Genomic DNA, 1,153,433 nt, shown 5'->3' with positions numbered 1-1,153,433 from the left:
TGTCTACCCCACTCCATTCTAATTCACGCTACCAGACTACAATCTAATCCACTGTATCCCACTCCACTCTAAACCAATCTACCGTACTCTATGCTACTCTATGCTACCCCAATCCACTCCACGCTACTCTAAATCAACCTACTCCATTCCACTCTACCCCACCTCAATAGCGTTTGGCCATGCTGAACAGCAGCCACACTGGTGTACATTTATATAGTGCTTACTACTCCTGACAAGACGTCAAAGTGCTTTCCCGGAAACTTAACAAATTCTACTGTAGCACTCAATTAGATGCCAAAAATATACATCCTAGTTAATACTAGGCTAAAAACATATTTTCCTTGATAGGATGTAACATGAAAAATCTACACAAAAAGGTGCTGGGTCAGATAAGAATATAGCGTCTCCTTCAGAAATCAGGAAACTAACTTACATCTATTTTCTCTTTATATCCAGCCCGTGTTAAATAAGGGGAACAAAACAATAACCTCTTTTCCACTCTCCGTGGATCAGATGAATCAGATAAGTAACTATCTCCTTCTAACCATATATAACATCATCCTACCATATACCTGATAGACGAGGATTCTTTGGTTAAATATATCTTTCTTCTCTCATTGTATTCTATATTCAGGACGAGAGGCTGAAGAAACTCCTGCGCGAAGAAACAGAGCTACACAAGCAGGTACCTCCAGCGAGGGAACATGGATGCGGACAGGAACCCTGAAGAAGAGATCAACGACCTGTAAGAGGAAGACCCACTTGAAGGAGCCGTAACATGTCAGAAGTGTCCAATCAAGGTACCACAAATTCCCAACTGCAGGACAACAGGACCTGAGCAGGTAAGTCGACAACACAAAGGGATTGTGGGAAATGCTAGGCAGATCTGTGACTGAACGTGAACCACGTTCTTGTCATGGACCGACCAATTTATCCGCACTTGACTCCACCCAGCACCCTGTCTGCAATAGGAGGGGACGTGACTGACAATGCCCGCACCCTGCTCTCCTTGAGCCTTGTTCTGTGTTTAGGGCCTTGTTTTTTGTGAACCGGCTTTTGTGTCATAGATTATGACCATCTTCAGTATTACCTGTTTTAGATGCTGAAAGGAGGATGTAGAATGGATCCTTGTTCAACGAATTTGAAATGCTTTGATGCTTTGATGCTTTATGGGACAGATTGATCACTGGTATCCTGGAATGGAACCTTGTTCAACAAATTTGAAATGCTTTGATGCTTTGATGCTTTATGGGACAGATAGATCACTGGTATCCTGGAATGCTATCACTTTGCCCTGATAGTATTTCCAGAGGCATATTTGTTTGAATGAGTGGTGAAGGGGCTTGGTGCCACAGTCATGCAACTGTAAAGGGACAGCATTGATTCAGTCAACTGTTAAATGCCGAATTTGTCACTTCCCCAAGCTGGAAAAGAACACACAGGATATCTCTCTCCTGTCTCTGGATGTCTTAGATGTCTATTTCTGACCTGCACCATCACTCGGCCATGTGAAAGCCACTGCAACCGTGGCTGTGCATTGAGATTCAGTCTTACAAAAATGTTTGAACCCTTGCAGCGATAATATTACCTTTCTCATGCTACCTTGGCAAAAATATTAAAGTATGTCCATGTGCTAATATATAGTGAACCCCTAGTTTTTCCAAGTGTTTCTCAGCCAGTAAGACTAAGCAACTTACAACCTGAAAAAAGAAATAGCAACTGGTGACCTGACATAATATATCCATTGTCCATGGTCTGGAACATAGAGTTGTGCCCTATTCCTTATAATCATGAGTCTATTAAGTTATCTGGTCAGTGCTCCATTCCGCATGGTGGTGAACAGTGCCATGGGGCAAACTTGCCTTGCTTTGCTCTTACTAAGCATGGCCTCATGGCTCTGTTTGCACTTGTCAACTGGTATTGGGGGTTTCTGTTGCCCAAGCAGATCCACACCCAGTCACTACTGGCACAATTTCCACTCTGATTGATTTAGGACTATGAAAATACATAAATATACATACAGTGTTAAAATATATGTTTGCATATGTGGTCCTGGATCATATTATTGTACAGGGATTCCTTCACACTTAACTAACAGCCGTCTGCAAAAGAGCAATGGGGGAGGGGTTGTAACTCATTGAGAATTTACGCTACAAATGTATTTGCTTTTATTTTTATTTGAAAAGTTTTGTATAGCGCTGGCTAGACCCGGAGGTATCAGAGCGCTATACATGCGGACGAACATTCTTTCTGAGAATAGTTACAAGTTCCATGAGTTACTGGAGTGAAGTTACATGCGCTAAAAATATAGATGTAAGGAAAAAAAGCAGACAAGAGGAGAGAGATTCAGGGGAGAGAGGATAGGAGCAGGGGAGGTAGACCAAGAATGAGAGAGGGAAAGAGGTGGGGGGGGTGAAGGAAAACACAACCGGGAGACGAGGAGAAACAGTGTCCCAAGTCCGGTGTGCTGTGATCCCAGTGGAAGAGGTATTATTCCCACACTTACACTGTGTGTGGTTCCCTTTGCACTGTGGGGGTCTCTGAAACTCCAGGGCATAAATACTGGATCCCTCCCCAACAAGGGGAGAAGGAGTGCTTTGGCAAGGGGCGCCATTCCCTCACCTACGCTGTGTGTGGCTCCCTTGACGCTGTGGACTCTATCAGGGGGGTCTCTGAGACACCTGGGTATAAATGCTGGATCCCTCCCCAACAAGGGGAGAAGGAGTGCTTTTGTAAAGGGCACACACAATGGTGGGTAACACATAGTTACAGCTAGTACAGTTACAGTTACAGGTATATGCTTAGGAGAGAAACGTGAGCTTACACAATAATATAAGATATTAGCGCTTAACATATCCAAGACACATGTCATATGGGGAATGGAAGGTAGTAGGGGAGAGAAAAGCAGACAGAGTCAGGTAGAGCTGAAGGGGGAAAGTAATCCAAGGGGAACAAAGCAGTCAAAGCAGTCGAGGGGAGATACAGATAAAACCGTGAAAAACCATGAAAAACAATGTCCGATGTCCGGCTGGGTAGGTGACGGCCGAGAGGCTGTCCCAAAGCCAGACTCCGCTATAGGTGAATAGGACAGCTCCACTGGGCAGCGGCCAAAGGTACTCAGGCTTCGCGGTAAGTACACGGGGTTTAAAGTTTCATCCCGTGGGGCATCGTCATAGTTCCATAGAATCAGTCCCGGTGTTACTGGGAGGCGCCGTCTGCCATATCTTCCAAATGACAAATGACATGCAAATCTGGTGCATAGCCTTGAATTGGGATTTAATGTCAGCTCTCCCACTAATTATATCAGTTGCCCTGTTCCTAGCATTTGGTTGTAAACTCCTATTTGGATTTCTGGTCAGTATGGTAATTTTTTAGACTGTTTTCCAAAAAAAGAATCTGGTATTGATTGCTTTCTGTATGCAGAGGAAGCGTGACAGCGTCTGGTGAACAGCGGCGGTTTCTTCACTTGGACAGGTCAGTCCTCTTTCTTTACCTCCTGCCCACCTCTTCATCAATGCCTTGCTCTCACCATTACCTCTTTGACCAAGTAACCTTAATGTTAAACTTATGAACCCTTGTAACCATATCTCATCGGGCACACTATATAAAATAAAAGGGTTGGAACGTTTTAAAGGCAGCCCAGTCCTATTAAAAACCTAAAATAGTGGTGTTAACATGATACTGATGTATGTTAATTTCTTTTTCCTCCAGACTCTATGAAGTCTATGTGCAGGGATGAAGGCAGGCCATCACTGGACAACGAACCATGAGAAGGAAGCTGGCTATAAAGATATGCAATACTGGAAGAGAACTAAAGAAAACTCTGAGTCTAAAAACAAACATTGAAGTTACTGGCTTTCATTAAACCTGTTTGTTCCTTTTGTAGTATTCTGGCATTTTTTCCCCTCTTGAACAGTATCCTGGACTTTCTTTATGTTCTCTTGTTCGGTATTCTGGCTCCTATGGGGCCAAAGGTGTGTTTTAGATCAATAAAATTACATGTTAACAGATCCCCTTTTATGCTTTTTCATTTATCTATCACTTTTTTCACAGTCAAGATATGAATTTGTTAAGAAAAATGCAATAATAGTGCATAGAAGTAACTACCGCTCAAACGGTTGATTGAGGTCCCAAGGGACTGATGCAAAGTCAATGTTCAGCCTGGCGCAATCAATGGCAGACCGGCTACATGATCCAGTCCCACTGAAGAAATTCCTTGAATGGAGCTTTGGTCGACGTCGAGAGTCTACTGCGTCATCATTGAGCCGTGCAAGGGGGGTCCTGTGTAGTTGTCAAGCTACATTGAAGTGAATGCAATGCGTAATCGATGCGCCAGGGTCGTTGTTGAGCTGTATAGACTGTGGATTCTTTGTTGACTAGCAGCTTCTGCATCAGCATTGAAGGGTGATTGTTAGCAATGGGATTTCTAGTTGGCTAAGGCTTGCGCCAAAGCCAGGCAGAAACCACCACTCTAGGTAGGGCAAGGGAGTTACACGCTGAAGATAACCCCTGCTCACCCCCTTGGTAGCTTGGCACGAGTAGTCAGGCTTATTCCAGAGTCAATGTGTAAAGCGTTTGCACAACACACACGCACAGCAACAACACACTAGGCACACCACAAAAAAGAACTCCAAACAAGGTTATATAAAAAATAGCCTTTGTATTATCATAAACACATTAGAAACATAATCACACAATATACACTGTGCCAACTGGCACTAGGCAATATTCACAGGGGATTATACACAGGACCAGGCCCATCGGGCCACGGTCAGAACCATCACAATGCAGGTAGTAAATATAAAACACAACCAGTAACTACTGGTACCATAATGACCTCAGCATTATCACATTAGGCATAAAACATATCCTGCATGACATTAGGCCTAAACACATTAGGCCCAAACCTCATTAGCATAACCACATTACGCACTATGCCTCACCAGCATAAAAACAGTATGCAATAACCTCCTAAGCATAAATACATTACGCGTTAGATATCCCCAGCATAAACACATTATTCAATCACCTCATAAGCATAAACACATTTACAAATTAGGTATTGCATAAGGGCCTTGTGCCCTACAAACATAGAACTGACCCCCTGGCCAACTGACCTTCACTAGGGGCTCAAAATGCCCTCTGTCCAGAAATGTTAGGGCTCCTTCAGAACCGTCTACTGGTCCTCTGGCTGCCAATGCAGCGAAAAGCAATGTGCTCCAAAGCACTGGGTGCACAAAGGTGCTGGGGGCGTAGGATGCACCTGACCCCCTTCTTAACCAAGAGAAATGGAGCTGAGAAGAAATGACCACTGTCAACATGGAGCACAAATGGTAGCCCCACTCTCGGACTCTGCAAAATAAATGGCCCCAACGTTGCAGCTGCCCCGTCAGGCGGGGCAGCTGTGACGATACGCTGGCATTTGCAGTGCCTCTCGAGCCCCATTCACCGGCTCCTCTCTGTGCCCTCGTTTGGCACCAACTGTGCAAAAGTGGAGCCCCACTGGGGCTCCTAACTAAAACTGCCCCACGCGACATGTATCAAAGAGCCCCCACTCAATGGGGGTCTTTTCTCTCGGGGAACTTCTGGCCACTACCAGGCGTTGCCTGGCTCCTGGAGGCTTGCCTTCTTCCTCTGCCGGGCCCCGAACTTCACCACGGGGGGAGCCATGAGGACTCCTACCTTGGAGCAGCCCCCCTCCTCTCTCTTTGGATCCAATGTGCCCGTAAGGTGCCGGCTCTCCAGCTGCCAGGCCCCGCCTGCCACAAGACTCCTTCCCGACTGCTCTGCTGGCTTCTCAACATACACAGGGCTTCCCTTTCCTCCTGGAAGCCCCGCCCATAGCCAGGCACAGCCTTGCCTGACTTCCTGGCCACAGGGAGTGAAGTCTCCCATGGCTCCACACTCCTTCTCTGGGTGCACGGGACACAGCAACGCGGGGTGGGATCCCGCCAGCAGCTGTACAAAGGTACGGAGTGCAGCCTCCGAGGTCTCCGCTTACTTTGCTGGGCACCAAGCGTGGTTCCCACCGGCAACACGGGAACCCCGTCACTTCCAGGCACAAGGTTGCCAGCCTTCTGGTTTTGCTGGACTCGGTGGCTTCCCCTCTCCTTACCGAAGCGCGGGGTAGGCTCCCGCCTTCCATTAAGCACGATTGCGGGGTGGGCATCGCTTTCTTCAGATCTGGGTGGCTCCTCTGGGCGGCGGCAATGCAGGATGGGCTCCCACTCGTAAATGCACATCAATGCGGGGTGGGCACCTGCAAAAGGATCAGCAATGCGGGGTGGGCACCCACTCATTAATAAAGCATCAAAGCGGGTGAATCCCATGTCGCAGTCCAGTGCTGCAGATTAAAAATAGGAGCACTTTCCTCAGCTGGTAATTTAAATATAGCGCTCACGAGGCGCTAGGTCCTGGACAGCACAAGAAAAGGTCCAAGGGGCACAGCTAGGCCCCGGGAAGCCAGCACACAGGGCCCTCCAGCCCTGTGGCAGTTGCTCCTGGGCCCCCAGCAGCAGCAAACCCCCGCAAGTTCAGGAACAACACCACATCATGGGGTCACAGCCCCTATACTTATACTACACATTCCTTTGTCTGCAGTACAGGGTTTGGGGGAACCAGATGCAACTGGGCTCCTCTTCCCCTTTGTCAGGTGGGGGCTCAGTGATCAGACACACCACAGGGGGCGGAGCCAGCATTGTACAGGCTAGGCACAGACCCATTCAAGGTCAGGTGATTACTCCCAATGCAGATGTCCCATTCAGCCTAGTGCTGACTCACCCTGCCCCTCCTGGAGCCACACACACCTCCCAGCCCCTGTCACTCAAAAGCCAGACATTCAATTCACATCAGGCAGGCAGACACATAGCTCACAGAAATGCCAACTTCTAAAAGTGGCATTTCTAAAATAGTTATTATTAATCTGTGCACACCATTACGCAACATTTATTATCACTATTCCAAATATACCAAACATGACCGCGCTGCACCTCTCATACCAGGAATTACCACTGAAACACTTATCGGGGAATCCCCAATGCATTCCTATGGGAGGGCAGCCCCACAGTAGTGAGAAACTAAAATGGCTGTTTGTCACTAGCAGGACATGTCACACACTTAAGGTACATGTCCTATTTTTTACCTACAATGCACCCTGCCCAGAGGGATAGCTAGGGCCTACCTTAGGGGTGACTGACATGCAGTTAAAGGGGGTTCACAGACATGGCACACACTTTAGGTGCCACATCACAACAGCAGTGACACTGCGCGCACAGGTCCTGCAATGGCAGAGGCCTGAGATAGGTTTGAAAGGCTACTTTGGTGGGTGGTGGAATCAGCGCTGCAAGCCTACCAGTAGCATTTAATTTACCAGCCCTTTACAAGGAACTTATAGGTAAATTAAATAGGCCAAACAGTTGTAGACTAATCTTACACTATTTAACACAGAGAGCCCACACACTTTACACTGGACAGCAGTGCTAATGTGCCCAGAGTCCTGAAACCACCAACACCATGTCAGAAAAAAGACTAGTAGAAAGGCAAAAAGTTTAGGGATGACCCTGCAAAAAGGGCCAAGTCCAACAGTGATGCAGCGGAACTTCTCACACAGTTGAGGCAATGCATCAGTTTTTGCAGAATTCAGCTGCAGAACCCACATCTGAGGCCCAGGACTCGGGGGTGCACCTTAGGCAAAGGTTAGACTCACTGGGGGCAGAGTCTAGCAGCACCAGCAGGATTTCAGGAAATCACTCTGGGTTCAAGTGAGATGGGTCTAGTTCCTGTCCGCAGCCGGGGAGAGATCAGCAGGCAGCAGTGCAGCTCAGCAAAGCAGAGAAGCAGATCCTGAGAACAGCCATTGACAGAAAAGTGGCAATGCACTTATTTGGTAGGGTCAGAACTCTGGGACTTATATCCAAAAGTGCCTTTGATGGAGGGGGTAACTTCTCTTTCAACCCAATCCTGTCTGTCAGGCTCTTTGTGGAGAGTAATCGGCTCTTTCTGTGAGGACAGGACACAGGATTTTCAGGTGTAATTGTGAGCTTCCTCACCCCTTCCTACGCAGGAAAGCTATCAGAATACAGATGAATTGTCTTGCATACCCAGCCCTACCTGTGTTTGTGACTGTCTAGAGGAAATGCAAGTGTAGCTGTCACTCAGACATGTATTGGACAAAGGCTGCAGGAAGATGGATCAAAGTTATAAGCACGTTTTAAAAGTGGCATTTCTAAAATAAAGCATGATGAAGCTAATCCTTTCTGATCAGGAATTACAAAAAAAGTGTTTTATAGAATCCCCACTGCTAGCCTCTGAGAGGAGTACTCCACACAGTAGTGAGAAACCAATTCGGCAGTTTGTCACTACCAGGATAAGTAAAACTTAAAAGTACATGTCCTTCCTTTTAGATACACAGCACCCCCCATAGGGCTACCTAGGGCATTCCTTAGGGATGACTTACATGTAATAAAACGGCAGTTTAAGACTTGGCAAGTGGTTTTACATGTCAAAACAAAGTGGCAGTGAACTGTCCACACAGGTCCTCCAATGGCAGGCCTGAGACAGGATTGAAAGGCTACTTGTGTGGGTGGCACAACCAGTCCTGCTGACCCTCTGGCAGCATTTAGATTACAGGCCCTGGGTATATGTTACACAACTTTACAAGGGACTTACAGGTAAAATAAATATGCCAGACAGGAATACATCAATGTCACCATGTTTAGGGGAGAAACACGTGCACTTTAGCACTCGTCAGCAGTGGTAAAGTGCTCAGAGTCCTTAGAGAAACAAAAGATACATCAAAAAGTGGAGGTAAGCATGCAAAAATGTGGGAGGAATACCTTGGTCAACTGCAACACTTCGATATACTACTGCAATGAATGCTCTGGCTCTCCATGTTCTTTGTCAAGGACTTCTTTTCAGGCTCTTTATGTCTAGTACAGAGTTACCTCTATTCTCAAAGTAACAAACCATGTGAACGTACCTTTAAAGAAAAGACAAGCAAACGGTACTTTATAGAGAAAGAAAGACAGCCCAGTTCTGGCAACTTAATGTATTAACTAGATGGAGCACATTTAATATGCATGTGCACATTATACTTACAACCAAAAAAAGAAATGTCAATACATTAGATTCAGAATTAGATTCATATTACATTTCAGTGAATTGTGAAGTGATTTTCAAAGCACGAATAAAGTGTACTAAGAACTACATTCTGAATATAAATGCTGATACATTAGTGCATGCGTTTACATAAATCATTCTTCTTTCTAACGTAAATACATTTTAATAGTGTGTTGCTGGCTTTATCCAATCTCTAAACCCTATATACTGTTCAATTAAGTTAAGGCTTACAGTGTATATGATTTTCTTATTCAACAATGAATGCACTTCAGTACTGAGTTCAAGTGCAACACTTTACATTAATAACATTATATCACACAAGTATGTAGTGCTAAGTGCACATATATATGCATATTTGTGACGTGTAATGATGAGCCAACATATTGCTGCTCCAGTGCCAATCCAGTCCTGGGCCGTTGGAAGTGGATATAAAGTGCTGCAACTGCCAGAATCAACATATTGATGACGTTGCACCAATCGTAACTGCCATATCTTACTAAAAAACGATGCATCAAGGCTGCTGCACTAACCGTAGTGAAGGACTGGGCTATTCTAAGGCCCAGTGGTGCCAGGGGACAACACCTGAAACCTTCGTGGGTTACCTGTTCCGGCGTACAAGACACAGAGACACGGGACACTTCCTGCGACGTCAAAGATCAGCGTTTATTTACTGCAGGGATACAGAAATCGCAAGAAGTACACAACGTGTAGGTTCTGAGAGACTGCTTCAAATTGTACAAGTGGATCGCTCCTTTTATACACATTTTCGTCATTGCACAACATGGCAAACAAAAGGTTACAACTCAGTTCCCACAGTAAACTTCAAAAGGGTCGCATTCATGTTTCAGAATCCCGGAACATAATTACAGCAGCATTGCCGGTTCCCAACTGTAAAAGCACATTATCCCCACATTAAGCACATTCCATTCTGACTGTAAACGAATTAGGAGAAGGGACAGAAACAGATGCAAAGGAAAAACAAGGATGCACAACCGATTGGAAAAAGAGTGTAAAGAGCAATATCGGAAACTCGATTACAGGATCAAAGGACTCGTGCCTAATGCATGCATGACTGAAACAATAGACTGGCACGGCAAGATGAGCCTCGAGCGGAGCCATCTGCCTTTGCCGTGTCATCCCCCTCATCATAAAGACACCTTCAAAGGAACACGTGTCCTCCGCGAAAGCTTGGGAATCCCAGGGTCACAAAGCGGACAAGGTCCGTTCGCTGGCTACTTGAGGGCAAGAAACAAAATGGATGCCGCATCTAAAATGGAACCCGAGGGTTCAGATGGACATTCCCAGGAATGAGACGAACCGTACATAATAGCGTAGCGAAAACGCGTACACCCACTAAACTCGTCATTTGCGGTTCGTAGATACCAAACTCGTCCATATTCGAACATACCCAAAAAGTGCCATTACGATTCTCACGGAACCTCAGACGCTCCTTTTGCCCTCATGTAGGCAAGCACTAGTCGAGATCAGAATCGATTTCGATATTCATCAAATCGTTCAGTTGTTGCTGGAACATCATTCTATCCATCAATGTCTCCTTGGTAACAGATGGCCGTCTTATACACGTTGTGGCACAAAGACCACATAAGGCAGGACCACACTGCACACAAAGACAACACGTGAACAAAAACGTTACAACAACCCCTACGATCATCAGAATCTTCCAACCCCAAGTTGATATCAGGCCCCAAAACCATCCTAGAAGTGTCCAACCACCTCCGTCCACGTGTATGGACTCGGAGATCTTATGTAACTTCGAGATGGCTTGGTAAACAGTTGGAGCATTGTCAGGGATGAAAATGCAACAGCTCGAATGGATCACTTTGCACACACCACCTCTATCTGCAAGAACAACGTCTAGAACCATACGGTTCTGCAACGTCATAAGTCTATCCGCCTGAAGTTCTGCTGTTAAATTACCAAGAGCACTCGCAGTTAGGTTAGCAGTCGACTCTACCACACGGGTCAACTGTCTCAGGTGTCTACTATTAACCATAGGTCCCCAAAACGGCAAGAAACCCTTAAAGAAGTCTCCTGCTTCTTGACCGGCAGTGTCCTCTTCACTAATAACGCCTCTCACAACTCTAGTCTTGTGATAGTCTGAGGCAACTGTAAAAGTCGGTGGCAAAAGATTCGCAATATAACAGGTACCCGAGAAGTCACGGGGCAACCATGTATATGCACGTTCATAACACACGAAATAGGTACCCTTTGCAGTCAAGAAAACAGGGGAAGAGAGCATCGGTAGAACATACGTATCAGTACAAGCACTCTTCCCAAGTTGCGCTCTCGGATTTCGACCAAGACCTTTCAAGCAGAAATTACCGAGGTGGGGTACGATCCATATTGGAGACGAGCTCTTAAGCTGTCTATCACCCACTGACATACTATACTCAGCCTCACTCAGATCCTTATAGGCTTGCACCTCTTCATCTGGAATAAGCGATGCATCAAAAATATCTCTATCTAAATCAGCAATCGCTATCGCCAAAGGCTTGTGGTACGGACCAGGACCGAAGTTTGCAGGGCGTGGCTCTCGACTGGGGTAGGAATCTAGTGCACTACGGAACATAGTTTGGAATGCTCGAGCTGACCCTTGGGAGCTATAAGGAAGAACCAAATACGGAATACCCCTATCCATGGTATGTGGCATTAACCCGCACACCCAACAATTGGTAGTATTCATCACCAACTGATGCTGATGTAGGAGTTGAACGAAGGAATTATTCATGAATTCCGCACGTCTAACCTGTTCATGTTGGGGCAGAGGATGAAAGGAATGTGGAGAAACAGTGGTAATAGAACTTAGTTTAGGAGAAAAAGTAGGTGAAATGGAAGGCAATAACGACTGTATTCCAAAATACACTCCACCCACCAATAGCACAGATACAGTCAGAAACAGCAGGAATACCTGAAACAAAAAACATTTTGTTCGTATAATCTTATGCAATTTTGATCTTTGCTCCGACATCCTTTCTACTTCCAACAGCTTAGAGAATGCCATCCTCTAAAAACCGTCCGTGACGTCCTTGACGCACTTCGTTCTGAGTAGCGATTATCAATTCCCAGGAGTTCCCAGGAGTCGACAAAAAGTAACCGACCTAGTGTCAGGAACCTGCTAAACAGAAAGGAGTACTCGCACGGCCCTACGGTTAACCCGGATGATAGGTTTTCTTAAACAAACACTCAACTTAATAAAAATCTCTTAGCTGTAAAAAGCACACATAAAAAGGAACTCAAAAATCAGAAAAGGATGTAATTGTTCTTAATGTTCGTGGCAACAGTAAAGGAAAATATAAGAAACATTTTATTAGTCCTTGTCACGTGGGCGAAGAAAATATCGATTTCTTACAGGTCGAGTCTGCTCTTCAAATAATTGTTCAACTGGTGAAACAGTGTTCAGTCGATCAGATGACAATGCAGACCTTGAGTTCTCCAAAACTGACGGCTCAACAGATGTGTCTGGCTGCAATGAATTGTCTCTTACAGGTTGAGCATCACTAAACGGCACAAAGCATAGAGGGGTCTCGGTTTCCGTTGTCGCAATACCAGTTCTCACCCAACTGTCTGCTGGTGAAGGGATCGGAACCTTCTTGATATGGGTGGCGTGCACCCAGTTCTTCCTGCCTTCCAACCGAACTGCAGTCCTTGTAGCCAGCAGCACTTGGAAGGGACCCACAAATCTCGGCTCCAAGTTACGTTTTCTGCCAAAATTGCGGGTAACAACCCAGTCACCCGGTTGAAGCCGATGTCCAGGACCCTCTGTCTGTGCCGGTAAAGCTTCAAAGACCTGTTGATGAATTAACCTCAGTTTAGCAGTCAGATCATGAAGATAATCAGTTAACATTGGATACTCAAGACTATCAAAGGCCTTAGGCCTCGGGACTCCCCAAATGTTCGCAGGGCGGCCGAACACAATCTCATATGGGCTGAGCCCTACTCGAGAGTGCACAGTCGCTCTGGTTGATAAGAGAGCCAGAGGCAAGGCATCAGGCCATGACAAACCAGTCGTAGCTTGTATCTTCGCAAGTTTCAGCTTCAGAGTACCATTGTACCCTTCAACCAAACCCGCTGCCTGGGGATGATTGGCGCTATGGAATTTCTGTCGATTTCCAAGGCCCTTACACACACTCTGCATCACTCTTCCCACAAACTCGCTTCCGTTATCTGACCACACAATCCGTGGCATTCCATACCGAGGAAAGTATTCCTTCAGTAGTACTTTCGCTGTGGACAGGGCAGTATTATCCTTAAGAGGATAGGCCTCGATCCATCTGGAGAACGCACAAACCACAACCAAAACGTACTTCAGATTATTGCATCTCTCCATATGGATGAAGTCCAGTTGGATAACTTCAAAGGGACAGGCAGGAGGAGCAAAATGACCAGGTGGAGCGGGGGTGCCCTTGCCAGGATTATGCATCAAACACACCATACAACTCTTAACCACCCTCTCAGCACATTTAGCAATACCATTGTTCTTCCATACAGGGGACAATAACTTACATATACCTTTCGCACTAATGTGTGACAAGCCGTGAGCCATAGTCACAACAGCTAGCACATATGCATCTGGTAACATCCACCTCTGATATTCTGACAAGTCAACCCAACATCCATGCGTGTCTAACTTTCCCGTGCTTTCTTTCCACTTGATCTTTTCAGTTTCAGTGGCCTCATTCTGAATTGCTTTCACGCTCTCAACAGTGTCTTCACACATACCAGTCTCCGTCGGCCACCTCACTGAACTCGTAACATACATTCGGGTTACAAGATTCTTAGCCGTTTCTTTAGCAATCTCATCCGCAAATGCATTACCACGACCAACGTCATCCGTAACCTTTCGATGCGCACTACATTTAATGATCGCCACCTGTTTAGGCAATGTAAGTGCATCCAAAAGATCGTTCAGGAGCTGTCCATGTTGGATCTTCGTACCATGCGATGTCATAAATCCTCTTTCTCTCCACAATCGACCAAAACTATGTGCAACACCAAACGCATACTGACTGTCGGTAAACACATTCACTCGCTTTCCCTTAGATAAAACACACGCTCTTGTCAACGCAATCAATTCTGCCGCTTGCGCTGAATTCTGACTCAATCTCGCAGTTTCCACAACCGTGCTCAACGTCACTACAGCATACGCAGTCGTCACATCACCATTCGGCAACTTAAAACATGAACCATCAACATACAAAGTGCCATCGGGGTCTGTCAATGGAGTGTTTTTCAGGTCCACCCGACCCTTCGTTTCTTCTAGGGGTGGGCGGAATTTGCGGAATTAACCTTCGCAAATTATCGCGAGAATGTTTAAAATTATCGCAAACAAGCAGAAATATCGCAAAGATGCGGAAGTTTTTTTCCGGCATGTTCGCGAGATTTTCTGCATGGTTGCGGGTCGCCAACTTACCCATGTGGTTGCTTGCGGGCGCGGCCATCTTGTTTTGAGTTGTTCTCGCGGTGCATGATCGCGAGAAGAAAGACGTGATCGCGCGACGCATGACGTCACTGCGGGCGCGAACTGTCGCGAGACAGCGCAAATGGCTAAAAACAATACAACATCTCATGGAGAACGCGACCGGATCAAGAAAACTTGTCGGCGAACGCAGGGATTCAGGTAAGGCGATCGCGCGCGCGCGAGAATGTATCATTTTACAGCGCGAGCAAGAAAAAAATTATCGCCAAGCTGCGGAAACCGGAATTTTTGACATTTTCGCGCTCTCCGCGGAACGCAAAAATGTCAAATTATCGCAATTTCCGCGAACGGAACGAAATTTTTGCCCAGGCCTAGTTTCTTCCTCAGTTCGTAAATAACAATCATGTGGTGGTACATCATCTGATTCCATATTAGTCGGCAACAATGTCGCCGGATTCAGCACATTACAACGCTTGATCTGTATATGACTTGCCAAAAGTGTCAACTCATACCCGGACAACCTTGCACTCGTCAGATGTTGAGTTTTTGTCCAATTCAGGAGAGTGTCAACTGCATGCGGAACCATCACTATGAGCATATTATCCATGACCAGACCTGCGGATTGTCGAATAGACACCGCAGCTGCCGCTGCCACTGTCGCTCTCAAGCAACTTGGCAACGCTCTAGCTACCGGGTCTAAAGTCGAGGAAAAATACGCACATGGACGCTGCTTACCACCAAATTGTTGCGTCAAAACACTCAACGCACGACCTTCTCTCTCGTGAACGTATAGTGTAAATGGCTTACTGTAATCAGGAGTACCTAACACAGGAGCCGAACACAGCGCATCACGTAGTTCAGAAAAACTTTTCTGACATTCTTCCGTCCATGGCAAAGGAGTCGAAACATCCTTGCACGTGAGAGCTATCAATGGCTTCGCTAACAGTGAAAAGTTCGGAATCCACTGCCTGTAGTATGACGTGATACCGAGAAAGGCACGCACATCTCTCTGAGTTATTGGCACAGTCATTCGAGCAATTGCTGCGATTCTTTCAGGGGTCAACCTTCTTCCCGCCTTTGACAATAAGTGACCTAGATAGGTTACTTCTTGACAACAATGTTGTAGTTTAGAAGGTGACACTTTGTGATGTAAGTCACATAGATGCTGTAACAGTGATACTGTAGCAGTTCTGCAAATCTGTTCAGTGTCAGCAGCTACCAACAGATCATCAACGTACTGAATCAAGGCCGCACCAGCCGGTAACACAAACGCATCAAGTTGACTCTTAAGAGCTTGGCTGTAGATCGATGGACTCTCACAGTAGCCCTGAGGTGCGCGTTTGAACCTGAAGCTGCGACCACCTAATGAGAAACCGAATAGATCTCTGCTTTCCTCAGCAATTGGAATGCTAAACAAAGCATTCTTCAGATCAATTACCGAGAACCATGATGCAGAAGCTGGAATCAGAGTCAGCAAAGCCGTAATGTCAGGCACCACGGGAAACTGTGGAATAACAATTTTATTTACCTCCCTTAAATCAATAACAAAACGATACACAGGAGGCATGGATGGATCAGTTCGTTTCAAAATAGGCAACACAGGACTATTACACACGTTACCCCGAGTTTCCTCAATGACATCTTTATCGATCAAATCGTAAATGATCGCTAATAGTGCTCGTTCTCCATCAAGGGAGATACGATACTGGGGAATGCGTGGCAATCGCACATTTGATTTCAATTGAACAACATAAGGTGGTATATCCAGCAGGCCCACGTCATTGGGACCTGTCGCCCACAAAGACTCAGGAAGAGAACTCAATTCCGGTGGGAGCTTATCAGTCGACAAATACATAGGAGAGATCACTCTCTGACCCAACGTAAGCTCCACTCCCACGGGAGAACAGTACAAAGTCGCATATAACCGCTTCAACAAATCCAGGCCCAAAAGATTCTCACCACAACCAGTAGTCAAAATCAAAGGAGCTTCTAACTCACGAGACCCAATTGTAAGGGGCAAAGGGCTAGAAACTGGATTGCTAACAGGGGCGCCAGAGAATCCAACGGAAACATTCGTTAAGCCAGACAAAGGCGCGCCAGGGAGTTTCGAATGCATGATGGAACTATTCGCTGCACCAGTGTCCAACAGAAAAGGCTCAACTACGCCCAATGTGGCAACTGCGACATAAGGCCCTCTCTGATCAACCGGAACTGATACTACTCCCTTTCTTTGTCTATGGCTGTCCTAGTAATTACCGTCAGCATCAACATCATGCTCGACATAATAGTCATCCACATGATACTGTGCAGATCTACCAGACGATGGATCGCGCCGATCAAAGCAATTTTGTGAGTCTGATGAAGTGGCAAAACGCTCAGTCTGATTCTGAGTAACACCACGACCTCTACCACGTGACGCTTGTTGAAGACCACTACGACCTCCTCGAGCCGAAACACCATTGTTTCCGTCACGCAAAACTGGACAATTAAACTTCAAATGGCCCTCACCCCTACAATATGCGCATTGATTATACCCCAACATAGAGCGAGGTGTAGAGGAGTCAGTACGCGACTGCGATCTAGAAAACTGCGATTGTAATCGATTTGGCTGTTGCGAGTCATTTTGATTCGAGCGCGGGGGATAGGCTTGCTGCAATAAGACCTTAGTTTTAAGATCCTTCGTTTTCTTATCTGCGCGTTCGCTTTCTTCTTTCTCTCTATTTTCGTAGTATTGGGCCGTGGCTAATATCTGAGCAGTAATAGAAACGGCCCACGAACTTTCAGAATTCTTCAACTTGTTGCTTAGTTCAGGCAACAAATTTGATACAAATTTATCAACGAACAATCGCTGACCTCCCTCAGAGCTCATATCCTGACCACTATGATCGATAAATGCCTCTTCAAATCTTGTAAAGAAATCGGAGACACTCTCGCCCCTCTTTTGTTTGCACGCAGACAATTTGTCCCAATTAACGCGTATTGCTGGCATAAGTGTCTTCATAAGTGTAATTATCCTCTGGGGCAGATTCTCAATGATCTGTTCAGGTTTAGCCCACCAACTTGCTGGGCGTCAGCCGCCGCAAGAGCAGCCCAATCACCGCCTAACTCAGCTGCGTGATTCTCTTGACGGATTTTCGCCCAAATCGGTTGAGGCACTACGTTACCAAACAACATGTCGATATCGGCAAGGTTCATGACAGTAGCATCCACTAATTGGGACAACTCCTTATAATAACCTGCAGGATTCTTGCGGGGGTCAGGCAAAGTTTGCTTTACCTGCAAAACTTCCGATCGCTTCCACGGGAGGTGTATCCAAACTCTCTGAAAGTGTGGTAGAACAATAGGATTAGCAGCAGGATCACCTGGCATCCATACTGGGGAAACTTCCCGCATAGGAAACTGACCAGGTTGCGCCGTCCGCTCCTCAGTTTCGTCCTTAAACAATGCTCGAGGTTGTACTGTAGATCGAAAAGATATCAGACGCTCTAAAGCACGTCGGACATTACCACCCACAATCATACCAGTCGAAAACTGATTCTGAAGTTCAGTGATCTCGGGCGGTACATTGTCTACCTCCTCATTATCCCACTCTTCTCTCAAGGATTTACACATTTCCTCGAACACGAATCTTTGTGTGGGCTCATTGAACTGGGAAAATGTCTCAAAAACTATACGCGAAGTGTACTTCGCAGGATGCCTAATCCATTTACGCGCCATTTTCACTAACGACTCACGTTCCCTACCATCAGGAATTTGACTGCGCCTCTGAGCGACATCAGAAAGATCGGACCCGAGTATTGGTCCAAAAAGTGGAGAATAGAGTGAGCGACAGCATTAAATATACGACTACGAACGGAAGGAGAAGAAGAAGGAAGCACAGGAGCAACGACATTAGGAGTAAACGTAGAAGCAGTAGCGGTAGTCGGGATAACAGGAGTAGTAGCAAGATTGGGCTGATGAGATACTGGCAAAGGAGCAGTAGGAAAAAGAGCGGGTAAAGGAGGATGAACAAGTTGCGGCACAAGGGGATTCGGAAGAACAGGAGGAACGACAGGCTGACCAGCAGCCGCCAGAACAACAGGTTGAGGAACAGGAGGAATCACAGGACCCACGGTATCTGGTGCATAGGGAGGTGGTGATTTCAATAGATAAGACAATATGGGATCTTCTACCGCTTCGTCTCCCGTCTTATCAGGACTAGACGGTAAAACCGGATAACATTTATCCACCGCCACGTGATGAAGTCTAGCACAAACTTCCTGCTCCTTCTCCTCTTTGTCTCGCTGATACTGTTCTGCATTTCGCATCACCGTAATAACACCTTCTCTCTTATTTTTCTTAATCTGTTTGATTTCTTTCTGCTTGGCCTCTTTACGCCATAACCGAAAGAAATCAAACATGGCCGGCCTAGCCTTCTTTCTAAACAATTTAGCTTCAAGATTATCTAATATTGCAGTTTCGAAACTACCATGTGATGGCCAACTAAGAACACCATCATTTTTAGTGTAACGAATCCAATATTCATTGCATACAAAAGGACCTACTCCGTGGCGACTATAGAGCTCATAAATTGGAGTTCCAACTGGAGGTATCGGACATGAATCCTCCAGTCGGGAATCCGTGCTGCAACATTTAAGGAAACCAAACAAAGTACTACGGCCAGGCATCGTGCACACTAACCGAGTTTACAAACTTCAAGGGCTATCGAATTACGATGTCCTCGCAAAAAAATGCAAGACCCTCGGTTTTTGGCAATTGCAATCGTCAAATAAAACCCAACAACTAAGAACCAACAACTAAGAACCACAAATGCAATGGAACCATGCAAACAACCAAGGTTAGCGACCCACAAATACTTAACTGAAAGAGCAATGGCGTCACCAGGAAGGCCCGTCTATCATCTCGCCGTACAAAGGACTACGCCAGGCGCCAAAACAGGTCGACAGTCAGGGCATCAGTCCGTCGCAGCCGTCAGGAGGCGGGAATCTTCGCGGGAAAAGTCTTTGGGCCACTTATTTCGACAACTGGATCGATGAAGCGGGGTGCACCTTCCCTCGGAGATTTCTCACGAAGTTCCTCACGATCGTCGGGCTTTGGACCGGTACCGCTGATGTCGCCCAACGTTGGGCGCCAACTGAAGGACTGGGCTATTCTAAGGCCCAGCGGTGCCAGGGGACAACACCTGAAACCTTCGTGGGTTACCTGTTCCGGCGTACAAGACACAGAGACACGGGACACTTCCTGCGACGTCAAAGATCAGCGTTTATTTACTGCAGGGATACAGAAATCGCAAGAAGTACACAACGTGTAGGTTCTGAGAGACTGCTTCAAATTGTACAAGTGGATCGCTCCTTTTATACACATTTTCGTCATTGCACAACATGGCAAACAAAAGGTTACAACTCAGTTCCCACAGTAAACTTCAAAAGGGTCACATTCATGTTTCAGAAGCCCGGAACATAATTACAGCAGCATTGCCGGTTCCCAACTGTAAAAGCACATTATCCCCACATTAAGCACATTCCATTCTGACTGTAAACGAATTAGGAGAAGGGACAGAAACAGATGCAAAGGAAAAACAAGGATGCACAACCAATTGGAAAAAGAGTTTAAAGAGCAATATCAGAAACTCGATTACAGGATCAAAGGACTCGTGCCTAATGCATGCATGACTGAAACAATAGACTGGCACGGCAAGATGAGCCTCGAGCGGAGCCATCTGCCTTTGCCGTGTCATCCCCCTCATCATAAAGACACCTTCAAAGGAACACGTGTCCTCTGCGAAAGCTTGGGAATCCCAGGGTCACAAAGCGGACAAGGTCCGTTCGCTGGCTACTTGAGGGCAAGAAACAAAATGGATGCCGCATCTAAAATGGAACCCGAGGGTTCAGATGGACATTCCCAGGAATGAGACGAACCGTACATAGTAGCGTAGCGAAAACGCGTACACCCACTAAACTCGTCATTTGCGGTTCGTAGATACCAAACTCGTCCATATTCGAACATACCCAAAAAGTGCCATTACGATTCTCACGGAACCTCAGTAGGCATCATATTGCCAACTGCGCAGAACATCTTCTCCAGTTTCTGATGCATCTCTGACATTGCAAGGCTCGCCTTCAACCCAGCAGTTCAACGACAACGCATTAACTTCTTGCTTCCCACATCTAAACTCCGTTGATGATGCATCTAAGGTACTTTACAGCGGGCCAAGGCCGGTCCCTGTATCTGACCTGTGCTTCATCAATGTAGGCCTGAACATTTTGATTTATCCCAGTCTAGGGTGACCAGATAGCCCCGGTTGGTGGTTAAAGTTTTTAAACACTACAATTTCATTAAATATTGTAAAATTAATTACTCTGGTTATACTTATTGGATTTTTCACGTTTTGGTGTGTATTGTTCAAAAAAATACAATCTATGTCTCTAACTTGGTGTGGAGCTTTTTGTGGTGTTTTCTCTGTGTTTCTGCTTGAAGTGTTGCACTAATACTTTTACAGATTGCCGCTTAAGTGAAGCTTGCCTGCTCTGTGCCAAGCTGCGGGAGGGTGAGTATAGGTTAGTTTATGGGGTGTATCTGACTTACCCTGGCTAGGATTGTGGTTCCTGCTTGGACAGAGTGCATAACGCTGCCAGCCGGGAACCCAGTTTCTAAGTGTTTCTAATGAGTGTGTGGGCAGAGTTATGTTTGCTAGATAGTAGCTGGGGTGTGTTCTGTCAATGTTTTTTTCATTTTGAAGTTCCAGTTCCCAGGATTATGAATGGATGATGATTGACAAAGAGTCCATGATGGCGTCAAAGTCTTAACGTTTTTTCAGTGTTCTAAAGTTAACATTTAAGAGTGCAGTGTCTGTGTTCGTCTTGCTCCATGTAACAGTTCATGTCCACAAGAAGAGAAATCATGATGATGTGAGACATGCTCAAGATGATGCCAGCTCCATTACTTGTTTAGTAGTATGATGAGAACGAGAAAATATCACCTGCATGGAAGACAGAGCAGAGAATGTGGACATTTAATTCAGGTCAGATTATGTTTAATAAACATCCTTATTTTAGTGTTTCTTTTCCCTTTGTTCCACACCTTGAGCAGTAGTGCATGAGGTGTCTCTATGCTGCAGATCTTAATTCTCATGTATTAATAGAACAAATGGAAAAAGAATGACAAAGAATGTAAAAATCCCCATGATCCCTGCATCTAATCATACTACACAAGGTCAGCTGTAGAATTCAACAGGAATTAGGCAAAACATTGGCTTTTTCATTGTTCACCTGCATCTCTGTTAATTTGAAAACATTGTAATGGGCCAATAGAGATCATGCCATTTTTCTTTTAAGGGTATAAATAGATGTAGTGAATAGTGATCTCTAGCAATCTTTAATGTATTTAAACTAAGGGATTGTATAATCATTTTCAAGGTGGAGACAATCAGACAGAATCTCTTGTATGGTTGTGGAGTGTTTGCCCTAGACAGATATGCAAAGCAACAAAAGGATAAGCTTGATCTTATCCTCCAGGCATGTTAAGCCAAATTCCTAATGCATGGAAATATAGGGATCGATTGAGGTACTTTGAAATCTGGCCTCATATGTTGGCTATTCAGTTATCACTTGGGCCAAATATTTGAACAAACTAACCTGTTAGGTCCAGTAAAAGGTTTTGATAATTTAAACCTGAGCTCAACCCATGGTAGTTGTGGAACTGAGCAGACAAGTTTCACGTAAAGAAAATGTGTAAAGTATTTAGAAGTACCAAAACTGTCCCACTCCAATGCATAAAAACTTAGAGAAACTGGATATATTTTAAAAGATTTAAATGAAAAGCAGCAGGCATGGGTGAAGCGCCAATGTAAGTCAATGGTTGTGGTGGACTGAAAATTCTCAAAGTCAAAAACGTTTCTAGGCATCACTTCAGGCTTCAGAGAGTCACTTTTTGAACAAACTATTGATATTTCTTCCAAGTTTCAATGCAGAATGGGACTCTGTCACTTTTTGAGAAGAAATACCCTTGTGCAGGCTGCGCTCTGGAGCTTTCCAACTGTACCACATTAAAGATGTGGGTGCAGTGTGAAGGAGATGCATTGATTATACACTATGTAGAGATGGTGCACATTCAGCGTACCACCTAAAGGGAGTTCCATGCAAGAGGTTTGTGGGGTCATAGGGAGCCCCAGATGCTATAGCTGTAACACACTGCATCAGCTTCTGGGTCCCTCCCTGCTTTCCATCCAAAGAGATTCCAGTTTGCATCGCATGATAGATGGAGTTGTAGTTTCAAACCACAGCCATCTCTTTCACCAGAGAGGTGAACTATTAGAATTCAATCGGGACTGAGAATAGTGCACGTTTGTTTCTAATCAGTCACAGTGACCTGTTATGTGCTTTAAGCATGTACTGCAGCGCAAACAGGGACAGTGCCCCCGATATGTGAATTAAGTTCTATGGTTGAACATCAAAAAGGGTGTTATGAGACTGCTCTTTTTTAACTTTTAACTTGAGGGAATTTAGTCTGCTATGGGAAGTAAATCCATTTGCCATATTTTTCAATGCAGAAGGGATAGCTTATTGAATAGTTTTAGTTGCAATGAATTATGTTAGACCACAAACTATAGTTACTCCCATCTTCCCCCAGATTAAGTAAATAACTTGTCAAAATTAGGTCAAATACTTTAGCACAAAAAGGTTCCGCACTAGGCAATGTAACATAACAGTCAAGACAGTCTTTGCACGCTCATTAAGAAACTTCCAATTCACGATCATTTCTTTATGTTCCAAAAGGTTCTATAGTAGGTTTTTCATTAAAATTCAATAGCCATAGCCAACACGTTTCGTCCACAAAGTGGCTTCTTCAGGGCTAAAGATTTGAAGATATCACTCTGTATGGTGGTACCAGTTATAAACAATTGCAGGTCCAAAAACTGAATTTCACTTTCAGGGTGTTTGATGGTTAACCTCACATTGAACTCACTGGAGTTCAAGTACATATAGTAAACATTTAGACTCTCAACAGTTCAATGCTAAATCATTACTACATCATCTATGTAGCGACCGTAAAAAATTACATTGCCGCTCATGTGTGCACTCTGGTGCCCTAGACATGCTCCACCTCATACAAATCCATGAATAGGTTTGCATAGGGTGGAGGAAATCTGGAGCCCAGTGCTGTCCCTTGTTTTTGTAGATACATGTTATTATGCAAAAAGGCATTCTGCATTAAAATCATCTCAGACATGTCAAGAACCATCAACGTGTGTTCAAGATGTTGTGCTCCTAGCTTAAAAAGAAAATCTTTTAGAGATCTCAGTCCCTGTTTTTTTTTGGATACATGATATAAGCTCTCAACATCCATCATTACAAATAATAAGTCATCCTGATCCCATTTAAAGTCCTCTAATTTATACAGCAGGTCAGCACTGTCCATTATATTTGACGGGAGATTTTTTACAATGGGCTGTAGGAAACAATCTACATATTCTGCAATGTGTTCTGTAGGCACATCATTACCAGAAATGATTGACCTACCCAAGGGAAACAACCCGCTTTTATGAATTTTAGGTAAAATATAGATGTAGGGATATCTGGAATTGTGGGCCTGTAGGAATTTATAATCTTGTTCAGATTGTAAGCATGATTCATGCCAATCTCACAATTTAGCACTGGTATTGTTCTCAATCTGAGAAATGGGGTTGGACCTTAGTTTTTCATAGCAATGTGTGTCTTTTAGTTGCCTCTCAATTGTGTTCAAATAATCAATATGGTTCATAAGGACGATGTTCCCTCCCTTATCAGCTTCTCTAATTACTAGAGTATCATACATTTTCAAGGCTCGTAAAAGATCCCAATACTCTCTACTCATGTTGTTGCTATGTTTGCATCCCCTTGATTTGTTATGTTGGTCTTCTAGTTTATAGAGATCACAAGGGACTTTGTTATAAAATTCATCTATAAACGTATCCTGTAATTGTGGGGGCATATATTTTGAATTTGGGCATAAGCCACTATCAACCGGGTGAAGCCTGTTGCCTACTTGTGCAGGGCTCCCCTGACTGGGTGAGAGCCCCGCCGGCACCCACGAGTCCAGATGAGAGGCGGAGGGGGCTCGAGACACATTTCTGATGCCTGCCCCCACAGCGAGTGAGGAGGAGTCCTGTCCGGTGAGGGATGCCGGTTAGGGAGGAGCAGAGTCCCCACCCAAAGTCCCGGTGAGTGCTCAATTGGCGAGTGGCCCCAGCTGGCAGTGGGCCGCTTCACCGTTGAAGGATCAGTTTAGTTCCTTCGTGGGGCATGTGTGGTTTTAGGAGCCAGCGCGCTCCAATTTGGGGCAAGTTATTCCCAAGCCCCGTAGGGGCCAGAGGGCACCGAGGTGCCGTGCCCATATTCTTTGTTTCCCGCTGCCCTGCTGGCCAGGGCACTCCACGTTTTGGGGGCATATTTCATTTTATAAGTGCCAGTGCGCCCCACAGTGCTTGGGGGCCAGTTCTTTCTCTAACTTGTGCATGATTACTTCAAGAGCCAAGGAGGACATCAGGTGTAGATCCTAGGTAGGCTCCAACGTTTAGCGCCTTTGTCTAAAGGGCCACTGAGAGCCCATGCCACATTTTAATAATTCCGGCTGCCCAGCAAGTAGTGGGCAGCTGCACCGTTTAGGTTGTTCTTTATTTGGGGACATGTCTTCTACACTGGGAGTGAGATGCACTCCGCTACTCCGGTACTTTTCTTCACAGCTGCGCAGAACTTAGTGCCAGCTGCTACATTTAGGCTTGCGTAGCTTGCACACCCTTGACTTTCGCTGCCTTTTGCAGCGCGCCTGGACTTTGGGGACACAGGGCATTTGAGCCCACTTTCTGAGATGGCCAGTTGGCCAGGGGAGGGGATTGCTAGATTTATAGGGCGCCAGGCCCTACTGTGATTTTGGGTGCTAGGAAATGTAATGTATGTAGAATGCTTTACGCACCTGTATTGATACCTCTAAACGTGTTCTATGAGTATGAGGTTGGTTTGCATATGATGGTTTATGCTAGTGAGAGTTATTCCCTAATGTAGTTATGCTTAGGAGGTTAGGGTCTAATGTGTTTAGACTGGTGATAGAATTGCATAATGTGTTTATGCTGATGAGGTTGGCGTACAATGCTTTTAGCGCCTAAGGTGATACTGTGCATAATGTAGTTTACGTTACAGGCTGATGCTAAGAACAGCGATTCCCAGTGGTTGCAGGTTGTACGTTTATGATCTGCTTTACTTTTACTAGGTTCGCTTTGTGATGGTTCTGACAGTGGTCCATGTGGCCCTGTCATTGGTACATATTCTCTTGTAAATATTGCCAAGTGCCAGTTGGCACAGTGTATATATTGTGTGATCACTATTCTAATGTGTTATGATAATACAAAGGCTATTTTTATATATAACCTTGTGTGGAGTTTCTTTTGTGGTGGGCCTGGGATGTTGTTGCTGTGTGCGTGCGCAAATGCTTTACACATTGCCTCCGGGATAAGCCTGACTGCTTGTGCCAAGCTACCAAGGGCGGTGAGCAGGGGTTATCTTTGGCATGTCATTTCCTTGCCCTGACTACAGTGGTGGTTTCTGCCTGGCTTTGGCGCACGCCTTAGCCTGCCAGAAATCCCATTTCTAACAAAGATCAAAGCCAGACCACAGAACTAATGTTATTAGTGGAAGCTATTTATTACACTGTGACGGTATGTGATGATGATAATACATGTTTGTGTACTATGTAAAACTGCCAAGAAATGTTCTACATTTTCTTCTTCTTTGAAATATATGTTTGTTAATCAAAAATAATTGTCAATAAGCATTCCCCATCATTTTTATTTCCCTCCATTTTATTTCCTTCTTTTTTTAAATATATGAAGGTCAATTCAAAATAACTGTTAACAAGAATTCCCCATCACCTCGAAAAAAGAATAGCTATTGAAACATGGGCACAAGCCATGTTAATTAAGAACAGTTGCCAAGTGACGGGACAGGAATAGCTGACTCCTTTATCATTTATATATGTGTCTTTGTAAGATATAAGTTGTATTGGTGCACTTATGTATATATGTAAATTTGTTTTTAAATGTTTGTGTACAGGTGTTTTTTCCTTTTAACCCTGAAGAAGTCCCTTTGTGGACGAAACGCGTCGGATATGGCTATTGAATTTTAACGAGAAATCTAATAAAGAACCTTTTGGAACATAAAGAAACAATCCTGAATTTGAAGTTTCTTAATGAGCACACAAAGACTGTCTTGACTGTTATGTTACATTGCCTAGTGCGAAACCTTTTTGTGCTAATGCTTGATTAGGACATTTTTCCTGATATAGGAGTATAGAGGGATGTGTTCCAATGTTCCTTGCACTGTTAGTTACTACCCATAGATTGTATTGTCAGGTGCGGATCGCTATTGCCTCAACCCTCAATTTGTTGATTCTTAGGTCAAATACTTGTCAAGAAGCAGCAGGTCAAATACTTGACAAGAAGCCACAGAAATATATGACAGCACTGATGGTCAGTTGATAAGCAGCACAGATGCATTTATGGAAATAGTTTACAAAGTAATGTAGATTTATTTACAGCTTTATATTTGATGTCACATGCTTCCTCTTGAGTAACTCTGTTTTAATTTCTGCAAAAAGACCCTGGTGAGCATGACATTGGTTTTTCTGATAAATATGTACATTGAAACTGGCATTTTTTTTAAACTGTCAAATTTGTAATCATTCACTATGGACATATTGTAGATTAATTGTATTTCTTACGCATAATCAGGTTCTTCTTAAGCATAATCAGGCTCTTCTTTAGTCCTATTCTTTGACCTTCTGTTTGTACAAAGTCATTTTTAGGTAATATGCTGGAACCTGCGACATACAATGCCATTTTATAGATACATAATTGCACCACTTAGGTGTGCAATGGAGGTTTTCACGTAAGTGTTGTAATTTAGGAGGCACAAGTTGGCATTTTCATGTGATAGCATTTGTTAGTCTTTTTGTCCTCTTTTTTTCGTAGAGTATCCACTGTCAGAGATGCATTGTTCAAACTGTCAGCTGCTGTCTCCTTCTTTGGGATTCAATTAATCCTTAAACAATATAATTTGCTTCCTAGGGTGAATTCACTAGGCCCCCCACATTTCCACTCAATAGGTACCCTTGTTTCTACATGGAGTTGATTCATCCCCCACCTCTCTCTACACTCTAAAACATGGAAGATTGTGAATAAAAAGAACCATAAATACTCTCAATTTAACAAGCCAGGACATTTTCTTACATATGTATTAAAGTAAATATCCTCCCCAAAAAAGTATTTAATATCCCTCTTTATATGTCATTTTCCTCTTGTCCATCTTTGCACATCCATTTAAAGGTGACTTCTAATCAATATCAAGTACCCTCTTGCTGTCCCTTAGTTTTCAAGAAGTGTGCTTGCAATTGATCTTGCCTAAAGGTTGTAACCCTGACACTATTATCACTTACAATATGGCGAAGTTCCCTATTCTCAGAAAACATAACATAGGATTTGATCAAGACTATCCTATGACATCATTAATAATAACAATAGAGCTACGTTTGCACAGGCAAATCTATCAGATTGTACTTATACTTATACTTATACTTATACCATCATATGAGCCTCCTGTCCTTGGTAAAAATTTCAATTTCCAATACAATCCAAAATTATATTCAAAATACAAACAGTTAAATAGCCATGAAGCCACAATATCTTTCTAATTATGGACAAAAGTAAAATGCATGGCTTTGATCTTCTAGGGACTTCTGGCAACTAAGACAATGGTGTCCGGCATAAAGTAGACACAAATAAATATGCAAAAGAACTGTTTCATTGTCAGGGCCGTTGTCATAAGTGTCACATCTCCCATAAGGACATGCTTTGCCATATAGTAAATATCCGTCTTTGCTACTCCTTTGAGACAATAACTATACTTTTACACTATTAGTGGTTCTTTGTGGTGTGACTTTACAGTTCCCCAAATTATTTGGCAAGTTAGGTTGTAGTTGAGTCAAGTATTTCTCTTCATGCAATGCCTTAAAGTTCATTGGACTTGGGCACAGGGACACAATGGGATGAGTAACAGGTTTCCACAAGAAAAGGAGTGCTGACCTGGTTTAGAGCTTGGCAAATGGGATATTGTTCCTCTGTCACAGAGGAATTGATCTGTCCATTAGGCTCATGGAATTCTGCCTAAAGTGTTTATGGCGTGGGCTGAAGAACCACCATCTACCATGATAAAGGACAGTCCGTTGCCCGGTCCTCAGTCCTCTGTCTTCCGTCTCCCAGTCCACTGTCAACAGATACAACTCCATCAACATTGCTATGTTTGACATTTGTCTAAGATATTTAGAGTTTTTCACCATCAGAGATGGAAGGAGGGACACAAATGATAGAGGTCAGCAATGGCAGATGAGTTGTCTGTCAACAGATGCATCTATCATGTTTATGGACATGTTGTTCAACACTCACCTTCTCAAATTAAACTTATCAAAAAAGTATGTGCCTCACTGTACACAAATTAATTCTCAAATCACACATTCCATTTACCACTTACAAGATGAAGCACCCGCATTAGACGTACATCAAGTTCTCTTCTCTTCAAAATGTCAAGAAGAAGCCAATCCAGATTCTCAGAAAATGAATTAACTATTATGGTTGATGAGATAATATGGGTTGACGCATGGTTGTTTGGAGCCCTAGTCCAGACAACATTCATGAGCCAGAGATGGCAAATATTGGACAAAGTAATGGATAGGGTGAATGCAGTCTCCAATTACAGATGCTCTCAGAGGATATGCGCAAGCAGTGAAAGACCAGCATGGCAGAGTAAGTTCCCTTGCTTCCATGACACACCGAAATGCCCTGGCAACTGATGGTGGCTCTCCCAGGCTCCCCGTCCTCATGCTCTGGAGGAGGGGATGTTGTCCATACTCCACACTCAAGGTATTGTGGAAATACCAGGAGGAGTAAAAACTGGTAGGTACCAATACTACCTCTCTGGCACTAGGAGATTCCTGCTTTCTGCACTCTGGCACCCTTTTCTCCAACACACATCTCACCCCTAATGGCCTCCTATTAACACAACTTTCATATAATATCTTCACCATAACTAAAGAAAATTGTATTGCTGGTACATATAACTTTCTTATGCACACATTATCAGCATAACTAACTATCCTTCACTTGTTCATTCCAAATGTTTCCAGCTAGTCATTTTTATTTATTTCACAAACAGGCAAACAGAGACTCCTCTACACATAAGTGGAAGTAGAAGGGTTTATTAATTAGTATAGCAACATCTCTGCATCTGTATCTACTGACCAGAGTGATTCAAATGTCTCATAAAAGTCTCACTTGCTCATGTTGCCTATCAGATATTTTTTTTTATTGTGTTTTGCATCCTAAGAAGATTGCACTGTTAAATATGCTCATGTTACAAATCGATTATTATGTATGTTTTTTCAGATTCACAAAATATTCAATGTCACTACCTTATGGTGCTGTATATCCTCAACATACTCTATAACCAGTCTAGGATAGGATAAATATTAGATTACTGACATACTTCTGTTTTAGGGATTCAACTTCACAGACTGTTGCAATGGCATAGTACATAGAGTCTATGGCTTGAGAGTCAAACAACTATACTTTTGAAACCTCACTCACACGCTTGCAGCCCCAACCTGTGAAATCACATTTAATTTCACTTCACTCACAATAAATCCATTTACAGTATTTTAACATTATCAGAATGAAAACATTATTAGGGATCCTCAATTGGATCGGTCGTGGATATATGTCATGTTTGTGATCGGCAAGCCAAATGTTACAAAGTTAATATATTAATTTTTTAAAATCCACTATCATTTGCTATTTTCTTTTCTTTTTTTTCTGAGGTCAGCCTTGAAGATTTCAATAGTCTGCTTTAGCTGTGCTAGCCTGAAGAAAGATGATTAGAATCCTTCAGTAGTTGCAGCTCCCCTGCCAATCAGGAACATCTTGAAGAGCAGCCTACCCACCCATTAGGCTTGTGTGGGTAGCACCCTTTGTTTTTCCATCAAATGCAAGGCACTACACCTGCCTAATGTAAACAGCAAAGTTCTGTCCCCATCAACTACATCTGTGCCCCTAGAAGACTCTTGTGCCCCGACACCCCCATGAACTGCGGCCACCCCTGTCCAGGCTCCTGTGACAACCACAGACATAACTACTGCTGTACAGCCAGTACACCTGTGGCCACTCGGCCAAGGCCACAGGACTGTTTTGAAAGGGGTTGGACAGGACCTGCTGCAGGAAGGGAGGCTCAGGTTGCATCTACCATTTTAATCACAAGGGACAAAAACCTTATTGGTGTAGCTACACAGTAGGATGAACAGCTGGGCAAGATTATGGAAATTTTAAGGGCCCGCAGTGACCTCCTGATGGCCCAGAATGACATCCAAAGGACCCACAATTATCTACTGCAATGGCACATGAGTGTCTGTACTTTACATTTGAGGTGGTACAGGATGACTTTAAAACAGTGTATGCATTAATATCAAACTTAGCTAGCGTGTTCCATGCTCAAGCAAGATCTGCTGCCAGCTTGGTCCCAATGTCACCAGCTGGCAGCTTCATTGAAAGTAAGGCACTATTGCCTATGCAGTCACTTGTCACCACTTCTCCCATTGACACTAAGGCCACAGAATAGCCCCATGCTCACTGTGCCATTGGAAACAAGCGGTGCCTGCCTGATGAGCACATAACTAGGGTGAAACCGGTCCTGGGTTGCTTGCGCTCTGGTTCAGGGAGGACATGTCTTGGCAGTTGGGGTTGGACATTTCCCATAAGGAACTGAGTCAAGACTGATTTACATATGGCTGTGTCCAAAATGAGGTGGCATGGTGAGCAAAAGAACGATGGGTCGGAGTGCTACCCCAAGTTATTGCCAGCTATAGTTGAGCTAATGCCAGGTGCAAGCAACCTCCCATCACCTTTTTTGTGGGCCTTAGAAGGGTTTTTCCTTCTGGCCCAGTTGAGGAGAACACCCAGCAAACCGCCACCAAGAGACGCAAAATGTGGTGTCCTAATATGAGTGTCTGGATGATTCTTCCTATCCACAATGTGTCCATACTTTTCAAATACAGTCATTGTCTGTTGCCTGAAAAAGGACTCTATCCAATTGTGAACTCACCTTTCATGTCACATCCAGCATACATGTTAACTAATTTTATGAGGATGTGAAATTGCATTGTATCCTATTTTATGAGCAATAATGATAACATAATAAACATGTGTGCTGTGACATTGTTCAAATAAAAAGAATTGATGCATTGAATAATTATGTTCATAATAAAAACTGTGTACTAAAGTTAACAATTTACACACAGGTTTTTTAGCTTTACACAATAAATGTCACAAAATATAGAAAATGCCTAGCATTTCATTTTTTTAAGTTCTGCTTTAGGGGGGTAATAAAAGAAAATATTGCAATACATATTGCTGTACAAGAAAGATCAGCATTAAAGAAGTATATGTCATCAAAATCTACAAACATTTCTCACAATAGAAACTTACAAAGAAGACTTAAATAGCAAATTACTAAAATGCATAATAAAACATTCACACTAGAAGGTAGATATGAAATACACCTATTGTATACAAATAAAAGTCAATGCTATATTTTTCTGTTTAGTAATTACTCCTCAAACATGCATTAGCAACACAAATGAGAATCTTCAGACAAACTTTGGGTCTGTCCAGAGATAATATGCTCAAATTAATGTAGTCAGAAAATCCAATCAATTTCTACAGATAAGCAACAGGTGTCCCAATCAAAAACTAGTTCTAGTTGGATGAAGCTCATTATAATTGGCTTCACTCCATGACTGAGAGGAAATGCATTGATATCATTTTCAAAAACATCACACCAATCTCCAGGCAACTTGCACTGCAGATCTCACCATCATCAATTTCTGTGCAAAATTATAATATAACCACTAATGATTTGCTAGTGTTCCAGTAGGTGGCAGGGTTTCATGGCCTAGGAAGGATTAAGCAAACATCATAATATGTTTGTGACAAACTCTTCCATTTTAAAATGTAATTAATATTGTTTCAAAGAATACACATCTAGAGCTGTAACAGATACAATCTCACATGGCATTTGCATCTCCATATCTCATATTTTAAATAGATAATATTTTACTTTCAGTAAAATTGACCTACAAAAAATATTTGTTCTTAGAATGTCACCAAATAACTCACAAAGGTATCACTACATTAATGGCATACATTGAAAAAGTGGATATGCCCATTTATTTGGTATACATTTACATTGTGATTAAATTCACTTACCATCAGTCAAAGATGTTTTCAATGAGTTCATGCCAGAGGCACTGTTTTCTTCCGCATCATTGATATCTTGCTGAGTAATCTCACAAACATCACTCTGGTGTTCCCACTGGTAGTCATCATCATGGACGAATGGAAATATCCTCTGCATGACAATACTGTGCAGCATACATAATAGTACATACCATAGTGCAGACCTTCCAGATGAGTAGAGGAGGGCCTCTCCAGATCTGGAGACCAAAAGACCTCTCCACAGGCCCCTTTGTTCACACATGGGGCATGGTGAAAGAGCCTTCTCCTGGCATTTGTGTTTTTCTCAGTGGTGCTAAAATGCATGTGTTACTAGGGTAACTTTAGCACCCCTGTAAAATAGATTCAAACAAGCAATCATATGTTTTCTTATCTCTGGGAAGCCCAGAATTTTCAATATAATATCAGTGTAACACTAATGTTAACAATTATCGGCAAGCCAGGTCCTCAATGGTGCAAAGTCTAACATCTGGTGTGCTATGTAGCAGTAGTGAGTAATGGGTTGAGCCTATAAATCTTGCACACACACTGGTAATGTAAAGATCTGGTATGTAAACCCCTGTACATTGATGGAGTGAAAATGTTTCCTATTGTTATACACTTGTTCCCAGTCATGAGTTGGCACCAATGCAATATGAGTTCCATCTGTGACACCAGCAAAATGTGGCACGTCATCTGAACCAGAGAACTCACCCTTGATACTGTTGTGTCAAGTTATCTGTTGGAAATTGAATGTAGGTATTCATACAACTGAGCATAACTGTCAGGGCTTGGTGAGGACAGACAGAAGAAAATGTTGGCAGTGATATCCCATTGCAGTTGCCAACTGTGTACCAGAAGGAGCCATTCATACCGAGATGTAACACTGGCATTATCTTCACATAAGTTGGGATGGCTGTCTGGATTGTTATGTCTGGCCACCGTTCTGATTAGAATTATACTGCAAAGGCTTGAATGGTGTCACAGTTCAGCCAGTACTTCTTAATGAAGTGCCTTTTATTGCTGGTTTCCAGATCAGGATGTGGTTTGTAGACTCTTTCTTTTTCCACATGCTGGTGGATGGACATATCTGCATCATATGAGTCCAATGTGTCAAAATTGTATGTTTACTCAAAGGTGTTGGCTGCATTTAAACATGCCTCATAATGTTAGTAATTTAAATCCATATAATATATTATAAAATGTTTTTTAGTTATATCAATGTTTTTCATGGAAAAAATTATTTTTAAATGCTATATTTTCTTTAGTCAAAAACATTCCTGCATAATTTCTTTTAGCTCACATTTCTTTCCAAATATAATCAATTGTTTCAAGAAAAGAATATTAATTTAACTGTATATGCTGTGTTTTCTTTTTTCCAAATAGTATTTGGTGTAATGCACATCAATCTTTCATATACTTTACACCACAGACGATGTATCACTATGTTTTGTAAACATTCTAGTTTTTTTGGGCTGAAAGCACCTCCATGTGAAGAATACAGGCCCCAGCTAGGCCCGCAGAACACAAGGGTTCGCCCTCCTGTAACGAAAACTAGAAGGAAGTTGGCACGGAAACTGCAAATACAAAGACAACGTTTATTAACCCTTAAGGGTGGTCCTACAACCTATACAACACTCTTCAGTATTGCACAGAGTAGCACAAAGAACTTGCGTACACAGTCCCCTTTTATACACAACAGAGGGGCTCATAAGTGGGTGGATACAACATGAGGCAAAGAACATTACCTTTTATGGACATTTTCGATACAGAATCAATATGTGGGCGGAGTAACTAATTTCCTGAGCCCGCGAAAACATGGTCAAGCAAGGACTAACTGATAACAGATGTGGTCAAGTCTGGGCATGCGCCAGACGGACAAAGGAGCTATTTATAGACTGTTACTAGGCAGATTACAAGAGCAACTAACACGAAGATAGGACTCTTCTCGTGCAGAGCACGTGGAAACACAACAATACAAAATGGAGTCCACACATTAGTCAACATAGGAAGAGAAACTAGTTCTAAGTAAGGGGAATTCATGTCTTTAGTAAATGCTTAACCAGATCGCTGTTTTAAGTTTCAACAGACGACCCTTTCAGCATTTACTGAAGACATTCGGCTTATTAGGATAATCATCATATATGTCAATTTTCATCATCTCTTCCACATCTCTGGTTAAATGTTTCTGATGGGTGACATTGGCAATAGCTTTCTTATCAGGGATACAGAATGACACGCATAGAGAACAAAGTAAAGGACCACACTGGACACAGATGCAACAGGAAAACAAGATTGCTACAACAATGCAAAGACCAGTTAAAACCTTCCATCCCCATGCAGTGATCAATGCCCAAAACCATCCAGAAAAGGTCCAAGTGCCATTTTCTGTGTGAATCTCAGCTGCGATTTTATGCAATTTATTGATAGCGTTATAAACTGATGGCGTATGGTCAGGAATAAACACACAACAGCTACTTCCGATAATTTTACATGCTCCACCTCGGTCAGCTAACATAACATCTAATACCATACGATTCTGTAATGCAACAATTCTAGTAATTTGTAATTCTTCCGTAAGATTCCCAAGAGCAGCAGCCGTTTGATTCGTCACAGCCTCTACAACTCTCGTTAATCTTTGAACCTTCCTACTATTTAGGGCAGCACCAACAAAGAAAAACAATCCTAAGTTAAAATCAACATATTGCTGTAAGCTAGTATCGGTTTGATCAACATCATCAATGGATAGAGTACGTTTATACCTATTTACAGTCACATTATTCAACAACTTCAAATCTTTATGATAAGATGCAAGTGCTAAAAATACAGGGGGTAATAAGAACGCTACATAACATACTCCGGACCAGCCGGCTGGTAAACGATAATAGCCCTTATTCCCACATACAAAGTATGTGTTATGGGAGGCTAATAAAGTACTATTGTTTAACCCATCGATATTCAGGACAATAATACAATCGCTAACACCAACAGGAATATAACCCACACTCTGGACACACAGGTCCGCTTGAGCTTGTGCCACTTGAATCACGAATTGGTCCTTCCCCATAGTATCTCTGGTGTTCGTGAAAATGTAGGGGATCGATTCATTGTCTGGTCGATATTCTTCCCATTCCCATATTGTCCCATTCGCTTGTGGATAGCCATCTTTGTCTTGATGACATTCCTTATTAAGTCTGAAAAGTAATCGTCCCACTGTAGGTTTCCGTGTGGCAAAAAGCAAAGTGTACCATGCTCTACTAGAGCCATTATGAGAGAAAGGAAGAGGTATGAACTGCGTTCCTCCTTCCTTCTGATGAGCTGGCATCATACCACATATCCAGCAGTTCGTAGCATTTGTGGTAACATGGGTATGATGCAACATCTGGATGAAAGTGTTATTCAAATAAGACTGACGATGCTTCAATTCTTGATACGGAAGGGTATAAAAGTAGTGCTCCTCAGGCACTGGAGTGGTCAAAACAAGCAACTCACGGGTAGGAGTCACGTCCTCAACAAACCATGTGGTTATACCCATAATAGCCACAATGATAATAAAGCTTGTCGCACAGAGAATCTTCTTCTTCTCCATCCTGTAATAAGTCAATATCTTCCTGAAACTAAAAGGTTGTCAGAACTCTTCCCCTTAGGCAGCCGTTGATTTCTTCACCAGCGGGCCAAGACGGGTGTCACTACACTAATGCAGGGCTGATCCCCCCCCCTTGCCTCATTGGCTCTCCGTTCACTAACCTAAGGGCCGTTCTGACAACTTTGGATACAACAATCACTTCCTTGGTCTGAGGTGATATCTTCTTCCTCCAGAAATCGCTTGGTCTGGGAAGAGCTCCTCAGCGTCGTTCGGTTCCACAGCACGGCTTTTCCCCGCAGTCAGGATTTCTCGATGGTCGGTCAACACAGCAGGCTCCACCAATCCAGGCGGCACTTTACGACAGTGCAAGGAGTGGATCCAGTTCTTCCGATTGGAAACCCGCACAGCTGTCCTCGTTGCGAGCAAGACTTGCTCAGGACCAACCCATCTCGGCTCCAGACTGTTCGTCCTTTCGAACACCTTTATCATTACCTGATCGCCAGGTCGGAGATTATGGCCTTCACCGGCGGACCGATCAGGGAGCGCCTCTCGAACCTGTTGATGAATAGAAACCAAATTATCCGTTAACTGTGCCAGATAATCATTCATCATTACACAAGGTACATCATACATGGACTTTGGTTTTGGTGGACCCCAAATATTCATTGGGCATCCAAACACAATCTCGTAGGGTGTGAGACCGGTCCGAGAATGCGGTATCGATCTAATTGACAATAATGCCAGCGGTAAAGCATCTGGCCAAGTCAAAGAAGTCGAAGCTTGGATCTTATCGATCTTAAGCTTCAAAGTACCATTATATTTCTCAACCAATCCCGCAGACTGGGGGTGAAAGCCTGCATGGAACTTCTGAGTAATGCCTAGGCCTTTCAAAACATACTTGATAACGTCTGCTATGAAATGAGGTCCGTTATCACTCCACAACAATCTACAAACACCATATCGAGGGAAGAACTCCTTCAATAGCATCTTGGCTGTAGTCATTGCAGTATTGTCTTTCGTAGGGTATGCCTCAACCCATTTACTGAAGGCACAAACCACTACTAGAACATACTTCAGATTGTTACAGCGCTCAAGCTGAATGTAATCCATCTGCAAAACCTCAAAGGGTGCAGTAGGTGTTGCAAATCCTCCTGCTGGAGTCCGTGTACCCTTTCCTGGGTTGTACCTCAGGCAAATCATGCAGGTCTGCACTACCCTCTTTGCCGTACTAGCGATCTCCGGATGCTCCCAAACTCGTGTGAGTAATTTGACAATTGCGGAAGCTCCGACATGCGCTAGTCCATGTGCCATCTGAACCATAGGTTGTACGAAGGCTGTGGGTAACTTCCATTTATCCATCTGCTTACTTCTCCAACACCCTTCATCATCTAATTCTCCATCATTGGACCATTGCTCCCGTTCCTTATCGGAAGCGGTCCTCTGTATTTCCAGTACTTCTCTCCTAGCATCGTGCCATCTCTCTGCCTGTGACTTCACAACATACATTGCAGTAGAGTCAGGCTGCATCGCAGTCTCTCGTGCCACCCGGTCTGCCAAAGCATTCCCTTCTCCAACTTTATCAACCACTTTCTTATGGGCACTACATTTAACTATAGCAATCTTCTTTGGATATGTTAACGCAGTCAAAAGATTGTGAACTAACTCTCCATACATTATCTGTGTTCCATGTGACGTTAGAAACCCTCTCTCCTTCCAGAGTAGGCCGAAATCGTGCGCTACTCCGAAGGCATAGCGGCTATCTGTATAAACATTCACACACAATCCTGTACTGAGCTCACATGCTCGTGTTAATGCTATCAGTTCCGCTGCTTGAGCTGATTTCTGCGGTATGCGTGCTGTCTCCACTATTGTTTGTAATGTGGTAATTGCATATGCTGCTGAAGTCGTACCATCTGGTAGCTTCAGGCATGATCCGTCCACCCACAGTTCTCCATCTACATCTGTAAAGGGCGTATCCTGGAGATCAATACGACCCTTTGTCTGTTCCTCAGTCACAAGAATACAATCATGTGCTTTCCGTGCTTCAGACTGAGTTTCTGGGAACGGCAACAATGTGGCCGGATTTAACGTTGCACATCTCTTTAACGTAATATGAGGAGCCAAAAGCGTCAACTCATATCCCGTTAAACGAGCACTGGTCAAATGCTGCATCTTTGTCTGATTAAGCAGGGCATCAACAGCATGGGGGACTAATACCAACAGTTTGTGAGATAACACAATTCCCTCACTTTGGCGTATTGACACAGCTGTCGCCGCAACCGAGCGAAAACACCCTGGTAATGCTCGGGCAACAGGGTCAAGTACAGCCGAAAAATATGCACAAGGGCGCTGCTTGTCGCCGTGCATCTGCACTAAAACTGATAATGCACATCCATCTTTCTCATGCACGTACAGTGAAAAGGGCTTCGTATAATCAGGGGTACCTAACACTGGTGCTGAACAAAGGGCTTGTCGTAATTGCTGGAAGGCAATTTCACACTCATTTGACCAGGGAAGAGGAATCGGTGTGTCTTTTGTCAAAAGCGCTAACAATGGTTTAGCTATGTGTGAAAACCCCAATATCCATTGCCTACAGAAAGAAGCAAGGCCCAAAAATGCACACACATCCTTCTGTGTGGAAGGCACTGGCGTGTCCAAAATTGCTTGAATACGATCTGGTGTGAGTGCACGCCCCTCCTTAGGCAAAAGGTGACCCAAATAAGTCACCTTTGGTCTACAAAATTACAATTTCTTCCTTGACACTTTGTGATTGTGCGATGCCAAAAAGGAAAGCAAAGATAACGTACACTGCTCACACAACTCAGGAGTGTCAGCCGCCAACAAGATGTCATCGACATATTGTATAAGGGCGACACCCTCAGGCAGAACAAAGGAATCCAATTGCCTTTTCAATGCTTGACTGTAAATACTAGGACTTTCAGTATGACCCTGAGGGACTCTACAAAATCGATAAGACCTATTATTCAAAGTGAAGCCAAAAAGGTATCGGCTATCAGGGTGAATAGGAATCGAAAAGAAGGCATTTTTCAAATCAATAACTGAAAAGGTGGTCGCCGTTGGCGGGACCAAAGTGAGTAATGTCGTGATATCAGAAACCACTGGGTACTGAGGTATCACTATCTTATTCACTTCCCTTAGGTCAATGATAAAACGATAAACCCTAGTATCTGTATCTTTCTTCAAAATGGGTAAAATAGGACTGTTGCAGACATTATAGGGAACTTCCTCCACTACTCCCACCTGAATCAAATCCTGCACGATCTGTATGAGTGCCTCCTCCCCCTCCTGGGAAATACGATACTGAGGGAGGCGCGGCAACACCGCACCCTCCTGGACACTGATGTGGACCAGCGGAATCACCATCTGTCCCACATCAGTATCTGAAGTAGCCCACAAAGAATGCAAGAGGTCGGGAAAGAGGGCTTCGAGAGAGTGTACCATCAAACCCTACCGATGTAACCATTAAGCCAGATGGGGGAGCCCTCGGAACCAATTGTTTGGACAGTGCACTACGAGTAGCTCCTGTATCAACTAGGAACCGATCAGTAGAACCCAGAACATTTGCTGAAACATAAGGACCCTTCTGATCAACCGGCACTTCAACTGATTCCAACCCCCATCCGTCGCAATCCTACGCATGCTGTGAGTCATGATACCCAGAACGGTCATTCCCAGACATCTGATACTGATTTTGCCAATCAAATACATTAGGCCTATCCCGTTGCTGTACGTTAGGTTCAAATCGAGCACGATCATTGGAGTTCCCTCTAAAATTCGAAAAACACCCTCTACCTCTCGGTGGTCCCTGACCACGCCCCTGCCGAGATGCATATAACACCGGACACTCTCTAGCCCAATGACCCGACTGTTTACAATACGCACATTGATTCCTATTAACATCTGACCGACCCAAAGGGGGACCATAGAATCCTCCTCTACCTCTTTCTACACCCCGGCGAGGCGGACCATACACTTGTGCTAGCATCACCTTAGTTTTCAAATCTTTCGATTTCTTCTCCTCATTCCCCTTCGCTTCTTGTTCCTGACGCTCATAATACTGAGCCATAGTCAGGAGGGATGCCGGAGACGAGGTGGACCAAGAACTTTCACTCGCTTTTAAACGAGCTGCTATTCCCGGTAATAAATTCGCCACATATTTATCAACAAAAAGATGTCGACCCGTATCATCCGTAAGTGACTGACCACTGAAATCATGGAATGTCTCCTCAAAGCGTGTAAAGAAATCTGAAACTGATTCATCGACCTTCTGTTTACATGAGGCTAGCATATTCCAATAAATTTTTTTAGGGGGAATGATTGTTTTCAATTTAGTCAAGATAGCAGCAGGAAGGTCTAAAATAATCTGCGGTGGTTTTTGCGCGGGTTTTCTCTCCCTATCCTCATCCTCAATCTCGGACCACTTAGCCTTAAAAACGGGAACATCATCCACCTTCCGCACAGATCTCCACATATCCGGTGGTAAAATGAGCCCAAAGAACAAATCTATATCCGCTAAAGTCATAGTACAAGAATTCAGGGCCCCTTCGACCTCTTCATAAAAGGCCGCTGGATTCTTGCGGGGGTCAGGCAATGCATTCTTTAATGCCATAACATCGGCCCTATGCCAGGGAGTATAAACCCAATTATACACAAAATATCCCCTAGCATCGGGGGAAGACATGTCTGAGCTAGTACCCGCTCCTTTAGGAGGAACATACAAAGGTGCCGCCTCTCGCATCGGTTTAGCATGCACTAGTTCACTCTTATCTGAATGGGAGGTAGATGATTGGTCGCCGCCGATATGTGAATCCAATTGGGCCGTTCTGACAACTTTGGATACAACAATCACTTCCTTGGTCTGAGGTGATATCTTCTTCCTCCAGAAATCGCTTGGTCTGGGAAGAGCTCCTCAGCGTCGTTCGGTTCCACAGCACGGCCTTTCTCCGCAGTCAGGATTTCTCGATGGTCGGTCAACACAGCAGGCTCCACCAATCCAGGCGGCACTTTACGACAGTGCAAGGAGTGGATCCAGTTCTTCCGATTGGAAACCCGCACAGCTGTCCTCGTTGCGAGCAAGACTTGCTCAGGACCAACCCATCTCGGCTCCAGACTGTTCGTCCTTTCGAACACCTTTATCATTACCTGATCGCCAGGTCGGAGATTATGGCCTTCACCGGCGGACCGATCAGGGAGCGCCTCTCGAACCTGTTGATGAATAGAAACCAAATTATCCGTTAACTGTGCCAGATAATCATTCATCATTACACAAGGTACATCATACACGGACTTTGGTTTTGGTGGACCCCAAATATTCATTGGGCGTCCAAACACAATCTCGTAGGGTGTGAGACCGGTCCGAGAATGCGGTATCGATCTAATTGACAATAATGCCAGCGGTAAAGCATCTGGCCAAGTCAAAGAAGTCGAAGCTTGGATCTTATCGATCTTAAGCTTCAAAGTACCGTTATATTTCTCAACCAATCCCGCAGACTGGGGGTGAAAGCCTGCATGGAACTTCTGAGTAATGCCTAGGCCTTTCAAAACATACTTGATAACGTCGGCTATGAAATGAGGTCCGTTATCACTCCACAACAATCTACAAACACCATATCGAGGGAAGAACTCCTTCAATAGCATCTTGGCTGTAGTCATTGCAGTATTGTCTTTCGTAGGGTATGCCTCAACCCATTTACTGAAGGCACAAACCACTACTAGAACATACTTCAGATTGTTACAGCGCTCAAGCTGAATGTAATCCATCTGCAAAACCTCAAAGGGTGCAGTAGGTGTTGCAAATCCTCCTGCTGGAGTCCGTGTACCCTTTCCTGGGTTGTACCTCAGGCAAATCATGCAGGTCTGCACTACCCTCTTTGCCGTACTAGCGATCTCCGGATGCTCCCAAACTCGTGTGAGTAATTTGACAATTGCGGAAGCTCCGACATGCGCTAGTCCATGTGCCATCTGAACCATAGGTTGTACGAAGGCTGTGGGTAACTTCCATTTATCCATCTGCTTACTTCTCCAACACCCTTCATCATCTAATTCTCCATCATTGGACCATTGCTCCCGTTCCTTATCGGAAGCGGTCCTCTGTATTTCCAGCACTTCTCTCCTAGCATCGTGCCATCTCTCTGCCTGTGACTTCACAACATACATTGCAGTAGAGTCAGGCTGCATCGCAGTCTCTCGTGCCACCCGGTCTGCCAAAGCATTCCCTTCTCCAACTTTATCAACCACTTTCTTATGGGCACTACATTTAACTATAGCAATCTTCTTTGGATATGTTAACGCAGTCAAAAGATTGTGAACTAACTCTCCATACATTATCTGTGTTCCATGTGACGTTAGAAACCCTCTCTCCTTCCAGAGTAGGCCGAAATCGTGCGCTACTCCGAAGGCATAGCGGCTATCTGTATAAACATTCACACACAATCCTGTACTGAGCTCACATGCTCGTGTTAATGCTATCAGTTCCGCTGCTTGAGCTGATTTCTGCGGTATGCGTGCTGTCTCCACTATTGTTTGTAATGTGGTAATTGCATACGCTGCTGAAGTCGTACCATCTGGTAGCTTCAGGCATGATCCGTCCACCCACAGTTCTCCATCTACATCTGTAAAGGGCGTATCCTGGAGATCAATACGACCCTTTGTCTGTTCCTCAGTCACAAGAATACAATCATGTGCTTTTCGTGCTTCAGACTGAGTTTCTGGGAACGGCAACAATGTGGCCGGATTTAACGTTGCACATCTCTTTAACGTAATATGAGGAGCCAAAAGCGTCAACTCATATCCCGTTAAACGAGCACTGGTCAAATGCTGCGTCTTTGTCTGATTAAGCAGGGAATCAACAGCATGGGGGACTAATACCAACAGTTTGTGAGATAACACAATTCCCTCACTTTGGCGTATTGACACAGCTGTCGCCGCAACCGAGCGAAAACACCCTGGTAATGCTCGGGCAACAGGGTCAAGTACAGCCGAAAAATATGCACAAGGGCGCTGCTTGTCGCCGTGCATCTGCACTAAAACTGATAATGCACATCCATCTTTCTCATGCACGTACAGTGAAAAGGGCTTCGTATAATCAGGGGTACCTAACACTGGTGCTGAACAAAGGGCTTGTCGTAATTGCTGGAAGGCAATTTCACACTCATTTGACCAGGGAAGAGGAATCGGTGTGTCTTTTGTCAAAAGCGCTAACAATGGTTTAGCTATGTGTGAAAACCCCAATATCCATTGCCTACAGAAAGAAGCAAGGCCCAAAAATGCACGCACATCCTTCTGTGTGGAAGGCACTGGCGTGTCCAAAATTGCTTGAATACGATCTGGTGTGAGTGCACGCCCCTCCTTAGGCAAAAGGTGACCCAAATAAGTCACCTTTGGTCTACAAAATTACAATTTCTTCCTTGACACTTTGTGATTGTGCGATGCCAAAAAGGAAAGCAAAGATAACGTACACTGCTCACACAACTCAGGAGTGTCAGCCGCCAACAAGATGTCATCGACATATTGTATAAGGGCGACACCCTCAGGCAGAACAAAGGAATCCAATTGCCTTTTCAATGCTTGACTGTAAATACTAGGACTTTCAGTATGACCCTGAGGGACTCTACAAAATCGATAAGACCTATTATTCAAAGTGAAGCCAAAAAGGTATCGGCTATCAGGGTGAATAGGAATCGAAAAGAAGGCATTTTTCAAATCAATAACTGAAAAGGTGGTCGCCGTTGGCGGGACCAAAGTGAGTAATGTCGTGATATCAGAAACCACTGGGTACTGAGGTATCACTATCTTATTCACTTCCCTTAGGTCAATGATAAAACGATAAACCCTAGTATCGGTATCTTTCTTCAAAATGGGTAAAATAGGACTGTTGCAGACATTATAGGGAACTTCCTCCACTACTCCCACCTGAATCAAATCCTGCACGATCTGTATGAGTGCCTCCTCCCCCTCCTGGGAAATATGATACTGAGGGAGGCGCGGCAACACCGCACCCTCCTGGACACTGATGTGGACCAGCGGAATCACCATCTGTCCCACATCAGTATCCGAAGTAGCCCACAAAGAATGAGGGAGGGACGCTAATGCAGCCTCCTCCGCAACCACACACATCCGTTCTGTCATAGGGTGATTATCGTTCAAGATCACACGCACTCCAGTAGGGGAGCACCGGATCGTGGCTCTGAAGTGCTTGAGCATATCAAGACACATAATGTTGTCAGGCATGTTCGGGGCAAGCAAAAACGGACAGGGTGCAGAAAAGTGGTCAACATGGAATGCAAGGGGTCGGGAAAGAGGGCTTCGAGACAGTGTACCATCAAACCCTACCGATGTAACCATTAAGCCAGATGGGGAGCCCTCGGAACCAATTGTTTGGACAGTGCACTACGAGTAGCTCCTGTATCAACTAGGAACCGATCAGTAGAACTCAGAACATTTGCTGAAACATAAGGACCCTTCTGATCAACCGGCACTTCAACTGATTCCAACCCCCATCCGTCGCAATCCTACGCATGCTGTGAGTCATGATACCCAGAACGGTCATTCCCAGACATCTGATACTGATTTTGCCAATCAAATACATTAGGCCTATCCCGTTGCTGTACGTTAGGTTCAAATCGAGCACGATCATTGGAGTTCCCTCTAAAATTCGAAAAACACCCTCTACCTCTCGGTGGTCCCTGACCACGCCCCTGCCGAGATGCATATAACACCGGACACTCTCTAGCCCAATGACCCGACTGTTTACAATACGCACATTGATTCCTATTAACATCTGACCGACCCAAAGGGGGACCATAGAATCCTCCTCTACCTCTTTCTACACCCCGGCGAGGCGGACCATACACTTGTGCTAGCATCACCTTAGTTTTCAAATCTTTCGATTTCTTCTCCTCATTCCCCTTCGCTTCTTGTTCCTGACGCTCATAATACTGAGCCATAGTCAGGAGGGATGCCGGAGACGAGGTGGACCAAGAACTTTCACTCGCTTTTAAACGAGCTGCTATTCCCGGTAATAAATTCGCCACATATTTATCAACAAAAAGATGTCGACCCGTATCATCCGTAAGTGACTGACCACTGAAATCATGGAATGTCTCCTCAAAGCGTGTAAAGAAATCTGAAACTGATTCATCGACCTTCTGTTTACATGAGGCTAGCATATTCCAATAAATTCTTTTAGGGGGAATGATTGTTTTCAATTTAGTCAAGATAGCAGCAGGAAGGTCTAAAATAATCTGCGGTGGTTTTTGCGCGGGTTTTCTCTCCCTATCCTCATCCTCAATCTCGGACCACTTAGCCTTAAAAACGGGAACATCATCCACCTTCCGCACAGATCTCCACATATCCGGTGGTAAAATGAGCCCAAAGAACAAATCTATATCCGCTAAAGTCATAGTACAAGAATTCAGGGCCCCTTCGACCTCTTCATAAAAGGCCGCTGGATTCTTGCGGGGGTCAGGCAATGCATTCTTTAATGCCATAACATCGGCCCTATGCCAGGGAGTATAAACCCAATTATACACAAAATATCCCCTAGCATCGGGGGAAGACATGTCTGAGCTAGTACCCGCTCCTTTAGGAGGAACATACAAAGGTGCCGCCTCTCGCATCGGTTTAGCATGCACTAGTTCACTCTTATCTGAATGGGAGGTAGATGATTGGTCGCCGCCGATATGTGAATCCAATTGCTCCTTCTCCCCTGCCTGCAGGCGCGCTCGCTCTTTAAGTTCAAACGCTGTGTCCCGCAATGCAAACAGCCGTCGGACCGCATCGGGTACCTTAGAGGGAGAAAAAACACCGTAACGTAATGCTTTAGAATCTGACACTACATCATCAGGCTCAAAGGCATCTGAATATTTCCGAAAGGCAGCAATCACGTCATGAGAAAAGGTTTCAAGAAAATACAGCCGCTCTTTATCCCGCCAATGTTCCAAAGATTCCAATAATTCAGAAAGAGATAGTTTATTCTTAAGCGCACGAAGAGAAATTTTCCGAAGCTCACCCATACGCTCAATTGATAACATGGACCGCGTGTCTACCTTGCCCGAAACCGATCCAGAATCCTGTGATCTCGGTGCGGATGCGCCAACATAAGGAGGCGGAGAACGATCTAATAAATAAAAATCATCTTCAAGATTAGTAAGGACAGGATAAAGTGGCTGACGGACAGGATATTGAGCCCAGACTTGCAACCTAGGCTCTTTCTCTTGTCTCTCCGCCAGTTCTCTTTCTTCCCGACACTTCCCTTCCTGCGCTCTCACATGATCATTCTTCCGTTGCTCTTTATTAAACAACGCTTTCTCACGTTTCTCTCGTTCACGCACTTCCTTCACCCATAACCGTACACATTCAAACATGTCTTGCCGAGCACGCCGTTTACACATACACTGTTCCACATACTCAATCTGTCGCATATCAAACGATCCATACAAAGGCCATTGTAACTCAGGATCCTTTTTGGTGTATTTCCTCCACACTGTGCTGTACATTATAGAGGAAAGACCATGCTTCACATACATATCCCTATTAGGAGTCCCCTCTGGGGGGGCTGGAGCAGATTCCTCGAGATTTAACCGGTTTCCAAAGCAGCAGCACCACTTACGGAGTGCGCTAAAAGCAGGCATGCTCAAAAATAATACAAAATGCAGTATTATCAAAGAAAAATGGCACTTAAACTTTGCGCCGTTCAGATTTACACAACTCCGGAGAAATATCTCCACATTACCTGCCTATATGTGTTGCAACGCATATATTCTCACAATAATCAATACAAAATATGACCGGTCATCACAAATCAAACTCAAATAGCCAACCCAGGCTTCAAAACTCGGAGCAAGTACCGTACAGCGGTTCTTACCAATCAAGAGTCCAGATTCCAACTGCCAAGTTCCACAATTCGCCCAAACGGCTGTCGCGGCAAACCGACAGAAGAGGTCTCAGTCGAGGACCGGCGCCACCCAGAAGGTCAGTTCGGAAGGGAAGGAAGAAAACCTCGGGATGCCAGGGCTAAAAACCGCCACTGGCAGTGATCACATCCCCAGCCAAATTCCTCACCTCCGTCATGACCAATCCTTCGAGCATCCGAGTCGCCGATGAGCCCCACGTGACGGGCGCCAATTGAAGAATACAGGCCCCAGCTAGGCCCGCAGAACACAAGGGTTCGCCCTCGTGTAACGAAAACTAGAAGGAAGTTGGCACGGAAACTGCAAATACAAAGACAAAGTTTATTAACCCTTAAGGGTGGTTCTACAACCTATACAACACTCTTCAGTATTGCACAGAGTAGCACAAAGAACTTGCGTACACAGTCCCCTTTTATACACAACAGAGGGGCTCATAAGTGGGTGGATACAACATGGGGCAAAGAACATTACCTTTTATGGACATTTTCGATACAGAATCAATATGTGGGCGGAGTAACTAATTTCCTGAGCCCGCGAAAACATGGTCAAGCAAGGACTAACTGATAACAGATGTGGTCAAGTCTGGGCATGCGCCAGACGGACAAAGGAGCTATTTATAGACTGTTACTAGGCAGATTACAAGAGCAACTAACACGAAGATAGGACTCTTCTCGTGCAGAGCACGTGGAAACACAACAATACAAAATGGAGTCCACACATTAGTCAACATAGGAAGAGAAACTAGTTCTAAGTAAGGGGAATTCATGTCTTTAGTAAATGCTTAACCAGATCGCTGTTTTAAGTTTCAACACATGGATGATGGATGCTTGCTTCAAAAATGCACGACTACTCCTCCACATTTTCAGGCATAACCAATGCTAACAATGTATGTATATGGTGGGGGATGTAACATGGCAGATGCCTTTTATTGCTGTTATGGATGACAGACTAATAAATGTGGTCTGTACATACATTTTCATGCTTCTGTTGTCCCACAGTGGTTAAGATTGTCAGTTATTGCCGGAATTAGTTGTATGTCGTGTAAGCGTTTTTGACATAATTTCCGTCACATTGATGTGCATGTTTTTCAAGGTTGATTTTGTCACTTTCATCCTAAACTTCAATTGTAGCAGAACTCCTCATCTGTAGGAATGGGCAAAGAATGTTGCTTCGCTGGCAGAGTTCGCAGTGTTTTGTTCCGCAAAACACCATGAAGTGACGAGGAGCAGAGTTTTCTCTCTCATGGCTCGTTAAATTAAGTTGGTGAGCGAGAGCAGGAAAAATTGCCTGCCAGATCTACTCCTGGTGAAATTTCTCAACACAGGCGGTCACAACAGGTCACAACCACTTGCATTGAGAAATATACCACTCGTGTTGAGGAAGCTGCCACTCGAGTAGAGAACTTACCCGAATGTCAGAAAAAAGTAGCACCCTCTGGTGCAATACATAGAGCAGTGTGTGGTGATTTTACAAACTTCTGCCACAAAAAATCAGTGTACGCAGCACAACTTACTATACTCCACCATTTGTGGAACTACACGGAGTGCGGCAGAGTTTTTTCGGCACTTCGCAGACTTCCATAGAGCTCTGCCCAGACCTACTCATCGGTTGCTGCTAATTCATGGCTTCTGGGCCTCACAATGGATAAAGGATAAGACAAGGATCAGGCAACAGGGCCCCCAACTTCACTCAAGAAGAACAGGACACCCTTGTAGAGTGCGTATTAGCCAATTACAGTCAGCCAGCCAGCAGAGAGGCAGATAAACTCTATATATTAAGTAGCCTTACATTAACATGTTCCTTTTTTGTAAATTGATTGTGAGTGACTTCAAAGTAATGTCTTAATATTCACATCAGACACATATTTAATAAGATTAAACCTATACTTTTTTTTTACTGAGCTTGAATAGCAAGGAAATATTAAACCATCCTTGATATTGAGCTAGTTTGTCTATACTATGAATAAACAGGCTCGATGAGCCTAGAATTGCACTAATAAATGTTATAAACATGGCATCCTTGGAAACTGCCCACCTTTCAATAGCAGCAGCTCAGACATTCCCCAAAATATTTCATATATATATATATATATATTATATATATATATATATATATATATATAACTATAACACAGTTCCTTACATGCAGTACTAATTTTGTGGTGTACATTCTGGAATGTCCGTGCAGACTCTGGTATGTTGGGAGTACAACATGTATGGTTAAAAAACGGATACAGGAACACCTTAGAGCCATCACCAACATGGATCAAAACTATCCCATTGCACGACACTTCCAGGATAGACATCAGTCCAACAACTCTCTTCTCAAATACTTTGCCATAGAACAGGTGAATACATCCCAAAGAGGGGGGAACAGAGAGTTAGCCCTCAGAAAGAGGGAATCGAAATGGATAATGGAATTGGAAACTAAGTTTCCAGGGGGACACAATCTTGACGAGGAACTGGCAACTCATTTACATGATGACTGAACCCGTGTACCACAGTTATTGCCATTTACTGTAGACTCTTCATGTTATTGCATGGTAGCCCAAGTAATTTCATGTTTTGTAAGAATGATGAATTTTGAGCAAAAAAATATTTTTTGGAGCTGTTTGTAATTTTAACTTGTTTCTTTTATTATCCAGGAGGAAAGGAAGGGACCATTCACTTTTCAAAGACACGGCACCGGTTCCCTACCCTTTTCTTCATGAGGATGCCACCACACGCTCAATAAGATAAGAACTGCACATCTGTTGTTCACTGCTCTTTATCTGTAATTGCACTGATTATTATTTTGTTTGTGCCAAATGGATTACCTGTACTGCCTATTCCTTCTAGTGTAGCACAATATGGCCCTAAGTTAGAAGTACTACCTGCTCCTAGTTTTACTTTGCCATTCGGCATTCTAAGAAATTTATGCAGAGGTATTCCCTGATTTTACATGCTGGCAAGAGATGTAGGGGCACTAGTCCTAATACGAGTCACTATTCAGGTACGGAGTCCGAGAACCCCTCTAGGGTGTTGTTTTCATGTCTTACAAGCATGCTTTCATGATATTCACCCTGACATTGCAGCACGGAAATCCATATGCGGCACTAGTCCGCCTGGTTTTTGTATAAGTATGCAATCGATAAAGTTTTGCAAAGTCAATTAGCTCTCACAGGCATCATACGGGGTACTATGTTGTGTAAACTCGGACCGTTTGTTCATCTTGGTATTAATGTATTAGTGTAAACTTGCAACATTACTACAAGAAGTAATTATTACCTTGTCTTACATTTTTGTGCATATCAATCACCAAGGTAATATGCATGTACTGACTCACGAGTATAAGTTTGTAACCCGTTCCAAAATGGCGGCTACTTTCAACATTGTAGATCGAGGAATACGTCAGTACTTCTTTTATGTTTGTGTGCATATATGTACGTTTGAAAACATTGCAGACATCGTGTGATCAAGACACTGTTGTGTCGAAACGCGTAGCGAATGTTTATTAAATAACGATTAACCTCCGAGAGTGCGTTTTTTCTTCAAAGAACTTTTATTGGATTATCCGGCTTTGGGTTCGCCGGACAGCGCACCACCTGACAAGGGCTTCATCCCGGAAGGACCCGACTGTGACTGTATATATATATATATTCACTGAAAAAACCATAGGTTTCACACATGTTATAGTTAGCGGAAATTTTACTGATAAAAAACCAATGAAATTGCCCCGTTATAGTTAGTGCTGGCAACTATAACTCACGCGACCGCAATCCTCTGCTGATGCTAATACTGTATTTAGACACTTATTTGCCCATGTCTTCTTCCATACATTTTTAGCTATACATATATTACAAATATTTTTTTTTATAAAGACACATATGTCATCAGCAGAAGATTGCGGTCGCGTGAGTTATAGTTGCCAGCACTAACTATAACGGGGCAATTTCATTGGTTTTTTATCAGTAAAATTTCCGCTAACTATAACATGTGTGAAACCTATGGTTTTTTCAGTGAATTTGCAAGGTTTTTTAAATGCTAATTCCTAACTATAACGTGTGTGAAACCTATGGTTTTTTCAGTGAATTTGTACGGTTTTTTAAATGCTAAGTTACTTTACGCCATTCGAGGCGTGCGCGCCCACTTAACGCAGTGCGTTCCGTGCACGGTTTTTATCAACTTTAATAAGCCCTGTACATTTGGTGGCCTTCGGCCACCAAAAGCACAGGGGGTGGGGTCAATGTGGATAGTGTTATTTTTATTTCGATTTTATAATTTCATGTTGCCAAAATATAGTTTTTTTACTGATGTAATAAGCCCTGTACATTTGGTGGCCTACGGCCACCAAAAGCACAGGGGGTGGGGTAAGTGTGGATAGTGTTTTTTTTATTTCTATTTTTTACCGTACGCTTACGGTAAGCGTACGGTAAGCGTACTCGGCGAAATTGCCGAAAAAAAAATAAAACCGTTTTTGCTCTTGGGGGATGTTTGGGGACTCCCTCAACATGACTATGTGGGAGGGAGTTGTCAAAACAGCCCCGTAACATGTTTTTGGGCATCATGTTTGATAAATAACACTCAGTGCGAGAGACAAAATGGCGGACGCCGCTTCCTGGTTTCGGCCGATTCGAATGTTTACTAAGATCTAAGAGCCAATCAGAATCGCGCTCGCGCACGCCACCGTACGCGTACGGTAAGCGTACGGTAAGCGTACCGTAAGCGGGCTCAGATATATATATTGATTTAAAGGCTATTTTCTCAGAATCTACTGAACAGATTTACACCAAACCTACAAAAGGCACTTCCTTGACATAGGGACTACCTCTCTGCCAAATTTCTAGTAATTCTGTTCAGCCGTTCGGTCTGTAGCTCGTTCTAAAGGTCCTATGGAAAAATGCATGGGAAAAACGCGTTTTGGGACCCCCCTTTTATCTCAGCCCCCGCTTGACGAATCCCCCCGAGACTTTCAGGGTAGGAGCGGAGCGTAGCGCCCCGCCTATTTTGAGAAATTCGCAAGGATTCATCGACCGGCGCCAAAGTTATTCAAAATAGAATGTTGCGGATTTCCTATGGAAAAGGGGTCCTAACTATAACTACCTACTGGCGACCGCCAGTAGGTAATATATATATATATATATATATATATATATATATATATATATCGCCAGTAGGTAGTTATAGTTAGGACCTATTATCCATAGGAAATCCGCAACATTCTATTTAGAATAAATTTGGTGCCGGTTGACGAATCTTCACGAAATTTTCAAAACTAGTGGCCCGCTCCGATCCGCTCCTATCCTGAAAGTCTCTGGGTGATTTGTCAAGCGGGGGCCAGGATGAAAGGGGTCCCAAAACGTGTTTTCCCCATGCAATTTTCCATAGGGACCTTTAGTCGCAGCTACAGCCTGAACTGCTGAACGGAATTACACCAAATTTGGCACAATGGTAGGCCTTGGTTCAGAGTTGTGCCTTTTGCTTAAATGGTGTAAATCCGTTCAGCAGTTCCTGAGAAAATCAAAAGTAAAATCACATATATATCTGGGAGGAGCCTAACCACACATCTCATCGTGAGATCTGATTGGCTGTCAGCACTTCATCCAAGAAGTGTTGGCAGCCATCTTGGGACCAATATACACGATAGCACCTTATTAAAAAGCATTGCAGTTAATAGAAGGTTTTAAGACTTTAGTTACATTTTAAATCATTTGTTGATGGTACCATACTCATTTTAGGAATTGTGGTATGTTCTAAGGTGATTTTATCATGTGAAAAAGCCTTCTGCTGGGATATCATGAATCATGTTTGAGAGAAAACTATTTTCTCATTCTTTTCCCACAGAGGTTTGGAAGGTGATCCATAAGCTAAACTGAGAGCATATTTTCTGTAAATTCACATTATCTTTCTCTGTCATGTGAGAATGAAGTCTGACATTCCCAGTAAAACATGATCATCCAACAAGGTCAGAGACAGTCAGTTGATTCCTTTGTGTTCTATTGCAGCTTGCCAGAGTGTTCAAAAGAACAACTAGAGCACTAACAGTCCTACTTATGATAAACGTATGGCACACCTGAAGACATCTTGATTGGAAAAAAGTGGTAACTCTTAAAACATTTAATTTAAAAAGGAACAAAATGAGGGGGTTCATTTTGCCTTAGAGAGTATGATTAGTGCTGCAGAAAGAAAAAATAGGCCACATTTTGAGTGACTTCTCAAATCCTCTTCTATTTCATTAAAAAATTCTGGCATGCAGACTGAAACATGCACTTTTAATACCAGCAGCAGACTTCCCTGGTGAGCAGTAGCTTTACTACAGTGATCTAATGAGCAACTAGAGAGCTAACATTCTAAATTTATGGCAAATGTGTGACACATCTGAATGCCTTCTTGATGGCCCAATGACAGAATGTCCCAGAGTGTTCTAAAAAACAACTAGATTGCTAACAGTCTTACTTATGACGACAAAAGTATGGCACACCTGAAACCATCTTGGTTGGAATAAAGTGGTAACACTTAAAACATTTAATTTGCAAAGGAACAAAATGAGGGGGATCATTTTGCCATAGAAATTATGAATTAGTGCTGCAGAAAGAAAAATTAGGGCACATTTTGACTTCTCAAATCCTCTTCTATTTCATTAAAACATTCTGACATGCAGACTGAAACATTTTGAATACCAGTAGCTTTACTACAGTGATCTAATGAACAACTAGAGTGCTACCATTCAGAATTTATGGCAAATGTGTGACACGTCTGAATTAAGGGTGGGCGTAGTTCGCGAAGTAGCACTTCGCGAAGCTACGCAAAGTGAAGTTCGCACTACGCGAGCTACGCGTAGCACTTCGCGAACTGCGTAGTAACATGTTCACACTGTGCAAGATGTTGTTTTCAATGATTGCACAGTGCGGACAAGCAACCGGCACTGTGCAATCATTGAAAATGGCATCTTGCACAGTGCGAGCTGTAGTTTTCTGCTGCTCGAGTAGATTTTTACTCGAGCGGCAGCTTTCTCAACGCGAACTGGTAGTTTCTCATCGCGAGCGGTCGCGAGCATACGCGAGCCCTCGCAATGAGAAACCTGACCTCCTCGCGTTGGGAATCTCGCCGGGAGGTTTATTTTCCATGCTCGCGATCGCGAACAAGGAAAAAGTCTCGCCGGGATGTCATTTTGCTTGCTCGCGGTCGCCAACTTGACGTTGAGGACCGCGAGCAAGCAAAAAATGACCGCAGCACTACGCAACACTACGCTACGCGTGTTCGCACTGTGCTACGTGCAGTTCGCGTAGTGCGAAGTAGCGCGAACTTCGCAAACTACGCGAGCGTAGCGTAGTGCTTCGCCCAGGCCTAGTCTGAATGCCTTCTTGATGGAACCAAAGTAAACAAGCATTGAAAATGCAATAGGTCTCGCCCTCGTTTAAGTTAAAGCAATTCTGTTTGTAATTAGGTGGCTTTGTACCTTTGCTTGTATTAGTGTTTTTCAAACTTTCATGTACATAACATGCATATGTATGCATTTTTGTATATGTATATGTATGCATGCATTTATATTTGTATTTGTATAGATATGCAGATTATATATATGTTTATATGTGTATGTATACATGTATATACACATACATATATAAATGCATGTGCATATATATGCATATATATATGTGCATATGTGTGCGTGGAGAGAGAGGTAGAGAGAGTTGTAGAGGTGTAGAGGTAGAGGTGTAGAGGTAGAGAGGTAGAGGTAGAGAGGTAGGGAGTAGTAGAGAGAGAGGTAGAGAGAGGAAGAGAGGTAGAGAGTATAGAGTGAGTAATAGAGAGTAGAGAGTGAGTAGTAGAGAGTAGTAGAGAGTAGTAGAGAGAGTAACAGAGAGTGAGTAGTAGAGAGTAGTACAGTGAGTAGTAGAGAGTGAGTAGTAGAGAGTAGTAGAGTGAGTAGTAGAGAGAGTAGTAGAGACTGAGAAGTAGAGAGAGTAAGAGAGTAGTAGAGTAGTAGAGAATGAGTAGTAGAGTGAGTAGTAGAGAGTAGTTGGGAGCGAGTAGTAGAGAGTGAGTAGTGGAGAGTGAGCAGTATGGAGTAGTAGAGAGAGTAGTAAGAGAGAGTAGTAGAGAGTAGTAGAGTGAATAGTAGAGAGTGAGTAGTAGGGAGAGAGTAGTAGAGAGGGAGTAGTAGAGTAGTAGAGAGTGAGTGGTGGTAGAGAGTAGTAGAGAGTAGTAGAGTAAGTAGTAGAGAATAGTAGAGAGTGAGTAGTAGAGAGATTAGTAGAGAGTAGTAGAGTAGTAGAGAGTGAGTAGTAGAGAGTGAGAAGTAGAGAGTAGTAGAGAGCAAGTAGTAGAGAGTGAGCAGTAGAGAGTGAGTAGTAACGAGTAGTAGAGAGCGAGTAGTAGAGAGTCAATAGTATAGTGAGTAGTAGAGACAGAGTAGTAGAGAGAGAGTAGTAGAGAGTAGTAGAGAGTGAGTAGTAAAGTAGTAGTTAGTGAGTGGTAGAAAATAGTAGAGAGTAGTAGTAGAGAGTAGTAGAGAGAGAGTAGTAGAGAGCAGTAGAGAGTGAGTAGTAGAGAGTAGTTGCGAGTGAGTAGTAGAGAGTGAGTAGTAGAGAGAGAGTAGTAGAGAGTGAGTAGTAGAGAGTAGTAGAGAGAGAGTAGTATAGAGAGAGTAGTAGAGAGTAGTAGAGTGAGTAGTAGACAATGAGTAGTAGAGAGAGAGTGGTAGAGAGTGAGTAGTAGAGTAGTAGAGAGTGAGTGGTAGAGAGTAGTAGAGAGTAGTGGAGTGAGTAGTAGAGAATAGTAGAGAGTGAGTAGTAGAGAGAGTAGTAGAGAATTGTAGAATAGTAGAGAGTGAGTAGTAGAGAGTGTGTAGTGGAGAGTGATTAGTAGAGAGTAGTAGAGAATCAGAAGTAGAGAGAGTAAGAGAGAGTAGTAGAGTAGTAGAGAGTAGTTGAGAGCGAGTAGTAGAGAGTGAGTAGTGGAGAGTGAGCAGTAGAGAGTAGTAGAGAGTGAGTAGTAGAGAGTGAGTAGTAGAGAGTAGTAGAGAGTGAGTAGTAGAGAGTGAGTGGTAGAGAGAGAGTAGTAGAGAGTGAGTTGTAGAGAGTAGTAGCGAGTGAGTAGTAGAACGTGAGTAGTAGAGAGAGAATAGTAGAGAGTAGTAGAGAGTGAGTAGTAGAGAGTGAGTAGTAGAGAGTAGTGGAGTAGTAGAGAGTAAGTAGTAGAGAGTAGTAAATAGTGAGTAGTAGAGTAAGTAGTAGAGTAGTAGAGAGTGAGTAGTAGAAAGTGAGTAGTAGAGAGTGAGTAGTAGAGAGTAGTAGAGAGTAGTAGAGAGTGAGTAGTAGAGTGAGTAGTAGAGAGTAGTAGAGAGTAGTAGAGAGTGATTAGTAGAGCATAGTAGAGAGTGAGTAGTAGACAGTGAGTAGTAGAGAATAGTAGAGAGTGAGTAGCAGAGAGTGGGTATTAGATAGTGAGTAGTAGAGAGTGAGTAGTAGAGAGTAGTAGAGAGTGAGAAGTAGAGAGAGAATAGTAGAGAGTGAGTAGTAGAGAGTAGTAGAGAGTGAGTAGTAGAGATGAGTAGTAGAGAGAGAGCAGTAGAGAGTAGTAGAGTAGGAGAGAGTGAGTAGTAGAGAGTAGTGGAGTAGTAGAGAGTGAGTAGTGGAGAGAAGTAGAGAGTGAGTAGTAGAGTGAGCAGTAGAGAGTAGTAGAGAGTGAGTAGTAGAGTGAGTACTGGAGAGTAGTAGAGAGCGAGTAGTAGAGAGCAAGTAGTAGAGAGTGTGTAGTGGAGAGTTAGTAGTATAGAGTAGTAGAGTGAGTATTAGAGAGAGTAGTAGAGAGTGAGAAGTAGAGAGAGTAAGAGAGAGTAGTAGAGTAGTAGAGCGTAGTTGAGAGCGAGTAGTAGAGAGTGAGCAGTGGAGAGTGAGCAGTAGAGAGTAGTAAAGAGTGAGTAGTAGAGAGTGAGTAGTAGAGAGTAGTAGAGAGTGAGTAGTAGAGAGAGAGTAGTAGAGAGTGAGTACTCGAGAGTAGTAGAGAGTGAGTAGTAGAGAGTAGTAGAGAGTGAGTAGTAGAGAGTGAGTAGTAGAGAGAGAATAGTAGAGAGTGAGTAGTAGAGAGTAGTAGAGAGTGAGTAGTAGAAAGTGAGTAGTAGAGAGAGAGTAGTAGAGAGTAGTAGAGAGTGAGTAGTAGAGAGTGAGTAGTAGAGAGTAGTAGAGTAGTAGAGAGTAAGTAGTAGAGAGTAGTAAAGAGTGAGTAGTAGAGTAAGTAGTAGAGAGTAGTAGAGAGTGAGTAGTAGAAAGTGAGTAGTAGAGAGAGAGTAGTAGGGAGTAGTAGAGAGTGAGTAGTAGAGTGAGTAGTAGAGAGTAGTAGAGAGTAGTAGAGAGTGAGTAGTAGAGCATAGTAGAGAGTGAGTAGTAGACAGTGAGTAGTAGAGAATAGTAGAGAGTGAGTAGCAGAGAGTGGGTATTAGATAGTGAGTAGTAGAGAGTGAGTAGTAGAGAGTAGTAGAGAGTGAGAAGTAGAGAGAGAATAGTAGAGAGTGAGTAGTAGAGAGTAGTAGAGAGTGAGTAGTAGAGATGAGTAGTAGAGAGAGAGCAGTAGAGAGTAGTAGAGTAGGAAAGAGTGAATAGTAGAGAGTAGTGGAGTAGTAGAGAGTGAGTAGTGGAGAGAAGTAGAGAGTGAGTGGTAGAGTGAGCAGTAGAGAGTAGTAGAGAGTGAGTAGTAGAGTGAGTACTGGAGAGTAGTAGAGAGCGAGTAGTAGAGAGCAAGTAGTAGAGAGTGTGTAGTGGAGAGTTAGTAGTAGAGAGTAGTAGAGTGAGTATTAGAGAGAGTAGTAGAGAGTGAGAAGTAGAGAGAGTAAGAGAGAGTAGTAGAGTAGTAGAGCGTAGTTGAGAGCGAGTAGTAGAGAGTGAGCAGTGGAGAGTGAGCAGTAGAGAGTAGTAGAGAGTGAGTAGTAGAGAGTGAGTAGTAGAGAGTAGTAGAGAGTGAGTAGTAGAGAGAGAGTAGTAGAGAGTGAGTACTCGAGAGTAGTAGAGAATGAGTAGTAGAGAGTAGTAGAGAGTGAGTAGTAGAGAGTGAGTAGTAGAGAGAGAGTAGTAGAGAGTGAGTAGTAGAGAGTAGTAGAGAGTGAGTAGTAGAAAGTGAGTCGTAGAGAGAGAGTAGTAGAGAGTAGTAGAGAGTGAGTAGTAGACAGTGAGTAGTAGAGAGTAGTGGAGTAGTAGAGAGTAAGTAGTAGAGAGTAGTAAAGAGTGAGTAGTAGAGTAAGTAGTAGAGAGTAGCAGAGAGTGAGTAGTAGAGTGAGTACTAGAGAGTAGTAGAGAGCGAGTAGTAGAGAGCAAGTAGTAGAGAGTGTGTAGTAGAGAGTGAGTAGTAGAGAGTAGTAAAGTGAGTAGTAGAGTGAATAGTAGAGAGTGAGTAGTAGAGAGAGAGTAGTAGAGAGTGAGTAGTAGAGTAGTAGAGAGTGAGTGATAGAGAGTGGTAGAGAGTAGTAGAGTGAGTAGTAGAGAATAGTAGAGAGTGAGTAGTAGAGAGGTTAGTAGAGAGTAGTAGAGTAGTAGAGAGTGAGTAGTAGAGAGCGAGTAGTAGAAAGTGAGTAGTGGAGAGTGAGTTGTAAAGAGTAGTAGAGAGCGAGTAGTGGAGAGTGGATAGAATAGTGAATAGTAGAGAGTGAATAGTAGAGAGTGAGTAGTAGAGAGAGAGTAGTAGAGAGAGAGTAGTAGAGAGTAGTAGAGAGTGAGTAGTAAAGTAGTAGAGAGTGAGTGGTAGAGAGTAGTAGAGAGTAGTAGTAGAGAGTAGTAGAGAGAGAGTAGTAGAGAGCAGTAGAGAGTGCGTAGTAGAGAGTGAGTAGTAGAGAGTTGTAGCGAGTGAGTAGTAGAGAGTGAGTAGTAGAGAGTAGTAGAGAGAGAGTAGTAGAGAGTGAGTAGTAGAGAGTAGTAGAGAGTGAGTAGTATAGAGAGAGTAGTATAGAGTAGTAGAGTGAGTAGTAGAGAATGAGTAGTAGAGAGAGAGTGGTAGAGAGTGAGTAGGCAAAAGTGAGTGGCAGAGAGTAGTAGAGAGTAGTAGAGTGAGTAGTAGAGAATAGTAGAGAGTGAGTAGTAAAGAGAGTAGTAGAGAGTAGTTGAGTAGTTGAGAGTGAGTAGTAGAGAGTGAGTAGTAGAGAGTAGTAGAGAGCGAGTAGTAGAGAGTGAGTAGTGGAGAGTGAGTAGTAAAAAGTAGTAGAGAGCGAGTAATAGAGAGTGAATAGTAGAGAGTGAATAGTAGAGAGTGAATAGTAGAGAGTGAGTAGTAGAGAGAGAATAGTAGAGAGTGAGTAGTAGAGAGAGAGTAGTAGAGAGAGAGTAGTAGAGAATTGTAGAGTAGTAGAGAGTGAGTAGTAGAGAGTGTGTAGTGGAGAGTGATTAGTAGAGAGTAGTAGAGAATGAGAAGTAGAGAGAGTAAGAGAGAGTAGTAGAGTAGTAGAGAGTAGTTGAGAGCAAATGGTAGAGAGTGAGTAGTGGAGAGTGAGCAGTAGAGAGTAGTAGAGAGTGAGTAGTAGAGAGTGAGTAGTAGAGAGTAGTAAAGAGTGAGTAGTAGAGAGAGAGTAGTAGAGAGTAGTAGAGAGTGAGTAGTAGAGAGTGAGTAGTGGAGAGTAGTGGAGTTGTAGAGAGTAAGTAGTAGAGAGTAGTAAAGAGTGAGTAGTAGAGTAAGTAGTAGAGAGTAGTAGAGAGTGAGTAGTAGAAAGTGAGTAGTAGAGAGTGAGTAGTAGAGAGTAGTAGAGAGTAGTAGAGAGTGAGTAGTAGAGTGAGTAGTAGAGAGTAGTAGAGAGTAGTAGAGAGTGAGTAGTAGAGCATAGTAGAGAGTGAGTAGTAGACAGTGAGTAGTAGAGAATAGTAGAGAGTGAGTAGCAGAGAGTGGGTATTAGATAGTGAGTAGTAGAGAGTGAGTAGTAGAGAGTAGTAGAGAGTGAGAAGTAGAGAGAGAATAGTAGAGAGTGAGTAGTAGAGAGTAGTAGAGAGTGAGTAGTAGAGATGAGTAGTAGAGAGAGAGCAGTAGAGAGTAGTAGAGTAGGAGAGAGTGAGTAGTAGAGAGTAGTGGAGTAGTAGAGAGTGAGTAGTGGAGAGAAGTAGAGAGTGAGTGGTAGAGTGAGCAGTAGAGAGTAGTAGAGAGTGAGTAGTAGAGTGAGTACTGGAGAGTAGTAGAGAGCGAGTAGTAGAGAGCAAGTAGTAGAGAGTGTGTAGTGGAGAGTTAGTAGTAGAGAGTAGTAGAGTGAGTATTAGAGAGAGTAGTAGAGAGTGAGAAGTAGAGAGAGTAAGAGAGAGTAGTAGAGTAGTAGAGCGTAGTTGAGAGCGAGTAGTAGAGAGTGAGCAGTGGAGAGTGAGCAGTAGAGAGTAGTAGAGAGTGAGTAGTAGAGAGTGAGTAGTAGAGAGTAGTAGAGAGTGAGTAGTAGAGAGAGAGTAGTAGAGAGTGAGTACTCGAGAGTAGTAGAGAATGAGTAGTAGAGAGTAGTAGAGAGTGAGTAGTAGAGAGTGAGTAGTAGAGAGAGAGTAGTAGAGAGTGAGTAGTAGAGAGTAGTAGAGAGTGAGTAGTAGAAAGTGAGTCGTAGAGAGAGAGTAGTAGAGAGTAGTAGACAGTGAGTAGTAGACAGTGAGTAGTAGAGAGTAGTGGAGTAGTAGAGAGTAAGTAGTAGAGAGTAGTAAAGAGTGAGTAGTAGAGTAAGTAGTAGAGAGTAGCAGAGAGTGAGTAGTAGAGTGAGTACTAGAGAGTAGTAGAGAGCGAGTAGTAGAGAGCAAGTAGTAGAGAGTGTGTAGTAGAGAGTGAGTAGTAGAGAGTAGTAAAGTGAGTAGTAGAGTGAATAGTAGAGAGTGAGTAGTAGAGAGAGAGTAGTAGAGAGTGAGTAGTAGAGTAGTAGAGAGTGAGTGATAGAGAGTGGTAGAGAGTAGTAGAGTGAGTAGTAGAGAATAGTAGAGAGTGAGTAGTAGAGAGGTTAGTAGAGAGTAGTAGAGAGTGAGTAGTAGAGAGCGAGTAGTAGAAAGTGAGTAGTGGAGAGTGAGTTGTAAAGAGTAGTAGAGAGCGAGTAGTGGAGAGTGGATAGAATAGTGAATAGTAGAGAGTGAATAGTAGAGAGTGAGTAGTAGAGAGAGAGTAGTAGAGAGAGAGTAGTAGAGAGTAGTAGAGAGTGAGTAGTAAAGTAGTAGAGAGTGAGTGGTAGAGAGTAGTAGAGAGTAGTAGTAGAGAGTAGTAGAGAGAGAGTAGTAGAGAGCAGTAGAGAGTGCGTAGTAGAGAGTGAGTAGTAGAGAGTTGTAGCGAGTGAGTAGCAGAGAGTGAGTAGTAGAGAGTAGTAGAGAGAGAGTAGTAGAGAGTGAGTAGTAGAGAGTAGTAGAGAGAGAGTAGTATAGAGAGAGTAGTAGAGAGTAGTAGAGTGAGTAGTAGAGAATGAGTAGTAGAGAGAGAGTGGTAGAGAGTGAGTAGGCAAAAGTGAGTGGCAGAGAGTAGTAGAGAGTAGTAGAGTGAGTAGTAGAGAATAGTAGAGAGTGAGTAGTAAAGAGAGTAGTAGAGAGTAGTTGAGTAGTTGAGAGTGAGTAGTAGAGAGTGAGTAGTAGAGAGTAGTAGAGAGCGAGTAGTAGAGAGTGAGTAGTGGAGAGTGAGTAGTAAAAAGTAGTAGAGAGCGAGTAATATAGAGTGAATAGTAGAGAGTGAATAGTAGAGAGTGAATAGTAGAGAGTGAGTTGTAGAGAGAGAATAGTAGAGAGTGAGTAGTAGAGAGAGAGTAGTAGAGAGAGAGTAGTAGAGAATTGTAGAGTAGTAGAGAGTGAGTAGTAGAGAGTGTGTAGTGGAGAGTGATTAGTAGAGAGTAGTAGAGAATGAGAAGTAGAGAGAGTAAGAGAGAGTAGTAGAGTAGTAGAGAGTAGTTGAGAGCGAGAGGTAGAGAGTGAGTAGTGGAGAGTGAGCAGTAGAGAGTAGTAGAGAGTGAGTAGTAGAGAGTGAGTAGTAGAGAGTAGTAGAGAGTGAGTAGTAGAGAGAGAGTAGTAGAGAGTAGTAGAGAGTGAGTAGTAGAGAGTGAGTAGTGGAGAGTAGTGGAGTAGTAGAGAGTAAGTAGTAGAGAGTAGTAAAGAGTGAGTAGTAGAGTTAGTAGTAGAGAGTAGTAGAGAGTGAGTAGTAGAAAGTGAGTAGTAGAGAGTGAGTAGTAGAGAGTAGTAGAGAGTGAGTAGTAGAGTGAGTAGTGGAGAGTAGTAGAGAGTAGTAGAGAGTGAGTAGTAGAGCATAGTAGAGAGTGAGTAGTAGACAGTGAGTAGTAGAGAATAGTAGAGAGTGAGTAGCAGAGAGTGGGTATTACATAGTGAGTAGTAGAGAGTGAGTAGTAGAGAGTAGTAGAGAGTGAGAAGTAGAGAGAGAATAGTAGAGAGTGAGTAGTAGAGAGTAGTAGAGAGTGAGTAGTAGAGATGAGTAGTAGAGAGAGAGCAGTAGAGAGTAGTAGAGTAGGAGAGAGTGAGTAGTAGAGAGTAGTGGAGTAGTAGAGAGTGAATAGTGGAGAGAAGTAGAGAGTGAGTAGTAGAGTGAGCAGTAGAGAGTAGTAGAGAGTGAGTAGTAGAGTGAGTACTGGAGAGTAGTAGAGAGCGAGTAGTAGAGAGCAAGTAGTAGAGAGTGTGTAGTGGAGAGTTAGTAGTAGAGAGTAGTAGAGTGAGTATTAGAGAGAGTAGTAGAGAGTGAGAAGTAGAGAGAGTAAGAGAGAGTAGTAGAGTAGTAGAGCGTAGTTGAGAGCGAGTAGTAGAGAGTGAGCAGTGGAGAGTGAGCAGTAGAGAGTAGTAGAGAGTGAGTAGTAGAGAGTGAGTAGTAGAGAGTAGTAGAGAGTGAGTAGTAGAGAGAGAGTAGTAGAGAGTGAGTACTCGAGAGTAGTAGAGAGTGAGTAGTAGAGAGTAGTAGAGAGTGAGTAGTAGAGAGTGAGTAGTAGAGAGAGAGTAGTAGAGAGTGAGTAGTAGAGAGTAGTAGAGAGTGAGTAGTAGAAAGTCAGTAGTAGAGAGAGAGTAGTAGAGAGTAGTAGAGAGTGAGTAGTAGAGAGTGAGTAGTAGAGAGTAGTGGAGTATTAGAGAGTAAGTAGTAGAGAGTAGTAAAGAGTGAGTAGTAGAGTAAGTAGTAGAGAGTAGCAGAGAGTGAGTAGTAGAGTGAGTACTAGAGAGTAGTGGAGAGCGAGTAGTAGAGAGCAAGTAGTAGAGAGTGTGTAGTAGAGAGTGAGTAGTAGAGAGTAGTAAAGTGAGTAGTAGAGTGAATAGTAGAGAGTGAGTAGTAGAGAGAGAGTAGTAGAGAGTGAGTAGTAGAGTAGTAGAGAGTGAGTGATAGAGAGTAGTAGAGAGTAGTAGAGTGAGTAGTAGAGAATAGTAGAGAGTGAGTAGTAGAGAGATTAGTAGAGAGCAGTAGAGTAGTAGAGAGTGAGTAGTAGAGAGTGAGTAGTAGAAAGTGAGTAGTGGAGAGTGAGTTGTAAAGAGTAGTAGAGAGCGAGTAGTGGAGAGTGGATAGAATAGTGAATAGTAGAGAGTGAATAGTAGAGAGTGAGTAGTAGAGAGAGAGTAGTAGAGAGAGAGTAGTAGAGAGTAGTAGAGAGTGAGTAGTAAAGTAGTAGAGAGTGAGTGGTAGAGAGTAGTAGAGAGTAGTAGTAGAGAGTAGTAGAGAGAGAGTAGTAGAGAGCAGTAGAGAGTGCGTAGTAGAGAGTGAGTAGTAGAGAGTAGTAGAGAGTGAGTAGTAGAGTGAGTACTGGAGAGTAGTAGAGAGCGAGTAGTAGAGAGCAAGTAGTAGAGAGTGTGTAGTGGAGAGTTAGTAGTAGAGAGTAGTAGAGTGAGTATTAGAGAGAGTAGTAGAGAGTGAGAAGTAGAGAGAGTAAGAGAGAGTAGTAGAGTAGTAGAGCGTAGTTGAGAGCGAGTAGTACAGAGTGAGCAGTGGAGAGTGAGCAGTAGAGAGTAGTAGAGAGTGAGTAGTAGAGAGTGAGTAGTAGAGAGTAGTAGAGAGTGAGTAGTAGAGAGAGAGTAGTAGAGAGTGAGTACTCGAGAGTAGTAGAGAGTGAGTAGTAGAGAGTAGTAGAGAGTGAGTAGTAGAGAGTGAGTAGTAGAGAGAGAGTAGTAGAGAGTGAGTAGTAGAGAGTAGTAGAGAGTGAATAGTAGAAAGTCAGTAGTAGAGAGAGAGTAGTACAGAGTAGTAGAGAGTGAGTAGTAGAGAGTGAGTAGTAGAGAGTAGTGGAGTAGTAGAGAGTAAGTAGTAGAGAGTAGTAAAGAGTGAGTAGTAGAGTAAGTAGTAGAGAGTAGCAGAGAGTGAGTAGTAGAGTGAGTACTAGAGAGTAGTAGAGAATGTGTAGTAGAGAGTGAGTAGTAGAGAGTAGTAAAGTGAGTAGTAGAGTGAATAGTAGAGAGTGAGTAGTAGAGAGAGAGTAGTAGAGAGTGAGTAGTAGAGTAGTAGAGAGTGAGTGATAGAGAGTAGTAGAGAGTAGTAGAGTGAGTAGTAGAGAATAGTAGAGAGTGAGTAGTAGAGAGATTAGTAGAGAGCAGTAGAGTAGTAGAGAGTGAGTAGTAGAAAGTGAGTAGTGGAGAGTGAGTTGTAAAGAGTAGTAGAGAGCGAGTAGTGGAGAGTGGATAGAATAGTGAATAGTAGAGAGTGAGTAGTAGAGAGAGAGTAGTAGAGAGAGAGTAGAAGAGAGTAGTAGAGAGTGAGTAGTAAAGTAGTAGAGAGTGAGTGGTAGAGAGTAGTAGAGAGTAGTAGTAGAGAGTAGTAGAGAGAGAGTAGTAGAGAGCAGTAGAGAGTACGTAGTAGAGAGTGAGTAGTAGAGAGTTGTAGCGAGTGAGTAGTAGAGAGTGAGTAGTAGAGAGTAGTAGAGAGAAAGTAGTAGAGAGTGAGTAGTAGAGAGTAGTAGAGAGAGAGTAGTATTGAGAGAGTAGTAGAGAGTAGTAGAGTGAGTAGTAGAGAATGAGTAGTAGAGAGAGAGTGGTAGAGAGTGAGTAGGCAAAAGTGAGTGGCAGAGAGTAGTAGAGAGTAGTAGAGTGAGTAGTAGAGAATAGTAGAGAGTGAGTAGTAAAGAAAATAGTGGAGAGTAGTTGAGTAGTAGAGAGTGAGTAGTAGAGAGTGAGTAGTAGAGAGTAGTAGAGAGCGAGTAGTAGAGAGTGAGTAGTGGAGAGTGAGTAGTAAAAAGTAGTAGAGAGCGAGTAGTAGAGAGTGAATAGTAGAGAGTGAATAGTAGAGAGTGAGTAGTAGAGAGAGAATAGTAGAGAGTGAGTAGTAGAGAGAGAGTAGTAGAGAGAGAGTAGTAGAGAGCAGTAGAGAGTGCGTAGTAGAGAGTGAGTAGTAGAGAGTAGTAGAGAGTGAGTAGTAGAGTGAGTACTTGAGAGTAGTAGAGAGCGAGTAGTAGAGAGCAAGTAGTAGAGAGTGTGTAGTGGAGAGTTAGTAGTAGAGAGTAGTAGAGTGAGTATTAGAGAGAGTAGTAGAGAGTGAGAAGTAGAGAGAGTAAGAGAGAGTAGTAGAGTAGTAGAGCGTAGTTGAGAGCGAGTAGTAGAGAGTGAGCAGTGGAGAGTGAGCAGTAGAGAGTAGTAGAGAGTGAGTAGTAGAGAGTGAGTAGTAGAGAGTAGTAGAGAGTGAGTAGTAGAGAGAGAGTAGTAGAGAGTGAGTACTCGAGAGTAGTAGAGAGTGAGTAGTAGAGAGTAGTAGAGAGTGAGTAGTAGAGAGTGAGTAGTAGAGAGAGAGTAGTAGAGAGTGAGTAGTAGAGAGTAGTAGAGAGTGAGTAGTAGAAAGTCAGTAGTAGAGAGAGAGTAGTAGAGAGTAGTAGAGAGTGAGTAGTAGAGAGTGAGTAGTAGAGAGTAGTGGAGTAGTAGAGAGTAAGTAGTAGAGAGTAGTAAAGAGTGAGTAGTAGAGTAAGTAGTAGAGAGTAGCAGAGAGTGAGTAGTAGAGTGAGTACTAGAGAGTAGTAGAGAGCGAGTAGTAGACAGTGAGTAGTAGAGAGTAGTGGAGTAGTAGAGAGTAAGTAGTAGAGAGTAGTAAAGAGTGAGTAGTAGAGTAAGTAGTAGAGAGTAGCAGAGAGTGAGTAGTAGAGTGAGTAGTAGAGAGTAGTAGACAGTGAGTAGTAGACAGTGAGTAGTAGAGAGTAGTGGAGTAGTAGAGAGTAAGTAGTAGAGAGTAGTAAAGAGTGAGTAGTAGAGTAAGTAGTAGAGAGTAGCAGAGAGTGAGTAGTAGAGTGAGTACTAGAGAGTAGTAGAGAGCGAGTAGTAGAGAGCAAGTAGTAGAGAATGTGTAGTAGAGAGTGAGTAGTAGAGAGTATTAAAGTGAGTAGTAGAGTGAATAGTAGAGAGTGAGTAGTAGAGAGAGAGTAGTAGAGAGTGAGTAGTAGAGTAGTAGAGAGTGAGTGATAGAGAGTAGTAGAGAGTAATAGAGTGAGTAGTAGAGAATAGTAGAGAGTGAGTAGTAGAGAGATTAGTAGAGAGCAGTAGAGTAGTAGAGAGCGAGTAGTAGAGAGTGAGTAGTAGAAAGTGAGTAGTGGAGAGTGAGTTGTAAAGAGTAGTAGAGAGCGAGTAGTGGAGAGTGGATAGAATAGTGAATAGTAGAGAGTGAATAGTAGAGAGTGAGTAGTAGAGAGAGAGTAGTAGAGAGAGAGTAGAAGAGAGTAGTAGAGAGTGAGTAGTAAAGTAGTAGAGAGTGAGTGGTAGAGAGTAGTAGAGAGTAGTAGTAGAGAGTAGTAGAGAGAGAGTAGTAGAGAGCAGTAGAGAGTGCGTAGTAGAGAGTGAGTAGTAGAGAGTTGTAGCGAGTGAGTAGTAGAGAGTGAGTAGTAGAGAGTAGTAGAGAGAGAGTAGTAGAGAGTGAGTAGTAGAGAGTAGTAGAGAGAGAGTAGTATTGAGAGAGTAGTAGAGAGTAGTAGAGTGAGTAGTAGAGAATGAGTAGTAGAGAGAGAGTGGTAGAGAGTGAGTAGGCAAAAGTGAGTGGCAGAGAGTAGTAGAGAGTAGTAGAGTGAGTAGTAGAGAATAGTAGAGAGTGAGTAGTAAAGAGAGTAGTGGAGAGTAGTTGAGTAGTATAGAGTGAGTAGTAGAGAGTGAGTAGTAGAGAGTAGTAGAGAGCGAGTAGTAGAGAGTGAGTAGTGGAGAGTGAGTAGTAAAAAGTAGTAGAGAGCGAGTAGTAGAGAGTGAATAGTAGAGAGTGAATAGTAGAGAGTGAGTAGTAGAGAGAGAATAGTAGAGAGTGAGAAGTAGAGAGAGAGTAGTAGAGAGAGAGTAGTAGAGAATTGTAGAGTAGTAGAGAGTGAGTAGTAGAGAGTGTGTAGTGGAGAGTGATTAGTAGAGAGTAGTAGAGAATGAGAAGTAGAGAGAGTAAGAGAGAGTAGTAGAGTAGTAGAGAGTAGTTGAGAGCGAGTAGTAGAGAGTGAGTAGTGGAGAGTGAGCAGTAGAGAGTTGTAGAGAGTGAGTAGTAGAGAGTGAGTAGTAGAGAGTAGTAGAGAGTGAGTAGTAGAGAGAGAGTAGTAGAGAGTGAGTACTCGAGAGTAGCAGAGTGAGTAGTAGAGAGTAGTAGAGAGTGAGTAGTAGAGAGTGAGTGGTAGAGAGAGAGTAGTAGAGAGTGAGTTGTAGAGAGTAGTAGAGAGTGAGTAGTAGACAGTGAGTAGTAGAGAGAGAGTAGTAGAGAGTGAGTAGTAGAGAGTGAGTAGTAGAGAGTAGTGGAGTAGTAGAGAGTAAGTAGTAGAGAGTAGTAAAGAGTGAGTAGTAGAGTAAGTAGTAGAGAGTAGTAGAGAGGGAGTAGTAGAAAGTGAGTAGTAGAGAGTGAGTAGTAGAGAGTAGTAGAGAGTAGTAGAGAGTGAGTAGTAGAGCATAGTAGAGAGTGAGTAGTAGACAGTGAGTAGTAGAGAATAGTAGAGAGTGAGTAGCAGAGAGTGGGTATTAGATAGTGAGTAGTAGAGAGTGAGTAGTAGAGAGTAGTAGAGAGTGAGAAGTAGAGAGAGAATAGTAGAGAGTGAGTAGTAGAGAGTAGTAGAGAGTGAGTAGTAGAGATGAGTAGTAGAGAGAGATCACTAGAGAGTAGTAGAGTAGGAGAGAGTGAGTAGTAGAGAGTAGTGGAGTAGTAGAGAGTGAGCAGTGGAGAGAAGTAGAGAGTGAGAAGTAGAGAGTAGTAGAGAGAGTAGTATAGAGAGAGTAGTAGAGAGTGGTAGAGTGAATAGTAGAGAGTGAGTAGTAGAGAGAGAGTAGTAGAGAGTGAGTAGTAGAGTAGTAGAGAGTGAGTGATAGAGAGTAGTAGAGAGTAGTAGAGTGAGTAGTAGAGAATAGTAGAGAGTGAGTAGTAGAGAGATTAGTAGAGAGTAGTAGAGTAGTAGAGAGTGAGTAGTAGAGAGCGAGTAGTAGAAAGTGAGTAGTGGAGAGTGAGTTGTAAAGAGTAGTAGAGAGCGATTAGTGGAGAGTGGATAGAATAGTGAATAGTAGAGAGTGAAAAGTAGAGAGTGAGTAGTAGAGAGAGAGTAGTAGAGAGAGAGTAGTAGAGAGTAGTAGAGAGTGAGTAGTAAAGTAGTAGAGAGTGAGTGGTAGAGAGTAGTAGAGAGTAGTAGTAGAGAGTAGTAGAGAGAGAGTAGTAGAGAGCAGTAGAGAGTGCGGAGTAGAGAGTGAGTAGTAGAGAGTTGTAGCGAGTGAGTAGTAGAGAGTGAGTAGTAGAGAGTAGTAGAGAGAGAGTAGTAGAGAGTGAGTAGTAGAGAGTAGTAGAGAGAGAGTAGTATAGAGAGAGTAGTAGAGAGTAGTAGAGTGAGTGGTAGAGAATGAGTAGTAGAGAGAGAGTGGTAGAGAGTGAGTAGGCAAAAGTGAGTGGCAGAGAGTAGTAGAGAGTAGTAGAGTGAGTAGTAGAGAATAGTAGAGAGTGAGTAGTAAAGAGAGTAGTAGAGAGTAGTTGAGTAGTAGAGAGTGAGTAGTAAAGAGTGAGTAGTAGACAGTAGTAGAGAGTGAGTAGTAGAGAGTGAGTAGTGGAGAGTGAGTAGTAAAAAGTAGTAGAGAGCGAGTAATAGAGAGTGAATAGTAGAGAGTGAATAGTAGAGAGTGAGTAGTAGAGAGAGAATAGTAGAGAGTGAGTAGTAGAGAGAGAGTAGTAGAGAGAGAGTAGTAGAGAATTGTAGAGTAGTAGAGAGTGAGTAGTAGAGAGTGTGTAGTGGAGAGTGATTAGTAGAGAGTAGTAGAGAATGAGAAGTAGAGAGAGTAAGAGAGAGTAGTAGAGTAGTAGAGAGTAGTTGAGAGCGAGTAGTAGAGAGTGAGTAGTGGAGAGTGAGCAGTAGAGAGTAGTAGAGAGTGAGTAGTAGAGAGTGAGTAGTAGAGAGTAGTAGAGAGTAGTAGAGTGAGAAGTAGAGAATAGTAGAGAGTGAGTAGTAGAGAGATTAGTAGAGAGTAGTAGAGTAGTAGAGAGTGAGTAGTAGAGAGCGAGTAGTAGAGAGTGAGTAGTGGAGAGTGAGTAGTAAAGAGTAGCAGATAGCGAGTAGTGGAGAGTGGATAGAATAGTGAATAGTAGAGAGTAAATAGTAGAGAGTGAGTAGTAGAGAGAGAGTAGTAGAGAGAGAGTAGTAGAGAGTAGTAGAGATTGAGTAGTAAAGTAGTAGAGAGTGAGTGGCAGAGAGTAGTAGTAGATAGTAGTAGAGATAGAGTGGTAGAGAGCAGTAGAGAGTGAGTAGTAGAGAGTGAGTAGTAGAGAGTAGTAGCGAGTGAGTAGTAGAGAGTGAGTAGTAGAGAGTAGTAGAGAGAGAGTAGTAGAGAGCAGTAGAGAGTGCGTAGTAGAGAGTGAGTAGTAGAGAGTTGTAGCGAGTGAGTAGTAGAGAGTGAGTAGTAGAGAGTAGTAGAGAGAGAGTAGTAGAGAGTGAGTAGTAGAGAGTAGTAGAGAGAGAGTAGTATAGAGAGAGTAGTAGAGAGTAGTAGAGTGAGTAGTAGAGAATGAGTAGTAGAGAGAGAGTGGTAGAGAGTGAGTAGGCAAAAGTGAGTGGCAGAGAGTAGTAGAGAGTAGTAGAGTGAGTAGTAGAGAATAGTAGAGAGTGAGTAGTAAAGAGAGTAGTGGAGAGTAGTTGAGTAGTAGAGAGTGAGTAGTAGAGAGTGAGTAGTAGAGAGTAGTAGAGAGCGAGTAGTAGAGAGTGAGTAGTGGAGAGTGAGTAGTAAAAAGTAGTAGAGAGCGAGTAGTAGAGAGTGAATAGTAGAGAGTGAATAGTAGAGAGTGAGTAGTAGAGAGAGAATAGTAGAGAGTGAGTAGTAGAGAGAGAGTAGTAGAGAGAGAGTAGTAGAGAATTGTAGAGTAGTAGAGAGTGAGTAGTAGAAAGTGTGTAGTGGAGAGTGATTAGTAGAGAGTAGTAGAGAATGAGAAGTAGAGAGAGTAAGAGAGAGTAGTAGAGTAGTAGAGAGTAGTTGAGAGCGAGTAGTAGAGAGTGAGTAGTGGAGAGTGAGCAGTAGAGAGTAGTAGAGAGTGAGTAGTAGAGAGTGAGTAGTAGAGAGTGAGTGGTAAAGAGAGAGTAGTAGAGAGTGAGTTGTAGAGAGTAGTAGAGAGTGAGTAGTAGAAAGTGAGTAGTAGAGAGAGAGTAGTAGAGAGTAGTAGAGAGTGAGTAGTAGAGAGTGAGTAGTAGAGAGTAGTGGAGTAGTAGAGAGTAAGTAGTAGAGAGTAGTAAAGAGTGAGTAGTAGAGTAAGTAGTAGAGAGTAGTAGAGAGGGAGTAGTAGAAAGTGAGTAGTAGAGAGTGAGTAGTAGAGAGTAGTAGAGAGTAGTAGAGAGTGAGTAGTAGAGCATAGTAGAGAGTGAGTAGTAGACAGTGAGTAGTCGAGAATAGTAGAGAGTGAGTAGCAGAGAGTGGGTATTAGATAATGAGTAGTAGAGAGTGAGTAGTAGAGAGTAGTAGAGAGTGAGAAGTAGAGAGAGAATAGTAGAGAGTGAGTAGTAGAGAGTAGTAGAGAGTGAGTAGTAGAGATGAGTAGTAGAGAGAGATCACTAGAGAGTAGTAGAGTAGGAGAGAGTGAGTAGTAGAGAGTAGTGGAGTAGTAGAGAGTGAGCAGTGGAGAGAAGTAGAGAGTGAGAAGTAGAGAATAGTAGAGAGAGTGGTATAGAGAGAGTAGTAGAGATTAGTAGAGTGAATAGTAGAGAGTGAGTAGTAGAGAGAGAGTAGTAGAGAGTGAGTAGTAGAGTAGTAGAGAGTGAGTGATAGAGAGTAGTAGAGAGAAGTAGAGTGAGTAGTAGAGAATAGTAGAGAGTGAGTAGTAGAGAGATTAGTAGAGAGTAGTAGAGTAGTAGAGAGTGAGTAGTAGAGAGCGAGTAGTAGAAAGTGAGTAGTGGAGAGTGAGTTGTAAAGAGTAGTAGAGAGCGATAAGTGGAGAGTGGATAGAATAGTGAATAGTAGAGAGTGAATAGTAGAGAGTGAGTAGTAGAGAGAGAGTAGTAGAGAGAGAGTAGTAGAGAGTAGTAGAGAGTGAGTAGTAAAGTAGTAGAGAGTGAGTGGTAGAGAGTAGTAGAGAGTAGTAGTAGAGAGTAGTAGAGAGAGAGTAGTAGAGAGCAGTAAATAGTGTGGAGTAGAGAGTGAGTAGTAGAGAGTTGTAGCGAGTGAGTAGTAGAGAGTGAGTAGTAGAGAGTAGTAGAGAGAGAGTAGTAGAGAGTGAGTAGTAGAGAGTAGTAGAGAGAGAGTAGTATAGAGAGAGTAGTAGAGAGTAGTAGAGTGAGTGGTAGAGAATGAGTAGTAGAGAGAGAGTGGTAGAGAGTGAGTAGGCAAAAGTGAGTGGCAGAGAGTAGTAGAGAGTAGTAGAGTGAGTAGTAGAGAATAGTAGATAGTGAGTAGTAAAGAGAGTAGTAGAGAGTAGTTGAGTAGTAGAGAGTGAGTAGTAAAGTGTGAGTAGTAGAGAGTAGTAGAGAGCGAGTAGTAGAGAGTGAGTAGTGGAGAGTGAGTAGTAAAAAGTAGTAGAGAGCGAGTAATAGAGAGTGAATAGTAGAGAGTGAATAGTAGAGAGTGAATAGTAGAGAGTGAGTAGTAGAGAGAGAATAGTAGAGAGTGAGTAGTAGAGAGAGAGTAGTCGAGAGAGAGTAGTAGAGAATTGTAGAGTAGTAGAGAGTGAGTAGTAGAGAGTGTGTAGTGGAGAGTAATTAGTAGAGAGTAGTAGAGAATGAGAAGTAGAGAGAGTAAGAGAGAGTAGTAGAGTAGTAGAGAGTAGTTGAGAGCGAGTAGTAGAGAGTGAGTAGTGGAGAGTGAGCAGCAGAGAGTAGTAGAGAGTGAGTAGTAGAGAGTGAGTAGTAGAGAGTAGTAGAGAGTGAGTAGTAGAGAGAGAGTAGTAGAGAGTGAGTACTCGAGAGTAGTAGAGAGTAGTAGAGAGTGAGTAGTAGAGTGTAGTAGAGAGTGAGTGGTTGAGAGAGTAGTAGTAGAGAGTGAGTAGTAGAGAGTAGTAGAGAGCGAGTAGTAGAGAGTGAGTAGTGGAGAGTGAGTAGTAAAAAGTAGTAGAGAGCGAGTAATAGAGAGTGAATAGTAGAGAGTGAATAGTAGAGAGTGAACAGTAGAGAGTGAGTAGTAGAGAGAGAATAGTAGAGAGTGAGTAGTAGAGAGAGAGTAGTAGAGAGAGAGTAGTACAGAGTAGTAGAGAGTGAGTAGTGAAGTAATAGAGTGAGTGGTAGAGAGCAGTAGAGAGTAGTAGAGTGAGTAGTAGAGAGTAGTAGAGAGTGAGTAGTAGAGAGTGAATAGTAGAGAGTAGTAGTAAAGAGTAGTAGAGAGAGAGTAGTAGAGAGCAGTAGAGAGTGAGTAGTAGAGACTGAGTAGTAGAGAGTAGTAGTGAGTGAGTAGTAGAGATTGAGTAGTAGAGAGTAGTAGAGAGTGAGTAGTAGAGAGTAGTAGAGCAGTAGAGAGTGAGTAGTAGAGAGAGATTAGAGAGTAGTAGAGTGAGTAGTAGAGAGTAGTAGAGAGTGAGTAGTAGAGAGTGAATAGTAGAGAGTAGTGGAGAGTGAGTAGTAGAGAGAGGGCAGTAGAGAGTGAGAAGTAGAGAGTAGTAGAGTAGTAGAGAGTGAGTAGTAGATAGTAGTAGATAGTGAGTAGTAGGGAGTAGTAGAGTAGTAGAGAGTGAGTAGTAGAGAGTATTAGAGAGTGAGTAGTAGAGTAGTAGAGAGTAGTCAGTCAGTGTCAGTCAGTGTCATCACTGTCAGTGTCAGTCAATCAGTGTCCGTCAGTGTCAATCAGTCAGTGTCAGTGAGTCAGTGTCAGTCAGTCAGCTAGAGCAGCTCTGCTGACCTGGTTCTCTGGCTCAAGAGCAGATCTGCTGACCTGGTTCTCTGGCTCTAAAGCAGCTCTGCTGACCTGGTTCTCTCCCTCTAAATCAGCTCTACTGACCTTGTTCTCTTCCTCTATAGCAGCTCTGCTGACCTGGTACTATGGCTCTAAAGCAGCTCTGCTGACCTGGTTCTCTGGCTCTAGAGCAGCTCTGCTGACCTGGTTCTCTGGCTCTAAAGCAGTGCTGCTGACCTGGTTCTCTCCCTCTAAAGCAGCTCTGCTGACCTGGTTTCTTTGACTCTAGAGCAACTCTGCTGACCTGTTTCTCTGGCTCTAAAGCAACTCTGCTGACCTGGTTCTCTCCCTCTAAAGCGGCTCTGCTGACCTGGTTCTCTGCCTCTAGAGCAGCTCTGATTACCTGGTTCTCTGGTTCTAAAGCAGCTCTGCTGACCTGGTTCTATGGCTCTAAAGCAGCTCTGCTGACCTGGTTCTCTGGCTCTAGAGCAGCTCTGCTGACCTGGTTCTCTGGCTCTAAAGCAGCTCTGCTGACCTGGTTCTCTCCCTCAATGAGATCTGCTGACCTGGTTCTCTGCCTCTAGAGCAGCTCTGCTGACCTGGTTCTCTGCCTCTAAAGCAGCTCTGCTGACCTGGTTCTATGGCTCTAAAGTAGCTCTGCTGACCTGGTTCTCTTGCTCTAGAGCAGCTCTGCTGACCTGGTTCTCTGGCTCTAAAGCAGTTCTGCTGACCTGGTTCTCTCCCTCTAAAGAGCTCTGCTGACCTGGTTCTCTGGCTCTAAAGCAGTTCTGCTGACCTCGTTCTCTGCCTCTAGAGCAGCTCTGCTGACCTAGTTCTATGGCTCTACAGCAGCTCTGCTGACCTGGTTCTCTGGCTCTAGAGCAGCTCTGCTGGCCTAGTCCTTAGGCTCTAGAGCAGCTCTGCTGACCTGGTACTCTGGCTCTAAAGCAGCTCTGCTGACCTGGTTCTATGGCTCTAAAGCAGTACTGCTGACATGGTTCTCTGGCTCTAGAGCAGTTCTGCTGACCTGGTTCTCTCCCTCTAGAGAAGCTCTGCTGACCTGGTTCTCTCCCTCTAAAGCAGCTCTACTGATCTGGTTTCTCTGGCTCTACAGCAGCTCTGCTGACCTGGTTCTCTGGCTCTAGAGCAGCTCTGCTGGCCTAGTTCTTAGGCTCTAGAGCAGCTCTGCTGACCTGGTTCTCTGGCTCTAAAGCAGCTCTGCTGACTTGGTTCTCTGTCTCTAAAGCAGCTCTGCTGACCTGCTTCTCTGGCTCTATAGCAGTTCTGCTGACCTGGTTCTCTCCCTCTAAAGCAACTCTGCTGACCTGATTTCTCTGGCTCTACAGCAGCTCTGCTGACCTTGTTCTCGGCCTCTAGAGCAGCTCTGCTGACCTGGGTCTCTGGCTCTAGAGCAGCTCTGCTGACCTGGGTCTCTGGTTCTAGAGCAGCTCTGCTGACCTGCTTCTTAGGCTCTAGAGCAGCCCTGCTGACCTAGTTCTTAGGTTACAGAGCAGCTCTGTTGATCTGGTTCTCTGGCTCTACAACAGTGCTGCTGACCTGGTACTCTGGCTCTAAACAGCTCTGCTGACCCGGTTCTATGGCTCTAAAGCAGTTCTGCTGACATGGTTCTCTGGCTCTAGAGCAGTTCTGCTGACCTGGTTCTCTCCCTCTAGAGAAGCTCTGCTGACCTGGTTCTCTCCCTCTAAAGCAGCTCTACTGATCTGGTTTCTCTGGCTCTACAGCAGCTCTGCTGACCTGGTTCTCTGGCTCTAGAGCAGCTCTGCTGGCCTAGTTCTTAGGTTCTAGAGCAGCTCTGCTGACCTGGTACTCTGGCTCTAAAGCAGCTCTGCTGACCCGGTTCTATGGCTCTAAAGCAGTTCTGCTGACATGGTTCTCTGGCTCTAGAGCAGTTCTGCTGACCTGGTTCTCTCCCTCTAGAGAAGCCCTGCTGACCTGGTTCTCTCCCTCTAAAGCAGCTCTACCGATCTGGTTTCTCTGGCTCCACAGCAGCTCTGCTGACCTGGTTCTCTGGCTCTAGAGCAGCTCTGCTGGCCTAGTTCTTAGGCTCTAGAGCAGCTTTGCTGACCTGGTTCTCTGGCTCTAAAGCAGCTCTGCTGACTTGGTTCTCTGGCTCTAAAGCAGCTCTGCTGACCTGGTTCTCTGGCTCTAAAGCAGCTCTGCTGACCTGGTTCTCTGGCTCTAAAGCAGCTCTACTGACTTGGTTCTCTCCCTCTAAAGCAGCTCTTCTGACCTGGTTTCTCTGGCTCTACAGCAGCTCTGCTGGCCTGGTTCTCTGGCTCTAGAGCAGCTCTGCTGACCTAGTTCTTAGGCTCTAGAGCAGCTCTGCTGACCTGGTTCTCTGGCTCTCCCACAGCTCTGCTTACCTGGTTCTCTGGCTTTAAAGCAGCTCTGCTGACCCGGTTCTATGGCTCTACAGCAGTTCTGCTGACCTGGTTCTCTGGCTCTAGAGCATCTCTGCTGACCTGGTCCCTTGTCTCTAAAGCAGCTCTGCTGACCTGGTCCTCTTCCTCTAAAGCAGCTCTGCTGACCTGGTTCTCTCACTCTAAAGCAGCTCTACAGACATGGTTTCTCTGGCTCTACAGCAGCTCAGCTGACCTGGTTGTCAGGCTCTAGAGCAGATCTGCTGACCGGGTTCTTGACCTCTATCGCAGGTCTGCTGACTTGGTTCTCTGGCTCTAAAGCAGCTCTGCTGACCTGGTTCTATGACTCTAATGCAGCTCTGCTGACCTGGTTCTCTGGCTCTAGAGCAGCTCTGCTGACCTGGTTCTCTGGCTCTAAAGCAGCTCTGCTGACCTGGTTCTCTCCCTCTAAAGCAGCTCTACTGACCTGGTTCTTTTCCTCTAGAGAAGCTCTGCTGACCTGGTACTATGGCTCTAAAGCAGCTCTGCTGACCTGGTTCTCTGGCTCTAGAGCAGCTCTGCTGACGTGGTTTTCTGGCTCTAAAGCAGCTCTGCTGACCTGGTTCTCTCCCTCTAAAGCAGTTCTGCTGACCTGGTTTCTTTGGCTCTAGAGCACCTCTGGGGACCTGTTTCTCTGGCTCTAAAGCAGCTCTGCTGACCTGGTTCTTTCCCTCTAAAGCAGCTCTGCTGACCTGGTTCTCTGCCTCTAGAGCAGGTTTGCTGACCTGGTTCCCTGGCTCTAAAGCAGCTCTGCTGACCTGGTTCTATGGCTCTAAAGCAGCTCTGCTGACCTGGTTCTCTGGCTCTAGAGCAGCTCTGCTGACCTGGTTCTCTGGCTCTAAAGCAGTTCTGCTGACCTGGTTCTCTGCCTCTAGAGCAGCTCTGCATTCCTGGTTCTATGGCTCTAAAGCAGCTCTGCTGACCTGGTTCTCTGGCTCTAGAGCAGCTCTACTGACCTGCTTCTCTGGCTCTAAAGCAGTTCTGCTGACCTGGTTCTCTCCCTCTAAAGCAACTCTGCTGACCTGGTTTTTCTGGCTCTACAGCAGCTCTGCTGACCTTGTTTTCGGCCTCTAGAGCAGCTCTGCTGACCTGGGTCTCTGGCTCTAGAGCAGCTCTGCTGACCTGGGTCTCTGGTTCTAGAGCAGCTCTGCTGACCTGCTTCTTAGGCTCTAGAGCAGCTCTGCTGACCTGGTTCTCTGGCTCTACAACAGCGCTGCTGACCTGGTTTCTCTGGCTCTACAACAGCTCTGCTGACCTGGTTCTCTGCACTCACGATGCCTGCACCCGACTTCGCGAAATAATATAAGTTTATTATAAGTACAAATATATTATTTTTATGAATATCTTAGATAATCTCTTGCCCTAATATGTATATTAAAGACACATACATATCATTTTGGAACATCCTTTTTTTTGCGGGAGTTGCGCACCCTGCTCGCCCCAGCACATGTATGACGTCACGCGGGACCCGCAACTGCGCAAGCATCTTGTACCGTAATGCACATGTGTCGCGAATGCACGGGAGCAGGAGTCGCGGACTGGTCGCATACCAATCGCGCAAATCACGTAATATTAAATGAATATGATGTAACTGAAAAACACGCAGCTGTCGCACACCGTATGCGGATCCTTCACGAGTTTTCTAAAATGGCAGCTAGAATGCGCGCACCCACCGCGATGTGTACGCTTTGAGTGCGCGACTCCGAAAAAAAATTGGAATTAAAAAAAAAAGAAAATAATATAAATATATTATAATAAAAAATGAAAACATGAAAATTAATCAATATTTCAGTTTGAATTTTTTTGTAATTTTTTTGCAATTTTCAAAAAAATATATGTTATTTAATTAATAAAATATTTATAAATAAACAGTTAAAAAACTGTAGAAAATCAGTAAAAAAAAATAGGTATAACTACTATCACACTTAAAAATAAGCATCTAAAAAACCTTTGGAATTCACAGAAAAAAAACATAGGTTTTAGAGACGTTATAGTTAGAAATTAGCATTTAAAAAACCTTAGAAACCATAGGTTTCAGGGGTGTTATAGTTAGCTGGCTATTTCACTCGTACAAAACCATAGAAATTCCTCCGTTATAGTTAGTTCTGCTAACTATATCTCGTGCGCCCGCAATGCACTGCTGATGATGTCACATATTGCATCATTCATGACATGGTCAGTGACATCACTGATGACATCACTGATGACATCTCAAATGACATCAATGATGACATCATCCACGTGACAATCTGATACACTTCATCATACACTAGTATAACCTTTCATCAATCACTGTAAAATACCATATTTGAAACCATTGACACACCAATACCAGTTACTACATACCCACTCCCTGATTCCTAAGTCTACAAACTACCCAATCAACAACAGAATCATTTATACATGCAGTCACTAATTAATAGAACACTATCAAATGCACTTATACACATATATAGACATTGACACATCAGCAGTCATCTTAGTCGGTTATGCAATCATCCTGCTCACTCATGAAAAAAATGAATCACACTTACATTTAATCACTTACCCAATTATCCAACAACATCTCATGTATTCAAACACATAGTAACTCATAGTTAATATGTTAAGAAATCACCATTACAATTATTCACTCATTCATATAGTTGCTCTCACAATCACTGACTCTTACACATACTTATTTATATACACCAACTCTCACATACAATGCCTTTTATTTTTTTACTTTGTTGAATATGTACAACTAAAACATATATTCGCTCACCAACAAACAAATAAATACACTCAGTCACCCTAACAACTGTTTCCACATGCACTCTTAAACCTATATACCTAGTCAATCAACCATTCACACATCTATGCATAGTTACACACACCCCATCCAACCACACACAAACTCAGTGTCCCATACAAATACTCACCCGACTAATCAATAACTTATATACACACTCATGTAGTTAGTCACCAACTGATGCAGCATGTTATACAACAACAGACACAGTGCTGCACACATTTACATAGTTTAGTTACTAATCCATGTATTAAGTGAGACACTTTTAATTACTTACTTAAACAGTCAGACAGCTGCTAAATCCTCCATCCAGACAGTTATATATCCACTCAATCTTCAATACAGTGATGTCACTGACCATGTCATGAATGATGCAATATGTGACATCAACAGCAGTGCATTGCGGGCGCGTGGGTTATAGTTAGCAGAACTAAATATAACGGAGACATTTCTATGGTTTTGTACGAGTGAAATAGCAAGCTAACTATAACACCCCTGAAAGGTATGTTTTTTTCTGTGAATTTCTAAGGTTTTTTAAATGCTATTTTCTAACTATAACGTCTTTGAAACCTATGGTTTTATATATATATATATATATATATATATATATATATGTATATATATATATATATATATATATATATATATATATATATATTACCTACTGGCGGTCGCCAGTAGGTAGTTATAGTTAGGACCCTCTTACCATAGGAAATCCGCAACATTCTATTTTGAATAACTTTGGCGCCGGTCGACGAATCCTCGCGAAATTTTTAAAATAGGTGGGGCATTGAGCTCCGCTCCTACCCTGAAAGTCTCGGGGGGATTTGTCAAGCGGGGGCTGAGATATAAGGGGGGTCCCAAAATGCGTTTTTCCCATGCATTTTTCCATAGGACCTTTAGACAGAGCTACAGCCCGAACGGCTGAACAGAATTAAATGAAATTTGGCAGAGAGGTAGTCCTCAGGTCAAGGAAGTGCCTTTTGTAGGTTTGGTGTAAATCTGTTCAGTAGATTCTGAGAAAATAGCCTTTAAATCAATATATATATCTGAGCCAGCTTACGGTGCGCTTACGGTGCGCTTACCGTACGCGTACGGTGACGTGCGCGAGCGCGATTCTGATTGGCTCTTAGATCTTAGTAAACATTCGAATCGGTCGAAACCAGGAAGCGCCGGCCGCCATTTTCTCTCTCGCTCTCTGAGTTGGGCAGCAAAAATGAAGCCAAAAAATGTCTAAAGGGGCAGTATATTTAGATCCTAACCACCCAGCATTGATATAGGGGTCCCCAAACAACCCCCAAGCCCAAAAAAAATGTATTTTTTTTTTTCGGAAAATCGCCGATTACGCTTACCGTACGCGTACGGTAAAATTAAAAAAAAAAAAAAAATTATCCACACTCTCCCCACCCCGTGTGCAAATGGTGCCCGAAGTGCACCATTTGTGCATGGCATATGTATGTTCTAAAAGTAATAAAGAATACATTTCACAACGATGCGCATAATATGTCCCCCATGTGCGCACGGTGCACGAAGGGCATCGTGCGAACATGGCCCATCCCGCATAACGTGGGTACGCGGTGCACGCAGCGCACCGCGTGACCACCGTGCGTGCACGGCACTAACTGCGTAAAGTGGGTGCGCGAAGCGGACAGAACGAACTGCGTTTACTGGGCGCGCACGCCACGAATGGCGTAAAGTAACTTAGCATTTAAAAAAACGTACAAATTCACTGAGAAAACCATAGGTTTCACACACGTTATAGTTAGGAATTAGCATTTAAAAAACCTTGCAAATTCACTGAAAAAACCATAGGTTTCACACATGTTATAGTTAGCTGTACATTTCACTCGTAAAAAACCAATGAAATTCCCCCGTTATAGTTAGTGCAGGCAACTATAACTCACGTGACCGCAATCTTCTGCTGATGACATATGTGTCGTTATGAAAAAAAAATATTTGTAATATATGTATAGCTAAAATTTAATGGAAGAAGACATGGGCAAATAAGTGTCTAAATACAGTATTAGCATCAGCGATTGCGGTCGCGTGAGTTATAGTTGCCTGCACTAACTATAACGGGGGAATTTCATTGTTTTTTTACGAGTGAAATGTACAGCTAACTATAACATGTGTGAAACCTGGATTTTCAGTGAATATATATATATATATATATATATATATATATATATATATATATATATATTATCTACTGGCGGTTGCCAGTAGATAGTTATAGTTAGGACCGTGTTTCCATAGGAAATCCGCAACATTCTATTTGGAATAACTTTGGCGCCGGTTGACGAATCCTCGCGAAATTTTCCAAATAGGTGGGGCGCTCCGCTCCACTCCTACCCTCAAAGTCTCGGGGGGATTCGTCAAGCGGGGGCTGAGAAAAAAGGGGGGTCGCAAAACGCATTTTCCCATGCAATTTTCCATAGGACCTTTAGTCCAAGGTACAGCCCAAACGGCTGAACAGAATTACTTGAAATTTGGCAGAGAGGTAGTCCTCAGCTCAGAGAAGTGCCTTTTGCTGGTCTGGTGTCAATCTGTTCAGTAGTTCCTGAGAAAATCAAAAGTAAAATTATATATATATGTGGGCGGAGCCTAACCACACATCTCATCCTGAGATCTGATTGGCTGTCAGCACTTCATCCAAGAAGTGTTGGCAGCCATCTTGGGACCAATATACATGATAGCACCTCATTGAAAAGCATTGCAGTTAATAGAAGGTTTTAAGACTTTAGTTACATTATAAATCATTTGTTGATGGTACCATACTCATTTTAGGAATTGTGGTATGTTCTAAGGTGATTTCACCATGTGAAAACGCCTTCTGCTGGGATATCATGATTGAGAGAAAAATATTTTCTCAGGCTTTTCCCACAGAGGTTTGGAAGGTGATCTATAAGCTAAACTGAGAGCTTATTTTCTGTAAATTCACATTATCTTTCTCAGTCATGTGATAATGAAGTCTGACATTCTCAGTAAAACATGTACATCCAACAAGAGCAGAGACTGTCAGTTGATTCCTTTGTGTTCTACTGCAGCTTCCCAGAGTGTTCCAAGGAACAACTAGAGCGCTAACAGTCCTACTTATGATAAACGTATGGTACACCTGAAGCCATCTTGCTTGGATTAAAGTGGTAACTCTTAAAACATTTACTTTAAAAAGGAACAAAATGAGGGGGTTCATTTTTCCATAACAAGTATGATTAGTGCTGCAGAAAGAAAAACTAGGGCACATTTTGAATTCTGAAATCCTCTTTTATTTCATTAAAAAATTCTGACATGCAGACTGAAACACGCACTTTCAATACCAGCAGCAGTTTTCCCTGGTGAGCAGTAGCTCTACTACAGTGATCTAATGAGCAAAAAGAGTGCTAACATTCTGAATTCATGGCAAATGTGTGACACATCTGAATGCCTTCTTGATGGAATCAAAGTAAAAAACTGAAAGTATTTCCTACTGAGGAGACTGCAGTAAATGAGGAAATTAGGAAACTTCCTAACAAATAAGTGTCCCAAGATGGCCACCAGAGACAAAAGAGCCCAAATGTAGCCCAAATATCACCCAGATGTAGCCCAAGTATAGCCCAATGACAGAATGTCCCAGAGTGTTCTTAAAAACAACTAGAGCGCTTACTGTCTTCATTATGACAAAAGTATGGCACACCTGAAGCCATCTTGATTGGAATAAACTGGTAACACTTAAAACATTTAAGTTAAAAAGGAACACAATGAGGGGGTTCATTTTGCCATAGAAATCATGATTAATGCTGAAGAAAGAAAATGAGGGCACATTTTGAGTGACTTCTCAAATCCTCTTCTATTTCATTAAAAAATTCTGACATGCAGACTGAAACATGCACTTTTAATACCAGGAGCAGACTTCCATGGTGAACAGTAGTTTTACTACAGTGATCTAATGAGCAACTAGAGTGCTAACCTTCAGAATTTATGGCAAATGTGTGACATATCTGAATACCTTCATGATGGAATCAAAGTAAAAAACTGAAAGCATTTCCTACTGAGGAGACTGCAGTACATGAGGAAATTAGGAAACTTCATAACAAATAAATCTCCCAAGATGGCCACCGGAGACAAAAGAGCCCAAATGTAGCCCAAAATCACCCAGATGTAGCCCAAATATAGCCCAATGACAGAAGTGTGCAAAACACTTATTATTTTGTGTTTTTGCAGTGTTATATAGTGCAGACTTGTCAGGTATTGGAGTGCTTTACATGAGCATTGGTTACATCACACAAGAACAAATTCATTTTAGTTGTAGACATGGGGAGACTAAGTGATTTGACCAGAATCACAGAATGTCAAGCTGAAGCAGAAACTCCAACCTGGTTCCCCAGTTGCAAAGTCTGTAGTTCTGGAAGTAACACCACATCCTCTCCCCTAAGTACAACATTTAATCAAGTGGTCAACTGGATAAAAAAACATAAAGATAACAAATAATTTAGCCTCTTCAGTGCCCATGACGAGATAGTCTCGTCACGAACCCCGCCCGCTAATGTAACGCCCGGCACAGGGCGGGGAAAGGGCGTGGCACTGAAGGGGTTAAAAGTGCTTTGTCGCTATTTGAAAACTCAGAAAATATGTCCTTATTCTAGTCTTTTAGAGCACTAACCATAATTTTGATGCCAATAAGACCCTCTCATATATGTAATTTCTAAAGGAAATGCTCTAGGTATCACAGTTTTGATTACATCAATATGACGTCAGGCGTTCCACACTTTTGTAATAAATATAGAATGTTAGCAATCTAGTTGTTCATTAGGATACTGTTGAGAGGCAGAGGCCAGGGGCACGGACTCTGAAAATTGAAGGCAGGTAGGAGGGTGCAAAGGCAACAATTTAACCACACTGAGCAGGCAGGAAGGGCCGTGGCAGCACAACAGACTATGGAGGGCAGTGGAAAGGGGGGCAGGGGCAACAAACCAACAATACAGGACTTGCAAGAGAGGCTGTGGCAATGTAATAGACCATTGTGGGCAGAAGGAAGAGGCAATGGTAGTACAACCATACATGCCAACAGACCCGATTCAGCCAGGAAACGTCCAATGTTTTTAAGCTCAAATGGGCTTTATTTGATCTGTCTCCTGTCTACAATCTCCTCTTTTTCAATGTAACTCAAAGGGGAAAATCAATACCCCAGTTTTTTTCAAAATCTCCCTCTTACCAAGTTCAAAATGTTTGCAAGTATGGTACATTGGATCATGGAAGGAAATGGGGTAGGGATATGGACTTGGATAACAGAGGACAAGAGAGACATGGAGAGGTGCACCAAACTGACCCTGCAGGGCAGGCATCAGGGTTTGCAGCAGCACAATACACCACAAAGGGCATGCGGGACGGGAGTGCAGCACAACAATCCATAGAAAGCAAGAGGGAGGGGACAGGACCATGCACATGGACAACAGAGAACAGAGGGGCAAGAGGCAATGGTAGCTAGCTGACCATAATGGACAGACAGGAGAGACAGCTGCAGCATAACAGACCATAAAGGGCAGGAGGGACGGATCAGGGGCATTACAATGGAACAGACAAGCCAGGAGGGAGGGAGTAGGGGTCTGCACATGTAAACAGAGGGCTGGGGGCAAGGGGGCAGGGCAGGAGCAGCAAGATAGCCATGGAGGTCAGGCAGGATGGGCACTAGAAGCAAGACACACCATGAAGAGCAACAGTGAGACTGTGATGGCATACACACAGACCATGGAGGGAAGGTGGGAGGGGGTCAGGGGCAGCTAACTGACCACACAGGGAAGGTGGGAGGGGCCATGGCAGCACAGAAGACCATGCATGGCAAGTGGGAGGGTTAGTGGCAGCACAATGGCTATGATGGGCAAGAAGGAGGGTGCAGGGGCATGCACAAAGGACGATGGAGGATAGAAGGGAGGGTCAGGACCTGTGCACAGACAAGAAAGTTCAGGGGAAGGGGCCTCACGGGGCAGGCAGGAGGAGCAGTTGCTGCACAACAGACCAGGGAGGGCAGAAGGGTGTGGCAGTACAATGGACCATGTAGGACAGGAGGAAGAGGATAGGGGCATGGCATGTGGACAGGCAGGGTGGAGGTGGCAGGGACAGGTTACAGTCATCTGACAATGCTAGGCAGGTAGGAGGGGAGTGGCAGCTCAACAGAACACTCAGAGTAGATAGGAGTGGCAGGTCCATGGAACATGGTGGGCAAAAAGGATGGAGCAGGGGCATGCACAAAGACATCGGAGGGCAGGGGGAAGGAGAATAGGGGCAGCAAGCTAAGCACAGAGTTTAAGCAGGAGGTCAATGATGGGGCATAGAATTGGGCAATGGAGGGCAGGAGGAGGGGACTGGTACATCATACTAAATTGAGGGCAGTGGCAGCACATCAGACCATGCATGGCAGGAGGGAGGAGGCTAGTCCATGGATTCACACAACAAAGAATAGGGAGGAGGGGGATGGGGCAGCAAGCTAACTGTTCAGAGAAGGCGGGTATTAGGAACTTTATTGTTTTTAAAACGTGTGTCTGTGCGAACTACTTAAAATATGAACAAGTATGCAGCATAATCTCACTTTTATTCAGGAAGAAGAGGACGTTTGTGACTGTGACTCCGGGCTCACTTGGCAGAAACACCCCCTTACCCTCCACCCCCTATCGCAAAATGTAATGCCCGTGAAAAGGGTAGGTGAACACAGTGTTATATAGAACATAGTCCTGAGAGCACGATTGAAAATGAAAACTAGATATAGTGTATGGTATAAACTATGCACCAAAAAGTGTGATATAAGATGAACCAGGCGTGAAATATAATATGCAATACATTGTGCGCAATGACAGATTCATTGGAGAGCGCGAGATTTTTTATTTTTTATTTTAGCGATTTCTAGAGCGCCTGGTGACCCAAGGGCATCCCCGCGCTATGTGACTTGAAGTCCTGTAGAGGAGAAGGAGAGGGGGGGGAGAGCAACATAAGGAATTTATTTAGGAAATAGGTAAGTCTTTAGTTTCTTGCGGAAGACCAGATAGTTGGGTTCTAGTCTGAGGGAGCGGGGGAGTGCGTTCCAGCCCTTCGCCGCTTGAACGGAGAATTGTCGACCTCCTGTACGGGTTCTTTTGAATCTAGGGGTGCTGGCAAGGTTCTCATTCTGCGATCGTAGGGATCTGGTTGCTATGTAGGGAGTGATCATTTTGCTAAGGATCGCTGGACCAGATCCGTTGAACAGCTTGTATGTTGTGCACATCGCTTTGAATTGCACCCTCTGGCGCACCGGGAGCCAGTGAAGGGCTTTGAGGGCCGGCTTGGTGGACGTTCTGGAGGGGGTGTTAGTGAGCATGCGTGCCGCCGCGTTCTGTGTCCGCTGGAGTTTCGTGATGGTGGACTCGGGGGCTCCCAGATAAACCAGGTTGCTGTAGTCCAGGCGGGACAGCACTAGTCCCTGGATGAGTAGCTTCCTGGAAGTAGGTGGCAGTAAGGGCAGGATTTTGCGGGTCGTGCGCATGAGCCCGAAGCAGGTGCCAGAGATTTTAGTGGCTTGAGTTTTCATCGTGAGCTGTGGTTCGAGCCACACCCCGAGTGTCTTGATTTCACGTTTTGGGTGGGGGGTTTCTCCGAACACATCGGGCCAGAGTGTTGGAGGGATGGTCGTCCATTGCTTTCCTAGCAGCATCACTTCTGTCTTTGTCCCGTTCAGTTTTAGTGATGAGTTATTCATCCAGTTATGAATTCCTATGAGGCAGTTAGTCAGATTTTCTGGATGGTCAGTCAACTGGGACAAGGAGACGACTAGTTGGGTATCGTCAGCGTAGCTCACCATTTTTATATTAAATGGGGTTACCACGTCCTCGAGTGGGGCCATATAGACGTTAAAAAGCGTCGGGCTAAGGGAGGAGCCCTGGGGGACGCCGCTTGTGAGTGGGAGGGTAGATGAATGATGATTGTCATCCCACACTTGGAAAGTGCGCCCTGAAAGGAAGGATTCAACCCATTTGATTGCTGTCTCGGTAAGTCCTGCAACGGCCAGTCTATGCAGAAGGATACGGTGGTTGACCGTATCAAAGGCTGCGCTCAGGTCCAGGAGGATCACTGCCACTGATCCTCCTGAATCCAGTATGCCCCTTGCCTCCTCGATGCCTGCGAGGAGTGCAGTGTCTGTTCCATGGCCCGGGCGAAATCCGGTTTGGGATTGTCGAAGCAGGTGGTTGGTTTCAAGGAACTGGGAAAGTTGGGTGTTTACCAGTTTCTCAGTGACTTTGCTGATACCAGGGAGTAGAGATATTGGTCTGTAGTTAGACAGGTCCGATGGGTCTAGCTGAGGTTTTTTTAAGAGAGCTTTAACCACAGCACTCTTCCAGCTGTCGGGAACGGTTCCGTGGGCGAACGAGCTGTTGATGAGATCCGTGACAGTGGGTACGATTACTGATGCAATGGTCTTAAGGAACCTTATTGGTGCTGGGTCCAAGGGAGACCCACTTTTCATTTTCATGAGGGTTTGCTCAACCTCTAGGGGGGTGACTGGTCGGAATGTTGGTAAAGTGGGGCGTAGGTTACTTTCAGCCTGGTTGAAGAGTGTACGGCTTTCCGTATGACTGGGGGGTCCGGGGGGTGGGAGGGAGACCAGGATGCGGGTGATTTTATCGTTGAAGAAGTTCGCTAGCTCATTGCTTCTATCAACTTTGGGGGTGTTCGAGGGGGAGGTGATGGGGACCTTGGTCAGCTCCTTTACGATTAAAAAGGATTCTCGGGCTGAGTTAGATGCTTCTTGTATCCTCGTATCAAAGTATGAAGCTTTAGCTAGTTTGATGGCCTTTTTATAGAGTTTGACCGTAGACTGGTAGGCCTCTTTGTTGGCATTTTGCCAGTTTTTTCTCCATAGGCGTTCGGCTATTTTACAATTTTTACGGTGTATTCTGAGATCCGCTGTATACCATGGAGCTGAGCCAGGTTTGCCGTTTTTGTCTTCCCTAGTTCTAAGTGGGAGTACTAAGTCTAGGGAGGAGGTGATCCAGTCCCTGAATCTTCTATCCGCCGTGTCCGGGTCCTCTGCGTGTGCAGGGATAGTGCTTTCAAGGGTTTTGGCCCATTCTTCCGTGGGGAGTCTGGACCAGGTCCTGTCCTTGCTGTAGGTGGGGGGTATTCGGTGTTTCCTGAAGATACCAGGTAATTGGAAGGGGACAAGGAAGTGGTCTGTCCAAGGGAGGGGAAGGGCCTCCTTCGCTAGCATCGAGGGAGAGCTGGTAAATACCGGGTCCAATAGATGGCCCTTGATGTGGGTGGTTCCGGAATTTAGTAGGCGGATGTCGAGGGCCGCTAGGTCTTGGATCAGATCATTGGCTACCGAGTTTGTCGGGTCTTCTAGATGGATGTTCAGGTCCCCGACTATCATAAAATTTGATAGGGAATGGGCCTGGGTTGTAACTAAGTCTAGAAGGGAACAGGTGAAGGGACCTGGGAGGCCGGGAGGGCGGTAAGCAAGGAGTCCTGTTAGTGAATTGGTTGGGTTGAGTTTAAAGGCGAAATGCATACTTTCTGCGTCGATAATCTGCGCATCGTTGGTTTTGCAGAGGAGATGTTCTCGGTGGATAATGGCTACACCGCCACCTCTGCCTAGAGGGCGGGGTAGGGACTGAATGCAGTAGCCCCGTGGTGTTGCTAGAACCATGTCTGATTGAGAGTGTGGGCCGAGCCACGTTTCCGTGAGGAAGAGTATATCTATCTCCTGATCTTCTAGGAGATGGGTAATCTGTGACGCGTGTTTCGGAAGTGAGCGACAGTTCAATAAGGCGAGTTTAAGGGTGGCAGGTTTGATGGGTTTTGTATGGAGCGTGAGCTGGGCTGGCTTGCATAGCGAGCAGTGAGTGAAAGGTCCATTAAAGTCATGGATGTAATCACAGGAAGGGGTGGGGGGTCTGAGGCTTAGAAGTTCTCTACGAGAGTAGCTTGCATAAGGGTGGGATGTTACAGGCAGGGGTTCTGGCCCTGTGCCCGGTCGTGCACGGACGGGCGCAGACGGGCTTGGCTTTGGCGCGGCTTCGGCGCGCAAACGGCGCTCCCGCTGCGCTCGTCCGCTGCGCTGGTATGGCCGGCCCATTTGTAGTCTCTGTGATTCGCGTATTTTATAGTCTCTGTGGGTGGGCGTGGCCTCGCAGTGGGCGTGGCTACCGCCTTTGGGCGTTTCCTGAGTCAGCGCTGGTCGCTGTGTCAGGTGTGGTCGGGGAGGGCTGTGAGAGCGCGTTACAGGTCGGCGCTTCCAAGCAGGTGAGCTCTAAGTTATATTTTTTAAAATAAACACAAGTGAAACAGTGCAGTTTTAAAAAATCAGTGGGAACACAGTCCTCCGGCTTCCGCCTCAGAGGATACACAAGTCAGAAGATAGCACAGGCACTAGCGCGTGCTATGCGATGTGCGCCTTGGAGTGTAATATGCACAGGGCAGTGTTGTGTAACCTAACTAGTCTCTAAAGTTGTAATATAAAATATGTGCTGGGGAGTGTAATGTTGCATATGCACTGTGACAAAGATATGGATCCCAGATTGTAATATGTATGGCATAGCACTGTGCGTTGTAACATAGGCATCGAGGAAGGCACGTTAGATGGGGCAATATAACCCGTGCGAAGACAAGTGTGGCATGACATATTCACGGGGTGGTGTTACAGTGCACATGGGCTAGAGAGTGTCATAGCATATGCACTAGCTGGTGGAATACAACACAGAGATGTGTGGCACTCGGCAGGCAATGGTGGGTGTAACACAGCATTGGGCTCTGCCAGGAGCGCGCTGTGACTCTCAAGTGATGTTCGTCCCCTTTCCAGAGAGTAAAATAAAAAGTATTACACATCCGGCAGTGGATGAGTGTTTTATTAACCGTGAGGGGGGTTTCTTACATAGTTTTGGTCGAATTTTTGTCGAATCCCCTTTGAATGGCTTGGTGTGCATGTGTATTAAATGTGCCCGTCAATAGCTACCCATGTTTGTATAAATAAACGACAAGGGTGTCTACCGGGATTAGGCACGGTAGGGCATCAGACATGTCAGAGCTTCACTCGTGGTGTAAATACATTCCATGTGGATTCATTGTATGCATAGTCGCCTTTTAATGAATATCACTCAAATCGTCATGGTGATAGGTACGTACGGTTTGTCCAGCATGTCCTAGGTGTGTCTATAAATATATATTTTTTTTAAATAATAAAAAACAGTGGCCAGCCCTGGGGATTGGGGTCAAAAAAATATAATTAGGAGACAGGCCCTGGGGGATGGGGTCATCAGGGCCCATAAATTAGAATAAGAAGGGGAACCACACAGCCTCCCTTCTTAAAAAATTAAAATAAATAAAAGACTGGCGTCTTGCCGGAGGCCACGCCCCCTCCTTGCAGCACTCTGCAAACGCGCCCCCTGGCGAGTTGTAAGTTGGGGAATTAATACCTCTTCAATACTGAGGGTCCCTGAGGGCCAACTAGCCAAACAGGCATCTCCAGTATGCGCCAGGGAGCTGCGCTGCAGACAGGTGTCCTGAGGCCAAGCCCCTTTTTACACCTCTCTGCAACGCAGCTCTGTGGCGCTTACTGGAGGTACCTAGTGGTCTAGTTTGACCCTAGGGACCCTTAGGATTCAAGGGGACTTAATCTCTTAACTTAGAACAGCCACAGGGCGCGTTTACACAGTGGTGAAGGGAGGGGACGGGGCCTGAGGTGACGTGTGCAAACACGCACTATGGCACGTTTTAAATTGGGAATATAATTTCCCTTCAATACTGAGGGCCCCTGGGGGCTAACTAGCCCACCAAGTGCTTCCAGTAAGCGCCACTGAGCTGCATTGCAGAGAGGTGGTCCAGACTGTGCCACTTTTTACACCTCTCTGCAACGCAGCTCTGTGACACTTACTGCAGGTACCTAGTGGGCTAGTTGGACCCTAGGGACCCTCAGGATTCAAATGAACTTAATCTCCCAACTAAAAACGGACACAGGGCGTGTTTACACAGTGGTGAAGGAAGGGGACGGGGCCTGAGTTAACGTGTGCAAAAACGCCCTGTGGCCTGTTTTAAGAGGTAGTTTTAATCCCCCTGCCCTATTGTATACTAGGGGCTTACAGAGGAGGTCATGCTAATCACAGGGGGACCCCAACGCATAATGTTCCCTAGTGTATGTAGGTGTTTTCACTGTATTCTAAGTGTCTGTTAACATAGCACTGGCTCTAGGACTGGTTAGTCAGACTCAGTTACCACCAGTATCCATCTGAAAAAGTTGAGGGTACAGGATGATTTTGCAACAAGGATTCTTTCTGCTCTTCTTTTTGTTCTTTCTGCACGTTATCCTTCTTCCTGCACTTTTCTTCATCTTTGAGGACTTCTGTTGCTTCTTGCTGCACTTCTTTTTTTTCTTTCTGTGCATTTTTTCTTCTTTCTTCACATGTCCTATCTCTGTATGCATAGTTAGAAATTAGCATTTAAAAAACCTTTGAAATTCACAGAAAAAAACATAGGTTTCAGGCACGTTATAGTTAGGAATTAGCATTTAAAAAACCTCAGAAATTCACTGAAAAAACCATAGGTTTCAGGGGTGTTATAGTTAGCTGGACTTTTCACTTGTACAAAACCATTGAAATTCCCCCGTTATAGTTAGTTCAGCTAACTATAACTCGCGCGCCCGCAATGCACTGCTGATGACGTCACATATTACATCACTCATGATATGGTCAGTGACATCACTCATGACATCACTGATGACATCTCAAATGACATCACTGATGACATCACTGATGACATCATCCTTGTGATAGAGTGGCAGACCTCCTCTCACCCTAATATAACCTTTGATACACACATTCAAAAATAGAGACTAACATTTTCAAAACAATGGACATACCAATACCAGTTACAACAACCTCTTCAGTAATTCTAAGATCCACATACACATCCACTCATTCACCAACAGTCCTATACAGTCACTCATACATGTACTCATTCATCATATGTACTCATACACCTATACATCCTGTTACACAATGCCACTCATCCATAGAGTTACTCACACACATAGTCACTCATGCTAATAAAGAATCAAACATACATTTACTTGCATATACAGTTATACACACACCACCACACTTACTTCTACGGAAACTTACACATACTTAGTCTTTTAAACAATCACTTATAGAAACACATACTTATTCATACAGGAACTCTTTCAATCTCTCACTCTCACATATACTCACTTATATACACCAATAGTCACATATACTAGTTTAAAACATATGTAGTTACTCATAAAGACACTATTGAGACAGTCATTCACTCACTAACACACCCATACACACACTCATCCACCCATACAGTCCTGCACACATACTGTCTTCAACACATACAAACAGTGAGTCACTCATTCATGCACCTATGCACTACATAATACCCCCACCCAACCATGCAGACACTCAGACTGATACTCAAAAAACCAACTAATAACCTATATAAGCACCCATGTAGCTACTCACCAACCCATGCAGCCACTTATACACAAAGTGAGAGACTGATACAGATATTTACATATTTAAACATTACTCACTAAGCCATGTATTCACTATGATACACTTAATCAGTCAGTTACACAATCAATTTTTCAAAAACAAATCATCCATTTAGACACTTATATACCCATTTATTCTTCCATCGACCTTGAGATATACATATATAAAACATATTGAATTTTCAGAAAAACAGACATTCACTGGATGATGTCATCAGTGATGTCATCAGTGATGTCATTTGAGATGTCATCAGTGATGTAATGAGTGATGTCACTGACCATGTCATGAGTGATGTAATATGCGACGTCATCAGCAGTGCATTGCGGGCGCGCGAGTTATAGTTAGCTGAACTAACTATAACGGGGGAATTTCAATGGTTTTGTACAAGTGAAAAGTCCAGCTAACTATAACACCCCTGAAACCTATGGTTTTTTCAGTGAATATATATATATATATATATATATATATATATATCCAAAACTCTTATTCCACTACGGAATAATTGGCACGCACTCACAGGCTCTGTGATTTAATTCTCCAAAGTTCTTTTATTCAGCTTAATTTCTGCTTCAGTATTGAGGGACAAACCAACGCGTTTCGCTATCAGCCGATAGCTTGATCACGGTTAGTATTCTTCCTTCAAACCAACCAATAAAAACAAAGTAATGTGAGGTCATGTGATTAATGATGTCAATCATCTTGTTATCTTAACCCACTGACTTATGGTCCCTGTAGTTCATATCAAAAAACTTTATCGTAATTATTGACTGTTGTTTGCATTGCTTGTTACAGTATAATTCATTTTTTGTATGTGTCTAAGCATATATCCTGGACCATGATTGCACAAATTCTTTTCTGCATGTTTTCCAAACTAACGATAAAGTTAATAAACCCCATAAGTCTACAATGCTTATGTCGCTAAACATTTACAACCCTGCTAGGTTTCACCAATGCATTGAAAAACATGAACAAATTTAGGCGTCATGCACTGCTTACAACAATTTGAATTTTCTCTTTTTGGTATACGCTTATAATAAATTAACAAAACTATATGCCCTCCAGTGGGCATATACTACTCTTATTGATTATGACCGCGACGGTTTTGGTTAATACCGCACGGATAGATAAGAGAGACAGGGATTTTAACGTAGCAAGTCAAGTGGGCAACATCACCACCAATGTTTGGCATAATAGAAAATGCCACTGTGTATCCTTCTCCAAACCAGAAAAACATCGCAGAGAAAACCACCACCTTAATGAAAATTCTTACAGGTGAACATATAGTTCCTCACTTTGGTTTAACCCCCACGGGGTATAAGTCCTGAAGTTCAATATTTGACGTGATTCACGACGTCTCAGGTTTTTTTCCCGGTCTCCTCCTCTTATGTGTGCAGGGATTGTCTCCAAAGCATAAAAACACAGTAATTTCCAGTCACTTCCATGGTGGATTTCCATGTGTTTTGCAACGGCGTTGCTCCTGTCTTTGTTCACCGTCGCTCTCACGTGTTCAAGTATTCTCTTTTTGAGTTCACACTTGGTGCTCCCGATATACTTGAGTGGACATGGACATTCAATTACGTACACCACAAACTGGCTTTTACAGGTAATCAATTCCTTTATTTGCCATTTTCTGTTGTGTCCTTCCTGAATTGTGACTTCTGTGATATTTTTGGCAATTTGGCACACTTTGCAAGAGTGGCACTTTTTGAAACCCTTGGTTGTAAGCCATTGTGTTCCTTTCTTTTTGGTGTTATCCTGGTGGTGACTGTGTACTAGTTTGTCCCGTAGGTTCTTTGCGCGTCGATATGTGATGTTAGGGTGCTTCCCCATAATTTCGCTTACTACTGGGTCTAGTTGTAGGAGCTTCCAATTCCTACATAAAATGTCATTGATTTGTTTGGCTTCGTTTGAATGATCCATGATGAGTCTTATAGGCGCTGATTGATTCATCTCAGTGCTTTTTTCCTTGTTTTTGGTGTGTAGGATGGTTGATCTCTTTTTTTCATTGGCACGCTTCCAGCATCTTAGGATAGTCCCTTTTTGGTATCCTCGGTGTTTGAATCTCATCGCTGAGTTTTTGCTGTGTTGTTCCCACTCATGTTGTTCCGAGCAGATGCGGCGTAGCCTTAGAAACTCCCCGTACGGAATATTGTCCTTTACTGTTGATTGGTGAAAGTTGTTAGCATGTAGGGTTGAATTGGTGGATGTTTCTTTTCTATGTAGTGTGGTCTCAAGTTTGTTATTGGCAACATAGATCTCTGTGTCCAGAAAGACAATTCTGTCATTACTGATGTTATATGTAAATTTGATGTTTGCATCCGTGGAATTTAGGATTTTAAAATATTCCTCGAATTCTTGTGCTGTGCCATCCCACACTATGAGTAAGTCGTCGATATATCGCAACCACTTCATGATCTTATCCACATATTTGTCATTATTAGGGTGCCATGCTATCTGTTGCTCCCACCAACCCATAGTCAAGCATGCGTATCCCGGGCTGAAAGAGAAACCCATCGCACATCCCTTGGTTTGTAGGTAAATTTCTTCTCCAAAAAGGAACACATTTTGGGTTAGGCACATCTGGATCATATCCATCAGCATCTGGTTGTGGTGTTTGAATTTGATCTCCCTGTCTTTCAAAAAGAAACCACATGCAGTCAGGCCGATGTCGTTGTCAATGTTCGTATATAACGATATCACATCCATAGTTATTAGCAGGTATGATCCTTGCCAAGGAAGTTCCTGCAGATGTCTCAGGAGGTCAGTTGTATCCTGTATGTATGAGTTGAGATTGAGTACAAAGGGCATCAAGAAATGGTCAATGTACCTGGCTATTGGTTCCATCAATGATCCTTTGGCTGACACTATAGGGCGGCCCGGGGGTTTCTGAGGATCCTTATGCACCTTGGGTAGGAAATATATGGTTGCCATAATTGGATGTTCCGTGATCAGGAATTTTTTCTCATCTTCATCTATTAGGTTTTGTTTTTGCCATTGGACTATATTTTTGTCCAACTTCTCTTTGAAGATTTTTGATGGATTCCTGTCCAATTTAGTGTAGTATTCTTTGTTATCCAATTGGCGATGTGCTTCCCTTACATAATCTTCCGTGTTTAGGATAACAATATTTCCTCCCTTGTCCGCCCTTTTTATGGTAATGGTTTTATCCTCCATTAGTTGTCTTAAGAGCCATTCTTTCTTCTTTCTTCAAGTTGTCCTTATATTTTAATCCTTTGATGTTATAAATTTCCTGAACTACAGCCTCTTGAAAGATGTCGATTTTATTGCCCGGTGGTAATTGCGGGTAAAAGCGTGAGGATGGTTTTTTCCCACTAAGCCCCGCTCCCCGTTGTGGACAGGCTGTAGATTCATTGATCATCTCTGGTTCTTCCATTACATCTAAGTTGATCAGAGTTAGGAGTGCCGGCATGTCTGTGGTTTGCAAGAGTGATGTTTTAGTACTTAAGTCAATTTTCTTCTGCTTTTGTTGTTCAATGAATTTTGACATTTCCTGATTTTCTTTGAAAATCTTGGCCAATTTGATCTTTCTAACGTATTTGTAAATGTCAATCCTGGTCTGTGCAAGGTCCATCGTTTGTATAGGGCAGAAATTAATGCCATGTTTAAGTAGTGATAGGGTATCATTTGTTAAGACATGGTTGGATAAGTTCAGTATTACCAATTCTTCCTTGTCCTCCGGGGCAGCCATCCAGTCTATTTCGAGGTCTTCTGTCGCATGCTCCTGGTTTTGGTTCCTGTCTCCTCTGACCCACTTTTTTCTTTTTCCTATCCTTGTTGCTTTCTTGTTTCTGATGTTGGAGTCCGTTGTACCCATTTTCGCCCTCTGCCTCTGCCTCTTGCACCGTGGAATTGGTGTTGGTTCTGCTCCCACAGCCTCTGTTGTAAGACCAGTCTCATATCCCCTAAAAAATTCCTCGTTGTTTGATCCTCACTTAATTCACCTTCCGCGTCACTTGCCCCTGTAGATGTCAATGATGTTAAACTTGCGGAGCTCTCTGCACCTAATTCTCCTTGTCCTCGATTTTTGAAAATGTCGAACTTTCTGGCATATGTGAAGATACGTCCTTGCGCATAGTCTTCCTTATCCCTCTGGAATTTGGACTGTTTTCTAGACTTGACCACCTCTTCATGTTTGTCCACATATTTATCAAGATCTTCTTTTAATTTGGACATTTCGGGGTTCATTTCTGTTGTCGCCAGTTCTTTTTCCAAGGTTGCCAATTCTTCCTTTATTTTCATAAGTGCTATTTCAATATGTTTAACCAGAATGGCTATCAAGCCTAAGGATGAATTTAACACATAATCCCCCCATTCTTGTAAAAGTTCATTACTGGCATCTTGTTGACTGGGCATAAGGGATATACGGAGTCCTCTTGGGACTCGTCGGACTTCCAGGTATTTTTTTAGGGTTGTAAGCTCCCACCACTTGTTATCGGGAGCACCAAGTGTGAACTCAAAAAGAGAATACTTGAACACGTGAGAGCGACGGTGAACAAAGACAGGAGCAACGCCGTTGCAAAACACATGGAAATCCACCATGGAAGTGACTGGAAATTACTGTGTTTTTATGCTTTGGAGACAATCCCTGCACACATAAGAGGAGGAGACCGGGAAAAAAACCTGAGACGTCGTGAATCACGTCAAATATTGAACTTCAGGACTTATACCCCGTGGGGGTTAAACCAAAGTGAGGAACCATATGTTCACCTGTAAGAATTTTCATTAAGGTGGTGGTTTTCTCTGCGATGTTTTTCTGGTTTGGAGAAGGATACACAGTGGCATTTTCTATTATGCCAAACATTGGTGGTGATGTTGCCCACTTGACTTGCTACGTTAAAATCCCTGTCTCTCTTATCTATCCGTGCGGTATTAACCAAAACCGTCGCGGTCATAATCAATAAGAGTAGTATATGCCCACTGGAGGGCATATAGTTTTGTTAATTTATTATAAGCGTATACCAAAAAGAGAAAATTCAAATTGTTGTAAGCAGTGCATGACGCCTAAATTTGTTCATGTTTTTCAATGCATTGGTGAAACCTAGCAGGGTTGTAAATGTTTAGCGACATAAGCATTGTAGACTTATGGGGTTTATTAACTTTATCGTTAGTTTGGAAAACATGCAGAAAAGAATTTGTGCAATCATGGTCCAGGATATATGCTTAGACACATACAAAAAATGAATTATACTGTAACATGCAATGCAAACAACAGTCAATAATTACGATAAAGTTTTTTGATATGAACTACAGGGACCATAAGTCAGTGGGTTAAGATAACAAGATGATTGACATCATTAATCACATGACCTCACATTACTTTGTTTTTATTGGTTGGTTTGAAGGAAGAATACTAACCGTGATCAAGCTATCGGCTGATAGCGAAACGCGTTGGTTTGTCCCTCAATACTGAAGCAGAAATTAAGCTGAATAAAAGAACTTTGGAGAATTAAATCACAGAGCCTGTGAGTGCGTGCCAATTATTCCGTCGTGGAATACGAGTTTTGGAATTGCTACAGCGTGGTTCTGCTGTGGCATTGCACCGGATGAGAGAAGCGCCAGGGGCCCATAACACGGAGCCAGCTTGTGGAGATATATATATATATATATATATCTATTAGCTACTGGCGGTCGCCAGTAGGTAGTTATAGTTAGGACCAAGTTTCCATAGGAAGAGTATTTTTTGTGTTGTTCATAACTTTGGCGTTGTTTGGTGAATCTTCATGAAATTTTCCAAGCCCATTCTCTGTTCGTATCAACTCCTATGTTGAAACTTTTGGGGTGATTCGTCAAGTGGGGGCTGAGAAAAAAGAGGGGTCTCAAAACGTGTTTTCTCCATGTTAATTTCCGTAGGAAACTTTAGACAAGGCTACAGGTCGAATGGGTGAAGGGAATTACCCAAAATTTGGCAGGGAGAAAGGTCTTGGTCTAGAAAGCACGCTTTTGTATATTTGGTGTATATCCATTCACTAGTTTTGGGGAAATATCGAAATTTACAAATATTGATATTTAGGAATTCTGCCTTCTGATTGGCTGAGGAGTTACGAGCACGAGCTTGCTGCTTATTGGCTGCGAGCAGTGCAAGCGGTTGCAACTAGGAAGTGTTGGCAGCCATTTTGTTATTCTGTTGAAGCGAATAAGGGGAAAAAAGGGCGAAAAGAGTAGGAAAGAGGAGGGTAGGAGCGCCGTGAGGTCTGTGGGGTGGTTAGAGTGTGCTACATGGGAAGTGTAAAGTGATGTAACATGGATGAAACCGTGAGCTGAATGCTGTAAACTGATCTGCTCTGGGCGCTGTAGGATACTGGCCGCTGTAGCATAGCTGTGCAAGTGGTGTTAGTATGGGTTTAGAGTATAGCGGTGTGAGCTCAGTGGGGTGGTTAGGGTGTGCTATACAGGGAGTGTGAAGTGAAGTATTCACCCCTTGCAGTGTGAAAGTGCTGTTTTGACCAGAGTGAGATGGTGCTGAGGTGAGGTGCAAGTATACTCTGGATGAAACCATGAGCTGATTGCTCTAAACTGATGTGCTCTGGGCGCTGTAGCATACTGGCCGCTGTAACATAGTTGTGCAAGTGGTGTTAGTATGGGTTTACACTATAGCAGGAGTGAGAAGCAAACTACTCACCACTACCGGTCTGAAGACTCGAATGGAGTCTTTTAGCAAGCAGGAATAAAGAAACAATCATGAAGAATATAATGCAGAATGTTGCAATGCCACAGAAGACAAATGGTGAAATCAGGTGTGTTTAAGAAAATGGCTGTGTGGGATAAAGCGATGGAGTCTGCAAGTTATATAAAAAGTGTCTTTATGTAAGTGCCATAAATGGAACCACTGGTGCAAGAGCTAAGGCATCCAGCTGAGGCAAACTCCAACCACTTCTGCTGTATTCAAAGCTAAGCTTCTGCATCAGTCAATTCCACATTACATGTTACAGTTCCATGTGACATAAAAAATACCTATTAGACATGAATGACTGTAAATTGTAGAATAAATATAAAGGTAGGATACAATTGCCACACTGTGCCAACCAGTTCCTAAACAATGCTGTGTTTTTTTATCTTGATTGCCAGTTTGTGAGCAGAGGCTGAGGATGAGCTAATTTGTGTGAAAGGGCTTTGTGGATAAGAGGCAGACAGAGAGACATGTGTACAAAGAATAGATATGGTTTCAAAATGGATGTCGGGTTGAGGCTAATTTAGCAAGTAAATAGCGTATTTGCATAGGCCATACATCATCATCCCTGGTTAGTGTGGAGACGTAAGGGCCAATAATGAAAACAGAGTTCAAATACCTAAGCATACTTAGAAAGTTATTATATGAAAATAGTTTAATTGTATTAAAAAATTTAATAGGAAAAAGTAAAAAACGTTGGAAAAATATTAATCGAAGAATAAAGTGAATTTCTTACAAATCTTGGAGATTGCAGTCCGGAAGTTCTTCAGTGGCTTGAGATGCGTAATTTTCCAAGAGTCGATTGTTGCCATCGTGTGAGAAAAGCAAAGCGATCCAATTCATATCCTCGAAGGGACAGTAATGTTCCTCGAATGTAAGAGCGGCAATTTGATTTGGCAGGCAATCTGCGATGTTGTCAAAGGTCGCACGTTGCAGGAGAACTTGCCCGTACCCACTTCCTCTATCTATCTGTGTCCGTGTGTTCATTATCTATGCATGATACTGCCCCTGGGCCATACCACATTACATTGTGCTGTGGACTGCGTATGCAACCATGTTACCTCTGGCAGTGGGGAAAAGTTCTGTTATGTAGATATGTGTACATAGCAAAAAGTTTGCCAAAAAGCTCTGTATGCAGAAGAGGAGTCTCTCATCAAACGCTGTAGAGAGAATGGCTAAAATGGGTGGGGTCCTCCAACTGTTACAATGGGAAATGTTATGAACCAATCAAATGCTTTTCTTTAAGGTCACAAGGCAATCGCGTACCGAGCGCGTAAGGAGACCACACCTGACATGATTTTGAGAAAATATTACCATAATATAAGTTTATTACTGTTAGAAACATATAAATGTTTAAAATATTTTAGATTATCGCTTGTTCTCATATACACTTTAAACTTATTTAGATATAGTTTTGAGACGGAAAAAAAAATGAGGGAATGGCATTCCCAACGTGACACCATAAGTCTATGACGTAACACAGGGCCTGGCAGCGGGCACTCAGTGCATACGCAACGTGCAGCAGGTGTGACCCCACACGTACATGATCTAAGGTGCCGTTTGGTACTGCGTACCCATCGCATACCAAAGTAGCAGCTGGCGCGACCACATATGTATATGATGTTACGTGGGACGCGGTGACACGAACCCATTGGTTACGAAATGCGCATCTTTTACGAGTTTAGCAATATGGCGAATAGGATTCGCATGCTGATGGAGCTTGGTACACTACCGGTACGGAACTTCAGTTTTCTCAACAACAACAAAAAAGATATACATACTTTTTTTTTAAGATATAAAACATTACATATTTTTCAAATAAAAAAAGATAATAGAGTTCCAAAATATAGGTTTTATAAATATTAAAATATGAAATTAACATTTTAAAAACTTTGAAATTCACTGAAAAAAACATAGGTTTTACAGACGTTATAGTTAGGAATTAGCATTTAAAAAACCCTAGAAATTCACTGAAAAAAATGTAGGTTTCAGGGACGTTATAGTTAGTTGGACATTTGACTCATATAAAACCAGAGAAATTTGCCCGTTATAGTTAGTTGAGCTAACTATAACTCGCGCGCCCGCAATGCCTGGTGATGACGTTGCATATTACATCACTCAGGACATGGTCAGTGACATCATATTTAATGATTTTGATTGGATTTCTATATCTTTCAAATTCAGTGTGTCAATTTCATTAATGACATTTTTTTTTAAATACTTTTTTATCACCATTTTTTAAACGTATTTTTTCAATTAATTCTTTTAAAAATTAAAAAATATTATTTGAACTTAATGGGTATTTCAAACATATTTTTTTATATTTTTGAAAATATTTTTCTAACTATATGTGCAAAACTTTATTTTATATATTATTTTTCCATGTTTTTGGATCTGCGCACCCTACGTGCACCGTTCTCGATCCCTACGTGATAGCATCCGCGCATGGTATGTGTTGGGTACGTGTTTAGTGCGCGATTGCAATGCGACCGGTGCGCGACTCCCAGCCTATACGCGACACGTTCGATGTATGTAACGCGACGTTTATGCGCTTCCGCGATGCGTCATCTGCGTCTATGACGCGGTAGGTACACGGATCCCGCGAAATATTTAACATTTAAAAAAACATATATATATGTATTTCATGTGAATATTAATTAAAGACTAACTCTAAACTAGTCTTAAAACTGATATATTTTTACATCTAATCCTATAATTTGTTTTTATTCGATTTCGCGGATGCGCGCTGGGTGCCTGCTGCGTAAGCGCAGGGTGCGTGGATCCCATGTGACCTGCAAAAAAAGAGATTTGATTGGTTCATTACACTTCCTGTTCTAACTACTGAAATACCCCACCCATTTCAATCATTCTTCTTTGAGCTTCTTTGGAGAACCATCTCTTTGGAGAGAAGAAGATTTTTTAGACTAAGTTTACACTTAGCTCTAACTTTTTTCAACCAAAAATGGCTTCAGGGCAGCAGGCATCACCTGCATCACATCAATAGTTCTGGGGATGAATTTTTGCCGGAGGCACCACTCAAAAAACGTTTATCTTCAGTGGTGTGGACATTTTTTACTTTTCCCGAGGGGCAGAATAAGACCAATGCCACCTTGGTCACATGCAAGATTTGGAAAAGAGTCCTATCAAGAGGGGATCCTAACAAGAAATACTCTTGCGGCACGGCAAGTATGATGGAGCACATGAGGACACTTCATCCAAACAATCTTGCAAAAGAAGAGTGCCAACGGATGAGAAACACTCCTGCTCCTGCGCCATCCACCTCATTGCAGCCGAGCACATCAAGAGTGCATCCATCAGCCCAAACCTTGGACATCCGTCCTCAATTTCAATTTTTAAAAGTGCTCTGCACTAAGTGCAATGCGACTTTGTGCTATGGTGAGCAGTCGATCGATCTGATCTGCCGCCGCCAAGAAAGTCACATTTGCTAGGTTTTTTTTTTTTTATTGTTCCCAGAAGTTCATTGTTTGGTTTCTCCTGTTTTGTTTTTTGTTTTGTTTTTTGCAGAAAAATCAAAAAAAATTAAAAATTGTTTAGAAAACCCCCAAAAAATTATAAAAGAAGAAAGAAGAAAAAAAAAGTTCTTGTAAGAACTAACTTTCCTGGTTTAAAAAAAGAGCTACATTTCTTTGTTAGTGTGTGAAAGTTTAGATGAATGTATGTGTAGTACGTAATTGACTGAATGAATGCATTAGTAGCGTATGGTGAATGTATAAGTGCAGAACTATAAGGAAGTGCTGCAGCATCACACAGTAACCTCTTTAACTGCAGTGTGCTGTAGTACTTCCGAAGCACAGGGATGCAACATATATACATAAATATGTTGCAAATCTATGCTTCTCTCTGCATGGCTGCTTAAATTGCAGCCATGTGGTGACACAGGCACCCTTGCACCATAGTGCAAGGATATCTGTGTCATGTGCTGTTTGTTTTTCTGCAGGAAGACACACCTTCCTGCACAAAAACAATGAGAAAATGCATTTTTCTCCTTCAATGTATGCTGAACATTTTAACATGCATTGAAGATCTAAAAATGTGGAGAAATGAAAACAATTCTCCTTGTTGTGCTTTCCTACACCAATTTAAGAATGGTACCGCAATCACACACATATCGAGATTTATGATTTACGATAAATCTAGACATGTGTCTTGTTCTATGAGTATTCAGTGCAATCATGCACAACAACACTTATAGAACACCCTATCAACGCAAAGTGGTCTGCCTGCATGATGAGGTTGTATTTACATGGAGTATAAAAAGTGCACAGAGTGCCTTTTCCTCTCTTTCTAAATATGAAACAGTATCTTACACAATAACTATGTTACAAAAAGTGACATATTTCAGTTTTTAAAATTCCTTGCGAATGATAAAAGTAAGCATAGAGTTTTGTCTGCAAACCTGTTCAAAGAAGAATGATTGAAATGATTGCAGTCCTTCAACAGCTAAAAAGGTGAAATATTATGAACCCCTCAAATCTCTTTTTTTGCAGGTCACATGATATCTGATTATGGTCAGATTTCAAAATTACATAAACAGAGTGTTTTTAGAAACGTGTTTCAACTTTGTAGATTCTTGCAGGCCTCTTCATTCTGCATATTGAGACTTAGTTAAACTTACCTTCACAGTAATATGAATAAAAAATGGCATACATTTTTTTCTGTTTTTCATTCAAATATAAATTCTTAAACATTGCTTATTTTAAAATTTGGATCTGTGAAAGAAAAGAAAAAAAAATTATAACATATAATAATAAATTTTTTACAATACAACATCATTTCCACAAAGTAATTTGTTTGCCTTTTTTGCTGTTCTCAGAATATATTGGATTTCACAAGAAATAGTGATTTCAATGGTACTCATCACTTAACAGCGGGCAAAAAAAAAAAACAATCAGAAGGATTGTTAAAAAAAAACCAACATACTATTCTCAGTAAAATACCAGAAAATACAAATCATACATATATGAAATGCTTACAGATTACACAATTTTATAACTTTAACTTATAAAAACTGTAAATGTTGCCGCATTAAAATAATCACCGAATAAATGACGACCAAAAAGTCCATAATTCTAAATTATACCTTTCCTTGAGGCCAAATGGTATTTTTGCACTTCTTCTTTATGTAAATTGTCCAATGGTAGTCCTCTTAAAATATAATAATAAATTCCTCAGAGAGTGAATTATCTTCCTAAAACTTTGGCTTTCAAAATATTAGGTAGGAATTTGGTAATTCACTAGGCAAACGTTGTTTGAAAACCAACTGGGCATCATTACAAAGTGTCCAGCCTTTGTCACATTTTAGACAGGCAGTGTAATGTCCAGATGTGGTGGAAGGACCATCATGGAAAATTATTGCAATTGATACAAAAGTCCTTCCTGATATTGATAGTTGTGCTGCTACAAATTGTTTTATTAAAGTATCCAATTTTCTTCAGTCAGCTGTACAACGTTGCATCATTAAAATTATGTATTTTCCATATTTTGTTAAGAATAATGTGGATAACATTTCTGATTTACATTGGCTACACTCCATGTTTTGAATTGCACCTTTCACTAATTTATTGAAAGACACTGATTTACAGTCTGGTAATGTTAAATACAGAAATCTCTCAGTGTCTACATTGGTGCTACATGTATACATGCAATTTTCACAATAATGTTCCCATTTGTAAGAAAGGCCAAAAATATTTTCTATTTCTACACATTCATTTTCAAAAATGGTAAGCATATACATTAATCATTCCTGAGCATCTTGTTGGCTATTTTGTGTAAATTGTGTAGAACCAGAACACACATCCAAAAGACTACGAACATCTGAAACAGATTGAATATTACTTCGATCTGTTGTCAATTTTTCATCAACAGAATGCAACAGAGAACAACATCTTTTTTCCCGATTCTGCATAATTTGTGCTTGCAAGCTTTCCAGATAAAAAACAACATTGACCACTACATTAGCATAGCAGTTGACACCAGAACTATTTTCAAACTGATAACCAACAATCTCTTCAACAGTGTCCAATTTCTTTTTACCTGCAATCACAACATTATCTTGTTCTTTTCTTTTCTTGATACCTTCAGAACAGATATTCTCTAACCTTCTTTTTCGACCAACTATACGCTTTTCAAATACAGGATATTGACCTAAATTTGGAGCATACACCCTTCTTAACCTAGTATACTCTTTTACACAGTTTGCATGTGCAGTAACCTTTGTCTCATCAAAATCAATCAAAAACAAACCAGATAATGTTCTGACTCGCGACAAAGCAACATAGGGCATACTCTCTTTAAATACAGTAGATCCAATGTTCACCAATGCACTGTCTACACTTAATGCTTGAGATTTATGAATAGTCACTGCATATGCCAGAGAAAATGGAAATTGTTTCCTACGGACATATAAATCTTTAACAAGCAAAAAACTAACTGAACAACAACCAATTTCTTTAACTTCATCAATCTGATCAAATTTAATTTAAAAAAATTCAATTCCTTCTTCCTTCAAAAATCCACCACTTTGCCCATTGCACCATTAACTAAACCTTTCTCTACATCCAAATTATGCCTTAAAATTACCCAACAGTTTACACACGCATACAGTGTCTTTTCCAAACCAGCAGCTTTAGATATTTTTTTTCTAAACAATCTAGTTTTGATCTCAACTTACTCATCAAAATAATACTGATTCCTTCATGTAGTATTTTATCGATGGCTTCCATTTTTACAATTTCTTCATTTTCCACTTTTAATAATTCTTCGTTGAATATTGAACACTCACGCAGTGTCGGCATTTTGCAAATCAATGACTTATTTTTAGCAATTTCCATGTACACTTTTGCAGGAACTGCATTTTCATTTGGAAAGACATTGCAAAGTAATCGACTCTCCAAAGCTTCTTCCCCTTTTTTTGAAAGAATTCCAATTCTTATATCTTGAAGAATACTTCCATATTCAGCATCATTTGCCTGTCGCATATTTGTTTTCAGTTCTTTGTATTCAAAATTACTCCAAATGTTCACATTACCAACACTGCCAAGAGACTTTCTGGTATCTTCATGGGCAAGTGTTTTAAATACCGGTTGTCCTTTTACCGGTGTCAGTTGCAGTAGATCTCCAAAAACTATGACGTGTTTTCCTCCAAATAACACGTCATACTGTGTTTTAAGAATTTGCTGCATTCTTAAATGCACAAAGGCAAGCATCAAGTTTGAAACCATGCTCACCTCATCAATAATGAGAAGTTTCATTTTCTTCAGCACTCTTGAAACTTCACAACAAGCTTCTCCAGATAGCTTGTGGTATTCCAATTTGTTCTCATGCTCTACTGGCAGCATTAGTAAACGATGTAAAGTAATTCCTTTAATGTTATGTGCTGCCAACCCAGTTGGAGCAGTAACAACACAAGACAAATGCGACTCAGTTGTTTTTTGCAGATTACTTGTAATTACTTTAATTAAGAAACTCTTTCCTGTTCCAGCATGACCACTCACATACATTCGGATAGGTTGAAATGATGTACATGAGCACACTCTCTTTTCATGAAGTAATCCATGGTCAATCTGCTCTTTCACTTGCTGAGATATTTGTTTCAACATTTAGTTGCTCTTCCAAGTTTCCTAACTGTATTGCATCTTCTTGTGCTTGATACATTATTGTTTCCACCTCATTCATTGCAATCGCTGCTTCATTTTCAACAATTGGTTGTCCTAGTGGATCTTGACTCAGTGCAGGAGAACTTTGACTGTCTTGAGAACTGTCTCTAGCAATATCAGCTGCAATTGTAGCTTCTTGATCAATTTCATCATTCAACATTTTGACATAATTTGCGAAAGCACTGCATTGTATGCTATCTTTACAAGCATTAAATGAATCTTCATAGCTGGAAAAATCTCCAAGTAATTCCAGTTCAGAACGCCATGGTTTGAACATTTGCAAAAGGGCTAAATAGTAAAATTCCCTTTTGTCACCAGTGTCGCAACTCAGTTTTCTGTGATTAATTACATTTCTTTTCCTTTGTTTCACCAGACATTCATCAGAACCAATCACTCCATATTTCCATCGTTGATGTTCTCTGTAATATTCCGTTTAAAAGTGTAGTTTTGCAGCACTTCATAGAGACGCATGTTCCCAAGATGATGACTTCTCTTTGGATAGTATGTGTCCAACATATTGGTTTTCAAAATATCTGTACTTTCATGGTCATTTTCTGCTAAATATTCAATTTCTTGAACATATTTCAGTACCCGATTTTGCATTCCTGCAAGACCTAGACTCACCCAAATGATTCTTCTACTTTTGGAATATAGACTTGCAGATGATAACCGATCTGAACATTCATATGCTCCAATTTCACGATGCAATAACATCTTCAAACTGAAACTGTATAATTTCTTACTTAGAGTCTTCTCGTGAGAAATCTCTTGCCACATTTCTTTCAATTCAGTCTTTTCTGATTTAGTAATGTAAGACGTTACATATCGAGCAACAGCAATGGAATTGTCCGCAACATACTGAATATCCATGTTAGCGTTCCACATGTATAAAATAACTGGATTATAGTCATTTATTATTTTGATTCTTCGCTTCTTCTTAAGTTGTAGGTGTTTTTCTGAGACTTTCTTGTGATGGTATGTCGTACAGCTGACATAAAACTGTTCACTCTTCCTTTGGCTAATACAGGACATGGAAATCCAAAACGACATTTGGTATAGAACTTATCCTTTGACTGGTACTTTCGTCGACAGTATTTTCCACACCTGTGGCTTTGAAATCGTAAGACTTGTTGTTTTAAGTTTTTTGTTTCTCTGCTATTTGGAAGAGCACATGTAGCATAATTTTCAATGAAAGACAAAACAGTTTCATCTGAATCTATTCCAAATTTGGGGGCATCCTTGACCCATAACAACATATGTATGTGAGGAGCACCTCTTGCTTGATACTCCTTGCTCCAAAAGAAATCCACAACTTCTCCAAGAGGAGGATTCTTTTTATTGCAGATGAAAGACATCATAGCTTCAAATCTATGATTGAAATATCTGCATACATTGACAGGATCCAAAGAGCACAATTCTCCAGATGTCTTGTATTCAATATTTTTTATATTGGAATTCAAGTAAATCATCCCAAGCATATTCAGCACAGCTTAGTGTAACAAACCATGTAGGAGTTCCCAAGTTCCGTAGCATACATTTCAGTTCTCCATGTCAACTGTACCAATATTCATTAGTCCCACGCTGACATGCCATCAGAGTAATCAACTGAGATTCTAAATGATCATCTCTCTGATGCACTTTATCCATAAAATCCTTTGCAGTTACATTTTGCAGATGCATTCCAATTTTTAAAATGTGATTTACTGCATATGAAAGTCCAGACAAGTCACTTTCAAACAGAAGAAGAAACATATAAGGAATACATTGTCGAAATATTGGATCTTCTGCATATAATCTTGTTGTCCAATATTCAGATGCAGGAATCTGCACAGGACGTTCATCATATCGTCTACCTTTTCCTGTTGGAAACAACTGTGGGAAACAACGTGCTTCCAAGCTCTCTTCCTATACACTCATGGGACTTCCTGTTGCTTTTTTCATTTGAAACAACTCAATTGTATTCCCCATCACCTCTTTGGAATGAAGTGGATGTACACTGTAATGTTCATATATCTCTCCACATCTGGACATGTCCACTTTTTCAATTTGTCCACTTAATGTTTCACTATCTTCTGCTAAATCTATTTCTTCTTCTCCAACAAACACATTTCTATAGTACTCATTATTTTTTAACAGATACAATGATGCCTTTTGCACTTTTCTAACATCCACTAACTCTTGCCAGATTTTCTTATTCGTAGTAGGAACACCATTAACTAGAATGACTAGTCGCTCATTTTCTGCATGATCTACACCAATAGTTTCAAAAATTTTCCTTAAATCTAATGGTAAATACACAACTCTTCCTTTCAATCCTCTTTGCAACTCTGATGGAGGTAATTTACTTGTTTTGGGCTCCTTATGAATAATAGCCTGAAACGGGTGAACACATTGTATCAGAAAAGACTCATAGGTATTTAAATCTATCAGCTCTGGAGGAATAGCAACCAACTCTAGATTATTATGAACAGCTCTAGCAGGCATTTTATTCTCATCTAATTTGTTATAACAATATTTGCAAATACGCTGCTCACATCCCAAATCAAAACAATCCTCTACCAACAAATAAATTGCAAATTCCATCCACTTATCATTATCTTCTATTTCACTTTTTAAATACAGATTGACACCCCTAGTCTGATTTTTATAGTGACTTCGCCGAAAACAAATACAAGAAACATTTGGTCTTTCACCTGAAATTACCTTAAACTTTGTGATTTAATCGTCAAATTGTTCTGTAATTACAGGTTCTACATTGTCTTCAACATTTTGTTCTACTAATGTGTCAGTTTCTTCACTCTCTTGCTGAGGCCCAAAGTAACAAAACTCAATATCCTCACAGACCTGCTTCACATCTGATACTGACCCACGCAAAAGAGCACTGTTCAACTCACTTAACTTTAGTGCTGGACTTTTTGCATAATAAAACCTTCTCACTAACTTCCGCATTTGAGTATGATGTACTGCCAGCATTCTGAAATGGTGAAAAACACTTTCACAAACTTTCCTAGAAAGACAAGCCAGAGAATGACCTTGCAAACCAGTATGTTTTCTCACTCTGCAAGGGTCTAGTCCTTGCAACAGCTTAATCTTTTGTTTTACACTTTTTTTAGTATAGACTCGTAAAAAACTACATAATTTTTCAATAGATTCCTGTCATACACTACAAACACTACTGCAATCCCAAGTGTACACAGGGTTTTTAGTACGTCTCCCTAAACTTCATCAGCTATCACTTCTTCTGCATTTCTTTCAACCTTTTTCTCTTTCTCCATTGGACAACCATCACTAACCTCATAACCTCTACCACTGGTGTCAACTGGATACAATAATTTTTCACGTAGTGAATAACTCTCTTCATTAAAAAAAGGCTCTGAACTAGAACTGTGTTTCCATTCTCCCAAAAAAACATCACAACATTTTTTTTTATTAATAACTCTTTTCCTCCTACTTTTGGCCTTCATTACATATATTCGTTTATCTAGTGATCGTATTCTGTTTAACACTAAAATAAACAGTTTCCTTTATACTTCAAAAGCCTTTTCCCCAATGCTTTCAATATGCTTCTTCTTTTTTATAAAATAAAGCTCTCTTTTTATATTTCTTCACATCTTTCAGCAAATTATGCACTACTCTCTTGTAAAATATTTTTTGTGTAATTCCTTATACTGATTTTGTCTTTTTTTACCATACTTTATCCCCTTTGACTGAACATTTGCTTTTTTACTTTTCCTCTTATTTAGATTTTTTTTCTTACTTAAAAAATTCTCTGAAGTTGCAGCATTATCTACATTATGTTTGCTCCTACAAACATTTTTAATAAATTGCTTCGTGATCTTACCAGAAGATTTTTTCCTTTTAGCCACATTATCTTGTTCATTCAATACTTGTGCTTGATGTTTCTTCAAATAATCCTCCTGTCTCTGTTCTTTTCTTTTTCTTTTTTTTCTGGCATAATTTCTCTACTTTAACGTTGAAAAACAGTATCTGCAAAAAAGAATCAGAAATAAATGTATATTAATAACTTTCAAATTTACAGTATTCCATTACTGTACAAACACATTTTATATAAAAACTGACTAAGAAACTATAGCCCTGAACCACAAGTGTGACGATGATTAAAACACTACATACATAGTGCATACTACTTTGAAGCAGTTCAAGCCCTAAAGCCTACCTCACTAAAAGACTACATGCTAACTGACTGAATGATTACAGTACTAAAAGGAGACACACTGGGTGAGTAACAGGGTGTTTGCTAGAAGTGTATGAATACTAACTGGGGAATTGAAGTTGTGAAAGACAATTGTGTAGCTGATTAGAGGACTGAATGCATACTGGATAGGCATTTAAAGCAGTCCATGTGCTAAGGCCTGGCTCACTGCATGAGTACTTGGGTACTGACTGAATAATTAGACTACAGCAAGGAGACTGCCTGGATGAATTTATAAGTGGTAGGCTTTTCGCACAGGGAATGGATTAGTACTTGGTACCGAATGGGTCACTAGAAGAGTGCAAAGGGAGTGACAGGATGTTTGCTGGACTATATGGATACTGACTAGGAAATTGAAAGTGTAAAAGACAAGTGCCTAGGTGGTTAGAAGACTGCATGCATAGTGCATAGGGGTTTGAAGCAGTCCATGTGCTAAAGCCTGGCTCAGTGCATGAATACTTAGGCAGTGACTGAATCATTAGAGTACTGGAAAATCAGTGTCTTGGTGAGCTTATAAGTGTTTGGGTTTTGGCGCAGTGAATGGATTACTACATGCTGCTGAATGGGTCACTAGAAGACTGCAAAGGGAGTGACAGGGTGTTTCCTGGAAGTGTATAGATACTGACTAGGGAATTGAAGGTGTGAAAAACAGCTTTGTAGGTGGTTAGAGAACTACATGCATACTGCATAGACATTTGAAGCAGTCTATTTGGTAATGAATGGTTCACAACATAAGTACTTAGAAACTGACTAAATCATCAGACTACTTCTAGGACAGTGCCTGGGTAACATTTTTAAATTTACAGTTCTGGTGCAGTGAGGACAATACTACATGGTACTGCACTTTAGTGTCAAAGCATGGCTCATTTTATCAATGCATAAGCAAACACTGGCTTCTAATGCTACTAAAACTTGACAAAACAGAGATAGTGCCAATGCTGCACTTCACTTTAGAAGGAGTTTTAACCATGAACTGAATAAAACAAGTTCACTCTTAACCACTTTTTTGTTGAATTTAATCAAAATTATTTTCATGCAATAAATTAACTTATTGTTTTGCACGGTTTCACTGAAACAATTAAAGCATTTCACAAATAATTGAACAATAAATCATTGATATTTACATTACATAGACACATATAAGCGACACCAACACTAGCGTACTCCAATCACTCGGACAACAACACTCAAACTTCACAAACACACTAACTTCACACTGTTAGAAAAACGATTTACACTTGAATGTACAAAATACATCAGGCCATCAGCAAATATCATTTGCAGTACTTATAATAAATTGCATGTAGTTGTTTACCTGTTTAGCAGATGATTGGCCAAAAGCGAAGATAGGTCTACGCGTTTCGAATCCCTTCGCCTATGGGGATTCTCATCAGGACCAACACTATCTACAGCTTGAAAGTGCACAATACAGGCTTTATATATGAAACATAAATCCGTCAGGATCCTTGTCAGGCTAATGTGATGTCTCAAAAAATGCTTCTGTCATCTGGCATCCCGGTATAAATTGACTGTGCTCACGATTTAATTTTTCGGCATACTTTTTGTAGAAAAAGTCCTTCTTAGACTGTGTACTCTGTTCAGCAGTTTTCACATAGCCATCGGAGCATTCCCAATCCGTGCAAGAAACGCCATTGTATCCCTAGGAGTTTACCAAAACCTTATTTACTACTATGGAAGTGGTAAGGGAACTGCACACAATGTGCCTATTTCAAAAGTGCACTTCTGTGTCAAAGCCTGACTCATTTAATCAACGCATAAGCAAAGACTGGCTTCTAATGCTACTAAAACTTGACAACATGACAGGTTTTAAAACACTTATCTGCCACCAAATACACAATGTTACCGAATGCTTCTCTCACAGTGTTTCCCAAATGCACACAAACTCACAGTGTGATTCTAGACAAGCACCACTATCCCTAGGAGTTTACCAAAACGCATTCACTACAGGGCAAGTGGTGAAGGAACTGCACACAATCTACATATTTCACGACTACACTTTACTGTCAATACCTGACTCATTTAATGAAAGCATAAGCCATAACCGTCTTCTAATGCTACTAAAACTTGAAAACATGACATGTTTTAAAACAGTTATCTGTCAGCAAATACACAATGTTACCAAACGCTTCTCTCACAGTGGTTCTCAAATGCACACAGACTCACAGTGTGATTCTAGTCAAGCACCACTATCCCTAGGAGTTTACCAAAACTCATTCACTACAGTGGAAGTGGTAAGGGAACTGCACACAATCTACATATTTCACAACTGCACTTTACTGTCAATGCCTGACTCATTTAATGAAAGCATAAGCCATAACTGTCTTCTAATGCTACTAAAACTTGACAACATGACATGTTTTAAAACAGTTATCTGTCAGCAAATACACAATGTTACCAAACGCTTTACTCACAGTGGTTCCCAAATGTACACAGACTCACAGTGTGATTCTAGACAAGCACCACTATCCCTAGGAGTTTACTAAAACTCATTCACTACAGTGGAAGAGGTAAGGGAACTGCACACAATCTACATATTTCACGACTACACTTCACTGTCAATACCTGACTCATTTAATGAAAGCATAAGCCATAACTGTCTTCTAATGCAACTAAAACTTGAGAACATGACATGTTTTAAAACAGTTATCTGTCAGCAAATACACGATGTTACCAAACGCTTCTCTCACAGTGGTTCCCAAATGCACACAGACTCACAGTGTGATTCTAGACAAGCACCACTATCCCTAGGAGTTTACCAAAACTCATTCACTACAGTGGAAGTGGTAAGGGAACTGCACACAATCTACATATTTCACAACTGCACTTTACTGTCAATGCCTGACTCATTTAATGAAACCATAAGCCATAACTGTCTTCTAATGCTACTAAAACTTGACAACATGACATGTTTTAAAACAGTTATCTGTCAGCAAATACACGATGTTACCAAACGCTTCTCTCACAGTGGTTCCCAAATGCACACAGACTCACAGTGTGATTCTAGACAAGCACCACTATCCCTAGGAGTTTACCAAAACTCATTCACTACAGTGGAAGTGGTAAGGGAACTGCACACAATCTACATACTTCACGACTGCACTTTAGTGTCAATGCCTGACTCATTTAATCAACGCATAAGCAAAGACTGGCTTCTAATGCTACTAAAACTTGAAAACATGACATGTTTTAAAACTGTTATTTGTCAGCAAATACACGATGTTACCAAACGCTTCTCTCACAGTTGTTCCCAAATGTACACAGACTCACAGTGTGATTCTAGACAAGCACCGCTATCCCTAGGAGTTTACCAAAACTCATTCACTACAGTGGAAGAGGTAAGGGAACTGCACACAATCTACATATTTCACGACTTCACTTTAGTGTCAATGCCTGACTCATTTAATGAACGCATAAGCAAAGACTGGCTTCTAATGCTACTAAAACTTGGCAACATGACAGGTTTTAAAACAGTTATCTGTCAGCAAACACACGATGTTACCAAACGCTTCTCTCACAGTGGTTCCCAAATGCACACAGACTCACAGTGTGATTCTAGACAAGCACCACTATCCCTAGGAGTTTACCAAAACTCATTCACTACAGTGGAAGTGGTAAGGGAACTGCACACAATCTACATATTTCACGATTGCCCTTTAGTGTCAATGCCTGACTCATTTAATGAAAGCATAAGCAATGACTGGCTTCTAATGCTACTAAAACTTGACAACATGACAGGATTTAAAATAGTTATCTGTCAGCAAATACACAATGTTACCAGATGCTTCTCTCACATTGGTTCCCAAATGCACACAGACTCACAGTGTGATTCTAGACAACAACCTCTATCCCTACGAGTTTACCAAACCCTATTTACTACTATGGCAGTGGTAAGGTAACTGCACACAATCTACATATGTCTTGACTGCACTTTAGTGTCAATGCCTGACTCATTTAATCAAGCATAAGCAAAGACTGGCTTCTAATGCGACTAAAACTTGACAACATGACAGGTTTTAAAACAGCTAGCTGTCAGCAAATACACAATGTTACCAAACGCTTCTCTCACAGTGGTTCCCAAATGCACACAGACTCACAGTGTGATTTTAGACAAACACCACTATCCCTAGGAGTTTACCAAAACTCATTCACTACAGTGAAAGTGGTAAGGGAACTGCACACAATCTACATATTTCACGACTGCACTTTAATGTCAATGCCTGACTCATTTAATCAACGCATAAGCAATGACTGGCTTCTAATGCTACTAACACTTGACAACATGACAGGATTTAAAATAGTTATCTGTCAGCAAATACACAATGTTACCAAATGCTTCTCTCACATTGGTTCCCAAATGCACACAGACTCACAGTGTGATTCTAGACAACAACCACTATCCCTACGAGTTTACCAAACCTTATTTACTACTATGGAAGTGGTAAGGGAACTGCACACAATCTACATGTTTCACGACTGCACTTTAGTGTCAATGCCTGACTCATTTAATCAACGCATAAGCAAAGACTGTCTTCTAATGCAACTAAAACTTGACAACATGACAGGTTTTAAAACAGTTATCTGTCAGCAAATACACAATGTTACCAAACGCTTTTCTCACAGTGGTTCCCAAATGCACACAGACTCACAGTGTGATTCTAGACAAGCACCACTATCCCTAGGAGTTTACCAAAACCTTATTTACTACTATGGAAGTGGTAAGGGAACTGCACACAATGTGTCTATTTCAAAAGTGCACTTCTGTGTCAAAGCCTGACTCATTTAATCAACGCATAAGCAAAGACTGGCTTCTAATGCTACTAAAACTTGACAACATGACAGGTTTTAAAAGAGTTATCTGTCAGCAAATACAAGATGTTACTAAATGCTTCTCTCACAGTGGTTCCCAAATGCGCACAGGCTCTCTGTGTGATTCTAGACAAACAACACGATCCCTTGCACTATACCATAACACATTTCTTCATCTACAAGGAGTACTACGTTTTACTGCAGAAACATAACTCATTTCACAAATTCATAAACAATGACTGGTTTCTAATTCTACCAAAATATAAAAACTGCATAGTTATCTGTCTACAAACACATGAAAAAAACAAATCCTTATCACAAAATGGTTTCTACATGCACACACACTGTAAATAAGATTGTAGAGAAAAAAAAGTACTCCCTCCACTTTAGCAGAAGAAATACATTAGTCTGATTAAAATAAAAATAGTGTACATACATCCCCTCACAATTAAATATCTCACATTTCAAGATGTTTTGTAGATTAAGAAGTATATCAGTCACACACCAGATATCAGTCACACACCAGATTTTTCTTATACAGAATCTCTGCACTGTGCACCTGTCAGCAGAACCAAAGAATGGCAAAATTTCCCTCTCATTTTCTACACATATACATGTAAACATCAAATCACATTCCTTCCTGTTGGAAGGCGGACCTCGGGGGAGTCAGAGAGACCACCCAGAGGGGCCCCCACACTGCACGAAGTAGCCGAGCGCTGCTGAGAAGCCTCCTAGGAGAGGTCCTTCTCCTATAACGTACTAGCACAGTAACACCACCACACAGGACTCGAGGATGTTTATCAAGACGAGCAGTTCTTTATCAGCATCTAAGAAGTTACGGTTATCGATATGTACAAGGGGGATCGAGGGATCCACAAGAGTCTCAAAGTCTTGGGTAGGGACGGGGTAGCGGGACTGTCTTTAGTAGCAGCTTGGTACGAGGGTACCTTGGGCCCAGTTCTTGATCCTCAAGCTGGTGGGACTCCGGATCTCGGAGTGGTCGAGCCGCGACGGCGTTAGCAGGGCTCTGGCGATCAGTTCGGGGAGTTCGAGCCGCGACCAGGTCAGCAGGGCTCTTAAGGTGTTTCAGTTCAACTCGAGCCGCGACGACGTCAGCAGGGCTCCGAGGGAGGTTTCAGCGAGGTTGGGCCGCGACAGCGTCAGCAGGGCCCCGATGTTCCGTGAGGTTCCTTGTCTCAATAAGGTGGAGCCGTGACGCAGTCAGCAGGGCTCGTGGTAGTCTCAGGCAAGAGTTCTTCTCCGTAGGGTCAGCCGCAATTCCATCAGCAGGGCTCTTGACTCCGGGATACAACTACTGTCCCATTGCGGGGTTGCCCCAGATATAGGTCTGGAGCCCTTTGATGTCCGGACCCTTGCGCCTGGGGGGGCGGAGAGGCCGGGCTGGGAGAGGCCAGACGCCCAGCGGGAGAGGCGCCAGGCCCGGGGAGGCCGGAGGACGATCGCACCTAGGTGTTGAGGGATGGTGGGGGTCCCATCGAAACTCCCCTCCTCCGGGAGTGGTGAAGTGGCCATGTGGTGCCCCCTGGCCAGATCTTGGTGCCTCGATGTCGGGGCTTCGCTGGGGCCGAGGCCGGAGGGAGCCGGGCTGCGTGGGCTGGTGCGCGGAGCAAGCATGATCCAAGAGGGTTAAGACCACGCCACGAGGCCGGGTCCAACAGGCGTCCCCCCAGCCGAAGGCAGGGAGAGTCACCTATCTCCTTGGGGATTCTCCTCGTCAAGGCGGAAGAAGCGGGACAGGCCGTCGGCGTTGGCGTGGTCATTGCCGGGCCGGTGTTCAACGGAAAAGTCCATCCCTTGCAGCGAGATGGACCATCGCAGCAGCTTGGGGTTCTCGCCTCTCATTTGCATTAACCACCGCAAGGGCCGGTGGTCGGTCTGGACCCGCAAGTGGGTGCCGAAGAGATAGGGCCGGAGCTTTTTGAGGGCCCACACTACAGCGAAGGCCTCCCGCTCGATAGTGCTCCACCGCTGCTCCCGGGGCAGCAGCCGTCGGCTGATGAAGGCCACGGGTCTGTCGAGTCCCTCCGAATGCACCTGGGACAGGACGGCCCCAATTCCATATTCGGAGGCGTCTGTCTGCACCACGAACTCCTTGCTGTAGTCAGGGGCCTGTAGCACGGGGGCAGTGCACATCGCCGTTTTGAGAGTCTCAAAGGCCGTCTGGCAGCGGGGGGTCCAGTGCACCTTCTTGGGCTGCTTTTTTGACATGAGCTCTGTGAGGGGGCCGACAATGCTCCCATAGTCCTTGATGAATCGCCGGTAGTACCCGGTGAGGCCCAGGAAGGCCCGGACAGCTGTCTGGGTGGTGGGGGGTTCCCATGCCTGGATGGCATCAACTTTCGGTTGGAGGGGAGCCACCTGACCGCTCCCTACTTGATGGCCCAGATAGGTCACTGATCCTTGGCCTATCTGGCATTTGCTGGCCTTGATCGTGAGCCCGGCCCTTTGGAGGGCGGCCAGGACTGCCTTGAGGTGCCCCAGGTGCTCAGCCCAGTGGATGCTGTATACGGCAATGTCATCTAAATAAGCCGCGCTGAAGGCCTCTAGCCCGGCCAGGACCTTGTTCACCAGTCTCTGGAAGGTGGCCGGGGCGTTCTTCATGCCGAAGGGCATCACCCGAAAGTGGTAGTGGGTGGAGAAAGCGGATCTCTCTTGGGCGCCGGGGGTGAGCTGGATCTGCCAGTACCCGGCGGTGAGGTCAAAAGTACTCAGGTAGCGGGCTGCTCCTAAGCGGTCGATGAGCTCGTCGGCCCGGGTAAGGGGATGGGCATCGGTCTTGGTAACAGCATTCAGGCCCCGGTAGTCCACACAAAATCGTAGCTCCGGGGGGTGCCTGGTGCGGCGGCCTTTGGCACCAGGATGACGGGACTGGCCCACGGGCTGTCGGAGGGCTTGATGACCCCGAGGGCCAGCATCTTCGCCACCTCGGCCTGGATGCAGGCCCGCACCCGGTCGAGTACTCGGTAGGCTCTGTGTCACACGGGGGGGACTGTCCCCAGTGTCGGCGTCGTGGACACACCATGGAGTCACCCCCGGAGTGAGGGAGAAGAGGGCCGCAAAGGGCTGCAACAGTTGCCGACAGTGGTGGCGCTGTCCTGGGGTCAGGGGGGGGGCCAGTTGGACGCCTTCGATGGAACCGTCGTGGTCGCTGATCCGCAGGAGGTCGGGTAGGGGCTCGGAGTCGCCTTCGCCCCCATCGTCGGTCGCTAGCAGTAGGCTTAGTTCGGTCCGGGCAAAGTGGGGTTTGAGCCGGTTAGCGTGTAGAACCCGGAGGGGGTTCCGGGGAGACTCCATGTCGATCAGGTAGGTGACGGGGCTCTTCTTTTCCACCACCTTGAAGGGCCCGGTCCATTTGTCCTGGAGGGCGCAGGGGTCAACCGGTGACATGACCCAGACTAGCTGGCCTGGCTCAAACTCAATGGTAGAGGCGTTTTGATCATACCATCGTTTCATGTCCTCTTGGCTGGCCTCGAGGTTGGCTTCGGCCAGGGCTCGGAACCTTCGTGTCTGGTTTCGTAGGGTCAGGAGGTATCTGTAGACGTCGGGAGGGGCATCTCGGGGCTTCGTCTCCCAGCCCTCATTGACCAGGCTGAGGGGTCCTCGGACCGGATGCCCGTACAACAATTCGAAAGGGCTGAACCCCAGGGACTTCTGCGGGACCTCCCGATAGGCAAACAGGAGGCACGGCAGCAGGACATCCCATCTCCGCCTTAGGGGTTCTTCCAGGCCCTTGATCATTCCTTTTAAGGTTCTGTTGAACCGCTCGACCAGTCCGTTCCCCTGAGGGTGGTATGGGGTGGTAAATTTGTACGTGACCCCGCACTGCTGCCACATGGACCGCATGTATTTAGAGATGAAGTTCGTACCTCGGTCGCTCACCACTTCTCAGGGGAACCCCACTCTCGAGAAGATCCCCATTAAGGCCCGGCCCACTACGGGGGCCGTCACAGTTCGAAGCGGGATGGCCTCAGGGTATCTGGTTGTGTGGTCTACGAGGACCAGGATGAAGCGGTGACCCAGGGCGGTCCGGGGGTCCAGGGGCCCTACGATGTCTATCCCGACCCGTTCAAACGGGGTGTTGACTGCTGGGAAGGGCTGGAGAGGGGCTTTGACCCGTCCCCCCGTCTTCCCGCTGGCTTGGCAGGTCCGGCAGGACCGGCAGTGGTTGTCCACGTCCCTCCGCATCCGGGGCCAGTAGAAGTGGGTCACTAGGCGGCTGTAGGTTTTGTCCTGCCCCCAGTGCCCGGCGAGGGGCACATCATGTGCCAGGTTAAGGAGGAACTCCCGGAATCGGAGGGGGACCACCAGCACTCGACTGGCCCCCAGTTCCGCAATCTTCTGCTCGCTGTACAGTAGTCCCTCGGCCCAATAGACCCATGTGTTCCGGCCTGGTCACCGTTGGCCTGCGAGGCCGCCTGCTGTCGGACCCCTTCGAGGGAGGGGGAGGTCTTCTGTTCCTGCTGGAACTGTTCTCTGGTGGGGCCCCCGTCGTGGCGCCTTTGGGCAAGCTCCGGGAGGGCGCCGAGAGAGGCGATCTCGCCCGGGGAGGGTTCCGTGGGCCTGGCATCGGTGCCCGCTTCTTCCTCGCTGGAGGCAGGTGGTGGAACGGGCCCCTCGGGCTCGACGGTGTCGGCTGTCATGGACGAGCGGGGGGCCTGGGCGGCCATGGACCGGGTGGTGGCGCAGGCCCATTCGGGTAGTCCCAACATTCGGAGATGCTCTCGCCGCTCCACTTGAGCCCAGGGGGAACTCTCTAGGTCGTTCTCCAGGAGGCAGTCCACTGGAGCGTCGTTGCCGACAGTCACCTTCAGCATGCCCGTCACCCCTCCCCATTCGAAGGGGATCTGGGCCATCTGGCACATGCTTTCGCTGTTGTCGGCCGTCCGGACGGGGCATAGCACATTTGGCAGGATCTGTTCGGGGGTCACCAGGTGTCAGCGGACAGCGGTGACACTGGCTCCGGTGTCACGGAGGGCTTCGGCCCGTCGTCCATTGATAGTGACCCACTGTTGGTACTTCTGGGTGTTGCTCGGGATGGGTGTTCGGGGCACCATTTCTCGGCTGGCCAGGCAGACCAGGGACATGGCCGCCGGCTCCCACTCAGTGGACCCCCCGTCGAGGGGTTCTTCCTCTTCCTCCCCTTCTCCCAGGGCGGCAGCCGCCAGTTGTCGGGCGGGGGCCCGCTGGTCCCACCTCGTCGGTTCATGGGGCAGGCGGGGTCGCTGGCATAGTGTCCTGTTTGTTGGCAGCCGTAGCAGGTTATCGGGGGCCGGGGGCCGGTTTTGGCTGGCATCGTCCCTCTTCGGGCTAGGCTCGGAGAGGGGTGTTGCTGAGGCGGTCCCCGAGGCGGACTCCGGTGCGCGCCTGGCTGGGATGTCCCGATTCCGGTTCGACCCTCCTCCTCCGCCGCGCAGGCGGGGGGGGGCGGCGGGGGTTTCGCTGGTACTCCCCCATCGGGTTCCGGGGGACTCGGTTGTTGACCCATCGATCGGCCTCGGCGGCGAGCTTCCGCGGCTCGGTCAGCTTGCTGTCGAGGAGGTGTTGTCTTAGCTCCATGAAGCAGTTGTTGGAGAGGTGTTCCCAAATAATGAGGTCGACCAGCTGCCCGTAGGTGGTGATCTTGCTACCCTTGATCCAACCTTCTAGGGCCCTGCTGAAGAAGTCAACATACTCTACGCACGTGGTACCGGGGATTTTCTTGCAGTCTCTGAAATGCTGGCGGTACATTTTCACGGTTAGTCCGTAGCGGGTGAGCAGGGCCTCCTTCATATGGTCGTACGAGGTCATCACCTCTTCCGGGAGCTGGAGCAGGGTGTCTCGGCCCTCGCTAAGGAACCGACCCCATAGGCCGGCACCCCAATCCTTCCGGGGTACCCGATGGGAGGTCATGGCCACCTCGTACGCCTTGAACCACTGCTGGATGTCGTCGTTTTTATAGTACATCTTGACGACATCCTTGGGAATATGGACCTTGGCTTCGGTGGGCGGCAGAGCGTCTCTATTGCTGGGGGTGCCGGTCTCCCCCTTCTGGGCTTTGAGTTCGAGTTCTTTGAGGCCCCGCTCGTGTTCGAGGGTCAGCCTTTTTTCCTCCAGTTCTCGATGCCGCTTCTTCTCCTCTATCTCCTCCTGTAGCCGTAGCTGTTCTATGGCCAATTTCTTTTCGGCCCAACAAACAAATGATGGACGGAATGCTGACAATGCAGACATTCTCACCCAGTCAAGAGATCTGGGTTAAATCCATCGTTCTTTTGCCCACTACGCCACCCCAGTTTAGACATGGCCATATGCAAATCAGTCTTGACCCTGTGCCTCATGGGAACAGTCCAGCCCGAACTGCCAAGCCATGTCTTCCCTGGACCGGAATCAAGCATCCTAGAACCGGTTTCTGGCTATTAGCCATCATCAGCCAGGATAGCTTGACTCCAGTGGCGTAGTGAGCACGGGTCCCACGTCTGGGAATACCCATCCCACTTAGGACGAAAAGCGTTACAACAAACAAATGATGGACGGAATGCTGACAATGCAGACATTCTCCCCCAGTCAAGAGATCTGGGTTAAATCCATCGTTCTTTTGCCCACTACGCCACGCCAGTTTAGACATGGCCATATGCAAATCAGTCTTGACCCTGTGCCTCATGGGAACAGTCCAGTCCGAACTGCCAAGCCATGTCTTCCCTGGACCGGAATCAAGCATCCTAGGACCGGTTTCTGGCTATTAGCCGTCATCAGCCAGGATAGCTTGACTCCAGTGGCGTAGTGAGCACGGGTCCCACGTCTGGGAATACCCATCCCACTTAGGGCGAAAAGCGTTACAACAAACAAATGATGGACGGAATGCTGACAATGCAGACATTCTCCCCCAGTCAAGAGGTCTGGGTTAAATCCATCGTTCTTTTGCCCACTACGCCACCCCAGTTTAGACATGGCCATATGCAAATCAGTCTTGACCCTGTGCCTCATGGGAACAGTCCAGCCCGAACTGCCAAGCCATATCTTCCCTGGACCGGAATCAAGCATCCTAGGACCGGTTTCTGGCTATTAGCCGTCATCAGCCAGGATAGCTTGACTCCAGTGGCGTAGTGAGCAGGGGTCCCACGTCTGGGAATACCCATCCCACTTAGGGCGAAAAGCGTTACAACAAACAAATGATGGACGGAATGCTGACAATGCAGACATTCTCCCCCAGTCAAGAGATCTGGGTTAAATCCATCGTTCTTTTGCCCACTACGCCATCCCAGTTTAGACATGGCCATATGCAAATCAGTCTTGACCCTGTGCCTCATGGGAACAGTCCAGTCCGAACTGCCAAGCCATGTCTTCCCTGGACCGGAATCAAGCATCCTAGGACCGGTTTCTGGCTATTAGCCGTCATCAGCCAGGATAGCTTGACTCCAGTGGCGTAGTGAGCACGGGTCCCACGTCTGGGAATACCCATCCCACTTAGGGCGAAAAGCGTTACAACAAACAAATGATGGACGGAATGCTGACAATGCAGACATTCTCCCCCAGTCAAGAGGTCTGGGTTAAATCCATCGTTCTTTTGCCCACTACGCCACCCCAGTTTAGACATGGCCATATGCAAATCAGTCTTGACCCTGTGCCTCATGGGAACAGTCCAGCCCGAACTGCCAAGCCATGTCTTCCCTGGACCGGAATCAAGCATCCTAGGACCGGTTTCTGGCTATTAGCCGTCATCAGCCAGGATAGCTTGACTCCAGTGGCGTAGTGAGCAGGGGTCCCACGTCTGGGAATACCCATCCCACTTAGGGCGAAAAGCGTTACAACAAACAAATGATGGACGGAATGCTGACAATGCAAACATTCTCCCCCAGTCAAGAGATCTGGGTTCAATCCATCGTTCTTTTGCCCACTACGCCAGCCCAGTTTAGACATGGCCATATGCAAATCAGTCTTGACCCTGTGCCTCATGGGAACAGTCCAGCCCGAACTGCCAAGTCATGTCTTCCCTGGACCGGAATCAAGCATCCTAGGACCGGTTTCTGGCTATTAGCCGTCATCAGCCAGGATAGCTTGACTCCAGTGGCATAGTGAGCACGGGTCCCACGTCTGGGAATACCCATCCCACTTAGGGCGAAAAGCGTTACAACAAACAAATGATGGACGGAATGATGACAATGCAGACATTCTCCCCCAGTCAAGAGATCTGGGTTAAATCCATCGTTCTTTTGCCCACTACGCCACCCCAGTTTAGACATGGCCATATGCAAATCAGTCTTGACCCTGTGCCTCATGGGAACAGTCCAGCCCGAACTGCCAAGCCACGTCTTCCCTGGACCGGAATCAAGCATCCTAGGACCGGTTTCTGGCTATTAGCCGTCATCAGCCAGGATAGCTTGACTCCAGTGGCGTAGTGAGCACGGGTCCCACGTCTGGGAATACCCATCCCACTTAGGGCGAAAAGCGTTACAACAAACAAATGATGGACGGAATGCTGACTATGCAGACATTCTCCCCCAGTCAAGAGATCTGGGTTAAATCCATCGTTCTTTTGCCCACTACGCCACCCCAGTTTAGACATGGCAATATGCAAATCAGTCTTGACCCTGTGCCTCATGGGAACAGTCCAGCCCGAACTGCCAAGCCATGTCTTCCCTGGACCGGAATCAAGCATTCTTAGGACCAGTTTCTGGCTATTAGCCGTCATCAGCCAGGATAGCTTGACTCCAGTGGCGTAGTGAGCACGGGTCCCACGTCTGGGAATACCCATCCCACTTAGGCCGAAAAGCGTTACAACAAACAAATGATGGACGGAATGCTGACAATGCAGACATTCTCCCCCAGTCAAGAGATCTGGGTTAAATCCATCGTTCTTTTGCCCACTACGCCACGCCAGTTTAGACATGGCCATATGCAAATCAGTCTTGACCCTGTGCCTCATGGGAACAGTCCAGCCCGAACTGCCAAGCCATGTCTTCCCTGGACCGGAATCAAGCATCCTAGAACCGGTTTCTGGCTATTAGCCGTCATCAGCCAGGATAGCTTGACTCCAGTGGCGTAGTGAGCACGGGTCCCACGTCTGGGAATACCCATCCCACTTAGGGTGAAAAGCGTTACAACAAACAAATGATGGACGGAATGCTGACAATGAAGACATTCTCCCCCAGTCAAGAGATCAGGGTTAAATCCATCGTTCTTTTGCCCACTACGCCACCCCAGTTTAGACATGGCCATATGCAAATCAGTCTTGACCCTGTGCCTCATGGGAACAGTCCAGCCCGAACTGCCAAGCCATGTCCTCCCTGGACCGGAATCAAGCATCCTAGGACCGGTTTCTGGCTATTAGCCGTCATCAGCCAGGATAGCTTGACTCCAGTGGCGTAGTGAGCACGGGTCCCACGTCTGGGAATACCCATCCCACTTAGGGCGAAAAGCGTTACAACAAACAAATGATGGACGGAATGCTGACAATGCAGACATTCTCCCCCAGTCAAGAGATCTGGTTTAAATCCATCGTTCTTTTGCCCACTACGCCACCCCAGTTTAGACATGGCCATATGCAAATCAGTCTTGACCCTGTGCCTCATGGGAACAGTCCAGCCCGAACTGATAAGCCATGTCTTCCCTGGACCGGAATCAAGCATCCTAGGACCAGTTTCTGGCTATTAGCCGTCATCAGCCAGGATAGCTTGACTCCAGTGGCGTAGTGAGCACGGGTCCCACGTCTGGGAATACCCATCCCACTTAGGGCGAAAAGCGTTACAACAAACAAATGATGGACGGAATGCTGACAATGCAGACATTCTCCCCCAGTCAAGAGATCAGGGTTAAATCCATCGTTCTTTTGCCCACTACGCCACCCCAGTTTAGACATGGCCATATGCAAATCAGTCTTGACCCTGTGCCTCATGGGAACAGTCCAGCCCGAACTGCCAAGCCATGTCTTCCCTGGACCAGAATCAAGCATCCTAGGATCGGTTTCTGGCTATTAGCCGTCATCAGCCATGATAGCTTGACTCCAGTGGCGTAGTGAGCACGGGTCCCACGTCTGGGAATACCCATCCCACTTAGGGCGAAAAGCGTTACAACAAACAAATGATGGACGGAATGCTGACAATGCAGACATTCTCCCCCAGTCAAGAGATCTGGGTTAAATCCATCGTTCTTTTGCCCACTACGCCACCCCAGTTTAGACATGGCCATATGCAAATCAGTCTTGACCCTGTGCCTCATGGGAACAGTCCAGCCCGAACTGCCAATCCATGTCTTCCCCGGACCGGAATCAAGCATCCTAGGACCGGTTTCTGGCTATTAGCCGTCCTCAGCCAGGATAGCTTGACTCCAGTGGCGTAGTGAGCACGGGTCCCACGTCTGGGAATACCCATCCCACTTAGGGCGAAAAGCGTTACAACAAACAAATGATGGACGGAATGCTGACAATGCAGACATTCTCCCCCAGTCAAGAGATCTGGGTTAAATCCATCGTTCTTTTGCCCACTATGCCACCCCAGTTTAGACATGGCCATATGCAAATCAGTGTTGACCCTGTGCCTCATGGGAACAGTCCAGCCCGAACTGCCAAGCCATGTCTTCCCTGGACCGGAATCAAGCATCATAGGACCGGTTTCTGGCTATTAGCCGTCATCAGCCAGGATAGCTTGACTCCAGTGGCGTAGTGGCAGTTCGGGTATGTATTATATATATCGTTTAAGAAAAGAAATAAAGAAAAAAGAAATTGCAAAATGTAGTCATCAAACTTTTTATGTACCTTGGCAGTGCTTTTTTGTAACAGAAAATTAACAACAGTAGAATAGTTAGCAATCTGTTGTACAGTAGATTCAATGTGGTGTGTGTCAGAATTTGTACTAGTTCTACCCACATTGGAACTTTGAGGATGAATACAAACATTTTGCTTCTGAGAAGCACATTCGGTACCTTTGTAGTCAAACCGTACATTATTGTCTTCAGCTGTTTCAAAAAAACATTCTTGTGTAGAGAGCTAAGGCATCGAGCTTAGACAAACTCCAGTTGCTTATGCTGTAGTCAAATTGAAGGTCCTGCATCAGTGAATTGCACATTATATGTTACAGTTCTATGTGACCTACAGAATAGCTATTAGGAATGAATAAATACATTGTATAATGAAAATAAAGGTAGTTTATGATTACCACACTGTGCCAACCAGTTCCTAAACAAACTCGTCTTTTTACATTTTTATCGTGAGGTTCTGTGCAGAGGCTGACTTTGAGTAAAATTGTGTGAAAGGGCTTTGTGAATAACAGGCAGGCAGAGAGGTGTGTGCAAAAAGAATAGATGTGTTTTCTAAATGGGTGTCGGGTTTAGGTTAATTTTGGAAGTAAATAGCGTATTTGAATAGGCCATACATCACCGATTCCTGGTTAGACTGGAGACGTAAGGGGGAATAATGAGGATAGAGTTCAAATGTCTGAGCATACTTAGAAAGTTATTATATCAAAGTAGTAGGATTGAAGTATATTATAAAAAATGTAAAGGAAAAAGTCAAAAAAGTTGGAAAAAAATCCATTCAAGAATAATGTTCTTCAGCTGCTTGAGATGCGTAATGTTCCAAGAGGCTATTGTTGCCATGGTGTGAAAAAAGAGAAGCGATCCAATTCATATCCTCGAAGGGACAGTAATGTTCCTCGAATGTTGGAGCGGTAATTTGAATGGGCAGGCAATCTGCCATGTTGTGAAAGGTTGCACGTTGCAGGAGATCTTTCATGGCTGCACAGAAATCCCATTGTGCTGCGATTCCTTTTTGCATTGCATTTACCATTGCTCCGCTGCCAGAACAATCACGTTCATGGTTTTCAAGATACTCCATTACCTGCTGGATATCTGGAGCGATAGTTGAGATGTTGGCAAGGCATACATCCATTCGCCATTCGAATGGGCATGTTTTGCAATCAAACAATGGTTGTACGCATATTGCATAAGTGTAGATAAATGTTATGTTGTAGCTAGCTCCAATAATAGATAGAGGCAAGCAGCCGAAAAGTTTTTTCTGTTTTTTTACAGTATTGATGTAGCTTGGCGTAGAGGCGTATTCTGTCGGACATAGTTGTTACCATAAAGAGCGTAGCCATTTCTAGAAGTAGAATTAGTAATAGGGGCACTGTTCCTGTTATTCCAGAGATGATCGAAAGAATGTCTGAATGTAGTATAGTATTAAAAGAAGAACAGTTTGAAAGCGTGTTAGAAAGCTGTAGAAGACCATGTTAAAAAAGTGTGCCAGACCTTGAGTGTGACATGTGTTGAAAATTGTGTAACAATTCACAAAGTGTAATTGGCGGTTCGCATTTAAAAGGGAGTGTATTTTATTTGAAGTTCGTGGTATCTGCAGTCGATACATTTATTTTGCAGAGGTGAGGGAGACTTCTGTTCTGAATAAAGGTGCTTTTAGTTTGGTTTGTTTCTTGAAATGTGTTTTCAAACTAGGAATTGAAGGCCAAGTTGGAGTTTTGGAGTTAGTTTGTGTGGGTGGGAATAGATATTGCCACAGGAAGTTACTGTGTTTGAAACAGTAAGCACCGATTCCTTAAATGCAATGTAAGAAGCACATTAAAGAGTGCTTTTGAGCCTTAAGAAATCGTAATTACCACCAACTTCAAGTTGGTGGTAATTACCGATTTCCTTTAAAAAATCACTTTTTTGTTTTTTGTTAAGTGCCATGTGGCACACATTCATGCCCTTAGGGCATGTATGTGCACCACATGTGCACACATGCACATTTCAGGGGTGCAAAAGGGTGTCCTTTTGATACCCTGGCACCCTTGAAAGCGCTCCCGCTATTAGCGATTCGGTAATACCGAATCGCTAATAGTGAATGTCTTCACATTCATTGCTATGGGCCTCCAAGCCCATAGAAATGAATGGGCAGGTGTTCCTTATTACCGAATCTCAATTACCGATTCGGTAATAAGGAATATTAAGGATTCGGTATTTTTTACCGAATCTTTACCTACATAGGAAATACCGATTTCTTAATAGCGAATCGGTAAAATTCGCTATTAAGAAATCGGTATTTCAGATTTACCTACACCTGGACCTAAGTGAATAATAGCTATAATATTGACGCAAATATTAACATCCATCGCATTAATAAGCATTTCAGGTTTTACTGTGACTGTTGTTTGAATGACATTGAAGTTTGTGACATGGCACTTGCTGAGCCAAGGGATGCCCTGGGCTTGTTAGCTAACTTTCCTAAAGTTAAGTCAATGTTGAAAGTGCGTTGAAATAAATATACAGTTGACTTAAAAAAGAATAATTCATTTAGTAATTTGTGGTTTGTGCACTCACAGACAAATTGAAATAAGCTAACCTATACAATGAACACAATGGCGCAGAGAGCTAATCTGTAACAATATGACACATAGGTCATGCTTAGAAGCAAAAGTTCTAAAAGTGCTAAACTTGAAAAGGCACTATTACAACAGTTTAGTGGTCCTCCATCACATTGTCATGCATCAACCTGTAATGCATATGCCAAAAATGTGCATCAATATGGTTAAAATTGTCAGCACCCACACTGTGTCATGACCAAATGAAGACTTAAATAAACTGTTCAAAAGTATAGAAGCAGTTTATGTTTTGCCTTAAATTTTAGGTTGTCATTGAATTAACTTACAAAGTAAAGGATATCATACTAACTGTATACAATACGAAATTGGACATCATGTACTTATACTAAAGTGAAATGCCTTTCTGCCATGTATTGATGCAATAACACATAAGGCAAAATGTCATTCAACAACATTCATCTTTCATAGATTATACTTTGTTAGAAACAGGGGTCTCTAGTTGGCAGTGGTATGAACCTTATCCAAATAGGGACCCTTTCTTCTAGTCAGGGTGAGGGAGTTACACACCCAAGATAAACCTTGCTCACCCCTTTGGTAGCTTGCGCACGAGCAGTCAGGCTTATCTCAGAGACAATGTGTAAAGTATGTGTACATAATATTGTACCTTGACTCCCATGTTATGCTTGCCTTCTCTGTGGAATCTTGATGTGATGTCATCTTACAGAATGTTGGGAGTCAAATAGACACAGTTGGCTGGGCTGAGCAGCATGCTGGCTGCTCCTCGTGGGGTTTTGATCTGATCTACTTATGGTCTCCCTGTGATCTTGTACCATCTTCTAATAAACCTCCTTAAATCATTTCAACTGTGTGGGCTTGATCACTACACATAACAACCACAGTAACACAGTGAAAACACTCCAAATTGACACCACACCAGTTTGGAAAAATATAAACTCTTTGTCGAACCCAAACAAGACCAAAACAACAAAAATTCACAATACATAACTAGAAATGTTACTTTTTAAAAGGTTTAGCCAGATCTGTCCATAGAACTCTATGCAGTGGCGGCTCCTCCTCTAAGGCGGAGGAGCGTCACACCAATCACTGCTTTGCATCAGTGAAACAAAGGAAAAATAAAATGATCATAACTTGATGTTATTATCATTTTATTTTTTGGTGCTGTGATAGTCTGAGGGCGGGATTGCTCTGCTCAGAGAGCAGGGCAGGGGAGGAGTGGTGATCACACTGAAGTGCGCATGACACTTTTGCCAGCCCTCTCAGGCCAGCTAAGCAGTTCAACTGTGAAACTGTAGGTGACTACTGAAGACAGAAGAAGGACTGAACTTGGCACTGAGCAACAAACCGTCTGACATGGCGGGATTTATTCACCGCAACTGGTGTATAGAGGAGAACTAATGCCAACTGGTGACTCAAAGATAGAGTAACCTCCCAGTCCTAGACTGAAAGAAACCACACCCGGCAGGAGTTGAACGTATACGTTTCCACCGACGTGCCGTCTGATTACTGTACAAAACAACGGATAGCATACCGAAAAGTGTATGCCCTTGACACCCCACTGATTATAGGTTTGTCCGTTAGGAGGCTCAGAGAACAGTAGGCTTTGCTATGATAGATTAAGATATTCTGGTCCTGAAGAGAACCCTTGTAACGATTGGGTTCGAAATGCGTTGAGCTAGCGTTTTTTTGTGCCAAACAAACCTGGTGTAATAATTTTGGCTTTTGTGCACTGTAAATATTTCTTGTCACTGTGTGATTTTATGATTTATATTGTTCCATTTTGCACTAAAAAGACTGTGGTAGAATTTCTTTTGTTGTTTGGTTGTGTGGTTCCCCTCCTGATTTGCCCTGAATAGAAAAGTAAGGTGGTGAAATCAGATAGGGCCCTGTGTGTATGTTTGAAGTATAGTATGGGTTATAAATGAGTTTGAATGGGGTGGTTATGGTGGCAAAAGTAATTGAAGCGTGAGTATGGTGTAATTTTAGTCGTGTTTGAATGCATAGGTTTTTTGTACATTATTGTTTATTCTGATTGAAATATATAAAGTTTTTCATCCATTGAAAGAAAACTGAAAAAAGATTTTCACAAATAAAATTGAGAATTAAAAATATGACTATCGGGTATCATAGATTTCTATGGCCCTGTTAAGCAATTTTTGAAGTGTTTATCAGTATTGGCATTGTTGTTTGGTTTGTTGTATATGGGCTCAGCCTTACTGATTAGAGCCAAGACCCTTTGGTGTTTTTTCTCAGAGTTTAAGGCAGGCAGTAGACAGTCCTTTCAGGTGCAGCAAAGTATCCTTCTAAAGTAGACAGTAGGCCACAGTAGGAGGCAGTTCTCTAAGAGTCCTTCTGCAGGTCTAGGAAGTGTACTGAAGAGTGGGTCTTAGGGTCTTATTTTTATGTGATGCACCTTCTTTGAAGTAAGAGATTTGTCTAGCAAATTCCCATTAAAGTGCTTGGAGACCCCTCTTTCCCTTCCCTGTCTCCAGCCTCCATGCCTGAACAATGAAGTCGTGTGAAGTCCTTTGTATCAAGGCAGGGTACAGCCTATTGACTTGTAAGTGGGCCTGTGCCCAGCTCTACCGCCGCATCCTGCCAGTGATGGCCCACCCAGGCACACTATAATCCCTTTACTGTGTTGCTGTCTGGGATGGATGAACAAAGTCCAACTGCCAAATACATCTAGTCATGTGACCTAGGAACAGGCTGCAAGCACAAAATAAGCAGGACAGGAAAACGACAACCTTCTAAAAGTAATATTTTCAAAATTGTAACTAAAAATCCAATCTTTCCACCAGAGAGGATTTTAAATTACAATTTTGCAGACACCAAACATTTAATTGGTTCCCAATAAAATGTTATTACTTGCTAAATGTAATAATGTATCCCAATGTTATCCCATAGCAGAAGTAGGTCTAACAATAGACAAAAAAATTATTAAGGTTTTTTTCACTACCAGTACATGTATAATCTACAAATACATGCCTGCCCTTTCAGTTACATTGCACCCCACCCTATGGGCTATCTAGGGCCTACCTTAGGGGTGACATATGCAAAAAAAGGAGAGTTTAGGAAATAGCAAGAGGGTCATTATGCCAAGTCGAACTGCCAATTTAAAACTGCATTAAGGCTGCAAAGGGCCATGTTTTAAGGGGCTACTTATGTTGATAGCACACTAAATGCTGCAGGTCCACTGGTAGTATTTAATTTATGTGCCCTGGGTGTATGGTATACTACTTGACTAGGGAGTCATATGTAAATTGAATATGCCAATCAGGTGTAAGCCAATTTGGCATGTTTTAGGAATTGGGCACAAGCAATTTAGAACTGGTCCTAAGACAAATTCAGAAATATAGGAGGGTGAAGGCTAATATTTGGGAGGATGAGCACTCTAAGGCTAGCAGGGCTAGCAATGTATGCTTTATTAAGTATATTACGGTACACTACACTTGTAATTATGCAGGTGGATTACACATCCCATTGTGATGGTGTAACCTATCTGCAAAATTCAAATTTAGGGCATGAAGCAGGCCCTTTATTTCTGCTGGACATATGTCCCATCCAAAAGATAACAAATATGCCATCAATCTTATAACATGTGAATGTAGACATAAGGCACTCATAAATGAAATAAGGCAAACAGGGTATATGTCACATTTGATTCTCAGTAGGTCTTGAGATACAATTTACACAATATATTAGCAAATACCAGCTGAGAATGCATAACCTCCAAATGTTTTGTGATGGACCGCACCATGTTGGCCCTTACAGAGAACTTCTTTGAATTTGAGAGAAGAATATTCCATCAGGTACAAGTTAATCCTGTGGGCAATACATTTGCCCCGAAAGTTGTCTGCCTATAAGAACACGTTCGAGCACAACTTTATCTACTAGGGTATGAGCTCATAAAAATCTAAAATAAAATGATGGTGATGGTGATGGTACATTGATGGCATTCCCTTCAGTTGGCCAGGGGTTCACATCCAGGCTCTCAACTACATAGAATGGCTGAAAAACAGAAATACGTTTTTAAGCTTCCCTCACATATTGAGTTATTTTGATCTGTCATTCCTGGGGCTTAGAATAGGGGCCACCAGCAGCTGATTGGCCACTAAGGTGTATCATAAGACCACAGGCAAGAATGGTCTCCTTAGATTTTACTATACATGAACACTGAGAGCAAATCTACTGTTTGAACAATGTTTTTAGATTAAGACGGAATTGCAAAAAAAATCTCCAGGTTTAATTAACAATATTTAGAGTTGCCGATAAAATTGAAAACCTGTGATTACTCCAAACAAATCACAGGAAAAGCCTAAAAGGAGCAAGCAGCAGCAATCATGAGGCATTTCTTGAGACCTATACCAAACCTCAAAATGACAAAATGACACGTGTTTCAACCTTCACACCCCTTCCCAATAATTTTAGGAAAGTAATCATAAAACATTGGAAAATTATTAACATAAGTGGTGTAGGATGGTAGCGTCCTCTGTTTTCTTTTAAATGCAGAAAATAATTGAAGGACTAGCTGGAGCACACTAGAGCTCCTATATGATATAGATGACGATGGGTTGCATTGGAATTACATTCTGAATCACATGGTCTTACACACACTCACTGAGACAGTGACAGCAGCAGTAGCGCGCTGCTACTGGATTCCGGAGACGAGGCAGCAATACAGGGGGGAACGAGGGACGACAAAGAAGATAAAATAAAATAAAAACACTTACCTCAAATGGATGGCTGCCGCCTCTCCTCCATTCTTCGTCCTCTTCATCTTCCTGCAGCCCCAGCCAGCAGCAGGAAGCACCCTCCCAGGCTCCCCTAAGCCAATCACAACACTGCAATGCAGTGTTGTGATTGGTCTGAGTGCCGTGGCTCGCAGTGATGTAATGAAAGCTGAGGGGGCCCCCTGCAAGGTACACAGAGGGCCCCCCACTCCAGATTTAATTAGGAGCTCTAAGGCCTGAGTACTGGGCTGAGGGGGCCCTCAGCAGCTCGGGGCACCCCCGCACCGCAGGGGATGCGGGGGCCTGTGTTACGCCCCTGGTGGCTGAGCACTCCCAAGGGGCTTGTAGGCTTTGCATGTTCCTTACCAGCTTGAGTAATGCAGCTTGGTGGGGAATATGCAAAGTGTGCAATAATGTATGGCCTGCCCAAGAGGGCCGGTCAAGCAGTCATGCCCACTTAAGGAGAGCAAAGCACTCCTCTTCCCTGCTGTGCCAAGCCCCGCCCGCAGCAACTGACTGCAAAGGAAAACAAAAATGATAATAACAATAGTTATTATCTTTTTTAGATTTCCTTTTGTTTAGTGGGATGACGCTTCTCCACCATAGCGGAGGAGCCGCCACTGGACAGCAGATCTGTGCATCACACAAACTTTCCAGGTTCACATAAGCAGACACTGCATGGCTATTGGGGACAGTCTCTGGCAAAAAGCGCACAATGGATGCCTTCTTTTTTTTTTTTTTTTAAATAGCCCTCACTGAAGAATCCACTTGCATGTACACATGCGGCAGACTCTCTTGAAGTAAGGCAAACCATAAATGTACTTAAAAATACAACTTTTTTCTGTATGACTGCGACCTTGAAAGTCCCCACCTCTTTCTTTTTCTCTCTGATACTTCAACATCAGTGACTACAGAGGGCTCCAGTGGTCGGTCTCTATGGGGCCACAATAAAAAACCTTAGTTGGGATGAAAATTCAAATCTACTTTAATCAAAAGTTCACAAGTGTGCCACAACTACCGGGGGTAAATACATTGCTTGTGTTTGTTTGGGGTGGGTTTGAGTGTTTTTGTGTACATGGATTTCTACCAAAGATGTTTGACTGGAAATACTGAAATAACTATTTCATTTACAACTGGTATGTGCCTCACACCATTTGGCATGTATATGTTCTATGTTATTAAATGACAAGGACTTCACATAGAGATTGATGCATGTATAACCATGTTATGCATGATTGTGTTTACTTGTGAATGGTTGTGAGTAGGCCACCGACACCTAAGTAAACCTATATAATCTTTGCTAGACAAGAAGTGTTAAGACCATCTAAAAAGAGGACTTGGATCCAGGTCCTGAGGAGCGTTGTGAAGCTGGTAAAATACTGCTGAAACGTGTCTACCAGAGGGATGAAGTATGACAAATCTACTTCATAATCCCTAGCTGTGATGTTTTTAACATTAACATAGATTTCCTTAAACAAATAGCACTGAATCATCTATAGGCGGTGTTATGCTTTACTTTTGGATTCTGATATCACCATGAAAATACCTCCTCCTAAGTGTTCTTTTCATCCAGAGCCCATCCGCTCCACCAAAAATGTTCTATAAATGTGGAGCATCCTAATAATGAAGCTTTTCACCTAGACTGGTGGGTGATGTGTCACTTCCATTTTTTCGAGAAATTTCTCAGAGATTATTTCCAGTTTTACAAGTAATATTGAGAGACAAGAAAAACATATTCCTGTGTTCTGATTGTTCACTTTGTGCTCTGGTTGTCCCTATATGGAATAATACAATTTTCGCACAGCCCACCCCTCTTGTTCCCTTTTTTATTTGAAAGGTTCAGCAGTAGTGCTTCTTTACTCTGTTTCAGGAAGATCAAGATTTTTGTCCCTTGCTGTAATCACGGTGTAATGCATGTCATTTGCGTATCCTATTACACTAGTAGCTCTTGGATGCAGAGATTTAAGAAAATTTAGAAAGGTGCACAGGAATATAGAAAAGTTCGAACTGTTCTGCATGTTTGGACATATTCCAAGCTGTTGCACCTTTTTTTTTAAACGGACTTGTATTGAAAGAATTCTAATATCTTTTTGCAACAAATTTCAACCAGCTTTTTGGATGTGTTTAATTTTGCACTATTTGTATTCTTCATGTTTGCAACATTCTCTCTTTTCCAAATTAAAAGCTACGCCCCAAGGAGTTAAGCTACATACCAAGAATTTAAGTGGTTTGTGGAAAAGGGGATGGTGCGACCATGTATTATAAAGAATAAAGTACCCCTTAATGTACATAATAATGATATTGCAAGTCACCGAAGACTTCCATGGAGGCCTTCATGTTTGTAAACATGCCCTCTCTTTCATATTAATAAGCAACGCAACACAGATTAAAGTGGTTGGTAAGAAATATGATTGTATAACCATGTGATATAAGGAATAATGTACCATTTTCTGTATATGACAAGGATATTTAAAGTCAAATTGGAGTTTCATAACTATATACAGGAACTCAGGTTTCTGCCTTGTTCCTCTATGTGGTTATTGAACTCCTCATTCACTTACAATATTCTTATAATGTACAGCAGAGGGCACTTTAGCCCATATCTACACCGACCACTTTCTCAATGACCCCTCCATCCCAACTAAGGCTTTCCCTTCCCATCTCACAAAGAGGAAGTATGTGACAGAGATGAGGCATCTATTAGGCTGGAGTTGGTTTTCCCTTGTTTCTTCTATCACTTAGCTGACACAACCATGTCAGCATTCTGATTATCTCTTTTATTCAAGAGGAATTCTCACTACTAGTCTCCAGACAAATGGCTGCCACCTCACTGTTGGATAGATGAGGCCATTTTAATTTTTAACATCACAATTTGTGTGCTGTTTATGTTGCTGTGTTGCTGTTCCCTGAAGTACTCCTCATTCCTCTGATTTCCCTGCTGAAAATGTTCCCAGATCCCAACAATTGTGATGATCTCTATGCTGGCGAGTGAATGCAAATGCTGTGTCAGCCTAGATTATATGGTTTCACCATAGGGGTCCAGATGGTGCACTGTGGGCTAGCAGAGATACAGTCCAATGTACCCTGAGAGTGTGCGCGAAATCAGTCTGGCACAATCCTGACATAGGTTTATGTTGTCCAACAAGCGCACAGTTTTACCAGAGAGGTAAAAGCCATACAACAATTTCAGACCATCATTTGTTCCATTATGCTACTCTAGACAGAGAACAGCCATATGCTAATCAGTCTTGTTCCATTAGAAACAGTTTAGCCCTTCAAGTAGGAAGAAAAGCAGCCCCTGACCAGTTTCAGCCTATTTAGGTATCATCAGTGAGGCATTGCTTAACTCCTATGGTATAGGAAGTTTGGGACCCATGTCCCAGGCATACCCATTGCTCTTAGTGAATCATATTGAGCACACAAAATAGATGATGGGTGGAATGTTTGAATTAGAGTCGGCCCTGGTTACTCTGGTAAAATTCCTGTCCATCAGTTTTTGTCCGCCATTGACACCAGCGGTAAAACAGTCAGATCGTAACTCCAAAGTGAAAGTTGAAGATCTACCTATATATTTTATGAAATGTCCATTTACATACTTTAGATGTCTAGGATCTTTTCCTGTAAGTACGGCATGTGTGAGATACAATTTCTTGCATACAAAAGTCAAAGTTACATCAGCAGTAATAAGGGACTCAGAGGCAGGTCTGCATTAAGGGAAATTTGGAGAAGTTGACGTTTGAAGACTGTTTTTACAAATGCCACCTGTAAAACATATTAAAGAACCTTCTTACAGTTCAATGACTCCCTAGTTAGCTGTAAATGTGTTTCATTCTTCGATCTCTTGGAATGTCAGATTTCATCTTAATTATGTCTATTGTGGTTACTTAAGTATTACAATTCCACTTATGGAACTAAGCTTCCATCTATTATAGTCTACTTAAACAAATAGACTTCATGCGTCCTCTGTAAGTGTGATTTGTCATTTTCCTAGATGCACACATCTCATTCAGGAAGTTGTGTCTAAAGCAAAACGTCATCCCATTCCATATCAAATAATATCGTTGCCTGGTAAATTAATTGTACTTATCGCCTGTTATTTCAGTATATTTACGTTGTAATATGCATCTGAGTCCTTGAAGGTGGCCATATTCACATTGTATGCCACGTCTGGCATGTTTGTTATAAAATACCTTTGAAATGGAAAGAATAATGGCAGCATGCTGATTGATGCTCAAGTTAAAAGAGAAAATATTAATAATGCAATATCCCCTTTCCTGTTTCTTTCTACTTTATGATGTGATAGATCAAATTAAGAATCGCATTTTGTAACAAATGTTAATGTATATTACTTTACTCTGAATTGCATTAAAGAGAATATTAAGAGGCCTTCAACGTTTTATGATTAAATACATTTATACTTGGCGAGGAGAGAGCATAAAACTCTATTCAATGACAGGTGTACTGTGTCTTTACTAAATAAAAAAGTACACTTCTTCTCTTGCAACTGGGGAGCCTGCTTCCAGACTTGGTGCAATATAAACATTTATATGTACGAGAACTTCTTTTAGACCAGATTTCCAGTATTACCAGGTGAAAAATGGAAGGCTAAATCACAACAATATATTGTAGAATTACTGGAATCATTTAGGCATGATTGTCTTTGAAGCATGACTAAAGCCTTTACAAATGGAATGAAATATAGTTTCTTGATATACTATTCCACTTTCGTCAGCTAATTTTGACAAGAGAGGTACTTTTTAATTCGGCTGATTTAGATGATACATATGTGGAAAACATATTACTGTCTCATAATTCTGAGACCACCTTGATTCGATGAGTTCATTCATATAGAAACTTTCTCTTTAATGTGGAGTGAGAAGAGACCAGCCAACCTGTTCAAATAAAGCATAAGAAACATGTGTGCATGTTAAGCAAAGTATTTTCTTCTTCAGAAAACTTACGTTGATTCCTCGCATCAAAACTACTATTTTGCACTGCAAGCTAGTGGGCTAAATTGGCGACTGGACAAATAAATAAAAAGAAACGCCCAACTGCCTCAAAAACAACCGTGTGTTGCTTGCATGCAGTGCAGGGTTTTCTCCTAGGAGATCCATAGATGGGGCATTTCCAGGCAGAGAAGCAAAGAGCATGAGGCTGGCCCTTGTTTCTGCAGGCCTCCAGAGGTCTTTCAAACAGGCCTCAGCCCAGTGTGCTCTATATGAAGTATTCATTGATCGCTTAAAGACAGACAAAGCCCTGCTACAAAGCTGTCCCTGACACTTGTTGAAATATTAATTCCTCAAGCGAGTTGACGTAATGAAAATAGTGATCCATTAAGCGCGTGCCTTTCAGTCAGGCTCATATGGTGCTGAGCAGCTTGCAAAACAGTTAGTAATTCCCTTGCGAAGTTTAGGAACACACTAAGGTGAAAATGTGATGATAAACCCCATTCCTATGAGGACCGAGATGAAGGATCAAATATACCCAGGTCATTTTTCGGAAGATCATGTATCATGATTTGTTGCAAACACTTACTGCATACATGTAAGTGTCATACATAACACACACCATGTAAAAATGCCATCAAATAAATCTGTTAACAAACACCACCTTTAAACGCAAATGTGCAGTGATTTTGAGAATAAACCTAATTATTCCTCAACATTTTGATTGTGTGGTACAATGAATGTAGAGGATCATCATCAGCAATACAAAGTATACATGACTTCCATTCAATTTCTTTCACTCAAACCTTGGGAACCTCAACAAAAATGATTAGAGTAAATCTTCATAGGTTATAACGTAATTACAAATTCTTCAATTTAATTCCATAAAAAATGGATACATTTATCAGACAAAAAAGATACATCATACACATGAAAACATCTAATATCTAACCAAGCAGACCCAACATTCATCCTTAAACATTAAAAAACCTGGAAGAGAGAGTCATCTGCAATGTGTGGGGTACATTTTTCCAAATTTTAACAAAACTTTAACAAAATACAAAAGGATTGTATCTCCCCAGACTCTTCTCTTATAGCTTCTTCTTTTCTAGTTACACATCGACCAGGAGTCCGTGGTTCGACCGAGATCACTTTAGGCCTTCATGAGGGTGGTGAACATTTTGGCTATAAACATGTTGTAACATCATGTGTGAGCTTATCTAAAATATAAACATATTTCTTACATACTTATGTTAAAAATTAATCACAAGCAGTTCATGAGGATTCCCAATAATTCATTCTCAATTAGAAGTTCACATGATTACTCTGTCTAAGAACCTTTAGAAATATTCATATATAGTCTGCCACTTACAGTTCAGAAAACATTCAGTAATCCACCTCTATATTCTATTTTTTAATCTTGCAGTATTCCTAGCTCACATTATATATACTGAGATAAAAAGAGTCCTTAATCACTGCAGCAGTCATTAAGCTCTCACTCTAATCAATTATAATTCATTGATTGCTTTTATGGATCGTTTATATAAGTGTTTCACGTATGTACAGTTTTCTAGCAGATTATGAATCTACTCTCACCACAATCATTATACTTCACACACTTTTTATTTTTATTTCTTCTTACATCATTGTAATAGGTACTTCTCTCCTTTCTATGCATTTACTCGCCTCTCTCTTTTATATTCATTCTGGTGACTCCCACATTACATTTTATTCTGTGGTATGTCGTGAGTAATCTAATCCGGTTGAATGAAAATCACATCTATCACACAGGGGTTATATCTAGGGATATCGAAGTATTGAAAATACGATGCCCCATCTTACTCGATATGACAAATCAACTCTGACCTCCTTTGGATGCAAATCTAAAATGAGGGACAATACTCTCCCCTTTATTCATTGTGAAGGAGGGTATCCTTTCGCTTATCTCTTGGATGTGGCTGGGGGAGTCCCTCTCTTCTTTGGGGGGAATATTACTCTATAACTAAACATCATATGCATCAGATTTGTATTTTACAAAGCTCCTTTGCATTCTCTATTGCTCCAAATCTATCTCAAATTCCTCATTCTCCATTCTCACATCGCTAAGCTCCAGAAATGTCCAACTAGTTCATTTAATTGAGGCAAGTGCATATTTCCAGTGGATATATCAATCCCTCTTTTTTTCTTGGTCAGAAAGTAATCTATGACCAAGCATACTAGAAGTCAGTTTTATAGCTCACAACTATATTCCTGACCCCTCTATAGCCTTCGCCACTGATCTAATCCACCCAGCGTGTCTGTCTATTCTACTTCACTTCGTATGAGGAAAAGGAAGCCATGCTTTATCTATTCCTTTCAATAATCAGCATTGCAGAAGTCACTAATCCTCCCACTTCTGTCAGCGTGGCTTAAATAACCCAGTGTGCATGGGCTCACTTGAGATGCTATTCCATTGTATGAATGAATAAGCTCTTTTCATAGTCAGCAGCAGTCCACCTGACACTCCATAAAAACAAAGTGGTATATCCTCCGTATAGTTAGTACATTCCCCATAAATACTTCTTTTTCAGTGGACAGTGAAACCTTTAACAGGGTAGTTTCTAGTGCATTGAGGATTGAGACCTTGGTTAGTTTTTTATTACCTTTCCTATGTAATAAAATGTAATGATTACATAGTTGCTAATGTCATCCAGTCTATTTTCTCCACTTCGTGTTCTCTTGTACGCCGATAATTCATTGCTAATGTGTAGGACCGCTGTCGGCCTGCATAGGTTAATGGATACCTGTGCTAAATTAGAAGAGACATTTACGTCTCGTGGGAAAATTATTAAAAATGTCAGGACTTTTTGGGGGGATTGAACACCCATTACCTCCCGTCCCTTCCTCGCCTTCCTTCAGCACAATTGAGGCCCTCCCAGACCTACCCCCAGCCCATAAAAACTCTGCCCACCCCCACCTCCACCTGTTTTTTTCTGTCTCCCTATGTGACACTTACCTTTGGCAGTTCCTCCCTGTGGTGGTCCTCCTGTTGCTGGGGCTGTTTTGGGTCTGGCTTTCGAGGCAGGCTCTACTCCTGTGTACAACAATAAGGAGCTGTAGAGGGAACAAAACCTAGGTCGCCCTCCTCTCAATCAATATGTTTCTCTACAGACCTAGGTCTTTAGAAGGTATACTGGTCAAACACAATGTGGTTCAAAACCCTATCAATTAGGTTATTCTATGCTCCCTATATTTTCAAATTTTGAGGTAGTCACCAAAAGATTCACCACCTTCAATTTCAATTAATAAAAACTTTACTTAAAGCAGTCTCCCCAATGAGCCTCATGGTGTAAAAGCTCGTGTAAAATACACCGGATGTTTCTCTAATCAGTTGATTAATGAAAGAAACGTGGAGAAAAAATGTGAAAAGAGACGAGATGGCACCTCACGTGCGCAACACCAATTGAGCCTGCTGACTGGTACTCATCAGCTCTGCCCACTCTTATCATCATCGGTAACCATCACGCTCCAAAATAAAAGTAAATAAAGTGTCCACACTATAAACCCAAAAGAAACTGTTGCAGGTAAGTGGTGCGACTAAATAGTGAAGATTAAAAAATGAAAGGGATGCACCCTCTGTAGGTTCCAACTTTATTCTTCCTTAGAAGTGCACCCAATCCAAAGCTTAAAAAAGGTTGCTAAATATGCATACCGTTATCATGTGCCAACATGTTTCATCGCCAAGTATATTTGTGGCGATTTCATCAGGGCAACTACAGTCGCTAGGCACACGTCAAGGACACTTCTTAGAGATTCATCAGGGGACTGCCAAAAGTAAAAAACAAAGATACACACAACTTAACCATTACCACAACTCGTTGTATATGGAGAAAGAAATATCTCTCATTTAAATACATCAGTTACCCTTGTGGAGCCATGGTCTCTCGTACCGGCTCATTCATGGAGGTCACCCAAAGGCTCCTCCTGTTGCTGGGGCTGTTTTGGGTCTGGCTTTCGAAGCAGGCTCTACTCCTGTGCCTGCACACATCGAGGAGACCTGGTAAGATGGGTTTGTATCTGGTCTTTTATTTTCTTATTGGATATTGTTTGTTGTTTTTGGTTTGATGTTGTTTTCAGGGCAGTTTTTTAAATTGGTTTTCGGCTGGGTTGGTTTTCGTTCTTAAAGGTGGGTACTGGAGGGTAGCTTCTCCATTCTTCTACAAACATGGGGCACAAGATGTTGTTTAAATTGATTGTATGACATAATTTCGAAAGACAAAAATTCGACCTACAAAAATATCGCAACAAAAATATCGTGGTCAAGAATATCGACATCCTATCTACAACATGGTAAGTACAAAAATATCGATAATTTAATATCGATGTCAAAAATATCGTAATTCAAAAATATTGTTTTTTTTTTAGTTTAAAAATATATGTAAAATAAACCAAATAATACTTATAAATCAAAGAAACATAATTAAATATATTGTATAATATGTAAAATGTATAATAAATATATATAATTAAATGAAACTTTAATGAAACATATATATATGATATATAATATATACACTTACTTAATAATTACTTTTAATAATAATTTCTGTAACATATAAATTATTAAATATTTATTTAAATTACCAATACATCTATACACATAAAACAATAACATTAATAAATATTAAATAATTACATATAGCAAATAATAATCAATAATTTTAATTTGAATAATTTTTATTATTAATTATATATTACAATAGCTAAAATATTACAAAACATATTTAATATCAGACACAATAAAACTACTAGTCCAACTTCAACAAAAACAACAGTAAGGAAAATGTTGGATAGCGTAGGGTTAAAAATAACTATTCCAACTCCCGAGAGTGCAACAGTAGGGAAAACATTGGATAGCGTAGGGGTAAAAATTACTATTCCAACTCCAAAGAGTGCAACAGTAGGGAAAGCGTTGGATAGCGTAGGGGTAAAAATTACTATTCCAACTCCAGAGAGTGCAATAGTAGGGAAAGTGTTGGATAGCGTAATGGTAAAAATTACTATTCCCACTCCAGAGAGTGCAATAGTAGGGAAAGTGTTGGATAGCGTAAGGGTAAAAATTACTATTCCCACTCCAGACAGAGCAACAGTAGGGAAAACGTTGGATAGCGTAGGGGTACAAATAACTATTCCAACTCCAAAGAGTGCAACAGTAGGGAAAACGTTGGATAGCGTAGGGGTAAAAATTACTATTCCAACTCCAGAGAGTGCAATAGTAGGGAAAGTGTTGGATAGCGTAAGGGTAAAATCTACTATTCCCACTCCAGAGAGTGCAATAGTAGGGAAAGTGTTGGATAGCGTAAGGGTAAAATTTACTATTCCCACTCCAGAGAGTGCAACAGTATAGAAAACGTTGGATAGCGTAGTGGTAAAAATAACTATTCCAACTCCAAAGAGTGCAACAGTAGGGAAAACGTTGGATAGCGTAGGGGTAAAAATTACTATTCCAACTCCAGAGAGTGCAATAGTAGGGAAAGTGTTGGATAGCGTAAGGGTAAACTTACTATTCCCACTCCATAGAATGCAATAGTAGGGAAAGTGTTGGATAGCGTAAGGGTAAAAATTACTATTCCAACTCCAGAGAGTGCAATAGTAGGGAAAGTGTTGGATAGCGTAGGGGTGAAAATTACTATTCCAACTCCAGAGAGTGCAACAGTAGGGAAAGCGCTGGATAGCGTAGGGGTAAAAATTACTATTCCAACTCCAAAGAGTGCAACAGTAGGGAAAGCGCTGGATAGCGTAGGGGTAAAAATTACTATTCCCACTCCAGATAGTTAAACAGTTGGGAAAGCACTAGATAGCATAGTGATTCTATGAACATTATAACCAATTCAATAATTTGTTATAAAAAAATTGCATGTTAACAATGTTTTAAAAAAATAATTATTATTAAATACCAATTATGTAAAATAAATATTTAAATAAATAAATTTAAATTACATCCCACACTATTCCCCCTTTAACACACAACACACTACACATACAAAATACACAATAGATTTAAATATCAATTTATCTCTTATTTACAATTAATAATACATTCTTTATAATTAATATAGTTATTAATTCACTAATTAATACATATTAACTACGAAATTACAAATATTCACCTATTAATTATTAATTAACAATACATTAATTAGCAATAACAACAAATAAAATACAATAATCAATTATTTATATTTACTATATTTAACTAACTAATAACAATTAATTAATAATAATTACAAATAAATAAAATATATCATTATTTATTTTATTTTAATTACATCCAACCCTATTCCCCTATAAACCCACAACCCACTACACATAAAAATTCACATAATTAATTTTAATTATCAATTAATCACTTAATAAAATTGAATCACCAATTAATTACTAATTAACAATTAATTAATTAACTATAACAATAAATAAATATTATTAATAAACTAATTATAATTTATATAATTAACCACATAATAAATTATTTTTACAGTTAATAATTAATTAAAAATTATTTAATCTATTAATCAAATTAATTACCAATTATTAATTGATTACCAATTAATTAATCATAAATACCAATTAAACAATACATATTAATTCATTAATTATAATTACATTACTTCCCACCCTATTCCCCTATAAACCCACAACCCACTACACATAAAAATTCACATAATTAATTTAATTATCAATTAATCACTTAATAAACTTAAATCACCAATTAATTACTAATTAACAATTAATTAATTAACAATAACAATAAATAAATATTAATAATAAAGTAATTATAATGTATATAATTAACCAATTAATAAAATAATTTTACAATTAATAATTAATTAACAATTAATTAATCAATTAATTACCAATTATTAATTAATTACCAATTAATTAATCATAAATACCAATTAAACAATACATATTAATTCATTAATTATAATTAAATTACTTCCCACCCTATTCCCCTATAAACCCACAACCTGCTCTGATACTAAAACGCTAAATTAAATGTAAAATAATTATAAATCTCTAAACATTTATTTTTAAATGTATTAAAATACATTACAATAATCTTTAACATACAAATAAAATACATATTAAATGACATTACACTAAATAAATATCGATATTATTGACATCGAAATTTTTACTTTCGATATTACTTACATCGATATTAAGTACTTCGATATTATTAACTTCGATATTACTTACCTTGGGATCGATATTCTGTCCATCGATATTCTTGACTTCGATATTCTGTACCTACGATATTAAAAACACGATATTATTGTAGGTCGAAATTTAAAACTCGATATTTTGGCTAAACACCGTTTAAATTAAAAGGAACAACCTGGTGTCTTCTTCTTCCTCTTCATCTCCTGATGAAGAGGACGTCCACCCTGGAAAGGGGTGATGTGCCTCTCCTTAGACAGGGGTGACGTGACTCTCATGTCTAAGGAGGAGGTGCAGGACATCATTGAGGCTGCTGTGACTAGAGCTCTGTAGGCTAGTCCAGTGCCTTCTGGTCTGTCTCATCCTCGTGCTTTGGATCCTGTGGGCGATTTATACCTGTTGGATAGTGAGGGTCCTTCTAACTCCTCTGGCAGCAAATATATCTCCAGGGAGGAGATGTGGGATGTTCTGGCTCATGTACAGGACAATTTGGGGTTCCTGCCGTTCCACCTAAGAGATGCCAGTGGGACTCTTTTTTCTCAGTATACTACACCCTCCCGGTTAGTCATGCCCTTTCAGGGCCTGGTGAAATAGATGGTGCTATGGGAACGGTGTGAGGTGGACAAGTTGTTGGTTCTTCGCCTACTCCAGAATCTTTTCTTATTGGAAGGGGAGGACCTATTGCCTCACAATGTGAAGTTGGACTCTATCCTGGCCACGCTGATTGGCAAAACAGCCATTCCACCTGAGGATTGTACCCCGACTGATGCTACTGATAAAAAGGTGGACTTTGGCCTTGAGAGGTCTTTTGATGCTGGGAACCTGGCACTGAGGACTGGCCTTTTCTCTGCTTATTCTCCTCAGTCTTTGGTGCAGGATTTCGAGAAGTTGGCGGCGGCTGTACATGAGGGCTCTGAGTTCTCTGTCCTTCTGTCTGCAATGGATCAGCAGGCTAAGCTGTTGGCTGATGTTATTAAGTCATCGGCAATGTCCTCTGGGGCCTTGTTGCGGCACGTCGTTCACTTTGCCTCTGAAACTGGAAGGCTGATCCTGGGGAGAAGGCGGCTTTATTAAAGTTGCCATTTGATGGCCGGGCTCTCTTTGGGAACCAATTGCCAGCCATGATGTCTAAGGCTTTCAAAGTATGGAAGCATGCTTTGCCCTATAAAGGGGGGTCAGCTCCAAGCAGTAGGTCTTGGAATAGGGCCCCTCGGTCTTCCCCGAAGCATTTTCAGACCCGCTTTTCTCCCAAAAACACTGCCTCCTTGCCTAAGGGCTCTGCCAAGAAGGGTCCCTAACAACTACTGGTTGGAGGTTGACTCTGGCATTTTCTTTCACTGTGGCAGCAGGTCATTTTGAATGACTGGGTCCCGAGTAATTTTACTCATAGTTACATGATCAACTTTTGGCAGTTTCCTCCGGAAACTGGGGTTAAGCTGACTCCAGTGCCTTATCTCCTGTCTACGCAGAGTGGCTCTGCTGGATGGGGTGTCCAGTATGCTTGCCAAAAGGGCCAGCTGCAGGGTTCCTGTTGCAGACATCGGTACAGGAGCCTACTCCATTCACTTCCTGCTGCAGAAGGTGTCTGGTGGTTTTCGGTCCATTCTAGATCTCAAGTGGGTCAACTCCTGGGTTCGGACAGTTCACTTCCGTATGTTGATCCATCAGGCGATTATTTTACTGGTTCGGCCAGGTGAGTTTTTGGCATCTGTAGATTTTGAGGACGCCTATCTCCACGTCCCTGTCGCCACTTCTTCTCAGCATTATCTTAGGTTCGCTGTGGGGGATGCCCATTTTCAGTTTTGCATTCTTCCCTTTGTCCTCAAACCCTTGGCCATGATCTTCATGAATGTCCTGGTGCCCCTCTTGGCTCTCCTCCAGGCAGATGGGGTTTTTATTCATCCTTATCTGGATGACCTCTTACTGCATGCTGCCTGGGAGTCTCTTTTGATCGCTCAGGTCAGGAGGGCCTTAGAGGTTCTTCAGGAACACGTTTTTTTGGTGAACTGGCGAAAATCTTCTTTGGCCCCCTTTCTGGACATGATGTTCATTCGACCTCGTTTTAAGACTTGCTCGGCCATGTTACTCTCTCCGACAGGCGTCTGGTTTCTCTTCAGTTGCAGGTTTGGGCCTTGATGTCCCGGGAGGCTCCTCCGGTGGTGCAGTGGCTGATGGCACAGTGGCATTTGGCTTCTGTGGTGTTTCTGGTTCCCTGGGCTCGTTTTCACCTTCTTCGTCTGGCCAACTGGATCCTGTTGAGTTGGTCTCCCAGGTCTCAGAGTCTGTTGTCTCTGCTGCCCATGACGGTCCAAGTGGAGCTCTCCTGGTGGGTCTGCCGGCATCATCATCTGGCAGGGATTTCCTTGGCTCCTCCAGCTCCGCTTGTGGTGACTGCAGACGCCAGCCAGTCCAGGTGGGGGGTTTGGCTGGGGTCGGATCAGGATCAGGGGTACTGGTCTCTGCTGGACTCCCAGAGGTCTTCAAACTGGCGGGAGTTGATGGCAATTTGGCTGGCCCTGGTTCACTTTCAAGACTCTCTGCAGGGCCATTGGGTGTCGGTTCAGATGGACAATCTGGTGGCGAAGTCCTATGTCAATCGTCAAGGAGGGTCCAGGTCATTGAACTTGATTGCCAGTGACATATTTCTGTGGGCTCATGTCTGGGTGCTGGGTCTGTCTGCTCTCTATATTCAAGGGGTGGACAATATGTAGGCAGATCATTTGAGTAGGTACTTTCCCTCGTCTAAGAACTTCTCCCTCCTTCCTAGTTTGTTCAACCAGTTGGTGGGTGGCGGGTCCTCCCTGTGGTGGACCTGTTTGCTGACCTAGACAATGCCAAGGTGGGCCTGTTTTGTTCTCTTGGCCAGAGTCCTGGGGTTCTGGGAGTTGACGGCTTGACCTCTCCTTGACCTCAGGGTCTTCTGTATGCCTTCCCCTCCTTTCCACTGCTCCGGGCCTTTCTGGTTCGGGTTTGGAGGGACCGTGATCATCAGGTGTTGGTTGTGCCCCGTTGGCCTTTGGCAAATTGGTTTCCTCTCCTGACCGGGTTGTGTTGCGACTGGGAGTGGGTCCTTCCTGTGGTTCTGTCTCCTTTGGTGCTTCTGGCCCTTCCCCTAAGCTCCTTGCAGAGGTTACACCTGAAGGCCTGGCAGTTGAGTGGCAAGGCTTAGCTGTTTTGGTGCTCCCTGGCCATCTGGTTGTTACTTTACAGGCTTCTCTGAGGTCCTCCACCCTTCTAGCCTATTCTAGGCATTGGCGTGCCTTTTCGGCCTGGAGTCCTGATAAGGAGTTTGATCCCACGGTGGCTGACCTCTTTTTGGTGATGCAGTTCCTTCAAGATGGGGCTCATCTGGGGTTGTCGGTGGCTTCTCTGTGGGTCCAGTCTTTTAGGGGCTCCTGGCGCAATTTGAGGGATGACGGGGGCCTGATGCCTCGTTCTTTTTCAGGGTCTGTTGAATTTGTTCCCTCGCCTTATCTGGTCCTTTTCTTCTTGGTATTTGCAGCTGGTGTTGGATGTCCTGTCCGGTCCTCCCTTTGAGCCCCTTGAGGGTCTCGAGTTAAAACTCTTGACTTTTAAAACTTGTTTTTGGTGGCCATCACCTCGGCACGACACTTGGGTGAGTTGGGGGCTTTGTCTTGTAAGTATCCCTTCTGAAAGATCTTTTCAGATCAGGTGGTTTCGGTGCTGGTACCATCCTTTGTCCCTAAGGTCAATTCGGCATTTCATCACAGTCAGGAGGAGATTTTACCTGAATTCTGTCCTGTTCTTTCCTCGGCTGAGGAATCTCATTTGCAATGTCTGGATGTGCGATGTGCTTTGCTGTGGTACCTGGGAGGTTGTGGAGTCCTTCCGGAAAGGGGACACTTTGTTTGTTAATTTCGGTCCTGATAAGAAAGGTGTGAAGCCTTCCACAGCTATGATGAGTCGTTGGATTCGGTCCACGGTTTTGCTGGCTTACAAGCTGCGTGGTGTGGATACCCCCGGTTGGGGCTCATGACCGTTCTACTCGCAGTATGGCTGCTACGGTTTCTGAGTTGCAGGGTACCTCTGTGGTGGAGATCTCTAGGGCTGCAACCTGATCTTCCCCTTCTATGTTTGTCAGTCACTATCAGATTGCTGGTCTGGAACGTTTGGATATTGTTCTTGGCCACAGGGTCTTGTCCTCTATGAGGGACTAGAGATGTTGGTCTGCTGTGTTTGGGGCACCGTATTACATTTTGGTGTTCTTTATCACTCAGCTGTCTGTCTCTGTTTTCTTCTGCTTGCTATGTCCTCAATTGTGCCGATGGAAGGAGAGGGAGGGACAGGAGGTAATACGTCAATTACTATTGATAATGGCATTACTCCTAGTCCTTCTCCCTCGCCTTCCTTCTAGGACCCTTCCACCCTCCCGGTGTGGTACATCTGATTGCTAGCTCGGCTTGTTTACATAGTGGTGGAGGTGGGGGGTGGGCAGAGTTTTTATGGGCTAGGGCTCGGTCTGGGGAGGTGGGGCCTCAATTGTGCTGAAGGAAGGTGAGGGAGTAGGACTAGGAGCAATGCCATTATCAATAGTTTTGGATGCAATACAAGGGTCAACTCCTTTTGTTACCTGAGAATTATTTTTTCTAGCAATGGGTCATGGGCCCTACATATACAAAATGCCCAGCTTTAAATGAATAGAGTGTATGAGGGTGTGTGTAGGCTCTCTCACAAATTCAGGTGCAGGCCAGTCAGGGAAATGATTACCATCTAAAAAGCGAGAGAACTGTCAGTTGCAGTATTTGGCGGGGGTATGTGAGGCTATATGTCTAGAAGCCATTTACAGGTTGAGGACAACTCCATTTTGAAGTGTTTTTGATGTACTCCTTCTTCATCATCATCCTTTATTATTCACGAGGAAGTGAGGTTAACTCACCTGGAAGATCTGTTGTCACTCGTACATTTCTTATTGTGGCGTTCAATATGGGTTAAACTTGAGACAGAATTTACAAAGGCAATTATTCCTGACCGCCTAGTGCAAGATCAAGATTTTAATATCCAGTTTCTATCCTACATCAAAGACCCCCTTAAATATATGTCTGGTTACTCGGGGCTACAGAAGCCTTCCAGAATTCTTGTGCCTCAGAAGTCTGAGGGTTATGTATTTTTACTAGGTATCAGGACAGAAAAAGACATATAGGTTGTATGCTCACACCGAGGGATTTTAACCACACCTGTCTCCGGGGACAAATACCCGGCACCCATTCACAAGATTGCAACAGGGCATAGTACACTTTCCCTAGCATTGATCAATGTTTTAAAGTGCCCATGCGATGGTACCTCAAAAGAGCACTGAGCACATTATGCTTTTCTGCCAATTTTATATTGACCTCAGGAAGTACTTTTTAAAACCAAATTTTATGGCGCATAATATCACGGATAATAATACACAATGCTTTCCTGTGTATCATGGAGGCCCCTGCATTATGTTTTAGTGTTGCTTCTTATATTTCAGCAGCAATATGTATTAGGATAAGCATTCTTTATCAGTAGTATTGTCTTTTTTGTCTGTATGATGTTAAGCTTTACATGAATATTTTATATTTTTTTACTTGTTTTATGATTTACTGTATTTTAAATATTTGCTTGTTAATGGCCTATGTTGATAGTGCAGGCTAAAGATTTAAATATAGTGCTCTGAAAAGCAGTATGCGTACCACATTAAAAAAACAACTACCTAGTAGAAATACCATGAGCATTGTCAAGAAACTGTAAATGATGAGAAGCCCTGTCAAGTTATAAGACAGAAAAGCTTACCCACCCCGCCTTCTACAGAAGTGAACTGATTATACAGCAAAGATCTCTGGTATTAGCAGCGGTCTCCATACCTGAGTTCATTCAGATGTATGTTCTACATCTCAGGTACAGCTGTGATCTTCTCTCAGGGATATCTGCCTCTCTCTGTGAGTTACAATGCTTTGCGTACCTATATGACAAGGTTCACATGTTTATGTACAACAGCTGCTTTTCTGTGTTGTGTCTAGGTGCGAGTGCCTGACCAGAACAAAATAACAAGGGACATTGGCCCTCATTACGATGTCGGTCGGAGGCACCATTGCGGATCGGGAACTGACTGACCTCAGCTTGGCAGTTCCAACTGCATTACTTGGATGCGAAAGCGCATGGTGCGGGTGCAATACTTCCATTTCTCAAAATGGGAGCTTGTGCGGCAGGCTGAAACCCACCCACAGGACAAGCTTCCATTAAAAATTGAAGTTTTTAAACATCTATGCACCATGTGGCAGGCCACATGGATTGGCTGATATGGATTGGCTGTCGGAAGCCGGCATCTTAATCCCGACTGCAGAAATGCTGTCCTTAAGGGATTATGAGGGCTTTACAAATGACTGAGCCCGTCAGAACCACATCAGATTCCCAGGCCGGTTTAAACTCAGACTGCCATCATCAAATTATGGCGCTCGTACTTTAAACCTACAATGTTGGTCGGTAATCCTTCAACCTGAGGTCGGAGGCTTTCCGACCGACATTGTAATTAGGCTCATTGTTATTTGACCTTGTTTAATGTTCAAACTAAATACAAGCAAAGAACAGAATGAGAAAACAACTGCAGGTTCTGTGTGAATTATAATGTGGCACAGGAGCAAACATGATGATGTAGTAACATGTACAAAGCTAATGAGGCCTGTGTCGTGCACAGTTACATTGACATAGAGAAAACTACAATAGACCCTGTATGGAACAACCGGATACTAATAATCCAACAATTTTTTCTAAGCATAGTATAAATGCAGCAAAGGTTTAATTGATAAAAAACATTCCATAATTCATTTTTGTCAGTGATGTAGTTGAACAATATGAGAACTAATTGACCTGGGTCTAAAGAACAAAGAGAAGCATATTATGTGGTTCAACATTGCGAAAGGGAACCCTATCTGAAAAGCAAGCTCACACGTCCTGAAGACAATAACTATAAACAGTCATAAACACATATGGAAGATCTTTTATGAAACAATGACAAATTAAGATAGGGGAAAACTGCCCTTGTTCTCAGAGCTTGTAATGTCCAGAGGGAGCCAGGTATTAAGTTTAGATGAATGGCTAGCAGTAGGCTAAGGGTTAGATCCACCAGCAAGAAAGACATTCTGAGTGACTGCCATTATCTCGGCATCGTTTGATTGTACTCTCTGTAAATGATCACTGGCCAGTTGGGAATGAATATTTTCTACTTTTTGGGATAAAAAGAGGGCAAGATCCTTACATTAGTGTGGGAATTCCTTCGCTACCTTAAAAACTGTTTTTGCACAGTTTTGGTAGCCTAAGATTTTATTGGAGTAAAAGTCAGCTTGAGCAGATTTAAAAAGCCCATGATATTTTTTTGTTCTTCCTTGTAGTTAATTTGGAGTCATCCATATAGGATTTTCTCCAAAGCCTTACAAGGACATTATATTGTTCTTTCTCAGATGTTAATGTTTCATTAAACCAAGCGGCAAGAGGCAATGACCGGCCAAAACATTTTAAAGTGGCTGATTTATCCACAACCCCCATTAGCCAATGATGGATGTGATCATGATCTGGAATTAACAGTTTTTTAAAGTCATGTCTGATATTTGTGTAGCACATCATTGAAAGCTGGGACATGCAGCTTAGAACAGCTCATGGTTTTTGCCTTAGAAGCCAGAAACGAGGGAGTGAAGGAGTATAGAATTTTCAATGTGAAAGCCACTGTAAAGTGGTCAGATCAAAGTAGGGGGCAAGGGGAAGCGATATCCAAGTCGGACAGCTTAGAGAAGATTGGATCCAACAAAATACCTGCAACATGCGTGGGACTGTGATTATACAATTTCAAGTTGAAAGCCCCGAATTCCTCAATAAAGGAGGCACTTTTGGAGCATTTGGGATCATCCAAGGGAGGTTGATATCACCCTAGATCGTAAAGTTGGCAGATTTTAGAATATGAGAAGCAACTAAATAAGGGAAGGTGAGACACCAATTCCCAGCATGGCCAGGGGCCGATACACCAAAACATGAGAGAGCATGAATTTAGGTATTAACGAGAGGGCAAGAAGTAATGCTTCACTAGTGGGGGCAGGAAAATCTTCAATTTTACATTAACGTTTGTTTTTTAATACAATGGTCAGGCCAGCACCTATCTTGTGCTGCTTATCCATCCTGACTATGGAATAATTGGGCAGAAGAGCCACCACTAGATCCAGCACCGATCCATCATGTAGCCAGGTTTCTGTAAGGAACACAGCGTCTGGTTGCATGTCCTCTAAAAAGTTTAAACCCCATTACAGTTGTAAACGAAATTGAGGACACACTAGATTTGTCAGCCAATATTTATTTATGAAAGTCTGACAAACTACAATGTTCATGACCATTAACCTATTCTATGTGAGTAAAGGAAGGACCCTCCTAAGTAGTCAAATATTGAAAACAATGCACCTTTTATTAGATTAGAAGTCTCCTTTCACCCTTCTGTGCTTGATCTTGTGGCTTGTAGTCTCTCTTAAATAATCTGTTGCAATAATGTCCCTTGCTTCTCTTCTGATTTCACTGGCACAAATACATCTGTATCTATCTACTTGCTACCTCAATTAGAGACCAATACAATTTTTTATATTTATTCACTTGGGTGCCTATCACGATCCGGCAAAAACCGGGTACGAACCGTCGGGCGGAGATTATGCTCCGTCCGGTCGACAATTTTTACAAACAAGGAATTACGATTCGCACGGGTACACCATTACCGTACGATTCGTAAAAAAGCCCGACCGAACAAAAAACACCTACCAATGCGATCCGGGAAAGCGCCGACCTGACGTCGGGACGCTCGCAGCCAGCCATTCACGACCCAGGAATCACGATTCGCACCGACGTCACCCCGCACGGTGAATATTTTGCGGCAGCCAAAAACTGCCGGGAAATCAGGACGACGCGAACAAGGACCACCAGTACGCGACGGACAGACGACGACGCGAACAAGGAGGACCAGTACGCGACGGACAGACATGGACCCGAACCTACGAGTCATCCCTGCCCTCATAGCAGTACACCTCCTCTACAGGTTACGACGCAGACGCCGCAGAAGGTCAGAATAACTAAGGGAGGGGGGAAAGTGGGGTGGGGTGGGGGTGGCACGACCAGGGCAGGCCACAAAACAACCACATAAGTCACACACCACACATGGCCTGGACATACCTGACTCCCATGCCCTGGTCACCACGAGGGGGTGGGGGCGTGTCCTGATAAGCCAGCGACCGCCACAACGGAAGTCCGTCACCACGCGAACCGGCAACACAACCAGACAGGTACGTCCCGTACCCACGCCTGAAGAGCGTGGGTACGAGTCGGACCACGCCCACACACGTCACCCCAACAATGGCGGGACGGATCGCACCCACGTGGCAAAGGCCTGGGTACGGGCCGCACAAACATCACATAGCGTGGGGACGGATATGTACGGACCCTACCCCCACCCCGTATGCAAGGAGCGTACCCCCCAGCCCAACAGTGCAAGTACGACCCGTACCCCCACCCGCGTATGCATGGAGCGTACCCCCACCCCAACAGTGTAAGTTTGACCCGTACCCTCACCCGCGTATGCATGCAGCGTACCCCCCATGCCAACAGTGTAAGTACGACTCGAACCCCCACCCACGAATGCAAGGAGCGTACCCCCACCCCAACAGTGTAAGTTCGACCCGTACCCTCACCCGCGTATGCATGCAGCGTACCCCCCATGCCAACAGTGTAAGTACGACTCGAACCCCCACCCACGAATGCAAGGAGCGTACCCCCCAGCCCAACAGTGTAAGTATGACCCGTACCCCCACCCGCAAATGCAAGGAGCGTACCCCCCAGCCCAACAGTGTAAGTACGACCCGTACCCCCACCCGCGAATGCAAGGAGCGTACCCCCCAGCCCAACAGTGTAAGTACGACCCGTACCCCCACCCACGAATGCAAGGAGCGTACCCCCCAGCCCAACAGTGTAAGTACGACCCGTACCCCCACCCGCGTATGCATGGAGCGTACCCCCACCCCAACAGTGTAAGTTCGACTCGTACCCTCACCCGCGTATGCATGCAGCGTACCCCCCATGCCAACAGTGTAAGTACGACTCGAACCCCCACCCACGAATGCAAGGAGCGTACCCCCCAGCCCAACAGTGTAAGTACGACCCGTACCCCCACCGCAAATGCAAGGAGCGTACCCCCCAGCCCAACAGTGTAAGTACGACCCGTACCCCCACCCGCGAATGCAAGGAGCGTACCCCCCAGCCCAACAGTGTAAGTACGACCCGTACCCCCACCCGCGAATGCAAGGAGCGTACCCCCCAGCCCAACAGTGTCAGTACGACCCGTACCCCCACCCGCGGACGTACGGAGCGTACCCCCACCCCAACAGTGTAAGTTCGACCCGTACCCCCACCCGCAAATGCAAGGAGCGTACCCCCCAGCCCAACAGTGTAAGTACGACCCGTACCCCCACCCGCGAATGCAAGGAGCGTACCCCCCAGCCCAACAGTGTAAGTACCACCCGTACCCACACCCGCGGACGTACGGAGCGTACCCCCACCACACCAGTGTCAGTAGACTCGTACCCTCACCTCGAATGCATTGTGCGTACCCCCACCGTGTATGTGCCAAGCGCACATATCCTGAAATCGGAGGTGTGTGTGCAGAGTCCACCCAGCAGTGCCCTGAGACAGGAGGGGTGGGTGTGGAGTCCTCCCAGCAGTGCCCTGAGACAGGAGGGGTGGGTGTGGAGTCCTCCCAGCAGTGCCCTGAGACAGGAGGGGTGGGTGTGGAGTCCTCCCAGCAGTGCCCTGAGACAGGAGGGGTGGGTGCCTATCACTCCCAGCAGTGCCCTGAGACAGGAGGGGTGGGTGTGGAGTCCTCCCAGCAGTGCCCTGACACAGGAGGGGTGGGTGCAGAGTCCTCCCAGCAGTGCCCTGAGACAGGAGGGGTGGGTGTGGAGTCCTCCCAGCAGTGCCCTGACACAGGAGGGGTGGGTGTGGAGTCCTCCCAGCAGTGCCCTGAGACAGGAGGGGTGGGTGCAGAGTCCTCCCAGCAGTGCCCTGAGACAGGAGGGGTGGGTGCCCATCACTCCCAGCAGTGCCCTGAGACAGGAGGGGTGTAACACATGTGTGTGAGGCCAGAATTATCCACATGCATACTGGCTACAAGGGAACATGTCCCCATGAACTCATGTCAACAGACTCCACACACAAGTACAGTGATCACCAAGGATGCCACGATTGTCGCAGGTGGAGACATGGCCCTGCATGCATGGCCAAAGTAGAAGGGCTCCGTCACACACACAGCTCATGTAGACACAGCTCTGCGCTAAACATTGGGAACACCCTGCAGGGAAGAAAGCTGGGTACACAGAGGAAGGAATACACCCTGGGACAAGTGCACCATGCAGTAACTGCTTACATGAACAAAGAAAGTTAGCCAACACCTTGTGATGGCACACAGATCACAGGGTCCCACCAATGAGCAGTACACTACTACATATCCCACACACCCAAACCCTTACACACCACCCAAAACCATGTAGCAGCCCCACCAACACCAATACCAGCATAGCAGTAGTGTGATAATGAAAACAAAATTAAGCTTTATTCAGCATGAGCACAATTTCCGTGGATCGCAGGCAGTTCAATCTTCACAAAGCCCATAGGGCAGTCAATGATTCTCAGCTGGATGGGGGACACAGTGGGATGCGTGTCCCCTACATTGCCTGCACAGTCAAATGGCATCGTCTTCCACACTGGTGAGGGCATCAGGGGGGGGGGAAGCAACAGGCACCGCAGGGACATCAGGGCAAAGGGGCGGCGTTGTGGGTGCAGGGATGGAGGACTCCACCACAGGGGGTGGGTCAGTGCCAAAGGCGGAGGCCAGGATGGCACTACACACCTTTGCAAGGTCCTCCAGGGAGTCCCCTGCACCCGAAGGGACCTCAGGCCCCAAGGAGGGGGGGGGTCAGAGGGATGGGTCGCAGCGCCACCGGGGGAGGGTGGAGACAGGGGGGGAGACTCAACCACCCTGACCGGGGACCTCCTTGACCGCTTGCGTGGTGGTGTAACTGTGGGGCTCAGGGACAGAGCGGCCATGAAGGAGTCCTTGGGGGAGATGTGGCCAGGAGAGCTGAGGGGAGGGGATTTGGAGGGAGTGGACTGGGTGGAATGCGGACTCCCACTATGGCTGCGTGTCACACGTTTGCCCCCCGACCCAGTGGGTGTGCCTACCTCACCCTGTGTGTGCGTGTCAGGAGGAGTGCGGTGGACCTTCCCTGCTGGTGTGGTGCCCGTGTCCGTTGATGTGGGTGCATGCCGACGTCTGGGTGTACGTGTGACAGGCATGGGAGTGGGAAGTGTGGATAGGGCAGGGGTAGGTGGGGGGAGGTCGCGCTGCAGGAGACCCACTGCTGCAGTCAGTGTGGAGTCGATGGACCTCAGCAAGTTGCGTTGGTCAGCCTGCGATGAATGAATGCCCTCCAAGAAAGCCTCGATGTTGGTGAGGGTTTTGCCGTGGGCATGGAGGACATTAAGGATCGCAGCCGGACCAACCTGCAGTTGCCGCTGGATGTCCACAGACTCTGCATTGGCGGCAGCAGTGGAGACAGGGGCAGGGGGTGCGGTGCCTGGCAGGAAGGAGACATGTTGTGACCGGGCACGCTGGGAAGGGACACGAGCAAGTGGGAGGCGGCTGGTGGAAACTGAGGGGGCGGTGCGAGGTGTTGTTCCGCTGTCAGCTGCTGGTGCAGCCTCCGCCCACTCGGAGACATCGTCCCCGGACCTGTCAGCTTCGTAGTCTGATGTGCCAGTCGACAGGTCCTCGGCCACACTCTCCTCCGCCTCTGTACCACTCGATGTGCCAGACCCGATGTCACGGCTGGCACTGGTGCTCGGTCCCTCCGCCTGGTCTGTGTCCATGTCTCCCTCTGTGTCCCCCGACGATGCTGTGGGCAGGGTGGAGAGACAGAAATAATCAGACATCTGTACACATCTGTCACATGAGTCCAATCTACATAGGTAACATTGCATGGCCTGAAAAGGAAGATCCCTAACATCTACTGAACAGGGTACCGATGTAGGGCATGAAACACACAGTTGGTTGAGCAACCATGCCACTGAAATACCATGGAGAGAATGAGACAATAGCTAAACACAGGAAAAGGAGTCTGACATAGCACCCAGGCCCTGGGGACAATCCAGCACTGCATCTGCACCACACAGCGTTGGCGAAAATACCGATGACCAGGGACCATATCCATGAACTTGAGACACATGCTGCATAGGTAATGCTGAAAACATGCACAACATGACTCTGTCACTGCACATTGCGTGTGTGTCCAGACACATCACACACTGCCCAGACCCAGCAAGTGGTAATCAGGATTTAACACATAGGCATTGGCCGCCCCAACAAGACCCTACACGAGGCAAATTGTTGAGACACAGGTGGCACCAACATCTCATAGTCTGGGTGATACACACAGGGGCAGGCAAAAAGCAAGATTGGACGCCAAACAGCCAAGGTGCGCCTGTACAAATAATGAGGTACCAGTGCCCATCCTCAGATGAGTATAGCAAGACACACAGGCACTGGCAACTGTGAGTATGAAGAAGGACAATCAGGTCAGGCTGCACAGTGGACACCTGTACAAAATAGCACGTCTATATACATGGTGACAGGGGACAATGGCAGAGAGCACAACTTACGCTGTAGACACTGACAGTGGCCACGTTTATGATGACACATACACCACTGAGGAAAAGGTGCCCCAGGGGACAGTAGTGAGCACGCAACTACATGCTACTGAATGGTAATGACTGCAACACACGTCACCATCCCTGCACTATGTGTATCGCACACTCATGCACATCATGTCACAGGCCACTACATGGGACATGCGCGCTGTAAGGCATGACACATGAGAGACCAACTCCCATGTCTGGAGTCAGCATCAGTGCCAACTGATATGGAACCCACATGCAGTGAACTTGACAGTGCACAGGCAATGTCCCACAACCTGTTACACACCACCCCCACACATGATGCTACAGACATTGTTCCCGTGGACAAAGCGCCAGCCTACATTACCCTGTGAAGGAGTGACTACACACAGACCAGGGAACACATTGCAAGGAGGGGAAGGGTGGCAGGGGCACAGCGCTATACTGGGGCAAACAGGATCTGCACAGCACCTTTAAACCCTGCCAGTGAATTCATGCTACTGTGCCCTTACAAATGCCGGTGACACACAACAAACACACATGTACCTACCCCCTTCCGGCTGCTGCATCGCCTGTAAGCGCCTCTCCAGGTCTGGAAAGACCACCGGCAGCACACGCCTGTGGAGGTGGCTCAGACGGCGGCGGCCGCGGTTCTTGTGGCTCTCAGGTGAGTCCCCCAGCAGGAGCCGTGCAATCCTCCGCGTCCAGCACCGGATATCCTGCCAGCGTTTCCTCACCTGGGACAGGCTCCGCCTCTGACCATCCACACGCCTCACGGCACTGACGGCGGTCAGCCAGATCTGCTCCTTGGCAGTGGCGCCTACCTGTGAGGAAGAACAAGTGACACCACATCAATACACCAGCCACATGTCACAGAGAGACATATGGGTACAAATTAGCTGGTTACAACAAGGCATGTCATGCAGCCAACGCATTGCACCTTTGTCATAGGGACATCATCCCCTGGTGAGGGAAAAAGCACTACGTGCCACAGTGGGTACACAGGTGGAATGATGGCAATGTCACAATCAATGATCAAGGCTCACACTGTGCATCACACCCACCCCTCCTGTCTCAGGGCACTGCTGTGAGTGATAGGCCCCCACCCCTCCTGTCTCAGGGCACTGCTGTGAGTGATAGGCCCCCACCCCTCCTGTCTCAGGGCACTGCTGGGAGACATCAGGCACCCCCCCCCCGGGACCCCCCCGACAGTACATGGCATGTGTGTTACACCTGGACGCAATGGCAGAAGTCACAGTCACAACATAGGGACAGTCTGTGGCAGTGGCCTATGCACTCACCTGATACCCTGGTCGCCCATACAGCATGGAGTACTGTGGGAGGATCACATCCAGCAGAGCCATGTTCTCCTCCAGGGTGAATGGCTGTGTCCTCTCCACAGCCCTTGACATGGTTCCAGGGAATCAGTAGCAGCAGCTGGGTCGACGAATGCAAAGATGTGCAGGCAAGTGCTCCCTCATGGGACCTGGCTGCCTTATATGTGCCCTTCTGCTCAGTCTCATGCACAGGAGTACAGAGAGATTGGTCACTCACATTTGCATCCTATGTTTCCACCAATCCCTACAAACCTAGCAGTCTGTGGGTTCTCTATCGGTTTCATTCTCCTGCATGATGTCAGCCCCACAAACACATTGCAACAAAGTAGACAAATTCCAACTGACTTCTGCTGTGCACCTTCCAGAACAATTTCGAATTTTGAACTTGGTCTCCATGACAACCAGCATGCATGTAGGCCTTAATACTTGTCCCCTATGTAATTTGGAGCATCACACACAGGTACGGTGCGTGTGGGGGCCCTAGGGCACCCCAAATGCATGGCAACGGCCCGTACATGCATGCCTACCCTCTCCATCACTATGGGTCTGCACGCGTATGCGTACCCGTAGTGGCACGGACCGTACACTCGCATCTACGCTCGCCATCACGATGGGTACACATACGGCAGCACTCCCACAGTGATTTGGGAACATGCACAGGCCCTCTCAGCAGCAGTACGGCGGATTTTACACATCACTGTGGTGATAGGCGACACACATGTAGGAATAGGGCGGACATACTTGTCCATGGATGGACATACTTGTCCAGGAATGGACATCAAGGCATCGTCTGTGCATTACCACATGTGTGGGGCACAGGTGTCACAGGCTGTGATGTGGAACATGCCTCCTGAGTGGAGAAGGCACCAGATGTATGATGAGATGTGTACATGTGTACTGTGTGAGGGTGCAATGTGTGCCAGGCATGCCCTTGACTCCTTTGACATGTGTGCATGTGGGACTGCGCACTTGGGGTGAGCGTCACTGGCATGGCACGGACACCAACACACGGAAGTGTCCCATGATGCCCGGTACAGGGGTCATGACACATGACTTAGCACTACCCACAGTGCACAATGTGACTATGCCATATATGTGTCCGGGATTTACATCAGGTTGATGTTGTAGCACCCTCAAAAGCTGCAGCCGTTGCAGCAACCAACATGTGGCTGTGTGTAGATTGTCATTGCACACTGTTCCCAACACCATGCCACATGTGTTCTTGGATGTGAGGTGCACATGTATGCAAGGGACACGGAGTAGCGTGACAAGGCCATGTCAGCAAACTCACAAGGAATGTGTGGTGAGTCATGACATGTGCTCCTTCATGGCAAGGTGTGTGGGCTGGACTAGTGTAATGTCATGTGACCTGTGGCTCAAGTGTTCCGCTGCCAGTCTCTGCAATCGGCATCACACTTCTGCTGATGTGTGGCTGTATGTCACTCCTGTCTTGCGTCGGGCAGTGCACTTGCACTGGGACACAGCTATTTCCATGGCGTGGCATGGGGAGGTTCTCAATCACCGTGTGTAGCTGGGTCTTGGAAGGAGTGTCACCTTGCATCCATACGTGTCCTGGGCATGTAGCACATGCCTGACCCCCTATGTGGCATGTGTGTATTGCCAGATTTACATGTGCTCAGTAGACATGAGTTGTTCTCGTAGTGCACTCACTCTTCCTTGTCACTTCCAAATTACTGCAGAGCGCCTCCTGTTGCCCGAAGAATTCCAGACTTGGCCACCATGCAGGAGAATGACAGGATCCGGCTCTACCGCTTCACCCAACCGTTGATTCTGGAGCTGACGGCGAGACTGGCACCACACCTGCAACCGCAGCACAGGTATCCTACGGCACTGACACCCCAGCTGAAGGTAATGGCTGCCCTACATTTCCTTGCCACGGGTACCTTCCAAAATACCATAGCTCATGTTGGTGGCATGTCCCAGAGCATGTTCAGCGGTGTGCTGCATGATTTCTTGGAGGCCATGTTGATTCACCTGGATGACTTCATCAAGTTCCCAACCCCTGAACAGATGACTGAGGTCAAGCGTGGTTTCTATGCCCTGGGAGGGATGCCCCATGTCATTGGGTCCATAGATGGGACACATGTAGGTTTGGTACCACCACACGCACGGGAGGTGGCGTACCGCAATCGGAAGCACTACCACTCCATCAATGCCCTTGTGGTGTGTCTGTCCAACATGGTGATTTCACATGTCTGTGCTCGTTTCCCAGGATCAGCACACGATGCCTACATCATGAGGCGTAGCGGGATGCCTGATATGATGATGCAGCTGCGCAACGAACGAGCATGTGTTGTTGGTGGGTACAGTCTGTCTGTCCTGTATTCTGTTTGGCCGAGCAGCACTACCGCTTCGCCAGTTCTAACGATATCAATGTGCTTTCCATTTAGGGGACGCTGGCTATCCCAACATGCCTTGGCTGCTGACACCTCTCCGCAACCCCATCACGCCGGCCCAGCTCCCCTACAACACCTCCCATGGCCGGACAAGGCGAGTGATAGAGAGGACGTTTGGCATGCTGAAGAGCCGATTCCGGTGCCTCCACAAGACCGGCGGCGCACTCCCATATGCCCCGGCAAAGGTTTGCAAGATCTTCATGGTCTGCTGCATGCTGCACAACATGGCAGTTGAAAGAGCTGTGCCACTCATCCTGAATCAACATGACGAGGACCATCCACCCATGGAGGACGAAGGGCTTGGCAATGGGGCTAGTGATGTGGAGGATGTGGAGCCGCAAGAGGACATCCGGACTCGGCTCATACGCGACTTCTTTGCTTAGTGGTGAGTACCAGTGTCTGAGTGTGCACGCCTTGGTCCCCGTGTGGCATGTGTTGTGATGCGTGTCTCCACCTGCATGTATGGCACGTGAGTCAGAGGTGTGCGTGGGTGTGTCACTGGAGTGATGGTGGCAGTGATGGTAGTATTTCCCCACTCATAATTGTGACCTAGCATTTTTTCATCCATACATGTGTCGAGTCAATGCACATGCAAGTGGCTGTGCTTTTTGTGGCTGACTTCTTGTGTGTCTCTCTTCCCCAGGTACCTGCGCATGCCGTCTTCTGGTTGCATTGTTGTGGCACTGCTATTCCTCATGGACATGGCATCGTGGGCTGACTCAGCGTTACAGGCACGGACACGTTTGGAAGTCTCCATGGGGTAAGGGATGCATCTGGGGTGTATTGGGTGTGGCAGTTGTTCACGATGTGTGCACACTGGCCCGGTCGGGGTTTGGTTCCTCTGCAGACATGTGGCATCCCCATGGGACACAACATGCAGCTGGGTACACCTGAATAGATGGGCTGCCTGGTTGTCAGTCATCAGTGATGGGATAGTGGATTGTGATGAAGGCATCAATGTGTGTGACACTGCCCTCGGACACATACGGTTAACATTGTCTTGACATGGCGTGGGACTTCCACATCAGCGGATGTATGGTGTATGGCAGTCTCTCCGTGAGCAGCTGTGGGTATTTAGCTGTTAGCCGACACTTGTGTGCCAGTTCCATGGCTATCACGCATTTGTGCTGCAGAAGGGGGGTGCCAGTGTTTGAGCCACATGTTACTCCACATGATGTGTTCATGTGTACTTCAAGTTGCCTCTGCAATCCCAAAAACATGACTATTAAAGGTGTCCCTATGCCTCCAAGGTGCCTCTTCTCAGTCAATGCTGGTGTGTTGGCACGGTGCATCCTGCATGTCTGGCATGGTATTCCCTGATTGTGGCTATGTGTCAATGTGTCGAGTGGCAAGATGCAAGCTGTGTGTGTGTGCTGAGACTGTGTATTGGGCATGATGTCCATGACTGTGTGGGTATTGTGACATGTGCCATCCCCATGCATCCAACGTTGGCCAGGCCCCCATTCTCTGCATCCACCTGACTCAAGCTTGCAGGACATGGTTCTGCCACCTGTCTACACATACCTGGGTGCCCCCCAGGACACGGGCCAGGATCCCTGACCTCTGCGCATGACTGTTGCTGTACTCAATGTGTCTGTCAGCACGGTTGTTCGGCCACCCCCTCAGCTGGTTCTGACCATCACGGGTGTGTATGGTGCTCCATGTCTGTCTTGCCTAATAAACTGTGACCCATGTGTCCTGTGCCAGACTCAGGCCCCAGGGTGTGGATGGTTGAAGTGAACAGATGACTCAGGCATGTTTAGACTGTACAAGACACATGTTAGGTAATAATGCTACCAGCAGGCATCTACTCTTAATAGTGTGATTTATTATTGGGGGGGGGGGGACAAAGTGAGGGGCTTTCCGGGATTAGGGAATCCAAAGTTCAGTAGGGGAGTTGGTGTCCTTGCCATTGGAAATCCTCAGAGTCCATGCCACAGTCTTTGTCAACATTGGTCAGCCAGTGACCAGCAGGGCCATGTGGCAGAGAATGTCTCTTGATGCTGTGATGCTGTTGCTCCAGTGGGCCAGGTGCCAGGCCAGGTGTCCTGGGAGATGGTGATGTAGCAGCCACCCTCACGGTCCTTTCCGTGGACGACCCGGCTTCCTGCGGGGAACCTCAGCAGCAGGCCGTGACGACGTCTGGGATGCTCCGTCGGATGTTTCCTCCTCCTCCTCATGATCCCTCCCTGTGGGTGGTGATGTTCTCCGCCTTCTGGCACAGGGAGGGTCGGCCATGGTGTCGGCCATCCGACGGAGTTCAGCGTGAATCCCCTGGGACGCCGTCACTTGCTCAGCCTGTCTGTCCTCCATCCTCCGTTGGTGTAGCTGTAGACAGGCTATTAGCTCCGCATGTTGCTGGGCCTGCTGGACCTTGATCCCCTCGAGGACGGACACAACCTGGGCCATGCCCGTGGTGTCCTGCCGGTATGAGTCCAGGATGTTACGGACATGGGAAAATACCGGATCCCCAGCCAACTGGTCAGGCTCGCGCCTCCGCCGTCCTCCACTCCCACCACCCCTGCCCACTTGCGTCTGGCCTGCACTTGTGGGCACATCGGGTCTCCGGGACCCCTGAGGGGTGGCATTGGCGTTGTCGCCTGCCTCCTCCTGGGTGCCCGGGACACCGTGTCCCTCCTGGCGAGCCTGGCTGCATTGTGGTGTTGGGGCAGGGATCCTGTTTGTCTCCTGGGATGTGGCAGGAGTGGGGGTGGTGGTTGGCACGGTTGTACCTGACGCAGGTGCTGCAGGTGGTTGGACACCAGAGGGGCCAGGTCGGTCGGGGTCGTCCGCAGAGTGGTGAGAGTGGTCGCTGCCGGTGGGATCGGTCTCCTGCAGATCCGGGTCCTGTGAGTGTTCCCCCCCAGTGTTGGGGGGTGCAGCATGACGTTGACCTGTGTGTGAGAGAGAAAATGTTAATTTTGATCCATGCAACATCCATGTTTCATCCGTTACAAAGTTGGCACATTTCCTCTTGGAATTAGGATCTGTCTTGCATTCCACTCACAGTGCACTTGTGCATGTGTGTGTCCCTTGGGCACCAATTTGGCCCCTTTAACTATGTGTGGCACAGTCTTACTTGCTGCGTCAAGTGTGACTGCAGTCAGCAGTGGAGTGTGCATGTGTGCCGAGCTATGCATTTGCGCCTTCCTTGTAGCACTGTACATGTGCACATGGAGTGGATCCACACACTTATATGATGCAGGTGGCTGTCCTTGTGCTCGTGTACAGGTTGTGACATGGCCCTGCGTTTTGCCATGATGAAGAGGGGGGGTTCTGGCACTGGCCACCCTTGTCTACATGCACGCAGTCCACCTGCTGACGAGCAGACATTCCCACACACCACAGGACTGATTTGCTCTCCCTGTGTCTCCCTCCTTCTCTGTCCCCCTCTCCCTCCCTCTCTGTCCCCCTCTCCCTCCCTCTGTGTGTCAGCCTCCTCCCTCTGTCCATCTTCCTGTGTCTCCCTCCCTCTCTGTCCCCCTCTCCCTCCCTCTCTGTCCCCCTCTCCCTCCCTCTGTGTGTCAGCCTCCTCCCTCTGTCCATCTTCCTGTGTCTCCCTCCCTCTCTGTCCCCCTCTCCCTCCCTCTCTGTCCCCCTCTCCCTCCCTCTGTGTGTCAGCCTCCTCCCTCTGTCCATCTTCCTGTGTCTCCCTCCCTCTCTGTCCCCCTCTCCCACCTTCTCTGTCCCCCTCTCCCTCCCTCTCTGTCCCCCTCTCCCTCCCTCTGTGTGTCAGCCTCCTCCCTCTGTCCATCTTCCTGTGTCTCCCTCCCTCTCTGTCCCCCTCTCCCACCTTCTCTGTCCCCCTCTCCCTCCCTCTCTGTCCCCCTCTCCCTCCCTCTGTGTGTCAGCCTCCTCCCTCTGTCCATCTTCCTGTGTCTCCCTCCCTCTCTGTCCCCCTCTCCCTCCCTCTCTGTCCCCCTCTCCCTCCCTCTGTGTGTCAGCCTCCTCCCTCTGTCCATCTTCCTGTGTCTCCCTCCCTCTCTGTCCCCCTCTCCCTCCCTCTGTGTCCCCCTCTCCCTCCCTCCGTGTGTCACCCTCTGTCACCTTGGCCCAGCTTCCTGGGCACACACTGTTAGCAGATCTTTGAGTGGCCCTTGGCCTGTTGATGTGAGTTTGTTTCTGATCTCCAGGCACCCATTTTGTCTGCTGTGTGTCTGTGCGCTGCTGCTGTGGTGGTGTGTGCTGCCACTCTTTCACACTGTTGGCTGTTCATTAGCTGCTGGCATGTGCAAAACAGTGCCTTCCCCCCCATGTGTTGATGCAAGGCGTCCGCCATTTGCTGGCAAGTCATTCCTGTGTTGGGACACAGTGTTTGTCTGCCTGTGACCTAGGCCATATGGGCAGAGGGCATTGTTGTCTGCTTTGGAGTCGCACTATGTGATTCTTGGTGCCCAGCCTCCCGCCATCCGGGTTACCGTGTCATGTGTTGTTGTCTTCTGTGGCCTGTGACTTGACATTGTCCAGCTGGGTGCATGGGGCATGGTGGCAGCAGTGGCATGTGCCTGCTCATGGAGTGTGGTTGAGTAATGCGATGGCTTGTGGTGGTTGCGTGCCTGTTATTAATTTTGGTTGTGGTTGCAGTTCCCCCCATGTGAGGTGCGTTGTTTGTGTACTCACCCGGGTCTCGGAGTCCTTCTACTCCTTCAACTGCCTCCACCGGCAGTATGGCCATCACCCTCTCCTCCCAGGGATGGTACTGTACGGCTCTGCGGGAGGGCCCTCCTCCGGTGGCGTTGGCCTGGTCGTGTTCCTCCTGTCTCTTGGCTCTGACCCTCCTCCGCAGATCGTACCACCTGTTCTGGCAATCCTGCTTGGTCCTCCTGGTGTCCGCAACAGCATTCACAGCATCGACGATGGTCTGCCACATGGCTGTTTTGGCTGCCTGGCTGGTGCTTCTGACCAATGTTCCAAAGATCTGTGGCTCGACTCTGAGGATTTGATCAACAAGGACCTCCAACTCTCGGTGACTGAACTTTGGATTCTTGGTAGTGGGCATGGTGAGGGGTGTGGGTGGGGATGGTGTGGGTGTGTGGATGTTGGGGGGGGGGGTGTGGATGGTTGTGTGTGTGTGTGAATGTGATGAGAGGGTGTTTGTGAGGGTGGTCGTGTGAAGGTGTGCAAGTGTAAGATGTGGTGTCGCTTGTAGTCTGGTTCTGTGGTGTCTGGCAGCAGTGGGTCTGTTGCAAAGGCTCATGGTTTGTGTGTGTGGGCCCTTTTCATTGGTCCATGGGTGGGTGTGGCAGTGTTTGAATTTTGGGTGGGTGTGTTATAAGGAGTGGTGGTGTATTGGGCCTCTGTTTGTTTTTGACAGTTGCAGGTCAGTGATTGTGTTATTTTAGTGGTTGTTGGCCATGTTTAGTGGCTGTGTGCCTTTCGAATGGTGTATTGTTGAGTTGTTTTGTTTTGTCCTTGTTGTGTACGTGCGTTTTGAGCGTGTGTACGGTGTGTACATGGGCCATTTGGTTGTACGATTTGGTCCTTGTGTGTGGCTTTGTACGACTCGTACATGCGGTTGTGATGTTGGGGCATGGGGTGCGCTCCGTACTTAGGAGGTTGTGTTGGGGGTGCGCCAGGAACGTACTGGGGTGGGGGTACGACTGGAACGTACTGGGGTGGGGGTACGACTGGAACGTACTGGGGTGTGGGTGGACGGGGCTATGACACGTCCTGGGGTGGGGGTGTGGCTCGCACGTAATGGGGTGTAGGTACACGGGGGGTACGACACGTACAGGGGGGGGGTGTACATGGACGGTGGTACGACACGTACTGGGGTGGGGGGGTGTACATTGACGGTGGTACGACACGTACTGGGGTGGGGGTACAACTGGAACGTACTGGGGTGTGGGTAGACGGGGCTATGACACGTCCTGGGGTGGGGGTGTGGCTCGCACGTACTGGGGTGTAGGTACACGGGGGGTACGACACGTACTGGGGTGGGGGTACGACTGGAACGTACTGGGGTGTGGGTGGACGGGGCTATGACACGTCCTGGGGTGGGGGTGTGGCTCGCACGTACTGGGGTGTAGGTACACGGGGGGTACGACACGTACAGGGGTGGGGGGGTGTCCATGGATGATGGTACGACACGTACTGGGGTGGGGGGGTGTACATTGACGGTGGTACGACACGTACTGGGGTGGGGGTACAACTGGAACGTACTGGGGTGTGGGTAGACGGGGCTATGACATGTCCTGGGGTGGGGGTGTGGCTCGCACGTACTGGGGTGTAGGTACACGGGGGGTACGACACGTACTGGGGTGGGGGTACGACTGGAACGTACTGGGGTGTGGGTGGACGGGGCTATGACACGTCCTGGGGTGGGGGTGTGGCTCGCACGTACTGGGGTGTAGGTACACGGGGGGTACGACACGTACAGGGGGGGGGGTGTACATGGACGGTGGTACGACACGTACTGGGGTGGGGGGGTGTACATTGACGGTGGTACGACACGTACTGGGGTGGGGGTACGACTGGAACGTACTGGGGTGTGGGTGGACGGGGCTATGACACGTCCTGGGGTGGGGGTGTGGCTCGCACGTACTGGGGTGTAGGTACACGGGGGGTACGACACGTACAGGGGGGGGGTGTACATGGACGGTGGTACGACACGTACTGGGGTGGGGGGGTGTACATTGACGGTGGTACGACACGTACTGGGGTGGGGGTACGACTGGAACGTACTGGGGTGTGGGTGGACGGGGCTATGACACGTCCTGGGGTGGGGGTGTGGCTCGCACGTACTGGGGTGTAGGTACACGGGGGGTACGACACGTACAGGGGGGGGTGTACATGGACGGTGGTACGACACGTACTGGGGTGGGGGGGTGTACATTGACGGTGGTACGACACGTACTGGGGTGGGGGTACGACTGGAACGTACTGGGGTGTGGGTGGACGGGGCTATGACACGTCCTGGGGTGGGGGTGTGGCTCGCACGTACTGGGGTGTAGGTACACGGGGGGTACGACACGTACAGGGGGGGGTGTACATGGACGGTGGTACGACACGTACTGGGGTGGGGGGGTGTACATTGACGGTGGTACAACACGTACTGGGGTGGGGGTACGACTGGAACGTACTGGGGTGTGGGTAGACGGGGCTATGACACGTCCTGGGGTGGGGGTGTGGCTCGCACGTACTGGGGTGTAGGTACACGGGGGGTACGACACGTACAGGGGTGGGGGGGTGTCCATGGACGATGGTACGACACGTACTGGGGTGGGGGGGTGTACATTGACGGTGGTACGACACGTACTGGGGTGGGGGTACAACTGGAACGTACTGGGGTGTGGGTAGACGGGGCTATGACACGTCCTGGGGTGGGGGTGTGGCTCGCACGTACTGGGGTGTAGGTACACGGGGGGTACGACACGTACTGGGGTGGGGGTACGACTGGAACGTACTGGGGTGTGGGTGGACGGGGCTATGACACGTCCTGGGGTGGGGGTACGGCTCGCACGTACTGGGGTGTAGGTACACGGGGGGTACGACACGTACAGGGGGGGGGGGTGTACATGGACGGTGGTACGACACGTACTGGGGTGGGGGGGTGTACATTGACGGTGGTACGACACGTACTGGGGTGGGGGTTCGACTGGAACGTACTGGGGTGTACCTAGACGGGTGGGGGTATACATATACGGGGGTACGTGTCGGACGTACGGGGGCTGGGGGGAGTGTTGGGCGCGTATGCGGGCACATGTCTCCATGGTTGCTGTAGGAGTTCAGTGCGGACGGTGTTTTTTCCATACGGTTGTAACCTCGGACGCACGGGATGGATCGTGATTCCTAGGTCGGACTTGGTTTTTCACGTTTGTAAGGTAAATCGTCCGAGGACGTGTCGGACACATTTTCCGACCCGGGGACGTGTGGGGAATGATTCCCAGTGCGGTTCGTATGGACTTTTTACCATGCGAATCGTGATTGCCAGTTCGTACGGCACTTGTACGATTCGTACGGTAAAAAGACCCGAGACGAGTCGCACGGGGGAATTTTTTACCGGATCGTGATCGGCACCTAACTTGGGTCCTCTGTAATATGGTGTTGATAATCGTTATCTGAACATTGTCCACAATTTGATATATATCTTTAAGGACATTTTTAGCCCTGTCAGCCTTACGTAGGTCTTTTCTTAAACCTTTTGTCTATTTCCTTTCATTTTTTCTGAAATGCATTATTTTTGCCCTTAGGACTGACATATTTAATTTACTTATATGTCCCTTGAAGAGTTGTATAACCAGGGACTACATGAAATGCTATAAGTGGCCATGCACCACTCATTTTGTCACCCACTCAAGTAGCCTCTTCAAACTTATCCAAATCCTGTCAGCCTGTTATTATAGCCTGAATGCAATTTTAAACTGCTAATTTGTCTTGATAATATAGCTCTCTTAACCAGTCATAAAATCCATTTTAATGCTTATAAATCATCCCTAAGGTAGGCCCTAGGTAGCCCATAGGTCAGGGTGCATTCTAATGAAAGGGTTGGACGTGTTCTCTTACGTTTTATATGTTGCGGTAGTGAAAAACTCCTTAATTCATGTTTTTTCTAATCTGAGGCCTATTTCTCCCTACAGGATTACATTGGGTTGCCTTTTGTAATGAGACACTAATTCCTGTTTCATGTACTACTGTTAATTAAGGTAAACTAACTATGGGAAGAGTAAGGCATTTGTTTTCACCAGTCTTCTGTTTTCTCTTTATTTTATGGTTGACTTCCACGTAGACAACAAACAACATTTTCCAGAGGCCTGGGTTGATCCACAGGAAATACCAGGGCCAAAACAAGGTTGTGACTGCTGTTTCCTGCTTAGTATTGTGAGGAATTAATCATGGCAGACCTGTTGCCAAGAGGCTCAATGAAGAATGAATCCCCAGTGTTTATAGGGACCTATTCTTCACTGAACATCATTGTAGAGGTTGAAACTCCCTCAATCTATTCTTTTGTTACCTCCCAGTTCGGTGTATTCAGTAATTTTTGGCTGCAGTCAGGGACGGCTTCATGGGGAGTTTCAGCTAGCATCTCTGGTAGCCGTTGGGGGATCCATGCAGGCTTGTGAATGTGCTCTTGTTTTCTTTGATTCATTGTTCTTGATTTTGATTAAGGGCTATGGAAGGCACACACTGGAGTGACTTTTATCTTTATATTAGTTTGGGATCTTCATAATGCTCGTACTGCCTAACAAGCAGGAAACATGAATATTACAGACACAATTGCGTGACCTACATTTGCCCTGGCATGAAAAACAATGTCATTACTTGTTCTGAAGTGCTTATCTGTAAAATTGGCTTCTGCATATTTTGGGAAAGGAAATATATCATCTGTGAATGATAGAGAGTTTGTCCTTAACTGAATAACCAGGTAAACTATCTTTGGGGGTGGTTCAGTGAATAGCAGGGTTAGGTACACATATTTTGTATTAATTGATTTCCCGCATTCTTGTCTTTTCAGACTTTACTCACAGCTGTTCCTATCCCCATTACCCTTCCCCTCACCTAGCCATTCTGACACCCTATATCCTTGGAACAACCATCAGGGGATTGGACCTGCCTGGTGATGGGCCCTTTAGTGCATTCCAGCTTTCTTGAGGATACATGCAAAAAGAACTATTCATGGACAGAATGCAGAACAATGTCATACATTCACCCCAGTACAGAGATCCGTGCCTAAATCCATCGTTTTTTTGCTCGCCATTCCAGTTTGGACCCAGCCATATGCAAATCAGTCTTGACCCTGTGCCCAATGGGAACAGTCCAGCCCGAACTGCAGGCTAGGTCCTCCCTGGACAGGAAACAAGCATCATAGGACCGGTTTCGGGGTTTCACCCCTCTTCAGCCAGGATAGCTTGATTCCAGTGGCATGGAGAGTACGGGACTCACGTCTGAGCATACCCGTCCCACTCGGGGTGACAAATGCAAAAAGAACTATTGATGGACAGAATGCAGAACAATGTCATACATTCACCCCAGAACAGAGATCTGGGCCTAAATCCATCGCTTTTTGCTCACCATGCCTTTCCAGTTTGGACCCAGCCATATGCAAATCAGTCTTGACCCTGTGCCCAATGGGAACAGTCCAGCCCGAACTGCAGGCCAGTTTCTCCCTGGACTGGAAACAAGCATTATAGGACCGGTTTCGGGGTTTCACCCCTCTTCAGCCAGGATAGCTTGATTACAGTGGCATGGCGAGCACAGGACTCACGTCTGAGCATACCTGTCCCACTCGGGGTGACAAATGCAAAAAGAACTATTGATGGACAGAATGCAGAACAATGTCATACATTCACCCCAATACAGAGATCTGGGCCTCAATCCATCGTTTTTTTGCTCACCATGTCATTCCAGTTTGGACCCAGGCATATGCAAATCAGTCTTGACCCTGTGCCCAATAGGAACAGCCCAGCCCGAACTGCAGGCCAGGTCCTCTCTGGACTGGAAACAAGCATCATAGGACCGGTTTCGGGGTTTCACCCCTCTTCAGCCAGCCGTGGGTCCTGTGCTCTCCATGCCACTGGAATCAATCTATCCTGGCTGAAGAGGGGTGAAACCCCGAAACCGGTCCAGAGATGAGTTGAGATCCATATGTGGAAACGTGATCTAAAATTACCTCCTATCTAGAGAGAACGCTTTAATAAAAACCTAGATAAGGGTATGGTTTAAAATGAAAAGTGGATGTGAATTTGGGATATACAATGTGCCCCTCACATCGCATAGTGAAAACTGGTCGTAGTGAAGAATGGTATACCTGTTTCAGCCCACCTGCACCCTCTCGCGGTCCTTGGCTTTCGTCAGGACAAGTTGTTCCCTTTTTCTGGTTTCCCAAGTCTGGTGGAACACTGTCCCCTGGTTTTTCACTATATTCCAGTTTAACTCTCTCTGGAGAGATAGAGAACAATTTTCTCTGCGTTATGTTGTAATAAAGAGACCCCTATATGTCCCGGGGGAGACAGAGTTGGCATCCTTTGTCAGTGTGGGACATCCTCTTCAGTCTGGTCCCTACTGTCCCACAGAAATTTTCCTATTGAGATCCCTCTGGTAGAATGGTCCCACTCCCTGTTTTGATTTTTTATCACAATTTACCTGAAAGCTGAGTAGGATTATAAACATTTGAGGCTTCTATTTTCCTTTGTTGATCATTTTTGGCATAAATATTTTACACATTGCCTTTAAGGTAAACATGACTGCTTTCCCTGCCAGGGTTAAGCACAGGTCAAGTCAGTGACTTTTTGTGGCTCACTCTTTCAGGGATTGTGGCTATTGCTTGTCCAGGGCTCACACCCAAGTCAACCAACAACCCAGTTCTTCACAGTGAATGTAAGTGGCAAAATTGTAATGATTGAGTACTGTAAAATGCAACTAATCAAAAAAACATTGAATCCTGGGAAGTATCTTTATATAATTACCTTGTCAAAAGCACTTCATTAAATATAACCAAAGACAGAATAGAACTTTCCTAAAACAAAGTCAAAGAATGGAAATTCTTGCTCATCTAGCTTCTCTTAGCAACTGTCAGGCCTTACCTTATTGAGACCCAGTGAGTGAGCTCACAAGAATAGGACGTCTCATTTCACCATTAGCAGCAGATTCATGTCTCACTTCGGGCTTTAGGGCAAAACTTAAATTGGCCTCTCAGAACATTTTATTGTTTGTGACAATGGTGGCTCCCAGTGATTAATATTGTGTCCATCCTCACTCGAGAGAATTACACCATCTGTTTTAGAGGAGCTGCTAGGAGATGTGTTGCGCCATATCGGTTCTTCCCAAAGGACCACAGCTGGAATGGCATAGCACCTTCAAGCCCACTTCCAAGGGTCCAGTATTGAGGTGGTACTACTTGGGGGGTAGGATCACAGCGCACATAGTCCAGGTGCTAGTTTCAAGGTGTTTGGAGCCTTTTCTGTCCATGAGGTCCTGATCAGGAGGCCGCACAACTAGCCCATGTTGTCAGGTTGGCCATCCTGGGATCAAGATGCAAGTCCGGTCCTTTCATTCAGGCAGCAGGATAGCAGCGTAGTAGTCCTTCTTGCAGATCAGCACAGCAGTCCTCCATAGTCTTGCACAGGTCCAGGGGTGTACTTAAGACTTGGGTCTGACGGTACATTCTTTACACCAGATACCCACTTTGAAGTAGGAGAAGGCTCTGGAGGTTTCCACCCCGGAGGTGTTTCTAGTTTAATGCCTCACGCCCTGACCCCAGCTTGTCTGGAGTCATAAAAGACTAGTGCAAACCCTTTGTGATTGCTCAGGCAGAGGCTTTGTGAATTGTGGTAGGTGACAGCTCCTTCCCTTCATCAACTAAGGGATGGCCTACATGGCCAACACCTATTTCCCCTTTGTCTCACTGTCTTCGAGCATTTCACAAAGACAAACTGCCAGCAAATCCTAATAATGTGTCCCAGGATACAGGCAGCAACCACCAAATGGTTGGGACACGAAGAAGGCCAACTTTCTCAAGTTGGCATTTTCAGAGTTGCGACTTAAAATTAACCCCGGGCGTAGTGGGCATTGCTGGGCTACGCAGAGGTCCACGGAGTTGCAAACAAACTCTGTGGAACTCCGCTACCCCACATGCCACCACCCCCTATTAAGAAGTAAGTTAACATTAATTAAAAATAAACCTAAAACCACTTACCTGTGTACTGCAGCATCCCCGTGCTGCCCTCCTCCTCTTCCTCCCCATACCAATAATGCTTGAGGAAACTGTGAATGTGTGTGCACCGGCCCGCGCATGCGCATTCCTTGCGAGAAATGCGTGGACGCACATGCATGCGCAGTTTTCTCAAGCATTATCTGTACAGCGAGGAAGAGGAGGAGTGCAGCCCGGGGACACCACAGTACACAGGTAAGTGGTTTTAAGTTTATTTTTAATTAATCTTAACTTACTTCTTAACCCCTTCGACGCGCATGACGGAGCGGTTCCGTCATGCACGTCGGTTGTGCTGAGCGCATGACGGAACCGCTCCGTCATTGCCCCGCCCGCGCACGGAACCTTCAGCGTGGCGCGGATATCCGCGCCGCGCTGAAGGGGTTAATGGGAGGGTGGAGGCGAGTGCTGGCCAACTCCGCTCCGCTGCGGAGTGTGCGGAGATTTGCCTTCTCCACGTTCTCTGCGGAATGCAGAGAAGGCAAATCCCTGCACACTCTGAAGGGGAGGATACTTAAAATCCAATTTTACCATTAAAGAGAATGTTAGATTACAATTCGTTATACACCAAACTCGATATACCTATTTAAGTGTAATAAGGAAACACAATGTTATCCTATGGGAGAGGTAGGCCTTGCAGTAATTAAAAAAGTATTTAATCTTTTTTCACTACCAGGACAGGTAAAAGTTGAAAGTACATGTCCAACGTTTTGAGTACACTGCATCCTGCCCTCTACGAGTGGCTTTTATGCATTAAAAATGTAGATTTGGGCCTGGCAAAAGGTTTATTTGGCCAGGCTGAAATGGCATTTTAAAATAGCACACACAGGCTACAATGGCAGGCCTGAGACATTTTTTAAATGTTTACTTACGTGGTTGGCACAATCAGTGCTGGAGGCCCACTAGTTCCATTTAATTTACAGGCTCTGCGTACATGTAGTGTTATGCACTCACCAGGTCCAACTGCGAAAAAAAATTCAGAACTGATGATGGTCACGCTCGGCCAACAGTAAAAACACATGCTGGGCTCGACATCCAGCGGGTGCATTCGGTAGGTAAAGCCCTTAGAGGTGGTGTCGGCTTAAGAGTAGGCGGCATCCACTGGGTTACAATGTTAATAACAATGTAAGGATTCGTGTTTTTAGACAAATAATTTTTAGCTTGACGCTGCTCACACGCATTGTATTTATTTTAATCAGTCCATGCAGATCTTAACTCACTTAATGCTAAGTGCTGTTCTTAACTTAATTGGTGCACAGGTCTGCTCCCCGGTCCGCCCCAGCTTTGTTGTTTGTGCGGAGGGTAGCAGTCCCTCCCCTTTCCTAATCACTTCTGGTGGGGGCTTGCAGTTCGCACTCGGCTAGCAATAAAAACACTTGCTGGCCCGGATGCGCAGCGGGTGCAGTTGGTAGGCAAAGTCCTTAGATGTGGTGTTTCGTCTGAGGATTAAGCGGCATGCACTGTGTTACGGTGTAATAACAATGTAAGGATTCATGTTTTTAAAGACAAATACTTTTTAGCTTGACTCTGAGCACACACATTTTATTTATTTTAATCAGTCCATGCTGAGCTTGTAACTCACTTAGGGCCTCATGTAGGTAGCCCAATACCGGTCGGTAACGGCCGATTTTCGGTAAATATACCGTTACCGACCGGTATTTAGGCTTTTGATATGTAGGGGGATCATTTCTGTATTCGGTAATTTACCGAATCGGTAAAATTACCGAATCGGTAATTTCACCGATTTGGTAAATACCGAATACAGAAATGAGATGTAGGGGGAGTGTGTGTTGGGTGTGGGGATTCGTTATTTACCACCAACTAAAAGTTGGTGGTAAATGACGAATGTCTCAGTTAAGGCATTATTTGGCCCTTAGATGTGTGCAATGTGGCAGACACACATGCCCTCAGGGCATGTATGTGTGCCACATGTGCACACATGCAGGTATCAGGGGTGCAACAGGGTGTCAATGTGACACCCTGCCACCCTTGATTGAGCTCCCCCTATTACCGATTTGGTATTTACCGATTCGGTAATGGTAACTGGCTTCCCATTGATTCCTATGGGCCTCCTGGCCCATAGGAATCAATGAGATACAGGTTACCATTACCGAATCGGTAAATACCGATTCTAAAATACCGACACTTACCGAATCGGTATTTTTTTACCTACATTACATTTACCGATTCATAAATACCGAATCGGTAAAATTCGGTATTTAAGAATCGGTAAATGTAATTTACCTACATATGGCCCTTAGTGCTTAGTGATGCTCTTAACTTACATAGAGTGCAGGTTTTCTTCCCTGGGCCTCTGGGCTCAGCCGTTCGTGCGGAGGGTAGCATTCTCTCCCCTTTCCTAATCACTTTCGGTGGGGCTTGTAGGTCATGCTCAGCCAACAAAAAAAAAACACATGCTAGGCCAGACGTGCAGCAGGCGTACCGCTGGCCGACAAGGCAAGCACGTCTGCACCATGCCAAGATCACGCAGAACACCAGAGACGCTGCCCTTTTTCCTCCAGAAAAGGAAGTTAGGATTACATGGTCAGGCAAGGATCTTCATTTACTTAATCTAACAGATCATGCCTGTCTTCAGTTTAATCCTAGTCAGAATGCCCCCAGTTTTAAATGCAACAACTGTGGATTTATCGAGAGTCAACAACTAGATGTCCTCTTTGTCACAGAAACATAGGCAACTAATCACTCCTACACTGATTTAATAATTGCAATCCCTCCACGGTACACTGATAGATTGATAAAAAAAGATGGAGGCTTAGGATTAATTTATATAAGTAATTTTGAATGTAAAATTGAGTCCTCACCTAGTTCAAACTGCAAATCTCTTAACGTCAGTCTTGAACAAGCAACTATGCCTTCGAAGTCATGCTTATCTATTCTGACCCAGGCCCAAAAAGCGATTTTCTACACTCTATTTCAACTTTGGTCGAAGGAGGGGCTTGCAACAGGCTACTTATAGTACTCAGGGATTTTAACTTTAATTTAGATTCTACTTAGGATAAAGATACAGAGGTTATTTTTAACATAATGAAGGCCTTCAACCAACCCCAACTCCTATATCAACCCACACATAGCGCTGGTCATACTTAGATGCTATTTTTACCAATAATCATTCCATTTCAGTGAAGGACTTTCTTCCTCTTACATGGTCTGACCATAAAACCATCACTTTCAATTTAACTGTTCTCCACCCTGCATTAAGTACGAAAACAGATCACAATCCTACATCACATTTTCTTTGGTCCGAAACCAATTTTAATATTTTGCAAACAACACCTTCCTCAGGAGTATCATACCCAACTAGCCGACCCTACCAGGGCCACAGAGAATTACACACGCGGGTTAAACTTCGCCATTCCAAAAGCTGTGCCCCAAAATTGTTGGGGACATAAAAAAATTAAACAATCTGCAGCCTGGTTCACTGAAACTCTCCGTCGTGAAAAACAAAAGTGTGGAAGACAAGAAAGAAAATGGCAATCAAAATATAAATCCTCTGATAAAGCAATTTACAAACAGACTCTGGCTAACTATAAAGCAATCATTATCAGGGAAAAATCAGAGTGATGCGAAGAAGTGCTGCTGCCGGGAAGATGAAAATTGCGTGGTGGAATTCAAGCCTGGACCTGAGGTGAGAAGAACCTGAAAGCAGAGGGAACAGAGTCTGGGTCACTTCAGGGTGACCAGGGGCTCGGTAGATGAATGCCCACCGATGTCGGGTTCTTCAGGTGTGAAGATAGGATGCTTGACTCTGCAGCCACGGGGACCAGGAGACGTCGATGACAACCAAAGCCCAAAGGTGAGCTGTTCCATGAAGGATGTCGAGTGCTGAGGGGTCAGTGTCCGGATTGTCCGGATTGAACACCAACAAGGTTTGGCAGATGCAACCCATGCTAGCAGAGGAAACAAGTTACGGTGAGGACCAGCAAGGTCCAGGAGACTCTCCAAGCTATGGGGAGTCAGGGCACGTCTGGAGCAATCAGGGAAGCCCACGGGAAATAAAAGTTACCTTCACAGGGACCCACAGGCCAACGGACCAGGGATCGCGAGGAAACCTTGAGCTGAATCACGAAGTACCAGTCCACGGAGCACTCGTGGAGTGGAGGCCGGAAATCTTCAGTTGAAATTCTGCTTGGGGTCAGGACTACGCAAAGCCCAAAGCACAGCCTTAGGAATCGCCAAAAAGCATATGCTGCTGCAAAAGTACACGGTGTACAGGGGTTCGGGTTGCACGGTCCCCACGAGGGATACTGGTCTTAGGATTACTGAGAGAGCAGATCAACCTCAGAGTCACTCGGGAACCCACCTCCTATGTTGCAGAAATCTTCGGAGTCCTCAGGAGCTCGGGAGATGCAAACCGGTCAGATGCGTTAAGGCGCCTGCTGCTGCAGGGGGAAAACTCCTTTACTCCAAGGGAGATTCTTCTGTCGTCCAGCGAAGTGTAGACCATTGAAGTACGTGGTTTCTGCTTGCAGAGATTAGTCCAGGTAAAATCTAAAGTCCTGTAGTCAGGTTTCCTACTATACACCCAAGGAAGGGGTTGGACAAACTCTGGGGACCCACCTATGGGAGGATCAGGACAGAGGGGTGGCTACACCCATGTTCTTTGTCCAGTTTCACGCCAGAGCAGGAGCAAATGGCTCCTGCAACTGGTTTGAGCTGGACTATGCATAGGGACACCAAATGTGCCCCCAGTGCAGACTTTCTGGCACTCTCAGAGTGCACCCACTCAGCCTCAATACACTAAAGCCTGTCTGGGAGGTGGTCACACCTCCCTGTGACAGGAAACCTATTGTCAGGTCTACCTCTACTTGAGCTTGGCTCAGCAGCAGGAGGGCAGGCTCATGTCTGTGTCTGGCAGCATCCATTTTGTGATGCCCAGGTCGAGAAAGCTGGTACCAGGTGTACCGGTGTTTCACATAAGTCCCTCTAGAAGGGTGGAATCATACCTCCCCCACCAGTTACTGGCGGGGAGGTATGATTCCAAGGTGTTTGACACCAAAAACAACATGTGTCTAAGCAGCTGTTTTAGGTTAGCATTTACCGCAAGGTTATAATGCACTTAAATATATATGGTTGGCTGCATAACAGACAACCCTGGAAAATAGGTTCCGAGGGCTGCAGAGGGGCTCTGCTCATGCAGGGGCACCCTCTCACATAAAACCCAGCACCCTGCCTTCAGGATAGATAAGGCCTGCCATAGGGGTGACTGTAGCAGACCTGTGGTGTCATTTTGAATGGCCTATCAGGGGTGGCACTATACATGCTTCATCCCCTTGGAGGCCTCTGCGGTACCTATGCCCTGGGTACATGGTGTACCATATACAGTATCCAATCTGGACTGTACCTAAAGTACATGCAAACAATTTACAGGAGAAAGCAGATACACTGGGGTCCTGAATAGCAGGATCCCCGTCAGTCTAAGTCGAAAACCGTGATACATCAGCAAAAAGTGGGGGTAACTTTAAGAATCTGATCCTACTCTCCTACACTTAACCTAATCAGGTCCACTAAATCAGGATCACGGCTTGATCCCTGTCCTCTCGAAATATTAAAAAAGATTCCAACCCCAAGTGCCTTGTATCTCACTAATATCTTTAATGGGATGTTCAGTTCCAGGACCTTTTCCAAATTATGGAAAAGGGTATCCATGCTGCCACTCCTCAAGAAACTTAATCCAGACCCTGATAACCCAGCTAACTATTGCCCTATCTCCAGGCTGACTGTTCCAGCAAAGATAGTGGAAATACTCATCAACTTGCAAATGACTCAGTTCATTTGGGACAATCAGCTATTGGACCCCGCCCAATTCGGTTCCAGGGCTGAACATAGCACAGAAACAGCCATTTTCGATAAAGGAGGTTCTGCAGCTCATGTCCTCCTTGACTTGTCAGTGGCGTTTGACACAGTCGATCATGCTTCTCTCATTGATCGCCTCAATAAACTGGGCATCACAGACAAAGTGCACAACCTACTTCACTCATTCTTAACCGACAGGGTGCAGTCTGTTATGATGGAGAATTCTACATCCAAATCTTTCTCTCTGCCTTTCGGGGTCCCTCAAGGATCTTCCCTGAGTCCCCTACTTTTTAATATATATGTGGTTGAACTCTCCTCCCTGATCAGATCCTTTGGGATCTCCTCCACTTTAGATGCGGATGACATGCAGATTGTCGTGTCAGCCGCAAATAATGTGGATGCTACCATCTCCCAATTTCATGACTGTATGAGAGCAGTCAGCATCTGGGTAGGTAAACATTGCCTTAAACTTAACTAAGAAAAAAATGAAGTCATTCTTTTTGGCAAAAGCACATTTTTGGAACCCAGCTTGCTGGCCTAAAAAGTTAGGAATTCTCCCCATCCAGCTCCAAAAAGCAAAACATCTGGGAGTAATCATTGATGACAAACTGAACTTTAACAAGCAAATCTGTTCCATGGTCTCTTCCAGTTTCAACTTGTTGAGAATTTTTTTGAAGATTCTCCCTTTCATCCCTTTGACCTCCAGAAAAACAGTCATTTCTTTACTGGTCCTTTCAAAATTGCACTACTGTAACGGACTGTATGTCAAGCTCCAGAAGCAGTACAAATGGAAAATACAAAGTGTTCAAAACGCAGCGGCACGACTTTTTCTTGATCTGCCCAAGTTTCATCCTGTCTCAGCATCCACCAAGATGCTCCATTGGCTCTCAATAGATAACCCCATCAAATTCAAGGCACTGTGCCTTGCCTACAAGGCCTTACACTACTTGGGGCCCAGCTAACTTAGACATACCTTCTCCTGGTACATACCCAATCAAGATTTACGAGCAAAAAATACATTGATGATTTCTCGTCCCAAATTCAAGAGAGTTAAATGGGGGGAAGCTCTTTCTCTTCTGAAAGGGTTTGGGATAAAATAATAAAAGGAAGACTTTCAGTGCTGGGTTTGCTCAGCAGCTGTGCGACACTGTGTAACAGGATTTTGACACTTAATGGAGTGTGAAGTTATCATGCATCCATCTTCACCAATTTCTACCTGTGAAATCAATTTATGACACCCTTTTTCTTGTATGAGACAAAGCACTGATATGTTTGCCTACTGAGAGAAATTCCAACTGCACACTCCTGTTTTGGATACTGCATCATAAAAGCAAGCATAATGTTAGAATGCATGATATCTGTAGTAATGAGAAACTATGTTAAGAAATGATAAACTTATGCTGAAGCATTTACGTATTTTAGAAGAAAAGATGAAAAACCAAACAGTAACCTTTAGAACTTATATTGACGAACAATAATGTGCATTGAAAAATGTATTCCATATTAACTACAGTAGAATCTCGTGTATGGACACTAATGGAGTATAGAGAATGCATTTAACTACGAAACTGACAGAGTGTTGTAGGGCAATTGTAACGTAATATATATATATTTACACCCATTGAAAAGTGAAATGCAAAAATTCAAACTTGCCTGGTAACGTACAAATAATGACTAGAGAGCGAGATTTTTTTCCAGTAGTGCTTAATACTGACATGTATTTCATGAGAGACTCTTATTTGGATTAATAAGAAAAGTCTAAATGCATTTATAAATGTGGGAATTGTAATAACATAAATATTTTGTGATTTATCTTTTTTCTGCTTAGGCATATAGAAACTGTCACACAAGCCTTATGAGAACTTTCTGTAAAGTTTCCATTTGTATTCTCGTTTACAATGGAGTCATTTCTCACATGTAGCACACTATATTGTAATTATAACAACTTTGTTGCATCCCAGCGAAATTTGCCTGGGAACGGACTGATGACAGATGTCTTAATGTTCTGCCTACTTCTGAGAATGTTACTACACCCTCACTAAATGGAATATAATGATCCTAAAGAAAAATGTGAAAAAAGGATTAATTAATACTTCCTGATTTGTATATTTTACTGATCACCAAATAACAGCCCATCGTGAGCGACCAATAAAACCCCATGGACTGATGGAATCGATACTTTAAGGGGTGTAAACTTGGATGTATTGGAGTATAATTGGCCAAATTAAGGAGGAGTTGAGGGCTGGTTGTCTGACTTGTCTTGGATTCCCTGTTTGGCATGCTGTTGGTTTTTTCCTTGATCCACGCATGTTTACCTGCTGTGACTTTTCTTTCCTTGCCCCTAATCACTCGTTCTGAGTGGAATAGACTCTAACAAACTAAACCTTAAGGGAAATGAGACCTTTCCTGTGCTATTGCCGGCTGGCAAGCAGGCGCAGGTAAGCAACCGTTCTCGGCTGAGGGGTTATTCTGACTCCTGAATTGGTAAATGGTGCTACATAACGGACACAAACTGATTTCTTGAGGACAGAACCCAAAATGACATTTATTGGTTTGTATGAGCATCACTGAACCTGTAATTCCATGTACTGTGTGGTTTTCTTTAGCTATTACATCTCTTGTTATTAAATCTGATCTTTATTTATTTTTAATTTTTTTATTTTTTTCTGATCTGATCTTTAAATGTATTTCTGTCATTCTAGAGGCATTAGATAATTGTTCTTACTAAATTACCTTTCTCGATTCTGTCTCATTCTTTTGCTGATATTCTTTATCTCTGGAAATCTAGATTCATGGCTGATAAAGGTGTTAAGGTATGTTGAAGCATTAGTCTTAGTTAACAATTATCTATTTCAGGACCTCATAGGATAATAGTTCATTCCCCGAATATTCTAGTCCCCTATAGCTCAACGCAAGATCCTTCCGAGGATCTAAGCAGTGATGTTAGCAGTTGGTAGTAGAAGCTAACTGTTGAGAGTTAGTGATGAAAAATGGGCCTGATAAATCAAGTTTAAACTATACTACAAAAGATAAAGTAAGTTTTCCAGCCCACTTCTGCTGGATCACATTCCTGAGACCTTCGGTATTTGTTAGGTAGATATGCATTCAACCAGGACATCGGTTTTTCTAAAGATGCAATACACTGGAAATAACAAGGGGAGGCAGTGTTCTGCTCGATTTTCCCGGTCTTCTTGTATTAACAGGTGATTGAATGTGACTTCAGTCTCTTACCATTCAAGCCTAAGGGTTAGAGTAGTGGATGGAGCCTATTTACTAGGCACTTCGACATGATTCTGTGCTCTTCCCCATAGATCAGGGCTTGCACATATAGCCTAGGGGATAGATTCGTTAGTATTAGGGATAACCTGTCCTGTAGTGAGGGTATTTCATGGAGCCGTGCTGAATGCAGGCCTGGTAGGCCTCAAACGGGAGAGACTCCATCTTTCTTTCTGCTCCGGCAGCTTGGGATTCTTCTAGGTCAAACGTAATGTTTTAGTTATGAGGTGTTATTCGCTTGGAGAGAACCGGTTCAGGCCGGCCCTTATCGAAGGATTGTATTTTTCTTCATGCCGAAGACACTACATCAGGCCGGCCGGCTGGGAACGTGTCCTTGGTACGGGGAGGTACAAGAATTTGGTGGCCGGCAGGTTACGGGCCGGAATTTTCCATGAGGAAATGCACCTCTATATTAGTGAAAGTCTGAGGCAGTTACAAGAGCAGTCCGTAGGCGGCATCTAGCCGTTAGCAGTAAATCTACTACTTATTCCAGGGAAGACAGACGCCATCTTGAAGGCGGAGAAGAACTGAGAGACAGATGCTTTCCTAACAGAATAACCAGAGAGGAGAAAGTAGCCGATAAGGAAGAGGTCCCAGTGACTCGGAGAAGGGTGCCAGGCGAGACGAGGCACAGACGAGAAGGGAGCCTAGATGACCACTGAGTGCAGGCTACATACTACTAAGGTGATGTCGACCCTTTCTTATTAGAGTGTACAACTTAATCTTTCACTTTTCTTTGCAGGTTATGTGGTATATCGTAATGTTATGTGATTGTATGTGCAATGAGTAATAAAGTATCCAGTTTGTAGTGAACCAACATGTGCTGTGTGTTCTTGTATAAGAGGGTAGCCTATTCTTCTAGTCAGCTGCGGCTACATGAACAGATGTTAACCCTGATCAGGTAAGTGGTAACTGAATAAGGGAAAGAGGAGCCCCTCAAACCTGAGAACAGGCTATGCCCGAACTGGCAATCCTTGTGTGATCTGATGAATAGTGAGACAGATTCCCTTTTTGTATGTTATGGTGATCATAGGATGAACTGTCGTATGAGACTGCCATCTGGGTAGAGAGGTCTTGGTTCGTATGGGACCGCGAGGCCGCCATTTGTGATACTGTCATATGGGCAGAGAGGTCTGGGTTCGTATGGGACCGCGAGGCCGCCATTTGTGATACTGTCGTATGGGCAGAGAGGTCTGGGTTCGTATGGGACCGCGAGGCCGCCACTTGTGATACTGTCGTATGGGCAGAGAGGTCTGGGTTCGTATAGGACCGCGAGGCCGCCACTTGTGATACTGTCGTATGGGCAGAGAGGTCTGGATTCGTAGGGGATCGCGAGGCCGCCGATTGTGCTGATACTGTCGTATGGGCAGAGAGGTCTGGGTTCGTATGGGACCGCGAGGCCGCCATTTGTGATACTGTCGTATGGGCAGAGAGGTCTGGGTTCGTATGGGACCGCGAGGCCGCCACTTGTGATACTGTCGTATGGGCAGAGAGGTCTGGGTTCGTATGGGACCGCGAGGCCGCCACTTGTGATACTGTCGTATGGGCAGAGAGGTCTGGATTCGTAGGGGATCGCGAGGCCGCCGATTGTACTGATACTGTCGTATGGGCAGAGAGGTCTGGGTTCGTATGGGACCGCGAGGCCGCCACTTATGAGATCTTGGTATGCATAGTAGGAATCCCCTGTCCTTAGGTGATAGATATATGTGGTTGTAGGATTGTAAATAGGTTCTAGGGAGGGGGTAACGTTCTGGCTGGGTTAGTGAGGCTCTGATGAGCGGGTTCTATCTGATCCGAAAACCCAAGCAGAACATTTGGCGTCACGAACCGTTTACGAAACCTGTGTGCGTTGTGGTTGTATTGTGTTTGTCTTCGGCGTGTGCGTGGTTTTGTTTCTATATTATTTATATATACCTGCGTGTAGTTTTCTTTTCTCTTTTTTTTTTTTTCTCTTTCTCTATTTTCTCTTTTTCTTTCTTTTCAAAGATGTTTTCTAGAAAGTCGAAATCTACTTTTAAGTTGCCCGTTGATATTCCCGGCTGGGATTCAACGCCTTATGAAGCCTTAGCCCGTGAGTGGGCTGATTCTACTGGTTTGAGTGAGAATTGGAATTCTTTTTTGGAGCTGGCGGAGCCGGCTAATGTGATTACTTGCTTACAGAAGGCGCCGGTATCTAAGGGTGATGAGCTTCCCGTTTTAGGGCGCAGAGGTTGGATTGTTCTGTCTGCGTACAGGATTCTCCATGAGAGGTTGATGAAGTTGCAGAACTTGCATAAGGATTTGGAAGCAAACTTTGTTGAAATTCAGAATGCTCATACTTTGTTGCGGTGTCAAAATAAGTTGCTTGCTGACAAACTTGAGACGTACCAAACTATTGCCGAGAGAGCGGCTGTGCGAATTGCTCGTTATAAATACAAGAATCGGCGTGGTCGAGTTTCGACGCGGAAGGTGCGTCTGGTCGTGGCGAAAGCCGGACTGGATTGGAATCCTGATGAATGGGATGGTAATATCTGGAACTCGAGTGATTCTCCTTCCTCGGGTGAGGAGTCTGCCAAGCGCGAATCCTCTCGCTCCGGCCGTGCTTGTAAATCTGCTTCTTGCGCCTCTGATGGTGCACCCCGTGATTGCGCTCGTCCTTCGAGCGGAGTCGATGCTTCTTCCACTGATTGTTCCTCTACGTGTACTGGTCGTGCTCCTTGTGATGCTCATCCCGCGGTCTCGGCGCATCCAGTTTTTCGACGGAAGGTGCAGCAGGCTCCCGGTGCTCCGAATGGTATTGCTTTAGACTCTTTGGAGGATTTTACTCAACAAGAAATTAGTGATATTTTGCAGCGATTTCGGCAGCGAGTTGGTGAGCCCTTGCTCACATGGATGGTGCGCCTTTATGAACTGGGCGCTGCTGGCATTATGTTGGATGCTGGCGATTGTTTGAAGTTTTGTTCCTTGAGTTCGGATTCTACTGTACAGGATCATTTTCGTAACTTTAATGGTGGTGGTCAAATTTCTTTGCTTCAATTGGCGACTGAGGGTTGTAATCAAAAATATCCTACTGAGTCTGACTGGCCTGTGAATGACAAACCGTGGTATACTTTGCGCGATGCTGCGCAACGCCTCAAAGAGGAGGTGTTGAAAACGGCAATTTTTCTGAATACTGCTGACCGGTTGCTTGATGCTTTCTTGACGTCTTCTGTGCGGAATCGTATTATTCGTTCTTCCCCTGTTGCTTATAAGCAGGTCATGATGACTTTATTGATTAATCAGACTGGTAACATGTTGTCTGTGGTGCTGGAATCGGTACGCCAACTCGGTGAGTTGGGTGAGTGGTTTAAACCTGAACGGCAGTCCCGGCCTGACTTTCGTACTCCTGGTGAAAATAAATTTACTAGACGTGATATGTTTCTTGCTCTTCTGACTGATGGTGTGCGTAAGGAGGACATTGATGGTGAGACTACTTCTCGTTTGTGGGAAATGTTTCGCAAACGTGGCTTGGATCGTAAGGAGGGTGCCCGGCGTGTTCGGACAACTGAGTGTGATCGTGGTTTTTCTGACGGTAGCGGTGATGACGACCGCCGTGGGCGCTCTGATCGTCGTGATGATCGCCGTTATGCGCGTGATTTGTCCCCCCGTCGTGAGAGAGACAGGGAGAGAGAGGGGGAAAGAGAGAGGGGGAGAGATGATTATGTTAACAGCAGACGTAGAGATGATAGGGATCAATCCCCTGAGTTGAGAAGGAGAGAGGATCGACACATATTGGCCGATCGAAACCCGCAGTACAATGCAGGGAACAGTAATCCATTTCGTAATGGAGATGGATATGAACAGGAGGTATCGATAACTAGGAACCGTGAGAGTCTTTATCCTGATTTATCCTGGTACACAGAACACAATAAAAAGGACTAGGAAATAGGTCAAGCTCCAGTACACAGATGGGCTCACAGAGATAATAGACCCTATGTAGATATTGATATTTATTGGAGACATCGTAATATCCAAAGGGCCCGAGCATTGGTAGATACAGGAGCGGAGGCCACTCTTATTCATGGAAAATCAAAGAAGTTTAAAGGTCAGCCTTTTACAATTACCGGATTAGGTGGAAAGGAAACTCCCGCAGTTCAAACCTTACTTGAAATGAGAATAGGTAGAATTCCTAGAAAAGAATACTCTGTATTAGTGGTGCCACTCTTAGAATTCATAATTGGAATTGATATTTTGAAAGGAATGACTTTGCACTTAGATGATGGATGTTACCAATTTGGAACTAAACATTATATATCGTCCAGGCCTGTACGGGTTGGTCGTTTAAGAATGCCCCCCATAAAAGTTCCTCAGGCGACAAAAGTGGTTCGTCAGAAGCAGTATCGTATTCCAGGTGGTCATGAAGAGATTAGTACCACTATTCAGGAGTTGGTGGATGCAGGAGTTATAACCCCAGTTACTTCTGCTTGGAATAATCCTGTTTGGCCTGTACGTAAGAGTGATAATTCTTGGCTCATGACTGTTGATTATCGAGAATTGAATAGACACACACCCTCTTTGACTGTTGCAGTACCGGATGTTATTACCCTAATTGAAAGAATCCAGAAACATCCAGGTACATGGTATGCATCCATTGATATTGCTAATGCTTTCTTTTCGATTCCGATTGCCCCTGAGTGTCAGGAACAATTCAGTTTTACGTGGAACGGGCGTCAGATGACGTTTAGAAGTCTTCCTCAGGGCTATGTGCATAGTCCTACGATATGTCACCGGCTGGTGGCAGAGCATCTGGCTGAGGTACCAGTTCATCCACAAATTCAGATATGTCACTATATTGATGATATTTTGATCCAAGGTGAATCACAAGAAGAAGTTCAGACCCAATTGGATAGAGTCATTGAGTGCTTGCGTGAGAAAGGTTGGGAAATCAACCCGGATAAATTACAAGGTCCATCCCAGGCTGTGAAATTTTTGGGTATTAATTGGCAGGAAGGGCACCGAGAAGTGATCCCTCAGGTTAAACAGAAAATTCTTGATTTTGCAGTTCCGAGAAATAGGAAAGAAGCCCAAAGCTTCATTGGTTTGTTTGGATTTTGGCGCCAGCATATTCCTCATTTGAGTCAAATATTGGCCCCTTTGTACCAGGTCACTCGTAAAAAGAATGCATTTGAATGGGGTAAACCACAGCAAGATGCGTTCAGTCTGGCAAAAGAAGCAATTCAGCATGCTCTGGATTTATGGCCTGTATGTGATGGTGATGTGGATTTGAATATGTCTGTACAAGGCCTTTATGCGAATTGGAGTTTGTGGCAGAAACAAGGTAAGAGTAGAGTACCGTTAGGTTTCTGGACCAAAAAGTTACCTGATGCTGGTGAGCGTTATACACCTTTTGAGAAACAGCTACTTGCATGTTATTGGGCTCTGGTGGATACCGAGCAATTGACTTTGGGACATGATATAGTTTTGCGACCTGAAATTCCTATCATGCAGTGGGTTATGAGTTCGCCGAAAACTCACCGAATTGGACACGCTCAAGAGGCGAGTGTGATTAAATGGAAATGGTATATACAAGACAAGCCACTTGTGGGACAAAAAGGAGTTGCATCTTTGCATGAGCAGGTGGCACGGGCGCCATCAACTGAAACTGAGAGTGAATGTTCCGTACCCTTAGTACAGGAGTCTCCTGTTAAGTGGGGTAAACCTTTTGATGATTTGTCTGCAGAGGACAGAAACCATGTCTGGTTTACGGATGGTTCAGCAAGGTTCATAGGGACGAAACGGCATTGGAAGGCAGTGTCCTATAATCCGATCACACAAAAATTGCTGAGTACAACTGGTGAGGGTAAGAGCAGTCAATTTGCTGAACTCTATGCTGTTTATCAAGTTCTGAAACAAGAGTTACCTGGCACATGTCATATTTTTACCGATTCTTGGTCTACTGCCAATGGACTGGCAGTTTGGTTACCGACTTGGCATTCCCATAGTTGGAAAATCCATTCCAAGGAATTGTGGGGAAAAGAATTATGGCAGGAGATTTGGGAAATGCTCCCACAGAGTACTGTTACAATCTTCCATGTGGATGCTCATACCCCGATAGACTCTCTTGACAAATTCTTTCATAATATTGCAGATGAGAAATCTAAAATTGCTGAGGCAGTGGTGGACACGCAAGATTCTGATATTGCGGGATTGGCGAAATGGGCCCACCAGAAAGCAGGACACTTTGGAGAGAAAGCCACTAGCAGGTGGGCTGCTGATCGAGGAATTTATATTCCCCTAGATTTAATTAAAAATGTTATTCTACATTGTCCCATTTGTCAGCATATCAGGCAGCGCAAAGTGCCCCAAATTGTTAAAGGTCATTTACATCGCGGGAAATTGCCCGCTCAAATTTGGCAGATTGATTACATTGGTCCACTTCCTATGAGTAGGAATTGTCAATATGTTTGCACCATTGTTGATACATACAGTGGCCTGTTGGTGGCCCTTCCCTGTAAGCAAGCTACCCAATTGAATACTATTAAAACATTGGAATTGATTATGATGTATTATGGTGTGCCATTCCAAATTCAATCTGATAATGCATCCCATTTTCGTGGAAGATTGGTACAGGAATTCTGTGTGGAAAACAATATTGAATGGGTATTTCATATACCATATTATCCACAGGCCTCGGGTCTTGTGGAGAGATTGAATGGCCTGCTAAAAGACCAACTTCGCAAATTAACAGATGACAAGTATAAGAATTGGCGAGATTTTTTGCCTCAAGCGCTATTGATTTTGAATAACCGTCCTTTTCTAAATGCTGAATCCCCACTTATGCGTTTGTTTCCTCCGAATGTTGATGCTAAACCTAACGAGATCAGAGAGACTGTGATGTACTGGGAGATTACTCCCGGAGATTTGGCTCCATGTAGAGCGACCCCAGGGTCGGCAGGTTTAGACTTGCATGCCGTGGATGACACCATTATAAAAAGTAAAGATCGAGTCATCATTGAGACAGGTGTTGGTGTTCAGATACCACCTGGAAATTTCGGATTAATTGCCCCTAGATCGGGGCTGGCTGTAAAAGGCATTCAGGTGCTTGGAGGAATCATTGATAGTGATTATCAGGGAGAGATTAAGGTGCTCCTGCTGAATAGCAGTGAGGTTGACTTACTGATACATAAAACTGACCGAGTGGCTCAATTGCTAATAATGCCTTTCTTCAGTGGTGAGATGGTAAAAGGCACTGCCCCAACGTTGCTAACTGTACGAGGCCAGAAAGGTTTTGGCTCTACCGATAATCCTGGGGCCAGAGTTTGGGTGCAGTCGCCTAAGAATCCCCCTGAACAAGCAGAGGTCATTGCAACCGGTCAAGATAACACCATTTTAGTTATGAGACCAGGGAAAGATAGCTGGGAAGCAGTCCCGGCTGACAAATGTTATTTACGAGAATGAATAATGCCTGTATTTGATTCTCTTTCAGATCATTCTTTGGACTGTTGCTGCAGGATGTGTCGGCGTCGGACTGTTTTCGGGCTGGTGCGACGAGAAAGGAGGGATCCCATCAACCCGGGATGAGTTGAAAACCCGAGTGTCGCGTTCCTTCGCTGCGTGGGATTCGTCGCCAAACTTTTGGGTTACATTGGCCAAGCAAGTGACGAAGACCCCTCATTTCTGCTTGACACCGATGAGATCAGTAACTGATATATTAGCAACCTGTTTGGTTGCTGTCCCTGCTTCATTGGAGACCCTGACTCATATTTTTAATATAACAAATGCTCGTCCCAATGTTCTTCTGGGCGATTTCGCTGCCCATGAGTATTGCCCCTTGTGTACTGTACTGTCAGACCCGATACCGCCTGTCCAGTCCCAAATAGTTACCTATAATATTACACAAGGCGATTTATGTTTTTTCCTTACTTGTGATCCTAGTGCGATTTCTGAATGTATGCGTTTAAAATTGAAAGGTGCCACCTCATTCACCGCTCATGAACGAACTTTGTGCTTTCAAAGGACACCGAAAACATGTACTTCTGTTCAGAACAACATGACTTGTAAGAGTATGGTAGTTACCCCCAGTCACTATCGCACGATGTTACTACCTGCCGGATGGCTTTTCTCATGTGGTAATACTTCCTGGCCATATATCCCCGCAAATATTTCTGGAGGCCCTTGTGCCATTACTAGACTGAGCCTACTCATGTTTTCTTCACATCCGAATGCCAACTCTCGTGTGATCCGAGATACAGTGAGGTTACAGGAGGATTGTGACTCATCTTTGCATTTATATTCCAAGTCTGAATACCTTAGCCTGGCTGTTTCAATTATTGGTGTTCCTGCTTTGGCAGTTTATAATGCCAAATCTATTGGGAAAATGGCCTGCTGGATGGTAAAATCCATCAATCATACTTCTACAGTCCTGTCTGACATGCTATTAGACGCCCAGGGTGAACGAAGGGCTATCTTACAAAATAGAGCGGCTATTGATTATCTTTTGCTTAAACATGGACACGATTGTTCTGATTTTGAGGGTCTTTGTTGTTTTAACCTATCGGATCATACAAAATCCATTCAGGTTCACATTGACAAATTACATGACTTGACAGAAGAAGTTAGAAAACACATAGACCAGGGCTGGTTTGACTGGCTCTTTAATTGGTTACCTGATTTGCATATGTTACGTCAAATATTTGGAGGTATTCTGATTGCTATCGGCATTTTGATTTCTATCTGTTGCTTTATTCAGTGTATTCCTTCATTACTTCAATTCTGCATACCTGGTACTAGACATAGATCAGTTAGTCTTGTTTCATATTATTCTTCCACAGATGTTAGTTCTGTTTAATGAATGTATAATAGACTGAAGTCAAGGGTGAAATGTTCTGCTCGATTTTCCCGGTCTTCTTGTATTAACAGGTGATTGAATGTGACTTCAGTCTCTTACCATTCAAGCCTAAGGGTTAGAGTAGTGGATGGAGCCTATTTACTAGGCACTTCGACATGATTCTGTGCTCTTCCCCATAGATCAGGGCTTGCACATATAGCCTAGGGGATAGATTTGTTACTATTAGGGATAACCTGTCCTGTAGTGAGGGTATTTCATGGAGCCGTGCTGAATGCAGGCCTGGTAGGCCTCAAACGGGAGAGACTCCATCTTTCTTTCTGCTCCGGCAGCTTGGGATTCTTCTAGGTCAAACGTAATGTTTTAGTTATGAGGTGTTATTCGCTTGGAGAGAACCGGTTCAGGCCGGCCCTTATCGAAGGATTGTATTTTTCTTCATGCCGAAGACACTACATCAGGCCGGCCGGCTGGGAACGTGTCCTTGGTACGGGGAGGTACAAGAATTTGGTGGGCGGCAGGTTACGGGCCGGAATTTTCCATGAGGAAATGCACCTCTATATTAGTGAAAGTCTGAGGCAGTTACAAGAGCAGTCCGTAGGCGGCATCTAGCCGTTAGCAGTAAAGCTACTACTTATTCGAGGGAAGACAGACGCCATCTTGAAGGCGGAGAAGAACTGAGAGACAGATGCTTTCCTAACAGAATAACCAGAGAGGAGAGAGTAGCCGATAAGGAAGAGGTCCCAGTGACTCGGAGAAGGGTGCCAGGCGAGCCGAGGCACAGACGAGAAGGGAGCCTAGATGACCACTGAGTGCAGGCTACATACTACTAAGGTGATGTCGACCCTTTCTTATTAGAGCGTACAACTTAATCTTTCACTTTTCTTTGCAGGTTATGTGGTATATCGTAATGTTATGTGATTGTATGTGCAATGAGTAATAAAGTATTCAGTTTGTAGTGAACCAACATGTGCTGTGTGTTCTTGTATAAGAGGGTAGCCTATTCTTCTAGTCAGCTGCGGCTACATGAACAGATGTTAACCCTGATCAGGTAAGTGGTAACTGAATAAGGGAAAGAGGAGCCCCTCAAACCTGAGAACAGGCTATGCCCGAACTGGCAATCCTTGTGTGATCTGATGAATAGTGAGACTGATTCCCTTTTTGTATGTTATGGTGATCATAGGATGAACTGTCGTATGAGACTGCCGTCTGGGTAGAGAGGTCTGGGTTCGTATGGGACCGCGAGGCCGCCATTTGTGATACTGTCGTATGGGCAGAGAGGTCTGGGTTCGTATGGGACCGCGAGGCCGCCATTTGTGATACTGTCGTATGGGCAGAGAGGTCTGGGTTCGTATGGGACCGTGAGGCCGCCACTTGTGATACTGTCGTATGGGCAGAGAGGTCTGGGTTCGTATGGGACCGTGAGTCCGCCACTTGTGATACTGTCGTATGGGCAGAGAGGTCTGGATTCGTAGGGGATCGCGAGGCCGCCGATTGTGCTGATACGTTCGTATGGGCAGAGAGGTCTGTGTTCGTATGGGACCGCGAGGCCGCCATTTGTGATACTGTCGTATGGGCAGAGAGGTCTGGGTTCGTATGGGACCGCGAGGCCGCCACTTGTGATACTGTCGTATGGGCAGAGAGGTCTGGGTTCGTATGGGACCGCGAGGCCGCCACTTGTGATACTGTCGTATGGGCAGAGAGGTCTGGATTCGTAGGGGATCGCGAGGCCGCCGATTGTGCTGATACTGTCGTATGGGCAGAGAGGTCTGGGTTCGTATGGGACCGCGAGGCCGCCATTTGTGATACTGTCGTATGGGCAGAGAGGTCTGGGTTCGTATGGGACCGCGAGGCCGCCACTTGTGATACTGTCGTATGGGCAGAGAGGTCTGGATTCGTAGGGGATCGCGAGGCCGCCGATTGTGCTGATACTGTCGTATGGGCAGAGAGGTCTGGGTTCGTATGGGACCGCGAGGCCGCCATTTGTGATACTGTCGTATGGGCAGAGAGGTCTGGGTTCGCATGGGACCGCGAGGCCGCCACTTGTGATACTGTCGTATGGGCAGAGAGGTCTGGGTTCGTATGGGACCGCGAGGCCGCCACTTGTGATACTGTCGTATGGGCAGAGAGGTCTGGATTCGTAGGGGATCGCGAGGCCGCCGATTGTGCTGATACTGTCATATGGGCAGAGAGGTCTGGGTTCGTATGGGACCGCGAGGCCGCCATTTGTGATACTGTCATATGGGCAGAGAGGTCTGGGTTCGTATGGGACCGCGAGGCCGCCACTTGTGATACTGTCGTATGGGCAGAGAGGTCTGGGTTCGTATGGGACCGCGAGGCCGCCACTTGTGATACTGTCGTATGGGCAGAGAGGTCTGGATTCGTAGGGGATCGCGAGGCCGCCGATTGTACTGATACTGTCGTATGGGCAGAGAGGTCTGGGTTCGTATGGGACCGCGAGGCCGCCACTTATGAGATCTTGGTATGCATAGTAGGAATCCCCTGTCCTTAGGTGATAGATATATGTGGTTGTAGGATTGTAAATAGGTTCTAGGGAGGGGGTAACGTTCTGGCTGGGTTAGTGAGGCTCTGATGAGCGGGTTCTATCTGATCCGAAAACCCAAGCAGAACAGGCAGTTACTCTCAGTGAACTAACAAACCTCATAATACAAAGACCATACTTGACTTCAGTAACATACACTTACAGCCTCCATTCAAAAACAGCATGAGAGCAGAATAATCAAATTCATAGACTGAAGTTTCTGGCACTCCCTAGAAATCATTTCGAATCCAGATTGGAGTTTCTGGAACTCACAAGGATCAACTTGAAAATACATATATCAAGCACTGTTATGTGCCTTTTCTTGTCGCTACTGTTCATCAGAGAAAGAACAGCATAGGGTCTTAAATTCTTGCCCTACTACAGATCAAGCACCAAGTTCACAAGAAGCATCTGGAGTGTCAAAAAACCCAAAGCGCTGAAGAAATTACAGGGATAGCCTGGAGATAATGTCTAAAGTCTTGAGGGAACTGATCACTCATTCTTGCCTACAGTATAAGAGGATTACTGTGGACTAACCTGATATCAAGTACTTGGCCTTGTCTTCCAATTTGTGAAAAGTTCAAAGATTGTCTTGAGGCCTTGACGTAGGGAATCGCAGGGGAACAAGAGTCATGGTGCAGGAAGCGGAGATGATGAAGCGTTGGTAGAGCTGGGACAACAGCAACCACCAGTTCAACTGGGACTTAAGAAGACTAGAGTGCTGCTCAATTCTGGCTGATTCTGCAGGTGAGTGGGCAGGGTGAAATGTGTTCAAACAGGTAACAAGGCCATGCCATGATTCAGGTTTGGGCGCAGCTTATATACCATGTGAGAATACCAATGGATATAACTGGCTCATGTGAAGCTCTTAGAGAATGGGGTAGACTGGATTGTTCTCAACAACTCCTGAAGGGGGAGGGTGGGAGAGGTACGCCATTTGCCACGGGGTATTTCGGACCACTCCCCGCTCCTACTGCACTTTGATGTCTTTCCGAGGGGTGAGGGTAGGGTGGTCCCAATCAATCCTTGGTACCTGCGCGACCCCTCCATTCGCGCTGCATTGATTAAATCCCTTCAGCGATATTTTGATGAGAATGTGGGGTCTGTGCCTTCGGCCATACCGCTATGGGAGGCCTTCATGACAGTACTCCGAGGAGAGGCCCTATCCCTCATTTCCCATGCCCGGAGGCGCGAGCGGGAGGAGGTGACCCGGATGGAGGCTGAAATAGCCGAGTTGGAGGGGAATCTAGAAGGTGGGGTGACGGATGCTGCATTACATGTCCTCCAACTCAAGCAGGCGGCCTACAGGGCCCTCGTCACGGAGGCGGCCAGGGGCCTCAGTAGAGAGCAACAGGGGCGTTTGTATGATGTGGGTGATAAGGCTGGTAAGCTTATAGCGTGGTTGGACAAAAAAGAGAGAGCGAATCGTGTGGTCCCGCAGATTGAGAAAACGGATGGTGTGTGTGTGACCGAGCCAGAAGAAATTGTCTCCTGCTTTGCGGATTATTTCCATGGGGTGTATTCCCCGGTGTCTTCCTGCTCGGAAGAGGATTCCCTCGCCCTGCTCAGTGATATCGCGCTGCCCTCCCTTTCTGGGGAGGACAGGGTGTCGTTGGACGCCGCTCCCACCTCCGACGAGATCGCCCTCGCCATACGCTCGGTCGCTTCCGGCAAGGCCATGGGTCCGAATGGTCTCCCTGTCGAGTTGTACAAGTTACGACCGGATACGCTGGCACCCCACCTCCGGGCTATGTTCCTGGCGGCACACTCGGTGGGCTCCCTCCCGCCGGACCAGCGTCTGGCTACAATCGTGGTCATCCACAAGGAGGGGAGACCTCGGAACCGGGTTACATCCTATCGGCCCATCTCGCTGCTGAATGCGGAGCCCAAGATTCTCGCTAAGGTACTGGCCAATCGGCTGGTCGGCGTGGTGGGCGATTTGGTTCATCAGGACCAGTCTGGCTTTATTCCTCATCGCAACACGGCCCTTAATCGGCGGCGTTTGCACGGTGTGCTCGCACGTGCCCCGTTTATACGGGAGCCGGCCATTTTGGCGTCCTTAGACGCCACCATGGCGTTTGACACGCTTGAATGGCCATATATCTGGGCGATGCTTGCGAAGTTTGGATTTGGCCCAGGGTTCATCAGTTGGGTCAAATTGCTGTATTCGGGCCCATTGGCGCAGGTGGTGGTGAACGGAAGAGTATCGGCTCCGTTTGAGCTGGGCCGAGGCACTCGACAGGGCTGCCCCTTATCGCCGTTCCTTTTTGCACTTGCCTTGGAGCCCCTGGCGGAGTGGCTGCGGTGGGAGCCTTCCATCCGTGGTCTCCGCTGGACCCCCGAGTATGAGGACCGTGTATCCTTATACGCTGATGACATCCTCTTGTACCTAGCTTCCCCACGTAAATCACTCATAGTACTAGTTGATGTTCTGCATTCATTCGGTCGTAACTCCGGTCTGGTCATCAACTGGGCTAAATCGTGTGTGTACGTTCTCTCTGGGGAGGCTCCTATCCTCCCGCGGGGCTGTCCGATCCAGGTCGCCCCGCAGGGATTTAGGTACCTGGGTGTCTTCATTACTCTGGACCCGGAGGCTCGGTATGATCGGAACTTGCTTCCCCCCCTCCAGCGTCTGAAATAGGATGTCGCGCGCTGGCGGCGTTTGCCGCTTTCGCCGCTCGGCTGGGCGGCATTTTTTAAAATGATGTCGTTGCCGCGCTTCCTATACGCGTTACAGAACACGATGGACCTTGTCCCGGCGCGCTACTTCCGAGAAGTGGAGAGTTTGCAGCGCCGCCTGTTCTGGGACGGGAGGCCACGTATTGCCCTGTCTAAGCTGACGCTCCCCTGGTATGATGGGGGGATTGCCCTCCCGGATATTAAACGGTATTATTGGGCCTCCCAGCTAGCCGCAATTAATCAGGGCCTATATGGGCCAGCCTTAAACCCTGCGTTTGAAATGGATAGGATGCTACTTCCAGGTGGTGACTATAATCGAGCGCTCTACTCTAGCGCGCCCGACGCTCGCCTGACGGGCCCCACGCGTGTCATGGTGCAAGTGTGGCACACGGCTAATGCTGCAATGGGGTGGAAGGACCGTTTGACCCGGGAGTCACCACTATACGCATCTGAGCGGTTGGGCTCCTTGTGGACCTCGAAGGGCTTTGAGAAATGGGATTTAATAGGCATCAGCAGAGTGGGGGATCTCTGGACGAGGGGAGGATTTAAAACGTTCGAGATGCTGCAGACGGAATTTCAGTTGCAGGGCAGCGAGTACTTTCGGTACTTGCAGGTCCGGCATGCGCTGGGCTCCGTCTTTCCGGACGTCGCCTCCATCCCGGAGTGCTCCCCCCTGGAGGATAGAGTGCTGGACGGACACGTCCCTGACAGCACGATCTCACTGATCTATAAAAAACTAATCAACGATCGCTCAGACTTGCTGACTGCCCTTCGTGAGGCTTGGGTAGCCGATGGGCTGGAGCTGGACGACGAGGACTGGATCTCCGCGGTGGCCTCCCCGAAAGAGGTGGCCATACCGGCTCGCCTTCGTTTCGTCCAGCTCAAGATACTCCACAGGGTCTATATGACGGGGCCAAAGCTCCTGCGTATGGGCTATGCTGAGGATGGTTTGTGTAAGCGTGGGTGTGGTGCGCTGGGGACCTTTTTGCATATCCTTTGGGAGTGCCCGCAGGTGGAGGGATTCTGGCGAGGTGTGCATGAGGTGCTGCGAGTGGTCACGCATGTGGCGCTGTTGCCCGAAGCGAGGAGATGCCTGTTGAATGTGTGGGAGCCTACCGACTACTCGGTGCCGCAGACGTGGTGGGTGACTCTGGGATATATGGTTGCCAAGCGTGATATTGCCCAGCTGTGGGGATCCCAGAGCACCCCGACAGTCTCGGCCTGGAAGGAGCATATGGACTGGTGCATATTTCGGGAAAAGGTGGTGTATGTGGCGAGAGGTAAGCCTGCGACATGAGTGAAAGTGTGGGGCCCCTGGAGCGCCTACCGCGGGGGAATCTGTGCTCCACCCCTACTGCCTGATCCATCGCCGGCCCCGTCCCCTTAGCCAACTCATCCCCCCGGTACCTGGGCATCGGGTGCCCCCAATACTAGTTCTGATCTCTCCCCCCCCTCTTGAGACTCCTATAGATGGCTAGATTCCCCCTCTAGGGGAGCATGTGTTGCTATTTCGATTGAGGATTGCCTTGTGGGTTTGTTTGTGTTTGCTGTGCTTTAAATTTAAAATGGAACCGTAGGATGGGGTCTGCATAATGTGACACGCAACGATGTTATCTCCTGTAAATGCTCGGCAGCGGCACCATGTGTTTTACAAATGTATACCGTATGCTCCTTATATTGCTAGCGGCCGGCCGGAAGGTTGTAGGCCCATACTTGTACAATTTTTTTGAGTCCTGTAATAAACGGTTTCAAAAAAAAAAAAAAAAAAAAACAACTCCTGAAGGAAACATGTGGTAGTACAATAGTTTGATCCATCAGGAAGGGCAGCTGCACCTTGGCGGATTAAACTAATTAAGAAGGAAATAGATGTATCTCTTTCGCTCAAATGTGTACAATGGTAAACCACACCACGACCCTAGCAAAAGCAGGTGCAAGGTACTCTATTGGTTCACATGTTCAAGAGAAATGATTTTTAGACTCAAGTGCAATGGAACCTACGGCTCTGGGGAATATCCGCCATGGTATCATAGCAAGCCATTAAACCCCACAGGGGTAATGCACCATGGGCCCTGTGTGCTAGACCCATGACAAAGAGGGCACGGGAGGGGCGATGGAAGGGGGTTTTGACAACTAGCGACTTACAAAATAAACTGAATGTCCCAATTTTGTCAAACCAAGTTTACTATGTTAAAAGGAGAGAGTACACACAGTTTGGTGCTGGTTAGCAGTAGTCAAGTGCACAGAGTCATAAGGCCAAAACAAACAAGATGAGCATACGTGGAGAAGTAGGGCAAACATTTCATTGAAGACCAGCATAAAACTGGCAGATAGGAGGCCAGCCCATGACCCTTGGAGTTGGCCTCTTTGCCCTTGGTATCAGAGGAACCAGGTTCAGGTCCTTTAGAGCCAGCAGCGACTCCTCCATAATGGCATAGGTGCGTCACCCCGCTGCTCAGAACCAGGAGTTGCAAACTAAAATGATGATAAAACAATTTTATTATCATTGAATTTTTCAGTGACTGACTGAGCCATGGGAGTGTAGGGCGGGGCCGGACCGAGTCATGGCAGGGAGGAGGAGTGGTGAGTCCTGTGAGTGTGCATGTTGGTTTGGCCGGCCGTCTTAGGATGGCCAAACTAACAAGCAAACTTATATTTCTTCAACCTAGCTGTATTGCACATCTGGGTGGAGAAAAGTCTAAGGTGCCAATAACGATCCGGTAAAAAAATGGCCCGTACGACTCGTATCCGGTCTTTTTACCGTACGAATCGTACAAGTGCCGTACAAACTGCCAATTACGATTCGCATGGGAAAAAGACCATACGAATCGCATTGGGAATAATTCCCCACACGTCCTCGGGTCGGAAAACGTGTCCGACACGTCCCTGGACGATTTACCGTACAAATGTGAAAAGTGAAGTCCAACCGCGGAATCACGATCCATCTCGTGCGTCCTATGTTACAACCGTATGGAAAAAACACCGTCCGCACCGAACTCCCATAGCAACCATGCCGACATGTGCCCGCATACGCGCCCAACAACCCCCCAGCCCCCGTACGTTCGAGTCCTACCCCCACCTGTGTATGTACACCCGTGTACGTGTCGAACCCCCCGTGTATGTACACCCGTGTACGTTCGTGTCGTACCCCCACCCGTGTATGTACACCCGTGTACGTGTCGTACCCCCACCCGTGTATGTACACCCGTGTACGTGTCGAACCCCCCGTGTATGTACACCCGTGTACGTTCTAGTCGTACCCCCACCCGTGTATGTACACCCGTGTACGTGTCGTACCCCCACCCGTGTATGTACACCCGTGTACGTGTCGTACCCCCACCCGTGTATGTACACCCATGTACGTGTCGAACCCCCCGTGTATGTACACCCGTGTACGTTCGAGTCGTACCCCCACCCGTGTATGTACACCCGTGTACATGTCGTACCCCCACCCGTGTATGTACACCCATGTACATGTCGAACCCCCCGTGTATGTACACCCGTGTACGTTTGAGTTGTACCCCCACCCGTGTATGTACACCCGTGTACGTGTCGTACCCCCACCCGTGTATGTACACCCGTGTACGTGTCGTACCCCCACCCGTGCATGTACACCCGTGTACGTGTTGTACCCCCCGTGTATGTACGCCCATGTACGTTCGAGTCGTACCACACCCGTGTACGTGTCGTACCCCCACCCGTGTATGTACACCCGTGTACGTGTCGTACCCCCACCCGTGCATGTACACCCGTGTACGTGTCGTACCCCCACCCGTGTATGTACACCCGTGTACGTGTCGTACCCCCGTGTATGTACAAACCGTACCCTCACCCGCGGACGTATGGAGCGTACCCCAGGCCCCAACACCAGCACCTTCACACAACCTCGCGCATGTACGAGTCGTACCAAGCCAGACACAAGGACAGCACTGTACAACAAAATGCCCAAAGTACACATCGTACACACGTTAAAAACGCACGTACACAACCAGGACAAAGCAAAACAACACAAGAATACACCATTCGAATGGCACAAAGCCACTAAACATGTCCAACAAGCTCAAAAACAACACAATCACTGACCTGCAACTGCCAAAATCCAAAACAGAGGCCCAAAACACAACCACTCCTTATAACACACCCACCCAAAGTTCAAACACAGCCACTCCCACCAATGGACCAATAAAAAGGGACCACACACACAAACTATGAGCCTTTGCAACAGACTCACTGCTGCCAGACCCCACAGACAACCTACAGCACCATACTAGAAGCTTTACCACACCTTACACTTGCACACCTTCACACACGCACCTTCACAAACACCCCCACATCACATTCACACACACACCCAAACAACCACACCCACACACCCACAACCATCCACACCACCCCCCCACCATCCACACCCACACCCCTCACCATGCCCACTAACAAGAATCCAAAGTTCAGTAGCCGAGAGTTGGAGGTCCTTGTCGATGAAATCCTCAGAGTTGAGCCACACCTCTTTGGAACATTGGTCAGACAGACCAGCATTTCAGAAAAAACAGCCATGTGGCAGACGATCGTCGATGCTGTGAATGCTGTTGCGGACACCAGAAGGACCAGGCATGAATGCCAAGCCAGGTGGTACGATCTGCGGAGGAGGGTCCGAGCCAAAATGACCGACGACCACAACCAGGCCAACGTCACTGGAGGAGGGCTGCCCCGCAGACGCGTAGAATACCATACCTGGGAGGAGAGGGTGATGGCCATACTGCCGGTGGTGGCAGTGGACGGATTAGAAGGACTCCGAGACCCGGGTGAGTACACAAACAACTCACCTCACATGGGGGGAACGTCATCCACAACCAAACTCACAAACAGGCACGCAACCACCCCAAGCTATCGCATGACTCAACCACATTCCATGAACAAGCACATGCCACTGGCGCCACCATGCCCCATGCACCCAGCTGGACAATGTCAAGTCACAGGCCACAGAAAACACCAACACATGACACGGTAAGCCAGATGGCGGGAGTGTGGGCCCAAAAAATCACATAGTGCAAATCAGAAGCAGACAACAATGCCCTCTGCCCATATGGCCTAGGTCACAGCCAGACAAACAGTGTGTCCCCACACAGGAAAGACTCGCCAGCAAATGGCGGACGCCTTGCATCAACACATGGGGGTGACGGCACGTTCTTGCACATGACAGCAGCCAATGAACAGCCAACACTGTGAAAGAGTGGCAGCACACACCACCACAGCAGCAGTGCAGACACACACACTACACCCAATGGGTGCCTGGAGATCAGAAACAAACTCACATCAACAATCCAAGGGCCATTCAAAGATCTGCTAACAGTGTGTGCCCAGGAAGCTGGGCTGAGGTGACAGAGGGTGACACACAGAGGGAGGGAGAGGGGGACAGAGAGGGAGGGAGACAGAGGTGGACACAGGGAGACAGACAGAGGGAGGGAGGAGGGTGACAGAGGGAGGGAGAAAGGGAGACAGAGGGAGACGGACAGGGGGAGGAGGTTGACAGAGGGAGACGGACAGAGGGAGGAGGCTGACACACGGAGGGAGGGAGAGGGGGACAGAGAGGGAGGGAGACAGAGGGAGACGGACAGAGGGAGGAGGCTGCCACACAGAGGGAGGGAGAGGGGGACAGAGAGGGAGGGAGACACAGGGAGACGGACAGAGGGAGGAGGCCGACACACAGAGGGAGGGAGAGGGGGACAGAGAGGGAGGGAGACAGAGGTGGACACAGGGAGACAGACAGAGGGAGGGAGGAGGGTGACAGAGGGAGGGAGAAAGGGAGACAGAGGGAGACGGACAGAGGGAGGAGGTTGACAGAGGGAGACGGACAGAGGGAAGAGGCCGACACACAGAGGGAGGGAGAGGGGGACAGAGAGGGAGGGAGACAGAGGTGGACACAGGGAGACAGACAGAGGGAGGGAGGAGGGTGACAGAGGGAGGGAGAAAGGGAGACAGAGGGAGACGGACAGAGGGAGGAGGTTGACAGAGGGAGACGGACAGAGGGAGGAGGCTGACAGAGGGAGGGAGAAAGGGAGACAGAGGGAGACAGACAGAGGGAGGAGGTTGACAGAGGGAGGGAGAAAGGGAGACAGAGGGAGACGGACAGAGGGAGGAAGTTGACAGAGGGAGGGAGAAAGGGAGACAGAGGGAGACGGACAGAGGGAGGAGGCTGACACACAGAGGGAGGGAGAGGGGGACAGAGAGGGAGGGAGACACAGGGAAACGGACAGAGGGAGGAGGCCGACACACAGAGGGAGGGAGAGGGGGACAGAGAGGGAGCGAGAAAGGGACACACAGGGAGAGCAAATCAGCCTTGTGGGGTGTGGGAATGTCTGCTAATCAGCAGGTAGACTGCGTGCATGTAGACAAGGGTGGCTAGTTCCAGAACCCCCCCTCTTCTCCATGGCAAAACACAGGGCCATGTCACAACCTGTGCACGAGCACAATGACAGCTACCTGCATTATCCAAGTGTGTGAAACCACTCCATGTGCCCACGTACAGTGCAACAGGGAAGGCGCCAATGCATGGCTCGCCACACCTGCCCACTCCACTGCTGACTGCAATCACAATTGACGCAGCAAGTAAGACTGTGCCACACATAGGTAAAGTCGCAAAAGCTGTGGCCAAGGGACCTACCCATGTACAAGTGCACTGTGAGTGGAATGCAAGACATATCCAAATTCCCAGAGGAAATGTGCCAACTTAGAAACCAATGAAACATGGATGTTGCATGGAACAAAATTAACATTGTCTCTCTCACACACAGGTCAACGTCGTGGATCACCCCCCAACACTGGGGGGAAAGACTCACAGGACACGGCTCGGCGGGATGACGGAGCCACCGCCAGCGACGACTCTCACCACTCTGTGGACGAACCCGCCCCCGACCAACCTGGCCCCTCTGGTGTCCAACGACCTGCAGCACCTGCGTCAGGTACAACTGGGCCAACCACCACCCCCACTCCTGCCACATCCCAGGAGACACCCAGGATCCCTGCCCCAACACCACAATGCAGCCAGGCTGGCCAGGAGGGACACGGTGTCCCGGGCACCCAGGAGGAGGCAGGCGACAACACCAATGCCACCCCTCAGGGGTCCCGGAGACCCGATGTGCCCACAAGGGCAGGCCAGGTGCAAGTGGGCAGGGGTGGTGGGAGTGGAGGATGGCGGAGGCGCGAGCCTGACCTGTTCACTGGGGAACCGGTATATTCCCATGTCCGTAACATCCTGGACACATACCAGCAGGAGACCACGGGCATGGCCCAGGTTGTGTCCACCCTCAATGAGATGAAGGGGACCCTTGATGAGATCAAGACCCAGCAGGCCCAGCAACATGCGGAGCAACATGCCTGTCTACTGCAAAACCAACGGAGGATGGAGGACAGACAGGCTGAGCTCGTGACGGTGTTCACGGGAATTCACAGTACACTCCATCGGATGGCCGACAACATGGGCAACCCTCCCTGTGCCAGCAGGCGTAGAACATCACCACCCACAGGGAGGGATCAGGAGGAGGAGGAGGAGACATCCGACAGAGCATCCCAAACATCGTCACGGCCTGCCTCTGAGGGTCCCCACAGGAGGGCGGGTCGTCCACGGAAAAGACCGTGATTGTCGGCGCAACAGCACCATCTCCCAGGACACCTGGCCTGGCACCTGTCCCACTGGAGCAACAGCAGCACAGTAGCAAAAGACATTCTCTGCCACATGGACTTGCTGGTCACTGTCTGACCAATGTTGACATAGACTGTGGCATGGACTCTGAGGATTCACAATGGCAAGGACACCAACTCCCCTAGTGAACTTTGGATTCCACACACCCGGAAAGCCCCTCATGTCAAACCCCTCCCCCCCCACCCCAATCAAAATAAAAAGTCACACAATAAAGAGAAGATGCCTACTGAGTGCATTATTACCTTACATGTGTCTTGTAAAGTCTAACTATGCCTGAGTTCTCATTTGACTTCAACCATCCACACCCTGGGGCCTGAGTCTGGCACAGGACACACATGGGTCACATTGTATTAGGCAAGACAGACAAGGAGCACCATACACACCCGTGATGGGCCCAACCAGCTGAGGGGGTGGCCGCACAACCGTGCCGACAGACATATTGAGTACAGCAACAGCCATGCGCAGAGGTCAGGGATCATGTGGAGTGTCCTGGGGGCACCCAGGTATGTGTGGACAGGTGGCAGAACCATGTCCTGCAAGCTTGAGTCAGGAGGATGCAGAGAATGGTGGCCTGGCCAACGTTGGATGCATGGGGATGGCACATGTCACAATACCCACACAGTCATTGACTACATGCACAATACACAGTCTAATCCCACACAAACAGCTTGCATCTTGCTACTCTACACATAGACACATAGCCACTCTCACACAAAACCATGCCAGACATGCCGGATGCACCGTGGCAACACACCAGCATTGACTGAGAAGAGGCACCTTGGAGGCATAGGGACACCTTTATTAGTCATGTATTCGGGATTGCAGAGGCAAATCGGAGTACACATGAAGGGGTCATGTGGAGTAACATGTGGGTCCAACACTGGAACCCCCCTTCTGCAGCACAAATGCGTGATAGCCATGGAACTGGCACACAAGTGTCGGCTAACAGCTAAATACCCCCTGCTGCTCACGGAGAGACTGCCATACACCATTGAGCCGCTGATGTGGAAGTCACACAGCATGTCAAGCCAAGGCAAACCATATGTGTCCGAGGGCAGTGTAACACACATTGATGCCATCATCACATTCCACAATCCCATCACTGATGACTGTCAACAAGTCTGACCATCTATTCAGGTGTACCCAGCTGCATGTAATGTGTTCCATGGTGATGCGACATGTCTGCAGAGGAACCAAACATCGACAGGGGCAGTGTGCATACATCGTGAACAACTGCCACACCCAATACACCCCTGATGCATCCCTTACCCTAAGGAGACTTCCAAACTTGTCCGTGCGTGTAACGCTGAGTCAGCACACGATGACCTGTCCATGAGGAATAGCAGTGCCACAACAATGCAACCACCAGACGGCATGCGCAAGAACCTGGGGATGAGAGACACACAAGAAGTCAGCCACAAAAAGCACAGCCACTTACATGTGCATGTACTCGACACATGTAAGGATGACAACATGCCAGGTCACAATTATGACTGGGGAAATACACATCACTGCCACCATCACTCCAGTGACACATCCACACACACCTCTGACTCACGTGGCATACATGCAGATGGACACACACATCGCAACACATGCCACACGGGGGCCAATGCGTGCACACACAGACACTGGTACTCACCACTAAGCAAAGAAGTCGCGTATGAGCCGAGTCCGGATGTCCTCTTGCGGAACCACGTCCTCCACATCACTAGCCCCATTGCCAAGCCCTTCGTCCTCCACGGGTGGATGGTCCTGATCATCTTGATCCAGGATGAGTGGCACAGCTTTCTCAACTGCCATGTTGTGCAGCATGCAGCAGACCATGAAGATTTTGCAGACCTTCGCCGGGGCATATGGGAGCGCGCCGCCGGTCTTGTGGAGGCATCGGAATCAGCTCTTCAGGAGGCCAAACGTCCTCTCTATCACTCGCCTTGTCCGGCCATGGGCGGTGTTGTAGCGGAGCTGGGCCGGTGTGATGGGGTTGCGGAGAGGTGTGATCAGCCATGGCATGTTGGGATAGCCAGCGTCCCCTACATGGAAACCACATGGACATAAGTAGAACAGCAGAAGCGGTCGTGCTGGAAGTCTACGCAAAATACAGGACAGACAGACTGTACCCACCAACAACACATGCTCGTTCGTTGCGCAGCTGCGTCATCATTTCAGGCATCCTGCTACGCCTCATGATGTAGGCATCATGTGCTGATCCTGGAAAACGAGCACAGACATGTGAAATCACCATGTTGGACAGACACACCACAAGGGCATTGATGGAGTGGTAGTGCTTGCGATTCCTGTACGCTACCTCCTGTGCCTGTGGTGGTACCAAAGCCACATGTGTCTTATCTATGGACCCAATGACATGGGGCATCCCTCCCAGGGCATAGAATCCACGCTTGACCCCAGTCAACGTTGCAGGGGTTGGGAAATGGATGAAGTCATCCAGGTGAATCAACATGGCCTCTAAGAAATCATGCAGCACACGGCAGGACATGCTCTGGGACATGCAACCAACATGAGCTATGGGATTTTGAAAAGGTACCCGTGGCAAGAAAATGTAGGGCTGCCATTACCTTCAGCTTGGGTGTCAGTGCCGTAGGATACCTGTGCAGCGGTTGCAGGTGTGGTGCCAGTCTCGCCGTCAACTCCAGAATCAACGGTTGGGGGAAGCGGTAGCACCGGATACAGTCATTCTCCCGCATGGCAGCTAAGTCCGGAATTGCTCGGGGAAGAGGCGGCGCTCTGCAGTAATTTGGAATTGACAAGGAAGAGTGAGTGCACCACAACAACAATTTATTTGTACTGAGCACATGTTAATCCGTCAATACACATATGCTACATATGGAGTCAGGTATGTGCCACATGCCCTGGACACGTATGGCTGCCAGGTGACACCCCTACCAAGACCCAGCTACACACGGAGATTGTGAAGCTCCACATGCCATGGCATGGGATTAGCTGTGTCCCAGTGTAAGTGAGCAGCCAGACGCAAGACAGGAGTGACATACATCCACACATCAGCAGAAGTAGGATGTCGATTGCAGAGACTGGTAGCGGAACACTAGAGCCACAGGTCACATGACATTACACTAGGACCGCCCACACACCTTGCCATGAATGTGTACATGTGATGACTCACCACACATTCATAGAGAGGATGCAGACATGTCCTTGTTACGCTACTCCGTGTCCCATGCATACATACGCACCTCACATCCAATACCACATGTGGCATGGTGTGCGGAACAGTGTGCCATGTCAATCTACACACAGACACATGTTGGTTTCTGCAACAGCTGATGCTTTTGAGGGAGCTCCAACATCAAGCTAATGGGAACCCCCCACACATACATGACATAGTCACATCGTGCACCGTGGGTAGTGACATGTCAGGTGTGGTAACCCCTGTACCGGGCCTCAGGGGACGCTTGCGTGTGTTGTTGTCCGTGCCATGCCAGTGACGCTCAACCCGAGTGTGCAGTACGACATGCACACATGTCAAAGGAGCCAAGGGCATGCCTGGCACACATTGCACCGTCACACATTACATGTGTACACATCTCATCATACATCTGGTGCGTTCTCGACTCAGGAGTAATGTGCCACATCACAGCCTTTCACACCTGTGCCCCACACATGTAGTACTGCCCAGACAATGCCTTGCTGTCCATCCATGGACAAGTATGTCAGCCCTATTCCTTCCTGTGTGCTGCCTGTCACCACTGTGATGTGTGAAAAGCACCGCACTTTCGCAACAAGGGCCTGTGTACGTTCCCGTATCACTATGGGAGTGCTGCCGTATGTGTACCCCTAGGGATAGTGAGTGTACGCACGCGTGTATGCTCCGTCTCACTATGGGTGTTCTCGCGTATGCGTACTCATAGTGATAGTGAGCGTACACACGTGTGTACGGTCCGTACCACCATGAGGACGCATACGCGAGAACACCCATAGTGAGACGGGCCGTACAGGCGTGTGTACGCTCCATACCACTATGGGTGTTCTCGCGTATGCGTACTCATAGTGATAGTGAGTGTACACGCGTGTGTACGGTCCGTACCACCATGAGGATGCATACGCGAGAACACCCATAGTGAGACGGGCCTTACAGGCGTGTGTACGCCCCGTACCACTATGGGTGTTCTCGCGTATGCGTACTCATAGTGATAGTGAGCGTACACGCGTATGTACGGTCCGTACCACCATGAGGACGCATACGCGAAAACACCCATAGTGAGACGGGCCGTAAACGCGTGTGTACGCTCCGTACCACTATGGGTGTTCTCGCGTATGCGTACTCATAGTGATAGTGAGCGTACACGCGTGTGTACGGTCTGTACCACCATGAGGACGCATACGTGAGAACACCCATAGTGAGACGGAGCATAAACACGCCTGTACGGGCCGTTGCTATGCATTTGGGGTGCCCTATGGCCCCGGAACGCACCGTACCTGTGTGTGAAGCTCCAAATTACATAGGGGACACATGAGGGACAAGTATAAAGGCCTACATGCATGCTGGTTGTCATGGAGACCAAGTTTAAAGTTTGAAATTTTTCCGGAAGGTGCACAGCAGAAGTCAGTTGGGATGAATCTACTTTGTTGCAATGTGGTTCTGGGGTTGACATCATGCTCAAGAAAAAAACACATTAAGAACCCACTGACTGCTAGGTTTGAAGGGATTGGAGGAAACATAGGATGCAAATGTGAGTGACCAATCACTCTGTACTCCTCTGCATGAAATAGGCCAGCAAGGCAGATATAAGGCAGCCAGGTCCCATGAGGGAGCACTTGCCTGCACATCTTTGTATTCCACGACCCAGCTGCTGCTACTGATTCCCTGCAACCATGTCAAGGGCTGTGGAGAGGTCACAGCCATTCACCCTGGAGGAGAACCTGGCTTTGCTGGATGTGATCCTCCCACAGTACCCCATGCTGTATGGGCGAGCAGGTTATCAGGTGAGTGCAGAGTCCACTAGCACAGACTGTGTCCCTTTTTTGTGACTGTGACTTCTGCCATTGTGTCCAGGTGTAACACACATGCTATGTACTGTAGGGGGGGTCCCAGGGGGGTGAATGCCTGATGTCTCCCAGCAGTGCCCAGAGACAGGAGGAGTGTGTGCAGAGTCCTCCCAGCAGTGCCCAGAGACAGGAGGGGTGGGTGCAGAGTCCTCCCAGCAGTGCCCAGACATGAGAGGGGTGTGTGCAGAGTCCTCCCAGCAGTGCCCAGAGACAGGAGGGGTGTGTGCAGAGTCCTCCCAGCATTCCATGGGCACTGCTGGGAGTGTTAGGCACCCACCCCTCCTGTCTCTGGGCACTGCTGGGAGTGTTAGGCACACACCCCTCCTGTGTCTGGGCACTGCTGGGAGTGTTAGGCACCCACCCCTCCTGTCTCTGGGCACTGCTGGGAGTGTTAGGCACACACCCCTCCTGTGTCTGGGCACTGCTGGGAGTGTTAGGCACACACCTCTCCTGTCTCTGGGCACTGCTGTGAAGACTCTGCACTCACCCCTCCTGTCTCTGGGCACTGCTGGGAGGACTCTGCACACACCCCCCTGTCTCTGGGCACTGCTGGGAGTCTTAGGCACACACCCCTCCTGTCTCTGGGCACTGCTGGGAAGACTCTGCACCCACCCCTCCTGTCTCTGGGCACTGCTGGGAAGACTCTGCACACACCCCTCCTGTCTCTGGGCACTGCTGGGAGTGTTAGGCACACACCCCTCCTGTCTCTGGGCACTGCTGGGAGGACTCTGCACACACCCCTCCTGTCTCTGGGCACTGCTGGGAGTGTTAGGCACACACCCCTCCTGTCTCTGGGCACTGCTGGGAGGACTCTGCACACACCCCTCCTGTCTCTGGGCACTGCTGGGAGTGTTAGGCACACACCCCTCCTGTTATGTTATGTTATGTTACAGCGTTCTTTTATAGCGCACGGCTACTCGAAAAGAGTGTCCCGGCGCTTTCCACCTGCATCTCAGAATAAAAATAACACAACACAGCAAAAGAATGAGAAAAAGAACTGAAACTGAAGCAATGAGAACAGTCTAAAGATTAAAAAGCCAGGTCTTCAGGCTTTTCCTGAACTGGAACAAATTAACAGTGCTGCGCAGCGAAAGAGGAAGCGAGTTCCACAGCTGTGGGGCTTTGCAGCTGAAAGAGCGCCCTCCCGTGCGGGCCTTCCTCACCCGAGGGACCACCGCTTTGTAAAGGGATTCCGAGCGCAAGGAGCGGACTGGTCGATAGAAGGCTAGTCTCCGCCGCAGGTATCCAGCCCCTGATCCAAACAGGGCTTTGTGCATCAGAGTCAGGGATTTAAACTGGATCCGCTTCCGGACAGGCAGCCAATGTAGCGCCTGAAGCAGCCTGGAAGCTCGGGCTCGTCTACGCAGGCCAAAGATAGCCCGGGCGGCAGAGTTCTGTACCACCTGTAGGCGCTGAACTAGGTAATCAGGGAGGCCAAGGAAGAGGGCATTAGCATAATCAAGCCTCGAACCGACGAGAGCCTGCACAGTAATACGCCTGTGCTCCTCAGACAGCAGGGGCAGGAATTTACGGAGCATTTTCAAAATTCCATAACAGGTGCCAGCCAGACCCAGAATGTGTGTTCGCAGCGATAGCTGGTTGTCCAGCTTGACACCCAGGTTTTTAGCCACCAAGGAAGACTGTGCAGGAGGGCTCATGTCGGACGGCCACCAATGCTGCCACTCCGGATCGACACCGCAACCAAAAAACAGAACCTCGGACTTGCTCGAGTTGGCCCTTAGACTGTTCCGTTGGAACCAGTCAAAGACCAATGTAAGACAGTCCCGAATTCTCCCTCCATCAAACTCCTGGTCTTTCCCGCATGTGAAGAGGAGTTGCGTGTCGTCGGCGTAAGAGATGATCTGGGCCCCATATGCTTCCACCAAGGCCGCCAAAGGGGACATAAAGATGTTAAACAACGTGGGGCTCAACACAGATCCCTGTGGAACCCCAACTCCCAATGGCGGCATCTCGGCAGAGCTCTGGGAAACCCAGACCGTCTGGCGGCGGCCTTCAAGGAAGGATGTAAACCACCTGAGCGCCGTCCCCCTAAGGCCGATGTCATAAAGCCTCGCTAAGAGCGCCCTGTGGGGGACGGTGTCGAAGGCCGCCGATAGATCTAACATGACCAGCATCGCCCTCCCGCCGACATCAAGAGTCTCCCTGATGATCTCAGTGACCTCTAGCAATGCCGTTTCCGTACTAAAATTAGGACGGAAACCGGATTGAGATGGATGGAACAGATTGTTAGCTTCCAGAAAGCGCGACAGGACACCGTGGACGTGTTTTTCCGTGATCTTCGTGAGGGCCGGAAGAAGTGAAATTGGCCTATAATTGGCCAGAACCTCGACGTCGAGACCCGGTTTCTTTAGGAGGGGGATCACCATCGCTCTCTTCCAAGAGCTGGGGACCCTCCCCTCCCTCAGCGAGGCGTTGAGGATGGGATTAACCAGCGGATTCACCACCTCCGCCATCCCAGCCAAAAATTTGGCGGGGCAAGGGTCAAGTGGCGAGCCAGATTTCAAATTGGCCAACAGCTGCCTGGACACATCGCTGGAAACAGCAGGAAAATCAGACAGCACCGCCGTCGGTGTGTGCGGAAATCCGCACCCAGCCCCGGTGACGCCGCTTCCATCCTCCGGTCCTTCCACAAAGGAGGCCTGAATCGCCTTGATCTTATTAGTGAAGAAGCCGGCCAGATCACCTGCCCACGTATCTGAAGAAACTAGAGGGGGCGATTGGGAACTAGGGGTCGTGAACTCCTTCACAATGGTGAAGATCTCCTTACAGGAGTTCGCGGATGCCTCGATCCTCCTAGCCAAATAGTCCCTCTTAGCTCCCAGAATGTCCCGATGGTAGGCCTTCACCACCGCCTTGTAGGCGAGTTTAGCCTCCCCATCATACAAACGTCGCCAGGCCCTCTCGGCCACCTTACATTGGCTGCGAGCCACACGAAGAGCCTCCGTAAACCATGGTGCAGATTGCCGTGCCACCGTGGATCGGAGGGCTACCTTGGGGGCCAGATCGTCCAGCCTATCAATGAGCCACCGCTGCAGAGCCTCAGTGTCGCTATCCAGATCGCCCGAAAGATGGCATGGGTGATCCAGAAGCGCCTGTTCCAGCATGTCAGGTGTCACTCTGTGCAGCGCTCTCGAGGTCGGTCTAGACAAGACTGAGGCACTGTTATCCGGCCGCGCACTCTCCAGCACCGAAAATCTGATCAGCCTGTGATCGGACCAGAGCACCGGCAGGGTGTCAACCTCCGTAAGAGGGACAGATGAAAACACCTGATCCAGGGTATGCCCCTTCTCATGGGTTGGCCCCGACACGAACGGTAACAATCCCAGTGGAGATGTAATATCCAACAGTTTGACCGCATCCGAGTCATCCGCTACGTCAAGGTGGAGGTTGAAATCACCAGCCATGACGCAGTGCTGTGAGGTCAGCACCAACTCAGAGACAGCTGTCTGCAGATCTTCCAGGAAGGAACCCAAAGGGCCTGGTGGCCTGTAGACCAACAACCCCTTCAGGGCCTGGCCCGGGGACAGTCTGAGCATGAAGGCGAGCGACTCAGCGCTCCCGATGGAATTAAGAGGAAGAACTGAGCAGGAAACGCTCTTTTTCACCACTACCGCCACTCCCCCGCCTCTACCCTTCACTCTATCCTGCCGGAAGATATTGTACGCCGGAGGAATGGCTGAGAAGACATCCGGATTGGAAGCCTCTCCCAACCAGGTTTCGGTAAGTAGCAGGCAAAGGGGATTTTCCCTAACAAGGAGATCGTAAATATGCAGGGCATGGCAGCCTACCGACCTTGTATTCAGCAGCAAACAAAGATGCTGTGCGCCAGCCGTTGCAGGGCGAGGAACACTGTCTCTGGGCACTGCTGGGAAGACTCTGCACCCACCCCTCCTGTCTCTGGGCACTTCTGGTAGTGTTAGCCACCCACCCCTCCTGTCTCTGGGCACTGCTGGGAAGACTCTGCACCCACCCCTCCTGTCTCTGGGCACTTCTGGTAGTGTTAGGCACCCACCCCTCCTGTCTCTGGGCACTGCTGTGAGTGATAGGCATACACCCCTCTCATGTCTGGGCACTGGTGGGGGGACTCTGCACCCACCCCTCCTGTCTCTGGGCACTGCTGGGAGGACTCTGCACCCACCCCTCCTGTGTCTGGGCACTGCTGGGAGGACTCTGCACACACCCCTCCTGTCTCTGGGCACTGCTGGGAGTGTTAGGCACACACCCCTCCTGTCTCTGGGCACTGCTGGGAGGACTCTGCACACACCCCTCCTGTCTCTGGGCACTGCTGGGAGTGTTAGGCACACACCCCTCCTGTCTCTGGGCACTGCTGGGAGGACTCTGCACACACCCCTCCTGTCTCTGGGCACTGCTGGGAGTGTTAGGCACACACCCCTCCTGTCTCTGGGCACTACTGGGAAGACTCTGCACCCACCCCTTCTGTCTCTGGGCACTGCTGGGAGTGTTAGGCACCCACCCCTCCTGTCTCTGGGCACTGCTGGGAAGACTCTGCACCCACCCCTCCTGTCTCTGGGCACTGCTGGGAGGACTCTGCACACACCCCTCCTGTCTCTGGGCACTGCTGGGAGTGTTAGGCACACACCCCTCCTGTCTCTGGGCACTGCTGGGAGTGATAGGCACACACCCCTCTCATGTCTGGGCACTGCTGGGGGGACTCTGCACCCACCCTTCCTGTCTCTGGGCACTGCCGGGAGGACTCTGCACCCACCCCTCCTGTGTCTGGGCACTACTGGGAGGACTCTGCACCCACCCCTCCTGTCTCTGGGCACTGCTGGGAGGACTCTGCACACACCCCTCCTGTCTCTGGGCACTGCTGTGAAGACTCTGCACCCACCCCTCCTGTCTCTGGGCACTGCTGGGAGGACTCTGCAAACACCCCTCCTGTCTCTGGGCACTGCTGGGAGGACTCTGCACACACCCCTCCTGTCTCTGGGCACTGCTGGGAGTGTTAGGCACACACCCCTCCTGTCTCTGGGCACTGCTGGGAAGACTCTGCACCCACCCCTCCTGTCTCTGGGCACTGCTGGGAGGACTCTGCACACACCCCTCCTGTGTCTGGGCACTGCTGGGGGGACTCTGCACACACCCCTCCTGTCTCTGGGCACTGCTGGGAGGACTCTGCACACACCCCTCCTGTTTCACAATATGTACGCTTAGAACATACACGTGTGTGGGTTCGCTCCATGCATACGAGGTGGGGGTACGTGTCGTACTTACACTTTTGGGGTGGGGGGTACGCTCCATGCATACGCGGGTGGGGGTACGTGTCGTACTTACACTGTTGGGGTGGGGGGTACGCTCCATGCATACGCGGGTGGGGGTATGTGTCGTACTTACACTGTTGGCATGAGGGGTACGCTCCATGCATACGCGGGTGAGGGTACGGGTCGTACTTACACTGTTGGGGGGGGTACCCTCCATATGTACGCGGGTGTGGGTACGTGTCATACGTACACTGTTGGCATGGGGGGTACGCTCCATGCATATGCGGGTGAGAGTACGGGTCGTACTTACACTGTTGGGGTGGGGGGTACGCTCCATGCATACGCGGGTGGGGTTACGGTCCGTACGTACTCTGTAGGCATGGGGGGTACACTCCATGCATACGCGGGTGAGGGTACGGGTCGTACTTACACTGTTGGGGTGGGGGGTATGCTCCATACGTATGCGGGTGGGGTACGGGTTGTACTTACACTGTTGGGGTGGGGGGTACGCTCCATGCATACGCGGGTGAGGGTACGGGTCGTACTTACACTGTTGGGGTTGCGGGTATGCTCCATACGTATGCGGGTGGGGGTACGGGTCGTACTTACACTGTTGGGGTGGGGGGTACGCTCCATGCATACGTGGGTGGGGTTACGGTCCGTACGGACACTGTTGGCATGGGGGTACGCTCCATGTATACGCGGGTGGGGGTACGTGTCGTACTTACACTGTTAGGGTGGGGGGTACGCTCCATGCATACGCGGCTGAGGGTACGGGTCGTACTTACACTGTTGGGGTGGGGGGTACTCTCCATGCATACGCGGGTGGGGGTACGGTCCGTACATATCCGTACCCACGCTGTGGAATGCTTGTGCGGGCCGTCCCCAGGCCTTTGCCACGTGGGTACGAGCCGTCCCGCCATTGTTGGGGTGACGTAGGTGTGGGCGTGTTACGACTCGTACCCACGCTCTTAAGGCGTGGGTACGGGATGTACCTGTATTGTTGTGTTGCCGGTTCGCGTTGTCAAGAACTTCCGTTGTGGCGGTCGCTGGCTTAGCTGGACACGCCCCCACCCCCTCGTAGTGACCAGGGCCTGAGGGTCAGGTATGTCCAGGGCATGTGTGCTGTGTGACTTTGGTGGGGGTTTTGTGGCCTGCCCTGGTCCTGCCACCCCCCCCTTTCCCCCCTCCCTTTGTTGTTCTGACCTTCTGCGGCGTCTGCGTCGTAACCTGTAGAGGAGGTCGACTGCTATGAGGGCCGGGATGAAACGTAGGTTCGGGTCCATGTCTGTCCGTCACGTACAGGTACTCCTTGTTCGCGTCGTCCTGTCTGTCCGTCGCGTACCGGTACTCCTTGTTCGCGTCGTCCTGATTTCCCGGCAGTTTTTGGCAGCCAGAAAATATTCACCGTGCGGGAGGACGTCGGTGCGAATCGTAATTCCTGGTTAGTGAATGGCAGGCGGCATGCGTCCCGACGTCACATCGGCGCTTTCACGGATCGCATTTGTACGTTTATTTTCGTCGGTCGGGGTTTTGTACGATTCGTACGGAAATGGTGTTTCCGTGCGAATCGTACTTCCATGTTTGTATATTTTTACGACCGGGTACGCGTCGGACGGAGAATATGCTCCGTCCGACGGTTCGTACCCGGTTTTTACAGGATCGTGATCGGCACCTAAGTGTCAAACCAGCCCGCTCAGGCCAATCCCGGTCCTTCTCTCATAATAATAGCATGAGAGCAAAGTCTGGATTGGGTGGGGAGTTGATGTTACCCATGTGACAGGCCAGTACTACTCACCTGAAATCTAAGGGTCCACAGGAGTGAAGCTTGTATGCCCACATCCCATGAGCTAGTCCTCCAGACCTGGAGGAAAAAGGATGTAAGCAATTAACCCCAGGGGAAAAAGCGATAGGGGACAGGTATTGGGAGTTAAAGAAAATAACCAATCACTGGTCAGTAGCTTCAGTGACTGGTGATTCGGTTGGATGGTGACTCTCCAGGTTATAATTCGATTGAGTAGACGGTTGTGGTCTACAATGTATTTCCTGTTGCGTTTTAAACCGACTTGGACGATAAAAGAAGCCTAAATGGAGAACATTTATACGAGTTTCAGTGATGGTCATTTCCTCTGCCCTAATCAGTAATTCCCTAACCAAAGATGGCGAACCAAGGGATAGGACAACACAATCACCACTAAAATATTTCTTACTGTTTCCTACCCAAGGTACATGCCTTACCATTTTAAAAGTCCTAAACAATTCCGCCAACAAACCTACTCTATTTCCCAAGAAATGTATGACTTTGTTTTTCAATGTGATCCATGTTTTGGGTTCTCCTGGCTTAAGGACTGAAACATTTGCCAGGACCACTGTGAGGGGGTCTGCTGCCAGTGGGAGATCAAGGTTATGTACCGCTCTTGGGTAGTCATAGGATTTAGGAGTGGCTATAGTTGGTCTAGATTGTGTATCGTGTGCAGGCCTGCCTCCCTGTCTTTTGACTGATGTGCTCATCCCTAAAGTGCGTGTCTTGACTGCATTTCTTACATCGCTATCTTGTGTTTCTGTGGTAGAAGTCTTTTGAGTACCATCCCTACATCCTAATTTACTAGCCATTTCTACCTGTTTGTTGGAAGTGTTTTGGGTTCGAAAGCTGGTTGTAGTGTCTGAGTGGTTAATAATACCCAAGCCATGTGGGCTCTCATTCGGTATGGTTGGGATCTGATTTTCCATTAACTTTTCTAGTGTTTTTTCAATCTGAGCTAGTCTGGCTTCTAGGCTATCTGTATGTAGTTTAATGTAGCGTGTTAGCTCTGTAAGCAGGTTTTCCATTTTGTTACTATTGATTGAAGATTGTACACTACTTTTAATTTTAGGTGGGGAGAATGATCTTTTTCTTTTTGTTTCTGGCAATTTCCTTTTTTCCCCTGTTTTTTAATCGGGCGTTTTTAGGAAGACCTTTGTCAATGGGGGCTTGATGGAGTTCTACCTGAGGTTTATCAGTTGTCATAGGCAGCTTTGGGTTACACTGCCTTTTTGGTGGTGGTAAAGTGTCGACATCCTGATCACTGGCTGAAGCGTCGTCGATATCATTGTTTGCACTTGAATACAACCATTTCTGTTAAGCCCAGTGCTCTGGATTTCTAGGGGGCGTATCTCATCTGTCCCTTTTGGAGAGAAACTTTTTTCATGGGTTTTTACTTGGTTATTAGCTTTTAACTAGGGGTGGGCGGAATGTGCGAAATTAACTTTCGCAAATTATCGCGGAAATGCTGAAAATCTCTGCAAACACGCCGGAAATATCGCGAAGACGCGGACATTTTTTTCCCGCCTGTTCGCGGTATTTTTTGCGTGATCGCGGGTCGCCAACTTACCCATGCGGTTGCTCAAGGGCGCAGCCATCTTGTTTTCACTTGTCCCGCCCTCTCGCGATGCTTAATTCCTGTTCCGGGTCGCGCAGTGCATGTTTGCGCCCGTTCGCGGTCGATATTTCCTGTTCGCGACTGGTTTTACTTGATCGCGTTGCTTTTTGCTTGCTCGGGGAGAAAATATCGCGCAAACTTGCGCACGTGGTCGCAATGGGCGCGGCCATCTTGTTTTTCACTCTATTGCATGGTTCTGGGGCCTGATTTTCAATCCTCCCAAAATCTTTTCAATCCTTTGTTTATAGCCACTTTTTTTGGATCTTTATTACTTATTATTTCTCTAACTATTTTCCTGCTTCTATATTTTTAGTTTTTGTCTACTTTTTTTTTGTTTTTTAGCTACTTTTTCTCTTTCTATTGCCTGCTATTTATTTCCATTACTCTTTATTTATTTTACCTTTTCTTTCCCGCCCCGTCCCCAGAACCATGTCCAAGGGTAGGGCTGATCGCCGGCGCAGCCAGAGCCGCGACCTCCTTCCTTGCGGAAGGCGGCGACCACAAGGGGTGCAGGCACGGGCCTTATTTGGGGAGGAGGAGTTGGCTGCACTAATTTTCTTTGTGCAGCGCCACCTCCCCTCAACCCTGGCAGCAGGTGGCAGGCCTGGGTCCGGGTATGGCCTACGGGAGCGTCGGCAGCGGTGGGGGAAGGTGCGCCGGGCAGTGTCGCGCATCTCTGGGGTCCGGCACACCCAGGCACAGCTGACGCACCGGTGGTCCGACATCCTGGACCGTGAGCAGGACCTGCTGGACCTGCTAGGAGTGGAGGTCCCGGGGCTTGGTGAGTACATATTTAATTACTACAACTTTGTGTCTGTTCTTCTGCTCTGTGTTATATATTGCGAATATTTTTTTTCCTTCCAACCAGCTAGAATGTTGCTGCTTACAATACATTTCAGGTTAATAACGTTTAAAAGTCTTCTGTGATTATGGTGCTCTTCTGCGCTACTACTAATCTTACTTGTTTGCAGCTTTGCGTTTGCGCTTGCTTAGCGTGATTCTTTACGAGTTTATTTTAGAGAAATTAAGTTACATAATGGTACAGTGACTCTAGTCCACTCCTTACTTTGTCCCGTCACTAATAGATAGGGGCGGATTGATGTTTAGGTACACTACTTTGTATGAGCTTCTAATTTGTTAGTGGTATGCGTGATGCCCCCTCACTCAGTTACGTGACGTGCTGCTAGTACGGCAGTCTTTAGAACCTTTTCTAGTTTGTTCAATGAGTGGTGGTAGGCTTAGCAGTTACTTAGCAGTAGCAGATCGGCATCAATCAAACCAAAATTTGGTGTATACAAAAAATGTAGTCATGTTCATGTGTCCTCCATGATTTGACCATACGCATTGTTGAGGAATACAGTGGAAATGCATACTTAATGTACAATTGGCATGCCTGGAATAGGTGGGCTAGGTTGGGTGGTACGTTGTACTTAGGCTTAGTTGTAACTTAGTTTTCTGGAATCAGAATGGAAGACTGGATTACTGTTGATAAACTGCGAATCCCCCGATATTACATGTTGACCAGATGAGATCGGTCAATGTAGTTATTGCAATTGTTGTTTACATAAGTGTTTTTTGACCGTTGTTGAAAAATATTGTATTTGTTTGACACCATCCATCAATGTTTGTCTCTTTCTTATATCTTTCCTGTTCATCAGCACCCAGGGGCAGACCGACAGGGACTGGGCAGTCGGCGGGACAGGAACAACACCACCAGGAGGACACCGCTGAGGGCTCCTCTGCTGGCCCCAGTAAGTCTTCTTGTTTTTAATAATATTTCTTATTCCATAACTTTTACTGCCCCATATTTTTCCCGAACTATTGTTTGTTTCCAAATGCTATTTTATTACCACCAATTATCCTTCGATCTGTACGGTTTCAAAAATCTTATCCCTGCCTCCGCTATGATGACTCTGAGTACTACTACTACTACATACTATCAGTCTGTCTGTACTGTAGTAGCTAGTCTTGCCCAGTGGCCAGTCCCAACAACATCAGAAAGGCCACCCCCAAAAAGCACACTTCCCCAACTCAATCCAATGCCATCCATGCCCTAAATGAAGTCTAAATTCAACAGACCACACAGAAAACAGTAGATTAATAAAGCTGTGGCTACCTGCTCTGGTCCTAGTGGATGAAAGCAGGCCTGTTGCCGGACAAGGCCAGGCAAGCTTGCAGGCCTAGGCTTCAAAATGGCCACCAGCCACATGGCCAGGCCCAACAACATCAGAAAGGCCACCCCCAAAAAGCACACTTCCCCAACTCAATCCAATGCCATCCATGCCCTAAATGTGCTTGAAATTGAAATACATTCAAAAAACTACAAAAGGAACAGTTGCTTCATCATGCACACACCCATGAGGCCATGCCCATGGCTAGCTCCGGCCTACTACTACTACCCACAAAATAAAAAAATAAAAAAAAGGAATGATGATAATAATTATCAAAAATAAATTGTAGTTACAACAACTGCAATGCCCACAATCAAACAGACACAACAACCACTTACTTGTAAAATATCCTATTAAAAAAATCCTCAAATCCAATTGTAATGTTGCAGCAGACAAAAAGAGTGATCTTTCCAGCTCCAAATCCAAAGGCAGAATGAGCAGGAGATGGACAAAGCACTGGGAGGAGCCTGCTGGACAGGAACAGGCAGTTGGAGATTTTGTGTCACTTCCTCCCTCTCTCCACCTTTTAAAAAAAGGACTCCTTGTACAAAAAAGGACAGCCAAATGTCAATGTAAGGAGTTGTTTTCATCCAAAATCAGCATTTGCAGAAGGTTTCATGCTGCTAGAGCTGATATTCCTCTCCAAATTGAAAATTTTACATGTTCGAAATCGCGAGCTTCACATTACTTCCGCCGGCGTGTCGAAAATGACATGATCGCGTTCTCTTTGTCCCTGTCGCGTTGGATATGACGTGTTCGGGGTCTCTTTCTCCTGTTCGCGTTCGATTAGACGTGCCCGCGTCCTCACCTTCTCGCTCGCGATGTAGAATGACGTGTTCGAGATCTCAATCTTCTCATACTCGCGCGGTGCAAGATCGCGAGAAGAAAGACGTGATCGCGCGATAAATGACGTGATCGCGCGACAAATGACGTTAATGCTGCCGCGAACTGTCGCGAGACAGCGCAAAATGGCTACCAACAATCCAACATCTCGTGGAGAACGCGACCGGGTCTGGAAAACTTGTCGGCGAACGCGGGGATTCAGGTAAGGCGATCGCGCGCACGCAAGAATGTATTTTTTTACAGCGCGAGCAAGAAACAAATTATCGCTAAGCTGCGGAATGCGGAAATTTTGACATTTTCACGCTTTCCGCGGAACGCGAAAATGCCAAAATATCGCAATTTCCGCGAACGGAACGGAATTTTGGCCCAGGCCTACTTTTAACCCCTGCGCTTCTATATTTAATGACTCTTCTACAGAAGATATCTGCATATCTATGGCGCCCACTGCACCTGTCAGATAATTTATCAAAGAATTTTTTGCTTCTTTAGGATTAATACCCTGTTTATCAGGTATAGTACAGGGTAATTTTCTTTTCCCCATTTTTGATATACAAACTACACTTTACAAAAGGTGATGTCCATAGAACCATCGGTTAAAAATATGTGCGAAAGTCAAGTAAATCCGAGGTGACACCTCCCCTTGCTGAATACCAATGTCTTTTTCCAAGAGTCAGAGCCTTAGTAGGTTAAAGGAGACAAATTGCACAGTACCTTAATTAATTGCAGTTAGTTATACACGACAGTTTCAAGGATGGATGAAAGGGGGATTGCCCAGCCCATTCCGGTCTTGGACAGGCCTGCCCTTGGCCCGGGCTTTGCCCGGGCAGCGCCCGGGTACGCCTTCGCATGTCCCGCACTGCGGGAGGGCCACGCTGGATTTACCGTGCCTCCTGGCGCCCTGTGATGACAACCTCAGCAGGTGTCTGGCAATGCCTGCTGGGGCTTGTAGTTCTTTCGTGGCCGTTCCCCTCACGGCGGGACCTTCAGGAAAGTGGAAAAAGGACAGGTCAGCGTGCCGTTTCCCTCACGGTTGTTGACAGAGGAGGTAGGTGGAAAGAGCCGTTCCCCTCACTTTGAGCCTGCTGCAGGTGAGCGCGTCCCACGCTGTGGGAGGGCCACGCTGGATTTACCGCACCTCCTGGCGCCCTGCGATGATGCCCTCAGCAGGCGTCTGGCAATGCCTGCTGGGGCTTGTAGTTCTTCCGTGGCCGTTCCCCTCACGGCGGGACCTGGAGGACAGAGTGGCAATAGGACAGGTCCGCGTGCCGTTTCCCTCACAGCTGTTGACAAAGGAGGTAGGTGGAAAGAGCCATTCCCCGCACAGCGAGCCTGCTGCAGGTGAGCGCATATTAAGGTCATATATAAAACGATTTTAGGTGTGCAGTCCATTGAGCCTCGTCTCTCCATAGCCCCTCTCTTGCATGCATTTGTTTTATAGTGCTACTCTTACTAGTGTAGGTGGTCAGAGAACTTTATATCACAAACACATTATACAGAGAGAATAAATCATACGTTTGTAAATCATTCAATGGGAAATGTTACATAAGACAATGAGAACTACAAGGTGTAGGGATTACATTGCATCCATACTACTAGTCAGTATATTTTTAGAGTGTTGGGGCTGGAGCAGCACAAACTTAGGGCCTCATCTACAAGAAAATGACTCAGAGCTGTGTCGCAAGCCATGTAGCTGTCCTGTGCTGCGCATTTTCAAAGCACAGGGATGCTTTACATTAACAACAATACAACGCATCGCTGTGCTATTCCTTGGGTTAGCACACAATTGGCTTCCATGCACCAGCACAGGGACCCTTGCGTCATTTTGTATTATTGGCTGTGCAGCGGAGAAGGGTTTTTGTGCAGGAAGGAGCACCTTCCTGCACACATCAATCATTAATGGCATTTTTTCCTGCAGCACGCACAGAAATAGGAAAAATTGAGGAGAAATAAAATATATATTTTCTTTGTGCCATTCCCATTCTGATGCATTCCCAGTTTTACAAAATGTTGTAAATCTGGGAATGAGTCAAGCTCCATGGATGTTGCATGAGAACACCCACAGCAACACCCATGGAATGCCCCTTTCACGCAGCATAATGCGTGAAAGGGGCCCATAATAACAAGGCCATCGAAAATCACGCAAGGTGACTTTACGTGGCCTTGTAAAAATGGGCAAGACCATTGCACCACCGATGCATTAAAAAAGAGTGATGCACAGGCAGCGCAATGCCCTTGTAAATAAGCCCCATAGGATTTAAAATGTAACACAGTGGGAGGGGTTGTGTTTACTAATAAGAATATCTTCCTATCCAAACCAAAACTTTTAAGTAACATTAAGATAATGAAAGAATGGGACAAAAAACGAAATGTTGTAACCTGTACTATGCAGTTTGCATTCAGCTCTTTGATGACAGCTAATAGGTCAATGAGTAGGCTTGTAACTTAAGAACAAGTAACACATTGACCTTGCACATTAATTCAGTTCTGTGATATTCATGGTACATGGTCTTGACAGCATGCATATTTGCCCGTGTCTTACTTTATGACCAATCAAAACTGCCCCTTGACAAGGCTCTGATCTCTCTCCGGCAGGAACATTAATCACCAGATTGTCTTGAAACTGCTGGACTCACAAGGAGCTCTGTAGCAGTTGCTTTTAAACCCATTAGTTATTTCTCAGCACAGCGCCTCTGTACCATCAGCTGGACTGGCCACACTGCCCTAAAGCCGGCCCTGTTAAATCATCTAATCTAAAATCACAGGCTCTGTTTTAAACGTAGTTAGATCAATACATCACTCACACACATAAATCTGACTTCAATGCAAAAGTGATGGGCTTCGGCACATAAGCAGCTGCTTTATCAGAGGAACGATTATTGAATTTTGAAAGCAAAATGCCTAAACCTTTAAACCAAGTATGCAATTGGGCATATTTAGCAGCCCATTCCAGGAGTCAAAAAGCAGATGTCTTATTTCCTTTGCCTAATACCTGTATTCTCCCAGTAGTTAGTCTCTGCCACTGACAAAAACACATGCTTAAGTGTCACCGTGTTCCCTCATGACTGTTGTGTAAGCGAAAATATTAATGCAAAAAACATCTTCATTGGCAAGGCAACTCGTATGTTTACCATAAAATAATCCTAAAAGCACTAGTCATGTTTCTAGGAGAAGATGCTTGAACTTGGCTTTCTCCTGAAAAAATGATCCGCATTAATTCCTGGCCACGCCCTTATGCTCCATTATTGAGGTCTTTGAATATGGTGGGAGTGTTTCAAGGGAATACAACTTCTCAGAGAAAGAATGAGGTAGTATGTGTTGAGGTGGTCATTGGTAAGAATGCCTGAGTGAGAGTCTCTAGGTACTTGGGAAGGGACGTGATCGAGTCGATCTGGTACTTTCTATGAAAACTAAATATGTTCTAGTCTGCGCCTAAGCATTTGGCAAAGAAATGTGTGATTTTGTGTAAATCACTTGCTCTTAATATGTCTAAAGGGTCGTGAATGTTTAAAATGCAATGTAGTTGTGTAATGCATATCTGTAACCCCACGTAATGAATACAATCTTTAATTGCCTCCCAACATGGAGTGCACGATTTAGTGTTTGACTGGACACGTTCTAGTGTTTCACCCTGTCAAACACACACTAACACCCACACATCACAGGCCTCACCAGTCAGGTGACCCTGTTAATAAAAGGGGCCAGGCACACGTGTCCTGGGCCAGTTCAAGTACCCAAGTATGCTGTGAAGCCCCAGGGGATGTCTGACTACACCGCATGTCAGAAGGAAGAGCAAGCGCACCACAAGAGTGCGCCCAAGAAGAGGACAGAGCTCACCAAACCAGAGGTGCGCAGAAGGCCATGCTGGAGAACTTGACAGCACAGGGCAGGCGCCTGGGAGATAGAGACATCTCCACAGTGATGAAGCACTGCTGACCGCAGCAAGGAGAGCATCCATATCTCCACCACATCAGCGAAGTCCCGCAATGGGCAGAAGACAGCACAGAGTGTCCTCCCTCACACTGCCACAAGACACCAGAGGCCCAGGACAGGCAAGAGAGAGTCGAACACCCCACGTGACAAGCCGCCACCACAACATGCATTACGAACGGACGACACAGCCGCATCACAAGCAGGGAGCACGTCACTCGAAGTGACCAACTCCGCCAAGCATGCCCGAATGGAGGCAGGATCAAGTGCCACTACAGCGCAGGCTCGAGGGGCAAGCACGACACCCTCGAGTGAAGAGTAGAGGAGCACCGCAAAATTCTGGAGGAAGGAAGAACAGTGGCACAACCCCACAGAGCAGACAACCACCACAGGAGGCCAGGAGAAAAAGGAGCAGAGTGACAGAACAGAGGACTCGTACAACCACAAGATGAGCGCACCCGGAGACACCAGACAGTCATCAAGCCGGACCGACATCCCTGGAGACAGCCCAATGGGAGAACCAAATGTAAGCCGCAGCCAGCGCGAACCGTGTCTCTCTCCAATGCTTCAAAGCTCAACCGTCCAGTCCCAAGCATCGGCAGTCCAAGTCAGATGGCATCTCTGCTCCTCACTGCAGATGCCACGGGTAAAGAACAGCCTCAGCAAGTAGAAGACACAGGCTGCAAAGTCCCTCTAGTCCTCCTCACTCTGCAAGTTCACCCAAGACAATAGATCGCCGCCTGTTTGCCCAACTGAAGGAAAATTGTTGTTTTTTCATCGTCATCCAGGTGCATCATCACCCAGGAGCATCGCACCACCAGAGTGCTTCCCCACACACAAGACAACCGGAGTTCAATGAGGTGAGCAACCCAGGAACCTTCTGTGTGCCCTTATCAACCTGAAGCCTGTTGAAGTAGAGCATACCTGACCATTGGAATATCCACCTTTGGGGTTACACAAGACTTGGCCGTGGCCCTGTTGGGAGTTCCACAGCGACCTCTCAGCGTGGCCTACGAAAAGGCCCGCACAGCCCATGTGGTCAAGTGGCAATCCAGGGGCAAGGGCCTCGACGGAGTTCCTGTGAGAGGGGAATCCGAATAGGAGAGATGCCTCGGCAGCAGCTCCACGATGGGCACAGGAAGCATGGAGGTCAGAGTTGAAGACTGGTCAATCAAAGACCACCGGAGGAAGGCACAGAACCTGAGTCCTGATGGCCAGAACATCCAGACAGAGACACCACTCTCTGCGGCTACATGAGCGACTTGGCTGTGAGTCCTGTTGGCAGTTCCTCAGCAGCGCCTTTGCGTAGCTTACACGAAGCCCGCACAGTCCACACGGTCCCATGGCAGCCTGGCAGGAAGGCCCTCCAGGAGGCTCCAGTGAGAGAGAAATCCAGTCAAGAGAGGCACGTCTGAAGTTGCTTGGATGTCAGGAGCTAGACGGACAATCAACATGTCGCCTCCAAGGGAAGGCCTCATAAACCGAGATCATCCCCAACAGCTGTAAGTTTGTCGTCCACCGGTACCTCTGTGCCGGCGAGAACTCCAGAGTGGACTCCACCACTGCTCCAGATGCACGATGCTTCAACTTTGTAAATAGACTTCACCACCGAGAGACCAGGCTGGTCTGAAGTACATCGCCAAGGCGGACCAAAGCATCTTGACCATGAGGTCCGAAGCTCCAGAGTTACCTGGCTGATGGCCTCAAGAGACTCATTTGGTGCTATGTATTGTCTATTTGTTTTTTCCAGGTTGGACTTTTGTTTGTTTCTTTTCATGAAAGTTTGGGAGAGATGTAGTGTCCGGCTGGACACGTTCTAGAGTTTCACCCTGTCAAAGAAAAACTAACTCTTGATTTTGGATGTGTGTTAACTACAGTTTGTTTGTTGAAATATTTAAGAAATATAGAGCACTTGGGACCATATTACTAACAAACTGCGATAAACATCGCAGAGCGCGCTTAGCGCGAATAGTTTTATCGCCGGCTATCGCTAGAATATTTAGCCACGCTAATGCTGTATTAGCAACGAATAGAGCTATGGCGTTAAATATTCCAGCGATAGCATGAAAAACAGCCAGACATCGCTGTAAAACCAGCGAACATCCTGGCAACACGGCGAAATGCTTGCTGATGTGACCGTAACCCCATAATCCACCTCCCATTATATGCATGCCTAAGTAGGGATTTTAGCAGGTGTAAATTTCAGGCAATATTCACGGTTAGCGCGAGTTATTGTTTCACTCTGTGGGACTTGGTAATAGAGGGAATGTGAGTTACCAACTGTTTTCAGTCGCTTTGATGTTGGGAACGCCCACTTTTCATGTCATTAGCGATGAATATCACTGAGATGCAAAGCAGCACCCAAACCCGTCGCTTTCATCAGAAAGCTGTCACTAACTGCTGTTAGAGACAGCTTGCTGATAGGGCGATAAAATAATCGCTGCTTTAGCGGCAAAAATTGCTGCTAAAGCGGCGATGAGGCCCTTGGTAATATGCCCCCTGGTGCTTTCAGAGATAATTTTGGTAGATTTTATTTTTTAAGACATCTGAAGCCTATAGAGGCTTTCAAGATATGTCAAAGTTCATTTCTGCGGTATTGGAGTGAGAGTTTTAGACACTGCGTCGATTGGGAGGGGCTTGGGGGGAGTGGCGCAGTAGATATCGGACCAGTTTCAATAGGTAATATATATATCTCTATATATATATATATACATGTTTTTTTTCAGAACAACAGGGTGCCATAAATTCGGCAGTTTTCCATGCTCATGAGTGGGCCACTTTGTTCAGTGTCAAAAGAAACGGGTAGCAACAGGTCCTTTGTCTCCGCTCGCGCACATATGCTTTATGTTTATGTGTGGACAGCCCTCTTATCTTTAGGTGTAGCAGTTGTGGCTTGGTGCTACTGGAGTTTTCATTTTAAATACATCAAGTTTAGGAATTATGGATCACTAAATGAGACATTGGGGGATTAATCTTACCTGCATTAGGAGTGCAGTTTTAGCTCTGAACGTCTTTGAACTTTCATTGTTGCCATACAAGGGTAAGGTGATTGGCAGCCTTTTTGAATTGAGCTGTTCTTCGGGAATATAATGGTATGCAGCACAGCCATATTTTTGGCAGTTATGTTTGGTTTTTTGTGAGCAGTGTTGCCAGATTGGGCTATTTCCCGCACAAATGGGTGAAATTTTTCCCATTTGTGCGGGAAATAACTCTCCTGGTGGGGGACAGAAACTAGGGCTTTACTTAGCCCTGTGTGCAAAAATTTTCGGAGGGGGTGGCGCAGCCAATCAAACTCCTGCAGAGCTCCCAGATTCCGCAGAGCAGGGCTGTCTATCTTTATAGTGCAAAAGCGCTACCTATCACGGCCCTGCTAAATGCTTCTGGCCTGCCCCCAGAGTGAAAGGACCAATGTGGTCTCTAGGGGCAGGTCTTTATTGTTAAGATTTCCGCATGGTAATTGCCTCTTGGCTAGGCCTGGGCGGTAAATTTCGTTCCACTCGCGGAATTTGCAATATTTTGACATTTTCACATTTTGCGGAGAGCGCGAAAATGTCAAAACTTTTGCAATCTGCAGCGAAACTGAAGTAGTTTTTCTTGTATGCGCTTTAAAAATGCGTTCTCACGCACAAGATCGCGACTTACCGGGTCCCTGCGTTCGCCGATGAGTTTTCCTATCCGTTCGCATGCGCCACGAGATGTTGGTTTGTTGGTAGCCGGTCGCGCTATTCCGCGAGAGTTTTCACAGGAAATAAGCAGCGCGAGCAAGATGGCCGTGCCCATTAGCGACCGCATGGGCAAGTTGGAGATATATTTCCCCACGAGCATGCAAAAACACATTGCGAACCGGCGGGAAAATCAATCTCCGCATATTCGCGAAAGATTCGCGTGCTCGGGGAGATTTTGTGCAATTTCGCGATAATTTGCAAAAGTCAATTTTGCAAATTCCGCCCACCCCTACTCTTGGCGCGGGCGCGCGGCGAACTCTGAGTGCTGTGGAGCTGAGAGGAGGAGTCAGGAGCAGCAAGTACTGGTTGGCCGATCGTCAGCCTGCTTCTGTTTACGGTGGTTCTTTAGGTGGCAGTGTATTACGGTAGGATTAATTTAGTGGTCGAAATGTCTACTTTTTCTGCTCTGCCGCTGTCAGCTGTCCCCTCAATTTTGGTCTCTCTCTCTCGCTGAAAACGTGCTTCAATAAACGTCTCTCACCGTATGTTTCTTCTACTTTCCTTCATTCGTTCCCTTGTGAAATGGATCCAAAAAAGAAAGAAACACTTTTGTTGAAAGTGTTTCTGACATTTTTCTGTTCCAAAGTGCAGTCTCAGGACAAAGAGAAAAAACAGGTTCAAAATACGATAAATAAATACCTAAAGCATTACAGAGCTTTCACAAAGTGGCCAGATTTTATTAACACCCAAAAACACTTTACAGAGTTTGCCAGCGAAGCGCCACTTTTGTTTTTTCCTCTTTCTTTGAACAGCATTGTTTTCCCCCGGTGGGGAAATGCACCTTTCCTGGAGGTACTGTAATACCTGGTTGATGGGTAGAGTGAAAACCGATTAATGTGATCCTTATCCGCTTTTTTCCTTATTTTAGTTTATAAAATGCGTACCCATGGCACTGTGCTCAGTGATGTAGTCTTTTTAAACCATACTGCTCACGGTTCATAAGGGTATAAACAATGGACAGTGATACTGGTCCCTCCCAGAATCTGTAGTGGTGCTTAAAGTTTCAGGCAAAAACACTCTTGATTTCTGAATAATGAGTGTAAAAGTGTTAAGATAACCATGTTGTTCTACTTACATTTCCCATGTTTTACTTAATCTTGTATTCCATATGAGGGTCTGCTTTCTCCAGGAAGTAACGTTTTTTTTTCAGGCAGCATATTACTCTTGTGAATAAATGTAATTGAGTCGCATCCATGTGGGACAGTATGGTGTTCATTGGTGAAAGGATGTGGCACCACGCCAGAGCTGCCGAATTTGGTACCGGGGAATCAGGTTCAGACCACTCTCCTGAGGGAGCACATTCCCATGCTAGACCTAAGAAGGCCTTGCAAGACCTTAGAAGCCCAGGTGTCTTACCACCTTGAAGGCCGGTCCACCACAATTGATACTGAAGTTCACCTCCAGTCTTCTTGCAGGTAGGCCTACAAAGCAGCACACCCTAGAGCAACAGTAACTCAGTCACTGAGGTCAGAGGACTCTTGAGGCCAGTCCGCCTCACCCATTGATACCTCCATTGGCCCTGATTTAGCAGGAGTAGTGCAACTCACCAGGGATCGGCAATGCAGGATTTGCACGCACACTAAGCTAAGGGGCATATTAACAAGGGAATGGCAAATCGTGGCATTAAGCAAACATTGCTAATGCCGCGTTCCGCCATTCTGATAATGCAGGAATGCGCCGCATTTACAATGGTACGGCACATCCCTGCGTTTTTCCTAGCACTGACCCTAAACTCAGCTGCCTAGCGCCAATTCAGGCACCCTTGCACCATAGTGCAAGGGAGCTAGCGTGGAGGGAAGGATTGTTTATGTTCAGGAAGCTTTTCCTTCCTGCACATAAACAATCCAGAATGGCAAATTTGTCCTGCATCGTGCAGCACACAACGAAGTTGCAAATGATCTGTTTTTAAATGATTCTTTATGGAAGGGACACATTCCTGCACATGAACAATCATTCATAACAATTTACTGTTTTTATGTGTGCTGCAAAGTGCAGCACACATAGAAACAGCAAAAACAAGGAGAAATTAGGCATTTCTCCTTGTTTCACCATGTAAAGTCCAGGTTTCCCCTGGTCTTAATTTTGGCACTGCCTCCTATTTACGTCACCCTTGCAAATAGGGGCAGCCCCAAAATCAATGGGTGTTGGGGCAGAACAAAGGCCAGCCTTACAGACCCTCTTCTTGTTCAGTTCAGACAGGCAGGAGCTGGAAATGCACTAAATGCGCAGACTCCTGGCTGCCTGAGCTGAACTTTGTCAGGCTGAGCATTTTCACAGCCCTCTGTGCCTGACCTCAGCCTGGCAAAAGTATCTTGATGGCCTCCTCCTTGTGATGAAGGTGAACGCCACTGATTGACTCGTACCTGGGCGCTTCAGTTTTAAACCCTGAAGTACCCAGGGCAGAGTGTCAATCAGTGGCACCTAGTCACAGAGTGGGGTGGGGTCAGAAGTCTCACTGACCCCATCCCACTCTGTGACAAGGTTGGGACTGCTGCCTTCCAATCAACCAATGGGGAAAGGCAGCAGTCCCAACCCTTGTGGGACCTCTGAGGCTTCCCTCTCTGTGTGCTGTAGTTTTGTGCGTTTTTTAAGTTTTATGCGTGGATGTATTTATGTATGTATATTTAGCAAGAGGTAATTCATGAATGCCAGGTTCAGGTTTGGTTCTGTGGCTGACAGAACTACAAGATGAAAAGTCAAAGTGGTGACTGGTCTTGAAAATGAGTAGTTATTAACACAGGTGCCCAGTTCACCTCCTCCCACTATCTGTACATTGAAAAGAATTAAGAGTCGTCCTTAAAATGTTTTCTGAAGACTATTCTAGCAAAATTTGAGAGTTTCGACTTTGGGCTGGTTTTTGGGCTGAATTTGGCCTTATACTTGAGGGTCTTTCGGCTTGGGACGGGTCTCAAAATTTGGCAACACTGTTTGTGAGACACTTCCAGTCAATTTATCACAATGTCATGAGGGAGGAGAGACATTGAGGGATTGTGGTTGGTGGTGTTATTTGTCAGGAAAGTGGAATTTTGCTATTCTTGTTTATATTAAAGGTGAATTGGGAAATTTTAGAAGGTGATGATAGACATTTAATTAGGGAAATAAGTAAGATATTTCTGGTGGATTATGTTGATTAATATTTTGGATATAGAGATGGAACCAAACAATGTACCTGAGCAGCTTGGCAAGAAACTGGATGATTGCATACAGGAGCAGGATGGAAAGTTTGGAATTAAGGTGGAGGACAAACAGTTATGGTCCATAAAGGAGGCCACTTTGGCAAGTAGAGTAAAGGAAGGACGTAATGTATCGCATCTGCAGAAAGAGAACTTTTTTAAAGCCATAGGAAAATTCGGTCCGAAGGAAAGTCAAAGGGCAACTCAGATAGAGTTGAGTGGAAAGGCTATAAAGGCCGGTAAAATGGATTACAAAACGGTGGCCTTTGATGAATCCCCCAGTAGAGGGGATATAATAATATTGTGTTCTTCTGGTCTAGAAGACACAATGAAGAAGAGGTGAAAAGAAAGAGGGCAACAAAAGAGGATGAGGTAAAGGATGAGATTGTCCAAGTGAAAGACCCTTTGGGAGAAATATATATATTTTTTTTAATAAACTTTTTATTGGTTTTCTCAGAACATACAGTAAAATATGTGACATTGCATACCTCGAGAAACAGTACATCCGCAACTGTAGTGTCATTACACATCAAAAACGACAGCACAAACGTTATCAGGTACTGTAGAGCAAAAACATGTAGCATTACGCTGGCTAAGAGCCCAGCTGCACCCGCCCACCCCTCCACCCGTCCCCCAGATTGCCTAATCACTAAGCTCCTGATCAGAGTTCTCCCTCGGGGGCCCACAGATGTCTCCTCGGTAACTGTTCCATTTCCCCCATATCTGTGTCCATTTCATGGGGCACCCCCTATGTATATACACTGCCTTTTCAGCAACCATGATGGAGTCCATGTCCCTACACCATTGGGGGAGGGTAGGGGACTGACTGGACCCCCACTTCTGCGCTATGTTTCGTTTCGCCACCAGCATGCCTATTGTTCCCCATGTTTGCGTTGCGCGGTTGAGGTCGTTGGGTTCCCAAATATTGAGGAGACACCTCCTGGGTTCCGGAAGCAGCGTGATGTGTGTCGCCTGAGATAGTGTACACATGACCGTGAGAAATATATTTTTGACCCTCATACCATTCAGCACCCTTTGTCACCGTAGTTGGGTTCCCGGCATGGCATGCGGCAGCGTATGTAGAATATTCGATTAGTAGAGAGATGCCTCTAGAAGTAAGAACTAGACTTCGATCTGAGTGCCCCATGCCATCTTTATCCAGTAAGGGGGATGTTACTCCAGAATTGGATGCAAAGATGTTGTCTTTTTTAAAAAGTCAGAAAGAGATCCTAGAAGAGGTTTGGATAAAGGCCTGAAGGGTTGTCAGGACCATTTGCTTTTGTTCCTATAAAAGATGTTGCTACGAGCGAAGAGGCATATCTACAGGAGACTGCGGTTGACGTTTTAGAGCTACGACAGTGGTTGCAGTGAGTGGTGTGTTTAATGGGAAACACAAATGCAGCTTTGTGTAATGAAGGTAGAAAGTCTTCTTATGAAAATAGAACCAAAACTAGCCGAGCTTTCAAATAAGGTATCAAGTCATGAGGCGAAAGGTCTACTTTTTGGGGAGTAATTCGCCAAGGATATGGCTGGAGCATTCAATTCAATTCGAAAAGTTCAAAAATATATCCAGAAGGTTTTTGGTGATGCCAGGAGGATGAGGGGTCAATTCCCCAGCCATGGTTTTGGAATCATGCGGGCATTGTTCTTGCGAGGACATGGCCCATCAGGACATCAGACATCAATTGTCTACCTCCAGAGAAGGGGGGAAGAGGAAAATCGAGAGGATACAGAAGAGCAAGAGGTCAGCAATGTATGTTTGGCAGCAGACCATTTGCGTATCCCAGTAAAATTGGGTGAAAAGATGGAAGGAGATTGCAGTCGATCCTTGGGTTTTGCAAACTGTGGCGGATTATCGGATAGATTTTGTCGAGGAACCGGTTCAAGAAGATTGGCCAAGGGCCCTAAGATTTTTAGAGATGGAAGAAAGGATGGTAGATCAGGAAGTTGGAGATTTGGTGAGGAAAGGAGCAATAGAAGAGTAAAGGGTGTGAAGAACGTTTTTGTGAATTTATTTTTGTGAAAAAAAACACGAAAGAATGAGGACAGTTATAAACACTTCAAGATGGAAGGTGTCCATTTGTTGAGAGATATTTTAATGAAAGGGGGTGTGCTTGGCACATCCAGATTTGCAGGACACGTATTTGATGGCTCAGGTTTGCTAGGATGTAGGAAAGTAGGATCTGCTTTTAAGGTGATCCCCCACTTTTTGCCTGGTGCTTTGCTGTTTCTGACTAGTCTGACTGGGATCCTGCTAATCATGATTTCAGTCTCTCTGCTTTCTACCCTAAATTGTTATTTTAAGTACTTAGGTACATCCCAGATTGGATACTGGGGTCCCCTTATAAGTAGGCCTGGGCTAAATTTCCGTTCCGCTTGCGGAAATTGCGATAATTTGACATTTTCGTGTTCCGCGGAGAGCGCGAAAATGTCAAAATTTCCGCATTCCACAGCTTAGGAATAATTTGTTTCTTGCTCGCACTGTAAAATAATACATTCTCGCGCATGTGCGATCGCCTTACCTGAATCCCCGTGTTCACCGACAAGTTTTCCCGATCCGGTCACGTTCTCCACGAGAAGTTGGATTGTTGGTAGCCATTTGCGCTGTCTCGCGACAGTTCGCGCCCGCAGTAATGTAATTGGTCGCGCGATCACGTCTTTCTTCTCGCGATCATGCACCGCGAGAAGAGTGAAAACAAGATGGCCGCGCCCGCGAGCAACCGCATGGGTAAGTTGGCGAGCCGCGACCACGCAGAAAATACCGCGAACGGGCGGGAAAAAAACTTCCGCATCTTCGCGATATTTCCGCGTGTTTGCGGAGATTTTTAACATTTTCGCGATAATTTGCGAAAGTCACTTTCGCAAATTCCGCCCACCCCTACTTATAAGTCCCTACTACATGGTAATAAGGTACCCAGGGAATAGGAACCCCAGGGGTTCCCCATGGGCTGGAGCATTCAAATTGTCACTATGGGCCTGCTATTGCAGCCTCTGTAAACTGGGGTTATCCCCACTTATGAAAGATAGATTCCCTATATCTAGGGCACTGCACTTAAAAACTATAAGTCACCCCTACAGCAGGCCTATCCAATCTTGAAGGCAGGGTGCTTGGTTCTAAGTATGAGTGTGTCCCTGCATGAGCAGGACAGCCCTACAGCCTTCGGAGTCCATTCTCCTGGGTTGTAAGTGAGACAGCCATATAACATATAGAGGTGCACCACATCATTACGTGATGCCCATCTCAAAACTGGCTGTAACAAACCCTATCATGTTTGGTATCAAGCATGTTGTAACCATACCCCCCACACTGTAAACAGTATGGTAGGTATGATCGCAAGCAGTATAAAGGCCCTTCGTTAGGCCCTCAGTACTCCTGGTACCAGACTTCTAGACCTAGACAGCACAACATGGCCGCTGCCGACCAGAGACACGATTCTGCCCTCCTGCTGCTGACCCAAGCTTGAGCAGGGGAAGGCAGAACAATAAGTATCCTGTCACAGGGAGGTCTGACCACCTCCCAGTCAGGATTTAGTGTACTGTTGCCGGGTGGGAGTGTTTGCCAGCACCATTCAGTCTTCTTGAAGGGCGCATTTGGTGCCCTCCTTGAATAGTCCAGTTCAAACCAGCTCAGAGAGCCGTAGGCTCCCACTCTGGCATGAAACTGGACAAAGGATATGGGAGTATCCTCCCCACTGTCCAACCCCTCCCCTGGGAGGGAACCCTAAATCATCCTAACCCTTTCCTTAGGGTATTTAAGGGCTTACCCGAGGGTGGTTCCTAGATTTGTTGTGGAACACAAATGAATTCAGACATCATTTCAACTTCAACTGTCTGGGTACTCTGGACTTCACTCTGGGCATTAAGGCTGCAACCAGGAAGGCTGCTGCTGCTCCTGATCTCTTTGCCCTGCAACGTCTGTGCCTGTGCTCCATACTAGAAACCTTCCAAGGCCTGTGGGCATCCAAGACACCTGAAGGAATCTCCCTTGAAGTGAAGGAGTCACTTCCTTGCATCTGCAAGCACCACAACTAAGCTGACCAGTCTGCTGATCCTGGGCTCCCACGGACTCCGAAAGGCTCAGCAGTACAGGTGGTGGTTCTCTACATTCCTCAAGGCCTGCCCTGTCCTCTCAATAGGTTTGGGGCCAGTATCCCTCGTCGGAGACACAGTAACCAAACCCTGTGCACTGCATCGACTTGCCATTCCAAATGCTTGTTGGCTTCCTTCCATCAAGATCTTTGGGCTCCAAGTAGCCTCAACCTCAAGCATCTCCAGTGACCAGCATCTTCGACGGCACCATATTGCTTGCACCATGGGCCTGCTTCTTTTGTAAGCTGCTCGAGGTCCTCTTGCGACTCCAGTGCCTCTGGCATGTGAATCCTGATGAGGGTCACCTTTGAATTCCTTGGACTCCCCTGCTTGTGGTGAGTCTCCTGTGCCTTGCTGGCCCTAACATTGCACCTTTTTCAACTTCCACATTGGTTACAGTTGCCAAGGCATGTTTGTACTCCTGCTGGACACCGACCCCTCAACTCTCATCATCCTAAGTGGCACAGCTTGTGTACAGCTCCTGGTCTTCCACAACGTCGCTTGGTCCACACAGCGGCAGTTCCAAGGTCACCGTCAGCTCTCCTGCAACACTCAACAACAGTGGGCATTCCTCTTCTTTGCCTCCTGGTCACTCCTGAATAGCATAGACTCTGTCCCCTCAGCTTGCAGGTTCTTCACATCTCGAATCGACCTTTGGGTTTCACCCGACATTTTCACTTTCTCAAGTAGCAGCATCTTTCTGAAGTCTCCCATTGAGTTTGATGACCATTTCCGACCCCACTTCACACCTATGCACCCGGCTCCCCTGGTGCAGGTATCCTGGCTCCAAGGAAATCCATGGGTGGGGTAGCTCTCCAACCTCTTGTCTTCCACAGGGTTTCTTCAGCGTCCACTGGGAAGGGTCCTCTTTCTTTAAAAATTACAACTGGGACTTACATGTTGATTTGTATGGAGAATGTGGTTGTGTTCCTACACTGCACACAATCTCTGTGGAGCTGCTAGATACTCACCTTGGGTGGGTCCTTAGGTCCACGCCACTTCTACATCCTCTGACTATTGTGTTGACTCGAGTCATGATTTGCATACCACTATGTCAGTAGATGGTTTGGTCTCCCCTGGGAACCACTGTGTATATTGTGCTACATACAAGACTGCCAAACAGCTGCCTCGTCCCCCCCGCAGCTCCCAGCTCCTAGCACCCGGCCCTTCAGCTGCCGGCTCCTGACTTCCAGCGCTGCCCGAGGTGCTTGAGGTGCTGAGGTGCTGTGCAGCGCTGTTGCCAGGGGTAGGTTCACGACAAGCCGAGAGGAGCGGAGCATATGGAGCAGAGCAGAGCAGGCTGTGAGGCACGCAGGCAGGGGTGCCAAACCGGTGGTGCATCAAGTTGCATCAAGTTGGCGCTGCACCAGCGTGAGTTAGCGCCTCACCCTTAGCGCTCCTTGTGCCTTGGGACTTGGCCTCACTACAGCCTTTTACTACTACAGACTACCACGGCCTCGGCAGACAGACATTCAGCACCGCACAGCACAGCTGGAGCACAACGGGAGAAGGAAACCTTCACGGCGGGGGAGTAAAGCGGTGAGAACTAGCTGAGTAACTGAGCAAGCGGAGGTGGCTGAAATTAAGAGGAGATTTGATGCTCGCTGTGGATCGGCTGCCAACTGGCCAAGAGTGAAAAGTAAAGGGGAGCCAAAGGTGAGAGTGAGAGCGAGTGAAGAGTAAGCAGGCTACAGGTGGTATGTATCAGAACCAGACCAGAACCCGACTACTGCACGTTTTTGCACGCCTCTGCCAGTCTCCTCAGCCTCGATCATCCTCAATCAAACCAAATTAAACCAAAATTAAAAACACGAGAACCTGAAGCTTCAGTGTCATTACACTCGGAGCCAAGCGGCGCAAAGCTAAGCAGCATTGAGCCAGATTGGAACCACGGCATAGAGCTGAGCAGGAAGAGAAGGGGAAGAAGAAGAAAAGAACAAAAGGAAAAAATCAGAGTGATGAGGTCAGGGAAGTCAAGGGACCATATGGCATCTGCTAACCTCCCCAAAAGAACGAGGAGAGCTAATAAAAAACCTCAAGAAGGACCTAATGAAGGTCAGCGAAGAGGGCATGGGGAAAAAAGAGGGAAGGAAGGAGGTCGAGGAAGGAGGACCTCTTTTGATTTCCCCTCTGTTTACAAGCCCCAGACGTTCGCCAGTTACTGAAGCGAGAGGGATCGCAAACGCATTCCCAGTGAATAAATCCAGCTCTCAACCTAAAATCTACAAAACATTTTCATTTATTAAAGACGCGGGCTCTGCCCTTTGCTTTAACAGTCTCAACACAAGCAATCTCCCAACCCCACTACAACCAAGTAGGGCAAACCCCCTGAAGCAACAACTACAGGTGGGGCCAGAGAGGATCCCAGCTTATCCCAGAGAAGGGGGGAGCTGTGTGGAAGAGGTTGCATACGCAAGTAAAGAAGAGCCAAACATGAAACTAGAAAGGATCGTCCCATGGAGTCATATTGCGCGAGAGCAGGGACGCAGACAGGAGCAGGTAGACTCAAATCTAAAGACAAACCCAAAGGGCTGTGGGTATGGAGGCATAAAGGAGAATGAAAGAGAGGGTCAAGATGCGAACACAAGTTTCAACTTTGCTTCAACAAGTCTTTACACGAAACCGCGCCGGAATATCTCCGATCTGGAAAACGGGAGAAAGCAGAAAAGGAAGGGACAAAACCAAAAGAGAAGAACAGCGGTGATAGCTTGGGGCAAGTGCAACACTAGTGTGAACAAGGCACCTGATCTAACACAAGATAGGCAGGTCCGGATGAGAGACGATATAGAAATGGAATACAAGCTACAAGAAACAGGAAACCAGGAATGGAGGAAAAAACCCAAAAGAAAAATGCTACAAAAGAGAAAGCCTGCCTCCAGTCCCTCACAAATAAGGAAGACAGATGCCCTCGAGGTGACCCTCAAGGGGCCACAACTGCTGCAAGCTCTACCGGACCTGAATCAACGCATGTGAATGAAATGAGCGCTCAAAGACACGCAGCACTAACTGAGGAATACCATGGCTTAGGAGAGGATCTTACTATTGCACAGAATAGCCCAACACAATAGTAGGGGCAAGTAGGCTCCGCCACAATAGTGTTTCACCTGGAGTACAAATCAAAGGGCGCGACAGATATCTTAAATGGGGGTAACATATTACGCCTACTGAATGCCATCGACAGTCTTAAAAACATATCCTCCAGTGACCTAGAGACAGTAGAATTTATAGAACTGCTGGGGCACTCAGGGGTAGAAGCAACAAAAACAGTATGGGCTACATCAGAATTACCCGAGAGACTGCTAAGAGAACAAGCAAAGTTCAACTCATGGGGAATAAAACTTAGACCATTCTTAAAACCAAGATAACCAGATCCCTTGAGCCTTAATTGCCAGCAAAAGAAAGAGAACGGACAGACCAACTCGAATTCAGTACTGCGAGGGGCGCGGAGTAACACCCCAGAGAATTTAGCCCATCAAGAGCAGTTTAATAAGCGACCACCTGCCATGAACAGCCCAACACCGCTAGACTGGAGTTGGCTTTCCAGGACCATAAACGCCAAAGTCAAAGATCAATGACAAAGTAAAGCCAAAACCGGGAACATGCTAAACGCCTTCATCCTGTGCTCCTGGAACTTCAATGGCCTAGGAGACAAGCTTATGGACTCGGAATTAAACATCTATTTGCAAAGATTTGACATCATTACACTGCAAGAAACATGGTCCGACACCCCACCTGCGTTGTCGGGCTACAACTTGAATTTTCTGCCGCCTACACAGAGCTCATTGTTTGGCCCCAAGAAAGGAGGCCTTGCCCCATACAGCTCGCTAAAGAGCATTGTTGCAGTAGTGCCCTTCACTTACAAGCTAGTCCCGCCGAGCGTACTGCAAGCACTGCGAATGTCTTCTTGTGAGCGGAATAAACAGGAGGATATAGTTCTAATAAACCTCTATCTACACCCCCGGGAAAAAACCAAGGGAGCACAGTAGTTGAAGGAAGAACTTATAAAACTACTAAAAACCGAGAATACCAACAGCCTAATCATCAGTGGGGACTTTAATCTAAATATGCTCACCAACCTATCCTCAGATACCACTGAAGAGGAGGACCCCTTTGTATGGGAGCTAAGTCACCAAGACAACTCCTCGGGAGGCAGAAGCTCGAAAACAGCTTGGAGACTCCTGGCAACATTAGAAGAGCTGGGCTTCCGAGCACTCAACGGTAGATTCTCAGGGAATCGCCCCCAAGCAGCTACATTTCACAGTACTACGGCTAGCTCTACAATTGACTTTACATTCCTCTCATGCGGCTTAAACCAAAGGGTAAGAGATTTCCACATTGGCTCAATGGATCACAGTGACCACCTCCCCCAGGAAACCTTGATTGAGGCTCCCACAATATTATGTCCCCCCACTTCCAACACATTAGGCTCAGAATATTCAACAAATGAAAGGCGGATAAAGTGCAGAATTAATGATCCTCATAGTCTACTATCCCAAGCTAAACGGGCATCAGGAGAGGCACAAACAGCAACTGCAGACTTAATCGGGAGCTGGGAGCTGTTCACAAAAACATTATGAGACAATTTCGGAATAAAAAAAGGAAATGTAAGGACTGAAGGAACGGTCAAAGTCTCGAAACATAAGAACCATCAAAATTTTTGAAACAACACTCAGCTAAAAAAGTTAAAGACCTTGATTAACCAAACTCTCCGAAGAGCCAGGACAGACCCCGTCACATGCCAAGTGTTGAGACAGTTAAAAGACACTCGCAGGAAGCTGATCTAGCGACCTAAAAAAGAAGCCGACGAGGCCTTTTGGGCAACACTTCTACAAGATGCCAAAACAAATAGCAGCACACAGTTTTGTCAAAAAATCAACAGTCTGACTAGCGAGTGAAGTCAGGGGATTGAATCCCACGCCACTGAAGAAGCATGGACAATTTATCTTGGCACACATTTGAATGAAGCCCAAGAATTTTGGAAAGGATCATATAACCCCACATATGCTCCCGAAGCTCGGCCTCCTCAACTTAAAGAAGCTCTTGCACAAAATCAGGAATTTCCAATCACGAATGCACAGATCTGCAAAAGAATCTCAAAAGGGAGACGCAAGGGTGTTCCAGGCCCAAATGGTATTCCTCCAATTTTGTACAAACAAGAGCCAGAATACTGAGCTGACGTTCTCAGACCACTGTTTGAGAAAATTCTGCAGACCTCAACAATTCCATCATCCTGGAGGGGAGGTATTATCTCCCCAATCTTCATAAAAGGAGATAGGAATGACCCAAGAAGCTATCGTTTCATAGACCTACTCGATATCGAGGCCAAACACTATGCGGTCCTCTTATTCCAGGAGCTAACAACTTGGGTGGAAGATACAACAGCAATTCCATATAATCAAACTAGTTTCTATAAAAACATGGGGACGACCACCAACATATTAGCCCTATCTCTTTTGATTGACACTTGCAGCAAAACAACCACTATACCAGTGCTATATTGATTATAGCTCTGCCTTTGACCACGTAAATAGAAACCTGTTGTTTCTATTGCAAAGTATTGTGTGCATTGTGTATATTTCCAGCTAGGAGATATCTGTATGTGTTAGTGAGTGTCAGATAATAAATACATATTTTTATAAATACACTGTGTGGTTCTTTTTTACTTAAGCTATACCTATAAGATTATGTTCTGGTAAAACAAACTACTTTACACTCCTTCTGGACTACGGCTGAAGGCTGCTGTCCATAACTACCACTTAGAGAGCTTTCTAATGTTGTCTAAGACCACTGAAATCACCATAAGGGTTGTCTGGATCAGTGCAAGGTTTTCACTTACATAACAGATGCTAGGGGCATGGGTACAAATCAGTGCGCTGCACTACAGAGAAGAAATAACTCGCTAAATGCAGCATTTTTCACACTCCAGAATAACTTAAAAGGGCTTTCCCTTAATCCATTATTACAAATTATGTCCGTTAAACATGTTCCAACTCTCGCATATGGAGTAGAGACCTTAAGAGGATGTGCTGACAACACCATAGATAAACTAGTGACAGGGACCTACCCACGCCTGTTTAATCTTCCTCGGCAAACTTCCCCAGCGCAAATCCGACTTGAGTTCGGACTTAAACGACAGAACCTAAACAGCTTAAGAGCATATTTAAAATTCTGCCATAAAATTAGAAGGGATAATAACTCCCCGCTTATGACAGTGGTTTGGGAGGCGATATGTGATAATAAACATAAGCAGGCTCATGAATATTTTAAACTGGCAATAGACACTTTCAAGGTGGAACAACTATGGGCCTTACCCCTCTTACAGGAGGCTTTTAATAAAGTTATAAATGGGTGCAGTCAAAAACTGTCGTCTTTATGGGATAAAGCAGAATTGCCAAAGAGATCCCATGCGTGGACAGGTATTGCTTTGTACGGTATGTTAAAACCTCAGAGACATCTAGGAGACTCAAATAGCCAAAGGGCCAACCTGAAGTTTATGAATCTCCGATTTGGAAATAGCCAATTTCTTGGAGATGCCCCTGGATGGAAAATGATGAGTAGTGAGAGGATGTGTTGCCTCGGTAACCACAAGAGAGAAGATATTTGCCATATCATTTGTAGCTGCCCTGCTCAAATAGGTGAATGTAGGAGGCTGTTAAGGTCGGACTTTAATAGTCAAATGATACGAACATGTTGACAAGCAGTCATAGCCAGTTTACAAGGAGAAAGTTTGCAATTCACGGGCAGACTTTTGAAGTTTCGAGAAATAGTGGAGAAGAAACTGCTTAACTATGGACAATGAGGATTGTTTTATATATTCTTGGTTTTTATGAATTGATGAAAAGTACCTTTTAATTACGTGGTTTTAATATAAGGATATGGAATTGATTATTCATGAAATGTAAGAAGAATTTTACAAAGGTGATTTAATTGTAAGTTTTTATTAACTGAACAATAAAATGTTCACTACAATTTGATACGACAACAGCCCCTTGGTGTTTCACCAGAGTAATGAGGCCTATTGTGACCTGGTTAAGGACAAGAGGTACCAGGCTAATAGTGTATTTAGACAACATTTTGACAATGGCAGAAATAAAAGAATGTCATAGGAGCAAACAGAACTCACTGTGCAGGTTCTGGAAGATCTTGGGTTTGTAGTGAACAGGAAGAAATGCTGTCTGAAGTTGGCTCAGGAACTGATATTTAAGATAAAGAAAACTTGTAGGGAGATAAAGAGAATGTTGTTGAACAAAAAGGTGACATCAAGTCAGTTTGTCAGAAAGCTGGGTTTACTATTGGCATCGATACAGGTGGTTTATCCAGTCCGGTTACAATATCGGGCCATGCAGAGGCTGAAAGCCAGGTATTTATGCAGGGGAATTAGGTATTCTCAGAAGGTGCAGTTAGATACAGACGCAGCAGAGTAATTGAAGTAGTGACAGGAGAATTTAAAGGCCTGGAATGGAAGGGCAATTTTCGGCGACATGCCGGATGTGGCCATAGAGTTGGATGCCAGCCTTCAGGGCTGGGTGGCAAGGTGTGGTCCCCTTGCAACAAGGGGAAAACGGGTGAGGAAAGAGAAGGAGATGCATATCAGCTTTCTGGAGTTGTTGGCAGTATTGTTCACTAGAAGAGTTTTGTCAGAGAGGAAATTATGTGCTGTGTTTTATTAAGAATCGACAATGTGTCTGGTGTGAGTTATGTCAACAAGTTGGGAGGTCCTCGGTCGAAAGCGTTAGCCGATCTAGCAAAGGAGTTCTAGCATTTCTGTTTCAACAAAGACATTATGGCACAAGTACAGTATATTCCAAGACTCACCAATCAAGTGGCAGATAGGAATTCAAGGAAGTTGAAGGATTTCAGCAATTCGATGTTGAACAGGGATGCGCTCAGGGTGTTGAACAGCAGATGGGGGCCATTGAGTATGGACCTGTTTGCTAACAGGGTGAATGCTCAAATGACAAGGTTGTACAGTTGGAGACCAGATCCGGAGGCAGTGGGAGTGTTTCTGAAGCATTGGGGTGTCTGTGCAGTTTTGATTTCCCTCCGTCTGCTTTGATTCAGAGAGTATTGCTGAAGGTGAAGAGAGAAGTGGCATTGGTAGCTCTATTTTGGCCATCGCAGGTATTATTTCCAGATGTCATGGAGTTACTATTAGATGATCCAGGGGCATATCATCAAGCCCCGGAGATAAAATTATCACCGCTTTAGCGTCCATTTTCGGACGGAGTGCGGAGATAATTTATCGCCTAATCAGCAAGGTCACACTATCGCGTGATTCCTTGCATTATCACCATTTCCTCCAATGCCCATCTTTTCATCTCTAATGCCCAGACATAACTGGAGAAATGCCACTAATCAGTGGAAGAAAACAAGGACCCCCTGAACAGCAAATAGTTGTATTCCTAGGACAGGGTAATATTCGTATAGTGAAGTAAACTCCTAGGCAATCTCCAAATCATAAATGAACATCTATCGTATTTAAGTTATAGGAAAACGAGAAAAAAGCTAAAGCATGCATTCAGTACAGGTATTATGAGTTTTATTTCTTCATGTTATTCATATGGTAAATAAGAAATATCATATCATATTTTACATACATGTAGGTTAAAAGTAATGGATCAACAATAATAAAAAAATGCATATACAATACAATATAAAATAGGTGGCAGCTTGTAATGAATAATCGCAATCGACGTGCGTTTCGGCGTTCACAACGCCTTCATCAGGAGTAGCCACTTAAGTATTTAAAATATTATAGATCGGTCATTTAGAAGAACTCCGCATTTCGGATGTAGTCTATCCGGTATAGATAATCGTTTCACAGGTAAAAGGATTAGAAAGTTCATCTAGAGAGCAATCCTATTTGGGTGCGAAATTGATAGAGAATCTTTTGTATCCCTTCTGGTTCGGAGAAAAAATGATGGTCCGAACTGAACATTAGTCCGCGTATTAGTCTAATTTAATTATCTCGATAAAATCGGTTGAAGTAGGGTATCATGGCTCAAATCGCCATAAGGATAAACGTTGTTGTTGCGATGCCGCTAAGTTTATAAATAAGTTCCACGAATGGTTTTTCTGGAACCTTGTAAAGTTCTGGTCAGGCTGAAATGCCGCTAAGCGACATTTCTCCAATTATCAATGGGCACGCTAACCTGCAGAGCGACAAGCAAAGTAGCGATAACCTCTGTTATCGCTACTTTCCTTGCGCCTGCTTCAAGACTGACTTAGCCATGATATCCTATGTAAGGTGGATATCATGGCCTAGTATGCCTTGCCCTACCAACAAGCTATTGCCAAACTTTGTGAGATTATCGCTGGATTTCCAGCGATAAACTCACATTTGGCAGTTAGCACTTGGAATTTTATCGCTTTTGAGATAAGCGTTGCTAATAGCACGCTATCTCAGCGATACAATTCCACGTTACCCAGCGATAATTATCCTAGCGCTAAGTGCGCTTCGCGATAATTATCGCCGCCCCCCAGTGCTTCTTCTAGAAGTTAAGGATCTGCCAGTGAACACGATGAGGGGGAAACATGACTTGGGTTTACAGGGGCAATTAAAACTGATGGGGGGCTAATTTCAGGAGAGCCTGGCAGGTGTCCGGTTTATCATTAAAGACTTCAAGGCTCATCAAGGAGTCCTGGGCCACAGGAACTTTGAAGGCATACAGGTGGGCATGGAATAGATAGTTTTGTTAGTGTATGGCAAGGGATTTGAAACCCATTTTAGCTCCTGTGGTAGAAGTGGTCAATTATTTGATAGAGTTTTTTTTCTTCAAAGGAATTTCCACAGTTCTGTTAACATTTGTAGATCAGCAATTTCGGCGGGCCACGAATTGGTGAATAGTTTACCAGTGGGCCTGCATGATGTGGTGAAGAGGTTATTATGAAGCGTGCGGATGCACCTTCCACAGGGTCCAAAATATTAATCCTTGTGGGATGTAGATTTGGTTTTAAGGGAAATAAATATTTGGATGGAAAATGAGTTTTAGATTTTAAGAGGCTTTCATTTAAATTGGTCGTACTTTTTTGTTTGATATCTTTTTGAAGGGTAGCAGATAGTAAGGCTTTGGAGGTGACTTTATGATCTTATTTAACAATGGGGGTCTGTTTTAATATTAGGAAGAGGACAAAAACTATGGTTAGATATTATCCCTCCTTGAGTTTTCCTACCCAATAATGTTTCCTTTTTTTCCAGGAAGAGGAGACTCAGAAGATAATTAAGAAAAAAACTGGAATAAGGAAGCTTTTGGGAAATAAGTTGTGTCCACAGAAGAGGTAGGTCAAGGTAATATTGGACCTTTTGTCCTTTCAAGACCAGCAAAAACAAGGAAGATGGCTGCCTCTCAGGGGTTCATGTTAGATTGGAGTGTTCTACATTCTTATTCTAATTTCTATAGTTTTGTTGAAGTTACTTCTGTGAGTTGACAATAAATATGATTTGCATAATATCAGCCTCCGTGTCTTTAATAAAAACATGATTTTCTACCCTCTCCTGCTGTTGAAAATCTGAATTATTGGTGTCAGAGATAACTGTCTTAACTATCCAATGACTACAAGGTTTCCAACAGTCTGAGGCAGGCATCTGAAAAAAGGAGCTTTCAACTAAAATAGTGCCACTGAAAAAAGTTAGAGTACTCTTTTTATGAAGGCCTAAAATATTCTTACCCCGGTCTAGTGCTTAATTTGAACCGATGGCTTCCGTTGCGAGGCACCTGCACTTAATTCTCAACAGGGGCGCTTTTTGACCCGAAACCTGACAAGACACCAAGAACCCAGGAGCACCTCCAGCCTTCAGGACATTGCCAAGAAGCTCCCTTGGAGGGAAAGTATCACTCCCCTGCATAATGCTGGCACCGATACCATGAAGTTTGATTTGTCGAAATTGTTGCTCCCTGACAACCTTGACGCATTACCAAATCAAGAGAAGGTACAGCAGCACCAGAGGGTCAGATCTGTCTCCACACCAAGTTTGTAGACACCAGGGTTTATTGGAGCTGCGGCATGCCAATACTCGGGGTACCCGACCCCCAATAGCAGATACCAAGAAGAAGAGTCCTGTCTGGACTCCCAAAATACCAGAAGCAAGCACCCATCATGAGGCATCCTGACACCCAAGTCCTACTTCCTAAGTGGCCCAGCTATCCCAAGATTGCCTCTCCAATTTGCCTGCTCCTGACCGCATGGACCGCAAGATGTACGGCACCCGCCTGACCTGTTCACTCTGCATCCTGCTCTTCTGGCCCCAGCACCGACATAACAGCTTTGCTCCTGTGGTCCACATGTCCTTGCGACCTCTTTCTTCTAAGGAGACCCATTATACTAACTTGTATTACACCCTGAGCCCATGGCACAAATATGTATCTTCACATTGCATGCGAATACATTGCATGCCAATACAACGTGGTTGTTACAACAACCGCATTGTAACAACGCGAACCAGTACATCGCAAGTCGTTACAACGACTTGCTGTAGGGGGTGTGCTGGACTTAGGAATAATATTATTTACTATTCCTACTCCAGTTTGTGCAACAGCAGGGAAGGTGTTGGATTCTATATCCAAAACCAGCGCGCCCCCTACGGCAAGTTATTGAAACGACTTGCGATGTAATGGTACGCATGGTAAAAACGCTGTTATGTTATGTTATTCGCACTTATACAGCGCCCGGTTACCCTGGGGTCTCCTGGCGCTAAGCACTGGTTGCTGGGAAGGCGGGTGCATGTTACTGGGAGAAGAGCCAGGTCTTCAGACCCCTTCTGAAAGTAAGGAGATCCGGAGCGTTTCTAAGATGGGGGCGGAGCTCGTTTCATGCCCTGGCGGCACAATTGATAAAACTCCTTCCTCCCCAATTGACTCTTTTGAAAGGGGAGACTTGAACTAGTTTAGCTCCAATAGAACGTAGCATTCTTCCCGGGACATACCACTGGAATTTACGTTTAATGAAATCGGGACCTGCTCCATTGATGGCCTTAAAACGGTGCAGAGTGCTTTAATACAAACTCTTTGCTTCACTGGGAGCCAATGGAATTTCTTCAGCTCCTCTCTTACTGAGTCAAATTTTGGAATACCAGACAGCAGTCTTGCTGCTGCGTTTTGAACCAGCTGGAGCTGATTGATGTGCAGCTTTTGGGTATTAAGGTATAGGCCATTGCAATAGTCCACGCGTGACATTATGAGGGCCGTTATCACTGTCTTAAGGCCATTTTCAGGCAGGGAGAACTTAATTTTCCTTTCAATTAAAAAGCAGGATGATGTCACCATACTTATTTGATCACCCATGGTAAGCTTATTGCTGAACAACACCCCAAGGTTTTTTGCTTTCCTAGCAGGTGGAGGGCAGACACCAAGGTCCTCTGGCCACCAATCGGGTGTCCACACACAAGGGTTATTTCCAAACTTTAGGACCTCTGTCTTACTGGAGTTCAGTTAAAGACAGTTGGAGGACATCCAACGTGAAATTGGCCCACATACAGTCATGGAAAACTGCCCCAGTTTCCTTTTCCCACCCGTCCCTCAGTGACAACACTATTTAAGTGTCGTCAGCATAGGAAGTGAGTTGGAAGCCAAATGATCTTATGACTCCAGACAGGGGTGCCCCACATGGAAAGAAAAAAGGTTTGGACTTGTTGCCCTCCATATCCACGGTTTGTGATCTGTCGGGTAAAAAAGATTGTGGAGTTCCCATACTCACCCACCTACACCTATATCGGACAAACGGTCCATCAGCGCTTGGTGATGGACCGTGTCAAAGGCCGCCGACAAATCCAACAGGATCAGGACGGCATTGCCACCTCTATCCAGGGCCTCTCTAATTTCCTTCCTGGATTTTAAGAGGGCCAACTCAGTGCTGTGCTCTGCTCTGAACCCATACTGAGATGGGTAGAGAGAGTTGCTGAGCTGGAGAATCGCACTGAGTTGGGTGTTCATGGCTTTTTCCAATATTTTAGCAGGGAAAGGGAGCCAAGAAATCGGCCTGTACCTATTGGGATCTGTGGGATTCAGGGTCTGTTTTTTCAGCAAAGGAAGGACAGAGGCCTTTTTCCATAGTTTGGGGAATGTGCCTGATCCAAATATGGCATTCAGCAAGGGAGTAAGAGCTGTTCCAATGACCTCAGTAATTTGCTTGATAATCCGCACTGGGCAAGGATCAGTAGGGGCTCCCGAGCGGATACAATTCAAAATATTATTAGTTTCATGAGTCCCTAGGGGTTTAAATTGTTGTAACACCTGTGAAAGACAGGGGTTATACAGTCCGTCAGTACTCGGACGAGCATGTACTTTTTTATTGGCTTGTGTAAATGAGTTAAAGATGATTTCAACTTTTTGTTTAAAGAAATCAGCTAATTTATCACAAAATTCAGGGTTGCTCTGACTCTTTGGGAGATTCAGAGTTGCAAGCGTTTTAATGGTTTTGAAAAGTTCCTTCGAATTCGATTATGCCAATGCTATCTGTGTAGTGAAAAACCTTTTTTTTCTTCTAGAAGTAGCTGTTTGTAAGTGGAGACACTAAGCTTGTACCTTACTTTATCCATGTCTCTGTACCTTTTGCGCCAGGCCCGTATCCAGTTGCTTGCAGGCCAGTTTTTTAGCGCGGAGTTCCTCACAGTACCAGGGCACTGATGGTTGAGCCCTTTTGGGGATCCACTTTTTTCCGAGGCTAAGTGGTTGCATGTTGTACCTAGCCATTGTGTATAGGCTAGAGTGGTCTCTTCCACTTCCAAGGGGAGGGGGCATATTGAGCTCCTCAGGGCTCCCCCAAAATTGGTTAATATCCACTTTTCCTCAGGCCCTGTTTGCAATCTCCTGAGTTAACTTTATGTTAGCCAAGTGGTCTTTATGACAGCTCAGTTCAAATAGGATGGTGCAATGATCGGACCACACGAGAGGGATAACTGTAGAGCCGACTAGGTCGTGGTTGTTAGAAAAAATCCAGTCCAAAGTGTGTCCTTTCTCGTGAGTAGGGCCTTTCACCAGTTGCTTGAGATCCCCTGCCCCCATAATTTGCTCTAGACTGGCAGTATCTGGGTCCTGGGGGATCTCCATAGAGAAATTGAAATCTCCCAGCACAGTGAAGGAGTCTAGGCATAACCCTTCCTCCAGCAGGGAGCCTAATGGGTCCAAAAAGCCGCTTCGAGGGCCAGGCAGACGGTAGAGCAGTACGCCTTTGTAGGTCCTAAAGTGTGCCATTCGAATGATAAAAGCTAAGGCCTCACAAGAGGTGTTGGAGGCAGAGTGAAAAATTGCTTGAATTGAGTCATGATAAATAACTGCCAATCCACCCCCCTTTCCTGTGAGGTCTATCCAGAGTATAGCAATTGAAGCCTAGAGGAGTGGCCTTTACTAGGTCTGGACCAGATGCACTATCTGTCCATGACTCTGTAACAAAGGCCAACTTTATCTCCAGTTCCTCCAGTAGTAATGCACATTCTGAGCTATGTTTAATTAGTGATCTGGCATTAAATAAAATACATGTTAATGGTCCTGCATTGGCTGTATTGGCCTTTCTCGCTGGTTTAACAGCTGGCCTTTTAGCTGGTAGATCTCGGACTTGGGGAAGGTATCGCCAGCAGCTGGGGCAGGCACTTTCCATACCTTTGTTGTCAGCTTCAATAGAAATTGAGGGACATCTTTGCATCACATTGCCAGGATTCAGCCTGCATAGCTCTTCTTTGGTATAAGTTGTTCTGTTTGCTGATAAACGGACAGGGGAGGCTGGTCCTAAGCCCGGTCCGAGCACGGATGGGCACAGACGGGCTTGCCTTTGGCACACCTACGGCGCGCCAGCGGCGCATCCGCAGCACTTCCGCCTCAGCATGTGGCTTAAATAGCCTAGTGTCCAGCCACTAGACCGCTAGCCTTCAAGATGGCGGCCCGCCAGTTCTATCCTCCTCCCTCCCTTCCTTTCCTCGTGCAAAATGGCAAGTTAGCAGCAAGCATTAGCAGCAGCAAACAACAATAAAAAGCAACACTAACATTTTTAAAATTGAATCAGGTATCAAAATCTGGTCTTCTCCTGGCGAGCATTGAACACAGCTCTGCCCAGGCAACCGGCGCTGCGCGTCCGCGTCAGGATGTGGCTTAAATAGCCTAGTGTCCAGCCACTAGACCATTAACTTCAAGATGGCGGCCCGCCGGATCTATTCTCCTTCCTCCCTTCCTTTCCCACGTGCAAAATGGCAAGTTAGCAGCAAGTATTAGCAGCAGCAAACAACAATATGCTGTGGTTGTAATGACTGCATTGTAAAGGTACCGCGTTGCGGCGACAGCGTTGTAAACGCTGTTTCCCCTATGGCACACATGTGGGGGCAGGGACCAATAGTATTTTCAAACTCATACAGTATGTACTGCAGTGCTCCCTTGGGACCCAGCACAGCATATTGTGAAGTACTGTGGTACTGCCCTGGTAGCAGTACCACATGACCGTGGTGGCTTTCCTGGGAGAGTTTTGCACGTCCCACTGTACCATGAAGGTGGCACTTGGGCACTGTTACTGAGTGAGTACCTTGTTAATACAATTAAAACAGAGAAAATAAATAAATATAATCGTGGGTGGATGCCAAGCCCCCCACGTGTGAAGTCTGTGCGCAGCTGGGAGCTCATGCCCATGTCCAGGTGTGCACCTGCAGGGGTTGGGCATAGCCAGGTCCTGCCGTCAACCCCATGTTACATACAGAAATTGTCTGAGTGACATGTTGAGTGACATGATTGATGGCATCACTGATGTTATCTCAAATGACCTGTAATATGTGTGGTCATACGCAGTGCACGGCAGGGGTTGCAAGGTACAGTTATCTGAGTGAACTGTACCTGGTAAACTTAGGTGCTTTTTTGGGTGTTTAAACATTGTTTTTTTTGTTATTTCAGCAACTTCTAACATTACTAAAGTTAAAATCGTATTACCATAGCTAACTACAACATTATTTAATCTTCGAGATTTCTTCAGTAAAATCTATACCTAGATTTAAGTTGTCACTCGAAAATGGTGAAATGTACATCTGATTTATATATATATATCTATATATCTATATATCTATATCTATATCTATATCTATATCTATATATATATATATATATATATATCACTGAAAAAACCATAGGTTTCACACACGTTATAGTTAGGAATTAGCATTTAAAAAACCTTGCAAATTCACTGAAAAAACCATAGGTTTCCCACAAGTTATAGTTAGCTGTACATTTCACTCGTAAAAAACCAATGAAATTCCCCCGTTATAGTTAGTGCAGGCAACTATAACTCACGCGACCGCAATCCTCTGCTGATGCTAATACTGTATTTAGACACTTATTTGCCCATGTCTTCTTCCATTAAATTTGAGCTATACATATATTACAAATATTTTTTTTTCATAAAAACACATATGTCATCAGCAGAGGATTGCGGTTGCGTGAGTTATAGTTGCCTGCACTAACTATAACGGGGGAATTTCATTGGTTTTTTACGAGTGAAATGTACAGCTAACTATAACTTGTGTGAAACCTATGGTTTTTTCAGTGAATTTGCAAGGTTTTTTAAATGCTAATTCCTAACTATAACGTGTGTGAAATCTATGGTTTTTTCAGTGAATTTGTACGTTTTTTTAAATGCTAAGTTACTTTACGCCATTCGTGGCGTGCGCGCCCAGTTAACGCAGTTCGTTCCGCGCGCGCACGGTGCGCTTCGCACACCGTGCGCGCTCAGTGAGCACGCGGTGCGCTTCGCGCGCCGCGCGCCCCCTTTACGCAGTTAGTGCCGTGCACGCACGGTGGTCACGCGGTGCGCTGCGCGCACCGCGTGCCCACGTTATGCGGGATGGGCCATGTACGCGCGCCCACTTTACGCAGTTAGTGCCGTGTACACACGGTGGTCACGCGGTGCCCACGTTATGCGGGATGGGCCATGTACGCACGATGCGCTTCGCGCACCGTGCGCACATGGGGGACATATTATGCGCATCGTTGTGAAATGTATTCTTTATTAATTTCACACGGGGAAATATGCCATTCACAAATGGTGCCCTTCGGGCACCATTTGCACATGGGGTGGGGAGAGTGTGGATAATTTTTTTTTATTAAAAATTTTTACTGTACGCGTACGATAAGCGTAATCGCCGATTTTTCGAAAAAAAAATAAAAAAAATGTTTTGGCCTTGGGGGTTGTTTGGGGACCCCTATATCAATGCTGGGTGGTTATGATCTCAATATACTGCCCCTTTAGACATTTTTTGGCTTTATTTTTGCTGCCCCACTCAGAGTGCGAGAGAGAAAATGGCGGCCGCCGCTTCCTGGTTTCGACCGATTCGAATGTTTACTTAGATCTAACAGCCAATCAGAATCGCGCTCGAGCACGTCACCGTACGCGTACGGTAAGCGCACGGTAAGCGCACCGTAAGCTGGCTCAGATATATATATTGATTTAAAGGCTATTTTCTCAGAATCTACTGAACAGATTTACACCAAACCTACAAAAGGCACTTCCTTGACCTGTAGACTACCTCTCTGCCAAATTTCAAGGAACTCTGTTCAGCCGTTCGGGCTGTAGCTGTGTCTAAAGGTCCTATAGAAAAATGCATGGGAAAAACGCGTTTTGGGACCCCCCTTTTATCTCAGCCCCCACTTGACGAATCCCCCCGAGACTTTCAGGGTAGGAGCGGAGCACAGCGCCCCACCTATTTTGAAAATTTTGCGAGGATTCGTCGACCGGCGCCAAAGTTATTCAAAATAGAATGTTGCGGTTTTCCTATGGTAAGAGGGTCCTAACTATAACTACCTACTGGCGACCGCCAGTAGGTAATATATATATATATATATATATATATATATATATATATATATATATATATATATATATATATATATATATATATAAAGAATTCCCCAACCTCCATGTGATTGAAGATTCAGCACTCGTTTTCATGGGGTTTCTTGTAATGTTCGAGTGTATGATGTAACAGAGGCAATAAACGGGAGAAACCCCATAAAAACGAGTGCTGAATCTTCAATCACATGGAGGTTGGGGAATTCTTTATATATATATATATATATATATATATATATATATATATATATATATATTACCTACTGGCGGTCGCCAGTAGGTAGTTATAGTTAGGACCCTCTTACCGCGTTGGTGTGGCGTGACCTTGCCCATTAAAACTTGCTGAGTACACTCCTGCGTGTCCTGGTATTCTTTTGGATTAGCAAAAGGTGCGAACGAATTTACTGGTTTACGGAGCCCATCCAGGACCGCCGCGTCAGAAGCACCGGACTTCCGTAATCTTTGGCTGTGGATATATATATATATATATATATATATATATATATATATATATATATATATATAAAGAATTCCCCAACCTCCATGTGATTGAAGATTCAGCACTCGTTTTCATGGGGTTTCTTGTAATGTTCGAGTGTATGATGTAACAGAGGCAATAAACGGGAGAAACCCCATAAAAACGAGTGCTGAATCTTCAATCACATGGAGGTTGGGGAATTATTTTTGTACATAACTGGCGCTAGCGGAAGCGCCATTTTTTAAGCACCACCAGCGTTCTGACAGCACGCCAGTTTAACGCAAATTGGATTTTTGATATATATATATATTTTATATATTTGTGAATAGGCCTCTGGGCATTTCGAACTTTGATGTTAAATTACAGGATAAGTTAGAAACTATTTTTCATGAACCTTTTCAAAACGGGAACCCACATTTTAGAATAAAATGATATTAAGCACATTATGCAAATGTTAAGGACTGTCCGATTCATAATGTTAGCATTAAATACCACTCTACACCGTGTTTTAAAATATGCAGAATACTAGTAATAAGACATGGATATCTTCTGCCCACCTTTAGGATATCTCATTTTGAACGCCTAATTAGTGTATTAAATTGGTTTGTGGTTGTCGTTTGCAAAATGAGAAAATATTATAACTTGATATGTATAGAAAGTAGTATCGTATCCAAAGAGAAAATCTGCAAGAAGACCACTTAAAAATACATCATCTGAAGAGCTACTTCTAAATTACCATGCAAATTACTTTGTACTTCTAGAGGGAAAGTAATGAAAACATGTGGTAAATTAAAGTTATAAAACTAAACAGCCCAAATGTGATTAATGAAAGAAGGCTTGAATAGTAAGTTGTTGAAGATAAGAAAGGCGATTTTGGATGGAGTCTTAAGCTGCACGCATAAGCCACGAATCATTGGCTTCTAAAAATATGCGCAGAAAAACTAGTACAATTCTGGAGACTGATTGTAAGTAGGGCAAAACTGCTATTAGAATAGGGGTCTGTATGTCCATAAAAAACGATGCTAATGGGATTTTATGGCCTGTGACAGTAACATAGACCACCTGGGAATACATTAAATGCTGAACTTATCAAGCTTCTGACACCTACGCAAAAGCCACTGAACGTCTCCACAATGAGTGTACCAGTTGTCGAAATAGCTGTTTTGATTTAAATGGTAAAATTATGTATGCATGGATGAGAGAAAGGGATCTACTTGAGCCCTTATGTAGTAAAAACAATGGGGTAGATTTACAAGGAACTGACGTATCTGCGTAGATGCATCAGTTTCCTTGCTTCAGCTCCATATGTCCTTGCTCCACTATGAATGCACTGTATGTACAATGCAGTGCACCATGGCGCAAGGAATTACAGATGTGACGCATCTGTTGAGCAAAAGTGATGCATTGTTGGAGTTGGTCACAAAAGTGACGGAACTCCAGCAATGCACCAGAAAACATAGGTAGGTCCCATGTAAAAAGCCCTGCGTCAATCCTTACGCCTGGTCTGAGCAGGTGTAGGGATTTTGACGCAGTGAAGGCATAGAATGACGCAGTGAATTCTTGTAGATTTCACTGCGCCATTTGTACAGGGCTTTTTGCATGGGAACGCCTACCCTGCATACATTATACCTGGTGCAGGTATAATGTTGCGCAGAGCTTTACATTGTGACGCATCTCCCTTGATGTGTCACATTGTATATTGGCCGCATTTTTTACGCTGCTGCTGGGTCCGATAAAGTGGCGCAAAAGTGTTGCAAGGGGCTGGTAAATCTGCCCCAATTAATCTTTGAACTAGGGCAATATGGTGGCAACTGCGAGAGTGGCGCAGGGAACTCCTGACTGGGGAGACTCTCTTCTCAGTTTCCCATTAATGTGAGTGCCTGCAATGCATGGAAAGTTGGACCCAATCAGCACTCATTCTGGCTTCCTGTGTCCCCATCGCTATGTTCTACTCCAAATGTTAGCCTGGCAGATGACACCGGATGGTAGGGGCACTGCCTGGGATGCAGCAGCTTGGCCGAAAGTTTTGTATGGTGCGGTTCAACAATTCTACAGTGCTGCTTTAGCCATTGTGGTTTGCTGTACTACAGGGAGGTGCAGGATACTGGGGATGCTGCCGACTTCATGGGAGGAGATTAGTTTAGTGTGTGGTCACGAGCATAACATGAGCCCCAGTGTTTTTGAGGCACGATGTTTCACTCTTATTCAGTTGTCTTAGAGGTATGAATCCTCTTAGTTTCCGTCCTTTTGCTATTATTGGCCTTCTTTGTGCCCTCAGAAAACACTTTATTATACAAACGTGTTTCAATCTTCTCTGTGGGCCTGATAGTTAATTAGAACATTTCTTCCGCGGGGCTTTACTAATTCTCGTGCAGGACCCATATGTAAGTGTAGTTATGGGCCAAGGCTCAACAGGTATCTCTCTGAAGGACATACTAGTTGTAAGTAGTTTGCAAGAAGGTAGTTGGGGTACTCCTCCTGGAGGGGTTAGCTTTTGTATGAAGAAGGTTTGTGTCCTCCTTAATAATGATGGGTCCTGTTACGGAGACTTTGCAGTTACATTTTGCATTAATGAGGTCTCTTTTTGTTTAGTATGTGACCGGTGCTTTTCAATATGGCGGATCACTGTGCTGTGTTTTGAGGCTTTATTTGGTGTCATTTTCAACTGCATGTGTTTTCCCTCTTAGACAGCCACACGCAATAGGGAGCCAGGGTGTTTCTGGATGGGCCATCACTAGCAAGATGAAAAGGAGGAGGTGGGCCCAGACACACTCAGACTTGGGTAGGATGTGTCCTTCTTCCACACAAAGGACTGCATACCCCTTGTAGTTAGTCTAGGTCCAGGTGGGCAGGTCACCTGTGCACTTCAAAGGCATGCCTCTAGAAGCTTCTCCTCACTTCAAAGGCACAACTGACTATAAATACTGGGCATCAGACACCAAATATTCAGTTCACTACTGAACCTTCTCTGTCGGAAAGGACTGCTGTGTTGCTAAGTTGACTGCCAGTCTTCTGGACTGCTGATCTGAAGGACTTCTGCCCTGCTGTGCTGACCTGCTGCCCTCTTGCCTGGGTGAGAAGGACTGGACCTGCATTTCTTTAATCTAGAAACTCAGAGTGACTCCAAGGGCTAGTTGGATGGCCTCCTGATCTAAATCCTAAGGGACATCACAGGCATCCAAAAAACCTGCACCTGCACCTGGACTCTGTCATCTGTGAGTCTGCCCTGCCAAGTGGTGCCACCTCAGTCCTGGACCCTTGCAAGTAGGCCTAAGGTGCGCTGCCAGCCTATGTGGATATAGCAGAACCAAAGCATCTCTTCTGCTGTATGGCGCAACACAGAGCAGAACTGACACATCTTCACTGCTGCAGGATTGGACCCCTTGCACAGACCTGCAGTCTCATCAGAACCACCACTTTGTGATGAATTCTTGTCACAGGTCCTTGCATCCTTTGTCGATGGCAGCCTTGATGATGATGCCTGACTCAGCATCGCAGCCTTGCAGCTCCTTATAACCAACGTATTACTCCAAATGTGTGCTGCATCCTCAAATCGTTCTTCGCATTGCAAACTCCATCAATGGAATCCTCAACTACAAAGCGCCCCATCACATCTCCGCATTGCCACATCTTAGATCTGATGCCTTAGTTCAGCTCTGTGGCGCATCTTTAGCATGGATCATCGCAACTCTCCGCAAATCAGGACTTAAGGTACTCTACTCAGAGGACTTAACTGGGCCCTGTACAGTTTTGACTGCTACTGAATACTACGGTTGGGGCAGGGGGTGGGGTGGTGTAGGATTTTTTTTTTAACTCGCATGCCACATTTCCCCCATACGTCTTCATTTCACAACACATGGAAGCAGAAAGCACGCAGGCTCCGAGATTCCCCTAGCCAATCATAATGCTGCTGTCACCAGCATGACAGCAGCATTGTGATTGGTTTGAGCGGCCTGGTCTGTAGCTCAGACAGGGACTGTGAGCCTGGGACAGTTCTCCACTTGGCTGTACAACACAGCTGGGTGGAAAATGCTAAAGTGTGCATGACGGTTTAGCCCACCCAAGACTGTGGGCCAAACCATCATTTGCACTTACGGTGCATCAACCACTTCTCCCCGCACACAGCCAAGCCCTGCCCCACCCAGTACTAAAAAACAAACTGGCACAGTGCGGAAAAATTAAATGATAGCATAATTTTGTTATTATCATTCTAATTTCCCTTTCTGCAAGTGGGGCACACTCCTCCATCTTAGGGGAGAAGCAACAGCTGCCCATGTCACTGGATATCGGTCCCTGTCAGGCAAGGACAGTTATCCACCAAAACCTTTAAAATTGCATATCTTCGGTGCTGCTGATTAGAATTTTTTCATGTTGATCTTGTATTTATTAAAGAACACTCAAATTTTCTAATGGGGTTTGGGATCCATGTGGGTGGTGTTTTTCACTTTATTCGTGTTTGAAGTATTCCGCAAATATATTACACATTGTCTCTAAGTGAAGCCTTACTGCTCTGTACCAAGCTACCAGAGGATTGAGACAGGTAAAATTTGGGTTGGCTTGTGCCTCACCATGACAAGGATTATGGTTGCTGCTTGACCAGGGCTCAAACCCCAGTCAACCAACAGAACAATTTCTGCACCTCTTAAACACCAAGGATCTTTTTTTGTCGTGCCAAAAAATAGAAACTTAGTGGGGCGCATGAGTGTTTCTTGAACCTCTAGCTACCATTTGCACATGCCTAGCCTGGCAGAGCAGATGGTTGTGCTGTTGCTTCAGTACATCATTGTTTATGAAAGAAAGAAATTGAATAGGGTGCAAGTCATCATGAAACACAAAATGTCTTTATCTGGCCTCCAAACACCACTCACACTTAGGTCTTCTGGGGAGAACAAGTTAGATGTTTAGATCTGTATCCTCCTCCCTTGGAGTAACTGAAATGTATTCTGTACACCTGGGATACATTTTTTTCAAGTAAAGAACTGAAAATAGAGAGCTGGACATTGTAACAAAATCTGTCTCTATCTTCGATCTGTCCTCTGCCCACCGTTTGAATTTAAGCTCTCCTGGGAAGATCAAGGTAATTGTCTCCCATCTTGCACCTCATGGGATCTGAAGGCCCTATCTGCAAGGGATACTGTACTTTTAATAAGCGGGAAATTTACAGGACTGGTCTAATATCTACCCTTTTGTGTCCCTCCTTCTAACGATTGCTACCTTTACTCCAGCAAAATAATATATCTTGAGGGAACAAACACAACATGTTACAGCAGACCAGACAAAAATGCTACAATGTGTTAAAAATGTAGAATCAATAGTATGTAAATGAGATTTGAAAAGCAGTTTGTCTGATTCTATTTTCTCAGTTTTATATAGTGGAACTCACCCCAGAGGTATTGGAATACACTACAGGAGCACCGGTTACATTGACAAAGGTCACATTTTTCTTTTCTTTTAGGCATGTGGAGATTAAGTGATTTGCCCACAATCACAGAATGTTGAGCTGAAGCAGAGATTTGATCCTTGTTCCCCAGTTCCAAAGTTGACAGCTCTGGCTGTAACTCTACATCCTTTTTGGGGCCCAAATCCTCCTGTAACCCATGTACATTTACCAATCACAAGCACGTTCTAAGAAATTAGAGCTAAGAAAGCATTCAGCAAGGCATGTCTTGTGTATTCCCATGCATACCAACCTATTATGAGTTTATGCCACATTGATTCCATTGATTCCACTGCAGCCACACATAGGACTATCAGGTGACTTATAGTTTGATGGACATTTCTCTGATATGATTGATTGTAGATATTTAGCACCCAGACACATAAGTGATAGGTTACACCTTGGCATTAAATTTGTCATACATCATTTTCCAATTGCCACCCTGGGTAATTATTCATCCCTTGGTATGCTTTTTTCAGGAACTTCAATATGCATCTCAATTTTTCATATGTTTATGCAATTTGATTTGACCACTGCCATTGAAATTATATCTGATTATTCAATTTTATCTGACTTCAAAAAACCTGACCCAGGTGCACCTTAATTGCAAATTATGGACCATGTATTTGTCTGATGTGTAAAATGTATAAGTAAGTGACTGTGTGAGTAGCTGTATGGGTGGGTGAGTGTGAGTGACTGTATGGGTTTGTGAGTGGGTGTCTGATTGGTGTATGAGTGAGTGACCGGGTATGTAAGTGGCTGTATGAGTGAGTGAGTGGCTTTTTTAGTGGGTGTTTGGTTAAGTGAGTGGCTGTATTGGAGAGTGTTTCTCTGTGTAAATTGGCGTATGGGTGAGTGAGCAGATGTGCTAGTACTTCTATGAATCTGTGTCTGGGTATATATGTGGTTGTGTGGTTGTGTGAGTGGCTGTGTGAGTGGTTGTATGGGTGAGTGAGTGGCTTTGTTAAGTGGGTGAGTGGGTGTGTGAGTAGCTGTATAAGTATATGAGTGGGTGTGTGAGTAGCTATATAAGTAGGAGCATAAGGGAATGAGTAGTTATGTGAGTGTCTGAGTGAGTTAGTGAGTGGGTGGGTGTGCGAGTGGTTCTACGGGTGAGTGAGGGACTGTGTAAGTACTTGTGTGGGCCTGTGGATGGGTATGTGAGTGGTTGTGTCAGTGTATGAGTGTGTGTATGAGAGGTTATATAGGGGTATCAGTGGGTGTGTTATTAGTTCTATGGATGATGTCATCAGTAATGTCATCAGTAATGTCACTGACCATGTCATGAATGATGTAATGTGTGGGTTCATGAGCAGTGCATTTAGGGGCATAAGTTATAGTTAGTTTTGTATGAGTACAAAGGGAGCCTAAAAATAAAACCCCTGTAACCTTGTTTAAATTTGGAAGGGTTTTTTATATTTTATTTCCTAACTATAACATCTTTGTAACCTTTGGTTTTTTAATTGAATTTCTATGTTTTTTAATGTTATTTCATAACTGTGATTCCTAACCTTTGAATGTGTGGGTGATTATATGAGTGTCTCAGTGGGTGCATTAGTGTTTGAGTTGGATAGTAAGTGGGTATGAGAGAGTGGTCTGTAAGTGGGTGTTTGACTCTGAGTGGGTCTGTAACTGGGTGCATGAATCTCTGAGTGGGTATATGACTGGGTGCATGAATGTTTGAGTGGGTATACAAGTGGCTGCTTGAGACTTTGAGTGGGTAGGTCAGAGGCCTCATGAATCTCGGAGGGGCTCTGTGAATGTGTGTATAAGTGTCTGCATGAGTATGTAAGTGGGTGCATGAGTCTAGATGTGGGTATGTCAGTGGGTGCATGAGTTTCTGAATTGGTATATGAGTAGATGCATGAGTCTCTGAATGAGTCTATGAGTGGGTGGATGAGTGTCTGAGTGAGTTCATGAGTGGATGCTTAAGTCTGTGAGCAGGTATATAAATGTTTGAATGGAGAGGTGATTCAGTGCAATGAATTTCTGAGTAGGCATGTCAGTGGACGCAAGATTGTTTGAGTGGGTCTGTGAGTGGGTATATGAGTGCCTGAGTGGATACGTTATTTTGTAAAATGTGCATAAAGGTTATTACTGAATCTCACATACTTGTTTATTGAAGACCAGTGTATAAGTTGGAAGAGTATTATCTGTGAGCTGGTTTGTGTGCTTGTGAGGTGTGTGCAGTAAAATATAATGTTTTTTAATTACTATTAGATGTTTTAATTTGGGGCTCATGCACCCATTGTGACCCGTTGCAAAGGTGTCGCAATTTAGAAATGGTTTTCATAGAACTGAAGCAGATATATGGACACTTTTAATGTTTTGTTTGAGATATGTGCGATACTAACAAACTAATAAAAGTACAATGATGGCAAAGAAAACACAATTTAAAGAGTGTTTTAGTGCTTTTAGGGGATTGTGACTACTCCGCTCTCTTCACCTGCATGTACTTCCGGATTCATGATGGGTGCACTACTCCAGCGTATTTTATTTTTTGTAGTAAAAACTTGTACCTTTACTATTTTAGTTAAAGTAAGAGGTTTTATAATACAACACTTAACCTACTGTAATTATAGTGGAAATGCATTTTAATCTTAGTTTTACAGTATTTGGCTGCTTTTCGATGGCAGCGAAACATGAGTGCAAAGGCGTTGAGCACTCCATGTGACTCAGAAACAAATGGATTTTATTGGTTAAAAGGTATTGTATAGAGGATGTAGTGTGCCACACCTGTTTTACAGAGATCTCTTCCAGCTCTTAATTTTGGTTTGGTTTTGTGTTTTTTTAAGAGCAAAATGGCATCTGCTCCACTACCAACACCTGAGGGCAACAACAGCAGTTCTTCAGAAGAAGAGGAGCCAAAACCTCCCAGGAAGCAGAGCATTGTCTAGGAATTTTTTACCAGCCCTTGTAAGGGGACTTGAAAACTGTGCAACAAAGTCTTGTCTCAAGGGTCAGACCAAAAATACTCTTGTGGAACCGCAAGTATTGGCTTTGGGAATTCGTGATGGGTCCACAAATCCGGGAAATATTTGGAAAGAGTATATATGTGAAAAAATATATATCTTTCACTGTTGGGTTATAAATCTAACAAGAGCTGTTGTGTTCAGTATGACTTTTTTGCAGGTACCCGTAAGTCTGGATGCTCAGCTTAAGGTTGTTAAGAAACACCTTCAGTTCTGTAGATGTAATGCATGTCAAAACATAGTTTGTTGTTGTAGGGAGAGCCCATGTTATGGTCTCTAAGGTAAGCAGAAACAGCTTTATTAACATGCTTCCTAGCTTTGTCAATCTGTGGACAGAATTGATTTGACCACTTCCATTTCTGTCTTTGGCATATATTAGAGTATACAAAGACAGTGTGAGGGAAAAGCAACATCAGTTGGGCAATGGTTTCCTTCATTAGAATATCCAGCCCTACCCCAGTCAATGTGACTAGGTCATTGCCACCACAGTGCACAATCATGAGGTCAGGGGGTTGGAGATGCTAAAAGGATTAAACCAAATGCATCAATTGGTGACACTTTAATCCTCTCTGTGCTAACCATTTAACATCCACATTTTGCAAACCTAGGTCTTTGTCAATACCTCTGTGTTCAGCATACCTTGTGCCCCAGAAAACATGGTTGTGCCCTTAAAACCATACCGTAAGCATTTTGAAGGTATGTGTTGAAGGAATCAAAATATGTCTGTAGCTAAGTAAGTCAGTTGGTAGAATGAGAGGTATCTAAAATGGTGGAAAAGATGCTGCTTTAGAAAAAGTAGATAATTGATTGGTTGTTCATAACCATTGTGTACTAAAAAAACAGGATGCAAGGGGCATGGCCACGCAAGATGGCCGATCGGATGTGATCCGCATTGGCTCCATCACCACGAGGCTGTCGAGGGCATTTCTAAAGCCACAATGTAGCCCCAACTCATCAAAATAAGCCAATTTTGCATCAATCGCAAAGCTGCGCTCAGCGGAGCAGGCGAGAAAAAAGCCACAACCGCAGAGGAGCACGAACTGTGGAGACAGATGCCTAAGAAAGCAGCGAGCAGCAGCTATGGCCGACCCGGAGCCTCCACACGAGTCGGAGACTGTGAAGAAGAATCAGCACCATTGGGCGACCACCGGCACCTCTGTCCGACACAGAAGTGATCAAATGGGTGAGAAGTCACCCACGAATCCGCATCCGCATTGGTGCAAGGGGCAGGAAGCAGTGCAGAGGTACGAAGGGCTGAGTGATTCCTGAGGGCTCTGGGGGGGTTAGAGGGGGCCCCTGCTTCCTATAGCTGGCCCCAGTCACACGTGAGAGGCAGGTGGCAACCTTGGGGGCCACAGAGGATGGCAGCGACACGATGAGGGAGCTCTCACTCTATACTGCCTGACCCTGACATGGCGTCATCAAGTCTACAATCGCGATCCCCTCATGCTGAGAGCCCCATGTCAGTCTGAAAAGTGTGGGACATCCAGCAAGTGCATGAACACATAAATATATCAGAGGCCAAGATGCAATGTGCCATTAATTCTAGGCTAGAAATGCACGAGGGACGCCTGACCCTAAGATGGCTGTCGAAGCCTGACCTTCTCCATTGGCCCTTGTGCCCACCGCGTGGGTGAAGGATCCAGTTCTTATTTTATCAGGGGCCTCTCTGAAAGTGATCATAACGGCAAAGGAGGAGAGTACAGAAAAGGCCTGAGAAACTGTGGTAGTTCTTGTTTGCAACAGTGACCGCATCTATGCCACCTAAGAAATCAACCTCCAAGGTGTCTAGTTACTTTGCGCCTGCGGAGAAGACACAAGCACAGGAGAAAGAGATCCCCGATTCAGCCATGACCTTGAACAAGGAATTCCTGCTCAGTTCCCTGAAGGACTTTAAAGCTGAACTACCCTCTGAATTAAAGGGGGACCTGCAAGCCTCCATGGCCCAACTAAAAACGGATCTGTCATAAAAAATAACTTCACTGCAACAAATGTAGACTCCGTCGGAACAAGACTGCTGGATACAGAGACACATATCCAGGAACTCGACAAATGTACGAAGGACAAGAATGACAAGGTACTACTCTTACACGTGCAACTCCAATCGGCCCTATTGAAGAATGAAGACCTCGAAAACAGGTCTAGGCGAGAAAATATTCGCATTCTAGAGGGGGCGGAGGGCCAGGATTTGGAGGCATTTGTGGAAGGCCTCTTCGCAGAGATCCTTGGACCCAAACAACTTAAGATTAAAATCGACAGAGCACATAGAGCGGGGCCTGTGGAAACGGGGAAGAGACGATGCACCCGAGACATTCTTGTTAAACTCCATTCATATAAAGTAAAAGAAGCTATCCTGCAAGAATCCAGAAAAACTCTATCACCTTTCAAGGATACTACTGTGTCCTCTTCCAGGATCTGGCTCAGATGACCTTTCAGAGGAGACAATCCTTTAAACATCTCACAGAGAAGCTCCGTAAAGAACAAATAAGATACCGATGAACGTATCCTTTTGGGCTGGCTTTTAAATATAAAAATAGACATTGTCACGTTACGGAGCTCAAAGAAGGCATGGAGCTCCTCGAGATCCCTATACCAGAAGGGGAGGCTTCCAGCTCCCAGTCCAGACGCAGTGGCCAGTCTCGGTCCAACGCCACACAGTGGGAAACGATTACTAAAGGTCACGAATCTAAGGCCTGAAGCGAGGTTGACAGATGAAAAGCACGACTCAACTGGAAAGGACATACATGAAAGGTCTTAATGCTTTTACAAATGCACAGAAGGATTTACATAAAGTACGGCGGACATTGTACAGGAGATCAGATGTGTTGTCGGAGTAAGCCTCAGCAAGGCCTACCAGTGTAAGGGGTTCGCCCTTCTCTGCACAGAGTCCTCAGACCAATAGGAAGAAGTTGGCACAGAAACTGGAATAGAAAATACAAAGTTTAATAAACCTCATGAGGTAGAACTACATTCACACAGCACCCTTCGGTAATGCATGAAGTAGCACACCGAACAGAAGGAACATGGTTCTTTATACCCACACTGGGGCTCAAAAGAAGGCGGTACAAGTGCAGAAGAAGGTTTTATGTACATATAAGGTCATATAGAAATGCACAGTCAAAAAGTAGGAGGAGTTAACAGTTTGACAATGCTAGTAAACACATCCTGACAGTTACATACTAATAACAGCTGCAAGGACAGCTGCAAACTCAACTGGGCATGTGCGAAGGTGGAAGATGCTTAATATAGTTAGTTTCTAGGCAGATTACAAGAGCAGTCAACACTGAGGGAGGACAGAGCACATGCTGAGCACGTGGCAACACATGGCAAACAAAATGGCTGCCAGAAATACAAAATGGATTCCACAAAATGGACAAGATAGCCTCTAAATACAAGATGGCTTCCGCTAATGCTAACCCAATTGCTGCTAATTTACAACAGTGTGATCTAAACCCAACCCGCATCAGCCTACGGCTTAAAGTGATTACGGGGGAATTAAACAGTTTCTTGACTACAAGAGGCCTAAGGAGGCCTGTACGACAACGAGAAAAGTTCGGAACTTTTATGATGTAGTCCTCGGAAAAGGCTGGGGATTTGCAGACAGTAAACATAAAACTGCTCTTTGACCAAGGCCGACGAGAGAACCGAAGGTTCGAAGTAAGACACTCTCTGTTTCATTTGGAACAGGTGGGGCCAGGAAATGAGCAGACGAGGGTCAAGCTGTAACGATTATGCAGCTACATTGGATACTGAAACAGAGACAGCAACGTGATGGGCGAGGGCTGAGACCCCGGCTTGATGCTCTTAACGAGAACTGTTGCAACAGCAGGGCATGTAAGGATCCTGCAACCACTCTATGTTATTCTTCATGGTTTTGTTTTAATTTCAGGGGGAGGGTTCGTGGAGAAGCAGAGGGAGAGGGTGGGGTGGGACGATGCTACGCCCAAGGGGGATCTTTGGGGTTGGTGGGGACAAGACGTTGGCGAGAGGTAACTGGCAGGGAGGTGTGACAAGAAAGATTCCAATCGAGACACGCAGCTTTGGGACGGGGGTACCAAATAAAATGATATCAGTCACAACATGGAATGTGAAAGGCCTAAACTTGCCGATTAAGTGGCAAAACATTTGGAAATATTTAGACGATCACCAATTTGATGTAGTGGTGCTCCAAGAGACACATCTTAAGAGGACGGAGGAGTTGAGGCTATACAGGTCATCCGCTAAAACGAAACACACTGCGGTTGCATTAATGTTTCACAACAGCACTAAATTTTAAATGAAAGGTATTCAGACAGACAAAGACAGACGGATGGTAATGGTGAAGGGAAAGCTCAAGGGTAGAATTGTGACACTGGTCTCGGCTTATGTCCCCAACTCCGGGCAAGCGGCATTTGTGAGCACACTAGTAACAATGGTGAATGGTTTTGCGGAGGGACATATAATCGTGATGGGGGATTTTAATCTCACCAGGCACCCTACGGGACAATAGTTCACAGCCACATAGGTCCATGGGAGGCAGATTCCCCAAAAACCCTACAACAAACATTTTAAAATCTGAGGCTCTTCGACGCATCGAGATCTCTTCATCCCACCACCAAAGATTACATGTACTATTCACATGCTCACCAAACATATTCCAGGCTGGATTACATCTTTATGTCCCAGGAATTACAGGGCTCACTCCAGGGGGCTAAGATTATTCCCATCTCTTTCTCTGATCACAGTCCGGTAACGGCTGGTCTAAACTGGGGAGGGAAAGAGCAGGGGTTCTCAAAATCGTATTTTTCTGCCTCATTGACGCGAGACAAGACACTACGTGTCGGACTGCGACTCGCAATTAGAGAGATCTTTCAAACGAATAACCCGGGTGACACCTCCTCCCAGAACTATTGGGACTCTTTTAAGGCGGTCATTAGGGGAAAGGGTATGGCGATGATATTGGCGCTAAACAAGGAAAGGGCTAAATAGCAGGAGGGCCTGGAGGCAGCCTTGTCACAAGTGTAACAGGAATTCAAACAGAATCCTACCCTAGTCTATAGCGCCAACTGGGTACTCTCAAAGGGAAACTGGGGGCAATCTATCAAAACACAGCTGAATTCACACTGCTCAGGCTTCAACAGAGTGCTTACGCTCAGGGGAATAAGGTAGGCATTCATCTGGCACGACAGCTCAGGGAAACAAGGACAAAGGAGTATATTGGAGGAATACGCAATGAAGGTGGCGAATTAGAACTAGACCATAGGGGTAAGGCCTCCCCGTTTGGCGCTTTCTATCAAGAGCTCTATAAAGCAGCGCCCCCTGACAGAATGGCACAGAAGGCTTATTCCTTCACAAATTCCCGGGGACGGATGGTCTAACGGCCCTCTTTTACAAAACATACACATCCGAACTATTACCCCATTTAACATCCTTATTTAATGACATAGCAACAAGGCATGCGTTTACCCCCACCATGGCGGAAGCACTCATCACAGTAATCCCAAAACCGGGTAAAAACACACAGCACTGCGCCTTATATAGACCGATAGCTCTCCTTAATTTAGATGCCAAGCTCTATTCGGCTATCTTAGCAACCCGTCTAGAAAACCTACTGCCCGACATTATTATTATTATTATTATCAAAGGGAGAGAGACGCACGACAATATTCGCAGAATGCTTCACCTTATAGAAAAGGCTAACCAGTTCAAACTCCCAGCGATAGTGCTGGGCTTAGATGCGGAAAAAGCCTTTGACAGGGTAGACTGGCACTTCCTATTCCTCACCCTTGAGAGGTTTGGCTTTGGGGCTAGATTTTTACTAATGATAAGAGCCAATTATCTGAGCCCGCACTCTAGAGTTCTGGTTAATGGGGAAAATAAATGAATAAGCTCGGCGTTCTTCGAGTTGGGACGAGGAACACAGCAGGGGTGCCCTTTGTCCCATTGCTGTTCCCTCTGAGTAAGCCGATGGCGGCCTGACTTAGGGCGAATGCTGAAATTCAAGGAATCAGATTTGGAGGAGATGAACATAAAGTATCATTATTCACGGACAGCATTTTGTTAACTCTCCCACATCCTAGAACATCCCTCTGAGCACTACAGCCTGAACTATCAACATTTGAGAACACAGCAGGCTGTCGGGTCAACCTCTCTAAATCTTCCATACTGAACCTCACTCTATCAGAGGGGGAGAAGCTATCACTTCAAGAGAAATCCTCATTTTCGTGGGCTAAGCACAGTTTAACATACTTGGGTATACAGATTACACCACGTATCGAAAGTCTGTTTCGGTCGAATTTCCCACCCTTGCTCGAACAAGTAAAACAGAAACTGCAGCTATGGAAAGCCCTGTTTATCTCTTGGCTGGGCAGGATCAATGCAGTCAAATTGACCCTCCTACCTAAGCTGCTCTATCTATTCCAGGCAGTCCCAATAGAATTAGGCAAGGATTACTTAAGAGAAGTATGATCTTTAATACTTCGCTACATTTGGCAGGATGGCAGAGCACGATTACCCTTCCACGTACTAAGACGACCCAGAGAGGATGGAGGGGTGACTCTCCCAGACATAGAGCTTTATTATAAGGCAGCTCAGCTAAGGGTTATCACTGAGTGGTCTATGCGAGAATCATACAAGCACTTGCTCCACATGGACCGGGCCATCGTGGGCAGGACAATTTGGGACGTGCTGTGGAAACCCAAAAAGGATAGACCAGCAAATGCATATTTAGGCACCCCTACCAAGACCACGCTTAGGACTTGGGATGAGGTCAATAGGAACCTGGGTTGGACCTCTTTCCCGTCCCCTTATACGCCTATACACATTAATCCGGAATTCCCGACCGCGCTAAAAGATTGGCCATTTGATGCATGGCGAGAGGGAGGGTGCAGAATGCTCTCATATCTATTCCACAACTATGACATTTTTTTTTGGAGAACTGTCAACGGGATTTTGGGGTTCCATCCTCAGAGCACTTTCACTATCTGCAACTTAAACATTGGCACTCCTGCTGCAGGTTAGGGAGGCGGGGACTAGGGATCTGACCCAGATAGAAACTCTTGTGCGGAAGTACGACCAAGGGCACAATCTCCTTCTTATACAAGCTACTGGTCTCCACTAGGACCACGCCACAACCCCGATACAGAGCTACCTGGGACCAGGCACTGGGAAGGGAAACAATGGAAGGGGAATGTAAAAGCCTATGGTCAGACATCACTAAATTTAACCACTCACTGGACCTGAGGGAGGCGCACTACAACATTTCATTCGACTGGTACCTAGTACGTGCAAAACTTAGACAGATCTTTCCCCTCACCTCAGATCTATGCTGGAGTGGTCGCGGTATCCTTGGGGATTTCTGACACATTTGGTGGGACTGCCCAAAGATTAAACCGTTTTGGGAGGAGATCCTAGTGCAAATGAAGGACATGCTCCTGGGCCTAAGGATACCACACTAGAACACCAAACAAAGGCAGATAAAGCCATCATGTGGGCATGTTTGGGGGTGGAGAAAAAGGCAATAGGTGCTGACTGGAAGAAAAAAGAAGCCCCAATACCGGCGCAATGGCACTCTCACCTATGGAAAATACTCACGATGGAATGTCTGTCGGACATTTTTAGAGACGATTATAATTTTTTTTAATATAAGTGAGGTCCTCTGGTGTTGTATCTTACAAAAGGGCTCCCGGTTGCAGCATGTCAACCTACACTGAGAGGGCTACACTTGTTCCAATTTTAGCTCTGCCAACAGGGGTACCTCAGATGCCAGTTAGCGTATAACAGAATGACACTCATCAGATACCAAGTAGAATGAATACACTCCACCAGTCAGCCCTGAATAGTAGCTGGGGGGGGGGTAGCTTCGCCACCATAGGGAGGTGGAAAGGGGGAGGAGGGGAGGGGTGGGGTTTTTGTGGTTTAGTTACTGGTTGTTATCTTTTTGGTTCATGCCACTGCATTAAGGACCAATGTTGAGCTTTACAAGAAGTTCATTCCTGTCTGAACTGTGGGGAAACTTCTCAGATGTAGCACCAAGATGTAATTTAGCACTAGACGACAAAACAGAGGAGTTAGACAATTCAGAATTCAAACAAATACTTTCCTTAACTGCACTTTGAGACATGGTACTATGGCTATTCTGAGTGGAATCTGAGTGATCAGCCATGGTATTATTCACATATTTACTGTACCAGCTCTGAGGGTTCCGCAAAAGAGCGCACAAGATTTCATTCTCCATTTCTAAGGGGGCTAACATAGAAGCAGAAAAGTAGTCTTGTACCAGGGTTTCAGATTCCCACTGCAACTCTGGGTTATAGTTTTTTAACAGAGTCTGAAACATTTTATTCTCTTGTAATTCCAAAATTCAAATATATTCTGTGAAGATTGTAGATCTTTTTCTACAAGGATAGCAGTAGACTTTGAAACTTCAAAACAAGCAGCAGAACTAAACCTTGGATATTGTAAAAACCTGCCTGTGTTTTAATAGGTATTCTCTCTTTTTTGGCAAACTGATCACACTTTACTTTGAAAGTAGTATTTAGATACTAGTTCCCTCTAGTATCTGGGGCTGTGATCTTTACTGGACTACAGGTTATGAAATGTATCTGCTCTTTCTTTGGTTGTCTGGTTGAACATTGTATTTTATAACCACTTACAGCAGACATGCAATAATCAGAATTCTTGTTCAGCAAACTGAATATGGTATCATTATCCTTTTGCCAAGCTGACACAGACAATGAATCTGGATCAGAACAGAAGATTAAGATCTGGCAAAGTGGTGTTTGAGAGCCAATGAGTAAAATATTCAGACTGTAAATGTCCATTTCTCATAAGAGGATTCATAGTTTCAGGACTAGGGTGAACAGTCTCAAATTGTAAAATAGACACTAAATGCCTCTCATTGGTGGGCACTGGTGAACTGTCCTGCACACACTTAAATGATTCATTGGTTTGTTTCTTTCCTAAACCTCTCATTATGACACACCTTCAAGAAGTTCAAACAGAAATGTAACAGAAAAATGATAGCTAACTGAACGCAAAGAAACCTCGCAAGTGACCCTGGAAATGTAGGTTGGTCATTCTGTCAGGGACTATCCGGGACTATGTCGGGAACACAGTCAGGGACTTGAGCAAGGACTGGGGACTGGGTAGAAAATGTACCGTGCACAGAAAAAGTAGTACATCACTGCCCAGGATCACACAAGGAGTCAGAGGAGAAAAGGGATCCAAGGGGAAAGCCTGTACAAGATGGTTAAGACTCAGAAAGGAAGGGAACTCAGAAGGCAACTTCACATTCAGACTAACTACACACAGGACGGAGGTGCAAGACATGTATATAATACAACATTAACAATAAAGGGAATGTGGGGTAAAGCACTCAGGAGCTCCATATGGTAATACTGAAGCTCAGTAAGTTCCTCACCCACAATTGCTGTTACAGATACTGACTGAAAATACCCACATATAGGATATGTATACAAAGGCAGGGTCTGTGGAGCTTATACCTATGGTGATGTTATAACTGTACCTCAAAGACAATACTCACAGTGAACAAGAAACACCACCCAGGTGGTCAGCTGTGCCCACAGATCCTGGCGATCAAACAGGAACACGCAAAGCTGTAACAGCAAAGGGGTAGAACTAAACACAAGCACAATAGACAAGGAGCTAGCAAGGAGGAGTGCTTAACAGGAAAGGAAGGAAATCACAGGGCACATTTGGCAGAAAGCAGGTAACAAACATACAATGTAACAGAAGCAAGACAGCAGAATAGAAAGACAGCAAACTAGAACTGGAACCAAGGAAATTGGAAGAAAGGCAGGGACTTGAAAAGGATATACAGAAGGGGAGGCTACAAGGGTATACTAGAATAGTGCATGTTCAAGAATCAAGGAAACAAAGTAGCATAGAAGGCAGTCCTGGTGCAGGAACACAAATTGAGCTAAGGCTCAGGAGTCAAGGTAGGACTGCGGGCAGTACTGGTTCAGGAACAGGGGAACAGGGAATTACTTAAGCTTCAGGAGTCAAGGTAGCACTGCAGGCATTGCTAGTTCAGGAACAGGTAATTACTAAGCTTCAGGAGTCAAGGTATGATGCAGAGGGTAGAAGCCACCCGGAAGTGTCAAATTGAGGAGTGGAATGCAACAGCCTCATTTTCACCAATAAAAAAGTGTCACCGACATGATGATGAAGACAACCCCCAGTCCATAGAATCAGTCACCACCAAAGTTCAACCAGAAAGGGTCCATGGCTGTCGGGGAACAGACTTAGTGGCACCCAAGCTGAAGGGGTATACAGTCTGCAATGAGGCCAGTACAATGATATAAAACCTGCCATATATAAATCAAGACTGTGTTCCCAATGTGTGTCCTACTCGACCGCAGTGTAGGCCCGAGGCAGCGGTCAGCAGGGGCCCACAGCAACGTGTCGTTGGCTCACGATACACATAGTTAGTGACACCAGAGCAGTTGTAGCAGTGATCAATCACCTTCGTAACGGGGATCCTTTTTTCCTCAGGACTGCACCACGTCTTCCCCATACTCCTCTCCATGCGTTCAATGATATGAACTCTGCCATACACAAATCAAGACTCAGTTCCAACTGTGTGACCGACCTGGCAGCTGTGTAGGCCAGTGGAGTATGTCAACGCGAAAGGAGTCCTCGGGCCTGTGTCGCGGAGGTCGTGATGGTCTGAGGAGCCTGCTAAGCTTGCGGGCCTTGGGCGTGGGCCTTGCGCCGGCACGTGGTGGGCCCTCCTTGACACACGCCGGTGTCGGCAGGTGAGTAGTGAGGCCTGGCTGCACAGGGGCGGGCATGACGGTTCGGGAACCAGCAGCCCGGGGTGCAGCACACAGGCAACACCGTTCACGGCAACGGCTACAGCCTCATGGCGGGCTGGGAGGCGCTGTCCTGGCAAAGACGTTGGGCATTCCAGAAGAGAACCACACCCAGAGCTACGTGCTTTTTATTCACACCCCTACGCTGGCCTGGCGTATGCCTGTTCCAGTCCACTCCGTACACGCTTAGAAGGGGGACATCACAAGCTACATTTCCGGGGCCTTCCCCACTGGCTGAGGTGACATGGCTGCGTCCACTACACTACATACACCAGCACTGCATGTGGACATGGATATGTCTGTGGTCTGCATGCTGCAGTCTAACCAGCACAACTCCGCCACACGTGGCATTGTGTACCTTTTCATTCATGGGTCACTTGCCTCCTTCGCACATGCCTGTTTCCCACCTCTCTCCACATTCCGCCATTGTGTGGCTGAGGTGCCATGCCATTGATGGCACATGTACATGGCTAGCCCAGGTTGCCGCATTAAGTTATGCTCTTGTGTCTGGTGGGTGGGAATGTTGAATGTGAGTCTGTGACGTGTGCATTCCCAGAGTTGTAATTTGCATGACTGTGTAGTTGGGGGGTGTGGTGTGTTTATTTGGTACTTGCCAACGAGCAGTGCATTTCCATGGGTGCCATCCTGTTAGCGCTGTTTGATGATGGACTGACGGTAGAAGTAGGAATCATGCATACTGCCTGGGTATTTGGCGACGATGTTCGTGGCGATTCCCAGGTGGTCCACTGTTGCCTGCCCATTGATGGAATGTGTGTGCTTTCTTTTGAGGTAATTGTGTGCAGCGTCACCAGGGGGCACAGGTAGGACATGTGTGCACTCAATTGCCCCCTAACACGTGCGGGAAGCCAGCTATGGCGTAGACGCCCTTGCTTGGTCTCCAGCTGTTCATGTGCAGTGTGGGGGGAGTATGGGGCTGGGGTATTAAGCTGATGATGGCATCCAGGACAGGTTTGAGGAACTTGGATAGGGCTGGCTGTGAGACTCCTCCGACTCTGGCAATTGTTGGTTGGAAGGTCCCAGAGGCCAACAGGTGCAGCACAGCCAGTAGCTTTGTCTGTGGAGGGATGTTGTTTGTCTTCTGTGTTGGTACCATCAGCCTGTTGGTAATGGTGGTCAGGATGCATAGTATGGTTGTCCTTTTGAGCCTGTAGTGGGCAATGACATTCTCTGGTGTTGGGTCTCTGAGGTCGGTGCGAGTTCTGAAGGTCCGATGTCTTGGTCTGCGCTGCCTCTGTGGTGGTCCGGGGGGAGATAGGGGGGTACGTGAGGTTGGCGGTCCTGGGGGTGGTGGCTGTGGGGGTTGTGGCCCTGTTGGGGCTCCGTGCAGCATGATCAGTGGCTCCATGGCATCTGTTGTCCTTCAGGTGTGGCTGTGGTCTGGGCCCCCTTGTCTTGTGTCAGTTGTCGTCCGACTTTGCATCAGGTCAGAGCAGGTGTTAATTTCCTGCTGCTAACGCACCTTATCGCATGTTTTGTGTTCTTATCGCAGATCTGGCTGTTCGTTGAGAGTGTTGCTGAATGGTGTTGTCGCGGAATGCCTACTCTGTGTCTCATTAGTGATAGTTGCCTGGGTCATCCGTGGCAAACTGGTGATATCGGCTGTTTGCACCAGCTTGTTGAATGGGGCGATAAAATTATCGCAACTTTGGCTGCGCTAAAGTACCAATAACTCGGCGATAACTCCTTAAGAATATGCCCCAAGCTCTTTTACTTTTTTATATTAAATTGTGCAATTATTTTCTTCTTGCACCAACCCTTGTCAGTCTTTTACCATGTGTAGTCATTCAGACTGACAGCCCTTGCTGCCATACTCCCAGGACGTCCTTCATTTTTTTTGGATTTCCCTGAGCCTGCTCACAATTTTTATTGGATAGTTAACCCATGCTGTGTTGTGATCTGTGGCTACGACCCAACACAACCCTGTATATGTTACCATGAGGACTTCCAAGTAGCGACTACCACGTATACGTTTTTTTCATAGCCTGATGCAGAATTATTTCCCTTTATGCCAGATATTGCACTAGTAACTCATGGTATTATTTTGCATTTTATGTAGAGCAGCACCTTCTGCTTTTTCCAGTGAAGACCCAGACCCATTTTAGGTTTGTGGGACTCTAGACATGGTAAGCACAGTTTTGCTTATAATATCTTCTGCTTTAACTGCACCAGTCAACCTTTTTCATACCTTTTCCATGGTTGGATTACATATGCACTGGGGCTATCGATGCACTCAGGCACTCATCCAAAGTTTCTGATCTCTTCACCCTTCTTTTATTGCTTTCAAGACATGGAGTTGAGTCAGTCACTTGTTTTTTTTATTTTTATTTTCTTTTTAAATCATTTTTCAATTTGCTGTATCACATTAAATAAATAGTGTGACACCTAGACAAGTCACTCTTTGCCAGAATGCGACTGGGACATAGGGGTCAGCATGTGCAGAGAGCACACACACCACATTTTTGCACTTACTCCTTTAAAACTGAAAGAGACATGTATATTTGTTAACTGATGGATATGTCTTAATGGATTCCAAAGGAATAGTGCTCTTTTCTGTATTGCCCTTAAGAGGCCTGAAAGTGTAAGGCTGAAACACATCAACCCTCTTTATCCAGGATTTTTGCCAATCAAGAAATTCAAAAGAAAGTATAAATTCCACTATGCACCATTGCCAAAATTTATCATTTTCAATTAATTTGTATGTCAGACAAGCAGGTCTGTTGTATTTAAGTGTTCTTACCTGTTGACGGAAACCACTTTCAGTTCAGTAACGGTTTTTGTCCATCATTAGGTGTATATATAATTCACCAGCAAAAAACTGGATCCTCTAAAATAGCATACATTTACAGTTCCTATAATAGTTTGTTGATTATTCAACATAACTTGTATGAATGAGGTTGTTTGTTATAAGTTCAGGGTTGAAACCCTAAGAAGTAAATACATTTTGTGAACTATTTATGTTGTCAGTTGCCTCCTTGACTGCCTGATATTGATGCCCTGATAGAAATCCAGCATAGCTCCTTTCTAGAATTACGGTTTAATTCCCCACTTCAATTTACAAAACGTTGAGAAAATAAAACGTTTTCTGCATTGATACTCATTTAAATCAACCGTTGTATAGCTTTTCTTTTGTATATTCTGCTTTTGGTGCAGCTAAGGATATAGAGGGTTATATGGCCCTCCCCAATTTGTATTCCCCACTGTTCTAAGCAACGGGGTCATAACATGTTTCATTTACATTGAAGCAGTATGGCGCAGATTACCATCAACTCGGATACAGTCCAACACACTAGGGGGCATATTAGGGCATATTATCAAGAAACGGCTTTAAATTATCACCTCTTTAGCGGCAGTAAACTGCCGCTAAAGCTGCGATAATGGGCTTGATAATATGCCGCAGAGAATTCCCATTGAAGCCCATGTTCTGGTGTCAACATGGGCTCTATTGGAATTCTCTGCGGCATATTATCAAGCCCATTATCGCCGCATTAGCGGCAGTTTTCTGCCGCTAAAGCTGCGATAATTTTAACGCCGTGCTTGATAATATGCCCCTTAGACCGCGAAGCATCTCATTGCAAGGCCTCGCAATCCCAAGCGTCTTCCATGAATCCAACGCAGAACATTGCATCACTTTGTCAATGGCACATCCACCCGTCGCTGTGCGATGCTGCTCCTCAATGAGAGCTGATCAACCTGCCACCGTGCAACACAGCTCAATGCCTGGACCTCACATTGCAGCTCTTTGATACTGGCCGGCGCTGACAAGGACTTTAAATCTTGACAACCAGGCCTTAAGGTACTTTCTCAGAGGACTGAACTCAGTCCTGTATCCGGCCCATGCTTCATCGCGGTTGGCCTGAACTTGTGCCTTGGACACAGTCAACCGTGACCAGTTATCCACAGTTGGTGCTTTTTGTTCCATAGCGCTTGATTTTCACTAATCCCTTAAAATTGCATATCTCTGGTTCTACTAATTGGATTTTGGTTGTTTAACTCTCAAAAAATTTATTAAAATTCTCTATTTTTCTTGTGTTGTGTTTTCACTTTTTACTGCTTGTATGATGCATAAATACTTTAAACATTGCCTCTAGGTTAAGCCTTACTGTTTTTGTGCCAAGTTCTCAGCAGATTGAGCGCTGGTTAATTTAGGGTTGCTTTTGACGTCACCCCGACAGGAATTGTGATAGCTGCTTGAGTAGGCTTTCACCCCCCTCAACCAGTAACCCACTTTCCTACAGAACTCAATGGGACAAGTCAGCAGGCTGTGGCTGGGATGGGTGCCGCAAGTCCCAGTGAAGCTGTTGACGTTTGGAGGAACAGCTCCCAGGTAGAGAACATCAAAATTCTAAATTCCATCACCAGCCCGATACTTTTGGTGCCATTGCCTTGGGAAGGTTTCTACGTTCAAACTTAGTTGCTTTTTCAAGAGCTCAGATTCATCCAGTGGGGCAAGACTGTAAACTATAGCCAAGCGGGACTCCTCAAGGCCGGATACCTTGTCTGCATTGTCCTGCTGAAATGAACTTGCTGCTGAAGAAAATCTCCAAGCAAGAGCAGCATGAATCTGTGGCCCAGTTGCAACTCACCTTCATCTGACTTACTTTTTAGGTTTGTTCTGGTCTTTTGTGAGAACCCCAGGCAGAAATCCCGGAAAAGGTGTCCAAGTCGTTTACGGTTAGGCAGGAGGAGAACACTCTGATACGTGTCAAGGGGCCCCAAGTCCTTAGAAACACCACTTAGGTGTCAGCACTCACTACAGTACAAACTACCATTATGGAAAGGGGCAGGTTCAGCTGCGCTCTTCATGAAATTGTGTTTCTTACATGTATTGTGTCCCTGTAGCTTAACAGGAGGTCAGTCAACTGAGCACCGGTGTCAACTTTTTGCTGCTGGGTACAAGTAGCAGCCCTTAGGTTTCTCTTCACAGGTCACAACAGCAGGCACAATCATTCTTATGTCTTCCACAGGTTCAGCGATGTTCGGTATAGGGTATTGAGTGTACCACATTTATGCCCAGTGCCACTGCGTGGGTGTGGGAAACTGCTGGCAACACCCTAATCAATGAGGTAAAAGTTCCCAGGGGTGACCCTACTCACTTATGCATCACATCCTGTGTGTTTAGCTGCAAACTACACCCCAGTGAACCTCTCTACCTGAAACCAACATTACGAAACCTTTATTCCCCTGTGCAGGTCTCCCCTGTGCTCTCCTAGAGGTATTGTGATAATTGGCAAACCTGTCCTTGTGGTCACCCAAAACTGGCTGTGGGGCAGCTCCTCTCCCAGTAGAAGTGGTCCCTGGATGACTAGCAAAATATAGAGTTTAGAGACAGTCGATTTTTAAACATTTCCGAAATTGTGAGTACCCATACTAGGATGAGACTTGTAGGTCATTTTTCAAAATGACTTCTTTTTTACACATTGTCTTTCATTTGGAAGGTAGAAATGCATCGAAAGTCAATAGGTAATAAACGTTTCTCTACAATTCTGTGTTACCCTATGTCCCACCATAAAAATAGTACCTCACTTGTGTGGGTAGGCCTATTGCCTGCGACAGGAAACGGTCCAAAACGCAACGTGGACACACTTTATTTTTACAGTGAAAACTGACTCTTTTTTTGCAAAGTGCCTAGCTGTAGATTTTGAACCCTATCTCTGCCAGCACCTAGGGAAACCTAGCAAACCTATACATTTTTGAAAAGTAGACACACAGGGGAATCCAGGATGGGGTGACTTGTGTGGTTCTCACCAGGTTCAATTATCCAGAATCCCTTGCAAACCTCAAAATGTGTCCCATAAAACACACATTTCCCTCACATTTCTGCGGTGGAAAGTTCTGGAATCAGCATGAATCCACAAAATTCCACCCACCCCGTGTTTCCCAAAGTCTTCAGAGAGAAATGGTACCCCACTAGTGTGGGTAGGCCTAGTACCCGCAACAGGAAATGGCCCAAAACACAACATGGACACACCCCATTTTTACAGTGAAAACTGACCCTTTTTTTTGCAAACTGCCTAGCTGTAGATTTTGATACCTAGCTCTAACGGCACCTAGGGAAACCTAGCAAACCTATACACTTTTGAAAACTACACTCCCATGGCAATCCAGGGTGGGGTGACTTGACTGGCTCTCACCAGGTTCTGTTACCCTGAATCCCTTGCAAACCTCAAAATGTGTCCAAATAAACACATTTTCCTTACATTTCTGTGGTGGAAAGTTCTGGAATCTGCGTGGATCCACGCAATTCCACTCACCACGTGTTTCCCAAAGTTTTCCCAAAAAATTGTACCTCACTTGTGTGGGTAGGCCTAGTGCCTGCGACAGGAAACGGCCCAAAACGCAATGTGGACACACCACATTTTCACAGGGAAAACTGACCCTTTTTTGCAAAGTGCCTAGCTGCAGATTTTGAACCCTAGCTCTGCCAGCACCTAGGGAAACCAAGCAAACCTATGCATTTTTTAAAGTTAGACACCCAGGGGAATCCATGATGGGGTGAATTGACTGGCTTTCACCATGTTCGGTTACCCAGAGTCCCTTGCAAACCTCAAAATTTGTCAAAAAAATGCACATGTTCCTCACATTTCTGTGGTGGAAAGTTCTGGAATCTGCGTGGATCCACAAAATTCCACCCACTTCCCCAAAGTCTTCAGAGAAAAATGGTACCTCACTTGTGTGGGTGGGCCTAGTGCCCGTGACAGGAAATGGCCCAAAATGCAACGTGGACACACCACATTTTCACAGTGAAAACTGTCCCTTTTTGTGGGTGTGGCAGGTTTCCCTAGCTGGTTGCTGAGCACGGGGCCAAAAACCCAGATGACCCCCTTGCACAACCAGGTCGTTTTGTGATAGGCAATATTGATGTTGCCTCGATACGTTTTGGGCCCTTGTGAGGCACCATGTTTATCGGGAGACCTGGGGGAACAATGGGTGGTAGGAAATTTGTGTCAGCCCAGTGATGCCACAACGTTCCCACAAAACAATATGTGGAAAAAGTGCTGTTTTCAGTAAATTTGAGGTTTGCATAGGATTCTGGGTAAGAAAGCATTGGGGATCCACGCAAGCCATACCTCCCTGTAATCCCCCGGGTGTCTAGCTTTCAGAAATGTGGGGGTTTGGTAGGTTTCCCTAGTTGGACGCCGTGCACAGGGCCAAATACCCAGATGACACCCCTTGCAAAAGGCAGTCTTTTTGTGATAGGCAATTTTGCCTCAATGCGTTTTGGGCTCTTACTTGGGTCTCCCACCCGAGTGAGGCACCATTTTTATCGGGAGACCTGGGGTAACACTGGATGGTAGGAAATTTGTGTCAGCCCAGTGATGCCACAATTTTCCCACAAAACAATATGTGGAAAAAGTGATGTTTTCAGCTAAATTTGAGGTTTGCAGAGTATTCTGGGTAAGAAAACATTGGGAGATCCATGCAAGCCATACCTCCCTATCATCCCCCGGGTGTCTAGTTTTCAGAAATGTGTGGGTTTTGTAGGTTTCCCTAGCTGGCCGCTGAGCACGGGGCCAAAAATCCATGGTGACCCTCCCTTGCAAAACCAGGTTGTTTTGTGATAGGCAATTTTGATGTCGCCTCAATACGTTTTGGGCCCTCACCTGTCACAGGTACTTCGGCCTCCCACACAAGTGAGGCACCATTTTTATCAGGACACCTGGGGGAATGCTGGAGGGTAGGAAATTTGTGTCAGTCCAGTGATGCCACAACTTTCCCACACAAAAATGTGTTGAAAAAGTGATTTTTTCAGCTAAATTTGAGGTTTGCAGGGGATTCTGGGTAATAACACTTTGGGGGATCCATACAAGCTCCCTGGAATCCCCCGGGTGTCTAGTTTTCAGAAATGTGTGGGTTTGATAGGTTTTCCTAGATGGCCGCCGAGCCCGGGGCCAAACACTCATGGGACCCCCTTGTAAACCAGGTGGGTTTGTGATAGGTAATTTTGATGTCGCCTCACTAGGTTTTGGGCCCTTGCCTTTCGGGGGTGAGGTATCATTTTTATCGGGAGACCTAAATGAATACTGTGTATAAGGAAATTTGTGGATCCACGCAGATTCCAGAACTTTCCCACAACAGAATTGTGAGGAAAATGTGATTTTGTTTTACAAAGTTTGAGATTTGCAAGGGATTCTGGGGAACAGAACCAGGTGAGAGGCACACAAGTCACCCCATCCTGGATTCCCCATGGTGTCTAGTTTTAAAAAATGTACAGGTTTGCTAGGTTTCCCCATGGCCTGGCTGTGATAGGGCCCAAAATACACATAAAGGGACATTGCTAAAAATAAGTCTGTGCCTTGTGGCCTTTCTGCCACCCTGGGGGTGAATCTGGGGGGGGGGAGGTTTGCCCTGATATGGCCCCAACGGGGGCAGAAAGACTGTGGCTATTTTTGGGGAGGGTCGGAGCATTGGTATGCCCATTCTGGGCAGCCCCCACCCCCATGAATAAAAAATGCCAGCGTAATCACTGGCACCTAGTGGGCTTTCTGCCCCCCAGGGGGCAGATCAGGTACCACTGCCCCATCTGCCCCCCCGGGGGGTCAGAAAGGCTGGAATTTCTCTGGGGAGGGGGTGTGGGAGTATTGTGGCAGCCCCCACCCCTACATGAATACAAAAAAATCTCTGGTTTCTAGTGGTCTTTCTACACCCGGGGGCAAATTGAGAGCTGATGCCCCCATCTGCCCCCAGGGGGCAGAAAGACTGTAATTTTTGGGGGCGGTGGGGGCATTGACATGCCCGTTTTGGGCAGCCCCACCCTAATTTCAATTGCCCAAAACAAATCCCTGGTGTCTAGTGGACTTTTTGCCCCCCCGGTGGGGCAGATTGGGGACTACTGCCCCATCTGCCCCCCAGGGGGGCAGAAAGACAGTAAAAATAAATTTGGGGTGGGGGCATTGGCATGCCTGTTTTGGGCAGCCCCCACTTTAATTTCATTTGCCCCAAATAAATCCCTGGCGTCTAGTGGGCTTTTTGCCCCCCCGGGGGTAAATTCGGGGCTACTGCCTCATTTACCCCCCAGGGGGGGCAGAAAGACTGGTGTGCCCAAAACGCAATGGGGGGAGCAAAGACCCTTGCCCAAGGGGCCACTCCCCCCTCACTGGTGCTAGTGGGGGATCCCTGCTTGGGGATCGCCCTCCTGGGGTGATCCCCAAGCAGAGAGCCACTAGGGAAGTGTACCATTGGAAAGGGGAGATTCTTGCCTTTCCAACGATACCACTCCCATCTTTTTCGGTGCTCGGGGGTTGAGATAGTCCCACAAGCACCGAAACTAAGAAACTGAAACTAATTTTCAGTCTTGATTTTGTTGTAACGACGATCACGCGCCATGCACGCGATCCTCGTTACTGTGAAATACAAAAATAGGCCTGGGGAGGTTGGGGAAGCTCTTCCTCACCTGCCCAGGCAAGAAAAAAATGCTGTCTGCAGCAGAGGGATTTCCTGAGCATGTGCTCTTGACGGAATGGTTCCATCATGAGCACACTAGAACTTGTGCTCATGGTGGAACCATTCCGTCATGAGCATAGAAGGGGTTAAAGGTAATTAGGTACCTGGGCACAGTCCAGGTGACCATCCTGTCAGGGGAAGGTGAACACCTTTGTCTCCACTCTGCGAGCCACTTCGCACCTAATCAAGGAACCATTCAGCTCCTGGAGACTGTTGGAAGCTCATAAAAATGGGCTACTAGAGGCTTTAGTACTATTTGAAAAATATTTATTTCAAACCCGACTTTACCAGTGAATTGAGCTCATAATAAATATTTTAAAAAGCCCAAGAATAAACTTTGTACCTTGTTCCTAACCCTGCTACAGCGAAAATAGTTTTTACAGCATTGCCACTGTAAGGACCTTTGTTCCTTTAAACCTTTATGTGTCCTGTTTTAAAATATGATACACCCTGTTTTACATCATTTAAGGGCTTTTACAGGATTAACATTATTTAAAAGCAGGGTTTTGGCTTGTCTAAAGGGTTTATTTATAAAGGTTACATTTTCATTTTAAAACTGCACAGCCTGGTTAGTAGTGGCATAAAAATATGCTGAATGGACATAAACATAATGGGCATATTTACATTATCCTAATACATAACACAAAGTGTACCTAAGGCCTGTATGTTAAATGTTACTAGTGGACCGCAGCACATATTTTGCCTTCACTAAGTTGACAATGAAAAAAATGACTGCAGTCATGTCAACTTAGTGAAGGCAAAATATGTGTTGCACTCCACTAGTAACATTCAACTTACAGGCTTTAGGTACACTTTATTTTTTCGATCCTATTATGGTCGCTCTAGCAGCATCTTGTTTTTGTTAGGCACGGAGAGATTAAACGATTTACCCAGAATCACAGGATGTCGCGCGTCCTTGCGGAGATTCGAGCCCGGTTCCCCCGACTTGACTTTAGGCCAACTTCTCTCCCCTCAGAGCAAACATTCATAGTCTGTCATCTGGTGACAGTATTTATTGAACTCATGATTGGCACTGAATGTTGTATCCCCTAGGGTGGAGATGGCGTCACTCACTATAGTGTCAGACTGCACATCTCCCATCCCGCCGCTTCCCCGTTCTGCACTGTGCTTTAGGTTTCACCTTGGTGATGTGACGGAAATGATAAATGAATAGGGGCGCGAGCTTTGCCACTTAAGATTTTATTACTGGGTGTTTATGTCTGTGCAAGGTAAATTAAACGCATTAGCAGAAGGTAAAATAACACCATGAGTCAATGTACCAAATTTGAAATGGCGCCGGCACCAAAGAGCAAGCCAGTGAATGAATGTGCGACACCTGATTGGCTGTTTGTTCACCAAGCTTGAAGTGACATGCAATGGAACTGTGCAACAATCCCCCGTGCTCAATTTTTATGAGAATAAGTGCCGGGGCCCAACGTTTTCCTCAGAAGCCCGTGGCAGGCGCTATCAAATGTCAAGGGTGCCAAACACAGAGGCTGTGTAGTGTTAAAGCCACCGTATGCCTCTTTCATCCACCACCATCCACCCCCTCCATTAGCTCCCTCTTTCAGATTCTTTTTCATCTCTGCTTTCTTTCTTTGTCACTGTTTTTCTGTCATTCATAGCCTACTTCTTCCCCTCTTTTGTGTTTTCTCCCTCCTGCTCTGGGCATATGTCTGATGAGGAAAAATAAGGGCAACTACCAGATCAAATTAAGCACTGAACTAACCCTGATAAAAACAAGCATTTGCAATGCAATAGTTCTCGCATTTAGGCGAGTTTGAGCTACTGGCATTGTAAATGACAATGCCTTTTATTTAGGTTTTAAAAACGAAAATAAAAATAAAAGGCAATGTCATTTACAATGTTAATAGCTCAAACTTGTGTAAATGCGAGACCTATTGCATTGCAAATGCTTGTTTTATCTGTGGCTCATTTCCATCAAGCTGCATCCTTTTGCACAGTGATTTTGTTTTCCCGAGGAAGAACATTTGCATGATTTACTCTGTTCGTTTTCTTCAAGGTGATGAGACATGAGAGGAAGTTGGCTGCGTATAAACAGGTGGACTAGTTTTATGCAGATTTGAGTTTCAAATGATTCTTGGCTAACCCGCCTCTGCAGGCTCGTCCTTTATATTTTCTACTGCAATTGCCTCCTCTGTACTAGTTCCTCATGTTCTAGGAAGGTTTCAACGATTTGCCAAGAACTAGAAAGTTGTTTTGTGGCATGCATTGCTCCTATACATCTATATCTGTGGTGTTGTATGTTGGAGGGTCACAGAGTCCATATGAAGTGAGATTTCAACTCCTCATTCATCCCTCTTACTTTACATGTGGTCAGAACATTCTATTATAGGCATGGAGGGCATCCAGGGATTGACCCTGAACTGGCATGGTTAGCTGAATAGACAGCACTCATAATCAATGTTTGTCAGAGGTTAGAAATTAGAGTTGAGTATGTTAACTGCGACTATGAGTTGTCTCTCTGATCCAGTAATCGAATATATCCGGAATATCTGGTGAGCCTACTCCACACAATGAATTTGCATTACATCACTGTGTGGTGTGAGTTTCATAACTTTCAGGGTATTGTGCCATGCCAGACTGTGAAATAAAGATGCTGCAGTGGGGCACAGGAGCAGAAATATCATAGACAGGCCACCCCAGGACGTGAAGCTGAATTATGATGGCCATCTGCTGACATTACTTTGAGGGCACATTCATACTAAAACTCTCTCCTTTAGCTTGCAAAATATAATTAATGGAGTGAAATTCAAATCAACATTGTGAAGACGGATGTGAAATGTCTCTGTGGCAATGGTAAATAAGAAATGCTCCTTAATGCATATCATACCTCTTGCAATTCGAGATCTAATAATGCTACCCTAATACAGTCAACATTAGAAACAGACAAAAAAATGCTATTCTAATGTGATAGTGCATTAACTATAATATTCTTGAATTGGGCCTATTGCTAGAATCAATGAGTCACTGTTCTCAAAAACATATGTAAGGGTCATCAAGACGCATTCAGCAGATATAATAACAGACATTAGAAATCTATAGACGTGATGGCTTTACAATAGACGTCATTTCCCATAATCTAACCTCCTTAAAAAGTGATCCTTTTGCGAGTTTGAATTGTACTTATTCTGCAATAATGCTGAGTGTATATGGAAAGTACTTCACTGGTTGGAACAGTGTGTGACTACAAAATTACAGGTCTCAATACAATAAAGGGAAACTGCAAGCCATGAATCCGACTCTCAAAGTGCTCTTTGCTACCCATAACGATTCACAAAATAACTACAGCATGTAATGGGCATGCCACTTTTCTTTGTGATTCCCTTTGCAATGTATTTATGCATGTAATAGCAATATATCATTACATCAGCTCGAAAGCTCTGGTTGCTGGGATATGTAGGGTTTGTAGGTTGTCCATGAACCCAGGGTACCCGGAGCCAACACCTTACTTGAACCTTACAAAGGTTTTTCACTCTGAACCGGGTATGGAGCAGCACATATGGTAAAATATAAAGCATGAAAAATAGGTATCAAGGAAGCCTATGTATTTTTGAAATTGATACCAGATATGGAGTTTAGTAGCAGTGGTTATTTGTAGGGGTGGGCTGAACTCATGGAGTTTCACTTTGGGGAATTTGGGGGAGTTACCTAAAATCTCCCTGAGGTTGCACGACCGGTGAAGTTCAGTAAATCAGACTGAATTTTGGCTCCAGGAGCTTGCCCCATGCTGTAAAAATCAGCGTGAACCACCCCAAGCAGTATTATTCTAGAGGTCGCTGCTTCTTTCTGCCTCTAGATTAGATTTTCTCCTCGAGCAGCAGCTATCTCGAAATCTCGGCGGGGGGTGGTCTATTGCTCGATTGTCTCACGCCCCCACTCCATCTACACGTTGGCGAGCCGCACCTGAGGAAAAACTCCACCACGTAGCGGCTGGTGTAGCATTTCTGCTGGCAAATTCCCCTAACTCCGTTGGAGGAGTGGAGTTTGCCACCCAACCTTAGCTATTTGCACATCTCTGAATTTGTGAGTACCCTTACTAGCATGTGATTAAGAGAGTATTTTTCAAAATGCCTTTTTTCTTCCACACTGGCTTGCATTTGGAAGGCACAGATGCAGAGAAACAAAATTCCCTGGCAACCTTGTTTTATATATCACAGCTCATTAGTCTCACATCCATACATGAATGTGCTGCTCAACAAGTTCTGTTTTTATCATTTGTTTAACATTTTATTATTTTATGGATTCATCTGTGCATATAACGCATTCATATTAGCATTGACCTTTTCCTTATGTAGTCACAATTCAGGTCAACATGAAAAACGTTTTAATGCTGTTTACTGTTAAAAAACTGCATCCAATCAGCATTCATACCTCGTCCTTTATGCATTCATACTACTATTTATTTATACATGCACCCACCAAAATAATTATTAAAAACATTAATGTCACAAAGCTATAATAGCATAAGTCTTGAGCGTTTGTTCCATGTTTCAACATTTCACAATTCTTCTTTCCTTTAACTTTTGATATAATGAAAAAAGCATACATTTATATATCCTATCATGGCTTATTTACAATCACTAGTACACTGGTTTGTTATAAAATCAATCACCTCTATAAAGTGTGCTAGAGAAACACCACCTGCAATCATTCCTTCATCAAAGCATGATTTTTTCCATATTATGGGGAAATAAAAGTGCTACCTTATGTCCCAAACGAAAACACCTATGTTCACTATTGAAAAATATATCATTGTAAATGAAGCCCAGGTCTGTGCTGTGGCTTCAGTGAGATCCTGCTTACATACTTCTTCAAAGGTGTTGGCTACTATGGACCTACCACAGGAGATGCAGGAACCAAGCAAATGGATGGCCAGTGGAAGGTTCATAGAAAGGCTCCACAGCATGATATGAATACTAAAGATTGGCAAGAAATGAGGTTACCTTCACATATGCGGGTATGCCTAGGTTGTGCGAAACGAAAGGCCCAAAACACAACATGAACACATCACAATTTTCCACTCAATACTGACAATTTTTTTTGGGTGGCTGTGGATATTGGCCCTAGTTTAGCCAGCACCTAGAAAAACCTGCACATTTTTTTAAACAAGATACTTGTGGGAATTCAATGTATTTTCTTAACCAGAAGCTCTTGCAAACTGCAAACATTGACTAAAAAACAAATTTTACTGATATTTCTAGTTCTGTATTCTGAGTGAAACCACACATTTCCTACCACTTATTGTCCCCCCCCCAGTCTCCCGATAAAAAGCCCCCAAAATGCACCATGGGCAAATCACATTATTCCTCTCTAAACTGACCCTATTTTTGCAATATAGGTAGATGTGGATTGTGAACCTAGCTCAGCCAACTCTTTAGGAGACCTACCAAACCTGTACATTATTTAAAACTAGAAATCTTAAGAAATCCAGTGTGGGGTGGATTTCATGGCTCTCACTGGGTTCTCTTACCCAGAAGCCCATGCAAACCTCAAACTTTAACAGAAAAACACATTTGCCTCACATTTCTGTGATAGACAGTTCTGGAATCTGAGGAGAGCCACACATTTCTTACTGTCTAGTATTCCCCCACGTCTTCCAATAAAAATTGTGCCTCTGTTGTGTTGGTAGGCCTAGTGGCAGCGACAAGAAAGCCCCCAAAATGCAACATGGACACACAACATTTTTCCACTGAAAAATATCCCTTGTTTTGTAATGTGGATAGCTGTGGATTTCAGGATCCAACTCTTCCGGTACCAAGGGAAACCAATCAAACCTGAACATTTTTTAAATCTAGTCACCTGGTGAAATCCAGGGTGGGGTGACTTGCATGGCTCTCACCAGGTTTTCTTACCCAGAAGCTGTTGCAAACCTTCAACTTTAATTAAATTAACATGTTTTCTCACAGTTTTATGATGAAATGTTCTTGAATTTGTGGGCAGCCACAAATGTTCTACCACCTGGCATGCTCCCTAGTCTTTCAGTACAAAAACCGATCTCACTTGTGTGAGTAGTCTTAGCGCCCACAATGAAATATCCAAAAATACAATGATGAGACATCAACATTTCCTGTAACACAAATGATCTAATTTGGCAATGGGGTTAGCAACCTTCTTTTTGGTGAGGGTTCGACAGCCAAAGAAAGAAACCTACCAAATCCAAACATTTGTAAAAGCTAGACACCCAGATTAGTCCAGGGTAGTGTGCCTCGTGTGTATCCCACAAAGGTTTTCTTACCCACAATGACCTGCAAACCTTATCATTGCCTTAAATTGTGCATTTTCCTTGCATTTCTGTGACGTAAGCTTCCGGAATCAGCAGGACTCCAGAAAATGTCTAGCATTTCCCCACCTGTTATGATAAAAATTCTGCCCCACTTGTGTGGCTGGATTTAATGGCTGCAACAGGAACAGATCAAACCAAGGTCAATGAGAGTCGTCATTTGACGACTCCCATTGACCTTAGTCACCTGGGGCCTCATGTAGGTGGCATACACTTTACCGATTCTAAAATACCGAATCATACCGATTCGGTATTTAAGAATCGGTAAAGTGTATGTAGGTAAAAATTCGGTAAATGTTACCGAATCGGAGTGAGTCGGTAATTACCGAATCGGTATTTACCGATTCGGTAATGAGGCATACCTTCCCATTGAGGGGAAGGTATGCCTCATTACCGAATCGGTAAATACCGATTCGGTAATGGGGGAGCACATGCAAGGGTGGCAGGGTGTCACATTGACACCCTGTTGCACCCCTGATTCGGCCATGTGTGCACATGTGGCACACATACATGCCCTAAGGGCATGTATGTCTGCCACATGTGCACACTTCTAAGCGCTTTTAAATGCTTTTACTCATCCATACTTTATTTACCACCAACTATTAGTTGGTGGTAAATACCGACTCGAAACAACACCCACACAGTCCCCCTACATCTGATTTCTGTATTCGGAATTTACCGAATCGGTAAAATTACCGAATCGGTAATTTTACCGATTCGGTAAATTCCGAATACAGAAATTCACCCCCTACATACCAAAAGCCAAAATACCGGTCGGTAACGGTATAATTACTGAAAATCGGCCGTTACCGACCGGTATTTGGCTACCTACATGAGGCCCCTGGTGTCTACTTTACAAAAATACCTGGGGTTACTTGGGTTTCCCTAGAGACAATGAACACACTGACAGTCAGAAATAACAAATGTCACTGCACAAACATCTACTACTCAATTACACACACATACTGATTAGATTTGGCTTGAGGGAGAGAGAAAAGTAAAAAATATAAATTGTGTTAACAAAAGATTTCAGGAAAATGAAAATGTAGAAATCACTGTTAATTAGATCAATTAAACTTTGTAAGACTGAACCATTTACACACCTTTCATGTGCCACACACAGAAAAACGTGGATACTACCAGACACAAGCCAAACACATTACAACACCCAATCAACAAACTACACCATTCAAGGGCCCATTACTTTCATATGCACACATGACTGCCACAGTCATCATACCACCTGGTGGCCAGCAGAGATTGTGAACTGGAATTTGACTGGCAGTATGTGTGGACTGGGGTTTGGCTGCCAGTGTGTGTAGTGACAAGCAACATGTCACGACACACACATGCCACCTGCCAAATGCCAGTTCACACAAACCACCAGTCACACAAACCGCCAGCCACACGCTGCCAGCCAGACAGAGCAATCGCCCACCTGGCGGCTGGCAGAGTATGTTTACTGGTGGTGTGTGTGAACGGGTGTTTGGCTGCCAGTGTGTGTAGTGACCTGCAGCAAGTCACTGCACACAAACACACCCGCACACTGCATGCCATCCACCTATTCACACACACCCCCAGCAACTTCCATGGCCTTCCACACACACTACCAGCCAGATACCATTACAGACTCAGCAATCACACCACCTGCCAGCTGGCAGAGTGTGTGGACTGACATTTGGCTTGCGGTGTGTGTGGACTGGCATTTGTCCGACATTGTGTATGTAGTGACCAGCAGAAAGTCACTACACACACACACACACACCACCAGCCTAACGCCAGTTCTGACACACTGCCAGCCACACAAACTGCCACAGCAACCACACCACCAGGTGGAGTGTGTGGACTGACGTTTGGCTGCCAGTTTGTGTGTTGTGACTAGCAACAAGTCACTACACACACACACCACCAGACAAACACCAGGTAAACACACTACCAGCTAAACACCAGTCCACACATACAGTCAGCCAAATGCCATTCAGACATCACAATGAAGCTCCACGGCACTTTCATTTTAAAACACTCCAACATTTAATAGATTACACACACAAAGCACAGAAAAAATAAAACACTAAACCAAACACATCTATTTTTTTTCAAATAGGGACAAACTCTTAGTAGAAGATGCAATATCAACTATGACCATACACATAACAGGTATAACTAAGCACATAAAACTACTGCCAATGGGGTATCTAAACAGAAAACATATGGCAATACAGACCAACTCAGTTTTCTTTTATTCTCATGGTTGCACCCAATACTTGAGTTGAATATGTCACGATTTAAAACCAGGATTAGAAGGACATCTCTAACAAGGAAAGGCTTTTTTGGGTGCTGGAGGAATATATTCAGGAAATCGACAATCTTTCAATCTAGCCACGTGCTCCATTAGTCCAATTCTGGGAATACTTGCCTGCTCAACTACAACAACACTGCCTACTACAGATTGCTGAAAATGGATGAAACTCATCTTGAAATCTGGAGAACAATGTTTGAAAACAACATAAACATTGAAGGATGACAAATGAAAGAAATGAACGGGCAATTTCTTGTACCAGATATGACTTTTAAGCAGCATTTAAGACTCCAACCTTTGTTCTGCTCTATCTACACATCCTATGTAATTGTTGTTATCTAAAATGCCCACATGTTTGCACACTTTTGCTACCTGACCCTAAGCAATCACAGGTAAAGTACTTTCATAGTGAATAGTTGTGAGCATGTGGACCTCTCTTATGTCTGTAAATTTCATAGACAAAAGTTCATTAGTACACAATGCACTGGGCACTGCTCTGTCCCCTTTCAGGTTTTTACACACACGCTCTTTAGTGTACCCTTTACGGTTATAGATGATTGTGCCTGATTGTCCATGAATAAATGGTGACCTTTAATAAAAAGTTCTCTGGCAGGTACCCACACAATTTCTTCTCTGACTCTAAAAGTAGAAGGGCAACCGGGGTGGGGTGCGGGGGCGGGGGGTAAATTAAAGAATTCCTACCAGTGTATACCCTAAAATTATGCATATATACAGTTACACTTTTGCACAGCCTATATAGCTTTACACCATAACAAGCACTCTTGCTGGGAATCTATTGCCTGAAAATCAAACACCCCTTGAACAGGACGAGAAACTCTTCCACAGATATCTCCCTTGCTTGAACATAGATCTTTGAGAGATGATCTACCTAATGGTCAAGGACAGGTGGAATCTTGAAGAGCCACAATCAGGGTGATCTTGTGGCAGTGCAATATCATTATCGACAAAACACAGCATCTGCTGCAGAACCAAATATTGATTTTGACTCACAGTTGCTGGAAATATAGCAGTTATCATTAAGAGACTCGTAGACCTATAAAAATACATGTATGCCTTCCTTATCAATTCTCTCAGCAAAGCTAAACCAGAGCACTGCTTAATCTCATGGAGATTTGTTTGAGTCCACCTGGTAGCCCTAGAGTGGTTCCTAAGTTTGAGACTGTTCATTCAAAAACACATCATCAAAAAACAGTTAGAAGAAATTGATAGCCAAAAAGTTCTCTGTATTGACTCTATACCCGGCAACACCACTAAATTCAGGCAGAACAGGCTGCACCATGTTAGCGGCAACCCATGGTTTAGCACTTCCCAAGGAAAACCTTGCAGTCCCTGGCTCCAATCAAGCTTGCTACTTCTGCACTACCAGCATATCACTTCATGAGCTTTAATACTTGATTCATCATTGGATGATTCCTCTCAGACAGTAAATTCACTGCCACAACCTTCATCATGGTCCTCTGCTTCAAATGCCGAGTTGGTCTTAGAGCCATGTTCAGAGGTATATTCAAAAACAAATCTGACAAATTGCTTGATGTTCAGCCTGCGTGCAGCCATAATACTATTAGAAATGGGGGTCTCTAGTTGGAAGTGGCTTCCACCCTGTCAAGTAGGGACCCTTCCTTCTAGTCAGGATAAGGAGATTAAACACCCAAGATAACCCCTGCTCACCCCCTTGGTAGCTTGGCAATAGCAGTTAGGCCTATCTCAGTGGCAATGTGTAAAGTATTTTGACTTCACACCAGGTTAGAAAAATAAAGTATATTTATCTAAACCACACAAGACCAAAACAACAAAAATCCAAAATACACAACTCAAAATACGACTTTTAACAGGTTTGAAGCAATTCTGTCAATAGAACTCTATAGATCCATGATTTTACACAAAGTACATCAAATGCTTCAAACTCCACAAGGCTAATTAGCCGAAGAGGATGGAACAGCCGGAAAACACAGTGATGCTTTGGTTCCAGAATCCATGGGGAGATGATGCGTCAGTTCTGCTGCACTTAGCAGAAGTGTTGCATTGAATCCAGACCTTGGAGGGAAGTGATGCATTAGAATCTAAGACAGTTCTGGGCTGCTGGTGATGCATTGGAAAAACTTGTTGCACAGGTGAGATGCGTGGATATCTGGATGCACTGGAGATCAATGCAGCAGTGACAAACAGGCGTTACGTCGATTTCTCCAGCCGAGGTTTCACGATGCGTTGATTCTTTCAGCCAGACAGCAGAGACTATGTCGGATTCAGTGCTGGGTCTCGGACATCGGAGACACGGTGCTCTGAACTAGGGCTGCAGCAGTTTCTTCAGCCGCTGACAGGTGCTGCACCAATTTCTTTGGCCACATGGCAGCGGTGTGTGGAAATTTATCCTGCACAGCGGTGTTGTATCAGAAGAAACAGACACTGGAATGACGATGCATCAATTTTGATGGTTTCAAGCAGATCTTTGCAGCAGAAACAAACTCCACAGCCCAGAACTGGATTTGGCACCATAATGCAAGTCAGAACTCCCAGAAGTGGAGTTCAGGAATGCTGCAGATGAAGTCTCTGATGGCCCTGAGGGTTCTTAACAGGAGGCAAGAACACATAAGCTCTTAGTGAAACATCAGAGACAGCACAGCAAAGAGGCAGTACTCCAGTTTGCTATCGTAGGGTCCCTGGGTGCCTTTCAGTTCATAGTTATTTCATGTCTTTCAAGTACCAAAGCCAAATCAATAAATCCTGCAGTATTTTTACACTTGGTAGTCGTGGAACTCCCCACCAGCAGAAATGCCATAGAAGTACACTCAATTGATCTCTTTGTTGCCTCATTTACACAGAAAAATACTTCCCTCCAGTATTGCACTAATAATACGTATTACCATACCATATACAACATTTCTGCACCCTGTTCACCACATTTTTGACATGCCACATTTGTCTGATGAATCTGAGCTATTATTCTTGGAGTTGGATACACTCTATGAAAGTAGAAGAAATTTATAATTTTAAATCTCACATTACTAGATACAATGTTTGAATTTCCAAGAATTTTAGATCATTCCAACTCTGGTATTGGATAAGGGTGGGCGTAGTTCGCGAAGTAGCACTTCGCGAAGCTACGCAAAGTGAAGTTCGCACTACGCGAGCTACGCGTAGCACTTCGCGAACTGCGAAGTAACATGTTCGCACTGTGCAAGATGTTGTTTTCAATGATTGCACAGTGCGGACAAGCAACCGGCACTGTGCAATCATTGAAAATGGCATCTTGCACAGTGCGAGCTGTAGTTTTCTGCTGCTCGAGTAGATTTTTACTCGAGCAGCAGCTTTCTCAACGCGAACTGGTAGTTTCTCATCGCGAGCGGTCGCGAGCATACGCGACCCCTCGCAATGAGAAACCTGACCTTCTCGCGTTGGGAATCTCGCCGGGAGGTTTATTTTCCATGCTCGCGATCGCGAACAAGGAAAAAGTCTCGCCAGGATGTCATTTTGCTTGCTCGCGGTCGCCAACTTGACGTTGAGGACCGCGAGCAAGCAAAAAATGACCGCAGCACTACGCAACACTACGCTACGCGTGTTCGCACTGTGCTACGTGCAGTTCGCGTAGTGCGAAGTAGCGCGAACTTCGCAAACTACGCGAGCGTAGCGTAGTGCTTCTTCCAGGCCTAGTATTGGATGTGCTAAATTCTCCTCCCACTTTTCTCTCAGACCAACAAGAGGCGTTATGATTTCACTTCTTATTGCCTGATAAAGGCAAGTCACCGCCTCCATATGACCCATCGTTGTACACAATATTTGAAAAGCACTATGTACTTGAAGCCCTACTAAACACATACCCCCAAAAAAAACATTCAAGCAGGGCAACAATACTCATTTGAAGTAAACATTACAAAAGGTTTCTTTACCAAACAAGTGCAACTTCAAGGAAAGCTGATCTACCAATGCCAAAACCGCAAGCAGGAGTCGCCACCAAGGAAATCAAAATCTTTACACTACAATTAAAAAAAGAAATAAGATAATAAGTTGACAAATGCAAGTGATGACAAGAAATAAAACAGCTAACATTATAAAACACAATTAATTCTGCCCCTAAGAGCAGATAAGCATCACACACATCTGATCTGCCCCTTAGGGAGGCACAAAGCAAAGGCAAAAATATGTGCCCCCCAGGAGTGGGGTGAACCTTATACAAGCTGCATGCCAATCCTCACACACTGCCAGACAAATGCCAAGCAAACGCACTACCCGCCAGATTCTAGTCCACAGAGATCTTCAGCCAAACATCAGCCACACACATTTCCAGCCACATGCCTGTCCACACACACTGCCAGCTAAATGCCACTTCTCACTCATGCCAGCCACACCCACTGAAAGCCAAACACAAGTCCACACACACCGCAAGCCAAACACCAGTTCACACACATAAACTTATTCCCTGGCTTCTAGTGGTTTTCTGCCCTTCTGGGGGCAAACCACCTATACAATTGCCTATCTGCCCCCCGGGGTTGGAAAATTAATTTGAAATGGGGGAGGGATCTTTGCCCAAGGGTCCCCAAACCCAATATATACAGATAAATATTTCCCTGGTGTCTAGTGGTTTTGCGCCCACCCGTGGGGGTAGATCGGACTAGAAAATGGTTGCTCTACCCCAGTGAAGGATATGCCAGTTTCAAAATGGGGAGAGAACGTTGCGCAAGGGGCCACTCCCCAAAATGTATACATTTCAATTCTCCTGTGTCTAGTGTGTATTCACTTCCCGGGGAGCCGATGGGCCTAAACAATGCCACCCAGACCCTTGAACAGGAGTGACCCATGCCCAAAGGGTCTCTCCCCATAACATTTACAGAATAATCCCTAGCGGCCAATCTGCAATGGGGGGGGGGGTGGAAATGGCCCAAATATCTGTCCATACATTTTGTCTAGTGGATGGATTTCAGCTGCATGATGATGGTCCCTGCTTCAGTCGTGAAGCAGAAATGCACTGAAGAGAGGCACTCGGAGAGATGGAAATCTTTTCAATCCCAGTTTCTTGCCCAGCAACCGGATCTATTGAAACAATGTCCTGGAACCACAACTCTCTGAAAGCAAATGCCTTCCAGTGTGTCCTGGCTCTTTATGATGACAAGCAAAAAAATCAAAAGGAGGAAGTGGAGATGTGTAAGAGTAGAATCATCCTCCTATATAACTTCAATTAAACAAAGAAATTCTACCAATATTCAATATATCCTTGTGTAGAAAAATTATAATGAAGGTGGTGGATAGTTGGTGTTTGACCCAAAAGGTTATCATGGGAAACACTACGTGTTTTTAAAATACCCCTCACACACTAAGAGTCCCTTAGTGTCATGCTTTATCATGGGGGTCTTCCCGTCCCTCTACGGGGCGGGACGTACTGCAACCTACAGAGATATGGGAGAACTTAAAAGAGCGAAAAAGGCTATGTGTAGTGCAGGAGTATGAGTGATAGGGTCAAAAGAAAATAGTGGTGCAAGGTTAAAAGTTGCCTGGCTAGTGGAAAAATAGACTTTATTCACTTCCCTAGCTGGAAACGTTGAAATACTGGGGAGACATAGGTGGTCTACTGCTATGAGTAGCCTCCTACTTGGTCAACATGTTTCAAAAGCCATCCCCTTGGCTTTCTCTTCAGGACCGTGCGTGATCCCTAGTCACAAGTTTGTCACTTGCTCTATCACTGTCCATGCAATTTTGTCGTGCGTGTGTCCTTTTTCCCAAAAATGTGAGGCCATTTTTCTGGTACTCTTTTTGCACTTGACGTTACTCTTGTGCTCTCCGATCCTGGTCTTCACCGGCCATGTGGTCAGAAGGGGTGGTAGCAGAAGTGCTTCTGCTTCAATCCCTGGTTGGGTCATGTGGCCGGTGGGCTCCAGCACATCCTTAGCACCCAAATAATTAAAGGAGAGAGCAGAATCACTTCAGCATTGGTTAGTAGCGGTAAAGTGATCAGCATTTTAAATACCAGCAAAAATGAATTCAGAAAAATAGTGATGCAGAAAAACAGTTTTGGGGTGATCCTGCAAATAGGGCCACGTCCAATAATGAGGCACAGCTTCCATCTTGTGAATTTTTTCTTCAGGCCTTTATGTTAGCACACAGCAGTTCAGGAACCTGCTGCATGCTCCCCATGATGCTATCCATTGAATTGCAATTTTATTTTTGAATGTGACGCTTCACATTTCAGGGACACAGACTGCTTTTTATTAGGTCTGGCAATGCACATGCACTGTCTGCAGTCGTGTTGTATTCAATAAAGGACTTTGCTCCCACCTGCTGCTTACCATAGGCTGAGTCCAGTGTCAGTCTTTTTTGCAGCCTCCTAATTGGTTCTGCAGCTGATCCGTCACTTCCCTTTTTTTTCCAGGTGCACCAACAAAGTACAATATGCTTCCACTCTTATTGCTTTTGTGCTGGTTGGGAAAACTCTTTTTCAACATGCATGATGGTGCTTTGTACAATTGGCTATGTCCTGTGTGGTCTTGGATTGATTGTTGCAGCGTGACATGCTGAGATTTATCTTTATTTGTAATTGTTGCAGTGCTTTATTTTTGAGTATGCAGCTTCAACGCTGCATCTCTTGTAATTGTTGCATCGCAGCACACACCGCTTTGGGGCAGATTTACAAGCCCCTTGCGACACTTTTACGCTGCCGTTGCATCACTTTTGTGACGCAGCGGTGGCATAAACCATGCGCCACGTTGCGACTTATTTACAACATGACGCCTCTCGGCAGATGCGTCACGTTGTAAAGCCCTGCCCACATGAAACCTGCGTCAGGTTTCATGTGGGCGTTCTGTCGCAGGGTGGGCGTTCCCTCGCAGGAAAGCCCCATAAAACTGACGCGGTGAAATCTACAAGATTTCACTGAGTCAGTTTTACAACGCTGCTGCGACAAATCCTTACGCCTGCTTTAAGCAGGCGTAAGGACTGATGCACCACGTTAAGTATGGGCGGCCCCTGTGCATTGCAGGAGCTGCGTCACGCTTGCGATGCAACTCCAGCAATGCGTCGCCCAAATGCCACAAGATGCGTCACGCATCTTCACCTCCTTGCACCATGGTGTGCCGCATTATAAATGCGACGCATCTGTGGTGGTTCAAGGGAAGGATTACGTGACGCATCTGTTCTGCCGCATCCCTACTGATTTGCAGAGATGCGCCAGAAGTTGTAAATCTGCCCCACTATCTTTAGGTACATAGCTTCAGCGATGGATCTCCCTATCGGGTACCCTCCCTGTCCCCTTCACTTCCCACTCATTTTAATAGCATTCATTTTTGTGTTGAAGCAATATTTACAATGCCTCTCATAGCTCTTAATATCTGGCTGTTCGGGTAAAAGTCACCGAAAAGCGACAACTGTTTGGTAATGACCCCTTGCGACCCAAAAGGTTTCGGGTCTAGCAAAACCAGCATGCCTAAAATTTGTTTCCGTTGTATTCAGTGAGCATCTCTAATAACTTTATGCCACTTCTTTTATGGATCTGGCTACAAACAATGAAGCTGTCACATTTTTTAAAAACTGCCTCCCTCAACTAAGCTCCTTATGCTATACATGTCTGGAGCAGTGAAGATAGATAGATCATGTTTTAAAAGTGAAAGGCAATGTTCTGTACATCATAACAGTAGGCTTCAATAGGGAGATTTTTACACGCTCTGGCTCCACCCCCACCCTTTCCGGCCTCCTCTCCCTGAAGCAATAAAATGCCCCACCTTTACCACAGCCCCTGCAAAGGCATCTTTGTCTACATCTTCAGGTGTGTTCTGCCATTCACAGCCACCCACCAGCCTCACAAAGAGCACTTTCCGCAAATACGGGCCTGCAGTTGTTTATCCCCCGGGCCTGCAGGAAGTACCCTTCCAGGTCCATCAAAAGACTGCAGCAGGCACAGGGCTTTTTCGGGCCTCCTTCCACCACTGGAGACTGGCTGCAATCTGAAGAAGGAGGCTGTGCCGTGGATGCGGTGAGTGTGGCCCAACATGTCTTCACTGCCAGGGTAGCTCAAAGTATGCCTTCATGCCTCTGTGGTTTGTTGTGCTGAGAAGGTGTTCTGTAACATCAGAAGTGCGATGGAGAAGGTAGTGCTGATACTCGGACTGCCTGGTCTCAGGATGTAACATAGTTTTGAAGTAACTTGAATAGCTGCTTAGATACTTCACAGATATTCCATTGAAGGGGGTTTCACTTTTTTAATAGCCTGTCTCTGTCTAATAACTGACTCATTTATGCATACCTGGGCCCAGCCAACGAGCAATGGTATATGTTCAGCGTGGTTTAGGATTTTGAATGAAATGTGTCTAGCGCCGCTCTGAAACAACGCGTACCCTCTCTTTCCTCTTCTTTCCTTTATTTGTTAACCTGTGAAATGGATCAAAAAAATAAGGAAACACTTTGGCTGCAAATGTCGTCTTTTTAGAACATTTTTCTATTCCAAAGTGCAGCCTCAGAACGGAGGGGGAAAAAAGGTGCAAAATACAAAAAATTGCCTTTTTTTAAAATTCACAACCACACACATTATCGCCACTTGACAGAGTTTGGGGCATATCAACAACAACCGGCGATAATTATCGCTGAGCGCACTTAGCGCTCGGATAATTATCGCCGGCTAGTGCCGATTTTTATCGCTGAGATAGCATGCTATTAGCAACGCTTATCTCAATAGCGATAAAAATCCTGGTGCTAAGTGGCTAACGTGAGATTATCGCTGGAAACCCAGCGATAATCTCACGTTAGCTTGTTGATAGGGACAGACAAACTTAGCCATGATATCCTCCTTCCATAGGATATCATGGCTAAGTCAGAAAAATACCAGACGTAAAAAAGCAGCGTTAACCGCGGTTAGCGCTGCTTTTTTTGTCTCTAACAGGGTTAGCGATATTCTTGATAATAGGAGAAATGTCGCTTAGCGACATTTCTCCTATTATATTACTCTGGAACGCCCCCTTTGCATCTCATTAGAGATGCAAGGGGAAGCATAGAGTAAAAGGGTGCTAACATGCGAATTTGCATGTTAGCACCCTGTTGTTGATAGGGTGCTAATTTTGTGTCTGCTTTTTTGGCTTTTAAAGCCAAAAAAGCAGAGATAAAGCCCTTGTTGATATGCCCCTTTGTCTCTTCCTTCTGCGTTCGGGCCACACGGGGCCCCTCTGTCCTCTAGGACCTCCTCGATGCTTTGCAGATGGCCGGTAATCTCCCTTCCGCCTACTCTTCGCTCAAGGGCATTGCTCTCATGACGTTGGATATTGCTTTGTTCTCCGGATGCTTGGCAGGATTGGTAACTCCTTGTGCAACTCTTTCAGACAGTACTGGGGGCAGCTGGCTGGCACACATTCCTCCATGTAGCCATGCACTGTCCATGAAGGTGCTGGTTCTCAGACACGTCATCCTTTCTTGTGCTGGAAGAAGGGCATCCGTGGTGCAGCTGGGCATATTGTTCCTCGTGAACCTGATTCAGATGTGGGAGTAGAACAAACCACTCTCGTCACCTGCCTTAACAATTCGTGTTCAGGTCTGTCTGTAGGGTGACTGTTTTGCTGTGCATTCACTGTGGCTCGAGTTTATGAGTTTACTGATTGGTGCAGTGCTGTGTTTTATTTTCCCTCTTTAGTGGGTGTGGTACTGCAAAATGGCCACTAGGTGGCAGGGCTGGTGCACTCATCAGATGAGCTGCATTGCCGCTTTAACTGCCAATGCCCAGGCATTGGCGCTTTTAACATTTAATCCCCAGTCAACTTGTCAACGCTGCTGACCTCCTTGCCGGAGATTCCTTTGCCCCAGTGAAAAACCCTCCAGCCGGCTTCCCGCAGTCAGGAGATAGATGCATGCACAGCCTGGACTCACCACTTAACAGAGACGCTTCCTTCTTCACCTCAGGGAAAACATGCTGGCTGCCGGCCTCCGTAGGACTTCCTTCTTCACCGTTTCATGGTTGTCGATGCCCTAGATTCATCACTCTCGCAGCGCAGGCACTCCAAGCACGGTATGTGCTAAACCTATTTTCACTTGTGATGGCTTTGGGCAGCCACTGGTAGTGCGTGCTCTGCACCAGTCTTTCTTGTGTCTCCCTGGGGCTTGGCTGCTCTTGGTCCCATCGCCTTTTCTGGACATTGCTTTGCTACTTGATACTGCTCTTGGCCGGGGCAGCTTGGGGCTTCTTGGTGCCCTGGGTGGGTGTGCGTAGCATCCTGTGCCCTTTTACTTTTAGTGGGCCTTCTTGATTCCCTCTGTTTGGGGAAAAGTACACAGTCTCACTGCCCTCCTGCTGCGTGGGCAGACACGCAGGGGGCAGGGGGCGCTCTGCTGTCATCACCCCTTCAGAATACCTGCTGGAGGACCGACTCTTCATCTCTTCAACAAATGGCTCCTCCTAGGTGTTTGCCAGTACATCAGTATCGCAGTGGATCGCTAGGTGGCACTGCATATACTCCTTTCTTCATTCACACTCAGGCTCAGAGTCCTCTCTTCCCTTTTGTGCTTACTAGTTGGCCTTCTCTGGTGTGCTTCACTGTGTGCTGTCTACTGCTTCACCACTAGGTGGCTCTGGGGCCAACTCTCTGTGCAGGCCCCGGCAGCTCTTCAGATGCTGCGGGCCTTGCGAGATGCTGGTAAGACAAAATGGCCACAAGGTGTCTCTCACAGTCTTTGGGCACTTAAAACTCCCAACCACACCTGTGGCCTGCTGCATGCCGGGTGCGCTGTGACTGCACGTGGCGTAGTGGTCATCCTTTCCCTCAGGTCACTAGGGTTGGGGCCCTTCAGTTCCATGCAGGCACGGGGCGGGAGTTATGCTTGGGCAGAGGACACCTGAGGGACAAACAGCGCTAGTACGGTAAGGCTGTTCCTCTTGCTCAATTTACCGCTGTACCATTATTTTTTTTCTAGGCTGCCTCTAGTATGACAATGCTGCCTCTTCAGGCGACCGGTAGGTGGTGCTGTGCTCATTCTCGGCTGGTCACGGCATTCATACCTTCTGCTGCTGGCCTTGGGTGTAGCTGAACCCGGCGGTTCAGGACTCTTGAGGCTGGCGTCTTCGTGCCTGCACAGGGCTCTTACACTGTTGTTGAGAGCAGACCTGCCACGGCGCTGCAGGCGTTGGGGTTGCCCATGCAAGGCTATAATCTGCGCAAATTACAGCCTTTCTTGCAGGCCCGGTGCACACCACGCTGGCCCGGTGCACACCACGCTGGCCCGGTGCACACCACGCTGGCGGGTGGCAGCCTTCTAGTTACGGTAAACTGCTGATGCCGGATGACTCCTCCCACCAGTGTGGTTGGACCGCTCGTCCTCTGCCCACCTTACTTCCTGTCCACTTCGGTAAGTGTCTCTTCTTTCACTTCGACTCGTGTGGTGCGGTGCGGGGTTATGCTTTCCCCCTTTGTTACCGGAGTGCCGCCTTCCTTTATCCTTCCCAGACGTTGTGGTAGGGCTTCGCCAGCATTTCACACAGCCTCACTGTGTGTCATTGGAAGCGCTCCTTATGCCGGCACAACTGATGTGCAGCGTGGGCTGCTTACTGACACCACAGCATAGTACCCCCAGGGGCACCCCGCTGTCCCCCCTCCCCCAAATTAGGTTACCCAATGAAACACACGAAACAGTTGTAGGTGGGTAACAATTGCTGCAGGTTTATTACATAATTCCAAGATATGTAATGGGTGGGTTATCTTACGGGCGATCCAAGGGCAGGCAACCATCTGGGTCGCCTGCCCGCCTGATGAGCCGGGCAGCGCGGGAGCGATGCCCGCCGGTGCTGCCCTCCAGGTGATTCTTTCTACGATCACGTGCCGTTGGTAATTCTACTCACGCCCCCCCTCTCGGGGCGGAGCGTCGCATAGCAAGCCCCCGGTTGTTCAGGCCCACAACCGCCCGCAGGACTAGCGGGGCGCCGACACGGCTTCCGGGACCTCTCTGGAGGCTCCTCGTTTTGGCTCAGGCACCCCCTTTGGTGCCGCGCAGAGGTACTCTTTGTACCGGCCTGCTTCCAGATCGCCCTGTAACTCTGCCTGCAACGAAAAAGAAAACATTACAACGCTCAGAACAACCCCCCCACCCATGCCTACGCCGGGTAAGCGGTAGGGAGGGAAAAGGCGAGGTGGGCGACAAAAGAGGTCACCAGTGAGGGTGGGGGAAGGCTAAATAGCCTCCCCCACACACCTGGGCCAGGAAGTGACACGCATTGCACGTCACTTCCGGCCCTGCCAACGGAGGGGGGCTCCAGTCTGTGTCCCCGCCCCCCCCCCCTTAGGGAGGGGGTGGGGAGGGGTGACCGGGGCCCCGGGGCCACTAAGGCGCCGACCGCCGAGTGGCCCCCTGCGGGGGCCGCGGTCAGCGGCATAGTACCCCCAGGGGCACCCCACTGTCCCCCCTCCCCCAAATTAGGTTACCCAATGAAACACACGAAACAGTTGTAGGTGGGTAACAATTGCTGCAGGTTTATTACATAATTCCAAGATATGTAATGGGTGGGTTATCTTACGGGCGATCCAAGGGCAGGCAACCATCTGGGTCGCCTGCCCGCCTGATGAGCAGGGCAGCGCGGGAGCGATGCCCGCCGGTGCTGCCCTCCAGGTGATTCTTTCTACGATCACGTGCCGTTGGTAATTCTACTCACGCCCCCCCTCTCGGGGCGGAGCGTCGCATAGCAAGCCCCCGGTTGTTCAGGCCCACAACCGCCCGCAGGACTAGCGGGGCGCCGACACGGCTTCCGGGACCTCTCTGGAGGCTCCTCGTTTTGGCTCAGGCACCCCCTTTGGTGCTGCGCAGAGGTACTCTTTGTACCGGCCTGCTTCCAGATCGCCCTGTAACTCCGCCACAGCCCTGGAGGCGGCTAACCGTCGCAGCCAGGGCCCCCCACCAACCCGCTATAGTCTTACCTGCACCTCTCCTATCTAGGGCTTCCTGCAACTAGCTGGAAGGGAACCATCCCTGCAGACAGAAGAGATTTACATTCTGCCACCTCATGACAGTTTGACAGTGCTAGCGGGACTCGAACCCTGTGAGATCCCTTATAACCACAGGCCCAAGACTTACCAGTGAGCTATAGCTCCTGGAGTTGTAGATGGCCCCATCTATGTCCCCAATCCCTAGACGCTATCCTAATCGGATAGGGTCTGTTGAAATAAAGGGGGCCTGTGAAGATGTGCAATAACTTGGCCCCCCAGCTGGAAGGTTACACCTATTCACAATCCTGGGCCTGCCCGCTTTGGCTATTATGACGAGAAGGGTTTTACTTAACATTTGAACAGTCCCCTCAGATAGTTAACCTGGGGCACGGGAGTGCACCTAACTGCCAGCGCGTGACCATGGGCAAGGGGCGACTCTTGCCCCTGCCCACCATCCCTTATACCTTATAGGAATTATGCCCCTACGGATCCCTCAGTGATGATCCCTTAGGCATACCAGCTTCGGGAATCTGTTTGGCTTAAGCATTGCGCGCTGTCATAATGTCCCCTTGTGTTTGCCCCGCTGACACCCCAGTTATTGGGATAGCAGCACCCATAGCGCGGTAAAAGTGTCCGTAAACCAGGATCCCAGTCTCCTGCAGCTGCAGAACGCGACCAGTGATTCCGGTGGGGAGTGCCACCAACCGCAATGGTCCTCCAAGCATTGCGGAAAACCCATTTTTACCTGGGCCTATCTCCAATTGATGTTGATTACACCCAGCTGAAGGCCAGAGGCCCGCCTAAGGAGCCTATTCACTTGTTTTGCTACCCGGCTCCCTTCTGGGTGAGCCTCAGAGTTAGGGCAACGTGTGTGCTCCCAGGGCACGGTGCTGCTGGAAAGCAGATATCTGATACCAACACACTGGTACCTTATCTGTTGCTAAATGCCCTACTGCAGGAAGTTTCCCAAGAACCGTAGACTTCGCGGTCCCACCTAACTTGATCCCATCACCTGGGGGGAACCCAGTGGTGGCAGGACCTGCATGGTAAATCCATCCCAGCGTAGCTATCGCTTATTCGCGTCGCCGAAGCAGGAAATGCCCCCTTAGTCTCAAGTTCTACCCCTAGAGGATAACCTTGGGGGCAGACAAATCTGTGAGACCCAACCGGTAACCTAGTGCCGTGATTTAGGCCCTAGTGATGCGCTATGTGGTGACCACTTATTCTTTTGCCGCTATGTCAGTGCGTCCCCGTATTCAAAGCGATTGGGGCCTGAGCTGCACCCATATCTACACCCATCCAGTGGCTCAAACCAGACTTCCTTTAGCATTAGATAATAACACCATTCTATCTCGGTTGCGTTGCCCTGCCCGACTGGCACACACCCGGGTGTCTAGGTTACAGTTAGATATGTGTGAGTTTCCTATATCAGTGACCGTTGAAGGCGGCCCACATAAGCATGTTGGCGGGGCCGAGTTGCGGGCTTAAGCATACCTCTTTTAGACTGTCGGCAGCGACCCGTGTTTAACTGTCACTAACATGGCAATGACCGTTCTACGTTAGGACTATCCCCACACTGGTCCGCCTTGCCCAAGGACTGATGCACTTGGGAGCGCGAAGCCATAAGCAATGGGGGTGGGTGTCAAGACAACAACAGCGACAAACGACCCCAGCCCCCTTCCAGCAAAAGTACGGAGACGAGCGACACGTGGTCACGTGTGATCAGGATCGGACTGCGCGACCCTTCCTGTAATTAGCACTTTGAGGTCGCCAGTGAGGGTGGGGGAAGGCTAAATAGCCTCCCCCTCACACCTGGGCCAGGAAGTGACACGCATTGCGCGTCACTTCCGGCCCTGCCAACGGAGGGGGGCTCCAGTCTGTGTCCCCGCCCCCCCCCCCTTAGGGAGGGGGTGGGGAAGGGTGACCGGGGCCCCGGGGCCACTAAGGCGCCGACCGCCGAGAGGCCCCCTGCGGGGGCCGCGGTCAGCGGCAAATGTGGCATGGCATGGTGGGCGCCTAGTTATGCGTGAGGGGTAGATCGCGTTTTGTCAGAGCTGGTGCTGTGTTTCACCAGTCCCTTTATCTAAGCTGCCTTCTTCACCAAACCCTCAGCAGGCGAACAGGAATTAGGGGTCTGGAGGACCTCGATTACCTCCTCCAGGCAAGCGACAGCGACGCTGGTCTCGTAGAGTGCCCTTTCCCTTATTGTACGACAGATGGGCGCCGATACCACGGTACATGGGGTAGGGTAGAGACAGGCTAAACCTTCTGCAGGAAAAACATTAGAGTCTCTGCCCGCACGCAGACGGGGTCAGATCCGCCTCGTCGCCATTGTTAGATTCTGGGCCCTAGGCCCACATGATGTAGGAAGGACGACACAGACACTGAAATGTGGTACTGGGAATTAGCCCAAATCATGTGCATTCAGGCTCTTTTATTTGCGGGGTCACCTGACTGCTGATGCCCGTGTTGGATGGGTGAGGGGTTGTGTGTATGGGCCAGCCCTCGGTGGAGTGGCTGGCAGAAACACTAGACTGTGTCCAGCAGGACACAACAGCTTCCTTGATAAAGTGAATACACTTGTTCCTCTCTGGGTGACCGCTTCTCTCATTCCTTTGTTTAGTCAGGTCACATTAAAATCCACTGCAAGTTTTCCTAAACTGAAAAAAGCATATTTATTTCAAATGCTGTTTGTCTTATTATATTATTTCTTAACGTTATTGTCTCGGTATTAAATAGAACATATGGAGAAAAATGCTTTGAACAGTAATATGTTTATGCTCCAAACATTATATTTATCGTTTAGCTAAATTTAAATTGTATTTCCTGAACCGAAATCACATTTCATAATCTCGCAATACAGAAATATGTCATTAAGATTTGTCGTTTTCTACCAAAACGCTGTTTAAAAAAAAACCACATAATTTGTGTGTCCTAATATTAAATTGGTATCGCTTATGCCATCACTTACAATGGTTTGCTAATTCGCCCTTTAAATTTAAGCATTTATGTGTGTTTGATTTTTCATTCACACACGGTATTGTATAAATGACAGTAGCTTTAGGCAAGCCCTGAGTGTTCATCACACACTGACAAGCCTACTTCTGCTCCTCAAATGCAAAACCCACAAGCTGTGTTTTGAAAGTGATTTTATGTCACTCTAATTTGTCCACCTTCTCTTCTTTCGGCAAGGCAGTTATCCAACATGTTCATCCATCATTCCGTAAAAAGATTACCATATAGTTATGTCAATCTGTGTCATGAAACTTGACAAAATAAATTTCAGGATCGGGGCTGTCGAATATTTTTGAAGGGTAAAATGATATGAAGAAATTTGCATATATAGGCCTTTTCAACTGATATATCTAATCTAAATCGCCATAAACACTTATTTCGAACAATTTTTCGAAGTTTATGGTTCTTTTACATGTTTTATTCACCTTCATAATACGATCTAAAAATTCAGCATTGAAGCTCAAAATTAGCAAAATATAAATAGCAGTCGAACATTCTGGAACTGCGGGACACATTTTGTTCCGTGTCTCATTTTCACATTTTTAAATTAACTTCAAATTCGAATACTAATTAGATGCAATATTTTCAATACATGTGCAGCTACATCTGCCAAACTGAAAAAAGCATGCTTAATTGGCAGTGATTTTTTGTCATTTGTAAGCGCAGTGGTACTTGGGCCTTGTGTAGCATATTTTGAGCGCCAGTAGGCAAAAAGTGGTATCCTGCGAAGTACAGCTAATAAGTTTATATTAAGTGTAAGCAAAAACATTTTGTTCAGTAATACAAATGGTAGCACATAAAACTGTATAGGATTTGACAAAGCAGACACTCCACGCGCACTGTTTTAAGGTTAGTATAATAATCAGGTTGTGCCATCAGCACATTCTGGCTTGCTTTAGACCACGGTTATGATTGGAACAGTATTTTCATTTCAGTAGCAAACGCCCTAGTGTGCCCTACACTGGCAGGGATGTCGACTGATGAGGGGATCCGCCTATAGGATTTAAGAAGTTCAAACATGCTGCAAATTGTGTGCATTTATGGTTTGCACACCCACCAATGGATCAATCACGTGCAAATTGTGCATTATTTTCCATTCTGGGGGTGCAAATCAGAATTGGGTGCAAGCTTTGACCATGCCTACTACCGCAAATCTTGGTCGCAGGATCAGGGAAGTGATAATTTGAACCTCCAGTTGCAAACGCCATTAGTTAGGGCCTCCGAGCGTGCTTCAGAGCACGTTGTTTCCGTATACATACACAGCTGCAGAGGAGGCAGACATCTACATCACACACATAATCATAGAATCAAGAAGTCCTAGATAGAAGTGTAGCTTGAAGTGTCCATGGCATCGTCAGGGCATTCGTCCAGAAATGATGAAGACGATTCAGGTTATCATAAGTATCTCTTTTATTTTTATGCTTCACTCTAAGCCTTCAAGTCTGAATTATTCAGAATCTTGTATTAGAGGGTTAAGCGTAGGATGTGAATCCAAAAACCTTTTATTATGATCCGCAGTGGTTTTTCTACATCCGGTGAAAAGAAATGTTTGTTACCGGGAAATAGAATTTGTTTCTTAGTTTTAACCACAATTATAAGTCGTAAGAAGTCAGTAAATTTGAAAAAAAGGATAGTTACACCTTTTTGTTTTAGAGAAGGTGAAACAGAGTTAGGTTTATGACCAATTCTTTGAGCTCTCTGTATGCTTAAGTGATAAGTGAGCCATGTCAGGCACATCCAGAACCTTAAGAATAAGAACTTGAAAGAATTAAATAATATTTTCTTCTGGATTTTCTGGTATGCCATTAATCTGCATATACCATTACTCTGCACGTTATTGTGTCAATATACATTTTCGAGATCCTCTGCATTCTTCTGACAACCAGAAATTCCTTCTGAAGTGAGTCTGTGTTAGCAAATGAATCCTGGAGATTGTAGACGCGTTGCTCAGCTTCGGATACTCTTTTTTTCCTTGAATGGTCTCCAAGCCCTTAATTCCACCAAAAGCAGCTCTAAAGAAACAGGAGAGGAAATTGTAACTAGAGGTGATGTATCCTTGTTGGGTCGCTTATTAGCTAATGTGTTAGCATCTGCCCACATTTTAGAAATGGGATCTTCTGTCAGTTTAGACAAAGAAATAAAAGGGGGTGGCTCTGATTTGCCCTCCATATTTAACTGCATTGGAAAGCAAGAATGTCAAGATGAGAATTTGTGAGACACAGCACGTATTTTCTCAACCTTCCCAAATATGCAGAAGTCCAAAGGAACAAGTAAAAGTACTTTTGAAGGGCTGATCAAGGAAAGACCGGATCTTCATGCTACAGCTGTGACAGTCTGCAACGTCAGGTCTGCTCTTTGCACTACAGCGATGACCATTCACAATGCTCTTCCAGCTCCATGCAGTCTCCTCTACTGCAAACCGAACTCTTTGCGTCAGACTTTGAGAAGGTAACTTTTTCAGTGGGACTAACCTTGTCCCTGAATCCGGTCCATGCTCCGTCGAGGTCAGCCTGCACCTATGACTTTGCCCAGGTCTAGCATGACCAGATGACCGCAAGTGGCACTTGGTGCTTTTAGGCTCTATGTTACGTAAATCTTTGAAATTGGATATCTCCTGTTTTACTGATTGCATTTTTGTTGTTATTGTATCATTTTATTCATTAACATTTACTTTATTGTTCTGAATTGATTTGGGATTTCGCTGTGTTTCCACTCTTTCGCTCCTTGTGTGTTGCATTAATACTTTACACTTTCCCACTAAAATAAGCCTGACTGCTTTGTGATTCTACAAAAGAGTTAAGAAAAGGTTAATTTTGTGACTTTTGTGGTAGACCCTGACAAATGTGTTGCCTGAGTGAAGCTTCCACCACTGTCAACCAATAACCCCGTTTCTTACACTGGGGTTTAATGCAGACATTTCTGACTGTATCTGAGCTGGCAGCAAAGGCCTGCAGAGTAACTTTTATGGGGAGTGTTATGGGAGGGGGAGAATAAAGGGACGCTTTTTTAGGTGTTGGGTGGAGCTTTATATGCTCTTTGTGCTGTGCCTTAGTGCCACAATGGGGGTTTGGACAACGACTGGGCTGCAGTAAAACCAATTTCCAATGCACTTTTAATATCAAGATTTTCAGGCCGGTAAAACTGGGTCCTGTGTTTGGGCATGCAGGAAGTCTGGTTTGGAAATACCAGCCACTTAAAGTTGAGCGGAATAGAATTCCACCCAAGAATTGCACTCAGATCAACATATACTAGTGGCCTGGGAAGTATGGCAGAAAAAGTACAAAGTTTAAGTGAAGCCTAACCCATAATTTAGTTCAGTGTGGTACAATGCTTATCTCAAGTGCACGACAATCAGCCCAAAAGGAAAAATGACAGAGCCGTATCATAGAAAGGTGCTGGATTCTAACTGTGTCATAATTTTCCACACAAATATGCTAGAATTGCCTGATCAAAATGGCACTTTGACACAGAAGAGCTCTTAACCAGTCTTTGAGATATTATAGAGACCACACAGGAACCAACCATAAATATAAAGATCTGGAATACTATACCAGATCAATGCTTCCTTTTTCATACTCACTATGCACAGTCTTATGAGAAACACAATATAACACATCTCAGAAAAGGCTCAGCACAATTAAAAAAGCATACTCTAGGATGGGTGTGGGTGGGGGCCTGGAAAAAAAGCTTCATACAAAGGTACTTCCATGTTGGTAAAACACTACCTTGGAAGTTAGCCACCCAGGAATGTCACATGTATGTATGAACTGACATGCAGATTATGCTCTTTATGAAATAGTAAGAAAACTTGCAGCTATAGTGGCAGTGATAAATGTGCGGTGGATAATACCTAGATTTCATAAACACTATTGCAAGCTCTTCAAATAAAAACCCCCCAAAGACTTCCCACAGTCATTGAAACAGAACGGAGCACTGTTATAACATAGAAAAGGATGCAACAGAACACAACATATAAGCACATGTGAACCTTGACCGATACTTCTCACACCAAACATTTTTTACCGTGGGCAATAGACATATAGGCACCCATGGACACAGAAAAAGAAACATATATGCATTGATGCTTACTTACATACTTTCTTTATCCGGTTTCGTAAAAACTAACTATAAAAGCACATACACTTAAACATATTTTAAAAACCTTTTAAAAGAATTGTTAAAAACAGGTAAATATTACAAATGACAAGTTAACATCAGAAAGATTCACATTACAATCAGATTCGAAGCCTAAGAGCCAAAGTCATCAAACAAAGCGCAGAGTGAAATCAAAATAATAATGAATCATACATCTCATTAACTAGATCAGCCAGGTTAACACCACATTTGTTATATGACAATCAAAAGAGGGCACATGCACAGACCAAAACACTGTAGAATTTACACTAAAATAAAATCAGGTGAACTGCAGCAGGAGAGATTGTCTCTGCTGGGGGGCACAAACAAAAAATAAATCATCATTAAATATAATTCCAGGGAAGGGGGCCTCTGTAGAAATAAAAGGGGCACAACATGCTTAGTAATCGAGGCACATATGAGATGACAAATTAAAAACCTTTTGGTAAAACAGCAATAAAATCTACAAAAGAATACAAAGTTCGCCAAGGTTTGCGAAGAATGTTCAGTGCAAGTGCATACCAAAATAAAATTCAGGTCATATTGGCTGGCAGGGAACAAGAGCTGACTCCGTATCAGTCCCAGCCTAAATCTGGTCAATAGAGATAAACCCAAGATTTGGGCACCAGATCCAGATATGGTTTCAACCCAAGTGTGGTTTGGACTGACGGCTATTCCTTATTAGCCGGTTTCTTTAGATCCAACAACGGTTCCTGACCCTGGACCTAACTAAGGCTTTATCAGTACTGCAGATGTTAGCTGGCTGAAGAAATGTATTGGGTTTGCCTAGCTTATTACAGGTGGCCTTAATATACAAAAAACATGGGATACAAGGAGCCCTTTTCAGAAGATACTCAGTCTGACATAATCATCTTGTTCAAACAGGCTTCAGGATTATTCGAAATTGAACCCCATAACATCAAATATGCCAGATTGATTTCATCAGCAACATATGGCATACCAAGCTCCTCATGAACAGAGTATGATCCTGGTGAAATGCCAAGGGTATGCCTCTTATGCTGTTCTCCTTGCTCTGTAGGAACCTGGTTCCCTTGAAGCCCCACAGGCCAGCGCCGAAGGTTAAGACAGGCAAGCACTTCCGTTTCTACATCTCCATCAGGGTGCAATGCGCTTTTTACCAATTTTAGAGGCAAGACTAAAAAGAAAGCCAAATGAGCTGCAAAACGTAAGCTTTGCCTGTTTCATGCACTGGCCTCAGGTCCCCTGGGAGACAAATGTTACCCGCAAGTAAGAAAATTAATGCGTTCTGGGCATTGGAACCCCCTGCAGCACAAGAGTTCACAGCTTCAATTTTGTTTGGGCTACATGCCTGGCTTGGCAGAGTTTGTAACCTGGCCTAATCTGTCCATAATATTTACAAAAATATACAAAATAAGCCAAAGGTTATTAGGTGTTGTAGACAATAGGACAGCATCATCTACGTACAGGGGGACAGGCATACTCCACCCGTTCACAGCTGGCAAGTCCTTTCCCTTATTAGCTATATCAGAATCCAGGACATTAATATATAATAGAAATATGGGGAGTGAATGTGGCCTAACGGCTAGGGTGGTCGACCTCGGAGCTGGGGAACCGGGTTCGAGTCTCAGCAGGGATTCTCCTCATTCTGTGATTCCGGACAAATCACTTAATCTCCCCGTGCCTAACAAACATGCATGTGTCCGTCTGTAACGTAACTGGTGCTCATGTAAAGCGCTCTGATAACTCTGGGTCTAGTTTGCGCTATATATATAAAACTCTAGAAAAAATAATTATAATATATAATTGGTGCTAAAATACAGCCTTGCCAAATACCTTGGACCAGGCCAGAAATTAACCCTCCCTTCACCGTTTGGACCAAATCTGACCATAGCATTTAGTCAATGTGGAGGGCTCTTAAAAAGAAAACCAGGCCAGAATCCAACCCCTTAGATTTAAGCACCTCCCATAGTTTGGACCTGACCATGCTGTCCAAGGCGCAGGCCAGATCCATAAATGCAAGACAGAAATGGCCTTTCTTCATTAAGGTTTATTTGGTAATTAGCAGAAATAGGTTGAGGCACTGCTCTTGGGTGCACAAGCCAGGTCTAAAACCACATTGAACATCAGAGATAATACGGTTCTCGGTAGATTAGGACATAAGTCTGTCAAGGACAACCCAACCAATAATGTTTACCATAGAATCAAGAGAAATAGGCCTGTAAGAACTGGGGAAGGTCCTGTTACCTTTTTTAAAGATGGTCACAATCAGAGCTGAGCGCCATGACTCTGGAATGCTACTTTTACATGCAGCATTGGCAAAATTGGTAATAATAGGTTCCCATACATCCACATCCAGATTATAGAGGTCCATAGAAACCCCTTCAGGACCGAGGGCTTCAGACATAGGACGCTTGCGAATTGTCTCCGCGACTTTGTCAATGCTAAATTCAATATCCACAGGATATATAGACAGGTAAGGGACAGATTTCCCGGTAGCTGGATCAGCTATGTGATACACTTTGGTAAAGTATTCAACAAAAGAATTTGCGCCGATATTAGTGCAAATCAGGTTACAATCAGTTTTCAATATTTAATTATTGTTATCAATATTTCAGAAAGAGCTGGAGTCTCTTGCTCTACAGGAACTAACCAAGGTCTTATAGGATTCATCCCTCAAATTTGCCTTTCTCTTTGTAAATTGCCAACTTATAGCAACTCCTATTGTCGGAAATGGCCACCCTATTCCTGGGGGTTACCCTTGGGTGCAGTGAAGGAGCCTTTGTACCCCCTACATTGCCTATCGAACCAAGAATAATTAGGAATTCTGTTGCATACTATACGTTTCAATGGATAGGATCTAATGGTGTGTTCTAAAGTAACAAAAATGTCTACACTGCAGGTCACTTATGAAACAGAGTCAGGTGATTGGTACCAAGCTGGATTTCATTCAGATTTGCTGACTTCCAAGCAACCCTCAATTCCTCGTTTCTCAGGATTTTGTTGAAACCTCCCACAGCAATGGCTGAGGCTGGCACTGGGCATAGCTATGTAATAGAAAGGGGGATATGATCACTTCAGGGGCTAGGGATGGCCACCCCATCCTTAATATGATCTGACTGATTCCTACTATTAAATATATAATCAATAATAGACAATCCGGCCCCTGCAAAAAAAAGTGGGGGTCATAAGACTCCCATGTGCAGCTTATTCAAATGTGTTGCAGAGGTCATACTTGAGCAAGTAAGGAAGCAGCATCAAAACTCTGCGATCCCTTGTGCCATTAGGGGTGGTCATTTGTTGGTAATTGAGAGACTGAAAGCCTTGGCCAGATGATCCTACCACCTTAGTATCAAATTTGGCTTTAAAATACCCTGCTAGGATAATATTCAGGCCAGAATCTGAATAGGTAGGATTATCCCCCCAATAAAATGAAAAAAAGAGCTAAAAAAAAAATAGGGTTAACATTAGTAGAAACATTGTCATTATAAAAATGAATTTAAAGAAGTCTAGGAAAATTGGGCCACTTTATAGTGAACTCCGGAATCAACCTTCTATTGGTGGAGATGGGCGAGATGAGACAATCAGACAGCTAGTGCAGCTCTAGCCCTTCCCATCACTAATGGAGTAGCCGGAATAGAAAAACATGTGAAACCATCACAAAACAATTCCCTAGGGGCCCAGGTCGCCTGTAAAATAACAATATCAAATGAAGATATAAAATCGACCGAGTTTGGACATTTGGACTTTGGCTGCAATCCCAGCAATGGTCCAGCTCAGCAGCTTAACCTTATTGTCATAACACAGAGAGTCAGCCATTGACCAGGTCTGAGCCCTATCAGAGCCTTCTGAGATTAAATCATTAATAGGTGTCACAATGGCCTCCCTAATAGGCATGTTACATTCAGTGACATGTTCATTGGGTAATGACAAAGAAGAAATAATAAGTCAATCGATGTCACGCATGATTATTGGTGGGGACCGAACAGGATACGCTTAGCACAGGCAAAAGAGCACACTTATCCCTCAGTTTACCAGCCCTAAATCCTAAATATCTATTGAAATATCCCAGTGGCACTGTCCATGCTTCACATGGACTAACCACACCCTTATAAGAATTAAGGAGTTTACCTGCATCAAAGAGGTTAGTAAAATTAACAATCACACAGCCTCCCTCGATCTCCAGTGATGCAGAGTCCAACAGCCATATATAAAACTGCACAGCAGGTGTCACAGGACTATGTGCATCAACATTACCCAGGATGATGAGCATCAGGGGAGCAGAGAGTAATGTACAGTGAAAAAACAAAGGGTGATTTGCACCTGAGCAGAACTAGTGATGGATATCAGGGAAGCTCTTGATGATGCATGTTTTTGGATCTCTACTTAACCAGGCGATATTCCTCAGGGAAGCACTAAATGATGTCCCTCACACGACTAAATGTGATGTGTTTCATGAGAGAACCGAGTTCTATAGTTGAGCAGAGCACTGAGCATTATGTATCTGGGGTTCCCAGGATGATATACTTTCTAGAAACATAGGATTGTACAAGGTGATGTGCAACTTTGACATATGTTGATGTACAATGGGGCACTTGCCAATATACAAATGAAGGCAAAGAAGGGTCCTCAGTAGGGGGCACAGAGTAACCTTCCAGATGTTTTAAGTTTTCTTGTGTGAAATGTGAGCATCTAGTTCTGTTTTATTTCTTAGCATTCTGTGTTACTTCTGTCAAACGTACCTTTTTTAAATTGACAATAATTTGTAGTGACATGGTGCATCTTATTAAACTATAGTTTACCAGTAGTTGACCTATGGAATTTCTAGCTAAGCACAGCACTCTGATTTAAGCAATGTGTGTGTTCCTTTTAAATTAGGTTCATTGACCAGGTTATCCTGATAGTATGAAACACTAAGGGAAGGATACTTGATATTTCTACTTTTTTAAGAAATAATAACAATTGAATATCTCATAGAACCTTGCTATGAGCAAACAATGTAGACGTTTGATTTGGTCAACATTCTAGCACAATATGAGTGCAAACATTTCCAAGGTGTTTGCCATGGTAATTTTTGGTGCACTGCAAATCTATATGGATTTCATGCCCAAGGAAACATTCTCATTGTTTTATCTGACACTGATGACCAGATTGCAAGTTTGTAGACACTGAAATTATCAGAACTCACCCAGTTGTAATGTACGTATACACTTGGTCAGGTGCCATTTTTGGATGACAACTTTGGAAAAAATGTTATTCATTTTAAAATATGGCTCAAACATTAATTTTGAAATTATATATCACAACCAGCACTACTCTCGTATCCTTGCAAACAAGCTCACTATCTTTTGTGAATCTCAGCACAAAAACAGCCATCAGACAGCTTTGGGAGAAAAATAAAGACAGTAGATCTTTTCCATGTATGCATCCAGGATGTGGAACAACATTCCCATATCCATCAGGACTGCCCAAATGTTGCTTCAATTTAGGGAAAAGTGAAGATTTGCCTCTTTAAAGAACAGTACATCATTCACTTTATGCTTGACTGTGACCATGCACAGGGCTCCTCTGCGTTTTGTTTGGCAAGGTTAGCACTATAGAAACATCATATGCATACATCCACACATACAAACATCCATACTTTGCCTCTAGGATACAATTTCATCTTTTATCATAGTCTTATAGTATGTGCTTCCTTTATATCACCATGTGTTCTGGCATGTTTTTACTCCATACCTTGGTAAGATGCCATATATCTCTAAATGTGTCTGGTTTAAATGCTGAAATGTTGTAGTGAAGGAAGTAACCCAACTAGTTACTGTGTCACTCTTGACCTCCTCTAGCCTTCCAAGAATGAAGAGTCGATGATGCAGTAGAGAATACAAGCAAACTAGTTTATTCGCAAAGTACACTGCAGTTGAGTCCAGTCTGACTAGCCCCCTATGATGGCTGACTAGGGACTGACTCTAACAAGCATAAAGTTACATTATGTATGTTGTGGAGCCCACAAAGACCCTCCTACCATGGAAAAATACTAGTGGCTATCGTAATACAATGTGGGTACAGAACATAAGTTTCGATTCCACAGCCTGGCACATGCTATCTACTGCCAAAGGTCGTCTAGTTTATCCTCCCCTCTAGGCAGGTGGGAGAAGGCCTCTATGTAACAGAAAAGGCAAGCGCTAATGAGCAAGATTCAGTATTTGAGAAACAAAACTTATCAAGGACCATTTCTCATAAATGCTCAAGTAACAATTATAAGAGAAAATGGCATCTTCGAGGATAGAAAATGGCGGCAGAGTATAAGTATATACTATGAGATAGCTAGAATAATGCTAACATAATCATACGAAATATGAGAAATATGTCGGTAATATGTTTCACCTCTTACAGACCCTCCTTTTTACATTATTTTGCTAATAAGGACACTTTTATTTTGCTATCAGGTTAGGTTCTTTACAATTCTAAAGATAAAAACGGTATAAAAATTCAGGCAAAAACATATCCGATACAGATATATACATATATGGATGTATGCATAGTACATATATAGAGAAATTGACACTTAACATTACTAGTACAAATAACATCTGAAACAGAACCTGCGAGAGAAGTTGGTGATCCAACAACTCCCTCCTCAATTTTCATGATAGTATAAATCCCCTTTTTGAAGCATAATTGTTGTACTGGTGTCATGAATGGAAACCCTTTTGGGAGAGAGGAGAGTACTACAGTATCAGGAATACAATGAAATATACCACTTTTTCGACAATCCAATCGCAGCCTCCAAATAGAGACCAAGTTACCTTGCCGCTTTTCATTCCTCTGACGTTTTCCAGAGTATCTACAATATGCTGAATGATATTCCTTTCCATATTTGTGATACCGACCATACACTGCTCTCCTAATATTGCGCACGCACCACCATTCTTAGCTAAAATAAAGTCAACTACATATCTCGTTCGGAGTGTATGCACCTACTTTCCAACTGAGTGGTGATGTCCTGTAAAGCTGCCGCTGTCGAATTAGATAAAATTTGCAACTTACATCCAAAATACTCTCTAGCTTGTTCACCCCTGGCCATGGGGGTACCACCAAATGCAATAATAGAGCAAAAGATATATCCAAAAGTGATACCATTACTATAATTATTAATTTCCAAGTCAGTAACGCCCTCACAAAATTCCTTGGTCAATGTTCTTTTCACCCATCTTATATTTCGTTTACTATACCCACAAGGCAAACCAAGAGGTAGCACCATTACCAAAGCCACGTCTTTTGTACCGTTGTACATATTAGAATACGTACCATTTTATAAAAAATAAAAACCTGGATGTGAATGAAGTGGACCTTGATAATGTACTGGAGCATATCTAGTATTCATTCTTTTCATACTGGGATCATTCTTTCTTCCTAAACGCATTACATATTTGTACACTACTTCCCCAGAACAATTGAGATACAAATAAGCATCAGTACTATTGATTTCAGGGCAACAAGCAGGATAAATACCTGCCTCTTGAGTGACAGTCAGATCTTGGCAGTGCTAACCTGTCAGGGTAATATTCCTTTTTCCAAGGTAGAGATAACCACAATACATTTTGGGCATGCCCTCTGGGTACCCTGTCCCCCTCGGTTTTCTATAGTATAAGCAAGATCCAGGATATCCGAACCCAAATTCACCTTTTGCCTCTACGAAATGAGGAGGACGAACATATGTATAATGTACCAATGACAATGGATAAGCGGTCCATAAACTTGTAGCAGAATCAGTGGGATAACAAGCTGTGTTATCCCCAAAGAATTTCCGGTGGGTGTCCAAGAAAACATTGATATGCATAAATCTTTTACTACGATCTGAGGAAACAGCCTGATATAAAACACATGACGAGGTAACTCCAGAGCACTCTAATGTCCAGAACTGCCCCCCTCCCACAAATGAGAACAACAATACAACTACAACCCAAAATATTTTCTTCCTGATTAACCATTCGAAACTAATCTGCCTCGGGCGCAGGGCAGCAAAAAACTGTTCATCTTCTGCAAGAGGACGACCAAACAGATATATGTTAACTATATATTTAGAAATAGAATCACCAGAGAAAGAGACGTCTTATAATGGGACCAATGATGGAAAGGGCACAAAACAAGGGAAAAAATGAAAATGTTAAAAAGATCAGGGTCCGTACTAGCAGGCTTCTATTGTTAAATCCTCGGTGGTGCTATTGAGTACTTCACGGTGGAGCCACACTGTTGCAGCCGATCAGCAAATGTTCACTGTTCTCAGGATAAGGCACACTACCTCCTTGGAAAATACCCTCAGCTGATCCTGTCCTGCGTTACAGGCAGTGCACCAATCTTCTGATCCCTAGTCTAGAAGGAAAAAAATCAGAAACAAGGGGCATTTTCACTAATCTTATCCACAAAGTCCATCCCTGCTACACTCTCTTCTCCTTTTGTCGAGGACGCAAATTGTACCTTACTACTCCAGGCACTGTCTCATCACCGATAAAAATCTGAAATTCAGGGGTTATCAAAGATTGAGACTCAGGCTCCAGTGGATCAGAGGAAGAAGAAGCCTGGGCAGCCCTAATTTCTGGGGGAAATGCCGCATTCAGAACTGCCTCACTTTCCTCCTCCGTCTGCGCCAAAGTCAGTTGGGCATCGGAAAGGGGAACAAATCGTGGAACCTTCTCTGTCTCGTGGTCCCCTATCCCCTCGCGAACCTAAGCATCATAGGAGAGATGAAGCGGTACTCGCCAACAATAAGAGATAGGGATCCAGTGCTTCCGGCTGTCCACTTTCACTGCAGTCCTTGTTGTGATGAGGACCAAATATGGTCCTTTCCATCTGGGTTCCAAGCTGTCTCGCTTCTGGAAGTTCCTAACAAGCACATAATCACCGGGATGTATGGTATGCCTGGGCCCCTCTGGTGCTGTAGGCAAAGCCTCGTGAATCTGTGGATGAATAGAACGTAAACGTTTCATAAGATCATATAAATAATTGACCAACAGTGGATAATCAATTTCAGAAAACCTTTTCGGTCTAGGGATGCCCGAAATATTTGTGGGATGGCCAAAGACCACTTCATAAGGTGATAATCCAGTTCTAGAATAGACTGTCATTCTGGTGAACAATAGAGCAAGGTGTAATGCATCTGGCCATTGCAACCCAGTACTTTTTTTAATTTTTGCTAACTTTAGCTTGAGAGTGCCATTGTACTTCTCAACTAAACCTGCTGACTGAGGATGATTTGCTGCTTGAATTTTTGCATAATGTGCAGACCATCACACACCAATGGGATCACTTTTGTATTAAAGTGACTTCCGTTGTCACTCCAAATCAAATGGGGAAAGCCATAGCACGGGAAATACTCTTTAATAAGAGCCTTTGCCGTCACCATGGATGTGTTTTCTTTCGTTGGGTAAGTCTCAATCCATTTACTGAATGCACAAACAACCACTAGCACATATTCCAAATTATTAACTCATTGCATTTCTATGTAAACCATCTGTCGTACCTTGAAAGGGAGGGAAGGTGGTGAAAAATTACCAGATGGCGTATGGGTACCTTTTCCAGGATTGTACTTCAAACAGATCATACAGTGTTTCACTAAATGGGCAGCAACCTCTCGGATTTTGCCATTTTGCCACTCAGGATCCAAGAGCCTACAAATTCCCCTCGCACTAATATGAGCTGGACCATATGTCATTGTAACTACAGGAAACACATATGCATAGGTTAACATCCATCTCTGCTTCTCTGACTTGTCAGTCCAGCACCTTTCATCATCTAAACGCCCTGTGCTCTCCTGCCACACTGCCAGCTCCTCAACTGTTGCCTCACTCTGTATTTCTGTAACACCTTCCAACAAATTTTCAAACATAGTAACATCTTGCACCCATCTAGCTGGTCCTGCCACAAACATTTTCGTGATTTTCGACCTGGCTGTCACTTTTGCTGTCTGATCTACAAAATCATTTCCCCTCCCCACGTCAACAGTAATTGCTTTATGGGCACTACAGTTTACTATTGCCAATCGCTTGGGAAGGGTCAAGGCTGTCAAAAGCCTCTCTATCAATGGACCGTTCTGAATTTTGGTGCCATGTGAAGTCAAGAATCCTCTCTCTGCCCAGAGGCACCCAAAATTATGGGCCATCCCGAAGGCATACTGACCGTCAATGTAATCATTGACAGTCAGTCCTTCACTTAACTCACATGCTCGCAAAAGAGCTATCAGCTCCACAGCCTGCGCTGATTGGTAAGGAACACGTAATATCTCATCTACAGTGCTCAGTCTGGTAATAGCGTACGCTGCTGTAGTAGTGCCATCTGACAATTTGAAACAAGAACCATCGACATATAGTTTCCCGTGTGGATCAGATAAGGGAACATCAGTCAAGTCTACCCATCCCTTTGTTTCTTCTTCAGTGTGGGACAAACAATCATGGACATCTGTGTCCTCATCTTCCGTAGGGAGGGGTAGTAACGTGGCTGGGTTCAGAGTGGCACATCTTTTGATAGTAATGTGAGGTGCAACTAGAGTTAATTAATAACCAGTCAGACGAGCACTGGTAAGGTAAGGTCAAAATTACAGTAATATCTGGGACCACTGGGAACTAGGGCACTACTATTTTATTAATTTCCCACAGGTCAATCACAAAATGATAGACATTAGAATGTGCAACAGGTGAGCCCAAAGGTGCCTTCTTAAGAATAGGAAGAATGGGGCTATTGCATACATTTGCAACTGTCTCCTCAACCACCCCTGATTTGATCAAATCCTGTATAATTTTTATCAAAGCCTGTTCCCCCGCTTGTGATATTTCATACTGGGGAATACGAGGGAGTACAGCATTATCCTTAATTCTTATAGAAACTGGTGGAATCTGCAACAACCCCACATCCGTGTCCCTTGTGGCACATAATGACGACGGCACATCTTTAAATTCAACAGTGGCGCATCCTTCACAAAACACTGTTTTGCACTAACCACATTTGGTCCAAAAGTCAGCAAACACCACCGGCAGAACAATAAATGATAGCATGTAGCTTTTTCAACAAATCCAATCCTTATAAATTTTCCCCACTATTCGCCATCAAATGTATCTGTTTCACGGAGAGGTTAGTTCGATAAATGCAGGCAATTCCACCCCCGGTTTTGGCCTGTCGATCCCTTCTAATGATCTCATAGTCAGAGGGAACTAGATTGAAGTAGAGGTTTCCTTGAGCCAAGTTTCAGTTAAGCTCAAGATGTCAAATGGTACGAGAGTATTAGGTGTGCAATGTTAGCTGCATATCTTACCGCTGATCTGCAATTGATAAGCATCAATTTGATGCAAGATTTGGTCACTACAGTTTCAAGGTGTGTTGTTTGGATAGTTTGTTATTTTTCTTTGTTCATTGATCGGAGGTTGCCACAGGGTTCCCTAAGCAGATTTGAGGGAACATTTTGGATATTGAATGTGGTGGGCAGATTAAGTAAGATCTGAATTGTAGGAAAGTAATAGGGAATGAATGTCCACCCCAGTCAGGTGATTGGTAGCCCTCTTTGGTCTTGAGTGATTATTAATGTATGGTCGGGAATTCCAATGAAGATTCCCTGAAATATCCCTGGCTAATATTACCCTTCGGAAGTATTTGATAATTGTGGAGAGGCTAGGTTGGTTAATGATCGAAGTTGTACTGAGCTCCCCATATTCTCCGATTTTAAAGAGAGGTGTACATCTGTAGGCCTTCTTCAACTAGTTTAAGATAATAACAGCCTAGCACCAACACATTCTGCGTTGGCAAATGGCGTTCTTTTTGAAGCATTGTAGGGGTGTGCACAAGGGTGACATATATTCCAGTAAATGTTGCCCATCCATGCATTTGTCCAATGATGCAGCTCAGCAATGCAGATTAGTTAGCATCAACACCCTGTGCCTTTTCACTTTAAATATGGCCCATGGTCCCCTGGAGTATATAACTTGCATTCACCCCCACACCCAGTTACATATATGTAGATGAGAGGAGTTCAGGTGGTCCCTATCATAGCAGCTACCACCTGTGTGGTCTGAGCCTGCATGCCAGGACAACTGTGTACCATGCGGTTTACTTTAGGAGAATAGGGACGTGACTCTTGAAATGTCCCTACATTTAGGTACTACCCATGGCCCACATATTCCCACCCCTCAGGTGTATTGTTTCTCCTGTGAAATACCATTTATATGCTAGAAATTTGGAGGCTAGGCAAATGTGCACGGGCCCAGGTGAGACAGAGGGGCTGCTTTCATTGACATGCAGTGCAGTGCAATAAACCATTTTGCTGTGGCAAGTTGTGTGAATAGGAAAGTGCAGGGGCATACTGTGTTTATGACAATACAGCACATCCCTGTGCTTTCCTTTCTCCTGGTGCACATTAAGCTGGCTAGAACCTATACAGCTACCATTGAACCATGGAGCAGGGTTGTCCACTTTGGTATGCATCTGCTGTTTGTGCATCAGCACAAGCCGTTAAGACAGGAATGTGCCTTATTTTGCAGAAATGGCACAACATTGCTGCCCTTTTATTTTGAGGTAGGATAGCACATCAATGCTGCCCTATGCCAACATATGGTCAAAATATCAATGAGCCTTATATTGATGTCATGTCTAAGCATTGATGAGCAGGTGCCTACTGTTTGTCCTGCAGACAGTGTGGCAGTGTTCTGGGACATAGCTACCAGGACTGGAAAACACTACATAGTTCCCGATTTGGGCCCTTAATGGGACTTACCCTGTTGCTGTTGTAGTTTATCATAGTCAGCACTGTCCTGTCCCAAAGATCCAACCACCGATTCCTCAGAGATGACAGCGAACAGCTGCTCCTCCAAGGGATCCAGCACTTCCTGGGGTGTTGGACTATCACCGCTGGTCTCCAATGCTGCCTGTGGATTGGTTGCCAGTTTCTCCTTAGTTTCGCTCTTTGCATCATGCCAGCCCTTCTTATAGACCATCACTGTCCTCTTGACTTTAGCAACACTGTTCACCTTGTTCACTATGGTCTGCCATATGGTATTTTACTTCCCCAATAACTTTTTGGAGCTGACGAAGAGCTGGTTTTGGAGCTATGTCACCTCCGCGATCAAGATCTCATTCTCCTCCTGACTGAACTTGCACTTCCTCTTCTACTGAGATTCTGCCTAGTCATCCTGGCTGGTAGTGGGGTTGGTAGCGTTGTTGTCCTGTGCTGTGCTAACTCCTGGCTGCTCCATAGCTGCTTTCAGGTAAGTGTTGCCTTTTTTTTCGCTTAGTGGTGGGTATTTTACCTGCCACTAGCACAAAAGTGACTTTTTGTACCGTAGCATGAAATTCTTAGCAACTTGACGCTCACTTCAGTGTGAGTTTTCTCAGTCCCTTAATCTTCCTAACACAATGTAGCACCGTATTGTAAATAAGATGCTAACATGGCATTAAGAAGTGTCGTACAACAGCTGTCACATTTTTGACACTCTGCTGCAGCAAAACAGCGATGTGCCATTTCTTATAATTATACCCTATGTACTTAATTCTAGCTTTTGCTTAAATTGCTCAGAAAAATATTTATTTCCTGTTTAACAATAAATTCTTTAAGTAAGTTTAGGGCACTGCTTGGGGGTGTTCCTTTGCTCTAGAGACAGACATACTTTTAATGGCTCAACTCGAGGAAAGATTTGTATACAGGAACAACCCATTGCTTGATCATCTGACCCCTTGGGTAAGACATATTGTTGAAATATTTTGCATTTGGATGTGTTATGGTTCTACCCTAAATCAATTATTTGAATGGTTAAACCACAGAACACCGGACATCAAGTTCAGCATGTCAAAAGGAGCAGCATTTATCAATTTTCTGGACACCAATATTTTGTACATGACAATGTTATGTGTGCATCCTTATACAGAAAACCTAAAAACAAAAGTAATACTCTGAGTTACAATAGCTTCCATCCAAGAAGTCAACTGGATTATTAGCTGTATGGGATATGTCTGCGCATTTGTTGTAAATATCCCTCCAAAGGGAACCTTTTTCTCTATGCAGATATTTTGTCAAAAAAATGATTGGAGTAAGTTTCTAAAATAAAACACATAAAAAATGCCATAAAGAGAGCTTGTTTTACTCAAAAAGTATTTCTCCGATGAAGGTGAGAGAAGAAAGATTCCAACAAAATTATCTGCATGTTTACTTTCTGCCTGAGAACAAACCATTTTAAATGAAATATTTAAAGCTGGCACGTTTGATCAAAAGATAGCATGCAAATCAGAGAGACCTCTCTTTGCACTGAAAAATAATTGAAGTATTGGAAATCACATTGTCAAACTAGCCCATGTGACTACATTATGTGAGAGGACTGATTTTTTGTCTTCACATTATACAGCATGTCCATGTCTGGGCAGCCTCCATTTTTTTGTAGGAGTCATAAAGACAACTATATGAGGCCCACTCGCCTGTTGAATAATGTGTGGGCCCGTAGGTCATTGGATTCGGACCCACGTGCCTCTAATCACAAATGGAGGAATCAAACTCAAAGATGAATTATGTTATGCCTTTCATATTTCATTACTGGTTATCACTTTCATCTGGCATACTCCCACATTGTATTTAGTTGCACACATTCTTACTGAATCTTCATATTTTCTACTGCTGGAAACATATAGATGTTTTTTTTATTTGTAGCATTGATCGAGGCATGTCTGTTCTTAGATGACAGAATCAGAATAAAAAATGTTCAATACTTGTGTTATAACTAATACAACAATGAATGTAGCATTCAATGTAAGGTCGTAGGGCCACTTATGATTCTGATTCTTGAATCTGTTACTTCTATCCTATAGCTATCTTAGAATGGTTGAGTACCTTAATTGCAAAATACTGCCTTGAAATAATTTCAGCTACTCATCTGTTTTCTTGTTGGTGCCTATTTTGGTCACTATATTTTCTCCACTATTTTTCTGATCAATATATTACCGCCAACACATCATGCGTACATCATGGGCCTGATAAATACATTGTCTAAAGAAAGTAAGATAAACATTTTGGGGTCAGGAGTATTAATGAAAATTAATTTATATTAATTTATAATTTACTAATTCATTTGTAGTCAGTGCTATTAATGAAAACTAAAATACATTTATTTAAAAATTAGAAATTAAAGTACTTTTAACAAATAGAGATGATTTAGGGAAAGAATAGAGTAACAATATCAGATTAAAATTTGTTCCCAAATTCAAATCTCACCAAAGTTTGAAACCTACAGTCCATTTCATTCTGTCAAAAACCTGTTCACCATCCAGTGTTACACCTGATGAAAGATATTCATAATTTTTTTATTTGCTGATTATATAAAAAAATTATCTTGTATAATCTGATATTGATCTACCTTTCACAAAGCCAGACTGCTTTTTTATCCAAGTAATTTAGGTAATTATGGTTCTATATGTAAAGGAATAGTTGTTTGTATATAGTTGATATCATATATTTAAGTTCTATGAAGTTTGCATAATTTGGGAACTCTACCTTCGTCTGGTTTAGGGCACGTTAATGCATCTTGAAATGAACCTTTGTTTGAGTTAGTATCTAAAATATGTTTAAACTATTTAGGAAAAAGAGTTTCAGTAAAATGTATCAAATTAGAACTAAATACCCATCTGAGCTAAAAGTTTTGTTCTTTTTCATTAAACTGACTGCCTTGACATTTTTTTCAAAATAAGTCTTCAAAAGAAGAGAAGACGGTATCTGTGCTGCAAATTATGTTTTATTTGTTGATAAATAAGTTAATGTACTCTGTTCTTGAGAGACAATCTCAGGAGTATGAAGGATGTTGTAGAAATCCACTAATGTTTATACAGTTCTATAATATTTGAAGGAAGGTGAGAGTTTTATGGTTGTTGAAGATAGAATTCCCTTTTCTACAATCCTCTTTTAGGTGAAAAACATAACCCTGACCTGTTTTGCCCTTTATTGTTTTTTGTACTCGATTTGAGAAACAACTATGCATTCTCTGTACACTATTTACAAAATTGTAATTTCACATTTAATAATGTATCAATGGCATATTTTTGTTTGATAAATAATATGAAGCTTCCATTTTTAAATATCTCAGGTAAATCATTTCAATCGTTTTTTGTCAGTTTCTCTTTCCTTGGGCTAGAAATAACAATATAGAGGCCCATTAGGATGGTGGCAGACTCTAGTCCGCCCGCCACCCTAGCGGTGCTGGGACCGGCCACCAGTGGTGCGATGGTCCAGCACCACCAATTAGGATGCAACCACCACCCTGGCGGTCGCATTCCACATCTTTGACATTGCGGCGGGTGCTGCTGTAAGCAGCATCCACCGCAGTGCCAAAGAGGCATGTTGTGCATTACCATGCACAACGTGGCAGGCATCGCGCGGTGCCTGCCACCTTGTGCATGGCAATGAAGGGGGGTACAATAGGTACCCCCAAAGAGCAGCCCCCCACCCCCTGGGGGCCCACAACAGGCCCCCAAAGCAATGCCCCGCCAGCCTTTTCGAGGCAAAGCTGCCATGGAAAGGCCTGTGAAACCCTGCATCAAGGCACCGCCACCTTATTATGCCCTATCTCCGCCAGGCTGGCAATCAGAACGATTGCCAACCGGCGTAAAAGCCTCGGACGAACTTTGCGTCTGCCGCCATACACCCCGCCATACACCCCGCCATAATAATATGGCGGGGGTTAATCTAGTTGGGATGACGGACGGATTGCCACCACTGAGCCGGCAGTGGCGATCCGCCCGCCATCTTAATGGCCCCCATAGTGTCTAGTTAATCTGTCACATAAAAAACATTTTATTTGGACAGGTATTTCTTCAGTGATTTTTAAGGCAAAGAATTCTTCAGCAAACGTTTACCCTCATGTGAAAAAAGGATCATTTACAATTGCATTATTACATGGGCATCTTCTGCTTCATCTTGGAACAGGGTATGGTAATGATAAAAGATAAATGGTCTGATATCAAAATAGCACCTAGTTAATTGCTGAGCTATTTTTTTTACTTTGGACTAAGAAATTAATGTGGAGCACTGGTAAAAAGAAGGTATATTTTCCTGTGTCCAGATTACAGTCATCAAGCATCTACAGGTAACCTTTGATTTACAGGAGATTTAAATTGCTTTGCATTTTGGTTGGTATATAGGTGACCGTAGAATTTCTATCTAAAAGGGCTCAAATATTATATTCGATTCCCTCTAAAACCCATATACGTCTATAAACACTCACACGTTAATTTGCCTGTAAAATCATGCCAAAATTAATTGTCTTTGTGTTAATCTATAAACTTCAAGCACCATTGTTAATATTCTGTTAATTGATAGTTTATAAGTATCCATGTTTAGCCATCATCGTATTCCTCAGAAAGAAATGTACTGGCACATGCATCAAGGCGGTAGGGAGACGGTGGCAGCTTCTCCTGACCTCGCTTGGCGCCCATTATTGCAACTAACGCGGCCACGCTGTGTTCATTTTAATATTGAAGGCAGCTTCGAGATAGAATTTTAAAATTGAAACTGTCACCATTTTGCTTTCTATTTTAATTGCAGCTCATGATATGTTGTTCTAAATTTAGTGGCACGCTGTGAATTTTAGCACATACTCGCAAACACTGAGGTTGCTAGGTGTTGTATTAGACTCACTGTCTCCTGAGCCCTGAACCGTGCCTGCACGCTCGGCAGCCAATCCCGGTGTGCGGAGGGTGGGGCAGAGACAGGCCACACAGGAAGACGAGCGGTTAGCGCTCTAGCCCTTCTTCATTTCAGGGCTATTTAGGTGACGAGGAGGCACCGACTTTTGCGGTAGGGAGACGGTGGCAGCTTCTCCTGACCCTGCTTGGCGCCCATTATTGCAACTAACGCGGCTACGCTGTGTTCATTTTAATATTGAAGGCAGCTTCGAGATAGAATTTTAAAATTGAAACTGTCACCATTTTGCTTTCTATTTTAATTGCAGCTCATGATATGTTGTTCTAAATTTAGTGGCACGCTGTGAATTTTACCACATACTCGCAAACACTGAGGTTGCTAGCTGTTGTATTAGACTCACTGTCTCCTGAGCCCCTGAACCGTGCCTGCACACTCGGCAGCCAATCCCGGTGTGCGGAGGGCGGGGCAGAGACAGGCCACACAGGAAGACGAGCGGTTAGCGCTCTAGCCCTTCTTCATTTCAGGGCTATTTAGGCGACGAGGAGGCACCGACTTTTGCGGTAGGGAGACGGTGGCAGCTTCTCGTGACCCCGCTTGGCGCCCATTATTGCAACTAACGCGGCTACGCTGTGTTCATTTTAATATTGAAGGCAGCTTCGAGATAGAATTTTAAAATTTAAACTGTCACCATTTTGCTTTCTATTTTAATTGCAGCTCATGATATGTTGTTCTAAATTTAGTGGCACGCTGTGAATTTTACCACATACTCGCAAACACTGAGGTTGCTAGCTGTTGTATTAGACTCACTGTCTCCTGAGCCCTGAACCGTGCCTGCACGCTCGGCAGCCAATCCCGGTGTGCGGAGGGCGGGGCAGAGACAGGCCACACAGGAAGACGAGCGGTTAGCGCTCTAGCACTTCTTCATTTCAGGGCTATTTAGGCAACGAAGAGGCACCGACTTTTGCGGTAGGGAGACGGTGGCAGCTTCTCCTGACCCCGCTTGGCACCCATTATTGCAACTAACGCGGCTACGCTGTGTTCATTTTAATATTGAAGGCAGCTTCGAGATAGAAATTTAAAATTGAAACTGTCACCATTTTGCTTTCTATTTTAATTGCAGCTCATGATATGTTGTTCTAAATTTAGTGGCACGCTGTGAATTTTAGCACATACTCGCAAATACTGAGGTTGCTAGGTGTTGTATTAGACTCACTGTCTCCTGAGCCCTGAACCGTGCCTGCACGCTCGGCAGCCAATCCCGGTGTGCGGAGGGCAGGGCAGAGACAGGCCACACAGGAAGACGAGCGGTTAGCGCTCTAGCCCTTCTTCATTTCAGGGCTATTTAGGTGACGAGGAGGCACCGACTTTTGCGGTAGGGAGACGGTGGCAGCTTCTCCTGACCCCGCTTGGCGCCCATTATTGCAACTAACGCGGCTACGCTGTGTTCATTTTAATATTGAAGGCAGCTTCGAGATAGAATTTTAAAATTGAAACTGTCACCATTTTGCTTTCTATTTTAACTGCAGCTCATGATATGTTGTTCTAAATTTAGTGGCACGCTGTGAATTTTACCACATGCTCGCAAACACTGAGGTTGCTAGGTGTTGTATTAGACTCACTGTCTCCTGAGCCCTGAACCGTGCCTGCACCCTCGGCAGCCAATCCCGGTGTGCGGAGGGCGGGGCAGAGACAGGCCACACAGGAAGACGAGCGGTTAGCGCTCTAGCCCTTCTTCATTTCAGGGCTATTTAGGTGACGAGGAGGCACCGACTTTTGCGGTAGGGAGACGGTGGCAGCTTCTCCTGTCCCCGCTTGGCGCCCATTATTGCAACTAACGCGGCTACGCTGTGTTCATTTTAATATTGAAGGCAGCTTCGAGATAGAATTTTAAAATTTAAACTGTCACCATTTTGCTTTCTATTCTAATTGCAGCTCATGATATGTTGTTCTAAATTTAGTGGCACGCTGTGAATTTTACCACATACTCGCAAACAATGAGGTTGCTAGCTGTTGTATTAGACTCACTGTCTCCTGAGCCCTCAACCGTGCCTGCACGCTCGGCAGCCAATCCCGGTGTGCGGAGGGCGGGGCAGAGACAGGCCACACAGGAAGACGAGCGGTTAGCGCTCTAGCCCTTCTTCATTTCAGGGCTATTTAGGCGACGAGGAGGCACCGACTTTTGCGGTAGGGAGACGGTGGCAGCTTCTCCTGACCCCGCTTGGTGCCCATTATAGCAACTAACGCGGCTACGCTGTGTTCATTTTAATATTGAAGGCAGCTTCGAGATAGAATTTTAAAATTGAAACTGTCACCATTTTGCTTTCTATTTTAATTGCAGCTCATGATATGTTGTTCTAAATTTCGTGACACGCTGTGAATTTTACCACATACTCGCAAACACTGAGGTTGCTAGGTGTTGTATTAGACTCACTGTCTCCTGAGCCCTGAACCGTGCCTGCACGCTCGGCAGCCAATCACGGTGTGCGGAGGGTGAGGCAGAGACAGGCCACACAGGAAGACGAGCGGTTAGCGCTCTAGCCCTTCTTCATTTCAGGGCTATTTAGCCCCTCGTCGGCTCCAGCACGCAGCGTTGGCGCGCAGTGTGGCGCCTACTCCTGCACCTAAGACGAGCCGAAGACCAGCCCGTCTGCGCCTGTCCGCGACAGGACGGGGCTAGGGGCAGGGGGCTATGGCGATTCTCACAAATACCCCAGAGACCCCTTCCAGCAACCGGAGAACATACACCTCACAGGTATTGTTAGAGATACACAACCACCTCCCGATTTGCATCCGATAAAAATATAGGAACTACCTTAGAAGGCCCGTTTACTTGTCAGGCATGCCATACACAGTTCCACCTCTCTGCAGAGGAAAGAAACCAATTGAGGGATCCAGTTGCCCTTCAACTTAAAGCGCAAGATACTGTCCCGACAAATAATACAATGGATAGTCTCCCCCTGGGGAGCAAATACCTGCTTTATAATACTCGCTCACTAGCGAAGCATGCCACCCAGGTTTGGGATCTTATATCAACTGAGGAACCCGACCTTTTTTTCTTAACAGAAACATGGCTTAAGCCTCACTCAGTCCCAGCCATTACATTGGGTATTCCTTTGGGATACAAAATAGTCAGGCTGGACCGTCCCAATAAAATAGGAGGGGGGGTGGCAATCGTCTATGAGGAGGAATTGAATATCATCATTCTCGAGGAAATATGTACACCCCAGATGGAATTATTAATTTTTAAAATAAACTCAACATCTAGGGTACAAAGGAAGGGAGCATTGGTGTATCGTCCACCGGGCCCAAGTGGGAACTTCCTTGTTGTACTCATAGAGGCCTTAGCACCGTATGTGCAAGAAAATCGGGACTTCCTCTTGGTGGGGGATTTTAATGTCCATAGTGAGTCAGAGAAGTGCATGGAGGCAAGAACTCTCCTAATGGATCTGGACTCTCTGGGACTCAAAAAGATCAATTATGGACCCACTCATGAGGCAGGCCATACCTTGGATCTAGTTCTGTCCAACTCATCCTCAATCAAATGCATGGCACCTACTCAGGTAGAATGGACAGATCCTTTTATCCTAAAATTCCATACTGCTGCCATTGATAAGCCACGAATACAGATCGCCTTGGCTAGTAAAGGAGACCTTGGCATAAACTTACCACGGAAGCCTTCAGAGAGAAGTATAAAGCTCCCCTGTCTAAGAACTCTACAGATGATGTAATAACTGCTCTTAATAGGTTTGAAGAAAAGGTTAGAGAAGCAATAAACACCATTATCCCGCAGAAAATATATAAACCTTGCCCGTCAAATAGGCAAGAAGTCTGGTTCTCTGAGGATCTAAGATCTCTGAAACAAATAACCAGAAAACTGGAAAAGTTATGGACACAGTCTCAGAGGCCTGAAGATAAAGAACATCATAGAACCTCCCTTAAGATGTATTATAAGGCCATTAGGGCGGCACGAAAAAATCATATTGCAGCACAATTAACAGCGGCTGGGAAAGATTCAAAAGTACTGTATAAAATATTACAAACTTTTACCAAGCCAGTAGCTTGTGAGACTGCAGAGGCTGCATGCCAGGATCTTTGTGATGAGATCTCCCTATTCTTCATGAAGAAGATAGATGGGATCTATGACAAGATTATGGTCTCAAACGCAACTGCTGCAGGAGAAAATAACACTTCTCAGAATACTGCACAGCAAGTGCAAAATACTCAGTTCCTTACAAGCTTTCCCCCCATTTCCTTAGAGGGAGTAACCTCATTAATCACTCAAATCAAGAGTGGTAGCCCTTTGGACACCATCCCTGCACGTATCATGCCTATGTTGGCAGATGTTCTGGGGCCAGGAATTCAGAATTTAGTCAACCTCTCCCTTAGCACAGGGGAGGTTCCACTAGACTGGAAAAGGGCGCTGGTAAGACCACTGAGGAAAAATACTGCTATCCCCTGGACGGAATTGTCTAACCTAAGACCCATCTCACTTCTCCCCTTTTTGGGTAAAATAACTGAGAAATTTGTAAATCGGCACCTGTCGAATCACATCGAAAAGGCAGGTGGGCTGGATTCTTCCCAGTCAGGTTTTAGGCCAAGACACAGTACCGAGACCACCTTGTTGTCAGTCGCAGACGATCTACACATGTTCCAGGATAAAGGTCACTCTGTTATCCTGGTTCTGTTGGATCTGTCTGCGGCATTTGATACCGTGTCACACAACATCATGACCACCAGGCTAGTTAACATCGGCCTGGAAGACAAGGCTTTGGCTTGGTTGAGGAGCTTCCTAACAGACTGCACCCAAAGGGTCACCATATCGGTCAGAGGAGTTGGGGATCTCTAAGGGGGTGCCACAGGGCTCCTGTTTGAGCCCTACTCTTTTCAACATCTATGTGGCCCCCCTAGCTAACATCATGAGGTTCCATGGTTTCATCCCAGTGTCATATGCGGATGACACCCAACTCCTCTTTCCTTTTAAAATCCTCACTGCTGAGGCTAGGAACTCCTTTGCCCAGGGGATGAAAGCAGTGGCTCACTGGATGGCATCTAACTTCCTGCAATGTAATGTTGCCAAGACGGAAGTGATGCTGTTCGGTGAGGCCAAACTCCTGTGGACTCCTGACTGGTGGCCTCAAGATCTTGGCCCAGTCCCTGAGCCCAAGCAGGTAGTGAAATATCTAGGGGTCCGACTGGACCAGGAGCTTTCCCTAAAACATCATGGAAACCAAGTGGTGGGCTCTTGTTTTCACATCATCGGTTTGTTGCGGAAAGTGTTTCCTTTGCTGCCAGACTCTACTAGAAAAACCTTGGTGCAGGCTCTAGTATTGAGTCGACTGGATTACTGTAATGGACTATTACTGTCGGCAAATGAAGGAGTAATTTCCAGACTCCAGGTGGTCCAGAATACCGCTGCTCGTCTTGTCTTAAACCGGCCCCCTCGCACTCCCTCCAAACCTCTGCTGACCAAGCTTCATTGGCTATCCATCAAACAGAGGGTGAAGTTTAAAACCTGTTGTATTATACACAAATGTTTACATGGGAGAGGCCCTGCTTACCTGTCCAACAAATTCTCCCCCTATGTACCCACGCGCTCTCTGAGATCCAGTGAACAGGCCTTGCTGTGTGTACCCAGAGCAAAAAAAGCAAGACAGGGAGCTAGAGCCCTTTCAGTTGCTGGCCCAATTCTATGGAATAGCCTCCCAATATCTCTGAGACTCTGTGATGATCACCTCCCTTTCAGGAAACAATTAAAAACTTACCTATTTCAAAATTAACATGATATACTGCTTGGACTCTTTTCTTGTATTATGGTTGGCCAAAGGCGCGGAGATACTCCTTTGGGAGTCGATTCCAGCGCGGTATAAACTCGCAAATAAATAAATAAAATAAATAAATAAGGTAGGCTTTTGCGATTCCTTAATTGCGATTATTAAGGAATTGCAAAAGCCTATGCATGTAGGAACCGCTATAAAAATAGCGATTCCTACACATTCCTTAATTGCGACTCGCAATTAAGGAATGCCGTCACATTCATTCCTATGGGCCTCCAGGCCCATAGGAATAAACTGGAGATTGCATGAGCAATTTGCGAGTACCAGTAGGTACTCGCAAATTGCACATGCAATTTCAAGGGTGCAAGGGTGTCAAAATGACACCCTTTTGCACCCCTGAAATTGCTCTATGCACATATGTTGCACACACACATGCCCTAAGGGCATGTGTGTGCACAACATGAAACTTTGAAAAATGCACAAAAGTGCATTTTCCAAAGTTTTTGCAAATTACCATGAAGTTCAACTTCATGGTAATTTGCTCCCACTATTAGCGAAATCGCAATTTTTTTTACTTTAATGCATTGCATTTAAGGAATCTCAATTTGGGATTCCTTAAATGCAATCGCAATTTAAGTAATCGCAATTTAGAGATTCCTTAAATTGCGATTTTTGCATTTGGGATGATGCATCCCAAATGCAAAAATACCAGTCGCAAAGGAGCAGATTCTGAGAATCTGCCCGTTTGCGACCGGTTTTTCCTTTGATGCATGTGTCTGGTAATGTGTAAATATTTACACTTGCAGCTTGTCATAATATTGTAAAAAATACGTTGATGCACACACTCTGCAATTAAATACAATGGCAACTCCTTAAGATTTCAGCAGAAAAATGAGTAGGGCTCCTTCTCTTTTGTTTTCTTCATTTATTCTTATTTAGTTCTCCAATCCCCAACACGTTTCGTCGCTTGGGTAGTCAAACCGTGCGACTTCCTCAGGGCTGGAAGTAATAAATAACCTCTATTGTGATACATACAACTTACAACGTAATAAGTCAACGTAAATTACAATCAGTTCCAAATGAGCCTCTTTGAAAAACTCATGCTTAAGGACACATAATATCATTTGTAATTAACTAATAAAGATAATTCAAAAGATATATATCTGAATTCAATTCATTAGATATGCATTAATTTTTATATAATTTATCTCTAAGTGGGCAATATCCTGCACATACAGCGCTATAAGTGTCAAAAGAAAAATTTAATTACGCACCCAATTCGTGGTGAGAATCAATCTGATCGGTTCAATACACCCTACTACCACCATAGTGTGTCAGACTAAGTCATCAGATAATAATAATTATAAAGTACCTCGTGCTTCCTTTGTCGATATATAATCTAAAAGTAATGAACAGCGAATAATTCCAGGGTAAGTTTTGGGATACATGAGGCAAGGTATCACAATAAGTCGCTTTACTGGCTTAGTCAAAGGCAAATAATTGTTTGTCATACTTTCTATTGATTTCCCAGAATCAATTAATTTACACAGCGAAAGTCTTCGATCTGAAGTGATGTATCATTAAATTATCTATCAGCCGATTATGCCTCACGTTTAATACTTCCTGCAGAGACAAGACATAATCTATAATGTAAATTTCGCTCCGTTATGCGGATTTATCTAACCTATATTCAGATTTAGAAATTATTATTGGCTGCTATTTATTCGAGGCATAGCATCTCCCAGAGCTCTTACCTCGTATCCATGATAGATCTGTGTACTATTGGCCGCAAAGTGTTTCTGTATATCAGTGGTAGCGTTATGAAGGTCAAGTCCCTGCAGTACGGGATTCTCTAAGTAAAAAATCGTAATAATAGTAAGAAGCCGTCCCATGGAGTGAAATAGTTCAAAGCTAAGTGTATTGTAACAAGTATTTAAGACGTACCAAGTAAGTAACAGCAGTCGTCCCTCAGCGATGCAGCGGTGGTATAACTTTGCGCATGCTGACATTATATAGAAGCTTAGAAATCAACGATGTCTTCCCCGTATCGGCGTACTACGTAGACGCCATTTTGGATTGGAAACGTTCAATGAGTTATGATATAAATTAAGAGTGTTGAGTCCGAATATCCGTTGTGTTCTATATTTATATATGACGGCGGTATAACTTTGCAAATACTAACATTATATAAAAGCTTAAAGATCAACATATCAACCCCGAATCGGCGTGCTATGTAGGCGCCATTTTAGATTGGGAACATTCTCTATGTTATGATATGGACTATGAATATTAAAACCGAATATCAGTTGTGTTTCATATTTGTATATATCTAAGGTATATTAAATAATTATATACCATCTAATATTAAATATCGAGAGACGCCATTCCCTTAACTCATATATTTCCTGAACGCCATCTTAGAGTGGGCAAGTCTCTCGATATATAGTATCTTTCAACACTCAGAATGTTGAACTTATACGTTCTACAAATAAGATCGTCATCTGTGTTAACATTTAAGATATTCTAACGTCCTCATTGAGTTGAGGGATATCAGTATACTTATCACCTGAACTTGTCTCTTTTGTACGCTGCTCCGTTCAACGTAGGAACATTTCTAAAACGTACTTGCACCAAATCTATTTCTAATGTACATATGCAAATCTCTTCATGGGTTGGTTGGAAGAAATATTAATATGGGGCCCCAACAGTAGTCAATGGAATGAACATATTTTATACTGGGGGCGTTACATAGACGATTGCCTGATGATATGGACGGGTACAGAGGGGTGTCTTGAGGAATTTTTTACATACCTGAATACTAATGACATGAACATTAGATTTACTACATGTTCCAGTAAAACTAAAGTGATATTTTTAGATGTTGAGCTGTATGTTCAAGATAACCGGATTCAGAGCAACATGTATAGAAAGCCAACATCTTGCAATGCAATATTGCATGCTAGCAGTGCTCACCCTCGTCATCAAATTAGAGCTATTCCCTATGGGGAGATGATAAGGGCGAGAAGAAACTGCAGTAATGATACTCATTTTAAGATTTGTATTGATGATATGGAAAGGAGGTTTATACAGAGGGGTTATTCGCGATATGATATTAGAGCATCTAAAGCTAAGGCCCTAAAGACTGAACGTCTGACCACCTTGCAATCTAAGACAGATACTGCAACAATCACACAACCCATACGGATGATAACCGATTATACACCGCTCAACATGTCTCTACGGAAAAGTCTTAACAAGCATTGGCATATTTTACAAGCAGATACCACATTAAAAGAATATCTGACCGAGATCCCTCAAATCACATATCGTAGGGGCAAAACGTTAGGCACACTTTTAAGCCCTAGCTATGCCCGTGTAAAGCAACAAGTAAATTGGTTGACTGCACGGATGCAAGGATTCTTTAAATGTGGCCATTGTGGCATGTGCAGATATGCAAAGGACCAAACAACAAACTTCACAGATAGCAATGGTAAAATATATAATATCATGACGAATATCAACTGTAGTACAAAATATGTTATATATGTTATTGTCTGTAAATGTAATAAGATATATGTGGGAAGCACGATTAGGGCTTTGAAAGATCGAATCAGTGAACATATGAGAGCAGTGAAAAATAACGACATTAGATACCCAATTGCGGAGCATATACATAATTGCAAAGTACAAAGTCACACCAAATGTTTTGAATTTTTTGGTATTCAACATATTTGTCTAGACCAACGTGGAGGGAGTAGGGAATTACAGTTGCGAAGACAAGAGGCAAGGTGGATCATGCGCTTGCGGGCCGTGGAGGACGGACTAAATTATGACCATGAGCTTCAATATTTCCTAGGGGATTAAGATATGGAGATCTGTCAAATCCTCAGGCTGTTATCCTTCGGAAATTTATTGTTACTTGGAAACTGAACTATGAATGTGGATAATTATGATCAAAAGACGAATATTCCGGGGCAGTTATGTGAATACATTTAAGTAGATGCATCCCTTGGAGGAGATATATTTTGATTGTTATGGATAATTATGATATATATTTAAGATAGAATTTTATACGTTACAGCAAGTCTAGTTTTGACTATCTATCCTATCTAAGTACATTAGAAATAGATTTGGTGCAAGTACGTTTTAGAAATGTTCCTACATTGAACGGAGCAGCGTACAAAAGAGACAAGTTCAGGTGATAAGTATACTGATATCCCTCAACTCAATGAGGACGTTAGAATATCTTAAATGTTGACACAGATGACGATCTTATTTGTAGAACGTATAAGTTCAACATTCTGAGTGTTGAAAGATACTATATATCGAGAGACTTGCCCACTCTAAGATGGCGTTCAGGAAATATATGAGTTAAGGGAAGGGCGTCTCTCGATATTTAATATCAGATGGTATATAATTAATTTAATATACCTTAGATATATACAAATATGAAACACAACTGATATTCGATTTTAATATTCATAGTCCATATCATAACATAGAGAACGTTCCCAATCTAAAAGGGCGCCTACATAGCACGCCGATTCGGGGTTGATATGTTGATCTTTAAGCTTTTATATAATGTCAGTATTTGCAAAATTATACCGCCGTCATATATAAATATAGAACACAACGGATATTCGGACTCAACACTCTTAATTTATATCATAACCCATTGAACGTTTCCAATCCAAAATGGCGTCTACGTAGTACGCCGATACGGGGAAGACATCGTTGATTTCTAAGCTTCTATATAATGTCAGCATGCGCAAAGTTATACCGCCGCTGCATCGCTGAGGGACGACTGCTGTTACTTACTTGGTACATGTTAAATACTTGTTACAATACACTTAGCTTTGAACTATTTCACTCCATGGGACGGCTTCTTACTATTATTACGATTTTTTACTTAGAGAATCCCGTACTGCAGGGACTTGACCTCCATAACGCTACCACTGATATACAGAAACACTTTGCGGCCAAAAGTACACAGATCTATCATGGATACGAGGTAAGAGCTCTGGGAGATGTTATGCCTCGAATAAATAGCAGCCAATAATAATTTCTAAATCTGAATATAGGTTAGATAAATCCGCATAACGGAGCGAAATTTACATTATAGTTTATGTCTTGTCTCTGCAGGAAGTATTAAACGTGAGGCATAATCGGCTGATAGATAATTTAATGATACATCACTTCAGATCGAAGACTTTCGCTGTGTAAATTAATTGATTCTGGGAAATCAATAGAAGGTATGACAAACAATTATTTGCCTTTGACTAAGCCAGTAAAGCGACTTATTGTTATACCTTCCCTCATGTATCCCAAAACGTACCCTGGAATTATTCGCTGTTCATTACTTTTAGAATATATATCGACAAAGGAAGCACGAGGTACTTTATAATTATTATTATCTGATGACTGACACACTATGGTGGTAGTAGGGTGTATTGAACCGATCAGATTGATTCTCACCACGAATTGGGTGCGTAATTAAATTTTTCTTTTGGCACTTATAGCGCTGTATGTGCAGGATATTGCCCACTTAGAGATAAATTATATAAAAATTAATGCATATCTAATGAATTGAATTCAGATATATATCTTTTGAATTATCTTTATTAGTTAATTACAAATGATATTATGTGTCCTTAAGCATGAGGTTTTCAAAGAGGCTCATTTGGAACTGATTGTAATTTACGTTGACTTATTACGTTGTAAGTTGTATGTATCACAATAGAGGTTATTTATTATTTCCAGCCCTGAGGAAGTCGCACGGTTTGACTACCCAAGCGACGAAACGCATTGGGGATTGGAGAACTAAATAAGAATAAATGAAGAAAACAAAAGAGAAGGAGCCCTACTCATTTTTCTGCTGAAATCTTAAGGAGTTGCTATTGTATTTAATTGCAGAGTGTGTGCATCAACGTATTTTGTATATTGCTTTTCAATAGGGAATTGGGTGTTTCCCACTGTCTGATGCACCACAAAAAGTGATTTTGTAATCTGAAAAGAAGTGTTACTGTGTAGTAGCGCCTGTATCTACTATACACCCTCCCTTATTGTGTTGTCATAATATTGGCCTTTTCCTACAGTCCACAGTAGTTTTGGGCTGATGAGGTGAGAGCAGGAATACTCAGGATTTGTTTCAGTTGACACTCAGCCCACACACATGCCGAAATGCACGAGGGCTTGCACTATGTTGGGATGGTAGGATCAGACATGCCAAAGAAAGAGCAGCATGTTGTCTGTGTAAAGGGAAACAGTATGCAGCCATCTACCAAGCGGATACCGCAGGCCTCCCCCTTTTAGTTCAGTCTGACGGCTAGGTGCTCCATCGCTGAAGAGAAAATGAGAGAGAGGTTCAAACCCTGCCTAGTGCCATACTGAAAAGCACTGGGGGCATTGTTGAGACATCCTATCAGGACCCTCACAGATAAGGATGTACAGAGCAGTCAAAAACAATGCAGTTGATGGTTCTTCAAGCCAAATCTATGAAGCACTTTGAACAGATACTGCCAGTCAAGAGAGTCAAACGCCTTCTCAAGGTCTAAGGCCAGGCAGGCTGCTTGAGTGTAAAGTTGAAGCAAAAATTCAAGAATCCTGTAGACCCTATGAAGATTTACTGATATGCTTCTGCCTGAAAGTAAGCAAGTTTGGTACAGATGGATTTGTTGTGGAAGGAAGGGGAGGAGCTTCTCCTCAAAGGTCTTGCTGAGAATTTTATACTCGGTTTTTAGAATGATGGAGGGGTATATGTGAAGAAAGGTCAGTAAGATCCTAATCAAGTTTGGAAATGGACACATGTGGTGCAACTATGGTGGAAGAGTGCCCTACCTTGAAAAGTGTTTGTATAGTTGGTCCCGTTTCAGAAAATGAAGCTTCGATCGAGGCTGATAAAACATTGGAGGCAGGCCACTTGAACCCGGCACCTTACCCACCGACAATGAGAACAAGGCCTCTTGCATCTCCCCTTGTGTTCTTGAACCATCAAGTTCAAGTTATCGCTCTTAATAGATACAAGGCAGGATGAGGTTGAACGGAAAGATCTCAAATGTCCCAGGGGGTGCATGGTTAGGGGGTGTATAATGCATAGCAAAGGGCAATAAAGGCCTAATGAATCTCATTCTGGGTGTAGACAAAGATATTAGGAGCAGAACAAATGGAGGTAATAGGGTCACATGTGTCAACCATCAGGGCATCAGGGCAGAACCCTGATTGCATATGAGCCATCAGTTTTCTCTGTTTATCTTGTTCAGAGTGAGTTTCGTGCCATGTGCAGCGTAATTGATGCAATGCAGCCTTGCATTACTTTGGGTTACAACCCAATGAAAGATTGTAAATTCCACCACACCACTTTGCATTGTATTTGTATTAAAAAAGTAACAGAAATCAGATGTAAACTGTTTATAAATCTGCGCCCTTATCTCACTCCAAAAAGTTGATGGGTGCAGAAGAAGAATCTCTTTTATAAATCAAACTACATATAACGAAGGACTTAAATAAACATTCAAGGAACTGATTCTCTTCTGTGTGCATTCTATCAGAGATTTTTGTAATTTGGAGGGTTCTTCCATATGACAAATGTATCCTCAGATCAGTCTGGGCTCCAATCCACCTCGTCCCCTCCAGAGGCAAACATTTGCTGTTTCTGTCTCCTGCCATCACAAATACTCATGACACAGCAGAGCCATTCTAGAAAGTGCCCATTTTCTTCATTGTAATGGAGGATTGAGTTTTTAATTTAAATTTGTGAAAAATAATTACCAATATAAAAAATTAAGAATGTATATGTGAATATGTGAAATAAGTTAATAGTCACCTTAATCTAGCATCAGGAGGCAATCTCACAAAAGGAACAAAAAGCACCATGGCAAATTGTAGATCCAGATTGAAGCTCAGCATTAGTGAAGGAGGAATCAGAAAGGCACCAAACTCTTCCTGCCATCAGGAAGGAAAATATAGCCACGGTGGATGCAGGTTCAGATGATTCAGAAGAATGACAATAAATAGTAACAAGACGCAAAAAACACATGGACAAATGTGTTGTGATGCACCCATCACCTGGGAATGTAGTTTTCACAGGATCTGAGATTACAGTAATGAGTATTGGAAGACTCTTTTAACATTGTATGGCAATTCACAATCCTTCAGACTGTTGGTGATAAGTAGGTCAAGGTAAAATTGTAATTATGCTAGAGTTATTTGTGTAATTTCTTTAATTTAGTGTTATTCTTAAAATTGAAATGATGCTATTAAGTCATTTTGTGCAATTATGCAGTCATTTTATGGCTAAAAGATAACACAGGAACAACATGAACAACTAGAGCATGAGTGTCTGTTGTTCTTGGCAATTGTGCTTTTCTCGCTACTTTTTAAGCATGAAATGCATATTGCATCACACATTAATACTGATTAATTAAACTCCCTTTACATAACTGTAATTGATTTTTTTTTCCAAATTCATTTTTAATTCCAATGTTTGTACCTTATGGTTTTGGGAAGTATGAAGATGGAGTTGGACATCATGGAGAGCATTAAAATTGGAGACCTGATGACCTTGTGTAAGTAGAGAGGGTTCAAACTTCCCAAGATCCAAAGAAGGAGGATTTCCACAAAGCCCTCAGGGATAGGGAATATGTGCACCAGCCACAGACCATTTCTCAGAAGTATGAAGAAGAGCAGTAGGATGATTACCTGTCACAAGATGGGCTGTCCATTGCAACTTCCACGGCTATGAGTGAGGGTCCCCAGAGCCTGACCCCCGGAGAGCTGGCAGTCTGGCATCTGGAGTTCATTGCCAAGCAGTCAGAAAAAGGAGGCTAAGCTGGCATTAACTGATCTGGGGGAAAATAAGTTGCCAGTGGATTTTTTGCTTGTCTGTTCTCCATGACACCTGGACTGACCTAGTGTTGTGTCCATGACATTGAAACTTGTTACAGCCTACCCATCAAAAACAACATCTGCAGGCTGTTAGATTAAGCGAGGGCCAACATCAAGGAGGACCTTGATAGGGAACTTTATACATCCAGTAGCCCTTGATACATCTCTGTGGTATTGGTACCAAAAGCCACCGCTTGAGGGGGGGACCCCAGAACTCAGATTCTGTGTGGATTACAGAAGGCTAATGCTGTCATTATCATCATCATCATCATAATCTTTATTCAACTATAAATAGCCATTAAAGCAAAGTTAAAACACACGTTAAATACAACAATCCAACAGCAACTCATACACACAAAATAAGTCAATAAAAGCAAGACTTCTGATAAATGTCCTCAGGACCAGATCCAATAGGTCTTTCTAATTGCCAAGTAACATCTTATAAAATTAACAACAGCATAGAATAATTGAGCAGAACCAAGTTGTTAGAAGAAATCACAAGCTGGTTTATAATATCATTTTTCGTTTTCTCGAAGGGTGGGAAGTAAAAAGCTAGACTGTGCGCATGTATGCAGAGAGCAAAAACGCATTAAGTGCACTGTTTAGAAAATATTGTCAGAAGGACAACTTGTGAGTAATGGAAACAATGATCCTGTATTGGAAAGGCCACTAAAAGGTGAATGGTGTGGTGCTAAAACAGAATCTAGGCAAATACAATCTGTACTCAGTGTTTGTAAAAATACATAAATAAAAGTCAGGACCTGGAGATGATTTTGTAGAGAAAATTCTGCACTGCATTGCAATATTTGAAAGTCCCTAAGATGTAATTGAGCTCACCAATTAAAAAATAAAGCTTTACCATTTCTTTTAGAGTCTTCAATGATGCTATCAGAATTAAAGAAAGGTTCTGGTCTCCCCAGAGTATTAAAAAAATATTTAACATATCTGAGCCAAGTGACAGCCATAACATTATCAATTGCAAGACAATCAGATAAAATATCCTGGTAAAACTTGTTTCTGACAAACTCCAGACCCTTAGCCATTGTCACAAAGGGGTTAAGCTTATGATATCTGTTAAAATGACCTCCCTATTTCAGAGTGATTTGAAAAGAATACTGGAGTTGATTTAGGAACTACCAATAATCTGTCTAAGAACTTATTCTGCACCTTCTGTAACAGCTTTGCTCCTTTGTACTCCCAGACCTCTGCTCCATAACACCCTATCGCCACACGTTTACTTTTATCAATTTTAATGACCTCCTTCACTGGGTTCTGACCCAATTTCCTGGTAAAGTTGAAAACAGATTCTATTGGTTTCTGAAACTGATGACTCTTGTTTTAAGTTAAAACTCCAATTCATATTAGAGACCGAAATAATTTCCAAATCTGAAATGTTTTCAATCTTTACTATGTCATCCCTTCTCAGTTGAAAGTTCTTGGTTTTAGTAGTTTTTGTTCTCAATGTCATTATAAAGGACATAGATACATTTATTTTCAGACCCAGATAATCATAGAAGAGTTAAATAGTCTAAAATAATTTGGAGACCATTAGCAGTTCTAAATATTAGGACCTCATCATCCGCATTCAGCACAACTAGGACAGGACAATTCCTCATTTGAGACGTATCTTTCCCAGACTGATGGAGATGCTTGTCCAATGAATGAACTTCCCTACTCCATTAGAACACTTCCAACCCTGAAAACTTGGCTGTTTAATAAATAGAAACCTGTGCCTTACATGAACTTGCCTACTCCAGACCTTATCGCCAAGACACCTCTGGGTATTTGTGCGCTTAATAAATATGATAACATAACATCAAACCCATTTCTAATGCTCGCTGTACTGCCTTAGTGCATTCGGATGTAACAGATCTATAATGGGTGGATCTGGCCCTTCCTTTTACAAGATGGCTTATGTTTGGAAAGAATGTCCAAGTCAAAGGCACAGGAGAGGTCCATAAATGCTAAAGAAACCGATCCACTCCTGGACTTGACATACTTTCCTAAAATGAATTGACCATTTATGGATTTTTGCACTGTGCCTACTCCAGAACGATAGCCAAACTGCAACCTAGAACAAATCTGGTTATCATCCACATATGATTCCAATTTGAAAACTAAAATTCTACCTAAAGTCTTAAATGAACTATCTAAAAGAGAAATACGGTGAAAGCAACTAGGAAGATTCCTATTCAATTTTTAAAAACTGGGACAACTACTGCCTTTTTCCAGGACAGAACTGAATGCCCTACAATAACTGTTTTAATAACAAGTGTTAACACTGGGGCCCAGAAAGAACTATCGTCCGTGTATATTTCCAAAGGGACTCCATCTGGACCTGAGGGGCTTATTTTAATTGTTTAAATAACATTGTGCATTCCTATGGACTGAATGAATTGGATAAAAGCCTCTGGATCACAGCATGGTTCCACAGGGATGGAAATATTAGATACAGACCTGGGCATATCAATGAGGTTCCATCTCAGGCATCATCTTCTGATCTGATTTTCCAAAACTGCACTTGAGATTTATCCTAGTAAGTTTGAGTTCAAACGTATTGGTGGCTGACTTAGATTTTTGCTTGTCTTTCTTTTCTTTCTCCCCTATATCCAAAGTTACTGTTGTACGGTGTTGTTTTCTTTTTTGTGTGCAAAGGTGGACTTTGAATATCACGGTTCCTTACAATTAAGTGTAGCCCCGGTTCTGAGCATACACACTGGTTCCTCTTTTGCTTAGATTTGTTACAGACCTGTGAAACATTACCCTTGTCGCTTGAATACTCTGTAGATTCTGTAACTTCATCATTTAACTTTGATATATCCCTTTGGGCACATGGGCCTAAAATGTACAGCTGGGGTGAATGATTGCCTTCTGGCAGAGTCTATTTGACCTTCAACCAAAATAATTTCGCAGTCAATTGTCCCCATAACTGTAGTCAAATAGTTTCTAATGGACCCCAAACCAATATCATGCAGCCTCCTTTTTCCAAGGGAGGATTTGTTTTCCACTTACCCATCTCACTTTTGGGCAGAGCAGGACACTGTTAGCTCCTAAACACTATCTATGATATTCCTGTTATTAGCAGCATCTCACGTCATTTCAGTTAAGTGATTTATACCCTGCAGCAAACAGACTTGACTATCAAATCAGAAAATGCCAGATAGGCAGATATCTGTGATATATCTGGTATCTGGCCAACAAGATAGCAGGAGACATGTACAGCCGCTCCACCCTAAATTCAGATCACTATGGCCTGGGAGTCTTTAAAACCCAGACTCAGGTGAGGGCTTTCCTGGATCTGATTGAGTATTACTGGAGGTTGTCAAAGGATATGGCACCATTGTGACTCTAATGACAGAGTATGCTTGCAAGAAGGAGCCATAGAAACTGATCTGGACAGAGTACAGCGGCAGGTGAAGCCAGAGCTCCAGAGCATCCCCAAGTGTCTGGTCAGGATACACTATGGTGGAGTTAGGAGGCTTCCCCAGGAGTTTGAGCAGGCTCCTCTGTCTTGGAGCCAGGAAGTGAGTTCCAAAGTCTTGACAAAGGGGCTTTGCTTGATGCTAGGGATTTACGCTTTAGGTGATCCCAGGGGATCTTCTTCTTGAGCAGCCATCATGTAGCATCAGCACCAGTGGTGGTCCTTTCCCATTAATTTCTCACTGCATAGGCTTCACCCCAGTCTTTGGTAGTCAGGGAATTGTTTCTTTCTGACAGAAGCTGCGTGGGTCGCTCCTGGCACGAGAGCAACGTTTTTGACTAGAAATATCACAAACTGAACTTTTAAAATCGTTTTTACTCTGCTAGTTTTTAAATGTGTACTATTGCACTGATTGCTGATTTGCACTGTGTGGGAATTGAGGGGGGATCATTTGCCCGCATAATTTGTCCACCATCTTTGTAGGTCAGCTTTCTAGTCGCTGAGCCTACCAGGGCTCTATTAAGCCCAATGAAGCGACCGCGCAGGGGACGCGCACAGCGGGTGCGCCGCTGGCAAGCCAAAGGCACGCCACTGGCAAGCCGGTCTGCGCCCGTACTTGCCCATTCGGGACCAGGGGCCAGAACCCCTGCCCATCTCACACTGGAAATACTTCGGTACAGCGCAAACCAACTCAAACAACTGAACTTAACCCCAGGTCCCGCCTGTCTTCACTCTATCGCTCCTGACTTCTGGAACTACAATTGTAAGTATTGCTCTTATAGTCTTAAACTCCCCACTCACATTAGTCCATGCTGCTATACCACACCAAGTTTTCAAGCTATATTTATTAAACTGTTGTTCTTTACCAAAACATGCTGAGGAAGTGTCCCTGCTGCTTATGGAGGAAAGCCCTGATGCTCTATTCCTCACGGAAACCTGGCGAAGCACAGCCTCTAATCCTGACATAGTTCAAGCTCTTCCTCCTGGCTACATAATCCAGAGGCTAGATCGAATTAATGGTAAAGGGGGTGGAATTGCTATCATTCTAAAGAACTACCTCATTTGTAGAACCTTTGGAAGCCCTATTCTAGACTGTGAAAACCTTCATTTTTCAATAGGATTCACAACTACGCTAGCTCTGTCTGGGATCCTGATTTATCGCCCCCCCCAGGATCTATAGGCCAACTGTAACTCACTTGCAGAAACGGTTCCCAAACTAGCAAGCTCCACTACTAACTTCACCATTCTTGGAGATTTCAATATTCACTTCGATGACTTAACCTCTAAAACTGCAACCAAATTTATCTCAGACTAGCGGCCTTACAGCTCACTCAAAAAGTACTGTCTGCAACACACTCAAAAGGACACCTCCTAGACCCCATTGTCTTGGGTCTGAAGGAGCTATCCTGTCAAGCCCCAATACCCATTCCTTGGTCAGATCACTTTCTCATCCCCTTTTCCTGGTCTGGTTGTTTACCCAGGACACTCCCCCAACGCGACTTGTACAAACTAAGTCCCGCTGCTGGTCAAAACTTCCACTGGACACCTGGATATCAACCCTGGAGAGATCTAGGCCTGCTCTAGTCTCCGATCCGATAGCGGCCAAGGAGAAATTTGGCAACTGGATTAACAGCTCACTAGACTCAGTCCTTCCCAAAACAATAATCCAGAATTAAAACAAATCTGTAAAAGGACAGAGAGAGGCTGGAGAAGGAATTTTTCCCCAGACAAGAAGAAGGAATATGAGAATGCTATCAAAACTTATAAAATTGAAATTAGAAATACCCAAGCTCTCTACTACGAGAAGATCATAGCTTCTTCTGCCAACTCCCCCGGTGAAACATTCCAAATTGTCAAGAAATTAATGAATGTTCCCTCTCTCCCCGACTCCCCCACTATTTCAGACCAATGCTGTAATGAAATGGCGGAATTTTTCCACAACTAAATCAAGACTATCTACGGATCCTTCTCTTCCACTAAAGAACCCAATCTCACCCACTGCGATAAGCCCTACATAAGGACAAGGATACATGCTTAGTAGCTTTTCTTACAATGGACTATAATTGTCTGCTAGCCACTGCTGATCGAGTAAAAAGCGGGTCACCTAACAACCCTACTCCACTTAGGATTCTCAAACAAGTAACAGAGACAGTTGGCCCGGTCATTTTAGACCTGATTAACTCATCCATCTCATCCGCAGTAGTCCCCTCCTCCTGGAAAAAAGCCATGGTCAAAGCTCTCCTGAAGAAATCTACCTTAGACCCTGACTGCGCGTCCAACTATCGTCCTATCTCCCTCCTCCCCGGAATTGGAAAAAATCTAGAGAAATATGTAAATATCACACTCTCTGCCTACTTAGAATCCAACCACCTCCTCCACCCAACCCAAACAGGATTCCGTCCTGGTCACGGCACAGAGACAGCTCTCCTAGCTGTCATGGAAGAATCAAGAAAAATTCTCGATTCAGGAGGATCATCTGCCGTGATCCTTTTGGACCTGAAAGCGGCCTTCGATGCGGTTAATCACCGTATCTTGATTGACCGACTCAGAAATCTGGGTTTGTCTGGAATAGCCCTAACCTGGCTGATGTCATTCCTGGAAGGGCGATCCTTCCAGGTATTTGAGGGTGGAACCACCTCCAAACCTTGGCCCCTTTTTTGTGGAGTCCCACAGGGCTCCTCTTTAAGCCCAACACTTTTTAATGCCTATATGGATCCACTGGCAGAGATCATACAGCCCTACGGAGTGAATATCGTAACATACGCTGATGATACTCAACTAGTGGTTTCACTTAACCACCCAGATACATCTTCATCCCGCCTCTGTACTTGCCTTGAAGAAGTGGCCAAATGGATGAACCACTCCTACCTGAAGCTAAATGGTGACAAGACAGAGCTTATGATCCTTGGTAACCCGTCACTATTCAGACCTAATAGGATGTGGCCGACTACAATGGGATCAGCACCCATCCCCAATTCAAATATAAAAAGCCTGGGGTTCTGGCTGGACTCAGACCTTACTCTCAAAGTCCAAACCAGAAAGGTAGTCGCCGCCTGCTTTGGCATTCTAAGAATGCTACGTAAAGAACTCCCACTGCTCCCCTTTCAAGCTAAGAAACTTGCAGTCCAAGCGCTTATTTTATCACGCTTGGACTTTAGCAATGTACTTTACCTAGGTGCCCCAGAAGCAGTATTTTCCATACTTCAAATGATCCAGAACTGCGTGGCAAGAATTCTCATGGGAATTCCCTACCGACAGTCAGCCAAACCTGCCATGAAAGCTCTACACTGGCTGACCATGCGAGAGAGAGTCCATTTTAAAGCTCTTAGTATCACTCACAAACTGCTTTGAGGGAATGGACCCAAGATCATCTCCCCCCTGGGCAAACCTTATCAAGCCAATAGGCCTTTACGCTGAGATGAACTGCACTTGGCCTTTGTACAAAGGATCAAAAGAGCCAGAAGCGGAGGTCGGCTCTTCTCCTATAATGCCGCCATGCTCTGGAACTCTCTTCCCCTTCAGCTGCGAAAAGAAACTAAACATCTGATCTTTCGCAAGCTGTTGAAAACCTGGCTCTTCCCCAGATGAGCCTCAGAAGCTTCTCTCACTTCTTAGCGCTGGGATGCCTATGGGTAGCCATGCGCTCTATAAATGCTACTTCATATCATATCATATCGTATCATCCCGATGGGCCGTGGCTCAATGGGGGGACTTCATTCCCTCGGGATTTACGCCATATGTCAATCCCTAATCCAGGAGTTCACGGGGGAGCTCCTTAACAGGCTGCCATCTTTGGTATCTGTTAGTGACTAAACACTGACAAGGTCTTTTAAGTTGCCTTCTTGGTTGCTTGAGTCAAGTTTAATCCCTCGTAGTAGCCATGATGTCACCTTGCACTGAGCAGTATTTATAAAAGATGTAATGTGTCGACTTAAAAGTTCCCCATTTAAGAGTGAACACCTACAAAGGGAAAACAAAATCCTTGTCTATATTGCAGGACTTTATATAAAAGGAAATGGAATAAAATAAATCAGCAGGATTCTGAACACCTTCCAGAAAAGGGATGGAGAAAAGGGAGAAATAAAATAGCCAAGCAGAGTGTAGGTGTAGAAATCTAGGAGAATGTGAAAACAGATAAAAGCAAAAATAAAAGACAAAAATAGTAGCAGAGGCAAAAAGTGTAATGCAAAATAGGAGAACAAACACATTGCGATGTAAATGTAAATCCAGTATTTGTAAATCGCGAACAGTTGCCCTAGGGCATCCAGGCTCTGGGGGCCGTCGGGAAGATTAAGCGAGCTATTGCCCAGAGTCACATGGTGCTGAGCTGACCTACCACCGGTGCTGGGGATCGAACCATGAACCCCTGTGCTCTGGACTCAGATGCCCTGGCCGCTGCGCCACACCTCTTCCACTGCAAAGCATCCAGCACTTTATGATGTCTCCTTATATATGATTTTCACAGGTATTGAGATACCAGAAAATATCTCTATCTTATCTGGAAAAGGTAACCTCTATTTACATTCTTTTGGAAAGCCACTGTCATGGAGAAGGCTGGATATAAGACTTAGCTAGGACCCCTTTCTTTAAATCATGACCGTTGCATGAAAAAGATGCTTGAATTTTACAAATTTTGACCTGTGGTGGCTTTCTCTGTCCTGCTGCCACCATCCAGGCATGCTACGCAAGCTACCTCAAACAACACCCTCTGAGAGGCCTTAAAGAAAGAGAGACCAGGGAATATAAGGATGAGCAGTACTCTGAGCTCATCGATTTCTGGCCTCTGGAAAGTTCCTCGCTCCGTTCCTTGCTAATGTACAACACAGTATCAGCCAACACAATAAAATACTGGCGGGCAGGTGGAGGGGGTGCAGGGGAGAGAGGGAGCCAGCGGTAACCACGGGGGAGCATGCGGCAGGGGGAGGGAGACCGGGTTAACAATAAAAATGAAAACTCACCTGGTGCTGCCGCCTGACATGCGGTCCTATGATGCTGGTCCTGGAGTTCCTGAGAAAGCATCAGACTCATATCCAATCCCTGCTCTGCTCTCATGTGAGGGTGAAAGGGCCTGGCCCATACGTTCTTGGCCTGTTCTAGAGTCACAATATGATGTTTCTTTTTCACAGCATGAAAGTGTAAAGGTGTGTAAAGGTTGTTAAGGCAACAACCAATTAGCTAAATATTCCTTTTGATACGTAATACCTCACCGACAACTACTTATGGTTAGTTCATTTATTACAGAGCCAAAAAGAGCTGAATGTCAAGACATCTCAATAATGAGTATCGAAATATAAAGGAATCAGCATGAAGCCAGTTCTACATATCCAGTTTAAACTGCACAACATAAACAATACAATTAATTCAAGAAGCAAAATACAGAAAATCAGGAAGCATGAGTCCAAATTTCCCTGCATCGAGGGTTGGTGAGTAAAAGCATTAACTCTGCCCCTACTGTTTCACTAAGGTGACATCCCTAACTAAGCATTTTCAGGAGGAAGGATAAAAGGTGGTAGCACCTGGAGTCTTCCTAAGAAGTTTCTCCACGATCAATGGGTCAAGTAGCATAAAGCTACCAAAGACAGAGCTTGTTCTAAGATACTCTCTCTCTGACGGTAAATAAGAAGTGGTGCCCTATCCCTAATTACAATGTACAATTATTCTCAGGTGGCATTCCCATGGTGCACTTTGGATCACGCCATCCACCCTGGGCACAATCCTGAAGGAAGATTTCCATTAAGTCGACATTGTGCTTTTCCTTGCAACAGTTTGTCCTTGGTACACATGCCTTCTCCTGTGTGAAACACAACAACCTTTTTTTATTTGCTTAAACCATACGATTGTAACTTCTTCTCTCCTGGACTAACTAATTAAGCGAAGGCATTATTCTATCTAGTGAGAGCTCTTTTTTCACCTGCCAACCAAACAGAACAAAGAAAAATTCCACAGAACACATGACATTGAAACTGTTATTTCTAAATTGAGAGTCTCAGGGACTTGCATTTCAGGCCTATGAAATTCAGCTAACATAAGAAACCATCATATAAGCTTTATGAATTCACATGACTTTAGGGCACTTTCAACTAATGCATTTACCTACGTATGAAATTACATGATTAATAAGCACTTCTAAAAGATGTGTAATTGTCAGTTGCACAACACAGGTTCTTTGTAATAATGATTCCTGCTAGTTACATTCATTTTCCATGTTGATTCTTCATGTTTCTTTTCAATGGCCTAAAATACATCACGTTTCCATGTGAATACATTTCACAATTCTAGCACTTCACGTTAATACAACAAATGATTATATGCGGGTGTGCTATACATATGATTATGATGCACTCCTATAAATGAGATAAAATCTCTGTGCTATGAGTGCTATCAAGAGCTGCACAGAGATCGGCCTGAGAGGGCTGAAAAGACACTCGGCTCAGCTCAGGGAGTCTGTGGGGTTTAATGCAGCCGGAATGGAGAAACCTAAGCGGGCATGTGTGTTTGGCCAGCCTGAGGCAGCCGGCCATACACGCATGCGCACTTAAAAGTGCACGTAGCACTCCTCCTCCCCCCTCCCATATCCCAGCCCCTCCCCCCCCGCACAAGCTGACTCAGACCCGGCAAATGAAAAATAAAACAATATTAAGATATTGTTTTATTTTTCAATGTATGGCTCAGTGTCAGTGGGGCGACGCTCCTCCGCCATTGCAGAGGAGCCGCTCCTGGTACAACAAAAAGACATGTGCATGGTATGATTTTAGGTCATAACTGGGTTTTGTACATTACAATGACAAGATCTAATCTTGGTGACATATCTCAATAGAAAGTGTACAATAGCAGTGGGTCAGACCAATTGCTGACTTGTTAGATTTGCAATGAAAAATTAAATTATCATCTTTTAGAACCTCGCCGATGGAAGAACATTGTAACCATCTACTCAGAAGTCTCGACTAGTACCAAGGCCTCATAACAAATAGCCCAGTAATCCCGTTTTGGCCAAAATGGGACTACAAAAGGTGCTTTGTTACCACACCTGGGATTCCATAGTGTGGTAACACTGCATGGCATTTCAGGTGCAATCTGTTAGAATGTATAGCTGAAAATATGGTCAGATTTACATGCAGAATGGGGTGTGGTAATAATGATTTAAAAATGTTATTCATCTGTCCACGAAGTTCATTACGAAGATGTTAAGGATTCCACAGAAGTACTGATAGTTGCTAATACTTCCGTGATTGAGAAGCCTGCACGTATTAATACTGCTATTTAATTGTGGGCTAGTCTTCATGACGGCCTTGGTGGGATAATTCTTTAGGTAGATAATTCTTTCTTGGTCACTATCCATTTACAATGCTTTTGAATCCTAAGGAAATAGCAGCAGGGTACACCCTTGGGTCTCCTATCATGAAAGTTATGTAACATTCAAAGGAAAAATACAAAATAAGTCATTTTTTGGTAGTATAATTCGCTAATACCACATGTCAAAAGGTCAGGGAGTCTACCAAGCACTTCCCACTATGCTAGCATGTTCTATATTTAAGTTGTCTTTCTTCTTCCACCAAGTAGAGACACATGCACTAAAACACATAACCTTGTCACTAGTTGATATTTTGACCTTCCACTTTAGATTTTCCCTTTCCTGGAAGAGTACTGTAGGATTATGTGGTCGTATAAACAGGTATGCAACTTCATAATTCTCTTTAGTAGAAACGTCTCTTGGAATTAATATTTGAGTTTTGAACAAATTACACCAGGATTAACCTGTTAAAATTGTCTGGTAAAAAGGCCAGAAAGAAAAGTGAAATGTGGTAATCAGTGTGCAAAAAGCAGATGCTGCATGCTATTCGTCTTTTCGACATGCAAAACTCTAAATAGATGGAAATCACAATCCCTGGTAATTACCACAACCTACTGTGTTGGTATTTAACGGGGTGGTTAATACTCATGCCTCTGCCTTGCAGCTCGGAAGGAGCCAGTCAACTCTGATGTACCAAGATTCTATTTGCCAAAAAAGTGATCGCAAAATGGCGACTTTATACAAATGAAATCTGATTTTGTAAGCCAACCAATGTGCTAATAGGTTGGTTCACAAAATCATCAGTCACAGGTTGTCCCAGAATGACCTGAGTTATCAGTATTCATTTGGAAGGTCGCAATTTGTGACTCCGGGTGATTGGTTGCAAACGCATGGATGTTGGCCTGCCAGAAAACCATCTCCATGTTTCAATCCTATATGGGTTTGCGGTTGCAAACCAATAGATTTTGGAATTTAAACGGCTGTATTCTTGAGTACATCAGGCCCTTTCTCTCGAATTATCCTTGGAATTGCTGTGATGATCCGGCAAGGGGGATCAGATTGTTAAAGGGACTAAAAGCCAATTGTAGGGGAGTCTGCCTCACTGGTACCCTTCATTGCATTCATTTAAAACGAGGTCTCCAGAAACAGGACACCTTTATTTTTACTGTTACCACGCTACTGTCAATTACAACCACTTTTGTTTACAAGCTGAAAGATGTTGTGGTATGTTCAGGCGACTCCCAAGTCTGCATGGTAACCGTGCGTGCAATGAGTGAAGAGGCTTCGAAATCAACAGTAAACACGCAGAGCATCCTTGCGTGGCAACTGAATATCTCTTAGGTTTCGAGGTCCTTGAAGACCAGTATTAAAAAAAAATGCAATCTGGATCCCCGATGTGCTGATTGATATGTAGAGTGCAGGGCTGCCGTTTTTTTATATGAAAATGTTCTATTTGCAGTCCGTGTCCTTGCATTCACAGTGGCAGCATGTCATCAAGGAAGCAGTGTCATTTGATTGATAAACTGGATGATTGTACCACTTCTAAATGATGCACCTTAGGGCATGCACCATCTGGTGTGCGGCAGATGGGGATGCAAGGCACTGGTCAAAAGCCCATTAACAGAGGGCATTGCTCATCAGCAGCAAAACATCTGGCTGTGTTGATAGACATCAGTTTGTTCAAAGTTTTACTTCCGTGCACCACTTATATTACTGCCGTTTGATTGTGTGTTATTCAAAAGCACTTATTTTATTTTTTAATAGGAGACCCCGTTCATTTCCATTACATGCTGTTCAACAGTAATCAATTATTAAATTTGAACCTAATCTTTCTATACCCTTGCCTTTTAAACAACTCTTTACTGGAAAGATTTTCCCTTTTTCGTGTGAATATTTGACTTTTAATTGTTTGGGAATGGATTCTGACAGCGTGGCGTGTAATATATATTGTCTCAAAGTAAATACGTGTTTGGTAAAAGACTCTCAATTTGTATCTACAAAATTGCAAACACTTTTATTAATAAGAGCAATACATTTAGGCTGTCAACCTGACTGTGAGCTATACATGATGCCACATTCTGCACATAATTAGCCCCCACATTACACTTTATATAGCTTTATATATGCTCTAGGTTCTGTGGTATCCTCAGGTATATATCCGTGCATAAGCCGATCCCTGTTTCTGAAAACAATATGTCCACAGTGATATGAGTTAATTTTGAATCATTTTTTGAACCCATTCATGTCCTGTTTGTAGTTTACATCTGTAGAAAGTACAACCTATAAGGTGAAGTATACCCCTGCCTCAGTTGAAGGCTCATTTCTGCTTCTTCTTACAAACTGTACTAACAGAGTAATTGAATCGGTCAGGGTTATACGAGGTTCAGTCATCCTAAGTGTGTGTGTGGAATTTAAGTATACACCTGTTAACATTACTTGTGATCTCTTTTTTTTCTTTTTTTATTAAGAGCAGGAAGAAAACACACTGTCCATGACATCATAATGCATACAAAAGCAGTAATATTCAAAATTAACATCTAGAGATTAAAAAGATATGGATAGATGTTTAAAAACAGAATTCTGTAACAGTTTATAATCCTTAATACCCTGTTTCTACATGATTCGGCCCCATAGATCTAAAAAGAAAATAACACAACCCTATTAGCCGCATTTTTAAAGTGCCTGTGCAACTAGGCAAGACAATTTCCAAAATACCAAGAGAAAGACAATACAAACATCCAACGTTTTTTAAAGTGCATGTGCAGCTAAAACTAAGAATTACATGAGTAAAAAAAGAAGAAGCCAATACAAATGTTCAGGAACTCCATAAAGTGCAAGTGCGACAATCAACATCAGTTTTACTGACTATTGTGCATTAATTCATTGCGAGCTACAGATAATTTCATCAAACCTACTCTAACTCAGATATACACATTTTTTGACAGACCGCTCTAAATCTTATTGTAGCTCCTGCACATTTTAATAATCCATTGTTTAATCCTAGGTTGTTTACTAGTTTTCCAATTTTGCAGCACTAAGGACCCGGCAACCGCTAAAGAGATTATTACAAAATCTGCTGATATTTTGTAAAGCATTGCACCTCTGGCGACACCCCAAATAGAACCAGCCTAGGTGATGGATCAATAGTTAACAACAAAAATTGAGAAATCATACCAAAAACCTCCTTCCAAAATTGCTGCAGTTTACTACATCCATAAAACGTATAAACACATCCTCCTTCATCCAATTCATGTCATCTAAAACATCGATTTGGAGAAGTAGGAAACATTTTATGCAATCTCAGAGGAGAATAATATGCTAGCCATCTGGATAGAAAATTCAATCGTTGATAATTCACCCCTCGCAATGCTTTATTCGAGAATTCGCTTTATTGTCGCCATTCCTTCATATTCAATTTACAGCCACTCTGAGTAAATGTTCTGAAGTTCTTTCACCATAATCTCTTTATTACGAGCTTGCTGATGTAGTAGCCGATACCAAACTCCCACACCCATGACTTTGTTTGACATTTGCTTAGTTATTTGAAGCACGGCTTCACTCAGAATAGTTTAGTTCTTTTCGAGAAATTTCGCAAGCTGAAGATAGCTTAGAAAAAAGCAGTATTTAAGTTGCCGAACTGCAGCCTTATCGACTCCCAAGTAATTAATGTTTGAAGGTTATAAAAATCACCTAGAAGGCCAAAACCAAATTCTTGCCATTATTGGTAGAGTCCTTTTGGCATCATTAAACCTCCAACTACACAATCTTGTATGGGGGTATAAGCATGACATGCTGGAATATTGTTTTAATAAAAAAAAGCACAATCCTCATTAACAATGCCAAAATCATCTTATACCTGTTTTTTTGGGGGCAGTTTTGCTGATCGCAGAATAATGTGGAGCTTTGTGGCGCTTTCTTTCAGCATTTCTATTAGAAAAAAATTATCAAAAACCGAATGTTCTTCTCCTAATTGTGAAAGTAAGTTAAGAAGGAAAGCCTGATAATAAATTGGAAAATGTAGGAGCGCTAATCCCCCTGATGCTACATCGAGCTGTCATATGGGTAGCTGAACCCTGGGGTGCTTGTTATTCCATACAAACTTTCAAATCAATCCGTCCAGTTCTCTAAAATAGGCACTTGGAAATTTCATGGGGAGGTTACTAAAAAGAAACTGAAATAGCGGCAGCACCGACATGTTGACCATAGACACTCGGCCTATCAATGATAAATTCAACAAAGCACACTTTTCCAATAATTTTTTTACTTTTCCTAGCATGGTGGTAGAATTCAGGGAAAAGAGTTGGTCATAGATGTTTGTGACAATAATGCCTAAGTATGTAATTGGATGTGGGCCTCAGCTATGTATCGATATGGGGAGATCAGACGGAACTGAGTTAAATGTAAGGATCTCTGTTTTTGCTCGATTAACTTTATACTCACCTACCCTTGTACATTTCTGGATTTCCTCCATTGCATTCTGTATGCAGGACTCTTCAGCTTTAAGATATCAAATTATATCGTCTGCATACAACTTAATTTTAGGCATACTTTCAATGGGGGGCACAATCAACAAATTATTACTGATTTTGACAGCAAGGGGTTCTATAAACAAAGAAAACAAAAGAGGGGATAAGGGGCAACCCTGTTGCGTGCCTCGTTTAATAATCACCTTCCCTGCCTCAACCCCATTGATGATAATTTTTGCTTCCGCCTGGCTATATAGCTTTTTTAGCATTTGTATTAACTGGGTGGAAAAATCAAACTCATTTAAAATCGCAAATAAAGCACACCAATCCACCTAATCAAAAGCCTTTTCTGCGTCCATCATTAAGATAGCCGCTTTAGTTTTATTAACTGAAAAATAATCAACCGCTTGCATGAGGAAGTATGTATTAGTGGCCATTAGTCATCCCGGAGGGAAACCATTTTGATCCAAGTGGACTGCTTGTTGGGCGCACGGAGCAATCCTTCTAGCCCAGATCTTCATGAACAGTTTGTAATATGTATTTAGCAAACTGATTGGGCGAAAGAAATTTGCATCACAAGGATCTTTCTCCTTTTTGAGAAAAATTACAAGAACTGACTCCTTAAAAATATTAGGGGTATCCATCCCATCCTTGATTTGATTAAACATTTTAATTAAAAAATGGAGTAGTCCTTCGTGAAATACCTTGAATTCTTCAACCGGCAGCCCGTCTGTTCCACTAGCCTTTGCGTTAGACATACTTTCTAAAACTTCCCAAATTTCTGGCTTTTCTATTGTTTTATTCAGCACCTGAATGTGCTGCTGGGATATCTGAGGTAACTCCAGTAATTCTAGATAGGACTTTAATTCTGAGTCCTCAACTACTAATGAGTGTGCATACATTTGTTTAAAATGAGAAAGGAATACCTCAGATATTAAGAAACACATTCACATGAAAAAGGGGGTCCAAGGGAACGTTTAAAGACCTGGCGTGGATATATTCCCCATTCATATACTGTATACAAACCACACTATCCACAGGTCTAAATGAACAACCTACTACTATGATGTGTATTAGAGCTTAAGAGACCTATACACCTCTTCACAGGCTATGAAAAAATAACTTTAAATAGGACGGATTCCCATCACTCACCATTGATGACATGCTTCATTATCTGGGTCTCCTCCTAGTAATACACTAGTGTCACTAAGGGCTGCAACCCTTTCAAAAGGAGAGGGGAGCTCACAGATGTTTTTATATGTTTCAAAGTTTTTGCGATATAACACGCTATATATGATCCTGCAGATGTGAGCAAACAGATTGTGTGGGAATGATAAGTGCAGTCCGAAGTGATGGTAAATGGTGAATTAAAATTGAGCAGTGAGAGAAAAAAAACTTTATTGAATATCTCCCACTGTTTAAGCTTAAAATCAGTGCAATGACAGTCTCCAACAAATAACTGCCTATGAGTGGAAACTCTGGGTCAACATGTTTCAGCCGAAAAGGATCCAATTCATCCTCGGCTTTCTTCAGGACCACATAAATATTGCTACTGCATCAGTGAAAAAATATATGATAATAATATAAATGAAAAAAGGTTGTCTACAAATACAACCTTGTCACCTGTTTTCAGGGATATACGAATTCTATGCAAGTGGCGGTTCAATGTTTGAATCTGAAAAAAATAAATACAAAAACAGTCCACATGTAAGGGTTGTCACAACTTCATTGAGACTCATAAGCTCAACACATCTAGTCGATGCATAGTGACCTAATTTAATCGTCATCTATGATCCTTAAAATATTTTTTAATTATGTACTTTCATGTTTACCAGTTTTGCACCAGAAAAGGACCTCGCCTCGCCTGGCAACGGCTCAGGATAAGGAGGCACCGCTCTATAAGAGAAAAAGTAAAGAACCGCAAATGTTCATGATAACCTTGTTTTCTACTACTCTCTTTTGTCTACTGTTCAAAAAGGACCATGTACACTCATAACGTGTAACCGTAACATAAAAAGAAAGTTTGTTCCTATCTACAATGCTGTCAGTCTTTTAGTAAGATGTGTTCACGGGTGACCTCCCATGCGCATCTCCACTTTATCCAGTGTGGAGACCCATTGTGTATGCTCCCCTTTATCTTATGGAGTACTAGTGAGTAGTCATGACACTATGTACCCACAATACACTCAATCGTGTCAGGTTTATATGATTCCCTACACTCCACAATCTACATCAGCGGTGGCTCGATCAGAGAACAAATAAGCTCGAGCACCATCTGCATATATTAGAAAGGAAAAGTCTCTCTTGTTATGGTTTGTTATGCATGAACATAAACACGGACTTGTCAGACTAGTCCGCAGTATTTTGAGACATGGCTCATCAATAGATACTGCCCGCACATCGGCTCCTGCCAAAAGAGTAATTAACTGGCGGAGGTGCCAATGACTACAAACGGGCTGGCTAAGCTAAATTCGCAGTGTCCATACGGTACTCTCAAGAACGGCAAAGAAAGCATGTTGCAAGTGCAATGATTGCCCCTCACCTGTCTATCGGTACCCCTCGCGGTCCACTGAGCCGTATGGGAAGGTGCCGAATGCCAGTTGATTCCATATTTAAAAATAAGTGGAACTCAGTGTATTGGGCTGTTTGAATCATGTGGTTTCCCTAGGGCGTCATGCTAAGGATCATGGGAATCGTAGTTTGTTAAAACATCCCATGATGTCATTCTCAATATATTGAACAGAGTAGGTCATATGACTACCTCTCTATGGTCGTGATGGGGATCATGGGAATCGTAGTCTGTCTGAATGTCCCGTGTGATGCATAAAATAGGACAAAAGACTATAACCTATCGATAGTGGAATTAAGTCTATACGAATATACATGAACTGTATATATATATATATGTGCTCTAGGGTATCCCAATTAAGTTGACGTTTAAACCTTATTTGTTTCATCTTATAAAAACACTCCTGAGAGTGCCGAGTATTAGGTTGAGCATCATTGAAATATAGCGAGATGTCCCACTCTCTCTTCCGCTAACAAGTCTACATTTATGTAACCCACAAGTCAAGCCATGCTCTCCTGCAACACAGGAGGATTTAATCCTCTGACATAAATGTTGTGGAGCATAGAAATATCATGTTGTGTATTCAAACCCAAATATGTAATTCTTTACAGTCAATGCTCTAAGGTTTCTGTTTCCCTTTTTCTGACGTGTCACATAGCTATATCGAATACTCAGGATATTATTCAGTTGTCATATAATATACATGTCTATAAATATGTGGTGGGGATATAGGTGGTATGATTGAAACATAGAACTGTCACAATCATATGCCCATCTCTACTAAATATCCCCTGAACTAATAGACCAATTTATGAGATAAGACCCAGTACATGGAGAGCCCCAAAGTGCCTGATGTATACCGAGATGTACCGCTAATCTTTAGTGGCTGCATTCAATCAACTGGAGACGTATTGCCCATGTCTCCCCAGCAAACACTGCCGGCTGTATGATATCCAGCCAACAGTACCAGCTTTCTCATAACAAAATTAACAGAGTGAAGAGCAACCCATGGTATCTAATCGTTCAATCCTATTCTGTCATTCTGCAATTTAAAGATCCATTTTTGTTCTCTAGTGAATAAGAATTTGGAGACATCAGACGCGCGAGCACGTGAATCAAAATGGCCACCTTGCGGTGAGCTCCTCCGTGTTTTCACCCGTTTTTCGTTTTAATACGACAAAATTCTGTCAGAATATTGTTTTAAATGAGGTTGCTGCTTTAAATAAGAAACTACCTGCAATGTGAGGAGGATTCAAGCTTGTTTGGACATCAGAAGTGGTGTTTCTACCTCCCTGGTACCTACTCCCAGCTCTGCATTAAGGTACTGCCTGGATTGTCTGTCAAGGGGGCAAACTATACTTCAGGAAAGGGCCTGGCTTGGGCCTAGCCACACCCATAGTCAAGTTTAGCTGCTGCACCAGTCATTTTGAGGATTGCTTCATATCTTTTGCTCTATTTACTCATACACTGTTCAACTTTCATCAAATTTCATTATTTATTCACAAAAATGGAAAATAAAAATCCTCTCAACAATAAAAGGAGACAGCAGGTTTCACCTCCTCCAATAAAATAGAAAGTAGTAGAGTCATCTGAACCTTCACTATCTTTAATTCTGGAAGAAATTCAGGCACTTTGTGCTAATACAGACACTATTGCGACAGAATTAAAAATGTGCGAAAAGAAATGGCGAGTATGTCAATGAAAATATCTGATAACTCAATTGAAATACAAGATAATAAAGTCAAAGTGGACGCTTTTACCCCACTTGTGGCGAAAATATCACCTATGTGCTCACATCTATTGGATATGGAAAATCGCAATAGACAATACAAACCTTCGCATATTTAATTTACCAGAAGAGGTTGAGGGAACTAACTGTCGACTATACTTGGAGAACTTAATTCCTGGTCTTTTAAATATCACATTTCCAGAAAAATTTGAAATTGATAAGGGTCACAGAATTCCTTCACATCGCAACCCTCAAAATACCAAGCCTAGACAAATAATATTTAAAGTTCTTCGTAATCATCATTTGGTTCTGATCAGAAAAGGAGCAAGAGAAATTCCCTCATTGATGTCAATGGTAATAAAATGTTTATTCATCAAGATTTTGCTGAGGAAACTGTTGCAATACGTAAGGAATTTACTGATTTTCACCCTCAATTAAGAAGCCTTTGATACAAATGCGGCCTGTTTGATCCCTCAACAATGCGCATTTGGAAAGATAATTTTTCAAAATGCTTTCAGCGTCCTGAAGAACTGCAACATTTTCTAGATCAACAATTACAGCATTCAATGCACACTCATGGCCCTACTACTTTACTTTTTCCCAGTATGATCTTTTCTGACAGATTTATAAATAATTCATCGTATTTTGGGCTCTAGCGGTTCCGGTCATGCTTGTAGAGCGTGTGTGCATTTTACTGTTCATATTTATGTATTTTTATTTGTCTCTTTTTCTGTGTTTTATTTTCTCCTTTCCCTTTTGCGTGTTCTGGAGCTACTTTCTTCTTAACATATGTGCCTTTTTATTACTTTCCTCTTCTTAACTTTTTCTCTCTCCTTTTCTTCTGTTATGGCTAATATTAAAGTAGTTTCATTAAATGTTAAAGGTTTATGCCATCCAGTGAAGCATACACAAATTTTAGATTATTTAGGTAGTTGCAAAGCTGATTTTTGTTTTTTACAAGAAGCTCATATAGATGATAAAATCTTAGATTATATGAAGAAAAAATGTGTTGACAATATTGTTTCTTCTCCTGCTAATGGCAAGAAAAATGGTGTAGCTATACTATTTGCAAAAAAATCCCATTGCCAAATTTTGAGCAAAATTACAGATACGGATGGGAGATAGTTAATCATTAAAGTTAAAGTTCATGATTCTATCATATGTTTATTAAATGTTTATGGTCCTACAGTGGATGATCCTGTTTTTTGGACTAATATTTCAACTGAGGTTTTAAAAATTGGTAATGTGCCTTTTATTGTTGCAGGTGATTTTAATGTCATATCTGATCCTTTATTAGATAGGTTATCTCATACTAAATTCCATCCTCCTAAGGTTTATTTTGCTTTTAAATCATTTCTTCAAACCACTAAGGCGCCGATTCCGATCCTGTATTTTGTTTTCCGTACTACTCGTATCCGTAATTTTTCCCGTACGAATCGTACAAGTCCAATCCCACCCATGAAGTACGATTCGTACGGGAAAAATACATACGGATCGGCCCGATCCGTACGAATTCGATCAGGAAAAGTTGTACGAGACGGACCTGGACACTTTTCCGTACGAAGCCTAAAAATACAGTCCGACTGTACAAGTACGATCCGTACCTGCTTTCCGATTTAGGATTCGTACGGAAAACGTCCCGTACATGGGGAATGACTTCACCCGCTACAAAGCAAACATTGTACGATGCGTATCCTGGGAAAAGTAGTTCCTGGGGTGCAAGTCGTACAGGGGTACGAGTCATACAGGCCCCCCCATGCATATGTATGCACCTCTCAACAACATCGCGTATGTACACACCATACAACAACATAATCGCATATGTACGGTGCATACCCCAACATCGCTAATGTACGCACCCCACAACAACATCATCGCGAATGTACGGTGCGTACCCCAACATCACGTATGTACGCACCCCACAACAACATCATCGCGTATGTGCGGTGCGTAGCCCAACATCGCGTATGTACGCACCCCACAGCAACATCATCGCGTATGTACGGTGCATACCCCACGTCTACAGTGCACAAAACATGGAAATGACTGACCTGGCCACATCCAAACAGGCAAACAGAGGGGCAAACTCACAACCACCCCTTATAACACACCCACCAAAAATTCAAACTGAGGCCCACCCACAAATGTACCAATAAAAAGGGCCCACATACACAAACCATGAGCCTTTGCAACAGACTCACTGCAGCTAGAGAGCTCACACCAACAGCTGCACCCATCCACCTTAACATATACACCTTCACACAACCTCCTTCACACATATCCCCCTCTTCACATTCAGACCCACACCTTCACATTCAGACCCACACACCCACAACCATCCACACCCTCACCCCACACCAAGAATCCAAAGTTCACAAGGGAGGGGCTGGAGATCCTTGTCAATGAAGTCAACAGAGTCGAGCCACAGCTGTTTGGAACATTGGTCAGACAGACCAGCATAGCCGAAAAATCACGCCTGTGGCAGAGGATCTTCGATAGGCTGAATGCTGTTGCACCTATCAGAAGGACCAGGACTGAATGCCAAGGCATGTGGTACAATCTGCGGAGGGCGGTCAAGTGAAAAATGAATGATGACTACGCCCAGAGCAACATCATTGGAGGTGGTGGGCCCCGCAGACCAGTACATTTCCATCCCTGGGAGGAGTAGGTGATGGCCCTGCTTCCGCCGGTGGGAGTACATGGACTTAAAGGAGTTCCAGAGCCTGGTGAGTACACAAACAACTTACGTAACATGGGGGTAATGGCATCCACACCCCAACTACACAAAATGCACGCAACTACCCCCAAGCCCTCACCGGCAAGAACCACAGTCAAAAACAACGCTAATGCCAATAACATGTGTATGCCCCATTGAGAAAGCAATGCCATGCTATGTCCCACGCTACACGAAGCACCAACCCAAGAATGGATGTCCCGTATGCTGGGAGGGTGGGTGTTACAAAACGCATTGTTCAACTCCAAATCAGACACAATTGCCCTCATCCCATATGGCCCAGGTACATACCCATGCACCATGCGCAATGCACAGGGATTGGGAAAAGTACTGACAAGATAGCTGACACTTGGAGCGGGTGTAGACAGCACAAGGCCCTCCTGTGACCAGTGCAAACACAAACACCAAGACAACAAGGTCAGATATCTAGGACAGGAACTCACACTCACTGTCATGGCAGCATGCTCCATGGGGGGACAGCTACATCACCTGGGAGCCCCAGTGCCAAATCACACTACACCCACCAGCAGGCCCTGTCACACACACCCCTGGGACAGGCAATGGATTTACCCACTGTCACAATGGACATGTAACACAACAACACCAATACATAGCCGAAGAAGCATCCAAGCCAAAAATCTACATCTCAAAGACTCAGGAGAACATATCAATCTGTCCCCCGCAACATACCCATCCACAAGTGAACATTGAGGAGAATGCTAGGCACATACAACTACCTGGAGGTGCTGCAGCAGAGTTTTCTGTTGAAAATTTATCGAGTTTAAAGCTCCAGTTTCGTTTATATGTTTTGACTAAATTTATTAATTTAGAAACGTTAATTCATAGTTTGTTTTGTTGAAGTCGAACTAATCAACACTACTAATGAGAGAAACTACACGTGGCAATGCATATATGTTGCTTAATAATAATGTGCGGTTCTAATTAAATGAATGTTGCAGAGTGCTATTTGTTTAAAGCACAAACGCTTTTTAAATAACGTGTACTAATGCTTTATTGCGTTGCAGAAGGCTAGGTAATTACATACACATATGGGTATTAGTGGGGATTGACACTGTTTAATCATTATGCTGAGGTAACATTGTTTTGTGTTTCTTTTAATTAAGATGGTCCGTTTGGCCTAAAACAAGATGGCTGCCTTTTACAGCCTGCACTCGAGTGATTGAGTTTTGACGGAAGGCCTTGCTGAAAATGGTCGAGAGTCACCTGACCACAGCCTTTGTCTGGTTAGAAAATCTTCCGTGAGGACAGCAGCTCTGGGAAGGCTTCCAGCTGGCCTTGGACAAGGATAAAGTACAATGAACATTGTCCAGTCTGCGGTGACTTTGCTAAGATATCAAGGAAGAACATTTACGAAAGTAACATTTGCAAACTCGAGTTTCCTTCTTCCGTCTTTTTATTTTTGTGATTTTTCCTGAGCGGAGGTTTTCTAAATGTAACCGAGAGACTTCCTTTCCTGCTCGCTCTGCTCAGTGGCTCAACGGATATCTAATTCTTGTTTGAAACCTTTTGTTCGCAACATTCTTTATAAATATGTTAGACTAGAGAGGGTCCATGTTCGTTCGTTAGTTTCCCATTACGTCCATTGCATTCATTGCGTTCAATTGCGTTTGGACTTCTTCCTGAACCTATGCTGAGGACGGCAGCTCGAGAGACTTTACCGAGAGACCTGTCCTGACCCATTTTAGCTAGAATAGGTAACTATGAGAATAATGATTTTGCTAATAATTGATTTTTCATTTGAATTAATTTAGATAAATGAGCATTTGATTGAATTACAGTGTTGGGTGTTTATTTCTTGTCATTTATTGAGTTCCAAATGTATTACTTACGTTTAAAATCATGACTCATGGCAATAACTTTATGGTCGCATTGACCTCATTGTAGATGCAGATTGGTTTAGGTTTTCTCTCCTTTATTCAGTGTGGATAGAGTAAATAGCATGAGTTTCAGTGTGATGGGCCCTAGCGTATGATGTATGTATGTGCGTGTGACTGTAGATTTACTCTGTCTGTGGAAGCAGGGAGATTTTATATGCGCCGATCTGCAGCAGAGGAACAGTGCCAACTTGAATGTGTATGAAACATGAATGTTGCATGAAACAGCATTAACATTGTCTGTCTCTCACACACAGGGCAACATGATGATTCTCCCCCCAACAATGGGGGTAAAGAATCACAGTCCCAGGCTCGGGAGGAACTTGATCCCACCGGCAGCGACGCCTCTCAACACTCCGCGGATGACCCGACCGACCTGGACCCTCTGGTGTCAAAGCCTCTGCAGCACCTGGTTCAGGAACATCTGTGCCAAACACCACCCCCATTCCTGCCACTTCCCAGGAGACACCGAGAAGCCCTGCCCGCAGTGAACTGCTGAGCCAGTCTGACCAGGAGGGACAAGGTGCGCCGGGCATCCAGGAGGAGGCAGACAACACTGCCACTGCCATCCCTCAGGGGTCCCGTACACCCGATGTGCCCACAACAGCAGCCCAGGCTCGTGTGGGCAGGGGTGGTGGGAGTGGAGGCAGGTGGAGGCGAGAACCTGACCAGCCAGCTGAAGGGACCGGTATGTCACACATAGACAACATAATGGACGCATACCGGCGTGACACCAGGGAGTTCAGCCAGGTAGTGGTGACCCTCACAGAGATGAAGAACCAGCAGGCTGAGCAACACGCCAGTCAACAAGAACACCAAGGACGGATGAAGGCAAGACTGGTTGAGCTCCTGGCGGTGCAAAGGGACATAAGCCATTCACTCCGTCGGATCGCCGACAACATGGGCAACACTCCCTGTGCCACCAGGTGAAGACCACCACCAGCCACAGGGAGGGAGGAGGAGGAGGATTCGTCCGACGGAGCGTCCCAAGCATCGTCAAGGCCTGCATCTGAGGGTCCCCGGAGGAAGGTGGGTCATCCACGGAAAAGACCGTGAGAGGCAGCAGACCATCCACATGTCCCAGGTCACCTGGCGTGGCACCTGGCCTCCATGTGCGACAGCATCACCTCATTGACTGACATCATCTGCCACATGGACTTGCTGGTCACAGTCTAACCAATGATGCCAAACACTGTGGCCTGGACTCTGATGACTTCAAATGCCAAGGATCCCATCTCCCCCTGTGAACGTTGGATTCTATGGTCCCTGTATTGCACCTTTTTATGTGCACAAATCACGCCCCAGACCTATAATAAAAAAATGTATAATTGTAATTTGATGTTGCAGTCATTTAGCATGAGTCCATAACATACGTGTGGGGATATGTCAAAGTATGCCTGGTGTGGAACTAACTCCAGCCATCCATACACTTGGATCTGAGTCCGGTCGAGGACACACATGGGTCACAATGTATCACCAAATACAGACATGGAGCCCAATACTCACCCGTGATGGCCTCAAGCTGCTGAGGGGGAGCTTGCAATACTGCTCAGATAGACCAATTTGGCAGAGTATCATGAAGGTGTAGAGGTCATGGGTCATGTTTAGGAGCCCAGGGAGGGAGTCCCAGGTCTGGTTGGTGAGGTGGGAGAACTATCTCCTGCATGCAGTTGTTCTGTGGATGTGATGAATGGTGGCCAGGGCAAGGTGGGCTGCACGGAGTTGGGCCAACGGGGTGTTGGATGACAGACGTCCAAGGTTGGTTTTGGGTCTGGGGTTGTGGACTGCCTCCTGAGTGTGGTTGAGGAGTCTGAAGGTGATCCTGCAGCAGACAGTGAGCCATTGTAGCTATCTCAGGTGGAAGGTGATGTGGCTGGGGCGGGGGATGTTGAAGATGAGGTGTGCGGATGCACCCTGGATGTGGACAACTTCTCCTGCAGTTTTGCTGTTGTTCCTCCGTAGAGGGCGGTGCTGTAGTTGACCCGGCTGGTGTTGTGGACCTGGGGGAAGGTCTGTCTTGCCTTGGAGTGGATCTATCTGTGGATCATTTGCAGCATGCGGAGGGTGTTGCAGCATGAGGTACAGATGGTGTTGAGTTGCATGGTAATTGGGAGCGATGAGTGCATGATGAACACCAGCTTGCGTGTGTGGCCACTGGGTGCTGGTGCGGTGCCCAGGCCGGTGGGACACAAGGAGTTGACCCAGCCGTAAGGGGACAATCCTCAGATGATTACCTCAGTCCTGTCCAAGTTCAGCTTCAGGTGGCTGATGTTCAGCCATTCGTCAACAGATCTCATGCCTTCTTGAAGGTTAGATCTGACAATGGCTGGGTCTTTGGTGAGGTTGAGGAGCAGCTGGGTGTCAATGGCATACGAGATTATGATGAGGTCGTGTGTGCATGTGATGGTGGAGAGGGGGGTCATGGAGACATTGAAGATCATCACGCTGAGAGATTAGCCCTGGAGCATGGGCCACATGACCCCAGTGTACTACATGCTGCAGGGTGGAGGCCGACTCCCTGGGCCTTGCTAGTGAGCTACTTGTTGATTTAATCCTGGGCCCTCCTCTGGATACCAGTGTTGGAGATGTGTGAACTGACAGTGTGGTAGCACATGGTGTAGAATGCCATTGAGAGGTCAAGGGGGGTGGTCTCACCATTGGTGAGCAGGGCAAAGTTGTTGGTGGTGGCAATGATGACGGTTGCAGTGGTGTGATTACTGTGGAAGATGTTCTGGTGCCGGTTGCCTGGAGCTGTTTGCACGGAGGAAGTTTGTCAGTTGCTCGTTGAGTGTCTTCCTGATGACATTTGCTGGGTAGGGAAGCAGGGTGATGTTCCAGGAGATCCTGCGGTACTGCCGTCCGTTGTTGAAGAAGGGCCTGGGTCTCTGCATGCCTCCAGCTCCGATGGAATGTGGCAAACTCAAAGGAGACATTCAGGACGCCCTGGACGTGAGCTTAAGGATGGGGAATTATGTGGTTGAGATGTTGTGTTGGAAGGGGCCTGATGGAGAGCCAGAGTGGATGGTGCACATGAGCCAGGTGGTGTATTTGCTGCTGACGGGAGTCCAGAACCTGAGGGGGGTTTGTCCCACGGATAATAGTGCTGTCTTCCTCTGTGTGCCAAGCATGTCGTGTATGGCCATGAGCTTGCAGTGGTAGAAATTTGCAAGGGATGTGATCTGCCTTGCAAGGGTGAGGTGTCTTTTGGATGGAGATCTGCTATCATTTCACTCACAATGCTGATGAGCTCTTTGATGTCGTGTGTTTTGGTGCCTCTGCCCTATCTGAAGGATCTCCACTTGTCCTTGCTGATGATATGGTGATGGCTGTGTGTGGCGTTTTCCAGGGCTGTCAGGTAAATGAAGGTACTTTGTGTTGCAATGTTTGCACAAGAGTGCGGCTAGATCTGTATGAGTCCCGTAGGTCTGCCTTGTCCCAGGTGGCTTAGCTGTTGTTGTGTTTCACAGGAAAGTCCGTCAATGTGGCAAGATTGTTGGATCAGTAGCTGATCCAGTGTGTGAGGTTGCAGGGTGTGACGGTGGTGTTGGTTCGAGTGTCCCACACAGCTTGTCTGTAGTGACTTACATCAAGCATCTTTGGGGGATCGGTAGTGGGGTGTGGGGCAGTGTGTTACTTGTCGGAGACGTGGATGCAAATGTTGATGGACCAATGTTGGATGGTGGTGTGGTTCTCCTCAAGGAAGAAGTTACTGGCCCCCAGCCACATGTAGCCTGTGGAGGTGAAGGCGTGCGTGCAGTTGTATGTGTTGATGGCTTTGCAGAATTGTGGATGTAGGCCTGGAGATCTGTAGATGAGTGTTACTCTGAGGGTTTCCATGGGGTTGGAGCAAAACCGGATTTGTGACTCTGAGGGTGTACTTGATAATAAATTGCAATTTATCCTCCGTGATTGTTGTTGCTGTCCCCTCGGGGTGATCTTGTATCCATCTGAGATGGCAATGAAGAAGTTGTGTGCTGAGGATGCTTTTGTCCAGGTTACTGTCATGAAGGTGATGTGTGGGGCTGTTGTGTTGAGAAGGTAACAGAGTCCAATGGCGTGCTTGTGGACGGAGCGGGTGTGGAGTAGGAGGCACATGACCTGGTTGTTCTGACAGGGTCTGGTAGGCAGGGCAGCGCTGTGTAGGCAGTTGGAGTTGCACACTCAGCATGCAAAGGTGTTGTGTGTGCGCTTAGGGGTTGCCTGATAGCAGGCGGTAGATTGTCTGGAGGACATTGCTTGGAGGGTGGCTGCAGCATGAGCCTGTTGTGTGACGTGGGTCATGCAAGGACCAGAGGGTCATGCACTGTGCACGTTGCAGGCGCAGACGGTCCTGCCTTTGGCACGGCGTTGGTGCAACAGTGTCACAGACAAGCTGCTGGCTGCATTTAGAATGGGTGGAGGGGGAAGGGAGGAGCATTTTGGAGGCATGTGGGTTGCAGAATCAGGGCACTCAGTGGGGCGGTGCCGCAGGTGAGGCAACAGCAGGCGGAGAAACTAAGCAAAAAGTAGCACACAAATACAAGGAGGTCAGAAAGGCACAGTGCAACAGGTGTTTGTAAAGGAAGGAGCGTCAGGTTACTCATGGGTCACTCAGAGAAAATGTATGAACAATCATCAAAAATGACAGCCACAGGATCAGGCAACAAAAAGCAGAGCTGCGCACAGGAGACACACCATCAGCAGGCGTTCATGTCCCGTTGTGGGGAGCAACCTGCACAAATACATACACAGACAGGTACTTCATGCACAATACATATTATTAGCCATGAAGAACTGCATGCATGTTGCCGAAGTACACATACACCCATATGCTCAATCTTTGACAATTATGCCATAGATGACGCATGCAAACTGGCAAGAGATCTGCAGTGACAGAGATGAGGCACTTCGGATTGTGCTGAAAACCTTTATTACACAAACTCACAATAACGGAAATGCATCCATACGAACAGACTCACAGGTCAGTTGACAGAACATGTGGGCCATACGCTGGACCCCCCTTCACAACACGGATGTTGTAAATCCCAATGAAGTGATACACAAGTTAAGGGGATGAGCCAAACACATCCTGCTGCACACGGAGAGGCTGCAATTCACCATAGAGCCTGTTGTTGTGATGTCCCACACTATGTCCACCAGTAGCATCCGCAATGTTTCAGAGGCAAGGTTTACGCACATTGATGCCTACATTAGACTCCACACTCCACTACAGATGACTGTCAAGAAGGGTGAATATCATGTCATGGGAGTAATGCCTTATGTTACATGCTCCATGGTGAGAAGATATGTATGCATGGTACAACAACATGCACAGAAGCAGTCCCCACACATTCCCAACCCGTACCCCCACCAAAAAGCCTTGCTGCTATCCTTACCCAAACTGGCATTTCCACATGTCTGTGCATGGCCCGCTGATTCAGCACACGTTGCAATCCTCATGAGGAATAGCAGGAGGACAAAGATGACACGAGCAGACAACAGGTGCAAAAACCTGGGAATGACGGACACACAAGAAGTCACCTAAAACAAATCTCGCCGCACACATGGTCAGTTACAAAACATGAACAATGTTGGACACATGCAAATTTCAAAGAAAGTCTCTCCACAAAACTGTGTGGCATGACATCATCACTCGAGTGACACATCAGTACACACATCAAAGTCACTTTGCATTCAGTCAGCTGGACACACACATTGCAACACATGCCACTCAATGCTATAAGCTTGCACACTCATACCCAGTGACTCGCCATTATGAGAAGAAGTTGCGTATGAGCTGACTCCGGATATCATCCTCCTCCTCCTCATCACTTGCCTCGTGACCAAGCCCTGGATCCTCCACAGGTGGATGTTCCTGCTCATCAGGATCAAGGATGAGTGGCACTGCCTTCTCAACGGCTATGTTGTGCAGCATGCAGCACACAATGAAGAATTTGCACACCTTCTCCGTTGCATATCGGAGGGACCCGCCTGTCTTGTCAAGGCACCGGAATCGGCTCTTAAGGAGTCCAAACGTCCTCTCAATCACTCGCCTGACCTGCCCGTGTGCATTGTTGTACCGGTGATCTGCAGCTGTTTTCGGGTTGCGGAAAGGTGTCATTAGCCATGGCATGTTGGGATATCCAGAGTCCCCTACATGGAAACATCATGTAAATAAGTTGGTCAGGAGATGCAGTAAGAGTCAAAGATACCGCAACACACAGGACAAACAGAGAATACGAACCAACAAGACATGCTTGTTCGTTGTGCAGCCGCAGCATCAGTTGTGGCACCCTGCTACGCCTTATGATGTAGGCATCGTGTGCTGATCCTGGAAAACGTGCACAGAAATGGGAAATCAGCATGTTAGCAAGGCACACCACAAGGGCATTTATTGAGTGGTAATGTTTACGGTTGCGATAGGCTTGCTCCTGTGCCTGTGGTGGTACCAAAACCACATGTGTCCCATCAATGGACCCAATGACATGGGGCATCCCTCCCAGGGCATAGAAATCACCCTTGACATCTGTCAACTCCTCAGGAGTTGGAAATTTGATGAATTCATCAAGGTGCTCCAACATGGCTGCCAAAACATCACGCAGGACACGGCTGAACATTTTCTGTGACATCCCACCAACATCAGCTATGGTCAATTGAAACATACCTGTGGCAAAAAAATGTAGGGCTGCCATCACCTTTATCTTGGGGGTCAGCACAGTAGGATACCTGTGTCGCGGTTGGAGGTGTGGTGCCAGCTTGTCGGTCAAGTCCTCAATCAACTGTTGAGTGAATCTGTAACGTCGGATGCAGGCACGTTCCCTCATGGCAGCCAAGCCTAGCATTGGTCTTGGGACAGGCGGTGCCCTGCAAGACATTGTTAGGAATAATGAAGATTGAGAGTTTGCCAACATGAATGTCAATGAACATAGCACATGCTAAACTGCTACAAAACATCAGGTAACTATGGAGTCTGGTGTGTGCAATACATCCAGGACACATATGCCAGCTTGCTGGCACTCCTACGAAAAGCCAGATACACTTGTTGATTGTCAGGTCTACATGACATGCCCTGAAATGAGCTGGGGGCAAGTGTGAGTGAACAGCCAGAGATATCACCGGAGTGACACACATTCACATAGCTGCATTGGAAGGATGTCATCTCATCCAGACAGTTGACTGCAAGGCACACGCACAGGTCACATGGAATGTCAAATGTACATATGACACACATTGCGATGAAGGGGTACACGTGACAACAATTAAACACAGCCATTCAGACAACGCAGACATGTATGCCTGGGAAAATATGATGTCCAATGTACACAGACCCTACAGCCGTGGGAATCCACATGTGGCATGGTGTGCGTAGATGTGTGCCATGCTCATCTCCACACAGACCCATGTTGGATGCACCAACAGCAGATGAAGTTGACGGATTACTAACAGCAAGCTCATGGGAACACATGACACACACCTGACATAGTCACATAGGGGCACACTGATCATGACATGTCAGTTGATAGAGTGTCCCTGTCCCTGGCCTCAGGAGACAGGTGCGGGTGTTGATGACTGTGCCATCCCACTGCTGCTGTGCATGACACAGTTGGACTACAGACACACATGTGGCAAGTGGCAAGGTGATGTGTGCCACATAGTGCCCCATCACACATGACATGTGTACACAGGTCATCACACATCAATTGTGCAACTAGATGAGATGACCTGTGCAATATCACTGGCTGACACACCTAGGGCCTGCACATGAAAGTATGCAATCACAAGTAGTTGATGGACATCCTTGTGCGACTTGTAGCCCTCCATTCCTGGCATGTGTATGCCTGTATTACCATTGTAAGCGTGTGAAACGCACTGTACACCCGCAATCATCGCGTGTGTACGCTTCGTTTCACTATTGTACTTGTGCCGTAGGGGTACGTGTGAAACGCACCGTACACCACAATCATCGCGTGTGTACGCTTCGTTTCACTATTGTACTTGTGTCGTAGGGGTACATGTGAAACGCACCGTACCCCCGCAATCATCGCATGTGTACGCTTCGTTTCACTATTGTACTTGTGCCGTAGGGGTACGTGTGAAATGCACCGTACTCCTGCAATCATCGCGTGTGTACGCTTCGTTTCACTATTGTACTTGTGCCATAGGGGTACATGTGAAACGCACCGTACACCCGCAATCATCGCGTGTGTACGCTTCGTTTCACTATTGTACTTGTGCTGTAGGGGTACGTGTGAAACGCACCGTACACCCGCAATCATCGCGTGTGTATGCTTCGTTTCACTATTGTACTTGTGCCGTAGGGGTACGTGTGAAACACACCGTACACCTGCAATCATCGCGTGTGTACGCTTCGTTTCACTATTGTACTTGTGCCATTTGGGTACATGTGAAACGCACCGTACACCCGCAATCATCGCGTGTGTACGCTTCGTTTCACTATTGTACTTGTGCCATAGGGGTACGTGTGAAATGCATCGTACACCCGCAATCATCACGTGTGCACGCCACATAAGGGACAAGTATTAGGCCCTAAATGCATGCTGGTTGTCATGGATACTGAGTTTTCAGTTGAAATGTGTCCATCAGGTGTCCTGGAACAGTCAGTTGGCCAAAAAATACAATGTTGCAAAGTGGTTGTTGACTTGACGTGATGCTCAAAATTTGAACAATGCGAATGCATGTCATAGGTGTATGTTTAAAGGGATTGGAGTAAACGTATGATGCGAATGTGTCTGACCAATCACTATGTACTCCTCAAAATGAATGCCCCTCAGCAAGACAGATATAAGGTAGCCAGAACCCATGAGAGGGCACTTGCCTGCACAACTTTCGAGTCGACCACACTGCTGCTGTCTCTGCTTCCTCTGGACCATGTCACGTACTGTGGAGAGGGCCCAGCCATTCACCCTGGAGGAGAATGAGGCGTTGCTGGCCTGCCTCCTCCCACAGTACACCAAGCTGTATGGGAGACCAGGGGAGCAGGTGAGTGCTGACTCCACTACCTTTGCCTATGCACCTGTTGTGTGACTGTCAATATTGTGTCCAGGTGGGACAGACATGCAATGTTGTTTAGAGTGGGTCCCAGGGGGGGGCACATGCTGATGTCTCTCATGCAGAGCATGATGTAGTTCCTGTGTGCACTCCTCACTTGCATTGTGGTTACTGTGACTTTCACTGCATCGTGCATGACACATTCAGCCTGGCAAATCCTTGGTGGCTTTTTTTCCTATTGTCCTGAGGTGATTCAGTGGTCCCCCCGGTGTGACAGGTGACTGTACCCACGGATGTGTATGAGTTGAGTGGACCTGTGGTGAGAGTGTACAAATGATGTGTACGACCTCATGTACATTGATGTGTGTGAATGTTCCTTGTCATGTGGGTGAGTGTCTATGTGAAGTGTTGCATGGAGGGGGCAACAGATCTACCCATCTGATGTGACAAGTAAGCCGTGCTGTGTGTCTGACTTACAGAGCTAGCACGACACCTGTGACACCCCACTGGCAAGTGGCACATGTGCAGAGTGAGGGTCGTATCTGCTGTTGTCAATGACAGGCGAGTAATCTGTGCCTGGGTGTGTCTGTCTAGTCTGCTGAGGGTGCGTCAGTGGAGTGGGACATGTGACTGCTTGACACGTACTGGCCATCAGCCTGCTGTTGCATGTGCTGCACAGTGTGTGCCATGATCAGTGAGTGTGTCGCACCCCTCATGCCATCTGTTGACTTTCAATGCCATGTAGTGCATTGTGGCTTGCACACAGGACAATTTCTTATTGTGAATGATGCAATTCCTGTCAGCATCCTATGCCCTGTTCAACATTTAAAAGATGTTCAAATGTGTGCCTCGGGGACATGGAGCAGGTGTATTGATGTTGTGTCACTTTGTCATCCTGACAGGTAACTGCCTACGAGAAGTGGGAGATCTGGCGGGACATCATCAGGGCCGTGGGAGATCTGCGGGGGAGCGTAGTTGGAGCCTGCCACAGGTCTGCAAAAGGTGGCAGGACAACCGGTGCTGGACCCGGCGGATCGCACCGGTCCAGCTGGGGTTCGACCCTCCTTGCCCCCACGGCGGGCGCCGATGCCTGACCCCCCACATGAGCCGTGTCCTGGCGGTGGTATTCCCTGACCTCGTTAGACAGTTACAGGAGAGACTGCAGCAACAAGGGGTAGGTACATGTCTGTTTGTTGTGTTATGTGTCACCAGCTTTTGGAAGTGCTCTGTAGCCTGGATGCACTCCCAGAGTTTATATGTGCAGTGCATTTTCTGTTCCCCAATGTCACCTGGTGCTCTTTTTCATCCCTTCCCCTCCTTGACATGTGTCCCCTGGTCTGTGTGTAATCACATTTGCACATGGTCATCTAGGGTTCCAGTAAATCTAAGTGCACATTGCTTTCTGCATCATGTGGAAGGGTGGTCTGAGGGTGGTCTGTGACTTGTGTTGGTACCTTGCCTGTGCCATGACCTATTCACTATGTTGGGGGTCCATATTTGTTGGCACTGATGATGATTCTCAACATAGGAGTGTGAGGTTTCAACTTAACACCCTTGCAGCATGCATGACCAATGTTGTGGCCTCAGACATGATGTGCATGAGTGGGAGATATGCATAGTGCCATGACGGTTGCTCATGGTACAGTCAGCTCATTCCAGGAACACAGAGCAGTGTGCCCACTACAGTCCCCTGAGACACCCTGGCCTCCTAATCATGTGTGTCATACACCACTGTGCACATTCTCTGTGGGTTCAGCATAGGTCTGTCTCTGTGGCATTGTTCTCTGGCCTAGTTTGTATTTTTCTAATGTGTGCTACATGTGTCCACTGGACAGGGATACACCATTCTGCTTGTGCATACTCACACTGGGCAGTGCCTGTGTGGCTATTCACAACAATGTGTTGCTGGTTGTTTATCACAAATATGTGTTGCCAGCCCCAGGAAGTGATGTTGTGTAAATCTAGCAATTTTTGCTGCACAGTTTTTGTTACCCTGAATAAGAGGTGTCACTTCTTGATCTGTATCAATCACAGTGACTCAGGTATGGGTGGTTGTGCGGAAGAGGCCTACATGGGCACCCCTGATTTTTCCTTGCCAGGTATGACCCATGTGTGAGAATTGGCTGTACACAGAATCACCGTCCAGTGCCCCTGTGATGCTGGCCAGTGCTTAATGTTCGTGCTTTGCAGCCTGTGTCATTTTTTCAAAAACATGATTCCTGCTCATACATTTTTGGCACCTGTGTGTGGTTCAGATGCAACGCAGTTTGGACTTTGTGTGCTGACATCTGTGTGGACATTCTGGCTTGCCATGAGGGTGTCTCCACAGTACAGCTATGCTTTTTAACAACCCAATTGCAGGCCCAGTAGCTTATGCATTGTCCTGGGTGTGGACATTGGTACCACTCCAGATGACAGGCAGTAGGTCATATGTGTAGCCAACTGTGTAATCAGGTGACGGATGGCCATGTGACAACTGACATAATTCAAGTTGTTACTCTAAAAAAAATTGTACCTTTGCACTCACAGCACTTGTCAACAGTTCTTCATGTTTTAAATGTGGTAATTTGATGATTTGTGTTAAGAACACTGATGTGCCCGCATGAAAGATGTCTCCCAAGGAAGTGCACACCAAACGACATTTCCACTTTCATGGAACACGCTGGCACCTTTGCAAAGAAGCCGCTGTTAGAATTAAATGGTGTTGCAGATTCTCCATATACATGTCCCCACAGTGGTCTTGATTTTGTGAGACTCCTTTGTTGTTGGTGATACAAACTAACAAGCTCAAGACATCAAGACCTCCGTGGGCCCATGTATATGTACTTTCTGCAACACCATTCATTTCTAACAGTGGCTTCTTAGAAAAGGTGCCAGCTTCTTCAATGACAGTGTAAATGGTGTTTTGTGTGCACTGCCTTGTGAGACATATTTCATGCAGGCACATGAGTTTTCTTTTCATGAAATGGCGAATTTGCACATTCAAAACATGTCGATTGTGTAAAGTATTGTGAGTCCCAAGGTACCAACATTTTTTCGTTTTGTGTTCCAAAGTACTTACAGGTCTCTGAGTGTGGTGACACCTTGAGTATTGAGGTGTGTCAGTTTAAGTTGGGTGCACCACTACTGTTTCTTTCAGGGTAAACAAGAGGTGGCATGACTTCATTGTATTGCTGTGCTCACCGGTTCACAGACACTAGCTTCTCAGTGTATTTCTCATTCAAGTAGTGGCCTGGTGTGTTCTTTTTTTCCTTGCGTCCAACTGTCATAGGTCTACCAACTGGGCAGTACAGGGCTTACATATGTGCGGAGTAATCTAGCTGTTACTCATGATGCATTGCCTGATATGCACTGTGACCAATTGTTTTTGTGCTCATGTGTCAGATGTATACAGGTGACTGCTGCATTTCAGTTTCTTCTCCTTGCCCACAGCATCATCATCCGCAACAGAGGGAGATACCTGCACAGACCTGGAGGAGGGACCCAGCGACAGTGCCACCAGTGCTGTAGTCAGGAGGAGCCAGTGGCACGGAGAGCGAGGGGAGTCAGTCAGAGGACCTGTCTGGACACGATACCAGCTACAATGCCGACGGGTCCGACGCTGACCTCCTCGAGGAGGTGGAGGCTGCAACACCACCTGGCAGCATCCCCACATCTGTCCCCGCCTCCTCCATTACCATCTCCGCCCTTCTAGTTGCTCCCGTCCCTTCTGTCCGTGCAGAGGCCTAGCATGTCTCCTTCGGCCCAGGCACTGCACCCCCTGCCCCTGTCACCCCTGCTGCCCTCAGTGAAGAGTCTGTGGACATACTGCGGCAGTTGCAGGTTGGGCAGGTATCGGTGCTGAATGTCCTCCATGGAGCACTAAACTGCTCACACAGATGGTGTCGCATGTCAGCAACGATGTCTGACCAACGCAGGATTCTGCAGTCCATGGACTCTTCCCTGACGGCAGCAGTTACTCTCCTGCAGCGCTCCATCCCCGCCACCCCAGACCCATCCACACTTCCCTCTCCCATGCCTGTCCAACGCACACCCAGACAGTCACGGGCACGCACCCCACCAGACACAGCCAGCACACCCCCAAGTAAGGAAAAGCACACACCTCCTGGCACGCACACTCAGGGGGATGTAGGCACACCCACAGGGTCTGGGGACAGACGACATACACGCAGCCACAGTCGCAGTCTGCAGTCCTCACAACCCTGTTTCTCTAAAACCACTCCCCTTGGCTCCCCTGCTAAACGCTCACCCAAGAAGATCTTTATGGGTGAGCTGGACCTCGCCCCCACTGAGCGACCACCCCACAAGCGGGCGAGGAAGTCCCCGGGCACGGGAGTTGAGTCCCCCACCATGTCGACCCCATCCCCCAAGAGGGCGGCACCCCATCCCTCACCCACCACACCCTCTGTTGACCCTGGGGAATCCTCTGGTGCAGGGGTTAGGCTGGACATCCTAGCAGCAGTGTGCAGCGCCATGCTCGCCTCCAACTTCAGTGCAGCCCCACCCCCTGTGGTGGAGACATCCCCCCTGCACCCGCCACAACTACCCTTCCCCCTCCTGTCCCTGCGGTGCCTGGTACTGCCACAGATGATGTCCCCCCCCGGTCGACAAACCTTGAGGTTCCTTTGTGCAGGCAAGCTAGGGGTAGACCCGGCCCCCTACGTCCCCCCTTGGACTTGAAATATGGACTGGCCATTGGCCTCTGTACATAGTCTATTTTTCGTTGTTGTTTTTTGGTGCTGAATAAAGCCTTTATTTTTACTTTCAACATTATTGCATTTCAGGTACTTGATGTTGGTGATGAGGCTCCTTGTATGATGGTCATGAGGTGGACCATGGTATCTGTGTGCCATCACAATGTCTCTGCAAAGAATCATTGGTAGTGTGTGTTAATTTTGTTTTGAGACATTGTCCCAAGGAGTGTTCCTTCCTCTGTGGCACCTGACATCTTCCCTGCAAACAGTTGCACAATTGTTGTGCTGACCTTTGTCAACATTTCCATTGTTGGTGACGGATCCCTTCAACAATGGCCATGCCTGCTCACCGATGTCTCCTGCTGAATCGTCTTTGCCATCCTTGCTAGTCACTGTACTTGTGTTTTGAGTATGTCGGAATGCCTTCAGGGACAAATTCCACCTTTTCAGCACTATGCATGTGTGTAATCACGGCCTACCACACAAATGGTACTTGTTATGCAGGGTATTTGGGCACCTGACTGACAATTGTGGGAATTGTATCTAGGGGAATTCCACCCTATTCCTTCCATGAGAGACAACATCTTGGTGGCTGGACCAGCACCTGGACATTCCTATCAGTCCTGGGATGTGCGTGACAGTGTGTGTTCCCTTTGGCTATCTTAGTTTTGTAGGCAGTTACATGACTATACAGTCTTGTGGCATGATATCAGGGTGTGTATTGTGCTGCATCTTCCATGGGTGGGTATGAATGTGTTATATGTCCTCACACCCACATGTGGTGTGTCATGCAGTGTGTGAAATACATCCATCCTTCTGGGAGTGGGACACTGCTGTCAGTGATGTGTTGTTATAGCACTATCATCATAGTCCAAAGTTAGGGATGCGTCCATACCACCATGTAGGTGTGGTCATCTGATAATGATGTACACCCCCCCATATCTCTGTCCACTGCTGGGAGTCCTCTGCACCCACCCCCATGTATCTGTCCACTGCTGGTATTCATCTGCACCCACCCCTATATGTATGGCCACTGCTGGTATTGATCTGTAGCCACCCCCATGTCTCTGTCCACTGCTGGGAGTCCTATGTACCCACCCCCATGTCTCTGTCCACTGCTGGGAGTCCTGTGACCCACCCCCATATGTCTGGACACTGCTGGTATTCATATGCACACACACCTCATATTGCAGGCCACTGCTGGGAGTCCTCTGCACCCACCCCCCTATCTCTGTCCACTGCTGGGAGTCCTGTGCACCCACCCCCATATGTCTGGACACTGCTGGTATTCATCTGCACACACACCTCATATTGCAGGCCACTGCTGGGAGTCCTGTGCACCCACCCCCATATGTCTGGATACTGCTGGTATTCATCTGCACACGCACCTCATATTGCAGGCCACTGCTGGGAGTCCTCTGCACCCACCCCCATGTCTCTGTCCACTGCTGGTATTCATCTGCACCCACCCCTATATGTGTGACCACTGCTGGTATTGATCTGCAGCCACCCCCATATGGCTGGCCACTGCTGGGAGTCCTCTGCACCCACCCCCATGTCTCTGTCCACTGCTGGTATTCATCTGCACCCACCCCTATATGTGTGGCCACTGCTGGTATTCATCTGCAGCCACCCCCATATGGCTGGCCACTACTGGGAATCCTCTGCACCCACCCACCCACCCACCCACCCCCTTGGAGCAGTACACTGCTGGCCTGGACCTACACACACCAATATGAAGGTAACATGCAGGGCCAGTCCATAAGCCCACATTCCTGGCGTGTGTACGCCTCGTATCCCAAATGTACTGGTGCCGTAGGAGTACATGTGAAACGCACTGTACCCACGCATTCACTGCGTGTGTACAGTCCGTATCACTGTTCTACTGGTGCCGTAGGAGTACGTGTGCAACGCATCGTACCCATGCATTAATTGCGTGTGTACAGTCCGTATCACTGTTCTACTGGTGCCGTGGGGGTACGTGTGCAACGCACCGTACCCACGCATTCATTGTGTGTATACGGTCCGTATCACTGTTCTACTGTTGCCGTAGGAGTACATGTGCAACGCACCGTACCCACGCATTCACTGCATGTGTACGGTCCGTATAACTATTGTACTTGTGCCGTAGGGGTACCTGTGCAACGCACCGTACCCACGCATTCATTGCGTGTGTACGGTCCGTATCACTGTTCTACTGGTGCTGTAGGAGTACATGTGCAACGCACCGTATCCACGCATTCATTGCGTGTGTACGGTCCGTATCACTATTGTACTGGTGCCGTAGGGGTACGTGTGCAACGCACCATACCCACGCATTCATTGCATGTGTACGGTCCGTATCACTGTTCTACTTTTGCCGTAGGAGTACGTGTGCAACGCACCGTACCCACGCATTCATTGCATATGTACGGTCCGTATCACTATTGTAATTGTGCCATAGGGGTACATGTGCAACGCACTGTACACGTCCACTTCCGTTGTTGCGGTACGCAGGGGTTGCTGGCCACACCCCCCCCAAGTGACCAGACCCTGGTGGTAATGTATGGGCTCCATATTATAGGTTTGGCTTTGGGCATGGGGTATGTTTCCTGCCCCTCACCCCCCCTGGCTGTTATTCTCACCTTCTGCGGCGTGTGCGTCGGGTCCAGTACACCAGGTCGTAGGCTAGGAGGACCGGGATGACATGTACGATGGGGTTCATGGCGTGTACGTCGCGTACCGGGGCTCCGTTGCTTAGCGGTTCGCGTCGGACTCTGCTTTTCCGGCTGTGTTTGGCTCCCGTAAAAAAAGAGCCGTACGGAGTGACGTAGGGACGAATCGTACTTGCTGGGCCGGAAACCGCTGCTTGAAAACGTCCGGAAATCGCGTACAAGCTGTTCCGAATCTGAATCGTTGTTTTTTTTGACCCATACGGTCTTTTGTACGAAACGTACGGAAATAGGCTTTCTGTACGAATCGTACTTCATAGGTTGTACGGAAAGTTTACCGGGTACGAGTCGTACGGAGAAAACGCTCCATACAACGATTCGTATGGCCTTTTTCCAGGATTGGAATCAGCCCCTAAGTTAGTTGATATCTGGCGTCTAGATTTCCCTACAGAAAAAAACTTTACTTTTTTTTCAAACCCACACAATTCTCATTCTAGGATTGATTATATGTTAGTTGCAAGACAGCTGAATAACCCTGTCACTACTCCTAAGATTGGTAACATTGATGTCTCTGATCATGCTATGATTTCTTGTATTTTAAATTTAAATTCAACCTTTACTAAACAATCTAGATGGAGAATGAATTCTGGTATAGCTCTCAATGAACATAATAAACCAAAACTCCTCTCCGCCATTCATGATTATTTTCAGTTTAATCCTGAAGGTTCTACTTCAATGGGTAATAGATGGGCGGCTTTTAACCTTATATTAGAAGGGTTAATATTTCTATTATGGCCCATGAAAATAAGACCTTTAATGCAAATATTAAAAAGTTAGAAAAACAAATAGCGAAATATGAACAACTTTTTATTACGTTTAATGATCCTCAATATACAGTTAAGCTGCAAAATCTTTGCTATGAATTTAATACTGTTAGACCCGGCCTCGTAGCATGGCTCTTCCTGTCCCCGCACTACCTAACCTGGTACCTGGGACCCCAAGCACACGGCCCAGCCGATCCTTCCCACCAGAACACACACACGCGACCCGGGCATCCCCGTCCATGGCCTCTCTCCTTTCGGCCACCCCGGGCACGCGTGCCCACTTCATGCACCAAGATGGCCGCCCGGCCCCAGCACAACCCGGGCTTAGAGGCGCCACTCCGGCTGGAGGACATCACGCTTCCAGGGGATGAGAGAGGGAGGAGCCGTTTCTATCGCACCTCTGAACTCCCCTGGGACGATGGGTTTCGATCGGCCCTCCGGCCTCCCTGAGAGCTGGCTCCACGCCTGCTGGGTGTCTGGGACTCCTCCCGACCCGGCCCTGAAAGGATCATAAGACAATGGCAGGAAACCTCGACAAGCGACCCCCAGGTGACAAGACCCCTGCCTGCTCAGACCCCGGACATCAAAGAGGGGTCGACCTATAACAAGGGGTGCTCTGGGACTGTCCGGCAGATTCGCCTTGGAACATCTGAGCCCTGCTGAGTGACTCGCGGCTCCCTGAAGATCGTAAGACCTCCGAACTTGTGCTTGAGCCCTGCTGAGTGACTCGCGGCTCCCGGAAGATCGTAAGACCTCCGAACTTGTGCTTGAGCCCTGCTGAGTGACTCGCGGCTCCCTGAAGATCGTAAGACCTCCGAACTTGTGCTTGAGCCCTGCTGAGTGACTCGCGGCTCCCCGAAGATCGTAAGACCTCCGAACTTGTACTTGAGCCTGCTGAGTGACTCGCGGCTCCCTGAAGATCGTAAGACCTCCGAACTTGTGCTTGAGCCTGCTGAGTGACTCGCGGCTCCCCCAGACTATCTTTGGTCCCGCCGGACCCCACGACGACAAGTGTATCCCCCAGTTCGAGGATTGTGAGCTGTGCGCCGGGTACGCTCCTGCATTTGATCCATATCCCCCCAAAGACTGTCCCGCTACCTCCTACCCCCACCAAGACTCTGTGAGCCCACGCTCTGCTTGTAAATATCTGCCTTGCTGATCATAAAGATCCTACCACTTCGATTTGATAAAGCTTGAATCCTAAGAACCCTCGGTGTGGTGTCTCTTTGTCGTGTGGTGCCGAGTGTACGATCCTAGATACGAGATTCCTCCCCTGCGGAGTCTCCCGCCAGTGCCCGGCTACGATACTTTGAGGGTGGGTCTCAGGACAGTCAGGGCCCCCTCCGGGCCCCTCTGAGGTCGCCTTCTAACATTGGTGGCAAGCGACGGGATTCGGGCCCATAACCTAGAGATCGTACCGTGAACGACTGACACACTACCGACAAAAATGGCAGAAGGAAGCGCCATGAGCCCCGCAGAAACCAACACCAACAGGGTGTTCCAGGTGGAACAACTAGAAGAATACACGCACAAAGAACTGAAGCAATTCTGCAAAGAACTTAAAATCGCTACCACCGGTCTCAACACCAAAGAAGATTTTCAGAAAGCGCTGAAAGCTTGGGTGGATGCTGGGGCCTCCCGCCCAGAAGGCATGGGGGAGCGACACGACGAAGCAGAACCCCCCCAAGGCGAAAGCAGCAGCAATCAGGTGCGAGGCTTCGTGCCAGACGGGGGCCTTTCCCCGGAAGAACTCGCAGACAGAGAGAGAAGTCGCAATCACGAACTCGAGTTAGCCAAACTCAAAATCGAAGGCGAATTGAAATTAACGGAAAAAAAGCTAGCAGTAGAACAAATGCGCGTACAAGGCGAATTGGAAGAGAAGAATCTCCAACGGGAGCACGAAGGAAGGAAGCTCCAACTAGAGCACAAACGCAGCTTGAAGGAGATTGAGCTCAAAGCCAGAAACGAGGAAGGGAGGCCTCCGGGGAACCGAGAGGCGGCCTCCCCGGCGGAACAGAAGGTCCACATCCCCAAGGACGTGGTCAAAGAATATTATAAAAATGATGACATTCAACAATGGTTCAGGGCCTACGAGGTCACCATGACCTCTCATCGGGTCCCGCAGAAGGACTGGGGGGCAGGGCTGTGGGGACGGTTTCTGAGCGAAGGAAGGGACACCCTGCTCGACCTACCCATCTCCCTGCAGACCTCCTACAGCCACATGAAAGAGGCTCTCCTCACCAGGTACGGCCTCACCCCAGAGATGTACCGTCAGCGATTCCGGGACTGCAGGAAGATCCCGGGCACCACCTGGGTGGAGTATGTAAACTTTTTCAGTCGGGCCTTCGATGGGTGGATCAAGGGCAGCAAGGTCACCACCCTCGAGGAACTCACCGACCTCATGTTGTGGGAACACCTGGCTGCGAACTGCTTTGTGGAACTACGCCAGCATCTGCTCGACAGCAAACTCACCGATCCCAGGAAGCTGGCTGTGGAAGCAGACCGCTGGACCAACACCCGGGTCCCCCGGAGCATTGTAGGAGAATACCCCCGAGCCAGTCAGGGACCACCCCGCCAGAGAGGGGGAGGGAACCAGGGAGGGCAGAGAGAGTCCCAGTCGAGTCCCCCGAAGACCCAACCTCCACCTTTCCCGGCGCCCCCCCACCAGTCTCCGGACCCCCCGGGAGACGGGGGCACCGAGTAACCATCACTTGTTTCCGTTGTCAGAAGCCCGGGCACTACGCCAATGACCCAGAGTGCCCCATGGCCCCCCAGGTCCCCCCTGCTGCAAACCCTGCTAGACAGATAGCCAACGTAGCCCTGGGGGAGGAGGTTGAGGACACCGGGGAGTGGGAACCCGCAGCTATGGCCCTAGTATCCCTGGGAGATAGAGAGATGGTCCCTGGTAGCCTCCTGCCCTCCAACACGAAGAAGTATGGGCAGCTCGTCAAAATCAATGGCCACCAAATAGAAGCCCTGCGAGACACCGGGGCCAGCATCACCGGTGTCCTCAGGCACTTAGTCCCCGAGGAGCAGATCCTACCCAACGTCTTTTGCCCCGTAATTTCCGCAGATAATAGAGAGAGTATGTGTCAGGTAGCCCTGGTGCCGTTTGAGTGGGGAGGGGTGATAGGTAAACTGAGGGTTGCCGTATGAACCTCCCAGCCGGTCGACTGCCTCTTGGGGAACGACCTGGAGAGTTCTCCCTGGAAGTACGTCGAGCGCAAGGCCCACCTAGGAATGATGGGACTCCCCGAGTGGGTTTGTGCCACCACCCGATCTATGTCCGCCCGACTCACCCCCCTGGGGGAAGTCGAGGACACCCCGACCGAGGGAGTCCGAGCAGTCCCCGCCGAGGGTCCTCCAGTCCCCCAATCGGGAGGGTCAGTCGCCAGCGACGAACCCTCACCGTCCGACACCACCCCTGTCCCCGAGTTAAGCGATCTGGCCGAATTGGCCCCGTGGCGCCACGAGGGCGGGACCCGGGAGGAGTTCTGCCGGGAGCAAGCCACCTGTCCTTCCCTGGTCGGAGTGCGGCACCAGGTCGAGGGCCAAGCCGCAGGCGACCAAACCGGAACGCACCGAGTTTATTGGGAGAATAACCTCTTGTACAGTGAGCAGAAGTCGGTGGAGCTAGGATCCGGCCGGGTGCTGGTGGTACCCCTACGCTTCCGAGACTTCCTCCTGGGCTTGGCCCACGACGTCCCCCTCGCCGGCCCCCTGGGTCAGGACAAGACCTACAGCCATCTCGTGACTCACTTTTACTGGCCTAGGATGAAAGCAGCTGTAGAAGCCCACTGCAAGTCCTGTCCCACGTGCCAGGCTAGTGGGAAGAGTGGGGGGAAGCGCAAGGCTCCCCTCCAAACCTTCCCGGTCGTCAGTACCCCATTCGAACGAGTCGGGATCGACATCGTGGGGCCCCTGGATCCCCCCACCTCCCAAGGTCACCGTTTCATCCTGGTCCTAGTGGATCATGCCACCCGATAACCTGAGGCGGTCCCCCTACGCACCGTCACGGCTCCCGTGGTGGGCCGAGCCCTGATGGGGATCTTTTCCCGGGTGGGTTTTCCCCACGAGGTCGTGAGCGATCGCGGCACTAATTTTATCTCAAAATACATGACGTCCCTGTGGCAACAATGTGGAGTGCCCTATAAGTTCACCACCCCGTACCATCCCCAAGGGAACGGCCTAGTAGAAAGGTTTAACCGGACTCTGAAAGGGATGATCAACGGCCTAGAAGAACCCCTCCGGCGTAAGTGGGACGTCCTGCTCCCCTGCCTCCTGTTCGCTTACCGGGAAGTCCCACAGAAGTCCTTGGGGTTCAGCCCATTTGAATTACTATATGGACACCCCGTCCGAGGTCCCCTCAGCTTGGTTAAGGAAGGGTGGGAGGCAGCACCCCAGACCACCCCACGAGATGTGTTCCAATACGTTCTGGCCCTCCGGAACCAGACCAGGAAGTTCCGAGAGCTGGCCGAGGCCAACCTGGAGGCAAGCCAAGAAGAGATGAAGCGCTGGTACGACCAGAATGCCACTCTGGTCGAGTTCCAGCCGGGCCAGCAGGTATGGGTCATGGCCCCCGTGAAGCCTGGCGCCCTCCAGGACAAGTGGACCGGGCCCTTCAAAGTGATTGAGCGGAAGAGTCCAGTCACGTACTTGGTGGACGTCCAGTCGCCCCGGGATCCCCTGCGGGTCCTACACGTGAACCGCCTCAAGCCTCACTTCGTGCAGACAGAACTGAGCCTCCTGCTGGCCACCGATGACGGGGCCGAAGATGAGTCCGATCCCCTCCCGGACCTCCTGTGTGTCAAGGAGAAGGATGGCTCCGTGGAAGGAGTGAACCTCTCCCCATCCCTCACTGACCAACAACAAGCAGACTGTCGCCAGCTCCTAGGACAATTCTCCGACCTCTTCTCCCTGATCCCCCGAGTCACCGACTGGTGTGTCCATGACGTGGACACCGGGGACAGCCCGCCAGTAAGACACCGAGCCTACCGAGTCCCTGACCGGGTCCGGTCCTGCATTCAAGCTGAAGTCTCGAAGATGTTGACCCTGGGGGTGATCAAGCCATCCGATAGTCCCTGGGCCAGCCCCGTGGTCCTAGTTCCGAAGGCAGCGGCCCCCGGTGTCGCCCCCGAGCTCCTATTCTGCGTGGACTACCGGGGGCTCAATGACATCACCCGGGCAGATGCCCACCCTATTCCCCGAGCCGACGAGCTCATTGACCGACTCGGGGCGGCCCGGTTCCTCAGCACATTCGACCTCACCTGCGGATACTGGCAGATTGCGCTCACAGAGGAAGCCAAGGAGCGGTCCGCCTTCTCCACCCCAGATGGGCATTATCGCTTCCGCGTAATGCCCTTCGGAATGAAAAATGCCCCGGCCACCTTCCAGCGACTGGTGAATAGGGTCCTGGCCGGGATGGAACAGTTCAGTGCGGCCTATCTAGACGACATCGCCGTTTTCAGTTCCGGATGGAGTGAGCACCTCCAGCACCTCCGGAGAGTGCTAACCGCCCTGCGCCAGGCAGGCCTCACAGTAAAAGCCAGCAAGTGCCAGATTGGGCAAGGATCAGTAGTCTACCTGGGGCACCAGGTCGGGAGCGGTCAGGTCGCCCCTCTACAGCCGAAGATCGACGCCATACTAGCCTGGGAACCACCCACCACCCAAACGGAGGTCCGAGCCTTCCTGGGCCTCACTGGCTACTACCGAAGATTCATCCGGGGGTATGGCAGCCTGGTTGGCCCCCTCACCGAACTCACATCCAAAAAACAGCCCAAGAGGGTGCAGTGGACGACTGCCTGCCAGGAAGCGTTCGATGCCCTAAAGAAGGCCATGTGCACGGCCCCCGTCCTCCAGGCTCCCGACTACTCCAAGGAGTTTGTAGTCCAGACCGATGCCTCTGAGCATGGCATTGGAGCCGTCCTGTCCCAGGTGAATGAACAAGGCCTAGACCAGCCCATCGCCTTCCTCAGCCGGCGGCTGTTGCCCAGAGAACAGAGGTGGAGCACCATTGAGCGCGAAGCATTTGCCGTAGTCTGGGCCCTCAAGAAGCTGCGCCCTTACCTGTTTGGCACCCATTTCAAAGTCCAAACCGACCATCGGCCCTTGCGATGGCTCATGCAGATGCGAGGAGAAAACCCCAAGCTACTCCGGTGGTCAATCTCCCTCCAGGGGATGGATTTCACCGTAGAACATCGCCCTGGTACGGACCACGCCAACGCTGACGGCCTCTCCCGGTTCTTCCGCCTCAGCGAAGAGAACCCCCCAAGATGATGGGTAGTTCTCTCCGGCTTTCAGCTGGGGGGGACACGTGTTAGACCCGGCCTCGTAGCATGGCTCTTCCTGTCCCCGCACTACCTAACCTGGTACCTGGGACCCCAAGCACACGGCCCAGCCGATCCTTCCCACCAGAACACACACACGCGACCCGGGCATCCCCGTCCATGGCCTCTCTCCTTTCGGCCACCCCGGGCACGCGTGCCCACTTCATGCACCAAGATGGCCGCCCGGCCCCAGCACAACCCGGGCCTAGAGGCGCCACTCCGGCTGGAGGACATCACGCTTCCAGGGGATGAGAGAGGGAGGAGCCGTTTCTATCGCACCTCTGAACTCCCCTGGGACAATGGGTTTTGATCCACGCCTGCTGGGTGTCTGGGACTCCTCCCGACCCGGCCCTGAAAGGATCAAAAGACAATGGCAGGAAACCTCGACAAGCGACCCCCAGGTGACAAGACCCCTGCCTGCACAGACCCCGGACATCAAAGAGGGGTCGACCTATAACAAGGGGTGCTCTGGGACTGTCAGGCAGATTCGCCTTGGAACATCTGAGCCCTGCTGAGTGACTCGCGGCTCCCTGAAGATCGTAAGACCTTCGAACTTGTGCTTGAGCCCTGCTGAGTGACTCGCGGCTCCCTGAAGATCGTAAGACCTCCGAACTTGTGCTTGAGCCCTGCTGAGTGACTCGCGGCTCCCTGAAGATCGTAAGACCTCCGAACTTGTGCTTGAGCCCTGCTGAGTGACTCGCGGCTCCCCGAAGATCGTAAGACCTCCGAACTTGTACCTGAGCCTGCTGAGTGACTCGCGCCTCGCTGAAGATCGTAAGACCTCTGAACTTGTGCTTGAGCCTGCTGAGTGACTCGCGGCTCCCCCAGACTCTCTTTGGTCCCGCCGGACCCCACGACGACAAGTGTATCCCCCAGCTCGAGGATTGTGAGCTGTGCGCCGGGTACGCTCCTGCATTTGATCCATATCCCCCCAAAGACTGTCCCACTACCTCCTACCCCCGCCAAAACTCTGTGAGCCCACGCTCTGCTTGTAAATATCTGCCTTGCTGATCATAAAGATCCTACCACTTCGATTTGATAAAGCTTGAATCCTAAGAACCCTCGGTGTGGTGTCTCTTTGTCGTGTGGTGCCGAGTGTACGATCCTAGATACGAGATTCCTCCCCTGCGGAGTCTCCCGCCAGTGCCCGGCTACGATACTTTGTGGGTGGGTCTCAGGACAGTCAGGGCCCCCTCTGGGCCCCTCTGAGGTCGCCTTCTAACAAATACAATTCTTAGTAAAAGAGCTGGCATTCAGATTTCTAAGGCCAAAGCTAAATTTAGTTTTAATGCAAATAGATCTGGAAGACTTTTAGCAAATTACCTACGTTTTAAAAAAGACAAAACTCAAATCAGCTCTATCCATGGCCCCAATGGTAAAATTGCTTTATCTCGTAAAGATATTGTTAATGAATTTTTGGATTTTTACTCTAAGTTATATGATAAACCTGATTTTCGTGATGATTCTTTAGTTGATTCTTTTATATCCGCATGTGGTCTACCCAAGATTTCTCAATCAGATAAAATTGGGCTTGACTCACCCATTACTAAGGATGACATTTTGTCTGCTATAAAATCTCTCAAAAAAAATAAATCTCCGGGTCCTGATGGTATCCCGGCGGAGTTTTATAAAGAATTTCAGTCCCAACTTTTACCTTTTTTATTACAACTTTTTACAACGTTTGGCTCTTCAGGAATTACTTCAGTTTCTTTTACTGAGGCTTTAATTATTGTACTTCCCAAACCAGATAAAGACCCCACCCTTGTGTCTAATTATCGCGCTATATCTTTAATCAAGATTGTAAATTATATGCTAAAATATTAGCCACACGATTATCCCCTGTATTAGATTCTATCATACATCCAGATCAATCTGGGTTTATGAAAAATAGATACTCTGCAAATAATACAAGAACTTTGTTACATGTCATTGAACAAGGTCCTACGTTAACCATTTCTTCAGGAATTATGGCTTTGGATGCTGAAAAAGCCTTTGATAAACTTCATTGGCAATTTTTATTTCATACTTTATCATCATTTAATTTTGGTGACACTTTTATCCGCATGATTTCAGCTTTATATTTTGCTCCTACTGCTCGTTTATTTATTAATGGCCAAGTTTCAAATCAATTCTCCCTTTCTAGAGGTACAAGACAAGGGTGTCCCCTTTCCCCGCTATTGTTTTTAATTGGTATTGAACCTTTTCTTACCTCTATAAGAAAATGTGATAATATTAAAGGAATCAATATTATGGAGGTTATTATTAAAACCTTAGCATATGCTGATGATGTACTTTTATTTATCAGTGATCCTTTATCCTCATTTCCTTCTTTATTAGAGATTATAACAAAGTATTCTATGGTTTATGGTTACAAATTAAACACTAACAAAACGGAATTTTTTCCTTTAAACATTTCTTTTTCTCCTGATATGATTTCCATGAATGAAATTATTAGGCAAAAGAATAATTTAAAATATCTTGGTATTTTATTCTCTTCATCCATACAATCTACAATGACTTTAAACTGTAATTTTGTCTTAGATTATATTAAAGACAAAACGTCTAAATGGCCATCATTGCATCGTCATGGTGGGGTAGAATGGAATCTATTAAAATGAATATATTGCTCCTAAAATCTTTTACACCCTTGTCATGATTCCTACTCAATTTTCATTAAAATTTTATAAAGATGTTGATAAACTTCTCTCCGAATTGCTTTGGAACAGCAAATCACCTCGTATTAGTTATAAAAAACTTAAAAATGTCTAAATGCAATGCTGGATTCGGTATCTCAGATTTCCTTCTTTATCATAAAGCTTTTATTTTAAAACAATGTGCCATATGGTTTAATCATTCCTTTTTACATAATCCACCTGCTTGGCTCCATATTGAAAAATCTATTGTGAAGCCATTTCCACTACCCACTCTGTTAACTATGTCTAACAAATCATCCTTTTTTCATAAATCTGTTATTCTCAAATCCACTAAAATGATTTTTAACGATCTAGATTCCATTTTTCTATATCCCATGTATAATACTGATGAATTATCATTATGGTATAGCAATGTTATTAAATTGAATAGAAATATTAGTTTTTGGTTTTCATGGATTAAGGCTGGTATTTTTTATCTTAAAGATGTTTATTCCAATAACACTTTTATATAGTTTGAGGATCTACAAACAAGTTTTGGTTTATCTCAATCTGAACTTATTAAATACGAATATTTAAGTAATTTGATTTTAGATTGTTTTCCGCAAGCTATTCCATCTAATGTTAAAGCTGACTTATCCATTGATATCCAAACTATATCAACGACAGCTCATGGTATTTCTTTTTTATATAAAAATTATCTAATACTCTAGGAAGTAACATAAATATGATTGCAACGTTCTGGAATAATAAACTTTCACTTTCATTGTCTATTGATACATGGGAAACTATATGGCTTAGTAATATATCTGGATGGTTACCTGTCTCACTTTATCAAACCAATTTTTATATTTTATTTAATTGTTCATGGACTCCATTACGTTTATTCCAAGCTAAACTTCTTCAATCCGAAACATGTTGGCATTGTAAATTACATCCTGGCTCGTTACGACATATGCTTTATGATTGTCCTTTAATTTCCAAATTCTGGGCAGAAGTTTGGGACATTATTAAAAAGATATTAAATATACATGAAGACATATCATATAAAATGTTAATATGCAAATCTGTTACTTTATCGCAGAATGTAAATAATCTTGAATGTAAACTTTTTAATTTTTTAATTTCTGCTGCGTTAAAACCCATTGCCTTCTGTTGGAAAGATGTTTCAATGTTATCAGTTCATGCTTGGTGGTCATGGGTTATTTTTACAAGAAGAGGTGCCCAGTTATCTTTGTCTGGGGTTAGTCATAATTCTATTTCCTATCACTCTTTCTGGATTCCTGTTGATTTGTATTTATCATCTTAATGGTATATTTATTGCTTGTTCCCCTTTTTGCTGTTCTTATATTATATTAATGGATATGTCATAGTAGCTCTATAGCTCAAACAGCAGTTTGTTATTGGACGTTACCCTCCCCTTTTAAATTTTCTAGGAATATGATTAGTTTCATATCTATAAAATGAATATGAGAATATGGTGTTGTATGTATTGTAATGGATATTATAGCTTAATAATATTTTTTTGTATGTCTATGTTTATTGTTCATTAAGAAATTTCAATAAAATATTTTGAACTTTAAAAAAAAAAACGAGTTTCGAGACATCGGTGATATGTGTGGGAATAAATGGTTCCTCCAGAAGTCCACGAGATGTCTTCAGGCCGGTGATTGACTTCCAAGAAATGTCTAGTAAGTCTTGGAGCTTGTTTCTTACATCACACCGTGCTCTTGTGTTCCAGTATTCTTAGTTTGACATTTCAAGTGGTCATGCCCACATATTGTAATTTACATGGGCAGGTGATTAAGTAAATACGTTTATTACTATTACAGTTGGTAAACCTATTTTGTACCCAGGGTCTGTTAGTTCCTATGTCCACAGATTTGAATTTTTGTGTTTGTGGACATGCCTTTCATGACCTACACCGAAAGTGTCACCGGACAGCTGGAAGGTCCTAGAGTGCCCTTATCTCTGGAGCAGGTTGAGTTTTGGGTCTGGGGCGGACAAGTTGGTCCCGAAGATTCGTACTCCTTTTAAAGGAGAAGAGTGGCAGTGGAATCTGTTTGTTCCCAATTTGAGTATGCGCCAATGTTTCCGTACACTTTTTTGGATGCTGTTAGACATGGTACTAAAAGTGTTGACAAAGGTCATCCTCATTAGCTCAGTTTTAGGTCCAGATGGTTCCAAAAAGGCCTCTCTGTTGTTGTTCATGGCCCATTTCAGTGAGCGACTCACCAATTTCCTGGGATATTTCCTGTCACACAGTTTAGAAGATAGAGTGATAGCATGATTCGCAAACCTCTCTTTTGTAGAACAGTTTCTTCGTGCCCGGAAAAACTGGCCGAATGGTAAATTGTCTCAAAGTGACTTTGGGTGATGGCTATCATAGCGGAGTAGAGAGTTTCTTGTCATCGGCTTCCTGTATAGCTCAGTCTCAAGGCCTGATGGTGTCGTTAAATCAATAAATCCAGAAGTGCTAACTTATTTTTATCATATTCCACCGTAAATTTCAAAAATTGATTCCTGCTGTTGCGCCACATTTGGAATAACATAATAGACTCCGGGTTACCTCACCAAACGATGAGGACGTCATCTATATAGCGCTTCCATAGATGTATTGAGGCTCTAAAAGGGTTGGTCTGTGTCAAAACATGTTCCTGCTCGAAGCCACGAACATACAAATTTGCCAGACTGGGAGCAAAAACGCTTCCCATGCTGGTACCCGAGACTTGGAGATAAATGGTATCTTCAAACTTAAAAATGTTCTCCTTCATGGCAAGTTGGGCGCAGGCCATGATAAAGTGTCCCAGGGTGATGGAGTCTAAATCTCTATTGGCCAATAATAATGCTATGACATCAAGAGTTTCATCCTGAGGAATCGACGTATAAATCGACTCCACGTCGAATGAGATGAGATAGTCAGTTGCCATGTCAAATTCCACCTGCGGTAACATACATAAAACATCCTTGGGAATCTTGCAGGAAAGTGGGCGTATCCTTGACCATAGGTCTGAGGAAATGGTCCACAAAAGTGGACAACGGTTTCAGGACTGAGCCCAGTCCGGAAATGATGGGTCGCCCTGGTGTTAGCCTTTGAGGTTTGTACACCTTCGGAAGTACGTAAAAATAAGACATTACTGTATGATCGGTTTGCAAGAAGGCTGCCTCCTGGGTAGTTATCCAGCCCTCACTCACCGCTTCTTCTACTATAGTGGCAATGGTGTTCTTTATTTTCTCTGTAGGGTCAATTTTCAAAGAGCGGTATGATCTTCTATCGGCTAATTGCCGTAAGCATTCTATGCAATATGTGCCTGTGTCAAGAATGACAATCGCACCGCCTTTGTCCGCTGGTTTGATGGTAATCCGATATTCACTAGTTAATTTGCGTACTGCCAATTGTTCTTGTTTAGGAAGTTTGCAATGTGAGTTGGTCCCTCTTTTGCAGAGTGCCGTTATGCCTTCACTAACAGCTTTTTCAAAAGTTAAGACTTGTGCTGGAACCAGATGGGCTGGTGAGTTGAAAGTCGAGCGTTTCTTTAGACCAGTGTTCAAATCAACAGGGTCTGTCGGTTCTTGTTGTTCTTCCCTGAAGAAGAAATGCAAACGTATTTAGCGGAAACATTTCTCAAGTTCACATTGGGTCTGGAAGGGGTCACCACAGAAAGTAGAGACAAAACATAGGCCTCTGTTCAGGACTTGTAGTTCGTCCATTGTCATTATCCGAGTGCTTAGATTGACCACTAATCCGTCTCTGCGCTGGTCCCTGCTTGTTGTGGGGTTTTCTTCTTGTTGCTCCGCAGACTCCAGGGCGACGGAGGGGGGCTCCAATATACTTGGGCCTGTTGGTTTCTCCGGCTTCCTCTCGAGTGCCCGCGTCCAAAATGTAAAAAAGGCTGATTTTTAAAATTGTGGGGATATTGCGGTGGTGCTGCAAATCGACCCATGGGTGGTTGGAAGGAAGGGGCTGCAAAACCCCATGGATTGGGTTGCCACCATGGTTGAAACTGATTTGGTGGTCCATTTCTCCAATTTGTTCTGTTGTTTCTCCCATGACCTCTGCCCTGTTGGCCACTCCTTATAGAAGAATCAGAGTCACTCGATCCTTCAACCGAACTCGATGTCCCATAAGAATAACCCTGTTTCCGTCCTCTGCTGTGGAACTCCAGGGTGGTGTAATTATAACTTGTGTACAGATACACCCTCTCATGGGCATTGTGTGCCAGATTTTTTTTATATTTTTCGATCTTGGTAAACAGGATTGAATCTTTGAATTCCATATTGGTTTTGTTAGATTCTTCTTGATTCTTTTTAAATGATGTTTCTGTAATGGTCGCCTTATTCTGTGATTCTAAAAGTTGGATCTCAATAAGTATGGTGTCCGCTACGCGCTTCGCTGTTCTGATTATTAGAATATACCAATCGTGCGTGCAGCGACACGCTATTAGTGACCAATCATTCAGAAATGTCATCGTCATAAGCAAGTCCGCAAGTCTCAGTCATGGTAGTCCTTTATCAGTAGTACTATGGTACACCTTAAAAATAGAACACAAAAAGGGTGGAGAGGAAAGACACTGACTGGGTATATAGTGCAGTTTAAGACCATTGCCTATATATGGTCAAATCGTTCAAAGACCCGCAGACTCAGCTGCTCAAGAACAAGAAACACAATCACGTGAAAAAGGGGGTCCAAGGGAACGTTTAAAGAGCTGGCGTAGATATATTCCCCATTCATATACTGTATACAAACCACACCTTCACAGGCTATGAAAAAAAAACTTTCTCTTTATCTCTTTATCCTGAGCCATTGCCAGGCGAGGTGAGGTTCTTTTCTCGTGCAAAACGGGTAATCATGAAAGTACATTATTAAAAAATATTTTAAGATTCATAGATGATGATTAAATTAGATCACTAAGCATCAACTAGATGTTTTGAGCTAATGAATCCCAATGAAGTTGTGACAACCCTTACATGTGGACTGTTTTGTATTTTTTTTTAGATTCAAACAGTGAACCATCACTTGCAGAGAATTTGTTTATCCCTGAAAACAGGTGATGAGGTTGTATTTGTAGCCAACCTTTTTTCATTTATATTCTTATCATATTTTTTTCATTGATGCAGTAGCAATATTTGTGTGGTCCTGAAGAAAGCCAAGGATGAATTGGATCCTTTTCAGATGAAACATGTTGACCCTGAGTTTCTACTCATAGGCAGTTATTTGTTGGAGACTGTGATTGCACTGTTTTTAAGCTTGAACAGTGGGAGATATAAAATAAAGTTTTTTTCTCTCACTGCTCAATTTTAATTCACCATTTATCATCACTTCGCACTGCACTTATCATTCCCACACAATCTGTTTGCTCACATCTGCAGGATCATATAGCATGTTATATCGCTAAAACTTTGAACCATATAAAACATTAGTGAGCTCCCTTCTGCTTTTGAAAGGGTTGCAGCCCTTAGTGACACTAGAGTGTTACGAGGAGGAGACCCAGATGATGAAGCATGTCACCAATGGTGAGTGATGGGAATCCGTCCTACTTGAAGTTATTATTTCATAGCCTGTGAAGAGATATTGCCTGCTTATCCTTTTCTAGCATGCCCGTAGAAGGATTTCTAACCTGGCTGATAGTCTGCGCGCGTTCTTACTTTTCGTAGTCCAAGCCAGGAATCTGCCAATTTGCTAACTTTCCTCATAGACCTTTTGTTGGTAGGCCTTGCTACCTGTGATCTCTTCTAACAAAAACAAATCTCATACACAAGATTCATTATAGAGCCCTATTTATTAAAAGTTTAGCCCATAGTCATGATATTCTAATTATATGGATTGCATGTGAATCCACTTTCCTTTTTTGGTCTGGTGCAGACTGTTTTATCTGCCTGGGCAAGCAAACATGTAGGGTTGGGCATAGTTTGTATTATACACACGGGAGTAGCTTAGTAAATAATGTTACGGGGTGAGAGTTTGAGATTTCCCAACAAGCAACATGCAGTACAGATGGATCACTGACATAATATCGATGACAACAATATCGACCTACCAGAATATTGTGTCAAGAATATCGATGTCCAGAATATCGACATCCTATCTACAACATGGTAAGTACTAACATTTCAGAAAAAAAATATTGTTGTTTAAAATATCGAAGTTAAATATATTGTTTTTTTGTAAAATAAGGAAAAAAATACTATTAACTTAAAAATATATTATTTTAATTTATTTGTAAATGTAAAAATGTATGTATATTAAATGTATTTAAAAAATATAAACATACATATGTACAATTTAATATATATATATTCTTTAAAATAAATAATATTTTTACCTGATTTTAACAAATTAGAAATATATCAAAAATACAATTAAATATATATACACAAACACCTGTAACATAAATAGTATAAATTAAAAAATATATACTATAATTTTAATATATAAAATATTAATTTAATTGTAAGTAATCATTTAGTACAAAAGTAGGGAAAGTGTTGGATAGCGGAGGGCTAAAAATTACTATTCCCACTGCAAAGAGTGCAACAGTAGGGAGAGTGTTGGATAGCGTAGGGGTAAAAATGACTATTCCTACTCCAGTGAGTGCAACAGTAGGGAAAGTGTTAGATAGCGTAGTGGTAAAAATTACTGTTCCCACTCCAGAGAGTACAACTGTAGGGAAAGTGTTGGATAGCGTAGGGGTTACAATTACTATTCCAACTCCAGAGAGTGCAACAGTAAGGAAAGTGTTAGATAGCATAGGGGTAAAAATTTAAATTATTATTCCAACTCCAGAGAGTGCAACAGTAGGGAAAGTGTTGGATAGTGTAGGGGTTAAAATTACGATTCTCACTCCAGAGAGTGCAACAGTAGGAAAAGTGCTGGATAGCGTAGGGGTTAAAAATTACATACTTATCAATTAAATAATTGTTTTAATTAAATAGTGAATTAATAATAAATTAACAATAATTTAATTGTAAACACCAATAAATTAAAATGAATAATTACTTGAATAACATTACATTTCTTCCCACCCTATTCCCCTATAAACCAACAACCTGCTCTGAATAAAAATTAACACAATTAATATAACTACCAATTAGTCAATTAATAACAATTAATTACCAATTAATAATGAATTAACAATAAAATAATTATCAATACCAATAAATAAAAATGTATAATTACTTAATCATAATAAATTACTTCTCACACTACTCCCCTATAAACACACAACCCACTCCTAAACTAAATTAACACAAATAATATATTTATCAATTAATCAATTCATACAAATTAATTACCAATTAATATGAATAAACAATACATTAATTATCAATACCCAAAAATACAAATTATTTATATAATATTTATAATAATTAGTTTACTTCCCACCCTATTCCCCTATAAACCCACAACCCGCTTCAATAACATATTAACACAATTAATATAATTATCAATTAATCAATTAATAAAAAATAATAACACATAATTCTTAATTAACAATACATTAATTATCAATACCAATAAATAAAAATTAATAATTACTTAATTACAATTAAATTACTTCCCACCCTATTCCCCTATAAACCCACAACCCGCTAGGGAACTAAAATGCAAAATGTAATTAATAATTTCTAAAAATTATGATTTCATTTACTATAAATAAATTACTTCCCACCCTATTCCCCTATAAACTCACAACCACCTACGGTACTAAAATTCGAAATGTACTTTAAAAAAAAAAAGACTAATTTCTAAAGATTTAACCATATATTTAAAAAATAATACTAAACATAACAAAAAATCTGGAACACATATATACATAAAATACATACTAAAATACATAACACTAACTATTTTTGCTACGATATTACCAACTTCGATATTAAGAAAAATGATATTTCTTACCTTCTGGCCGATATTCTGGTCACTGATATTCTTGATGTCGATATTCTGTCTCTACGATATTTCAAATTCAATATTTCTGTAGGTCGATAAAAACAACTCGATATTATAACTGTGCACCGGACCAGATAAAGTAGAGTTGGGTAAAGGATAGGGTTAGAAACAGTATTTCTCTGTTATTTAGAAAAGTATGGCTTGTCACCAACCCAGGTGACAAGGAGGGCAGTGAGAGCTGGCCTTGGAATATGTCATGCCCCAGAGCAGACCAAAAAGAAGAGAGGGACCAGAGAAGGCAGACTGACAGTAAACTGTGAAATAGGAGAAACGCTGCAGAATATCTAGCAACATGAATGAGACAAGGTATCCACAACTTCAACTGAAGAAAGTTTTAAACCACCTACTAGACCAGTGGTTCTTTAGCTTTTGACTTCTGTAACCCCCACTGAATAATTACTGAGATCTGGGGACCCCCACTGAGTCATTATTGGAAGTTGCCAGGGACCCTCGACTTAAACAATTTTTTGTATAATTTGAGCCTCAAAACAATACACAAAAAAACAGAAACAAGTATGCATTCATTCATTCATTAATCTCTATTTGGTCTAAAAAAAAACATAAAAGATGCACATTATACAATACATACATACTTAGGGACCGATTCGGATTCCGGCCACAAAATGTACCGACCGACACAGACCCGGACCGGAGACCGACCGACATGGACCGGTGCCGTACGACCCGTGCAGTACGATACAACGCGTGTGAATTACAACCTTCATGTGCGGAATACAAGCTGTACGACCGAGTCGTAGGAAAAATAGTGATTTGGCCGGAAAACCGACGTGAGTTGCACTGACCAACATGTACCCGGAATGAACCCGGCCGACACGTACCCGCGAGGTCCGATCCATGCAGTACGATGCATTGCATGTAAACCCAGACCGACTCGCACGGAGCCCAAGCCGCATGACTGACACGCACAGAAAACAGGGCCCTCAAGCAATAGAGATCTCCACGACCGACGCGTATGAAATACAGAAGAAAGTCAGCGTGAACATCAGCGTCCGTCTTGGTCAGAAGAACGTCTCTTTCATGCCTAGAAAACCCATAGGAAAAATAGACAAAAAAAAGGACCAAACAAGCAATGACAAAGCCAATAAATATTTTAAAAAAACCTGGGACAAAGACACACCCACAATTCCACCTATATAAAGGACATCAATCACTACCATGATCCTTTGCTAATAGGAGACAACAGCCAGCAGCAAACACCATCACACAGCAACCACAGACACACTCACAACTCACGCATCACACAACCCACACACCATTAGCACCTCACCAAAAGCACACACACATACAGCTATCAAAACCAACACTATCCCAGCCTCTCTTGCACCCTCACACACACATCACTCACACCGCCACCCATCACCATGCCCCCAAAGAACAATCCAAAGTTCACAGTGCTGGTAGACGAGATCATCAGAGTAGAGCCACATTTGTTTGGTATATTGGTCCAAAGGACCCCCATGTCACAGAAAACCAAGATGTGGGCGAGGATTGTGGACAAGGTGAATGTACAAGCACCAACGTTGCGCACAAAGGACAATATCCAGAACAGGTGGTATGATGTGCGCAGGAGGGTCAAGAAACTCATCGAGAATGATCACACCTTGAGTCAGCGCACTGGCGGTGGCCCTCCTGCCAAACTAGTCTACTTCAGGACCTGGGAGGAGAAGGTGCGGGACATCCTACCACCAGAGAGCGTCCATGGTCTAGCAGACATACCAGAGCCTGGTGAGTACACAAACAACATACTCAATATTGTGTGGCAAGGGGACAGTGAAACCATGCACCATTAGCAAAGCCACAGTAACCAATAGATAGTCATCCCAAGATGTATATGCTAGTCAGACAAACACAAGACCTGCTATCTCATAGTGACTTGGAACTGTATCATGACATGTACAAACCTACCAACAAATAGAGCAAGGCAGTGGCACAAAGCCAAATAAATACTTTCAGACAGTTTGCCAACACAAACACACTACCTCACATTGCAGCTGCCTGACAGGAAGGAATAGTGGGTATTCAGGAGAAGTGAGTGTATCCAAAAGCATGATGGGGTTTGTAGTAACAGATAATGCTCCCCCTCCAAATTGGACCATCAAGACCTCTCTGAAACATGCCCACATCACAGGGAGTGGGAAAGGACTGACAAGATGGCTGACACTGTGTCCTGCTGTGAGGAGCACAAGGCCCTGGTAGGGGTTGTGTGCAAATCAGAAGCAGGACACCACTGACTGACATCCTGAAAGACAAATTGCACGCCCTCCAATGGAAGCACGTTTCATGGTGGGATGTCTGGCCGGGTGGGAAGGAGGACCGACAGCTCTGACCATACTTACTAGCATGTGGAGACAAACACACCCCTCAACACAAACTCCACACAACTCACCAGGTAGAATGCATTGACCCGCACCTCACTGAAATATCAGCAAAAGATACACCATACTGGGTGCTGCTGTGTGAAGCACAGGGGCTCTCTTTGGACTTGTAGCCAAACAAGCACCAGGATTTCACAGTCAGCCATCTTGTCATTGCTGTCACACCCCCTCACAGGGAAGCAGAGTCAAGAGGAAGGAAGTAATGGGCATGCTGGGAAGGGGGGTGTAGCCATGAGCATGATGGGAGTTGCAGTCACAGACAATCCCCAGCCACCCACATGGCCCAGCAAGCTCACACTGAACCATGCTCGCCTCACAGGGAGTGGGAAGGGACTGACAGGATGTCTGACACTGGGCTCTGTTGTGGGGAGCACAAGGCCATGCTGGGAACTGGGCAACAACAAACACCAGGACTTCACAGTCAGCCATCTTGCCATTGCTGTCACACCCCCTCACAGGGAAGCAGGTCAAGAGGGAGGAAGTATGGGCATGCTGGGAAGGGGGTGTAGCCAAGAGCATGATGGGAGTTGCAGTCACAGACAATCCCCAGCCACCCACATGGCCCATCAAGCTCACAATGAACCATGCTCTCCTCACAGGGAGTGGGAAGGGACTGACATGATGTCTGGCACTGGGCTTTGTTGTGGGGAGCACAAGGCCATGCTGGGAACTGGGCAACGACAAACACCAGGACTTCACAGTCAGCCATCTTGCCATTGCTGTCACACTCCCTCACAGGGAAGCAGAGTCAAGAGGGAGGAAGTATGGGCATTCTGGGAAGGGGGGTGTAGCCAAGAGCATGATGGGAGTTGCTGTCACAAACAATCCCCAGCCACCCATATGGCCCAGCAAGCTCACACTGAACCATGCTTGCATCACAGGGAGTGGGAAGGGATTGACAAGATGTCTGACACTGGGCATGAGAAGTGATGTGACTGACAATCACACATATGCACTCTCCAAACAAAGACCAGTCGCACACACAGCCATTGTAACCATATTTTCAAAATCATTGTCTGGGGATGCAGTGTCCAGGGGTGCCCCCTGGCCGAACAGGGGAGGTGTGTCTTGCAGATGACAAATGGGGAGAGCCATATATAGTACATTGCTCAAAACACACAGGAACTCACATATACATCATCATTGACAGGGGACATCTGACAGTGAATGGAATGGACACACCAATATAGCCGACACCATAGCATGATCCCACCCAGCATGGCTTTAGAGGGGGCCATAGTACGGAATCTGCTCTTCTTAAATCCACGGAAGAGATCCGAACCATTCTAGATAACGGAGGCAAGGCCACTCTCATCATGTTAGATCTCTCTGCAGCCTTTGATATGGTCCATCACAATTTGTTGATGGACCGACTGCAGGAGATCGGAGTTCAGGGATCCACATGGAAACTACTGAAATCCTTTCTCACTAATCGAAGTCAGTCAGTGTCAGTAGAATTCTCTTCAGAACCCTTCTCTTTACCTTGTGGGGTCCCACAGGGGTCCTCTTTAAGCCCCACATTGTTTAATGTATATGTCTCCTCCCTGGCACCGCTCATTCAGTCTTTCGGGTTTAGCCTGACCTCTTATGCCGACGATACACAAATCGTGGTTTCTCTACAAACACATGATTGGCAAAATACGGCAATTCGTTTCAGGGACTGTATGAGCGCTGTCGGGAATTGGATGGCCAGAAACTGTCTGAAATTGAACTCTAACAAAACTGAGGTGGTTTGCTTTGACAATGCCCCTACGTTCTGGACCCCGGAGTGGTGGCCTGACACCATGGGTCCCCTCCCCGCTAACAGTAAAAAGGTAAAAAATCTTGGAGTCTGGGTGGATCATAAGCTTAATTTCAGTGATCAAGTGAATGCAGTGACTTCCACCACATCTTTTGCCTTAAGGTCCTGCAAGAAAGTTCTCCCGCTCCTTCCTATAGAGTGTCATCAAACAGTAGTCACTGCACTTACTATGTCCAGGTTGGATTACTGTAACAGCCTATATTTTAACATGCAGGAAGGAATAATGAATAGACTGCAACTATTGCAGAACGCCGCCGCTAGGCTGATATCAGGCATCCCTAAATATGCTTCAGTTTCCAAGGAGATACGGAGACTTCATTGGCTTCCAATTAGAACACGCACCCAGTTTCAGGCCTTGTGTCTGGTGTACAAGGCGATCCATGGAACAGGTTCAGCGTACCTAAAAGAGCGGTTAGTATGGTATACTCCCGCCCGAACGGTCCGGTCAGCGGCAGCAAAACAAGTTTGTGTACCCCGTGTAAAAAAAGCCTCCTGGGGTGGCAGACGTTTTGTTGTGAACGCAGCTAAAGCATGGAATAAGCTCCCATTAGAGAGATGACCAATCTTCTGGCTTTTCGCAAAGCCTTAAAAACGTGGTTGTTCTCAGAATAATTTCTCCTGTCTTTGCTGAGTTCCTCTTTGGTATTGCTACACAGCGCCAGGACACCCTTGGGTAACAGCAGCGCTCTACAAATGATATAAATAAAAAATAAATAAATAAATGAATGTTCGCATTCACACTCGGTGCTGTTGTGAGCTGCATTCCACTCCTACATCGTGCTGAAACATATGCATCCTTCACACAACACACCACTCACTGACACTGTAGACACAAGGTCAAACCTGGACAGCATTGGAGGAGACATGCTACTCACAGCAGCCAAACTGCAACACACACACCACCCACCGGCCCTCACTGTCATGAGCATTGAAAAGCCAGAGTGCTACCTTGCCCAATCCATGTCACCATGGAGAACATTAACAACTCAAATCACATATGCACGTACAAAACTCAGCACCAGACTCATTAACTATGGTGACATCCTCACTTGTATGAAATGAGATGGGAACTAGGAACACTGTAAAAAAACACTTCCTCCAAAGAGATCACAGGCATACCGGACTGTGACCATGTCCTACCAATACACCAATGTGGCACACATAGACTAGCAAACTCTGCTACCACACATGCCCCAATAGTACAACATATTCCAAGTGGAATAGTATGTATGTCCTTGTTAAATCTCACATGTGTACAGGGATGACACACCTGTGTCAGCAACGTAATGGCCCTTGAGTAGTAATGGTCATGTACAGACAAATCTATCCATGAGCTGGGCATGCACACACTTCGACATGCAAATTGAAATGTTTCATTTTGGCTGGGCAATGTGCAACAACGATACTGGCGGTGGTCTTCCCAGACCTGGATAGGCAGCTGAAGGCCAGACAGCAGCAAGGAGGGGGTAAGTCCATGCCTAATCTGTGTACAATGTCTGACATGCTAATTGCAGTCTTTTGGCCTGGTCACACTTCCACATTACGTAGGTCTTGTAGTCCAATACTCATGTCCCTCAATTGTGTGATGCACCCTCCTCATCTGATCCACAGGTGTGGCCCCTACAGTCTGTTGCTTGTGTCACTAGGGCACTGTGTCCCTGCAGTCAGCTGTGCTTCAGCTTCCAGACAACATCTGATACCGTGACTCTGTTGTGTGTTTCATGGGTGGGTCAATTGTTTACCCAATGCCTGAGATCTGACATGTGATCTGTGTGTGCCCTTAATATGTGTTCCAATTGCTGGTCTGACTCGCCCTATGTGGCTGGGGTATTTCAAACAAACCCATGTAGCAGGGGACTCCAATGTGTGTGCCTCAGGAGTATGTATATCAAGTGTGTCACACTTGCTTAGCCACCTGAATACTGTCCAGGGCTAAACACTGTTTCACGTAGACCTGGGCAGTCATGCCTACTCAAGGGCATTTAGAAACACTCTCTAATCCCACTCCTGTGTGTCAACTTACAGGTTGTGCTTAGTGACATGTGCCTTTAGGTTTCTGCCTCTGTGCCATTGTGGTGTGGCTTCCTGTTATGTACAACTGGGGTGTTCATGAGTTTGAGGGTCCGCAGGACATCTGAGATGTGACTATGAGAACCAAGACCTGTGTGACATATAGGGGTGCGATCATTTGACAGTGCACAATGGTGTATGCAACTGTGCACTTCAGGCAGCTGGGTTACATGCACAGCAGACTGTGATGTGCTAATGTACGGGGAGTTGTGTTAGCAGCGACTCATATGTCTGATTTCTATGATGTGGGGTCTTCTAGGTCCGGGATATATTGTTTGCAGGGGATGGGCAAGTGCACCTGTCAGCTGCAGAGTTTGCTTTACCCCTGAGCTATGATTGTGACACAGTGCATACTTTTGTTGTCTGGATGCCCTGCTCCTGTGACAGGAGACAGTGTTGACTGACTTTCCAGGCATGCCAGTGCCATGGCATTTAACTTGTTATGAGTGATCCTGCATTGTGTTCAAGTGTGCTCCATGCACCCCATTGTGGCATTGACTATCAGGACATGAGAACGTCATAGTGTGTGTTGCTGGCATGCATCACAAGCATGTGAAATGAGTCTCTGCCCATGCCTTCATCTGGACACCTGTACTGAATCAGTGGCAAGAGATGTGCTGTGTGTATAGTGACATACTCCTACATGTTCACTTGCATGTCCAACAAATGTGTGGGTGGTGCATGTCGGCACATTGGGGTATTAGCATCCAACATGCAACAGACATATGTGTGCAAGTCCAGGAGGGATATGAGTGCCATGGTTGATGGTGAAAATGACAATTGGCTTATTTTAAACAGTGTGAGCACTTTGAGCAGTGTTCAGCCGATGATGCCAGGGCTTGCCCTGTGATGTGATGTACTCACTGTGGTGTGTGCAGTCAGTGCAGGTGACTGATGTTGTTCTCTTTTATCCTAGATACATCCAAGGCAACAGGAGGGGACAGCTCCACGGACCAGGAGGAGCCACAGAGCCTGACTGGGACAGAAGCGAGGAGTCGGGGGGACCCAGTGGCACAGAGGGCGAGTGGAGCCACACCGAGGAGTCCTCAGCACCATCCACCTCAGCTGAGGGCCACAGCAGCTCAGAGGATGACTCCCTTGTGGAGGCAGGTGTCAGCAGCCACCAAAACCCAGATAGTGAGGCTGTCCCCGTCACCGCCCCCACCATCACCACCCTCCCATCTGCTCCCGTCCCAGAGGTCCGTGGAGGCTCCTGTGTTCGGGAGCATGTCTCCTTTGTGCCAGGCACTGCACCCCCTGTCCCTGTGTCCCCTGCTGCCCTGAGTGAGGAGTCTGTAGACTTACTTAGACAGAGCCATGTAGTGCAGACATAAATGCTGAGTGTCCTCCATGCACACACCAGTCTGTTGACACAACTGGTGTCGTTCATGGAATGCATTTCATCGGGCATGTCTGCCCTACAGAGGACCAATCAGTCCGTGGCCTCCTCCCTGATGGCAGCAGTGTTCCTCCTCCAACAGTCCTGCACCCCTCCTACCCCTGCACCACTCACGATTCCTAGCACCCTACCTTTCCCAAGCACACACACACCTGCACATTCTCACAAACCCACAGACACGGGCAGCACACAAGCACCCAAGCCAAGGTCTAGATGTGCACACAAGCAAGTGCAGGGGACTGATACCACACTCACAGGGGATGGTTTGCAGACACACACACAGTCATCCACAACCACTCCGCAGTCCTCCGATACCTCTCCCTCCCAGCCCCCTTCTATTGCCTCACCTGCAACCCCATCTTCACAGAAGCTCTTCCTCTGTGACCTTGGCCTCTTCCCCACCAACCCAGCAGATCCATCTTACAAGGGAAAGAGTAAGTCCCCACACACAGAGGGGAGTGCCCCTCACACCCGGACACCCTCCCCCAGGCACAGTCAGACTGAGGCCCCCACCCGCAAGTCCACCCGGAGTTGAAAGAGCAAGACCCCACCCTGCCCCACAGCTCCATGGCAAAGTCTCCGTCCTCCATTCCCCAGGCCGCCACTCCAGAAGTTCCCCCGCCACACCCTGCCCCAGGTTCCCCCACCCACATATACACCATCCCCAAAATGCTGAGGCCCTCCCCCCACCACTTGCTGTTCCACACCCGGTCAGACGGTTAGTGCCACTGATGTGTGGACCGTGTCCCCCCCTCTGTCCTGCCGGCCTCACCTGAACCCGTTTCTGCTCCCATTGATTTAGGCACTGCAGTGGAGTCCACGACCACCCCGTCTGGCTTGGGCAATGCAGTGGGGACCCAATCCACTCCATCTGACCTGCCCACTGCAGTTGTGCCGGCACCCACCCCATCTGACTTGTGCCCCACAGTTGTGACTGCACCCACTACTTCAGTCATCTCCACTGCAGTTACCAGTGACTCTCCTGCATCCACCACCCCTTCACTGCCTCCTTCTGCTGCGTATTGATCCTGTCCCTGCGGTGCCTGGCCGTCCCCATGTATGCCCCTCTGAGGGGATGTCCCCTCTCCTTAGCAGTGTAGGCAAGCAACGTTCACATCTTGTCATTTGATAATGGACTGGCCATTGGCCTTTGTTTTGAACAGACTTTTAATTTTTCATTTGCTAAATAAAGCTTTTTTCTTTATCCTTGTGAATTTGATTTAGCTGTATATTAGGTTGATGATGTTTAGCATGGACTGGCAGTTGTAATGCTGTATTTCAAATGTTGAATACTGAGGTGTTGATGTGAGGTACTCCATGTGGTCCATGAAATGTGTATCCTATTCTGATCGTTATCCATATCATCCTTAGCAGCTAAATGGGTATGTCATGATTAGCAATTAGTGGACACTCTGTAAACATTTCATTTGCATGATCACATCTGTGGCTTGCACACATGCACATATGATGTGCTTCCCATTGTACAATTTGTATATTTCCCTGACTGTTGGCGCATCTCCACTGGACATGTAAGTGTGGACATCATTGTTGTAAAAGTAACTGGGTCCTCCATGCAACTTGCTGGACATATGTATTGAGTATGTGCAGATGACTTAAGGGACACTGCCGTACCCAGGCTGTTGTGACCAGAGCCTTCATTGTGTGGTAACTGATGGCTGACTGACCAAGTGTTCTGCTGACATGACTGAGACCTGCTGGGGCCATGTTTGGCACAGCTGAGCTTCCACATGAGTTGAGTCCCCTTAAGAAAGGGTGTTGTTCTGTGACATTGAAAGGGCCCATGTTGTGTGTTGTGTGGGCATGTGTGCGTGTGTCCACATCCCTTTTCATACACAGGCAATGTTCCCTTGATATGTTCCTGTTGTTGATGCTTGCTGAGTGGTACTGTGTTCATCCCACAACTTTGCCATGGGCTACCAGATGTGTGGGTGCATGTCACACTACTGTTAATTGGTGTTTCATCATTGGGATTTGCCAATCCTGAGTGGTGATGATGTGGTCAGATGCAGATGGGACACAGTCAGGGGTCCCCAAGGCACTTGTTTGTTCGCAATATCATGTAGTTGTCCCTAGGTGGTACCTTTGAGTGACTGAGACATGTGTATGTGTGTGACTGCTCCCACTTGTCCGTTTCAGGACTGAAATGTTTGCAGGTGTCAGCATGTGTGCTTTGTGGTTCTCCTTGGCTTCTGCATTGTCCAGGGACTGTGGCAGGGATTCTGAAGGTTACGTGAGCTTTGAAGTCATGGCCATGTACTGCATACTGTGCAGTATGTCTGTCATTCACCAGGGTTGTAAACTGTCCTTGTGACATGAGTCTGTGCACCTTAGTTCCTCCCAACATTACTGTGTTTGTCATGGGTGCATGTGCAATGTCACCTGTCCATGTGGGCTTCACAGATGCACATTGGTGCAGTTCAGGGTGTGTGGTGTTGAGGGTGGACTGATGTAAATGTTTGCATGGATGGGCCCCGAGCTCACGTTTGTCCATGGATGATTGGCCATGCGGAGTGATTTGTGTTTGTGTAGGAGTGATGTACATTTGTGGCACAGGACACATGTCTGGGTTTCACAGTTTGTATGAGATCTACATTTGTCAGCACAGTGGACGTGTCATGCATGCTTGTTTCACCCCAATGTCTGGTCCTTGGGGGTAGTGCTGTTGCGTGTCAGTCTTTTGCTGTGTTAGTTACTGTTCATTCCAGCTTGTGTCACATGTGTCTGTTGTGCTCCCTCTCATCACACAATGCCTGATTGCCAACTAAGGGGGGGCCATTGATAGGTTACTTTTGTATGGCACTGTGTCCACATCTGTCTCGCTGTGGTTCAGCCCCCCTCATGTGTTGTGTGGTTGCTTGGGGATACTGAGACACACACATGTTGTGTCAGATGTGCAGTGTGAGGTTGCCTGTTTGTGTTAGTGCATCTGCACCAGTTCATTGGTATTGATGTTGTGGGCCATTGTCTGGATGTTGTTTTTGTGATTTACCCTGCTATCCGTGTGAGTCATATCACATCATTGTGCACATTCATCCTGGTTGTCTGGTGCAATCGCTGGCATGGAATGGGAGTTTGTGACCTGACACCTACAGTCTACACAGGTTGTTTTGATTAGTGTGTCTATTTTTGAGATGTGTGTATGCTTTGTGATAGTCACTTCTGCTTTTGTGTCATTGTAAACTGTATTCATTGTCAGCTCCCATGGGTGGTGCTTGTCTGCACATGGCCGAGAGTATGTTATCACAGCACTGTTAGCCCAACCACATCTCTGTGGGTATGGGACACAACCACTACTTTGGCCCAAAAGTGTTTCATGTGTTGGGACCAGAAATCATACATGCTGTTTGGCATTTGCAGCTTTGTCCATGATGACACATACCTTTTGGTCACTGTGATGAGGGGGTTTTGGACCCCATCACCACAATGCTCAACATCTGCTGCAGTTTGAAAGCACACACTTAACTTTTGTCCTACACAGTGAGAGGGTGTTATTTTTACATTGCCACAGTGCTAGTGATGCTTGCCTTGTGTAGACCAGAGTCAGTTTTGGTCACACATGTGATGGTAGTCACTGTTGTGGGTATTTGTCACAGACTACACACTGTTGTCATGATGTTAGGGGGGATGTATTTTGCTGACTTACCTGATGTTGGTGTATGATGGATGTGTGGCGCATCACACATCCTATGAGTGGAGGTGGCATTAGTGCTGGGCAACATAGTCCCTATGGGTGGGGGTGGCAGTAGTGATGGGCAACAGGTCCCCTATGGGTGGGGGTGGCAGTAGTGATGGGCAACAGGTCCCCTATGGGTGGGGGTGGCAGTAGTGATGGGCAACATAATCCCTATGAGTGGGGGTGGCAGTAGAGATGGGCAACAGGTCCCCTATGGGTGGGGGTGGCAGTAGTGATGGGCAAAATAAGCCCTAAGAGTGGGGGGTGGCAGTAGTGATGGGCAAAAGGTCCCCTATGGGTGGGGGTCACAGGAGTGCTGGGCAACATAGTCCCTATGGGTGGGGGTGGCAGTGGCAGTAGTGATGGGCACTAGTCCCCCAATGGGTGGGGGTGGCAGTGGTGATGGTCAACATAAGCCCTATGAGTGGGGGTGGCAGGAGTGATTGGCAACATGACCCCTATGGGTGGGGGTGGCAGTAGTGATGGACAACATAAGCCCTATGAGTGGGGTTGGCAGTAGTGATGTGCAACAGGTCACCTACGGGTGGCGGTGGCAGTAGTGATGGGCAACATAAGCCCTATGAGTGGGGGTGGCAGGTGTGCTGGGCAACAGGTCCCCTATGGGTGGGGGTGGCAGTAGTGATGGGCAACATAAGCCCTATGAGTGGGGGTGGCAGTAGGGATGTGCAACAGGTCCCCTATGGGTGGGGGTGGCAGGAGTGCTGGGCAACATAGTTCATATGGGTGGGGGTGCAGGAGTGAGGGGCAACATAGTCCCTATGGGTGTGGGTGGTAGTAGTGATGGTCAACAGGTCCCCTATGGGTGGGGGTGGCAGTAGTGATGGGCAACATAAGCCCTATGAGTGGGGGTGGCAGTAGTGATGGGCAACAGGTCCCCTATGAGTGGGGGGTGGCAGTAGTGATGGGCAACATAAGCCCTATGAGTGGGGGTGGCTGTAGTGATGGGCAACAGGTCCCCTATGGGTGGTGGTGGCAGTAGTGATGTGCAACATAAGCCCTATGAGTGGGGGTGGCAGGAGTGCTGGGCAACAGGTCCCCTATGGGTGGGGGTGGCAGTAGTGATGGGCAACATAAGCCCTATGAGTGGGGGTGGCAGTAGTGATGGGCAGCAGGTCCCCTATGGGTAAGGGGGTGGCAGGAGTGCAGGGCAACATAGTCCCTATGGGTGGGGGTGGCAGTAGTGAGGGGCAACATTGTCCCTATGGGTGGGGGTGGCAGTAGTGATTGGTAACAGGTCCCCTATGGGTGGGGGTGGCAGTAGTGATGGGCAACATAAGCCCAATGAGTGGGGGTGGCAGTAGTGATGGGCACAGGTCCCCTAAGGGTTGGGGTGGCAGGAGTGCTGGGCAACATAGTCCCTATGGGTGGGGGTGGCAGTAGTGATGGGCACTAGGTCCCCTATGGGTGGGGGTGGCAGTGGTGATGGGCAACATAAGACCTATGAGCGGGGGTGGCAGGAGTGATGGGCAACAGGTCTCCTATGGGTGGGGGTGGCAGTAGTGATGGGCAACATAAGCCCTATGAGTGGGGGTGGCTGTAGTGATGGGCAACAGGTCCCCTATGAGTGGGGGTGGCAGTAGTGATGGGCAACTGGTCCCCTATGGGTGGCGGTGGCAGGAGTGCTGGGCAACATAGTCCCTATGGGTGGGGGTGGCAGTAGTGAGGGGCAACATAGTCCCTATGGGTGGGGTGGTAGTAGTGATGGGCAGCAGGTCCCCTATAGGTGGGGGTGGCAGTAGTGATGGGCAACATAAGCCCTATGAGTGGGGTTGGCAGTAGTGATGGGCAACAGGTCCCCTATGGGTGGGGGTGGCAGTAATGATGGGCAACATAAGCCCTATGAGTGGGGTGGCAGTAGTGATGGACAACAGGTCTCCTGTGGGTGGGGTTGACAGTAGTGATGGGCAACATAAGCCCTATGAGTGGGGGTGGCAGTAGCTATGTGCAACAGGTCCCCTATGGGTGGGGGAGGCAGGAGTGCTGGGCAACATAGTCCCTATGGGTGGGGGTGGCAGTAGTGATGGGCAACATAAGCCCTATGAGTGGGGTGGCAGGAGTGATGGGCAACATAAGCCCTATGCGTGGGGGTGGCAGTAGTGATCGGCAACAGGTCCCCTATGGGTGTGGGTGGCAGTAGTGATGGGCAACATAAGCCCTATGAGTGGGGATGGCAGTAGTGATGGGCAACAGGTCCCCTATGGGTGGGGGTGGCAGGAGTGCTGAGCAACATAGTCCCTATGAGTTGGGGTGGTAGTGGTGCTGGCCGTACAACCCCTATGGTGGCCTGTTGTTAGTGGCCAGGATATGGATCCCCTGTGTGTGTGTGACAGTTTGTGGGTACGTGTCGTTTGTTTGTGTGGTGGGTGTCTGACTTCCCATCTGCGCCGTCTGCGTCTGTTACTGATCCGGTCATAGATGTAGAGTTCTGGTATTACGTGCGCGATGGGATTCATGATGTGTTCGTATCGTACACGCTACTTGATGCTCCGGCTCATACCCATTGCATGCTGGTCCATCTCGTAGCCGTGGATTGAGTTGTGGCGCGAATCGTACCTGATATACTTCTTTTCCGGATGCTGTGACGTGCCATTCGTGGCGACCCGTCCGGTGCGTAGGAAGTACGCATCGTACTTGTGCGGCCAGAAACTGCTGTGGATACTGTTTCCGGGCGACTCGGTTCGGCGTTCAGAGGTACGGCTCGGACGGAGAATGAAGCTTGAATCATAGCCTACGCGTCGGTCGGATTTTAGGTAGTTATGCGCATCGTACTTCATCAACTGGACGGACTGACTCCGGGTACAGGTCGGTAGCAAGGTAAGGCTACGAACAGCTCTCGGAGAGCTGTCCGACCCGGATCGGAATTTACCCCTTAATAGTTACAATCAAAAAGTAACCATTCCCTTATTGCCCCATAGCAGTCATAATGGATACAATTTACCCTTAAAATAGATGCAGATTTCTCAATTTAGAAACAAAAGCATACATTTAAACTCTAAAACTATTATATGGTTTGCTATCATATAAGAGATATGAGTTCGAGACAGGAATTAATAAAGTGCAAGTGCAAAAGATGCATGTACATACTTGAGCAGCATATAATATTTAACATTTTTGGAATATAAGCAGCTCCAATAAAAGTTAAAATGTCATGCCTTTTCCCTTACGTATTAAATTGACAGCAAATAAATATCTGCGTACACTAAAAACAATTATCTGTGATGTACCGAATCCTAATGGCTCCTAAATGTGACCTAATTGCCAAATTTCGACAGATGGGCTTGATCCAAGTATACACAAACCAATACTCAAAAATTCAAATGTGTTGTGCACTTTAAAATGAAATATAGAGATCATTGTTTAAAAATATTTTTCAATTTTGTAAAATAATCATGCACCCCGAGTAAGCTTCACGGACCTCCAGGGTTCCCCGGACCACAGGGTAAGAACCACTGATCTAGACCATATATCTTCAATATACTGTCGGGATCTACACAACAAGAAGCAGTGACCTCCCTCCATTTCTTTATATCTTTGAAAGAAAAATGTAGTGATGACATTTTAAATTCAAAGATATGAAGATAATGTGATTGAAATCATGTGCTGAAAAATATTTGACTTTGTTTCATCGCATTGGGATGTACGAATGTTCATTGCTCGACTTAAAATGGTTGTTAAGATTTGAGCTGAATTAGCTAATTGTGAGGCTTGATGTTATTTTACTTGTTTTTGGACGCCTAGGTTTAATGTATCCTTGTTGTGACAGTTGTAGGGGTTGATGATAGGATATAACCTGAAAGGAAGAACTATTGAGAGAGTAAATACTTAGTTAAGTATATGGTTGGGAGCTGTGTTGTGAATATCATGATGACAGGTGCTGCCTCTAATGTGCACAGTTGTTATAGGGCAATGTGTAAGTGTGTCTTGAGTTGGATGTGCAATTGGATGAGTTGTTGAAGCAGTAAACGGTTAGCCAACTGCATGACTTGGAGCTATTATGTGTGCATGATGGTACTAGTAGTGAAGTGTAATATTAATGTTGCATGTCGATGTGTAAATATGGTTTGATCAGGATTTGCTATTAAGCAAGCTAACCCGGATACAGCTGAATGACCCCAGGAATTGGGTTTTCTTACCTCCAGGCAAAGAAGAGAGCATGAAACAGGCTATTCATAAGAGCATGGCTTTAAGGGAGATAATGATAGGAAGGATAGATGAGGCCACACGGTGAAAAGAAGATGGATGACACTGAGTCCAAGTCAAACCACCACCAGTTGCACAGTAGATAATGGTCCCTTAGCTGGACAAAAAACAAAGGATACAGTGTTATATGGTAGGAAAACCAGCTCCTCCTCCCAATCCAACCAGATAGACAGTGGCGGCTCACAGAGGGAGATCTGCTGTGCAGTGCGGGAGAGGGTCAGGGTGGTGGGGTAGCTGGCTCAGACATACGACGGCAAGGAGTAAAGTAAGTAAATAAATAAATAAAACTATTTACCTTACGCTCGCTGAATCTCCGAATTGGCTATGCAGCGAGCGCAAGGTAAATCGTTTTATTTACTTACTTTACTCCTTGCCGTTGTTTGTCCGACTCCACAACCCCCCACTCTGCCCCTCCCCCACCCTGCCCACCGCCCGGCATTACTCCCTCTGTGAGCCACCACTGCAGATAGTGTCCAAAAAGAAGAGCACCAAACTCACCCGTAGGTGGAAGCAAGTGCAGTTAAATATGAGACAGGATTACTCTACAGAGATGAGGCTGCTAGAGAGAGGAAACACAGGCTAAAGGCACAGACAGGCTACACAAGGAACCTGATCCGGTGGCCCTAGTAGAAACATATCTATGTATTTCTTCACTATAAATAGCCATTTATATGCCACTATACAAACTGACATTTTTAGCACTCGACCGGGTTTATAAGTACCCAACTGAACCAGTTTTATGTCTTTGAAGAATGAAAAATAGGGTAGGACCATGCAGGATCACCCATGCTTTGACTATTAGATGCAGCTGTTTGCAGTAGGTGCTCAAATCACTAAGATATTTTACCATCATTATAACGTTTGACCCACAGGTTATAGAAGGATCTGCAACAGAATCATTGCCCCACTGAGCTTGTGTTGTAGGCAATTTACCCTTCCAAGTTGGTTATAAAGATTGCACCTGTGACCAGAGATGGACCTGGCCGGTATTTTCAAGCAAAACCAGAAAAAATGACATTTAGACTTAAAGATACAATGGCAATATAAAACCAATTCAAACGTATTCTGGAGCTGAAGATTTTAAATTGCTTTAATGCAAAAAGGCAAAATTGATATGTTGAAAAAAGAAAACAGAATATTTTCACGAAGTGCCCCTGCCTCCTGCCCCTTCAACAACCCCAAAACACACAAAACTCGCTGCTATTGTACTCTGAGAGAGATTGAAACCCCTTCTGCAGGTCTCCAAAGAAGACAGAGACACCTACTGGATGCACACGGTCAAGTTCACCTGTTTATAACATACCCTCAGGGGGACCTACTGGGCAGCAACAGACAGATGTACGACTGCAGGTGTTCATAATGCTTCTTAGATATTAGAAGCGGAGCTTCAGTGTAAGTGTTTCTACCTCACCAAATAGTTATAAACAAACCATCAGCAGTGCAAGTTTCCCTCAAAGAAAATGTAGAGCTGGGCATCATCAGTACAGGATTCCCTCCATCATTGAATTGATGCACCATGTGCATCAGCTGTTCTTGCTTTCCATATTTACCGAATGAAGTAGACTACAGCAACTTGAGTGCAACCTTCCCTCTGTCACAGAACAGGTTCAGCAGCTCTTCAACAATACAAGCAACCCCTATAGAACAGGTACAGTGGACATCAGCAAGGCAGACTTCCACACTTCTCATAAAAGGTGCAATGAAGGCAATAGCAGTGCAAGGTTCCCCCCTTGCCAAAAAGGTACAGCATGGGTAGCAGTAATGCAAGCTCCCCTCCCTCAAGAACAGGTATAGCTTGGTAACACCAGTAGAGGTGTTCCTCCCTCACAGCAAAGGTATCACAGTACATCATCACTACATGCTTCCTTCAGTCAGACAACATGCAAGCCTCCGGAAGCATCTGGTTACACTTCACTTCTCAGATCATATTTGGAATCGCCACAGAGAGGGGAGCAATGCCCGCTGTCACAATACAGAAACAGAGGTTGACGCTCCTCACAGAACGTTAGGACAATGGGTGATTGTGGGGTTCGACTTGTCAGGTGAAAGCATGAGGATCTGAGAGCACCAACTCAATATACTGACATTCGGATCCTATATCTGATGTCTCTTATATACCTGGTGGATTCGAGTGGAGGAAAACAGATGGTGTTGGGTAGTTCACTGAATTTAAGGCCCAGTTTTACGTGCTCCCAATTGCAGGAGCACCACACATAATACCTGACATCAGGTCGAAGTTCAGTTGTTGTGCATGGGTCAGTTCATAATCCCAGAAGGCAGAAAGAAAGGCAGGATCCATAGTGCAAGAACCGGTTTTAAATCAGATACGTGCCCCTGAACTTCACACACCCTCCTACTTGCAGTTAGCACTCCAAGTAAACAATACAATATTCGCATGTGTGATGACAGACAAGACCCGACTATCACTGCCAGATGTGACACAATAAAGATATGGTCCATGGAGTGTTCCATCCCGTGCACCCCCCTGGAGCTATATAAACACACAAATGGTAGTGATGGTTGAACAGGGTCGCACATCCATTTTAGTAGTGAATAACTGTCCAATATTTAATAAGTGCTAGTTGTATTGGTGCCCCTCAAGGTAACCAAATAAAGACACCCCACTACCACTGGTGTCTGTCAACAGGAGTTGCTAAGAGCTCCCATGTAAAGCTTAAATACAATGTACCTCAGCACTCAAAACATTTCTCAATTGTCAAATTATTTAGACAAAGTAATACATCCAGGATCAATGTGTAGACTCACAGGAAACAAAACCATATAGTATATATACTGCACAATGTTATTTAATCAAAAAAATTTGAATAAATCACACAATTATACACAATAGAAAAATAGGGGTGTGATCCAAATCATAAACATAATCCTTAAAAGTCCACAGAGGTTGAGATCATACGGCCTCTTTTGTTAGCAGTGGTGGAAAAACAGCCGACACATGTTTCGTTACATAGAAACTTCTTCAAGGCTTTAAGTTTATTAGATGCAGATATATATAAAAAGCTCCAGAGTCTCCATGCATTTGTACCGTATTCCTTTTTAATATTTTAGGAATATTCAAGCAACCCTCAATTGAGAAGAGCGTGCGAATCAATATTCCTATAAACCCAGCGGCTCCAAATACAGTCTTGTGTAGAAACAGAATTCCTTTGGTGTATGCATATCACCAAGGGCGCCAAACTTAGTGTGGCGTTCTCTCATTTGAGTATTATGTATATTAGAAAAGATATGGTCCTCTAGTACACTTGTCAGATCAGGAATTAGGAGGCTATGATATGCCTCACCCAGAACGGCGTGTCTGCCGTGTACCGTCGTCGATGTCACCAAATTTGGTGACATCGACGACGGTACACGGTGACACGCCGTTCCAAGTGAGGCATATCATAGCCTCCTATTTCTCATCTGACAAGTTTTCTAGAGGACCATACACCGAAGGAATTCTGTTTCTTCACAAGGACAACACTTATGCAAAAATGTCATTCTCTTTCAATGGTTTGGGGGTAATCAGTAACATTCTTGCAACAGAATGAGTGGGAGGCAAAATTTTGATTTGATATGCAAATATTTGGGTGCTTAGTCTTATAAGAATGTGTACCTGACGCATGTAATACAAATGGTGTATTCTGCACAGGGAGCCACTAGACTCTTCTTGTTGGGATTTAATTTGCGTTACCATAACCCAAACAAGATGTTCAGCTTAATTTTGTATCGGAGGAAGTCTGATGTACAAGTAGTTAGGAGTTTAGGATATTGGCATAGTTGAATGAATTACTGATGGTATAGTTAGTTGTACAGCACAGACTTGCATCCAAAGCATTTTTGACACTGAAATTAATGTTCAGGGACTTCAGTTGAAACAATGGGTCTTTAATGCCCAATGAATTAGAAGAAAGCATTAGATTCACTGAAGACACAGTGGAAGGGCATTCCAGAGTGTGTGCTCACAAAAGAAACACACCCACTCTGGCAACATTTGATGAATTGTTGTACTCTCAAAAAGGATATTGATGTTGACTATAGAGTGCAGTTTGGAGTATATTTAGGAACGAAGGTCAGAAGAAAAGAAGGGCCTAATTTTAGAAGGCTTTGTATGCCAGACAAATTATTTAAATGAAATTCAGCTGAGAATTGTAAGTCAGGGTAGGCTCTGATTAGGCTCTGATTAGTTCCTGTCATATTCTGCACTCCTTGAAGTTGATGAATTTAAGAAGCTGGTAGACACAGATTACATGTGGCAGCATAGCCTAATCTGAGCATAAGATATGGCCTCTTAGACACAGCAAGGGTAAGAGTCACTTGGCTAGCTACACATGAACACGTCCACATATGCATGTGCATGTGTGCGGGCTGCATGTGGAGACTACTGATGTGCGCAGAACAGTAGCTTTGCACAGGTAGCCTGGCCCAGAACGGACTATGCTGGATTAGATATTGACCTGGCCTAGGCCTTATAATGTTAGTGGGTTCACTGACAGAATATCAATGTAAAAAATATAGAAGTAAAAAATATCTATTAAAAAATATAGAATTCAAAAATATCGACTCCCTATACTTAAACACGTAAGTACAAAGACATCGGAAAATATATCGATGTTAAAAATATAGTTGTGCAAGATATCGATATATATATATATATATATATATATATATATATATATATATATATATATGAATCACCAAATGCCACGAAAGCTTTTAGGAGGGCACTCAGTAATCTGCTGACCATCCGGTCTTCTCTCCGTGACTCTCCTCGTAGTCCCGAGTAAATTATACTGCCTGACGCGTTTCGATGTAACAGGACATCTTATTCATAGGCTTGCAAAAGGTAGGTGCCAGAGACGCTCCTCTTTTATAACTTCCTTTATTTAATTGATTAATTACCATCAGTTGGTTTCTGCTTAGTGCATTTATATTTTCAGTGGCATCATGGGACTAGTAGTCCAAATTTACATGAGACTGATAGTCCAAATTACGAGTAGTCTTTATCCCTAAGTGGGTTTCTGTACACTTTCCATAATAAGAGCATATTTCTTTCCTTGGTAGGAATTCAGGATTTTCCAGGAGAGTCTTGTATTATCCATAAGGCTGATTACGCCATGCGGTTGGAAAGATTTGCAACCACGGCCTCTCTGCTGCATTCCAAACGAGATGGTGCACCTCCCCACGGCGCGGGCCGCCGTGCCAACAATGAATCACCAAATGCCACGAAAGCTTTTAGGAGGGCACTCAGTAATCTGCCGACCATCCGGTCTTATCTCCGTGACTCTCCTCGTAGTCCCGAGTAAATCATACTGCCTGACGCGTTTCGATGTAACAGGACATCTTATTCATAGGCTTGCAAAGGTAGGTGCCAGAGACGCTCCTCTTTTATAACCGCCTTTATTTAATTGATTAATTACCATCAGTTGGTTTCTGCTTAGTGCATTTATATTCTCAGTGGCATCATGGGACTAGTAGTCCAAATTTACATGAGACTGGTAGTCCAAATTACGAGCAGTCTTTATCCCTAAGTGGGTTTCTGTACACTTTCCATAATAAGAGCATATTTCTTTCCTTGGTAGGAATTCAGGATTTTCCAGGAGAGTCTTTTATTATCCATAAGGCTGATTACGCCATGCGGTTGGAAAGATTTGCAGCCACGGCCTCTCTGCTGCATTCCAAACGAGATGGCGAGACCTAGTTGCGGTCAATAAAATAGAAATTGCACTCACTTTTGGGTCCGCTCTTGATTGTCGGCAGCAGACGACGAAGGATTCGAGTTGTGGCAATATATATATATATATATATATATATATATATATATATATATATATATATATATATATATATATATATATATATATTATCTACTGGCGGTCGCCAGTAGATAGTTATAGTTAGGACCATGTTTCCATAGGAAATCTCAAAATTCTATTTTGAATAACTTTGGCGCCGGTTGACGAATCCTCGCGAAATTTTCAAAACTAATGGGGCCCTCCGTTCAGCTCCTACCCTGAAAGTCTCGGGGAGAATCATCAAGCGGGGGCAGAGAAAAAGGGGGGGTCCCAAAACACGTTTTACTAATGCATTTTCCCATATCACCTTTAGACACAGCTACAGCCCGAACGGCTGAACAGTATTACTTGAAATTTGGCAGAGAGGTAGCCATAAGGTCAAGGAAGTGCCTTTTGCAGGTCTGGTGTAAATCTGTTCAGTATTTCCTGAGAAAATAGCATTTAAAAGCATATCAATATCTATACGCGCGAACCGTGCACGCACTGAGCAAGCCCTGTGCGCGCACCTTGCCGTGCGCGAGCGTTATTCTGATTGGTTGTTAGATGTCAGTAAACATTCGAATCGGTCAAAATCAGGAAGTGTCGGCCGACATTTTGTCTGTCGCACTAAAAAGGAAAGGTGGATACCGTGAAGAGGGGGCAGGGTAGGGAGTTGTAGACCCCCTAGGCATTGTCAGGGGGGCACAGTAGGACCACGAAGGGCAAAAAAAAGATTTAAATTTTTTAAAAAACATCGCGAGGTGCGCGCACTCTACGCGTACCCGAAAAAAACTAAAAAACATCACGAGGTGCGCGCACCCAGCGCGCACCCGAAAAAAAACATTATAAAAAAAAAAGTAATAAAAATCACTTTTAAGTGTTTCGATATTAGGTGGCTCTAAAAAGAGCCCTTGTGTTCATTGAGTGTTTTTCGGTACCTACAAGTAAGTACCGATGCAGAGTCTAAAGTTCAAGAGGAAGACTCTGTTCCCTTCATCATTGAAATGTACACCATCTCCTCTATAAATGTCTTGCATGTTGTAACGCAAGTTGTTGTGGTATATAGAACCCATACCATAGTCTCTGAGGAAAGCAGAAACAGACTTATTGACGTGCTTTCTTGCTTTGTCAATCTGTGGACAAAATTGGTTGGACCAGTTCACTTTTGCCTTTGGCATATGTTAGAATATACAAAGGCAGATTGAGGAAAAAGCGACATCAATTGCACAAAGGTGTCCTTAATAAGCATTTCCAGACCTACCCCAGTTAAAGTGCCTAGGTCATTTCCACCACAGTGCACAATAATAAGGTTAGGCTGTGGGAGATGTAGAAAGGTTTTCACCAAGGGCATTAATTGGTGCCACTTTAACCCTCTCTGACCAATCCATTTAATGTCTACATTTGGCAAAGCAAGGTCTCTCACCATACCTCTTTTTTCTGCAAATTTTTCACTCCAGAAGACATAGCTATGACCTACAATCCACACTGTGAACATGTTTCAAGGAGATCTGGATGCACTCAGAAGGTGTCTTTCAGTAGAATGGCAATATGAAAAGAAACACAGTTGGAAAATGGAGGCATACATACTTTATTTTGATAAAAAGAACTCATTGGCTGATTTAAACCATTTTACAGTTAAAACTAGGCTGTATGTTTACATTTTTAAAAGCATGTTTTGGATTGGTACAGAAAAATGTGTTCCCACTGAACATTACTTTGGATTTGCTGTTAGGTTTGAAAAGTCAAGCACTCTTGCTATTTTGATTTGAAACAATGTCTGCTGAACTTCTGACCTCTGTGCTCACACCAGTGTTCCATGAGCTGTTGCTATGGTAGCAGGCAGAAGTCATGTTGGGGGAAGGGAAGATTTGCAAAGGGGTTGAAAGTTGCAACCAATAGAAATGTGTGATTCCATTTGAAAAAATGTGGGAAGGACTGTGATTTAACATTAACATGTATATGTGGGAAAAAAGAAGGGAAAAATTGCCATTTACTGGTTCTGCAGAGAGGAGAGAGGTGTAGAGCTCTGAGATTCTGGCTCTGATAATCTGCTGTTTGAGTCCCACATTTCTTTCTCAGCTAATTAATTTTAAAGGTGAGTTATGAGTTTGAGAGGGGAAGTATGTGGTGTATTTTGATATAAAAGAATGCTCATTCTTGTTTTTAAGTTGTGTTTTACATTTTGTGATTTAGGAGACATTTAACTGTCTAGAACTAGTAAGATATTATGGAGTATGTCTTCACTGTAAGTTAAGGTGTAGTGGTATTAGTGAGGAATATTGTTTTGTGACTAGAATTACATTATGAGTCTGTCTGCACACAGGATTTTTTTACAGAGATTTAATTTGTGTTGCTTTTGTTCTGTTAGCCTTGCACTCGCAGAAAAGGGGTAGTTTGTTATGTTAAAGTGTGATGGTTAGCATTCAGCAGAAATCATTTACTGATCAGTGAGAGGCGAATGCAAACACATTTGAAAATAGTATGGTACATTTTCCTACCACTTTAAAAGTTGTGTTTAACATTTTATGTAAAGGAAGATATTTAAGTGGCTTGAACAGGTTATATATTATGGAGTATGACTTCATTATAAGTTAATGTGTACTGGTATCACTCAGGAATACTGTTTTCTACCTAGAATCATACCATGAGACAGTGAGCACATAGGAAATGTAAAGAGAGTTTTCATTCCGGTTGGTCTTGCTCTATTACCCTTGCACTCGCAGGAAAGGGGCAGCTTGTTTTTTTGTAACACTCTAGTCTAATCAGTCATGGTCTCAAGGAGCTGTTAGGACATGTGCTCCTTTCTGCCTGTCTAAACTAGAAGGAACATGTGTCAGTCTGTTACAGTAATTATCACTTGCTCTACCCCTGTAGTAAATGTGCTTTCAAATTGCCAAAGGAAATATCGCTTTCTGTCTAGAATGAGAGCATTAGTCTGTGCATACAGGAATTGTTGTTAGCGTTTTAATTTGTGTTGCTGTTGATCAGAAAAACTTGCACATTCCGGAAAGGCTCAGCTTGTTTTCTTCCAATGTGTTGGTTAGCAATCAGCAGAAAGCAGTATCTCAAAAATGTGATGCAAATGCAAACACGTTTGAAAATTGCATGGTAGATTATTCATCTAATCTTGCAATGGCTGAGGTGGTTCCTACATGTTGAAAACTCCAAATAACCCTTACCACACATGTACTCTTACACACATGTCTGTACTCTTCATGCAGTTGTGGGAGTCTCTATGTAGATGTCTGTTGCAGCTGACAATACACAGTCTCCAGAAACACACTCTTTGCACACACGCAGCAGCTTCTGCTACACTCCCATGTGTATTAGTCAGCTCCGTGTGCTGTTTCAGATAGCAGTGTGTAACGCAAACAGATTCTAAATCACCAAGGCTCATTTCCTTTGGTCTAGTCTAATCAGTCACCCTGTAACACATGGTCATGGTCTCAAGGAGCTGTTAGGACATGTGCTCCTTTCTGCCTGTCTAAACTAGAAGGAACATGTGTCAGGCTGTTACAGTAATTATCACTTGCTCTACCCCAGTAGTAAATGTGCTTTCAAATTGCCAAAGGAAATATCGCTTTCTGTCTAGAATGAGAGCATGAGTCTGTGTGCATACAGGAATTGTTGTTAGCATTTTAATTTGTGTTGCTGTTGATCAGAAAAACTTGCACATTCAGGAAAGGCTCAGCTTGTTTTCTTCCAATGTGTTGGTTAGCAATCAGCAGAAAGCAGTATCTCAAAAATGTGATGCAAATTTAAACACGTTTGAAAATTGCATGGTAGATTATTCATGAATTCTTGCAATGGCTGAGGTGGTTCCTACATGTTGAAAACTCCAATTAACCCTTACCACACATGTACTCTTACACACATGTCTGTACTCTTCATGCAGTTGTGGGAGACTCCATGCAGATGTCTCTTGCAGCTGACAATACACAGTCTCCAGAAACACACTCTTTGCACACACGCAGCAGCTTCTGCTACACTCCCATGTGTATTAGTCAGTTCTGTGTGCTGTTTCAGATAGCAGTGTGTAACGCAAACAGATTCAAAATCACCAAGGCTCATTTCCTTTGCTCTAGTCTAATCAGTCACCCTGTAACACATGGTCATGGTCTCAAGGAGCTGTTAGGACATGTGCACCTTTCTGCCTGTCTAAACTAGAAGGAACATGTGTCAGTCTGTTACAGTAGTTATCACTTGCTCTACCCCAGTAGTAAATGTGCTTTCAAATTGCCAAAGGAAATATCGCTTTCTGTCTAGAATGAGAGCATGAGTCTGTGTGCATACAGGAATTGTTGGTAGCATTTTAATTTGTGTTGCTGTTGATCAGAAACACTTGCACATTCAGGAAAGGCTCAGCTTGTTTTCTTCCAATGTGTTGGTTAGCAATCAGCAGAAAGCAGTATCTCAAAAATGTGATGCAAATTTAAACACGTTTGAAAATTGCATTGTAGATTATTCATGAATTCTTGCAATGGCTGAGGTGGTTCCTACATGTTGAAAACTCCAATTAATCCTTACCACACATGTACTCTTACACACATGTCTGTACTCTTCATGCAGTTGTGGGAGACTCCATGCAGATGTCTCTTGCAGCTGACAATACACAGTCTCCAGAAACACACTCTTTGCACACACGCAGCAGCTTCTGCTACACTCCTATGTGTATTAGTCAGTTCTGTGTGCTGTTTCAGATAGCAGTGTGTAACGCAAACAGATTCAAAATCACCAAGGCTAATTTCCTTTGCTCTAGTCTAATCAGTCACCCTGTAACACATGGTCATGGTCTCAAGGAGCTGTTAGGACATGTGCACCTTTCTGCCTGTCTAAACTAGAAGGAACATGTGTCAGTCTGTTACAGTAGTTATCACTTGCTCTACCCCAGTAGTAAATGTGCTTTCAAATTGCCAAAGGAAATATCGCTTTCTGTCTAGAATGAGAGCATGAGTCTGTGTGCATACAGGAATTGTTGGTAGCATTTTAATTTGTGTTGCTGTTGATCAGAAACACTTGCACATTCAGGAAAGGCTCAGCTTGTTTTCTTCCAATGTGTTGGTTAGCAATCAGCAGAAAGCAGTATCTCAAAAATGTGATGCAAATTTAAACACGTTTGAAAATTGCATTGTAGATTATTCATGAATTCTTGCAATGGCTGAGGTGGTTCCTACATGTTGAAAACTCCAATTAACCCTTACCACACATGTACTCTTACACACATGTCTGTACTCTTCATGCAGTTGTGGGAGACTCCATGCAGATGTCTCTTGCAGCTGACAATACACAGTCTCCAGAAACACACTCTTTGCACACACGCAGCAGCTTCTGCTACACTCCCATGTGTATTAGTCAGTTCTGTGTGCTGTTTCAGATAGCAGTGTGTAACGCAAACAGATTCAAAATCACCAAGGCTAATTTCCTTTGCTCTAGTCTAATCAGTCACCCTGTAACACATGGTCATGGTCTCAAGGAGCTGTTAGGACATGTGCACCTTTCTGCCTGTCTAAACTAGAAGGAACATGTGTCAGTCTGGTACAGTAATTATCACTTGCTCTACCCCAGTAGTAAATGTGCTTTCAAATTACCAAAGGAAATATCGCTTTCTGTCTAGAATGAGAGCATGAGTCTGTGTGTATACAGGAATTGTTGTTAGCATTTTAATTTGTGTTGCTGTTGATCAGAAAAACTTGCACATTCAGGAAAGGCTCAGCTTGTTTTCTTCCAATGTGTTGGTTAGCAATCAGCAGAAAGGAGTATCTCAAAAATGTGATGCAAATTTAAACACGTTTGAAAATTGCATGGTAGATTATTCATGAATTCTTGCAATGGCTGAGGTGGTTCCTACATGTTGAAAACTCCAATTAACCCTTACCACACATGTACTCTTACACACATGTCTCTACTCTTCATGCAGTTGTGGGAGACTCCATGCAGATGTCTCTTGCAGTTGACAATACACAGTCTCCAGAAACACACTCTTTGCACACACGCAGCAGCTTCTGCTACACTCCCTGGTGTATTAGTCAGCTCTGTGTGCTGTTTCAGATAGCAGTGTGTAACGCAAACAGATTCAAAATCACCAAGGCTCATTTCCTTTGCTCTAGTCTAATCAGTCACCCTGTAACACATGGTCATGGTCTCAAGGAGCTGTTAGCACATGTGCACCTTTCTGCCTGTCTAAACTAGAAGGAACATGTGTCAGTGTGTTACAGTAATTATCACTTGCTCTACCCCAGTAGTAAATGTACTATCAAATTGCCAAAGGAAATATCACTTTCTGTCTAGAATGAGAGCATGAGTCTGTGTGTATACAGGAATTGATGTTAGCATTTTAATTTGTGTTGCTGTTGATCAGAAAAACTTGCACATTCAGGAAAGGCTCAGGTTGTTTTCTTCCAATGTGTTGGTTAGCAATCAGCAGAAAGCAGTATCTCAAAAATGTGATGCAAATTTAAACACGTTTGAAAATTGCATGGTAGATTATTCATGAATTCTTGCAATGGCTGAGGTGGTTCCTACATGTTGAAAACTCCAATTAACCCTTACCACACATGTACTCTTACACACATGTCTCTACTCTTCATGCAGTTGTGGGAGACTCCATGCAGATGTCTCTTGCAGCTGACAATACACAGTCTCCAGAAACACACTCTTTGCACACACGCAGCAGCTTCTGCTATACTCCCATGTGTATTAGTCAGCTCTGTGTGCTGTTTCAGATAGCAGTGTGTAACGCAAACAGATTCAAAATCACCAAGGCTCATTTCCTTTGCTCTAGTCTAATCAGTCACCCTGTAACACATGGTCATGGTCTCAAGGAGCTGTTAGGACATGTGCACCTTTCTGCCTGTCTAAACTAGAAGGAACATGTGTCAGTCTGTTACAGTAATTATCACTTGCTCTACCCCAGTAGTAAATGTGCTTTCAAATTGCCAAAGGAAATATCGCTTTCTGTCTAGAATGAGAGCATGAGTCTGTGTGCATACAGGAATTGTTGTTAGCATTTTAATTTGTGTTGCTGTTGATCAGAAAAACTTGCACATTCAGGAAAGGCTCAGCTTGTTTTCTTCCAATGTGTTGGTTAGCAATCAGCAGAAAGCAGTATCTCAAAAACGTGATGCAAATGCAAACACATTTGAAAATAGCATGGTAGATTATTCATCAATTCTTGCAATGGCTGAGGTGGTTCCTACATGTTGAAAACTCCAATTAACCCTTACCACACATGTACTCTTACACACATGTCTGTACTCTTCATGCAGTTGTGGGAGTCTCCATGCAGATGTCTATTGCAGCTGACAATACACAGTCTCCAGAAACACACTCTTTGCACACACGCAGCAGCTTCTGCTACACTCCCATGTGTATTAGTCAGCTCTGTGTGCTGTTTCAGATAGCAGTGTGTAACGCAAACAGATTCTAAATCACCAAGGCTCATTTCCTTTGGTCTAGTCTAATCAGTCACCCTGTAACACATGGTCATGGTCTCAAGGAGCTGTTAGGACATGTGCTCCTTTCTGCCTGTCTAAACTAGAAGGAACATGTGTCAGGCTGTTACAGTAATTATCACTTGCTCTACCCCAGTAGTAAATGTGCTTTCAAATTGCCAAAGGAAATATCGCTTTCTGTCTAGAATGAGAGCATGAGTCTGTGTGCATACAGGAATTGTTGTTAGCATTTGAATTTGTGTTGCTGTTGATCAGAAAAACTTGCACATTCAGGAAAGGCTCAGCTTGTTTTCTTCCAATGTGTTGGTTAGCAATCAGCAGAAAGCAGTATCTCAAAAATGTGATGCAAATTTAAACACGTTTGAAAATTGCATGGTAGATTATTCATGAATTCTTGCAATGGCTGAGGTGGTTCCTACATGTTGAAAACTCCAACTAACCCTTACCACACATGTACTCTTACACACATGTCTGTACTCTTCATGCAGTTGTGGGAGACTCCATGCAGATGTCTCTTGCAGCTGACAATACACAGTCTCCAGAAACACACTCTTTGCACACACGCAGCAGCTTCTGCTACACTCCCATGTGTATTAGTCAGTTCTGTGTGCTGTTTCAGATAGCAGTGTGTAACGCAAACAGATTCAAAATCACCAAGGCTCATTTCCTTTGCTCTAGTCTAATCAGTCACCCTGTAACACATGGTCATGGTCTCAAGGAGCTGTTAGGAGATGCGCACCTTTCTGCCTGTCTAAACTAGAAGGAACATGTGTCAGTCTGGTACAGTAATTATCACTTGCTCTACCCCAGTAGTAAATGTGCTTTCAAATTGCCAAAGGAAATATCGCTTTCGGTCTAGAATGAGAGCATGAGTCTGTGTGCATACAGGAATTGTTGTCAGCATTTTAATTTGTGTTGCTGTTGATCAGACAAACTTGCACATTCAGGAAGGGCTCAGCTTGTTTTCTTCCAATGCGTTGGTTAGCAATCAGCAGAAAGCAGTATCTCAAAAATGTGATGCAAATTTAAACACGTTTGAAAATTGCATGGTAGATTATTCATGAATTCTTGCAATGGCTGAGGTGGTTCTTACATGTTGAAAACTCCAATTAACCCTTACCACACATGTACTCTTACACACATGTCTGTACTCTTCATGCAGTTGTGGGAGACTCCATGCAGATGTCTCTTGCAGCTGACAATACACAGTCTCCAGAAACACACTCTTTGCACACACGCAGCAGCTTCTGCTACACTCCCATGTGTATTAGTCAGTTCTGTGTGCTGTTTCAGATAGCAGTGTGTAACGCAAACAGATTCAAAATCACCAAGGCTCATTTCCTTTGCTCTAGTCTAATCAGTCACCCTGTAACACATGGTCATGGTCTCAAGGAGCTGTTAGGACATGTGCACCTTTCTGCCTGTCTAAACTAGAAGGAACATGTGTCAGTCTGTTACAGTAGTTATCACTTGCTCTACCCCAGTAGTAAATGTGCTTTCAAATTGCCAAAGGAAATATCGCTTTCTGTCTAGAATGAGAGCATGAGTCTGTGTGCATACAGGAATTGTTGGTAGCATTTTAATTTGTGTTGCTGTTGATCAAAAAAACTTGCACATTCAGGAAAGGCTCAGCTTGTTTTCTTCCAATGTGTTGGTTAGCAATCAGCAGAAAGCAGTATCTCAAAAATGTGATGCAAATTTAAACACGTTTGAAAATTGCATTGTAGATTATTCATGAATTCTTGCAATGGCTGAGGTGGTTCCTACATGTTGAAAACTCCAATTAACCCTTACCACACATGTACTCTTACACACATGTCTGTACTCTTCATGCAGTTGTGGGAGACTCCATGCAGATGTCTCTTGCAGCTGACAATACACAGTCTCCAGAAACACACTCTTTGCACACACGCAGCAGCTTCTGCTACACTCCCATGTGTATTAGTCAGTTCTGTGTGCTGTTTCAGATAGCAGTGTGTAACGCAAACAGATTCAAAATCACCAAGGCTCATTTCCTTTGCTCTAGTCTAATCAGTCACCCTGTAACACATGGTCATGGTCTCAAGGAGCTGTTAGGACATGTGCTCCTTTCTGCCTGTCTAAACTAGAAGGAACATGTGTCAGGCTGTTACAGTAATTATCACTTGCTCTACCCCAGTAGTAAATGTGCTTTCAAATTGCCAAAGGAAATATCGCTTTCTGTCTAGAATGAGAGCATGAGTCTGTGTGCATACAGGAATTGTTGTTAGCATTTTAATTTGTGTTGCTGTTGATCAGAAAAACTTGCACATTCAGGAAAGGCTCAGCTTGTTTTCTTCCAATGTGTTGGTTAGCAATCAGCAGAAAGCAGTATCTCAAAAATGTGATGCAAATTTAAACACGTTTGAAAATTGCATGGTAGATTATTCATGAATTCTTGCAATGGCTGAGGTGGTTCCTACATGTTGAAAACTCCAACTAACCCTTACCACACATGTACTCTTACACACATGTCTGTACTCTTCATGCAGTTGTGGGAGACTCCATGCAGATGTCTCTTGCAGCTGACAATACACAGTCTCCAGAAACACACTCTTTGCACACACGCAGCAGCTTCTGCTACACTCCCATGTGTATTAGTCAGTTCTGTGTGCTGTTTCAGATAGCAGTGTGTAACGCAAACAGATTCAAAATCACCAAGGCTCATTTCCTTTGCTCTAGTCTAATCAGTCACCCTGTAACACATGGTCATGGTCTCAAGGAGCTGTTAGGAGATGCGCACCTTTCTGCCTGTCTAAACTAGAAGGAACATGTGTCAGTCTGGTACAGTAATTATCACTTGCTCTACCCCAGTAGTAAATGTGCTTTCAAATTGCCAAAGGAAATATCGCTTTCGGTCTAGAATGAGAGCATGAGTCTGTGTGCATACAGGAATTGTTGTCAGCATTTTAATTTGTGTTGCTGTTGATCAGACAAACTTGCACATTCAGGAAGGGCTCAGCTTGTTTTCTTCCAATGTGTTGGTTAGCAATCAGCAGAAAGCAGTATCTCAAAAATGTGATGCAAATTTAAACACGTTTGAAAATTGCATGGTAGATTATTCATGAATTCTTGCAATGGCTGAGGTGGTTCTTACATGTTGAAAACTCCAATTAACCCTTACCACACATGTACTCTTACACACATGTCTGTACTCTTCATGCAGTTGTGGGAGACTCCATGCAGATGTCTCTTGCAGCTGAAAATACACAGTCTCCAGAAACACACTCTTTGCACACACGCAGCAGCTTCTGCTACACTCCCATGTGTATTAGTCAGTTCTGTGTGCTGTTTCAGATAGCAGTGTGTAACGCAAACAGATTCAAAATCACCAAGGCTCATTTCCTTTGCTCTAGTCTAATCAGTCACCCTGTAACACATGGTCATGGTCTCAAGGAGCTGTTAGGACATGTGCACCTTTCTGCCTGTCTAAACTAGAAGGAACATGTGTCAGTCTGTTACAGTAGTTATCACTTGCTCTACCCCAGTAGTAAATGTGCTTTCAAATTGCCAAAGGAAATATCGCTTTCTGTCTAGAATGAGAGCATGAGTCTGTGTGCATACAGGAATTGTTGGTAGCATTTTAATTTGTGTTGCTGTTGATCAAAAAAACTTGCACATTCAGGAAAGGCTCAGCTTGTTTTCTTCCAATGTGTTGGTTAGCAATCAGCAGAAAGCAGTATCTCAAAAATGTGATGCAAATTTAAACACGTTTGAAAATTGCATTGTAGATTATTCATGAATTCTTGCAATGGCTGAGGTGGTTCCTACATGTTGAAAACTCCAATTAACCCTTACCACACATGTACTCTTACACACATGTCTGTACTCTTCATGCAGTTGTGGGAGACTCCATGCAGATGTCTCTTGCAGCTGACAATACACAGTCTCCAGAAACACACTCTTTGCACACACGCAGCAGCTTCTGCTACACTCCCATGTGTATTAGTCAGTTCTGTGTGCTGTTTCAGATAGCAGTGTGTAACGCAAACAGATTCAAAATCACCAAGGCTCATTTCCTTTGCTCTAGTCTAATCAGTCACCCTGTAACACGTGGTCATGGTCTCAAGGAGCTGTTAGGACATGTGCTCCTTTCTGCCTGTCTAAACTAGAAGGAACATGTGTCAGGCTGTTACAGTAATTATCACTTGCTCTACCCCAGTAGTAAATGTGCTTTCAAATTGCCAAAGGAAATATCGCTTTCTGTCTAGAATGAGAGCATGAGTCTGTGTGCATACAGGAATTGTTGTTAGCATTTTAATTTGTGTTGCTGTTGATCAGAAAAACTTGCACATTCAGGAAAGGCTCAGCTTGTTTTCTTCCAATGTGTTGGTTAGCAATCAGCAGAAAGCAGTATCTCAAAAATGTGATGCAAATTTAAACACGTTTGAAAATTGCATGGTAGATTATTCATGAATTCTTGCAATGGCTGAGGTGGTTCCTACATGTTGAAAACTCCAACTAACCCTTACCACACATGTACTCTTACACACATGTCTGTACTCTTCATGCAGTTGTGGGAGACTCCATGCAGATGTCTCTTGCAGCTGACAATACACAGTCTCCAGAAACACACTCTTTGCACACACGCAGCAGCTTCTGCTACACTCCCATGTGTATTAGTCAGTTCTGTGTGCTGTTTCAGATAGCAGTGTGTAACGCAAACAGATTCAAAATCACCAAGGCTCATTTCCTTTGCTCTAGTCTAATCAGTCACCCTGTAACACATGGTCATGGTCTCAAGGAGCTGTTAGGACATGTGCACCTTTCTGCCTGTCTAAACTAGAAGGAACATGTGTCAGTCTGGTACAGTAATTATCACTTGCTCTACCCCAGTAGTAAATGTGCTTTCAAATTACCAAAGGAAATATCGCTTTCTGTCTAGAATGAGAGCATGAGTCTGTGTGTATACAGGAATTGTTGTTAGCATTTTAATTTGTGTTGCTGTTGATCAGAAAAACTTGCACATTCAGGAAAGGCTCAGCTTGTTTTCTTCCAATGTGTTGTTTAGCAATCAGCAGAAAGCAGTATCTCAAAAATGTGATGCAAATTTAAACACGTTTGAAAATTGCATGGTAGATTATTCATGAATTTTTGCAATGGCTGAGGTGGTTCCTACATGTTGAAAACTCCAATTAACCCTTACCACACATGTACTCTTACACACATGTCTCTACTCTTCATGCAGTTGTGGGAGACTCCATGCAGATGTCTCTTGCAGTTGACAATACACAGTCTCCAGAAACACACTCTTTGCACACACGCAGCAGCTTCTGCTACACTCCCTGGTGTATTAGTCAGCTCTGTGTGCTGTTTCAGATAGCAGTGTGTAACGCAAACAGATTCAAAATCACCAAGGCTCATTTCCTTTGCTCTAGTCTAATCAGTCACCCTGTAACACATGGTCATGGTCTCAAGGAGCTGTTAGCACATGTGCACCTTTCTGCCTGTCTAAACTAGAAGGAACATGTGTCAGTGTGTTACAGTAATTATCACTTGCTCTACCCCAGTAGTAAATGTACTATCAAATTGCCAAAGGAAATATCGCTTTCTGTCTAGAATGAGAGCATGAGTCTGTGTGTATACAGGAATTGTTGTTAGCATTTTAATTTGTGTTGCTGTTGATCAGAAAAACTTGCCCATTCAGGAAAGGCTCAGGTTGTTTTCTTCCAATGTGTTGGTTAGCAATCAGCAGAAAGCAGTATCTCAAAAATGTGATGCAAATTTAAACACGTTTGAAAATTGCATGGTAGATTATTCATGAATTCTTGCAATGGCTGAGGTGGTTCCTACATGTTGAAAACTCCAATTAACCCTTACCACACATGTACTCTTACACACATGTCTCTACTCTTCATGCAGTTGTGGGAGACTCCATGCAGATGTCTCTTGCAGCTGACAATACACAGTCTCCAGAAACACACTCTTTGCACACACGCAGCAGCTTCTGCTATACTCCCATGTGTATTAGTCAGCTCTGTGTGCTGTTTCAGATAGCAGTGTGTAACGCAAACAGATTCAAAATCACCAAGGCTCATTTCCTTTGCTCTAGTCTAATCAGTCACCCTGTAACACATGGTCATGGTCTCAAGGAGCTGTTAGGACATGTGCACCTTTCTGCCTGTCTAAACTAGAAGGAACATGTGTCAGTCTGTTACAGTAATTATCACTTGCTCTACCCCAGTAGTAAATGTGCTTTCAAATTGCCAAAGGAAATATCGCTTTCTGTCTAGAATGAGAGCATGAGTCTGTGTGCATACAGGAATTGTTGTTAGCATTTTAATTTGTGTTGCTGTTGATCAGAAAAACTTGCACATTCAGGAAAGGCTCAGCTTGTTTTCTTCCAATGTGTTGGTTAGCAATCAGCAGAAAGCAGTATCTCAAAAACGTGATGCAAATGCAAACACATTTGAAAATAGCATGGTAGATTATTCATCAATTCTTGCAATGGCTGAGGTGGTTCCTACATGTTGAAAACTCCAATTAACCCTTACCACACATGTACTCTTACACACATGTCTGTACTCTTCATGCAGTTGTGGGAGTCTCCATGCAGATGTCTATTGGAGCTGACAATACACAGTCTCCAGAAACACACTCTTTGCACACATGCAGCAGCTTCTGCTACACTCCCATGTGTATTAGTCAGCTCTGTGTGCTGTTTCAGATAGCAGTGTGTAACGCAAACTGATTCAAAATCACCAAGGCTCATTTCCTTTGCTCTAGTCTAATCAGTCACCCTGTAACACATGGTCATGGTCTCAAGGAGCTGTTAGGACATGTGCACCTTTCTGCCTGTCTAAACTAGAAGGAACATGTGTCAGTCTGTTACAGCAATTATCACTTGCTCTACCCCAGTAGTAAATGTGCTTTCAAATTGCCAAAGGAAATATCGCTTTCTGTCTAGAATGAGAGCATGAGTCTGTGTGCATACAGGAATTGTTGTTAGCATTTTAATTTGTGTTGCTGTTGATCAGAAAAACTTGCACATTCAGGAAAGACTCAGCTTGTTTTCTTCCAATGTGTTGGTTAGCAATCAGCAGAAAGCAGTATCTAAAAAATGTGATGCAAATGCAAACACGTTTGAAAATAGCATGGTAGATTATTCATCAATTCTTGCAATGGCTGAGGTGGTTCCTACATGTTGAAAACTCCAATTAACCCTTACCACACATGTACTCTTACACACATGTCTGTACTCTTCATGCAGTTGTGGGAGACTCCATGCAGATGTCTCTTGCAGCTGACAATACACAGTCTCCAGAAACACACTCTTTGCACACACGCAGCAGCTTCTGCTACACTCCCATGCATAATAGTCAGCTCTGTGTTGTGTTTCAGATAGCAGTGTGTAACGCAAACAGATTCAACGTCACCAAGGCTCATTTCCTTTGCTCTAATCTAATCACTCACCCTCTAACACATGGTCATGGTCTCAAGGATCTGTTAGGACATGTGCTCCTTTCTGCCTGTCTAAACTAGAAGGAACATGTGTCAGGCTGTTACAGTAATTATCACTTGCTCTACCCCAGTAGTAAATGTGCTTTCAAATTGCCAAAGGAAATATAGCTTTCTGCCTAGAATCAGACCATGAGTCTGTGTGTACACAGGAATTGTTGTCAGAGATTTAATTCATGTTTCTTCTATTTTGTAAGAGTTTGACTCGTAGCAAAGGATCAGCTCATGTGATAGGATTTGAAAAGTTTTTTTTTTTAAAATGTAATGAATTTAAATTACATAAAGGTATTTTTTTTTAGTTTTTTGCAGGTATTGGTGAGCAACAGTGAAAAAATATAAAGATGCCTATAAAGTCAAGAAAAACAAAAGAAAAGAAACAACAACTATATTTGAAGACGACTGATAAAAAAAATATAGGAGGCGAAGCACGTGTTGGAAAACAGAAAAAGTCTTCTGGTAAGCAAACTAAAGATGTTTTTAAAAATATCTTCAAACAAAAAAAAAATGATCGGAAGATACATTCAAACAGTGTTTCAAGTACAAAACGACAACAGAGTCGACAGCAAAAACAAAATGCTAATATAGACTCAGAAGTTAGGAAGAGTGACTTAACACGGAAAATAGATTTTAAAAACATTAGTCGAAAAATGTTTCAGAGAAGAGTGATGTTAAATTTGCTGAAGGATATGAAAAAATATAAGAAAAAAACTAACTTTTTTAAGAAAAAGAAATTAATTGAAAATATTGTTACCAAGGCATTAGAAATAAAAAAAAAACTATTCATTTTAATTTTGAACAGGATGCGTAGATTAGATAAATTAGTCAATGCAATGAAGTCACAAAGCAAAAGGAAAAGAGAAGTAAAAAAAAAAACTTTTGTAAAGTGTTCTTAGGAGAATGGAAGCATAGTTCAAGTACTGAACCATTTTTTAATGAAGAGAATTATCTTCAAAGTAATAGTTTGTTGCATGCAGTTGACACCAATGGTAGAGCATATGAAGTTAAGGATGGGTGTGTAATGGAAAAGGAGAAAATGGCTCCAAGAAATGAGGAACAAGTGATGGCTGATGAGGTTATGGGAAGACGTCCTAAAGCCCCAGTGTACACTTGGAATTGTAGTAGTATTTGTACTGTGCGTCAGGAATCTATTGATAAATTACGTGACTTTCTAAGAGAATATAGTAAAAAGAGTGTTAAACAGAAGATTATGGTGCTTCAAAGACTAGATCCATGCAGAGTGAGAGAGAATACTGGTTTGCAAGGACATTCTCTGGCTTGTCTATCTCAGAAAGTGTGTCAAAGTGTTTTTCACCATTTTAGGATGCTGGCAGTTCATCATACTGAAATGAGAAAGTTTGTGAGAACATTGTATTTTGCTAAAAGTCCAGCACTAAAGTTAAATGAGTTGAATAATGCTCTGTTCCGTGGATCTGTATCAGATGTAGTGAAGGTTACTGATGAAATTCAGTTTTGTTACTTTGGTCCAGAACAAGAAAGTGCAGAAAATGATACAGTTATTGATGCAAATGTGGAAGAGAATGTAGAACTCACTGTTAGTAAAAATGTTGATGATGAAATGACAAAATTTGCTATCATCTCTAATGAAAGACCAAATATTACTTGTATATGTTGCCGGAGAAGCCATTACAAAAATCAAACAAGGAATGTTGATCTGTATAAAAAAAGTGAAAATGAAGATAATTATAAGTGGAAAGATTTGGCAACATATATATTTCTGGAAAATTGTTTTGATTTGGGTGAAGATCAGCGTATTTGTAAATACTGTTATAACAAGTTAGAAGGAAATAGAATGCCAGCTAGAGCTGTACATAATAATTTAGAATTGGTTGATATTCCTCCAGAACTTTCTGATTTAAATACGTATGAGTCTATACTCATTCAATGTGTCCATCCGTTTCAGACCATAGTGTGTATGGAGCCAAAAACTGGTAAATTACCTCCTTCGGATTTACAGAGAGGTTTAAAAGGAAAAGTTGTCTATTTGCCATTAGATTTGAAAAAAAATATGGAAACAATTGATGCAGATACTTTGGAAACTGAACCATTGGTTATTCTGGTTAATGGTGTACCTACAAAGAATAAGAAAATTTGGCAGGAGCTGGTGGATGTACGAAAAGTACAAAGAGCAAATTTGTATTTGAAAAAAAATAATAAATGGTATGAAGCCATTTATATGGATGAAGAAGAAATACTAGAAGACACAGGAATACCAACTGGGCAACTTGAAAAAGTGGATAAGTCAAAAGAAGAAGAAATTTATGAACATTTCAGCATACATCCTCTTCATTCTAAAGAAGTTATGGGAAACGCTATTGATCTGTTTCAGATGAAGAAAGCACAAGGAACTCCCGTGAGTGTATGGGAAGAGAGCTTGGAAGCTTGTTGTTTTCCCCAGCTGTTTCCTACAGGAGAAGGAGGACGATATGATGAACGTCCAGTACAGATTCCTGCTTCTGAGTATCGGACTACAAGACTATATGCTGAAGATCCGAGATTTCATCAAAGTATTCCTTATTTGTTCCATCTTTTATTTGAAAGTGACTTGTCAGCACTATCTTATGCAGTAAATCACATTTTGAAAACTGGAGAACATCTATGTAATGTGACTGCAAAGGATTATATGAACAAATTGCAACAGCAAGATGATCATTTGGAATCTCAATTAATCAATTTGATGGCTTGTCAGCGTGGGACGAATGAATATTGGTACCGATGCCATGGAGAATTGAAATGTATGTTACGGAATTTAGGAACTCCTACATGGTTCCTTACCCTAAGCTGTGCTGAGTACGCTTGGGATGATCTTCTGGATTTTCTTCGAGAGGCAAATTCAAATATTGAAAACATCCAATACAAGACAGCAGGAGAATTGTGCTCATTGGATCCGGTTAATGTTTGCAGATATTTCAATCATAGATTTGAGGCTATGATGTCCTTCATCTGCAATAAAAAAAATCCACCTCTAGGAGAAGTTGTGTATTTCTTTTGGAGAAAAGAGTACCAAGCCAGAGGTGCTCCTCATATTCATATGCTGTTGTGGATCAAGGATGCTCCAAAATTTGGAACAGATTCTGATGATGCAGTTTTAAGTTTCATCGAAGGATATGCAACATGTGCTATACCTAAAAGCACAGAAGAGAAAAGTTTAAAAGAGCAAGTTTTACGATTCCAAAGTCATCGGTGTGGAAAATCCTGTCGATGGAAGTACAAGAGTAAAGATAAATTCTACACAAAATGTCGATTTGGATTTCCACGACCTGTTCTTTTAAAAGGAAGAGTAAACAGTTTTATGTCAGCTGTGCGACATACCATTACAAGAAAATCGCCTAAGAATACCTACAACCTAAGAAGAAAAGAAGAGTCAAAATATATAAATGACTACAACCCAGTCATTTTATCCATGTGGAATGCTAACATGGATATACAGTATGTGGCTGACAATTCTATTGCTGTTGCTCGCTATGTCACATCTTACATCACTAAATCTGAGAAAACGGAATTGAAGGAAATGTGGGAAGAGATTTCTCACGAGAAGACTGTCAGTAAGAAGCTATACAGTTTCAGTTTAAAGATGTTATCGCATCGAGAAATTGGATCCTACGAATGCTCAGATAGGTTATCATCTGCAAGTCTGTACTCGAAATCCAGAAGAATAATTTGGGCAAGTTTAGGCCTTGCAGGAATGCGAAATCGGGTTCTGAAATCTATTCGAGAAATTGAATATTTAGCAGAGTACGAACCTGAAAGTACAGACATTTTAAGAACAAACATGTTGGACACATATTACCCACAAAGAAGTCATCACCTTGAGAACATGTGTCTCTATGAAGTGCTACAGAACTTTATTTTTAAACGGAATGTCACAGAAGATATCAACAATGGAAAATATAAAGTCATTGGTGAGGAAGGATGTTTGGTGAAGCAAACAAAAGAAAGTTTGATAAATCACCGGAAGCTGAGTTGCGACACTCCTGACAAAAAGGAATTTTACTACTTGGCAATTTTGCAGCTGTTTAAACCATGGCGTACAGAGGAGGAACTACTTGGAGAATTTCAGAGCTATGAAGATTCCTTCAATGCTAACAAAGACAACGTTGAATGCAGTACTTTCACAACTTATGTTCAAATGTTAAATGAAGAAATTGAACAAGAAGCAACAATTGCCGCTGAAGTAGCTAGAGACAGTTCTCAAGACAGTCAAAGTTCTGGGACATTCAGTCAAGATCCTCTAGGACAACCGATCATCGAAAATGAAGCAGCAAAAGCCATGAACGAAGTGGAAACAGCTATGAATCAAGCTCAGGAAGATTTTGTAGACTTAACATATTTGGAAGAGCAACTGAATGAAGAACAAAAACAAATTTATGAAGAAGTCAGACAAAAAATTGATCACGGATTACTACATGAAAATAAAGAGTGCTCATGCACATCTTTTGAACCAATGAGAATGTATGTAAGTGGACAAGCAGGAACTGGAAAAAGTTTCTTAATTAATGTAATTAGAAGCTACCTACAGAAGAAAATGGATTCCATTTTGTCTTGTGTTGTTACTGCTCCAACTGGGTTAGCAGCGTATAACATCAAAGGAGTTACCTTACATCGTTTGCTAATGTTACCAGTAGAGCATGAGAACAAAATACAGTACCACAAACTAGCAGGAGAAGCATGCTTGGAAGTTTCAAGAGTATTGAAGAAAATGAAAGTACTCATTATTGATGAGGTAAGCATGGTATCAAACTTAATGCTTGCCTTTGTGCATTTAAGAATGCAGCAAATTCTGAAGACAGACTTTGACGTCCTATTTGGAGGAAAACATGTCATAGTTTTTGGAGATCTTTTGCAACTTACTCCAGTTAAAGCACAACTGGTATTCCATACACTTACACATGAAGACACAAAAAAGTCATTAGGAAGTATAGGCAATGTAAATATTTGGACATATTTTGAGTATAAGGAACTCATTACCAATATGAGGCAAGCCAATGATGAGGACTATGCAAGTATTCTGAAAGATATAAGAATTGGACTACTCACAGAACATGGCAGAAAAGCATTACAGAGTCGATTGCGGACTAATTTGTTTCCAACAGAACAGATAGTTCCAGAGAAAATTTACAAGAAACTTGCAGAAAAAAAGTACTGTAATCTGATTAATGCCAACACTACATGAATGTTCTGTATTCAATCAAGAACTTTTGAAATTGGAAAATGAAGAGATTAGAAAACTGGAAGCTGTGGATAAAATAGAACATGAACGAATAACTGTTATATTGACAGGCAAATTGGGTACTAAATTGGATTCTCTGGAGAAAAACATTTCTAAAACAGCAGGTTTGGAAAAGAATCTTTATGTGTGTATGAACTGTAGAGTAATTTTAAGACGGAATTTGGATGTAGAGAAAGGTTTAGTGAATGGAGCTATGGGAAGAGTTGTGGGTTTTATTAATTACCAGAAAAAAGTTGGAATTGAATGTTTAAAAATATAATTGGATCAGATACAAGAGGTTAAAGACATTTGTCGTTGTTCAGTTCGTTTCTTGCTTGGGAAAGACTTATATGTGTGTAGGAAGCAGTTTCCATTTTCTCTAGCATATGCTGTAACTATTCACAAGTCTGAAGGATTAACTGGAGATAGTGCTTTTGTAAACATTGGATCTAGTGTGTTTAAAGAAGGTATGGCATATGTTGCTTTCTCACGAGTGAAAAAATTATCTGGTTTATTCATGATAGACTTTGATGACTCAAAAGTTAGTGCTGATGCAAACTGTGTAAAGGAGTATAATAGATTAAGAAGAAGCTATGCTCCTCATTTAGGTCAGTATCCTGTGTTTGAAAAATGTGTTGTTTGTCGGAAAAGGAGATTTGAGGATATCTGTAATGAGGGTGTACAGAAGAGAAAACAAAAACATAGTGATGTGACTGCAAGCAAAAAGAAAAAGGAGAATGCTGAAGAGGTTGTTGGTTGTCATTTTGAAAATAGCTCTGGTGTCAACTGCTACGCAAATGTAGTGCTGAATGTTGTATTTTATCTTGAAAGTTTGCAAGAGCAGATAATACTAAATCAAGAAAAAAGATTCTGTTCTTTGCTGAGTCTCCTCTATGAGAAGCTGAGTAATGATAAAACTAAAATAGAAAGTGCTTCTGATGTTAGAAATCTTTTAGATGTATGTTCTGGACGTACACAGTTTACACAAAATGTCCAGCAAGATGCACAGGAATTCTTGATGTATATCCTGATGGTACTGGAAGATGTAGGGGTAGAAGTAGAAAATGTATTTGGTGTCTTCTATAAATGGGAACATTGTTGTGATAACTGTATGAACACAAGCAGTAGTAATGTTGATTCTGAAAGGTTCATATATTTACCATTACCAGAGAGTAAAACAGTGACTTTTAGTAAATTAGTTAAAGATGCTAATCACAACATGGAATGTTCTCAATGTAAATCAGACATGTTATCAACGTTATTTTTAAAGAAATATGGACAGTATGTAATTTTAATGATGCAACGTTGTAGAGCTGATGGAACAAAACTGGACACTTTAATAAAGAAGTTTACAGGACAACAATTATCAATATCTGGAAAAACTTTTGTTGCAGTTGCAATAATTTTTCATGATGGACCTTCTATAACTTCTGGTCATTACACAGTTTATCTTAAATGTGAAAAAGGATGGACACTGTGTAATGATTCTCAATTGATTTTCAAGCAACGTTTGCCTTATGATTTACCCAATTGTTACCTAATTTTTCTGAAACCCAAATTTTAAATACTAACATCATCATTGGAAGAAAGCATTATTAAAATTTCAAAGGATTAAAATTGGATATTTCTCTCAAAAGGGATTTTAAACTTATCATTTGGCCGTAAGGAAAGGTAAAACAAACAATTGTTGACTTCTTTGACAGATATTATTTTGGCAAATGTTCTTTTGCAACAAGGTTTACAGACGTTATTTTTTAGAAATTGTTATTCTTCTTAAAAGGTATTTTTAACATTTCTATTAAGGTATGTTTTAGTGAGGATACATTTGGGGCTTTTTTAAACAATCTTTCAGATTGGTTTTTTTTTTGCCCGCTGTTAAATGATGAATACAATTGATTTCACTATTTTCAGTGAAAATCAAAACATTCTGAAAACAGCAAAAAAAGGGCAAAAAATTGCTTTGCTAAATATGAAAAAACATGTACTGTTTAATAAAGTGTATTGTTGAATATTAATACTTTTTTTCTTTTTTACAGAACTAGAAAGAAAATGTAAAAGATGTTATTCAGTTATCTTTGAAATTAAATAAAAACATTTAATTCTAAATTATTTATTTTGATGGTCAGGTAAGTTTAACATATCTGTATGTGTCACTGGTTTCATTTCATGCTTCCTTTTCTTCACCTGTCCTAACTCTACTTTTCTCATTTCTCTTCTCACTCTCTCTTCCTGCTTTACTACTCTTTTGTAACTTCCTCACTCCTTCTATACTACTCCCCTACCTTTACTACCTACATCAATAATTTGTCATCCATGGTTCTTTTTCTGTATCCACATGTTTTAGTCTTTTTAACTGCCTTACTCCTTCTCAGTTGTTTGCTCTCTGTGTCTGTATCTGTCACTCTTGATTTGTCTGTTTCACCCTTAATTTCCTTAGCATCTCTGGGGCACATTTACAAGCCACCTGCGCCACCACTACGTCAATTTTCTTGACGTACTAGTGGGGCAGGGTGCTCCTCCATATTTACAAGGAGAGGATAAGCCTCTCTGTGTGTCTTTTCCTCTCCTTGTAAATACAGCCAATTCAAATGCAACACTAAAATGAGCTATTATGTTTTTTGGGTACCTATACATAAATACTGATGCAGAGTTTAAAGTTTAATAGGAAAACTGTCTTACGTTCATCTGTGAAATGTACACCATCTCTTTTTTAATTACTGTGTCACTCCCCTCTCTTTCTCAAGGAGTTCCTGATGGTTTAGTAAAGGTGAAAAAAAATGTTTTTTTTTTTTTTTTTTGAAACCCATTGGGTGCGCGCTGGGTGCGCACACTCTAAAAAAAAAAAAAGAAATAGATTGTAAAAAACAAGTTGTGGTGTTTTGATTTTAGGTGGCTCTAAAAAGAGCCCTTGAGTTAATGTAGGGACAGAGGAAGAGAAAAACGAAAAAAAAAAATAAGAAAATTATGGCCTCTCGCAAGGATGCTCCTCAAATTTTCTTTGAATGAGATCAATACTGCTCTCACCCAAAGTAATAAGACGACCACAATCCATGCAGTGAGTACTCATCCTCAAAAAACAAGGACGAATATCCAGAGGTGTGGTAAAAGGTGAAGGCACCACTGCAGAAGAAGTGCTTGCCAGAGCTGCCGAAGATGTGCTTGGCTGAGCTGCTGCAGATGTCGTCGGTTGAGCAGGTGGAGGGTTTGCTCCAGAAGCTCGACGAAAAGTCACTGGATGCATTTTCTCAACGTGTTTTGTCATAGTATGAATACTAAAAGAATACTTCTTGTTAGGATTCCCACGTGACAAGACGCACTGACACAGTTTGCAGGTGACCTTTGGTGCATTCACCTTCTTTTGTCCATCTGGAAAAGTGAAAAACTGCCATATAAAGGAGCTTTTCTGCTTCCTCTGCCTCTGTCTCTCAAGAGTGTCCTGCTCACTCTCAGAAGGAGGCTGCTGCTCTGCCATTGTATCTCAACACACAGATTAGCTCCCTCTCCTAGGGAATCAGAACTAACAATGAGGGGGGTGGGTGTGATTTTGGAAGAATCTGGAACTGAAAGTACTTTGAACCAATGAAAAGTGATGTTTCTGGATCACATGACTTGCCATGAGGGGATTGGGTGTGGTGTTGAAACAATCTGAAACTGAAAGTAATGAAAACCAATTAGAAGTGTTGTTTTATTCATCACATATCCCGACGTGCGCGCACAGAGCATCTCTCTGCGCGCACGGTACAATTACGCATGCGCGAATGCGTATGCGCGCATGCGCTTACGTACTATGCGCGTACGTAACGCGCATACGCAGCACGCGCGAATGCATAAACGTCAGCGCGCGTACTCTACGCGTATACGGAAGTATACCGCGTGGAGTACGTACGACGTACGTATGCGTACTAGGTGCGCGCTCCGAGCGCGCAGTAATACGTATGTATGCGTACGTAAATAACGTACGCCGGAATTCATGAAAAATGTACGCAAACGTACTAGGAGCGCGCTCTGAGCGCGCACCCCAAGAATTTATATATAAAAAAAAAAGTGGACATAACTTAATAGAAGATATTAACTATACTGTTCAACTTTAAATTATAAAAAACTTTTTAAAAAAAGCCACACCAAATTAAAGGATACAGATAATATATAAATGTATACATAGGGAAGTTTTTTAAAAAGAAATATTTCAAAAATATTAAAAAAAAATAAAAAAATTAGCATTTAAAAAACCATTGAAATTCACTGAAAAAACCATAGGTTTCACAAACGTTATAGTTAGGAATTAGCATTTAAAAAACCTTGCAAATTCATTGAAAAAACCAGAGGTTTCACACACGTTATAGTTAGCTGGACATTTTACTCGCAAAAAACCAATGAAATTTCCCCGTTATAGTTAGTTCGGACTACAAGACTATATGCTGAAGATCCGAGATTTCATCAAAGTATTCCTTATTTGTTCCATCTTTTATTTGAAAGTGACTTGTCAGCACTATCTTATGCAGTAAATCACATTTTGAAAACTGGAGTACATCTATGTAATGTGACTGCAAAGGATTATATGAACAAATTGCAACAGCAAGATGATCATTTGGAATCTCAATTAATCAATTTGATGGCTTGTCAGCGTGGGACGAATGAATATTGGTACCGATGCCATGTTACGGAATTTAGGAAGGTACGCTTGGGATGATCTTCTGGATTTTCTTCGAGAGGCAAATTCAAATATTGAAAACATCCAATACAAGACAGCAGGAGAATTGTGCTCATTGGATCCGGTAAATGTTTGCAGATATTTCAATCATAGATTTGAGGCTATGATGTCCTTCATTTGCAATAAAAAAAATCCACCTCTAGGAGAAGTTGTGGATTTCTTTTGGAGAAAAGAGTACCAAGCCAGAGGTGCTCCTCATATTCATATGCTGTTGTGGATCAAGGATGCTCCAAAATTTGGAACAGATTCTGATGATGCAGTTTTAAGTTTCATCGAAGGATATGCAACATGTGCTATACCTAAAAGCACAGAAGAGAAAAGTTTAAAAGAGCAAGTTTTACGATTCCAAAGTCATCGGTGTGGAAAATCCTGTCGATGGAAGTACAAGAGTAAAGATAAATTCTACACAAAATGTCGATTTGGATTTCCACGACCTGTTCTTTTAAAAGGAAGAGTAAACAGTTTTATGTCAGCTGTGCGACATACCATTACAAGAAAATCGCCTAAGAATACCTACAACCTAAGAAGAAAAGAAGAGTCAAAATATATAAATGACTACAACCCAGTCATTTTATCCATGTGGAATGCTAACATGGATATACAGTATGTGGCTGACAATTCTATTGCTGTTGCTCGCTATGTCACATCTTACATCACTAAATCTGAGAAAACGGAATTGAAGGAAATGTGGGAAGAGATTTCTCACGAGAAGATTGTCAGTAAGAAGCTATACAGTTTCAGTTTAAAGATGTTATCGCATCGAGACATTGGATCCTACGAATGCTCAGATAGGTTATCATCTGCAAGTCTGTACTCGAAATCCAGAAGAATAATTTGGGCAAGTTTAGGCCTTGCAGGAATGCGAAATCGGGTTCTGAAATCTATTCGAGAAATTGAATATTTAGCAGAGTACGAACCTGAAAGTACAGACATTTTAAGAACAAACATGTTGGACACATATTACCCACAAAGAAGTCATCACCTTGAGAACATGTGTCTCTATGAAGTGCTGCAGAACTTTATTTTTAAACGGAATGTCACAGAAGATATCAACAATGGAAAATATAAAGTCATTGGTGAGGAAGGATGTTTGGTGAAGCAAACAAAAGAAAGTTTGATAAATCACCGGAAGCTGAGTTGCGACACTCCTGACAAAAAGGAATTTTACTACTTGGCAATTTTGCAGCTGTTTAAACCATGGCGTACAGAGGAGGAACTACTTGGAGAATTTCAGAGCTATGAAGATTCCTTCAATGCTAACAAAGACAACGTTGAATGCAGTACTTTCACAACTTATGTTCAAATGTTAAATGAAGAAATTGAACAAGAAGCAACAATTGCCGCTGAAGTAGCTAGAGACAGTTCTCAAGACAGTCAAAGTTCTGGGACATTCAGTCAAGATCCTCTAGGACAACCGATCATCGAAAATGAAGCAGCAAAAGCCATGAACGAAGTGGAAACAGCTATGAATCAAGCTCAGGTAGATTTTGTAGACTTAACATATTTGGAAGAGCAACTGAATGAAGAACAAAAACAAATTTATGAAGAAGTCAGACAAAAAATTGATCACGGATTACTACATGAAAATAAAGAGTGCTCATGCACATCTTTTGAACCAATGAGAATGTATGTAAGTGGACAAGCAGGAACTGGAAAAAGTTTCTTAATTCATGTAATTAGAAGCTACCTACAGAAGAAAATGGATTCCATTTTGTCTTGTGTTGTTACTGCTCCAACTGGGTTAGCAGCGTATAACATCAAAGGAGTTACCTTACATCGTTTGCTAATGTTACCAGTAGAGCATGAGAACAAAATACAGTACCACAAACTAGCAGGAGAAGCATGCTTGGAAGTTTCAAGAGTATTGAAGAAAATGAAAGTACTCATTATTGATGAGGTAAGCATGGTATCAAACTTAATGCTTGCCTTTGTGCATTTAAGAATGCAGCAAATTCTGAAGACAGACTTTGACGTCCTATTTGGAGGAAAACATGTCATAGTTTTTGGAGATCTTTTGCAACTTACTCCAGTTAAAGGACAACTGGTATTCCATACACTTACACATGAAGACACAAAAAAGTCATTAGGAAGTATAGGCAATGTAAATATTTGGACATATTTTGAGTATAAGGAACTCATTACCAATATGAGGCAAGCCAATGATGAGGACTATGCAAGTATTCTGAAAGATATAAGAATTGGACTACTCACAGAACATGGCAGAAAAGCATTACAGAGTCGATTGCGGACTAATTTGTTTCCAACAGAACAGATAGTTCCAGAGAAAATATACAAGAAACTTGCAGAAAAAAAGTACTGTAATCTGCTTAATGCCAACACTACATGAATGTTCTGTATTCAATCAAGAACTTTTGAAATTGGAAAATGAAGAGATTATAAAACTGGAAGCTGTGGATAAAATAGAACATGAACGAATAACTGTTATATTGACAGGCAAATTGGGTACTAAATTGGATTCTCTGGAGAAAAACATTTCTAAAACAGCAGGTTTGGAAAAGAATCTTTATGTGTGTATGAACTGTAGAGTAATTTTAAGACGGAATTTGGATGTAGAGAAAGGTTTAGTGAATGGAGCTATGGGAAGAGTTGTGGGTTTTATTAATTACCAGAAAAAAGTTGGAATTGAATGTTTAAAAATATAATTGGATCAGATACAAGAGGTTAAAGACATTTGTCGTTGTTCAGTTCGTTTCTTGCTTGGGAAAGACTTATATGTGTGTAGGAAGCAGTTTCCATTTTCTCTAGCATATGCTGTAACTATTCACAAGTCTCAAGGATTAACTGTAGATAGTGCTTTTGTAAACATTGGATCTAGTGTGTTTAAAGAAGGTATGACATATGTTGCTTTCTCACGAGTGAAAACATTATCTGGTTTATTCATGATAGACTTTGATGACTCAAAAGTTAGTGCTGATGCAAACTGTGTAAAGGAGTATAATAGATTAAGAAGAAGCTATGCTCCTCATTTAGGTCAGTATCCTGTGTTTGAAAAACGTGTTGTTTGTCGGAAAAGGAGATTTGAGGATATCTGTAATGAGGGTGTACAGAAGAGAAAACAAAAACATAGTGATGTGACTGCAAGCAAAAAGAAAAAGGAGAATGCTGAAGAGGTTGTTGGTTGTCATTTTGAAAATAGCTCTGGTGTCAACTGCTACGCAAATGTAGTGCTAAATGTTGTATTTTATCTTGAAAGTTTGCAAGAGCAGATAATACTAAATCAAGAAAAAAGATTCTGTTCTTTGCTGAGTCTCCTCTATGAGAAGCTGAGTAATGATAAAACTAAAATAGAAAGTGCTTCTGATGTTAGAAATCTTTTAGATGTATGTTCTGGACGTACACAGTTTACACAAAATGTCCAGCAAGATGCACAGGAATTCTTGATGTATATCCTGATGGTACTGGAAGATGTAGGGGTAGAAGTAGAAAATGTATTTGGTGTCTCTTATAAATGGGAACATTGTTGTGATAACTGTATGAACACAAGCAGTAGTAATGTTGATTCTGAAAGGTTCATATATTTACCATTACCAGAGAGTAAAACAGTGACTTTTAGTAAATTAGTTAAAGATGCTAATCACAACATGGAATGTTCTCAATGTAAATCAGACATGTTATCAACGTTATTTTTAAAGAAATATGGACAGTATGTAATTTTAATGATGCAACGTTGTAGAGCTGATGGAACAAAACTGGACACTTTAATAAAGAAGTTTACAGGACAACAATTATCAATATCTGGAAAAACTTTTGTTGCAGTTGCAATAATTTTTCATGATGGACCTTCTATAACTTCTGGTCATTACACAGTTTATCTTAAATGTGAAAAAGGATGGACACTGTGTAATGATTCTCAATTGATTTTCAAGCAACGTTTGTCTTATGATTTACCCAATTGTTACCTAATTTTTCTGAAACCCAAATTTTAAATACTAACATCATCATTGGAAGAAAGCATTATTAAAATTTCAAAGGATTAAAATTGGATATTTCTCTCAAAAGGGATTTTAAACTTATCATTTGGCCGTAAGGAAAGGTAAAACAAACAATTGTTGACTTCTTTGACAGATTTTATTTTGGCAAATGTTCTTTTGCAACAAGGTTTACAGACGTTATTTTTTAGAAATTGTTATTCTTCTTAAAAGGTATTTCTAACATTTCTATTAAGGTATGTTTTAGTGAGGATACATTTGGGGCTTTTTTAAACAATCTTTCAGATTGTTTTTTTTTTTGCCCGCTGTTAAATGATGAATACAATTGATTTCACTATTTTCAGTGAAAATCAAAACATTCTGAAAACAGCAAAAAAAGGGCAAAAAATTGCTTTGCTAAATATGAAAAAACATGTACTGTTTAATAAAGTGTATTGTTGAATATTAATACTTTTTTTCTTTTTTACAGAACTAGAAAGAAAATGTAAAAGATGTTATTCAGTTATCTTTGCAATTAAATAAAAACATTTAATTCTAAATTATTTATTTTGATGGTCAGGTAAGTTTAACATATCTGTATGTGTCACTGGTTTCATTTCATGCTTCCTTTTCTTCACCTGTCCTAACTCTACTTTTCTCATTTCTCTTCTCACTCTCTCTTCCTGCTTTACTACTCTTTTGTAACTTCCTCACTCCTTCTATACTACTCCCCTACCTTTACTACCTACATCAATAATTTGTCATCCATGTTTCTTTTTCTGTATCCACATGTTTTAGTCTTTTTAACTGCCTTACTCTTTCTCAGTTGTTTGCTCTCTGTGTCTGTATCTGTCACTCTTGATTTGTCTGTTTCACCCTTAATTTCCTTAACATCTCTGGGGCACATTTACAAGCCACCTGCGCCACCACTACGTCAATTTTCTTGACGTACTAGTGGGGCAGGGTGCTCCTCCATATTTACAAGGAGAGGATAAGCCTCTCTGTGTGTCTTTTCCTCTCCTTGTAAATACAGCCAATTCAAATGCAACACTAAAATGAGCTATTATGTTTTTTGGGTACCTATACATAAATACTGATGCAGAGTTTAAAGTTTAATAGGAAAACTGTCTTACGTTCATCTGTGAAATGTACACCATCTCTTTTTTAATTACTGTGTCACTCCCCTCTCTTTCTCAAGGAGTTCCTGATGGTTTAGTAAAGGTGAAAAAAAATGTTTTTTTTTTTTTTTTTTGAAACCCATTGGGTGCGCGCTGGGTGCGCACACTCTAAAAAAAAAAAAAGAAATAGATTGTAAAAAACAAGTTGTGGTGTTTTGATTTTAGGTGGCTCTAAAAAGAGCCCTTGAGTTAATGTAGGGACAGAGGAAGAGAAAAACGAAAAAAAAAAATAAGAAAATTATGGCCTCTCGCAAGGATGCTCCTCAAATTTTCTTTGAATGAGATCAATACTGCTCTCACCCAAAGTAATAAGACGACCACAATCCATGCAGTGAGTACTCATCCTCAAAAAACAAGGACGAATATCCAGAGGTGTGGTAAAAGGTGAAGGCACCACTGCAGAAGAAGTGCTTGCCAGAGCTGCCGAAGATGTGCTTGGCTGAGCTGCTGCAGATGTCGTCGGTTGAGCAGGTGGAGGGTTTGCTCCAGAAGCTCGACGAAAAGTCACTGGATGCATTTTCTCAACGTGTTTTGTCATAGTATGAATACTAAAAGAATACTTCTTGTTAGGATTCCCACGTGACAAGACGCACTGACACAGTTTGCAGGTGACCTTTGGTGCATTCACCTTCTTTTGTCCATCTGGAAAAGTGAAAAACTGCCATATAAAGGAGCTTTTCTGCTTCCTCTGCCTCTGTCTCTCAAGAGTGTCCTGCTCACTCTCAGAAGGAGGCTGCTGCTCTGCCATTGTATCTCAACACACAGATTAGCTCCCTCTCCTAGGGAATCAGAACTAACAATGAGGGGGGTGGGTGTGATTTTGGAAGAATCTGGAACTGAAAGTACTTTGAACCAATGAAAAGTGATGTTTCTGGATCACATGACTTGCCATGAGGGGATTGGGTGTGGTGTTGAAACAATCTGAAACTGAAAGTAATGAAAACCAATTAGAAGTGTTGTTTTATTCATCACATATCCCGACGTGCGCGCACAGAGCATCTCTCTGCGTGCACGGTACAATTACGCATGCGCGAATGCGTATGCGCGCATGCGCTTACGTACTATGCGCGTACGTAACGCGCATACGCAGCACGCGCGAATGCATAAACGTCAGCGCGCGTACTCTACGCGTATACGGAAGTATACCGCGTGGAGTACGTACGACGTACGTATGCGTACTATGTGCGCGCTCCGAGCGCGCAGTAATACGTATGTATGCGTACGTAAATAACGTACGCCGGAATTCATGAAAAATGTACGCAAACGTACTAGGAGCGCGCTCTGAGCGCGCACCCCAAGAATTTATATATAAAAAAAAAAGTGGACATAACTTAATAGAAGATATTAACTATACTGTTCAACTTTAAATTATAAAAAACTTTTTAAAAAAAGCCACACCAAATTAAAGGATACAGATAATATATAAATGTATACATAGGGAAGTTTTTTAAAAAGAAATATTTCAAAAATATTAAAAAAAAATAAAAAAATTAGCATTTAAAAAACCATTGAAATTCACTGAAAAAACCATAGGTTTCACAAACGTTATAGTTAGGAATTAGCATTTAAAAAACCTTGCAAATTCATTGAAAAAACCAGAGGTTTCACACACGTTATAGTTAGCTGGACATTTTACTCGCAAAAAACCAATGAAATTTCCCCGTTATAGTTAGTTCGGACTACAAGACTATATGCTGAAGATCCGAGATTTCATCAAAGTATTCCTTATTTGTTCCATCTTTTATTTGAAAGTGACTTGTCAGCACTATCTTATGCAGTAAATCACATTTTGAAAACTGGAGTACATCTATGTAATGTGACTGCAAAGGATTATATGAACAAATTGCAACAGCAAGATGATCATTTGGAATCTCAATTAATCAATTTGATGGCTTGTCAGCGTGGGACGAATGAATATTGGTACCGATGCCATGTTACGGAATTTAGGAAGGTACGCTTGGGATGATCTTCTGGATTTTCTTCGAGAGGCAAATTCAAATATTGAAAACATCCAATACAAGACAGCAGGAGAATTGTGCTCATTGGATCCGGTAAATGTTTGCAGATATTTCAATCATAGATTTGAGGCTATGATGTCCTTCATTTGCAATAAAAAAAATCCACCTCTAGGAGAAGTTGTGGATTTCTTTTGGAGAAAAGAGTACCAAGCCAGAGGTGCTCCTCATATTCATATGCTGTTGTGGATCAAGGATGCTCCAAAATTTGGAACAGATTCTGATGATGCAGTTTTAAGTTTCATCGAAGGATATGCAACATGTGCTATACCTAAAAGCACAGAAGAGAAAAGTTTAAAAGAGCAAGTTTTACGATTCCAAAGTCATCGGTGTGGAAAATCCTGTCGATGGAAGTACAAGAGTAAAGATAAATTCTACACAAAATGTCGATTTGGATTTCCACGACCTGTTCTTTTAAAAGGAAGAGTAAACAGTTTTATGTCAGCTGTGCGACATACCATTACAAGAAAATCGCCTAAGAATACCTACAACCTAAGAAGAAAAGAAGAGTCAAAATATATAAATGACTACAACCCAGTCATTTTATCCATGTGGAATGCTAACATGGATATACAGTATGTGGCTGACAATTCTATTGCTGTTGCTCGCTATGTCACATCTTACATCACTAAATCTGAGAAAACGGAATTGAAGGAAATGTGGGAAGAGATTTCTCACGAGAAGATTGTCAGTAAGAAGCTATACAGTTTCAGTTTAAAGATGTTATCGCATCGAGACATTGGATCCTACGAATGCTCAGATAGGTTATCATCTGCAAGTCTGTACTCGAAATCCAGAAGAATAATTTGGGCAAGTTTAGGCCTTGCAGGAATGCGAAATCGGGTTCTGAAATCTATTCGAGAAATTGAATATTTAGCAGAGTACGAACCTGAAAGTACAGACATTTTAAGAACAAACATGTTGGACACATATTACCCACAAAGAAGTCATCACCTTGAGAACATGTGTCTCTATGAAGTGCTGCAGAACTTTATTTTTAAACGGAATGTCACAGAAGATATCAACAATGGAAAATATAAAGTCATTGGTGAGGAAGGATGTTTGGTGAAGCAAACAAAAGAAAGTTTGATAAATCACCGGAAGCTGAGTTGCGACACTCCTGACAAAAAGGAATTTTACTACTTGGCAATTTTGCAGCTGTTTAAACCATGGCGTACAGAGGAGGAACTACTTGGAGAATTTCAGAGCTATGAAGATTCCTTCAATGCTAACAAAGACAACGTTGAATGCAGTACTTTCACAACTTATGTTCAAATGTTAAATGAAGAAATTGAACAAGAAGCAACAATTGCCGCTGAAGTAGCTAGAGACAGTTCTCAAGACAGTCAAAGTTCTGGGACATTCAGTCAAGATCCTCTAGGACAACCGATCATCGAAAATGAAGCAGCAAAAGCCATGAACGAAGTGGAAACAGCTATGAATCAAGCTCAGGTAGATTTTGTAGACTTAACATATTTGGAAGAGCAACTGAATGAAGAACAAAAACAAATTTATGAAGAAGTCAGACAAAAAATTGATCACGGATTACTACATGAAAATAAAGAGTGCTCATGCACATCTTTTGAACCAATGAGAATGTATGTAAGTGGACAAGCAGGAACTGGAAAAAGTTTCTTAATTCATGTAATTAGAAGCTACCTACAGAAGAAAATGGATTCCATTTTGTCTTGTGTTGTTACTGCTCCAACTGGGTTAGCAGCGTATAACATCAAAGGAGTTACCTTACATCGTTTGCTAATGTTACCAGTAGAGCATGAGAACAAAATACAGTACCACAAACTAGCAGGAGAAGCATGCTTGGAAGTTTCAAGAGTATTGAAGAAAATGAAAGTACTCATTATTGATGAGGTAAGCATGGTATCAAACTTAATGCTTGCCTTTGTGCATTTAAGAATGCAGCAAATTCTGAAGACAGACTTTGACGTCCTATTTGGAGGAAAACATGTCATAGTTTTTGGAGATCTTTTGCAACTTACTCCAGTTAAAGGACAACTGGTATTCCATACACTTACACATGAAGACACAAAAAAGTCATTAGGAAGTATAGGCAATGTAAATATTTGGACATATTTTGAGTATAAGGAACTCATTACCAATATGAGGCAAGCCAATGATGAGGACTATGCAAGTATTCTGAAAGATATAAGAATTGGACTACTCACAGAACATGGCAGAAAAGCATTACAGAGTCGATTGCGGACTAATTTGTTTCCAACAGAACAGATAGTTCCAGAGAAAATATACAAGAAACTTGCAGAAAAAAAGTACTGTAATCTGCTTAATGCCAACACTACATGAATGTTCTGTATTCAATCAAGAACTTTTGAAATTGGAAAATGAAGAGATTATAAAACTGGAAGCTGTGGATAAAATAGAACATGAACGAATAACTGTTATATTGACAGGCAAATTGGGTACTAAATTGGATTCTCTGGAGAAAAACATTTCTAAAACAGCAGGTTTGGAAAAGAATCTTTATGTGTGTATGAACTGTAGAGTAATTTTAAGACGGAATTTGGATGTAGAGAAAGGTTTAGTGAATGGAGCTATGGGAAGAGTTGTGGGTTTTATTAATTACCAGAAAAAAGTTGGAATTGAATGTTTAAAAATATAATTGGATCAGATACAAGAGGTTAAAGACATTTGTCGTTGTTCAGTTCGTTTCTTGCTTGGGAAAGACTTATATGTGTGTAGGAAGCAGTTTCCATTTTCTCTAGCATATGCTGTAACTATTCACAAGTCTCAAGGATTAACTGTAGATAGTGCTTTTGTAAACATTGGATCTAGTGTGTTTAAAGAAGGTATGACATATGTTGCTTTCTCACGAGTGAAAAAATTATCTGGTTTATTCATGATAGACTTTGATGACTCAAAAGTTAGTGCTGATGCAAACTGTGTAAAGGAGTATAATAGATTAAGAAGAAGCTATGCTCCTCATTTAGGTCAGTATCCTGTGTTTGAAAAACGTGTTGTTTGTCGGAAAAGGAGATTTGAGGATATCTGTAATGAGGGTGTACAGAAGAGAAAACAAAAACATAGTGATGTGACTGCAAGCAAAAAGAAAAAGGAGAATGCTGAAGAGGTTGTTGGTTGTCATTTTGAAAATAGCTCTGGTGTCAACTGCTACGCAAATGTAGTGCTAAATGTTGTATTTTATCTTGAAAGTTTGCAAGAGCAGATAATACTAAATCAAGAAAAAAGATTCTGTTCTTTGCTGAGTCTCCTCTATGAGAAGCTGAGTAATGATAAAACTAAAATAGAAAGTGCTTCTGATGTTAGAAATCTTTTAGATGTATGTTCTGGACGTACACAGTTTACACAAAATGTCCAGCAAGATGCACAGGAATTCTTGATGTATATCCTGATGGTACTGGAAGATGTAGGGGTAGAAGTAGAAAATGTATTTGGTGTCTCTTATAAATGGGAACATTGTTGTGATAACTGTATGAACACAAGCAGTAGTAATGTTGATTCTGAAAGGTTCATATATTTACCATTACCAGAGAGTAAAACAGTGACTTTTAGTAAATTAGTTAAAGATGCTAATCACAACATGGAATGTTCTCAATGTAAATCAGACATGTTATCAACGTTATTTTTAAAGAAATATGGACAGTATGTAATTTTAATGATGCAACGTTGTAGAGCTGATGGAACAAAACTGGACACTTTAATAAAGAAGTTTACAGGACAACAATTATCAATATCTGGAAAAACTTTTGTTGCAGTTGCAATAATTTTTCATGATGGACCTTCTATAACTTCTGGTCATTACACAGTTTATCTTAAATGTGAAAAAGGATGGACACTGTGTAATGATTCTCAATTGATTTTCAAGCAACGTTTGTCTTATGATTTACCCAATTGTTACCTAATTTTTCTGAAACCCAAATTTTAAATACTAACATCATCATTGGAAGAAAGCATTATTAAAATTTCAAAGGATTAAAATTGGATATTTCTCTCAAAAGGGATTTTAAACTTATCATTTGGCCGTAAGGAAAGGTAAAACAAACAATTGTTGACTTCTTTGACAGATTTTATTTTGGCAAATGTTCTTTTGCAACAAGGTTTACAGACGTTATTTTTTAGAAATTGTTATTCTTCTTAAAAGGTATTTCTAACATTTCTATTAAGGTATGTTTTAGTGAGGATACATTTGGGGCTTTTTTAAACAATCTTTCAGATTGTTTTTTTTTTTGCCCGCTGTTAAATGATGAATACAATTGATTTCACTATTTTCAGTGAAAATCAAAACATTCTGAAAACAGCAAAAAAAGGGCAAAAAATTGCTTTGCTAAATATGAAAAAACATGTACTGTTTAATAAAGTGTATTGTTGAATATTAATACTTTTTTTCTTTTTTACAGAACTAGAAAGAAAATGTAAAAGATGTTATTCAGTTATCTTTGCAATTAAATAAAAACATTTAATTCTAAATTATTTATTTTGATGGTCAGGTAAGTTTAACATATCTGTATGTGTCACTGGTTTCATTTCATGCTTCCTTTTCTTCACCTGTCCTAACTCTACTTTTCTCATTTCTCTTCTCACTCTCTCTTCCTGCTTTACTACTCTTTTGTAACTTCCTCACTCCTTCTATACTACTCCCCTACCTTTACTACCTACATCAATAATTTGTCATCCATGTTTCTTTTTCTGTATCCACATGTTTTAGTCTTTTTAACTGCCTTACTCTTTCTCAGTTGTTTGCTCTCTGTGTCTGTATCTGTCACTCTTGATTTGTCTGTTTCACCCTTAATTTCCTTAACATCTCTGGGGCACATTTACAAGCCACCTGCGCCACCACTACGTCAATTTTCTTGACGTACTAGTGGGGCAGGGTGCTCCTCCATATTTACAAGGAGAGGATAAGCCTCTCTGTGTGTCTTTTCCTCTCCTTGTAAATACAGCCAATTCAAATGCAACACTAAAATGAGCTATTATGTTTTTTGGGTACCTATACATAAATACTGATGCAGAGTTTAAAGTTTAATAGGAAAACTGTCTTACGTTCATCTGTGAAATGTACACCATCTCTTTTTTAATTACTGTGTCACTCCCCTCTCTTTCTCAAGGAGTTCCTGATGGTTTAGTAAAGGTGAAAAAAAATGTTTTTTTTTTGTTTTTTTTTAAAACCCATTGGGTGCGCGCTGGGTGCGCACACTCTAAAAAAAAAAAAGAAATAGATTGTAAAAAACAAGTTGTGGTGTTTTGATTTTAGGTGGCTCTAAAAAGAGCCCTTGAGTTAATGTAGGGACAGAGGAAGAGAAAAACGAAAAAAATAAATAAGAAAATTATGGCCTCTCGCAAGGATGCTCCTCGAATTTTCTTTGAATGAGATCAATACTGCTCTCACCCAAAGTAATAAGACGACCACAATCCATGCAGTGAGTACTCATCCTCAAAAAACAAGGACGAATATCCAGAGGTGTGGTAGAAGGTGAAGGCACCACTGCAGAAGAAGTGCTTGCCAGAGCTGCCGAAGATGTGCTTGGCTGAGCTGCTGCAGATGTCGTCGGTTGAGCAGGTGGAGGGTTTGCTCCAGAAGCTCGACGAAAAGTCACTGGATGCATTTTCTCAACGTGTCTTGTCATAGTATGAATACTAAAAGAATACTTCTTGTTAGGATTCCCACGTGACAAGACGCACTGTCACAGTTTGCAGGTGACCTTTGGTGCATTCACCTTCTTTTGTCCCTCTGGAAAAGTGAAAAACTGCCATATAAAGGAGCTTTTCTGCTTCCTCTGCCTCTGTCTCTCAAGAGTGTCCTGCTCCCTCTCAGAAGGAGGCTGCTGCTCTGCCATTGTATCTCAACACACAGATTAGCTCCCTCTCCTAGGGAATCAGAACTAACAATGAGGGGGGTGGGTGTGATTTTGGAAGAATCTGGAACTGAAAGTACTTTGAACCAATGAAAAGTGATGTTTCTGGATCACATGACTTGCCATGAGGGGATTGGGTGTGGTGTTGAAACAATCTGAAACTGAAAGTAATGAAAACCAATTAGAAGGGTTGTTTTATTCATCACATATCCTGACGTGCGCGCACAGAGCATCTCTCTGCGCGCACGGTACAATTACGCATGCGCGAATGCGTATGCGCGCATGCGCTTACGTACTATGCGCGTACGTAACGCGCATACGCAGCACGCGCGAATGCGTAAACGTCAGCGCGCGTACTCTACGCGTATATGGAAGTATACCGCGTGGAGTACGTACGAAGTACGTAAGCGTGCGTACGTACGCATGCGTACTAGGTGCGCGCTCCGAGCGCGCAGTAATACGTATGTATGTGTACGTAAATAACGTACGCCGGAATTCATGAAAAATGTACGCAAACGTACTAGGAGCGCGCTCTGAGCGCGCACCCCAAGAATTTATATAAAAAAAAAAAGTGGACATAACTTAATAGAAGATATTAACTATACTGTTCAACTTTAAATTATAAAAAACTTTTTTAAAAAAGCCACACCAAATTAAAGGATACAGATAATATATAAATGTATACATAGGGAAGTTTTTTAAAAAGAAATATTTCAAAAATATTAAAAAAAAATAAAAAAATTAGCATTTAAAAAACCATTGAAATTCACTGAAAAAACCATAGGTTTCACAAACGGTATAGTTAGGAATTAGCATTTAAAAAACCTTGCAAATTCATTGAAAAAACCAGAGGTTTCACACACGTTATAGTTAGCTGGACATTTTACTCGCAAAAAACCAATGAAATTCCCCCGTTATAGTTAGTTCAGCTAATCAGCTAACTATAACTCGCGCACCCGCAATCCACTGCTGATGACGTCACATATTACATCACTCATGACATGGTCAGTGACATCACTGATGACATCTCAAATGACATCACTGATGATGTCATCTGTGTGATAGAGTAGCACATCTTCTCACACAGTAATATAACCTTTGAAACACCGACAAAAAATTTAAGAGTTCCATTCTCAAAACCATACATACTGCAATACCAATAACTACATACCCAATTATTAACTCTTAGGTCAACATACACCTCCACACACTCACCTGTACAATCACTCATACTTACAGTCACTTCATACAAAAGTGTCATATGAATTTATACACACACATAAATAGACACTCACACACTACAAATCATCCATAAAGATGCTCTCACACTTACTCAATCATGCAAATAATCACACTCCCATTTACTCACCTAGGCAGTGAAACACACTCAAGTTCACTTACTCATAAAAATAGTATCACATTCTTACGCTCTTATACAATCATTTATGCAAGCACACACTCATCCATACAGCCACTCTCACAATCACACACTCTCACATATACCCACTTATATACTCTTACACGCATATATACTGCCTTTCATATATGTAGTTAGTCACATATGTACAATTGAGATATACATGCAATCCCTAACACACCCATACATACACTCACCCAACCGTACAGTCCATCACAGATGCACTCTTAAAACCATGCACCCATAGAATCACACACTCACACATCTATATCCAGAGTCACACACACCCTACCCACACAAACACTTATGAACCCATACAGATACTCACACAAACAATCAATAACTCATATAGACACTCATATAGCTGTTCTCAAAACCATGCAGCCACTTATACACCAACATACAGACACATACACACATTTACACAGTTTAGTCACTAGTCTGCAGTAAGATACATTTAATGACTAACTTAAAGAATCATGTTAAGCACCACAGAAAATCATCCATTTACACACTTGTACACCCACTCATTCTTAAACAGGCCTTTCTCTATATATATTAAACATATTAAAATTTTTCTAAAACACATTCTCACTAGATGATGTCATCAGTGATGTCATCAGTGATGTCATTTGAGATGTCATCAGTGATGTCATCAGTGATGTCACTGACCATGTCATGAGTGATGTAATATGTGACGTCATCAGCAGTGGATTGCGGGTGCGCGAGTTATAGTTAGCTGAACTAACTATAACGGGGGAATTTCATTGGTTTTTTGCGAGTAAAATGTCCAGCTAACTATAATGTGTGTGAAACCTCTGGTTTTTTCAGTGAATATATATATGTATATATATATATTTATATAAAATAATACAATTAATTTAAAAAAAGTAGATTTAATATACATTTTAACAAATAAACTTAATTAAAAAAATTAGACACACATAGATATTAATCAATATATATATACATATTTACTTTAAAACAATTTATACACTGTTAATTTTAATTTATTTTATAATTTTCCAATTATATAAAAATATTCACATATAGATATAATGTAAATATATTTATGTATATAATGTATATATGCACACACACACACATATATATTACCTACTGGCGGTCGCCAGTAGGTAGTTATAGTTAGGACCTAGTTTCCATAGGAAAAGCATTTTTTGATTTGCTAATAACTTTGGCGTCATTTGATGAAGTTAATCCAGGTCAGCTCCTATCCTGGGGGTGATTTGTCAAGCGGGCGCTGAGAAAAAAGGGGTGCCCCAAAACGCATTTTCCCCATGTTCAATTTTATAGGAAATTTTGCTATGAGCTACATCCCGAACTGATGAATGGAATTACCCCAAATTTGGCAGAAAGGTAGAGCTTGGTTTAGAAAGCGACCTTTTTTTTAATGGTGTAAATCCGTTCAGTAGTTACTGAGAAATTAGAAAAATAAAAGTTTCGATATCTGAGCGGAGCCTAAGTGCCGTGCACAAGCTTCACTGTGATTGGCTGCCAACACTTCAAACCAGGAAGTGTTAACAGCCATCGTGTGACTTGGTAGAAGTGAGACTCCAGAAAACAGAGAAACATAGGTATAAAACAAGATAAGGGGGCAGTGTAGAAACACCCTGACCCCCTAGGCGTGATGAGGGGGTCCCAAAAGGACCACCAAGGCTAAAACAAGCATTTTTTATAAACACACAATTTTGGCGCAATTGGCGCTGGGGTCACGGGTTCCCGTGTTTTATTTTAATGAGGTCCCTTGGTGGGTAGGTCCTGGGGGCATTTGTTAAAAAATAATAGCGGGGCTTGCTGGGGCTGCGGGGGCCCGCTGGGGTCCCCGCAGCTCCGGGGCTTCAGTCATGTTAGGAGGTGTGTTGCGCAGCCCCCCTCTTGGAGCCCTGCATGTGCTTATAACTTTGCCGTTGTTTGACGAAGGTTTATGAAATTATCCCAAAAATTTCTCTTTTTTGATCGGCTCCTATATTGAAAGTTAGGGGATTATTGGTCTAGGGGGGTTGAGAAAAAAGGGGCCCGCAAAACGTGTTTTCTCCATGCAATTTCCATACGAAAATTTAGAGAAGACTACAGGTGAAACTGCTGAATGGAATTACGCCAAATTTAGCAGGAAGAAAGGTGATGGTTCAGAAAGCACGCTTTTGTTCAAATGGTGTAAATCCGTTCAGCAGTTTTGGGGAAATATCAAATTATACAGATACTGACATTTGAGAATTGTGACATCTGATTGGCTGAGGAGTTACGAGCACAAGCTTGCAGCTGTTTGGCTGTGAACTGTTGAAACTAGGAGGTGTTGGCAGCCATTTTGTGATTCAGTCCGTCAGCTCACATCTGTCCGTGCAGAAGCCATCGAGTTCGTAGTTTTACCTCTTCGAGGCAACACTGGTATCTGTGTCTGTGTGAGATACCCTTTTCACTCTGCCTCTCCCTACATCAGCAGGTCGCAGCTATGCCTTTACAAGCCAGTGCGTCGGCTCGGAGCTCTGTGAGTCAGTCTCTCGGCACGATCCGCTACACTACCAAAACACCACTGCACTACCCTAAATCCTAAAACACTATCTCCAGCACGAACCTTCAAACATTACACAAACACACTGCACTACTCTAAATCCTAAAACACTACCCGCAGCACAATCCACTACAGTGCACAAACACCACTGTACTACCCTAAACCATAAAACAGTACCAGACCGTCGGCTCGCAGCTGTGCATCTGGGAGCTGTCGAGTCCGCAGCTGTACATGAGAGAGCCAGACCGTTAGGTCATAGGTGTGTCTCTGCTAGCAGAGCAGTTGGCCCGTTGCTGTCTCTTTGAGAGTTAGACCCGAGCTCTCCCCCTGCGAGCCAGCACGCTGCTGTGGGTTTGTGAGCAGACAGCCAGTAGCTCTCCTTGTGCGAGGTGAACCCACGGGCCGCAGCTCTCCCTCTGCAAGCCTGCCCGACAGCCCGCAGGTCTGCCTATTGTAGCCAGATCATAGCTGTCTGTCTGCGAACCGATATTGGGATTATAAGCCGGCTTGGAGGTACATATAAGTGCGGATGCACAGCTTCAGGTTATTCAGAAAAACTTGATTTCCCTGATCTGTGAAGTGTACTCCATCACTTCTATAGATATGAACCATATCAAAACGTATGCTGTTGTTGTAGATGGACCCCATTCTATGGTCTCTAAGGTATGGAGACACAGCTTTATTAACATTCTTCCTAGATTTTTCAATCTGAGGACAAAATTGGTTGGACCATTTCCACTTCTGTCTTTGGCATATATTGGAATATACAAGTTTGAGGGAAAAGAAACATCAGTTGTCTAAAGGTGTCATTCATAAGCATTTCCAAACCTACGCCAGTCAATGTGCCTAGGTCGTTTCCACCACAGTGCACAATCATGAGGTCATGGTGTTGGAGATGCAAACAGGTTTTAACAAAAGGCAACAATTGGTGCCACTTCAATCCTCTCGGTGCAAACCATTTAATGTCCACATTTTGTAAACCTAGGTCTAAGTCTGCTGTGTGTAGATTTAGATTCCGTACATAGGTTTCCCGATGTATTCCCTTATATAGGTACAATTCATATTGCCTTTATTTAGGCATAGAAAATCCAACTCTTATTTAGGCATTGCCCATGCTAACCAAATACAGGCATGGTCTCCTACATCCGTCAGTCCACGTCACAACGAGTTCTTGGAAAACCAGACTCTTAAGCCTTTAGGAATTTCCCTTGCTTGGATATTGATTTCTCCAAGAAGTCATTTATTATGCATGAACATCTATTCCTTAGGGGTTCTTTCATGATGTTCCGATGCCCGACTTTTACATCAATACAGGCATTCCTAAACACCTTCAAGGTATAAAAATACCTGCATTTGCCCTGGCAAACCACGGTTCTAGTACGGTTCAGTTCAACTGCCTACTTGCGGTTCGCCGCGGCAAGTTCGGAAGGAGATCGAGTTCCCGCCTGATGCACTGACCAGACGCTGTCATCCTCCTCGCAGAGAATCCAGCTCCAGTGTTTCTGACTCCCCTTGCAGGGTGTTAGATATCGAGTCCCGGAAAGAGATTCCAACCTCACACATTCTACGGTATGGAGCAGACTAGAACTTAGAGAAACTTTTGGCAACTCATGGCAAAACTAAAACTATAGCTAGCTATACTTTAGAAAACAGCACCTACTTCTTACCTCGTACTACACTTATGTCAGGTACACTGGGGTAGAACTATTTAGAAGCATCAGATGAGTATTCACATTTTAGCCTGTGTTATTTATGTATGTATTTTATGAATATATGTCATAGGTACAAAGCCATGCTATTGCAGTATTATTTTATCTTACTGCTAAACCTGTACATATTGTACTTCGCATCCTGTCTTACGATTGTGGTAGTTCATATCTCTTGCATGAGAAATAAGACTGTTCAATAAACCCCTTTTTTATTGAAACGCCAGTCTCTCTAATTCTGTGCAACTCTGTAGAAACGAAGCATGCACGATTGAGTGGGTGAAACTGTTATCTATTGTTTCCATGGTTCTGAGATTGTTCCGACTCTAAGGGAAACAAAGTTGTCATGTTTATGCGGTTGTCAGAAACGAATCCCTTCTTGTATATTCAAGAAGTTTCTAGTGACCTCTGAGTTAGCTGGCACACACAAGTAATTAATTTTAATGTACTCGATAGAGACATACTGACCTCAGTCCTATGTCAAAACTATAGTGTATAGTATTCCAATGTGCAGAGCCTATCAGGGATATAGGAACTACACTACAAGTCAATACATCTCTGTTCTGCATAACTCTTGCACCAGAAAACAGAGCTATGTCCTACGATCCATATGGAGGTATGGATAGATGTCTGTAGCTCATGCAGTCCGTTCGTAGAATAAGAGATATGTTTAAAGATGGGGAACTACTTTTTTTCCCCATACAAAATGATAACTGATTGGGAGATGAAAAGCATTGTTTTTTAAAAGTAGGGTGCACATTCGTTTTGTGGAAAAGCATCTTTCTGATTGGTTAAGAAAAAGCAGTTTAAACGTGGAGTACATATCATAGGATAAAATTTGCTCAACTCAACCACACCTGCTACTTGCATTTGGAAGGCACTGTTCGAACTTAAAACAATTGTGAACTTTTAATCTGCACGTGCCGTTAAAAGTTCAAATAAATGTTGCAAAAAAATCTTTAGGTTAAAAATAATTGATGAACTTTTAACCTGCACGTGTTGTAGAATGTTCTAGAAAGTGTGCTGATAGAATACGTTACACTTCTGACTTTTATGTGTCCTTGAATATTAAAAAAAACTGTTTATATGGAAAATTCAAAAATAGCCAATAGAGAGAAGCTTTGCAATCTAAAAGAATCAAGGAACTATTCTAATTTGTTCTTTACATATATTTTTGTGTGGAGCAACAAAATTACAGACACAACAGCACCAGGAAGAGGAACAAGCAGGGAGTGGGGGGATGGGGGTGATGGGCACAATGGCACACATGCACAATTAAGTACAGCACAACTACAGACAAACCATGACCAAAATGAAACACACCAACAAGGAGCACAAGTCACACAACCAGCCAACATCACACCACTGAACAAGCACAGAAGTGAAAACCACACTGCCCGAAAAGGAGAAGGCTGAACAAAACTTCACATGAAGGGACATCTCACACACAATGCAGCAGACACACATAGGAAGCAGAGCACACCAACATCCAACACAATGTTGTCCAAACACAAACATTTTTACAATAGAAACCAGGACACAAATGCACTCGCCTGTGGTGGATTAACGTCCAAAAGCGTCAGTACGAAACAGGTACATGAGAACGCATAAGTACAAACCCACAGTCCGGATGGGGTAGCAATTCACATATGGCTGGCAGACAGAGAGTCCGTGACACACACAATGGCATACAAATGAAGACGCAACACATTTGGAGACAAGTGAAAATGTGGAAAATTTATTTTAAAAAGTGCGTGTCAGTATGGCCTAGAGTAGTGCCACGATATGCAGACAAATGCAGCAGCATGCCTGAATAACGAACTAGCAAAACGTCCATGTTCACCTCGAGGTAGTCCATCACCAGCACACGTCAGTGTCAAGCAGCGATTGTTGTCCGTGCCTCGGACATGAGTCGACGACAAAGCAGCCATGTCCACTGTCGTCTTGGGACATGTGACCAGATGCACAGAATGCAATGATGCAGCGGCACACGTGCAATGTGGCACATCGAGTCGTGGTTGCAGGTACCTTGTCACTCGTCCATGAAGGCGAGTGCAGCTGCGATAGCCACTATCTCTAATGAGTGGTGGTTGGCCACAATATTTGACATGTCGTCGATGTAATCCATCAGCTGAGCGGGACAGATGTGCTGACTCCAACCACTGTACCCAATGTGCACCAACGCAGAATCGGGGAGTGGATCAATTTGCTCACTGCATACTACGAAACGTGAAATCTCCCAGGCCCAGTTCCCAACATGCATGCCAATCATCCATGCATGCCATAAACGGGCATCACCATGACACTTCTGGCTGTGGGCCAACAGGGGGCATACACACCCATCGTAATCCATGTCAGCTACCCACACATTGGAGAGGCACACGTCCATGCACCACTCTGATAGGCACGTGCGACATTGCAACACAGGTTGAACGCAGGTGACGTTCGCAATGCAGAAGCTCAGCCGGTAAGTGATCCGTAGCACTGTCAAAGGCAGTGCACCCAGGACATGCAGCAGACGTGCAAGGTATAGGTGGACGTGAATGGAGTCAACCATGTATTCGGGATGCCCTGCCATTGCGTCAGCGGCTCTGCTTGTAGCTGCACTTTCTTGCCGTGGGCCAGACTTGTGGATGAAATGGCACAGCTTGGTGCAATGAGCCGGGTCTGTGTGCAATGGGTACAGTGCAGGGGTGTGGTGGGAGAATGTGTGAAGGCCATTTCATGCACGCTAACTACGATGAAGGACTTTTGAGTGTGGGATGTGTACTCGTTCTCAAATCAGGCAGTGCATAGTGTGGGAGACGGATGAAAATATTATAGTATCTGTCACGGTGGGGCTGGCCACTTGCAAGTTCCTTCTCGGAGCAGCAGATGTGCTAGCGCAAGATAGCACAGCCAAAGAACCTTTCATCCCTACAGTAACTTCTCCAGCTGCATTCATACAGGATGTGTACAGAGGCCGGTTGTGGGTGTTGTGGGATGTCTGCAACCCTGGTCATCATGGATGAGATGCTCAGCACGTGGCACATGGGTGGGTTCACTTTGTGTTACATTGTCAAACAGCTGCTCCTCCCTCCCACGAGCCCTCACACTTTTGTGCGCTATGCTGTTGTATCCCGTGCATTCCTGCGGCTCACCATTGTAATGCCTATCCGCGCATGCCCTGTAGCATTCCAACCACACCATGACACTGCCCTGAGGTGATGCATGTCACTTTACAACATCGACTGCTGCGGCCCTTGTGGCAGCCACACCAGAACACAGAGACACACTTACCACACTTCCTGCACACGGACATGTCCGAGACACCCTGTTCCCCTTGCCGGATAGGCACACCCCTGCGCTGACCTGTGCACGCCTGACCAGCACACGCCGCTTGTGCATGCAGGAGGATTCATGGGTAGCTACATGTCCAGGCTCACTGCCAACACTGAGGTGAAATGGCAACGTCCGCTGAAGACAGCACACTGTGATGTTGCAGGGCCCGTGCCCATCATGCACACAATGACCACACGCGGGTTTGGGGGGCGTTGGCGGTCCTGGGGTTGTTGCGATGAGTGTTGTGGCCCTCATGGGTATCTATGTATCATGCTCATTTACTCTATCGCACCCTGTAGGTGTTCCAGTGTGGCTCTTGGCTGTCTTCCCTTTCATGCTGCAGGTAGTCGTCTTGGTTAACACAAGCAGAAAGCACGTGTAAAATCCCTGGTGCTAACACGGCTTATCCCCGGAATTTGTTTCGCATCGCAGTTTTTGCCTTTTGTTGTGAAAGTTGTGATGTGGTTTTTTTGTGTACAGAAAAATAAACAAACTGGGCAGCGTCAAGATCCAGCACCTGACCCACTATTCCCAATCAATATAAATACAATGAGATGTCTTCATTGATTTTGTGTGTACACTGTAAATGCACCCACTACCACAGTGCAATTCAATACAAATGTCAAGGTACTTATAGAGCACACTGTCACCAGACGGCCACCTTGCGGTGTCGCCTTTGCGGTTTCCTGGCGCTGATACTCATACTGCTGTGGAACCCCTCCTGGCTTTTCCTGTGAAGTGTCCACTCCTGGGCACCCCCAGGGTGAAGCCAGGCATCCTTAGCGCTGTTGGGGCCGGTGTGGAGGCTAAGCAAGCTATTGCCCAGAGTTGCAGCGTGGGGCCCGTGATTAGAATAGGCACCGAGGCGAGAATAGACAGGTCCGAGGAAATTGAGCCCGAGCCCCGCCGAGGTGGGAATCGAACCCTGGTCCCTGGCCAGAACTCTGCTTCAGGGTCTGCCGCTCTAACCATTGAGCCACACTCCTCCACAATACAGGATATTAGTATTTAGAATAAATCGCAAAGGTGCACCTTGTGTGTTTTTGCATGTGAACGCCTACTCTGCATCTCATTATCAGCAATTTAATGCAACTAAAGTTGAGATAAATCTAACACACTATTCAGAAGCTGGTGCATACTGCAGACATCCCCAGTATTCCCACAATAACTGCCCCAAAATTTAACACCATGGTGGACACCATCAAATAACAGTAATAAGAAGGAGAAAGAGTCAAACTTTATTGAAATTTAATAAACTCAACACAAAACAACAAGGTGGAAGACTCCTCTCGGGTCCATCAATGTCGACGACACAGCCTGGAAAATAAAGCACAAAATAAGGACGTGTGTAATGCACATATCAAAGGAGTGAGACACAGAGAAAGGAAGGGAGTGAGAAAGGGAGAAGGGAGAGAGAGTGCGAGAGTTAGAAGGAAAGGAAGGAAGAGAGTGAGATTGAGGGAAGTGAGAGAGAGAGGGAGAGAGAGAGAGACATCGCCAACCCTGTGCATCCATGACCAAATAATTGCCTGCTGCCACTGAAGTGTCTACCAGTGGGCACTCCACATGCCCGTGAAAGCTCCGGGCCCAAGTCCCGCCACCATGGCTTGGTGCACATTATGTGGACCCGCTCCACGGCCCAGTGATCCCACACATGTCGCTGAGTCCTGAGTCATCAATGGCGGAGACCACATCAGCTTCTGGTTCTGCTAACCCTGTGCAACGAAAGTCAGCGCAACATGGTGGTAGGCCGCTGATGGCCATACAACTTAGTGTGTGACTAACCCTGTGCAATTCAAGTCTGTGCCACGTGGTAGTAGGCCCTGACAGCCAAATCAGCTTTGGGTGGCACTAACCCTGTGCAACTCAAGTCCGTGCCATGTGGTAGTAGGCCCCTGACGGCCAAATCTTTTTCGGGTGACACTAACCCTGTGCACCTCAAGTCCGCACCACGTGGTGGTAGGCCCATGACGGCCATACAGCTCAGGGTGCGACTAACCCAATGCGCAACTTTTCATGGACTCTTTATGATTCAGACCCGTGGAGCGTCCGCCATCCAGTCACCACCGGCAATAAAGGATGTGACGTTGTTGATCTATTATATTTGCGTGGGCACATGGCCTGTGACGCATGTGCCGGATAGGTGTGGTGTGTGTGCAAACTTGCCATCAGGGAGTGGCCGTGACCGTGACATGTTGACAACTAGACCACTGACCTGCACACCAACAGCGAGTACAATTGTGACAGGTAGCTATGTGGGGCCAACGTCGGAACGTAATCGGAGTGGCATGGCGTACGACTGAACAGGGCTGGGATAACCACAATGACTCTGGGGCTCTGGGCGTGGTTCAGTACATGTCCGGACATGGAAGTGACTAATGCATGTGTGCCCATTGTAGTGTTTACGGAGCCAGAAACACAATAGGCTATGTAGTATACTGTGACTGGCATCCCATTAGATGAGCACCATTGACGTAAGGTGAATCACTGTCTCTACATTCTTCCACATATTCATACATAAATTCAGTAAGACGTAACACAGCAGTGCGTCACTGGATGTTTATTGCACATCCAGTGGAGTTTAGCAGCTGGAGCGTTAGAGGGACAGGACAAGCACACTTCACAATGTGGGCTCGTGGAGGGCGAACCAGAGTCCATCTGGGGATGACAGGTACTGCGGAACTGGAAGGGTACAGTCCCCAGTGAGGTCGCTGTGTCATTGGTCATTGAAGAGGATATGGCAGGCTACGTCGCAGACCAAGGTGAGTCCATCAGAGTGTTACGTGGGACAATGGAAGGTCGTGGGGCCATGTGTGGCACCAAGGATAAACAGGCCAGGTGGTGGAAATTAATGGTAGTGCCTTCTTCTGATCTCAATCCCATCCACGTCCTCGTCCTCGTATTTTTGCACTGCCCCACCTGTGGGTTTTTCTGTACCAGCTGCGGGACTGTGTGCCACTGACACTTCAGGGGGTGTAGTGGATACGCCTGCCGCACTGTGAGGCACTAACACACCAGGGAGCAGAGATGTGAAGGGTGTGGGGGCAGCAGCATTCATCTGCACCATGCCTTGTGGCAGCAATGCCATGATGAGGATCTGAACGGCATGGTAGATCCCAGCTACATTTCATGTTCAGCGGTGGGTGCCATCTTTTATGCCTCCACCCACAGCATGTCCTCCATGAGCCTCTGCATGTGTGGCAGGTCATGGCATTTAAAAAAACGTTGAAATTCTCTGAAAAAAACATAGGTTTCAGACACGTTATATTTTGAAATTAGCATTTAAAAAACCTTAGAAATTCACTGAAAAAAACTATAGGTTTCAGACACGTTATAGTTAGAAATTTGCATTTAAAAAAGCTTAGAAATTCACTGAAAAAAACATAGGTTTCAGACATGTTATAGTTGGTTGGACATTTCACTCTTACAAAACCATAGAAACTCCCCTGTTATTGTTAGTTCAGCTAACTACAACTCGCGCACCCGCAATGCACTGCTGATGACGTCACATATTACATCATTCATGACATGGTCAGTGACATCACTGATGACATCACTGATGACATCATCCATGTGAAAATCTGATGCACCTCCTCAAACTCTAATATAACCTTTGATACATCCACTCTAAAATATAGAGTATCATTTTCAAAACCATCGACACACCAATACCAGTTACTACATATGCACTGACTGATTCCTAGGTATAGACACACATCCACTCACTCACCCATACAGTCTGTCATACATGCAGTCACTCATGAATACAACACTATCATGCACTCATTCATCTATACAGACACTCATATACTGCCACTCACCCATGGAGCTATTCAAACACATAGTCAATCATGCAAAGAATCAATCACACTCCCATTTACTCACCTATACAGTTATACACACACCACCTTACATATTTATACAGATACTAACGCATACTTAGTCTCTTATGTGGTCACTCATACAAGTACACAATCACCAATACAGCCACTCTCACAATCACTGACTGTCATGTACAGTTATTTATATACTTCAACTCTCACATATACTGTAGTTACTTGCTCATGTACCACTGAGACATCCATTCAGTTACCAACAGACTCATACACACACTCACCTACCCATACAGCTGTTTCCAAATGCACTTTTGAAACCATACACACAGTGAATCAACCACTCACACATCTATGGACAGAGTCAGACACCTCTCACCCACCCACACAAAATTAGCGTTTAAAAAACCATTGAAATTCACTGAAAAAACATAGCTTTCAGGGACGTTATAGTTAGTTGGACATTTCTCATATAACTGCATATAACTCGCGTCCCTGTAATGCACTGCTGATGACGTCACATATTACATCAATCATGACATGGTCAGTGATATCACTGATGACATCACTGATGACATCTCAAATGACATCACTGATGACATCACTGATGACATCATCCAGTGACTGTGTGTTTCTGTAAAGTTTACATTTGCTTTATATATATGCCAAGCTGTATTGAAGAATGAGCGGCTGTATAAGTGAGTGATTAAGTGTGTCTTACTGAATGCATGGGTTAGTGACTAAACTGTGTGAAAGTCTGTAGCAGTCTGTCTGTTGTTGTGCAAGCTGCTGCATAGGTTGGTGAGTAGCTGCATGAGTGTCTATATGAATTATTGATTGCTTGCCTGAGAATTTGTATGGCTGCCTGAGTATCTGTGTGTGTGGGTGGGAGGTATGTGACTCTGCGCATAGGGAAGGGTAGTGTTGGGGGCCGTGCAGGGTAGTGTTTGAGTGTAAGGACTGGACTGGGGGTTGGGGGTTGTGCTGAGGGTAGTGTTTTAGGCTTAAGGTAGTGTTGTGATGTTTTTGTAGTGTAGGGGGTTGTGCTGGAAGTAGTGTTTTAGGGTTTAGGGTAGTGTTGTGGTGTTTGTGTAGTGTAGGGTAATGTTTTAGGGTTTAGGGTAGTGTCGGGGTTGTGCAGGGTAGTGTTTGAGAGTAGGGACCCGACTGGGGCTTAGGGGGGGTCGTGTTGGGGGTAGTGTTTTAGGGTTTAGGGTAGTGTTGTGGTGTTTGTGTAGTGTAGGGTAGTGTTTTAGGTTTTAGGCTACTGGTGGGGGGGCCGTGCAGGGTAGTGTTTGTGTGTAGGGACCAGACTGGGGGTCGGGGGGGTCGTGCTGGGGGTAGTGATTTAGGGTTTAGGGTAGCGTTGTTTGAGTAGTGTAGGATAGTGTTTTAAGGTTTAGGGTAGTGTCGGAAGGGTTGTGCAGGGTAGTGCTGGAGTGTAGGGACCGGTCTCGGGGTCAGGGGAGGGTCACGCTGGGGGTAGTGTTTTAGGGTTTAGGGTAGTGTTGTTGTGTTTGTGTAGTGTAGGGTAGTGTTTTAGGGTTTAGGCTAGTGTTTTAGGGTTTAGGGTAGTGTTGTGGTGTTTGTGTAGTGTAGGGGGCCATGCTGGGAGTAATGTTTTAGGGTTTAGGGTAGTGTTGTGGTGTATGGGTAGTGTAGGGCAGTGTTTTACGGTTTAGGTTAGTGTCAGGGGGTCGTACTGGGTAGTGTAAATGTAGTGAGAGGACTGCCACTTACCTTATGAACTTTTACCACAACTATACCTTCACCACGCATGTTTTTGCCCTGTAATGGCATGCGTGGTAATGGCATAGTCGGGGTAAAAGCTTGCGTTGTAATGGTATCTCATTGTAATTGACAATGCGTGCTAATACGCGTTGTAATGTACGCGTTGTATTGGTCCGTGTTGTAACGAGTGCTATTCCAACAACATCACTTCACAGTGAAAGTAGCAATTGAGGGATAGTTACTGCAGGGACATGCCAACTTTAGATTCTTCCATATACCACTTTGAAGTTCTAGGCACTCTTCCTTGTGGGCCTATATAGAGGTGACTCATTTAATATTTAAAGATAGAGTTCTTTCCTGACAAAAATGATTATTTTGAGAGGGTCACGTGTAGATTTAAAATCTTCAGAAATCAGGTTACACAGGTAGACCTGAAGTCATATTTATTTTCTCAGCCTAGTTGGTGTAACAACATGTGCTGCAAATCACTGGTGACATTAAACTTTGATATGTCAATTGAATATTATCCATGCTATGGTCTTACTTGGAAGCCAAATATGTGAATTAGTAGTTAGCTAATTTTACAATTTTTTAGGAGTCAGAGCACAAATGGGGATGGCCATCCACAAAAAGGAACTAGTTTCTGTACAACGCTTGCAGCATACGTCAAGCACATTAATCAGTACTTAAGTATTAGAAGTAGTTGTTAAAAAAAAATACTGAGACAGAGAAAAAGAATATTTTTGTCATTTCTTCATTGATATCCTTACTAAAATTATTATGTACTTGATATTTTTGCTCACAGTATTGAACTGATTACTCAAACTATTGCAAACCAAAATATGGCATGTGTCTCCGAAGATCAAACTATTTACTGTTCCTCCCCTTCTATATGACAAACAGAACAACAGTGATGAATATCCCGTCCGCTGAAATATAAATCCCATTATATCCAATGATATTTATATTTCCGAGGACACGATATCCATCACCCTTGTGACAGAGTAACCCATAAGCCAAGATCTAAATTGGGCCCAAATTGAAATTGTGCCTTACATGAGGAAAAATTGCATCTCACTAAGATCTATGATGTGGAAGCTGTGGTAGACCAAATATCTCCACTTAAAAGTGTAGTAAAACCAAACAAAATATCCAATTCGATTGGGTTTTAACACAGATATGTACCACCTCTTTTGAGCAGGAGGTAAATGTATACTGGGACTTGTGGATGGGCTGGGAGGCAAGGGAAGGTGTTGCATGGACTAGAGAAGAGAGGTGGCTATTGTCTGTGACAGTGGTGAGTGTTGTATGCCCCAAGCAAAAATATAATAAAAGTGTGGAATTATTCTTGGCTGTTGCTGCAGCCAAACCTTAGTATGACTTTTCTGGCCAGAATTAATTGTCAGAATCATGTATACTACTCCCACACTGAGAAAAAACAGGTATAGAAAGCAAACTTTGCATCAGGCAGAATGAAAATACCATGTGGTAATCGAGGTCATAGGCATACACTTATGAATGACCAGGTGTATTTATATTTGTTAGACATTGGGTTGTAGGTTGACTGAGATATGAGCCCTTGTCAAGCATAAACCACAATCTTAGTCAGGGTACGAATCAGGTAACCTGTGCTCATCTCTTGGTAGCTTGGCACAGAGCCATCAGGCTTAACTTAGAGGCAAAGTGTAAGTATTTGTGCATTACTTCAAACAAAAACACACTGAAAACACCACTCAAAAAAGATTCCACTCCTGGTTAGAACAATAGAGCTTAATTTAATAAATATAACACAACCAAAATGACAAAAATCCAATAGGTACAACTTGAGGTATGAATTTTTGAAGAATAAACTTTAAAATAGTGCTTAGAAGCAATAAGCACACACTCGGTATATCTGGTTGGCGGGACCGGGACAAAGTCAAAACTTCATGCCGATCACGATGGAGCATGGGCCCAGTACAGGAACCTAGGGATGGCCGATGAAGAAAAGTACCTTCATCCTGGCTATGTCACCGTCGAAGATGTGGCCCACAGCCAAAGTGGGGAGTAGTTATCATTCCATGCAGTGTGGGCGATGCGCTTATATACACAGTAGTGACGATGGGTTGCCTCTGAAAATTGAAGAGCTGCGATGCAGAGACTCATCGTCGTCATAAAGGATGCTGTCAATGGAGATACGAAAGCCTTGTGCAGTGGCCGATACACAAAGCAGAGGCGATGCACATGTTCTGGTCACACAACAGGAGCAATGCACTGGTTCCAATCCATGCAACAGGAGTAATGCGCCAGTTCCGAATCCATGCAACATGGGCAATACACCAGTTCTGATTGATGCAACTGGTCTGAAGCACCTGTTCGACAGAGGATTCAACTTACGCCTCACTTCCAAGGGTCAAGGATTGGGGTGGTACCACTTGGCAAGGCAGACTCACAGACGCCAAAGTCCAGGTGCAGAAGCAGATAAGTTGGAAGTCTTTTATGTCTCTGAGACTTTGAGGTTCCGAGCCAGCTAGCACTTGGAGTCACTCTGGGGTCTATTGATGCAGGTCTAGTACTTCTCACACAGGCAGGGAAATAGCAAGGCAGGAGTCCAGGAAAGCAGAAGTCCAGCAGAGTGATAGTGCTTCAGCAGAACAGCAGTCCTACTTCCTGGCAGAGTCTTTACAGGTCTAAAAGTGTACTGAAGTGGTGGTGTTAATGGTCCAGTACCTATATCCAGTAGTGCCTTTGAAGCAGAGTAGACTTTAAAGACAGTTCAGTGAAGTGCACAGAGGTCCTCCCTTCCTGCCTTGGCTTCAGGAGAGGACACAGCCTATTCAGGTGTAAGTAAGGCTGGGTCCACTTCCTCACTCCCATCCTGCCAGGATAGCCCATCAATTCACACTTATGTTCCCATTGTGTGTGGATGTCTAGAGGGAATACACAAAGCTCAGCTGTCACCCTCCCGAAACATGTATCAGGGGCAGGCAGCAGGCACCAAATGGCTAAAGTAAGAAAATGCCAACTTCCTAAAAGTGGCAATATCAGAATTGCAATTTCAAATTTGACTTCACCATAAGTTTTGATTTTAAATTGTCATTCCAGAGACACCAAACGTACACCTAAAAATGTAATGAGGTAATCTCAATGTTGTCTTTTGGAGGACATAGGCCTTGCAGTAGAGAAAATGAATACATACATTGCACCCTGCTCTTTGGGTTATCCAGGGCCTACTATGGGAGTGACATATGTATAGAAAGGAACGGTTTAGGCCTGGCAAGATGTTTATCTTGCAGGGTTGAAATGGCAATGTAAACTGTCCACACAGGCTCTGCAATGGCAGGCCTGAGCCATGGTTAGAAAGAAGGCTACTTAATTGGGGGCCACAACAAGTGCTGTAGACCCACTAGGCCCACTAGGCACATTTCATTAAATTTACAGTGCAATTACTAGGGACTTATAAGTACATTAAATATGGCAATTGGCGGATGAGAAAATATGACCGTGTTTAGGTGAGAGCACACACACTTTAGCTCGGGCTAGCAGTGGTGTAGTGTACAGAGTCCCGAAGCAAGCAAAAAACGAGGTCAGAAAGTGAAGGAGACAGACAAAATGTTGGGGGGAGGAGAACACCCTTAGGCTGTCAGGTCTAATAACATTGGTAAAAAATGTGTCTCTTGTGCATTTAAACTTGCAATTTATACAAAAAAATCAAAAAGGAGTCCACCGGAGGGCTTCCGTAGCTGTCATTGATTGTCTTCTGCACCAACCACACACGCATTTGAATTAAGATAGAGGAAGACAAATGAATAGAAGATCGAAAAAAATTGGAAGGAAAATTATTAAGCATTACAATGCATTTTTCTGAGGAAAGTTCCCGACGAAGCCTTAGAGGGAAACAAATGATGTCAGAAACTTCTCCACTTGCAGGCAGTAAGGTAGGTTCATTTTATGAAAAGTGATGCTGGTGAGAAATCTTTTCTGTTACAGCCTCAATGAAATACGGACATCCCACCCCTTGCAGGTAAGAAAGATGACGACAATGCACATTCTGTAGAGGAATGACTTTGTTCGCTTTAAGGAGCAATCACACAAAAGAGCTGCATCAGCTCAAGCGGCGCCAAGGTCCTACTACTTCTACCTCGGAGACCATATCAAGGAGATTACAAGTGAGCGAGTTCGAGGGAAAAAACGATTTAAAGACATCCTCAAAGAAATTAATCATATCGAAAACCAATAGGGATGGCTTTGTAAAAGCTTTCACGTTTCAATGAGACACGAAGCACTAATGGTGATCTGATATGAAGCCTCTCCTGAAAGTAAGTTCTAAACGAAGTTAAAGGCATACAAGACTGAGACTATTTATAATTAGTGATAGATGTTTGGCAGTGATCAACCTTTAAAATATTGCAAATAATGTTGAGCACGTTGAAATTATGTCATCCTTGTCAAATTGGAATTCAGAACATGATCAGACACGTGCAATGTATGCAAAGCGAGCTCTCATATGCATTAATGAATGCAAAGTCATTTGATAATATTGATCCCACAGTGCAGCCTATCTTCATCTCAGTGTGCGTTGTATAGATTAACCACACAAGAACCATTTTCTAAGGGACTGTAATGTGTATCTCGAAGCATCAGAAGCTGTATAGATCAGGAAATGTGATGGAAATAATGCGCCAAAGTAAATTTTTAGATACAGTCATCCTTACCGAAACATATGAAGTTATCAAGAAGAGTATATTGTACACCCCCATTTTTTGTTTGTTGGAAACTTGAACAAAAACATGAAAGACAAGTGCTGTTTTTGTAGTGTCATGATGCCATATGCGTTACGTAAATATTTTGTATGTGTTGAATTGCCCATACTGAAGTGTTTTCCACTTCTCAGTCCACTGCAGATATGGATGCTGATTTTACACATTCAGTGAACTATAAAACAATATGATACTTTTTGTACAAGGACTCGTCTACATTTGTCAATTGAGCAACACATACGTTCCTGGTAGCAGACTGTAGCTTTCTCTTACACACATTTTCACAAAAACGTTTCAAGTGGCATATTTTAATCCATGAAAAATAATGTAAAAGTCATAACTTTCTCTAAAGCCTCCGCACATAAGTGTTATTAATGTGCAATGAACCTATAGTTGTCTCAATCCTCTCTTAGGAATTATATTTCAAAGGGTTTTGTGTACACTGGTCCAAATAGTACTGTCCTACGTTTTCATGTCTGCGATTACATGTTACATTTTATTCTTGCCCTTTTCAATCATATGGATACTAATGCCTCAACTTACATGACACGTTGAACACATTTCTATAGCTATCTTTCATTTCTTTAGCATGCCTAAAATGCAGGGGCCCAGGTCACCTCAAGCTAACTACAAATGTTAATATGCCTAATAAACTTTACCCAGATTATCAGACGTTACCACCAATACCATGTGGTATGTCACAACGCAGTTCTTAAAATGTGTTGTATTTTCATAGCGCATTTTTTTCAGACATTTATACACCAGTACAATAGTACGGGTGAATAAATGTATTCAGTGAAAAAAACAAAAGTTAAAGTGACGTTATAGTTAGATGAAAATGTCAGTTTAAACATAACATTTTAAATTAAAATAAAAACACTGACATTCAGCAGTTGTAATTGTTTCATGTAATTATAACTCAGGCCCTCTGCCATGCACAGTGTTCTCATAAATTATGTAATTTTAGTTGTCATCAGTGATGTTATCAATGATGTGAAAGAACATGTCATGAGTGCTGTAATATGTCAGGTCATAGGCAGTGAATGACAAGGGTGAAAGTTATATTACTCCTCTTGTAGCCCCAGCCAATCAGCGCTAGCTCCCACGACACTAGTGGGAGCTTCTTGCTCCAGCGGAAGAAAGACTGTCAATGAAAAAGGAGATCCTCTAAGAGCCAATCTGATTGTTCAATTATTTAAACCTGCATGTTTGCTTGTGTGAGAGAATGTTGGTGAGTAGAATGTTCATATGTGTGAGTGTCAGTTGGTGGATGGGCTGAGCAGCAGTGAGGCTGTTACTGGTGGGGCTCTCTTATGTAACATCCTACCTGAATAAATCTACATAAAGAAACTAGATGGACCAATCTACATTTATTTACAACATTTTAGCAACGATTTGAGAAGAAAGAACCTGCGGGTGCCACCTGTTGGACTGTAACTTACAAGCACTAAGTAACTGGATGTTCTTGAAGACGCTGGCAGCCCCAGCCCCACCAGTGACCACAAGACCGGTCAGCCCCAACTCGGCGTGCCAGTCCCTGCTGCATTTTCACTCTGCTTGTTCTGCTGCCTGCCACTTCCTATTGGACTTTCTACCTCCTCACTGCTGTGAACCAAGAAGAAGTGTCCTTCAAGAGGAGTTGAGTTCTAAGGATTCCACCTCGTATGACTCCAACCCAAGTGTGCCAGTTCTTGTTGTATTTGCTTCAGGTGTTGTTAGAAATGGGATTTCTGGTTGGCTAGGGTTTGCGCCAAAGCCAGGCAGAAACCACCACTCTAGTCAGGGCTGGGGAGTTACACGCCAACGATAACCCCTGCTCACCCCCTTGGTAGCTTGGCACGAGCAGTCAGGCTTATCCCGGAGGCAATGTGTAAAGCGTTTGCGTGCGTGCGCACCCAGCAACAACACCCAAGGCCCACCACAAAGGAAACTCCACACAAGGTTATATATAAAAATAGCCTTTGTATTATACCAAAACACATTAGATAATATTCACACAATTTACACTGTGCCAACTGGCACTGGGCAGAATTTTACAAGGGACTATTTACATGGGACAGGACCACATGGACCACTGTCAGAATCAGCACAAATCACCAATAGTAAATGTGGAACATATACACAAATTAGCACTGTAGAACACAACCAGTAACTACTGGCGCAATAATGACCTCAGCGTCATCACACTAGCATCAGGTATAAAACCTATCCTGCATCCATCACAGGGGCATAAACACATTATGCAATTTCTCGCAAGTCTAACGCATTAGACCTTACCTCCTAAGTATAACTACTCTAGGGGCGTACATCGCACAGGGAAGTACAATCTCCCTAACATCACCCTAAACAGGTAAAACAACCTCCTAGGCAGAAATGACCACATTTAGAGGTATAAAACACAGGGTGCGCAAAACATGCTATACACAGTACATTTCATAGCACCCAATCCCATTAGCATGAATCACAACAACACCTCAATCACATTAGGGTCCAGGTCGCACTAGAACCTAAACGTAGCAGCTGCTTGATGGGCAGCTGGGGACAAGACCAGGGCCTAAACGCTGCAGCTGGCACTAAGTGCTGCGCAGCTGGGGAAGTAAAATGAGGCATGGGCTCTCAATGGCCCCTGAAACAGTGTCCAAGACGTTGGAGCCACCTACGGGCTCTAAACATACACATGTCCCCCTGGAGCACCCTGGCTCCTGAAATAATCCTGCCATAAGGAATAGAAAGCACTAGCCCCCTCGGTGGAGCCATCAGGCTCTAAGATACTGAGGCCAATCACTGGAGCCACCTAGGCTCTAAGGAATAAACATGCCCACTAGAGTTGGGGCCCGCCAGGCCCTGGAAATGAATGTACCCAAGATGGAGCGGAGTAGCGCTCAAAGCAAGCAGGTCCCAACCGTGGGAGTGCCCCCCCCCCTCAGGCAGGGGCCACTTAGCAAACCGGCACCGATATTGGGCGTCAACATGTAGGGGATCACGGGCCCCAAGGAATAAATCATGCCCCAAGTTGGAGCCCACGGGGCTCTGAAAACAATTATGGCCAGCGACGTGAGAGCTGCCCGCTCTCTTCTGCTGCCGTCGCGCTCAGTCAGGCAACCAGCGCCCCACACAGTCCACCGGCAGTGCCCTCCGTGAGAACTGGGATAGACACCAACTTCCTAGGAGGGGCGGGGGCAGTTACCTGCAAGGCGAGCGCTGGGCAATCCGGAAGATCCCACGAGGGTCACGGGCGAGGCAGACGGTCTTCTCACTGCTCCCCGGCCTCCGGCGCAGTTCTCCGCTCTTCGCAGAAGCGTGGGGCAGCCCCTGCGACCGGCCCAATCACAGCGGAGCACAACAATGATGATCCGGGCCTCAAGCAGGCGGGACCAATGGGGGTGCCGTATCACGATGACGCGGCGGGACTCCCCGGCGGCTGGAACCAATCCCAGCGCGACTCACCAGTGATGCTGCGGACCTCGGCCAGCGGCGGTGAAATGCTACGGCGGCACTTTCTCATAATAGAACGCGGGGTGGGCACCCGCATTTAACCCCTTGCATGCCCGCCCCTTTCCCCGCCCAGTGCCGCGCCTTCCATTAGCGGGCGGAGTTCATGACGAGCTGGACTCGTCATGGGCACAGCGCCACCGCAGCCCATGACGAGTCCAGCTCGTCATGGGCACTGAAGGGGTTAAATATAATTAAAAGGCGGCCATGTGTGGTAGGCACCCACTATTCAAAATAGCAGGGGAGCGGGGTGGGCACCCGCTCTCCATAAATCGCAATCAGCAATCCCAACGCGGGGTGTGCACCCGCAATACTTCGGGCAGAATGGGAGAATCCCTATGTCGGGATTCCCTCGGTGGCGATCTCAGCCCAGCGCTGCAGGTCCAAAACAGGAGCGCTCCTCAGGGCCACCAAGGCGTTCCTGTAAATATAAAGCAAGGCGCTCACAGGGCGCAAGGGCCATCAAGAGGAAGGCACCCAGCGCTCTCAAGGCGCTAGATACAGCAAAAACTCCTCCAAGGTCCTGGAGGATCCCAGAAGCCTTCCGGGTATCCAGGGGCTGGGCAGGGCCCAGGGAGGCAAGCCTTCCCCTGGACCCCAGCAGCAGCACGCCCCTGGTTGTTTCAAGTCAAGCACAAGAACATTTTCATGGGGTCACAGCCCCTCTTTTATACACCAAATCCTTTGTTCTCAAAGGTGCAGGGAAGGGGCGAACCAGATACAACTGGTTCCTGAGCACTTTGTTTTGCTCAGCCCCTCTCCCTATTCACAGAACAGGCCAGGGTCATCAGTCGCACCACAGGGGGCGGATCCAGCATAGTGTGGGGAAAGCCCAGCCCTATTCAGGTCCCAGGTGTACTCCTCCCACTCATCAACATGCAGCTCTCTCCATCCACCACTGGGGCAGACCCATCCTGACTCCTGGAGCCAGGCTCACCAGCCAATCACACGCCAGACAGTCACTGCACATTTATGCCAGTGTCTAGAAGTGGCGCTTCTATACTAGCTACAGTAATGCCTCACACATCATTGCGCAGCATTCACTCTCACGAGTTTGCACATATCAAACTCGACCCTGCACTCCCCACGCATCAGGAACTAGCACGGTCACTAAGTTCCCTTATGCATTCCTATGGGAGGGCAGGTCAGTCTCATTCAACCACACAGAGCGCACGCGCTTTCCACTGGGACACAGTGTGAAAGCGCCTAGAGTCCTAAAACCACTAGTACAACACAGGAAAAAGGCTAGGATACTGCAAAAAGTTCTAGGGGTGAACTTGCCAGAAGGGCCAAGTCCAACAGGTGTACTTTAGCTGCAGTGTATTGGGAGCGTCTCCTATGTCCTCTGTGATACCTGCTAGTAACGTGAAGCCACTACTGGAGGCTCCTCTTTTTGCCCATGTGGATCCTCCACTGACGTTACTGTGGTAGGACTGCTTTATTTCTGACTTTTTTGCTGCTGTGTCTTTCATTTTATTTAGAGAAAGCTGCCCATCATCTTCCCCTCGTGCGTATGCTACGCGATGATTTAACTACCTTCTAGGAGTTTGTGCCTGCCGTCTGTGATTTCAGACTGTTTTGTGCGTTTCTGTTTTGCCATCAATGTGTTTTTTTTTACATTTTAATTGGGGTAGGTTGCCTGTTACGCTCGTTTCCCGATGGTGCCATCTGTTGACTTGACTGCCTTTTAAGTGAGTACACCTCCCTACCACTACGAGACGGTCGTCTCTTGCCCTTGTTTTTGTTTTAAATAAAAAAAATATATATGTTTACCTGCGTTCAACTGTCGTTCCTGGTCCAGCGCAAGCCTCTTTTCAGCTCGCGCAGTGTTCTTTATCTCGTGAGGTCTCCTGTGACGTTTTCAGCTTACCTGCTGCTGAGGGATACTTTACTGCTTCCACGCGCTGTGAGCCATCTGGCACAGCGTCAAGAACGTGCCTCCATCTTGTGCTTGGAAGTAGCACCGGAACACATGGGGTTCCTCATTACAAACCAATTTTTTTTTTCTCCTTCTTCTTGCCAGCTACATTAAAGTTAATGGGAACATCGTTGTTATGGAGCTGCAAGATATTACATTTACTTTCATCAGTTTCAAGCTCTGCAGTGTTCCGTTTTGGTCTGTGTGAGATACTCCTTCAGCCAACAACCTTGGTATTGGGTTGTGGGAGCTTTGTTTGAGTGATCGCCCATTCTCTTGCTTCACTGTATGTACAGTTTTTTTTGGATGTAAACATTACGTTCCTCCGCATCACCAAGGGCAAAGAACTAATACCTGCGCTCATGAAGATAACTGTTCAAAGCTGGATGTTATACACAGAGATGCATTTTGGATCAGGACCTTGGGTGAGAGATCGCTCGCCGGAGTTTTCCCTTGCTCAGTTTTTCATTTTTCCCAGTGTTTTTCTTCTCTTGTTTTCAAATGTCTTAATGCTTTATTCTTGATTCGTTGTTTCCCTAAGGCTCAACACTTTATTTTTAGTATGCTTATATGTGCTGATTCTTTTTTAAGCAGGTGTTTTACATTGAGATTATTGTTTATTGGTGTATACTTGGAGTTGTGTTCCCTGGGACGTGAAAATTGCCAGGTGTATGGATTTGAGTGAAGGGTAGTGTTTGATTGTGTTGCTGTTTCCTAGTTTTACATGGTTATGGGTTGGTGCTTTATTACCATCCATCATAGTATGTATTTCGTACAGTGGTTTACCTTCTCATTCATGTTGTTGCTTGATATTCAGTTGTGCATTTACCTACCTTATGTGCATTTACATACCTTATGTTTACATTGGGAGTGTTTTCTCTCACACGTCAAGGTTGTGTTAGGTGTATTTTCCCTCGCACGTCAAGGTTTGCGTTGGGATTTTTTTCGTTCTGTGTGGAGTCCCTTCCACACATCACACCCTACCTTGCTGTTAGGGGAAGTGCATATGTTCTTACCTTATGTGCGTTTGCTTACCTTATTTCTAGGTTTCTTCTTCTTTTGTCTGTATTGCAGTTTTCTTCACTCGTGCATCAAGGTTTGCGTTGGGGGTGCTGTTCCTCGCATGTCAAGGTTGCGTTAGGTGTGTTTTCCATTGCATGTCAAGGTTTGCATTGGGAATGTTTTCTCTTGCACGTGAAGGTTGCGTTAGGTGTGTTTTCCCTCGCATGTCAAGGTTTGCGTTGGGAGTGCTTTCTCTCACACATCAAGGTTGCGTTAGGTGTGTATTCCCTCACACGTCAAGGTTTGCATTGGGTGTGTTTTCGTTCCTTTTGGAGTCCCTTCCACACATCACACCCCAACGTGCTGTTGGGGGAAGTGCATTTGTTCTGTGTGGTCCTCTTCCACACACATTCCACCCCAACTTGTGTTGTTGGGGGAAGTTTTACAATTATTGTGGTGATGTGATGTTATTATGTTCTGTGTGGATACCCTCCACACTTACATACTGTTTTTTTCTTCCTTACTGGGTGGTTCTCCTTCACACTTATGTTGTCGGAACCCTCGTACTGCTGTGATAAGAAGGGAGATGGTGTAGTCCCGTGTCTCTTTCTATCTACTTTATTCTTTCTGCATGAATTCACCACCTTTAATTGTTCATGCTACTCTTCAGAACTATGTCATGTCATTTATTTCTTGCATTTGTTCTGATATTGTTCTGAGAGTTTTTGTATTCCCTTAAAGGAAGGAGATATGTTATACTGCTGCTCAGCCTGGATGACTGTGTGAGAGAATGTTGGTGAGTAGAATGTTCATGTGTGTGAGTGTCAGTTGGTGGATGGGCTGAGCAGCAGTGAGGCTGCTCCTGGTGTGGCTCTCTTATGTAGCATCCTACCTGAATAAATCTACATAAAGAAACTACATGGACCAATCTACATTTATTTACAACAGACTCCCGCAAGAGTCCTGTAAACCCAGCCATTTAGAAACAATCCATAGAAAAAATTCCATCTTAACTTTTTCCTGGAAAGTTTTGAGGTGATCTATCAAGCAGGGGCTTACATAGGATTTTAAGACACAGCTACAGCCTAAACGGCTGAATGGAATTACACCAACTTTAGCAGAATGCTAGATGCTTTTAGAACTAACTTCACTTCCCTGGTGGTGGTGCAGTTTTCTTCAATGTTGCTTTGTAAAGCCCGTAAATCATTGAGTTCCTGTAAAACAGCCAAACGTTCAGTGATGTCAAATGGTGTTTCCCACACCACTGCACTGTCACTATCGAGGTCTAGGACCCACATTCTCGCCCCAAACAGGAATTCATGTGGAGTACGACCCCACAGGGATTTTTATGGGCAAATTATTAAGTGCCCTGTAGACCCCATGTAGGTGATTGACCCAACAGCCCCCCAAGCCTAATACCCTTGCTGTCAAGGTTTGCCTATATCATGGTTCTTCCTCTCAACTACCAAATTTACCTTGGTATGGTAGGGGGAGGAGTACTGCAAGACCACACCCAAACTTCCCATGTCTTCTTTGCAAGACCCTGGTCAAAATGCAGTGTGACAATTACGAAGACTTGCAAATCCTTTAAAACAGTTCAGTCATTCAGTCATCAGCCAAGTGCTGTGGCAAAACCCACAGGAATCTGGAGCATGAATCCACTGCCACCAAGATGAACCCTTGTGGCAAACAACATAATTGTCAATGACACCCAAGCCCCTGAAAACGCTGTCAAGTATCCGCTTCCAGGCTCTATATTTTGGCAGAAGAATCCATTTGAGATATCTAGTGTAGTTTTGTATTTCATCCGCAAAATGTTATTCATTAGTGCTGCACTGTGTGCATTTTGTACTGCAAATGTGCATGTGGAAGTGTTTAAATGTCTGTAGACTAAGACTAGATGGTATGAATTGTCTGTTTTCATCACGGGAAACAAGGGATTATTTATGGACGAGGTGCAATTTTCAAATACAGCCTGGTACTAAAGTTGTTCTAGGATACCTAACTTGCTTGTTAGCTTCATTTTTTATTGGGTATTTTCTCTGGGGTTGAGGGACTGATTTTAATGGAATTCTATGATGAGGTGACTCATCATCCCACCTGACATGGGTTTGGTAAAGTGCAGGAGCTAGCACTAGTGCCCACTCCTGTGCGTATGAATGTTTAACTGATTCTGGAATGAGTTTGGAGAAAGCTGATAAAATTACTGTTTCATCCATTGGGCACTCCATTACGAACTAAGGTGGCCACTCCTTTTCAGCCAATATAATGTTGTAACCTTAAGTCAGGTTCTCCCAAAAGGGACCCTTAACTGTCCTGGGTATGTCCCCCTCTATTTGGAGTGAAATTTCATATAAACGTTGAGGGACATTTACCTTTGTATCAGATGTTTCCACTGACATATTCTCACTCAGCACAACTACTGCCAGACAATCTATCAGGTTCTTGCAAGCTATTGTGACTTCTACCTCGCTGTCCAGCATCGTTCAGAAGCAGAGTCCTCAGTAGTCCTCAGTAGTATGGGCATGTCTTATTTTAATCCCTGCTACTTTATCCGTTTTGAATTGCGATTGTTGAGTCTTTGGTTTATCCTCTTCAAGGATGTAGTCTGAAGTGCAATGTGTTTCCCTTTTTGGCTTCAAGTGCTCTTCTGATCTGCACTTTGGCCGTCCACCTCTCTCCGAACATGTGTTGGATGAATCCTGAAAGGAATGAGAGGAACATGTATCAGTTTCCAAGGCCTGACTCCTAAATTATCTCTACCCAGCATACTATATGTGCAGGAGTGAGTTCCTTTAGGCGGTGGTGTATAGCCAATGCTGCTGCCTCCCCTTTTATGTTACCTAACAATATGGAGGATACTGTGTCGAAGTTCCCTACCAGTTTAATCCCTAAGTCCAGGGCAGGTGCTGCCCATACTCATTCTGTACTTGTTTCAGTATCTCTGGTAGAACTTATATTGAAGGGGTACCATGTGTTCTGGTATAAATGGCAGCCAAGACCATACCCCTAGTGGCACTATGTTCTACAGCGGGAACCAGCCCCATTGGCAGCAAATTGTCAATATTCTGTGCTTCTCCTGCGGGTCTGTATGGGGAAAACTTCTTCATGCTGACACATTTTTTTGTGCTATCCAGAATGGAATTTGCTCCCGACTTGTGGGAACGTTTCCCGAATTGGCATCCAGTTTTTGAGGGCTGATACCCATAGCAGCCAATTGTGGTTGTGCAGCCTGAGCCGTGTTGGAAAATGTTATTCTACAAGCTTGAATAACCTACAGCCAATACATTGGATATACCTACTCAGATTGTCCTTCCCACCACAGATGTCTCCAGTTTGGGGATAAGTAGGGGTCTCTGAGAAAGCACAACTGAACTACTCATATAGACTGTTAAATAAGAAGCCAAACAATGTTGGTGGTGCCATGTCGTGTAGTTTTTACTAATCTGTAGAATCTGCATGTTTGTTGGACAACATAAATTATGGACTTGATTCAGGACACACCGGCAGGATATGTTGGCCTACAGACCAGCTACCTCATAGTGCCACCCTAAGCCTCCCCTAACCTTATCAGGGAGCAAATGGTTTCTGGCAACCACTGAACAAGACAACCTTGACCCCTCAGGGATCATTGAAACAGATCAGAACTTTCGCTCAGTCACTCGTGTTTACTTGTGCTCAGAGAAATATACAGAATACACAGTGGGATGTTTTAAATATATTTATTGAATCAATGTTATTCTTGTATAGAATACATGTGCACTAAAAGCGCAAATAGTAGAGACAGTTGTACCATGGGACTCAAAGAGTGTATATATTCAGGCATATAAACAAGGCAGTTATCTGGTGTCCTCCTACCATGCAAAACCCTACTCTAAGTGTACCTGGTGGGTGTAAAGCCTAGAATTCCCCCAAGGGATGAGCCAACCCCATTACCTGGTGGGAGAGAATGTAGGAGCCTATCTAGGTCATCAAATGGACAGCCCCTCAAGGAGTTTTCAGACAGCTGCGTGATGAAGTCTCAGATTGCAGGGACCCTCAGTGTCACCTGAAGTGCCTCCTCTGCTAATCTATTGGAATGCTCATTATTTATACTAGAAAGCTGCCTTGTGATGTACGTTGTAAGTTAGCAGTGTTATGGATATGTAGATAGGTCTGTCGCCCCGTGGATGACAATTTGTACATAGTTGGTAAGAGGGCTTATATATGATGTTTGAGGCATCATGATAATGTTGTACTAGATGTGTAAACAAAGTCGTTTCAGAGAAAATAATCCAACATTGTCTTACATGCAAATATGTGCAAAAGTTCACTGCAGAAATGTTATTGTGAAAACATAGGACAATGCAAGAAATGAGCAGCTTCGCTGCATCGGCCTAACCCGGGAACATAACCACTGCCTGTGTCTGCCTTTTTAGATAAGGTTGCTCAACTCTCATGTACTCTCATGACCTCCTTTTACAATTAAGGGAGGCTCCCAATGAAAATTGCCTACATCCCTTGTCCCGAAATAATAACTTTGCTACTTGTTCTTACTGACCTTTCAAACTTGGAGACGCAGACCTCCTCTCAGAACCCTGCACCTTATGAAATGTTCTTGTTAAATTGTAGGTCCTTCCCCAAACATTTCACACAAATTTCCATTTTTCTACAGGAGAAACTTCCTGATGCCTTGTTTCTTACGGAAACATGGCTCAATAAAGAATCTGATCCTGTCCTTCTACAAGCCCTTCCCCCCGGCTATCATATCCAGGAAAAAGATTGCGAAAGCAGTAAAGGTGGTGGTATTGGCGTTTTATATGTAAGGATCAGTTTAAATGCCGCATTTCAGCAGACCTCCTTTACGACTGCAAGAGTATTTCCTTTTCAATACGTTTTTCTCCAACTCAAAGATTTTCAGGCCGGCTAATTCATCGGCCTCCCGGTTTCTATGGACAATTTATTAAAGTCCTGCCCGAAACTGTTGCTAACTTAGCCAGCTCCCCGTCGAATTTTACGGTATCGGGAGATCTAAACATACATTTAAATGATCCCACTAACTCAGTTGCTTCTGAGCTGGTTAAGAACCTTTTAGCACTCCAAGTTAAACAAAGAGTTCCTGGAGCCACACACTCTAAAGGTCATCTACTGGACCCTATTTTTACTATTAGTTAGGAACTCTCAGTGGGGTTCCCTCTCCCCTACGATGGTTAGACCACTGATTCCCTTTTCATGGTGCATTAGAAGCCCGTTCTCCTCTTTTAGAATGGCTAGTAGGTTGGAATGAATGTGGGCTAAACTTCCCCTAGAACAGTGGATCTCCGCTCTGGGAGCTACTAGGCCTTCTTGTGAATCAAACCCCATCACAGCTAATGCCAGGTCTAATGATTGGATTGAATCCTCTCTAGTTCAGGGCCTTCCCAAGAAACCCTCCTGAAAAAAAGTCTCCCCTAAGCTACGCAAACGCAAACAAGCCTATAAAAAACTAGAAAGAATATGGAGAAGGGACTACGCGGTGTCCAGCAAACTAACATATAGAGAGGCCATCAAAAACTATAAAGCAGATATCAAATCGGCACATGCCGCTTACTACAGGAAAAAAATCAGCCTATTATCCAACTCCCCGCAGGACATTTTCCTCATCGCCAAGAGACTCCTCAAACTCCCCCCTCCGCAAGCCCCCGCAGATGATGCTCTCATCCGCTGCAACGAATTGGCAGACTTCTTTCACAAGAAGATTCAGAACATGTATAGCACTTTCCCTCTCTCGGCATATCATAATGACCTGTCATATGTGGACACTTTTTGATTCTGGCACTAATGTCTTGTTGCAGGAAATCCCCCTGATGGATCTTAAGTCTTTAGAAACCATCGCAGCCCTTGTAAAATTGGGCTCGCCGGAGGATCCTGCCGCCAACCCATGTTCTAAATCTAGCTGCGGAAACAATTCTTCCAGTAATTGTGGAATTGATCAACTCCTCCATCTCGTCTGGGGTAGTTACCCTGCCTTGGAAATGCCCTATGCTAAAATAAAAGCACTAATCAAAAAACCTAATCTGGACCCTGAACTCCTGGGGAATTTTCGTCCCATTTCCCTCCTTCCCGTGACTCATACTTTCCCTCACAAAGAACCCTGAAGACACCAGTCTCAACTTCCAAGAAGGAATGAAGGATGTCACAGCCTGGATGAAGGACAGCTGCCTGAAGCTCAACTCGAGAAAACTCATCCTTGGACCCCCCACCTCTGCCAGGGACAACACCTGGTGGCCCTCCAGAGTACACCCACCCCCACAGACCACGCACGGAACCTCTGCATCATCCTCGACTCCTCCCTCACCATAACTTGCCATTTCAACGTCATCACCTCCACAAGCTTCAACTGCCTTCGCATCCTCCGAAAACCTTCAAATGGATACCCCCGAATGCAGAAAGACGGTCACACACGCACTTGTAACCAGCAGACTAGACTATAGCAATGCCCTCTATGCCGGAATCAACAGAACCCTCCTACACAAGCTCCAAACCATACAGAACGCCGGGGCCAGAGTCATCCTTGGGTCACCACGGCATGAACACAGGACCCAACACCTACAAGACCTCCACTGGCTCCCCGTCAAGAAGAGAGTGACCTTCAAACTTCTCACCCACACCTACAAATCCCTCCACAACATCGGCCCCAAGTACCTCAACGATAGAGTCTTCTTTCACGTACCCAAAAGAATACTCTGCTCTGCCGATCTTGCCCTGGCAGAGACGCCACGCATCCACAGACCCAGAGCAGGTGGGAGACCCTTCTCCTACATCGCAGCCAAGACCTGAAATGAGCTCCCAGTTAACATCAGGCACTCCCTTACCCTGCACACCATCAGGAAGAGCCTAAAGACCTGGCTCTACGACTGAACCGGAGCTCCCCCCCCACCAGCACCTTGAGACCTTCACGGGTGAGTAGCACGCTTACAAACCCCTGATTGATGGACTTGATTGATTGACACTGCATTCAGGATGCAATGGCAGGTCTAGGATATATTTTAATGGGTTACTTAAGTGGGTGCCACAAAAAGTACTGCACACCCACTAGTAGCATTTAATGTTCAGGCCCGAATATATGATATACCATTCTACAAGGAACTTATAAATAAATTAAATATGCCAATCAGGTGTAATCCAATTAAACCATGTTTAGGGGAGTGAGCACAAGCACTGGTTAGCACAGAGTCCTAAGGCCAGCAAAAACTAATTTCACCCCGGAAATAGGGGTAAGTAGGTGAAAGGTTTGGGGGAGGACCAACCTAAGATCGACTGGTCTAACAGTGTGCATTAGAAAAACTGGAATATAGGGGAAATGGTGTATGTGACAAAGCCCGGAGGGGTGTCCAAAGGTAAGGCAAGCTGTCTGAGAATATTCGTGTTTGCCAAAATGAAGAACAGTTTTGTTGATTTGAATGGGGGCACCTTTAGTTATGTGTTCTAGAGTGTATAGTTATTCTTAATCTATTTGTATTTTCATAGTTCAAATTGGCATTACCTTTTACATATTTATTTTTCAATTCTCAAACAAGTTGTTAAAGGGGAAGGTGTGTTGTGGCCTAGTTTCCCTGCACCCTCAGAATTGCCATGTTACAACAAAAATGTAACATACATGTAATAAGAATATGACTATAAAAAGGTTTCAAACAACTTGGCCCAAATAAATCTATGGCTGCTTGATCTCTCAGAAAATACCTGTAGATGCGTCAAAATTCACAAGGCCAAACAGCTTCAGAGAGGAGAAGCATTGAGAAACAAAGATATGCGCCAGTTCCTGAGACCTTGGGGAGGCGATGCAATAGTTCTGCTGCACGCAGGAGAAGTGATGCATCGAATCCGGTCTGTAGGGGGAATGATGTGTTGACTCCAAGACGATTCTGGTTTGCAGGTGACGCGTTGGAAAAACTTGCTGCACAGGTATGATGTTTGGAAATCTTGGATGTGTTGGCAGTCAATGCGGCGGCTTCGAGCAGCCCTGAATTGTTTTTTCCAGCTGCAATCCCTCGGTGCATTGGTTCTTGCAGCCGCAACAAGTGCTGTGGCGGTTTCAGCAGTAGAGATTCTTCGCACACGGCTGTGTTGCATCGGGAAAAACAGCTGCAAGAAGAGCGATGCGTCGATTTCTTCCGTTCTTTTTTTCTTCCAGCTCCCCATAGCAGGAACAACCTCAAGAGGCCCATAATTGGAGCAGGCACCTCCTGGCAGGTCAGAACTCTTAGCAGCAGCATTCAGGTGGAACTGGGGGTGAAGTCTTTGTGTCCCCGAGACTTCAGAACAGGAGGCCAGCACACACAGGCCCTTGGATATCTTCTTCAAGAAGGTTCACAGCAAAGTTCCAGTCTTTGTCCTTTCCTTGGTAGAAACTGCAACTGCAAGCCACCCCCACACAGCCCACATCGAAGGGGCAGTACTCCTCCTCACAGCTCTTCAGCTCTTCTCCTTGGCAAAGGTTACTATTGAGGTGTAATTCTTATACCCCAAAATGTCTTTGTTGTCTTTGTGGCAACGGTCTCTGAACCCAGTCCAAACCAGTCCTGTTCTCCCTGGTGCAGCATGACCACAGGGGGTGGAGATAGCATTTTGCAAAAGGGGACACATCCATATTCAGGTGTAAGCAAAACTCCTCTCACCACTCTAAATGTAGACCAGTTCTATTTAGCCCTGAGATGAGTCACACCGGCAAGGCAAGGCACAACTCAACCCCCCCAGTGACTGTCTAAAGTGAATGCACATCTCAGCTCTTGTCACTCACACACCAGACGCTGAATACACAAACAACCAGAGGCACACAGAATGGCAAAGTAAGAAAATGCCCAATTTCTGAAAATGTAAGCAAACAGATACAGCCTGATGCACTCGTGGATAATAACAGTAAATAAAGTAAAGCACATAAACAAATGTAAAAGCGTACTGTGTGCACCTTCAGAGGAGATTCCGCCCAAACATCCTTATTCACAGTTGACGGAGAACCTGGGACATTGTCCTAGACATCGGGGGCACTACGAGGAAGTCACTAGAACGAGTGTAAACACAATGCAAACGAATAGTGATCAAACTTTCAAAAGCAGTGAACTGTATTTGGATAGTGACAAATTAACATTGTACAGAGTTCATCATCAGAGACCAAAACAGAGTGTAGACAGTTGCTCGTTCAAATGTTTATTTCAGAGGCAAAAAACTCAATGTTCTTGCGTTGGAAGACAACAAACATTCTATTGATGTAATTCCCAATGCATTTTGTGCTTAAAATCACAGCCCTTTGTCAGGGGAATCTATAACCAGGAAAATGTCTGTCACAATGCATGATATATAATACTTCAGTTACATAAAACAAAAATGGCCATGAGAGGAAATTCTGGGCCCGATTCACAGAACTAACTTAAGACAAAATCCTAAGCTTACTACCATTTTCGTATTCACAGAAGGCACTTACTCATTTTGGTATTCACAGAAGACACTTACTCACTTCGGTATTCACAGAAGTTAGGAGTCCTAACTTTAGGACTCCTAAATGCCTTCTGTGAATACCGAAAGTCTTAAAATTAGGATTTTTCTCAGTTTAGGAGTCCTAAAGTTAGGAGTCCTAACTTTCCTACTACTAAACTGAGAAAAATCCTAATTTTAAGGCTTTCGGTATTCACAGAAGGCATTTAGGAGTCCTAAAGTTAAGAGTCCTAAGTTTACTACTACTAAATTGAGAAAAATCCTAATTTTAAGGCTTTCGGTATTCACAGAAGGCATTTAGGAGTCCTAAAGTTAAGAGTCCTAAGTTTACTACTACTAAATTGAGAAAAATCCTAATTTTAAGACTTTCGGTTTTCACAGAAGGCATTTAGGAGTCCTAAAGTTAGGTGTCCTAACTATACTACTACTAAACTGAGAAAAATCCTAATTTTAAGGCTTTTGGTATTCACAGAAGGCATTTAAGAGTCCTAAAGTTAGGAGTCTTAAGTTTACTACTACTAAATTGAAAAAAATCCTAATTTTAAGACTTTCGGTATTCACAGAAGGCATTTAGGAGTCCTAAAGTTAGGAGTACTAGCTGTACTACTACTAAACTGCGAAAAATCCTAATTTTAAGACTTTCAGTATTCACAGAAGGCATTTAGGAGTCCTAAAGTTAGGACTCCTAACTTCTGTGAATACCAAAATGAGTAAGTGCCTTCTGTGAATACCAAAATGAGTAAGTGCCTTCTGTGAATACCAAAATGGTAGTAAGTTTAGGATTTTGTCTTAAGTTAGTTCTGTGAATCGGGCCCTAAGAGAATTGATCAAGGATACATGCTCCTTCAAACAACAGTTTTAAGAGACAGACTGGTAAAAGAGGGAACAAAACCAGAAAAACAATGAACGTGAAAACACAGGCAGAGCACCAAGGGGCCGATTCACAGAACTAACTTAAGACAAAATCCTAAATTTACAACTTTTGGTATTCACAGAAGTTAGGATTTTGTCTTAAGTTAGGCTTAAGACAAACTTAAGACAGACTTAAGACAGACTTAAGACAGACTTAAGACAGACTTAAGACAAACTTAAGGCAGACTTAAGACAGACTTAAGACAAAATCCTAACGTAAGTCTGCCTTAAGTCTGTCTTAAGTCTGTCTTAAGTCTGTCTTAAGTTTGTCTTAAGTATGTCTTAAGTCTGTCTTAAGTCTGTCTTAAGTTTGTCTTAAGACAAAATCCTAACTTCTGTGAATACCAAAAGTAGTAAGTTTAGGATTTTGTCTTAAGTTAGTTCTGTGAATCGGGCTCCAAGTTCTCAATTATGCCAGTGAACTGCCAGTGGTGAACTTGAGGTCTTGGTTCGTATTCAGCTTTTGTGTTCCGTGATATGGATGCGCAGTGCTCTTTCAGTCGTACCCACATAATATAAGCCACACAGGCAACGTATGGCATATATGACATACTGACTGTTACAATCAGCAGTGAAATGTAGTTTGATGAGTTTGCCTGACCATGGATGAGTGATGCTACTACCAACCAATGTGTTGTTGCAATGGGAGCAGTTGCGGCATGGACGCATGCCTTTATGATGCACACCTTCATCTGAAGTAGTTCTAGAAAGCAGCTCTCTCAAATTCTGAGATCTCTTATAAGCAAAAATAGCAGGTTCTGAAAAAATGCCTTGAAAGTCAGGTTCTAATTGGAGTAAATCCCAACGTTTCAAAATCACGTTTTTATTAGCAGGAGATGAGGTCGAGAAAGTAGACACAAAGACTTCTCTTTTAATGGACACTTTGAATTGTTTCTGCAATAAATGTTCTCTTCGCAAATCATGCACTAGTTGCTCTGCTTTGTCTAAAACTGCAGCCGGGTTGCCTTGCTTCGAAAATTCTAAAAGTGGCATTTTCAAACACAGGATTTAAAATCCACCTTCACCAAAAGGTGTGTTAGTACATTCTGAGTTCAGAGAGTCTAAACTTAATTTTCCTATCTTTTCCCTATTGCAAGTTGCACATGGAAAAATGTAGCAGTGAAACCCCAATTATAAGCCTATGGAACAGATAACCTTTCAACAGTGAAAAATGAAATACGCAGTATTTCACTATCAGGACATGTCACACATACTAGTACATGTCCTACCTTTCACATACACTGCACCCTGCCATGGGGGTGCCTTGGGCCTACCTTAGGGGTGCGTTACATGTAAGGAAAGGGAAGGTTTGGGCCTGGCAAGTTGGAGAACTTGCCAGGAGAACATGACAGTTCACAACTGAACGTGCAGAAACTACAGTGGTAGGTCTGAGATACATTTACAGTGCTACTCATGTGGGTGGCACAACCAGTGCTGCAAGCCCACTAGTAGCATTTGATTTACAGGCCCTGGCACACACTGTGCACTTTACTAGGAATTTACCAGTAAGTCAATATGCCGATCATGGATAACCAATCATTGTCACAATTTATACAGAGAGCATATGCACTTTAGCACTGATCAGCAGTGGTAAAGTGCCCAGAATACTATAGCCAATGAAAACAGGGTCAGAAAAATAGGAGTCAAAAAGGCAAAATGTTTGAGGATAACTCTCCAACACAAGTACAATCTGGAATATTGGATGTGCCACAGAGAGCAAAGCCAGCAACCAGTTTTGCTCTTTACCTAAGGAGTTGGGGGCCAAAAAAATGAATTATTCTGAAAAATATACATCTATGTAAATATTAGATTTTATTTATCTGCACTATTTGTCCTTGAATTATGGTTTGCCATGTTCCGTGCCAGATACTTAGCACATATGTAGAGCAAGAGACTTTTTTGTTTCCCTAGCTAACCAAATTTGTTTCACACCTCTTTGTCCTATATTTATTTTCCCATTGGTTTTAGTGGTTACTATTCTGACCATTACTTGAACAGTTGACCTGGTGTCCAAAATTAATTTTAAAGCACCTAGAGACCTCTCAAGTCTCACAAAATAAGTTGCTGAACTTTTTGTACAATTTGGCACTTACATATTTCTCACTTGAAGAGGCCAAGCTTATCTGAAAATGCAACCTACGTTTAATGGTTTCTTTTCACTTTTCGCCATGAGGCTTAAGGAGATTCTGAGATTTGAAAAAGAAGAATACAAACTTAAACGAGAAACAGCTTCTGGGGTTGCAATATTTTATATTTTTGACCCACATTAAAGCGAATTTACAAGCCCCTGCAACACTTTTACTCAGCCGTTGTGACACAGTGGCGGTGTAAGCAATGCGACCAATTTACAACGCGACGCATCTAGGGAGATGGTCCAATTTGTAAAGCCCTGTGTCACATTATACCTACCTCAGGTACAGTGGCGGCTCCTCGAGGGAGTACTGCGGGGTGGTGAGACGGGCAGGGAGATCCAGGGTGGGGGGTAATAAACTCCAGCATATGGCAGAACGGAGTTCAGTAAATAAATCAATAAATTACATTGCTGATTGGCGATGCAGCATTGGCAATGTAATCCGTATATTTATTTATTTATTTACTCAACTCCCTTCGGCTGTATGACGGCGTTTACTACTCCCTGCCCCTCCCCCACCCTGCCCCACCACCCCACAGCACTCCCTTGAGGAGCCGCCACTGGTCAGGTATAATGTATGCAGGGTGGGTGTTCCCACACAGGAAAGCCCCTGCACAATAAGTAGAGGCCTCAACATGCATTGCTGGAATTGTGTTGTGCTTGTGACACAACTCCAGCAATGAGTGACTTTTAGGCCAACAGATGCGTCAGAATTTCTGACGCATCTGTCAACCCTTGCGCCATGGTCCGCCGTGTTCTGAATACGGCGCATCCATGGTTGCTCAAGGGTATCGCAGGCTGATGCAGGTAAACTCACGCATCTCCAAAGATGCGTCAATTACTTGTAAATCTGCCCCTTAGTGAGGATACCTTACAAAATCTTGTCTGACTGTGCTGAATTGCAGGATGGACACAGAGGTTGATCATGGCTCAATTCTCCATAATTTTAACATGAGAAAATCACCAATGTGTATCTAATTAAGCTTCATCACTGGTGAGTCATAGAAGGGATCTAGGCCCCATTTGTACCACCATATATAACAACACTCTGTATAACGCCCCATGTAAGAAATGGGATTTCTGGTTGGCTAGGGCTTGCGCCAAAGCCAGGCAGAAACCACCACTCTAGTCAGGGCTGGGGAGTTACACGCCAAAGATAACCCCTGCTCACCCCCTTGGTAGCTTGGCACGAGCAGTCAGGCTTATCCCGGAGGTGATGTGTAAAGCGTTTGCGCGCGCACCCAGCAACAACACCCAAGGCCCACCACAAAGGAAACTCCACACAAGGTATTATATAAAAATAGCCTTTGTATTACCAAAACACATTAGATAAAAACACACTTTACAATGTGCCAACAGGCACGGGCAGAGTTTACAAGGGGTTATATGTACAGGGGACAGGGCCACATGGACCACTGTCAGGAATTAGCACTTTGTAGAAATTAGCACTTAGAACATAGGAATAATGCTTTAGAACATAGCACATACAATCACTGTAGCACTAAATAACATATGTAGCACACGACCAGTAACTACTGGTAACATGTAAGTACCACCTACGCAACCCTAACCACCTTAGGAAAATATCGTGCAGGGAACCAGGCCCTCACTAGCACCACCTGTACTAGGAGAAAACAACCACCTAAGTATCACAATACCTGTAGGGGTAAGCACACATTACACATGATGCATCACAACACATTCAGAGGTGTAAACACAAGGCACATGACGCATAAAAACACATTCAGAGGTGCAGGTTTAGGGACAATAGCGCAAAACTCACATTAGCCACTACCTGTGGCAGTCCCTAGGCCAACTGGCCTTGTTGGGGCTAGGACGTCCTGTGTCTCAATGTCAGGGGGGCCTAAACGTGGCAGATGCCCACTAAGTGCTGGGCAGCTGGAGAAATACTGGGGCACCACTGTGCCTTTAAATCCAATATGCAGGCCGGGAGCCACCTAGGCTCTAAATATCAGGATTGGCCGGCGTTGGAGCGACCTCTGCGCTCTGAATCAAGACTGCTCCCGTAACGTTGGAGCCTCGGGGCTCTAGAGACAATGCCCCCACACGTTTGGAGCATCCACGCGCTCTGCAATGGCGAATACTGGCCCCACGGAGCCTCGGGGGCTCAAGACACCAGGAATAATGCCCCCGTTAATGTTGGAGTCCCGCTCAGGGGACTCAGCAAGCTAGGGAGGCCCCATTCGTTGGAGCATCACTCGGGCTCAGGAAGCGGGCCGCAAGGAACTCTGTGCGCTGCAGGGGAGGGACCCACGGGGACGCCCGCACTCACCTTTGCCTGAGAGGTGGCGTCTCCTCGCTCGGGTATCTCCTCCTGCGGCGCGGACCTTCCTTTCACCCGAGCCCCCTCCTGGGACCCGGGACTTGGGAGCGGAGCCTGCCAGGCTCTGAACTTCCTGATTCCCCTTTTTTTTCTTCCGGCCAGTGCAGGAGCGCGGGGTAGGCTCCCGTCGCTTCCTGCTTCGAAGTCCTGCCCACGTCCCAGTCAGCGTTGCCTGACTTCCTGGGCTTCCCCCGGACCGGGCTGCAGCGGTGATCTCAAACTTCGGCAATAAGAGGGGTAGGCTCCCTCGGGATCCACACGAATAAGCGGGGTGGGCACCCGCCAACCAAATAATTGAACAAGCGGGGTAGGCACCCGCGTAGTACACGGCAGAAACAGCGGGGTGGGATCCCGCTCGATCTCGGCCAAAAGCGGGGGAATCCCTACGTCTGGGTTCCCCCCCCCCTTGAATTATCGTAGCGCTGCTGGGGCCACAGATAGAGCGCTCCTAGCGCTATAAGTAAAAAGCGCTTCCAGGCTCTTAGGGGAGAAAGCAAGTCCAGCAAAAGTCTTCAGAAGCAGGGGGACAAAGACTGGGCCCAGGGGCCAGCTCAGAGGGACCTCCAGCAGGGAGGCAGTCCCCAGTGGCGGTCTCTCCTGGCGCCCAGCAGCAGCAGGCCCCCCTCAAGTTGGATCAGCAAGAGAACAACTCTGTGGGGACGCAGCCCCATTTTTATACACCTTTTCCCTTTGTTCTGGGTTCAGGGTGAGGGGGAAAATCAGTCGCAGCTGGTTGGGGAGCACCCTTGATGTGCTCAGCCCCTCACTCCTTTTCACTGGCAGGGCTAGGGTCATCAGTCGCACCACAGGGGGCGGAGCCAGCATTGTGTAGGGAAAGCCCTGCCCTATTCAGGACCAAGGTGCACTCCTCCCCAGCCATCAGCATGCTAATCTCACACTCACAACTGGGGCAGACCCACCCAGACTCCTGGAGCCAGGCTCACCAGCCAGCTCCAGCCAATCACACGCCAGACACATTTTACACTAATATGCCAACTCCTAGAAGTGGCACTTCCGCACATGACATAATCACACATTATACATCATTGCGAAGCATTCGATCACACAAGTCCACACATACCAAACTCGAGCCTGCACACCCCACGCATCAGGAACTACCAGGGACACATACATTCCCCATGCATTCCTATGGGAGTGCAGGCCTATCTCACCACATGCACTCAGAGTGCGCACGCACTTTACTCTGGGACACAGGGAAAGTGCGCAGAACCCAAAAATCATTACCACCAGGTCACCAGTAAAAGCAAAATGTTCAGGGGTGAACCTGCCAGAAGGGCCAAGTCCAACACAACCCCCTTCCAGCCAAAACGCAGGGCAGACCAATCACCACCATGATGGACTTCCCTGCTTGGGGCGATAGAACACGGACGCGGGCCCGCATCTGCAGGGACACCCTCCTGTTCTACGCCACGGTGAACCCATGGAATTCCTTCTAAAACCACTGTCTGGACCAACTGGGCTACCCCACTGGTACTCCCAAGCTGTCCGCAGCCAAGACCAGGCCCTAGGCCACCCAGGTGCAACCGGTCCTTGCCTAATCACAGAGTGGGGGGTAGTAACCCCTGGCACATAGCGGCCATTCTCCACTCTTCCTGTCTGCAAGACAGGACTAGACTGCCACTGGTTCTCCAGCCTAGGGTCTACACCCTCAGGCGGACCAGGAGTCTCAGGGAAGGCTCTCCTCCCCCTACCTCTTCTCCTAGGGTTCCTCCTCCTCTGGCGAGGGGTACACCTAGAACGCCATTCCAACCCAGGGTTTAACCCCTTAGGTTGCGCCGGGGTCAGATGTGGGCTCTCCCACCCTCTGCACCACCTTCCAGAGCCCTGCTCCCTACCAACTGGGGCGGTACCTCTGGAAGAAGACCCGGTCGGGACGCTGATTACAGACGTCCCACCCTTCAGGTCAGGCTGATCCTGAACCTGGCCTCCCAACCTCTGGCCTAGAACCTTTGGTGGAATAATCGCCTGGCACTCCAGGACTTCTGGGGATTTACACTCCAACCCCCTGAGGCTAACATACGACACATAAGTCGGGTGACTGTCTGTCTGGCGCGGATCTCCCGTCCCCTGTCCACCTGACAGTGCGCAGAGATCCCCCAGAACAGAAGTGGTGTCCCCATGGTCACTACACGGGATCCTAGCCCAACTGGGTAGTCCCTGACCCACTGGCTCTTCCACTGGGAAACTCATCCCCCAATCACTCCTCACACTGGACTCCTGTACTCTCCCTACCGGAGCGGTACTGCCAGACTCTAGAACCACAGGAGCCCTGTTTACAGGCGCTCCAGGTCCTCTACTCACTAGGTGATCTTCCTCAAATGGACTAACAGGACCGCCTAGGTCCCCAACCTGGTGTTCCCTCAAGAAACCATCCAAGTCCTGAGGCAGGGCTTTGTGCGTCTGGGGACCCTCTGTCACCCTCTCACTCCTGCTCCACTGAGCCAGGCAGTGAGCCCCTACACCCTCCTCGCTATCCTGGGACCTAGCTGGGCTACACTGAGCCTCTTCCACCACGCTGGGCTGGAAGATACCTGAACCACTACTTTTGGAGTCACTCCCTAATGACCCTAGAGAACCTCTAGCACTTTCCCAGCGCTCTGCTTCATCCGCAAGCTCAAATGGCTCAGACAATCCACACCCCAACAGGTGTTGGCGCAACCCCGGCATACAACAACTGAGCAGGTGTTCTTTGAGAACCGGATCACACAGTTTATAAAAAAAAATGTTTGTGTGGGAATCCAATCAAACAGTGCATTCTCACATTTATCCACAAACTCCTCCCAAGACTGGTGAGACAGTTTCCTACTGCCCCTGAATTTCAACCTTAACTCCTCCTCCTGGGAAACAGGTACCAGACTGGGGGAACTGGGACTGGGATTTCCTACACTGAAATCTATATAGCTGCCACCACTGGACTCAACCCTCCCTGGGGAATCCAGAAAACTACCACTGCGCTCAGGGGACAACTTACCCTCCAAAGCTAGTTTCTCTCTGGCAAAGGCCCTCTCAGCCTCCGCCATCTGTTTCTGAGCTAAGACCCTCTCGGTCTCCAGCTTGGCATGCTCTAACCTGAGCTTTTCTAACGCCAGCTGGTGCTCCCTTTCTTTCCTCCTATCTTCCCATTCCTCTGGGGACAGGGAAAGGGATGAGGCACTGGCTCCTACGCTGGACCCAGCAAGGGACTCCCTACCTATTGGGTCCTCACTCTCTACTGGCGTCCAGGTACTGTCATCTTCTTCCTCCTCTTCTGAATCTTCAGGGCACCCCACAGACCCACCACCCTCCAGGTGTGAGGCCCGGGCCCTTTCTTCCTCACTGCCCTCAATACCCCATTGACCCTTTTGCCATAGGATCAGGTTGCTTCTAAGTTCGGACTGAGTGTCTGACTCATCCACCCCTATGTCTCTCTCTTCACATAACCTTACCAACTCCAACATACTGTACCCAAACAGATCACAGAAATCAAAAGCTGGCTCCATTTTGGCGGACGTTCTTGAGAAAAGATTACACAGGGAACCTAGGGGTCTGAGCTTAACAGGAACACACAATTCACAAAAAGGGTTCAGCAAGCTCTCTATCCCAGAGAACTCACACTCACTTGCCTAGTGCCACACACCATTCATCCACACACAACCCTCCCCTCGGACTGGTAAGGCAGTTTCTACCACCCCTGATTCCTCAACCTGACCACACGTGACACAGGTACCAAACTCTGGGCGCAGGGCGGGGAACAAATGTACTGGACACTTATTATGCTGCAACCACTGGATCCCACCCTCTGGTGAATCCAGAAAACACAATGCACTTAAGAACAACCTTAGCACAATAATCCCTATACCATGTGATTATCTAAATGCAGAGTTTTGTGGTGCAGCCAGTTGCTGCTGCGGTACAGCGCAAACGCAAGTCCAAATCCCACCGCTGATCACCAATGTTAGAAATGGGATTTCTGGTTGGCTAGGGCTTGCGCCAAAGCCAGGCAGAAATCACCACTCTAGTCAGGGCTGGGGAGTTACACGCCAAAGATAACCCCTGCTCAGCCCCTTGGTAGCTTGGCACGAGCAGTCAGGCTTATCCCGGAGGCGATGTGTAAAGCGTTTGCGCGCGCACCCAGCAACAACACCCAAGGCCCACCACAAAGGAAACTCCACACAAGGTATTATATAAAAATAGACTTTGTATTACCAAAACACATTAGATAAAAACACACTTTACAATGTGCCAACAGGCACGGGCAGAGTTTACAAGGGGCTATATGTACAGGGGACAGGGCCAGTTGGACCACTGTCAGGAATTAGCACTTTGTATAAATTAGCACTTGGAACATAGGAATAATGCTTTAGAACATAGCACATACAATCACTGTAGCACTAAATAACATATGTAGCACACGACCAGTAACTACTGGTAACAGGTATTACCACCTACGCAACCCTAACCACCTTAGGAAAATATCGCGCAGGGAACCAGGCCCTCACTAGCACCGCCTGTACTAGGAGAAAACAACCACCTAAGTATCACAATACCTGTAGGGGTAAGCGAACATTACACATGATGCATCACAACACATTCAGAGGTGTAAACACAAGGCACACGATGCATAAAAACACATTCAGAGGTGCAGGTTTAGGGACAATAGCGCAAACCTCACATTAGCCACTACCTGTGGCAGTCCCTAGGCCAACTGGCCTTGTCGTGGCTAGGACGCCCTGTGTCTCAATGTCAGGGGGGCCTAAACGTGGCAGCTGCCCACTAAGTGCTGGGCTGCTGGAGAAATACTGGGGCACCACTGTGCCTTTAAATCCAATATGCAGGCCGGGAGCCACCTAGGCTCTAAATATCAGGATTGGCCGGCGTTGGAGCGACCTCTGCGCTCTGAATCAAGACTGCCCCTGTAACGTTGGAGCCTCGGGGCTCTAGAGACATGCCCCCACATGTTTGGAGTGTCCATGCGCTCTGCAATGGCGAATACTGGCCCCCACGGAGCCTCGGGGGCTCAAGACACCAGGAATAATGCCCCCGTTAATGTTGGAGTCCCGCTCGGGGGACTCAGCAAGCTAGGGAGGCCCCCTTCGTTGGAGCCTCACTTGGGCTCAGGAAGCGGGCCGCAAGGAACTCTGTGCGCTGCAGGGGAGGGACCCACGGGGACGCCCGCACTCACCTTTGCCTGAGAGGTGGCGTCTCCTCGCTCGGGTATCTCCTCCTGCGGCGCGGACCTTCCTTTCACCCGGGCCCCCTCCTGGGACCCGGGACTTGGGAGCGGAGCCTGCCGGGCTCCGAACTTCCTGATTCCCCTTTTTGTTCTTCCGGCCAGTGCAGGAGCGCGGGGTAGGCTCCCGTCGCTTCCTGCTTCGAAGTCCCGCCCACGTCCCAGTCAGCGTTGCCTGACTTCCTGGGCTTCCCCCGGACCGGGCTGCAGCGGTGATCTCAAACTTCGGCAATAAGAGGGGTAGGCTCCCTCGGGATCCACACGAATAAGCGGAGTGGGCACCCGCCAACCAAATAATTAAACAAGCGGGGTAGGCACCCGTGTAATACACGGCATAAACAGCGGGGTGGGCTCCCGCTCGATCTCGGCCAAAAACGGGGGAATCCCTACGTCTGGGTTCCCCCCCCCTGAATTATCGTAGCGCTGCTGGGGCCACAGATAGAGCGCTCCTAGCGCTATAAGTAAAAAGCGCTTCCAGGCTCTTAGGGGAGAAAGCAAGTCCAGCAAAAGTCTTCAGAAGCAGGGGGGCAAAGACTGGGCCCAGGGGCCAGCTCACAGGGCCCTCCAGCAGGGAGGCAGTCCCCAGTGGCGGTCTCTCCTGGCGCCCAGCAGCAGCAGGACCCCCTCAAGTTGGATCAGCAAGAGAACAACTCTGTGGGGACGCAGCCCCATTTTTATACACCTTTTCCCTTTGTTCTGGGTTCAGGGTGAGGGGGAAAACCAGTCGCTGCTGGTTGGGGAGCACCCTTGATGTGCTCAGCCCCTCACTCTATTCACTGGCAGGGCTAGGGTCATCAGTCGCACCACAGGGGGCGGAGCCAGCATTGTGTAGGGAAAGCCCTGCCCTATTCAGGACCAAGGTGCACTCCTCCCCAGCCATCAGCATGCTAATCTCACACTCACCACTGGGGCAAACCCACCCAGAATCCTGGAGCCAGGCTCACCAGCCAGCTCCAGCCAATCACACGCCAGACACATTTGACACTAATATGCCAACTCCTAGAAGTGGCACTTCCGCACATGACATAATCACACATTATACATCATTGCGAAGCATTCGATCACACGAGTCTGCACATACCAAACTCGAGCCTGCACCCCCACGCATCAGGAACTACCAGGGACACATACATTCCCCATGCATTCCTATGGGAGGGCAGGCCTATCTCACCACATGCACTCAGAGTGCGCGCGCACTTTACTCTGGGACACAGGGAAAGTGCGCAGAACCCAAAAATCATTACCACCAGGTCACCAGTAAAAGCAAAAAGTTCAGGGGTGAACCTGCCAGAAGGGCCAAGTCCAACACCCCATTATTTCCATTCCCAAAAACTTTATTCTTACAATAACCCCCGTTCCCAACATTTGTTCCACAATTTTGATTGATTTTGCTTATTAATTTTATCTCTTAACTAAATCAGAGTAGAAATGTTGTTTATTTATAATAAGTAATGTTGTTTTGTGTTGCACGTTTATTGCATGCATATTTCTATGAAGAAGCCTTGCATCACGTGCCAAACTACCAACAGTGAGCCAGATATTCCTCACAAAAAAGCAATTCTAATATGATAGAGATTGTTTTGGCTGAGACGGGCTCAGCCAGCACTCACAAATGGCCTCTAATGCCCCTGGCTTCACATTCTAGTTTAAATACACGCTCATTATGTAACAATGTACAGTTAATTGATCATTTTATTAAAGGATCTTCAGGAAAAAACTGTTGGGTTTCAAGAGTGTTGTGACAGTAATAGTCGAGAACTAAAATGGCAACCATCTGCAATAATTGAATAGGCAAAATGCAAAATTGTTGGTCAATTAGGTTAATAGGTTGTATCTATATTTCCTTTTTTGAATGGATGATCTCCTCTGTTTCAAATCAGTGAATAATTTTGAGTTTCACGTGGATTTTGAAATCACTTTTTCTCAAGGTTAAAAACGGAGAATTATTATTTTGTATACTTTCGGATCCTTTGGAACATTCTAAGGGCCATATCAGCAACGGCCAACGATAATTATTGCTGGCCGTGCTTAGCGATAATTTTCTTATCGCTGGCTAACTCTGTTTTTTATCGCTCTGGTAGCGCGTTATCATCAACGCACTGCTCCAGGGTGATAAGAATTCCATGGATGATAGCGATGTTATCGCCGTTTTGCAGGGAACATCGCTGGTTTCCCAGCGATGTTCCCTGCAAAAGGGCGATAACCTTGCTGATACGACCCTGTGGTCGTATCAGCATAATCCACCCCCAATGTTAGGGGTGGCTTAGTCAGGATTTTAGCAGACGTTAGTTTTTTTGAGAAAACAGCAATTTTCTCCAAAAACTAACATCTGCTAAAATGCAAGGGCATCCTTGCTGATAGCGCAAAGACACCTTATTGCTCTCCTGACATGTAATGTATGTCAGGAACGCCCACTTTGCATCTCATTAGAGATACAAAGGTAGACGTAGTGTAAAAGGGTGCTAACATGCGAATACGCATGTTAGCACCCTCTTGCTGATAGGGCGATGGTTTTATCTCCGCTTTTCTGGCTTTTAAAGCCAGAAAAGCAGAGATAAAGCCCTTGATGATATGCCTGTTAAATTCTTGCCTAAACATTTGCAGGTTTCATTTATTACAACGCCACGAACTTCTCAACAGGACAACGGCAACTATGTATATATTACATTCATTTACTCAAAATGCCTGACACATTGTGTGAAATGTTGAAAATGGAGCAGAATGAACCAGAACATGGGCTTCTATTGTAATTCTCTGCGGCATATTATCAAGCCCATTATCGCCGCTTTTAGCGGCAGTTTCCTGCCGCTAAAGCGGCACTAATTCTAACGCCGTCCTTGATAATATGCCCCCATGTGCCTCCAAGTCTTCTCAACAGAACGTGTCTTCTTTTCATGAATAAAAACTGAGGCTTAGACTCAGCCTGGAAATTTGCATTTCGGAAACTTCTCCCTCGTGGTGCTTCTCCTCTTTTGAGTGTTTAAATCAAAGTATGGTTAAGGTTTTGATGCACATTCACGGTGATTGTCTACATCCCTTGTTCGACCAAGGAGTATATGATCTTAGAAAAATTCTTAACTGTCTTATTCCCCAACTAACAGTCTTACTAAAATATAATTTTGACAAAAAATGAGCTACAATGCAGATAACCCTCCACCCATCAAACCCTGCAATAGTCACTAAACATTCTGTAAAACCAACACAAGTCACCCATGCCTAAACTATCGCTTGCACCTTTACCAGTGCTGCATTGGAGGCAGAAAGATGCACCACACAACCGTGTTGAGAAGGAGGTACTTCTTTGGCCCGGAGCCAAGGTCCATTATGTGTGTATGTTCAACTTTTGGTAACAATAGGTGCTGCAGATAGCTGCGCTGTCAGACCAGACCGAAAAAACGACTCTGGTTTTCCGAGACAGATAACATTCGGAGGCTCTCACAGGTGAATTAAGCTTCCATATCAGGTTTCAACTTACATTATAAATGCATTGGTCATACCGCTCAGTGTCCTATATTGTAATACATTTTTTATATTTCATTTTCTTGGCGGCTGAAAAAAAAATCCACACAGTTAGATGATTTATGATTGGGTTCTGCAGACAGCAGTTATGAATTATTCTACTCAGTACTGAAAGTCCATGAAATAGGTCACAGACATGTTATTACCATTTTGGAACACGTGTAAGGCATTAGTGGAAAGTACGGTACCGTGCCATCAACTCCTCCAGGCAGCTGGGGCTTCGATTTGTGTCAGATACAGACACTTCGGATGTTCAAACTGAACTAAAGCTCTAATTTGCTGCTTCCCATGGCCTTTGCAGTGCCACACAGTCACTTACAGAGTACGGTTTTCAAGGTACAGCTTTAGATTTCGAACTGCAAGGACGGCCTTCATTTCCATGCCAGACGCCATTTTTCAATAGCTATCCATTGTGCTTCATCTGACTGTATAACTTGTGTGTCAAACTGTGGATTTAAATCAGTGGGTAAAACAATTAACAAAAATATGATATTGCGTAAATGCTTTGCATCTCATTTGGGGGCATATTATCAAAGACAGCGTTAAAAATTATCGCCGGTTTAGCGGCAGAAAACTGCCGCTAAAACGGCGATAATGGGCTTGATAATATGCTCTATGGAATTCCCATAGCAGCCCATGTTCTGGTGTGGACATGGGCTTCTATGGGAATTCTCAGCGCCATATTATCAAGCCAATTATCCCCGGCTTGATAATATGTCCCTTAATGTTTAAATGAGGGCTTTGTCGAAGAGGAACTATTTGCGACCTTTTCCTTGTTGAATATACAACATGATATATATCAAGTGCTTCTGAGCCCAGAAGTAAGATTCCTGTTCTGCTGGGAAGATTACTGTTCACCTCCTTAAGGATCTGAAAGCATAGTCAAACAGTCTCACTTTTCAAGATGCCCGGACAGAACACACCTGGTTTGACACGTTCTCATTTATTTCACAGAAGTTGCGAATTTCATTCTGGAGATACTACAAACCCTGCCCTGCTGTCCTCTGGATACTAGAGCTGCAACCACGAGTTGTAACATATATTCAGCCAAAATAATGCTCCAGTGAAGCAGCCTAAAAAGTGGTTTGATAAACTTTTCACAAATGTATTAAAACATCTTCCACTGGCCTTCCTAGGTGCATGCATAATCCTCATCTAGACACAGACGGAGCCACTAAGAGATTAGAAAGGGTTGTGTGAATCGGATAAAACTATTCCAACACTGTTAGGCTTCTGCTACTCTAAAGGTATAAAAATGTGTGGTGAGTGAACAAGGGGGTGTTTGCAGGGCAGCCTGCCTGGCTAGAGCACGTCTGCTGCTGTCCTCTTTTGTTTTCAAAATGTGTGACCCGGGATCCTGAGGCACTGGCCTGCCCTGCTCGGCTTCTCTGTACTTTGTAGCTTCTAATTGGAGTTTTAAAGAATATTTTATTGGTACAGTGTTGGCAAATTCTGGGTGCCCTATAGATTCCAACTACGATACATGTGTTTGTGAGCAACAGGTCCGGTGAGCTCTTTGCTCAAAATATTTTTAGAAGAATTTTTTAAACTGTTCCTCAAGCATCTGAAAGCAGAAATGTCTTCAATATTTTTACCATGAATTGTTAGGCACAGTGTTTTAACTCTACTGTGCCATGTGATTGTATCCAACCTCGTTGAATCGTATGGACTGCTGTCACTGTGTAGATTATTTGCAGAAATGTGATGCTCGTCGGCCAAGTTGACAACAGACCATCTCTTAGTGATCCTGCTAGAGAAAAGTACATACTTTAAAATTCACAAAGCCTGGTGTTTGAAATCAGAAATGTACTACAATTGCATACATCCTTTAAAGGGCCTGTTAAAGTACTGCTGTAAATCAGGCCAGTACCACGCATCTCACTCCCTGGATTTACTGATATTGGAGATATTTATAATTTTGGATGGGGATAAACACAGCAGGATCTTGAGTTTGAGTGTTGAGGGTAAGGGCCTGTCACGAAATGGGGAGGAACTAGAGACATTTAATACTCTAGGTGAGCCTGCAAAAGTTGTAGTTATGATGGGACCAGTAACTTGGGTTACTGGATCTACCAGAAATACAGGTGCACTCATAATTTGGCCCATTTGATAAAAAAGTATATATTTTTAAAAGCAACAGAGGAGGGGTCAAATTCTCTCCCATATATATTTTAAAAAGATCAGTGCAACAAAGTACTTCTTAATTGTGACTGTAACATTGGAGCTAAATAAGTGGGGGCATTGTGATCTGTCAACATAAATAAATGGATAAACAACACTAAATACTACTTTTTTCCCTTCTTTATCACCATTTAACTCTTCTTTTCACACTTTTGTACCTCTGCACCTTCTCTTTCTTCCTGCCCAACCTCTATTGTTCATGTTTTCTTCCGCCCTGCATTTCATATGTCCTTCTTTCTTTGCTATGCTATACCCTACCAGTTTCTATCTTTCTTTTGCTTTTCCCAACTGGATCCATGTATTTCATTCTCTAACCCTCTTGTAACCATCTATTAATTGCCCTCTGGTCTCCTCCATTATGCGTGCCTCTCTCCTATCTGTCAGTCTTCTCTATTTAGATTTTTCAGATTGTCACTCCCATTTCTCCCTTCTATAGCTCTCTATTTTTCTTTCCATGTCCTTAGCTTCTCTTAACATAGCTTTCTTTGTTTTATCTTCTCTTGCTTTCTTTTGCATCTTCTTCCCTAAGTCTCTCTCATTAACTATGGGTTTCTGCCTTGTTTTAAATTTGCTCATTTAAGATTTTGTACCTAATGTTCTCCAACTTCTTTCCTTATGATTTTAATCTGTGTTTTCTCCCTCTCCCTACCCCATGCCTCTTGACATTCTATCATTCTTATATTTAGGTCGAGCATATGAGACCTCATGTATATACTTGAGTATATACTTATATGTGTACGTACTTTGTGGGCTCTGGAGATCAGCCCTAGGACTTGTCTGCTTCCCCTTAGGGACTTTTCTTTCTGTTCAACTGCCTCCATTTAACTGTCTTGAAAGAAAACGACCAGTAGAGGTCAGTAAAGTAGCAGAATTGCTTTCTGCTTGTTCAACTTCCTCTATTTAACTGTCTTGATAGAAAACAACCAGTGGAGTTCAGTAAAATACCATAATTGCTTCCTGCTGAGGAACTTTCTTTTTTTTCAATTTTTCTGGCAACTTCCTCTATTTAACTTCCTTGATAGAAAACGACCAGCAGAAGGCAGTAAAATACCAGAATCACGTTAGCATTCTCAAGATTCCAGTCCATAGAAATTGTCTTCCACTAGTACCTCTAGACAATAATATGTTTTTCAAATCTTGTATTTTCAGTGATACGTCCACGTAAGACCCTGATTTTATATTAAAAACAGAGCTTTGGACTATGCCATTTCCTGCTGAAAGGCAATAATTCTCTCCATATGTTCCCATACCTGGCGTGTCACGCAGTTTGGTGCTTACTTTCCCTCCATGTTAAAGAACAGTAGGAGTTTCAGCACGCAGGCTAATGTGCTGTATAGCTAAATACATATAAGGTCTCAAAGGCGAGACCGATTACATTGCAAATGCTTGTTTCTCTCTCTTCTAAGTTCTTACTTTAGATGCACCAATTTGAGTTGATGTGGTTATCTAGTCTTTCTTTCTTTCCACCTCTGTCTCTTACTTTTCTTCTCTGCCAGTAACACAGTCCTCCTTATTCTGTTACTATCATCCAAATTGCAACAATTTGTCTATGAATCCCTCTCCTTTCCTGCATTCTTTAAATAATTTGATGGGGCAACACTTGATGCCATCTGCAACTTAGTGCAATTCCCATTGTTGTAGTACATGGAGAAGGTGCAGTTTTGTTAGAGATTCCAGTTAATTATATTTCTAGCAACTGCTTACAAAAAGGAAAGTAATTATCTGTTGGTTAAAATTGTATTGTATAGATAGCAAAAGCTGAAAGAGCTTCAAAACCTTGATTGCTGCAATCTAAAAATTAATCATTCTTCTATGGATAGTATTATCAATGAATACACTTTTCGGAGCATGATTATGAGTGAATCAGAGGTTTCTGGAGACCCAAATAGAAGGAGCTTGCATAGTCCAAGCGGATCACAATTAACACTACAATAGCCCCTTTCAAACATTCTGGTGCCAGAGGAGGAGCAACCTTCCGAATGATTTTATTAGACCAAAGCACTTCACTTTGACTGCCTTGATAGGGGCGGGGGGATTCATGGACAGTTGATTGTCTAACTTGATTTCCCCGCTCTTAACAATGGCTGATGGGACAGGAAGGGCACCAACCACAGAGAGCTAGTAGGTCTATCCTGTGGTTGAAAATAAGCAGCTCAATCTTGTCAGCATTTAGCTTGAGGGAGTTAGTGCCCATTCAGTTCCAAATGAACTTTAGGGTAGATTGAAATTCCTGATAGGAGTGAACAATAAAATCAAGCCAGAAGATAAGCTCAGTCATCAACGTTGTTGTAGAAACCACAATCACAATTAGCCACCGCTGTGATAAATAGACAGATATAAATATTAAACAGCAAAGGAGATAATGCTGACCCTGGGGAGCACCATAAAGTGGTATTGGTCTTAGAAGAGGAGAACAGGCCTAGTATGGCCCAGCACTCAATGTTTCTTAAAACATTAGCAATATATCTTATGTAGTTCAAATCTAATAAATGAGGAGCAGATCACAGTCAAATGAAAAGTCATATGAGATACGTTATCCAAAGATGTCACGGTCTGATTTAATGAATCATCCTTTATTAACAAATACTTTTTTAAACATGATTTCCATTTGTAGCCAGTGCTAGCCAATTTAATTTTCTATAAATTTCTTCGGGGCTACAACAAAATCCATACATATATACATTCAAATTCATCTATATACACCTTCTTTAAAAGGAATGGATATAAACACTCAACTCGAATAATACTGATAAAATTTACACATCATCGAGCACCTCAATAGACAGTTACAAATAATATAATGTTTGGTTACCCCATCATTATATCACACTGTGGAAAGTGGACCATCAGCAGATGGTTTTTTTTAAGCAGAGTGCAGTGCCAACAAAACTGTGCAACAAACATGCCTTAAATTATAATTACACTTTGAATCCCTTACCATCAATTTAAATACATGATAGTAGCTCCACAAGATCATAAATATCCCATAATGTAACAATCTTATGCCAACAGCCATGAATAAATTAGTGTTAAATAAGATACCTTATGAGTACTTGTCCTCAAATTAGGTGGACGTCTCTTGTGATCTGTATACACATCATCTCCAAAGTATGGGCATAGCAGTGCAGCTGGTGCGCTCAGCGCGCGCACCCATGAGTCCTTCTATGCTTGGGGAAGTCAGGTTTCCTGTGAACCAAGTGACAGCAGCCAACACCACGGGCTCTCTCTCCTGAGCGGTGCTACCAGAGTTATCTCAGTTGTCAGTGCAGCTCCCAGCTCACAAAGAATCAGTAATGTAGCTTTACCCAGTGGGGGGCATCCTTTCTTCAGCAACCGACATGTCATTCAAGGCATCCCCATCAGTTCTCAATTCCCTCATAGTGCACGTTCAACCCACTGAATGTGGCCTCAGCCTCTGGTTCATGTGGCAGCGTAAATTATTTGGCCACAATGGTTGTGGCAGCCCCTCTGGGAACACAAGACTGCCACTGTACAGGATAAAATGGGTGCAGGCTCCTGTGGCACAAGCACCCCAGCCAAGATGATTCTGAGTTGAAGCACTTTTCCAAGTGGCAGTTGAACTGTTGGTCCCCCCTGGCATACGGGATCACTACAGCATGGTGGTATGGGCTTAGCATGCACTCAACACATGGCTCAGTCCACGGTGTTCCTATCCTGACATACGGGCGGCGACCTGATCGGTGCACAGGTAAATCCTCACATAGGAAGGCTTCACACAGGTTTCCCCACTGGACCTCACAACTTCCAGTGCTCTCTTCTCCACATAGGGCACACTGGTCTTGGTAAACAGGCCGGTAGGTACTCCAGGCTACAGGGCAGGTGGTCTCGGATTTCCTTACTGATGTCCCCTCATGCAGCACGGAAACTAGCAGGACTTTGCCCCTAGTTCTGATCACAGCCAGAAGTCTTGAAGAGCTTCTCCTTCTCACTCAGCCCTTCTAGATACTTGGAAGACGACAAAGTTTAGGATCCTAACATACCCTTCCAATAGTCCGTCCCCTGACATCAAAATGTAATTTAGAGGCCTAGGGCCAGATACACAAAGGTAAACTTACTCTTCTGTGTAAGTTTAGGATATTTTGCAATTCACAACCAATTTTAAGAGTAGTATCTTTATGACTGTGGAGTCTCTGCACTTGTGGCAGAGTCCGCACGTAAAAGATAGGCAGTCATAAAGATACTACTCATAAAATTGCTTTGTGATTTGAAAAAAAATGTAAACTTACAATAAAATGTAAGTTTAACTTTGTGAATCTGGCCCTGAGTTTTATGATGGGGTTCTGATTATTTTGAAGTTGCCACTTCTCTTTTTCTTCTTTAGTCACGAAGGTCTGTTTGTCAGAGCAGGCTAGACTCCAAAGCTGATTGCTCCACATCACGATTCATGAGAGTGGCTGGAGTTGATACGTGAATGTCATCCATAACGATATGTACATCAAATGGTGAATCCCAGACTTCCACTCCTACTCGCTATGATTCCCTTGTCAGCCCCATCTCCTTTCCTGAGATGTGACCAGGACTGTTCAGTGTGAGTTATCACTGGATCAAACAATCAATCTTTTAAAGGGTAAAGGGAGTCTCTCCTCCTTTCCTCGAGTGTGTGTTCCACCCAGCTCACAGAAATGCAGCAATACACAAATCTGTCTGGAGGGATTCTTCTCTGCCTCATGTCTTCACCAAGCAGGCCTGGGCTTCATAAAATGGTACCCAGGGTCCTCCTCATAAGGTATGATTGCCGGCACACTTACTTAGGTCCTGTAAAACTTGGCATAATTGGTGTGGTTTCCCCAGACATTTTACCTCTATCTCCTGTATTTTTTGATGCTGTGTTGGATTTTGTTTTTGCTGGCTTAGATGCTTTGGGCATTTTGCCACTGCTGATTAGTGTCAAAAGTGCAACTCCTACCTGTGTACATTTTTATTACAATAGGTTCTTCCTGATTGACATATTTGATTTACTGGTAAATCCCTACTAAAATGCACTAAGTGTACCAGAACTTATAAATCACCTGCTGCCAGTGGGCCTACAGCACTGGTTGTCCCACCCATATGAGTAGCCCTTAAAAAGTATCTCAGACTTGCCACTGCAGTATCTGTGCACAGTTTAGTTTTAAACTGCCATGTCGACCTGGCAAGTGCACCCACTTGCCAGGCCCTAACTTTCCCTTTTCTTACATGTAATGCACATCTATAGTAGGCCCAAGGTACCCCCATGGGCAGGGTGCAGTGTATGTGAAAGGTAGAATATGTACTGGTGTGTGTGACATGTCCTGATAATGAAATACTGCCAATTTCGTTTTTCACAATTGAGAGGCTATCTGCCCAATAGGATAATAGGGAGAAACCTTGTAACATATTAGAAGTATAACTTCCCATTGGGACAAGATGGAGAAATACAATTTAGGCTCTCTGAACTATGAATTTAATAACAAATCTTTTAGTAAAGATGATTTATTTTAAATTGTGTGTTTGAAAATGCCACTTTTAGAAAGTGATATTAACGTATAGAGTATCAGCTGCGGTGCACTCAGGTTAATACCTTTGATTCAATTTGAAAATAATAATCTACAAATTTATCTACGTGGGTGTGCTGTCTTTGTAGAGTGTATACCTGACCGCTAATTCTGAAAGAAGAGTTTATCTAAGACATCTAGTCCTAGACAAAGACTGCACTAACAAAAAAACGCTCTACCTAGAGTGTATACAATGTTATACTGTATTCTGTTGAGAACGATTATAAAACGATTACATCAGGTAAACAATAGAAACATTCTGCAGTTAACTGGTATAAATGTGCAAGAACATAATAACGTGGTTTCAATCCGACGTTATGCAATGCTTCTTTTATTCTAAAGCACGATTCATTGATGAGCCATGAACTTCATGTTAAATTGCATTATGATACAGGCTTGAAGATTATTGATCCCAATGCATTTCGGGTGTGACATACACCCTTCGTCAGGGGAAATCTGCAACAAGTACATATACAATGAATTAACAAATCAATCTGCTTAATCAAATTGTGTGATTACTGGCCTCTAATTTACCAGGAAAAAACAAGAGATTTAAAGGTATGATAAAAAGCTGAAGATATTAAGTATACTGCACAAAAACATCTCGATAAACTACATTGTATTGAAATGAATAGATGTGCCTTAGCAAACGTGCCTGGTAGAAAAAACCTAAAGTCGAAAGATCCAGAAAGGTGCAAGAAAATGTGGAATGAAAAAAACACACTGAGAGTAAATGAGAAAGTACCCATTCTGCCCATTCCAGTGAGCGAAGTGACAATCAATATAGATAGAGTAAATGTGCACTGTGCTGGGCCTATGTTGATTGTGCCCAAGACCAATCTTAGTAGTGGTACCTTCTCTCTCTCATCCAACCTTTACTGTAATGCCAGTGATGCTAGGCTCCGCTTAACGCTTGGAATATCTGCGAATTATAAAACTCAATATCTAAGTCCTCCAGCTATGTATGTAATAATAGATAGTAACTAGTCTAACGCTGAAATAACTGTCTCTCCTGACAATACTTAAAGCGGACACCAAGACAAGTCCTTGTTCAGTGTAAAAAACACCCAAAATTATCCTGTCAAGAAATGTGAAAGACTCTCAGTAATTCCACAATGAAAGTCCATATCACCCTTGTTCCTTATCACCAGAGTGACCAAAAGCGGTGCGTCTCACCTTCCAACATCAAAGTCAACTGGTGAGCATTAGAATGGGGATGTTCGTGAGGATCAAATTCTCAAATAAACAAAAATAACCATACATAAACGAGAGCATAACCAGAATAAAAAACCGGGGTCAATGCTCCCCGTTACAAGAATCCATTGCGCTGACACGAAACTTACTGTGTAACAACGTATGGTTATTTTTGTCAATTTTCAGAGTAGCGAGAATTTGATCCTCACAAACATCCCCATTCTAATGCCCACCAGTTAACTTTGTTGTTGGAAGGTGAGACGCAATGCATCATGGGATTGTGGCTGAGGAAACCAATGCAGCGCCGCCTGCCGCTGCCGCATTGATCACCACAGCATCCTGGATTTCCGCTTATTGCTCCTGTGCGGCAAGTTTTCCCGACGCATCAGTCGCAGACCAGAACCATCTTAGAGTCGACCCATCACTTCCCCCTATAGTCCGGATTAGATGCAGCACTTCTCCTGCATGCAAAAGAACTATTGCAGAACCTCCCCAAGGACTCAGGAACTGATGCATCTCTTTGTTTATCGATGCTTGCCTTGTCTGTGGCTGTTTGGCCTAGTAAAGTTTGATGCATCTACAGGTAGAATAACGCATCAATGGTTTTCTTTGGACCCAGTTTAGATAAAGATACTCTGTTCTCTAAACTGGTGTGGTGTCCATTTGTGCTGTTAGCACTGTATTACTCTGTGTTTTGAGTACAAATACATTATACTTTGGAATAGGCCTGTCTGCTCGTGCCAAGCTACCCGGGGGGTGAGCAGGGGTTATCTAAAGTGTGTCTCCCCCTTATTCTGACTAGAAGCAATGGTCTTTATTTGGACAAAGGTATCTACCTCTGCCAACTAGAGACCCCCCTTTCTAACAGGGCCTGATTACGAGTTTGGCGGTGCGGGAGCGGGACCACCTAGCCGCTGCAAAACCAAACCCATATGCGCATCACCTACCAGATTATGACTTTTTCAGTCACTAACAGGTGGTTCTTTGGCATTGAAATAGGCACTGCAATGGGAATTTCAAAGGCACTATCTGAACGCCATGGACGGTTGCAGTCCATGCCATTTAGATACAGGCATGCATGTACACGGGGGGCACAACATGTGCTCCCCTGCATGCACCCCATGGTCCAGAGGCAACCAGGGGCCCTGTAGGGCACCCTTTGCTTCCTCTCCACCACAGTTTTGATGGAAGAGGAACCGTCATGAAAACCATGGTGGAGAGGAAACTTGTAATATGGTTGGTGGGTCTGCGGCAGACCCACCAAGCATATTGCAGCCTCAAGACTGCTGCCACTGCCAGGTAATTCCGATCCCTGGCAGTTGTGGCAGTGCAATGGTGGTCCGACCGCTCTAGTTGTAAAAGGGCAGTTGGAAGACTGCCACTGCTGCGCTTCGGTAAGTTTGGCGGTTCTTGGACCACCAGACACGTAAGAAGGCCCACAATGGGCATTCATAGCACACTTACTGACTTGCACTGTTACTTCCATTCACTGTACAATTACAAGTGCACTTGCATTCAGTTCACTCACTCAGTCTGCATGCCATGTTCAGCACTAAAGCTATTCAAAAGTGTGCAGGTGTGATATTTACAAACACACAATCTTTTAACACACACACTCACCATGTGTGCACTGCAAAACACTTCACCTTTCATGTTTTGTACTTCACAAACATCTTTCATCTCCTGTATTCCTCACAGGCAAACATACACTCAACACATGCACTAATCCTACATATATAATACCCAGTACTGCTCTGTCCCTGTACTGTACCCTTTCCAGGCACACATACAGCCAGCACAGTCACTACTTCTATGTTGGACAGCACTCCACAACTACCTGATGCATACCATGGGTTAGTCAAGCACACCGCTGCAGAACCTTTAAAGATGTGAGTGATCCTGTAGACCTTACTCCAGTGCAGGGTAAAAAGGACCAGTTCCTTACTACTGATCACTACACAGTTTGCGGCCACAACCACGCTCATGCTACTTAACATCCGTTGAATGTGGTAGCCTTCCAGAATTTTGAGGGTAGAGCTTTGGACACACCTCCTGAACCAACAAGACCACAATCCGTGGGTCAGGCGTATGTCATGAGGCACACACATGATCGCTGTTTACCTATACTAAACAATCAGCATTCAGAATCCAGACAGCAGTACATTTGGGCACTACGTGCAGGATACAAGTCATCTTACCATGCAGAGGATTTTTCTGTGCCAAAAGGCCAAATTACAGTTGCCAGAGGCACCCGCAAGAGCAAAGAGAACATGCTATAAATTAAATTTAAAGGATAACAGGATTCTGGAAATTGAGAGGAAGATGTAGACTGCCAACTTGTGTGTATACTTACTTGGTTGAGCCCACAATTTCCAGGGCAGCTGAAGAAGTGAGAGTATTTAAGCCCAGAGTTAACATGCAGAGGTTGCCTGACTGTATGGCTTACTGGTTTTTCACCATTATTTCTCTCATTCACTCTCCCCTTCCTGGTACCTCGTGTTTAGTGGTGTAGGGCAGAGTTTTTGTCATTTGCTTGTTCTTATTTCCCTTCCTATCATCCTGTCATTCATGTTTGTTACTGAGTGTGGAGCTCATTAAAGAACATTACTCAATGGAGTCTGGTGTGAAGTGCTTTGTATTTTCTACCGGGGCCACTACCTCCTTATTTATTACTTGTTTCTGATATTTATGAATATAACTATCTCCCTCATTCTATAGACTCACCTCAAGTTTTAAGCTTGCCACCTCCTTACTGAATCCAAGAAACAGATGTTTGACACATATCTCTCTATAACTTGCTTCCCCTTGTCACATGGACCATAAGAACATTGTTGTCTACTTTAAGTTAGCATGAGCATGCTGCAGATTGCCCGCTGCTTTGCACACGTTACTATGAGACTTTATTTTTGCAATCGTCTCTATTAACATTTTCACACAAGAACCCATTGCTGTGTTTACACTCTGCAGGTTCCTGGGATTTTGTCTGAACAATGTGGGCAAGGTCTAACAACAATGCCCATTGTTATTTTTTTCTGGCCAGTTCGTAGCACCTAGACAAAACATACCGATGCAGCTGTTATTTGGGCCAACATACTTTGGTTTTATTGGAATACACAAATAGGTAGCACACACTTGGAGAGGAACCTTTCCAGGTACAACAGCGAGACAGTACCTATGATGTATATCTACCTTCTATAGGCAGAGGTATGGGGTCTGCAGATAATGCCTAGAGATCTTCAAATATATAATAATACTATTTCTATGGAAGGGGAGGGAGGTTAGGCTATACTGTCCTTTCACAAGGCCTGGGCGGCAAATTCTGTTCCGCTAGCGGAAATTGGGTAATTTTGCATTCCATGGAGAACGCGGAATTGCCAAACATTCCGCAATCCGTGGCTTCACGGAATTTTTTGCTTGTTCGCACTTTCAAAATGCATGTTCGCAAGATATTTCTCCCCTAACACGCAAACTGCGTTCGCGAACAGGAAAAAAGCACAGCGGATGGGTGGAACAAGCAATTCCGCATGTTCGCGGAACTTTTGCGTGTTCGTGGAGATTTTTTACCGTTTCGCGGAGCTTTGCGAAGCACGACTACGCAAATTCCGCCCACCCCTACTTTTCACCATGACATCTCCTTTCATGATTTATGGACTAACTGCTATGCTGACCGTACTTGTATTATGCATTTTTCTGCTTGTTGTGGCACATATACTGCATCATATAGCATGTTAGTTAAAATAAATATTTTAAACTTGTTTGTGTCTCTGTCAGATCTTATTGTGGACAAGTACAAGAGTGCGAGTGAAAGTGTGTGTCTTTCTAATGCGATTACAGAGTCAAGAAGATTGATAGGCTTTGCAACAGACCTGTCAAATACAATGGGGCAGACAAAATGCTGCCTAATGAGAAAAATCAGGGGCTTCGCAACAGATTATACGAGCAATTGTTGCCTCTGACGTTCACATGAATATGCCATCTTCAGGTTTACAAAAATATTTTCATAGCAAAGATTACACGTATTTTTTGTACTGGAAAGAAGAAGTCACCATCTCTAAAGTTACTGCATTCTATGAAGATATAAAATATGCCATTTTGGAGGGATTGAGATTTGGCAAAAGGAATTTCAGATTACACTTTTGATCTGTTAATCTCTGCTCTACTGTGAAGCTAAAACAATCTTTTTTAAAAAATAAAGAACTTGTGGATATATGTTTAAACAGAAGATGAACCTCAGTACAGAACATAGGGAAACTAATGTATAGGACTATCTCTGGATGCTCTATCTAACACTAAGCAAAGCGGGGAAAAAACACCTGATTCTTACTATCACTAGTGTGGTGAAGCTTGACTCAGCCTAATTAAGGGCTGAAAACATCAAACTCCACCCAACACTATGAAACACTGGCTTAAACAATACCTGAATCAGCTTAACAAAGGACTAGAAATACCAAACCTTTTAGAGTTTTCTGCACCCTACAATGATGAAGCCTTCATTAGTTAAAAGATAAGCTTGAGGACCTTATGCAATCAATCTAGACCACAAATGAACTTTTAGTGATGGCTTAGGGCTCCAGGGAAAAAATAAAGGAAGAGGGAGAATCACCATTACTAGACCACAGCATTTTGCGTGTGGGATTTGAGGCCCTATAGCCTGCTTGCCGACATCTATATATATCTGCGTTGATGTTTATCATACTATGAGTTTGGTTGATAGTGGATATTAAAAACCAATACTAACCTCCATCTTTATAAGGAGTATCTAAAAGACACCAAGGAATATCCAAGAACAATATTTTCCTTGAAAGTAGAAGAGTTATCTTTAATTTAACCACTGGTTTGTTGCCTCATTTACCCCAACTTGCGATCGTGTGGACAGATAACAGAATGTAGGTAAATTAATTTGAACTTTTGTACAATAAAAATGCAATTCTCTAAAGAACAAATGGATGTTTATGCAGTCCCAACTTAGGGAAAAGTCAGAACCAAATAGTGGAAAGAAAAATAACATTGGTAAAAAGATATAACAACATTTGAAAAGATTCATTGACTGAAATATAGATAACCCGGACACTTTCCAGACAGTACAATGATAAATTACCACAACATGTGTCTGAAAGCATAACCAAATGCACAGACCATGAGCTAGCTTTAAGAGGACAATATTGAACAGAAGTCATTTCAAAGAGATGTGCGATGGCATTCTTGCTAGAGTGGAAGTGCCTCTTTGCATTGTTTTGGAACAAGCAAGTAAGTATTCCTTAAAAAAAGGAAATAACATTTTGTATGAAACACCTTTTGAATGAAAACAAAAGATGCAAGAATATTTGGTTATTTAAAAAAAAAAAGTTCCTTGGTGAACACAATGAAGTCAGTTATGAATGTCTGAGTGATCTTAGTTGATGTCTGAGATATAGTTTGGGGCAGGGTTCTCCAACCTTTTCTCTAGTAAGAGCTACTTCTGGTCAGTGAAAATCGTCGTGAGCTACTAAAGGCCAAGCAACTTGAGAGATGACCCACGCCCACTTTCATTGACTTTAAGCCTAATTTCTTCTGAGCCCTCACTGTCATTTGAACAAAAGGGGACACACTACCTCTTTTGAAGTGACAGACAGCCGCAGGTTGTGCTACCTGAAGCAAAAACTTGTCTTGATTGGAAGCATTCCTGGAAAGTATTACAAGCTCCTGTGGGATACAAGCCTATGACCTCCTTTTGTGATCCTCAATCAATGTGTCCACACACTGCAAAAGTTAAACCTCAACATATATTCCTTACCAAATGTGATTTATTGAAGTCTAGCTTAGATGTGTAGTGGATTCGTTTTTAAAAAAGAGACTTATTTTTGTGAGAAAAACCTCAATTATTTCTCCTTCAACACAAGTTTCAAAATGTTCCATCCTGGTTAAGATTTAAATAATTTGTAACAAATATGATTCAGCCCTTGATCTACCCCCTAAAGGGCAAAAAGACCACTAGGAACCAGAGAATATGTTGGTTTTTTTATACATAGGGATGGTGGCTACCCAGAATGGGCATGCCAATGCCCCCAACCTCCAAAATATTAGCCACAGTCTTTTGAGCCATTTCCTGTCACAGTCAATAGGCCTACCCATACCAGTGAGGTACCATTTTTATTGGAAGACGTGGGGTAATGCTGGGTGAGTGAAAATGTATGGCTCCCCACAGAATTCTGAACTCTCCAATACAGAAATGTGAAGAAAATGTGTTTTTTTCTTTGCAAAGTTTGAGGTTTGCAAGGGAATCTGTGTAACAGAACCTAGTGAGTGCCATACGTTTTACCACATCCTTGATTTCCCTGGGTGTCTGGTTCTAATTTTTGTTTATGTGTGCTAGGTTTCCCTAGGTGCCGACTGAGCTAGAGGCCAAATCCACAGCTAAGCATATTGCTAAAAAAGGGTCCGATTTTACTTGAAAAATGTGATTTGTCCACGTTGCATTTTGGACTGTTTCCTGTCATAGGCACTAGGTCTACCCACACAAGTGAGGTACCATATTTTATTTTATCAGAGTCAGAGGGATCATAACATCTTACAGAGTTAAGTCAAATATCGATACATATCATTACATTCTGTACTTAAAAAGAAAAAAAAGAAAGAAAAAGGGACACACATAAGAAGAAAGAAAAAAAATAAGTAAATAATAAGTATTCACAATGCCTATATCAATACCGTTCTCAAGCCTTCGTATCATGGATAAATGACATCCATTGTAGACTGGACCAGATCTTAACCATTCTCAAAACTCACCTGGGTCAATGAGCCTTAGCTATTGACATTTCACACTCATACATTTGTCATAGTAAAGACCAGTATTCGGCAGCTCTAGGTGGTATTACCCCACCCATGCCCTCACAAAGCGCAAGCGCACACTAGCTGTGATGATTGATGTCAAAGATTTAAGACTATGATTGTCCCCACTCTGTAAACCAACTAATATCTCTTTGTTAGTTAAACTAAAGTTCAGCCCCATCTGTGTAGATAGCAGTCGGAAAGTACTATCCCAAAATTCTTTAAGGGCTGGACATTCAATAAACATATGTACAATGTCTGCGGCCTAGAGATTACATTTTGGCCAATGTACACGTGGTGAGTTCGAAGAGGATGTCCATTTAGAAATACGTTCCGGTGTACAATAAAACATATCTATTGTTTTAAACTGTTGCAGTTTGAGGTACACAGAAACTATTGCTTGATTGAGTGTTTTCTGAGCCTTTTTTAATTGTGATCCTGTTATTGCTAATCGCAGGCTCCATTTTGCCACAATTTGTACATGATCATCTTCACTATGCGACATAAACTCCAGATAAATGTTACCTATGCCGCATTTTGAAGATTGATAGAGTAGAGTATAAACTCTGGAGATCTCCTGGTTGTTATTAAATTCGCAATTGTGGATAAGATAGTCCCTGACTTGGAGATATTTAAAAAAGGATCTTTGCGGTAAACCAAATGTTTCCTGTAGCGCAGCAAATGATCGTACTCCCTGACTATCATACAATTGTCCCAACTTTTGTAGCCCTCAATCTCCCCAGCACGCCCCACATTGTCATGAAATATATTGGAGAGAATTTGATTACCCCACAGTGGAGTAAGCTTGTGGATAGTTTGCAGAGAGAACTTACTACATATTGCACGCCAAACTTGAACCACATCCCGAATTACCTTAAATACTACCCTTTTTAAATGGTTGGGATCTGTAATTTTATGCATTGCATATCTAACATCTGGTCCTAGTGCTAATTGATAACCAGCTGTGCTCTCCCTTAGGCAATCCCTGTTCAATAAGCCCCAAATTCGGCCGAGAAATGCAGCCCAAAGGTAAAGTTTAAAATCTGGCAGTTTGAATCCTCCCTGCTCATATGGCAATTTCAAATACCTAATCGCCCGTCTGGCTTTCCTGTGTCCCCATATCAAACTCCCTATAGCTCCTCAAGTTGCCTAAACAACACTTCTAGTATCCGCAGTGGTATGGAACGAAAAATATTGCACCTATCCCATATACTCAGAGGGAGACGGTGCCATTGCTGTAGCTTGGCGCTGACTAATTTTAGTAGCGGCTAGTAATTGAGGGCAACTATACTTTCCACCCTGCTACTTAACCAAACCCCCAAGTAGGTAGCAGTATCAGTAACTCCCATAACTGGCAGAGGTGGAATATGCGTTTCATTGTTCAGGATTGTTTGCGTTTTCAGTAGATTAAGCTTGTGCCCCGAGAACACCCCAACTGTTTCTGCCTCCTTAGAGATACAGTTCATCTCAGTACATGGGTTGGTGGCATATACAGCAATATCATCCGCATATGCAGCTATTTTAACCTCGACCCCATGCAATATTAATGAATCTTTGTCCTGGTTTAGCAGCAAGTGTTTAATATAGAGTGCAAAACATAACAGGGATAGCAGATATCCCTGTCGCGTGCCCCTAAATATGGAATATGAAGAGGAGACTTTGCCACCCAATACAATTATAGCTCTTGGCTCGGTATATAATTTCTGCACCAGGGCAATATACTGGTCACCAATGCCAAGGGCTCCCATGGTCAAGGTGACTCTATCAAAGGCCTTCTCTGCATCTAGCATTATCATGCCCATTTGTTCTTGCATTTTACCAGCAACATCATAGGCAGAGTTTGCAGTATCAATATGAGCCGTGTCTCTCTTCCAGGCACAAACCCATGTTGTTGTTTAGAGACTAACTCAAGCATAAAAGGGGCATCAGCGTTTTTCAGGGAAATTGGATGGTAAGACCCTCTATCTTCCGGTGGTTTACCCTTCTTAAGATAAACAGCTATGTTCCTTACTCCCCATGATGCTGTGGCTCCCCCACCACTGTATATGTAGTTTGTCAGCTCTAGAAATTCAGGGGCTAGGATATCTATGTATAGTTTATACAGTTCCAAAGGGATAGTATTGTCCCCCGCAGCCTTCCCTGCTGCTAGATTACTCATTGCCTTCTCCACTTTACCTATCTCCACCTTTGCATCCAGTATGAAAGATTGAATGGAATTTAACCAGGGGATCTGACGCTCAGCTAAATAATTAGCTGCAGCCTTACATTCAATAATACCTGGTTTGCTATATATCCTTTGATTGAAAGAGGCAAATTAATGAGTGATGAGCTGAGGACGCTTATATACAACTCTGTCGTCACCTGCTATGCATTGATTTGCACTACGTGCCTTCTTATCTGATGAGCCAGAACCCTTCCTATTTTCTCACCATACTCATACTGGTAGACTCTAGTCTTATGATATTTAGCCCCCACATTTACAAGGATCCCACAATTAACCATTTGACGTCTCTCCCTTAACTTTAGATATATAGGGGCATATTATCAACAAACTGAGATAAATATCGCAGAGCGCGCTTAGCGTGTTTAATTCTATCACCAACTATCACTGGATTTCCTCACCGAGTTAGTGCGTTATTATCAACGCTTATCTCAAAGGTGATAGGAAATCCAGCGATAGCAGCAAAAAACGGGAATAGCGTGGGAAGCCGTGTTAGTGTGTTCTCCCATGCTGTTTTACCCAGGAAAGCCTACTTTGCATGTCATTAGCGATGGCGTGCAGGGCTATATAAAAACGGCAGCCATCGCGCAAAAACAAGCGACGGATTAGCGTGAGCTTGTTTATAGTGCGATGGAAATTTCGCCGCTTCTTCGGCTTTTAAAGCTGAAAAAGCGGCGATGTGGCCCTTGATAATATGCCCCATATTCTGTTCCAAGAGATCACCTGCATGGGCTGCCTGTGCATGTTGCATTTCCAAATCTAGACACTCCTGTATTTGATTTACTTCCTGTTGTCTATTTCTATTTTGCTTTAAAATAAACTGAAGTGTAACTCCCCTGATGAATGCTTTCATACAGACTCACACAGTGGATGGGGATGCAGTGCCCTTGTTAGTCTGGATTTATTCAAATAACAAATCTCCTAAATATCATAAAAATTCCAGATTGTTGAGCAGATGCCATGGGAAAGGGAAAGACCGAGTTTCTAGCCGATTGGTAGAAGGCAGCATAATCGCATCATGGTCTGATACAATCTTCGAACACAACTCTAGCTTTTCCGCCTCTAGCGCCTGTTCCCTTGCTAACACCATATCAATTCCCGGATATTGATTAGGTGGTATGAAAAGATATGTATAACCGGGTACTTGGGGATGAAGCATTCCATACCTACTGAAGAATAAGATAAGTGATCTTTGTTTGGTTGGGTTACATTAAGGAGCAGCTACCTGCCCTTAGATATATATATATATAGCAAGAGGTATTCACCTTTTGTGATAATCCCCAGGGAGGACATTTTTGCCCTGAAGAAAGTCCAGAACCTGCTAAGGCCAATTTTTCGGACTGAAACATGTTGGTACTAGGGTCAAAGGACCACATAGTTTTTGAATTTTAATATTCCCTGCGGCACCACTAATAAAGGGATACCGGGTTCTGTAGGAGAATGTTTAATCTTTATACACCCTGGCCATTTCTTCCTTAGTGCTCCCTGAAATATGGTTGAGCACACCCTGACTTTTAGGGTAAACCCGATAATAAAGCATCACACTACTTGAGTGTGTGAGGGTTATTTTAACATAAGGAATTGCTTCCTTTCCCACCATCTAGTGGGTAAAAGTGGAAAGGTATCTTTCATTTTTCCCACTCAGTTGTGCTTTCAGACGTTGTCTAGTAGCCCGTGGGGTACTTGTTGTGGCAGATGATGGAGAATTCTCCACACATCCCTTAGCCTATGTAGCCTCATTAGTTCTAACTTGAGGCTCTAGTTTTACTCATACGAATACTAGGGGGTCCATTAGGATGGTGGGCGGATTGCCCCCGCCGGGCCTGTGACAGTCACTGCCGGCCCGGTGGGGGCGATCCGCCCGCCATCCACACAGCAAAGACCCCCCGCCATAATATATTGGCTGGGGGGTCCACCGCTTTTCTGCTGGCCGCCGTGGAAAAGCATATGGTCTTTGCTTTGGGGGTCCGTTGCGGGCCCCCTGTGTAGAAGAGGGTGAGCGGGTGCACATGGGGTACCTATGGTAAACGCCCTCATTGCCTTGCACTACGTGGCAGCAACATGTGGTGCCTGCCATGTAGTGCATGGCAATGATGTGCACAGCCCTTTTCCATTGCGGGCAGGTCCGCAGCCAGCAGATCCACCCGCAATGGAAATGGCACAGGATACGCCCGTAGTGTGGCGGGCGCATCCTAATGTACATGGCGGGACCGCCGCAGCTTCGGTGGGCGGTACCGCGCTCCGTTATAGTCCGCCCGCCATCGTCATAGGCCCCTAGGTTGGTGATTAGTAGAGTCTTTTGTGTAATCCATGACACAGTTAAATTCCCCCATTATTATGGGCTCCACTTCCCACTCCAACAGCTCCAGGTTCAGAAAATCAAATATGTCAGGTTCATCAAAGTACAGGCCTTAGACCACACAAATAATGTACCTTTGTGTATTGATCGTCAACTGTGCGATAGCCCATCTCACTCTGCTGTCTAAGGAGGTTTTAGCAATTTTTACTGCCAGATTTCTATTTTTCATTATAGCCACCCCTCGAATCGAAGTTGTCTGGGATGTACAAGCTATTCTGTCGTAACCCAACTGATCCAGTATTTGCTGGTCTTTATGTGCTAAATGAGTTTCTGTCAAGCCTAGTATATGCAGTTTATAAATTGCAAGTTCCTCCCGAATTAACTGCCTTTTATGGTTTTGATTAGGTCCTGCTACATTCCCACACATAAATCTCATCTCTGGCATTGTGTGATTTTAACCTTCCTTGTGGGATTTTCCCAGCCCTATTTGTCCCGCAGTGTCCCATCCTTACTACTATTACAGTGGTTCTTGTGCAAATGTTCTGATCCATCTGACTCTATAACCGCATCTTTCCTGAAAAGGCATAAGTGATAAATTCTGTTCCTGACAAACCCCCCTTCTCCTTCCCCAATCCCTCCCCTTGTCTGAAGAGGGAATCACCCACCCCTAGACTTACCAGCTGGTGTGGCAGTCTTTTGGGAGTGCCCCCTCCCTGGCCCTCTCCCGCTCCCCTCCCCGTCCTCCACTAAGCATACATGCTAGCCAATGAGAAAGAAAAAGCGCAAGGTCAACATTGAAAAGGAAGTGTCATTAGCCGAAAAAGTATTGTCAGACAGGTAGCGGCCTTGTATCATCAAGCCCCTGGCTCAAAGATTTAGAGGCTTCAGTTTCTGATTGGAATATTTGCTGATGCCCATCTTTAAAGACTTTGAGGCATGCAGGTTCTTGCAAAAGCACCTGTGCGCCCACGGCCTTGAGAGAGTCTATGAGTTGGCTCATCTTCCACCGTCGGTCCATTGTTACCTTGCATAAATCTGACCAGGTCCATATAGTCATTGATTCGACCTTTACCAGTGCCCTTGACCATGCCTTAAAGTAAATAGCTTGTCTAAGCAAAAAAATGCCCACAAAGATAAGAATAGGGCAAGGATGTGCTTGAACCCTCTCCTTCAGCACTAATGGCAGTCTATGCACCCTTTGAATCTTTGAGTCCATGTCCCAATCTGACAACTCTGGGAGTGCCTTCTGTAACAGATTAACTATAAAAGATCTTGGGCACTGCCTTCTCTCCCCTCTGGTATACCAAACAGCCTCAGGTTGTTTCGCCATTCTCTGTTCTCCAAGTTCTCCAAGTTCTCCAGTTTGCTCTGGTGGGAGAGAATAAGTTCACTTTGTTCCTTAGCTACTTTGACAGAAGCCGCCCCTATTTCTTCCACACTAGAGTCTCTTTGATGTAGTTCTGTGAGGTCTGTTATTAACACGGCTACTTTATAGGAGACATCAGAGAGAGCCTGGTGTAATGCTGCGTTATCCGCCTTGACTTGGGCATAGTGCTCCCGGGCCTCCTCGCATTGAGTCTGCAGGTATTGTAAAATCGTCAAGAGAGTGGGTTTACTAGTGCATGATATGTCTGGTCCAGTCCCCCCTGAAGGACCCCCAGTTTCAGCAATTCCAACACCGTGGTAAGAGGATTGAGGATGTGCTATCCCCTAGCCACAACTGGATTGGCATTTAAGCCTCCATTCCTACAAGGAATCAAATTACTCCCGCTTTGTGTATAGCTCATCCCCTGGGAGGGTAGTGTCGAGCTGGTGTTTGATAGTCGTGATATCATGGCTTTAACCTCCCCTTCTGAGATGACCCACTTACGAAGGAGACTATCCTTAGCACCAGTCATTGATTGAGTTGACACCCATGTAGTCAGATTGAATATCACTGCGCTGGTTGAATCCTTTTTTTTAGCACCTTCAACCCCTTTGATACAAGCTTGTCTCTTGCTTTGAGCATTGTAGTCTGGGACTTCAATATCTTTCAAGGGCCTCTTGCCTGCCCCTGCTTCTTCTCCCGTGCTATGCTCCCCATAATTGCCATCATTGCTCAAAAGTGGCTCAGATGTACAGCCAATTATGCCTCCGGTCCCATGCTTTCCGCTGCTACGCTAGCAGTGGTAACCAGAAGTAAAGTCTCCAGGTTTTTGAGCCCCGTGCAGTCTCATCCTTCTCAACTCTCTCAGCCCATTGCTCAATTTCTATTGGAGATGCTGTTCCGCTGCTTGCCGTATCTGCATACCGCATATTGGCAGTAACATGTTCAATGTGAACGGTAATTTTTACAGTAGCTCTTTTAGCATCCGCTATTACCGCCTCCTGGGGTGCTGCTAGTAGGCTGCCCTCTGAAGACATATCTGTGTTGCTGTTGCCATTATCACCACTATTGCCACTATTACCGTTGACCCTATCAGCGTCCTGTTCTTTCTCAGGAAACGTATTGAGATTTCCACTCCTGGGGGCTGATATTGTGCTTGCTGCAGATGTTCCCTTGTTATCCTGAACAGCCTGCATAAGCGTTTCTGCCAGTGCCTTATTGAACAGCCCCTCTTCCCTGGATTGACAAGCTTGAATTATCTCAATTGAGCCCCCAGACTGCAACAGCCTCATCATGTGTTGTACAACACATGATTCTGATGATTTACCAGCCTCTTGGTATTCTCTAATTGTTTCAGCTTCAGCCTCCCCCAAAGATACTATTGCTGCACTACGGCAGCCTTGACCACCACGGAGTGCCGTTCCTCTTGGAGGACCCATCCCTGGTTTCCGACTCAGCCTCAGTGCCAAGCCGACCTGCCAGCGTGCTGACCCTACCTGCTTCAGCAGCCTGCATGAGTCCGTTGCTTTCTCTTGGCTTCTCCAATTATCTCAGCGCACTCTTCCTTCTCCTTCTCGAGCAGCATCTGTCATTGTCCCTGACTCTGGACCCGCTCTTCGCTGTTCTTCAGTAAGTCTATGGGGCAGAGGTTGCAGGGGGTGGGAGCCGCAGAAGGCAGGTCGAAAGAGCACTCACACTGGTGGCATCAGTCTGCCATCTTCCCTCCAAAAAGTGCTGGTACCATTTGTATCAGAAGACATAGGGAAACACAGAATAGTAGAACAAGTTTTATCACCAATTGACTTTCTTTGCATTTCTGTCTTCCAATTGTAAAACAATGTGTAAAAAAGTAGTCATTTTGAAAAATGTCCTCTAATTCACATGCTAGTAGGGGTACCCACAATTTTGGATATGTGCAAATAACAACTGCTTCTAAATTCTATATTTTGTTCCCATTTCAGAAGTATATTGGTTTCCTTGATACCTATTTTTCACTCTATATTTTACCAAATGAATGGCTAAATATCTGGTACACAATGAAAAACCATTGCAAGTTGCTGCTCAATTTTTGGCTCTGGGTACCTCGGGTTCTTTGTAAAGTCCTATATATCCTCACAACCAGAAGGGTCCAGCAGATGCAACAGTATATTGCTTTAAAAAGTCTGCCATACTTAGAAACTGTTACAGGTGAAAATGTAGGTACAAATGACAGGGTTTTTCAACTGTTATTTTTTGTAGGAGAACCTTGAAGGATCTACATAAATGACCCCTGTTTGACCTGGTACCATTGGTGTGAGTCTCCCTTCTGCATTTTCTGATTGCCGCCTCTGTTTTTGATATGTTTTGATGGTTTAGATGCTTTGGGCACTGTGCCACTGCCATTCAGTGCCACAGTGCAAGTGCTCCCTATGTTAAATTGATGTATTGATTACTGACTCCATGATTGGGTTATTTGATTTACTTGTCAGACCCTAGTACAGTGCACCATGTGTGCCCAGGGCTTGTAAATCAAATGCTGCTGGTGGGCTTGCAGCACAGGTTGTGCCACCCACAGAAGCAGCTTGTAAAGTGTGTCTCAGGTCTGCCATTGCAGAGCCTATGTGCTGTCTGTCACTGCCATGATGACTGACCAAGAGCACCCACTTGCCAGTCCCTAAACCTTCCCATATCTTCATATCAGACATGCCTATGGTAGGCCCAAGGACAGGGTGCATTGTAAGTATAAGATAGGGCATGCCCTGGTGTGTGTGGCATGTCCTAATAGTGAATTACAGCCATTTTGGTTTTTCACTATTGCAAGGCTACCTGTTCCCTATAGGCTAGAATGGGCAGTTTGATTATTACATATTATAATACTAACTGACTCAGGGAACTAGGTAGAAATTCGAGTTTAGTATGCCTGAACTCAGAATGATAAAATACATCTTTTAGTGAAGTTGATTATAACATTCTGTGTTTGAAAATACCACTTTTAGAAAGTAGGTATTTTCTTGCTTAACTGTCCAAGCCTGCCTCTGCTAGGTTGTGTATTGTGTGTCTGGTTCTGTGAGTGACAGGGGCTGGGGATTCCAGGGGAGAGGGTGAGTCAGCACAGGGCTGAATAGGAAGATTTGCATGTAGATGGGTGGGAGGAGTTGCACTTGGGACCTGAATAGGGCTGTGCCTTCCCTCCACAATGCTGGCTCCACCTCATGTGGTGTGTCGGATGTCTCTGCCCTGCACTCTGAAAGGAAAGAAGGAGTCAGGCAAACAAAAGTGCTCCAAGACTGACCAGAACTGGTCTTGACTAGGCAAAGGCCTCTCTGCCTTCAGAGAACAAAGAGAAAAGTAGTATAAATATGGGGACCCAAACCACAAGACTTTAGATCACTTCTGGAACAACAAGAAGAAACCTCTGCCAAGGAGAAGAACCAAAGAAAGCTGTAGGAGTGGACTGCCCCTCTGCCAGTGTGCTGTGTTGCTGGGTTGGCCTACAGTGGTGTCTTTAGTGCCAAGGAGAGGAGAAGGAACTTTGGGGCAGATTTACAAGAAAGTGACGCATCTGTACAGATGCGTCACTTTCCCTGAGCCACCCTTAGAAACCCTTGCGCCACCATAGATGAGCCGTATTTACAATACGGCGCACTATGACGCAAGGATTGACAGATGCGTCAGAAATTCTGACGCATCTGTTGGCGGAAACGTCACGCATTGCTGGAGTCGTGTCACAAGCACGACGCAACTCCAGCAATGCGTGTTGAGGCCTGTTTCCACTACACTGCGTCTCTACTTACGCCTGCTTCCAGCAGGTGTAAGGTTTTGACGCAGTGGCGTCCTAAAAGTGGCGCAGTGAAATCTTGTAGATTTCACTGCGTCACTTTTACGAATCCTTCCTGTGTGGGAACACCCACCCTGCATACATTATACCTCATGCAGGTATAATGTGACTCAGGGCTTTACAACGTGATGCATCTCCCTAGATGCGTCACATTGTAAATAGGCTTCATTTTTTGCGCCGCCATTGCGTCAAATAAAGTGACGGAATGGCGGCGCAGGAAGGCACAAGGGGCTTGTAAATCTGCCCCTTTGTGTGTACTTCATCATCTTGCAGAATATTTCTCCAAGGGCTTGAACTTGTGCGTGCCTCCTGCAGAAGTCTCAGGGACAGCAGACTTCACCACCAGCTCCCCTCTGAATTTCCTTGCTGGGAATTCTATCTGCAGAAGCCTGCGTGTCGCTGGGAGCTGGAAGCGCGACGCAAAGAGAAGAAGCGTGTCGCCGCCACAGCTGTAATCATCACATCGCCGGAGAAGCGTGACGCCGCCGCATCTCCCAGAAGAGTGCCTTAGTTGCAGCTGTCTGCTGTCGTATCACCACAAAAGCACGTTGCAACTGTGAGGGTCACCGTCGCATCATCCGAGAAGCGTGTCGCAGGGTCTGTCGCGGCTCCAAAGTACAGAGTCACCGCAAGGCTGCCAGGGCATGTCGCATCATCTCAACGTCTTCGCATCAAGGGCACCATCTTATCGCATCGCACCGGATTGTCGCATCGCATCAAGACACCATCTAGCTGCATCGCAACCGGGCTGTAGCACGAGAATCTACGCATCGCCTCCTCACCGGTAAGGATCAAGACACATCCCCTACTCTGTGCAAGCATTGAGGCGCGACGCATCGTCTCCCCCCAAAGCAAGGAACCGACGCATCTCCAATGCTGCAAGCCTTTTGTTTATTTTGCATTACGCATCCAGGTACTTTTGTGAGAACTGTGTCGCATTTACCAACAACTTGAACTAAGCTAATTCTACCATCTTTAAGTCAACTTTAAGTACAGTATTGTGGATTTTTGTCGTTTGTGGTCTTGTATTAAGTCTATATAAAGAATAATTATTTTTATAAAACCTGTGTGGTGTCCATCTGTAGTATTTTCACTGTATTACTGTATATGTTCACAAATGCTTAACACACTACCGCTGAGATAAGCCTGTCTGCTCGTGCCAAGCTACCAAGGGGGTGAGCAGGGGTTGTGCAGTAGTCTAATCCCCTTTTCCTGACTTAGAAGCAAGGGTCCCTATTTGGTCAAAGGTACCTACCTCTGCCAACTAAAGACCCCCAGTTCTAACATTGGTGGTCAGTGGTGAGGATTTGAACCTGCATTTGTGACTCATATACAGTTATTGGTGTACACTACTAGTGAGTGCAGACCAAATGCGACCACATACTTTTTGGGTAGAATTTTGTTTTCCTTGGACTGTTATTTTTTCCTGAGAACTGCCAATTCTTACTGCCATGAGTAGACCAGCATCTGTTACATCTATGGATCTAGATTTTGAGGAAGATAGATTGGAAACCTACACTTTGAAACAGCTCAAGCAACTCTGCAAGAAATGTAAAGTTGCTACACCAGGCATCTCTAAAAAGGATGACTACCAAAAGGCGCTGAGGGCCTGGGTAGAAGCAAGAAATGCCCCTGAGTCAGTGGTGGAGCCAGCTGGGGATGCAGATAGGCAACTGGATAGGCCAGTGTTTCCAGCCAGGGGAGGGGTGCCGTCCCCACCTGGCAGTAGTGTCTCTTCCAAAGACCTGTCCCCCAGAGAGTTGGAAGACAGGGAGAGAAATAGGGCACACAAGATGGAGATGGCTAAGCTTAAGATGGAGGGTCAGAGGGAAATGGAGAATAACAAGTTGTCCTTGGAGAGAGAGAGAATGAGAATGGAGCATGAGAGGATGTTGAGGGAGTTAGAGATCAAGGCAAAGGGCTTAGAGATCAATCCCTCTGATGGCAGCGCACCACCTGTGCCTTTAGAAAGCAGAGTGTATATTCCCAAGGATGTCATTAAAGATTTCCAGAAGCATGAGGATATTGGGCAGTGGTTTGCAGCCTATGAGATAGCAATGTTGGCCCACTCGGTCCCTGAGAAGGACTGGGGAGCTGGGTCTTGGGGCCGCATTGTGAGTGAAGGGATGGCTAATTTGTTAGACCTGCCCAGTGAACATAGGATGTCTTATGCCCACATGAAGGAAGCCCTGATGACAAGGTATGGTTTGACCCCAGAACTCTATAGACAGAGATTGAGGAATTGTAAGACACTGGAGGGAACCACTTGGGTAGAATATGTGTCTTTCTTTTGCAGAGCTATGCATGGTTGGGTGAAGGGTAGCAAAGAGGATACTTTTGAAGCGCTCTATGATTTGTTTGCCAGGGAGCACTTGTCTGCTAATTGTTTTCCAGAGCTACGCCAACACCTTAATGATAGCAAGTTAACTAACCCTAGGAAGCTTGCTAACGAGGTGGACCGCTGGGTCAGTACCAAGTCCTCAAGGGTCATGTGGGAGATTCCGCCAAAGGTGGGCAGGGTCCCCAGCAGAGGAGTGGGGGGACAAGGGTAAACAGAGGGAGTTCCAGAAAGGGCCCCAAAGTAATTCCCAAGGGAACCAAGGGAAGGGTTCCCAGCCTCCCCCTGAGAAGAAGCATGAGGTCCCAACAGGTAGACCTGTTCAGAGGGGCCCCTACAAGTGCTTTACATGTGGTCAAATGGGCAAACCGTTGGTTTGATCCACAGTGTCCCATGAAGGATTCCAGAGTGCCACCATGTGCACTACCCCATCAGATGATGAGTGTAGCCCGGGGAGGGGAGGAGAAGGGTGCCCAAGGTGGGTGGGGTCCCGCAGACATGTCCCTTGTCTCCTTAGGAGACTTTGAGATGGTCCCTCAAGCTCAGCTGCCTGATAACACTAAGAAATACAGGCAGTGGGTGACCATCAATGGCCATAGAGTGGAGGCTCTTAGAGACACAGTAGCCAGTGTGACAGCTGTCAAGTGACATCTGGTGTCTGAAGAGCAGGTTATCCCCAATGCCTTTTACCCAGTTGATGCTGCTGACAACACAGAGAGCCACTGCAATGTGGCTCAGGTTCCCTTTGAGTGGTGTGGGGTGTCTGGTACTCTTCAGGTAGCTGTGAGGCCAGCCATGCCTGTGAATTGTCTGTTGGGCAATGATTTCGAGAGCTCCCCTTGGGCTAAGGTGGAGAAGAAGGCTCATTTGAAGATGTTGGGTCTGCCTGAGTGGGCGTGTGCTACCACTCGGTCTATGGCTGCCAGTAAGCGTGTTGAAGAGGTCCTGGAGCCTGAGGGTATGGCCCAGGGACCTGCCTTAAAGAGAAGAGGCAGGGGGCACAGGAAACCAGCCCCCATTGTTCCCACAGTCCACAAGGAGGCAGACCTTGAGGGGGATGCCCTGGAACCTACAGGGGAACAAGTCGCTGAACTGGGGGCCTGCCTGAGCTGACCCATTGGCAGCAAGAAGGAGGAACCTCCAGGGAGGAATTTTGTGCAGAACAGAAGAAGTGCCCTTCTCGTGTTGGTTTGCGGCAACAGGCCACAGACCAGGCAGCAGGTGATCAGTCTGGATCACATTGGATCTGCTGGGAGAACAACCTCCTGTTTACAGAGACTAAGGTTGCTAAGCCTGGGTCAGCCCGTGTGCTGGTGGTACCCCAGCGCTTCAGAGCCTTCCTACTGGGGTTGACTCATGATGTACCTTTAGCTGGACATCTGGGGCAGGACAAGACCTTTGAAAGGCTTGTCACACACTTTTATTGGCCCCAGATGCAGAAGAGTTCAGATACTCATTGTAGGACCTGTCAAATTTGCCAGGCAAGTGGGAAAAGTGGAAGGAAGCAAAAGTCTCCTCTCCAACCTATCCCGGTAGTCAGTACCCCCTTTGATCGGGTGGGCATTGACATTGTGGGGCCACTGGACCCCAAGTCAGCCATGGGCAACAGGTTTATCCTGGTCTTGGTGGACCATGCTACCCGGTACCCGGAAGCCCTCCCGCTCAGGACAGTGACGGCCCCCGTGGTGGGACATGCACTGATGGGAATTTTCTCCCATGTGGGGTTCCCCAGAGAGGTGGTGTCAGACCGTGATCCCAATTTCATATCTAGTTATATGAAGTCCCTGTGGAAGGAGTGTGGTGTTACCTACAAGTTCACCACCCCTTACCACCCCCAATGTAATGGGCTGGTTGAAAGGTTCAACTGGACCCTTAAAGGCATGATCATGGGTCTTGAAGAACCAATGAGGCGTAAGTGGGACGTCCTCTTGCCATGCCTTCTGTTTGCTTACCGTGAGGTGCAACAAAAGTCCCTAGGGTTCAGTCCCTTTGAACTGTTGAATGGACACCCGGTAAGAGGACCTTTGAGTCTGGTCAAGGAAGGCTGGGAGCAATCTCACAGGAAATGTCCCCACGATGTATACAGTTACATGCTGACCTTCAGGAACCAGACTCGGCGATTCAGAGAGCTCGCTCAGACGAATCTGGAAGCCAGCCAGGAAGAGATGAAGCGGTGGTACGATCAGAATGCCACTCTGAATGAGCTTCAACCTGTACAGAAAGTTTGGGCCATGGCCCCTATAGAGCCTTGTGCGCTCTAGGACAGGTGGACCGGTCCATTTGAGGTGGTGGAGCGCAAAAGTGATGTCACATACTTGGTGAATTTGCGGTCTCCAAGGACCCCTTTGCAGGTCCTACATGTTAACCGCCTGAAGCCCCACTTAGAGAGGTCCGAAGTGGGCATGTTCCTAGCGACAGATGATGGAATGGAGGAGGAGACCGAGCCTCTTCCTGAACTCCTGTCTGCAACAGAGCAAGATGGGTCAGTGGATGGTGTCAGCCTCTCTGCCACACTGACCCCTGATCAGCAGCAAGATTGACGCCAACTGTTGGGACAATTATCTGATTTGTTTTCCTTGGTTCCTGGTGTCACTGAGTGGTGCATCCATGATGTGGACACTGGGGACAGTCCTCCTGTGAAGCATAAGGCTTACAGAGTGACTGACAAGATCAGGACTTACATCAAGGAGGAAGTTTCCAAGATGTTTGCCTTAGGCGTGATTGAGTCTTCCAACAATCCTTGGGCCAGCCCAGTGGTCTTGGTCCCAAAGGCTGCCTCGCCTGGTTCCACACCTGAACTCAGGTTCTGTGTGGACTACCGAGGACTCAATTCAGTCACCAGGACTGACGCGCACCCCATCCCTAGAGCTGACAAGCTCATTGATCGGTTAGGGGCTACACGGTACCGCAGCACGTTTGATTTGACATCTGGGAACTGGGAGATTGACTGATGGGGCCAAAGAGAGGTCAGCATTCTCCACACCAGATGGGCACTACCAATTCCGGGTTATGCCCTTTGGTATGAAGAATGCCCCTGCCACCTTTCAGAGGTTGGTCAACCAGGTGTTGGTTGGACTGGAAGATGACATTGCAGTGTTCATCGCCAGTTGGGAAGAACATCTGCTCCACCTCTGGGAAGTGTTGATGGCACTGCGCAAGGCAGGCCTCGCGATCAAGGGGAGTAAGTGCCAGATTGGGCAGGGTTCCGTGGTGTACTTGGGGCACCAGGTAGGGAGCGGCCAGGTGGCGCCCCTGCAACCCAAGATTGATACTATCCTGGCATCGGAACCCCCAAAGACTCAGGAACAGGTGAGAGCCTTTTTAGGGCTCACGGGGTACTACAGGAGGTTTGCCAAGGGGTATGGCAACATTGTTGTACCCTTGACTGAGCTGATTTCCAGGAAGCAGCCCAAGAAAGTGAGCTGGACGGACACCTGTCAGAATACTTTTGACGCCCTGACGACTGCCATGTGCACAGCACCCATGCTTCAGGCACCCAAATTCTCAAAACAATTTGTTGTTCAAACAGACGCTTCAGAGCATGGTGTGGGGGCTGTTCTAGCACAGATTAATGAAGAGGGCCTAGACCAACCTGTAGCCTTCATCAGTAGGAGGTTACTTCCACGGGAACAGAGGTGGAGTGCAATTGAGCATGAGACATTTGCTGTGGTCTGGGCGCTGAAAAAAATAAAGAAAACTAATTTTGTTGCGCGCGCTGCATCGCATTTGGCGATGCTGCACGTGCTACGAAATTCGTTTTATTTATTTTTTTATACCTTACCTGCAATCGGCCGTATGCCGCATTTTGCAACCCCCCACCCTGTCCCTCCTCTGCCCCACGTCACCGCCCTGGTAACACGCCCTATATGGGCCGTCGCTGAGCACCAAAGGAAGCTGTAGGAGTGGACTGCTGCTCTGCCAGTGGGCTGTGTTGCTGGGGTGCCTACAGTGGTATCTTCAGTGCCAAGGAGAGGAGAAGGAACTTTGTGTGTACTTCATCATCTTGCAGAATATTTCTCCAAGGGTTTGAACTTGTGCTTGCCTCCTGCTGAAGTCTCAGGGACAACAGACTTCAGCACCAGCTCCCCTCTGAATTTCCTTGCTGGGATTTCTATCTGCAGAAGCCTGCGAGTCGCTAGGAGCTGGAAGCGCGACGCAACGAGAAGAAGCATGTCGCCGCCGTAGCTGTAGTCATCGCATCGCCGGAGAAGCGTGCTGCTGCCGCATCGCCCAGAAGCGTGCCTTCATCGCAGCTGTCTGCTGTTGCATCACTGGAGAAGAGCGTCACAACCTTGAGGGTCGCCGTTGCATCATCGGAGAAGCGTGTCGCAGGGCCTGTCGCGGCTCCAAAGTACAGAGTCGCTGCAAGGCTGCCAGGGCGTGTCGCATCGTCTCAATGTCGTCGCATCAAGGGTGCCATCTTATCGCACCAGATTGTTGAATCCCATCGAGGCGCCATCTTCGCAACCGGGCTGCAGCACGAGAATCTACGCATCACCTCCTGAATCTAGATGCATCCCCTACTCTATACAAGCATTGAGGCGCGACGCATCGTCTCCCCCGAAGCAAGGAACCGATGCATCTCCAACGCTGCAAGCCTTTTGCTTATTTTGCGTTACGCATCCAGGTACTTTTGTGAGAACTGTGTCGCATTTACCAACAACTTGAACTAAGCTAATTCTACCATCTTTAAGTCAATTTTAAGTACAGTATTGTGGATTTTTGTTGTTTGTGGTCTTGTGTTAAGTCTATATAAAGAATACATATTTTTATAAAACCTGTGTGTTGTCCATCTGTAGTGTTTTCACTGTATTACTGTATGTGTTCACAAATGCTTAACACACTGCCTCTGAGATAAACCTGTCTGCTCGTGCCAAGCTACCAAGGGGGTGAGCAGGGTTTATCCAGTAGCGTAATCCCCTTTACCTGACTTAGAAGCAAGGGTCCCTATTTGCTCAAAGGTACCTACCTCTGCCAACTAGATACCCCCAGCTCTAACAACCCCCTACATGAATTTAACATTTTGGCTACTTTTCAGAAATGGGATCCAGAAATAGGATCCATTATTGCTTTCATAATCATTTCTATCACAAACTGGAGGGAGGGTGAAAGCACATAAAAATAGGAAAAATAGGTTATATTCCAGTAAAATGCCAAAACTGTAGAAAATGTTGGGTTTTAGACAAAAGCCTGCCTATTCCTGTACACTGGGAAATTGTGATTTTTAGCACCACAAACCCTGTGTTGACACCTTTTGCAGGGAAAAAACAGATGCTTTCGTCTGCAGCACTTTTTTCCCACTTTTCTGAAAAAAAAACAAAAATGAGCTGTTTTCTAATAATTCTTCGGGGGGAATCCACAAACCGTGGAGACCTTTAGAATCCTCAAGATGTTGGAAGGAGAGAACCCACATTTGGCATGGATACCTTATGTACAGGGGCCTGAGCACTAACTACCCCAAATAGCTTACAGAGGGCACAACACAGTGGGGAGAAAGGCCTAGCAGTGAAGGGGTTAATGCTAAAACCACAAGGTTTTGTTGAGAGTATCCTGAGTGTCAGAAAGTCAAACAATGATATCCACCCAGAGCTACTTTACTACTAATTCCAGTGAATAAAAAATATTGGGGCATATTATCAAGAAACGGCATTAAAATTATCGCCGCTTTGGCGGCAGAAAACTGCCGCTAAAGCGGCAATAATGGGCTTGATAATATGCCCCTGAGAATTCCAATAGAAGCCCATGTTCTGGTGTTAACATGGGCTTCTATTGGAATTCTCACGGGCATATTATCAAGCCCATTATCGCCGCTTTAGCGGCAGTTTTCTGCCGCTAAAGCGGCGATAAGTTTAACGCCGTGCTTGATAATACGCCCCTTAGTTTGGCTAAAATACCTTTTAAAAACCACTGAAAGAGAAATATGCAACCTGTTATGCAGAAGACTGAAACCATGCAATGTATAACAGCTGCTAACATTTGTAACCTCATGGTTCCATTTTTTTGTCTGAGGTGGGTTGCAATCTGATGGCTTATGCCTGACTCTGCATGTAAATGTAATAGTTGTGCTTTAAGGGGTATAGATTGCATGCTCGACCCTTCCATTAGGACCCCAGCCATCAATTTACCCTAAGACCACCAGGGAAATTAACTTATCTAATGGTTCAACCATGAAAAACGAGAGGCCTCAAGACTGCTGGGTAAGATTTTGGGTTGCGGGCAACCAATGCATTTGATATTTGGCTATCCCTGTGATAACACATCTGGGCTTATTTACAAGGGCCTTGCACCACTTTTGCGTCACTTTTCCCATGTTAAAAATGACGTAAAAGTGGCGCAAGTGGCTTGTAAATCTGCCCGATATGTCTATGGCATCATTGGTGATAGTAAGCCATGAGCTCCAATCCCAGCCAATTCAACCACCCATGGCCTAATACATTTTATATTTTATGCTGTTTCCCATCAGCTAACAATGTAAATCAAGGATTGAGATCTTGGTATTAGATTCATTTAGAATTTTGGTTGCGATTTTTATATAGATACTGTTAGATCTGGGGGTCTCTAGTTGGCAGGGTAGGTACCACTGTCCAAGTAGGGACCCTTGATTCTAGTCAGGGAAAGGGGGATACACTGTTAAGATAACCCCTGCTCACCCTCTAGGTAGCTTGGCCTGAGCAGTCTAGGCTATCAAAGGCAATGTGTAAAGTATTTGTACCAACACTCACAGTAACACAGTGAAAACACCACAGATTTACTCCACACCAGTTTTAGAAAAATAAGGTATCTTTACTAAAAACTTCACAAGACCAAATACTACAGAAAAACCAACATACAATTAAAAAGGTTACTTTAAAGATAGTTCAAGAGTTTTCAGAAAGTACTCCAGGATGTAAAAATCAGTGTCCTGCACAATGCGACTCTCAATGCACAAAATGCGACACTCTCGTGCCCAACACTACCTGTAGTTGCGATAAGGTTCCCAAAAGCTATAACAAGGAAGATGGCAAAGGCGATGCGATACTCCTGAGACCTTGGGGAGGCTTTGCAGCAGCCCTGCTTCACGCAGCAGAGGTGGATGTGCCGGCTCCGATCTTTAGGGGGAGGATGCGATGACTTTGGCTTTCGTTGCGTAGGTTTCTTAGGGGGAAGCTTCACGCACAGGTACGATGCGACGATCTTCGGTGTGGCGCGAAGTGCGGCGCAGCGTTGACTTCTGGCGCCGCAGCCCTCGATGCGTCGCGCTGCGTGGTGCAGCATTGACTTCGGGCGCCGCAACCCTCGATGCGTCACGGGACGGGACTCTGCGTTGACACACGCAGCGACTGGATACTTTCACGCACCGGCAGTGGTGCGGCTCTCAACTGGTTCTGCGACGACCCTCGCAGTCAGGAATCTTCACGCACCAGGCCGATGCTCGACACACTCGACGATGCGGGGACTCCGGGTGCTGCGATGACGCCGTGATGAAATTCTCCTCGCACTCTCGGTTCTGCGACTCGCAATCGGATTATGCGACCCTCAAACGGATGATGCGATGGGTACCAGTTACGCTTGTTCACGCATCTACTTCCCAGCTCCCAAACACAGCAAAATGACCTCCTGAGGCCCCAAGACTGGGCAAGCACTCCAAGGCAGGTCAGAACTCCCTCAGCAGAGTTCCAGGGGAACTGGTGGTGAAGTCCTTTTGTTCCTGGAACTTCTTGACAGGGAGCCAGCTCTCCTCAGGCCCTTGGAGATCAGAATCAAAAGAAGGGGACACAGCAAAGTCCTTCCCCTCTCCTTGGCAGCAAAGCAAAACAGCAAGCAGGCAGTCTTCTCCTCTTCAGTTCTTTTCAGCTTTCTCCTTGGCAGAGGTTCATTCTTAGTTCCACAGTGATCTACAGTTTAGGTGTCTGGGGTCCTCTTCTTATACCCCTCCAAGTCTTTGTCTCTCTTTGTTTCAGTGGGGGGATTCCCCTGCTCAAACCGGTTCCTGGGTGTGCTCTGCCCTGGAGCACCTGGTTCCTTTCAGAGTGAGGGGCAGGGTCGTTAGACGCTCAGCAGGAGGTGGAGCCTCCTTTGTGCTGGCAGAGGCAGAGTCCTCAGCCTGGCCAGCAGGGGGTGGAGCCAGCATTGTGCTGGCAGAGGCAGCCCTACGCAAACCCAGGGGCTACTCCTCCCACCCATCTAGAGCAGATCTCCCTATTCACCCTGCTGCTGACTCATCCAGACTCCTGGAGCCACCTAGCCCATCACATGACACCAGTCAGCCAATCTCCACACAGGCACACAGGAAGGTTAAACAGGAGAATAGCTACTTTTTAAAAAGTGATATTCTCACACAGTGAATTTAAAAACTTGCTAAAAGATGTATAATTAAATTCTGAACACAAAGATACCAAACTTGGATTTTCTATCTTGCCTTTAGGGGAAGATAGGCATGTAAACAGCCTCCCCCATTCCGTCCTATGGGCAAGATAGCCTCTCAGCAGTGAAAAACGAAAATGGCTGTAATTCACTACCAGGGCATGTTACCCACCTCAGTACATACCCTACCTTTCAGATACACTGCACCCAGCCCAGGGGGGTACCTAGGGCCAACATAGGGATGCCTGACATGAACAGAAAGGGAAGGATAAGGCCTGGTCAGTGGTTGCACTGGCCAGGTCGACATGGCAGTCCTGGGCTGCACATAGGCACTGCAAGCAGGCCTAAGACATCATTTTAGGGCTACTCCTGTGGGTGGCACAATCAGTGCTGCAGCCCACTAGTAGCATTTGAATCACCAGCCCTGGCACACTCAGTGCACTTTACTAGGGGCTAACAGGTGAAACAAATATACCAATCATGGATAACCAATCAATATAACAATTTATACAGAGAGCATATGCACTTTAGCACTGATCAGCAGTGGTAAAGTGCCCAGAGTCCTATTGCCAACAACCACGGGTCAGAAAAAATAAAAGAGGAAGAAGCTAAAAGTTTGGGGATAATCCTGCAAAAAGGGCCACTTCCAACAGATACAAATAAATATGAAAGCAAGCACTGATACGCAAGCATACTAAAGAAAATCTTGCTAAGTAAATGATTCAGAGGACAAAAAAAACAAAAGTCTTACAGCATTAAAATACCATTAAAAATGTCGTTCAAAATAGTGGCATGTATATATGGTGAATGGGTGAGACCTAAACTCCGAAATTTGAATCACAGAATCTATTACACAAAGTCTAACAAGCATTGAAAGCCGTAGCCAGTCTTTTGTCCTTGCTAAAGTTGTTGCTGATGGTGATAGTGAACAGCATTGTCAAAAAGAAACGACATGCACCCTTATGCATCAAGCCAAAATCCAGTCGGTAAAATACCGATTCGGTAATAGCTCCCGGTATTGTGTTAAAAATACCCAATCCCAATGCATCAACCCAAAACCCGAGCAAATAACGAATCGCTAAATAAATAACCTCGAACATACCGAATCGCTAATACCAAAAATGCTAATTTACCGAATCGCTAAATACCGAATCCGCAATTACCGAAATCACTAATAGCTCCCGGAAATTGCCAATAGCAAATAACGAATCGCACCCCAATGCAAGAAAACTCGCTAATACCGAAAATCCCAAAAATCGCTATTTTGCCAGAGCTAAATAAGGGGAATCAAAACCTGGAGGTAAAGTCACAAAAATAAAAAAAATAAAAAAAAAAAAAAAACCCACATGTGCAAATGATTGAGGCAATCACTAAACCCTTAAATTTGGCCCAGGAGACCCTGTTGGCTCACCCAAAATGGCTGCCCTCTACGTGCTTGCAAGGAGGATGCGGATCAATGCAGCAGGACAGCGCAGGAGAAGGGTACAGGAGAGAGTGTTCAGACTGCGCATAACCCTGCTCGGCCAGAATGAGGACGAGGTGTACCAGAAATATCGCCTCAATCGCGCTATGATCATGCGCCTGATTGCAGACCTGGAACCATTACTGCAGCACCAGACCCACCGGACAAATGCAATCCCTGCGCACGTTCAGGTACTATGCAGCCTGCACCTACTGGCCTCTGGGAGTTTCCAGGGGGTAATTGCGGTTGCCGGAGGTGTTTCGCAAAGCGCACTGTCACGCTTCTTCCAAAAATTCCTAGATGCCATGCTGACAATGCTCCACAGACACATCAGCTTCCCCACAACCCCACAGCAGTTGGACCGCACAAAACAGGCATTCTACCAGGTGGCACAATTTCCACATGTGATTGGATGCATCGACTGCACGCATATCCCCATATGCCCTCCGTCAGCAAATGAGTACCTTTTCAGGAACCGCAAGTCATACCACTCGATCAACGTGCAGGTTGTGTGCGATGCCAACAACATCATAACGGACCTAGTGGCACAATTCCCAGGGAGCACACACGACTCATACATCTTCCGCAACAGTGGAATGCACAGACGATTACTCAATGGCGAATTTGGAGAGGGACTCCTGTTAGGTAAGTAGAACTACGCTTCCCCACACCAACACCACACATGTATGTACATCACCAATGCTAAGTCTATGCTTCTATCTTCTAGGTGACAGTGCTTACGCCCTGCGGGAATACATACTAACCCCATACCTAAATCCAGCAACCCCGCAGGAACATCGCTACAACGCTGCACACATCAGCACGAGGAATGTGATAGAGCGGACTTTTGGGATTCTCAAGAGCCGCTTCCGTATCCTCCACAAGACTGGCGGCGCAATGCTATACCAACCAGACACATGCTGTCGAACAATTGCTGTATGTGCAATGCTGCACAACATTGCCACCAGAAGGGGGATACCCATGGAGGTGGACAGGGATGACGACCCCCAGGCTGACCAACCACCCGCCCAACGACGACCGGCACACATCCCAAACACAGCAGAGGGCCATAGGAGGCGGACAGACATAACGCAAAATCATTTTTGACCCTGGGTAAAATGAGACATTACAAGTTGGTGTTGGGTGCAACTGTTTAATGCACAGTAGCACTGAGGATTGTGCAACAGAACTAGCATTGTGAATCATGCTCCGATTGCATAAATGTAAATAAAAGGTTCCTTAAAGTCAGGCCTGTGCAAACAGGATAATTGGATGGCCATGGTTGCTCCACCATGGACCTGCAGCATGTCCAATTTTCTAGTGCCGCTTGCCACGTACACCAAGCCTCCGCTCAGGTGCATCCATACCCTCACCACGGCCTGTCCCCGTGGAGGCACGCGAACTTCGGCGCCTGGTGCTGGCCTCTGCCAGTGACACGCTGCTGACACTGGAGGCAGCCTCACTGGTGTCATCCCCTCCCAATGCTGCAGCACTGCATGTGCTGCTCTGAAGTTGTTCCACAGCAGTGGTGATGTGTCTCAGTGACTTGGCAACATCACCGCAGAAGTGCCCAAGGTCCACCTGCAGGGAGACTGTGCGGCGTGCCAACACAGCGGTGCAGTTGCTGTGCCGTTGTATGGCCTTGGTAGCGGCGGCAGAACGCAACATTAGCTGCCGGTTACTCCTCCTCTGGGACTCATGGCCCTCCCTGATGGCACGGGTGAGCTCACGTACCTCCTCCCTGAGCTGAGCATTGACATCAGCAACCGCAGTGGTCTGGTCCCTGACCGCCGTGCCCATGTCCCTGACCGCGGAGCCCATGTCGGTGACTGCTACAGTCATGGCGCGCATCTCCCTTGCTAGGCGCACGATGTTGCAGCTGATGCTAGCCACATGTCTTCCCTGCAGGTTCTGTGTGCGCAGCATCCTCTCCTCAATTGCAGAGGTTGTTGGGACATCCTGGTCAGCTGAGGAGACGGAACTGCGACGGGCCCTGTGACGCCGTGCGTGTCTTGAGCCTCCATGTGGTGCAGCAGGTGGTGTGGATGTGCGCTGCGTGGGTGCCAATTGAGGCGGGGGGGTTGCCATCTCCTGCAAGGGCGCAACTTGGTGCCTGTGCCTCTGCGGTATTGTGGCTGCACTGGCTGCAGGCTGGCTTGCTGGTGCCGTTGCTTGTGGCGCAGGTGGTGGTGCCTTGGCTTGTGGCGCAGGTGCCTTGGCTTGTGGCACTGGTGCTGGTGCCGATGATTGTGGCGCTGGTGGAGGTGGTGCTGGTGGGGTGGCAGGTGTTGGCGGTGCGTGCGCATCCTGCACAGTCTCCTGGTCTGACTCCACGGTTGTCTCAGAGATGATCAGCTGGTCGCTGTCGTCAGAGTCCCCAGGTGATGCATCTGTGTGTGAAACAGTGCATGATTAGTGGGATGATTACACATACATAGTGTTGTACCCATCAATGTCCCTCTGTGGTCCAACAAATGAATAGTCTACAGCCATGTACAACATATGTGTTGTGTGATGATTTACGCCTGTGCCTGCACTCTGGGCTGACTAGACTACAACTCCCAAGATGCAGTAGTGTCATGTGTGGAACTGTCTGTGCCAGAGCTGCAGACACAGTGAGATTGGGCTGGGGGCATGGGTATGGATTTACGCTATGCTGGGTGTGGCACAGGCATGCATCTTACCTTGGGCACTTGTGGCTGCGCCGGACGTGTCCATCTGGATCACCCCCACGACGGCTTCCCGCTCTATCGTCCCTTCCACAAGGTCCTCCAGGGCTGTGTTGGATGGCGCAGTGCTTGTTCCGCCTCCAGTCCTTCTTGCCTCCCGGAGCCTCTCAGCAATCCTCTCTTTTGCGCGCTTCCGGAGGTCATACCACCGTTTTTTGAGATCGTCGATGCTGCGGCTAGTGACGCCAACCGCATTGATCCTCTCACGGATGCGCTGCCAGATGCGCCGCTTCTCGGTCTCAGGCACCTTGAGGGACAGCTTGCCAAAGAGGCGGTCGTGTTTGCTGGCCACTCCCTCGATGAGGTCCTCCAGCTCCCTGTCTGAAAACTTCTTCTTGCGCTTGCGTGCAGATTCAGCGCTGGATGGCACTTCCTGCGACATGATGGATGTGTGCTGTGACTGGCAGAATCTGTGTGGCCTCACTCTGCACAGCCTGTCCTTCTTTCCAGCTCCAGTCTGCTCCTCTGTCGAGGCTATGTGGGTGGGGCAGCAGTATTTCCTGGTTGGTGATGTCATCAGCCTGTTCCCGGTGCGACGCGGCAATTTGCGATTTCGCTATTACCGATTCGGTAATTGCTAATTCGGTATTACCGAACTCGCTATTAGCCAAATCGGTATTACCGAACTCGCTATTTGCTAGTGGGGCCGTTTGCGTGCCCCGCTATTAAGGAATCGGTAAATTTAGCGATTTTTAAGGAATCGCTAAATTTTACCGAAACTGTTGATGCATGCCAATTACCGATACCTTAATGGCGATTCCTTATTTTTCGCTATTAAGGAATCGGTATTAGTTTGGTTGATGCATATGCCCCATGGAGAATTCCCATAGAAGCCCATGTTCACACCAGAACATGGGCTTCTATGGGAATTCCATAGAGCATATTATCAAGCCCATTATCGCCGATTTAGCGGCAGTTTTCTGCCAGTAAACCGGCGATAATTTTTAACATCGTCCTTGATAATATGCCCCCCAGTGTGTTACATCAGGATGGTGAATTAAGTGAACCTGTACAGGTATTCACCCATCGAAATGCACCAGGTTTACCTGCACAGTCAGGAGAGCAAGCAGAGTTGTCAGGTCAGGTACAATGTGTGTCTATTTCGCTCATCCGTATCCGGAGCAAGCAGGAGTTTGCACACAAAGGGGCAGATTTATGAGCCCCTTGCACCACTTTTGCGTCACTTTTAACATGGGAAAAGTGACGCAAAAGTGGCGCAAGGGGCTCATAAATCTTCCCCAAAGTATAATTACTTCAGATGTGATCACGGCCCAAGGAAGCAGTGTAAATTGCCTGAATGATTGGCGTGACCATCAAAAATGTGGTTAGTTGTGTGGTGGAAGCTAACATTACACAGGTTAATTCACTCAGTCCATGTTGCAGCGAATCTGTTTGCTGGCCAGTCAATGATGTGGAGGCTCTAATTTCTCGAAGGCCAATACATAAGGCATTTATGAGTATAGTAGTACTAATTTTCGAACTCATAAATGCCTTCCTAAATTTTACTCGCCCTTTTTATTTGCACTGATTTTACATGAAATTCCACGCTTAGCACCATTTTACTAGCTTTGGGGCCAACTCATGAAGGCATTTACGGGTGTTTGAAGTAGCAGCACAGGGAAATTACTACACATACTCGTTAATACCTAACTCTCGTGTGTGCCTCGGTAGAAGCTTATCTGTGTACTTACATTTCTCACAATAGAAACATTGGTTAAAGCACTTTTTTTATTCCAAGATTAAACTATTTAATTAGATATACGGAAAACCACCGAAGAGAATAATATATTTTCTCCACATACATTATATATAGTAAATCTGCATTTTAATATGTGGGTTTCCTTTCATGTGAATACCAACCTCACGCTGAAGAAAGAAGGAAAGAAAAATAAAACGTCAGATGACATTTGTAACGAGTTTAGCACGACATCTCTCCATTTAATTCTCAGTTGCAAGCATTCTGAAAGACTTCAGCTATTTTGTTTCTGAAATTCCAATATTTATATTATTTGCTAATACTTATTTTTCATATAATTTTCTTTGGTTTGCATATGTCACTGCCATCAGTTTTAATTCAGTAAAATCGAATCTCATGAACAATTTCACCCAGAAATGCATCAGCTTTGTTAATTCATTTTTTGCCTAAAGGCATTTGTTTGCTTGCAAAGTGAAATGTCCCATTGGATTTCTGTAATCTGTTGCATATATTATCCTGATAGAAACTAGAATAATGCCTAACTTGTTTTTATTAATGATTTAAAATATTTCAGCAAATTTATTTCTCATAGTATAATTCGAAATGCTTCAATACAACAATTTTACTCACCATAGCTACCCTCTTTTCAATGTATAACGATGATGTTAATCTCAAAGTGCAAAAGGAATAGTTTCTTTATCCCGTAAAAACCGAACAATTCAATAAGCGTCCTGTTCTTCCATTCCCAGGACTTCCAACAAGTTCCTCCTAACACTATAATCACTCTACATATTTATTAAGGGAAACGTTTGTAGAAACACATAATATCATCCAAAGCTTTGTAGGTAGAGCCTGTATTGCCCACCCTTTTATTATTACGCGGGGCACTATTTTTAAAAATGAAATGCAATAACTTTTAATGTGGGAAAAATCTTTAAAATTATATTGACATTTTTGAAGAAGGATTCAATATTAATTCTGGAAGAATGCAATCTCCGAGGCGTTTTTATTAGATCATACAGGCAAATGTTGTTAATGTTTCAAGTCGTATGGTTAAACTGATCCCACGACCCACAAAGTATTTTTTGACAATCAACTGACCCATTCTTGTAATGTGTAATTCAAAGGCTAAATGCTCTTACTTACTTTGATGTACATGTCCAAAACCTTGCACCACGTCAAATTGTGCAAATTGCATGCCCTACGCACGTCGGCAAAAGTTATGGAATTTGTACATTTAGAGGTGGATCGAAGGGTGAAGCATATGCACATTTATGCATACCTGCTCCAGGTAGTGAAGAGGAATATACACAGATGCCAAGGCTATGCCTTCCCCTTTTTCTCTACATGCTGAGGCCCTCATTTATGGGTTTTAGGCATAGGGAAACACAGCAAGGCACCTTGCTGTGCTGCCCTACCCAAAGAGAAAGGGTAGGAATGCATTATATTTATGTAATACGATGCATTCATGTCCTTTCTCCCTGCGCTGGTGCCGTTTTGGCAGCCATGTGCCAACAAAGGCACCCTTGCACCATTTTGCAGGAGAGCCTCCATGGCATGCAGGATTGTTTTTGTGTAGGAAAGGATCTTTCTGCACACAAAAAATCCTAAGAGGCGTGTTCCTCTTTCTATGCAGCACACATAGAAAGAGGAAAGAACGAGGAGAAATAGACATATTTCTACTTGTCACGCCTCACTTCGGGAGGTGTAGGGATTTGGCGCTTCCCCAGGTTTACATGATTTTGTAAATCTGGGACAGTGTCACACTCCGGGTGAAGAGTAAGGTGATGCAGTTATTTGCACCGCTTTGCCTTTCTCATGATTTATGATCTGATACAGAGCCCTGAGTCACGCTTATACCACTTTACGTAGTGCAAACGTGATGCTGGGCTCTCATAAATAGGCACAATCAAAACAACAAGAGAGTGTGCCTTAGCACTACTGTAGAAACCTTTTTGGTTTCTTTAGAAAGCCCTCACTCACCAAACCGGTTGGTGACATGCTTCATCATCGGGTCCCACCAGGAGAGGCCGAATGCCATCCCGGTGTGCTACGACGCCAGAACTACTGCAGAGCTGGGTTTTTTTGTGCGTGGTGTGTAGTGATTTAAAAATGTACTGTTTGTATCTACAAAAATAATTTTAATGGGAGTCAAACAGACATATATAAAAACAAGTAGATGGACACATGGACTGAATAAATTGTTCAGCTAGGTCACTTCAGTGTGGTCAACATGTTTCAGCCTATGTGTTAATTATAACAGGCATTCGTCAGGACCTTAAGTGTGTGTGTTACCCTGGCGGTGTGGGCGCGCTAAGGTCCACCCTAACCTGGGGTTATAGATGTGAAAACAATTTCGTGAAAAATCAAAATTTTGAGGAAAAATATGAAAATAGTGTTTTCTGGTGACTCACGCAATGGAGAGGAACCGAGTTTATTCTGGGTAATAAACAAAGAGACAAGGACAAACGAAAAAGAAAGACATACATGTAAAGATTAGACATGGCCTTGCCGGTTTGTCGACGAAACATGTACAGTAGAATGTGCTCTGAGTGGTGCACTTAAGCCTTAGCGCTGAACTATTGTGCTATTTATGAGATCAGAAAGTGCTCACACACTGTAGACAAATTGTGTCAATAGCCGTAAAACATACACGAATATAAATGGCCCAAGACAGAGAGTAACATTATGGCAAATTCAATGTGACAAAAGCACTATGCGTAGAGGAATAAACACAAAGGGGCAGATTTATGAGGTTTTGCCGTAGGGAAGCGCAGCAGGCCTTCCTGCTGTGCTTCCCTATGGTAAAAGAAAAGGGCTGGGATGCGCCGTATCTATAAAATGCAGCGCATTCCTGTACTTTTCCCATGCGCCGGTGCACAATGGGCTGCCTGCGCCAACGCAGGCACCTCTGCACCATGGTGCAAGGGTGCCTGCGTTGCGGAGATGAATATTTTTGTACAGGAAGGGAAACCTTTCTGTACAAAAATAATCACAAGAGGTTTTTCCTCTTTGTATGGGTGCTGCAGAATGCAGCACACATAGAAAAAGGAAAAACGAGGAGAAATAAAGATATTTCTCCCCGTTGCGCCTCCCTTACGCCTCCCCTGGGGAGGCGGAAGCTTTAGGCGCTGCCTCAGATTTATGATTTCTCGTAAATCTGGGGCAGTGTCAAAAGGCCATGGATGTTGCTGGGAACGCCCCCAGCAACACCCATTGCACGCCCCTTTAACGCAGAACACTGCGTTAAAGGGACTGATATTTATGAGGCAGCATTAAGCCAAAAAAAGTGGCTCAGTGCTGCCTGATAAATATCACACAGGCTTCTGCGCCACGGAACGTCACAAAAAGTGACATTCCGATGGCGCAACGGGCCTCATAAATCTGCCCCAAAGTGTTGATGGGCACTAGGCATACATAGTTGGAATAATATCTCACTTTAGGTGTAGAAAGTCACTACACCATGGGTCTCGGGAGGGGGGTGGAAGCTACAATGGCACACCCTAGAAAGAAAACGAACAGGGAGAGAGCAAAAGGGGGGGGGGGGGAAGGTAAATAATCATAAGCAAAAAGGCAGGCGTGCGTTACTTAGCTAAGATCCTGGGGTCGTTGGAATTCACGCCCGCTAAGCTTGGCACCCGCATGGCACCTAAGCGGAACCTCTGAAACTGGACCCCGATGGTGAATGACAGCGGGGGCCGGTAAGCTTTTAACGAAAGAAACCCTGCCTCGTGCTCAAGACGTGAGGGTGGGGGGTGTGGTTACGAAGGGGGCGTGCCCACGGAGGGCGTGATGACGTCTACAATGCAGGAGCCAATAGCGATGTATGGAACAGCCCGAACTGCATTGTGACTAATCAAAAGTGAAGATACGAACGGAGTGTTCGTAGTCAAGGGAACAGAGAGACTCTTTGCTCTGTTTGAAAATAGAGCATATGTTCAGCGCATAAGAGGTCATTTGTTACACTGGATATCGAGTAAGATTCCTGTTATATTTGCCGGTGATAGTCACACGCAACTATGTAGTTCACAACGTGGGGACATCACGGATATAGAGTTTTTGGAATATTTGCATGGTATGACGTACCCAAAATGCGCTAGTGGTGCAACAGAGAAGGGCTCTTGAGAAGGTAAAAGGGTTCCTGAGTACCAGGTGCAGAGTAGGGTGAGGTGAGCAAAGAGAAAAATAGGGTTTTACTGTTATGGCTGCAGTATGAATAGCCAGGCACCAAGATAACCAAATAAAATACAAAGATATGAAAACTAAAAGCTAAAACCCGGAAGTTTACTGGAAAGAGGAATTTTCTCAGAATATAGTTAGAATAGAAGGAGAACCTTCAAGAGAATTTCACATGTGACAGACTATAGATAGTTGGCCATGCTCCCTCCAAGGCGGGAGAGGGAGTGTACCAACAAGGGTCAAGCATAGCATTTAGCAGAAAGTTCACTAGTTAGTGATGCAATACAGAGGACCAGGGAATGTTGTTGTTTAAGCCCTGGTGATGAGTGTCCAGCCGGTACACCCACCTTCTGAAAAAGGATTTTCTGGGTGTTGCGTACAGAGTCTACTTGCTCAATTATGGTCCACCTAAGGACATTGGCGGTGTGTTTGTGTAGCATGTAGTGATCACTAAGTTTGGTTGTGATTCTCCCACAGCGGAAATTACTTCGATGTTCACCTATTCATAGTTTGATTTTGCATGAAGTCATGCCAACGTAGCGTAGTCCGCACAGACAGGTGATCAAATACACCACATTAGTCGAGTTGCAATTGGTGTGGGTACGCTGTGTCCAGGTCTTGCCTGGTTCCAGATCAAGAGTTTTTGACTGGTTGGTGAGATGGCAAATGCTACAAAAAGAGCAAGGATAGTGACCCACAATTTGAGGTAGGCCCCAGACTTCTGTGATAGTGGGATTCCTCAACTGGTTGTTTCTTGGGCGCGTGTGGACCAGGGTGTCTTTTATACTATGTCCCTTTTTAAAAGAAAAAAGTTTTTTTTTCCACTGCCGGTTGTTACTTGTGAGTATGTTCCAATGTTTGTTTACTACTTTCTTGACAGTGTTGGAGGCACTACAATAAGTTGTTACACATGTGAGTGGTAACTCCTCTTTTTCTTTAGGGTTGCCTTCCAAAAGACCCACCCTGGGCTGGTTACGTGCTCTTTTGTAACATTTGTTGAGAATATGATCTGGGTAGCCCCTATGTTTCAGTTTGACGGTCAGATCCGATGCTTGTTTGCGGAAATCTGTAAGGTTGCTACAGTTTCTTCTGATACGAAGATATTGACCGTAGGGTAAGTTTTCTCTGAGTGACCTTGGGTGAAAACTTGAAAAGTCCCAGAGATTGTTTCTGGCTGTTGGTTTGTAGTGGGTCTTGGTAATAAGATACCCATCAGATTTTGAGATGACCACATCTAGAAATACTACAGAGTGTGGACTGCTGGTGTGGGTAAATCTCAAGTTTGGATCTAGAGTATTGACCCATTCCAGAAAGGTCAGGAGGTCCCTCTCGGTGCCTTGCCAAATCAGGAGGACATCGTCTATGTATCTCTTCCAGAACCTTATCGAGGAAGAGAAAGGGTTGTCGGTGCTCAGGATGTGTCTCCGTTCGAAATCATGGACGTAGAGTCCTGCCACACTAGGAGCGAAGGTACTACCCATCGAAGTGCCTGTTACTTGTAGAAAGATGTCCCCTTTGTACTCAAAAAAATTCTTTCTTAGTGCTAGAGTAGCGCATTCTAAAATGAAAGACTTGGGAGTTTGATGGCCCCAAATGGTGTAATCTAAAGCCTCTCCCAGGACTCTGATGGTATCATCCAGGGGTATGCTGGTATACAAACTCTCAATATCGAGAGTTACCAATATAGTTGATGCAATATCTAGGGGTAGATCACGTAAAAGGCTAAGAAGGTCTTTCGTATCCCTCAGATATGTGGAGGTTTTTTGGACTAGGGGTTTAAAAAAACGATCGCAAAAGCGTGATAGGGGTTCAAGTAGAGAACCGATACCTGAAACAATCGGGCGTCCTGGAGGCGGCATTTTATTTTTATGGATTTTAGGGAGCGTGTAAAAATAGGGTACCACGCTATCCCCTGTAGTCAGGAAATCGGCCTCATGCTTTGTGATGTAACCATTCATCTCTGCTTCTCTTACGAGGTGGGAGATGTTAGATTTGAGCTCCCCAGAGGGATCTGTGTTGAGTGGTTGGTAGTTTTTCTTGTCACTCAGAAGTCGTCTACATTCTTTATCATAATCCTCTGTATTCTGTATTACAATCCCTCCACCTTTGTCAGCAGGTTTGATTATGATTGTGGTATTAATCTTGAGAGTGTCGAGGGCTTTGTACTTAAGGGCACTGAAATTTTTAAATTGTTTTGGTTCGTCCAGTTTCTCAATTTCCAAATAGACTGCCTGCTCGAAAGCCGTAACCTCAGCAGGTATTGAATAAGGTGGTGGTGTGAAGGTTGATTTGATTCTCAAACCAGTATCTTCCTGGTTAGTATCAGGGGCGGTCTCCTCCATTCCTTCGAAAAAGGCTTTCAATTTCAGTTTTCTAAAGAAATTGGCAAGCTCAGAATGGAGACGAAATTTGTCAAGACGTGCAGTGGGTACAAACCCCAGGCCTTTTTCGAGGACTTGTGTCTCAAGGGAGGACAAAGGGACACTGGAGAGATTAACAACTAGACTCCCTGTGCACTCGTGCTCGCTTATTGTTGATTGGTTGATTTGCTGCAAGTGTTGTTGCCCACCGGGTCGTCTTGTTCCCATCAGACCTGGTTCTGTCCTCTTCTCTTCCCTCTTCCTCTCCTGCCCCGTTCTAAAAAAGGCGGTCGGTAGGAATTGGGTTTATAGTGGGGTGTCTGCATGTAGCCGGGGTTCCAGCCCATTACGGGCCCCTGGGGATGTTGGAAATGCATGGGATGTATCCCTCCCCCTGGCATCTGCTAAGGGTTCCACAAAGGTGGGGGGAATATAGGTCTTGTTGTGCCTCTTGCACCCACTCTTTGTTGTCGGCATCTGAGGCTACCGTTACTGGAGCCACTCGAAGTAGATGAGTTTTCGTCTGAGAAATCTGAGTCAGTGTTATTCTTTTTTGGGGGAGTATATGCCGGGTCTGCGTATGGGTAGCTTTTATCAAAAGAGAACTTTTTTAGATCTTTCTGAAACTTTGTTATTTTGGCCTGTGTCAGGCCCTCTTTGTATTCATTAATTTCTTTATTTATTTCATCTAGTTTCTTTTTGTATCCGGTCAGGGTAGTTTTAAAGAGACCTTCAGTCTGTTGGATCTCTATCATCAATGTTTCCGAGAGTCTCACTGCTGTTTTGATTATTAAGACCGGCCAGTCATGTGTGCAGTGCCAGGCGATCATTGCCCATTCTCGCCTAAAAGTAGCATCTTCTAAGAAAATGCGTGGGGCATTTGTACTAGAAGGCCTTTTGGTGCGGTGTTCGTGCGTAAGTATTCAGTCAGAATAGTTCCATGTAAAATTGTTCTTATCCGATTTCTCTTTTGGTCAGAAAGTTTATCCCATTCTGTGGTATGGGTAATGGCCTGTGAAATAGTGGGATCTGCAAAAAGGGAGGGGCGTGCTAAAATAGTGTCAACCTCTGAGTCTGGGTAGGTAAGCCCCAAGAAATCCATGGTGGGAAAAGGGTAGACCACCTGGTTCGGAGGTAGAGAATCAACAGAAGGGAGCGAAAGGCTCTCGCAGATGTGCGCTGCTAGATATGCTATAAACGACAAGAGAGTGAGGGAAAGGACAGGAGTCGATGGCCACTCTCAATCCCCCAGGTAAGTACAATCAAAACAACAAGAGAGTGTGCCTTAGGATTAGCTGAAGAGCACTACTGTAGAAACCTTTTTGGTTTCTTTGGAAAGCCCTCACTCGCCAACCTGGTTGGTGGCATGCTTCATCATCGGGCCCCACCGGGAGAGGCCGAATGCCACCCCGGTGTGCTACGACGCCAGAACTACTGCGGAGCTGGGTTTTTTTGTGCGTGGTGTGTAGTGATTTAAAAATGTACTGTTTGTATCTACAAAAATAATTTTAATGGGAGTCAAACAGACATATATAAAAACAAGTAGATGGACATATGGACTGAATAAATTGTTCAGCCAGGTCACTTCAGTGTGGTCAACATGTTTCAGCCTATGTGTTAATTATAACAGGCCTTCGTCAGGACCTTAAGTGTGTGTGTAACCCCGGCGGTGTGGGCGCGCTAAGGTCCACCCTAACCTGGGGTTATAGATGTGAAAATAATTTTGTGAAAAATCAATATTGTGAGGAAAAATATGAAAAGAGTGTTTTCTGGTGACTCCCGCAATGGAGAGGAACCGAGTTTATTCTGGGTAATAAACAAAGAGACAAGGACAAACAAAAAAGAAAGACATACATGTAAAGATTAGACATGGCCTTGCCGGTTTGTCGATGAAACATGTACAGTAGAATGTGCTCTGCGTGGTGCACTTAAGCCTTATCGCTGAACTATTGTGCTATTTATGAGATCAGAGAGTGCTCACACGCTGTAGACAAATTGTGTCAATAGCCGTAAAACATACACGAATATAAATGGCCCAAGACAGAGAGTAACATTATGGCAAATTCAATGTGACAAAAGCACTATGCGTAGAGGAATAAACACAAAGTGTTGATGGGCACTAGGCATACATAGTTGGAATAATATCTCACTTTAGGTGTAGAAAGTCACTACACCATGGGTCTCGGGTTTGTGTAACTTTCTTGCATGTCAAGACCAACACCGCACATAGGAAGGACACTTTGGGGCATATTATCAATATTTAACACAACGCTGCTCAGCATGTGAAGTTGCTGTGCTGTGTTGCATGAAAAGGAGCGACCTCTATTTTCACCTAGTCTAGGTGCACTTGTGGCTACTATGCTCCAATGCAGACACCCTTGCATCATGGCATAAGGGTGCCTGTATTGTGTTCAGGGTAGTTTTTGGTAGGAAGGAAAACCTACCAACAGAAACGCTATCCTTTGAGGTCACAAGGTAGGGCCTCCCTACCTCCAATGCTCTCCTCTTCCTCACAGGTCACACTGGTCTTTCGAATGCAGGCAGGTGCTAGTGTTCCAGGCTGCAGGGCAGGTGGTCTTTGTTTTCCTTGCTGATGTCCCCTCACCCTGCAGGGAGACTAGCACGCCTTTGGTCCCAGTCCTTCTCACAGGCAGACGTCTTGCAGAGCTTCCCCCTCTCACACATCCCTTCAGGCTGCTTGGCAGATGATAAAGTATGGGGTCGCAACCTCCCCTTCTAATAGTCCATTTCTAGACACCGAAATGTAATTTAGAGTCTGAGGGCCTGATTCCCAAATGTAAACTTACACTAAAACGCATGTCATCGGCAAAAATATTGTTTGATTCAGGAACTGCCTTTTTTACTACATGAAGTAGTACTTTAGTACACTGGTTCTTAACCTGTGGTCCGGGGAACCCTAGGAGTCTGTGATGTTTATTTATAAAGTTTGTAGCTGTTCATAAAATAAAATATTTTTAAAAAAGTGTATTGCTAGAGTATTGCAAGAAATGCATTCTTCCATACAGCTATTGATGGAATTTGACCAGAACTTTGTGTTACAAGAGTAATGCGGAGCTGCCAAATTCCGTCAATTAGATGGCGGAATGAAACATTCCGCCCACTCATACCAAGTACAGGTAGTTGAATCCACTTATACACACAGCTCTCTCTAAACAAAAATCTGCATCAAAATGCCTGTCCACCAGTACACACATCAACTAATAGTAGGCACAGCACATACAGCTTTTCAACTAAGAAAGGCTCAGAACAAAGCAACCATTTTCCTACTAGAAACATTATCTGATGAAAGACTGAGCCACTTTTATATGCAACATTCACCCACTGTACAGGTGAGCTTGAAGATTACTGTCCCACACCACACATAGCACATACTGGTTGGTGAAGATATTTGTATACACAGCTGTCTCTCTAAAGCTTTGCTTGAAAAGGCCAGTCCCCTACTACACAAATCATCTAATACTGGCCCCAGCCATTTCTACATACTTCTATCTCTCAAAATAATTATATATTGATCACCAAATACCACTCCAAATGGCCAAACTCTTCAAAAAACAACTGCCTCCATCATGAAAGTAGTATTTCAAGCAACAACTTTCAAACACAAATTTCCACAAAGGAATTGGAGCACTCAGCGGATTCAAAGTATCCAAATATGTTCCAAGCAGAAGTGTTTTGAAGATGATAGATTTATCAATGCCTTACAACCAAGAAGTGTTTGATCCCAGCCCTTTAGGAGATGTTCTCCTTGCTGCCATTGGACAAGCACTCGTGGCTGTGACATCAAAGCTTGTGATTGGTACCTTCAAAAAATCATCATTCCAGCAAGTAATTGCAGCTTTCATTGGTTTCACTAGTACTACCAGCACACTCGTATCCATCATTTCACCCTGCTCCTCCCTCGCCTTACGTCACCGCCCGGTGGCACACCCTATACGGGCCGTGGCTGATTATTACCCTAAAAAAAGTGTCAGTTTAAAAGGTATCTGTCTGTATGAATGTTAGAAATTGAGGTTTCTGGTTGGCAGAGTATGCACCCTGTCCAAGCAGGATCCACAGTCCAAGTTAGTGTAAGTCAGATACACAATCTAAATTAATCTGTGCTCACCCAATGGTAGCTTGGCACAGAGCAGTCAGGCTTAACTTAAGAGGCAATGTGTAAAGTATGTGTGCCCATTTTAATTAAAGTAACATTGTGAAAACACCAAAAAATGACCCCACACCAGGTTAGAAATAGAGAATATTTATCTGAGTAAAAAAAGACCCAAACAACAAAAATCCAAAATCAACGTTCCAACAAACACGCTAATGATGACGCTGGTAGTTCACCGAATCCCCTAGCAGGATTCTACTACGTCATCATTAGCACATAACGATCGTCGAGTGAGGAGCTCCTCTGAAGGCAGTGATCACGACGTGAAGCTTGTAATTACCCCCGCTGACTTGCCCTCATTACTTGAAACTTCAACAAGGACACCACGAACACCTGCAGCTCCAAGCCCAGATCGACAAGGTAGATTTTGTTCCGAAATTCAATACGAGGGTTGAAGTTAAAAACGGTTGTTTTTTTTTCCTTGTACAGAAAGTGTTAATCTTTAAAAAAAATAGGAGGCGAGCCTGTGACGAATACTTAGCATAACGTAAGACATTCACGGCGAAAGCTCCCAGCCCCACAATATGAACACAGCTTACCTTATTAAAACGGCAAAACCGAGCGCTGCGGATAATTTCCAGAAAATGTAAATTCTCTTTTTTTAAAAAAAATATAAGAGGCGAGCCCGTGACAAATACTTAGCCTAAATCAAGACCTTCACGGCGAAAGCTCCCAGCCCCACAATAAACACAGAGTACCTTATTCAAGTAGTAAAACAGAGCGTTGCGGATGTTGGGTCCTTCTTTTTGGTCCAGCTGCCGACTACGCCAATGTAGGAACCTCCTCAGGAAGAAATCAGAGACTCTGGCACAGGAGATCCATATAATAAGTGCAGGTTTATTCCAAGCAATAGGACCCATCCAATCCTCAATCCAGCTCATCAGTAATACAGTTGTCAATTCCCAACCGTACCTGGTCCCAGAACCCACCTTCAAACCAATACATTCCTTAACCTAGGTAAGAGCTAGAACATTCCTACATCATAATGACTAAGTAGAGAAACCAGATGACACATGCCAGACATCGCTGTGACACCCAGAATCCCACACCCCACACCAGGTTAGAAATAGAGAATATTTAGCTGAGTAAAAAAAGACCCAAACAACAAAAATCAAATAAGGAGATGTTGAGATATGGAGGGCGCAGCCTGGCAGGCTAAGATGGCGGACGTGCCTTTCTAGAACTCCGTCCGGCTGCCCACGCTATCTGCGCTCATCGATGCCGAAATCCTCCCCAAACCCACCGGCTCAGATGCGCACCTAGACAACACCCCTCGGTCCCTCTCCTGACCCTGAAATGAGAGGCTGAGCGGCATCCCCGACTGAGTATGCAGCCATCCCGACGATCCTAAAGCAAAGCCAAGATGGCGGGTGCCCATCAAGCACCAAACGCCCTGAGACGGTGATAACAAGACACCGGCGGCCCGATGCCGGAGTCTGAGAAACTGCCCAGTACTATCCGGTCCAGTGATGGCAGAAGCTATCGTGGGGACTCACTCGGACGCCTTCACAATTACTGGGACCCACAGGAGAGAGCGCGCCACCAAACTAGAGCGGCCTCGAGAGACCCTAAAGCTAGAGACGGCTCCGCAACTGAGGCCCGGCTGGCGGTAATCATCGGACCCCAACAGCTACGTGTCCAACTCACCTGTGACCGGCTCCGCGCTGCCGCGATCACCATCCCCACTCGGCGCTGAGGCTCAAGGTGAACGGCGGGAGGCACATCAACACCCACTGTGCCTGAGAAGTGATTGACTACACTGGAGCTCCATACGCAGGTTGCTACATCCATCGCTTGCGATAAGTCATACATGCAACCTCCAACCAGCAGCGGTATACAGCCCCACACTGAGGATCACTACACTTGCCACCTACCCGCATCTCGGAGTTGCGGTCCCCCCCCCCCTCGGCACCGGGAATCGGAGCACGCGGAGGGAGGCCTAAGCGTGGAGGTGTTGGCAGAATGGCGGCCCGTGCCGGGACTCCATCTTGAAAGAAGCATACACTGGCCTTGCACAAGCAACCTGGCTGTCTTGGACTGGTGCCCCTCACTACACCGAACCGCATCCCTTCCCTGCCCGTGTCCCTTCTCAGTGATTCCTGCCAGCTCGGCGCTAGTTTCCGAAGTGTGAGGGGAAAGGCCTGGACCAACTGCCGGTATAACGGCCATTATCGTCAGAGCCACGTGTCCACAAGAAGGCAATTACTGGCAACCCGGCTACGCCACCCAACACTAGCGGCCACTCATCTAGCAGAGCGTGAAGTTTACCGCCGACCTACAAGATACTACAAGCTGCTATACTACAGCCCATCACAGTCCTTTTCCCCTCCTCCCGCCCGGCGCCATGTCTCGAGGAGTGCGGTGGAGGGCCCCAGAGTGCCAGAGATCGCAGTAAGGCAACCACCGGAGTTCTGTCCTTACAGCACAAGGGTCAAAAGCAATAAGGCCATAATACCGGTATTGGAAGGCGCGGCCTTCCCTGAACTCATTATCGAAGGGGAAACCCCCCCCCCGAGGCATCTAGGGAACAACGGCCTACACTGCAGCTTCGTGCCTGTGGGAAGAAGCCTAACAGCGGTGCTCGACTACCTCAGCCAGAATAGACGGAGCTGACATGGGGCCCCGAGACACACAACAGTCACGTCCCAGCCACAATCCACAACTCAGCACATCCAGAACACCCGGATGGTCGTCCCTGACCCCCCCTCGCTCACGGCGCTGGGACTCGAGGCGCGAGCAAGAGGGCCCAGAAAGCAATCTAACACAACTTAGGGTGATATCGGGCACCAACGCATCACGGGAACATCGCAAGCACCGAATCGAAGGCAGAACTCTCCAGAACCCATGAACACCCACTCAGAAGGGGAACCCTCCCACGCAGAGTCCATGTCCAATAAGCTGGACAAAGTCCTCGCAGCAATTGAACATTCCAGGGTGACCATGGAAAACAATTTCGGAGAATTGGCCACTGATCTCAACATCCTTCTGGATGACCACCGGAAACTAAGGGACAAAGTCAAACAGGGCGAGAAGACGATCCAAGTGATAGAGCCCAAAATACACCAAGCTGCCATAAAAGAGCTGCAACTAAAAGTACAGTCCCTAGAAAACAAAACAGACGATTTGGAAGGCCGCTCTCAAAGGAGCAATATCCGCATTTTAAACTTACCAGAGGGAGCAGAAGGTTCCTGTCAGACACATGGAAATGTGGATCAAGACATTAACCTGACGGCGAATTTGACTCCATATTTCTCCATAGAAAGGGCACATCGAGTACCGGCCCGTAAATCGCCACCATGCTCGCCACCTAGACCATTCCTCCTGAATTTGCTTCACTATCAGGACAGAGACACTATCCTCAGAGCAGCCAGACAAAAGGGACCACTCCAAGTGGAAGATAAACACATAATGCTATTCCCAGACTACTCTTGTGCCGTCCAGCAGCAAAGAGCCACCTTTTTAGCAGTCAAGCGAATTCCACGGCAAAGAAATGTACAATATGCTCTCCTCTTCCCGGCCAGCTTGAAAATCTTGAATGATGGAACTGCACATTTTTTCCCTGACCCAGCAGAGGCAAGCGACTGGGTGGAACGGCGGCTATCAGGACCAGATGCTCACAGTAACACACAAAGTCCCCGACCTGCGGGCCGCCACGGACGTCAACACAAGAAAATCACCCTCACACAGCTGAGCTCACGCTCAGATTCCCTCACCCAACGCTCCCCTGACCTGGAACAAATTATAGTGGAACTTAAGAGAGCACTGCAAGTGGCGGCAGCGAGGAGATCGAGAGAAGACAACTCGGACACAGAAAAAGCCCCCCACCTGTTCACCTCCGAAGAAGAAATAAGTGATGCACGCTCTTCCCGTGACAGCTCAGTCACACCCCCAATAGTTACTCCACAAACAGCAGATTCGCTCATATGGACCCCAATTGACGGAGGAGCCACCACCACAACGTGTCACACAAGTCGACATTAGCCCCTGAACCCAAAAACGAGATCGTGAGAGCATAGGGTGCTAAGTTCAGAACCCAGAAGTGACCCAACAGGGCATGCTGAACTAGGTCACGACATGCAATCAATGGTACAAGAGGCACTTTTGGCAACACAGACTCAGCATCATCAAGCTGCAGCCGGGACGCCAGAGACAGGTGCAAACGAGCAACCACCCCCCACAAAGAACGATTTAAAGACAGTACATGAAGTACATTTTGGAGATAACGTCCTCGGCGATATGTCCCCTCCGTTGGGAAATTTCCCCAATATCCAAGTCTTACTATCCTTTGTTTCAGGTTCTCCCGACACCCTCAGCGGAGCAAACTTGTGAGATTACACGTCGCAAATGGACAGTTGACAACTGGTGAGGGAGGGCATTGGAAGGAGATGGCGGAGTAACACACAAACGCGGATTGCCCGTACTCATTGAATGTAATGGGCAATAAAGTCCCCAACACAGATATAAAAATCATCACATTAAACGTCAAAGGCATGCACACTACTAATAAGTGCAATGCCTTTATGCCTTCATAAAGAGGCAACGAGCGCAGATAGCGCTCCTACAGGAGACACATTTATCATCAATGGAAGTGGGCCATTTACATAGAAAGTGTTGGGGCATTGTTTGTGCCACTACATACTCAGCTTTCACCAGGGGTACTCTAATATGGATTAGGCCCGGGATCCCCTTTAAAGAACAGTCACGAGTCATGGATAAAGACGGTTGATATACACTAATAGAGGGAATATTGGAGGGCCAGTCCATCCTATTAGGAAGTATATACGCTCCCAATGTAGACCAGGATCAATATTGGAAGTGCCTCACGGGAGTGCTCACTCAACACACCGCAGTCCCATGGCTCCTAGGGGGTGACTACAATTGTTTTCTGGACATCCACCTCGATCGGTCCCATCCCGCACCACCACACTCTCCGGCAAATAAGCAGACAGCCCAATATCAAACATGGGTGAAACACTGGCAACTAGCAGACCCGTGGCGAGAACGAAACCCAGGCATTAGACTGTATTCCTTCCATTCCGTTCCTCCACAACCTACGTGTACGCCTAGATAGATTCCTCTGCTTCACACCCATACTCCCAGGAGTACAACAGTCCGATTATTTGGGTAGGGTACTCTCAGACCATGACGCCCACATGCTGACTCTCAGGTGGAGGCCCCCGCACCCCCCCATACCAACCTGGAATCTACCGCGTGACTGTCTCACAGATCAGGTGTTTCGTCAGGAACATGGGGATTATATTCAGGACCATTTCGCCCTCAACTCAGGCACAGCAGAATCTAGACTAATAGAATGGGACGCACTTAAAGTCGCGGCTAGGGGACACTGCATACAACACATAGTAGGAGTGCGTAAAACACTCAAAAGAACACTAAAAGATTCGGAGGAGGCGCTAGCGACACTAACGAAACAAAGCGACGCTGCCGGAGCCCCCCGACCATGTAGCAGCAGCCAAAACCTTCCATGTGGAAGCACTGAAAGACCTAAGCAAATACAATTTCCATGCCTACTCAGCCAGAGTACAAAAAGAGGGTAACAGAGCGGGCACACTGTTAGCGTGGCTGGCCAAACAGGATGTAGATACTAAACCAATCACGGAACTTCTTGACAATACAGGGACCCCTAGACATTCGCAAATAGAGATCCTGCACATTTTCTATGACTATTACTCTGGTATTTATCGGACCCCAACACAGACAAATCACCGGGTAATCACTCAATTTCTTAGGCCTCTGCAAATTCCCCACATACCACGTGCCAACAGAAAAGGTTTGGAAACCAAGATCAAAGCCCCAGAGATCACTCACGCCATTAGAGAGCTAGCGCGAAACAAAGCCACGGGAATGGATGCCTTCCCACTTGAATATTACAGTACATTCTCCACTCACCTTATCCCCAGGGCAGTCGCCATGTATAAGGATGTGCTAAGCACAAAGGAGCTCCCTGGTTCACTCCGAGAATCCATCCTATTGACATTCCCCAAACCCCATAGAGACTCCACCCTCCCAGCCTCATACAGACCAATAACGCTGCTGAATGCAGACTGTAAAATATTAGGAAAAATCCTGGCGGACCGATACACCAGGATTCTAGCGCCACTGGTTCACCCTGACCAAAATGGATTAATTCCAAGACGTAATACCTCGCAGAACGTACGCAGACTATCCCATGTCCAAGACAGGGCAAAAATACATTTCCTGAATGCGGCATGCCTGATTTTAGACCTCGAAAAAGCCTTCAATACTCTGCTATGGCCGTACTTATTTGCTGTTCTTCGCAGGATTAAGGTGGGCCCCATTCTGATGGAATACACAAAACCTCTCTACAATGGCCTAACGTCTCGAGTGAGGATAGGTAAATACATCTCCGCTCCCTTCCCAGTAGAAAGAGGGACCAGGCAAGGAGGCCCCCTATCCCCCCTCCTATTTGCCCTACCAGTAGAACCCCTGGAAATAAGGCTATGACAGGAGGGCGACATATGGGGTATACCGATCCAACATGTACTAGCTCCCACCCATGAAAAGGGACACATCCTGGACGAAATCTGGTCTTCTAACATCATTCTATCAGTGCCCTCAATTTCACCTTGCATCTGGTCCGACCATCACCTACTGAAATTCACGGCCTCCATAAACACCAGGACCAAAGCCCCCACTGCTACAGGAGGGGTGACTAGAAAATGGAGGACATTTAACGAATCAGATTTCGTCAACACGCTGTCCAGTTCAGCCCCTACTCTCAATCCCGATGTCAACATCATGGAGAAGAACATATCAAATCGGTTACTGTTGGCCTCTAATATTCATGCTCCCCTCACCAAATTCTCTCGCGCCCATCACTCGGACGCTCACAAATGGTTTTCGGTGGAGTTAAAAAAACTTATGCTCCGCCAAAAAGAGAGGAAATGGAGGTCCAGATACTCCACAGAAGATAAATTGCTGTTTGTACAGGCTCGCAAAGAGTATAAAAAAGTAATACTAGAGACAAATGCGGCCTATTTCTCAGCCAGAATTCTCAACACTCAAAATAAGTCGAAATAAATTTTCACGATTGTAAATGACCTATGCAACTTTGAGAGAACACTCCCCGTTCAGTCTCCGACTCAAGAACTATGTAATTCCCTCAATAACTATTTTCAGGACAAAATCTCCACAATTAAAGCTAGCATCTCTACTAGTACTCATACAGAACCTCTGTCCAGCGGGCCTACTAACTCCGCAACACTATCTCATTTCCCGGTCATCTGCCCTCGGTAATTTTCGGACCTAATGACCCATGTTAAAATCTGGGTCTCCAAACGACTGCTGTCCCCCCAAAGTTATGAGGCTTGCCCTTGCTAACCTTTCTCAGCATGTGCTTCCCTTCCTTAATCAATCTCTGGCGCAAGGCGCGGCCCCTACAGCCTTTAAGAACGCTATAGTGGTTCCTCTGCTGAAAAAGCCAGGGGCTGATCCTTTACATCTTTCGAACTATCGCCCCATCTCTCTCCTCCCTTTCTTGGCTAAGATCTTAGAGACGCATGTTGCAGGCAGCCTCTCTTGCTTCATTGAACAAACAGAATACCTAGAGCCCCGCCAAGCTGGTTGTCGGCCTGCCCACTCCACGGAATTAGTGATCCTTGCAGCACTGGATACCTTTAGAGCTAACTCAGACAAGAACATCCCTCAGGCCCTGGTGCTTCTAGATTTGTCGGCCGTTTTTGACACTGTCGAACATAAAATCTTGTTGGACCGTGTCACGCAGGCCGGCATACAGGGTCCCGCATTCTACTGGATAAAGTCCTTTCTTGAAGACAGGACACAGGCGGTTCGCTTCGGTCCCTTTACAGCCCCCAAGCTATCCACCACCTGCGGGGTGCCACAGGGCTCGTCCCTCTCTCCACTCCTTTTCAACCTATATCTTAAACCATTGATTCACTCACTAAAAGACAGAAAGGTAACTACTTTCAACTATGCTGACGACCTTCAGCTAGTGTTCACCCTGGACTCCGTCGACTCTGCTGCTGAATTTCAAGCCACCATGCTTCATATCCAGCGCTGGATGGATCTCAATCATCTCAAACTTAACCCGGGCAAGACTGAATTGGTCCTGCCTGGGAAGAGTGAGACTCTATGGGGCCACCATTATTGGCCAATCGAACTAGGAGCCCCCCCCAACCCCTCATCCGCTGTGAAGAGTCTGGGGGTTACCATCGACTCTGACCTGTCTCTCAAGGGCCAGGTCGGTGCAGTGGTCTCCTCATGTTTCTTTCAACTGCGTAAAATTCGCAAGATCGGCCATCTGCTATCTCACTCTGCACTTATACATGTTGTCATCGCCTTGGTCCTCTCACGTCTCGACTTTTCCAACTCCATTTATCTTGGCCTGCCCCTGTTCCTAATTAACCGTCTCCAACTGGTGCAGAACCAGGTGTTACAGTTTGTTGTAACAATCATGCTCGAACTCATCTGGAAGATGGTTAATTGTTTTCTTCTGTATGTTTAAAATCATTGCCAATGCTTGTTGATAACATTGCCAATGCTTGTTGATAATATGTGCAATAGACTTATGTGATTAAACTCATGCCAATGCTTGTTGCTTATTTAGACAGCCTCATGAAGGGAAACTCCTCACATGTTAATGTATAAAATACATGAGGCTTTATTCTACTTGTGTTGTTGAAACGTGGGTCACGTTGCATATTCCTGTCTCTGCAGCATTGTGGAAATGCACGTTTCAGAACATGTTTAGTTTTTGGCAGTTGCGATCACGTTGTTAATCACGTTCCCTGCAAGCGGACTGGAATTAGCTCAACACGTGAATCACTGGTTCCCCCACATGCCAACCCCACCCTCCAGTTATTCTATTTAAACCCAAGGCACCCTGACAAACGCGCTTACGCTCGTTTTTCCCCAACACTTACCTGATGGCAGAAACCCTTCCACGATCCTGCATCGGCTCCCAAGGCCCAGTGAAGCTTCCGGTCCAGTCTCCAAGGTCTTCCCTCGTTGCCACGGCGACATCCCAAGCTTCTTTTCTTCATATCCGGAGTTGCACGAACAGGATTCCTACGGAGAAAAGGAAAACAAACAGAGAAATCATTCAGTAAAACAGTGAGTAACCGGCTGGCTACTACAGGAAACAAACTGTAAGTTTCTTGAACATTGTTGTATTTTTACTTAAAGTAATACTTGGCCAAGTGTATTGGACTTACTAATTTTTCAGCAAACATGGAACAATGCAAGTTTAAAGAAGCATAGGACAATGCAAATTTAAAGAAGCATAGAACAATGCAAATATAAAAAGAAAGACTTTGCTTATCTAAATTCTGGTGGGATCTTTCTCAGGCGCAGCGCATTCGTCTCATTCAAGGTGCTAAATACCACAAAGAAAAAGACAAGAGAGACATTGTGGGATTACTAATTTTGTTGACATTCTTCGAACTATTTAGCTATGTGCGTTCTACGCTGTGTTCAGGTGTAGCTTAAACCTGAGATAAACAAAGAACAGTGTTCAAAAGAAGACAGACAGGAGAACACAGAAGGGCGCTGAAATTGGAGTGTCTTTTGTTTATTAGTTTGTCCCTATTCCCCCTTCCCTTATGGATTTAACTTGGGCGAACTGTGTTACATATTCAGTTAAGTCCAGGGGAAGTTCTTGGGGGAAGTCGAGAGCAATCCACGCATCTCTCAAGTTGAACATCCTGCCTTTCAGGTGAGTGAAGGTTAACACCAGGCCGCAAGATTAATTTTTAAACAACCTAACTGGCATTCTGCCAGACCTTGGCTATCTAAACTTCACTGGCTCCCTATAGCCCAACGTACAGCATTCAAGACTGGTTGTCTGATATTCAAAGCACTATATTGCAGGAGTCCCAAATTAATCAGTGGCATGATTTCCAAACATACCCCTCGGCGCAACTTGCGTTCCGCCCATCTCCATCTACTGACTCTCCCCCTCTTCAAGCTCACATGTCAAGGTGGCCGCAGGTTCTCCTACCTCGCCCCTAAATTCTGGAACACTATACCCCTAGCAATCAGGAGCTGTGACAATCTGTTAGGTTTTAGAAAAGCACTCAAAACTTGGTTATTCATGCAAGCTTATGCATAGGACCTCTCGCTGCCAACATTTCTCAAGTTAGCGCCATGAAACCTTCTGGTGTCCGTGCGCTTTTACAAGTTCCTTATAACATAACATAACATAACCGATAGCAGACACAATGCATTGTGTGTCACTATATGCAGATGATCTCCTGATCTATGTCAGAGATATCACTAGTGACCTCACCTCCATCTGGTCAGCACTGAGTGACTTTGCAATAGCCTCGGGCCTTAGGGTCAATTGGGCCAAATCTGTGATATTCCCATTGAGCCCCCATTTGGCCCCACGCAACATATCGATAGGAGCCAGCCCACACACTTACCTGGAGCACTGCCGCACCTAGATACCTGGAGGTACAACTGTTTCACTCCCCCGCAGATCTGTACGTCGGGAATCACCGCAAGGTATTAGCAAGATTAAGTACATCGGTAAACTTCTGGAAGACACTACCTCTCGCCCCCATCGCACGAGTGGCTCTTGAAAAGATGATAATGGTCCCGAAGCTCCTTTATCACTTCACCAACTTCCAGTGATACCACCACACTCCTTCTTTCGAGAACTAGACATGATCCTGACCACCTTGATCTGGGGAGGGGGAAGATATAGGGTAGCCTTAACCACACTTTACCTACCCACAACCCATGAGGGCTCGGTGCCCCATCATTCGAAGCATACTTTCTGGTGGCACAGCTTCAGTGGTTGTCCTACTGGACTGCAGAACAATACATCGGAGAGACAATCACAGAACAGGGACGGATGCCCCTCCTGGCCATACGGAGACTGCTTCTCCCAGGCACCAAGCCCCTCCGCACTTACCCCTTGCAGGTGACCATAGCACGCACATGTATACTGAAAATACATCGCATGTCCAAAGGGAATTCCCCTGTACTCGCCTTTTCTCCCGCTGGTAGGATTCCCTCGTAACGACAAATATACCACCCGCGCCCTTCAAGTATGGACCGATCACTCTATCACAGAGCTGGAGTCCCTGTTCGAAGACGGACAGCTAGTGACGTATGCCCACCTGACAGAGTTATATGACCTTCCCCCAGGGCAGTTCCTACTGCATCGGCAGCTAATAGACAGCAGCCGTCCATTTTGGGATCCAAATGCGGGAGAACCCCTGACGCTCCCAGTAATACACACCATACTTCATATGGGGGTAGGTAGACACTTAGTGACCTGGCTATACAAAGCTGTTCGAGAACTAATCATCCACCCATTAGACGCATTACGACAAATGGGGAGATGAGGTAGGTCGAATATTCAACGATAAAGAGTGGGAAAAAGCCCTAGAGCACCCCAAGAGAGTTTCCAGAAACCCACGCTTTAGGAACATCCAATTCAATATACTCCATAGGGCATGCCTCACCCCACAATATCTTCATCGTTTCTATCCTGACACACACTTTGCCTGCCCCCGATGCCAGACCCCTGAAGCAGACTTCAAACATATGTTTTGGGTTTGCCCAATTATTCATCAATACTGGGAATGGGTACACCACACACTCCGGGAGACGACCAACAATCTGACCCTGTCCTCATGGGAAGCCAGTGCCCTCGGGATGTTCCGCAGATGGAAAACCGAGAAGGTACAATAACGCTTCCTTAGCCATACTCTTAGCAAAAAGAGGGATAGCCATGCACTGGCGTGCCCCGGAAGGGCCCCCCCGAGGCTGCCTGGATATGGGCCATGAAGAAGTGGGGTGCGGCAGAGGAGGAGGTACTGCGGGAGGAGGAGGTGAGGGGAATACGGAAACACCCAATCTCCCTAGAATGGGCACAACTGATGCATCAATTTACACATGAAATAACACAACCATCCTCTTTGACAGCCTCCCAATCGCAGACTCTGCCCGTATCCCCCCAGAGACAGGCGAAGATAATAAATGACCAGACCGCGACACCTAAGACGGTCACTACAGTGAGACAATCCCAGGCCTCCATAGAACACATAAAACCAACTCTACACGATCCCCCCATATATCTGATATAGTACCATTGACAGTAACCACAATCAATCACTTTCCACCAGTAACTCCGCGCCAGATTCCCCCAGTTCACCCCCATGGTTTTTCCCCCACGCCGGAGGTCCAGACTCCAATGAAACTTCAATGGAAACACACAAATCCAACACCAAGCGAGAGTACACCACAAGGGAATTCGGAAGGAACAAACAAAGATCTCTGATTAAAATTGATGTACACAACCGAGGGTTCATACATATCCTTTCACCAAAACAGAGGTCGGGCATGAGATAACCCTCAAGATGACTATTGTGCCATATCTGCAATGTTGAAACATGTAATAAGTCAATCAATCAATCAATCAATCAATCAAAAGTCCCTACTGGTCAAAAGGTTACTTGAGGTTGTGAGGGACTGTTAAATATCCAAAGTTTAGGCTGACCACGATGGAGAGCAGGCCAGCTACAAAACCCACAAAGGGTTTGCTGAAAAAGTACCTGATGAGGAGCAAAGCATTGACGTCGAGATCGCGATGTGTCAGTCTGTTTCATGCAGTTGGGTCAATGCACTGAATTCGAACCTCGTAGGTGATGTTGAAGGATTGGCACTGCACTGCCTCATTTAGCCTTACAGATGGCAGATCGGCACTGCGTTGTTGTTGAACTCCGCTGTCAGGGCCTGCGTCGTCATTGGATCAGCACTGCATCTGAGGACACTGGATCGGTTTTGATCAGCGGAAATTGACCAGTGCATCAATTTTTGAAGAAAACAGCTGCAGGACCCATTTCTGAGGCCCAAGACAGTAGGGGGCAGGCACCTCAAGTAGGTGAGGACTCACCGATGGCAGAGTCCAGCATCACCGGTGGAGTCTTTTGTGTCCCTGAGACTTTAGAAAACAGTAGGCCTGCCAGCAACCCCTTGGAGAATATCTGGTTCAAGGACGTAGAGAGCAGGTCCAGTCCCTGTCATTCCCAGGCAAGAAGCAGTAAGCTGCAGGACAACATAGCAGAGCGGTGGATCCTCCTATAGCATATTAGCTATTCTTCCAGGCAGAATGTCCTTGGTTCTAGTAGAGTTCTGATTTGGTGGTATCAGGGGTCCAGTACATATACCCAAATGTGCCTTTGCAGTGGGGGAGACATCAAAAAGGCCTTTGAGGATCACATGGTCCCAGCGTTTCCTGCGCGTGCTCGAGACACTGTGGAAATGTGGATTTTCCTGATCAGTTATGTCCCCTATCTTGGACCCCAACGGTTCTATATGCATGTTACAAGTACATGTATGTTCCCTCCGGTTCCAGTTTCTAAGACGCAAACATATGTGTGTCTACCGCCGACATGTTCTCTGTCAGATCCGCCATCAATGGGCTGGATATTCGATTCCTAAACATGAAAGGCCACCGACTTTATATGGCTAAATTACTCCATTTTTACAGTTCAGGCAAGTAGGCCCGATTCTGTCCTCAAAGCCTTTCCCTGCTCTCTGTCTTTTGACAGCTTCAGCTTGAGCTCGCATCTGTATCCATGAACTTTGTCCTACTCCCTGTGCAGCTAACGGTGCCTGCCTCGGCCAGTTTTCGCCTGCCTGCCAAGAAGCTGTATTTCACCTTCGAATTATCTATTTTGCTCCTCAGCCGATGCATTCCTGTCTAGTAGTTTAAGTAAACATTCTTCCAGCTACCAAGCAAAGGACTCAGCCTTTCCGTCCTCCTGCAAGTGATTCATAGCCCTGCTGCCATGGAGAATTTTCTGCCCCTCGCATCTCATATAGACATTTAGACGCTTGTACGCGCACACACAGTTAGTATAGAATAGATTCTGTCCGAGAGTCCTTCCTTGTGGATAACATAGTTCTCCAAACATAGGATGGTAGATATGATTTGGGATTAGGTTGACTTGACCCCCAGACTTCTCGTCTCCACATGTAGAGCTAAATGTCAAGTCCCCTTCACCCCCTAGTTGTATGTCAATCACACGTCATGCTGCTGCGCGCGCATCTATGCCAAGTATTATCTTATAGATCCACCTATGTCTGATAATCCTAACCAATCATGTTTCTTTTATTCCTTATTACGCCTAGTTTCGATTATGTCACTGTCACGTCATTTTTCTTATCAAATGTTACGCCTTCTACATTCGTTTCATTGTAATGCATTTATTATAAAAATACATGTCTGTCAATAAATTATTGTACTTCACTTCCTGAACCCTCGTGGTGACGGAACCTGAAGGCCGCGACTCGAGTCGGCCATTTTGAGTGGAATAAAGCCCATTTAGAAAACCTCTTATACCACGGATTCTGCCTCTTGTTATTTTGAGCTATTTTACTTTATTTTAAGATTCTGTATGAAATTCAGTCCGGTAAAGAAGATTTTATTTACCACATAATGGCGCCCGAACAGGGACACTTTCTCATCTCACGCGCCGGCGGTGCGTTGCAGGCCCGGTCTCCTGCCACAGCTGGACGGACCATAAACGCGTACCAACAGGATTTCCTGTAAGCTCCCTCCGGTCAAGCGGGGGCGACTGAGGCTGCGATCAACCCAGACGAGGCGGTGAGAAGTGCGAAGTATCCCAACCAGAGCCTAGCTGAGAGAGCAAGATCCGAGGTATACAGAGGCCCACCAGATATTTCGAAATCCCGATGTCCAGAGGGTCCGCTGTCCGCAGTCATCGAGTCCTGTCCATTCTCTGAGGCCTTCCGTTTCAAGGAGCTACTCGGTGAGTACCATCGCCGGGGAGGCGTGTTGACGCGCACATAGGTTGTGCCGGTCAAGACGGATTTGGGTACACAAATCCGGTCTGCACTGTTTAGCAGTGTATATGTACTGTTTAGCAGTATATCAAGTATTCCGAAGTATGCAGTTATTGTCAAGAATTCAGCGTGGTGATTAGTTAGGCAGACTGTCATCATTGTCGGTCATTGTTAAATGTTTAATGTTTAATGTTTTCAGAAATGTCTTGCATATTGTGGTATGAATGATTGTTCATTGTACACTGTTCATTATTGGGGTTTTTTCCGTATTAAGTAAGTTCAAGAGTAAGTATCAGATCAGTTGTCAATATGCCGCTCTTCTCGAAGTTAAGGCAGATTACTACCAGAAAAGGGGTGCTTGAAGAAGCAGTTCCTATCCCTCCTAGGGACACTCCAGGGCATTTTATGTACCATAAGCATGGCTTAGATGCCATATTGTTTCTTGATCTATGGGTAGATTATACCAAGGAATTGCCGGAAAGTCAAAGGTGGCCCGTAGCGGGAACCTGGGATGCAGAATGCATCCTGAAAGTGGAGGAAGAGTTATGGAAAAGAAAGGTCAGACAATCACAGAAAGACGCTGTTGAGTTATGGCGTAAAGAATCTCATAGACGAACAGAAAAAGCACGTAGACAAGAAGAGAGGAGTAAAGAAAGTTCAAATAAAGTTCAAGAAAATCTATTAATTAAGGAAGGTATCCGAGTGAAATCAGAACAAGTAAATAGACAAAGAAATGCCCTTATGAATGGTATGTATCCCCTTCTAGCTGAAGGACTACCTAAGGCTGCTCCACAGATGCCAAAAGACTTGCCACCCCCATTATTTCCAATTAAGGTACATCCAAAGGGGCATCCCAGAACCGCAGAAGATGTTTTTCTTTCCTCATATCTAGACGACGCAGCTCCCGAGTATGCTAACGCCGCACCACATAGACCGTCTGGTGTAGGTGTTCAACGTCAGGATCAGGTATCTGTCCCCGTGCAACAGCAAGTCCCGACACAAGCTTCGGCAAGCACATCTGTTTCCGCATCTGTCTCCGCAGTCGACTCTACAGAGGTATCGACACCCATAGTTGCTGTGTCACGTTCAACGAACCCATTCACACCCGACGCCCCAGATGGGGCCACGGGAGGTGCTAGCATTACCTTTACACAACCTAGAATAAATAAACTTGTCTTTCAAGAGTCAGCACATTCACGTACACCTAAATTCGTAAGTGAACGTACGCTTAAGGAACTCCTTGTAAATTGTAGATATGACCCGGTAGTTGGTAAAGAGGACGAAATGGTCCTGGCATCATTACGTATCAGGCGAGCCGCAGAGTATTTAGCAAGGTTACCAGGAATGACTACGCATCTAGATAACATATATCATTTTGTTCAAACAGGACGAGATCCAGGATGTATTAACAGAGCTATGGAATTCCAGAAAGTAGAAATACAGGGGGAACTGTTACGTTTCCTCATAAACTGTGTGATTAGAAATCAAGACCGCCCGGGGGTAGACCCGAATGCAATGCTTATTCTTACAAGATGGAGTCAGAATATATCAGAAGGGAGACACGATAAGCAAAATTGTATAATAGCCATGTGCCGAAAAATACGTAAAGAAATAGAGCGTATTCATGAAGAAAGATTGGGAACAGACGAGTTTGAGCAAGATGAAGTATCCGAATCAGGGAATTCCGCAAGACAGTCAGAGACCATAGCCTATGTAGGCAGAGGAGGATCCTGTGATAATGCTAGATGTTTTTCTGATCCCATACACTCAGTATGCCCAAATAATAGCAGAACGTATCCGACGCCTATAATAAATCTGAAGTCTCCTGAACATTCGTTTCAAGCCGCAGATAAAATACTACGAGAACGAAGGGGTTACCACCTCCTCGATTCCATGGATGAGCAAGAATTAGCCAGATCAGCCGTTCACTGGATTGACAGTCCTGAAAAATACGGTGATGAGACCGTAGCACACACGTTTTTTAATCTCAGTATAGATGAACAACGTTTAGCTGGAATCTATATGATTCAGCAACTCCTCATATTATATAAGAGCCAACATGCTGACCCTGGTCCTTTGCCTGATATACTAACGGAACTACTCACGAACAGATGGAGAGGTTCTAGTAACAAGCTAATTAAAGAGATATTAGTGTCACGTAAGCAGTACGTCCTTTTTGTAAGTCCGGATTCTCTCTCGCCGCCCCGCAGAGAAAGAGCGCCGTACTATATGGATAGACAAAATCCCCTACGAGAAGTGCACCCAATAAAAGGCGAAGACAATGAGTTTCACCGTGTATTTGTTTACACACCCATATCGAAAATGGAATTATTAGAAACGAAAAAAGTAGTACCTAGTCATGACAAAGACCCAGCGGGTTTCCACCGAGAAATTAAAGACATGTTACTGATGGGAGAGTATACCTTTCCTGATATTATGACGATATTAAAGGTGCTTTTGCCTGCTGGCATTTATGAAAAACTGAAAGAAAAAGAGTGGGAAGTGGGTGACCAAAAGATAGACTGGACAGCATTAGCAGAGGAAGAAAGGGGCCGAACTGCAGGTTCAGGGCTCGGGGATAAAGTTAAACTGTTACCAGGTTTACTAGTACAGGTACTGCCACGTTTATTAACTACAAAAAAGGAAGATTGGGGTGCAATCACAGCCTGCAAACAAAAACAAGATGAAGACACAAGCGACTATTATGCTCGATTTGAAAAATGTTTTGGTATAAATAGTGGTATAAAAGCAAGTAGTGACTCATATCCACATTTATTTGTGACAAAATTAGTGGAAAATGCATTGCCTCCAGTAAAGAATAGAATATTGAAATTCGAGAGTACCTGGCAAAGTAACACTCCGTCGCAAATGCTACAAATGTTACAGTATCATCACAATAGAATTAGGGATGAACAAGAACACGAGCATAGACGCATGAAGGATACAAAAATGAAAATGCTAGTTTCTCAGACAGTACCAGCAGATGGTCACAAAAAGGGTGTGACACATTCTGGTGATTCTGCAGTTCCTGTAAAGGGAACCTGCAATTACTGTAAACAACTGGGCCATTATGTACACGATTGTCCAGTCCTGAAACGTAATATAGCTACAGGTATTGCAAAGGAGAGACCACGATTAGTTAGACAAGATCAGAATGAACAAGGAGCTATGCAGCATGGACAGTCCATGCCAGTTCAACAACAGTCCATGCCAGCCTCACAGCAACCCATACAGTTTGTGCCAGCTGCACCACCGTTGCCTGCTACTGCCACACAAACCACAACACGACAAATGTATCAGACTGCACAGTATGAATACCCTGAGTATCAGCGTTACGCATGAACCAGCCTAGAGAGGGAAGTCGACTTACCGCTTATCGAGATTCCTGTAGATCAAGAAGGACCTTATGTACATAGTGAATTATTAGGTCAAGATAGAAAATTCTTACTCGATACAGGGGCAAGTCGAACAACCATAAAACGTAGTGAAGTTCCAGGGGCACCCCTCTCAGGCTCTCAAAATGTTTCCCTTGGTTTTTCAGGAAAACCTATTGTTAATGAAGTATCACAGCCTCTACCACTTACGATAGGACCTTTGACACGAACTACAGATTTATTGCTTACTAAATCATGCCCAGAAAATCTGTTAGGAATTAAAACTCTGAAAGCACTAGGAGCCATAATATGTTGTTCTCCGGAAGGAGTAAGGTTGTTTTTACGTGATTTTAAAGGTCACTATGTGTCTAGAGACATGGATCCCCGACTACAGACTTTACCAGTACATCTATGGGCACAAGGCCCTACGGATGTTGGCTGCATGAACATTACACCCTATCGAGTCACACTGAAAGCAGGAGTGGTACTACCACGAATGCGACAATACAAGTTACCGCATGATGCTGTAGTGGCTTTGCTGAAAATCATTGATGAGCTGATTGCCCAGGGAGTAGTTGTAGAAACAGACTCCAATGTATGTAATTCACCGATAATTCCGATTCTTAAACGAACTGATCCTACTGCCCCACCAGTGTACCGATTGGTTATTGATTTGCGTGAACTAAACAAGTGCATTGTACCACAATTCCCTGTGGTCCCTGATATATCATCATTGTTGACAGCAATTGATTCCGAAGCGACATTCTTTACTGTAATCGATCTCAAGAATGCCTTTTTCAGCGTCCCAATAGATCCGGAAAGCCAATACTTGTTCGGATTCAGTTTAAATGGGCGCAGCTTTAAATTCTCACGCGCTCCCCAAGGATTCACAGAAAGCCCCAGCATCTACAGCCAAGCACTGAAACGAGAACTTGACAGTATCCACATGCCAGTCAATACTGCACTGCTTCAATATGTCGATGATCTGCTGATCACAGCGAGAAGCGAGCCAGAATGTGAAAAAGCTTCTCTGACAGTTTTACATTTCCTAGCCGACAAGGGGCACAAGGTGTCTCCTTCTAAGCTGCAATTCTGTGTCCAGCGAGTTATTTATCTTGGTCACTCGCTGTCCAAGGAGGGAAGGCAGCTTACACCAGATCGCATCCAGTTAATTGCTAACATGTCAATACCCCAGACACAAAAGGAGGTGCGGGCTTTCATAGGCCTCACTTCATATTGTAGGCAGTAGATCCCTCAGTACGCATTTCTAGCAAAACCACTCATTCAGTTAACCACACAGGAGGCAGCCACATCGACTGTTCTCCCTTGGACTCAAGAACATACACAAGCTTTTGAAAGTTTAAAGAAAGCTTTATGTCAAGCACCTGTTTTAGCAACACCATGTTATAGCAAACATTTTACACTCTTTGTTACAGAACGCGAAGGTACTGCCTTGTCAGTACTCACTCAGGATCAAGCAGGATCACGCAAGCCATGTGCTTATTTTTCCAGTACATTAGATCCCGTAGCTCAGGCTTTGCCTGCATGCCTGAAATCAGTGGCAGCGACAGCTTTAGCAATCAGACAAAGCGATGCCATAGTATTAGGACACCCATTGACAGTACAAGTACCACATGCAGTAGAGGTTCTTGTGAACCGAACACAAACACAACACTTGACCATAGCAAGACTTACCGGTTATGAACTGACATTGTTTCAACCACACATAGAGATCCGACGGTGTAATACATTGAATCCTGCTACACTATTACCTGTAATTGGAACAGACCCACTAGCTCATGATTGTGTTGAAATCATTGAAATAAAGACGAAACCTAGACAAGACTTGACAGACGTTCCATTGTTAGATCCAGACCTGACGTTGTATGTAGACGGATCATGCATGAGAGCAAGTACAGGAGACTTAGTGGCCGCGTATGCAGTCACAACAGACACTGAAGTTATTGAGACAAATTGTATAGATACTTTGTCAGCCCAAGCAGCAGAACTTATTGCTCTAACACAAGCCTGTATTCAAGCCACAAATAAGAAAGTTAATGTATACACTGACTCACGTTATGCATTCGGAGTTGTACACGACTTCGGCGTGCTGTGGCGAGAGAGAGGTTATTTAACCTCCCATGGTGCCCACATTCAGCACGGACCCCTCATTCATGCTTTGTTAGACGCAATACATCTACCCACTGCTATATCGATTATGAAATGTAAAGCACATACGAAGGCCACTGATACCATTTCTCAAGGCAATGATTTAGCTGACAGAACAGCTAAACAGACTGCTCAGAATCGCACATTAGACATGACAAAGCCAATAGTTCAGACACCAACACAGTGTATGACAATTAAGGATCCCGCACTTGACGTAATTGACATACAGACACATGCCACAGCAGAAGAAATAAAGAAGTGGACTGAACTAGGAGGGATCCAGACAGATCAAGGGTGGATGACGAAGGAGAAATCTGTATGGTTTCTCCCTGATTCCATGGTTCAAGCCATTATAGCTACAGTTCACAGTCCAGCACATTTAGGAGAGAAGGCTATGCTAGACAGCATTCAGCACATTTGGTTCAATAAACATTTACGAGCAGCAGCTAAACAAAAAGTTCGTACCTGTATGATATGTTGTCAGTTTAATCCAGGAAAAAGTGTTCCCGTAGAGCAGGGTGGATTTCAGCCTCCTGACCATCCTTTTGAAGTCCTCCAGATGGATTATATTCAGATGGAACGTTGTCGAGGATTCAAATATGTCCTCGTAGTTGTCTGCGCTCTCTCCCGTTGGACAGAGGCGTATCCCGTATCAGATTACACTGCCCCGACTACTGCCAAGCAGCTAGTTCGAGAATTCTTCCCACGGTACGGTTTACCACGTGTTGTATATTCAGATAACGGCCAGCCTTTCTCATCCGAATTAATGAAACATGTCTCACTTTTGTTGGGATATCAGTGGAAATTCCACTGTGTCCGACACCCCGAGGCAGCAGGTCTCGTGGAACGACATAATCAACTTTTAAAAATCAGACTGTCTAAAATATGTCAGGAAAAAGGTGTGGACTGGATAGTAGCTTTACCAGTTGCGCTATTTTACATGAGGATGGTAGCACACTCTCGAACAGGGCTATCACCTTATGAGGTGATCTTTGGTAGACCACCGAATATGTGGGGGACGCCTATACCCCGTAAAATAACTGATGTTGACTGTAATATGCTGACAGATTACCTGGCTTCCTTGATGTCTGCACTACAATCTTGTCGTTCACAGGTAGTCGCAGCTTTTCCCGACAACACCGAGGTGAAACCTCATGATGTAATTCCCGGTGATTATGTTCTCATCAGAAACTTTGAGCGGAAAACCCAACTGGAGCCAAGGTGGAGGCTTCCTGAGTTGGTCCTGCTGACAACCAGAACAGCTGTGAAGCTCGAAGGGAGAAAAGGCTGGGTGCATTCCAGCCATATAAAGAAATTTCATGGACTTCCTCCTGACACAAACAGTACTCCTCGTGTGTCTTCCCCCATTGACTCAAAGCTACCTTTGGCTGAGGCCAGTAGCACCGAACTCTATAAACAGAAACTCAGGTCCAGATCCAAGCTGTCGGACGATTTGATTGTTTAAGTCCTCTCCAAGGTGAAGCGGTTGAATCTGTCCCGACATGTATCCCTTAGGTCTGAATCATGTAGAGTCCAGAATCATAATGAAACGACATGCTTATTGTAAATTACTGCGTAGCCACTGTATTGTGACTTTATTAATTTTGTTTTCCTTGAGTTTTTTAATAGTTACTGCAAGCATATTGTTGCATATGTATTATCCTGTTTCTAAACGTGCTTTCAATATAACTGATGAACATTCTTTTAGTGAATTACCCCCACATGAGTTGTCCTATAGACTTGCGCTGCGCAATAACACCTTCATTAGTATGTTACATCATTCCCATCAGACTAGTAATGCCACCAATTGTTGGGTGTGTGGCCGACTCCCTCCCTATCAGAATAACAAAGGAGTTCTGCCTTTCTTTCCACATCCGTTCACACACAATGGCTCCTGTGGAGCATGGTTTAGTTTATTAAATTCCATAGACCCAGACACAGCAGTTTATCAACAACATTGGATATGAGGAAATCTGAATCTAGTTTTATTCAAAGTCTGTCACCCTAATAAGGAGGGTCACCCCAGTAGAACAGGAACTGATTTAGAAAATGAAGTGTATAAATTAGGTAATTTTACGCCTAATCTTATGATTTTGAATGTCAAAACCGAAGTTGAACTAATTCTGCCCACTATGTCAGTATTTCCAGTTAAGGGTGAATTATGTGTAAGAAAAGTTGGTTCCATACACATGGGCCATAGCCAATGCGTTACTACAGTAGAATATAGTGATCAAGGTAAATCTTCATTTAGAGCTTCTCGCCATTCTTACTTTATATGTGGTCAGACTGCATATATGCGTCTGCCTCTAGATTGGGATGGTACCTGTTACATAGCATTCCTTTTGCCACCTGTTTTTCTAGCTCCCCCTGATTATTATCGAAATATTCATTTAGTACACAATAGAGAGCGAAGAGATCTCCCAGTTGTCGATTATACTGAGACGGCATGGGACAAGTATGTAGATTTCAATAAAGGTATCTTTCCCTATATAGGTACAATATCAAATAGTAAACTGATACGCAGACTAACCAAGACTCTTGAAGCTGTAGTAAACGAGACTATAGCCGCCCTAGGCAATCTGACAGAAGAACAATCAGTGATGAGAATTGTTGTTCTCCAGAATCGTCTTGTCCTTGACGTCATCCTGGCCGATAGGGGCGGAGCTTGCAGGGTCATCGGATCCAGCTGCTGCATATTCATACCAGAAAATTCGCCATCTGTATATAAAGCTATAACACGACTTCATAAGATTGTAAGCCAGATACACGAGAATCCAGGCACTTGGACGTGGTCCGGGTGGTTTTGGAATGTGATATCAGCCTGGGGATGGAGAGTTCTATCCTTCCTAGGTATTGGCCTTCTTATGCTCTTCAGTTGTTGTTTATGTCTGCAATGTGGACCAGCGATTTGTGGTCTGTGTGCCACATCATGCATCCCATATCAAAGTTCTCGTTCAAAATGCCGGAAGAAGAAGGAAGAAGAAATGATGCTCCATGAGCAAATCGATGGAATGATGAAGATTGATATCTCTTGAAGGGCAAGAAGGGGACAAGGAGGGAATGTGGAAATGTGGATTTTCCTGATCAGTTATGTCCCCTATCTTGGACCCCAACGGTTCTATATGCATGTTACAAGTACATGTATGTTCCCTCCGGTTCCAGTTTCTAAGACGCAAACATATGTGTGTCTACCGCCGACATGTTCTCTGTCAGATCCGCCATCAATGGGCTGGATATTCGATTCCTAAACATGAAAGGCCACCGACTTTATATGGCTAAATTACTCCATTTTTACAGTTCAGGCAAGTAGGCCCGATTCTGTCCTCAAAGCCTTTCCCTGCTCTCTGTCTTTTGACAGCTTCAGCTTGAGCTCGCATCTGTATCCATGAACTTTGTCCTACTCCCTGTGCAGCTAACGGTGCCTGCCTCGGCCAGTTTTCGCCTGCCTGCCAAGAAGCTGTATTTCACCTTCGAATTATCTATTTTGCTCCTCAGCCGATGCATTCCTGTCTAGTAGTTTAAGTAAACATTCTTCCAGCTACCAAGCAAAGGACTCAGCCTTTCCGTCCTCCTGCAAGTGATTCATAGCCCTGCTGCCATGGAGAATTTTCTGCCCCTCGCATCTCATATAGACATTTAGACGCTTGTACGCGCACACACAGTTAGTATAGAATAGATTCTGTCCGAGAGTCCTTCCTTGTGGATAACATAGTTCTCCAAACATAGGATGGTAGATATGATTTGGGATTAGGTTGACTTGACCCCCAGACTTCTCGTCTCCACATGTAGAGCTAAATGTCAAGTCCCCTTCACCCCCTAGTTGTATGTCAATCACACGTCATGCTGCTGCGCGCGCATCTATGCCAAGTATTATCTTATAGATCCACCTATGTCTGATAATCCTAACCAATCATGTTTCTTTTATTCCTTATTACGCCTAGTTTCGATTATGTCACTGTCACGTCATTTTTCTTATCAAATGTTACGCCTTCTACATTCGTTTCATTGTAATGCATTTATTATAAAAATACATGTCTGTCAATAAATTATTGTACTTCACTTCCTGAACCCTCGTGGTGACGGAACCTGAAGGCCGCGACTCGAGTCGGCCATTTTGAGTGGAATAAAGCCCATTTAGAAAACCTCTTATACCACGGATTCTGCCTCTTGTTATTTTGAGCTATTTTACTTTATTTTAAGATTCTGTATGAAATTCAGTCCGGTAAAGAAGATTTTATTTACCACAACACACTAAAGGGGGCATACAGCCATTTGTATGGGTACAGGGACATCCCTTTTCAGGTGCAAGTGTTAGCTCTTCCCTCCCAACCTACCTCAGAAAGACCCATCAGCTGGCAATGGGCCATTGGGATGCAAATGTCACACCCTAGCCCCCTTTGTGTGACTGTCTAGAGGAAATGTACAAACCCAGCTGGCACCCAACCCAGACATGTATTCACAGACAGGCAGAGGATGACTCCAAAAGTGGTATTTTCAGACTTAAGACTTAAAATTCGGCTTCACGATAAGTAGTGATTTTTCATTACTATCTGCTCCCAATTGAAAATTACACTTAAAAGGTATTTACGGCAATCCCAATGTTAAGCTATGGGAGAGATAGGCATTGCAGTAGTGAAAAGCACTTTTAGGAGTATTTCACTACCTGGAGAATAAAACTTAAAAGTACTTGTCCTACTTTTTAAATATACTGCACCCTGTTCATGGGGCTACCTAGGGCCTACCTTTGGAGTGACTTTCATCTAATAAAAAGTATGATTTTGGTCTGGCAAGTAGGTGAACTTGCTGGGTCAAAATATCAGCTTAGATCAGTATACACAAGCTGTGCAGTGGCAGGCCTGTGCAATGTTTAAAGGTCTACTGAGTGGGTGGCACATTCAGTGCTGCAGGCTGACTAATGCAAAAATAATTGATGGACAGAATGCAGAACAATGTCATGCATTCACCCCAGTACGGAGATCTGGGCCTAAATCCATTGTCTTTTTGCTCACCATGCCATTCCAGTTTGGACTTAGCCATTTGCAAATCAGTCTTGACCCTGTGCCTCATGGGAATAGTCCAGCCCTAACTGCCAAGCTAGGTCCTTCCTGGACTGGAAACAAGCATCCTAGGACCAGTTTCGGGGTTTCACTCCTCTTCAGCCAGGATAGCTTGATTCTAGTGGCATGGAGAGCACAGGACCCACGACTGGGCATTCCCGTCCTACTCGGGGTGACAAATGCAAAAACAACAATTGATGGACAGAATGCAGAACAATGTCATACATTCCCCCCAGTAAAGAGATCTGGGCCTAAATCCATCCCCTTTGGTTTTGCTTTGTTCGCCGTAAGTTGGCAGGGTATGCCCAGATGTGGGTCCCTTGCTCAAATTGCCACTGGACTCAAGCTAGTCTGACTGATGACTTCTGATTAGCCAGAAACCGGTCCCAGGATGCTTTTTTCCGGTCCAGGGAAGACATGGCTTGGCAGTTCGGGCTGGACTGTTCCCATGAGGCACAGGGTCAGACTGATTTGCATATGGCCATGTCTGAACTGGGGTGGTGGAGTGAGCTAAAGAATGATGATGGATTAAACCCAGATCAGTTGACTAAGGGGTGAGTGCTTGCAATGTCAACACTCCGTCCAACATCCCCTTTGGTTTTGCTTTGTTCGCCCTAAGTTGGCAGTGTATGCCCAGACATGGGTCCCTTGCTCACTTTGCCACTGGATTCAAGCTAGCCTGACTGATGACTGCTGATTAGCCAGAAACTGGTCCCATGAGGCTTGTTTCCGGTCCAGGGAAGACATGGCTTGGCAGTTCGGGCTGTACTGTTCCCATGAGGCACAGGGTCAGACTGATTTGCATATGGCCATGTCTGAACTGGGGTGGCGGAGTGAGCCAAAGAATGATGATGGATTAAACCCAGATTAGTTGACTGGGTGTGAGTGGTTGCAATGTTCAACACTCCGTCCATCATCCCCTTTGGTCTTGCTTTGCAGGCTGACTAATGGCATTTCATTTACAGGATCAGGGCAAGTATAGTGCACTTTGTTTGGGACACATAAGTAAAATATATATGCCAATTGTGAATAAGTCAATGTTGCCATGTTTCGAGTACAAGGCATGTGAGTTTTAGCACTGGTTAGCAGTGGTAAAGTGACCAGAATCCTAAAGCCAGCAAAAATGAAGTCAGAAGGCGAAATGTAAGGGGAAACAACACCAAGGATCTTAGGTCTAATAATAAAGTTCAGTTTTACACATACAAGAACAATGTGAAAGAAAACATTGAAAGCAACATGTTTTCTGTGACTAATGGTAATGTTTGTTTAGTAAGATACAATAAAGGAAGTCTAATCAACCACCGCAGACTGTCTTTCCAATGTGCTGATAAGAGAGAATTAATTTATTTAGCTCGTCTACAAGATGTTTAAACCTTGGCATCATGAAGAAGAACGCTTTCGTCAATATGACGGCTACGAAGATGCCTCCTATGCAGTGAAAGACCAGATTGAATGTTCATTGCTTCCTACTTATTATAAAATGTTGAATGATGAGATGCAACAATAGGTTACTGTAGCAGCTGAGATTGAAAAGGATAGATCACAAGGGAGCCAGAGTTCTGGATTTTCATAGTCAAGATCTACTTGGGAAGCCCATTATTGAGAATGAGGTAACCATTGCACTGAATGAGGTGAAGAATGTTGTGAACCAGGCCTAGGTACAAATTATAGACTTAGATGAGTTGGTAACTCAATTAAATGACGAGGGACTAAAGATATACTAGGAGATAACTGCATCAGTGGATCATGGAATTCTGCATGATAATTGTGAATGTGCATGCACCACTTTCAAGTCTCCTCTTTTATATGTTACTGGACAAGCAAGGACTAGGGAGAGGTTCCTAATGAAAGTGTTTACTGCTTATGTCCCAAAACACTAAATACAACCTTTCTTGTGTCGTAACAGCACCCAAAGGTCTAGCTCCACACAATATAGAAGGTATTAAATTTCATCAACATTTAATGTTGCCAGTAGAGCATGACAACAAACTGGAGTACCACAGGTTATTTGATGATGCTTGTCATGAAGTATCAAGAGTACTGAAGAAATTGAAGGTTCTGAATATAGATGAGGTGAGCGTGGTGTAAATCTTAATGCTTCCCTTTATTCACCTGATGCTAGAAGTTCTCAGGACAGACCATGATACTCTTTTTGGCGGAAAAAACATTATAGTGTTTGTTATCTACATTAGCTGGCCCCTGTGTAAGATCAGCCAATTTTCAATAAACTGCACCATGAGTAAACTAGAAATTCATTAGGCGGCATTGGAAATGTTATCATTTGGTTGCATTGCTAATACAGAGAGCTCACTAGAAATATGGGACACGTTGCAGATCTAGAGTATGAAGATATGTTGAAGGACGCTAGAATAGGAATTGTCACAAAGAAAGCTTAATAGGCTCTTTAGACTACACTTTACCTATTCTTTTTCAAAACCATACATCTGCAGGAGCTGTAATGGAAGACCTTAAAAAAAGATTGGTCAATATTACACTGACAATGAAACATTTTTTTTAAAACACAGACATTCAACAGTTCTAGTTATCAGTGCTAACTGTAACTTGCATCCCACCATGCAATTCTTATGACATTATTGATATGCTCCTGTTCTTTCCCAGGGCCCTCTATGACTTTCTGGTTCAGGACCCAGCAGGGACAAAGCAGTTTGTTGCTCTCACAGAGGGGGGAGGCCATCTTAGGAGAATAGTTCAGGGAGCATCAAAGAACCTTATGATCAAAAAAGGGCCTGGCTATTTTAAATCTATGAAAACTGTTTAAGTTTATTTCATGTGCATAGTTACTGAAAACCATTGCAATACAAAAAAGCATCCTATAAAACGGTAAGAGTACACAATAAAATACAGTGCTATGCGCACATGTCTAGTAGTAGCACCTATAGAAGTAAATGTAAAAACATTTGGAAGTCGATTAAGTGAAGTTAAAAAGTGTAGCATTGTCATTTGAAAGTCAGAGTCTTTGCATAAGGGGCTGGTGCCGAGTTTGTTGCTGGTACACAATGTGTAGTGTATTCCTAGTGTTCTTTAACAAGTGGCCTGGCTTCCTCTTCGGTCGGAGGCTAGTGGCATTTTTTGTTCAGCCAGCATAGGAAGTCTTACCAGTCTGCAGTTCAGTTGTGAGGCCCGTGGATCAAAGCATGCCAGCACCGCTTGCCTCCATGAGTGAATTCCGCTCTGTTTGAAGGGGGACTTTAGCAGCTGTCTCCTTTCCTGCAGTAGCTCCTTGCAGGTGCAGAGTAAGTGCCAATGTCTTCTATTCTGGTGTCATACAAGCAGCAAGAAATATGGGTCGACACCCTCAGCCAGGGTGGGAGTTTTGGGGCGCACTGGAGAAGACTCAGACGGTGCCTCAAAATGTTTATTTTTAATGTTTTGGAGTAGCCCTGTTTGAACTATTTTTGAGGTGAAAGCAATTTGTAATTGTGCAGAGTCATGCAGGGGTGAGATCTGACCGAGAAGGCGGCTTTGTCCTCTACCAGAGAGAGTTGTTTTAGAGATTTCCAAACCAGTTTATTAAAGGTTGAACCTGTGTATTCAAGAGACCAGAGAGGCCGGTAGTTGCCAAAGATTCCTGGAGATAGCTTCTTGCAGGAGATGTGTCCTCTGCTGAAGTTCTTGCCATAAGAGTTGGTTTAAGGTGTTTGGGGTGCAGGATTTGATCTTGTTCCAGCAGATGATGTAGGTGCCGTTACTGGCCAAGGATTGTTTTATTAAGCCAAACTTCATCCATATTTGAGCTGGTGAGGTTTAATTTGGGAGACTGAACATGATTATGTGCGCTTTAACTAAGATGTTGTCCAATAGTTTGGCAACACCGCCACGCAGCGATTCGCTGCCGTAGGTTATTGTAGGGCGAATTTTAGCTTGTGCTACCTTCAGGAGAGATTTTAGTGTGGGCCACATCAGTTTTGATGTGAGGTTTTTCAGTGTTATTGCTAATGCCAGCACTTTCCTTCTAATCTCTTCTTTATGTCGGGCGAAGGATCCTTCTTCATCTATGCTGATGCCTAGGTACTTGTAGTCCGCTGCTGGTTCTATTTGTGTGCAACCCAGTTGAAAGAAACTCTGCCATTTCCTCTTGCTGCTAATGGACATTGTACTTGTTTTCCTGAAGTTGATACTTGGATTATTTTCTGTAGCGTAATTCTACATTTTATTGAGGAGATGTGTCAGGCCAACCTGGGTGTGACTAAGCAGGACTATATAATTGGCATACAGGAAATTGGTCGGCGTTTTGCCTCCCAACCTTGGCACATGGGATTTGCAGGTTTTGAGTTCTTGCCAAAGTCTGCCATGAATATATTAAACATGATGGGCACAAGTACTCAGCCCTGCTTCAGGCCTTTGGTTGTTGGTACTCGTCTGGAATTACACCTAGACCCAGGTGTCTGTGTGGAGAAGGGTCAACATATTTAGAAGAGCTTGTGGAATACCCAATCAGGCCAGCTTACACCACAATCTTTCCCTATCAACATTGTTGAACGCAGCAATAAAGTCGATAAGCAGAGCTGTTCTTTCCCAGGGCCCTCTATGACTTTCTGGTTCAAGACCCAACAGGGGCAAAGCAGTTTGTGGCTCTCACAGAGAGGTGAGACCATCTTAGGAGAGTAGTTTAGGGAGTGTTAGAGACCCTTATTATAGAAAACCGGCCTAGCTATTTTGAATCTATGAAAACTGGGCATTCCTACAGTAAAGCAAAGTGGTTCTGCAAAAGATGGTAGACATAGAGGGAAAAAATAGGCAGGTTTAGGTAGCTAAAACTCTCTAATCAGTGGTTAATCCATCAGATAAAACTGGGACCTCACCACCACATCTTCAGAACATTCCTGTACTATGAAAGACTTTACCAGAAGAAGAGAGTCACACTGGAAGAATGAAAATTGAAAGACTCCTGAATCTTGCTGGTACCATCTAAGACTGAAACTGCTCTTTAGGGTCAGGTGACCAAACTCCTGTTTGACTGATCTAGAGATACAAAAAACAGATTGTCTCCTGACTTCATAGAGGACTGAACCCTGTAGGACCCCTGGATGTAGAGAGACCTAATGACTAACATTTTGCCATGAGAACTTGAAGTCTATAGGATGACTTGAAGGACTTGCCCTAGCAGCTGGAGTGAAATGGGATATAGTAATTTTTTTCCAAATCCAGAAGACAGAGGTATGGTACTGGGGCTTTCTCATAGAAGGTACACTCAAGGTAAGCAAGAACTCCATGTTTCTCATGCTTGGCACGTTTTACCATAATGAAACAAGTTCAGCAGGACCTTACAGAAAACATAACTTGCCTGGTGGAGCTATGCCCAGCAACAGCATCTAGATTTGTCCTACTAATCTGATAATGAAACATTGGATCAGTGTGACCCTACAAATTTATCTTAGTGATTAAGTGACCTTGTAGCTGCAAAGCATAGCTTTATCCGACTACGAGCTTTTGACTCCCCATAAAAATGCTTCAGCTGAAGCTCATGATGATGAACCAAACTTAGACATAATCTTGCAAGCTTAAACCTTCACCTGTCCCACTGGAAGACAGTTATCTACATACAGAGATTAAGTCACAAGTTAAAACGTTGACTTTTGTAACCTGCCTTAAATGCCTAACTTCCAGTTCATTGTGGTGAGTCATAAATCATGCCTATGTCCTGTTCAGCTTTTTCCTTTAAATTGGTTTGGAATTTTCTTTGTCCTTTTTTTTTAACTTTCAACTAATTAGCCAATCAATGTAATGCATATTTCTCCATGGACTGCCTGTGACTTTTGCTGCAGATGCAAGGGGTTCAGCAGAGATTCTCTAATTATGTGTTGACCTACCAAGAATTTGTTTATAAAGTTGGGAAGGGTTGCACACATCAAATAAATAACCAATTTTGTGACAAAACACCACACTGGGTAAGTGGAAAGCACATTTTGAAAATAATTAAGTCTAATTGTCTCAACGAGTCAGTCAGCTAGTCTGATTTTTTATTTCTATATACAGATAGGAGGCTCACACTATAATTTATAGAAGTGTGCATCCTGAATGGGCATTTTAGGTGGTTGGGCATGGTGTCTCTCCTGAGACAATAATAAGGACTGTAGACCTTTTTCTGCATTTAGTATGAATTTTGCATTATTAACATATGCAGAATATTAATCTAAACTCAAATTTGCATGTGTATACGTATACAATACTATTGTTTTTTAAATGATTTTGATATGACCTGTGAAAGCGGATTTTCTTGCGTTAAACTAACTATGCCTCTGTAAGACCTCAACGCTATTTTGTTCAAAATGGATATCTAATCCTGCTCATTCACTGTTCATTAGTTCTGCTGCATGTAGTCAACCAGTCGAATGATTGTGTTCTCGAAGAAGACTCTTTAACATGGGCTCAGTAATTTTAAATTTCTTAAGGTTTCTTCTATCTGCCCGCAGTACTGTATTTACTCATGAAGGTTCACTGTTGTATTGTAATTTGCTTGTTTTGACATCTCTGGATGACATTAGCATAGAGAGGGCTTAGGTGATACATATGTATTAGAGTAGTGCTTAGGTGGTAGGGCTGTATGACGTTTTATAATATAATACTTTGATTTGTTGAGACTCTATTTCTTTTGATCACATTATAATAAAACTGCAGTTTCTATTATGTTTACTGAGAACATTTCCTAAATAAACCCTCAAAATTGGGGTTAAACCTTTCCTATGCTACTAGGGATGTTGTCTGATTTCTTTCTGATTTTGCTGCTCATTTGTTACTTAGAATATTTTTGATTTTGCCTATTATTATCCACTGGTAACCTTGATAAGCAATCAGCTTTGCAATTATTTTCTACGGGTATGCAATTTACTTCAAAATTGAACTCTAAACTCTCGAAACATTTTAGAGCCTGATGTTTCAACCTGGCAGTGGGCTTCTTGATTGTGATCCCTTGAAGAATATCCACTGAAGGTCTTTGATTAGTTTGCAAACAGAAACGTCTACACCACACATATGGTTTAAATGTTATACTCCCCAAAGTACACGCTAGCATTTCTTTTTCAATAACAGAGTATCTGGACTCCACATTAGTTAATCTCCTAGAAGCAAATCCAATTGGTGTTTCTCTGTCTCCATCACATTGATGGAGCATAGATCCTAGAATATAGGCATTAGCATCCACTGTGAGCACTGTCTTATGCCCTTCCACATAAGATTGCAGCGCTGGAGCAGAGACAATATTCTGGAACAAATATTGGAAAAAGTGCATATGAACTTTTAATAAAACTCACACATTCCCAAAAACAATATAAGTTGTTCTCTATCTTTGGGATGAAGACCTTTCACAATACTATCAACCAACCCAGGTTTAAGTTTGACACCTTCTAATGATAACACATGAACCAGATGCTGAATTTCATTTACTGCAAACACACGCTTATCTTTTCTCAAAGTGACACCATTGCTGTTCAGAGCATTCAACACATGCCCTGACATGCTGTTATGATCATCCAGGGAATTTGCAAACACAAGAATGTCATCTTGAAACATTACCAAGTTTTATACCATAAAGACTTCTTCTACTGATCTTTTGAGCACAGATGCAGCGGATGCCAGACCAAACGGCATTCTGACAAACTAAAGGTACCATAAGGAGTCACAAAATTGACAGATTATGTGATTCCTTAACCAATACCACGTGATGATATGCCACCTTTAAATCCAATTTTGTAAACCATTTGGCCTGACCCACAACTGTGAGAAGGTCTTTAAGACATGGAATGGGAAAATTCTCCAGGCAGATTGCAACGTTCACAGGCCTCAAATCAATACATAAATGCAGTTCGCTATGTCTCTTTTTGGCCAACATAATGGTGAAAAACAAAGAGAAGCATCTGCCTACTCAATGATGCCATCCTGTTGCATTTGAGATATAATTTTAGACTAGCAAAAGACACACAATTGATGGACGAAATGCAGAACAAATCAAAACATTCACCCCCAGTCAAGAGATCTGGGTTAGATCCATCATTCTTTTGCTCACCATGCCACCCCAGTTTAGACCTGGCCATATGCAAATCAGTCTTGCCCTGTGCCTCATGGGAACAGTCCAGCCCGAACTGCCAAGCCAGGTCCTCCCTGGACAGGAAACAAGCATCCTAGGACCGTTTTCAGGGTTTCACCTCTCTTCAGCCAGGATAACTTGATTACAGTGGCACAGTGAGCCCAGGACCCTCGTCTGGGCATACCTGGCACACTTAGGGCGAGAAAGCAAAAGACACACAATTGGTGGAAGGAATGCAGAACAAATCAAAGCATTCACCCCCAATCAAGAGATATGCGTTAGATCCATCATTCTTTTGCTCACCATGCCACCCCAGTTTAGACCTGGCCATATGCAAATCAGTCTTGACCCTGTGCCTCATGGGAACAGTACAGCCCAAACTGCCAAGCCAGGTCCTCCCTGGACCGGAAACAAGCATCCTAGGACCAGTTTTGGGCTTTCACCCCATTTCAGCCAGGATAGCTTGATTCCAGTGGCAAAGTGAGCCCAGGACCCACGCCTGGGCATATCTGGGGCACTTAGGGCGAGAAAGCAAAAGACACACAATTGATGGATGGAATGCAGAACAAATCAAAACGTTCACCCCCAGTCAAGAGATCTGGGTTAGATCCATCATTTTTTGCTCACCATGCCACCCCAGGTTAGACCTGGCCATATGCAAATCAGTCTTGACCCTGTGCCTCATGGGAACAGTCCAGCCTGAACTGCCAAGCCAGGTCCTCCCTGGACCGGAAACAAGCATCCTAGGACCGGTTTCGGGGTTTCACCCCTCTTCAGCCAGGATAGCTTGATTTCTGCTGCTGCCTTACTGGCAGCTGCAAAAAGCAAAAATCGTTGCCCCCTGTCCTGATGCTTGGAACTGGGTTTTGAAAAATAAAATGGTGATAAATAAACTTTAGTTCCATTGTATTTTTTCATTTCTGGGGGCAATTTTGTAGTGGGGTGACATCCCTACGCATAAACAGAGGAGCTGCCCCTGCTCAAGTGTCTTTCTTCCTCATTATTGTTCTCCTGGGCTCTTGGAGATCACAATCTTCTTGCCTCCATTCGGGTTTCTTGAGAGCCCCTCGTCACCAAAATGGTAGTTAAGACTTCACAGCAGACGCTGTTGTGAAACCAAAATAGGTTTATTGAAACACAGCACATTTTTAAGTAATGAACATATAGGGGCAGATTTATGAGCCCCTTGCGCCTCATTTACGCCGCCGTTGCGTCACTTTTGTGACGCAGCGGCGGCGCAAATCCTGCGCCATGCTGTGGGGTATTTACAACGTGATGCATCTGGCAGATGCGTTACGTTGTAAAGCCCTGCGCCACATGTAGGCGTTCTGGAGCAGGGGGGGGGGCATTCCGACGCAGGAACGCCTCCAAAAAGTGGCTGAGTGAAATCTACAAGATTTCACTCAGTCACTCTTAAGGCCATGCTGCGTCAAAACCCTGCGCCTGCTTGAAGAAGGCGTAAGGATTGACGCAGCATGTAAGGGATAGGGCACCCCCGAGCCTTGCTGGAGCTGCGTCGCGCTTGCGACGTAACTCCAGCAATGCGCCGCCTTTCCGACAGGAGATGTGTCACGCATCTGCCCATCCGCGTGCCACGGTGCGCCGCATTGTAAATGCGGCGCATCAATGGTGGCGCACGGGTGGGCAGATGCGTCGCAACTCTTCTGGCGCATCTCTGCTGATTAGCAGAGATGCGCCAGACGTCATAAATCTGCCCCTTAGAGGCCATGACACACAGGTGGAACTCAACTGCTTCTCTGGCTGTCTCACTGTCTCCATTCCTTTTTAGAACACTAGAATGTTACTGCGGAACGCTTACTATGTCACCAACACTGCAAGATAAAGATTCACATCACACTTAACACTACAACACACACACAAGTCTTTAACGTTTAACTTAACATATTGATTAAAGTGAAATTTACCTAGTAATCCTACAGTTAATATGTAATCAATTTTGTTGTCTTTTCCCGACGTGTCTGGTGTGCTGTCGTATCGTTTATCTGCTTTGTACGCTCAATGGATAACAAATACAATTACTGCCAACAGGTTACATTAATTAAATCTGATTTGCAAAAAGAAGGCTCCCGCGTGAGCCTCGTACCTTTATGCATCCCCCAAGGTTTTAGGAGAGGCAATTGAGAATTCTAATTTATTTTCGTGTTCTGTGAAAGAGTTGTATGGCACCCCCATTGTTTTCTTGGTAGAAGCAAAATAAAAATAGAAGGCATTACTAAAAAAAAAAATAGTGAGCACAGTGCTGAAGCTCACAGAAAACCTAACACTCCCCAGCATCCCACTAGTCAATCTAGTTTACCACACTGGGTACGAACAAGACCAGTAGTACAAAGGCAAGCACAACTACAAAGACATTTCCAGAAGTGTACTTACATTTACTGATTTAGTTCTGGGATCTAGGTAAGAGTGTTTCTTTTATTCTGTTCCAATATAGAAGTGAAAATATTAAAAGGCGCATTGTGAATCGGCCGTCGTGTTTCTTCCTGACGTATAAACTGTAGCAGAATATGGAATTCATGATAATGTCCTTTCTGAAGGTATGGGACTACCCTACCCAGAAAAGGTGTAACTGGTGACCGTGTGAGTAGTCATGTAAATATTGAAACACAGGCATGCTTAATCATGATAAAGTGAAAAGACGTTTGTTAACAAATGAAACCTGGTAAAAGATGTGTTTGCTTGACATATCGAATGCCTGTATGATTCGCAATGTGCAGTGAAGAGAGTTTACTTCAGTATCTTTCCAGCAACCAACAGTCCCTATATTTTGGAATCTGACCATGTATTATTTGTCGTAACGAGAAGATCTTTTAGGGTGAAAGGGACTAATGATATTAGTTTAGCCATCATCGTGCACAACATTGCCAATGTGGCAGAACTAAGTTGCGCAAAATATAATTAGCTGCAGTCAAAGGTGCATACTGTTCAGAAAGGACTTGTATAGTATGCACATCATGGGAGTTGAGAGAAGGGCAGATTGTGCTGATTGTAGAAATATATATGACCTTATCAGTAGCCAACGATCGAACTCCTTGACTTTTTTTCTGATTTGTTATTATTACTGTAAGTATATTTTTTACAAATCCAAATTAATTTTCTTGAAGGCAATTACATTTGCCAGACCCCTGCTATATTTGACTTGATATTTTTCTCTAGATTTCATATACATTTAATAAACACTTTGAACTATAATGTGTGAGGTTATTTAATGATTTTCTTTTCCCCACGGTTCCAATCCAGTTTTAATTGCTTCTAATCCTTTTTTAATTTCCTTTTAATTTTATTGTTTTATTGGTTCATTTTTTTTCTGCAAGCAGTTTCTATCTGGTTTTAATTTGTTGATAATGAGTATTATGCTTTGGAGTGTATTTAATAAAGAATTAAAGCAGGACAATAAGCTGCTGATGCCTGTACACTACAACTATAAATCAATTTCTTCTGTCTAAGCTTCACTCTATATCGGTGCTACCGACACTCAGCTTTTAGCATGCTCATCATGGTAGTCTTTTATATTTGTTTGTTGGAGAAACAAAAGAATTAGTTTTTCCATACATGGACTTATTTTAATTAAATTTAGTTTTCGCTAGAGAAAATGCTTGGTTCATGCACACTGCTGATTTATGTTTCGAGAGTGATTCGTTGATGTTCAAATAATAATTTGAATTTAATGTAAATTTGAGACTATCACTGCTCGACTCAATACATGGTGATCGGTAATCATTTGCAAGTTCCCCAAGGAATTACTGCTATTTCTCTTTGCAAACTACAGTGCAGAAGCTCCTGGGATAGTGAGATGTGCATTACACAGAATGTGATGCTCTCTCTTTTCCAAGTTTCGCTCACCGATTCCACCACATGCAGATTAGAAAGGGGGCACTGGCACAAACCCGACGCCAGTCTCTGAATGTCAAACTAATGTTAAAATGAGATAAATTGAGGTTTTGGCATCAGTCCAGCTCCTTATGAACGTACACAACTTTAATTAAAACCAATTGTAGAGCAATGTTAATAAATTAACGTACGGGCATATAAACAAAACGATACAATTATCGCCGTTTTAGCGGCAGAAAACTGCCGCTAAAACGGTGATAATGAGCTTGATAATATGCTCTATGGATTTCCAATTGAAACCCATGTTAAATGTGAAGGACATCTAACCTGAGCTTCGATTGGAATTCCATAGAGCATATTATCAAGCCCATTACCGCCGTTTTAGCGGCAGTTTTCTGCCGCTAAAGCGGCGATAATTTTAGCGCCTGGCTTGATAAAATGCCCCATAGTGCCTTCCTGAAAAATTGTATGCAACAGGTGCGTGTACCATGCTGTTTTTTGATTCTTTTAGAAACTGTTGCTTTCCAACCTGATTAGCCATTCCAATTTATTAATGTGAAAACTTTTGTTTTGAGAAACTTTTTTTTAACTTTTTAATAAAAGTCTCGATCCTATGGCTATTTGGTATGTGTCCTTTCTTGGAGTTGTGTGATGACCTAATTGACAATAGCCATTTCATTAAACTAAATTAAATTGTTAAACATATTTTTATTTTTTAATTTTAGAGGCTTTTGACAGAGCACGACCCAATACACGAAAGTAACAGAGTGCTTTACAGTAAACCTTCTTTAGACATGATGTTGTGGAACATTGAAAGGAATAGAAGAGGTCTAAAATTTATACCGCAAACACCAGTAATTACAAGAAAAATAAAATAAAAGACAGTAATGCATTGCAAAAAGAATGAGAAATCCATTATAATAAAACATTTCACCAATGTTAATTCGAGACTCATTGAGTTTGCACAATACACAAGAAAGGCACACTAAGGTCCCTGTTCCAAAGGGTAAATTTACAAATGTAAACGTACTCATGCACCTAATATTGATTTATACGCTTGTGCTCCTCAACATCAAAGTGTGGAATTGTATTGCTTGGTTCAGACTCAGATGTCTTCACACCATTCTGGAGCCTCCTAGAATGGGATTTAAAAGTGTAGACTGCGGCAAAAATAGCCCCATACACTAAAGTATAGGAAAATGTATTATAGTTTATGAAATCAAAAGAATATATATTTTGCTATGAAATATTAATGTGAAATAATAGGGCATTTTAATTTTAGATACAGAATTTTATCAAATCAAATGTTACAGGACATATAAGACATTAATGTAGTTGTGCATTAAATAATGTATTGCTTAAAATATATGTATTTAATTTTAAAATAATACCCTGAGTGAATAAATATAAAAACTCATACTACATTTCATTTTTTTTTAATTTAAGAAGTATTACTTTCTAAGAAAGTTTATTTGTAGATATTGGAAATTGCTAATCGTTATCAAAAGTGTTAAAGTGCCTTAGAATTTTGAAATTAAAATAGCTTTGATTATTAGTTTTAAAACTGTCACTATAATTGTATAATTCATATATTTATTTTGAAACAAGGGGGTATATTCACAAGAACGTGTGATAACTACCGCAAGAGTAGCTTAACGCAACTCTCAACATCGCAGCCTATCGCGGGAAAATTACTCTGTGCCAACCAAGTATTCACAATGAGGTGGTAGCATGCGATAGTCACCAGATATTAACGCCACGTCGCAAAAATGAGAAACGCGAACGCAAAAAATCATGTAATGAGGCCAATTGCGATACAAAAAGTAGCGAAAACCAGCCACAGGCCTGCAAATCCCACGCATCTGGCTGGAAAATGCACCATAAAAGCTACAGAAACAACACACCAGAAACAAGCCAAAGCACGTAGCAACATGGATGCACCCTGACCCAGCGCAGAGGCCAACGCAAACCCCACAACCCCCACAGACCACCAGCAAGGAACAACGGGGTCGGTAAAGGCCAAGGAGAAGAGGGAGAGGAAGACGGGGTGCAGACTGCAGGAAAACAAGACCAGCGTCATGGAGGTGACAGAACACTACCACCAACTGACCCACAAGCAGACTATCTTGAATGTAGACGGTCGAGGAGGCCAACGGAGGAGGCCAAGAGGCGCTGGCATGATGTGGACACCTAAACCAGGCACAAACCCGCTGCCAACAGGAAGGCAGCAACGGCGACAGGAGGTGGGAGACCTGCGCCACAGGAGGAGCTGGAGGAAACCGAGGCCACAGACATCAGTGTGGAGAATGTCCAAGGAGTAGGGAGTACAGACACAGCTCGAGAGGACCTGACACATCATCAACAGGGCGAGTAACGAACAGAGACTGGGGGGTCGGGGGTAGATGGGCACAATAGCACTCATGCACAATGAGGTGTAGCACACTGCACACCCACAATTACCCTGGATCATGTCCCTCATCTTTCTGGTACACTGCAGCACACACACAAAGCAAGGAAAGCACACCCCCATTGATGACAACGGGGTACAATGCACAAAGCCGAGACTGCAGAACAGAGGACACAACTGGCTCCGCACATGCACAGAAACATGCCTACTACATCTGAAATGGAAATGTACGCGTACGATCTCATATCCATCATGAAGTCCAAATGTACACTGTCCCGCAGCAGTATTCAGCACCTCCCAAACAGTCACAATGTACATTGTCATACAGTCTGCATGTCAACCAGAACAATGCGCCAACATACATGTCAACACCATGTCAACATGTATCTCCCCTTCACATTGCAGAGGGGCACACAACCCCTCCGGCAGAGCAAAGAAGACAACACATCTGTGATGCCGGAGAGGACCACCACACCTCTGACACCGACGCCCTACAGTGGACGGCAATTGAGGCTGGAGGCAGCAGACAGCGCAGGGCCACAGACACATGCCATTGATGACCCTAAGGCGATCGCCTCAGAGGCCATCCAATATCTCAGAAGAAGGTGTCCCGGACCTGACCAGCACAGAGTTTGTGGCCCCAGATGCACAGCGGCTGGCATGGGACGGTGACTTGCGGTGCACTGAGGTAGGTCCACGCACAGTGACTGGGTCCTCATCGATGTGGAAGGTGAATGTGGCGGAGGCTTGCGTGGGACAGAGGAAGGTGTCCTCCAGGGCATGATGCGGAAGGTCTGATGTTACCCGGAAGCAGCAAATGGTAGAGTGGAAAGCGACAGCCTCGTTTTCACCACCAATTGGGTATCAGCTACATGAGGATGAAAACTAGCCCCTGGTCCATAGACTCGGACGCCACCAATGTACGAGAGAGTGTCCATGAATGTCAGGGAACAGACTTAGTGGCACCGGTGCTAAGAGGGGATGCAGTCTGCGATGATGTCGGTACACTGATATGATCTCCGCCATCGCTAAATCAAGACTCTGTGACCTACTGGACCGCAGTGTAGGCCGGAGGCAGTGGTCAGCAGTGGCCGACACCCACCTGTCATTGGCTCACGATGCATAAAGTTAGTGACACCAGGGCAGTTGCCAGCAGTGTTTGATCACCTCCGTAACGATGATCCTATTCCCTCTGGACTGCAACTCGTCATCCTCTTACGCCTCTCCTTGCGTGCGATGATATGTATTCTGCCTTTGAATAATCGATGTTCAGATTCTGTGACCTACTCATGCGCAGCATAGGCCGAGGGCAGTAGTCCGTGTAGGCCCACAGACACGTGTGGTTGGAATGCTATTCAAAGACTTGGTGGTACCACATCGAAGGGAGTATAGTGACATGAACTCTGCCTTAAATAATGTTCACTGCCATGGTGTAATCAAGACTGAGTTCCAAATGTGTGGCCTACTTGACCGTGGTGTAGGCTGGAGGCCGCAGTAGAGTACCTCAACGAGATAGGAGTAAAGCAGGGTGTGTCATGGAGGCCATGATGGTCTGAGATGCTGCCAAGGTCGCGGGCTTCAGGCTTGGAGTTTGCGCAGGCACGTGGTGGGTCCTCCTTGACACATGCTGGTGCCAGAAGGTGATCAGTGTGGCCTGGCTGCGCAGGGTCGCGCCTGACGGGTTCAGGGTCCAGAGGGCCGTGGTACAGCAGGCGCACAGGATCGCAGGCAACTCCGCTCACAAGGACAGTGTGGGCCTTGTGGCGTGGTGAGAGATGCCGACCTGGCAGAGATGTTGAGCTTTCCAGAACAGGACCACGCCCAGGGCTACATGCTTTTTATTCACACCCCTACGCTGGCCTGGCGTATGCCGGGCCATCCCACTCCGCTCACGCTTACGGAGGGCTGTAACAGGCAACATTTCCTCAAACTCCCCCACTGGCTGGGGTGACATGGTTGCATCCGCAGTCCACTACACTCCATACACCAGAGGTGTATGTCGCCATGGATATGGGTGTGTTCGGCATACTGCGGTCTGTCAAGCACATCTCCACCACTCTTTGCATTGTGTACTTTCCCAAACATGGTTCTCCTGCATCCTTCACACGTGCCTGGTTGCCACCTCTCCCCACATTCGGCTAGTGTGTGGCTGAGGTGCCATGCCATTGATGGCTCATGTTCATGGCTTGCCCAGGTTACCATTGTGAGTTGTTCTGTCGTGTCTGGTGGGTGAGCATATATTTTTGCATATTGGTTGTGATTTTGTGACGTTTGCATTGCCAGAGTTGTGAGTTGCATGGTTGTGGAGTTGAGGTGAGTGGGGTGTTCATTTGGAACTTGCCAAGGGGCTGTGCATTTCCCTTGGTGCCATCCTAGGAACGCTGGTTGGTGATGCACTGTCGGAGGATGAAGGAATCATGCACACTGGCTGGGTATTTGGAGGCGACATTGGTGGAGGTTCCACAGAGTTCAGGTGTTGCCTGCACATTAATGTGAGACGTGTGCTTTCTGTTGTGGTGATTGTGTGCTGTGTCACCAGGGGGCACAGGTGGGACATGTGTGCTGGTGATTGCCCCCAACAAGTGCATGCATCCAGCTATGGCGTATGGTCCTTGCTTGGTCTCCAGTGGATCCTGGGCATTGGGTTTGACGTATAGATACTGGGGTAGCAGGCTGATGGTGATGTCCAGGACAGGTGTGAGGGACTTGGATGTGGCTGGCTGTGAGACTCCTCCGACTCTGGCAGGTGTTGGTTGGGGGTACCAGGGGCCAATAGGTGCAGCATATCCAGCAGCTTTGTGTGGGGTGGGATGTTGGTTGTCCGCTGTGTTGGTGCCATCGGCATGTTGGGCGATGTTGGTCAGGATGCGTACGATGGTTGTCCTTTCGATCCTGTAGTGGGCAATGACATTGTCAGGTGTTGGTTCTGTGAGGCTGGTGTGTTTCCTGGGGGTCGGCTGTCTCTGTCAGTGCTGCCTCTGTGGTGATCCGGGGGGTCCCGAGTGGGGGTTGGGGTCCTGGGATCGTGGCAGTGGGTGTTGTGGCCCTCTTGGGTGTCCGGGCCGCATGACGAGTGGCTCCATGGCATCTGTTGCCCTTCTTATGTGGCTGTGGGCTGGGCTTCCTTTTGTGGTGCAGGCTGTCGTCCGACTTTGCACCAGGTCTGAGCAGGTGTTAGTTTCCGGGTGCTAACGCACCTTATCACCTGTTTTGTGTTCTTATTGCCGAACTGGCTGGTTGTTGAGAATGTTGAGGTGTGGTGTTGCAGTGGATTTTGGCACGGGAACGTCTACTCTTCATCTCATTAGCGATAGTTACCGGGGTCATCTGTTGCGATGTTTTTTGCGGCTGCTATCGCGGGTATACTGGTGCTGTGGGCTGTTAACACCAGCTTTTGATTGGGGCGATAAGTTTATGGCAACTTTGGCTGCAATAAAGTGCCGTTAACTCGGCGATAGTTCCTTGTGAATATGCCCCAAATACTTTTATTTATTTAAACAATATTTCCTGTGGGTTGCTATTTCAACTCCATGAAACCATTATTTTGTGGTACTGGGCGTACTCCAAGACTCGGCTGGAGTACATTTACAAGAACCGTTTTAGATGTAGTAATATTTTGTTGACTGGGTGTTTTGTATTGGCATGTCCCCCTTAAACTCCTCCCTTTTAGGTGTAAGTATTCCATATGTTCGAGCCACTCCTTCAGTACCTTCCACATTTACTATTAAAACATAGGAAAGGCAACTGCAGATAGGTTTGTCAATTGCATTTTGTAGAACCGGAATACTACAACTGTAATACTTCTTATGACAAAATGCTGTTTTTGAAGGCACCCCTATGAGTGCCAATGTATGCTTACAGCTTTAGCAAAATATCGATAATGCTATTAGAACTTATCTGACATCTTCAACTAAGTAAAATTCTAGCTATTTGAGTTAGCAAAGAGATTATATTATTGTACTATGTCCTAGGGTTGATGGACTTTTCAGAGATGTTGGTCTCTCACTTACACATTTGATGAAGACCCTAGACCATATTTGCAAAGATAAGTTAGCTTTCTTTTTTGGATCTACTCACATATAGATCAATACCTACTCCTTGGTGTAAATTTCATTGTAATTAGAAATCACCATTTCTTTGTGTAGTTTTATATCTAAGGAGTGGAATCTCATACAATAGAAGTAATGACAGAAAAGTTAAAATTAGTAACTTTCTACATGTTTGTGGAAAACTTTACTTTTAGGGTGAAGGGCTTCCTACAGAAAGTATTAGAGCCTTTCTTGAAAATTAATTTTAAAATATGAAAGTAATAAAATTACATAATAATTAGTATATTTAAAAAAAAAAAATATTGTAAAAAACAGTTTTAATTTTACTTTTTTTAATAGAAAATGAAATGTGAATTGAATCTTGGATGCACATTACAAATAATTCAGCATTTGCACTATATTAAATGCAATAAAAATTCAAACATCAGTTACATGTATTTATTGTTCAATTTTGGTCCTCCTTGGGTGGTTATGTATGAGTCTTCTTCACCATAGTTTGTTTTGGATATGAATATTTTAGGTAATATTTTAGGATGATATATATTTATATATTTATTGAATATAAGATCAGGTTTTAGGAATGATTTTAGAAATTGGTAATAGAAAGCATATTATATGCTTCTGCTAAGTGATGTACAGTTTCTGTTGGATCTCCCTTGAATAGTTCAGTACAAGTATTAGTATCTATCATCCAGAACCTTTATTGCACTTTATATTTATTCATGCGACTTTGCACTCTGTTCGGATCTGGGTTGGGGATTGACATCATGCCTCAATCGGATCTGAGTGGATCTTTTGCAATCTTCCTTGGTCATCAACTAGTTTTCTTTGAATGCATTGAGTATTTAATTAATTGGGTAAATTGCACTTTAAATTGTTGAGGTGAGGGCACTCTTATTTTTACAATAACTTGTCTTGGACATATTGCGAAGCAAATTTCATGCATTTATGCAAATATTATGTTATGGCAATACCTATGAGTTATTTTACATGATGTAAAAAACGATTATTGGAATAACACATTGACATTATGTGGCTATTGTGTTTGGTGGGGTATGTATCTGTAACGATGAATTACATGTATTTTTTCTATGTCCATCAAATGATTCACTAGCACTTGCACTTTAAAAAGAGCGGTCATCAGCCAAAGTGTTGTCATGTGATCAAGGGCGGGATCGCCCGAAACGCGTAATGGCGGACATTGGCTAAATAAATAATTGCACGAAAAAGATTGGGTCTGCGCTCGTTTGTTTTCCAACCGAGGGAAGAGTGAAGGCGAGTGGTGGTGAAATTTTACCGGACTGACTGTCTCCGGTTCGCGGACCCCCTTTCCGATTGTGGCTTCACTTACGGCAAGTCTTGCCCCGGAGTATCCGACTGCAGTCAGCACCGCGGGCTCGTGGTGCGTGTTGGCGGGGACCCCCGGGGCACTCAAGGTTTTTCCAGTCGGGAGAAAGTGAAGCTCCCTGTCAGCCTGAAGTTCAACGCAAGTACGTGGATTTGCCAGCCTAGTAGCTGTGGGGCTTTTCCGCTTCTGGTGTTTCCGGTGTGGAGGATCGGCGGCGAAGAGGCATCGGCGGCAGCGTTGGTTGGCACTTCCAATAAGGTACGGCGCGTATTGGCAAAGGACAGGTGGGAAGGTGTGCAACGCGAGTTCGAACCCCTGCAAGCATTGTGTACGAGGGGCCTCATCTCGCGATTGAATTACAAGAAAGCCAGAAAATGTCCGCAGACACACTCAGGGACCGCGAGCTAGCAGCTGAGGGGATGTTTTCGGACTCCCCCGAAGACGGTCAAGGAACTAGAAAAGTGACCACGGAAGAACCTAGTAAAGGTATGGGACTCAGAGACAGTTTTCGAGCGCTTGAAAAACTGAAACGGCAGGAACAGGCTAAGTGGTGGGAGGCACGGTCACTACAAAGGTATCTCGATGTCGGGAGAATTCCGAGAGGCCTTCGTATAATGATCGCCCCCAGCTACGAATCCCCGAATCCCCTGATGATGGCCGAATGGGGAGAATGTAATCTTGAATCATCAAGGCGACTTGTCACAATCCTAGTTAAGTACGCCGACATTGATAGGGGAGCACTGCAAGAAAAGATCGAGCTCATGGAAAAAGAAATAGAACCACTAGGCGATCCGCAGGTTAAACAAAAAATGGTGGAGGAGATGAATGCACGACTTAAAAAGGAGGAGGAAAAGATAAAGAGTCGAAAGACCTACAAAATCAGACGTGATCGTGACGATTATGCAAATGGACAAATATTTACGTTTGCAAGGAGATATGACTCCATGCATGTTGACACAGCCAAAAAACGTATGGGCAATAAGGAGGATAGAAGAAACTATCAAGAAGCAACTAATGCTTCCCCCTCAGCATCGGAGCTTAGCTCAGCCATGGAGAGCGGATCAGAGTCTGACAATGCGGCAGCGAGATCCGAGGCAAGGAACATTAAATTAACATTGGGGGAAGAATTAGATATTTTAAAACGCAGCAGGAGAGAAACATTGAGGCCACGCACCCAGGTAACCGAAAAAGCAGGGCAACCAAACGAAGAAGGGAGCGTAGGCAAGCAAGGCGAAAACGTCAGAAGGCGTGGGAGGGGCAGGGCATGACGGTAGTGGACCAACTGCCGGAAAACCTATGCACTGACCCCTCCGCCTCAGAAAATTCGAATACCATTGTAAACCTGGCAGGTATTGATCTCTCGGCTGCGGAAAGACAACTTCTATCTTTGGGACTTTCCTATTGCCCCAAATCCAATTTTAATTATACCCAAACTCGCGCAGATATTTACAAATTCATTCGCAAGCTAAAATTACAGAAATATCATCATCAGCGAGGTAATAAAGAAAGATCAGAACAATTGGGAGGCCCGGAGATGATATCAGAAATGCATGGGCTGCTTGGTTCTGATTATGAGCTCGTTGAGGCTACGCGGAGTTTGGAAAGAGGTGACAACATTGTTAATGAACAACCTCAAGGTGAAAATGTGTCAACTAATATGCAAGCATCACAGATCCCTGGGACGGATATGAAACCTTGGACTCCGTTCCGGCCCAAGTCCAAATTTGTACCAGTGATGGCGAGAGATTCTGTAGACGTTTTCAACGAACAGATAGTGGCGCAAATCAAAAGGCTCAACATTGCCACCAATTAAATAAATAAAAAGAAGTTTACCAACCATGAGAGAAAATATTGGCAACTTATCAAGAAATTAAAGGAAAATCAAGAGATCATCATACGCAACTCAGATAAAGGAGGTAATTTGGTGCTGTGGCCACTGAAGGAGTATCTGGAAGAGGCACATAGCCAATTAAACAATACAGAATGCTACAAAAAAGTAGCACCGGCAAAATTCAAAACCACACAAGAGACGCTCTTTTCCCAGCTTGTGGCATGGAGAAGTACGGGTTTACTCAGTTGGGATGAATTTAAATATCTTAAAAAAGAAAATGCCACCATCCCTGTTATTTATTTTATACCAAAATTACATTAAGATATGAAGAAACCCCCAGGGCGTCCTATAATTGCTGCGTGTGGTGGCCTTTTGGAAAATATGTCTAGATACATTGACTTCTTCCTGCAGGATTTTGTGAAAAGTTTGAAATCATTTGTACAGGACACAAGTGACTTTTTAAGGAAAGTGCAGCATATTAGGTGGAAACCTTCTTATTTAATGATTGCACTTGATGTGTCTTCGTTATATACTTGCATTAGAAACAATTATGGCATCAGAGCTATAGAATTTTTCTTGATGAATAGACCAATTGAGTTCTCTCTTCATAACAAAATGTTGGTAAAAATGCTTTTATTTTGCCTTGAAAATAATCTGTTTTTATTTAATGGTATTATGTACCAACAGATACAGGGAGTTGCTATGGGGGCCTGCTTCTCTCCCAGCTATGCCTGTTTATTTATGGGATGGTGGGAGGAGCTGGTCCTCATGCAACAGCATGAACGGATATTTAATGAGAAGGTAATTTCCTGGCTCCGCTATATCGATGATCTTTTTATAGTGTGGGAGGGTATGTTGAAAGCGCTATTGACTTCATTACATTGTTGAATGATAATGCACTCAACTTAAAATTCACTTCACACATTAGCAAGGAAAAGGTCACATTCCTTGACGTGGAAATCAAGATAATTAACAACAAGATCTCCACTACCCTCTATAGGAAACCCACAGCGGGCAATACATTATTACACGCCTCTAGTGCCCATCCTCCACATCTGATTAAGAGCATCCCCTATGGGGAGATGCTCCGCATTAGACGTATATGTAGTGAGGATAAAGAATGTACCATCAAGCAAGGCGAAAGCCGGGCGAGATTCCTAAATAGAGGTTATAGTACAGAGATTATTGAGTCTGCCATTATTAAATCTAGATCATTGGCAAGACAGGACCTGTTAAAAAAGAAAGAGGCTTCATTAGACTCGAAAAGAGAGCAGGAACCCATTTGCTTGATCTTAGGATTTTCACGTCAGGAAAAACAAATAAGGAACATTGTGAGAAAAAGCTGGCCTATTGTAAAAGACGACCCTATCATTGGAGAACTATTATCCAATAGTCCCTCAGTCGCCTTTAGAAAGACTAATAGTATGGGCATGGCTTTAGTCAGAAGCAACTTGGAAATAGGCAATAAAGGCTCCTGGTTAACAATGAGAAAAGGATTCTTTAAATGTGCATCTTGCAAAGCATGTAAATATGCAATTAATACTAAGAATTATGTAACAGCATTTGGTTCTAAATCGTGTGATATTCAACATTATCTCACATGTAAGACCGAATTTGCTGTCTATTTACTCACCTGCAGGTGCAATTTGAGATATGTAGGGAGCACAAAATTACCGGTGCATAAAAGAATCCTGCAACATTTGAAAGCAATTAACAATAATGATGAAAGTTATCCGGTTGCCAGACATTTCAAAAGTACTCACAACAGTGACCCTAAGTTCTTGCAGTATCATGTTATTGATACAGTTACCCCACAAAAAAGAGGAGGGGATAGGGAATCCAAGCTAAGAAAATTGGAAACAACATATATCTTACGGTTGGATTCCAAACACCCCATGGGGCTCAATAACAGTGAAGACCTTTACACGTTTTTATGAATTTTGGAGCATGTTTATGATACGTTGTAAGGGAGATATACAGAGAATGTGATGAGAGAAAATGTCTATGGAGGTCTCACACTGTAAATGATAGTCCATAGGGACTCCTTTTTATATATGTGGTTTTACCTCTTTGTTCAATTTTGGTCCTTCTTGGGTGGTTATGTATGAGTCTTCTTCACCATAGTTTGTTTTGGATATGAATATTTTAGGTAATATTTTAGGATGATATATATTTATATATTTATTGAATATAAGATCAGGTTTTAGGAACGATTTTAGAAATTGGTAATAGAAAGCATATTATATGCTACTGCTAAGTGATGTACAGTTTCTGTTGGATCTCCCTTGAATAGTTCAGTACAAGCATTAGTATCTATCATCCAGAACCTTTATTGCACTTTATATTTATTCATGCGACTTTGCACTCTGTTCGGATCTGGGTTGGGGATTGACATCATGCCTCAATCGGATCTGAGTGGATTTTTTGCAATCTTCCTTGGTCATCAACTAGTTTTCTTTGAATGCATTGAGTATTTAATTAATTGGGTAAATTGCACTTTAAATTGTTGAGGTGAGGGCACTCTTATTTTTACAATAACTTGTCTTGGACATATTGCGAAGCAAATTTCATGCATTTATGCAAATATTATGTTATGGCAATACCTATGAGTTATTTTACATGATGTAAAAAACGATTATTGGAATAACACATTGACATCATGTGGCTATTGTGTTTGGTGGGGTATGTATCTGTAACGATGAATTACATGTATTTTTTCTATGTCCATCAAATGATTCACTAGCACTTGCACTTTAAAAAGAGCGGTCATCAGCCAAAGTGTTGTCATGTGATCAAGGGCGGGATCGCCCGAAACGCGTAATGGCGGACATTGGCTAAATAAATAATTGCACGAAAAAGATTGGGTCTGCGCTCGTTTGTTTTCCAACCGAGGGAAGAGTGAAGGCGAGTGGTGGTGAAATTTTACCGGACTGACTGTCTCCGGTTCGCGGACCCCCTTTCCGATTGTGGCTTCACTTACGGCAAATCTTGTCCCGGAGTATCCGACTGCAGTCAGCACCGCGGGCTCGTGGTGCGTGTTGGCGGGGACCCCCGGGGCACTCAAGGTTTTTCCAGTCGGGAGAAAGTGAAGCTCCCTGTCAGCCTGAAGTTCAACGCAAGTACGTGGATTTGCCAGCCTAGTAGCTGTGGGGCTTTTCCGCTTCTGGTGTTTCCGGTGTGGAGGATCGGCGGCGAAGAGGCATCGGCGGCAGCGTTGGTTGGCACTTCCAATAAGGTACGGCGCGTATTGGCAAAGGACAGGTGGGAAGGTGTGCAACGCGAGTTCGAACCCCTGCAAGCATTGTGTACGAGGGGCCTCATCTCGCGATTGAATTACAAGAAAGCCAGAAAATGTCCGCAGACACACTCAGGGACCGCGAGCTAGCAGCTGAGGGGATGCTTTCGGACTCCCCCGAAGACGGTCAAGGAACTAGAAAAGTGACCACGGAAGAACCTAGTAAAGGTATGGGACTCAGAGACAGTTTTCGAGCGCTTGAAAAACTGAAACGGCAGGAACAGGCTAAGTGGTGGGAGGCACGGTCACTACAAAGGTATCTCGATGTCGGGAGAATTCCGAGAGGCCTTCGTATAATGATCGCCCCCAGCTACGAATCCCCGAATCCCCTGATGATGGCCCAATGAGGAGAATGTAATCTTGAATCATCAAGGCGACTTGTCACAATCCTAGTTAAGTACGCCGACATTGATAGGGGAGCACTGCAAGAAAAGATCGAGCTCATGGAAAAAGAAATAGAACCACTAGGCGATCCGCAGGTTAAACAAAAAATGGTGGAGGAGATGAATGCACGACTTAAAAAGGAGGAGGAAAAGATAAAGAGTCGAAAGACCTACAAATTCAGACGTGATCGTGACGATTATGCAAATGGACAAATATTTACGTTTGCAAGGAGATATGACTCCATGCGTGTTGACACAGCCAAAAAACGTATGGGCAATAAGGAGGATAGAAGAAACTATCAAGAAGCAACTAATGCTTCCCCCTCAGCATCGGAGCTTAGCTCAGCCATGGAGAGCGGATCAGAGTCCGACAATGCGGCAGCGAGATCCGAGGCAAGGAACATTAAATTAACATTGGGGGAAGAATTAGATATTTTAAAACGCAGCAGGAGAGAAACATTGAGGCCACGCACCCAGGTAACCGAAAAAGCAGGGCAACCAAACGAAGAAGGGAGCGTAGGCAAGCAAGGCGAAAACGTCAGAAGGCGTGGGAGGGGCAGGGCACGACGGTAGTGGACCAACTGCCGGAAAACCTATGCACTAATAGGTAAATAATTTAATTACAGGTACTTAATTTGATGCGGAAAATTAATAAGAATAGCTCAGTAAAATAAGAGGCAGAATCCGTGGTATTAGAGGTTCGGAACGGGCTTTATTCCAAAACACAATTCGAATTTGTGGGCTTCATATTCCATCACCACGAAGGTTCAGGAAGTGAAGGGCAATACTTTATTGACAGGTAATCATTTTTATAGAAGAGGCATTACAGTGAAACAGATGCAGGAGGCGTAACAGTTGATAACAGAGATAAAGACATACATGCGTAACTAAAATGGGTGTAACTAGGCGTAACTAAAGAACGTCATTAGGTATGATGTCACAAATGGGTGGTTTCATGAAAGAATTTCGCAATGTCAGCAAAAATACTTGGCAGAGATGCGCGCGCAGCAGCATGACGTGTGATTGACGTGCAACTAGGGGGAGAATGGGACTTGACATTTAGCTCTACATGTGGAGACAGAAGTCTGGGGTTATGTCAACCTAATCCTAAATCATATCTTACATCCTATGTTTAAAGAACTGTGTTATCCAAAAGAGAGGTCTCTTAGGATAGAATCTTATTCTATACTGACTATACTGACTGTTAGTGCGTGTACAAGCGTCTAAGTGTCTACACTAGATGCGAAGGGGTAGGAATATTCCATGGTAACAGGGCTATGAATTACTTGCATGAGGACAGCGAGGCCTGGCCTCTTTGCACGGTAGCTGGAGGAATGTTTACTTAAACTGCTAGACAGGAATGCATTGGATGAGGAGCGGAGCAGAGCAGATAATCTTGAAGGTGAAATACAGTTTTTGGCATGCAGACAGGCCGAGTTAGGCACCGTTAGCCGCGCAGGGAGTAGGACAAAGTTCATGGATACAGATGCGAGCTCAGACTGGAGTTTTCAGAGGCAGAAGGCAGGAAAAGGCTTAATGGCAGAATCAGGGCCTACTCGCCTGGACTGTAAAATGGGATAAATGAACCATATAAAGCCGGTGGCCTTTCATACTTAGGAATAGGATATCCGGCCCATTCATGGCGGATCTGAAAGAGGACATGTTGACGGTGAACGCACATGTGTTTGCGTCTTCAAAACTGGAACTGGAGGGAACATACATGTACTTGTGACTTATACATGAAACCGTTGGGGTCCAAGATAGGGGACATAACTGATCATAAAAATCCATATTTCCACATTCCCTCCTTGTCCCCTACTTGCCCTTAAGAGATATCAATCTTCATCAATCCGTTGATCTGTTCATATAGCATCATTTGTTCTTCTTTTTTCTTCTGGGATGAATGAAATCTTGGTGGTGGAATACACGATGTGGCACACAGACCACAAATCGCTGGTCCACATTGCAGGCATAAGCAGCAACTGAATAATATGAGAAAGCCAATACCTAGGAAGGATAGGACCCTCCATCCCCAGGCTGACAATACACTCCAAAACCAACCGGACCAAGTCCAGGTATCTGGATTCTGGTGTATCTGGCTTACAATCTTATGAAGGCGAGTTATGGCTTTATATACAGACGGCGAATTTTCTGGTATGAAAATGCAACAACTTGATCCGATGACCCTACAAGCTCCGCCCCTATCGGCCAGGATGACGTCAAGGACAAGATGATTTTGAAGCACAACAATCCGCATAGCAGACTGCTCTTCTGTTAAATTGCCTAAGGCGGAAATAGTTTCGTTCACTACTGCTTCAAGGGTTCTGGTTAATCTACGTATCAGCTTACTATTAGTAACTGTACCTATATAAGGAAAGAAACCTTTATTGAAATCTGTGTATTTTTCCCATGCTGTTTCAGTGTAATCGACGATTGGGAGATCTCTCTGCTGTCTATTGTGTACTAAATGAGTATTTCTATGATAATCAGGAGGAGCTAGGAAAACAGGTGGCAAAAGGAATCCGATGTAACAGGTACCATCCCAATCTAGAGGCAAACGTGTATATGCAGTCTGACCACATACGAAGTAGGAATGGCGAGAAGCTCTAAATGTAGACTTGCATTGATCACTGAATTCTATTACAGTGGTGCACTTACTATGGCCCATATGTATGGAACCATTCTTTCTTACACACAATTCACCTTTAACTGGAAATACTGACATAGCGGGCAAAATTGGTGCAGCTTCGGATTCAACATTCAGGATCATGAGATTAAGCGTGAAATTACCTAATCCGTATACTTCATTTTCTAGATCAGTTCCTGTTCTTTTGGGAAGTCCCTCCTTGTTAGGGTAGCAGACTTTAAGCAAAACTAAGTTCAGGTTTCCCCATACCCAGTTGTCTTGATAAACTGCGGAATTCGAATCTAGGGAATTAATTAAACTAAACCATGCTCCACAGGAGCCATTGTGTGTGAACGGATATGGAAAGAGAGGCAGAATTCCCTTATAGTTCTGATAGGGAGGGAGTGGGCCACATATCCAACAATTTGTAGCATTGCTAGTCTGATGGGAATGATGTAACATACTAATAAAAGTGTTATTGCGTAGCGCAAATCTATAGGACAACTCATGCGGTGGTAATTCACTAAAAGAATGTTCAGCAGTAACATTGTAAACATGTTTAGAAATAGGATAATATACGTGCAACAATATACTTGCAACGATTATTAAAAGACTTAAGAAAAACAAAATTAATAACGTCACTGTGCAATGACTACGCAGTGACTTACAGTACGCATGCTTTTTCAACTGCATTTTTCCGTTTCTTTCTCTATTCAGGTCTAGGGGATACATGTCAGAGACAAATTCGACCGATTCACCTTGGAGAGGACTTAAACAATCAAATTGTCTGACTTATTAGACCGTAATTTTAGTTTGTATAGTTCCTTATCGCTTAGTTCAACCAAAGGAAGCTTTGAGTCAATCGGTGAAGACACGCGAGGTGTATCGTTTACATCAGACGGTAGTCCATGAAATTTCTTGATATGACTTGAATGTATCCAACCTTTGCGACCTTCGATCTTCACGGCTGTCCTCGTGGTGAGCAGTACAAGTTGAGGCGATTTCCACCTAGGATCCAGCTGAGTCTTCCGGTCAAAATTCCGCACTAACACCAGGTCCCCGGGAACTACGTCATGGGGTTTCACCTTGGTGTTGTCGGGAAAGGCTGCAGCTACCTGTGAACGACAAGATTGTAGTGCAGACATCAAGGAAGCCAGGTAATCTGTCAGCATATTACAGTCAACATCAGTTATTTTGCGTGGTATAGGCGTCCCCCACATATTTGGTGGTCTGCCAAAGATCACCTCATAAGGGGATAGCCCTGTTCGAGAGTGTGCTACCATTCTCATGTAAAAGAGTGCAACTGGTAAGGCTACTACCCAATCGACACCTTTCTCCCTACATATTTTGGACAATCTAATTTTCAGAGTTTGATTATGTCGTTCCACGAGACCTGCTGCCTCGGGGTGTCGGACACAGTGAAATCTCCATTGATAGCCTAACAAAAGTGAAACGTGTTTCATTAGTTCGGATGAGAACGGCTGGCCGTTATCTGAGTAGACAACACGTGGTAAACCATACCGTGGGAAGAATTCTCGAACCAACTGTTTGGCAGTAGTCGGGGCAGTGTAATCTGAAACCGGGTATGCTTCTGTCCAACGGGAAAGAGCACAGACAACTACAAGAACATATTTGAATCCTCGACATCGTTCCATCTGGATATAATCCATCTGGAGGACTTCAAAAGGGTGATCAGGAGGCTGAAATCCACCCTGTTCTACGGGAATGCTTTTACCTGGGTTAAACTGACAACAGATCATACAGGTACGAACTTTTTGTTTAGCTGCTGCTCGTAAATGTTTGTTAAACCAAATGTGTTGAATGCTGTCTAGCATAGCTTTTTCTCCTAGGTGTGCTGGACTATGTATTGTATTAATGATAACTTGAACCATAGAATCAGGAAGGAACCATACAGATTTTTCCTTCGTCATCCATCCTTGATCCGTTTGGATCCCTCCTAATTCAGTCCATTTCTTTATTTCATCTGGTGTAGCATGTGTCTGTATGTCAATTACATCAAGAGCGGGATCCTTAACCATCATGCAATGTGTTGGTGTCGGAACTATTGTCTTTGTCATGTCAGATGTGTGAGTTTGAGCAGTCTGTTTAGCTGTTCTGTCAGCTAGATCATTGCCTTGGGAAATGATATCAGTAACTTTCGTATGAGCTTTACATTTCATAATTGATATTGCAGTGGGTAGATGTATTGCATCTAATAAGGCATGAATGAGGGGTCCGTGCTGAATGTGGGCACCGTGAGAAGTTAAATAACCTCTCTCTCGCCACAGCACGCCGAAGTCATGTACAACTCCGAATGCATAACGTGAATCAGTGTATATGTTGACTTTCTTATTCGTAGCTTGAATACAGGCTTGTGTCAGAGCGATGAGCTCTGCTGCTTGAGCTGACAAGGTATTTATGCAATTTGTTTCAATGACTTCAGTGTCTGTTGTGACTGCATACGCGGCCACTAGCTCTCCTGTACTTGTTCTCATACATGAACCATCTACATACAACGTCAGGTCTGGGTCTGACAATGGGACGTCTGTCAAGTCTTGTCTAGGTTTCGTCGTGATAGTAATAACTTCAATACAATCATGTGCTAGTGGGTCTGTTCCGTTTACTGGCAAAAGTGTGGCAGGATTCAATGTACTACAACGTCTGATTTCTATGTGTGGCTGAAACAATGTTAATTCGTAATCGGTGAGTCTTGCTATAGTCAAGTGTTGTGTTTGTGTTCGGTTCACAAGAACCTCTACTGCGTGTGGTACTTGTACTGTCAATGGATGTCCTAACACTATGGCATCGCTTTGTCTGATTGCTAAAGCTGTCGCTGCCACTGATTTCAGGCACGCAGGCAGAGCCTGAGCTACGGGATCTAATGTACTAGAAAAATAAGCACATGGTTTGTGTGATCCTGCTTGTTCCTGAGTGAGTACTGACAAGGCAGTACCTTCGCGTTCTGTAACAAAGAGTGTAAACTGTTTATTGTAACATGGTGTTGCTAAAACAGGTGCTTGACATAAAGCTTTCTTTAGGCTTTCAAAAGCTTGTGTATGTTCCTGAGTCCAAGGGAGGACAGTCGATGTGGCTGCCTCCTGTGTTGTCAACTGAATGAGTGGTTTTGCTAGAAATGCATACTGAGGGATCCACTGCCTACAATATGAAGTGAGGCCTATAAAAGCCCGTACCTCCTTTTGTGTCTTGGGTATTGACATGTTAACAATTAACTGGATGCGATCTGACGTAAGCTGCCTTCCCTCCTTGGACAGCGAGTGCCCAAGGTAAACAACTCGCTGGACACAGAATTGCAGCTTAGAAGGGGACACCTTGTGCCCCTTTTCGGCCAAAAATTGTAAAACCGTCAGTGAGGCTTTTTCACATTCAGGTTCGCTTCTAGCGGTGATCAGCAGATCATCGACATATTGAAGCAGGGCAGTGTTGACTGGCATGTGGATACTGTCAAGTTCTCGTTTCAGTGCTTGGCTATAGATGCTGGGGCTTTCTGTGAATCCTTGAGGTGCGCGTGTGAATTTAAAGCTTCGTCCATTTAAACTAAATCCGAACAAGTATTGGCTTTCCGGATCTATTGGGACGCTGAAAAAGGCATTCTTGAGATCAATTACAGTAAAGAATGTTGCTTCGGAATCAATGGCTGTCAGTAATGAAGAAATATCTGGGACTACGGGGTATTGTGGTACAATACATTTATTTAATTCGCGCAGATCAATAACCAGTCGATATACTGGCGGGGCTTTTGGATCAGTTCGTTTAAGAATCGGAATTATCGGGGAATTACATACATTGGAGTCGGTTTCCACAACCACTCCTTGGGTAATAAGCTCGTCAATGATTTGCAGTAAAGCCACTACAGCATCTGGGGGTAACTTGTATTGTCGCATTCGTGGTAGTACCACTCCTGTCTTTAGTGTGACTCGATATGGTGTAATGTTCATGCAACCAACATCTGTAGGGCCTTGTGCCCATAAATGTGTGGGTAAAGTCTGCAGTCGGTGATCCATGTCTCGGGACACGTAGTGCCCTTTGAAATCACGTAAAAACAATCTTACTCCTTCCGGAGAACAACATATTATAGCTCCTAGAGCTTTCAATGTTTTTATACCTAACAGGTTTTCTGGACATGATTTAGTAAGCAATAAATCTGTAGTTCGTGTCAAGGGACCAATCGTAAGGGGAAGAGGCTGTGATACTTCGTTAATGAAGGGAAATATTCTGTGAGCCTGAGAGGGGTGCCCCTGGAACTTCACTACGTTTTATGGTTGTTCGGCTTGCCCCTGTATCAAGTAAAAATTTTCTATCTTGGTCTAATAGTTCACTGTGTACATAAGGTCCTTCTTGATCTACAGGGACCTTGATAAGGGGTAAGCCAACTTCCCTCTCTAGGCTGTTTCATGAGTATCGTTGATAATCAGGATAGTCATACTGTGCGGTCTGGTACATCTGTTGTGTCGTTGTTTGTGTGGCAGCAATAGGCTGCGGTGGTGGAGCTGGCATAGATTGTTGCGGAGCCGGCATGGACTGTGCATGCTGCGGGGCTCCTTGTTGGTTCTGATCCTGTCTAAGTGGCCTTGGTCTTTCTTTTGTATTACCTATGGCGATATTATGTTTTAAAACTGGACAATCGTGTACATAATGACCTGGCTGTTTACAATAGTTGCATGTCCCTTTTACAGGACCTGCTGAAACACTGGACTGTGTCATACCCTTTTTATGACCGTCAGCTGGAACTGTCTGGGAAACTAGCATTTTCATTTTCGTGTCTTTCATGCGTCTTTGTTCATGTTCTTGTTCCTCTCTAATTCTATTGTGATGGTACTGTAGCATTTGTAACATTTGTGACGGAGTGTTACCTTGCCAGGTACTCTCGAATTTCAATACTCTATTCTTAACTTGGGGCAAGGCATTTTCAACTAATTTTGTCACAAACAGATGTGGATACGATTCGCTACTTGCTTTTATTCCACTATTTATACCAAAACATTTTTCGAATTGGGCATAGAAATCACTAATGTCTTCATCTTGCTTTTGTTTACAGGCTGAGATTGCACCCCAGTCTTCCTTTTTCGTAGTTAATAAACGTGGCAGTACCTGTACTAATAAACCTGGTAGTATTCTGGTCTTTTCCCCGAGCCCTAAACCTGGACCTCGAGCTGTTTCTTCGTTTTCTAATGCTGTCCAATCCATCTTTTGGTCTCCCACCTCCCAATCCTTTTCTTTGAGTTTTTCGTAAATGCCCGCAGGCATTAATACCTTTAATATTTTCATAATGTCGGGATAGGTATACTCTCCCATGAGCAACATGTCTTTAATTTCACGGTGGAAACCCGCTGGGTCTTTGTCATGACTGGGTACCACTTTCTTCATTTCTAATAGTTCCATTTTAGATATGGGTGTGTATACAAACACACGTTTAAACTGATTGTCATCACCTTTTATCGGGTGGACTTCGCGTAAGGGATTCTGTCTATCCATATAATACGTCGTTCTTTCCTTGATGGGCAGTGAGACATGTTCGGGGCATACAAAAAGAATGTACTGCTTTCTGGATTCTAGTATTTCTCTAATTAACTCAGTACCTGAACCTCTCCATTTATTCGTGAGTAATTCAGTCAATATATCAGGTAGGGGACCAGGATCGGAGTGTTGGATTTTATATAATATAAGGAGTTGTTGAATCATATAGATACCAGCTAAACGCTGTTCATCTGGGGTGAGGTTCAAAAACGTGTGTGCTAGTGTATCATCACTATATTTTCCGGGACTGTCAACCCAGTGAACGGCTGACCTGGCTAATTCTTGTTCGTCCATAGAATCGAGTATATGATAACCCCTTCGTTCTCGGAGTAATTTGTCAGCGGCTTGGAACGAATGTTCGGGGGACCTTATATTTATTATAGGTGTTTGGAAATTTCTGTTATTATCTGGACGTATCAGACGTATCGGATCAGTAAAGCATCTAGTATTATTACAAGATCTCCCTCTACCTACATAGGCCATGGTTTCTAACTGTCCTGTGAGCAGTTCTAATTCTTCCTCCTCCTCCTCGTTTTGTTCAGGCTGGTCTACCGCTAATCTTTCTTCGTGTATTCGTTCTACTTCTTTGCGGATCTTTCGACACATAGCTACTATACTTAATAGTTTATTATGTCTCCCCTCTGATATATTCCGACTCCATGTGGTAAGAATTCGCATTTCTTCCGGATTTACCCCTGGTCGGTCTTGATTTCTGATCACACAATTTATGAGGAAACGTAACAGTTCCCCCTGTATTTCCACTTTCTGGTACTCCATGGCTCTATTAATACTTTCAGAATCTCGTCCTGACTGGACAAAGTGATATATGTTTTCTAAATGTGTAGTCATTCCTGGTAGCCTCCCTAAATATATTGCAGCTCGTCGGATACGTAATGATGCCAGCAACATTTCGTCCTGTTTGCCGGGCACAGGGTCATATCTACAATCTACTAGAAGTTCCTTAAGCATGTCGGGAGTTACTAGTTTGGGCGTACGTTGGTGGGCTAATTCTTGAAAGGAAAGTTTATTTACTCTGGGTGGCGTGGAAAAAATGTTTGCTGTACCTCCTGTAGCACCGCCTGGGGTGCTGGATGTGAAAGGATTCGTTGAACGTGATATAGCAACCATAGGTGTGGGTACAGCTGTAGAAACAGATGTGCTTGCCGGAACTTGTGTCGGAGTTTGTTGTTGCGGAGGTACAGACGGAGGGTCTTGGCATTGGACCCCCTCGGCAGGCGGTCTATGTGGTGCAGTATTAGCATACTCGGGAGCTGCTTCGTCTAAATAAGAGGAAAGGAAAACATCTTCTGCGGTTCTGGGATGCCCTTTGAGATGTACTTTTATCGGAAACAATGGCGGTGGCAAGTCTTTTGGTATCTCCGGAGTAGCCTTAGGTAACCCTTCGGCCAGAAGAGGATACATACCATTCATAAGGGCATTTCTTTGTCTGTCTACTTGTTCTGATTTCGCTCGGGTACCTTCTTCAATTAATAGATTTTCTCGGACTTTATTTGAATTCTCCTTACTTTTCTCTTCCTGTCTGAGTGCTTTTTCTGTACGTCTATATGATTCTTTACGCCATAATTCAATGGCATCTTTCTGTGATTGTCTAGCTTTCTTTTTCCATAATTCTTCCTCTACTTTCATGATGCAATCTGCATCCCAGGTCCCAGCTGCGGGCCACCTCTGACTTTCTGGTAATTCCTTGGTGTAGTCTACCCATAAATCAAGAAATAATATGGCGTCTAGGCCATGTTTATGATACATGAAGTACCCTGGAGTGTCCCTAGGAGGAATGGGAACAGCTTCTTCGAGTACCCCTTTTCTAGTTTTGATCTGTCTTAATTTCGAGAAGAGCGGCATATTGAGAACTGATCTGATACCTAATATTGAACACGTTTAATACAACAAAACACAATAATGAACAGTCATTCACACCACAATATGCAGAACGTTTTTAAAACATTTGACATTTAACATTTAATGAACAACAATGATGGCTATTTAGGGAACTAGTCACTAAGCATAATACTCGGCACTAACTAGGTAATTCTGAATTATATACTAGACATACTTGATATACTGCTAAACAGTACAGATACACTGCTGAAACAGTGCAGACCGGATTTGTGTACCCAAACCCGTCTTGACCGGCACAACCTATGTGCACGTCAGAACGCCTCCCCGGCAATGGTACTCACCGGGTAGCTCGGAACGGAAGGCCTCGGAACTGAACTGTACTGGACTTGGACCGGACTGGACTCGACTCGAAACTTCGGAACTTCGGAACCTGGTGGGCCTCTGTATACCTCGGATCTTGCTCTCTCAGCTAGGCTCTGGTCGGGATACTTCGCACTTCTCACCGCCTCGTCTGGGTGTTGATCGCAGCCTCAGTTACCCCCGCTCGGCAGGAGGGAGATACAGGAAATCCTGTGGGTACGCGTTGTTGTCCGTCCAGCTGTGGCAGGAGACCGGGCCTGCAACGCACCTCCGGCGCGTGAGATGAGAAAGTGTCCCTGTTCGGGCGCCATATATGTGGTAAATAATTTAATTACCGGTACTTAATTTGATGCGGAAAATTAATAAGAATAGCTCAGTAAAATAAGAGGCAGAATCCGTGGTATTAGAGGTTCGGAACGGGCTTTATTCCAAAACACAATTCGAATTTGTGGGCTTCATATTCCATCACCACGAAGGTTCAGGAAGTGAAGGGCAATACTTTATTGACAGGTAATCATTTTTATAGAAGAGGCATTACAGTGAAACAGATGCAGGAGGCGTAACAGTTGATAACAGAGATAAAGACATACATGCGTAACTAAAATGGGTGTAACTAGGCGTAACTAAAGAACGTCATTAGGTATGATGTCACAAATGGGTGGTTTCATGAAAGAATTTCGCAATGTCAGCAAAAATACTTGGCAGAGATGCGCGCGCAGCAGCATGACGTGTGATTGACGTGCAACTAGGGGGAGAATGGGACTTGACATTTAGCTCTACATGTGGAGACAGAAGTCTGGGGTTATGTCAACCTAATCCTAAATCATATCTTACATCCTATGTTTAAAGAACTGTGTTATCCAAAAGAGAGGTCTCTTAGGATAGAATCTTATTCTATACTGACTATACTGACTGTTAGTGCGTGTACAAGCGTCTAAGTGTCTACACTAGATGCGAAGGGGTAGGAATATTCCATGGTAACAGGGCTATGAATTACTTGCATGAGGACAGCGAGGCCTGGCCTCTTTGCACGGTAGCTGGAGGAATGTTTACTTAAACTGCTAGACAGGAATGCATTGGATGAGGAGCGGAGCAGAGCAGATAATCTTGAAGGTGAAATACAGTTTTTGGCAGGCAGACAGGCCGAGTTAGGCACCGTTAGCCGCGCAGGGAGTAGGACAAAGTTCATGGATACAGATGCGAGCTCAGACTGGAGTTTTCAGAGGCAGAAGGCAGGAAAAGGCTTAATGGCAGAATCAGGGCCTACTCGCCTGGACTGTAAAATGGGATAAATGAACCATATAAAGCCGGTGGCCTTTCATACTTAGGAATAGGATATCCGGCCCATTCATGGCGGATCTGAAAGAGGACATGTTGACGGTGAACGCACATGTGTTTGCGTCTTCAAAACTGGAACTGGAGGGAACATACATGTACTTGTGACTTATACATGAAACCGTTGGGGTCCAAGATAGGGGACATAACTGATCATAAAAATCCATATTTCCACAACTGACCCCTCCGCCTCAGAAAATTCGAATACCATTGTAAACCTGGCAGGTATTGATCTCTCGGCTGCGGAAAGACAACTTCTATCTTTGGGACTTTCCTATTGCCCCAAATCCAATTTTAATTATACCCAAACTCGCGCAGATATTTACAAATTCATTTGCAAGCTAAAATTACAGAAATATCATCATCAGCGAGGTAATAAAGAAAGATCAGAACAATTGGGAGGCCCGGAGATGATATCAGAAATGCATGGGCTGCTTGGTTCTGATTATGAGCTCTTTGAGGCTACGCGGAGTTTGGAAAGAGGTGACAACATTGTTAATGAACAACCTCAAGGTGAAAATGTGTCAACTAATATGCAAGCATCACAGATCCCTGGGACGGATATGAAACCTTGGACTCCGTTCCGGCCCAAGTCCAAATTTGTACCAGTGATGGCGAGAGATTCTGTAGACGTTTTCAACGAACAGATAGTGGCGCAAATCAAAAGGCTCAACATTGCCACCAATTAAATAAATAAAAAGAAGTTTACCAACCATGAGAGAAAATATTGGCAACTTATCAAGAAATTAAAGGAAAATCAAGAGATCATCATACGCAACTCAGATAAAGGAGGTAATTTGGTGCTGTGGCCACTGAAGGAGTATCTGGAAGAGGCACATAGCCAATTAAACAATACAGAATGCTACAAAAAAGTAGCACCGGCAAAATTCAAAACCACACAAGAGACGCTCTTTTCCCAGCTTGTGGCATGGAGAAGTACGGGTTTACTCAGTTGGGATGAATTTAAATATCTTAAAAAAGAAAATGCCACCATCCCTGTTATTTATTTTATACCAAAATTACATTAAGATATGAAGAAACCCCCAGGGCGTCCTATAATTGCTGCGTGTGGTGGCCTTTTGGAAAATATGTCTAGATACATTGACTTCTTCCTGCAGGATTTTGTGAAAAGTTTGAAATCATTTGTACAGGACACAAGTGACTTTTTAAGGAAAGTGCAGCATATTAGGTGGAAACCTTCTTATTTAATGATTGCACTTGATGTGTCTTCGTTATATACTTGCATTAGAAACAATTATGGCATCAGAGCTATAGAATTTTTCTTGATGAATAGACCAATTGAGTTCTCTCTTCATAACAAAATGTTGGTAAAAATGCTTTTATTTTGCCTTGAAAATAATCTGTTTTTATTTAATGGTATTATGTACCAACAGATACAGGGAGTTGCTATGGGGGCCAGCTTCTCTCCCAGTTATGCCTGTTTATTTATGGGATGGTGGGAGGAGCTGGTCCTCATGCAACAGCATGAACGGATATTTAATGAGAAGGTAATTTCCTGGCTCCGCTATATCGATGATCTTTTTATAGTGTGGGAGGGTGATGTTGAAAGCGCTATTGACTTCATTACATTGTTGAATGATAATGCACTCAACTTAAAATTCACTTCACACATTAGCAAGGAAAAGGTCACATTCCTTGACGTGGAAATCAAGATAATTAACAACAAGATCTCCACTACCCTCTATAGGAAACCCACAGCGGGCAATACATTATTACACGCCTCTAGTGCCCATCCTCCACATCTGATTAAGAGCATCCCCTATGGGGAGATGCTCCGCATTAGACGTATATGTAGTGAGGATAAAGAATGTACCATCAAGCAAGGCGAAAGCCGGGCGAGATTCCTAAATAGAGGTTATAGTACAGAGATTATTGAGTCTGCCATTATTAAATCTAGATCATTGGCAAGACAGGACCTGTTAAAAAAGAAAGAGGCTTCATTAGACTCGAAAAGAGAGCAGGAACCCATTTGCTTGATCTTAGGATTTTAACGTCAGGAAAAACAAATAAGGAACATTGTGAGAAAAAGCTGGCCTATTGTAAAAGACGACCCTATCATTGGAGAACTATTATCCAATAGTCCCTCAGTCGCCTTTAGAAAGACTAATAGTATGGGCATGGCTTTAGTCAGAAGCAACTTGGAAATAGGCAATAAAGGCTCCTGGTTAACAATGAGAAAAGGATTCTTTAAATGTGCATCTTGCAAAGCATGTAAATATGCAATTAATACTAAGAATTATGTAACAGCATTTGGTTCTAAATCGTGTGATATTCAACATTATCTCACATGTAAGACCGAATTTGCTGTCTATTTACTCACCTGCAGGTGCAATTTGAGATATGTAGGGAGCACAAAATTACCGGTGCATAAAAGAATCCTGCAACATTTGAAAGCAATTAACAATAATGATGAAAGTTATCCGGTTGCCAGACATTTCAAAAGTACTCACAACAGTGACCCTAAGTTCTTGCAGTATTATGTTATTGATACAGTTACCCCACAAAAAAGAGGAGGGGATAGGGAATCCAAGCTAAGAAAATTGGAAACAACATATATCTTACGGTTGGATTCCAAACACCCCATGGGGCTCAAGAACAGTGAAGACCTTTACACGTTTTTATGAATTTTGGAGCATGTTTATGATACGTTGTAAGGGAGATATACAGAGAATGTGATGAGAGAAAATGTCTATGGAGGTCTCACACTGTAAATGATAGTCCATAGGGACTCCTTTTTATATATGTGGTTTTACCTCTTTGTTCAATGTTGGTCCTTCTTGGGTGGTTATGTATGAGTCTTCTTCACCATAGTTTTTTTTGGATATGAATATTTTAGGTAATATTTTAGGATGATATATATTTATATATTTATTGAATATAAGATCAGGTTTTAGGAATGATTTTAGAAATTGGTAATAGAAAGCATATTATATGCTACTGCTAAGTGATGTACAGTTTCTGTTGGATCTCCCTTGAATAGTTCAGTACAAGCATTAGTATCTATCATCCAGAACCTTTATTGCACTTTATATTTATTCATGCGACTTTGCACTCTGTTCGGATCTGGGTTGGGGATTGACATCATGCCTCAATCGGATCTGAGTGGATCTTTTGCAATCTTCCTTGGTCATCAACTAGTTTTCTTTGAATGCATTGAGTATTTAATTAATTGGGTAAATTGCACTTTAAATTGTTGAGGTGAGGGCACTCTTATTTTTACAATAATTTGTCTTGGACATATTGCGAAGCAAATTTCATGCATTTATGCAAATATTATGTTATGGCAATACCTATGAGTTATTTTACATGATGTAAAAAACGATTATTGGAATAACACATTGACATTATGTGGCTATTGTGTTTGGTGGGGTATGTATCTGTAACGATGAATTACATGTATTTTTTCTATGTCCATCAAATGATTCACTAGCACTTGCACTTTAAAAAGAGCGGTCATCAGCCAAAGTGTTGTCATGTGATCAAGGGCGGGATCGCCCGAAACGCGTAATGGCGGACATTGGCTAAATAAATAATTGCACGAAAAAGATTGGGTCTGCGCTCGTTTGTTTTCCAACCGAGGGAAGAGTGAAGGTGAGTGGTGGTGGTATTTATTAGGATGTGCAAACTGAGGAGGATGAACTGACACAGACGCCGCCGAGGCCACAAGGCAGCGAGGTAGCAAGGAGAGCAGATGCAACCGTTACCTCCGAGCCCTGGGCTCTAGGCTTCGGAGCCGGTATCGTTTTTAGAACGCGGCCCTCATCTGGCAGTGAGGCCACAGTACTAAAAGAGGAAGAAGTGTGGAAGAAGTTGTCCCGGTGAGTGCGGCTGCCGTCAGTGAGCACTACAGGCAAACACAGAAACAGCCCGGTTAGTCCCAGGTGCGGCTAAGGTTCGCCTGGTTGCCCCCACCTGCCATCGGTGCAAAAGGGGCCCAGAAAAGGAGCTTTTGGGACCCACCAGTCTTCACCTCCACGGGGCGATCTGCACCTCTACCTGCACTGCCACTGTCATCGGCATAGCAATCAGGCATTTAGGCGGTAGGCAAGAGAATTGGAGGGGACAACTCTGACCAGACATAGCTGCTGCAACGTAAGAGCACAGAGCAGCGGCGTGTTCTGCCTGCTTATCCGCCCCTAACTGACATAATAGCCTAACAGTCTCACCCAGGGATAGACAGGAGTTTGACCAGCTAAGGAGGCTGTATGTGCCGCTGAAGAGCGGAGCAGCAGGTCACCCCGGCACTTGAGCTGCACTGCTGCACTGCCTGCACCACCCCTACCGTTTCCACTGCTGCAGCTGCTGCAGACATCAAGCAGGGCCGTGAGGCGAGAAGCGAATGGGAGATTGGTGGTGAGGTTGAAGCATACGGAGAAGGGTGGGTGGGTGGCAGTCTGCTGTTATTGCCCTGCCCTGCCCTCACCCATGTCCCAGTCCCAGGCTCCTTCCAGTTTCTTAAAAGAAATTACATTTGATTTAAAAAGAAAGGTTTTTAAGTAAAAATACTTACTGCCAGCAGCCTGTATGAAGCCTGCGTCTATCCTGCCAGTCTGTATACATTCTTGAGGGTTCCGCAAGACGGACGGAGGAGTCCTTGAGCTGTATAAGAGCGAGGAGTGGGGACGACAAGTTCTTTGGTTCTCTTGATCCCAGAGGGCCAAAAGGCGCTGAGTGAGTGCATTGCTTCTTCTTGTGATAGTCTTTAATCTTCCCACGTTCTCTACCTTGCACTGTGCACCCTACAGAAAAAAAGCAGTTCAGGCTGGAGATTGTCAAGGAGTAGTTGGAGTGCCTTCACCAAGTATTTGTTGTGAGGAGTGTCCCACGTATGCCCGAGGCAGGTTTGGTGGCTCTTTGGGGTAATCCATCTCCCTGGTGGTGCGAAAGCAGCCAGTACTAGTTTGGCACAGCTTGCACCTCCTGGAACTGATATACTGCTTGGCTGTGAAGGAAAATGTTGTAGTGTGACTATTTAGAAGGGCATCATTCTTGGTAAATCAATAAGATGCCCTCCAGGTGCTTCCATTCCAGTCACTTAATTGCACCTTTAGGGTCCACAATAGGGTCGCCAGAGTCTGCCCCAGGTCCAGCGGGACTTACCCTTAACCACTCCAGTCCTCCCAAATTGCAAAAGACTATCACGTAGAAGAAGGCACGAGCTCACATGTCCTACCTGAAATCCCATCCCTCCATGTTGTCTATGTTTGAGGGGTCTGAGGGGCACAGTGCTAAACAATAGGGAGCCAGGAATGGCTCCAGGTGCAGTTAATGTGGATGTGGTGGGCATATGTACTGTTCTCTCCGAGCCAACAGCTTCACATCACCTTAAACTCTCTAACCAGAACACAATAGAATCAATCCTCCCAATTCAGCCCACTGATGACTGTGTTTTATCTATAGAAGTCGAAAAAATGGAAATGGAAATGGCCATGGATTTGAAGGATGACAATGTTAAATTTGAAACAAATGCTGTTGTTGTTAAGCTGATGTCTGATCCTGTGGTTACACTGGAAACCATGATCCGGGTTGTCATAACTAGCCCCTTGACAGTTGTGGAGCCATCACTAGGTCATTTACTTCCTAAAGCGACCACACAAGTGTCTCAGCTTGATGATTGCAGTATTCATCCTGGGGATTTGGAGGATAATACACTTCCGGATATTGCCACGTATATAGAAAAAAATCAAGAAATGGAGGCTAAACTAAAAACGCCAGGTGTTTCGGGTACCCAGGAATCAGCTTTGGGACTGTTATCGGACTATCCTGTCAGTTGCCCTAAAATGCCAGCCTTGTACAGTAGCACTCCTTCTAGTGCTTCCCTTATGTGATCATTAGATGTAACCTCAAATAAAGGGCTACAAGATGTCTGGCATACATCAACTGAGGGTGTTAATGAAAATGGGGGAGGGAGGGCTAAGTTTGACATATTTCTTGAATTAGAAAGGATTCTTTCATCAATTTTAACTTTGTTTGAGAAGTCCATTGCTAATTTTGATCATGTGCTGGATGTATAGCCCCGATTTTAATGGGAGTGCAGCAGTTCAATTCTGCCAGTTCTTGTTTAGGTAAGGCAGAAAAGTGTAGTGATTTGAAATCTCAGGCAAGCCACACTGGTATACGGGTGATAGAAACGGGGTCAAAGGTGGGGTACTGGGAAGGTCTGGGGGCTACTTCCACTGTGCTGCCCAGGGATAGCCCTATGTTTGATAATATGTCTTGTATCAACCCCGAAGATCATGAGACAGGGGACCATCACACGTTGTTATAGGGGAAAATATAAATGCATCATCACCTAAGAATCCTCTGCTGGCTTTTTCTATCTTTAAAAAAGGGGAGCACCAGTATGTTGCATTTGTTATAGTTTCATCAACAACCTCTTCCGTTGTTAAACAGCCCAGGGATGAGTTGATATTGTTCCCCATGGGGAAAGTGCCCCTCAGATAGAAAGTAATGGATCAAAAGTATGGGGAGTGAAGAAGAATAGGACCCAGCTTATTACAAAATGTAAGCCAAAAAAAACGGAGGTTTCCAACTCTTTCTGAGGAGCCCATTAGCTAGAACATACAGCAAAGCTATCTGATCTCGAAGAGCCATGCCTTGCTACAGCTTCTAATCCCCCCGTGAATTTTCAGACCCCCACAAAAGTCTAGTCCAAAGGTAACACCTTAATCGGGAGTAGATGGCAAATCAAAGCCACGTTAGGTGCCAGGAAATGTATGTTTTTACACAAGGCACATTTTGGTGCAAAGCCATCAGCTTTTACTGGATCCTAATTAAGCCTGGGCAAAGCACTACGCTACGCTCGCGTAGTTTGCGAAGTTTGCGCTACTTCGCACTACGCAAATTGCACGTAGCACAGTGCGAACACGCGTAGCGTAGTGTTGCGTAGTGCAGCGGTCATTTTCTGCTTGCTCGTGGTCCTCAACGTCAAGTTGGCGACCGCGAGCAAGCAAAATGGCATCCCGGCGAGACTTTTTCCTCGTTCGCGATCAGCAACATCAAGTTGGCGATCGCGAGGGTGGAAAATAAACCTCCCGGCGAGATTCTCAACGCGAGGAGGTAAGGTTTCTCCTTGCGAGTGGTCGCGTATGCTCGCGACCGCTCGCGATGAGAAACTACCAGTTCGCGTTGAGAAAGCTGCCGCTCGAGTAAAAATCTACTCGAGCAGCAGAAAACTACAGCTCGCACTGTGCAAGATGCCATTTTCAATGATTGCACAGTGCCGGTTGCTTGTCCGCACTGTGCAATCATTGAAAACGACATCTTGCACAGTGCGAACAGGGTACTACGCAGTTCGCGAAGTGCTACACGTAGCTCGCGTAGTGCGAAGTTCACTTTGCGTAGCTTCGCGTAGTGCTACTTCGCGAACTACGCCCAGGGTTAATCCTAATGATGCTGTGTCAGAGTATGAGGAACTGTCTCCTGCTTCAGCATCTTGCCTTACTCCAAATGAGGATATGAAGTTCGAGAAAATAAACACAGAAGATGATACTTATCATTTTGTGTTTTGTTGGAGATTTTTGTTTAAACATTTTAATTGTTCATATGTCAGCTTCCCTGTATCTGATTTTTATTATTTTTGTTCTTTTTGTTGTTGTTGTTTTTGCTAAATTTGTTTGAGAATTTTATTATGCGTTTTTTCTTGAGTTTGAAATAGTTGACCCTGCTTGAGCTTAAGAGACTTCTCAGGAAAATCACTTTATGCTTTATATACAGCTACCATATTTTCACCTGAGATAATATTACAACTCTTCTGTGACTTAAGAAGGATGTGTTTTTTCAGTTGGTGAGAGTACTAATGTTACCAGTCAACACTGGTATATACATCATTCCCAACACTCTATTACATTATACCAGAAATCACATCCATTAGTTCTTCTCACAGCCTATTATATCCAAAGAAGTCTTTTAGAACACAGAATTATACTCTTTCTTTAAAATCGAAATCGACATAGCCAACAGAATTTCCTGTGAAATAGTTCACAACAAAATGCCTCCCTCTAATTTATGAACTCTTCGTATTTGTAGAAATCTTTTTCCCAGTTGGTGCCCACCGATAGCTTCAAAGCCTTAGTCCTGTGTTTCCTCGTTCATGCCCTTCAAATGCCTGAAAACAAGAATGAGAGGTCATGGTAGTAGTCCTGATGTCCAGCTGGTGTACACGCTGGACAGTGAATCCTCTTCTATAGTCCTTGGTAACCCACGTATGTCCTTCCTGAGCCTTAGATAATTTACGCCTTCCTGGAATTAGCAACACCTTTCCTTGAAGTACTCTTCCAACAAGTGTTGGCCCACCATTATTTTGGAATTTAAGAGCCCATGACATCATATGGGTTTTCTTGCTGCTGCCTCATGTATCCTGGCGCCAGCGACAGGAAAGTAAGCCCTCAACCCTGATGACGATCGATCTGCACTTTCTAAATATTTTGTCATGGGTGGGAGGTCCCCAAAGCTAGTGTTTGTGAGTGATATGCAGGTGAAAATAGACATTTTTGTTCTGACTCACTATCACATAGCTTCCTAACCACCCAAGTTAAGCATGTAATCAACTGCAGAGGCCACCTGCGTACTTGTCTATGAACAAGTAAATGAGGTTTCAGAGACTTGGCTAATCTTTTAAACCTCACCCAGTCCAGTTAGTTAGGAATTTGGAGCCGTTCTGTCACAAATACCTACTCTCAACTTACTAAGTCACTTTCTGATAGTTGGGTACTACTGGGCTAACATGTTGACGTTCTTGATCAGGTCATTATGTTGGCCTGTGGGTTATAGAGTATGCTTAATCTTTCTTACAAGTGTATCTATTTTTTGGCAACATGGCAAGATACAACATAATTTATTCTGGAGATGCACATCAATTATAATGTATTCATGTATGAACTTGGTTTGAATTTGTTGTAGTAATGTGTACAATGTATTGCATACTTTATTACTACAGGTGATACAAAAATGGTTTTGTATGCAAACAATTTTTATGACATCTGTGTTCCTGCCATTATTAATATAATTATGTCATTATTAGAACTGGGAGATTTTCTAAACGCTTATATCAAAATGTACTTTATTCGGTTAAAAAACAGAAACCATAAAAGCAGCAAAAATACAAATACAGTTAAAAAATGACTCAATACATAGTTGCTATAACAGGGGAGAAGTGCAAATTTTCTATATGGACGGTTAAGAATTATCCATCCATCGATTTACGCAGTTTAAAAACATATTTAAAAAATTCTATCAAAGAAGCAACAATAAATACAGTATCCATTCTTTGCAATTCTAAAAACGCTGGACGGCATCTTTTTGCCATCATCTCTTAAAGAATTGGGACAATAAATTTCCTACGGGGCAAAGTATAAAATCTACAGAAAAACAGCACATGAATGTCAGATTGCGAAGATAGTTCATCACATGGGCATAAACACAATTCATTGGACCAAGAGTTCATTTCTGGGAAAGTTAATAATCTAAAAACAATATTAAATCTAAAACGTGTAAGGCAAAATCTATCATAGTTTGACATAGAGAGGCATAAGTATGGTTGTAATTTAGCACCACTCAGTATCAGCTGATGGGAACACACTGTCTTTTTCTTTATTTCCTCTAACAATCTTTTTTCCCTGAGGTGTTCCATGCACATTTTTTTCAGTAATTTTCTAGAGATGTGTGCCATTAAAAGTGGATCCTCAAAATATTGTTGACAGTGAGTTTCTGTCAAAAAGGTCTTCACATACTTTAACCATTTGAAAACATTTACGTTTTCAAGTTGTAGCACATCCTGAAGTATGGCACGATTTACAACACACTCATTGACAGTCCAGACCCTGTGCCATAGTAAAATGGGCTGAATTCTTATTATATCTGAGATATAAGGCTGCCCCAGCTCTTCGTGACAATTAAGGGTTGCAATACTATCGGGTACAGACAGCATGTACCGCATAAACTTATTTTCAATTAATTGCATAGCGTTTATATTGTCATACCCCAGAGTCCTGCTCCATACACAGCCACCGATATACACGTTGCATTATACACAGTTAAAATTTCCCTGAAGGGCTTCTTTCCCAGTTTCTGTATAAAGCTCTTTAAAGCCATTATTGTCTTTGAGAACAAAAGTGTTCTTGCCCTAATCGCGCTTGTCCATGAGCCAGTCTCATGGAACAGGATGCCTAAGTAAGAAAAGGTGGGCGTGTTTTCTAAGCAAGCATTATTTATTTGCATAGTTTTCCTCTTCTTCTTGGATCGTGTTCCACAGTTCATTGTAAAAGTTTTAGTACAGTTGATTTTTAAATGCAAACTGTGCATGAACTTATTGAAGGATACTATTCAATTTTGTAGGGCAATTGGTGTTCGCGCCATTAAAACAGCATCGTCCGCATACAGGAGCGCAGGGATACACCGAGTACCAACAACAGGCACATCTCTGCCCTCCTGCAGTAGACGACGCTCCAACCCATTTATGTAGATCAGGAAAAGGAAAGGCGCCAGGACACAGCCCTGGCGTACTCCACGCCCTATCCCAAAAGATCTACTACATTCCCCCCCTTTTCCATAGCGAACAGTAGCTGTAGCCCCAGAATACAGCTCCCTCAAGAAGCAAATAATCGGATCATCAACTCCCATCCTTTGCATCAGTTTCCATAATTTATTATGGGACACACAATCAAAAGCAGAAGTAAGATCGACAAATGTAAAATATAGGCGCTCCTTCTTTATCGATATATACTTCTGCTGAACAAGAAATAGATTTAAGCACTGCTCAATAGTTCCTATGCCCCTTTGAAAACCAAACTGTAGGTCACTTATTACCCCATTTTCCTCCGCCCAGTTTTGTAATTTTGCTAAAATAACTCTACCGAGGATTTTTATAGATGAATCGAGTAGGGATATTGGCCTATAACATGCACAATTTTGTCTATCTCCCTTTTTATAAATGGGAACGATAATAGATGTAAACCATGACGGACTTAAGCCCCTCGCTAAAGCTGCATTAAAGAGCTGTACCAGAATGGGGCCCCAGAAATCACTGTTTGCTTTATACAGATCAGCTGGGATCCCATCTGGACCTGCTGCCTTTCCGCTCTTTGTAGCTTTCAGGCTCAATAAGACCTCAGGCAGGGTAACCACTATTTTTTCGGCAACCCCCCCTTTCTCCCGTAGGACCTCCAATGGAGTAACCGCTACTTTTTGTACATCCATCCCTTTCTCACATAGTGAGGTAGAAACTTTATGTTAGCTCTGTTCTAAGCTCATATAGAGGTTGGAAAAATGTGTGACCCAGTCATCCTCACTAATTGGAATTTCTAAGCGAGCCTTAGTATTATCAAAAAGGAGAGGCGCATTAACCACCCTCCAAAATGCAGATGTATCTTTAGACTGTGAGGCATCACATAGTTCTTCCCAAACCACCCTCCTTATGGTATTCTTCCTCTGTTGCAGTACCAAATTGTAATGGTTCCTTAAGTCTCTTATTAAGGGGGGTTCCCGGGGTTCCCGATGAATGGCATGCTTAAGCTCAGTCAGGGCCTTAGTGCATGCATGATCGAACCATCTTCTACCATTTTTAGACCTATTCCTGGAAACCGCCCTCAAACTCTCTTTAACGGTGGCTGATATAATATTAAAATGTTCTATTATATTTTGGCTTTTTGAATTTTCATCCAGGCAAATTCTAAAGCTATCTGTAGAGGTATTAACCAGTTTAGCTAAGAATTCGTCCGGAACCACCTTACTCCACTTAAGGGAATACCCATTTTGTCTCCCCATCAAAACATCCGGGGCAGCCTGTTCCTGCGCGCTATCATGTTGGCATGCTGTTAATGGGCTATCAATTTCAAGTACTTGTGGGTAATGATCACTCAGTGGCAATTCATAAATCTTGAAACTAGAGACCCTGAATCCAGAGGTATTCGAGCAAATAATAAAATCAATGGTAGTCGATGCACCCCTCCCAATAAAGGTCGGGAGAAATGGTGTTGGGCGCGTGGCCAATTCGTTTACATATCCCAAATCACTATTAAATAATGTCTCGTTCAACAAGTCCCCAGTTAGAGTATGATCAAAGTGTGTGAGGTTAATGTCTTGCTCTAACATTAAACTACAGATTCCTTTTTGAACCTTTTTGCAAAGATGACAGTTAAACCCCCCCCCCCATAAAATCATTACTTCCCTCATCTTGCTATCTATCTCCCCTTGTAAATCATCATTTAGCCTTTTCATAATCTCCTGAATTACAGTACTTGGGATATTGTTATGAAAAATTAATAATAACAAGACTGATCCCAGATTTAGTATCTATCACAACTTTGTGATAGAAACTGCACTCTGAGTGGAAGCGGACCTTCTCATATGATAAACGATTTGAGAGGTACGTAATGAGACCTCCTTTAGGTCTCCCGTGTATCCCTCCTACTGCCGGAGTGCAGTAAGTTTTGTAGCCAATTAAATGTATGGGCTCTATGGTCCAAGTTTCTTGCAAGGCCACCATGTCCATACTATCTATGGCTATTTTCCAAGAGGGATTAGAAATGTTCTGTTTTAAACCTGCCACGTTCCAAAACATCACAGTACAATTTTCTTTATGGCTAGGTATTATTGCCTCGTCCATGACGACATGGCCCCTATCAGTCTCATTTATTTCAGCTGTAGATTCACCCAGGATATCTATTGGGCCGGAGATCAGATTTTGGCTACTTTGAAAAGATGATCCCTTTTTACATTTGACATACTCCTGTGCCACCAGTTTGTCCAGATTATTCGATTCTTTACTTACTGGTATGATCTTATTAGACAGACTGCCAGTGGTCGTATCAGAGTTTTCCTGCGAAAAACTGAGCACTAGTGGATTTAAAATAGTATTTACAGGTGACAACAGGTCAGAAAATTCTTCATACTCCGGGCGTCAGTCAACCATGTCCAGTGGACTAAATCTATTATAGCATGGGAGGGAATATGGAACAAACTGTACACCTGGCCAATCTCCACAATATTGCTGGCCAACCTTTTGATTTCTCCCAGCCCTTCGCTGTATTAGGGTCCAGTAGTCATCTTCCCTCCCTCCCTGACTGTTAAGATTTAAGTCCCTATACATGTCATATCTCCTCCCTTCCCTAGCAAAATTTTCGTCCCTGGTCCAGCTCCATCTGTCATCTGGCTGTTCAGTTGGGGTATAAAAATAAGACAGGGGTCTAACTATAATCGACAAACCCTGATTAATAGGGGCCCCCCGACAGATATAATCTACTGTTTGCGGGTTTTCAAAAGTTATGACCACACAATCCCCCTGTGATCTCTTCCTATTGTAACCCACCCATGGCAGCCTTTGGACCATTAAGAGTCTGATCGCTAGAACTGAGGGTATGGGGTAATTAGAGTTTAACCAGTGTATCACCTTGTTTCTGAGTGCTTCAAAGGGTTCCATAATATAAGGAGCCAATTCTGGGACCCCTGATAATACTACCACATAGGTGCATGCGTCTGGAGGTAAATTGATGCTTCTATGTTTTTCAGTTTTCTCGTGTTGGGCTTTATCAGGGTTAGAAGTGGGTGCAGAGGGCAGGACTGTTGTACATAAAGTTGCTTCAGTAACCGGGTTTGGTTTGAGAGCATCTATGCTCGCTACCTGGCCGATGGTATTTTGCATGGATTTAATTAGAGAAGTTGTAGGTGTTATTTTCTTCCCTTCCAACCGTTTATCATTTATTATCAACGGTTTATCCACCGGTGTGATCTCATGATTAACCCTTTTTTCCTGGCTACAGTGCTGTATTTTTATATCCTTCTGCAATAGCTGAAGTAGCTTCTCTATACCATAAAGCCTCTCTTCTATGGGGGCAAGTAAGGATTTAATTAGCGTTGATAAAGTATGTATCAAGGAATCCTCCCTTTCTGCAGATTCACCTGTACTGTTAACCATGATACTCTCACTAAAAGTATCAGCTAATGTCTCATCTGGTAAAGTGACATCTATCATAGGCAAGGATATTGTCTTACGCCTAGCAACTTCTTTCTCTGATTCAATCCCAGTTACTTTTACCACAGGCTCTTTAGTGCTCACCTCTCTAGTACCACCCATCTTAACTGCTTTTACCTTTACTTTTTTGCCAGTTAACTTATTATTTTTAGCACACTTATTTTTAGGGATTGCCCCCTGCCTTTTTCCTTTTAGTTGTCTGTTTACAACCTCAGCCTGGGGTGCCAATTACGATCCGGCAAAAAATTCCCCCGTGCGACTCGTATCCGGTCTTTTTACCGTACGAATCGTACAAGTGCCGTACGAACTGGCAATCACGATTCGCATGGAAAAAAGTCCATACGAACCGCATTGGGAATCATTCCCCACACGTCCTCGGGTCGGAAAATGTGTCCGACACGTCCTCGGACGATTTACCGTACATACGTGAAAAGGCAAGTCCGACCGAGGAATCACGATCCATCCCGTGCGTCCGAGGTTACAACCGTATGGAAAAAACACCGTCCGCACCGAACTCCTATAGCAACCATGGAGACATGTGCCCGCATACGCGCCCAACACTCCCCCCAGCCCCCGTACGTCCGACACGTACCCCCCCGTCCATGTACACCCCAGTACGTTCGAGTCCTACCCCCCACCCCTGTACGTGTCACACCCCCGTGTACCCACACCCCAGTATGTTCGAGTCCTACCCCCACCTCTGTACGAGCCGTACCACCGTCTATGTACACCCCAGTACGTTCGAGTCCTACCCCCACCCCTGTACGAGTCGTACCACCGTCTATGTACACCCCAGTATGTTCGAGTCGTACCCCCACCCCTGTACGTGTCGTACCACCGTGTACCCACACCCCAGTACGTTCGAGTCATACCCCCACGCCTGTACGTGTCATACCCCCGTGTACCTACACCCCAGTACGTTCGAGTCGTACCCCCACCCCTGTACGTGTCGTACCATCGTGTACCTACACCCCAGGACGTTCGAGTCCTACCCCCACCCCTGTACGAGTCGTACCACCGTCTATGTACACCCCAGTACGTCCGAGTCGTACCCCCACCCCTGTACGTGTTGTACCATCGTGTACCTACACCCCAGGACGTTCGAGTCCTACCCCCACCCCTGTACGTGTCGTACCATTGTGTACCTACACCCCAGTACGATCGAGTCCTACCCCCACCCCTGTACGTCTCACACCCCCGTGTACCTACACCCCAGTACGTTTGAGTCCTACCCCCACCCCTGTACGAGTCGTACCATCGTGTACCTACACCCCAGGATGTTCGAGTCCTACCCCCACCCCTGTATGTGTCGTACCATCGTGTACCTACACCCCAGTACGTTCGAGTCCTACCCCCACCCCTGTACGTCTCACACCCCCGTGTACCTACACCCCAGTACGTTCGAGTCCTACCCCCACCCCTGTACGAGTCGTACCATCGTGTACCTACACCCCAGGACGTTCGAGTCCTACCCCCACCCCTGTACGTGTCGTACCATCGTGTACCTACACCCCAGTACGTTCGAGTCCTACCCCCACCCCTGTACGTGTCGTACCATCGTGTACCTACACCCCAGTACGATCGAGTCCTACCCCCACCCCTGTACGTCTCACACCCCTGTGTACCTATACCCCAGTACGTTCGAGTCCTACCCCCACCCCTGTACGAGTCGTACCATCGTGTACCTACACCCCAGGACGTTCGAGTCCTACCCCCACCCCTGTACGTGTCGTACCATCGTGCACCTACACCCCAGTACGTTCGAGTCCTACCCCCACCCCTGTACGTGTCGTACCATCGTGTACCTACACCCCAGGATGTTCGAGTCCTACCCCCACCCCTGTACGAGTCGTACCACCGTCTATGTACACCCCAGTACGTTCGAGTCCTACCCCCACCCCTGTACGGGTCGTACCATCGTGTACCTACACCCCAGTACGTTCCGGTCCTACCCCCAACACAACCTCCTAAGTACGGAGCGCACCCCAGGCCCCAACATCACAACCGCATGTACGAGTCGTACCAACCCACACACAAGGACAGCACCGTACAACCAAATGGCCCATGTACACACCGTACACATGCTCAAAACGCACGTACGCAACCAGGCCAAAACTAAACAACACAATAATACACCATACGAATGGCACAAAGCCACTAAACATGGCCAACAAACACTAAAAAAACACCTTCACTGACCTGCAACTGCCAAAGACAAACAGAGGCCCAAAACACCACCACTACTTATAACACACCCACCCAAACTTCAAACACTGCCACACCCACCCATGGACCAATAAAAAGGGCCCACACACACAAACCATGAGCCTTTGCAACAGACTCACTGCTGCCAGACACCACAGAACCATACTACAAGCTACACCACACCTTACACTTGTACACCTTCACACAACCACCTTCACAGACACACCCTCATCACATTCACACACACACACACACCCACAACCATCCACACCCCCCCAACATCCACACACACACCCCACCATCCACACCCACACCCCTCACCATGCCCACTACCAAGAATCCAAAGTTCAGTAACCAAGAGTTGGAGGTCCTTGTTGATCAAATCCTCAGAGTCGAGCCACAGATCTTTGGAACATTGGTCAGAAACACCAGCCTGGCAGCAAAAACAGCCATGTGGCAGACCATCGTCGATGCTGTGAATGCTGTTGCGGACACCAGAAGGACCAGGCAGGAATGCCAGAACAGGTGGTACGATCTGCGGAGGAGGGTCAGAGCCAAGAGGCAGGAGGAACACGACCAGGCCAACGCCACCGGAGGAGGGCCCTCCCGCAGACCCGTACAATACCATCCCTGGGAGGAGAGGGTGATGGCCATACTGCCGGTGGAGGCAGTCGAAGGATTAGAAGGACTCCGCGACCCGGGTGAGTACACAAACAACGCACCTCACATGGGGGGAACGGCATCCACAACCAAACCCACAAACAGGCACACAACCACCACAAGCTATCGCATGACTCAACCACACTCCATGAACACGCACATGCCACTGCTGCCACCATGCCCCATGCACCCAGCTGGACAATGTCAAGTCACAGGCCACAGAAGACAACAACACATGACACGGTAACCCGGATGGCGGGAGGCTGGGCCCCAATAATCACATAGTGCAACTCCGAAGCAGACAACAATGCACTCTGCCCATATGGCCTAGGTCACAGCCAGACAAACAGTGTGTCCCAACACAGGAATGACTTGCCAGCAAATGGCGGACGCCTTGCATCAACACATGGGGGTGAAGGCACTGTTTTGCACATGACAGCAGCTAATGAACAGGCAACATTGTGAAAGAGTGGCAGCACACACCACCACAGCAGCAGCGCACAGACACACATCACACCCAATGGGTGCCTGGAGATCAGAAACAAACTCACATCAACAAGCCAAGGGCCACTCAAAGATCTGCTAACAGTGTGTGCCCAGGAAGCTGGGCTGAGGTGACAGAGGGTGACACACGGAGGGAGGGAGAGGGGGACACAGAGGGAGGGAGAGGGGGACACAGAGGGAGGGAGAGGGGGACAGAGAGGGAGGGAGAGGAGGACACAGAGGGAGGGAGACACAGGGACACGGACAGAGGGAGGAGGCTGACACATGGAGCGAGGGAGAGGGGGACAGAGAGGGAGGGAGAGGGGGACAGAGAGGGAGGGAGAGGGGGACAGAGAGGGAGGGAGACGGACAGAGGGAGGAGGCTGACACACGGAGGGAGGGAGAGGGGGACACAGAGGGAGGGAGAGGGGGACACAGAGGGAGGGAGAGGGGGACAGAGAGGGAGGGAGACGGACAGAGGGAGGAGGCTGACACACGGAGGGAGGGAGAGGGGACACAGAGGGAGGGAGAGGGGGACACAGAGGGAGGGAGAGGGGGACAGAGAGGGAGGGAGAGGGGGACAGAGAGGGAGGGAGACGGACAGAGGGAGGAGGCTGACACACGGAGGGAGGGAGAGGGGGACAGAGAGGGAGGGAGAGGGGGACAGAGAGGGAGGGAGACGGACAGAGGGAGGAGGCTGACACACGGAGGGAGGGAGAGGGGGACACAGAGGGAGGGAGAGGGGGACACAGAGGGAGGGAGAGGGGGACAGAGAGGGAGGGAGAGGGGGACAGAGAGGGAGGGAGAGGGGGACAGAGAGGGAGCGAGACACCGGGAGAGCAAATCAGCCGTGTGGCGTGTGCGAATGTCTGCTCGTCAGCAGGTAGACTGCGTGCATGTAGACAAGGGTGGCCAGTGCCAGAACCCCCCTCTTCACCATGGCAAAACACAGGGCCATGTCACAACCTGTTCACGAGCACAAGGACAGCTACCTGGATCATATAAGTGTGTGGATCCACTCCATGTGCACATGTACAGTGCTACACGGAAGGCACCAATGCATGGCTCGCCACACCTGCCCACTCCACTGCTGACTGCAGTCACATTTGACGCAGCAAGTAATACTGTGCCACACATAGTTAAAGGGGCCAAAGTGGTGCCCAAGGGACACACCCATGCACAAGTGCACTGTGAGTGGAATGCAAGACAGATCCTAATTCCAAGAGGAAATGTGCCAACTTTGAAACTGATGAAACATGGATGTTGCATGGACCAAAATTAACATTGTCTCTCTCACACACAGGTCAATGTCGTGGTGCACCCCCCAACACTGGGGGGGAACACTCACAGGACCTGGATCTGCAGGAGCCCGATCCCACCGGCAGCGACTGACCTGGCCCCTCTGGTGTCCAACCACCTGCAGCACCTGCGTCAGGTACAACTGTGCCAACCACCACCCCCACTCCTGCCACATCCCAGGAGACACCCAGGATCCCTGCCCCACCACCACAAAGCAGCCAGGCTGGCCAGGAGGGACACGGTGTCCCGGGCACCCAGGAGGAGGCAGGCGACAACGCCAATGCCACCCCTCAGGGGTCCCGGAGACCCCATGTGCCCACAAGGGCAGGCCATGCGCAAGTGGGCAGGGGTGGTGGGAGTGGAGGACGGCGGAAGCGCGAGCCTGACCAGTTGGCTGGGGATCCGGTATTTTCCCATGTCCGTAACATCCTGGACTCATACCGGGAGGACACCACGGGCATGGCCCAGGTTGTGTCCGTCCTCGAGGGGATCAAGGCACAGCAGGCCCAGCAACATGCCTGTCTACTGCAACACCAACGGAGGAAGGAGGACAGACAGGCTGAGCAAGTGACGGCATTCCAGGGGATTCACGCTACACTCCGTCGGATGGCCGACATCATGGCCGACCCTCCCTGTGCCAGAAGGTGGAGAACATCACCACCCACAGGGAGGGTTCAGGAGGAGGAGGAGGAAACATCTGACGGAGCATCCCAGACGTCGTCACGGCCTGCTGCTGAGGTTCCCCGCAGGAGGCCGGGTCGTCCACGGAAAGGACCGTGAGGGTCGGCGCTACATCACCATCTCCCAGGACACCTGGCCTGGCACCTGGCCCACTGGAGCAACAGCATCACAGCATCAAGAGACATTCTCTGCCACATGGCCCTGCTGGTCACTGGCTGACCAATGTTGACAAAGACTGTGGCATGGACTCTGAGGATTTCCAATGGCAAGGACACCAACTCCCCTACTGAACTTTGGATTCCAAAATCCCCGAAATACCCTCACTTTGCCCCCCCCCCCATAATAAATCACATTATGAACAGTAGATGCCTGCTGGTTGCATAATTACCTAACATGTGTCTTGTAAAGTCTAAACATGCCTGAGTCATCTATTGTCTTCAACCATCCACACCCTGGGGCCTGAGTCTGGCACAGGACACATGGGTCACAGTGTATTAGGCAAGACAGACATGGAGCACCATACACACCCGTGATGGGCCCAACCAGCTGAGGGGGTCGCCGAACAACTGTGCTGACACACACATTGAGTACAGCAACAGTCATGCGCAGAGGTCAGGGATCCAGTCCAGTGTCCTGGGGGGCACCCAGGTATGTGTAGACAGGTGGCAGAACCATGTCCTACAAGCTTGAGTCCGGTGGATGCAGAGAATGGGGGCCTGGCCAACGTTGGATGCATGGGGATGGCACATGTCACAATACCCACACAGTCATGGACATCATGCCCAATACACAGTCTCAGCCCACACACGCAGCTTGCATCTTGCAACTCGACACATTGACACATAGCCACAATCAGGGAATACCATGCCAGACATGCAGGATGCACCGTGGCAACACACCAGCATTGACTGAGAAGAGGAACCTTGGAGGCATAGGCACAGCTTTATTAGTCATGTATTTGGGATTGCAGAGGCAACTCGAAGTACACATGAACACATCATGTTGAGTAACATGTGGGTCCAACACTGGCACCCCCCTTTAGCAGCACACATGCGTGTTTGCCATGGAACTGGCACACAAGCGTCGGCTAACAGCTAAATACCCACAGCTGCACACGGAGAGCCTGCCATACACCATAGATCCGCTGATGTCGAAGTCCCACACCATGTCAAGCCAATGCTAACCGTATGTGGCCGAGGGCAGTGTCACACACATTGATGCCATCATCACTATCCCCTATCCCATCACTGATGCCTGTCAACCAGGCAGACCATCTATTCAGGTGTACACAGCTGCATGTCGTGTCCCATGGGGATGCAACATGGCTGCAGAGGAACAACACATCGACAGGGGCAGTGTGCATACATCGTGAACAACTGCCACACCCAATACACCCCAGATGCATCCCTTACCCCATGGAGACTTCCAAACGTGTCCGTGCCTGTAACGCTGAGTCAGCCCACGATGTCATGTCCATGACGAATAGCAGTGCCACAACAATGCAACCAGCAGGCGGCATGCGCAGGTACCTGGGGAAGAGAGACACACAAGAAGTCAGCCACAAAAAGCACAGCCAATTGCATGTGCATTTACTCGACACATGTATGGATGACAACATGCTAGGTCACAATTATGACTGGGGAAATACTACCATCACTGCCACCATCATTCCAGTGACACACCCACACACACCTCTGACTCACGTGCCATACATGCAGGTGGATACACACATCACAACTCATGCCACACGGGGACCAATGCGTGCACACTCAGACACTGGTACTCACCACTAAGCAAAGAAGTCGCGTATAAGCCGAGTCCGGATGTCCTCTTGCGGCTTCACATCCTCCACATCACTAGCCCCATTGCCAAGCCCTTCGTCCTCCACGGGTGGATGGTCCTCGTCATGTTGATTCAGGATGAGTGGCACAGCTCTTTCAACTGCCATGTTGTGCAGCATGCAGCAGACCATGAAGATCTTGCAGACCTTCACCGGGGCATATGGGAGTGCGCCGCCGGTCTTGTGGAGGCACCTGAATCGGCTCTTCAGCATGCCAAACGTCCTCTCTATCACTCGCCTTGTCCGGCCATGGGCGGTGTTGTAGCGGAGCTGGGCCGGCGTGATGGGGTTGCGGAGAGGTGTCAGCAGCCAAGGCATGTTGGGATAGCCAGCGTCCCCTACATGGGAAGCACATGGTCATCGTTAGAAGTGGTGAAGCGGTCGTGCTGGTAGGCCATACAGAATACAGGACAGACAGACTGTACCCACCAACAACACATGCCCGTTCGTTGCGCAGCTGCATCATCATATCAGGCATCCCGCTACGCCTCATGATGTAGGCATCGTGTGCTGATCCTGGAAAACGAGCACAGACATGTGAAATCACCATGTTGGACAGACACACCACAAGGGCATTGATGGAGTGGTAGTGCTTCCGATTGCGGTACGCCACCTCCCGTGCGTGTGGTGGTACCAAAGCTACATGTGTCCCATCTATGGACCCAATGACATGGGGCATCCCTCCCAGGGCATAGAATCCACGCTTGAGCTCAGTCATCTGTTCAGGGGTTGGGAACTTGATGAAGTCATCCAGGTGAATCAACATGGCCTCTAAGAAATCATGCAGCACACCGCTGAACATGCTCTGGGACATGCCACCAACATGAGCTATGGTATTTTGAAAGGTACCCGTGGCAAGAAAATGTAGGGCAGCCATTACCTTCAGCTGGGGTGTCAGTGCCGTGGGATACCTGTGCAGCGGTTGCAGGTGTGGTGCCAGTCTCGCCGTCAACTCCAGAATCAACGGTTGGGTGAAGCGGTAGAGCCGGATGCTGTCATTCTCCTGCATGGCAGCCAAGTCTGGAATTCTTCGGGCAAGAGGCGGCGCTCTGCAGTAATTTGGAAGTGACAAGGAAGAGTGAGTGCACTACGACAACAACTCATGTGTACTGAGCACATGTTAATCTGGCAATACACACATGCTACATAGGGAGTCAGGTATGTGCTACATGGCCAGGACACGTATGGATGCAAGGTGGCACTCCTTCCAAGACCCAGCTACACACGGAGATTGAGAACCTCCCCATGCCACGCCATGGGAATAGCTGTGTCCCAGTGCAAGAGAACAGCCAGACGCAACACAGGAGTGACATACGCCCACACATCAGCAGCAGTAGGATGCCGATTGCAGAGACTGGTAGCGGAACACTGGAGCCACAGGTCACATGACATTACACTAGGACAGCCCACACACCTTGCCATGAAGGTGCACATGTCATGACTCACCACACATTCCTTGTGAGGATGCTGACATGTCCTTGTCACGCTACTCCGTGTCCCATGCATACATGTGCACCTCACATCCGATCCCACATGTGGCATGGTGTGCGGAACAGTGTGCAATGACAAACTACACACAGACACATGTTGGTTGCTGCAACGGCTGCAGCTTTTGAGGGTGCTCCAACATCAACCTGATGGGAAGCCCCCACACATACATGACATAGTCACATTGTGCACCGTGGGACAAGTCAGGTGTCATAACCCCTGTACCGGGCATCAGGGGACACTTCCGTGTGTTGTTGTCCATGCCATGCCAGTGACGCTCACCCCAAGTGCGCAGTACGACATGCACACATGTCAAAGGAGTCAAGGGCATGCCTGGCACACATCGCACCATCACACAGTACATCTGTAGACATCTCATCATACATCTGGTGCCTTCTCGACTCAGGAGTAATGTTCCACATCACAGGCCGTCACACCTGTGCCCCACACATGTAGTGATGCACAGACGATGCCTCGATGTCAATTAATGGACAAGTATGTCCATCCATGTACAAGTATGTCCGCCCTATCCCTACCTGTGTGCCGCCTGTCACCACTGTGATGTGTGAAAACCGCTGTACTGCTGCCAAGAGGGCCTGTGTACGTTCCCATATCACTATGGGAGTGCTGCCGTATGTGTACCCATCGTGATGGCGAGCGTACAGGCATGTGTACGGCCCGTACCACTACGAGTACGCATACCCGAGGCCACCCATAGTGGTACGGGCCGTACACACGCCTGTACGCTCCCTATCAGTATGGGTGGCCTCGCGTATGCGTACACGTTGTGATAGTGAGCGTACAGGCATGTGTACGGCCCGTACCACTACGACTACGTATACGCAAGAACACCCATAGTGGTACGGGCCGTACACACGCCTGTACGCTCCCTATCACAACGTGTACGCATACGCGAGGACACCCATCGTGATGGCGAGCGTACAGGCGTGTGTACGGCCCGTACCACTACGAGTACGCATACGCGAGGCCACCCATAGTGGTACGGGCCGTACACACGCCTGTACGCTCCCTATCACTGTGGGTGGCCTCACGTATGCGTACTCGTAGTGGTACGGGCCGTACAAACGCCTGTACGCTCCCTATCACTATGGGTGGCCTCGCGTATGCGTACTCGTAGTGGTACGGGCCGTACACACGCCTGTACGCTCCCTATCACTATGGGTGACCTCGCGTATGCGTACACGTTGTGATAGGGAGCGTACAGGCGTGTGTACGGCCCGTACCACTACGAGTACGCATACGCGAGGCCACCCATAGTGGTACGGGCCGTACACACGCCTGTACGCTCCCTATCACTATGGGTGGCCTCGCGTATGCGTACTCGTAGTGGTACGGGCCGTACACACGCCTGTACGCTCCCTATCACTATGGGTGTCCTCGCGTATGCGTACACGTTGTGATAGTGAGCGTACAGGCATGTGTACGGCCCGTACCACTACGACTACGCATACGCAAGAACACCCATAGTGGTACGGGCCGTACACACGCCTGTACGCTCCCTATCACAACGTGTACGCATACGCGAGGACACCCATAGTGATAGTGAACGTAGGCACGCGTGTACGGCCCGTTGCAAGGCATTTGGGGTGCCCTAGGGCCCCGGAACACACCGTACCTGTGTGTGTGAAGCTCCAAATTACATAGGGGACACATGAGGGACAAGTATTAAGGCCTACATGCATGCTGGTTGTCATGGAGACCAAGTTCAAAATTTGAATTTGTTCTGGAAGGTGCACAGCAGAAGACAGTTGGAATTAATCTACTTTGTTGCAATGTGTTTGTGGGGCTGACATCATGCAGGAGAATGAAACCGATAGAGAACCCACAGACTGCTAGGTTTGAAGGGATTGGAGGACTCATAGGATGCAAATGTGAGTGACCAATCACTCTGTACTCCTGTGCATGAGACAGGGCAGAAAGGCAGATATAAGGCAGCCAGGTCCCATGAGGGAGAACTTGCCTGCACATCTTTGAATTCGTCGACCCAGCTGCTGCTACTGATTCCCTGGAACCATGTCAAGGGCTGTGGAGAGGTCACAGCCATTCACCCTGGAGGAGAACCTGGCATTGCTGGATGTGATCCTCCCACAGTACCCCCTTCTGTATGGGCGACCAGGGTATCAGGTGAGTGCATAGGCCACTGGCACAGACTGTCCCTTTGTTGTGACTGTGACTTCTGGCATTGTGTCCTGGTGTGACACACATGCTATGTACTGTAGGGGGGGTCCCAGGGGGGGGGGTGCCTGATGTCTCCCAGCCAGAGCATGCTGTGGTGCATGTCTGCTCTCCTCACTTGCATTGTGTTTACTGTGACATTCACTGCATGTGGCATTACACATTGTGCCTGTCTAATCCTCCAGGGTATGGAGCTACTACAGTCCTCCTGTGATTCTGTGGTTACCCCAGTGTGACAGGTGACTGTACCTACAGATGTGTGTTTGTCCACTGTACCTATGCTGAGAGTGTCCACATGATGTGTTCGTCCCCTGGACATCTGTGTGTGTAAGTCCAATGTCATTTGTGTGGGTGCATATGTGTAGTGGACCACCCCAGATGCATGAGGCCTGGATATGCCCTGCACATCTCATGTGAGCAGGGAGCAGTGCTGTGTGTCTGACGTGCAGAGCCAGCCCCACACCTGTGAGCCCCCCCGATCTAGTGGCACATGTGCAGTGAGGTTTGTATCTGCATTTGGCAATGCCAGGTGAATGTCCTGTGTCTGTGTACTCTGCTGAGGTGGCGTCAGTGGCCTGTGGCATGTGACTGCTTTGAGGTGCTGGCCAGACACAGGAGGTGTGTGTGCAGAGTCCTCCGAGCAGTGCCCTTAGACAGGAGGGGTGGGTGCAGAGTCCTCCCAGCAGTGCCCAGACACAGGAGGGGTGGGTGCCTAACACTCCCAGCAGTGCCCTGAGACAAGAGGGGTGGGTGCAGAGTCCTCCCAGCAGTGCCCTGAGACAGGAGGGGTGGGTGCAGAGTCCTCCCAGCAGTGCCCTGAGACAGGAGGGGTGGGTGCCTAACACTCCCAGCAGTGCCCTGAGACAGGAGGGGTGGGTGCTGAGTCCTCCCAGCAGTGCCCTGAGACAGGAGGGGTGGGTGCTGAGTCCTCCCAGCAGTGCCCTGAGACAGGAGGGGTGGGTGCAGAGTCCTCCCAGCAGTGCCCTGAGACAGGAGGGGTGGGTGCAGAGTCCTCCCAGCAGTGCCCTGAGACAGGAGGGGTGGGTGCAGAGTCCTCCCAGCAGTGCCCAGACACAGGAGGGGTGGGTGCCTAACACTCCCAGCAGTGCCCTGAGACAGGAGGGGTGGGTGTGATGCACAGTGTGAGCCTTGATCATTGATTGTGACATTGCCATCATCCCACCTGTGTACCTACAATGGCACGTACTGCTTCTTCCCTCCCCAGAGGATCATGTCCCCATGACAAAGGTGCAATGCATTGGCTGCATGACATGCCTTGTTGTAACCAGCTAATTTTTCCTCATATGTCTCTCTGTGACATGTGGCTGGTGTATTGATGTGGTGTCACTTGTTCTTCCTCACAGGTAGGCGCCACTGCCAAGGAGCAGATCTGGCTGACCGCCGTCAGTGCCGTGAGGGGTTTGGATGGTCGGAGGCGGAGCCTGTCCCAGGTGAGGAAACGCTGGCAGGATATCCGGTGCTGGACGCGGAGGATCGCACGGGTCCTGCTGGGGGACTCACCTGTGAGCCACAAGAACCGCGGGCGCCGCCGTCTAAGCCACCTCCACAGGCGTGTGCTGCCGGTGGTCTTTCCAGACTTGGAGAGGCGCTTACAGGAGATGCAGCAGCCGGAAGGGGGTAGGTACATGTGTGTTTGTTGTGTGTCACCGGCATTTGAAAGGGCACAGTAGCATGAATTCACTGCCAGGGTTTAAAGGTGCTGTGCAGATCCAGTTTGCCCCAGTATAGCGCAGCACTCCTGCCACCCTTCCCCTCCATGCAATGTGTTCCCTGGTCTGTGTGTGGTCACTCCTTCACAAGGTAATGTAGGCTGGCACTTTGTCCACGAGAACTATGCCTGTAGCATCATGTGTGGGGGTGGTGTGTAACAGGTTTTGGGACCTTGCCTGTGCCCTGTCCAGTTCACTGCATGTGGGTTCCATGTCAGTTGGCACTGATGCTGAGTCCAGACATGGGAGTTAGTCTCTCAAGTGTCATGCCTTACAGCGCGCATGTCCTATGTAGTGGCTTGTGACATGATGTGCATGTATGTGTCATCCAAAAACGTGGACACTCTCAGTGTCTACAGCGTAGGTTGTGCTCTGTGCCATTGTCCCCTGGCACCATGTGTATAGACGTGAAATTTAGTACAGGTGTCCACTGTGCAGCCTGACCTGAATGTCCTTCTTCATACTCACAGTTGCCAGTGCCTGTGTGTCTTGTTATAATCATCTGAGGATGGGCACTGGTACCTCATTATTTGTACAGGCGCACCTTGGGTGTTTGGCGTCCAATCTTGCATTTTGCCTGCCCCTGTGTTTATCACCCAGACTATGAGATGTTGGTGCCCCCTGTGTCTCAACAATTTGCCTCGTGTAGGGGGTGGTTGGGGCGGGCAAAGCCTATATGTCAAATCCTGATTTCTACTTGCTGGGTCTGGGCAGTGTGTGATGTTTGTCTGGACATACACTCAAGGTGCAGTGACCCAGTCATGTTGGGCATGTTTTCAGCATTACCTATGCAGCATGTGTCTCAAGTTCATGGATATGGTCCCAGGTCATCCCTATTTTCGCCAACGCTGTGTGGTGCAGATGCAGTGCTGGATTGTCCCCAGGGCCTGGGTGCTATGTCAGACTCCCTTTCCTGTCATTTGCTATTGTCTCATGCTCTCCATGGTATTTCAGTGGCATGGTGGCTCAACCAACTGTGTGTTTCATGCCCTACATCGGTACCTTGTTTAGTAGATGTTAGGGATCTTCCTTTTCAGGCTATGCAATGTAACCTATGTAGATTGGACTCATGTGACAGATGTGTACAGGTGTCTGATTACTTTCTGTCTCTCCACCCTGCCCACAGCATCGTCGGGGGACACAGAGGGAGACATGGACACAGACCAGGCGGAGGGACCGAGCACCAGTGCCAGCCGTGACATCGAGGCTGGCACATCGAGTGGGACAGAGGCGGAGGAGAGTGTGGCCGAGGACCTGTCGACTGGCACGTCAGAATACGAAGCTGACAGGTCCGAGGAGGATGTCTCCGAGTGGGCGGAGGCTGCACCAGCAGCTGACAGCGGAACAACACCTCGCACCGCCCCCTCCGTTCCCATCAGCCGCCTCCCACTTGCTCGTGTCCCTTCCCAGCATGCCCGGTCACCGCATGTCTCCTTCATGCCAGGCACCGCACCCCCTGCCCCTGTCTCCACTGCTGCCGCCCATGCTGAGTCTGTGGACATCCAGCGGCAGCTGCAGGTTGGTCAGGCTGCGATCCTTAATGTCCTCCATGCCCACGGCCAGACCCTCAACAACATCGAGGCATACTTGGAGGGCATTCATTCATCGCAGGCTGACTAACGCAGCTTGCTTCGGTCGATAGACTCGACACTGACTGCAGCAGTGGGTCTCCTGCAGCGCGACCTCCCACCACCTACCCCTGCCCCATCCACACTTCCCACTCCCATGCCTGTCCCACGTACACCCGGACGTCGGCATGCACCCACATCAACAGACACAGGCACCACACCAGCAGGGAAGGTCCACCGCACTCCTCCTGACACGCACACACAGGGTGAGGTAGGCACACCCACTGGGTCGGGGGGCAAACGTGTGACACGCAGCCAGAGTGGGAGTCCTCATTCCACCCAGTCCACTCCCTCCAAATCCCCTCCCCTCAGCTCTCCTGGCCACCTCTCCCCCAAAGACTCCTTCATGGCCGCTCTGTCCCTGAGCCCCACAGTGACACCACCCCGCAAGCGGTCAAGGAGGTCCCCGGTCAGGGTGCTTGATTCCCCACCCCTGTCTACACCCTCCCACAGTGGCGCTGCGACCCATCCCTCTGACCCCCCCTCCTTGGGGCCTGTGGATCCTTCGGGTGCAGGGGACTCCCTGGAGGACCTTGCAAAGGTGTGTAGTGCCATCCTGGCCTCCGCCTTTGGCCCTGCCCCACCCCCTGTGGTGGAGTCCTCCATCCCTGCACCCACAACGCCTACCCTTTGCCCTGATGTCCCTGCGGTGCCTGGTGCTTCCCCCCCCTGATGCCCTCACCCCTGTGGAAGACGACGGCATGTAACTGTGCAGGCAAGCTAGGGTACACGCATCCCACTGTGTCCCCCATCCAGCTGAGACTTATTGACTGCCCTATGGGCTTTGTGAATATTGAACTGCCTGCGATCCACGGACACTGTGATCATGCTGAATAAAGCTTTACTTTTTTTTTCATTCTGACACTACTGCTATGCTGGTATTGGTGTTGGTGGGGCTGCTACATGGTTTTGGGTGGTGTTTATGTGTTGGGTGTGTGGGAAATGTAGTAGTGGGCTGCTCATTGGGGGGACCCTGGGATCTGTGTGCCATCACAAGGTGTTAGGTAACTTTCTGTGTTCATGTAAGCAGTTACTGCATGGTGCAATTGTCCCAGGGTGTATTCCTCCCTCTGTGTACCCTGATATCTTCCCTGCAGGGTGTTCCCAATATTTAGCGCAGAGCTGTGTCTACATGAGCTGTGTGTGTGACGGAGCCCTTCTACTTTTGCCATGCATGCAGGGCCATGTCTCCACCTGCAACATTCGTGGCATCCTTGGTGATCACTGTACATGTGTATGGAGTCTGTTGACATGAGTTCATGGGGACATGTTCCCTTGTAGGCAGTATGCATGTGTGTACTTCCAGCCTCACACACATGTGTTACACCCCTCCTGTCTCAGGGCACTTCTGGGAGGACTCTGCACCCACCCCTCCTGTCTCAGGGCACTGCTGGAAGGACTCTGCACCCACCCCTCCTGTCTCAGGGCACTGCTGGGAGTGTTAGGCACCCACCCCTCCTGTGTCTGGGCACTGCTGGGAGGACTCTGCACCCACCCCTCCTGTCTCAGGGCACTGCTGGGAGGATTCAGCACCCACCCCTCCTGTCTCAGGGCACTGCTGGGAGGACTCTGCACCCACACCTCCTGTCTCAGGGCACTGCTGGGAGGACTCAGCACCCACCCCTCCTGTCTCAGGGCACTGCTGGGAGGACTCTGCACCCACCCCTCCTGTCTCAGGGCACTGCTGGGAGGACTCTGCACCCACCCCTCCTGTCTCAGGGCACTGCTGGGAGAGTTAGGCACCCACCCCTCCTGTGTCTGGGCACTGCCTGGAGGACTCTGCACCCACCCCTCCTGTCTCAGGGCACTGCTGGGAGGACTCTGCACCCACCCCTCCTGTCTCAGGGCACTGCTGGGAGGACTCTGCACCCACCCCTCCTGTCTCAGGGCACTGCTGGGAGGACTCTGCACCCACCCCTCCTGTCTCAGGGCACTGCTGGGAGTGTTAGGCACCCACCCCTCCTGTGTCTGGGCACTGCTGGGAGGACTCTGCACCCACCCCTCTTGTCTCAGGGCACTGCTGGGAGGACTCTGCACCCACCCCTCCTGTCTCAGGGCACTGCTGGGAGTGTTAGGCACCCACCCCTCCTGTCTCAGGGCACTGCTGGGAGGACTCTGCACACACACCTCCTATTTCTGGATATGTACGCTTGGAACATACACGGTGGGGGTACGCTCCATGCATTCGAGGTGAGGGTACGAGTCGTACTTACACTGGTGGGGTGGGGGTACGCTCCATGCATACGGGGTGGGGGTACGTGTCGTACTTACACTGGTGGGGGTGGGGGTACGGTCCGTACGTCTGCGGGTGAGGGTACGAGTCATACTTACACTGTTGGGGTGGGGGTATGCTCCGTGCATACGGGGTGAGGGTACGTGTCGTACTTACACTGGTGGGGGTGGGGGTACGGTCCGTACGTCCGCGGGTGAGGGTACGAGTCGTACTTACACTGGTGGGGTGGGGGTGGGCTCCATGCCTACGGGGGTGGGGGTACGTGTCGTACTTACACTGGTGGGGGTGGGGGTACGCTCCGTGCATACGGGGTGAGGGTACGAGTCGTACTTACACTGTTGGGGTGTGGGTACGCTCCGTGCATACGGGGTGAGGGTACGAGTCGTACTTACACTGGTGGGGTGGGGGTACGCTCCATGCATACGGGGTGAGGGTACGAGTCGTACTTACACTGGTGGGGTGGGGGTACGCTCCGTGCATACGGGGTGAGGGTACGAGTCGTACTTACACTGTTGGGGTGGGGGTGGGCTCCGTGCATACGGGGTGAGGGTACGAGTCGTACTTACACTGTTGGGGTGGGGGTACGCTCCGTGCATACGGGGTGAGGGTACGAGTCGTACTTACACTGGTTGGGTGGGGGTACGCTCCATGCATACGGGGTGAGGGTACGAGTCGTACTTACACTGGTGGGGTGGGGGTACGCTCCGTGCATACGGGGTGAGGGTACGAGTCATACTTACACTGGTGGGGTGGGGGTGGGCTCCGTGCATACGGGGTGAGGGTACGAGTCGTACTTACACTGTTGGGGTGGGGGTACGCTCCGTGCATACGGGGTGAGGGTACGAGTCGTACTTACACTGGTGGGGTGGGGGTACGCTCCGTGCATACGGGGTGAGGGTACGAGTCGTACTTACACTGTTGGGGTGGGGGTACACTCCGTGCATACGGGGTGAGGGTACGAGTCGTACTTACACTGGTGGGGTGGGGGTACGCTCCATGCATACGGGGTGAGGGTACGAGTCGTACTTACACTGGTGGGGTGGGGGTACGCTCCATACGTACGCGGGTGGGGGTAGGGTCCGTACATATCCGTCCCCACGCTATGTGATGCTTGTGCGGGCCGTACCCAGGCCTTTGCCACGTGGGTACGATCCGTCCCGCCATTGTTGGGGTGACGTGGGTGTGGGCGTGGTACGTCTCGTACCCGCGCTCTTCAGGCGAGGGTACGGGACGTACCAGTCTGGTTGTGTTGCCGGTTCGCGTGGTGACGGACTTCCGTTGTGGCGGTCGCTGGCTTAGCTGGACACGCCCCCACCCCCTCGTAGTGACCAGGGCATGGGTGTCAGGTATGTCCTGGGCATGTGTGGTGTGTGACTTTGGTGGGGGTTTTGTGGCCTGCCCCGGTCCTGCCACCCCCACCCCACCCCACTTTCCCCCCTCCCTTAGTTATTCTGACCTTCTGCGGCGTCTGCGTCGTAACCTGTAGAGGAGGTGGACTGCTATGAGGGCCGGGATGACACGTAGGTTCGGGTCCATGTCTGTCCGTCGCGTACGGGTCCTCCTTGTTTGCGTCGTCCTGTGTGTCCGTCGCGTACTGGTCCTCCTTGATCGCGTCGTCCTGTGTGTCCATCGCGTACTGGTACTCCTTGATCGCGTCGTCCTGTCGCGTACTGGTCCTCCTTGTTCGCGTCGTCCTGTCTGTCCGTCGCGTACTGGTGGTCCTTGTTCGCGTCGTCCTGATTTCCTGGCAGTTTTGGGCAGCCGGAAAATATTCACCGTGCGGGATGACGTCGGTGCGAATCGTGATTCCTGGTTCGTGAATGGCAGGCTGCGAGCGTCCCGACGTCAGGTCGGCGCTTTCCCAGATCGCATTGGTAGGTTTTTTTTGTTCGGTCGGGCTTTTTTACGAATCGTACGGAAATGGTGTTCCGTGCGAATCGTAATTCCTTGTTTGTAAATTTTGACGACCGGGTACGCGTCGGACGGAGAATATGCTCCGTCCGACGGTTCGTACCCGGTTTTTGCCGGATCGTGATCGGCACCTGAGTGTCTAGATATGCCCCGGGCATGGTTTTTTCCATCAAATGTAATGGTTGAAGGCCCGTAATAATTGAATTCTGAGGGGCCAAATAGGTACCAGCATTATTATGTTCCTCCACGTGTGTTTGTAGTGGAGGAGATTCGGATAAAATATTTTCGGGGCTACGTGCCACAGCTATGTTGCCCAACGATGACCATTTAGCAAAAGCTAGATCTTGGGATACCCTTCTCTCCATTAGTACTATCCCTTGATCTATCAGGGAATTAGTACGTACTATGAAATCATCGAGTGTTCCTGTCAACTTAATCCCCCCAGTCGCAGTCTTACTTCTGGTTTCCCGCGTGGTCATTGTGTGTGGGTTATTATCAGACATATGCAAAACTGGATTTGTCCTAACTAATAGTAATAGGATAGTTAAAAATATCTAATATCACTTAAACAAAAACAGGACATAGGAGTAACGCTACAGAATATGACTGGCAGAATATAATATGGGCAATATCATAAGGTCCCCACCAATGAGAACCATACAGGATCCACACAATATATTAAGTACTGGACCTTCCAATCCGTAATACTCTGTCTCGTTATCGTCCAGGGTCCAGGGTCTCTGGCCCGTCCCGGCCTCCTCATGCCTCTGAGGGCCACAGAGGGCCCGCCCTTTGCCCGGGCTTAGCCCGCGCGCGGTCCCGCGAGGCGGTAGCCCAGCTGCTGTTTATACGCCTCCAGGCGCAAGCCCACAGGAAGCGGCTTGCTCTTCCACCGCAGGGAGTGCTGGGGGATGTGGTCCCTCTCCTCACGGCGGCCGCGTTGGAGTGGCGGCGGCGGGAGAGAGACGGTCAACCGGCAACAAATATAGAGTCCAGGGCAGTCAGGTAAGGTGTCGACTTCAGGGACACAGGAAGGTAAAAAGTTGCCCGCTCTGCCAGCAGCCCAGCTGCTGTTTATACGCCTCCAGGCACAAGCCCACAGGAAGCGGCTTGCTCTTCCGCCGCAGGGAGTGCTGGGGGATGTGGTCCCTCTCCTCACAGCGGCCGCGTTGGAGTGGCGGCGGCGGGAGAGAGACGGTCAACCGGCAACAAATATAGAGTCCAGGGCAGTCAGGTAAGGTGTCGACTTCAGGGAAACAGGAAGGTAAAAAGTCGCCCGCTCTGCCAGCAGCCCAGCTGCTGTTTATACGCCTCCAGGCGCAAGCCCACAGGAAGCGGCTTGCTCTTCCGCCGCAGGGAGTGCTGGGGGATGTGGTCCCTCTCCTCACGGCGGCCGCGTTGGAGTGGCGGCGGCGGGAGAGAGACGGTCAACCGGCAACAAATATAGAGTCCAGGGCAGTCAGGTAAGGTGTCGACTTCAGGGACACAGGAAGGTAAAAAGTCGCCCGCTCTGCCAGCAGCCCAGCTGCTGTTTCTACGCCTCCAGGCGCAAGCCCACAGGAAGCGGCTTGCTCTTCCGCCGCAGGGAGTGCTGGGGGATGTGGTCCCTCTCCTCACGGCGGCCGCGTTGGAGTGGCGGCGGCTGGAGAGAGACGGTCAACCGGCAACAAATATAGAGTCCAGGGCAGTCAGGTAAGGTGTCGACTTCAGGAACTCAGGAAGGTTAAAAGCTTATATCAAAGAATTAGTGCATAACAGTTTGGTCTTTCTCTTTATGTGAATAATCAAACCTATATTCCTTAGGATAGCTAATAGTATCCTCCGTATTATAAAGGATGTGATTCAGTAATAGATGTAGGGGTGAGCAGTCTATATATCGACTTTTTAATATCGAGGGACATAAATATCGAGTCAAAAATATCGAATGTCCAAAATATCGAAATAGCTAATATCGATGTGAAAAATATCGTTATTTATTTTTTACTTATATGTCGATGTAAGTAATATCGTTAGTAATAATAACGACATGTGAAAATATCGTCATTGTGTGTTTAGTAAATATTTTGAAGTTGTTTGTATAAATAGTTAAAATGTATATAATATGGGAAATATTTATATTGTTTTAGGGGCGGGATGTTGGGTTATAGGGGATAAGGGTGGGGAGTGTTTTAAAAAAGTTAATTTATTTTTTTAATATATTGTAAAATTTATTTATTAAATTTAATTTAAAATGTGAAATGTATATTTAATTTTAGGAGCGGGATGTTGGTTTATAGGGGATAAGGGTGGGAAGTGTATTAAAAATGTTTATATATTGTTTGAATTTTAAAAAAAATTATTTAGAAATTGTAAATTAAATTTACAATTTTAAAAAAAAATTTAGGAGCGGGATGTTGGTTTATAGGGGATAAGGGTGGGAAGTGTTTTAAATTTTTTTATATATTTGTAAATTTTTTAAAATAATTTTCTAGAAATTGTAAATTAAATTTAGAATTTAAAAAAAAAAATTAGGAGCGGGATGTTGGTTTATAGGGGATAAGGGTGGGAAGTGTATTAAAAATGTTTATATATTGTTAGAATTTTTTTGAAATTTATTTAGAAATTGTAAATTAAATTTAGAATTTTAGAAATAATTTTAGGAGCGGGATGTTGGTTTATAGGGGATAAGGGTGGGAAGTGTTTTAAAAATGTTTATATATTGTTTAATTTTAAAAAAAAATTAATTTAGAAATTGTAAATTAAAATTTGAATTTTAAAAAAAAATTTAGGAGCGGGATGTTGGTTTACAGGGGATAAGGGTGGGAAGTGTTTTAAAAATGTTTATATATTGTTTAAAATGTATTCAAATTTATTTAGAAATTGTAAATTAAATTTAGATTTTTAGAAAAATTGTTAGGAGCGGGATGTTGGTTTATAGGGGATAAGGGTGGGAAGTTTTTAATTTTTTTTTATATATTTGTTAATTTTTTATTAAAAATATTTATAAATTGGAAATAAAATTTCGATTTTTACAAATATATGTCGGAGCGGGATGTTGGTTGATAGGGGATAAGGGTGGGAAGTTTTTTAAAAATGTTTATATATTTGTTAATTTACAAAACAAAAAATTTTTACAAATTGTAAAATAAATTAAGATTTTTAATAATAATTTTAGGAGTGGGATGTTGGTTAATAGGGGATAAGGGTGGGAAGTGTTTTAAAAATGTTTATATATTTGTTAATTTTTTAACAAATTAAGTTAGAAATTGTTAATTTAATTTAGAATGTTACAAATAATTTTAGGAGCGGAATGTTGGGTTATAGGGGATAAGGGTGGGAAGTTAATTTAAAATGTTTATATATTTTTATTTTAAAAATATTAATATTTAGAAAATTTAAATATATTTTAGAATTTAACAAATCCCATAATTAAATATAGATTTCAGTCAGAATATTAAATTAATTACGTTCACTGTCCAGCACTTATCTTAATAAAATATAGACTGGAGTAGGAATAGTAAATTAATTAAATTCATTGTCCAGCACTTACTGTAATTTAATATAGTTTGGAGTGAGAATAGTAAATTAATTAAGTTCAGTGTCCAGCAATTATCTTAATTAAATATAGATTGGAGTGGGAATAGTAAATTAATTTAGTTCAGTGTCCAGCACTTATCTTAATTAAATATAGATTGGAGTGGGAATAGTCAATTAATTTAGTTCAGTGTCCAGCACATACTGTAATTAAATATAGGTTGGAGTGAGAATAGGAAATTAATTAAGTTCAGTGTCCAGCACTTATTTTAATTTAATATAGACTGGAGTGGGAATAGTAAATTAATTTAGTTCAGTGTCCAGCACCTACCCTAATTTAATATAGGTTGGAGTGAGAATAGTAAATTAATTAAGTTCAGTGTCCAGCACTTATCTTAATTAAATATAGAGTGGAGTGGGAATAGTAAATTAATTAAGTTCATTGTCCAGCACCTACTGTAATTTAATATAGTTTGGAGTGAGAATAGTAAATAAATTAAGTTCAGTGTCCAGCACTTATCTTAATTAAATATAGATTGGAGTGGGAATAGTAAATTAATTTAGTTCAGTGTCCAGCACATACTCTAATTAAATATAGGTTGGAGTGAGAATAGTAAATTAATTAAGTTCAGTGTCCAGCACTTAATTTAATTTAATATAGACTTGAGTGGGAATAGTAAATTAATTTAGTTCAGTGTCCAGCACCTACCCTAATTTAATATAGGTTGGAGTGAGAATAGTAAATTAATTAAGTTCAGTGTCCAGCACTTATCTTAATTAAATATAGAGTGGAGTGGGAATAGTAAATTAATTAAGTTCATTGTCCAGCACCTACTGTAATTTAATATAGTTTGGAGTGAGAATAGTAAATTAATTAAGTTCAGTGTCCAGCACTTATCTTAATTAAATATAGATTGGAGTGGGAATAGTAAATTAATTCAGTTCAGTGTCCAGCACATACTCTAATTAAATATAGGTTGGAGTGAGAATAGTAAATTAATTAAGTTTAGTGTCTAGCACTTATTTTATTTTAATATAGATTGGAGTGGGAATAGTAAATTAATTCAGTTCAGTGTCCAGCTCCTACCCTAATTTAATATAGGTTGGAGTGAGAATATGAAATTAACTAAGTTCAGTGTCCAGCACTTATCTTTATTAAATATAGAGTGGAGTGGGAATAGTAAATTAATTAAGTTCATTGTCCAGCACCTACTGTAATATAATATAGTTTGGAGTGAGAATAGTAAATTAATTAAGTTCAGTGTCCAGCAATTATCTTAATTAAATATAGATTGGAGTGGGAATAGTAAATTAATTTAGTTCAGTGTCCAGCACTTATCTTAATTAAATATAGATTGGAGTGGTAATAGTAAATTAATTCCGTTCAGTGTCCAGCACATACTCTAATTAAATATGGGTTGGAGTGAGAATAGTAAATTAATTAAGTTCAGTGTCCAGCACTTATTTTATTTTAATATAGACTGGGGTGGGAATAGTAAATTAATTTAGTTCAGTGTCCAGCACCTACCTTAATTTAATATAGGTTGGAGTGAGAATAGTAGATTAATTAAGTTCAGTGTCCAGCAGTTTTGTTTATTAAATATAGAGTGGAGTGGGTATAGTACATTAATTAAGTTCAGTATCCAGCACCTACTCTAATTTAATATAATATAGGTTGGAGTGAGAATAGTAAATTAATTATGTTAAGTGTCCAGCAGTTATTTTAATTAAATATAGACTAGAGTGGGAATAGTAAATTATTTAAGTTCAGTGTCCAGCATCTACCCTAATTAAATATAGATTGGACTGAGAATAGTAAATTAATTAAGTTCAGTATGTAGTGGGAGTAGTATTTTTAAATTAAATAGTAGAAAGGAAAATAATATTTATTTTATAGTTGTTGGAATGTATATTCATTCGAGAGAAAAAAGTTTGTTTATTATTACGCATATTCGAATAATTAAATCATTGAAATAAACATGTAATAATTAATATTTAACATTTGTATTATAGTAATAAGTTTTTTATAATGGATATATATTTGTTTAATGTGTATTTTGGACATGAATATATGAACACACAAAATAAGTAAAAATTAAAAAATCAGATTTTTATAGCTGTATAATATTTATAAATTTATATTGTGTACTCAGAAATTTTTTAGAATCTATTTGATTTTTTAAGTAATTGTATTTTTTGAAATATATGACAAATATATTTTAATTAATAATATTTATATTATATATTTAATATTGAAATTGTTAACATTTTAGAATATGTATTTTTTTAAATTTATTTTTGGTATGTTGTAGAGACAATATATTAATTATATAATGTTAATCTATTTATTTTGTTAATATATACTGTTTTATTGATATATTAATATAAATATTTTATTTATTAGATTTATTTTTCTACGTTAAAGATTTTTCACATAGAGACAAAAATTAGGTATTCTTTTTGAGTATTGTATTCTAATGTTTTACTAAATTTTAAAGTAATGTGTAATATTAAATAAATAGTTAGGCCATTTATTGGTATTTTTTTAGTTGTTATGTTTCAACACGACGGTTTCCATCGTTCCTCGGACCTCGGACCTCGACTGTTTCCTAATCACTCGCTGTTTCTACACTGACCAGTTAGGAGAAAGTGACTACACATTTTACTGTCTGATATATCCCATAAAGCTATCGACCTATTACCTAGATTGAACTCTGGGTCCTGCCGCTTTCGTCATACTACCCCCCGTTTTGACGTGTAAATATTTCTTATTGTTGAAACTCGTCTTGAAAATCCCATGTTTGGGCGAAATGCGTTGGCTGCGGATCTGGTCTCACTAAATCTTGGAATAAAGGAATTCAAGCAAATACTCAACTACTGTGTGGATTCGAAACACAATTGTTTATTTTGACATTAATTTACATTTCTTCCAATATGTTGCCTCTCATACTTGTGGATAATTGTTGTCTTGGTGGTCATTTGAGCAGCTGACCATTTGAGGTGGGCAATATTATCGTTACTGATAAAGTGAGAAGTCCAGGCTGAGCATTCACGTAAAACCCTGCTGCTTTAATTTCCAAACTTCCTATGTTTGTTTGGGTCTTTTATTTTGTAACCGCTCGCTGTTGTTTTGGGTTATTTTGGTCGAATCCAGGTCGCGGTTCGGAGATGTTTCGCGTTTGAAAAGGTAAGAGTTATTTGCTTTATTATTAAATAGTTTTAAGTGTTTTGTGGAAGTAGTTATGTTGTAATAAGTGTGTATTGATTGATGTTTTAGAAGTTAGGGTGTTAGTAATAGTTTGTATACGGTTTTATAATTAACGTTGTGTTCCGTGTTTGTGGCTTTGTTAGTGTTTTGTTATTTCGGTGTGTTAAAGTTTTATAGTGTTTGAATAACGTTTTTAGTGATGTTTGTACGTGCGTTTTGTGTGTTTGTGGGTGGGTGGGAATGTTTGTTTCTCTTTTGTAGGTTTTACGGAGAAGATATTTTCGTCGGTTTCAAACACCTTATTTTTTTTAAAGGAAATGTGTATTAGTTGTGTTTACTAATGTTTATTTAACACTTCCTTTATTGTTCGGGTTTCCAGGAGCGGTTATTTAACTTTTTAATATTTTTCGGGATTTTTATGGTTAATGGATAGTCGCTTTTTGGCGTAGACGTTGTTTTCGATAAACAGTTGTATTTTTACATTTTATTGGGATTTTTTTTGGATACCTATGGATTTTGAACTCCCTGGATTTATTTGGAAGGAATGTTATTATCCCATTGGAGATACTACACAGGTAAGTTCATTTAAATATTTTTATTGTTGGTGGCCAAACCTTATATATTTAATATTGTTGTTGTGTACTTGGTTTGTTTAATTATGTTGTCTAAATATATGTCCATATAATTGATGTATATATTTTAGACCACATAATTAAATATGTGATATAATAAAGTGGATTATTTATGTTGTGATAGTTGTTTTAGTAGAATTGTGGGTTAATATTTAGAAAAGGGTTTAGAAGAGAGTTTGAGCTATTATATTTAAGTACTCAAGTCCTCTTGTGGATGGGTATAGCTGTACCTGTTGTTGTAGGTAATTATACATTTGAGTAGTTTGTCTAGACTGTTTTGGTTTTAATTGTAGGACAGATTGTTGCAGTCTTAATTCTTGGAAACTTTGTTTCTTTTGTATGGCAATTAGTAGTTTTTGTAGTGTTGGAGTTGTTCTCCCAGTAGAAGTTAGGAATGAATTATGCCAGCCCTCGACGGCGTTGTTAGTTTTGGCTTGTTGGTTAAGTGTACTTACATATACATTCCACCAAGGTATTTGGAACTTGGGCTGACGTCTATGGCCTGATCTGTGTAGTCTCCCCACCCAGGTATCCTCAAAATAATCTAACAGGGGAGATAACTTTACTTAATTTTGTTTGTAGAATGGACTTTCTAATAAAAGATTGTAATGTTCTGCAACATCTGTGGTTGGTACATAAGCTAGGGCTGTTAGAAGTTTTATTTGATGTGCAAAACTTATGTTAGTGGCGTATTCTACACTTAGTGAAGATTTTTGTAAATGTCTCCATATACATTGGTTTAGATGGAAGTAACATCCTTGGATAGCTGTATGGGGGTACAGTTTTAGAATGGAATTTATCATAGCTTGCTCAAAGTCTATGATAATTCTTTGAGGGTAAAAATCATTTGATTCTTGTTTTAGTTTTCCTAGCATTTCATTATATGTTGTGTTTTGTTTGTTAGGTAATAGTGCATAAATTAAAGGTATGGAAGTGTTGTGATATTGACCGTGTATTGTATAAAGCTGGTAGAATGGTTTTGGGCATATTGTAAAGGTGCCATCCATCATCCATGTTTGGCATTGTTGCAGTTTAGTTATATTGTTTGCAGTAGCAAACATTATGATTCTTTTTTCTGGGCTTTTGTTATCAAAAAAAATAAAAGGTTCATTATTGTGGGTGATACTTAATTCTGGTGGGATGATGATCTCTTGAAAAGTTTTAAGGGATGGTATAGTTGTCGTGGTTGCTTTTTTGGTCCTAGCAATAGTTCTTTTTATAGAAGCTGTTGATGGTAATTGGCCTCTTGCTTCTTTGGGCACTCTAGGTAATAGTTTTTTAGGATTACACTTGTAGCAGATAGTGAACCAGTGCTTAATTCTTTGATATTTTCAAGAGTTGATTTGACTTCTATTTCAGAGAGATTGGGTGGATGGTTATGCTCTCTTGTATATAGTACAGTTGTTTCTCTTGTTGTTGCTCGTCCGTAGCATTTGTTAGAATAATATTTAGTACACTTCCAGTTCACTTTTCGGTCCGTCTGCTTTTCTTGGGTGTATGTGTAACCCATGTAACACAATAGGAATTTTCCTTTCTGCGAAGTTATAAATTGGGCTTCTTCTGTCATCGTGATGTGTTACAATTCTGGAAAAAATGTATATGAAAATATATGCAATAGTACTTTATATATTTATATGAAAATAGCAAAAAAGCATTTTTTTTATATATACTTACCAAGTGTTTTTGGTTGTATTTGAATGAAGATGTTGTTTGTCGCCAAAATGTTGTTTAGTTGATTTAGTCTCTGAAAGTTAAAGAACATTTATTGTTGTGGTTGGTTTAGTTTTTTAAGTGGGGTGGTATTGCTGTTTGGTATAGACTATATTTTTATTGTAGAAACGTATTTTATTGTTTTACAAATTAACAACTCAAAAAACATTCCCCCTCCTTCACCTGTCCTGGAAGTACCACGCATTTATCATCAAGACCAATTATTCAGGAGAATGAACAACCTTTCCACCCAGTTCTCTATCGCCCCCCCCCACCACATGTCAATGTACCCCCGTCCCCTACCCCTGTTACTATGTGCCCCTCCTGCCTAATAAATAAGATGCAGTAGCCTAACCTCTCACTAAGCAAACAGAGCCTACCTTCATGCCTAGTGGTATAGACTATGGTGCCAATTCCGATCCGGTAAAAACCCGGTACGAACCGTCGGACGGAGCCATTTCTCCGTCCGACTCGTACCCGGTGCGAAATCCATCCGAAAATGCAAGTACGATTCCTATGGAAACAGCATTTCCGTACGAATCGAACAAAACACCGACCGAACAGAATCGAAATACAATTCCGATCCTGAAAAGCGCCGACCTGACGTCGGTACGCATCCAGCCTACGTTTCACGAACCAGGAAGTACGATTCGAACCGACGTCATCCCGCACGGAAAATATTTACCGGCTGCCAAAAACTGCCGGGAAATCAGGACGACACACGCAAAGAGCAGCTGGACGCGACGAACAGACATGGACCCGAACCTACGTGCCATCCCTGCCCTCCTAGCAGTCCACCTGGCGTACAGGAACCGACGCAGACGCCGCAGAAGGTCAGCACAACAACCAGGGGCAAAGGGGGGGGCAGGGGAAGGACACACAACACCAACACATGGTACCAAATCACACATGGCCTGGACATACCTGACCATCAGGGCCTGGTCACTTCCAGGGGGTGGGGGCGAGGCCAGCAACGCAAGCGTCCGTCACAACGGAAGTGGATGGTCACGCGAACCGGTACGTACCCTACCCAGGCCGCAAGAGCGTGGGTACGGAACGTACCACGCGTCCCCCTACGTCACTCCATCAATGGCGGTACGGCCCGTACCCACGTCAGAAAGGCCTTGGTACGGCTCGTACCAGCATTGCTGGGTCATGTAGGGGTACGCGTGGTACGACCCGTAGCCACGCCCCCAAGGCCCGTGTACGGTGCGGACCCCACGGCACCGCAACAATGGGGGGACGCACCGTACCCACCCACCAAAGGCATGGGTACGGGCCGTACCCAGGCACGCAGAGCGTGGGTAGGGGTATGTACGGACCGTACCTCCACCCGTGGAAGTACGGCCCGTACCCCCACCCGTGTATGTATGCCCCGATCCCCCACCCCAGCAGTGTATGTACGCCCCGACCCCCCACCCGTGTATGTACGCACCGAACCCCCACCCCAGCAGTGTATGTACGCCCCGAACCCCCACCCGTGTATGTACGCACCGAACCACCACCTGTGTATGTACGCCCCGAACCCCCACCCCAGCAGTGTATGTACGCCCCGACCCCCCACCCGTGTATGTACGCACCGAACCACCACCCGTGTATGTACGCACTGAACCACCACCCGTGTATGTACGCCCCGAACCCCCACCCCAGCAGTGTATGTACGCCCCGACCCCCCACCCGTGTATGTACGCCCCAATCCCCCACCCCAGCAGTGTATGTACGCCCCGAACCCCCACCCGTGTATGTATGCACCGAACCCCCACCCCAGCAGTGTATGTACGCCCCGAACCCCCACCCGTGTATGTACGCACCGAACCACCACCCGTGTATGTACGCCCCGAACCCCCACCCCAGCAGTGTATGTACGCCCTGACCCCCCACCCGTGTATGTATGCACCGAACCCCCACCCCAGCAGTGTATGTACGCCCCGACCCCCCACCTGTGTATGTACGCCCCGAACCCCCACCCCAGCAGTGTATGTACGCCCCGAACCCCCACCCGTGTATGTATGCACCGAACCCCCACCCCAGCAGTGTATGTACGCCCCGACCCCCCACCCGTGTATGTACGCACCGAACCACCACCCGTGTATGTATGCACCGAACCACCACCCGTGTATGTACGCCCCGAACCCCCACCCCAGCAGTGTATGTACGCCCCGAACCCCCACCCGTGTATGTACGCACCTAACCTGCAATAAGAATGAAACACCCCCAGCAGTGCCCTGAGACAGGAGGGGTGGGTGCAGAGTCCTCCCAGCAGTGCCCAGAGACAGGAGGGGTGGGTGCCTAACACTCCCAGCAGTGCCCTGAGACAGGAGGGGTGGGTGCCTAACACTCCCAGCAGTGCCCTGAGACAGGAGGGGTGGGTGCAGAGTCCTCCCAGCAGTGCCCAGACACAGGAGGGGTGGGTGCAGAGTCCTCCCAGCAGTGGCCAGACACAGGAGGGGTGTGTGTAGAGTCCTCCCAGCAGTGGCCAGACGCAGGAGGGGTGGGTGCAGAGTCCTCCCAGCAGTGCCCTGAGACAGGAGGGGTGGGTGCAGAGTCCTCCCAGCAGTGCCCTGAGACAGGAGGGGTGGGTGCAGAGTCCTCCCAGCAGTGCTTGAGACAGGAGGGGTGGGTGCCTAACACTCCCAGCAGTGCCCTGAGACAGGAGGGGTGGGTGCCTAACACTCCCAGCAGTGCCCTGAGACAGGAGGGGTGGGTGCCTAACACTCCCAGCAGTGCCCAGACACAGGAGGGGTGGGTGCAGAGTCCTCCCAGCAGTGCCCAGACACAGGAGGGGTGGGTGCAGAGTCCTCCCAGCAGTGGCCAGACACAGGAGGGGTGTATGTAGAGTCCTCCCAGCAGTGGCCAGACGCAGGAGGGGTGGGTGCAGAGTCCTCCCAGCAGTGCCCTGAGACAGGAGGGGTGGGTGCAGAGTCCTCCCAGCAGTGCCCAGAGACAGGAGGGGTGGGTGCAGAGTCCTCCCAGCAGTGCCCAGAGACAGGAGGGGTGGGTGCAGAGTCCTCCCAGCAGTGCCCTGAGACAGGAGGGGTGGGTGCCTAACACTCCCAGCAGTGCCCTGAGACAGGAGGGGTGGGTGCCTAACACTCCCAGCAGTGCCCTGAGACAGGAGGGGTGGGTGCAGAGTCCTCCCAGCAGTGCCCAGACACAGGAGGGGTGGGTGCAGAGTCCTCCCAGCAGTGGCCAGACACAGGAGGGGTGTGTGTAGAGTCCTCCCAGCAGTGGCCAGACGCAGGAAGGGTGGGTGCAGAGTCCTCCCAGCAGTGCCCTGAGACAGGAGGGGTGGGTGCAGAGTCCTCCCAGCAGTGCCCTGAGACAGGAGGGGTGGGTGCCTAACACTCCCAGCAGTGCCCTGAGACAGGAGGGGTGGGTGCCTAACACTCCCAGCAGTGCCCTGAGACAGGAGGGGTGGGTGCAGAGTCCTCCCAGCAGTGCCCAGACACAGGAGGGGTGGGTGCAGAGTCCTCCCAGCAGTGCCCAGACATAGGACAATATACCCCATCAACAAGTTCAGTGACCAACAAGGGTGATACCCCAGATGCAGGTGGAGCCATCGCTGAGCCAGCATGGCTATATTGAAAGGCAACCCTCACACATCCAGGAAATGTAGACACAGCACAGCACAGCATTTGGGAGACACTCTGCAGGGAAAATGGCCTGCTCCACAGAGGATGGAACACACCTTGGGACAATGTCACCATACAGTGAGAGCAAACATGACCAAATACCATTGGCAGAGACCTTTGTGATGGCACGCAGATGGCAGGGTACACCCCATGAGCAGCACACTCCAACATTTCACAGACCCCTAACACATTATCACCACCCCAACTCAGGGAGCACCAGCACCAACAGCAAGTCCAGGAAAGCATCAGTGTGCAAAACCAAAAGAAAATGCTTTATTCAGGAAAATATCTCTGAGAAAATGTCCACTATGTACAAGGGCCATGGGCCAGGCCAGCAGCAAAGTCCGGGGGGGGTACACATCGGGACGTGTGTCCCCTAGCTTGCCTGCACAGTTCACATGTCCATTTCATCCACAGAAGAGGGGGCATCAGGGGGGAGGGTGGAAACAGGCACCGCAGGGACAGGAGGGGCAAGGGTAGGTGTTGTGGGTGCAGGGAGGGATGATTCTGCCACAGGGGGGGTGCCAGCGCCAAAGGTGGAGGACAGAATGGCGCTGCACACTTCGGCAAGTTCCCCCAGCGACTCCCCCGCACCCAATCGAACCACAGGCCCCAAGGAGGAAGGGGGGGGCAGAGGGATGGGTCGCAGCGCCACTGGGGGAGGGTGTGGACAGGGTGGGGGACTCAACTCCCCTGGCCGGGTCCCGCCTCCACCGCTTGCGGGGTGGTGTCATCCTGGGGCTGGGGGGCACACTTGCAGTGGATGATGCTGTCACCGACTGTTGGCCAGGAGAGCTAAGGGGAGTGGATTTGGAGGGAGTGGGTTGTGTGGACTGTGGACTCCCACTGTGGCTGCGTGTTGTACGTTTCCCCCCCGACCCAGTGGGTGTGCCTTCCTCACCCTGTGTGTGCGTGACAGGAGGTGTGCGCTTCGACTTCCCTGGTGGTGTGGTGCCTGTGTCTGTTGGGGTGCGTGCACGCTGACGTCTGGATGTGCGTGGGACAGGCACGGGAGTGGGAATTGTGGATGGTGCAGGGGTAGGGGGGGTAGGCAGCGCTGCAGGAGATCCAGTGCTGCAGTCAGTGTGGAGTCTATGGACCTCAGCAACTGCCGTTGGTCAGACTGCGCAGCCGACATGCCCTCCATGTATGCCTCCATCTGGGTCAGCACCTGGGTGTGGGCATGGAGGACATTTAGCATCGAAGTCTGACCAACCTGCAACTGCCTCAGGATGTCCACAGACTCCGCACTCACCGCAGCAGTGGTGACAGGGGCAGGGGGTGCGGTGCCTGGCAGGAAGGAGACATGTGGGGACCGAGCACGGAGGGAAGGGCCACGAGCACGTGGGAGGCCGGTGATGGAAACTGAGGTGGCGGGGGGATGTGGAGGGCTGCCTTCAGCTGGGTGGGCAGACTCCGCCACCTCTGGGAGCTCAGCCTCGGACCCGTCTGCGTCATAGTCTGTGTTGGCAGTCAACAGGTCCTCTGCCTCACTCCCCTCGGCCTCCGTGCCACTCCATGTGCCAGACAGGACAGCACTGCTGGCACTGGTGCTCAATCCCTCCTCCCGGTCCGTGCTAGTGTCTCCTTCCGTGTCCCCCGGCGATGCTGTGGGCAAGGTGAAGAGACAGGAGATAATCAGACACCTGTACACATATGTCACATGAGTCAAATATACATAGGTCACATTGCATAGCCTGAAAAGCAACAGGAGTTACACCTACAAAACTATGTCCACATGTAGGCCATGGAACACACAGTTTGTCGACCCACCATGCCACTGAGAAACAATGGAGAGCATGACACAACAGCAAATCACTTCACTTCAAATTTTACAGAGGAGCCAGCCTCTGGGGACAAATGTGCACAGCATCTGCACCACACTGCGTCGTCAAAAAGGGATGAGCAGGAATCATATCCATTTACTCTTGGCACATGCTGCAAAGGCAATACATGAAACCATGCCAAACATGACTGGGTCACTGCACCATGAGCGTATGTCCAGTCAAACATCACACACAGGCCAAACCCAGCAAGGAGGATGGAGCTTTTGACATGTAGGCCTTGTACGCACAAACCACCCACACCTGAGACAAGCTCATTGAGACGGAGAAAGTATGTACACCTCTTACTCTGGGATACACGCGCTTGTACGGTCCGGATCACAACATGGGCGCTGGCGTATGCGTACGCCACAGTAGTACGGACCGTACAAGCGCTTGTACGGTCCGGATCACAATATGGGCGCTGGCGTATGCGTACGCCACAGTAGTACGGACTGTACACGCGCTTGTACGGTCCGTACTACTGTGGCGTACGCATACGCCAGCGCCCATATTGTGATCCGGACCGTACAAGCGCGTGTACAGTCCGTACTACTGTGGCGTACGCATACGCCAGCGCCCATATTGTGATCCGGACCGTACAAGCGCGTGTACAGTCCGTACTACTGTGGCGTACGCATACGCCAGCGCCCATATTGTGATCCGGACCGTACAAGCGCGTGTACAGTCCGTACTACTGTGGCGTACGCATACGCCAGCACCCATATTGTGATCCGGACCGTACAAGCGCGTGTACAGTCCGTACTACTGTGGCGTACGCATACGCCAGCGCCCATATTGGCCCAGGGACCCTATACACGCACTCAGAGCGTATGTACGGTGCGTTTCACACCTGTCAGTGGTGACAGGCGGCACACAGACAGGAATGGAGCGGTCAGATTTTGCCAAGGGTGGACACCAATGCATTGTCTGTGCAATACCACATGTGTGTGACACAGGTGTGTCAGGATGTGATGTGGCACTTTACCCCTGAGGTGTGGGCAAAGCATATGTACGATGAGCTGTGTACACATGTCGTGTGTGATGGTGCGCATTGTACCACACATCCCCTGCACTCCTTTGACATGTGTGCATGTCGTACACACTAGTGGAGCCATGAGTCACTTGCATGTCCCAGTCATGGACACCCGCACCTGTCCCCTGATGCCAGGTACACGGAATATTACACATGACATGTGTATGGCTGCGTTGCACGCTGCAACCATGTCATGTGTGTGGCATGTGTTTCCATGATTTTGCTGTAGGTGTGTGGTCCAATGCATCAGCAGTTGCTGCTGCCAACATGTGTCTGTGTGTAGATGGCCATGGCACACTGTTCCGCACACCAGCCCACATATGTGATCTGCCATGAGGTGTGTATGTATGCAACTACACGGAGTATCAAAACAAGTACATATCCACATGCTCTCTATGTATGTTCTGTCTCGACATGTACTCCTCCAAGGCAATGTGTGTGGCCTGTCCTTTTCCTATGACATGTGACCAGTGCATATCGCATCCACCAACCTGTCTGTACCATACGCATACTACTTCTGCAAATGTGTGGATGTCTGTGAATCCTGTGATGCGTGTGCATGTTCACTTACACTGGCCCACAGCTAGTCTCATGCCATGTCATCGTGAGCTTGCCCCACTCCGTTAGTGGCTGTCCCTTGGTAGGAGTGTCACCTGACTGGCGTACGTGTCCAGGAAATGTGGCACAGACCTGACTCAGAATGTGGCATTTGTGTATTGGCTGTGTAACATGTGCTCAGTGCATTGACAATGTCGTTGTACAGTGCTCACTCTTCGGTGTTCCTTCCATTTCACTGCAGGGCTCCGCCTCTCCCTCGACGTATGCCAGACATGGCTGCCCTGCATGAACGGGACTGTATACGCTGCTACAGATTCAGCCAACGGTTGATTGATGAGTTGACTGGCCGGCTGGAAGCACAACTCCTCCCGCGCCACAGGTATCCCAGTGCACTGACACCCAAGTTGAAGGTGATGGCAGCCCTACATTTCCTTGCCACGGGTACGTTCCAACATACCATTGCTGACGTCGGGGGCATGTCCCAGACGATGTTCAGCCGTGTTCTGCATGATTTCTTAGAGGCCATGTTGGTTCACCTGGATGAGTACATTAAATTCCCAATTCGTGACCAGTTGACAGATGTCAAGCGTGAGTTCTATGCCCTGGGAGGGATGCCCCATGTCATTGGGTCCATAGATGGGACACATGTTGCGTTGGTACCACCACAGGCACAGGAGGTGGTGTATAGGAATCGCAAACATTATCACTCCATTAATGCCCTTGTGGTGTGTCTGTCCAACATGGGGATTTCACATGTCTGTGTTCGCTTTCCAGGATCAGCACACAATGCCTTCATCATGAGGCGTAGCAGGCTGCCTGAAATGATGCTGCAGCTGCGGAATGAGCGAGCATGTATTGTTGGTGGGTAGACTCTGGCAGTTCAGTGTTTGGCGTCATCTTCCAATCTCACTGCCTGTGCTGACACACTTCTGTCCATGATGTTTCCTGGTAGGGGACGCTGGCTATCCCAACATGCCATGGCTGATGGCGCCTGTCCGCAACCCCAGCACGGCTGCCGAGCACCGCTACAACAACGCCCATGGGCGGACCAGGAGAGTCATTGAGAGGACGTTTGGACTTCTGAAGAGCCGATTCCGGTGCCTCCACAAGACCGGCGGAGCACTCCCATATGCCCCGGTGAAGGTGTGCAAGATCATCATCGTCTGCTGCATGCTGCACAACATGGCAGTGGAGGAAGCTGTTCCACTCATACTGGATCAAGATGACCAGGACCATCCACCCATGGAGGATGAAGGCCTTGGTGACGGGGCAAGTGATGTGGAGGAGGAGGAGGCTGTGGAGGACATGCGGAGTCGGCTCATACGCAACTTCTTTGCTTAGTGGTGAGTTCCAGTGTCTGAGTGTGCACGCATTGGGCCGTGTGCGGCATGTGTTGCAATGTGTGTGTCCATCTGCATGTCTGCCAAGTGAGTCAGTGGTGTGTATTGAAGTGTCACTCGAGTGATGGCGCAATGGAAGGATGTTGTCAGAGAGTCATCATTGTCACCTGTCATGTTGACAACATGATACGTGTTGAGTACATGCTTGCGGATGTGCTCCTTTGGGCTGACTCCTTGTGTGTCTCTCTTCCACAGGTCCATGGGCAAGCTGTATGCTGGTGGCATTGTTGTGCTCCTGCTACTCCTCATGAACACAGCAACATGTGCTGATTCTGCGTCACATGCACGGGCAAGTTTGGAAATCTCCTTAGGGTAAGGGATGCCTCACGGCGTTTTGGGTGTGTAAATTGTTTGTAGTCTGTGTGCACTTCTCCGGTTCATGTGTGGTCAATTTGCATACATGTGGATCCTACATGCGGTACATGACATGGGGCAGGCTTCACCTGGAGCCATGGTCAGACTTGGTGACTGTCATGTGTCAGGGGATTGGGGATTGTGATGAGGCCATCAATGTGTGTAACACTGGCCTCGGAAACATACAGGTTGCACCGGGTTGACATGGTGTGTGATTGCCCCATCAGGGCCTCAATGGTGTATAGCAGCCTCTCCGTGGCAGCAGGGGGTGTTTAGCTGTTATCCGTCACTTGTGTGCCAGTTCAATGGAATACCAGCATCTGTGTTGCAATGGGGGGTGCCAGTGTTGCTCCCACATGTTCATCCACATGACCTGTGTATGTGTTGACAGAGTATCATTGTCATTCCAACACACATGACTAATAAATTTGTCCCTCTGTCTCCAAGGTGCCTCTTCCCTGTCAATGGTGGCCTGTTGCCACTGTGCGTGCGGCATGTCTAGGATAGTTTTCAGAGGTGGTGCATATGTGTCTATGTGTAGAGTGACAAGATGCTAGCGGTTTGTCAGGGAGTGGAAACTGTATTATGCACAAGATGCACAGTTCCATCCACCTCAAGGCAAGAGAGACCATCCCCCAGGGCAACTACAACATCCGTGTCGAATCCTACCCTGCAGTCTACGGACATGTGCCTTACGACTCCCATGATACTTGTCCATATCCGGAGTGCATCTGCACAGCTCTGCTACTGCATCGGGCAACCAGGCCACATCAACGTCCAAACGGGATGGGGGGAATGATTCACAGCCAGCTGCAGGATGACCTTCTCGATCCACGCCCACACTCATGATGCAGCCCACAACCCCAACACAACCATGTGGCACTGTGATCCAAAACTGCATTCTGGCATCTCCATGCATCCAACCTTGGCCTAGCCACCATTCTCAACATCCGCCTGACGCAAGCATGCAGGACATGGTAGGGACACATGTCTAGACATACCTGGGAGCGGCAAGCCAGGTCACTCTACATGATCCCTGACCTCTGCGCATGACTGTTGCTCCCCTGAATGTGTCTGGAGCCACAGTTGTGCGGGAACCACTCAGCTGGTTGGGCCCAGCACAGGTGAGTATGGTACTCCATGTCTGTATCAGATGATACATTGGGACCCATGTGTGTCCTGTGCAAGACTGCGACCCCACGGTTTGGATGGTTGGAGTTAATTCTGAGATCAGGCATGCTTTGACTTTACGACACACACATGTATTGTAATAATGCAGAATCACGGCATCATCTTGTAAGTGTGATTAATTTATTTGTGGTGGGGTACGGGTTTGTGGGGATGACAAGAGGTGCACAGCGGGAGTGTAGAATCCAAAGTTCACTGGGGGAGTTGGTATCCTTGCCGTAGCAAAATGTCAGAGTCCATGCCACAGTCTTCGTCAACATAGGTCAGACAGTGACCAGCAAGTCCATGTGGCAGAGAATGTCATGTGCTGCTATTGGGCCAGAGGGCCAGGTGCCAGGCCAGGTGACCTGGGAGATGGTGATGTTCTGCTGACTCTCACAGTCTTTTTCGTGGACGACCCACCTTCCTGCGGGGACCCTCGGAAGCAGGCCGTGACGATGTCTGTTACGCTCCGTCGGATGAATCCTCCTCCTCCTGATCCCTCCCTGTGTCTGGTAATGGCCTTCGCCTGGTGCCACAGGGAGGGTTGCCCATGTTGTCGGCAATCCGACGGAGTACACCGGTCATTTGGGTTTGCACCGCCACAAGCTCAGCCTGTCTATCCTCCATCCTTCCTTGGTGTTGCAGTTGACAGGCATGTTGCTGGGCCTGCAGGGTCTTCATCTCCTGGAGGGTCCCCTTGATGTCATTGAGGGTGGACGCAATCTGGTCCATGCCCCTGGTGTCACGCCGGTATGTATCCAGGATGTTGCTGACCTGGGACACTACCGGGTCCTGAGCTCCCTGGTCAGGTTCGCGCCTCCGCCGTCCTCCACTCCCGCCACCCCTGCCCACGTGCACCTGGCCTGCCGTTGTGGGCGCATCGGGCCTCCGGGACCCCTGAGGGATGGCATCTGCGTTGCCGCCTGCCTCCTCCTGGGTGCCCGGAGGACCGTGTCCCTCCTGGGCAGACTGGCTGGGTGGTCGTGTGCGGTCAGGGACGGTGGAGCCCTCTAGGCTCTATAAACAATTTTGCCCGTCTCGTTGGCCCTCTCAAAACAATTGTGCCCCATCGTTGGAGCCCCATGGGCTCGAAAGCACACCTGCCTAGCCTCGGAGCGGCCCGCTATCAGACGGGGCCGCTCCGACTCGGTGCCTTCCCGGCACCACACAACGGAGGGGCCCACACTTACCGGGCTCTCAAGACGGAGGTGATCTTCGGCCTCCGGTGCAGTTCTCCGCTCGTTGTAGACGCGTGGGGCAGCCCCTGCGACCGGCCCAATCACAGCGGAGCATAACAATGACGCTCCGGGCCTCGAGCAGGCGGGACCAATGGGGACGCTGTATCCTGATGACGCGGCAGGACTCTCGGGCGGCTGGAACCAATCCCAGCGCGGCCCCTTTATGACGCGTAGGGAATCCCTGGCAGCGGGGGCCAATCCCAGCGGGACTCACCAGTGATGCTGTGGACCTCGGCCAGCGGCGGTGAAATGTTACGGCGGCACATTCGTATCGTAGAACGCGGGGTGGGCACCCGTATTGAAATATAATGAAAAGGCGGCCATGTGGGATAGGCACCCACTATCTAACTATACAAACCAGCGAGGTGGGCACCCGCCGATCACAATCACCATAAAGCGGAGTAGGCTCCCGCTAGATGAAACAACGCTACAGCGGGGTGGGCACCCGCACAGGAATATAAAGCGGGGTGGCACCCATGAATTAAAATATAATGCGGGGTGGGCTCCCGCTTGGCAGCCATGACAAGGCAATAGGCAGCAGCCTGCTGCAGAGCTCCAGTGCTCCGTCAGGAGCCCGATTTCAGTGCTCCCAGGCGCTAGAAGGCTTAAAGGACCAGCAAAAAGGTCCAAAAGGTCCTGAAGGCATCCAGGGGGCAAAGCAGGGCCCAGGGGCCAGCACACAGGGCCCTCCAGCAGGGAGGGGGCCCCCATGGCGGTCCCTCCTGGGCCCCACCAGCAGCAAGCCCCCCTCTGTCAGGATCCAAGGGAGAACCAGGTGCTAGAAGCAAAAAGTCCCTGAAGTCCATCAGGCATCCAGGGGCTGGGCAGGGCCCAGGGAGGCAAGCCTTCCCCTGGGCCCCAGCAGCGGCACGCCCCTGGCAGATTCAAGTCAGAACAAGAACATTTTGTAAGGGGACACAGCCCCTTTTTATACACCAAATCCCTTTGTTCTGGGTTCAGGGTGAGGGGGAAAACCAGTCGCAGCTGGTTGGGGAGCACCCTTGATGTGCTCAGCCCCTCACTCTATTCATTGGCAGGGCTAGGGTCGTCAGTCGCACCGCAGGGGGCGGGGCCAGCATTGTGTGTGGAAAACCCTGTCCTATTCAGGACCCAGGTGTACTCCTCCCACCCATCTAGCTGTTGATCTCCCCATTCACCACTGGGTGACTCATCCTGACTCTGGGGAATCCCTAGCCCGTCACATGACACGACCAGCCAATCACGCGACAGACACACTGCACACAGAAGTGCCCACTTCTAGAAGTGGCACTTCCACACTAGGTACATGCACGCCGCACACATCATCGCGCAGCATTCACTCCCACGAGTCCGCACATACCAAACTCGGGCCTGCACACCCCACGCATCAGGAACTACTAGGGACACATACATTCCCCATGCATTCCTATGGGAGGGCAGGCCTATCTCACCACATGCACTCAGAGCACGCACGCACTTTACCCTGGGACACAGGGAAAGTGCGCAGAGACCAAACAATTACCACACCAAGTCATCAGTAAAAAGCAAAAAAGTTCAGGTGTGAACCTGCCAGAAGGGCCAAGTCCAACACAACCCCCTTCCAGCCAAAACGCAGGGCAGACCAATCACCACCGTGATGGTCTTCCCTGCTTGGGGCGATAGAACACGGACGCAGGCCCGCACTGCAGGGACACTCTCCGGTTCTACGCTATTCTCAATCAACATGGTTCCATCTGAAAAAAACACAACCGAAAAGAACTCAGGCCCAACTAGGCTACCCCACTGGTACTACCTAGTTGTCCACGGCCAGGACCAGGCCCTAGGCCACCCAGATACCACTGGTCCTTGCCAAACCCAGAGTGGGGGGTAGTAACCCCTGGCATACAAGCCATTCTCCACTCTCCCTCTCAGTGTAGTTCCCAACTACCACTGATCCTTCAACCTAGGGTCCGCACCCTCAGGCTGACCAGAGGTCACGGGCAAGAATGCCCCACCCTACCTCTACTTCTGGGGTTCCGCACCCTCCCAGGGAAGCACCCACCAGAACACAACTCTCCCACCAGTTTAGGACCTCTCTCCACCAACTGGTCTACCACCTGGGATCCAAGGGGTCAGAGGCGAGGACTCCCTCCCTCTGCACCCCCTTCCACTGTAGAGCAGGGTCTCTTCACCTAAGATGAGCCCCACCTGCCCTCAGGACTACAGCTGCCCTTGCGTCCAGATCCGGAAACACCGACTACTGGCTCCCCAACCGAGGGACGTACCCTTTGGTCAGATGCCTGGCGAACCAGGACTTAACGAGGGTGACACATACCTAATGGGTCGTGTGACAGTCTGCCTGGCGCTGATCTCACGACCTCCTGTCCATCTGACAGTGCGTGCAGACCCCCCAGGACAGAAGTGGCGACACCACGGTCACTCAGTGGCGACACAGCCCTCCCGGCTGGTCCCTGACCTACTGGTTCCCACTGGGGAATCCCTCCCCCTCTCACCCCTCCCTCTGGACTTCCGCACCCTCCCAACTGGAGCGGTACCGCCAGACACCAGGACTACTGGAGCTCTGATTACAGACGCTCCACGCCCTCTAGACACTGGGAGATCCTCCTCAAATGACCTATTGGTACAGCATAGGCCCCCGACCTGATGTTCCCTAAAGAAACCATCCAGGCCCTGACACTGGGTTTCGGGCACCTGGAGACACGCAGTCCCACCCACTCCTTCTCCGCAGAGACAGGCCGTGAGCCCCTACACCGAGACCTAGCTGGGCTACTCTGAACCTCTTCCACCACGCTGGGCTGGAAGACACCTCAGCCACTACTTTTGGAATCACTCCCCAATGCAAGTTCCCTATCCCAGAGAACTCACACCCAATCAACCAGCAAGCTCCTTATTTCAGAGAACTCACACCCTTCATCCACACTCACACCCCCCAGACTAGTAAGACAGTTTCTACCGCCCCTGATTTCTCAACCTGACCACCACGTGACACAGGTACTATTACTCTGGGAACTGGGAATGGGACATTCACATCCATCCAGCGCATTACACATTCATCCCCAAACCCCTCCCAAGACTGGTAAGACAGTTTCTACCGCCCCTGATTTCTCAACCTGACCACCACGTGACACAGGTACCACTACCCCGGGAACTGGGAATGGGAATACATGCACTGGACACACATCTGCTGCCACCACTGGATCCCACCCTCTGGTGAATCCAGAAAACACAATGCACTAAGGGGGATGATCTACCCTCCCGAGCTAGGGACCCCTAACTCACAGTGCACAAGAACACATTTCCAAAGAAATGACATTTCAAAACAATAATCCCTATACCATGTGATTTATCTAAATGCAGAGTTTTGTAGTGCGGCCAGTTGCTGCTGCGGTACAGCGCAAACGCAAGTCCAAATCCCACCGCTGATCACCAATGTTAGAAATGGCGATTTCTGGTTGGCTAGGGCTTGCGCCAAAGCCAGGCAGAAACCACCACTCTAGTCAGGGCAAGGAAGGTACACGCAAAAGATAACCCCTGCTCACCCCCTTGGTAGCTTGGCACGAGCAGTCAGGCTTATCTCTGAGGCGATGTGTAAAGCGGTTGCGCGCGCACCCAGCAACAACACCCAAGGCCCACCACAAAGGAAACTCCACACAAGGTATTCTATAAAAATAGCCTTTGTATTATACACAACACATTAGATAAAAACACACACTCTACAATGTGCCAACAGGCACGGGCAGAATTTACAAGGGATTATATATACAGGGGACAGGGCCACATGGACCACTGTCAGGAATTAGCACTTAGAACATAGCACAAATCACCAATAGTAAATGTAGAACATAACACAAAGTAACTGTAGAGCACAACCAGCCTCTACTGGCGCAATAATGACCTCAGCGTCATCACACTAGCATCAGGTATAAAACCTATCCTGCATCTATCACAGGGGCATAAATCACATTATGCAATTCTCATTGGTCTAACTCATTAGACCTAACCACCTAGGTATAACTATACTAGGGGCGCACATCGCACAGGGAAGTACATTCTCCCTACCATCAACCTAAGCAGGTAAAACAACCTTCTAGGCAGAAATAACCACATTTAGAGGTATAAGACACAGGGTGCGCCAAACATACTATACACAGCACATTTCCTAGCACCAAAAGCATGAACACAGGGTGCGCAAAACATACTACACCGTACATTTCCTAGCACCACAATCACATCAGAGTCCAGGTTGCGCCAGAACCTAAACGTAGCAGCTGCCCACTACTTTCTGGGCAGCTGGGGACAAGCACAGGGCCTAAACGCTGCAGCTGGCACTAAGTGCTGCGCAGCTGGGGAAGGCACATAGTAAGCAGGGGCTCTCACTAGCCCCTGAAACAATATCCAGAACGTTGGAGCCACCGAGGCTCGAAAATGACATGTCCCCATGGAGCGCACGGGCTCCTAAAATAATGGTGGTCCAATATAGGAAAAAAGGCTTGCCCCAAAGGACTGTGGAGCGCACTGGCGCTCTCTGGAAAACCAATGCTGGGTTGGAGCCTCTCTGGCGCAAGACAATTCTGCCTCAGTCACTTTGGAGCGCACTAGCGCTCTTAAAACAACCAATGCGGGGGACGGTGGAGCCCTCTAGGCTCTATAAACAATTTTGCCCGTCTCGTTGGCCCGCTCAAAACAATTGTGCCCCATCGTTGGAGCCCCATGGGCTCGAAAGCACACCTGCCTAGCCTCGGAGCGGCCCGCTATCAGACGGGGCCGCTCCGACTCGGTGCCTTCCCGGCACCACACAACGGAGGGGCCCACACTTACCGGGCTCTCAAGACGGAGGTGATCTTCGGCCTCCGGTGCAGTTCTCCGCTCGTTGTAGACGCGTGGGGCAGCCCCTGCGACCGGCCCAATCACAGCGGAGCATAACAATGACGCTCCGGGCCTCGAGCAGGCGGGACCAATGGGGACGCTGTATCCTGATGACGCGGCAGGACTCTCGGGCGGCTGGAACCAATCCCAGCGCGGCCCCTTTATGACGCGTAGGGAATCCCTGGCTGCGGGGGCCAATCCCAGCGGGACTCACCAGTGATGCTGCGGACGTCGGCCAGCGGCGGTGAAATGTTACGGCGGCACATTCGTATCGTAGAACGCGGGGTGGGCACCCGTATTGAAATATAATTAAAAGGCGGCCATGTGGGATAGGCACCCACTATCTAACTATACAAACCAGCGAGGTGGGCACCCGCCGATCACAATCACCATAAAGCGGAGTAGGCTCCCGCTAGATGAAACAACGCTACAGCGGGGTGGGCACCCGCACAGGAATATAAAGCGGGGTGGCACCCATGAATTAAAATATAATGCGGGGTGGGCTCCCGCTTGGCAGCCATGACAAGGCAATAGGCAGCAGCCTGCTGCAGAGCTCCAGTGCTCCGTCAGGAGCCCGATTTCAGCGCTCCCAGGCGCTAGAAGGCTTAAAGGACCAGCAAAAAGGTCCAAAAGGTCCTGAAGGCATCCAGGGGGCAAAGCAGGGCCCAGGGGCCAGCACACAGGGCCCTCCAGCAGGGAGGTGGCCCCCATGGCGGTCCCTCCTGGGCCCCACCAGCAGCAAGCCCCCCTCTGTCAGGATCCAAGGGAGAACCAGGCGCTAGAAGCAAAAAGTCCCTGAAGTCCATCAGGCATCCAGGGGCTGGGCAGGGCCCAGGGAGGCAAGCCTTCCCCTGGGCCCCAGCAGCAGCACGCCCCTGGCAGATTCAAGTCAGAACAAGAACATTTTGTAAGGGGACACAGCCCCTTTTTATACACCAAATCCCTTTGTTCTGGGTTCAGGGTGAGGGGGAAAACCAGTCGCAGCTGGTTGGGGAGCACCCTTGATGTGCTCAGCCCCTCACTCTATTCATTGGCAGGGCTAGGGTCGTCAGTCGCACCGCAGGGGGCGGGGCCAGCATTGTGTGTGGAAAACCCTGTCCTATTCAGGACCCAGGTGTACTCCTCCCACCCATCTAGCTGTTGATCTCCCCATTCACCACTGGGTGACTCATCCTGACTCTGGGGAATCCCTAGCCCGTCACATGACACGACCAGCCAATCACGCGACAGACACACTGCACACAGAAGTGCCCACTTCTAGAAGTGGCACTTCCACACTAGGTACATGCACGCCGCACACATCATCGCGCAGCATTCACTCCCACGAGTCCGCACATACCAAACTCGGGCCTGCACACCCCACGCATCAGGAACTACTAGGGACACATACATTCCCCATGCATTCCTATGGGAGGGCAGGCCTATCTCACCACATGCACTCAGAGCACGCACGCACTTTACCCTGGGACACAGGGAAAGTGCGCTGAGACCAAACAATTACCACACCAAGTCATCAGTAAAAAGCAAAAAAGTTCAGGGGTGAACCTGCCAGAAGGGCCAAGTCCAACACAACCCCCTTCCAGCCAAAACGCAGGGCAGACCAATCACCACCGTGATGGTCTTCCCTGCTTGGGGCGATAGAACACGGACGCAGGCCCGCACTGCAGGGACACTCTCCGGTTCTACGCCATTCTCAATCAACATGGTTCCATCTGAAAAAAACACAACCGAAAAGAACTCAGGCCCAACTAGGCTACCCCACTGGTACTACCTAGTTGTCCACGGCCAGGACCAGGCCCTAGGCCACCCAGATACCACTGGTCCTTGCCAAACCCAGAGTGGGGGGTAGTAACCCCTGGCATACAAGCCATTCTCCACTCTCCCTCTCAGTGTAGTTCCCAACTACTAATATCACAAAAGAGAGAAATAAGGGAAAAATTGAGCCTTCTCTGACTCCCCTAGCTAACGTTTAATACTCACTAAACAGAGAAACGCTCCACAAACTTAAATCCTCACAGTTAAATATGATAGTGAAAGGCACAATACTATCCCTATTATCACATAAACCTAGAGTATAGTTTAGAAGGAAAAAACATTATTCTTAAAATACTGCCCTCACACACTTTGCAGTGTCATGCTTCATCATTGGGCCGCGTCGAACGCCCCCGTGCAGACCAACACAGTGGGCGGAGCGCAATGTTTTTTGTAAGATGAAGAATAAAGTGGTGAGGAAACGGAACAGAAAAGGGGTTTGACAAAATAGAACAAATAGTGTCTAAAGAAAACAGAACAAGGACAATATTCCCTAAAGGAGGGACCACAAAAGTGCAGACATAAATATTAAAACTGTCTAGGAGGGGACTTATTTAATTTTTATTCCTGTCACCCCCTGGCAGGGTTAAAAGTAACTGGTCGGGATTTTATTAGGGGAGGTAAAAGCCCCTAAATCCCTGCTGCTATTACCAACATGTTTCTGCCCAAATCAAACGCTCATAAGAGTCGTGCAGGCATTCATCAGGGTGTTGGTCCCTTGGTTATTTATCTGGGTCTACCCCCAACTAGGGGATTCGTTACCTTCTACTGAGAAGCGGCCAGTCGCCTTTACTACTTCAGTACTCTGAATGGTTTCCGAGAGTGAACAATTATCTGAAAGAGAGTAGAACATATTTTATCGTTCCACTCATCTACACCCCCTTGCATTACTTTAAAAATAAGAATTACCCTCACATCTCTAATGCCACAGATCGTCATGTCTTCCCAAAAGTGTTCACCACATAACACCCCCCCGTGAGAACTGTTATTCATCACACGGGTCAAAGACCCCACGAATTCATTGTACACGTAACGTGATGGAAAACGATGTGAAGCCCCACACCACAACACCACGAGTGTACACGTCTTTTTACACATTCAGTCCCCAACATCATGCTGTTAATTATTCGTACATGCTGGTTCTGCTAGATACGAACCAAAATAAAGAAGGACTTACAAGGGTTTATTGGAAAGTCTCCAAACCCGGGACCGGTGAGAGGCCGTGGTCCTATAGTCACACTCTATATACAAAGGAAGGAAGTCAAAATGCATGATATCATCAATTCCCTCGCATTAAGTCAAAAACGCTTCTCTTTCCTGCTCAGACCACTCGTCTCACTTACTACTCCAAGAACGCACGGCACTAATCGTCCCCACAACGGTCCTCCGTCGCCGAAGACAGAGACGAATTCTCTTCCATTTAAAGACATGATTATTCATTCCGGTGGGAGGGCTCTGAGTACACGTGATACCGCATCGTTCAGGTCATCTGACACTACGCGAATGAAAAGAGAAGACGGACCAAATACGGACGGGAGTATATTGAGTGAAAAAACCACCCGCCGACATCTTGGAGGTCCTGTATCACTCGTGAAATGTCGGGGCTCCTACATGGGTATCTGTATTCCCAATTGTGGGAGTAACCTCTCGATGATATCTTTCTTTAATAATGATATTCAGGCAACCTAAACCCATAATAAGTTACCTCACAAACGAAAAAACGAGTGGCCATAATTCGTGTATTACACACGCGTTAAGTGTCAAAAGTGACCAGAAAACGCTCTCGCATCCAAGCACAGTGGTAGTTGAATGAAGAGGACAATAAACGAAACCAACCTGCAGGTGCAAATCCCTTTCAAGATGATATTATTTACTCAGGTGATGAGCCACACTGTGTCAACCATACTCTCAATACAAACTGACTCCACTGAGAAAAATCATTTCTTACCCAACCCATATAAATGGAACCATGGGATGGAATCATTCAAACCCACTACCCTAGTTCCCAACTACCACTGATCCTTCAACCTAGGGTCCGCACCCTCAGGCTGACCAGAGGTCACGGGCAAGAATGCCCCACCCTACCTCTACTTCTGGGGTTCCGCACCCTCCCAGGGAAGCACCCACCAGAACACAACTCTCCCACCAGTTTAGGACCTCTCTCCACCAACTGGTCTACCACCTGGGATCCAAGGGGTCAGAGGCGAGGACTCCCTCCCTCTGCACCCCCTTCCACTGTAGAGCAGGGTCTCTTCACCTAAGATGAGCCCCACCTGCCCTCAGGACTACAGCTGCCCTTGCGTCCAGATCCGGAAACACCGACTACTGGCTCCCCAACCGAGGGACGTACCCTTTGGTCAGATGCCTGGCGAACCAGGACTTAACGAGGGTGACACATACCTAATGGGTCGTGTGACAGTCTGCCTGGCGCTGATCTCACGACCTCCTGTCCATCTGACAGTGCGTGCAGACCCCCCAGGACAGAAGTGGCGACACCACGGTCACTCAGTGGCGACACAGCCCTCCCGGCTGGTCCCTGACCTACTGGTTCCCACTGGGGAATCCCTCCCCCTCTCACCCCTCCCTCTGGACTTCCGCACCCTCCCAACTGGAGCGGTACCGCCAGACACCAGGACTACTGGAGCTCTGATTACAGACGCTCCACGCCCTCTAGACACTGGGAGATCCTCCTCAAATGACCTATTGGTACAGCATAGGCCCCCGACCTGATGTTCCCTAAAGAAATCATCCAGGCCCTGACACTGGGTTTCGGGCACCTGGAGACACGCAGTCCCACCCACTCCTTCTCCGCAGAGACAGGCCGTGAGCCCCTACACCGAGACCTAGCTGGGCTACTCTGAACCTCTTCCACCACGCTGGGCTGGATGACACCTCAGCCACTACTTTTGGAATCACTCCCCAATGCAAGTTCCCTATCCCAGAGAACTCACACCCAATCAACCAGCAAGCTCCTTATTTCAGAGAACTCACACCCTTCATCCACACTCACACCCCCCAGACTAGTAAGACAGTTTCTACCGCCCCTGATTTCTCAACCTGACCACCACGTGACACAGGTACTATTACTCTGGGAACTGGGAATGGGACATTCACATCCATCCAGCGCATTACACATTCATCCCCAAACCCCTCCCAAGACTGGTAAGACAGTTTCTACCGCCCCTGATTTCTCAACCTGACCACCACGTGACACAGGTACCACTACCCCGGGAACTGGGAATGGGAATACATGCACTGGACACACATCTGCTGCCACCACTGGATCCCACCCTCTGGTGAATCCAGAAAACACAATGCACTAAGGGGGATGATCTACCCTCCCGAGCTAGGGACCCCTAACTCACAGTGCACAAGAACACATTTCCAAAGAAATGACATTTCAAAACAATAATCCCTATACCATGTGATTTATCTAAATGCAGAGTTTTGTAGTGCGGCCAGTTGCTGCTGCGGTACAGCGCAAACGCAAGTCCAAATCCCACCGCTGATCACCAATGTTAGAAATGGCGATTTCTGGTTGGCTAGGGCTTGCGCCAAAGCCAGGCAGAAACCACCACTCTAGTCAGGGCAAGGAAGGTACACGCAAAAGATAACCCCTGCTCACCCCCTTGGTAGCTTGGCACGAGCAGTCAGGCTTATCTCTGAGGCGATGTGTAAAGCGGTTGCGCGCGCACCCAGCAACAACACCCAAGGCCCACCACAAAGGAAACTCCACTCAAGGTATTCTATAAAAATAGCCTTTGTATTATACACAACACATTAGATAAAAACACACACTCTACAATGTGCCAACAGGCACGGGCAGAATTTACAAGGGATTATATATACAGGGGACAGGGCCACATGGACCACTGTCAGGAATTAGCACTTAGAACATAGCACAAATCACCAATAGTAAATGTAGAACATAACACAAAGTAACTGTAGAGCACAACCAGCCTCTACTGGCGCAATAATGACCTCAGCGTCATCACACTAGCATCAGGTATAAAACCTATCCTGCATCTATCACAGGGGCATAAATCACATTATGCAATTCTCATTGGTCTAACTCATTAGACCTAACCACCTAGGTATAACTATACTAGGGGCGCACATCGCACAGGGAAGTACATTCTCCCTACCATCAACCTAAGCAGGTAAAACAACCTTCTAGGCAGAAATAACCACATTTAGAGGTATAAGACACAGGGTGCGCCAAACATACTATACACAGCACATTTCCTAGCACCAAAAGCATGAACACAGGGTGCGCAAAACATACTACACCGTACATTTCCTAGCACCACAATCACATCAGAGTCCAGGTTGCGCCAGAACCTAAACGTAGCAGCTGCCCACTACTTGCTGGGCAGCTGGGGACAAGCACAGGGCCTAAACGCTGCAGCTGGCACTAAGTGCTGCGCAGCTGGGGAAGGCACATAGTAAGCAGGGGCTCTCACTAGCCCCTGAAACAATATCCAGAACGTTGGAGCCACCGAGGCTCGAAAATGACATGTCCCCATGGAGCGCACGGGCTCCTAAAATAATGGTGGTCCAATATAGGAAAAAAGGCTTGCCCCAAAGGACTGTGGAGCGCACTGGCGCTCTCTGGAAAACCAATGCTGGGTTGGAGCCTCTCTGGCGCAAGACAATTCTGCCTCAGTCACTTTGGAGCGCACTAGCGCTCTTAAAACAACCAATGCGGGGGACGGTGGAGCCCTCTAGGCTCTATAAACAATTTTGCCCGTCTCGTTGGCCCTCTCAAAACAATTGTGCCCCATCGTTGGAGCCCCATGGGCTCGAAAGCACACCTGCCTAGCCTCGGAGCGGCCCGCTATCAGACGGGGCCGCTCCGACTCGGTGCCTTCCCGGCACCACACAACGGAGGGGCCCACACATACCGGGCTCTCAAGACGGAGGTGATCTTCGGCCTCCGGTGCAGTTCTCCGCTCGTTGTAGACGCGTGGGGCAGCCCCTGCGACCGGCCCAATCACAGCGGAGCATAACAATGACGCTCCGGGCCTCGAGCAGGCGGGACCAATGGGGACGCTGTATCCTGATGACGCGGCAGGACTCTCGGGCGGCTGGAACCAATCCCAGCGCGGCCCCTTTATGACGTGTAGGGAATCCCTGGCAGCGGGGGCCAATCCCAGCGGGACTCACCAGTGATGCTGCGGACCTCGGCCAGCGGCGGTGAAATGTTACGGCGGCACATTCGTATCGTAGAAAGCGGGGTGGGCACCCGTATTGAAATATAATTAAAAGGCGGCCATGTGGGATAGGCACCCACTATCTAACTATACAAACCAGCGGGGTGGGCACCCGCCGATCACAATCACCATAAAGCGGAGTAGGCTCCCGCTAGATGAAACAACGCTACAGCGGGGTGGGCACCCGCACAGGAATATAAAGCGGGGTGGCACCCATGAATTAAAATATAATGCGGGGTGGGCTCCCGCTTGGCAGCCATGACAAGGCAATAGGCAGCAGCCTGCTGCAGAGCTCCAGTGCTCCGTCAGGAGCCCGATTTCAGCGCTCCCAGGCGCTAGAAGGCTTAAAGGACCAGCAAAAAGGTCCAAAAGGTCCTGAAGGCATCCAGGGGGCAAAGCAGGGCCCAGGGGCCAGCACACAGGGCCCTCCAGCAGGGAGGTGGCCCCCATGGCGGTCCCTCCTGGGCCCCACCAGCAGCAAGCCCCCCTCTGTCAGGATCCGAGGGAGAACCAGGCGCTAGAAGCAAAAAGTCCCTGAAGTCCATCAGGCATCCAGGGGCTGGGCAGGGCCCAGGGAGGCAAGCCTTCCCCTGGGCCCCAGCAGCAGCACGCCCCTGGCAGATTCAAGTCAGAACAAGAACATTTTGTAAGGGGACACAGCCCCTTTTTATACACCAAATCCCTTTGTTCTGGGTTCAGGGTGAGGGGGAAAACCAGTCGCAGCTGGTTGGGGAGCACCCTTGATGTGCTCAGCCCCTCACTCTATTCATTGGCAGGGCTAGGGTCGTCAGTCGCACCGCAGGGGGCGGGGCCAGCATTGTGTGTGGAAAACCCTGTCCTATTCAGGACCCAGGTGTACTCCTCCCACCCATCTAGCTGTTGATCTCCCCATTCACCACTGGGTGACTCATCCTGACTCTGGGGAATCCCTAGCCCGTCACATGACACGACCAGCCAATCACGCGACAGACACACTGCACACAGAAGTGCCCACTTCTAGAAGTGGCACTTCCACACTAGGTACATGCACGCCGCACACATCATCGCGCAGCATTCACTCCCACGAGTCCGCACATACCAAACTCGGGCCTGCACACCCCACGCATCAGGAACTACTAGGGACACATACATTCCCCATGCATTCCTATGGGAGGGCAGGCCTATCTCACCACATGCACTCAGAGCACGCACGCACTTTACCCTGGGACACAGGGAAAGTGCGCAGAGACCAAACAATTACCACACCAAGTCATCAGTAAAAAGCAAAAAAGTTCAGGGGTGAACCTGCCAGAAGGGCCAAGTCCAACATGTGGCATCCATGTTTCATGCATTTCTGATTTGGCACTCTTCCTCTGGGTAGTTGGATCTGTCTTGCATTCCTCTCACAGTGCACTTGTGCATGGGTATGTCCCTTGGCCACAGCTGTCAGGGCTTTACGCATGTGTGACACAATCTTGGTTGATGCATCTATTTGGGTACACAGTCAGCAGTGTGGTGTGCGGGCGTAGCGAGCCATGCAGAGGCGCCTTATGTGTTGCACTGTACATAGCCAAATGGTGTTTTGCCAAGGCAATTTGATGTTGAAGGTAGGTGACTGAAGCATTTGTGACAGGGTTCTTACCGACACAGTGGGTGGGTATACTGGGTGTGTGGTTAGGTCTGTGCCTGCAGCACGGATGGACTCGTGCACAGATTGACACATGGACCGGTCTTCATCTACGGTAGGGGGGGGTTGAGGCACTGCCAGACCTTGTCTGCATGCACACAGTCCACCGGCTGACGAGTGGACATGGCCACACCACCCAAGGGTGATGTAGTCTCCCTGTGTCTCCCTTCCTCCCTCCCTCTGTCACCCTTCTCCCTCTGTCGGTCTCCCTCTGTCACCCTACTCCCTCCCTCTGTCTGTCTCCCTGTGTCCCCCTCTGTCTCCTTCCCTCTCATTCCCCCTCTCCCTCCCTCTATTTGTCACCCTCTGTCACCTCAGGCCAGCTTCCTGGGCACACACAGTTAGCCGGTCTTTGAATGGCCATTGGCTTGTTCATGTGAGTTAGTTCCTGTTCTCCGGGCACCCATTGGGCAGTGTGTCTGAGTGTAGGCTGCTGCTGTGGCGGTGTGTGCTGAGACTCTATCAGAGCGATGCATCTTCATTGTCTGCTGTTATGTGCAAATTGTGCCTTCAGACCCATGTCATCCTGCATGGCAGCCACCATTTGCAGGCAAGACAGTACTGTGTGGGTACACACAGTTTGTATGGCTGTGCCCTGGGCCATATGGGCTGAGGGCATTGTTGTGTGCTTGTGAGTTGCTCAATGTTAGTTTTGATGCCCCCACTCCCAGCATCGGCCACATCCTGTGTTGTGTTGGTGTTTTGTGTGGCCTGTGACTTGGCATGGCCCTGATTGATGCATGGGGCATGGAGGCGCTAGTGGCATGTGTGTGTTTGTGGAGTGTTGTTGTGTCCGGGGGTGGCATGCATGATTGATTGTGTATGGCATCCCCCCCATGTGAGGTGAGTTGTTTGTGTACTCACCAGGGTCTGGGAGTCCTGGTAGTCCGTGTAGTCCCTCCACCGCCAGCGTGGACATCACCTTCTCCTCCCAGGGATGGTATTGTACCGGTCTGGGGGGCGGCCCTCCTCCAGTGATGTTCCCCTGGTTGTGATTGTCAGTCATCTTCCTCTTGACCGTCCTCCGCAGATCGTACCACCTGGATTGGCACTCGTGCCTGGTCCTTCTGGTGGTCCCAACAGCATTCACAGAATCGACAATCCTCTGCCACATGGCCGTTTTTTCGGATATGCTGGTCTGTCTGACCAATGTCCCAAAGAGCTGTGGCTCGACTCTGAGGATTTCGTCGACAAGGATCTCCAGCTCCTCCTTTGTGAACTTTGGATTCTTGGTGGTGGACATGGCGTGGGGTGTGGGTGTGGATGGTTGTGGGGGTGTGGGTGTGGATGGTTGTGGGTGTGTGGGTGTGGTAGTGGAGGTGTGTGTGTGAATGTTATGAGGGGGTGTTTGTGTAGGTGGTTGTGTGAAGGTATGCAAGTGTGAGGTTCAAGTATGGTGGTGTGGGTCGTCTGTGGGCTCTGGCAGCAGTGGGTCTGTTGCAAAGGCTCATGGTTTGTGTGTGTGGTCCATTTTTATTGGTCCATTTGTGGGTGTGGCTGTGTTTGAAATTTGTGTGGGTGTGTTATGAGGAGTGATTGAGTTTTGGGCCTCTGTTTGGCAGTTTGGCAGTTGCAGGTCAGTGTATGTGATGTTTGTGGGGTTGTTGGGCATGTTTGGTGGTGTGGGGAAACTCTAATTGACTCTCCTTGTGTAAATATGGTTTGTCCTGGTTCAGTACGTGTGTTTTTGGCGTCAGTACGGTACGTACATGCACTGGTGGGGGTACGGTCCGTACATTCCCTGGTGGGGTGGGGGTACGGGCCATACTTCCACGGGTGTGGGTACGGTCCGTACATACACGGGTGGGGGTTCGGTGCGTACATACACGGGTGGGGGTTCGGTGCCTACATACACTGCTGGGGTGGGGGTTCGGGCGTACATACACGGGTGGTGGTTCGGTGCGTACATACACGGGTGGTGGTTTGGTGCGTACATACACTGCTGGGGTGGGGGTTCGGTGCGTACATACACGGGTGGGGGTTCGGTGCGTACATACACGGCTGGGGAGGGGTACGGTGCGTACATACACGGGTGGGGGTTTGGGGCGTACATACACGGGTGGGGTGGGGGTTCGGTGCGTACATACACGGCTGGGGAGGGGTACGGTGCGTACATACACGGGTGGGGGTTCGGGGCGTACATACACTGCTGGGGTGGGGGTTTGGGGCGTACATACACTGCTGGGGTGGGGGTTCGGGGCGTACATACACTGCTGGGGTGGGGGTTCGGTGCGTACATACACGGGTGGGGGTTCGGGGCGTACATACACTGCTGGGGTGGGGGTTCGGGGCGTACATACACTGCTGGGGTGGGGGTTCGGGGCGTACATACACTGCTGGGGTGGGGGTTCGGTGCGTACATACACGGGTGGTGGTTTGGTGCGTACATACACTGCTGGGGTGGGAGTTTATTGCGTACATACACGGGTGGGGGTTCTGTGCGTACATACACGGCTGGGGAGGGGTACGGTGCGTACATACACGGGTGGGGGTTCGGGGCGTACATACACGGGTGGGGTGGGGGTTCGGTGCGTACATACACGGGTGGGGGTTCGGGGCATACATACACTGCTGGGGTGGGGGTTCGGGGCGTACATACACTGCTGGGGTGGGGGTTCGGTGCGTACATACACGGGTGGGGGTTCGGGGCGTACATACACTGCTGGGGTGGGGGTTCGGGGCGTACATACACTGCTGGGGTGGGGGTTCGGGGTGTACATACACGGCTGGGGGTTCGGGGCGTACATACACTGCTGGGGTGGGGGTTCGGGGCGTACATACACTGCTGGGGTGGGGGTTCGGTGCGTACATACACGGGTGGTGGTTGGGTGCGTACATACACTGCTGGGGTGGGGGTTCGGTGCGTACATACACGGCTGGGGGGGGTACGGTGCATACATACACGGGTGGGGGTTCAGGGCGTACATACACGGGTGGGGGTTCGGTGCGTACATACACGGGTGGGGGTTCGGGGCGTACATACACTGCTGGGGTGGGGGTTCGGGGCGTACATACACTGCTGGGGTGGGGGTACGGGCCATACTTCCACGGGTGTGGGTACGGTCCGTACATACACGGGTGGGGGTTCGGTGCGTACATACACAGGTGGGGGTTCGGTGCGTACATACACTGCTGGGGTGGGGGTTCGGGGCGTACATACACGGGTGGTGGTTCGGTGTGTACATACACGGGTGGTGGTTTGGTGCGTACATACACTGCTGGGGGGGGTTCGGTGCGTACATACACGGGTGGGGGTTCGGGGCGTACATACACTGCTGGGGTGGGGGTTCGGGGCGTACATACACTGCTGGGGTGGGGGTACGGGCCGTACTTCCACGGGTGTGGGTACGGTCCGTACATACACGGGTGGGGGTTCGGGGCGTACATACACGGGTGGGGGTTCGGGGCGTACATGCACTGCTGGGGTGGGGGTTCGGTGCGTACATACGCGGGCGGGGGGGTGGTGGGGTGTTCGGCGCGTATGCGGGCACATGTCTCCATGGTTGCTATGGGAGTTCGGTTCGGACGGTGTTTTTTGCGTACGGTTGTGAAATGGGGAGGACGGGAGGGATCGTACTTGCGCTGTCGGACTTTATTTTTCCGCACGGTGGGTTTTTCGACCGGGGACGTGTCGGTGACTTTTCCCGACCCGAGGACGTGTGGGGAAATCTTCCCAATGCGATTCGTATGGACTTTTTTCCGTTTGAATCGTATTTGGCAGTTTGTACGCTACTTTGACGATTCGGACGGAAAAATATCCGGATGCGAGTCGGACGGGGAATTTTTTTACCGGATCGGAATTGGCACCTATAGGTGTTAATTTATACAGGTTTTTAAAAATTTAAAAAAGAGAACATGGATTTGTTTAGGGGTTTAGGATGTTTTGGGGTTTGAGTAGGATTTAATTAATATTTTATAAAGTATTTTGATAGTATACTTACTTTTTAGTGAGTCTTTTCTGGCAATCTTCAATATTTTCTTTAGCTGTTTTGAGTAATATCTGTAGTGGAAACATAAAGAGATGGGATATATAAGTTAGTTATTTATTTGAGGAAAGATAAATTAGTGTTTTAGTTTAATTTGGCAGTTTAGTTAGAAAAGAATATTTACTTACGTTTTTAGAATAGTAGTAGGATGTAGGTTTCTTCTGTTTAGTAGAGTTTCTTCTTCGTTCAATGCTTTGGTTTAAGGCACCGTAGAAGACTTGTTTTAATCGGTTTATATAGTGGTTTCAAATTGTTTCTTGAATGTTATTGGTTGTTTTCTGTATGTGGCCTTTCTATTGGATGGTTTGAATTTTTTTTAGTTAATTGGTTTCCTTTTATGGAAAATGCTAAGTAAGAGTATATTTAGTTTTAAAGGAGGAGAGTTTTAAATCATTATATATAAAAAGATTGTTTATAATGTGTAGTAATTTTATTTAAATGTGTTCGAAATGCCAATGTGATAATTATTTCAGTGTTTTTTTATTATGTTGTTAAATATTGAGATCGCTATAAATGTTATGTTTATGTTTAAGTAGAATCTCATTTGAAAATGTATGTTTTGGTAAAATATTGTCTTTATGTTGTTGAAAGTATTGGTTTTATTAGTATTAGAATTGTCGATATATTTAAAAAAACGATATTATTGATGTCTATATTTTGGTTATCGATATTTGTGACATGTGTCATATTTATTAACTCATGTCGATATTTAGTATTGCGATATTAATGTGTGCGATATTTGTGTGATCGATATAATTGTATTACGATATTGTAGTGTCGATATTAGTGTAGTTTTTTAAATAAGTATACAATGTCGATATTTTTGATGTCGATATATTTGATGCGATATTTGTGTAGTTCGATAATGTGTCTGTCGATAATATGTCAGAGATCCAGATGTAGGGCCAGATGTATCAAAGGGTTTATCCATTCTGTGTCTATGGTAAAATGTGTTCGTTCACATGGCCCTTAATAATTTGACTGCTAGCGCTTCCTGTACGTTGTCCTTTTTTAATCTTTGAGGTAGTTTGCATTTAACCATTCAAAACTGATGGAGCGGGTTACCAGCTTGGGTTACTCACACACACCATATACTTACCTGGGCCCCTAACATTCATTCGAGTAAGCTAGTAACAACCCGCTGTCATCAATTTTGTGATTTACCTGTAATTTGATATTCACCTTTACCAAATCTTACCAACTCGATCTCCTTGTCAATAAATTTCCTTTACTCAACGAATCAGGTTGCTGAGTTAGTTTAAAGTAGAAATGACATTAACTTTACCTTTGAAATAACCACAAACTCGAAAGTTTTAAAATCTTTATCTAATCAATAATTTTGTGAGTCAAAAATCAAATACAGTGCTAACATCGAGTCTCATTCAGGAAAGAAATCAAGTTTTTTAGATCAATAATAAGTCTTAATAAAATACCTGTAAAGCGAGGAAAGAGAAATCAGGTACAAAGACAGGTTACACTGAATTATATTTACCTAAAGAGATAGATGAACCCAACTCCTTGAAGATGGGCCAGATGGAGTCCACCGGGACGGGTGGAAGTCAGAAAATCAAGACAGGTTCAGAACTAGGAAGGTGACCTCTTCTAAGAACAACGCCAGCGTCGCACCCCTCTCTGGCACTACTATCCCCGATCTTTCTTCCGCAATTCCCTTTCTAGATGATTGGATTCATTATTTCAGTCTATTTAGCAGGGACGCTGGCATCTGCAAGGTCGGAGACAGCGTCTCGGACAGCGTCTGTGGCAGCATATGTGTTGGGTCTTTGACGAGTCGGAATGACGGGTCTGACAGACGGGTCTCAGGCTCTGGTCTGAAATTCTCTAACTAATTTACCTCAATTATACTATTCTGTGTTTGTGTACCACCCCCAAATGTTTCAATATTGTGTTTTCCCCTATTCTGATTGGACAGGGCAAGGAGGTGAGTTCATCACACCATACTAAAGCAATACTTTTCTTAAGACCATTGTTCTATGTTTCCGCCAGTTAATTTAATTTCCCAAAGCTTTATTCCCACCCACATTTCACGTTATGATCAATTCATTTTGAAACATTATTTTAAGTTTCTTCCTTTGTCCTTGTCAATAGGTTGAGTTGTCAGGAGTCTCTGTTCAGGGCGGCCTTGGCTGTGTTTCAACTGTGCCATCATGGTTTCCGGCAGGTTTCTGTGCACCTGCGCGTGAGTCAAATGGGGTAGGGATTTCAGTCACCCTCCGGGGCCCAAATATGAACTAATAATAAAGTCAGAAAAAGACATGTTAGAATACGGAAATAAATGATTTCACTGTATACCACTTATCTCTAATCTATCCCCATTTCTTTATTTTAATCGTTCACATTAGTGTTTAGTAGAACTTATAAGGTTTAGTTTAAGCAATAGCATGCACATTAAAATGTGAGTTTTAGGCGGCCATATTAAGAGCTATTGCGCAGCTGCAAAATTTCCCCCTAGCATAGAAGACGTCGTACTACGTAGATGCAGTAGAGGCATGCACAGTGAAGTTCCCACGTTTTCGGCAGCCATTTTAAGCCACTCGGGTTACTTGTTAGTAATACACATATAAAAGCTTCCCCTAGATACAGTATGTCATGTGTAATGCAATATTAGTATTTACAAAACAGATTGGTTACGTGATTACATGTTATTTGAGAGGATTGCATACAAGCAAGTCTCTTTTATACGAAACCTTGCTCCATCATAACTTTTTTCCATAAACGAAATGTGTGCTAAGCTGCCACAATTCTAAATGTAGCAGTCCGTGATAGGACAGGCCCCCAATATGCAACATGGACAGATAAAACTTTTGCCATTTTTGCCATGTGGGTAGCTGTGTTTTAGGACTGGGCTTGGGCACCACCCAGGAACACGACCAACTCCAACACTACCAAACCCAGACAATTCTAAAAATTACATAACCAGGAAAGTCCAATGTGATATGACTCATGTGAATCCCATGAAGTCTTTTGACTCATAAGGCCTTACAAACCTCAACCTTAGAGAGAAATTTCCGGAAGCTGTAGGGATATACAAAATTCCTACCACCGAGGGTTTCCTCTTTTGCCCAGATATAAGTGGCACCCCACTTGTGTGAGTGGGCCTAGTGCCCATGACATAAAAGGCACCAAAATGCATCGTGAATAGAATAGAATACTGAAAAACAACCCTTTTTAAAAAAAAATGTTTGAAGCTATGGTCTATGGGCCTGGTTTACGCCACCACCCAGGAAAACCTACCAAACCTAGACATTTTTTTAAACTAGACACCTTAAGGAGTCCATGATGATGTGATCCATGTGGATCCCGTGAAGTTATTTTACCCGTATGGTGCTGTATATATCAAACCTAGACAACATTACACATTTTCCTCATATTTCTATGAGCGAAAGGTCTGGAAACTGTTTGAATCTACAAAAATGATATTTTTCTTCTTTATTTGTAGAAAAAGTATTTCTTACAAAATGAGAAAGCAACCTGGATAGATCCTGTTGCGTAAATACAATATTCATAATTCATTTTAAGTCTATGAAACCGTCATTCAAAAAATGACATACATTTTTAATACACAATTCAACAAAAAAAAAAGAAAACTTAATAAAAACAACTAGAAGAAAAAAACAAGATCAATTATGATTTAGTGCTGCAGGTACAATATACAAAAACATATGCTCATGATATACCAGAAAGCTCAAGACCTATTCAATATAAGTAATTATACTTATAAAACTCATAAATTGTAGTGAAATTAAAGTGAAATAATGCATAGTTAAAAGTAGGTTACAAAACAATTAAATTCAAAATCGCCAGATTTTATCAAGTTTGACAGAAGAGCCTACCCTTTAAGCGCATAAAGTTTCTCGTTTGAGAACTCTCTGCATTTTTATAAGCCATTGATTGATCGTCGGAACCACCTTGGATTTCCAGTTTGCTAAAATAAGAGATCTCGCAATTAGTGTTGCAATAAAACTAACTTGAGGTTGACCTAAGGTCAAGTCTTCACTCATCTCCATTCCGTCGAAGAGGCTAGTTAAAGGGCTAGGAGGAAGATTGATTTCAAATTGTTTTGTGATTTCAGAAAAAACATCTTGCCAAAATTGGTTTAGGTGGCGCCATGTAAACCCAACATGAAGCCAATCCCCAGTTGTAAGACCACATCTAAAGCACCTAGGATCAACAGTGGGTAACATTTAATGGAGCTGATCAGGAGTATAGTAGATAATCCTTTTGCTAAACCATGCCATCCTTCTTAGGTTGGCAGTCCTGACAGTTTTATAGCTAATTTTTTTTATAATTCTGCCATTGTTGCCAAGTTGAAAGCGCAGCCAGTAGTCAAGCTAATCTTCTCCAGGTGGTCGAGGATCACCTGTTTACTCTCCACTGATTAAGTAGTTTGTACCAGTTGCCTATCCCTTTAGTCTTGGAAATAAAATGTGCCTTCCCAAGGAGAGTGCCTCGATAATCTTTTTTGAGGGTTGGGCCTGCACAGAACTGCTTAACCTGTGCATAGCTGAACATCGGGAGACTACTTATATTACTCGTGCTGTTTAGTACTTGCTTCCAGGAAAGAAACCTTTTGTTTCTTTAAAAGTCTTGCCCCAGAGGAATGCATTCATTTCATCTGGGGATGAAGCCATGGAATTTCATATATTTCCCATATTTGTTGAGAGAGTGAAGTAATCGCCCTTGGGGTCTTATAGCGTGTTTTTTTGGGAGTTTGGGTAAACGTAAAAAGGGAGCAAGGTCGATCTCTGATTCCTTAAGTATAGTTGTAAGGAAGACATTGGCATCAATCAGATCCTCCGGAATATTATAGTTTAGGCAGTTGAGAATTGAGGCGTAATAATATAGCCGTACATCCGGCAAGGCTAGACCTTCATCCTCCGCTTCTAATTGAGGAATTTGTAGTTTTAATCTCTGTTTTTGTGCAAACCAGATAAAACGTCTAAATTCTGACTGGACGGAATCGAAAAAGGATTTTGGAATTTTGATCATTATATTGGCAAAAAGAAATAAAAATAACGGAAGGATGTTCATTTTAATGAGGGCTACCCGCCCCATAATTGAGATGGGGAGATTTTCCCATTGTTTAAGCAGGTTACATGTTTTATTTAAAGTGGAGATAACATTTAATGGATAGAAGTCCTTCAATCTGGTGGCCACAAAGATCCCCAAGTATCTTATTGGCTTGGTTGCTATATAATGTTCCCACTTAGCGAGGGGCAAGATATCGACGGTGCTATAATAAAAAAGGACCTCTGATTTGGCATGAGGTATTTTATATCATCCAATGTTAGTAAACTCCCTAATTTTATCCAGGGTGCTCGTTAAATTATCCTTATCAGCTGCTAAATAAAGCACCATATCATCTGCAAATAATTTAAGTTTTGCTAAACCCGGTAGGGGGGTGGCGATAGCATAATCCTGACAAATAGCACATGCCAGAGGCTCAATAAACAGAGAAAAGAGCACAGGAGGAAGGGGGCAGCCTTGGCATGTCCCATGACTGATAGAAATTGTGCCTGCGATGTCCCCATTAATAATTATAGCCGCTTTTGCATTGTGGTACAGATTTTTCACCACCTGGCAAAATATACTTGGGATCGCAAATTTGTTTAAGATTGTGATTAAAACATGCCATTGTACTCTGTCAAATGCTTTTTCAGCATCTGGCATTATTACAGCCACCTTGGTTTATTAGTATAGAAGTAATCGATCGCCTGCACCAAATAATGAGTGTTGGAAGCCAAAAGTCTGTTTTTAAGAAAGACAATCTAATCATGATGGATAAGTGAAGGGGCAACCTGCACAAGTCTATTTGCAAGAATTTAACAAAAAGTATTACCGCAGCTTGAATAAAGTTTTCCGGAACTGGGTCCTCTTCAAGGATCCCATTAAATAAAGTTTTTAAGAAACAAAGAGTTGGGGAGAAAAAATCTTATAGATCTCGGAGGGAATTCCATCTGGTCCACAGCCCTTGGCTGCCGGAGATAAATGTATCGCCTGTGTAACTTCCTCAAGAGAAATAGCTGAGCTCAAGAGGTCTTGTGACTCAGGTGGTAATATAGGGATGTTTATCCTGTCAAGCCAATCTAAAGCAACCTCTGAGCTAGTGTTGTGCGTTTCGGTATAGAGATCTTTGTAATGATTAAGAAAAGCTTCTGAGATATCCGAGGGAAGAGAAGAAGAGCACAGAGTAGTTGGGTCTACTATTTTTTTTTTTTTTAATGGGGTTGGTATTTGAACTCTTTAGGTAGACCAAGCTAGAAATCTGCCTAGGTGATCGCTCTCCTCATAGCTTTTCTGTAATACCGAGTCATGATGTAAAAGTTCTTTAGCTACAAAGTATTCTTGTAAGTTGGACTTGGCACCAGCGAGTTTACTTTTCCCTTCTGAAGATGGCATAGCAAGATATTCTGCTGTTGTACTACTTAGCTCTTTCTCAAGCTGGAGTCTTTGAGTATTCTCTTTCTTCCTCTTGAAGGCCAAGTATGCAATCACCTCACCTCGAAAGAAAGCTTCTAGGGCGTTCCAAACAGTAAACGTAGAAGCAGTGTTATTATTTAAATTTAGAAACTCCTCCAATGCCAAACGAATATGCGAGATCCATTGTTCATAAAAAAAAAGAGATTTATCGAAAACCCATCGGGTCTGATTTTTTATTGAGTTCTAATTTCAAACTTCACAGTAATCAGTGCATGATCTGAGAAAGGATTTTCACAAATCTCAGACTCAGTCTTTAAAAGAGTATGTGAAGTTAAAAAAAAAGTCAATCCGAAAGGAGGAATGAAATCTTCCTGAATGGCAAGTATACTGTCTTTTGTCTGGGTATTGGTCCCTCCAGCAATCTACTAGTGCATAGTCCCTTATAAAATCTTGGTACAGCTTTCTGGTCTTACAGGATGAGGACTTAGGTTTAGTTTGTGTTTTGTTGGCCCGAGAGCAATCAATGGCTGGATTTATCAATAGATTAAAATCGTCCCCAAGCACAAGATACGCAGAATGATTGGTTGCAAAATCATACAGGGACTGCAGGGATGTTAGGGAGTCCTCAATAGGGCCATAGTAGCTCACAAAGTTAAAAAGCTGATCTGAAATCTTCATCTGCACCCAGAGCCACCTTGCACTATGATCTTTATGAACCATCAGGATCTTGCATTGAAGTGTCTTAGTTACTAATATAGAAACCCCTCTAACAGCTGGGTTGGAGGAGGCGTACAATTAATGTTGAATATAGCCAGGGGGTTTATCTAAGGGGGAGCCCTCCTTATAGTGTGTCTCTTGTATGAGCATTATATTGGGTCGTAGGGATCTAAAACAAGCCATCATAGATCGTCTTTTGACTTTATTATTAAAGCCATTTACGTTACAGGACACTACCTGCAGCATTTTAGTAAACATTTTATTTTTCACAATAAACACTGCCTGATAGCAGAACAAGAAAAAACGGAGAATTTTTCATGGGTCTTTGAGCTTTTACACATATGCTACATTTTGAAATTCTGTCAATATCTGCTGTAGGAGAGCATGTGACATTGCCTCCAATGCTCCCGGAGTTTCCATTGTCTTAGTTTGTACAATCACTGGAAATTAGGGAATCTACACAGATGGGGTTTCACCTCTAATTTCAATATCAGTAGTGAATAGGGAAGTAACGGGTGGCTTGACTGTTGACTCTTCCCAGAGAAGCCTGCCTCATGGTTGTCAGGATTAAGGCCTTGCTTCGATATTGTAGGATTGGTTGCTTTTGGATGTATTTTTGTGCCAATACCTGAGAATAATGAATAGGTTCCCTGTTGCATCTCTTCTGGGAGCAATTACATTAAAGGTGTTACATCCGGTACCAATGCACTAGCTTCTGGTCTCGAGGGGGAGACCTGGTTTGCTGCATGTGGAGTGTTACCTATAGAATCGAGGGAGACTTTAGCAGATGTTAAACTCCAAGGTGCAGCTGGTTGGCAAGCCTCCTGCTCAGTGGATTTCTTAAAGAACAGATCATCTTTAGGAGAGACACCTTTAGATCTTCCACTTGGCAGCCCAGAACCCATCTCTTTTGTAGATGAGATTCTATTATGATTTGTTGCAGCCCGTGTGGAATTGGCTACTAATCGGGGTTTAACAGTGCTGTCCCGGTCGATTCTTTTCATGACTTTTTACAAAAAACTGGGTGAGGACAGCCTAAAAGGAGGGAAGCAAGCTGCACCTAAACCAAGCTAGGCCACCTCTGCGTCCACTCCACTAACTAGCTATCCACCCCCATACTATCTTGGTGGCGGTGGTCCGGTCCAGTCAAGAAAATCTTGAAAGTCTTCAAAAAAAAAAGACGAAAGTCTCTAACCTGATGATAAATAAGTAGTGGGCTCACATACCTGGAGAGCCTGACGAATCCTCCAAAATCTCCTAATTTGAGGTAAAGATGTTGCCGTGAGAGAGGAACTGCCAGGTGCTCCAGAAGAAACAGATAAAACAGAGCTACGAAGAAAGAGGCAGCTATTCGCTTATCAGTTGTTGTCTCCCTCGTGCCGCTCTGACCGCAGAGTTCTCTTAATATGGCACATCTGAAGCCGAGACCTCAATCTTCGCTGGCCCGCCTACCGGAGAAATAATGCCACACTGCCTGCTACTTCCCAGGAGCGCGCCGAGCCCAGCACCAATGAGGCAAGACTCACAAAACTCAAAGGCAGCAGCTTGCTTCTCCATCTCCGTCCATGCAAGCAGTTTAAAGTTAATGAGAGAAGAAAAAAAGACATTGTCAAAGCCCTCTCCGGAGGCCGTGAACAAATGTGCTGCAACAATGTATCACCAGCGATCTATCAGCTGGAAACTTCAGTCTGCAATTAAAACTTCACTGCATGGAACCCAGCACCGCGGCGGAAGAATCTAACCTGCTTTTTCTCTTTGGCCACAATTTGGTGTGCTGCAACACTGTAACACCAGCTGTGAACCTGCCGTGCACCGCCTTCAGTAATGGGAATACCATGGGGAGAGAGTCGGACCAGCTCTTCCTATCCGCGCTAACAAGAGCAAAGTGCCGTCAGCCACTAAGCCCACCTCGCCTTCACTCGCAGACCATGACAGGAGCTCCCGAGCCATCCGAATCTACAAAGTAATTTTGTAGATTGTTTGAATCTACCAAATTGCTATGATTCAGCATTCAAGCTCTTGTTCCTATAAAGTCCCTAACCCACTTGCATGGCTGTGCCTAACACCCACACAGAAAAAGCCTCATAACGCAAAATGAGCAGATCATATTTTTGGGAATACACAAATTACCTACCAATTACCGCTTCTGTTATTTTCCTGATAAAAACACTGCCACACCTGTGTGAGTGGGCCTTCTATCTAACACCCAACAGGCCCCAAAACACAACATGGAGACATCAACATTGTATTTGGATCTAGGCTCAGCCACCAGTGAGGAAACCAAGCCTAGTAATGGAAGATGGAAGTCATTCGTAAGTATTCCCATTTTTTCTGGTTTGATGAATTCCTGTTCCAGGCACTAGGCCAAACCTGGGAAGTGGGGTAGCATTTTCATTGGGAAAAGTGTAAGAATACTAAGTTGTAATTTTGTAGATCTCTGCAGTTGAGATCAAAGACATGTGAGTAAACTATTGTAGACAAAGTTTGAGGTTTCCAAGGCATTGTGAGTAAGGGATCTTCATGGGAGCCATGCATGGCACACCAATCTAGACTTCCTTAACTTTCAAGTATTCAGAAATGTCTGGGTTTGGCAGGTTTACCTGGATGACCACAAACCCCAAGCCTAAGTAGTGCAGCTATTCAGCCTGCCAAGGGGGGGTGACATTGGGATTTGCACCCACTCTACTGGCCCATATGTACAAACTATGCACAAGGCAAGTGATATTTCCTTTTTTTTGCCATAAGGATAGGAATGACTTAGTCTGTTGAGACTTTAGGGGTTAGGGTGCGCCTAATGTCAGGACGGACTAGACCGAAACCCATTATTTGATAGAAAATATTCCTGGCATCATCGGATTTCTGCCCCCCACACCCCATGGTGCAAACTGGGACAAGCTCCATCCCAACACTCCAAGGTGAGCACAAATACTGGGCTGCCCCTTTTGGGGCCGGAAAATGGCCGAATGTCAGGCTGGGATGCCCTACACCTTTTTGCTGCTCAAATGTAAACTTCCTGGTGTTTAGTGGCTTTCCACCCCCCCTGGGGGCTGATTATGAGCTAACCACTAAATCTGCATCCCAAGGGGGCAGAAAAGCTGTATTATGTTGGGGTGAATGGATGGTCATATGCCAGAGCAGGTAACCTCACCCCTTTTTGAGATAAAAAGATCCCTGGTGTCTAGTGGATTTCTACACACCCAAGTGACAGATTGGAGGCAAAGACCCAATCTGGGAGACATACTGTATTTCCCCCTTAGTGGTGGAGACATGACCAAATGCCAAGGTGGACTTCACCCACACTCTTTCATATGAAATTCTCTGATGGCTAGGGTGGTTCTCCTGCCAACCGGCTGGACAGATTGAAGCTAAACACTCCCATCTACCTCACAGGGCTGGAGTAAAGGCTCATAGACTGGGAAGGCTGCTCCTCCAACCACAAAAATAAATCCCTGTAGTCTAGTGATGTGGTTCCCTTCTTGGGAACCACACTCTGGTGGCATTCTCTTGGCAGGGATCCACAAGAGAGAGATATCATTGGAAGAGAAAGATTCTCCTCTTACCAACAATACTCCTCCCATTGAAATCAGTGCTTTGGGTGACTGTGAAATGGACCTGAGCACTGATATAGGGTGGTTCTCCTGCCAACCGGCTGGACAGATTGAAGCTAAACACTCCCATCTACCTCACAGGGCTGGAGTAAAGGCTCATAGACTGGGAAGGCTGCTCCTCCAACCACAAAAATAAATCCCTGTAGTCTAGTGATGTGATTCCCTTCTTGGGAACCACACTCTGTTGGCATTCTCTTGGCAGGGATCCACAAGAGATAGGTATCATTGGAAGAGAAAGATTCTCCTCTTACCAACAATACTCCTCCCATTGAAATCAGTGCTTTGGGTGACTGTGAAATGGACCTGAGCACTGATGCAAGTGAAAGTGAAATGAGTTGATCTGTTAATTTCACTTTCACTCTGAAGTTCATGACTTCAGTGCATCATGTATTCTGATTGTCATGGGAAAATGAATAAAAGTGTTGGGCTGCTAGGCAAACTTTTCCCCAGGGGCCAGACCTCAATGGAAACAAGCATTGGCAAAGCCAACATGTTTTGGATTTGCAACCAGGCTTTTGATATTTCAATTCTTGTTTTGTGTTGTCATGGCTTTTGCAAAACGTTATTGATGGGGAAGATGCTGGGTGCTTATAAATATGAAAAAATTGGTTAAAATAAAAATGTTTTTAGGTTTAAAAAAGCACTCATTACCATTGTAATTCCTGGCACTGAAAGGAATTACTTGGTGTGTGAATGTGCTCCTTGTGAAAGGGCCGCATGCTGTAACTCACAGTAAAGCCAGCCAAAAGTTAAATTAAACTGATCCATTGGCCGATGATTAATGCTAGTTTTTTTGTAAACTCGAATGGTCCAGGCTCAATTGTTCTAGTGTTGACTGCCAACCACTTGCAATTGCTATTGCTTTTTTGTAATTTTCAATCAATCAAAATGTTGGGAAACATTAAATACAAACAGCTAGATAGGCTTGCAAAGATAGATATATAGAAAGGTGTTGGACCTGGCCCTTTTTGCAGGTTTATCCTTTGCCTTTTGCCTCCTATTTTTATGACCTGTTTTTGTTGTACCCTTCTTCCCAAATTCTCACTCGCTCCAAAAATTCGAGTTCAGCGGATTTCATCAGCATAAACCTTCCTCCAACAGTGCACAGGAGTACTGGCATTGGAGGGAAACCATCTGACCATCCACGTTATTGAAAAAGGGTAGTTGGGTGGCTATACATATAAAGCAAAGACCAGAGAATGTCATATGAAAGGGTGTGGTTGAAGGAATAGGGTCATGTCTCCACCACTAAGGAGGAAATACAGTCTTTCTTTCCCTGCTGGGGTCCAGATTGTCGGTTTACCTCCAATCTGCCACCAGAAGTGTAGAAACCCACTTTTTATTTCAAAAAGGGGTTGGGCTACCAGCTCTGGCATATGGCCATTCCTTCACTCCAAATAATAAAGCTGCCCCTTTGAGATGCAGATTAAGTGGTTTGCTCATAATATACCCCCAGGTGGGTGGAAAGCCACTTGACACCAGGAAGTTACATTTGGGCAACAAAAGGGAGTAGGGCACCCAACCCTTCTTTTTTGGCATTAATATTATAAGACAAGACTAACTTCAAACTACAAGGACCAGCAGTTAGGATATAAAAGTTCCTGGTTAAAGAGTTTTTAACAGCCTGACAAATGACAAGTGACCTACGGACTGCTAGTACCTTTTTGAACTGTAGGTACTAGTACATATTGAGGATAGCATTAAGAGTGACTTAAAGTATGGGTTGGTCTCCCGCTCTCATTTATGGGGTGATTTAAAATTTAAAGCTGTCAATAGTGCCAAAATGGACGGATTTCTTTAACACAATACCATAAGAATTTTATCGCGATTGGTTCAGAAAACTGCAAGGAGAATTGAGCAGTTTTCTTCAGGCCTCAAAAGAAACAAGAATAGCGTAGAAAAAGTTTTGAAGGAAAAAAGAGCAGGAAGGTACAGCCAGCCCAGATATCATTCAACATTCTAGAGCATTTCAATTTAAGAACATAAGATCATTACTTAAAGAACACCTAGCATAGGCTCCACACTTTCAAGTTATGACACAATAGAGGGCAACTTCTTTCTTTATAAGTTCCTGCATCCAAAGCACTCCCCAAGAACCCCCAAATGCCTGAAAGACAAACTCAAATCCTTAGATCGAAGAGGGCATAGCTTATTATAGAGATACCTTTGTAGGTTCGGAACATTTGCCAATATATACCAATAGTAATTTATCTAAATTCAAACACTACCAATTGACAAGCTGGGCTAAGATCTTGGGGAAGGATGGGCAAGAAAATAGCGACCTTGAGGAAAAACTACAAGGAAGCCTAGTACAAAAGAAGGAAGTTAAAAGGTGTATTGGATGTTGATGCTTGCCGGGTAAGAGGATTTCACTTTGCCTATAGAGGTCTGGGGGAAGTACCTGCTGATGCTGGATGTACAAGATTTTTGGTAAGTATTGATGTCTGCTTTGTGGTAAACTATTAAATCATCACCTCACAGAAAAAATCATTTATTCACAGTACACAGTCACACAAAGGGATGATTTACCCCTACTGATCATCCGGAGCAAAGGCTGGGTTGAAATGGATCCTTGTGCACATCAGATATTTCTTTTGAAGTTACCCCCTCCATCAAAGGCATTTTTGGTTATAAGTACTGGGGCTCTGACCACATCTATTAAGACACTGCATTGGACCCTGCTGGCTGTATATCTGCATAATGCAAGGAGGACTGCTGTGCTGTCAGGGGTTCTGCCATTCTTTCAAACTGATTTGCTGTGTAGGCCTTCTGCCTGCTGAGTGCTTGGCTGTAGGATAGACTGTGTGCTGCTGGCTACCTGCATTTGTACCCCCAAGGGCTTGTTGACTTTCTCCCTGTTCTCTTGAGGTTTTAGGGCCAGCAAAGGCCTCATTAACTGCTTCTCCTGCACTGCTGCAGAGGCCCATTCTGGAAGAACCAGTGATCTGCTCTGCAGAAACAAAAACCACGTGTTCTTGAAAGATAGCTTGGCTTAAGTGTCAGCTGGGTTCAGCACTCTATTTGGATCTCACTGAGGGACAAGCATTTCCCTAGTGACCACTGCAGAGTTCTGACTGATGGGAGCCCATCAAGTCACTACGCTGCAGTCCTGTGGTGACGTGTCGCTGAAGCAACACCTTGTGTCACAGGCTACTTGGATGGACGGAGGCTGCCGTAAATGCTCACTGTGTCCTACGTCGCTGTGCCATACTCAGCCACCACTGTGCTGGTCGACCCAAGATAAGCAGGAGACACTGCTGGCTGAGTGGTCAAGTTGCTGGGCAACTCTGGCCCTCCCTTACCCTTGGAGAGGGGAGACCGCCGAACGATCACTTGTTACCTGACTCAGCGCTGTTCTCCTGCTGACAGTGGCATCATCCTTCTTGGTGAGGCACCAAAGGTACTGTAATGTTAGAGGCACTTCCAGTGCCAGTGTCGCTGACTGCAATGAAGTCACCACAGCCTTGGGGCATTGTTCTGACTCTACAAGGGAGGGGGGTTGAAACCTCTATGGAGGGCCCTAAGAGCATGATAGAGCTACCATTAGAGACAAAACTGCTTGAAGTGACCCCATTTCACAGACATTACTGAAAAAGTTCTAAAAGGAACGCTGGTGCTCCTGTGCCCTATGTTCTCTTACTGATACAATAATTTGCGAGATTACTGCAGTATATGTGATTGCCTCTACAACCCTGCATTACTTACAAAGTACTTATGTGACATGTCATTTGGTCTTGTACTATGCCTAATATAGAAACCTAATATAGAAAACTATTTTTATAACCCAGTGTGGAGTCTCTTCTGTGGTGTATTCATTTTGTTACTGTGAGTATGTGTTGCACAAATGCTTTACACATTGTCCCTGTAGATAAGCCTGCCTCCTCTGCACCAAGCTACTAGAGGGTGAGCACAGATTATATTTGATTTGTATCTGTCTAGAGTCATGGGTTCTGTCTGGCTTGGGTGCCTACCTTAGCCAACCAGAAATCCCATTACTTACAATGGGTTAATATGAAATCTTTTAAGATGATTTACATTTATATTACATGTTAAATATTGGTATTTATTTTTTCAAATAAATAGTCTTAACCTCCCCTATACTTTCCAATAGGGTCATCTTCATCTTGATAGAGATCAGGGTATCAAAAATATGCCCACTACTACAGATAGAGTAATCTCACAGTTACACGCACATACATTCATCATACGCTAGGGCCCATTTCACTAACATACGCTCAAATACTCTACCAGCAATAAACCTGTGGGAAGAAAAACTCCTAAACCACCCTGTATCTATATCTAAGCGATAGGACCTGATTATAGTGGTTGTCCTCAAACATACTCTATAATCTATACAACAATGATCAAAATGTACACAATAATTGACAAGAAAGAATATTCAACACCATGTTTAAAAGTTATATTGCTTTATCTAAAATTGGTCAAAGTAAATCAATCAAAATAAATCATTTCTCATAGTTACCTATTCTAACTAAGTGTCAGAACGGGTCAGGACCAGTCTCTCGGTAAAGTCTCTCAGGACAGAGTCCTCAGCATCGAACCTCAGCAACGCGTGAAGGCGGCCAAAAGAGTGGGGAGAGCCCTCCCTAAACTAACAGTTTTTATAATGAAAAATACAATAGAAACACACATAAAGTTGGCTGAATAAACTGTATCACTGAGCAGAACGAGAAGGAAGAAATGTAACATTGCTACATCTGTAAATCTCCGCTCAGGAAAAGTCTCAAGATGTGAACTACGGAACAGGAACCAAGGAAATAAAACATGTAACACATTTAATCCGATTTCTCCTCGGCCATCGAGCCACAGTTCAGAGTTTCCCTCTAAGGCTCCTTGGTCCTTTGAGAAAGCCAAGGACACTTTCACTTTTCTTGGAGTACACCCAAAGCTGCTGCCGTCCTCATGGAAAATTTCATAGAAGGACCATGGTCAGTTGTCTTCGACCTTTTTCCAGCAGGGGTCTCTCTTGCCACATCACAGAAATATTCACTCGAGGCCAGGCTCTCAAATCAGCCATCATGGATTAGGCCTCCATAGGCCACAATAGACCATCTCAATTTAAAAGAAATAAACACAACGTTACTACAACATAATGATTAAACAGTGTTAACCCCACTAATACCCTTATGTGTATGCATTTATCTAGCTTTGCGACATAAAAAGCATTAATTCAGACAGCGTTTTGTGCTCAAAATAAATAGCACACAGCAACGTTTAAACATGAAAACTTGCACGTTATTGTAAATACATGAACAGCACAAATAAGCTAACCCTCATGTAACTTTCTCTTATGTTAGGACAAACGGGTTGATTAGTAAAACATACTTGCACAAGACAAATAATTAATTGTTAAATATTAATAAATTAATAAAACGCATAGACATGCCAGAGCTTCAAAAGCCCAGAATTTTCTAAAAGAAAACTCTGCTCCAGCAATCCCCCCTTTGGTGATTTTATCACCAAATAAACCCAAAAAAAAAATTTGTGAAAATTTTAGTCCCATTTTAGGAAATCAGAAATGTCTCTTCCCTTTAGACAACATTAAACACTAGTCACTCTTTCATCATCTCTCTTTGTCTCTAAATAAACACTCTCCCTCAATTCTTCTAGTTCAATCTCTTCTGGTTCTCTTTTTGAAAGTTTCGAAATCTTGTTTTTCTTTTCATTTTTCAATTTCTCTTTCCCTCTCCTGTTTTTACAACACACACACACCAATCTTAGTATCAGTAAAGCAACAATTATACAAGACAAAGGAAACAATATTCTACCTATAATAGTACTACCTATCTTTGCAATAAAATCCTTAACAGCTATCATTTTATTAGCTAGTTTAGTCCATAAACTCCCAGTCTCAAGTGGTACTAAATCTTCATGCAAATCAGTAATATTTTTGATATAGACCTTCAGGTCTTTACTTTCGTCAGGAATGTAAGTGCAACAATGTTGAACTTTCAAAATTCCACAAACTCCACCCTCCTTAGCCAAATGAATATCAAGGGCAAGTCGATTTTGCATAGACATGGCACGTACGGCACTTAATTCCGTATTCACCAAAAGAAACCCTCCTGCGGTATTTGTCGATAAGCGATCAACCACTGTGGACAGTTTCCGAATTCCATAAGCATTTAAAGAAATTCCCACCGCTGGAATCAAAACCCCAAAAATATCACCCACAATTTCAGACCAAGTTTCTCTCCTAAAACGTGTTAATAGGTTAATGTCTTCTACATCTTTTACTTTATCCGTGTGAAAAATCTTAGGGAAAACCAGGCCCACATAACATGTGCCATACCAATGGTCAGGCAACTTGTAATAAGCCTTGTTCCCACACACATAGTACACTCCTGGAAAAATCGTATCTTCTCCACCTCTGAAACCCCAACCTGTCGCAATGAAGTATGTATCATGGCACTCACTAGTTCCCACCAAATATGTATCATATTGGGATTTCCTTCTGGTAATGCATAGTTTACCCTTCTGTGGTGCATCTAGAGCCAAAGTTGGACTAGCCCCATTCCTCAACTCCTTTCCCATCTCCATGTCCCAAATTGTCTCACTCACTTCATATTTTCCCCCTTTCTCATGCATGTTCATTCTCCTTTCCTCAACCATATCCAGGAAAGCTTTCTCCTCTCCTTTCAAACTGCAAGTTAAATTATTCTTAAAAATATAATCTAATGTTAGTCCTTTTTCTTCAATAAAAATTTCACCAAAAGTGTTAGCTTCTTTAGCTGGATTCAGCTCTTTGTTCATTGGCAAGTGCCCAAAAATACTATCTCTGTTAGACATCTTATAATCTATTTTCCCTAACAAATAAAAAACACTACTTAAAATACTACAAGAAATACCATATGTAGCTGGTAAATGGTGATAAGTAACACCCTCCGAAACGGATGCAGGTAATTGCATGCAGACATAGCAATCCCTCACTTCCATCGTCTTCACATATTCATATAACAGTTTAGAAAAAACATTACTAGAAAAATTATTAATTGACCTATCCTTGTGTATGTAACTACTACTTTTAATTGGAACTACTTTTTGTGAATTCTTCTCTACATTAGTCCTGTTTTCTGTATCCATTCCAAATTCTACTTTAAAAGTAACTAATAAAATTAAAACACCCCATAGAAGCATTAATAATCCAGTACAACAGCAGCACATTTTGCACCACCTCTTAAAGAAGGCACATCTATTTCTATTTTCCTCTATGTTAGCCATTTTAGTTTAGCTTCTACTACTCCACTACTGTTTGAACTTCTTCAATTCTTCAGCAATTCTTCAGCTTTCAGTTTATCCAAATGATCTCCTCGTTCACTTGATCCAAGTGAATCCTTCTTTCACTCAGTTTGGATACTTGTCATTCTTCACTTCAATTTCTTCAACATCAAACTGTATCAGGTCTCCAACGTCGGAATCCTCAGTACTCGACTCTTCTCCAATGTCAGTCAAGAGTACTTTCAGAATTTCACCAGTATCTTCCTCAACCACTTTTCTCAAGACCACTTCCGGATTATCTCGAGTCACTATTTCTTCTTTTCCTTCTTCAGACAGTGTCACATAAGACCATTCCGGTGATCTGTACTTTTGGTTGGGTCTTTTAACTCTTCTTATTTCTACTGGTTCTTTTGATTTCTTTGATTCTTTTTCTTCAGCTTTCGAAGTTTGGCTTGATACTTCATTCACTTGTTCAGCTGTTGATGAATTTGCTCTTATTACTCTGTATCTCACACTTTTCACTCGGTTGTTCGGCCAACGATCTCCTTTCACAACCTTTTTCGGCCTCAATTCTTTAACACTCTTCTCTCCAATCGAAGTTCTCTTTCTCAGAACTCGACCTTCTGTTTGTTCATCTTCATCATCTGTTTCAAGTGCCTCTTGTTTCCGTTTCCCAGTAGCTTTTCTTTTCTCCACAGATTTTTTCACCACTGTTTGAGACTTCCCTATTTCTGTCCCTCCTCGGGTCTCCGACACGCAATCTTCTTGCTGTCTACTTGTCCCTTCACCTAGCTCCTCATCAATGTTCCCTACACCTCCTCGGGGGTCTTCCGCAATCTGTCCCTTTCTATCTTCTTCTGACCCTGTTTCTTCAAGAATAATCTCAAGTGGTTCCTCAATCTCCTCCTCTTCTGATTCAGGAGTGGGTTCTGTGTGTTTTCTCTTTTCTTTTCTTTTACTCCCACTGCTACTTGAAACTTCAGGCTCTGTAACAGAATTTGATTTTCCCTCTGATACTCGCAGTGAATCTCTTGAAGCTCTCTCTGCTTCTTTTCTCACTGATTCCGTATCTTCAGGATCTTCACCATCACTGGAATCTGACTCTTCATAATACTCTTCACCAGTTCCCTCTCTCGGGCTTGGAACTCTCAGAGTATGACTCGCATGTACCCAGTGCTTCACTCCAGCACACTTTACTGCAGTCGTTGTAGTCAGAATAACTTGTCTCGGCCTTCCCCACCTTGGAATCAAGCAATTTCTTCTTCTGTGCACCTTAATCCTTACCCAGTCACCTGGACTCAGATCATGGGCTTGCTTCTTCTCAAGTGTGGTAGCTTCTTCTCCAATCTGGTGAAACACAGAATGAACTGCGTCAGCCAGGCCTTTACAGTAATCCAAAATCATGTCATCAGTTATTGACACCAACTTATTCACAGGCACGAATGCATGGCGCATAGCACGTCCCATAATTATTTCATGCTGGCTCAAACCAGTAGTTCTATCTGGAGTAGATCTCATTGTCATCAGAACAAGAGGTAATACATCTGGCCATTTCATGCCAGTGGCTAAACACATTTTTCCAATCCTATTCTTGATTGTGCCATTGATCTGCTCAACCACACCAGAAGCCTCTGGTCGGTATGCACAATGTAACTTCTGCTGTATTTTCAATGCTTCACAAATTAAACCAATGAGTTCATTTTGAAAGTGTCTACCTCTGTCAGACTCAACTGTAACTGGAAACCCGTACCTAGGAATCAATTCCCTCAACAGTAATTTTGCCACTGTTAATCCATCATTTCTTCTAGTCGGATAAGCTTCCACCCACCTTGAAAACAAACAGACTACCACTAGAACATACCTCAGTCTGTTCACTTGGGGCATTTCAATGAAATCAATCTGCATTCTCGTAAAAGGACCTCCTTCTCTGCCAATTGTCCCTAGACTCACCACTGTCTTTTTCCCTGTGTTAAATTGCTGACAAATCAAACACCTTTGACAGATGCTCTCCGCAATTGTCCTAAACTTTGCATTGTACCAGGTTTGTTTAAAGGACCTTACCATCGCGTCCCTCCCCAGATGTCCCTGGCCATGATACATCCTTGCCATTGACGACAAAATTGAGTTAGGCATTACTGGTCTGCCATCTCTGTAGACCCAAACATGGTCTGTTTCTCTTGGAGCACATCCTGCTTTAACCCAATCTTGTTTCTCTTCCTCTCCTGCCTCATCTTGTAACTGCTTTACTTCATCCCACGTTTCTAGGACATTAGTAAACATCACAGAAAGGAAAGACATTTCTTCCATCCTACCCCTGTTAATTGATTGGTTTGTTTTAGCGCAATACTGCGCCACATCGTTGGCATACCTGTTACCAACAGTGATAAAATCATCCCCTGAACCATGTGCGGCACATTTTACAACCGCTAACTCCTTAGGCAGCTGTATCGCCTCAAGCAATTTTCCAATCAACTCAGCATTCTTTATCGGAGTTCCACCCGATGTCAAGAAACCTCTTTGTAGCCACAGTTGGCCAAAGTCATGCACCACTCCAAATCCATACTGACTATCAGTCAACACGGTTGTTCTCAAGTCTTTCCCAATCTCACAAGCTTTTGTCAATGCCACTAATTCAGCAACTTGTGCAGATTTCACTCCTTTCAATGGTGATGCTTCCATGACTTCTGAAACTTTGCACACTGCATATGCTGCACATAGCACACCATTATCATTTCTCAGGCACGATCCATCCACAAACAACACATGGTCATTCTCAGGTAAGGGAATATCCCTTATGTCTGGTCTCGGTTTTGTACAGTACTCAAGCACATCCAAACAATCATGATCATCTTCCATCTTTATACCCACATTTTCAATATCCGGCAAGAGTGTCGCTGGATTCACATTCACACATCTCTCAAGAGTCACATTTGATGCTCCCAAAATCACTTTTTCGTATTTAGTCAGCCGACTATGTGACATATGCTGAGTTCTGCTTCTTGTCAAAAGAATTGCCACATTGTGAGGTACGAATACCCTTACAGGATACCCCATTATGATTCCCTCACTCTGTTCCAGGCTTCTGCATGTTGCAGCTACAGCTTTCAAACAACCTGGTAACCCTACGGCTACAGTGTCAAGTGTCGATGAGAAGTATGCAATAGGCCTTCTCAATTGCCCATGTTTCTGGATTAACACTGAAAGTGCACATCCATTTCTTTCACTGCAGTACAATTCAAATTCTTTTTCATAGTCAGGCATACCCAAAGCTGGAGCCTCACACATTTTAGTTTTGAGCTCTTCAAATGCTGCCAATTGTTCTGCATCCAGATCTAACGGATCTGTAATTTCACTTTTTGTCAATTTAATCAATGGCTTTGCTATCAGGGAAAAATTAATTATCCACTGACGACAATATCCCACCATACCCAGGAACATTCTCACTTCTCTCTGGGTCTTTGGAGCTTTCATTTCTCTGATTATTCTGATCCTATCAGTAGTCACTTTTCTCAGACCTTTTTCAATATTATGTCCAAGATAATGCACCTCTTTCTTGCAAAATTGCAATTTGGCTGGAGATACCTTTAACCCTCCATCTGCCAGATGATTCAGTAAAGCTATGGTATCCACTTCACAAGCTTCACGTGTCTTTGATGCCACAAGTAGGTCATCAATGTACTGTACTAGCACTGAGCTCTCAGGCATGATCAAACTTTCCAACGATTTCTTCAATAACTGATTGAATATCGAAGGACTCTCCGTATACCCCTGTGGGATACGACACCATGCTAATATACGCTGGCCAAACCTAAATGCAAAAATCGGCTGGCTGTCATGATGCAATGGAATTTAAAAGAACGCATGACACAAATCAATCACTGTATACCAGTCAGCATCATGTGGAATTTGATACAGAATCACTGATGGATTTGGCACAATGGGACAACATGCCACCACAATTTGATTAACTTTTCTCAGATCCTGTACGATCCTAAATTTGCCATTGGGCTTTTTCAGTCCCATTATCGGTGAATTACACGGACTACTCAGTAGTTCTCTCAGAACTCCCTGCTGAATCATTTTCTCAATTATAGGAGTTATCCCTTCAATTATTTCTGGTGTCATTTTGTACTGAGGAATGTTAGGATATGTAATTCCCTCTTTCACTGCAATTTTCACTGGATCTACATTATTCATCAATCCCACATCCTCTCCTGTAAAATCCCAAACTGCTCTTTTCACTGTGTCTCTCAGCACTTGAGGCAAATCTTCCGGATTGAACACTGGAAATACACCAATTAACTCATTTTCTCTATTTTCTAGAGTCATTCGGTAGAAAACATCATCATCTGGTGTCTCAAAAGCTATTCCATCTGGTGTACAAAAAATTGTGCAATTCATTTTACACAATAAGTCCCTACCTAACAGGTTCACTGGACTCGTGTCACAGACAATAAATCTGTGCATGTCTGAAAATTTCCCTATCTGTACCCTTACTGGTTCAGTAAGACATGTTCTGATCTGTGTATTGGCTACACCAACTACTTGGATTGCTTCATCCGAGAGAGGAAGATTTTTAACATCTGTTGACCTGACAATTGATCTTGTCGCACCAGTGTCTACCAAAAAAGTAACACCCTCCTCATTTATTTTCCCATCCACAAATGGTCCTGCCTGGTCTATTTCTAGAGTTGCACCAAGTATGCACTCTTCTTCCTCTCCTCGGCACCGTCAATAATCACCCTCAGACTCACTCCCTTCACTCTTTAACAAGTACTGCTGTACTTTGTTAGTACGTCTCGGTTTGTTTACCTGCTCATCATTGAAGAATCCTGAGTCCTGATTGTACTTTTGTAAACCCTCTATTCTGCGGTAAGGGCGGTTTTGGCTCTTGACTCTGCTGTCTCACAACTTTCTGCTGTTGTTGCTGCTGGTTATTCCCATCATTCTGCACCTGTTGATTTAAGGATTTACCCTCATTATTCACTAATGGTGGATTAGGACATTCAGATCTCCAATGTCCCAGCTGGCCACAGTTGTGACAAGGGAACTTCTTTTTGGCTTCCTCAAGACTTCCCCTTCCTTTTCCTGCAAATCTCGGTCTATTTCCTCCATTATTTCCTGAATTATTTGCCTGTTCCACCAACTGTGCTTCCTGTCTTTCTGCAACTTTCACTTGTGCCCACATCGCTTTCTCTTTCAGCTTTCTTTGTTTTGCTTCAATTTCATCACTAAAGTATTTTGCATGTCTCAGAATCTCATCTACTTTTTTACTCTGCCAATCCACTGTGTGTTCACGAATTCTCTCACCAATTTCAGGTCTAAGACCATATACAAATCTGTATACAAAATGACTCAAATCCTTGTCACCCAGGTGTTCATCTCCACTGAATTGTTTAAAAGCCAGTATCAGCCTTTCGTAATAAGCATGAACTGATTATTTTGCTTCCTGTTGTGTTCGATCTATCTTAACCCAGTCTGTCTCTTTTGGAGGAACTTTACTCTTCAGGTATACCATCACCTGATCATACTTCCTCATCACTTCTGGATCTGGTGCCCCTGTTCTTGAATCTCTTGGATATTCCTCAGTAGGCCAACTCACAACTATTTTACACTCAGTCCACAAGTCTGCTGGAACAATTATATCAAACAGACTATTCAGGTCAACCCACAGCACTTTTGATAATTTCACAAACCTATCTACCTGCCTATACCACTCGACGGGCTTTTCTCTCAATCGAGGGAAATCATTCGTAAATGATAAAATATCCTGTCTAGTCCATGGAACATGTACATATCCTCCTCCAGGTATTTCTCTCATGGGATAATTCTCCACTGGTTTCTCTTTTTCTCTCACTGGAAATGCTGAATAAGTTGTTCTATCCTCAGATTCCTCTCTTTTCTTATACCACCTATCCTTCCACTTTTCTACATCACCCCATCTTCGCAATAATGCCACCATTTCTTTAATCTGTCCTGTTCTACCAGAAGTATTCAAATTTTCTATGTCCTTTTCTGTGAAATCCATCCTGTACGTTTTCTGCAAAGCCTTTACTCTATCAATATCAACTCCTTGCTCATTTGCTATTGCTCTTAGTCTATCATGAGTATTTCTTGCTCTCCATGTTATGCTCTTGCACATAAACATTAGTTCACCATCATGATGACTCTTCAGGATTTCTGTTGGAACTGTTCCTGTCACAAGCTCTTCTAATTCTATACGTAATTTAACCACATCAATAACTTGTGAATCCTTGTCCTTTTTCTGAAGAACCTTCATCCAATCATTCAAATCATCAACTGTTATTTCAGCAGTTTTTCTCACTGGAACCACTTTTTTCTGCGGTTCTAAAATTGGCATCCCTGAACAACTAGGTTCACTAACATCCAATAGTTCACTACATGTGTCATGTCTGGTTTGTCTCAGGTCACTTCTCCCTGTTCTTTTATCTGAATCTCCTGAAGGACCAACTGAATTTGTCGATTCATTTGCAATATATGGAATTACCAGTCCTTTCTCACCTGCTCTCTGTTTATCAAACACAGGCATAACTGGACCTATTGTTACAGGCACTGTAACAGCTTCCAGATTCTTCGTTAACTCCCTAATTTTCTCAGTCAGTTCTGTTGTCGTCTTTGCTAATTTTCTAGCATTTTCCTCACTACCTCGATTCTCTCTCTCCCTGAAAGAACTACTACCTCTTGATTCAGGTGTCATTTTTTCTTTCTCAACTGTATCTCTTATCGGAGAAACAACTGGTGTACTCTCATCTGGTTCTGTTCTATATGGAGGTGGTCTCTTGTAAATCAAGTCATTTAAGACCTCATCCTCATATTCTCCATACCTTCTCATATCTGACTCAGAAGCTCTTTCTGTCGAAGGAGCAGAAGCTTCAACTGTTCTCATTGGATATAATCCCTCTGACATACTAGCATCTCGCCATCTTTTCATTCGATCATGATGTGTTTCACGATCATGTCTCCTCCCAAACATGTACCTATAATACCCTCCAGACCTTTGCTTTTCTCGGTCATGAACTTCCTCTTCCCATTCCACTAAAGCCTCGAACTGTGTAGGTCTCGGCTTCGGGTCTAAGCATAACATCTTTTCTCGTAAGTTTCTCAACACGGCCAAATTAAATGAACCATGTTCTGGAAATGCTAGAACACCATCTTCTTTAGTATACTTAACCCAATTCTGCAACCATATACAGGTATGTAATCCATATTTCGCAGCCATGAAGGATGCAGGTGTTTTCGCTGGAGGTAACAACTCACCCTCTCTTGTTTTAACCTCTTTATCTTTGCTAAACCACTTTTTAACTTTTCCAAAGAAGGTCTTTTTCTTTTTCTCTTCTTGGTAATACATTTTAGCAAGCTTATCAAACTCTCTACTCTCTCCGTATTATAAATATACAATACGAGTTTCTCAACCAATAGCAGCGCGACTTACACTAACGCACCAATCCTGGAGCGTCTACGTCACTAAACAGCCCTTCCAATCCCTGCGCGACTCACACTAACACACCAATCCTAGCGCGAACCCTATTCTGATTCACTATCCAATCAGTGCGCGGACCTTTTGACGTCAACAGTCGCTGCAGTCTCTGTCTCCTGTCTCTGTCACTCGTCTACCCCTCCTTTACAAAAACTCTCAGTAGACTTTATGTGTCAAAACTTCTACAAAATCTATTAGTTACAACATAAAAGCATCTCCATTGTCTGCTTCGCTAACCACAGAATAGTAAAAGAGAGTCTATTTCTCAAGAATCAACAACTTTCATACATCGCATAACTGTTTCCTCTAGGACTTATCCAAAGAGTCTTACAGTCAATAAATGTATATGCATTCACGCACATTCACACGAGAAAAATATAGTACATGCACACAGAATCCTGCTTCCCGAGAACAGCACAACCTGTCTCTGTACAGAATTATAACTCAACAACTAAGCAGCTTACCTCTGCCCAGTTCCTCAAACAAGCTCAGAGAATACCTATTACTCCTCCCGCGATAAGCTTTAACGGAAATCCTTACGGATCCCTGGGACTTAAGACCAGAGTTTCACAGATAACCTTCACTACGATACACACTCCTTACATACCAGAAATATCTAATAGTAACATACGACGATGTCACTGATTCCGAACCCAGACAATGTGAACGCGCAACTTCAATTGTCACACGTAATTCCTTACAATCCCGTCTTTCCCGAGAGCAGCATATACACCTTCTCTGCCCTACTACGGAAATGCTTCCACAGCTTCCAAGTTCCAGAAGCACTACATATAACTCAACATTACGACTCCAACATATAGTATTAGTACATATACCAACAACATCAAAATAAATCAATAATCAATAAGCTAATTTACAAGCAATCTTATCTTATCAGATCAAGACAACCATCTACAACCATCCTCTGCTACCAGAGAAATTGATAGAGATCAGGGTATCAAAAATATGCCCACTACTACAGATAGAGTAATCTCACAGTTACACGCACATACATTCATCATACGCTAGGGCCCATTTCACTAACATACGCTCAAATACTCTACCAGCAATAAACCTGTGGGAAGAAAAACTCCTAAACCACCCTGTATCTATATCTAAGCGATAGGACCTGATTATAGTGGTTGTCCTCAAACATACTCTATAATCTATACAACAATGATCAAAATGTACACAATAATTGACAAGAAAGAATATTCAACACCATGTTTAAAAGTTATATTGCTTTATCTAAAATTGGTCAAAGTAAATCAATCAAAATAAATCATTTCTCATAGTTACCTATTCTAACTAAGTGTCAGAACGGGTCAGGACCAGTCTCTCGGTAAAGTCTCTCAGGACAGAGTCCTCAGCATCGAACCTCAGCAACGCGTGAAGGCGGCCAAAAGAGTGGGGAGAGCCCTCCCTAAACTAACAGTTTTTATAATGAAAAATACAATAGAAACACACATAAAGTTGGCTGAATAAACTGTATCACTGAGCAGAACGAGAAGGAAGAAATGTAACATTGCTACATCTGTAAATCTCCGCTCAGGAAAAGTCTCAAGGTGTGAACTACGGAACAGGAACCAAGGAAATAAAACATGTAACACATTTAATCCGATTTCTCCTCGGCCATCGAGCCACAGTTCAGAGTTTCCCTCTAAGGCTCCTTTGTCCTTTGAGAAAGCCAAGGACACTTTCACTTTTCTTGGAGTACACCCAAAGCTGCTGCCGTCCTCATGGAAAATTTCATAGAAGGACCATGGTCAGTTGTCTTCGACCTTTTTCCAGCAGGGGTCTCTCTTGCCACATCACAGAAATATTCACTCGAGGCCAGGCTCTCAAATCAGCCATCATGGATTAGGCCTCCATAGGCCACAATAGACCATCTCAATTTAAAAGAAATAAACACAACGTTACTACAACATAATGATTAAACAGTGTTAACCCCACTAATACCCTTATGTGTATGCATTTATCTAGCTTTGCGACATAAAAAGCATTAATTCAGACAGCGTTTTGTGCTCAAAATAAATAGCACACAGCAACGTTTAAACATGAAAACTTGCACGTTATTGTAAATACATGAACAGCACAAATAAGCTAACCCTCATGTAACTTTCTCTTATGTTAGGACAAACGGGTTGATTAGTAAAACATACTTGCACAAGACAAATAATTAATTGTTAAATATTAATAAATTAATAAAACGCATAGACATGCCAGAGCTTCAAAAGCCCAGAATTTTCTAAAAGAAAACTCTGCTCCAGCAATCTCTATGGCAGAGCTCTACCGCCCTGGTGGCAGACATGTCCACCAACTAGAAAGAATTCAGAATATGCTTGTAATGTTACCTGAAGTTACTTTATGGTTGCACTTTTAATTGTTGGCGGCCCCAACCCATTATTGGAGGGCATATAGACATATAACTCTGCACCTAAATATCAATATGCACTTTGAAATGGTGAGTAGTAAAACAGTGAAGTGTTACACAGTATATTTCTGACTCAAATGGCGAATAGCAAAAAAAGGCGCAGAGTTACACCTAGGTGCACTAGTAAATATACATCTGAGTAAATCTACACATGTATATTCACTCTAGTGGCAAGTCAAATGATAATAAATATACCAGTCATTGCAAGAGGCACTAATGTTTGTAATTGCAAACCAGAAAAAATACATAATGCAAATAATATAAGTCTCTAACACTCTTAAACAAAGAAACAAAAATATTTACAAAAACACACATTAATCAAACAAGCTTGTTAACAGGCCAGGAACTAGAGAAAAACATATCTTATGCCTTGTATTGATTTTGCCTCTTGTCAACCCAGACATCTCCCCACCACCTTGGTGGGCATAGAATATTTAGATTTTGTGCATCTGTTTAAATGCTCAAATACAACTATACAGTTAAATATTATGCTGCCAGCTCTGATTTAGAATAAACGATGGACCACTTATTATTACCTTCTTTCGCCCATGCTTTTCTCCATATTTATTTGTGTCAATGCACAACTAGAATGGTTTCAGCTAGGCCCTACTTGTATGAGATTTAAGCTGCATGCAGAGCATTCATTGATGTTGCAATGCAATGACAGAGTATATAATCAGGTTGTAACCACACTTTTTAGATGTGGTCACTTCTTAGGATAAAACAATAATATGTAAAACAACACAGATACACTGATATGGAATCTCCTCATTTTATCAGCTTTAGCCAAAAGAGAGAGTAAGCTATCAAAGGATTACGATGCTGCAAAATTAGATTTTTTTTCTTTTTCTATTTTGAAGAAATATGAGGAGTTAATGAGGTGAATATAGTCATTCCACAGTTTTTGTTGCTTTTGTTTCTGCATCTACCTGCTTAAAGTCCAGCTATTTTTTAAACATGGTGCTAGACGATTTTATCTGCAGACTGAGCCTGCACATATTTCAAGTATTTAAAAGCTTTGAGTAAGTCCCCAAAAGCTAGGTTTTCAGCCTTACCATACAAAGTATGATATTCTTTTTTCAAAATAAATAAAGAAATAAATAACCTAGCTACATTTTTTCCATGTTTTAGTGAAGAGCTGCTATGATATGCAGAGGTATCTGCACTATACTAAGCTTATGTTGTTTTCTGTAATGTTGAATAATCCTAACTTTACTTCAGCTCAGATTCACACAAGAGCTCTAATGCAGATGACGATTATGTATACAGTGATGGTTGCCACTGTATAGCTATAGTTAGGACCTAATTACGAATTGATTTTTTGTTTTGCTAATAACTTTAGCACACTTTGATGTAGCTTTCTAATCCTTCCCCAAAAATGTTCTTCCACACTGAAATTCACAAGTTGTAGTTAAATGAAGTAGCTATAATTTGGACCTTCACGTGCACTGCTTACTGCCTCACATATTACTACACATAATACATCACTCATGACATGTTCTATGATATAATTCATAACATCATTGATGACACCAGAAATAGAATCATTAATGACATCACCATGCATCGCGAGTGCAGAAGTTATGGTTACTTCATTCAAATCTAAGAGCCAGATTCCGATCTCGTTCAGAACGCATCCCGACTGAATCAGTTCCGGAATGCTTTCCGGACGACTCGGATCGGGAGAGTCTGACCGACCGAGTATGATGCATCCGAATGCTTCCAGATACGAATCAGTTGGGCTTCCTTTGACTTCAATGGGAGTCTGTGTTCCGAACGAGAACACAGTCTCCCATTAAAGAGATGAGTGGCTAAGGGAAAATCGTGCACCCTATGGTGCCTGCCACGTTGTGCATGTTTGAAAAGGGGGATCCATTGGCTATCCCCACGGGCCCTATTCAGAAGGCCCCGGGTGAATAGGGGCCTGCTACTAGCCACCAAAAACAGATTCTGGAAGCCGATTTGTTCTGGAGAAACCGATTCAGATCGGCTGTAGAATCATTCATCGTACTCGCTCGTTCGAAAACCGAGTCCATAGAGCTGTGAGATTCAGCTCCAAAAGATGCGAGCTGTCCGAATGCCTTTCAGAACTGATTCGGACAGCCCTACCAGTTTCCAGGCATCATACTTGGTCGTTCGGAAGTGTGTCCGATTCGGTCAGGAAACAAGTGCTCTGGATCGGAGCCCTTCCGAATGATATCGGAATTGACCCTCAAGTGATGAATTTCAGGTTTTTTGTTTAAACTCTTATGTTTTAGCTTCCATTTTCACCTAGATATAAGCATAAACTGCCCTCAGAACTGTCTTTAGATGGCATAGCACTGGCCTTTGACGTCTCTTGCCCAGGGTCTTTCCTCTCTCTGGAAACCAGTCTACACAGCATTTGCCATAATCTATCATCAGCAGTGGGCATTAATAATCGGCGCTCACAATCATGTCTATGTTATGTTATTGTAATTTGTATAGCGCGCGATTACCAAATAGGTGTCTTGGCGCTGTCCATTACTCCCTAGACCAAAAAAACGGAATTATTTAACAAACAACCAAGTCTTCAGCGCTTTCCTAAATTGAAGTAAGTTTTCCATGCATCGCAAGTGAAGTGGCAAACCGTTCCACAGCTTGGCTGCACCGTATGAAAAGCTGCGGCCTCCCCAACTAGCTTTTCTTATAAGAGGGACCGTAATCAGACTGGCATGAGAAGAACGGAGAGGTCAGGCCGGGACATACCTTTTGAAACTCTTGATAAGGAAGTCTGGGCCTACTCCGTGTAGGGCCTTAAAGACCAGACAAAGGGACTTAAACTGGACCCTACACTTAATAGGAAGCCAGTGTAGGTCTCGAATGGCCTTTGATATGGGAGAGAATTTGGGGAGGCCAGTTAAGAGTCTAGCAGTGGCATTCTGCAGAAGCTGTAATCTATGTAACAGGCCTTCCTGAATGTTGAGGTATAGACTGTTGCAGTAGTCCAATCTAGATGTTATCAGGGCCACTACAACAGTCTGTCGATGCTCCTGAGGAAGAAGGAACACAATCTTTTTCAACATTCTCAGGATGTAGCCGGTTTTAGACGCTACCACCTTCACCTGAAGTGCCATGGATAGCTTGGCGTCCACTACCATCCCAAGATTCTTTACTTTATTTACCGGAGTGGGAAGGTCCCCCAGTTCCTGCGGCCACCATGCTGGAGTCCAGAAACTAGGGTTGTTACCAAATAACACAACCTCGGTTTTGTTGGAATTTAACCTGAGGCATTACTTGCCATCCATTGAGCCACTTCGGACATACAGGACTGAAAGTTCTTGTCCATCCCTAGTTCGTGGCCGGGTAGCAGAGAGATGACAATTTGCGTATCATCCGCATAGGAGGTAACGCTAAAACCGTGGTTTCTGATAATGGGCGCAAGGGAGGAGATGTAAATGTTGAAGAGTGTGGGAAGCGAAAAAGGTCGGGAAGAAAAGTTTTCTAAGGATACTATTTGGCTCCGATCAGAAAGAAAGGAGTTTAGTAGGTCCCATGCCTTTTGCTGAATTCCACTTTTCCTAAGTTGGTCCATCAACAAACCGTGATGGACCGTGTCGAAAGCAGCAGATAGATCCAGAAGGATCAAGGCTGCTCTGCCTCCCTGATCCACCGTGGACCTGATCTGATCCGTAGCCGCGATCAGAGCGGATTCGGTGCTGTGTCCTTCCCGAAATCCGTGCTGAGAAGGATCCAATATTGAGGTGTTCCTCACAAAGGCTGTGAGTTGTTGGTTTAACGCCCTTTCAATTAGTTTAGCCGGAAATGGGAGACGAGAGATAGGCCGGAAATTATTTGGATCAGAGGAATCCAAACTAGGTTTTTTCAACAGGGGGAGGATGGAAGCCTTTTTCCAGACTGATGGAAATATCCCTCCATCAAACATGCCGTTGAAGATTAAAGTGAGGTGGATGGCAATCGGTACTGGCACCAGTTTGATGATTTTCAGAGGGCAGGGGTTCAATGGGGACCCGGAGTTAACTTTGGCTATTAGCTCCAAGGTATCCTGAAGAGTGAGATGCCTAAACTCCTTAAGGATAACTGGTGGTGGAATTCCACAGGTCTCAGTCTCGCCCTCCTGAACCCTTGCAGTTGGGTCACTGAGACTAGTGAAGATAGTGTTAACTTTAGTCAGAAAAAATTATGCTATTTTTCACAAAGCTCTGTACTAGCCGGCACAGAGGCCGGTTTTACTGAGGAAAGCTTATTAATGGTGGAGAAAATCTCTTTTGTAGCATTTTTTGCCGCTAAAATTCGGGAGGCATAGTGCTTTTGCTTGGCTTCCCGTAGCATACGTTTATATGTGGCCAAGCTTGCCAAATATAACAGTTTTTCTTCATCCATGTATGCCTTCCTCCAATTGCGTTCTAATCTCTTACATATGCTTTTTTGAGATTTTAATTCACTCGTATACCATGGGGCTGATGGCACAGTTCTATTAAAAACCGCTAGTTTGGGTGGAACCAGATTTACGCAGGCCTGGGCAAGCCAGTTCGTGTATGACAAGGCCGCCTCCTCCATGTTGCTGGAAATGGGTGTAAGCGAGGTGGCAAGTACCATAGATAAGGTCTCGGCTTCCACCCTGTTCCAAGCTCTGACTGCTTTGGACACTGTTTGGTGTCGTCTATTGGCTAAATGGGGTGTGGGTGTGATGTTAAACCGGACTCCCACATGGTCTGACCAGGCCAGAGGTATCAAAGCTGCGAAAGCTAATTCCGAAATGTTGGAAAAAATCCCATCGAGGGTATGACCAGCCTGGTGGGATGGACCTGTTACATGTTGTAACAACTCTGCAGTTTCCATAATATTAAGAAGTCTTGCTGTATCTGGATCCTCTGGCCGCTCAAGGTAAAGTCCCCTAATATGGTATACGAGTTCCCCAGCAAGGCCTCATCTAAAAGGGTACCCAGGTAGGGAAAGAAGGGCAGCTTAGCACCCGGGGGTCTATAGATGAGGGAACCTTTAAAGGAAAAATGACTCGTTAATCTCAGGTTGAAAGCAAGTGCTTCGCATGCGGGCAATTATAGTGCTTTAAAAGTTCCCTGCACTGAGCTATGATATAAAATGGCTACGCCTCCACCCCTCTTGTTAGATCTATGAAGAACCTCGTAATAATAACCCGGGGGTGTTGCTTGAACTAAGTCTGGACCGGATGCCTCGTCCGTCCAGGTCTCTGTAATAAATGCCACTTTAATATCTAACTCCAGCAGTAATTGAGAGCATTCGGTGCTGTGTTTTACCAGAGATCTGACGTTAATTAATATACAGGGAAAAGCCTCTGAAACCCTATTAGTTCAGGGATCATCATTAGTCCTGGGTTTGATGTATTCGGGGCATATCAAAGGTAGAGGCAAAGAGCAATTGGGGCAGGGGCCGGGGGACCGAGCGTGTTGAATCTCTGCCGGTACGCGAGAGCAGTCGGCGTTACTCGCCATCGAATTTAACCCCATCAAGGAGGCTCTAGAGTAGATGATATGTTTCTGGTCGCCTGACTGAAAATGGCCAGGGGGTAGTGCGCTGAGCGCGACCTGGGCACGGACGGGCACAGACGGGCTTGCCTTAGGCGCGCCTTCGGCGCGCCAGCGGCGCGGTCGCGCCAGTGCCCCTGATATAGCTATGCTAAAACAACTAGACTGCCTAAACCGCCCCTGCCTATCCAAGATGGCCACCGTTTCCAGAAGCCCGATCCACAGGTGGAGCCTGCTCGGGTCCGGAAAGCGCCAGAAAGGCAGTGGAAGCAAGGTAAGTGAAAGCTGCAGGCACTGCTGTTTTTACGAGTAAATTCAGATTTTAAAAACAGTGTGCAAATATGCGAGCAGCAAAACACGTGCAAAATGCGGGGTTTAAAACCAACTTAAAAGCAGTGTAATAACTCGCCTCCAGCAGTGATATCGGTTCAGGATTGCCAGATAAAGAAACGCTAAGTCTCCTACTCCCGGCTCAAGCCTCAGGAGTGTATGGACAGTGCGCGGTCGCGCCAGTGCCCCTAATATAGCTATGCTAAAACAACTAGACCGCCTAAACCGCCCCTGCCTATCCAAGATGGCCGCCGTTTCCAGAAGCCCGATCCACAGGTGGAGCCTGATCGGGTCCGGAAAGCGCCAGAAAGGCAGTGGAAGCCAGGTAAGTGAAAGCGGCAGGCGCTGCTGTTGTTACGAGTAAATTCAGATTTTAAAAACAGTGTGCAAATATGCGAGCAGCAAAACACGTGCAAAATGCGGGGTTTAAAACCAACTTAAAAGCAGTGTAATAACTCGCCTCCAGCAGTGATATCGGTTCAGGATTGCCAGATAAAGAAACGCTAATTCTCCTACTCCCGGCTCAAGCCTCAGGAGTGTATGGACAGTGCGCGGTCGGGCCAGTGCCCCGATATACCTATGTTAAAACAACTAGACCGCCTAAACCGCCCCTGCCTATCCAAGATGTCTAAAGCTAACAAATGAGATTAGGGAGGACACATTATGATTCCATCAATTGGTGCCAGGGTCTTCGACCACCTTCACTGCCATCAGCCAAACCGTCCATAGGGCATAAGGGCCATAGGTCCAAAGGGGAGAAAGAAGGCATCCGTATGCCCCCATCTTCTAATACTACCAATAATGGTGTCAGAAACCAACTTGTAGAATCCATAACTAACAAAATCTCTACAGTTGCCCAAGTAATTTGAACCAATGATCCAGGAATCCCTCCCCCCTCATGCAGCACTGCCCACAAGTGTCCTTTAGCAACAAATTCATCAATAAATTCAACAACTAATATTGCGTCAAAGGTCAGACAAGACAGCATCAAAGACCAGGAGTTGGGCAACCTCTCGGATCGATTTGTAGCTTCTATTGAGGCCCAAATAAATTACACGCTTAGTCAAACCCCTATCTTGAGACAGAAGGTGAGCAAGAACACCTCAGACTCAGATTTGGTCTCTCTAAAGATACCAATGCTGATGACATAAGTACCTTGCAGGATACAATAGTCTGGGCTTTTCTCTGGCAATCTAGCAAAATGGCGAGGCAGATTGACTTGCTCGAGCAACTTGCACCTGGCAGACTTAGAGAACAAATTAACCAGACTGGAAATTAAATTAAGTGCTCTAGTAAAGGTTACATTTTTGTCCATGTTCCCTTATTATCAGAAAGCTAAGCTCCATTCCAGATGTGTTGGGTGCACTGGTGAAGGCTACAAGGCCAATACTGTAATATTAGATGCATCAACTCGGAAAATAGGCTATGCTCCAAATGAGCTGATAAGTGCAATGAAGGTGAGTAAGGAGGCCCTTGAAGACCCTCTAAAGGTGGTTTCTGCAGGAGGGGTAAGGTGGTTTCTGCAGGAGGGCTCAAGCTCGCACTAACGCAGCCTGAACCAAACTGAATAGAGCCAGGTGCAGGTACTGATATACAATCAGGGGAGGCATTTGATGGCCAGCAGTCCCCTAGCCACAGGGTGCAAAGATCCGGCCCTTCAAAGCTCAAGTCCAGCTGCCATCCCTGCCATGGCAAGTCTCTTAAGGAGGACAAAAAAATAAAATAAAAAAGCAAACAAACAACAAACGTCTATTAAAAAGAGCAACGTTGAAACCATCTTTTTTGCAACTCCATCAATTTGGATCCAATATTTGGGCAAGCAAGTAAGGTTAAGCCTTGGAAGACATCATCCAAAGTCTTGAGATCATCCAGCTGGTTAGGCACCAATGCAGCAACCCACACAGGCCAACCTATCCATAAAAATGGCTCACAGGACCTTGAAGTGTTTAAAATGAAAGTACACTAGCTTGGACGCCTCATAAGGCCCAGATTCATCCCAGGGCCACATATCAGGAACCACACCTTAGGATCCCTCTAAGGGAGCAATACCCCTGGAAACCCATAAAGCGGCCAGTGAGGGAATATTATCTGGGGTTTGGAGTCTCACTCCAGTGATTTAATGTAGCAATTCAGGATTCAGCCACTTGTAACAAAAGGTGAACTGTGGACAACTGCACAATTGCAACACAGCAGAGTATGTGAGGGATCATTGGGATCTCCCACTAACTAGCCTGAGCCTTTACAACCTGCCTAACTGGTCCACTGGGAAGTGGTTGGCAGCAACCTCCTGAAATAGTCTTTATACTCTTAACCATAGGAACCTGCTGAGATTGTGCAGTCACATCCCTGCTCTCCAGCACATTCCATCAGAGGATTTGTGTAATGGGTGAAATTTGACCCACCATTCTTAAACTCCCCAAGGGAAGTCATGAGAACAGCATGGAAGAGTGTGCCCCTGAGAGAAAGAGTGTGGGGAGAAGAAATACCTTAGCAGATTGGGTGATAGACTTGCATAAACCTAGTCCTCCAAAATACCCGTACGTTTTACTGAACCCACCCACATAGCAGACAAAACAAAGCACCCTTAAGGGCACTTCAGAGGGAAACAGAAGCTGGCAAATAGAGGACATCAAAGGCTCAAGACCGTTAACGATTGTCCACATGCTTAATTAGAAAAAGGTGCAATTTGCCCCTAAAAGAGGCCTTCATAAGGAGGTTGGGCGGGAGAAGAACCAAACACGCAGAACATTAGGCCACATATCTTATCCCTGACTGGGGTCCGAATCAAGCATCGTAAAAGACAAAATTTAGACTCTCAATATTATCATGGAGTTCAAGTCAAACAGCAAGAAAGTCAAGTTCTAAACTCAATAATTTCATTGACTGTGGCAGGGTTTAAGATAATCACCAAAACCAGTGAAGGGCATCCTCTGCCTCCAAGAATCTTGGGCTTTGGCCCTCGCACCCTTGTCAAGCTTTCATTAGACTTTTAAAGTGGCATCCCGCACTAGTCTTGTAGGACACCCATTGAGGGGGTCGATTGATCTTCATTAGCCATGCTGCCAAATTAGAAGCCATGAAAGTCAATAGAGAATGTAGGGCAGTCCAAGTCACCTGAACTCAGGGTCCAAAAATCAAATGCAAACATATGGGCTTGGCTTTGATCAATTGTTAACTTAACACTCCACGGAAAGTAATGATAGAGTTGGTAAGCCACCTACTCTAAAGCATTGAAGAACTCATTCTAGACCATCCACGGTTCATATTTATAATTACTGGAGCTTTCACATCAGGGGATTGGGGGAGACCATCACTGGGGCCTCCCAGTCAACAGCAGGATCTGCCATTAAGGATTTTCTGAAGCTCCACAATCTATTATCAGCTCAGACAGAGTCTGAGGTCAGAAATAAGGAGCGGGTATTCCCCTCGACCTGTAAAGATATATCGACCATTGACTGCACTTTTTTATCTGAGGATTTGGGCACCCAACTGGGCCATTTTGATATATCATTTAGATCAGAAAATTACCATAACTCACTGAAGTGTACTCTGAATCCAGCTGTACAACTTGCGGACACAATCAACCAGGTGGGCACTTCAACTGGGGAAGAGGCCATGAAATTATCAAGAATAATTAAGGGGTAGCCCAATTACATTTCTACGGAGAGTACCTGGCTAGGAGCAATGGAGCTCATTCTTAAGTCTACTGAACTGGAATGTGCCCTTCAGGAGTGGGGAAGACATATGAGTACAAGCCCAACTTACAACAGGTGGGACAGAAACTGGTGATGCTTATTATCTATAGCAAATCAATTACCATCCCCAAAAGATACCTCTGTAAGGCACAGCATGCTCATGGTTTAATCCACCAAAAACCGCAGCTGCAGCAGTAAAATTGTCCAGAATGTCACACAAAAAAACAGTTTGGGAGCATCAGAAGTAAAGACAGGACAAAGAATGGGCCAAAGATTTTCAGCAACTTAACATTTCTAACCAGGCTCGCTTCTGGTCCCATAGCAACAAATTAAAATACAGCAATGCAACCAGGGAAATTTGAGTCTCTTAAGCACCATTGGTATGGCATATTGTCAAGCTGTATGTGGATCATTCGGACATTACATCAAGTGCCGGCCCGTCTAAAGCTACAGTTCGAAAACCTATTCTCGTTGCAAACTCAGTAGCTTGTGAACTTAGGTCACATTATCAAGATGATCTTACATATGATCAGACTCCCTTCGTGGAGGAGAGCCAGTTGGAATTGGGAAGCCTCACAAGATTCTGGAAGGTTGCAAAATACTTGAATAGCTGAAATCTGATGGAGCCCCAAGACAGAACGGCCTTCCAGAAGGCCCACTCAAGGACCGCACACAAGTTTGGCCATGGAGCTACCAGCACTTTACAATTATTCCTTTCAAAATGCTACTATCCCTAAGTTATGGAGAGGATCCATTTTATTTCCCATATTCAAATATGGAGATCGGACACTAGCCGCAAATTACATATTGGTCACCTTATTAGATATTGAGGCAAACATGTATGCCTAAATTGTATTATAACATCTAGAAGCCTGGGTAGCCGACGAGGACATTCTGTCTTTTTTCCAATCAGGCTTCTGGGTCGGGACATCTACTTTGGACAACATCCAAGCACTATCAGTCCTGAGGTATTGTGCCCTTTAGAAGAATAGCTTACCTCTCCTGTGTTGTTATATAGACTATAGTGCAACTTTTGCCAAGGTGGACAGTCTCACCCTCTGGAGGAAGCTGATTCATGGGGCATACCTTTAAATCTTTTCAGTGCCATTATTTCCTTTCACGCAGGGACATAAGTACAGGTGAAAACCGGCCCAAAAACAGTCACACAAAACGTTGACACCAACCGTGGGTTAAAACAGGGCTATGTCTTGGTACCTATGCTGTTCAACTTGTACACGGTTGATCTAGGGAAGGGACAGGATGCCAGTTGTTTGGTTACTTTAAACTTAAGTACCATCACTTTGCAAGCATTCAATATGCTGATGAAATTGTGGTCATGGATCGCACTAAATTGGGCTTGCAAAGGGCTCTGGATGCCTTGAGCAGATTCAACATGGCTAACACCTACTGATGAAACAGGCCAAATCTAGGGGCCGATTCACAGAACTATTCTGAGACAAAATCCTAAACGTACTACTTTTGGTATTCATAGAAGGCATTTAGTAGTAGTAAAGTTAGGATTTTGTCGTAAGTTTGACTTAAGACAGACTTAAGGCAGAGTTAAGACAGATATTAGACAAAATCCTAACTTTACTACTACTAAATGCCTTCTGTGAATATCAAAAGTAGTACGTTTAGGATTTTGTCTCAGATTAGTTCTGTGAATCGGGCCCATAAAGTCTTAATATTTGGCAGTTATCAGCATATGAAGACGGTGACATAGCATCTGAGTAGCAAGACCATTACCACAACTAGGAATTACAAGTATCTGGGCTTGTGGTTGAGCGAAAGCAGCTCAGCCGTAGCCCAAATAAATGATCTTAAAAAGAAGGCAGCAGCTATCACAAACAAGATTGGTCTACTAAATTGTTTACTAAGCAGCACCTCCATGGTCTCTATTTCAAGAGTAACAAAGGCAACTTTAACCCAAGCCCTACAGTATGGTCGTAGTGCCTATCCTGGTGCTCTGGACGCCACCCTGGAGCTATGCCAGAATAGAACATATAAGAAATTATTTCAGCACCTATGACATGCTCGATGCACCAGATTAAGAAAAGAGTTAGGGCTAGTAACTCCATCTAATAAATGTAAGGCATCCATGCTAAAAAAGAACTCCACAAAAAACCTTCTTAAAACCATCTATGATAGCCCTGGTAACACTTAGTCTAGCCAAAAAAAGAAGCAACACTCAAGATTTAAGTATCTGCTTTAGAGGACGGTGCCATCCCATACTCTGTATGGAAGACAGCATCCAACAAACAAATGAAAGTGGCCTCCTGGGAACAGGATCTAACAGCGGTTGACATCCCTGCAGTTGTGTAGCCTCTAAAGGACTCCAATCATGTGGGGAAACCAGAATCTTACTTTATGGACCCCATCAATGCAGCAACACAGGCCCAGTTCCTCTGTCTGTGATGACTCGCTTTACAAATAAGGGAGTTTAATCCACAGTGAGCAGGCTCAGTGTCAATAGTGCCTGCAGGATATGCCAGAAAAATCAAGAATCATGGGTTCATCTGCTGTGTTTAGACCAAGGAGACTCTTGTGCAAACCAATTTATCTGGACGAGGGAGTACTTCCTTGCTTAAAGGCATCCTTTGTTTGCTTTAGCAGCAGATCACCGGGGGTGCTGGGGAGATGTGCTACATTTATGGGCATTGTAAAACAACAACTCCCTCAAGTAAAAGATGCAGTATTTCATTGGGAACAAAGACAGACTCAACTACATCATTTCATGGCACACTGGCCGCCCAAGCAATAGTCAGGAAATTTCCAGGACCAGTTTAGCAGGTTTCTCATCTCCTGAGAGTTTCTCACCAGTTTAAAAATGTATATCATTAATCCCATAGGCTTTTGTAATATGTTCTTTGAATTTTAGCCTGTTGCTTCCTTTTATTGAGGTATGGTATTTGCAATGATTTAGCAGCTAATCAACAAAGAACTAATAGTATTATTATTTTAGTCAACATAATGCACAAATGCACTTTATGTGCTAAGCAAATGCATGCAATTTAAGAACGTGTAAAATTAAGGACCGAGTGTGTGTTTACTTTCTTCATCTCTGCAAACTGAATTACCCCTAGACGAGCGAACTACCAGTCTGGGTTAGTAAGAAAACTTGTGATAGTTCTAAATAGTGCAATACACTTTATACTACTCGTAAACCAGGCCATGTTATACTTTGCTCATTTTGCTCACAGTATCAACTTTTTGTTTTTGCATCTTGAACTCCATCTTGTGGCATTTTCAGATAGCAAATGTCACTTTATACTCCTCGTAAATCAGGCCAGTGTATACTTTGCTCATTTTGCACATTGAATCAATTTCCTATTTGTTGTACATTGATCACTAACTTTCGATGTAATGTGTATTCTATTACATCTTATGAAGGAAGTCTGTGTTTTCTAGCTTCGGCGAGCCTCATGTATTTCGGACTCTTAAATAATGTTTTCTGCTTGGACTATTTCAAATGAAGGGATTAATGCTTAACACTCTGTTAAGAAAGGCTCTTTTTAATTGAGAACCTGCTGTATTTTATGTATTTTGTGCTAAAATTGTTATGGTTCAATTAACTAAACAATATAATTATTACGTATAAATTCTTGATTGTTGTTCATGTAAAGGATGTTATAGGCAAGTGCATTCATTAAAAAAAATTGAAAATGTTCTTTAATTCTCTTTGTGGCTTAATATAAGACAAGTGCAAACCCTGTGAACACCACATAATCTTTTTTTGGATGAGGATTCAAAACTGGAACTGTGTGACATTGTGCGTTTTCCCCAATCATAATTCATGTGTGAATTAAGGGGTTTACGATTACGATTATGCAGAGTCGGACATCCAGGTCTAAAACTAGATTTTTGCAATCCTTTCATCACAAGATTCCCTTTTCTCCTACAAAAGACATTGCATACCTTTCCACCCTATATTTACACTGTCTTATTAAATGTAAATGTCCAGTATTTGTAAAGCGCTAACAATTACCTGAAGGTGTCAAGGCGCTGGGGGCCGTCAGGATGATTAAGCAAGCTATTGCCCAGAGTCACATGGTACTGGGCTGATCTGATGCCGGCGATCGAACCGCGAGTCTCCGGGTTCTGTAGTCAGTCGCCCTGGCCGCTGTGCCACACCTCTTTCATCATAAGGCAAATGTATGTGGGGTGTTTATGCATTCAGAATGCTCAAAAGATATCGTGTGTGAGACGTGTGTGAATGTAAGCAAGTTTGCCAGTTAGGGAGGGCCACTATGATTAATGAGCAATTGGCTCCTGCCTAGGCATATAGGTTTCTTAATCTACCTCAGATACTGACGTAGTTTAGTTTTGTTCTTTTTATTACATTTTAGTGTTTTAGTTATATTTATTTTTCTCATATTTATTTTTAGAATGCCAGAAGGAGGAGGAAGAGAGGGACAGCAGACATACTGCTGCTTCATCAGGTTCTGAGGTATTTTTTCTGTAGATGGAGTGGTAGCACATAATATTTATGTACCAGACATTTATATTTAATATTTATGATGGATGTGACAGCCCTAGGAAAGAATTGCAACTCCCATTGAGATATTTCTGTAGTTGATGTGTGTGGTGGTGCAAGTAATAAAGACCCGGCTCTGCTCACACCTAGCACTAGATCCAGCACTGCTTGAGACAGTCATTAGATCCAACGTGGAAATCCTGCAGATTTAAGGGTCTGAGCACTTTACAATTTCACATATATTTTTCACATTTTTCTAGATTGGCACAGTTGCTCTGTTTTAAAACACATTAAAGAAAACACCGGCACTCTGAGGTGCAAGAGTGCTGCTCAGCAGCCGCAGCTTATGGTCTCTCTGTCCCCACATGACAAGCTTTATTTTCCACTGTCCTCCTCTGCAGAAAATTCTGCTAATGGTGGTGCACAGAGCAAGAAATAGACTGAATTAAACATGCTACTTTTGCCAATTTGTTTCCCTGCTGGTGCTGGAGCAGAGTTTTCTGTTGAAAATTTATTGAGTTTTAAGTTCCAGTTTCGTTTATATGTTATGATTAAAATTACTAATTTATAATCGCTAATTATTAGTCTTGTTAAAAGTCTTAATTAACCAACATTACTAATAAGAGAAACTACAAGTGGGAATGCATATATGTGGCTTAATAATAATGTGCAATTTAATTAAATGAGTGTCGCAAAAGTGCTATTTGTTTCGAGTTTGTGCTTTTAAAATAACGTGTGCTAATGCTTTTTTGTGTTGCAGACGGCTAGGTAATTACATACACATAAGGGTATTAGTGGGAGTTAACACTGTATAATCATTATGATGTGGTAACGTTGTTTTGTGTTTCTTTTAATTAAGATGGTCCGTTTTGGCCTAAACAATGATGGCTGCTACTAACAGCCTGCGCTCGAGTGATTGAGATGTGACGAGAGGCCTTGCTGAACATGGTTGAAAGTCACCTGACCACAGCCTCTGTCTGAATTAAAAGTTTCCGTGAGGACAGCAGCTCTGGGCATGCTTCCAATTGTCCTTGGAGAAGAATAAAGCCACAATGGACAAAGATAAACCTGCGGTGCCTCTGCTATGGTACCAAGGAAGAGCATTCATAAATGTATCGCTTGCAAACTCGAGTTTCCTTCTTCCGTGTTTTTATTTTTGTGATTTTTTCTGAACGGAGGTTTTCTAAATGTTACCAAGTGACATCCTTTCCTGCTCGCTCTGCTCAGTGGCTCAACGGACATTCAGAATTTGTTTGTAACTTTTATTTCGCTAGTTTTGTTATAAATATACTAGACTAGAGAGGGTCTGTGTCATTGCATTCGGGATTTTGAGGCCACTTCTTCCTGAACCTATGCTGAGGACGGCAGCTCGAGAGACTTTACTGAGAGACCTGTCCTGACCCATTTAGCTAGAATAGGTAACTATGAGAATAATGATCTTGCTAATGATTGACTTTCATTTGAACTAATTTTGGTAAACAACCATTTGTTTGAATTCCAGTGTCGGGTGGTTATTTCTTTGTCATTTATTGAGTTTCTAATGTTTTTTCCTATGTTTCAAATCATGACTCAGGACAATGTCTTTATGGTCGCATTGACCTCGTTTAGATGCAGATTGGTTTAGGTTTCTCTCATATATACAGTGTGGATAGAGTAATAGTATGAATTTCAGTGTGATGGGCCCTAGCGTATGATGAGTGTATGTGCGTGCGACTGTAGGTTTACTCTGTCCGCGGAAGTAGGGAGAATTTATATGCGCCGATCTGCAGCAGTTTCCTGGTAGCAGTATGATGGTTATAGATTATTGTCTTGATCTGATAGATTGCTTGTACATAGGCTTTTGATTCATTGATTTATTGATTGATGTTGGTATATGTACTAATACTATATGTTGAAGTCGTCGTGTTGAGTTCCATGTAGTGTGTACGGCTTCTGGAACGTGGGAAGCTGGTGACGGTTCCGTAGTAGGGCAGAGGGAAGTAAGTGCTGCTCTCGGGAAAGACGGGATTGTTGGCCCTGTACGTATGCAGGGAAAACCGTGTAACGATTGAAGTTGCGCGTCACATTGTCTGGGTTCGGAATCAGTGACATCGTCGTGTGTTACTACTAGAGACATATTTTCGGTATAAAAGGAGTGCGTATGGTAGCGAAGGTTATCTGTGAAACTCTGGTCTTAAGTCCCAGGGATCCGTAAGGTTCGCCGTTAAAGCTTATCGCTGGAGAAGTAATAGGTATTCTCTGAGCTTGTCTGAAGGACTGGGCAGAGGTAAGCGCTGTTTGGTTAACGTGTGTTATAATTCTGTAGTGGGACAGACTGTTCGCTGTTCTTGGGAAAGGCAGGATTCTGTGTGGGTGTGCTATATTTTTCTGGTGTGAAAGTGCGTGAATGTATGAGCATTTAGTTGATTGTAAGACTCTTTTGGAGCAGTCCAAAGGGAAACAGTTAATGGATGCAAGTTAGAAGGGCAGAGTAGAGGGATGTGCTACTGTGTCAACGAAAGTAATTATTCCGTAGTGGAGCAGAGGTAAGCGCTGTTCTAGAGAAAAGCGGGATTCTTGCGAGAAAGAATTTTCTTTACTATTCTGTGGTTAGCGAAGCAGACAATGGAGATGTTTATATGTTGTAACTAATAGATTTTGTAGAATCTGAAACGAAGTTACTGAGAAAGCTTTATAAAGGAGGGGTAGACGAGTGACAGGAGACAGAGCAGAAGCGACTGCAGCGACCACTGACGTCATACAGACCGCGCTGTGATTGGGTAGTGAATCAGAACAGTGCTCGCGCAGGGATTGGAAGGAGTACAGGGTGACGTAGACGCTCCAGGATTGGTGCATTGGTGTGAGTCGCGGTGTTATTGGACAAAAAGATCGTACAGTTGCGGAAGGGACTTGAGAATATTGGTAAACGTTAAAATGTATTACCAACCGGAGGAAAAGAAGAAGAAATCATTGTTCGGTAAAATTAAAAAGTGGTTCGACAAGGATAAAAACATAATAACTAGAGAAGGTGAATTGCTACCTCCGACGAAAACTCCTGCATCCTTCATGGTTGCGAAATATGGGTATCATACCTGTATATGGTTAGATAACTGGGCTAAGTACACTAAGAAGGATGGTGTTCTAGCGTTCCCGGAACATGGTTCATTTAATTTGGCCGTGTTGAGAAATTTACGGGAAAAAATTATGTGTCTAGAGCCTAGACCAAGGCCGACACATTTCGAGGCGTGGGTGGAATGGGAAGATGAGGTGCATGAGCGAGAAAAGCAGAGGAGTGGAGGCAATTATAGGTATATGTTCGGGAATAAATATGATCGTGAAACTCATCATGATCGGATGAGGAGATGGCGAGATGCTAGTATGTCAGAGGGATTATATCCTATGAGAACTGTTGAGGAAGCAGAAGGGAGGAAAGGTACAGAAAAGGTGCCTGATGCAGAAGTGAGAAGGTATGGAGTTAATGATTATGAGGATGAGGTCTTGGATGACATGATTTACAAGAGACCACCTCCATATAGACCAGAACCAGGAGAGAGCACGCCAGTTGCTACTCCAATAAGAGATACTTTGCGAATTGTGAAAACTGAGGCTGTGACACCTGATTTGAAAAGTGGTAGCTCTTTCACAGAAAGGGAGAGAGAGAGAAAATCGAGTCAGTGACGAGAAAACAAGGGAATTAGCCAGAACCACATCTGAGCTGACTGAGAAAATTAGAGAGCTGACGAAAAATCTGGAAGCTGTTACAGTGCCTGTAACCATAGGTCCAGTTGTGCCTATTTTTGATAAGCAAAGAATGGGTGAAAATGGTTTGACAGTTCCCTATGTTGGAAATTGTTTGGTTGGTACTTGCACTTTGGAGGAATCAGGAATGAGAACAGGAGGAAATAATTTGAGACAGTCGAGACATGACACATGTAGTGGAGGATTAGATGTGCAGCCAAATTCAGGATTGAATACTGGTTGTTTGGGAGGAACGATGTTGGAACCACAGAGGATGACAGAACAAGTGGGTGCAGTGAAAAAGTCTACTGAAATAACAGCTGAGGATTTGAATGATTGGTTGAAAGTTCTTCAAAAGAAGGATAAAGATTCACAGGCAATTGATGTAGCCAGGTTGCACATAGAATTGGAGGAGCTTGTTGCAGGAACAATTCCTACAGATATATTGAAAAACCATCACGATGGAGAGTTGTTATTCATGTGCAAGAGTATCACCTGGAGGGCTAAAAGTACACATGACAGGTTAAGAGCAATAGCGAGTGAACAAGGGGTTGACATGGATAAGGTGAAAGCTTTGCAGAAGCCTTACAGGGTGGATTTCTCTGACAAAGATATTGAGAATCTAAATGGTGCTGGCAGAACAGGACAGATTAAGGAAATGATTGCCTTATTGCGAAAATGGGGTGATGTGGAAAAGTGGAAGGATAGGTGGTACAAGAAAAGGGAAGATTCAGTGGACAGGACTTACTCAGATTTTCCTATGAGAGAAAAGGAAAAAACAGTGGATGCTTATCCTATGAGAGAGATTCCTGGAGGAGGATATGTACATGTCCCATGGACTAGACAGGATATTTTGTCATTTACGAATGATTTCCCTCGACTGAGAGAAAAGCCCGTCGAGTGGTATAGGCAGGTAGACAGGTTTGTGAAATTGTCAAAGGTGCTGTGTATTGACCTGAATAGTCTGTTTGATATAATTGTTCCAGCAGACTTGTGGGCAGAGTGTAAAATAGTTGTAGATTGGCCTGCAAAGGAGTATCCAAGAGATCCGAAAACAGGAGCACCAGATCCAGAGGTTATGAAGAAATATGATCAGGTAATTGTGTTCCTGAAAAATAAAGTACCCCCGAAAGAGACAGACTGGGTTAAGATAGATCGAACACATCAGGAAGCGAAAGAATCAGTTCATGCTTTTTACGAAAGGCTGATATTGGCTTTTAAACAGTTCAGTGGAGATGAACACCTAGGTGATAAGGATTTGAGTCATTTTGTATACAGATTTGTATATGGTTTGAGACCTGAAATCAGTGAAAGAATACGTGAGCATACAGTTGATTGGCAGAGTAAAAAGATTGATGAAATCTTGAGACATGCAAAGTACTTCAGTGATGAGATTGAGGCAAAACAGAGAAAGCTGAAAGAAAAAGCAATGTGGGCACAGGTGAAGGTTGCTGAAAGACAAGAAGCACAGTTGGTAGAACAGGCAAATAATCCAGGAAATAGGCCCAGATATGCAGGAAAAGGGAAGGGGAATCTAGAAGAAGCGAAGAAGAAGTTCCCTTGTCACAACTGTGGACAATTGGGGCATTGGAGATCCGAGTGTACCAATCCACCATTAGTGAGTAATGAAAATAAAACCTTGAATCAACAGGTGCAGAACGAGGGGTGTAATCATCAGCAACAACAGCAGAAGGTTGTCAGACAGCAGAGTCAAGAGCCAAAACCGCCCTTGCCGCAGAATAGAGGGTCCCAAAAGTATAACCAGGACTCAGGATTCTACAATGATGAGCAGGTAAACAAACCGAGACTTACTAACCCGGTACAGCAGTACTGGTTAAACAATGAGGGGAGTGAGTCTGATGGGGACTATTGACGGTGCCGAAGAGAGGAGGAAGAGTGCATACTTGGTGCAACTCTAGAAATAGACCAGACAGGACCATTTGTAGATGGGAAAATAAATGGGGAGAGTGTTACTTTTTTGGTAGACACAGGAGCGACGATATCAACTGTCAGGTCAGCAGATATTAGAAATCTTCCTCTCTCGGACGAAGCAATCCAAGTGGTTGGTGTAGCCAATACACAGATTAAGACTCGTCTTACCAAACCAGTAAGGGTTGATGAATACAGGCCCCAGCTAGGCCCGCAGAGTACAAGGGTTCGCTCTCCTGTAACAAAAGCTAGAAGGAAGTTGGCACGGAAGCTGCAAATACAAAGACAGAGTTTATTAACCCTTAAGGGTGGTCCTACAACCTACACAACACTCTTCAGTATTGCATAGAGTAGCACAAAGAACTTGCGTACACGGTCCCCTTTTATACACAACAGAGGAGCTTATGGATGGATACAACATGGAGCAAAATTCATTACCATTTATGGACATTTTCGATACAGGATCAATATGTGGGCGGAGTTAACAATTTCCTGAGCCCGCGAAAACATGGTCAAACTAGGACTAACTGATAACAGATGTGGTCAAGTCTGGGCATGCGCCAGACGGACAAAGGAGCTATTTATAGACTGTTACTAGGCAGATTACAAGAGCAACTAGCAGAAAGATAGGACTCTTCTCGTGCAGAGCACGTGGAGACATGACAATACAAAATGGAGTCCAGACATTAGTCAACATAAGACAGGAAACATGTTCTAAGGAAGGAGAATTCATGTCTTTAGTGAATGCTTAATCATATCGCTGTTTTAGTTTTCAACAGGGTAAGAATAGGGAAATTCTCAGACATGCACAGATTTGTAGTCTGTGACACTAGTCCAGTGAACTTGTTAGTTAGGGACCTATTGTGCAAGATGAATTGTACAATTTTCTGTACTCCGGATGGAATAGCTTTTGAGACACCAGATGAGGATGTTTTGTACCGGATGACTCTAGATAACAGAGAAAGTGAGATTGTTGGTACATATGCAGTGTTTAACCCAGATGATTTGCCTCAGGAGTTGAGACACACAGTGAAAACAGCGGTTTGGGATTTTACAGGAGAAGATGTGGGATTGATGAATAATGTAGATCCAGTGAAGATTTCAGTGAAAGAGGGGACTGTCTATCCTAATATTCCTCAGTCCAGATTGACACCAGAGATAATTGAGGGAATAACCCCTATAATTGACAAGATGATTCAACAGGGTGTTTTGGGAGAGCTACTGAGTAGCCTGTGTAATTCACCGATAATGGGGCTAAAGAAACCTAATGGAAAGTTCAGGATTGTACAAGATTTGAGAAAAGTTAACAAAATTGTGGTGGCATGTTGTCCCATTGTGCCAAATCCGTCAGTGATTTTGTATCAGATTCCTCATGATGTTGAGTGGTACACAGTGATTGATTTGTGTCATGCTTTCTTTTCAATTCCATTGCATCATGATAGCCAGCCGATTTTTGCATTTCGGTTTGGACAGCGTATTTTAGCATGGTGTCGTATCCCACAGGGGTATACAGAGAGTCCTTCGATATTCAATCAGTTATTGAAAAAATCATTGGAGAGTTTGATCATGCCTTAAAGCTCAGTACTAGTGCAGTACATCGATGACTTACTTGTGGCATCGAAGACACGTGAAGCTTGTGAAGTAGATACCATAGCTTTACTGAATCATCTGGCAGATGGAGGGTTAAAGGTATCTCCAGCCAAATTGCAATTTTGCAAGAATGAGGTGCATTATCTTGGACACAATATTGAGAAGGGTCTGAGAAAGGTGACTGATGACAGGACCAAAATTATCAGAGGAATGAGAGCCCCAATGACCCAGAGAGAAGTGAGGATATTTCTGGGGATGGTGGGTTATTGTCGTCAGTGGATAAGTAATTTCTCCCTGATAGCAAAGCCATTGATTAAATTGACTAAAAGTGGGGTGAGAGACCCATTAGAACTGGATGGAGAACAAATGGCAGCATTTGAGGAGTTGAAGAGCAGAATGTGTGAAGCCCCTGCTTTGGGAATGCCAGACTATGAGAAAGAGTTTGAGTTGTACTGCAGTGAGAGAAATGGATGTGCACTTTCAGTGTTAATCCAGAAACATGGACAACTGAGAAGGCCGATTGCGTACTTCTCATCGACACTTGACCCTGTAGCTGTGGGTTTGCCAGGTTGCCTGAAAGCAGTAGCTGCTACATGCAGAAGCTTGGAACAGAGTGAGGGTATAATAATGGGATATCCTGTAAGGGTATTCGTACCTCATGATGTGGCAATTCTTTTGACAAGAAGCAGAACTCAGTACATGTCACATAGTCGGTTGACTAAATATGAGAAAATCATTCTAGGAGCATCAAATGTGACTCTTGAGAGATGCGTGAATGTGAATCCAGCAACGTTGTTACCAGATGCTAAGAATGTGAATGTGGGAGATGATGTTGATCATGATTGTTTGGATGTGCTTGATTACTGCACAAAACCCAGACCAGATATAAGAGATTTGCCACTGCCTGAGAGCTCAAGTGGCTGAATTGGTGGCATTGACAAAAGCTTGCAAAATTGGGAAGAATCTGAGAGTGACTGTGATGACTGATAGTCAGTATGGATTTGGAGTCGTTCATGATTTTGGCCAGCTTTGGCTACAGAGAGGTTTCTTGACGTCGAGTGGGACTCCAATAAAGAATGCTGAAGTGATTGGAAAGTTGTTTGAGGCGATACAGCTGCCTAAAGAACTAGCAGTTGTAAAGTGTGCAGCTCATGGACAAGGAGATGATTTTGTTACTCTTGGTAATCGTTTTGCCAATGACATAGCACAGTATTGTGCAAAGAACAATCATTCGATTAATAGGGCACGAGAAAGGGAAATGTCTTTTTGTTCTGTGATGTTTACTAATGTCCTAGAAACGTGGGATGAAGTGAAACAGTTGCAGGATGAGGCAGGAGATGAGGAAATGAGAGATTGGATAAAGGCAGGTTGTGCCCCAAGAGAGACAGATCATGTTTGGATCTATAGAGATGGTAGACCAGTCATGCCCAATTCCATGTTGTCGACAATGGCAAGAATGTATCATGGCCAGGGACATCTGGGAAGGGACGCAATGATTAGGTCTTTCAAACAAACCTGGTACAATGTAAAGTTCAGGTTAATTGCAGAGAGCATCTGTCAGAGATGTTTGATTTGTCAACAGTTCAATACTCGGAAAAAAACAGTGGTGAGTCTAGGAACAATAGGCAGAGAAGGAGGTCCCTTTACCAGAATGCAAATAGATTTCATTGAAATGCCCCAAGTGAACAGGTTGAGGTATGTTCTAGTGGTAGTCTGTTTGTTCTCAAGATGGGTGGAGGCCTATCCGACTAGGAGGAATGATGGAATAACAGTTGCAAAGTTACTGTTAAGAGAGTTGATTCCTAGGTACGGGTTCCCAGTGACAATTGAGTCTGACAGAGGTGGACACTTCTACAATGAGCTCATGGGTTTAATTTGTGAAGCATTGAGCATACAGCAGAAGCTACATTGTGCATACAGACCAGAGGCTTCTGGCGTCGTTGAACAGATGAATGGCACAATTAAAAACCGAATTGGTAAGATGTGTTTAGCCACTGGAATGAAATGGCCTGATGTCTTGCCTCTAGTGCTAATGACTATTAGGTCTACTCCAGATAGAACCACAGGTTTGAGTCCGCACGAAATATTAATGGGACTTGCGATGAGACATGCATTTGTGCCTGTCAACAAGTTGATGACAATAACTGATGACATGATTTTGGATTACTGTAAAGGCCTGGCTGACGCAGTTCATTCTGTGTTTCACCAGGTTGGAGAAGACGCTACCACACTTGAAAAGAAGCAAGCTCATGATCTGAGTCCAGGGGACTGGGTGAGGATTAAGGTGCACAGAAGAAGAAATTGCTTGGTTCCAAGGTGGGGAAGGCCAAGACAAGTTATTCTGACTACGACAACTGCAGTAAGTGTGCTGGTGTGAAGAACTGGGTTCATGCGAGTCATACTCTGAGAGTTCCGAATCCAAAGGATGGGACTGGTAAGGAGTATTTTGAAGAGTCAGATTCCAGTGATGATGCAGAAACTAAATCAGTGAGAAGAAAAAAGAATCCTGAAAGGGGTGAAGGAGAAAGAGAGTCAGGTGATTCTTTTTTCTTTCCAAGAGAGGCTTCAAGAGAAACATTGAGAGTCTCAGAGGAGAGATCGGATTCTGTAAGAGTGCCTGAAGTTCCAACAAGCAGTGGAGAAGAAAGAAGAGAAAGGAGAAATTCCACAGAGACTACTCCTGAATCAGATGAGGAGGTTGAAAATCCACTTGAGATTACACCTGAAGAAGCAGGGTCAGTAGAAGATAGAGAGGGACAGATTGCGGAAGACCCCCGAGGAGGTGTAGGGAACATTCCTGATAAGCTAGGTGAAGGGACAAGTAGACAGCAAGCAGATTGCGTGTCGGAGACCCGAGGAGGGACAGAATTAGGGAGATCTCAATCAGTGGTGGGAAAAACTGTGGAGCAAAAGAAAATTGTTCATGAACAAGAGGCAAATGAAACGGAATCAGATGAGAGTGAGAATGAAAAATCAGAGGGTCGAGTTCTGAGAAAGAGAACTTGAATCGGAGAAAGAAATAATAAAGAAGTGAGACCAAAGAGGGTTGTAAGAGGAGATGTTTGGCCTAACAGGATAAAGAGACTGAGGAACAGACTGACACGAGCAAATTCATCAAAAGCTGAACAGGTGAACGAGGTGTCGAGTCAGAATCAAGCAAAGGGTGAAAAACAAAAGGTCTCAAAAGAACCAGAGGAGATCAAGAGAATCAGAAAACCTAACCAGAAGTATAGGTCACCGGAATGGACGTACGTGGCACTGTCTGAAGGTGAAGAGGCAGAAAGTCAAGGAAATCCAGAGGGGACCGTACGAGAAGTGGTTGAGGAGAAAACTGTCGGAATCCTGAAAGTGATCTTGACTGATATTGGAGAAGAGTCGGATGCACAGGATGTTGTTGAAGATCTGATACAATTCGATGTTGCTGAAGAAGAAATAAAAAGTGATGAAAATCCAAATTGAGTGAACTAAAGGAGTCACTTGGAGAGAAGTGAAAAGAAGAAAGTCTGAAATTAGCTGTTTGAAATAATCTAGTGTTCTAGTGTTTCAGTAGTTGAGTAGAAGAGGCTAAGTCAAAAGACACTGCCAAAGTAGTAAAATGGCTAACACAGAGAATAATCAAAGTAGATGTGCCTTCTTGAAAAGATGGTGTAGAATGTGCTGCTGCTGTACTGGATTATTAATGCTATTATGGGGTGTACTAGCTTTACTAGTTACTTTTAGAGTTACAATAGGTACTTTTGGAATACATACTGAGAATTTGACCAATGTAGAGAAGAGTTCACAGAAAGTAGTTCCAACTAGAATTAGTAATATTTACATACATAAAGATAGGTCAATTAATGATTTTTCTAGCAGTGTTTTTTCAAAGTTATTGTACGAATACGTAAAGACAATGGAAGTTCGGGATTGCTACGTTTGTATGCAATTACCTGCATCCATTTCAGAGGGTGTTACTTATCACCATTTACCAGCTACGTATGGAATTTCATGTAGTGTGCTAAGTAGTGTTTTTTATTTGTTAGGGAAAATAGATTATGAGATGTCTAACAAAGATAATATTTTTGGGCAATTGCCTATGAACAAAAAGCTGAATCCAGCTAAAGAAGCTAACATTTTTGGTAAGATTTTTATTGAGAAAGAAGAATTAACATTAGACTATATTTTTAGAAACAATTTAACTTGCAGTTTGAAAGAAGAGGAGAAGGCTTTCCTAAACATGGTAGAGGAAAGGAGAGTGAGCATGCATGAAAAGGCAGGGAAACATAAAGTGAGTGAGACAATTTGGGATATTGAGATGGGAAAGGAATTGAGAAATGGGGCCAGTCCAACTTTGGCTTTAGATGCACCACAGAAAGGTAAACTATGCATTACCAGAAAGAAATCCCAATATGATAGGTATTTTGTTGGGAATAGTGAGTGTCATGATACATACTTCATTGCAACAGGATGGGGTTTTAAAGGTGGAGAAGATCCAGTTTTCCCAGGAGTGTATTATGTTTGTGGGAACAAGGCTTATTACAGGTTGCCTGACCATTGGTATGGCACATGTTATGTGGGCCTGGTCTTTCCAAAGATTTTTTATATAGATAGGATAGAAGATGTAGAACACATTAATTTACTAACACGTTTTAAGAGAGAAACTTGGTCAGAAATCGTAGGTGATATTTTTGGAGCTTTAATTCCAGCAGTGGGAATTTCTTTAAATGCATGTGGAATTCGGAAACTGTCAACAGTGGTGGATCGCTTCTCGACAAGTACCGCTGGAGGGTTCCTTTTGGTAAATACGGAGATGATTGCCGTACGTGCCATGTCTATGCAAAATCGACTGGCCCTTGATATTCTATTAGCAAAGGAGGGTGGAGTTTGTGGAATGCTGAAAGTTCAACATTGTTGCACTTACATTCCTGACGAAAGCAAAGATCTGAAGGTCTATATCAAAAATATTACTGATTTGCATGAGGAATTAGTACCACTGGAAGTTGAAAGTATCTGGACTAAAATAGCTAATAAGATAGTTGCTGTTAAGAGTTTTATTTCTAAGATAGGTAGTACCATTATTGGTAGAATATTATTTCCATTGACATGTGTAATTGTTGCTTTACTGATACTAAGATTGGGGTGTTTGTGTTGTAAAAACAGGGAAGGGAAAAAGAGAATAATTAGAGGAAATACTGAAAAGAAACAAAAGAGGTCAAAAAGAGACCCACAAGAAATAGAATTAGAAGAATTGAGGGAGAGTGTTTACTTGGAGTCGAAGAGGGATGATGAGAGGGAGTCTGGTGTTTAATGTTGTGACATAAAAGACATTTTCAATTTCTCCTAAAAATTGGGACTACATTTTTATTTTTTTTTGGGTTGGTTTTTGTGGTGATAATATATCACCAAAGGGGGGATTGCTGGAGCAGAGTTTTCTGTAGAAAATTTATTGACTTTTAAGTTCCAGTTTCGTTTATATGTTAGGATTAAAATTACTAATTTATAATCGCTAATTATTAGTCTTGTTAAAAGTCTTAATTAACCAACATTACTAATAAGAGAAACTACACGTGGGAATGAATATATGTTGCTTAATAATAATGTGCAATTTAATTAAATGAGTGTGGCAAAAGTGCTATTTGTTTTGAGTTTGTGCTTTTACAATAACGTGTGCTAATGCTTTTTTGTGTTGCAGATGGCTAGGTAATTACATACACATAAGGGTATTAGTGGGAGTTAACACTGTATAATCATTATGATGTGGTAACGTTGTTTTGTGTTTCTTTTAATTAAGATGGTCCGTTTTGGCCTTAACAATGATGGCTGCTATTTACAGCCTGTGCTCGAGTGATTAAGATGTGACGAGAGGCCTTGCTGAACATGGTTGAAAGTCACCTGACCACAGCCTCTGTCTGAATTAAAAGTTTCCGTGAGGACAGCAGATCTGGGCATGCTTCCAATTGTCCTTGGAGAAGAATAAAGCCACAATGGACAAAGATAAACCTGCGGTGGCTCTGCTATGGTACCAAGGAAGAGCATTCATAAATGTATCGCTTGCAAACTCGAGTTTCCTTCTTCCGTGTTTTTATTTTTGTGATTTTTTCTGAGCGGAGGTTTTCTAAATGTTACCAAGTGACATCCTTTCCTGCTCGCTCTGCTCAGTGGCTCAAAGGACATTCAGAATTTGTTTGTAACTTTTATTTCGCTAGTTTTGTTATAAATATACTAGACTAGAGAGGGTCTGTGTCATTGCATTCGGGATTTTGAGGCCACTTCTTCCTGAACCTATGCTGAGGACGGCAGCTTGAGAGACTTTACTGAGAGACCTGTCCTGACCCTTTTAGCTAGAATAGCTAACTATGAGAATAATGATCTTGCTAATGATTGACTTTCATTTGAACTAATTTAGATAAACAACCATTTGTTTGAATTCCAGTGTCGGGTGGTTATTTCTTTGTCATTTATTGAGTTTCTAATGTTTTTCCCTATGTTTAAAATCATGACTCAGGACAATGTCTTTATGGTCGCATTGACCTCGTTTAGATGCAGATTGGTTTAGGTTTCTCTCATATATACAGTGTGGATAGAGTAATAGTATGAATTTCAATGTGATGGGCCCTAGCGTATGATGAGTGTATGTGCGTACGACTGTAGGTTTACTCTGTCCGCGGAAGTAGGGAGAATTTATATGCGCCGATCTGCAGCACTGGCACTCAGGGGGCAAAGGCAGAAGTGTGTGACCTTCGGGCAAACAAGTCCCTGCAAGATGATGTCTTGCTATGGAAATTAAGTTGTTGTATGAATATTTTCATGTCTATTTTGATAGTCTACCACACTCTATAGGGTTTAGTTGCTTCTAGGGGTTAATACAGACAAATGAACAGTATAGCAAGGTACGTTTTGTGTCAGGATGTGGAGGGCAATGTGGGAAACCAAGCATGCCAGGCTCTTGTTGCTCTACTTCCATGGCATGAGTTTTTATTTAACTGATGGGACAGTTGTGTGTGTCTGTGTGTGTGTGTGTGTGTGTGTATGTGTGTTGAACTTAATAATCAGGCATAATTTCAATGTTCTTAGTTTGAGTGTACGATTCCATCCTCTTTTGTGGATTGGGACGGTTGGAATCCCAAAATATCTTATGTCTTCCCAGTTTGCTTTATTCTGTGTGTGAAGGTGCTTTGATATCGGAAAGTTCATGTCTTTATTGTGAATGGCTCTGAGATGTTCCAATATCCGCTTGGGTAGAGAACAGATGGTGCTACCGATATAGCGTAGTCCACAGGTGCATTCAATAATGTAGACAACATATGCTGTCTCACAGGTGATTCTTTCATTTATCAGGAATGTTTTCCCTCTGAAATCTTTGATGTTTGTCACAGACTTTCCAATTTTACATGCTTTACATTTGTTACCGTGATCAAATCCTTTTTGTTTTTCTGTCAACCATGTTGTTGATTTCTTTGACGAAAAATGACTATTTACAAGTTTGTCTTTCAAAGATGCAACTTTGCGATATGTTACATTGGGTCTGGGTCCAATTAATTTTCCGGTTTCAGGACCTTTTTCCAAAACATTCCAAAATGTTTGGGGGATTTGTTGAACTTTAAAACTCTCTTTGCTGTAGGTGAGAATTAATTTTGTTGTGTCCTCTGTTTTGTTCTTTGCTTTGGCAATTAGAGTGTCTGTTCTCTGGACTGCTTTTGCCCATTCTAGGCCTTCTTTTACATTTATATTTTTGTATTCTCCTCTCATGAATCATTTTTCGGTTTCTTCAAAACTTTTCTCTGCCAATTCATCTGCACAACAGTTTCTCCTAATTCTGATAAACTCCCCATATGGGATGATTTTTATCAGATTTGCTGGATGAAAGCTTTTGCCGTGGAGTATATTGTTAGTTGCTGTAGGTTTGTGATAAACTTCAGTGTGTAACCGATTGTCCTCTATGTATACTTGGACATCCAGATATTGAATTGTTTTGGAACTGATGTTATAGGTGAATTTCAAGCCTACATTGTTTTTATTAAAAATTTTTAAATATTCTTTAAATTCACTTGGACTGCCATTCCAGATCAGGAAGAGATTGTCAATATATCTCAACCATAGTTCTATCTTTGGTCGTGTATATTTCATTTTCCTCTTTCCATGCTATGAATTTTTCCAACCACCCCATGGTGAGATTAGCATAGCTTGGTGAAAATGATATTCCCTATGCAGCTCTGCACTTTTGGGTGCATACTTTTTGATTAAAAAGAAATATATTGTTCTTCAGGCATAATTCCACCATTTCCAATAGCATCTTTGTGTGCTTTAGATCTTGGATGTTCCTTCGTGTAGAAAGTACCCTACTGCATTCAATCCGATTTTATGATCAATGGAAGTATACAAGTATACCACATCGATAGTTACCAGATAAAATCCTTTTTGCCATCCCATATTAGTTAGTCTCCAGCATCTTTAATATAAGAACTTAAGTTGGTTACTATGGGTGCAAGGTATTGATCCACATAGATCAAAATGTTCTCATACAGGGAGTTGCAGCTAGAAACAATGGGTCTTCCTGGCGGGTCTATGAGAGTCTTATCAACTTTGGGGAGAAAGAATAGAGTGGGCATTACAAGACTGCCATTAAAGAGAAATTGAGCTTCATCGTCATTTAATATACCATAATTTTTCCATTTCCTGATCTTTAATTCAACCTCCAATGTTAGCTTGTTAATTGGATTTGAGTGCAATTTTTCTTCTCTCCAAGTTGTCTCATGGCTTCCTTTACGTACTCAATTCTGTTCAAAGTGACCAAGTTCCCACCTTTGTCCACAGGTTTTATATTTTCATTTTTCATAAGGTTCTCTTGTGAAAAACAGTCTAGTTGAATAATATTGTTGGGTGGCAGTATTGTGATTAATTATCTGGTTCTTGGATTTTGATTTTTTACACAGTGATTATCTTTTGAACACAGTGAAAAGAGGAGTATTGAAGAAATTATGAGAAATAAGAATTGATGGAATTCAAGGTAGGTTTGAGCTTTCCCATTGTTCACCTCCCGATTTTAGTAAATACTGCTAGGTACTAATTCAATGGGGACCTTTTGTTTTATTTTTATTTTTTAGAGACTTAATAAGGAATTAGGTGTGAGGCGTTTCTATTCCAAAAATCAATTTAGGTTAGTGCGACCTTTGTTAATATAAAAGTAAGGAGTTCTTGAGTAGCCTTAATTGGAAACTATCAATGATATTAATGTTTAACCCCTTGTGTGCCCATGACGAGCTGGACTCGTCATGGGCCGCGGTTGCGCTGTGCCCATGACGAGTCCAGCTCGTCATGAACCCCGCCCGCTAATGCAACGCCCGGCACAGGGCGGGGAAAGGGCGTGGAACACAAGGGGTTAAGACAGGTATTATTCCTCATCCATCACAGAGATTTGGAGTCACGCTGTTAACTAGGGACCAGTAATATTTCATTTTCAGAACAAGAAGAGGGATCTTTATTATAAGAACATAATAATTATGTATGTATTTATGTAGACATAAGTTCATATATCAGGTTACACTGGTTCAATGAGTAACGTTAGGGAATGTGATTTTCTAACATATAAGAAAGGGAGATGGATGAATTCTTTTAAACTAAATGTTGAAGAGAATTTTCAATACATGTTTCATTTCCCATTGACTACAGATATCTGGTTGCGCGCATCAAATTTATGACACAAAGTATTCGATGTTTAGAAAAAGAAGATAATTCTTCTCTCTAAAATACAAGGTGTGTGAAGTTTAACAATCATTACTATAGGTTATTGGAAACTGTTAATTTATTAAGTTTATACAAGTCACTGTTGCCTTTTTCATTTGGTGAGGGGTGCTATATATCATTAGTATAGGAAGTGTCTGTATTAGAATCAGGTAATTTAAACTAAATGTTTGTTGCATCACATGGTTTTGGTATATTGTGAAAATCGGGTGTAAATTGTATGTTTATTTTTTTATTATTACAGCCCTGATGAAGTCCTAAGGGAAGGAAGAAACGCGTAGGCAGAAAGGCTGTTGATCTATAGAAAATGCAACTGTGATCTACAAATCGATTTTGTATTGTCGATTGAAGCAACTCGTTGAAGAATCAGCAAATTTGAAATAAAAAAATAAAAGGTTACTGAAACCTGAAGGAAATATTTCATGGACTCTATTTTTTGATGTTCCTTCCTAATTGTACTCTTTTATTGATTGTGATTTTGATGACAGTGAACCACAGGAAGTTGAACATCTAACATTTTTCAATTGGGTGGTACTGTATGTGTTAGTTGCGCACATTGTGTTCCCTTACTGTCATTGTTCTCAGAGTCTTGGGTTAATATATGCTATTTGTCTACACTTCATGACCATTAAAATGATAGTAAGCATTCTAAACATATTAGCCATAATTAGGCAAACTAGGGTAAAAATTAAATATGTCTAAACATGTTTCATCACACATTTCTAGCCTATAGGTTTACCTAAAAATATCTAGCTATCTAACAACATGGTTTGGTAGGGCCTGATTAATATGTAAATATGCAACTCCGTGAAGTGCCTCCTCTCCTACCTCATTCTGCGTCATTCTCATGCATAAAGTCAGAACTGCATTGTTCAGCATTCCCTCCAGCAACTAATCCATGTGAACATTGAAACCTACAGTAACAATTCTTCCTCTTTCTAGATGATTGAACAAACAGGTAATCACCTTCAAAGATACATGTAAGCTGCCACATTTAAAAACTTAGCATGCACCTGAGAATGGAAATGTTCCTTCCTCTTCCATGTTAGTGTGAGTTAAGAAAAAACATGGCAATCCAATCACGCATTTATTGGCTGAAGATAAATGATATGACAGTCTGCTTTCTTGAGGACTAAACTTTGGCAAGCATTGATGTAACAAGTATTCACACATTGATCGAGATTCAAGAATGGCATTATGCTATAAAAAAAGGTGAACTTGCAACTAGATCAGCACATTTGTGGCAGGCAAACCAATGATACTATAAATGGTGTTGGCCTGCTTGTACAACAACGTGTTTAACTAAAGTCCAACAACACACTGTTTGGCATCCACTCTATAAACATTTTTATATGCAAGATCTCTACAAAAATCACTCCCTACACGTTCCCTGTATATTAAAAATATACTACCTATCTACCTTTTATCATTTTATAACAAATCATCTTACCATACCTTATATCACAAATAAGCACTAACTTGATCAGTGAGTCAATACATACAATTGTGTACACTGCTACAAATTTAAACTGATATGACAATGGTATAGACACATATATTTATACAGAACATAGTTTGTGAGTGTGTATGTTTTGTACAGAATAATGAACATCTGTTATGAACACAACTATATGAACATTCTTGCTTTAGAAAATATCAAACTTCCCTTTTGTACTCTGTAACCGAGTCCATCACCACCATTCAAAAGCTGAGACTGAGTGCCTTATGACAAACCATGAACATATACAAATTTTGATGCATATTAAGAAATAGGTTTCCTTAGTTTCCTTAAATAACCCACACTTGAGCAAATCCAACATATTTGGAAGTGTAATGTGACTTGTAAATGTAACTATACTGCACAACAATATGATTTCAAGTGATACTGTACTATGAACTCAACTACAACTGTCCACAAGCGATTGCTGATAATGGAGTATGTTCTTATCTATCATATTATTTTGCATAAGCGTTTTTATACAGTAAATCACTGTGATACAGAAAGAAAATAGGTTAGATCATATCCACGTAGGATATCAATAGTTTTAACAATACATATTCAGACACTGCCTCCTGAAGCCCTCAGGAGGCAAGGGGACCTCATCCCCCACCAGCAGTGTGCCAAGAGGTGCGTTTGAAGAGTGGTGGAGAAAGGGGCATGGCCTGCGACCACCTCTCAACAACCCCATTGTGTGGGGTTTACTGGAGGTCACAGGTGGGCTAGTTGACCCATAAGGAACCTCAGCAGCAAAGGGGACTTCATCCCCCAACCAAGAGCATGCCAGGAGGTGTGTATGCAGAGTAGTGAAAAATGGGGGTGGGGCCTCCAGTGTGTTGCCAGCTTCTGTTTTTTTTTATTTGAGGAAGGGGTGTTGTGTGGCCCCCCTTTCCCTAACCCGTTTGGACCCCCGGGGACCCCGTCCTTGGGGCATGAGCCATTGTTTCTTTTTTGTAATTAAATGAAAAGGGAGGGGGCCTGAGTGGCCCGAGATGAGGACCCCATACCCTGGGGCCAGGCCATTTATTTTATTTATTTTTCAAGGGAAGGGGCGAGTGGCCTCCCTTCCAGACCATTTTGGGCCCCGATGATCCCAAACACTGGGGCATGGCTATCTCCTTTGGGACCGCGGGGCTGCATGAAGGCCCCCCGCAGTCCCAGTAGATGGGAGTCTGCATTGCTTTTAACCCCCCAGGAACTGCTAAGATGCAGCTCCTTGGGTGCAAAAAGCAGAGTGCTCCACTTTGAACAAGCAAGTGCAAAATGCTCTCACTTGTTCAAAGTGGAGCACTTGTTTGCTGTGAGATGGCGAAAGCAGTGCTCCCACTCTCCCATAGCAAACTGCTCTCTCCCGGAGGTGGGCACCCTGGGAAATTGCCATTTACAGCTCCAGGAGGGGGCTGTGTAGCCCCTCTCCCATTTTTAAAATAGCCCCAGGGGGGTGGTGGTCCCTGGGGATGTGTGGGGGGGGCTGCAGCCCCCAAGCATTAAAATTATAATAAAGGCACAGAAACGTGATGGTCTCTCGGACTGTGGGGTCAGCGTGGACCCCTTCACTTCAAACTATTAGCCCTGCGGAGGTGCTGGGCCCCCACAACTTCATTTTCTATTCCCCCAGGACCTGGCCAGCCCAGGGGCCTCAATTAAACAAAGTGTGGGAGCCTGTGCTTTGTTTTTTACAGGTTTTCAGCCGTATTCGTGGATTCACAGGCCTATGGGGTCAAGGTGATTCCACCCTTCCCCCTTTTCTTGTTTTTTAACAAGATGGCTGCCAACACTTCCTTTTTTCAATTCTCATGCATGAAATCGATAGGGTTTGCGGATCCACTGTGGCCCACAGTTGTATATCTGAGAAATCTTTACATTTCTCAGGAAATACTGAATTAACTTACACCATTTAACAAAAAGAGGGCTTTCTGGACCAAGAGCTACTTTTTTGCCAAATTTGTGTAATTCTGTTCAGCAGTTGGTACTGTAGCCATGTCTAAAGTTGGAACTGTACCCATGTCCAAAGTTTCCTATTGAACTTAACATGGAGAAAAAGCAATTTAGGACCCCCCCCCTTTTTTCTCAGCCCCACTTGACAGATTACTTCTAAACTTTCAACACAGCTGCTGAAGATTTAAAAATTTCATAAAGATTTGTCAAATGACGCCAAATTTATTGGCAAATGAAAAAACATTCTTCCTATGTAAACTAGGTCGTAACTGTAATATATATAATATATTTGTGTGTGTGTGTGTGTGTATATATATATATGTATGTATATGTATATATATGTATACATATACATACATATATATTAAGCCTGGGCAAAGCACTACGCTACGCTCACGTAGTTTGCGAAGTTCGCGCTACTTCGCACTACGCGAACTGCACGTAGCACAGTGCGAACACGCGTTGCGTAGTGTTGCGTGGTGCTGCGGTCATTTTTTGCTTGCTCGCGGTCCTCAACGTCAAGTTGGCGACCGCGAGCAAGCAAAATGACATCCCCGCGAGACTTTTTCCTTGTTCGCGATCAGCAACATCAAGTTGGCGATCGCGAGCATGGAAAATAAACCTCCCGGCGAGATTCCCAACGCGAGGAGGTCAGGTTTCTCATTGCGAGTGGTCGCGTATGCTCGCGACCGCTCGCGATGAGAAACTACCAGTTCGCGTTGAGAAAGCTGCAGCTCGAGTAAAAATCTACTCGAGCAGCAGAAAACTACAGCTCGCACTGTGCAAGATGCCATTTTCAATGATTGCACAGTGCCGGTTGCTTGTCCGCACTGTGCAATCATTGAAAACGACATCTTGCACAGTGCAAACAAGGTACTATGCAATTCGCGAAGTGCTACGCGTAGCTCGCGTAGTGCGAACTGCACTTTGCGTAGCTTCGCGAAGCACTACTTCGTGAACTACGCCCAGGGTTAATATATATACATACATATATATATATATATATACACGCACACACACACACAAATATATTATATATATTACAGTTAGGACCTAGTTTACATAGGAAGAAAATTTCGCGAAGATTTGTCAACCGGTGCCAGACTTATTGGGAATAGAATGTTGCGGATTTCCTATGGAAAATAGGTCCTAACTATAACTATATATATATTACCTACTGGCGGTCGCCAGTAGGTAGTTATAGTTAGGACCTATTTTCCATAGGAAATCCGCAACATTCTATTCCCAATAAGTCTGGCACCGGTTGACGAATCATCGTGAAATTTTCCAAACTTTTGGCCAGCTCCGGTCTGCTCTTATCCGGAAAATTTTGTGGTGATTCTTCAAAACGCATTTTCCCCATGCAATTTCCCATAGGACCTGTTGACGCAGCTACAGCCCGAACTGCTGAAAGGAATTACACCAAATTTGGCAAAGAGGTAGTCCTCAGTTCAGATTCGTACTTTTTGTATAAATGGTGCAGATCCATTCAGTAGTTCCTGAGAAAATTATAGTAAAAAAGATTGATATATCTATGGCCTCGGAGGATCCGCGCACCCTATGCACACCCTAAGCGCACCCTCTGCGAACCGAGCGTGCACCCTTCCGATCATGCGCTGAATGCTAATTAGCTGTCAAGTGTCTGTCTACATTCAAAACCAGGCACTGTTGGCAGCCATTTTGTGCCTCTGCAGAAGCGAGGCTGATTAAGTAAGGTAAATAAGTGTGTGAAAGATGTAAAGGGGGCAGGGTAGAAATACTCTGACCCTCTAGTGTTGCTTAGGGGGTCCCAGAAAGACCCCATGGGGCCCCTTTTAAACAGCAAAATGCGCGCAGGGTGCGCGGATCCGGCCGAAAAAAAATTAAAAACCCCGAAGCGCGGGCTTAGGCGGTTCATTAATAATTAGCCCCCGGGTGGGCCAAATCCCGGGGGCAAAATCTTTATAAATTAATGGGGGAGGGGGGCTCCGTGACCCCCCTCCTGGAGCCCTCGAGGGCCCTGGGGACCACCACCCCCCAGGGCCATCTCCTACACTGTCCTGGGGTGACCACCCCAGGACACTGTTGTTTGCTATGAGAGGGCGGGAGTCTCCCGCCCTCCCATAGCAAACTTCGTTAGGATTTTGAAAGAGAGAGCAGGGAAACCTGCTCTCTCTTTCAAAATCCAAATGATATTGCTTTTCCACACGGGGAGCTGCATGTCCATGTGGAAAAGCAATGCCGGCTCCCGAAGGACGTGGGGAGCCGACTGGGACCGTGGGGGCGTTGGGGCTCCCCCTACGGTCTCCAATGTGTTTTTTATAAGCCCCGGGGGAAAATTAGTGATAGGGGCTATTTTATTTCTTTTTACGGTAAAATTAGTAGTTGCGCATCCTAACACGTTGGGTGCACGATTTCTCTCGCGTTGGGTGCGCGGTTCCTAACGCGTTGGGTGCGCAGATCCAAGGAAAAAAAACTGAAATTTTTGGGAGATAAACATCAAGCTTAAGTGTTTTGTTCTTGAGTGGCTGTAAAAAGAGCCGTTGTGTTCATTGAGAGTTTTTGGTTCTTATAAGTAAGTACCTATACAGAGTCTAAAGTTGTTGAGGAAGACTCTGTTTCCTTCATCAGTAAAGTGTACTCCATCTCTCCTATACATCTCTTGCATATGAAAGCGCAGATTGTTATTGTAAATGGACCCCATTCTATAGTCTCGGAGAAAAGCAGAAACAGATTTATTCACATGTTTCCTAGCTTTCTCAATTTGTGGACAAAAATCATCGGACCAGTTCCATTTCTGCCTTTGGCATATGTTAGAATACACAAAGGCAGTTTTGGGAAAAAGTGAAATCAATTCTGCAAATGTGTTCTTCATAAGCATTTCCAGACCTATCCCGGTCAAAGTGCCTAGGTCATTGTCACCACAGTGCACTATTATGAGGTCTGGGTGTTGGATATGCATAAAGGATTTTACCAATGGCATCAATTGGTGCCACTTTAACCCTCTGTGTCCAATCCATTTAATGTCAATATTTGGTAAACCTAGGTCTTTGTGAATGCCTTTGTTTTCTGCATAACTTTGGCTCCAGAAAATATAGCTGTGTCCCACAATCAACACTCTAAGCATCTTGAAGGGAGGTCTGGATGCACTCAGATGGTTTCTGTAAATGAAATGGCAGTTTGAAAAGTAAGATTTTTCTAAAATGGTGGCTAAGATGCAGTTTTGAAAAAAGACAAGAAATCATTGGTTGTTTGACAACCTTCTACACTGAAAGGTAGGGTGCATGTTTCTGTTTTTTAAACGCATGATTCTTCTTGGTCAACAAAAACTGATTGAAAGGAACATTGTCTATGATAAGCTGATATGTTGAAAAGTCAAGCAGACTTGCTGTTTTGATTAGCAACATTGTGTGCTGAACGTGTGACCTGTGTGCTCAGTTCAGTGTTCCATGACCTGTTTCTATGGTAACAGGCAGAAGGCAGATTGGGGGTAGGGTTCAAATTTATAGCATTTGGAAAGGGTTGAAATGTTTAACCAATAGAAACGTGTGTTAGCTTTTGAATTAATGTGGGAAGGAATGTGATTTGATGTTTACATGTATATATGTGGAAAATGAGAGGCACACTTTGCCATTCTTTGGTTTTGCTGACAGGTGCACAGTGAGGAGATTCTGTATACGAATATCTGGTGTGTGACTGATATACTTCTTAATCTACAAAACAATTTGAAAAGTGAGTTATTTAATTGTGAGGGGATGTATGTGGTCTATTTTGATTTTAATCAGACTAATGTATTTCTCCTGCTAAAGTGCAGGGAGTACTTTTTTTGTCAACAATCTTATTGACAGTGTGTGTGCATGTAGAAATCATTCTGTGATAAGCATTTGTGTTTTTCATGTGTTTGCAGACAGATAACTGTGCTGTTTTTATATTTTGGTACAATTAGAAATCAGTCATTGTTTATGAATTTGCAAAATGAGTCATGTTTCTATACTAAAATGTAGTATTCGTAGATTAAGAAATGTGTTTTGGTACAGTGCAAGGGATAGTGTTGTTTGTCTAGAGTCACACAGTGAGTCTGTGTGCATTTAGGAATCATTTTGAGAGAAACATTTTGGTACGAATCTGTAGTAGTAGATTTTCTGCAATGTGTGCAGTCACATTAGATCTTGTAGACTAGTAAATGTATTTTGTACAAGGGATAGTTGTCTGTCTACAATCACACTGTGAGTCTGTGTGTATTTGGGTGAGCATTGTGAGAGAAGCATTTGGTAAAATTATGTACTTGCTTGCAGATAATTGTTTTAAAACCTGTCATGTTGTCAAGTTTTAGTAGCATTAAAAGCCAGTCTTTGCTTATGCATTGATAAAATGAGTCAGGCTTTGACACTAAAGTGTAGTACTTAAATATGTAAATTGTGTGCAGTCCCCTTACCCCTTCCACAGTAGTGAATGAGTTTTGGTAAACTCCTAGTGATAGTGTTGCTTGTCTAGAATCACACTGTGAGTCTGTGTGCATTTGGGAACCACTGTGAGAGAAGCATTTGGTAACATCATGTATTTGCTGACAGATAACTGTTTTAAAACCTGTCATGTTGTCAAGTTTTAGTAGCATTAGAAGCCAGTCTTTGCTTATGCATTGATAAAATGAGTCAGACTTTGACACTAAAGTGCAGTACTGAAATATATAGATTGTTAGCAGTCCTCTTACCCTTTATGCAGTAGTGAATGAGTTTTGGTAAACTCCTAGTGATAGTGTTGCTTGTCTAGAATCACACTGTGAGTCTGTGTGCATTTGGGAACCAATGTGAGAGAAGCATTTGGTAACATCATGTATTTGCTGACAGATAACTGTTTTAAAACCTGTCATGTTGTCAAGTTTTAGTAGCATTAGAAGCCAGTCTTTGCTTATGCATTGATAAAATGAGTCAGGCTTTCACACTAAAGTGCAGTACTGACATATATAGATTGTGTGCAGTACCCTTACCCCTTTCAGAGTAGTGAATGAGTTTTGGTAAACTCCTAGGATAGTGTTGCTTGTCTAAAATCACACTGTGAGTCTGTGTGCATTTGGGTAAGGATTGTGAGAGAAGCATTTGGTAACATCGTGTATTTGTTGACAGATAACTGTTTTAAAACCTGTCATGTTGTCAAGTTTTAGTATCATTAAAAGCCAGTCTTTGCTTATGCATTGATAAAATGAGTTAGGCTTTGACACTAAAGTGCAGTACTGAAATATATAGATTGTGTGCAGTCCTCTAACCTCTTCCAAGTAGTGAATAAGTTTTGATGAACTCTTAAGGATAATGTTGCTTGTCTAGAATCACACTGTGTGTCTGTGTGCATTTGGGTAACCATTGTGAGTGAAGCATTTGGTAACATCATGTATTTGTTTTAAAACCTGTCATGTTGTCAAGTTTTACTAGCATTACAAGCCAGTCTTTGCTTATGCATTGATAAAATGAGTCAAGCTTTGATGCTAAAGTGCAGTACTGAGATAAATAGATTGTGTGCAGTACCCTTACCCCTTCCAGACTAGTGAATGAGTTTTGGTAAACTCCTAGGATAGTGTTGCTTGTCTACAATCACACTGTGAGTCTGTGTGCATTTGGGAACCACTGTGAGAGAAGCATTTGAGTACTTGACATCTTTGCATACGCTTAACTGCTTAAAAACCTTTCCTATTCTCAAGTTTTGGTAGAATTAGAAGGCAGTCATTGGTTATGTATTCACCCAGGAACTGTCGTTGCAGTACTGTAAGCATTCAGTTAATATCCAAGTACTAATGGAGTGAGGCAGCCCTTAGTACATAGACTGCTACAAACCCCTATCCACTATGCACGCAGGCCTCTAACCACCTACACACTTGTCTTTCACACCTTCAATATCCCAGTCAGTATTTATACAGTTTCCACAAACACCCTTTTACTCCCCTTACACTTCTCCAGTGACCCATTCAGTACCATGTACTAATCCATTTACTGCGCAAAAAGCCAAACACTTATAAATTCGCTGAGGCACTCTCCTTGTACTTCTCTAATGATTCAGTCAGTACCCAGGTACTTATGTAGTGAACCCGGTTTTAGCACATGGACTACTTCAAATGATTATCCATTATGCATGCAGGCCTCTAACCACCTACAGATTGTCTTTCAAACCTTCATTTGCCCAGTCAGAATCTATATACTCCAATAAACATACTGTCACTCTCCTTGCACACCTCCAGCGACTCATTCAGCAGCATGTACTAATCTATTCACTGCGCCACAACCCAAAAACTTAAAAGATTTATCCAGGCACTCTCCTTGCAGTACTCTAATGATTCAGCCAGTACCCAGGTACTCATGCAGTGACCCATGCCTTAGGCCATGGACTGCTTCAAATGTCTGTCCAGTATGCATGCAGGCCTCTAGTCACCTACACATTTGTCTTTTGCTTTTTCAATTAACTAGTCAGTATCTAGAAACTTCAGTAAACCCTCTTTCAGTCCACTTCCACACCTCTACTGACTCATCTGGCACTATGTAATAATCTATTCACTGCACCAAAACACAAAAACTTAAACAGATTAACCCAGGCACTCTCCTTGCAGTGGTGTAATGATTCAGTCAGTACCAAAGTAATCATGCAGTGTCTGAGGTTTTAGCTCATGGACTGTTTAAACGTCTATCCAGTATGCATACAGGCCTCTAGTCACCTACACACTTGTCTTTGACTTCTTTAATTAACTAGTCAGTATCTATATACTTCAGTAAACATCGTGTCACTCATCTTGCTTTCATCCAGTGACTGATCCAGTACCATGTACTAATCTCTTCACTACGCCAAATCTGCAAAACTTAAAAGTTTTACCCAGGCACTCTCCTAACAGTAGTCTAATGATTCAGTCAGTTTCCAGGTACTCATGTAGTGAACCATGCATTACCACATAGACTGCTTCAAATTTCTATGCAGTATGCATGCAGTCTTCTAACATACTATACACTTGTCTTTAACAGCTTCAATTCCCCAGTCAGTATCCGTGTACTTCCAGCAAACATCCTGTCACTCCCCTTGCACTGTTCCAGTGACTTATTCAGCACCATGTAGTAATGCATTCGCTGCGCCAAAACCGAAACACTTATAAATTCACCCAGGTACACTTCTTGCAATAGTCTAATCATTCAGTCAGTACCTAAGTACTATTGGAGTGAGGCAGGCCTTAGCACATGGATTGATTCAAACGTGTTTCCACTATGCATGGAGGCCTCTAACTACCAACACTTTTGCCTTTCAGACCTTCAATTTCTCTGTCAGTATCTATAAACTCCAATAAACACTCTGTCACTTTAATTGTACACCTCCACTGACTCATTTGGTAGTAAGTACTAATCTATTCACTGCGCTAGAATCCAAAATCTTAAAAAGATTCACCCAGTCACTCTTTTTGTAGTACTCTAATGATTCAGTCAGTAATCAGGTCGTTTTGCAGTGATCCAAGTGTTACTCTATGGACTGTTTCAAACGTCTATCCACTATGCATGTAGGTCTCTAGCCACCTACATACTTGTCTTTCATACCTTCAATATCCCAGACAGTATTCATACAGTTCCCACAAACACTCTGTCACTCTCCTTATACTTCTCCAGTAACTTATTGAACACCATGTACTAATGTATTTACTGCACCAAAATACAAATACTTATAAATTCATCCTGGCACTCTCCTTGCAATACTGAAAACATTCAGTCAGTATCCAAGTACTAATGGACTGAGACAGGCCTTAACATATGGATGGATTCAAGCACGTATCCACTATGCATGTAGATCTCTAATCACCTACACACTTGTCTTTCACACTATCAATATCCATGTCAGTATTCATACACTTCTAGCAAACACCCTGTCACTCACCCAGTGTGTCTCCTTATAGTACTGTAATCATTCAGTCAGTTAGCATGTAGTGTTTTAGTGAGGCAGGCTTTAAAAGAAAAGAACAAAGACAGGAGAATTACTTGAAGAAACATCAACCACAAGTATTGAATGAACAAGATAATGTGGCTAAAAAGAAAGAATCTTCTGGTAAGATCACAAAGCAATTTATTAAAAATGTTTGTAGGACCAAACAGAAAGTACAGAATGCTGAAACCACTGAGAATGCTTCAACTAAAAAAAAAGCAAAATAGGAGGAAAAGCAAAAAAGCAAATGGTCAGTCAAAGGAGACAAAGTATGGTAAAAGAAGGCAAAATCAGTATAAGGAATTACACAAAAAAAATATTTTACAAGAGAATAGTACATAATTTGCTGAAAGATGTGAAGAAATATAAAAAGAGAGCTCTATTTTATAAAAAGAAGAAGCATATTGAAAACATTGTTGAAAAGGCTTTTGAAGTAAAAAGGAAACTATTCATTTTAGTATTAAACAGAATTCGATCACTAGATAAACCAATCTAATGAAGGCCAAAAGTAGGAGGAAAAGAGTAATTAATAGAAAAATAGTTTGTGATTCTTTTGGGGAGAATGGAAACACAGTTCCAGTTCAGAGCCTTTCTTTAATGAAGAGAGTTATTTACAGAGCAAAACATTATTGTATGCAGTTGACACCAGTGGTAGAGGTTATGATATTAGAGATGGTTGTCCAATTGAGAAAGAGAAAATGGTTGAAAGAAATGCAGAAAAAGTGATAGCTGATGAAGATCTAGGGAGACGTCCTAAACACCCTGTGTACACTTGGGATTGCAGTAGTATTTGTAGTGTACAACAGGAATCTATTGATAAATTATGTAGTTTTTTACGAGCATACAGTAAAAAAAGTGTTAAACAAAAGATTAAGGTGTTGCAAGGACTAGACCCTTGCAGAGTGAGAAAAAATACTGGTTTGCACGGTGATTCTCTGACTTGTCTTTCTAGGAAAGTTTGTCAAAGTGTTTTTCACCATTTCAGGATGCTGGCAGTACATCATACTAAAATGCGGAAGTTAGTGAGAAGATTGTATTATGCAAAAAGTCCAGCAGTAAAGTTAAATGAGTTGAATAGTGCTCTTTTGCGTGAGTCAGTATCAGGTGTGACGCAGGTCTGTGATGATATTGAGTATTGTTACTTTGGTCCTCAGCAAGAGAGGGCAGAAACTGACACATTAGTAGAACAAAATGTTGAAGACAATGTAGAACCCGTAATTACAAAAAATGTTGAGGATGAAATCACAAAGTTTAAGGTAATTTCAGGTGAAAGACCAAATGTTTCTTGAATTTATTGTCGACGAAGTCACTATAAAAATCAGACTAGGGGTGTCAATCTGTATTTAAAAAGTGAAATAGAAGATAATGATAAGTGGATGGAATTTGCAACTTATTTGTTGGTAGATGATTGTTTTGATTTCGGATCTGAGCAGCGTATTTGCAACTATTGTTATAACAAATTAGATGAGAATAAAATGCCTGCTAGAGCTGTTCATAACAATCTAGAGCTGGTTGCTATTCCTCCAGAGCTGATAGATTTAAATACGTATGAGTCTATTCTCAATCAATGTGTTCACCCGTTTCAGGCTATTGTTCATATGGAGCATAAAACAGGTAAATTACCTCCATCAGAGTTGCAAAGAGGATTGAAAGGAAGAGTTGTGTATTTACTGTTAGATTTAAGGAAAAATATTGAAACTATTGGTGTAAACCATGCAGAAAATTAGCCACTAGTCATTCTAGTTTATGGTGTTCCTACTAAGAATAAGAAAATCTGGCAAGAGTTAGTGGATGTTAGAAAAGTGCAAAAGGCATCATTGTATCTGTTAAAAAATAATGAGTACAGTAGAAATGTGTTTGTAGGAGAAGAAGAAATAGATTTAGCAGAAGATACTGAAACATTAAGTTGACAAATTGAAAAAGTGGACATGTCCAGATGTGAAGAAATCTATGAACATTACAGTGTACATCCACTTCATTCCAAAGAGGTGATGGGGCATATGATTGACTTGTTTCAAATGAAAAAAGCAACAGGAAGTCCCATGAGTGTATGGGGAGAGAGCTTGGAAGCTCGGTGTTTCCCGCAATTGTTTCCAACAGGAAAAGGTGGACGATATGATGAACGTCCTGTGCAGATTCCTGCATCTGAATATCGGACAACAAGATTATATGCAGAAGATCCAAGATTTCGACAATGTATCCCTTATATGTTTCATCTTCTGTTTGAAACTGACTTGTCTGGACTTTCATATGCAGTAAATCACATTTTAAAAACTGGAATGCATCTGCAAAATTTAACTGCAAAGGATTTTATGGATAAAGTGCATCAGAGAGATGATCATTTATAATCTCAGTTGATTAATCTGATGGCATGTCAGTGTGGGAATAATGAATATTGGTACCGTCGTCATGGAGAACTGAAATGCATGCTACGGAACTTGGGAACTCCTACATGGTTTGTTACACTAAGCTGTGCTGAGTATGCTTGGGATGATTTACTTGAATTTCTTCGAGAGGCAAATTCCAATATAAAAAATATTAAATACAAGACACCTGGAGAATTGTGCTCCTTGGATCCTGTTAATGCATGCAGATATTTCAATCATAGATTTGAAGCTATGATGTCTTTCATCTGCAATAAAAAGAATCCTCCTCTTGGAGAAGTTGTGGATTTCTTTTGGAGAAAGGAGTATCAAGCAAGAGGTGCTCCTCACATACATATGTTGTTATGGATCAAGGACGCCCCCAAATTTGGAATGGATTCAGATGAAAATGTTTTGTCTTTAATTGAAGATTATGCCACATGTGCTGTACCCAATAGCAGAGAAAAACTTAAAACAACAAGTCTAACGATTCCAAAGCCATAGGTGTGGAAAATACTGTCGATGAATGTATAAGTCAAAGGATAAGTTCTATACCAAATGTCATTTTGGATTTCCACGTCCTGTATTATCCAAAAGAAGAGTGAACAGTTTTATCTCAGCTATGCGACATACCTTCACAAGAAAGTCTCCGAAAAATACCTACAACTTAAGAAGAAGCGAAGAATCGAAATACATAAATGACTACAATCCAGTTATTTTATCCATGTGGAACGCTAACATGGATATTCAGTATTTTGCGGACAATTCCATTGCTGTTGCTCGATATGTAACATCCTACATTACTAAATCAGAAAAGACTGAGTTGAAAGAAATGTGGGAAGAGATTTCTCACAAGAAGACTAGGTAAGAAATTATACAGTTTCAGTTTGAAGATGTTATCTCATCGTGAAATTGGAGCATATGAATGTTCAGATCGGTTATCATCTGCAAGTCTATATTCCAAAAGTAGTAGAATCATTTGGGTGAGTCTAGGTCTTGCAGGAATGCGAAATCGGGTACTGAAATCTCAGGAATTTTTTATGTATATGCTTACCATTTTTGAAAATGAAGGTGTAGAAATAGAAAATATTTTTGGCCTTTCTTACAAATGGGAACATCATTGTGAAAATTCCATGTATACATGTACCACTAATGTAGACACTGAAAGATTTCTGTATTTAACATTACCAGACTGTAAATCAGTGTCTTTCAATAAATTAGTTAAAGGTGCAAATCAAAACATGGAGTGTAGCCAATGTAAATCAGAAATGTTATCCACATTATCTTTAACAAAATATGGACAATACATCATTTAAATGATGCAACGTTGTACAGCTGATGGAAGAAAATTGGATACTTTAATCTAAAATGTGACAAAGGCTGGACACTTTGTAATGATTCCCAGTTGGTTTTCAAATAACGTTTGCCTAGGGAATTACCAAATTCCTACCTAATATTTTTAAAGTCAAAGTTTTAGGAAGATAATTCACTCTCTGAGGAATGTATTATTATAATTTAATAGGACTACCATTGGACAATTTACATAAAGAGGAGTGCACAAATACCATTTGGCCTCAAGGAAAGGTATATGTTTGAATTATGGACTTTTTTGTGCTCATTGACTCGGTGAATATTTTAAAGCAACAACATTTACAGTTTTTATAAGTTAAAGTTATAAAAGTTTGTTAGCCATAAGCATTTCATATATGTGTGATTTGTATTTTCTGGTAGTTTACTAGAATAGCATGTTGGAGTTTTTTAAACAATCTTTTTGATTGTTTTTTTTTTGTCCGCTGTTAAGTGATGAGTACGATTGAAATCACTATTTCTAGTGAAATTCAATATATTCTGAGAACAGCTAAAAAGGCAAACAAATTACTTTGTTCAAATTATGATGTGTTGTAAAAAATGTATTATTACATGTTATAACTATTTTTTCTTTTCTTTCACAGATCCTAATTCTAAAATAAGCAATTTACATCAATTTACTTTGCAAAAAAAATCTGAAAAAAATGTATACCCTTTTTAATTTCTATTACTGTGAAGGTAAGTTTAATTAAGTATTATTATGCAGAATGGGCAGATCTGCAAGAAGCTACAAAGCTTGAACACGTTTTTAAAAACACTCTGTTTATACCTATGTAGTTTTGAAATCTCTCAGTTATCGGATATCATGTGACCTCCAAAAAAACGGATTTGAGTGGTTCATAAAATTTCCCATTGTACCTATTGAAGGACCGCAATCATTTCAATCATTCTTCTTTGAGCATCTTTGCAGACAAAACTCTGTGCTTACCTTCTATCATTCACAAGCAATTTCAAAAACAGAAATATGTCACTTTTTGTAACATAGTTATTGCACAAGACACTCTTTCATATTTACAAAGAGAGGAAAAGGCACTCTGTGTACTTTTTCTACTCCATGTAAATACAACCTCATCATACACACCACTTTGCGTTGAAAGGGTGTTCTATAAGTGTTGTTGTGCATGATTGCACTGAATACTCATGGAACAAGACACATCTCCAGATTTATCAGAAATCATAAATCTCGATATGTATGTGAATGCTGCACTATTCTCCAACTGGTGTACGAAAGCACAACAAGGAGAATTGTTTTTATTTCTCCTCATTTTTAAATCTTCAATGCATGCTAAAATTTTCATCACACATTGAAGGAGAAAAATGCGTTTTCTGATTGTTTTTGTGCAGGAAGGTGTGTCTTCCTGCAGAAAAACAAACAGCTCATGACACAGATATCCTTGCACTATGGTGCAAGGGTGCCTGTGTCACCACATGGCTGCAGTTTAAGCAGCTGTCCAGAGAGAAGCATTGTTTTGCAACATATTTATGTACATATGTTGCATCACTGTGCTTCGAAGTACTACAGCACACTACAGTTAAAGAGGTTACTGTGTGATGCTGCAGCACTTCCTCATAGTTCTGCACTTATACATTCACCATACGCTACTAATGCATTCATTCAGTCAATTACATACTACACATACATTCATCTAAACTTTCACACACTAACAAACAAATATAGATCTTTTTTGAAACCAGGAAAGTTAGTTCTTAGAAGAACTTTTTTGTTTTCTTCTTTTTTCTTTTATATTTTTTTGGGGGGGGTTTCAACGATTTTGTGTTTATTTTCTTTTTTTAACAAAAAAAGGGAACATGAAGAACAAAAAAGTGAACTTTAGGAAAAAATAAAATAATTAACAGTGATGGTTTCTCTGCACCCTGCAGATAAGCTCATCGGACTGTTCACCGTAACACAGCAGTTTGTTGCATTTAATACAACTACATTTAAGTTGTCCAAATTCGGGACGTATGTCCGGGTGAACAATAGTTGGCGGTGCTGTAGATGTACTTGCCACTGCTGGCGGAGGGTTGTGACGCATTCTTCTGCATTCTTCCCTTGCCAGGTTGATGGGGTGGAGAGTACTGAGGTGTTTCATCATGCTTGCGGTCCCGCAAGAGTATTTTTTAGTTGGATCTCCCCTTGATAGGACTCTTTGGCAAATTTTGCACGTCACCTTCATTGCATTTGTCTTTGTTTCTCCATCAGGAAAGGTAAAATATGTCCATACCACTGAACTATATTGTTGAGGGCGAGGAGCTTCTGGAAGAAACCCATCATCTGAAGAATGTTCTGAATCAGATGGTGCTTGCTGTCCAGGAGCCATTTTCTTTAGAATAAAAAGAATGGTAGCTGTGGGAATCCCCCCCAAAAAGTTCTTCTCTGCAGAGAGATGCTCCTCCAAAGAAGGTCACAGAAGAATGATTGAAATGGGTGGGGTCTTACAATAGTTAGAATAGGAAGTGTAGTGAACCAATCACATCTCTTTTTTTCAGGTCACATGGGATCCAAGCACCGTGCACTTACGCAGCAAGCACCCAGCGCGCATCCGCAAAATTGAATTTAAAAGGAATATAGGATTAGAAATAAAAATATATTACTTTTATGAGTAGTTTAGAGTTTGTCTTCAATTAATACTCACATGAAATACATATATCTATGTTTTTTAAATGTAAAATATTTCGCGGGATTCATACACGCATATGACGTATCGTGGAAGCGCGCAAGCGTCGCATAACGTGTATCGTACGTGTTGCATATAGGGTTGGAGTCGCGTACCGGTTGCATTGCAATCGCGCACCAAACACATACCCAATGCATACCGTACGCGGATGCTTTCGCGCAGGGATCGGGAACGGTGCGCATAGGGTGCGCGAAGCCCCCAAACAAGGAAAAAATAATAAAAACAAATAATATTTTTTAATTTGTAAAATAATTAATTGAAAAAATAAGTTAAAAACATGATGATAAAAAATATTATAAAAAACATAATTAAAGGAATTGACACACTGAAATAGAAAAATTTAGAAATCCAAAGAAAACCATTAAACATCATAGCTTTAGAGGTAAGTTATAGATAGGAATTAGCATTTAAAAAACCTTTGAAATTCACTGAAAAAACCATAGGTTTCATGCACGTTATAGATAGGAATTGGCATTTAAAAAACCTTTGAAATTCACTGAAAAAACCATAGGTTTCATGCACATTATAGTTAGGAATTGGCATTTTAAAAACCATAGAAATTCACTAAAAAACCATGGGTATCAGGGACGTTATAGTTAGCTGGACATTTCCGTCGTACAAAACCCTAGAAATTCCCCCGTTATAGTTAGTTCAGATAACTATAACTCACGCCCCCGCAATGCACTGCTGATGACGTCACATATTACATCATTCATGACATGGTCAGTGACATCACTGATGACATCTCAAATTACATTTTATTTCTATGATTGAAATACCTGCATACATTAACTGGATCCAAAGAGCACAATTCTCCAGGTGTCTTGTATTCAATATTTTTTATATTCGAATTTGCCTCTCGAAGAAATTCAAGTAAATCATCCCAAGCGTATTCAGCACAGCTTAGGGTAAGGAACCACGTAGGAGTTCATAAGTTTCTTAGCATACATTTAAGTTCTCCATGACAACGGTACCAATACTCACTAGTGCCACGCTGACATGCCATCAGATTAATCAGCTGAGATTCTAAATGATCATCTCTTTGAGGTACTTTATCAATAAATTCCTTCGCAGAAACATTTTGAAAATGTATTCCTGTTTTAAATATGTGATTCACTGCATATGAAAATCCAGACAAGTCACTCTCAAACAAAAGATGAACTATATATGGGATACATTGTCGAAATATTGGATCTTCTGCATACAATCTTGTTGTCCGATATTGAGATGCAGGAATCTGCACAGGCCGTTCGTCATATCGTCCACCTTTTCCTGTTGGGAACAACTGCGGAGAACAACAAGCTTCTAAACTTTCTTCCCATACACTCATGGGACTTCCCTTTGCTTTTTTCATTTGGAATAACTTAATAGTATTCCCCATCACTTCTTTGGAATGAAGTGGATGTACACTGTAAAGTTCATAGATTTCTTCACATCTGGACATGTCCACTTTTTCAATTTGTCCACTTGACGTTTCTGGTAAATCTATTTCTTCTTCTCCTACATACACATTTCTATAGTACTCATTATTTTTTATCAGATACAATGTTGCCTTTTGCACTTTTCTAACATCCATTAATTCTTGCCAGATTTTCTTGTTCTTAATAGGAACACCATTAACTAGAATAACTAGTGGTTCATTTTCTTCATTCTCTACACCAATAGTTTCAACATTTTTCTTTAAATCTAGAGGTAAATATACAACTCTTCCTTTTAATCCTCTCTGTAAATCTGAAGGAGGCAATTTACCTGTTTTAGGCTCTATACGAACGATAGCCTGAAATGGGTGCACACATTGAATGAGAATAGGCTCATAGGTATTTAAATCTATCAGCTCTGGAGGAATAGCATCTAACTCTATATTATTATGAACAGCTCTAGCGGGCATTTAATTCTCATCTAATTTATTATAACAATATTTGCAAATACGCTGATCAGAACCCAAATCATAACAATTCTCTACCAACAAATAAGTTGCAAATTCCTTCCACTTATCATTATTTTCTCTTTCACTTTTTAAATACAGATCAACAGTCCTAGTCTGATTTTTATAGTCAGTTCGCAGGCAACAAATACAAGAATAATTTGGCCTTTCACCTGTAATCACCTTAAACTTTGAAATTTGATCTTCAACATTTTTTGTACTACTATGTTCAACATTCTCTTCAACATTTTCTTCTATTAATGTATCAGTTTCTGCATTCTCTTGTTCAGGACCAAAGTAACAAAACTCAATGTCATCACAAACCTTCTTCACATCTAATACTGATCCACACAAAAGACCACTGTTCAACTCTTGTAACATTAGTGCTGGACTTTTTGCATAATACAATATTCTGACTAATTTCCACATTTGAGTATGGTGGACAGCTAACATCCTGAAATGGTGAAAAACACTTTGACATACTTTCTTAGAAAGACAAGCCAGAGAATGACCTTGCAAACCAGTATTTTTTCTCACTCTGCAAGTGTCTTGTCCTTGCAATATCTTAATCTTTTCTTTAACAGATTTTTTACTATATGCTCATAAAAAAATGCGTAAAATATCAATGGATTCTTGTCGTACACTACAAATACTACTGCAATTACAAGTGTACACTGGGGCTTTAGGACGTCTGCCTAGAACTTCATCAGCTATTACTTCCTCTGAATTTCTGGTAACCATTTTCTCTTTCTCAATTGGACAACCATTTCTAACCTCATAAGCTCGACCACTGGTATCAACTGCATGCAACAAATTATTGGTCTGTTAATAACTCTCTTCATTAAAGAAAGGCTCAGAACTTGAACTGTGTTTCCATTCACCCAAAAAACAATCACAAAAACTAGTTCTGTTAATTACTCTTTTACTCTTACTATTGGCCTTCATTAAATGGATTGGTTTATCTAGTGATCGAATTCTGTTTAAAACTAAAATAAATAGTTTCCTTTTTACTGCAAAATCCTTTTCAACAATGGATTCAATATGCTTCTTTTATTTTATAAAATTGTGCTCTTTTTCTATATTTTTTCATATCTTTCATCAAATTAAGAACCACTCTTTTGTAAAAAAATGTTTACGTATTTCTTTGTACTGATTTTGCCTTCTTTTACCATACTTTGAATCTTTTGCATGTAAATTATCTTTTTTTCTTTTCCTGTTACTGATTTTCTTTTGTCTAGTCAAATCATTGTCATTAGTTTGCACATTCTGCACACTGTTTGTAGGCTTTGAAAGTTTTTAATGAATTCCTTGGTTGTCTTACCAGAGGACTTTTTCTTTTTAGCCACATGATGTTGGTCATCCAAAACTTGTTGTTGAATTTTCTTCGAATATTTTTCCTTTTTCTGTCCTTTTCTCGTTCTTGATTTTTCAGGCATGATAACTTTATTTTGATGATGATAAACAATATCTGTAAAAAGTAAACATAAATAAATGTAATTTAATACATTTATAAATTATACTTTTCAATTATTATACAAACACATTCTATATAAAAACCATTTCACCACTTTGTTTTCTCTTCACTAATTGAAATGGTAATTCAAGGTGTATACATAACTAAATAGGTGATTACAGGTCAGCATGTGTAAAGGTCAAAGGTTTCTACCAGTGTTTGTGTTATACCCTGGGACATTATATGAGTACTTACTCACTGACTGAATGATTACAGTCCAGCAAGGAGAATGCCTGGGAGAATGTATAAGTGTTTAGGTTTTGGTACAGTGAATGGATTAGTACATCATGCTGAATGGGTCACTGGAGGTCTGCAAGGGGAGTGACAGGGTGTTTATTGGAGTATATGGATACGGACTGGGGAATTGAAAGTGTGAAAGACAAGTATGTAGGTGGTTAGAGGACTGCATGCATAGTGGATATGCATTTGAAGCAGTCCATTTGCAAAGGCCTGGGTCACTCCATGAGTACCTGGGTACTGACTGAATCATTAGAGTACTGCAAGGAGAGTGCCTGGGTGAATTTATAAGTGGTTGGGTTTTGGCGCAGTGAATGGATTAGTAGATGGTGCTGAATGGGTCACTGGAGGAGTGTAAGGGTAGTGACATAGTGTTTGCTGGAAGTGTATGGATACTGACTGGGAAATACAAGGTGTGAAAGAAAAGTGTGTAGGTGGTTAGAGGCCTGCATGCAGAGTGGATAGGGATTTGAATCAATACATGTGCTAAGGCCTGGCTCAGTGCATGAGTACCTGGGTACTGACTGAATCATTAGAGTACTGCAAGGAGAGTGCCTGGGTGCATCTTTTAAGTGTTTGGGTTTTGGCGCAGTGAATGGATTAGTACATGGTGCTGAAGGGATCAGTGAAGGATTGCAAGTGGAGTAACAGGGTGTTTGCTGGAAGTGTATGGATACTGACTGGGGAATTGAAGGTGTGAAAGACAAGTGTGTTGGTGGTTAGAGGACTGCATGCATAGTGTATAGGCGTTTGAATCAATCCATGTGCTAAGGCCCAGCTCACTGCATGAGTACTTGGGTTCTGACTGAATGATTAGAGTTTGTGTAACCAGTTATGTATATGCAAAGACATGAAGTACCCAAAACCTTCTCTCAGAATGGTTACTAAATGCATACAGACTCACGGTGTGATTCTAGACAACAAACACTATCCCTTGCATATTACCAACAGACATTTTCTTGTCTGGAATGGGTAAACAGAGTACACACAATCCACATATTTTACTACTGCACATTATTGTAGAACCCTGACTCATTTTACAAATACATAAGCAATGACTAGCTTCTAATTCTACCAAAGTGTGAGAACAGGATAGGTCTTTAAGCAGTTATGTGTCTGCAAACACATAAAATACCCAAATCCTTCTCTCAGAACAGTTCCTAAATGCACACAGACTCACAGTGTGATTCTAGAAAACAAATAGTATCCCTTGTATTTTACCAAAACACATTTACTATTCTTGAAGAGGTAATCTGACTGCACACATTCCTTATATTTTACTACTACACATTAGTGTATAAGCCTGACTCATTTTGCAAACACATAACCAATAAATAATTTCTATTTCTACCAAAACGTGAGAACAGAATAGGTTTTTAAGCAGTTATGTGTCTGCAAACAAATGAAATATCCAAATGCTTCTCTCAGAATGATTCACAAATCCACACAGACTCATAGTGTGATTCTAGACAAACAACACTATCCTTTGCTTTTTAACAAAACACATTTACTAGTCTACAAGGGGTAAGACATGCATACATTCCACATATTTTAGCACTGCATTTTAGTGTTGAAGCCTGACTCATTTTGAAAATACATAAACATTAACTGGTTTCTAATTCTACCAAAACGTGAGAACAGAATAGGTTTTTAAGCACTTATGTGTCTGCAAAAACATGAAATACCCAAATCCTTCTCTCACTATGGTTCCAAAATGCACACAGACTCACAGTGTGATTGTAGACAAAAAACGCTATTCCTTGCACTTTCCCAATACACATTCACTAGTCTGCAAGGGGTCAAGTGACTGCACACATTCTACATATTTCAATACTGCACACTACTGCGAAAGCCTGACTCATTTTCTGAATGTATAAGCAATGACTGGCTTCTACTGCTACTAAAACTTGACAACATGACAGATTTTAAAACAGTTATCTCTCAGCAAATACACGATGTAACCAAATGCTTCCCTCACAATGGTTGCCCAAATGCACACAGACTCACAGTGTGATTCTAGACAAGCAACACTATCCCTTGCATTTTTCCAAAACAAATTTGCTAGTTCACAAGAGGTAAAGTGACTGCACACTTTGCACATATTTTACTACTGCACATTAGTGTAGAAGACTCACTCATTTTGCAAATACATAAGCAACGACAGGTTTCTAATTCTACCAAAACATGAAAACAGGGTAAGTTTTTAAGCAGTTATCTGTCTGCAAACACATGAACTACCCACTTTTTTCTGTCACATTGGTTCCCAAATGCACACAGACTCACCATGTGATTCTAGACAAGAAAAACTACTCCCTGGACTTTTAGCAGCAGAAACACATTGCTGTTATTAAATACAAAATGCACCACATACATCGCCTCACAAATTAATAACTCACCTTTCAAATTGTTTTGTAGATTAAAAAGTATGTCAGTCACACACCAGATTTTCTTATACAGAATCTCTGTATTATACTGCTTTCAGGAAAACCAAAGAATGGCAAAGTTTCCCTCTCATTCTGCACACATATACATGTAACTATCAAATCACATTGCTTCCCACATTAATTCAAATGCAAACACACATTTCTATAGGTTACACATTTCAACCCTTTCCAATTGACATACGTTTGAACCCTACACCCAATCTGCCTTCTGCCTGTTACCATATTAACAGTTCATGGAACACTCAACTGAGCACACAGGTCACAAGTTCAGCACACAGTGTTGCTAATCAAAACAGCAAGTGTGCTTGACTTTTCACTATACCAGCTTATCCCATATGATGTTCTTTTCAAACAGTTTTTGTTAACCAAGAAAAAACATGCTTTTAAAAAGGAGAAACATGCACCCTAGTTTTCAGACTAGAATGTTCTCAAACAACCAATCTTTTCTTTTTTTTTCAAAACTGTATCTTATCCACCATTTTAGAAAACTCTTAGATTTCAAACTGCCATTTCATTTACAGAGACCATCTCAGTGCATCCAGACCTCCTTTCAAGATGCTTAGAGTGTGGATTGTGGGACACAGCTATATTTTCTGGAGCCAAAGGTAAGCAGAAACCAAAGGCATTGACAAAGACCTAGCTTTGCCAAATGTAGACATTAAATGGATTGGACAGAGAGGGTTTAAGTGGCACCACTTGATGCCATTGGTTAAATCCTTTTTACATCTCCAACACCCTGACCTCATAATTGTGCACTGTGGTGGCAATGACCTAGGCACTTTGACTGGGGTAGGTCTGGAAAGGCTTATCAAGGACACCTTTGCAGAATTGATGTCACTTTTCCCCCAAACTGCCTTTGTCTATTCTAACATATGCCAAAGGCAGAAATGGAACTGGTCCAATCAATTTTGTCCACAGATTGAGAAAGCTAGAAAACATGTCAATAAATCTGTTTCTGCTTATCTCAGACATTATAGGATGGGGTCCATTTACAACAACAATCTGCGTTTTAATATGCAATGCATCTATAGGAGAGATGGTGTACATTTTACTGATGAGGGTAACAGAGTCTTCCTCAACAACTTTAGACTCTGTATAGGTACTTACTTATTAGTACCAAAATCTCTCAATGAATACAATGGCTCTTTTTAGAGCCACTCAAGATCGAAACACATAAGCTTGATGTTTATGTAAAAAATATTTCATTTTTCGCTTTCAAAATCCAAACCAAGTTTGCTATGAGAGGGCGGGAGCCTCGGCTCACGCCCTGCCATAGCAAACAGCAGTCTCCCGGGGGTGGGCACCCCGAGACACTGCAGGAGCTGGCCCTGAGGGGTGGCAGTCCCCAGGGCCATGACATGCTCCAGGAGGGGGGCCACGCAGCCCCCGCTCCCACAATATTAAAAGCCCTGGGAGTGGAGGTCCCCGGGGCTTGGGGGGCCCTTTGAGCCCCCCACCCATTTATTTTGTAGCCCCGGGAGGTGGCGGTTCCCGGGGCAGGGGGGCCCCCCTGGGCCCCCATTAAATTTTACAGTATTTCCCCCGGGATTTGCCCCCCCGGGGCTAATTATTAAAGAAACGCGGGAGCCCATGCTTCAGTTTTTTTTTTTTACGTATCTGCGCACCCAGCTCGCATTTTGCCGTTTGACAGACTGACAGACTGATACAGATCACACAAATTAGTCACTTACCCATACATTCACTAAGACACTTTTAATCCCTCACTTATACAGTCAGTCACACACCCAGTAAATTATCCATACAGACACTCATACACCCACTTATTCTTAAATACACCTTCGTGTATATATCGATAACATGCTTAAACTTTTCAGAAACAGACACTGGATGATGTCATCAGTGATGTCATTTGAGATGTGATCACTGATATCATCAGCGATGTCACTGACCATGGCATGATTGATGTCATATGTGACGTCATCAGCAGTGCATTGCGGGGGTGCGAGTCATAGTTAGCTGAGCTAACTATAACGTCCACATTTTTCTGGTTTTGTACCAGTGCAATGTCAGACTAACTATAACTTCTCTGAAACCTGGGGTTTTTTCAGTGTATTTCTAAGGTTTTTTAAATGCTAAACCTTATCTATGAAATCCCTGAAATCTATACTTTTTTACAGAATTGTGTTTTATAGAATTCCTTTATTTAAAAATGTTTGTAATTTAACAATTACAATTTCTATCATCATGAAAGAATTCTTCATAATTCTTAATTTTATACAGTATGTTCTTATAATAGTAATATGTATTAAAAAATAAGAATAGTTTTTAATATTTTGGAGTAATTTTATTATGTTTCTAAATATTTAAAAATAAAAAACATAGATGATGAAAGGTTTATAGTATTATTTACTTAAATGTACACTGTTTTATTGTTTGTAATTTTGATCAGTGTGATATAATATAATAGAAATTTCAATATGAAAGTTGTTTTGTTGTGTTCTTATGATAACTATCATTTATACCTTCTGAGGAAAATAAAAATCTATGAGGCCTATGTGTCCCCATGTGCCCCCCCCGAACGCTTATGTGCACATACATGTAACCTATGTATTTCCCCTCCATGGCCTTTCTATCATGATGCTTATGCTATAACGTGGCCTGCCATCATCCAGTCTCCCATGAGAGAAACGACAAATCTGTATTGAGGCCTACACGTTTTTCATCATGTTTTCCTGCATTTTCATGAAGCTCATGTTTATGGCTCAGCCAGAGCCAAAAAGAGGTTTTCATGCCTCAGAACGCTCTGAAAGCTACAGCTACGTATCCTTGGCCTTGCACACTTGGGCCTCAGCCAAAGGGGCCCTGTCACAAGGTACTGAGACAGTATTGAGCACGGTTATCTGCTTACTCTTACTGAAACCACATTCTTGCCTGGTGAAGGAGGAATGAACGCGCCCATCTGCAAGGAGGGAGCCCAGCCCTACTGTCTCTCTTTGTGAGATTGCAAAGCTCACGTCAGTAAAAAGCCCATAGCCCCATGTAAGGCTTCTGCAGTAAATGAAGTAAATGAAGAAATAGATGCCACATCGGCTCTTGGTGATGAGCAACCTATGTCACAAATCAGTCCCTGCTCCAGACATCGGATATCAGATAATACAAGATGTGCTGGTCGTCTTGACACTGAAGGCCTCACTAACTGAAGGCCTCACTTCCAGACTTGTTCGGTTGCATAGCAACCCTCCCCACGTCAGTTACACGTCATGCTCGAGTTGAGCACAAGTAAGGCAAAGTTCCAGTACAATTCCAGCAGATCACGCAACCCCCTCCAGGTATCCACCCACACATGACAAATTACCCATTATCATCAAGTGGACGCCCACATGGACGCCCACCTTCACGCCTACTTACACGCCCACATGCTCTTATCTCATTCTCTCTTGCTCTTTTGCTTACGTACAATTGAGAAATGTATATATACTGTACTCTGTGAATAATGTTTTGAGAATATTGAGAATACTTTTGAGCCCCTTTCCAGATCCAATTTTGGTGATGGAAATATTCTCCCTTTGACTCGAGTTATTGGAATAAAGCCCTTTTAGAACCTGATACCACAGACTCAGCCTCTTGCTTTATGCATGATCCTATTGATATTCTGAAAAATTCTGAGAGCGTAATATTTTATTTACCACATAATGGCGCCCGAACAGTTTAATCTCTTTCCCCACACGCCGGAGATGAAGGTCCAGTTTTGCCCCCTTCCACAGCCGTGATGGACTTCAAGCGCGCACGTCGCGGGTCTTCCCGCCAACTCCCTCAGGCCAACGAAGGGGACAGACTGCGACCAGGCATCCATACGAGGCGGTGAGGAACGCAGATTGTCCTACCCAGAGCCCACCTGCGAGAGAGCTGTGTCCGAGGTATACAGAGGCCCACCAGATTCCGAAGTTCCGAAGTATCCAAGTCACGAGTCGAGTCCAGTCCAGTCCAGTTTGGTCTAGTCCAGTTCAGTTCCGAGGCCTTCCGTTCCGAGCTACCCGGTGAGTACCATTGCCGGGGAGGCGTTCTGACGTGCACATAGGTTGTGCCGGTCAAGACGGGTTTGGGTACACAAATCCGGTCTGCACTGTTTCAGCAGTGTATCTGTACTGTTTAGCAGTATATCTAGTATGTCTAGTATATAATTCAGAATCATCTAGTTAGTGTTGAGTATTATGCTAAGTGATTAGTTCCCTAATGATCATTGTTGTTCATTAAATGTTAAATGTTAAATGTTTTAAATACGTTCTACATATTGTGGTGTGAATGACTGTTCATTATTGTGTTTATTGTATTAAGTGTGTTCAAGTAATAAGGTCTAAAAATGCCGCTCTTTTCAAAATTAAGACAGATCAAAACTAGAAAAGGGGTACTCGAAGAAGCTGTTCCCATTCCACCTAGGGACACTCCAGGGTACTTTATGTATCATAAGCATGGCCTAGATGCCGTATTATTTCTTGATTTATGGGTGGACTACACCAAGGATTTACCAGAAAGTCAGAGGTGGCCCGCAGTTGGGACATGGGATGCAGATTGCATCATGAGAGTAGAAGAAGAATTATGGAAAAAGATAGCCAGACAGTAACAGAAAGATGCCATTGAATTATGGCGTAAAGAATAGCATAGACGCACAGAGTAAGCGCTCAGAAAAGAAGAGAAAAGTAGGGAGGATTCAGACCAAGCCCGAGAAAACGTGTTAGTTGAGGAAGGTATCCGAGTACAAGCAGAACAAGTAGATAGACAACGAAACACTCTTATGAAAGAGAAAATGTAGACCAGCTCGGAAGGATGCCATTGAGTTTTGGCGCAAGGAGTCACATAGGAGGTCAGAGTAAGTGTTTCACGAAGCAGAGAGAAGTAGACTGGAGTCTGGAAAAGCCAAGGAACAGATGTTACAGGAGTAAGTGGAGCAGGTAACGTGAGCGCAGGCTGACAGAGAAAGAAATACTGACGTTGCTGGTATTTATCCCGTCCTTTCAGAGGACCTAGCAAGAGTGGCCCCAGTAGAAAGAACAGTTAGAGTGCCACCGCAAGTACCACGATACATATAATAATGATAAAGTAGCCCAAAGGTTCTTGAGCCTCCCACCAAACGAACAGCGCATAGCTGGTGTTTACATGGTCCAACATTTGACTACGTTGTCAATAGGAAATTGAGAGGGGTGTAGCTAGAGAAGGAGCAACACCTGTGATTTGATGACACCCCTAATGTACAAAGTGCTAACGAAAAAGTAATTTTTGAAAAGTTTAGCTTGAAAAAAGAATTGTGGGTATTTCGAATTTGCAAATTATTCAAGAATACAGGTTTGTGTTCTTGGTGGTCCAGTGAGCCAATGTGCTGGGTCAAGTCGGTAAGATTATGACCCCCTGAGTGCAAATTGTATGTAAAAATAATTTTTCAATTGAGCGAATTATTGCAGTTTTTATGGAATTGAGTAGTCCTTTTGTCTTTGACAGCTTCAGAGTGAGGAGAAGGTGGGGGCTGTGTAGAGCAGTATGTGATACAGAAATCGGAGACAGATTCTGACCTTGTAGCCAGTGTAGGTGGGGGCCGGTGAGAGGAGCAGAACAGAGGCACTGCTTAGAAAGCTTCTCTGACATCGCATCTGTGTAATGCCTGCAGCCGGAGCGACGAAAAAAGTTGGCTGTCAGCCCAGGCTCAGGCCGCGCTGAGGGGCTATTTTTAGCTTCTCTGATAAGACAGGGCAGCTGAGAAATGTAAGTCGAGAAAGATTCCCTTGGTCTATTCTGTGCTAAACCAGTGCCCCGGGGAAATGTCTATGGAGAAGATTTGTTTTATTTTTTAGCAAATGTTATATTGCATCTGGCCAGAAAGTAAAATGTTGCTCTTGCTTGGAATTTTAAGGGCTATGTGCCTATATAAAAACGATTTTCAAATTCAGACATTTTTGAATTGTGGCCACAAGCTGCCACCAGTTGCATTGGATAAATGATCCAGTGGTTAAAAGTCTGTGAGGAGAGATGAGAGGTGCGTCTTCGTCTGGGACATTAGGGTACATTGTGTTGACGAAGATGCATAGCTCATTTTTATAAAAGAAGACAAACAGGTTCGTGTGTTCTTCGTTTTTGATTATTATTGCTGATTCTGTTTTTATAAAAGAAAACAAACAGGTTCGTGTGTTCTTCGTTTTTGATTATTATTGCTGATTCTGTGTGTCAGACTTGACACGGTGATTTCAGATGGGGGTGTATAGGGCAGGTAAATGAATTATTGATTATAAGCCTGACAAATTAAGCAGGCCAGAATGTTCGCCTCTGAGCTGTAGGTACTGTAATTGCGCATCGCTGCTCATTTATATATGTTAGTGCAATTGTCTATGCTTTCTGTGCTTGGTATACTGATGGCTTGGCATATGTATTTTATATATGTTTTGTTTTTGTGTTGTATTGACCAGTCTGTTTAGCGTTTAATACCAAGTTCTCCTGTGCAAGTACAGAGATAGTCGTGACGACGGCGATCTTTGCACAGCGCTTGGCTGGAACTTGTTCACAATTACTAAATTTCACAGACGTGATATTACCTTTATCATGCTGTCAAAATAGCAGACAACACGTTATCAGTGTATGTCTAATTGGTGCTGGAGATGAATGAAATAAAAGGAAAAATTATGCAAGACTAAAATATTTTTCACATGACTGCCTTTCTCTTATAGACAGGCAGCCTCGGTCATATGTTTCCAGATTGGACATTAAGGAACAATTATGATCTGTGCACTCGCATCTTAACTCTTGAAAGGCCTGTTTTAAATAAGGACTGCCACCACAGAGTGACAAATGAGGCTCGGTATTTAGGGTAATGAGAAAATATCTGACAGGATTTCCTTTTTAAAGTTTGCTTTAGTAAGCTCATTCTTGTAAGTGGTGGCCCCAAAAGTTGACTTGTTTTTAAATTAGGCTCTTTATTGTATAGGTGGAAATTATTGCAAAATGACTGATTTCTTTAGCAGATAAATTATTGATTATCGACATTAACAACTGTTCTTAAACTTGGTTTTCCGAATATTTAGGAAGTTTAGCATTCCTATTAGGGCCTCCTAGCATTAATATTGAATTCAGGTTGGTGTAGGTTCACATAATAGGGACATTTGCATATGAGATGTCATTTGGCCAGCTTATGAGCTAACACAATGAGGTTTGTACATTAATTTGAAGGATTTCTCGCCGTTTCAAATACGCTGTGTATCTCCTATAATTTTGCTTACGCCCAGTAGCTACACACAGGGATTAATAGTGTTGACAAGACACAGGGTTTGATAGTGTTTGACAGCAGTGAAATCTGTTTCAGATTTCCTCCTGTCAAAAAGGGGGGGAAGGAGGAGAATATTGGCTTTCTGCTGGCCCCTGAGGAGGTTCGCTTCCCGCTAGCCCCTTAAGAAATTAAGCCCCTTAGAAATTAGCCCCCTTAGAAATTAAGTCGAGGAAATAGGTATGGTGCTTTCCCCTTTTTCTCATGTTTTATTGTGATCTTTCAGGGGAATTAGTCCAAGCCCCTAATACAGCTTCTACTAAAGTCCTCCCTTGGACACAAGAACACACTGTGGCATTTGAAGAATTAAAGAGAGCTTTATGTCAAGCACCAGTTTTAGCAAACCCTGATTACAACAAATCGTTTATGTTTTTTGTGACAGAGCGGGATGGAACAGCACTATCTGTCCTAACACAAGATCATGCAGGAAAACACGAGCCCTGTGCTTATTTTTCTAGTACATTAGACCCAGTAGCACAGGCTTTGCCTGCGTGCCTAAAATCAGTTGCAGCAACGGCCTTAGCCATAAGACAAAGTGACTTGATAGTGCTGGGCCACCCTCTGACAGTACAAGTACCACACGCAGTAGAGGTTCTCTTGAACCGGACACAAACACAACACCTGACTGTAGCTAGACTGACAGGCTATGAGCCAACGTTATTTCAACCACACATAGAGATCAGACGATGCAACATACTGAATCCTGCTACCCTTTTGCCCTCCAGTACAGAAAGCGTTTCACCACACGACTGTGTTGAAGTAATACATACCGTGACTAAACCAAGACAAGACTTGACAGACGTTGCACTCCCAGACCCCGACCTAACACTATAAGTTGACGGCTCATGCATGAGGACAGGGGCGGGAGAATTAGTGGCAGCATATGCAGTGACTACTGATACTGTAATAATAGAGACTAAAAGAATAGACATATTGTCAGCACAAGCAGCAGAGCTCATCGCCCTGACACAAGCGTGCATAAGAGCTAAGCACCTGAGAGTAAACATTTACACCGATTCTCTGGCGAGAAAGAGGTTTCTTGACCTCTCATGGGGCCAAGATACAGCATGGCCCCCTTATTCAAGCCCTACTGGAAGCAATACATTTACCAACAGCCATAGCTATCCTAAAATGTAAAGCACATACTAGAGCCACAGATACCATTTCCCAAGGCAATGATCTGGCAGACCGAACTGCTAAACAGACAGCTCAGACCCCACTAGACATGACAAAGTTACAGGTTCAATAAGTGTCCAAAGCCATGACAGTTAGGGATCCTTCCAAGGATGTACAAGACATACAGACACATGCTACTATGGACGAATTAAAGAAATGGTCGGAACAAGGAGGGGTACTGACTGATCAGGGTTGGATGAATAAGGGCAAATCCACATGGTTTCTTCCTGATTCGATGGTACAAGTGATTATAAATACCGCACATAGTCCTGCACACTTAGGAGAGAAAGCAATGATAGATAGCTTACAGAATATATGGTTCAACAAGCACCTGCGTGCAGCAGCGAAACAAAAGGTCAGAACATGTATGATCTGTTGCCAATTCAATCCAGGTAAAGGCATTCCGATGGAACAAGGTGGATTCCATCCACCTGACCACCCTTTTGAAGTGCTCCAAATGGATTATATCCACATAAACAGATGTAGAGGTTATAAATATGTCCTGGTACTAATGAAGCAGGTGTCCCTTCTGTTAGGGTATACCTGGAAATTCCATTGTGTGCGACATCCTGAAGCAGCAGGCCTTGTAGAAAGACATAATCGGACATTAAAATTTGCGCAGACAAAGGTGTAGATTGGATGGTAGCCCTGCCGGTTGCCCTCTTTTACATGCGAATGGTAGCTCATTCTAGAACAGGCTTATCTCCCTATGAAGTGGTCTTTGGTAGACCACCAAATATGTGGGGCACTCCAATGCCTAAAAGATTACTGATGTTAATAGTAACATGCTGACAGATTACCTGGCTTCCTTGATGTCTGCACTACTCTCTTGTTGTTCGCAGGTTGCTGCCGCCTTCCCTGACAACACCCAGGTCAAGGGACACTCCATCGCTGATCCAGAACTTTGATAGATCAAGCCCTCTTAAAGCCGAGGTGGAAGACGCAGAAATTGGTGTTGCTAACAACAAGGACCGCCGTTAAAGTCAAGGGACGGAAAGGATGGATACATCATTGCAAACGTTACTTTGGGAATAACTGTACTTTCCAAAAGAACACTGACTGCTTGGACTTTGAGCCCCCTTTTCTAGAGGAGACTCCCCAGCAGGAGTTAAACTCAGATCTAAAAAGTCAGAACCCGTTTGATCAATTAAGTCCACTAGGTGGTGAAGCGGTTGAACATGTATTCTGGCTTGCATAAGATCTTGGACAATAACATTGATAAAAGAGCAAGATAAAAAGCAAATACTGTAAAATATTACGTGGTAGATGTATAGTTACTGTAATTTTTCTATCTCTTCTGTGCATCACGATAATATGTATCAGCTTAATACTACATGCTATTTTTTCTCCTATTGCCTCACTCTTATACTCCTCCACTAATGATACCATAAAGCACACATTTAGTGATCTGCCATCCCATGAGCTATCAAATCGACTTGCCCTATGCAACAATACCTTTATTCAGATGCTGCACCATTCACATCAGACTAGCAATGCTACAGACTGCTGGGTCTGTGGCCAACTTCCCCCGTATCAAAAGATGAAGGGAGTGTTGCCTCTTTTCCCATAATGGTTCTTGCGGAGCATGGTTTGCCTTAATGACATCCATCAACGGTGATGCCAAAGAATGTCAAGACAAGGAGTGTAGGGGCGAGTGGGTATGGGGTAACTTGAATAAAGTCATGAACAAAGCATGTTTCCCAGATGAAGAGGGACTTCCCCAAATGAAAGGTACAGATCTAGAAAATGAAGAGTATCTGCAAGGAAATGCGACCCTCGATTTCATAGTGTTGAACGTAAAGCCCCAACACATGTTAGGTCCGCCTTCAATTACAGTCCTGCCAGTAAAAGGGAACTTGTGTGTCAGAAAAGAAGGCTCAGTACATTTGGGGCACAGTGAGTGTGATACTATAATAGTATTCAAAGACAAAGGAAAGTCCTATTTCAGAGCATCACGACACACCTACTTTATTTGTGGCCAGACAGCCTATGTGCAACTGCCCTTAGACTGGGGTGGGACGTGCTACATATCATTTCTTTCATACTTAATAAAGGCACCATCTGTATACAAAGCAATAACAAGGCTCCACAAGATTGCCCAAAACATACATCAAGACCCAGGCACGTGGACATGGTCCGGTTGGCTCTGGGGATTAATATCGGCTTGGGGATGGAAAGTGTTGACCGTCTGTGGGTTGATACTATTAATGATATTCAGTTGTTGCCTATGTCTGCAGTGTGGCCCGGCCATTTGTGGCCTGTGTGCTACTGCATGTGTTCCACATCCCTATTTACAAAGCATTGAAAATGGAAAGATAATGCTGCAAGAACAGATCGACTGTCTCATGAACATAGACGTTACATAGGGGGTTCACTAAGGTACAAGGAGGGAATGAGGAAAATAAAAATCTATGAGGCCTATGTGTCCCCATGTGCCCCCCCCGAACGCTTATGTGCACATACATGTAACCTATGTATTTCCCCTCCATGGCCTTTCTATCATGATGCTTATGCTATAACGTGGCCTGCCATCATCCAGTCTCCCATGAGAGAAACGACAAATCTGTATTGAGGCCTACACGTTTTTCATCATGTTTTCCTGCATTTTCATGAAGCTCATGTTTATGGCTCAACCAGAGCCAAAAAGAGGTTTTCATGCCTCAGAACGCTCTGAAAGCTACAGCTACGTATCCTTGGCCTTGCACACTTGGGCCTCAGCCAAAGGGGCCCTGTCACAAGGTACTGAGACAGTATTGAGCACGGTTATCTGCTTACTCTTACTGAAACCACATTCTTGCCTGGTGAAGGAGGAATGAACGCGCCCATCTGCAAGGAGGGAGCCCAGCCCTACTGTCTCTCTTTGTGAGATTGCAAAGCTCACGTCAGTAAAAAGCCCATAGCCCCATGTAAGGCTTCTGCAGTAAATGAAGTAAATGAAGAAATAGATGCCACATCGGCTCTTGGTGATGAGCAACCTATGTCACAAATCAGTCCCTGCTCCAGACATCGGATATCAGATAATTCAAGATGTGCTGGTCGTCTTGACACTGAAGGCCTCACTAACTGAAGGCCTCACTTCCAGACTTGTTCGGTTGCATAGCAACCTTCCCCACGTCAGTTACACGTCATGCTCGAGTTGAGCACAAGTAAGGCAAAGTTCCAGTACAATTCCAGCAGATCACGCAACCCCCTCCAGGTATCCACCCACACATGACAAATTACCCATTATCATCAAGTGGACGCCCACATGGACGCCCACCTTCACGCCTACTTACACGCCCACATGCTCTTATCTCATTCTCTCTTGCTCTTTTGCTTACGTACAATTGAGAAATGTATATATACTGTACTCTGTGAATAATGTTTTGAGAATATTGAGAATACTTTTGAGCCCCTTTCCAGATCCAATTTTGGTGATGGAAATATTCTCCCTTTGACTCGAGTTATTGGAATAAAGCCCTTTTAGAACCTGATACCACAGACTCAGCCTCTTGCTTTATGCATGATCCTATTGATATTCTGAAAAATTCTGAGAGCGTAATATTTTATTTACCACACTTCTTTTTATCTTTTTTAATTTACAAAAAAGGGTTGCGCACCATACGCGATCCTACGCGATGGGAGTGCGGATCTAGTATATGAATCTCAATCTCAAAAACACATTTAGAACAAAGAAATATATGTTTTAGAGTTGGAGGTGTATTACTAACTATAGCAAAATAGTAATAAAGGTGTTTTAAATTTGCTTTCAAATATTTTTGACAGATTTTTGTGGACGTGATGGTATCGCGTGCGGGACGCGGTAGGTGCGCGAACCCTGCCTGCATGTATTTCCGGGTTCGCGTAGGAGACGAGACTCAGGCGTAATTTCAAAAGTATGAAATATCATTGTGGAAACTTTAAATATCAGTTTTGCCTAAAGACTTTCACTAAAATACTTTACAAAATAATTTATAAACAGAATTGTATTCTTTAGAATTATGTGTAGCAGATTTTATGGGTGCACGGCGTCTACTAAATTGGTGCGCGTCCCATATGCAAATCCATGTGACCTGGAAAGAAAGCTTTTGATTGGTTTAAAACCTTTTCATTCTGTTAGAGGGAGGATCCAACACCTGTTTTATTAATCTTATTTTGGGTGTATCTTCCTGTCAAGACATCTTTTTTGTAGGATCTTGCAAATGCTTTTTTTCGGTGTTTTGACTTTTTTCGTGGTTATGGCATCCAGTCATCCAGAAGAAGATCAGCTGAAAGGACCTGAGGAAGTGGAGGAACAAGTAAAAAACGTAAATAGAGCATAGTATGGGCTTTTTTTACAGTGCCTGAGGGGGAGAAAAAAGTTAATGCCTGAAAAGTTACATGCCCTGTGTGCCAAAGAGTGCTTTCTCGAGGTTCCGACAAAAATATCCATGTGGCACCTCAGCAATGAAAAAACACCTTGAGGCAATGCATTCAAATCGATTGGCTAAAGAAGAGATGGCACATGAGAAAAGTTAGCGAGCTGCCCAGGCTCATCCTATTGCACCATTAACATCAGGTACAGCGCTTCCACCTTCACCTCAGCCACATATTTTTCCTGAGCTAATAGATGCTAGCATAAACTGCAGAAAATATCAAGCTAACCTGTGTGTTGGAGAGCAATGCATTCATGCAATTATTAACACAATAAAAACACACAAATGTTAATTCCTTTTTTTTGCTTGACAATCTTGTCTTTCTTTGTTTTTTTGAATTAGTCATGTTGGAATGTTCAAGATTTTTTTGTTCGAAAAAATGTCAAAAACATCCCAAAACAATTTTTGGGAGGAAAATACAAAAATACCAACATTATTTTAAAAACAAAAAACAAAAAAAGGTTCTTATGGGACCTCATATACTGGTTAAAAATAGAAAAATTTGATATAGTAAATCTGATTTCTTGAATAAATGTGTGTGTTGATGAATGTATGAATAGTGTATGTATTAGTGGACAAGTGCATGGTAGTGCCTGGCTGATTGCATGAGCCCACGGGTAGTTCCTGGGTGATTGGAGGAGTGCATTGGTAAGGCCTGAGAGAATGGATGACTGGATGGGTAGTGCCTGAGTGAATAGTTCAGTGCAATAGTAGTGCCTGGGTCATTGCATGAGAGCAGGAGTACCGCCTGCGTGATTGGAGGAGTGCATGGGTAGTGCCTGAGTGCATGGATGAGTGCATGAGTAGTGTTTGAGGGAATGGATGAGTTCAACAGTTGTGCCTCAGTAATTGCACAAGTGCATGGATAGTGCCTGGCTAATTGCATGAGGGCTGGGGTAGTGCCTGGGTGAATGTTGGAGTGCATGGGTAGTGCCTGAGTGCATGGATGAGTGCATGGGTAGTGTTTGAGGAAATGGATGAGGACAACAGTAGTGCAAGGGTGATTGGATGAGGGCATGGGTAGTACCTGGCTTATTGCATGAGTGCAGTTGTAGTGCCTGGGTGAATGGAGGAGTGCATGGGTAGTGCCTGGCTGATTGCATGAATGCAGGGGTAGTGCCTGGGTGATTGGATGAGTGCATGGGTAATGCATGAACACATGGACATGTGCAAGGGAAGTGTTTGAGGGAATGGATGAGTGCAACAGTAGTGCAACAGTGATTGGATGAGTGCATGGGTAGCACCTGGGTGATTAAATGAGTCCATGGGTAGTGCCTGGCTAATTCAATGTGTGCAAGGGTAGTGCCTGGGTGATCGGGGAGTGCATGGGTTGTACCAGAGTGCTTGTATGAATATTTGGGTAGTGTTGGAGGGAATGCACCGAGACACCCCTGGTTATTTGTGCGCTTTATAAATCACACTAACATTAACATTAACATTACCAATGGATGAGTACATAAGTAGAACGTTTGTGATTGCATAAGTGCAGGGGTCATATCTGGGTGATTGTATGAGTCCATGGGTTTTGCCTCTGTGAAAGGAAAAATGCAAAGGTAATGCTTTGGTTATTCTATTAGTGTAAAAGTTGTGCTACAGTGATTAGATGACAGCATGGATAGTATTTTTGTGAAAGGATGACTACCTGTCTTATGATACCTGAAAGTTTTTAAATAGTGTAAAGGATCAACATTATTTTTATTTGAAAAAAATAACACATAAATGAACTTTAAACATTGTTTCACATTATCATGCATATTATGTTATGTGATCTTACCTTTTTCAGTATTTTATATACATAACTCTGTGGTACTATTTTACAACAGCATTGTTGTAAACGGAATTAAAACTCTTTTCAAACTTCAGCATTACCTACTGAAAGAAGAACAAGAAAAACTGTTATGTAATGTAATGTAATTACAGAAATTATAATATTATACTTTTAAGAACACAACATCATTTTGGAATGAAATAACATTTTCAGCTCCCCTTTTTTGCTGTTCTCAGACTCTACTGAAATTCACCATACGCAGTGATTTGAATGTAGAATCATCGTTAAACTGTGGGGAAAAAACAATCAATGAGATTTAAAAAAAAATAATAATAATCAGTGCAAAGCATTATTTCCAATATGTATAGCTATATGTTTACCTATCTACAATTTCTTAATTCTTAATTGCGTCCAACTTGTACATTAAGGTGCCGATTCCGATCCGTGAAAAAAAATTACCGTACGACTCGTATCCGTATTTTTATAAGTACGAATCGTACAAGTCCCGTACAAACGTCGAAGTACGATTCGTACGTGAAAAATCCATATGAATGACTTCGGGAAAAGTCTACGAGACGTCCCCGGACAGTTTTACATACAACTCGTAAAACTGAAGTCCGAGCGCGCAAGTACAATCCGTACCGGCCGTCCGAAAACACAAGCGCATGGAAAAGGCTCCATACGGATCGAACGCCGTACCACTGGTATCCGGGTAAACTTGTGCCCGGGCTATGAGTCGTACAGCCCCCCCCCAAATGTCTGCATCATAGCCCCCCATGTCTGTACTGTTCCCCAGCCTCGTACGTGTACGCACCGTACCTAACCACTGTACCCCCGCCCTGTACTTGTACGCACCGTACCCCAGCACCGTACCACAACACCGTACCCTTGCCCCATACTTGGACACACCTTACCCCACCACCGTATCCCAGCCCCGTACATGTACGCACCGTACCCCACCACCCTACACCAGCCCCTCACTTGTACGCACCGTACCCCACCACCATACCCCAGCCCCTTACTTGTACGCACCATACCCCACCACCATACCCCACCACGTATCCACGTATCCCAGCCCCGTACATGTACGCACTGTACCCCACCACCCTACCCCAGCCCCTCACTTGTACGCACCGTACCCCACCACCGTACCACAGCCCCTTACTTGTACGTACCGTACCTCACCACCATACCGCAGCCCCTTACATGTATGCACCGTATCCCACCACCGTACCCCAGCCCCGTACTTGGACACACCGTACCCCACCACCGTACCACAGCCCCGTATTTGGACGCACCATACCCCAGCGCCGTACCGCATGCCCCTACTTGGATGCACCATATCCCAGCGCCCTACCCCAGCTCCCTACCCCAGCACCGTACCCCACCACCGTTCCCCAGCCCCGTACTTGGACGCACCGTAAACCACCACCGTACCCCAGCATCGCGTATGTACGAACCGTACAACAACTTTGCATATGTGAGCACTGTACAACAACATCGCGTATGTACGCACCTTACATACGCTAAAACGGATTGTACAGAACCAGGACACTGCAAAACAGCACAAGGATGGTCAATTCGAATCGCACAACACCACAAAACACGTCGACAGTACAAAAAACATCTAAAAGACTGACCTGGCACATCCAAACAGGCAAACAGAGGCCCAAACTCACAACCACCTCTTATAACACACCCACCAAAAGTTCAAACCCAGCCACACCCACAAATGGACCAATAAAAAGGGCCCACGCTCACAAACCTTGAGCCTTTGCAACAGACCCACTGCTGACAGACACCACACACAAACAACTGCACCCATACACCTTAACTGACACACCATCACACAACCTCCTGCACACATACCCCCTCCACACATTCACACACACACCTACACATTCACACCCACACACCCATAACCATCCACACCCACACCCCACACCATGCCCACAGACAAGAATCCAAAGTTCACAAGGGAGGAGCTGGACATCCTTGTCAACAAAGTCATCAGAGTTGAGCCACAGCTCTTTGGAACATTGGTCAGACAGACCAGCATAGCCCAAAAATCACGCCTGTGGCAGAGGATCGTCGATTGGGTGAATGCTGTTGCGCCCATCAGAAGGACCAGGAATGAATTCCAAGCCAGGTGGTACGATCTGCGGAGGGCAGTCAAGCGCAAAATGAATGAGGACTACGCCCAGAGTAACATCACAGGAGGTGGGCTGCCCCGCAAACCGGTACATTACCATCCCTGGGAGGAGAAGGTGATGGCCTGCTTCCGCCGGTGGGAGTATACGGAGTCGAAGGAGTTGCCGAGCCTGGTGAGTACACAAACAACTTATGTAACATGGGGGTAATGGCATCCATACCCCAACTACAACAAATGCACTCACCTACCCCCAAGCCCTCACCAGACACAACCACACTCAAAACCAATGCTCATGCCACTAACATGTGTATGCCCCATTCACAAAGCAAGGCCATGCCATGTCTCAGCCTACACCAACCACAAACCCAAGACTGGATGTCCGGGATGCTGGGAGGGTGGGGATCACTAAACATATTGTACAACTCAGAAACAGACACCATTGCCCTCAGCCCATATGGCCCAGGTACATACCCATGCACCATGCGCAATGCACAGGGACTGGCAAAGTACTGACAAGGTAGCTGACATTTGGCCCTGCTGTAGGCAGCACAAGGCCCTCCTGTGACAACTGCAAAATCTAACACAAACACAACCAGCTCAGATATCTAGGACAGGAACTCACACTCACTGACATGGCTGCATGCACCATGGGGGGACAGATACATCACCTGGGAGACCCACTGCCAAACCACACTACACCCACCAGCAGGCACCGTCAATCAATCAACAATCGATCAGGGTACTTGTAAGGCGCGCTACTTACCTGTGAGGGTCTCAAGGCGCTGAGGGGGGGTTCCACTACTGCTCGAAGAGCCAGGTCTTGAGGAGTCATCTAAAGGCAAATAGGTCTTTGGTCAGTCGTAGGTGGGTTGGGAGGGTGTTACAGGTCTTGGCGGCGAGGTAGGAGAAGGATCTCCCACAGGCGGTCGTACGTTGGATGCAGGGGATAGCTGCGAGGGCGAGGCTGCCGGAGCGGAGCTGGCAGGTGGGGGTGTAGAAGCTGAGTCTGATGTTCAGGTAAGCTTGTCCGGCGTTGTGGAGTGCCTTGTGTGCATGGGTGAGGAGCTTGAAGGTGATCCTCTTGTCGATGTGGAGCCAGTGCAGGTCACTCAGGAGGGGGGTGATGTGGCTGTGGCAGGGGGCGTTTACGATCAGTCGTGCGGAGGTGTTTCTTAAGCGTTGTATCCGCCGTTGGTGTTTGGATGGGGTCCTGCATAGAGTGCATTGCCTTAGTCCAGTCAGCTGCTGACGAGGGCCTGTGTCACTGTTCTACTTGTTTTGGTCAGGATCCACCAGTAGATCCGGCGGAGCGTGCGTAGGGTGTCGTAGCAGGAGGAGGAGATGGCGTTGACCTGCATGGACATGGAGAGGGAGGATGCGAGGATCAATCCAAGGTTGCGTGCGTGGTGGGTGGGTGTCGGTGCTGTCCCCAGAGCGATCGGCCACCAGGAGTCATCCCAGGATAAGAGTGTGTGTCCCAGGATGAGGACCTCCGTCTTGTCCGAGTTCTGTTTCAGATGGCCGCTCCGAATCCAGTCGGCAATGGACCTCAGCCCTTGTGGATGTTGATTTGGTGGTGTGAGGGTCCTTGGTGAGGGAGAGGATGAGCTGGGTGTCGTTGGCGTAGGAGATGGTTTTGAGGTTGTGGTGGTGGGCCACTTGTGTGAGGGGGGCCATGTGGATGTTGAACAGCATCGGGCTGAGGGATGATCACTCACCCCTTACACAAGCACACACCCCCGGGGCTGCCAATGGAGTTACCCACTCTCACAATGGACATGTGACACAACAAGATCAAGCCACAGACAAAGAAGCATCCAAGCCCAAATTCGACATGTCAAACACCCTGGAGAACATTTCAATCAGTCCCCTGCAACAGACCCATCCACAAGTGAACTTTGATGTGAATGCTAGGCACATACAACTACCTGGAGGAACTGTGACAAATAGAATATGTATGAAACATGGATGTCGCATTAAACAGCATTAACATTGTCTCTCTCACACACAAAGGGCAATGTCATGGATCTCCCCCCAACAATGGGGGGGAAGAACCACAGTCCCAGGCTCGGGAGGAACCAGATCCCACCAGCAGCGACACCTCACAACACTCCGCGGATGACCCCAACCCACCTGGCCCCTCTGGTGTCCAAGCCCCTGCAGCACCTGCTTCAGGTACATCTGTGCCAACCACCACCCCCATTCCTGCCACATCCCAGGAAACACCCAGGAGCCCTGCCCACTCTGAACAACTGAGCCAGCCTGACCTGGAGGGACAAGGTTCGCCGGGCACCCAGGAGGAGGCAGCCAACACCGACACTGCCATCCCTCAGGGGTCCCGTAGACCCGATGTGCCCACAACGGCAGGCCAGGCTCGTGGGCGCAGGGGTGGTGGGAGTGGAGGCAGGCGGAGGCGAGTACCTGACCAGACAGCTGAAGGGACCGGTATGTCACACGTACGCAACATCATGGAGGCATACCGGCATGACACCAGAGCCATCAGTCAGGTAGTGGCGACCCTCACAGACATTAAGAATCAGCAGGCCGAGCAACACGCCAGTCAACAACAACACCAAGGACAGATGGAGGCAAGACTGGCTGAGCTCCTGGCGGTGCAAAGGGACATAAGCCATTCACTCCGTCGGATCGCTGACAACATGGGCAACCCTCCCTGTGACACCACACGCAGACCAGCACCAGCCAGGGAGGAGGATTCATCCGACGGAGCATCCCAAACATCGTCAAGGCCTGCATCTGAGGGTCCCCAAAGGAAGGTGGGTCATCCACGGAAAAGACCGTGAGAGGCAGCGGACCATCCACATCTCCCAGGTCACCTGGCCTGGCACCTGGCCTTCATGCGCAACAGCAGCACCTCAGTCACTGACATTCTCTGCCACATGGACTTGCTGGTCACAGTCTGACCAATGATGACCAACACTGTGGTCTGGACTCTGATGACTTTAACCCCTTCGCTGCCAGGCCTTTTCCCCCTCCTGTGCCAGGCCTTTTTTTGGCTATTTGGGGTAGTGCGCGCTTAGGCCCCTGTAACTTTTTGACCGCATTAGGTAGCCACGCCAAATTTGCGTCTTTTTCTTCCAGCAACATGGGGATTCTAAAGGTACTCAGGGTTTGTGGATTCCCCTGGAGGGGTCACAGAAAAGAGCCAAAATACAGCAACATTTTGTTTTTTTGGGGAAAAATTGGAAAAACGGGCTGCAAATGAAAGCATCTGGGTTTCTCCCTGCAAATGTTATCAAAAAAGGGTTTGTGGGGTTGAAATCACCATTTTCCCAGCTTTTCGGGGATACTTGACTTTTGTCAGAAACCCAACATTTTTTACACAGTTTTGGCATTTTTCTGGGACATAGGCTATTTTTGCAATTTTTTGTGCTTTTGACCTCCTTCCAGTTAGTGGCAGAAATGGGTACAAAAGCAATAGTGGATCCTGGAAAGCTATACATTTTCCAAAAGAAGACAACATTCTGAATTCAGCAAGGGGTCATTTGTGTAGATCCATCAAGGTCTTTTTATAGAAACAAACAGTTAAATGTAGGATAAATTGAAATTTAGTTGAAAAAAACAGCCTTTTGTGTCAACGTTTTCACCTGTAACTTCTTCTAATTATGACAGCTCTTTGAAAGCAATATACCGTTGCATCCGCTGGACATTACTGGTTGTGGGGATATATAGGACTTGTAGGTTCACTGTTAGAACTGGGATTTCTGGTTGGCTAAGCCTTGCGCCAAAGTCAGGTAGAAACCACAACTCTAGTCAGGGCAAGGAAGTTACACGCCAAAGATAACCCCTGCTCACCCCCTTGGCACGAGCAGTCAGGCTTATCTCTGAGGCAATGTGTAAAGCGTTTGCGCGCGCACCCAGCAACAACACCCAAGGCCCACCACAAAGGAAACTCCACACAAGGTATTCTATAAAAATAGCCTTTGTATTATACAAAACACATTAGATAACAACACACACTTTACAATGTGCCAACAGGCACGGGCAGAATTTACAAGGGATTATATGTACAGGGAACAGGGTCACATGGACCACTGTCAAGAATTAGCACTTTTTAGAACGTAGCACAAAGATATATAAAATTACTGTAGCACACAAATAATATGTATAGCACACAACCAGTACTTACTGGTATCAGGTAAGTACCACCTACGCAACCCTAACCACCTTAGGAGACTGTCACGCAGGGAACTAGAACCTCACTAGTACCACCTGTACTAGGAAAAAGCAAACAACCACCTAAGTATCACAATACCTGTAGGGGTAATAGAACGTTACACATGATGCATCACATTCAGAGGTGTAGGGAAGGAAAACACATGATGCATAAAAACACATTCAGAGGTGTAGGGCAATGGCACATGACGCATAAAAACACATTCAGAGGTGCAAGGAAAGGAACAATTGCGCACGAACTCATATGCCACCACCTGTGGCAGTCCCTAGGCCAACTGGCCTTGTAGGGGCTAGGACGCCCTGTGTTCAAGTCAGACTGCGCCAGCTGCGCAAAGCAAAACGTAATTATCCCCACCTAAACGTTGCAGCTGCCCACTAAGTGCTGGGCAGCTGTAGGAAGGAGCGTGGGCACCACTGTGCCCTTTCAAACACAAATCTGTCGCTCTCGTGGGGAGCCTCTCTGGGCTCTTAGAACAGGCAATGCCCCCTGAGCCTCGCAGGCTCTAGACAAATACTGGGCCACTCGTGGAAGTCTCACCGGACTCGGTAAAATACTGCCACCACGTTGGAGCACCACGCACTCAGCAACCACAATGTCCCCCACGTTGGAGCGCACCAGCGCTCTAAACAAACAACGCCGTTGGAGCGCACCAGCGCTTGAAGGAAACAATGCAGGGTGTTGGAGCCTCACTCGGCTCTGGAATAAACAATGCCCAGCCAACGTTGGAGCCTCCTCGGGGCTCTGGGCACCCAAGAATAATGTCCCCGTCGGTGGAGCGTCTAGCGCTCTAAACACTCATGCCCCCGTTGAGCCTCACGGGGCTCTGCAATGTATGGGGGCCGCTAGAGGAATAGGCCGGTCTGGGACCGGCACCCACAGCGCATGTACGGAGTCCCCCAGCCCTTCCCTACTCACCGGGCTGTTCTCCGGGGACTCCGCTCTGCTCCTGGCCGGTCTGCTGGAAGGCAGCTTCTCTCCTCAGTACCCCAGGGCGCAGGGTAGGCTCCTGCCTGCTCCGGGGCTTGCAATTCAACGCGAGTCCTCGGTGGGAGGCGGGGTAGGCTCCCGCGTTCCTACTTCCGGTCCTGGTGTCCCGGAGGCCCGCCCTCGGCCGCCTGACTTCCTGTTTTGCCGGGGCCGCGGCGGTGATCTTCCGGGCGATAAGGGGGGTGAGCTCCCTCGATAGGAGCGATGTACGGCGGGGTGGGCACCCGCCGTAAGAGTACTCAAATAAGCGGGGTGGGCACCCGCAAGCAGAATCAAAGCGCTCACAGCGCTACAAAGCCACACAGCGCTCCCAGCGCTCCCAGCGCTATAAAGCCCAAAAAGCGCTCCCAGGCGCTACAAGTAAATACAAGCGCTCCCAGGCGCTTAGGGATACCAAGTCCAGCCAAAAGGTCCTTCAAAGAGCAGGGGGGCAAAGACTGGGCCCAGAGACAGCTCACAGGGCCCTCCAGCAGGGAGGCAGTCCCCAGTGGCGGTCTCTCCTGGCGGCCAGCAGCAGCAGGCCCCCCCTCAAGTGGATCCTGCAAGAGAACAAATTGTAAGGGGACACAGCCCCTTTTTATACAGAAAAAGTCTTTGTCTGAAGGTGCAGGGAAGGGGTGAACCAGTTCCAACAGGCTCCTGAGCACTTTGTTTTGCTCAGCCCCTCTCCCTATTCACTGGCAGGCCAGGGCCATTAGACGCACCACAGGGGCCGGCGCCAGCATTGTGTGGGGAAAGCCCTGTCCTATTCAGGGCCCAGGTATACTCCTCCCCAGCCATCAGTATGCTAAACTCCCATTCACCACTGGGTGACTCCTCCTGACTCTGGGGATTTCCCTAGTCCGTCACATGACCTCCACCAGCCAATCGCCAGACAAGCCACACATTTCATACTGCACACTGAAGTGCCCACTTCTAGAAGTGGCACTTCCACACTAGGTACATGCACGCCGCACACATCATCACGCAGCATTCACTCACACGAGTCCGCACATACCAAACTCGGGCCTGCACACCCCACGCATCAGGAACTACCAGGACACATACATTCCCCCATGCATCGCTATGGGAGGGCAGGCCAACCTCACAACACGCACGCACTTTACCCTGGGACACAGCGGTAAAGTGCGCAGAAACCAAAAAGCATTACACCAAGTCACCAATAAAAGCAAAAAGTCTCGGGGGTGAACCTGCCAGAAGGGCCAAGTCCAACATTCACCAAGAACCCGACGAACCCAGAGCCAAAAACTGAGTAGTAACTTGCAATGGTTTTTTATTATGCACCCGGTATATAGTAATTATTCTGTAAAAAAGTGTACATGGAAAAATCGGTATGAAAGACACCTATGTATTTCTGAAATGGGAACAAAATATAGAGTTTAGAAACAGTAGATATTTGCACATTTCTGAAATTATAAATACTCATACTAGCGTGAGAATTATCAGTCATTTTTTAGAATGACTTATTTTTTACACAATATCTTTCATTTGGAAAGCAGAAATGCATGGAAAGTCAATAGATAATAACAGTTCCTTTACAAATCTGAATTACCCTAAGTCTCCCGATAAAAATGGTACCTCACTTGTGTGGTTAGGCATAGTGCCCACGACAGGAAACGGCGCAAAACGCAACGTGGTCACACCACATTTTCACAATGCAAAATTACCCTTTTTTTGCAAAGTGCCTAGCTCTAGTTTTTGAACCCTAGCTCTGCGGGCACCTTGGGAAACTTAGCAAACCTATACTTTTTTGAAAACTAGACACCCAGGGGAATCCAGGATGGGGTGACTTGATTGCCTCCCACCAGGGTCTGTTACCTAGAATCCCTTGCAAACCTAAGAGATTGTTAAAAAAAACACATTTTCCACACATTTCTGTCGTGGAAAGTTCCAGAATCTGCGTGGATCCACAAATTTCCACCCACCCCGCGTTCCCCAAAGTCTTACGAGAAAAACGGTACCTCACTTGTGTGGGTCGGCCTAGTGCCCACGACAGGAAACGGCGAAAAACGCAACCTGGTCACACCTCAATTTCGCAGTGAAAAATGACCCTTTTTTTGAAAAATGACTAGCTGTAGTTTTTGAACCCTAGCTCTGCAGGCACCTAGGGAAACCTAGCAAACCTATACATTTATGAAAACTAGACACCCAGGGGAATCCAGGATGGGGTGACTTGACTGCCTCCCACCAGGGTCTGTTACCCAGAATCCCTTGCAAACCTAAAGAATTGTAAAAAAAAACACATTTTCCCCACATTTCTGTCGTGGAAAGTTCCGGAATCTGCGTGGATCCACAAATTTCAACCCACCCCGCGTTCCCCAAAGTCTTACGAGAAAAACAGTACCTCACTTGTGTGGGTCGGCCTAGTGCCCGCGACAGGAAACGGCGCAAAACGCAACCTGGTCACACCTCAATTTCGCAGTGAAAAAGGACCCTTTTTTGGAAAAATGACTAGCTGTAGTTTTTGAACCCTAGCTCTGCGGGCACCTAGGGAAACCTAGCAAATCTATACATTTTTGAAAACTAGACACCCAGGGGAATCCAGGATGGGGTGACTTGACTGCCTCCCACCAGGGTATGTTACCCAGAATCCCTTGCAAACCTAAAAAATTGTCCAAAAAAACACATTTTCCACACATTTCTGTCGTGGAAAGTTCCGGAATCTGCGTGGATCCACAAATTTCCACCCACCCCGCGTTCCCCAAAGTCTTACGAGAAAAACAGTACCTCACTTGTGTGGGCCGGCCTAGTGCCCGCGACAGGAAACGGCGCAAAACGCAACCTGGTCACACCTCAATTTCGCAGTGAAAAATGACCCTTTTTTGGAAAAATGACTAGCTGTAGTTTTTGAACCCTAGCTCTGCGGGCACCTTGGGAAACCTAGCAAACCTATACATTTTTGAAAACTAGACACCCAGGGGAATCCAGGATGGGGTGACTTGACTGCCTTCCACCAGGGTCTGTTACCCAGAATCCCTTGCAAACCTAAAAAATTGTCAAAAAAAACAAATTTTCCCCACATTTCTGTCATGGAAAGTTCCGGAATCTACATGGATCCACAAATTTCCACCCACCCCGCGTTCCCCAAAGTCTTACGAGAAAAACGGTACCTCACTTGTGTGGGTCGGCCTAGTGCCCGCGACAGGAAACGGCGCAAAACGCAACCTGGTCACACCTCAATTTCGCAGTGAAAAATGACCCTTTTTTGGAAAAATTACTAGCTGTAGTTTTTGAACCCTAGCTCTGCGGGCACCTTGGGAAACCTAGCAAACCTATACATTTTTGAAAACTAGATACCCAGGGGAATCCAGGATGGGGTGACTTGACTGCCTCCCACCAGGGTCTGTTACCCAGAATCCCTTGCAAACCTAAAAAATTGTCAACAAAAACACATTTTCCCCACATCTCTGTTGTGGAAAGTTCTGGAATCTGCGTGGATCCACAAATTTCTGCCTACCCCGCATTCCCCAAAGTCTTACGAAAAAAACGGTACCTCACTTGTGTGGGTCGGCCTAGTGCCCGCGACAGGAAACGGCGCAAAACGCAACCTGGTCACACCTCAATTTCGCAGTGAAAAATGACCCTTTTTTGGAAAAATGACTAGCTGTAGTTTTTGAACCCTAGCTCTGCGGGCACCTTGGGAAACCTAGCAAACCTATCCATTTTTGAAAACTAGACACCCAGGGGAATCCAGGATGGGGTGACTTGACTGCCTCCCACCAGGGTCTGTTACCCAGAATCCCTTGCAAACCTAAAAAATTGTCAAAAAAAACACATTTTCCCCACATTTCTGTCGTGGAAAGTTCCGGAATCTGCGTGGATCCACAAATTTCCACCCACCCCGCGTTCCCCAAAGTCTTACGAGAAAAACGGTACCTCACTTGTGTGGGTCGGCCTAGTGCCCGCGACAGGAAACGGCGCAAAACGCAACCTGGTCACACCTCAATTTCGCAGTGAAAAATGACCCTTTTTTGGAAAAATGACTAGCTGTAGGTTTTGAACCCTAGCTCTGCGGGCACCTTGGGAAACCTAGCAAACCTATACATTTTTGAAAACTAGATACCCAGGGGAATCCAGGATGGGGTGACTTGACTGCCTCCCACCAGGGTCTGTTACCCAGAATCCCTTGCAAACCTAAATAATTGTAAAAAAAACCACATTTTCCCCACATTTCTGTTGTGGAAAGTTCTGGAATCTGCGTGGATCCACAAATTTCTGCCTACCCCGCGTTCCCCAAAGTCTTACGAGAAAAACGGTACCTCACTTGTGTGGGTCGGCCTAGTGCCCGCGACAGGAAACGGCGCAAAACGCAACCTGGTCACACCTCAATTTCGCAGTGAAAAATGACCCTTTTTTGGAAAAATGACTAGCTGTAGTTTTTGAACCCTAGCTCTGCGGGCACCTTGGGAAACCTAGCAAACCTATCCATTTTTGAAAACTAGACACCCAGGGGAATCCAGGATGGGGTGACTTGACTGCCTCCCACCAGGGTCTGTTACCCAGAATCCCTTGCAAACCTAAACAATTGTCAAAAAAAAACACATTTTCCCCACATTTCTGTCGTGGAAATTTCCGGAATCTGCGTGGATCCACAAATTTCCACCCACCCCGCGTTCCCCAAAGTCTTACGAGAAAAACGGTACCTCACTTGTGTGGGTCGGCCTAGTGCCCGCGACAGGAAACGGCGCAAAACGCAACCTGGTCACACCTCAATTTCGCAGTGAAAAATGACCCTTTTTTGGAAAAATGACTAGCTGTAGGTTTTGAACCCTAGCTCTGCGGGAACCTTGGGAAACCTAGCAAACCTATACATTTTTGAAAACTAGACACCCAGGGGAATCCAGGATGGGGTGACTTGACTGCCTCCCACCAGGGTCTGTTACCCAGAATCCCTTGCAAACCTAAAAAATTGTTAAAAAAAACACATTTTCCCCACATTTCTGTCGTGGAAAGTTCCGGAATCTGCATGGATCCACAAATTTCCACCCACCCCGCGTTCCCCGAAGTCTTACGAGAAAAATGGTACCTCACTTGTGTGGGTCGGCCTAGTGCCCGCGACAGGAAACGGCGCAAAACATAGTGAGGTGACATCAAAATTGCCAATCTCAAAACCACCTGGTTTGGCAAGGGGGGTCTCTTGGGTTTTTGGCCCGTGCACAGCGGTCATCTAGGTAAACCTACCAAACCCATACATTTCTGAAAACTAGACACCCGGGGGCTTCCAGGGAGGTATGGCTTGCATGGATCCCCCAACGTTTCCTTACCCAGAATCCCCCGCAAATCTCAAATTTACCTGAAAAAAGCACTTTTTCACACTTTTTTGTGTGGGAAAGTTGTGGCATCACCGGGCTCACTCAAATTTCCCACCTCCCAGCGTTCCCCTGGGTCTCCTGGTAATAATGGTGCCTCACTTGTGTGGGAGGCCCAAGTACCCGCGGCAGGCAAGGGCCCAAAACGTAGTGATGCGACATCAACATTGCCTATCTCAAAACCACCTGGTTTTGCAAGGGGGGTCTCTTGGGTTTTTGGCCCGGTGCACAGTGGCCATCTAGGGAAACCTACCAAACCCATACATTTCTGAAAACTAGACACCCGGGGGCTTACAGGGAGGTATGGCTTGCGTGGATCCCCCAACGTTTCCTTACCCAGAATCCCCCGCAAACCTTTTAGCTGAAAAAATCACTTTTTTCACACTTTTTTTTGTGGGAAAGTTGTCGCATCACCGGGCTCACTCAAATCTCACAATTCCCAGTGTTCCCCTGGGTCTCCCGGTAAAAATGGTGCCTCACTTGTGTTGGAGGCCCAAGTACCCGCGACAGGCAAGGGCCCAAAACGTAGTGATGCGACATCAACATTGCCTATCTCAAAACCACCTGGTTTTGCAAGGGGGGTCTCTTGGGTTTTTGGACCAGTGCACGGCGGCCATCTAGGGAAACCTACCAGACCCATACATTTCTGAATACTAGACACCCGGGGGCTTCTATGGAGGTATGGCATGCGTGGATCCCCCAACGTTTCCTTACCCAGAATCCCCTGCAAACCTCAATTTTAGCTGAAAAAATCACTTTTTTCACACTTTTTTGTGTGGGAAAGTTGTGGCCTCACCGGGCTCACTCAAATTTCACACCTCCCAGCGTTCCCCTGGGTCTCCCGGTAAAAATGGTGCCTCACTTGTGTGGGAGGCCCAAGTACCCGCGACAGGCAAGGGCCCAAAATGTAGTGATGCGACATCAACATTGCCTATCTCAAAACCACCTGGTTTTGCAAGGGGGGTCTCTTGGGTTTTTGGCCCGGGGCACGGCGGCCATCTAGGGAAACCTACCAAACCCACACATTTCTGAAAACTAGACACCCGGGGGCTTCCAGGGAGGTTTGGTTTGTGTGGATCCCCCAACGTTTCCTTACCCAGAATCCCCTGCAAACCTCAATTTTAGCTGAAAAAATCACTTTTTTCACACTTTTTTGTGTGGGAAAGTTGTGGCATAACCGGGCTCACTCAAATGTCACACCTCCCAGCGTTCCCCTGGGTCTCCAGGTAAAAATGGTGCCTCACTTGTGTGGGAGGCCCAAGTACCCGCGACAGGCAAGGGCCCAAAACGTAGTGATGCGACATCAACATTGCCTATCTCAAAACCACCTGGTTTTGCAAGGGGGGTCTCTTGGGTTTTTGGCCCGGTGCACGGCGGCCATCTAGGGAAACCTACCAAACCCATACATTTCTGAAAACTAGACACCCGGGGGCTTCCAGGGAGGTATGGCTTGCGTGGATCCCCCAACGTTTCCCTACCCAGAATCCCCCGCAAACCTCAAATTTACCTGAAAAAAGCACTTTTTTCACACTTTTTTGTGTGGGAAAGTTATGGCATCACCGGGCTCACTCAAATGTCCCACCTCCCAGCGTTCCCCTGGGTCTCCCGGTAAAAATGGTGCCTCACTTGTGTGGGAGGCCCAAGTACCCGCGACAGGCAAGGGCCCAAAACGTAGTGATGCGACATCAACATTGCCTATCTCAAAACCACCTGGTTTTGCAAGGGGGGTCTCTTGGGTTTTTGGCCCGGGGCACGGCGGCCATCTAGGGAAACCTACCAAACCCATACATTTCTGAAAATTAGACACCCCGGGGCTTCCAGAGAGGTATGGCTTGCGTGGATCCCCCAACGTTTCCTTACCCAGAATCCCCCGTAAACCTCAATTTTAGCTGAAAAAATCACTTTTTTCACACTTTTTTGTGTGGGAAACTTGTGGCATCACTGGACTCACTCAAATTTCCCACCTCCCAGCATTCCCCTGGGTCTCCCGGTAAAAATGGTGCCTCACTTGTGTGGGAGGCCCAAGTACCCGCGACAGGCAAGGGCCCAAAACGTAGTGATGCGACATTTGGGATAGGCAATGTTGTGTGGAGTGGCACTCAGCTAGCAGTGTGTGTAGTGACCAGCAGCAAGTCACTACTCACACACAGCCAGCTGAGCACCAGTCCACGCACACCGCTAGCTGAGCACCAGTCCACGCACACCGCTAGCTAAACACCAGTCCACGCACACCGCTAGCCAAGCGCCAGTCCAGGCACACCACCAGCCAATCGCCAGTCCACGCACACCGCCAGCCAAGCACCAGTCCACACACACCACCAGCCAAGCACCAGTCCACGCACACCGACAGCCAAGCACCAGTCCACGCACACCACCAGCCAAGCACCAGTCCATGCACACCGCCAGCCAACCACCAGTCCACGCACACCGCCAGCCAAGCACCAGTCCACGCACACCACTAGCCAAGCACCAGTCCATGCACACCGCCAGCCAAGCACCAGTCCACGCACACCGCCAGCCAAGCACCAGTCCACGCACACCACCAGCCAAGCACCAGTCCATGCACACCGCCAGCCAAGCACCAGTCCGCGCACACCGCCAGCCAAGCACCAGTCCACGCACACCGCCAGCCAAGCACCAGTCCACGCACACCACCAGCCAAGCACCAGTCCATGCACACCGCCAGCCAAGCCCCACTCCATGTACACTGCCAAAGAAGTGCCAGTCCACACACACTGCCAACACATTTAGGATTTTTTTTGACAAAAATAGAAACACAAACAAATCACAAATAGATACAAATCTACAAACACAAAATCAGAAACTAAACACATTGCACTAACGGCAACCTTGAAACAGAATCAAATTTTTCAAGGAATACAAACCAATCAGTTAACTTTACCACTCATGAATGCTCCCAAAAATTATTTTGAGTATGGTACGCTCTAAAACAAGCAGGGACACACAGCCCAGGTTTAGATGGACAGTCGGGGCAATACATACGAATCTCCTTCCGCGTACCTCTTCGCCAACAGACTCTGCATCTCCTAGTGGGAAAATCTTTTGCCGGTGTGGGAGGGATGAAATCAGGAAAGTGGCGATCTTTCAATCGAACCACATCCTCCACTACTCCAAATCTAGGAACACTTGCCTGTTCCACAACAACAAGGCTAGCTATCACAGAGTGCTGAAACTGAAGAAATGTCAACTTTGACGCAGGAGAACACTCCTTGAACACAATAAAAGCATTGAACATTGCTAATTCGAAGAAATTGATGGCCAACTTCTTATACCAAACATAAGCCTTCCGAATAGCAGAGTAAGGTTCCAACCTCTGATCTACTCTGTCAACACCACCCATGTGCTTATTGTAGTCTAGAATGCACACAGGTTTGCGCACTTCAGCAACCTGACCCCAAACAGTCACAGGTGAAGTACTCTCATCATGAATGGTAGTCAGCATGTACACATCCCTCCTGTCCACAAATTTTACAGCTAGTAGTTCATCACTACGCAAGGAACTGCACTGCCCCCTCTAAAGTTTTTTGCAAACAAGCTCTTTCGGATAAGCTTTACAGTTAGAGCGGATTGTGCCACATGCAAAAGTGTCCACTTTATACAATTCCTTAAATAATTGCACAGCAGTATATAAGTTATCAAGGTACAAATGGTGGCCTCTGTTAAACAGTCTCCTAGCAAGATCCCACACAATTTTCTCTGCAACTCCAAAAGTGGACGGACAACCTGGGGGGTCAATAGCAGAATCTCTACCAGTGTACACACGAAAATTAAAAACATATCCTGTCCTACTCTCAGACAACATATACAACTTAATTCCATAGCGTGCCCTCTTGCTAGGGATGTACTGCCCAAAAACCAAACGGCCCTTGAACAAGACCAAAGACTCATCAATAGATATTTTTTTCCCTGGAGTATAGATCTCAGAAAATCGATCCACAAAGTGATCAAGAACGGGCCGAATCTTAAAAAGACGGTCACAGTCAGGGTGATCTCGTGGCAACGCCATAGAATTATCAAAAAAATGCAGCATACGTAGCAAAAGTAAATACCGATTACGAGTCATAACTGCAAGAAATATGGCAGTTGCCAACAAGGGGCTAGTAGACCAATATGAAGCCAAGGTTGGCTTCCTTACCACACCCATCAATAAATTCAAACCCAAAAACTTCTTAATCTCTTCCAGATATGTGGGAGTCCACCGGGTAGCTCTAGACTGGGGTCTAAGTTTGTCGCTGTTGTTCCTCAAAAACTGTTCAGCATACAAATTCGTCTGCTCAACAATCTCACCCAAAAATACATCATCCATAAACAACTGAAAAAACTGTATAGGCAAAACGTTTTCACAATTCACTGTACACCCTGCATCACCGCTAAAGGCAGGCAACACCGGCTACACCATGTTTGGATCAACCCAAAGTCCAGCACTTCCAGTAGGAAGCCTAGCAGCCTCAGACTGCAATCCAGATGCCTCTTGCACCATCGGCACAGCAGTTTCCTCCTCTAAGACAGGCACTTCATCCGCACTGAGAGTTGCTTCATCCACACCAAGAGTACCTTCATCTGCACTGAGAGTACCTTCATCATCCGATGATTCCATGTTGAGTGAAAACTCACTGCCAGAATCTTCCCCTCCCCCCTCTCCCTCAGACGCACTGTCAGTCTCATAATCATGCTCAGAGGAAGATTCAAGAAGCATACCGACCACCTGTTGAGCAGTCATTCTACGGCTAGCCATATTGCTTACTAATAAAGGTAACTTGTCAAACAAGTCAACAACAACAAACTCTTTGTAAAATAAGTAATAAACAAAAAGCACCTTTATCAAAAACTCAAATATACTCCAAAACAATACCACTCACTTGCCAGAGGCAGCTAAACTACTCACCACCACCAACTCTGTACAGACACAGTATGGATCAACAATATCCCACTAAAAAAGAAAGAGAAAAGCAATTACACATAAGACTATGCAAAACACATCGCAAAGAATTTCATGCTCAAACCACTAACTAAATATGCCACCATTATGACATCACTTACAAAAAAATTCATTCAGACATTATATTATTACTCATTTGGTGTAAATACAACAACAAAAAATTTCTTACCAACACAATGCAACTACACAGAACTGCAGAACAGCCACCGTCGAAAAGCTTTAGACTAGAATAAAACGAAGAAAATAAACTTTATTGTAACATATGTATATAATGCTCTAGACCATCACGTACTGCGCAAAATGTATTGCTTGACCCTCCCACTTTCAAAAAGGAAAGATCGATGGCCCAATCCTTTACAAGCAACGCGGCGAGAATCTGGAACTGAGCCTCAGCTCCGGACCTCCCCCTCCCTCTTCCCAGTCCTTCAAAACTAACCTCAAAGTTCTCCTCCTGCAAAGACACTTCCAAACTTAATTCACACCCTCTCTATTGTGTGAAAGAAGTCTTTACATTATAGGAAATTCTGTTCTCCATGCCCGTAGAAGTGCCTACCCAGTGTGTTCCTGTGTTTTGCGTGTCAGACATTTATTGCACTTTTATACCTCTACTTGTACTTTGTACTCTTTTGTAAGTTGACACCACTACACTACACCTGCTTGTGCTAAGACATCAAGCCTTCTAAGGTCTAGTGGGGCCTTCTACGGTGTAGCATGGGAATGTGCTCCCTCAGTACAGTGGTGTGGTGGACTGGTCATGAATGCTGAACCCGGTTCCCCATTTCCAAATTTAACAGCTCCGGCCATAGTGCCACATCCCCACTGAACACCATACTTGCCCACTGAGAGAAACTCGCACTGCCTTCAGCTATAACCTAATTGTGCCCGCTATAAACACTTGGATGTGGCTCAATTCAAATTATGCACTTGATAAGAGTAATACGCTGCCTAAAAAAAAAAAACACTCCTAGGGAATGCAAAGCATGTGAAATGTAAGCAGAAACAACATGGTTACCTAAACGATCTCTCACTAACTATTCAGAAATCAGCGAGTGGTTTCACCGGAAAAGTTATGGACATGACTAGAGGGCCCTGAAGGGAACCGTTTCACTGTCCATTGCTTACATCCTTACAAAACATGAGCAGTATGGTAGACCACATCCATAAACACAGAACCATGGTGCACATTGTGTTTTCCAATTCACCCATCAACCAGGTATTGCAGTACCTCCAGAAATGGTACACTCTCCCACCCTGGAAACAACAATGCTGTTCAAAGGAAGACGAGAAAACGAAAGTAGCAATACACTGGCAAACTCTGATGCTGGTGTACTTGGATGCAAATGAAATCAATATGGCCACTTTGCAACCCCTCTGTCTTACTTTATTTCACCCCCCCTGGGAACAACAATGCTGTTCAAAGTTAGATGAGAAAACGAAAGAAGCACTTCACTGGCAAACTCTGATGCTGGTGTAAAAACAATCTGGCCACTTCGCAACCCCTCTGTCTTACTTTATTTCGCCCCCCCTGGGAACAACAATACTGTTCAAAGTTAGATGAGAAAACGAAAGAAGCACTTCACTGGCAAACTCTGATGCTGGTGTAAAAACAATCTGGCCACTTCGCAACCCCTCTGTCTTACTTTATTTCGCCCCCCCTGGGAACAACAATACTGTTCAAAGGAAGACGAGAAAACAAACGTAGCACTTCACTGGCAAACTCTGATGCTGGTGTACTTGGATGCAAATAAAATCAATCTGGCCACTTTGCAACCCCTCTGTCTTACTTTATTTCGCCCCCCCTGGGAACAACAATGCTGCTCAAAGGAAGACGAGAAAACGAAAGTAGCACTTCACTGGCAAACTCTGATGCTGGTGTACTTGGAAGCAAATAAAATCAATCTGGCCACTTTGCAACCCATCTGTCTTACTTTATTTCGCCCCCCCTGGGAACAACAATGCTGTTCAAAGTTAGACGAGTAAACGAAAGTAGCACTTCACTGGCAAACTCTGATGCTGGTGTACTTGGAAGCAAATAAAATCAATCTGGCCACTTTGCAATCCCTCTGTCTAACTTTATTTTGCCCCCGGGGAACAACAATGCTGTTCAAAGAAAGACCAGAAAACGAAAGTAGCACTACACTGGAAAACTATGTGATGTTGGTGTATTTGGATGCACATAAAATCAATCTGGCCACTTTGCAACCCCAAAGGCTTACTTTATTTCGCCCCCCACCCCCATCCCACGCTAGCAGCACCCCTCACACAGAAAACTACAGAAAAACGAAAACGAGCGTTTATTTTTTGGATCCATTTCACATAAAAGCACCTGCACTTGGACGATCCAAGCGCAGGAACAAAGCGGAGTCTAGATAAAAACATTTCTACCCCCCCCAACATTGTGCACCCACCCTACCTAACCCACCGATGCAATTATACCCCCTCCCCAGCCCCAAAACTGACCTTTACTCTCCGACGCGCAGGAAGCAAATGGCTTCCTGCGCCTCGGAGAGCAAAGGGGAAGCCTCCGGTGACGTCAGCGCGGCTCACGCACTGACGTCATTCATGACGCGGGCGGGGGCGGCGGGGGGAGGCAGGGGAAGGTCTTCCCCTGCCTCCCCAGTAAAAAAAAAACAAATCGAGGAATCACGGGGGGAGCGCCAGCGCTTCCCCCAAGGGTGGGTCCCATGACGAGATGGTCTCGTCATGGGCACAGCGCGACTGTGCTCCATGACGAGACCATCTCGTCATGGGCACAGAAGGGGTTAAATGCCAAGGATAACATCTCCCCCTGTGAACTTTGGATTCCAAGCACCCGGTAGAGCACCTTATTTTCTCTACCAAAACACGCACCCCACCGAAAATACAACTATTTTTTTTCATGAGATGTTGCAGTCATTTTGCTTTAGCCCTCAACATACATGTGTGTTGATGTCAAACTATGCCTGAGTGTTGAACTAACTCCAGCCATCCATACCCTGGGTTCTGAGTCCAGTACAGGACACACATGGGTCACACTGTATCATCCGATACAGCCTGGGAGCCCAATACTCATCCGTGATGGCCTCAAGCTGCTGAGGGGGGGCTTGAAATACTGTGCGGACACACCAATCAGGAAGAGGATGATGAAGTATATATAAAATTGAGAGAGACCCCTTGAAAAGCTCAAGGGAATAGGGTACTTTCCACAAGTATAAAATGACAATCCCCTCACTTACTGACACTAAAACAATACTGTTTCACAATGTTACAGAATTGCATGAAACAAATTAATATCCAGGTTTTATCACATTTATTGTATTTAAAAAGCATGCATAGTATTACATTAGAAACATTACCATATTTGCCCCTCAATAGACTTTTAAAAACACATTCACAACGTGATAACCAAAACATGAATTAATACACAAATAATAACAACCTGTTATGAGCCCGCATAACAGAAAAAAACACAAAAGACAATGCACTTTGTCATATATTGCACATCCTATTGGACCATCAATCTGTGAACACAGTTTGTGATATATCTAACTCAATTATATCTCCAAAAGCTGTGGTGATCCTTTTGATTGTGCTTTCAATTGCGTCGACGCGTTTCGATGGATTCTCTTATTAAACCATCTTTCTCAAGACAAATCATAGGCTTTATGTGTTGTCTGTATTGTTTAATCCTTCGTATTTAGTGTCTGCTATCTCAACTTAACTCCGTGTATTGGTCCTCAGTCACGCACTCTTTTACTGGATGTGATTGTACGTGATATTCGGAATCGAGATATTCTCTCTTCTTGCAATTATATTCATATAGCTCACTTGTATTTTAATATAAGTCGCTAGATTTCCACTTTTCAACTTGCGGCGGGGTCCGTTTTGATACTGCAGGAGTACTACCACATTGACGCCAGACAACACACGTCGTAAGGTGGCGTTACACAAGGGAGGATCAAAACGGACCCCCGCTGCAAGTTGAAAAAATGTAGGGCTGCCATCACCTTCATCTTGGGGGTCAGCGCAGTAGGATAACTGTGTCGCGGTTGTAAGTGTGGTGCCAGCCTGTTTGTCAGGTCCACAATCAACTGTTGGGTGAATCTGTAACAGCGTATGCTGTCCCGTTCCCTCATGGCACCCAAGTCTGGCATTGGTCTGGGGACAGGCGGTGCCCTGCAGAAATTGGGAATGAATAACGAAGAGTGAGAACATAACAACATCAATGTCAATGAACTGAGCACATGCTCAACTGCTAATACACACCTGCTAAATACAGAGTCTGGTCTGTGCAATACATCTAGGACATGTATGCCATCCAGGTGATACTCCTACGAAAAGCCAGCTACACCCGTTGATTGTCAAGTCTACATGACATGCCCTGAAACGAGCTGTGGGCCAGTGTCAGTGAATAGCCAGAGACATCACAAGAGTGACATACATCCACATCTCAGCATTTTAAGGATGTCATCTCATACAGACAGCTGATGGCAAGCTAGACGCACAGATCACATGGAATGTCAAATGTACAGATCACACCCATTGCGATGAAGGGGTACACTTGAAAACAGAAAACACAGACATTGAGACAATGCAGATATGTCCTCATGTCAAAATATCAAGTTCGATGCATACAGACACACGTTACGTGGAAATCCACATGTGGCATGGTGTGCGTAGATGTGTGCCATGCCCATCTAGACACAGACACATGTTGGATGCAGCAACAGCAGATGCAGTTTACGGGACACCAACAGCAAGCTCATGGGAACACATGACACACACATGACATAGTCACATCGTTGCACGCTGGTCGTTAAATCTCAGTTGTTAGTGTCCCTGTCCCTGGCATCAGGGGACAGTTGCGGGTGGTGGTGGCTGTGCCATACCAGTGATGCTGTGCTTGACACATTTGTACTACATGCACAAATGTGCAAAGTGTGAAGGGGAAGTGTGCCACATAGTGCCCCATCACACATGCCATGCGTACACAGGTCATCACACATCAATTGTGCAAATACATGAGGAGACATGTGCAATATCACTGCCTGACACACCTAGGCGTACGTGTACTACCAGTGCCTACACGTACGTGTACTACCAGTGCCTACACATACGTGTAGGCACTGGTAGTACTCGTACGTGTAGGCACTGGTAGTACACGTACCCGTACGTGTACTACCAGTGCCTACACGTACGTGTCCGCAATGGTAGTACACGTACGGGTACGTGTACTACCAGTGCCTACACATACGTGTACTACCAGTGCCTACACGTACGTGTAGGCACTATTAGTACACATACGTGTAGGCACTGGTAGTACACGTACGTGTAGGCACTGGTAGTACACGTACCCGTACGTGTACTACCAATGCGGACATGTACTTGTAGGCACTGGTAGTACACGTACCCGTACGTGTACTACCAGTGCGTACACGTACGTGTCAAAGGCACTGTGCAACTGGTGCCGTAGGGGTACGTGTGAAATGCACCATACCTGTGTGTGGATTCGAAAATTACATAGGGGACACATAAGGGATAGGTATTAGGCACTAAATGCATGCTGGTTGTCATGGATACAGAGTTTTCAGTTCAAATTTTCCATCAGGTGGCCTGGAAAAGTCAGTTGGCCACAAAATACAATGTTGCAAAGTGGTTGTTGACTTGACATGATGCTCACATTTTGAACGATGCAAATGCTGTCACTGGTGTATGTGGAAAGGGATTGGAGTAAATTTAAGATGCGAATGAATCTGACCAATCACTATGTACTCCTCCAAATGAATGCCCCTCAGCAAGACAGATATAAGTCAACCAGAACCCATGAGAGGGCACTTGCCTGCACAACTTTCCTGTCGACAACACTGCTGCTGTCTGTGCTTCCTCTGGCACCATGTCAAGGTCTGTGGAGAGGGCCCAGTCATTCACCCAGGAAGAGAATGAGGCATTGCTTGATGTCATCCTCCCACAGTACCCCATCCTGTATGGGAGAACAGGGGAGCAGGTGAGTGCTGACTCCACTAGCTTTGACTGTGCACCTTTTTTGTGACTGTCACTTCTGGCATTGTGTCCAGGTGTGACAGACATGCAATGTTGTTTAGAGTGGGTCCCAGGGGGGGAATGGCTTATGTCTCCCATGCAGAGCATGATGTAGTTCATGTGTGCACTCCTCACTTGCATTGTGCTTACTGTGACATTCACTGCATAGTGCATGACACATTCAGCCTGGCTAATCCTTTGTGGCATTTTTTGTCTATAGTCCTGAGGTGATTCAGTGGTCCCCCCGGTGTGACAGGTGACTGTACCCACAGATGTGTGTGAGTTGAGTGGAGCTGTGGTGAGAGTGTCCAAGTGATGTGTACGCCCCCTGGACATTGATGTGTGTGAATGTTCCTTGTCATGTGGGTGAGTGTCTATGTGAAGTGTTGCACCACACCTGCATGGAGGAGGCAACAGCTCTACCCATCTGATGTGAGAAGTAAGCCGTGCTGTGTGTCTGACTTGCTGAGCTAGCCCCACACCTGTGACACCCCAGAGGCAAGTGGCACATGTGCAGAGTGAGGTTTGAATCCACTGTTGCCAATGGCATGTGATTGATCTGTGCCTGTGTACTCTGCTGAGGTTGCGTCAGTGGCCTGGGGCATGTAACTGCTTGGAGGTGCTGTCCATCAGCCTGGTGTTGCTTGTGATGCACAGTGTGTGCCATGTTCATGGAGTGTGTCGCACCCCTCATGCCACCTGTGTACTTTACATGCCATGTAGTGCATTGGGGCTTCCACAGAGGCCAATGTCCATATGACTAAGATGCTATTCCTTGGCAGCATCCTATGCCCTGTTCAACATATCAAAGATGTTCAAATGTGTGTCTCTCTGACATGGAGCAGGTGTAGTGATGTTGTCTCACTTTCTCATCCTCACAGGTAACTGCCTACGCCAAGGGGGAGACCTGGAAGCATGCCGTCAGGGCCGTGAGATCGGTGGAGGGTCGCAGTCGGCGCCTAGCCCAAGTAAGAAAACGGTGGCAGGACATCCGGTGCTGGACCCGGAGGATCGCCCGGGTCCAGCTGAAGTACTCACCTCCAAGCTCCCATGGCGGGCGCCGACGCCTGACCCACCAGATGACGCGTGTCCTGGTGGTGGTCTTCCCTGACATGGATAGGCGGTTACAGGAGATGCAGCAGCAGGAAGGGGGTAGGTACATGTGTGTTTGTAGTGTGTCACCAGCTTTTGAAAGTGCTCAGTCGCCTGGATACACTGCCAGGGTTTATATGTGCAGTGCATATCCTTTTCCCCCAAGTCAACTGGTGCTGTTCTTCCTCTCTTCCCCTCCTTGACATGTGTTCCCTGGTCTGTGTGTAAACACTATTGCACATGGTCATCTAGGCTGCCGGTCAATCCAAGTGCACATTGCTTTCTGCATCATGTGTGGGGGTGGTCTGTGACATGTGTTGGTACCTTGCCTGTGCCCTGTCCTGTTCAGTCATTTGGGGGTCCATATTTGTTGCCACTGATGCTGAGTCTCAACATAGGAGTGTGAGGTTTCAAATTAACAGACTTGCAGCATGCATAACCGATGTTGTGGCCTCAGACATGATGTGCATGAGTGGGAGATATGCATAGTCCCCTGAGACACCCTTGCCTCGGAATCATGTGTGTCATCCCACACTGTGCCCATTCTCTGTGTGTTCAGCATAGGTTGGCCTCTGTGGCGTTGTTCCCTGGCCTCATTTGTATTTATGTAAAGTATGCTACATGTGTCCACTGGACAGGGTGACCCCATTTGGCTTGTACATCCTCACACTGGGCAGTGCCTGTGTGTCTATTTACAACTATCAGTTGATGGTTGTTTGTCACAAATATGTGTTGGCAGCCTCACGAGGTGATGTGGAGTACATTTAGGAATTCTTGATGCACATTTTAGTAAACCCAGATGAAGAGGTGTAACTTCTTGATCTGTCTCAATCACATTGTCTCAGGTATGGGGGGGTTTGTGCGGGCAAGGCCTACATGTCCAAACCTTATGTCTCCTTGCCAGGTCTGACCTGTGTGTGATAATTGTCTGGACAGACACTCAACATGCAGTGACCCAGTCATGTTGTGCAGGGTTTAATGGTTGTGCTTTGCAGCATGTGTCAAAAGTTTAAATACATGATTCCTGCTCATCCATTTTTGGCACCAGTGTGTGGTCCAGATGCTATGTAGTTTGGTCTTTGTGTGCTTACATCTGTGTGGACGTTCTTGGTTGCCGTGAGTGTGTCTCCTCAGTGCAGGTGCTCCTTATTCCGACACAATTGAAGGCCCATTAACTTATGCATTGTCCTGTGTTTGGACATGTGTGCCAATCCACATGACAGGCAGATGTGTTGCCAACTGTGTCATCATGGTACGGATGGCCATGTGACAGGTGGCATGATTCAAGTTGTTAGTCAAGAAGTCTTGTACCTTGGCACTCACTACACTCGTCAACATGTCTTACTTTTTTCAATGCTTGACTTTGATGTTTTGTTGGGAAGGACAATAATGTGCCTGCATGACAGATGTCTCCCACGGAAGTGCACAAGAAACCACCTTTACACTTTCAGGGGACATGCTGGCACATTTAATAGAAAGGCACAGTTCGAATAACACTTTTTTTCAGATGATACATATACATGTTCCCACAGTGTGGTGGCATTTGGGTAAGTCCTTGGTTGTTGCTGATACCAACTTACGAGTGTCAAGTCATCCAGACCACCGTGGGGCCATGTATATGTACTTACTGAAACCCCATTTCTTTCTAACAGTGGCTTATTTGAATAAGGCTGGCAGCTCATACAATGACTGTGTAAATGTAGTTTTGTGTGCACCTCCTTGTGTGACTTCTTTTTTACAGGCACATGTGTGTTCTGTTCACAAAGTGGCACATTCACGCATTCTAAACATGTAGATTGTGTAAAGTGTTGTGATTCCCAAGGGATCACTATGTATTTCGTTTGGGTTTCCAAAGTACTCACAGGTCTGTTATTTAGCATTGGGTGCACCAATACTGTTTCGTTCACAGTTAACAAGAGGTGGCATGCCTTCATAGTATTGCTGTGCTAAACTGTTCCTAGACACTACCTTCTCGGTATAATTCGATATCAAGTTATTTGCTGTTGTGTCCTATTTTTCCTTGTTTCCAAGTGGCATGGTGGGTCAACCAACTGGGGAGTGCAGGCCTTACATATGTGCGGAGTAATCTAGATGCTACTTATGATGCATTTCCTGATATGCACTGTGACCTATTTTGATTGGACTCATGTGTCAGATGTATACAGGTGACTGATTATTTTCTGTATCTTCAACTTGCCCACAGCATCATCGGAGGACACCGAGGCAGACACCTGCACGGACCTGGAGGAGGGATCCAGCACCGGTGCCACCACTGCTGGCGAGTCTGTGGGAGCAAGTGGCACGGAGGGTGAGGGGAGTCAGGCGGAGGACCTGTCTGGTGGCGACACCAACTACGATGCTGACGGGTCCGAGGCTGAACTCCTCGAGGGGGCGGAGACTGCTACAACACCTGGCAGCAGCACAACATCTGTCACCGCCTCCTCCATTCCCATCACCGCCCTCCCAGTTGCTCCGGTCCCTTCTGTCCGTGCAGGGCACCACCATGTCTCCTTTGTGCCAGGCACCGCACCCCCTGCCCCTGTCACCCCTGCTGCCCTCACTGCAGAGTCTGTTGACATTCAGCGGCAGTTGCAGGTTGGCCAGACATCGATGCTGAATGTCCTCCATGGCCACACCACACTGCTGACACAGATGGTGTAGTTCATGGAGGGCATGTCAGCAGCGATGTCTGACCAACAGATGTGGCTGAGGTCCATGGACTCTTCACTGACGGCAGCAGTGAGTCTCCTGCAGTGCTTTGTCCCCCCCTACCCCTGCACCATCCACACTTCCCACTCCCATGCCTGTCCCATGCACACCAAGACATTCCCAAGCAGGCACCCCACCAGACACAGGCAGCACACAAACACGTAAGGGCAAGCACACACCTCCCGGCACGCACACTCAGGGGGATAAAGGCACACCCACTGGGTCTGGGGCACACAGGCATACACGCAGCCACAGTCTGAGTCCGCATGCCTCACTACCCAGTCCCTCCAAAGGCACTCCCCTTGGCTCCCCTGCCACACAGTCAGACAAGGAGAGCTACTTGGCTGTGCTGGGCCTCAGCCCCACTGGGCCACCAGCCCGCAAACGGGCAAGGCACTCCCCGGGTAGGGGAGTTGATTCCCCCCGTCCAGCCCCTCCCCCAGTAGCGCTGCACCCCATCCCTCCGACCTCCCCCTCCTTTGTGCCTGTGGTTTCTTCCGGTGCAGGGGATACTCTGGACGCCCTGGCAGAAGTGTGCAGCACCGAGCTCACCTCCACCTTTGGTGCTGCCCCACCCTCTGTGGTGGAGGCGTCCAGCCCTGCACCCATCACACCTACCCTTAAACATCCTGTCCCTGCGGTGCCTGGTCCTTCCCCACATGATTCCCCTCCCCCAGTCGACGAACCTGAGGGTTCTAATGTGCAGGCAAGCTAGGGGAGACACGTGCCCATGTGTCACCCAAAGGACTTCTATTCTGGACTGGCCATTGGCCTTTGTATATAGTGTTGTTCAAAAATATATTATCTTATGCTGATTAAAGCTTTTTCGTTTGACTTCGAACACTATTGCATTTCAGGTATTGATGTTGGTGCTGATGCTCTAGGAGTTGGGGTTGTGGTAATGTGTTATGTTTCAGGGAAATGTTGTAGTCTGATGCTCATGGGGTGGACCATGGTATCTGCGTGCCATCACAAGGTCTCTGCAAAGAATCTTTGGTCGTGTGTGCTATTTGTTTTTTGAGACATTGTACCAAGGAGTGTCCCATCATCCGTGGCACCTGACATCTTCCCTGCAGAGAGTTGCACAATTGTTGTGCTGACCTGTGTATACATTCCCTTTGTTGGTGACGGATCCCTTCAACTATGACCATGCCTGCTCAGCAATGTCTCTGGCTGCATCATCTGTGCCATCCTTGCTAGTCACTGTACTTGTGTATTGAGTATGTTGCCATGCCTCCATAGAGAAATTCTCCCTTTTCCGCACTATGCATGTGTGTAATCCCAGCCTAGCACACATATGGTACTTGTTCTGCAGGGTATTTGGGCACCTGACTGACAATTGTGGGCATTGTATCTGTGGGAACTCCACCCTATTCCTTCCATGAGAGACAACATCTTGGTGGCTGTCCCAGCACCTGTACATTCCTATCAGCCCTGGGATGTGCGTGACAGTGTCTGTTCCCTTTGGCTCTCTTCGTTTAGTCGGCATTGACATGACTATACAGTCTTGTGGCATTATCTCTGTGTGTGTATTGTGCTGCATCTGCCAGGGGTGGGTATGCATGTGTCATTGGTCCTCACACCCACATGTGGTGTGTCATGCAGTGGGGGAAAGACATCCATCCTCATGGGAGTGGGACACTGCTGTCAGTGATGTGTTGTTATGGCACATCCAACATAGTCGAAAATTAGGGATGCGTACATACACCCATGGAGTTGTGGTCATCTGAAAATGATGTACACACCCCCATGTCTCTATCCACTGCTGGGAGTGATAAGCACCCACCCCATGTCTCTGTCCACTGCTGGGAGTGATAGGCACCCACCCCTCACATGTCTCTGTCCACTGCTGGGAGTGATAGGCACCCACCCCTCACATGTCTCTGTCCACTGCTGGGAGTCCTCTGCACCCACCCCCATGTCTCTGTCCACTGCTGGGAGTCCTCTGCACCCACCCCCATGTCTCTGTCCACTACTGGGAGTCCTCTGCACCCACCCCCATGTCTCTGTCCACTGCTGGGAGTGATAGGCACCCACCCCTCACATGTCTCTGTCCACTGCTGGTATTCCTCTGCTCCCACCCCTCACATGTCTCTGTCCACTGCTGGGAGTGATAGGCACCCACCCCTCACATGTCTCTGTCCACTGCTGGGAGTAATAGGCACCCACTCCTCACATCTCTCTGTCCACTGCTGGCAGTGATAGGCACCCACCCCTCACATGTCTATGTCCACTGCTGGTATTCCTCTGCACCCACACCACACATGTCTCTGTCCACTGCTGGGAGTGATAGGCACCCACCCCTCACATGTCTCTGTCCACTGCTGGGAGTACTCTGCACCCACCCCCATGTCTCTGTCCACTGCTGGGAGTCCTCTGCACCCACCCCCATATCTCAGCCCACTGCTGGGAGTGATAGGCACCCACCCCCATGTCTCTGTCCGCTGATGGGAGTGATAGGCACCCACCCCTCACATGTCTCTGTCCACTGATGGGAGTACTCTGCACCCACCCCTCACATGTCTCTGTCCACTGCTGGCAGTGATAGGCACCCACCCCCATGTCTCTGTCCACTGATGGGAGTGATAGGCACCCGCCCCTCACATGTCTCTATCCACTGCTGGGAGTGATAGGCACCCACCCCTCACATGTCTCTGTCCACTGCTGGGAGTCCTCTGCACCCACCCCATGTCTATTTCCACTGCTGGGAGTCCTCTGTACCCACCCCCATGTCTCTGTCCACTGCTGGGAGTGATAGGCACCCACCCCCATGTCTCTATCCACTGATGGGAGTGATAGGCACCCACCCCTCACATGTCTCTGTCCACTGCTGGGAGTACTCTGCACCCACTCCTCACATGTCTGTCCACTGCTGGCAGTGATAGGCACCCACCCCCATTTCTCTGTCCACTGATGGGAGTGATAGGCACCCACCCCTCACATGTCTCTGTCCACTGCTGGTATTCCTCTGCACCCACCCCTCACATGTCTTTGTCCACTGCTGGGAGTCCTCTGCACCCACCCCCATGTCTCTGTCCACTGCTGGGAGTCCTCTGCACGCACCCCCATGTCTCTGTCCACTACTGGGAGTACTCTGCACCCACCCCTCACATGTCTCTGTCCACTGGTGGCAGTGATAGCCACCCACCCCCATGTTTCTGTTCACTGATGGGAGTGATAGGCACCCACCCCTCACATGTCTCTGTCCACTGCTGGAAGTGATAGGCACCCACCCCTCACATGTCTCTATCCACTGCTGGGAGTACTCTGCACCCACCCCTCACATGTCTCTGTCCACTGCTGGCAGTGATAGGCACCCACCCCCATGTCTCTGTCCACTGATGGGAGTGATAGGCACCCACCCCTCACATGTCTCTGTCCACTGCTGGGAGTGATAGGCACCCACCCCTCACATGTCTCTGTCCACTGCTGGCAGTGATAGACACCCACCCCTCACATGTCTCTGTCCACTGCTGGGAGTGATAGGCACCCACCCCTCACATCTCTCTGTCCACTGCTGGCAGTTATAGGCACCCACCCCTCACATGTCTATGTCCACTGTTGGTATTCCTCTGCACCCACACCTCACATGTCTCTGTCCACTGCTGGGAGTGATAGGCACCCACCCCTCACATGTCTCAGTCCACTGCTGGGAGTCCTCTGCACCCACCCCCATGACTCTGTCCACTGCTGGGAGTCCTCTGCACCCACCCCCATATCTCTTCCCACTGCTGGGAGTGATAGGCACCCACCCCCATGTCTCTGTCCGCTGATGGGAGTGATAGGCACCCACCCCTCACATGTCTCTGTCCACTGAGGGGAGTACTCTGCACCCACCCCTCACATGTCTCTGTCCACTGCTGGCAGTGATAGGCACCCACCCCCATGTCTCTGTCCACTGATGGGAGTGATAGGCACCCACCCCTTACATGTCTCTGTCCACTGCTGGGAGTGATAGGCACCCACCCCTCACATGTCTCTGTCCACTGCTGGGAGTCCTCTGCACCCACCCCATGTCTCTGTCCACTGCTGGGAGTCCTCTGCACCCACCCCCATGTCTCTGTCCACTGATGGGAGTGATAGGCACCCACCCCTCACATGTCTCTGTCCACTGCTGGGAGTACTCTGCACCCACCCCTCACATGTCTCTGTCCACTGCTGGCAGTGATAGGCACCCACCCCCATGTCTCTGTCCACTGATGGGAGTGAAAAGCACCCACCCCTCACATGTCTCTGTCCACTGCTGGGAGTGATAGGCACCCACCCCTCACATGTCTCTGTCCACTGCTGGTATTCCTCTGCACCCACCCCTCACATGTCTCTGTCCACTGCTGGTATTTCTCTGCACCCACACCTCACATGTCTTTGTCCACTGCTGGGAGTCCTCTGCACCCACCCCCATGTCTCTGTCCACTGCTGGGAGTCCTCTGCACTCACCCCCATATCTCTGTCCACTGCTGGGAGTACTCTGCACCCACCCCTCACATGTCTCTGTCCACTGGTGGCAGTGATAGCCACCCAACCCCATGTCTCTGTCCACTGATGGGAGTGATAGGCACCCACCCCCACATGTCTGTGTCCACTGCTGGGAGTGATAGGCACCCACCCCTCACATGTCTCTGTCCACTGCTGGGAGTACTCTGCACCCACTCCTCACATGTTTCTGTCCACTGGTGGCAGTGATAGGCACCCACCCCCATGTCTCTGTCCACTGAAGGGAGTGATAGGCACCCACCCCTCACATGTCTCTGTCCACTGCTGGGAGTGATAGGCACCCACCCCTCACATGTCTCTGTCCACTGCTGGTATTCCTCTGCACCCACCCCTCACATGTCTCTGTCCACTGCTGGTATTCCTCTGCACCCACACCTCACATGTCTTTGTCCACTGCTGGGAATCCTAGGCAGCCACCCACCCACCCACCCGCACCCTTGGTGCAGTACCCTGTTGTCCTGCGCATACACCCCCCCAATATACTGGATATATGCTGCACCAGGCCCTAAGCCAACATTCGTGGCGTGTGTATGCCTTTTATCACAAATGAACTGGTGCCCTAGGGGTACGGGTGATGCGGTCCATACCCCCGCATTCATAGGTTGGGTACGTTCTGTACCACGCGTACCCCTACATCACCACTACAATGGTGGTACGGACCGTACCCACGCGCTGAGGGCGTGAGTACAATCCGTACCACGTGTACCCCTACATCACCACTACAATGGTGGTACGGACCGTACCCACGCTCTGAGGGCGTGGGTACGGTCCGTACCACACGTACCCCTACATCACCACTACAATGGTGGTACAGACCATACCCACGCTCTGAGGGCGAGGGTACGGTTCGTACCACGCATACCCCTACATCACCACTACAATGGTGTTACGGACCCTACCCACAGACTCAGTGCGTGGGTACGGTCCGTACCACCATTGTAGTGGTGATGTTGGGGTACGCGTGGTACGGACATTACCCACACCCTCAGCACGTGGGTACGGTCCGTACCACCTTTGTAGTGGTGATGTTGGGGTACGCGTGGTACAGACCGTACCCACGCCCTCAGAACACTCTGAGGGTGTGGGTACGGTCCGTACCACGTGTACCCCTACATCACCACTACAATGGTGGTACAGACCGTACCCACGCCCTCAGAGCGTGGGTACGGTCCGTACCATGCGTACCCCTACATCACCACTGCAATGGTGGTACGGACCGTACCCACGCTCTGAGGGCGTGGGTACGGTCCGTACCACACGTACCCCTACATCACCACTGCAATGTTGGAACGGACCGTACCCATGCCCTCAGAGCGTGGGTACGGTCCGTCCCACCATTGTAGTGGTGACGGTACGCGTAGGCGTCCACTTCCATTGTGACGGTATGCAGGGATTGGTGGACATGCCCCCGAAGTGACCAGACCCTGGAGGTAATGTATGTACAGGATATATTTTTTGTAAATTGGGTAGGGGTTATGTTTCCTGCCCCTCGCCCCCCCCCCCTTTGCCCCTGGGTGTTGTTCTGACCTTCTGCGGCGTGCGCGGCGGTTTCGGTGCACCAGGTCGTAGGCTAGGATGGCCGGGATGACACGTAGGATGGGGTCCATGGCTGTCCGTCGCGTACCCGTGCTCCTTCTTCGCGTCGTCCTCAATTTCCCGGGAGTTTTTGGCTGCCGTAAAAAATTAGGCGTGCGGAGTGACGTAGGCACGAATCGTACTTGCTGGTCGGTTAAAAAGCTGCCTGACTCCATCCGGACGTCACGTATGCGATGTCCCGGATCGGAATTGTGGGTATTTTTTCGCCGCACGTAGTTTTGTACGATTCGTACGGAAATGGTATTTCTGTACGAATCGTGCTTGCTGCTTTGTAAGGAGGATTTCCCTGGTACGAGTCGTATGGAGAATACGCTCCGTATGACCATTCGTATCCGGGTTTTACAGGATCGGAATCGGCACCTAAGTCTTTTATTTCTCTCAAGTACATTGGCTAAAATGTACACTCTCATTCACCTCTGGTACAATGTAGACAACAAATATATAAACTCTTTGCTTTTAAACTCAATTTTCCAAATGCAATATCAATTAGCACAAATAGTAATCCAAACTCTAATTATAAATATTAATTGATTCAATGCTGTCTACTTTCTGTTCACATCTTCCCAATAAGCCGAATAATGTATTCAAAACTTTAGCTTAAAAAAAATCAATACATATTCTACAATTCGTGTTCACATCTTCCGGATAGGCTGAAAGATGTTTTCAAAACTTTGGCTTCAAAAATTTCAAATATGAATTTGGTATTCACAAGGCAACCTAGATTTGAATTCCAAGTGGGCATCATTGCAATGTGTCCATCCTTCATTACCCTTTAAATACACAGTATAGTGTCCAGATGTCGTAGTAGGTCCATCGTGGAAAATAATAGCCGCTACTATAACAGTTCTTCCTGAAATAGATATTTGACTTGCAACTAACTTTAACATTTTGTTTTCCAATTTTCTTCCATTTGCTCTACAATGTTGTAGCATTAAAATGAGATATTTTCCAAATCTTTCTACAAGTAATGTTGACAACATTTCTGATTTACAATGAGAAAATTTCCTATCCACATTGGCTGTTTTTACTAACTTGTTAAATGGTACTGATTTTCAATCTGGTATCGTCCAGTATATGAATCGTTCTGTGTCTATTTCAGTGGTGGAAGTAAATGAACACTCTTCACATTTATATTCCCACTAGTAACTTGGTCCAAATAAGTTTTCAATCTGTATTCCTTCTTGTTCAAACATAAGTATTAGAAATTCTTGTGCATCTTGTTGTATATTGAGAGTAAAGTTTAAAGAACCAGTACATATATCCAAAAGATGCTGAATACCAGAATCAATATGGATTTTCTTCTGTCAGTTACCAACTGTTGAAATACACAATGTAGTAAAGAACAGAATCTTTTTTCACGATTTTCCATGATTTCACGATGAAGATTTTGTAGATAAATCACAACATTCAGAATCACATTAGCATAACAGTTGATACTTGAACTATTTTCTAACTGGTATCCAACAATGTCATCAACAGTTTCCATTTTCTTTTTTTTACACCTTCAAAATTCTCTTCAATTGTTTTCTTTTTTTGAATCGCAGTAGAATGTTTGACATAGTTCCATTTTGGACACACTACACGTTTCTCATATATTGGATATTTGCCTAAATCAGGAGTATAAAGTCTTCTTAAATGATTGTACTGTCTTCCACAATTTACATCAGCACTAACCTTTTTCTCATCGAAATTAATCAAATACAAACCAGATAATGTTCTTACTCGAGATAATGCAACATATTCCATTCCCTCTTTGAACTCTGTACTTCCAATATTTACCAAAGCACTGTCTGTACTTAAACCTTGAGATTTATGAACAGTTACTGCATATGCTAAAGACAGAGGAAATTGTTTTCTGAGAACATACAAGTCTTTCACAAGCACAACACTTACAACACAATGCCCAATCTGTTTTACCTCTTTAATCTGAACACATTTTATCTTCAAAACTTCGATTCCATCTCTGTTCTGAAAATTTACAAAATCAACACGTTTTCCTATTGCTCCATTTACTAAACCTTACTCTACATTCAAATTATGCTGTAAAATTACCCGAAAGTTTATACATACATGTAAAGTCTTTTCTAAGCCTGCAGTCTTAGATACAGCCTTTTCTAAAAAATCAAATCTTGACTGTAGATTCTCTGTGAGGAAACTAGGCACTCCTTGGTGTTTACTTTTTTCAACAGCTTCAATTTCAACTATTTGTTGTTTTTCCAGTTTTAAAAGTTCTTGTTTAAATGTAGACCAATCTTGCAGTGTAGGCATTAGGCAAACTATAGATTTCTTTTCTTCAAGGTTATTGTACTTTATTTCAGCTGCTGTATTTCCAGTTGTAAACAAGTTAGTTATTAGCCGACTTTCTAAAGCTTGTTTATCATGTTTTGTCAATACATCAATTCTTATATCTTGAAGCATATTTCCATAATGTTCATCACTTGACTGTCGCACATTCTTAATAAGTTCTATATATATAAAATGTAACCAAATATTCACATTTCCAATAATTCCCAAAGATTTTCGAGTATTTTCATGGACAAACAGGTTGCCCTTTTACAGGAGCAAGTTTTAGTAGATCGCTAAATACAATTACATGCTTTCCTCCAAACAGAACATTGTAATCTGTTTTTAAAATCTGTTGCATTCTCAAGTGTACAAAGGCAAGCATTAAGTTTGAGACGATGCTAACCTCATCAATGATTAGAAGTTTCATTTTCTTCAGTACTCTTGAGACTTCATAACAAGCTTCTCCAGATAGCTTCTGATATTCCAATTCATTTCCATGTTTAACTGGTAGCATAAGTAATTGATGTAAAGAAATCCCTTTAATGTTGTGTGCTGCTAATCTAGTTGGTGCTGTTACAGCACAAGATAAATGTGATTCAGTAGTTTTGTGTAGATAACAGGTCAAAACTTTAATATAGAAACTTTTTCCTGTTCCAGCTTGACCACTAATGTACATTAGAATAGGTTTAAATGATGAGCATTGGCATTATTTTTTTCATGCAGTAAACCATGTTGTATCTGTTCTGTGACATGTTGATATATTTCTTTTTGTTCAATGTTTGATTGTTCTTTTAACTTTTCCAGCTGGTTAATATCCTGTTGTGCTTGTTGCATTGCATTTCTACTTCAGTCATGACTCTTGCTGGTTCATTTTCAATAATTGATTATCCTAGTGGATCTTGACTTAGTGGAGCCGGACTTTGACTATCTTGAGAACTGTCTCTAGCTATTTCAGCTGCAATAGTAGTTTCTTGTTCAATCTCATCATTTAACATTTGTAGATAACTTGAGAAAATTGTGAATTGAATGCAATCTTTACATGCATTAAAATAATCTTCATAGCAGGCGAAATCTTCAAGTAATTACATTTCACTACACCAAGGTTTGAACAGTTGCTGAAGTGCTAAACAGAAAAATTGCCTCTTATCTAGAATTTCGTAACTGAGTTTTCTGTAGTTAAAAATATTTCCTTTGGCATGTTTTACCAAACATCCATCACATTCAATTATTGGATATTTTTCTTCATTTATATTTTCTGTAACGTTTCTTTTAAAGCTGTAATATTGAAGAATTTCATAGAGAGATAGGTTTTCCAGATGTGGACCTCTTTTAGGATAGTATGCATCCAACATATTAGTTTTAACAATATCTGTATTTCTGGTTCATTCAGTGCTAAGTATTCAATTTCTTGTGATGTTTTCAATACTCTAATTCATATGGCGGCAAGAGGTAAATGCACCAAAATGATTCCTCTTGACGTTGAATATAAACTTTCAGAGCTCAAGCGATCCGAACATTCATAGGATCCAATCTCTAGGTAGGAAAGCATTTTCAAGCTCAATCTATACAATTTCTTGCTAAGACTCTTTTCCTGTGAAATTTCTTCCCACATTTCTTTCATCTATGTCTTTTCAGATTTGGTTATATACGATGTAACATAGCGAGCAACAGCAACTGAATTATCTGCAACATATTAATTATCCATGTTAACATTTCACATTGTCAAAATCACTGGATTGTAGTCATTTCTATACTTTCAATCTTCTGTACTTTTTAAGTTGTATGTATTCTTCTGAGACTTCTGAGTTATTGTATGCCTTACTGCTGACATAAAACTATTTACTCTTCCTTTAGAAATTATTGGACGTGGAAATCAAAACTACATTTTTGTATACAATTTTCCTTTAGACTTGTATTTTTGTCAACAGTATTTTCCACATCAATGAATTGTTGTCTCAAGCTTTTTTCTCCTCCTTCTCTTGGAATGGCACAGGTAAAATACTGTTCAATAAAAGACAAAACACTTCCATCAGGATCAGTTCCAAATTGTGGAGCATTCTTGATCCATAATAGCATATGTATATGAGGAGAACCTCAATCATGATACTCTTTTCGCCAAAAGAAATTAGGTACTTCTTCAAAAGGAGGAATATTTTTATTGCAGATAAATGACATCATACTTTGAAACCTATGGTTAACATATCTGCAGAATTTTACACGATCCGATGAACATAGTTCTCCAGGTGTCTTCAATTCAATGTTTTTAACATTTGCATTTGCTTCTCTTAGAAATCCAATACAGCTTCCCACACATATTCAGCACAGTTAAGTGTTGCAAACGATGGAGATCTACCTAAGTTTCTTAACATACATTTCAGTTCACCAGTTGACAAAACCAATATTGATTGGTACCACTATGACACACCATCAAATTTATTGAGATTCAAAATTTTCATCTCCTTGTTAAACTTTGCCCATGAATTCTTTTGCAGAAGCATGTGGAAGATGAACTCCTGTTTTTAAAATGTGGTTCACGGCAAATCTTGGATCTTGAGATTACAATTTTGTGGAGCAGTATTTTGAAGCTGGAATCCTTTTAACTTGTCATCAAATTGTCCACCTTCTCCAGTGGGGAATAGCTGTGGAAAACAACAAGCCTTTAAACTTTCTTCCCATACACTCATGGGAGTTCTCTTTGCTTCCTTCATTCGAAAAAATTCAATACTGTTTCCTATCATGTCTTTTGAATGTAGAGGATATATAGCATAATGTTCATAAATCTCTTCACTCCTGGACTTGTCTGCTTTTTCTATTTTGCCACATGAAATTTCAGATTAATCTTCTAAGCATATTACCTGTTCATCAACGGTTACACTCTTATTCTTACCAGATATAATGTAGCCTTTTGAAGTTTATTAACATTGACTCTTTGTTTGTACACCATTTACTAGAACAACTACTGGCTCCTTTTTCCTCACTGTCTACACCAACAGTTTCAATGTTTTTCTTAAAATCTAAAGGTAAGTACGCAACTCTTCCTTTCAGACCTCTTTGTAAATCTGTTGGTGACAGTTACCAGTTTTAGGCTCCATATGAACTATGGCCTAAAATGGCTGTACAGATTGAAGAAGAATAGACTTGTATGATTCAAATCTGCCAGTTCCTGAGGAATAGCAACAAACTCTAAGTTGTGTACTACTCTAGCTGGTATTCTTCTCTCTTCTAATTTGTTGCAACAGTATTTACAAATAACTTGATCAGTAGCCAACTCAAACTGACCTTCTACTAACAAATAAGCACCAAATTGCTGCCACTTATCAGTGTTCTACTTTTCACTTTTTAAATATAAATCAACATTCCTAGTTTACTACAGTGAGTATGTCGACAAAAAATACAAACATAGTTTGGTTTTTAAGACAAAACTGTCATAAACTTTGCCATTTCTTCTGCAAACTCATCAATACTAATCTCTTTCCTATATTCTTCAACAACTACACTCATAAAGCTCTCACTTTCTCTACACTCCTCTTGTGAACCAAAAAAATGAAACTGTATATCATCACAAACTTTTTGTACATGTACTGATACTGAACCTTGCAAAAGAGCTGTGTTCATTTCACTTAAACATAATACATGAGATTTTACATAGTAGGGTCTCCTTACTAACTACAAGACCAAAAATCCTTCACTATTGGAATAAATACCAAATATATCTAATGACTGACTCATTGACTGCGTGAAAGCAAATTCAGTTCGCAGTGGAGTGCTTACATGGGTGACCCTTCCAGTGGTGAAGGATTTTTGGTCTTGCAGCATTAATCACGCCTCAATGATCAGGAGGTGATACCCTATAGCACTCAAAGTTTATCTAAAATGTGTGTTTACTTTGAAGTCCCAACATTAACAAGGGAGTGCAACCGTGGTTTCATTCATCACTCAAGTATCCTTACTAACTACCCCATTCCAGAGTGGTGTACTGCTAACATTCTTAAATGATGAAAATTACTTTTGCACACTTGTTTTGAAAGACAAGCCAGAGAATGACCCTGCAAGTTAGTTTATTTTCTTATTTTACATGCATCTATTCCTTGTAACATCGTAACCTTCTGTTTTACACTTTTTGTGCCTATTCTAATAAACAAATTTGGAATATGTCAATGGATTCCTGTTGAATACTGCAAATACTGCTACAATCCCACTTATATACAGGAGCTTATTTACGCCTCCCTTGAACTTCTTCAGCTATTACTTCTTCCACATTCCTAACAACCATTTTTTCTTTTGGAAGGGGACAACTCATAACATCAACCACTAGTATCAATTGCATGTGCTAATGTATTCTGTTGAAAATAGCTTTCTTCATTAAAGAAAGGCTCAGAACTAGAAGTGTGCTTTCATTCACCAGTAACATTTTTACAAAAGTTACTTCTATTAACAAGTCTTTTTATTTAGCTTTTCTCTTTCATAAACACCATTGTTTAATCCAATGTTCTCATTCTCTTCAATATTAATATAAATGAATAAATATTTGTTTCAATTCAAAAGCAGTATCTACTACACTTTCAATGTGTTGCTTCTTCTTATACACTGCTGATCTCCTTTTATACTTTTTACAATCTTTTAATACATTTTGAATTACTCTACCTCAAAACATTCTTATACGTATCGCTTTAAATAGCTTTTGCCTTCTTATACCATGTGTTTTTTTAAAAAACTAATGTTTTTTTTATCATTACAATTCTTATTTTCCTTCTGGAAGAGATTTTATCCTGAGTAACATTTTGATCTTTTTTTAATGCAGTCTTTTTACTTTTTTTTTAAGTAGAACTGTTTTCTTTGTTCTCTTCTTTTTTCATGTTTTCTTGCCATCTTCAATTTGTGTTCCAAATCAAAAATGTTTCTAAAAAACAAAGAACAGTTTCAATAGTTTGTTACATCAATTAACAATTTCAAATTAATGACATGTCAATGTTCATATTAACCACTGGGCATTTACTTACAATTACATTGCTATTCTCTTCACAACAAGTAAAAAAAGAAAAGTGCAAAACAAGCAAGAGATCTGCAGAAAGAGGAAGAAAGGTTCTGAAAAAGAAAGAAAGGTGCATAAAGAAAAAGAAAGCGTCAGAAAGAGATAAGAGAAATGCACAAAGAAGCAACACAGCGACAGAAAAATGTGAGACGTGCAGAAAATTGCACTAGAGGTGCAATAAGAGGCAATAGGGGAGCACAAAGAAGCATCAGAGGTGCACAAACATGGAAGGCAAGTAATGAAAGAGGCAAGAGAAATGCAGAACGAGGCAAGAGAGGTGCAAAAAAGACAAAACGGGTAAAGAAAAAGGCAAGAGAGGTGCACAAAGAAGCATGAGAAGTACAGAAAGAGGCAAGACAGCTGCAGAAAGAGGAAAACATATGCAGAAAGAGGGATGCAAAGTGCTGGAAGAGGCAAGAGAGTTGTAGAAAGAGGCAACTGAAGTGCAAAAAGAGGGAAGAAGGGAGAAGAAAAAGGCAAGAGGAGTGCCGAAAGAAGCAACAGAAGTGCACAAGAAGGCAAGCGAGGTGCACAAAGAGGGAAAGAGGTACAGAAAAAGGCAAGAGAGGTTCAGAAAGGGACAATAGACTTGCAAAAAAAGCAAGAGACGTGCAAAAAACTGGCAAGAGAGGTGCAGCAACAGGCGAGTGAAGTACAAAAAGAGGGGTGCAGAAAGAGGCAAGAGAGGTGCAGAAACAGGCAACAGAGGTACCGTAACAGGGATGAAAGGTACACAAAGAGGCAAGAGGAGTGCACAAAGAAGCAACAGATGTGCAAAATAGGCAAGAGATGTGAAATAAGGGACAATAGACGTGCAGAAAAAAGCAAGAGAGGTACAAAAAGGGCAAGAGAGGAACGGAAAGAGGTACTGGCAGTGTAGAAAGAAGCAAGAGAAGGGCAGAAAGAAGCAAGTGAGTTGCTGAAACAAGCAAGTGAGGTGTAGAGAAAACTAAAAGAGGTACAGAAACAGTCAAAAGAGGTGGAGAAAGAAGTAAGAGTAGCATAGAAAGAAGCAAGAAAAGAACAGAAATAAGCAACAGAAGTGCAGAAAGAGGCAAACAAAGTGCAAAAAGAGGCAAGGGAGGTGTAGAAAGAGGCAAGACAACAGCAGAAAGAGGCAAGAGAGGTAGAGAAACATGGAAGAGGGATGCAGAAAGTGGCAAGAGGGGTACACAAAGAACCAAGACAAGTGCAGGAAGAAGCAAAAGAAGTGCACAAAGTTCAAACAGAGGTGAAAACACAACAAGAAAAGTGCAGAAACAGGCACAAAAAGAAGTTAACAAAGTGGTAAAAGAGGTATAGAAAGAAGAAGAGTGCAGAAAGAGACATATGAGCTGCATAAATAAGAAACTGATGGGCAAAAGGAACTAACAGATGTGCAGAAAGAAGCAAGATAAGTGTAGAAAGAGATATAAAAGTGCAGAAAGAGGCAAAAGAAGTGCAGAAAGTGGTAAGAGAGGTGCAGAAAGAGGCTAGAGGTGTATAGAAAGAGGCAAAGAGGTGAACAAACAGGCAACAGAGGAGTAGCAACAGGCAGGAAGAGTACAAACAGAGACAAGGGGGTTCAGAAAGAAGCAACCGAGGTGCAGAAAAAGGCAAGAGAGATACAGAAAAAGACAAGAGACATACAGCAAGAGTGGTACAGAAATTGGCATGAGAGGTGCAGAAAGAGGTGAGAGAAATGCAGAAACAGACATCAGAGGTACAACAAGAAGGAAGAAGAGTGTAGAAAGAAGCAACAGATGTGCAAAAAAGGCAACAGAGGTGTAAAAACGGACAAGTGACATGCAGAAAGAAGCAAGAGACTTACATAGATTGGCAAGAGAGGTACAGAAAGAGGTAAGGGAGGTGCAGAAAGAGGCAAAAGATGTGTACAAAGAAGCAAGAGAACTACAGAAAGAATCAAGTGAACAGTAGAAACAACCAAATGAGGTGCAGAAAGAACCAAGAAAGGTGCAAAAAGAGGTAACAAAAAGGGAATAACGATGCAAGAGGAGTACAGAAAGTGGCAAAAGAGGTGTAAAAAGAGGCAAAAGGGATGCACAAAGAGGCAAGAGAGGTGCACAAACAGGCAACAGAGTTGCAGAAAGAGGGAAAGGGTGAAGAAAGTGGCAAGAGGAATGCAGATAGAGGCAGAAACGTTCAGAAAAAGGTAAGAGAAGTGTAGAAAGGAACAAGAGATTTGTGGAAAGAAGCAAGAGAGGTGCAGGAATTGGAAAGAGAGGTGCCGAAAGAGGTAAGGGAGGATGCAGAAAGAGACAAGAGAGGTGCAGAAAGAAGCAAGAGAGGTGCACAAACAGAAAACACAGAAGGAGAATGATGAAAGAACAGTGCAGAAAGAGGCAAGGGGAGTGCAGAAAGAAGCAACAGAAAAGCAGAAAGAGCCAACAGAACTGCAAACAAAAGCAACGGAGTGGCACAAAGAGGCAAGACAAGTACAGAAATAACCAAGAGAACGCCAGAAATTTAAAGAACGTATTCTTCCCATGTCACTGTTGTAAGTCTCACTATATTTCTGAAATCTTGCATGCATGTGTCTAGGCCTTTTGTTAGTGGCATCATATATAAAAGAAACATACAAATAGTTGTATACCTGTGTTTCATAATTCTAGCACCTTCAGATGCATAACACGTGTCAAAATACATGTACAAGTACAGACATACCTAAGTCACAATACCATGTAGTTTTTTAAGCTTGACAGACTGCACTACTCCATTCAACCAGACACCTAATTTTATATGGCGTTCTTCAGCTATACCTTTCCAGAGACTCATACATATACTCACTAAAACCTCTCCCAACATGTTTTAAAGCTCACATTTCTGCTGCACCTTCATCTTTCACCGACTGCTCAGAATGTTACAGCTACCAAATTTAAAACAGCAATCCTTCCCATGTTACTATTGTAAGTCACACCATGTTCCAGAAAGCCTTTTACTAGTGGCATCATACATAAAAGAAACCAGGGTCGGACTGGCCGTAGCCAGCACCAGGCATTTCCCCAGTGGGCCGCCAGGGTAGGGCCCCTTGGGTGCAGCGTTTTTGTTACCGGGGGGCCAGCAGTGTCGGCCCTCTGTAACAAAATCGGCCAAAACAGGCTGTATCAAACAGCTCAGCTACACCCCTCCCCTCCACCGGGGGCTGACCAAGCAGTTTGCCAGGGCCGGTTTTGGTTCCCATACAGAAACATACAAATAGATGTATACCTGTCTTTCACATGTATTGCATCTTCAGATGCATAACACGTGTGAGAATACATGTACAAGTAGAAACATACCTCAGTCACAAGACCACACAGACTTTAAACTGGACAGACTGCTTTTCTCATTTAAAAAAGACACCCCTAAATTTATAAAGCGTATTTCAAGTATACCTTTCCAGAGACTCATACAAAGTACCCTAATCACTAATCCCTCTACTAACATGTCTTAAACCTCACTTTCATTTGCAGCTTCAGTTTTCACCAACTCCTGAGAATGTTGGCCCTACCAAAATTTAAAACAGAAGTTCTGCCCATGTCACTGTTGTAAGTCTCACCATATTTCTGAATTTATGCATGTGTATGTCTGTGTCTTTTGCTAGTGACATCGTACTTAAAAAGAAACATAGAAATACTTGAATATCTGTATTTCAGACCGCATACTCTCTAAATTTATATAGGTGAAAGGAAAGATGGGTATAGAGTTACATAGACTGTGATATAGTTTAATACATCTGTGAATATTCATAAAACATCATTTTGTACTTTCATTAGAGACTCAGAAAGCATACCTATTACTATGCACAACCTATTTCAATCTTCATTTCAGTACATTAAAACAAACAATAATACACTTTCGTACATTTCGCAACATATTTCAAGCATCCACACTTCTCTAATAATTTGCAAACTTTAAAAATAATGCTTTTCAAAGAAAAAAATATCACTACAAAGACTGAAGCACTACTACACAATACATAACAGACCTTACAAATTTGTAACTCACCTCTCAAATAGTATTGCAGAATATGAAATATCAGAAACTAATAAAAGATTTTCTTTTTCACACAATAAATATAATGCACCACTCTCAACAAGGTAAAACCAGTCTTGGCATACTTTCCCTCTCTTTCAGCACACAAATAAATATGTGTGCTCATGTAAAGGGCTCTGATAACCAATGTGTCAGGTCTAGTTTGTGATATATAAAACTCTAAAAAAATTAAAGAAAATAAGTAACAAATCCAAATGCTTCCTTTATTATTTTGAATTCTGAAACACATTTCCATTATACATATTAACCCTTTCCTAGTGTCTTCTAATTGTGCTTAAACTCTTTCTCTAATTTACTGAGGTCACAACTCTTTCGCAGTGCCACAGTATAGTGTCGCGATGGAGCCGCAAACCCTTACAGGAGTTACAAAACCTATTTCCAATAATACTAGAATTATTATTAAAACAATACACTTCTTCTAAACTTTCTGCTGATTTGGGAAAGCTTACTTTAGTAGCATATCACTTATATATGAGTTAGCATTTCATATTTTAAAACCAAAGTTAAGTTTCAACCCTTCTCCCATTCTGTTTAATCCTAGTTTCCACAGTAACACTTTCTGCAACATTCAACTGTACAAGAAGGTCACAAGTTCCCCATATTTTCACACTAGCTCACAAATGCAAATAGCAGGTTTCGTTGACTATTGCAAAATATGAACTCATCCTGTCTACTTTACCTTTCAAACATTTTTCATTAACCAATCAGTAACATGCTTCTTCAGGAATGAAACATGCATCCTATTTTTTGAGTACACAATGTTTATAACCAACCAATCAGTTATCTGCTTTTTCTAAAACAGCACCATCTCCACCACGTTAGATACGTCTTATTCCACCAACTGACTTACTCAGATACAGACGTCTTTTGATTCCTTTCACATATCCCTTCAAAATGCTTACAGTATGGCTTGTAGTGCACAGCTACATTTTCTGGGGCAAAAGGTATGCTGAATATAGAAGTATTGACAAAGACCTAGGTTTGCAAAATGTAGATATTAAATGATTTGCACAGAGAGGATTAAAGTGGTACCAATTGATGTCTTTGGTTAAAACGTTTTTGTATCTCCAACCCCCTGACCTCATTTTTGTGCACTGTGGTGGCAATAACCTAGTCACATTGACTGTGGTAGGGCTGGAAATCCTAATGAAGTCTACCTTTGCACAATTGATGTTGCTTTTCCCTCAAACTGTCTGTGTGTACTCTAATATATGCCAAAGACAGAGATGGAAGTGGTCAAATCAATTCTGTTCACAGATTGAGAAGGCTAGGAAGAATGTCAATATATCTGTTTCTGCTTACCTTAGAGACCATAGGATGGGCTCCATCTGTAACAACAATCTACATTTTGATATGCATGACATTTACAGAAGTGATGAAGTTCATTTCACAGATGAAGGAAACAGAGTGTTTCTCAACAACCTTAAGCTGTGCATCCACACTTACATGTAGCTCCAACAGTAATAATGAAAACAACGGCTCTTTTTAGAGCCACCCTATAACCCAACAAGGAATCTTATTTATTTTTTAACATACATACTCTTTTTTAATATTTTCCAGGTTTGGTGAACCCATCACGAATTCGCAAAACAAAAGCACAAATTCAATGTACTACAACACAATACACTTTTTAAGCTTAACATTTAATTTTTATTTTTTTATATTATATCTAACTATCAAGTTTATTATGAATATTAACAATGTCACTACCTCTGATAAAAAAATTCACAAATGCAATACTACCTGAATTATATACTATTTAATTATTTATGTAAGATGGATCAGCGAATCCACTGCGACCTTACACTGGAAGCTATGCTGAGAACCGTGATATGGTCGTGACTCCTACCATGAGATAAAAAATAATAATTATTGTCCTCCAGTTCCATTGCCTGATATTGGCTCCGGAGACCCCATCCCCTGGGGCCCGGCCATTAAAAAATAATTAAAAAGGGAGAGGGGCCACTTGGCCCCCACTCCCTGACCATTTTTTGCCCTGGGGCCCCCATCCCCTGGGGCTAGGCCAATTCTCAGGTATTTATTTTTAAATGGGTAGGGGGCCTGCACACCCCCCCTACTTGAGCCATTTTGGGCCTTGGGGAACCCATCCCCCAGAGCTTGGCTTCTGGTTGGGAACTGAGAAAGAAACGCCAATGCCCCCGCGGTCCCTGTCGGCTCCCCGCCTCCTGTGGGAGCCGGCACTGATTTTGGGCAAAGGGAGCAGCTAACATGGAGCTCCCTTTGCCCAAAAGCAATTCGGCTTCACTTCATGGAAGCAAGAGCAGTTTTCCTGCTCTTGCTTCCATGAAGCAAAGCAGACATGTCATATCAAACTGCAATGTCCTCGGGGTGGGCACCGCAGGTCATTGCTGGAGCTGGCCCTGGGGGGAGACGGTTCCCAGGGCCAAGAAGGGCTCCTCGACCAGGCCACACAGCCCCCCTCCCATCCAGTTTAAAGCCCAGGGGAGGTGGTGGTCCCATGGGAACCCCTAAATATCATTAGCCAGTCACATCGCTAGGCTTGAGATTCGGAGGGTGCGCGGATCCTTTGTATCCATATATAGATATCTGTAAATATGCACTGTGGACCAAGAGCTACCTTTCTGCCAAATTTGGTGTAATTCCATTCAGCAGTTTGGGCTGTAGCTGCGTCAACAGTTTCCTATGGAAATTAGCATGAAGAAAATGCACTTTGGCAACCCCTTTTTCTCAGCCTCCACTTGATGAATCTCCCTGAAACCTTGAAGATTGGAGCCGACCTGAGCGCCCCACTAATTATAAATCATTTGTGAAAATTCATCAAATGGTGCCATAGATACTGGCAAAAGAAAAAAGGCTTTTTGAATAGAAACAAGGTCCTAACTATAACTACCTACTGGCGACCACAAGTATATACTGTGCTAAACCTATGCTGAAAGACTTTGATAGAAAAGCAGACATTTGAGTTGAGAACATTTAGAGTGCCGCTGGTGTTGAGAGTGCTCTATTCTGGAGCTGCTTTCCACTTAAACTTGAGAACTACCCAGAGTTCTCTGCTTCTTTTTTTAGCATAATTTTTGTGTCACTCTATGCCTGAAAGAGTATTGTTATGACGTATACTGGGTGCTACCATGCGTCTGGACAAAGATGAGATGTCATCAGTGATGTCACTGACCATGTCATGAGTGATGTAATATGTGACGTCATAAGTAGGGCATTGCGGGGGCGTGAGTTATAGTTAGCTGAACTAACTATAAAGGGGGAATTTCTAGGGGTTAGTACGAGGGAAATGTCCAGCTAACTATAACGCCACTGAAACCTATGTTTTTTTCAGTAAATTTCTAAGGTTTTTTAAATGCCAATTCCTAACTATAATGCCCCTGAAACCTATGGTTTTTTCAGTGAATTTCAAAGGTTTTTTAAATGGCAATTCCTAACTATAACTTGCATGAAACCTATGGTTTTTTCAGTGAATTTCAAAAGTTTTTTAAATGCTAATTCCTATCTATAACTTATCTCTAAAGATATCATTTTTAATGATTTTCATTGGATTTCTATATTTTTGCAAATTCAGTGTTTCAATTTCATTAATTATGTTTTATTGAAATAATTTTTTAACACTATTTTTTAACCTATCTTTTCATTTAAATATTTTCAAAATTAAAAAATATCATTTGTTTTTCTTGGGTTTTTCAAACATATTTTTTTATATTTTTAAAAATATGTTTTAACTATATGTTCAAAACTTTATTTTATATATTTTTTCCATGTTTTTTGGATCTGCGCACCCTATGCGCACCGTTCTCGATCCCTACGCACTAGCATCCGCGCATGGTATGCATTGGGAACGGGTTTAGCGCGCAATCGCAATGCGAACGGTACGCGACTCCCAGCCTATGCGCGACACGTTCGATGTATGTAACGCGACGTTTACACGCTTCCGCGATGCGTCATCTGCGTCTATGATGCGGTAGGTGCGCAGATCCCGCGAAATATTTAACATTTAAAAAAACAAATATATGTATTTCATGTGAATATTAGTTGAAGACAAACTCCAAACTAGTCTTAAAAGTAATATATTTTTACATCTAATACTATATTTCTTTTTAATTCAATTTCACGGATGCTCGCTGGGTGCGTGATGCGTAATCGCAGGGTGCACGGATCCCATGTGACCTGCTAAAAAAGAGATTTGATTGGTTCATTACACTTCCTGTTCTAACTATTGAAAGACCCCACCCAATTCAATCATTCTTCTTTGACTTTCTTTGGAGGAGCATCTCTTTGCAGAGAAGAAGATTTTTTTAGTCTAAGTTTGCACTTAGCTCTAACTTTTCTCAACCAAAAATGGCTTCAGGGCAGCAGGCATCACCTGCATCTCCTCATACATATGAGGATGAATTTTTGGAGTAGACACCACGCACACCATGTTTTTCATCTGTGGTGTGGAAATTTTTTACTTTTCCCGAGGGGCAAACGAAGACCAATGCCACCTTGGTCACGTGCAAGATTTGCAAAAGAGTGCTGTCTCGAGGAGATCCTAACAAAAAATAGGACGGCTAGAATGATGAAGCACCTGAGGACCCTTCATCCTAACAATCTTGCACGAGAAGAATGCCAACGGATGAGAGACACTCCTGCCCCTTCCACCTCATCGCAGCCGAGCACTTCAAGAGTGCATCCATCAGCCCAAAACGTGGACATCCATCCTCAATTTCAATTTTTAAAAGTGCTCTGCACTAAGTGTAATGCGACTTTGTGCTACGGTGAGCAGTCGATCGATCTGATCTGCCGCCGGCAAGAAAGTCACAATTGCTTTTCTTTTCTTTTTTTTCTTTTTGCTCCCTGAAGTTCATTGTTTGGTTCCTCCTGTTTTTTTTTTTTTTTTGGTACTTATAAAAAAAAAGAGCTAAATTTCTTTGTTAGTGTGTGTAAGTTTAGATGAAGGTATGTGTAGTACGTAATTGACTGAATGAATGCATTAGTAGCGTATGGTGAATGTATAAGTGCAGAACTATGAGGAAGTGCTGCAGCATCACACAGTAACCTTTTTAACTGCAGTGTGCTGTAGTACTTCCGAAGCACAGGGATGCAACATATGTACATAAATATGTTGCAAATCTATGCTTCCCTCGGCACAGCTGCTTAAACTGCAGCCATGTGGTGACACAGGCACCCTTGCACCATAGTGCAAGGATATCTGTGTCATGTGCTGTTTGTTTTTGTGCAGGAAGACACACCTTCCTGCACAAAAACAATCAGAAAAGGCATTTTTCTCCATCAATGTATGCTGAGCATTTTAGCATGCATTGAAGATGTAAAAATGTGGAGAAATGAAAATAATTATCCTTGTTGTGCTTCCCTACACCAATTTTAGAATGGTGCAGCATTCACACACATATCGAGATTCATGATTTATGATCAATCTAGAGATGTGTCTTGTTCTATGAGTATTCAGTGCAATCATGCACAACAACACTTATAGAACATCCTTTCAACGCAAAGTGGTGTGTATGATGACGTTGTATTTACATGGAGTAGAAAACAGCACAGAATGCCTTTTCCTCTCTTTGTAAATATGAAAGACTGTCTTGTGCAATAACTATGTTACAAAAAGTGACATATTTCTGTTTTTAAAATTGCTTGCGAATGATAGAAGGTAAGCACAGAGTTTTGTCTGCAAAGATGCTCAAAGAAGAATGATTGAAATGATTGCGGTCCTTCAATAGTTATAATGGGAAATATTATGAACCCCTTAAATCTCTTTTTTTGCAGGTCACATAATATCTGATTATGGTCAGATTTTAAAACTACAAAGGTATAAACAGAGTGTTTTTAGAAACGTGTTTCAACTTTGTAGTTTCTTGCAGACCCCCTCAGTCTGCATATTGAGACTTAGTTAAACTTACCTTCACAGTAATAGGAATAAAAAATGGTGTACATTTTTTCCAAATTTTCATTGCAATCGAAATTGATATAAATTGCTTATTTTAAAATTTAGATCTGTGAAAGAAAAGAAGAAAAAATTATAACATGTGATAATACATTTTTTACAACACAGCTTAATTTCCACAAAGTAATTTGTTTGCCTTTTTTGCTGTTCTCAGAATATATTGAATTTCACTAGAAATAGTGATTTCAATCATACTCATCACTTAACAGCAGGCAAAAAAAACAATCAGAAAAATTGTTAAAAGAAAACCAACATGCTATTCTCAGTAAAATACCAGAAAATACAAATCACACATATATGAAATGCTTATGGCTAACAACATTTTATAACTTTAACTTATAAAAACTGTAAATATTGCCGCTTTAAAATATTCACCGAATCAATGACCACCAAAAAGTCCATAATTCAAAAATATACCTTTCCTTGAGGCAAAATGGTATTTTTGCACTCCTTCTTTATGTAAATTGTCCAATGGTAGTCCTATTAAATAATTATAATAAATTCCTCAGAGAATGAATTATCTTCCTAAAACTTTGACTTTAAAAATATTAGGAGGAATTTTGTAATTCGCTAGGCAAACGTTGTTTAAAAACCAACTGAGAATCATTACAAAGTGTCCAGCCTTTGTCACATTTTAGATAGGCAGTGTAATGTCCAGATGTGGTGGAAGGACCATCATGGAAAATTATAGCAATTGCTACAAAAGTCCTTCCTGATATTGATAGTTGTGCTGCTACAAATTGCTTTATTAATGTATCCAATTTTCTTTTGTCAGCTGTACAACATTGCATCATTAAAATTATGTATTTTCCATATTTTGTTAAGAATAATGTGGATAACATTTCTGATTTACATTGCCTATTCTCCATGTTTTGATTTTCACCTTTAACTAATTTATTGAAAGACACTGATTTACAGTCTGGTAATGTTAAATACAGAAATCTCTCAGTGTCTACATTGGTGCAACATGTATACATACAATTTTCACAATCATGTTCCCATTTGTAAGTAAGGCCTAAAATATTTTCTATTTCTACACCTTCATTTTCAAAAATGGTAAGCATATACATTAAGAATTCCTGAGCATCTTTTTGGATATGTTGTGAAAATTGTGTAGAACCAGAACACACATCCAAAACACTACGAAAATCTAAAACAGATTTTATTTTACTTATATCTGTTGTCAATTTTTCATAAACAGAATGCAACAGAGAACAAAATTTTTTGACGATTCTGCATAAATTGTTCTCGCAAACCTTCCAGATAAAAAACAACATTGACCACTACATTAGCATAGCAGTTGACACCTGAACTATTTTCAAACTGATAATCAACAATCTCTTCAACAGTGTCCAATTTCTTTTTACCTGCAATCACAACATTATCTTGTTCTTTTCCCTTCTTGACACCTTCAGAACAGATATTCTCTAACCTTCTTTTTCGACCAACCACACGCTTTTCAAATACAGGTTATTGACCTAAATTGGGAGCATACACCCTTCTTAACCTAGTATACTCTTTTACACAGTTTGCATCTGCAGTAATCTTCGTCTCATCAAAGTCAATAAAAAACAAACCTGATAATGTTCTGACTCGTGACAAAGCAACATATGCCATACTCTCTTTAAATACGGTAGATCCAATGTTCACCAATGCACTGTCTACATTTAATCCTTGAGATTTATGAATAGTCACTGCGTATGCCAGAGAAAATGGAAATTGTATCCTACGGACATATAAATCTTTAACAAGCAAAAAACAAACTGAACAACGACCAATTTCTTTAACTTCATCAATCTGATCAAATGTAATTTTTAAAAATTCAATTCGTTCTTTTTTCTGATAATTCACAAAATCCACCACTTTACCCATTGCACCATTAAATAAACCTTTCTCTACATCCAAATTATGCCTTAAAATTACCCAACAGTTTACACACGCATATAGTGTCTTTTCTAAACCAGCAGTTTTAGATATTTTTTTTCTAAACAATCCAGTTTTGATCTCAACTTTCCAGTCAAAGTAATAGTGATTCCTTCATGCTGTATTTTATCGATGGCTTCCATTTTTACAATTTCTTCATTTTCCGGTTTCAATAGTTCTTCATTGAATATAGAACACTCAAGCAGTGTTCGCATTAAGCAAATCACTGATTCATTTTTATCAATTTCCACGTACACTTTTGCAGGAACTGCATTTTCATTTGGAAAGACATTGCAAAGTAATCGACTCTCCAAAGCTGGTTTGCCTTGTTTTGAAAGAATTCCAATTCTTATATCTTGAAGAATACTTCCATATTCAGCATCATTTGCCTGTCGCATATTTCTTGTCAGTTCTTTGTATTCAAAATGAGTCCAAATGTTCACATTACCAACACTGCCAAGAGACTTTCTGGTATCTTCATGGGCTAGTGTTTTAAATACCGGTTGTCCTTTTACCGGAGTCAGTTGCAGTAGATCTCCAAAAACTATGACGTGTTTTCCTCCAAATAACACGTCATACTCTGTTTTAAGAATTTGCTGTATTCTTAAATGCACAAAGGCAAGCATCAAGTTTGAGACCATGCTCACCTCATCAATAATGAGAAGTTTCATTTTCTTCAGGACTCTTGAAACTGCACAACAAGCTTCTCCAGATAGCTTGTGGTATTCCAATTTGTTCTCATGCTCTACTAGCAGCATTAGAAAATGATGTAAAGTAATTTCTTTAATGTTATGTGCTGCCAACCCAGTTGGAGCAGTGACAACACAAGACAAATGCGACTCAGTTGTTTTTTGCAGATAATGTGAATTACATTAATTAAGAAACTTTTTCCTGTTCCAGCTTGACCACTCACATACATTCAGATAGGTTGAAATGGTGTACATGAGCGCCCTTTCTTTTCATGAAGTAATCCATGGCCAATCTGCTCTTTCACTTGGTGATATATTTGTTTCTGTTCAACTATTAGTTCTTCCAAGTTTCCTAACTGTATTGCATCTTCTTGAGCTTGATACATTGCTGTTTCCACCTCATTCATTGCAATCGCTGCTTCATTTTCAACAATTGGTTGTCCTAGTGGATCTTGACTCAGTGCAGCAGAACTTTTACTGTCTTGAGAACTGTCTCTAGCAATCTCAGCTGCAATTGTAGCTTCTTGATCAATTTCATCATTCAACATTTTGACATAATTTGTGAAAGCACTGCATTGTATGCTATCTTTACAAGCATTAAATTAATCTTCATAGCTGGGAAAATCTCCAAGTAATTCCAGTTCTGAACGCCATGGTTTGAACATTTGCAAAAGGGCTAAATAGTAAAATTCCCTTTTGTCAGCAGTGTCGCAACTCAGTTTCCTGTGATTAATTAAATTTCCTTTCCTTTGTTTCACCAGACATCCTTCGGAACCAATAACTGCATATTTTCCATCGTTGATGTTCTCTGTAGTATTCCGTTTAAAAGTGTGGTTGTGCAGCACTTCATAGGGACACATGTTCTCAAGATGATGACTTCTTTTTGGGTAGTATGTGTCCAACATATTTTTTTTCAAAATATCTGTACTTTCTGGTTCATTTTCTGCTAAATATTCAATTTCTTGAAGAGATTTCAGTACCTGATTTCGCATTCCTGCAAGACCTAGACTCACCCAAATGATTCTTCTACTTTTGGAATATAGACTTGCAGATGATAACCGATCTGAACATTCATATGCTCCAATTTCACGATGCGATAACATCTTCAAACTGAAACTGTATAATTTCTTACTTAGAGTCTTTTCGTGAGAAATCTCTTCCCACATTTCTTTCAATTCAGTCTTTTCTGATTTATTAATGTAAGACGTTACATATCGAGCAAAAGCAATGGAATTGTCCGCAACATACTGAATATCCATGTTAGCGTTCCACATGGATAAAATAACTGGATTGTAGTCATTTATGTATTTCCATTCTTCGCTTCTTCTTAAGTTGTTGGTGTTTTTCGGAGACTTTCTTGTATTGGTATGTCATATAGCTGACATAAAACTGTTCACTCTACCTTTGGATAATACAGGACGTGGAAATCCAAAACGACATTTGGAATATAACTTATCCTTTGACTTGTACTTTCCTCGACAGTATTGCGTAAGACTTGTTTTTATCTTCTCTGCTATTGGGAAGAGCACATGTAGCATAATCTTCAATGAAAGACAAAACAGTTTCATCTGAATCTGTTCCAAATTTGGGGGTGTCCTTGATCCATAACAACATATGTATGTGAGGAGCACCTCTTGCTTGATACTCCTTTCTCCAAAAGAAATCCACAACTTCTCCAAGAGGAGGATTCTTTTTATTGCAGATGAAAGACATCATAGCTTCAAATCTATGATTGAAATATCTGCATACATTGACAGGATACAAAGAGCACAATTCTCCAGGTGTCTTGTATTCAATATTTTTTATATTGGAATTTGCCTCTCGAAGAAATTCAAGGAAATCATCCCAAGCATACTCAGCACAGCTTAGTGTAATAAACCATGTAGGAGTTCCCAAGTTCCGTAGCATACATTTCAGTTCTCCATGTCGAAGGTACCAATATTCATTAGTCCCACGCTGACATGCCATCAGATTAATCAACTGAGATTCTAAATGATCATCTCTCTGATGCACTTTATCCATAAAATCCTTTGCAGTTACATTTTGAAGATGCATTCCAGTTTTTAAAATGTGATTTACTGCATATGAAAGTCCAGACAAGTCACTTTCAAACAGAAGATGAAACATATAAGGGATACATTGTCGAAATCTTGGATCTTCTGCATATAATCTTGTTGTCCGATATTCAGATGCAGGAATCTGCACAGGACGTTCATCATATCGTCCACCTTTTCCTGTTGGAAACAACTGTGGGAAACAACGAGCTTCCAAGCTCTCTTCCCATACACGCTTTTTTCATTTGAAACAACTCAATTGTATTCCCCATCATCTCTTTGGAATGAAGTGGATATACACTGTACTGTTCATAGATTTCTTTTTCTATTTGTCCACTTAATGTTTCAGTATCTTCTGCTAAATCTATTTCTTCTTCTCCTACAAACACATTTCTATGGTACTCATTATTTTTTAACAGATACAATGATGCCTTTTGCACTTTTCTAACATCCACTAACTCTTGCCAAATTTTCTTATTCTTAATAGGAACACCATTAACTAGAATGACTAGTGGCTCATTTTCTGAATGGTCTACACCAATAGTTTCAATATGTTTCCTTAAATCTAACGGTAAATACACAACTCTTCCTTTCAATCCTCTTTGCAACTCGGATGGAGGTAATTTACCTGTTTTGGGCTCCATACGAACAATAGCCTGAAATGGGTAAACACATTGTATGAGAATAGACTCGCACGTATTTAAATCTATCAGCTCTGGTGGAATTGCAACCAACTCTAGATTATTATGAACAGCTCTAGCAGGCGTTTTATTCTCATCTAATTTATTATAACAATATTTGCAAATACGCTGCTCAGATCCCAAATCAAAACAATCCTCTACCAACAGATAAGTTGCAAATTCCATCCACTTATCATTATCTTCTATTTCACTTTTTAAATACAGATTGACACCCCTAGTCTGATTCCTATAGTGACTTCGCCGACAACAAATACAAGAAACATTTAGTCTTTCACCTGAAATTACCTTAAACTTTGTGATTTCATCCTCAAATTTTTCTGTAATTACGGGTTGTACATTGTCTTCAACATTTTGTTCTACTAATGTGTCAGTTTCTTCACTCTCTTGCTGAGGACCAAAGTAACAAAACTCAATATCATCACAGACCTGCTTCACATCTGATACTGACCCACGCAAAAGAGCACTGTTCAACTCACTTAACTTTAGTGCTGGACTTTTTGCATAATATAACCTTCTCACTAACTTCCGCATTTGAGTATGATGTACTGCCAGCATTCTGAAATGGTGAAGAACACTTTGACAAACTTTCCTAGAAAGACAAGCCAGAGAATGACCTTGCAAACACTTTTTTTAGTATAGGCTCGTAAAAAAATACATAATTTTCCAATAGATTCCTGTCATACACTGCAAACACTAAAGCAATCCCAAGTGTACACAGGGTTTTTAGCACGTCTCCCTAAAACTTCATCAGCTATCACTTCTTCTGCATTTCTTTCAACCATTTTCTCTTTCTCAATTGGACAACCGTCGCTAACCTCATAACCTCTACCACTGGTGTAAACTGTATACAAGAATTTTTCGCTCAGTGAATAACTCTCTTCGTTAAAAAAAGGCTCTGAACTGGAACTGTGTTTCCATTCTCCCAAAAAAAATCACTTTTTTTTTTTTAATTAATAACTCTTTTCCTCCTACTTTTGGCCTTCAATACATGGATTGGTTTATCTAGTGCTCGAATTCTGTTTAATACTAAAAATAAACAGTTTCCTTTTTACTTCAAAAGCCTTTTCCACAGTGTTTTCAATATGCTTCTTCTTTTTATAAAATAAAGCTCTCTTTTTATATTTCTTCACATCTTTCAGCAAATTATGCACTACTCTCTTGTAAAAATTTTTTTGCGTAATTCCTTATACTGATTTTGCCTTCTTTTACCATACTTTATCTCCTTTGACTGACCATTTTCTTTTTTACTTTTCCTCTTATTTTGAATTTTTTTCTTACTTGAAGAATTTTCAGTAGTTCCAGCATTATATACATTCTGTTTGCTCCTACAAACATTTTTAATAAATTGCTTTGTGATGTTACCAGAAGATTTTTTCCTTTTAGCCACATTATCTTGTACATTAAATACTTGTGGTTGATGTTTCTTCAAATAATCCTCCTGTCTCTGTTGTTTTCTGTTTCTGGCATGATTTCTCTATTTTAACGTTGAAAAACAGTATCTGTAAAAAGGAATCACAATTTAATGTATATTAATAACTTTCAAATTTATACTATTCCATTACTGTACAAACACATTTTATATAAAAACTGACTAAGAAACTATAGCCCTGAACCACAAGTGTGACAATGATTAAAACACTACATGCATAGTGCATACTACTTTGAAGCAGTTCATGCCCTAAAGCCTACCTCACTAAAAGACTATATGCTAACTGACTGAATGATTACAGTACTATAAGGAGACATACTGGGTGAGTAACAGGGTGTTTGCTAGAAGTGTATGAATACTGACTAGGGAATTGACGGTGTGAAACACAAGTATGTAGGTGGTTAGAGGAGTGCATCCATAGTGGATAGGCGTTTGAAGCAGTCCATGTGCTAAGGCCTGGCTCAGTGCATGAGTTCTTGGGTACTGACTGAATGATTAGAGTACTGCAAGGAGAGTGCCTTCATGAATTTATAAGTGTTTGGGTTTTAGCACAGTGAATGGATTAGTACATGGTGCTGAATGGGTCACTAGTGGAGTACAAAAGGAGTGACAGGGTGTTTGCTGGAAGTGAATGAATACTGACTGGGGAATTGAAGGTGTGAAAAACAACTGTGTAGGTGGTTAGATGACAGCATGCATAGTCAATAGGCGTTTGAAGCAGTCTACGCGCTAAGGCCTGTGTCGCTGCATGAGTACTTGGATACTGACTGAATGATTACAGTACAGCAAGGAGAGTGCCTGGGTGAATTGATAAGTGGTTAGCTTTTGGCACAGTGAATAGATTAGTACTTGGTACTGAATGGGTCACTAAAGGAGTGCAAAGAGAGTGACAGGATGTTTGCTGGACTGTATGGATACTGACTATGGAATTGAAGGTGTGAAAGACAAGTGTGTAAGTGTTTAGAGGACTGCATGCATAGTGGATAGGAGTTTGAAGCAGTCCATGTGCTAAGACCTGGGTCGCTGAATGAGTACTTGGGTACTGACTGAATGTTTACAGTACTGCAAGGAGAGTGCATGGGTGAATTTATAAGTGTTTGGGTTTGGCACAGTGAATGGATTAGTACATGGTACTGAATAGATCTCTAGAGAAGTGCAAGGGGAGTGACAGGGTGTTTGCTGGAGTGTATATATACTGACTGGGGAATTGAAGATGTGAAAGACAATTGTGCTGGTAGTTACAGGCCTCCATTCATAGTGGAAACACATTTGAATCAAACTATGTGCAAAGGCCTGTCTCACTCCATTAGTACTTGGGTACTGACTGAATGATTAAACTATTGCAAGAAGAGTGCCTGGGTGAATTTATAAGTGTTTCAGTTTTGGCGCACCGAATGCATTACTGCATGGTGCTGAATGGGTCACTAGAACAGTGCAAGAGGAGTGACAGAATGTTTGCTGGAAGTACATGGATACTGACTGGGGAATTGAAGCTGTTAAAGACAAGTATATAGTATGTTAGAAGACTGCATGCATACTGCACAGACATTTGAAGCAGTCTATGTGGTAATGCATAGTTCACAACATGAGTACTTGGAAACTGACTAAATCATCAGACTACTGCTAGGACAGTGCCTGGGTAAAACATTTACATTTTCAGTTCTGGCACAGTGAAGAGAATAGTACATGGTACTGAATCAGTCACTGAATGAGTGCAAGATGACTGGCAAGATGTTTCCTGAAATATATAGATACTGACAAGCTAATTAATGAAGTGAAAGACAAGTGTGTAGGTGACTAGAAGCCTTTATCCATACTGTATAGGATTTAAACCAGTTCATGTTGAAAGGCCATGCTCACACCATGAGTACTTAGACACTGACTGAATTACTAAAGTACTGCAAACAGAGTGCCTGGGAGAATTTATAAGTGTTTGGGATTTTGCGCAGTGATTGGATTAGTACATGGTGCTGAGTGGGTCACTAGAGGAGTACATGGGGAGTGACAGGGTGTTTACTTGAAGTGTATTGATACTGACTGTGGAATTAAAGGTATGAACGAGAACTATGTAGATGGTTAGAGAACTGCATGCATAGTAGATAAGCATTTGAATCAATGCATGTGCAAAGGGCTGCCTCACTCCATTACTACTTGAATATTAAAACTGAATGTTTACAGTATTGCAAGGACAGTTCCTTGGTGAATACATAAGGAATGACTACCTTTTAATTCTACCTAAACTTGACAACAGGACATTTTTAATCAGTTTGCATATTCAAAGAAATGAAATACTCAAATGCTTCTCTCACAGGGGTTACACAAATGCACACAGACTCACAGTGTGATTAGTGTGATTCTAGACAGCAACCACTGTCTCTAGGAGTTTACCAAAACTCATTCACTACTGTGGAAGTGGTAAGGGAACTGCACACAATCTACATATTTCAGGACTGTACTTTTGTGTCAAAGCCTGACTCATTTAATCAAAGCATAAGCAAAAACTGCCTTCTAATGCTACTGAAACTTGACAACAAGACAGGTTTTAAAACAGTTATCTGTCAGCAAATACACGATGTTACCAAATGCTTCTCTCACAGTGGTTCCCAAATGCACACAGACTCACAGTGTGATTCTAGACAAGCAACACTATCCCTAGCAGCTTACCAAAACTCATTCACTATTGTGGAAGGGGTAAGGGAACTGCACACAATCTACATATTTCAGGACTGCACTTTTGTATCAAAGCCTAACTCATTTAATCAATGCATAAGCAAAGACTGGCTTCTAATGCTACTAAAACTTGACAACATGATAGGTTTTAAAAGAGTTATCTGTTAGCAAATACTCGATGTTGCCAAATGCTTCTCTCACAGTGGTTCCCAAATGCACACAGACTCACACTGTGATTCTAGACAAGCAACACTATCCCTAGCAGCTTACCAAAACTCATTCACTACTGTGCAAGGGGTAAGGGAACTACACACAATCTACATATTAAAGTACAGCACATTAGTGTCAAAGCATGACTCATTTTATCAATGCATAAGCAAAGACTGGCTTCTAATGCTACTAAAACTTGACAACATGACAGGTTTTAAAAGAGTTATCTGTCAGAAAATACATGATGTTTCCAAATACTTCTCTCACAGTAGTTCCCAAAAGCACACACACTGACAGTGTAATTCTAGGCAAGCACCACTATCTCTAGGAGTTTACCAAAACTCATTCACTACAGTGGAAGAGGTAAGGGGAATGCACACAAACTACATATTTCAGAACTGCACTTTAGAGTCAAAGCCGGACTCATTTAATCAAAGCATAAGCAAAAACTGCCTTCTAATGCTACTAAAACTTGACAACAAGACAGGTTTTAAAACAGTTATCTGTCAGCAAATACACGATGTTACCAAATGCTTCTCTCACAGTGGTTCCCAAATGCACACAGACTCACAGTGTGATTCTAGACAAGCAACACTATCCCTAGCAGCTTACCAAAACTCATTCACTATTGTGAAAGGGGTAAGGGAACTGCACACAATCTACATATTTCAGGACTGCACTTTTGTATCAAAGCCTAACTCATTTAATCAATGCATAAGCAAAGACTGGCTTCTAATGCTACTAAAACTTGACAACATGATAGGTTTTAAAAGAGTTATCTGTTAGCAAATACTCGATGTTGCCAAATGCTTCTCTCACAGTGGTTCCCAAATGCACACAGACTCACACTGTGATTCTAGACAAGCAACACTATCCCTAGCAGCTTACCAAAACTCATTCACTACTGTGCAAGGGGTAAGGGAACTACACACAATCTACATATTAAAGTACAGCACATTAGTGTCAAAGCATGACTCATTTTATCAATGCATAAGCAAAGACTGGCTTCTAATGCTACTAAAACTTGACAACATGACAGGTTTTAAAAGAGTTGTCTGTCAGAAAATACATGATGTTTCCAAATACTTCTCTCACAGTAGTTCCCAAAAGCACACACACTCACAGTGTAATTCTAGGCAAGCACCACTATCTCTAGGAGTTTACCAAAACTCATTCACTACAGTGGAAGAGGTAAGGGGAATGCACACAAACTACATATTTCAGAACTGCACTTTAGAGTCAAAGCCGGACTCATTTAATCAAAGCATAAGCAAAAACTGCCTTCTAATGCTACTAAAACTTGACAACAAGACAGGTTTTAAAACAGTTATCTGTCAGCAAATACACAATGTTACCAAATGCTTCTCTCACTGTGGTTCCCAAATGCACACAGACTCACTGTGTGATTCTAGACAAACAACACTATCCCTTGCACTATACCAAAACACATTTCTTCATCTTGAAGGAGTACTACATTTTAGTGTAGAAACATAACTCATTTCACAAATTCATAAACAATGACTGGTTTCTAATTCTACCAAAATATAAAAACAGCACAGTTATCTGTCTGCAAACACATGAAAAACACAAATGCTTTTCATAGAATTGTTTCTACATGCACACACACTGTCAATAAGATTAAAGACAGAAAAAGTACTCCCCACACTTTAGCAGGAGAAATACATTAGTCTGATTAAAATCAAAATAGTCTACATACATCCCCTCACAATTAAATAACTCACTTTTCAAGTTGTTTTGTAGATTAAGAAGTATATCAGTCACACACCAGATATCAGTCACACACCAGATTTTCTTATACAGAATCTCTGCACTGTGCACCTGTCAGCAAAACCAAAGAATGGCAAAGTTTCCCTCTCATTTTCCACACATATACATGTAAACATCAAATCACATTCCTTCCCAAATAAATTTAAAACCAAACACACATTTCTGTTGGTTAAACATTTCAACCCTTTCCAAATGACATACATTTGAACCCTTCCCCCAATCTGCCTTCTGCCTGTTACCATAGAAACAGGTCATGGAACACTGTACTGAGCACACAGGTCACAAGTTCAGCACACACTATTGCTAATCAAGACAGCAAGTGTGCTTGACTTTTCAACATATCAGCTTATCATATATAATGTTCCGTACAATCAGTTTTTGTTAACCAATAGGAATCATGCGTTTAAAGAACAGAAATATGCACCCTACCTTTCAGTGTAGAAGGTTGTCAAACATCCAATGATTTCTTGTCTTTTTTCAAAACTGCATCTTAGCCACCATTTTAGAAACCTCCTTTCAAGATGCTTAGAGTGTGGATTGTGGGACACAGCTATATTTTCTGGAGCCAAAGGTATGCAGAAAATAAAGGCATTCACAAAGACCTAGGTTTGCCAAATGTAGACATTAAATGGATTGGACAGAGATTGGATTGGACAGAGAGGGTTAAAGTGGCAACAATTGATGCCATTGGTGAAATCCTTCATGCACCCTGACCTCATAATAGTGCACTGTGGTGGCAATGACCTGGGCACTTTGACTGGGGTAGGTCTGGAAATGCTTATGAAGGACACCTTTGCAGAACTGATTTCACTTTTCCCCAAAACTGCCTTTGTGTATTCTAACATATGCCAAAGGCAGAAATGGAATTGGTCCAATCATTTTTTGTCCACAAATTGAGAAAGCTAGGAAACATGTTAATAAATCTGTTTCTGATTTTCTCTGAGACTTTACAATAACAATCTGCGCTTTCATATGCAAGAGATGTATAGGAGAGATGGAGTACACTTTACTGATAAAGGAAACAGAGTCTTCCTCAACAACTTTAGACTCTGTATAGGCACTTACTTATAAGTACCAACAAACTCTCAATGAACACAGCGGCTCCTTTTAGAGCCACTCAAGAACAAAACACTTAAGCTTAATGTTTACCTCCCAAAAATTTCTATTTTTTTCCCTTGGATCCGCGCACCCAACGCGAGAGAATCCGTGCACCCAACGCGATAGGATGCGCGCACCGTGCCTCATTTCGCCGTTTTTTCTTTTATTTTTAAAGGGGGCCCCAGGGGGTCCTTTTGGGACCCCCTAAGCAGATCTAGAGAGTCAGATTATTTCCACACTGCCCCATTTATATGTTTTACACACTTGCTTCTGCAGCCTCGCTTCTACCGAGGCAGAAAATGTCCACCAACAGTTCCTGGTTTCGAATGTAGACAGACACCCGACAGCCAATTAGCATTCAGCGCGTGATCATCAGGGTGCGTGCTCGGTTCGGGGAGGGTGCGCTTACGGTGCGGGTAGGGTGTGCGGATCCTCCCTGGCCATAGATATCACTAACTTTTTTACCCTCATTTTCTCAGGAACTACTGAACAGATTTACACCATTTATGCAAAAGGCACAAGTCTGAACTGAGGACTACCTCGTTGCCAAATTTGGTGTAATTCCGTTCAGCGATTCGGGCTGTAGCTGCGACAACAGATCCTATGGGAAATTGAATGCGGAAAACGTGTTTTGGGACCCCCCTTTTTTCTCGGCCCACATTTGATGAATCACCATGAAACTTTCAGGATAGGAGCGGAGCGGAGCTGGCCAAAAGTTTGGAAACTTTCGCGAGGATTCATCAACCGGAGCCAGCCTTATTAGGAATAGAATGTTGCGGATTTCCTATGGAAAATAGGTCCTAACTATAACTATCTACTGGCGACCGCCAGTAGATAGGAAATCTCAAAATTCGATTTTGAATAACTCTGGTGCCGGATGACGAATCCTCGCAAAATTTTCAAAACTAATGGGGCGCTCCGTTCAGTTCCTACCCTGAAAGTCTCGGGGGGATTCGTCAAGCGGGCGCCGAGAAAAAGGGGGGTCCCAAAACGCGTTTCCCCATTCATTTTTCCATAGGACCTTTAGTCGCAGCTACAGCCCAAACGGCTGAACAGAATTACGTGGAATTTGGCAGAGAGGTAGCCATAAGGTCAATGAAGTGCCTTTTGCAGGTCTGGTGTAAAGCTGTTCAGTATTTCCTGAGGAAATAGCATTTAAAAGCATATCAATATCTATACGCGCGCACCGTGCGCGCACTGTGCGCGCACCCTGCCGTGCGCGGGCGCAATTCTGATTGGTTGTTAGATGTCGGTAAACATTCGAATCGGTCGAAACCAGCAAGTGTCGGCCGCCATTTTGTCTCTCGCAGTCTGAGGGGGTGAAAAACAAAGGTGGAGAACGTGAAAAGGGGGCAGAGTGGACAGTTCCTGACCCCCTAGCCTTGGTCAGGGGGTCACAGAAGGACCCCCAAGGGAGAAAAAAACAATTATTATTTTTTTTTTAAATCGGGAGGTGCGCGCACCCTGAGAAAAAAATAAAATAATAAAAACATAACTTAGCATTTAAAAAAACGTACAAATTCACTGAAAAAACCATAGGTTTCACACACGTTATAGTTACGAATTAGCATTTAAAAAACCTTGCAAATTCACTTAAAAAACCATAGGTTTCACACATGTTATAGTTAGCTGGACATTTCACTCGTAAAAAAACAATGAAATTCCCCCGTTATAGTTACTGCAGGCAACTATAACTCACGCGACCGCAATCCTCTGCTGATGAAGTCAGATATTACATCACTGATGACATATGTGTCTTTCTAAAAAATAAATATTTGTAATATATGTATAGCTAAAGATTAATGGAAGAAGATATGGGTAAATAAGTGTCTAAATACAGTGATGTAATATCTGAAAATAAACAGAAAGATATTTAAACACACCCAGATGCCTCTGAACATTTCACAATGCAGCACATTACCTGATGGCTAGGAGGATGAGGCTCCAGGCAGCAGTACACAGAAGGAGAAGAATACAGGAGAGCATCTTCAGAGTCCGCATTACACTAATAGGACAAACAGATGAGGAAATATACGAGAAGTATAGGCTTAATTGTGCCATGATCCTTGACTTAATAGGAGAATTGGATCCCCTTTTGCGGCGTCAGACTCGTAGAACCAATGCAAAACCCACCCATGTGCAGGTCCTATGTTGCCTGCACCTACTTGCGTCGGGCAGTTTTCAAGTGGTAGTAGCTGTAGCTGGCGGGGTGTCACAAAGCGCACTTTCACGTATTTTCAAATAATTCCTTAATTCCATGAAATCAAGGATCAACTACCACATCAGCTTTCCCACAACCCCACATTAATTGAATAAGACGAAACAGGAATTCTACCAGCTACCCCGCTTCCCGCAAGTATTAGGTTGCATTGATTGTACCCATGTAGCACAGCAGTTAATGAATACATATTTGGGAATCGGAAATGTTTCATTCGCTAAACATACAGGTAGTTTGCAATGCAAAATTTATAATTAATGACATTGTGGCTCAATACCCAGGAAGCGCCCATGATTCCTACATATTTCGCCAGAGTTCCATACACACTCATCTGCTCAGGGGTGAATTTGGAGAGGGACATCTGCTTAGTAAACATGTGTTATGATTCCTCACAGACATTGCACGTATGCCAATGCATGACCGTCACTGACACTTTGCTTACTACCTGTAGGTGACAGCGCTTACGCCGTGCATAACTTCATCATGACACCATACCTCAATCCAACAATCCCCAACGAGCAGAGGTACATGCTGTGCACATCTACACCCGGAACATCATTGAGCGCACCTTTGGGCTGTTAAAGAGCCGCTTCAGAAGCCTACACAAGACAGGAGGAGCATTACAGTACAAACCCAAATGATGCTGCTGTATTGGCACAACAACATGCAGCACATGGGGCAAGCACAGCGGAAGGATGCAGGAGACGTAGAGAAATCACACTAAATTACTTCTGATGTGAGTAATGATGAGACAATACACAGCATTTTTTAATTAACTATATTTTTCACAAATTAAATATTTTGTAGTGTTGTGGCACATATATCAGGTGCACAGTAGCACATAAATAGCATTATTGCCAAACTATACAAAGACATACACATTAGACTTGATAGTCAGTGACCTGTTTTGTCTTTGGCAATGGTTACCTCACCATTGTTGAATGTCTCTGGACATGCCAACCTATCTCCTCCTCCCACGCACACCCAGATGCCTTTCATCTGCTTCTTCTCCATCCCTCAAGTTGGAGACAAAGGGCGTTGAGCTGTGAGTGTTGTGCCTCCTGCTAGTGTTGACTTGCAGTGACAGACTACTGAGGTTTAAGGCCTCCTCACTCTCCTCTTCCCTCGTCACGTTGTCAGCCCCAACAGTGGCAGCATGCATTTGTTAAACTGCATTTGTCACCTGGCCCAGGGCCTTGGCCACATCCCCACTACAATGGGACATCTCACTTTGCATGTTTACGGACCGACGGGCCGGCAGTGCAGTGTTAGTGCTCATGTGATTGTTTGCTCGGGTATAGCCATGCAAGCACTGCATCAACTGGTGATGGTGTCTCGTCTGTGTCACTTGTCCTGCCTTCATCACCCTGGTTAGCTCCTGAGTCTACCTCTTGCCCTCAAGCACAGCAAAGTGAGTTCCCTCATGCAATCAGTCAGTTCAGCAATGTTACCTGCCATCTTGCTGATTTGTGCCGGCACTAAACGCATATTGTTTACCTGCAGGCACTGCACACGGAGCATCTGGGCCTCCAGACCACCCCGCACATCAGAAGATTGTTCCTCACACAGTGCGATGCGTGACATTGTCCTGCAGCTCCGGCTTTGAGGTGTGGCATTCCGGACCTGTGCTTGTGGTGTCGGCGTGGTAGTGCCTTGAGCCTGGATTGCATTCTTTGGGACTCATCCTCAGTCTCCATGGTCTGCAGTGGTGCAACTGTAGCCCTGTGTGTGGTAAGAGCACAAGATGTTGTCTGTGGGACCACAGGTGTGTCTATTCATCCACAGCCATAGTATCCTGGGTGTCCATGCAATCACTCTCCTCAGCCTCTCCTTCATCTGCATCTGTGATGTTAAACAGTGCAAATCTTAATTATTTCTGTGTGTGATGTCATGTCACAATAAGCATCATTTTGCTCTGAATAAATTAATGACTGTCACACATCATTCACATGTTATGTCGTCACATTGTGTGTCTGCCTACGGACATTCCTAACCTGCCTGTGTCTTCCATAATGCACTTGGTTGTGGCTGGAAAACCTGGAATGGATTCCCTTTCTATACACTTGTCCTGAACTGGGGTGATGTTCTAATTTAATTATGTATCTTGTAATGGTCACTTGCATGCATCTTACCTTAAGATGTGTTGGCCGCTCCAGATGTGTCCAGCTGCGTCACTCCCACCACAGTGTGGACTCCACCAGGTCCTCCGTGGGTGTGATCTCAGGCTGTGTTGCTGGTCCCCCTCCGGTCCTATTGGCTTCCTTCAGCCTTTCAGCAATCCTTTGTTTTGTCTGGCTGCGTAGGTCGTACCACCGCTTCTTAAGTTCATCAATTGAGCGGTGTGTGACCCCCACAGAATTCACTTTACTCTGGATTCTGAGCCAGATTTTTCTTTTTTGTGTCTCTGGGACGTTCAATGAAAGTTTGCCAAACAGCTTGTCATGGCTTATTACCGCATCCTCAATGAGTGTCTCTGTTTCGTTTTCACTGAATTTAAGTTTTCGTTTTCTACCTGAGGTACTCTTCCCTGATTGATTTATTTTAGCCAAGGGACAGGTCTGTAGTCACAGTTATTCGAAGTACTGTCCTGTTCTTGGACTCTGCTTCCTCCATTCACAGCAACAGAGCACTGAATGAAGCATGGGCTGGCTGACTTCCTGGTTGTGATGTCATCACCATGCATCAAAATGCGAATTCGCAAATTGCAAAATCGTGAATAGCAAAATCGCTAGTAGCGATTTCTCTATTTGTGAGCTCACAAATAGGTTTTCTTTAATAGCGAATTAGCGACTGTGATTTTTTGCAATTCGCTGGTTATTCGCTAATATTTTCATGCATTGTAAATTGCGATTCTTTATTTCGATTCCTTAAAAATCGCTATTTTGGACTTTCATGCATGTGCCTGTATGTGCTTTAACATTTTTAAATAAAGTGCAAAAAATGTGCCCTTTGTGCTATGATTTTGAAAATTACATAAGAGGCAAATTTCAAATAACTATTTTGTTTAGTTAAAACATTTTATTAATGTACATCAGATACAATTCATTGTCAGTTGAAGACATTGAGATTTTGTAAGAATTCAGTCATTTTCATACTCTCTCTTGTGAGTGTTTTCTGTATGTGAATCAATTTATCAAAAAATGCCGAGTTAAAGTTCAAACAGTGGGTGGTGTCTCTATTCAAGATTAGTGCAAAAATGTTGACTATTCAGTGGTATCAACCCATGTTCTTCTCTATAAGCTCTTTCCTCTAGGGAACCTTGACGATCCTTCTTTATGAACATCTCTGCATTTATCCCTTTGATTTCCTTTATGTTGTTTTTTATTTTCTTTACCTTTTTCTCTTTTCAATACTGTTTTGTTGTAATATTGGTCATTTTCTAATAAATTCATTTTTATATTCTTATTCCATTTAGTCATTTTCAATGTTCAATTTTTAGCTCTCCAATGAGCATATATTCCGGTCCATTTCTTTGATGGTAGGCTTTCCAGATTGTTCAGAGGTGTACATAAAGCTTCTCGTCCTGATTGAGTCCTCTTGGATTAAGTGTCCTGAATGTCACTATGTGCTTTGATTTTTTTTGTCACAAGAGCTTCTCCCGATTACCTCCCCTTTCAGATTGGGGTATTTGTTCTATGGCATAGAATCTCAGATCTTCCCATTTGCTATTGGGGTCTTTTTCCATATGCTTAGCTATTGCATTTGCTCAATGATTGTTCTTTGTTTCTCAAATGGTTCCAAGATTTTTTTTCTGACTTCACAAGTCTTGCTGCCAATATATTTAAGCTTGCAGGGACATTCCACATAGATAACGAATTTGCTTCTGCAGGTGATATGTTGTTTAATTTTCCACTTTGTTCCATTACTGATGTTAATTTATTTTTTCTGTATTGCAATGTGGCATGCCTTGCTTTGATTACAAGGCCATAAGCCTTCCACTTGCATCCATGTGGATGACTGTGTCTCTTTGAAATGGCTGTGTGTTATTTTATCCCCTATGTTTGTTGCTCTTCTATATGTAATGTTGGGATGATCACCTACTATTCCTGATAGCACAGGATCAAATTGCAAAATTCCCCAATGTTTTTTGATTATTTTCATTAGACTATTTGCTTCTGCGCTGTATGTTGTTATTAGTCTTATTTTCTGGGGAATCTCCAGTTCCTTTGTTTTCGATTTCTTTGAGTCACCTAAGATTTCTGTGCGTTTTTGTGCCTTTACTCTCTGCAAGCTTTTCTCAATGATTTTCTTTGGGTATTCTCTCTTTTGAAACCACAATTGTGCTGCTTCGCTATGTTTAGCGAATTCCGTGTCCGAAAAGCAAACTCTCCTTAATCTTAGCTTAAGAGTGCATCTGTGAAGAGCTGTATGGGTAGGTGAGTGTGTGTATGGGTGTGTTAGTGAGTGAACGGATATCTCAGTGGTACATATGTGAAAGGCAGTATATGTGAGTGTTGGACAATATAAATGACTATATATGAGAGTGAGTGATTGTGAGAGTGGCTGTATGGATGAGTGTGTGCTTGTATCAGTGATTATATCGGAGAGTAAGTATGTGTTAGTCTCTGTATGAATAAGTGAGGTGGTGCGTGTATAAATGTATGGGTGAGTAAATGGGAGTTTGATTGAGTCTTTGCATGACTGACTATGTGTGTGAGTAACCCTATGGATGCGTCGCGGTGTGTGAGTGTCTGTATAGGTGTATGAGTGCAAATGATAGTGCTATACTGGTGAGTGACTGCATGTATGAGTCACTGTATGAGTGAATGAGTAGATGTGTGTGTAGACCTAGGAATCCGTGAGTGGGTATGTAGTAGCTGATATTGGTGTGTCTATGGTTTTGAAAATGGTAGTCTGTATTTTAGAGTGGGTATATCAAAGTTTATATTAGGGTGTGAGGAGGTGCATATGATTATCACGTGGATGTTGTCATTTGAGATGTCATCAGTGATGTCACTGACCATGTCATGAATGATGTAGGATATGACGTCATCAGCAGTGCATTGTGGGGGCGTGAATTACAATTAGCTTAAATAACTATAACGGCTGAATTGATCTAGTTTTGTGAGTGAAATGTCCATACTAACTTTAACGTCCCTGAAACCAGTGTTTTTTTCAGTGAATTTCTAAGGGTTTTTAAATGCTTATTACTAACTATAACGTCCCTGAAGCCTGTGGTTTTTTTCAGTGAATTTCAAAGGTTTTTATACAGCAAACTTCTAACTATAACGTCCCTGAAACCTATGGTTTTGTCAGTGAATTTCTAAGGTATTTTTAAACGCTAATTTCTAACTAAGCCTACAGAGGTAGGACATGTACAGAAAGAAGAAGAAAGGCACAGAAAAAAGCAAGAGAAATGCATAAAGAGGCAACATAAATCTGGAAAGACTCATTGAGTTTATAGTTTAGCTTCTATGGAAACCAAGAAGACTAAACCTGAGGTTACAACTCCACAACATCATACCACACAATTACTCTCCATAACACATATCCCACTCTACATAATTCTTACACACTAAATACCACATACTTTCTATCCACATAATTTCACTTCACAACATACCACATAATTCCACCACACACAACCTACATCCAATCCACTTCAAGAAACATTATTAAAACCAATCCAATAAACTTTTTTTCGATCGGAGTAGACCATATAATGTGTTTGACAATAAAATCACAAAACACAAACAGTACATAAGCCAAAAAAACTTGGAAATGACCAACATTTAAATTCCTTGCCGAAGAAAAATTTCAAAGAAAACCAGATATAGAACTAACGATCAACATCCAGCAACTGCCAGATCAAATACACAGTTTACAACCACAGTCATAAATGAAAAGGTGGCCATGTATTATTTTGGTACTGTCCAATTTCATTTCAGTAATACTGTTATTTGTACAAAACATAAAAAGAGATTATAATTAAGCTGAGAAATGGTTAAAAAGTTAAAAATAGATCAAATATGGCAACATATACAAATATGGGAGCTTTATACTTGGGGTATTACATTTAGCAGCAGCCTTCGTCTAAGCTACATAGAATTCAGATATCAGGACATAGCAAATACAATAGGTGGGTGAGTATCAGTTCTTGATATTCTATATGCCTCCATACACTGCCTAAAACCTATATTTTTGCAAAGTGGGACAAGCCATCGTCATCTTGCAATTTTATAGCAAGGATAAAAAAAAAAATACATGAATGTCGGACTCATCTACACAGATGCAGATAGGGCACCCAAGTGCGGAGGCTTTTGACCATTTATTGGTAAAGGCACGAAGCGGCAGTGTCTCCACTCTAAACTGGATGTACAACTTTCTTGCCATAGTAGGTTGTATAACATCCAGAAAGGACTCAATGATGTCAGTCAGTCAGTCAATCCACTTTATTCGATTATTTAAAATCATAAGAGTACAAGGCACAATATATGGTAAACACTATCATATTAACAACAAATACATATGAGTGGTATTAAAACAAGTAAAAAACAACATCATTAATACAATTCATAAAAATGTAAACATAATATGTAAATTAAATAGAATTTCCTTGAAGAATAAAATAGGCAATTTATACATGGTTTATCATAGGGTATCTCCTTGATGTACTAAGCTGTAATATTTAAAAAGTCAGCTGTTAGATGGCCAATTTTGGTGTTCCCCTGAATGTCGGCTAGTTTAAGAGATCTATAGGCTCTAACTAAATCTGGATGCGAAATTGTCGGGCAACCTGCCTCGGGGTTGTTTGCCCAAGCCCGGAAGACTCAAGATCTCCTTTAGTTCTAGCTGGTAAACTGCTAGTTCTGGGGTCACCCACAGTCTACACCAAAAAGTTAGCGGTCGCAGTCCCATCTCCTCAGCAATAGATCTAATACCTAGGTACATGCATAGAGTGATGGGGGGGTGCTTGATGGAAGTCCCAGCAGCTGTCTCATAAAATTATTCTCGGTTTTGGACAGTCCATCAGAAGAGCAATATCCCCAGGGTTCAGCCCCATAAATTGCCGCAGTCCTCGCTTGTACTTTGTATATCTCTGCCACAGGGGCGACCAATTTGTGGGCGGAATTCCTACAAGTTCTATTTATTCCCCCAGCTGTCTGAGCTAATTTAAGACTTGCTTTGGCTAGCTGTGGGCCCCACTCAAATGATTCAGTGAGTGTTACACCAAGGTAGTCAAAGACCCTTTCTAGGAAGGTGCCATTTAGGGTTGGGTTTGGGCGAGATATTTTAACTGGATCAAAGACCATGAATTTGGTCTTTAGTGTGTTAATTATAAGCCCCGATTATTGTAAAATGTCACAAAACTATCTAAAATCCTCTGAATGCCCATAGGGGACTTAGATAATAACAAAGTATTGTCTGCAAACTTCTTTGCAGGTACCTTACTTTGCACCAACTTTGGCGCATCGTTGTCCTTTATCTCATTTAACTGGGCAATCAGAGCATTAATAAATAGACAGGACAGAGTAGGGGCAAGCACACACCCCTTCCTTACTCCTCTGTTGACTGACAAGCGGGGGGGTCAGTTCCCCGAATTTCCCATAGCCTACTTGAGCAAAGTTGCCAGTGTGTAGTCTCATAATCAATGTCAAGAGGTATGTAGGGATTCCCAAATGCTTAAGGACCTCCCATAGTTTAACTCTAGGGACCAACTGAAAGGCGGATTTCAAATTGACGACTATCAAAAAGAGGCTACCACCTTCCATTGACACCGTCTTCCAATAAAACAATTAGAGCCTAAAGATTTGGTCGATGGTGGAAATATGTTTTCTAAAACCAGCCTCATAAACACTCAGAACTTCACACTCCTCCATCCACACCTGAAGGAGTTCAAGGAGAATCCTTGCAAACAATTTAGGAGTGATTCAATCAGGCTGCTTGGCCTGTAGTTAGACAGCAGAAGAGGTGAACCCTTTTTAAAGACTGGAAAGATTTCAGCCCCTAGAAAAGTGTCCAGAATTGCCATACCTCTCAGGATAGCATTACATTTTGCCCAAAGATAGGGATCCCATACTTGTGGTTCTGCCTGAAATAAATCCCCAGGAATCTTGTCCCGGGGTTTTACCAAGGGGGAGCTTCCAAATTGCATTTATGACTTCTACTAAGGTAAACTCTGGAGCCTCTTCAAAAGTAGTCCCAACAGTTATTGGGGATATTTCATCTTTTAAGACTTTTGCTTCCTGTGTGGTGTATAAGGCTTGGAAGTGTAGTTTCCAAACATCTGCAGCAATGTTAGGCTCAAGTGCTGACTACCCTTCACCACTATCTGTGCAAACTAGTTACCAGAATGCCTTCATGTCCCTATTGAATAGGACTGTTCTAATGCCCTCCCAACTATGTAACTCCCACTCCTTCTTTGCTTGCATAATATTATCTCGATAGAGGATCCTCATTTGTTTAACCAAGGGCCTGTCCTTGTTTTTTAATAGGGGCCAAAAGTGCTCCCTTGGCCTTGCGGCAAGTGTCATTAAACCAGGTTTGCTTTATACCCTTTTTTACCTTGGAGTGTGTCAAAGGGTTGAATATGTTGGTCATACTGGTTGTTAGTGCTCATGCAGTGTCTCTATCCTAACAATATTTTGGGGGGAGTCTAATGCTGTAGCAGCCTCTTCCAATTCCATTAAAGGGGAAATAGTTAGGGAAAATAGTGTGACGACCTTGTCTGGTGACTGCTTGACTGTGTCCCACCTTATTCTCCTTCTGTTGTTGATAAGTTTTAGATTGCAATTTACAAAAGTGCAGCTAGGCATAGGATTATAAATATCAGGTATCTCCAGCTCCATGGTCAGAGCGTTATGGTTGCTGTCCGTTCTTAGGAGGACGCAAAATCAATTACCCAGGCCCATGATCTTGTTTCTACCTAGATATAATCCAACAAGGAGGCTTGACCGGTTACGTTAAAAGTTAACTTCCCTGGTCTATCTGACTTGTTCACCCATTGCATGCTCTCAGAGAATTGATTAATATTACTGCGTTAATCTCGAGTGCTATCGGGGTCCAAGCCTTTATCGGGTCGATTTGGGGATCAGGGATTAGCCAATATTGATCCTCCGCACTAGGGAGTGCATCAGTAAAGGCAGCAAGGGGCTCAAAATAATAGCAATTGAAATCTCCCCCTATAACCAACCTTGTGTTTGGGGGAACAGTATTAATGAAAATACTCAGTTGTTAGATGGTCGGCGATTCATGACAGATACTAACAGGACCAGAATAAATATTAATAAAAGCTATTTTAAGAGTCGCTGAAAAAGTAAGAACAGTACACTGTATATCATTGGACACAGTGTTCAAGAGTTCCACCGTACAATTCAAATGCGTGGCAACCCCAGATGGTCTTCCTCTCCCTCCCGAGATGGCCAACACCTTAAAGGTTGCATGTCCCAGTTTTGTGGTGTCATCCCTTGCCCAGGTTTCCTGAAACATACAAACATAAAATTTGTGTACAAAAGATCCCCAATCCGTGCAATTCAGATTGTTTTTTATTCCAGCGATGTTCCAGGATAGAACCCTTAGCTTATGATCACCTTTGGTGCTCTCATCTAAGGCATTAGATTTGTTAGAGTTGGGGGTTGGGAGATCCTCTTGCTGGACCATGATAGGTACATCTGCAGCTTCCAAAGGGGAGCTCGACCCGGATGGACTAGATGTTGGGGAGTCATAAGGAATAAGATCTAAGTTACTAGATAGATCTGCACATGTCCAATGCAGATCAGAGACTCCACTTGGGGTTACATATTGTGGAGCCCCTCGTTCATTCTCAATATCCCAGATAGTGCTCTGATTCAACTGCCCACTATTGGTTTCTCTTGTGACCCTAACAGACCCCCGGGGCCCATATCCCTGAGCAGGAGCGCCTTTCATCAAAAGCCACTCAACCTCCTCTAAGACTCCAAGCCTATTCCCTACTGGGATATTGAATGATAGGAGCCTATGGGATGGGCCTGCCACAGGGTGTTCCAGGGTCCATTTTGTTGAGGCACTGATGTTAGGGGTCCTAGATTCATCACTGCTACAAGAGTAGAAATAGTCCAGGGTGTATGCCCTAATCCCTGTAGATGGTGCATAGGGACTAGAAATCTGATCTACTAAGGAATGAACAGTCAGGGGGTTGCTAAAGTTAACAACTACACAGTCCCCTTGAATTGACTTTGGTCTCCTGATATGGACCATTATAATTTTTCCTGCCCTATCATTAGGAAACTGTCTGTGCCTGGCCAACCAAAAAAGGCCATTGTTCCTCAGATCCAACTGCGTTTCCCTCTTGCCATTTTGGATCCTGTCAATATCATTACATAGGGGAGTGAGGCTGGGGGGAGATTTATAGTCAGAAGAGTCGCTATCCCATGACTCTACACAGCAGTCTCTACACGGTCCACCCCAGCCCTAGACTCTGTTCAAATAGACCTACTAATACTTGGGTCCTCCCTATGGGGGGCTGAGTTCAGACTCCCTTTCAAAGCAGTAAGGTTCTTGGAGCCTTTGGCAGTCCATGGTTCTTGAACCTGCTCGGTGAATGGACTTCCTAAATGGGAGGAAGTAGTTCAAACTCAGTACTAGGATCCTCTACCCCGCTGTCACCCATTGGCACTTTAGGGAGTGCTACACTCAAGGGATCAAGATTACCTAAAGGGGTTTGATCTATGCCGTTAGTCTGGGTGCTACAATTTATCTTCATACCTGGTGCTCGGGTAGTACTATCAGGAGTGTTAGTGCGCCTATCGCAGTCCATCAGGTGACCAGTGCCCATATGGCTTAATAGTTGGGCAAGCTCTTCCTTTATGATAACTCTCAGCTGGATCTCTAAATCTGCTACCAGATTCCTCATCCATAATGGACAATCAGAATCTGACCGAGGGTTAGTAGTATTAGATGCCATTTCCCCAGAGCTGAGTAACTCATCTCCGCTAGGAGTAGGCTCTGGATTTTTCATCCTCTTAGTACCTGTCCCGTATCCAGGCTTACATTTCCCTTTCTTCGATAAGGTGGTGGTAGTTTCACCTTTACGAGGCTCTGGCTTTGTTAAAGGTTCTTGTAGTAAGGGTGAAGAAGACTCTAATAGCCTGGGTGAAGCTTCCACTATCCTAGGTGCAAAACCAGGGGTTTGCCGCCTGAATGGTAGAAGGCTCCGAATCCTGACAAATCTGGTGTTAAAGACAGGCGCCTCGCAGTCAATTCTATTTCAGTTGTTACTGCTCCCATGGCCCTCTGGAGCATCCTGTCTATTTAGGTTGGAGGTTTGGGCGAAGCAATAGGCACTTGGGGATGCTTTACTGCACAAGCACGCTTCCCCATATTCAAATCAGTAAAACAAATAAGGCAGAGGTAAGCTTGATCAAGAGGCTAAGGTTACAACAGAGGCACCAAACACGGGCTTGTCAGTCAGATAGAAAGGACAAAGATAAAAAATTGGAAGAGAAAGTTTGTTCAAAAATTAATAGTCCTGTTGATGATGACTCGAGTCGATGATGAATCATTTACACCGACTCGCACAGTAAATGAGTAGCATATACTAAAAGAGATACTGGGGAGCAGGTTCTAGGTTCCACTACCAGGTTTTCCAAATCAGTGTGGAAGAGTGATAGGCAGCTGGACAGTGTTGTATGGGCATACAGGACAATAAAAAGACTGATATGGTGGTCTAGTAAGGGTCTTACCAGCGTGATAGTCCGGAAGGATCAACACCAAGGGCGGTGGCCCTGCCTTGCCTCTTCCTGGGAATGACGGGCAAGGATGGGCCAGCCCTTGGCCCGGGCTCTGCCCGGGTGTGGCCCTCGCACATCCCATGCCATGGGAAAAGAGGCAGTGCTTTGAAAGCACGATGATGGTGCCTCCCCACCACCTGAGACCCGCAAGGTTCCCTGGGACTTGGAGTCCCACCAGGGTCAGCAGCAGCCCAATGGGGGCAGAGTAAGCAGATGGTGTGCTCTGGAATTAAAATCCTACCAGGGTATTACCGCCTACAGCTGGATGCCCCCAAAAAGAAAGTTTCAGCAGCGTCCTGATTCCCATGCCATGGGAAGAGAGGTAGCGTTTTGAGCGCAATGATGGCGCCTCCCCACTACCTGAGACCCGCAAGGCTCCCTGGGACTTGGAGTCCCACCAGGGACAACAGCAGCCTGACGGGGGGAAGACTGGGCAGATGGTTTGCCCTGGGATTGAAATCCCACCAGGGTTTTACTGCCTGCAGCTTGATGCCCCCGAAAAGAAAGTTTCAGCAGCGTCTTGAGTCTTGAGTCTTGAGTAAAACACTTTTACATTTACAATGCCAATAGCTCTAACTCTCGGAAATGCAAAACCTATTACATTGCAAATGATTCTTCAACTGGTAGTTGCGTTTGCAGAGTGGTGGAGAAAGGGGGCTGGGCCTCCAACCAGCGCTCAGGAATTCCACTGCGTAGGACTTACAGGAGGTACCAGGAGGGCTTCTTGGCCCCCAAAGTCCCACAGGAGTAATGTGGACTTCATCCCCCAACCCGTAATGTGCCAGGAGGTGCATTTGCAGAGTGGCGGAGAAAGGGAGGGCATGTCCTTCAAAGACCTCTTAGCAATCCCACTGTTTGGTACTTACTGGAGGTAATAGGTGGGGTAGTTGGCCCCCAAGTACAACCTTGGGGGCCAACTACCCCTCTTATCACCTCCAGTAAGTCCCACACAGCAGCATTGATAAATACTCATAGCAGGCCACATCCCCTTTAACTACCAGTCTGCAAACATGCTCCCCTGCACACTCTTGGATGGAGAGTGAAGTCCCCTTCGCTGCTGGGTGTGATTAGAGACCACCTAGCCTACCTGTTACCTCCAGTAAGCCCCACACAATGGGATTGCTAAGGGGTGGACACAGGCCATGCCCCCTTTCTCCATCACTCTGCAAACGCGCCCCCTGGTGCTCTCTTGGTTGGGGGATGAAGTCCCCTTTTTTCATGAGGGTCCCTGGGGGCCAACTAGCCCACCAGGTACCTCCAGTAAGCCCCACACAGCTGGATTGCTGAGAGTTGTCTGAGGCATTGTGGGGGCGTGAATTACAATTAGCTTAAATAACTATAACGGCCGAATTGATCTAGTTTTGTGAGTGAAATGTCCATACTAACTTTAACATCCCTGAAACCAGTGTTTTTTTCAGTGAATTTCTAAGGGTTTTTAAATGCTTATTACTAACTATAACGTCCCTGAAGCCTGTGGTTTTTTTCAGTGAATTTCAAAGGTTTTTATACAGCAAACTTCTAACTATAACGTCCCTGAAACCTATGGTTTTGTCAGTGAATTTCTAAGGTATTTTTAAATGCTAATTTCTAACTAAGCCTACAGAGGTAGGACATGTACAGAAAGAAGAAGAAAGGCACAGAAAAAAGCAAGAGAAATGCATAAAGAGGCAACATAAATCTGGAAAGACTCATTGAGTTTATAGTTTAGCTTCTATGGAAACCAAGAAGACTAAACCTGAGGTTACAACTCCACAACATCATACCACACAATTACTCTCCATAACACATATCCCACTCTACATAATTCTTACACACTAAATACCACATACTTTCTATCCACATAATTTCACTTCACAACATACCACATAATTCCACCACACACAACCTACATCCAATCCACTTCAAGAAACATTATTAAAACCAATCCAATAAACTTTTTTTCGATCGGAGTAGACCATATAATGTGTTTGACAATAAAATCACAAAACACAAACAGTACATAAGCCAAAAAAACTTGGAAATGACCAACATTTAAATTCCTTGCCGAAGAAAAATGTCAAAGAAAACCAGATATAGAACTAACGATCAACATCCAGCAACTGCCAGATCAAATACACAGTTTACAACCACAGTCATAAATGAAAAGGTGGCCATGTATTATTTTGGTACTGTCCAATTTCATTTCAGTAATACTGTTATTTGTACAAAACATAAAAAGAGATTATAATTAAGCTGAGAAATGGTTAAAAAGTTAAAAATAGATCAAATATGGCAACATATACAAATATGGGAGCTTTATACTTGGGGTATTACATTTAGCAGCAGCCTTCGTCTAAGCTACATAGAATTCAGATATCAGGACACAGCAAATACAATAGGTGGGTGAGTATCAGTTCTTGATATTCTATATGCCTCCATACACTGCCTAAAACCTAGATTTTTGCAAAGTGGGACAAGCCATCGTCATCTTGCAATTTTATAGCAAGGATAAAAAAAAAATACATGAATGTCGGACTCATCTACACAGATGCAGATAGGGCACCCAAGTGCGGAGGCTTTTGACCATTTATTGGTAAAGGCACGAAGCGGCAGTGTCTCCACTCTAAACTGGATGTACAACTTTCTTGCCATAGTAGGTTGTATAACATCCAGAAAGGACTCAATGATGTCAGTCAGTCAGTCAATCCACTTTATTCGATTATTTAAAATCATAAGAGTACAAGGCACAATATATGGTAAACACTATCATATTAACAACAAATACATATGAGTGGTATTAAAACAAGTAAAAAACAACATCATTAATACAATTCATAAAAATGTAAACATAATATGTAAATTAAATAGAATTTCCTTGAAGAATAAAATAGGCAATTTATACATGGTTTATCATAGGGTATCTCCTTGATGTACTAAGCTGTAATATTTAAAAAGTCAGCTGTTAGATGGCCAATTTTGGTGTTCCCCTGAATGTCGGCTAGTTTAAGAGATCTATAGGCTCTAACTAAATCTGGATGCGAAATTGTCGGGCAACCTGCCTCGGGGTTGTTTGCCCAAGCCCGGAAGACTCAAGATCTCCTTTAGTTCTAGCTGGTAAACTGCTAGTTCTGGGGTCACCCACAGTCTACGCCAAAAAGTTAGCGGTCGCAGTCCCATCTCCTCAGCAATAGATCTAATACCTAGGTACATGCATAGAGTGATGGGGGGGTGCTTGATGGAAGTCCCAGCAGCTGTCTCATAAAATTATTCTCGGTTTTGGACAGTCCATCAGAAGAGCAATATCCCCAGGGTTCAGCCCCATAAATTGCCGCAGTCCTCGCTTGTACTTTGTATATCTCTGCCACAGGGGCGACCAATTTGTGGGCGGAATTCCTACAAGTTCTATTTATTCCCCCAGCTGTCTGAGCTAATTTAAGACTTGCTTTGGCTAGCTGTGGGCCCCACTCAAATGATTCAGTGAGTGTTACACCAAGGTAGTCAAAGACCCTTTCTAGGAAGGTGCCATTTAGGGTTGGGTTTGGGCGAGATATTTTAACTGGATCAAAGACCATGAATTTGGTCTTTAGTGTGTTAATTATAAGCCCCGATTATTGTAAAATGTCACAAAACTATCTAAAATCCTCTGAATGCCCATAGGGGACTTAGATAATAACAAAGTATTGTCTGCAAACTTCTTTGCAGGTACCTTACTTTACACCAACTTTGGCGCATCGTTGTCCTTTATCTCATTTAACTGGGCAATCAGAGCATTAATAAATAGACAGGACAGAGTAGGGGCAAGCACACACCCCTTCCTTACTCCTCTGTTGACTGATAAGCGGGGGGGTCAGTTCCCCGAATTTCCCATAGCCTACTTGAGCAAAGTTGCCAGTGTGTAGTCTCATAATCAATGTCAAGAGGTATGTAGGGATTCCCAAATGCTTAAGGACCTCCCATAGTTTAACTCTAGGGACCAAATGAAAGGCGGATTTCAAATTGACGAATATCAAAAAGAGGCTACCACCTTCCATTGACACCGTCTTCCAATAAAACAATTAGAGCCTAAAGATTTGGTCGATGGTGGAAATATGTTTTCTAAAACCAGCCTCATAAACACTCAGAACTTCACACTCCTCCATCCACACCTGAAGGCGGTCAAGGAGAATCCTTGCAAACAATTTAGGAGTGATTCAATCAGGCTGCTTGGCCTGTAGTTAGTCAGCAGAAGAGGTGAACCCTTTTTAAAGACTGGAAAGATTTCAGCCCCTAGAAAAGTGTCCAGAATTGCCATACCTCTCAGGATAGCATTAAATTTTGCCCAAAGATAGGGATCCCATACTTGTGGTTCTGCCTGAAATAAATCCCCAGGAATCTTGTCCCGGGGTTTTACCAAGGGGGAGCTTCCAAATTGCATTTATGACTTCTACTAAGGTAAACTCTGGAGCCTCTTCAAAAGTAGTCCCAACAGTTATTGGGGATATTTTATCTTTTAAGACTTTTGCTTCCTGTGTGGTGTATAAGGCTTGGAAGTGTAGTTTCCAAACATCTGCAGCAATGTTAGGCTCAAGTGCTGACTACCCTTCACCACTATCTGTGCAAACTAGTTACCAGAATGCCTTCATGTCCCTATTGAATAGGACTGTTCTAATGCCCTCCCAACTATGTAACTCCCACTCCTTCTTTGCTTGCATAATATTATCTCGATAGAGGATCCTCATTTGTTTAACCAAGGGCCTGTCCTTGTTTTTTAATAGGGGCCAAAAGTGCTCCCTTGGCCTTGCGGCGAGTGTCATTAAACCAGGTTTGCTTTATACCCTTTTTTACCTTGGAGTGTGTCAAAGGGTTGAATATGTTGGTCATACTGGTTGTTAGTGCTCATGCAGTGTCTCTATCCTAACAATATTTTGGGGGAAGTCTAATGCTGTAGCAGCCTCTTCCAATTCCATTAAAGGGGAAATAGTTAGGGAAAATAGTGTGACGACCTTGTCTGGTGACTGCTTGACTGTGTCCCACCTTATTCTCCTTCTGTTGTTGATAAGTTTTAGATTGCAATTTACAAAAGTGCAGCTAGGCATAGGATTATAAATATCAGGTATCTCCAGCTCCATGGTCAGAGCGTTATGGTTGCTGTCCGTTCTTAGGAGGACGCAAAATCAATTACCCAGGGCCATGATCTTGTTTCTACCTAGATATAATCCAACAAGGAGGCTTGACCGGTTACGTTAAAAGTTAACTTCCCTGGTCTATCTGACTTGTTCACCCATTGCATGCTCTCAGAGAATTGATTAATATTACTGCGTTAATCTCGAGTGCTATCGGGGTCCAAGCCTTTATCGGGTCGATTTGGGGATCAGGGATTAGCCAATATTGATCCTCCGCACTAGGGAGTGCATCAGTAAAGGCAGCAAGGGGCTCAAAATAGCAATTGAAATCTCCCCCTATAACCAACCTTGTGTTTGGGGGAACAGTATTAATGAAAATACTCAGTTGTTAGATGGTCGGCGATTCATGACAGATACTAACAGGACCAGAATAAATATTAATAAAAGCTATTTTAAGAGTCGCTGAAAAAGTAAGAACAGTACACTGTATATCATTGGACACAGTGTTCAAGAGTTCCACCGTACAATTCAAATGCGTGGCAACCCCAGATGGTCTTCCTCTCCCTCCCGAGATGGCCAACACCTTAAAGGTTGCATGTCCCAGTTTTGTGGTGTCATCCCTTGCCCAGGTTTCCTGAAACATACAAACATAAAATTTGTGTACAAAAGATCCCCAATCCGTGCAATTCAGATTGTTTTTTATTCCAGCGATGTTCCAGGATAGAACCCTTAGCTTATGATCACCTTTGGTGCTCTCATCTAAGGCATTAGATTTGTTAGAGTTGGGGGTTGGGAGATCCTCTTGCTGGACCATGATAGGTACATCTGCAGCTTCCAAAGGGGAGCTCGACCCGGATGGACTAGATGTTGGGGAGTCATAAGGAATAAGATCTAAGTTACTAGATAGATCTGCACATGTCCAATGCAGATCAGAGACTCCACTTGGGGTTACATATTGTGGAGCCCCTCGTTCATTCTCAATATCCCAGATAGTGCTCTGATTCAACTGCCCACTATTGGTTTCTCTCGTGACCCTAACAGACCCCCAGGGCCCATATCCCTGAGCAGGAGCGCCTTTCATCAAAAGCCACTCAACCTCCTCTAAGACTCCAAGCCTATTCCCTACTGGGATATTGAATGATAGGAGCCTATGGGATGGGCCTGCCACAGGGTGTTCCAGGGTCCATTTTGTTGAGGCACTGATGTTAGGGGTCCTAGATTCATCACTGCTACAAGAGTAGAAATAGTCCAGGGTGTATGCCCTAATCCCTGTAGATGGTGCATAGGGACTAGAAATCTGATCTACTAAGGAATGAACAGTCAGGGGGTTGCTAAAGTTAACAACTACACAGTCCCCTTGAATTGACTTTGGTCTCCTGATATGGACCATTATAATTTTTCCTGCCCTATCATTAGGAAACTGTCTGTGCCTGGCCAACCAAAAAAGGCCATTGTTCCTCAGATCCAACTGCGTTTCCCTCTTGCCATTTTGGATCCTGTCAATATCATTACATAGGGGAGTGAGGCTGGGGGGAGATTTATAGTCAGAAGAGTCGCTATCCCATGACTCAACACAGCAGTCTCTACACGGTCCACCCCAGCCCTAGACTCTGTTCAAATAGACCTACTAATACTTGGGTCCTCCCTATGGGGGGCTGAGTTCAGACTCCCTTTCAAAGCAGTAAGGTTCTTGGAGCCTTTGGCAGTCCATGGTTCTTGAACCTGCTCGGTGAATGGACTTCCTAAATGGGAGGAAGTAGTTCAAACTCAGTACTAGGATCCTCTACCCCGCTGTCACCCATTGGCACTTTAGGGAGTGCTACACTCAAGGGATCAAGATTACCTAAAGGGGTTTGATCTATGCCGTTAGTCTGGGTGCTACAATTTATCTTCATACCTGGTGCTCGGGTAGTACTATCAGGAGTGTTAGTGCGCCTATCGCAGTCCATCAGGTGACCAGTGCCCATATGGCTTAATAGTTGGGCAAGCTCTTCCTTTATGATAACTCTCAGCTGGATCTCTAAATCTGCTACCAGATTCCTCATCCATAATGGACAATCAGAATCTGACCGAGGGTTAGTAGTATTAGATGCCATTTCCCCAGAGCTGAGTAACTCATCTCCGCTAGGAGTAGGCTCTGGATTTTTCATCCTCTTAGTACCTGTCCCGTATCCAGGCTTACATTTCCCTTTCTTCGATAAGGTGGTGGTAGTTTCACCTTTACGAGGCTCTGGCTTTGTTAAAGGTTCTTGTAGTAAGGGTGAAGAAGACTCTAATAGCCTGGGTGAAGCTTCCACTATCCTAGGTGCAAAACCAGGGGTTTGCCGCCTGAATGGTAGAAGGCTCCGAATCCTGACAAATCTGGTGTTAAAGACAGGCGCCTCGCAGTCAATTCTATTTCAGTTGTTACTGCTCCCATGGCCCTCTGGAGCATCCTGTCTATTTAGGTTGGAGGTTTGGGCGAAGCAATAGGCACTTGGGGATGCTTTACTGCACAAGCACGCTTCCCCATATTCAAATCAGTAAAACAAATAAGGCAGAGGTAAGCTTGATCAAGAGGCTAAGGTTACAACAGAGGCACCAAACACGGGCTTGTCAGTCAGATAGAAAGGACAAAGATAAAAAATTGGAAGAGAAAGTTTGTTCAAAAATTAATAGTCCTGTTGATGATGACTCGAGTCGATGATGAATCATTTACACCGACTCGCACAGTAAATGAGTAGCATATACTAAAAGAGATACTGGGGAGCAGGTTCTAGGTTCCACTACCAGGTTTTCCAAATCAGTGTGGAAGAGTGATAGGCAGCTGGACAGTGTTGTATGGGCATACAGGACAATAAAAAGACTGATATGGTGGTCTAGTAAGGGTCTTACCAGCGTGATAGTCCGGAAGGATCAACACCAAGGGCGGTGGCCCTGCCTTGCCTCTTCCTGGGAATGACGGGCAAGGATGGGCCAGCCCTTGGCCCGGGCTCTGCCCGGGTGTGGCCCTCGCACATCCCATGCCATGGGAAAAGAGGCAGTGCTTTGAAAGCACGATGATGGTGCCTCCCCACCACCTGAGACCCGCAAGGTTCCCTGGGACTTGGAGTCCCACCAGGGTCAGCAGCAGCCCAATGGGGACAGAGTAAGCAGATGGTGTGCTCTGGAATTAAAATCCTACCAGGGTATTACCGCCTACAGCTGGATGCCCCCAAAAAGAAAGTTTCAGCAGCGTCCTGATTCCCATGCCATGGGAAGAGAGGTAGCGTTTTGAGCGCAATGATGGCGCCTCCCCACTACCTGAGACCCGCAAGGCTCCCTGGGACTTGGAGTCCCACCAGGGACAACAGCAGCCTGACGGCGGGAAGACTGGGCAGATGGTTTGCCCTGGTATTAAAATCCCACCAGGGTTTTACTGCCTGCAGCTTGATGCCCCCGAAAAGAAAGTTTCAGCAGCGTCTTGAGTCTTGAGTCTTGAGTAAAACACTTTTACATTTACAATGCCAATAGCTCTAACTCTCGCAAATGCAAAACCTATTACATTGCAAATGATTCTTCAACTGGTAGTTGCGTTTGCAGAGTGGTGGAGAAAGGGGGCTGGGCCTCCAACCAGCGCTCAGGAATTCCACTGCGTAGGACTTACAGGAGGTACCAGGAGGGCTTCTTGGCCCCCAAAGTCCCACAGGAGTAATGTGGACTTCATCCCCCAACCCGTAATGTGCCAGGAGGTGCATTTGCAGAGTGGCGGAGAAAGGGAGGGCATGTCCTTCAAAGACCTCTTAGCAATCCCACTGTTTGGTACTTACTGGAGGTAATAGGTGGGGTAGTTGGCCCCCAAGTACAACCTTGGGGGCCAACTACCCCTCTTATCACCTCCAGTAAGTCCCACACAGCAGCATTGATAAATACTCATAGCAGGCCACATCCCCTTTAACTACCAGTCTGCAAACATGCTCCCCTGCACACTCTTGGATGGAGAGTGAAGTCCCCTTCGCTGCTGGGTGTGATTAGGGGCCACCTAGCCTACCTGTTACCTCCAGTAAGCCCCACACAATGGGATTGCTAAGGGGTGGACACAGGCCATGCCCCCTTTCTCCATCACTCTGCAAACGCGCCCCCTGGTGCTCTCTTGGTTGGGGGATGAAGTCCTCTTTTTTCATGAGGGTCCCTGGGGGCCAACTAGCCCACCAGGTACCTCCAGTAAGCCCCACACAGCTGGATTGCTGAGAGTTGTCTGAGGCTACGCCCACATTTTACACCACTCTGCAAACACACCTCCTGGTGCACTGCTGCTCAGAGGATAAAGTCCACTTGTGTCCTGAGTTCCTCAGGACACAAGAGGACCTCATCACCCCACGAGCAGTGTGCCAAAAGGCGCGTTTGCAGAGTGGTGTAATAAGGTGCATGGCCTCAGACTACCTCTCAGCAATTTAACTGTGTGGTACTTACTGGAGGTGCCTGGTGGGCTAGTCGGCACCCAGGGACCCTTAGTATTCAAGGGGACTTAATTACCCAACTTAGAACGCTCAAAGGGGCGCGTTTGCAGAGTGGTGCAGGAAGGGGCCAGGGCCTCCGGCGACATGCCTTTTTTTAATTCATTTTTTCTAGAAGGCGAGCTGTGTGGTCCCCCCTTCTTTCAATGTTTTTTGGGCCCTGGGTATCCCATCCCTGAGAGCCTACCACATTTTGAAAAAAAATGATATTTCATCCTCGAGGACCACATCCCCTGGGGCATGGCCAGCTTTCTTATTTTTTGTGAAACTAAATTTGGAGGGGGGCCCTCCTAAGGCTGCTACTAGCCCCAGGGAACCCATCTCCCGGGGCTTGCCCAGCATGCATTTTTTTCAGGAGTGGGGCCACATAGCCCCCCTTCTAAGGCCAATTATGGCAACGGGGATCCCATCCCCCTTGACTGGCCTTCCTATTTTTATTTTAAAATATTTTTCCAGGATGGGGCCATGTGGCCCCCCTCCCCTGGCCAACTTCTGGCCCCGGGGACCCCATCTCCCAAGGCCGGCCCTCAAGTTGGGGACCGTGGGGCATAATTCTGCTTTAAATTGTTGAAGAGAGAGCAGGTTTCCTGCTCTCTCATCAACAAAGCAAAGCAGTGTTTGCCGCCCTGCCATAGCAAACAGCAATGTTCCGGGGGTGGGCACCCCAGCACATTGCAGAAGCCGGCCCTCGGGGGTGGTGGTTCCAAGGGCCATCAAGGGCTCCAGGAGGAGGCCACATGGCCCCCCTCCCGTCAAGTACAAAGCTCCGGGGATGTGATGGTCCCCTGGGCTTGGGGGGGCCCAAGAGACCCCCCTCATTAATGAAGTAAGCCTCAGGGAGGTGGTGGTCTCTGGGACTTGGGGGGGCCTGTGAGGCCCCCATTAATTAAAAAAAAGCCCCAGGGAGGTGGCAGTCCCCAGGCTTGGGGAGGTCCCGTGAGGCCCCCCATAATAATAAAGCCTCGGGAAGGTGGCAGTCCCCGGAGCGGCAGGGGGGCCTGAGCACAATAAATTAAGCCCCTGGGGAGCAGGTGGTCCCGGGGGTTGTGGGGGCCTCTGCAGGTCCCCGCAACATAATAAGGTATTGCCTCCGGGACCTGGCCAACCCGGGGGCTTATGAAAAACGAAGCGCGGGAGCCCATGCTTCTTTTTTTTTCTTCAGCCGGATTTATGCACCTTGCACGAATTTGGCTGATTTCCCCCCTGAGCAGGCCTTAGGTGTCGGGGTGTTTCTAACCTGCCCCCTTTTCTTGTTTTTCCCCGTTTTTTTCCTTTTTCTTGTGACTCGGTCACATATCCAGTAACGTCTGTGGTGGATGCGTGTGGAGTAAGTGTGAACCATTCCTTAAGGAATAGTTGCAACTATCATCTTCTACAACAGTAATCATTGGATCACACACAGACATTCAATAATAAAAGAATCAATAGTTTGTACTGCAGTAAGGTAGGGACAGTAGATGTGAAGTAATACAGAAAAATATTCTATTGTAAAAGAAACAGAACTTATGGTATACTGAGATACAATTAATAGATCCGAAATAATACACAAAAAAGTTTTATGTTAAAGGGTCCATCAGTTTTAGTGCACTCAGAAAGCCACATCAAAATCATTCAGCATGTCAACAACCAGCAATGATGTGTGCTGTAGACGGGCAGGCCTACTTGGAGTGATATCTGTTGCCATCAACAGAACATCATCAGCAATAGCAACTCAATCTAAATTGTGAACACTGCTGTCTACAGTGTAGGCCAGAGAGAGCGGTCAGCAAGGGGCCACAGCTACGTAAGGTGGAATTCAGCTACACAGTTTGTCGTACGCGTAGCAACAAAAAGCGTATCTGGAGCCTGTAATAATACGTATTCATGGTGAAAACAGAGCGCAGCGCACTGGAGCAATGTCTTTTACTACAGAACTGCGTCATCTACAAGACCAACTCGATACATTTGTTATGAGGGGGGAGCTACACAGACAGAAAAGGGGAGACCGAGTTGACCCTAGATAACACGTGTCACACCGGTACAGTTGTAACGATGCACATGACGGTCTATCGGAACGCACCAGTAGGAGACATATGATTTTAGCAATGTCAGGAGGTTCCAGGGACTAAGCAACCAATGCAATCACCCTTTGTAAACAGGAATGATACTGTACAAAGATGTAAACAATGGCTCGTTTGTAATACAGTTGACATACATTGGGGACAGTTGTATGCAAAACCCTAATAAAAAAATTTAAACAAATCTACAAGACCAACTCGATCCGAATTGTGAACACTGCTATCTGCAGTGTTAATTGTAAACAGTACTCACACAGACATTCATGAATACTTTCTCTCACTTCCTCTTAACAAAAGACAACAACATAAATTGCAGAAAAATCTGCAATAAATAAAACAAAACAATTCAAATACCATTTCTACTGTCTACAGTGTAGACTATTCAGTGTTCCTTTGCACTTGCAAATTAAATTTGGTCATTGTACTAAACCTATAAGTCATTTAAAAAAATGTCTTCAAAGAAGTATGCTAAAAACACAATATGTATATTCCAATAGACGTTGTAGTCACTTGACTGCTGGATTCTATAATTAAACAATCAGCACTCGATCTGAATTGTGAACACTTCTGCCTGCATTGTAGGCCACACTCACTATTCATTAACACCTGACAGCCATGTACCATTCAATTTGAAAGCATGGAATTGCTTGCAGCAGATCAGAAGGGGTACACAGAAATAATATCAAACTTCAACTTCTGACATCCTCAATCATACAATCAAGACCCCATTTCACTGTTTGGACCTGATGTACCACAGTGTACTCCACCGACTAGTGTCAAACAAGCACATTAATAATGCGCAACAGTTAGCTATGGAAACACCGAGTCTGATGCACCTCAACTGAGGGAGTTCTATGAAAACCAAGCAACAAGTAATATCAGACATCTTCCATTGTGGAATCAAGACACCGTTCCACTTTTGGGACCTACAGTTGCTTGCACCTGGTCGAAGGGTGTACCTTCATCTCCACTCTCAGATGAAGTTCTAACATCCTCCATTGTCAGATCAAGACGCCGTTCCACTGTTGGGACCTAGAGTTTGATGCACCTCATCGGACGGGGTGCCACAAATCATCACAAACTGTAACTTCTGACATCCTCAATCTTAGAATTAAGACCCTGTTCCACTGTTCGGACCTGCTGTACCATGGTGTACTCCACCAACTACAGACAACCAAGGCCATTAATCATGTGCAGCAGTTAACTACGGAAGCAAAAAGTCTGATGCATCTCGACAGAAGGACCTCTGAAAATTCACCTGCATGTTGTATTGGACATTGTCCATTGTGGGATCAAGACACCATTCCACTGTTCGGACCTACAGTTGCTTGCCCCTGGTCGAAGGGAGTACCTTCATCTCCACTCTCAGATGCAGTTCTAACATCATCCATTGTGGGATCAAGACAACGATCCAATGTTGGTACCTAGAGTTTGATGCACCTCATCAGGGGGAGTACACAGAAATCATCACAAACTTTAACTTCTGACATCCTCAATCATAGAATCAAGACCCCATTTCACTGTTCGGACCTGCTATACCATGGTCTATTCCAGCGTCAGCAGTCAACCAAGCCCAATAACCATGTGCAGCAGTTAACTACAGAATCACAAAGTGTGATGCACCTCAACAGAGACAGTTCTGTGAAAACCCAGCAAACGTTTATATCGGACATCATCCATTCTAGGATCAAGACACCATTCCACTGTTGGGACCTAGAGTTTGTTGCAACTGGTCGAACAGAGTACCTTCATCTCCACTCTGAGATGCAGTTCTAACATCCTCCATTGTGGGATCAAAACACCGTTCCACTGTTGGAATCTACAGTTCGTGGCACCTGATCAGAGGTGGTACACAAAAATCATCACAAAATTTAGCTTCTCACATCCTTAATCACAGAATCAAGACCCCGTTTCACTGTTCGGACCTGCTGTACCACAGTGTACTCCACTGACTGGTTCAACGAAGCACAATAATCATGTGCAACAGTTAACTATGGAAGCACAGAGTCTGATGCACCTCAACAGAGTAAGTTCTGCGAAAAACAAGCAGCACCTAATATCGAACATCATCCATGGTGGAATCAAGACACCGTTCCACTGTTGGGACGTAGAGTTAGTTGCACTTGGTCGAAGGGAGTACCTTCATCTCCACTCTCAGATGCAGTTGAAACATCGTCCATTGTGGGATCAAGATGCCATTCCACTGTTGGGACCAAGAGTTGATTGCACCTGGTCAGAGGGTGTACACAGAAATTATCATAGACTTTAACTTCTGACATCCTCAATCATAGAATCAAGACCCCGTTTTACTGTTCGGATCTGCTGTACCGCATTGCAATTTCAACTTCATGCATAGCAATGGCTGCTTCATTTTCCAGTATTGCTCGTCCAAGAAGATCGTGACTACATGGACCTTCAATTTCACTATCTTGAGAACTTTCATTACTAATTTCAGCTGTAATAGTCTTTTTCTGTTGAACTTCATCATACAACATTTTTAAATATATAGCAACAATTGTACATGCAACGCTAATTTTACATGTATTACAAGAATCTTCACTTACACTACACCATGGCTTAAACAGTTGCAGAAGTGCTAAATAGTACAAGTCTCCCTTATCTAAACTTTCACAACTAACTTTCTTGTGGTTTATGAGATTACTCTTTGCATGTTTTACTAAACAACCATGACATCCAACTACTGCATATTTGATTTCTTTTACATTCTCTTTAACATTTCAAGCTGTAAAGTTGAAGTACTTCATGCAGACATAGCTGTTCCAGATGTTGACTCCTTTTCAGTTAGTACGTGTCCAACATATTAGTTTTAAGATTGTCTGTACTGTCTGCATGGAAGAAAGGGAAATGGAGAACTTACTCCTGGCATGCGATTTCAATCTTTAACTCTTTGGAAAAACATCAGAAGACGAAATAGCACAGGATCTCAACATTGCGTGGGGAATACCAAATCAAGCACAAAATGCTCATGTCAACTACTAAAAGAACGGGAACAGCTAAACCTGAGGGTACTAATTGGTCGATTTAAAGAGGACACACCGCCAGCACTTACATATTTTTCCTCAACTACTTCTTCTCATCTCAACTTCACCCTTGCAACCCTACCACTGTTTGACATTATAAGCTCATTCAAGGTTGGATCAAACGGCCAAAGCGACCACCTACCACAAGAAGTGAAACTATGCGTCACTATTGGAAACGACTTGGAAGCAAGAGAAACCGTTGGCACGGAGTACACCACCAACTGCAGACGGATAAGGTGCAAGACCAACAAAGTAGATGAATTAACAATCAATGCAAAAACAATCATCCACCAGAAAACAAGCTTGTCAACGAACTCATTAGAGGCTTGGGAAGATTTTGTGATAGAACTCGGAACAACATACGCCACAGAGCAAAAAACCAATAAAGGGAATACATCTTCCAACATATTAGGAAAGGTAACCACACCAGAGATAAAATTCCTAAAACGGAAAATAAACCAGACCCTAAGGCAGCTCCGCAAACAATCAAATAATAAAGACCTGCAAAAGGAGCTGCAATCCCTAAAAGTTCGGCAAATTAAGATGATCTGGGAAAAGAAAAGGCAAATGAAGAAGGAACTCTGGGTGAAAATCGTACATGACTCAAAACAGAAGAACAGTGCCAGATTCTGGAAAACGATCCATAAGCTCCAACGGCCAGGCCATAATGGAGTAAACTCTCATAGATCTGAATCAGAATGGGCACACTATCTATCAAACCACTTCAATGACAAAAACCCAGGGGAGGACCAACTTAGAAGGAAAACTCGGTCAACCACGATGAACACAGGGGTTAACACAAAAGGTATAAACAGCCAAGAAGCAAACAACGACACCAATCAGGTGGAGACCTTGCATAAACTCGCAACTCGGGAGGAGGAAGGAACAACATGCCTTAAGCTAACTTCGGGCAGTAGGGAAAAAAAACACGAAGTAACTGCGGCCAGGATCAAGCAACAAATATCAATAATAAGTCCGATCTACAAACAGGGCGAAAGGAGCAATCCTATCAATCACCACCTCATCGCCCTAATCCACACAGAGGCAAAGTACTATGCGGGACTCCTCCTGGAGGAACTAACATCTTGGGCAACTGCAAAACACATCATCCCAGTAAACCAAACTGGATTCTGCAGAGGTCTAGGCACAATTACTAACATCTTGGCGCTACATGACGGACGCGGTCAAGACAGCCAAGAGCTCGCTATTCCTATGCTTCATAGATTACAGCGCAGCGTTTGACCATGTAGACCGTAGTAAACTCTGGCAGAAGCTGGACAAATGGGTGATACCTGGGCCACTCCTGAAACAGCTAATATTAATGCATACCAATACTTGGGTCAAGATAAATCTGGGATCTGGAACGCAAATCAAGGCAAATCAACACCACCAAAAGTCTAAAACAAGAATGTGTCCTAGCCCCTATGCTGTTTAACCTTTTTCTCGCAGACCTACCCGGAGAACTGGATAAAACCAAATCGCACGCCCCACGGTTGGGAGACACTTCGCTATCAATCCTCCTATATGTAGATGACTTGGTCTTAATAAGTCGATCCCCCATTGGACTACAACATCTCCTGGACACCACTAACACATTTTCAATAAATAATGCATTAAAGATTAACTTAAATAAATCCAAAGTTATGTCAGTGAATTATAATAAAACAAGGAAACTTGCATGGTTCCTGGACAGACAGGCTAGATCGAGTTACCAACTACAAATATCTTGGCGTACTATTAGACAGCAGAGGCTCTTTTAAACCCCAACTAGAGGTTATCCAACGGAAGGGCACACCATCTTACTTCTTAATAAAGCCCCTGAAGAAAGTTCTCCCCGATTGATCACTGGATCCCCTTCTACAGGTGATCAGAGCACGTCTACAGCCAATGCTCACATACGGTAGTGAACCCATGCAAGCGAAAGACGCAACCACTCTAAATAAAATAGTCAGCAGGATATACAGAGCAATTTTTTAACCTGCCGAACTACATATCCCCTGCCCAAATCCGCCTCGAATTTGGTCTCCAGAGACAAACGGTGGAGAGAAAAGGCACCTACATAAAAAGTTGGTGCAAAATCTGAGGTGCGGAGCAAGGATCTTTACGCCCGCCTCTGGATTGAACTGTCAACTCAACAGAACTCACCCACCAAGAAGTACCTAATAGAATCACTGGAATACCTGGAATTAACTGACCTCTTGGAGTCATCCATAGACAAGAAAAACTTCAAAAAGGTGGCAATAAAAGTAACTAAAATGACATCATCCATAGAGGATGAAGAAACTCTGGCCAAGAGGGCACATGGATGGGCTGTGCTGAAAGATTACAAAGCTCTTAAACCGCAGGATTACCTTAAAATGGGTCTCACGTGGAAGACAATAGACAAATTTCTAAATCTGCTCTTCGGCTTCATATCAATCCTCCCTCACTTGGCACCTTGGAAAAAGGGAGCAGAAGAACATCTTTGCCGTCTTTGCAGAACAGGGAAGGAGTTATTAACACATATAATCTGTATCTGCCCAAACCTGATGGATATAAGGCGCACCCTACTCCGAACATTATGGAACCAAAAGGGCATAACAAGCTGCAGGCAGGCTGTGAAAATATGCTTTAATCCTGAAGAGGTCCAGCTAAACTGTAGACTAACTAAGTACTTTGACATAGTGGCGAGAAGAATTAAGAACTAGCCATTTCTCACAGGGAAAAAAAGCATGTAACAGCTTGTCAATCAAATAATGGATAAGGATCTGGCCAAGCCAAATCGTGCACCGGTACACAGAGTCACACTGACCTTTTAAATTCAGAAAAGGACTATACAGATAACGTAACAGAGACTGATGATTGTTAGGCCTGGGCTAAAATTCCGTTCAGCTCGTGGAAATTGCAATAATTTGACATTTTCGCGTTCCGCAGAGAGCGCGAAAATGTCAAAATTTCCGCAATCCGCATTTTACCGGAAATGTTTTGCTTGCTCGCGCTGTAAAATAATACATTCTCTCACGTGCGCGTGATCGCCTTACCTGAATCCCCGCGTTCGCCGACAAGAGTTCCCGATCCGGTCGTGTTCTCCACGAGATGTTGGATTGTTGGTAGCCATTTACGCTGTCTCGCGACAGTTCGCGCCCGCAGAAACGTCAATTGTCGCGCAATCACATCTTTATTCTCGCGATCATGCACCGCGAGACAAGTGAAAACAAGATGGCCACGCCCACGAGCAACCACATGGGTAAGTTGGAGAGCCGCGACCACGCAGAAAATACCGCGAACGGGCGGGAAAAAATCTTCCGCATCTTCGCGATATTTCCACGTGTTTGCGGAGATTTTTAACATTTTCGCGATACTTTGCGAAAATGCATTTCACAAATTCCACCCACCCCTAATGATTGTACAGGGCTGAAAACACCTTCCTGTACTCAAATAATACATGTGTAAAACAAGCTTACTGATTTTTAATGACGGAAGTTTTTAACATTGTAAGTTTTAATTAACTGTACAATAAAGCTATTCTATTGTACAGCAGTTAGCTACGGAAGCACACAGTCTGATGCACCTCAACAGAGTGAGTTCTGCGAAAAACAAGCAGCAGGTTATATTGGACATCATCCATGGTGGAATCAAGAAACCGTTCCACTGTTGGGACCTAGAGTTAGTTGCTCCTGGTCGAAGGGAGTACCTTCATCTCCACTCTCAGATGCAGTTGTAACATCGTCCATTTTGGGATCAAGACGCCATTCCACTGTTGAGACCTAGAGTTGATTGCACCTGGTCAGAGGGGGTACACAGAAACTATCACAGACTTTAACTTCTGACATCCTCAATCATAGAATCAAGACCCCGTTTCACTGTTCCAACCTGCTGTACCGCATTGCAATTTCAACTTGATGCATAGCAATGGCTGCTTCATTTTCCAGTATTACTCGTCCAAGAAAATCGTAACTACATGGACCACTAGTTTCACTATCTTGAGTACTTTCGTTACTAATTTCAGCTGTAATAGTCTTTTTCTGTTCAACTTCATCATACAACATTTTTAAATATATAGCAACAATTGTACATGCAACGCTAATTTTACATGTATTACAAGAATCTTCGTAACAGTCAAAGTCTCCAAATAATTCACTATCACTACACCATGGCTTAAACAGTTACAGAAGTGCTAAATAGTAAAAGTCTCCCTTATCTAAACTTTCACAACTAACTTTCTTGTCATTTATGAGATTACTCTTTGCATGTTTTACTAAACAACCATGACATCTAACTACTGCATATTTTCCTTCTTTTACATTTGCTTCAACATTTCAAGCTGTAATGTTGAAGTACTTCATACAGACATAGCTGTTCCAGATGTTGACTCCTTTTTGGTTAGTACGTGTCCAACATATTAGTTTTAAGATTGTCTGTACTGTCTGCGTCATGTACTGCTAATTGTTCAATTTCTTCAAATCATTTCAGGACTCCATTTCGTTTGCAGGCAAGACCTAAACTTACCCAAATGATTCCTCTTGACTTTGAATTTAAACTTGAAGAGCACAATCAGTCTGAACATCCATACAATCCAATTTCTCGGTGGGAAAGCATTTTCAAAGTAAAGCTGTACAATTCTTTACTAAGGCTTTTCTCTTGTGTAATTTCTTCTCACAGTTCTTTCTTCTCTATTTTTTCTGCTTTTTGTTATGTTCGATGTAACATAACATGCAACAGCAATTGAGTTATCTGCAACATACTGAATGTCCATGTTCGCATTCCAAATTTTTAAAATGACTGGATTGTAAATACTTTGACACTTCTCTTTGTAGTTTTTCTTTTGAGATTTCCGAGTTATTGTGTGCCTTACAGAAGAAAAAAAACTAATTTACTCTTCCTTTACAAATGAGTGGACAGGCGAAACCAAACCGAGATCTGGTGTGAAATTTTCCTTTAAAGTTGGAGTTTCTTCTGCAATACTTTCAACAACTGTGACTTTGGAAACGTAAAACTTGCTATCTCAAGCTTCTATCTCCTTCTTCTCTTGGTATCTCACATGTCACATACTATTCAATGAAAGACAATACTGTTTCATCAGAATCATTTCACACAGAGTTGTTTCTTTCAATGTTAATGGATTGAATAATAAAAAAAAATGCGTACTATTGAGCTCTGGATTAAAACAGAGCGTCCAGCAGTTGTGATGCTGCAAGAAACCCATATTTCTGTGGAGAAAATTAATTCTTTTTCAATGTTTAAAAATTGGTCCTTATATCGTGGGTTTTCATGTGCTCAACAATCTCAAAGGGGAGTTGCGCTTTTTATTAATCGTAATTTAGATGCAGAAATTATTCAGTTTGAAGATGGAGGAGCTGGGCGGTGGTGTTGGGCTACTTGTGTAATTAAAAATAGGAATAGGCCAATTACCTTTGTTAGTTATTATTCCCCTGTGGAAGATAGTGCCGCCATTTATGAGGAGTTATTTCAATCATTACTATTGGTCAGAGGAGATATAGTTATAGGCGGGGATTTTAATATCCTCATCGACATAAAACTTGATTCCACGGGTATTTTGAAGAAACAATCTAAACCAAAGTCATTGAGGTCTGTTATGAAGTACTCCGCATTACTTGATCTGTGTGACCCATGGCGATTGAAATTTCCTCATAAACAAGAATTTAGTTACTGGTCGGGAAGACATAGATCCTCCTCTCGTATTGATTTTTTTCTGGCCTCCAATTCATTAGAATTTTCATATCAGAAATTTTTGCATAATGGCTTTTCAGACCACGCAATGTTGGTTATTGAGTTTACAGTAGGGGAAGAAATTAAGTCCCCTAAGAGATGGATATTTAATAAAATGTACCTACAAGATAGCATTTGGGTATCCTTTTTAAAATCCGAAATTGCTGACTTTATTGCTCGTAATTCTCACACGGCCCCATTACATATTATTTGGGACTCACTAAAAGCCTTTGTTCGTGGTATTATTATCGCCAAAGACGCAGAAGAATGGCGTACTATTAAACAGACTAGGACCTTACTCTATCAAAGAATCTGTTCTCTGACTCAGCTTCGACAATCAAATTTCTCTAGTCTTGCGCAAAAAAAATTAAACGAGGCCAAACGTGAATTAAGTACGCTTTTTGCTACACAGAGTGAACAGCAATTCCTTATACAATCTCAAAGGAGTTATGAGGAGAGTAATTTTTCTGGCAAACTCCTTGCTTGGCAGGCTAAGGAGCAAGCCGCTGCAAATTCAATTCGTACTTTGAAATCTCCTACCACTCTGTTAGACACATCACAGCTTGATCTTATTGGTACTATAATGCTTTCTCACTATAAACAGATATATAGCCATCATCAGGAAATAGATCATTCTAGGCTTTTAAATTTCTTAGCAAGATATGATATGCCTTCTTTATCTCAGGCAGATAGTGGAGCAATGATGAGTTTATTTTCAAAGTCAGAGCTGGAATTAGTGGTAAAGAACCTCCCAATCGGTAAGGCTTGCGGCCCAGACGGCCTCCTCGCTGAATTTTTTAAGGTTTTCTTCTGCGCCTTTCGGATTTGCTACTACAATTAGTTAATTATATGTTAATGGGTGGGCAAGTTCCAGATTCTTTTGGGGAGGGCACAGTTGTGAGTTTTCCTAAAAAAGGCAAAGATCCCAAAGATCCCAATTCATATAGGCCTATTACATTACTTAACACTGATTATAAGATCCTTACCAAATTATTATCAATACGTTTCAATCATATTGCTAAGGATCTTATTCACCCGGATCAGAACGGCTTTGTGGCAGGTCGACAATTAGCCACAAATACACATTTTCTCGTTGAGGCTTTAGATTATTTTCAGACCAATAAAAGTTCCGCTTTAATTTTATTATTAGACGCGGAAAAAGCTTTTGACTTAGTGGTATGGACAACTTTATTTGTTATTTTAAATCACTTTGGAATTCCTCCACAGATTATTAGCTTAATTAAAAATTTGTACACGGGTGCCAAAGCAAATATAATCATTAACTCAGTCATGGTTGGTAAAGTATCGGTTCAGCGGGGCACCAGGCAAGGTTGCCCCTTGTCCCCTATTCTTTTTGCTTTTTTTATTGAACCATTAGCCATAGCTATCAGGGAATCCGAAAATATCTCTCCTCCTATTTCCTCTATGGCAAAAATCAAACTATATGCCGACGATATTTTATTACTGATTAAGTCGGATATTCAATCTCAAACTGCCGCTCTTCAACTTTTTGAGGAATTCGAACATCTGGGTGGTTATCGCATTAATAAAAATAAAACTGAAATACTAGTCTGTGGGGGGGGTGAGGTTGAGCTACATACTGATTTATCCGGCTGTATTAATCCTAGACCGAAGAGGTATCTAGGAATTATGTACTCGGTTTTTGTCTCCGAGTTAGTTATGTTAAACTTTGATCCTCTTCTACGCAAGGTTCAATCTTTATTTAATAGATGGGAATCGTTGCCATTTTCCATCCTGGGGCGAGTGGCACTTATAAAAATGTCTATTCTGCCGCTATTTAACTTTTTATTTTCTGCCATTCCTTGTTTTTTGCCCAGTAGCTTCTTTTCAAAAGTACAATCACTATTCACAGGGTTCATATGGGCAAAAAAAAGTCCCAGGATCGCAATGCGGATCCTTTACGCCGATACAGATTTGGGAGGTTTAGCGGTACCCAATATTAAAGATTACTATAGCGCATATTTTGCTCAATATTTAGAGCGGTTTAAATCCGGAAACGCAGACCCCAACTGTGTTTATTAATTTCTTTATTAATAGAATTTGTCATGAGGTTCAGACTCCTTCTCCGTTACATATTCCTAAATTACCGAAACTTACTCGTTATAAGACGATGCTCTGGTTTTTTAAGCGTCAGGATGTCTTTCTTAAAAGATATTCTCTCCCGCAATTTAATCTTAGAACTCCCTTAAGGAATGCTCTTCTTTATTTAGGAATAAAAATTGGAGTTGATACTGTATTACAATGGGCACTTTTGGGATTTCACTCTTTGTCAGATTTTTTGAGGGAAGGGACATGGTTGTTACCTGGAGAGATGCAGCTTCTAATTCCTGGGAACTTTATGTTACTTGGTTCGTATGCTTTTATTTTTAAAACGTTGGTACAAGTTGAACCAGTCAGCATTGGTTCCTCTAATCAACTATGGGACGATTTGTTCACGATTTGTAAGACGAGGAAGCCAGGGGTATGGAAACGTGTTCTTGCAGAATATACTGTGGATGATCTTAGTCAAAAAGCAATGAAAAAATGGCAAGAACAGGAGAATCATGTACTCACTATTAATACTTGGAAAATGATAAATAAACTGAATTTCAGTGTTCTTCGAGGATCTAATTGGAGAAGAATGCTGTTTTTCAGTAAATGGCTTCTGTACCGTACCCTGCTGCCATTGCTAAAATGTTTCCCAATACTACTGCCACTTGTTTTAGATGCCAGCAATATACTCCTGCAAACTGGTCCCACACTATAGCTAACTGTGTTAAAATAATCCCGTTTTGGAATGAGATATTCGAATATATGCAAAAGTATTGTGGGATTCGGATTACTTATAATGTTAAATTAATATTGTATGGCTACGATTCTGATCTTGGTTTGACAGAACAGTGGGTTAAACTATTATTTATTGCAATGGCAGTTGCAAGGTCATTAATCCTGCAGAACTGGAAGTCAGTTCATGTCCCTCTCTTTACTGCTTGGTTGCAAAAAATTAGGATTGTTAGAAAGTCTGAAATGCGATATGCTCAGCGAATAGGCGGGATTACGAAGTTTGATAGAATTTGGAATCTTTACTTTGTGTAATGGTTGATTTCCGTATTGTGTAAATTATTTTCCTCATGTAATTCGGTATTTTTTTTTTCTTTTTGCTTGCCAATTTATATTCTTTCTTTGTGTGCCAATTTATGGTTGTATTAATTGTATTTTTGACACAAGATTTTTAATAAAAAATTATAATCCTTGATCCATAGTAGCATATGTATGTGAGGTGCACCTCTTGCTTGATACTCCTTTCTCCAAAAGAAATCGGTAACCTCTCCAAGAGCTGTATTCTTTTTATTGCAGAAAAAAGACATTATAGGTTGAAACCTATCATTACAATATCTGCACACATATACAGGATCCAATGAACACAGTTCACCACAAGTCTTTACGTCAACATTTTTTATATTGGATTTTGCTTCTCTTAGAAAATCTTCCCATGCATACTCTGCACAGCTAAGTGAGACAAACCATGTTCTTGTACCTACGTTCCGTAACATACACTGGAGTTCTTCATGACGACAATACCAATACTCATTTGTTCCACGTCGACATGCCATCAAATTGATTAAGTGTCCTTCTAAATTTTCATCTCTTTCTTGAAGTTTCTCCACAAATTCTTTCGCAGAAAGAACTTATTGATGAACTTTGGTTTTAAGTATGTGGTTCACTGCATACGACAAAGAAGACAGATCACCTTCAAACAAAAAGATAAAATATGTATAAAATGCACTGTCAAAATCTAGGATCTTCAGAATATAATCTGAAATTTCAAGTGGTCAAATAGAGAAAGTGGACAAGTCAAGGACTGAAGATATTTATGAACGTTACACAATATGTCCTTTGCATTCAAATGAAGTAATAGGAAGCAGCATTGAGTTATTTGAAATGAAAAAAGCACAGGGAACTCCAATAAGTGTATGGGAAAAAACCTTGGAAGGTCATTATTTTCCATAGCTGTTTCCTACAGGAGAAGGTGGACGGCATAATGATCCACCTGTACCGATTGCATCTTCGGAATATGGATCTACAAGATTCATCTTCTAAACTTATTACTTGTTCACCCACATTTACAGTTTCGTAATAAATATTGTTCTCTATAAGATATAAGGTAGCCTTTTCAAATGTATTAACACCCACAAAATCTTTCCATATCTTCTGACTTTTTGTTACTACAACATTTACTAGAATGACTACTGCTTAATTTTCATCTTTCACTCCAGCAATAGTTTCAATATTTTTCTTAAAATCAAAAGGTGAGTAAACCAATCTTCCTTCAAACCTCTTTGCAAGTCTGTTGGTGACAGTTTACATGTGTTAGGCTTCCAACGAATTATAGTTTGAAAAGAATTAACACATTGAATTAGAACAGACTCATATGTATTCAATTCTGCCAGTTCCTCCGGAATAGCTACTAATTCTAAGTTATTATGTACTGCTCTAAAAGGCATTTTGTTCTCTTCTAATTTGTTATAACGATATTTAAATATACGTTGATCACTCCCTAACTCAAATTGACCTTCCATCAACAAGTAAATTGTAAATTCTACCCACTTACCATTGTTTTCCTTTTCACTTTTCAAATACAAATCAACATTCCTACTTTGACTTTTATAATCAGTACGTCGACAACAAACACAAACATTGTCTCGTATTTCACACCACATTACAGTAAACTTTCTAATTTCTTCTTCAAACTCATCAGTGCTAATGACTTTCCCATCTCCTGCAACATCTGTAATTGTCAAACTTTCACGTTCTATGAACTGCTCCTCTGAACCAAAATATCGTATTTCAATACCATCACACTTTTTTAAACAACTAATAAAGAAGCATATAAAAGACTTGTACTCAGTTCACTTAAAAATAATGCAGAACTTTTTACCCGGTACAATTTCCTCACAAACGTCCGCATTTCTGAATAACATACTGCTAACATCCTCAACTGATAAAAAATCCTTTTACAAACTTTTCTTCAAAGACAAGCCAGAGAATGCCCATACTTCTCAGTATATTTTACGTGACATAGACAACTTAACGTTCTGTTTAATACTTTCTCTTCAAAATCACAATTAATAACTTCTGTTTTAAATTGAAAGCAATATCCACTATACTTTCAATACGCTGTTTCTCTTTCAATTCAAAAACATTCCTTTTATATTTGAAGCATTCTTTCATTGAATTCTGTATCACTCTAGATTGAAAAAGTCTCTGACGATTTTCATGAAACTCCTTTTGTCTCTGAGTAACAGATACTATTTGTTTATCATCTTTCCTTTTCCTGGTATTTGAATTTGAACTCTGCTTCACCTTACTTGAAAAATTCCTATTTTTCCTCTTGTATGATCCTTTTTTCATCTTGTACTTATAGTAGAACAAAGTTTTTCTGTACTCCTCCCATTTTTTCCAAATACAAACTTTTACGTTTTGCACAAATATATATTTTTCTTCTCTTTTCTGTTTTTTACTTCTTCTTGTCATTTCCAAATTTTAATCCAAACAAAATAATTTTCTTTAAAAAAAATAGATTCAATTATCTTTCACATTTGTTCACTATGTTAAAATTATAACATACAATTACAAAACGTCCACTAACGACTTCCACACCCAGTGCTGCAACGTGATTGAACACGACAGAGCAGCACTAACATGACAAGTAGTGCCATAGAACATACAGCAAGTATTTATTTAATTATTTACAAACACCTTTACAATTTATATGTAACTGCACTACCTTGTACTTTTCACCTCTCCGCCGCACCCCACCACCTCACACTACTCTCTCTGCAACACACCACCGACAACTTTATAGATAGTATTTTGTAATTTTTTTTTATCTATGTACTTAAGATGATATTATCAACTAAAAAGCACACTCAAAAATTACCATTATTAGCCTACAATTTTATCTACAACTTTCCAAACATAACACTGCCCCCCCGGTTTTAAGAGCGGGGGGGTATCTGTGGGTGTCTGTGCAACAGGTAAAACATAAACCATCCCATAGCACGGTTTATTCAACTATACGTTCTTATTTTCGGGCACAGTCCGACACTGATCCTAAATAGGACGTATTATACTCATCCATCCAGCCTGTTAAGGGGTCGAAAAGGTTTGCAAAAAGCATTGACAGGCAGAATATTTTATAAAGAATAACAAAGCTTTGAGTTGCTCTTTGTGGAGCATACTTCACCATCCTTCTCTGGTAGTATTTTAAAGGAAGGTACATATAGCGAAAGAAATGAAAAGGAGCTTTTAAGTGTAAGACATTAATTTAGAAACATAACGTTTTGTCGAGTTCTATATAGGTACACTGTTTAAAAGTGGTCGTGACTGACAGATACTAAATACCTGTTTTTCTTACATTTGAGAAAGTATACCAGAGAGGTAATTTGGGGTGGTGAAAACCTTGATTTCTATATTTTTCATGTGAAGTACAGTATAGGAATATAAAAGTAAGTGAAAAGCTTTTCTGTTCATATTAAAGAGGGGGTGTGAGAACTAAGTGAGGCAGGCAAAGTGTGTGTTTTCGTAGCCCTAAAACAAGAGAATGTGTAAGGTCAAAGCAGGATCGTGCTGGAGTTGCTTGCTTGTGATTGTTTGAAGAGGCGCAACCAGAGAGGAATTTCGGGGGAGCCTAGTTTTTTCAGCAATAGGCAGAGTGGGGATGTAGGGGCTGTAAAAACGGGTGAAAAAGAACAGAGTCTTCTTTACCAAAAAATTATCTTTTGAAACCCTGGTAAGTACTCGGGTGCGGCTGTGTGTGTGTGCTCGGGAAGCTGTTTGAGAGAGTCGGGGGCAATGGGCGATGCGTGCCTGGTGGTGTTGCTAATTACTCCACGATGATGTTGCTCCTGTGTTGCAAAAAGAGAAGGGAAATTCTGAGAGAAAAAGTGTCATTTTAAAGGAATTCCCTTCTCCTACAATGCGAGTCACCTGGCATGATGTCTGCACTTCTAAGTAGTGAGTAATGTGCATACTCTCACAGTCTCACTGCAGTGCAATAAATAAAAAAAAAAGGGATGATGTTTGCAAGGCCCAAAATTAGACCTCCATAAAGACCTGTTTTGAGGCCACCTAAAATAAAGTGCTGTTGCTCAGACACCCAGTATTTTGGTTGATGATATCATCTTAAGTACATAGATTAAAATGTAAAAAAAATACTATCTATGAAATTGTCTGTGGTGGGTTGCAGAGAGAGTGGTGTGAGGTGGTGGGGTGCGGCGGAGAGGTGAAAAGTACGAGGTAGTGCAGTTTCATATAAATTGTAAAGTTGTTTGTAAATAATTAAATAAATACTTGATGTATGTTCTATGGCACTACTTGTCATGTTAGTGCCGCTCTGTCGTGTTCAATCAGGTTGCAGCACTGGGTGTGGAAGTCGTTAGTGGAAGTTTTGTAATTGTATGTTATAATTTAAACATAGTGAACAAATGTGAAAAATAATAATCTATTTTTTTTTCAGAAAATTATTTCGTTTGGATTAAAATTTGGAAATGCCAAGAAGTAAAAAAAAAAAGAAAAGAGAAGAAAAATAGATATTTGTGCAAAAGGCTAAAGTTTGTATTTGGAAAAAATGGGAGTAGTACAGAAAAACTTTGTTCTACTATAAGTACAAGATGAAAAAAGGATCACACAAGAGGAAAAATAGGAATTTTTCAAGTAAGGTGAAGCAGAGTTCAAATTTCAAATACCAGGAAAAGGAAAGAGGATAAAGAAATAGTATCTGTTACTCGGAGACAAGAGGAGTTTCATGAAAATCGTCAGAGACTTTTTCGATCTAGAGTGATTCAGAATTCAATCAAAGAAAGCTTCAAATATAAAAGGAATGTTTTTTAATTGAAAGAGAAACAGCATATTGAAAGTATAGTGGATAGTGCTTTCAATTTAAAACAGAAGTTGTTCATTGTGATTTTGAAGAGAAAGTATTAAACAGAACGTTAAGTTGTTACAAGGACTAGATCTATGTCACGTAAGAAAATATACTGAGAAGTATGGACATTCTCTGGCTTGTCTTTGAAGAAAAGTTTGTAAAAGTATTTTTTATCAGTTGAGGATGTTAGCAGTATGTTATTCAGAAATGCGGAAGTTTGTGAAAAAAGTGTACTATGTAAAAAGTTCTGCATTATTTTTAAGTGAACTGAGTACAAGTCTTTTATATGCTTCTTTATTAGTTGTTCAAAAAATGTTTGATGATATTGAAATGCGATATTTTGGTTCATAGGAGCAGTTTATAGATCGTGAATGTTTGACAATTACAGATGTTTGAGGAGATGGGAAAGTGATTAGCACTGATCAGCTTGAAAAATAAATTGGAAAGTTTAATGAAGTGTGGTGTGAAATACGAGACTATGTTTGTGTTTGTTGTCGACGTACTGATTATAAAAGTCAAAGTAGGAATGTTGATTTGTATTTGAAAAGTAAAAAGGAGAACAATGTTAAGTGGGTAGAATTTACAATTTACTTGTTGGTGGAAGGTCAATTTGAGTTAGGTAGTGATCAACGTATATGTAAATATTGTTATAACAAATTAGAAGAGAACAAAATGCCTTTTAGAGCAGTACATAATAACTTAGAATTAGTAGCTATTCCGGAGGAACTGGCAGAATTGAATACATATGTGTCTGTTCTAATTCAATGTGTTAATTCTTTTCAAACTATAATTCGCATGGAGCCTAAAACATGTAAACTGCCACCAACAGACTTGCAAAGAGGTTTGAAGGAAAAGTGGTGTACTTACCTTTGGATTTTAAGAAAAATATTGAAACTATTGCTGGAGTGAAAGAGGAAAATTAGGCAGTAGTCATTCTAGTAAATGTTGTAGTAACAAAAAGTCGGAAAATATGGAAAGATTTTGTGGGTGTTAATAAAGTTGAAAAGGCTACCTTATATCTTATAGAGGACAATATTTATTACAAAACTGTAAATGTGGGTGAACAGGTAATAAGTTTAGAAGATGAATCTTGTTGATCGATATTCTGAAGCTGCAATCGGTACAGGTGGATCATTATACCGTCCACCTTCTCCTGTAGGAAACAGCTGTGGAAAATAATGACCTTTGAAGATTTTCTCCCATACACTTATTAGAGTTCCCTGTGCTTTTTTCATTTCAAATAACTCAATGCTGCTTCCTATTACTTCTTTTAAATGCAAAGGACATATTGTGTAATGCTCATAAATATCTTCAGTCCTTGAGTTGTCCACTTTCTCTATTTGACCACTTGAAATATCAGATTAGATTCTGAAAATCCTAGATTTCGACACTGCATTTTATACATATTTCACTTTTTTGTTTGAAAGTGATCTGTTTTCTTTTTCGTATGCAGTGAACCACATACTTAAAACTAAAGTTCATCAATAAGTTCTTTCTGTAAAGAATTTGTGGAGAAACTTCAAGAAAGAGATGAAAATTTAGAAGGACACTTCATCAATTTGATTACATGTCAACGTGGAACAAATGAGTATTGGTATTGTCATCATGAAGAACTCAAGTGTATGTTACGGAACGTAGGTACAAGAAAGAACATGGTTTGTCTCACTTAGCTGTGCAGAGTATGCATGGGAAGATTTGCTTGACTTTCTAAGAGAAGCAAATTTCAATATAAAAAATGTTAAAGACTCGTGGTGAACTGTGTTCATTGGATCCTGTATTTGTGTGCAGATATTGTAATGATAGGTTTCAACCTATAACGTCTTTTATCTGTAATAAAAAGAATGCAGCTCTTGGAGAGGTTAGCGATTTCTTTTGGCGAAAGGAGTATCAAGCAAGAGGTGCACCTCACATACATATGCTACTATGGATCAAGGATGAACCTAAATTTGGAAATGATTCTGATGAAACAGTATTGTCTTTCATTGAATAGTATGTGACATGTGAGATACCAAAAGAAGAAGGAGATAGAAGCTTGAGATAGCAAGTTTTACATTTCCAAAGTCACAGTTGTTGAAAGTATTGCAGAAGAAACTTCAATTTGAAAGGAAAATGTTACACCAGATGTCAGTTTGGTTTCTCCTGTCCAATCATTTGTAAAGGAAGAGTACATTTATTTTGTTACTTCTGTAAGGCACACAATAACTCGGAAATCTCAAAAGAATAACTACAAGTTAAAAAGAAGAGAAGTGTCAAAGTATATCAATGATTGCAATCCAGTCATTTTAAAAATGTGGAATGCGAACATGGACATTCAGTATGTTGCAGATAACTCAATTGCTGTTGCATGTTATGTTACATCGTACATAATAAAATCAGAAAAAATAGAGATGAAAGAACTGTGGGAAGAAATTATACAAGAGAACAGCCTTAGTAAAGAATTGTACAGCTTTACTTTGATAAATGCTTTCCCACCGAGAAATTGGATTGTATAGATGTTCAGACTGATTGATTGTGCTCTTCAAGTTTAAATTCAAAGTCAAGAGGAATCATTTGGGTAAGTTTAGGTCTTGCCTGCAAACGAAATGGAGTCCTGAAATGATATGAAAAAATTAAAGAATTAGCAGTAAATGACGCTGACAGTACAGACAATCTTAAAACTAATATGTTGGACAAGTACTAACCGAAAAGGAGTCAACATCTGGAACAGCTATGTCTGTATGAAGTACTTCAACATTACAGCTTGAAATGTTAAAGTGAATGTAAAAGAAGGAAAATATGCAGTAGTTGGATGTTATGGTTGTTTAGTAAAACATGCAAAGAGTAATCTCATAAACGACAAGAAAGTTAGTTGTGAAAGTTTAGATAAGGGAGACTTTTACTATTTAGCACTTCTGCAACTGTTTAAGCCATGGTGTAGTAAAAGTGAATTATTTGGAGACTTTGACTGTTACGAAGATTCTTGTAATACATGTAAAATTAGCGTTGCATGTACAATTTTTGCTATATATTTAAAAATGTTGAATGATGACGTTGAACAGAAAAAGACTATAACAGCTGAGTTTAGTAATGAATATTCTCAAGATAGTGAAACTAGTGGTCTATGTAGTCACGATCTTCTTGGACGAGCAATGCTGGAAAATGAAGCAGCCATTGCTATGCATGAAGTTGAAATTGCAATGTGATACAGCAGGTCCGAACAGTGAAAAGGGATCATGATTCTATGATTGAGGATGTCAGAAGTTAAAGTCTATGATAATTTCAGTGTACCCCCTCTGACCATGTGCAATCAACTCTAGGTCCCATCAGTGGAATGGCGTCTTGATCCCAAAATGGACGATGTTACAACTGCATCTGAGAGTGGAGATGAAGGTACTCCCTTTAACCAGGTGCACCTAACTCTAGGTCCCAACAGTGGAACGGTGTCTTGATTCCACCATGGATGATGTCCGTTATTACCTGCTGCTTGTTTTTCGCAGAACTCACTCTGTTGAGGTGCATCAGACTTTGTGCTTCTTAGCTAACTGCTTTACAGGATTATTGGGGTTGGTTGACTGTAGTCACTGGAGTACACCGCGGTACAGCAGGTCAGAATACTGAAACGGGGTCTGGATTCTATTATTGAGGATGTCAGAAGTTAAAGTTTGTGTTTATTTTTGTGTACCACCTTCGACCAGGTGCAACCAGCTCTAGGTCCTAATAGTGGAACGGTGTCTTGATGCCAGAATGGAAGATGTCCAATATTACTTGTTGCTTGTTTTTCATAGAACTTCCTCCGTTGAGGTGCATCAGACACTGTGCTTCCGTAGTTAACTGTTGCACATGATTATTGTGCTTCGTTGACACCAGTCAGTGAAGTACACCGTGGTACAGCAGGTCTGAACAGTGAAACGGGGTCTTGATTCTTTGATTAAGGATGTGAGAAGCTAACGTGTGTGAAGATTTTTGTGTACCCCCTCTGATCAGGTGCCACGAACTGTAGGTTCCAACAGTGGAACGGTCTTTTGATCCCACAATGGAGGATGTTAGAACTGCATCTCAGAGTGGAGATGAAGGTACTCTGTTCGACCAGGTGCAACCAACTCTAGGTCCCAACAGTGGAATGGTGTCTTGATCCTAGAATGGATGATGTCCGATATAACCTTTTGCTGGGTTTTCACAGAACTGTCTCTGTTGAGGTGCATCACACTTTGTGATTTTGTAGTTAACTGCTGCACATGATTATTGGGCTTGGCTGACTGCTGTCGCTGGAATAGACCGTGGTATAGCAGGTCCGAACAATGAAACGGGGTCTTGATTCTGTGATTGAGGATGTCAGAATTTAAAGTTTGTGATGATTTCTGTGTACTCCCTCTGATGAGGAGCATCAAACTCTAGGTACCAACAGTGGAACGGTGTCTTGATCCCACAATGGATGATGTTAGAACTGCATCTGAGAGGGGAGATGAAGGTACTCCTTTTGACCAGGTGCAACCAACTCTAGGTCCCAACAGTGGAATGGTGTCTTGATCCCACAATGGACGATGTCCGATATAACGTGCAGGTGATTTTTCAGAGGTCCTTCTGTTGAGGTGCATCAGACTTTGTGCTTCCGTAGTTAACTGCTGCACATGATTAATGGCCTTGGTTGACTGTAGTTGGTGGAGTACACCACGGTAAAGCAGGTCCGAACAGTGGAACAGGATTTTGATTCTATGATTGAGGATGTCAGAAGTTACAGTTTGTGATGATTTATGGCACCCCCTCCGATGAGGTGCATCAAACTGTAGGTCCCAACAGTGGAACGGTGTCTTGATCTGACAATGGAGGATGTTAGAACTTCTTCTGAGAGTGGAGATGAAGGTACTCCCTTCGACCAAGTGTAAGCAACTGTAGGTCCCAACAGTGGAATGGTGTCTTGATTCCACAATGGAAGATGTCCGATATTACTTGTTGCTTGGTTTTCATAGAATTCCCTCCGTTGAGGTGCATCAGACTCGGTGTTTCCGTAGCTAACTGTTGCACATTATTATTGTGCTTGGTTGACACTAGTCGTTGGAGTACACTGTGGTATAGCAGGTCTGAACAGTGAAATGGGGTCTAGATTGTATGATTGAGGATGTCAGAAGTTGAAGTTTGATATTATTTCTGTGTACTCCTTCTGATCTGCTGCAAGCAAGTCCATGCTTTCGAATTGAACGGTACCTGGATGTCAGGTGTTAATGAATATTGAGTCAGGCCTACAATGCAGACGGAAGTGTTCACAATTCAGATTGTGTGCTGATTGTTTGATTATAGATTTCAGTAGTCAAGTAACTATAACATCTATTGGAATATACATATTATGTTTTTAGTATACTTCTTTAAAGACATTTTTTTAAAATGACTTTTAGGTTTATTACAATGACCAAATTTAATTTGCAAGTGCAAAGGAACACTGAATAGTCTACACTGTAGACAGCAGAAATTGTATTTATATTGTTTTGTTTTATTTATTGCAGATTTTTCTGCAATTTATGTTGTTGTCTTTTGTTAAGAGGAACTGAGGCAAAGTATTCATGAATGTCTGTGTGAGTACTGTTTACAATTAGCATTGCAGATAGCAGTGTTCACAAATTGGATCAAGTTGGTCTTGTAGATGACACAGTTCTGTAGGAAAAGACATTGCTCCAGTGTGCTCTGTCTACACCTGAACATGTATTATTACAGGCTCCAGACACACTTTTTGTTGCTTCGCGTATGGCAAACTGTGTAGCTGAATTCCACCTTACATAGCTGTGGGCCCTTGCTGAATGCTCTCTATGGCCTACACTGTACACAGCAGTGCTATTGCTGATGATGTTCTGTTGATGGCAATAGATATTACTCCACGTACGGCCTGCCTGTCTACAGCACACATCATTGCTGGTTGTTGACATGCTGAATGATTTTGATGTGGCTTTCTGATTGCACTAAAACTGATGGGCCCTTTATGATAAAATCTTTTTGTGTATTATTTCTCATCTATTAATTGTGTCTCAGTATACCATAAGTTGTGTTTCTTTTACAATAGAATATTTTTCTGTAATATTTCACATCTACTGTCCCTACCTTACTGCAGTACAAACTATTGATTCTTTTATTATTGAATGTCTGTGTGTGATCCAATGATTACTGTTGTAGTAGATGATAGCAGCAACTATTCCTTGAGGAATGATTTACAGTGACTCCACACGCATCCACCACAGACGTTACTGGATATGTGACCCTGGTAATAAAAAGGTGTTGAGCGCATGTGCTCATACCCACTTCCAAAATGTGTCCGTGTGTTCATTATCTATCCATAATCGTGCCCCTGGGCCGTATGATATTATATTGTGCTGTGGGCAGTGTATGTAACTATGTTACCTCTGGTAGTGAGGAAAACTTTGGTTATGTAACTTGTACGTGTATGGCTATCACAGGTAGAAGGCTACTTTACAGACCATGAATATTGATGAAGATGATGGTAGCATGTTGTTTGAAGTATAAGATATGTGTACATTGCAAACAGTTTAGAAGAAAGCTCTCTAAGCAGATGAGGTGTGTCTCATCAAATGCAGTACAGAGATTGACTAAAATGGGTGGCGTTTTCCAACTGTTACAATGGGAAATGTTATGAAGTAATGAAGTGCTTTTTTTATGGTCACATGGCAATCGCGTACCTAGTGCGCAAGGAGACCGCTCCCAACGTGATTTTGAGAACATATAATTGCTAAAATATAAGTTTATTACAGTTAGAAATATATAAATGTTTAAAATATGTTAGATTATTGCTTGCTCTCATATACACTTTAAAGTTATTTATATATAGTTTTGAGACCTAAAAAATGAGGGAATGGCGTATGCGGCGCAACCCTGTACGTTTATGATGAAACACAGGGCGTGGCAGCGTGCACTCATCGCATTTGCAACGCGCAGCAGGCACGACCCCATACGTACATGACGTAACGCACGGCTTGGTAGTGCATACCCGCAGCATACTAAAGTAGCAGCTGGCGTGACCTCATATGTACATGTTGTCACGCATGTCACAAACTTGTAGGATTCGAAATGCGCATCATTTAAATGTGGTGGATAGGATTAGCGTGCTGATTGATTTTGGTAGAGTACCGTTAAGGGACTGTAGTTTTCTCAACAACAAAAAAAAGTTGTTTGATATGCATATTTTTGGGGGAAGATATAAAACATTACATACTTTTTTAAGTTAAAAAAAGTATAATAGAGTTGAAAAATATTAAAAAACAATTAGAACAAATATAGGTTTTATTAATATTAAAATATGAAATTAACATTTAAAAAACCTTTGAAATTCACTGAAAAAACCATAGGTTTTACAGACGTTATTGTTAGGAATTAGCATTTAAAAAACCTTCGAAATTCACTGAAAAAACCATAGGTTTCAGGGACGTTATAGTTAGTTGGACATTTGACTCTCATAAAACCAGAGGAATTTGCCAGTTATAGTTAGCTGAGCTAACTATAACTCGTGTGCCAGCAATCCACTGCTGATGACGTCACTTATTACATCACTCATGACATGGTCAGTGACATGACTGATGACATCACTGATGACATCTCAAATGACATCACTGATGACATCACTGATGACATCATCCACGTGATAATCTGATGCACATACTGATGCCCTAATATAAACTATGATACAAGCACTCTAAAATACAGACTACTATTTTTGAAACCATACACGCAAGAATGCCAGATACTACATAACACCGACTATTTCCTAGGTCTGTACACACATCCAGTGTCTTGCACATACAGTTATTCATCAATTTAGTACTATAATATGTACTGATACACCTATACATAGTCACACTCTACCACCCATCCATAGAGTGTGTCACACACCTAGTGAGTCATGCAAAGAATGAATTGCATACTCATTTACTCATGTATACCGTTATATACACCAACGGAGTTATTTATACACACACCACATAACTTATTTATGCAGATACTAAGACATACTTATTGTCTTATACAATCAGTTATACAAGCAGACACACATTTATACACCCACTCTTAAAATAACTTACTCTGACATATAGTCATTTATATACTCCAACACTCACATATACTGCCTTAAAATATATGTATTTACTCACACATATACCACTGAGACATTCATTCACTCACCACACACCCATACACACTCTAAGTCACCCATACAGCCCATCCCAGAGGCACTTTTGAATCCATACAACCAGTGAATTACCCACTCAGACATCTGTGCACTGAGTCACACCCCCTCCACAGACCCACACAGACACTCAGGCACTCATACAGATACTCACACAAGAAATCAATAACCCATATAGACACCTATGTAGATACTTACCAACCCATGCAGCTGTTTAAACACCAACAGAGAGATTAATACAGACTTTCACACAGTTTAGTCACTAACCCATGCATTCAGTAAGACACGTTCAATCACTCACTTATACAGTCAGTCATGTGCCAACTAAATATTCCCTTCAGGCACTTGTAAATCCACTTATTCTTCAATATACCTTGGCATAGATATATATATTAAATATTTAAAATTTAGAGAAACACACATACACTGGATGATGTCATCAGTGATGTAATTTGAGATGTCATCAGTGATGTCACTGACCATGTCATGAGTGATGTAATATGTGACGTCATCAGCAGTACATTGCGGGCGCGAGTTATAGTGAGCTCAACTAACTATAACTGGTGAATTTTTCTGGTTTTATATGAGTCAAATGTCCAACTAACTATAATGTCCCTGAAACCTATGTTTTTTTCAGTGAATTTCTAAGGTTTTTTTAAATGCTAATTCCTAACTATAACATCTGTAAAACCTTCACACTGAAAAAACCATAGGTTTCTGGCACGTTATAGTTAGAAATTAGCATTTAAAAAACCTTCGAAATTCACTGAAAAAACCATAGGTTTCAGGGATGTTATAGTTAGTTGGACATTTGACTCTCATAAAACCAGAGGAATTTGCCAGTTATAGTTAGCTGAGCTAACTATAACTCATGTGCCAGCAATCCACTGCTGATGACGTCACTTATTACATCACTCATGACATGGTCAGTGACATCACTGATGACATCACTGATGACATCTCAAATGACATCACTGATGACATCACTGATGACATCATCCACGTGATAATCTGATGCACATACTGATGCCCTAATATAAACTATGATACAAGCACTCTAAAATACAGACTACTATTTTTGAAACCATACACACAAGAATGCCAGATACTACATAACACCGACTATTTCCTAGGTCTATACACACATCCAGTGTCTTGCACATACAGCTACTAATCAATTTAGTACTATAATATGTACTGATACACCTATACATAGTCACACTCTACCACTCATCCTTAGAGTGTGTCACACACCTAGTTAGTCATGCAAAGAATGAATTACATACTCATTTACTCATGTATACAGTTATATACACCAACGGAGTTATTTATACACACACCACATAACTTATTTATGCAGACACTAAGACATACTCATTGTCTTATACAATCAGTTATACAAGCAGACACACATTTATACACCCACTCTTAAAATAACTTACTCTGACATATAGTCATTTATATACTCCAACACTCACATATACTGCCTTAAAATATATGTAGTTACTCACACATATACCACTGAGACATTCATTCACTCACCACATACCCATACACACACTAAGTCACCCATACAGCCCTTCCCAGATGCACTTTTGAATCCACACAACCAGTGAATTACCCACTCAGACATCTGTGCACTGAGTCACACCCCCCTCCACAGACCCACACAGACACTCAGGCACTCATACAGATACTCACACAAGAAATCAATAACCCATATAGACACCTATGTAGATACTTACCAACCCATGCAGCTGTTTAAACACCAACAGAGAGACTAATACAGACTTTCACACAGTTTAGTCACTAACCCATGCATTCAGTAAGACACGTTCAATCACTCACTTATACAGTCAGTCATGTGCCTACTAAATAATCCCTTCAGGCACTTGTAAATCCCTCATTCTTCAATATACCTTGGCATAGATATATATATTAAAATTTAGAGAAACACACATACACTGGATGATGTCATCAGTGATGTAATTTGAGATGTCATCAGTGATGTCACTGACCATGTCATGAGTGATGTAATATGTGACGTCATCATCAGTACATTGCGGGCGCGAGTTATAGTTAGCTCAACTAACTATAACTGGTGAATTTCTCTGGTTTTATATGAGTCAAATGTCCAACTAACTATAATGTCCCTGAAACCTATGTTTTTTTCAGTGAATTTCTAAGGTTTTTTTAAATGCTAATTCCTAACTATAACATCTGTAAAACCTTCACACTGAAAAAAACATAGGTTTCTGCCACGTTATAGTTAGAAATTAGCATTTAAAAAACCTTAGAAATTCACTTAAAAAAACCATAGGTTTCAGGGACGTTATAGTTAGTTGGACATTTCTTTCGTACAAAACCAGAGAAATTCTCCCGTTCTAGTTGGTTCAGCTAACTATAACTTGCTCCCCAGTGATTCCATGAGTTTTTCGAAAACTGCACTCCCATACCGTTAGTGTACGAAGCTCCATCACCACGCGAATCCTATCCGCCATATTGCTAAACTCGTAAAGGATGCGAATTCTATATCCGACAGATTCGTGGCACTGCGTCCCACGTAGCATCATATACGTTTGAGTTTGCACCAGCTGTTACATAGGTATCCGACAGGTACGCAGTACCAAGCAACACCTTACGTCATGTATGTATGGGGTCGCGCCTGCTGCGCGTTGCATATGCGACGAGTGCATGCTGCCAGGCCCTGTGTTACGTCATAGACGTATGGTGTCATGCCGGGTATGCCATTCCCTCTGTTTTTTTTAATGTCTCAAAATTATATCTATATAACTTTAAACTGTATATGAAAGCAAGCGATAATCTAAAATATTTTTAACATTTATATATTTCTAACTGTAATAAACTTATATTATGATTAATATATTTTCTAAAAATCTTGTCGGGTGCGGCCTCCTTGCGCCCTCGATCCGCGATTGCCATGTAACCTTAAAAAAAAGCATTTGATTAGTTCATAACATTTCCCATTGTAAGAGTTGGAGGGCCCCACCCATTTTAGTCATTCTCTCTACAGCATTTGATGAGACACACCCCTTCTGCTTAGAGAGCTTTTTTGAAAAGTTTTTTTGCTGTGTACACATATCTTCTACTACACACAACATGCAACCATCATCTTGATCAATATTCATGGTCTGTACATTAGCCTTCCACATGTGATCGCCATGCATCTCAAACGTTACATCAACAATCAAATGTGTGTTACACGATGCCCCTGGTGTGTGTGTGTGTGTGCACATTATTGTGCTGCCTTTCAGCCTGAGTATTACTGGCCCGAAGGGGTATCATCAGCCATGGGCAGAGTGCACATCCTAGATCATATGTGACAAACAGTAAACAGTAATGTGTACATTTGTATTGCTGTATTCTCTGTTATCAGGCTTTACCAGTATAGTAGTGTGTCATATGTGAGACTTTCAGATTCACGTTTGGCATGCATTGCTTGACTATAATGAATGTTATCACTATTTATGACGTAGCCTCACTGCTGATCCTCCCTCCATCTGAGCACATTCACATGTGTGCACTTCGCGATAGCAACACTTACAATAATACCGCACGCCAGTGACATGAGTGTCTGCGCATATCCACAACCTTGACAACGACATGTGATGTTGGCCATTCAACGTTGTAAAACTGCATCTCATCAGTGATAGTTGCCGCCCTCCCGGTACATGCTACATTAATGTAAATTGCGCATTCTGCGACGTCAAAACTGCAACAGAAACACACATAAGTACACTTCCTGGCCAGGCAGGAACTGAACAACGCCCAGGTCCCCGGAACTATTATTCACACCCCTACGCTTGCCTGGCATATGCAAGCCCAGCCCACTTTGCGTACGTATAAATAGGATAACGAAGACACCACATGTCCCAGTTCTTCTACACTGCCTCAGGTGATTTGGCCGCATCCACCTCGCATATCACAATGCGCAATAAAAAAAGGGATCCATAATGGGTGCACCATCGTCGCAATCAACACTGCACCTTAATTGTGAACACTGCTGCCCGTCATGTTTGGACACACAACAATGACAGCAGGTGAGCAGTGGGGCCTGGGTGCACAGGGGCTGCAATTGAGCACGATGCTGCGGGAGGGGTGGGGTGCATCAGCCTGGGTGTGTAGGTACACACAAGCGATATTGCCCTGCTTAATAATGTGTTCTCTGACCTCATTCAGTCACATGTCTGTCTCATTTTAACAACCTGCTGGACCATACTGTAGGCCTGAGACAGCGGGCAGCGCTGCCCTACAAACACGTGTTGAGCGCAGTGCTGTGGGAGGGGTGGGGTGCATCAGCCTGTGAGCAAAGGTGCGAACAACCAATGTTACGCTGCGTACCAATGTGATCTCTGACCTCATTCAGTCACATCTGTCTCATTTTAAGGACCTGCTGTACTGTACCATAGGCCTGAGCCAGCGGGCAGCGCTGCCCTACAGACACTTGGCGTTGGCTTTTGGGGCACTGTAGTGAGCTGAATACTAAGTGTACATGCACACAGGCTTGCACCACTGCATTACACGTGCACAATATGCTTCTACCATGCGCTCTGTTCCTTTGTAGGTGAACGTAGGCATAACATATTATTATTATTTAACCGTGTATATTCTCGTGCACTCCAACTCCTCTTTGAACCACGATTACCTCTAACAGTTCGAAGATCGTACTTCAAGAAGGAAGGATGCACTCAACTGGTGTTCTCTATTAACGTTGAAAGAAACCTTCATTTACCTCAAGACGTTTCCACCATTATATTTTTTCTCCCTTTTCAGACACTGAGTTAGTTGCACGAAAAAGCATGCAGCAGATGCTCAACCGGTGATGATGCTCTGGCCTTTCTGACGCCTTCCATCATGGTATCAAGACACCGTCCCAGACCGGAGACCTGCTGTGCCACCCTTAGAGGCACTCTGGAGCTGAAGCTCGCACCGGCACGTTGTTGGACACACCGGTTGTTGCAGGTGAGCAGTCAAGCCTCGGCGCACAGGAGCTGCAATTGAGCACAGTGCGGAGAAAGGGGCTGGGGTGCAGCAGCCAGGGTGCACAGGTACAGGCAAGCGATATTGCTATAGATAATAATGTAATCTCTGGCCTCATTCATGTCTCTGTTTGATTTTAAGGACTTGCTGGACCGCAGTCTTTCTCGCGGACCCCAGCGTCCCAGACACATGGGTAACGGGAGGTGAACAGTGAGGGCTGAGTGCAGTAGGCCGGCGCTCTGTATCCTCCTCCCTCTGTTCTTTTCACTCTCCCTCCCCTCTCGCTCTCTGTCCCATTCTCACTTTTTCTCCGTTCATTCTCACTACCTTTCTTTTTCTCCTAGACATAGCACACATACTTATGTTTCTTTTTTGTCTTGCAGGTTTTGTACGCTGCTTCCGGAGGAGTCCCACCCACTTCTTTAATGTTTTACTGTTGTTCGAATAAAGGTAAATTTCCACTTATTTGTGTTGTGGTAATAAAAGTTATTTTTTTTACCAATAAATAACTGAGTGTATGGGTCTTCTTTTTCTGACAACACTTGTCTGTAGTTTATTGTGAAAATCGGCAGTTTATAGTAGGTTATTAGGGAAATTTTGTTTAATTTTCCAGTGCACCTACTAAATATAAACCAACAGACTATTACATAAATGAAGCCTGGGTAATTGTACAACGGCAAGAGTTCTATGAGTGTATCACTTTATAACACCATGAGTGCTGCCCGTGTGATTTCAGAACCAATAAGGCACTGCCTAGGGCCACCGAAGCTTCAAGGACTGGCGAGGCCCACCCTGTATCTTTAAATGAAGCCCCAGAGGTTGACGATCCCTGGTCTTGAGTTGGCCTCGAAGCCCCCTGAACAATTCGTAAACAATACCTATGGAGGTGTCGATCCCCTAGTCTGAGAAACATCTCTGTGCCCTCCGTGCCTAATTTACATGTTAGATTAAGATCCCCAGTGCTGTAGAGATCCCGCAATATAATAATAGAATTGGCCCCAGAACATTACCCACCAGTGGGCTCATTTAAATGAACGGGTGAGACCCCGCTTCATTTTTTTTCTCCATTTTTACCATCCGGTTCCGCTTTATTGAAACAATACAAGGTTTTCCTCCTTTCGCTTCAATGAGGCAAACAAGAATTTTCTATCACAGGGTGCAAGCAATGCTCCCTCCCTGTAATAGCAAACATAAATGTCCTGTGCTTTCACACCCCGGGACATTGTATGACCTGCGGCTGGGAGATGGCGCTCCATGGGACCATGATGCTTTGTTTAATGCATAACTACAGAATTAGTATAAACGCATACTAACACTACGTGCACATGTGTGGTACAGCAACCAGAGTGTAGTGAAGAGGCAGAGGAAGCACTAAATCAAAAAATATAAATCCTACCAGAGGTAGGATCACATAGCTCGATCAGCCGATGACCCTGGGATGAGTAGAAACAGATTCACCAAGAAAACGGGTCTTCAGCACACGATCCTGGGATGAGTAGAAACAGATTCACCAAGTAAACGGGTCTTCGGCATAACGCAAGCAAGCACAAAATCTTGGAGAGTACTGCCTTCTTTTCACCTTCTCCCGCTCGTCGCCAAATTTATGTAGTGAACAGGAAGACAGCAGTGGATCCGATAAGTAGATTTATTGCAGGAAAAGAAGACAGCTTAAACAGCCACCAACAGGACCAGACACCAAGGCATCCGTCTTCTCCAGCATCGTGTACAAACTCCTCAAGATTCCCCTCATGACAGCCCTACATTCTAACATTACATACTTACATTATAGTATCATTACATACTAACATTGTACTATGACTTACATTGAAATAGTACAGAGAGCTCGTCACTTTACAGAAATGAGCTCACGGTTTAATCTCCGAGTTTTCAGACCGGTAGGGGTGAGTAGTTCGCTTCCCAATCCCTGTATAGTATAAACGCATACTAACACTACTTACAGTTATACTACAGCGGCCAGTATGCTACAGCGCCCACAGCCCATCACTTTACAACAATCAGCTCGGTGTGATCCCCGAGTCTTCACACCGGTAGGCGTAGTACTTCGCTTCCCACTTCCGGTATAGTATAAATGCACGGTAGAGCACAGTAGTTCGCTGTATGGTATAAACGCCCACTAACACTTCTTCCACAGGTATCCTACAAACACCAGAGCACATCACTTTACAGCAATGACCTCCCGGTTTAGGCTCTAGGTTTCATACCCGACTGTAGCAGCATCTCATCTCAGCACCATGTCACTCTGAGCAACACCACACTTTCAGACCGGTAGGTGTGACTACTTCGCTTCGCACTCCCCCACAGAGGTTACAGTGCTCCTATCCTCCTGTATCCTACTCTTTTCACCCTTTTTCTCCCTTACTCGCTTCAATGGAATCACAAAATGTCGGCCAACACTTCATAGTTGCAACCGCTTGCAGCGATCACAACCAATAAGCAGCAAGCTCGTGCTCGTAACGCCTCAGCCAATCAGATGGCAGAATTCCCATATATCGATATATGTAAATTTCGATTTTTCTCCAAAACTTCTGAACGGATTTACACCAAATAAACAAAAGCGTGCATTTTAGACCAAGACCCTTCTCCCTGCCAAATTTGGGGCAATTCCGTTCACCTGTAGCCTTGTCTAAAGCTTCCTATGGAAATTAACATGGAGACAGCATGTTTTGGGACCCCCCTGTTTTCTTGCCCCCCCTTGACAAATCCCCCCCAAACTTGGCACATAGGAGCTGATATGAACAAAGAATTAGTCTGGAAAATTTCATGAAGATTCATCAAACGATGCCAAAGTTATAAGCAAAACCAAATATTCTCTTCCTATGGAGACTTGGTCCTAACTATAACTACCTTCTGGCGACCGAGTAGGTAATAGATATATATATATATATATATATACATACATATATATGTTTGGAAGGGAGTTGGGAGAGATGACCTCTCTTTCTGACCGTTCTGGGTGACGAGCATTTTCCAGAGGCTGCTAAATCAACAAGCACTATGCAAGTAAGCAAAGCCACAGGCCGAATGGATCAAACCCTTTATAATTCGTGCAGTTAATTGGACTAACTTGAAAATAAAGCACTAAGCAGAGTATAAAGATTTATTGAAAATCCCGATATAACAACTAACTGGACATTATCTTGCATTATGGGAAATGAAGTTTTACTTATGGTCATGTGACTTTTAATTTAAATTGGCACGCACGACGCACTTTGTTGTTACGGTGTTTCCTCCCGTGAACAAGGCTCACGCCGAAACATGTAGGAGATATCGAAACTTGTGCTGTCACCTGTGGATTAAACGCTTCATCCTGGAAATGGGCCTCTGAGTGTTGTCTGCTGCTGGCATTTGATGGGCTGCTCCATGCCCATTGTTTAAACAGAGGCCGCCCTGAAGAGTTGGGGGCTCTGTGTACTTGGAGAACTGTTTTGGATATATATATATGTATATGTATATATATATATCAATATATCTATCTATATATATATATATATATATATATATACATATATATATATATATATATATATATATATATATATATATATATATATATATTACCTACTGGCGGTCGCCAGTAGGTAGTTATAGTTAGGACCCTGTTTCCATAGGAAATCCGCAACATTCTATTTTGAATAACTTTGGCGCCGGTCGACGAATCCTCGCAAATTTCTCAAAATAGGTGGGGCGCTACGCTCCGCTCCTACCCTGAAAGTCTCGGGGGGATTCGTCAAGCGGGGGCTGAGATAAAAGGGGGGTCCCAAAACGCGTTTTTCCCATGCATTTTTCCATTGGACCTTTAGACAGGGCTACAGCCCGAACGGCTGAACAGAATTACTAGAAATTTGGCAGAGAGGTAGTCCTCAGGTCAAGGAAGTGCCTTTTGTAGGTTTGGTGTAAATCTGTTCAGTAGATTCTGAGAAAATAGCCTTTAAATCAATATATATATCTGAGCCAGCTTACCGTACGCGTACGGTGGCGTGCGCGAGCGCGATTCTGATTGGCTGTTAGATCTTAGTAAACATTCGAATCGGCCGAAACCAGGAAGCGGCGGCCGCCATTTTGTGTATTTCACTCCGGTAAAAAAGAGTGATATCTTGAAAAGGGGGCAAGGGAGAGAGTTACAGACCCCCTAACATTTGTAAGGGGGTCAAAGAAGGACAGAAAAGTACAAAGAAAACATTTATTGATTTTAAAAAAAATCACGGGGTACGCGTACGGTAAGCTTACGGTAAGCGTACGGTAAAAAAAAAATACAAAAAAGAAATGAAATTCAGATTTAAGTGTTTAGATATTAGGGGGCTCTAAACAGAGCCGTTGTGTTTATTAAGTGATTTTTTTGTGGTACCTACAAGTAAGTACCGATGCAGAGTCTAAGGTTCAAGAGGGAGACTCTGTTCCCTTCATCATTGAAGTGCACACCATCTCCTCTATAAATGTCTTGCATGTCGTAACGCAAGTTGTTGTGGTAAATGGAACCCATACCATAGTCACGGAGGAAAGCAGAAACAGATTTGTTGACGTGCTTTCTTGCTTTGTCAATCTGCGGACAGAAATGATTGGACCAGTTCCATTTTTGCCTTTGGCATATGTTAGAAAACACAAAGGCAGTTTTAGGGAAAAGTGAAAACAGTTGTGCAAAGGTGTCCTTCATAAGCATTTCCAGACCTACCCCAGTCAAAGTGCCTAGGTCATTGCCACCACAGTGCACTATTATGAGGTCAGGGTGTTGGATTTGCATGAAGGATTTCACCAATGGCATCAATTGGTGCCACTTTAACCCTCTCTGACCAAACCATTTAATGTCTACATTTGGCAAAGCAAGGTCTCTCACCAAACTTTTCACTCCAGAAGACGTAGCTGTGCCCTACAATCCACACTGTGAACATCTTCAAAGGAGAACTGGATGCACTCAGGAGGTGTCTTTCAGTAGAATGGCAATATGAAAAGAAAGACAGTTTGGAAATGGAGGCATACATATTTTTTTCAAAACAAAAAGAACTGATTGGCTGTTTCATACCATTCTAGAATAAAAACTAGGCTGTATGTGTAAATTAATAGAAGCATGTTTTGTATTGGTACAGAAAAATGTGTTACCAAAGAACAGTACTATGGATTTGCTGTTAGGTTTGAAAAGTCAAGCACTCTTGCTCTGTGGAATTGAAACATTGTGTGGCGAACTTCTGACCTGACTCCACACAGCAGTGTTCCATGAGCTGTTGCTATGGTAGCAGGCAGAAGTCAAGTTGGGGGAAGGGTACTAGGCAGAAGTCAAGTTGGGGGCAGGGTACTTTTGGAAAAGGGTTGGTTTTCAACCAATAGAAATGTGTGATTACATTTGAAAAAAAGGGGGAAGCACTGAGATTTGAAACTTACATGTATATGTGTGGAAAAATAGAGGGAAACATTGCCATTATCTGGTTCTGCTGAGAGGAGAGAGGTGTAGAGAACAGAGATCCTGGCTCTGATAATCTGCTGTTTGAGTGCCACATTTCTTTCACAACTAACTAATTTTAAAGGTGAGGTTAGAGTTTGAGAGGGGATGTATATGGTAAATTAAGAAATTAATAATAGAAATGTAATTTTTTTGTTGAAGTTGCGTTTATTATTTTCTGTTTTGGGAGAAATTTAAATGTGAGGAACATGTAAAATAATATGGACTATGTTTTCACGATAAATTAAGGTGTATTGGTATAAAAAATGAATAGTTTAAGGGTTTGAGGTTGGACTCAGTAATGCAAATACATTCAGCATCACTAAGGCTGGTTGCCCTTGGTGGAATGTAGGCAGTCACCCAGGTTACACTTGTTGGGAAATATAGGCAGAGATTTATTGTGTACAACTCTGGTAATTTTATATTTGCATTAGTAGGAAAAAGGGGGAGCGATTTTTTGGTGCAGAAGCAGACTCTTAGCACACACCCAGCTCCTTTCCATGTATAATCATGCACAGTATTTACAAGCGAGTGGGGTTTGAGGTTTCAGTCTGTAATGCAAATACATTCAGCATCACTAAGGCTGGTTGCCCTTGCTGGAGTGTAGGCAGTCACCCAGGATACACATGGTGGTGGTCTGAAAAAGCAGTTTGGACATGTGCATTTAAAAAAATCTGAAAAGTGGATTCATAATGTGTCAGTCTGTAAAAGTGTTTATCACTTGCCAAAAAAAAGAGCAGTAAGTGTGCATTCAAATTGGCAAAGAAATTTCGTTTTGTGACTAATGTGAAAACATGACTCTGTGTGCAAATAGGAATTACAGGCAGAGATTTATTGCGTTTTGGTCTGGTGATTTCACAGTTGCATTAGTAGGAAAAAGGGGGAGCGATTTTTTGGTGCAGAAGCAGACTCTTAGCACACACCCAGCTCCTTTCCATGTATAATCATGCACAGTATTTACAAGCGAGTGGGGTTTGAGGTTTCAGTCTGTAATGCAAAGACATTCAGCATCAGTAAGGCTGGTTGCCCTTGCTGGAGTGTAGGCAGTCACCCAGGATACACATGGTGGTGGTCTGAAAAAGCAGTCTGGACATGGGCATTTATAAAAATCTGAAAAGTGGATTCATAATGTGTCAGTCTGTAAAAGTGATTATCACTTGCCAAAAAAAAAGAGCAGTAAGTGTGCATTCAAATTGGCAAAGAAATTTCGTTTTGTGACTAATGTGAAAACATGACTCTGTGTGCAAATAGGAATTACAGGCAGAGATTTATTGCGTTTTGCTCTGGTGATTTCACAGTTGCATTAGTAGGAAAAAGGGGGAGCGATGTTTTGGTGCAGAAGCAGACTCTTTGCACACACCCAGCTCCTTTCCATGTATAATCATGCACAGTATTTACAAGCGAGTGGGGTTTGAGGTTTCAGTCTGTAATGCAAAGACATTCAGCATCACTAAGGCTGGTTGCCCTTGCTGGAGTGTAGGCAGTCATCCAGGATACACATGGTGGTGGTCTGAAAAAGCAGTCTGGACATGTGCATTTAAAAAAATCTGAAAAGTGGATTCATAATGTGTCAGTCTGTAAAAGTGATTATCACTTGCCAAAAAAAAGAGCAGTAAGTGTGCATTCAAATTAGCAAAGAAATTTCGTTTTGTGACTAATGTGAAAACATGACTCTGTGTGCAAATAGGAATTACAGGCAGAGATTTATTGCGTTTTGCTCTGGTGATTTCACAGTTGCATTAGTAGGAAAAAGGGGGAGCGATTTTTTGGTGCAGAAGCAGACTCTTTGCACACACCCAGCTCCTTTCCATGTATAATCATGCACAGTATTTACAAGCGAGTGGGGTTTGAGGTTTTAGTCTGTAATGCAAAGACATTCAGCATCACTAAGGCTGGTTGCCCTTGCTGGAGTGTAGGCAGTCACCCAGGATACACATGGTGGTGGTCTGAAAAAGCAGTCTGGACATGTGCATTTAAAAAAATCTGAAAAGTGGATTCATAATGTGTCAGTCTGTAAAAGTGATTATCACTTGCCAAAAAAAAAGAGCAGTAAGTGTGCATTCAAATTGGCAAAGAAATTTCGTTTTGTGACTAATGTGAAAACATGACTCTGTGTGCAAATAGGAATTACAGGCAGAGATTTATTGCGTTTTGCTCTGGTGATTTCACAGTTGCATTAGTAGGAAAAAGGGGGAGCGATTTTTTGGTGCAGAAGCAGACTCTTAGCACACACCCAGCTCCTTTCCATGTATAATCATGCACAGTATTTACAAGCGAGTGGGGTTTGAGGTTTCAGTCTGTAATGCAAAGACATTCAGCATCACTAAGGCTGGTTGCCCTTGCTGGAGTGTAGGCAGTCACCCAGGATACACATGGTGGTGGTCTGAAGAAGCAGTTTGGACATGTGCATTTAAAAAAATCTGAAAAGTGGATTCATAATGTGTCAGTCTGTAAAAGTGATTATCACTTGCCAAAAAAAAAGAGCAGTAAGTGTGCATTCAAATTGGCAAAGAAATTTCGTTTTGTGACTAATGTGAAAACATGACTCTGTGTGCAAATAGGAATTACAGGCAGAGATTTATTGCGTTTTGCTCTGGTGATTTCACAGTTGCATTAGTAGGAAAAAGGGGGAGCGATTTTTTGGTGCAGAAGCAGACTCTTAGCACACACCCAGTTCCTTTCCATGTATAATCATGCACAGTATTCACAAGCGAGTGGGGTTTGAGGTTTCAGTCTGTAATGCAAAGACATTCAGCATCAGTAAGGCTGGTTGCCCTTGCTGGAGTGTAGGCAGTCACCCAGGATACACATGGTGGTGGTCTGAAAAAGCAGTTTGGACATGTGCATTTAAAAAAATCTGAAAAGTGGATTCATAATGTGTCAGTCTGTAAAAGTGATTATCACTTGCCAAAAAAAAAGAGCAGTAAGTGTGCATTCAAATTGGCAAAGAAATTTCGTTTTGTGACTAATGTGAAAACATGACTCTGTGTGCAAATAGGAATTACAGGCAGAGATTTATTGCGTTTTGCTCTGGTGATTTCACAGTTGCATTAGTAGGAAAAAGGGGGAGCGATTTTTTGGTGCAGAAGCAGACTCTTAGCACACACCCAGCTCCTTTCCATGTATAATCATGCACAGTATTTACAAGCGAGTGGGGTTTGAGGTTTCAGTCTGTAATGCAAAGACATTCAGCATCACTAAGGCTGGTTGCCCTTGCTGGAGTGTAGGCAGTCACCCAGGATACACATGGTGGTGGTCTGAAAAAGCAGTCTGGACATGGGCATTTAAAAAAATCTGAAAAGTGGATTCATAATGTGTCAGTCTGTAAAAGTGATTATCACTTGCCAAAAAAAAAGAGCAGTAAGTGTGCATTCAAATTGGCAAAGAAATTTCGTTTTGTGACTATTGTGAAAAGAAATGTAGTAATATATTTAAATAAAATAAAGGAATTTTTTTTTAGTTTTTTTCAGGTATTGCTGAAGAGCAGTGAACAAAATTTAAGATGCCTACAAAATCCAGAGTTCAAAAAACTCACAAAAAAACCCTATATTTGAAGACAACTGGAGGACCAAAGTTAGTAGAAGATGCTCATGTTGGGAAAAAGAAAAAATCTTCTGGTAAGCAGAAAAAACTATTTCTAAAAAATATATTCAAAAGAATGAAAAATGTACAAAATGTCTGTACTGGAAAGAATGTTTTGAAAAGAAAAGGACAGGAAAAAATTGAGAATTTAGTTAATGCAAATATACCTTCTGCAACTGAAAAGATTTACATAAATAGAAAAACAGCGTTTAAAGAGATACATAGAAAAATGTTTCAGAGAAGAGTTATGTCCAATTTGATAAAGGATGTGAAGAAATATAAGCAAAAGAGTAAGTTTTATAAAAGAAAAAAAGAAATAGAAATTGAAGCCATTGCAGCAAAGGCATTAGAATTAAAATGGAAACTATTCATTTTAATTTTGAATAGGATGCGTATATTAGACAAAATGGTTAATGTACTGAAATCACATAGCAAAAGGAAAAGAGTAGTGAACAGAACAAACTTTTGTAAAGTGTTTTTAGGAAAGTGGATGCATAGTTCAAGTAGTGAACCTTTTTTTAATGAAGAGAGCTATTTTCAAAGTAATAGTTTGCTGCATGCAGTTGACACCAGAGGTCGTGCTTACGAAGTAAAAAATGGTTGCATAATGGAGAAGGAGATAATGGTTCCAAGAGATGAGGTACAAGTGATGGCAGATGAGGCTATGGGGAGACGTCCTAAAGCCCCAGTGTACACTTGGAATTGTAGTAGTATTTGCACTGTGCGTCAGGTATCTATTGACAAATTTCGTGAGTTTCTAAGAGAATATAGTAAAAAAAGTATAAAACAGAAGATTAAGGTGCTTCAAAGTCTAGATCCATGCAGAGTGAGAGAGAATACTGGTTTGCAGGGTCATTCTCTGGCTTGTTTATCTAGAAAAGTGTGTAATAGTGTTTTCCATCATTTTAGGATGCTGGCTGTTCATCATACTGAAATGAGAAAGTTTGTGAGACGGTTGTATTTTGCTAAAAGTCCAGCAATAAAGTTAGATGAATTGAATAGGGCTCTGTTCCGTGGAACGGTATCAGATGTAGAGAAGGTTGTTGATGAAATTCAGTTTTGTTACTTTGGTCCTGAACAAAACAGTGCAGAGAAGGACACAGTAAATGAGGAAGAAGTGGAAGAGAATGTAGAACCCTCTGTAAGTAAGACATTTAATGATCACATAACAAAATTTGCAATAATCTCTAATGAAAGACCAAATATTACTTGTATTTGTTGCCGCAGAACTCATTATAGAAAACAAACCAGGTATGTTGATCTCTACAGAAAGAGTGAAAATGAAGATAATTATAAGTGGAAGGATTTTGCCACATATATATTTCTTGAAAATTGTTTTGAATTGGGTGAAGTACAGCGTATTTGTAAATACTGTTACAACAAGTTAGAGGAAAATAGAATGCCGACCAGAGCTGTACATAATAATTTAGAATTGGATGCTATTCCTGCTGAACTTTCTGAATTAAATACATATGAGTCTATACTCATTCAATGTGTTCATCCGTTCCAGACCATAGTCCGTATGGAGCCCAAAACTGGTAAATTACCTCCTTCTGATTTACTGAGAGGTTTAAAAGGTAGAGTGGTGTATTTGCCCTTGGATTTGAAAAAAAATATGGAAACTATTGATGCGGATACTTTGGAAACTGAACCATTAATTATTCTGGTTAATGGTGTACCTACAAAGAATAAGAAGATTTGGCAGGAGCTGGTAGATGTACGGAAAGTACAAAGAGCAAATTTGTATTTGAAAAGGAATAACAAATGGTATGAATCAATTTATATAGAAGAAGATTTACAAGAAGACACAGAAACACCAACTGGACAAATTGAAAAAGTGGACAAGTCAAAGGAAGAAGAAATTTATGAACATTTTAGCATACATCCTCTTCATTCCAAAGAAGTTATGGGAGACAATATTGATCTGTTTCAGATGAAGAAAGCAAAAGGAACTCCCGTGAGTGTATGGGAGGAGAGCTTGGAAGCTCAATGTTTTCCCCAGCTGTTTCCTACAGGAAAAGGAGAACGATACGATGAACGTCCAGAACAGATTCCAGCTTCTGAGTATCGAACTACAAGACTATATGCAGAATATCCCAGATTTCGACAAAGTATTCCTTATTTGTTCCATCTTTTATTTGAAAGCGACTTGTCTGCATTATCATATGCAGTAAATCACATTTTAAAAAGTGGAGTACATTTACAAAATGTGTCTGCTAAGGATTTTATGGAGAAAGTGCAGCACCGAGATGATCATTTGGAAACACAACTGATCAATCTGATGGCTTGTCAGCGTGGGACAAATGAATATTGGTACCGATGCCATGGTGAATTAAAATGCATGTTACGGAATTTAGGAACACCAACATGGTTCCTTACCCTAAGCTGTGCTGAGTACGCTTGGGATGATTTACTGGATTTTCTACGAGAGGCAAATTCAAACATTAAAAACATCGAATACAAGACAGCAGGAGAACTGTGCTCATTGGATCCGGTTAATGTTTGCAGATATTTCAATCATAGATTTGAGGCTATGATGTCCTTCATCTGCAATAAAAAAAATCCACCTCTTGGAGAAGTAGTAGATTTCTTTTGGAGAAAAGAGTACCAGGCAAGAGGTGCTCCTCATATTCATATGCTGTTGTGGATCAAGGATGCCCCAAAGTTTGGAACAGATACTGATGAAGCAGTGTTATCTTACATTGAAGAATATGCAACATGTGCTATACCAAAAAGCACAGAAGAGAAAAAGTTAAAGGAGCAAGTTTTACGTTTCCAAAGTCATCGGTGTGGAAAATACTGTCAACGGAAATACAAGAGCAAAGATAAATACTACACTAAATGTCGATTTGGATTTCCTAGACCTGTTCTTTCAAATGGAAGAGTAAACAGTTTTATGTCAGCTGTGAGACATACTATCACAAGAAAATCACCTAAGAATACCTACAACCTTAAAAGAAAAGAAGAATCAAAAAATATAAATGACTACAACCCAGTCATTTTATCCATGTGGAACGCTAACATGGATATACAGTATGTAGCTGACAATTCCATTGCTGTTGCTCGATATGTAACGTCTTACATTACGAAATCAGAAAAAACAGAATTGAAGGAAATGTGGGAAGAGATTTCTCACGAGAAGACTGTCAGTAAGAAGCTGTACAGTTTCAGTTTGAAGATGTTATCGCATCGAGAAATTGGATCCTACGAATGTTCAGATAGGTTATCTTCTGCAAGTCTCTACTCGAAGTCAAGAAGAATAATTTGGGCAAGTTTAGGCCTTGCAGCAATGAGAAATCGGGTACTGAAATCTGTTGGAGAAATTGAATATTTGGCCGAGAATGACCCAGAAAGTACAGATATTTTGAAATCAAACATGTTGGACACATATTATCCCAAGAGAAGTCAACATCTGGAGAACATGTGTCTCTATGAAGTGCTGCAGAACTACATTTATTCACGGAAAGCCGCAGAAGACATCAACAATGGAAAATATAAAGTCATTGATGAGGAAGGATGTTTGGTGAAGCAAACAAAAGGAAGTTTGATAAATCACAGGAAGCTGAGTTGGGACACTACTGACAAGAAGGAATTTTACTACTTGGCTCTTTTACAGTTGTTTAAACCATGGCGTACAGAGGATGAACTACTGGGAGAATTTCAAAGCTATGAAGATTCTTTTAATGCTTGCAAAGACAGCATACAATGCAGTACATTCTCAAGTTATCTGCAAATGTTAAATGAAGAAATTGAACAGGAAACTACAATTGCAGCAGAAATAGCTAGAGACAGTTCTCAGGACAGCCAAAGTTCAGAAACACTCAGTCAAGATCCCCTAGGACAACCAATCGTTGAAAATGAAGCATCAATAGCCATGAATGAAGTGGAAACGGCTATGAATCAAGCTCAAGAAGAATTTATAGACTTACAAAATTTGGAAAGACAACTGAACGAAGAGCAGCAACAAATTTATGAAGAGATCAGAAACAAAATTGATCACGGATTTCTACATGAAAAAAAAGAGTGCTCATGCACATCATTTCATCCAATCAGGATGTATGTAAGCGGACAAGCTGGAACTGGAAAAAGTTTCCTAATTAAAGTCATCAGAAGCTACCTACAGCAAAAAACGGATTCTACTTTGTCTTGTGTGGTTACTGCTCCAACTGGGTTAGCAGCATATAACATAAAAGGAATCACTTTACATCGTTTGCTAATGTTACCAGTGGAGCATGAGAACAAAATACAATACAACAAGCTAACTGGAGAAGCATCCTTGGAAGTTTCAAGAGTCTTGAAGAAGATGCAAGTTCTCATTATTGATGAGGTGAGCATGGTTTCAAACTTAATGCTTGCCTTTGTGCATTTAAGAATGCAGCAAATTCTGAAGACAGACTATGACATGTTATTTTGTGGAAAACACGTCATAGTTTTTGGAGATCTTTTGCAACTTACTCCAGTTAAAGGACAACCAGTGTTTAATACTGTGACACATGAAGACACAAAGAAGTCATTGGGAAGCATCGGAAATACAAATATTTGGTCCTTCTTTGAGTACAAGGAACTTACTACTAATATGAGGCAAGCAAGCGATGAAGAATATGGAAGTATTCTGAAAGATATCAGAATTGGACTACTCACTGAAGCTGGCAAAAAAAGCATTACAGAGTCGGCTGCTACATAATTTATTTCCAAAGGAAGAAATAGTTGCAGAGAAGATATACAAGAACATTGCAGAAAACAAAAGTGTCATCTGCTTAATGCCAACTCTACGTGAATGCTCAATATTCAATGAGGAGCTTTTGAAATTGGAAAAGGAAGAGATCAGGAAATTAGAAGCAGTGGACAAAATTGAGGATGGAAGAATTACTGTCACAGTAACAGGCACACTGAAAAATAAATTGGATTCACTAGAGAAGAACATTTCCAAAACAGCTGGATTAGAAAAAAATCTATATGTTTGCATGAACTGTAGAGTATTTTTAAGGAGAAATTTGGATGTTGAAAAAGGTTTAGTTAATGGAGCTATGGGAAGAGTTGTGGGTTTTATTAATTATCAGAAAAAAGATGGAATTGAATGTTTAAAAATAAAATTTGATCAGATAGAAGAAGTTAAAGACATTTGTCGTTGTTCAGTTCGTTTCATGCTTGTGAAAGACTTATATGTACGTAGGAAGCAGTTTCCGTTTTCGCTAGCATATGCTGTAACTATTCACAAGTCTCAAGGATTGACTGTAGATTGTGCATTTGTGAACATTGGTTCAACTGTGTTCAAAGAAGGTATGGCATATGTTGCTTTGTCACGAGTGAAAACATTATCAGGTTTATTCATGATAGACTTTGATGACTCAAAAGTTAGTGCTGATACAAATTGTGTAAAGGAGTATAATAGATTAAGAAGAAGCTATGCTCCTCATTTAGGTCAGTATCCTGTGTTGGAGAAACGTGTAGTTTCTCGTAAAAGGAGAAATGAGAATATCTGTGATGAAGATGTACAGAGGAGGAAAAAAAAGAGGAGTGATGTAATTGCAAGCAAAAAGAGTAAGGAAAAAGAAGAACAGGTTGTAGGATGTCATTTTGAAAATAGCTCTGGTGTCAACTGCTACGCAAATGTAGTGCTGAATGTTGCATTTTATCTGGAAAGTTTGCAAGAGCAGATAATAGTAAATCAGGGAAAAAGATTCTGTTCAGAGCTGAGTCTCCTTTTTCAAAAGCTGAGTAATGATAAAACTCAAATAGAAAGTGCTACTGAAATTAGAAAACTTTTAGATGTATGTTCAGGACGAACACAGTTTTCTCAAAATGAACAGCAAGATGCACACGAATTTTTGAAGTTGCAATTGATAATTTATTTGGTCTCTCTTATAAATGGGAACATAGTTGTGAAAACTGTTATAATATATGTGGCTCTAATGTTGATAATGAAAGGTTTATTTTTTTGACATTGCCAGAGACTAAAACAGTCACTTTTGCTAAATTAGTTAAAGATGCTAATCATAGCATGCAATGCGGTGAGTGTCAATCTGACATGTTTTCAACATTAATTTTAAAGGAATACGGACAGTATGTAATTTTAATGATGCAACGATGTAGAGCTGATGGTTCAAAATTGGATACTTTAATAAAGAAGTTTACAGGACAGCAATTATCAATTTCAGGAAAAACTTTTGTAACTGTTGCAATAATTTTCCATGAAGCACCTACTGTTACTTCTGGACATTACACAGTTTATCTTAAATGTGAAAAAGGCTGGACACTGTGTAATGATTCCCAATTGGTTTTTAAGCAACGTTTGCCTTTTGATTTAGCAAATTCCTATCTAATCTTCCTGAAACCTAAATTTTAGAGAGACTTGGCAAGATCTGGACAAAACAATTTTACCATTTGATTGGATTACCATTGGAATTTTCAAAAATAAAGATTTTTTAAATTATCATTTGGCCTAATGGAAAGATAACCAATTGTAATGTGGACTTTTTCAATTTTTGATGAAACTTTGGAAAACCAAAAATTTAGAGAAAATCGGTAACATCTGCACAATTTAAATTTTGGAATGTTATTGGAGTGCCATTGGAAATTTTTTCAAAAAAGATTTTTTAAATTACTATTTGGCCATGTGGAAAGGTAACCAATTCTATTGTGGACTTAATAAATTATTAATAAATATTTAGGGAACCAATATGTTACAGAGAATCGGTGAGATCTGTACAAATAAAACCTTAGAATTTTATTGGATTACCATTGGAAATTTAATCAAAAAAGAATTTTAAAATTACTATTTGGCCTAAAGGAAATGGAACCAGATGTAATGTGGAGTTATTTGAGATATAATATTGTGATTATACTTTAAACAAACATATCAGACGGTATTTTAAAGAAATAAGTATTGATATTAGATGATATTTTTTTAGAATATTATGCATTTCTATAATGTTAAGTTTAAGTAAAAAGAGATTCTGGGCTTTTTTAATACAATCTTTGAGATTGTTATTTTTTTTTGCCCGCTGTAAAATGATGAATGCAATTGCTTTCACAATTTATAGTGAAATGCAATATATTCTGAAAACAGCAAAAATAAGGCAAAAATATTTTTTGATAAATATGTAAATATGTGTACTGTATTATAAAATGTTTTAAAAATATTAATACTTTTTTCTTTTTTTTCAGATTGATATAGAAAATTTTCGAAAACTAGAACCATTTTTAAAGCAATTTTTTTAAAAAACAAATGAATAAATATTTTTTTGAGTGGGTATGGTAAGTCAATAATAATAACTGTAGTCTCTCAAGGACCTTGTAATGTGATAATTGATTTTTAGTGTTTTTTAAAAAAAAAATAATAATAATTACGCGCACCGTACGCGTACGGTAAAAAAAAAAATTAAAAAAGTTTTTAAAAACATATATAAAAAAAAGATGAAAGATAAGGTTGGCTCTTAAAAGAGCCGTTGTGTTCATGCAGGGACAGAGGAAAGAAAGATTGGGAAAATTAGTCTCTGCGACAAGTGTGCTGATCTATTTTGTTGTTCACTAGGGAAACACTGGTCTCCCTATGACAAATTAGATCATGACAAGAGGCGCATCGAATATCAACCCTCAGAAATCGAGGGTTAATTTCCTGAGGGCCAGCAAAAGGAGATGCTCCCCCCACAGATGAAGGGCTCACCTGACCTGCAGAAGAAGGACTCAGCCCTGCAGATGATGGTCCAGGCTGAGCTGCTGTGGATGTGCTTGGTTGACTTTCTGAAGGGTTACCTCCAAAAAGTCGAGCATGTGTCCTTTTGTGTACATCCTTGAGGTGCCTCATCATGGTATGATTCCCAAAGGAATACTTCCTGTCAGGATTACCTCTTGAAAGTACACGCTGACACAGCTTGCAAGTCACTAAGGGTGCATTTACCTTTAGCTGGCCTTCAGGAAAAGTAAAATAATCCCATACATAAGAGGTCTTTTGTTTCCTCGCTCTCTGCCTCAAGGTAGTGCTGCTAGTGCTAGCCTCACTCTCAGAAGGGCTCTGCTGTTCTGCCATCGTATCACAAAGACAACCCAGCTCCTTCTCCTAAGGGATCACAAGCAGAAATGAGGGGAATGGGTGTGGTGTAGGAGAGTTCTAGAACTGAAAGTAGTTTCATCCAATCAAAAGTTGTGTTTCATGATCACATGACCTACCGTACGCTTACGGTACGCTTACGGTGCGCTTACGGCAAAAGTACGCATGCGCGTAAAAAAGACACGTGCTTGCGCGCATGCGAATAACAGTCACTACCCGACACTTCCGCGTAACGTGCGCGTGTAGCGTACACGCGTACGCGTCCCACGCGGAGTACGCGCGGCTACGCAAATTGCGTAACTATACGCAAACAGCGTAGATAAATTACGGGCATTGCGTAAACCGTACGCTTACCGTAAGCTTACAGTAAGCGTACTAAAAAAAAAAAAAAAAAAGGAAAAAATGTATTGCTAATAAATTTTACCTGTTTATTTTATAAAATATTTTAAACAAAAAACATATTATAGAATTTTAAAAATTTAACCATAGTCTTAAAAAAAGGATAGAAAATTTAAAAAAAATTATGTTTAAAAAATAGAAGAAAATAAAAAAATTAGCATTTAAAAAACCTTGCAAATTCACTGAAAAAACCATGGGTTTCACACACGTTATAGTTACGAATTAGCATTTAAAAAACCTTGCAAATTCACTGAAAAAACCATGGGTTTCACACACGTTATAGTTAGGAATTAGCATTTAAAAAACCTTGCAAATTCACTGAAAAAACCATGGGTTTCACACACGTTATAGTTAGGAATTAGCATTTAAAAAACCTTAGAAATTCAATGAAAAAACCAAAGGTTTCACACATGTTATAGTTAGCTGGACATTTCACTCGTAAAAAACCAATGAAATTCCCCCGTTATAGTTAGTTCAGCTAACTATAACTCGCGCGCCCGCAATGCACTGCTGATGACGTCACATATTACATCACTCATGACATGGTCAGTGACATCACTCATGACATCACTGATGACATCTCAAATGACATCACTGATGACATCACTGATGACATCATCCTAGTGATAGAGTGGCAGACCACCTCTGCCCCTAATATAACCTTTGATACACACATTCAAAAATAGAAATTAAAATTTTAAAAACAATGGACATACCAATACCAGTTACAACAACCTCTTCAGTAATTCTAAGATCCACATACACATCCACTCATTCACCAACAGTCCTGTACAGTCACTCATACATGTACTCACTCATCATATGTACTCATACACCTATACATCCTGTTACACAATGCCACTCATCCATAGAGTTACTCACCCACATAGTCACTCATGCTAATAAAGAATCAAACATACATTTACTTGCATATACAGTTATACACACACCACCACACTTACTTCTACGGAAACTTACACATACTTAGTCTTTTAAACAATCACTTATAGAAACACATATTTATTCATACAGGAACTCTTTCAATATCTCACTCTCACATATACTCACTTATATACACCAATAGTCACATATACTAGTTTAAAACATATGTAGTTACTCAAAAACACACTATTGAGACAGTCATTCACTCACTAACACACCCATACACACACTCATCCACCCATACAGTCCTGCACACATGCTGTGTTCAACACATACAAACAGTGAGTCACTCATTCATGCACCTATGCACTACGTAATACCCCCCACCGAACCATGCAGACACTCAGACTGATACTCAAAAAACCAACTAATAACCTATGTATACACCCATGTAGCTACTCACCAACCCATGCAGCCACTTATACACAAAGTGAGAGACTGATACAGATATTTACATATTTAAACATTACTCACTAAGCCATGTATTCACTATGATACACTTAATCAGTGAGTTACACAATCAATTTTTCAAAAACAAATCATCCATTTAGACACTTATATACCCATTTATTCTTCCATCGACCTTGAGATATACATATATAAAACATATTTAATTTTCAGAAAAACAGCCATTCACTGGATGATGTCATCAGTGATGTCATCAGTGATGTCATTTGAGATGTCATCAGTGATGTCATGAGTGATGTCACTGACCATGTCATGAGTGATGTAATATGTGACATTATCAGCAGTGCATTGCGGGCGCGTGAGTTATAGTTAGCTGAACTAACTATAACGGGGGAATTTCATTGGTTTTTTACGAGTGAAATGTCCAGCTAACTATAACATGTGTGAAACCTTTGGTTTTTTCATTGAATATATATATATATATACACACATTAGAAAACGTTGGTAGCTCACAATGAGATGAACTCAAGTCCAACGACAGGTTACCAGGAAGTGTTGGCAGCCATCTTGAGACTTCAGCCAAGACCCACAAAAAATGTTTGAAAAGTGAGAAGGGGCTAGGTGTGGCAGAGGGGTCCCACAGAGAACCTGCCTGGTGCCAAAAATATTTTTAGCAACAAATTCAGAGGATCAGCATATTCACATAAAAAAAAATTAAAAAAAATAAAAAAAAAGTGCTGTCTCCTGAATACGGCCCCTGGGTTGGCCAGGTCCTGGGGGCATTTTATCAAAAGGGGGGTGCATGGGGTGCCCCTCCCAAGGCTCATTGAGCCCCTTGGACAACCACCACCCCAGGGCTTTATTAACAAAAAGGAGGGGGTGCATGGGGGGTACCACCTCCCTAGGGCAAAAGAAAGATTGAGGGGAGCCGCACAGACCTTCTGATCTCCATGGACAACCATGCAGCTAAATAAAGACTAATGGGAGCCCATCAGCCCCCCTGGGGCCCAGGGACCACCACCTCCCCAGGACCAAATACTGAAAACAAAATGAGAGAGGGACTGTGCGGTTCCCCCCAGGCCATATACAGCCCCAGGGGTCACCAACTCCCCGGGGCTGTCCCACATAGATTAAAGGAGGTGGGCCACATGGTCCCCATCCTTGACCCAATAATGGCCATGGGGACCAGCTTTCCCCAGAGCCAGCTCCTGCTATGTCCCGGGTTGCCAACCCCGGAGACAGTTCTGTTTGCTCTGACTTAATGGGAGCTTTGACAGCTCCCACCAATCGGAGCAAACATGAACTCCGCTCTGAGCAAGCGAGAGCTGTGAAACCACTCCCGCTTCCTGAGACAAAAGGATTGCTCTGACAGACTGGGAGCAGCATGTTTAGCAGCTCCCTGTCTGTGAGACCAAAGCCAGCTCCTGCAGGAGGCAGGGAGCCAGATGCGACTGCAGGCTTTGATGCTTCCCCAGCGGTCCTGTGTGGAAAAGAGGCATAATAAAGGTAAAAAAAAACAAGTAGAAAAAAGGCATAATAAAGGTCAGAAACGAGCAGAAAGAGGCAGAATAAAGGTCTTTATCAAGCAGAGCAAGGCAATATAAAGGCCAGCAACTAGCAGAAAGAGGCAAAAGAAAGGTGAGAAACGAGCAGAAAGAGAGACTAAACGTCATCAATGAGTAGAAACAGGCATGACAAAGGTGAGAAACAAGCAGAAAGAGGCAGAATAGAGGTCAGAAATGTGCAGAAAGAGGCAGAATAGAGGTCAGAAACGAGCAGCAAGAGGCAAAATAAAAGTCAGAAACAAGCGGAAAGGGGCAAAATCCAGGTCTGAAACAAGCAGAAAGAGGAAAAATAAAGGTAAACAGAGAGTAGAAAGAAGCAAAATAAAAGTCAGCAATGAACAGAAAAAAGACAGAAAATGAGGGGTGGGTGCTACTGGCTCTGCCTGTGGAGTATGTGGAGTTTTGCCACTCTGTGCTCCACTTGGAATGCAGAGTTCTGCAAAAACTCCTCCAACCACCGATAGAGCTCGCCCTTAGAATTTATCCCCAACCAGTAGTGCGCCATGAATCATGTTTTCTGAATGGTTGAGAAAGGGGACAGGGGCTTTGATGAGGTCTCAGCTATACCTCTTTGAGGGAATTCCATGTGGCAACAATAGGGGTTTTTGGCCTCAAACAACCCTCAGCAGCCAAGGTGACTAAATTCCCCAAACAGTAGTGTACCCGGAGGCCCCTTTGCAGAGTAGCTGAGAAAGGGGGAGGGGCCTCTGACTAAGTCTTAGCAATCCCGTTGTGAGGGAATTACTTGTGGCAACATTATGGGCTCTTGGCCCCTAATGACCCTAAAACGTCAAGGGGACTTCCTCCCCTAGTCAATTGTGCACCACGAAGGATGTTTGCAGAGTGGTTGAGAAAGGGGGTGGTGCATCCAACAAGGTCTCATCAATCCCACTGTAGGGGACTTACTTGTGTCAACAATAGAGGTTCTTAGCTCCCAATGACCCTCAGCTGCCAAAGGGAGTTCATCCCCCAACCAGTAGTCCACCAGGAAAGCCCTTTGCAAAGTGGTTGAGAAAGGGGCTGGGGCCTCTGACAAGACCTTAGCAATCCTGCTGTGGTGGAACCTACTTGTGGCAACAATAGGGGCTCTTGGCCCATAATCACCCTCAAAGGCAAGGGTAATTCATCCTCCAACCAGTAGTGCACCACGAGGCACATTTGCAGAGTGGTTGAAAAAGGGGTGGGGCCTCCTATGTGGTCTTTGTAATTCTGATGTGAGGGATTTACTTGTGGCAACAATAGGGATTCTTGGCCCCCACCGATGCTCAGCAGCCAAGGGGACTTCATTCCCAAACCAGTAGTGTGCCAGGAGGCATGTTTGCAGAGTGGTTGAGAAAAGTGGCGGGCCTGTGTCAAGGTCTCAGCAATCCTGCTGTAGGGGACTTACTAGTGACAACAATAAGCGTTCTTGGCCCCCAACAACCCTCAGCAGCCAAGGGTACTTCATTAGGGTTGGCAGACCAATTCTCTGCCCGCTCTCAGAATCCCACGGAATTTGTCTGAGATTTTGGTACCTCTGTGGAGTATTGTGGAGTGAAGTTCCGTGAGCTCCATCCACGCTTACAGAAAATGAGCAGAACTCACTCAGCCACTCATGCACCCACTCACAGAACAGCTCAGACACTCTCAGAGCCACTCACAAACTCATTTACTCAGGCATCCACTCACAGACGAACTCAGATATGTACACTCACTCACACTCATGTACCAACTTACAGAATCGCTCATACTCTCACACCCACCCACAGATTTGGTCAGAAACTTATACACTGACTCATTCACCACCTCACAGACCCTCTCAGAGACTCAGACACCCACCACAGACCCCCTCAGACAATCATATACCCAGTTACAGTCCCATTCATACTCTCACACACTCATTTACAAACAGACTCTGACACACATACACCCAATGAGACACTAATGCACTCACTCACTCACACACTCAGTGTCAAAGGTTAGCAGTTACAGTTAGGGAGTAAAATTTAAAAAACCTTACAAATTCACCTAAAAAAACAAAGGATACTGGGACGTTACAGTTAGCAAATAGATTTTTTCTAAACATTTAAATTAAGTGTAAAAACAAAAATTACAACAATGATATAGTTAGGAAATAGAATTTTGAAAAATCCTTAGAAATTCACTGAAAAAAGCCAAAGGTTACAGGGACATTATGGTTAGGCTTGGATTTCACTCATAAAAACCAGTTAAATTCAGCAGTTATAGTTACCTGAGCGAACTATAACTTATGCCCCTGCAATGCACTGCTTTGGGTCACCTCACATATTCATGTAAGTGGTATATACATTAGTGAGTGGGTATGTGAGAGACTGAATATATGAGTGAGTGGGTGTGTGAGTTTTTGTGTGGATGAGCAACTGTGTGTATCAGTGGGTGTATGGGTAAGCGAGTGGCTGTATGGGAAGCTGTCTGTATGGGTGAGTGATTCGGTGCGCAAGTGGCTGCAATGGTGAATGAGAGGATACATGAATGGCTGTATGGGTGAGGATGTGAGTGTGTCAGTGGCTGTAAATGAAAAATGAGAGAGTGCAGGAGTAGCTGAATGAGTGACTGAACAGGTACTTAAATGTCTATATGGGTGAGTGACAGGGCACATAAGTGACTTTATGGGTACATGAATGGGTGAGTAAGTGGGTGTATGGGTGAGTGAGTGGGTGTGTGAGTAGTTGTATGGGTTTGTGAATGGGTGTGTGAGTGGCTGTATCGGTGAGTAGGTGAGTGTGAGAGGCAATGTATGGGAGATAATATATTTGTCTCAGTGACTGTATAGATGTGTTATATCTATGAGTAAGTGAGTGGATGTGTGAGTAACTGTATGGATGAGTGAATGGATGTGTGAGTGACTGTATGGTTGATTGAGTAGATATGTGAGTACTGGTATAGGTGACTGATTAAATATGAGAATGTGTGTACGAGTGGGTGTGTATGTGTATGTATATTGGTATGACTGGATGTGTCAGTGGCTGTATTGGTCGGAGAGTAGGTGCATGAGTGGCTGTATATCTGAGTTTGGGGTTGCGTTAGTGGCTGTATGGGTGAGTTGATGTCAGTGGCTCTATGAATCAGTGAGTAGGAGAGTGAGAGTGGATGACGTCACCAGTGATGTCATTTTAGATGTCATCAGTGATATCACTGACTGCATCATGAGTGATGTAATATGTAAGGTCGGAAGCAGTGCATTGTGGGGTAAGTTATTGTTAGCTTAGCTAACTATAACTGCTGAATTTCTCTGATTTTGTATAAATGTAGTGAATTTTTAACGTTTTTTTATTGTATTTCCAGACTATAATGACCCTTTAGCCTTTGTTTTTTTCAGTGAATATATACTACATATATATTTCATTCCCAATAGTCACGACCTATGATCTCACATCTCAGACTAAATGATTTAACATAGAATGTTGTCAATCTTTTCTTGGTAAAATCATAGTTTAGGATATAGAAAAAATGTGCCCTCACCATCTGTTACCCTTCTGATGCACTGATTTGCAAGTTTTTTTCTGAGAGCTTAAGGTACAGCACAAAGATTGTCATACAATTAAAGAATATTAAAACCATATTGAGTCCACCAACTAATTATTTAAACCTTGCTGGCAAAAATTGTTCAATGGTTTTTCATAGAAACAGGTTGTGACAGATACTTTACAATGAATTTCTCTCCTCCAGTTAGTCCCACAAAAGAGCCCATAGTGGTCACTGAAAACAGCAGATACATGTTTTGAGAGTGTTTGATTCTTCAAACAAAGCATAGGAGGAATTGCTATTTTGGAAATGTTACCTTATCAGGGATATATCATTAAGGAGAAGGTTTAATATACAAGCCTTATAAACAAGGGGAGAGGATCTGGTCTAACAGCTAGGGCGGTCGACCTTAAATCTGGGAAACAGGATTCGTGTCTCGGCAATGACGATCAACATCCTGTGATTCTGGGCAAATCACTTAATCTCCCTGTGCCTAACAAAAAAAAAGAATGTGTCCATGTGTAACACAACAGACGATCATGTAAAGTGCTCTGATACATTCGGGTCAAGTTTGCGCAATACAAAACTCTGAAAAAATAAAGCCAGCCATTATAATAGCCATTTTTATTTCCCTTTGTTTCGGTTATAATGATTATTGACTTGTTGTCCTAACAGGGGAATGTGTTGGGCAGTTAGAACTTGTTTTATATATGTCTGAAATAAGCTTAAGAAAATAAGGAAATCCTGGAAGCATGTTCACTGTTTTGAGTGTTAGATACTTGAAGTGTTGGTCTGATAGCATGCTGAGTCTATTTTTTCCTCCATGATATGCAGATTCCGTAATCACTTTCATGCATTAATCCAACTGGATTGATCATTATGGCATGGTCCACACCAAGATGGGCTACCACCTCCATTCGGAAATAGAAAATACAATCCACTGCTCTGGTGTTCCTTTTGCCAAGAACTAAACAGAAGTCCATCTGTTGGAACACTCACGAATGTGGTTGGAAATCTGCAGACTAGAGGTTCCTAATGTAATCCCCAGTACTGATGTACAGTGGAGTCACATTTGCACATACAACACGCTACTCAGCCTGTGACTATGTGGCCCCTGTGTGACTAACATAACTGCAGAAAAAGCTGAGGTATGGATTGAAAATAGTTCTGTGCTGGCCACTTTTTGGTTGCTACGTGCACTGTCTGTGTGACATACCCTCAGTAAGTTCTGCTCTGTTGCCAACCAACAGCCCTTACAATTAAAAATAGAAGTCCCAGGATTTAAAGTGCTTTTGACTAAAAGAGACAACCCTGTCCATAGGTGTCACACATAATGTTGAGAATCAACTGGATGTTTTGCCAACCCTCTTGCTGGCACTGAAGATAGTTTTCCGATGATTTCCCTTTTTATTTTCACGGAAGGGTTGGGTCAGGTCAATTCGATCACATGTGAAAACGTTTGTTGCTGAGTGCTTGTTGTGTTTTTTATCAATGACATTGATTTTTGATATTAGTCTGTGAGGTGATACAGTTTGATCCATATTTACGATTGAATGTGCCACCTTTTAAAAAAAAATATTCATTTCATGTTTTTATAAGACTTTTAATGAAGAAAATCTATCATCATTGTCACAGTATCTGTGTTTGTGCTGTAACACAAAATGTTGCCCCCCTTCCACCCCGAACAAAATGTGATGAAGGGCCACTGGGAAAGGCCGAGCGCTAGAATAGCGCGCGCCGCCTTTATGGCAGTCGCACCGGTTCCCGGGGACTAGTAGGAGGTGGGAGCACTCCCACCTCCTGTGAGGGTCCCAAAGGGGGCGTACGGAGGGGCGTGAAGCTTCCGGTTCACTAGGGCGCCCAACTTTGGGGGTATGACCGGCTCACTCCGGCCTAGCCCATGCCTTCCCTTAAAAGGGGGGTGCGGGGAGCAGAACAGTCTCTTGTTCTTTGCTCCCCGTAGGCACAGCACCCGGGCCACCAGCGGCCCGTGTCATGATGGTGCTCGGCGGCGAACGATTGCAGGTCTCGATGGTGCTCGAAGACGGAGAGCATGAAGAAGAGACCAGCAGGAGTGTGGAAGATTTGAAGCGGCTTCGAGCTGAGGAAGGATCTGCAGCGGGAGGGGTGTGCGCTATCGGCAGAGGGGCTGAGCTATCGGCGGCGGTGCGTCGACAGCTTCAGGTCCCGATGGTGCTCGGCGGCGGAGGACTCAAAGACGAGACCAGTGGTTTGGTAAACGCGTGCTGGCTGAGGGGTGCTCGCGTTCTGGGTTCCCCACTGGTGTGGGCGCATGGGTTGTTCATTCTCGACCAGAACCCACAAAGCTGCCATTAGGGTGATCCCTATATCTTTCCAGGTCTGACTGTTGGGTTTACACACTAGCAAATGAGTTAGGGCATTATGGTTATAGCGAGCCCCTCGTACATTCTTCATCAAGATAACAGTGTGATAATTTGATTGTAGACAGAGAGGAGTTACATTAGGGAGGCTGTCCTTCCAGCTGATCTTGCCATTGGTAATTTTGCTTACATTAACGAGAGAAATAGGCCAGCAGCACACATGCATTTACCTTCATGTTATGTGGCATGCTATGCTCATAAATCTATGTAACGATTGCATCTCTATTATGAGATTGCATTAACTTACTGGTTACCATAATTGTATTGAAACAGGGAAATGTCTGCACTGATAGAGGCGCCCCACTTTTCTACGGATGCTGACTGACTGGGTTAAGTGACAATGTGATGGTAGAGTCCAAGCTGTTATAAAACAGAGGCGGCCCCCTTTTTCGATTATGTGGAAGAGATTTAAGCTGCCTGTGGGTCAGAAGGTATTGCACCCGCCACGTTACATAAATGTCAGGCCTTGGTGGAGCTCTGGCAGGCCTGGAATTCAGCATGGGGTGAAGTGTATTACAATTGAAGGGGATGAGAGGTCCCTTTAAATCATCTCCGCCCTTTATGTGTTGCCTTAGGCAGAGTCACACTGCCAGTGCCAGCATGACGGAGGATCAGCACTTCACGTTATCAGCCACTCAGGGCTAAAATGCCAAACAGAGTATTCTGGTAGCTGGCATAGCACACACATACCCAATTCACTGGAGTTCAGCCTATTTTCTGATTTATAATTAGAAAAGACTGAAGGCCGTTGGCTGGCCCATTAGAATTAGTGAGGGCAGTAACTGGCAATATATGTCTAAACTATGAAACTTGTGGTCAAGTACTGTCGCATAACAAATTTGCTGGGGGCTCATGCAGTCATTATTATGCCTCTCGAGATGCCCAGCACAAGAATCTCTGTCAATTAACATTCCTGAGCTAACATATTACAGAAAAGCACACAGTGCACGTAAACATTTTGGGATGTATACCTTGGAATGGTTACTTGTAAACTAGTCTCTTCCAGCTGAGCTGCCATGATCTGATAGTATTGGTACACATTCTACAGGGCGGTATCAGTGAGTTAAGTGCTCATCAACACCCTTTGTAGTGACCTCGCCTCTCTTTTGGATTCCATACCTTGAGTGGCAGGCTGTGTCCCATGATGATGCCTTTGAGAAATTTAATTAGTGTTTACTAGGTATATGTTCTGAAGTAATGCATCACTAGAAACAGTGGTTGCTGACATTTACGACAGCTCAGGCGCGCTATCACTACCTCACTGCAAGTGGTCCACTATTCATCATACGCCTAGGAAAGAGTACTGCTGTAAAACTTGGGTTTACTCTGTTCGTTGGAATATGAACACCTCATGGATTTCCACCTTCACATGTCGCAAGTGTTTACTTTGCAAAATATTAGTGCCAGGGACCCTGACCAGGAGGCCACTGCAGCTTGCACCCCCATTGCCCAATCATCGCGGGCAATGACAGTGCCAAAGCAATTACTAATCATCTCTCTGCACGTGTGGCAGTGCAGCTTATTCCAGGTCCCCAAAAGCTAACGGGATGGCTGGGGAAGCAGGTATTAATATTGGTTTATGTACTTCGTACTCATAAGAAACAGTTGTTCTTCTCATAACTAAAGTAGATAATCAGCACAAACATGTGGCAGAGTGTCATAAATGTGTCGATGACAACTAAGGGCTGGTGCCGAGAGATAGTATGGCACGTAGACACCCAGAACTCAAGCAGTCAAAATCTAGATACAATAGTTTAAATATACATTCTGGTGTTTTCCTTACTGAAAAGAGAAGTACTTTATTCTCGAAGCGAAAGGAAAGGCAATTCGCACTAACGTGAGCTCAGCTCAAGAAGGTTTTACAAATCACAGTAATGGGGGAGGCGAGTTCCACAGGGAACTCATACCACCAATATAGCAGTAAGAAAAATGATCATAGGTAGTAATGTACCATCTGAGGCAGATACAGGAAATACATTTCTGAACATATCGTTTGTGGGTGGCTTTTCAATACTTTGCATTCTATCGGCCCGTCTGTGTGCCTGGTATGAGAATTGGAACACTTAACTGTTATTCAGGGGGTAGTTTTGGCAGCACTATTATGAGCTGTGGCTGTCTTCAAAATTGAGTTGGCCCTGGTGGTGTAGGGGACTAACGTGTCCACTATAAGGGCCTGTGTTTGACCTCATGGTTCCAGGTTCAAATCTCGGTGGGTTGCATTCAGCCTTTATCCTTCTGAGGTTGAAAAAATGTGTACCATTGAGTTGGGTAACAATAAACATCTGTGATTCAGAGCCAAGATGCCCCCTGGTGTACGAGAGCTGTACAACTGCATGTTTGTTTAAAAGGTGGCATAACTCCCAAAGATGGATATCAAGGGGTCTTAGTGCAGGGTAAAATTGCTGCATCAGATTTCCAACCAGTGGCAGACTTCCTAAGATCATCAACAATGCCAAACAATTTCCAGAAGGGGTCAACAGCAAACAGAGGGAGTCATATGTTCCCAACTCTCAATGCTGGAATACTTAAACTCTACAGAAAGCAACTGAATCAACACAGATAATAATGTGCGTAAAAGGTATTTTCTACACCACAGTGCCTCACTATCTGTGTTTTCAATGTGAAGCAACATCATGGGCAGAAGCAAGAGGCCTTTAGATTCAGGGGTACTACTGATTATTGCCGATAGGGCATATGCTCTCTATCTCGTGACAGGGATTGGTTTTACCATGGGTGGCATATGGGATCTACTGGCCAAACACTAGAAAAGTGCAGAGTGTGTGCCAGACGCTCTCATTGAAAGTCACATGCAATGTTCCCTATTTGGGCTATGCTAAGCGGTCAGAATTGGAAGTATGACTTCAAATGTTCCTCAGGTAAATACAACTGTTGCTATGCTAAGCATTCTTAATTGGCAATATGATTTTCAATGTTCCTCACTTGATGCAGATGGCGCTATGCTATGCGCTCTCATTGAAAGTCGCATGCAATGTTCCCTAGGAAGGCTATGCTAAGCGGTCAGAATTGAAAGTCTGATTTCAATGTTCTTCAGGTAAATGCAACTGGTGGTATGCTAGGCGCTCTTAATTTGTAATATGATTTTCAATATTCCTTCACTTAATGCAAATGGCGCTATGCTAGGCGCTCTCATTGAGTCACATGCAATGTTCCTTATGTAATGGAACTGAGGCTATGCTAAGCGGTCAGAATTGAAAGTCTTATGTCAAGGTAAAGTTTTAAAAACCCTGCTTCAGGTCAGCCAGCAAGGTGTATATATACGGTATATTACCTGTTATTCTTGTAATTCCACAAACAAAGCCTTTGGAATGCAAACATATCCCTGCTTGTTAAAGCGTGAAGAGAGCCTGGTTGGCTCGCTCAAATTTCATGCCACATTTTGTGGTAGAACTAACTCGTGGGGTACGAATGTGTCTTGTCAATCTGAAGCGCGAGGAGCCCAATGCTGTGCATCCATGTAGGGTCCATTATGTTGCCGCGGAATGGTCAAACCATTGATGTTACTATCGGCATTACATCAAGATATTTCAAGCCGGGGTGATGTCACATCAATATGCTACAAGTCTTTGATGTCAGTCTCGCGAGGCGCCTGCCTCTGGGTGGTCACTTACATACATTTTCAGTACTTATGATGTCACTACATCCCAGGCCTCATTGTCACGCTTTCGAGAGTGCCATAGGCAAGTGGGTGCTAGTACAAATATGAATTTGGGAGTCTGTTGTCAAGTATCCATAGGCACGCGGGGCGGTTACGAATATTAATTAGGAGTCTGTTGTCAAGTAGCATCTATGCACCCATCGCAGATACACGTATATGCATTGGAAGCTGGTTATGTCACACTATAGCTCTGCACCTGTGTGCTGGTACACGTATGCAAGTTATGCCTGTGGATTGTCACACAGTACCTATGCACCCCTTTTTGTGCTCATACACCTATGATGAGTTATGTATTTGTGCCTGAACGCTTAGGTATTGGGATGTCCGTATCGTGTCACACGGTACCTATGCACCCTTTGTGCTTATGCAATCAAGCTTTATATGCCTGGGGTTCGTCACCCCCCTTTGTGCTCGTACACTTATACTATTAATGTATTGTGCCTCACAGTACCTCAGCGCCCTGGTGCCCGAACACTTATGCAGTAGATATCCGTGTTTGTGTCACGGTACCTATGCTTGGGCAAATTCCGGCATTAGATGCCTAGGTCGTATCATACAATACCTATGCACCATGTGCTTTTACACTTTTCGCACTAGATACATATGGTGTGGCACACAGTACCTATGCATCTGTTCTGAGGGTGGGGGTGAAAAAAGGGGTGTACAGTCTCATGAGGTAGTCGATGGGCCTGGCATGCAAACCACATCTTTTATCCAAAGGCTAGGAGCACTAATCATCTGATTTTTATGTTCCTTTATGTATGGTGGATCCCTGAAGGTGACAGCTGTGATGTGACCCACACTGCAATGACGGCGAGCTGTCAGGGCCACTTCTGCTACGTGGCGATGGGTCACGCCTCACTATCTTTCAGTTCAAGAGTCATGGGTTTCGCCATCTAAGACGCCGGGTTGGATTCGGCTGACTTGCTGTAGCCCGTTGGTTCTGTTTCATATGCATTGCAAGTTTCTTTACCCTGTGACTCAGGGAGAATTTTGCATCAGTACACTGTTACATAGTATCATGTGCAGTAGAGTATGTGTTAGCCTGTCAGTAGGGCAATACACTGATGGATGTTCTATTTTACATGCTTGCCTGGGTGCGTAAATTAGGGACAAGAATAAAGTTTCATGGACAGGGCAGACTGTGCATGGGGCAATGCAGGGAACTGGTGAGCCACGCTTTAAAAAGAAAGTAAGGGATTGGCTCTCACCTCGAGCATGAGTCAAACTGTAGCTTGGAAATCTCTCTGCTCCTCTTGCTGCATCTCAAGGGCCTTTCATCAATGGCTGCGTCAGCTCAGTGCACCGTGCAGAGCCAAGGAACTGTTTTTATGCATCTGCATTATGTACAGTGAATTTATTTAACCTGAAATTTCTCTGAGTCAGGATCTGAGTTTAAGACAGTGCATCTCAGAAACTGAGCAAAGAATGCCACTTTTTGTTACGGCGCTGTCTAAAATGATGCACTAACATCATGATACTGCGCCTAGGGTGTAACGACCCGGCTCGCCTGGGACGAAGGGTTTTAGTTGAGTCCAGGGGAAGGCGAAATACAGGGCATGACCTTCCTAGCGGGCTGAGGGGGAGGACAGATAGTCGAGCAACTATGCTGTCCTGTGGCAGTAAGGTCATGATTGGTAAGCATAGTCTTCGGTCCTTAGCGGTCAGAACCATGTAACTCCAGGGGCAGTGACAGCCGGTAGGTAGGCTGACGGGGTGCGGGGGCCGGGGGAGACACTCTTCCCAGTGGGCCTGTGGCCACCCTCGCATGCGCATGCGCATCAGGGCGCAAGTATGCAGAAATTTGCAGCCCCCGTTTATGGAGTTTAAGGCACAGGGCGTAGGGGGGGCCCGGGGGAGAATTTCCGTCTGATAAGCTGTACCCCCTGCGCATGCGCAAGCCTACTCCGGCAGAGTAAATTGTAGTTTGCTGGGATCTAGAGGCGGCCAGTCATTGACCTTGCTGTAGGCTCTAGAGGGAACACGCAGAAAGTGAATTTATGCATTGTTAGATTTACGGTAGTGTCGTGTGTATTAGCATTTAAGTTTAGCCACGTTACATCATCTGTCTAACAATGTATCCGGACTTTCTGCGTAATTGTACATAATGTGAATAAATAATATTTTTTAAGTTTATAATAAATATGGCCGGGGGTTACACCCCCTAATCCAAAAAGTAAAGTTGGTGTGGTCTTATTAATTGCCTTGAAGGAGGGAAGGAAACCCCATACGTACAAGGGCTGCGGGTACAAAAGGTAAATAGGGGACTCGGGGAGTACCAGGCCATATGACTCCCAACATCTCACGTATATTCATTAAGCTTGGCATCAATGGGAGACTTTGGAGGGTTTTGGGCTCCCCTCCACCGTCTCTTTCTCCTTTCGTGTTTGCTGTCTGATTTTGAATCTCACCTAGATATGTAGTCATTCCGTGTGTACTGCTCTTGCCTCTCTGTGTGGTGCACAGTGCCGCAGATTGATTTGGCGTGTTTGCCATTATTTCTTTCCTTATTTGTTTCTATCTTCAATTAAGGTTGAATTTCAATTTTTTGTTTGCACTATGGCAACAGATGTACATTTGTGCTTGTGCGTCATTCTGTGTGTGAGGCTTCATTGCTTTTGAGGCAGGTAGGCTGAATTGGGCAAATTGTTGCTTCACCTTTTATACATCGCGTTTTTCCTTCATAACACATTCACTTCCTGTGAATGTGTGCTTCCTCTTTGTTGAATAGGAAAGGGCCAACTGTTCATGCACGTCTGAAGCTTTCACATACACACCACGCGCTTTTCCTTGCGCCACAGCAACCCAGCAGAACAGACTGAAAAACAACATCCTGTCGTAAACCGTGTTAAGATATAGTTATCCTTCTGACAACGGGGAACATTGCATTTTCGTCTCTCACTTCTAAATTAGATCATAAGCGGCGTTTGCAGTTGCCAGAGCGATGGAATGAAATAATACAAGTGCACTTTGTCAGCGAGAGTCCTCTCCACTTGCAGCAGTCTGCCCCCGATTTCCCACCGCGAGATTGTAAACTAGTTTCCTAAATCTAATTTCGCTTTTGTGTAGGTCTCAGAACATGTGGCGTCCAATGCTGTTAATTTACGCGTTTGAAGTTCCGAGATGTCTGAAATCCATCTTCCGTGGTGTTAATATGGGCAAAATTATTTCCGAAGGTTGTTATGATGCAATTTATTGTATAGACTACCGTTATTGAAGGCTGATTGACAGAAAAATACATTGCACAATTACGCTTCATGTAGTAAACACTTCTAAATCTTGTATTCACACTGTGCTGCTATCTAAGGAGGCTTCACAAATGTTTCCTTGCTATACTGTGTTTTTATCCCTGTTCAGTGATCATAATGTGCATATATTTCATCGCATCAGCGACATCTTCTCTTCATCATTTCATCAAATCTTTCAAGCTATGTGATTTACACACTGTGAGAAATCATGGCAGATGGTATATTATGACCACGGTTGTATTTGCGAAGTCAAGTTTTATCTAACTGTGCAACCTGTCTAGGGCTAATGAACTCTGTGGATTATTGAACCGAATGCATGTCTCTGATGCCTGCTGGTTTATTACACCCAATAAAGCTAGCTGTTCTCCAATTTTTCAGAACTTTTGCATTCTCTTGGACAGTTATGTCTTTGTTTATTCAGTTCATTTTGAGACCATTGACAGAAAGAACAGGGATACAAACTATGCTAGCGCACATATAGGAAGCTGGCTCTCCATATAGTGTACTAAAAAGAAATACACTATGCAGAGAGTCCAGAGAATCCCCAAATGGTACACAGAGGTATGTTATGTTGTTTTAATTTATTACGTGCTCGAATCACAGGGCCAGGACAATGGACAGCGGGCAAAGGAGGCAATAATTAAAATAAGTGGGTCTTTATCACTTTCCTAAAATGGGCATAGTTTTCACAGGTGCATAATTGCAATGGCAATTTGCTCCAAAGGTGTGGGCCAAGGAAGGAGAATGATCTGAAGCCTGACCGGGCCTTTCTAAATCTAGGGATTTTGAGCAAGGCCTTGTCAAGAGATCTTAGGAGTCTGGAAGGGGGAATTAGGCACAGGCTTGTCGAGTAGATATGTGGGCTCTTGTCCATAGAGGGCGTTAAGAGCTAAGCAGCAAATCATGAAAATAATTCTCTTTCTCACCGGTAACCAATGAAGGGGCTGGAGAAGAGGGGCAGTTGACGAACCCAGGAGGAGGTCACAGACCAGATGGGCGGCGATCTTCTGGACTACCTGAAGTTTGGAGACTATCTTGTCATTAATAGAAGCCAAAAGTGAGTTCCCGTAGTCCAGACGACTATTGACGAGCGCCTGGAAAAGAGTTTTTCTTGAGGAGAGGGGTAGTAGGGAAAATATCCTTCTCAGAAAATTCAGCATATAGAAGCAGGAACCAGTAATAGCTGGGGTTTGTCCTGTCATGGAGAGGGGTTGGTCCAGACAGACTCCAAGGATTTTACCACTGGTTGAGGAGCCAGGCCTAGACCCAGGTCTGAAGGCCACCAGTCCGGAGACCAAAGAAGTTGGGCCTGGCCAAACAGCATGATTTCAGTTTTAGCAGGATTGAGTTGGAGTCTAATGTCCGATATCCAGGTTGAAAATGCCTTCATACCGGCATAAAACAATGCTTTTGAATTAGACACAAAGTTTTCGAGGGAGAAAAGCAACTGCATGTCGTCAGCACATGAGACAATCTCAAAGCCAAAATACTTCACAATCTTGGCAAGGGGGCCATGTAAATGTTAAAAAGCGTACGGCTAAGACAAGAGCCCTGAGGGACATCACAGTCCAGTGGCCGAGTTCTAGACTTATATGGCCCCAAGATAACCATTTGGGTTCTGTTTGGCAGGAATTCAGCTAACCAGTCCAGAGCTGTACCATGAATCTCGATCTCCGGTAGATGGTCAAGAAGTCTCTGATGAGATACTGTATCAAATGCTGCTGACAGGTACAACAGAACCAGCATGCTAGGGATATTTGAGTTCAGGGAGCATTTGATATGGTCAGTGAATGCTAACAGTAGCTGAAGTCAGTGTTTTTGGAAAGAAATCTGGCACAAGGAACCTGATTAGTAGGGATCCAGTGCACTTACAGTTCGAAATTACATCAGGCAAAAAGTGGGGGTTAGCCATTCAAAAATAGGCACTTTCCTGCAGCCTGTTTTGTCCAGTATTTATTTTTAAAATGTTTAATTTAGGATTTGCATTTTACAAAACTTTGTGTTGCTCAAACATGTATATGTAAATAAAACGTTTCAAGGGTGATACAGTATGCTATCTAAAACAATGCAATTTTTGTGTGTTTTTTTATGTAGAGAGTTTTATATAGCACTGGCAGGACCCGTGGGTGGCAGAGCGCTTTACAACAAGTACACAGGTAATAAGAAAAACAGACAGACAGACCAAATGGACAGCCGTTCGGAAGACTCGTAGTAGAGTCGAGAGTTCATTGATTGTAACTATGGTATATTGTTCAGAAGGTTAAAGGTGCAGAGCGAGGAGGAGATCCAAGAACAAATCCCAGACCCTGGCTGATTCAGACGCCTCCTGCCTAATTTCTATTCACTAGACTTTCCAAGTTCCGCGCTTCGCTCGCGATTGGATTATGACTTGATTAAGATCCCGACCCCTCATTTCGGATTTGTTCCTGCATTTACGCTATCACTGTCTCGAATATACCGGCCATACCCTTTCAGCACCGCCTGAACTCCTCAACCCGGTCCTGATGATGATCCTAAATTACGTGGATCGAAACACCGTCGACTTGTCAGCTTAATTGATGGCAAAACCTTGTCTTATGGTTCAACGAATAATGAGAAATACTTATTTCTACTGTTAAAACTGAGACCAGAACCTCTGATTGCTCTGTATATATTTACTTTCTCTTCACTTTGCGCCGTCCCTTGCTGACTTCACTTTGTCACTTACGTCGCTGTCTCTTTGTGTCACGTACACCTCCGAGCACCAAGTACAATTTCGGGTTGTTTGATGCCAATTGATCTCGCTTGCAGTGCTGATACAACTGTAACATTCTCCCATTGATTGGTTAAATTTCCTCAACCCTTACCCCTTCCCCCTCCCCTTTTTTGTATGAATCGTATTTAATACATGATGCTTCTTGCTAAACAACTTTATAGTTTGAGAGTCTTCCTTTTCTTGCTTGCAATGTTACATACATGCATGTATAACTGTCTTTGAATGATACCAGTTGACATTTTTTTGTTGCTCCTTACATACTTACCCTAATCTCAACAAGGTTTAAGGGTTTTCGCTCCTGTTGTTCTTTACATGAGTTTTTTTGAAGCAGTAAGTGAAAGGTTCGGGGGGTTGGATATGTAGGAGCTCGGGCCAAGTGGTTTCAAGTGGTGTGAAATCAGAAAGTGGGGTACTGTGGAGGCAGGCAATGTGATTTGGACTGGTGGGATAAATGAAAGTGGGATGGATGCTGTTTCATTCGTTTAGTCCTCCAAAACTTGGGCCAGTGGTTATTGAATTCTGTTAGTCCAATAACTGTCATCAATAGAAAGAGATAGGTCGATTGGTGTTGTTGTGGGTGAAGGTTCCAGGTTAAAGGGAGGATAGTTAAGGGTAATAAGTCCCAAATTATTGCGATCAGGTGACCACATTTTGTGCCATCTGTCATGCTTTAATGGCCTGTAAAAATATCCTACCCCACAGGGTTAGTACACATGGCTATTTAGCGGTTAGGGTTCTATGCAAAGGTATTTATTGGCCAATTAGATTCTCTGTATGCGGTACTAAGATCTAAGGTACTATGATAGTCCCATATTGCAGCATGTTCAGTTTGCATCCCCTTTGTCTAGAAAAGGTGACCATACAACTAGATCATTGGGGTGCTTGTCTTGTATCCTATGTATTATGTGCCTGTATGTGGCATCTTAGAAAACCATTGGTCCTGTGAGGATGAATCGTGCCCCTCCAGAGTCCCAATATACATATTATTTCCTTGGTTAATGTTGTTGGCAACCATTTCTATGCTGGGGGTAATAGCAGGGACGCCAGATGTGTCATGCAATAATGCCTGTCTACTTAAAGTGGGCAGCACATTTTTAAAGTATTTGTTTAGTATGTTCCAGATTGCAGACCAGTCCCTCACTAAGTTTGGCCAATACACTAAAATAAGCAATAAATCACATTCTCCTTTTGGTACCACCACCAATGTGCATTTTAAGCCAATTTCTGCGGGTCCAAAACCAATTCACAAGAATTTTAAAATGACAAAATTTGTATCTAGCTTCACGGATACCAGTGTCATGAAATTCCAGGTTCTGAGACAGATACACTTTGGAGTACTCATGGTGTAGATGTATTTGCCACTACTTCTTTGGAACACAGATAATTTACAGGGGTACTAGATATGCCTGCCACCACACATTTGTTTTTGCCCATAGTCTCAAGTGGAGTATGGGAGATTCTGGTGAATCCCAAGGGACAGTGCCAATTTGATTTATAGACAGTGATGCTGTTGAAAGTATTTCTATTTCTGTGAAAGTGATGCTTTAAACCTCTGTTGTAATAGTGAAAAGTGTTTTATGTTGCTGTTTTTCAGTATTTGGTCAACAGTGGAGAGGCCAGGTGTTTGTAATATACTTTATTTAAAAGTGACCTTCCCTATTCTGTTCGCAGTGTAGCACTGTAAAAGCACATGCTTGTGGATTCTCTTTCTTTTTCTTTCCTTTTTTCATTCAAGGAGATATCAAGCACATATACACTTTCATAAAACAGTAGAAGTTGCACTAATAGACAGCACAATTGTGTTTAGTTGGTGGTGATATAAATATATCACATACATTAAAATTCATCCAATGAGAAGATAGTTTGTGGTTATACCTTGTATTCAAACTTTTCCTAAAGCTTCAAAAATCTTTATATAAAGCCAGAGCTTCACAAGCCTATCTGAAAAAGTGGGAATTATTTCAAATCTCCGCTTTTGCAAAACCAATGATTGAGCAATGAGAATGGGCTTGTAAATTAATTTAAGACTTCTGGCTACTAATCCTAGCAATGCTGAAAATATATTTATTTTATACTAAAATCAAGGTGTATTCTATTCTTTAATTCGTCTCAACAGTATTCAAGGACTGCCTCCCTCTAGCTTCCTAATAAGGAACACAAAAAAATAATATGGGACAATTTTCCAACTTCCAGATATTCAAATCGAAAAGAACTGACAGAACATTCAGGATTGACCCTATTTACAATGTTTGTGTGCCATAAATCAACCATTTATTTAAAACTGCATTTTGTGGTAATTGATTCCTCTTAAAATTGAGAAATTAATTTCATTTTTTTTCTACCAGGTGTCTAATTTTATAGTAATATTCTCTTCCATATCCCATTTATGAGAGATTGTTGATAACATGTTCTGTTTCCTTTACACTTTAGATACATTTTCGGCAGTACTGTACAGACGATCAAAAGGGGTTATCAGTCATACCACAAACCAAGGCAGCACTGCTCTTTATAGTACCAGGGTCTGTACTTATTAAAATATGGTAAATGGCATTGTTTGACCACATTAACCACACAAGCCAAACACTTTTATAAACAGTCCTTCTAGTTGCTGTCACCTTATCTATAAAAATCTAGACCTCAAACTCTATATCTGTGATCTGTGTTTCATCATTTATATTGGGAATATATATATATACATTCACTGAAAAAACCATAGGTTTCACACACGTTATAGTTAGGAATTAGCATTTAAAAAACCTTGCAAATTCACTGAAAAAACCATAGGTTTCACACATGTTATAGTTAGCTGGTCATTTTACTCGTAAAAAACCAATGACATTCCCCCGTTGTAGTTAGTTCAGCTAACTATAACTCGCGTAGTAGAGAAGGAGTGAGGGAGTTACAAAAGAGTAGTAAGGCAGGAAGAGAGAGTGAGAAGAGAAATGAGAAAAGCAGAGTAAGGAGAGGTGAAGAAAAGGAAGCATGAAATGAAAGCAGTGACACATACAGATATGTTAAACTTACCTGACCATCAAAATAAATAATTTAGAATTAAATGTTTTTATTTAATTGCAAAGAAAACTGAATTACATCTTCTAAATTTTCTTTCTAGTTCTGAAAAAAAGAAAAAGAGTATTAATATTCAACAATACACTTTATTAAACAGTACATGTTTTTTCATATTTAGCAAAGCAATTTTTTGCCCTTTTTTTGCTGTTTTTAGAATGTTTTGATATTCACTGAAAATAGTGAAATCAATTGTATTCATCATTTAACAGCGGGCAAAAAAAAAAACAATCTGAAAGATTGTTTAAAAAAGCCCCAAATGTATCCTCACTAAAACATACCTTAATATAAATGTCAAAAATACCTTTTAAGAACAATAACAATTTTCAAGAAATAACGTCTGTAAACCTTGTTGCAAAAGAACATTTTCCAAAATAATATCTGTCAAAGAAGTCCACAATTGTTTGTTTTACCTTTCCTTGAGGCCAAATGGTAAGTTTAAAATCCCTTTTGAGTGAAATATCCAATTTTAATCCTTTTACATTTTAATAATGCTTTCTTCCGATGATGATGTTAGTATTTAAAATTTGGGTTTCAGAAAAATTAAGTAACAATTGGGTAAATCATAAGGCAAACGTTGCTTCAAAATCAATTGAGAATCATTACACAGTGTCCATCCTTTTTCACATTTAAGATAAACTGTGTAATGACCAGAAGTTATAGCAGGACCATCATGAAAAATTATTGCAACTGCTACAAAAGTTTTTCCAGATATAGATAATTGGTTGCCAACAAACTTCTTTAGTAAAGTTTCCAATTTTGTTCCATCAGCTCTAAGACATTGTACCATTAAAATTACATACTGTCCATATTTCTTTAAAAATAACGTTGACAACATTTCAGATTCACATTTAGAACATTCCATGTTGTGATCAGCATCTTTAACCCCTGCTGTGCCCATGACGAGCTGGACTCGTCATGGGCCGCGGTTGCGCTGTGCCCATGACGAGTCCAGCTCGTCATAAACCCCACCCGCTAATGCAACGGCCGGCACAGGGCGGGGAAAGGGCGTGGCACACAAGGGGTTAACTAATTTACTAAAAGTCACTGTTTTACTCTCTGGTAATGGTAAATATATGAACCTTTCAGAATCAACAATAGTACTGCTTGTGTTCATACAGTTTTCACAACAATGTTCCCATTTATAAGAGACACCAAATAAATTTTCTACTTCTACCCCTTCATCTTCCAGTACCATCAGGATATACATCAAGAATTCCTGTGCATCTTGCTGGACATTTTGTGTAAACTGTGTACGTCCAGAACATACATCTAAAAGATTTCTAATATCAGAAGCACTTTCTATTTTAGTTTTATCATTACTCAGCTTCTCATAAAGGAGACTCAGCAAAGAACAGAATGTTTTTTCATGATTTAGTATTATCTGCTCTTGCAAAGTTTCAAGATAAAATACAACATTCAGCTCTACATTTGCGTAGCAGTTGACACCAGAGCTATTTTCAAAATGACAACCAACAACCTCTTCCACACTTTCCTTTTTCTTTTTGCTTGCAGTCACATCACTATCTTTTTGTTTTCTCTTCTGTACATCCTCATTACAGATATTCTCAAATCTCCTTTTCCGACAAACAACACGTTTTTCAAACACAGGATACTGACCTAAATGAGGAGCATAGCTTTTTCTTAATCTACTATACTCCTTTACACAGTTTGCATCAGCACTTACTTTTGAGTCATCAAAGTCTATCATAAATAAACCAGATAATTTTTTCACGCGTGACAAAGCAACATATGCCATACCTTCTTTGAACACAGTAGACCCAATGTTTACAAAAGCACTATCAACAGTTAATCCTTGAGACTTGTGAATAGTTACAGCATATGCTAGAGAAATCGGAAACTGCTTCCTACGTACATATAAGTCTTTCACTAGCAAAAAACAAACTGAACAACGACTAATCACTTTAACCTCTTCAATCTGATCAAATTTTATTTTTAAGAATTCAATTCCATCTTTTTTCTGGTACATTACAAAATCCACAACTTTACCCATAGCTCCATTCACTAAACCTTTTTCTACATCCAAATTGCGTCTTAAAATTACTCTACAGTTCATACACACATAAAGATTCTTTTCCAAACCAGCTGTTTTTGAAATGTTTTTCTCCAGAGAATCCAATTTAGTAGCCAATTTGCCTGTCAATATAATAGTTATTCGTTCATGTTGAATTTTATCCACAGCTTCCAGTTTTATGATCTCTTAATTTTCCAATTTCAAAAGTTCTTGATTGAATACAGAGCATTCATGTAGTGTTGGCATTAAGCAGATTACAGTATTTTTTTCACCAATTTTCTTGTATATTTTCTCTGGAACTATTTCTTCTGTTGTAAACAAATTACTCAGCAATCGACTCTGTAATGCTTTTCTGCCATGTTCTGTGAGTAGTCCAATTCTTATATCTTTCAGAATACTTGCATAGTCCTCATCATTCACTTGCCTCATATTGGTAATGAGTTCCTTATACTCAAAATATGTCCAAATATTTACATTGCCTATACTTCCTAATGACTTTTTCGTGTCTTCATGTGTAAGAGTATGGAATACCGGTTGTCCTTTAACTTGAGTAAGTTGCAAAAGATCCCCAAAAACTATGACGTGTTTTCCTCCAAATAACACGTCATACTCTGTCTTCAGAATTTGCTGCATTCTTAAATGCACAAAGGCAAGCATTAAGTTTGATACCATGCTTACCTCATCAATAATGAGTACTTTCATTTTCTTCAATACTCTTGAAACTTCCAAGCATGCTTCTCCTGCTAGTTTGTGGTACTGTATTTTGTTCTCATGCTCTACTGGTAACATTAGCAAACGATGTAAGGTAACTCCTTTTATGTTATACGCTGCTAACCCAGTTGGAGCAGTAACAACACAAGACAAAATGGAATACATTTTCTTCTGTAGGTAGCTTCTAATTACATTAATTAAGAAACTTTTTTCAGTTCCAGCTTGTCCACTTACATACATTCTCATTGATTCGAAAGATGTACATGAGCACTCTTTATTTTCATGTAGTAATCCGTGATCAATTTTTTTCCTGACTTCTTCATAAATTTGTTTTTGTTCTTCATACAGTTGCTGCTCCAAATATGTTAAGTCTACTAAATCTTCCTGAGCTTGATTCATAGCTGTTTCCACTTCATTCATGGCTATTGCTGCTTCATTTTCTACGATCGGTTGTCCTAGAGGATCTTGACTGAATGTCCCAGAACTTTGACTGTCTTGAGAACTGTCTCTAGCTACTTCAGCTGCAATTGTTGCTTCTTGTTCAATTTCTTCATTTAACATTTGAACATAAGTTGTGAAAGTACTGCATTCTATGCTGTCTTTGCTAGCATTGAAGGAATCTTCATAACTCTGGAATTCTCCAAGTAGTTCGTCCTCTGAACGCCATGGTTTAAACAGCTGCAAAAGTGCCAAGTAGTAAAATTCCTTTTTGTCAGGAGTGTCACAACTCAGCTTCCGGTGATTTATCAAACCTCCCTTTGTTTGCTTCACCAAACATCCTTCCTCACCACTAACTTTATATTTTCCATTGTTGATATCTTCTGTGGCATTCCGTTTAAAAATGAAGTTCTGCAGCAGTTCATAGAGACACATGTTCTCAAGGTGATGACTTCTTTGTGGGTAATATTTGTCCAACATGTTTGTTCTTAAAATGTCTGTACTTTCTGGTTCGAACTCTGCTAAATACTCAATTTATCGAATAGATTTCAGTACCCGATTTCGCATTCCTGCAAGGCCTAAACTTACCCAAATTATTCTTCTGGATTTCGAGTACAGACTTGCAGATGATAACCTATCTGAGCATTCGTAGGATCCAATTTCTCGATGCGATAACATCTTTAAACTGAAACTGTATAGCTTCTTACTGACAGTCTTCTCGTGAGAAATCTCTTCCCACATTTCCTTCAATTCCGTTTTCTCAGATTTAGTGATGTAAGACGTGACATACCGAGCAACAGCAATAGAATTGTCAGCCACATACTGTATATCCATGTTAGCATTCCACATGGATAAAATGACTGGGTTGTAGTCATTTATATATTTTGACTCTTCTTTTCTTCTTAGGTTGTAGGTATTCTTAGGCGATTTTCTTGTAATAGTATGTCGCACAGCTGACATAAGACTGTTTACTCTTCCTTTTGAAAGAACAGGTCATGGAAATCCAAATCGACATTTTGTGTAGAATTTATCTTTACTCTTGACAGTATTTTCCACACCGATGACTTTGGAAACGTAAAACTTTCTCTTTTAAGTTTTTCTCTTCTGTGCTTTTAGGGATAGCACATGTTGCATATCCTTCAATGAAAGATATAACTGCTTCATCAGCATCTGTTCCAAATTTTGGGGCATCCTTGATCCACAACAGCATATGAATATGTGGAGCACCTCTTGCTTGGTACTCTTTTCTCCAAAAGAAATCCACAACTTCTCCAAGAGGTGGATTTTTTTTACTGCAGATGAAGGACATCATAGCCTCAAATCTGTGATTGAAATATCTGCAAACATTAACCGGATCTAATGAGCACAATTCTCCTGCTGTCTTGTATTGGATGTTTTTAATGTTTGAATTTGCCTCTCGCAGAAAATCCAGTAAATCATCCCAAGCGTACTCAGCACAGCTCAGGGTAAGGAACCATGTAGGAGTTCCTAAATTCCGTAACATACACTTCAATTCTCCATGGCGTCGGTACCAATATTCATTAGTTCCACGCTGACAAGCCATCAAATTGATCAATTGAGATTCCAAATGATCATCTCGCTGTTGCACTTTGTTGAGAAAGTCCTTTGCTGACACATTATGTAGATGTACTCCAGTTTTTAAAATGTGATTTACTGTATAAGATCGTGCAGACAATTCACTTTCAAATAAAAGATGGAACAAATAAGGAATACTTTGACGAAATCTTGGATCTTCTGCATATATTCTTGTAGTCCGATACTCAGAAGCAGGAATCTGTACTGGACGTTCATCATATCGTCCACCTTCTCCTGTAGGAAACAGTTGGGGAAAACAACGAGCTTCCAAGCTCTCCTCCCATACACTCACAGGAGTTCCTTTTGCTTTCTTCATCTGAAACAGATCAATAGCATTTCCCATAACTTCTTTAGAATGAAGATGATGTATGCTGAAATGTTCATAAATTTCTTCTTCTTTTGACTTATCCACTTTTTCAATTTGCCCAGTTGGTATTCCTGTGTCTTCTACTATTTCTTCTTCATCTTCATCCATATAAATGGCTAAATACCATTTATTATTTTTTTTCAAATACAAATTTGCTCTTTGTACTTTTCGTACATCCACCAGCTCCTGCCAAATTTTCTTATTCTTCGTAGGTACACCATTAATCAGAATAACTAATGGTTCAGTTTCCAAAGTATCTGCATCAATTGTTTCCATATTTTTTTTCAAACCCAATGGCAAATAGACAACTCTTCCTTTTAAACCTGTTTGTAAATCGGAAGGAGGTAATTTACCTGTTTTTGGCTCCATACGCACTATGGTCTGAAACGGATGGACACATTGAATAAGTATAGACTCATACGTATTTAAATCCGAAAGCTCTGTTCTAATTTATTATGTACAGCTCTTGCTGGCATTCTATTTTCTTCTAACTTGTTATAACAGTATTTACAAATACGCTGATCTTCACCCAAATCAAAACAATTTTCCAGAAATATATATGTTGCAAAATATTTCCACTTATAATTATCTTCATTTTCACTTTTTTTATACAGATCAACATTCCTTGTTTGAATTTTGTAATGGCTTCTCCGGCAACAAATACAAGTAATATTTGGTCTTTCATTAGAGATGATAGCAAATTTTGTCATTTCATCTTCAAAATTATTACTAACAGTAAGTTCTACATTCTCTTCTACATTTTCATCAATAACTGTGTCATTTTCTGCACTTTCTTGTTCTGGAACAAAGTAACAAAACTGAATCTCATCAGTAACCTTCACTACATCTTATACAGATCCACGGAACAGAGCATTATTCAACTCATTCAACTTTAGTGCTGGACTTTTAGCAAAATACAATGTTCTCACAAACTTTCTCATTTCAGTATGATGAACAGCGAGCATTCTAAAATGGTGAAAAACACTTTGACACAATTTCCTAGATAGACAAGCCAGAGAATCTCCTTGCAAACCAGTATTCTCTCTCACTCTGCATGGATCTAGTTTTTGAAGCACCTTAAATTTCTGTTTAACACTCTTTTTACTATATTCTCTTAGAAAGTCACGTAATTTATCAATAGATTCCTGACGCACAGTACAAATACTACTACAATTCCAAGTATACACTGGGGCTTTAGGACGTCTCCCCATAACCTCATCAGCCATCACTTCTTCCTCATTTCTTGGAACCATTTTCTCTTTTCCATTACACAACCATCCTTAACTTCATATGCTCTTCTATTGGTGTCAACTGCATGCAACAAACTATTACTTTGAAGATAACTCTCTTCATTAAAAAATGGTTCAGTAATTGAACTATGCTTCCATTCTGCTAAGAACACTTTACAAAAGTTATTTTTTTTTACTTCTCTTTTCCTTTTGCTTTGTGACTTCATTGCATTGACTAATTTATCTAATCTACGCATCCTGTTCAAAATTAAAATGAATATTTTTTTTTTATTTCTAATGCCTTGGTAACAATAATTTCAATTAATTTCTTTTTCTTATAAAATTTGGTTTTTTTCTTATATTTTTTCACATCCTTTAGCAAATTTAACATCACTCTTCTCTGAAACATTTTTCGACGAATGTTTTTAAAATCTATTTTCCGTGTTAAGTCACTCTTTCTTACTTCTGAGTCTACATTAGCATTTTGTTTTTGCTGTTGACTCTGTTGATATTTTGTACTTGAAACACTGTTTGAATTTATCTTTCGATAATTTTTTTTTTTTTGGAAGATATTTTTTAAAAATTCTTTAGTTTGCTTACCAGAAGACTTTTTCTGTTTTCCAACACACGCTTCGCCTCCTATTTTTTTTTTACCAGTCGTCTTCAAATATAGTTGTTGTTTCTTTTCTTTTCTCTTTCTTGACTTTATAGGCATCTTTATACTTTTTCAGTGTTGCTCAGCAATACCTGCAAAAAACTAAAAAAAAATACCTTTATGTAATTTTAATTCATTACAATTTTTTTTTTCAACTTTTAAAATCCTATCACATGAGCTGATCCTTTCCTATGAGTCCAAGTCTTACAAAACAAGAGAAACATGAATTAAATCTCTGACAACAATTCCTGTGTGCACACAGACTCATGGTGTGATTCTAGGCAGAAAACGATATTTCCTTTGGCAATTTGAAAGCACATTTACTTCTGTTGAGGAGCAAGTGATAATTACTGAGACAGCCTGACACATTTCCCTTATATTTTAGAGAGGCAAAAAAGAGCACATGTCCTAATAGCTACTTGAGACCATCAGCATGTGTTACAGGGTGAGTGATTAGAGTAGAGCAAAGGAAATGAGCCTTGGTGACGTTGAATGTGTTTGCGTTACACACTGCTATCTGAAATACAACACAGAGCTGAGTATTATGCATGGGAGTGTAGGAGAAGCTGCTGCTTGTGTGCAAAAAGTGTGTTTCTGGTGACTGTGTATTGTCAGTTGCAAGAGAGATCTGCATGGAGACTTTTACAAGAGCATGAAGACTGCAGATATGTGTGTAAGAGTACATCTTTGGTAAAGGTTAATTGGAGTTTTGTACATGTAGGAACTACCTCACCCATTGCAGGAGTGGATGGACAATCTACCCTGTTGATTTGAAATGTGTTACCATTTGCCTCTCATTTGTGAGATAGTGATTTCTGCTGAGTGCTAACCATCACATTTGAACAAAACAAGCTGGCCCTTTCCTGAAAGTGCAAGTTTTACAGAACAACAGCAACACAAATAAAATCTCTGACAACAATTCCTCTGTCCACACAGACTCATGGTGTGATTCTAGGCAGAAAACGATATTTCCTTTGGCAATTTGAAAGCACATTTAGTACTGTGGATGGAGCAAGTGATAGTTACTGAGACAGCCTGACACATTTCCCTTATATTTTAGAGAGGCAAAAAAGAGCACATGTCCTAATAGCTACTTGAGACCATCAGCATTTGTTACAGGGTGAGTGATTAGAGAAGAGCAAATGAAATGAGCCTTGGTGACGTTGAATGTGTTTGCGTTACACACTGCTATCTGAAATACAACAAAGAGCTGAGTATTATGCATGGGAGTGTAGGAGAAGCTGCTGCATGTGTGCAAACAGTGTGTTTCTGGAGACTGTGTATTGTCAGTTGCAAGAGAGATCTGCATGGAGACTTTTACAAGTGCATGAAGACTGAAGATATGTGTGTAAGAGTACATCTTTGGTAAAGGTTAATTGGAGTTTTGTACATGTAGGAACTACCTCACCCATTGCAGGAGTGGATGGACAATCTACCCTGTTGATTTGAAATGTGTTACCATTTGCCTCTCATTTGTGAGATAGTGATTTCTGCTGAGTACTAACCAACACATTTGAACAAAACAAGCTGGCCCTTTCCTGAAAGTGCACGTTTTACAGAACAACAGCAACACAAATAAAATCTCTGACAACAATTCCTCTGTCCACACAGACTCATGCTGTGATTCTAGGCAAAAAACGATATTTCCTTTGGCAATTTGAAAGCACATTTAGTACTGTGGATGGAGCAAGTGATAATTACTGAGACAGCCTGACACATTTCCCTTATATTTTAGAGAGGCAAAAAAGAGCACATGTCCTAATAGCTACTTGAGACCATCAGCATGTGTTACAGGGTGAGTGATTAGAGTAGAGCAAAGGAAATGAGCCTTGGTGACGTTGAATGTGTTTGCGTTACACACTGCTATCTGAAATACAACACAGAGCTGAGTATTATGCATGGGAGTGTAGGAGAAGCTGCTGCATGTGTGCAAACAGTGTGTTTCTGGAGACTCTGTATTGTCAGTTGCAAAAGAGATCTGCATGGAGACCTTTACAAGTGCATGAAGACTGCAGATATGTGTGTAAGAGTACATCTTTGGTAAAGGTTAATTGGAGTTTTGTACATGTAGGAACTACCTCACCCATTGCAGGAGTGGATGGACAATCTACCCTGTTGATTTGAAATGTGTTACCATTTGCCTCTCATTTGTGAGATAGTGATTTCTGCTGAGTACTAACCAACACATTTGAACAAAACAAGCTGACCCCTTCCTGAAAGTGCAAGTTTTACAGAACAACAGCAACACAAATAAAATCTCTGACAACAATTCCTCTGTCCACACAGACTCATGCTGTAATTCTAGGCAGAAAACGATATTTCCTTTGGCAATTTGAAAGCACATTTAGTACTGTGGATGGAGCAAGTGATAATTACTGAGACAGCCTGACACGTTTCCCTTATATTTTAGAGAGGCAAAAAAGAGCACATGTCCTAATAGCTACTTGAGACCATCAGCATGTGTTACAGGGTGAGTGATTAGAGAAGAGCAAAGGAAATGAGCCTTGGTGACGTTGAATGTGTTTGCGTTACACACTGCTATCTGAAATACAACACAGAGCTTAGTATTATGCATGGGACTGTAGGAGAAGCTGCTGCATGTGTGCAAACAGTGTGTTTCTGGAGACTGTGTATTGTCAGTTGCAAGAGAGATCTGCATGGAGACTTTTACAAGTGCATGAAGACTGCAGATATGTGTGTAAGAGTACATCTTTGGTAAAGGTTAATTGGAGTTTTGTACATGTAGGAACTACCTCACCCATTGCAGGAGTGGATGGACAATCTACCCTGTTGATTTGAAATGTGTTACTATTTGCCTCTCATTTGTGAGATAGTGATTTCTGCTGAGTACTAACCAACACATTTGAACAAAACAAGCTGGCCCTTTCCTGAAAGTGCAAGTTTTACAGAACAACAGCAACATAAATAAAATCTCTGACAACAATTCCTCTGTCCACACAGACTCATGCTGTGATTCTAGGCAGAAAACGATATTTCCTTTGGCAATTTGAAAGCACATTTAGTACTGTGGATGGAGCAAGTGATAATTACTGAGACAGCCTGACACATTTCCCTTATATTTTAGAGAGGCAAAAAAGAGCACATGTCCTAATAGCTACTTGAGACCATCAGCATGTGTTACAGGGTGAGTGATTAGAGTAGAGCAAAGGAAATGAGCCTTGGTGACGTTGAATGTGTTTGCGTTACACACTGCTATCTGAAACACAACACAGAGCTGAGTATTATGCATGGGAGTGTAGGAGAAGCTGCTGCATGTGTGCAAACAGTGTGTTTCTGGAGACTGTGTATTGTCAGTTGCAAGAGAGATCTGCATGGAGACTTTTACAAGTGCATGAAGACTGCAGATATGTGTGTAAGAGTACATGTGTGGTAAGGGTTAATTGGAGTTTTGAACATGTAGGAACTACCTGACCCATTACAAGATTGGAAGGAAAATCTACCCTCTTGATTTCAAATGTGTTAGCATTTGCCTCTCGTTTGTGAGATTCTGATTTCTGCTGAGTGCTAACCAACACATTTGAACAAAACAAGCTGACCCTTTCCTGAAAGTGCAAGTTTTACAGAACAACAGCAACACAAATAAAATCTCTGACAACAATTCCTCTGTCCACACAGACTCATGCTGTAATTCTAGGCAGAAAACGATATTTCCTTTGGCAATTTGAAAGCACATTTAGTACTGTGGATGGAGCAAGTGATAATTACTGAGACAGCCTGACACATTTCCCTTATATTTTATAGAGGCAAAAAAGAGCACATGTCCTAATAGCTACTTGAGACCATCAGCATGTGTTACAGGGTGAGTGATTAGAGAAGAGCAAAGGAAATGAGCCTTAGTGACGTTGAATGTGTTTGCGTTACACACTGCTATCTGAAATACAACACAGAGCTGAGTATTATGCATGGGACTGTAGGAGAAGCTGCTGCATGTGTGCAAACAGTGTGTTTCTGGAGACTGTGTATTGTCAGTTGCAAGAGAGATCTGCATGGAGACTTTTACAAGTGCATGAAGACTGCAGATATGTGTGTAAGAGTACATCTTTGGTAAAGGTTAATTGGAGTTTTGTACATGTAGGAACTACCTCACCCATTGCAGGAGTGGATGGACAATCTACCCTGTTGATTTGAAATGTGTTACTATTTGCCTCTCATTTGTGAGATAGTGATTTCTGCTGAGTACTAACCAACACATTTGAACAAAACAAGCTGGCCCTTTCCTGAAATTGCAAGTTTTACAGAACAACAGCAACATAAATAAAATCTCTGACAACAATTCCTCTGTCCACACAGACTCATGCTGTGATTCTAGGCAGAAAACGATATTTCCTTTGGCAATTTGAAAGCACATTTAGTACTGTGGATGGAGCAAGTGATAATTACTGAGACAGCCTGACACATTTCCCTTATATTTTAGAGAGGCAAAAAAGAACACATGTCCTAATAGCTACTTGAGACCATCAGCATGTGTTACAGGGTGAGTGATTAGAGTAGAGCAAAGGAAATGAGCCTTGGTGACGTTGAATGTGTTTGCGTTACACACTGCTATCTGAAACACAACACAGAGCTGAGTATTATGCATGGGAGTGTAGGAGAAGCTGCTGCATGTGTGCAAACAGTGTGTTTCTGGAGACTGTGTATTGTCAGTTGCAAGAGAGATCTGCATGGAGACTTTTACAAGTGCATGAAGACTGCAGATATGTGTGTAAGAGTACATGTGTGGTAAGGGTTAATTGGAGTTTTGAACATGTAGGAACTACCTGACCCATTACAAGATTGGAAGGAAAATCTACCCTCTTGATTTCAAATGTGTTAGCATTTGCCTCTCGTTTGTGAGATTCTGATTTCTGCTGAGTGCTAACCATCACATTTGAACAAAACAAGCTGGCCCTTTCCTGAAAGTGCAAGTTTTACAGAACAACAGCAACACAAATAAAATCTCTGACAACAAATTCCTGTGTGCACAGTGTCTCATGGTGTGATTCTAGGCACAAAACTGTATTCCAGGGTGATACCAGGCCCTTTCCTGAAAGTGCAAGTTTTACAGAACAACAGAAACACAAATTTAATCTCTGACTACAATTCCTGTGTGCATGTTGTCTCATGGTGTGATTCTAGACAGAAAACAGTATTCATGGGTCATACCAGTACACCTTAACTTATGGTGAAGACATAGTCCATAATATCTTTCAAGTTCAAGCCAGGCACTTAAATATCTTCCTTAACATGAAATGTAAAACACAACTTTTAAATTGGTAGGAAAAAGTACCATGCTATTTTCAAATGTATTTTCTTTTGCCACACACTTTTCAGATAGTGATTTCTGCTGAGTGCTAAGCAACACACTTGAAAAAAAGAAACTGCACTTTCTTAAAAGTGCAAGTTTTACAAAACAACAGCAACACAAATTAAATCTCTGACAACAATTCCTGTGTGCACACAGACTCATGGTGTGATTCTAGGCACAAAGCGATATTTTCTTTGGCAATTTGAAAGCACATTTAGTACTGTGGTGGAGTAAGTGAAAATTACTGTGACAGCCTGACACTTTTTTCTTATATTTTAGACAAGCAGAAAAGAGCACATGTCCTAACACCTCCTTGACACCATGACCATGTATTACAAAAAACAAGCTGCCCCTTTCCTGCAAGTGCAAGGGTAATAGAGCAAGACCAACACGAATTAAATCTCTGATAACAATTCCTGTGTGCACACTGTGTCATGGTGTGATTCTAGGCAGAAAACAGTATTCCTGGGTGATACCAGTACACCTTAACTTATAGTGAAGACATACTCCATAATATCTAACATGTTCAAGGCACTTAAATATCTTCCTTAACATAAAATGTAAAACACCACTTTTAAAGTGGTAGGAAAATGTACCATGCAATTTTCAAATGTGTTTGCATTTGCCTCTTTTTTGTGAGTAACTAATTTCTGCTGAATGCTAACCATCACACTTTAAGCAAACAAACTGCCGCTTTTCTGCGAGTGCAAGGCTAACAGAACAAGAGCAACACAAATTAAATCTCTGACAACAAATCCTGTGTGCAGACAGACTCATGATGTGATTCTAGGCACAAAACAGTATTCCTCAGTGATACCAGTACACCATAACTTACAGTGAAGACATACTCCATAATATCTTACTAGTTCAAGACAGTTAAATTTCTCCTAAATCACAAAATGTAAAACACAACTTTAAAACAAGAATGATAATTCTAATATTTATATCAAAATACACCACATACTTCCCCTCTCAAACTCATAACTCACCTTTAAAATTAGTTAGTTAAGAAAGAAATGTGGCACTCAAACAGCAGATTATCAGAGCCAGAATCTCAGAGCTGTACACCTCTCTCCTCTCTCCATAACCAGTAAATGGCAATTTTCCCCTCTCTTTTCCCCACATATACATGTTAATGTAAAATCACAGTCCTTCCCACATTTTTTCAAATGGAATCACACATTTCTATTGGTTGCAACTTTCAACCCCTTTCCAAATCATCCCTTCCCCCAACATGACTTCTGCCTGCTACCATAGCAACAGCTCATGGAACACAGGTGTGAGCAGAGAGGTCAGAAGTTCAGCACACAATGTTTCAAATCCAAAGAGCAAGAGTGCTTGACTTTTCAAACCTAACAGCAAATCCAAAGTAATGTTCACTGGGAACACATTTTTCTCTACCAATCCAAAACATGCTTTTAAAAATGTAAACATACAGCCTAGTTTTAACTGTAAAATGGTTTGAATCAGCCAATGAGTTCTTTTTATTAAAAAAAAGTATGTATGCCTCCATTTTTCAACTGTCTTTCTTTTCATATTGCCATTCTACTGTAAGACACCTCCTGAGTGCATCCTGTTCTCCTTGGAAGATGTTCACAGTGTGGATTGTAGGTCATAGCTATGTCTTCTGGAGTGAAAAGTATGCAGAAAAAAGAGGTATTTTCAAAGACCTTGCTTTGCCAAATGTAGACATTAAATGGATTGGTCAGAGAGGGTTAAAGTGGCACCAATTAATGCCTTTGGTGAAAACCTTTCTACATCTCCCACAGCTTAACCTTATTATTGTGCACTGTGGTGGTAATGACCTAGGCACTTTAACTGGGGTAAGTCTGAAAATGCTTATTAAGGACACCTTTCTGCAATTGATGTCACTTTTTCCACAAACTGCCTTTGTATATTCTAAAATATGCCAAAGGCAAAAGTGGAACTGGTCCAACCAATTTTGTCCGCAAATTGACAAAGCAAGAAAGCACGTCAATAAGTCTATTTCTGCTTTCCTCAGAGACTATGGTATGAGTTCTATATACCACAACAACTTGCGTTACAACATGCAAGACATTTATAGAGGAGACGGTGTACATTTCAATGATGAAGGGAACAGAGTCTTCCTCTTGAACTTTAGACTCTGCATCGGTACTTACTTGTAGGTACCGAAAAACACTCCATAAACACAAGGGCTCTTTTTAGAGCCACCTAATATCTAAACACTTAAACGTGATTTTTAATTCTATTTTTTTTTATGTTTTTTTTCGGGTGCGCGCTGGGTGCGCGCACATCGCGATGATTTTAAAAAAAATTAAAATCTTTTTTTTTTCCCTTCGTGGTCCTACTGTGACCCCCTTACAATGGCTAGGGGGTCAATAACTCCCTACCCTGCCCCCTATTCATGGTCTCCACCTTTCCTTTTCAGTGCGAGAGACAAAATGGCGGCCGACACTTCCTGATTTCGACCGATTCGAATGTTTACTGACATCTAACAACCAATCAGAATTACGCTCGCGCACGTTAGGGTGCGCGCACAGGGCTTGCACAGTGCGCGCACCCTGCACACGTATAGATATTGATATGCTTTTAAATGCTATTTTCTCAGGAAATACTGAACAAATTTACACCAGACCTGTGAACGGCACTTCCTTGACCTTATGGCTACCTCTCTGCCAAATTTCAAGTAATTCTGTTCAGCCGTTCGGGCTGTAGCTGTGTCTAAAGGTCCTATGGGAAAATGCATGGGGAAAATGCGTTTTGGGACTCCCCCTTTTTCTCGGCCCCGCTTGACGAATCACCCCGAGACTTTCAGGGTAGGAGCTGAACGGAGCGCCCCATTAGTTTTGAAAATTTCGCGAGGATTCGTCAACCGGCGCCAAAGTTATTAAAAATAGAATTTTGAGATTTCCTATGGAAACACGATCCTAACTATAACTATCTACTGGCGACCGCCAGATAATATATATATATATATATATATATATATATATTCACTGGAAAAACCATAGGTTTCAGGGGCGTTATAGTTAGCTGGACTTTTCACTCGTACAAAACCATTGAAATTCCCCCGTTATAGTTAGTTCAGCTAACTATAACTCGCGCGCCCGCAATGCACTGCTGATGACGTCACATATTACATCACTCATGACATGGTCAGTGACATCACTCCTGACATCACTGATGACATCTCAAATGAGCTCACTGATGACATCACTGATGACATCATCCAGTGAATGTGTGTTTTTCTAAAAATTACATATGTTTTATATATGTATATCTCAAGGTCGATGGAAGAATAAATGTGTATATAAGTGTCTAAATGGATGATTTGTTTTTGAAAAATTGATTGTATAACTGACTGATTAAGTGTATCTTAGTGAATACATGGCTTAGTGAGTAATGTTTAAATATGTAAATTACTGTATTAGTCTCTCACTTTTGTATAAGTGGCTGCATGGGTTGGTGAGTAGCTACATGAGTTTCTATATAGGATATTAGTTGGTTTTTTGAGTATCAGTATGAGTGTCTGAGTGTCTGTATGGTTCAGTGGGGGGTATTACGTAGTGCATAGGTGCATGAATGAGTGAATCACTGTTTGTATGTATTGAAGACAGTGTGTGTGCAGGACTGTATGGGTGGATGAGTGTGTGCATGGGTGTGTTAGTGAGTGAATGACTGTCTCAATAGTGTATTTATGAGTAACTACATATGTTTCAAACTAGTATATGTGACTATTGGTGTAGTGAGTATATGTGAGAGTGAGAGATTGGAAGAGTTCCTGTATGAATAAGTATGTGTTTCTATAAGTGATTGTTTAAAAAATTAAGTATGTGTAAGTTTCTGTAGAAGTAAGTGCGGTGGTGTGTGTATAACTGTATATGCAAGTAAATGGATGTTTGATTCATTATTAGCATGAGTGACTATGTGTGTGATTAACTCTATGGATGAGTGGCGTTCTGTAACAGGATGTATAGGTGTATGAGTACATATGATGAGTGAGTACATGTATAAGTGACTGTATATGACTGTTGGTGAATGATTGGATGTGTACTTGGATCTTAGAATTACTGAATAGGTTGTTGTATCTGGTATTGGTATGTCCATTGTTTTGAAGATTTTAGTTTCTATTTTTGAATGTGTGTATCAAAGGTTATATTAGGGAGAGAGGAGGTCTGCCACTCTATCACAAGGATGATGTAATCAGTGATGTCATCAGTGATGTCATTTGAGATGTCATCAGTGATGTCATGAGTGATGTCACTAACCATATCATGAGTGATGTAATACGTGACATCATTAGCAGTGCATTGTGGGTGCGCGAGTTATAGTTAGCTGAACTAACTATAACGGGGGAATTTCAATGGTTTTGTACGAGTGAAAAGTCCAGCTAACTATAACGCCCCTGAAACCTATGGTTTTTGCCGTGAATTTTAAAGGTTTTTTAAATGCTAATTCCTAACTATAACGTGCCTGAAACCTATGTTTTTTAAGTAAATTTCAAAGGTTTTTTAAATGCTAATTTCTAACTATGCCTACAGAGATAGGACATGTGAAGAAAGAAGAAAAAACGCACAAAAAGAAAAAAAAGAAATGCAGAAAGAAGCAACAGAAGTCCTCAAAGACGAAGAAAAGTGCAGGAAGAAGGATAACGTGCAGAAAGAACAAACAGAAGAGCAGAAAGAAGCCTTGTTGCAAAATCATCTTGTACCCTCAACTTTTTCATACGGATACTGGTGGTAACTGAGTCTGACTAACCAGTCCTAGAGCCAGTGCTATGTTAAAAGACACTCAGAATACAGTGAAAACACCTACATATACTAGGGAACACTATGCGTTGGGGTCCCCCTGTGATTAGCATGACCTCCTCTGTAAGCCCCTAGTATATAATAGGGCAGGGGATTAAAACTACCTCTTAAAACGCGCCACAGGGCGTGTTTGCACACGTCACCTCAGGCCCCGTCCCCTCCCTTCCCCACTGTGTAAACACGCCCTGTGGCCATTTTAAGTTGGAAGATTAAGTCCCCTTGAATCCTGAGGGTCCCTATGGTCCAACTAGACCACTAGGTACCTCCAGTAAGCTCCAAAGATCTGCGTTGCAGAGAGATGTAAAAAGGGGCACGGCCTAGACCACCTCTACGCAAAGCAGCGCTGTGGCGCTTACTGGAAGCACCTGGCGGGCTAGTTGGCCCCCAGGGTCCATCAGGATTGAAGGGGAATTATTTCCCCAACTTAAAACGCGCCACAGGGCGTGTTTGCACACGTTGACTCAGGCCCCGTCCCCTCCCTTCACCACTGTGTAAACACGCCCTGTGGCCGTTTTTAGTTGGGAGATTAAGTTCATTTGAATCCTGAGGGTCCCTAGGGTCCAACTAGCCCACTAGGTACCTCCAGTAAGCGCCACAGAGCTGCGTTGCAGAGAGGTGTAAAAAGTGGCATGGCCTGGACCACCTCTCTGCAACGCAGATCAGTGGCGCTTACTGGAAGCAACTGGTGGGCTAGTTAGCCCCCAGGAGCCCTCAGGATTGAAGGGGAATTATTTCCCCAACTTAAGACGCGCCATAGGGCGTGTTTGCACATGTCACCTCAGTCACCGTCCCCTCCCTTCCCCACTGTGTAAACACGCCCTGTGGCCGTTTTAAGTTGGGAGATTAAGGATTAAGTTCCCTTGAATCCTGAGGGTCCCTAGGGGCAAAATACCCCACTAGGTACGTCCAGTAAGCCCCATTGCAGAGAGGTGTAAAAAGGGGCACGGCCTGCACCACCTCTCTGCAACGCAGAGCAGTGGCGCTGCCTGGAAGCACTTGGTGGGGTAGTTGGCCCCCAGGGTCCCTCAGGATTGAAAGGCAATTATTTCCACAACTTAAAACACGCCACAGGGTGTATTTGCACCCGTCACCTCAGGCCCCGTCCCCTCTCTTCACCACTGTGTAAATGCGCCCTGTGGGCGTTCTAAGTTGAGAGATTAAGTCCCCTTGAATCCTTAGGGTCCCTAGGGTCAAACTAGCCCACTAGGTACCTCCAGTAAGCGCCACAGAGCTGCGTTGCATAGAGGTGTAAAAAGGGGCGTGGCCTCAGAACACCTGTCTGCAACGCAGCTCCCTGGCACATACTGGAGATACCTGTTCAGCTAGTTGGCCCTCAGGGACCCTCAGTATTGAAGGGGAATTAATTCCCCAACTTACAACTGGCCAGGGGGCGCGTTTGCAGAGTGCTGAAAAGAAGGGGCGTGGCCGCCGGCGTGATGCCGGTCTTTTATTTATTTTATTTTTTTAAGAAGGAGGGCTGTGTGGCCCCCCTTCTTTTTCCAATTTATTGGCCCTGGGGACCCCATCCCCCAGGGCCTGCACCCTAATTTTTTTTGTTAAAAAAAATAATTTGGAAGGGGGCCGCGTGGCCCCCCTCAGAAGGCCTTAATCGGCCCCGGGGACCCCAAACCCCCGGGTCATGGCCTTTTTTTTTTATTCTTTAGGAGGGGGGCTGCGTTGCGTTTTTTTAAAATATATTTATAGAAACACCTAGGACATGCTGCACAAACCGTATGTACCTATCATCATGACGATTTACGTGATATTCATTAAAAGGCAACTATGCATACAATGAATCCACGTGGAATGTATTTACACCGCTAGTGAAGCTCTGACGTGTCTGACGCCCTACCGTGCCTAATCCCGGCGCCCCCGCCGGTGGGTACTCTCCAAGTAGACACCCTTGTCGTTTATTTATAGAAACATGGGTAGCTATTGACAGGCACATTTAATACACACGCACACCAAGCCATTCAAAGGGGATTTGTCAAAAATTCGACCAAACTATGTAAGAAACCCCCCTCACGGTTAATAAAACACAAATCCACACCCGGATGTGTAATACTTTTTATTTTACTCTCTGGAAAGGAGACGAACCTCACTTGAGAGTCACAGCGTGCTTCTGGCTGAGCCCAATGCTGTGTTACACCCGCTGAGTGCAACACACCTCTGTGATGTATTCCATCAGCTAGTGCGTATGCTATGACACTCTCTAGCCCATGTGCACTGTAACACCACCCCGTGAATATGTCATGCCACACTTGCCTTCGCACCCGTTATATTGCCCCATCTAACGTGCCTTCCTCGATGCCTATGTTATAACGCACAGCGCTATGTGTGAAGTCAGCGAGATTTATGCGCCCTATACTGCAAAGTGTTGATGATTTTTAACTGTTTTAATCAAACTAATATTTTAAATTAGGCTCAAGACATTACACTATTTACTATTTGCTCCCCACTTACTCGTACTTGCTGCTAGGGAAGTCTGGGTTCAGCTAACAGCCTGCACGCCTCGGTCCGACTCGGTGATTAACACCGTTGAGCGGAGGGCGGACAGGCAGACCCAAGCACTTCCGCATCACCAGCGGTTAGCGCTCTAGCTCCGGTGTCTCAGGACTATAAAGGGAGCGAGGAACGACCGGCGCTTGCGGTTAGGTGTGGACGGTGGCAGCGTCTACCCAAGCTGCTTGGCTACGGTACAGGAAACGTGTGTGAAGTCAGCGAGATTTATGCGCCCTATACTGCAAAGTGTTGATGATTTTTAACTGTTTTAATCAAACTAATATTTTAAATTATGCTCAAGACATTGCACTATTTACTATTTGCTCCCCACTTACTCGTACTTGCTGCTAGGGAAGTCTGGGTTCAGCTAACAGCCTGCACGCCTCGGTCCGACTCGGTGATTAACACCGTTGAGCGGAGGGCGGACAGGCAGACCCAAGCACTTCCGCATCACCAGCGGTTAGCGCTCTAGCTCCGGAGTCTCAGGACTATAAAGGGAGCGAGGAACGACCGGCGCTTGCGGTTAGGTGTGGACGGTGGCAGCGTCTACCCAAGCTGCTTGGCTACGGTACAGGAAACGTGTGTGAAGTCAGCGAGATTTATGCGCCCTATACTGCAAAGTGTTGATGATTTTTAACTGTTTTAATCAAACTAATATTTTAAATTAGGCTCAAGACATTGCACTATTTACTATTTGCTCCCCACTTACTCGTACTTGCTGCTAGGGAAGTCTGGGTTCAGCTAACAGCCTGCACGCCTCGGTCCGACTCGGTGATTAACACCGTTGAGCGGAGGGCGGACAGGCAGACCCAAGCACTTCCGCATCACCAGCGGTTAGCGCTCTAGCTCCGGAGTCTCAGGACTATAAAGGGTGCTCGTCACTCTAAGCGCGCAGCGGTTGCGTGCAGGGGTGCGCCTAAGAACTCGCCTAAGACAAGCCAAAGATAAGCCCGTCTACGCCCGTGGGCGACGGGACGAGGCTAGGGGCAAAAGGTTATGGGCTTGAATGCTGCACCGACGGTTGCCCATTTCAAACCGGGTAAGATATTCTCCAGCAGACCTGTTGCGTATTCGCAAATCTGTGCCTCAAGGCTGTACTGGGGGGGTAGGGGAAGGTAGTCTTCCTGAGGGCCCTTTTTTATGTCAGAAATGTCAACACCAAGCTTCCATCGATCACCGGCAAAATGTATTGCAGGACTTACCATCTATAAACACTCTGCCTCTGGATTCCTGTAAGAGTCGTAATCTCCTCTGTAACATTAGATCTCTGTCTAAACATCACAGTGAGGTGTGGGATATGATTGCTTCGATCCAACCTGACCTCTGTTACTTGACAGAAACATGGTTAAAATCTTACTCTGTCCCAGCCATCACACTAGGGATCCCAGAGGGTTATAAAATTGCCAGACTCGATAGGCCTGTCAAGATAGGGGGAGGTATTGCTATTGTGTATAAAAATAACCTATCAGTCTCCATTTTAGAGGAAATGAGCACTACTGATTTAGAAATCCTTGTATTTAAAGTCAGCATCTCGATGAAAATTAGCTATAAAGGGGCATTGGTCTATCGCCCTCCTGGGCCTTATTCCTCCTCTAATCTCCTGCTGTTGGAGATACTAGCTAGACACGTTGACACCGAGAAGGATTTTTTACTTTTAGGAGATTTTAATGTGCATAGCGACTTGAAAGATAATGCTGAGGCGCAATCCCTACTAAATGATATGTCCCTGATTGGATTAACCTTGATGAATACGGGTCCCACACACTCTGCAGGACATACCTTGGATCTTATATTTTCCAACAAACCCAACACCCTGCAATGTGCCTCTTCTACTCAGGTCAATTGGACAGACCACTTTGTCCTGGAATTTCTTATCTCTCACTTAGGCAAAGTTCCCCCTAAGGCACAAGTTCTTCCCAGCAGGCGTCGGCCATGGTATAAGATCACTTCGGAGAATTTTCAGGAGCACTTTGCCGATCCTCCTTTTTGCCCTGGAGCTAATGTCGACAAGGCATTGGACTGCTATAATCAGGCCATATCCCAGGTAGTAAATACGATTGCTCCTATGAAAACATTTAAACCTCGCTTAGCACGCAAACAGGAGGTATGGTTTACAGAACACCTGAGATGCCTCAAACAACAGGCAAGGAAATTAGAAAAAGTGTGGAGATCGACCCACGAGGACACTGATAAGAATTATTTCTGGATAGCTCTAACCAAATATCACAAAGAAATTTGTCATGCTCGGAAATCCCATATACAGGCTCTTCTTTCAGCTGCAGGGAATTCCCCTAGGATCTTATATCAAACATTACATTCATTTGTGAAACCAGCAGCCTGTGAAACTCAGGAGCTAGCCTCACAACAACTCTGTAACGAGGTGGCCCTATTCTTCACAAATAAAATAAATAAGATCCATGACGATATCTCAAATTCCAATTTATCCATTATTGGAGATACATCAGCAGTTCTGGAAAAGGAACTAGAGAGGGGAACTATGTCTTTATCTTCCTTCTCTCCTATCTCCTTGATTGATACCGAGGGTTATCTTGGCCAGATAAAAAGCGGCAGTCCCTCAGACTTAATCCCTTCTAGAATTATCTCGAAAGTAGGGAAAAGTCTGAGTCCGCAAATTCAAAATCTTATCAATCTCTCTTTGATGGAGGGACAAGTCCCTGGGGAATGGAAAAAAGCGCTGGTGAGGCCCATTAGAAAAAACTCTTCCATCCCCTGGACTGACTTATCCAACCTGAGGCCCATCTCGCTACTCCCTTTTCTGGGGAAGGTGATAGAGAAACATGTCAATAAACAGATCTCACATTACATTGAGCAATTTGGTCTGCTAGATAGCTCTCAGTTTGGCTTCAGACCCAAACACAGCACTGAATCCGCCTTGCTATCTGTGACAGACGATCTTCACATGTATCAGGACCGAGGGTACTCGGTGATCCTGGTACTGTTGGATTTATCGGCGGCGTTCGATACTATATCTCATAAAATCTTAATCGAACGTCTGGCCGCAATTGGGATTGAGAGCTTAGCGTTAACCTGGCTAAAGAGTTTTCTATCTGACCGCACCCAAACTGTCAGCATGGGCCCATTTCGGTCAAAAGAAACTTATATTACCAAGGGGGTGCCACAGGGCTCTTGTCTAGGCCCCACTCTTTTTAACATCTATGTGGCACCCCTGGCCAGCATACTGAGAAATTTCGGGTTTGTCCCTGTCTCCTATGCTGATGATACGCAGCTCTTATTCCCTTTTAAACATCTTACCAACGAAGTGAAGACAGCCTTCTCAGATGGCATGAAAGCTGTAGCGAATTGGATGAAGTCCAACTACCTTCAATGCAATGTGAATAAAACAGAAGTAATGCTATTTGGGGAGGTTAAAAATCTGTGGACTCCTGAGTGGTGGCCAAGTGAGCTCGGTCAAGTACCTGAACCCAAGCTGGTTGTAAAAAACCTAGGGGTTCGTCTTGACCGGGAGCTCACCCTTAAACAACATGGTAATTGGGTGATCAGCCAATGTCTCCATGCTATCGGACTATTACGCAAAGTGTTCCCACTATTACCTGATTCCACTAGGAAAACCTTGGTACAGGCTTTAGTGCTGAGTTGCCTGGATTACTGCAATGGGCTCCTATTGTCAGCTAACCAGGTAGTCATAGAAAAACTCCAGGTGATTCAGAACACTGCGGCTAGACTTGTGCTGAATGCCCCCCCAAGAACACCTTCCAAACCACTCCTTGACAGTCTACACTGGCTCCCAATCCATAAGAGGATTACTTTTAAGACATGCTGCCTTATTCACAGAACCATACATGGATCCGGACCCTCCCATTGGAGAGACAAATTCATTCCTTACAACCCCATTCGATCTCTTAGGTCCAGTAACCAACTCTTACTCAAAGTACCTTCCATTAAGAGGAGCAGACAGGGCGGGAAAGCCCTATCAGTGGTAGGTCCTACACTATGGAACAAACTACCGTTTGAGCTTAGGCAATGCTCAGAATTCCTGGTTTTTAGGAAAAAGCTTAAAACGTTTTTGTTCTAGTAACTATCAATCATTTTAGGAGTATATGACCAAGTTGAGCTGAACTGTACCATTCGCCTCCTGTAGCCGCCATGTTCTTTTCCTTTCTTCTATGCGCAGAGATACTCTTTAAGAGTCGATTCTAGCGCGATACAAATCCATAAATAAAAATAAATAAATAAATATGCCATACATATTACAATCTGGGATCCATATCTTTGTCACAGTGCATATGCAACGTTACTCTCCCCAGCACATATTTTATATTACAACTTTAGAGACTAGTTAGGTTACACAACACTGCCCTGTGCATATTACACTCCAAGGCGCATATCGCATAGCACGCGCTAGTGCCTGTGCTATCTCGTGCTCTCCAATGAATCTGTCATTGCGCACAATGTATTGCATATTATATTTCACGCACCGGTTCATCTTATATCACACTTTTTGGTGCATAGTTTATACCATATACTATATCTAGTTTTCATTTTCAATCGTGCTCTCAGGACTATGTTCTATATAGCACTGTGTCCACCTACCCTTTTCACGAGCATTACATTTTGCGATGGGGGTGGAGGGTCAGGGGGTGTTTCTGCCAAGTGAGCCCGGAGTCACAGTCACAAACGTCCTCTTCTTCCTGAATAAAAGTGAGGGAGGAACATGGCGGCAGTAGGCTAGCTGCCGCGGTACTCCGCCCCTGACCTCCGGAGTGAGGAGTGCAGCAGCTGTGGTTTCTAATGGTTTCCCCGTGTTAAAGCGCAGGAGATTACACCGCAAGATCATTCACGTACTTCAGCCTTGTATATTTACAATTTTTTTTTTAAAAGCTACAATTTAAAGTTATAAACTTCCTGATTTTTTCGCTCGGTTGCGTTCTCTCTTCCCCCTCCATGTGTGCCCTGCTTGAAGGCATGGAAGAACCGGAACCGGAGCCGGCGTTCTCGAGCCAGCAGAGACAGAGGCTTTCTCCTGGACTGCCGCGCTGGAGTAAAGCGGCGCTGGAGCTGCGGCGGGGAAGGCGAAGTCAGTGGGTGCCAGTTCTTCCTGTCGGCTCTAGTGCTGGGTCGACCCTGTACCGCGTGGAGGTGGCGGCAGCCGTAGGGATTACAGCAGCGGCGGCGGCGGCTGTTGGTGAGGTGGAGGCCAACACGAAGAAAGCATTAGGAATAACAACGAGGTCGATAGCAGCATTGGAGAAGCAGAGACTCGAGGTGAAAGTGAAGGAATTGGGGGGAGGCCTGAATGTTTTCCCCGGGGGAGAGTCACCCTTGGGCCCCGGGGTTACAGAAAGCAGCGTCAGAGCCGGGGATAGAGCCCCACCTTTCAGTCTTAGATTGTGCACCTCCAGGGCGTTTCTCAAAACAGGTAGCCGGTGGTGTCTAATGTTCTGCTCGGGAACTCAGCCAGGAGGGTGAGGACCAAGATAAGGACCAAGAAAAGGTAAGCAAGGAAGACAAGGGAGTAAAGGGACACTCGACCTATGACAAGAATGCCGCTAGCAGGGGGGTGAAGGTACAAAGGGCACCAAAGGTACAACAGTCCACAATAAGTTTTTCGCAAAGGACACAACCTGCAGCTAAAACTTCATCCTTTCTAGCCAATGAGGTGAAGGCTAAGCGAGCTCACAAGGCTAAAAGGATTGTAAGGTCAGTAAAGTTTGTCCTAGATTCAAACTCCAAGATAACACCCTCACTGCGCTCTTATTTTAAAGTTGTCCCCCAACTCCTCAATATTGGGAAAAGCCATACTGCACAAGTAGGCAGCCCACTTCCGCCTAGTGTTGAGGGCATCCAAGAGTGTAACCAAGACTATTCTTTGGTCGCGTCTCCAGTGCCCCCTTCTGTCTCTGGTCCCTGGCTTTCGCCTAACAACACCCAGTCAATCCCTTTCCCAAACCTTTTTTCAAATCCTTTGCAATCTCTCCCTCCTCGGGCTATAATGGAAGACTCTGCTCACACCCCTTACCCCGATTCTCCGCATTGCACCCCTGAGCTCACCCCTGAGCTTATCCCTGAGCTTACGAGCATTTATGAGTCCGTGGTGCAGACTCCGTCCACTGAGTTAGTTGGGCTGGGAGAGCCTTCACCACTGGGGGGAGAGGGCCCTTTAATGTCTGCTATCATGTCTGGCAATAGTAGCTCCGCTTCAGTTCCCGTCTCCGCTTCAATGTCGGAGTTCGGGGGGTTAGATGACGCGGTACAGGTACCCCGGGGGATATGGGGTGATGGTCAGCCCCAGCGCCAGGCTCAAATAGATCCACAGGCCCAGGCGCAGAATCTGTCTCGGGGGGGGGGGCAGGAAGAGATATTGAGTGGCAGCCTCCAACAGGTCTCACACGCATTGGGAGCCGGGTTATATCAAGCGACCCCAGCTGATCTAGTACCGTCCCCAGCATCATTTTTATCAGTACCCTCTCTAGAGCAAATGTTTCGGACTCTCTCTGCTGACATTAAACGTGGCTTTGAAGAATCAGCAGTGATTCAGAGAAAGATCAAAAGCTATTGTGAGGTGCTGGGTAACAAAATTGATGGGCTCACTGAGAGAACTGATGTGTTAGAAGAAACGGTTGGCGGGCTATCCTTGCACATAGATAACGCAAGGGACGAGATAGTGAGTCTCAAGAAGGAAGGCATTTCAATTGCTGAGAGGATGGAGACTTTGGAAAACCACGCCAGGCGTAACAACATCCGTATTTTGAATGTACCTGAGGGAAATGAGGGCTCTGACGTCAAAGGTTTCATTGTTCCTATGCTAGCTCTTTCTTTAAAGTTGGAGTTATCTGAAGAAGAAATAGCTACTGATATTCAACGGGTACACAGAGAACCCTTCAGACGGAATCCTCAAAGATCAAAACCGAGGAAGATCCTTGTGAACTTTCACACCATAAAGGAGCAAATTCTTAACGCAGCATTAAAGCTAAAGTCCCTGGATTACAAAGGTTTTTCATTTCAGGTACGGTCTGACTTATCCAGAGTGACACTTGAAAAGCAATGGGAGCTGGGCAAAAGGATGGATGCTTTTCGGAAACTCGGCGCCACAGTTCAGCTTAGTTTCCCTGCAATACTCAAAATTATGCTGAACAACAAAATGTACAATATTCGTACAGTTCAGGCGGCTGACGACTTGTCTATCCGAAATATGGCCATCTCTGGAGCGTGGTCAGGGAATTCATATCCTCATATATGCACAGGGGTAGGCATATGTGTATATAAGTTGTAAATATATGGACACCACAAGGAAGGTGGTGAATGAAATAAGCACTTTGTAAATATAAATATAACCTAGCGTTGGAATAAGAAAGGAAAGGAGAAACAAGCATCGGGGAAAAGGGGAATAAAGGAAAAAGGAGGAGAAAGAAAAAAAAAAAGAGAAAAAAGGGGGGAAATAAAAAAAAAAAAAGATAAAGGGAAGGAAAAAGGGGAAAAAAATGTTTAAAAAAAAGAGGAAAAAAAAATTATAAAATACATACAACAATTAAACACATAATGGGAACCATATGATTTGCGCTTTCACTCCGGGGGGGGGGTGGGGCTGGGTAGGGGGTACCACAAACCGGACTTGTTCCGGTTGGATTCCACAAGGGTTCCTCAGGGGGTGGGGGGGTTAGGTTAGGTCACAGGGATGTAGGGGTAAGGTCAGGGGTGTGGGTTAGTAAAAATGAAAAATTTTCCTCATTTACAGTCTGGTACCAGGTTCAGTTGTGTAAACTTACATTTAGTTACGTTTTTTTCCGGCAAGACGGCTCCCTTAGGAGGATGTCTAGGTCTTTTTTCCTTGGGTTCAAATTCTTGTATATCTTTTCTTATGTAAATGGTGGGAAGTTGAGTTATGAGCAATCTTAGGATTCTCTCTTGGAATGTTAATGGTCTGCGCACCAAACTAAGGGCAAATAGAATTCTGCAGTATCTCCGCGATATCGATGCGCAGATCATTATACTCCAGGAGACACATCTAATTGAGGAGGAGATGCTCGATTTAGTGAAAAGGAATAGGTAGATGGACATCTCGGTATCCACTTCCCAGTCTTTAAATACGAGGGGTGTCACTGTCTTGTTTAAAAAATCAATTAATACAAGAATCATAACACAGAAGGTCGATCCAGGAGGTAGATGGGCGATCACTTTGGTGGTCATTGGTGGGGTAAATCTAACACTTGCAGGCTTTTATGGTCCCAACCAGGACGATCCTGCTCCTCTAGAGTCTCTCTTCTCAAATCTTTGGCACTTTCCAGATCCGATAATTGTTGCAGGGGACTCCAATGTAGTGCTGGATCCAGCACTAGATAAGATTCCGAGCAGTAGGCAGTTGACTCCTTCTAAAGCCAGAGCTTTCTTGCAGAGTTCCATGAAGCAATTTGGGTATGTCGACATTTGGCGGGCAAGAGCAGGTATAAAACCAGGTTTCTCATTTCACAACTACAAGTATCAACATCGATCTAGAATTGATTATTTTTTGATAAGTCACGATTTGGTTGATTCAGTTAAAGATATCTCCTACCTCCCATCGCATCTTTCAGACCATTCTGCTGTTCTCTTGGAACTGGTCGGAGTAACTAAACCTCTCACTAACTCTTGGTCATTTGACAAATCTTTACTCTCTTTTCCTCAAGACGTGCTGTCTATTAGAGCTGACACTCTTGAATTTATGCGTATTAATATCGGATCTTCAGACCCCCGGGTCGTTTGGGATGCATTTAAGTGTTATCTTCGCGGTGTAATTAAAAACAAGGTTGTACATCGAAGGAGGCTTTATGTGCAGGAGGTATCATCCATTGAAGTTGCGCTTCTTGAAGTGCAAGTGGAAATTAATGCCACTAGCAAAGATCTTACAGATACTTATCTGGCACAAAAATGGGAAGCGAGTAAATTGTCGCATTTTGAATACGGAGAAGGGGCTGGCAAGCTGTTGGCCTGGAAGGCTAAGTCTGATAGGGCGCGTAATATTATAAATGCTGTGACAACTACCCAGGGCACTGTCTCCTCTGATATAGAGATCAGAACTGCTTTTAAAAATTTCTTTCAGAACATCTATCAGGAGGACAAGATTATTGAGTCAGCAGCCATAGAGAGTTGGTTAAGGGGTATTTCTCTTCCAAGATTATCAGATGTGCAACGCGAAATGTTGGAAAAGGAGGTAACTAGGGAAGAGGTAGAGGGGGCTGTGCGAGCTAGTAAGGGGGGTAAAGCTGCTGGACCAGATGGCCTGCCGGCAGAAGTATAAAAGATCTTAGTAGAAGAAATCTCTCCCTTTCTTACAATGCTATTTAATCAAATCATAGTAGGCGGGCCATACCACCAGCAACTTGGAATGAAGCTTCCATCACTCTTATATTAAAACCTGGCAAACCCCCTGCCGATTGTGGCTCCTACCGCCCTATATCCATATTAAATGCAGACTACAAAATCTTTGCCTCTCTGTTGGCAAACAGGTTGGGTCAAGTCATCCCCGCAATAGTACATCCTAACCAAAAGGGCTTTATTGGAGGCCGTCAGCTCTTCGAGTTAACATATGACCTAATAGGGGCCATCGATATGGCTACCTCGGATGTAGCTCCGTTGGCCATTCTTACGCTCGACGCCACCAAGGCTTTCGACAGGGTCAACTGGTTGTACCTGTCGGGGGCCTTGGCCAAGTTTGGCGTGGGAGGAAATTTTCGAAGGGCTGTACGGTTGCTATATAATAGCCCATCAGCGCGGGTACTTGTTAACGGCAGACTTTCTGAATCATTTCCTATTTCTAGAGGGACCAGCCAGGGCTGTCCCCTTTCCCCTCTTTTATTCGATCCCTATATCGAACCTTTGGCTCAAAAAATACGTGAAGAACCCAGCATTATACCTTTCGTATATAGGGAGTGGGAGAAGAAAGTTGCGTTATACGCGGATGACCTCATGATTATGACATCTGATATTGACACGGCGTTCCCAGCAGTTATTAGGCTGGCTGTCGAATTTGGAAATGTTTCTGGCTATGAGGTAAACGCAGCTAAAACAGAAACATTGGTATGGAACGATGCCGGGAGTAGTTTTAGTGATGGCTCAAATAAGAGTCTTCGATATTTGGGGTTGAACATCATTAAAGATATTACTCTGATCGCGTCTTCCAACTTTGCTAAGATCGCAAAAGAATGCCGTAAACTGATGAGAGCATGGATACACCTTCCCCTCACTGTAATTGGTAGAGTTAATCTCGTGAAAATGTCCATTCTCCCTAAAATCTCCTTTTTGTTTAATACAATTCCTCTTTATTTTGAACCTTCTTTGTTGGCTAAACTTCAGAGTGAGATAAGTTCCTTTATCTGGTGCAACAAAAACCCAAGGATAGCTTGGAAAAAGATAAGGCGTCGAAGAGAGAAGGGGGGCATGGCAGGGCCCGATTTACAGGTTTATGCCTGGGCATTTCAGCTTTCCCATTCCCGTATGCTGTTAAAAACACCTTCAGGCGTTGGGACTGGTAATTTGTTTGCTACTTTGTTGAAGGGTGAAGGAGCTGGGCAGTCAGGTTTTCTGTTTAAGTTTGGAGACCCCAAATTTTTTAAAAAGGTGCAGTTGAAGATCTTACAGGGCCTGGCAAGAACTTGGGCAAAAATAAAATCCTGTACTAAACTAGGGTATTACTCCAGTAGTGCACCTTTATGGGATCTTCCAGAGGCGCCAAACTGGCTAAGTGATGCACTTGCAGTACCACTCAGGGAATCTGGGATAGCTATCTCGGGTGATCTTTTTGTGGAAGGGACTTTGCTCCCCTGGGAGGACTTAGTTCGTAAAGTTGGGCCCAATCTCTCAAGATTTAAATATGTACAAATAGTAAGTTGGGCCCAAGCAGCTACAACACGACCCACACGACTTAATAAGTCCGTTCTAGGGGGAGGAAGCTACCTGGAATCCCTTTTAGTTGATCAGCCTCCTGTAAAAAAAAGAGGTCTCGCTATGGTACTCTCTAATAATGGATGAAATGGATGGCGACTTTGATCTCCCAGAACAGCTGTGGAGTTCCTTGATACCTGACTCCAACGTTGCTGATCTCTGGTTGATGTCCTGTAAACTGTTGTGGGAATTAGTGAAACCAGCTTGGCTGCGCAGGAACCACTCGTTTACACTACATAGGGCTTACTATTCCCCACAAAGGCTCTCGAAATTTTCTGCAGGAGGTCCGGTGGCTTGCCCGAGATGTGGACTTATGGAGGCTGCTGACTCACACATGTTTTTTGAGTGTCCTCACTTAACTCCATTTTAGGATGCAATTAGTAGTAAACTCTCGGCCAGGCTGGGACGCCTGATATTAATAGACCTGAAACTAGTTATCTTCGGAACGGTAGACTCTACACGGTCTATGGCTGGTAACCTATTATTCTATGCAATGCTGGTGGCTCCTAGAGAAATCTGCAAACGCTGGAAAGAACCCACCGCACCATCGTTTTATGAGTGGCACAGATCCCTGCTCCAGATTTCTAAACTAGACATAGCTAGGGCCGGTAATCGTGACAGGAGAAACTTTTGGAAGTTGTTGGAGGGGTCTCCCTGAACTCGAAGGGGTTGTTTTTTTTTTTTTTTTTTTTTCCCCCAGCTCCGATGATTATTCTGCCATTGTACTATCTTGCTGTTTTTTTTTTTTTTTTCGATGGTCTCCCTTCCTTACGCCCAGGCCGCACACATCATCGGCAGCGGCATGTATAACCATAAAATTGGTTAACTTCTGTCAGCTGGCTAGCATGGGGTGAACTGTTAGGGTGGCCGTGGCAGCTGTAGGGCTTTTGTATTTGATCTCTCATCTACTTCCCTTCCAGTACTGACTGTGCCAGCGCAACGGTGCACCCGCAGCTCTTTCCACCCATGCAGTAGGCTCTCAGTAGTCTGGAACCATGGCAGTAAATGAGGAATAAAAAAAATAAAAAAAAGTGAGATTATGCTGCATACTTGTTCATATTTTAAGTAGTTCGCACAGACACACATTTTAAAAACAATAAAGTTCCTAATACCCACCTTCTCTGAACAGTTAGCTTGCTGCCCCATCCACCTCCTCCCTATCCTCTGTTGTCTGAATCCATGGACTAGCCTCCTCCCTCCTGCCATTCATGGTCTGATGTGTTGCCTCTGCCCTCCATTTAGCTTGATGTACCAGTCCACTCCTCCTGCCCTCCATTGCCCAATTCTATGGCCCATCATTGACCTCCTGCTTAGCCTCTGTGCTTAGCTTGCTGCCCCTATTCTCCTTCCCCCTGCTCTCTGATGTCTTTGTGCATGCCCCTGCTCCATTCTTTTTGCCCACCATATCCATGGACCTGCCACTCCTATCCACTCTGAGTGTTCTGTTGAGCTGCCACTCCCCTCCCACCTGCCTAGCATTGTCAGATGACTGTAACCTGTCCCTGCCACCTCCACCCTGCCTGTCCACATGCCATGGCCCTATCCCCTTCCTCCTGTCCTCCATGGTCCATTTTACTGCCACACCCTTCTGCCGTCCCTGGTCTGTTGTGCTGTAACTGCTCCTCCTGCATGCCCCGCACGGTCTGTTGTGAGGCCCCTTCCCCTGAACTCTCTTGTCTGTGCCCAGGTCCTGACCCTCCCTTCTATCCTCCATGGTCCTTTGTGCATGCCCCTGCACCCTCCTTCTTGCCCATCATAGGCATTGTGCTGCCACTAACCCTCCTGCTTGCATGCATGGTCTTCTGTGGTGCCATGGCCCCTCCCACCTTCCCTGTGTGGTGTGTATGCCATCATAGTCTCACTGTTGCTCTCCATGGTGTGTCTCGTTTCTAGTGCCCATTCCCTCCCTCCTGGCTTGTCTGTTCCATTGTAATGCCCCTGATCCGTCCCTCCTGCCCTTTATGGTCTGTTATGCTGCAGCTATCTCTCCTGTCTGTCCATTATGGTCAACTAGCTACCATTGCCTCTTTCCCCTCTGTTCTCTGTTGTCCATGTGCATGGTCCTGTCCCCTCCCTATTGCTTTCTATGGATTGTTGTGCTGCACTCCCGTCCCACATGCCCTGTGTGGTGTAATGTGCTGCTGCAAACCCTGATGCCTGCCCTGTAGGGTCAGTTTGGTGCACCTCTCCATGTCCCTCCTGTCCTCTGTTATCCGAGTCCATGTCCGAACCCCAATTCCTCCTGCCTACCATGATCCAATGTACCATACTTGCGAACATTTTGAACTTGGTAAGAGGGAGATTTTGAAAAAAAACTGGGGTATTGATTTTCCCCTTTGAGTTACATTGAAAAAGAGGAGATTGTAGACAGCAGACAGATCAAATAAAGCCCATTTGAGCTTAAAAACATTGCACGTTTCCTGGCTGAAACGGGTCTGTTGGCATGTATGGTTGTACTACCACTGCCTCTTCCTTCTGCCCACAATGGTCTATTATATTGCCACAGCCTCTCTTGCCAGTCCTGTATTGTTGGTTTGTTGCCCCTGCCCCCTTTCTACTGCCCTCCATAGTCTGTTGTGCTGCCACTGCCCTTCCTGCCTGCCCAGTGTGGTCAAATTGTTGCCTCTGCACTCTCCTACCAGCCTTCAATTTTCAGAGTCCGTGCCCCTGGCCTCTGTCTCTCAACAGTATCCCAATGAACAACTAGATTGCTAACATTCTATATTTATTACAAAAGTGTGGAACGCCTGATGTCATCTTGATGTAATCAAAATTGTAATACCTAGAGCATTTCCTTTAGAAATTACATATATGAGAGGGTCTTATTTGCTTCAAAATTATGGTTAGTGCTCTAAAAAACTAAAATGAGGACATATTTTCTGAGTTTTCAAATAGCGACAAAGAACTTTTAAATTATTTGTAATCTTTATGTTTTTTTATCCAGTTGACCACTTGATTAAATGTTGCACTTAGGGGAGAGGATGTGGTGTTACTTCCAGAGCTGTAGACTTTGCAACTGGGGAACCAGGTTGGAGTTTCTGCTTCAGCTCAACATTCTGTGATTCTGGTCAAATCACTTAATCTTCCCATTTCTACAACCAAAATGAATTTGATCTTGTGTGATGTAACCAATGCTTATGTAAAGCACTCCAATACCTGACAAATCTGCACTATATAAAACTGCAAATACACAAAAAATAAGTGTTTTGCACACTTCTGTCATTGGGCTACATGTGGACTACATCTGGGTGATTTTTGTGCTGCATTTGGGCTCTTTTGTCTCTGGTGGCCATCTTGGGAGATTTATTTGTTAGGAAGTTTCCTAATTTCCTCATTTACTGTAGTCTCCTCAGTAGGAAATGCTTTCAGTTTTTTACTTTCATTCCATCAAGAAGGTATTCAGATATGTCACACATTTGCCATAAATTCTGAATGTTAGCACTCTATTTGCTCATTAGATCACTGTAGTAAAGCTGCAGCTCACCAGGGAAGTCTGCTGCTGGTATTCAAAGTGCATGTTTCAGTCTGCATGTCAGAATGTTTTTATGAAATAGAAGAGGATTTGAGAAGTGAAAATGTGCCCTAATTTTTCTTTCTGCAGCACTAATCATAATTTCTATGGCAAAATGAACCCCCTCATTTTGCTCCTTTGTAAATTAAATGTTTTAAGTGTTACCACTTTATTCCAATCAAGATGGCTTCAGGTGTGCCATACTTTTGTCATAAGTAAGACAGTTAGCGCTCTAGTTGTTCGTTAGAACACTCTGGGACATTCTGTCATTGGGCTCTACTTGGGCTACATCTGGGTGATATTTGGTCTACATTTGGGCTTTTTTGTCTCTGGTGGCCATCTTGGGAGATTTATTTGTTATGAAGTTTCCTAATTTCCTCATTTACTGCAGTCTCCTCAGTAGGAAATACTTTCAGTTTTTTACTTTGATTCCATCAAGAAGGCATTCAGATGTGTCACATATTTGCCATAAATTCAGAATGTTAGCACTCTAGTTGCTTATTAGATCACTGTAGTAAAGCTGCTGGTCACCAGGGAAGTCTGCTGCTGGTATTGAAAGTGCATGTTTCAGTCTGCATGTCAGAATTTTTTAATGAAATAGAAGAGGATTTGAGAAGTCATTCAAAGTGTGCTCTAATTTTTCTTTCTGTAGCACTAATCATACTTTCTATGGCAAAATGAACCCTCTCATTTTGTTCCTTTTTAAATTAAATGTTTTAAGAGTTACCACTTTATTCCAATCAAGATGGCTTCAGGTGTGCAATACGTTTGTCATAAGTAGGACTGTTAGCGCTCTAGTTGTTCTTTAGAACACTCTGGGAAGCTGCAGTAGAACACACAGGAATCAACTGAAGTCTCTGCCCTTGTTGGATGTACATGTTTACTGAGAATGTCAGACTTCATTCTCACATGACTGAGAAAGATAATGTGAATTTACAGAAAATATGCTCTCAGTTTAGCTTATAGATCACCTTCCAAACCTCTGTGGGAAAAGCATGAGAAAATAGTTTTTTTTCAAACATGATTCATGATATCACAGCAGAAGGCTTTTTCACATGGTAAAATCACCTTAGAACACACCACAATTCCTAAAATGAGTATGGTACCATCAACAAATGATTTATAATGTAACTAAAGTCTTAAAACCTTCTATTAACTGCAATGCTTTTTAATGAAGTGCAATCATGTATATTGGTCCCAAGATGGCTGCCAACACTTCTTGGATGAAGTACTGACAGCCAATCAGATCTCACGATGAGATGTGTGGTTAGGCTCCGCCCAGATATATCTATCTTTTTTTCTCTAATTTTCTCAGGAACTACTGAACGGAGTTACACAATTTAAGCAAAAGGCATGTGTCTGAACTGAGGACTACCTCTTTGCCAAATTTGGTGTAATTCCGTTCAGCAGTTCAGGCTGTAGCTGTGTCAACAGGTCCTGTTGGACTTGGCCCTTCTGGCAGGTTCACCCCTGAACTTTTTTGCTTTTTACTGATGACTTGGTGTGGTAATTGTTTGGTCTCTGCGCACTTTCCTTGTGTCCCAGGGTAAAGTGCGTGCGTGCTCTGAGTGCATGTGGGGAGATAGGCCTGCCCTCCCATAGGAATGCATGGGGAATGTATGTGTCCCTAGTAGTTCCTGATGCGTGGGGTGTGCAGGCCCGAGGTTGGTATGTGCGGACTCGTGGGAGTGAGTGCTGCGCGATGATGTGTGCGGCGTGCATGTACCTAGTGTGGAAGTGCCACTTCTAGAAGTGGGCACTTCTGTGTGCAGTGTGTCTGTCGCGTGATTGGCTGGTCATGTCATGTGACGGGCTAGGGATTCCCCAGAGTCAGGATGAGTCACCCAGTGGTGAATGGGGAGATCAGCAGCTAGATGAGTGGGAGGAGTACACCTGGGTCCTGAATAGGACAGGGTTTTCCACACACAATGCTGGCCCCGCCCCCTGCGGTGCGACTGACGACCCTAGCCCTGCCAATGAATAGAGTGAGGGGCTGAGCACATCAAGGGTGCTCCCCAACCAGCTGCGACTGGTTTTCCCCCTCACCCTGAACCCAGAACAAAGGGGTTTTGCTGTATAAGAATGGGGCTGTGTCCCCACAGAAACTGTTCTCTTCTAGGATCACATCTGAGGGGGGCCTGTTGCTGCTGGGCGCCAGGAGAGACCGCCACTGGGGACTGCCTCCCTGCTGGAGGGCCCTGTGAGCTGGCCACTGGGCCCAGTCTTTGCCCCCCCCTGCTTTTTGGAGACTTATTGCTGGACCTGTGGTTCTAAGCGCCTGGGAGCGCTGGACTGGCCTTCAGCGCTGAAAGCGCTTTCATTTTTGGCCGTAGCGCTAGGAGCGCTTTGATTCTGTTAGCCGATGCCCACCCGGCGTGTGCCCCACTTGTGCCGATTCTAGAGTCTTCTGGCAGGTGCCCACCCTGCCAGGGACATTGCAGTAACTGAAAGCGGGTGCCCACCCTGCGGGATAGTGTTTTATAATCGAGGGAGCCTACCCCTCTTGCTGCCCGAAAGTTGGAATCACCGTCGCGGCCCGGGCTTACCGGAAGTCAGGCGGGCTGGCGGGCGGGCCTCCGGGACAACCGGAACTGAGGAGAGGAGGGCGGGAGCCTACCCCGCCTCCTACGGAGCGACGCGGTCGCAGCCAAGTCGGAGGAGCCGGAGATCCAGGCGGGAGCCCACCCCGCGCTGGACCGTGAGGAGAGCGCGGCCGGAGCTTTTGTGGAGGGGGGCGCGAGGCACGTTATCGGTGCCTGCCCCCTCCGCGGTTCAGGAAAAGCCTAGGAAGCCTTCTTCCCCCCCCCCCCCCGAGCGGAGAGAGAGACGACGCGGGAGTCCCCTGCAGACAGCCCGGTGAGTGTTTAAGAGGGCTGGGGGACTCCGCGCATGTGCTGGGGGTGCGGGGGCAGAATCAGAGCCCCGTGGCTCCAACGTGTACAGGGCATCCTTGTGCTCAGAGCGCCCAGAGCGCTCCAACGAACGGGGCCAATTTGTTCAGAGCCGTGAAGGCTCCAACGACTGGGCACGTTGTCCTCGAGCCTAGAAGGCTCCCACGTACTCGGGGGCATTGTTGTAGTTTCTGAGCGCGTGGCGCTCCAACGACGGGGCAAGGTTTGCGAGAGCCCATCGAGGCTCCACCTAAAGGGGGCACCAGTTGTTTCGTGACGGGGCGGCCCCAGATGGCAGCAGGTCGCTCCCCCCTTGCCCCACAGTAACATTTAGGGCCACGAAGGCTCTAGGGGGCATTTTAATTGTTTTAGAGCCCAGGGAGGCTCCACGGGAGCAACAGAGTTGTTTTAAAGGGCACAGTGGTGCCACGCTCATTCCTCCAGCTGCCCAGCACTTAGTGGGCAGCTGCAACGTTTAGGTTGGGAACTCTTACGCTCTTGGCTTGCGCAGCTGGCGCAGCCTTATCTGGACAGGGTGTCCTAGCCCCAACGAGGCCAGTTGGCCTAGGGACTGCCACAGATAGTGGCTAATGTGAGTTTTTGCGCCATTGTTCCTTTCCTGCACCTCTGAATGTGATTATGCGTCATGTGCTTTGCTTTACACCTCTGAATGTTATGCATCATGTGTTTATGTGCTTAGACCCCTACAGGTATTGTGATACTTAGTTGGTTGTTTTCTCCCTAGTACAGGTGGTGCTAGTGAGGTCCTGATTCCCTGCGCAATATTTTCCTAAGGTGGTTAGGGTTGCGTAGGTGGTACTTACCTGATACCAGTAGTTACTGGTTGTGTGCTACATATGTTATTTTATACTACAGTATTATTCCTATGTTCTAAGATTGCTAATTCCGGACAGCGGTCCAGGTGGCCCTGTCCCCTGTATATATAATCCCTTGTAAATTCTGCCCGTGCCTGTTGGCACATTGTAGAGTGTGTGTTTTTATCTAATGTGTTGTGTATAATACAAAGGCTATTTTTATAGAATACCTTGTGTGGAGTTTCCTTTGTGGTGGGCCTTGGGTGTTGTTGCTGGGTGCGCGCGCAAACGCTTTACACATCGCCTCAGAGATAAGCCTGACTGCTCGTGCCAAGCTACCAAGGGGGTGAGCAGGGGTTATCTTTTGCGTGTACCTTCCTTGCCCTGACTAGAGTGGTGGTTTCTGCCTGGCTTTGGCGCAAGCCCTAGCCAACCAGAAATCCCATTTCTAACATTGGTGATCAGCGGTGGGATTTGGACTTGCGTTTGCACTGTACCGCAGCGGCAACTGGCCGCACTACAAAACTCTGCATTTAGATAAATCACATGGTATAGGGATTATTGTTCTAAGTTTGTTTTTAATTGTCATTTCTTTGGAAATGTGTTTTTTGTGCACTGTGAGTTAGGTGTCCCTAGCTCGGGAGGGTAGATCATCCCCCTAAGTGCATTGTGTTTTCTGGATTCACCAGAGGGTGGGATCCAGTGGTGGCAGCGTGATAGTGGCCAGTACATTTGTCCCCCGCCCTGCGCCCAGAGTTGGTACCTGTGTCACGTGGTGGTCAGGTTGAGGAATCAGGGGTGGTAGAAACTGCCTTACCAGTCCGAGGGGAGGGTTGTGTGTGTGGATGAATGGTGTGTGGCACTAGGCAAGTGAGTGTGAGTTCTCTGGGTTAGAGAGCTTGCTGAATCTTTTTGTGAATTGTGTACTCCTGTGTTAAGCTCAGACCCCTAGGTTCCCTGTGTGATCTTTTCTCTAGAACGTCTGCCAGAATGGAGCCTGCTTTTGATCTCAGTGATCTAATTTATTACAGTATGCAGGAGTTGGAAAGGTTCTGTAGAGAGAGATGCATAGGGGTGAGAGAGTCAGACACTATGTGTGAACTTAGGGGCCACATGATCCAGTGGGTTAAGAGGCAAAGGGATCTTGAGCGCAGTACGGAAAGGGCCCAGGCCTCACACCTGGAGGGTGGTGGGTCTGTGGGGAGCCCTGAAGATTCAGAAGAGGAGGTAGAGGATGACAATACCTGGACGCCAGTAGAGAGTGAGGACCCCATAGGTAGGGCGTCCCTTGCTGGGTCCAGAGTAGGAGGCAGCGCCTCATCCCTTTCCCTGTCCCCAGAGGAGTGGGAAGATAGGAGGAAAGAAAGGGAGCACCAGCTGACGTTAGAAAAGCTCAGGTTGCAGCATGCCCAGGCTATGGCGCAGCTGGAGGTCAAAAGACAGATGGCGGAGGCTGAGAGGGCCTTTGCCAGAGAGAAACTAGCTCTGGAGGGTAGGTTATTCCCTGAGCGCAGTTGTGGTTTTCTGGACTCCCCAGGGAGGGTTGAGTCCAGTGGTAGCAACCAGATAGATTCCAGTGTAGGAAATCCCAGTCCCAGTTCCCCCAGTCTGGTACCTGTTCCCCAGGAGGAGGAGTTAAGGTTGAAATTCAGGGGCAGTAGGAAACTGTCTCACCAGTCTTGGGAGGAGTTTGTGGATGGATGTGAGAATGCACTGTTTGCTTGGATAGGAGATCCCACAGGAGCTGATTATGATAAACTGTGTGATCTGGTTCTCAAAGAACACCTGCTCAGTTGTTGTGTGCCGGGGTTGCGCCAACACCTGTTGGGGTGTGGATTGTCTGAGCCATTTGAGCTTGGAGATGAAGCAGAGCGCTGGGAAAGTGCTAGAGGTCCTCTAGTGTCATTAGTGAGTGATTCCAACAATAGTGGGTCAGAGATCCTCCAGCCCAGCGTGGTGGAGGAGGCTCAGTGTAGCCCAGCTAGGTCCCAGGATAGCGAGGAGGGTGTAGGGGCTCACTGCCTGGCTCAGTGGAGCAGGAGTGAGGGGGTGACCGAGGGTCCCCAGACGCCCGAAACCCTGCCTCAGGACTTGGATGGTTTCATGAGGGAACACCAAGTTGGGGACCTAGGCTGTCCTGTTAGCCCATTTGAGGAAGATCTCCTGGTGAGCAGAGGACCTGGAGCACCTGTACCAGGGCTCCTGTGGTTCTAGAGTCTGGCAGCACCGCTCCGGTAGGGAGGGTACAGGAGTCCAGTGTGAGGAGTGATTGGGGGATGAGTTTCCCAGTGGAAGAGCCTGTGGGTCAGGGACTACCCAGTTGGGCTAGGATCCCGTGTAGTGACCAGGGTGGCACCACTTCTGTTCTGGGGGATCTCCGCGCACTGTCAGGTGGACAGGGGACGGGAGATCAGCGCCAGACAGACAGTCGCTCGACATATGTGTCCTTTGATAGCCTCAGGGGGATGGAGTGGAAATCCCCAGAAGTCCTGGAGTGCCAGGCAATTATTCCACCAAAGGTTCTAGGCCGGAGGTTGGGAGGCCAGGTTCAGGATCAGCCTGACCTGAAGGGTGGGATGTCTGTAACCAGCGTCGCGGCCAGTTCTTCTTCCAGAGGTACCGCCCCAGTTGGTAGGGAGCAGGGCTCTGGAAGGGGGTGCAGAGGGTGGGAGAGCCCACCTCTGGCCCCGGTACAACCTGAGGGGTTAAACCCTGGGTTGGAATGGCGTTCTAGGTGTATCCCTCGCCAGAGGAGGAGGAACCCTAGGAGAAGAGGTAGGGGGAGGAGAGCCTTCCCTGAGACTCCTGGTCCGCCTGAGGGTGTAGACCCTAGGCTGGAGAACCAGTGGCAGTCTAGTCCTGTCTTGCAGAGAGGAAGAGTGGAGAATGGCCGCTATGTGCCAGGGGTTACTACCCCCCACTCTGTGATTAGGCAAAGACCGGTGGCACCTGGGTGGCCTAGGGCCTGGTCTTGGCCGCGGACAGCTTGGGAGTACCAGTGGGGTAGCCCAGTTGGTCCAGACAGTGGTGTTAGAAAGAATTCCATGGGTTCACCATGGCGTAGAACCGGAGGGTGTCCCTGCAGTTGCGGGCCCGCGTCCGTGTTCTATCGCCCCAAGCAGGGAAGTCCATCACGGTGGTGATTGGTCTGCCCTGCGTTTTGGCTGGAAGGGGGTTGTGTTGGACTTGGCCCTTCTGGCAGGTTCACCCCTGAACTTTTTTGCTTTTTACTGATGACTTGGTGTGGTAATTGTTTGGTCTCTGCGCACTTTCCCTGTGTCCCAGGGTAAAGTGCGTGCGTGCTCTGAGTGCATGTGGTGAGATAGGCCTGCCCTCCCATAGGAATGCATGGGGAATGTATGTGTCCCTAGTAGTTCCTGATGCGTGGGGTGTGCAGGCCCGAGGTTGGTATGTGCGGACTCGTGGGAGTGAGTGCTGCGCGATGATGTGTGCGGCGTGCATGTACCTAGTGTGGAAGTACCACTTCTAGAAGTGGGCACTTCTGTGTGCAGTGTGTCTGTCGCGTGATTGGCTGGTCATGTCATGTGACGGGCTAGGGATTCCCCAGAGTCAGGATGAGTCACCCAGTGGTGAATGGGGAGATCAGCAGCTAGATGGGTGGGAGGAGTACACCTGGGTCCTGAATAGGACAGGGTTTTCCACACACAATGCTGGCCCCGCCCCCTGCGGTGCGACTGACGACCCTAGCCCTGCCAATGAATAGAGTGAGGGGCTGAGCACATCAAGGGTGCTCCCCAACCAGCTGCGACTGGTTTTCCCCCTCACCCTGAACCCAGAACAAAGGGGTTTTGCTGTATAAGAATGGGGCTGTGTCCCCACAGAAACTGTTCTCTTCTAGGATCACATCTGAAGGGGGCCTGTTGCTGCTGGGCGCCAGGAGAGACCGCCACTGGGGACTGCCTCCCTGCTGGAGGGCCCTGTGAGCTGGCCCCTGGGCCCAGTCTTTGCCCCCCCCCCTGCTTTTTGGAGACTTATTGCTGGACCTGTGGTTCTAAGCGCCTGGGAGCGCTGGACTGGCCTTCAGCGCTGAAAGCGCTTTCATTTTTGGCCGTAGCGCTAGGAGCGCTTTGATTCTGTTAGCCGGTGCCCACCCGGCGTGTGCCCCGCTTGTGCCGATTCTAGAGTCTTCTGGCAGGTGCCCACCCTGCCAGGGACATTGCAGTAACTGAAAGCGGGTGCCCACCCCGCGGGATAGTGTTTTATAATCGAGGGAGCCTACCCCTCTTGCTGCCCGAAAGTTGGAATCACCGTCGCGGCCCGGGCTTACCGGAAGTCAGGCGGGCTGGCGGGCGGGCCTCCGGGACAACCGGAACTGAGGAGAGGAGGGCGGGAGCCTACCCCGCCTCCTACGGAGCGACGCGGTCGCAGCCAAGTCGGAGGAGCCGGAGATCCAGGCGGGAGCCCACCCCGCGCTGGACCGTGAGGAGAGCGCGGCCGGAGCTTGTGTGGAGGGGGGCGCGAGGCACGTTATCGGTGCCTGCCCCCTCCGCGGTTCAGGAAAAGCCTAGGAAGCCTTCTTCCCCCCCCCCCCCCCGAGCGGAGAGAGAGACGACGCGGGAGTCCCCTGCAGACAGCCCGGTGAGTGTTTAAGAGGGCTGGGGGACTCCGCGCATGTGCTGGGGGTGCGGGGGCAGAATCAGAGCCCCGTGGCTCCAACGTGTACAGGGCATCCTTGTGCTCAGAGCGCCCAGAGCGCTCCAACGAACGGGGCCAATTTGTTCAGAGCCGTGAAGGCTCCAACGACTGGGCACGTTGTCCTCGAGCCTAGAAGGCTCCCACGTACTCGGGGGCATTGTTGTAGTTTCTGAGCGCGTGGCGCTCCAACGACGGGGCAAGGTTTGCGAGAGCCCATCGAGGCTCCACCTAAAGGGGGCACTAGTTGTTTCGTGATGGGGCAGCCCCAGATGGCAGCGGGTCGCTCCCCCCTTGCCCCACAGTAACGTTTAGGGCCACGAAGGCTCTAGGGGGCATTTCAATTGTTTTAGAGCCCAGGGAGGCTCCACGGGAGCAACAGAGTTGTTTTAAAGGGCACAGTGGTGCCACGCTCATTCCTCCAGCTGCCCAGCACTTAGTGGGCAGCTGCAACGTTTAGGTTGGGAACTCTTACGCTCTTGGCTTGCGCAGCTGGCGCAGCCTTATCTGGACAGGGTGTCCTAGCCCCAACGAGGCCAGTTGGCCTAGGGACTGCCACAGATAGTGGCTAATGTGAGTTTTTGCGCCATTGTTCCTTTCCTGCACCTCTGAATGTGTTTATGCGTCATGTGCTTTGCTTTACACCTCTGAATGTTATGCATCATGTGTTTATGTGCTTAGACCCCTACAGGTATTGTGATACTTAGGTGGTTGTTTTCTCCCTAGTACAGGTGGTGCTAGTGAGGTCCTGATTCCCTGCGCAATATTTTCCTAAGGTGGTTAGGGTTGCGTAGGTGGTACTTACCTGATACCAGTAGTTACTGGTTGTGTGCTACATATGTTATTTTATACTACAGTATTATTCCTATGTTCTAAGAGTGCTAATTCCGGACAGCGGTCCAGGTGGCCCTGTCCCCTGTATATATAATCCCTTGCAAATTCTGCCCGTGCCTGTTGGCACATTGTAGAGTGTGTGTTTTTATCTAATGTGTTGTGTATAATACAAAGGCTATTTTTATAGAATACCTTGTGTGAAGTTTCCTTTGTGGTGGGCCTTGGGTGTTGTTGCTGGGTGCGTGCACAAACGCTTTACACATCGCCTCAGAGATAAGCCCGATTGCTCGTGCCAAGCTACCAAGGGGGTGAGCAGGGGTTATCTTTTGCGTGTACCTTCCTTGCCCTGACTAGAGTGGTGGTTTCTGCCTGGCTTTGGCGCAAGCCCTAGCCAACCAGAAATCCCATTTCTAACAGGTCCTATGGGAAAATGCATGGGGAAAATGTGTTTTGGGACCCCCCTTTTTTCTCGGCCCCTGCTTGATGAATCACTGTGAAATTTTCAGGATAGGGGCGGACCGGAGCTGGCCAAAAGTTTGGAAAATTTTGCGAAGATTCATCAATCGGCGCCAACGTTATTCCAAATAGAATGTTTTGCGGATTTCCTATGGAAAATAGGTCCTAACTATAACTACCTACTGGCGACTGCCAGTAGGTAATATATATATATATATATCCACCACAATCGTTGTTTAACCGTACCAGAAAAAATGATGCCACAGCCACGTAATCCTTTTCAAAGCGTGTTTATTCAATTTCGTTTGGCCAGGAGTGGACTGGCCAAACAAAATTGAATAAACACGCTTTGAAAAGGATTACGTGGCTGTGGCATTGTTTTTTCTGGTACGGTGAAACAACGATTGTGGTGGAAATTAGGGGTTTGCGACCCCGTCACAGCCCACCGCTGCAAGAGGCTTGGGTTTCTTTGCGATAAAAAGTTGTGTGTATATATATATATATATATATATGTATATGTATATATATATTTTTTTTTTTTTAAACCGCTCTCTCCTTCTGAAAAACCATTACGTTTTTGGGAGATTTTAACAACCTCAAATGTCTTCAGTATTGTTATCATTTAAAATAATCACCATTAATTCATTATCAAAGGGTTTGTGTGCTAAATACACATTTTTATATCTAAATGCATTTTATGCAAAATCGAGTGATTGTACATTTTAATATTGGGGAGAGTCAATCAACGGGCCGCGATAAACTTATTGCCGCTTTAGCGTCCGTTTTCTGGCGAAAAGCAGTGATAATTTTATCGTATTATCATCAAGGACACGCTAGCACGTTATTCCTTGACTTCGGTCCTGTTTCCCACACGTCTCGCCTCGCATCGATAATGAGATGCAAAGGAGGCATGGCTGTGAAAAACAACATGGAATAATATCACGAAGGCAGCTTCGCGATATTATCAAAGAGGGGTAGCGATATTTGAAATTGCGTTAAGTATGCCTTAACGCAGGAAATTAACATCTGCTAAATTCATGACTAAGGCATACGTAACATGGGGTGTGGAATGTGTGGCTAAGACCACAGGCCCTATCATCAAGGATATTGCTGTTTTCCATGGAACATCGCTGAAAAACCAGCAATGGTCCATTTAAAACACCGCTATTGCTGGAATAATCATCGCCATTGCGCTAATGCGTTGTTAATACAGCGCTAGCATGGCGATAATTTCCAGCGATAGCCGGCGATAAAAATCCTCACGCTAAGAGCGGCCAGTGATAATTATCGCTGCCGCTTGATAATATGCCCCTAAGTTTTTGTTTTTTACATGTGATATATGGCAAGTCCTTGAAATTCCACAAAAAAAATCCTAAAAAAGGGAGGATCTGTAATATTATCATTAAGATTAGCAATGGCAAGTGGCTCTGTAAACAATTTTTTTTTTTTTTTTAATTTTTTTTTTATAATCTGTTTATTCAGGTCAGCAAATCCATGACATTACAGTTAGAGATATACAGAGCCACAGCAAAAGCAGGCAATTTCTGAACCAATCGATCACTGTAAAGCAGCATGTATACAATGATCATTTTTCATTTACACCCAAATTCACTTTTACATAACCATAACCAAAACAACCTCTGGTACAGATGGAAAGCAACAGTAACCAAACAATGCACACTAGCAATTGAGGAGCGAAGCCTGCAAAGGGAGCAACATATATGGAGTAGCACACAGCAATAGCAATCATGTTTGGACATCGAACCCCAACACAGCGTAACATAAGCAGGCTTCTGCCCTAGTGCTTACGGACACAGGGACTAGCCAGTCTGTCTCGGCGTGCCACCCCACCCATGACGAGGCCCCGCTTCCGCTCCACCCCACCCAGCCGGCTGCCACCAATTGCGAAATCGTCTGGAGCCCAGCAGCATAGGCGAACACCTCCACACCCCCAGCAACATCAACCCATATCATCAGAAACCTCTGATGAATACAGGCCCCAGCTAGGGCCGCAGGACACAAGGGTTCGCTCTCCTGCAATGGAATCTATAAGGAAGTTGGCACGGAAACTGCAAAGTACAAAGACAGAGTTTATTAACCCTTAAGGGTGGTCCTACAATCCATACAATACCCTTCAGTATTGCATAGAGTAGCACAAAGAACTTGCGTACACAGTCCCCTTTTATACACAACAGAGGGGCTCATAAGTGGGTGGATACAGCATGAGGCAAGGAATGTTACTTTTTACGGACATTTTCGATACAAGATAAATATGTGGGCGGAGCTGACATACTCCTTGAGCCCGCGAAAACATGGTCAAGCAAGGGCTAACTGATAACAGATGTGGTTAAGCCTGGGCATGCGCCAGGCGGACAAAGGAACTATTTATAGACTGTTACTAGGCAGATTACAAGAGCAACTAACACGAAGATAGGACTCTTCTCGTGTTGAGCACGTGGAGACATGACAATACAAAATGGAGTCCAGACTTTAGTCAACATCACGAAAAGAGACATGTGTAAGGCAGGAGAATTCATGTCTTTAGTAAATGCTTAATCACATCGTGGTTTCAATTTACAACAGACGACCCTTTCAGCATTTACTGAAGACATCCGGTTTGTCAGGATAATCATCGTATATGTCAATTGTCATCATTTCTTCCACTTCTTTGGCTAAACGTTTCTGATAAGTGACATTGGAAATAGCTTTCTTATCGGGGATACAGAATGATACACATAAGGAACAGAGCAAGGGACCACATTGGACACAGATGCAGCAAGAAAACAGAACTGCTATAATTATACAGAGACCAGTTAAAACCTTCCAACCCCAAGCAGTGATCAATGCCCAAAACCATCCAGAAAAGGACCAAGTGCCGTTTTCTGTATGGATTTCAGCTGCAATTTTATGCAACCTGTTGATTGCATTATAGACTGACGGTGTGTGGTCAGGGATAAACACACAGCAACTACTTCCGATAATTTTACAAGCTCCACCTCGATCAGCTAACATAACATCTAACACCATACGATTCTGCAATGCAACAATTCTGGTAATCTGCAATTCTTCCGTAAGATTCCCAAGAGCAGCAGCGGTTTGGTTTGTCACAGCCTCTACCACTCTTGTTAATCTTCGAACTTTCCTACTATTTAGGGCAGCTCCAACGAAGAAAAACAATCCTAAATTAAAATCAATGTATTGCTGCAGACTGGTGTCAGTCTGATCCACGTCATCAATTGATAGAGTACGTTTATACCTATTTACAGTCACATTATTTAACAACTTCAAATCCTTATGATAGGATGCAGGTGCCAAAAATACAGGAGGCAATAGAAACGCTACATAACATACTCCGGACCAACCGGCTGGCAAACGGTAATAACCTTTATTTCCGCATACGAAGTATGTATTATGGGATGCTGAGAAGGTACTGTTATTCAACCCGTCAATGTTTAATATGGTAATACAATCGCTAACACCAACAGGAATATAACCCACACTTTGGACACACAGGTCCGCTTGAGCTTGTGCCACTTGAATCACAAATTTGTCTTTTCCCACAGTGTCTCTGGTGTTCGTGAAAACATAAGGAATCGATTCATTGTCTGGTCGATACTCTTCCCATTCCCAAATTGTCCCATTCGCTTGCGGATATCCATCTTTATCCTGATGACATTCTTTATTGAGTCTGAAGAGTAATCGTCCCACTGTGGGTTTCCGAGTGGCAAAAAGCAAAGTGTACCATGCTCTACAAGAGCCATTATGAGAGAAAGGAAGAGGTATGAATGGCGTTCCTCCTTTCTTCTGATGAGCTGGCATCATACCACATATCCAACAGTTCGTAGCATTCGTGGCAACGTGGGTATGATGCAACATCTGGATGAAAGTGTTATTCAAATAAGACTGACGATGCTTCAATTCTTGATACGGAAGGGTATAGAAGTAGTGCTCCTCAGGCACTGGAGTGGTCAACACAAGTAACTCTCGAGCAGGAGTCACATCCTCCACAAACCATGTGGTTATCCCAACAATAGCTACTGTGAGCATAAAGCCTGTTGCACAAAGAATTTTCTTTTTCTCCATGTCAGAATAAAGAATCAATATCTTCCTGAAACTAAAGGCTTGTCAGAACTCTTCCCCTTGGGCAGCGGTCGATTTCTTCACCAACGGGCCAAGACGGGTGTCACTACACTAATGCAGGGCTGATCCCCCCCCCTTGCCTCATTGGCTCTCCGTTTCACTAACCCAAGGGCCGTTCTGACAACATGTCCCGATACTGAAGAATTCACTTTCTTGGCCTCAGATGATATCGCTTTCCTCCAGGAGTCGCGTGATCCGGAAAGAGCTCCTCAGCGTCGTTCGATTCCACAGCACGGCCTTTTTCTGTGGTCAGAATCTCTCGTTGATCAGTCAATACAGCAGGCTCCACCAATCCGGGCGGTACTTTGCGGCAGTGCAGGGAATGAATCCAATTCTTTCTGTTGGAAACTCGCACAGCCGTCCTCGTTGCCAGTAGGACTTGCTCAGGACCAACCCATCTCGGCTCCAGGCTGTTCGTCCTGTCAAAGATTTTTATCATGACATGGTCGCCAGGCCGGAGACCATGTCCTTCACCGGTGGACCGATCAGGGAGCGCCTCCCGGACCTGTTGATGAATAGAAACCAAGTTATCCGTTAACTGTGCCAGATAATCATTCATCATTACACAAGGTACATCATACACAGTCTTAGGTTTTGGTGGACCCCAAATATTCATTGGACGTCCAAAGACAATCTCGTACGGTGTAAGACCGATTCGAGAGTGTGGTACCGACCTAATTGACAACAACGCCAGCGGTAAAGCATCTGGCCAAGTCAAAGACGTCGAAGCTTGGATTTTAGCGATCTTGAGCTTCAGTGTACCATTATACTTCTCGACTAGTCCTGCAGATTGAGGGTGAAATACTGCGTGGAACTTCTGGGTGATGCCCAGACCCTTCAAAACATACTTTATAACATCCGCTATAAAATGGGGTCCGTTATCACTCCACAGAAGTCTACAAACGCCATATCGAGGGAAGAACTCCTTCAACAGCATCTTGGCGGTAGTCATTGCAGTATTGTCTTTCGTAGGGTATGCCTCAACCCATTTGCTAAAGGCACAAACCACTACTAGAACATACTTCAAATTGTTACAGCGCTCAAGCTGGATGTAATCCATCTGCAGAACCTCAAAGGGTGCAGTAGGTGTTACAAATCCTCCTGCTGGGGTTCGAGTACCCTTTCCTGGGTTGTACCTCAGGCAGATTATACAGGTATGCACCACCCTCTTTGCCGTGCTAGCAATCTCTGGATGCTCCCAGACTTGGGTAAGCAATTTTACAATTGCGGAAGCTCCAACATGTGCTAGCCCATGTGCCATCTGAACCATAGGTTGTACAAAGGCCGTGGGTAATTTCCATCTATCCATCTGCTTATTTCTCCAGCAACCCTCATCATCCAATTCTCCCTCACTGGACCATTGCTCCCGTTCTTTATCAGAAGCGGCCCTCTGTATTTCTCGCACTTCTTCCTTCGCATCGTGCCATCTTTCTACTTGCGACTTCACTACATACATGGCAGTAGCACCGGGCTGCATCGCAGTCTCCCGTGCCACCCGGTCTGCTAACGCATTCCCTTCTCCAACTTTATCGACTACCTTCCTATGGGCGCTACATTTAATGATGGCAATTTTCTTCGGATATGTCAATGCAGTTAAAAGATTATGAACTAACTCCCCATGCATTATTTGTACTCCATGTGACGTTAAAAACCCTCTCTCCTTCCAGAGCAGGCCGAAATCGTGCGCTACTCCGAAGGCATAGCGGCTATCTGTATAAACATTCACACACAATCCTGTACTGAGCTCACATGCTCGTGTTAATGCTATCAGTTCCGCTGCTTGAGCTGATTTCTGTGGTATGCGTGCTGTCTCCACTATTGTTTGCAATGTGGTAATTGTATACGCTGCTGAAGTCGTACCATCTGGTAGCTTCAGGCATGACCCGTCCACCCACAGTTCTCCATCTACATCTGAAAAGGGTGTATCCTGGAGATCAATACGACCCTTTGTTTGTTCCTCAGTCACAAGGATACAATCATGTGCTTTCCGTGCCTCAGACTGAGTCTCGGGGTATGGCAACAATGTGGCCGGATTTAACGTCACGCACCTCTTTAACGTAATATGAGGAGCCAAAAGCGTCAGCTCATATCCCGTTAAACGGGCACTGGTCAAATGCTGCGTCTTTGTCTGATTAAGCAAGGCGTCAACAGCATGGGGGACTAATACCAACAGCTTATGAGATAACACAATTCCCTCGCTTTGGCGTATTGACACAGCTGTTGCCGCAACCGAGCGAAAACAACCAGGCAATGCTCGGGCAACAGGATCAAGTACAGCCGAAAAATATGCACAAGGGCGCTGCTTGTCGCCGTGCATCTGCACTAAAACTGATAATGCACATCCATCTTTCTCATGCACATACAGCGAAAAAGGTTTGGTATAATCAGGAGTCCCTAACACTGGTGCTGAACAGAGGGCCTGTCGCAATTTCTGAAAGGCAGTGTCACACTCATTCGTCCAAGGAAGCGGGATAGGTATGTCTTTTGTCAAAAGGGCTAACAATGGCTTAGCTATGTGTGAAAACCCTAGTATCCATTGCCTACAAAACGACACGAGACCCAAAAATGCACGCACGTCCTTCTGCGTGGACGGCGTCGGCGTGTCCAGAATTACTTGGACACGATCTGGTGTGAGTGCACGCCCCTCCTTAGACAAAAGGTGACCCAGATAAGTCACCTTTGGTCTACAGAATTGCAACTTTTTCCGAGATACTTTGTGATTGTGGGATGCCAAAAAGGAAAGCAAGGACAACGTACTCCTTTCACACAACTCCGAAGTGTCGGCCGCCAGCAAGATGTCATCGACATATTGAATGAGGGCGACACCCTCGGGCAGAACAAAGGAATCCAATTGTCTTTTTAAGGCTTGACTGTAAATGCTAGGGCTTTCTGTGTAGCCCTGAGGGATTCTACAAAATTGGTAAGACCTATTATTGAGAGTGAAACCAAAGAGGTATCGACTATCGGGATGAATAGGAATTGAAAAGAAGGCATTTTTCAAATCAATAACTGAAAACGTGGTCGCCGTAGGCGGGACCAAAGTAAGCAACGTCGTGATATCAGAAACCACTGGGTACTGAGGTATCACGATCTTGTTTACTTCTCTCAAATCAATGATAAACCGATAGACTTTGGCATCCGTATCCTTTTTCAAAATGGGTAGAATCGGGCTATTACAAACGTTATAGGGAACTTCTTCCACTACTCCCACCTTAATCAAATCCTGCACAATCTGTATAAGAGCCTCTTTCCCCTCCTGCGAAATATGATACTGTGGAAGGCGTGGTAACACCGCCCCCTCCTGGACACTAATGTGAACAGGCGGAATCACCATCTGTCCCACATCAGTATCCGAGGTGGCCCACAAAGCGCAAGGGAGGGTAGCTAACACAGCATCTTCTGCAACCACACACATCCGTTCAGACAGGGGGTAATTGTCGTTTAATATCACCCGCACTCCAGCAGGGGAGCAGCGGATCGTAGCTCTGAAGTGCTTCAACATATCAAGGCCCATAATATTGTCTGGCGTGTTCGGGGCAAGCAGAAACGGACAGGGTGCAGAAAAAGAATCAACCTGAAATGTGAGGGGCCGCGAAAGAGGGCTGCGGGAGAGTGTACCTTCAAACCCTACCGATGTAACCATTAAGCCAGATGGGGGAGCCCTCGGAACCAATTGTTTAGACAGCACACTACGAGTCGCTCCTGTATCCACTAGGAACTGATCAGTAGAACCCAAAACCTCAGCTGATACGTAAGGACCCTTCTGATCAACCGGCACCTCAACTGATTCTAACCCCCATCCAACGCATTCCTATGCATGCTGAGAATCATGGTACCCAGAACGGTCAATCCCCGACACTTGATACTGGTTTTGTCGATCGAAAACATTAGGCCTATCTCGTTGCTGCCCGGCAGGGTCAAAACGAGCGTGATCATTAGAATTCCCTCTGAAATTCGAGAAACCCCCTCTACCTCTCGGGCCACCCTGATTGTGTCCCTGACGCGAAGCATGCAACGCCGGGCAATCTCTGGCCCAGTGTCCCGATTGCTTACAGTACGCACATTGATTCCTATTCAAATCAGATCGGCCCGAGGGAGGACCATAAAATCCTCCCCTACCTCTATTTACACCCCGTCGGGGCGGACCATATACTTGTGCTAACATCACCTTCGTTTTTAAATCCTTCGATTTCTTCTCCTCCTGCCCCTTCGCTTCTTGCTCCTGGCGCTCATAGTACTGAGCTATAGTCAGGAGGGCTGTCGGGGTCGCAGTAGACCAAGAACTTTCACTCGCTTTTAGGCGGGCTGCGATCGCCGGTAATACATTCGCCACATATTTATCAGCAAAGAGGTGTCGACCCGTATCATCCGTAAGTGACTGACCACTAAAATCATGAAACGTCTCCTCAAAGCGCGTAAAGAAATCTGCAACTGATTCATCGACTTTCTGCTTGCACGAGGCTAGCATATTCCAGTCAATCTTTTTAGGGGGGATGATTGTCTTCAACTTAGCCAGAATAGCAGCAGGGAGATCTAAGATAATCTGAGGTGGTTTCTGCGCGGGCTTCCTCTCCCTATCCTCATCCTCAAGCTCAGACCATCGAACCTTAAAAGCGGCAACATCGTCCACCTTCCGCACAGATCGCCACATATCTGGTGGTAGAATAAGCCCAAAGAACAAATCTATATCTGCTAAGGTCATAGTACAAGAATTCAAGGCCCCCTCGACTTCTTCGTAAAAGGCCGCTGGATTCTTGCGGGGATCAGGCAACGCATTCTTTAACGCCATGACGTCAGCCCTGTGCCAGGGAGAATAAACCCAATTATACACAAAATATCCCTTAGCATCGGCGGAGGTAATATCCGAGCTAGTCCCCGTTCCTTTAGGAGGAACATACAAAGGCGCCGCCTCTCGCATTTGTTTAGCATGCACTAGATCGCTCTTATCTGATTGAGAGGTGGATGAATCTCCGGTACGCGAAGCCGACCGCTTCTCCTCCTCGAGTTGTTGGCGTGCTTTCTCTTTAAGGTCTTTCGCCGCATCCCGCAACGCAAAAAGTCGCCGAACCGCATCAGGCGCCTTAGAGGGAGAGAAAACACCATTACGCAATGCTTTAGCATCTAATACCACATCGTCAGGTTCAAAGACACTGGAATATTTCCGAAAAGCAGCAATCACTTCATCAGAAAAGTGTCCTAAAAAATACAACCTTTCTCTATCCTGCCACAACTCCCAAGAATCCAACAACTCAGCAAGGGATAACTTGCCCTTAAGTGCACGATAGGAAACTTGCCGAAGCTCACCCATTCGCTCAGCCGATAACATGGACCGCGTGTCTACCTTACCCGAGCCCGATCCAGAATCTTGTGGCCTCGGGGCAGACGCGCCGACATAAGGAGGCGGAGAACGATCTAATAAATAAAAATCATCATCATGATTATCAAGGACAGGATAAAGTGACTGACGAACAGCATATTGACCCGAGACTTGCAACCTACGCTCTTTCTCTTGCCTCTCCGTCTGTTCTTTTTCCTCCCGACGCTTTGCTTCCTGTGCTCTCGCATGATCATTCTTCCGTTGCTCTTTATCAAACAGCGCTTTCTCACGTTTCTCTCGCTCACGCACTTCCTTCACCCATAATCGCACACATTCAAACATGTCTTGACGAGCACGCCGTTTACACATACACTGTTCCACATACTCAATCTTACGCATATCAAACGACCCATACAACGGCCACCGTAACTCAGGATCCTTTCTGGTATATTTCCTCCATACTGTGCTGTACATTATGGAGGAAAGACCATGCTTCACATACATATCCCTATTAGGAGTCCCCTCAGGGGGGGCTGGAGCAGATTCCTCGAGGTTTAACCGGTTTCCAAAGCAGCAGCACCACTTACGGAGTGCGCTAAAAGCAGGCATGCTCAAAAATAATGCAGAATATGCAGTATTATCAAAAAAATGGCACTTAAACGTTGTGCCGTTCAAAGTTACACAGTTCCGGAGAAATATCTCCACATTACCTGCCTATATGTGTTGCAACGCATATATTCTCACAATAATCAATACAAGATATGACCGGTCATCACAAATCAAACTCAAATAGCCAAACCAGACTTTAAAAACTCGGAGCAAGTACCGTACAACGGTTCTTACCAATCAAGAGTCCAGCTTCCAACTGCCAAGCTCCAAAATTCGCCCAAACGGCTGTCACGGCAGGACCGACAGAAGAGGTCTCAGTCGAGGACCGGCGCCACCCAGATGGTCAGCTCGGAAGGGAAGGAAGAAAAACCTCGGGATGCCAGGACTAAAGTGCCTCTGGCAGTGATCACATCCCCGGCCAAATTCCTCACCTTCGTCGCGACCAATCCTTCGAGCATCCGAGTCGCCGATGAGCCCCACGTGACGGGCGCCAATTGATGAATACAGGCCCCAGCTAGGCCCGCAGGACACAAGGGTTCGCTCTCCTGCAATGGAATCTATAAGGAAGTTGGCACGGAAACTGCAAAGTACAAAGACAGAGTTTATTAACCCTTAAGGGTGGTCCTACAATCCATACAATACCCTTCAGTATTGCATAGAGTAGCACAAAGAACTTGCGTACACAGTCCCCTTTTATACACAACAGAGGGGCTCATAAGTGGGTGGATACAGCATGAGGCAAGGAATGTTACCTTTTACGGACATTTTCGATACAAGATAAATATGTGGGCGGAGCTGACATACTCCTTGAGCCCGCGAAAACATGGTCAAGCAAGGGCTAACTGATAACAGATGTGGTCAAGCCTGGGCATGCGCCAGGCGGACAAAGGAACTATTTATAGACTGTTACTAGGCAGATTACAAGAGCAACTAACACGAAGATAGGACTCTTCTCGTGTTGAGCACGTGGAGACATGACAATACAAAATGGAGTCCAGACTTTAGTCAACATCACGGAAAGAGACATGTGTAAGGCAGGAGAATTCATGTCTTTAGTAAATGCTTAATCACATCGTGGTTTCAATTTACAACACCTCTCCAGACAATGAACATGTAGATCTTGGGGAGCCAGCCCTCTCTCGGGCCCACTGCAAAAACGGCTCCCAAATGTCCCTGGGGTGGGAAGTGACCGGCATCGTTTCCCAATAGCATTCAAGTTGTGTGTTACCATATGTTACATCTTTCACCCATTCTGTAAATTTAGGCAATGATCTGCGTCCCCAGCGCACCGCCACCTGTCGCTTAGCATATAGGAGCAATAGCGCGTGCAATTTCCTAGTCTTTGGTGGGGTATTTTTAACATAACCCAGTAGCCCCAGGTGTGGAGTCGGCGTATCGGTTCTACGGAGGATTTGATTGATAGCAGTGAAGATGTTCAACCAGTATTCCTCCATGCGTGGGCAGCTCCACGCCACATGCATAAAAGTAGTATTTTCGGCCCCACACTTCCAACAGGTATCATCTTCCCTGAGGCCCATACGATGCAACAACCGAGGTGTACGATAGTACCTGTGTAGGAACTTAAAATGCACGAGTCGCAACCTATAATTAGGCGATAGTTCCCTCAGTTGCCCACAACAAAAGGTCCACTGCTCTTCAGACAGAGGGGCTTCCAACTCCGCGTTCCACGCATGCATCGAGGACGGCACAACGACGGGGGATTGCTCCTGCATACAGTTGTATAACCGGGACACAAGTTTTTTGGGAGATGCTTTCGAGAGTAAGTTTTGTAATGCCTGGAGTTGCGGGGGCTCATCCGGGAACTGAGGCCATAACATCTTACAAGATTCTTTAAGCTTATGGAGAGTAAACAGATCATCGAAGGTCTCCGGTAAGTCAGTCTCGCCCTCCACAGGAACCCCGAAGGCACCACCAGGATAAATGTCAGCGAAAGTGTGCAGTATCTTCCCTCTAATCACAACGTCCCCCCCCTGTCTTGCAGGCAGGGAATCAATGGATTGCCCCTCAGGGGAGCAGCCGGCGCATACAGGAGAGGGAGCCGTGCCCTCCTCTGCAGCTCTCGCCACGTCCAGCGGAGCAAGGCCACCGTGTCTACATCCCCAGATGGGCGGGGCGACCTCTCGTATAATGCCACACTTAGGGGCAAGGGAGCCGCAACCGCCATCTCCACCGCAACATGCGGCTGGTAGGGAGTGGGGAAAACCCAGAAGTGTAGAAATTGTGCTTGTGCACACAGCGAGTATAGTGCCATATCTGGGGCCCCCAGACCACCCTGCCTCAACGGGAGGGTGAGCTACGCCCAGGATGCTCTCGCCTGGCCTCCAGCCCAAACCAGCGTCAATAGCAGTGCCCGCACCCGAGCGTGGAAATGCGCAGTCAAGGGCAACGGTAGATTTACAAAGAGGTAAAGAAACTTCGGAAGGACCACCATTTTTGCTAGGGCTATCCGTGCAACCAAAGACAGGGGAAGCTTGTTCCAGATTTCGATTTTCCCTTTCAGCCAGTCTACCGCCCTACCATAGTTCAGCGTCCACAGGTCACTCAGGTTGCGACTGATCCAGACCCCCAGGTATTTGACCGAGTCCGTTTCCCAGCGCAAGGGATCATCCGAAGTCCCCTCCGAGGTGGTATCCGTCAAAGGGAACGCAACAGACTTGGACCAGTTAATAGCTATTCCTGCCAATCCCTCGAACCGGACGAACTCCCTCAGCAGTGGGTTCAGGTTCTCGGCGGGGTTAGTAAAATACAGCGTTACATCATCTGCGTACAGGGAAATTAGTAAGCTGCGAGAGCTAAAGCCGATGCCCCGGGCAGTGTGGTGCTGGCGGACCCGAGCCGCTAGGGGCTCCATGGCAATGGCAAATAGCAGCGGGGACAGAGGGCACCCCTGCCTGGTCCCGCGAGAGATGCCAAATGGCTTGGAGATCAGCCCATTCACCCGCACTCGTGCCCTGGGAGCGGCGTACAGGGGCCGTATCAGGTTTATGGGCCATTCCAGCGAATCAAACGCTTTCGTGGCGTCCAAAAAGATGACCGCCGCCTGTATGGAGGGGTGTAAATAGTGCAGTACTGAGAATATCGTTCTTAAATTGTGCGACGTGGCGCGGCCGGGGATAAACCCCGATTGATCGGGCAGCGCCACCATCGGCAATAGGGGATGAAGCCTATCTGCCATCAGTTTAGCGTAGATTTTAACGTCTACATTGATGAGGGAAAGTGGACGGTACGAGTCCAGCAGCTGGCAATCTTTGTCCGGCTTTAGCAGTGTGATTATTAGTGCCTCTCGCATCGAGTCCGGCAGGGAGCCAGTCTCTTGGGCCTCGGCGAAGACCGAGAGGAGCCTAGGGGCCAGTTCGTTGACGTAAGTCTTATAATAGGTAGTGGTCAGCCCATCTGGGCCAGGGGCCTTGTGGGCGGGCATGCTTTTTATCACCTGCGCGACGTCCCGAGCCGTAAATGGGACATCCATATGTCGACGTTGGTGGTCATTAAACCAGACAATGGCGATTGAGTCTAGGAAGGCGTCCAGGGATTCCGGGGCTGTATTCTGTCTGGAAGTATAGAGGGTCGAGTAAAACTGAGCGAAAGCAGTCAGAATTGCATCATGCCCTAACCGGAGCTCTCCCGTGGACGTTATAAAATTGGACTGCGCGCACGGGGAAATTAGCCGCGCCAGGGTTCTACTAGGCCTATCCCCTTCACCATATTGACGGGCCTCCGCCTGCCTGCCCAGGAACTTCACCTCGCGCTGCGCCTCATCGCCGAACTCCAGCAGCTTAGCCTTCATCTGAACCGCCAGTGCGGGTGACGGGTCATTGCAGAATCTTACGTCCAATTCCCGTAACTCTCCCTCCAACCGGCCCAGAGTACCGCGTATTGCCCTTAGGACCCCTGCTCTCCTAGAGATGCACTGGCCCCGGATCACCACCTTGAATGCGTCCCATAGGGCCGCCCCAGTAGTCACTGACCCCGTGTTGTTTTCGAAATATTTCACAATGTCCTCTCTAATTTCTTCAGTGAAAGCAGCGTCTGTAAGCGCATGCGGGGACAGCTGCCAGGAGAACGCGCGAGCAGGGGCATCAGGTACCCTCGCCACCAACAAGCAAGTGGCGTGATCCGAGAGTGACCGGGCCTGAATATCCACCTCGACCACCCAGGATGCCACATCCGGCGAGACCAGCCAGTAGTCCAGGCGGGACCAAGCCGCGTGCTGGCTCGTTATGCATGTCCCCATAGTATCGGTAGGGTGCCTGGCTCTCCATATATCCGACAGTAACCCCTCCTCCATGATATCAAAGATGGCCTGCCGCGCTCTGGTGTGTGTAGGCCCTCCCGCACCCCTATGATCTAGCGCATCCACCAGTGCTACATTAAAATCCCCACCAAGGATAATCGTGGAGCAGTCTATTAGCATGATCCGTGCCCACAGCTCCCTGAAGAAGTCAGGGTCATCCACATTAGGTCCGTACACCACCGCCAACACTATCTCCCTCCCCTGTAATACGCCATGGGTAATAACGTATCGCCCCTCTGTGTCCAAGAGAGTGTGGTGTTCCTTCCAGTCCAGCCCAGCTCTTATGAGTATCTCCACCCCTCTAGCATAATTGGAATAAACAGCAGAGTGTACCCGTGCCCAACGTGAGTGCTTTAGTCTGAGTGAGGGAGTGGAGTTCACATGCGTCTCCTGCAGAAAGCAGATGTCTACTTTGTGACGGGAGAGGTACCCCTGCATTAGCCGAGCCTTTTTGTAGTCCCCGAGTCCTCTAATGTTCCACGTCAATATCCTAACGCCTGCCATCTCTTTAGCTAGTATTCGTCACCCCTCCTCCGCCCCCAAACATATACTGCAGCTCCCTCCTAGTGTACAGCCTGTGCCATTTATATGGTAGCATCGTGGTAATCTGCGAAAATACATATCCATCGTACCAAAACATACCTAACTTTAACCAACCCAACTCCCCCCACCGCCCCCCACCCTCACCAACCCCCCAATCAGGTTGTGACAAATCCCCCCCCTGGACATGCAAAGCGTGTTTGCAACTTGAACCCACAAACAATGGGATGCACCCCATGGGGCGTGGTGCACCCAGCGTACTCCCCCGTTTGCACAGGGTGGCTGCACTATAGCGGTCCCTGCTTCGCACCAGCGTTGTTCGCCTCACCCAGACCGCAGCTCATATCTCATTGTGAGACCTTGTCGTGGAGGTTCAGTTCGGCAATTACAGCACACATGCCAGGTGCAGGCCTCACCCGCCCCCTCATAAACTGAAAGCTGGACCCCAAGAGCAACCGTGGGTGCGAAGGGATTGGCACCGCACTCGCCAAGTACCATGTCCTACGCGGATAATGCATGCCGCCTACTCCCTTCTGGGTCAGTCATTGTCACTCAGGTGCCCTTCTTCCACCTCCACACGGGGCGACGTGCGTCTCGCCACAGCACCTCCGAGCTGTTTAGCAAACTTCAGCGCTGCCTTTGCCTCCGTGAAGTAATGTGTGGTACCCTCGTGTGTATAACAGTGCATATGGGACGGTAGCCTGGAGTAGTAGCTTTTTAGCCGGTATAAATTCCTTCTGGGCAGCCTGTACCGAGGGAGTGAAGTCCGGATAAAAGGAGATGTTATTCCCTTTGTGTGCAATTTTCCCCTTTTCACGAGCCAGGCGTAAGATGAGGTCCCTGTCTTGGAAATTCAGGATCTTAGCCAGGATAGGGCGCGGCGCCGCCCCCACCGGCGGCTTTTTCCCAAGCGATCTGTGCGCCCTTTCCACAGTGAACACCGGGGAGAGCGCCGGATCAAAGAGTTCGTGGAGCAATTCTGACACATATAGTTCCATTTTTCCAATGTTCGTCGTCTCTGGTATGCCCGTGATACGGATGTTGGATCTGCGGGACCTTGCCTCTAAATCATCCGTTTTGGCCCGGAGGAATTCCAGTTCTTTTCCCACGGACGTAAGTTGTTTCTTGGTTTCATGTCTGAACTTGCAGCATTCGGTGTGCCCGTTCTCAAGGCAATCCAGCCTGGTTTCGTGGGAGTCCACCTGCTGCTTGACAGATTCCAACTGGGAGGCCATGGCGTCAAGCTTGGCATCAATGCTTTTTAGGCTTGATCGAACTTCCAGCATCAGCGCCCGGTATTCGCTCTCCGGCCCTGCCCCCTGCGAGGAGGACTCCGCCGTCTCCAGTTCCACCGCTTGTTGTTTAGCCTGGCACTTATGATCAAACGTGAGCCTGGACTGCTTCACCTCGTTCTTTCCCCCCATGGTGATGGGACAGACCCGGACACTTAAGAGGAGGTCTTCTCAAATACACCCAGGTAGATCCGTGTCCAGTCAGCGGAGTCAAAGGTCCCGGCCGTGGCCCCGGGGGTCCAGCCACCACCTCACACGGCACTCGCTACGCCGTCACCAGGCCAACAGGGGCACAGCGCAAAGCCACAGGTGTTACTGGAGCAGGCCAGGAGGGCAGGTCCACCGCGCCGCGCCTCAACAAGCCGGTCTCGATCGCCAGTCGGGGCGCCCCAGACTCCCCACCACAGGGAGCCGTGGGACCGGTTCTCTAAGCAACCGTCAGCCCATATACTTCGCCCTTGTGCCAGCTAGTGGAGCCTCAATATTGCCGCCTCACCGCCTGCCAGCTTTTGCGGGGGTATCTTCACCACGGCTCAGGCGCACTCCGATCCCGCAGCCCACCGCCGCAGCTCACGCCCAACAATCTGCAGCTTATATACGGGATTAGCGCGTTCTTCATATATATCTCTTTGACTCCACTCCAGGTCACGTGCAATGCACTCACATATACCCCCACTCCCAGGGTTGGGCTAGGATTGTCGCCACATCGCCTTCGGCCAGGTCGGGTTCCCGCAATGTGCAGTCCCTCCGCCACGGAGATCCAACACCGGTGCTCCGAGGCTCGCCAGCGGCACCTCCGCCGCGGGCCTCAGTCAAATCACACCACCACAGTCGCTCTTAGCCTGGGTGTAGCGGCCATCGGGCACCCCACAGTCTCCGCTCCGTCCATTCCGCAGCTCAGGGACAGGCTGTGGCCGTAGGAGGCGGGCCAGCACCACGCAGCCCCCCTGTCACCTTCGGTTCTGGGCCGCAGCGCGCTCAGCGGCCTCCCCGGCACCAGCCGCCCCCGCAGGCTCACCTCCAGTGGTCACCGACCTCCTCCACGGCGCGTGTGCAGCAGCGTGGGCTCGTCAATAGTCCGGTCCCGGCAGACCACAGCTTCTGCCAGCGTCTCGCCCAACTCCTGCAGGCAACTCAAAATGGCACCCCCGCCGTCCGGGTCTATGCTCTCTCGGCCAGAAGCAGGCGGATGTAGCAGTGATCCCCACAGTTCGGTAGTCGGAGACCAACGGCCAGATCCCCGGGCTGATCTGTTCCAGCGGCCTCGTTTTCTTCCTGGCCTCGCCCCTCAGCCCGGAGTCAGCAGCCACCCGCACCTCCTCAGGCAAACGCAGCCTCGACCTCACGTAGCCGCTCCCGTCCGCCTCCGGCAGCCACAGCAGCGGGCGCACACCACAGGATCTTCACGGGCAGGACGTCCAGGGACACTGCTCAGCCTCTCAGCCCCCGACATCCATCAGAATTCGATCGGTAAGGCACTGAGCATCGCGGCGCCCTCCGGTGTGCAAATCAGGACACCTTGTGTGAGCAGGGTAGGATTTAGGAAGGATTAGTGAGTGCAGCCGGCGGAGCTCGCTCACAGAGCGGCCATTTCGCTGCCCGGTTGGCCACGCCCCCGGCTCTGTAAACAATTTAAATAAAATTAGAGATCATGGACATCCTTGCCTGGTTCCACACTCACCTTTAAAGGAGCAGAGATCATAAGAGTTCAAAATCATACTAGACTCAGAGCTACCATAGAAATTGCTTTAAACCCTCGTGAACTTGAATTAAAATGGAACCTTTTTAAACCAATAAAAGATTAGCCAAGGTCACCAGTTCAAAATATTTCTCAGCATCATATACAAGACACAATAGCTGGCAACAGTGTACCACTAAAAATAACTTTTAAATGATTTGTGTTAGCATATAGCTGGCATCCTGCAAAAAAGCCATGCCATGTTGATCTATGTGGATCAATCCATCAACCTGATTATTCATTCTATTAGCTGTTAATTTGATTATAATTTTATAGATCGCATTCAATAATCTAAACGAATGTATGAATTCTTAGCTTTGGAATTGTTTCCTTTGTTCAAGAAACACAACGGCCCCTATATTAAAAGATGAAGACATTTCACTGCATGCTAAAATTAGGAAGCTTTATAAGGTGGACATTGACATCTCACGAAATATTTTTTTAAAGTCTGCAGGAAACCGGTCTTTTCACAGGCTTTCCCTCCAGGTAGCATTGAGATAACAGCAACTAGCTCTTCCACCCTAAAGGGTTCTATCAACCGACACACAGCTTCCTTACAATAGTGAAGCGAAAGGGAGCACTGAAAAAACCCAATCCAATTTAGTTTGAAAATTTTCCTGCCCTTTATTATCAACGTTTCTATAGTGATCTAAAAAACCCTATTGATTTCATTTCTATTTGTAATTAGGCTTCAGTGTTGGAATAATATATAGCACTGATAACTCTTGGTGCAAACATCTCCTGTGCCTGCTAGGCCAAAAGTCTCCGCAAACATTCAATGTAATATATTGGGTTATTAGTTGTGCAGGATATGGGTACTGCACAAGTAACAGGTCCACAATTGTCTCTTTACTGGGAACCAAGTACCCCATTATAGAACTTACCTTTCTCAAGGTAGTGAGGCAGAGCAGTCCAAGGCCTACTCAATTAAGGTGGTGTGGGCTAGTAAACACCATTCGCTGGCACGCAATAATAACATTCAATAAATGATTGTCCAGTCAGTTTTTCTTGGAAAAAGCACAAGTACATATATCACATACACACACTATTCAATACTACACATTCATTTATAGATATACACATCTGGCAGATGGAATTACTGTTGATGACATTTTGAAAGAATGTTTGATGCCTACCGGGTCATGACCCGCAAAAACACAGTACCCCTCACCTATATCAGGTAGAACATCATAATATAGGAGATGTCATTTTAAATAAAAAAACGTTTGGGGGTTCACTGCATCAAAATATAAGACAAGCCTATTGGCTTTTTCATGGGGTCTTTACTAGGCCTGGGCAAAAATTTCGTTCCGTTCGCGGAAATTGCGATAATTTGACATTTTTGCGTTCCGCGGAGAGCGCGAAAATGTCAAAAATTCCGGTTTCCGCAGCTTGGCGATAATTTGTTTCTTGCTCGCGCTGTAAAATGATACATTCTTGCGCGCGCGCGATCGCCTTACCTGAATCCCTGCGTTCGCCGACAAGTTTTCTTGATCCGGTCGCGTTCTCCATGAGATGTTGTATTGTTTTTAGCCATTTGCGCTGTCTCGCGACAGTTCGCGCCCGCAGTGACGTCATGCGTCGCGCGATCACGTCTTTCTTCTCGCGATCATGCACCGCGAGAACAACTCAAAACAAGATGGCCGCGCCCGCAAGCAACCACATGGGTAAGTTGGCGACCCGCAACCATGCAGAAAATCTCGCGAACATGCCGGAAAAAAACTTCCGCATCTTCGCGATATTTCTGCTTGTTTGCGATAATTTTAAACATTCTCGCGATAATTTGCGAAGGTTAATTCCGCAAATTCCGCCCACCCCTAGTCTTTACATCAAATATACGGCAAGCCTACTAGCTTTGTAAAGGGGTCGCATTGGTTGCCTGGAAGGGTTGTGTTCAATACCCTCCAGGAGCGTGAGGCTAAGGCTGATGGTGTGGAAGGTAAACTTGATTTTAAAGTCCTTTTAATCTCTTGGTAGCCTTTTTAACACTGCACACTCGTACTTTGGGAATTGCTGCTTGTTTTATCTAAGGTCTGCCATGGAACTCCTAGCATTTAGGAGAGGTCTTGTGAGAAGTTGGCCTGGCATATGCTGGTCACTAGTTATAGTGGCCACTTTGCACCAGTCCAATTCGACTTTTATGGTAGATAGGTTTAAGATAACCTTTTAAAGAAAGCTATCCTAGTGGTAGCTGTGGAGAGCAGCCTTCAGGCTAAGTCTCAGAGGAATGTAAAGCAGCTTGTTTTACCTTATAATCTCTTGAATTACCAAATGAAAGGACACCACACAGGTATATATATCAAATATATATGTATTTATTACTAGACGCACTCTACTAATCTCTTTATGAGATTAGAAGTCAGGAACATATGCAAATATCAATGTTTCACAATAAGTTAAGCACAAATATGGCTGGGGCCCTAGGTTTAGGAAAGTCGACTTGCAAGGGGACAAGGCCTAGGGCCTGTAGAATCGCTGGGGCTTCACTAATCCACCCAAGGCAGGTAAGTAAAGGACCCACAGGAGACGCGTTCAGTGTGAGAACACAGCCGCGTGTTCCCTATTGATTTCAATGGAGCAAAACGCGGTTGGATTTTTAAAGTTTTAGGGTACTTCTAGAGAGTCTACAAGCAAGCCACTTACAAGGTCAGTAGTTCGAGGGCCAACACCCACAGGAGCACCGGAGTGCACGAGTTACCTCACCCATGGAAGCCGGGTGCATAGGTGTCTTTTGGTGTTGGGTCGCGTCGTCGTTTTCAATGGAAGCCGAAGAAGTTTTGCTGCTTGTGAAGACTGGAGAAGTATCCAGTGGAATCCAAGGCTGGATTCAAGATGAAGAGGACCTGAAAGCAGAAGGGACAGTGTTCACAGTCACTTGCCAGTGACCCGGGACCAGGAAGATGGATGCCCACGGATGTCGAGTGATTTCAGGTGATCAAGGGTGTTTTGACTCTTCAGCCACGAGGTCCAGAATGCATCAACGATGACCTGGAGCTGGATTCAAAGCGTCCCACAAAGTCTGCAGCTTACTGAGGTGTCAGCAACTGGATTGGAGCCAAAAAGCCTTGGCAACAGCAAGTCTTGGGGAAATTGAAGAAAGTCAGCAGTGCAGACCAGCAACATCTGAGGGACTCACCCAGCAAGGGTAAGTCAGGGCAGGCATGGAGCAACCAGGGGAGCCCTTTGGTTTGATCAGAAAGTCTTCAGGGGACCCACAAGCCAGCCGGCAAGGGATCGCAAAGATGCCTCATGATGATTCGCTTTACAGGAGCCCACGGTCACTCGGGATGAGGTAGGCCTCTGATTTTCAAGGGAAATTTTGCTGGAGGCTTGAACCACACGTGGTCCAATGCACAAGTTTATAGAATATCAATAAGGGGTTGCACTTGAAATTAGTGCACGGTACTCGGGTATTGCTGTTCCTCATCACTCATGGGGTCCACTCACCTCAGCTCTGCTGGGGACTCACAATGGCTGTCGGGAAGTCAGGAAATATACTTCTGGGGTTGCAGGGACTTCGGACTCCGGCGGGAGCGGGAAAGTTTGCGACTAATGATTCAAGTTTTTGGTGCTTGCCAAGCAGGGGAGTCACTCCTTGACTCCAAGGGAGGTTCTTCAGTCTTCCAAAGGTAGTGGAACGTCGAAGGTCCAGGATTCTTCTTGTAGAGCGTCGTCCAGGGATATCTAACTTGCAATGGCAAGGGTTCCCTAACTTATACTAAAGGAAAGGGAGGGACTAGCTCTATGACCACTCCTCTGGGAGGGTCAGGGGAGTGGGTGGTTACACCCACTTCCCTTTGTCCAGTTTCACGCCAGAGCGGGGGCAGGTAGCCCCTGAACCGGTTTGAGCTGGCATATGCACAGAGCAGCCTACTGCTCCCCCAGTGCAGGAGTTCAAAGCACTCTAGGAGTGCACCCACCCAGCCCCAATACACTAAATCCTCTCTGGAAGGTGGTGACACCTCCCTGTGACAGGATGCCTATTGTTGGGCCTCCTCCACTGCGAGTTTCAGTCAGCAGCAGGAGGGCAGCCCAGTGTCTGTGCTGATGACATCCATTTTGTGATGCCAAGGCTCTTTCAGATTTCTACTGTGTTTCCACAGTAGGTACATGTCTTCCCCACTATAAGGGTGGGATCATACTCCCACACCAGTTACTGGTGTGGGGGTATGATTCCAAGTTGTTTGACACCAAACACGACATGTTTTGATGCAGTCATTCCAAAGTTAGCATTTACCGCAAGGTTATAATGCACTTGAGAGTATATGGTTTAACCGCATCCACAAACAGCCACAGAGAATAGACTCTGCCAGCTGCAGAGGGGCCCCGCTCATGCAGAGGCACCCCCTCACATTGTAAACCAAGCACCCTGCCCTCAGGATTGAAAGGGCCTTCCTTAGGGGTGACTGATAGGTTTATATGTGTGTATGGTGAGATATAGGGAACCTATACCCCAGTGAGGAGTGCTAACACTACCTCACCCAGGCTGCAGTAGTAGGCCTTTGGTGTCAGGTTTAGTCTGCTTCCCAGGGGTGGCATAAAACATGCTTCAGCCCCTGGTAGTCCTGTGAAGTACCTATGCCCTTGGTAACTAAGGTACCATATACTAGGGGCTCATAAGGTACCACAGTATCCAATCACTAGTGCATCTAATATGCACTCCAAGTTGTTTAGAGAGCACAGAGAGACTGGGGCCCTGATTAGCGGGGACCCAGCCAGACTATAGCCAGAAACCAATGTAAATATCAGAAAAAAAGTGGGGGCAACATAAGTACAGATCCTACTCTCCTACAGGTCTGAAGACTTGGCTGTTCAGAGCTTAGTCTTTGGCAAGGCTCTAGGGACGGAGGGTTTCCAGGTTAACAGTGCTCAGCGCCAGGACACCCCTGGTAACAGTGCGCTTTATAAACCCATATCAGATAACATAACATAAAAAAACACCATCATGTCACTGGATTTAGCAGCCATGATTAATTGCTATCATTATTGGTATTAGAAGCAATGCAAAGATTAACAAAAATATTTTTAGCAATACATTTTACATAATATTGAAAATCAACATAATATGTGCCTTTCTTTTGCACCTTTAGGCCATCTAAAATGCAGCCACAGGACAAACTACGAGAAGTCCATTTACTCCCAAGCTGTAGAAAAATATTTCCAGACTTTGAAAATGTCCCCCAGGTCATCCATCCTCTAACCTGAGATATGTGTTCTAATGTATCTCCCAGGCTCTGCTGCAATCCCTTCAGCCATCACTATGCTTACAATTTCCGTTAGTGGTGCACCTGCTCTCACTGGAGCACAACAAATACCAAACTTAGGTAAACAAGCCTCTAGCAAGGCACTATGGGGCACTCCAAGCTGGGAGCGTTCAATTTGATTAGTGGGTCTCCCGCTGCTGCTACTTTCCTAGTTCTGCACCCTTGCGGCTGGCACAAGGCTGCCCCTCTTCTTTCTCCTGCCACATGCAGGGTGTAGGCTCTTGGGTGCTCACTGCCACCCTAAACATGGGCATGGAGGTGGAGAAGGCACTCAATGTTACATCTGGAGATCAGCAAAACACACAAGATGATGGACGGAATGTTGCACATTGGCAAAACATTCACCCCCAGTCACAGATCTGGGTTTAATCCATTGTTATTTTGCTCACCACACCACCCCAGTTCAGACATGACCATATGCAAATCAGTCTTGACCCTGTGCCTCATGGGAACAATCCAGCCCGAACTGCAAAGCCATGTCTTCCTGGGACCGGAATCAAGCATCCTAGGACCGGTTTCGGGGTTTCACCCCTCTTCAGCCAGGATAGCTTGACTCCAGTGGCGTAGTGAGCACCGGACCCACGTCTGATCATACCCTTCCCACATAGGGCGAACAGCAAAACACACAAGATGATGGATGGAATGTTGCACCGGTCCTAGGATGCTTGTTTCTAGTCCAGGGAGGACCTGGCCTGGCAGTTCGGGCTGGACTGTTCCCATTGGGCACAGGGTCAAGACTGATTTGCATATGGCTGGGGCCAAACTAGAATGGCATGGTGAGCAAAAAAACGATGAATTTAGGCCCAGATCTCTGTACTGGGGTGAATGTATGACATTGTTCTGCATTCTGTCCATCAATAGTTGTTTTTGCATTTGTCACCCCGAGAGGGACGGGTATGCTCAGACGTGAGTCCCGTGCTCTCCATGCCACTGGAATCAAGCTATCCTGGCTGAAGAGGGGTGAAACCCCAAAACCGGTCCTAGGATGCTTGTTTATAGTCCAGGGAGGACCTGGCCTGGCAGTTCGGGCTGGACTGCTCCCATTGGGCACACGGTCAAGACTGATTTGCATATGGCTGGGTCCAAACTGGAATGGCATGGTGAGCAAAAAAACGATGGATTTAGGCCCAGATCTCTGTACTGGGGTGAATGTATGACATTGTTCTGCATTCTGTCCATCAATAGTTGTTTTTGCATTTGTCACCCCGAGTGGGACGGTTATGCTCAGACGTGAGTCCCGTGCTCTCCATGCCACTGGAATCAAGCAATCCTGGCTGAAGAGGGGTGAAACCCCGAAACTGATCCTAGGATGCTTGTTTCTAGTCCAGGGAGGACCTGGCCTGGCAGTTCGGGCTGGACTGTTCCCATTGGGCACAGGGTCAAGACTGATTTGCATATGGCTGGGTCCAAACTGGAATGGCATGGTGAGCAAAAAAACGATGGATTTAGGCCCAGATCTCTGTGCTGGGGTGAATTTATGACATTGTTCTGCATTCTGTCCATCAATAGTTGTTTTTGCATTTGTCACCCCGAGTGGGACGGGTATGCTCAGACGTGAGTCCCGTGCTCTCCATGCCACTGGAATCAAGCTATCCTGGCTGAAGAGGGGTGAAACCCCGAAACCGGTCCTAGGATGCTTGTTTCTAGTCCAGGGAGGACCTGGCCTGGCAGTTCGGGCTGGACTGTTCCCATTGGGCACAGGGTCAAGACTGATTTGCATATGGCTGGGTCCAAACTGGAATGGCATGGTGAGGAAAAAAACAATGGATTTAGGCCCAGATCTCTGTACTGGCGTGAATGTATGACATTGTTCTGCATTCTGTCCATCAATAGTTGTTTTTGCATTTGTCACCCCGAGTGGGACAGGTATGCTCAGACGTGAGTCCCATGCTCTCCATGCCACTGGAATCAAGCTATCCTGGCTGAAGAGGGGTGAAACCCCGAAACCGGTCCTAGGATGCTTGTTTCTAGTCCAGGGAGGACCTGGCATGGCAGTTTGGGCTGGACTGTTCCCATTGGGCACAGGGTCAAGACTGATTTGCATATGGCTGGGTCCAAACTGGAATGGCATGGTGAGCAAAAAAACGATGGATTTAGGCCCAGATCTCTGTATTGGGGTGAATGTATGACATTGTTCTGCATTCTGTCCATCAATAGTTGTTTTTGCATTTGTCACCCCGAGTGGGACGGGGAAGCTCAGACGTGAGTCCCATGCTCTCCATGCCACTGGAATCAAGCTATCCTTACTGAAGAGGGGTGAAACCCCGAAACCGGCCCTAGGATGCTTGTTTCTAGTCCAAGGAGGACCTGGCCTGGCAGTTTGGGCTGGACTGTTCCCATTGGGCACAGGGTCAAGACTGATTTGCATATGGCTGGGTCCAAACTGGAATGGCATGGTGAGCAAAAAAACTATGGATTTAGGCCCAGATCTCTGTACTGGGGTTAATGTATGACATTGTTCAGCATTCTGTCCATCAATAGTTGTTTTTGCATTTTCCACCCCGAATGGGACGGGTATGCTCAGACGTTAGTCCCGTGCTCTCCATGCCACTGGAATCAAGCTATCCCAGCTGAAGAGGGGTGAAACCCCGAAACCGGTCCTAGGATGCTTGTTTCTAGTCCAGGGAGGACCTGGCCTGGCAGTTCGGGCTGGACTGTTCCCATTGGGCACAGGGTCAAGACTGATTTGCATATGGCTGGGTCCAAACTGGAATGGCATGGTAAGCAAAAAAACGATGGATTTAGGCCCAGATCTCTGTACTGGGGTGAATGTATGACATTGTTCAGCATTCTGTCCATCAATAGTTGTTTTTGCATCTGGAGATCTGGCCAAAGCAGGAGCAGTAGGCAGTGAGTGCAGGGGGGCATGCAGCCCTCTAGGGGTTTTTCTGCATTGTGCCGGGTCCCATGGATGGGCCCCCTAGCAAATGTGTTCAGATACTCCTGTACGTAGTGTGTTCAGTACTGCAAGCAATCTATTCTTTTTCTCTGAAGGTTTCTCTGCGTGAGTTGCCATTTCTCCAACATGCCTGGCTTTCCTATGCACTGCTGTCATGATTTCCTCAGCTCAATGCAGAATCAGGTGCTAGGGGTTGAGGTGAGGAGAGGAAGAGAGAAGGAGGCAGGTGATACCGGTAAACTATGTTTGGGGCGAGTTTTGTAGTATGCTCATCTGGAATGGGATAACTCCTAATCCAATCATCGTTTCAAATGGTTTTCTGTCTACAAAATTCTTCTGTTGTTTTGAACTTTAGTTGTAGGGAGTTAAAGTGTATACAATTTTCAACTTTCCTCATGCATGCTCCAAAATTTGACTGGGCAATGTTGATGTTGTACGATATCGTCATGATCATCTGTTATTGGCATATGGCACTATTTCTAGGCATACGTATAAACTAGGCGCATCTAAACGTAAAAATCATCAGGCTAATGGAAGATCCCTGAGGTACTGCCTTGAGGCATTGTGCCTGACTTAGATGCACATGGGGCAAGAGACACTATCTGGGTTCTATAATAGTAAGAAATAATAGCATCCAGTTCAATGCATGGTGATAGACTCTTAGATTATGGAGACGTTCAAAGAGAATAATATGGGAAACAGTATCAAATGCTGTGAACAGGTCTAAAAGGATCAATGTCGCTGAACATCCTTGGTCCAGAGACTTCATCAGACTGTCTACAGCTGCCAACAGCGATTTTCCTGTGCTATGGCTAGCAAAGAATCCTAATTGAGGAATATCCAGTAAACCATTTTGCTCTAGATAGCTTTGAAGATGAATATTACTAGGTTGTTGCAATATTTTGGAAGGGGCAGGCATCAAGGAAATCTAGTTGCAGGGCAGGTTATGATCAGCTGTATGTTTCTTTGAACTGGTAGGTTTTCCCGCATTTTTATATATCAAAGGGACTGAAGCTGAGCTAATATACATATTACATAATGAGGTGAGGTGTCTGAATAGCGCCTCTGCCACAAAAGTAATAAAAACGATTTAGGCAGGACAAGAAAGCGAATCCGATTTTATAGACAAGATAATTATTCTTCCAACAGCATGACAAAGGATGACAGATTGGCTGCATTTGAGGCTACAGGGTCTGCCCCTCAACAATTTAGGGAGCTGTAGGTTATGTGATTATCACACGTTTGTACATTTTAGTGATTTGTTTTACCTAAAAAATAGAGATAACTTGACCCAGAGCTCTTGCGAAGAAGGAATCCCTTGCTCAAATATTTTAGGAGAAACAAAGCTCCTAACAATTTAAACCATTCCTCATTGTGAATTATGTTCCTCTGTAATAGTCTTGGTGAAAAGCTGCCTTTGTGCAATACGAATCAGTTTTTGAAACGTTTTTAATGGATTACTTGGATCTAATCTTATTTTATCCTTAGAAAAGCTCTCGATTTTCATTTTAATATTTTGCATTTACTCTTAGCCTCACAGAGCTCCATGGTCCTGCTGATTCAGTTATTCAATAAAGTTAGCTGTGGAAGTTTTCTATCTTTGTTCCCTTCAAATAGATTTATTGTAGACCCTCAACTAGATTAAACGATACCCCCAATCCAGGCAGACCTATAAAGTGGGTTTCATTGATGTCATTCTTCCCAACAAAAATGATTTCATTTCAGAATATTTCCCAGATGATCCATGTGTTGTCTGCAGATATTCGAAATTGTAACCAATGCTGTGAGATCACATCGTAAATGCTGAAAAGAATTGGAAATAGGCATCATCATCCCTGGGGAAAGCCACATATAATAGATTTGGTGGAGGAAGTTGAATTTATAATTTTAATGTGACGGCCATTCTCAGGAAGGAAGATTTAGGTCAGATTTTGAACGGACCTGTTGAGATACAAACATATCTTGAGGTTTTTTTGTTCGTATACAATATTTAATTGCATTATATGTCACCAAAAATCTGAAAGCATGGAATATTTAATAACGCAAAGGTAGTTTGCAAAAATGCTGCTAGTGTTATGTTTAATTGTCAGTGTAATTCACGAGGTAAGTAAAATTATCATCCAGTTACCATCCATTCTTTATTGAAGGGTTCTTGTAAGAAATTGGGTTTTTGATTGGCTGGGGTGTGAGCCCATGTCAGGCAGCAACCACAATCCTTGGCAGGGTGAGGCACAAGCCACCCCTAAATTAACCTATGCTGAACACACTAGTAGCTTGGTAGAGAGCAGTCAGGCTTAACTTAGATGCAATGTGCAAAGTATTTGGCCAACACTTCAAACAATAATAAAGTGAAAACACCACATAAAGTGGATCACACACCAAGTTAGATAAGTAGAAACTTTATTAATGAATAAAACAAGACCAAAACAATAACAATCCAATCAAAAGAACCAGAGATATGCAATTTTCTTTCTTTGTGAAAATAGTGCCAAAAAAGAACAAATCTCCAACTGTGGATATCTGGTTCTGCTGGACTGGGACAAAGTCACAAGTTGAGGCCGACCACAGTAGAGCATGGTCCGGCTACAGGGACCCAGTCAGGCCTGCTGAACAGAGAACCTTAAGTCCTGTTTTGCAGAGAGTTGCGAGGATCCATGATGAACATGAGTTGTGCAGCCAAAATTATGTGTTGGTTCTGAGGTGTAGTGAGACTGTGATGCGAGAGCCAGTGTCATCAGCTATGGTCCCGTTTATGGAGCTAGCAATGTGAAATCCTGCATCAAGGATGCCGTGCGCAGTTGGGGCGATGCATCGGTTCCCAAGCGCTGTAAGGCTGCGATGTGGAGTCCAGCATTATCGTAAAGGATGTTTCTGTCGAGGGATGTGAGGGTTGAATGAAGATGCATCATGCAGCAGTGGTTACAAAGGCATTGAGGGCTGCGGAGGCGATGTGGGTCTTTAAAATGGGTGGGTTCCATGCAGAAGCAGAGATGCGTCCATTCTGCTCAGGTTTGTGCCATGCAGCAGAGGAGATGCATTGGTTTTGCAGGATCCACGGCTGGAAGAGCACCTTAAGCCAATTTTCAAGGGTCCAAGACTGGGGTCATACCACTTGGCAGTGTAGACTCATAGACTCACAGATGGTAGATTTCAGAAGCAGGTGAATGGTGGTTGGGAGGCTTCAGAACAGGGTCGTCACCCAACTAGCCCTTGAAGTCACTGTGGCTTTTGGGAGCAAGAGATGCAGGTCCAATCCTGCTCCCCCAAGCAAGTGGGCAGCAGGCAGCAGGTCAGCACAGCAGGACAGGAGTCTTTCAGATCAACTGTCCAGCAGAGTGGCAATTCTTTCAGAAGCACAGCAGCCCCGGCAGAGTATCCATAGGGTCAGAAATGTACTGAAGAGTTGGTGTCTGAGGTGTAGAGTGTATACACAGTTGTGACCTTGAAGTGGGAAGAAGCTTCTAGAGGCATGCCTTTGAAGTGCACAGGTACCCTGCTTTCCTGGCCCTGATGAATTACAGGGGGCTTGCATCCTTTTGTGTGGAGACAGGAAACAACCTATTCGTGTGTAGGAGGGCTGGACCAAGATCCTCTCTCCCATCTTGCCAGTGTCCATCCATCCAGAATTATTGACATTCCCCATTAAGTGTGGCTATCTAGGAGGAATACTCAAAGCCCAACTGTTAACTACACCCAGTCATGTGACCCAGAGACAGGCTTCAGGCACTTAATGACTAAGGCAAGAAATCACCACCTTTCTGAAAGTGTCATTTTCATATAATTGCAATTTAAAATCTGACTTCATAATAAGACAACAAACATGAATTGGATACTTGTTACTATTTGGAAATGGCACTTATAAAAAAGTAGGTGATATGATTCTGATCCAGAAAAGGGCACCTGGAAGGAAGGTGCGTATTTTATTAGTTGATCCTTAAAAAAACCTATGTGAAGAAGCAGGAAATATATGGTCTTTGTGTTCAAGATCTGCAACGCTAAAGAGAGTTTCTGAATTTTGAATAAATATGTCCTATTTTTCTTTTCTCTTGGTATTGATGAAGGTTGCATGACTCACAACGCATGCCATTACAATGCAATTGTAACAACGCAAATGTGGTTGCAGTGTGTTACCACTACAGCGCAAACTTTAACCTCGCATATACCTTTACAACGCATGCCTTTACATCAAATTTTGTTGTAAAAGCACGATTTGTAAAAGCATATGTGTGATTATAGTTAAGCTTGAAAAACTACGTATTTTACAGGCAAGTATAACACTATATGTGTATAGAGTATAAGTTTATGTTTCCCTGTAAAATACTTATAATTTCATAGTAGAGGCATGCATAGTAATGCATATAAATATATGTAAAATTAAAATAATGTATAATGATGTGTGTGGAAATATACAAAAACATATATATAAATATAAATATATATATATATATATATATATATATATATATATATATATATATTCACTGAAAAAACCATAGGTTTCACACACGTTATAGTGAGCTGGACATTTCACTCGACAAAAACCATTGAAATTCCCCCGTTATAGTTAGTTCAGCTAACTATAACTCGCGCACCCGCAATCCACTGCTGATGACGTCACATATTACATCACTCATGACATGGTCAGTGACATCACTCATGACATCACTGATGACATACATCTCAAATGATATCACTGATGACATCACTCATGACGTCATCAATGTGAAAAATTACCACATCTTCTCACACCCTTATAAAACCTTTGATATACCAACTCCAAATTACAGAGTTCCATTCTCATATCCATAAATAATGCAATACCAATAACTGCATACCCACATATTAACTTTTAGGTCTTCATACACCTCCACACACTCACCTGTAAAGTCACTCATAGTTACAGTCACTCCATAAAAAAGTATCATATGAATTGATACACACACCTATATAGACACTCACACACTACCAATCATCCATAGAGGTACTCTCACACCTAGTCATTCATACAAATACTCACACTGCCATTTACTCACCTATGCAGTTATACACACTCAAGTTCACTTGCTCACAAAAATAGTATCACATTTTTATGCTCTATTAGAATCATTGACAAAAGCACACACTCATCCATACAGTCACTGTCATAATCACACAATCTTACATCTAGCCAGTTATATACTCTTACACACATATATACTGCCTTTCACATATGTAGTTAGTCACAAATGTACCACTGAGATATACATTCAATCCCTAACACACCCGTACATACACTCGCTCAACCATACAGCCCATCACAGATGCACTCTTAAAACCATGCACCCATAGAATCACCCACTCACACATCTATGCACAGAGCCACACACAGCCTACCCACACTAACACTCAGGCACCCATACAGATACTCAGACAGGCAATCGATAACCCATATCGACACTCATATAGCTATTCACAAAACCATGCAGACACTTATACACCAACAGACAGAAACATACAGACATTCACACAGTTTAGTCACTAGTCTGCAGTAAGATACATTTAATGACTCACTTATAGAGTCAGTTACGCACCAAAGAAAAACATACATTTACACACTTGTACACCCACTCATTCTTCAACAGGCCTTTCCCTATATATATTAAACATATTAAAATTGTTCAGAAACACATACTCAATGGATGATGACATCAGTGATGTCATTTGTGATGTCATCAGTGATGTCATGAGTGATGTCACTGACTATGTCATGAGTGATGTAATATGTGACGTCATCAGCAGTGGATTGCGGGTGCGTGAGTTATAGTTAGCAGAACTAACTATAACGGGGGAATTTCAATGGTTTTTTTCGAGTGAAATGTCCAGCTAACTATAACGTGTGTGAAACCTATGGTTTTTTCAGTGAATTTGCAAGGTTTTTTAAATGCTAATTCCTAACTATAACGTGTGTGAAACCTACGTTTTTTTCAGTGAATTTGCAAGGTTTTTTTAAAAGCTAATTCCTAAATATAACATGTGTGAAACCTATGATTTTTTCTGTGTTTTTGCATGTTTTTTTTAATTCTAATTCCTAACTATAATGTGTGTGAAACCTATGTTTTTTTCATTGAATTTGCTTGGTTTTTTACATCATTTTTTTTCTTTTTCTTTTTTCCTTTAAACACTATGCTACCTATGTATATATTCATGGTTTTAATGCATTCCTCAAAATAGAAAGATACACGTTTTTTAAATAAATGGTTAGATATAGTTGTATAGCGTAGTTAATATCTTCAATAAACCTTTATTTTATTTTTATTTTTTTACCGTGCGCGTACGGTAAGCTTACCGTAAGCGCACGCTTCGCTTTATGTACGGTGAGCGTACGTAATATTTATACTCCGTGTGCGCATGCTTACGCAATTTGCGGACGCGTCCGTACTTCTTACGCGATGCGTAAGCGCATGCTTTATACGCGCACGCGCGTGCGCACGTTACGCGGAAGTGTACGAGTGTGCTTGTAATGCGCATGCGCGCATGCGTGTGTCTTTCATACGCGCATGCGTACTTTTACCGTACGCGCTTGGTAAGCTTAACGTGCGCGTACGGTTGGTCATGCGATCAAGAAACAACACTTTTGATTGGTTTAAACTACTTTCAGATCCAGAATCTTCCTACACCACACCCATTCCCCTCATTACTGCTTGTGTTTTTCTCAGCCCCCGCTTGACGAATCCCCCCGAGACTTTCAGGGTAGGAGCGGAGCGGAGCGCCCCACCTATTTTGAAAATTTCGCGAGGATTTGTCAATCGGCGCCAAAGTTTATTCAAAATAGAATGTTGCGGATTTCCTATGGAAACACGGTCCTAACTATAACTATCTACTGGCGACCGCCAGTAGATAATATATATATATACATGTATATATTTTATATACATGTGTATCATATATATACACATATATAAAATCCATATATATATACATTCACTGAAAAAAACATAGGTTTCAGGCACGTTATAGTTAGAAATTAGCATTTAAAAAACCTTAGAAATTCACTGAAAAAAACATAGGTTTCAGGTACGTTATAGTTAGGAATTAGCATTTAACAAAACCTTAGAAATTCACAGAAAAAAACATAGGTTTCAGGGACGTTATAGTTAGTTGGACATTTGACTCATATAAAACCAGAGAAATTTGCCTGTTAAAGTTAGTTGAGCTAACTATAACTCGCGCCCCCGCAATGCACTGCTGATGCCGTCACATATTACATCACTCATGACATGGTTAGTGACATCACTGATGACCTCACTGATGACATCTCAAATGACACCACTTCCCCATATTTTCAACGACCAACCAAATCTGCAATGCGATCCAAAAAGCAGGCGATAAGCCGAGTTAGCAGTAACAAACTAACATCAACCTTTAACTGGTGTAAGGAGGTCGACTATCTACTTTGTTATTTCGACCCAACTCACAGCCATATCTAAAGACCAACACGTGATACAGCTACTGATCATGCAGCTCCGACACCCAACAACACCACAACACCCAGTCCAACAACCACCAGAACCTCCCCACTGGACCACCCCCCTGACTACCACTGAGGCAGCACAAAACAGAACAACGGACCTTCCCAAAACACCATGCCCCTCAGCCAAACAATAGCTGAATGTTGGGAGATGAGCAACCAACTATATATGAAGGAGGCAGGTCACCCATCACTGATGAAGCACACAATGTGTAACACACATGTGTTGCACAGACCTCACTAAGTAAAGCACAGACCTCTCCATGTGGAGATATACTATTGATACTTGTAGTGTAGTGCACAGTGGACGCAACCATGTTACCTCAGGCAGTGGGGAAGATCTCGGTCATTTAGCTGTGTTGTCCCCCCTGGAAGTGGAAGCGGATTGGGCTGCTCCAAAGTACACCGCTCCAGCGTAGGAGTATTACTAAATAGGCCAGGCCCTAGGCGTGGTTCACTTGTGGGAAGACCAAAGAGTCTCTCAGAATGGCAGCCCTCACCCTGGCACGTGACAGCCGCCATAACCGCCGGCCTCCTCGACACAGGGCCCCTGCAAACCCAGCGGCACAGCACCACAGACTTATGTCTGTACCGACTACTGCCTTCGATCTACACTATGGCCAGCACATCTCACAATTCAGATGTAGGGGCGATTGCAGTCCAGTTTGCAAGACACGTTGCTCCCAGTGTGGCCCACCCAGACCATGCATCATCGCAGGGTGCACACACGCTGTGTGCTTCAGGTACTACTAGCTCACTGCACCATAAGTCATCGCCACATGGCCTTATCAACGTGGAATTCATTAGACAAAACACACTGCTCCCAGTGCGGCCCGCCGGGACCACGTCTCATTACAGGGTGTGCACGCGCTGAGTACTCCAGGTGCCACTAACTGTGCAGCTCAACTCAACGTAACGTGGCTGTGCGCCCATCCTGACCACTGCCTCTGCCCTACACTCAATCAATCAATCAGTCATATAATTTGTAAAGCGCACTACATACCCATGAGTTACATGGTTCACAATTCAACATTAGTAGTGACGCAAATTGTGTAAGAGACTATAATGGGTTAAGAAGACCAAATGCTCCCAATCTGTGCAGCTCAGGTCAATATCACCTGCCTGTGGGCCTTTGCTGACTGGCCTACACTGAGGAAGACTGGCGACACGTGGTGCCAACTGACCCTGTTCAACACAAGCCGATCCCACATGTGTAACTGTGTCCTGAGTCCTCAATGGCAGCGACCACAGCACCAGACTCCCTTCGATCACCGAGGGGTATTTGCACATGGAAGACCGGCAACACATGGTGCCACTGAACCTGTACTACGCAAGGTTTGTTTGGGTCACCAGCGTATGCACGTGGCTGTGGACCCTAGCTCACCGCTACCTCTGGCCTACACTGTGGGCGACCAGCGACAAATGGTACCACTAACCATCTTCAACACAAGCCGATCCCACATGTGGAACTGTGTCCTGAATGGCAGTGACCCCAACTTGCCAGCGACCACAGTACCAGACTCCCTTCGATTAGTGTGGAGTATTTGCATATCGAATTCAACAATGTGGAAAGTATTGCAGACGAAAATATAACGCAAAAGATACATTTTACACAAACTGTCGATTTCCCTTTCCACGTACAGTAATTTCCAAAGGAAGAGTGAACCGTTTTATGTCAGCAATGAGACATACCATCACTCGAAAATCACCCAAAAATACTTATAATATAAAAAGAACAGAAGCATCGAAGTACAATAATGATTACAATACGGAGATTTTGAAGATGTGAAATGCAAATATGAACATACAATATTATGCACAGAACTCAATTGCTGTTTTTCACTATATCACGTCATCTATTACCAACTCTGTGAAGACAAAATTGAAAGAAAAGTGGGAAGAAATTTCACAGGTGAAGACACTTAGGAAAAAAATGTACAGCTTCAGTTTGAAGATACTTTCACATCGAGAAATTGGATCCTACCAATGTTCGGATCGATAGACATCTGCAACTACAGACTCCAGTAGGCAAGTAAGTATCACAGTCCTACACCTTACATCTTATCCTTTTAGTATCCTTGCTTCAAGAACTTTGTTTTATATCAGTTATAGCTTTACTACAATGACCAAATTAATCTTCAAATGAAAACTAAAATGGAATAGCAGGCTACACTGCAGGCAGTACCTGCTCGAATTTCCATTTTTAAATGCTAATTTCTAACAACAAAGATTGGACTCAGAAAATACAACACTTTGTCAGTGTATTCTATACTTATTTCATCTTTTCATCATACGCCTACACCGCACTCACTAGGGCTCCCAATGGCAATTATTTCTTCATTCATGAACTACTGAGTCCACTAGGCAAGTAACTATTACAGGCCTCCAATCTACATAATATCCTTTTAGTATCCTTTCTTCATCAACATTTTTTATATCAGTTATACCTTTAGTACAATCATCAAATTCATTTTCAAGTACAAATGAACACTCAGCAGTCTACACTGCGGGCAGCAGACCTCGCAATTTGAATTTTGGACACGTGGTGCCAACTAACACTGTCCAACACAAGCCGATCCCACATGTGTAACTGTGTCCTGAGTCCTGAATGGCAGTGACCCCAAGTCCATGTCAGCCACCACAGCAGCAAACTCTCTTTGATCAGTTAGACATATTACCATATGCAGTGACCCAAAACTTCATGGCAGCGACCACACCACCACACTCCCTTTGATTAGTGAGGAGTATTTTCATATTGAAGGCTGGCGACAAGTGGTGCGACTGAACCTGCACTACGCAGGGCGGTAAGGCCACCAACATATTCACATGGCTGTGGGCCCTTGCTCACCACTACCTCTGGCCTACACTATGATCAGCAGGCCTCACAATTCAGATAGAGTCGTGATTCCACATGACGTGGTCCTATAGCCAAGACACATTGCTCCCAGTGCGGCCCGTCCACACCAAGCATCATCACAGGCTCATACACTCTCAATTCTTCTGGTGCCACTAACCCTCTTTAACAGAAGCCGATCCCACATGTGTAACTGTGTCCTGAGTCCTGAATGGCAGTGACTCCAAGTCCGAGACAGCAACCACACAACATACTCCCTTCGATTTGTGAGGCATATTTCAATATGCAAGGCCGGCGACACGTAGTCCCACTAACCCTCTTTAACACAAACCGATCCCACATGTGTAACTGTGTCCTGAATCCTGAATGGCAGTCACCCCAACTTCATGGCAGCGACCACAGCACCAGACTAGGCCTGGGCTAAAATTCCGTTCCGCTAGCAGAAATTGCGATAATTTGACATTTTCGCGTTCTGCAGAGAGCGCGAAAATGTCAAAATTTCCGCAATCCGCATTTTACCGGAAATTTTTTGCTTGCTCGCGCTGTACAATAATACATTCTTGCGTGCGCGCGATCGCCTAACCAGAATCCCCGCGTTCGCCGACAAGTTTTCCCGATCCGTTCGCGTTCTCCACGAGATGTTGGATTGTTGGTAGCCATTTGCTCTGTCTCGCGACAGTTCGCGCCCGCAGTAATGTCATGCGTCACGCGATCACGTCTTTCTTCTCGCGATCATGCACCGCGAGACAAGTGAACACAAGATGGCCGCACCCGCGAGCAACCGCATGGGTAAGTTGGCGAGCCGCGACCACGCAGAAAATACCGTGAACGGGCGGGAAAAAAACTTCTGCATCTTCGCGATATTTCCGCGTGTTTGCGGAGATTTTGAACATTTTCGCGATAATTTGCGAAAGTGAATTTCGCAAATTCCACCCACCCCTACACCAGACTCCCTTCAGTCTCATTTGTTGTTCTTTTCTTTAAATAATTTTTTATATATGTAAATCTATACATGTTTAAGACTCTTCTTTGTCCAACCGCGCAGGGACACTTCCGAGCCCAAGAAGGTTGTTGGGGGTATGATGGTAATGTGGGAAGAGGATGCGTTATCTGCTGATGTGGGGAGAGGCAGCGTCAAAGGGGTATCTATCACAGAAAGAACTCAGATATGTTTTCACAAATACCTCGGACAAATGCCAGCTGACGGACTGAATCACAAAATGATTTCTCAATACTTATTTAGTGTGAGTTATGAACAGTTCGCACCCAGGCTCGCAGAGGGACAGCTGTGGCCCATCCACTCCACTAACAGACGCAGTACTATGAGCCATTCGCGCCATTGTAGCTATCCCTGCCCTGTTCTGTCGTACGCCACGCCACTCAGATTACGTTCCGACGATGGCTCCACATACCTACCTGTTGCAGGCGTACTCGCTGTTCCTGTGCAGGTCAGTGGTCTAGTTCTCCACATCTCCCGCCCACTACCTCAGGGCAGCTTTACCCACACACCACACCCGTCCCGCACATGCGTCACAGGCCATGTGACCATGCAAATATAATAAATTGACAACGTCACATCCTTTATTGCCGGTGCTGACTAGATGCCGGACGCTCCACGTGTTTCAACCATAAAGAGTCTTTCAAAACTTGCACAGAAGGTTACTTGCACCCTAATCTGTATAGCTCTCAGGGGCCTACCACCCCCTTGGCGCGGACTTCAGATGCACAGGGTTATTGGCACGGACTTGAGTTCCACAGGCCTAGCGTCCCCAAAAGCTGATGTGGTCTCCGCCATTGATGACTCAGGACTCAGCGACATGTGTGAGATCTGCCGGGCCATGGAGAAGATGATGTGGTCTCCGCCATTCATGACTCAGGACTCAGCGACATCTGTGCAATCCGCCAAGCACCTGATGTGGTCTCTGCCATTCATTACTCAGGACTCAGAGATATATCTGGGATGAGTTTTGACAGGCACGTGGAGTGCCCACTGCTGCACACTCGGGTGGCACCAGGTAATTATTTGTTCATGGATTCGCAGGGGCGACAGTCTCTCTCTCTCTCTCTCTCTCTCTCTCTCTCTCTCTCTCTCTCTCTCCCTCTCTCTTCCTCTCCCCCTCTCTCTCTCTCTCTCCCCCTCCCTCTATTGCTCCCTCTCTCTCTCTTCCTTCTTTTCCTTCTATGTCTCTTACTCTCTCTCTTCCTTCTCCCTTTCTCACTGCCTTTCTTTCTTTCCCTCTCTTTTTCTCTCTGGCTTTTTTTTCCTTCTCTTTTTCTCCATGTCTCTCTCCTTTGATATACGCATTACACACGTCCTTATTTTTTGCGTTATTTTCCAGGCTCTGTCGTCCACATCTATGGTCCCCACAGCAGTGTTCCACCTTGTTATTTTGTATATTTTGATACATTTTGTTTATTCCTTTATCGTTGATATATGTTAATAAAAAAAATAAAGTTTGAAAAAAAAATTAACATTTCTGGTTGTTTTCTTAACTGCTGTGTAACTCTTTCTTGTTCTTATTACTGTTATTTGATGAAGTCCACCATGGTCTTAATTTTTGGAGGACTTATCGCGGGAATACTGGTGATGTCTGCAGTTTCCACCAACTTCTGAATAGTGTGTTAGATTTATCTCAACTTTACTTCCATTAAAGTGCTGATAATGAAATGCAGACTAGCCATTCCCGTTCAAAAAGACACGAGGTGCACCTTTGCGATTTATTCTAAATACTAAAATCCTGTATTGAATTGCACTGACGTAGTGGCTGCACTCGCAGTGTACACACAAAATCATTTACGAAACCTCATTGTATTTATATTGATTGGGAATCGGGCGTCAGGTGCTGGATCTTGACGAGATACACTGCCCAGTTCGTATATTGTCCTGCACACGCAAAAAATCACATCACAACTTTCACACCAACTGCAATGCGAAACAAATTCCAGCGATAAGCCACGTTAGCACCAGGGATTTTACACCTGCTTTCTGATGGCTACCTGCACCATGAAAGAGAACACAGCCAAGAGCCACACCAGAACACCCATAGGTGCCAAAGAATAAATGAGCATGATACAGGGATACCCATGAGGGCCACAAGACTCTTCGGAACAATACCGGGGCCGACAATGCCCCCCAAACCCACATCTGAGCAAGTGTGTCCCTCTGGTCATTGTGTTAGCATGATAGGCACCAGCCCTGCAACATCACAGTGTGCTGTCCCCTCAGCGTTGGCAGTGAGCCTGGACATGTAGCTACGCACGCATCCTGCTGCATGCACAACCGGCATGTGCTGGTCCGGAGTACACAGGTCAGCGCAGGGGTGTGCCTATCCGACAACAGGAACGGGGTGTCTCGGACATCTCCGTGTACAGGAAGTGCAGTAAATGTGTCTCTGTGTTCTGGTGTGCCTGCCACAAGGGCTGCAGCAGTCGATGTTGTAAAGTGGCATGGGCCACCTCCAAACGGCACTGTGAAGGTGTAGATGGAATGCAGCAGCACATGCGCAAATAGGAATTACAATGGTGTGCCGTACGAGTGCACGAGATACAACAGCGCACCGTACAAAAGTGTGGGAGCTCGTGGGAGGGAGGAGCAGCTGTTTGCAGCATAACAGACAGTGAACTCGCCCTTGTGCCACGTGCTGGGCATCTCATCCTTGATATCCACAGTCGCAGACATCCCACAACACCAACGACCCGCCTTTGTACACATCCCCTATGAATGCAGTGTGGTTTTCACTTCTATGCTCGTTCACTGATGTGATGTTGGTGAGTTGTGTGACTTGTGCTCCTTGTTCGTGTGTTTCATTTTGGCCATTGCTTGTCTATACTTGTGCTATACTTAATTGTGCATGTCTGTCATTCTGCCCATCTCCCCCCGTCCCCCCACTCCCTGCTTCTTACTCTTCCTGGTGCTGTTCTGTCTATAATTTTGTTGCTCCACACATAAATACATGTAAAGAACAAATTAGAATAGTTCCTTGATTCTTTTAGGTTTCAAAACTTCTCTCTCTTGGTTTCTTTTTAATTTTCCATATAAACAGTTTTTTAAAATATTCAACAACACATAGAAGTCAGAAGTGCAACGTATTCTATCAACACACTTTCTAGAACATTCTACAACACGTGCAGGTTAAAAGTTCATCAATCGTTTTAAACTTGACCATATTTTTTTGCAACATTTTCTTGAACATTTAACGGCACGTGCAGGTTAAAAGTTCACGATTGTTTTAAGTTCAAACAGTGCCTTCCAAATGCAAGTAGCAGGTGGGGTTGAGTTGACAACTTTCATCCTATGATATGTACTCTACGTTGAAACTGCTTTTTCTTAACCAATCACAAAGATGCTTTTCCACAAAACGAATGTGCACCCTACTTTAAAAAAAGAATGCTTTTCGTCTCCCAATCATGTATCGTTTTGTATGGCAATAAAAAGTAGTTCCCCATCTTTAAACATGTCTCTTATTCTACCAAGGAACTGCATGAGCTACAGACATCTTTCCATACCTTCCAGCCATACCTTTAAAATGCTAGTGTGGATCGTAGGACATAGCTATATTTTCTGGTGCAAGAGGTATGCATAACAGAAACGTATTGACTTAGACCTAGGTTTACAAAATGTGGACATTAAATGGTTTGCACAGAGATGATTGAAGTGGCACCAAATGTTGCCTTTGGTTAAAACCTGTTTGCATCTCCAACACCCTGACCTCATGATTGTGCACTGTGGTGGAAACGACCTAGGCACATTGACTGGGATAGGTTTGGAAATGCTTATGAGGGACACCTTTGGACAATTGATGTTACTTTACCCTCAAACTGTCTTTGTATATTCCAATATATGCCAAAGACAGAAGTGGAAATGGTCAAAACAATTTTGTCCTTAGATCGAAAAATCTAGGAAGAAAATCAACAAAGCTGTGTCCGCATACCTCAGAGACCACAAAATGGGGTCCATCTACAACAAAACATACGTTTTGATATGGCTGATATCTACAGAAGTGATGGAGTACACTTCACATATCACGGAAACCGAGTTTTCCTGATTAACTTGAAGCTGTGCATCCGCACTTATATGTAGCTCCAATTAATCAACACAAGGGCTCTTTTTAGAGCCACCCTATAACTGACAACTTAGGCCCGCTATTTTAGGGTCAGGTAACGGCAACTCCCGGACCCTTGCCAAAATGTTTTCTCCACACAGCTGTGATGCAGCAGCCAAACCATCTGACTTTGCAGCACAGAGCTCTCGCTTTGATCACTACCTCTACTCCACCCATAGGGGTGAGTAGTTTGCGCTTTACAAATACCGTATTGATTTACCTTCGCACTCCCTGTACAACACCACCTAAGCACCATATACAAGTTGGACAAGTGTGGCACAGCGCCCAGAGCATATGACTTCACAGCATAGCAAACACAGGCTCAAAGTTTCATACCCGAGTCCAGCAGCAGCTCAATTTAGCAGCATGCAAAAACAACAGTTGATAGACAGAATGCAGAACAATGTCATACATTCACCCCAGTACAGTGATCTGGGCCTAAATCCATCATTTTTTGCTCACCATGCCATTCCAGTTTGCACCCAGCCATATGCAAATCAGTCTTGACCCTGTGCCTCATGGGAACAGTCCAGCCCGAACTGCCAAGCCAGGTCCTCCCTGGACTGGAACCAAGCATCCTAGGACCGGTTTCGGGGTTTCACCCCTCTTCAGCCAGGATAGCTTGATTCCAGTGGCATGTAGAGCACGGGACTCATGTCTGAGCATACCCGTCCCACTCGGGGTGACAAATGTAAAAACAACAGTTGATGGACAGAATGCAGAACAATGTCATACATTCACCCCAGTACAGAGATCTGGGCCTAAATCCATTATTGTTTTGCTCACCATGCCATTCCAGTTTGCACCCAGCCATATGCAAATTAGTCTTGACCCTGTGCCTCATGGGAACAGTCCAGCCCGAACTGCCAAGCCAGGTCCTCCCTGGACTGGAACCAAGCATCCTAGGACCGGTTTCGGGCTTTCACCCCTCTTCAGCCAGGATAGCTTCATTCCAGTGTCATGTAGAGCACGGGACTCATGTCTTAGCATACCCGTCCCACTCGGGGTGACAAATGTAAAAACAACAGTTGATGGACAGAATGCAGAACAATGTCATACATTCACCCCAGTACAGAGATCTGGGCCTAAATCCATTGTTGTTTTGCTCACCATGCCATTCCAGTTTGCACCCAGCCATATGCAAATTAGTCTTGACCCTGTGCCTCATGGGAACAGTCCAGCCCGAACTGCCAATCCAGGTCCTCCCTGGACTGGAACCAAGCATCCTAGGACCGGTTTTGGGGTTTCTCCCCTCTTCAGCCAGGTTAGCTTGATTCCAGTGGCACAGTGAGCCTAGGACTCACGTCTGAGCATACCTGACGCACTTAGGGCGAGAAAGCAAAAGACACACAAGTGATGGACAGATTGCAGAGCAAATCAAAACATTCACCCCCAGTCAAGAGATCTGGGTTAAATCATCATTCTTTTGCTCACCGTGCCACCCCAGTTTAGACCTGGCCATATGTAAATCTGTCTTGACCCTGTACCTCATGGGAACAGTCCAGCCCGAACTGCCAAGCCAAGTCCTCCCTGGACCAGAAGCAAGCATCCTAGGACCGGTTTCGGGCTTTCACCCCTCTTCAACCAGGATAGCTTGATCCCAGTGGCACAGTGAGCCCAGGACTCACGTCTGAGCATACCTGGCGCACTTAGGGCGAGAAAGCAAAACATACAACCAGTTCCAGCAAAAGAATTAATTGTTTTGAACCCTCATCGATCCGAATAAATCTCAACATGGCAGAAAAGAGCAGAAACCGAGCGCAAAGAGCTAATGAATTACTAGATGACAACATGGCAATGAGTGAGCATTCCAACCGCAGGAGCACTCAAACAGAAAGGAGGAAAAGATCAATTCAAAATGTCATTAGAGAATTACAACAAATGAGAATAATCGAAGTCAATAAATGGTGGGAGATAACAACATTAGAAAAATATATAGAATTCAAAAGAGTGCCAAGGGGATTGAGAGTTCTTATTATGCCCACATTGAATGACCTAGACCTGGACTTGATGAAACAGTGGCACACAGATACCAATGAATGTTCTTTGAAGTTAATGAGAACCTTAATCATTCATGCAGAATGGAAACTAGAGGCCACACTTTTAAAAATCAAAGAACTAGAAGAAGAACTTGACAAATTCCCAGATAATGACAAAAAGAAGGAACTGATCGACATGATGGAAAAAAAGATCAATAAACATGAGACAGACGTGGAAAAAGGGAAGGCCAATAAATTCAATCGTGATCAAATTGACTAGACTAACGGCCGTATATATACTTTTGCGATGAAGTATGACTCCTTGAGAAACAGAGCTGCAATGGATAAATGCACGGGCTATGTGACCACGGGTTCGGTCGATTGCTCTGACTAAAGCTCAGCAGAAGAAGATACAATCATGTCCAAAATGGATTTTTTTGGGGAAATGTGGCTTGCACAAATGGAGACGCGACAACGAGGAAGAGGAAGCGGGAGGGGAACAACATGGGAAAGGGGACAAAGCAAACCCCAACCCGAAGAAGCAGAAGATGGAGCAAAACCTAAAAGAGGAGGAGAAAAGAAAAAGCAAAAATAATGAAGAAATCCACTCAGTAATTAATATCTCCAGTGTAACACTGAATCCTGACCAAATAAGCTTACTAAATAAAGGATTAACCTTTTGCCTAAATTACAACATGGACATCCCAAACCTATCGACTTGTACAAGTTCTGTCACAAAATAAAACTAAAGAAATACTATGAAGAAAAACCAACAAATGTGCGAAATACAAATCAGACTCATATTGCCATTTCCCCACTAAGTCAAAATGATCTAACATCCCTAAGAACATTGAGGATACTTGGAACTACGGTCACAGACACTACATCGACTCCAGAAATAGAGGATGACAGGCAAATATGCCAAAATGAAGGCATCATCACATGTAAGGGCGGAGAAAGTGGACTGAAAGCTCAATCTAGATTCTGTCCACAACTCCTGCCTGGAAACAAGGTGGACCTCTTCCATGAAGTCGTAGTAGAAGTTATCAATAAACTATCAAGAACAAAGAAAATCATGCGAAGATAATGGAATCTAACTCTAGAGGAACAAATGGCCCTAAAAGAGTTAAAAGAAAATAAGAAAATCATCATAAAGGCCGCCGATAAGGGCGGAAACTTTGTTGTGCAAGATCTGGAGAAATACATAGTAGAGGCAAACAGACAACTAGGGAACAAAGATCATTATGAAAAATTAGACAATAATCCAATTGAGTTATGAACTCAAAAATACCATATGCAATTACAAATATGGAAGGAGAAGAGATTGATTTACTTTGAAGAATACATGTACCTTAAAGTAGACCAACCGGTAATAGCAACCACCTATTTTTTACCAAAGTTGCATAAGTCACTCAATACCCACCGGGGAGACCAATAGTGAGTTTGGTAGGATCCCTCCTTGAGAAAATGTCTCATTACATAGATGTCTTCCTAATGGAATATGTCACATCGCTTCCCTCGTATCTAAAAGATACAACGGACTTTCTTAAAAAAATACAACACATGACTTGGAATGAACATCTAACCATGGTCACCATAGATGGAACTTCCTTGTATACATCAATTCTTCATAAAGGTGGACTAGCAGCAGTCAAACAATTCCTGAAGACCAGATCACTTAGTTTCCTGTAACATACAGGAATGATCATGGACATGTTGAACTACTGCCTAACACACAATGTCTTCCTCTTCAACGGAGAGATATTTCTCCAAAAACAAGGCACAGCAATGGGGACATCTTTTGCGCCCACATACACGAACCTCCTAATGGTGGTATGGGAATCTGAGGTACTGAAAAGCAAGCACAAGTCCAACATCAAAATCTGGACAAGGTTTATAGATTACCTTTTTGTAATATGGGAAGGAGACTCATCGGATCTTGAAATCTTCACCCAGATGCTGAACAATAACAACTACAACTTGTCCTTCACATCCACATGTAGTAAAGTACAAGTAACATTTCTGGATGTGGAAGTATTCAGTAAAGATCAGAGGATATGCACAAGGATGCACAGGAAACCGACCGCCATTAACAGCATCCTCCATGCTAACAGCATGCATCCACAACATCTGAAGTGGAGCATACCATATGGAGAAATGCTTTGTGCCAAAAGGAACTGCTCTGAAACATCAGACATTGAGCTGAATCTTGATGAAATGAGTGCACGATTTCTGGAGAGGGGTTATTTGCCTGGAGTAATTGAAAGTGCTAAAACGAAAGTAAAACTGAAAACAAGATCTGAATTATTGGAAGGAAATGAAAATCATGAAGAAGGTGATATAACACGAACAATCATGGACTTCAATGTTGAGAATAAAATCTTAAGAACCATCATAAAGAAACATTGGTGCATCCTCATACTTGATGAAACATTGAAGAGGAAGTTAACAGCAACACCAAAAATTACATACAGAAAGACAGCCTCCTTAGGTTATCTTTTAACACAAAGCCATCTGGAGAGTCAAAAACCAGCATTAGCATCATGGCTCACCAAATCTGGGTTTTGGAAGTGCTCCAAATGTAGAGCCTGTGAACATGGCTGCAACACACAGACAGATCGATTACAGAATGGGAAGTTGGAACAAATAACTGATCATATCACGTGTGAGTCCAAATATGTGATATATATCTTGGAATGTCCGTGAAAGAAACAATATGTTGGCAGCACCATTTATAAATTGAAACTATGGATACTTCAGCACCTCAGGGCGATAAAAAACGGAGATCTGTCGTACCCCATAGCTAAACATCTTGCAGAAAAACACTCAGGAGGCAACCAACTATTGACATACTTTGGTGCAAAATTGGTGAAACAAAAAGAACGAGGAGGAGACAGAACCCTTGATATGAGAAATACAGAATCAAGACTTATTTTAGCCATCGGGACGGAAGATACGGTTGGTCACAATCTGGACGCTGAGTTACATGTACATCTACAATAAATTGGAGTAGAATAAAAAGGAAAATGAGAAACAAAAACTACGAAGTACAGAAGATAAAAAGAAATGGTGCCCTGACACACGAAGGACATATCCAAAATGCAAATTATGAGAAAATGCAAATACGTTACGAGGAGGAAATGAATTGTTAAGTGGCAATCATGCTCATCTTATTAATTAAAGATGGATAAAGGAAAATATAGACCTGATGCTAGAAAAATGATAAATGCGATGAAATCTTTATTTTGTTGAATGATTTTATCAACCCATTGACTGAAAAATTTGTTATGAAAATATAAAAGAAATTCTACTTTAGAAAGAAGAAGAAGGAAAAGACAAACTGTAATATGACTTTATATATTGCATTGAGCACTCTTAATCTAAACATTGCTAGTTCTGGACCTTTACTCAAGATCTTAATAATAATATTCTAACAAAATAGCAATGGATTTTTTTAACAAATTTATATGATTGTATTTCTGCACATCGTACTTTAGTAAATAATGCTTCTTCAGGACAGTAAACTTATTAACTACAATGTACTTTACATATTAGTACTCTTGAAGAATTGTTACTGTATAATGTCTTTTGAATGCATTGGTCTTCTAAATCCATCCTATCTTTTAATAAGAATGAGGTTTCACTTTGCAACCCAAAATACCTCCTTTTGGGTCGTATATCTTTACATCGGTAAAAATAAGAGCTCAGGCAAACAGTGCTCTTGACTGCCTTTGAACAATGGTATTTTACCATAAGAAATGTAAATAATAAAGGAATTGTAACATGAATGAGGGTCAACAGTATAGTCTATTTTTAATGGGAACAAACAATGGATCCTATGCACAATGTCACTTTAAATGGATGTTCTAGACAGCGGGACTCTATGGTCCAGTTGAAGGCAGGAGCTGAAACGCATTGACCATCCATGCTAGGCACTAATGGTGTATTGAACAAAGCACTTTATGGTAAAAATACCTGTGGACTTTCTCTCTGGTGCCGTGGGAACTCTCATCGAGTGGAGGAGTGGGGTTGTGCTGAAGAGAGATATAGATATATATATATATATACATATATATATATATATCCAAACGAAACAGTCGTCTTTACCACATCACAAAGACAACGCATTAGCCCATATTTGCTTCAAACGTCAGTTTTAATGTCACGGAAAAAGGATCACCCAACGTGTTTCGAAACGTCCGCTTCTTCACGGGAAACGGGCAAGTGAAAAACAATAAAGTTAAATACAAATCATGTGACACTCAAAATAATAGAAAGTGAAAACAGATTGCATAAGCGATGTCTCAGAGATCATTTGCAAGGGCTAATAATTATTTCTTAGCATTATAACATCATAGTTAACAAACGAAAATTATCGCTGCTATACGCGGCAGACTTAACGTCATGCTGAGCATGCGTCTGCTGCTCAATCGTGAAGCATCTACGCAGGACAGACCATACCCAAAATGAGATGTGGCCATAAATTCTCCAACGGAGAGATTTATTCTTGTACGAATAACATAAAACAACCCAAGTGGGTAGATAAACACACGGCATTATTACCCCATAGGGGAAATAATGCTCATGTCCATCAAAATAACCGCTTTCCAGCCCAAGCGGGCAAATATACCCTGTATGCGCTAGTAACCTAATTACTAGTATCAAGTCCCACAGAGCCGTGATAATTGCGCTCCTGTACATAAATAAAGCCCCAGTGGGCACTACTACAAAACAATGTCCAAGATTTCAATAAACACCCATTGACCAACAAGGTCACTCGTCACAACCAGTAACAAAAATTTCAGATATTTGTGCTTCTTTTGCCTTCCACTTGCATCTGAGACATTTCAACAATCTGAAATAGAAACGATAATTGTTTACTTATGACATTAGATGTCAACAGTCTTTATACAAGTATACCGCATGACCTAGGTATCAGAGCATGCAGGCATTTTCTCAGAGAAAGATCTATATCATACCTGTTTCACATTGAAATGCTCATTGACATGATGTTAACATGTTTAACTAAAAACTTGTTTATATTGATGATCAAGTTTACCGACAAACTCTCGGGACTGAGATGGGCACCTGCTTCACCCCCAGCTTTGTGTGTCTCTACCTTGGCTGGTGGGAGGAGCAGGTGGTCTGGGTCCATGAAGCATACAACAAACACGTGAGAGTCTGGACCAGATACATTGACGATATTTTTTGTATCTGGGAAGGGAGTCAAGATGAAGCAGAGGCCTTTGTAACTGCATGAAATTATAATACTTTCAGTTTGACTTTTACTAGCCATTTCGGTGACCAGACTATTGAATTCTTAGATATACAGCTACAAGTTAAAAATGATGAGTTAGAAACTATGCTGTACAGAAAGAAAACAGCGGGCAACAGCTTATTACACACCCAAAGTTGCCATCCGTCAAATCTTATTAAAAGTATTCCCCTTGGGGAACTTTTGAGAGCTAAATGAAATTGCAGTACCCTTGAGAATTATAACAAGAGATGTCATGATCAAACGCTTCAGTGAGAGAGGATATAGCCATGAATGCATTGCTACAGCATGCAAGAAAGTAGAGGCTAGAAACAGAGATGATTTGCTAAAAATCAAAGAATGTAATGTTGACACTGATGGTTCTGATAAGATAAGATTTATCACTACATACAACAATCAATCCAAGGAGGTACAGAAGTGCCTTGGTAAATTCTGGAACATCCTCAAGATGGATCCAGATCTGGAAAACTATCCCCAGGTAACATACAGGAGAGCTCAGTCCTTCAACTATATGATACGCCCTGCGCTATTATCCAAATTGAGTATGACACAAAGGAGTGCTGTCCAAGGGTTCTTTGTATGTGGCAGAAGCAAGGCCTGTCGGTACAGAACTAATTGTAAAAAAGTTAGCTTGTCCGCTGACTCAAAAACATTTAAAATTCTCAAACATGACTCATGTAATACTGAGTATGCTGTCTATGCCCTCAGATGCCCATGCAATAAATTTTACATTGGGAGTACCATCCACAAAGCCAAAAAACGGGTTTTGGAGCATCTGAGGGCTATAACACATAATGACAGACAATATCCCACTGCGCATCATTTTTATTCCATGCACAATCAGAATACCAGTTTATTGTCATTTATTGTCCTGGATTGTGTCCCGAAGAGAGAAAGGGGAGGAGAGAGATCTAAAGAACTTAGTCGTCTGGAATCCAGGATGATTATTAAATATCACACTACACAGCCTGGTGGCCATAATATTGATGAAACACTGGCTATACATTTAGCCTAAAATTGTCCATAGCGTTGGACCTCTTTTAATATGCTATTTGGAATTTTAACTAATGTTTTTATTCCCACTATCCTTGAGTCAATGTAATGATGTGTGCATTTGTAATGGTGCAATTTTATATGTATATATACTTGAACATTCATCTGTTTTTTCTATTTCAGATTGTTGAAATGTCTCAGATGCAAGTGGAAGGCGAAAGAAGCACCAATATCTGAAATGTTAGTTCCTGGTTGTAACGAGTCACCTTGTTGGTCAACTGGTGTTTATTGAAATCTTGGACATTGTTTGGTAGTAGTGCCCACTTGGGCTTTATTTATGTACAGGAGTACAATTATCGCGGCTCTCTGGGGCTTGATACTAGTAATTAGGTTACTAGCCCATACACTTGGGCTGGAAAGCGGTTATTTTGATGGACATGAGCATTATTCCCCCTATGTGGTTATGATGCCATGTGTTTATCTACCCACTTGGGTTGTTTTATGTTATTCATGCAAGAATAACTCTCTCCGTTGGAGAATTTATGGCCATATCACATTTTGGGTATGGCCTGTCCTGTGTAGCTGCTTCACGATTGAGCAGCAGACGCATGCGCAGCATTATGTTAAATCTACCGCGTATAGCAGCGATAATTTTCGTTTGTTAACACACTTGCCAAACATACCACTATTCATATGAATTTTCTGTCCAGAATGAACTATGATGTTATAATGCTAAGAAATAATTATTAGCCTTATTTACAAATGATCTCTGAGACATCACTTATGCAATCTGTTTTCCCTTTCTATTATTTTGAGTGTCACATGATTTGTATTTAACTTTATTGTTTTTCATTTGCCCACTACTCGTGAACAAGAAGCGGATGCTTTGAACCGCGATGGGTGATCCTTTTTCTATGACATTAAAACTCATGTTTGAAGCAAATATAGGCTAAGGTGTTGTCTTTGGGATGTGATAAAGCCGACTGTTTTGTTTGGATTTATTGGGGTTGGCGACCCTACCACGGGCCACCATTGCAAGCGGCACGGATCCTTCACCATTACTTGTGTTGGCTATATATATATATATATATATATATATATATATATATATATATTTTTCACTGAAAAAACCATAGGTTTCATGCACTTTATAGTTTATATGGCATTTAAAAAACTTTTGAAATTCACTGAAAAAACCAAAGGTTTCAGAGGCGTTATAGTTAGGAATTGGCATTTAAAAAACCTTAGAAATTCACTGAAAAAACCATAGGCTTCAGGGGTGTTATAGTTAGCTGGACATTTCCCTCGTACAAAACACTAGAAATTCCCCTGTTATAGTTAGTTCAGCTAACTATAACTCGTGCCCCCGCAATGCACTGCTGATGACGTCACATATTACATCACTCATGACATGGTCAGTGACATCACTGATGACATCACTGATGACATCTCAAATGACATCACTGATGACATCATCCATTGAGTATGTGTTTCTGAACAGTTTTATTATGTTTAATATATATAGGGAAAGGCCTGTTGAAAAATAAGTGGGTGTACAAGTGTGTGAATGGATGATTTTCTAGGTGCGTAACTGAGTCTATAAGTGAGTCATTAAATGTATCTTACTGCAGACTAGTGACCAAACTGTGTGAATGTCTGTATGTGTCTGTGTGTTGGAGTATAAGTGGCTGCATGGTTTTGTGAATAGCTATAGGAGTGTCTATATGGTTATTGATTTGTTGTCTGAGGATCTGTATGGGTGCCTGAGTGTTTGTGTGGGTAGGGAGTATGTGACTCTGTGACTAGATGTGTGAGTGGGTGATTCACTGGGTGCATGTTTTTAAGAGTGCATCTGTGATGGACTGTATGGTTGGGTGAGTGTATGTATGGGTGTGTTAGTGATTGAATGTATATCTCAGTTGTACACGTGTCAGTAACTACATATGTGAAATGCAGTGTATATGTGTGTAAGAGTATATAATTATCTATATGTGAGAGTGTGTGATTTTGGGAGTGGCTGTATGCGCCATAGTGCAAGGATATCTGTGTCATGTGCTGTTTGTTTTTCTGCAGGAAGACACAGAATTTGTTAGTATTTTTATGAGTAAGTGAACTTGAGTGTTTTTAACTATATAGGTGAGTACATTTTACTGTGATTAATTATTTGCATGACTGACTAGATGTATCAGTACCTCAATGGATGATTGGCGGTGTGTGAGTGTCTATATAGGTGTATAAATGCACAGTGACTGTAAGTAGGAGTGACTGTACAGGTGAGTGAGTGGAGATGTATGTAGACCTAAAAGTCAATGAGTGGGTGAGTAGTTATTGGTATTGGAGTATCTAGTGTTGTCAAAATGGCCGTCTGAAATTTTGAGTCGGTGTATCAAAGGTTATATTAGGGTGTGAGAAGATGCACTAATTTATCACATGGATGAAGTCATCAGTGATGTCATCAGTGATGTCATTTGAGATGTCATCAGTGATGTCATCAGTGATGTCACTGACCATGTCATGAGTGATGTAATATGTGACGTCATCAGCAGTGCATTGCGGGGGCGCGAGTTATAGTTAGCTGAACTAACTATAACAGGGGAATTTCTAGGGTTTTGTACGAGGGAAATGTCCAGCTAACTGTAACACCCCTGAAACCTATGGTTTTTTGAGTGAATTTCTAAGGTTTTTTAAATGCCAATTACTAACTATAACGCCCCTGAAACCTTTGGTTTTTTCAGTGAATTTCAAAGGTTTTTTAAATGCCAACTCCTAACTATAACGTGCATGAAACCTATGGTTTTTTCAGTGAATTTCAGATGTTTTTTAAATGCTAATTCCTATCTATAACTTATCTCTAAAGATATCATGAAGAGCATTCTTTTTTAAAAGTAGGGTGCACATTAGTTTTGTGGAAAAGCATCTTTGTGATTGGTTAAGAAAAAGCAGTTTCAATGTGGAGTACATATCATAGGATAAAATTTGCTCAGCTCAATCACACCTGCTACTTGCATTTGGAAGGCACTGTTCGAACTTAAAACAATCGTCAAATTTTAACCTGCACGTGTCATTAAATGTTCAAGAAAATGTTACAAAAAAATATTGTAAAGTTTTTAAAAATTGATGAACTTTTAACCTGCACGTGTTGTAGAATGTTCTAGAAAGTGCGTTGATAGAATACGTTGCACTTCTGACTTCTATGTGTTGTTGAATATTAAAAAAACGGTTCATATGGAAAATTAAAAAGAAACCAATAGAGAAGTTTTGAAACCTAAAAGAATCAAGGAACTATTCTAATTTATTCTTTACATGTATTTATGTGTGCAGCAACAAAATTATAGACACAACAGCACCAGGAATAGGAAGAAGCAGGGAGTGGGGGGATGAGGGGGATGGGCAGAATGGCACACATGCACAATTAATTACAGCACAAGTATAGACAAACAATTACCAAAATGAAACACACCAACAAGGAGCACAAGTCCCACAACCCGCCAACATCACACCACTGAACGAGCATAGAAGTGAAAACCACGCTGCATTCATACCAGATGTGTACAAAGGCCAGTCGTTGGTGTTGTGGGATGTCTGCGACCGTGGTTATCATGGATGAGATGCCCAGTATGTGGCACATGGTTGAGTTCACTGTGTGTTATGTTGCCAAACGGCTGCTCCTCCCTCCTACGAGCCCCCACACTTTTGTACGGTGAGCTGTTGTATCTCGTGCACTCGTACGGCATGCCATTGTAATGCCTATTTGCGCATGTCCTGCTACATTCCAACAACAACATCACAGTGCCGTTTGGAGGTGGTACATGCCACTTTACAACATCAACTGCTGCGGCTCTTATAACAGGCCACACCAAAACACAGAGACACACTTACTGCACTTTCTGTACACGGACATGTCCGAGACACCCCGTTCCCCTTGCCGGATAGGCACACCCCTCCACTGACCTGTGAACCCCAGACCAGCACACGCCAGTTGTGCATGCAGGAGGATGCATACGTAGCTACACATCCAGGCTCACTGCCAACGCTGAGGTGACAGCACACTGTGATGTTGCAGGGCTCGTGCCTATCATGCTAAGACAATGACCACAGGGACACACTTACTAAGATATGGGTTTGGGGGGCATTGGCGGTCCTGGAGTTGTTGAGATGAGTGTTCTGGCCCTCATGGGTATCCCTGTATCATGCTCATTGACTCTATGGCACCTGTGGGTGTTCTGGTGTGGCTCTTGGCTGTGTTCCCTTTCATGGTGCAGGTAGTTGTCCTGCTTAACACCAGCAGAAAGCAGGTGTAAAATCCCTGGTGCTAACTTGTCTTATCGCCGGAATTTGTTTCGAATTGCAATTAGTGTAAAAGTTGTGATGTGATTTTTTTCGTATGTAGAACAATATACGAACTGAGCAGTGTATCTCGTCAAGATCCAGCACCTGACGCACTATTCCCAATCAATATAAATACAATGAGATTTCTTAATAGATTTCGTGTGTACACTGTAAGTGCAGCCAATACCTCAGTGCAATACAGTACAGGATTTTAGTATTTAGAATAAATTGCAAAGGTGCACCTCATGTCTTTTTGCACGGGAACGGCTACTCTCTATTTCATTATCAGCACTTTAACGGAAGTAAAGTTCAGATAAATCTAACACACTATTCAGAAGTTGGTGCAAACTGCAGATATCACTAGTATTCCAGCAATAGGTACCCCAAAATTTAACACCATGGTGGATTCCATCAAATAACAGTAATAAGAACAGGAAAGAGTCACACAGCAGTTAAGAGAACAACCAAAAACATTATTAATTTTTTTTTCAAACTTTATTTTTTATAATAATAAATATATAAACGATAAACTATTTTCAAACTTTATATTTTTATTGACATAAATATAAACAATAAACTAATAAACAAAATGTAACAACAATATTACAAAACAACAAAGCAGAACACTCCTGTGGGAACCACGGATGTCGACGACAGACCTGGAAAATCAAAAAGATTGTTAAAAAAAAACCAACATGGTATTCTTAACAAAATACCACAAGAAACAAATCACAGATATATAAAATGTATACAGCTAACAAAATTTTATAAGTTTAACTTACAAAAACTGTAAATGTTGCCACTTTAAAATATTTACCGAATCTGAGGAATTTTTTTTGCAAAAGGCACCACGCCCACAACGTTTTTCATCAGTGATGAAGACATTTTTAATTTTTTCCAAGGGGCAAACAAAGACCAATGCCACCTTCTTCATTCGCAAGATTTGCCAAAGAGTTCTGTTACGAGGGGATCCTAACAAAAAATACTCGTGCGGCACAGCAAGTATGATGAAACACCTAAGGACCCTTCATCCAAACAATATTGCACGAGAAGAGTGCAAACAGATGAGAAACACTCCTGTTCTGTATCTGTAAAAAAGAATCACAAATAAATGTATATTAATAACTTTCAAATTTATACTATTCCATTACTGTACAAACACATTTTATATAAAAACTGACTAAGAAACTATGGCCCTGAACCACAAGTGTAACGATCGTTAAAACACTACATGCACAGTGCATACTACTTTGAAGCAGTTTATGCCCTAAAGCCTACCTCACTAAAAGACTACATGCTAACTGACTAAATGATTACAGTACTATAAGGAGACACACTGTTTGCTAGAAGAGTATGAATACTAACTAGAGAATTGAAGGTGTGAAAGACAACTGTGTAGGTGATTAGAGGCCTGCATCAATACTGCATAGGCATTTAAAGCAGTCCATGTGCTAAGGCCTGGCTCACTGCATGACTACTTGGGTACGGACTGAATGATTAGAGTACAGCAAGGAGAGTGCCTAGGTGAATTTATAAGTGCTAGGATTTTCGCACAGGGAATGGATTAGTACTTGGTACTGAATGAGTCACTAGAGGAGTGCAAAGGCAGTCACAAGTGCTGGACTGTATGGATACTGACTAGGAAATTGAAAGTGTTAAAGACAAGTGTCTAGGTGGTTAGAAGACTGCATGCATAGTGTATAGGGGTTTGAAGCAGTCCATGTGCTAAGGCCTGGCTCAGTGTATGAATACTTAGGCACTGACTGAATGATTAGAGTACTGCAAAGATAGTATCTTGGTGAATTTATAAGTGTTTGGGTTTTAGCACAGTTAATGGATTAGTACATGGTGCTGAATGGGTCACTAGAGGACTGCAAAGGGAGTGACAGGGTATTTCCTGGAAGTGTATGGATACTGACTAGGGAATTGAGGGTGAGAAAGACAATTGTGTAGGTGGTTAGAGGACTGCATGCATAGTGGATAAGGGTTTGAAGCAGTCCATATACTAAGGCCTGGGTCACTGGATGAGTACTTGGGTACTGACTGAATGATTAGAGTACTGCAAGGAGAGTGCCTGGGTGCATTTATTAGGGTTTGGCGCAGTAAATGGATTAGTACATGATGCTGAATGGGTCACTAGAGGAGTGCAAATGGAGTGACAGGGTGTTTGCTGGAAGTGAACGGATACTGACTGGGGAATTGAAGGTGTGAAAGACAAGTGTGTAGGTGCTTAGAGGACTGCATGCATAGTGGATAGGGGTTTGAAGAAGTCCATATGCTAAGACCTGGCTCTGTGCACGAATACTTAGGCAGTGACTGAATCATTAGAGTACTGGAAAGAGAGCGTCTTGGGGAATTTATAAGCGTTTGGGTTTTGGCACAGTGAATGGATTAGTACATGCTGTTGAATGAGTCTCTAGAGGACTGCAAAGGAAGTGACAGGATATTTCCTGGAAGTGTATGGATACTGACTAGGGAATTGAAGGTGTAAAAGACAAGTGTATAGTATGTTAGAACACTACATGCATACTGCATAGACATTTGAAGCAGTCTAGTTGGTACTTAGAAACTTACTAAATATTAAGACTACTTTTAGGACAGTGCTCAGATAAAACTTTTAAATTTTCAGTTCTGCCACAGTGAACAGAATAGTACATGGTACTGCACCTTGGTGTCAAACCCTGACTCATTTTATCAACGCATAAGCAAAGACTAGCTTCTAATGCTACTAAAACTTGACAACATGAGAGGTTTTAAATTAGTTATCTGTCAGAAAATACACAATGTTACCAAATGCCTCTCTCACAGTGGTTCTCAAATGCACACATACTCACAGTGTGATTCTAGACAAGCACCACTATCCCTAGGACTTTACCAAAACTCATTCACTACAGTGGAAGTGGTAAGCTAACTGCACACAATCTTCATATTTCAGGACTGCACTTTTATGTCAAAGCCTGACTCATACAATCAAAGCATAAGCAAAGACTGGCTTCTAATGCTACTAAAACTTCACAACATGACCGGTTTTAAAACAGGTATATGTCAGCAAATACACGATGTCACCAAATGCTTCTCTCACAATCCTTACCCAAATGCACACAGACTCACAGTGTGATTTTAGACAAGCAACACTATCCTAGGAGTTTACCAAAACTCATTCACTACTCTGGAAGAGTTAATGGTACTGCACACAATCTACATATTTAAGTACACCACATCAGTGTCAAAGCATGACTCATTTAATCAATTCATAAGCAAAGACTGTATTCTAATCCTACTAAAACTTCACAACATGACACGTTTTAAAACAGTTATCTATCAGCAAATACATGATGTTACCAAATGCTTCTCTCAAAGTGATCCCAAATACACACTAACTCACAGTGTGATTCTAGACAAGCACCCCTATCCCTATGAGTTTACCAAAACTCATTCACTACAGTGCAAGTGGTAAGGGAACTGCACACAATCTACATATTTCACAACTGCAATTTACTGTCAATGCCTGACTCATATAATGAAAGCATAAGCCATAACTGTGTTCTAATGCTACTAAAACTTGACAACATAACATGTTTTACAACACTTATCTGTCAGCAAATACACGATGTTACCAAACACTTCTCTCACAGTGGTTCCCAAATGCACACAGACTCACAGTGTGATTCTAGACAAACAACACTATCCCTAGGAGTTTACCAAAACTCATTCACTACAGTGGAAGTGGTAAAGGAACTGCATACAATCTACATATTTCACAACTACACTTTAATGTCAATGCCTGACTAATTTAATCAACGCATAAGCAAAGACTAGCTTCCAATGCTACTAAAACTTGGCAACATGACAGGTTTTAAAACAGTTATCTGTCAGTAAATACACAATGTTACCAAATGCTTCTCTCACAAACCTTACCCAAATACACACAGACTCACAGTGTGATTTTAGACAATCAACACTATCCTAGAACTTTACCAAAACTCATTCACTGCTGTGGAAGGGGTAAGGGGACTGCACACAATCTACATATTTAAGTACAGTACATCAGTGTCAAGGCATGACTCATTTAATCAACATATAGGCAAAGACTGGATTCTAATGCTACTAAAACTTGACAACATGACAGATGTTAAAACAGTTATCTGTCAACAAATACATGATGTTACCAAATGATTCTCTCACACTGATCCTAAATACACACTAACTCACAGTGTGATTCTAGACAAGCACCACTATCCCTATGAGTTTACCAAAACTCATTCACTACTCTGGAAGAGTTAATGGTACTGCACACAATCTACATATTTAAGTACACCACATCAGTGTCAAAGCATGACTCATTTAATCAACGCCTAAGCAAAGACTGGATTCTAATCCTACTAAAACTTCACAACATGACAGGTTTTAAAACAGTTATCTGTCAGCAAATACATGATGTTACCAAATGCTTCTCTCACAGTGATCCCAAATACACACTAACTCACAGTGTGATTCTAGACAAGCACCACTATCCCTATGAGTTTACCAAAACTCATTCACTACAATGCAAGTGGTAAGGGAACTGCACCCAATCTACATATTTCAGAACTGCAATTTACTGACAATGCCTGACTCATATAATGAAAGCATAAGCCATATCTGTCTTCTAATGCTACTAAAACTTGACAACATGACATGTTTTACAACACTTATCTGTCAGCAAATACACGATGTTACCAAACACTTCTCTCACAGTGGTTCCCAAATGCACACAGACTCACAGTGTGATTCTAGACAAGCACCACTATCCCTATGAGTTTAGCAAAACTCATTCACTACAGTGCAAGTGGTAAGGGAACTGCACACAATCTACATATTTCAGGACTGCACTTTTGTGTCAAAGCCTGACTCATTTAATCAAAGCATAAACAAAGACTGGCTTCTGATGCTACTAAAACTTGACAACATGACCGGTTTTAAAACAGTTATCTGTCAGCAAATACACAATATTACCAAATGCTTCTCTCACAATCCTTACCCAAATGCACACAGACTCACAGTGTGATTTTAGACAATCAACACTATCCTAGGAGTTTACCAAAACTCATTCACTAGTCTAGAAGAGTTAATGGTGCTGAACACTATCTACATATTTAAGTATAGCACATCAGTGTCAAAGCATGACTGATTTAATCAACGCATAAGCAAAGACTGGATTCTAATGCTACTAAAACTTCACAACATGACAGGTTTTAAAAAAGTTATCTGTAAGCAAATACATGATATTACCAAATGCTTCTCTCACACTGACCCCAAATATACACTAACTCACACTGTGATTCTAGACATGCACCACTATCCCTAGGAATTTACCAAAACTCATTGACTACAGTGCAACTGGTAAGGGAACTGCACACAATCTACATATTTCAGGACTGCACTTTTCTGTCAAAGCCTGACTCATTTAATCAAATCATAAGACATAACTGTCTTCTAATGCTACTAAAACTTCACAACATGACAAGTTAAAACAGTTATCTGTCAGCAAATACACAATGTCACCAAATGCTTCTCTCACAGTGGTTCCCAAATGCACACAGACTCACTGTGTGATTCTAGACAAACAACACGATCCCTTGCACTATATCAAAACACATTTCTTCATCTCAAAATAGTACTACATTTTAGTATAGAAACATATACACAAAAAACACAAATGCTTATCACAGAATGGTTTCTACATGCACACACATTGTAGAGAAAAAACGTACTCCCTACACTTTAGCATGAAAAATACATTAGTCTGATTAAAATCCAAATAGTCTACATACATCCCCTCACAATTAAATAACTCATCTTTCAAGTTCTTTTGTAGATTAAAAAGTATATAAATCACTCACTATATTTTCTTTTACAGAATCTCTGCACTGTGCACCTCTCAGCAAAAGCAAATTCATTTTCCACACATATACATGTAAACATTAGATCACAATCCTTCGCACATAAACTCAAAAGCAAACACACCTTTAGAACTGAAATACATTTCAACCCTTCCCCCAATCTGCCTTCTGCCTGTTGCCATAGAAACAGGTCATGGAACACTGCACTGAACTCACAGGTAACAAGTTCAGCACACAATGTTCCTAAACAAGACAGGAACTGTGCTTGACTTTTCAACATATCAGCTTATCATATATTATGTTCCTTACAATCTGTTTTTGTTAACCAATAACAATCATACCTTGAGAAAACAGAAATATACACCCTACCTTTCAAAAAACGTTGCCGTGGATCCGCGCACCCACCGCGAGAGGATCCGTGCATCCAACGCGATAGGATTCGCGCACCATGCGCGCATTTCGCCGTTTTTTTTTAATAAAAAGGGGGGCCCAAGGGGGTCCTTTTGGGACCCCCTAAGCACCTCTAGAGAGGGTCAGAGTATTTCCACTCTGCCCCCTTTATATATTTTACACACTTATTCCCCTTGCATTTTCAGCCTCGCTTCTACCGAGGGAGAAAATGGCCACCAACAGTTCCTGGTTTCGAATGTAGAAAGATACTCGACAGCCAATTAGCAATCAGCGCATGATCGGGAAGGTGCGCGCTCGGTTCGGGGAGGGGGCGCGCTCGGTTCGGGGAGGGTGCGCATACGGTGCGGGTACGGTCCGCGGATCCTCCGCGGCCATAGATATCACTAACTTTTTTACCCTAATTTTCTCAGGAACTACTGAACAGATTCACACCATATATGCAAAAGGCACGAGTCCGAACTGAGGACTACCTCTTTGCCAAATGTGGTGTCGTTCCGTTCAGCGGTTCGGGCTGTAGCTGCGACAACAGATCCTATGGGAAATTGCATGGGGAAAATGCGTTTTGGGACCCCCCTTTTTTCTCGGCCCCCGCTTGACGGATCACCGCAAAACTTTCAGGGTAGGAGCGGAGCGGAGCTGGCCAAAAGTTTGGAACATTTCGCGAGGATTCGTCAACCAGTGCCAACGTTATTCCAAATAGAATGTTGCGGATTTCCTATGGAAAATAGGTCCTAACTATGACTATCTACTGGCGACCGCCAGTAGATAAAATATATATATATATATATATATATATATATATATATATATATATATATATATACAAAGAACTTCGCCTCGTAAACCTGATTGACAGGAAGGACGAAGACGGACCCAATCTGCTGTGCAAAAGTGTTTTATTGTTCCAAAGGAAATCCAAGCACCGCCATGATGCGTTTCGGCCTCAGTAAGGCCTTGATCACATGACGCAAAAAAAAAAAAAGGCCGTTGAATTTAAAGTGAACATCACATGACTATGGGGCCAATAGATATGGAAGACATACTCATTTGTGACACCGCATGATGTAAACAATGGCAAGAATATATATAAATATATATGTAAAAATCAACACTCCAAAGTACATAGCGGTTGCTTAGATGGCTAATACTAAAATATCCAATATGTTATCTATATATGAAGCAACTAATCAACAATACAGTCAGATTGTTAAAAAAGGGCAATGCATAAAACTTGATATTGTTTTTGTGCAAATCACGCAATAGTGCAGCTTATGGCATGTACAATTAGAGCATCATGGAATTAAAGTGCAATCTATTCGGCCCCTCAGTGGGACTGAAAAAATTGTAGAAGACGTATGAATTTAGGGGACACTCAAAAATGCAAAATGCATGATGAACCCTATTGGTAAAATCGATATACACTATGTTGCCATAAGTTATATGAGCTCTAAAGCAACAACCCATACGTAAGACAGTAAAACACAATATTATTAGTGCAATTGTCATCTTCAAGTCACTCACACTAAGTAATTCTCATCATCTTTTTGATGAAACATTGCTAAGGACCTCCCAACCGCAATAGTATCACCAATTGACCCTGGATAATTATCATTTCACAACAGTAGTTTTGCCCCTTGTGAACCATGGGATTGCCAATAATATCCTGAAAGTGGCCTGATCTGATTCAGCCAATTAGCCAATACCTAATCAAGTGATAAAAAGCCTTGATTCCAAATGGGGTTGGGTAAAAATGCAGTGCAACTATGCACATCCATTAAAAACTACTCCCAAAATGATAACCTCTAAAATTATTCCAAAAATATTTATTAAGTCATAAATATCTAAAAATTCACCCTATATGTCATGTCCCCTATGTATCAATAGGGTAAAGAAATCGAGGAAATCCCTCTCATATAGAAAGGACTAAATATCCCTATCAAAAGGTTATATCAGTTTATCTGCTATTCGGCGCCACTGTACGCTGTCACTTCGATACTTCCTGCTAATCTGCCCTCTTAAGTCACGTTTCGTGAATCATAGTTAAAATTAAAATTAAAAAAAGAGAAAAAGGAGAGAAATGTAAATAACAAGACATACTTAGTTAATTAACATAATGCTAAAAGATATTAGTATTTTATAATCTACCAGCCACTAAACTATGCCCTCTAGATGACCAAGTGGTCCAATACAACAAGGGGCAGTCAGTGATGTTTAAGTTAGTGCTACAGGCTATGGTAACAGTGTCATAGGACCGAGAGTGTGACAGAAAAATTAATTAATTCACTATCTACAGCCAAGTGAAGAAATCTTCACTTGAATTGAGACCGTTCGGGGTTTTGGAATCAAATTCAATTATATATTTGGTTTCTAGTTTTCTGAGCAAGGCTTCACGGTCACCACCACGGCGAAGTGGGGGGACCGCATCAACCACATAGTAGCTCAGATGTTCTAGACAACTATCATGGGTCTCTTTGAAATGTCGGGCAACAGGATAAGTTGCATCATGATTACTGATAGCTCTCATGTGCTGAATTACACGCTTGTGCACCTGCAACTTGGTACTACCAATGTATTGCAGGACACATGTGCACTCCAGCACATAGATCGCAAAATCAGTCTTACAAGTACATTTTTTGGAGATGGTTACAGGGACGTCATTGAATGGCGTTTTGTACGATGTTTTATTTCTGCCAAATTTGCAGGCATTACAAGAGGCACATTTAATAAAGCCTTTGGTTGACTGTAACCAGGTATTGTTGGAAATAATTTCTGGGCTACTCTTGACAAGCATATCACTCATTGAGCGTGCTCTGCGAAAGGTTAACACAGGAGCCTTTGGTAGAGTCTAGCCGATGACTAGGTCACATCGAACAACCGGCCAATGCTTATTCAAAATCATGCAAAGTTTGTTGTGTAGGCGATTGTACGTGGTGATCAATCTCGGTGAATCCGAGGTCCCACTAAGAGTTTTGGGTAGGCCGACCAGTCTGGTATTACCACAGAGTGCGGTGTCATGTGAGATGGTATTGGCTTTTTTGATTGTGGCATCTAGCATGCTGGTCTGATAACCTCTGGCTAGAAATCTTAGTTTGCTTTCATATTGTGTTTTGCTGCAATCATCGTCTGTGCTGCAAATGCGTCTGGGATGCTGCGTATCAGATGACTGGGATGATGGCTGTAGGCATGCAGCACCGTATTTCCAGCTGTGGATTTACGTTGTAGTCTGGTCTGTATTTGGTTATTATGGATATACACTTCTACATCCAAGAAATTTACGGAAACCCCACTGATCTGTGATGTAAACTCCAGATTGAGGTTGTTTACATTAAGCTCTTCAATAAAGGAGCTAGCCGCTGTCTCAGATCCCTTCCAAATAAGGAATAGGTTATCGATATAACGATACCACGCTATTATATGGTTATTCATGACATTGCCAAACTTCACCTTGAGGACCTGCTCCTCCCACAGTCCCATGTGCAAACATGCGTAACTGGGGGAGAAGCAAGCCTCTCATTTGCTGGAATACTTGATTTTGGAATAAAAAAAAGTTGTTATTCAAGTAAGTCATAACCATATCAGACAGCATTCTGTTATGTTGTAACATATAGATTGGTATGGTCCGTAAAAAGTGTTCAATTGCTCTGCTCCCATCCATATGATGTATGCTGGTATAAAGAACAGTGACATCGAGGGTAATCAATAAGTAATCATCTTGCTAAACTATAGTATCTATCTTTCTAAGGAAGTCCCCCATGTCCTGCAAGTAAGAGGGTAAACTTTTTACATGTTCTTGAAGAAAAAAGTCGATGTATCGAGAAGTGTTCTCCATAATGCTATTCTTAGCTGAAATTATAGGCCTCTCAGGAGGTTGGTCAGGATCTTTGTGGATTTTTGGGATCATGTAAAAGGCAGGAATTACTGGATGGTTGACCTTGAGAAATTTGAATTCATCGCTACTAAGTAGCCCAGCACTCTTCCATGATAGTAGTTTGATGTTAAAGTTGTTCCATGCCAATTTTACCGTTTCCCAATCACCCCGCCTATAGCACTGGCGGTCATTCAGGTGTTGAAGAGCCTCATCCATATGCATTTTCCTTGGCCAGAGGACAACGTTGCCTCCCTTGTCTGATTGTCGTATGATCAAATTGTCATTGCTTTGTAATTTCTTCATTAGGCTGCCATAACAGTTATTTTGATTACGGCTTTTCTGTTGAGCCTGTAATGTTGAAATATAAAAAAAATTCAATTCAGTTGTCACCAGTTCATTGTAAATATCGATGTTATCATGCAACATTATCGGATTGAATACAGACTTGGGTTTGAATCCTGTCAATCCAGGCATATTAAGTCTAGGCTCACTGCCACTATTCATAATGGTATTGTCTAATGCACCTTCCCTGTGTAGTTCCTGTAAATCGCTCATTAACTCGTAATCATTGACTGTAAGCAATGATGGACTGCCGCTATCACACAACATAGCATCTTGGACTCTCGGTTGTTTAGTTTTGTTGAGTGCATAAACTTTTTGCAGTTTTAATTTGCGGGTATATTTATATAAGTCAATGCGAGTTTGAGCATAGTTAAAATCATTGGGTGGGCAATAAGACAAGCCAAGGGATAAAATTTGCTTTTCTTTGTCAGTGAGGTGCATGTCCGTTAGATTGATTATAGAGAGAGACTCATATGAGGGGCATGTTATTTGCGATTGCATTTCCCCTGATGTTTCTTGTAATGCGGCTTTCCGCTGACATCTGTTTTTGTAGCATTGTCTGCACTGGCACGTTTGAGATTGATTCTCTGGGTTGCTTCTGATTTTGTGCGCAAGGTCTCAAGGTTTGTCTGCGGTCCTGGCACAGGCAGTCCACCTCCTGTGCCAGTGTAAATTTTGTAAACCCCAAGTTTGGGGTGGCCGTTGCCAGATCACCCTCAGACTCGCTTTCAGGGGCGGAGCTTAAGTCAGATATAGAAGTCGACGCTTGAACTATATCCTCAATATTCGGTCATTCTATTGGTGTTCGTATCACCGTCTTAGCCTTTTTTTAAAAATCTAATTTTTTCGCAAATGTGAAAATTTGCCCGTTTTGATAATCTAGTTTATCTCTCTGAAACTCATAAAGCTTGCGTTTTTTTATAATGTCTTCTTCTTTGGCTAAACGCACATGCATTTCGTCCCAATACCTTTTTTCCAATTCTGTTGCACCCATTTTGGATATTTGATCATTAGGTTAATTGATTTTGATTTGTAGGGAAGCTCGATCACTCTCCGCATACTTTATCAGAATCTTGACTAATCTGCTTGAAGAGTCTAAATTGCATTCTGCCCATTCCGCCAGCATATTAGGATCGGGGTTCTCGTAGCTCAGGGCTAACATAATGCGGAGCCCGCGCGGAATGCGTCCCACCTCCAAGTAACGTGAGAGCGATTTGTGCTCCCACCATTTTGACTGCTCTGTGCGCATACATTTCTCTAGTTGCTTAAACACATCTTTTAAATCAACACTCCCAGTCTTAGCTATCCTAGGAGAAGCATCATGTACTGCTTCAGTAAATCATCAAACATTTCTGCTGCTGCTTCCTCCCGGCTTTTCAAAGCGTCGGTAGCCATGGTATCCTCTAATTACGGAAAAATGTGAGTAGTTGAAACTAGCAAACTGAAAAAATAGTATTTCACTGCTTTCCCACGCACACTCCTTCACTGGCAAGTATAGTCTTTCAGTTCCATTCCTTACAATATTCGAGGCTGGGCTCAATCATTACAAATGAAAGACCGTTCGCCAGTAGCAACAGTATGAGCACCTAAAGCTGACCGGGGTCTGCTGCGGCTGTCCCAAACAGGAGCAACAGATGCTACCGGAACACTGAGAGCTGGCTTCCTGCCACTCGGCCCTGTAAAAGGAGGGGTCCGTCCCACACCGAAGAAGCTTGTTTTATGTTATTCGTACAAGAATAACTCTCTCCGTTGGAGAATTTATGCCCATATCACATTTTGGGTATGGCCTGTCCTGCGTAGCTGCTTCACGATTGAGCAGCAGACGCATGTGCAGCATTACGTTAAGTCTACCGCGTATAGCAGCGATAATTTTCGTTTGTTAACACACTTGCCAAACATACCACTATTCATATGAATTTTCTGTCCAGAATGAACTATGATGTTATAATGCTAAGAAATAATTATTAGCCTTATTTACAAATGTACTCTGAGACATCGCTTATGCAATCTGTTTTCACTTTCTATTATTTTGAGTGTCACATGATTTGTATTTAACTTTATTGTTTTTCACTTGCACACTACTCGTGAACAAGAAGCGAATGCTTCGAAACGCGTTGGGTGAACCTTTTTCCGTGACATTAAAACTCACGTTTGAAGCAAATATAGGCTAATGTGTTGTCTTTGTGATGTGATAAAGACGACTGTTTCATTTGGATTTATTGGGGTTGGCGACCCTACCACGGCGCACCGTTGCAAGCGGCACGGATCCTTCGCCATTACTTGTGTTGGATATATATATATATATATATATATATATATATATACTGAAAAATCCATAGGTTTCAGGGGTGTTATAGTTAGCTGGACATTTCACTCATACAAAACCATAGTTCAGCTAACTATAACTCGCGCCCCCGCAATGCCCAGCTCATGACGTCACATATTACATCATTCATGGCATGGTCAGTGACATCACTGATGACACCACTGATGACATCTCTAATGACATCACTGATAACATCATCCTGTGACTGTGTGTTTCTGTAAAGTTTAAATATGTTTTATATATATGCCAAGCTGTATTGAAGAATCAGTGGGATTATAAGTGTCTGGATGAAGGATTTATGAGGTGTGGGACTGATTGTATAAGTGACTGATTAAACATGTCTTACTGAATGCAAGCATTAGTGACTAAACAGTGTGAATGTCTGCATCAGTGTGTCTGTTGTTGTGTAAGCTAGTACATGGGTTAGTCAGTAGCTACATGACAGTTTATATGGGTTATTGACTGTTTGCCTGAGTATTTGTAGCGGTGCCTAAGTGTGTGTGTGGGTGGGTTGGAGGTGTGTGACTCTGTGCATAGAAATGTGACTAGTTGATTCACTGGGTGTATGGGTTCAAGACTGCATGTTGAAACAGCTCTATGACTGGTTAAATGTGTGCATGGGTGTGTTCGTGAGTGAATGGAGATCTCAGTGGTACATGTAAGTAGCTACATATGTAAAAGGCAGTTTATGTGAGTGATGGTGTATATAAATAACTATATGTGACAGTAAGTAATTACGAAAGTGGCTGTATGGATGAGTGTGTACTTGTATCACTGATTCTATAAGAGAGTAAGTATGCACTACTATCAGTATGAATTGGTGAGGTGCTGTGTGTATAACTGTATAGGTGAGTACATGGGAGTGTGATTGATTCTTTACATGACTATCTAGATCTGTGAGTAACTTCAGGGATGAGTGGTGGTATGTGACTGTTTGAATAGGTGTATGACTGTATATGATAGTGTTGTATTGATGAGTGACTGCATGTATAAGGGATTGTATGGGTGAATGAGTGGATGTGTGTATAGACCTAAGAATCAGTGAGTGGGTATGTAGTAACTGGTACTGTGTCCCTATGGTTTCAAAAATGGTAGTCTGTATTTTAGAATGGTTGTATGAAAGGTTATATCAGGGTGTGAGGAGGTGCACTGGATTATCACGTGGATGATGTCATCAGTGATGTCACTGACCATGCCATGAATGATGTAATATGTGACGTCATGAGCAGTGCATTGCGGGGGCCTGAGTTATAGTTAGCGAACTAACTATAACGGTGGAATTTCTATGGTTTTGTATGAGTGAAATGTCCAGCTAACTATAACGCCCCTGAAACCTTTGTTTTTTTCAGTGAATTTCTAAGATTTTTTAAATGCAAATTTCTTACTATAACTTCTGTAAAACCTATGGTTTTTTCAGTGAATTTCAAAGTTTTTATAAATGCTAATTTCTAACTACAATGTCCCTATAACCGATTATCTGTCTGTCAAAAACTTTATTTCGGTCTTTTATGACCATAAAAGTATACAAAATAGACAGCATACAATTCATTCGAATAAGAGAATAAAAAGGTAAGATGACATCCAGCCCTGAAATTCAAAACTGTCACAAATCCAGTAAGCCGATAAAGTGCATGTAAAAAATGTATACAGTGCAAAAGGCAAGAGCTAATAGATACCAACACTATATAGGAAGTTTCAATAAGATCAATACAAAAACAGTTAATTAATTTTAAACAGCGTTAGAAATCTTATAATTACTCATACGTTAGTAGTTGAGTTAAATTTGTGTCTTCAAAATACCTTTTGGTCTATATGACCTTTAAAAGTTTGTATACAATATAATCGGAAACGTGACAATGTAATCCAAATCGTAACAGTATGTGGTTAGGACACATTGAACAAAGATATAAGAATCAGGGTGCTACATCTTCGAGTGCAAAAGAAGATTTCGCTGCACTGACCAGTGAGCACACCTGTAAGCTCGAAAAAGTGCAAGTGCAATAATAACAAAAATTAAAAAGCACAGGCATAAATACAATAGGAAAGGAGTCAATTGCAATAACCATCCAGTGCTGAACATTTTTTATAAAATCGATACAATTGATGATATGTCTGGAGAGGGTTAAACATAAGATATCTCGATGTAGAAATAATCATTTCATGGTTAAAAAAGTCAAAAAGAATTAAAAGAATAAGAGAAATTTTTCCTCGCTCCTTATTATGCACAGTAGAATGATCTATACTCTAGCAGCAGGGGTGGTTATTATTATCTTTTTTTCTTTTTCTAAGAAGGCCCAACGCCTGCACCACATTATGTTTAAGAACCGAGAAACAGCAAAGACAATGGCTTGGAGGTATTGTACTTCAAAACTCTAAATGCCTCCAGACATCGCATGAACCCCATATTCCTGCACATCTGAATAAGCCAACATTGTCTTGCCAATTTATAGCCAGGGCAGAAAAATAAGACATGCAGCTCGGTCTCCTCCTGATGGTTACAAGCGGGGCACCAACCATGACCCGTTGCAAACCATTTGGAGGTAAAGGCCCGCAATGGGAGGGTACTAAATCTAAACTGAAGCTATAATTTTCTTGCTGGGAACGGTAAAATGTCATCCAAAAAGGGTTCTAATTTATACTTGTCTTTCACAGCGAGAAATTCTACTGTCAGAACACCTAGATTCGGATTCCCATGTATGACTTCCAGTTTGTGAGTTCAATAGATTCTCGCCAGTTCAGTTCATGAAACTGTAGAGCAAGTTTCTTCAGGGTTGCTCCAGAGGGTTGGTTTGCCTATCCTTATGCACTCTTTCCTTATATGTGCAAACCAGGTGATTTTTTTTTCTGCCCGGGGAAGGCCTAGTAGCTCTTTGGTTTCTACCTGATAATCTACCAGTTCCGGGGTCACCCACATCCTGCGCCAGAAAGCTAGAGGTCTAAAAGTAACCTCATTTTCAATTGGCCTTATACCTAAATCTAGCCGCGGGGGGTTAGCGGAGTGCTAGGAGGGAGACCCAGAATTTGTCTTAAGAAACTGTTCTCAGCTTAACTCAGAAAACTACATGGACAATGTCCCCAAAGTTCAGCCCCATACAACGTGGCTCCCCTTGCTTGTGCCCTATATATTTCAATGATAGGCCCAGTTGGTTTAAAGGTGGATTCCCTCAGTAATTTAGCGATCCCTCCGGCAGTTTGTGCCAATTTAAGCTTAGCTTTGGCCATTTGTGGCCCCCAGTCCATGTTTTCAGTAAGGGTGACACCCAAATAGTCGAATACAGGTACCCTTTCCAGTGCTATACCATCTAAATGGGGGTTTGGACGTGTTTTCTTGGGTGGATTAACAACCATAAACTTGGTTTTTGTAGTATTAATCTCCAGCCCCCTGTTGTTGCAGAAAATTGCGAAGCTGTCCAATATCCTCTGGATACCCATTGGCGATTTAGACATCAATAGGGTGTCGTCAGCAAACATCAATGCTGGAACCTTTGAGTTTGCTAGCTTGGGGGCATCGTTGTCCTTGACCTCAGTTAATTGGGCGATGAGTGAGTTGACAAAGAGGCAAAACAGAGACGGTGCAAGCACACAGCCCTGCCTCACCCCTCTGTCAACTGGGAGACTTGAGGTTAGTTCTCCCCCTCTACCACATCTTACTCGGGCATAATTAGCTTCATGCAGCTTAATAAGCTTACTTAGAAGGTAAAAGGGAATCCCCATATCTCTTAGTACCCCCATAGTTTATCTCTGGGCACCAGATCAAAAGCCGATTTCAGGTCCACGAAAATTAAATAGAGGCTGCCACCCTCCATTTACACCGTTTTCCAAAGTATAAGTTGGAGTCTATATATTTGGTCAACGGTGGAGGTGTTCTTCCTGAATCCGGCTTGATAGGGGCTTATAATGTCATTATCTTGCATCCATCCCTGGATTCGGTCTGGAAGAATCTGTGCAAACAATTTTTGGGTGACGTCGATCAAACTGATCGGTCTATAGTTTGCAGGGAGTAGTGGAGAGCCCTTTTTAAAGACTGGGACAATTACTGCCCCAGCCCAGGTATCAGGGATCGACATGCCGTTCATTATAGCATTAAATAGTACCCACAGGTAGGGCCCCAGATTGTTGGCTCTTCTCGAAACAAATCCCCTGGTAGCCTGTCTAATCCAGGTGCTTTGCCCGCAGGGAGTTTCTTGATTGCTTTATAAACCTCCAGAAGGGTAATCCCAACAGGCACCCCATCAGAATGCCTAGGTGAGGAAATACTCACCTCAGCTACCCAGCCGTTGTCTATACTCAAGTCCCCTTGAGTGGCCATGTGGCTGCCAGTGTGGGTACCGGGATCGAATTCCATTCTATATAGTGCCTGGAAGTGGTCTGCCCACTTTTCTGCTGGAATATTCAGCTCTAAGGCTGAATTGCCTTCCTGTGTACCTGTTCTAACTATGGTCCAGAATTCTTTCATGTCCCGGTTCAATAGGGCAGTTTTTCTATCCTCCCATTTATTCTCTTCCCAGGAGTGCTTTGCTTGGCAGACAGCCTTTTTATATGAAGCTCTCGTAGTTTTCGTTAAGAGCTTATTTTTTGCTTTGATAGCCACTATCAATGCCCGTTTTGCCTTTCAGCATTTATCATTAAACCATGACTGGGTTACAGCTTTTGTTTTTTTGGGGCGCACTATCGGGTAGAAAATATCAGCTAGTTTAATTGACAGGCTCTTATGGAGTTCTCTGACTTGATTGATGGGGACTAAATTATCCCCATTAGCAGAAATACTGCTAGGTTTTTGCAAAACTGGTATAACTACTTCATAAAAAGCGCTCAGCTTCTCAGGTGTTTGCTTTATTGCCCCCCACTTAACTCTTCTTCTGTTATTAGTAAGTAATAACCTGTTCTCAAGAAGTGGACTATCAGCTGGGGCAATGCCTGAAATCGGCACCTTTAAAAACAGCACCAAAGCGTTATGGTCGCTGTCGTGTCGTGGTAAGACGGCAAAGTCGAGGACCCTATGCCATGATCTAGTCTCCACCAAGATATAATCCAAAAGAGAGGCTTGGCCAATTCTATTAAATCTTAATTTCCCTGGCCTATCAGAGATTGTGCGGCCATTACAGGCTCTCAGCGAGTGGTTTAGCAGAATTGCATTTATTTGGAGTACCAGCGGGGACCAGGACTTGATCGGCTGGATTTGCGGGTCAGGAATAGTTCACTGGGAGTCCTCCTCACTAAAAATTAAATCATGAATACCAGGAAGGGGCTCAAATTGGCAATTAAAATCACCCCCAACGATCAACCTCGTATTCGGCGGGACAGTGGGAATAAAGGAGTTTAGTACATCAAGGGTTGATGATTCCTTACTCACACTTACAGGTCGGGAATAAACATTAATAAGGGCAAGCTTCACCTTAGTGGGAAAGCTGAGCATTACACATTGGATATCACTAGAGGAAGTGTGCAGGGGGCTAGCTGTACAGCCCACATGTGAGCCGACCCAGATAGATAAACCCCCCGACGACCTGCCCATCTCTCTTGTGACAGCTGGTATATTAAATGTTGCAAATCCGACCCTTGTGCAGTCATCCCTTGCCCATGTTTCCAGGTACATACAAATGTCGTACTGGTCCACGAAGAGTCCCCAATCAGGGCAGGAAAGTTTACCCTTGATGCCAGCCACGTTCCAGGAGAGGATCTTCAGCTTACTAGCTGTATGCAGGATTTCTCTTGGGGGATCAATATAGTGTGCAGTTGCAATTGGGGAGTTTGCCCCTTGTATAGTATTATTAAGAGGGGCAGAAGGATTAAGAGATGTGGGTCCAGGGAGGTAACATGGACCCACATGACCACTAGTCCCACAACGCGTGGTTACTGTCAAGGCTCGCGAATCTGGGTAAGGGATCTGACTTATACCCCGATGATCTGGCTCCACTCGTCCATTCAGCTGCCTCATAGTGCTCCTTGGATGACCCAGTTCGACTGTCCCCATTAGTCAGTCCACATCTTCTAATGTCCCAAATCGGTTATGTACAGGCAAATAAAACAAAGGAGATCTAATAGTAGGGTGCCTGTGATCAGCGTTCTGATGGTCAATCGGCTGCCTATCTTGCCCTGAGGTTGTCTCTGCCCTACCAGTATTATAACAGTGAGAGTAGAAATGGTCAAGCGAGAGAGCTCTCACCTCTGTGTGGGGCTCTGTGGGGCTGGATTTATGAGTTATAAGCGTGCGTACAGTTTGGGGATTTTTAAAGTTGATAATCACACAATCCCTTTGGATTGTTTTTTTACTAGGTCCCACCCAATAAACTCTCCGCACCATTAAGATTTCCCCAGCTCTTTCATAGGGGAACTGTCTGTGCTTTACTAACCAGAACAAACTCTTGTTCCTCAGTTCTAGGTGTGACTCCCTCTGGGTTTTATTAAGTAGTGGGACCCCTGTCAAGATAATTACATAGGGTGCTGATGCTGGTGGAAGGTTTATGGTTGGGTGGGTAGCTGCTTCTAGCATACCTGCTGGACCCTCTACCCTCCTCGACTCTTCTTTGCTTGTACATGGCCCTGTTATACTAGTGGTGGTTTGATGAGTTCTCTGAGTGGTATCGGTTATGGCATTATTCTCAACCGTACAGCGAGATATCCTCATCGTTGTATTCACTATCCGTTCTTGCACTCACTGTACATCAGGGTGCTGAATAGTACAACTGGTGTCTTGGGTGGTGGTCGGCTGTATAGTGGGGTCATGAGTCCTAGATGTCACCTGATTGTCTAGGGAAGCCCGAGTATTAGAATCTATCAGGCAATTGGAACCTCCCCCCCTCACGGGTTGTGTAATTTTAGTGCTGTCTTGCATATGCCTTGAATCCCCCAATGATGTCAAATTATTTAGTTGGGCAACTAGAAGAGGGGCAACTTCTTCATTTAGAATAACTCTAAATTGGGTCAGCAGGTCTGCCAATAGCGTCTGAGCCCAGGGTGGGTAGTTTGGATCTATACCAGTGGTAACAGTACATTCTAACATTGGGTTTAGCATGGGTGTACATTCTTCGCTTGCCTCATTCCCTACTTTTGCCTTCTTACTAATAGGTACCCTCCCAACTGTTTGCTTACGTTTCCGATTTTTGCGAGTGCCAACGCCCTCATCCCCCTTTCTAGTTACAACTGTCGAAACATTTGCCTGTTGTGAGGGGGACGGGGAAGCATTACCAGTAGATGAATATATGGCGGGTGTGGTAATTGTATCTGGTTTTACCCATATATATTTTGGGTTTTGTGTAAAAATGAATCTGAAATCAGTATATTTCTACATTTATTAGTCTGATAAATATGCACTTGTGCCTGTAGAACTGACTGATTTCAATCATATAAACACTATCAGGTGATAAAATATGCACTACCTTGATATTAAAATGTGCATGTTTTTGTTTACGAGCCTATAAATTGCTGTTTAACCCCTTCCCTGCTCATGACGGAACCGTTCCGTCATGAGCCACGGTTGTCGTGTGCTCATGACGGAACGGTTCCGTCATGACAATCCTGCCGGCGGCCGCTCCGCCTGCGCGGCGCTGTTTCCCCGCCTGTGCGGGGCGACAACGCAAATGGGCGGAGTCATGACGGAACCGTTCCGTCATGAGCACAGCTCAACTGTGGCTCATGACGGAGCGGCTCCGTCATGAGCACAGGCCCGCCGCGCTGCCCCCCTGCCCCCCCCAGCGCTGCAGCGGAATGTCCGCAGCAGCGAAGGGGTTAAGGCTCTTTACAAAAATTATTTTATTGTTTTAACCCTTTTAATTTTAGAACGACAGACCTATTGGCCTGGTAGTCATGATTGACAGCATTTAGAATCGCTCAAAAAATAACCCAATTTCCATTTTTATCCACATTTTAAAATAAACACGGAGAGGAAAATAAATAGTGTTCTGTCTGTATTTATCTGTAAAAATCGGTAAAAATGGAAAACAGGAAGCCTTATTTATAATTAAACAACTTAATTAGCAGTAACTTAACATATATGTGTAGTAAAAGTGTGATGCAGCACCTATAATACCTGACTTCGAACAACAGTGTTCACAGTTTGATTCCCGGCTCGAGCGGCATGTTGGCCCACCACTATCTCATTGTGGGCAACACCTTGCTTAATCTTCCCAACGCCCCCGAGCGCCGGCACACGTTTCCGGGGGTAGCTGTACACTTTGCAAATGCTGGCATTTTTTAAATTTAACAGCATTGTGATGACAAATATTAGCACGTATTTTTTCTTATTGTGAACGATATTTTTTGTTATGTCTTCTATTTAGATGTTTTTAATCATGAGAATGCAAATGACACAGTTTGCCGGGTAACAGTTTTTAAACTCTCCAACGTATGTACATATTAAGGACCTTATACGAGTTACGATGGAAATCGAAACCTTTACAGCTTCACATTTTGTAACTTTTCCCAACACGTGCACAAGTTAAACAGTTAAAACATGAGCATGTGTAAACTATAAAACGTATGTGTTTCCACATTAACATGGCGTCACTCTTTGAAGTATAATTCGGTACTTTGATAGTCCTCTTTTCATTGCCATGCCGACTAATCCCTGTTCTGTGCTGACGCTCTTTACGTCTCTGGCGCTAAGCACATATAAATATCACCCTTCGTGAGTGCACTGCTTTCGCGCCGATATACCGGTGAGAAGTCCCTACTGGAAAGTAAGTACCGTTTGCGGCTCACGTTCATTCTAAATTTAGCATCTGCCATTTTGGCCTCATTTAAGTGTACCTCAGTTAAACCAGCATATTTCTGCAGTTTTTCTTCCGTGTTTATTGATTCTGGTCAGTAGTTTGCATTCAGCGCGTTCTTCAATACCAATTTGTTTCAATCTTTGTGACCCAAGTGTTACTTACGTGATTGATTGTCATTTGACCAACCGGATGCGATGGCCACGCTCTGGTTTGCATTCAGTTACATAAGTCAGCCATCACTTGTTCGTGTGTATTTACATGCCACTTATAATCTATAAATCTATCGTCTGCGAGTTTATAGCTAGCAGTCCTTCAGTAGTTGGCGATCATACTGGTCTCTTTTACCCATATAAAATATGTAGAATAGCATTAGCAGATAATCAGTTTCTTAATTTCATTATTATTCTGTTCATTTTTGTATATTCTCCAGTTGTACCCATACATCACACAGAGGCGTTATAATTGCGAACATCGGCAACTTTTACAAGGTTCAAACATAGAATTTTGGTAGCAGGTTTCAACGCCATGTTCATCAACAAGGTCAGTCTCCCTTTCTTTCCTAGTGGGACGTGAAATTCTTGGAGATAGCTAGTTATCTGACTTAAGATCCTTTACTGGGATTACGTTTCTCTTTTTTATATATTCTATTAGGTTACAGATTGCTGATGATTATCGATTATGTGGCTCCCTGCTGACTAGCACCTACTTGTTTCATGCATACATATAGGAATCTAAGGTAATATTCCATTCACTTTCCTTGGATTTCCTTTTATTCAGTTTAACACAGTGAAAAAGTGTTGTCAACTCATCTATTTTGATAGGTACAGGACCCATTGGCACATCACTGAAGCTTGACATTTTCATTATGGGTTTTTTCTCATTGCTATTTTAGGTACCTGCTCAGTGTATATCTCAACCACATCAGATTTAGCTTTGGAATAAAGATAGATTTCCGTATGTTCTAAGGTACATATAGTTTCTCGGATTAAGACTATGTTAATACTAGCCATCATCATTTCTATTTTTTTCCCCAACATTTTTTTTCACTTTTATTATTTCTTCCTTTTACATTTTCAGTTTCCATCGAGCAGACTGTACCTCTTTTCGGTGACTATCTAATGTCCAGTATCTTTTACATTGATTCCTCTTTATGTCGAGTTACATTCCAGGTATATTTATCTTATTTTGCGTTATACTCTATTGGTATTCGGTTAAAAAACATTTGCTTCACTATCACTTGAATTAAGTACATTGTGCACATCTGTTATATTTTTTCATCACCGGTGGGAGGTCTTGTCCTCTCTTCTCCTGTCCAGAATGTGCACTTGTTTAATAATTGTCTTGCAAGTGAAATTTCTCTGTTGTATAGTTGTGTAGGAACCTCAAATAATTTTTAATTATTATAAACGTGTATATGTGTGCTATAAACCTATTACATGAGTTTTAATTCTGATTAACTCTAGATAATGAAAAATTGTTTATAAATAAGCTGAAAAATTCTTTTTTCATTTAGTTCAATCACATAAGAACGGACACCTGATGAAGGCTTAGCCGAAACGCGTTGTGCGAAGAAAAGTTATCATCAATAGGGTGTTGTTTAGTTCCATGCATAAACAGGCATGGGGTTGTGTTACATGTCAGTATATGTACATAATTTCGTGTAATCTTTAGACAATTTCATTGCCTTTGTAATCTTTATTGTTCTTGCATATATTTTTGTATTAACAAAGAGACAATTTAATTGCTTTTGTATTCTTCATTGTTCTTGTATATATTTTTGTATCAACAAAGAATGAGATAATAAGAATAAGAACATACTATAAATAAAATGAAAAAAACATTTTGTTAACCAAATTAGTAGCTTCTTCCATGTTTTCTATTGTATTCTGAAACACAATTATATATCACTAGCACATTATCTAGAGTTCACACATTTCTGCACACTTGGTTCTAATTATCCTTTCCCTCCCTTTACCTACTCTAAACTATACGTTTTCGCGAGTTATTTATTCGTGTCCATTCTGTGATGCAGGTTCCCTTTTCTAGCGTTGCATTCTTGTTTTGCGACAACAAAACATTTTCCGGAGTTGTAAGTTGTTTGATTATGGCATAGTAGATATTTATAATACGTTGCTATTTGTCAATATTTAAACATTTATATCTAGAAAAAAGTGTTATTGCATGTTTTTGCTTTTTTTTCTGTAACGTCAGCAGCTTGTTTTCAGAAACAGACAGATTAAAGCAAACATTGCTCCTTTTCTTGCTCCTTTCAGTTTATATATTGTGACTTTCCATATTATAATATTGACACTGTACTTCATTTCAGAGGTGGTGGTGATCCGTCGGCGCAAACCCTAAAGATTTATAATTAACGTCACCAGCATCCAGTTGTTAGTCTGTTTTCCCCTGGGGATTATATACTGTCAATATGTATATTATAATATGAACAGTCATGGTGATCTCAGAGGAGTTCATGACCCGTCGGCGCAAAGAGTAAAGATATATAAGCAGCGTCACCAGCTTCCGGTTTTTAGTCTGTTCCCCCTTTTGATCATATACTGTGAATATGTATATTATATTTTTCACAGTTATAATGATCTCAGAGGAGTTTATGACCCGTCACCACAAATATCAAACATTTCGAAGTCCTGGAGAAAAGAAGCTCTAAAAATTTTCACCACTCGAAAATATTTTGTTATTGATCTTCTGTTGTATTCATAACTTTATTTTCGTTTTCTTTTTGCTGTAACAATGGTGTCACTCGTTATATTGTAATAGACTGTCCTAGTGTTACAGAAGAGGAATTGGAGATTTGTCGGCGCCATCTGAAATACTGCTTACTACTTGATCGAATATATTTTCAGTAAGCATATTTTACGAAATTGCAGTCTAAAAAAATATAGCTTTCATACATACTTTCTTACTTTAAACATTTGATAAACCCTACATTTCTGAATGTTATTTTCTAATTTCTATTTTTCTCAGTTGCGGTTCCTATTCCCCTTCTCCCTATAGAATATATAAGACCAGTACTGTATATTATAATAGTACTATTTTATATATTCTTAAATGAGTACGTGATTTGTTAGCAGAACAGTGTGCGACCTCTCAGCACTATGAATGAACGTTCCCAAATTCTACAAAATACAAACTTGAAAAATGATAATGCATACATTTCTATGTAATATGAAGTCATTTGTGATAAACAGTTTATTACTTGTTCTTCTAACCTCAGATGATGTAGTGCGGGAGTGTTTGTTGTAGCACTTCTTTTCTACTTTATCTAAAAGTAACTGATGCCCTCTTATATTTTTAAGAATATGGGGCAACACTTTTACAAACTATAGCAGAAAAAAGAGGGTGTGGCCACGCTTAAGTGATATTTTATGAAATTCCATTTTTATTTGTCACCCCTTTAATATATACAGCGTCATTATCCGAAGAAAGTTCATTTGTAATTGCTAAATAAAAACTGTTTGAAACCTAAACTGAATGTTTTGCTGCGCATCCACACCTCCCCGTCAGAAAAGTAAAAACCACATTATAAGCAAATAGTGCTCCTGGGAAGTATCCCACCCGCAAACTTAAGGATATTTCGGGGCATTGGGGAAAGACTGCTGTAAGCATGCCCATAGCTTGTCCTACTTCTTTCTCTCCCCTTGCATATAGCGACTTGAAGTGGGCCCTCCAGGTTTCTGCCCCAAGATTTGGCTCTATTGCCGATTTACCCTCTTTACAGCCGGTATTAACTAGGTTCCAAAAGGTCCGCATATCCCTAGAACATAGAGAAGCCCTCATGCTGTCCCATTTGTTACCCTCCCACTGTTTTTTTTGCTGCATTGATTATGTTTTTATAACCATCCGCTTATCTCTTATCATTGGTTTGTCCTTCACTGTGATTGTGATTGCTAGGATCAATGATTGCTTGGCCCTTCGACAATCACCATTATACCAGGAGTGGCCCATAGACACCTTTTGCTTGGATTTTAAAACAGGGAAGAAAATGTTTGCCAGATCACATACTAAGTCTTTATGATTTCTCCCAATTTCTGCTAGGGCTGTATTAGAGACTGGTATATAACTAGATTGATTGGCGACCTCAAGGTATGGAATAACAATTTTATAGAGGGAAGCCAACTTATCCTGGGAGTTACAGATGGCCCCCCATTTCACTCGTCTCCTACAACCAGTCAAAGTTAACCTGGGCCCATTTAAATGATTACCTGCTTGGACACCCATGGAGAAAAGGGATGCCATCTCTAGGATCAAGGTGTTGTGGTCGCTATCATATCTAGATATGACCTTAAAATCAATCACCCAACACCATTAGGATGTAATCTAAAATGGAAGAGCTTCCGGGTCTATTATAAGTATGATTCGCTGGGGTATCAAATTTAGTTCGACCATTACAAGCCCTAAAGGAATGGGTCAATGTAAGGGTGTTCATTTGAAGCACCAGAGGGGTCCAGGCTCGAGTTCGTGGAGCATTCAGTTCTGGAATAGACCAGTGCTGGTCTTCCTCATCAATATCGCCCCCAATTAGGTCCTTCAGTGGTTCATACTGGCAATTAAAGCCACCAGCAAGTACCACCAGAGTGCCATCAGGGATGGTGTGTAAAAAGCTTGACAAATGCTCAAGAGTTGATGACTCCTAGCCGTAGCTCACCGTACGAGAATAGACATTACTTATGGCTATTCTAATCTTGGTGGGGAAACTCAGGATGACACAAAGTATGTTGCGTGAAGATGTGTTGATCTGTTTTGCAGTGCATCCCAAGTGCATAGCAACCCAGACACAAAGTCCTCTCGCAGGTCTTTCCCTTCCCCCACTTGTGGCTGTTAAGCAAAAAGTCGCGTAACCCAATCTATGGGTGTCCTCTCTGGCCCAATTCTCTTGGAACATGCAGATGTCATTTGCGTCAATAAGGGATCCCCACTCCGAGTTGCCCTGTTTAGAAATCAAGACCACAATGTTCCAGGATAGAACATGAAACTTGGGCTTGTTGTTTAGAGATTGATTTATATTGCCATAAACTACTGTAGTTGGGTTGGTACTAGTCCCGATGGCAGAATAAACAGGATTAGTAGTTGTAAATACTGGGGTCAGCTGCCGATGGCCTCTGGGAGTTTGTACTATCGTTAATGATGTACCTGATACAGTGCGATTTAGGGGGGGGGCTCTCCATTCCTGCACTATAGACAGCTTCTACTCCCTCAGCCCTCCTTGCTGTCTGTTCTATTTTCCTTCACTCCAAATTTGATTGCTGTATAGATTTTAGTCAGTCAACGGAATCCAAGGGAGCAAATCTATTTGCAATTGGAAGGTTAAAAGATAGTAGATTTGTGTACTCTTGCCCCCTGGTACAGTTTTGCTCATACATACGCCTGGGCCCTACTCCCCAGACTGCCCAGGGGTTGTTATCTGGGGCCAATCTTGGGGGTAGAAGTACCCCAATGGAAGGGGCCTAATGCCCCCTTCATGCCTATGGTGGGTTTGCATTAAGAGTGTACTAGCAACCTGTGGATTTCTAAAATTAATCACAATGGTATCGCCATCTAAATCTTTTACTCTTTGGCCTACCCGCCTCACCCTGCACATGAATAGAATCTCACTCGCATCCTTATATGAAAATGTGAGTTGTTTTGACAACCAGAAAATACATTTATTTTTTAGCTTATACTGGGGATCTTTGTTTTCTACCAGTCTCCCACCATTGTTTTAATTCCTGACTTTTTGGGCTGGTAATAGTATCGATTGGTTTACTAGATGTATTCAGACAAACAACCACATCTTCCCTATTGCTCTGAACTTGTGGAGTCGGATTACAAGTGGTTTCTAAAACATGGTCTTTTCTTAGGTGGGCTGGGTGAGCTGGGGACTTGATCTGTTGGTAGTGATCTTTCTCCCTAGGTCCTGCCTTACTAATAAAAACATATAATAAAGATGCAAGATTATCTACAATAGTGGTCAGAGTGGTCAACTCCTCCTTAATTATATTTCTTATTTCCAGATGTAAATCCCTGACCAGATTTGACACCCACAGTGGTTTTTCTGTGCCTTTATTCACATACCCCCCAACCCTACATTCTCTGCAGCCCCATCTTCTGCGAGTTCCTTGGCGCCCTTCTTCCGGGTTTTCCCAGCTTTCGCAGGAGTTTTAACATTCCCTCTTTTTCCTACATCCAGAGGAATATCCCCAGTGTGCAAGTCCAGAGTTGGCACGTCATGTACTAAAGCACATGTTCTAAATTGGGCCTTTGGGGGCTCTGATTGGTAGTTGACAGAGCAGATTGTTGTTCAGTATTAAACATGGACTGGGCTAAATCTGGTGTTATTGATAAACGTCTTTTGGTCAGTTCAATCTCATTTGAAACCACCCCTATAGCCCTCTGTAGCATCTTGTCATTCGAGGTAGGTTGGTGGCTTGTTGGTGATTGCGCAGATACTACTGCTTTTTTCCCTGGGCAGGTATGCCTCCCCATTTTAGTTGGCCAACGGGAACGTGTTCAACTTTACCAATCTCCTTTTGATCAATTTGCCTGGTCAGTTTGGAGAGGGAACAAAAGTCCAGTCACAATACAATATGTTCTGCTGGAGGGTTCTCACAGGAGGCGAAGTTAAAACAGGTTATAAAACAAAGTCATTGAAAAGATTGTTCTGGCAATATGTGGATTACTTGTACAGTGAAGACACCCTCCTTCTGGTACATTTCCTGCACGAGTCCAGAAGCAGCAGGATGATCACACTGCAAAGCCAAAGGGTATTGCCCAGTCCGGTCTCCTTCGGGCTCTGAAGGGGCTGCAGAAGTGCAGCGGAGCTCTTAACATGCATCCTGGCGCTGTTGCGGCGTCACTGAGTGCGCCAGGCTCAGGGGATTCTGGGGATTGTGGTCCCCCAGTCAGCCGTTCCCCTCACGACGATGGATTGGAGGACTGGCGGTGGATGGCCGTTTCCCTCACGGCAGCAGGCAGGCAATGGTGGCCGTTCCCTTCACGGCAACTGGAGATACTGCAGACTGGCTTCCCATGCCGCAGAAGTGCAGCGGGGCTCTTAATACGCCTCCTGGCACTGTTGCGGCATCACTGGGTGCGCGAGGCTCATGGGAATCTGGGGATTGTGGTCCCCCGATAAGCCGTTCTCCTCACGACGATGGATTGGAGGACTGGCGGTGGATGGCCGTTCCCCTCACGGCAGCAGGTAGGCAAAGATGGTCGTTCCCCTCACGGCAGCAGTGGATACTGCAGACTAGCTTCCCGCAAACTTAATAAAAAGAAGACCGCAACACACTCTTATTTTTCCGCCATGATTTGCACACCCCACGGCAATTATATAAATGGTCCTTAAAATATATAAAAAATAATTTTTACCTTCACAATCCCTCTTCACCACCTTGTGACCACTGTACAGAGTTAATATTGTTCCTACCCTCCCCTCTACTACTTTGTTTTCCTGTACTCCTTTGGAAGTGCATTCCAAAATGGCTGACAACACAGTGAACCATTCCCACCCAATAAGGAGCAAACTTGTGCTCGGAACACTTTAGCCAATAAAATGTCCATGTTGTTCCATAGAGGGGGAGGGAATGGCAGCCAACACTTCTACTTTTAATGCTTCACAGCCAATGAACATTAAGCTTGGGAAGGTCCCGCATGGAACACGTTACCCAATGAGATGTCCCTAATACTCCGCGGAGGGGGAAGGAATCGCTGACAACACTTCTACTTTCAATGGTTTACAACCAATCAACATTAAGCTTAGGAAAGTCCTCCTTGGAACACGTCAGCCAATCACATGTCCCTCCTACTCCGCGGAGAGGAAGTGAATGGCTGCCAACACTTCTACTTCCAATAGTTCCCAACCAATCAACATGAAGCTCTGGAAGCTCCTCCTTAGAATACGCCAGCCAATCAGATGTCCCTCCTACTCCGCGGAGGAGAAGGGAATACCTAGCAACACTTCTACTTTCAATAGTTCCCCACCAATCAACATTAAGCTCTGGAAGGTCCTCCTTACAACATGTGAGGCAATTAGATGTCCTTGCTACTCTGCGGAGGGGAAGTGAGGGCAGGAAAAACACTTCTACTTTCGATTGTTCGCAGCCAATGAACATTAAGCTTGTTGTTAGAACACCACAGCCAATTAAACATTAATTTTGTTCCGCGCACAGATACAGAACACGCCCTCCCACATATTATTAGCCCCGGGGCTATTATTTTTTAAGAAATGCCCCCGGGATAGAGAACACTCCCTACCACATATTAATAAATTTCCTGTACCAAAGTGACTCTATCCGTGATAATAGTGAACACTGCATAATAAGTACACATTATTCCGCATTATATTAAAGGAAGGCCGCAATACGGAGCATTGTTGCCTTTACCATTCATGCCTTTACAAAAGAACTCGTAATTAAGGCATGTGTTGTAAAGGCCTATGCGTGGTAAAAAATTGTGTTGTAGTGGTCAGGCGTTGTAACAACATATACGTTGTTACAACCGCATTGTAATGGTATCGCGTTGTAAGGACTGCAATGTAATGGTGGTTCCCCGTTTATTGACAGTATTTTAAACTTAACTTTATGCTGTCTTCCCATATTCTCTGTTATTTACATTCCAAGAATGAATTTAAAGTTAGTGAATGAAGTTTTGCTTGTGGTAAGGGTTTGAGTATGATTGACTATTGAAGATATGATGGATGATTTCGATGCATGTTAACTTTCTTTAATTGACTGTTTTCAAGTTGACGGATTTGTTTTTTTGAACATGTTATTAGCTCCTAAAGCTGGTGTATGCTCACTACACCGGTTGATGCGAGGGACTGAAACAACTTTACTCTGAGATCAACTAACATTCTTACAACACCGTTTTTATAATGTGTAGAACTGTGCTCTGCAAATGGGGGAAATAGTACAGCTTCATATTTAGGAACAGTTGCACAGCTATTGTGTAATCATCTGTGCTGACACTAAGCACACTAATTAAGTGCGATGCTAAGCATTCTAATATTCCAATTGTAACAATCTGATTCAAAGTCAACCGAATTGCTTCAATTGAACTTTTTATTCTTTAATGTGACTGTTTCTCAGTGTCATGAATTGTCCACATCGTTCATGTGAAATCATTTATGATATGCATCAATGGTGGAACGTCAAACAAAGTAACAGTCATTCCAAAATCATATCGCTGCCCTTCACCAGGGGGTATGTTCCTGGAAAGGAATTAAACAAGGCAAAAATAAAACAACTTCTCAGGGTGTGGGATGCCCATTTCCCCTGGTGTTCACTCTTCTGTGTCAAAGTGACAGTGACGTCCAACATGTGGTCCCAACAAACATCCATTCAATTCATATGTTGACTGAGTGATAAATGTTCAAACTCTAGGTCGTCCAATAAAGAGGTTTCAAAAGCATGTGGTAAGGTGTAAAACTACATGCCCCTGTGTATTATAATGTGAAAAAACGCCACCAGAAATGTGAGCGATTATTAATCTTATGTGAACTTACAATACACACTGTGTGACACATTCGCACCATGAAGGATGTTGGTAACGAGTATCGGCATAACTATTAAAGATGCTTACGCTCATATGGCTGGACCGCCATCATGTCGATGAAAATGATAAAGACGAATGCATACATTGAGAGAATAAAAATTGAATAATCTTCATTCACCAAGTGCACCCAACACATAAAATCAATACCTTGTCTGCTTCTCTACAACAGTGCGTCTTTCTCCATTCAGGAATGAAATTTGAGTGTTCAGATGGAGTGGATAGTAGAATTAGACAGAGGCTACATGTGTCAGCCGAAGTAATGACCGCCATCTTTGAGTGGGTAAATGCGCTAGTGGTCATGCATGTACCTTCAAAGTGTGCCAATTGATGTTAACAACAAAGTCATGTACAAATACGAACCCCATAGTGATGTGCTATGCATTCCAACTGCCACAGAGGAATTGCCACATTTCGTAAATGGTGTCTAACAAAATTAATTGTGGAAAAATAAATAAAGCCCCACGGAAGATGGGGAAAAATTAAACAATTATACAAAGAATAAACCACCATTAAAAATATTTATATAAAGCAGTAAACAGAGAAAAAGAGGTAGAGAGGGAAAGAAATCATGAAGACAAATCAGGTGCAGAATATATCCACCCTCAATGGGTGTATGTTATTACCGTGTAAAAAGAACAATTGATTTACCAAATGCAGAACATATATTCACCCTAGTACAGAGATATGTGCCTAAATCCATCATTTTGTTGCTCACCATGCCATTCCAATTTGGACCCAGCCATATGCAAATCAGTCTTGACCCTGCGCCCAATGGGAACAGTCCAGTCCGAACTGCCAGGTCAGGTCCTCCCTGGACTGGAAACAAGCATCCCAGGCCCGGTTTTGGGCTTTCAGCCCTCATCAGCCACGATAGCTTGACTTCAGTGGCATGGAGAGCACGGGACCCAAGTCTGGGCATATCCGTACCACTGGGGGTGACAAATGCAAAAAGAACAGTTGATGGACCAAATGCAGGACAATGTCATACATTCACACAGTACAGAGATCTGGGCCTAAATCCATTGTTTTTTTGCTCACCGTGCCATTCCAGTTTGGACCCAGCTATATGCAAATCAGTCTTGACCCTGTGCCCAATGGGAACAGGATCAAAAAGAAGAGAGTTACCCAGGTTAGACAAAAAGGGACCGGGTCATATCACACTAGTACAAATCAAAATTCCATTCTGTGTCGTAGTATATTTCTGATGCAAATTTCTAAATTAGTGTACACTGAACCAACAAATCTAAAATTAATTCTTATTCATCGTCACACAACGTAGTTCTATTTACCAATCATTTATTTTATTATTCACTTTATCAGCCTTTAGATACAATAAAGTTAAAAACACATATTATAAAAACATTTGATTAAAAACCTTTTTATACACACAGTTCTGTTCTTGCAATTATACAAAGCCTTTGCTGATATCAAAGCAAAAATTAATTTGATATTTTTTGTTTAACATTCAGGCTTTTCTATTTCAGCAAATTCATGCATATATCCATTATACATCATAGGGTATTTTAATACTCGTATGCTACAGTTTTAAAAAAACAATTAGCTCAATACTCTCCTTGATATGCACTTCTTTGTAGGATATACAGTACTATAGTGTGTGTATTACATACAACTCTTATGCAAAGAATACTTTATTGTTGTCCAAATGTCGACGCGTTTAAGTATCTTGAAATTCCTAAACTCCTTCCTCAGGACCCAGATTAAAAACATGACTTTTTTCTCATAAAACAAGATCGAGTATCTACCAAAATGAATAATAAATACAATTAGATTCAAACAATGGGAACAGTCCAGCCCGAGCTGCCAGGCCAGGTCCACCCTGGACTGGAAATAAGCATCCTAGGACCGGTTTCGGGCTTTCAGCTTCAGCGTGCCGTCCATCATCTCCTTGTGTTTAGTTTGTTTGCCCTAAGTTGGCAGGGTATGCCCAGATGTGGGTCCCTTGCTCACTTTGCCGCTGGATTCAAGCTAGACTGGCTGATGAGGGCTGTTAGCCTGAAACTGGTCCCAGGATACTTGTTTCTGGTTCAGGGAAGACATGGCTTGGCAGTTCGGGCTGGACTGTTCCCATGAGGCACAAGGTCAAGACTGAATTGCATATCGCTGTGCCTGACATGGGGTGGCAAAGTGAGCTAAAGAACGATGATGGATTTAACCCAGATCTGTGACTGGGGGTGAGTGTCTGAAAAGTTTCAGCGCTCCGTCCATCACCTCCTTGTGTTTGCTTTGTTTGCCCTAAGTTGGCAGGGTATGCCCAGACATGGGTCCCTTGCTCACTTTGCCACTGGATTCAAGCTAGGCTTGCTGAGGAGGGCTGTTAGCCCGAAACAAATCCCAGGAGGCTTGTCTCCGGGCCAGGGAAGACATGGCTTGGCAGTTCGGGCTGGACTGTTCCCAAGAGGCACATGATCAAGACTGATTTGCATATAGCTGTGTCTGAACAGGGGTGGCGAAGTGAGCTAAAGAATGATGATGGATTCAACCCAGATATGTGACTGGGGGTAAATGTCTGAAAAGTTTCAGCGAGCCATCCATCATCTCCTTGAATTTGCTTTGTTTGCCCTAAGTTGGCAGGGTATGCCCATACGTGGGTCCCTTGCTCACTTTGCCACTGAATTCCAGCTAGCCTGTCTGATGAGGGCTGTTTGCCCCAAACCGGTCCCAGGATGCTTGTTTCCGGTCCAGGGAAGACATGGCTTGGAAGTTCAGGCTGGACTGTTCCCATGAGGCACAGGGTCAAGACTGATTTGCATATAGCTGTGTCTGAACAGGGGTGGAGAAGTGAGCTAAAGAACGATGATGGATTCAACCCAGATCTGTGACTGGGGGTGAATGTCTGAAAAGTTTCAGTGCTCCATCCATCATCTCCTTGTGTTTGCTCTGTTATTACCGTGTATACTGTTATGGGCCAATCACCACAGGAACAATGAAATATAAGATAGGATGAAGGTGAGTCACAAAGTAAGGAAGCCTGAGGTAGAGGATAAGGTTGGGGTAAGATGCAGAATTTATATAAAACAACTATATTCAATGCGGTCATTGAGACCGTGAGGTATCAAAGTGTTCATCCGCTTAATCCAAAAGGTTTTGCGTTGTATGATGAATTTGCGGTTGTCTCTTCCTTCCTTTAATTCCACCTTTTCCAAGACCAGGAAATGCAGTTGGCTGATGTTGTGAATATGAGCCAAGAAGTGTACCGCCAGGACCGATTTGGTGTTTCTGATGTTACTTTTATGTTTGTTTATTCTTGTTTTGATGTTCCTTTCAGTTTTGCCTATGTAGGCTAACCTGCATGGACATTTGAGCAGATATACTAAATTCTTTGAATCACATGCTGTGGTCAAAAATCTGATTTTATATACTTTGGCTGGGTGGTTAATGATGTTGCCTTTAATGATGTTATTCCAATTACTGCAATTAAAGCACGGCATGGTGACTTTGTATGTTTCCACATCAGTGCATCACTATGTGTTTTTTATTTGTACATGACTTTGTTGTTAACATCGATTGTCACACTTTGATTGTACATGCATGCCCACTAGTGCATTTACCCACTCAATGATGGCGGCCATTATGGTGGCCGACGCACGTAGCTACTGTCTGTTTCCACAATCCACTGCATGTGAACACTCAAACAGCGTTCCTGAATGGAGAAAGACACGCGGTTGTATAGAAGCGGACAAGGTATTGATTCTACGTGTTGGTTGCACTTGGGGAATGAAGATGATTAAATTTTTATTCACTCAATGTATGCGTTTGTCTTAATCACTTTTATCGACATGGTAGCGGTCTAGCCATATGAGCGTAAGCATCTTTAATAGTCACACTGATACCCGTTACCAATATCCTCCATTGTGCAAATGCGTCGCACAGTGTGCATTGTACGTTCACATAAGATTAATAATCGCTGACATTTCTGGTGGCGTTTTTTCACATTATAATACACAGGCGCATGTGGTTTTACACCTTACCACATGCTTTTGAAACCTCCTTTTTGGACGACCTAGAGTTTTCATGTTTATCACTCACTCAGCATATGAATTGACTGGATGTTTGTTGAGACCACATGTTGGACATCACTGTCACTTTGACACATAAGAGTGAACACCAGGGGAAGTGGTCATCTCACCCCCTTAGCATTAATTTCACTTTTGCCTTGTTTAATTGGTTTCCAGGAACATACCCCCTGATGAAGGGCACCGATATGCCTAAAATGCATTGGGGATGACTGCTACTTTGTGACGTTTCAGCATTGATGCATATTTTGTTTTTCAGATGTTTATATAGCGCAAACTTGGCATGAAGGTATCGGGTATTAGAGCGATTTACACAAGAACCAGTTGCATTACGTGAGAAACATTGATTTTTGCAAGGCACGGGAGATTAATTGATTTACCCAGAAACACAGGATGTTGTGCGTCCTTGCCGAGACTCGAACCCTGTCCCCAAATTCCAGGTCGACTGCCCTAGCTGTTAGGCCAACTCTTTTACCATGAATTCACATGAACGATGTGGACAATTCATGACACTGAGAAACAGTCACATTGAAGATTAAAATGTTCTGAAGCAATACGGTTACTTTGAATCAGATTGATTAAAATACTTTTTCCAATTGGAATTTGGCAGTGCACCAAAGAAACGCTTCCCAGTGGGGAAGCGCAACAATTTGTCACATGTACATATGTCCAGGTTCAGAGGACGATACCTTGCTGCACGCCCATTAAATTGAATATTTGTTCATTAAGTCTGAAATAAAGCTAGGATAACTTACGGAGTGTGTGATCCACACCCATTGAAGTATGTACAATGACATAATGAACGCCAGAACTGCCTTACAAGAGATTTGTACTTGTGCCCAGTCCTCCAGTGCAAATGTCATTGCAAGTAAACCCATCAAAAGATAAGCTACGTAAAATGTGTAATTTTGTGGAAATTACCCGTCACACATAGCAATGGCACACGATATTCGGCTTACCACTTAGTTTTTAATGAAACTAGGATTTCCTACAGTGGTCATGCTTTTTTGTCATTCAGTCATTGTGTGAAAAACCAATGGTTTATGCACTTTCCTGTCCCTTATACTCCTTTGCATCAATTATTATACATCACACAGTGATGTTGGTGCTGTGCTTGGGACAACTTTCATTGGAAAATATACTTTGCAAAACAATGTTGAGCTGCAATTTGCAGCACTTTGTAGCGTGGAGTGCCACTCAATATCTCATGTCTGCCCAGAAGAGTAGTACATCTGCCCTTGGTATCTTGACTGTAGCTAGAGTATAAGCCACACCAAAATCCCAATTTTGGAGAGGTTGATAGACACAGTTTGTTCTTTTGAGTACATGATTACTGGAGGTTGAAGGCAAAACACATTTACACTGCAGTTACCAAGATACAATGTGTATCCTTGCAAAAGAAACATTGTACGTGTCATGAAGGGGTTGCTAGTTTAGGTGAGTTGATCATCTGACAAGGTTCCAGTAGTAAAGAGTGCTGCCTTTACAGCAATTTTGGGCTGCAATGCTTGGCACATAGGTCGTAACTCAGTCCCTCCGCCTGAGAGGTGATGATTTGCCAAACCTGTTTTATGAGCCAAACATGATGGCAAGAACTGTTAAGTCTAGGTTTTGTTCCAGAAACACAGAATTATACCATGCTGTCACCAATGAGTGTTGGAACACAGTACAATTGATTTGTCTGGTGCAGCGAATGTCAACACTAGAGGCCCTTTTAGATGAGGTTGTAATTAGCCATATTAGGCACATATTGCAACTGTCCTCATTTGTGTTCCTCTACAGCATATATGTAGTTTGAAAAGGCTGTAAAACTGAAGATGTAGTCTCCATTGTCTCTTCCATTGCGCACTAGTTATGCTAAAAATAGGGGGTTGACCCACTACCCAATGTATGGTCTAGGCCTGCTTCTCCTCCATGGCAGCCTGTAACAAATGCCTTGCATGGGGTAAGTTAAAATGTATGCACAGGCGATATATACCACAACCTTATGTATGGGAGACAGCATTGTGGTGGAACATAAAGGGCAGAGCCACAAAGTGGGTCTTGGAACTGAAGTCCTGGAGATAGACAAGGAGGGCTGGAGTCTAATGGGGTCACACTGGGTTGGGAAGGAAGGGCAGAGTCAATGATGGCTTTTCCGCAGCCTTGGAGAGTCCAGACACAATGCTAGAAAATGTATAATACAATGAACTGTCTACTTCTATCTGCATGATAGCTTTCTTCACCACAATAATGTTTAATGCTGACATGATGTCCTGAAAACATGTTACTAAATATTACACTTTAGTTTGTGTATGTTCGGAGAGGGTCTCTTTACGAACACTTCACTTCAAGATTATACTGACGAGATAGTTTCAGGACATGCATTTTATAGGAACTGCCAGTTCATCTGCATCTTGCCCTGCTTCAGATTATGGATGCTGGTGTGCCATAAATCTATATTGTTGGATAACAAAAAGACCAGTCTACGAAAAAGATTTACAATTGCTATGTGAACGTACATTGAGAATCTATAATGGGATGCATATACCACAGAAAGGTGATACATGATTCCAGTCAATTAAGCCAGCTCTACCGTATGCACACCATAGCCAATTTTATTTGGTGACAGCTATTTAGCTGGCCGCCAGGGTAGTAGTAAGTTCTCACTGCCAAGTGTCTAGTCACTGGCTAAACAGTAACTTTATTTACTGTTTGTATGGTTATCTTGCAAATAACAGAGAAACCTCAATATTTACCTGACCCCTGTATAAATACCCAAGATTCCGCAGTGTTTGGCCATCTACCAAGCAAACAGCAAGGAAACTTCACTATTTACCCAGATGCTGGGTAAATAGAGGAGTACAAAAGAATATGTACCGTTTGTCTGGCAGTCATGCACAGAGAAAATAAACTTCAGTCTGTGGCTTAATAGCAGACATTATGTACTCTTTGGCCAGCGCTCGGGCAAACAGTAACAAAAATTCACTATTTCACCAGCCAATGGCTTAATAACAAACGTTATGCAATAAATGTCCAGCTGCATTGCATATAGCCAATAACCTTTATTATGTACCTGTTTGCCTGCTAAATATCAGAAAGTATGTACTATTTGACTGGTGACCTTAGGTTGTTCGCTATTTACTTGATTGCTGATTAAATAGCAGGCAGTAAATACTATTTGGAAAGCAGCCTTCCAAATAGCAAATACAGTTCATTATTTACCTGGCAGCTCACTTAAGAGCAGATATGATATACTGTTTGGCCATTATTCATGCAAATAGCAAATAAAGTTTATCGTTCACCGGGAGGCTGCCTAACTAGCATGGAATATGCACAATGTGGGGAGTAGGTGTGCAAATAGTGGTGCAATGCCACTATTTACTGACATCCTGTTTAAACAGCTGAAACTACATATTATTATGTCTAGCACAAATTTCAACAGGAACTCTCTACCAGGTAGAACAGCAAACATGAGATCACAATCAACACCCAGCTCCTTATGCAAATTAGCGTTCATAACAGCTTGAATGCAGTTTGTATCCAAACAGCACAACTCGTAGGTCATTCTTAATTTCCCAATAGGCATCAAAGAGAATGTTTGAATGCTTAAAAATTCATTTGAAATACATGACACACAATTCCACACCATTATAGCAAGGGCTAACACATAGTGACTTTATCACCCATTAGGGAGCTGTGATGTACTCAACTAATGCTCCTGTCCCTTTAATTTTTAAGAATGGCTAATGATCAAGATGATTAGATCCTATGAAAACCTGGGTAAAGTGTTTTACTCATCTACAGCCATGTACTCACCCTTACTCACAATGTCATGGTATAGTACCAGGGCCAAATCTAGGATTAACAAAAGGCTCCATGTTATCAGAACTCTTTGGGGCAGATTTATGAGGACTGGCGCATCCCTGCATATCAGCAGGGATGCGCCAGTTATTATGCACCACTGCTGCGCCACCATGGATGCGCCGCATTTATAATGCGGCGCACCATGGGGCAAAAACGGCACAGATGCGTGACGCATCTGTGCCGAAAAGTGGCGCATTGCTGGAGTTGCGTCGCAAGCGCGACGCAGCTCCAGCAATGATCTGGGGGGCCCTATCTCTACAATGCTGCGTCAATCCTTACGCCTGCTTCAAGCAGGCGCAGGGTTTTGACGCAGCATGGGCCTAAAAGTGACTGAGTGAAATCTTGTAGATTTCACTCAGCCACTTTTAGGAGGCGTTCCTGCACCGGAACGCCCCCACCTGCCCTGGAACGCCTACATGTGGCGCAGGGCTTTACAACGTGACGCATCTGGGAGATGCGTCACGTTTGTAAATACCCCGCACCATGGCGCAGGATTTGCGCCGCTGCTGCGTCACAAAAGTGACGCAACGGCGGCGTAAATGAGGCGCAAGTAAAACATAAATCTGCCCCTTTGTTTCTGCCTGTATAGCACTGTTTTCATACTGCCACTACTCAGACTACAGAGTCAACAAGTAAATCCACATGGGTGTGCTGCAGTTGATTTTCGCAAAAATAACTATTGATGGACAGAATGCAGAACAATGTCATACATTCACCACAGTACAGAGATCTGGGCCTAAATCCATTGTTTTTTTGCTCACCATGCCATTCCAGTTTGGACCCAGCCATATGCAAATCAGTCTTGACCCTGTGCCCAATGGGAACAGTCCAGCCCGAACTGCCAGGCCAGGTCCTCCCTGGACTGGAAACAAGCATCCTAGGACCCGTTTCAGGGTTTCACCCCTCTTCAGCCAGGATAGCTTGATTCCAGTGGCATGGAGAGCACGGGACTCACGTTTGAGCATACCCGTCCCACTCGGGGTGACAAATACAAAAAGAACTATTGATGGACAGAATGCAGAACAATGTCATACATTCACCCCAGTACAGAGATCGGAGCATAAATCCATCGTTTTTTGCTCACCATGCCATTCCAGTTTGGACCCAGCCATATGCAAACCAGTCTTGACCCTGTGCCCAATGGGAACAGTCCAGCCCGAACTGCCAGGCCAGGTCCTCCCTGGACTGGAAACAAGCATCCTAGGACCGGTTTCGGGGTTTCACCCCTCTTCAGCCAGGATAGCTTGATTCCAGTGGCATGGAAAGCACGGGACTCACGTCTGAGCATACCCGTCCCACTAGGGGTGACAAATGCAAAAAGAACTATTGATGGACAGAATGCAGAACAATGTCATACATTCACCCCAGTACAGAGATCTGGGTCTAAATCCATCGTTTTTTTGCTCACCATGCCATTCCAGTTTGGACACAGCCATATGCAAATCAGTCTTGACCCTGTGCCCAATGGGAACTGTCCAGCCCGAACTGCCAGGCCAGGTCCTACCTGGACTGGAAACAAGTATCCTAGGACCGGTTTCAGTGTTTCACCCCTCTTCAGCCAGGTTAGCTTGATTCCAGTGGCATGGAGAGCACGGGACTCATGTCTAAGCATACCCGTCCCACTCGGGGTGACAAATACAAAAAGAACTATTGATGGACAGAATGCAGAACAATGTCATACATTCACCCCAGTACAGAGATCTAAGCATAAATCCATCGTTTTTTTGCTCACCATGCCATTCCACTTTGGACCCAGCCATATGCAAATCAGTCTTAACCCTGTGCCCAATGGGAACAGTCCAGCCCGAACTGCCAGGCCAGGTCCTCCCTGGACTGGAAACAAGCATCCTAGTACCGGTTTCGGGGTTTCACCCCTCTTCAGCCAGGATGGCTTGATTCCAGTGGCATGGAGAGCACGGGACTCACGTCTGAGCATACCCGTCCCACTCGGGGTGACAAATACAAAAAGAGCTATTGATGGACAGAATGCAGAACAATGTCAGACATTCACCCCAGTACAGAGATCGGAGCATAAATCCATCGGTTTTTTGCTCACCATGCCATTCCAGTTTGGACCCAGCCATATGCAAATCAGTCTTGACCCTGTGCCCAATGGGAACAGTCCAGCCCGAACTGCCAGGCCAGGTCCTCCCTGGACTGGAAACAAGCATCCTAGGACCGGTTTTGGGGTTTCACCCCTCTTCAGCCAGGATAGTTTGATTCCAGTGGCAGGGAGAGCACAGGACTCACGTCTGAGCATACCCGTCCCAGTCGGAAAGACATGGCTTGTCAGTTCGGGCTGGACTGTTTCCATGAAGGCACAGGGTCAAGACTGATTTGCATATGGCCATGGCTGAACTGGGGTGGTGAGCAAAATAACGATGGATTAAACCCAGATCTGTGACTGGGGGTGAATTTTTTGCCAATATGCAACATTCCGTTCATCATCTTGTGTGTTTTGCTGTTCGCCCTATGTGGGAAGGGTATGCCCAGACGTGGGTCCTGTGCTCACTATGCCACTGGAGTCAAGCTATCCTGGCTAAAGAGGGGTGAAACCCCGAAACCGGTCCTATGATCCTTGATTCCGGTCCAGGGAAGACATGGCTTGGCAGTTCGGGCTGGACTGTTCCCATGAGGCACAGGGTCAAGACTCATTTGCATACGGCCATGTCTGAACTGGGGTGGCGTGGTGAGCAAAATAGCGATGAATTAAACCCAGATCTGTGACTAGGGGTGAATGTTTTGCCAATGTGCAACATTCCGTCCATAATCTTTTGTGTTTTGCTGTTCACCCTATGTGGGAAGGGTATGGCCAGACGTGGGTCCCGTGCTCACTACGACACTGGAGTCAAGCTATCCTGGCTGAAGAGGGGTGAAACCCCGAAACTGGTCCTAGGATGCTTGATTCCGGTCCAGGGAAGACATGGCTTGGCAGTTCGGACTGGACTGTTCCCATGAGGCACAGGGTAAAGACTGATTTGCATATGGCCATGTCTGAACTGGGGTGGTGTGGTGAGCAAAATGACGATGGATTAAACCCAGATCTGTGACTGGGGATGAATGTTTTGCCAATGTGCAACATTCCGTCTATCATCTTGTGTGTTTTGCTGTTCGCCCTATGTGGGAAGGGTATGCCAAGACGTGGGTTCCGTGCTCACTACGCCACAGGAGTCAAGCTATCCTGGCTGAAGAGGGGTGAAACCCCGAAACCGGTCCTAGGATGCTTGATTCCGGTCCAGGGAAGACATGGCTTGGCAGTTCGGGCTGGATTGTTCCCATGAGGCACAGGGTAAAGACTGATTTGCATATGGCCATGTCTGAACTGGGGTGGCGTGGTGATCAAAATAACGATGGATTAAACCCAGATCTGTGACTCGGGGTATATGTTTTGCCAGTGTGCAACATTCCGTCCATCATCTTGTGTGTTTTGCTGTTCGCCCTATGTGGGAAGGGTATGCCCAGAAGTGGGTTCCGTGCTCACTACGCCACAGGAGTCAAGCTATCCTGGCTGAAGAGGGGTGAAACCCCGAAACCGGTCCTAGGATGCTTGATTCCGGTCCAGGGAAGACATGGCTTGGCAGTTCGGGCTGGATTGTTCCCATGAGGCACAGGGTAAAGACTGATTTGCATATGGCCATGTCTGAACTGGGGTGGCGTGGTGATCAAAATAACGATGGATTAAACCCAGATCTGTGACTGGGGGTAAATGTTTTTCCAGTGTGCAACATTCCGTCCATCATCTTGTGTGTTTTGCTGTTCGCCCTATATGGGAAGGGTATGCCCAGAAGTGGGTCCCGTGCTCACTACGCCACTGGAGTCAACCTATCCTGGCTGAAGGGGGTTGAAACCCCGAAACCGGTCCTATGATGCTTGATTCTAGTTCAGGGAAGACATGCTTGGCTGTTCGGGCTGGACTTTTCCCATGAGACACAGGGTCAAGACTGATTTGCATATGGCCATGTCTGAACTGGGGTGGCGTGGTGAGCAAAATAACGATGGATTAAACCCAGATCTGTGACTGGGGTGAATGTTTTGCCAATGTGCAACATTCCTTCCATCATCTTGTGTGTTTTGCTGTTCGCCCTATGTGGGAAGGGTATGCCCAGACGTGGGTCCCGTGCTCAAAACGCCACTGGAGTCAAGCTAACCTGGCTGAAGAGGGGTGAAACCCCGAAACCGGTCCTAGGATGCTTGATTCCGGTCCAGGTAAGACATGGCTTGGCAGTTCGGGCTGGACTGTTCCCATGAGGCACAGTGTCAAGACTGATTTGCATATGGCCATGTCTGAATTGGGGTGGTGTGGTGAGCAAAATAACGATGAATTAAACCCAGATCTGTGACTGGGGGTGAATGTTTTGCCAATGTGCAACATTCTGTCCATCATCTTGGTGTTTTGCTGTTCGCCCTATGTGGGAAGGGTATGCCCAGACGTGGGTTCCGTGCTCACTATGCCACATGAGTCAAGCTATCCTGGCTGAAGAGGGGTGAAACCCCGAAACCGGTCCTAGGATGCTTGATTCCAGTCCAGGTAAGACATGGCTTGGCAGTTCGGGCTGGACTGTTCTCATGAGGCACAGGGTAAAGATTGAATTTGCATATGGCCATGTCTGAACTGGGGTGGCGTGGTGAGCAAAATAACAATGGATTAAACCCAGATCTGTGACTGGGGATGAATGTTTTGCCAATGTGCAAAATTCCATCCATCATCTTGTGTGTTTTGCAGTTGATTTTCAGCACCCATCATGGTTTCTGCTTGAAGTCTTTCAACATGTCACTTTCTGTGTCCCACAGACTGACAATGAAATGATTCTCACATCGCCACACAAGTGTTATCATACTTGTGGTATTAATAAAGAATGTATTTGGGAATTTGCAATGTCCTCATATAGTTATTATAGGAAGTAGGGGAGTGTGATTATTTCATTGCACTCCAAAAATCAGAATGATTTAACTAAATGTATAGGAGGAAAGTGCTCTACATTCTTGGAAATGCTAAACCATCTTACACTGTCAATTATTCTCACTATCTCATTACCCCCAGTCGCTCTGTCTCCCCAGTGAACCGAACAACCATACATGCCTTCTGCAAGTGTTTCATACTTTTGCTTTTCTGTTTGGCATAACTCTGATAACTGGGGGACACCAAATTGCACCCATTCTGAATGAGTTTAACCTAGACTATATGGTGTTAGGTCCACGTAGCAGCAGATTCATATTGATAACTCTTTTAACCTAATCACTGCGGGGAGATTTGCTATTGGGTGCCCAGATCCCATAATATGTGGTCTCTTGCCTTTGTCATGTATGGAAGCTCAATATGTGTGGTTTACTGATCCTGGGATAATTGTGGGGTACATTTGAGCTTGGTTGTGTGCTGCACAAGATGGTGACGTTCCCACTGTAGGCTTTCTTAGTCAATAGTAGCCCACACATACTGCTTATTAAGCACACCTTCCTGAAACCAGATGTAGGTAGTGGAGAAGGAGAAAGATGCCAACATACTTCCTTTTTCACATTGGATTTCCTCCTGCTGTAGCCAAACACACTTAACCCCCTCTTCCAATGTTTTTGTTGTACCTGAGGTAATGAAAACAAACATAGAGGCCTGTCTGCCCTGAAATCAACAGAACAACCTTGACCAGTTTATAAGGGATTGTATCATGATGGGTTCTGGCTCAAGACAGAGCCAAATGCCTTTTTTATGCATAAGTATGTAAAGTAAATTCATGTAAATCAATATTTCTCTTAGTTAAGTCTGTATTTTCAGGCAGTGCAGCTGGGGAACATTTAGCTCGTTTCGACTTTTTCTGAGCTGTGCTGTCCATAATGCACTAATTTGTAGAAATATCTGCTTAAACAAATTCACTTTACATACATCAGGTGCATAAAAGTAAGTCACAGTGCAGACCATCATGATACTAGTGTCTAACCAATGATTTATTTTTTTTGCCTCAGAATCCAGAAAAAGATGGACAAAAAAAGGAAGAAACACTTATCATGGCTTGAGTTCCTTTGTATTGCAATATTTATTTAGTGATTATTGCCCCTGAAAAAGGCCCCCAAACTTCTTTGTTATTAGCTAAATATCAATCCTCTTTGTGATAGTGCATTGCCTGTTTTAGAACATTTGGTATTATGAGTGAGGACCAGAAATGTGCTCCAATCATTTCATAGCTAGCTTGTGCTTAAAAATGAAGTGAAGCAGAGAGCTTTACAAGGCATAAACATGCATTCTCAGATGGGTGTCATGTGTTATGGTATGTTATTTTTTGTTGATTTTTTATAGTGCACCAATCTCCAAAGAGGATATCCAGGTGCTTGGGCAGGTGTGAAGCGTTATGGTCTCCATGGCGCTTATACGAAGAGCCAGGTCTTCAGCTTCTTGAGGAACTCGGGAAGTGAGAATGAGGCTCTGATGTGTTGAGGGAGGTTCTTCCATGCCTGGGGTGCAATGTAGGAGAATTAGCGACCTCCAGTTTTGCTTTTGTGGATGAAGGGAATGTGTGTGAGTTAGAGTAAGTCAGAGCATAGGAGTCAGGTGGGTTGGTAAAAGTGCATGTTGAACAATTTTCACAGCATGCGTAGAATGTGAAAGCAGGAGGTGCACAGTGCATTGACTTGAGCAGTCATGTTGAGCTTGTCATCTAGGATGCTCCCTAGATTTCTTATGTGGTCTGTGGGAGTGGATGTTGGTCCAAGCTCTGATGGCCTCCAGGTGAAGTTACGAGTTAGCGCTGGCCTCTATCACAGAGGTGCGTCTCCCTTGTGCACTCAAAGAAACGGTGTACCAATGTAATTACTCTTTCTTGGTTCATTTGCAATAACTATATTGAACTTGACATTCGTTGATGCCTTTGTATTATCTTTTGTCTTTTTTATCATCCATTCATAGTGTTTGTTATTTCTTCAGAATAGAACCTGTTACCCAAAGTTCATCTTCTGTGGAATCGAAATCTCTAATACTACAAAACAGACAGAGTTTGTGAACATTCGTTAGGTCAATGACCGAGTGAATCGGTGAAGTGTTAGTTGTAAAGCGATGAGTCAACCGATGTGCCAATAGCTGGTAAAATTTCCCCCGAATGCGGTAAGGAAAAAGCTTGGTTACAAGAGGAATAACTCCGGTGAAACGACCAAAAATGTATGATAGCACTGTGAGTTAGAGGCGTTACGGGTGGCGTGTTTGAAACTCGCGTAAAAGGTTTTGTTCATAGGAGAACGCCTCGATGTTAAGCTGCAAACAATAAAATGGAGTGATATACTACAGTGTACTCCGAACTACCGAAAATCAAAAGCGTTTAACCAGGTGACAAAGTAGAGTGCTAGTTATTAAACTTCCCCGCATTCAAACGGTGCTAAGCATATTTGGTTGCTCTGCCAGAGTGTAGATGTGAATGACTCGTTCAGCGTGTGATGTTAATACGCGCTTGAAAACCGGAAGTGTAAACGTGTTCGGGACTATTGTAGTAGTGAAGGTGAACAACAGACTCCTGCTCCATTCACATAATCAGGGTATGGTACTGTGGTGACGCGCTCTAGTGGTTGTAGAGCACACCGGAGGCATGCCTGGAAGGGAGGCAGCCATATTGTATTCTCCACGAGTGAAAGCGGGGATAGAGGAAGCATCCCGGCGCTCGGGAACAAATAAAGCATCAGTTAAACTCTTATTGGCCTGAGGCATTAATTTACTGAAGACCACAATGAAAAACTGCACGCCGTATTGACCATACTGGCGCAAAATGGGCTCACCGCCGAGTGGGGAAAATGCAAGTTCGGAGTGAGATCGGTGACATACTTGGGCCATGAAATCAGCGGGAAGAGGATAGAACCGAAACGTAGCAGCCATCAAAGAAGCGCCTACACCCAAAAGTAAGGAAGATGTTTGTTCCTTCTAAGGCATGGCGGAGTTTTACAGCAAGATTGTACCTCACTTCACGTCCAAAACCCACCACTTAAAACAGCTCCTGAAAGAAAAGAACACCTTCAAATGGACACAGGAAGAGCAAGAGGAATTTGAGAGGTTAAAACAAGACATCTGTGCCGCCATCCCTCTCAAGTGGTTCGACCAAGCAGCCCTATCCATACTGACCACCGACGCCAGTGACAAGGGACTGGGTGCGGTGCTAATGCAGAGATCCCAGGAAGGAGAAGTCACCACGATTAGCTTTGCCTCGAGGTCTCTAGCACCCAACGAGGAGAAATTCAGTGTGATTCAAAAGGAGATGTTGGCGACCGTCTGGGCCATGGAACGGTTCAGACAGTTTTTGTGGGGTTTGAAATTTCTACTCCGCACTGATCACAAACCGCTAGTGAGAGTCCTGACATCGTTTAGACATGCCCATGCGACTCCCCACATTGCGAAGATGACCCTGAGACTACTGGATTACGTGTACGAAGTGGAGTACCTTCCCGGGACCAAAAACAAAGTCGCTGATTTTTTGAGCAGAGCAGCCGCGATGGAGCCTGCGGCAGATCAAGTGCCCTCAGAGTGGGAAGGCTACATGGTAGCACTCACACAAGACAACAAAGGGGTGATCAGCGCACAGGAGTGGGAAAAAGCGTACGCCGCTGACGAGACCCTGGGAGCGGTAAAGAGTTACGTAACCCAAGGGTGGCCCAACAAGAAGCACCTAGATAGCGAGCTGAGGAAATACTGGGAGATCCGGGAGGAATTATCTATTGGAGACAATCCAGTGTTCCTACTGAGAGGGGACAAGGTGGTCCATCCGCAGCCCTTGGTGAATCATCTTCTAACCATCCTACATGAAGGACACCTTGGAATCATGAAGACCAAGGCAAGAGCAAAGCAGGCATACTGGTGGCCAGCTATCGACAGTCAACTGGAGAAACACGTCACAACGTGCGAACAATTCAACCGGGCAGACAAAACCCATGTATTACTACGCCCAACACTAGGGAGGTTCACCTGTCCGTCCAGTCCATGGGAAATGCTTTCGGTGGACATACTGGGGCCCATCCTGAACGCTGAGGGTGTGCCCAAATACGCCATAGTACTAGTAGACAGGTACTCGAAGTGGCTGGAAGTGGACGTGTGTGAAACGGCTGACACCGAGGCTGTGCTGTCTTTCCTCACTTCCACGTTCTTGAGGGAAGGAATTCCAAAAGTGATCACCTGCGACAATGGACCACAATTCGTCTCAGCAAAATGGACGCGTTCATGGACTGCAATGGAATAGAAGTCAAACACACACCAATGTACCACCCGGCGGGAAATGGACTAGCAAAGAGATTCAATCTAGTGATTATGGGGTCGGTTCAAACAGCAATAAGCGCAGGACAAAACTGGGAAAAAGAAATCCAACGGATGCTGTGGGCCTATCGGATCACTCCAACAAACACCGGATACAGCCCATTCAAAATACTCCGTGGGCGCGAACCTTTCAATCTGGCATGGAAACAATTACTAGTCCAAAGCAGGTGGTCCCCAGCAGTGGTGCGTCATAACATTGACAAGGCGCAAGCCTTGTACACCGAGTACTACAACAAACGCCGAAATGTCAAGGAAGTAACCCTCGAAAGGGGTGAGTGGGTTAGAGTGAAACAAGCAATTTTGAAGAGGAAAAGAGACAGTAAATTCAGTCCACCATTACAAGTTGTGGAGCCTTACGCCAGGTCAGCCCTGCTGAGCGGCGGGAAGATATAGTCGCTGGATAGGATGGTGAAATGCAACAGAGTCATGAAGTGGGAAGACCCGGAGAGTAGGGGGTCGCCTGCCTCAGAGGAAGGAAAGGAGCTCGAGATGGCACAGGAACAGGAGAACACAGAGCAAGGGCCCGCCACTCCCAAGCAGGGTAGTGAAGACCAGAACGCCTCGGGGGAGAATGGAGGCGTTGAAACAACCAGTCAGCTCACACCGAGGAACCCAGATGTCAGGGTAAAGGGGAGAGAGCAGCAAGGGGAAGCGAAGGTAGGAAGAGGACTTCCTGTAAGTGACCAGAGTGCGGCCCTCATCCCTACACGACCCCGAATAAGGCTGGACAGACTGGTCAAGGCGCCCAAGAAGTTTGAAGACTTTGACATGGGAGTCAAGTAAGACTGTATGTGTTTATGCTCATTGTTTTCTCTTTAATTGGGGTGTCCAAAGGGGGGAGATATGTGGTTACGCGCTCTAGTGGTTGTAGAGCTTGCCGGAGGCATGCCGGGAAGGGAGGCGACCATATTGTATTCACCGCAAGTGAAACCGGGGATAGAGGACGCATCCCGGCGCTCAGGAACAAATAAAGCATCAGTTAAACTCTTATTGGCCTGAGGCATTAATTTACTGAAGCGGAATTACTACAGGTACAACCATAAAGTGCGTTTAGAACTATAAACAGTGTTAGAGAAAAACCAATGTGTTTCAGAATTTAAGCGTTCAAACATTTGATTCATACATAACGCAGAGTGTGATCTTACTACGCACTTGAGAACTGAAAGTGTTAACATATCAAAGATCGCAGCGTTGATGGATATAAACGGCAGACTTGTAGTCTGTTCGCATAATCAAAGCGTGATACAATCATAAGAATTGTTTATGAATGCAAACAATGGTGGTGTAATAAACAACAAGATCATGTGATAACTACCGCAAGAGTAGCCTAACGCAACTTCCAACATCGCAGCCCAACGCGGGGAAATTACGGCGTGCCGACCAAGTATTCACAATGCAGCGCAAGCATGCGATAGTCACCAGATAATGCGCCAAATGGCAGCGCAAAATCCAACGCCACGCCGCACAAATGTGAAAGACGAACACAAAAAATCATGCGATGAGGCCAATCGCTGTAAAAGAATTAGCGAAAACCAGCCACAGGCCTGCAGATCCCATGCGACTGGCAGGAAAATGCACCATAAAAGAAAGAAAAAGAACATCAAAGCCAATTCAAACTGCGTAGCACCATAGATGCACCCGGACCGAGTGCCGAGGACTTGCCGAACTCCCCAAGCCCCACGGAGGACCAGCACGAAACCCCGGGGTCGGAGAAGGGCAAGGAGAAAAGGAAGAGGAAGACGGAGTTCAGTCGCAGGAAGACCGCATCATCATCCCGGAGGTGATAGACGACTATCAACAAGTGTTCGGCACCTCCCCTGCGGCACTGGCAACACAAACGGAAATATGGCTCTCCATCCTCACAAAAGTCAATGCAATCGGAGTGTCAAGGAGGTCAATGGAGGAGGTCAGGAGGCGCTGGCATGAAGTGCACAGCCAAACGAAGGAGAAACTCACCGCCAACAGGAATGCAGCAATGGCGACTGGAGGTGGGAATCCTGCGACACAAGAGGAGCTGGATGAGCTGGAGGAAATGGCGACCACAGTCAGCTGTGTGGAGACGGTGGCAGGAGTTGTGGTCCTGGACACAGCCCAATATGACCTGACTCAACAGCAACAGGGTGAGTAACGACCAGAGACTGGGGGGACGGGGGAGATGGGCACAATGGCACACATGCACAAAATATGTGACGCACACTGCACACCCACAATGATCAATGAACATGTACCTGTCCACTATGTGCACAAAGGGGCCCCCCTTCCCAACACCAATATCACAACCTACCCATGCACATGTGCTGAATCCAGGAAAGCAGCAGCTCTGTGAGCTACACTGACTATGCAAGTGACAATGCATGACAGATAGCATGGCTGCAGTCACAGTACATGCCATGGCCCACGAATCGACATGGAGGGTGTCCCAGTGCAGATCACATCTGTAAAGGAGCAGGTCACACTCTGACATATCCACGTGCACTCACAACCCATGTCGCACAACAAATGCAGCATACAAACAATGCACCAGGCCACAAAATCTGTACGGGAGCACATATGACCCAAGGTAAAAACAATAGAGGTCCCGAAAAGCACACAATTCAAAGGCACCCTACATCAAAGGGAGAAGGGTACACTAAATCAGAGCAGGGGCAACTCCCTCACAATGCAGCACACACACATATCAATCATAGTACACCAGCAATGACGGCAACGTGGTACAATGCGCAACACCAGAGGACAGAGCTCACAACTGTCCACTCACATCATGCATTGCCTGACACTGTGTGATGATAATGTATGGGTACTACCACACATCCTTCATGTAGTCGGTAAACACACTGTCTCCCATCAAATATCCAGTTCCACCAAAACAGTCACAATGTACATTGGTATGCAGTCTGAATGTAAACATCTGCAATCATTCAACATACATTTGCAACACTGTTAACCTGAATCACCCCTTTACATTTCAGAGGGACAAAGAACAGCTCGTGCAGAGCACACCACACTTCCCATCAATGATGATGAAGAGGACAGCCCGCACATATATTAGGACACCCTCCAACAGATGATGGACAGCCTCCAGACCCCATCCCCAGGAGCAGGGCAGGCCAGCTGCCTCAAGGTGACCCCAACACCTGCACAGACCACACAGCAGGAAACACACACCACCACAGCAGTCTCCCAGGACCCCCCCCCCCGACCAAGACACAGAATTACAACAGCATTTGTGGGCATGCCAGGTGGAGTTTGCTGATCAGCTGCGGGTGGGATTCAAGCTCATGGCAGCCAAACTCGATGCCATACGTGGTTGTCTGAGTCCCATCATGGACCACGTACAGTCCCTATTGGACAACCTCTGCATGCACCATGCTCCACCACAGACATTGGCTGACCTCACTGGGGCCATTAATTGGATACAAGAACTGTCTGGTCAGACAGGCACCAGCGATGACAGCACAGAGTTGGCACAGCTGCGGAGGGCAATGGAGAGCACGGAGCAGATGCTGCCTGGACATCTGGCTGCCCCGTCTGGATACCAGTGAGCAGTAGCTGGGAACTTCAACGCCCTGCAGTACATCTTCTTGCCATTGATGCCACTGAGCCTGTCACAGATGGCTGCAGCGGGAACATCGACACACACAGCTCCGACCCCTGATGTGTCAGTGGCACACAGCGATACAGTCCCATCAACTTTGCAGTCTGATGTGTCAGTAGCACACAGTGATGCAGCTATTAGCCCGCATCACACACCGGATACAGAACCCGTATCAGGGGAGCAAGATGGGGATGGAAATTACTATGTGAGGAAGGAGGCAGTAGTATCCAGTAGTATCCATCACCGCCATACGGCCTGTCCCTGCCTAGCTCTGACCTATGCATCATGCCCTGGAACACAGCTCCCACTGACCCACAGAACACTCTGTGACATTCACCTGGAACCCAACACGGTCTGCCATATCCTTACTGCTGGTCAATCAAACAGCAAGCCTGCTGTGGACTGCACTCCCCCTGTTCCAAAACATTTTTCACTCCCCAAAGGACTCTGACCCACCACTGGGCTTCCATGTAATGTGGGCTAGGATGGCCATGTACAGCTCCAGCTCCGTAAATCACCTGAATGTGAATAAAACATTCTAAATCACGCATATGGGTCATGACTATGTTCACGTATGTAAAGAGGTATGGCGGGATGTAGTGACAATAGGGACCCTCGCCTCTAGTCAGGGTAAGGGGGTACACTCCTAAAATAACCCCTGCTCACCCCTTTGGTAGCTTGGCATGAGCAGACAGGCTTATCTCAGAGGCAGTGTGTAAAGCATTTGTGAACACATACAGTAATCAAGTGACAACACTACAGATGGACACCACATGTTTTATATCAAAAATAAGTATTCTTTATATAGATTTACCCCAAGACCATTAAACGACAAAAATACACAATACTGTTACTTTAGATGGTAGAATTTTGCTTAGTTCTCTTTAGTTCTTAGATGCGACACTTTAAGTCAATGTACCTGTTAGATGCAACACGCAGGGCAACGACAGTGTTGCAACGATGTTGATGCGTTGAAGAATTTGGTGCAAAGAAATAAAGACGTGAAGATCTTCCAGATGCGGCACGCTTCTCCAATGTTGCGAGAAGACGACTCAATGCGTCAGCTGCAGCGGCGACACCCTTTACCCGATGCGACGACAGCGGCCTTGGCAGTGGCACTCTTCTCCGACGTTTGCGAGATGCTTCCGCTCGATGCGACAGCTTGCAGCGGCGACACCCTTTACGCGATGCGATGACAACAGCTGCGACGGCGGTACACTTCTCCGTGGATGCGAGGCGCTTTTCTTGATGCGGTGCAATGCGACAACTATGATGGTTGCGATGGCGACACGCTTCTTCCTCGATGCAAGACTCTTCTCTTGATGCAGTGCAATGCGTCAGCTACGATGGCTGCGATGGTGACACGCTTCATCGGCGTTGTGAGACACTTCATGGATGATGCAAGACGCTGCCGCTTGATGCGACAGCTGCAGCTATGACACCCTTTACGCGATGCAACGACAACAGCTCAGACGGCGGCACGCTTCTCCTTCTTGAGTCGCGCTTCCAGCTCCTTGCGACACACAGCCCCTCTGCAGGCCCAACAACAGCAGCAGGCACTCCTAAAGAACTCTGGGGAGACTTCAGCAGGAGGCAAGCTCTTTTCCAAGCCCATGGAGATCCTTCACAAGTTGAGCAAAAGTACACACAAAGTTCCTTTCTCCTCTCTTTGGCAGTAGGCAACCACTGCAGGCCAATCCCTAAGTTTCAGGGATAGTTCCTCCTCAGCTTCTTCTTGGTTTCTCTCCTCAGCAGAATTTCTTCTTGTTTCCGAAAGTGATCTAAATTCTTGGGATCAGGGTCCCAATACTTATACCCCAAAAATCCTTCGTCCTCTGAAGGCAGAGGGGCCTTTGCCTTGTTCAAACCGGTTCTGGTCAGTCCTGGAGCACTTTATTTATCTGACTCCTTCTTTCCTTTCAGAGTGCAGGGCAGAGACATCAGACGCACCACAGGAGGTGGAGCCAGCATTGTGGAGGGAAGGCACAGCCCTATTCAGGTCCCAGGTGCAACTCCTCCCACCCATCTAGATGCAGATCTCTCTATTCACCACTGGGACACCTCACCCTGTCTCCTGGAATTCCCCAGCCCTGTCACTCAAACTCCAGACAGGGAATACACAGCCTAGCAGAGGCAGGTTTGAATGGTTAGACAAGAAAATGCCTACCTTCTAAAAGTGGCATTTTCAAACACAGAATGTTAAAACCAACTTCACTAAAATATGTATTTTATCATTCTGAGTTCAGGCATACTAAATTCGAATTTCTACCATGTTCCCTGAGCCAGTTAAGATTATAAAATGTAATAACCAAACTGCCCATTCTGGTCTATGGAGAACAGGTAGCCTTGCAATAGTGAAAAACGAAAATGGCTGTAATTCACTATTAGAACATGCCACACACACCAGGGCATGTCGTACCTTATCCTTACAATGCACCCTGCCCTTGGGCCTACCATAGGGGTGTCTGATAGGAAGAAAAGGGAAGGTTTAGGGACTGGCAAGTGGGTGCACTTGCCCAGTCAGCATGACAGTACCAGACTGCACGCAGGCTCTGCAATGGCAGACCTTAGGCACACTTTTACAGGCTGCTTCTGTGGGTGGCACAACCAGTGCTGCAAGCCCACCAGCAGCATATGGATTTACATGCCCTGGGCACTCCTGGTGCACTGTACTAGGGTCTGACAGGTAAATCAAACCAACCAATCATGGAATCACAAATCATACATTAATTTACAATAGAGAGCACTTGCACTGTGGCACTGGACAGCAGTGGCACAGTGCCCTGAGCAACTAACACCAGCAAAAACATGTGAGGCAACAGCGAAAATGGAAGGGAGACCCACGCCAATGTGCCAGGTCTAACAGCGCCTTATCACCAGTTTTGTGTTCTTATCGCAGTTCTCTCTGGCCACTGTGAATGTTGTGGAGTTGTGTTGTCACGGCTTTTGGCACGGGAACGCCCACTCTGCATCTCATTAGCGATAGTTGTGGCTATGTTTTTTGTGGCTGCTATCACGTGTAAACTGGTGCTGTGGGCAGTTAACACGAGCTTGTGAATGGGGCGATAAATTAATCGCAGCTTTGGCTGCGATAAAGTGCCGTTAACTTGGCAATAGTTCCTTGTGAATATGCCCCATAATGTTGTGAAATTTAAACGATCCTACAATTGATTCTGTAATTCATATGTATGACTGTCTGTGGTGTCATCAACTGCTTAGATGATGCAATTACACAACAAACCCATGATCCGTGTATATATGAATTCAATCTGCGTGGTGCATCAGTAAATTATGTTACCTGATCTGAATCATATATGCATGATAGGAAATCGCCCTTATTCTGTGTATCAAAACGAGACGTTAAAGCTAAAAATTCGAACATGATTTACATGTACGATCACAGTCGTTTGTGAACACTGGTTACATTGTTATTTCTCAAATACACATGTGTGACGTGGTTTTCCTAAATCTACTCTGATGTATACAGTACACTTATTTAGAAAAATGAAAAATTAGTCTAAACAACCTTTTTCACAAACACACATTGTAATGAGAAATAAAACAAACTATCAAAGTCCATCAACCATTTCAATGTGATCATTAACAGGTGTGTGTAGTTTAAAGAAAACAACTGAAGTCAACCTGTTTGTTTAACCCCTTGGGGTTAACGGTGTCCATGAAATTGATCCAATGAATTTCCCTCTGTAATAAAAATTGTGTTTCATTATGTCCCTGCTCAATAGGAACCTGTTCTAGGATCAGAAAGCGAAGTTGACTGATGTTATGATGCATAGTGTTAAAGTGAGAAGCAACCGTGGATTTTAGGTTGTGTGTTTGAATGTTACTTTTATGTCAGTTCAGCCGTATTCAGATATTTTAATCAGTTTTCCCAATGTAAGCTAGCCACACGGACATTTTAGCATGTAAATAACATTTTGGCTGTGACAAGTGGCGGTTATCCTGAGTTTGATAGAAGTTTCTCTATTGGGGTGTCTGATGGTATTGCCTTTGATTATGGAGTTGCAATTGCCACAGTTTAGACAAGGGATGGTACCTTTGTAATTTTGATCTTTTTGAACTGTAGGTTTGTTCAATATTTGTTTCAGATTCCTTGATCTTGAATAAGCAAACCTAGGTGGTGCGTCAAATATTCAGTTGAAGTCAACTTCTGTACTGAGCATTAGCCAAAACTTAAGAATGATTTTTTTGATCTGGCAACTTCGAGTAGGAAACTTGGATACAAATACACATCGATTTTCATCCTTGGTCTGACCTACGTTTTTCAATAAGTCTTCCTGTGATTTGGTATCAGCTTGGAGGACTGCTGTCTCTGGAATGTCACATGGTTAACTTCGATCCCTGAATTTTTTTGATGCATATTTCCATGCTTTCTTTGTATAGCTTTTTGTTTGATGATATTCTTTTTAATCGGAGTAACTGCGAATACAGCAGATGTTTCTTTAAGGATTGCTGGTGAAAGCTATGAAAATGTAGTAGATTGTTTCTCTCAGTAGGTTTTGTGTAGACCTTGGTTACTAATTGTCCATTGTTGTTTAGAATACAGGTGTCCAAGAAGATACTTTTTTCAGAGCTGATGGTTGAGGTAAATTCAATACGCTCATCTACCTTATTTAAAGTTTCAATTGCTTCTGTTAACTCTTTTTCGAGCCTCGACATAAAATTAATATATCGTTGATGTATCTTTTGTATAAGATGAGATGTTTTAGCCATGTTTCTTGATTTAGGATGTGATCTAACTCAAAGCGATACATAAACAAGTTTGCATATGTTAGGGCGCCACAATTGCCCATAGATGTTCCAGAACATTGTATGTAAAAGTTGTCAAGCCATTTCAAAATAACTGTGGTATAGTGTAAAATGTATCAATTCCATCAGAAATATTTTATGTGCTTCATTTTTTTCACTGTTGATAAGGAAAGATTTGATTGCATGAATCCCTTTGTCATGTGGAATGGATGTATAAATAGCTTTGACATCAATGGTACACAAAATGGTGTTCGGTGTAATTTGTAGTTTGATTGACTCTAGTATGTTTAAAAAGTCAGTTGTATCCTTTATGTAGGTAGTTATTCCTTGTACCAGTGGTTGGAGATGTCTGTCCAAGTATTTGCCTATTGGTTCATGTATGGAATTGATGGTGGAGACGATAGGTCTAAACGGTGGTATTGTTGCATGTTTATGAATTTTTGGGATCATGTAGATGTATGGTATCAATGGACTATTTTTGATGAGGTATTTTTTGTCCTCGTTGGTAAAGGTACCATTACTCACAGTTCTTCTAGTAAAACTCGGTGTCCATGATGACCATGGCACCTCCTTTATCAGCATGACAAATGGTAACCTCTGGTTTTGATGCAATTTGTGAAAGAGCTTAATTTTCTTTAAATGTGATGTTCGATCCTCTGGATTGAGTTTGTCTAAATATCTTGCGTAGTTCTTTCTGAACGATTGTCTCTAATGCGTCCATAACTTTGTGGTTACAGGAGCCATGAATGTGCTTTTATTGCGTAGACCTAGTAAGGTATTCTCTTGCGGGTGTTGACTTGGTTCCACTATGTTACAGAAAAAGTGGTTTAGTCTGAGTGTACGTATAAATTTATACAAGCTAATTTCAGCTTCAAGAATATTTGAACGATAGGTTGGTAGGAAGAAAGATCCTGTCTGCAAGGTTTTGAGTTGAAAATCAGTGAACCGATGTTGTGAAATGCTAATCACGAGGTTCTCTGGCTTCGTGTCCCTTTTGCATGAGTTAGAGTAAGTCAGAGCATAGGAGTCTGGTGGGTTGGTAAAAGTGCATGCAGCTGTTCAAGTATTCTGGTCTTGTGTTGTATAAGGCTATGTATGTGCATGTGAGAAGTTTGAATTGGCTGAACTTGTGAATGGGGAGCCAGTAAAGCATCATGAGGTGTGGTGTGATGTGGGTGAAGCATGGGAGGTCAAGTATGAGTCTTGCAGTGGTGTTCTGTATGGGCTGGAGTCTGTGTGGGAGTTGTTTGGAGATTTTGGTGTAGAGAGTGTTGTCGTAGTCCAGCCTGCTGGTGGTGAGTGCATTCATGATGGTTCATCTGATTTTCTGAAGCACCCATTTGTACATTTTTCACAGCATGTGTAGAATGTGAAAGCAGGAGGTGAACACTGCATTGACTTGAGTGGTCATGTTGAGCTTGTATTTAGGATGCTCCCTAGATTTCTTATGTGGTCTGTGGGAGTGGATGTTGGTCCTAGCTCTGATGGCCTTCAGGTGGAGACCCATGGGGAGGTCTTCCTGTCAAAGACAAGTACTTCCAACTTGTCAGATTTGCACTGCAGGCAGTTAGTTCACATCCAGTCTGCAACTCTGGTATTGCAGTTGGTGAAGTTTGGTCTGGTGGTGTTTGTTTTGGCCATCAGGTAGAGGATGAGTTGGGTGTCATCAACATAGGAGATGATGGTGATGTCTTGTGATTGGATGATGTTGGCGAGCAGTGTCATGTATACGTTGAAAAGGGTGGGGCTGAGGGGCAATCCCTGAGGTACTCTGCATATCGCTTTCTTCGTCTGTGATGTGGAGTGTAGCAACCTGACCCTTGGTTTTTTTCCAGTGAGAAAGGAACAGGTCAGTTTGAGTGTGGATCCTTGTAGGACAGTCTTCTGGAGTCTTCTGATGAGGGTGTTTTGGGAGACAGTGTCAAAAGCCACAGTTAGGTTGGGTAGGACGAGGGTCACTGTTTTTCCTTGGTATAGGATGATTTTAATGTCATCAGTGGCCGAGATGAGTGGTGTTTGTGATTCATTTTGAATCCTGTTTGAGTGTTGTCTAGAAGATAGTAAATTTCCAGGTAGGTAGTGAGTTGCTTGTTGATGGCCTTCTCAATTACTTTGGCTGGATAGGGAAGCAGGGAGATGGGTCAGAAGTAGCTCAGTTGATTTGGTTGGCTGTGGACTTCTGGAGGAGGATGTTGAGTCCTGCAAATTTCTATTTATCTGGGAAAGGGGCCGACATGATGGAGATGGTGATGATGTGGTTATGGTGGTGCTGATTGGTGATGTACCAAGGCTGTAGTTGTGGTGGGGCCATTGGTCCATTGGGGCTCCTGAGTGGATTGTCAGCATAATTTCCACTGTGTAGTTTCTGGTGAAGGTTGTCCATTCAGTCAGGAATATGTCATGGTTGGTGGTGGATAGGTTAGCAACAAGTTCTCTAGGGTTGAGTTGGTGTGCGAAGTGTCTGTAGATAATTGCGATTTTGATTTTTTGGGTGGTTGTACTTGGTTGGTATGTTCTTGTTTTGTAGGCCAGCCTATATGAAGAGTATAGGCAGCATGTGGACAATTCAGAGGAATGCTCCAGTTATGTGATAAAAATATAGGAGCTGTGCTTATGCATGGAGTGTGACAGATAAATGTAAGAGAAATGGACATTCCCTCATACCCTAATCTGACCTATGTATGATCATCGGTGTAGAAACATCACGGTAAACACTCCAATAATATTCTTTTTTTAATGTAGCCATAAAACAGAAAGCCTTTCGCAAAAGAAAGTGGTCCTATCTGTCTAACATTACCCTCCCCATGACTCTGAAGCAACAAATACGGACAAAGACTGTGATCAGTGGCAACATAGCCTGGCCTTCAACCAGTTGCATTGCTTGCATATCCCATAGTGTCTGACCTGGTTGCTCACCAAGTTAATGTTACCTCATTATGGCAGTCAATATTAGGTAACAGAACAAAAAAAAGTATTGGTGAACTATACTAGCTAGCTTTGCACTGTGGCCCCACCTTCTCCTGTATTGTTGCACATGGTTTCTGGGTTTCATGCTCTTGGTCTAATGGTCAGCACTTTTAGGAAATTAACTGTTCATTTTGGACTTTGCTGCTGATTGTGCTTACTAGAAGCCCCACACCAGTGTTAATGTAGGACACAGAACTCTAAGATGCCGTGTTGCATATGACCCATACTAACCTAATCCCCTCTGCAAACTTCTGGGATTAGTGTCTGCCTCTTGGCTCTGATTCAATGCCCTTTGGGGCATGTTCAAAATCAGAACTTGATGCCATCGCAGGAGAGTCCCAGTGAAGAGAATGACCACCCTGACAGTTTATTCATCCACCTCTTTATTTTCTCCGAGATAAGTTCTGGGACAGTTAAATAAAATGAGTGATGTAAACACCAACTTGAATGGTATACACATTGAACAGAGTCAAAAAGTGATATAGGTGTGCAAAAAACAAGCACTAGTAAACCAAACCTGTTTGCCGTTTTTATTGTGGACTTAATCATGTTCATGTTTTCCTTGTGTCCTAAATCTGTAATTTGTCCCCTAGTATCCATAATGTGGGTGGGAAAAATTGTTTATGTACCCGGGAAGCACTCAGAATCGACAGGACCCACCCTACAAAAGCAAAAACCTGAATAATAGGTGAAACCTCCTTTGACCATTGTGCCAGCACCTCCTCACACTACAAAACATTCCAGGAGAGGTTGTGCTATCAATTGTTTTTGTAAATCGCTAATTAGAATGGTCTGACAACAGAAATGTGTTAAAAATAGCCTAAAGACACTCAGTTGAAATTTTTGAAAGAGCCTCAATATTTCAGGCAGCTTTCTGAAATTTATATTGGCTGATGTTAGAAATGGGATTTCTGGTTGGCTAGGGCTTGCGCCAAAGCCAGGCAGAAACCACCACTCTAGTCAGGGCTGGGGAGTTACACGCCAAAGATAACCTCTGCTCACCCCCTTGGTAGCTTGGCACGAGCAGTCAGGCTTATCCCGGAGGCGTTGTGTAAAGCTTTGCGCGCGCACCCAGCAACAACACCCAAGGCCCACCACAAAAGAAATTCCACACAAGGTATTATATAAAAATAGCCTTTGTATTACCAAAACACATTAGATAAAAACACACACTTTACAATGTGCCAACAGGCACGGGCAGAGTTTACAAGGGATTATATGTACAGGGGACAGGGCCACATGGACCACTGTCAGGAACTAGCACTTTGTAGAAATTAGCACTTAGAACATAGGATATAAAATTACTGTAGCACAAAATAACACATGTAGCACACTAACAGTAACTACTGGTATCAGGTAAGTACCACCTACGCAACCCTAACCACCTTAGGAGAATGTCACACAGGGAACTAGGACCTCACTAGCACCACCTGTACTAGGAGAAAAACAAACAACCACCTAAGTATCACAATACCTGTAGGGGTAATAGAACGTTACACATGATGCATCACATTCAGAGGTGTAGGGAAGGAAAACACATGATGCATAAAAACATTCAGCGTTGTAGAACAAGGCACATGACGCATAAAAATACATTCAGAGGTGCAGGTTAGAAACCATAGCGAGAAACTCACATGAGCCACCACCTGTGGCAGTCCCTAGGCCAACTGGCCTTGTCGGGGCTAAGACGCCCTGTCCAGTAAGGCTGCGCAAGCCCAAAATGTAAAGACCCCAACCTAAACGTTGCAGCTGCCCACTAAGTGCTGGGCAGCTGAAGGAAAGAGCGTGGGCACCACTGTGCCCTTCAAAACAAATCTGCCGCTCTCGTGGAGCCTCTCCTGGGCTCTAGCCACGCAAAATGCCCCCTCGCAGTTGGAGCGACCTCGCGCTCTACACCAACACTAAAGAAATGCCCCCTTCTACCTGGGAGCCTTGCGGGGCTCTGGAAACCACAATGTCCCCAACGTTGGAGCCTCACAGGCTCTGTCAATAATGCGCCCCGTTGGAGCCTCACAGGCTCTAACACGTACAGCCCCTCTTCGTTGGAGCCTCACGGGGCTCGTGAGCACTGCCCCCGCACCCTCAACACATGCGCGGAGTCCCCCAGCCCTTCTGCACTCACCGGGCTGCTCTCCGGGGGCTCCCGCGTCGTCTCTGCTCTCGGCGGACGGGAGGACTCCGAGGCTTCTTTGCAATGCGGAGGGGCAGGCACCGACAATGTGCCTCGCGCCCCCTCCGCACCAGCTCCGGCCGCACTTCTCCTCGCGGTCCAGCGCGGGGTGGACTCCCGCCTGGATCCTCACTTCCCTGAACAGCCGGCAACCGCGCGGGGCTCCCTCAGCTCACGGGAGCCCCGGTCACTTCCTCCGCCTCTCCTTCCGGCCTAAGGCCCCGCCCACGTCTCCGTCAGCGCTGCCTGACTTCCTGGGCTTCCCCGGCTGCGGCGGTGATTCTCGGCTCGTGAGAGGGGTAGGCTCCCTCGCAAACACCACACATAAGCGGGGTGGGCACCCGCCAACTAACCACAATGCGGGGTGGGCTCCTGCTCGATCCGGCACACGAGGGGGGGGGAATCCCTACGCCGGGTGTTGAAAATTAAAACAGCGATATGATTAAGCATTCACTAAAGACATGAATCTCCCTTTCTTAGACCAAGTTTCTCTTCTTATGTTGACCAATGTCTGGACTCCATGTTGTATTGTCATGTCTCCACGTGCTCTGCACGAGAAGAGTCCTATCTTCGTGTTAGTTGCTCTTGTAATCTGCCTAGTAACAGTCTATAAATAGCTCCTTTGTCCGTCTGGCGCATGCCCAGACTTGACCACATCTGTTATCAGTTAGTCCTCGCTTGACCATGTTTTCGCGGGCTTAGGGATGTGTTAACTCCGCCCACATATTGATTCTGTATTGAAAATGTCCATAAAAGGTAATGCTTTTCGCCTCATGTTGTATCCACCCACTTATGAGCCCCTCTGTTGTGTATAAAAGGGGACCGTGTACGCAAGTTCTTTGTGCTACTCTATGCAATACTGAAGAGTGTTGTATAGGTTGTAGGACCACCCTTAAGGGTTAATAAACTCTGTCTTTGTATTTGCAGTTTCCGTGCCAACTTCCTTCTAGTTTTCGTTACAGGAGAGCGAACCCTTGTATTCTGCGGGCCTAGCTGGGGCCTGTATTCATCAACTGGCGCCCGTCACGTGAGGCTCATCGGCGACTCGGATGCCCGAAGGACTGGTCGTGACGAAGGTGAGGAATTTGGCCGGGGATGTGCTCACTGCCAGTGGCGTTTTAAGTCCTGGCATCCCGAGGTTTCTTCCTTCCCTTCCGAACTGACCTTCTGGGTGGCGCCGGTCCTCGACTGAGACCTCTTCTGTCGGTTTGCCGCGACAGCCGTTTGGGCGAATTTTGGAACTTGGCAGTTGGAATCTGGACACTCTTGATTGGTAAGAACCGTTGTACGGTACTTGCTCCGAGTTTTGAAGCCTGGGTTGGCTATTTGAGTTTGATTTGTGATGACCGGTCATATTTTGTATTGATTATTGTGAGAATATATGCGTTGCAACACATATAGGCAGGTAATGTGGAGATATTTCTCCGGAGCTGTGTAAATTTGAACGGCGCAAAGTTTAAGTGCCATTTTTGATAATACTGCATTTTGCATTATTTTTGAGCATGCCTGCTTTTAGCGCACTCCGTAAGTGGTGCTGCTGCTTTGGAAACCGGTTAAACCTCGAGGAATCTGCTCCAGCCCCCCCAGAGGGGACTCCTAATAGGGATATGTATGTGAAGCATGGTCTTTCCTCTATAATGTACAGCACAGTGTGGAGGAAATACACCAAAAAGGATCCTGAGTTACGATGGCCTTTGTATGGATCGTTTGACATGTGTAAGATTGAGTATGTGGAACAGTGTATGTGTAAACGGCGTGCTCGGCAAGACATGTTTGAATGTGTACGGTTATGGGTGAAGGAAGTGCGTGAGCGAGAGAAACGTGAGAAAGCGCTGTTTGATAAAGAGCAACGGAAAAATGATCATGTGAGAGCGCAGGAAGCGAAGCGTCGGGAAGAAAGAGAACTGGCGGAGAGACAGGAGAAAGAGCGTAGGTTGCAAGTCTCGGGTCAATATGCTGTCCCCCAGCCACTTTATCCTGTCCTTACTAATCTTGAAGATGATTTTTATTTATTAGATCGCTCTCCGCCCCCTTATGTTGGCTCGTCTGCCCCGAGGTCACAGGATTCTGGATAGGTTTCGGATAAGGTAGACACGCGGTCGATGTTATCAGTTGAGCTTCGGAAAATTTCTTTGCGTGCGCTTAAAGGCAAGCTACCTCTTTCTGAATTATTGGAGTCTTTGGAAACGTGGCAGGATAGAGCGAAGTTGTATTTTCTTGAAACTTTTTCTGATGAAGTGATTACTGCCTTTCGGAAATATTCTGATGTTTTCGAGCCTGATGCTGTAGTATCAGATGCTAAAGCATTACGTAACGGTGTTTTTTCTCCCTCTAAGGCAGCTGATGCGGTCCGACGGCTGTTTGCATTGCGGGATGCGGCGTTTGAACTTAAAGAGAGAGTGCGCCTAAAGACAGGGGAGGAGGAGCAATCGGATCCACGTACCGGCGGCGACCAATTATCTACCTCCCACTCAGATAAGAGCGAACTAGTGCATGCTAAACCAATGCGAGAGGCGGCACCTTTGTATGTTCCTCCTAAAGGAACAGGGACTAGCTCAGATATGTCTTCCCCCGATGCTAGGGGTTATTTTGTGTATAATTGGGTTTATACTCCCTGGCATAGGGCTGATGTTATGGCATTAAAGAATGCATTGCCTGACCCCCGCAAGAATACAGCGGCCTTTTACGAAGAAGTCGAAGGGGCCTTGAATTCTTGTACTATGACTTTAGCAGATATAGATTTGTTCTTTGGGCTTATCTTACCACCGGATATGTGGCGATCTGTGCGGAAGGTGGATGATCAAGCCGCTTTCAAGGCCAAGTGGTCTGAGATTGAGGATGAGGATAGGGAGAGAAAACCCACGCAAAAACCGCCCCAGATTATTTTAGATCTCCACGCTGCTATCTTGACCAAGTTGAAAACAATTATCCCCCCTAAAAAGATTGACTGGAATATGTTAGCCTCATGTAAACAGAAGGTAGATGAATCCGTTTCAGATTTCTTTACGCGCTTTGAGGAGACATTTCATGATTTCAGTGGTCAGTCACTTACGGATGATACGGGTCGACATCTTTTTGTTGATAAATATGTGGCAAATTTATTACCGGGAATAGCAGCTCGTTTAAAACCGAGTGAAAGTTCTTGGTCGGCTTCGTCTCCGGCATCCCTCCTGACTATGGCTCAGGATTATGAGCGTCAGGAACAAGAAGCGAAGGGTGTTGGAGAAGTAAGCAGATGGATAAGTGGAAGTTACCCACAGCTTTCGTACAACCTATGGTTCAGATGGCACATAGACTAGCGCATGTCGGAGCTTCCGCAATTGTTAAATTACTCACACGAGTTTGGGAGCATCCGGAGATCGCTAGTACGGCAAAGAGGGTAGTGCAGACCTGCATGATTTGCCTGAGGTATAACCCAGGAAAGGGTACGCGAACTCCAGCAGGAGGATTTGCGACACCTACTGCACCCTTTGAGGTTTTGCAGATGGATTACATTCAGCTTGAGCGCTGTAACAATCTGAAGTATGTTCTAGTAGTGGTTTGTGCCTTCAGCAAATGGGTTGAGGCATACCCTACGAAAGACAATACTGCAATGACTACAGCTAAGATGCTATTGAAGGAGTTCTTCCCTCGATATGGTGTTTGCAGATTGTTGTGGTGTGATAACGGACCTCATTTTATAGCTGACGTTATCAAGTATGTCCTGAAAGGCCTAGGCATTACTCAGAAGTTCCATGCAGTATTTCACCCTCAGTCTGCGGGATTGGTTGAGAAATATAACGGTACTTTGAAGCTTAAGATCGCAAAGATCCAAGCTTCGACTTCTTTGACTTGGCCAGACGCTTTACCGCTGGCATTATTGTCAATTAGATCGATACCGCATTCTCGGACCGGTCTCACACCCTACGAGATTGTGTTCGGATGCCCAATGAATATTTGGGGTCCACCAAAACCGAAGTCAGTGTATGATGTACCTTGTGTAATGATGAATGATTATCTGGCACAGTTAACGGATAATTTGGTTTCTATTCATCAACAGGTTCGAGAGGCGCTCCCTGATCGGTCCACAGGTGAAGGTCATAATCTCCGACCTGGTGATCAGGTTATGATAAAAGTATTCGAAAGAACGAACAGTCTGGAGCCGAGATGGGTTGGTCCTGAGCAGGTCTTGCTTGCAACGAGGACAGCTGTGCGAGTTTCCAATCGGAAGAACTGGATCCACTCTTTGCACTGTCGTAAAGTGCCGCCTGGATTGGTGGAGCCTGCTGTGTTGACCGACCATCGAGAAATCCTGACTGCATAGAAAGGCCGTGCTGTGGAACCGAACGACGCTGAGGAGCTCTTCCCGGACCAATCGATTCCTGGAGGAGGAAGATATCATCTCAGACCGAGGAAGTGATTTTCTTTTTTGTATCTAAAGACGTTGTCAGAACGGCCCTTAGGTTAGTGAAACGGAGAGCCAATGTTGCAAGGAGGGGGGATCAGCCCTGCATTAGTGTAGTGACACCCGTCTTGGCCCGCTGGTGAAGAAATCAACGGCTGCCTAAGGGGAAGAGTTCTGACAACCTTTTAGTTTCAGGAAGATATTGACTCTTTATTACAATATGGAAAAGAAGAAGATTCTTTGTGCGACGAGTTTTATTATCATTGTAGCTATTGTTGGTATAACCACATGGTTTGTTGAAGACGTGACTCCTGCCCGTGAGTTGCTTGTTTTAACCACTCCAGTGCCTGAGGAGCACTACTTTTATACCCTTCCGTATCAAGAATTGAAGCATCGTCAGTCTTATTTGAATAACACTTTCATCCAGATGTTGCATCATACCCATGTTGCTACGAATGCTACGAACTGTTGGATATGTGGTATGATGCCAGCTCATCAGAAGAAAGGAGGAACGCCGTTCATACCTCTTCCATTCTCTCATAATGGCTCTTGTAGAGCATGGTACACTTTGCTTTTTGCCACACGGGAACCTACAGTGGGACGATTACTTTTCAGACTTAATAGGGAATGTCATCAAGATAAAGATGGCTATCCACAAGCGAATGGGACAATATGGGAATGGGAAGAATATCGACCAGACAATGAATCGATCCCCTACATTTTCACGAACACCAGAGACACTGCAGGGAAGGAACAATTCGTGATTCAAGTGGCACAAGCTCAAGCGGACCTGTGTGTTCAGAGTGTAGGTTATATTCCTGTTGGTGTTAGTGACTGTATTATTGTTCTAAATATTGATGGGTTAAATAATAGTACTTTCTTAGCCTCCCATAATACATATTTTGTATGTGGGAATAAGGGTTATTATCGTTTACCAGCCGGCTGGTCCAGAGTATGCTATGTAGCATTTTTATTACCCCCTGTATTCTTAGCACCTGCATCCTATCATAAAGATTTGAAATTGTTGAACAATATAACTGTAAATAGATATAAACGTACTCTATCTATTGATGATGTTGATCAAACTGATACTAGCTTACAGCAGTATGTTGATTTTAACTGAGGATTGTTTTTCTTTGTTGGAGCTGCCCTAAATAGTAGGAAGGTTCGAAGGTTAATGAGAGTTGTAGAGGCTGTGACGAATCAAACCGCTGCTGCTCTTGGGAATCTTACGGAAGAATTACAAATTACTAGAATTGTTGCATTACAGAATCGTATGGTATTAGATGTTATGTTAGCTGATAGAGGTGGAGCATGTAAAATTATCGGAAGTAGTTGTTGTGTGTTTATTCCTGACCATACGCCATCAGTTTATAATGCTATTAATAAATTGCATAAAATCGCAGCTGAGATTCATACAGAAAATGGCACTTGGACCTTTTCTGGATGGTTTTGGGCCTTGATGACTACATGGGGATGGAAGGTTTTAACTGGTCTCTGCATTATTGTAGCAATTCTGTTTTCCTGTTGCATCTGTGTCCAGTGTGGTCCTTTACTCTGTTCTCTATGTGTGTCATTCTGTATTCCTGATAATAAAGCTATTGCCAATGTCACCTATCAGAAACATTTAACCAAAGAGGTGGAAGAGATGATGAAAATTGATATATATGATGATTATCCCAATAAGCCGAATGTCTTCAGTAAATGCTGAAAGGGTCGTCTGTTGAAAATTAAAACAGCAATATGATTAAGCATTCACTAAAGACATGAATCTCCCTTTCTTAGACCAAGTTTCTCTTCCTATGTTGACCAATGTCTGGACTCCATTTTGTATTGTCATGTCTCCACGTGCTCTGCACGAGAAGAGTCCTATCTTCGTGTTAGTTGCTCTTGTAATCTGCCTAGTAACAGTCTATAAATAGCTCCTTTGTCCGTCTGGCGCATGCCCAGACTTGACCACATCTGTTATCAGTTAGTCCTCGATTGACCATGTTTTCGCGGGCTTAGGGATGTGTTAACTCCACCCACATATTGATTCTGTATTGAAAATGTCCATAAAAGGTAATGCTTTTCGCCTCATGTTGTATCCACCCACTTATGAGCCCTTCTGTTGTGTATAAAAGGGGACCGTGTACGCAAGTTCTTTGTGCTACTCTATGCAATACTGAAGAGTGTTGTATAGGTTGTAGGACCACCCTTAAGGGTTAATAAACTCTGTCTTTGTATTTGCAGTTTCTGTGCCAACTTCCTTCTAGTTTTCGTTACAGGAGAGCAAACCCTTGTATTCTGCGGGCCTAGCTGGGGCCTGTATTCATCACGGGGATTCCCTTGTTTGCGACGAGGCGACACAGGAGCATGCTAGAAGCGCCAGGGCATCAAATAAAGCGCTCCTAGCGCTATACAGCAAATCAAAGCGCTCCCCGGCGCTGCAAGCTAAAGTCCAGCAACCAAAAAAAAGTCTTCAAAAGCAGGGGGGCAAAGACTGGGCCCAGGGGCCAGCTCACAGGGCCCTCCAGCAGGGAGGCAGTCCCCAGTGGCGGTCTCTCCTGGCGCCCTCAGCAGCAGGCCCCCCTCAAGTTGGATCAGCAAGAGAACAGTTTCTGTGGGGACACAGCCCCATTTTTATACAGTAAACCCCTTTGTCTGAAGGTGCAGGGAAGGGGCGAACCAGTTACAACTGGTTCCTGAGCACTTTGTTTTGCTCAGCCCCTCTCCCTATTCACTGGCAGGGCTAGGGTCATCAGTCGCACCACAGGGGCCGGAGCCAGCATTGTGTAAGGAAAGCCCTGCCCTATTCAGGTCCAAGGTGCACTCCTCCCCAGCCATCAGCATGCTAAACTCCCTATTCACCACTGGGTGACTCCTCCTGACTCTGGGGATTTCCCTAGTCCGTCACATGACCTCAACCAGCCAATCGCCAGACAAGCCACACATTTCACACTGCACACAGAAGTGCCCACTTCTAGAAGTGGCACTTCCACACTAGGTACATGCACACCGCACACATCATCGCACAGCATTCAATCACACGAGTCTGCACATACCAAACTCGAGCCTGCACACCCCACGCATCAGGAACTACCAGGGACACACACATTCCCCATGCATTCCTATGGGAGGGCAGGCCTATCTCACCACATGCACTCAGAATGCGCACGCACTTTACTCTGGGACACAGGGAAAGTGCGCAGAAACCAAAAATCACTACACCAGGTCACCAATAAAAAGCAAAAAGTTTCGGGGGTGAACCTGCCAGAAGGGCCAAGTCCAACAGCTGAGATAAGTCTAGCAGGGTGGTTTTCCACTGTCAGACCTAGCTCATTGTTGCTCACTCCTCAATTGCTTTACTCTGTAGTGCTCTCCACCATACCTTGTCATTGACTTCTTCATGTGGGACTGGATAGTGATGGAGCAGGGTTTTGAGAAAACAAAACCTGCTCGGATTAACTCCTCAGTAATATTTACTAACAGTGTGCTGTGAAAATTAACTTGCAAATACATGAAAACACTGGAAAATGCTTTGCGCATGTATGCACTAATATTAAGACAAATGCATGCCAGACTAGGCCGTATTTGCGTTTTGCTTTTAAATAAAATACAAATAATGCTGCTTTTGCACATTAATTCTCTTGCTAGAAACATAACGTGGGATAGTGCAATGGTGGGTGGTAAACAGTGAGAAGTACATTTCGTGTTAATAATAATGTCTGTGTTTTATTCATTGTAGTGATGCACGCATGGACTTATGTTTCTGCATGGCTGTAGCGGGTTAAAAGACAATATTAAGAATAAATAAAGCTGAAAATCGAGCTCTGAGAGAGAAGTGGAGAAGGCAAAGGCTGATAATCTTAAAGAAATAATTGTGTGTCTGCCAAGTAACAGAAGGATGGCCATGAGAACGAGAGGACATTTACAAACTTATTCTGCAGAAGCGGCAGTGATGAACAATGAAAGTGCAGTGATTTGCATCATGTTTGCTTGCTGAAGGAAATGTGTCGTCATGAGAAGTGGTTAACGTAATGCAAAATATGCAAGACAAAGAACACTATGAAATTATGAACGTGACTATGGTGGTGTGATAGAACACCCCCTGAATCAGTCAATGAGAGACTGAATTTCTGTAAATGTTTCAACAAATGGGGGTTGGACATGTAGGTTTTAGAGTATAATTGAGGTGCCCTGAGGGGTGTGGTTAGGTCGGCTTGCTTGGTGTTGCCCAGAGTTAGAGGGAGATTGTCACTGTCCGTCGGTTTTGCTGAGGCCTACCTGTTTCCTGTTCCTATCCTGCATACAGTCTCCTGATAAATCTTTGTTCCCTGAATCTGTCTCAGGGGTCCCATACTATCCCCGTGGCCAGGGGGTGGTATTTCTCTGATATTTCCTTAGGTTAGAATAGCTAAATGATCTGTATGTTGCATAATAATTTGTAAATGTATTTTGTCTCTGAAACTACTGTCTCTACGCCTATCCACTTCTTCTTTTGCATTAATTCATTTTGATATAAGTTTTGACACTGTTTGCATTGATAAATGTTTTCTCTCTCTGTGATCAATGCATTGTTTGCCTTGTGAATCTGTACATGTTTGAGCTCATATTTACTACATTTTTTGGAGATAAACATTTTAAACTTTACATCGAATTTGTGATATTTAGTAATAAAGATAGATAGATAGATAGATCGATAGATCGATAGATAGATAGATAGATAGATAGATAGATAGATAGATAGATAGACAGATAGATAGATAGATAGATAGATAGATAGATAGATAGATAGATAGATAGATAGATAGATAGATAGATAGATAGACAGATAGACAGATAGATAGACAGACAGATAGATAGTTCTTATTATTACCATCAACTTCTAAACTTTAGGTCCATCGACCAGAGGAGAGGAGTTAACATGCAGACTCAGTTATGTATTTAGAGTGTTAGATATGAGTCTGTATAATGAACAACTGATTTTAAGGGTTCATTAGTCTTGAAACTCACCCAGCATCATTTGAGCGGTTTTGGGTAAATGTGTATGCGCCTGCATTATGTGTTGTTATTGATTATCGATCCCTGATTGGTGCTGGATCAATAAGCAAGCTGGTAATCTAGCAGCTGTACATGGTTCACTGTGAATTTACCAGCTTTTTTCCATATTTTTTTCATCCCATGGTCGTAGGCAGTACAGATTAGTGAAATTTGCAGTTTTTACTATTATCGGTATCTGTCGAATTTTCCTTCACCGTTTTCTTGCCCATTCGAGAGGCAATTGACTAATTTACCACACTTTATCTAACTAACAGTTTTATATAGGCCTCTAAAATGCCTAATGCGAGATATAATTCAGTTTAGTACCATTTAACACAATTTAAAACTGTAGTGGCGAGAATGTACAGTAAGTGTGTGGGGACTAAATGTAATGCATGTGATATGCATTTGTAGACTTTTAAGATAATCAGCAAGACTGGCATGTTTGGCTGGCATGCTTTGCACACTCCCCACTGACTAGGCAGATGGATGCACAGAGCGTAGTGAGTAGGTGACTGGCATCACCTGCCTCAGATACGAGTCAGCTCTTATACCACCAACCTCATTCACCTTATCATTTGCATAGTGCAGCAGCTCTCAGAAGCAGTGGCCTTCAAATACCCCGCCATGGATCTGAACGATGAGCAAGAAAGTCATTGGAAAGGGGCACAGAATCAGTCCAACTCACACCGCCCACCACAACAGGGAGACGAAAACCCTTAAATGAGACAGAAGCATAGTGGCAAGTTGCATCAAAGATGCCTGACCACAAAGCAACCAAACACATGGCACAGACGATTCTGCCACGCCCCCTTTCTAATATCCCTCTCCTGCTCTTACTAAGCTGCACATACGTGTATACATTTGCCAATAAATATTAATACGGTGTGTTCACTGTGTTAGTCTACATAAAAAAGCTAATGTATCAATGTTCAAAATGCCATTCAACAGATGCATTTTGCTGGTAAAAGTTTGGCTGCAGGTGCCAACTTGTTTTTGAAAATGTACTTTATAAACTTAAAGTAATAGTTAGGAGAGAATAGAGCAGAGAAAAAAAAAGTAACTATGATAAACTGAATGCATGGCAGCAAATCATTAACGAATGGTGAAACATCAATCGTGTGCAATTGTGTAAATAATTGCAAAGGACGTTTGATAAACTGTTCTTTAAAAAAACGAATTTACTCACTTCACTTTAGAAAACCTGTTATTCAATGTAAGGACATCAGCGAATCAAAAGGTTTCCTTTTTCAATAAATACAAAAGGTTTTGTAGTACAAGTTGCAAAAAACTTTCAGCAATTTCGCTATTCAACACGGTTGAACTTAGACACCCCATAACCCTTCATCTATCTTGTTATGTGATGAATAGCCCGTGGAAAGCCGTCTAATTTCAAAAAAGTTGTTACTTTTGAAAGAGCTTGTAATGTTAAAAGCAAATTAAGGTGATTTTTCTATGAAGGGTCAACATACTGTAGCAGAAAGGAACGTTTCTTTTATGTGTGTTGTGTAAAACATACTCATGGCCACTGAAAAAGAGCCCTTGAATATGATGAGACTGGATATCAACATCGTCCGCCTTTTTCATAACAGTCCTTACAAAATTAGCCCCTCTATCACAGAGGCTGACCTGATTGCCTTTTGAAACAAAAACAACTAATTTAAAAGGTACCAGTTTTAATTTATTGTGCTGTCTTTTACGCTTCTTTTCCCAGGTTATGTTTTATGAAAAATCTACCATAATCAGTAATGTTTACTTTTTTCTTGTACTGCGTGGGCATTGTTTCAGTGTATTTGTGGTAAGGCTGGTGAAGGTTTTAAGTTATAGTTCGCATTAATATTTACATTTGGGGCCATTTTAAGAGGTTGTTACCCCTCTGATACACTAGTGATTCGTAAAAGTTTTTGAAACAATAAATGAGCTTAGAAATGAATTAGGAATCACTGTTTGGAAGCGATATGTTATGGCAGTCTCTCCAAAATTGCAATACACACCATGATGAGATCCATCTCCCTGCTCCCCTTCCCAGCCAAGATCATCAAGAAGGCCATCAACGCCAAACTCTCTGAGTTCATCGAAGCAAACTACATCCTGGATATCTCCCAATCTAGCTTCTGAAGCAACCACAGCACTGAGACCACACTCCTCGCCACCACTGATGACATTTGCTCCCTCCTCAAATGGAAACGAAACATCCGCTCTCATCCATCTGGTCTCCCACCGCACCCTAATCACGAGACTCCACTGCACCGGCATCCACGATAATTCCCTGGACTGGATCCACTCCTTACTCACCAGTCAAACACAGTGAGTCAGACTACCTCTGCTCCTATCAGAACCCACAGAAATGAGCTGAGGTGTTCCCCAGGGCTCCTCCCTGAACCGCACCATCTTTGACGTCTACATGGCTCCACTTGCAGCCGTTGTCATGAACCATGGACTCAACATTGTCTCCTATGCTGACCACACCCAACTGATCCTCTCCCTCACCAACAAACCCACAGTCGCCAGTAACAACTTCCCTAGCGGGATGAAAGACGTCACCACCTACATGAAAGATAGTTGCCTCAATCTCAACCCGGACAAGACCAACTTCCTCATCCTGGGACCCACCCCCTTAGCTTGGGATGACTTCTGGTGGCCAGCTGCACTGGGAAACCCCCACAGACCTCTCACAAAACCTCAGCATCATATTGGACTCTTCGCTCACAATGGACCTCCAGAACAACATATCCTCATCATGCCTCCAGGGACTTCACCTGCTCCAAAAGACATTAAGTTGGATCCCCACCAAATCCAGAAAGGCAGTCACCCATGCACTAATCAGATGTAGATGCAGACTTCACAAATTCAACGCACTCCACCCCAGCGTCACCTAGAAACTCCTGAGGAAACTACAGAACGTTCAAAATGCTGCAGCCTGAGTGGTCCTCACCGAACACCAGCGAGAACTCCACTCCACTCCCAGTCAACAAAAGAATCACTTTCAAGCTCCTCACACACACCTACAAAGCCCTCCATGATGCAGCAACAGCATATCTGAACCATAGCTTCTTATTCCATGTACCCACCAGACACCTCCACTCTGCCAAACTGGCCCTGGCCAACGTCCCACAGATCCGCAAGACCAGAACCAGAGGAAGATCCTTCTCCTACCTCACCGCCAAGACCTGGAACACCCTGACTCAGGCAATCCCTGTCACTGACCCAGTTTAGTAAGGATCTCAAGACCTGGCTCTTGATTGAACCCCAGCACCCAGAGGGATCAGCAGCTCACCTTCCCCCCCTCAGCGCCTTGAGACCCCCACGGATGAGTCGCTGCGCTAAACAAACCCCTTGTGATGTGGTCACTGGTGGCTTAGGCCAACGCTGTAGCCTGGAGGGGTGGTAGTGGACCTCTCTCGTTATTTGTACACAGGTGGTTATTCACGTAATGATTGGGGGTGGAGCTAGTAACTGAATAAAAGATGCCTGGTGTAACCAGGAAGTTGAACAGAGTACTTCCGCTGTCCTGCTGCTTACTTACTTGGCGGTGTAATTGAACATAACATCTTGGTGATGAAGGCGGGTGTTCCTGCATGTCCTGTTCTCTGCGGTGGCCAGGTGCCGGCTGCTTCTTGTTTTGACTGCTTCCTGGGATCTCGCTGCCTCGTAGCTGCCTCGCTGCCTCGAGGTTGCTGTTGGTGCTTTGGCCCTGTTTGTTCCTCGGGTGTGGCCTGCAGTTCGAGGCGTGGTTGGAGGAGGCCGGGTGGAGTGCAGCGGCAGGGAAGTGCTGTTGCGCTGCTGGTGCCCCGCGGCATTCTACTGGGGGTGTGCAGGGCATTTCACCAGCTGTTGCGCTACTGGTGCCCTGCGGATTGTGGTCTTCTGCTGGGGTGAGAGGGGTGTTTCACTGGCCTTGAGGAGCATTTTGCATGCCTGGAGCCTGGTGCTTTGAATGCCTTTCTGGTGCGAGAATGTGGATTCAGGCAAGTTCTGCTTGGTCTTTCTTGGGCTCTTTTGGTGCTTTTCAGTCCAGGGGTGGTGCCTGTGTGGTGTGGCCAGGACTGTGGTGCCTTTTGCTGTTGATATGATGGCCATTCCTCCTGTGGAGCCTTTTCTATTGGATGGTCCCAGCCGTAGGAAGGACTGGGTGGACCGTTTAGAAACATATTTTGATGCCATTGACCTGGAGGAGGAACAACGGCGTCCCATGCTGTTGCATCTGGGGGGCGGCCATTCACCGTCTGGGGCACTCGGTGATTGAAGGTGGACCACCACATACATATGGCACTTTGAAGCAAGCCCTTACCGCCCATTTTGAACCACTGGCCAATCCGGATTATGAGCGGTTTCTGGCGCGTCAGGCACGACAGCTACCAGATGAGTCTGTGGATACATTTTATGCCCATCTGCGTGATTTGGCCAGCACCTGTACGTTGACCGATGCTGCGGATGAGATCAGGGCCCAATTCATACAGGGCTGTTCTTCTAGTAAATTACAGAAAGCTATTCTACAGGTGCCGGGTATGTTAATGGCTGATATGTTGACCCGGGCAGACCTAAGGAACTTTCAAAAGTGCAAGGAGCCCATGTGGAGATGGTGCTCCAACAGGTGGTGAAGGTGGAGCTGGTTAATGTTGTTTCAGCCTGAGTCCCTGACAGGAAGAATTGAGGAGTAAAGGGAGAGTGTAGCAGTCCTGGCACTGTTATGGTTGTGGTTGTCCTTTTCCTTATAAAGCGACATGTCCTGCTACTGGAAAGAGGCGTTCCAATTGCAGCAAGTTCAACTCTTTTGCAAAGATGTGTCGCTCTGTCCCGGCACGAGGTTCTGTCCCTGTATCATCTGACCAGGTGTATGTTGCTGCTCAGTTGCTGGTGGAAGGAGATATGGACGATGATGATGTGGAGGGGGCTATACATGTCATCCATGCTCTGCAACCTGGGGGTCACCTGCGAAAGGGTATCCCTAAGTGTCATGTGATGGTGGATGGTCACCCGGTGCGGGCCTTGATTGATACGGGTGTCTCTATAAATGTAATGGTCAAGTCAATGATGATGACGTTGCCGATTTCTCCCACTTTGAGTTCGACCACTACCAGGGTTTTTGCCTATGCGTCCTCTGATCCCCTTACATTGGCAGGAGTTTTCACTGCTGAGGTGGCACATGGTTCTCATGTGTTAAAGACACAGATATATGTCACCCAAGGAGGTCAAGGGATGTTGCTGAGCTGTTGGACAGTGAAATTTCTGCAATTGGTCGGTTTTGCCTTGAGTGTGCATCAATGGAATGTAGAGGAGTTGTTGACTCAGTTCTCAACTCGGTTTGAAGGTTTTGGCTGTTTGAAGGGTCGCATGATCAAACTTAAGATTTGCGAGTCAGTCCAGGCAGAAGCTTTACGTCATAGGAGGGTGGCATTCCATCTTCGGCCGAAGGTGAAGCAGAACTGGCGAAACTTGAGCTTGTGGACATCATAGAAAGGGTGGATGGTCCAACTCCCTGGTTGTCTTCGATTGTGGTGGCCCATAAACCTAAGCAGCCTGGAGAGGCCTGTATTTGTGTTGATATGCGGTTACCTAATCTTGCGATCAAGCATGAACGGCACCTCACCCCTACTGTGGACAATATCGTGGTGGAGGTGAGTGGGTCACGTTGGTTTTCTAAAATGGATCTTCGTGCCGGCTACCATCAGCTGATGCTTGACCCTGCTTCCCGTGCAATTACCACGTTTTCAACACATGTGGGTTTGCGAAGGTATAAGCGTTTACGTTTTGGGGTCTCCAGTGCTGCGGAGGTTTTTCAGGGCACAGTCCGGGGGATTCTTTCTGGCCTAGATGGTGTGTTTAATATCAGTGATGACATTTTGGTGCATACCCCTACTTTGGATGAGCATTTTTGTCACCTCCGGGGTGTGTTTCAGCGGTTGCTGGAGCATGGACTTACGTTTCACAAAGAAAAGTGCAAATTCTTGAAAACTGCCATTTCATTTTTTAGTTATCATTTTTCACAGGATGGTGTGTCACCGGGTCCTTTGAAAGTTTGTGATATTCAGACGGCTCCTGCTCCCATTAATGTGTCTGGTGTGTGGAGTTTCATGGGAATGGTGAACTATTGTGGCCATTTTATCTGCAACCTGACTGATCTTACGGCTCCTTTGTGGGAACTTACTAAGTCTAATGTTGCATGGAACTGGGGTCCAGAGCAGGAATGTGCTTATCAGGCTACTAATCAGGCCCTATCAGCTGATACCAATCTGGAGTATTTCAATCCAGCACTGGAGTCTGAGTTGTCAGTGGATGCTAGTCCCATTGGCTTGGGGGCTTTGCTTTCTCAGTGGCAGGGCAATGGAGAAGTGGCCCTGGTGGCATATGCCAGTCATGCGTTGACTGCAACTGAACAAAGGTACTCTCATATTGAGAAGGAGGCTATAGCCATCTATTGAGGGTGTGGCCATTTTCATTTATATCTATATGGCCAGCCATTTGTTGTACATACAGACCATAAACCACTCATTCTGTTGTTCATGGCCTCCCCCATGAATTGAGATATGGATCCTGCAGTTGCAGCATTATTGTTTTACACTGGTGTTTGTTTCGTCCTGGGACCCTAAATCCTGCTGACTATCTTTCAAGGCATTTCCGTCCTGCTACTCCTAGTGAGGAGTCTGATGCTGAGGATACTGAGGAATATGTGCATCTGGTGGTATGGCGGTCTCAGCCTTTTCATATTTCTTTGGAGGAGATTCTGGAGTCTACGAAACTGGATGGGTGTCTCCAGCTTTGTCTTTCTGCAGTGAGTACAGGGAAATGGAATGTCCTGGTGGATACAGCCAAGTGTTGTACTGAGGATGCTAGGTCTACCTTGGCATCCCTTTACAATGTGCGGGATGAACTGGTTATATCCCCAGAAGGCTGTTTGATGAGAAGTCCACAGCTGGTGATTCCTTGTTGACTTCAACAAAGGGTGGTGGATCTGGCCCACTTGGCTCATCGAGGGGTAGTGAAGACTAAATCCAGATTGAGATGTAAGGTTTGGTTTCCGGGCCTAGATACTTTGGTGGAGAGCACTGTGTTGAGGTGTGCGCTCTGTCAGGCTGCTGGGGCTGGGGATTCTCCAGCTCCCATCCTCATGGAAGACATTCCTTCATTCCCTTGGCAGCGGGCAATTGCTGACTTTGGGAGTTTACCAGATGGACATCATATGTTGGTGGGTATTGACAATTTCTCTAAATATCCCGAGGTTGAGTTTCTGGACACTACCACCGCTTGTCAGACTATTCCTTGGTTTGAGAAAATCATGGCTACTCATGGTTTGTTCACTGAGTTCCATACTGACAATGGTCCTCCATTTTCAAGTCAGGGCTTTTCTACTTATCATCAGTCCAGGGGTATTTGTCACAGGAAGATTACTCCTTTATGGTCTTAGCCCAAGGGGGAGGCTGAGCGCCTTATGCGTACCCTTAATAAAGCCATTAGGATTGCTGTGTCTGATTGGCAGGATTTGGATTGTGCTCTTTATGTTTTATTGAGAGAATTTCGGATGACCCCTCATTCCACTACAAAGGTTAGCCCGATGTCTTTGTGTATGAATCGACCTATGGGTGACTTTATCCCTCAGATGGAGGCGGTGTCTACCAAACATGCATTGGTGGCAGATGAGCTATGGAAACGCAACTTGAAGAATGATAAGGTTTCTTCCAGGTGCAGAGCAAGACCTGGGGGCATATGTATCAAATTCTCTATTTGCGATTCTCAAATAGCAATGTTTGAGAATCGCTATTTGGGAATCGCAAACGAGATGTGAGTAAAAATTCGCAAATTGTTAGCGATTCCTTGGCATTCCTTAATTGCGATTAGCAAATTGCGAATCGCAATTAAGGAATACCTTCCCATTCATTCCTATGGGCCAGGAGGCCCGTAGGAATGAATGGGAAGACATTCTCAATTAGCGATTCGCAATTAGAGAATCGCAAATTGAGAATAATTTCAAGGGTGCAAGGGTGTCATAAGGACACCCTGATGCACCCCTGAAATGGGCATGTGTGCGCATGTGGCGCACATACATGCCCTAAGGGCATGTATGTGCGCCACAATGAACTTTGAAAAATGCCTAAAAGTGCATCTTTCAAAGAAATCGCAAATTACCACCAACTTGAAGTTGGTGGTAATTTGCGATTTCTTAAGGAGAAATCGCACAACTTGGGTGCTTGTTACATCGCATTCAAGGAATTGCAACTTGCAATTCCTTTAATGCAATCGCAAAATAGAGAATCACAAATTTGCGATTTTCAAATTTGCGATGCCCTTTTGGGATGATACATCCCAAAAGGCCTATACCCGTTCGCAAACGGGACGATTCTGAGAATCGGCCCGTTTGCGAACGGGAAAAGGGCTTGATACATATGCCCCCAAGTTCCTTTAAAGTGGGGGATGCTGTTATGGTGTGGATCGGCATCCAAAAGGGTAGTTTAGTTTGCCATTTGAGCCTGAACCGTGGATTGTTCAGTCTGTTCATGGGACCAAGATCACTGCAATGAGACATGGAGTGAGCATCTCTGGAAACGTGTCTTTCTTTAAGGCTTACTGGAATCCTGGTGGTGACCGGATGGAGGATGGTATGAATCCAGATAATGGAACTCTAGTTTCTGACGAAGTGTCTACGGATGGTGTGGATCTGGGTAGTGGTGGAGCTTCTACTGATCAGGCGCTGGACGGGGGTGGACTTCCAGGTGGGGGTCGTGTATTGTGAGAACAGTGTGGTGTCTCCTCCTCTGTAAGGACGCCCAGTGTGGCACTGTAGTGTGATCTGCAGCCCCGGCCTGATGAATCCCAGGGGCCTGAGCAAGGGGGTGTCGAGCGGTATCAGCTTCAGCCATGCCCCGCCAGGTCTTCGAGACTAAAGGATTATGTAACCTATTGATTTGTTTTAATGGCTCAGCATTGTGTTCTATTTTGTATTTTGTGTATTTTACATTATGGTGGGGTTTTTGTTTTTGTTCATTTTATTGTTTTGTTTTTGTGTTTTTATTTGTGGAGGAGTGTGATGTGGTCACTGGTGGTGCATGCCATAGCCGTAGCCGGGAGGGGTGGTAGTGGACCTCTCTCGTTATTTGTACACAGGTGGTTATTCACGTAATGATTGGGGGTGGAGCTAGTAACTGAATAAAAGACGCCTGGTGTAACTAGGAAGTTGAACAGAGTACTTCCGTTATCCTGGTGCTTATTTAATTGGTGGGGTACTTGAACATAACACCCCTGATTGAGTGATTGATTGATTGAATGGTTTGCAACCGTAATTCCAGTCACAAACTGTTGCTTTGTTACCTACACCCATGTATGGGTGGTAACAGAGTCACAACGTAAAATCAGTTCACTTTGAGCACTTTCTAATTTGCAAATCTTGAAAAATGTTTTAATGAGAGTAGAAAGTGCCACTGCCAGCTCTCATTAAAATTAAAAACACACAAAGACACATAAATATGGGAGGGTGGAGTATAACTTTGTGAGCTGTTTCTTCAATTGTGAGCAGAATTCATATGGAATATATATATATTACCTTCTGGCGATCGCCAGTAGGTAGTTATAGTTAGAACCTAGATTCCATAGGAAAAACAGTTTTTAATTTGCTAATAACTTTGGTGTCGTTTGACGAATCTTCCGGAAATTCTCAAAAAAAAGTCTATTCAGGTCAGCTCCTATCCTGAAGTTTGGGGTTTGATAGATACTTTACCTTTATATTTTGTTAGGCCCCTTGATATAGGGGACCACCGTTCCAAAATTGCTACAGGCTTGAATTCAAATTAGTCCACCTAGGGACTCTCGCCATATCACCTTTACATTAAATGTTCTACTCTAGGTGTTAGGATGTATAAAATGTTAGGTTATACATTTTAGCAGTGGCTCCAATTGCTTAACTCTCTTTATCTTATATTTAATCAGCTAATGTTTTAGAATTCTGAACATTGTCTGTGATGTATTTATATGTGTAGTCTGTGTCACTAGTTTTTTCTTATTTGTATATAAATGTATAGTATTTTAATATTTTTGTTATGTATTATGAGTATTGTGGTATGTTGTGTTTTGTGATGTATATATAGTATTTTATATATATGTTTGTATTTATACTCATTTTTCAGCCCTGACGAAGTTCATAAGAACGAAGCGCATTGGCTGAGTCCGAATCTCTAAAAAGTTGATAAAGAATAAAGGAACAAAAATTGGATCATTTGAAAATACTTTTTTTGGTGCACCGTCTTCTTGAAAAAAAAATGAAGTTTGGGGGTGATTTAACAAGCGGGGGCTGAGATAAAAGGGGGGTCCCAAAACTCGTTTTCTCCATGTTCATTTCCATAGGAAATGTTGCATCGAGCTACAGCTTGAACTGCTGAACGGAATTAGCCCAAATTTTGCAGAAATGTAGAGCTTGGTTCAGAAAGTGACCTTTTTTTTTAAAATGGTGTAAATCCGTTCAGTAGTTTTTGAGACATTCAAAAAATAAGAGTCAAAAAATCAATTTCCCATAGGAAACTTTGTGCAGGGCTACATCTGAAACTACTGAATGGAATTACTCCAAATTTGGCAGAAAGGTAGTGCTTGGGTCAGAAAGTGACCTTATAAAAAATGGTGTAAATCTGTTCAGTAGTTGCTGAGAAATTAGAAAAATAAAAGTTTCAATATCTGGGCGGAGCCTAAGTCGCGTGCGCGAGCTTCACTGTGATCAGCTGCTTGCACTCCAAACCAGGAAGTGTTGGCAGCCATCTTGTGGCTCAGTAGAAGCAAGTCACCCAAAAATGAAGAAACAAAGGTATAAAACTAGAGAAGGGGGCATGGTAGAAAAACCCTGACCCACTAGGTCTGCTCAGGGGGTCCCAGGAGGACCCCAGGGCCCAAAAAATCATTAAAAAAAAAAAACGTCAAAAATTCATGCTAGGGTCGCGGGTTCTCGCATTTTATTTTAATGAAGCCCTTGGGTGGGCTAGGTCGCGGCTGTATTTCGTAAAAAATAATAGTAGGGGCTCGTAGGGGTTGCGGGGGTCCACTGGGGTCCGTGCAGCCCCGGGGCTTCACTTATGTTGGGAGGCGGGTTGCGCGGCCCCCCTCCTGGAGTCTTCTATGTGTTTGTAACTTTGGCGTCATTTGACGAATCTTTATGAAATTATCCAGAAAATTTCTCTTTTTTTGATTAGCTCCTATATTGAAAGTTTGGGGGTGAATGGTGTAGGAGGGGCTGAGAAAAAAGAGGATCCTTAAACGTGTTTTCTCCATGGAATTTCCATACAAAAATTTACAGAAGAGTACAGGTGAAACTGCAGAACAGAATGACGCCAAATTTGGCAGGGAGAAAAGTGATGGTTCAGAAAGCACGCTTTTGTTTAAATGGTGTAAATCCGTTCAGTAGTTTTTGAGAAATATTACATTTTGCAATTAACGAAATGTGAGAATTCTGACATGTGATTGGCTGAGGGGTTAAAAGCACCAGCTTGCGGCTTATTGGCTGTGAATGGTTGAAACCAGGAAGTGTTGGCAGCCATTTTGTAATTTACTCCGTCAGCTCGCATCTCTCCGTGTACAAGCCATCGGGTCCGCAGTTTTATCTGCGGGAGGCAACACTGGCATCTGTGTCTGTGTGAGATATGCCTTTCACTCTGCCTCTCCTCATATCACCAGATTGTGGGTATGCCTTTAGAAGCCCGTCCGTCGGCTCAGAGCTCTGTGAGTCAGTCTGTTGGCATGACCCTCTACACTACCCAAAGACTACCTAAACAGCACTGCACTGTCGTAAGCTCTAAAACACTACCCCAGCACGATCCCCTACACTACCCAAACACCACTGTACTACCCTAAAGCATAAAACAGTAGCAGTCCTTCGGCTTGCAGCTGTGCGTCTGCGAGCCATTGTGTCCCTAGCTGTACATGTGCGAGTCAGTCCGTTAGGTGATAGGCGTGTCTCTGCTAGCAGGGCCGTTGGCCCATTTGTGTCCCTTTGCGAGTTAGACCAGAGCTCTCCCTCTGCGAGCCAGCACGCTGGTGTGCGTTTGCAAGCCGACGGCCCATAGCTCACACTGTGCGAGCCGAGTGGACGGCCCGTAGCTCTCCCTGTGCGAGCTGATTCCATGGGCCGCAGGTGTCCCTCTACGAGGCAGCTGGATGGCCCGCAAGTCTCCCTGTGCTAGCCGGATCACAACTGTCACTCTACGAACCGATATTGGGAATATAAGGCGGCTCTAAAAAGAGCCCTTGTGTTTATTAGTTGAAGCTACATATAAGTGCGGATGCACAGCTTCAAGTTATTCAGAAAAACTCGATTTCCCTGATCTGTGAAGTGTACTCCTTCACTTCTGTAGATATCAGCCATATGAAAACGTATGTTGTTGTTGTAGATCGACCCCATTCTATGGTCTCTGAGGTATGCAGACACAGCTTTGTTGACATTCGTCAAAACAAAATTGGTTTGGACATTTCCACTTCTGTCTTTGGCATATATTGAAATATACAAAGACAGTTTGAGGCAAAAGCAACATCATTTGTCGAAAGGTGTCCTTCATCAGCATTTCCAAACCCACCCCAGTCAATGTGCCTAGGTCGTTTCCACCACAGTGCACAATCATGAGGTCAGGGTGTTGAAGATGCAAACAGGTTTTAACCAAATGCAACAATTGGTGCCACTTCATTCCTCTCTGTCCAAACCATTTAATGTCCACATTTTGTAGACCTCGGTCTAAGCTAATATGTCTCTTTTCTGCATACCGCTTGCACCAGAAAACATAGCTATGTCTTACGATTCACACTAGCATTTTGAAGGTATGGCTGGTAGGAATGGATAGATGTCATTAGCTCATGCAGTCCGGTCGTATTATAAGAGATATGTTTATAGATAGGGAACTATGTTTTTTTGCCATACAAAACGATACCTGATTGGGAGATGAAAAGCATTGTTTTTTAAAAGTAGGGTGCACGTTCGTTTTGTGGAAAAGCATCTTTGTGATTGGTTAAGAAAATGCAGTTTAAACGTGGAGTACATATCATAGGATAAAATTTGCTCAACTCAACCACACCTGCTACTTGCATTTGGGAAGCACCGTTCAAACTTAAAAGAATCGTGAATTTTTAACCTGCATGTGCCGTTAAATGTTCGACAAAATGTTGCAAAAAAAATTGTTAGGTTTAAAAATATTGATGAACTTTTAACCTGCACGTGTTGTAGAATGTTCTAGAAAGTGTGTTGATAGAATAAGTTGCACTTCTGAATTCTATGTGTTCTTGAATATTGAAAAACTGTTTATATGGAAAATTAAAACAATAGAGAGAAGTTTTGAAACCTAAAATAATCAAGGAACTATTCTAATGTGTTCATTACATGTATTTATGTGTGGAGCAACAAAATGACAGACACAACAGCACCAGGAAGAGGAAGAAGCAGGGAGTCGGGGGGACAGGGGGAGATGGGCACAATGGCACACATGCACAATTAAGTACAGCACAACTAGAGACAAATCATGGCCAAAATGAAACACACCAACAAGGAGCACAAGTCACACAACCCGCCAACATCACACCACTGAACAAGCATAGAAGTGAAAACCACACTGCCTGAAAGGGAGAAGGGTGAACAAAAACTCACATGAAGGGGCATCTCACACACAATGCAGCACACACACATAGGAAGCAGAGTACACCAACATCCAACACAATGTTGTCCAAATACAAATATTCGCACAATCGAAAACAGAACACAAATGAACTCGCCTGTGGTGGATAAGCGTCCAAAAGCGTCTGTACGAAACAGGCACATGAGAATGCACCCACAGTCCAGATGGGATAGCAATTCACGTATGGCAGGCAGCAAGAGAGTCCGTGACACACACATTGGCATACAAATGAAGACACAACACATTTGGAGACAAGTGAAAATGTGTAAACTTTAGAAAACAAAGTGCGTGTCAGTACGGCCAAGAGTAGAGCCACGATATGCAGAGATATGCAGCGGCATGCCTGAATAAGGAACGTAGGAAAATGTCCATGTTCACCTCGGGGTAGTCCATCACCAACACACGTCAGTGTCAAGCAGTGTTGGTTGTCCGCACCTTGGACATGATTCGATGCCAATGCAGCCATGTCCACTGTTGTTTTGGGACATGTGACCAGATGTACAATGTGCAATGATGCGGGGGTACACATGCAATGTGGCACATCGAGTCATGGTTGGAGGTACCTTGTCACTCGTCCATGAACGTGAGTGCAGCTGCGTAAGCCACTATCTCTAATGAGTGATGGTTGGCCACAATATTTGACATGCCGTTGACGTAATCCATCAGCTGAACGGGACAGATGTGCTGACTCCAACCACTGTACCCAATGTGCACCAAAGCAGAATTGGGAAGTGGGTCAATTTGCTCACGGCATACTACGACACGTGCAATCTCCCAGGCCCAGTTCCCAACATTCATGCTAAACATCCATGCATGCCATAAACGGGCATCACCGTGACACTCCTGGTCGTGGGCCAACAGGGGGCGCACACACCCATCGTAATCCATATCAGCTACTCACTCATTGGAGAGGCACAAGTCCATGCACCACTCGGATAGGCATGTGCGACATTGCAATACAGGTTGAACTCAGGTGACGTCCGCAATGCGGAAGCTCAGCTGGTAAGTGATCCGCAGTACTGCCAAAGGCAGTGCACCCAGTACATGCGGCAGACGTGCAAGGTATAGGTGGGTGTGAATGGAGTCGACCATGTGTTCGGGATGCTCTGCCATTGCGTCAGTGGCTCTGCTTGTAGCTGCACTGGCTTGCCGTGTGCCAGTCTTGCGGATGAAATGGCACAGCTTGGTGCAATGAGCCAGGTCTGTGTGCAATGGGTACAGGGCAGGGGTGTGGTGGGCATACGTGTGAAGGCCATTTCACACATGCTAACTACGACGAAGGACTTTTGAGCTTGGATGTGTACTCTTTGTTCTCAAATCTGTGGGAGACGGATGCAAATATTATCGCATCTGTCGGGGGGCTGGCCACTTGCAAGTTTCTTCTCAGAGCAGCAGATGTGCTAGCGCGAGATAGCTCAGACAAAGAACGTTTCATCCCTACAGTAACTTCTCCAGCTGCATTCCTACAGGATGTGTACAAAGGCCGGTCGTGGGTGTTGTGGGAAGTCTGCAACCCTGGTCATCATGGATTAGATGCCCAGCACATGGCACATGGACGGGTTCACTGTGTGTTACATTGCCAAACAGCTGCTCCTCCCTCCCACGAGCCCCCACACTTTTGTACAGTGCACTGTTGTATCTCATGCACTCCTACGGCACACCATTGTAATGCCTATTCACGCATGTCCTGAGGCATTCCAACCACACCGTGACACTGCAGTTTGGAGGTGGTGCATGCCACTTTACAACATCAACTGCTGCGGCCCTTGTGGTGGCCACACCAGAACACAGAGACACACTTACCGCACTTCCTCAACATGGCCATGTCCAAGACACCCCATTTCCCTTGCCGGATAGGAAGACCCCTGAACTGACCTGTGCATGGCGGATCAGCACACGCCGCTTGTGCATGCAGGAGGATGCATGCGTAGCTACATGTCCAGGCTCACTGCCAAGGCTGAGGTGACATGGTAACGTCCGCTGACACTGTGATGTTGCAGGGCCCGTGCCTATCTTGCTAAGACAATGACCACACGGACACACTTGCTCAGATTCAGGTTCGGGGGGCGTTGGCGGTCCTGGGGTTGTTGCGATGAGTGATGTGGACCTCATGGGTATCTGTTTATCATACTCATTGACTCTATGACACCTGTAGGTGTTTCGGTGTGGCTCTTGGCTGTGTTCCCTTTCAAGCTGCAGGTAATCGTCCTGCTGAACACCAGCAGAAAGCAGGTGTAAAATCCCTGGTGCTAACACGGCTTATCGCCGGAATTTGTTTCGCATTCAGTTTTTGTGAAAGTTGTGATGTGGTTTTTTCGTGTACAGAAAAATAAACGAACTGGGCAGTGTATCTCGTCAAGATCCAGCACCTGACCCACTATTCACAATCAATATAAATACAATGACATTTTGTCATTGATTTTGTGTGTACACTGTAAGTGCACCCACTACCACAGTGCAATTCAATACAGGATTTTAGTATTTAGAATCAATCGCAAAGGTGCACCACGTGTCTTTTTGCACGGGAAGCCTACTCTGCATTTCATTATCAGCACTTTAAAGCAACTAAAGTTGAGATAAATCTAACACACTATTCAGAAACTGGTGCAAACTGGAGACCTCACCAGTATTCCCGTGATAACTGCCCCAAAATTTAACACGATAGTGGACACCACGAAATAACAGTAATAAGAATGAGAAAGAGTCACACAGCACTTAAGTAACAACAAAAACTTTATTAATTGTTTTTTTTCTTCAAACTTTATTTTTTCGTAAACGTATATATAAAGGATAAACTAAAATTACAAACAGAACACAAAACAACAAGGCGAAAGACTCCTGTCGGGACCATGAATTTCAACGACACAGCCTGGAAAATAAAGCACAGAATAAGGATGTGTGTAATGCGCATATCAAAGGAGTGAGAAGGAAAAAAAAGCCAGAGAGAAAAGAGAGGGAAGGAAAGAAAGGGAGTGAGAAAGGGAGAAGGGAGATGGAGAAAGAGAAGGAAAGGAAGGAAGAGAGTGAGAGAGAGAGTGAAGAGAGGGAAGTGAGAGAGAGAGAGAAAGAGAGATACTGCCGCCCCTGCGCATCCATGACCAAATAATTACCTGCTGCCACCGGAGTGTCTACCAGTAGGCACAACACGTGCCCGTCAAAGCTCTGCAGCCTAGCAGATCTCACACATGTCGCTGAGTCCTGAGTCATCAATAGCGGAGATCACATCAGCTTTTGGTGCCGCTAACTCTGTGCAACACAAGTCAGTGGTGGTAGGCCGCTGACGGCCATACAACTTAGGGTGCGATTAACCTTGTGCAACTCAAGTCCGCGCCACGTGGTGGTAGGCCCCTGACGGCCACATCAGCTTCGGGTGGCACTAACCCTGTGCAGCTCAAGTCCGCGCCACGTGGTGGTAGGCCCCTGATGGCCACATTAGCTTTGGGTGGCACTAACACTGTGCAGCTCAAGTCCGCTCCACGTGGTGCTAGGCCCCTGATGGCCACATCAGCTTCGGGTGGCACTAACCCTGTGGAACTCAAGTCCGTGCCACGTGGTAGTAGGCCCCTGACGGCCATACAGCTTAGGATGTGACTAACCCTCTGCGCAACTTTTGATGGACTCTTTATGATTGAGACCCGTGGAGCGTCTGGCATGCAGTCACCACCGTCAATAAAGGATGTGACATTGTCAATCCATTATATTTGCATGGTTACATGGCCTGTGACGCTTGTGCCGGATGGGTGTGGTGTGTGTGCAAACCTGCCCTCAGGGAGTGGCCGTGACATGTTGACAACTAGACCACTGACCTGCACACCAACAGTGAGTACGCCTGCAACAGGTAGCTAAGTGGGGGGGTGAAAACGTGTTTTCTCAATGGATTTTCCATGGGAAACTTTAGACAAGGCTACAGGTCGAACTGCTGAACGGAATTACGCCAAATTTGGCAGGGAGAAATGTCTTGGTCCAGAAAGCGTGCTTTTTTGCATCGAGTGAAAATATAACATTTTTATTGTTAACTTCGGTTTATATGGCGCCAACTCACCTACAGGTCTCTAGGCGCTAAAAGAAAGGTCTCGGGGCAATTTAATATACCAGAGCTCTTTTTCTGCGAGATAACTCTTTCACGCTCCCTCTGCCCAACATCACCACTTCGCAGCTATGCCATTAGAAGCCAGCCCGTCGACTCGCAGCTCTCTACCTTTGCGAGCTAGTATACTAGTGTGCCTGTAGCTGTGCAAGCTACTATGCTGCTGTTCCTTTGGGAGTGAACAGCTTGTAGTACTGCGTCTGTGAGTCGAGCGGACGGGCCGCAGATGTCCCTCTGCGAGCCTGGGTGTGAACTTTTCATAACTCACACATTATAAGCATTGATAAACCATTTTGTGATTCAGTCTGTCAGCTGGCATCTGTCTGAGGCATTTCTGAAAACATATCGGAGTTCATTCTGTGAGAGATACCCCTTTCATGCTGCCTCTCCCCACATCAGCAGGTAACAAACCCTCTTCCCACATTACCAACATACCCCCAACAACCGTCTTGGGCCTGGAAGTATCCCTGTGAGGTTTGACAAACAAGAATCTTAGTCATGTATTGGTTTACATATAAAACATTTTATTTGAAGAACACAGCAACAAATAAAACTGAAGGGAGTCTGGTGCTGTGGTCGCTGTCACGAAGTTGGGGTCACTGCCATTCAGGACTCAGGACACAGTTCCACACGTGGGATCGGCTTGTGTTGAACAGGGTTAGTTGCACCACGAGTTGCCGGCTTCTGTTGAACAGGGTTAGTGGCACCACGTGTAGTGGCTTGTGTTGAACAGGGTTAGTGGCACCACGTGTCGCGGACTTGTGTTGAACAGGGTTAGTGGCACCATATGTTGCGGCTTGCGTTGAATACTACCTCAATAAGGCCACGTGGCAATGACGTGGTGCAGCGAGTTAGAAGTACCTTTGGCACTGAGCGTGTACGTACCCTGCAATGATGCGTGGTCGGGGGGGGCACCCTCTGACCAATGTCTTTTGTCTATTGAATTCTGCATTGATTTGATTTTCGAGTGATAGTATGCCTCACTGCTGACATAAAAAGTTTCACTCTTCCTTGCGATGACTTATGGTGCACTGAGTTAGTAGTACCTTTGGCGCTCAGCGTGTGCGCAGCCTGCGATGATGCATGGCCCAGGCGGGCCGCACTGGGAGCAATGTGTCTTGCCTCCTGGACTGCGTCATCTGCAATTGCCACTCCATCTGAATTGTGAGCCCTGCTGTCTGCAGTGTAGATTGAAGGCAGTTGTCTGTACAGACATAAGTCTGCGGTGCTGTGCCGCTAGGTTTGCAGGGGGTCTGTGTCAAGGAGGCCAGCGGTCATGGCGACAGCCACATGGCAGGGTGTGGGCCGCCTCTCTGACAGATGCTTTGGCCTTCCTACAAGTGAACCACGCCCAGAGCCCCAGCCTATTTATTCATACTCCTACGCTGGAGTGCCGTACGTTAGACCAGCCCACTCTGCTTATGCTTCAAGGGGGGACTACACAGCTACATGACCGAGATCTTCCCCATTGCCTGAGGTAACATGGTTGCATCCACTGTGCACAACACTACAAGTATCAGTAGTATATGTCCACATGGAGAGGTTGGTGCTTTGCATAGTGAGGTCTGTCCAGGTATTGTGTGCATTATTATCACACATACTTGGTTCCCACATCTCCCAAGATTTAGCTATTGTGCTGCTGAGGGGCCATGGCATTTTGGGAAAGTCCTTTGTCCTGTTTTGTGCTGCCTCGGATATAGTAGTGGGGTGGTCCGGGGGGAGGTCCTGGTGGTGGTGGGGATGGGTGTTGTGGCCTTGTTCGGTGTCGGAGCTACATGATCAGTAGTTGTATCACGTGTTGGTCTTTAGATGTGGCTGTGAGTTGGGTCCAATTCACGCTGTAGATAGTCGACCTCCTTACACCAGTTAAAGGCTGATGTTAATTTCTTACTGCTAACTCGGCTTATTGATTGCTTTTTGGATCGCATTGCAAATTTGTCTGGTCGTTGAAAATATGGGGAAGTGGTGTTTTTTTTTTTTCCCAGGAATGCCTACTTTCCATATCATTAGCGTTAGTTGTGGCTCTCACTTGTGGCAATTTTTAGGGAGGAAGGTATCGATGGAAAAGTGGTGAGATTTGCAGTTTTGACCAGTTAAGAATGGGATGATAATTTAAAAACACAGAAAAAAAAGATAGGTTTAATGAACATTATAATTAGAAATTTACATTTGAAAAACCATTGAAATTCACTGAAGAAACCATAGGTGTCAGGCATGTTATAGTTAAAAATTAGCATTTAAAAAACATTTGAAATTCACTGAAAAAACTATAGGTTTCAGTGACGTTATAGTTAGTTGAACATTTCAATCATACAAAACTATAGAAATTCCCCCGTTATAGTAAGTTGAGCTAACTATAACTCGCGCCCCCGCAATGCACTGCTGATGACGTCACATATTACATCATTCATGACATGGTCAGTGACATCACTGATGATATCTGAAATGACATCACTGATGACATCACGGATGACATCATCCACGTGAAAATCTGATGCATCTCATCACACCCTAATATAACCCTTGATACACCCAGTCTAAAATATCATTTTCGAAACCATCAACACACCAATACCAGTTAGTACATATCCACTCACTAATTCCTAGCTCTACCCACACATCCACTCATTCACCCATTCAGTCACTCATACATACAGTCAGCCATCAATACAGCATTATCATATGCACTCACATATCTATATAGACACTCACACACTGCCTCCCATTCATAGAGTTTTTCACACACCTAGTCAGTCATGGAAATAATCAATCACACTTTCATTTACTCACCTGTACAGTTATACACACACCACCTCACTTATTGAAACATATACTAACACACACTTACACTCCAATACAATAACTAATACAAGCACACACTTATCCATCCAGCCACTCTCACAATCACTCACTCTCACATATAGTTTTTATACACACCAACACTTACATATACTGCCTTTCACATGTGCAGTTACTCACACATATACCACTGAGGCATCCATTCACTCACCAACATACCCATACACACACTCCCCCATCCATACAGCTCTTCACAGATGCACGTGTGAACCTATACACCCAGTGAATCATCCACTCACACATTTATGGACAGTTACACCCAACCCATCTACCCACACAGACAGTTAGACACCCATAGAGATATTCAAACAACTCATAAACAACCAATATAGATCCTCATTTAGGTACTCACCAACCCATGGAACCACTTACACACCAACTGACAAACAAAACTGTGTGAATGTCTGTATTAGTCACTAACACATGCATTCAGTAAGACACAATTAATCACTCACTTATACAGTCAGTCACACACCAACTAAATCATCCATCCTGACTCTTATATACCCATTCATTCTTCAATACACCTTGGCATATATGTAAAACATATTTACATTTTATAGAAACACATAGGGCCATATGTAGGTACCTAAATACCGGTCGGTAACGGACGAAAATCGGTAAATATCCCGTTACCGACCGGTATTTAGGCAATTGAGGTGTAGGTGGCTGGATTTCAGGATTCGGTAATTTACCGAATCGGAATTTTAAGAAATCGGTAAAATACCGATTCGGTAAATTACCGAATCCTGAGATCCAATGTAGGGGGCACTCAAGTGAGTGCATTTTAGGTGTCTGGATTCGTTATTTACCACCAACTACAAGTTGATGGTAAATAACGAAAACCTTTTAAAAAGCAATTTTGTGCTTTTTGACAAGTGCCATGTGGCAGACATACATGCCCTTAGGGCATGTATGTGCGCCACATGTGCACACATGCATGATTCAGGGGTGCAACAGGGTGTCAATGTGACACCCTGCCACCCATGAATATGCTCCCCTATTACCGATTCGGTATTTACCGAATCGGTAATTGTGAATGGCTTCCCATTCATTCCTATGGGCCTCCAGGCCCATAGGAATGAATTGGAAGGGATGCATTATTACCGAATCGGTAAATGCCGATTCATAAATACCGAATATTACCGAATCGGTAATAATTACCGAATGTTTACCTACATTCTATTTACCGATTCATAAATACCGAATCAGTAAAATTCGGTATTTATGAATCAGTAAATATATATTACCTACATATGGCCCATAGTCACTGGATGATGTCATCAGTGATGTCATCAGTGATGTCATTTGAGATGTTATCAGTGATGTCATCAGTGATGTCACTGACCATATCATGAATGATGTAATATGTGACGTCATCAGCAGTGCATTGCGGGGCACAAGTTATAGTTAGCTAGTGAAATGTCCAACTAACTATAACATCCCTGAAACCTTTGTTTTTTTAAGTGAATATATATATACATATATATATATTCAAACCAAATCCTTTAGCCTCCTAAAGACGGTAACGCACTCCAAGCCAGTAGATTTTTCAAATTGCTTTATTCCACCATTTTCGACAAACCGGTTTCGGTCATGACGACCTTTCTCAATGTCAAAAGTCCATTTGCAATCAATCTTTAAATACAGAGATGTCAAAGGAAATAGAAAGAGGATTACTATGTATCGATACATAAACATAAAAGAAGGGCCTTAGTGCTTGTATTGCCGCACAGTGGCCATTTTGTAGTGACTATTTACACAACATTGTAACAATAAATTCCTTGGTATCGAGTTATTCCGCCCTGAATGGGCTAAGACTCATAGTCTTACTTATTTCTTCACAATCAGTTACAAATTAATTCATAATCCAACTAACATCTTCACGTATTTAGTTTCAACAAACGGAAGGGGACAGCATACGAGACAAAAAATTATTTCTAACGTATAATGAAAATTCATTCAGATAAAGTGTGTCACATGTTCTAATTAAATTCATTTAGAGTTAATAGCTGATGCTAAAAATATTGATTTGAAAAAAAGAATAAACACAGTAAAGATTGGAGGACGGGCTGGAAGGAAACTCATAGGACTGTTACATTATATGGTGGTGTCAGATACTTAAAAAGCTGCACAATGATTGTATTCTATCTTGTACATTAACCTATGTGCACCCATAGTTCTTCCTCACTGTTCAGGCCGAAGGGTGCCAAAGTTCTCAATTCTAGAATATACCTTGATTCTAGTTGGCGTAGTGTTCTAACCCTGTCGCCTCCTCTTTGTTTTGGTGGAATTTGATCTAGGCAAAAGTAACTTAATTTACGGCTATCACTTTGATGGTGTGAAGCGAAATGTCGTGCGACTGGATAATTTTTGTCGTTGTTGGTAATTGCACGCATGTGCTCCAACACCCTCTTTTTAGCAGGGTGTACCGTGCTCCCGATGTATAGCAAATGGCATGGACACCTTAGACAGTATATTACAAAGTCTGAGTTGCAATTAAGAAATTTTAAGATTAATTTCTCAGTTGGTCTTCCTGGTACTCTATAGCATTTCGTTTTCTTGCTATTTTTGCATGCTTTGCATTTGGAGCAGGGAAAGAAACCTTTAATCTCATTTCTGTTCTTCTGGGTTTTATCAAAGTGACTGTGCATCAATAGGTCCTGTAAAGAAGTGTTCTTTCTGTATGTTATGCTGGGATATTGGGGCAGTTGTTTCCCTATAATCGTATCTGCCTGTAGGATTTTCCAATGACGGTTAATAATTTGACGAATTTCTCCAGAATTTTTGGAAAACGTCAAAATTAACCGAGTTACATCTTCCTGGGTTTTGTCATATTGTGTAGCTAACAGGTGATTCCTCTCTTTCTCATCTGCTCTTTTTTCTGCAGCTCTCAATATTTTGCTTGGATAACCCCTTGCACTGAAACGTTTGATGGCTTCTTTCTTAGATTGTTGGTAGTTTATGTCTAAAGTGCTATTGCGTTTAATCCTCAATAGTTCCCCGTAGGGGATGCTGTTTACTAAACTTCTTGGATGTTGACTCGTAAAGTGTAAGGTGGCATTACCCGCAGTGGTTTTGCGGTATAGTTTAGTCATTAATTGCCCCTCACTGACATAGACCAACAAATCTAGAAAGGCCACTTGTAAGTTGCTGATATTGCTCGTAAAGTGCAAATTAAAATTGTTGTTGTTCAAAATGTCAAGATACGTTAGGAATTCAGTTTCTGACCCTTTCCAGACGATAAAAATATCGTCGATGTATCTGGTCCAGACAGCTATCTTATTCATCCAGGGCTCGTTAGTCCCGTACCAGGCCACGTGCTTCTCCCACCAACCCACGAAGAGATTCGCGTAGCTGGGGGCGAAGCACGTGCCCATAGCGGTACCTTGTGTTTGGATGTACAGCTGGCTGCCAAATAAAAAAATGTTTTTGTTCAAGCAAAAGCTAATAAGTTCCAAGATCATTTGATTATGCTCCGCATATTGTACGGATCTGGATCTCAAAAAGGTTTCAACTGCTTCTAAGCCCTGTACATGATTAATACTTGTGTAAAGGCTGGTTATATCCATGGTGACTAACTTATAGTTCTCCTCCCATGGTATATCCGCAATTTGTTTGATGAAGTCAGATGTATCTTTGACATATGATACCAAATTACATACAAATGGACTCAAAACAGTATCAATCAAAATTGAAGTGTTTTCAAGGAGGCTTCCTTTTGAAGACACGATAGGCCTTCCAGGGGGGTTCTTACTATCTTTGTGCAGCTTGGGGATATGATAAAAGGTGGGTATAGTGGGATGAACTGTTTTGATAAATTCAAACTCATCTTGCTGTAAAATCCCCTTATCCCGCCATTTAGTGATTAACTGATAAAACTCTAAGACACTCTCATTATATTGCTGCCTGGAGATTTTATTGTAACAGTTAACATCACTGAGTTGTCTAAGAGCCTCCAGCTCGTACAGTTCTTTGTCCTGGACAACTACATTCCCGCCCTTGTCTGAGGGCTTTATTTCCAGGGATCTGTCTTGCTGCAAAGATTTGATGGCCTCTCGTTGTTGTATTGTAACGTTGTGCAATTTCATCTCTTCATGATTAGATACTGTTCTCAATTTGTCTAGATCTTGTATAACCATCTCTTTGAATCTGTCAATCATGTCAAACCCAGTTTTGGGGATGAATCTTGATTTCTTTTTTAAAGAGCTCTTGCCTCCGATTTGGGTTAGTTCCAAATCTCTGATTAGTGTGAGTTCTCCACCCAGTGCCTCCTCCTGGCTTCCTGTGATATCCTCAGCCAAGATATTCATGGTTTGTAGTGTAGTTAAATCCGCTACTGTCAATGATCCTGAAGCGTAATCGATTTCACCTGTCATTGGCGATGGTTGTATTTGTTTACCATGGAACATTTTTTTAAGTTTTAATTTTCTTACAAACTTGTAAAGGTCGATCCTTGTTTGAGGATAGTCCCACTGATTGGTAGGGCAAAAGGTGAGTCCTTTCTTCAATACTTGTATTTGTATGTCCGTGAGTTTAGTATGTGACAGATTAACTACTGTTAAGTCCGGCTCTAATTCTGATACGCCCCCCTCTTCTTCCTGCTCCTTGTTAGTCTCGGTGTGTACTGCTGTTTCTGGCCTCCTTTTGTGTTTCTTTCCCCCCCGTCTTGTTTTCCTTTTTCTGGGGGTTTTGGCCTTTGAGTATTTAACCTCCATGATTTTTGTATCACTTGGAACTCGTCGCAAAAATTTGCAGATGTTGACGCGTCTTCGTGTGGTGGCACATTGTGCCCTGTTGTTAGCTCTGTTCTTGTGCCGCTAGCACCTTCCGTTTCGGAATGATCTGTTTCCAATTCTGATTCCGAGGTCACTTGCACTTGGGTGTCCTTTCCCTTTGCCTCTTGTATCGCTTTTCTTGGCTGGTCAAATTTCTTTGCAAAGGTTAAAATTCTCCCGCTCTCGTAGTCGCGTTGATCTCTCGCGAATTTTTCATGTTTTCTACGTCTTATGACTTCTTCGTATTTCACCAGACGTGCTTTCATTTGTAATTTCAAGTTATCTACAGTTTCCTTTGCTGAGTCCTGTGCTATTATGTCCTCAAGGCGTTGGATCTCCTGTAGCAGTTTAGTTCTGTCGCTAACTGCGTACTTGATCAGAATTTCAACCATCCCTACCGCTGATTGTGTTGTGTGCTGCATCCATTCAACCAATAGATTTGGATCAGGGTTTTCGTAAGAGGGTACAGTGTAAATCCTCAGCCCTCGAGGGATGCGTTCTGCTTCTAGATAGCGGCGTAAAGAAGTAGCCTCCCACCACTTACGGATTTCTTTTTCGTATGTGCGTTCCAATGTGTTGAAGAGACCTTTCAGGGTGCTGGGGGCAGGTTCCTTAGTTCCGCTCGTTGCCGGTTTAGAATAGTGGCTTTTTGAGGAGAAGATGGACACCGCAGCCTCAAGCCGTTCCTCTTCACTAAACATTTTCGCTGATTGTTACGGTGGGTACGTTTTTGTAGCAGGCAGATACGATTATAGGGAAACAACTGCCCCAATATCCCAGCATAACATACAGAAAGAACACTTCTTTACAGGACCTATTGGTGCACAGTCACTTTGATAAAACCCAGAAGAACAGAAATGAGATTAAAGGTTTCTTTCCCTGCTCCAAATGCAAAGCATGCAAAAATAGCAAGAAAACGAAATGCTATAGAGTACCAGGAAGACCAACTGAGAAATTAATCTTAAAATTTCTTAATTGCAACTCAGACTTTGTAATATACTGTCTAAGGTGTCCATGCCATTTGCTATACATCGGGAGCACGGTACACCCTGCTAAAAAGAGGGTGTTGGAGCACATGCGTGCAATTACCAACAACGACAAAAATTATCCAGTCGCACGACATTTCGCTTCACACCATCAAAGTGATAGCCGTAAATTAAGTTACTTTTGCCTAGATCAAATTCCACCAAAACAAAGAGGAGGCGACAGGGTTAGAACACTACGCCAACTAGAATCAAGGTATATTCTAGAATTGAGAACTTTGGCACCCTTCGGCCTGAACAGTGAGGAAGAACTATGGGTGCACATAGGTTAATGTACAAGATAGAATACAATCATTGTGCAGCTTTTTAAGTATCTGACACCACCATATAATGTAACAGTCCTATGAGTTTCCTTCCAGCCCGTCCTCCAATCTTTACTGTGTTTATTCTCTTTTTTTCAAATCAATATTTTTAGCATCAGCTATTAACTCTAAATGAATTTAATTAGAACATGTGACACACTTTATCTGAATGAATTTTCATTATACGTTAGAAATAATTTTTTGTCTCGTATGCTGTCCCCTTCCGTTTGTTGAAACTAAATACGTGAAGATGTTAGTTGGATTATGAATTAATTTGTAACTGATTGTGAAGAAATAAGTAAGACTATAAGTCTTAGCCCATTCAGGGCGGAATAACTCGATACCAAGGAATTTATTGTTACAATGTTGTGTAAATAGTCACTACAAAATGGCCACTGTGCGGCAATACAAGCACTAAGGCCCTTCTTTTATGTTTATGTATCGATACATAGTAATCCTCTTTCTATTTCCTTTGACATCTCTGTATTTAAAGATTGATTGCAAATGGACTTTTGACATTGAGAAAGGTCGTCATGACCGAAACCGGTTTGTCGAAAATGGTGGAATAAAGCAATTTGAAAAATCTACTGACTTGGAGTGCGTTACCGTCTTTAGGAGGCTAAAGGATTTGGTTTGAATATTTACACGGTCTGCCACCGTGAGGCAACTGCACCCGGAAGAAAGTGAGCGGCGGCGTTTGGCGGGAACTGGTGAAAAAAACATATATATATATATATATATATATATTCACAGAAAAAAACATAGGTTTCAGGCACGCTATAGTTAGAAATTAGCATTTAAAAAACCTTAGAAATTCACTGAAAAAACCATAGGTTTCAGGCACGTTATAGTTAAAAATTAGTATTTAAAAAACCTTTGATATTCACTGAAAAAACCATAGGTTTCAGGGATGTTATAGTTAGGTGGACATTTCACAACCCCGCAATGCACTGCTGATGACGTCACATATTACATCATTCATCAATCAATCAATCAAACAACATTTGTAGAGCGCAATACATACCCGTGAGGGTCTCAAGGCGCTGGGGGGGCACTACTGATCGAACAGCCAGGTCTTGAGTAGCCTTCTGAAGGTCAGCAGGTCTTGGGTCTGTCGTAGGTTCAATGGGAGTCTGTTCCAGGTCTTGGGGGCAAGGTGGGAGAAGCACCTACTGCCGGTGGTTGTTCTTTGGATGCGTGGGACCGTGGCGAGTGCAAGGTCGGCGAAGCGGAGCTGGCAGTTGGGGGTGTAGAAGGAAAGTCGTTTGTTGAGGTTGGCTGGGCCGGTCTTGTGGAGTGCCTTGTGTGCGTGGGTGAGGAGATTGAAGATGATCCTCTTGTTGGCGGGCAGCCAAGTGCGGGTTTCTCAGGTGGGCGTGATGTGGCCGTGGTGTGGTACGTCATGGATCAGTCACGCCGAGGCATTTTGGATGTGTTGCAGTCGTTTGATGAGCTTGGTCGGGGCTCCCGCGTAGAGGGCATTTCCGTAGTCGAGTCCGCTGCTGACGAGGGCCTGGGTGACTGTTCTTCTTGTATCTGTCAGGATCCACCTGTAGATCTTGCGGAGCATGCGGAGGGTGTTGAAGCAGGAGGAGGAGATGGCGTTGACTTGCTTGGTCATGGAGAGCATTGAGTTGAGGATGATTCCCAGGTTGTGTGCGTGGTCGGTGGGTGTCGGGGCTGACCGCAGTGCTGTCAGCCACCAGGAGTCGTCCCAGGCTGAAGGGTTGGAACTGAGGATCAGGACCTCCGTTTTGTCCGTGTTCAGCTTCAGTCGGCTGGTCTTCATCCAGTCGGCGATGGCCTTCATTCCTTCGTGGAGGTTAGCTTTGGCGGTGATGGGGTCCTTGGTGAGGGAGAGGATCAGTTCAGTGCCGTTGGTGTAGGAGATTATGTTGAGGTTGTGCTGTCGGGGATGTGTGCGAGCGGGGCCATATAAATGTTGAACAGTGTCGGGCTGAGGGAGGAACCCTGAGGTACGCCGCAGATGATTTCGGAGGCTTCAGATCGGAATGGGGGAGGCAGAAGTTCTGGGTTCTGCCGGAGAGGAAGGAGGTGGTCCATTCCAGGGCTTTGTCTCGGAACCCTACAACATGGAGGCGTGAGTGTAGTGTGCGGTGGCAGACGGTGTCGAAGGCGGCGGAGAGGTCAAGGAGGATAAGGGCTGCGGTCTCACCATTTGTCCAGCAGTATCTTGATGTCGTCGGTGGCGGCGATGAGGGCGGTCTTGGTGCTGTGGTTGCTGCGGAACCCTGACTGGGAAGGGTCCAGGATTCTGTTTTCTTTGAGGTATCTGGTTAGCTTTCTGTTGACAATCTTCTCGATGACTTTGGCCTGGAACGGGAGCAGAGAGATGGGCCAGAAGTTCTTGAGGTCTCTAGGGTCTTCCTTGGGTTTTTTGAGTAGGGCGTTGATCTCAGCGTGTTTCCAGCTCTCTGGGAAGGTTGCGGTCTCAAGGGAGAGATTGATGACGTTGCACAGGTGGGGTGCGATTTAGCTGCTGGTTTTGTTGAAGATGTGGTGCGGGAATCGGTCTGACGGGGAGTCGGATTGGATTGTGCTCATGGTCTTGATGGTGTCATCGTAGTCAATGGTGTGCAGATAGACTGTTGTGTTGCTGTCTGTTGTGGCTGTCTCGGTGTTGAAGCTGTCGTGGATGTCTGCTATCTTGCGGTGGAAGAAAGTGGCGAGGGAGTCTCACAGGGCTTGCGACGGCAGGATGTCGTTGGTGTTGGAGCTGGGGTTGGAGAGTTCCTTCATGATGTTGAAGAGCTCCTTGCTATTGTTTGCGTTGTTGTCGAGGTGGTCTTTAAAGGAGGTCCTCTTGGCAGTCCTGATGACGTGATGGTGGTTGGGGGTGGCGTCCTTGTGGGCTGCGTGGCTGTCCGGAGTCTGTTCGCTGTGCCATTTCTTCTCTAGCTTCCGGCAGGCTCACTTGGAGGCTAGGAGTTCTGGGATAAACCAGCTGGCCCTCTTGCTGGTGTCCCTTTGGGGGGGGTTTTCTTCAGCAGGATGAGGGTGTTGGCGCAGTCGTCGATCCAGCGTCTGAGGTTGCGGGCAGCGTCATCGGTGTTGGAGGGTATGGTGGGTGGGCTGAGAGCGAGGTTTGCGCGTAGCTGATCTTCGGTGATTTTTCTCCAGCAGCGGCAAGGGATCTGTTGTGTGCGGTGGTGTGTGGTGTGTTTCTGGAAGGAGAAGTGGATGCCGAGGTCGTCGGTCCAGAGGAGTTCGGTGGTGTGGCTGAAGGCAACGTGGGGGCTTGTGGAGAAGATGTGGTCAAGCGTGTGACCTGTGGAGTGGGTAGGCGTTGTGACGAGTTGCCTCAGTCCAAGGTTGGAGAGGTTATCGATCATGGTTGTCGAGTTGCTGTCGTTGTTGTTCTCCAGGTGAACGTTCAAGTCTTCGAGGAGGATGTAGTCGGTGGAGGTCAGGGCGTGCGTGCTGATGAAGTCAGCAATGGGGTTGCTGAACTGGGGTAGGGGTCTGAGGGGTCTGTAGACGAGGGTGCCTCTGAGGGTGGAGTTGGGGCCTGTGTGGATCTGGAAATGCATGTGTTCGGCAGTGCTGAGAGTGTCATCGGTGCTGGTCAAGACCCTGATGCTGTTCTTGTGGACGATGGCGATTCCTCCTTCGACTCTGTTGGTGTGGTCTCTGTGACATGGTCAGTGACATCACTGATGACATCACTAATGACATCTCAAATGACATCACTGATGACATCAATGATGACATCATCCAGTGAATGTGTGTTTTATAAAATGTAAATATGTTTTATATATGCCAAGGTGTATTGAAGAATGAACGGGTGTATAAGAGTCAGGATGGAATGGATGATTAAGTAGGTGTGTGACTGACTGTATAAGTGAGTGATTAATTGTGTCTTGCTTAATTCATGTGTTAGCGACTGATACAGACTTTCACACAGTTTAGGTTGTCAGTCGGTGTGTAAGCAGTTCCATGGTTTGGCTAGCAACTAAATGAGGATCTATATGAGCTATTGATTGCTTGTCTGAGTACCTGCATGGGTGCCTGAGTGTCTGTATAGGTGGGTGGGGAGTGTGACTCTGTGCATAGATGTGTGAGTGGATAATTCACTGGGTATATGTGTTCAAATCTGTATCTGTGAAGGGCTGTATGGCTTGGTGAGTGTGTGTATGAGTGTCTTGGTGAGTAAATCGATGCCTCACTGGTACATGTGTGAGTAACTCCATATGTGAAAGGCAATATATATGAGTGTTGGACTGTATAAATGACTATATGTGAGAGTGAGTGATTGTGAGAGTGCCTGTATGAATCAGTGTGTGCTTGTCTTAGTTATTGTATTAGAGTGTAAGAATGTGTTAGTATATGTTTAAATACGTGATGTGGTATGTGTATAACTGTACAGGTGAGTAAATGAAAGTGTGATTGATTATTTCCATTACTGACTAGGTGTGTGAATAACTCTATGAATGAAAG

Source organism: Triturus cristatus, chromosome 5_2, assembly GCF_964204655.1.
Source record: "Triturus cristatus chromosome 5_2, aTriCri1.1, whole genome shotgun sequence".
Classification (NCBI taxonomy): Eukaryota; Metazoa; Chordata; class Amphibia; order Caudata; family Salamandridae; genus Triturus; species Triturus cristatus.
This window is presented reverse-complemented; position numbering follows the sequence as displayed.